The 1,153,433-nt window shown below is 48.9% G+C and overlaps 3 protein-coding genes, 3 long non-coding RNA genes and 1 other non-coding gene across 14 annotated transcripts; 2 read left to right on the top strand and 5 right to left on the bottom strand.

Annotated features, from left to right (window-relative positions):
* Positions 1-177,537: 177,537 nt before the first annotated feature.
* trnas-gcu (transfer RNA serine (anticodon GCU)) lies at positions 177,538-177,619 on the top strand. Its single transcript has one exon. It is a non-coding gene; the product is annotated as a tRNA-Ser (tRNA).
* Positions 177,620-191,402: 13,783 nt separating this feature from the next.
* On the bottom strand, positions 191,403-225,687 carry LOC140411748 (uncharacterized). Its single transcript, XR_011940991.1, has 3 exons — positions 225,344-225,687; positions 217,038-217,226; positions 191,403-191,755 (listed from the first exon to the last, which is right to left on the bottom strand). It is a non-coding gene; the product is annotated as an uncharacterized lncRNA (long non-coding RNA).
* Positions 225,688-258,151: 32,464 nt separating this feature from the next.
* LOC140411747 (uncharacterized) lies at positions 258,152-266,219 on the bottom strand. Its single transcript, XR_011940990.1, has 3 exons — positions 266,117-266,219; positions 265,515-265,943; positions 258,152-259,855 (listed from the first exon to the last, which is right to left on the bottom strand). It is a non-coding gene; the product is annotated as an uncharacterized lncRNA (long non-coding RNA).
* Positions 266,220-588,591: 322,372 nt separating this feature from the next.
* qrsl1 (glutaminyl-tRNA amidotransferase subunit QRSL1) lies at positions 588,592-675,059 on the bottom strand. 3 transcript variants are annotated; one of them, XM_072499920.1, is made up of 12 exons: positions 674,887-675,059; positions 653,388-653,499; positions 646,313-646,472; positions 644,242-644,340; positions 638,604-638,700; positions 627,898-628,068; positions 619,500-619,675; positions 614,873-614,985; positions 610,016-610,208; positions 599,022-599,139; positions 597,867-598,072; positions 588,592-589,826 (listed from the first exon to the last, which is right to left on the bottom strand). In XM_072499920.1, the coding sequence occupies exons 2-12, from the start codon at positions 653,466-653,468 to the stop codon at positions 589,603-589,605; spliced, it is 1,638 nt and encodes a 545-aa protein (XP_072356021.1). In that variant the 5' UTR covers positions 653,469-653,499; positions 674,887-675,059; the 3' UTR covers positions 588,592-589,602. The 3 variants fall into 3 exon arrangements, with proteins under 3 accessions (XP_072356021.1, XP_072356022.1, XP_072356023.1); XM_072499921.1 differs by lacking the exon at positions 653,388-653,499 and having other exon boundaries at positions 674,887-675,050; XM_072499922.1 differs by lacking the exons at positions 653,388-653,499; positions 674,887-675,059 and adding an exon at positions 646,003-646,046 and having other exon boundaries at positions 646,313-646,447.
* Positions 675,060-675,098: 39 nt separating this feature from the next.
* Positions 675,099-773,338, top strand: rtn4ip1 (reticulon 4 interacting protein 1). Of its 3 annotated transcripts, none has more exons than XM_072499925.1 (9): positions 675,099-675,304; positions 680,644-680,795; positions 694,852-694,920; positions 700,189-700,313; positions 714,343-714,391; positions 718,136-718,272; positions 721,860-722,043; positions 723,080-723,172; positions 773,118-773,338. In XM_072499925.1, exons 1-9 carry the CDS (start codon positions 675,175-675,177, stop codon positions 773,229-773,231), a joined length of 1,053 nt encoding a protein of 350 aa, XP_072356026.1. In that variant the 5' UTR covers positions 675,099-675,174; the 3' UTR covers positions 773,232-773,338. The 3 variants fall into 3 exon arrangements, with proteins under 3 accessions (XP_072356026.1, XP_072356024.1, XP_072356025.1); XM_072499923.1 differs by having other exon boundaries at positions 675,146-675,643; XM_072499924.1 differs by having other exon boundaries at positions 675,146-675,643; positions 723,080-723,198.
* Positions 737,398-739,760, bottom strand: LOC140411000 (uncharacterized). 2 transcript variants are annotated; one of them, XR_011940783.1, is made up of 2 exons: positions 738,116-739,760; positions 737,398-737,930 (listed from the first exon to the last, which is right to left on the bottom strand). It is a non-coding gene; the product is annotated as an uncharacterized lncRNA (long non-coding RNA). The 2 variants fall into 2 exon arrangements; XR_011940782.1 differs by having other exon boundaries at positions 739,395-739,760.
* Positions 773,339-1,131,268, bottom strand: LOC140410996 (uncharacterized). 3 transcript variants are annotated; one of them, XM_072499917.1, is made up of 22 exons: positions 1,130,780-1,131,268; positions 1,020,899-1,021,046; positions 906,964-909,176; positions 884,289-887,703; positions 879,532-879,576; positions 879,329-879,447; positions 869,603-869,774; positions 864,655-864,794; positions 852,213-852,339; positions 848,098-848,133; positions 845,512-845,660; positions 839,652-839,778; positions 831,376-831,521; positions 820,973-821,099; positions 806,732-806,764; positions 802,935-803,047; positions 796,257-796,386; positions 794,380-794,519; positions 790,458-790,581; positions 786,520-786,678; positions 779,947-780,109; positions 773,339-775,046 (listed from the first exon to the last, which is right to left on the bottom strand). In XM_072499917.1, exons 1-22 carry the CDS (start codon positions 1,131,034-1,131,036, stop codon positions 774,958-774,960), a joined length of 8,172 nt encoding a protein of 2,723 aa, XP_072356018.1. In that variant the 5' UTR covers positions 1,131,037-1,131,268; the 3' UTR covers positions 773,339-774,957. The 3 variants fall into 3 exon arrangements, with proteins under 3 accessions (XP_072356018.1, XP_072356019.1, XP_072356020.1); XM_072499918.1 differs by lacking the exon at positions 1,130,780-1,131,268 and adding an exon at positions 1,128,789-1,128,817; XM_072499919.1 differs by lacking the exons at positions 1,020,899-1,021,046; positions 1,130,780-1,131,268 and adding an exon at positions 941,386-941,524.
* Between the last annotated feature and the right edge of the window lie 22,165 nt (positions 1,131,269-1,153,433).

Below are 1,153,433 nucleotides of genomic sequence, written 5' to 3'. Positions count from 1 at the left end.
GGAGATTTTAAAAGCGCGGGAGGAGAGAGCTGGGACAGCGAAAACAGCGCCGGAGGAGAGAGCCGGGAGATTTAAAAAGAGCCGGGACAGCGAAAACAGCGCGGGAGCAGAAAAAGCTGGGACAGCGAAAACAGCGCCGGAGGAGAGAGCCGGGAGATTTAAAAAGAGCGGGATGAGAGAGCCGGGACAGCGAAAACAGCGCCGGAGGAGAGAGCTGGGAGATTTAAAAAGCGTGGGAGGAGAGAGCCGGGACAGCGAAAACAGCGCGGGAGCACAGAGAGCCGGGACAGGGAAAAGAGCGCTGGAGGAGAGAGCCGGGAGATTTAAAAAGCGCGGGAGGAGAGAGCCGGGACAGCGAAAACAGCGCCGGAGGAGAGAGCTGGGACAGCGAAAACAGCGCCGGAGAGAGAGCCGGGAGATTTAAAAAGCGCGGGAGAGGAGAGCCGGGACAGCGAAAACAGCGCCGGAGGAGAGAGAGCCGGGACAGCGAAAACAGCGCGGGAGCAGAGAGAGCCGGAACAGCAAAAACAGCGCCGGAGGAGAGAGCCGGGAGATTTAAAAAGCGCGGGAGGAGAGATCTGGGACAGCGAAAACAGCGCAGGAGGAGAGAGTCGGGACAGTGAAAACAACGGCGGAGAAGAGAGCCGGGAGATTTAAAAACCGCGGGAGGAGAGAGCTGGGACAGCGAAAACAGCGCCGGAGCAGAGAGAGCCGGGACAGCGAAAACAGCGCCGGAGGAGAGAGTCGGGACAGCGAAAACAGCGTCGGAGGAGGGAGCCGGGAGATTTTAAAAAGCGCGGGAGGAGAGAGCCGGGATAGCGAAAACAGCGCCGGAGGAGAGAGCCGGGAGATTTAAAAAGCGCGGGAGGAGAGCGACGGGACAGCGAAAACAGCGCCGGAGCAGAGAGAGCCGGGACAGCGAAAACAGCGCCGGAGGAGAGAGCCGGGAGATTTAAAAAGCGCGTGAGGAGAGAGCCGGGACAGCGAAAACAGCGCCAGAGGAGAGAGCCAGGAGATTTAAAAAGCGCAGGAGGAGAGAGCCAGGACAGCGAAAACAGCGCGGGAGCAGAGAGAGCCGGGACAGCGAAAACAGCGCCGGAGGAGAGAGCCGGGACAGCGAAAACAGGGCCGGAGGAGAGAGAGCCGGGACAGCGAAAACAGCGCCGGAGGAGAGAGCCGGGAGATTTTAAAAGCGCGGGAGGAGAGAGCTGGGACAGCGAAAACAGTGCCGGAGGAGAGAGCCGGGACAGCGAAAACAGCGCCAGAGGAGAGAGCCGGGAGATTTAAAAAGCGCAGGAGGAGAGAGCCAGGACAGCGAAAACAGCGCGGGAGCAGAGAGAGCCGGGACAGCGAAAACAGCGCCGGAGGAGAGAGCCGGGACAGCGAAAACAGCGCCGGAGGAGAGAGAGCCGGGAGATTTTAAAAGCGCGGGAGGAGAGAGCTGGGACAGCGAAAACAGCGCCGGAGGAGAGAGTCGGGACAGCGAAAACAGCGCCGGAGGAGAGAGCCGGGAGATTTTAAAAAGCGCGGGAGGAGAGAGCTGGGACAGCGAAAACAGCGCCGGAGGAGAGAGCCGGGAGATTTAAAAAGAGCCGGGACAGCGAAAACAGCGCGGGAGCAGAAAAAGCTGGGACAGCGAAAACAGCGCCGGAGGAGAGAGCCGGGAGATTTAAAAAGAGCGGGATGAGAGAGCCGGGACAGCGAAAACAGCGCCGGAGGAGAGAGCTGGGAGATTTAAAAAGCGTGGGAGGAGAGAGCCGGGACAGCGAAAACAGCGCGGGAGCACAGAGAGCCGGGACAGGGAAAAGAGCGCTGGAGGAGAGAGCCGGGAGATTTAAAAAGCGCGGGAGGAGAGAGCCGGGACAGCGAAAACAGCGCCGGAGGAGAGAGCTGGGACAGCGAAAACAGCGCCGGAGAGAGAGCCGGGAGATTTAAAAAGCGCGGGAGAGGAGAGCCGGGACAGCGAAAACAGCGCCGGAGGAGAGAGAGCCGGGACAGCGAAAACAGCGCGGGAGCAGAGAGAGCCGGAACAGCAAAAACAGCGCCGGAGGAGAGAGCCGGGAGATTTAAAAAGCGCGGGAGGAGAGATCTGGGACAGCGAAAACAGCGCAGGAGGAGAGAGTCGGGACAGTGAAAACAACGGCGGAGAAGAGAGCCGGGAGATTTAAAAACCGCGGGAGGAGAGAGCTGGGACAGCGAAAACAGCGCCGGAGCAGAGAGAGCCGGGACAGCGAAAACAGCGCCGGAGGAGAGAGTCGGGACAGCGAAAACAGCGTCGGAGGAGGGAGCCGGGAGATTTTAAAAAGCGCGGGAGGAGAGAGCCGGGATAGCGAAAACAGCGCCGGAGGAGAGAGCCGGGAGATTTAAAAAGCGCGGGAGGAGAGCGACGGGACAGCGAAAACAGCGCCGGAGCAGAGAGAGCCGGGACAGCGAAAACAGCGCCGGAGGAGAGAGCCGGGAGATTTAAAAAGCGCGTGAGGAGAGAGCCGGGACAGCGAAAACAGCGCCAGAGGAGAGAGCCAGGAGATTTAAAAAGCGCAGGAGGAGAGAGCCAGGACAGCGAAAACAGCGCGGGAGCAGAGAGAGCCGGGACAGCGAAAACAGCGCCGGAGGAGAGAGCCGGGACAGCGAAAACAGGGCCGGAGGAGAGAGAGCCGGGACAGCGAAAACAGCGCCGGAGGAGAGAGCCGGGAGATTTTAAAAGCGCGGGAGGAGAGAGCTGGGACAGCGAAAACAGTGCCGGAGGAGAGAGCCGGGACAGCGAAAACAGCGCCAGAGGAGAGAGCCGGGAGATTTAAAAAGCGCAGGAGGAGAGAGCCAGGACAGCGAAAACAGCGCGGGAGCAGAGAGAGCCGGGACAGCGAAAACAGCGCCGGAGGAGAGAGCCGGGACAGCGAAAACAGCGCCGGAGGAGAGAGAGCCGGGAGATTTTAAAAGCGCGGGAGGAGAGAGCTGGGACAGCGAAAACAGCGCCGGAGGAGAGAGTCGGGACAGCGAAAACAGCGTCGGAGGAGAGAGCCGGGAGATTTTAAAAAGCGCGGGAGGAGACAGCCGGAACAGCGAAAACAGCGCCGGAGGAGAGAGCCGGGAGATTTTAAAAGCGCGGGAGGAGAGTTCCGGGACAGCGAAAACAGCGCCGGAGCAGAGAGAGCCAGGACAGCGAAAACAGCGCCGGTAAAGAGAGCCGGGAGATTTAAAAAGCGCGGAAGGAGAGAGCCGGGACAGCGAAAACAGCGCCGGAGTAGAGAGCCGGGAGATTTAAAAAGCGCAGGAGGAGAGAGCCGGGACAGCGAAAACAGCACGGGAGCAGAGAGAGCTGGGACAGCGAAAACAGCGCCGGAGGAGAGAGCCGGGAGATTTTAAAAAGCGCGGGAGGAGAGAGCCGGGACAGCGAAAACAGCGCCGGAGGAGAGAGCCGGGAGATTTAAAAAGAGCAGGAGGAGAGAGCCGGGACAGTGAAAACAGCGCCGGAGGAGAGAGACGGGAGATTTAAAAAGCACGGGAGGAGAGAGCCGGGACACCGAAAACAGCGCGGGAGCAGAGAAAGCTGGGACAGCGAAAACAGCGCAGGAGGAGAGAGCCGGGAGATTTAAAAAGATCGGGATGAGAGAGCCGGGACAGCAAAAACAGCGTCGGAGGAGAGAGCCGGGAGATTTTAAAAGCACGGGAGTAGAGAGCCGGGACAGCGAAAACTGCGCTGGAGGAGAGAGAGGCGGGACAGCGAAAACAGCGCGGGAGCAGAGAGAGCCGGGACAGCGAAAACAGCGCCGGAGGAGAGAGCCGGGAGATTTAAAAAGTGTGGGAGGAGAGAGCCGGGATAGCGAAAACAGCGCCGGAGGAGAGAGCCGGGAGATTTTAAAAGCACGGGAGGAGCGAGCCGGGACAGCGAAAACAGCGCCGGAGGAGAGAGCCGGGAGATTTAAAAAGCGCGGGAGGAGAGAGCCGGGACAGCGAAAACAGCGCCGGAGGAGAGAGCCGGGACAGCGAAAACAGCGCCGGAGGAGAGAGCCGGGAGATTTAAAAAGCGCGGGAGAAGAGAGCCGGGACAGCGAAAACAGCGCTGGAGGAGAGAGAGCCGGGACAGCGAAAACAGCGTGGGAGCAGAGAGAGCCGGGACAGCGAAAACAGCGCCGGAGGAGAGAGTCGGGACAGCGAAAACACGTCGGAGGAGAGAGCCGGGAGATTTTAAAAAGCGCGGGAGGAGAGAGCCGGGACAGCGAAAACAGCGCCGGAGGAGAGAGTCGGGAGATTTAAAAAGCGCGGGAGGAGAGAGCCGGGACAGCGAAAACAGCGCCGGAGCAGAGAGAGCCGGGACAGCGAAAACAGCGCCGGAGGAGAGAGCCGGGAGATTTAAAAAGAGCGGGAGGAGAGAGCCGGGACAGTGAAAACAGCGCCGGAGGAGAGAGCCGGGAGATTTAAAAAGCGCCGGAGGAGAGAGCCGGGACAGCGAATACAGCGTGGGAGCAGAGAAAGCTGGGACAGCGAAAACAGCGCCGGAGGAGAGAGCCGGGAGATTTAAAAAGAGCGGGATGAGAGAGCCGGGACAGCGAAAACAGCGCCGGAGGAGAGACCTGGGAGATTTAAAAAGCACGGGAGCAGAGAGAGCCGGGACAGCGAAAACAGCGCCGGAGGAGAGAGTCGGGACAGCGAAAACACGTCGGAGGAGAGAGCCGGGAGATTTTAAAAAGCGCGGGAGGAGAGAGCCGGGACAGCGAAAACAGCGCCGGAGGAGAGAGTCGGGAGATTTAAAAAGCGCGGGAGGAGAGAGCCGGGACAGCGAAAACAGCGCCGGAGCAGAGTGAGCCGGGACAGCGAAAACAGCGCCGGAGGAGAGAGCCGGGAGATTTAAAAAGAGCGGGAGGAGAGAGCCGGGACAGTGAAAACAGCGCCGGAGGAGAGAGCCGGGAGATTTAAAAAGCGCCGGAGGAGAGAGCCGGGACAGCGAAAACAGCGCGGGAGCAGAGAAAGCTGGGACAGCGAAAACAGCGCCGGAGGAGAGAGCCGGGAGATTTAAAAAGAGCGGGATGAGAGAGCCGGGACAGCGAAAACAGCGCCGGAGGAGAGAGCTGGGAGATTTAAAAAGCGCGGGAGGAGAGAGCCGGGACAGCGAAAACAGCGCGGGAGCAGAGAGAGACGGGACAGCGAAAACAGCGCCGGAGGAGAGAGCCGGGAGATTTTAAAAGCGCGGGAGGAGAGAGCCGGGACAGCGAAAACAGCGCCGGAGGAGAGAGCCGGGAGATCTAAAAAGCACGGGAGGAGAGAGCCGGGACAGCGAAAACAGTGCCGGAGGAGAGAGCCGGGAGATTTAAAAAGCACGGGAGGAGAGAGCCGGGACAGCAAAAACAGCGCCGGAGGAGAGAGCCAGGAGATTTAAAAAGCGCGGGAGGAGAGAGCCGGGAGATCGAAAAAGCACGGGAGGAGAGAGCCGGGACAGCGAAAACAGCGCCGGAGGAGAGAGAGCCCGGACAGCGAAAACAGCGCCGGAGGAGAGAGCCGGGAGATTTAAAAAGCACGGGAGGAGAGAGCCGGGATAGCGAAAACAGCGCCGGAGGAGAGAGCCGGGAGATTTTAAAAGCGTGGGAGGAGAGAGCCGGGACAGCGAAAACAGCGCCGGAGGAGAGAGCCGGGAGATTTAAAAAGCGCGGGAGGAGAGAGCCGGGACAGCGAAAACAGCGCCGGAGGAGAGAGCCGGGACAGCGAAAACAGCGCCGGAGGAGAGAGCCGGGAGATTTAAAAAGCGCGGGAGAAGAGAGCCGGGACAGCGAAAACAGCGCTGGAGGAGAGAGAGCCGGGACAGCGAAAACAGCGCGGGAGCAGAGAGAGCCGGGACAGCGAAAACAGCGCCGGAGGAGAGAGCCGGGAGATTTTAAAAGCGTGGGAGGAGAGAGCCGGGACAGCGAAAACAGCGCCGGAGGAGAGAGCCGGGAGATTTAAAAAGTGTGGGAGGAGAGAGCCGGGATAGCGAAAACAGCGCCGGAGGAGAGAGCCGGGAGATTTTAAAAGCACGGGAGGAGCGAGCCGGGACAGCGAAAACAGCGCCGGAGGAGAGAGCCGGGAGATTTAAAAAGCGCGGGAGGAGAGAGCCGGGACAGCGAAAACAGCGCCGGAGGAGAGAGCCGGGACAGCGAAAACAGCGCCGGAGGAGAGAGCCGGGAGATTTAAAAAGCGCGGGAGAAGAGAGCCGGGACAGCGAAAACAGCGCTGGAGGAGAGAGAGCCGGGACAGCGAAAACAGCGCGGGAGCAGAGAGAGCCGCGACAGCGAAAACAGCGCCGGAGGAGAGAGTCGGGACAGCGAAAACACGTCGGAGGAGAGAGCCGGGAGATTTTAAAAAGCGCGGGAGGAGAGAGCCGGGACAGCGAAAACAGCGCCGGAGGAGAGAGTCGGGAGATTTAAAAAGCGCGGGAGGAGAGAGCCGGGACAGCGAAAACAGCGCCGGAGCAGAGAGAGCCGGGACAGCGAAAACTGCGCCGGAGGAGAGAGCCGGGAGATTTAAAAAGCGCGGGAGGAGAGAGCCGGGACAGCGAAAACAGCGCCGGAGGAGAGATCCGGGAGATTTAAAAAGAGCGGGAGGAGAGAGCCGGGACAGTGAAAACAGCGCCGGAGGAGAGAGCCGGGAGATTTAAAAAGCGCCGGAGGAGAGAGCCGGGACAGCGAAAACAGCGCGGGAGCAGAGAAAGCTGGGACAGCGAAAACAGCGCCGGAGGAGAGAGCCGGGAGATTTAAAAAGAGCGGGATGAGAGAGCCGGGACAGCGAAAACAGCGCCGGAGGAGAGAGCTGGGAGATTTAAAAAGCGCGGGAGGAGAGAGCCGGGACAGCGAAAACAGCGCGGGAGCAGAGAGAGACGGGACAGCGAAAACAGCGCCGGAGGAGAGAGCCGGGACAGCGAAAACAGCGCCGGAGGAGAGAGCTGGGACAGCGAAAACAGCGCCGGAGAGAGAGCCGGGAGATTTAAAAAGCGCGGGAGAGGAGAGCCGGGACAGCAAAAACAGCGCCGGAGGAGAGAGAGCCGTGACAGCGAAAACAGCGCGGGAGCAGAGAGAGCCGGAACAGCGAAAACAGCGCCGGAGGAGAGAGTCGGGACAGCGAAAACAGCACCGGAGGAGAGATCCGGGAGATTTAAAAAGAGCGGGAGGCGAGAGCCGGGACAGTGAAACGGCGCCGGAGGAGAGAGCCGGGAGATTTAAAAAGAGCCGGGACAGCGAAAACAGCGCGGGAGCAGAGAAAGCTGGGACAGCGAAAACAGCGCGGGAGGAGAGAGTCGGGACAGCGAAATCAGCGCCGGAGGAGAGAGTCGGGACAGCAAAAACAGCGGCGGAGAAGAGAGCCGGGAGATTTAAAAACCGCGGGAGGAGAGAGCTGGGACAGCGAAAACAGCGCCGGAGGAGAGAGAGCCGGGACAGCGAAAACAGCGCCGGAGGAGAGAGCCGGGAGATTTAAAAAGCGCGGGAGGAGAGAGCCGGGACAGCGAAAACAGCGCCGGAGGAGAGAGAGCCGGGACAGCGAAAACAGCGCGGGAGCAGAGAGAGCCGGAACAGCAAAAACAGCGCCGGAGGAGAGAGCCGGGAGATTTAAAAAGCGCGGGAGGAGAGAGCTGGGACAGCGAAAACAGCGCAGGAGGAGAGAGTCGGGACAGCGAAAACAGCGGCGGAGGAGAGATCCGGGAGATTTAAAAAGAGCGGGAGGCGAGAGCCGGGACAGTGAAACAGCGCCGGAGGAGAGAGCCGGGAGATTTAAAAAGAGCCGGGACAGCGAAAACAGCGCGGGAGCAGAGAAAGCTGGGACAGCGAAAACAGCGCCGGAGGAGAGAGCCGGGAGATTTAAAAAGAGCGGGATGAGAGAGCCGGGACAGCGAAAACAGCGCCGGAGGAGAGAGCTGGGAGATTTAAAAAGCGCGGGAGGAGAGCCGGGACAGCGAAAACAGCGCGGGAGCACAGAGAGCCGGGACAGCGAAAACAGCGCTGGAGGAGAGAGCCGGGAGATTTAAAAAGCGCGGGAGGAGAGAGCCGGCACAACGAAAACAGCGCCGGAGGAGAGAGCTGGGACAGCGAAAACAGCGCCGGAGAGAGAGCCGGGAGATTTAAAAAGCGCGGGAGAGGAGAGCCGGGACAGCGAAAACAGCGCCGGAGGAGAGAGAGCCGGGACAGCGAAAACAGCGCGGGAGCAGAGAGAGCCGGAACAGCAAAAACAGCGCCGGAGGAGAGAGCCGGGAGATTTAAAAAGCGCGGGAGGAGAGAGCTGGGACAGCGAAAACAGCGCAGGAGGAGAGAGTCGGGACAGCGAAAACAGCGGCGGAGAAGAGAGCCGGGAGATTTAAAAACCGCGGGAGGAGAGAGCTGGGACAGCGAAAACAGCGCCGGAGCAGAGAGAGCCGGGACAGCGAAAACAGCGCCGGAGGAGAGAGTCGGGACAGCGAAAACAGCGTCGGAGGAGGGAGCCGGGAGATTTTAAAAAGCGCGGGAGGAGAGAGCCGGGATAGCGAAAACAGCGCCGGAGGAGAGAGCCGGGAGATTTAAAAAGCGCGGGAGGAGAGCGACGGGACAGCGAAAACAGCGCCGGAGCAGAGAGAGCCGGGACAGCGAAAACAGCGCCGGAGGAGAGAGCCGAGAGATTTTAAAAGCGCGTGAGGAGAGAGCCGGGACAGCGAAAACAGCGCCAGAGGAGAGAGCAGGGAGATTTAAAAAGCGCAGGAGGAGAGAGCCAGGACAGCGAAAACAGCGCGGGAGCAGAGAGAGCCGGGACAGCAAAAACAGCGCCGGAGGTGAGAGCCGGGACAGCGAAAACAGCGCCGGAGGAGAGAGAGCCGGGACAGCGAAAACAGCGCCGGAGGAGAGAGCCGGGAGATTTTAAAAGCGCGGGAGGAGAGAGCTGGGACAGCGAAAACAGCGCCGGAGGAGAGAGCCGGGACAGCGAAAACAGCGCCAGAGGAGAGAGCCGGGAGATTTAAAAAGCGCAGGAGGAGAGAGCCAGGACAGCGAAAACAGCGCGGGAGCAGAGAGAGCCGGGACAGCGAAAACAGCGCCGGAGGAGAGAGCCGGGACAGCGAAAACAGCGCCGGAGGAGAGAGAGCCGGGACAGCGAAAACAGCGCCGGAGGAGAGAGCCGGGAGATTTTAAAAGCGCGGGAGGAGAGAGCTGGGACAGCGAAAACAGCGCCGGAGGAGAGAGTCGGGACAGCGAAAACAGCGTCGGAGGAGAGAGCCGGGAGATTTTAAAAAGCGCGGGAGGAGACAGCCGGAACAGCGAAAACAGCGCCGGAGGAGAGAGCCGGGAGATTTTAAAAGCGCGGGAGGAGAGATCCGGGACAGCGAAAACAGCGCCGGAGCAGAGAGAGCCAGGACAGCGAAAACAGCGCCGGGAAAGAGAGCCGGGAGATTTAAAAAGCGCGGAAGGAGAGAGCCGGGACAGCGAAAACAGCGCCGGAGGAGAGAGCCGGGAGATTTAAAAAGCGCAGGAGGAGAGAGCCGGGACAGCGAAAACAGCACGGGAGCAGAGAGAGCTGGGACAGCGAAAACAGCGCCAGAGGAGAGAGCCGGGAGATTTTAAAAAGCGCGGGAGGAGAGAGCCGGGACAGCGAAAACAGCGCCGGAGGAGTGAGCCGGGAGATTTAAAAAGAGCGGGAGGAGAGAGTCGGGACAGTGAAAACAGCGCCGGAGGAGAGAGACGGGAGATTTAAAAAGCACGGGAGGAGAGAGCCGGGACAGCGAAAACAGCGCGGGAGCAGAGAAAGCTGGGACAGCGAAAACAGCGCAGGAGGAGAGAGCCGGGAGATTTAAAAAGATCGGGATGAGAGAGCCGGGACAGCAAAAACAGCGTCGGAGGAGAGAGCCGGGAGATTTTAAAAGCGCGGGAGGAGAGAGCCGGGACAGCGAAAACAGCGCGGGAGCAGAGAGAGCCGGGACAGCGAAAACAGCGCCGGAGGAGAGAGCCGGGAGATTTAAAAAGCGCGGGAGGAGAGAGCCGGGACAGCGAAAACAGCGCCGGAGGAGAGAGCCGGGACAGCGAAAACAGCGCCGGAGGAGAGAGCCGGGAGATTTCAAAAGCGCGGGAGAGGAGAGCCGGGACAGCGAAAACAGCGCCGGAGGAGAGAGAGCCGGGACAGCGAAAACAGCGCCGGAGGAGAGAGCCGGGAGATTTAAAAAGCGCGGGAGGAGAGATTTGGGACAGCGAAAACAGCGCCGGAGGAGAGAGTCGGGACAGCAAAAACAGAGCCGGAGGCGAGAGCCGGGAGATTTAAAAACCGCGGGAGGAGAGAGCTGGGACAACGAAAACAGCGCCGGAGGAGAGAGTCGGGACAGCGAAAACAACGTTGGAGGGGGGAGCCGGGAGATTTTAAAAAGCGCGGGTGGAGAGAGCCGGGATAGCGAAAACAGCGCCGGAGGAGAGAGCCGGGAGATTTAAAAAGCGCGGGAGAAGAGCGCCGGGACAGCGAAAACAGCGCCGGAACAGAGAGAACCGGGACAGTGAAAACAGCGCCGGAGGAGAGAGCCGGGAGATTTAAAAAGCGCCGGAGTAGAGAGCCGGGACAGCGAAAACAGCGCGAGAGCAGAGAGATCCGGGACAGCGAAAACAGCGCCGGAGCAGAGAAAGCTGGGACAGCGAAAACAGCGCCGGAGGAGAGAGCCGGGAGATTTAAAAAGCGCGGGAGGAGAGAGTCGGGACAGCGAAAACAGCGCCGGAGGAGAGAGCCGGGAGATTTTAAATGCGCGGGAGGAGAGAGCCGGGACAGCGAAAACAGCGTCGGAGGAGAGAGCTGGGAGATTTAAAAAGCGCGGGAGGAGAGAGGCGGGACAGCGAAAACAGCGCGGGATCAGAGAGAGCCCGGAGATTTTAAAAAGCGCGGGAGGAGAGAGCCGGGACAGCGAAAACAGCGCCGGAGGAGAGAGCCGGGAGATTTAAAAAGAGCGGGAGGAGAGAGCCGGGACAGTGAAAACAGCGCCGGAGGAGAGAGACGGGAGATTTAAAAAGCACGGGAGGAGAGAGCCGGGACAGCGAAAACAGCGCGGGAGCAGAGAAAGCTGGGACAGCGAAAACAGCGCAGGAGGAGAGAGCCGGGAGATTTTAAAAGCGCGGGAGGAGAGATTTGGGACAGCGAAAACAGCGCCGGAGGAGAGAGTCGGGACAGCAAAAACAGAGCCGGAGGCGAGAGCCGGGAGATTTAAAAACCACGGGAGGAGAGAGCTGGGACAACGAAAACAGCGCCGGAGGAGAGAGTCGGGACAACGAAAACAGCGCCGGAGGAGAGAGCTGGGAGATTTAAAAAGCGCGGGAGGAGAGAGCCGGGACAGCGAAAACAGCGCGGGAGCAGAGAGAGACGGGACAGCGAAAACAGCGCCGGAGGAGAGAGCCGGGAGATTTAAAAAGCGCGGGAGGAGAGAGCCGGGACAGCGAAAACAGCGCCGGAGGAGAGAGCTGGGACAGCGAAAACAGCGCCGGAGAGAGAGCCGGGAGATTTAAAAAGCGCGGGAGAGGAGAGCCGGGACAGCAAAAGCAGCGCCGGAGGAGAGAGAGCCGGGACAGCGAAAACAGCGCGGGAGCAGAGAGAGCCGGAACAGCGAAAACAGCGCCGGAGGAGAGAGCCGGGAGATTTAAAAAGCGCGGGAGGAGAGAGCTGGGACAGCGAAAACAGCGCCGGAGGAGAGAGTCGGGACAGCGAAAACAGCACCGGAGGAGAGATCCGGGAGATTTAAAAAGAGCGGGAGGCGAGAGCCGGGCCAGTGAAACGGCGCCGGAGGAGAGAGCCGGGAGATTTAAAAAGAGCCGGGACAGCGAAAACAGCGCGGGAGCAGAGAAAGCTGGGACAGCTAAAACAGCGCGGGAGGAGAGAGTCGGGACAGCAAAATCAGCGCCGGAGGAGAGAGTCGGGACAGCGAAAACAGCGGCGGAGAAGAGAGCCGGGAGATTTAAAAACCGCTGGAGGAGAGAGCTGGGACAGCGAAAACAGCGCCGGAGGAGAGAGAGCCGGGACAGCGAAAACAGCGCCGGAGGAGAGAGCCGGGATATTTAAAAAGCGCGGGAGGAGAGAGCTGGGACAGCGAAAACAGCGCCGGAGGAGAGAGTCGGGACAGCGAAAACAGCACCGGAGGAGAGATCCGGGAGATTTAAAAAGAGCGGGAGGCGAGAGCCGGGACAGTGAAACGGCGCCGGAGGAGAGAGCCGGGAGATTTAAAAAGAGCCGGGACAGCGAAAACAGCGCGGGGGCAGAGAAAGCTGGGACAGCGAAAACAGCGCCGGAGGAGAGAGCCGGGAGATTTAAAAAGAGCGGGATGAGAGAGCCGGGACAGCGAAAACAGCGCCGGAGGAGAGAGCTGGGAGATTTAAAAAGCGCGGGAGGAGAGAGCCGGGACAGCGAAAACAGCGCGGGAGCACAGAGAGCCGGGACAGCGAAAACAGCGCTGGAGGAGAGAGCCGGGAGATTTAAAAAGCGCGGGAGGAGAGAGCCGGGACAGCGAAAACAGCGCCGGAGGAGAGAGCTGGGACAGCGAAAACAGCGCCGGAGAGAGAGCCGGGAGATTTAAAAAGCGCGGGAGAGGAGAGCCGGGACAGCGAAAACAGCGCCGGAGGAGAGAGAGCCGGGACAGCGAAAACAGCGCGGGAGCAGAGAGAGCCGGAACAGCAAAAACAGCGCCGGAGGAGAGAGCCGGGAGATTTAAAAATCGCGGGAGGAGAGAGCTGGGACAGCGAAAACAGCGCAGGAGGAGAGAGTCGGGACAGCGAAAAAAGCGGCGGAGAAGAGAGCCGGGAGATTTAAAAACCGCGGGAGGAGAGAGCTGGGACAGCGAAAACAGCGCCGGAGCAGAGAGAGTCGGGACAGCGAAAACAGCGTCGGAGGAGGGAGCCGGGAGATTTTAAAAAGCGCGGGAGGAGAGAGCCGGGATAGCGAAAACAGCGCCGGAGGAGAGAGCCGGGAGATTTAAAAAGCGCGGGAGGAGAGCGACGGGACAGCAAAAACAGCGCCGGAGCAGAGAGAGCCGGGACAGCGAAAACAGGGCCGGAGGAGAGAGCCGGGAGATTTAAAAAGCGCGTGAGGAGAGAGCCGGGACAGCGAAAACAGCGCCAGAGGAGAGAGCCAGGAGATTTAAAAAGCGCAGGAGGAGAGAGCCAGGACAGCGAAAACAGCGCGGGAGCAGAGAGAGCCGGGACAGCGAAAACAGCGCCGGAGGAGAGAGCTGGGACAGCGAAAACAGCGCCGGAGGAGAGAGCCGGGACAGCGAAAACAGCGCCAGAGGAGAGAGCCGGGAGATTTAAAAAGCGCAGGAGGAGAGAGCCAGGACAGCGAAAACAGCGCGGGAGCAGAGAGAGCCGGGACAGCGAAAACAGCGCCGGAGGAGAGAGCCGGGACAGCGAAAACAGCGCCGGAGGAGAGAGAGCCGGGACAGCAAAAACAGCGCCGGAGGAGAGAGCCGGGAGATTTTAAAAGCGCGGGAGGAGAGAGCTGGGACAGCGAAAACAGCGCCGGAGGAGAGAGTCGGGACAGCGAAAACAGCGTCGGAGGAGAGAGCCGGGAAATTTTAAAAAGCGCGGGAGGAGACAGCCGGAACAGCGAAAACAGCGCCGGAGGAGAGAGCCGGGAGATTTTAAAAGCGCGGGAGGAGAGATCCGGGACAGCGAAAACAGCGCCGGAGCAGAGAGAGCCAGGACAGCGAAAACAGCGCCGGTAAAGAGAGCCGGGAGATTTAAAAAGCGCGGAAGGAGAGAGCCGGGACAGCGAAAACAGAGCCGGAGGAGAGAGCCGGGAGATTTAAAAAGCGCAGGAGGAGAGAGCCGGGACAGCGAAAACAGCACGGGAGCAGAGAGAGCTGGGACAGCGAAAACAGCGCCGGAGGAGAGAGCCGGGAGATTTTACAAAGCGCGGGAGGAGAGAGCCGGGACAGCAAAAACAGCGCTGGAGGAGATAGCCGGGAGATTTAAAAAGAGCGGGAGGAGAGAGCCGGGACAGTGAAAACAGCGCCGGAGGAGAGAGACGGGAGATTTAAAAAGCACGGGAGGAGAGAGCCGGGACAGCGAAAACAGCGCGGGAGCAGAGAAAGCTGGGACAGCGAAAACAGCGCAGGAGGAGAGAGCCGGGAGATTTAAAAAGATCGGGATGAGAGAGCCGGGACAGCAAAAACAGCGTGGGAGGAGAGAGCCGGGACAGCGAAAACAGCGCCGGAGGAGAGAGCCGGGAGATTTAAAAAGCGCGGGAGGAGAGAGCCGGGACAGCGAAAACAGCGCCGGAGGAGAGAGCCGGGACAGCGAAAACAGCGCCGGAGGAGAGAGCCCGGAGATTTAAAAAGCGCGGGAGAAGAGAGCCGGGACAGCGAAAACAGCGCTGGAGGAGAGAGAGCCGGGACAGCGAAAACAGCGCGGGAGCAGAGAGAGCCGGGACAGCGAAAACAGCGCCGGAGGAGAGAGTCGGGACAGCGAAAACGCGTCGGAGGAGAGAGCCGGGAGATTTTAAAAAGCGCGGGAGGAGAGAGCCGGGACAGCGAAAACAGCGCCGGAGGAGAGAGTCGGGAGATTTAAAAAGCGCGGGAGGAGAGAGCCGGGACAGCGAAAACAGCGCCGGAGCAGAGAGAGCCGGGACAGCGAAAACAGCGCCGGAGGAGAGAGCCGGGAGATTTTAAAAGCGCGGGAGGAGAGAGCCGGGACAGCGAAAACAGCGCCGGAGGAGAGATCCGGGAGATTTAAAAAGAGCGGGAGGAGAGAGCCGGGACAGTGAAAACAGCGCCGGAGGAGAGAGCCGGGAGATTTAAAAAGCGCCGGAGGAGAGAGCCGGGACAGCGAAAACAGCGCGGGAGCAGAGAAAGCTGGGACAGCAAAAACAGCGCCGGAGGAGAGAGCCGGGAGATTTAAAAAGAGCGGGATGAGAGAGCCGGGACAGCGAAAACAGCGCCGGAGGAGAGAGCTGGGAGATTTAAAAAGCGCGGGAGGAGAGAGCCGGGACAGCGAAAACAGCGCGGGAGCAGAGAGAGACGGGACAGCGAAAACAGCGCCGGAGGAGAGAGCCGGGAGATTTAAAAAGCGCGGGAGGAGAGAGAAGGGACAGCGAAAACAGCGCCGGAGGAGAGAGCTGGGACAGCGAAAACAGCGCCGGAGAGAGAGCCGGGAGATTTAAAAAGCGCGGGAGAGGAGAGCCGGGACAGCAAAAACAGCGCCGGAGGAGAGAGAGCCGTGACAGCGAAAACAGCGCGGGAGCAGAGAGAGCCGGAACAGCGAAAACAGCGCCGGAGGAGAGAGCCTGGAGATTTAAAAAGCGCGGGAGGAGAGAGCTGGGACAGCGAAAACAGCGCCGGAGGAGAGAGTCGGGACAGCGAAAACAGCACCGGAGGAGAGATCCGGGAGATTTAAAAAGAGCGGGAGGCGAGAGCCGGGACAGTGAAACGGCGCCGGAGGAGAGAGCCGGGAGATTTAAAAAGAGCCGGGACAGCGAAAACAGCGCGGGAGCAGAGAAAGCTGGGACAGCGAAAACAGCGCGGGAGGAGAGAGTCGGGACAGCGAAATCAGCGCCGGAGGAGAGAGTCGGGACAGCAAAAACAGCGGCGGAGAAGAGAGCCGGGAGATTTAAAAACCGCGGGAGGAGAGAGCTGGGACAGCGAAAACAGCGCCGGAGGAGAGAGAGCCGGGACAGCGAAAACAGCGCCGGAGGAGAGAGCCGGGAGATTTAAAAAGCGCGGGAGGAGAGAGCTGGGACAGCGAAAACAGCGCCGGAGGAGAGAGCTGGGACAGCGAAAACAGCGCCGGAGGAGAGAGTCGGGACAGCGAAAACAGCACCGGAGGAGTGATCCGGGAGATTTAAAAAGAGCGGGAGGCGAGAGCCGGGACAGTGAAACGGCGCCGGAGGAGAGAGCCGGGAGATTTAAAAAGAGCCGGGACAGCGAAAACGGCGCGGGAGCAGAGAAAGCTGGGACAGCTAAAACAGCGCCGGAGGAGAGAGCCGGGAGATTTAAAAAGAGCGGGATGAGAGAGCCGGGACAGCGAAAACAGCGCCGGAGGAGAGAGCTGGGAGATTTAAAAAGCGCGGGAGGAGAGAGCCGGGACAGCGAAAACAGCGCGGGAGCACAGAGAGCCGGGACAGCGAAAACAGCGCTGGAGGAGAGAGCCGGGAGATTTAAAAAGCGCGGGAGGAGAGAGCCGGGACAGCGAAAACAGTGCCGGAGGAGAGAGCTGGGACAGCGAAAACAGCGCCGGAGAGAGAGCCGGGAGATTTAAAAAGCGCGGGAGAGGAGAGCCGGGACAGCGAAAACAGCGCCGGAGGAGAGAGAGCCGGGACAGCGAGAACAGCGCGGGAGCAGAGAGAGCCGGAACAGCAAAAACAGCGCCGGAGGAGAGAGCCGGGAGATTTAAAAAGCGCGGGAGGAGAGAGCTGGGACAGCGAAAACAGCGCAGGAGGAGAGAGTCGGGACAGCGAAAACAGCGGCGGAGAAGAGAGCCGGGAGATTTAAAAACCGCGGGAGGAGAGAGCTGGGACAGCGAAAACAGCGCCGGAGCAGAGAGAGCCGGGACAGCGAAAACAGCGCCGGAGGAGAGAGTCGGGACAGCGAAGACAGCGTCGGAGGAGGGAGCCGGGAGATTTTAAAAAGCGCGGGAGGAGAGAGCCGGGATAGCGAAAACAGCGCCGGAGGAGAGAGCCGGGAGATTTAAAAAGCGCGGGAGGAGAGCGACGGGACAGCGAAAACAGCGCCGGAGCAGAGAGAGCCGGGACAGCGAAAACAGCGCCGGAGGAGAGAGCCGGGAGATTTAAAAAGCGCGTGAGGAGAGAGCCGGGACAGCGAAAACAGCGCCAGAGGAGAGAGCAGGGAGATTTAAAAAGCGCAGGAGGAGAGAGCCAGGACAGCGAAAACAGCGCGGGAGCAGAGAGAGCCGGGACAGCGAAAACAGCGCCGGAGGAGAGAGCCGGGACAGCGAAAACAGCGCCGGAGGAGAGAGAGCCGGGACAGCGAAAACAGCGCCGGAGGAGAGAGCCGGGAGATTTTAAAAGCGCGGGAGGAGAGAGCTGGGACAGCGAAAACAGCGCCGGAGGAGAGAGCCGGGACAGCGAAAACAGCGCCAGAGGAGAGAGCCGGGAGATTTAAAAAGCGCAGGAGGAGAGAGCCAGGACAGCGAAAACAGCGCGGGAGCAGAGAGAGCCGGGACAGCGAAAACAGCGCCGGAGGAGAGAGCCGGGACAGCGAAAACAGCGCCGGAGGAGAGAAAGCCGGGACAGCGAAAACAGCGCCGGAGGAGGGAGCCGGGAGATTTTAAAAGCGCGGGAGGAGAGAGCTGGGACAGCGAAAACAGCGCCGGAGGAGAGAGTCGGGACAGCGAAAACAGCGTCGGAGGAGAGAGCCGGGAGATTTTAAAAAGCGCGGGAGGAGACAGCCGGAACAGCGAAAACAGCGCCGGAGGAGAGAGCCGGGAGATTTTAAAAGCGCGGGAGGAGAGATCCGGGACAGCGAAAACAGCGCCGGAGGAGAGAGCCAGGACAGCGAAAACAGCGTCGGGAAAGAGAGCCGGGAGATTTAAAAAGCGCAGGAGGAGAGAGCCGGGACAGCGAAAACAGCACGGGAGCAGAGAGAGCTGGGACAGCGAAAACAGCGCCGGAGGAGAGAGCCGGGAGATTTTAAAAAGCGCGGGAGGAGAGAGCCGGGACAGCGAAAACAGCGCCGGAGGAGAGAGCCGGGAGATTTAAAAAGTTCGGGATGAGAGAGCCGGGACAGCAAAAACAGCGTCGGAGGAGAGAGACGGGAGATTTAAAAAGCACGGGAGGAGAGAGCCGGGACAGCGAAAACAGCGCGGGAGCAGAGAGAGCCGGGACAGCGAAAACAGCGCCGGAGGAGAGAGCCGGGAGATTTAAAAAGCGCGGGAGGAGAGAGCCGGGACAGCGAAAACAGCGCCGGAGGAGAGAGCCGGGACAGCGAAAACAGCGCTGGAGGAGAGAGCCGGGAGATTTCAAAAGCGCGGGAGAGGAGAGCCGGGACAGCGAAAACAGCGCCGGAGGAGAGAGAGCCGGGACAGCGAAAACAGCGCCGGAGGAGAGAGCCGGGAGATTTAAAAAGCGCGGGAGGAGAGATTTGGGACAGCGAAAACAGCGCCGGAGGAGAGAGTCGGGACAGCAAAAACAGAGCCGGAGGCGAGAGCCGGGAGATTTAAAAACCGCGGGAGGAGAGAGCTGGGACAACGAAAACAGCGCCGGAGGAGAGAGTCGGGACAGCGAAAACAACGTTGGAGGGGGGAGCCGGGAGATTTTAAAAAGCGCGGGTGGAGAGAGCCGGGATAGCGAAAACAGCGCCGGAGGAGAGAGCCGGGAGATTTAAAAAGCGCGGGAGAAGAGCGCCGGGACAGCGAAAACAGCGCCGGAGCAGAGAGAGCCGGGACAGTGAAAACAGCGCCGGAGGAGAGAGCCGGGAGATTTAAAAAGCGCCGGAGTAGAGAGCCGGGACAGCGAAAACAGCGCGAGAGCAGAGAGAGCCGGGACAGCGAAAACAGCGCCGGAGCAGAGAAAGCTGGGACAGCGAAAACAGCGCCGGAGGAGAGAGCCGGGAGATTTAAAAAGCGCGGGAGGAGAGAGCCGGGACAGCGAAAACAGCGCCGGAGGAGAGAGCCGGGAGATTTTAAATGCGCGGGAGGAGAGAGCCGGGACAGCGAAAACAGCGTCGGAGGAGAGAGCTGGGAGATTTAAAAAGCGCGGGAGGAGAGAGCCGGGACAGCGAAAACAGCGCGGGAGCAGAGAGAGCCGGGTGATTTAAAAAGCGCGGGAGGAGAGAGCCGGCACAGTGCTGGGAGAGGTGAGTGCACAAAAGGTGTGGCAGGAGTGCCTTTAGACACGGAGTGCTGATTGGAACAGAATGCGTCTGAGTTTAGGCGAGTGACTGAGTTCGGGTGAGTGGCGAGAGAGGGCTATGTTTTAGTTGGTGTTCGGATTTATCCTTGAGGTTCTATAAAGAAATGTTTTTAAAAATATTTAAATTAATTAACTAGTTGAATATGGCTGGACAGGTGATGTGCTGTTGCTGTATGATGATGGAACTGGTGGATCCCATTGAGACCGTCAGTGACCACATCTGCAGCAAGTGTTGGCTGCTCGAGGAATTTCGGCTCAGAATTGATGAGCTGGAGACCGAGCTGCACACACTGCGGCACATCAGGGAGGGGGAACATTACCTGGACGCTTTGTTTCAGGAGGCAGTCACACCCGGTAGAATAAGTTCTGTTAATTCGGACAGTGGTCAGGGACAGAGTGGTGTGACTGCAAGGGAGGCAGGTAGGGGGATCCTGAGTTTATGAGTTGAGGAGCCTCAGCCCTTGACCTTGTCCAACAGGTATGAGGTACTTGCTCCCTGTGTGGATGAGGAAGAGGGCTGTCGGGAGGATGCGTTGACTGACCACTGCACCGTGGTACAGGAAGTCATTCAAGAGGGGGGAGCAAAAAGACAAGTGGTAGTTGTAGGGGATTCTATAATTAGGGGGATTGATGGCATCCTTTGTAAGCCAGATCGAGAGTCCCGCATGGTATGTCGCCTGCCTGGTGCCAGGGTGAGGGACATCTCTGATTGGCTTGAAAGGATTTTGGAGAGGGAGGGGGAGAATCCAGTTGTTGTGGTCCACGTTGGGACTAACAACATAGGTAAGACTAGGAAAGAGGACCTGTTTGGGGATTATCAAACACTAGGGACTAAATTAAAGAGCAGGTCCTCCAGGGTTATAATCTCTGGATTACTACCCGAGCCACGTGCCAATTGGCATAGGGTTGAGAAAATTAGAGAAGTTAACACGTGGCTAAAGGAGTGGTGCGGGAAAGAGGGATTCCATTTCATGGGGCATTGGCATCAGTGCTGGGGCAGGAGGGACCTGTACCGTTGGGACGGTCTTCACCTGAACCATTCTGGGACCAGTGTTCTAGCGAATAGGATAAATAGGTTGGTCACAAGGACTTTAAACTAGCAAGTTGGGGGGAAGGGAAGTGTAAAGTTATGGACAGTATAATGGTTAATGGAGATCAAGGCAGCAGGTTACGTGACAGGTTATTATGTAGAGATATGGGTTCAAAGACAAGGAAAATTAGGAGAAAGGGTACGAGGAAAAATAAATTGCGAAAAGTTACTGATCAAGGTGTTAGGATTCATAACAAAGACATAAAAAAACAGCAGAAGTGTACTTTACCTGAATGCTCGTAGTATACGAAATAAGGTAAATGAGTTGATGGCGCAAATCATCGTGAATGACTATAATTTAGTGGCCATTACTGAAACATGGTTAAAAGATGGTCATGACTGGGAGTTAAATATCCAAGGGTATCAGACAATATGAAAGGATAGAATGGACAGTAAGGGCGGTGGTGTAGCTTTGTTGTTTAAGGATGGCATCCGGGCAATAGTAAGGGATGATATTGGTGCTATGGAGGACAAGGTTGAATCAATTTGGGTGGAAATCAGGAATAGTAAGGTGAAAAGGTCACTGATAGGAGTAGCCTATAGGCCACCAAATAGTAACAGGATGGTAGGGCAGGCAATAAGCAAAGAAATAACGGATGCATGGAGAAATGGTACAGCGGTTATCATGGGAGATTTTAATCTGCATATCGATTGGTTTAACCAGGTTGGTAAAGGCAGCCTTGAGGAGGAGTTTATAGAATGTGCCCGGGATAATTTCCTGGAACAGTATGTAATGGAACCGACAAGGGAACAAGCGGTCCTAGATCTGGTCCTGTGTAATGTGGTGTGTAATGAGGCAGGATTGATTAATGATCTCATAGTTCGGGATCCTCTTGGAAGGAGCGACCACAATATGGTGGAATTTAAAATACAGTTGGAGGATGACAAGGTAAAATCAAACACTCGTGTTTTGTGCTTAAACAAAGGCGATTACAATGGGATGCGAGAAGAACTAGCTAAGGTAGACTGGCAGCAAAGACTTCATGGTGAAGCAGTTGAGGAACAGTGGAGAACCTTCCGAGCGATCTTTCACAGTGTTCAGAAAAGGTTCATACCGACAAAAAAGAAAGACGGTAGAAAGGGGAAAAATCGACCCTGGATATCTAAGGAGGTGAGGGAGAGTATCAAATTGAAGGAAAAAACATACAAAGTGGCAAAAATTAGTGGGAGACTAGAGGACTGGGAAGTCTTTAGGGGACAACAGAAAGCTACTAAAAAAGCCATAAAGAGTAAGGTAGACTATGAAAGTAAACTTGCTCAGAACATAAAAGCAGATAGTAAAAGCTTCTACAAATATAAAAGACAAAAAAGAGTGGCTAAGGTAAATATTGGTCCTTTGGAAGATGAGAAGGGAGATTTAATAATAGGAGATGGGGAAATGGCTGAGGAGCTGAACAGGTTTTTTGGGTCAGTCTTCACAGTGGAGGACACAAATAACATGCCAGTGACTGATCGAAATAAGGATATGATAGGTGAGGACCTTGAGATGATTGTAATTACTAAGGAGGCAGTATTGGGCAAGCTAATGGGGCTAAAGGTAGACAAGTCTCCTGGCCCTGATGGGATTCATCCCAGAGTGTTAAAAGAGATGGCTAGGGAAATTGTAAACGCACTAGAGATAATTTATCAAAATTCACTAGACTCTGGGGTGATCCCAGAGGATTGGAAAGTAGCAAACGTGACACCACTGTTTAAAAAAGGAGGTCGGCAGAAAGCGGGTAATTATAGGCCGGTAAGCTTAACTTCGGTTGTAGGGAAAATGCTGGAATCTATCATTAAGGAGGAAATAGCGGGGCACCTGGAGGGAAATTGTCCCATTGGGCAGACGCAGCATGGGTTCACAAAGGGTAGGTCGAGTCTGACTAATCTGGTAGAATTTTTTGAGGACGTTACCAGTGCAGGAGATAACGGGGAGCCAATGGATGTGGTATATCTGGATTTCCAGAAAGCTTTTGACAAGGTGCCACACAAAAGGTTGCTGCATAAACTAAAGATGCATGGCATTGAGGGTAAAGTGGTGGCATGGGAAGAGGATTGGTTAACTTACAGAAAGCAGAGAGTGGGGATAAATGGGTGTTTCTCTGGTTGGCAACCTGTAACTAGTGGGGTCCCTCAAGGTCAGTGTTGGGCCCGCAGTTGTTCACAATTTACATAGACGATTTGGAGTTGGGGACCAAGTGTAATGTGTCAAAGTTTGCAGACGACACTAAGATGAGTGGTAAAGCAAAAAGGGCAGAGGATACCGCAGGTCTGCAGAAGGATTTGGATAGGTTAGGTGAATGGGCTAGGGTCTGGCAGATGGAATTCAATGTTGCCAAGTGTGAGGCTATCCATTTTGGGAGGAATAACAGCAGAATGGATTATTATTTAAACGGTAAGATGTTAAAACATGCTGCTGTGCAGAGGGACCTGGGTGTGCTGGTGCACAAGTCGCAAAAAGTTGGTGTGCAGGTGCAACAGGTGATTAAGAAGGCTAATCGGGATTAGTCTTTCATTGCTAGAGGGATGGAGTTCAAGACTAGTGAGGTTATGCTGCAATTGTATAGGGTGTTGGTGAGGCCGCATCTGGAGTATTGTGTTCAGTTTTGGTCTCCTTACCTGAGAAAGGACATATTGGCACTGGAGGGAGTGCAGAGGAGATTCACTAGGTTGATCCCAGAGTTGAGGGGATTAGATTATGACGAGAGGTTGAGTAGACTGGGACTGTATTCATTGGAGTTTAGAAGGATGCGGGGGGATCTTATTGAGACATATAAAATTATGAAAGGAATAGATAGGATAGATGCGGGCAGGTTGTTTCCACTGGTCGGGGAAAGCAGAACTAGGGGGCATAGCCTCAAAATAAGGGGAGGTAGATTTAGGACGGAGTGTAGGAGGAACTTCTTCACCCAAAGGGTTGTGAATCTCTGGAATTCCTTGCCCAGTGAAGCAGTTGAGGTTCCTTCTTTAAACGTTTTTAAGAAAAAGATAGATGCCTTTCTAAAGAATAAAGGGATTCGGGGATATGTACGGGCCGGAGAGTGGAGCTGAGTCCACAAAGATCAGCCATGATCTCATTAAATGGCGAGCAGGCTCGAGGGGCCAGATGGCCTACTCCTGTTCCTAGTTCTTATGATTCTTATAAGTCTTCAGCACTATAGCTGGCATGTTGTCAGGCCACAAAGCATTTTTGCGTACCATTTTCTTCAGCCTTTTCTTGATATGATGTGAAATGAATCAAATTGGCTGAAATTTAAACTCCGTGATGCTGGGAACCTCAAAGACCCGATGAATCATCCACTTGTCACTTTTGGTTGAAGACGATTGTAAAATCAGCCTTGTCTTTTGCACTGAATTTCTGGGCTCTCCCATCTTTGAGATTTGGAGTACTTGTGGAGACTCCTTCTCCTCCAGTGAGTTGTTTATCTACCGCCATTCATGTTAAAATGTGGCACGTTTGCAGAGTTTTGATCTGATTGATCTATTGGTTGTGGGATCGCTTAGCTCTGTCGATCACAACATGCTTTGATGTTTAGCAAGCATAAAGCCTTGTGTTGTAGCTTCACCAGGTTGATATCTTATCTTTAGATATGCCTGGTGTTGCTCCAGGGATGCCCTCCTGTACTCTACATGGAACCAGGCTTGATGCTAATATTAGACTGGGTATTGCCGGGTTCCACAAGGTCACAGATTGTGGTTGAGTGCAATTCTGCTGCTGCTGATTACCTACAGTGCTTCATGGATATCCAGGATTTAGCTGCTGAATCAGCTGTGAGTCTGTCTCATGTAGAATCCACAGCGGAAGTGCCATACAGCACTGTGGAGGGCATTCTGGTTTATGGGGCTGGTTTAGCACAGGGCTAAATCGCTGGCTTTGAAAGAAGACCAACGCAGGCCAGCAGCACGGTTCAATTCCTGTAACAGCCTCCCCGAACAGGTGCCGGAATGTGACGACTAGGGGTTTTCACAGTAACTTCATTTGAAGCCTACTTGTGACAATAAGTGATTTTCATTTCATTCATTTTTTTTCATTCTCACAGTGAAAACAGTATTTTTTTTCCACAAGAACTGTGCGATGGTCACTTGACCAATATTGTCATGGACAGATGCATCTGCAAATGGGTAGGTTGGTGTAGATGAGCTGATGTAGGCTTTTTTGCTCTTGTCGGTTCTCTCAGCAGTTGCTGCAGGGTCAGTCAGGCAAATACATCCTTGAGGACTCAGCCAACTCGGTCAGTCATGGTGCTATCAAGTTTCACAAAGCCCTTTACAGAGAAACATAGAAAATAGGAGCAGAAGGAGACCATTCGGCCCTTCGAGCCTGCTCCGCCATCATAATGATCATGGCTGATCATCCAACTCAGTAACTTGCTCCCAATTTCCTCCCTATCCTTCGATCCCTTTACCTCCTATGTTTTGGCTTCAACTGCTTTCTGTGGTGGCAAACTCCACAGACTCACCACTCTCTGGGTGAAGAGATTTCTCCTCATCTCAACCTAAATGGTTTACCCCTTGTCCTCAAACGGTGACCTGTGGTTCTGGACTCCCCCACCATCGGGAACATCCTTCCTGCATCCACTCTGTCTAGTCCTGTTAGAATTTTATAGGTTTCTATAAGACCAAGCCCACATCCACTGGCTCCCCTTCATCAACTGTACTAGTTACAGCCTCGAAGAATTCCAGTAGGTTTGTCAGGCATGATTTCCCTTCATAAATTCATGCTGACTCCAATCAATCCTGCCGTCGTTTTCGTAAAGAGCTCTGCTATGAAATCTTTTGTAATGTACTCCAGCATTTTCCCCACACCGACATCAGGCTGACTGGTCTATAATTCCCTTTTGTCTCTCTACCTCCCTTTTTAAACAGTGGGATTACATTAGCTACCCTCCAATCTCCATACTCTCTGTTTCTGCTTCGTGTAGGGCTCCTTCCAAGTGGTGTTCAACATAATGGCGCCCTGACTCATCAGCTGAGGGAGGGCGGGAGTTGCCAATCAGCAAGATTTATTTGCAAATGTTTGAGAGCTCATGTGAAGCAGAGTTGATGTTGAGAACTTCCAGACCACTGCCTGCTGATGACACTGTGGTATACCCTCCTGTCATCTGTGGTGGGTCTGTGCTAGTGGGGCCTGCCTCAGGATAATTAAATCAAATCCAGCAGATTTGAATTCTCCAAGCCGCCATGATGGGATTTGAATTCATGCCTTCACAGCATTAGTCCAGGTTTCTGGATTACTCATACAGTTACCACAATGTTATAATTCTCTGGAATTCCTTCTGAAAGCTCAGGATAATACAGATGTGTTAATATAGCCGCTATTCCCAATACTTTGAAGCAAAGTGAGGTGGAAGAGGCTTATACATGTCTCAAGCCTCGTACAAATCAAAACATAAGGCAGCACGGTGGCACAGTGGTCAGCACTGCTGCTTCACAGCGCGTGGGACCTGGGTTCCCGACCTTTGGTGACGGCGTGGAGTTTGCACTTTCTCCCCGTGTCTGCATGGGTTTCCTCTGGATACACCGGTTTGCTCCCACAATCCAAAAATGCGTGGGTTAGGTGGACTGGCCATGCCGAAATTGCCCCTTAGTGTCCAAAGGTTAGGTGGGGTTAATGGGGTGTGGAGGCGTGGGCCTGGATAGGGTGCTCTATCAGAAGGTCGGTGCAGACTCCATGGGCTGAATGGCCTCCTTCTGAACTTTAGGGATTCTATGATATGTCCAATTGTTTGGAAGCAACCCATCCTGATTTCAACAACCACACCAGTACCTTCCTTGAATATATTTCCACAGGCAGCTGTGCGCTGGAAAGGTCGGGTTGTTATCTCTGTACCTTTGTGCATTGTGCAGAAATATTATCAAAGTAGATATTCAAAACTGTTTCAGGGCTGTTTAGCACAGGGCTAAATCGCTGGCTTTGAAAGCAGACCAAGGCAGGCCAGCAGCACGGTTCGATTCCCGTACCAGCCTCCCAGAACAGGCGACTAGGGGCTTTTCACAGTAACTTCATTGAAGCCTATTGTGACAATAAGCGACTTTCATTTCAAAACCAAATCTGAATGTGTCCTGCCCCACACAAAGAGCGTACATTGTGGTTTCATTTGCATATTTCTCGATGCTTGACTTTACATGAGAGGGTGTTGCGTTTCAAGCTGGGACGGGTGGCTTTGGTATTAGGGTTCGATGGAGCTGCATCATGGGTGATAAATAGGAGCAATGCATCTGGCGTCCCATCCTGCAGAGCTTCAAACCATAATAGCCACTTGCACTGACATTTCCAACAGAAACTGTGAAGCTCAGACCCTAGCTGAAACAGAAATGGTGATTACCGGGGAGAGTAGATAGCTAACTAAGTAAGATTAATGACTCAACAAATAAACATCAAAATCACATTTACCTAGAGAGTGAGAGCAGACCATTGTGTCTAAACTGGTCCCGATAGGAGAACCTGATAAAGGGGTTGCGGGGGGAGGGGGTGTTGGGAAGATGATTAATCTTGACGAAGAAAAGATTAAATATAAATTACTCTCCTTCCCGTAATGGATCAAGAGCCAGTTTTGCAATGGAGACTGGGAATGGTGCTCTTTTCATCAATTTTCTATTAGTGTGGCATACAATACCACCTAGGGACTCAGATCAAAGCACTGTAGGCAGCTCAGTGAGAGCATGGCCTCATTTCAGTGCTGCCTGATGACTGCTCTTTACTGATGCTGTCGCATGGGAATGAAGCAAAGACTGTAGAGCTTACTAGCACATCAGGACTTAACAGACAGTCTTCCTCATTGCCAGGTATCAGCAGTTACATTTCAAAGTTATTAGTTAATCACATGCATGTATGCATTCATTTGGCCCAATCCTTTAGGGACACAGCTTTACTGAATTATTCTGAAAAACAAAATGTTCAAATAATGACAGATCATTTATGACAGTCAAGTAACTGTCTACGTGACTTCAAAGCGACAGTTGGAACTCCATAAATATGTTTATCCTTCAGAAAATACACTTTGCTTCCGACTCAGTTTCTCAAATCACAGCGAAAGAATACACTGCCTTAAGCACTAATTAATACGTATGTTAATAATTAACTTTAGATCTTTTTGAACGCAAAGAAAGAGCCGAAGTGTTTTCTTTCTGTGCAGTTTGATCGATACAGAAGAAAGCCAATTATCTGGACTGTTTGATCACTTGCTCTGCCTAGTCTGATTTTTCTTCTTCATTAAGTCTTGAAAGGGATTACGTGTTACCGATATATAAACAAAACATATTGCTCAGTCAAAGGGCAAGTCCAGTGCATGTGCCTCCTTCATTGACTGATGATTTGAACTCTCTTGACCTCTATTTGACGACATTACTGATGCGCTGCTGAACCATATTGTGTGCCATTTGGAGTCTCCCTTACAGAGAATATCACAGGGACAATTCCCCAGTCCTGGGAGAGTGGGTGTGCAACTGGCTCAGAGGGAACCTTGAACTGACAGGTCAGGCTCAACGCTTTGTTTGTTCTTTCTTTGCGATTCATCAGTTTCATTTTTACATGACGTGAGGTGCTCGGCATATATTTCCCTCAGGAGCCTCGCCACAGCCGGAGATTTTAACGGCAAAGTACAGAAATAAAAACAGCATAATTCAGCTTCATTTGCACCTGTTTTTTTTCTCTGTTTCTCAAGAGGAGCAAGGGATGATCCATGGGGACAGGCATTTGTTATTAATTGGAGGCAGAGTTTTCACATTGCTTACTATTCCTTTATAATGCAATGTTAATTTTTGCCCGACATCTTTCTGAAACATTTATTAACATATTCATATTTTTGGAAAAATGATCAACAACCTTTTTTTTTAAAGCTCCTGAAGGAAACGTTGCTCTTACAGCAGCTAAAATGAGAGTATGTAATTTGCTGGGGAGATCAGCAGCAGCCCCCAGACCTCTGCAAAACTACCTGTGAATGACCTTGGTTAACCACCTCAGTTGTAACATGGTCAATGGGACAGAACTTTGCCATCGACAGAAAGCAGATACATGCAGTAACCGTGCAAAGAAGTGATGGTTGGCACGTACACGGCTGACTGGATAGTATTGTAATATCACACCAGATAGCAAGAAGGGGAGGAGGTCTTGGGAGAGAGGGGAATTGGGGTTAGGAGGCAAAATCAAAGCTGGTCACTTGTAAAAAAAATATTAATTGTAACCGATGCGTATAGTCTCCGTGTATGATCACTTTCATCTTTGTTTTGGGGAGGCGGTGGCGTAGTGTTATTGTCACTGGACTAGTAACCCAGAGACCCAGAAACCCAGAGGAATGCTCTGGGGTCCCAGTTTCAAATCCCACCACCGCAGATGGTGAAATTTTAATTCAATAAAAATCTGGGGCGAAATTCTCCGCAATCGGCGCGATGTCCGCCGACCGGCGCCAAAAACGGCGCGAATCAGTCCGGCATCGCGCCGCCCCAAAGGTGCGGAATCCTCCGCATCTTGAGGGGCCGAGCCCTAACCTTGAGGGGCTAGGCCCGCGCCGGACTGATTTCCGCCCCACCAGCTGGCGGGAAAGGCCTTTGGTGCCCCGCCAGCTGGCGCGGAAATGACATCTCCGGGCGGCGCATGCGCGGGAGCGTCAGCGGCCACTCACGGCATCCCCGCGCATGCGCAGTAGAGGGGGTCTCTTCCGCCTCCGCCATAGTGGAGACCATGGCGAAGGCGGAAGGAAAAGAGTGCCCCCACGGCACAGGCCCGCCCGCGGATTGGTGGGCCCCGATCGCGGGCCAGGGCACCGTGGGGGCACCCCCCAGGGCCAGATCGCCCCGCGCCCCCCCAGGACCCCGGAGCCCGCCCGCGCCGCCTTGTCCCGCCAGTAAGAGAGGTGGTTAAATCCATGCCGACGGGACAGGCATTCCAGCAGCGGGACTTCGGCCCATCCGGGCCAGAGAATCGCCGGGGGGGGGGGAGGGGGGGGGGGGCGCCAGCCGGCGCGGCGCGATTCCCGCCCTCGCCGAATATCCGGTGCCGGAGAATTCGGCAACCGACGGGGGCGGGATTCATGCCAGCCCCCGGCGATTCTCTGACCCAGCGGGGGGGTCGGAGAATCCCGCCTCTGGAATTAAAAGTCCAATGATCACCATGAAACCTTTGTCGATTGTCATAAAAGAAAAACCATGTTGGTCACTAATGTCCTTTAGGGAAGGAAATCTGCCGTCCTTACGTCGTTTGGCCTACCTGTGACTCCAGACCCACAGCAATGTGGTTGACTCTTAGCTGTCCCCTCAAGGGCAATTAGGGATGGGCAATAAATGCTGGCCCAGCCTGCGACGCCACATCCCATGAACGAGTTAAAAAAATAAAAACCTGAATAAAAGCATTTTTTTTAAAATGCACTGTAATATCAGATAGTGGATGGATCATAAAAGGTGACCGATGCATTGGTAAGTATGGTCAGTGCGCCAAATATGACTGCGATGGTATACTTGGCAAAATCCAGTTGATGGTTGGGGATGAGGTGGTGATGATGCTGGGAGTCACTGATATCTATTAAGTATCCAATCTGAGTTATCGGGTCAGTAAGCCGAAATTTCAGGAGTGAAAATCAACTCCTCCCCCTCTTCCCAGTGATGCTGGAAAACTGTTGCTCACTACAGCACTTAAAGGTGTGTGAGAGAGCTAGCTGCACTTCTGATTATAGGTGTTCCCAAGAGGTCAGTATTGGAACCCTTTCTTTTCCTGTGATCTAGATCATAGAATCATAGAATCCCTACAGTGCTGAAGGAGGCCATTCGGCCCATCGAGTCTGCACCGACCATTTGAAAGAGCCCCCTACACAGACCCAATCCCTGCCCTATCCCTGTAACCCCAACTAACCTAAGGGGCAATTTTGCATGGTCAATCCGCCTAACCTGCACACCTTTGGACTTGGTGTGCATCTTGGGGTTCAGGGGACAATTACGAATTTGTGGATGGCATAAAACCTGGAAGCATTGTAAACTGTGAGGAGGGCAATGTAGAACTTCAAAAGGACATAGACAAGTTGTGGAGTGGAGAGGTGGGTGGCAGATGGAGTTCAATGCAGAGAAGTGTGAGGTGATGCATTTTGGTAGGAAGAACATGGAGAGACAATATAAAATAAGGGATAAAGTTCTAAAAAGGGTGCAGGGGAAGAGGGACCTAGGTGTATGTGTGCATAGATCACTGAAGGTGGCAGGACAGGTGGAGAGAGCAGTTAATAAAGTAGATAATATTCTGGGCTTTATTAATAGTGGCAGAGAGTATAAGAGCAGGGAGGTTATGCTGAATTTATACAAGATATTAGTTATACCTCAGCTGAATATTGTGTACAGTTCTGAACGCAACACTAAAGGATATGAACGCATTGGAGAGAGTGCAGGAGAGGTTTACAAGAATGGTTGCAGGGATGATAGACTTCAGTTATGAAGATAGATTAGAGAGGTTGGGACTGTCTCCTTGGAAGGGAAGACGGTTAAGAGGAGATTTAATAGAGATGTTCAAAACCATGAGGGAGCTGGACAGAATAGACAGGGAGAACCTATTCCCCCTTTTAAAAGGATCAAAAACGAGAGGGCACAGATTTAAAGTAATTTGCAAAAGAAGAAAATGTGATGTGGGGAAAAAACCTATTCACAGAGCAAGTGTTTTGGGTCTGGAGAGCACTCTGTGTAGGTGTGGTGGAGGCAGGTTCAATCGAGACATTCAAGAAGACATAAGATGATTACTTGAATAGAAACAATATAAGGGGTATAGGGAAAAGGCTGGGGAATGGCACTAAGTCATGATGCCCGTTTGGGGAGACGATGCAGACATGATGGGCCAAAAGGCCTCCTTCTGCGGAGTAACAATTCTGTCATATGCTGCTTCAGTCTATTCCAACAGTCTATCAGCTTATCAGCACAGTGTTACATTAAAGTGACATTGCTGCTCAGGTTGCAGGTTGTTTACTTCACTGTTCGTTGATAGTTGAGCTGTTTTAAACTTCAGCTGAATCGCGCAGCTCTTTTGGACATCATGGGTGTCATGATATACAGACATGCAGATAATGATATACAGACAGGCACAGACAGGCAGCCAATGAACACAGAGAACAGGACATGACCAATGAGCAGGCAGGACACCCAGGGGTGGTATCTCACTATAAAAGGCACGAGGCACTCACACTCCGTCTCTTTCCACTGATGAACATCTACAGAGTGAGGCAGGGTGTATGTACAGTATCACACCTCCAGCACGTGGCTAAGAGCTAGTCTGGTTCAGTCAGGCAGAGTAACCACACTTAGGTCAGCAGAGAGTCGAACTCATAGAGAACTGTGCTAACTGTGCTACTGGTTCAATAAATCAGATTGAACTAACATCAAGGTCTGGAGTATCTTTTGGTGAAAGCTGCATCCAGTTGCAGCCTGTGTTATCCCAGAGTACATAACACATCAATGGGTATTGGATACAGTGCTTTGTTAGCTCTGCAATTAGTAGACGGGACACAGTGAAAGACCTGCTCACAATGCCAAGTGGCATAAAAGCTTACCATCTGGTCCAAGCAGTGTCAAGCACCACTGCACCAGGCAGACCTGTTTGAACATATATGCTTTGGGGCATTCAGGCTGAGCAGGGAGGCTGTTACATTGCTGATGCTGTCTCCTTCAGAATGATCTGCCGGTCCAATCCGCCGGTGGTTGTCAGAATCAGTGTGAACTACAGATTTTGTGTCTGGCTTCTTTCAGCTTGGTAATGGGAACATCTGCAGATCTGCCAAGTTGCTGTCAACCGAGGTGCCAAGGGGGTCATGGCCTTTTTCAGCACAGCCAGCAACTTCCGCGACTGACCAAGAATAGCAACGCGGTAGATCAACACCATTCTTAAGCATTGGCTCTCTCAGACTGCATGGGGTCATCAGTTTCATTCATGTTACCGGCCGCAGCACTGCGTGCAATATGGAAAGACACAATTCGGCCCCTCTGGTTTACAAACTTTGTACTTGGGAAATGTTGTGACCTCTTATGTGCTAAAAGGATTTCTTATGCTCTCAGGATTCAGCTGTTGTGTGCCCGCCAACACAAAACCAGGTGGGCGAATGGCTCTATCTCTAGGAGCTACCATTTTGCCATCACTTTAAGACACCCATCTGTACCAAACTTACCTAAAAGAGGAGGAATAGTGAAAGAATGGCTCCTGGGAGGTCAAAGCTACGCTCTGCAGACATAGTTTATGCCAGGCCATTGGTCAGTCTAGGAGCAGAATGAGTATCAAGCATTTCAGTGAGATCTTAAATCAGCTCTTCAAATTTCTCAAATGTTCAAGGAGCGCCATAAAAGACAACATCTACCCCCCGCACCCCCCCCCCCCCCCCCCCCACACACACACACCCACCCTCTCCCACTGTCTGCTGCAAAGAGACACTGTCATTCATAACAAGGAATGGCACAGTGAGAGAATTCATGTGGTCAGGACTCCATTGCCAAAGTAGCGCAGTAAAGTATGCAGTTGCATCAAGGGGGTAGATTTTGATCTGATGAGAAAGTAAACCGGTGAGAGTGAGTCCGCAGCTGATTATAGATCTCTCCTGACTTTACTTCCATTTGGGTGAAAGAGGTTCATGTAACACGGAGTGCAATTCTGAAAATGAAATTAGTCAGTATAATTCCGTCACTACACTCATTTCGAGACATGTTTGCTTAAATCGGTATTGTTACACAAGCGACAAGGGGCATCAGCAACTCCCTCAACAAGGAGCACCACTTCACCACCAACCTTAAGCGCCCAGGCCTCAGCTCAGTACTTTCCCTAAGTGTCTGACCTTTACACACCATCCGCCTGTCCATTCAATATTTCAGGCAATACTCACCCTTCGGATCACATATTCTCGCACATGTCTCCACATCTGTATACTGGGGCCCTTTAAGTGTGTAGTACACAGGCACTGTGTCCTTGAGCCATTCTCTATCAATATTGCTTGCTCTTTTTTGTTAAATGCAGTTGAATGAGGAGTTCCAGACAGAGTAAAAGGTTCCTTTACTTGAAAGGTGCTTTAAATTTTTTTTACAGGGTGTGGGTGTCACTGGCTAGGCCAGCATTTATTTCCCATCACTAATTTCTCTTGAGAAGGTGGTGGTGAGCTGCCTGCTTGAATTGCTGCAGTTTCCTAAGGTTTAGGTACACCCACAATGTTTTTAGGGAGGGAGATCCAGGATTGTGACCCAGTGACACTGAAGGTACAGAGATATATTTTCAAGTCAGGATGGTGAGTGACTTGGAGGGGAATTTCCAAATGGTGGTTGCCAGTTATTTGAGGCACTTGTCCTTCCAGATGGTAATGGTCGTTGTAATGATATGTATATAGTCAGGTTAGTGAAGGGTTAATAATTACGTCTCTGTATAAATCAAACACTAGAGGGCGCCACCTCTTCTCTGTATTTAAGTCGGACCCTGAGGGAATTCTGGGAGTACCATAAGGAGAAGATTAGAGTAGATTGAGTTGGATTGGATTTGTTTATTGTCACATGTACAGAGGTACAGTGAAAAGTATTTTTCTGCAAGCAGTTCAACAGATCAATATGTACATGAAAAGAAAAGGAAATAAATACATAATAGGGCAACATAAGGTAAGCAATGTAACTACATAAGCACCGGCTTATGTAGTTATGAAGCATACAGGAATGTAGTGTTAATGATGTCATTAACATGAAGTTAGATCATAGTGTATTTAGTGACTATTTAGATTATTGAGCACTGTAAGACAGATTCAATATTAATTTATTATTTACTATAGCTCAGTAGAGTGTGCAAACTTCATTCAATTAATAATGTTATAACAAATCAGTTTTGTTTCAATCTTTTGATTGGTGAATTCTTTGTCAACAACACATCGGATCATTCTGGAAGAAAGGACAAAGAATATAACATATTACCACGAATGGTAATATAACAGTCGTGGGTTTGGAAGATGCTACACAAGGAACCTTGGTGAGTTCCTGCCATGCATCTTATAGGTCGTATACACTGCTGGTACTTTGTGTCAGTGGGTGAAGGAGAGAATGTTTGTGGAAGGGGTGCCAATTAAACGGCTACTTTGTCCTGGATGGTGTCAAGCTTCTTGAGTGTGTTGGAGCTGCACTCATTCAGGCAAGTGGGGAATATTCCATTATACTCCTGCCTCATGCCTTGTGGGAAGTCTTTGGGGAGTCAGGAGGTGAGTTACTCACCACAGGATTCCTAGCCTCTGAACTGCTGTTGTAGCCACAGTATTAATATGCTAGTTCAGTACAGTTTCTGGTCAAAGGTAACCAACGATAGTAGGGCACTCAGTGATGGTAATGTCACTGAATTTCAAGTAACGAGTGTTAGATTCGCTCTTGCTGGAGATGGTCATTGCCTGGCATCTTATCAGCCTCAGCTTGGATATTGTCCCGGTCTTGCTGCATTTGGGGATGGACTGCTTCATTATCTGAGGAGCTGCAAATGGTGCTGAACATCCCCATTTCTGACCTTATGATGGAAGGAAGGTCATTGATGAAGCAGCTGAAGATGGTTGGGCCCAGGACACAACCCTCAGGAACTCCTGCAGTGATGTCCTGGAGCTGAGATGATTGACCTCCAACCACCACAACCACCTTCCTTTGTGCCAGGTATGGCTCCAACCAGCGGAGAGTTTCCCCCCTGATTCCCATTGACTCCAGTTTAGCCAGGGCTCCTTGATGCCAAACCTGGTCAAATGCTGCCTTGATGTCAAGAGCAGTCACTCTTATTCTTTGTACGTGTTTCATGACTAACTGCTATTTCATCTTTATTCATGGAATTAATTAATTCTAATTAATGAGAGAAAGCAGGGAATTATAGACCAGTCACCCTGACGTCGGCAGTGGGGAAAATGCTGGAGTCCATTATAAAAGATTTAGGGTAAGATTCTTTGGCCTCCCAAGGTGGGTTCCTCAGCAGCAGGAGGTGGCCTGCTGTTGGCCGGTGGTGGGATGATCTGGTCTTGCCGCTCTGAATACGATTTCCCATTGAACCAACCCCCTACCGCCGGGCAACACACAGCGGGAATGGAACATCGGTGAGATCCAGCCAACATGAGCAGCCGGAAAATCTCACATTAACAGCAAAGCACTTGGAAAGCAGTGGCAGGATTGAACAGAGTCGGTATGGGTTTACGAAAGGGGAATCATGCTTGGCAAGTCTAGTGGAATTCTTCAAGATTGTAACTGTACAGTTGATGAGGGGAGCCAGTGGATGTGGCTTATTTGGGCTTTCAGACAAAGTTCCACATAAGAGATTACCGTGTGACATTAAAGCGGGTGGGATTAGGGGTGGTGTATTGAGATGGATAGAAAACTGGTTGGCAACCATGAAACAAAGATGGAATAAACGCGTCTTTTTCCAATGGCAGGCAGTGACCGGTGGGATACCACAGGGATCAGTGCTGGGACCCCAGCTATTCAAAATATATATTAATGATTCAGGTGAAAGAACTCAATATAATGGGTGGGATTTTCCAACCCCCGCCGGGTCGGAGAATCCCCGGGTGGCAGCTCGAATCCCGCCCCACCACCCCGAAGGCGGTTCCGCGCATGCGCGAGATCACGACGGCCATTCCGCGCATGCGCGAACTCGCGCCGTCCCTTCGCCGCCAGCTGGAGCAGCGCCAAACCCTCCGGCGTCCATCTAGCCCCCAAGACAGGTGAGAATTCCTCACCTTGGGGGCCTGTTGACGCTGGAGTCATTGTCGCCGGTTTTCCCGCCGGTGTGGGGACTTAGTCCCCGAAGGGAGAATCCCGGCCAATATCTCTAAATTTGCAGATGACACACAGCTGGGTCGGAGAATGAGCTGTGAGGAGGATGCAGATTCAGTGTGGTTTGGACAAGTTGAGTGAGTGGGGAAATGCATGGCAGACGCAGAATAATGTGTCTAAATGTGAGGTTATCCATTTTGGCAGCAAAAAACGGGAAGGCAGAATATTATCTGAATGGGCATTAATTAGGAGGCGAATGTGCAACGAGACTTAGGTGTCCTTCTACATCAGTTGTTGAATGTAAGCATGCAGGTGCAGCAGGCAGTGAAGAAGGCAAATGTTGGCTTTGATAGAGGGAGGATTCGGTATAAGAGCATGGATGCCTTGCTGCAATTATACAGGGCCTTGGTGAGGCCACACCTGGAATATTGCGTGCAATTTTGGTCTCCTTATCTGAGGCAGAATTTTCTGGCAATAGACGGGGGGGGGGGGGGGGGGGGGGGGGGGGGAGAGGGGGGCAGAAGAGATTTGCTGGGCTAGCGGAACTGACGTATGAAGAGACATTGAGTCAGTTAGAATTATATTCGCTGGAGTTTAGAAGAATGAAGGGGGAGATTTCATCGAAACCTGTGAAATTGTAACAGGACTAGACAGGGTAGATGCAGGAAGGATGTTTCCAATGGTGGAGGAATCCAGAACTTCCCCACCTAAGGATATGGGATAATCCATTTAGGACTGAGATGAGGAGAAATCTCTTCAATCAGAGAGTGGTGAATCTGTGGAATTTGCTAGCACAGAAAGCAGTTGAGACCAAAACAGTATGTTTTTAAGCAGCAGTTCAATAAAGCACTTGAGAGGGTGGCACTGTGGCGCAGTGGTTAGCACTGCTGCCTCACGGTGCCAAGGACCCGGGGTCGATCCCGGCCCCAGGTCACTGTCCATGTAGAGTTTGCACATTCTCCCCGTGTCTGCGTGGGCCTCACCCTCACAACCCAAAGATGTGCAGGGTAGGTGGATTGGCCACGCTAAATTGCCCCTTAATTGGAAAAAAGAATTGGGTACTCTAAATTTATTTTTAAAAAGATGTAGCACTTGAGACTAAAGGGATTAAAGGATATGGGGTGAAAGCGGGAACAGGTCTCTTGAGTAGGATGATCAGTCGTGATTATAATGATTGGCGGAGCAGACTCAAAGGGGCAAATGGCCTCCTCCTGCTCCTGGTTCCTATGTTTGTACGCATAATTTATAAAACATTCACCCTAGGTTTGAATTAGTAGTTTGTGTCAGCACGAATAATCATTGCAATTTTCAGAAGAGGAATTTTAGAGCTTAGGTGAACTGAAGTAATTTGCACAGGTTTAGCATTTTGAATTTAAATCCAAGATAACATGCAAATGTTTCACGGTCACATTACTCCATATAATACATCATAGTATCTCTCTTATGGCATTGTTTACGGTGAGACAGAGGGTATGCTGTTTTAGAGAAATAAAGAAGTTATCAACAATGGAAAACACCAATAGAAATTTTGATCACGCACACACACGTTCCTAAATATCAAAGGCATGACATTTCCTTCACTCTCCTCACAGGGATCTGGCGGAACACACTGGAGGGAGGAACCAGTTTTTCTCCATCCGCACGACTTTTATGTTCTAAATCGATGAATTCTTCTTTTGTTCCACTGTGTTATCTGAAACACACTTTACAAAATATAATTTGCAAGCTAATTTGGTTATGTGCACAAAATCAAGCAATCACATGATTGCAATGGATTCAAGTAGGAGACCATTGGAATGACTGAAACCACAGCTTGAGGAATTCAGGCTAAAACCAAATTACTGCAGATGCTGGAATCTGAAACCCAAAGAGCAAATACTGGAAAATCTCAGCAGGTCTGGCAGCATCTGTAAGGAGAGAAAAGAGCTAACATTTCGAGTCCAGATGATCCTTTGTCAAAGCTAAAAGGCATAGAAAGTGGGTGATATTTATACTGTAGGGTGAGGAATGAAAGATGCGTCGTAGCCACCGAAACCAAGGGAAAAGACTACTAACGCAGTGCCCAGTGAGAATAAAAGGTGTGAAAAGCCAAATAGCAGAGAAACTAAAATCAGAGGGTAAACTGTGACGGATGTAGATGTGGGGGAAGGGGGGACATGGGTGGGAGAGAGGTAAATAAGAAAAAGGGAGGGGGAAGCAAAGGGGCGAAAAGGTAAGGAAAGGGGGGGTAAGATAGGGGGGGGAACCCACAGAGGTAACCCACGCTGACACGGGGAGAACGTGCAGACTCCGCACAGACAATGACCCAAGCTGGGAATCGAACTCTGGTCCCTGGTGCTGTGAAGCAACAGTGCTAACCACTGTGCTACAGTGCCGCATTCTTCCAAAATGTTGGTTCAGTAACTCTGCCATCTCTGTGTTCCCCTCTCATTCTTCTAAACTCCAGCGAATATGAGCCCAAACTTTCCAAACTGCACTTAGAGCCTGCGCGGACCAGCTGGCAGATGTGTTCGTGGACATCCTTAACCTGTCCCTACTCCGCTCCGAGTGACTTGTTCCCGTTTTCACCCCATATCCTTTAATCCCTTTAGTCTCAAGTATAAATCATTTTTTATAAATTTAGAGTACCCAATTCATTTTCAAATTAAGGGGCAATTTAGCGTGGCCAATCCACCTACCCTGCACATCTTTGGGTTGTGAGGGTGAGACCCACGCAGACACGGGGAGAATGTGGAAACTCTACATGGAGAGTGACCCGGTGCCGGGATCGAACCCGGGCCCTCGGCGCCATGAGGCAGCAGTGCTAACCACAGTGCCACTGTGCCACCCTCTCAAGTGCTTTATTTAACTGCTTCTTCAAAACATACTGGGGGCAATTCTCCGAGCCCCGCGCCGGGCTGGAGAATCGCCGCAACCACGCCACGATGCCCCGACGCCGGCGCGCGATAATCCGAGGTGTGGGGAATCGGAGCCATTTGCGCCGACGTGTTTGGCGCGGCGCCGGCCATGGGCCGCTGGAATCAGCGGGGCTGCCAATTCTCCGGCCCGCATGGGCCGAGCGGCCGCGCCAATACAACAGAGTTCTGCCAGCGGCATTCACCCCTGTTCGCTGCCGGCGGGAACTCTGCGGGAACGGTCGGGGGTGCGGCCTGTAGGGGGAGGAGGGGGGCTCCTTCACCGGGGGGGGGGCCCTCCGAAGGGGTCTGGCCCGCGATCGGGGCCCACCGATTGGCGGGCCGGCCTCTTCCCCCCTGGGCCTACTTTCTGGCGCGGCTGGCCCCTGAACACCGACCCCATGTTGGGTCGGGGCCGGCACGCGTAAGAAGTCCCCCACGCATGTGGGAACCGCTCCAGCGCCGTGCTGGCCCCCTGAGGGGGCCAGAATCCATCGTACCCGGGCCCGGTTCGCGGCGTCATGAAACGCGACGGCGCGAACACTTGGGCTCAATATTGGAGAATCGCCCCCTCTGTTTTGGTCTCAAATTTTTCTGTGCTAGCAAATTCCACAGATTCACCACTCTCTGATTGAAGAGATTTCACCTCATCTCAGTCCTAAATGGATTATCCCATATAATTAGGTGGGGAAGTTCTGGAATCCCCCACCATCGGAAACATCCTTCCTGAATCTACCCTGGCTAGCCCTTGTGGTGATGTGCATCAATGCAAATACATGTAGGCTAGCTAGACACTAGAGGGAGCACAAGAAACATCACACACACACTCAACCAATAGATCAGATAGATAGGACACATGTACGATACACAAGGGGTGACACGACCACAGGGGGGCATTGCATTAACCCATATATAAAGGACACCACACACATGATCTGCCTCTTTCCAGTGGAGACAGTCAGTGAATACAGACATAGGGTTGATTCAGTATTGCACCCACCACGTGGATTGCAGCAACTGGTTAGTGGTAGCTATAGTAGGATTAGCAGTAGTGTCGAACCCGAGTAAAAGAAGTGTAAATAGTTTAATAAACGTGTTGAAGTTATCTCCACATCTGAACCTTCCTTTGTCAAGTGCACCACAAGGAAGTGTTGGCAATTCTGGACAGGCTGAAAATAGATAAGTCCCCGGGGCCTGATGGGATTTATCCTAGGATTCTCTGGGAAGCCAGGGAAGAGATTGCTGGGCCTTTGACTTTGATTTTTATGTCATCATTGGCTACAGGAATAGTGCCAGAGGACTGGAGGATAGCAAATGCGGTCCCTTTGTTCAAGAAGGGGAGTAGAGACAACCCCGGCAACTATAGACCGGTGAGCCTCACGTCTGTTGTGGGTAAAGTCTTGGAGGGGATTATAAGAGACAAGATTTATAATCATCTAGATAGGAATAATATGATCAGGGATAGTCAGCATGGCTTTGTGAAGGGTAGGTCATGCCTCACAAACCTTATCGAGTTCTTTGAGAAGGTGACTGAACAGGTAGACGAGGGTAGAGCAGTTGATGTGGTGTATATGGATTTCAGCAAAGCGTTTGATAAGGTTCCCCACGGTAGGCTATTGCCGAAAATACGGAGGCTGGGGATTGAGGGTGATTTAGAGATGTGGATCAGAAATTGGCTAGCTGAAAGAATTTGTGGCTGAAAGAATTCATCCCCACCTAAGGATATGGGATAATCCATTTAGGACTGAGATGAGGTGAAATCTCTGAGGGTGGTGGTTGATGGGAAATGTTCAGAATGGAGTTCAGTTACAAGTGGCGTACCACAAGGACTGTTCTGGGGCCGTTGCTGTTTGTCATTTTTATCAATGACCTAGAGGAGGGCGCAGAAGGGTGGGTGAGTAAATTTGCAGACAACACTAAAGTCGGTGGTGTTGTCGACAGTGCGGAAGGATGTAGCAGGTTACAGAGGGACATAGATAAGCTGCAGAGCTGGGCTGAGAGGTGGCAAATGGAGTTTAATGTAGAGAAGTGTGAGGTGATTCACTTTGGAAGGAATAACAGGAATGCGGAATATTTGGCTAATGGTAAAGTTCTTCGAAGTGTGGATGAGCAGAGGGATCTAGGTGTCCATGTGCATAGATCCCTGAAAGTTGCCATCCAGGTTGATAGGATTGTGAAGAAGGCCTATGGAGTGTTGGCCTTTATTGGTAGAGGGATTGAGTTCCGGAGTCATGAGGTCATGTTGCAGCTGTACAAAACTCTGGTACGGCCGCATTTGGTGTATTGCGTACAGTTCTGGTCACCGCATTATAGGAAGCACGTGGAAGCTTTGGAGCGGATGCAGAGGATATTTACCAGGATGTTGCCGGTATGGAGGGAAAATCTTATGAGGAAAGGCTGATGGACTTGAGGTTGTTTTCGTTAGAGAGAAGAAGGTTAAGAGGAGACTTAATAGAGGCATACAAAATGATCAGGGGGTTGGATAGGGTGGACAGTGAGAGCCTTCTCCCGCAGATGGAAATGGCTGGCACGAGGGGACATAGCTTTAAACTGAGGGTTAATAGATATAGGACAGAGGTCAGAGGTAGGTTCTTTACGCAAAGAGTGGTGAGGCCGTGGAATGCCCTACCTGCTACAGTAGTGAACTCGCCAACATTGAGGGCATTTAAAAGTTTATTGGATAAACATATGGATGATAATGGTATAGTGTAGGTTAGATGGCTTTTGTTTCGGTGCAACATCGTGGGCCGAAGGGCCTGTACTGCGCTGTATCGTTCTATGTTCTATGTTACACCTACAACATAACAAATCAGTCCTGTTAGAATTTCATAGTTTTCTATGAAAACCATCCCCCTCATTCTTCTAAACTCCAACGAATATAATTCTAACTGACTCAATCTCTCTCCATACGTCAGTCCCGCTGCTTCAAGAAGACCGCCATCATACCGGTGCCAAAGAGGAACCAGGCAACGTGCCTTAATGACTACCGTCCGGTGGCCCTGACTTCAGTCGTAATGAAGTACTTCGAGAGGTTGGTCATGAAGCGCTTCACCTCTATACTCCCAGAATGCCTTGCTCCACTGCAATTCGCAACCGGTTCACAGCAGAGGCCATCTCCCTGGCTCCACACTCATCCCTCGAGCATCTCGACAACAAGAACTCCGACATCAGACTCCTATTTATTGACTACAGCTCCGCCTTTAACACCATAATCCCAGCCAAGCTCATATCAAAGCTCCAAAACCTAGGAGCCCCTCACTCTGCAACTGGATCCTCGAATATGTAACCCACGACCACAATCAGTAAGAATAAACAACACCTCCTCCACAATAGTCCTCATTACCGGGCCCCGCAAGGCTGCGTACTTAGCCCCCTACTATACTCCCTGTACACACACGACTGCGTGCCAAAATCTGGTTCCAATTCCATCTACAGGTTTGCTGACAATACGACCATAGTGGGCCGGATCTCGAATAACGATGAGTCCAAATACAGGAGGGAGATAGAGAACCTAGTGGAGTGGTGTAGCGACAACAATCTCTCCCTCAATGCCAGCAAAACTAAAGAGCTGGTCATTGACTTCAGAAAGCAAAGTACTATACACACCCCTGTCAGCATCAAGGGGGCCGAGGTGGAGATGGTTAGCAGTTTCAAATTCCTAGGGGTGCACATCTCCAAAAATCTGTCCTGGTCCACCCACGCGACGCTACCACAAAGAAAGCACAACAGCGCCTGTACTTCCTCAGGAAACTAAGGAAATTCGGCATGTCCACATTGACTCTTACCAACTTTTACAGATGCACCATAGAAAACATCCTATCGGGCTGCATCACAGCCTGGTATGGCAACTGCTCGGCCCAAGACCGCAAGAAATACCGCCTAGTCCATCACACGAACCTGCCTCCCATCCATTGACTCCATCTACACCTCCCGCTGCCTGGGGAAAGCGGGCAGCATAATCAAAGCTCCCTCCCACCCGGCTTACTCACTCTTCCAACTTCTTCCATCGGGCAGGAGATACAGAAGTCTGAGAACACGCACGAACGACTCAAAAACAGCTTCTTCCCCACTGTAACCAGACTCCTAAACGATCCTCTTATGGACTGACCTGATTAACACTACACCCTGTATGCTTCATCCGGTGCCGGTGTTATGTATTTACATTGTGTACCTTGTGTTGCCCTATTATGTATTTTCTTTTATCTCCTTTTCTTCTCATGTACTTAATGATTTGTTGAGCTGCTCGCAGAAAAATACTTTTCACTGTACCTCGGTACACGTGACAATAAACAAAAAATCTAAAATCCAATCTCTCCTCATACATCAACCCCTTCATCGCCGGAATCAATCTGGTGAACCTCCTCTGAACTGCCTCCAATACAATCACATCCTTCCTCAAATAACTGTACTGTAGTTAGGTGACCTCTACTGTACTCTCTATACACACACGACTGTGTGGCAAGATTTAAATCCAACTCAATCTATACGTTTGCGGATGATACGACTGTGTTGAGCCGTATCTCAAAGAACAATGAATCAGATTACAGGAGGGAGATAAATTACTTGGTTGCATGGTGTAGTGAAAACAACCTCTCTCTAAATCTCTGAAAGACCAAGAAACTGATCATCGACTTCAGGAAGCGTAGCACGACACACACTCCTGCTGTATCAATGGTCCAGAAGTGGAGATGGTCGATAGCTTTAAGTTTCTGGGGGGTCACCATCACCAACAATCTGTCCTGGTCCACTCACGTTGATGCAACAGTCAAGAAAGCCCAATGACTTCCTATGGAAGCTAAAGAAATTTGGCATGTCTGCATCGACTCTCACAAACTTCTACAGATGTGTGATAGAGAGCATCCTATCCAGCTGCATCACAGCTTGGTATGGCAACTGCTCAGTCCAAGACCGCAAGAAACTGCAGAGTGTGGTGAACTCAGCCCAATGCATCACACAAGCTTGCCACCCTCCCATTGATTCTGTCTACACCTCCCGCTGCCTCAGGAAAGCAGACAGCATTATCAGAGATCCCTCCCACCCAGGCATTGCCTTCTTCCAGACCCTTCCATCAAGCAGAAGATACAGAAGTCTGAAGATCCGCACATCCAGACATAGGAACAGCTTCTTCCCCACAGCTACTAGACTTTTCAACGACTCCCCCTCTGACTGATCTGTTCCCTGTAAGAACACTATTCACGATGCCCTATGCTGCTCTTGCTCATGTATTTGCTTTGTTTGCCCCCTTGTTCCACACTGTAACCAATCACTGTTTGTCGATGTACCATTTGTCAATGTTTTCTGTTGATTATTCTCTTTGTCTACTATGTATGTACTGTGTACGTTCCCTCGGCCGCAGAAAAATACTTTTCACTGTACTTCGGTAACATGTGACAATAAATCAAATCAATAAATCAATCAATAAGGAGACTAAAACTGGACACAGTACTTCAGATGTGGTCCCACCAACACCCTGTACAATTGCAACAACACTTCTCTACTTTTATACTCCATTCCTTTTCCAATAAATACTAAATTTCCATTTGCCTTTTTAATTACATGCTGAACCTGCGAGACCCCCGCAGACAGAGAGAATGTGCAAATTCACATGGACAGTGACCTGGGGTCGGGGCTGGGAGTAGAGTACTTGTTGAATTGGGGATTGGCTGACTGAGAGAAAGCAGAGGGTCAGGATACATTGGTCTTTCTCTGGCTGGCGAGCTGTAGCTGGCGGGGTGCCGCAGGGGCCAGTTCTCGGACCTCATCTTCTCGATCAGTCTTTCATGCGGCACCTTTCCAAATGCCTTCTGGAAGTCGAGATGTACCACATCCGCAGGTTCCCATTATCCACATTGCTGGTTATATCCTCAAAGAACTTATGCTGACAATGGTGGATTGAGCTTTGTCTTTCCAAATGTTCAGTTATGTTCTCTTTAATGATTGATTCCAGCAACTTCCCCACCACAGAGGTCAAGCTAACCAGTCTATAGTTTCCTACTTTCTGCCTCTCTCCCTTTTTGAATAGGGAAATTACATAAGCGTGTTTCCAATCCATCGGGAGATTTCCAGAACCCAGGGAATTTTGAAATATCATAACCAACACATCCACGATCTCTGCTGTCACCCTAGGGTACAGGCCATCTGGTCCCGGAGACCTATCTGCCCTTAATCCCACCAGTTTACTCAATACCATCTCCCTCGTGATGGTTACTGCACCAAGTTCCTCTGCAGTAACTCCAGTTTTTGAAAGCAATTACCCTCTACAGTGAATTCAGAGGCAAAATGTTGGCTCAGTGACTCTGCCATCTCTGTGTTCCCCATTATTACCTCACCAGTATCGTCCTCTAAAGGGCCAACATTTACTTTAGCTATTTTCTTCCTCTTTATTTATTTCTCGAGGCTTTTGGTGTCAGTATTTATGTTTTCTGCTAGTTTTGTTTCGTAGTTTATCATAGCTCTTTTGATATTATTTTTAGGAGCCTTTTGCTGAACTTTAAAGTTCTCCCAATCCTCCAGCTTACCACTAGCTTTTGCAGTATGGTATGCCCTAGTTTTTGCTTTTGTCTTCCCTGACTTCCTATTTAGCCATGGAACATTTTCTCCCTTTTACAATTCATCTCCCTCTCAGGAATATACTTTCATCGAGAAGTATTTAATATCTCCCTGGACATCCGCCATGGTTCCTCAACTCTCATAGAACCATAGAATTTACAGTGCAGAAGGAGGCCATTCAGCCCATCGAGTCTGAACCGGCCTTTGGAAAGAGCACCCTGCATAAGCCCATGCCTCCACCCTATCCCCATAACCCAGTAACCCCACCTAATCTTTTTTATTGGACACTAAGGGCAATTTACCATGGCCAATCCACCTAACCTGCACATCTTTGGACTGTGGGAGGAAACCAGAGCACTCAGAGGAAACCTATGCACACACGGGAAGAACGTGCAGATTCCGCATAGACAGTGGCCCAAGCCAGGAATCGAACCTGGGACCCTGGAGCTGCGAAGCAACTGTGCTAACCACTGTGCTGCCCTACCCTGAATTATTTGTGCCCAAACTACTTGGGCCAACTCGGCCCTCTGTCTCCTCTCGCTCAATCTGAATTTGAAATTCTAGCATGCTGTGATCACTCCTTCCAAGATGATCCTTAATGACAAGACTATTCATCAACCCTTCTTCATTACATAATACTAAATCTAAAATAGCCTGCTCCCTGGTTGTCTCCATAACATATTGCTCTAAGAAACAATCCCTCATACACTCTATGAAATATCCCTCAAGGCTACCCTTGCCAATTTGATTGATTCAAAAGTTTGCACTTTCCTGGTTAGAAGCTTGACTTTCACTGTAGGTCTCTGAGAGCTGTGGGGTGTACCTGCTTCTAGATGAGCACAAGTGTTTTCCAATGTTACATTGTTGGCCACCATTCTTGGTAAAAAAAAAGTTTTAAAAGAAATTGGATTGTCCCCTTTGACAAGAGATTTCAGGATTATATAATAATAATAATAATTGCTTATTGTCACAAGTAGGCTTCAATGAAGTTACTGTGAAAAGCCCCTAATTGCCACATTCTGGTGCCTGTTCGGAGAGGCTGGTATGGGAATTGAACCCGCGCTGCTGGCATTGTTCTGCATTACAAGTCAGCTGTTTAGCCCACTGTGCTAATGGTGGGGGCCTGAGGGGTTTCCCTCCCTCCAGTAGAGGGAAGGTATCAACTGTTTGGACTGTGTGGTCAGGCACGTGTAAGTCACTGTCTGCAGTGGAATGGGTGACCACTGACTCCATGTAACTTGCTGACCCAGCGGCCTATTTCACTATGTGGTCAATGTTGGAGAGTATCGGTTCATAGAACCATAGAATTTACAGTGCCGAAGGAGGCCATTCAGCCCATCACGTTTGCACCGGCCCTTCGAAATAGCACCCCACTTAAGCCCAGACCCGTAACCCAATAACCCCACCTATCCTTTTTGGACACTAAGGGCAATTTAGCATGGCCAATCCACCTAACCTGCACATCTTTGGACTGTGGGAGGAAACCGGAGCACCCGGAGGAAATCCACGCAGACATGGGGAGCACGGTAGCATTGTGGATAGCACAATTGCTTCACAGCTCCAGGGTCTCAGGTTCGATTACGGCTTGGGTCACTGTCTGTGTGGAGTCTGCACATCCTCCCCGTGTCTGTGTGGGTTTCCTCCGGGTGCTCCGGTTTCCTCCCACAGTCCAAAGATGTGCAGGTTAGGTGGATTGGCCATGCTAAATTGCCCTTAGTGTCCAAAATTGCCCTTAGTGTTGGGTGGGGTGCTGGGTTATGGGGGTGGGGTGCAGGTGTTGACCTTGGGTAAGGTGCTCTTTCCAAGAGCCGGTGCAGACTCGATGGGCCGAATGGTCTCCTTCTGCACTGTAAATTCTATGATAATCTATGAAACGTGCAGACTCTGCACAGAGAGTGATCCAAGCCGGGAATCTAACCTGGGATCCTGGAGCTGTGAAGCAACTGTGCTAACCACTGTGCTACTGTGCTGCCCCGGATGTGCGGGTCTTCAGACTTCTGTGCCTTCTGCCTGATGGAAGGGTCTGGTGAAACTTCCTCATAGTCGCCAGGATTGGGCCTGTGGATTTTAACAGCCAGGGAGGTTGAAATAGTGGATGAAAAGGCAGTGAAAAGAGTGGGGCAGATCTGAAAGTTTCTGTGAAGTGTTGCCATTACCACGAGAACTTTGGCAAAAAGGCTTTGAATCTCCAACTGTTGCTCAAATATTTATGCAGCTGTCAGTTGTCCACAAGTATCGTATACTTAGGAGGGCACAGTGGCACAGTTCTAACACATCAACATATTAAAAATATATTAGTTGTCTTCCTCAACTTATGGGAAGGTTGGTTAAAATTGATTATAATTTTAAATTAAGTTCTCAATGGAATACACTGTGCTCTTATTTTACATCAAAGCACATTTGCATTGCTGATTATGACGCTCTTTACTTTTCACTATAAAGTTAAAATCTAATTAGGGAAGTGTTGCAATGTTCTATTTAGCTGAGGCTGCTGAAGGCAAATAAAATGCAAAATTAGAAGAGGGCAGAGTGTTCAACAAAAACAACTAATACATGGATCAAAACGCAGAGATGTTGGGCTGAATTTCACCAGCCTTCTAGAGATGTGCTAGGAGGTGCGAAGCCATGTTAAATAGTGGTGGCGTGCTTCAGGGAAGGAGCCTGAGATCCTCCTGCTGCCATCAGCAATGGCGGGAATGGTTGTGGTACACAGCAGCAGGAGGTGGGAGGTAGATTAATACATTTAATTCGCCGATTGCCAGCCACTTACCGCCCACTGGCGTTTTAATAGTGTTATGACAGGCTCCCATCATGTGGCGAGACTGCCAGGTCCATCAAAATAGACTCCCATTCCTTAATGGCTAATCCTTGGCCCAGAGAGGGGCCACCTGGCAGCAATGGGTGCCCTCGCAGCTCTGATGCCACCACTGAAGTGCTGGCCTCTCCAATGGCCTCGACAGAGTAACAACAAACTTTACCTGATGTTTGAAGGTACTTCAACATGGTGAGGGGTGGGGGGCTCTCTTTTTCCCTGTAGCTTCAGCAGTGGCCAAATCCTTCAGTGGCACTGCTGAGCGGCTGGCTCTCTGACTGGACCGGCACCTCTGAGTGGTGAGCCGCTGTCCTTAATGAGATGGCCGTGCCAGTAGCAGCATCTTAAGTGGCCACTGTTGATAATATACCGTCCAGGGTCCCACTGTCCATTCTCACAGGCTTTGGACACACATTTGGTCCGGCTGGAGGGACTACCGGGCTTTTGAGGAAGTCCAGCCTATGAAGCCAAATGAAAAGAAATGCTGAGACATTTCTGATAAAGCAATGTGTAACCATAAAGCAATGTATGGCCATCACATAATTACAGAGCAGTCCATTCAGCCCATCCAATTCATGCTCCACTGGAGAATCCAATTATTTCTTAATTTTCTTTGTAGTCATTCATTAATGAGGTGTCGGCATCACTCTCAAGAGGAGCATTTATTGTCCGTCCCTAGACAACTGACTGGCTGACTGTGCCGCTTCAGAGGGCAACTGAGATCCAACCATATTGCTACAGTCACATAGAGGTCAGGCTGCAGATTTACTTCCTGTAAAGGGCAGCAGTGTTACAGATGAAATTTTCATGACATTCTGATAGTTTCACAGCCATCATTACTGATTCAAGCAGTGTGATGAACGGTTACTGTAACACTGTACCCTTGTCATCATGTAAGGTGTTGTCCCCTTTAAGACCGGGCTTGGAACCCTGGGGGACTCCGCCTCCGGCTCCACCCATCTGGGAGCCGTATATAAGGGGCCGCCTTGTGGGCGGCACCCCAGTTAGAACACATCTTGGCACCAGGCTAGTTCTTAGCTTATTAAAGCCTTCTTTATCGTTTACACTCTAAGCGTCGCTATTGAGGGTACCACAAGCAGCTTTTTAAAGCTCCATTTAACTTAATTTAAATTTCCCACCTGCCGATTCAGGATTTAAACTCCCTGCTTTCGATATTATTAGCTCAGGACACTGGATTACTGGTCTGGCACCATAGCCATTACACCAACACACTCACCAATCCCAGCATGTTCCCTTTCATTACTTTTTCCGGAAATTGAACTCATTCACTGATTCCTGGTGTCAGCGTTAATATTATATATTTTTCTTTTACTAGTTTTAACCTTGTCCTCCCTCTACTCAGCTTTCTTAATTTAAAATAATTATTCTTAGAATCGCAGAATGGTTACAGCATAAAAGGAGGCCATTCAGCCTGTCAGGTCGGTGCTGGCTCCCTGAAGGGTCAATTTAACAACAGCCACTCCCCCAGCACCCCCCCATCCCCCCCTCACCACCTCCCCCCACCTCCCCCCATGGCCCTGCATATTCTTCCTTAGCATACAATAACCTAACTCCCTCTTGAATGCCTCAATTGCACACTCAGGCAGTGCATTCCAGAACCCAGCCCCTCACTGTAAAAAAGCTTTTCCTCGTGGATCCCATATAGGGTTACGTTTTTCCCATTTGCTTAGCAACCTTGGAGAGCTCCATAAAATTACCTCTTCGACACTTTTCAGGCTGGCAAGTCTAATTTCTCCAGTTTTTGCTCAGAAATCAGGGGCGAAATTCTCCGACCCCCGCCGGGTTGGAGAATCGCCGGGGGCTGGCGTGAATCCCGCCCCCACCGGTTGCCGAAGTCTCCGGCACCGGATATTCGGCGGGGGCGGGAATCGCCCCGCGCCGGTTGGCGGGCCCCCCCGCTCGATTCTCCAGCCCGAATGGGCCGAAGACCCGCCGCTAAAATGCCTGTCCCGCCGGCGTAAATTAAACCACCTACCTTACCGGCGGGACAAGGTGGCGTGGGCGGGCTCCGGGGTCCTGGGGGGGGTGCGGGGCGATCTGGCCCCGGGGGGTGCCCCCACGGTGGCCTGGCCCGCGATCGGGGCCCACCGATCCGCGGGCGGGCATGTGCCGTGGGGGCACTCTTTCCTTTCCGCCTCCGCCACGGTCTCCACCATGGCGGAGGCGGAAGAGACTCCCTCCATTGCGCATGCGCGGGAATGCTGTCAGCGGCCGCTGATGCTCCCGCGCATGCGCCGCCTGGAGATGTCATTTCCGCGCCAGCTGGCGGGGCACCAAAGGCCTTTTCCGCCAGCTGGCGGGGCGGAAATTTGTCCGGCGCCGGCCTAGCCCCTCAATGTTGGGGCTCGGCCCCCAAAGATGCGGAGCATTCTGCACCTTTGGGGTGGCGCGATGCCCGTCTGATTTGCGCCGTTTTGGGCGCCAGTCGGCGGACATCGTGCCGTTTCCGGAGAATTTCGCCCCAGATTGCTAATACTATAGGGGCCGGATTTTCAATGTGGGAAAACGGGCAACTGACGCCTGGATGAATCCCAGGCCCCCACATAATTCCTGAGCTGCATCGCTCTTACAATGCAATTTTTAATCTAGACCTCCTAAGTGACCGGGAGGCAAGCTTGGCATCCAAGCTTGTGCTTCCAGGAGTTGGGAGCTGCCTGCCTGTTGGCAACAACAAAGGCAGGTGTAGCCATGTTAGAGCCAGCTGCTACTTTGCTGATTTGAGCAGGCAGCTCCTTGGGAAGGACGTGGATTTGAGGCAGGCAGCAGCTTTTCCTGACAGGGTAAGCACCAGTGCACCTGCCAGCGTGGATTGACTTTACCAATGTGCCTGAAAAACAACAGCAAAAAAATTTATCTGGGCCCTGTGGCAACCCTGACAGCTGTGCACTGACGTACAGAAGACTGTTCAGGCTCACGGGAACAAAAATTGCATTCAGGAAGAGCCAGGCCACCTTAACAAGCTTAAGGAGCCGTTAATTGGTAGCATACACGGTCCCTGCTCCCTACAACCCCCCCCCCCCCCCCCCAATCTTTTGACAATTTGAATGCCAGAGGCATTGAGATCCTGAAATGATCCTGGGACCAAATTTTAGAAGTCCTCTTTCACCAGTCCGAACCACACACTGATCCCGACCCCATGACCCTTTGAAAACCCAGCCACAGAATCAGCCTTGTGGCTCTTCCTTGCCTTGCCCTGGCACTTGTATGTCTCTCTTGTTACTTGGTCACTTGACAGTATTCAGGTGCTGTTGAACAGGTGCTATTGAACAAACAGACTTGATCTCTGACGTATCCTCCTCTGACGTACTCTGCTGTTTTATTGGTGCAGTTCATTATCTTATCAGCTTTGGTAATTCCTGCCCTGGACATATTTCATGTTTACTATTTAATATTGGGTACTTGGGTCTCTTTCAGTTTCACCCTTAACCAATGACATTTGTGATGTTTATTTTTCCCCCAATGTGTATTTAATATAATTTGCCTATCATTCTGTCCACTTGCATCTTTTCTCCAACTGATTCAGTAGTTACTGGGAACTCCATTTTGCTTCTAAGTTTGTAACCAAATGCAAATGCCAAAGTATTGTATTGGATTTCGGAATCCAGGTGATTTATGTTAAATAATAACCGCTAAGGCTCGAAAGGTGAACTGCAGATGATATGCAAAAGTGGATAAAAAAGTGTTCGGGATTGCAAGCTTTATAAGTTGAGGCTTAAGGCGGAATGTAATGGCCCTGCTGAGGCGGGAGGGTGCGGGGGGTGGGGGGGGGGGGGGGGGGGAATGGTGCTGGAAAATGTGGCGAGCCATTCAAAGTTTGGAAGATCCCGCCCATGGGAGGAGCTTTAAAACTGCGCCCATCGAGTATAAAAATAAAATTCTGGTGAATAAAACACTGGTTGGGCCACAGCTGGAGTACTGTGTCCAATTCTAGGCAGTGCACTCCAGGAAGGATGTGAATGCTTTCGAGAAGGTGCAGAAAAGATATACTGGAATTGTTCCAGGGATGAGACACTTAAGTTATGTCGATGGATTAAAGAAGCTATTACACAAATTTTCTTCAGGTTAACTTCTGATAATCCATTCCTTTATTTTGCTTACAATGGATGCCAATAGATCTGTAGTTGCCCATGTCTATTTTGTCATACTTTTGAATAAGGGCACCTCGGTAACCAATTTCCAATCTATTGGTGTTCCCCTCCGTCCCCGTGGTGTCAACTGACTCACTCATTTTTTAAAAGTAAATTTAGAATACCCAATTCTTTTTTTTCCAATTAAGGGGCAATTTAGCGTGGCCGATCCACCTAACCTGCACATCTTTGGGTTGTGGGGGTGAGACCCACGCAAACAGGGGGAGAATGTGTAAACTCCACACAGGCAGTGACCCAGGGCCGGAATCAAACCCGGGTCCTCAGCATCGTGGGGCAGTAGTGCTAACCACTGCGCCGCCCTAAAACTGACTCACTCATAATGATTGTTGATGCCTCCTAAAAGCTCTTCTCTAGTCTCTCAGCACCCGGCGATAACTCCTTTCCCTCCCTAAGGCTTTTAGAATAAAAAAATTCAAGCCTATTTATCCCATTACATTTATGGCTACAGGGTTGATTACATTTTAAATGTTACTGTTTATCGAGGGTATGGTAGTCCGGCCCCTTTAAGGGGCAATGCTTCATGGGTCAGGTGATGGGCCCTGACCCTATGGGGTCAGCGCTGCCCCTTCATGGTGATGGCCCTGACCCTACAGGGACAGAGCATGAGAACATTAGCTATCAGGAGCGAAATTCTCCGTTATCGGCGGAAAGTCCGCCGATCGGCGCAAAAAACGGCGCAAATCCCACTTGCATCACGTCATAAAAATGGGCCGATAGTCTCCGGCCCGAAATGGGCTAGCAGCGACGTGACGGGATCCGCGCTTGCGCAATGGTTCACGCCGTGCAGCGTCATACGCGCTGCACGGCGTGACGGCTCATAAGGCCGCGCAGCTCCCCCCCACCCGACCGGAACACCCGACCGCAACACCCGACTGGATGGCTAGCCGTCGCTCAGCCCCGAGGTTCGAGTCACGCGATGTGGAGGCGATCCTGGACGCGGTGGAGCAGAGGAGGGACGCCCTGTATCCCGGGCACGGCCGCAGAGTTGCCCCACGCCACAGCCGGCGTCTGTGGAGGGAAGTCGCAGAGGCCGTCACCGCTGTGGCCCTAACACCACGGACAGGCACCCAGTGCCACAAGAAGGTGAACGACCTCGTCAGAGCAGGCAGGGTGAGCCTCCCCATATCCCCCCCTCCCCATATCCCCCCTCCCCCCATATCCCCCATATCCCCCCCTCCCCCATATCCCCCATATCCCCCCTCCCCCATAACCCCCTCCCCCATATCCCCCATATCCCCCTCCCCCATATCCCCCCTCCCCCATATCCCCCATATCCCCCCTCCCCCATATCCCCCCCTCCCCCATATCCCCCATATCCCCCCTCCCCCATATCCCCCCTCCCCATATCCCCCATATCCCCCCCTCCCCCATATCCCCCATATCCCCCCTCCCCCATATCCCCCCTCCCCCATATCCCCCATATCCCCCTCCCCCATATCCCCCCTCCCCCATATCCCCCATATCCCCCATATCCCCCCTCCCCATATCCCCCTCCCCCATATCCCCCATATCCCCCCTCCCCATATCCCCATATCCCCCCTCCCCATATCCCCCCTCCCCCATATCCCCCCTCCCCATATCCCCCCTCCCCCATATCCCCCATATCCCCCCTCCCCCATATCCCCCCTCCCCCATATCCCCCATATCCCCCCTCCCCCATATCCCCCCTCCCCCATATCCCTCATATCCCCCCTCCCCCATATCCCTCATATCCCCCCTCCCCCATATCCCCCCTCCCCCATATCCCCCTTATCCCCCCTCCCCATATCCCCCATATCCCCCCTCCCCCATATCCCCCCTCCCCCATATCCCCCTCTCCCCCATATCCCCCCTCCCCCATATCCCCCATATCCCCCCTCCCCCATATCCCCCCTCCCCCATATCCCCATATCCCCCCCTCCCCCATATCCCCCATATCCCCAAGTGAATCCAGCCCTAACCTTAACCTCTGCAATGCACGCGCAACCGATGGCGTGCATTCATATACCTGCCTAACACTGTTGCCTTTTACCCCTGCCACCACCCCCCCCCCACAGGAGAAGCGCGCACACAACAATAGGGAGCATGTGAGGACTGGAGGAGGGCCCGCTGATGAGAGGCCACTGACCGTACACGAGGAAAGGGCCCTGGAACTGGCTGGCGGACCTGAGGACCGGGAGGTTGCTGATGCAGAGGTCGGGGCCCCACGAGCAAGTGAGCCACCAACAGCCCGTTCCCATATCCCCCCTCCCCTATATCCCCCTCCCCGTATCACCTGATCACTGCCTGATGTCTAACCATGCATGCTTCATTGTGTATCGCAGGACCAAACGTCCAGGCACCCATCCCCGCAGATGCACACCGCCCGCAGGATGCCCCTCGGAGACCACAGGAGACGGAGAGACCCGCACCCTCCAGCATGCGACGCCCGCAGGATGCCCCTCGGAGACCACAGGAGACGGAGAGACCCGCACCCTCCAGCATGCGACGCCCGCAGGATGCCCCTCGGGCACCACGGGAGACGGAGAGACCCGCACCCTCCAGCATGCGACGCCCGCAGGATGCCCCTCGGAGACCACAGGAGACGGAGAGACCCGCACCCTCCAGCATGCGACGCCCGCAGGATGCCCCTCGGACACCACGGGCGACGGAGAGACCCGGACCCTCCAGCATGCGACGCCCGCAGGATGCCCCTCGGAGACCACGGGAGACGGAGAGACCCGGACCCTCCAGCATGCGACGCCCGCAGGATGCCCCTCGCACACCACGGGAGACGGAGAGACCTGGAGCAACAGGGAGACGACACCCCCGTCACGTGCGGGAGCGACCACCCAGCGATGAGGGGGGCAGCCACAGGCCCCCGTCACATCCGAGCCAGGACACCACTACCCAGGACACCACTATCCAGGACACCCCTACCCGGGACACCACTACCCAGGACACCCCTACCCGGGACACCACTACCCAGGACACCCCTACCCGGGACAGCACTACCCGGGACAGCACTACCCGGGACAGCACTACCCGGGACAGCACTACCCGGGACAGCACTACCCAGGACACCCCTACCCGGGAAGACGAAATACCGGACAGTGACTCAGAGTGGATGGGTGGAGACGAACCCCCACCCCAAAGTGCCATGGACTCAGAGTGGGACGAAGAGCACGACACAACGCCACTGCTGTCACCAACACCCTCCACCATCGCAGAAACACTCACCACGGTTGGGCACTTTAGTGATGAGGCGTCTGGTACACTCACTGGTGCGCACAACACAGCCGTCCCGGTACAGCAGGTGGAGGTAGGAGCAGCAGAGGGACCGGGCGGTCGGAGGGCAGCCCAGGCCAAGCGAACATCTGCCGCCCAGATGGATCCCGGGTTCCTGCAGTTACCACACCCACACGTAGATCCGATGCAACCACCGACACGGAGACGAGCGAATAGGGTGACGGGTGGCTTGCGGCGGCTGCGGTCGCAGGTGGAGGAGTCCACCCGCGTCCAGGAGCTGGGAGTGGTCCCGGTCATGCGTGCCACCCAGGCTGACACCGCACGGGTGGCGTCCGCGGTGGAGGCAATGGGTGCGACGGTGTCAGACATGGGGAACGGTTTGCGAGGCCTGGGGCCTTCCGTGCAGGCGGCGTCTGTGGCCCAGGAAATGGCTGCCCTCTCACAGGAGGCCATGAGCCAGTGCCAGCGCCAGATGGCAGAGGCGCTCAACGCCATAGCCCAGTCTCAGCAGGCCATGGCCCAGTCTCAGCAGGCCATAGCCCAGTCTCTGCAGGCCATGGCCCAGTCTCAGCAGGCCATCGCTGAGGGCATCGGCGCCAGTGGCCATGTGCGAGCCGGCGTCGCACTGTCACAGACAGGGTTCGACAACCCCCTGGGCTCCATGGCTGCAAACCTGCAGACCCCTGTCGATACCAGCACGGGCCTCCAGGACTGGCAGCGCCAGATGTCGGGGGCGCGTCGGATGGCCAGTCCGTTCGCATCCCCCACCCATGTAGAGGCCTGGGGGCCATCGGGCACCCCGAGGGAGGAGGAGGTGGTGTGGTCCGTCCCGGCTCCCTCTGTAGGGGAGGTCCCGGTACACCGCGACACCTCGGACTCCCCCCCTTCCGTCCCAGGTGCATCGGGTGGGCAACGGGCAGGACAGGCTGGCAGCTCGCCATCCCAGTCGCCCGGGCCGCAGCCTGGCCCATCTAGGCCAGGATGCCCCAGGAAACGGCCGCCAAAGGGATCCAGTGTCAGAGGGCAGGAATCACAGGAGTCCACCTCCAGTTCTGCTGTACCGTCTGGGGAACCACGTAGACGTAGTCAAAGGGCCCGTAAGGCCAAACAATTAGACACTGAGTAAGTTGGCACGGGTGCAGGGCACAGATGAGTTTTAGGGGCTAGGGCACGTGCATGAACTCCTTTGGTTATTAAAGTCAATGTTACACCTACCGAAGCTGCCTTTGTGCTCTGTCCAAAGTGTGCGGGCGTGTCATGTACGTTGAGCGCAAGTGTGTGTGTGACGGGTGGTCTTACCTCAGCCCCAGGTGAGTCTGCCCCCTTCCCCCTGGGCCGCCATCAACATCCCCCAGGCAGAGGACGGGACCGTGCGCTGCAGTGTCACAGCCGCATGCAGGGATGGTCCGGGTGGATGGTGGTACTGTGGCCATGGGTCAGACATAGTCCAACGATGTAGAGCCAGGAGCTCATCGGAGGCGGGTTGTCATCATCCTCCATGGCCTGCGATAGACACGCGTCCACCCGCAACTGGGTGAGCCCGGCCCGTTGTGCCGCCGGTGGATCGGCAATTGGGGGGGGGTGGTGTGCATGCGGGTGGGGTGTGTGGGGTTGGGGAGGGGGGTCAGGGTGCTGGGTGGGTGGATGGGTGGGGGGTGTGGGTGGTCGGCTGTTGTCATGGTGTGCGGTCTGTGGCCATACTACCCGATTCCCACGCCCATCTAGTCAGTGAAGCGGGCGTCTATCAGTCTGTCCCGTGCCCGCTGGGCCAGCCGGTAATGGTGGACAGCCACCCGCCTGTGTCTACCCCGTCTGCCCTGACCATTGCCCCCATCCCCCTCATCTGGGGAGGACTGGGCCTCATCCTGCTGCTCCTCCACTCCGCCCTCCTCTGCCTGCGGCACATCGCCCCTCTGCTGGGCTATGTTGTGCAGGACGCAGCACACCACAATGATGCGGCCGACCCTATCTGACCGATACTGGAGGGCGCCCCCAGAGAGGTCCAGGCACCTGAAACGCATCTTCAGCACGCCAAAGCACCTCTCGATCACTCCCCTTGTCGCTACATGGGCATCATTGTAGCGGTTCTCCGCCTCATTGCGTGGCCTCCGTATAGGCGTCATCAGCCACGATCGCAATGGGTAGCCCCTGTCGCCCAGCAACCAGCCCCTCAGCCGGGGATGGCGTCCCTCGTACATGCCGGGGATGGATGACCGCGACAACACGAATGAGTCGTGTACACTGCCTGGGTGACGGGCGCAGACGTGCAGGATCATCATGCGGTGGTCGCAGACCACCTGTACGTTCATTGAATAGGTCCCCTTCCTATTAGTGAACACGGCCCTGTTCTCTGCAGGTGGCCGCACGGCGACGTGCATCCCATCGATCGCGCCCTGGACCATGGGGAACCCGGCAACGGCAGAGAAGCCCACGGCCCGGGCATCTTGGCTGGCCCGGTCCATGGGGAAGCGGATGTAGCGGTGCGCCATGGCATAAAGGGCATCTGTCACTGCCCGGATGCACCGATGCACCGATGTCTGCGATATGCCGGACAGGTCCCCACTCGGTGCCTGGAATGACCCCGTTGCATAAAAGTTCAGGGCCACCGTAACCTTGACTGACACGGGGAGAGGGTGTCCCCCGCCAGTGCCACGCGGTGACAGGTGTGCCAGCAGGTGGCAGATGTGTGCCACGGTTTCCCGGCTCATCCGGAGTCTCCACCTGCATTCCCGGTCCGTGAGGTCCTGGTATGACTGCCGGGGCCGGTACACACGGGGTGCCCTCGGGTGCCTCCGTTGCCGTGGGGCCGCGACATCCTCCTCCCGCTCCTCGTCCTGTCGGTCAGGTGTCCCTCCAGCCTGGGCGGCTGCCGCCTGCCCCTTTGCGGCAGCCTGCGCCGCCTCTCTGGCACGCTCCTCCTCCTCCTCCTCCTCCTCATCCAGGGCAACATAGACATGAGCGGCTGCCACCACGGCGGCCAACATCGCTGGATGGTCTGAAAACATGACGACCTGGTGGGGGGGAGGGGAACGACGACATGTCATCATTGCCCATATCCCCTCCTCCCCCCAGCCAGGTGGCATGGACCGCATGGGTCCAACTGTTGGAGGCTGGCACCTGGCCAGGTGGACCAACTCATTTGCCCTCCCATCACCCACCCCGGCACGGACCCCCTCCCCAACCCCCAACCTCCACCCCAGCACGGACCCCCCCCCAACCTCCACCCTGGCACGGACCCCACCCCAACCCCCAACCTCCACCCCAGCACGGAACCCCCCCCAACCTCCACCCCGGCACGGACCCCCTCCCCAACCTCCACCCCAGCACGGACCCCCCCCCAACCTCCACCCCGGCACGGACCCCCCCCCAACCTCCACCCCGGCACGGACCCCCTCCCCAACCTCAACCCCAGCACGGACCCCCCCCAACCCCCACCCCGGCACGGACCCCCTACCCAACCTCCACCCCGGCACGGACACCCTCCCCAACCTCCACCCCAGCACGGACCCCCCCCAACCCCCAACCTCCACCCCAGCACGGACCCCCCCCCCAACCTCCACCCCAGCATGGGCCCCCCCCCAACCTCCACCCCGACACGGACCCCCTCCCCAACCTCCACCACGGCACGGACCCCCCCCAACCCCCAACCTCCACCCCAGCACGGACCCCCTCCCCAACCCCCAACTTCCACCCCAGCACGGACCCCCCCCCCCCAACCTCCACCCCAGCACGGACCCCCCCCCAACCCCCAACCTCCACCCCAGCACGGACCCCCCCCCAACCTCCACCCCGGCACGGACCCCCTCCCCAACCTCCACCCCAGCACGGACCCCCCCAACCCCCAACCTCCACCCCAGCACGGACCCCCCCCCAACCTCCACCCCGGCACGGACCCCCTCCCCAACCTCCACCCCAGCACGGACCCCCCCCAACCCCCAACCTCCACCCCAGCACGGACCCCCCCCCCAACCTCCACCCCAGCACGGACCCCCCCCCAACCTCCACCCTGGCACGGACCCCCCCCCAACCCCCAACCTCCACCCCAGCACGGACCCCCCCCCCAACCTCCACCCCGGCACGGACCCCCTCCCCAACCTCCACCCTGGCATGGACCCCCCCCCCAACCCCGAACCTCCACCCCAGCACGGACCCCCCCCAACCTCCACCCCGGCACGGACCCCCTCCCCAACCTCCACCCCAGCACGGACCTCCCCCAACCCCCAACCTCCACCCCAGAACGGACCCCCCCCCCAACCTCCATCCCAGCACGGACCCCCCCCCAACCTCCACCCTGGCACGGACCCCCCCCAACCGCCAACCTCCACCCCAGCACGGACCCCCCCCCCAACCTCCACCCCGGCACGGACCCCCTCCCCAACCTCCACCCCAGCACGGACCCCCCCCCCCCAACCTCCACCCCGGCACGGACCCCCTCCCCAACCTCCACCCCAGCACGGACCCCCCCCAACCCCCAACCTCCACCCCAGCACGGACCCCCCCCCAACCTCCACCCCGGCACGGACCCCCTCCCCAACCTCCACCCCAGCACGGACCCCCCCCAACCCCCAACCTCCACCCCAGCACGGACCTTCCCCCCCAACCTCCACCCCAGCACGGACCCCCCCTCCCAACCTCCACCCCGGCACGGACCCCCCCCCAACCTCCACCCCGGCACGGACCCCCCCCAACCCCCAACCTCCACCCCGGCACGGACCCCCTCCCGGCACTCCCCCGGAGCCCAGCCTACTCAAACCCCCCCCCCCCCCCCCGCCGCACACACACACAAGCCGAGACACACCTCTCCTCACGCAATCAGTCTGCGGCCACGCCATTTCCTGCCCAGAGCCAACCCCCCAGGCCGTCACTCACCTCCTCGCTGGTCGGCGTGAGCCTGGAGCACCGGGTCACGCCGATGAAAAGGAGGTTTGATTCACATCGACGTGAACGGTCATCATGTCGACGGGACTTTGGCCCATCCGGAAGGGAGAATATCGGCAGGCCGAAAATCGGCTGCCTTGCGCAGACCCGTGACATTCTCCGCGGCGCCTTTAACGCCCCGCCGACTTTTCTCCCTTCGGAGACTTCGGCGGGGGCGGGGGCGGGATTCACGGCGGCCAACGGCCATTCTCCGACCCGGCGGGGGGTCGGAGAATGACGCCCCAGGTGTTTCATCGCAGATTTAGCTGTTGAGGCTTGGTCAGAATTAGCCTGGGAATCGTGGGAACAAGGCCTGCGTAGTAGTTGTGTTGTTCTGTATATATTGTTTTCTTTAGTTCAATAAACCTCTGCTGTATTTTAGCAACGCCTCGTCAATCGCCTCGCAATATAACAAAGGGTATGATGCTGGTGTTCATGTCCTCCCTGGTGAATATGTGGAGTGTGGTAAACCACTGTTGCACCTATATTAGGTGATGTATGGTAGGACCTGTACTACAGGTACGAAGGTAGTCCCTGCCTGCTGGCTCCGCCCAGTAGGCGGAGTATAAATATGTGTGTCCTCCGTGCGGCAGCCATTTCGCCAGCTGCTGTGTGAGGCCATACATCTTAGAGCAATAAAGCCTCAGTTGTATTCAACTCTCGTCTTTGTGCAATTGATCATGCCTCATTGAGTAAGTAGTCATTCATAATATTACAACTTTGTGTTTATCCTGCATTTCGAGTTCATTTGCAGGGATAGGAAGAAGAATCTGCTTCCCTCAGATGACAGGCAAGTGTCACGTGAAGTTAAATGAAAATCTGGAACTAAAAGGGGCAGCACGGTAGCGCAGTGGTTAGCACTGCTTGCCCCACGGTGCCGAGGACCTGGGTGCGATCCCGGCCCAGGGTCACTGTCCATGTTGTGTTTGCACGTTCTCCCCCTGTCTGCGTGGGTCTCACCCCCAACAACCCAAAAAGATGTGCAGGGTAGGTGGATTGGCCACGCTAAATTGGCCCTTAATTGGAAAGAAAAGAATTGCGTCCTCTAAATTTATTTTCAAAAAATCAGGAATTAAAAGTCGAACGATGGTGACAAAACCATTGTCAATTGTCATAAAAACCCACCTAGTTCACTAATGTCCTTTAGGAAGGCAAATATCGAAAGAGGTGGCTATGTTTTTACATACTTGCGAGACCGTTCCCAGGACCTTACTGCTGTGCTGGAAAAAATCTTTCATACTTTGAATATTCAGAAGTGGCCACTCACCAAGCCACGCAACTAAGTGTGCAGGGCATCTATCACTCCTGATCCAATAGCAGAGACTCGGCCACGTTAGAAAGAAGGGATTACTCAAGGCTTCTTCTGAGTCTGTTACTGAGATTAGCTTTTAATTCCAGATTTATTAATTGAATTTAACTTCCACCAACTGCCGTGGTGGGATTTGAACCCACGGGCCCCTGGATTGTTAGTCCAGTGACATTACCACTATACCACTGTCTCCCTTCAATGTGTAGGTGGCGGGCGGTGAGGGGTGGGGGTGCACCATTCCCAACTCCCGGTTGGGGTGGGTCTGATACATGTTCCCAGGGGGAGGGAGGGCTTGTCCAATCCCTGATCACAGCTGTCCAATGGCAGGGTGGGGGTTTGAGATGGGTGGGGCCCATTGACAGTGCAGTGGGTAAGCTTGGTGGGCTGGGAGGAAACACTCAAATTCTCTGCGCTTACAGGCATTCCTGTCAGGGCCCTCACTTTTCCCCGAAAGTTGTCTTTGTCTTCCTTGAGCTGCTCGGTGTTGCGAGGTCCTGGGTCAAGGTTTTATGGCCCCGTCACAGCGAGGCTGCAGCGGGTAATTTAAATTTAAATTGCCGTTTACTTTGGCAGGACCTTAAAATCCTGGCCACGGATGGCCAGTGTTAAACCTGTAAGATGAGTTTAGTGTCAGACTTCATGTCTCATTAGAATACCGGGCCTATGGGGTGGGAATGATTACCTTTATGGATTATCGTTGCGGAGTACAAGTTCCCCCACTAGGGACGGGAGATTCCTATTGACCTGTGTATAAAAGGTCGGCCAGTATACCGACCAGTGAGGAACCTGATAGGGATCTACCGGACTGTGTATATATTGTGTTATAAATAAAACTTTGTTTCTTTATTTACTTGGTGTGGACTCCCACTGCCCTTATTAAAAATACTTTATCTGTCAACTTGCCTCATGAGAGCAGGTTAACTGCCTGACTCTCCTGCCACCATGAAACACAGAAGGGCACAGTGGTTAGCATTGCTGCCTCACAGCGCCAGGGGCCTGGGTTCAATTCCAGCCGTGGCTCTCTATCTACGCGGAGTCTGCATGTTCTCCCGTGTCTGCGTGGGTTTCCTCCGGATGCTCTGGAGTTTCCTCCTACAGTCCTAATATGTGCAGGTTAGGTGGATGGGCCATGATAAATTGCACCCCAGTGTCAAGGGATGTGTAGGTTAGGTTAAGGGGTTATTGGGATAGGGTGGGTAGTGGCCTTGGGTGGAGTGCCCTTTCAGAGGGTCGGTGTAGACTCGATGGGCCAAATGGCCTCCTTCTGCACTGTAGTGATTCTATGACTCTATGAAGTGGACCAGGTTGAGGATAGGTGTTTGATTGTTTTAAAAATGTATATCTCACTGGACCCCATTGTCATAATATACACTCTATACAGTATATTACCTTATACAGTATATATACAGTATATTATGGTGCAGACACACACACACACACACTGATGGACATGCAGCCTGTCAGCGGTTCCAGCCGGCGCAACCACGTGAGACCCTACAGCCCCATGAGTTGGTCACGTCCCCTTGGTCTAAGGTAGGCGTTGACCTGTTCCATGTGCTCGGCAGGGACTATGTTCTGATTGTAGACTATTTTTCGAACTACCCGGACGTCATACGCCTGCACGACATCACATCATCGCCGGTCATCCGTGCCTGCAAGGAGACCTTTGCTCGTCACGACAGCCCACTCACTGTGATGTCAGACAATGACCCCTGCTTCGCGAGCCAGGAATAGTCCAACTTTGCCAGCAGGTACAACTTTGTGAATGTGACATCCAGTCCCCTGCATCCCCAATCCAATGGCAAAGCGGAAAAGGGCGTCCACATCGTCAAACGGCTCCTCTGCAAGGCTGACGATGCAGGATCCGACTTCTACCTCGCCTTGCTGACCTATCGTTTGGCCCACTCTCCACGGGCCTGTCGCCAGCCCAGCTGCTCATGGGTCGCACCCTCAGGACCACGGTGCTGTCCATTCACGTCACAGACCTCGACCACGTTCCGGTCCTTCAGCAGATGCAACAGTCTCGTGCACAACACAAGGCGGCGCATGACGCTCGGGCGACTGATCTCCCTGCTCTGGCGCCGGATGACAACGTCCGCATCCATCTTCCGGAGGGTGGCTGGTCTGCAACTGCTGTGGTTCTTTGTCAGGTGTCTCCCCGCTCGTTCCTGGTTCATCTGCCAGATGGTTCAATTCGCCGCCGCAATCGGCGTGCCCTTCGTCTCGTTTCACGCTCGCTACGTGATCCTCCACCGGTGCCACGCCCTCCTGTTGTCCCCAACCTGGACTATGTGGAGATTCCGAATACTCTGGATCCTCCTCACTCTGCCGTGGCCCAGCCGTTCCTCAGCCGGTGGCTCCTGACCCACCCTTGAGGCGGTCAACCAGAATTCGTCGCCCACCTCAAAGACTTGACTTATGAGTTTTACAATGTTGGATTCTTTGATCTGTTCTGTTATCCTGTTTCATCGTTCCAGTAGTTTGTATAAAATGTTCATTTCGTTGTTGGTGTGACACCCTATTTCTCTGCACCAGGCACCTTCCCGTGTAAATAGATTAGCCTCATGTACATAGTCATGTAAATAACACGCACACATATAGTCAGGTACATTCACAACACAATATTTATTGTCACGCAGGCACATGTTCTTTATATAAAAGAGGGATGTCATAATATGCACCAGTATATCATGGTGCAGACACACACACACGCACTGATGGACATGCAGTGGGACCAATCAGCATACACAACACCGCAGCCAATCACCAGTGAGAGCACACGCACTATAAAGACAGGGGACAGGAGAGTTCCCGCTCATTCTAGTAGCAGCCAGCTCGGAGCTCAGAGCTCACAGCCTGCAACACAGACATTCACCATGTGCTGAGTGCATCACCTGGTTAGGACTAGGCAAGGGTCAACAGTTAAAGCTGGCATTGCATTTACCCACAGTTCAAGTATGTCAATATAGTTAACCTTATAATAAAATAGAGTTGCACCACTTCAAGTGTTGGTGACCAGTTTGTGATCCAGAACACCCAACACATAGAACAAAGAACAAAGAACAAAGAAATGTACAGCACAGGAACAGGCCCTTCGGCCCTCCAAGCCTGTGCCGACCATACTGCCCGACTAAACTACAATCTTCTACACTTCCTGGGTCCGTATCCTTCTATTCCCATCCTATTCATATATTTGTCAAGATGCCCCTTAAATGTCCCTATCGTCCCTGCCTCCACTACCTCCTCCGGTAGTGAGTTCCAGGCACCCACTACCCTCTGCGTAAAAAACTTGCCTCGTACATCTACTCTAAACTTTGCCCCTCTCACCTTAAACCTATGCCCCCTAGTAATTGACCCCTCTACCCTGGGGAAAAGCCTCTGACTATCCACTCTGTCTATGCCCCTCATAATTTTGTATACCTCTATCAGGTCGCCCCTCAACCTCCTTCGTTCCAGTGAGAACAAACCGAGTTTATTCAATCGCTCCTCATAGCTTATGCCCTCCATACCAGGCAACATTCTGGTAAATCTCTTCTGCACCCTCTCTAAAGCCTCCACATCCTTCTGGTAGTGTGGCGACCAGAATTGAACACTATACTCCAAGTGTGGCCTAACTAAGGTTCTATACAGCTGCAACATGACTTGCCAATTCTTATACTCAATGCCCCGGCCAATGAAGGCAAGCATGCCGTATGCCTTCTTGACTACCTTCTCCACCTGTGTAGCCCCTTTCAGTGATCTGTGGACCTGTACTCCTAGATCTCTTTGACTTTCAATACTCTTGAGGGTTCTACCATTCACTGTATATTCCCTACCTGCATTAGCCCTTCCAAAATGCATTACCTCACATTTGTCCAGGTTAAACTCCATCTGCCATCTCTCCGCCCAAGTCTCCAGACAATCTAAATCCTGCTGTATCCTCAGACAGTCCTCATCGCTATCCGCAATTCCACCAACCTTTGTGTCGTCTGCAAACTTACTAATCAGACCAGTTACATTTTCCTCCAAATCATTTATATATACTACAAAGAGCAAAGGTCCCAGCACTGATCCCTGTGGAACACCACTGGTCACAGCCCTCCAATTAGAAAAGCATCCCTCCATTGCTACCCTCTGCCTTCTATGGCCTAGCCAGTTCTGTATCCACCTTGCCAGTTCACCCCTGATCCCGTGTGACTTCACCTTTTGTACCAGTCTACCATGAGGGACCTTGTCAAAGGCCTTACTGAAGTCCATATAGACAACATCTACTGCCCTACCTGCATCAATCATCTTAGTGACCTCCTCGAAAAACTCTATCAAGTTAGTGAGACACGACCTCCCCTTCACAAAACCGTGCTGCCTCTCACTAATACGTCCATTTGCTTCCAAATGGGAGTAGATCCTGTCTCGAAGAATTCTCTCCAGTAATTTCCCTACCACTGAAGTAAGGCTCACCGGCCTGTAGTTCCCGGGATTATCCCTGCCACCCTTCTTAAACAGAGGAACAACATTGGCTATTCTCCAGTCCTCCGGGACATCCCCTGAAGACAGCGAGGATCCAAAGATTTCTGTCAAGGCCTCAGCAATTTCCTCTCCAGCCTCCTTCAGTATTCTGGGGTAGATCCCATCCGGCCCTGGGGACTTATCTACCTTAATATTTTTTAAGACACCCAACACCTCGTCTTTTTGGATCACAATGTGACCCAGGCTATCTACACCCCCTTCTCCAGACTCAACATCTACCAATTCCTTCTCTTTGGTGAATACTGATGCAAAGTATTCATTTAGTACCTCGCCCATTTCCTCTGGCTCCACACATAGATTCCCTTGCCTATCCTTCAGTGGGCCAACCCTTTCCCTGGCTACCCTCTTACTTTTTATGTAAGTGTAAAAAGCCTTGGGATTTTCCTTAACCCTATTTGCCAATGCCTTTTCATGACCCCTTCTAGCCCTCCTGACTCCTTGCTTAAGTTCCTTCCTACTTTCCTTATATGCCACACAGGCTTCGTCTGTTCCCAGCCTTTTAGCCCTGACAAATGCCTCCTTTTTCTTTTTGACGAGGCCTACAATATCACTCGTCATCCAAGGTTCCCGAAAATTGCCGTATTTATCTTTCTTCCTCACAGGAACATGCCTGTCCTGTATTCCTTTCAACTGACACTTGAAAGCCTCCCACATGTCAGATGTTGATTTGCCCTCAAACATCCGCCCCCAATCTATGTTCTTCAGTTCCCGCCTAATATTGTTATAATTAGCCTTACCCCAATTTAGCACATTCATCCTCGGACCACTCTTATCCTTGTCCACCAGTACTTTAAAACTTACTGAATTGTGGTCACTGTTACCGAAATGCTCCCCTACTGAAACATCTACCACCTGGCCGGGCTCATTCCCCAATACCAGGTCCAGTACCGCCCCTTCCCTAGTTGGACTGTTTACATATTGTTTTAAGAAGCCCTCCTGGATGCTCCTTACAAACTCTGCCCCGTCTAAGCCCCTGGCACTAAGTGAGTCCCAGTCAATATTGGGGAAGTTGAAGTCTCCCATCACCACAACCCTGTTGTTTTTACTCTTTTCCAAAATCTGTCTACCTATCTGCTCCTCTATCTCCCGCTGGCTGTTGGGAGGCCTGTAGTATACCCCCAACATTGTGACTGCACCCTTCTTATTCCTGATCTCTACCCATATAGCCTCACTGCCCTCTGAGGTGTCCTCTCGCTGTATAGCTGTGATACTCTCCTGAACAAGTAGCGCAACTCCGCCTCCCCTTTTACATCCCCCTCTATCCCGCCTGAAACATCTAAATCCTGGAACGTTTAGCTGCCAATCCTGCCCTTCCCTCAACCAGGTCTCTGTAATGGCAACAACATCATAGTTCCAAGTAGTAATCCAAGCTCTAAGTTCATCTGCCTTACCCGTAATGCTCCTTGCATTAGCCCTTCCAAACTGATTTTGGGGTTAAATGCATCCTCTTGATCACTTATCCAATCTGCTTCCTCATTTCACTGTCCATTATTGTCTGATTGTGGTCCTGAAAATTCCTTGTTACATTTTGCTATGTTAAAGACACTATTAAATGCAAGCTATTGGCGGTTTAACTCTATGTAAAAATTGCCTTCAGCATATGTCAGTTAAGCATGCTCTTGGGAAAAAGAGTCAAGAGAGATTTTACTATTGTCTCCCATGGATATCTGTAAGGCTATGCCACCAAACCTATAGATGCTTTTGAAAGGATGTCTGAGTTTACAGGCTGTGTTTGGGGTCTGATGGCCCAGGGTGACGGATTCCCATTTAAATTTTCCTGACAGATTGGAGAGCACTGTCACCACTGATACACGCACCTTGTCAAACACAAGTTCAAGAGTTGACAGGTAAATCAATAACACTTCCAAACAGTAAACTGATATATTCAGTCAGTGAATCTCCTGGATGTGAGTTCCTTCTACAGACAAATAGCAATCATGGCTATTTTGGAGATAATATATACATTCCATTATTTAGTACTTAACAGTATAACAGTACATGACAGTGAATAAAACTCAGACACTTTCAGCTCAGATCTATAACCCTATTTTCACCAAGTTAACTTTGAAAATACATTTTCACTGGGCAGGGTTAAAAGAGAAATAGCCCATGAAGTAGACATATTGTAATCTTTCCAGTAGACTGTATAGTTTATCTGATGAGGTGATCATGAGTAGTTGATAGCTCAGGTAACACAAGATGCGATTATGATAGGGATGCCACTAGTAACAAAATGAAAAGACACTAGAGGGGTCAACAAGGCAACATCAAGGGGCTTGCCTCTTTCAAGTCCTAATTTAGGCCCAATCCAAGCTATTTATTCATTTTTCCCAAACACGTTTGTGTAAGCTTGCTGTTCTTGATCACACATTGAAGAGAGGTGGTACCTACAGGAGAAATACTCTTCTGAATGGGAAGGAGGAATAAATTGAAACCACTAATTCCCTTCCAGTACAGTCCACAATCCAATTTTGGAAAGATAAATACGCGTGTTTCTAAGCCCCTTTCAGCAAGTGGTCAATGTTTCAATTATGACACTCCAAGCCTTGACCAGAGCAGTGCGGGTGCATAGGGAGGGGCACTATCCAAGGGACAGCTCCAGGAAGCACAGCATCCTCACCTCTCAGGCCTGGAAGGCCATTGCCAAGGAGGCCAGCACAGCTGCCAACCACATCTGGAATGAGATCCGGTGCAGGAAGAGGATGAATGATCTCACCCACTCTGCCAGCTGAGATCGCTGGGGAAGACAAGGATCGCTCCTGTGGGGAAATGGAAATTTGATTATCCCAACAACCTACGGATCGTACTTCCTGACAATCACAGTGAATGACATGCAGTCATATATTCTTCATGCTCCATTCTCTGTCTTATAGGTACCAGCAGATCGAGGCCCACAAGGGAGACAACCCGAAATCCTAGTCCCTAAATCATGCCCAAGGAGGAAGATGATGCAGAACCGTCACAGCACTCACTCGCACCCTCCACCAGCACAAAGACACACAGCTCAGTGGAGCACAGCTCTAGATTTTACTCGGGGTCAGTTTCTGGAGAACACCTCACTGACACATCCCGCAGCAGCTGGAGGTAAGGGCAGCCCAGGTTTCTGGCACTCGGAGGGCTGCTGGAGACCAGGCATCCCCTCAATCCCAGTCAGGTGATGAGCCTCTGGAAGGAACTGCTGGAGATGCAAGGACAGGTGACAGGACATCAGGCAGAGATTCGACAATCAATTAGCAGACTAGAGTGAATGAGGGAGAAGTCCATCCACACTCTATCTGATGCTCTGCCTCCGACATGCCCACAGATGTCAGGGCTGCACCCAGGGTCAAGAAAGTTTAGAAATTTTGTTGTCATTCTTTAGGTTATGGGTGTGCTACCACTGAAAAGAAAATGCCCTTTTATAAATACATTTGATGCAAATGTCTGTCAACTGAGGGCGTTGCGACTTCGTACATTGGGCATTCTGTGACATCAGGGTTCAGCCACCCACACACCCAGTGATAGTGCCTCACTGTGAGATTAATATTCCTGTGACATCGGGAGTCCAGGGGGTGAGAGAGGCTGACGTCTTGGCCTTTGCCTCCTTGGTAACCCGGAGACGGATATTGTTAGCGTGGAGGGACTCGAAGCCCCCGAATTCAGAGATCTGGCTTAGTGACATGGCTGGGTTTCTCAGGCTTGAGAAAATAAAGTTCGCTCTAAGAAGGTCAATGCAAGGGTTCGTCCGGAGGTGGCAGCCGTTTGCCAACTTCTTTGGAGGAACTAACTGTCAGCAGAGGTTGGTGGTGGGCAGATGGTGGGGGGGGGGGTGGGGGGGGGGGAGAAGAGGGGTTGGCGGTGAGGGTGGGGGAGGGAGTTAGGTTATTGTTTAAAGGAGGTGGGACATTTGAGGGAGGGAGGCGGCCTTTGCACTATGTTTATATTTCTATTTGTATTGTTTACTATTATTATTATAAAATTATAAATGCCTTAATAAAATGCTTTTCAAAAAAATATTCCTGTGATGTCAACCTCACTTAAACTCATCTCCGCACCCTTGTGTGATGTCAGAGATATGTGTTTAAATCTTTATTTGAAGTGTGTGATTTAAGCGTTTCTAACCCTTCCTCCTCAAAGAACACCATTCAGTGAGGGCAGCTCATCAGCACTGATACACAACAGCATTTGTGTGAGTGGTTGGACCTCACCTGAGATGAAAGGCATTGAGGGCTGGGGCAGATATGGCCAGATGCCCTCGCTTAAATCCAATCCTCCTGTCAGCAATTAAAGTGTCACAGACACGTCTCTCGCATCTTGCTTCCTGCATGGCGTTGTCAAATTCAAGCTGACCCTCATCATCCTCTTGAGGTTCCTGCCCCTCCGGAACTTTATCCTCTGTGAGGTCTCGTTCTCCTCCCTTTATCCTCAGGCTAGGAATTACCTATTTGCATTGGCACATTGTGAAGGACGCGGCACACTGCAATGATGTGGGAAATCCGATTGGGAGTGTATTGTAGTGACCCACCTGAACAGCTCAAGCATCCAAAGTGCATCTTCAGAATCCCAGGCGGCAGGGTGGTAGAGTGGTTAGCACTGCTGCCTCACAACACCAGGGACAAGTGTTCGATTCCAGCCTTAGGTGACTCTCTGGGTGACTGTCTGCGTGGAGTTTGCATGTACTCCCCATGTCTGCGTGGGTTTCCTCCGGGGGCTCTTGTTTTCTCTCATAGTCCATAGATGTGCAGGTTAGGTAGATTGGCCATAATCAATTGCCCCTTGTGTTAAAAGATATACAGGTTAAGTGGGGTTGCAAGGATAGAGCAGGGGAGTGGGCCCAGGTAGTGTGCTTTTTCAGAGGATCAGTGCAGTCTCGATGGGCCGAAGGGCCTCCTTCTGCACTGTAGGGATTCTATATTCTATAGGGGAGATGTGGAGCTGTGAGCAGCATTTTATCTCTCTTCAGAATGAGTCTGAAAGTAACGCATCTGTGTCCACAATACCATAAGGAACAGGAAGAGGAGTAGGCCATTCTGCTCCTCGAGCCCGCTCCGACATTCCTCATGTCCACATTCCTGCCCTTTCCCCTTTCAGCCAGCATTTCTGCATTTTCTGTCACCCCAGCAGCCATATCTGCAGATGTACAGGCCTCTCGAAAATCTCAGCCCCCCTGGGAGTGACTCAGGCAATCCCTAGGGGATCTGGGCCGGTGCAGTCTGTGCTTCCGATCATCATACACCAGCTGTATGATGGAATGGTTGTCCTTATGGTTTATAAACACTGTGGGCTGCTGCCATGGAGCCCGGTTAGCCACATGGGTGCAGTTGATGTGCTCGGTGCTCTTGGGAAGCCTGAGATTATGGCGAATCCAGTGAATCTCGGAGTCTGACTATCTTCATCCAGAGCAAACCTCACATACTGATGAGCCTTGCTGTAATGGGCACCTGTGACCCCCTTTATGCATCTTTGTGTTGCGGACTACATGATGCCACAGAGGCTCCCTGTCAATCCGTGGAAAGACTCAGAGGCAAAGAAATTGAGCGCTTCAAAGCCACTGACAGGGGATATCCCCCAATCCCATGTAAGAACTTGGCAGATGTGATGTGATGTACCAGAGTTCAGAGCAAGCACAGATGTGTCCTGCATTGTCTCTCACTCATTTGTAAATAAGAGGCTCTTCTACAGTATACCCTAGGTCTGGCAATTTACCTCCATTGTCTAGGTCTCACCTCTGGACCCTCCTGCTAATGCTTGGCTCCCCTTGGCCATGTCCCTCAGGTAGGGCCTCCTGATGGAGCTGCGCTCAGTGTCGCCTCCCCCTCCTTCACCTCTTCCATTGCGTTTAGACCCTGACAAAGGCAGCATTGAGCCCCGGATCCATTTACCCTCTATCTGAAATGAAACTTTGAAGACATTAATGATTAAAGGGTCAAGAAAGTGTAGCTCAGATCATGATAATAATAATCACAAGTAGGCTTACATTAACACTGCAATGAAGTTACTGTGAAAAGCCCTGAGTCAACACACTCCAGTGCTTGAGACACTGAGGGCGAATTCAGAATGTCCAATTCACCTAACAGCACGTCTTTCGGGACTTGTAGGAGGAAACCGGAGCACCCGGAGGAAACCCGCACAGACACTGAGAGAACGTGCAGACTCCGCACTGATAGTGACCCAAGCCGGGAATCGACCCCCGGATCCCTGGTGCTGTGAAGCAACAGTGCTAACCGCTGTGCTACCCTCCCACCCAGATGAAACATAAGGGACGGGATGGCCCGACGCCGGCGCCAAAAACGGCACGAACCACTCCGGCGTTGGGCCAACCTGAAGTTGCGGAATCCTCCGCACTTCCGGGGGCTAGGCCAGCACCGGAGGGGTTGGCGCCGCGCCAACTGGCGCCGAAGGGCCGGCGCGAGTTCCGCGCATGCGCAGACCGGCCGGCATGTTCCTGCGCATGCTCAGGGGGGTTCTTCTCCACGCCGGCCATGGCGGAGCCCGACAGAGGCCGGCGCGGAAGGAAGGAATGCCCCCACGGCACAGGCCCGCCCGCAGATCGGTGGGCCCCAATCGTGGGCCAGGCTACCGTGCCCCCCCCCCACCCCCCGGGGCCGGATCCCCACGCGCTCCCCCCGAGGACTCCACTAGACGGCATGCCAGCCAGATCTCTCCGTGTGGGACCATGTCCATTTCATCCCGGCGGGACTGGCCACGAACTGATGGCTCCTCAGCCCATTGGGGCCTGGAGAATTGCGGGGGGGGGGGGGGGGGGGGGGGGGGGGTCGGAGTCCTTGGGGGGAGCGCGGGGGGATCCGGCCCGGGGGGGGGGCCCCATGGTAGCCTGGCCCACGATCGGGGCCCACCGATCTGCGGGCGGGCCTGTGCCGTGGGGGCACTCCTTCCTTCCGCGCCGGCCTCTGTCGGGCTCCGCCATGGCCGGCGTGGAGAAGAATCCCCCTGCGCATGCTGCAAATCCTAGCACACACATCAACGTGACCAAGGTGGCATCCCAGATATGTAACATCTGGAGCAAAGCATGGATAATAACGTGTAGATCGAATGAATGACCTACGTCCAATCTCTGGTGTGGCTATCTGTTGCTCACAGGCAGTGAATGGGTGCCCTTTGGCCTGTTATAAATGTCAATTCTGGTGAGCCTGTGACTGGCCTTTATTAATGGGTTGCTGTACATGATACAACTGTGCCTCCTTCATATTGTCTGCATTCCCAAATTCTACATTCCTCTGTGTTACCCTTCAGGTGCAGTGACTGCGATGTGAAGCAACTGAGTTCTGAGTATCCCTTTAAAGTGCTGATGAAGGCATTGGCTTTTCAGAGAATTTCTTCCCAAGGAGGTCTTCCTCCTTCTCATTAAACAGACACCTGTTCACTCTTGTGGCACCAACAAGTTTGAGGGCGCCCAGAAAGGCCCCCTTAGCCCAGCAGTGCACCCCTCCTACACTGCCTTAGACCCTCCCATCAGACCCACTGGTACTTTCGATTTGGGACAGCACCATTACTGCGACATAGCAAGATGGTGGTCCTTCATGGTTATTTTGAAATGTATTTCAAAGCTCCCCCCTCACTGTCCGTATGCCAGATATATACCTGGAGCCCCACAATGTGAAGGTAGTGCTCCCTCCTGTTATTCTCCAGCCTCTTCCAAAATTCTGGACACCATAGTTGCTGTGGTGGGTATTTCTATTCTCACTCCTGAGCCTATCACTTGTGATGTGCCCATGCTACCCACCCCTTTTAGAGTCTGTGTGTGAACCCCCTACCACCCAAGTGGAGCTAACACACACCACCTCCCCTTTTATTATGTGTTTCCAATCTACAGGCTGCAGATGCTTCCAGTTACCATTACCGTTCCATCTGCAGCACTGTCGAGGGAGGGCTAAGCCCAGGGGAAGTGACTGTGAGACAGGCCTGCACACCAAGCTTTGCTGTTTCCTCTGGAGCACAGATCTCTTGTCCCTCCGCGCTAACATACACCATGCTCGACTTCCGGGTTGCGGGGATGTGGAGCTACGCCGCGCGATTCGGCAGCTCCCGCGAAGACGGACTTTTGGGCCCGCTAACAGAGCCCCAACGGCACTTTTTTTAAAAAACAACCCGTGGGGAAGGAAGGAGAAAGGTCCCCTACTAACCTGCATGGATCGGACCCGCAGCGAAACGGCGGAAAAAGCGGCCCTGGAGCAGCGGGAGAAGAAAGAAAAAAAAAGCAAAATGGCGGCGCTCACGGACAAAGAGGAGATGCAAGAGTTCATCAAGTGCTGCTTCGAGGAGCTGTGCAAGGAGATGGTGGCGCCTATACTGGCAGTGATTGAAAGACTTGGAGCAACCCAGAAAGCCCAAGAGGTGAAGATCCAGGAGATCAGGACAAAGTGAGTGAGAACGACGACGAGCTCGTGAGCCTGGCGGAGAGAGTGGAGCGGCACGAGGCGCTGCACAAGACGTGGGCGGGAAGACTCGAAGACCTGGAGAACAGGTCAAGGAGAAACAATTTGAGGATCCTGGGTCTCCCAGAAGGAGTGGAGGGGGCCGATGCCGCGGCATATACGGGCACAATGATCGGGACGCTGATGGGCGCGGAGGCCCCCCCGGGATTGCTGGAGCTGGAAGGGGCGCACCGAGTGCTAGCGAGGAAGCCCAAGGCAAATGAGCCGCCAAGGGCGATGGTGGTGAGATTTCACCGGTTTACGGACAGGGAGAGGGTCCTGAAATGGGCCAAGAAGGAATGGAGCAGCAAGTGGGACAATGCGGACATCAGAATATACCCGGACTGGAGCGCGGAGGTCGCTAAGCGGAGAGCGGGTTTCGACCGGGCCAAAGCGGTGCTGCATCGGAAAGGAGTGAAATTTGGAATGTTGCAGCCAGCGCGACTGTGGGTTACACATAATGGCCAACACCACTACTTTGAAACGCCCGAAGAGGCGTGGACCTTTATACTAGCTGAAAAATTGGACTCTAATTGAGGGTTTGTGTGGGAGGGGGGTGTTTGAGGGTTGAAGTATGATGGTTGTTGTACATAGGGGGTCAACCATGCGCAGGAAATGCTATATGGGCTGGGGGAGAGGGACAAGGCCGCGACAGGAGCTGCGCCATGGGGGGCGGGGCAGGCTTTGGAAAGTGCGGGGTTTTCTTTCCCCGTGCGCGGCAAGAAAGACGGGAAGGGGAATGAAGGAATGTACATTGATTGGGAGATTCCCACACGGGGAGGTCAAAGGGATGGCGGGGAAGCCGGGGGTCAGCAGATGTCAGCTGACTTACGGGAGGGGTATGGGGGAGCAAAAAAGCTAGACGGGGGATCTAGGGGGGGGGGGGGGAGGAGGAGGGAGGGGGGGAAGGGGGGGAGGGGGAAAGGGTTGCTGCTGCCCTGGCCGAAAGAGAACGGGACACAGAAGAGGTGGCTGGGACGGGGGTTCCCCGGCTGGGAAACTGGAGAGTGAGGGAGATGCGGACAAGGGACTGGCCCAGAAAAGGAGATGGCTAGTCGGCTGGGGTGGGGGGGGGGCGGTGAGAGTCCCTCCGATCCGGCTGATAACGTGGAACGTGAGGGGCCTGAATGGGCCGGTGAAGAGGGCTCGAGTGTTCGCGCACTTGAAGGGACTGAAGGTAGACGTGGCTATGCTCCAAGAGACACACCTGAAGGTGGTGGACCAGGTTAGGTTAAGAAAGGGATGGGTAGGACAGGTATTCCATTCGGGGCTGGACGCGAAGAATAGAGGGTGGCAATTCTGGTGGGAAAGCACGTGTCATTTGAGGCCAAGACTATCGTAGCGGATAATGGAGGGAGATATGTGATGGTGAGTGGTAGGTTGCAAGGGACGTGGTGGTGTTGGTAAATGTATACGCCCCGAACTGGGATGATGCTGGCTTTATGAAGCGCATGTTGGGGCACATCCGGACCTGGAGGTAGGAGGACTGATAATGGGAGGGGACTTCAATACGGTGCTGGACCCAGCACTGGCCCGCTCCAGATCAAGGACGGGAAGGATGCCAGCGGCGGCCAAGGTGCTCAGGGGGTTTATGGATCAGATGGGGGGAGTGGACCCATGGAGGTTTGCAAGACTGCAGGCCAGGGAATTTTCTTTTTTCTCCCAAGTACATAAGGCCTACTCTCGGATAGATTTCTTTGTTCTGGGCAGGGAGCACATCCCGAGGGTGGAGGGGACGGAGTATTCAGCCATAGCCGTTTCGGACCCATGCCCCGCACTGGGTGGAAATGGGGCTGGGAGAGGAGAGGGGCCAACGCCTGATGTGGCGGCTGATGTGGGACTGCTGGCTGATGAGGTGGTGTGTGGGAAGGTGAGGGGGTGTATTGAAAGGTACTTGGAGGCCAACGACAACGGGGAGGTGCGAGTGGGGGTGGTATGGGAGGCGTTGAAGGCGGTGATCAGGGGAGAGCTGATCTCCATCAGGGCTCATAGGGAGAAGACAGAGGGAATGGAAAGGGAGAGGTTAGTGGGGAGATCTTGCGAGTGGACAGGAGATACGCAGAGGCCCTGGAGGAAAGATTACTTGGGGAAAGGCGACGGCTCCAGATGGAGTTTGACCTGCTGACCATGGGCAAGGCGGAGGCACAGTGGAGGAAGGTGCAGGGGGCGACCTACGAGTACGGGGAAAAGGCTAGTCGGATGCTGGCGCACCAGCTCCGTAAGAGGGCGGCAGCGAGGGAAATAGGGGGAATCAAAGATGGAAGGGGAGCCACGGTTCGAAGTGCAACAAAAATAAATAAGGTATTCAAGGCCTTCTATGAAGAGCTGTACAGATCCCAGCCCCCAGGGAGAAAGGGGGGATGAGGCGATTCCTGGACCAGCTGGGGTTCCCGAGGGTTGAGGAGCAGGAGGCGGTTGGTTTGGGGGCACCAATTGGGTTGGAGGAGTTGAGTAAGGGTTTGGGGAGCATGCAGGCGGGGAAGGCCCCGGGGCCGGACGGGTTCCCGGTGGAGTTCTATAGAAAATATGTGGACCTGCTGGCCCCACTACTAGTGAGGACCTTTAACGAGGCAAGAGAGGAGGGAACCCTGCCCCAGACAATGTCGGAGGCGACAATCTCCTTGATTCTAAAGCGAGACAAGAATCCACTGCAATGTGGATCATACAGGCCGATTTCGCTCCTCAATGTGGATGCTAAGCTATTGGCGAAAGTACTGGCCACTAGGATTGAGGACTGTGTCCCGGGTGTGATTCACGAGTACCAAACGGGATTCGTAAAGGGCAGGCAGTTAAATGCCAATGTGCGGCGGCTCTTAAACGTGATAATGATGACATCGGAGGAGGGAGAGGCGGAGATAGTGGCAGCTATGGACGCGGAAAAAGCCTTTGACCGAGTAGAGTGGGAGTACCTGTGGGAGGTATTGCGCAGGTTTGGGTTCGGGGGAGGGTTTATTGAATGGGTTAAGCTCCTTTACAGCGCCTCGGTGGCGAGTGTAGTGACGAACCGGCGGAGGTCGGAGTACTTTCGGCTGTACCGAGGGACGAGGTAGGGGTGCCCCCTGTCCCCCCTGTTGTTTGCATTGGCGATCGAACCCTTGGCCATATCACTTAGGGAGTCTAAGAAATGGAGGGGGATAGGAGCATCGGGTATCGCTATATGCGGATGACCTGCTGCTATACGTGGCGGACCCAATGGAGGGGATGGTGGAGGTCATGCAGACTCTGAAGGAGTTTGGAGAGTTCTCGGGCTACAAGCTTAATGTAGGGAAGAGTGAGCTTTTTGTATTACAGGCAGGGGACCAAGAAAGAGGGATAGGGGACCTACCACTGAAGAGGGCGGAGAGGAGTGTTCGGTATCTGGGGATCCAGATAGCCAGAAGTTGGGGGGCCCTACATAAACTGAATTTGACGAGGGTGGTGGAGCAAATGGAGGAGGATTTTAAAAGATGGGACATGCTCCCGCTCTCGCTGGCAGGTAGGGTGCAGTCGGTCAAAATGGTGGTCCTTCCGAGGTTTTTGTTTGTGTTTCAGTGCCTCCCCATCGTGATCACCAAGGGCTTTTTCAAGAGAGTAGGTAGGAGTATTATGGGGTATGTGTGGGCGAATAAGACCCCGAGGGTTAGGAGAGGGTTCTTGGAACGCAATAGGGACCGAGGAGGGAAACCTAGGGAGTTACTACTGGGCAGCAAACATGGCGATGATCCGCAAGTGGGTCATGGAGGGAGAGGGGGCGGCATGGAAGAGGATGGAGATGGCGTCCTGTAAAGGAACGAGCCTGGGGGCGTTGGTAACGGCACCGCTGCCGCTCTCGCCGACAAAATACACCACAAGCCCGGTGGTGGCGGCAACACTAAGGATCTGGGGCCAGTGGAGAAGGCACAGGGGTGCAATGGGAGCATCGGTGTGGTCCCCGATCAGGGGTAACCACCGGTTTGTCCCGGGGAAGATGGACGGGGGGTTCCAAGGCTGGCATCGGGTGGGGATAAGAAGAATGGGGGATCTGTTCATTGACGGGACATTTGCGAGCCTAGGGGCACTGGAGGAGAAATTTGAGTTACCCCGAGGAAATGCATTTAGATATATGCAGGTGAGGGCTTTTGTGAGGCGACAGGTGAGGGAATTTCCGTTGCTCCCGGCACAAGAAGTTCAAGATAGGGTGATCTCAGGGGTATGGGTCGGGGAGGGCAAGGTGTCGGAAATATACCAAGAGATGAAAGAAGAGGGGGAAGCGCTAGTAGAAGAATTGAAAGGTAAATGGGAGGAGGAGCTGGGGGAGGAGATTGAGGAAGGGCTATGGGCTGATGCCCTGGGTAGGGTTAATACCTCCTCCTCGTGTGCCAGGCTCAGTCTGATACAATTTAAGGTGGTTCACAGAGCACATTTGACGAGGGCGAGGCTGAGTAGGTTCTTTGGGGTAGAGGATAGATGTGAAATATGTTCAGGGAGCCCGGCGAACCATGTCCATATGTTTTGGTCATGCCCGGCATTGGAGGGGTTCTGGAGAGGTGTGGCGGGAGTAATATCCCAGGTGGTGAAAGTCCGGGTCAAGCCAAGCTGGGGACTAGCAATATTTGGAGTAGTGGATGAGCCGGGAGTGCAGGAGGCGAAAGAGGCCGGAATTCTGGCCTTTGCGTCCCTAGTAGCCCGGCGAAGGGTCTTGCTATTGTGGAAGGAGGCAAAGCCCCCTAGCCTGGAGGCCTGGATTAACGACATGGCGGAGTTCATAAAATTGGAGAGAATTAAGTTTGCTTTGAGAGGGTCTGCACAGGGGTTTTACAGGCGGTGGCAACCGTTCCTAGAATATCTCGCGGAGCGTTAGAAGAAGGTCGGGCAGCAGCAACCCTGAGAGGGGGGGGGGGGGGGGGGGTGGGGAGACGAGAGATTGTTTGAGGGGATGGACGAGCGGGAGATGGCATGGAGGGTGGGGAGAAACGGTACATGCGGCCAAAAGCCAGTGTATAAAGCTATGTAAATATACCATCTTGCCATGTATATATCTTGCTCAGGGAGATTTTGCGTTATTTTGTTATGGGGGGGGGGGGGGGTTATTGTTTGTAAAGGGAAAAAATTGTGTTGTTAAAAAACCTGAATAAAAAAATATTTTTTTTAAAAACATACACCATGCTCCCAATGATTCCTCCTGCTACATGCCCCCTGCACCCCTGGACTGTCTCCAGCCTCTGCCATCTGACTGTGAGGTTCACATAGCCCCTGGTCTGCCTGTAATCTGTGACTCCATGTCACATCACTGCAGGAGTGTCTGAGCTCTGTGGGGTCTGACTGCAAACCCCAGACCAACGGCTTGAACATTCACAGAGTTCCACATTGCCCTGATGACTGAGGACTACAATGTTCCCTCCCAAACCACATCCCGACCTTCTGAGTCTCCATGTGACCTATCCCTCCTGTGCTGCACAAACAAACACCCTCTTCCCATTTCAGAATGTGTGTGCATTCCCTTTGAGTCAAATATCTATTATCCCTTTGACCCCCTTAGTTGTCAACATTTCATGCAGCCTGGTAGAGTTGCAGCTTCCCAACCCTCGGTCTACCCTTTGCTCAGCACAGTCGTGTCCTTCTGGACAAGGTAGGCAAAGAGCAGGATGGGACCGACCCTACAGCCCCAGGAGTGTAGCATTAGAACCATAGTATCCCTACAGTGTAGAAAGAGGCCTTTCGGCCCATAGAGTCTGCGCTGACCCCCTGAAAGAGCACTCTACCTAGGCCCACTCCTGGCCCTATCCCCATAACCCCACCTAACCTGCACATCCTAAGACTGTGGGAAGTAGCCGGGTCACCCGGAGGAAATCCACGCAGACACTGGGAGAACGTGAAAACTCCACACAGTCACCCAAGGCCAGAATGGTTCATCGCAACAAGACCGGCGCAGCTTTATGTCAGGTAATCTACGTATGTTGCATTCACTTTGTTTCAAAGTCACAAGCGAACTGATGTCCGAAGTGTGCCTGGTCCTTGAGCTGGATTATCCGAACCCCAACGCCAACATCGCGTCTGGCACCGTGGCGGAGAATCCAGTTCCACGCATGGAATTGGGATCGGTGCCGGTTCCTCGATTCTCCGGCCACCTTGGGGAGTACGCCGCACCGTGTATACCCTACCTGTGACCATTGCCAGAGGCCTGCCCCGCTATGCGCCGCCCCCGACTGGCCGAAGTCCTGATGGAATGGACCACTCATTGTCCTGCCAGTCCGGATACTCGCGTGGCGGCTGAGGACTGAGTCCGCGGTCGGCATGGTCGGGGGCACGGCCGTTGGAGGCCGCCGCCCTGCGCATGCTTGGCCTCTGACCTGGCAGTGCGGGGGGGGGGGGGGCGGTATCGGCAACTGGAGCTGCGAGCCTCACGACGGCTCACTGTAGCCCCCTGCAGGGCTGTGAATATGTGGCCTTTTATCACCAGTTTTTCTGGTGCAAAAGGCCACAGTTTTCACAACAGCTTTGGGACATAGTCCCTTAAACGGAGAATCCAGCCCCTTATTTTCGAACGGATTCGAGGCCGATTCAATTTCCTGATCGCGTGATGCAAGATTGGAAGGTGCCACGCGATTCCGACGAGCAGCTGTAAGATTATTCGTGAGATGTTAATGATTCCTATGGCATTTACTCCATTAGTCAGCGGAATAACCCACCCATCATTCATCCGCCATCGGGGGAATTGCAAACTGTTTTTACGCTGGCGGGTTTCCGACTTTTTCCTTGACGCTTTTTGCCTCGCACTCGAAGGTTCTTCGATCTTACCTACCCTGAAACCTGCCACGGGCGGGATCAGAGAATTCCATCTAAAGATTATGCATTCATACATTCACTCCGAGTTTGAACGCTACATCATTCACTGGGCACTTGCGCACACACACACACACAGTCATGAAAAACAATAAACAGAACAGAGCACGTTACAGGTTGTAAACAAAAGAGTAGTTCATAGTTAACGTGTCGAGCTCACTGAAGGAAAACAGTCTTTGTGGGTCCAATGAAGAAGGCAGTATTTTCCACTCTTTAATTGTAGTATCAATGGATTCAGATAGCTGTAGTCAGGGTTAGTATATGATTCCCTCAAAGAGGCTATCATGCTCAGCAGATTTGATCAAGGTTTGATCAGGAATAGTCAGCATGACTTTATCAGAAGGAAGTCATGCCGAACAAATTAGATTGCGTTTTTTGAGCACGCGACCATATGTGTAGGAGGGTAGTGTAGTTGATGTCGTTTACATGGATTTCAACAAAGCATTTGACAAGGTCCCACATGGCAGACTTATAAAGGAGACAAATGCACATGGGATACATGGTGATGCACGATCAATTGTACAAAGACTTGAGTTGGATACAACTGAGGCTTTATTGCTCTAAGATGTGTGACCTCGCACAGCAGCTGGTGAAATGGCTGCAGCATGGAGGACACACACATTTAAACTCCACCTACTGGGTGAAGCCAGCAGGCAGGGACTACCAATGTACCTGTAGTACAGGTCCTACCGTACATCACCTAATAGAGGTGCAACAGTGGTTTACCACACACGGGAACTTGATAAGGTGGATTCAAAGCTGGCTGAGCTGTAGGAGTCAGGGGGTAACGACAGACGGCTACTTTAGTGACTGGACGCCAGTGTCCAGTGGCGTACCACAGGGAACTGTGCTGGGTCCCCCATTATTCATCATTTATATAAATGACTTAGATGACTATGTGGGAGGTAGGATCAGCAGGTTTGCGGATGACACAAAGGTTGGCTGGGTGGTTAACATTGAGACTGACAATCTGGGGTTACAGGAAGATATAGACGGGATGGCGAAATGGGCAGAAAAATGGCAGACGGAATTTAATCCAGAAAAGTGTGAGATGTTACACTTTGGAAGGAGCAATTTGTCAAGGAAATATTCAATGAAGGCACCACACTCGGAAGTCCTGAGGAACAAAGAGACCTTGGCATGTTTGTAAATAGATCTCTGAAGGCAGAAGGACAGGTTAATAGGGTGGTCAAAAAGGCTTATGGTGCACTTGCCTTTACCATTCGTGGCACAGGTTACAAAAACAAGGAAGTCATGTAATAATAATAATCTTTATTGTCACAAGTAGGGTCACATTAACACTGCAATGAAGTTACTGTGAAAAGCCCCTAGTTGCCACATTCCGGCGCCTGTTCGGGTACACTGAGGGAGAATTCAGAATGTCCAATTTACCTAACAAGCACGTCTTTCGGGACTTGTGGGAGGAAACCCACGCAGACACGGGGAGAATGTGCAGACTTCGCACAGACAGTGACCCAAGCCGGGAATCGAACCTGGGACCCCGGGGCTGTGAAACAACAGTGCTAACCACTATGCTACTGTGCCGCCCCGTGTTGGATTGGAGTTATATAGAACATTGGTGAAGCCACAGCTGGAGTACAGTGTGCAGACTCGATGGGTCGAATGACCTCCTTCTGCACTGTAAATTCTATGATTCGATGAGATCATGATGTTAGACATTTGCCATTTGAAGCTTTGACAAAGAGTCATCCAGACTCAAAACGTTAGCTCCCTTCTCTCTCCACAGATGCTGTCAGACCTGCTGAGTTTGTCCAGTGCTTTCTGTTTTTATTTGCCATTTGAAGGACTTCTTCCCATCCCACTGTGATCACCTGACTGGTTACATTCAGCCCCTGCTGATTTCTACCAGTTTCCTGTGGTTAACAGTTGTACTCAATTCAAATTGATCTATTCAATTCAGCAGTACCACTACAATTAACAAGCATCAACATGGTTAGCAGGTATTGCACCTATGAGGTTTCCACATAACAAACACTGCTCTGAATTTGTAGCCAGCTTGTTAAACCTTTCCTTTTGGCAGCAGGGTAGCACAGTGGTTAGCGCAGTTGCTTCACAGCTCCAGGGTCCCAGGTTTGATTCAGGGCTCGGGTCACTGTCTGTGCGGAATCTGCACGTTCTCCCCGTGCCTGCGTGGGTTTCCTCCGGGTGCCCTGGTTTCCTCCCACAGTCCAAAGATGTGCAGGTTAGGTGGATTGGTCATGACCAGTTGCCCTTAGTGTCCAAAAAAGGTTAGGTGGGGTTACTGGGTCATCGGGATAAGGTGGAGGTGTGGTCTTGGGTAGAGTGCTCTTTCCAAGTGCCAGTGCAGACTCGATGGGCTGAATGGCCTCCTTCTGCACTATAAATTCTATCTATGATTCCTTTCATAATGGGCAAACATTCATTGACCACTTTTATCTGTGGTATATCGGGCGAGATTCTCCGGTCTATCAACCATGTGTTCCTCGGTTGCGTGCCCTCACCGACAGCGAGATTCTCCATTCCCACCACCTGCCAATTTCCCATTGTGGCCACTCCACACCGCCGGGAAACTTGCGTGAATCTCAAGTTTCGGTGCAGCGGAGAATCCCTACTTATACAGAATAATTCAAATGCTGATGCAGTTTAAAAAACATTCTTGGATAATGCACTGTCTCATATATATTCATAGGTTTATTTTTGTATCTACGTTAATCTTTTATTACATTAAAAAAAACACATCTGATGAAGAAAGCTTTATCAACACGTCTAAGGCACGAGTCAAATAATATCGAATTTATACATGAAATTGATGTAGGAATGCGGTTTCGGGCACCTCATTAGGGGAAGATGACAAAAGTCAAGGAAAGACTGGCTACCAGCCATTGTTTTAACGGAGAAAGGCTCAAAACTGTTGAGTTTGCTTCTGAACAGAAAAAAAAGTGATAGAGCTTTGCAAAATCACAGAAACCTTTCAATTGGAAGGTGGAAGATTGGTTGCACTGAGATGCAGATCCATATCAAGGGGGCAGACCTGGAGGATTATCATTACAAAGTACAGGAGAATTGTTTCCTCACCGAGGATTAACCACCGAGGAATGGTTTTCGACAAGTAGTTAGAAAACCAATTTAAATCCAATTTGAAAAGTACCTTGAGAGGGACTAGAAGAGGAGAGGGAAGTGGGATAGAATGGAAAACATCAGCAGAAGAATTAACATGAGCACAGGATCAGGTGCTGACCTTGAGGAAAAGCCTTTTTTTTCTAAAACCTCCTAAAAGCACAGCAAGCCATTCAATACAATTTTCATTAGTTTAAGAAGTTTACAACAAAAGCTTTATCACGTTTTGCATGTCAAATACAATGTTGCGGTATACCAGCCGCGATGCGCCCAAATGGAAAATGCCGGAAGAGGCCTCCCGCGGGCTTCCCGACAGACAGCATGCCTCACCGGATCTAACGGGCCACAGTGCATCGCACACTTAGGTAGGTTTAAAACCCGCTTGGGCGGCTGACCCTGGATCTATCGGACTCCCAGCATCTGCCAGACTCCCCAGGGAGTCCCCAGCCGACGCCATTCAGTACTATCCTACACAAATGTGGATCATGTAGAATGGGACCTGGGGGGGGGGTCTTCCAGGCCACACCTACACCCTATGCTTAGTAAACCCACCTAACCTTTTGGACACCAAGGGCAATTTAGCGTGACCAATCCACCTAACCTGCACATCTTTGGACTGTAGGAGGAAACCGGAACACCCGGAAGAAGCCCATGCAGACACGGGGAAAACATGCAGACTCCGCACAGACAGTGACCCAAGCCGGGAATCGAACCTGGGACGCCGCACAAGTCCCTGCTCAAGCCCTGGAATGGTCCTGAGGCATAGAAGCTCTAGGCTGTGGTAACGTTGACTGCCACCGGGAGGGAGTATCCGCTTCCTCCATGTGATGCCAAGTCCACGAGGACATGGCACAGGTGCCGTACCGTCTTCTTGTTGAGGCAGAGCCTCCTGCGGCAAAAGTCTGTTCAGAAGACCAGTGATGCCGGTACAGCTTAGGCCATCACTGACCTCTGCCTCTGGGTCCCTCCCTAGCCTGATGGGCGGCCGGGTTCTCAGGGTATGGGGTGGGGCTCTGCACATGGGCCTCTGCCGACACTGCTTCTGTCGCCTCCTCTGGCGTCTGGCCACTTGGCCTGTTAGCACCACGAGGGCAGCTTCCAAAGGTCCAATATATCATCTGTTCCATGTAATATCTGGAAGGAATTGGAGCTGAGTATGAGACTGACAACCAGCGGTGTCTTCCACCCCAGGATCCTCCATTCCCCCAGAGGCCTCCATTGTCAGTGTGGGTTATGGGTGGTCTGTGGGTCAGATAGGCAGGAGCTGCCCCGGAACGGGAACACACAATCCAGGTGACGGCATGACGGACCTGGGGGCGATGAGACACCCATCTTTCCCCCCCCCCAGGCCATATGCGGGGACCCCCTCCCAGGCTCCGCACATCCCCCCCCCCACTGATGGCGGTGCACCCAGACCAAAACCGGCCCTGGAGGCTCCCCCCCCCCCCCCCCCCCCCCTTGCCATACACATCCAAAATGGGACTCTGAACCAATCTTCTAATCAGGCCAAAATAATTCCCTCAATTTTCCCTTAAGTTTCAACTTTAACAAAGAGCATGGACTTTATGGAATGCCTTCCCAAAGTCAATTTAAACAGCAGCCATAGACATTTCACCTGCCCACTTTGTTATCTCTTTAAAACAGTCAATCATGTTGGGTTGGCATGACCTACACTTTACAAATTGCTGCTGGCTTTCTCTGAACATTTTCAAGGTGTTCAGGCATTCTTTCTAAAATTCATGTTTCACTTCTTCATCTATTCCCATTGTAAATTTTTACCTGGAACAGTCGCAAGTCTGTTGCCAGAGGCTTATAGCTTGAGGTGTGCTACTCTACATGGTGTCTCTCCCATTCTTCCCATCTGCCATGTCAGAAGGATTTCATATTATGGATGCATGTTTCTTAGCCATGGTCGCTGAGTTGATGTATGCCTCGGAGCAAGCTAGCCAGTAATTAAAGTCCTGGCGTGGGACTCGATCCCAGAGCTTCTGGCTCAGAGGCAGGTGTTCGATGCAAACTTCCTGAAGGAGGTTGGTCTGACATTGCTCATGTCATTAGGCAATTTTCTCCAAGATCTTATCTGATTAGGATTTCAGATGGCAACATCTATAGAACAAATCGTCATGATCTACTTCAAGTCAGAGGTCAAACACAGATTTCCCTCATCTTGACTTACATCACACAGTTTCAACACAAGTTCAAAGTCAGCTAAATTCCAACCTGAAAAGCAACAAGAACATTAAAACTTCTTCATCACCTGTGAAGTTAAGAAGATCAACAAGGACAAGAGGAAACCCAAATCGATTGAATTTGTGAACCTTTACATAATTCTAGTAATTGCTGTACTATGTAACCACTGCATTTCACATGTAAAATTTTCTTTTAATATTTGCAAGAAAATGTTTTTAAAAAAGGGGGGGATGTAGTGATCTCTGTATATCAATATACATGATCACTAGATGTAATGCTAGTACAGGCAATTGAACACTAGAGGTCTCACTATCAGAACCTATATTAATGGTTTTCCCGCTCTTTCTGATGACAGTGTGTATCAGGAGTGCAGAGAGAACAGTCATCGTAAAGCTAGAGGGAGAAGTTATTTGTTATCAAAACATTGTATTGTTTAAATTAATTAGTTATCTCTTTATTGTTTCTTTATTTACTCGTTGAGTATTAAGAACTCACAATATTTATTTATATTACTCAATAAATTAGTTTATATTTAAAAGAAGACTATTACTCATTTCAACAACTCGGCTGGTTCAAGAGAGTAATATATTTGGGGCAGCACGGTAGTGTGGTAAGCCTCAGTTGTATCTAACTCTAGTCTTTGTTCAATTGATCTGAGGCAAACAGAGTGTATCTAAGTTTGGGTAAGGCTGAGTTCGGGTAAGAGGTGAGTGAGGGCTGTGTTTGTTTTTTGGAGTTTGGTGTTTGGGGTTGAGTTTCCCCCCCCCCCCAAAAAAAAAAAATCCAATTAATTAAGTAAATTAATTAACTAGTTAAGGGAATTTGGTGCTCATCGTAAGGAGGTGCAGAGAAGCAGACCTGTGAGGGAGCCTCGGGAGCAATTACATCACAGCCAGCAGGTGAGTGATTGGCTTGTAACAGGTAAGTGATTTCTCTCTCTTTGACTTTCTCTTAGCTGTGTAGTGTAGTTCAAATTTAACTTCAGGTTTAAGTCATGGCAGGAGAGCTCAGACCCGTGTCATGCTCCTCTTGTGAGATGTGGCAAGTCAGGGACCCTTCTGGTGTCCCTGACTCCTTCATCTGCAAGAAGTGTGTCCAACTGCAGCTCCTGTTAGACCACTTGACGGCTCTGGAGCTGCGGATGGACTCACTTTCGAGCATCCGCGATGCTGAGGAAGTTGTGGATAGCACATTCAGTGAGTTGGTCACACCGCAGATTAAAATTACTGAGGCAGATAGGGAATGGGTGACCAACAGACAGAGGAAGAGTAGGAAGGCAGTGCAGGGATCCCCTGCAGTCATCTCCCTCCAAAACAGATTTACCGTTTTGGAAACTGTTGGGGGAGATGGCTCACCAGGGGAAGGTGGCAGCAGCCAGGTTCATGGCACCGTGGCTGGCTCTGCTGCACAGAAGGGCGGGAAAAAGAGTGGCAGAGCTATAGTGATAGGGGATTCAATTGTAAGGGGAATAGACAGGCGTTTCTGTGGACGCAAACGAGAATCCAGGTTGGTATGTTGCCTCCCTGGTGCAAGGGTCAAGGATGTCTCGGAGCGGCTGCAGGGCATTCTGGAGGGGGAGGGTGAACAGCCAGCTGTCGTGGTGCATATAGGCACCAACGAGATAGGTAAAAAATGGGATGAGGTCCTACAAGCTGAATTTAGGGAGTTAGGAGTTAAACTAAAAAGTAGGACCTCAAAGGTAGTAATCTCAGGATTGCTACCAGTGCCACGTGATAGTCAGAGTAGGAATGACAGGATAGCTAGGATGAATACGTGACTTGAGAGATGGTGCAAGAGGGAGGGTTTCAAATTCCTGGGACATTGGGACTGGTTCTGGGGGAGGTGGGACCTGTACAAATCGGACGGTCTGCATCTGGGTGGGACCGGAACCAATGTTCTCGGGGGTGTGTTTGCTAGTGCAGTTGGGGAGGGTTTAAACTAATGTGGCAGGGGGATGGGAACCGATGTAGGAAGTCAGTGGGGACAGAAACAAAAGGCAGGAAGGGAGAGTGTGTAAAGCATGACCTGAGAAAGCAGGGCAGAGAGCAAGGAAGGTCTACATTAAACTGCATTTATTTCAATGCAAGGGGCCTGACGGGCAAAGTGGATGAACTCAGGGCATGGACGGGCACATGGGACTGGGATATTATAGCTATGACTGAAACATGGCTAAGGGAGGGGCAGGACTGGCAGCTCAATGTTCCGGGGTACAGATGCTATAGAAAGGATAGAACAGGAGGTAAGAGAGGAGGGGGAGTGGCGTTTTTGATTAGGGAGAACATCACGGCAGTACTTAGAGGGGATATATCCGAGGGTTCGCCCACTGAGTCTATATGGGTGGAACTGAAAAATAAGAAGGGAGAGATCCCCTTAGTAGGACTGTACTACAGGCCCCCAAATAGTCAGCGGGAAATTGAGGAGCAAATATGTAAGGAGATTACAGATAGCTGCAAGAATAATAGGGTGGTAGTAGTAGGGGACTTTAACTTTCCCAACATTGACTGGGACAGCCAGAGCATTAGGGGCTTGGATGGAGGGAAATTTGTTGAGTGTATTCAGGAGGAATTTCTCATTCAGTATGTGGATGGACCGACTAGAGAGGGGGCAAAACTTGACCTCGTCTTGGGAAATAAGGAAGGGCAAGTGACAGAAGTGCTAGTGAGAGATCACTTTGGGACAAGTGACCATAACTCCATTAGTTTTAAGATAGCTATGGAGAATGATAGGTCTGGCCCAAGAGTTAAAATTCTTAATTGGGGCAAGGCCAATTTTGATGGTATCAGACAGGAACTTGCAGAGGTAGATTGGGGGAGACTGTTGGCAGGCAAAGGGACGGCTGGTAAATGGGAGGCTTTTAAAAATGTGTTAACCAGGGTGCAGGGTAAGCACATTCCCTTTAGAGTGAAGGGCAAGGCTGGTAGAAGTAGGGAACCCTGGATGACTCGAGATATTGAGACTCTGGTAAAAAAGAAGAAGGAGGCATATGACGTACATAAGCAACTGGGATCAAGTGGATCCCTTGAAGAGTATAGAGATTGTCGAAATAGAGTTAAGAGGGAAATCAGGAGGGCAAAAAGGGGACATGAAATTGCTTTGGCAAATAATGCAAGGGAGAATCCAAAGAGATTCTACAAATACATAAAGGGGAAAAGAGTAACTAGGGACAGAGTAGGGCCTCTTAAGGATCAACAAGGGCATCTATGTGCAGAGCCACAAGAGTTGGGTGAGATCCTGAATGAATATTTCTCATCGGTATTCACGGTGGAGAAAGGCATGGATGTTAGGAAACTAAGGGAAATAAATAGTGATGTCTTGAGAAGTGTGCATATTACAGAGGAGGAGGTGCTGGAAGTCTTAAAGCGCATCAAGGTAGATAAATCCCCGGGACCTGATGAAATGTATCCCAGGGTGTTGTGGGAGGCTAGGGAGGAAATTGCGGGTCCCCTAACAGAGATATTTGAATCATCGGCAGCCACAGGTGAGGTGCCTGAAGATTGGAGAGTGGCGAATGTTGTGCCCTTGTTTAAGAAGGGCAGCAGGGAAAAGCCTGGGAACTACAGACCGGTGAGCCTAACGTCTGTAGTAGGTAAGTTGCTAGAAGGTATTCTGAGAGACAGGATCTACAAGCACTTAGAGAGGCAAGGACTGATTCGGGGCAGTCAGCATGGCTTTGTGCGTGGAAAATCATGTCTCACAAATTTGATTGAGTTTTTTGAGGGGGTGACCAAGAAGGTAGATGAGGGCAGTGCAGTAGACATTGTCTACATGGACTTTAGCAAAGCCTTTGACAAGGTACCGCATGGTAGGTTGTTGCAGAAGGTTAAAGCTCACGGGATCCAGGGTGGGGTTGCCAATTGGATTCAAAATTGGTTGGACAACAGAAGGCAGAGGGTGGTTGTAGAGGGTTATTTTTCAGACTGGAGGCCTGTGACCAGTGGAGTGCCTCAGGGATCGGTGCTGGGTCCACTGTTATTTGTGATTTATATTAATGATTTGGATGAGAATTTAGGAGGCATGGTTAGTAAGTTTGCAGATGACACCAAGATTGGTGGAACAGTGGATAGTGAAGAAGGTTATCTAGGATTGCAACGGGATCTTGATCAATTAGGACAGTGGGCCGACGAATGGCAGATGGAGTTTAATTTAGATAAATGTGAGGTGATGCATTTTGGCAGATCGAATCAGGCCAGGACCTACTCAGTTAACGGTATGGCGTTGGGGAGAGTTATAGAACAAAGAGATCTAGGAGTACAGGTTCATAGCTCCTTGAAGGTGGAGTCGCAGGTGGACAGGGTGGTGAAGAAGGCATTCGGCATGCTTGGTTTCATTGGTCAGAACATTGAATACAGGAGTTGGGACGTGTTGTTGAAGTTGTACAAGACATTGGTACGGCCACACTTGGAATACTGTGTGCAGTTCTGGTCACCCTATTATAGGAAGGATATTATTAAACTGGAAAGAGAGCAGAAAAGATTTACTAGGATGTTGCCGGGACTTGATGGTTTGAGTTATAAGGAGAGGCTGGATAGACTGGGACTTTTTTCCTTGGAGCGTAGGAGGCTTAGTGGTGATCTTATAGAGGTCTATAAAATAATGAGGGGCATAGATAAGGTAGATAGTCAACATCTTTTCCCAAAGGTAGGGGAGTCTAAAACTAGAGGGCATAGGTTTAAGGTGAGAGGGGAGAGATTCAGAAGGGCCAGAGGGGCAATTTCTTCACTCAGAGGGTAGTGAGTGTCTGGAATGGGCTGCCAGAGGTAGTAGTAGAGGCGGGTACAATTGTGTCTTTTAAAAAACATTTAGATAGTTACATGGGTAAGATGGGTATAGAGGGTTATGGGCCAAGTGCGGGCAACTGGGACTAGCTTAATGGTAAAAACTGGGCGGCATGGACTGGTTGTGCCGAAGGGCCTGTTTCCATGCTGTAAACTTCTATGATTCTATGATCGTGCCTCAATTTATTGCTCTAAGGTTTTCTAAAAGATGGACCTCCGAATCAAACCAGATCGCCTGCAGCTGGATCCGCAATCAAGCAATGCCAGAAAGGACTTTAAACACTGGCGAGCCTGCTTCGAGGCATACATCAACTCAGCGACTACCCCTCTGACGGAGGCTCAGAAGATACAGATCCTGTATTCAAGGTTGAGCTCCAACATGTTTCCGCTAATCCAGGACGCCCCGAACTACGCTGCTGCCATGGCGCTTCTCAAAGAAAACTACGCACAGAAAACGAACACGCTCTTCGCCAGGCACATACTCGCCACTCGCTCTCAACTTCCTGGTGAGTCCATAGAAGACTTCTGGCGGGCGCTAATCCCACTCGTCCGGGACTGTGACTGTCAGGCCACTGAAAATATCAACCTTCTTATGTGGGACGCGTTCGTAACGGGGATTGGGTCGGACCTCATACGCCAAAGACTGTTAGAAGGGACCAAGCTCGACCTAGCTGAAACAAAGAAGCTAGCATTCTCCATGACTGTTGCCACACGTAACATTCAGCTGTCAGCTGCGCAGCCCACCCCTCCTACCCCTCGTGGACCCCACAGATGGCTGCCCCAGCGGGGGCCTTACCCAGCCAGTACGCCTGTGCCACACGCCAGACGGTGCACCCCGCGGGTCCCCGATGTTACTTCTGGGGCCAGCAGAAGCAACCTCGCCAACGCTGCCCGGCCCGCGCTGCTCTTTGCAAGGCTTGCGGCAAAAAGGGGCACTTCACCGTGGTGTGCCAGGCTTACGTAGTCGCTGCTATCGCCCCACCCCCCTAGCGGACACACAATGGGCGCCGCCATCTTCTCCCCCTCAGTCCACGTGCGGCCCATGGGCGCCGCCATCTTGTCCAACCCCCGCAATTTGCGGCCCATGGGTGCCGCCATTTTGTCCCCCGCAGGATCTTCAGGCGCCGCCATCTAGTCTTCCCCACAGGACATGGACACCAACAGCATTCAAGTACCTGGGACACCAGGCTCCCCATCATCCGACGTCAGCGACGACTGACCACGGCTCGCCTCAGTGACGATCAACCAGACTCGCCTGCAAAACCTGGCCATCGCATCGACCAGTGTGATAATCAACGGCCACGTGACCTCTTGCCTGCTGGACTCCGGGAGCACCGAAAGCTTCATACACCCGGATATGGTAAAGCGCTGCTCCCTCGTGGTACACCCCGCCAACCAAAGAATTTCCCTGGCCTCCGGATCCCATTCCGTCACGATCCAGGGGTTCTGCACGGTCACACTCACGGTCCAGGACGTAGAATTCAGCGGCTTCCGCCTCTACGTCCTCCCTAACTTCTGCGCTGCCCTACTACTCGGCCTGGACTTCCAGTGCAACCTCCAGAGCCTAACCCTGAAATTCGGCGGGCCCCTACCACCCCTCACTGTTTGCGGCCTCGCAACCCTAAAGGTCGATCCGCCTTCCCTCTTCACCAATCTAACCCCGGATTGCAAACCCGTCGCCTTCAGGAGCAGACGGTACAGCACCCAGGACAGGACCTTCATCAGGTTCGAGGTCCAGCGGCTGCTTCGGGAAGGCATCATCGAGGCCAGCAACAGCCCCGGGAGAGCCCAAGTGGTAGTCGTTAAAACTGGGGAGAAACACCGAATGGTCATAGACAACAGCCAGACCACCAATCGGTACACGCAGCTCGACATGTACCCCCTCCCACGCATATCTGATATGCTCAATCAGATTGCGCAGTACCGGGTCTTCTCAACGGTAGACCTCAAATCCGCCTACCACCAGCTCCCCATTCGTAAATCAGACCGTCCATACACCGTTTTCGAGGCAGATGGTTGTCTCTATCACTTCCTCAGGGTTCCCTTCGGCGTCACTAACGGGGTCTCGGTCTTCCAAAGGGAGATGGACCGAATGGTCGACCGGTGCGGTTTGCGGGCCACCTTCCCGAACCTAGACAACGTCATCATCTGCGGCCATGATCAGCAGGACTACGATGCCAGCCTTGCCAAATTTCTCCACACCGCCACTCTCCTTAACCTCACCTACAACAAGGAGAAGTGCGTGTTTAGCACGACCCGCTAAGCCATACTAAGCTATGTGGTCCAGAACGGAGTTCTGGGGCCCGATCCCGACTGCATGCGTCCCCTCATGGAGCTTCCCCTCCCCCACTGCCCCAAGGCCCTCAAACGCTGCCTGGGGTTCTTCTCGTACAAACTATGTGGACAAGGCCCGCCCACTCATTCAGTCCACCCATTTTCCCCTGACGGCCGAGGCACAGCAGGCCTTCGTCCGTATCAGAGCCGATATCGCTATGGCTGAGATGCACGCAGTAGACGAGACACTGCCCTTTCAAGTAGAGAGCGACGCATCGGAAGTCGCCCTAGCCGCCACCCTCAATCAGACAGGCAGACCTGTGGCATTCATTTCCCGCACCCTTCATGCCTCAGAAATTCGGCACTCATCCGTCGAAAAAGAGGCCCAAGCTATCGTCGAAGCTGTGCGGCATTGGAGGCATTACCTGGCTGGCAGGAGATTCACTCTCCTCACTGACCCGCGGTCGGTAGCCTTCATGTTCAATAACACACAGCGGGGCAAGATCAAAAATGATAAAATCTTGCGGTGGAGAATCAAGCTCTCCACCTATAATTACGAGATTTTGTATCGCCCCGGCAAACCCAACGAGCCCCCAGACGCCCTATCCCGAGGTACATGTAGCAGCGCACAGGTAGACCGACTCCGAACCCTGCACGACGGCCTTTGTCACCTGGGAGTCACTCGGTTGTACCATTTCATAAAGGCCCGCAACCTACCCTACTCCGTCGAGGAAATACGGACAATCACCAGGACTGCCAGGTCTGTGCAGAGTGCAAGCCGCACTTCTATCAGCCGGACCGTGCGTGCCTGGTGAAGGCCTCCCGCCCCTTTGAATGCCTCAGCGTGGATTTCAAAGGGCCCCTCCCCTCCACCGACTGAAACACGTATATTCTCAGTGTGGCCGATGAGTAGTCCAGATCCCCCTTCGCCATCCCATGCCCCGACATGACGTCTGCCAACGTCATCAAAGCCCTACACACTATCTTTGCTCTGTTCGGTTTCCCTGCCTATATCCACAGTGACAGGGGATCCTCATTCATGAGCGATGAGCTGCTTCAGTTCCTGCTCAGCAGGGGTATCGCCTCCAGCAGGATGACCAGCTATAATCCCCAGGGAAACGGACAGGTAGAGAGGGAGAATGGGATTGTATGGAGGGCCGTCCAACTGGCCCTACGGTCCAGGAACCTCCCAGCCTCTCGCTGGCAGGAGGTCCTCCCTGATGCACCCAACCCATTCGGTCACTGCTGTGCACCGCTAGTAACAACACACCCCATGAACGTCTTTTTGCCTTCCCCAGGAAGTCCACATCCGGGGTGTCGCTCCCGACTTGGCTCGCAGCTCCAGGACCCGTCCTGCTCCATAGGCACGTCCGACTCCACAAGGCAGACCCATTGGTGGGAAGGGTGCAATTGCTCCATGCCAACCCCCAGTATGCCTATGTGGCGTACCCCGATGGCTGCCAAGATACTGTCTCCCTGAGGGACCTGGCACCAGCAGGTTCCACACACACACCTCTCCGGCCCAGCGCCACCCTCCCCTCCCCCGGCGCTCCCAGCATTAACCCCACCAGGACCATCCGTCCTTCCCCTGCCCACGCCCGAGGATGAAGAGGATTTCGGCACGCTCCCGGAGTCACCGAACATCGGGGCAGCATCGACATCGCCGCCACCGCTACGTCGCTCCCAGCGGAACATCAAGGCACCAGACCGGTTAAACCTCTAACTGGCACCGGACTTCAAAATACATTTTTTTCTGAATATAAATTCATTGCTGTATATAGTTCTCCACCACCCCCGCTGGACTCAATTTTAACAGAGGGTGAATGTGGTAAGCCTCAGTTGTATCCAACTCTATTCTTTGTTCAATTGATCGTGCCTCAGGTAGCACAAGTGGTTAGCACTGTGGCTTCACAGCGCCAGGGTCCCAGGTTCGATTCCCTGCTCAGTTCCTGTCTGCACGGAGTCTGCACGTTCTCCCCGTGTCTGCGTTGGTTTCCTCCGGGTGCTCTGGTTTCCCCCCACATTCCAAAGACGTGCAGGTTAGGTGGATTGGCCATGATAAATTGCCCTTAGTGACCAAAAAAGGTTAGGAGGGGTTATTGGGTTATGGGATAGGGTGGAAGTGAGGGCTTAAGTGGGTCGATGCAGGCTCGATGGGCTGAATGGCCTCCTCCTGCACTGTATGTTCTATGTTCTAGATATTACGTAAGGTAATATAACAGCAGGGATGCTTCCAGACCTCCTCATCCTAAATTCTGGACACTGGTAATTTCTCAAGAACAGATGCCAATAGTTTCTTCATTATTCTAAATTGGTTTAATTAAGACCTCATCCTTGATTCAATATTAGTTTATTGGTATTGGTTCTCATCTGTGGCCAACTACTTTCTCCTTAGTTCAGGTCTATTGCCAGTCAGACTTCCTTCATTTTCTCTGGTATCAGCTGGTAAAACTGTTGGAAGAACTTTGAATGAGACTGACACTGATCCCGAGGAACATTCTCATGTTATTTTCTATTCCTGTGATTACGACTCTATTCAAGAAAGGGGATGAGTATGATTTTGATAACTTCAGATGAGTCTCCCTGCTGTCTATCACAAGTAAGACCATTGCAAGGATTCTCCTCAATCGCCTCTCCCCAGTGGCTGAAGTATCTTTCCTAGGTCGCAGTGCCATTTACACCCATCGAGAGGCACCAAAGACATGGGAGGGGAATTTTCTGGATGTTCTCGCCTGATCTTCCTGTTCTGCCGACGTCGGACACCCGCAGTGGGTTTCCCAGCGGCAGAGGGCAGACTCAATGGGAAATCTCCATATGGCCAACGGCAAGTCGGCTTCCATGTCCCAGAAACACTCTGCATGGGGTGAGGAAAATCCGCTCCATGCTCTTCACTAAATCCAATAAAAATGCAAGGAACAACACCGTCTGCCTTACGTGACCCTTTTTTGCCCTCATGAAAAACTTCACTCTGCCAACTGTGAAAGCTTATGAATTGTCCTCCTCAAATTTGGCTGTCCTCAGAAATTTGTCACAATCCTCCACCTACTCCAGAATGACATGCAATGGAACAACTACATTCGTTATCTCAGAGAGGAATGGTCAAACATGGCTGTGTCATACATTCTCCATTTTCTTCACTGCACTACTGCACCTCACCTCCAGTAAGCTACCCAAAGGCATGGAAAGAATAAAAAAACAAACGGGAAACTGTTCAAACAACTCCGCCATCAATCAAAACTAAAAATCACTTTAGACGACAACATTTTCCAGCTCAGCCTGGAAAAGAATACTTGAGGACAAGAATCTCAAACCTGAGACGTTAAGGTCATGGTTTACTGGACAGCACTGATCCCTGTGTTTCTATATTCTTCAGAGACTGTTAGCTCAAAGCCCTGGAGAAATACCATCAGCAGTGCTTTTGTGAGATCCTCCAAATCTGGTGGAAAGAAAGGTGTTCTCTCCCAAGTTAACATGCCCAGCATTGAGGTGCGAATAACTCAAAAGCAACTCTGCTATGCAGGACATGTTGTTTGCATGCTTGACACCAGACTCCAGAAATAACTGTTGAACTCCAAACTCGATCACTGCAGAAGACTCCCAGGGCAACAGCAGGAAACATTTTTGGGACATACTCAAAGTATCGCCGAAGTTGTCAGACATTCCCGCTGATTCATGGGAGTCCCGAACCTGTGACTGACCAAAATGGACAAGGTTCATTTGGCAAAGTGTCAAATACATTGAGAGCCCTTTGCTAGGAACATGCAGAGGCTACGTTGAGGTGTCAGAGAGAGCTCACAAACTGCCAAACAACTCACCTTCCTGAGCATTGAAGCGCCACCTTCCCGGCATGAGACAGAATTTGCAGATCATCCATTGGACTAATCAGTCATCTCAGAATCCATTGAACTGGAACTGAAGCAAGTCATCGTCAATCCCGAGGGACTGCCTAAGAATAATTCCTCCTCACGGGAAAGATCTGGCTTTTCTTCAAAGTAAATGGTTTGTAAATCAAAGAATAACTTTTCTTCTTTGAATTTTCCTTGCTAAAACTACAATTCCTCGTTGTAGTCCAGCGAGTTCTGCCTGCATCACATCCTTTCATTTTTAGAAGGGAAAATGCTGGAACATTGGCTAGACTGATAAGCTAACAAGTGTTGTGGCAAATTTGTTGTAACTTTTATTCTGACTGCAAAATTCACTAAAATCCCTGAAATTTACCGACAGCAAACATTAAGGCAGCATGGTAGCACAGTGGCTAGCACTGTGGCTTCACAGCGCCAGGGTCCCAGGTTCGATTCCCCGCTGGGTCACTGTCTGTGCCCAGGTTCCATTTCCCGCTGGGTCACTGTCTGTGCCCAGGTTCCATTTCCCGCTGGGTCACTGTCTGTGCCCAGGTTCCATTTCCCGCTGGGTCACTGTCTGTGCGGAGTCTGCACGTTCTCCCCTTGACTGCATGGGTTTCCTCCGGGTGCTCCGGTTTCCTCCCACAGTCCAAAAACGTGCAGGTTAGGTGGATTGGCCATGATAAATTGCCCTTTGTGTCCAAAAAGGGCAGGAGAGGTTATTGGGTTACATGGATAGGGTGGAAGTGAGGGCTTAATTGGGTCGGTGCAGACCCGATGGGCCGAATGGCCTCCTTCTGCACTGCATGTTCTATGATTGCACTGTTGGCCCATGGCACGGTGGGGTTTGCTTTGGAATTTACGAGTAGAGGTGACAGAAATTTTTTTAAGAGCCAGTCATGTTATAGCATATAAAGTAGAAGCTGATGACAGCTTAATTATTAATTGAAGTGACGAATAATGCATTGTTTCCTACTTTAATCAAAGTTACTTGTGTTTAGGGGCCTGCGCAGCACAAGTGAAATTAATGCAATAAGGATAAAGGAAGTATCCACACTACCTCTTCTTAATGGTTTGTTTATTTGACTAACAGTATTTCTCACAAACATAAATGGCCTCAACAGAGTCGATCTGCTTCGCACTCTCTTGCTAATTGTGTTGGGCAGTTGGGTGTAACACATGAAGAATTGCGGAGTGTCAAAAACAGCCTTGTGTGGTGAACTATGCTCTGGGAGGTGAGATTGTGCAGCGCCTCACACATGTTTCAATGACCAACTGGAAAGAGACAGCACTCTCTGGTTGATGTTGACCAAAAGGGTGTGTGGGCAGAAGGCTGCCAACAGAGACAGTCCAGGAAAGCCACCTACAGTTTTGAACAGACGCGAGGCTGCTGAAGGAAGCCGCAGACAATTAAATAAGAGCCCTTCCTAACAAGAGACCAATTCTGGATCTGCAGGCCCTTGAGCATCTTGGGGTTCCTGTGCCCAAGCTATTCGAGAGCCTGCAGATCCAGAATTGGTCTCTTCTGTCACCAAAGATCACGCCAACTAGCACAGGGGACAAGCCTTCCTGTGATTAGCGCCCGAAAGGAACCTGTCAGCTTTATTTATTGCAGTTCCAGAGCTGCTCTCAAGAGGATTTGTCTCTTCGATATCACTCCCCATACATCATAGTCAGGTTTGAATTTTCTTAGTTAAATCTGTTATCGGTGTGCTGTGTGGATGCAATGGTGTTCCTACTTTCTAAACAATACAACAGTCACGATAATTCAGAAGTATTTCATTGGCTCTAAGTCCATCTTCTGAAGCCATGAAAAGCACCATACGAATGCAAATTCTTCCTTTCATTTCATTTGCTTTTAAAATAAATTGTGAATGTAAATATCATAGTCATAGGTTTACAACACATAATAGGCCCTTTGGCCTATTGCGTCTCCACCGGTCAAAAACAACCACCAAAGTATTCTAATCTCATTTTCCAGCACTTGGCCCATGGCTTTACATAGAAACATAAATAGAAAATAGAAGCAGGAGGAGGCCATTCGGCCCTTCGAACCTGCTCCCTCATTCATTATGATCATTGCTAATCATCAAGTTCAATACCCTGATCCTGCCTTCCCCCCAATATTCCTTGATCCCTTTAGCACCAAGAGCTATATCTAATTCCTTCCTGAAATTACACAATGTTTTGGCCTCAACTACTCTCTGTGGTAGGGAATTCCACAGATTCACCACTCTCTGGGTGAAGAAATTTCTCCTCACCTCAGTCCTAAAAGGTTTACCCCTTGTCCTCAAACTATGACGCCTAGTTATGGACACCCCATCAAGAATATTATAAAACTGGCTGTGCTCGATAACCCATCACAAAGATTTGCATGAGCAGCATCACAATTTTGTATTCTTAGAGTCACCCAAAGTTGGAACTTTCAGCACATGTTCCTCCATCTTTAATTTTTTTAATGTTTCACCTGTAGAATATCCTCAACCTGCTGATGCTGCATTACAGCGCCCAGCTCTAAGACCTGAAAACTTTTGTCTGGCCTTTTGGCCAGTATTAGCAAGAGGCAGCACGGTTTTGTGAAGGGGAGGTCGTGTCTCACTAACTTGAAAGAGTTTTTCGAGGAGGTCACAAAGATGATTGATGCAGGTAAGGCAGTGGATGTTGCCTATATGGACTTCAGTAAGGCCTTTGACAAGGTCCCTCATGGTAGACTAGTACAAAAGGTGAAGTCACACGGGATCAGAGGTAAGCTGGCAAGATGGATACATAACTGGCTAGGTCATAGAAGGCAGAGAGTAGCAATGGAAGGGTGCTTTTCTGATTGGAGGACTGTGACTAGTGGTGTTCCGCAGGGTTCAGTGCCTTTGCTGTTCATTATTTATTATATATAAATGATTTGGGGGAAAATGTAACTGGTCTGATTAGTAAGTTTGCAGATGACACAAAGGTTGGTGGAATTGCGGATAGTGATGAGGACTGTCAGAGGATATAGCAGGATTTAGATCAGTTGGAGACTTGGGCGGAGAGATGGCAGATGGAGTTTAATGCGGACAAATGTAAGGTAATGCATTTTGGAAGGTCTAACACAGGTAGAGAATATACAGTGAATGGTAGAACCTTCAAGGGTATTGACAGCCAGAGAAATCTAGGTGCACAGGTCCACAGGTCCCTGAAAGGGGCAACACAAGTGGAGAAGGTAGTCAAGAAGGCCTACAGCATGCTTGCCTTCATTGGCAGGGGCATTGAGTATAAAAATTGGCAAGTCATGTTGCAGCTGTATAGAACCTTAGTTAGGCCACACTTGGAGTATAGTGTTCAATTCTGGTCGCCACACTACCAGAAGGATGTGGAGGCTTTAGAGAGGGTGCAGAAGAGATTTACCAAGGTGTTGCCTGGTATGGAGGGCATTAGCTATGAGGAGAGGTTGAATAAACTTGGTTTGTTCTCACTGGAACGACGGAGGTTGAGGGGCAACCTGATAGAGGTCTACAAAATTATGAGGGGCATAGACAGAGTGGATATTCAGATACTTTTTCCCAGGGTAGAGGGGTCAATTACTAGGGGGCATAGGTTTAAGGTGAGAGTGGCAAGGTTTTGAAAGAGATGTACGAGGTAAGTTTTTTACACAGGGGGTAGTGGGTGCCTGGAACTCGCTGCCGGAGGAGGTGGTGGAAGCAGGGACGATAGTGACGCTTAAAGGGCATCTTGAATAGGATAGGAATAGAGTGATACGGACCCCGGAAGTGTAGACGGTTTTAGTTTAGACGGGCAACATGGTCGGCACAGGCTTGGAGGGCCGAAGGGCCTGTTCCCGTGCTGTACTTTTCTTTGTTCTTTGTTCTTGTCGGTGTGCCCAGCCTATACAATTCTCCAGTTAGACTTCGCAGCCGCTCCATCTCAGCTTTGAAAGCATCTACATCTTCTTGGGGGACCTGGCACCATTGACTATGAGAGGGTTAACACTTTCTAAGTAAGGTTGCTGATGTAAAGTAACATTTTCATCTTCCAAACACCGCTTCGGACCTTAGGATGGAAGGAAAGTCATCGATGTAGCAGCTGAAGATGATTGGGCCTAGGACACCCCCCTGAGGAACTCCTGCAGGCGTGCATAATTAACAGTACGAACTGAGGCACAGTTGACTCCTGAACCCAACTCACCTCATTCCTTTATATCCTTACTCCTTGTCCTAAACATTCTTAATTTACACACTGATACGGAGATCTTCTCATGCATTGGGTGGTGCCTCTGCCTCTGAGCCAGAAGCCCTGCGTTTCAATCCTACCCTAGGGTTCGATAGCCATAGAAGCTCAACTTTCAAATCCTTCCAGCACACCAGTGGCAAGTGATAAGCGTGGGAGAGTTTCCTGGTCAGCCAATGTGTTGGAGCCTCGACTTTCACTATTCATGGCTCCAGACTACAACACGTATGTAAAAGTGCATGTTACTTTAATGTACTTTGATTGGGCTGATGTTGAATATTGATATTGTAGTGTGAACAAAGAACATTAGACTTTGTTTTCTAAACAAAGTTATTTATTACTAACACTACACTAATGAATGTCTAAGATTAATACAATTGGAAATAATGTCTAACACTAACTTACACTAAGATACCACAGAGCTACTGGAATATGTGACTGCTACAAAGTCCTTACCAACACCTTCTCCTGGAACACATGGGGTGGGATTCTCTGATCCAGCGGCAAGTGTTGACGCTGTCGCAAAACCCGGAGACTTTTACGACGGCGTGAACAGGCCACTGTCAGTAGCGATTCTTGCCCGCAAAAGGGGCTAGGACGGGCGGCGCGAGAAGCGGGGTGGGAGCAGCCCCAGACCGGCGTTGGATAAGTGCGACGCGTCCATGACGCTGGACCGCTTAGCTAAAGATGCGCGAGTGGTGCTCAGTCCCGAGACCCGGAGGATGGCCGCCACCCGCCGTGCCGCCCCGAGGTTCAGGGACCACGACCTGGACACACTGCTGGACGCGGTGGAGGAGAGGAGGGCGGCCCTGTGCCCCAGACGTGGACACCACCACCCGCGCAGCACCGTCCTGCGTTTGTGGACGGAGGTGGGCAATGCCGTCAGTGCCGTGGGACATACCCCTCGTACCGGCGAACAGTGCCACAAGAAGATGCACGACCTTACAAGGGCAGGCAGGGTGAATACACAGTGGCGTGCCCCTGGCACCACCCCCGCATACCACCCACACATTTGAAAGGCGGCCCCCCCCACCCCCCAGGGGGATGGCACAGCCCCCTACCTGACGCACATGGGCTGCACCCACCCATGCCAGGTACTTTGGCCAGGTGCCCCATGCTGCCATGCCATCATTTACCCAACATCTGCGCTGCCTGCGTCAGACCGCCTCACACCCCCCCAGGAGAAGACTGCACACAACCAAAGGGAGCGGGAGAGAACCGGAGGGGGTCCAGCCGTACTGCACCCGCTCACCATCCATGAGCAGAGGGCACTGGACCTCGTAGGCGGAGCCAAGGACCGGGATGTTTCCGGCTATCAGGTCGGAGGCGACCTGCGACAGCAGGGACACATCCATAGTTTTAGTCGATCTACCGCACACAGCAGAACACATTCTGGGAATCGATTTTATGAATTCCCACAACCTATCCTTTGATCCAGTCAACCAGTGTGTCTGGAAAATTGCAAAATCCGCAAGAGCCCCCGCAACGCTCACAATAGGTGAATACGCCAACAAAATTAGCGCAGTAGGCGAATTTTGGTTTAACCCGACTACAATTAGCACGGACAAGCAGGTTAGGGCAGTGTTACAAAAGAACAGGACAGCATTCGCGACCCACAAACACGACTGTGGCCGGATCACTGGTTCAGTACAAATCACAGGACCTGACCCTAGACCCCAAAAGCAATATGGATTTCCCCAAGAGGCAGAAGGAGAAATCGCAAAAGTAATCGACAGCTTATTGGAGCAGGGCGTACTTCGATCAGTAGCCTCCACTAATAATGCCCCGATTTGGCCAGTGAGAAAGCCCGATGGATCATGGCGGCTGACCATCGATTACCGGGAACTCAACAAAATCACCCCCACAGTAGCCACAAGTCCCGAGACCATGCTCAAGCAGGGACTCAATTCCCGATACTTTACGGTTTTGGATGTCAGTAATGGATTCTGGTCCATTCCATTGGCAAAGGCGTGCCAGTACAAATTTGCCTTCACCTTTAAAAACCACGTGGACATGCCTGCCACAAGGATTCCACAACTCCCCCTCCATTTTCCACCGACAGCTGGCAAATGGTTTGTCAAAATTTTCTCGCCCCGAATGTCTGGTCCAGTACGTAGACGACCTACTACTGCAGACACACACCAAGGAAGAGCACATCGAGCTTCTGTCCGAACTCCTGGAACTCCTACAAACAATTGGATGTAAATTTAACCCCAAAAGGGCCCAGGTTTTGGAACACGAAGTGATATATTTAGGTACAATTATCACGCACAGTAAACGCGAGATCGAGCATAAAAGGATTGACTCGATTGCCAAATTGCCCCTTCCCCAGAACGTTTCAGCCCTCCGGTCATTTTTAGGACTGGTTGGCTACTGCCGAAACCACATTGACGGTTTCGCCAGCAAGGCAGCACCCCTCTCAGACCTCCTAAAGAAAGGAGCTCCCTGGGAATGGCTTCCGCAGCATACGGATGCTGTGGACTCTTTGAAAAGAGCACTCATAGCAGCCCCCGCACTATAAATTCCAGACTCGCTTTCCCCTTACACTATAGAGGTAGCAAGCACAGACCGCACCCTTTCGGCGGTGCTCCTTCAGGAACGGCACGAACAGTTAAGGCCCGTGGCTTACACCTCCAGAGTTTTAGATGCTGCGGAGCAGGGATTTTCAGCCTGTGAAAGGCACCTGCTCACAGTTTTTTGGGCAGTACTGTATTTTTCTTACAGAACCAGACTGAACCCCATCACAATCCTCACAGGACACACCCCAACCCAACTTTTACTGGACGGACGACTCAAGGACGGTACAGTTAGTCAGATAAGAGCAGCCAGATGGACCCTTCTTTTGCAGGGACCGGACATCACTGTTAAAAGGACAAAGACCCACACTTTTTTAGCCGATAACCTACAGTACCCCGGAACCCCCATGAATGTGACATTATATCACCGCACCACAACACAGGCTAAAACACCCCCCAGAAAGATTATTGCTAAAACACCCCCCAGAAAGATAGGTAGTTCAACTCAGAGCCCCAAGCACACAGACACATGCAAACCCATTAGGATATATGTGGATGGTTCTTCCACAGTATTAGAAGGGAAGCGCATAATAGGATGCGGCATTTACGTTGAGGATGCGCAGGGACGCGCCCGAGAAGAAATAGCAATAAAACTTCCAGGACACTTAGCGCGCAGGCGGCAGAACTTGCGGCCATCGCATACATAGTGGAACACCCAGATTCCTTCCCCAGCCCAGCAGACATATACTCGGTTAGCCTCTATGTCTTCAACAGCCTTACGGAATTCCTGCCCCTGTGGAAAGCAAGAGGATTTGTTTCCGCAGAGCGAGCACAGAACAGGACCTTTGGAATAGTTAAAGTTCGAAGTCACCATCGTTCCTCCCCCCCTGGAAATGTAAAGGCCGACGCACTGGCTAAGGCATGTTCCAGGCATGGATATTTTTGGACTCTCCCCGAAAGCGCACCAGTGATTGCAGTTCAGGTCTCGCAGACTAATGTCGAGGATTTAGTGCAGGCCCAGAAGCAGGACAGCAATCTCAGGGAGATTTTAAAAGGAAACTATCCAGCATCCTATGATAGGTTTAAAAATGCTCTGACCACACATGACGGTGTGGTGTTAAAAGACACCCTTTATATGGTTCCTGAACAGGACAGGAATCAGTTCATTGGTTTGTTCCATGACGGTCATGGACATCAGGGAATTGATCCCACTACAGCCCACCTCAGGCAGCTCTGTTGGTGGCCGAGTTTAAAAGACGATGTAACTCACTACATTGAGAATTGCCTTATCTGTGCCCAGAACAACCCGGACAGATATGCCAAGAAGGCTCAACTCAGTCACACCCGACCCGTTAATGGCTCCTGGACTAACCTCCAGATTGATGAAATTGGACCATTGCCCCCTTGCAGAAATGGTTATAAATATGTACTTGTGGTGATAGACACGTTTACAAAATGGGTGGAAGCATTCCCATCCAGAACGAACACGGCAAAGACCACAGCCAAGATTTTAACCCACCACATCTTTACGAGATGGGGACTCCCCCGTAGCATTGAATCCGACCAAGGTTCCCAGTTTACGGGACGTGTCATGAAGAACGTCCTCACGATATTTGGCATTACCCAAAAATTCCACATCGCATACCCACCCCCAGTCAAGTGGTATCGTGGAGCGCATGAACCGGACCCTAAAATCCACCCTCAGAAAAATGGTCCAGCAAAACACCACTTGGGATTCAGTCCTCCCTTTTGCTCTGATGTTTCTGCGAAATACGGTTTCCACATCCACAGGTTAAACCCCACACACTCTCATGACCGGACACCCTATGAAACTCACAGAATTTGTATTAGGATTAGATTTGACCAGCCCCGAAGTGACGGCCCTCACACACGAGAAAGCAGTAGAACAATTAGTGGAAAACGTAAAAACGGCTCAGCTAGCAGCCGCAGTGAAATTGGGCACAAGAAAGAAACAGAGCAAGGCCTGTTTCGACAAGACAGTGCATGCGACTGAGTTTAGTGTAGGACAGCAAGTCATGCTCTCCGTATACAACCCCAGCACATTCCTGTCTCAAAGTATTCGGGTCCGTACTCTATTGCGGACAAAGTAAGCCCTTCCGTCTACAAAATAAAGTACCCCAATGGAAAGACTGCGTGGTTCCATATCAACCAGCTGAAGGCTTATGGAACACAGTCATGCTCGACGCAGCAGACCATGCCCCGCCCATAGCCAACGTAACCCTGCCCTCCCCCTCCAGCCCAGCCACGGACTCAACCCCGACTCCACCCCTGAACTATAGACTCCGCCCTGGAACGCCCACAGACTGCAGCAGCAGCGACAGCGACTGTGACTCAGACAATAGCCACAGCACGCCTCCCTACTATCCCCATGCAACAGGACCCACACCCAGCGAATCTGACCACGATTCGAGTGATCCCTTCATGATCACTTTCCTAAACAAACCCCACCACCGACCACCGACCTACAATGATGACGCTGATTCCGTCCCCACAGAACTAGACACCACCTTTTGGCACCGAGATAATTCATACAGTCTCGTCTGGAATGACGAGAGCGATCCCAAATCACACCATGCAGCCCTACCAGCCCTGATACACTCGAGAGTTTGGCATCCGGGAGAAGATGATGACTTTGAGTCTGACTCCCAAAACAAGAACCCCTTTGCGACCCTGTTCGCAACCGATAACTGAGGTGTCCAGATGATGTTTTAAAAGGAACCGCTTGGGAGAAACGGTGTCCTTTCTGATGGAACCTGCAGCATGTTTGATGTTGTTTGTTCTTGTTCTGTTAAATGTTGTATGTTAAACCGGAATTTATTTTCCACGCCACCACCCTTCTGACACCCACTGGCAGTCAGAGAAACTAATTTGGCCAGACGCTAGTTCAGAGGAACTAGTTTGTCCGCAGAGACTTGTTAAGGTCCCAGACGCCAGTTCAGAGGAACTCTTCTGTCGTCAGAAACACAGACCCCCGTTCATAACTGCCCTTCTGGTTCGAAGGAAGAACCAATACGGCAACCCCCCACAATGACTACACTTCTTGCCCGTTCTTGTCGGTTGCTCAGGCAGTGGAGAAACGGCATTGGGACCCGCCCTGCCTGGGAACCCCCCTCTGGTCAGCTACGCTCGGGTAGGGCACACACGGCATTGGTCGCCGTCCTACCCGGGGACTCCATCCAAATCTTACCCGTCGCAGCCCATACGCACCTCATTTCGGCAAGTTTTGTTCAAAAAGTTTTGTTTTGTTTTCAGGTAACCCTTAGGTTGCCAACCCTCTGCTATTTACATCCTGAAACATTTGGATGGTAAACCGCACAGTCTGCGAGACGGCTCGCACTGGTTCAGTATTTGTAAGTGTGTCTTGTCCTGAAATTCGGTTTTTGAAAAAAAAATGAGGGAGTCACACATCGTGACCAATTATAAAGGGAGTAATTGGCACTAAAGGACAGACAGGCTATCATACGAGATATTAAACCAAGATAGTAACAGACACTATGCTTGATCACACAGAACTCCAGAAGCTCCAGGACCAGAGAAGAGAAGAGAAGAGAAAGAAGAAGAACCATGAGGACATCCTCCACGTGGCTCATCACCCGAATGGACATTTGGTTGCACGCGAACGCGAACCCCCTGACCCCAACCCCCCCCAGCCGTTAATGATTCACTTCCCCACAGTACCCAGAGCCCAGTCACAAGCGACACCACACCATCTTGGTGTGACAGGTTTATAACCTGGTACTCCCTGTCCTACGTGATAGAATCCCTATTGGTATTGGCGATACTCTGCTGCATCGTGCAGACTATTCGTCTGAGAAAATGGAGAAGGAGAGCCTACCGTGCTCGCACCCCGAATTATAGGGTAAGATCCCCTATTTTCGGATATGACCAGACCCCAGACCCCCGCGATCTATAATAAAGAACATTCATTTGTGTTTTTTGTTGTGAATAAAGAAATGTTTCATGAGTGATTGTACAACCCTGAGCTTGACTGCCAAGCCAGAAAATGTGTATAAAACTGCTATGATTTTGTTTGTATGGTTTAGGAAGTTAGTATGATTGAATGGTTGAGTGAGTGTAGTTTATTAAGGATAGTTAGAGGTACCGATATTCTTATTTTGTAATGTATGTCCCTGTTTGACATAGTGCCCCTCAGAATTGTCAGTTAAAAATTTCTTTGCATAGTTATGGTCAGTGTAGAGGCCACAGAAGAGTGCTCGCCGGGTCAGGGAATGAAAAACAACGCAGTTATGTGATCCTTCACGCTTCGCTTTAGGATCACAAAGAGGGAATGTAGCCACCTGGGTTGGCCAACTCCTGACGTAAAATGGAGAACAGCAAAGGCTGCAGGGAAATTCAGCCAACACAGACAGAAACTAGCAGGTGCAAGTTACTGTGTATTAAATTCTGCAAAAGCCCAGACAGCATCGATACAAGCAGCCATCTGCATAATGATGTAGCAGCCATCTACATACTAATGAGCGATCCCCGGGAACAATCGAAACATTTGGGATAAACAAGGCCAAGCCAGACTCCTCGGCGCCAGCAGGAGCCAACACAAAAGAGGTTAACGGACACCTCAAGACCACCCATCGATCAGGGAACCGCTCCAGTATTGGAGAAATCGAACCAAGCGATTGGAACGAAGTCCAATCACTTGAAACCAGGTACAGGGTCCGCCCCAAAAGGCGGGAAGTCCCTGTGGACTATAAAGTTAAGCCCCCAAGTTCAAATCATCCTTCTTGACAGGGTCACTCAGCAACGCGAACCAACCCTTGACCGTGACCTGTTCAGCTGCTGCCAAAAGACCATAAGTCTTAAGTCACACTTGCTACGAGATAGGCGCTCCTAGCTACCAGTCCATACCAGCTTTTGAATCCCGCAGACTCAGAACCCGAACGAAAGGCCATTTGTTCCCCTGACCTGGTGGGCCAGTCCGAAGCTAAGTATAGGCCTGTTAGTTGTAGAAGTAGCTTAGAAGAAGAATTTATGCATGGGTAGCGATTTACTGTGTATAATAAATGTGCTTTGATTTGAATCTTACTAATTGGTGTATTGAGTTATTGATCATTACTTGAACTTGAACCTTGTGGCGGTATCATAAAGATACCTGGCGACTCGAGAGCAAAGGTTATAAAACAGAGCCAATTGAACCAACCAAAAGTTAGCAACACCCAGGACCCCGAAAGCCAGAACACGAACCCCTAGGACCCTGATGCACACAACACCGAGGACACTGACACACAGAGGACTGAAACCCAGGAAAAGGACACACAGAGGACTGACACACAGAGGATGGCAATCCAGAGGACCGACACATAGAGGACGGAATCCCAGAGGACTGACACACAGAGCACGCCAACCCAGAGGACCGACACACAGAGCACGGCAACCCAGAGGACCGACACACAGAGCACGCCAACTCAGAGGACCGACACACAGAGCACGGCAACCCAGAGGACTGACACACAGAGCACGCCAACCCAGAGGACCGACACACAGAGCACGGCAACCCAGAGGACCGACACACAGAGCACGCCAACTCAGAGGACTGACACACAGAGGACGGCAACGCAGAGGACCGACACACAGAGGACGGCAACGCAGAGGACCGACACACAGAGGACGGCAACGCAGAGGACCGACACACAGAGCACGCCAACCCAGAGGACCGACACACAGAGGACGGCAACGCAGAATGCAGGATACCCTGGACTTTGGCTCGGACGATGACCTTGACTTCTCGGCACTGCTGTCACCCACACCCTCCACCATCGCAGAGACTATCACCTCGGTTGGGCACTTTAGTGATGAGGCTTCTGGGACACTGACTGGTGCGCACAACACAGCCGTACTGGTACAGCAGGTGGAGGTAGGAGCAGCCGAGGGGCCGGTCGGTCGGAGGGCAGCCCAGCCCCAGCTGCCACCCAGACGGTTCCCGGGTTCCTGGACTTACCAGACCCACACACAGATCCGATGCAAGTGGACACCCAGAGACTAGACACCCAGAGACTAGACAACGGGATGACGGCCGGCTTCCAACAGCTGCAGACGGAGGTGGAGGAGTCTATCCGTGTCCAGGAGCAGGGAGTGGTGCCAGTCATGGCTGCCACCCAGGTCGACACCACACGGGTGGCGTCCACGGTGTCGGCCATGGGTCAGGTTATGCAAGGCGTGGGGCTTCATGTGCACGCATCATCCGTGGCCCAGGACAGGGCTGCCCTCTCACAGGCAGCCATGTGCCAGAGCCAGCTGGCCATCTCAGCCGCCCTACACAGTCTGTCCGAGTCTCCGCAGACCATCGCTGAGAGCATTGGCAGCATAGCCCAGATGCTGGGTGGCATCGCACAAGCCCAGAGGGATGTGGCGCAGTCCCAGACAGGGATGGCCCACTCCCTGAGCTCTATCGCTGCTGACATTCGGACCCTGTTCAATGCCACAGCGGTCCTCCAGGACTGGCAGCGGCAGGTGTTGGTGGTGTCTCGGGGCTTGTCTCCGCTCGCACCCCCGTCCTATAGAGAGGCCCGGTGGCCACCGGGCACCCCGAGGGAGGAGGGGCTTGGGCCTGTGCTGGTGACTCCTGCAGGGGAGGTGTCGGAACACCACAGCACCTCGGACTCCCCCCGTTCCATCCCTGGTGCAATCTGGTGGGCAGCTGGCAGTGGGCAGAACAGGGTGGCACCATGCCATCCAGGACGCCCGAGGAGCAGCCTGGCCCATCCAAGCTGGGCCGCCCCACGAAACAAGCGCCGATGGGGAGCCAAGTCGCAGGGCAGGAGTCTCAGCAGTCCACCTCCACTCCTGCTGTACCGTCTGGGGAAGCACAGACTCGTAGTGGTAGGGCCCGTAAGGTCAGGAAGTTAGACACCTAGTAAGTTGGCACGGGTGCAAGGCACAGTTTAGTTATAGGGGCTAGGGCACGTGTATATAACCTTCCTAATTAAACTCACTGTTACACCAATGCAAGCTGCCTCTGTGCTGTGTCCGATGCCTGCGGGGTGGGGTAGGGGACTGAGTGCCACTGTTGTCGAGGGGTGAACGAACATTGAGCCCCGGTTGGTGTAATGTGTGCCCCCCTCCCCGGATGTTCACGTCACCCCGCCCCCAGCAATTCGACAGGGCCATGCGATGGAGTGTCCAGCACGCAGACAGAGACCACCCAGGTGGAGGGCGTAAATATGGCCTTGAGTCAGACATTGTCTAACAATGTGGACCTCAGAACTCATCGCAGAGCGGGTTGTCATCATCCTCCATGGCATGGACCACAAGCAACCGTGTGAGCCCAGTCCGTTGTGCCGCAGGTGGATGTGTAATTGAGGGGAGATGTGCATCAGGTCGTGTGGGAACTAAGGGTGGTGGGTGGTGTGGGTGGTGTGGGTGGTGCTGTACAGTGGGGTCAGTGCCCGTGCTCAGCGAGCCCCTACCACCTAGTTGGTGAAACGTGTGGCGATCAACGCCTCCCGTGCTCGCTGGCCAAGCCGGTGGCTTCGTGCCGCCTCCCGTCCATATCCAGCCCCCATGTCCCGTCGATTCTCCCCCCCTCCCCATCCTCCTCATCTGGAGAGCCGTACCCATCCCCGGGCTCCACCTCTGCCCCCTCCTCCTCCTCCTCCAGCACATCGCCCTTCTGCTGGGCTATATTGTGCAGGACGCAGCAGACCACAACGATGCGGCCGACCCTCCCCGACAGGTACTGGAGGGCCCCTCCAGAGTGGTCCAGGCACCTGAAGCGCATCTTCAGCAGCCCAAAGCATCTCTCGACCACATCCCTGGTTGCTGCATGGGCATCGTTGTAGCGGTTCTCTGCGTCAGTCTGTGGCCTCTGTATAGGCGTCATCAGCCATGACCATAACGGGTAACCCTTGTTGCCCAGCAACCAGCCCCTCAGCCAGGGAGGGGTGTCCCTCGAACATGGCGGGGATGAACGATTGTGCCAGGATAAATGCATCATGTACACTGCCCGGGTACCGGTTGCAGACGGGCAGGATCTTCATCTGGTGGTCGCTGACCACCTGAATGTTCATGGAGTAGGTCCCTTCCTGTTCATGAGCACGTCCCTGTTTTCCGCTGGTGGCCGCATGGCGACGTGCGCTCCATCGATCGCCCCCTGGACCATGGGTATCCTGGCCACGGCAGTGAATCCCGCTGCCCGGGCATCCTGGTGGGCCGGGTCCACAGGAACTGGATGTAACAGTCCGCGATGTCGTACAGGGCGTCAGTCACTGCACGGATGCACCTGTGTACTGATACCTGGGAGATGCCGGACAGGTCCCCACCTGGGAAGACCCCGTGGCATAGAAGTTCAGGGCCACTGTAACCTTGATGGCCACCGGAATAGCATGTCCTGCCCCTGTTCGACGCGGTTCCAGGTGTGCCATCAGGTGGCGGATATGGGCGATGGTCTCCTGGCTCATCCGAAGTCTCCTCCTGCTCCCTGTGCGGCAGGTCATCAAAAGACATGCGGCGCTGGTAGACACGAGGGCTCATTGGGGGCCACCGGCTCCGTGGCACCTCCTCCTCCTCCACCCCCCATCCAGTTCGGTATCCTCACCCTGCGTCTCGCCCCCGCCGTTTTCCTTCTCCTCCTGCGCCTGTTGGGCGGGCGGCCCTGCAGCCTGAGCAGGTGCCAGCTGGCCCTCTGCAGCCCGTCCCTCTGCTGCAGCCGCCGCTGCCGCCGCCTCTCTGAGCCTCCTGCGCCGACGCTGCCACAGGGCTGCATGCAGGGCAGCGGCCCCCGCCTCGGTGACCACCGTCGCTGGCTGGTGCCCAAACATTATGATCTGCAGAGGGTGGGGGGGGGGGGGGGTAGACAACAGGTTAACCATGGCGCATGGCCCCCTCCACAACCATATGCCATGAGGTCCATGGCCGCCCTGGTTGGCCGGTTGCGTCATGCATCAGTGCACAGGTGCATCCGTGCAGTGACTGACGCCCTGTACGACATCGTGGAGCGCTACATCCAGTTCCCTGTGGACCGGGCCCACCAGAAAGACCACCCACCCCTGGCCGCCACCCACCCCTCTGTGCCCCGATTCCTGTTGCCCGTCCCTCATGATGGCGCCACTGATGGATGGCAGTGCCCTCACTGGGGGCTGCCATGAGTGCGGCCCTGCACCTACCAACCGCTGGGTGCCACCGGCTGTGAGGAACAGCCCCTGGGGGTTCTGGAATCCATCCACACGGCCGGGAGGCTTGCGCTCAGCCAGCACCCGGGGTCGGTGCCCATTAGCCTGGCCACCGTAATGGTGGCCGTGGCTGAGGCATCGCCCTGCCATGGCGGGCCGTTCTCGCTCGGCGGGTTGTCCTTACCAGGCCCCCCCCCGAAACTGGAGGTCCCCCCCCCCATCACCCCCTCGCCCCCAAGCCACGACCGTGCCCGTCCAGCCACCCAGAGGTCCCCCCACGCCGACCCCATCACCTCCTACCTCCGGATTGTGAGCCAGCACGACTGGCTCACGATTTTTAAAAGCAGGTTAGAACGGTGCCGGAATGACCTGGGGTCATGCGGTCAGGACTTCAGCCCATTCAGGCCGCAGAATCGTCGCGGCCCCGGAGAATCGCTAAACGGACCCCCTTCTGCGATTCTCCTAGCCGCGTGACGCCGATCACGACCGCGACGTTTTGGCTTGTTGGGAGAATCGCAAAATGCCGTTGGACTGGCGTCACACAAAAAACCTGCGGGAACGGGGATTCTCCCAACCGGCACGGGCTGAGAGAATCCCGCCCATGGTGTGTCCGGGTCATGAGTCTGCATACTCACACCACTTGGTGGTTGGATGCAGGAACTATAACAGTTATGCACATATTATTTACAAAGTTCATAGAATTTACAGAGCAGAAGGAGGCCATTCGGCCCATCGAGTCTGCACCGGCTCTTGGAAAGAGCATCCTACCCAAGGTCCACACCTCCACCTTATCCCCATAACCCAGTAACCCCACCCAACTCTAAGGGCAATTTTGGACACTAAGGGCAATTTATCATGGCCAATCCACCTAACCTGCACATCTTTGGACTGTGGGAGGAAACCGGAGCACCCGGAGGAAACCCACGCACACACGGGGAGGATGTGCAGACTCCGCACAGACAGTGACCCAAGCCGGAATCGAACCTGGGACCCTGGAGCTGTGAAGCAATTGTGCTATCCACAATGCTACCGCGCTGCCATTATTTACAGACAGATGATAATACAGACGACAATCTACTTATCATCATAGTTACCACAGCAACTTGGACTCCCTGAGTAAACAGTAATACACCACCACCATACACAGACTCCTTATTTAATTAAGCTGATCAAGGGGTTTGATAGAGCAGGTGTGGTGAAACTGGTTGAATCCTGAACAAGAAGAAATAGATATGAGATAGTGACTGAACAATCAAATAAAAAAAATGAGGAGAAATTTCTGCTCTGTGTGATCGCTAAAAACATGGGACTTATTGCCACATGGAATAGTTCAAGCAGAAACCCTGGTGTATTTTTTTTTGAAACAATTTTAATGATGTAATTTTGGCATTACAAACAGCAACAGTATAAAAAACAATGTACAAAGAATAATAAACATAGTGCAATCACCGACTCCCAATCCCCCAAGACCTGCTGAATTAAGCCCCTATTCTACGCTATCCCAACCCCCCCCCCCCTCCCACCACCGCCACCCCCTGCTGAAAATTAATTCTCCACGAAGAAGTCGACGAACGGTTGCCACCCTCCAGGCAAACCCTAGCAGTGACCCTCTTAAGGCCAACTTAATCCTCTCTAGTCCGAGAAAGCTCGCCATGTCAGATAGCCAGGTCTCCAACTTCGGGGGCTTTGAGTCCCTCCAAGCTAGCAGTATCCATCTCCGGGCTACCAGGGCAGCAAAGGCCAGAACATCTGCCTCTTTCTCCTCCTGGATTCCCAGGTCTTCCAACTCCCCGAAAATCGCCACCTCTGGACTCATTGCCATCCTTGTTTTTAACACCATGGACATGACATCCGCAAACCCCTGCCAAAATTCCCTAAGTTTTGGACACGCCCAGAACATGTGGACATGGTTCTCTGGTCCTCCCGCACATTTTACACAGGCGAGGGGGGTGTTTTATGAGCATGGGGAAGGACAGCAGAATGCTGGCACAGCTGCTTAGGAAGAGGGAGGTGGCCAGGTAGCCCGGAGATGGATACTGCTAGCTTGGAGGGACTCAAAGCCCCCGAAGTCGGAGACTTGGCTAACTGACATGGCGAGCTTTCTCGGACTAGAGAAGATTAAGTTCGCCTTAAGAGAGGGTGGTTGATGGGGGGGGTCTTGGTAGGGGAGCCGGCAGGGCTAAACAGGGCGTTCAGGGACTTTTACAGTAGGCTCTACTGCTCGGAACCTCCCCATGGGGCCAGAGAGGATGAGATGCTTTTTGGATGGACTGACTTTCTGCTCCACTGCCTTACCTGTGGACAACACCCCGAACTCAGCCTGCAGCTTTCGACGCTCCCTTAAGAGCTCCACCCCCGGGATCACCGCATACCTCCTGTCTATCTGTAAGATGTCCTTAACCAGTCGGTCCGTTTCTGCCCTATCCATCCTGTCCCTATGAGCCCGGATCGAAATCAGCTCCCCTCTCAACACTGCCTTCAGCGCTTCTGAGACCACCGCTGCTGAGATTTCCCCCGTGACATTAACCTGCAGGTAGTTCTGCATGCACTTCCTCAGCCTCTCGCACACCGCCTTGTCCGTCGACAACCCCACATCCAACCTCCATTGCGGGCGCTGGAAGCTCTCCTCACTAACCTGCAGTTCCACCCAGTGTGGGGCATGATCCAAAATAGTGATGGCCGAGTACCCCGAGTCCACCACCCCGCCAGCAAATCCCTGCTCAAAATGAAAAACTCTATCTGGGAATAAACCTTATCAACATGCGAATAGAAAGAAAACTCCTTCCCCGTCGGCTGCCTAAACCTCCATGGATCGACTCCCCCCATCTGCTCCATGAACCCAATCAGTTCCTTTGCCATCCCTGGCGCCCTCTCCATTTTCGTACACGACCGGTCCAGGCCGGGGTCGATGACTGTATTAAAATCCCCTCCCATAACCAGCTTGTGGGAGTCCAGGTCAGCCTCTTTATACGTTCCACATCGTCCCAATTTGGCGCATACACATTAACCAAGACCACCTTCCCCCCCTCCAGCTTACCGCTAACCATGACATAACAGCACCCCCGTCCGAGACTATACTACCCGCCTGAAATTGCACCCGCTTGTTGATCAAAATCGCCACCCCTCTAGTCTTGGTGGCCAGCCCCGAATGAAAGACCTGACTGACCCAACCCTTCCTTAACCTGACTTGATCCACCACTTTCAGGTGTGTCTCCTGCAACATCACCACATCCGCCTTCAGAGCCATCAAGTGCGCGAATACACGTGCCCTCTTGACCGGCCCATTCAACCCCCTAACATTCCAGGTGATCAGCCTAGTTGGGGGGCACCGTGCGCCGCCCCCTCCGCCGATCAGCCATCCCCTTTCCTGTGCCCGCTGCCGGCCCATGCCTCCATCGGCCCGTCTCCTGGCAGCCCCCACCACCGACCTCCTCTCTGTCCCAAAATCTAAGTCCCTCCCGCGTCAGCAGAGTAACTCCCCCCTCCCCCCCAGCAACAACACTTTGAAACCTAACCCCTGCCTTAGATTAATCATATGCACACCCCCCACTTTGCTTCCGTGGACTAGCTCACCCAGCTAGCCTGGTGACCCTCACCTCTGGCGCCAAGAGGTCTCCCACCGATTGTTCCCTCACTCCCCTCCCACCCACCCATCAAAACCACCTCCCTCATCAAATTGGCCCCAGACAATCGCCCAATTAACATAAGAGACAACTCAAAATGTAAAACACACAGAAAACCTCCCAATAATGTAAATCAAAGTATTACAAAATATAAAGCCCCACCAGCCACCCCCACCAAAACACCTGGGGCGGAATTCTCCCCCCCCCCAAGCCGGGTGGGAGAATCGCTGGGGCACCGCGCGTGACCCGCCACGCCGCCCTGGCGCCCACACGCGATTCTCCCACCCCCCCCAAACCGGCGCGGCGCGAATCACGGCTGGCCGCCGGGAGAATCACCGCTTGCCCGTTGCAATGGGCAACGGATGGGCCGAGCGGCCTTCCCAATACGACGGGTTCTCGCCGGCGTCATCCACACCTGGTTGCTGCTGGCGGGAACAGCGCGGGAACGCTGGGGGGGGGGATGCGGCCTGTGGAGGGGGGGGGAGGGGGGTTCCTGCATGTGGGGGGGCCTCAAATGGGGTCTCAGAAGGAGGACCTCCTTTCCTCCGCCGCCCCGCAAGATCCATCCAACAGCTTCTTGCGGGGCGGCCTCGGGGTGGACGGCAACCACGCATGCTCAGGTGACATCATTTATGCGGCGCCACTTTTACGCGGCGCCAAGGCCCGGCGTGCGTAAATGATGCAACGCCGCTCCTAGCCCCCCGGGGGCAGGAGAATAGGGGGCTGGGAGCGGGCTCCGACGCCGGAGTGAAACACTCCGGGTTTCACTCCGCCGTCAGCACTTAGGGAGAATTGCGCTCCTAAAACCCACAGAAACCGAATAACTTTTAATTCCCCCTTCCTCAACCAAACTCAAATACAGAAGAAAAACGACAATAAGAACATATACACATCACTCAAAAAATTGCAACTTAAAACAAAATGTTCTTAGTTCAGCACCAGCCCTTTCCTTTCAGCAAAGTCCATCGCGCCTTCGGCGACTCAAAATAATGGTGCTGGTCCTCGAGGGTAACCCAAAGACGCTCCGGGTATAACATTCCAAATTTCACCCGCTTCTTGAACAGGATCGCCTTAACCTGGTTAAAGCCTGCCCTCCTTCTGGCCACCTCCACACTCAGATCCTGGTAGACAGACTAAATACTGTTCTCCCATTTGTAGCTCCGCGTACTCTTGGCCCACTGGAGAACACACTCCATGTCCAAAAACCTGTGGAAATGGACCACCATCGCCCTTGGGGGGTCCCCCAGCCGTGGCTTCCTCGCCAGCGCTCTGTATGCACTGTCCACCTCCAATAGTCGGGAGAAAGCCCCCTCCCCCAGAAGCTCCTGAAACATACTCGCCACAAACGCGCCAGCATCCGACCCCTCAACCCCCTCCGGGAGAGTGACAATTCTTAAGTTCTGCCGGCGAGCTCTATTCTCCAGGTCTTCTACCTTTTCCAGGTGCCTCTTTTGCTGATCATTCAGCATCCCAACCTCCAGCTCGACAACGTTTGGTGCTCCTCCTGGTCCGCCAGCGCTTTCTCCAGCTTCTGGATCGTCCGATCCTGGGCATCCAGCCTGCTCTTCAGCAGATCGATCGATTCCTTTATCGGATCAAGACAGTCCGGTTTCTGCCTAGCGAAGCCCTCTTGAATGACCGGCATCAACTCCTCCATTGATGATTGGGCCGCCACAGCCAGGGTCCGAACATCAGCCATATTGCCTTCCGCCAAAGCCTCCACCCAGCCCTTGCTTGTCTTATTTCTCCCTTTTCGATCCCTTGGCGTTCTTCGTTCCATACACTAATGTGAGGAACCAGTGCCAAATTGACTTCGCCTTCAAATCCAGCGCTCAAAAATGCAGAAAAGTTGGGGGGGAAAGGTCCAAAAGTCCGGCCAGAGCGGGAGCCACCAAATACACGACCTACTCCCTCATAGTCGCCACCGGAAGTCCTATCCTGGTGTATTTAAGGGAAAGCTTGATGCTTACATGGTGGGGGGGGGGGGGGGGGGGGGGGGCAGAGATAATTAAAATAGGAGGATTTATTGAAATGTAGATCAGTTGGGGTGGACGACTTGGGGTTGTTTTTGAGTTGACAGTCCATCTGGGACTTTGTCAGCTTTTTCTGAGGCTGTAGCCTAATTTGGTGCTGTAGATTCTATATAATTCTGTGGATGGAATGATTTTTTTTCATTGCCCACGCAGCCATCATTATGGGTTGTCTGTGTGAGTTCGACAATCAGTTTTGAGTTGCAGGGCTATGATCACCTGGAGGTGCTTTGATACTGCTCAAAGTCATTTCATTGAAACATAGCAATTACAACACACTCAGCCTCTTGTGCCTCTATGATCACTCGCTCTTCAATTGTCCTATTTCTACTCCAATTGCCTGCACTTTACATATCCTCCGTAGTCTTCATGTAGAAATACTTTATTTCCTTGTAAATTGTCTTGAACTTGCAAGAGTGCATAAGTCTGGAACTGCTGAAGGAATAAAAGTGCAGAAATTGACAGGGCATCGAGAATACGGCTCCATCCCATCACCAAACGTCGCCAGGGCTACGTGTGCACAACCGCCTCGGGGAAAGCAGCTTGACAATTTCAATATGTAAATTAGGGTTCAATTAGAGCGATTTGGGAATTTCATCATGGGGCCACCAGTTTTCCTGGCTTCCTGGAGCCAGCCAGTGGAAGCGCCCTGAGAACACAGCGGCAATAGAGGGGGCAATAGACATGACAGGGAGATATGCCAATAAGTGTTCAACACAAGTCGTGCATAGTCGTTCTCTTGCCTGATTGTGTGAAAGGCTTCATTCACACCGGTTGTGCTGAGAAGAGGTTTTCATAATTTTAGGCATCAAAATGTCAGGGGCAGGAATCTCCCTCCAGATGGCAGAGTGTTGACGCCGTCATAAAAACTGGAGAGTTTAACGACGGCATCATCGAACCTCTAAGTGTAGCGATCCACTGCCCTACAGGAGGCTAGCACGGTACTGGAGTGACCGACGAACCCTCCAGCTGTAGATGCCCATTTAGGCGTCGAGGATCTGCACATGCGCGCTGCATGGTGGAGGCCCCCCCCCGGGGTCGGACCCCTCCCTCAACCCACACCAGGCCGCCCACGACAGGATGGACGGCGAGGTCCCGCCAGGTAAAACCAGATGTGAACGGCGCTGGCGGATCTCAAGCTTTTTTGGCAGCCACTGGGCCTATCCTGGGTGGAGAATTGCCGGGGGGGGGCGCGTAGAAGGGCCCCCGACCGGCGGCGTGCCGACCGCGCCCACGCCAATGGCGCCGATTCTCCGGTGACCGGAGGATCGGTAGACCGGCGTCGGGGTGGCAGCGCGCGAATCGCGCCCGGCCTGGCGATTCTCCAAACCGGCGTGGGCTGAGAGAGCCCGCCCCAGATGTCCACTGTGGTCTATTGGATGAGCATGGGAACCCGTCACCACCTGCCATTATTATATAGGATTTTTTGCAGGCCAAGTGTAGGGTTTCATGAATCCTATTTCACATAGAGTGCAGGTGATTGGTGAATGCCTGCAGGAACTCGTTTGACTTCAGTGTTTGATGCTCCATTCAGATGGCCATTCTTTCCATGGATGGAGATATCATCACAAAGGTCGACGACAGCTTAGGACAGATTTCTCCAATCTCTCTGCAAGGTTGCACTGAATGGAAGAAAGGCCTGAGAGCATATCCCGCCTTGTATACTGCTGCTTCATAAGTATCCTGATTATTGCTAATCTCTGACCTCCTGCATCCGTGACCTTTGACATGGACTCCCCACTGCTCTCCTGGTCTTCGCCGTGTGTCCTTATTCACTTACGGTGTGTGAGTTAACAGGTAGCACCAATCTGCCTTACCGATCTCAAAGTGTGGGCATCTAAGCTGGTGCATGATCCGCACGAGTCCCAGAATGGTTCATTCCCAGGATGATTGCCTTCCTCTGAGGAATTATCAGTGTTCTGGACCAACTCCCGTGGGATGCTTGCCGGACATGTGGGAGATTAAAGAGATCAATCAAAATTGTGAAGATGGGGGGGGGGGGTTGAGTTATATTTGCGTAAATTATCACTTCTCATTGCCTGCTGCCATCAGGTTGCCATGAGTTACTGTTGGAAACCAAGGGGGAGGTGGCGCTGTCGTGATATTGCCACTGGTCTAGTAATCCAGGGGCCCAATGTAGTGCTGTGGAAACCCGGTTTCAAATCCCACCAAGGCAGATGGTGAAATTTGAATTCTATGTAAATCTGGAAAAATTCAAATGAAGGCCATGAAACCATTGTTGATTGTTGTAAAAACCCATCTTGTTCACTCACATCCTTTAGGGTAGGAAACCTGCTGTCCTTACTTAGTGACTGCAGACCCACAGCAATGTGGTTGACATTGAATGCCTTCTGAAATGGCCTAACAAGGGCAATCAGGGATGGGTAACAAATGCCAGCCCAGTCAGTGATGCCCACATCCAATGAAGTTTTAAAAAGTGTATGTATGACATTTAATTCTATCGCCAGGCAGATCTCCATCTCGATGCTGAGACCTGGCTACCCTACAGAACCAGCTCCAGTTCTCTGCCTCTTAGTGATTTTCTGTGCTCTCTTCTCTTGCAAGGATGCAAGGAAAGGGAGACAAAACCTAGACAAACATTGAAAATAGGAGCAGGAGGAGGCCATTCAGCCCTTCGAGCCTACTCCACCATTCATGGCTGATCATCCAACTCAGTGACCTGTTCCCGCTTTCCTCCCATATCCTTTGATCCCTTTAGCCCCCAAGAACTATATCTAACTCCTTCTTGAAAACATACTAGGTTTTGGCATCAACTTTTTCCTGTGGTAGCGAATTCCACAGGCTCACCACTCCTCACTTCAGTCCTAAATAACATTTATGGAGGCCCACTTTGTGGCCATTTTAGGACTTGGATGAGAAATGTCTTCGTGCAAAGGAGTTTGATTCTTAGGCATTCCCTATAAAGAGAGCTGCGGTTGAGCATATTCAAAAGATCGATTGGCTTTTGAGTACGAAGCGAATTGAGGGATATGGGGACAGTGTGGGAGGTGGAGTTGAGACAGACGATCAACTGTGCTATTATTGAATGGTGGAGCTGATTATAAGGACCAAATGGTCTATAAATTCATTGTTGTTATCTCATGCGATGTCTGGAGGAACCTCGAGATGGGTGCACTTGCACATTGTGCTGACATCGCTGTGACATGCAGAAAAAAGACATGGGAAGGCATCATGAGGGGGTTCACACTTGAATGTGCCCCCACACTTGCTTTTTCTGCCCTGTTCAGGCTATTGATTCTCTAGCGGCGCTGTATCTCGGAGTGAGACACCACACTCCTGCTGCTGGCCTCAACAGTGGGCAGCACGGTAGCACAGTGGTTAGCACAATTGCTTCACAGCTCCAGGGTCCCAGGTTCCATTCCGGCTTGGGTCACTGTCTGTGCGGAGTCTGCACATCCTCCCTGTGTGTGCGTGGGTTTCCTCCGGGTGCTCCGGTTTCCTCCCACAGTCCAAAGATGTGCAGGTTAGGTGGATTGGCCATGATAAATTGCCCTTAGTGTCCAAAATTGCCCTTAGTGTTGGGTGGGGTTACTGGGTTATGGGGATAGGGTGGAGGTGTTGACCTTGGGTAGGGTGCTCTTTCCAAGAGCTGGTGCAGACTCGATGGGCCGAATGGCCTCCTTCTGCACTGTAAATTCTATGAAATCTTCACTGCCATGTCCAGCCTTCTTCCTCCAGTCTGCAGGGAGAACCACTCCGTGGACCATCGGAGCTCACTGCACCTTTCCAGTGAAGCAGGGCACTGCCTGAACATGGTGAGCCTTAATGACCGTGGCCTCAGGCTCTACCCAGAGACATCCATCATCTTTTATATCCGATCCTCACAGGGGTTCTATAAATAGTGTAGCTCAGACAGGTGCAGGTCGTCATCACTCCTCCTTGCTCTAATCGGTTGAGAAACCTGGAAGTCAGACACAGCGGCTGAATTAAAACACTGACAAACAGACGGTTGAAACTTTAGGTTCCCTATACGCTGTCAGGCCTCCTCCGCAGCGAGCAGCTCTGAAAGTTGAATTCTAATTCAATTTATTCATACAGTGACTGGTTTAAAACGTCACTGACAGAGATGCTGCACTTACTTCTGGGTTAGCCGTGCGATACACTTCCCCGACCACTCCTCGTGAGTCAACAACTTAAAATGCAGCCCCTAATTTCTGTCTGAATAGCCTCGCAGTCAAATATTTCATACTGTCATAATTCTCCCTGCAGAAAGAAATACCTTCCAAACCCCATCTTTATTCTTATGATGATTATCATTCCATTTGGGATTCTTACAGCTGACGCAGTGGAGTCCATCACCAGCCCATCAAACCAAGGTTCCAGGACCCAGAACTGGAAGAATTAAAATAAACTGCACTTTTACTTTGCAATGTCAGGCAGGCAAACCAAGACAGCTAGCAATTGTTAACAGCAGCGTCTAAAAAGCTGACACTGTTTTGAATGGACTGTCAACTCCAGAACAATCCGCACAGGCTTAAAGCAAACAATGAGCAGGAACCTGATTTTAACCCATTCAAAGCCCAACCACTTTTGCAAGAGGTAGAATCAGGCCGAAGGAGTTAGTGTGAATGTGCAGATGAAGAGAAGCCATTACTTAAGCTGTAGGTGAGTGCAGGAGGAAATTGCAATTTGCTGCAATGGTGGAGTAAGATACGACTGAAAGGGCTGTTCATTTTGAAGGAAAAAGAACAAGATTTATTTTCTACAACAGTCAAATCATCCGCTTCCCATGGCACCTACCGCTGCAGTCACAGAAGGTGCAACATCTGCCCCTTTACTTCCTCCCTGCTCATTGTCCAAGGCCCCAAACACTCCTTTCGGGTGAAGCAGCATTTCACTTGCAGCCCCTTCAATCTGATCGGCTGAATCCGCTGCTCCCAATGCCGTCTCCTCTACACAGGGGAAACTAAACGCAGACTGGGTGACTGCTTTGCGGAACACCTTTACTCAGCCCACAAGCATGACCCCAACCTTCCTGTTGCATGTCATTTTTGTGGTGTTGGGTGTTCTGACACACAGAAGAGCCAACACAGTTGCATATGGTACAACGCTTCTTTATTTAAACTCACTATTTACAACTTGGTCTTTGCACTCTGCACGTGGGGGGCTCCCTGCTTGTGGTGTTTCAACAGCTCTTTCTTGTTTCCTTCTCCCCAGACCTACTGACCTCCAGGTGTCGTGCTCGTGCTTTTTATGTGGTTGGTGTTCTTGTCTGTGATTGGTTGTGGTGTTGTGTACTCTGATTTGCCTGTTAGTGTGTCCATCATGATGTGTGTGTTTGAATATCATGACATCCCCCCTTTTTACAAAGATATGTGCCTACGTGGTAATAAATATGATCGTGACGTGAGTGCATCTAAGAGTGTGTGTGTGTCGTGTGCAGCATGTGTCTATGACGGAACTATGTACATGGGGCGATGTCGAGTGCGTCACATGAATCCAGTTGTACCATAACATAACAGAAATGCGAACGAGAGAAGAAGAAAAAAAATTTGAACAGTTGTCCAGTCAGACGACATCTGGAACGATAAACAACAACAGGTTATCATGTAAAATTGTCCAACTTATTAAACATATGAACTGTATTATAAGTCCATTCTAATGGGTTTGCGACGAATTCGGGTTGACCGCCTTAAGGGTGGATCAAGAACCACCGGCTGCTGTGCAGGCATGGCCATGGGTGGCGATGGAAAGGGCGTGATGTGCGGCAGCTCCACAAAGTCATCCTCGGAAGCCTGTTGAGGATCTGGCGTGTTGTGTGGCTGTGAGCGTGGAAGTCGGCGAAGGGCGCGCCGATTGCGGCGACGCACGGAACCATCCGGCATGCGAACCAGGAACGAGCGGGGAGCCACTTGTCGGAGGACTTCGGCCGGTGCTGACCAGCCACCATACGGTTGATGGACGCGTACTTTGTCTCCGGAGGACAGGGGGGGCAGGTCCGTCGCTCGTGTGTCGTACCGACCTTTCTGGCGATCACGCTGCAGTTGCATGTTCCGAAGAACCGCCTCATGGTCTGTTATCGGTGCCAGGACGGAAGGTACCGTCGTCCTGAGGGAGCGACCCATTAGTAGCTGCGCTGGCGAGAGGCCCGTGGATAACGGGGCCGATCGATAGGCCAGCAAGGCAAGGTTAAAGTCCGATCCGGCATCAGCCGCCTTGCACAGGAGCCGCTTTGCGATGTGGACACCCTTTTCAGCCTTCCCGTTCGATTGTGGATGCAGAGGGCTGGATGTCACATGAGTGAAACCATATGCTGCGGCAAAGGACGACCATTCACGGCTGGCAAAACAAGGTCCATTGTCTGACATGACAGTCCTTGGAATGCCATGGCGAGCAAACGTTTCCTTGCAGGCCCCAATGACTGCGGACGACGTCAGATCATGGAGGGGCATGACTTCCGGGTAGTTTGAGAAGTAGTCTATAATAACAATGTAATCTCTGCCGAGCGCGTGAAATAGGTCAACACCCACCTTCGCCCAGGGGGACGTCACCATCTCGTGTGGTAGAAGTGTTTCCGGAGGTTGCGCTGGCTGAAACCTCTGACAGGTTGTGCAGTTGAGCACCATGTTGGCTATGTCTTCATTAATACCCGGCCAATATACCGCCTCCCGGGCCCTTCGTCTGCATTTTTCGACGCCCAAGTGGCCTTCGTGTAGTTGACGAAGAATCATCTGGCGCACACTGTGTGGAATGACGATCCTATGCGATTTCATAAGGACCCCGTCTATATTGGTGAGATCATCTCGCACATTATAAAACTGGGGGCACTGCCCTTTTAGCCACCCTTCCGTCATGTGGCGCATCACTCGCTGCAGCAGAGGGTCAGTCGCCGTCTCTGCGCGTATGTGGGCCAGACAAGGATCATCAGCTGGCATATTTGCTGCTGTCAGAGTCACGTGTGCCTCAATTTGACGCACGAACCCCTCCGCATCTGGTGGTGTGCTCACTGCTCGGGAAAGAGTGTCCGCCACTATGAGTTCCTTCCCCGGAGTGTAGATCAGTTCAAAATCGTACCTCCTGAGTTTAAGTAAGATGCGCTGGAGGCGAGGAGTCATGTCGTTCAGGTCTTTGTTAATGATGTTGACCAGGGGGCGGTGGTCAGTTTCGACCGTGAATCATGGCAGGCCATACACATAGTCGTGGAACTTGTCCAGTCCAGTTAACAAGCCCAGGCATTCTTTTTCGATTTGCGCGTAGCGCTGTTCGGTAGGGGTCATGGCTCGTGAGGCATACGCAACCGGGGCCCATGATGACGTGCTGTCTTTTTGCAGGAGTACTGCTCCAATACCAGATTGGCTGGCGTCTGTTGAGATCTTTGTAGGGCGAGTCGTGTCAAAGAAGGCCAGCACTGGTGCCGTGACCAGTTTGTGCTTGAGCTCCTCCCATTCCCGCTGATGCGACTGGTGCCAGTTGAATTCCGTCGATTTTTTTACGAGATGGCGCATGTTTGTTGTATGAGAAGCCAGGTTGGGAATGAACTTCCCAAGGAAGTTGACCATGCCCAGGAATCTTAAGACAGCCTTCTTGTCAGCCGGTCGTGGCATGGCTGTGATGGCGCTAACCTTGTCTGCATCGGGACGGACCCCGGACCTTGAGATGTGGTCCCCGAGGAATTTCAGCTCCGTCTGGCCGAAAGCACACTTCGCACGGTTGAGACGCAGGCCATTTTGCCGTATGCGGGTGAAGACACGTCGAAGACGATGCATGTGTTCCTGCGGAGTGGTGGACCAAATGATGATATCGTCCACATATACACGTACCCCTTCGATGCCTTCCATCATCTGCTCCATAATGCGGTGGAATACTTCAGATGCCGAAATGATGCCGAATGGCATCCGGTTGTAGCAGAATCTGCCAAAAGGGGTGTTGAATGTGCATAGTCTTCGGCTGGCCGGGTCCAGTTTGATCTGCCAGAATCCTTTGGACGCATCCAATTTAGTGAATATGTTGGCTCGCGCCATCTCGCTGGTGAGGTCTTCTCGTTTCGGGATGGGATAGTGTTCCCGCATGATGTTGTTGTTCAGATCTTTTGGATCTATACATATACGGAGCTCGCCAGAGGGCTTCTTTACACAGACCATGGAGCTGACCCATGGCGTGGGCTCCGTGACCTTGGATAGGACCCCTTGGTCCTGAAGAATCTGCAGTTGTGCCTTGAGGCGGTCTTTGAGAGGCGCAGGAACCCTGCGAGGTGCGTGAACGACAGGGATGGCGTCCGGTCTGAGTCGAATCTTGTACGTGTGTGGCAATGTCCCCATGCCTTCAAAAACCTCCTGGTTGTGAGCGAGGAGGGAATGGAGATTCGCGTGGAACTCAGCATCCGGGAAGTCGGATATCTCATCTGGAGAGAGAGACATGATGCGCTGTACCAGGTGAAGGACCTTACACGCTTGTGCGCCCAGTAACGAGTCCTTTGATGAGCCCACAACTTCGAAGGGGAGTGTGGCCGTGTACCTCTTGTGAGTCACCTGTAGCTGGCAAGATCCTACGGACGGGATAACGTTCCCGTTATAGTCAACCATCTTAAGCCGGGATGGTGTGATGGGTGGTTTGACCTTCATGGCCTGGACTGCAGAGTAAGCAATCAGGTTGGCGGATGCGCCGGTGTCCAGACGGAAGGCGACGCGCGATCGGTTGACCGTCAGGGTGGCACACCACTCATCGTCTGGATTGATGGCATTGACCTTGTTGACATCAATGACGGCAACTCGGAAGTCATCCTGGTCATCTGCATCACTTAACTGGAAGTCTTGATGCGTGGGCTGGACGGTCCTGACTCGTGTGCGAGGTTGTCGAGGATGCGCCGGATCCATGGGTTGAGCCGCACGACAGCGGGCTGCGTAGTGGCCTATCATGGCACATCTGTTGCACTGTCGGTATTTTGCAGGACATTGCCCTTTTAAGTGTAGACCTCCACAATTGCTGCACGTCATGACGTCACGACGTTCGTTGCGCCACTGCGCATGCGCAGTGCGATCTTGCGGTGGGCGCGCCTGCGCAGTGCGTCCCTCGTTGTGGCCGTTATTTTTGGCGCGCACCTGCGCGGGAGACCGCGAAAAGCGCGGGAAGCGGCCGCTGTCGTCCGGGCCGTGGGGCGGGAAGAAATCGACGGCCTGGATGCGTTCAACGTCGTGGGCGGCCAGGCTTGCCGATTCGACGGCTGGGGACCCCCTCCGTGCCAACTCGGACGCCTGAAATCGGGCAAAACGGCAGGTAGCATTTTCATGGAGGACACAGGCTTCCACAGCAGACGCTAAGGTGAGGCTCTTTATTTTAAGAAGCTGCTGGCGTAGGCCACTAGAGGCAACGCCAAAAACAATCTGGTCCCTGATCATGGACTCTGTAGTGGTGCCGTAACCGCAGGACTGCGCCAGAATCCGGAGGTGCGTCAAAAAGGGTTGAAAAAGCTCCTCCTTACCTTGCAGGCGTTGCTGAAAGATGTATCTTTCGAAAGTTTCGTTTACTTCAGTTTGAAAGTGCTGGTCCAGTTTGAGGATGACCGTGTCATATTTGGCCTGGTTTTCGCCTTCCTCGAACACCAGTGAATTAAAGACATCGTTTGGGTGGGGGCCTGCGTAGAAGAGGAGCATTGCAATCTTCGAATCATCCGAGACATTCTGTTTTTCGGTGGCACGGATGTACAGGTCAAATCGCTGCCTGTAGAGCTTCCAGTTGGTGCCTAGGTTCCCCGTGACTTGCATCGGCTGCGGTTTGCCGGTGTGGTCCATGTCCAGAATGGCAGGTTGGTAGGCAGGTATCGATCCACTCCTGTACCATGTGGTGTTGGGTGTTCTGACACACAGAAGAGCCAACACAGTTGCATATGGTACAACGCTTCTTTATTTAAACTCACTATTTACAACTTGGTCTTTGCACTCTGCACGTGGGGGGCTCCCTGCTTGTGGTGTTTCAACAGCTCTTTCTTGTTTCCTTCTCCCCAGACCTACTGACCTCCAGGTGTCGTGCTCGTGCTTTTTATGTGGTTGGTGTTCTTGTCTGTGATTGGTTGTGGTGTTGTGTACTCTGATTTGCCTGTTAGTGTGTCCATCATGATGTGTGTGTTTGAATATCATGACAATTTTAAGTCAGCGCCTTGCTCACATGGCCATGTGTCTGTCCTTGATCTGCTGCAATGCTCCAGTGAAGCCCGGCGTTAGCTGGAGGATCAGAATCTCAACCGTTTGGGCCCTCGGACTCAACGTCAAGTTCGGCAACTTTAGATTTTGACTGCTCCCCTCCATCTTAAACCCCACTTTTCAATTTATAAAAATTCCATACATGTATTGCCTCAATGCAAACAGCCCCCTTTCCCTCTCACATCTGTCTTTTGTTCTTTAAGTTGCTACTTTTTGTTGCAGCTTCTTTTGATCTCATACATTTTCTCTCCTTTCAGTTATGATGAAGAGTCGATAACTCAAATAGTTAACTCTGTTTCTCTCCTGTTAGATGCTGCCAGACCTGCTGAGTTTTTCCACTGTCCTCTGTTGTTGCAGATTCCAGCATCCACAGTATTTTGCTTATTTTAAAGGTCTCTCTGACACTGTATTTGGCCCATTGTAGTCACCTTGTCCTTGGGGCTTACTGTCATTCTGTATTTCATCCAGTTTCGCACTAGTTTCACACATTAATTGCTCTATTTGTTTCTGATAAACTCATTTTCATGCTCACCTCCAATATCAAGAGGAAGAATTAGATGAATTCTTTAAAAGGTTGCGAACATTTGAGCGCTGTCACAGCTTCCTCCTCTCATTCACCTACTGCTGATTTCTTCTCAACCTCACTAATGCCACTCTGCAGCTTTTCTCCCACCCTCGCTCTGACTTCTCCCAAAACTGATCACCTGGCCCTTTGGCCCTGGCTCACTCAACTTTTCCTTTTTCCAATGCTCACTAGCTGTTGCTGTTGACGCTACCCATTCCCTGGTTAACTGACTGAATCAGAATTCATGCAACCTTAACATTTAAGATGACCCAAAGCTAATCTTCCAGCCTAACATCCCACTCACTTCCACAAGTGTCCGCCTCTACCCAACATCATTGCCTTCCTCTACTCCGAGCTCTTTCCCTGCTGTCATCGGTTTCTGTCTTTGTGAGCACATCTTCCAACATCTTCCTTGCTGGCCCCTCAACATCCGCTGTCCAGAAACATTGCAACATCCTCCAAACCTCTGCTGCCCCTCATCTTCCCCTCTAACCTCACAGACAGATCGTGGCTCCCTGTTGGATTGAAGTCCACATGCCCCACCTTACCACTGCATCATTCTTCAACCTGACATTGCTTCCCCGATCATCTAGTCCTCATGTGCATTGGCCTTCTCATTGCCTCCCCACTATTCTTCAGAATTTCTTCCCCCAACTCCTTTCCTTCTCCACCTCACTCCTACCTTTATAATGCCTTCTCATCTGAGTTTTCAGTCACCTCTTCCAACTCTCCCGCAAAGATTTGGCACGTGCTGTTTTATCGTCAATCTACATTGAAGGTACAGTACAAAAGGTAGCAGGGTGACAAATATTTAAAATATCCGAATCAAAATAGTCGTTAGCTCTTCAACACGGGCGGCATGGTGGCACAGTGGTTAGCACCCCCACAACCCAAAGATGTGTAGTGTAGGTGGATTGGCCGCGCTAAATTGACCCTTAATTGGAAAAAAAAAGAATTGGGTACTTTTAATTTATTTGGAAAAAGGACATGAAGACAACTTTACAGGTTGAACTTCTTTTCATGGGAGCTGAATGGTAGAAAGATTGTGCTAATTTGTGAAATTAACCCTGAAGAGCTACCTACTATAATCCCAGCTGTGGAGCTTTATTTATTCAAAGGAGGAACTGTTTCACTATCGCATCTGTTCAACTCTTGCATTACATGAAAGCCCAGAGGCAGGTGGTAAATTAATTTGATTCTGCCTGTGCTGATTTATCTATTTTGAATAAACTAGGGATGCAAATCTGTGTCTCTTTCTGGCATGAGCCCATTGGAAGCACTGGATAGCTGGTTTCGCAGTGGCATTTCTACAGGGCCTGCTGAAGGGGCTGAGCCAAGAAAGTCAGAAACAGGGCCAGCAGCACCGACTCCGAATTCCCAATTCCTCAACCTCCACATTAGCTGACTGCATCAGAGGCAGTTGTTCTCAGCTTAATGATGGTTTTTGTACTTATGCTGCAATATAATAACCCCAGGTGAGTGAATGGACTGAAGAACTGCTCCTATGTCTCTGCTCGTGCTACTTTCTGACCAGCGCCGAGAAAGATGCTGGAATATTGATGATGGAGAATATTGACCTCACCCCTAAGGGGAGCTTCTGGTTTCTGTTTGACTCACACTGTGATGGCTGAGGTGAGGAAATTACCTTGTAGGTCATCACATCCTCTGCAGATTTGACTTAAAACTCCTCTCATAAGCAGGGGTCACCATGCAAACTGGTTGGCTAGCTACCAGGAGTGAAGTACGGGGTCGACAGGTGGAGGGAGCAGGGGAGGGTAGATGGGTTGGTGTTCTGGTTGGTTATGGGGGGAAAGGGAGGGGTGGGGAGGATGCTGACGTGGGAACTGCTGGTGCTGTGCAGTTGCAAATGTCCATGGTGGTGGACATTTTGGGAAGGGCCCAGAGGAGTGTGGGGCATGGACTGGAGGGAGCTGGGTAAAGAAGGGATATGGCTGACCAGCAAGGAAGTGGGGAGGGGGGGGGGGGGGTGGGGGAGGTGCAGGGTGCCCCTCTCCCTTGTTGATTACCTGGAATGTGCGGGGGCTGAACGGGCCTGTTAAGCGGCCAAGTGTTTTCGCACCTTTAAAAAAAAATTAGACTACCCAATTTTTTTCCAATTAAGGGGCAATTTAGCACGGCCATTCCACCTAACCGGCATGTCTTTGGGTTGTGGGGGTGAGAACCCGCGTAGACACGGGGAGAATGTGCAAACTCCACTTAGACAGTGACCTGGGACCAGGATCGAACCCGGGTCCTCTGCGCCGTGAGGCAGCAGTGCTAACCACGCCCCTTGTTTTCGCACACTTAAAGAGTTTGAAGGTGGACATTGTGTTTCTTCAGGAGACACACCTGAAGCTGGGATACCAGGCGAACCTGATGAAGGGGTGGGTGAGGCAGGTGTTCCACATGGGGTTGGATATGAAGGCGAGGCGGGTGGCGATGCTGGTCAGCAAGGGGGTGTCCTTTTAGGTTGGCAGTATCGTAGCCAACCCTGGGGTCAGGTAGATGATGGTTAGCAGGCGGTTGGTGGGGACGCCTTTGGTGCCAGTGAATGTTTATGCCTCAAACTGGGATGACGTGGAATTTTTTGATGCGGGTTTTAGGAAAGATTCCGGACCTGGACACATATTGTCTGATTCTGGGGGGAGATTTCAATATGTTTCTGGATCCTAGGTTAGATTGTTCGTGCCTGAGGTCCCTGAAGGTTTCGGCTATGGACCTATGGAACATATGGGAGGGGCGGACCTGTGGCGGTTTGGGAGGCTGAAGGCAAAGGAGTTTTCGTACATTTCACACATGCACCGGGAGTACTCCCGAATAGATTTCTTTGTGTTGGATAAGGCGCTGTTGGCTGGGGTGGTTGGTTTGGAGTATTCGGCAATTTCTGACCACGAGCCGCACTGGGTGGATTTGGGGATGGTGCAGGGAGAGGCTCAGCGGCCGCAGTGGAGGCTGGATGTGGGGTTGCTAGCGGACAAAGGGGGTCTGTGAAAAGGTAAAGGAGGCCATTCAAAATTATGTGGAGCTGAATAATACAGGGGAAGTCACATCCTCCACATTGTGGGAGTGATGCACGATCAATGACTACTAAAGCGAGGTTGTAGTCCAACTGAAGGCTTTAATAAGCTAGATGTTTCCCCCAGCAGCTCAGGTGCAGAATGAAGGCTGCTGGGGCGGCACGGGCTCTTATACCCCGCCTAGCAGGGTGGATCTACCATACAGCTTGACCAATAGGAAACATACAATATCTACCAATGATGTTCCAGCATTACCAGGTACCGTAATACCATCCGGGAGGACTTCCTGCCAGCGGGAGACTGGGAGATTCCTGGACCTTAGGGCCAGTAGTTCTCCCTCTCTACCTGTCCGTTACCCCGGGGGTTGCAACTGGCCGTCCTGCTCAAGGCGATGTCCTTGCTGAGCAGGAATTGACGCAGTTCGTCGCTCATAAAGGACTATGTATGTAAGCGGGTTCCCCGAACAGTGCAAAGATGCTATGGAGGGCTTTGTTGATGGTGGTTGCGGTCATGTTGAGGCAGGGGATGCCGAATGGGAACCGGGAATACCTGTCAATCACGTTCAGGAAGTACGTGTTGCGGTCGGTGGAGGGGAGGGGGTCTTTGAAGTCCATGCTGAGGCGTTCAAAGGGACGGGAAGTCTTTATCAGGTGCGCTTTCTCTGGCCGGTAGAAGTGCGGTTTGCAATCCGCGCATATTTGGCAGTCCCTGGTGGCTGTCCTGACCTCCTCGATGGAGTAGGGCAGGTTGCGGGACTTGATAAAGTGGAAAAAGCAGTGACCCCCGGGTGGCAGAGGTCCTCGTGGAGGGCTCGGAGGCGGTCCACTTGTGCATTGACACATGTGCCCACGGGACAGGGCATCAGGAGGCTCGGTTAGCTTCCCGGGACAATACAAGATCTCGTAGTTGTAGGTGGAGAGTTCTATCCTCCACCGCAAGATCTTGTCGTTCTTTATCTTGCCCCGCTGTGCATTATCGAACATGAAAGCAACCGACCGTTGGTCAGTGAGGAGAGTGAATCTCCTGCCGGCCAGGTAATGCCTCCAATGTCGCTCAGCTTCTACTATGGCCTGGGCCTCCTTTTCGACTGAGGAGTGGCGGATTTCGGAAGCATGGAGGGTACTTGAGAAGAAGGCCATGGGTCTGCCCGCTTGGTTGAGGGTGGCCGCCAGAGCTACGTCAGACGCATCGCTCTCGACCTGGAAGGGGAGGGACCCGTCGATGGCGTGCATCGTGGCCTTTGCAATGTCTGCTTTGATGCGGCTGAAGGCCTGGCAGGCCTCTATCGACAGGGGAAAAGCTGTGGATTGGATCAGGGGTCGGGCCTTGTCCGCATAGTTGGGGGCCCACTGGGCATAGTAAGAGGGAAATCCTAGGCAGCGCTTCAGGGCCTTGGAGCAGTGAGGGAGGGGGAACTCCATAAGGGGGCGCATGCGTTCAAGGTCGGGATCTATAACTCCATTTCGCACTACGTAGCCTAGAATGGCTAGGCGATCGGTGCTAAACACACATTTATCCTTGTTATATGTTAAGGATCTTTGCGGTCTGGAGGAATTTTCGGAGGTTGGTGTCATGGTCCTGCTGGCCGTGGCTGCAGATGGTGACATTATCGAGATATGGGAATGTTGCCCGTAAACCGTACCGGTCAACCATTCAGTCCATCTCGCGCTGGAAGACTGAGACCCCGTTAGTGACACCGAAGGGAACCCTTAAGAAGTGATAGAGCCGCCCATCTGCCTCAAAGGCACTGTATTTGCGGTCACTAGTGTGGATGGGGAGCTGGTGGTAGGCGGACTTAAGATCCACCGTGGAGAAAACCTTGTAATGCGCGATCCTGTTTACCAGGTCGGATATGCGGGGAGAGGGTACGCGTCCAGCTGCGTAAACCTGTTGATGGTCTGACTGTAGTCGATGACCATCCTATGCTTCTCCCCGATCTTTACCACCACTACTTGAGCTCTCCAGGGACTGTTGCTAGCTTCAATGACTCCTTCCCTCAGTAGCCTTTGGACCTCTGACCTAATAACGATCCGATCCTGGACACTGTACCGTCTGCTCCTGGTAGTGACGGGTTTGCAATCCGGGGTGAGGTTCGCAAACAGGGAAAGCGGGTCGACCTTGAGGGTCGCGAGGCCGCAGACAGTGAGGGGGGTATAGGGCCGCCGAATTTGAAAGTTAGACTTTGGAGATTACACTGGAAATCTAAACCTCGGAGTGTGGCCGCGCAGAGGTGGGGAAGGACGTAGAGCCGGTAATTTTTAAACTCCCTTCCCTGGACTGTGAGGTTTGCTACACAAAACCCCTTTATCTCTACTGAGTGGGAACTGGAGGCCAGGGAGATTTTTTTGATTAACGGGGGTGGGCGAGGAGAGAACAGTGCCTTACCGTGTCGGGGTGTATAAAGCTCTCCGTGCTCCCAGAGTCGATTAGGCAGGACGTCTCGTGCCCGTTGATTAGTACTGTTGTTGTAACAGTTGAGAGTGTTCAAGGCCGGGACTGATCCAGGGTCACTGAGGCCAATCTCAGCAGTTGAGTGTTCTCTTCAGGCGGTGTGCGGTCAGCTCCCATTGGTCGCACATTGTTGGGGGTGCACAAAATGGTGGCGCCCATCCATCGAACGTGGTTTCCGCGGGACAAGATGGGGGCGCCCGCTGGTCGCACTAGGACCATGGAGAGGTTTGTGGTGGCGGTCTGCATTCACCGCCGGAGACCGCGGCGACCGCACGGGCCTGGCATACCACCATGAAGTGGCCTTTTTTACCGCATCCCTTGCAGGTGGATGCGCAGGCCGGGCAGCGCTGGGGGGGTGCTTGGCCTGCCCGCAAAAGTAGCAGCGGGGTCCCCCGGGGTTGCCAGGCTGCCTTGCAGCGCAGGCCTGTGGGGGGATGGGGGATGTCTTGGGGTCGGGTGCGGAGGGGTTCCATGCTGCCCAGGGGGCTGCCGCGCGGTCGGGAACGTAAGCACGCACGTTTCTGGAGGCCACATCCAGGGAGCCTGCAAGGTCCCGTGCCTCCTTGAGGCCTAGGGTGTCTTTTACCAGCAATCATTGGCGGATTTGGGAGGACAGCATACCTGCCACGAAAGCGTCCCGGATCAAGAGTTGTGTGTGGTCGCTCGCCAAAACTTGCGGGCAGCTGCAGTTTCTCCCAACACCAGGAGTGCATGGTAGAATTCTTCCAGCGATTCCCCAGGGATTTTCCGCCTCGTTGCTAGCAGATGTTGGGCGTAGAGCTGGTTTACCGGGCAAATATAATGTCCTTTTAGCAGCTCTATTGCTGCATCGAAGTCTTCCGCTTCCTCGATGAGGGTGTAAATTTCCGGGCTCACCCTCGAGTGCAGGACTTGCATCTTCTGTTCTCCCGTGGGTGTGTTTTCGGCCGTCCCGAGATATCCTTTAAAACACGCCAGCCAGTGCTTGAAGATTGCCGCTGAGTTCGCCGCGTGGGGGCTGAGTTGCAGACACTCCGGCTTGATTCGGAGCTCCATCCTTTTAAATCTAGCTTATTAAATTGATGCACAATCAATGACCACTAAAGCGAGGTTGTAGTCCAACTGAAGGCTTTAATAAGCTAGATGTTTCCCCCAGCAGCTCAGGTACAGAATGAAGGCTGCTGGGGCGGCACGGGCTCTTATACCCCGCCTTGCAGGGCGGAGCTACCATACAGCTGGACCAATAGGAAACATACAATATCTACCAATGGTGTTCCAGCATTACCAGGTCCCGTAATACCTCTACACAGACTACCACAGGGAGGCATTGAAGATTGTAGTAAGGGGGGAATTTATTTCAATTTGGGTACATAGGGAGAGAGTGGAATGGGAGGAGAGGCTGAGGTTAGTTGAGGACATCCTGAGGGTGGACTGGAGGTATTCGATGGCGCCGGAGGTTGTGTTGCTGAAGGAGAGACAGATGCTCCTGATGGAGTTTGGTCTGGTGTCCACGGGAAAGGCGGTAAGGCAGCTGCAGAGGGCCAGAGAGGCGATTAATGAGTCCGGGGAAAAAGCGAGCAGGATGTTGCCGCATCAGTTGAGGAAGCAGGCGGTGGTGAGAGAGATTGGGTGAGGGACGAGAGAGGCAAGATGGTGTCAGAGCCAAAGAGGGTGAATGGGGTCTTTGAGGCCTTCTATCGAAGGCTGTATGAATCGGAGCCTCCGACCGCAGTGAAGGAATGAGGGGGTTTCTTCGATGTGCTTGAGGTCCCAAGAGTGGAGGATGGGAAGCTGCAAGGATTGGGGACCACGATTGGGCTGAGGGAGGTGATGGACTGTGGGTTCGATGCAGGCGGGGAAGGCACCAGGGTCTGATGGGTTCCCAGCTGAGCTTTATAAGAAGTTTGGGTCGGAGCTGGGGCCTCTGCTTGTTGGGATGTATAATGAGTCTATAGTAAGGAGAAACCCTCCCCCACATTGTCGCAGGCGTCCATATCGCTGATTGTAAAAAAGGACAATGACCTGGAGCAGTATGGGTCATACCATCTGATTTCACTGTTCAAAGTGGGTGCACAGTTGTTGGCAAAGGTGTTGGTATCGCGAATAGAGGGTTGTGTGCCGGGTGAATTGGAAAGGTCCAAACGGGGTTCGTAAAAGGCGACAGCTGTCAGCGAATATACTCAGGCTGCCCATTGTTATTATGGTGCCCTCGGAGGGACGAGAAGTGGAAGTGGTGGTGGCAATGGACATAGAGAAGGAACTTGACCAGGTTGAGTGGGCATATTGGTTGGAGGTGTTGGGTCAGTTTGGGTTCAGGCAGGGGTTTGTGGATGGCTATTGTATAAAACGCCAAAGGCTAGTGTCTGGACGGATAGGATTAGTTTGGAATACTTTGGGCTTCACCGGGGCACGAGGCAGGGATGCCCACGCTCACCGCTGCTTTTTGCTCTAGTGATAGAGCCACTGGCAATGGCACTTAGGGCATCAAGGGGGTGGAGGGGGATTGAGAGGGGAGGGGTCGAACGCAGGGTCTCTTTGAATGCAGATGACTTCCTGTTGTACATCACTGACCCAGTGGGGCGATTGCATAGGATCATGAGGATCCTGGGGGAGTTTGGCCATTTCTCAGGATATAAATTGAATATGGGGGAAAGCAAGGTGTTCCCGATAAAAACCAGGGGGCAGGAGAGGAGGCTGGGGGTGGTGCCATTCCCAGTGGTAGGGGTGAGTTTCCACTATCTTGGGATACAGGGGGCACAGAGTTGGACCCAGCTGCATAAGTTGAACTTGCCGCGATTGGTGGAGGGTATGAAGGCGGGCCTCAGGAGGTGAGATAGGATGTGTTGCCCTTGTGTTTGGCAGATGGTGAAAATTACGGTGCTGCCCAGGTTTCTGTTCGTATTTCAGAACCTCCCCATCTTTGTTCCGAAGTCCTTTTTTAGAAAGGTGAATGGGATGAGTTTGAGGTTCGCGTGGGTGGGGAAGGCCCGGCCGGTGAGGAGGGTGTTTTTGGAAAGCGGGGGCTGGCTTTGCCAAGCCTGCTGAATTACCACTGGGCAGCAAACATCGCAATGGTTAGGAAATGGGCAGTGGAGGAGGGGTCATCATAGAATTTACAGTGCAGAAGGAGGCCATTCGGCCCATTGAGTCTGCACCGGCTCTTGGAAAGAGCACCCTACCCAAGGTCAACACCTCCACCCTATCCCCATAACCCAGTAACCCCACCCAACACTATGGGCAATTTTGGACACTAAGGGCAATTTAGCATGGCCAATCCACCTAACCTGCACATCTTTGGACTGTGGGAGGAAACCAGAGCACCCGGAGGAAACCCACGCACACACGGGGAGGATGTGCAGACTCCGCACAGACAGTGACCCAAGCCGGAATCGAACCTGGGACCCTGGAGCGGTGAAGCAATTTTGCTATCCACAATGCTACCGTTCTGCCCTGGGTCGGTCTGGAGACGGGTGGAGGCAGTGTTGTGTAAGGGACCAGTTTGAGGGCATTGTTGTTGGTGCACATGCCATTCTCACCGGTCCGGTACTCTATGAGTACTCTATGTTCGATGTATGCATACTGGGGGTTGGAGTGTAGGAGCTGGCCCTATCTACCAGGGGGTCGGACTTATGGCTCCTGACGTGTTTTCTGAGTAGGACTGGCCCCGGTGTCTTCAGCCAGGACGGAAGCGAGGCCCCTGAGGTGGATCTCCTGGGGAAAACAAATAGGAGGTCATGAGGGGTCTCTTTTGTGGCCATGCAAAGTAGGGACCTAATAGAGTGGAGCGCATCGGGGAGGACCTCCTGCCAGTGGGAAACTAGGAGATTCCTAGTCATAGGGTCAGTAGGACAGTCTTCCAGACCGTCGCATTCTCCCTCTCCACCTGCCCGTTTCCCCTCGGGTTATAACTGGTAGTCCTGCTCCAGGCGATGCTCTTGCTGAGCAGGTACTGACGCAGTTTGTCGCTCATGAACGACGAGCCCCGGTCACTGTGGACATAATTGGGGAAACCAAACAGGGTGAAGACACTATGTAGGGCTTTAATGACGGTGGCCGTGGTCATGTCGGGGCAAGGGATCGCAAGGGGGAAGCAGGAGAACTCATCGATAATGTTGAGGAAATATGTATTGTGGTTCTTGGAGGGGAGGGGCCCTTTGAAATCGATACTGAGGCGCTCAAAGGGCCGGGATGCCTTCACCAGGTGGGCCTTATCTGGTCGCTAGAAGTGAGGCTTACACTCCGCACAGATTTGGTAGTCTCTGACCATGGCTCTGACTTCCTCAGTGGAGTAGGGCAGGTTGCGGGCCTTGATGTAGTGGATAAGCCGGGTGACTCCTGGGTGGCAGAGGTCAGCGTGGATAGCATGTAGTCGGTCATCTTGGGCACTGGCGCATGTGCCGTGGGACAGGGCATCTGGGGGGGTCATTGAGCTTCCCAGGACGATATACTATATATCGTAATTTAGGTGGGGAGTTCGATCCTCCACCTCAAGATCTTTGTTCTTGATTTTGCCCTGCTGCGTATTATCAAACATGAAGGCTACCGATCATTGGTCGGTGACGAGGGTAAACCTCCTACCAGCGAGGTAGTGCCTCCAGTGCCGTGCGGCTTCCACGATGGCTTGGGCTTCTTTTTCGACCGAGGTGTGTCGGATTTCGGAGGTGGTGAGGGTGCGCGAAAAAAACGCTACCGGTCTGCCTGCTTGATTGAGGGTAGTGGCGAGAGCGACCTCCGATGCGACGCTCTCCACCTGGAAGGGGACGGACTCGTCCACCGCGCGCACACGGCTTTGGCGATGTCTGCCTTGATGCAGCTGAAGGCCTGGCGGGCCTCGGCCACCAGTGGGAAGATGGTGGCCTTGATTAGTGGGCGGGCCTTGTCCGCATAGTTGGGGACCCACTGGGCATAATATTGAAAGAACCCAAGGCACCTCTTCAGGGCCTTGGGGCATTGGGGGAGGGGGAGTTGCAGGAGGGGGCGCATACGATCGGGGTCAGGTCCTAGAACCCTGTTATCCATGACGTAGCTGAGGATGGCTAGTCTGGTTGTGCGGAAAACGTATTTCTCCTTGTTGTAAGTGAGGTTAAAGGTTTGGGCGGTTTGGAGAAATCTGTGGAGGTTGGCATTGTGGTCCTGCTGATCATTGCCGCAGATGGTGACATTGTCCAAGTACGGAAATGTGGCCCGCAGGCCGTACTGGTCCACCATTCAGTCCATTGTTCTTTGGCACACCGAGACCCCGTTCGTGACGCCAAAGGTAACCCGGAGCAAGTGGAAAAGGCGGCCGTCTGCCTCAAAAGCCATGTAGTGGCGGTCCTCCGGGCAGATTGAGAGCTGGTGGTACGCAGACTTCAGATCCACCGTGGAGAACACCCGGTAGTGCGCAATCTGGTTAACCATGTCTGCGATCCGGGGAAGGGGGTACGCCTCGAGGTGCGTGTACCGGTTTATGGTTTGGCTGTAATCTACAACCATCCGGTTCTTTTCCCCGGTCCTGACGACCACCACCTGAGCTCTCCAGGGGCTATTGCTGCCTCGATGATTCCCTCCCACAAGAGTCGCTGGCCCTCGGACCTGATAAAAGTCCTGTCCTGTATGCTATACCGCCTGCTTCTGGTGGCGACTGGTTTGCAATCGGCGGTGAGGTTTGCGAAGAGTGGGGGAGGGTCGACCTTTAGGGTTGCGAGGCTACATACGGTGAGTGGGGGTAGGGGCCCCCGAATTTCAGGGTTAGGCTCCTGAGGTTGCATTGGAAATCTAGTCCCATTAGGAGAGAAGCGCAGAGGTCTGGGAGTACGTATAATTGAAAATTGGCGTACTTATCGCCCTGTATTGTTAGAGTTGCAGTGGTGCACCCTCGGATTTGCACCGAGTGCCACCCAGAGGCGAGGGTGATGGTTTGGTGTGCCGGAAAAATTGGGAGCGAGCAGCGTCTTACCATATCCGGATGAATGAAGCTCTCTGTGCTCCCGGAGTCGAAGAGGCAAGGCATTTTGTGCTCGTTTACCCGGACGGTCGTCATGGAACTCCGGAGGTGTTTGGGTCGCGATTGGTCCAGAGTGACCGCGCTGAGTTGCGGGTAGCAGGCGTGGTCGGAGGCGCTGGGGCGGTTCCACGAGGCTGCCCTTGTTAGTTGCACGTGTCAAGCAGCGTAGCAGATGGTGGTCAAGATGGCGGCCCCCGTTGGTAAGCGTGTTGGGCGGTGAGGAAGATGGCGTCCATGATGGCGGTCCCATGGATCACACGTGGCCGGACGAGTGGGGGGGGGATGGCCAAGATGGCGGCCCTCTTGAGTCGCTCGTGCTGTGTGGGCTGGAAGATGGCTGCCCCCATGGATAGCACGAGGTTGTTGACGAGCCTACAGGGGCGGAGTCGGCAGACACGCTGCCACACTGCGGGGTCTGCGGGCCTGTGAGTCTGAGGGTCGGGCCTGCGATTTAGAGTTCTTGGACCTGGCCAGGCAAACTTTGGCGAAATGTCCATTTCTCCCGCAGCTGCTGCAGTTCGCGTTACAGGCCGGGCAGTGCTGCCAGGGGTGTTGGGACTGGCCGCAGGAATAGCAGGATAGCCCCCCATGGTGGGCGGGCAGCCGCGTGGCACAGGCCTGGGGTAGTCTTTGGTCGGGGGTCCACGAGGGGGTCACGTAGTCAGACGGGAATGCGTTAAGGCTTTGGAACGCTACTGCCAGAGAGGAGGCTAATTTTACCATCGGATCCAGGTCTAGGGCCCCTTTTAAGAGTAGGCGCTGTCTCACGTAGTTGGACCGGACTCCCGCCAGGTAGACGTCTCGGACGGCGAGGTCCATATGTTGAGTGGCCGTAACGGCCTGGTAGTTGTGACAATATTGAATTATTTACCCGTCAGTCTGGCCTCAATAAAACTCGAGATGGATTTGTAGATATAGTATTATTTATTTTAACCAACTTGCAAGGCTGACTCGCTTCACAGAGATTCAGAACACAGAAGCTGTCTCCTGGACCCCTCGAACCGAGTGAGGTCGGAGACAAAGAGATTCTCTGCAAATACATTCAAATGGCATCAAGTTTCACATACAAGATTCCCATAGGTCATCCTATACACCTCCAGACCTGGCCATACATCCTGATTGGCTCACTACGCATTCCTTAACCCTGGGCCTCTTGTTACCCAGCATCCTTTTCCCCATCCTTGCCATGCTTTCTTAATTCCTTTGTCCTTTGTGAACTCACTACTATCTACATTACTGTAACTAATATTTGAACTAACTATTTTATATCACATTTGTTTGTTAATTCCTCATTCCCTCCTTTTATCATTTCATGATAACCTATCGGTCCAACCCGTAGCTACGGCCCCTCATCTAAGAAGATTTGTCGCTGCATTTCCAATTCCTGTTGCAGCCCCCATCATCCGCTGCTCCCTTGTGGATCCTAACAGCCAAGATTCTAGGGGCGTCTATCTGTTCGAGTGCACCCTGCATTTTACCCAGGTTTCCCTCAGTCATAAAGGAATTAAGTATATCTCCTGATAACTTACGCTCTAGTTGTACTCCCCTTCTCACACGCTCCGTCCTCTCTCTAGTCCCCCTCTCTCTCTCACAACCTCTTCCTACCCTCTCCGCACGGTCTGACTTTACCTTTATGGCACCAATCTTAACACATCCAAAATCAAATTTACAGGTACTCCAAAAACAAGGCAATGTCCAGGCAATGTTCCCTTCCCATCGCCGGGACCGGTGCAATTGCTTCATGAGTCCTGCATTGTCTGTTAATCTGATGACTTTCCATGAGTCGTTACCATGTCCTCATACATGGGGACGTCACCTCTGCATAAGTGAAATGTCCTTGTAGTTTGGTTGGGGTTACAGATGTAGATGATATTTCCCTTTTCCATTTCCGTCGCTGATGTCACTCCAAGCGAGGCGAGGCCGAAGATTACACAGGCGGTGCGTAGCCACCCGATCATGCTCCACACCTGTAAAACAGTGCTGGGGAAGGGAGGCAGGTTAGTGACCGACCTTTTTACAGTGGTGGAGGTGGACCCAAGCACTCCGCCCCTCCACTTTAACTGCAGTGGGGGTGGTAAGGAGAACTTGGAAGGGCCCCTCCCATCGCGGCTCCGACCCTTTCCGAGTCCAATTTTTGACCATGACATAACTACCGGGCTGCACTGAAAGCGAGCTAGGTAATGGGGACGGTGACGGGTGAGCTGCGCGGACCTGGCCATGGAGCTCCTTGAGGACCTTAGTGAGGGCTAGAACATAGGTAGTCATTTCTTCAGTCATGTGGTGAAACTGAACCAGTCTGACAACATGCAGGCTCCAGGGAGTTCTAAGGGGCCTGCCATAAAGGATCTCAGCAGCAGAGAGACGGGCCGGTCCCGCAGGTGTAACCCGCAGCTGGAAGAGGGCAACGGGGAGCAACTTAAGCCATGTCAGTCCCGTGTCTGCTCTTAATTTAGCCAATATAGTTTTGAGGGTCTGATTGTGTCTCTCAATCAACCCGGCCGCCTGCGGTCTGTATGCACAGTGTAACTGCTGGCGTATACCCAACTGGGAGCAGAACACTTTGTTAATCTGTCCAATAAAATGAGACCCGTTATCAGAACTTAACTGAGCTGGTATGCCGTACCGGGGAATGATTTCCCGCATCAGAACTTTAACCACAGTAGCAGCTTTATTATCGGTAGTACTCGACAGCTTTATTATCGGATACGCCTCGACCCATCTGCTGAACACATCCACAATGACCAAAACATATTTACAACATTGACACCTTTTCAACTCAATGTAATCCATTTGGAGTGTCTCAAAGGGACCACTGGGCAACGGGGTTTGTCCCATACCACAAGGGATACCTTTGCCGGTGTTATATTGCTGACAAATCAAACATCGATTACTGATACTCTGGGCCAGCCCCTGCATTTTAGGGTGCCACCAAGTGTCCAGCAACAAATCACTAGTCCCTCGAGCCCCACAATGAGTTGCAAAGTGTACACAGTCGATGACCCATAAAGCCAGTACCTCAGACACACAAGTCTGATGTGCTGGCGTGGTCCATAAAGAGGAAACAGAATCGTATGTACAACCTAACCGTTTCCACATTTGTTTATCACTCTCAGGAGCGTCCTCCTGTGACCTTATGACGTCTTGGATGGTTGGCATTGGCTTGTCAGAGGCAGACCTATTTATTGCAGAACGTTGAGCCTGACTTAACATTTGAGGCACCATCACTTGCTGAATTTGCGCGGCTGTCCGCGCTGCACAATCTGCTTGTTCATTACAAACGTCAACTGGGATCTTACCATTTATATGGGCAGCGCATTTAATGATTGAAATCTGCGCGGGCATAAGGTGGGCCTGCAGTAGGTCATTAACTAAACCCCAGTGGGATATTTCCGTGCCGGCCGAGGTAACGAATCCCTTATTCTTCCAGAGCTGTGGGTTGATATATCCCAAAACGTCACGTCCCAGGTGATGCTGAAGTCTAGTGTTAATTGTTTCAGGGACCTCAAAATATTTTATGGAAGTGCCGTCTGGCATGACTTGAAGTGCGTACTCCGTTGGGTCTGAATAATCCACTGCCCTCCTTACCATAGGATCCAGATCCTTGGCATGATACTGGTCGTGGACCTGACGTGTAATATGAGGGCCTACAGAAGCTGACTGTGGCCATAAATGTGGTGGTATTGTAACAAAATCAGCTGGATCTTCTTTTCCCGTGACTGTGGCTGTAATCTTGACTGGCCATTCGGTCCCAATTAACGGCCGGTATTTGTCCTCCAACTCCCTGTTTTGTCCGGTTCTGTCATAGGCCAGGGTAACGTGGTGCAGTGAATGTTCAATGTCTAACGTCCACCACTGTGGTGTGATACCTTTGCCGGTGCTATATTGCTGACAATAGGTATTGCTGACATAGGTATCCCACTGTGTTGTCTCATCCTCCATGATTGAACCGTTACCCCTTCGTCTCCGCACTCCAGCTGTAGCTGGAAGATACCCAGTAAATTTCGGGCCAACAAGTTACAGTCCAATCCAGTAGTCACCACAAACTGATGATCTGTAGACTTATTCTCATAAGTGACTGTCACAGGTTCAGAAATAGGATACTCACACACCTGTTCTTGGAACCCTGACAAATGCTGGGTGTGGTCGGATAGTGGTAGTCGAAGTTCTGATTGCACCGAAGACATGGGTGCTCCAGTGTCGATTATAAATGGGTAATGTTGATCTCCTGTCTGCAGAGAGATAATAGGTTCCCTGTCCGATTGGAGAGTCCTTATGACTAAATTAGCTAGTCAATCTTGTGTTGGGAAAGGGTTTGCCTGGGAGAAGTCGGTGTACCTCGTCTGTCCTCCCCTTGGTGGGTACCCCCTCCTTTGGGTCGGGTAGTCTCCTTCCCGTCTTTTAAAGGGGCATTCCTGGTGCCAGTAATCTGTACGGCCACAATTAAAACATGCATTGTTCCCTCTATATCTGCCCCGTCCTCTTTTCCCAGAAGACCAATGGCCCCTCAGAGGGGGCGGCAGTTGTAAAGCTGTTGGTGCATACGGTGGGCCATAAAGAGGGGCTGAAGGTCCATTTGGGTGGGTTTGATATCCTCCCCCGTGTTGATCCACCCACCCAAGGTCACAATATTGGGATTCCAGCTGGTAAGCCACTGTATCTGCCGCTGGTTGGGGTCTCAGATCATCGTTTTTCATTACATACTCAGTCTTAATCTTTGTAACTGAGCCTCCTTCCTGGCCTACACCCTCCTTCCAATAAAATCTGACTGCCCGGGCCACCTGGGAAGGGTCGTTCTCTGTCCAATTCATGTTATTACATTTCACGGCAGTAGCCACGGAAGGTGGTAGGCAATACATTAACATAGCACAATATTGAGGGGAATTCTGACCATTTTGGTACAGCAAGTCACCTGACACTCCACGGTAGATTTCATTAAAACGTTCCAGAAATTCCTCTGCCTCCTCAGTCTTTTTAGGTTCGAGGTCTAAGATAGCAGAGATGTTTATGGGCTTTTGAAATGTGGCATTCAACGCATTATGGATTTGTGCCCATCTATTATCGTCCAAGGCATGGGCTTGGTGACGTGTGGCGTGGCTAGCATAATTCAAGTGGTTGAGGTGACTGCGGTACTCTGCTGGGGTTAAAACCTGCTGGACTAGGGCCCAGCGGTCCCTAGAATCAGCTTGATAAACTGAGATGGTAGTTCTCAGATAGTCCACGAAAAGAGATTTCTTCCTGTCTGGGATTGCAGCCAGAATAGCCTTCATCTCACTGGGTCTCCATGGGAAATAAACGTCTATCGTGGGCTGGGCTGCTGCTGTTGCAGCATCAGGGTTGGGTATTTTCCTAATCGGCAACTGTCTCAGAGTCTCACTAGGGGGCGCTTTAGTGGATTCCCTTCCGATTGGGGGAGCTCCGGCTCCTCAGAACCATTCCTGTCCTCTTCCTTTATTCTCATACTTTTCTGTCCTACCATATCGGTCTTAAGGGATCTAGGTGGTATGCGTAATTGTTTCTGGATAGGATCAGGCCCCTCTCTCATTGTCCGAGATCTGGTCCTAGAGCTAACTGGGCTTGTGGAACAGAGCTCCCCTTCTCTAACAGAGGGTGAAGGTGCAGAAATAGGACTCAAACTATCAACCGAAGGGACTGGAGAGGCTGGCATGATTTGAATCTGGGGAGCAGTGACTGGATATAAATTATGTACCCTGGTGGTTCTGGAATTAGTGCAGACAATGCTACTGGTGCAGTCGGGACTCTACCCGACATGCTCCAATTCTCTGTGTCATCATCTGCCTCTGTCAATGCAAGGCCAGCCATTGAACTACGTAGCCCTTTTTTAAAAACTCGAGTCCACCCTCTCTTTCCTTGCGCGTTTTTTTGAATGCACACTCCTTTTTCAAGATCTCCAGAGTTTTCTGGTTCCCCCCTTCACTCTTTGGAATCCCCATTTTAAGGGCATTTTCTTGCCAACTTGAGAACATGATCTTATCCCTCTCCTCTTGACAATATTGTCTCCATAATCCAATTCATTGTTTTGCATTCATACTTTGGCTTTTTGCAGATTTCACCCTGAATTTTCTTGATGATGTCCATATCTTTAGCGTCCCCTAGTGGCCATTCGTCACCCAATTTCCTCCTTAAATTTGCTGACACTTTTCTAAAATCCCTCGCTTTATCTGGATAAATATCACATAATATTTGCAATGAACTGTTCGGATCACTCGTGTTATCCAAGCAATTCCCCATAATCTCGAACTAGTCCTCAAGACTGCGTTTTTCACCACTACAGTCCAAGGATACAATTTTAGCTTAATCAACTATAGTTTCCAAAACATTCACACGTGGAATTAAACCGTCTTTCCGACATCCCATCAATTCCAAAACACACAGACACGTGGAATTAAACCATCCTTTCGATGTCCCATCAATTCCAAAACACACACACGTGGAATTAAACCATCAAAGATGATTGATGCAGGTAGGGCTGTGGATGTTGTCTATATGGACTTCAGTAAGGCCTTTGACAAGGTCCCTCATGGTAGACTAGTACAAAAGGTGAAGTCACACGGGATCAGGGGTGAGCTGGCAAGGTGGATACAGAACTGGCTAGGTCATAGAAGGCAGAGAGTAGCAATGGAAGGATGCTTTTCTAATTGGAGGGCTGTGACTACTGGTGTTCTGCAGGGATCAGTGCTGGGACCTTTGCTGTTTGTAGTATATATAAATGATTTGGAGGAAAATGTAACTGAAATGAAAAGAAATGAAAATCGCTTATTGTCACAAGTAGGCTTCAAATGAAGTTACTGTGAAAAGCCCCTAGTCGCCACATTCCGGCGCCTGTTCGGGGAGGCTGTTACGGGAATTGAACCATGCTGCTGGCCTGCCTTGGTCTGTTTCAAAGCCAGTGATTTATCCCTGTGCTAAACAGCCCCTGCTGTTTGCCCCTAACTGGTCTGATTAGTAAGTTTGCAGACGACACAAAGGTTGGTGGAATTGCGGATAGCGATGAGTACTGTCAGAGGATACAGCAGGATTTAGATCGTTTGGAGACTTGGGTGGAGAGATGGCAGATGGAGTTTAATCCGGACAAATGTGAGGTAATGCATTTTGGAAGGTCTAATGCAGGTAGGGAATATACAGTGAATGGTAGAACCCTCAAGAGTATTGAAAGTCAGAGAGATCTAGGTGTATAGGTCCACAGGTCACTGAAAGGGGCAACACAGGTGGAGAAGGTAGTCAAGAAGGCATATGGCATGCTTGCCTTCATTGGCCGGGGCATTGAGTATAAGAATTGGCAAGTCATGTTGCAGCTGTTTAGAACCTTAGTTAGGCCACACTTGGAGTATAGTGTTCAATTCTGGTCGCCACACTACCAGAAGGATGTGGAGGCTTTAGAGAGGGTGCAGAAGAGATTTACCAGAATGTTGCCTGGTATGGAGGGCATTGTCTATGAGGAGCGGTTAAATAAACTTGGTTTGTTCTCACTGGAACGACGGAGGTTGAGGGGCGACCTGATAGAGGTCTACAAAATTATGAGGGGCATAGACAGAGTGGATAGTCAGAGGCTTTTCCCCAGGGTAGAGGGGTCAATTACTAGGGGGCATAGGTTTAAGGTGCGAGGGGCAAGGTTTAGAGTAGATGTAGGAGGCTAGTTTTTTACACAGAGGGTAGTGGGTACCTGGAACTCGCTGCCGGAGGAGGTGGTGGAAGCAGGGACGATAGTGACATTTAAGGGGCATCTTGACAAATACATGAATAGGATGGGAATAGAGGGATACAGACCCAGGAAGTGTAGAAGATTGTCGTTTAGTCAGGCAGCATGGTCGGCACAGGCTTGGAGGGCCGAAGGGCCTGTTCCTGTGCTGTACTTTTCTTTGTTCTTTGTTCTTTATTCTTTGGATGTCCCATCAATTCCAAAATACACACATGGAATTACCATCCTTTCGATGTCCCATCAATTCCAAAACACACACACGTGGAATTAAACTATCCTTTCGATGTCCCATCAATTCCAAAACACACACATGTGGAATTAAACCATCCTTTCGATGTCCCTTCAATTCCAAAACACACACACACACGTGGAATTAAACCATCCTTTTGATGTCCCATTAATTCCACAATTAACCCAAAACTGAACTATCAATATTATGATATCCCATCATGTTAATTTTCTAATCCCCAGACTGACCTTTGATTTTGTCGAGATGATCTTTCTGTACCAACCGCGAGTGACCAGACCAATCAGACCATGAGAAGAGGGGAAAATCAATGTGGTCATTTTCCAGCTACACACATTGTGGGCCCATTTCCATTTTCCTTGTCCAACATCAGTCTAATTCTGATTTCGCAGCTGGCCGGTGACCGTCTGGAGAAATCCCGGATTTTCGGCACCAAATGACAATATTGAATTCTTTACCCGTCAGTCTGGCCTCAATAAAACTCGAGATGGATTTGTAGATATAGTCTTATTTATTTTAACCAACTTGCAAGGCTGACTCGCTTCACAGAGATTCAGAACACAGAAGCTGTCTCCTGGACCCCTCGAACCGAGTGAGGTCGGAGACAAAGAGATTCTCTGCAAATACATTCAAATGGCATCAAGTTTCACATACAAGATTCCCATAGGTCATCCTATACCCACCCTGACCTGGCCATACATCCTGATTGGCTCACTTTGCATTCCTTAACCCTGGTCCTCTTGTTACCCAGCATCCTTTTCCCCATCCTTGCCATGCTTTCTGAATTCCTTTGTCCTTTGTGAACTCACTACTATTAGACTGGCCCACATCTACATTACTGTAACCAATATTTGAACTAACTATTTTATATCACATTGTTTGTTCAATTCCTCAGTTGCAGCTGCGTGCGAGGACTTTGAGGTTGTGTAGGTAGTCTTCATAGAATTTATATCATAGAATTTACAGTGCAGAAGGAGGCCATTCGGCCCATTGAGTCTGCACCGGCTCTTGGAAAGAGCACCCTACCCAAGGTCAACACCTCCACCCTATCCCCATAACCCAGTAACCCCACCCAACACTAAGGGCAATTTTGGACACTAAGGGCAATTTATCATGACCAATCCACCTAACTTGCACATCTTTGGACTGTGGGAGGAAACCGGAGCACCTGGAGGAAACCCACGCACACACGGGGAGGATGTGCAGACTCCGCACAGACAGTGACCCAAGCCGGAATCGAACCTGGGACCCTGGAGCTGTGAAGCAATTGTGCTATCCACAATGCTACCGTGCTGCCCTCGTGATTCTCGCGATTCCCCGGGATGCTGGCGGTGAGTGGTGAGGATGTGTCGCGCGTATACCTCGTTCACGGGCCTTACATAGAGGCGTTCGAGCTTCGCGAGGGCGTCTGCATAGGAGGAGGCCTCCTCGAGTTGATCAGAGATTCGATGGCTCACCTGTGCGTGGAGGAGGCTCAGCTTCTGTTTGTCAGTGATGGAAGGCATGGAGGAGGCGGCGAGATAGGCATTGAAACAACGGAGAAAGTGCAAAAAAAATTATTTCGCTTCCGTGGCCTGCGGATCGAGTTCCAGTCGGTCAGGTTTGAGGGCCGATTCCATAGTTGCATTGTAGTTGATTAAATTGATGCGACCATCAATTCACTCGAGACAAGAGTAGAAATAAACTGTGGCTTTAATCAACAAGAGCAGTGCCTGCCTGCGACTGATCTAACACTGAGAGCCGCCTACAAACCGACTGCGCTGTATACCTGCCTTCAAGGGGAGGAGCCATGGGCGGAGCCCATACAGACCCCAACATGTTACCTTATGGATAATGCCATACAATGGCCCATAGGTGGAGCCCACAAGGGCAATAGCATAGCATAGATACAAATGGTGGATTATTAATTTAATACATTCACCACAGTGTTATGGGTGTTTTGTTTTGTTTGGAGGGTATGAGAGGAAAGGAAAAAAGAAGGAAGCAGGCTTGAGATGACAGGGGGGTGGAACCCGAATTGTAGCTCCAGTATACAGGAGGTTGAGAGTAGTGAGGTCATGAGTAAGGTTTTAAAGTTGCAGGAGTGTGCCGGCAGGCAGGAAGATGGTTTAAAGTGTATCTTCTTCAATGCCAGGAACATCCAGAATAAGGTGGGTGAACTTGCGGCATGGGTTGGTAGCTGGGACTTCGATGTTGTGGCCATTTCGGAGACATGGATAGAGCAGGGACAGGAATGGTTGTTGCAGGTGCCGGGGTTTAGATATTTCAGTAAGCTCAGGGAAGGTGGTAAAAGAGGGGGAGGGGCGGCATTGTTAGTCAAGGACAGTATTACGGTGGCAGAAAGGACGTTTGATGAGGACTCGTCGATTGAGGTAGTATGGGCTGAGGTTAGAAACAGGAAAGGAGAGGTCACCCTGTTAGAGGTTTTCTATAGGCCTCTGAAAAGTTCCAGAGATGTAGAGGAAAGGATTGCAAAGATGATTCTGGATAGGAGCGAAAGCAACAGGGTAGTTGTTATGGGGGACTTTAACATTCCAAATATTGACTGAAAACGCTGCAGTTCAAGTACTTTAGATGGGTCCGTTTTTGTCCAATGTGTGCAGGAGGGTTTCCTGACACAGTATGTAGATAGGCCAACGAGAGGCGAGGCCGTATTGGATTTGGTACTGGGTAATGAACCAGGACAGGTGTTAGATTTGGAGGTAGGTGAGCATTTTGGTGATAGTGACCACAATTCGATTACGTTTACTTTAGTGATGGAAAGGGATAGGCATATACCGCAGGGCAAGAGTTATATCTGGGGGAAAGGCAATTATGATGCGATGAGGCAAGACTTAGGATGCATCAGATGGAGAGGAAAACTGCAGGGGATGGGCACAATGGAAATGTGGAGCTTGTTCAAGGAACAGCTACTGCTTGTCCTTGATAAGTATGTACCTGCCAGGCAGGGAGGAAGTGGTTGAGCAAGGGAACCGTGGTTTACCAAGGCAGTCGAAACACTTGTCAAGAGGAAGAAGGAGGCTTATGTAAAGATGAGACATGAAGGTTCAGTAAGGGCGCACAAGAATTACAAGTTAGCTAGGAAGGACCGAAAGAGAGAGCTAAGAAGAGCCAGGAGGGGACACGAGAAGTCTTTTGCAGGTAGGATCAAGGATAACCCTAAAGCTTTCTATAGATATGTCAGGAATAAACGAATGACTAGGGTAAGCGTAGGGCCAGTCAAGGACAGTAGTGGGAAGTTGTGCTTGGAGTCCGAGGAGATAGGAGAGGTGCTAAATGAATATTTTTCGTCAGTATTCACACAGGAAAAAGACAATGTTGTCGAGGAGAATACTGAGATTCAGGCTACTAGACTAGAAGGGCTTGAGGTTCATAAGGAGGAGGTGTTAACAATTCTGGAAAGGGTGAAAATAGATAAGTCCCCTGGGCCGGATGGGATTTATCCTAAGATTCTCTGGGAAGCTAGGGAGGAGATAGCTGAGCCTTTGGCTTTGATCTTTAAGTCATCTTTGTCAACAGGAATAGTACGAAGTCTTACAACACCAGGTTAAAGTCCAACAGGTCTTTATGTCACATACCTCTTTATTCACCTGAGGAAGGAGCAGCGCTCCGAAAGCTAGTGACATCGAAACAAACCTGTTGGACTTTAACCTGGTGTTGTAAGACTTCGTACTGTGCTCACCCCAGTCCAACGCCGGCATCTCCACATCATGGCTGCCATTAACAGGAATAGTGCCAGAAGACTGGAGGATAGCAAATGTTGTCCCCTTGTTCAAGAAGGGGAGTAGAGACAACCCCGGTAACTATAGACCAGTGAGCCTTACTTCTGTTGTGGGCAAAATCTTGGAAAGGTTTATGAGAGATAGCGTGTATAATCACCTGGAAAGGAATAATTTGATTAGACATAGTCAACACGGTTTTGTGAAGAGTAGGTCGTGCCTCACAAACCTCATTGAGTTCTTTGAGAAGGTGACCAAACAGATGGATGAGGGTAAAACAGTTGATGTGGTGTACATGGATTTCAGTAAAGCATTTGATAAGGTTCCCCATGGTAGGCTACTGCAGAAAATATGGAAGCATGGGATTCAGGGAGATTTAGCAGTTTGGATCAGAAATTGGCTAGCTGGAAGAAGACAAAGGGCGGTGGTTGATGGGAAGTGTTCAGACTGGAGTCCAGTTACTAGTGGTGTACCAAAAGGATCTGTTTTGGGACCACTGCAGTTTGTCATTTTTATAAATGACCTGGAGGAAGGCGTAGAAGGATGGGTGAGTAAATTTGCAGGTGACACTAAAGTCGGTGGAGTTGTGGACAGTGCGGAAGGATGTTACAAGTTACAGAGGGACATAGATAAGCTGCAGCACTGGGCTGAGAGGTGGCAAATGGAGTTTTATGCAGAAAAGTGTGAGGTCTTTCATTGCTAGAGGGATGGAGTTCAAGACTAGGGAGGTTATGCTGCAATTGTATAAGGTGTTGGTGAGGCCACATCTGGAGTATTGTGTTCAGTTTTGGTCTCCTTACCTGAGAAAGGACAGATTGGCACTGGAGGGAGTGCAGAGGAGATTCACTAGGTTGATCCCAGAGTTGAGGGGATTAGATTATGACGAGAGGTTGAGTAGACTGGGACTGTACTCATTGGAGTTTAGAAGGATGTGGGGGGGATCTTATTGAAACATATAAAATTCTGAAGGGAATAGATAGGATAGATGCGGGCAGGTTGTTTCCACTGGTCGGGGAAAGCAGAACTAGGGGGCATAGCCTCAAAATAAGGGGAAGTAGATTTAGGACCGAGTTTAGGAGGAACTTCTTCACCCAAAGGGTTGTGAATCTCTGGAATTCCTTGCCCAGTGAAGCAGTTGAGGTTCCTTCTTTAAATGTTTTTAAGAAAAACCTTTCTAAAGAATAAACGGATTCGGGGATATGGTGTATGGGCCGGAGAGTGGAGCTGAGTCCACAAAGATCAGCCATGATCTCATTGAATAGCGGAACAGGCTCGAGGGGCCAGATGGCCTACTCCTGTTCCTAGTTCTTATGTTCTTATGTTCTATGCCATTCATTATGACCATGGCTGATTGTCCAACTCAATATCCTAATCCCACTCTCTCCCCACCCCCCCATTTCCCTTGGTTCCCTTCGCCCTAAGTGCTATATCTAACTGCTTCTTGAAACCACGCTATGTTTTGGCCTTAACTATTTCCTGTGGTACAAAATTCCACAGGCCGACCACTCTCTAAGTGAAAAAATTTCTCCTCATCTCAGTCCTAAATGATTTATCCCGTATCCTCAGATTGTGACCCCTGGTTCTGGAGACACCCACCATCGGGAACATCCTGTTGCAGTGGGGTGGGATGCTGGAACTACGCGGATAACCCAGAAGAATGGGTTTGCGGAATGTCCTGCAGTTTGTAACTTCATGGCTCCTTTACATCTCCCTTTTGTTATAGGCCACGGCTTAGAAACTCCAAAATGTGTTATGAAGCTCACCTGACTTATAACTTTTATGTTGAATTTGGCTAGGATGAGCACAAGAGCCTTCACTTCAGGTGTGATTCATCAGACTTCCTACGCGCTTTTATCAAAATAAAGCTTATTATAAGAATGTAGTTTACGTACAGAGGAGATTTACCAGGATGCTGCCTGGAATGGAGGGCATGTCTTTTGAAGAAAGATTGAGGGAGCTAGGGCTTTTCCCACTGGAGCAGAGAAGGAAGAGAGGTGACTTGATAGGGGTGTACAAGGTGATGAGAGGCATGGGTAGAGTGGATAACCAGAGACTTTTCCCCAGGGCGGAAATGGCTGTCACGAGGGGACATAGTTTGAAGGTGATTGGAGGAAGGTACAGTGGAGATGTCAGAGGTTGGTTCTTTACACAGAGAATGGTGGGTGTGTGGAATGCACTGCCAGCAGAGGTGGTGGAGTCAGAGTCATTCGGGACATTTAAGCGACTCTTGGACAGGCACATGGACGGCAGTAAATTGAAAGGGTGTAAGTTAGGTTGACCTGAGATTAGGATAAATGGTCAGCACAACATCGTGGGCCGAAGGGCCTGTACTGTGCTGTACTGTTCTATGTTCTATATAAAACACAACAAGAATTTGTTATCAATTACAAACATAAAGAAAACACAACAGCTACAGTAATCTATATATATAACTCTGAATGAATCCCACTTGGTAGCTGTTCCAATTCAATACAAAATCCAATGAACCAAAACCCCTTTCAAGGGCGTGGCCCAGCACACTGTAATCTCACTTGATTGGGTCTGGTCCTTTCCCTGAGATTCAGCCTCCAACCAGCAGATTCAAAACTCCTTCCGGAAGGCAACTCTATCTTTAACGTTACCAAGGCAGTTTGCCACACCCAATGTACTTTCAGTTCTCTGGGACAGCTTTCAAAATAAAAACAGAGAAACACTGCAGCTCCACCCACAAATGACATCACTGAAGCCTTGCTACAAGTCATGTGATAAGACCAAACCTTTCTTAAAGGGACACTCACATGACACTTTCTGTCAATTTCCTGATTGACAAGCCTCCAGCTTGTCAAGTGAAGGAAAGTGCAGATCAAGGATGTCATGATATTCAAACATACATCATAACACATACATCACGATAGACAGACCAACGAACCAATTAGCACACATAACACGACAGCCAATCACAGACAAGAGCAGACACAGTATAAAACAAGAAACACGACACTTCCTGGGCAGTCCACCTGGAGACGGCACAGGGCCAGGACCTCATAGCAAGACACTCACACAGTCACAACGTGCTGAGTACCAAGTCTGATGTATAAATAGTTTAATGGAATAAAACTGCATTGTACCAATCGCAACCGTGTTGGTTCGTCTGTACCTCAGAGCACCCAACACTTCATGATACCAGGAGTGAATCGATACCTACCGGCAAATCTGCCATCCTGAGCCATGGACACCCACAACAAACCGCAGCCGTTGCAAGTCACTGGGTACCTGGGCACAAATTGGAAGCTCGTCAAGCAGCGCTTCGAACTCTTCACGCAAGCCAATGAAAAACAGGGCGCCTCGGACGAAACAAAGATTGCCATGCTCCTCACTACCGCAGGTCAGCACGCCATCCATGTATACAACTCCTTGGTGTTCGCGGAAGGCGAGAACAAAGCTAAGTATGACACGGTCCTCCTCAAGCTCGACCAGCACTTCAACGTTGAGGTCAACGAAAGCTTTGAGAGCTATATCTTTTAGCAGCGCCTGCAAGGTAAGGATGAGCTCTTTCAGTCCTTCCTGACGCACCTCCGCATACTCGCGCAGTCCTGCGGTTACGACACCACCTCAGAATCCATGATCCGGGACCAGATCGTTTTTGGTGTTGCCTCCAGTGGCCTACGCCAGCAGCTTCTAAAAATTAAAGGCCTGACCTTAGCATCTGCAGTTGAAGCCTGTGTCCTGCATGAGAATGCGACTAGCCGCGATGCCCAATTTCAGGCGACCGAATCGGCACGGAGGGCGTCCCTAGCGATCGAATCGGCAAGCCAGGCCGCCCATGAGGCCGAACGCGTCCAGGCAATCGAGTTTCTCCCGGCCCGCAGCCCGGACGAGGGCGGCCGTTTCGCGTGCTTTTTAAGGCCTCCCACGTTTGTGCGCGCCAAAACCTACGGCAACACTGAGGGACGTGCTGCGCAGGCGCGCCCGACGCAAGACCGAACTGCGCATGCGCAGTGGCGTAACGAATGCCATGACGTCATGACGTGCGGCAACTGTGGAGCTGCACATTTAAAAGGGCAATGTCCTGCAAAAGCCCGACAATGCCTACGCTGTGGCAAGATGGGCCACTACGCTGCCTACTGTCGAGCGGCTCAACCTGTTGATCTTTCACATCTCCGACAACCTCGCAGGAACGTGCGGACCATTCAGCCTCCACATCACGACATCCAAACCGACGACACAGATGACCAAGACGCCTTCCGGGTTGCGGTCATTGATGGGAACCGGGTCAACACCATCAATCCGGGTGATGAATGGAGTGCCACCCTAACGGTCAACCGATCGCCGATCACTTTCCGCCTGGACACTGGCGCCTCCGCCAACCTCATAGCATGGTCAGCCTTCTATGCCATGAAGGTCAGACCACCAATCCGGCCATCCCGGTGCAAGATGGTCGACTACAACGAGAACATTATCCCGGGCATGGGATCCTGCCAGCTCCAGGTGACACACAACACACACACGGCCACACCCTCATTCGAGATAGTCGGCTCATCGAAGGACTCCATGCTGGGCGCACAGGCACGCAAGGCTCTCCACCTTGTGCAACGAATCCTCTCTCTCTCTCCAGACGGCACGTCTGACTTCCCGGATGCAGAGTTCAACGCACAGCTCCAATCGCTCCTCGCCCACAACCAGGAGGCATTCGAAGGCATGGGAACACTGCCATACACCTACCTGCGCCACTTAAAGACCGCCTCAAGCAGCAGCTGCAGGATCTCTTGGACCAAGGTGTCCTATCCAGAGTCACGGAGCCCACGCCATGGGTCAGCTCCATGGTGTGTGTCAAGAAGCCCTCTGGCGAGCTCCGCATCTGTATTGACCCCAAAGACCTTAATAATAATATTATTAGGGAACATTATCCCATACCCAAATGGGAGGAGATCACCAGTGAAATGGCCCAGGCGAAGATATTCACGAAACTGGATGCTTCTAAAGGATTTTGGCAAATCCAACTGGACCCGTCCAGCCGAAAGCTATGTACCTTCCACACCCCTTTCGGCAGGTTCTGCTACAACCGGATGTCATTTGGCATCATCTCGGCATCCGAGGTCTTCCATAGAATCATGGAGCAGATGATGGAAGGCATCGAAGGGGTGCGCGTATATGTGGACGATGTCATCATCTGGTCCACCACACCGCAGGAGCACCTCCAACGCGTTTTTGCCCGCATACGGGAAAACGGCCTGTGCCTCAACCGAGCCAAGTGCTCCTTTGGCCAGACTGAGTTGAAGTTCCTGGGGGACCATATCTCCTGGTCAGGGGTCCATCTGGATGAAGACAAGGTGAGCGCCAACACAGCTATGCCGCAGCCGGCCGACAAGAAAGCTGTCGTACGCTTCCTTGGCATGGTCAACTTCCTGGGGAAGTTCATTCCCAACCTTGCCTCCCACACAAAGGCTCTGCGCCACCTCGTCAAAAAGTCCACAGAGTTCTAGTGGCAACACACACACCAGCTGGAATGGGAGGAGCTCAAACGCGAACTCATTACGGCACCAGTGTTGGCGTTTTTTGACACGTCTCGTGCCACCAAAATCTCAACTGATGCCAGCCAATCCGGCATTGGAGCAGTACTCCTGCAGAGGGATGACACGTCATCATGGGCCCCAGTGGCCCACAGAGCAGCGCTACGCGCAAATCGAAAAAGAATGCCTGGGCTTGCGAACCGGTTTAGACAAGTTCCACGATTACGTATATGGTCTTCCACGGTTCACGGTCGAAACTGACCACCGCCCCCTGGTCAGCATAATAAACAAGGACCTGAGCGAGTTGACCCCTCGCCTCCAGCACATCCTACTTAAACTCAGGAGGTACGACTTCCAACTGGTCTACACTCCAGGGAAGGACCTCATTGTGGCGGATGCCCTATCCAGAGCAGTGAGCACGCCGCCAGATGCAGAGGGGTTCGTATGTCAGGTCGAGGCACAGGTGGCTTTCACAGCGGCAAATCTGCCGGCTGACGACTCCAGTCTGGCTCGTATCCGCCGAGAGACTGCGGCCGACCCCCTTCTGCAGCGAGTGATGCGCCACATGACGGGAGGATGGCTCAAAGGGCCGTGCCCACAGTTCTACAATGTACGAGACGACCTAGCCATCATTGATGGTGTCCTTCTGAAGCTGGACCGGATTGTGATTCCGCACAGCATGCGCCAGCTGATTCTCGACCAACTACACGAAGGCCACTTGGGGGTCGAGAAGTGCAGACAGAGGGCCCAAGGGGCGGTATACTGGCCGGGCATCAGTGACGATATTGCCAACATGGTGCTCAACTGTACAACCTGCCAAAGGTTTCAGCCGGCGCAACCTCCTGAGACGCTTCTGCCCCATGAGCTGGTGACGTCCCCCTCGGCGAAGGTGTGTGTCGACCTATTTCACGTGCTCGGCATGGACTATGTCATCATAGTTGACTACTTCTCAAATTACCCTGAAGTCATACGCCTGCACGATTTGACATCGTCTGCTGTCATCAGGGCCTGCAAAGACAGCTTTGCTCGCCACGGCATTCCGATGACTGTCATGTCGGACAATGGGCCCTGTTTTGCCAGCCAGGAATGGTCGTCCTTTGCTGCTTCATATGGCTTCACACACGTGACTTCCAGCCCTCTGCATCCCCAGTCCAATGGAAAGGTGGAGAAGGGCGTTCACATTGCCAAGCGGCTCCTCTGCAAGGCTGCTGCTGCCGTGTTGGACTTCTGCCTCGCCCTGCTGGCCTATCGCTCGGCCCCACTAGCCACGGGTCTCTCGCCAGCACAGCTGCTGATGGGTCGCGCCCTCAGAACCACTGTGCCTTCCATCCTGGCACCAACAATAGACCATGCTCCGGTACTGCATAGGATGCAACTGCAGCGCGGTCGCCAGAAGAGATCGTATGACACACGGGCAACTGATCTTCCCTCCCTGGCCCCTGGAGACAACGTCCGCATCCACCTACCAGATGGTGGCTGGTCAGCACCTGCCGAAGTTCTCCGACACGTGGCTCCCCGCTCATTCCTGGTACGCATGCCGGATGGATCCGTGCGTAGGCGCAATCGCCGAGCCCTTCGCTTACTTCCACGCTCGCAACGGGACCCTACACAGACGCCGTGTCCTCCACTGGTTCCTGATAGCGATTTTGTGGAGCTGCCATATACCATGCCCCTTCTGTCGCCGCCCGTGGCCAGGCTCGCACCTCAGCCGGTGGTTCTCGACCCACCCTTGAGGTGGTCAACCCGAATTCGTCGCCCACCTACTAGACTGGACTTATGAGACTGTTCACACGTCAAACTTTTGCAACCACTGTTTTATAACATGTCACTGTTTTATCGTTACAGGCTTCGTTTGATCGTTCCAAATTTCCACGTTGTTCTTCTTTTGTTATGGTACAACCTCGTTAGCATGTCACACCTGACATCGCCCCTTGTATATAGTTAAGCCCCATGTACATGATGTAAATATTACGCACACACACACACACCTTTAGCTGCACTCAGGACACATTTATATTTATAACCACGTAGACACATAATTTTGTAAAAAAGGAGGGATGTCATGATATTCAAACATACATCATAACACATACATAATGATAGACAGACCAACGGACCAATTAGCACACATAACACGACAGTCACTCACAGACAAGAGCAGACACAGTATAAAACAAGAAACACGACACTTCCTGGGCAGTCCATCTGGAGACGGCACAGGGCCAGGACCTCATAGCAAGACACTCACACAGTCACAACGTGCTGAGTACCAAGTCTGATGTATAAATAGTTCAATGGAATAAAACTGCGTTGTACCAATCACAACCGTGTTGGTTTGTCTGTACCTCAGAGCACCCAACACTTCAAAGGATACAATTGAGGTGAGCAAGTAGACCTTGTGATGGAAGGGTGAGTTCCGATTATGGAAGAGTCCTGATTTCAAAGTGGTGGGGATGCGGAGGGTATCAGATGGTGATTTGAGGCTTCAGGGGCGAAATTCTCCCCAAACGGCGCGATGTCCGCCGACTGGCGCCCAAAACGGCGCCAATCAGATGGGCATCGCGCATCCATGCGAATGCTCCGCACCTTTGGGGGCCGAGCCCCAACATTGAGGGGCTAGGCCGGCGCCGGAGGATTTCCGCCCCGCCAGCTGGCGGAAACGGCCTTTGTTGCCCCGCCAGCTGGCGCGGAAATGACATGTCGGGGCGGCGCATGTGCGGGAGCATCAGTGGCCGCTGACAGTTTCCCGCGCATGCGCAGTGGGGAGAGTCTCTTCCGCCTCCGCCATGGTGGAGACCGTTGCGGAGGCGGAAGGGAAAGAGTGCCCCCACGGCACAGGCCCGCCCGTGGATCGGTGGGCCCCGATCGCGGGCCAGGCCACCGTGGGGGCACCCCCCGGGGCCAGATCGCCCCGCGCCTCCCCCAGGACCCCGGAGCCCGCCCATGCCGCCTTGTCCCGCCGGTAAATAGGTACTCTAATTTACGCCGGCGGGACAGGCAATTTATCGGCGGGACTTCAGCCCATCCGGGGGGGGCCCGCCAACCGGCGCGGCCCGATTCCCGCCCCCGCCGAATATCCGGTACCGGAGACTTCGGCAACCCGTGGGGGCGGGATTCACAGCGGCCAACGATCATTCTCCGACCCGCTGGGGGGTCGGAGAATGATGCCCCAGATGTTGGTCAGGCGGTGTGATGTCTGATGGGTGGGGCATGCTGACTGGCCGCAGGGCTGAGGAGGTTGTTGGGGTCGAATGGGAGTGGATGGGTGGCTTGACTCAATATTATGTTGTGCCTCAAGGAAACATTCCTGCTCCGCCTGGCCATAAGCAGTGTGTAGGATCATAATTCCTCCCCAACTGGACTTTTACTATAAATAAAACGGCAATAGCTTCATGCTCATAAATGTACAAACAAACAGGTCAAACCTCAATACAGAGAGGCAGGCTGTACTGTCAGACATTAATCTTCAAAGGATGTCAATACTGGGACCAAGTCAAAACTTTGTAAAGACACTGGGCTGAATTCTCCGATTTAGGGGCAATGCCCCCCACGCCAGCGTGGGCACGGTGGCGGTTTTACACCAGATAAACTGCCGCAAAACAGCCACTGATTCCCCGTTTTGCTGGGGGCTAGCAGGGCGGCAGCATAGGGCACCAGGGTCTAGCTGCCGATACGCCCCAGAGAATTGCCGGTCTGTGGCCGCACGTGGGATGGCGCTGCCGCTCGCGAATCCGGCCTGCAAAATAGCCCCTTCTTTCGGCCGGCTCGCGCACCCCGGACCATTCCCCCATGGTGCCCCCAACCCCGAATAATGTCCCGCCCTGCCCGCGGATCGGCCCTCTCCCGACTGTGGCGGCGCTGGACTTATTCCGCAGCCGCCATGCCGAGTTCCCGACAGGTGAGACCATGAGCGACCCACGCCGTCGGGAACTCGGCCAGTTGGGGGGGGCGGAGCATCGGGGGGCGGGCCTCAGGCAACATCCTGAGGCGGTTGATACGTGGCGTGGCGTACTCCTAGAGTACGCCGCTTTGGAGGGGGTGGATGCCGCCCCCGATTTAGTCGGAACATTGGATTCTCCGGCCAGTCGGCGAACGCGATCTCGGGATCAGCAACCGGAGAATCCAGCCACTGTGTTAGGGTTAGGGTTACCATCTCAAAGATCCAAATCAGTTGTCATCAGACAATCCAATTAAAGAAACGAGGAGACTATTGTGTTGTCCCAGGCAACAGCCATCGTACAAACAACATCAACAACAGCTAATAAAAAATGGACTTCATTACATGCATAATCAGCCTGAGAGCCAGTGACATCACATCTGAATGTGGTCCATTGTTTTGGTCATGGAAACAACATCATGATTAATTGGTTTGTCTGGCCGAAGGCAGGTGCCAGGTTAAAGATGGTTAAATGTTAAATGTGCTTTGATATTTTCAATGAAGTTTTGTAATTAAAAAGATCAAGACCATTGGGCCTGGCTCTGCAGTCGGAAGGAGGGTCAGAGCTGGTCACCTTGACTTGGGCTTACATTCATCACCGGACAAGACCAACCATGTTGGGGATGGGAAGTCTTTTCAGTCACGTCGTGGTGATATTCGCCTGGGGGTGTGGGACTGCAGTCAGTTAAGAGGGTCAGGAACAATCAACCTGATTGGTGGACCTGCTATTCTCACCAGGAACGACCAACTGAGCGGGGAGTTGTAAATATCAGCCAGACTCGAGAAATGTGGGGGCTGAGGTTTAAGGATGATTTAAGGGTAACAACTAAATCCTGAGGGGATTTGAGTTGAATTTTGGGCGGAAACATGAGGTTTTGCCTGTAGCTTTTCAGTTGAGGCTTTTACTAATAATTCATGGTTTATATTTTGTCAGAATCCAAGGTAACTCGAGCTAACCAGTGCGGCATCATTGTACTCATTTAGTGCTCTTGTATTAGGGTATTGGGAGGGTTTCTTTTGTAAATAAACACGTTTGTGAACAAGCTTAAACACTGTGCCCATGTAATTTAGCCTTTTACAAAATTCTAATGTCAAGAACGAACAGTAAGGGTAAATGGGAGTTTGCACCTCTCACAAGTGCTGTAAAGGCACTTGCCTCATGGATTCAGCACTCCTCGTCTCCTTTCACCTCTCAGGTCTCCCGAGGCCAGGAAAACCCAGCAACTTGAGTTGAAAATAAAATGCCTGTTAAGCCGAAAGCCGGCAGCTTCACTATAATATTCAACCAACCCTCCCTTGAGCAGATCGGTTGCCCATTCCTGATCCCATCTCCATTAAAACTTCAATTCTGGCCTTGGGTCACTGTCTGTGTGGAGTTTACATGTCCTCCCGTGGGTTTCCTCCAGGTGTTCCAGTTTCCTCCCATGGCCCAAAGATGTACAGGTTAGGTCGGGTTACGGGGTTACAGAGTTAGGGCAGGGGGAGTAGGCCTAGGTAAGGTGCATTTGCGGAGGGTCAGTGTAGATTCGATGGGCCGAATGGCCTCCTTTTGCACTGTAGGGATTCTATGGTTCTAAAGCTGGAGAAGGGTGCGCTCAGAGTAGTTTGGGAACATTTCTCTTATTAACTTGTGCATATTAACTTTTGACCTGACCTCATTTGCAATAACTTGTTGTGTACAAAGCTTTTTAAGATTAAAGAAATGCATGAAGGCACATATAAAAGCAAGTGCTCTGACTGTTGTTATGTTCCAGAATTGTACCATATTGTCGGTTCTGGTAAGAAGACCGGGAGGAATCATGCCGGCGCCGACAGTGGGAAAACTCACCGTATATTCAGCCTCTTCAACAATTCTTTTTTCACCAAGTGAATCAGGCCAGGTATGTAGCGGCTTCTGTCTGAAACGCCCGCCCCATAATCAGTGGGACGGTCCTTTTAAACTCCTCCCCAGCACTTGTTCCAAGTCCAATCGGGGGGTGGCTGCCAGAAATACTACACCACGTTTTACAGAGGGAGCCTCAGCAAACTTCCCAACGGGTCGAGCAGGGGTGGGAAACCGTCTACCCACGGTCGGGCAGACATCCAACCATAAAATGACAAACGCCACTGGGAGGCTGTGGCCGCGATTGTCAACACCGGCCCACTCCAAAAGAGGATAGGGCTGCAGTGTCGTAAGATTAATGATCTTCTTCATGCATCCAGGGTAAGTCTGCCTCCTCATGTCTCACTCAGCATCCCTTCACGCAGCCCTCACGTCTCCATGGTGATCTCACTTCCACCCATCTCGCGAGGTCACAGAAGTTGTCATGCATTGCCCCCCCCCCCCCCCCCCCCTCGACCCACCGCCTCAGTAGTTCGCACACACTCACCTCCCATGGATGCCAATCTTCATCCCCATCTGACAAGTCACAACTCCCGCCAACACTCTTCCTGTCTGTCTCATTGCAGGACAAACTCGAGCACAGCGGGCACGAGCAAACACAGCCAGCCGGAGTGATGCCGGAACAAGCCTTGAGCCTGCCGATGAGGAGCAGGACCGCACCTGTGTAGAGGACGAGGTTGGCGCCAAAAACACAAGTGAGAGCCCTCAACACATCCAGCCCTGGCGCACGCCTCATGTGAGTGACATTTCTCCTATCAGTGTTCCCCTGTCCCACAATAATGCCATCTCCCTTCCATTGCAGGTCAGTCAGCAGACCAGCCCAGACTATCCTCACGGCCCCTGGACAGCACGGACCCGAGCAACTTCGAGGCAGACATCTCGGAGATCAGTATTGAAGAAGTGTCACACTTGTCACCCGCACCCTCCACCTGCGCAGATACTCACACCTGGGGTGGGGTTAACCAATAGACAGGTTTCTTGATCAGTCAGTAGTGAGCACCTCACACCTGATGATCCACAGCAGGCAGAGGCAGGGCTGTGACACTCAGAAGGATGCCAGAACCCAATACTCTGTTGAGCTCCAGGCTGATGATGTTCCCATGGATACGGACATCCCAGAGCTGCTGGAGCTGCAAAGGCACAGTCACAAGCATCATGGAGGGATAACAGCATTCTTCCTCGGACTTCAAGGCTGACTGGAGGAGTCGCACCACCTTCTGTCCAAGGAGATGGTGCCGGCAGTCGAACACAACGAGGCAAACACTGCGAGGGTAGCAACCGCAGTGGAGCCCTTGGTTCAGGACTTGCACGCCATGGCGTGGATGTCCACTCCCTCAGCTCAGCTCATTACCTCCATGGCTAAGGCGCAAGAGCTATGGTGCAGTGCGTCAACTGCGTGGTGCAGGCACTAGTGGAAATTCACAAGTGTCAACGACAGAGGCTCACGGGGTTTCTGGAACTCACTCCAGCTGCTCCTGTATCCTGCAGAGGAGCCCAGGAGTCCCCAGGCATCCAAAGGGAAGAGAATTGGCGGGACTGCAACCTGGGTCCTTCCACCCGGAAGACCCTGCATGTGTCCAGCCCACCTGACACACCCCACCCTGTGAGTGAAACACCTCCAGCCCCGCACACCGGGAAGGGCAGCACCGCATCACTCGTGCAGCCCAAAAGCAGGCTGGGACCCTCAAGGTCCCGGCCCTCCAGAGGATGCCCGCCAAGGCCATCTCAGGCAACAGGGCGTGAAGTCAGCAGGGCGCCTCAACCTCAGCTGTGGATCTTGGGGATACAGCTCGACATAGCGGGAAGGTGAGGAAGATGAAGAAACACCAGGTATCCAGAGGGCACCGGCGAAGCTGGGCACTGTTGGAGAAGCGACACCATTGTAATAACGAGCCAGCATTAAAAATCACTTTGATCACCCAGAAAGAGCTTCACGCTGCCATGTCATAGCGGCATGTTTCGCAAACCCTCAGGCGAACTTGCCTCTTCCTCCCTGTGTAGTGTGAGAATGACAGCGCAATGTCAGCACCCACCTCCCACACTGACAACGCAGTAAAGCCACGTCACTCCTGGCGCAGGCCCCCCCCCCCCCCAGCTCCACCCGCCGCCCCACCCCCCATCAATGAAAGATTACCCGGCCCACACCAACACCCAGGCTTCTCATGTGAGCAGCATTCTTTAGTTATGAGGAGGTCATCGGCTGATACGGGTGAGAGTCTGCCTACCTCATCAAGAGGTGGCGAAACCCCTTGGGACCCCTAACCTCAGAAGAGGCAGTGACAGCTGAGATGTGTTATTCTGCCTCTGTGGGCCCCGATTAATGGCAGGTGGTGTTTAGCTCTCTGTCACTCAGGAGTCAGACATTTCGCGATGAGCATCGCCCCGCCCTCGCTGCAAGTCATCATCATTCTCCAGTAACACCCTGCCCATGAATGGACCATGTTGATGACCTACTCCAGGCACCACATGAGAGGATGTTACCCCATGTTGTGAGAGGTCTTCACACCCTGGTCCTGTTGTCACTAAACCAAGAATCAATGAGGGCATCCCTAGCCCTGCGCTCCATGTGGGCCTTGGCCATCACCCGAGTCCTTCCTCCTCCTCCGCAGTTTGCAGGTGTCCCCCCTCCTCAACCTTCTCCTTATCCGAGGTGATGTGGTGCTCCTCTATCTCCTCCTGGTCCAGCTGCTTGCTCCACTGCTGTGTCAGGTTATGCAGAGTGCAGCAGAACACTGATGCAGGACAGCCTCTGATGGAGGGGTTCTCCATGCAACGGAATTGGATCTTGAGCAGTCCAATCACCTGTTTGACCAATGCACATGTTGATGCATGAGCCTCTTTGTAACAGATCTCAGCTGATGTTTGCGCCTCTGCACTGGTGTCATCAGCCACCTCCTGAGTAGGTACACTCTGTCCCCAAGGAGTCATTCCTCCAGCCACTGTTCTTGCACAAAAATGTCTGGGAGCTGTGAGCGCCCCAAGATGTACCTATCATGGAAGCTCCCCAGGAAACTGTCACACACCTGCATGATGTGCATTGTGTGGTCTCACACGACATGGACATTGAGGGAGTGGTATGCCTTCCAGTTTAAAATTTGCGCCCCATGCTGCCATGGGGAACACATAGGCATGAGGGTGCAGTCAATGACACCCTGCACCTGGAGCATACCTGCTATGCAGGTGTAGCCCAAGTCCCTGGCATCCTGGCTCCAAGTTGATGTACATGTGGGCCCACGCAACTAGCGCATCTATCACCTTCCTTATACATTTGTGCGCTGCTGACTGGGATATGCCACGTAAGAACATAAGAACTAGGAGCAGGAGTAGGCCATCTGGCCCCTCAAGCCCGCTCAGTCATTCAATAAGGTCACGGCCGATCTTTTGATGGACTCCACTTACCCACCTGCTCACCATAACTTTTAATTCCTTTACTGTTTCAAAAATTATCGATCTTTGCCTTCAAAACATTCAACGAGGTAGCCTCAACAGCTTCACTGGGCAGGGAATTCCACAGATTCATAGCCCTTTGGGTGAAGAAGTTCCTCCTCAACTCAGGTCCTAAATCTACTTCCCCTTATTTTGAGGCGATGCCCCCTAGTTCTAGTTTCACCCACCCGTGGAAACAACCTCCCTGCTTCTATCTTAACTTTTCCCTTCAAATTTTATATGTTTGTATAAGATCCCCCCTCATTCTACTAAATTCCATTGAATATAGTCCCAGTCCACTAAGTCTCTCCTCATAAACTAAACCTCTCAACTCCGGAATCAACTTAGTGAATCTCCTCTGCACCCCTCCAGTTCCAGTACACCCTTTCTCAAGTAAGGAGACCAAAACTGTGCACAGTATTGATAGAGTGCCCTCACCAGCACCCTATACAGCTGCAACATAACCTCCCTGTTTTTTAAACTCCACCCCTCTAGCAATGAAGGACAAAATTACATTCGCCTTCTTAATTATCTGCTGCACCTGCAAACCAACCTTTTGCAATTCATTCACAAGGACACCCAGGTCCCTCTGCACAGCAGCATACTGCAATTGTTTTACCATTTAAATAATAGTCCATTTTGCTGTTATGCCTACCAAAATGAATAACCTCACATTTACCAACATTGTACTCCATCTGCCAGACCCTTGCCCAGTCACTTAAACTATCTATATTCCTCTGCACACTTTCAGTGACCTCTGCACACTTTACTCTACCACTCATCTTAATGTCATCTGTGAACTTTGGCACATTACAATTGGTCCCCAACTCCAAATCATCTATGTAAATTGTAAACAATTGCGGTCCCAACACTGATCCCTGAGGGACACCACTAACCACTCTTCACCAACCAGAACAACATCCATTTATTCCCACTCTTTGTTTTCTCTTAGTTAACCAAACCTCTATCCATGCCAATACCCATAATGCCATGCACCTTTATCTTATGCAGCAGCCTTTTGAGCAGCACCTTGTCCAATGCCTTCTGGAAATCAGATACACCACATCCCATAATGTCCTCATAATGTCCTCAAAGAATTGCAGTAAATTAGTTCAAACATGACCTGCCTTCCATGAACACGTCACCCGTGCAGCCCTGAAACTAGCCGCTAGCGTGGAGGTTCAGAGCGGCAGTAACTTTCAGGACCACAGACAATGGATAACCTCCCAATCCCAGCGGTGCCAACTCTTGCATCACCTGCACAGGAGGTCCACCATCCTCTGGGATAGGCACAGTCATCTCCGGTATTGGACCTCTGTGACTGGTAGTGTCTCCGCCGAGGTCAGGTCAGCCATTTTGGAAGTTTCAGTTTGGAAAAGCAGCTTGTGTGTGTCTGCTCCCAGGAGATCAAGGAGCCCTGCCTCCACCTCCTCTGCAGGAAGCTGGTAACAAGGTCGCAAAGTCACAGGTTAAGACAAGAGGAGAAATCAAAGAGTGAAGATGAAGTTGAAGTGCAATTATCAGAAACGATTTTTGATCAGATGGTTGAAAAAGAACAAGAACAGGTGGAGGATGAGGCAAATCTTTTTAGTTCATGAAAATTGGTGGAGTTACAACAGAAAGATGCAGAAATAAAACGGATATATCAGAAAGCATATACGGAAGAGAAATCTGAGAGTATACCAGAGTGTTATTACTGTAAAAATGATGTCTTGATGAGAAAATGGAGACCTTTACATATGCAGGTGGATGGAAAGTGGGCAGAAGTTCATCAAGTAGTATTGCCGGTAGGGTATAGAAAGGAGGTGTTGCGAGTTGCACATGAGGTACCAGTGAGAGGCCATTTGGGAATAAGGAAAACTCAAGCTAAAATCCAGAAACATTTTTATTGGCCTGGACTACATAAAGATGTAGTTAAATTTTGTCAATCATGTCACACATGTCAAGTGATAGAGAAACCTCAAGCAGTGATAAAACCAGCGCCCTTAATACCCATTCCAGCATTTGAGGAACCTTTTACAAGTGTCCTAATAGATTGTTTAGGATCGCTTCCTAAAACAAAAAGTGGGAATCAATACCTTTTGACTGTATTGGATGTGTCTACTAGGTTTCCAGAGGCCATTCCAGTACGTAATATTACAGCTAAAAGGATTGTGAAGGAGTTACTTAAATTCTTTACGAGATATGGACTACCCACAGAAATTCAATCGGATCAAGGAACGAATTTTACTTCAAAGTTATTCAAAGAAGTTATGGATAGCTTAGGAATAAAACAATTTAAATCAACTGCGTACCATCCAGAATCGCAGTGAGCATTACAAAGGTGGCATAAGACATTAAAGACAATGTTGAGGGAGTATTGTCAAGATTATCTAGAGGATTGGGATAAAGGAATCCCATTCGTATTGTTTGAAATTAGGGATGCACCTAATGAGTCTGCCAAATTTAGTCCTTTTGAACTAATTTTTGGTCATGAGGTAAGAGGACCACTTAAATTGATTGAGGAAAAATTGGTGGATGAGAAATCGGAAATTACACTATTGGATTACGTGTCATATTTTAGTGAACGATTAAATGGAGCAGGTGAATTGACTGGACAACATTTGAAAGTTGCACAAAATGTGATGAAACGGGTAGCGAACAAGAAATCCAAAGTTCGTAGATTTGCCAGTGGGGATAAAGTTTTAGTGTTGTTACCAGTGGTAGGGGAGCCTTTAAAAGCTAGGTTTTGTGGACCGTATCAGATTGAAAGGAAATTAAGTGAGGTGAATTATGTGGTAAAATCACCAGATAGAAGGAAGACTCACCGAGTGTATCATGTGAATATGCTTAAAAGGTACTTTGAAAGGAAGGAGAGAAAAAGAAGGTTTTAATGATTCTAACTCAAAGTGACGAACCAAATCCAGATGACTCTGAATTTGACATACCTGAAATTAAATTGGAAAATGAGGATTTCTTAAAAATTGGGATGAATTGTTAAGTTACCTTCCAGAGGAAAAACAAACTGACCTGAAAGAGTTATTGATATCACATGGGCAAGTTTGTAGAGATAAATTGGGAAGTACTAAAATGGCTATACATGGTGTAGATGTGGGAAATGCTGTTCCAATCAAACAACATCCATATCGACTTAATCCTTTAAAATTGGATCAGGTTAACAGAGAGATTGAGAGTATGCTGAAGAATGGCATAAATAAAGTGGGTTGCAGCCAATGGAGCTCACCCATAGTGATGGTACCTAAACCAGACGGTACCCAACGGTTGTGTGTGGTCTATAGAAAGGTGAAGTTACAAGAACGGACTCTTGTCCAAATCACTTTCCTTGCGGAGTTTCCGATACCCTCAAGACGAAGGGAAATAGTGCGATCTCCTAGCATGAATGAATTTGATCGAACAGTTGTGCAAAAATGTTGTGGCGTGATTACTCAACTGATGGAATTGCTGAAGAAACGTAAAAAATGTAAATGGACAGCGGACTTTCAACAGGCATTTGACTGCCCGAAAGCTGTGATCACCAATGTTCCTGTATTGGAGCATTGCAAGGGTCTCTCTGGTCAGATTGAACTAGAGTATCTGATTCTGAAGAGAATTGCCGAGGAGTGGAGGAATGGATGGATCGTGCAGAGACTTTGTTCAAAGAGACTGTCAATCGAGAAGGACTTTGGTTGGAGGAGGAAGAGCAAAGAAAAATGGACTATATTATTATGCCTGTTTGCGTGTGGTTTTTTTTTGTGAAACGTAAACGTATTTTTACTGTGTGCATTTCTTAGTGGATGGTGCAAAAGTGAAAAATGAAACCATCTTGAAGTTGATGGTTTATTTATTTTTCTTGGGGGGCGGTGTCATGTGAGAATACCTTTAAGACATGGATATTTAAGCAATGTACCTTTAAGAAAACAGTGATGTCAGAGAGTGGGTGGGGCTGAGCTCAGGTCAGCCATTTTGGAAGTTTCAGTTTGGAAAAGCAGCTTTTGTGTGTCTGTGTGTTTCCAGAGAGCTGCAGTTTTGCAGTTTGAAAAGAGTTTGGGAGTGTCTGTGTTTGCAGTGAGCTGGATCTCTGCCATGAAAGACTATCTCTGGATCATTAGGGTGATTTAAACTCATAATAGTAAAGCCTTTAACACCTAGGGAACAAGCCGTGTGCTAGGAAAAGCAACATATACATTAAAGGGAGAGGTTGGTTGAACTCCATGATACATTTTGGAGTTCTGAAAACACCTCGCCCATAACACATGACTTCCAACTATTTTGATAAACACAAGTAACCAGAATCACAGAATAATGCAGCTCAGAAGAGGTCTGTGGGTGGAGCCAGAGGTCATTGGTGAGATGTTGAACGAATACTTTACATATGTCTGCACCCAAGAGGATGAGGATGGAGATATGGAACTCAGGGAGAGAGACTGTGAGGTTCTTGAGAAAATTGTCATAGGGAGGGACACATTATTTGAAGTGTTGGCAGGCTCAACCTCACTGTTAACCACCCGGCCAATCTTTGTGTCATCCACAAACCTACTGCTTCTACCCCCCACATAGTTATCTATGTCATTTATATAAATGACAAACAATAGTGGAAGCAGCACAGATCCCTGTGGTACGCCACTGGACACTGGCTTCCAGTCACTAGAGCTGCCACCTGTCTTTGCCCTCTGACTCCTACAACTAAGCCAATTTTGGATCCACCTTATCAAGTTATCCTGTATCCCATGTGCATTTGCCTTCTTTATAAGTCTCCCAAGTGGAACCTTGTCAAAAGCTTTGCTGAAATGGATGTAAACCACATCAACTGCATGACCCTCATTTACACACCTGGTCACAAGCTCAACAAATTCAATCAAATCTTTTAGGCATGACCTCCCTCTGACAAAGCCATGCTGACTCTTCTTGACCAAACCTTGCCTCTCCAAGTGGAGATAGATTCTCTCCTTCAGAACGTTTTCCAATAGTTTCCCTACCACTGACGTGAGACTCGCTGGGCTGTAGTTCCCTGGCTTATCTCTACAACCTTTCTTCAATAGTGGGACCACACTAGCTATTCTCCAGTCCTCTGACACCTTCCCTGAGGCCAGAGAGAGGAATTAAACATTTGGGTCAGAGTCCCTGCAATCTCCTCCCTCATTTCCCACAGCATCCTGGAACACAATTCATCCGAGCCTGGAGATTTGTCCACTTTTAAGCCTGCCAACACCTCCAATACTTTGTCCCTCCCTATGACAACTTGTTCAAGAACTCACAGTCTCTTTCCCTAAGTTCTATATCTACTCTTTCTCTTGGATACTTCAGCCGTGTCGTCCTTATCACTCTGAAATTCTCTTCCTCAAGCTCCCCACCCTGCCTCACTGCAATGTTCGTCACCATCAACAAACTTTTCAAAATCAAATCTACTCAACAGAATCTTTGGTTGCCTTTCTTAACTGCTTTCCCAAACCCTATTGAATTTTTGATTCATCTTAAGAAGAGCCTCGAGAATATTTAATTACATTAAAGTTAACATATAAAGCAATGTGACACTGTTGATGCTATCATATCAGTCAAACTCTGAGATTGATGCTCAGAGAGCAGTGTCTAATGAGGGAAAAGTACTATGTGAATTCAGTATTATAAGTCCCAAATATTTCTCCACTGGCTCCACTGGCTATTCGGTAATTTGGACATTTTGAATTCTCCCTCAGTGTACCCGAACAGGCGCCGGAATGTGGCGACGAGGGGCGTTTCACAGTAACTTCATTGCAGTGTTAATGTAAGCCTACTTGTGACAATAAACTTGATTATTATTATTATTCAAAATCCTTATCCTCCTTAATAAATTTCAGTGCAGCCATCTACACTTTTTATCTTTAAAACCTTTTCCAGTTTTAACCTTCTGGCCTTTTAACTCTGGTTTAGTAAGTAACTCCCCACCCCCTGCTTCTCTCCCCGCCATTGCCTTCCATCGCGAGATTACTGGTTGAACATTCAGCCTCCATGCCTTGCGTTTTGGAATTTCTTCCAAAACCAAAAGCCCTTCTCAGCCTTGACACATTATCAAGAGTCCACTCTAACCCATACCATTCAGCTCCACAACCTTCACCACTAATTCATAATCTGAAACAAATCCTCCAACCAAAGCTCTCCTAATCTCTGGCTTCTGCTTCAGAATTCCTGTGCGGGTCCAGGTACTGGAAACGTACGTAGAAAATAGAAGCAGGAGGAGGCCATTTGGCCCTTCGAGCCTGCTCCACCATTCATTATGATCATGGCTGATCATCAAGTTCAATAACCTGATCCCACCTTCCCCCATGTTCCTTGATCCAATTAGCCCCAAGAGCTATATCTAACTCTTCCTTGAAATTACACAACATTTTGGCCTCAACTACTTTCTGTGGTAGAGATGTCCACAGATTCACAACTCTCTGGGTGAAGAAATTTCTCCTCACCTCAATCCTAAAAGGTTAACCCCTTAGCCTCAAACTATGATTGGAGTGCAAGTTATTGGAAGTCAGTAATTTGTTTGAAAACTTTCTCCCCTCCTCTCTTTTCTCTCATGCTCCTTCTCCTTTTCTTCTCCAGTCCATCCTTTCCACTCCTTGTCCGATAATTAGTCTTCCCCTCCATCTTCCTTTTATGACTGCCATCCTATGCCCCTTTTTAAAACATGTATTCTTTCACTGAATTGTTGTCATTGCTATAAACAACAGTGAAACAGAATACCTGGAGGCCTTGTACATAGCGGCCGGGAACTTCAACCAGGCCAGCCTCAAGAGTGTACTTCCGAAATTCCACCAACACATCTCCCACCAGTGGCCCCAACATCCTTGACTACTGCCACACAAACAGAAAAGGCGCCTGCCGACCCATTCCCTCACCGCATTTCGGAAAATCAGACCATAAGATTGGTGCTCCTTCTCCCGGCATATAAGCAGAAACTTAAGCGAGAGAATCCGGTCCAGAAGGTTGTGCAATGCTGGTCCGAGGAAACAGAAGAGCTCCTATGTGACTGCTTGGAGTCAGTGGACTGGTCTATATTCAAAAACTCAGTGGCCAACCTAAAGGGATAGACTTCAGTGTGTCGAAGATTGGATGCCAAAGAAGGTAGTACGTGCGTTCCCCAACCGGAAATCATGGTTTAACCTGGAGATCCACTGCCTACTGAAGTCCAGGTCAGAGGCGGTCAAGACAGGTGGCCCTGACCTATATAAGAAATCTAGGTATGACCTCCACAAAGCCATCAGGGATGCCAAGAGACAATACCAGACTAAGCTGGAGTCACAGACTAATAAGACGGACTCCCGTCGGTTATGGCAAGGCTTAAACAATATACCGGCTGCAAAGCAAAGCCGAGTGGAATCTCTGGCAACATCGCATCCCTCCACGATGAACTCAATGCATTCTGAGCTTGTTTCTAGCAGGGAGCCAACAAACTGTTGTCAACTGCCCCAACAGCCTCAGACACATTCAATACCTGCCGTCACAGCCTCAGAAGTCAGATCACCCTTCTTGGTCTACCGACTGAGCAATCCATGATCTGAGATCACCCTTCTTGAAAACGAACCCACAGAAAGCAATGGGTTCTGACAGAGACCCTGGGCTTGCACTCAGATTCTGGGTGGACCAACTGGCGGGTGTGTTTGTGGACATCTTCAATCTTTCCCTATTCCGTTATGAGGTTACCTCCTGCTTCAAGAAGACCACCATCATACCAGTGCCAAAGAAGAACCAGGCAACATGCCACAACGACTACTGCCTGCTGGCCCTTATATCTATCATTATGCTTCGAGAGGTTGGTCATCAGACACATCAACTCTATACTCCCAGGATGCCTTGATCCACTGTGTGGTGAATGTATTACTGCTACCATTCATCATTATATTGCATTACATTGTATTGTATTATGTTGAGGCCCTTGTGGGCTCCGCCTATGGCTCCGCCTCCTCGGGGGAGGTATATAGATCTGCAGCCTGTAGGCGGCACTCAGTACGGAGCAGTCGCAGGCAGGCACAGATCTAGCTGATTAAAACCACTGTTCACTTCAACTCTTCGTCTCATGTGAATTGATGGTCGCATCACACTGCAATTTGCATACCGTTACAACTGGTCCACAGCAGTCACCATCTCCCTGGCCCTACACTCATCCCTGGAGCATCTCGACAACAAGGACTCCTACATCAAATTCCTATTTATTGACTGCAGCTCCGCCTTCAACACCATAATCCCAGCCAAGCTCATAGCAAAGCTTCAAAACCTGGGGCTTAACTCCTCCCTCTGCAACTGGATACTCAACTTCATGACCCACAGGCCACAATCAGTAAGGATAAACAATGAAACCAACTCCACATAGTCCTCAATACCAGGTCACGCAAGGCAGCGTACTTAGCCCCCTACTAAGGGGCTGGTTTAGCACAGGGCTTAAGAGCTGGCTTTTAAAGCAGACCAAGGCAGGCCAGCAGCACGGTTCAATTCCCGTACCAGGCGCTGGAATGTGGCGACTCGGGACTTTTCACAGTAACTTCATTTGAAGCCTACTTGTGACAATAAGCGATTTTCATTTCATTTCACTATAATCCCTGTGCACACAAGACTGTGTGGCAATATATGGCTCCAACTCCATCTATAAGTTTTCTGATGACACGATCGTAGTGGGTCGGATTTCAAACAACAATGAGTCAGAATACAGAAGGGAGATAAAGAACCTAGTGGTGTGGTGTAACAACAACAATCTCTTCCTCAATGTCAGCAAAACTAAGGAGCTGGTCATTGTCTTCAGGAAGCGAAGTGTCGTACACACCCGTGTCTGCATAACATCACCAACAATCTGTTCTGGTCCACCCACTTCGACATTATGATCAAGAAAGCACAACAATGCCTATACTTCCTCAGGAAACAGGTCCACATTGACTCTTAACAAATTTTACAGATGTACTATAGAGAGCATCCTATTTGGCTGCATCATAGCCTGGTATGGCAACTGCTCGGCCCAAGACCATACAAAACTACAGAGAGTCGTGAACACAGCCCTGCCCATCACGCAAACCCGCCTCCTGTCCATTCACACTGTCTACACCTCCCAAACCTTGGAAAAGCAGGCAGCATGATCAAAGATCTCCACCCCCGCCCACCCACCCGGGTTAATCTCTCTTCCAACCTCTTCTATTGGGCAGACGATACAAAAGTCTGAGAACACGTACTAACAGATTCAAAACAACAGTTTTTTCTCCGCAGTTACCAGACTCCTGAATTGCCCCCTTATGGACTGAACTGATCTCTCTCCGCATCTTCTCTATTGAGTAACACTACACTCCGTATGCTTCACCCGATGTTTATGCCTATATATTTACATTTTGTATTTATTGTATGTCCTATGTTTTTCTATATGGAATGATCTCCCTGGACTGTGCGTAAAACAATACTTTTCGCTTTACCTCGGTACACGTGACAATAAATCCAAATCTATAAGAAGAGATGATTAATTATGCAGTCCCAAAGTTCCCACACTTCGAGTGCAGGGGTACAGTGTCCTTGTTGAAGGAGGAAGGTTCCGTTTCCATGGGGAAGGAGGGGGAATTCGATGGTGGGGACTTATTCCATGGTGAGGAAGTTACCCTTTTGCTATATTTATCTTTTATGCATCGGGACACCCTTTAAAAGCGGTGCCCCGATCTTTCAAGAGCTGTCATGGAAACCCTCCCTCACCTTTTTTCAGTGTCTAAAAACAAGGCGGGAAAAGCCAGCAGAGCAGCTGGCGAGCTGCACATCGCTTTACCCACCCGAGCTGCTGGTCTGAAAATCAATTGTAAAATTCCAGCCTTTCTGTCTGGCCTGGCTTCATATATTCCCTTGAGCAAATAAATAAACACTGTAGTAAATTTCTTCAGCCGTCGCTCCCTAAATACAGGAAAATGTTTTCAGCTGTTGATGGATCTAGACACGTTTTTTTAGTTTGACCAGGGGTCAGAGAACCCTCTTCATGGAGGCCATCTTAGTTCTTGTTTTTATCATGTGCCCTCATCAGATTCTCTTTGCAAATAACACACCATTGTTACAGATGACTTCAGTGTTCAAGATGCAATAGCTATATTTAACAGTAGTACTCTTATAACATCATTTACAATGGTTATGAAGCTCCTCGGGAGACAAGGTGGCCGAGTGGTTATGGCGATGGACTGCTAATCCATTGTGCTCTGCACGCGTGGGTTAGAATCCCATCCTTGTCGATCTTTCATGAAGCTTCTCGAATGGTTGAAAATAATAGATAGTTCACGGTTGCTACACTGAACTCGAGAGGGGATTTTAATTTTTTGACCCACCTTCGATGGGGGTGGGTGGGCAAGGAAAACCGGGTTGTCTGAGATTCCCACTGTGCTGAGGAATCTTATCCTGTTGCTGACAGGCCCCCACCTGCAAGTCAGTCCGATTGATGGGCTTAGCTTTCAGTCAGGAGCGGAAAGTCAGAGAAGGAGCCCTAGGTGGGGATGCGGGAAATTGGAGGCCTTGGGGTGAGGGGCTGCTGTCTGATGGTAGATGCACGGTGAGGCAGGCATGTTAGATTCAGCAAACGGAAATCCACTTAAGCTCCTGGATCCAATTGTCCTCACCACCCCGAAGCTGCTGAGGCTCAAGTCACCAGATCATTCAGAGTTAAAATTCAAAATGGTGCAGGAAAATGAGGCACACGGCCTCGTTATAATATTTAAATTACCAACCTCTCTCTCGGGAGCTGACTATCTAGTCTATCTCTCTAGTAAAGCTTCAGACAGACTCACTAATTTCATAAATTTCTTTTCCAAAAATGACTGGCACCAAAGCGGATTCAAGCTTGTTTGTTAAATGCAGAAAAAGTGATCAATCAAATATACAATTGGCCAAATTCCTCAGAGTATTGGTATTCGAGTTAGATGGTTTAGCGGCCTCAGAAAAATCTACTAATTCAAAAATAGTTTAGCACAGGCTAAATCGCTGGCTTTGAAAGCAGACCAAGGCAGGCCAGCAGCACGGTTCAATTCCCGTACCAGCCTCCCTGAACAGGTGCTGGAATGTGGCGACTAGGTGCTTTTCACAGTAACTTCATTTGAAGCCTACTTGTGACAAAAAGCGATTTTCATTTCATTTCATATTAGGACGGGATCTGGCTTCTTTGATTGAAGTTATTTTTAACCCCTTAAGTTAACTTAAGTTAAGTTGATTGAAGTTATTTTTACCCGCCAGTGGAAACAACCTGCCCGCATCTATCCTACCTATTCCCTTCATAATCTTATATGTTTCTATAAGATCCCCCCCTCATCCTTCTAAATTCAAATGAGTACAGTCCCAGTCTACTCAACCTCTCCTCGTAATCCAACCCCTTCAGCTCTGGGATTAACCTAGTGAACCTCCTCTGCACACCCTCCGGTGCCAGTACGTCCTTTCTCAGGTAAGGAGACCAAAACTGAACACAATACTCCAGGTGTGGCCTCACTAACACTTTATACAATAGCAGCACTTGCCCTTAAGCTCCTCCACCGGATTTTCCTCTGATTCCAAAAGTTCCTGGTAGATATCTGATACCTTCCCCTCTCCCACACATGTACTGGAGACCACTCTGTCCTGTATCCCCCATGGTGGCAGCAGCGGGAAGGCCAGAACCTGCGTTCTCAAGAAGTTTCGTACCTGCAGATACCTAAACCCATTCCCTGCTGGCAATTCAAATTTATCCTCCAAGGCTTTCAAGCTGGGGAAGCTACCGTCTATAACTAGATCCCCAATTACTGCCTTTGCCATCTCCGGAATCCAGCCTACCCGGTACAAACCGATGGTTATTATAAATCGGGGTCTAAACCAATGCCTCCTCTACTCTCTCATATCTCCTCCACTGCCCCCAGACTCTCAGAGAAGCCACCACAACCAGACTTGTGGAGTATCGGGCCGGCGAGAATGGAAGAGGCGCTGTTATCAGTGCTCCCCAACTTGTGTCTTTTACATGATGCCACCTCCATCTGCTCCCACACCGACCCCTCCCCCACTACCCACTTCCTAATCATGGCTATATTAGCCGCCCAGTAGTAATTGCAAAAGTTTAATATAGCCATGATTAGGAAGTGGGTACTGGGGGAGCGGCTAGAGGCGTCCTCATGCAAAGGCGCCAGCTTAGGGGCACTTGTAATGACACCTCTGCCGTTCTCGCCGGCACGCTACTCCTCAAGTCCGGTGGTGGCGGCAGTGTAGCCATGTAAAATGGCTGCGTTCCGATTAATCTGGCCAAAACCGAGTTTAAAACGGCTAACCCGAAAGACTGCTGGGAAAAGCAGCCAAGAAGACACAAGCAGGCAGCTGCAGACAGGTTTGCATATTCAGCTCTGGGAAGGTAGCCCAGATCGATACTCAGGGCTATCAACAGCCCATCAACCCAGGTATCCGCAGTTGCGTTCAGGACTGTTTACACCTAATCTACTCAGACATCCAGTTAAATCGGCTATCCCCGGGAACAATTGCAACATATTAGCAATTGAATACCGGGCCAGACCTGTCGGCGCCTGCAGTGGCCGAAACAAAGACAGGTGAGCGACCACCCCCCGATCGAGGAATCGCCTCACCATTGGACACATCGACCCCAGAGACTGGGGACAGAATCCAATCACTTGGGACTCAGGGTCAAGGGCCGCCCCGGGAGGCGGGAAGCCCCTGGGCCCTATAAGAGTGAAGGTCCAAGTTCAGATCTCGCTCTCTCTCATCTTCGCCTGCTCGAGACCTTAGCAAGACCAGCCACCGGCAAGTGTAAGTTTGAATCCAACGATCGCTATCCGGTAGAAACACCTAGCCACCGACCCGTAGCAGCCTTTTGAATCCCGCGGGCCAGATTTGATTGGACAAGCCATTCATTTCCCTAACCTGGTGGGCTCTTCCTAAGTTAAGTATTGGCCAGTAGTGATAGGTTTATTGTATAGAAAGTAGTATTAGGGTATTAATATTGCTTGTTGTATATAATAAATGACCGTTGTTTTAATCCTTACTAAGCGGTGTGCTGTGTTATTAATCATAACCTGAACTTGAACCACATGGCGATATCATAAAGATACCTGGCGACTCATGAGCAAAGGGGACCTAAACAGAGCAAAAAGACTAAGGTTAAAAAGAGCAACAGCAGCATTAAGGATCTGGAGTCAGTGGAGAAGACACAGGGGGGTGGAGGGAGCCTCAGTTTGGACCCCGATACGCAACAATCACAGATTTGTCCCAGGCAAAATAGACAGAGGGTTTCAAGGCTGGCACAGGACAGGTATTTAAAGGATGGGGGACCTGTTCATAGACGGGACTTTTCCCAGCTTGAAAGCGCTGGAGGAGAAATTTAATTTGCCCCCTGGAAATGCCTTCAGATACCTTCAGGTACGCGCCTTTCTTAAAAAACAGGTGGTGACATTTCCGTTGCTATCCCCACGCAGAATACAAGATAGGGTGGCCTCCAGCACCTGGGTAGGGGAGGGAAAGGTGTTGGACATTTACCAGGAACTTCAGGAGGCGGAGGAAGCCCCAGTGGGGGAACTTAAGGGCAATTGGGAGGAGGAGCTAGGCAGGGAGCTGGATGCGGGCCTATGGACGGATGCCCTGAACATTGTTATTCCTCATCATCGTGTGCCAGGCTTAGCTTAATCCAGTTTAAGGTGGTCCACCGGGCACACATGACAGCAACCAGAATGAGCAAGTTCTTTGGGGTTGAGGATAGATGTGCGAGGTATGCGGCAAGCCCAGTAGACCATGTCCATATGTTCTGGGCATGCCTGGCTCTTAATGGATTCTGGCAGGGATTTGCTGAGGCAATGTCCAAGATCTTAGACACGCGGGTGGTGCCGAGTCCAGAGATAGCGATCTTTGGTGTGTCAGACGATCCGGAAGTTCAGGAAGCGAAAGAGGCCGATGTATTGGCCTTTGCCTCCCTGGTAGCCCGGAGACGGATCCTTTTAATGTGGAGGGACTCGAAGCCCCCGAGTGTGGAGACCTGATTGGTGACATGGTTGGGTTTCTCAGTCTTGAGAAAATAAAGTTTGCCTTGGGCGGGTCCATGGCGGGGTTCTCTCGGAGGTGGCGGCCGTTCCTCGACTTTCTAGGAGAGCACTAAATGTCAGCAGCAGCAGCATCCCGGGGTGGGGGGGGGAATGTTACATATTCTTGTTCTTTTTTCTGTATATAATGTTAATGTTTACCTTGTTGTATTAAATGTTGTTAATGGTTATGCAAAAATTATATTTTGATAAAAATCTGAATAAAAATAATTTTAAAAAAAAAGTAATTACAAAGGTTTGGCAGCGCCAACCCTTCCTCCCCCGACTGCGCTCCAGCAACACTTTCTTCACTTGCGGGGTTTTACCCGCCCACACAAAGCCCAAATAACCTCATTTGCCCGTTTAAAAAAGGCCCTTGAGATGAAGATGGGGAGGCCCTGAAAGACAAACAGAAATCTGGGGAGAACCGTCATTTTCACCGTCTGTACCCTCCCCACCAGTGATGGCAGGAGCATGCCCCATCTCTTAAACCCCCCTTCCATTTGTTCTACGAGCCGGGATAGGTTTAACTTGTACAGTGCCTCCCATTCCCGAGCCACCTGGATTCCCAGATATCGAAAGCTCCTTCTTACTATTCTAAGCGGCAGCTCTCCCAGTCTCTTCTCCTGTCCTCTTGCCTGTATAGCAAACATCTCACTTTTCCCCATGTTCAATTTATACCCCGAAAAATTACCAAATTCCCCTAGGATCCGCATAACTTCCCCCATCCCCTCCAACAGGTCTGAAATATACAAGAGCAGGTCATCTGCGTAAAGCGAGACCCGGTGCTCCACCCCGCTCCCCCCAACCCCCCGAACCAGCCCTTTCCAGTTCCTAGAGGCTCTTAACGCCTTGGCCAGAGCAAACAGTAGCAGGGAGAGGGAACGCCCTTGTCTCGTCCCTCGGTGTAGTTTAAAATACCCCTATCTCAATCGGTTCGTACACACACTTGCTACTGGTGCCTGATAGAGCAACTGCACCCAGTCAATGAGGCCCTCACCAAACCCAAACCTTCCCAGCACCTCCCACAGGTAATCCCACTCCACCCGATCAAAAGCCTTCTCCGCATCCATCGCGACCAACACCTCCATCTCCCCTCCTTCTGAGGGCATCATAATAAAATTTAAAAGCCTTTGAACATTGGCCGTGAGTTGCCTGCCCTTTACAAATTCCGTCAGGTCTTCCCCTATCACCCCCGGGACACAATCCTCTATCCTTGTGGCCAGTATCTTAGCCATCAGTTTGGCGTCCACATTCAGTTGAGAAATTGGCTTGTATGACCCGCATTGCTCCGGATTCTTCTCCCGTTTCAGGCTCAATGAAATCAAGGCCTGCGACATTGTTGGGGGGAGGACTCCCTTCTCTCTTGCTTCATTAAATGTCCTCACCAGCAGTGGGCTCAATATCTTCTATAAGAAAACTTCTTATAGAATTCCACCGGGTAGCCTTCCGACCCCGGGGCCAACTGCATGCCTCTCCAGCCCCTCCATTATTTCCTCAATTTCAGTTGGGGCTCCCAGCCCTTCTACCAGATCCTCATCCACCCTTGGGAACCTCAACTGACCCAAAAACTGCCTCATCCCTCCACCCCAGCTGGGGGTTCCGACTCATATAATTTGCTGTAAAAGTCCTTAAACACCTCATTCACCCCCACTGGGTTCAGGACCGTGATCCCCACCTCTACCCTTTACTCTCCCTATCTCCCTGGCCGCCTCCCTTTTTCTGCTTGCCTTTTCCCCATACTCATAAATCGCCCCCCTTGCATTCCTCAACTGTTCCACTGCCTTCTCGGTAGTCAACAGCCCAAACTCCACCTGTAACCTCCGCCGCTCCTTCAGTAGCCCCGCGTCCGGGGCCTCCAAGTATCTCCCGTCCACCTGGAGTATCTCCTCAACTAACCTATCCCTCTCAGCCCGTTCCACCTTTTCTCTATGGGCCCATATCAAGATTAATTCCCCTCTGACCACTGCCTTCAAAGCTTCCCAGACCGTTGCTGCAGAGGCAACCTCCCTTTGGAGTGACCTGATGCACCCTGTGTCAGCCATTGCTCCACTTTTCTGTCTTCTTATAAGAAATCCAAACGGATGGGGGTGGGGAGGGGAAGAGGGAGTGGTGGGTGTTGGGTGATAGGGTGGTGGCTCCTAATGGGAAACACTTTGTTCTAATGTCATGCATATACCAAACCACAGCCAGCTGTACACGGAATGGTTCGAATGCATTCTGACTGAAATGGAAACAGTGAAGGAACAAAGAATAACGCGGAAGAAGGTACTGAAGTAGCCTTGAAATGTTAGCTTCATATCTCACTCCAGTCTCTTTCGATGGACTTCCATAAACAGTTTACTCTGCAACCTGGATCCCTGCTTTATGTGGGTGGACAGATGACTGCATATCATACAGATATAAACGCCTGCAAATTGTATGATTACTATGTTGACCTAATTGGGATGGCTTTAAATAAAGCTAACTACAAACTGGTGGGAGTGCCTGAAACCAATATTAAATCACAGTTTACAGCTACCTTATTACTAATGTCCCAGTAAAATTTGGCACTGTTATTCTATTCAGGCTGTGATTCCCACAAAAAGCCATTCTGCTCTCCACTGTCTGCCATCAAATACCTGGCATAATTAGAGGAAAGAAGTGCAACGTTAGAAATATGGAGCTCTGGTTGGCTTGTGATCACAAAGTGTAGAGGGCCAGTTTCCAAATGCATCAGCATTTATGTTACACTCTCAATCAAGAACAAGCTACTTTGCTTTGGCAACTGCAGGATGGCCAAGAAATACACCAAGGATACGCTGGCACCTAACCCCAACCCCAACTTTGCAGCGCTTCATTCTTGATGGGCAGTGACAGCGACCGTGTCAGCAAAAAGCAAGGACAGCCTATACAATTACAGCGGAGGAAGAAAGCTGACGAGTGCACGGAAATGATTCCCAGAATCCCAAAGGTGGTGCTGATGCGACAGATAACATACCACAAATGTATGATTGAGAACTTCTTCTACCGTCATGGAGACTTCCCCAAGCGTCTGAACTAATATTGAGTAGCCAGCCAACACTGCTGACACAGAATCAATTCTCAATGCTTAACAATCGCTTGAGGGATAAAAGATGTTGCGAACATTATACAGTTGATGATTCAGAGAGTTCTTAAGGATGAACCTGATTGCTTTGAAGCAAATTAAAAAAAAAACAGTTTATGAAGTTTTAATAAAGGCGAAAGGAGTCAGATGAGTAACAATAAGAAGGCATTTATTTACAATATGTACTGTGGACAAAAGGGTCTGGTCAGACTTCACTGGGTCCTCTCTCTCTATCGGTCGGCTTCTATCTGGCCGACCTTATATACATATGGTAATTGCCCCATTAGCGAAGGAGCTCATACTCTTCGAGCCACACGTGGAAACTAATCAAGTCAGCACCGTGTGCTCCATGCAGGTTATTACACCCCTCTCCCCACCAAAGCCCGAAGATCCCCAAAAGGAATGATAAGGACAATGAAGACGAGGTGTGGACGAAGAAGAAGAAGTTAAAGACGATGAGGAGCCCCGCTGGGCGGTGGGTGACGCAGGTGCTTTGGTCTTGGTACTTTGTTGGCTGGCAGTGGGACCAGATCAGTCGGAGTATAAGGAGCTGCAGAATGAAGGGCCTGCAGCTGGGGCTGTGTCTACCTTGTCCTGAGCAGTCATGGTGCTGCCCCTCACACTGTTGGGGGCTTCGGCGACTCTCACACCCACGCTTCACACAGGGGGTTGAGTCGGCCCCTCCCGAACCTGGCATGCACCGTGGCCTCGGGCATCGAGACTTCAGACCTGCTGCATTGCAATGATCCGGTCTAGCCATAGAAAGGCGGCAAGGGGAGCATCGTCGAACGAAATTAAACTCCATACCTGAGAGCTCCTGTACGACCCGAGCGGCACTCTCTTGTGAAAGGGAAATCTGCAAACCCTGCTGGAACGTTAGGGAACCTTCTCCTCAAAGTCTTTTTTGTATGTCTAGATTGTTAATACCACAAACCAAACAGTCACAAAACATATCAGCCAATGCAGCCCCATTTTCACAATACTCTGTGATTTTCCGTCACCGGGAAACATACCTACTCCCCTTCCAACCTTTCTGCCATATTAAATCTGCACCATTGCACAATGATGGATGGTGTCAGGTTGAAATGATTCCCCACCAGCATGATGAGCTTGTCAAATGCTCCCCATAACCAGTATTGCTGGAAACGTAAGGCCCCTAATTATGCCGAATGTGTGAGCACCACAGGCTGTTAACAATATCACAGTCTGGCGCTCATTTTTAGTTAAGTAGTTATAGAGTAATGGAGGTTTGCAGCATGGAAACAGGCCCTTCAGCCAAGCTTGTCCATGCCACCCAGTTTCTATCACCAAGCTAGTCCCACTTGCTCGCATTTGGCCCATATCCCTCTATGCCCAACCTGCCCAAGTAATTGTCTGTTTTTTAAAGGAAAGAATTATACCCACCTCTACCATTGCGTCTGGGAGCCCATTCCAGATGCTCACCACCCTCTGTGTGAAACAATTTCCCCTCTGGTCTCTTTTGTATCTCTCCCCTCTCATCTTTAAACCAATGCCCTCTAGTTCTAGACTCCTCTACCTTTGGCAACGATGTTGACTATCTACCTTATCAATGCTCCTCATTATTTTATAGACATGGAAAGGTTTTGCAAACGTTCTGCATACTGATTCCAAGATTCAACCGTAGGGTCAAAAGCATCCAAACAAAGGCAGAGTGAACATTCAACAGTGTACCTTAGTCCCGGCCGCTGCAAAGTCACAAAGAGATGGTGGAGGTGGCAGAGTAGCATGTTGACAATTCCCACATTCATTTATAATACGGTATATACATAGGGGCCCGGTTAGATTTCACCGGGTCCTCTCTCTCTCTGTCGGTCGGTTCCTATCTGGCCGCTGATATACACATGGTAACAGCCCTGTAGTTAGCAGGGGAGCTCATACTCCTCGAGCCACGCGGGGATACCAATCAAGCCAGCCCTGTGTGTTCCGTGCAGGTTATTACAGAAGTTGTTGCTTATTTATAAATTGTTTCAATGTTTCTATGATTGCTTTCATTTGATTCTTGTTATTCACAAAATATAGTGCAATATTTTTATTGAAAAACCCATCTGGCTATGAGGGAATTAATGAGCAGAGTTTAAAAAAGATCTCTTCAGATTTCCTTATCAGCTCCCATTATTCTGCCAACACATTTCATGTTTTCAGACCACTGTCCTTTTTGAGATAATCCAAAATAATCCTGGCAAAGGGTCCAGGGATTGCATTATCCTCCAGGAAAGAGTATATTGTAAAGTGTAAATTGATTTAGCATTGTATCGTGCAAAGATGAACTGAAGTGAAAAAGGAACGGCCGCATATATTCGGCACCAAAACGTTCCACCTCCCACTCTCAGCACCGGGTCACTAAAATATGAGGTAAAGTGAGGACTTATCACTGAATCTTTTCCTCCCAGCCTGTCGGAACAGCTGTTTTGACCATAATATTGTGGAGAAGGAACAAACAACTCTGTGTAAAGTGGGAGGTGTGTGTTTTGATTGCTGCATTCTTTTTTTTTGTAATTTAGAGCACCCAATTATTTTTTTTCCAATTGAGGGGCAATTTAGCGTGGCTAATCCAACTGACCTGCACATCTTTGGGTTGTGGGGGTGAAACCCACGCAGACTTGGGGAGAATGTGTAAACTCCTTACGGACAGTGACCCGGGGCCGAGATCGAACCTGGGTCCTCAGGGCCGTAGGCAGCAGTGCTGACCACTGCTCTGCCGTGCCACCCTTGATTGCTGCATTCCTAATAACGTCAGAGCACAGCAGAGACTGTCAGCATGTCTAAAGTTCACCAAATGCCACAAGCAGATACTCGGAGATCAATGCTTTTCACTTATGACCCCATACATACGCATGCACACATACACAGGGTGGAATCTTGTGCCCTCACTGTGGCGAGGATGGTGGCGGGGCGGAATTTAATTGGGTGGGGGAAGGTGACCGGTGAGGACCCTGCCTCCTCACCCTGCACCTGAGTGAGGAAGGCAATGGCGTACCAACCCCAACACAAAACAAACACCAAGGGAAATTGCTCAGAATGAACCATCAGCAGACAAAGCAAGGACCTTTGTGCAGAGTACACATGAATGGATAAAAATTATCATTAAAAAGTGAAGAATGATTGGCACATTTTAATAGCTGGTTTGCTGTCCCTGAGAATTGTTCAATGTGATTGGCACTCACCCTGATCGATGACATCACTGCTGCTGGGCGCCTGGAGATCTTCTTGATTTGGTATCAAATGTCAGGAAAGAGGAAACCGAGCATTACGTCATTATCCCAATCTGCTAGTTGCAGCTCCAATGTAAGAAATGGCCAATGAAGGGCTAATTCAGGCTTAAGCCTGATGTTATCTTTGGCTCTGGTGCTAGTTAGTCTCTGGAGACAGATGACTTCATGATGCATCTTGATGAGGGATATCAGTTGTCAACAAGGAACAAAAAAGCACAGGTGAAATGGAGTGAGGGAGTCAGAGAGAAAACAAGTCACCTTTGATGTTTTGCAAACTGGAGCTTATCCAAATGATGGAACATTAATTAAGGAAGAGAGAGGCATACTTTATGCAGAAGTCTAACTTGGGATGAAATGTGTGGATTGGAAACACCGGTTGTAAACAATTTTAGATGGAGCTGTGATCAAACACGATAAAAACATAATTTCAAGATCTCCAAAACAATACCATGGTTAGTGAGTTACTCTTTCAGTCTCGTTCGGCTTGCCTTGTCATATTTTTATTAATTAAGCTTGGCATTTTGGTTATCCCAGCATCAAAGCTTAACTTTGATGTCACCCTTTGTTAAAAGAAAAGACAGCTGCAGATGAAATAACACCTCACTCTGACGGACAAACCAACATCTTTGAAAGCTGATGCTTCACGTCTTCTCAGATTATGGATCTTCACCGTGAGGCAAGGCTGATCTCGAGAAGTCATAGCTGCTCTTTTTTATATTCTCGGTGACACTTCTACAATTGTATTTCATCCAAGGCTCAAAGTCACGATAGATTGCACTGTATTTTATTTGTGTCAGCCTTCTGCTCAGAATCACTTGTACAATGAGATCCAAGTCATATTATTAATAATGCAGCAGGCCCCCAGTGCTGTAACTAAAGATATTTTTAGCTCTCTTTAGTAACATTCGGGCTGTTGCCTAGGTAACCTGATAGAGTTCTTGACCAGCCGCAGTTTCAGAAATCAAAGTCAGCGGGTGGGGGTGGGGGGGGGGGGGGGGGGGGGGTGGGGGGGATCAGTATCGGATTGATCTCATTTTTATACCAAAGAACAGAAAGAGAGAATGTATGATGTAAGAGTTCATTTCCTTTGTTCCTATTTCTTTTATGTTATTTTATTATGTTGGTCTGTGGGCCCATAATCGGAATGTTCCTTTCAGCAGCAGACTGAAGGTTGAAGCAACCTGCTTGTCAGGACGCTATGTTTCCAGGTTTTGTGTTGGAGAGGAGGAGCCAGGCTCCTGGGCACCGAGCGGATGGTAGGAGCCAGTTCTAGAGGGAGTCAGATCTATTAGTTAGTTGGCGGCTGGTAGGTTGGCCTGGGATGGTGTTCTGCCTGACAGTGGTCAGTGATTGATTCCTGCATGATGAGTTCTGAGAGAATGGGACAGAAGCGTTGAGACCTTGGAAGTTAAAGGAACGCTCTCTCTCTCCCGCTTGCTGAAGTGAAAGAACTACTTTATTGTTCTGAAAGCAGTGAGGGGCTGGCACATCCTTTGTTGTAAACCTAAAATGATGCAGAGTCTGCAGAGAAGGTAGACAACCTTGCCAGAGAAAACTATCTCAAGCTGAGAAGGAAAAAAGTATCAAAACAAAAACTGAACTTCAGAAAGACACTAACCGGAAATCTTCCCAGTGCATTAAAGATCTTTGTCCTTTTATTTTTATTGATATCTTCTTTCCCTTTCCACCCCCCCTTTCCCATCTGTGTTGTTTGTCTGTGTGTGTGTGTGTGTGTGTGTATGTGTATCTAGAGAGTCGGGGTAGCGAGGAAGCGGGGGTTGGGAAATTGGTATTAGATAGTTACATCTGCTGTCTGTTTAATTATAATACTGTACCCAATAAAAAGTTATTTGTGTTAAAGTTACAAACCTGATGACTGCAGTTTTTGGGATCAACCGAGGATTTTGGTGTTTTAAATATATCTATTTTTACCTGTGTTGACACCCCAGGTCGAGTGGAGCTGGAATTGAGCCAGGGTGTTGCAACATCGTTTGGTGGCCAAAGCGGCAGGACCAGTGCCTCGACTTATTAATTCACTTGCTAATTCATGTAACTTTTCTTTAGGAAGCCCTCGTAAATGAACCAAAGGCAAGTCCTCCTCCACCCGAAGAAAAGCCTCAGCAGCTTCCAGAGCTGTGCTATTACACCAGGAACATGGCATCATCAGTCCCATCCCACACTGTCTGAATCAAACTTAACCCCCAAATGATTTGAACATTACGTTTTATGTTTGTTTTCACCTCCCGCAGCACTGGAATGAAGTAAACGAGCTATTACCTCAGCTCGAAATAAGAAAGCCCCATTTACATTTGTTCTTTTTATCAAACATAGCTGATAATTAACTAAACCTGAGGTGACTAACAGCATTACCTCAAAATATTGCAAAGTGTTCTTCGCGAATTACGCAATCAATACTCTTAACAGGATGCAGCCTTATGTAATTGGTGTGCTTTGGTTACTCGTTTATCAATTCAGTCTTTTCCCTCTAATTTTGTCCAAACAATTCTTCCGAGATTCGGCACTTTTGTTCAACTTGTAACAGTCAGCTTGGTGCAGTCATCTTACACTTATTTACTGTGTTTCTCTTAATAGTCAGATGCCAAGGCTGCAGGCACATTATTCAACAGCCAATCAGATATCCCATTTACGACTAAATGAGTTATGCTTTAACTTCTTTGCGATTAGATCTTTATTACTTTTCAACAAAGCACAAAGACTGTAAATAGGAGCAACAATCAAATGCGGTAGCAGTTTATCAGCATATGATATGCTTGGATTCTGCTCAGCAATTCTCTAAAAGGTCAACATTTTGTGTGGGAAGGGGCTGGGAGGGCAGAAATTAGCATTTTTCATGTGGTTAAGGTGGTTTTGCACAACTTACGGAAAACAAAAAACACCAAAATAAACTAGGGTAAACTAGCGAGGAATATAAAAACTGAGAATAAGATCTTTTTTAAATAAATAAAGAGGAAGAGAGAGGTCAAAGTGCACATAGACCCCTTAGAAAATGAATTTGGGGAGATAGTAATGGGGAACAAGGAAATGGCAGAGGAGTTAAACTGATATTTAGCATCAGTTTTTACGGTGGAAGGTACTTCGAAAATAGCAAGGAATACGGGGGGAGGGGGGAGGAAATAAATACCATCACCACCAAGAGAGTAGTAATATGAGACAAACAAATGGGGCTAAAGGCAGATAGGTCCTCTAGGCAGATGTTGCCTATGGTTTGCTGTGATGACATTTGGAGGTTTTCCAATGTTGCCTCCTCCATGGCCATGGGTTAGTGAGGGGCTGGCTCTCCATCTCCTGTCTATATCATCTTCTTGCTATTGTTCATGCACTTCCCCTGCAGTACCAGGGTGTTGTGTTTGGTCTTTTATATCTTACGAAGGAATCCACCAAAAATCTCATCTTGTCCAAACCAGAATCTTTTATTGAGTCTTGTGTGGTAAGATAGCACTCTGTTACAGAGCACGTTATCATGGAGTCTGCTAATTACTCCTCTGGAATGTTGCTGATTTTCTCCTTGGTTCAATTGCTCTGTTTTATTACCGTTACTCTCGAGTCGCCAGGTATCTTTATGATACCGCCACGAGGTTCAAGTCCGAGTAATGATCAATAACTCAATACACCGATTAGTAAGATTTAAATCAAAGCACATTTATTGTACACAGTAATCGCTACTCATGCACAAATTCTACGTCTAAACTACTTCTATAACTAACAGGCCTATACTTAACTTAGGACTGGCCCACCAGGTCAGGGAAACAAATGGCCTTTCGTTCGGGTTCTGAGTCTGCGGGATTCGAAGTTGCTACGGATTGGTAGCTAGGAGCGCCTATCTCGTAGCGAGCATTGAATTAAGACTTACGATTTCGATGATCACTGGAGTCACTGCACCGGTCACGGTCAATGTTGGTTCCTTTTGCTGGGTGACCCGGGCAGGAAGAAGAGAGCGGTGAAGAGAGAGCGATTTGAACTTGGGGCTCAACTCTTATAGTCCCGTTTCTCCACAGCCTGAGCAACCAACAAGAATGGGCAAGAAATGTAGTCATCGTGGTGGGGCTGCCGTAGTGGTTCTTTCCTTCGAACCAGAAGAGCAGTTACGAACGGGTGTCTGGTACATTAACAAGTCTCTGCAGACAAGCTAGTTCCGCTGAACTAGTGTCTGGCAATAGTGAGTCTCTGTGGGCAAGTCCTCAGAGGTTTCGGCCGAAAGGGCGTGGGGCTGTGAATATTCTTTTTTTCCTGTCTGACATACAGCATTTAACAAAACACTACAAACAACATAAAACATTCTGCAGGTTCCATCAGAAAGGACATCGCAAATCACATTTGGGCTGGGGTGTAACTAGCATATGGAGGGAGTGCAGCGTGACCGAAGAAGAGAGGAAGGAGGAGCGAAACAAAAATGAAGTGGCCTTGCTGAGGTAACGCTGCCATGAGAAGTGGTGGGTAAGTGCTCACAGTTTGCATGGGGCAGCTGGGACCTTGTAGCTACTGTGGGTGGTGTTCTCTTTCATATCTGGGGGCTAGTCTAGCTGGTGGGGATCTCCTGCAATCTCGGGCGAAGTGTCCTGACTGCCCACAGTTGTAACATGACCCCTGGGGCACATAAGGTGGAGCAGGCTCTCTGGTGCATTGTTCCCTTGGGTATGGTTCCCTGGGTGGGGGGTTGGGGCTGTTTTTTGTCTTGTTGGCTGACTTTCCCATCAGCCTTTGCCGTTCACCATTTTAAATCGGGAGTTGGCCACTTTAGGTGGCTACAGGAAACTGCACCTAGCACTGACCATTCACTTGTATGTCTTATTACCCTCTCAATCTTCTTCTGAAGATGGCCGGATGTGTCTTCCCTTAAATGTGAGTCATTGGTCACATGATGTTGGTCTAGAGACCGCATGGTGTGTCTGCACCGCCACCTGCTGATTGGAGGTCGCACACTATTCATCTATGATATAGTCCATAGGCATCTCACCACAGAGGGAAGAATGATGCATTCTCCCTTCAACTCTCATGGAATGGCATTGACATGAGCTGTTATGTTCCTTCTCCTTTCACCCCAATGAGAGAGAAACCGGCATGTGAGCAATGTGACTGGGCATTTGCTCTGACAATGTACAATGTTAAGCGAGGAGTATCTGTTGAGCTCCTGCACATGCTGCTGGAGGCTTCTCACCCACCTTGATATTATGAGGCCATTGAAGCTCTTGTGGCACTGGACCCAGGTCCCCCTGGTGAAACCACATCTGTGCACCTCTTCTGTCACCTTCAGCCATGTCACTTTGGTCTCCTGCTGGGGATTTCGACAGCCAGGTGCCGGGGAAAAAAATACCCTGCCTCCCGGCCAGAGACTCAGTGTGAATCCCCAGCGATGCATCAACATAGTCCATGTTGGTTTGCCTCTGGAAGTTCTGGTTGGATGTTGTCCTTCTCCCTGGGCCGCAGTGAGTGGCAGGCACAATCATGGCTGCTGCTCGGCCTTTCAAAGGTCTCCCGGTGACTGCGCCCTGCCTCCATTTCTGGTGCTGCTGATTGGGCACCGAACCCAGTCCCGGGCCAAGCAGGCCGCATCCATTTGAAACTTCCACTGATTCACTGCGGATGAACTGAACTGGTGGCCAGATTCGTGGCCCAAAGTTGAAAATTTTGCACCGTATGTTCGACCATTTTCCATATCTGTTCTTTTGAATCTTAGGAATTTAACTCGTACATAAAACGGAGTTACATGCAAATGATTGGCTGGTCATGTTCTTAAATTTAACCGACAGATTTCAGTGAGGATTCACCTGCTGGATAGTGGCAGCACCCCTGGAACAATGGCACAAATGATCAAACACACCAATTTTCCAAAGTCTATTGATTGGCTTCCAAAGTTACAAGAGGAGATTGACAGAATTCTGCCTCAGTGTCTTTGATTGCTTGCGTGCCCAAGAGCCTTCTATATGTCTGACTTCTCTCTCTCTCTTTCTCTCTCTCTCCTCCAGTGTTAGAAACACAGTAATTTATAACTTTGCTGTGCAAAGTTGGGGGTGGGCGTTTAGCTCAGTTGGCTATGTAGCTAGTATGTAGTCCTTGTGGTGAACGTATTGCTACTGCAATTCACCACTGTATTGTACTGTACTATGTTGATGCCCCTGTGGGCTCCACCTGTGGCTCCGCCCCCTCGGGGGTGGTACATAAACCTGCAGCCTGTAGGTGGTACTCAGTACAGAGCAGTCGCAGGCAGGCACAGATCTAGTTGATTGAAACCACTGTCCACTTCTACTAATCGTCTCGTGTGAATTGATGGTCGCATCAGTCCTCAATAACAGCACGGTTTCAATTTCTGTTCTGACTGAGGGAGACTTAGAAGCTGCCACTTCATGCTGCCCCTGGTGGTGGAGGACACCAGCAAACTACCACAACCAAAAACAGCCAAGGACGAACCACCAACAAACAATGAACCAAGGAACTACTCTGGGCAGAACACCCATAGCTCTTTAAAAGCCATTTCAGTCTGAGTGAAATTTCCTCATTTGATGGCGCCATAGCAAACAGGGCTGGAATTATCCACCTGGGAGACCAACTGCGGGATTAGAACATAGAACAAGGAACATACGGTGCAGAAAGAGGCCATTCGGCCCATCGAGTCTGCACCGACCCACTTAAGCCCTCACTTCCACCCTATCCCCGTAACCCAATAACCCCATCTAACCTTTTTTGGACACTAAGGGCAATTTATCATGGCCAAGCCACCTAACCTGCACGTCTTTGGACTGTGGGAGGAAACCGGAGCACCCGGAGGAAACCCACGCAGTCACAGGGAGAACATGCAGACTTCGCACAGACAGTGTCCCAGCGGGGAATCGAGCTTGGGACTCTGGTGCTGTGAAGCCACTTGTGCTACCGTGCTCCCCACAAATGCCCACGATTCTCCATTGTCAGGTTCCTCCACCCCACCGGCAGCGCACCCAGGCCTGGGATGGGCCACAATGGGAAACCCCATTGACCGGCTGCGGGAACGGAGAATCCCGCTGTTAGCGGGGGCATTCCGTGCTGGAAAACGTAGCTGGCGGGGCAGAGAATCCCGCTGCTGGCGTGGACGCGCAGTGCTTGAAAACGGGGCTTGTGGGACGGAGAATCCCGCTTCTGCTGGGTGTGGTAGGCTTTATTAGGGGTATCGCGGTACCTAGGTGGGATGTACCTTATACTGTAGTATGAGTGGTAGAACCTGCCTGCTGGTTCCACCCAGCAGGCGGAGCATAAGAGTCTGTGTTTCACCCACAGCAGTCATTCTGTACCGGAGCCGCTGGGGTAACTACTTGTTCCTTAAAGCCTTCAATTGGACTGCAATCTCGCTTCAGTAGTGATTGATCGTGCATCAATTTAATGAACAAAATTGAAGAATGGCTGCTCTCCGCATCAAGCCAGAGTGTCTACAAATCAACCCCCACGCGGCAAATGCAGCAGCAACTTTTAAACATTGGCTGGCATGTTTCAACTGGTACATCAGGACAGCCCTGACGACCCCCACGGAGGAACAGAAAATGCAAGTCCTTCACTCAAGGGTGAGCCCAGAAATCTACACGCTTATCGAAGACGCAGACGGTTTCGAGGACGCAATGACTTTGTTAAAAGAGCACTACGTCCGCACTGTGAATCAGGTATACGCTCGGCATCTTTTAGCTACCAGACGGCAGATCCCAGGGGAATCACTGGACGATTTTTACCGCGCATTGTTAGTGTTAGGTAGAAATTGTAACTGTCCACAAGTCTCAGCCAATGACCACACTGAATTCTTTATACGGGATGCTTTTGTTGCGGGCATGCTGTCCTCTAAAATCCACCAGCAACTGCTGGAAAACGACACACTACGGCTTAAAGAGGCACGGAAACTTGCACACTCCCTAGATGTAGCCTCCTGCAACGCCCAGGCCTACTTTCCCGACCGTGCGGTATCCGCATGGACAGGGTGGACACCACCCGTGGCCAATTCCAAAGCACCTGTAAATTCCCCACAAGATTGTGCAGTGCGGCAGCCGGGAAACCCCCAGGCTGGGGTGGGGGTGGGGGGGGGGGAATGCTATTTTTGCGGGCAAAACAAACACCCCCGGCAACGCTGCCCGGCCTGATCCGCAATCTGCAAGGGCTGCGGGAAGAAGGGGCACCTCGCGGCAGTGTGCCAGGCCCGGTTGGCTGCCGCTGTCTCCACAGGCGAACTGGGCCCGCTGCCATTCCTCTCCTCACGGGCCATGTGCGATTCATGCGGGCAGCCATCTTGGATGACATCTCAGGACCCCGACTCGGTTGGCCATGTATCGCCTGATGAGATCTCCCAACCGGCCATGTGCGATTCATGGGGGCAGCCATCTTGGATGACGTCTCAGGACCCCGACTCGGGTGGCCGTGTGTCGCCTGACGAGATCTCTCAGCTTCTGCCACAACTTGCCTCAGTGACACTGGACCAGTCTCAGCCCCGAACGCTTTCAACCGCTACGACGCCGGTACTCATCAACGGGCACAAGACATCCTGCTTGATCGACTCTGGGAGCACGGAGAGGTTTATCCATCCCAATACGGTAAGGCACTGCTCCCTCGCTGTACACCCGATTAAACAAAAGACCTCCCTGGCCTCTGGGACCCACTCTGTGGAGATCCGGGGATACTGCATAGCCAACCTCACGGTTCAGGGCGTGGAGTTCAATAACTTCTGACTCTACGCCCTCCCCCATCTCTGCGTTGCCACACTCCTGGGACTGGACCTCCAGTGTAACCTGCAAAGTTTAAGGTTCAAATTCGGCGACCCCATACCCCCCCTCACTGTCTGCGGCCTCGCGACCCTCAAGGTCGACCCGCCTTCCCTGTTTGCAAACCTTACCCCCGATTGCAAACCCGTCGCCACCAGGAGCAGACGGTACAGTGCCCAGGACCGGAAGTCATTAGGTCGGAAGTCCAACGGTTACTAAAGGAAGGCATTATCGAGGCCAGCAACAGCCTCTGGTGAGCTCAAGTGATGGTTGTAAAGACCGGGGCGAAACATAGGATGGTCATAGACTACAGTCAGACTATCAACAGGTCGACGCAGCTCGACGCGTACCCTCTTTCCCGCATATCTGAAATGGTCAACCAGATAGCGCAATACGAGGTTTTCTCCACAGTAGACCTCAAATCAGCCTACCACCAGCTCCCCATTCGCCTGAACGACCGCATGTACACTGCATTTGAAGCAGATGGGCGGCTTTGCCACTTTCTTAGGGTTCCCTTTGGTGTCACAAATGGGGTCTTGGTCTTCCAATGGGAGATGGACCGAATGGTTGACCGGTACGGTCTGCGGGCCACGTTCCCGTACCTCGACAATGTCACCATCTGCGGCCACGACCAGCAGGACCACGACACCAACCTCCGCAAATTCCTTCATAACCGCAAAAATCCTTAACTTCACCTGTAACAAGGACAAATGCGTGTTCAGCACCGACCGTCTCGCCATCCTCGGCTACGTAGGATGATGGAGTCATAGGCCCAGATCCCGAACGCATGCGCCCCCTCATGGAGTTTCCCCTCCCCCACTTCCCAAGGCCCTGAAACGTTGCCTGGGCTTCTTTTCTTATTGCGCCCAGTGGGTCCCCAATTATGCGGACAAGGCCCGCCCACTAATCCAGTCCATGGTTTTTCCCCTATCGGCAGAAGCCCGCCAGGCTTTCAGTCGCATCAAAGCAGACATCGCCAGGGCGACGATGCACGCAATCGATGAGTCCCTCCCCTTCCAGGTGTAGAGCGACGCATCAGACGTAGCTCTGGCTGCCACCCTCAATCAGGCGGGCAGACCCGTGGCCTTCTTTTCACGCACCCTCCACGCCTCAGAAATCCGCCATTCCTCCGTCGAGAATGAGGCCCAAGTCATCGTCGAAGTTGTGCGGCATTGGAGGCATTATCTGGCCGACAGGAGATTCACTCTCCTCACTGACCAACGGTCGGTAGCCTTCATGTTTGACATTGCACAGCGGGGCAAAGTTAAGAATGATAAGATCTTACGGTGGAGGATGGAGCTCTTCACCTATAATTACGAGATCTTGTATCGTCCCGGGAAGCTCAACGAGCCTCCTAATGCCCTGTCCCGTGGCACTTGTGCCAGTGTACATGTAGACCGACTCCGAACCCTCCACGACAACCTCTGCCACCCGGGGGTCACCCGGTTCTTCCACTTTGTTAAAACCCACAATCTGCCCTACTCCATCGAGGAGGTCAGGGCCATAACCAGAAACTGCCAAATCTGTGCGGAGTGCAAGCCGCACTTCTACAGGCCAGAGAAAGTGCACCTGGTGAAGGCTTCCCACCCCTTTGAACGCCTCAGCGTGGATTTCAAAGGGCCCCTTCCCTCCACCGACCGCAACACGTATTTCTTAAACGTGATTGATGAGTACTCCCGGTTCCCTTTCGCCGTCCCCTATCCCGACATGATGGCTGCCACCGTCATTAAAGCCCTCCACAGCATCTTTAACCTGTTCAGTTTCCCCGTCTATATCCATCGCGATAGGGGGTCCTCCTTCATGAGTGACGAGCTGTGTCAATTCCTGCTCAGCAAGGGCATTGCCTCCAGCAGGACGACCAGTTACAACCCCCGGGGAAACGGGCAGGTAGAGAGGGAGAACGGGACGGTCTGGAAAGCTGTCCTACTGGCCCTACGGTCCAAGAATCTCCCAGTGTCCTGATGGCAGGAGGTCCTCCCCGATGCACTTCACTCCATCCGATCACTACTGTGCACTACTACCAACGAAACACCTCATGAACGTCTCCTTGCCTTTCCTAGGAAGTCATCCTCGGGGACCTCGCTCCCAACGTGGCTGGCAGTCCCCGGACCCGTCCTACTCCGCAAACACGTATGGGCCCACAAGTCAGACCCACTGGTCGAGAGGGTACATCTCCTCCATGCTAACTCCAGTACGCCTATGTGGCGACGGCCGACAAGGCACGGTCTCCCTCTGGGATCTGGCCCCCGCTGGATCCCCGCCCTCACCCCCCCCCCCACCAACCCCAACCATTTTTTCACAGGCGCACACCACCGCAGTCCCCTTCCCAGGAGGATCCGTCCTCCCACTGGCCACATCCGGATGCGAGGAAGCTGAAGACGACACACTCCCAGAGCCATAGATGCCCAAGGCGACGCCAGCATCACTGCCGGGACTGCGACGATCGCAGAGGACGACCGGGGCCCCCGACCGGCTGATATTTTCATTGTAAAATGAACTTGTAAATAATTGTCTGCAAATATGTGTATTGCATGTAAAGGCACCGAAGGGTACCGCTATAACCTCTACCACTGTAAAAGCAAGGCCACCACCCCCACCGGACTCTTTTTTAAACAGGGGGTGAATGTGGTAGGCTATATTAGGGGTATCGCGGTACCTAGGTGGGATGTACCTTATACTGTAGTATGAGTGGTAGAACCTGCCTGCTGGTTCCACCCAGCAGACGGAGCATAAGAGTCTGTGTTTCACCCACAGCAGTCATTCTGTACCGGAGCAGCTGGGGTAACTACTTGTTCCTTAAAGCCTTCAATTGGACTACAATCTCGCTTCAGTAGTGATTGATCATGCCGGAAAACGGGGCTGGCGGGACGGAGAATCCCGCCCTTGCTGTTGGGACTGAATAGCGCGCGATTCACATTCCCGTTGGGACGCTATTCAGTAAGTGAGTCAGGACATGCAAATGAGCCAGCACAGTGCCCACGCATCTGATTCGCTGGGGCCAGAAGTAGCGGAGAGCCTGACAAGCTGGAGCTGTTTGTAAACACTCCACTCCTCACCCACTCTCATTCCAGCCAAGAAGGTGGCTTCACGGACAACTGCATCACACCTCCCAGAGAGTGAGCTGGACAGAATGCTAGATGCAGTGGACGAGAGGAGGGACACCCACTTCCCCTAGGTGGGGTGGAGACTACAGCTGGCTGGTGTCAGCAGCGACTGGGAGGAGGTGGCAGAGGCTGTCAGTGCTGGCAGCCTCACCAGGAGGACTGGCACCCAGTGCTGAAAAAGATGACTGACCTCCTCAGGGCAGCTCGGGTGAGTCACCACCTCTGTTCCCTGGTATCACTCCCGTCTCTCACTCCTCACAACACTCCCCTATTCTCTAAAGGCCAACCAAAGGCCACCTTCCTGCATTTCCCTTACAACCCACCCTCCACACATGTATTGTCCTCTTTAGCCAGGTGCCTCGCACACACATTCCACCAGCTATAGACCCCCCATGGAACTCGCCTCCATGCATCTCACCATGTCCGTTCTGTGTCCCCTAGGCCAAGACGACCCATTACAGGCAAGAGCACCAGAAGACGGGAGCCTCCTTGACTGGTGCGTGCAGTCCCCTGTGGGGCAGAGGGCAATGGAGCTACTGGGAAGTGCCAAGGGAAGGCAGTGGCTCAAACGGAGGTCGGCCTACGGCAACTAAGTGAGTGTTCAATGCAAAGCAGCGTCCCTATAGCAAGGGGTGTAGGGGTCAGTCCCCTCCTCCCCAGACCACTCCTTCCCAAGATTTCACCATGTTTTTTTCTTGCAGGATTACCATCCGGGGTCACTGTATGAGAAGCCGAGGAGCTTCACTCTGGAGTTTAAGTTTGAGCCTAATGAGTACTTTGCAAATGAGGTGACTACGAAAGTATACAGTTGGAATCACGGCCTGATAAACTTGAATATTCATTCCTTGATGAGCTAGAAATAATCGGGTGCACTGGCTAGAAGAAAGGCAAAAATGTCACCTTGAAAACAATTAAAACTAAGTCGATGCATAAAGGTCGAAGCATTCGCAGAACAGTCACGAAAACTGTACCAAATGAATTGTTCTTTAATTTCTTCAGTCCTCCTGAAGTTCTACAGTGTGGAATGTTAAATAAGAGCATGGCAGCGAAACTCGAGGCTGACTTAGAAATTGGCTGCCTCCTGCGTGAACACGTAATTCCATGTGCAATGTTGTATTTTACAGGAGAAATCATTGCAGACAATGCTGAATCTGATGATGACTACTACGAATATATGAATGCTGACCTCGAAGATGAAGCGGAAAGTGAAGGCATCAACCGTGAGCCAGATGAAAACTTCTGTGAAATACTGGTAAACCTGTTTCGAGGGACCAAGGGTGGGCTAAATGAAGAAGCCCTAGCAGCGTTGAGCTGGTAGCGGGAATTACGAGGTGGTCACAAGGGACGCCCAGACCGCGCAGGACACTGAGAAGGACGGGAGCTCCGAGGTGGCGCACTCCAAAATAAACACTGAGATCACAGTGGCTGATACCTCAGAGGACCAGCTACTGAACAAGCTAGTAACAGACAACATCATACCAGTCTTAGAAACACTTGCTCCAGAGGCATTTGGTGAATCATCTCAGGCCTCTGAAACAGTTCCGGTAGTCAACTCCCTGCTGCTCGATGTCACTCCATCGGAAGGTGAGTGGGAAGAGATTGATGATGAACACGATGAGACCAGCTCTGGTGATGTTGAAAATGATGACTCTGAGTGTGAGTCAGTGGAGGAACTGAAGACTACCTCGCTGTGCAGCTCGATGGATCACACACACATATCCAAGCAAGACCAGGATGACCCAACACCTGGATCGTCACGACCAGAGAGTGCCTTCATCATTATTTCCAGTGATGAGGAGCCATTGAGCGTTGCTCCAGCGAGCCAAGAAGGGGCAGGACTGTTGTCGTAGATCTAACTTCCACCCAGGCATCAGAAAGCGAGACGCTGCAACATCCAGTTGAGGGTGCAGAATTGGGCGCCGTCATGCAATCCTGGGATGACGCGTTGGCACCTCATGTTCCACCTGAGCAGCCACGTACGTCCATGCATAGGGTGCAGATCTGCACCAAACCAGGTGTTGCCAAGCCCAAACATAAAAAGAAAAGAATTTGCAAACTAATTGTTAAAACAAGAAGGAGGAAGAGGAGAAGAATGGGAGAGCTAGCTCATCCCACTGGCAAAAACAAAAGAGAAGAAAGCAACATGATGACCAACAAGCCGGAGACAGAAAAGACAAAAAATACACAACGAAGCAATAAATACCATCGTTGGAAGATACGAACAAAGACGAAACTGATGATGCACATGTGGCAATCTCAGATACACGCCTTTTGAAGACACAGTGTAAAGAGGATACGAAGCAAGAGGCCGGCAAGTGAAGAGGTGAAAAGGCTGGCAACAGCTCCAGTGATCATAGGGGCGATCACGTGAGGGGCGCACAATCAGCTGTTTGAAAGGGACAGACACTGATCAGGCATATCATGTCTATGGGCACCCTAGTTAAATCTGTTCACATTGTTATGCATATCACAAATGTATAATGTAAAGATATCAATCATGCTTTTACGTAAACATTTATATTTCCTGAGGAAGTGGAATGCCTGTAAACAATATTGTATATAGTTGCTGGTGCAACCTCCAACCAGCAGGTGGCAGTACAGATCCCCCATGCAGTCTTGAGACAGTGGTCATGGGACAAGGCGCTCAGATAGAAGTCTGGGCAGATCCGGTGATCCCCAGAAGGTTGTAAGTCATACATGAGGACAGTCGTGCATAGGGGTAGTTTCAGAGGGGTCGATAGAAACTCCATGATAACTTGCTCTGTATCTGATTGTTACCTTACCAGGTGTGCTTTAATAAAGATCCAGGTTTGGACAAGTCACCAGCAGTTCTGTGGATTCCTTGCGAGACAACGAACACCGAACACAACACCTGTTGAGCCTGTTATCTTGGCAAAGCAAATCAACCTAGAAAAGCTTCAATGTACCTAAATCTGATCACTCTGGAGATCCACCCGGGAGTTATCAAAGTTCCTTGGTGCTCATTATGCCATACTGGAATGCTATGTATCTCATGTGTGTCAGCAAAAATTTGACAGAATTGTTGTACCGATCACACCCACTTTTAGGACACGTCTGAGAATTTTCACCACAATCCTGAAGTGTGAGGGTGGGGGGGGGGGGCCCTCACCATGAATAGGAACGGGAGGAGAACAGTAATGCGAGAGGGGTATAGAAAAATTAGGATAAATAATGCACTGTCCACAGAGAATATTGTCTGTGGCTTTAATTAGGTTAGGGGGGGAGGCAGAAACCCAGATGGAAGCATTCAAATAGAGAGGTGATAATTGTGGATTTGAAAGTGGGAACCATCTGGAGGGCAAGGAAGAGTGGGAAGAATTTGGACAAATATAGCATTTAAGGGGAAGCCAACAGCTTAATGGCAATGGGTCAAGGGAGCAGGAGTTGGGGATCCCTGGATGAGTTGAGCTTGAAAAGAGTATGGGGCAGGAGGAAGTGGAAGAGAGAGCTGAATGTTTTGGGTAAAGAATGAAGTGTTTCGCTGGACCTGGTGACTCAGTTATGAGTCAGATACCCGTAGTTTGAGTTGAGAGAATAATGATGGGAGCTGGAACAGTGGGGGGTTTACAAGGGAGATGGTGAATGTTTTAATCTGTGCCAGGGTGCCAAGCTGGCAGAGTCAAGGCACCCAGGTGCCAGCTGGAGTGCCAGGGTACCACCCTGCCCAGAGCCCGACCACCCTCAAATGGCCTGGAGATGCCCCCAAGTGCCGTTATGCCCAGTCCATGTTGGTGCGGATCAGCGCTAACCAGAGCCATGGCAAGATCTCCCAGGTGCATGTGCTCATTCCCGGACCTCGGGAGAACCTGCCTAATGGCCCACTTAAATATGTTAATCTGGATCTGGCCCAGCGAGGCCAAGATCCAGATTGCGACATGTCACAAGATGTTGTCAAATCTCCACAGGCATTCTGAGCAACGCAAATCTCATTAGAGGCCTCTCACAGAATTTAACGACCGCATTGCGTGACCGAGGTGGGTGCAATGAGGCCATTATGTTTAGCCTTAGTAAGATAGTCATAACCCAGGTAGTAGAATAGAGATGAGGTAGTTAATAGGAGGAACCAGGTGCTGAAGCAGGCAGGTGTTGAGCTTCAGTTTAGATCTTGCTGTGAACAGAACAGGAGTTTTTTGCTAAATGCTGGGAAGTTAAACAGCAGTTTTACATAGGCAAGAATCCACAGACTATTTCCTGAAGGATCTCTTTCTCAGAGCAGTTTCTCCAAGACATCTATTTCCAACAAGAATTCCTGAGTTTGCTAACTGTATTTAAAAGTGGATTTTGACTTGAGATAGGTTTTGCTTTATAGGAGATAAAAAGATAACAATTAGATGTTAAAGTGTTACATTTTATTGTTAAGCATTGCTTAACGGGTAATTGTAAGCTACTTATTGTAAGATGTAAAAATTAGTTTAATACTGTGATAATAATAAAGCTTGGTTTAATACACCATATCCCTTTTGTGTGTGGAGTCACTCCTGGAGTGAAGTATCCTTTCCTTACAGTCTTACAAATTAAATAAAATATGGGGGTTTCTGCCTGGCGTCCGAGCATATGTTGGGATCTGGTCCAGGATCATAACACTCTACAGATATTATTTGTACTGCATTATTAGTATAATGGGGTGCATGTTGGAGACAATCGCAAATGTTACTGAATCAGCTGTAAACAAGTTGAATACAATGTTGACAAATGTGAGGTTATCCATTTTGGTAGGAATAACAGCAAAAGGGCTTATTATTTAAATGATAAAATATTAAAACATGCTGCTGTGCAGAGAGACCTGGGTGTGCTAGTGCATGAGTCGCAGAAAGTTGGTTTTCAGGTGCAACAGGTGATTAAGAAGGCAAATGGAATTTTGCCCTTCATTGCTAGAGGGATGGAGTTTAAGACTAGGGAGGTTATGCTGCAATTGTATAAGGTGTTAGTGAGGCCACACCTGGAGTATTGTGTTCAGTTTTGGTCTCCTTACTTGAGAAAGGACGTACTGGCACTGGAGGGTGTGCAGAGGACATTCACTAGGTTAATCCCAGAGCTGAAGGGGTTGGATTACGAGGAGAGGTTGAGTAGACTGCAACTGTACTCGTTGGAATTTAGAAGGATGAGGGGGGATCTTATAGAAACATATAAGATTATGAAGGGAATAGATAGGATAGATGCGGGCAGGTTGTTTCCACTGGCGGGTGAAAGCAGAACGAGGGGGCATAGCCTCAAAATAAGGGGAAGTAGATTTAGGACTGAGTTTAGGAGGAACTTCTTCACCCAAAGGGTTGTGAATCTATGGAATTCCTTGCCCAGTGAAGCAGTAGAGGCTCCTTCATTAAATGTTTTTAAGATAAAGATAGATAGTTTTTTGAAGAATAAAGGGATTAAGGGTTATGGTGTTCAGGCCGGAAAGTGGAGCTGAGTCCACAAAAGATCAGCCATGATCTCATTGAATGGTGGAGCAGGCTCGAGGGGCCAGATGGCCTACTCCTGCTCCTAGTTCTTATGTTCTTATGAATAAGTAACAGTTGGTGAGAAAAACAGCTATAAATACAGCAAACATAAATTTAGAACTGTGCATTTGTGCTCTTTCCTTTTCTGAACTTTATCCATCAAAATATCTCACATTCCAATCTCTTGTACCTATGAACACACTGCGATATGGGCCTTGCTATTACCGGGCAGCATACCTTTGTCAATAGAATCCATTCAGGGCTGCACGTAGTGGCACCATAAGTCTCGGCCAGAATGGAGGTGATTGGGTCAATCATGCCTACACATAATTGGTATTATGCAACCAACCCCTGTCCACTGCATTTTTCTGCATAATTCTGCTTCTATTGTGTCGCGTTGCTGTAGTTTTGGTGATGAGTTCTGTTTGCTGTTGTGTGCAGAGTCTCTGCTTAGACTCTGTTTGCTACTTGCTGGGTCAATAGACTCCAGTTGCTGTCTGCTTGCTCGTAAATTGATATGCTGTTTGTCGTGCTATAAGTTTCTCCCACCTCCTACTTCTTGACTAACATCGTAGTGCTGACATTCACCATGTCCATTCAGTGCACCTCACAGACAGGGGACCCTCTACCCATTGAGGAGGCCACTGTGGACATTGTAAGACGAGAACCTATTCACGACCTGGGGAATTTGTTGATGATTGCAGGCACAACAATAACCACTTTTGGTAGGTTTCTCATTAATTTGTTTCATGGGTCTTCGGTTGTGCTATGGGATAAGGGAAACTGATTTAATAAAGTAAATGGCTCTCAGATGCTGTTTCTGCAGAATCTGAACTAAAACAGTGCCAGCATAAAAGGGGCTACGGCTACAGGGTTACAAAATGATGGCTGGGGCTCTCTGCTCAGCTCAAATCTTCCTACCAATTAAACGTCATTAGTGAGGGACAGAGGTAATTGTAGTCTTCACAACATGTCAGTACCAATCCCTCGCTATGCATCAGCAGACACTACAGCCACAATCCTATCGTGGATCCATCTTAATGCTTGTCTAAACGTTACATTTTGACACCTGTGGGAAATGTTAGTGATTAACATTAGGGAGGGATTTAGAGGCTGTGTAGAATTTTTTAAAATGCTTTCATAGGATGTGGGTGTCGCTGGCTAGGCCGGAATTTATTGCTTCCCTCTAATTGCCCGCGGGAAGATAGTGGCGAGCCACCTTCTTGAACTGCTGCAGTCCATGTTGGTAGACATGGGGCGCGATTCACCCAAATGGGAACAAAGTCCCATAGCGAGCGTGTTTCCCGGTGACCCGTGTTGTATAAGGAGGCTCAATGGGGAACACGCGGTTGAGGCCGCACATAGCCCCGTTTTGTACACTGGGGAACTCTGTTCGCCAGAACACGCCAGTGTAGCGAGAGTTCGTGACGTCATTTAAAAAATATATAAATTTAGGGTACCCAAATCTTTGTTTTTTCAAGCAAGGGGCAATTTAGCGTGGCCAATCCACCTAACTTGCACATCTTTTGTCGTGGATGGGACACCTGGGCAGACACGGGGAGACTGTGCAAACTTCAGACGGACAGTGACCTGGGCCGGGATCGAGCCCGGGTCCACAGTGCCAAGAGGCAGCAGTGCTAACCACTGCGCCACCGTGCTGCCCCGGGATGCCATTTTTTAAAAACGTCCCAATCTCCGAGGCCCCCACAGTGATCCCCGACCTCCCCTCCAGCCCAAACACACTATGGGAGGGTCCCCGGACCTCCTCCCCCAGCACCCATGCAGGACACCCCCGGCCCAATCACACACGCACAAAAGATTCCACATGGCACCCTGTCATTGCCCATGCCAGCTGGCAATGCCACCTGTGAACCTTGGCAGTGCCAGGCTGACATCCAGGTGGCAGCAGCAATTCCAGGGCACCACCCTGCCCAAAGAGCTTGCAGCTAGGGGCCTCCGATTCCCTGGGAGACCCCTACACGTGCCGGTCCGTCTGGTTCCTATTTGTGGAGACTGTGCTGAAAAGCACTCGCCCAAGGTCTTTCAGACAAAGGGGATGAATCACAAAGCCTCAGGTACCTCAGGAATCTATACATTAGAGCCAGGCTAGCTGTCCACTCTAATATGCAGAATTACCAAAAAGTGAGCAATCGCAACGTCTCGCGTGTTCGCGTTGGATCTCGCGAGGTGTTGCAAGTCGGGTAGACGCCGAGAGCGGGGTCTCCCAGCTATTATCAGCCACGCTGCGCCACGGCAAGCTGCTTTTTTGGCACAGCATGGCCGTTGGATCATGCCCGTGAAATTAACTGTCATTTCAGTGACCTCTAGCGAAGCTGGGCCCAGTTAGATGCACAGGAGAAGGTGAGTCGGTTCTCAAGTCTCTGTCACTTCCTCGGCTCCACCAGCTACTATGTTCCAGGAGCACTGCTAAATGTGCAGATCTACACAAATGGTCTCATCTCATGGCAAAGGTTCGGATGTGTTACGAGTAAAGGTAAGCAGACATTATAATGCAAAAACAGGTCAACAGGAACCTTTGATGAAGGCTGGTTTCTCCCTGTTTCAAGATAGTACAAAAAGAACTAGAGTAGAGTGGTACACCCACATGACACACAATAAATACGGGGTGGGATTCTCCATCGGCTGACGCTGGAATTGGGAAACACGATTGGGCGTAGAATCGGTTTTGACGCCAAAATCGTGGCGGGTGCCGGTTTCACGCAAAATCGCAATTCTCCAGTGCCTCGGCATGGCGTCAATGTGTTCCACTCCGTTTGCACATCATTAGCGGGCCTGACCTGGTATTCGCCGGGGCCTCCGCGATTCTCCGCCTCCACCGGGTCGAATTCCCGATGGCGTGGTTCACTTGTGCTTTTAAAAATCGGGGAACGGGCGCTGTGACTGATGAGGGAGAGAGAGGAGGTAGGACACGGAGAAGCGGGACAATGGGCTGCCTGTCCTGAGACTGGCTGGGCTGGCGGATGGGGGGTGGAGGGGGGGATGATGGGTGGAAGGGCCGTAGGGGCCAGGGTGACCCCCCCCCTCCACAGGACTGGGGCAGTGCCCGGGTATGGACCACGATCACCGTAACTTACAAGACAGCTATCTTGCTGCACCCCACTGACCACCCACCTTGACCCCTGGTGCTGTAGACTGCCACCTCCGCATCCATCCCCCACTCTCCCACCCCACCATCTCCCCGCACCCCACCCTCTGCCATGCCCCCCCCCCCCAAACGGCGGGGCATCACACACCCAAGGGCAACAATCGCAATAGCTAATTACAGGGGGCGCTGGACGGGGATGTGTGGAGCATACCATTGGCATGTGCAGTGTCTGCTGATGGTACCCCTGGGAACAGGGACGGGCGCCTGGGCCAGAGGCCCCATGGTTCCAGGCACCAATGGGGCCAGCGGTGCGGCGATGAGGGAGAGGGGGGCGGAATGTGGGGACAGGCTCCGCATTGTCAACCAGGGGCACCATGTAGCCTGTTGGACCTGGTTGGGCAGCGGGTACGCACTATGCTAACATGTCAGCCTTTCACTCCCTGCAGTCAATGGATATTGGAATACAACCATCAATGGTGGCCTTCTAGTTGCCGCAGCCCTGGGGGTGCACTGTGGCTGTCTCAGCTGGAGTTCCTCCTTGGGGGAGGAAGCTGCAGCAGTGGTGCGTGCTGCAGCGAGACAGGAGGCAGCCACTGAGGATGGAGAGCAGGCCATCCAACATGCTGAGGAGGAGGAGGAGACGCAAAGGAGGCGCCGAATGAGGCCTCGTGTGTACCGGCAGTGCCTGTCATTCGAGGACCTGCCGGACCAGGCATGCCGTCAAAGACTCCGGCTGAGCAGGGAGAGAGTGCAACATACCTGCCAGGTGAAGGCGCACCTGCCACCGCAGAGTATGGGGCAGGAAGCCTGCTTCCGGTGGCTGTCAAGGTGAAGATCGCCACGAATGTCTACGACACGGGCTCCTTCCAGATGCCGAGTGGCGACCTGTCAGGGATCTCAGAGTTCGGTGCACAGGTATATCCATGCCGTCACGGAGGCCCTATATGCCCAGTCGGCACAATACATCCATTTCAATGTGGACTGAGCCCACCAGGAAGCCCGGCCTGATGTGTAGGGTGTTCTGGATCACATGCAGGTCACCAACACTTGAAGTAGTGCAACACTATTTTATGAAAAGGTTAACTATTTAAACATACTTGAACTGTGGGTAAATACGATACCAGCTTTAACTAAAGACATTTGCCTTTGTCCTAACCAGTTGATGCACTCAGCACATGGTGAATGTCTGTGTTGCAGGCTGTGAGCTCTGTGCTCCGAGCTGGCTGCTACTAGAATGAGCGGGAACTCTCCTGTCCCCTGTCTTTATAGTGCGTGTGCTCTCACTGGTGATTGGCTGCAATGTATGTTGTGTATGTTGATTGGTCCCACTGTGTGTCCATCAGTGTGTGTCTGCACCATGATATACTGGCGTATATTATGACACGGCCAGTGGGGTTCGCTGCTACTGCCAAGATGCCGTGGGTCCAGGGGATGATTGCCAGGATGCATGTCACCCGACAAGCGCCTACAGGTGACAGGCCGTTCTACACAAACTGAATGGGGTTCCACTCAAGCAGCTGGTATGTGACCATCAGATGTGCATCATGCATGTCAGCGCCTGATATCCGGGCGGTTTTCAGACGCCTTCATCCTCGCTCACTCGCCAGTTCCCAGCCTCTTCGAGGCGTACCCCCTGTACGACAGGGGTTATCCACTGCGCTCTTGGCTGATGTTGCCGACCCGTAGGCTACAGACCGACATGGAGACCCACTACAACGACGCCCATGCCGCGACCAGAAGCGTGATCAAGCGGTGCTTTGGCATCCTGAAGATGTGGTTCAGGTGCCTGGACCGTTCTGGAGGGGGCCCTATAGCTTGGCGCTGGGAGGGTCACCCGCATTGTGGCGGCCTGCTGTGTCCACCACAAAATCGCGCAGCAGAAGGGTGACATGTTGGAGGAGGTGGGTGAACTCCAGGCCTTGTCCGACGAGGAGGAAGTGAGAGAGGACGAGGATGGGCAGGACAAGGGGCCCGGGCAGGCACGGGAGGCCGCACAACCTGTGCGCCAGGGCCAATGCATAGGGGACGCTCTGATCGCCTCCAGGTTCACCAACTAGGGGGGTACTGGCCAGGGACACCGCATCCCACCCCCACATCCCCCCGGCAACCTCCTCCATGATAAATAACTGCCGCACTGTGGAGTTGTGGGCTTGTAGAAACAGTGGGTCTGGTCCATGGCAACCTGCTCCACATCGTTTGACAGCGTCTGACTCCTGCCCACAGTAGCACCTTCCACTGTCCACCTGGGTGATCCCTGCGTGCGAGCTGGCCATTCTATCACAGCTGCTTTGTCATCCTCCTCATAATGCTGTCGGGCCCTTAGTTCGTGCAATTCAAAATTGCCAAGCAACAAAATTCCTCGTTCTATGATGACATATGCAGCCCCTCAGTCTGATTCAGGGAAGATACTGGAAACATACCTGAAATTGGCAAAGCAGTTCTGCTAACCAAATACACCCTTTTGTAAGTTTGGGATATTTGGGTTTTACTCAGGTTTTATTGGCAATATCAGGAGTGCATGACCAATGTCTCTCTTGAGGCAATGCTTTCAAGTCTGTTCCTCCTCCCAAAGCAATAATGGGATGTTGAAAAGCATGAAGGAACGTACTGCTTCCCAGCAAACCAGCAATCACCTGCAGTGTTTACTGGCAGAGGTCATGCACTTTCTGCACATTTATGCATGCCTTTCTATTAATAAATAGCTTCCTATTGCCCACAGGTATATGAATATTGATGTGTATGCTTGCAGTCAATGGCAACTCGCATTTCAGGAATGCTGTACACCTCCACAAATTGAGTTTGGCTCTCCACGTAAGTAAGCATGCTTTCATGTCAGTATTCATCCATATGCATACCGTCTGACTTCAGTGACTTCAGTCCTGACAGCATAAAGGAAAACCCAATCTGGTGCAATCCTGATTGAAATCCTGGACTGAATAGCTGATGGCAGGAGCTGCAGAAATTCACTTTGTGGGAAGTTACGCTTGCCTGATACCTGTGGGTTAGATTTGTAATGTATGTGCAGCACTCTGACTGGACTGGATAGAAGCAAATGAGGATAGTTCATAGTTCTCTTGAATTTCACAGCCACCCTTTCCTGCTTCTTATTCTTCTGCTTCAATATGCCCGGCAGACACGTGCAATTCCTAACATATGTCCCAGACGATCACATATGCAGGTCCTGAACATGGATCACTATTTGAGAAAATGGCCGATGGCACTGCTATTCTCGATACCCTTCAAACCTTTTTGGAGCGCCTATGCTAGTTTGCAACATGGGAAATTCGCTTTCACTGTGCACATGAGGTTGGACAATAGCCAAGTGCTGGAACCCCCTTCCTAACTGCACTGTGCCTGTCTCTATATCACATGGACTGCAGGGGTTCAAGAAAGTGGCACACCACTGTAGTAGTCACCACTGTTATATTGTATATACTGCATATGAGGGTATTATGGTAAGGCCCCTGTACTACAGGTACGGGAGTAGATCCCTGCCTACTGGCTCCGCCCAGTAGGCGGAGTATAAATGTGTGGGCTCTCCGAGCTCCAGCCATTTCAGCAGCAGCTGTGGGAGGCTCCACATCTCTGCGTAATAAAGCCTCAATTACTCTCTACTCTCGTCTCGTCGTAATTGATAGTGCATCAACCACCTACTCATCATTGGTGGTTATTAAGCACTAGAAACTGCCATGAATGCAGAGACCGCATGTTAAGATGGAGGTGGTGACATGGCGGTATTGTCATTGGACTAGTACTCCAGGGACCCAGGATAATGCTCTGGGGACCCGAGTTCAAATCCCACCACAGCAGATGGTGAAATTTAATTTCAATAAAAATCTGGAATTAAAAGTGAAATGAAGACCATGAAACAATTGTCGAGTTTTGTAAAAAAAAATATCTCATTCACTAATGTGCCATCCCAACCTGGTCTGGTCTACATGTGACTCCATGCCCACAGCAATGTGGTTGACTCAGGCGGCACGTTGGCACAGTGGTTCGCACTGCTGCCTCACAGCGACAGGGACACAGGTTCAATTCCGGCCTTGGGTGACTGTCTGTATGGAGCTTGCACGTTCTCTCCATGTCTGCATGGGTTTCCTCCGGGTGCTCCAGTTTCTTCCCACAGTCCAAAGATGAACAGGTTAGGCGGATTAGCCAGGCTAAATTGTCCCTTAGTTTCCAAAGTTGTGTAGGTTAGGTGGGGTTGCAGGAATAGGGCGGGAAGTGATCCTAGGTGGGTCAGTGCAGACTTAATGGGCCTAATGGCCTCCTTCTGCACTGTAGGAATTCAATGTCGATATATATTATTCAACACATTCATGTGACTCTTAAATCTACCCTGGAGTTGATTGGCAATAAATGCCCACATCCCATGAAAGAATTTTAAACAATGTTTGGCTTATTCCCAGCATGCTCCCCACTGCTTCGGCCTTCTCCTGAGGTACAAGCATCGTTGCCTCTTCAGCCAATTTCAACCCATGTGATATCAGAAAAAGTTGAAGGTGCTGGATATTGCATGATGGGCCCTGACGATATTCCGGCAATAGGACTGATATGTGCTCCAAAACTTGCTGGGCCATTGACCAAGCTGGAACAGTAGAGCCGCAAGGCTGGCATCTACATGTCATCTGTAGACAATTGCCCAGATTGTAAATTGTCCACAAACAGTAGCACAAATCGAACCTGGCCAATTGGCACCATCAGTCTACTCTTGATCCAAAGTGATGGAAGGCGGTATCGACAGTGCTTTTAAGTGGCACTCAGCAATAGTCTGCTCACTGGAGCTCAGTTTGGGTTCCACCAGGGTCACTCAACTCCTGGCCTCGTTGCAGCCTTGGTCCAAACATGACAAATCAAGGGGAAAACTTTCCAATGGTTGGAGTCATGCCTAGCACAAGGGCAGATGGTTGAGTTTGCTGGAGGTCAGTCATCCAGTCCCAGGACATTACTGCAGGAGTATCTCAGGGATGTTCAAGGCCAACAGTCTGCAACTGCTTCATTCCACCATAAGTTTAGAAGTGGAGGGCGGGATTCTCTCAGCCCGGGGCCGGGCCGGAGAATCCCCGCCACAGGGCCACGCTGCCCCGACGGCAGCACGCGATTCTCCGCAGAGCCAATTGGCGCGGCGCCGGTCATGATCCGCTCTACGCGGCCGGTCCGCCGATTCTCGGCCCGGGATAGGCCGAGCGGCCACAGTTAAAACGCTGAGTCCCGCTGGCACCAGCCACAGCTGCTCGCAGCCGCCGGGAACTCTGGGTCGGGTGGCGGCCTGTGGGGGAGGAGGGGGGCTCCAACCCCGGCGGGGGGCCTCCGATGCGGCCTGGCCCGTGATCTGGGCCCACCGATTGGCGGGCCGGCCTCTCTGTCCCCCGGCCTCTTTTCCTGAACTCCTGCGCCATGTTGCGTTGAAGGAGGCCACCGCGCCTGCGCGGATCCCGCGGCGCACAGTTGGCGCCGGGAGCTGGAGCGGCGCGAACTGCTCCAGCGCCGTGCTGGGCCCCTGTAGGGGCCAGAATTACTCCTGGCAGCGGCCCGGTCACGCCGTCATAAAACGCAACGGCGTTTACGATGCCGTGGACACTCTGCCGCGGGATGGGAGAATCCCACCCGGGATGTTTGCGGATGATTGCACAATGTTCAGCTCACGATTGTTCAGATACTGAACAGTCTGTGTCCTTTTACAGCAAGAGCTGGACAACATTCAAGCTTGGGCTGATAAGTGGAAAATAACATCCATGCCACACAAGTGCCAGCAAGTCACCATCACCCCTTGATGTTCAATGTCATTACCATCGCTGAATCCCTCACTATCGACATCCTGGGGGTTATCATTGACCAAATGATGAACTGGACTAGCCTGATAAATACTGCGGCTACCAGAGCAGGTCAGAGGCTGGGAATTTTGTGACGAGGAACTCAGCTCCTGTCTCTCCGAAACCTGTCCACCACCTACAAGATGCAAGTCAGGAGTCTGATGGAATACTCTACACTTGCCTGGAAGAGGGTGGATCCAACAACACTGAAAAGGTTTGGTGCCATGCAGGATAAAGCTGCCTGCTTGATTGGCACCCCCACCGCCACCTTAAACACTCACTTCCACTGCCACAGACACAGACTGGCAGCAGTGTGTCGCATCTCCAAGATGCACAACAGGAACTCACCAAGGCTCATTCAACAGCACCTTCCAAACCTGCGGCCGCTACCATCTGGAAGGACAAGAGCAGCAGATGCCTGGGATCACTGCCACCTACAGGTTCCCCTCAAAGACACTCACATAAGAACATAAGAACATAAGAACTAGGAGCAGGAGTAGGCCATCTGGCCCCTCGAGCCTGCTCCGCCATTCAATGAGATCATGGCTGATCTTTTGTGGACTCGGCTCCCCTTTCCGGCCTGAACACCACAACCCTTAATCCCTTTATTCTTCAAAAAACAATCTATTTTTATCTTAAAAACATTTAATGAAGGAGCCTCAACTGCTTCACTGGGCAAGGAATTCCATAGATTCACAACCCTTTGGGTGAAGAAGTTCCTCCTAAACTCAGTCCTAAATGTACTTCCCTTTATTTCGAGGCTATGCCCCCTAGTTCTGCTTTCACCCGCCAGTGGAAACAACCTGCCCGCATCTATCCTATCTATTCCCTTCATAATTTTATATGTTTCTATACGATCCCCCCTCATCCTTCTAAATTCCAACAAGTACAGTCGCAGTCTACTCAACCTCTCCTCGTAATCCAACCCCTTCAGCTCTGGGATTAACCTAGTGAATCTCCTCTGCACAACCTCCAGCGCCAGTACGTCCTTTCTCAGGTAAGGAGACCAGAACTGAACACAATACTCCAGGTGTGGCCTCACTAACACCTTATACAATTGCAGCATAACCTCCCTAGTCCCTCTAGCAATGAAGGACAAAATTCCATTTGCCTTCTTAATCACCTGTTACACCTGTCCGCAGGGCAGCATGGTAGCATGGTGGTTAGCACAATTGCTTCACAGCTCCAGGGTCCCAGGTTCGATTCCCGGCTTGGTTCACTGTCTGTGCGGAGTCTGCACGTTCTCCCCGTGTGCGCGTGGGTTTCCTCCGGGTGCTCCGGTTTCCTCCCACAGTCCAAAGATGTGCAAGTTAGGTGGATTGGCCATGATAAATTGCCCTTAGTGTTGGGTAGGGTTACTGGGTTATGGCGATAGAGTGGAGATGTGGGCTTGGGTAGGGTGCTCTTTCAAAGATCCGGTGCCGAATGGCCTCCTTCTGCACTGTAAATTCTATGATTCAAAGTAAAGGCCTCAATATCAACGATTTGCGACTCATGCACTCGCACACCCAGGTCTCTCTGCACAGCAGCATGTTTTAATATTTTATCATTTAAATAATAATCCCTTTTGCTGTTATTCCTATCAAAATGGATAACCTCATATTTGTCAACATTGTATTCCATCTGCCAGACCCTAGCCCATTCACTTAACCTATCCAAATCCCTCTGCAGACTTCCGGTATCCTCTGCACTTTTTGCTTTACCACTCATCTTAGTGTTGCCTGCAAACTTGGACACATTGCCCTTGGTCCCCACCTCCAAATCACCACCCTGACTTGGAAATACATCACCGTTCCTTCATTGTCACTCGGTCAAATTCCTCGAATTCCCTCGCTAACAGCACGGAGGGGGTACATAGAACATACAGTGCAGCAGGAGGCCATTCGGCCCAGCGAGTCTGCACCAACCCACTTAAACCCTCACTTCCACTCTGTCCCCGTAATCCAATAATCCCTCCTAACCTTTTTTGGTCACTAAGGGCAATTTATCATGGCCAATTTACCTAAACTGCACGTCGTTCGACTGTGGGAGGAAACCGGAGCACCCGGAGGAAACCCACGGACACACGGGGAGAACTTGCAGACTCCGCACAGACAGTGCCCCAGCAGGGAATCGAACCTGGGACCCTGGAGCTGTGAAGCCACAGTGCTATCCACTTGTGCTACCATGCTGCACGTGCTACACCACATGGACTGCAGCAGTTCAAGAAGGCAGCTCATCGAGGGCTGGACATTGGAGAAGCCAGGTGGTCGCCGATGGTGATAATCTGCTGGCTTTTTTAAAAAAGTCCAACTGAAAGCCGGTTGGGAACCACAAAGCTGCTCAAGGTTGGCAGCAGCCGTTCCCGTTCTGGCAGTTCCTGACGGACAGAGCTAAAGGCCACTTTTCAGACTAACCCCATTCATAAAAATATTTTAGGTGTTTGAATGGAGGTCCGTGCCTGCAGCCCATGCAATGGAAACACAGGTCAGTAAACTTTAATATGCCTTCTGAAAAAAATCATGTCCAATATCTTAAAACAAAGGATCAATCTCTCATCGTTCTCGATTCCTTGTTTCAGCAGATATCTTCAATCAGCTCAGCTCCGGGGCATTGTAACTGCGGGATATCCCAAAGGTGCACGATGAAAATCCCCCTCCCACCCGCAGCTGGATGTCCCCAGGGAAGGAATTCCTGCTATTGCCTGGGAAGTTCAAACTTCCCCTGGGCAATTGCCCTGCAATGGAAACTACCCCAAAATACCATACAAATTGCAAGTGCCGATGATTCTGACTGTCTCACTGCAAAAGTTATCCAGAAAAAACTGGAAGAATTAAAGCCATTTCTAACTTCTGGGTAACTATAGTCTGAGCTCTCTACGACCCTCCATGGGAGAAACCAACACCCCTGAGCCCCACCGCACCACCCCCCCCCCCCCCCGCCAATGGGATACCCCCAATTACTTCCCTGACCTCGCATGGGACACCCCCCACATATCCCCGACCCCCTTAGACCACCATTCCCACTGACCCCTGACAACCTGACCCCTGTCTAGAAACTAGAGAGCATTCCAGGCAGGGGAAGTGAAAAAGACTAGAGGTGTAACACTTACCTGGAAGCTCCACATGTCAATTCCTGGAAGCAGAACAGCTGAGACCAGTGTTTAAATCCCTCAGATCCATTAGCTGGAAGCCATTCATTCATTTTTAGTCGTGGGATGTGATTGACAGCTTCCACAAAACAGCAGCAGCCTTGATTTAATCATCTCCCTTCATGGATGAGTGACCCAACATGCTGAAACCTCAATGTTTACAAACATCAACCACATCAAAGAGTGGTAAGTGCATTCCAATTACTTAAGTGTATTCCAATCATTCAAGGTAGAGGAGGGGTAGCCACTCTCACCCACACACACATTCAGCCACTTGCTCACCCCCTCATACACTCAGCCACTCGATCATCCGCCCTCACACACTCAGCCACTCACTCACCCCCCTCACACACTCAGCCACTCACCTACCCCCCTCACGCACTCGGCCACTCACCCACTCCCTCAATCGCTCCCTATACACACACTAAGCCACTTGCTTACCCCTCAAACACACATGCACCCACTCGCTCACCCCCAACCACTTTCAGCCACTCGCTCTCCCCCACACACACACTCAGCCATTCACTTACACCCACACACAATACTCACTCACTCCCACCGACACATCCCCATACATACTCTCACCTTCACTCACTTCCACACGCTCATTCACACCCTGCCGCACACGAACGCACTCTCACCCAACACACCCACACTCACTCACACCCTGCCACACAGACACACACTCCCATCCCACACTCACTCGTGCACACCCGCACACACACTCACACTGACTCAGTCCCAAGAATGTACTCAATAGGAGTGTACAACAAACTAATTAATCTTTAAATTTTATCAAATAAAAATATTTTTTTCCCAGAAATTAGAATTGCAAAATTATTGAATTTTTCAGGAGTCCGATCTAAGCTTTTAGACTAATATGTCACTGCTCGAATCTGCCAAGGGTACAGAATGTGTTTGTCACCTACAAATGGTGGGTATGAGATTTGTAACTACACCAGCTTATCTTTTAATTCATTCACCCTCAGGCAAGCGTGTCATTGTTTAACACAAGACAATGAAATACTTGTGAACAGAAAACACCTATGATTATAGCTGTTTCCAGCAAATCAGTTAATTTTAATTCTAGGAAACAGGGTGTTCGATTCAAGGACACAAAGACTGTGCTACTTAAAATTCATGAAGTGAAACACCGGCCGATCTGACTGCAATGATTCTTCCTCCTGGTATATTTACGGTGAAAGGGACAGTTTGGAGTTGCCGCAAATGGCACTTCGACCAAAGCTGCACATGTACACTGCAAGCATGAGCTTTGTTTTATCTTTGCACATTTCCCTTTGTATTAAAGACACTGGCTTACACTCTCTTAATCTGATAGAACACACGCGATTGAGAAATTTGGTTCAATCTAGTGGACCTCCTGATTAATTATACCCTGGTCAAAATACACCCACACACCAGCTCTAATTTAATGAACAACTGCTCAGTGACAATTCTTTCCTCCTCCCGTTTTACGTGGCAATCCTCTTTTTAATTCTCTGCCCCTCTAATGTCATTAAAGTATTGATGTGTATCCTGCCACTGGTTCATAGTGTCAATATAGGCCGACATCATCCTCTTTCTTTCAAGTTTGAGAACTTTTTTATTGCAAGTTTGATATTTCCTCATGTTACCCGGTTTATCAATCTGCTATTGCTAATTAAAGTGGTCATGGTAATCAATGTTCGCTTTTAAGAATCTTTCTCTGACTGTTAAGATTGGTAAACGCTTTGTTATGTTTTCACTTGAGTTTCTCCTATTCCATTTCCATTGCAAATGTAGCAGATTCAATTCCTGTCCATTCACCTGCCATGCCATTTGGAAGGGCAAGCACTCCTTCCTGGTTAAAAATATATATTCCTCATGTCCGCTCTAATCTTTCTACCAATCACCTTAAATCTATGCCTCCTGATAATTTACCGCTAAGCTAGGGGAAATGGATCTTTCCTGTTTACACTATCTTGACCTCTTATTATTTTGTAAACCTTGATTAGGTCACCCCTCAGCCTCTTCTGTTCTGGGGAAAACAGACCTAACCTATCAAATTTCTTTACATATCTTACATTTTCTAGCCCTGGCAACATTCTTGTAAATCTTGTCCGCACTCTCTTCAGAGCCCCTCCTGTAATGTGATGACCAGAACTGTACTCAAAACCCCAGCTGTGGCCTATACAGTTCCATCATTACATCCCTACTTTTGTATTAATATCTCACCCATTAAAGGAAAGCATTCCATATACTTCTTTACCACCTGTCCTGTCACCTTCAAAGACCTGTGGACATGCACTTCAAGCTCTCTCACTTCCTCAACCCCTCTCTTCCTGTAATAACCCTCACGGGGCCCGCAGGGATGACTCAATTGATCTCCCCGCGGGACTCATTGAATATGAGCTCCCCCTACTGAGAGGTGGAGGTCTAGCAGCTGGGGCTCGTGAAACCAATGCTTCAAAGCCGTCCCGGATTGGGACCAGCATATTCAGTAGTCACGATTGGGACTTTGTGCTATATGCCGCATTATGGACTTTACTTTTGCTTTACAAATAGACCTTCATTGAAATCACTTTCTTGGGATTCCTGAAGATTTTATACTTTCCAAAATCTTTATGTTTATTGAATATTCCCTTGCTTTGCTTGTTGCTCCCAAATTATTCCCTAATGCATTTTGGGACAAACAGAATTACCTAATAGACTGTGTTCACTGTTCCTGTTCTCTGCTCTACATCGGGAAAGCTAAACACAGGTCAGGTTGACCACTTAGCTGACTATTTTTATGAGCTCTGTGCCTCTGACTTTCCTTATAGTTTCAAACCAGCTCACCTCAGGTTTTAGAGCAGTGCCTCACCTGAATATTGATATTAGTAACTTCAGATTTTATTTATATTCTCCATTTTCTTTGGGCATGGGTGTTGTATGGTCATCTTTACGTGCCTAGGGAAGGGGAGGAGAGTTCACATTTTGGGTGTTAATCTTTGACAGAATACAACACAATGTTTGCATCCTGGGTATTGATCTGTGCATTGTTCTTTTTTTATTTCCATTTTAACTTCACAGCTCCATCTTTTCAGGTTTCTTTATCTTTCTTACATTTCTCCCTTTCCCTGTGGGCCTTTCTTGCTGGAATCTTCTATGATAGCGGTAGTCCTGCATGCATCTGATTAAATGTTCAGGAGCATCGCTCCTCGGCCTTTGGCTAAGGTGAGCGTGAGGGTCAGGTGTAATGCCTGGCTCTGGTATGTCTCTCTTGTGGGGACCATGAATTGGATTCAATTTGAATTGTTTTTTGGAGCAGCCAAGGAGCTGGATTAAGGGTTTGCCCCTGTCCACACTCTGAGCTCTGGCTTTGTAACTCTGTTAAAGTAATTTTAAAAAAAGTTCAGGAGCAATCCCAAGAGTTGTTGGCCTATTAGATGACTGGCCACTCTCCAGTGCCAGTAGCGCCACTGGGAGTGGAGGCCCTATCCGGTACTGCAGTCAGTTCTCTATTTGATTGAAATAAAGAATTTACATAGCTTCTTTTGTATGATATCTCAAAGTGTTTCCCAACCAATTAAATACTTTTGAAATGCAATCATGGTTTTAATGTAAGGAAACATTATAATCAATTTGTGCACAGCAAGATCCCACAAACAGCAATGAATTAAATCGGTGTTTTTCAAACTTCTTTTCCCGGGACCCATTTTTACCAACCAGCCAACCTTCAGGACCCAACCCGGCCTACTTTCGTGACCCACGCCGTCCGACCTTCACGACCCATGCCGGCCGACCTTCGCGACCCACGCCGGCCAATCTCTACGGTCCACGCCGGCCGGCCTGCGCGACCCACCATTTTCTCTTACCTTGTTTGTTGCTGACAAGAATGGAGGAAATGGTTTTGGGTCCCTCTGGCCCCTATGGTCCCTTTGTCCTATTGGTCCTTTTGGCCCCCCGAACTTGAAAAAAAGTCTGCAACCATATAAAACAAATGCGTGCCCGATGATCGGTGCGCATGCACAGTGCAGCCGCATTTTAAAAATCTGTTCCTAGCCATTTTGAAGGCCGTTCGTAGCCGGCATTATTAAAAGCCGTCTGCTGCGGCTGTTGCGTGCAGATTTGCGCGATCAGGAGCGCCGCGACGGACGGCTCCGTGACCTCCTGACACCTGCCCGCGACCCACCCCTGAGTTTGACAATGCCTGAATTAAATGACCAATTAATCTGTTTTAGTGCTGTTGGTTAAGGGATAAATATTGATCATGGCAACGTCCTGCTTTTCTTGGTAACACGATGAAAGCTTTCACACCTACTTGAAAGGAAAGATGGGGCTTCAGTTTAACATCTGATTTGATCCAACCTTTTAGAACATTTTTAGAACGTTACAGTGCAGTACAGGCCCTTCGGCCCTCGATGTTGCGCCGACCTGTGAAACCACTCTAAAGCCCATCTACACTATTCCCTTATCGTCCATATGTCTATCCAATGACCATTTGAATGCCCTTAGTGTTGGCGAGTCCACTACTGTTGCAGGCAGGGCATTCCACGCCCTTACTACTCTCTGAGTGAAGAACCTACCTCTGACATCTGTCCTATATCTATCTCCCCTCAATTTAAAGCTGTTTAGCAGAGGGCTAAATCGCTGGCTTTGAAAGCAGACCAAGGCAGGCCAGCAGCACGGTTCAATTCCCGTAACAGCCTCCCCGAACAGGCGCCGGAATGTGGCGACTCGGGGCTTTTCACAGTAACTTCATTGAAGCCTACTTGTGGCAATAAGCGATTTTCATTTCATTTTCATGTCCCCTCGTGCTAGACATCACCATCCGAGGAACAAGGCTCTCACTGTCCACCCTATCCAATCCTCTGATCATCTTGTATGCCTCAATTAAGTCACCACTTAACCTTCTTCTCTCTAACGAAAACAGCCTCAAGTCCCTCAGCCTTTCCTCATAAGATCTTCCCTCCATACCAGGCAACATTCTGGTAAATCTCCTCTGCACCCTTTCCAATGCTTCCACATCCTTCCTATAATGCAGCGACCAGAATTGCACGCAATACTCCAAATGCGGCCACACCAGAGTTTTGTACAGCTGCAACATGACCTCATGGCTCCGAAACTCAATCCCTCTACCAATAAAAGCTAGCCCACCGGACGCCTTCATAACAACCCTCTCATCCTGAGTGGCAACTTTCAGGGATCTATGTACATGGACACCGAGATCTCTCTGCTCATCCACACTGCCAAGAATCTTACCATTAGCCCAGTAATCTGTCTTCTTGTTATTCCTTCCAAAATTAATCACCTCACACTTTTCTGCATGAAACTCCATTTGCCACATCTCAGCCCAGCGCTGCAGCTTATCTATGTCCCTCTGTAACTTGTAACATCCTTCCGCATTGTCCACAACTCCACCGACTTTAGTGTCATCTGCAAATTTACTCACCCATCCTTCTAAGCCCTCCTCCAGGTCATTTATAAAAATGACAAACAGCAGTGGCCCCAAAACAGATCCTTATGGTACACCACTAGTAACTGGACTCCAGTCTGAACATTTCCCATCAACCACCACGCTTTGTCTTCTTCCAGCTAGCCAATTTCTGATCCAAACTGCTAAATCACCCTGAATCCCATGCCTCCATATTTTCTGTAGTAACCTACAGTGGGGAACCTTATCAAACGCTTTACTGAAATCCATGTACACCACATCAACAGCTTTACCCTCATCCACCTGTTTGGTCACCTTCTCAAAGAACTCAATAAGGTTTGTGAGGCACGACCTACCCTTCACAAAACCGTGTTGACTATCTCTAATCAAATTATTCCTTTCCAGATGATTATACATCCTATCTCCCTCCCCCTCCCAGGTGCCAGGGTGCGTGATGTCTCGGATCGTGTTTTCGGGATCCTTAAGGGGGAGGGGGAGCTGCCCCAAGCCGTGGTCCACATAGGTACCAACGACATAGGTAGAAAAAGGGATAGGGATGTAAGGCAGTAATTCAGGGAGCTAGGGTGGAAACTTAGATCTAGGACAAACAGAGTTATTATCTCTGGGATGTTACCCGTGCCACGTGATAGCGAGGCGAGGAATAGGGAGAGAGAGGAGTTGAACACGTGGCTACAGGGATGGTGCAGGAGTGAGAGTTTCAGATTTCTGGATAATTGGGGCTCATTCTGGGGTCGGTGGGACCTCTACAAACGGGATGGTCTGCACCTGGACCAGAGGGGTACCAATATTCTGGGGGGGAAATTTGCTCATGCTCTTCGGGAGGGTTTAAACTAGTTCAGCAGGGGCTTGGGAACCTGAATTGTAGCTCCAGTATACAGAAGATTGAGAGTAGTGAGGTCATGAGTAAGGTTTCAAAGTTGCAGGAGTGTACCGGCAGGCAGGAAGGTGGTTTAAAGTGTGTCTTCAATGCCAGGTGCATCCATAAGGTGGGTGAACCTGCGGCATGGGTTGGTACCTGGGACTTCGATGTTGTGGTCATTTCGGAGACATGGATAGAGCAGGGACCTTATCAAACGCTGTACTGAAATCCATATACACCACATCAACTGCTTTACCCTCCTCCTCCCAATACCTCCTCCTTTTCGATGTTAACATGACCCAGACTGTCCACATACCCTACCCAAGAATCATCTTCCACAAAGTCCTTTTCTTTGGTGAACACTGATGCAAAGTACTCATTTAGTACCTCACCCATTCCCTCTGGCTCAGCACATAGATTCCCCCCACTGTCCTTAAGTGGTCCAATCCTTTCCCTGGCCTTCCACCTCCTTTTTACATATGAATAAAATGCTTTGGGATTCACCTTAATTCGACTTGCCAAGGACTTTTCATGACCCCTCCCAGCCCTTCTAATTTCCCACTTAAGTACCTTCCTACTTTCTTTATGCTCATCAAGGATTTTGACTGTCCCCACCCTTCTCGACCATACGAAAGTCTCCTTTTTCTTTTTGGCAAGGTTCACAATATTCCTCGTTATCCAAGGCTCCCTAAATTTCCCGTACGTATCCTTTGTTCTCTCAGGAATGTGACTTTCCTGAATCCTAATCAACTGTCACTTGAAAGACTCCCACATGTCCGATGTTGATTTACCATCCATCAGCCGCACCCGATCCAAATTCTTCAATTCCTGTCTAATGTTATCATAATTTGCCTTTCCCCAGTTTAGCACCTTAACTCAAGGGTTACCCTCATCCATATCCAAAAGTATCCTAAAACTTACGGAATTGTGGTCACTACTCCCAAACTGTTCCCTTACTGAAATCTTAACCACCTGTACAGGCTCATTCCCCAATACCAGGTCCAGTACTGCCCCTTCCCTAGTTGGACTTTATACATATTGCATCAAGAAGCCTTCCTAGGTGCTCCTTACAAACTCTGCCCCGTCCAAGCCCCTAGAGCTAAATGAGTCCCAGTCAATATAGGGGGAATTAAAATCCCCTACCACAACAACCCAGTTACTTTTGCACCTATCCAAAATCTCTCCACCTATCTGTTCCTCTATCGCTGGAAGTTGGGGGGCTGTAATAAACGCCCAACATTGTGATTGCCGCCTTCCTGTTCCTGAGCTCTACCCAGATTGCCTCATTATATGAGTCCTCTGATGTGTCCTCCCACAGTATGGCTATAATATTCTCCTTAACCAGTAATACTACTCCCCCACCCCTTTTACAACCCTCTCTATCTCTCCTGAAGCATCCTTTTCCTCCAACATTCAGCTGCCAATCCTGCCCTTCCTTTGATCATGTATCTGTGATAGCAACATCATAGTTGCAAGTATTAATAAGTGCTCTAAGTTCATCTGCCTTACCTGCTATACTTCTGTCACTGAAAAAAAATACACTTCAAACCACTGTGTTTGAGCAGACACAGTGATGTTGTTATCTTATTTTTGTTCTCTATTTCCCCTTCGGTTATTACTCCTTCTAAGCTAAAGCTCTGGTTCCTACCCCACTGCTATACTAGTTTAAATCCTCCTGAGTGACTCTAGCAAACTTCCCAGCCAGGATATCGGAGCCCCTCCAGTTTAGATGCAACCCGTCCTTCTTGTACAGGTCACACCTGAACCAGAAGAGATCCCAGTGGTCCAGAAATCTGAAACCCTCCCTCCTGCACCACCAGTTTAGCTACGTATTTAGCTGCACTATCCTCCTATTTCTAGCCTCACTGGCACGAGCCACAGGGAGTAACCCTGAGATTACAACAATGAGGCTGTTAATTCCATTAAAAGGGCACTTTGCTACATAAAGAGAGTTTGAAGTCACAGAAAGTGGAATAAAGATTTTTTTTTTACCTTTGGTTTGGCATGAGGATGTTAATTCCATTAAATGAACTATAATGGATAGAATGGGGTGATCACAAGCGAACGAGTATGATTGTCCATCTAAGATACTCCGTGATACTGGTCACAGGTTCTGTGGGTCCTTGCATGGCTAATGAGCCCGATCCTAGAGTCGAATCTCCAATCACTCACTTGGCAGGAGTTTCTAAAAGGTGGGATCGGTCCTTGAACTCTAGGTTGCGGGTATTCCTTTCTTAGCCTCCTTTTCCGGGCCTCCTCATGTCGTCGGGTGTTTTGTGACCCTTCAATCAGGAAGATCCTCAAGTGGTCTCTTCTGAGCAAAGATCTCCCAGGCATTGACGTCTATGTTCCATTTCTTGAGATAAGCCTTCAAGGTGTCTTTGAAGATCTTCCTTTGTTCTCCTCTTGTTCAGAATCCTTCCTTGAGCTGGGTGAAGATTTGCTTTGGCAGTCAGCATTCTGACACCCTCAGCATATGGGTGGCCCAATGGAGTTGGTTTTGGATTATCATGCCCTTGATACTGGTACTATTGACTCCTTCAAGCACACTAATGTTCGCATGCCTGTCCTCCCAGCTGATTCAGAGCTGACGTACATTTGGATTTTGCAATGCATTTTAAGCAGCGTTGTTTAAGAGTCTCCCTTATGTAATGTTCATCCTCACAAGTCTCAGTGATGACTTCAAATGCTTTAACAAAGTTTAATGCCTTAGTTAACGTGTGTAAACCTCCTGTAAGCCAATGTGACTATGTCTCTGACAGGTATTGCAGAATCCAGTGCAGATTCAAAATCTGTAGTTAGGCTACATCTCCGCCTGGCGAGGAAGCAAATCAATTACCCACCCCATGTGTTCCAGGATACTGCCCTGCAGCAACTGCTGCTTTCGGACTTTGAGCTTGTAAGATTGACAATTGATATGTCAACACCCTCCCCTTCCTCACTCCCCTCCCCTTCTTCCCTCCACGTCCTCCATCCTCCCTCCCTCCCACCCCTTCCCCTCTTCCCTCCTTCCCCCCTCTCCCCTCCTCCCCTCCCTCCTCTTTACAGATAGACAGAACTGTTGTGTTTGAGTGAATAAATATATTTTATTGCAAGAAATTTGTAAAAGGTGAGGTAGTTTTATGTCATTGTTTAGCTGCTAAAGCTAAACATTACGTTAAATGTTAACTGGTTTCAAAGTTTTGTATCTATAAAATTATTTTTGTTAATAAATGTTTTACATTAATCTTTGCAAGCTTTTACAAATATCGTACTGAAACATCAAACACAACATTTAATTATGAGATAATTATAAATGAATAATATAATTGAAGTAAACAGGGCAGAAACATGTTTAACATGGGTAACAAGGTGGCACGCTAATTAGCGCTGCTGCAACCAGGGACCCATGTTCAATTCGGACCATGGTTGACTTTGTGGTGCTTGTACACCCTCCCCATGTCTGCATGGGTTTTGTAAAACCATGGAATAGAACTGTAGACTTCCTACATTGCAGAAGGAGGCCATTTGGCCCATCAGGTCTGCACCAACCCTCTGAAAGAGTACCCTAACTAGGTCCACTCCTCTGCCTTATTCCTGGGACATAATCTATACATCCCTGGACATTAAGGGGAAGTTTAGCATGGCCAATCCACCTAACCTGCACATCTTTGGGTTGTGGGAGGAAACCAGAGCACCCAGAGGAGATCCACACAGACATGGGGAGAACGTGCAAAGTCCACACAGACAGTCACCCCAAGGCTGCATCCCAGGGTACTGAAGGAGATGGCTCTAGAAATAGTGGATGCATTGGTGGTCACCTTCCAGGATTATATAGACTGCTGAATCGTTCCTGCAGATTGGAGGTTGGCTAATGTAACTCCACTATTTAAAAAGCAGAGAATTATAGACTAGTATGTCTGACGTCAGTAGTGGGGAAAATTCTTGAATCCATTATCAAAGATTTTATAGCAGAGCACTTAGAAAACAGTGGCAGGATCGGACAGATTCAGCGGGGATTTATGAAGCGGAAATCATGCTCGACAAATCTACTGGAATTCTTTGAGTATGTAACTAGTAGAATTGATGAAGGGGAGCCAGTGGATTTGATGTATTTGGACTTTCAGAAGGCTTTTGACAAATTCCCGCATAAAAGATTAGCGTGTAAAATTAAAGCGCAGGGGAGTTGGGGTAGTGCATTGAGATGGATAGAAAACTGGTTGGCAGACAGGAAACAAAGAATCGGAATTAACAGGTCTTTTTCAAATTAGCAGGTAAGAATCGGTGCTATGACCCCAGCCATTCACAATATATATTAATGATTTAGTAAGGGATCAAAATGTCATCTCCAAAGTTAGGTGGGAGGGTGACTGTGAGGAGGATTCAGAGATCCTTCAGTGTGAATTGGACTAGTTGAGTGAGTGGGAAAATGAATGGCAGATGCAGTATAATTTGGATAAATGCGACGTCATCCACTTTGGTAGCAAAAACAAGAAGGCAGACTATTATCTGAATGGCCATAAATTGGGAGAGGGGAATGTGCAACGAGATCTGGGTATCATCGTAACCAGTGACTGAAGGTAAGCATGCAGGTGTAGCAGACGATAAAGAAGGCAAATGGTATGCTGGCCTTCATTATGAGAGGGTTCAAGTGCAGGAGCAGGGATGTCTTGCTGCAATTATACAGGGCCTTGGTGAGGCCACATTTGGAGTATTGTGTGCAGTTTTGGTTTCCTTATCTGAGGAAGGATGTTCTAGCTGTAGAGGGAATGCAGCAAAGGTTAACCAGACTGATTCCTGGGATGGCAGAGGAGAGATTGAATCAGTTAGGATTGCATTCGCTGGAGTTCAGAAGAATGAGGGTGGATCTCATAGAAACCTATAAAATTCCAACAGGACTGGACAGGGTTGATGCAGGAAAGATGTTCCCGAAGGTGGGGGTGTCCAGAACCAGGGGGCACAGCCTGAAGATACGGGGTAGACCAAATAGGACAGAGAAGGGGAGCAATTTCTTCACCCAGAGAGTGGGGAGCCTGTGGAATTTGTTACCACAGGAAGTAGTTGAGTGCAAAACATTGTATAGTTTCAAGAAGCAGTTAGATATAGCGAAGGGAATCAAAGGATATGGGGGAAAGCGGGAATAGACTATTGAGTTGGATGATCAGCCATGTTCATAATGAATGGCAGAGCAGGCTTGAAGGGCTGAATGGCCTCCTCCTGTTCTTTTTTTTTCTATGTTTCTATGTTTTCACGGCTTGGAATTTTCGCTTTCTGTAACTGGAGGTACAACAAGAAGTCCTGTTTCACGCACAAAATATGTATACGGGCTGGATCTACCCAACGGTGGCAGTGTTGGGGTGACCGCCGCTGACTGCAAAAATAATTGCGGCCCTGTTCTTTCCCAACCTTGCAGCTGGTCTTCACTCGGCGCAGTCATCCACCGAGAGCAATGGCAAAGAAGAGCATGGAGAGGCCACGCCCACTTTTACCACACCTGTCGCCGCGCTTAGTACGTTTTTAGAAGTGTTAAGGGTTTTACTGGTTTTGTGGGATTGGAAGGTGAGGAGTGGGGGCGTGAATGGAGATTTGGGAAATCGGGTCTGGGTAGTTGGGTCAGGCAAGGGGCACGTGGGTATTTACTGGGGGGTTGTTGGAGTATTTGGGAGGGTATGGTGAGGTGGGCGCTGCTCTTAATTCCTGACCTATTACAGAAATACCGGAGTCAGGTAATATAACAGCTCAGAACGCCGGTTAGCTCAGTCAGTTGAATGGCTAGAGTCCAGTGCAGAAAGATGGCAACGGTGTGAGTTCGATCCCTGTGCCAACTATGCACAACATCTTGATGACGGCATGGTAGCACAGTGGTTAGCACTGTTGCTTCATAGCTTCAGGGTCCCACATTCAACTCCCAGCTTGGGTCACTGTCTGTGCGGAGTCTGCATGCTCTCCCCATGTCTGCGTGGGTTTCCTCCGGGTGCTCAGCCATCGCAATCCTTAATGTTTACAGCACTAGGTCCTTTCACTTTGCTATCGTGAGAATCAGCTGCACGGTAGCACAATGGTTACCACCGTGGCTTCACAGCGCCAGGGACCCGGGTTCGATTCCCGGCTTGGGTCCCTGTCTATGCGGAGTCTGCATGTTCTCCCCGTGTCTGCGTGGGTTTCCTCCGGGTGCTCCGGTATCTTCCCACAGTCCAAAGATGTGCAGGTTAGGTAGATTGGGCATGCTAAATTGCCCCTTAGCATCCAAAAAGGTTGGGTGCGGTTCCTGGGTTATGGGGATAGGGTGGAGGTGTGGGCTTGGGTAGGGTATTCTTTTCAAGGGCTGGTGCAGACTCGATGGACCGAATGGCCTCCTACCGCACTGTAAATTCTATGATTCTATGACCTGCCTCCTTGCTTTGCACCATGCTTGATGTCGGGTGCTGCCTGTCATAACCTACCGCATAGGACTTACGGGGTGGGAATGATTGTCTTCCCTGTGTCCCTTGCGGAGTTCGAGCTTCCTCGTTAAGGGGGCAAGGGAAGCTCAATCTATATTGTATATAAGGTCGGCCAGTGCAGCTCCAACTGTTAAGTCCCGGTTGGGAACTACCGTAAGCTGTGTATTACAGCTTTGTAAATAAGCCCACGTTTCTTTGATACAACTCAGTGTGGACACCCCCTGTCTTCACAAAAGTGCCTTTCAGGATATATAACCACTTGTCTCTCTCTAACCGAGGAAAATGCCTGTGGTCCCTTGTGGACTATGGCTAATTACCTACCATCAACTCATTCTCAATAAAATGATGAAGAGTGGTATTAAAATCAGGTTACGAGCCTATCTGCCGTGCTGTCAATTGGACTCAGTTGGTAGATTTCTTATTTGGGATTATCCAACGTATTGTCACAAAAATATTATCACAACATCGCTGTGAATGACATCGCTGTTTAAATAAAGAGGAATGATTGCTTGCCTCAATTCTCACAGTGAAGAGTGTGCTCTTTAAAGCCCAGTGGAGCGGAGAATCAGCAAGCACAATTATTCTCACGATCTCTCGACATTTTAAATCAGGTTTTTCTACATAAAAACCATTGGGGCAGTTAATGATGAGGTCGCTGGGTTAAAACTGCTGTCCACTAGCTCAAAACCGTTATCAGAGTCAACAGGCTGTAATGTTAGGTACGTTATTATTAACTTTTGTACTTCCCTTAGTTGTAAAGGATAAGTATAAAACTCATGACGGACACGATCTGGTAGAATGCTGCCATAGGCCTCATTTTGATATAAAAAAAACCTCCAGCTAATGGGACAGGGTGGATTTGAGATGATGGGCTGGAACATGGGATTAAGATGCAGTTGGGATTGAGGGGAGGATGGGATTGAAAAGTGGATGGCGTTGAGGGGAGGATGGGATTGAAAGGTGGATGGGATTGAGGGGTGAATGGGATTGAGGGGTGGTTGGGATTGAGGGGAGGATGGGATTGAGTGGTGGATAGGATTGAGGGGAGGATGGGACTGGGGGTGGATGGGATTCAGGGTGGATGGGATCGAGGGGTGGATGGGATTGAGGGGTGAATGGGATTGAGGGAAGGATGGGATTGAGGGTGGATGGGATTGAGGGGTGGATGGGGTTGAGGGGAGGATGGGATTGAGGGGTTGATGGGATTGAGGGGTGGATGGGATTGACGTGGATGGGATTGAGGGGTGGATGGGATTGAGGGTGAATGGGTTTGAAGGGTGGAAGGGATTGAGGGTGGATGGGATTGAACGGTGGGTGGGATTGAGGGGAGGATGGGATAGAGGGGAGGATGGGATTGAGGGGTGAATAGGATTGAGGGGTGGATGGGATTGAGGTGGATGTGATTGAGGGGTTTATGGGATTGAGGGAAGGGTGGGATTGAGGGGTGGATGGGATTGAGGGTGGATGGGATTGAGGGGTGGATGGGATTGAGGGCTGGATGTAATTGAGGGGTGGATGGGATTGAGGTGGATGGGATTGAGGTGTGGATGGGATTGAGGGGTGGATGGGATTGACGGATTGATGGGGTGGAGGGGAGGATGGGATTGAGGGGAGGATGGGATTGACGTGGATGGGATTGAGGGTTGGATGGCATTGAGGGGTGGATGGCAGTTAGGGGTTGATGGGATTGAGGAGTGGATGGGATTGAGGTGGATGGCATTGATGGGTGGATGGGATTGAGGGGTGGATGGGATTGAGGAGTGGATGGGATTGAGGGGTGGATGGCAGTTAGGGGTTGATGGGATTGAGGAGTGGATGGGATTGAGGTGGATGGGATTGAAGGGTGGATGGGATTGAGGAGTGGATGGGATTGAGGGGTGGATGGCAGTTAGGGGTCGATGGGATTGAGGAGTGGATGGGATTGAGGTGGATGGGATTGATGGGTGGATGGGATTGAGGGGTGGATGGGATTGGGGGGTGGATGGCAGTTAGGGGTGGATGGGATTAAGGGGTGGATGGGATTGAGGAGTCGATGGGATTGAGAGGTGGATGGGATTGAGAGGTGGATGACATTGAGGGGTGAATGGGATTGAGGGGCGGATGGGATTAAGAGGTGAATGGGATTGAGGGGCGGATGGTAGTTAGGGGTTGATGGGATTGAGGGGTGGATGGGATTGAGGAGTGGATGGGATTGAGAGGTGGATGGGATTGAGAGGTGGATGGGATTGAGGGGTGAATGGGATTGAGGGGCGGATGGGATTGAGAGGTGAATGGGATTGAGGGGTGGATGGGATGGAGGAGTGGATGGGATTGAGGAGTGGATGGGATTGAGGAGTGGATGGGATTGAGGGGTGGATGGGATTGAGGGTTGGATGGCAGTTAGGGGTTGATGGGATTGAGGAGTGGATGGGATTGAGGTGGATGGGATTGATGGGTGGATGGGATTGAGGAGTGGATGGGATTGAGGGGTGGATGGCAGTTAGGGGTGGATGGGATTGAGGAGTGGATGGCAGTTAGGGGTTGATGGGATTGAGGAGTGGATGGGATTGAGGTGGATGGGATTGATGGGTGAATGGGATTGAGAAGTGGATGGGATTGAGGGGTGGATGGCAGTTAGGGGTTGATGGGATTGAGGAGTGGATGGGATTGAGGGGTGGATGGCAGATAGGGGTGGATGGGATTGAGGAGTGGATGGGATTGAGGTGGATGGGATTGAGAGGTGAATGGGATTGAGGGGTGGATGAGATTGAGGGGTGAATGGGATTGAGAGGTGAATGGGATTGAGAGGTGAATGGGATTTAGGGGCGGATGGGATTGAGGGGTGAATGGGATTGAGGAGTGGATGGGATTGAGGAGTGGATGGGATTGAGAGGTGGATGGGATTGAGGGGTGGATGGGATTGAGAGGCGGATGGGATTGAGAGGTGGATGGGATTGAGGGGTGAATGGGATTGAGGGGCGGATGGCAGTTAGGGGTTGATGGGGTTGAGAGGTGGATGGCAGTTAGGGGTTGATGGGGTTGAGGGGTGGATGGGATTGAGAGGTGGATGGGATTGAGGGGGGAATGGGATTGAAAAGTGGATGGCGTTGAGGGGAGGATGGGATTGAAAGGTGGATGGGATTGAGGGGTGAATGGGATTGAGGGGTGGTTGGGATTGAGGGGAGGATGGGATTGCGTGGTGGATAGGATTGAGGGGAGGATGGGACTGGGGGTGGATGGTATCAGGGTGGATGGGATCGAGGGGTGGATGGGATTGAGGGGTGAATGGGATTGAGGGAAGGATGGGATTGAGGGTGGATGGGATTGAGGGGTGGATGGGGTTGAGGGGAGGATGGGATTGAGGGGTTGATGGGATTGAGGGGTGGATGGGATTGACGTGGATGGGATTGAGGGGTGGATGGGATTGAGGGTGAATGGGTTTGAAGGGTGGAAGGGATTGAGGGTGGATGGGATTGAACGGTGGGTGGGATTGAGGGGAGGATGGGATAGAGGGGAGGATGGGATTGAGGGGTGAATAGGATTGAGGGGTGGATGGGATTGAGGTGGATGTGATTGAGGGGTTTATGGGATTGAGGGAAGGGTGGGATTGAGGGGTGGATGGGATTGAGGGTGGATGGGATTGAGGGGTGGATGGGATTGAGGGCTGGATGTAATTGAGGGGTGGATGGGATTGAGGTGGATGGGATTGAGGTGTGGATGGGATTGAGGGGTGGATGGGATTGACGGATTGATGGGGTGGAGGGGAGGATGGGATTGAGGGGAGGATGGGATTGACGTGGATGGGATTGAGGGTTGGATGGCATTGAGGGGTGGATGGCAGTTAGGGGTTGATGGGATTGAGGAGTGGATGGGATTGAGGTGGATGGCATTGATGGGTGGATGGGATTGAGGGGTGGATGGGATTGAGGAGTGGATGGGATTGAGGGGTGGATGGCAGTTAGGGGTTGATGGGATTGAGGAGTGGATAGGATTGAGGTGGATGGGATTGAAGGGTGGATGGGATTGAGGAGTGGATGGGATTGAGGGGTGGATGGCAGTTAGGGGTCGATGGGATTGAGGAGTGGATGGGATTGAGGTGGATGGGATTGATGGGTGGATGGGATTGAGGGGTGGATGGGATTGGGGGGTGGATGGCAGTTAGGGGTGGATGGGATTGAGGGGTGGATGGGATTGAGGAGTCGATGGGATTGAGAGGTGGATGGGATTGAGAGGTGGATGACATTGAGGGGTGAATGGGATTGAGGGGCGGATGGGATTAAGAGGTGAATGGGATTGAGGGGCGGATGGTAGTTAGGGGTTGATAGGATTGAGGGGTGGATGGGATTGAGGAGTGGATGGGATTGAGAGGTGGATGGGATTGAGAGGTGGATGGGATTGAGGGGTGAATGGGATTGAGGGGCGGATGGGATTGAGAGGTGAATGGGATTGAGGGGTGGATGGGATTGAGGAGTGGATGGGATTGAGGAGTGGATGGGATTGAGGAGTGGATGGGATTGAGGGGTGGATGGGATTGAGGGTTGGATGGCAGTTAGGGGTTGATGGGATTGAGGAGTGGATGGGATTGAGGTGGATGGGATTGATGGGTGGATGGGATTGAGGAGTGGATGGGATTGAGGGGTGGATGGCAGTTAGGGGTGGATGGGATTGAGGAGTGGATGGCAGTTAGGGGTTGATGGGATTGAGGAGTGGATGGGATTGAGGTGGATGGGATTGATGGGTGAATGGGATTGAGAAGTGGATGGGATTGAGGGGTGGATGGCAGTTAGGGGTTGATGGGATTGAGGAGTGGATGGGATTGAGGGGTGGATGGCAGATAGGGGTGGATGGGATTGAGGAGTGGATGGGATTGAGGTGGATGGGATTGAGAGGTGAATGGGATTGAGGGGTGGATGAGATTGAGGGGTGAATGGGATTGAGAGGTGAATGGGATTGAGAGGTGAATGGGATTTAGGGGCGGATGGGATTGAGGGGTGAATGGGATTGAGGAGTGGATGGGATTGAGGAGTGGATGGGATTGAGAGGTGGATGGGATTGAGGGGTGGATGGGATTGAGAGGCGGATGGGATTGAGAGGTGGATGGGATTGAGGGGTGAATGGGATTGAGGGGCGGATGGCAGTTAGGGGTTGATGGGGTTGAGAGGTGGATGGCAGTTAGGGGTTGATGGGGTTGAGGGGTGGATGGGATTGAGAGGTGGATGGGATTGAGGGGGGAATGGGATTGAGGGGTGAATGGGGTTGAGGGGTGGATGGGATTGAGAGGTGAATGGGATTGAGGGGCGGTTGGGATTGAGAGGGGAATGGGATTGAGGGGTGGATGGGATTGAGAGGTGAATGGGATTGAGGGGTGAATGGTATTGAGGAGTGGATGGGATTGAGAGGTGGATGGTATTGAGGAGTGGATGGGATTGAGAGGTGGATGGGTTTGAGGTGGATGGCATTGAGGTGGTTAGGATTGAGGGTTGGATGGGATTGAGGGGTGGATGGGATCGAGAGGTGAATGGGATTGAGGGGTGAATGGGATTGAGGGGTGAATGGGATTGAGGGGTGGATGGGATTCAGGGGTGAATGGGATTGAGGGGCGGATGGGATTGAGGGGTGAATGGGATTGAGGGGTGGATGGGATTTTGGGGTGAATGGGATTGAGGGGTGAATGGGATTGAGGGGTGGATGGGATTGAGGGGTGAATGGGATTGAGGGGTGAATGGGATTGAGGGGTGGATGGGATTGAGGGGTGAATGGGATTGAGGGGCGGATGGGATTGAGGGGTGAATGGGATTGAGGGGTGGATGGGATTGAGGGGTGAATGGGATTGAGGGGCGGATGGGATTGAGGGGTGGATGGGATTGAGGGGTGGATGGGATTGAGGGGTGAATGGGATTGAGGGGTGGATGGGATTGAGAGGTGGATGGGATTGAGAGGTGGATGGGATTGAGGGGTGGATGGGATTGAGGGGTGGATGGGATTGAGGGGTGAATGGCATTGAATGGTGGATGGGATAGAGAGGTGAATGTGATTGATGGGTGAATGGGATTGAGGGGTGGATGAGATTGAGGGGTGGATGGTATTGAGGAGTGGATGGGATTGAGAGGTGGATGGGATTGAGAGGTGGATGGGATTGAGGGGTGAATGGGATTGAGGGGTGGATGGGATTGAGAGGTGGATGGGATTGAGGGGTGAATGGGATTGAAGGTTGGATGGGATTGTGGGGTGGATGGGATTGAGAGGTGGATGGGATTGAGGGGTGAATGGGATTGAAGGTTGGATGGGATTGTGGGGTGAATGGGATTGGATGGTGAATGGGATTGTGGGGTGGATGGGATAGAGAGGTGAATGTGATTGAGGGGTGAATGGGATTGAGCTGTGGATTGGTTTGAGGTGGATGGCATTGAGGTGGTTCGGATTGAGGCTTGGATGGGATTGAGGGGTGGATGGGATTGAGGAGTGGATGGGATTGAGGGTGGATGGGATTGAGGGGCGGATGGCAGTTAGGGGTTGATGGGATTGATGGGCGGATGGGATTGAGGGGTGGATGGGATTGAGAGGTGGATGGGAATGAGCGGTGGATTGGTTTGAGGTGGATGGCATTGAGGTGGTTCGGATTGAGGGTTGGATGGGATTGAGGGGTGGATGGGATTGAGGAGTGGATGGGATTGAGGGAGGATGGGATTGAGGGGCGGATGGGATTTAGGGGTTGACGTGATTGAGGGGTAGATGGGATTGAGGTAGATGGGATTGAGGGGTAGATGGGATTGAGGGGTGGTTGGGACTGAGGGGTGGATGGGATTGATGGATTGATGGGATGAATGGGAGGATGGGATTGAGGGATTGATGGGGTGGAGGGGAGGATGGGATTGAGAGGTGAATGGGATTGAAGGGTGGATGAGATAGAGAGGTGAATGTGATTGAGGGGTGAATGGGATTGATGGGTGGATGGGATTGAGGGGTGGATGGGATTGAGGGGTGAATGGGATTGAAGAGTGGATGGGATTGTGGGGTGGATGGGATTGAGGGGTGGATGGGATTGAGGAGTGGATGGGATTGAGGGGTGGATGGCAGTCAGGGGTGGATGGGATTGAGGAGTGGATGGGAATGAAGTGGATGGGATTGATGGGTGGATGGGATTGACGGGTGGATGGCAGTTCGGGGTTGATGGGATTGAGCAGTGGATGGGATTGAGAGGTGGATGGGTTTGAGGTGGATGGCATTGAGGCGGTTCGGATTGAGGGTTGGATGGGATTGATGGGTGGATGGGATTGAGGGGTGGATGGGATTGAGGAGTGGATGGGATTGAGAGGTGGATGGGATTGAGAGGTGGATGGCATTGTGGGGTGGATGGAATTGAGGAGTGGATGGGATTGAGGGGTGAATGGGATTGAAGGGTGGATGGGATTGAGGGGTGAATGAGATTGGATGGTGAATGGGATTGAAGGGTGGATGGGATAGAGAGGTGAATGTGATTGAGGGGTGAATGGGATTGAGGGGTTGATGGGATTGTGGGGTGGATGGAATTGAGGGGCGGATGGCAGTGAGGGGTTGATGGGATTGATGGGTGGATGGGATTGAGGGGTGGATGGGATTGAGGAGTGGATGGGATTGAGAGGTGGATGGGATTGAGAGGTGGATGGGTTTGAGGTGGATGGCATTGAGGTGGTTCGGATTGAGGGTTGGATGGGATTGAGGGGTGGATGGGATCGAGAGGTGAATGGGATTGAGGGGTGAATGGGATTGAGGGGCGGATGGGATTGAGAGGTGAATGGGATTGAGGGGTGAATGGGTTTGAGGGGCGGATGGGATTGAGGGGTGGATGGGATTGAAGGGTGGATAGGATTGAGAGGTGGGTGGGATTGAGAGGTGAATGGGATTGAGGGGTGGATGGGATTGAGGGGTGGATGGGATAGAGGGGTGGATGGGATTGATGGGTGGATGGGATTGAAGGGTGGATAGGATTGAGGGGTGGATGGGATTGATGGTGGATGGGACTGAGGGTGGATGGGATTGAGGGTGGATGGGATTGAGTGTGGATGGAATTCAGGGGTGGATGGGATTGAGGGGAGGATGGGATTGAGTGTGGATGGGATTGAGGCGTGGATGGGATAAAGGGGTGCATGGGATGCGGAGTGGATGGGATTGAGGGGTGGATGGGATTGAGGGTGGATGGGGTTGAGGGGTAGATGGGACTGACAGGTAAATGGGATTGAGGTGGATGGGAGTGGGAGGTGGATGGGATTTAGGGGTGGATGGGATATAGGGGTTTACGTGATTGAGGGGTGGATGGGATTGAGGTGGATGGGATTGAACGGTAGATGGGATTGAGGGGTGGTTGGGACTGAGGGGTGGATGGGATTGATGGATTGATGGGATGAAGAGGAGGATGGGATTGAGGGATTGATGGGATGGAGGGGAGGATGGGATTGAGAGGTGAATGGGATTGAAGGGTGGATGGGATTGAGAGGTGAATGGGATTGAGGGGTGAATGGTATTGAGGAGTGGATGGGATTGAGAGGTGGATGGGATCGAGAGGTGAATGGGATTGAGGGGTGAATGGGATTGAGAGGTGGGTGGGATTGAGGAGTGGATGGGATTGAGGTGTGGATGGGATTGAGGGATAACACACCAAATCTTGAGGCCCTGATCTCATTAATTATACACTGGGTGTTCTAAGCCATATTTAGTGACGGGGCAGACCTGGATGGTGCATCGTCCGCCTGTGTGTCCGGGTGACATATTTAAAAGGTGCACAACATCACTGATGCACCATTGAAGAATGAAGACAGTCCTGCTGAGAAGGAAGGTCAGGCTGCTGGCCCCCTTTAGGACACCTAATTGGGAAGGTCCACCTGCAGATGTACCCCCACCTCCCACCCACTGCTGTGGTGGTCCAGGGTGGAGGGTCACGAGAAGGCTTACACCCTGAACTCTGGAAGCAGCCCCCGACATCCAGTGAGTCCCGGGATCGGCATGCTGGCTTGTCCGTACGTGTTTTCCTGCCAGCATCGGGAAGAATCTGGCGTAGGGTGTCAGACATTGATCTGCATCCCGTTAACAGGATGCAAATGAGGTTGCGCTGGCCACTGGCCGGCTTTCCGCCCTGCCAAGGCGGGCACCTACAGAAGTTGCCGTTATAAATTCATGCCGCTATGAAACCGATTTCTACACATTCCACCATATCCTTCCCCAAGCTCGCCATCAAACCATTAGTGTGGGTTTTGGAGAATTCCGCTCACCATCTTTCCTGTTTATTAATATATATATTATTATACAAGTATCTTTACTGTTGGAATAAAAATCCATTTTGTTTCCAATTTAGGCACATCGAAGCTGCTGAGATGTACAAAGGGCCCAATTCTAATTCTATTTGTATGGGTTTGAATGAGTTAAAATCTTGGCTGGAAAATAAAAAGGTAAAATGAAAGGTGCAACATAAAATCAGCGCATATGATATAATTAATAGTTTTGCCATGCTGTGCAAGATAACATTATTAACAAAGCACAGCTGACAAAGGAACTGGCAGTGTGGATTTTTGAGCGTGGGTCTTATCTGCCAGCAATGCATATTGGAAATTGAAGGAAGGCAGCTCCATCGCAAGATAGGAGCAAACCATCCTCTATTTTCCTCAGGAGTTTCTTTCTCGTGTAATAATAACAGACCAATGTAATTAAATCTCATATTAGATCAGCACTTTAAGTTCCCCTGCCCTCCCCACACACTGTATGTTGTCTCTGACCTGTCTCACTCACTCACCCCCTCTCTGTAGTCAATGACACATATCTTTGTCTTATAACAACATCATTAGCTTGTCCCGGCTCCGAAACCCTTTAATGGCCTCTTAAGAGAAACATTTTTTGCGTTTGAGAATTAAAAAGTAAAACATGCTTGAATTTCTCTTCACAACTGAAGCTTTAGGAACAACGGGCGGAATTTTGTCAGTGGCGTGTCATTCCCGAAGGCAGAACTGGAAGTGTGTGCCACGTCTTAAAAACAAATTTCCCATGGGATTACAATAAATATTGGAAGTGCCAACAACTTGCAAGGGAGACCCATATGATTCCAGCGCGGGGATGCTTTGGTGAAACCTGCTGCAGCTCTGGACGAGTTATAAAAGAGGCTCCTGATCAAACAGGGAGGCTCTGCATCGTAAGACCATAAGACATAGGAGCAGAATTAGGCCACTCGGCCCATCAAGTCTCCTCCGCCATTCAATCATGGCTGATATTTTTCTCATCCCCATTCTCCTGCCTTCTACCCATAACCACTGATCTCCTTCTTGATCATGAACCTATCTATCTCTGTCTTAAAGACACTCAGTGATTTGGGCTCCACAGCCTTCTATGTCAGAGTTCCACAGATTCACCACCCTCTGGCTGAAGAAAGGATCATCCCTTTCGTCTGAGATTGTGTCCTCTGCTTCTGCTTCTAGTTTTTCCTATAAGTGGAAACATCCTCTCCGAGTCCACTCTATCCGGGCCACGCAGTATCCTGTAAGTTTCAATAAGATCCCCCCTCATCCTTCTAAACTCCAACGAGTACAGACCCAGAGTCCTCAACCGTTCCTCATACGACAAGTTCGTCATTCCAGGGATCATTCTTGTGAACCTCCTCTGGACCCTTTCCAAGGCCAGCACATCCTTCCTTAGATCCGGGGCCCAAAAATGCTCACAATATTCCAAATGGGGTCTAACCAGAGCGTTATATCAGATGTACATCCCTGGCCTTGTATTCTAGCCCTCTCGACATGAATGCTAACATTGCATTTGCCTTCCTAACTGCAGACTGAACCTGCACATTAACCAAAAGAGAATCATGAACAAGGACTCCCAAGTCCCTTTGTGCTTCTGATTTCCTAAGCATCTTCCCATTTAGAAAATAGTCTATGCCTCCATTTCTCCTTCCAAGTGCATAGCCTCACACTTTTCCATATTGTATTCCATCTGCCACTTCATTGCCCACTCTCCTAGCATGTCCAAGGCCTTCTGCAACCCGCCTGCTTCCTCAATACAACTTATCCCTCTACAGATCTTTGTATCATCTGCAAACGTAACAACAGTGCCTTCAGTTCCTTCCTCCAGATCATTAACGTATATTGTGAAATGTTGTGGTCCCAGCACCGACCCCTGAGGTACACCAGCTGCCATCCTAAAAAAGACCCTTCATCCCCACTCTCTGCCTTCTGCCAGTCAGCCAATCCTCTATCCATGCCAGGATCTTACCCGCAACACCATGGGCTCTTAACTTATTTAACAGTCTCCTACGTGCAACCTTGTCAAAGGCCTTCTGGAAATTAAATAAATCACGTCCACTGGTTCTCCTTTGTCTAACTTCCTTGTTGCTTCCTCAAAGAACTCTAACAGATTTGTCAGACATGACCTCCCCTTGATGAAGCCGTGCTGATTCAGTCCTATTTTACCATGCACTTCCAAGTACTCCGCAATCTCATCTTTAATAATGGACTCTAAAATCTTACCGATGACACGTCTTTCAGGACTTGTGGGAGGAAACCGGAGGAAACCCACGGAGACACGGGGAGAACGTGCAGACTCCGCACAGACAGTGACCCAAGCCGGGAATCGAACCCGGGACCCTGTGGCTGTGAAGCAACAGTGCCAGCCACTGCGCTACCGTGTCAAGGGAGCCATATAAATGCAGGTTGTTTTTGTAATAGTTTTCTTTGCAAAATAACGCACACCTTTCTTAACTCTTGTATCACCTTTTTATTTGCTCCAGCATGAAAGATTTCTCATGTGTACAGATGTTCGCTGGTGCTTTATGTGCTCGTATAACTGGACTGTTTCTGTCCAGTCCCAGTGATTGCAGGGCTCAGAGGGAGCACATGACACAAAGTCTTTGCCAGTGGAGCGGGGTGCTGCTGACCAAAGGGGAGGGTTCTGTCCTTCAGTTATGGAGGCGGATATTTCTGTTTTATGCAGTTCATGTGGATAAGACACCTGAGTGCCATGTTTCACAGAGCCGTTTGAGAATACAACGCAAACCCTCCAACATCTGGCAGTGGCGGCATCTGCCGAGTGGTGCAAACACACTTCACAGATCTGAGGTCAAATAAGGAGTATGTGACAAATATTGTCAAGTCATCTTCAAGAGTACAAGCTGTACAGTTGGAGAATCTCAAGCACAGCATCAAAGCTGAGGCAGTCAGCTCAGGCTGACACAGCACGGCACCAGCTCTCAGGTAGAGGCCTTCCTTTCTGGAAATAAACACATGGAAACATAGAACATTCATGGCACAGGGGAGGTAATTCAGCCCATCGTGTTTGTGTTGGCAGAAAACTAGTTGTTCCCCGTCCATATCCCAGTTGGTTATAGCATTTCAAGCGCTTGAAACCTAATAGCTAAAAAAGTTCTCCTGAATTCATTTTAAATATTCTGCACCCTCTATACCATTTGCAGTAATTCTATGGTTTCACCAATTCTATCGAGGGCAGCACGGTAGCACAGTGGTTAGTACTGTTGCTTAGAGCGTTAGGAGGTCCCAGTTTCGATTCCCGGCTTGGGTCACTATCTGTGTGGAGTCTGCACGTTCTCCCCGTGTCTGTGTGGGGTTTATCCGGGTGCTCCGGTCTCCTCCCACAAGTCCCGAAAGATGTGCTGTTAGGTGAATTGGACATTCTGAATTCTCCCTCTGTGTACCCGAACAGGCGCCGGAATGTGGTGACGAGCGGCTTTTCACAGTAACTTCATTGCGGTGTTGATGTAAGCCTACTTGTGATAATAAAGGTTATTATTATCCCAGTTAATATTACACTACTATTCCCATTCTTTCTGCATTTACAATCATTCTGACATGAATTAGGAGGAGAAGTAGGGCATTCGGCCCTCAACCCTGCCCTGCCATTCAATAATATCACTGCTGATCTGACTGTTGTCTCAATGCCACATTCCCACCTCCCCCACCTGTCCCATAACTCTTGACTTCCTTGTCAAGAATCTATTTACCTCAGTCTTAAAAATCTTCACAGACTCTGCCTCCACCACTCTCTGGGAAAAAGACAATTCCAAAGGTTCATGACCCTCTGAGAGATCAAAATTCTCGGGCGTCATTCTCCGACCCCCCGCCGGGTCGGAGAATGGCCGTTGCCCGCCGTGAATCCCGCCCCCGCCCCCGCCGAAGTCTCCGAAGGGAGAAAAGTCGGCGGGGCGTTAAAGGCGCCGCTGCCGCGGAGAATGTCACGGGTCTGCGCAAGGCAGCCGATTTTCGGCCTGCCGATATTCTCCCTTCCGGATGGGCCGAAGTCCCGTCGACGTGATGACCGTTCACGTCGACGTCAATCAAACCTCCTTTTCATCGGCGTGACCCGGTGCTCCAGGCTCACGCCGACCAGCGAGGAGGTGAGTGACGGCCTGGGGGGTTGGCTCTGGGCAGGAAATGGCGTGGCCGCAGGCTGATTCGTGAGGAGAGGTGTGTCTCGGCTTGTGTGTGTGTGCGGCGGGGGGGGGGGGGGGGTGGTTAGAGTAGGCTGGGCTCCGGGGGAGTGCCGGGAGGGGGTCCGTGCCGGGGTGGAGGTTGGGGGTTGGGGGGGGTCCGTGCTGGGGTGGAGGTTGGGGAGGGGGTCCGTGCCGGGGTGGAGGTTGGGGGGGGGTCCGTGCTGGGGTGGAGGTTGGGGGGGGGTCCATGCTGGGGTGGAGGTTGGGAGGGGGGGTCCGTGCTGGGGTGGAGGTTGGGGGTTGGGGGGGTCCGTGCTGGGGTGGAGGTTGGGGGGGGGGGGGTCCGTGCCGGGGTGGAGGTTGGGGGGGGGTCTGTGCTGGGGTGGAGGTTGGGGGGGGTCCGTCCTGGGGTGGAGGTTGGGGGTTGGGGGGGGTCCGTGCTGGGGTGGAGGTTGGGGGGGGTCCGTGCCGGGGTGGAGTTTGGGGGGGGGGTCCGTGCTGGGGTGGTTGGGGGGGGTCCATGCTGGGGTGGAGGTTGGGAGGGGGGGTCCGTGCTGGGGTGGAGGTTGGGGGGGGGGTCCGTGCTGGGGTGGAGGTTGGGAGGGGGGGTCCGTGTTGGGGTGGAGGTTGGGGGTTGGGGGGGGTCCGTGCTGGGGTGGAGGTTGGGGAGGGGGTCCGTGCCGGGGTGGAGTTTGGGGGGGGGGTCCGTGCTGGGGTGGAGGTTGGGGGGGGGTCCGTGCCGGGGTGGAGGTTGGGGGGGGGTCCGTGCTGGGATGGAGGTTGGGGGGGGGGTCCATGCTGGGGTGGAGGTTGGGGAGGGGGTCCGTGCTGGGGTGGAGGTTGGGGGGGGGTCCGTGCCGGGGTGGAGGTTGGGGGGGGGGGGTCCGTGCTGGGGTGGAGGTTGGGGGGGAGTCCGTGCTGGGGTGGAGGTTGGGGAGGGGGTCCATGCCGGGGTGGAGGTTGGGGGAGGGGTCCGTGCTGGGGTGGAGGTTGGGGGTTGGGGGGGGTCCGTGCTGGGGTGGAGGTTGGGGAGGGGGCCCGTGCCGGGGTGGAGGTTGGTGGGGGGTCCGTGCTGGGGTGGAGGTTGGGGGGGGGGGGGTCCGTACTGGGGTGGAGGTTGGGGGTTTGGGAGGGGGTCCGTGCTGGGGTGGGTGATGGGAGGGCAAATGAGTTGGTCCACCTGGCCAGGTGCCAGCCTCCAACAGTTGGACCCATGCGGTCCATGCCACCTGGCTGGGGGGAGGAGGGGATATGGGCAATGATGACATGTCGTCGTTCCCCTCCCCCCACCAGGCCGTCATGTTTTCAGACCATCCAGCGATGTTGGCCGCCGTGGTGGCAGCCGCTCATGTCTATGTTGCCCTGGATGAGGAGGAGGAGCGTGCCAGAGAGGCGGCGCAGGCTGCCGCAGAGGGGCAGGCGGCAGCCGCCCAGGCTGGAGGGACACCTGACCGACAGGACGAGGAGGGGGAGGAGGACGTCGCGGCCCCACGGCAACGGAGGCACCTGAGGGCGCCCCGTGTGTACCGGCCCCGGCAGTCATACCAGGACCTCACGGACCGGGAATGCAGGAGGAGACTCCGGATGAGCCGGGAAACCGTGGCACACATCTGCCACCTGCTGGCACACCTGTCACCGCGTGGCACTGGCGGGGGACACCCTCTCCCCGTGTCCGTCAAGGTTACGGTGGCCCTGAACTTTTATGCAACGGGGTCATTCCAGGCACCGAGTGGGGACCTGTCCGGCATATCGCAGACATCGGTGCATCGGTGCATCCGGGCAGTGACAGATGCCCTTTATGCCATGGCGCACCGCTACATCCGCTTCCCCGTGGACCGGGCCAGCCAAGATGCCCGGGCCGTGGGCTTCTCTGCCGTTGCCGGGTTCCCCATGGTCCAGGGCGCGATCGATGGGATGCACGTCGCCGTGCGGCCACCTGCAGATAACAGGGCCGTGTTCACCAATAGGAAGGGGACCTATTCAATGAACGTACAGGTGGTCTGCGACCACCGCATGATGATCCTGCACGTCTGCGCCCGTCACCCAGGCAGTGTACACGACTCATTCGTGTTGTCGCGGTCATCCATCCCCGGCATGTACGAGGGACGCCATCCCCGGCTGAGGGGCTGGTTGCTGGGCGACAGGGGCTACCCATTGGGATCGTGGCTGATGACGCCTATACGGAGGCCACGCAATGAGACGGAGAACCGCTACAATGATGCCCATGTAGCGACAAGGGGAGTGATCGAGAGGTGCTTTGGTGTGCTGAAGATGCGTTTCAGGTGCCTGGACCTCTCTGGGGGCGCCCTCCAGTATCGGTCAGATAGGGTCGGCCGCATCATTGTGGTGTGCTGCGTCCTGCACAACATAGCCCAGCAGAGGGGCGATGTGCCGCAGGCAGAGGAGGGCGGAGTGTAGGAGCAGCAGGAAGAGGCCCAGTCCTCCCCAGATGAGGGGGATGGGGGCAATGGTCAGGGCAGACGGGGTAGACACAGGCGGGTGGCTGTCCACCGTTACCGGCTGGCCCAGCGGGCACGGGACAGACTGATAGACGCCCGCTTCACTGACTAGATGGGCGTGGGAATCGGGTAGTATGGCCACAGACCGCACACCATGACAACAGCCGACCACCCACACCCCCCACTCATCCACCCACCCAGCACCCTCACCCCCCTCCCCAACCCCACACATCCCACCCGCATGCACACCACCACCCCCTCAATTGCCGATCCACCGGCGGCACAACGGGCCGGGCTCACCCAGTTGCGGGTGGACGCGTGTCTATCGCAGGCCATGGAGGATGATGACAACCCACCTCCGATGAGCTCCTGGCTCTACATCGTTGGACTATGTCTGACCCATGGCCACAGTACCACCATCCACCCGGACCATCCCTGCATGCGGCTGTGACACTGCAGCGCACGGTCCCGTCCTCTGCCCGGGGGATGTTGATGGCGGCCCAGGGGGAAGGGGGCAGACTCACCTGGGGCTGAGGTAAGACCACCCGTCACACACACACTTGCGCTCAACGTACATGACACGCCCGCACACTTTGGACAGAGCACAAAGGCAGCTTCGGTAGGTGTAACATTAACTTTAATAACCAAAGGAGTTCATGCACGTGCCCTAGCCCCTAAAACTCATCTGTGCCCTGCACCCGTGCCAACTTACTCAGTGTCTAATTGTTTGGCCTTACGGGCCCTTTGACTACGTCTACGTGGTTCCCCAGACGGTACAGCAGAACTGGAGGTGGACTCCTGTGATTCCTGCCCTCTGACACTGGATCCCTTTGGCGGCCGTTTCCTGGGGCGTCCTGGCCTAGATGGGCCAGGCTGCGGCCCGGGCGACTGGGATGGCGAGCTGCCAGCCTGTCCTGCCCATTGCCCACCCGATGCACCTGGGACGGAAGGGGGGGAGTCCGAGGTGTCGCGGTGTACCGGGACCTCCCCTACAGAGGGAGCCGGGATGGACCACACCACCTCCTCCTCCCTCGGGGTGCCCGATGGCCCCCAGGCCTCTACATGGGTGGGGGATGCGAACGGACTGGCCATCCGACGCGCCCCTGACATCTGGCGCTGCCAGTCCTGGAGGCCCGTGCTGGTATCGACAGGGGTCTGCAGGTTTGCAGCCATGGAGCCCAGGGAGTTGTTGAACCCTGTCTGTGACAGTGCGACGCCGGCTTGCACATGGCCACTGGCGCCGATGCCCTCAGCGATGGCCTGCTGAGACTGGGCCATGGCCTGCAGAGACTGGGCCATGGCCTGCAGAGACTGGGCTATGGCGTTGAGCGCCTCTGCCATCTGGCGCTGGCACTGGCTCATGGCCTCCTGTGAGAGGGCAGCCATTTCCTGGGCCGCAGACGCCACCTGCACGGAAGGCCCCAGGCCTCGCAAACCATTCCCCATGTCTGACACCGTCGCACCCATTGCCTCCACCGCGGACGCCACCCGTGCGGTGTCAGCCTGGGTGGCACGCATGACCGGGACCACTCCCAGCTCCTGGACGCGGGTGGACTCCTCCACCTGCGACCGCAGCCGCCGCAAGCCACCCGTCACCCTATTCGCTCGTCTCCGTGTCGGTGGTTGCATCGGATCTATGTGTGGGTGTGGTAACTGCAGGAACCCGGGATCCATCTGGGCGGCAGATGTTCGCTTGGCCTGGGCTGCCCTCCGACCGCCCGGTCCCTCTGCTGCTCCTACCTCCACCTGCTGTACCGGGACGGCTGTGTTGTGCGCACCAGTGAGTGTACCAGACGCCTCATCACTAAAGTGCCCAACCGTGGTGAGTGTTTCTGCGATGGTGGAGGGTGTTGGTGACAGCAGTGGCGTTGTGTCGTGCTCTTCGCCCCACTCTGAGTCCATGGCACTTTGGGGTGGGGGTTCGTCTCCACCCATCCACTCTGAGTCACTGTCCGGTATTTCGTCATCCCGGGTAGGGGTGTCCTGGGTAGTGCTGTCCCGGGTAGTGCTGTCCCGGGTAGTGCTGTCCCGGGTAGTGCTGTCCCGGGTAGGGGTGTCCTGGGTAGTGGTGTCCCGGGTAGGGGTGTCCTGGGTAGTGGTGTCCTGGGTAGTGGTGTCCTGGCTCGGATGTGACGGGGGCCTGTGGCTGCCCCCCTCATCGCTGGGTGGTCGCTACCGCACGTGACGGGGGTGTCGTCTCCCTGTTGCTCCAGGTCTCTCCGTCTCCCGTGGTGTGCGAGGGGCATCCTGCGGGCGTCGCATGCTGGAGGGTCCGGGTCTCTCCGCCTCCCGTGGTCTCCGAGGGGCATCCTGCGGGCGTCGCATGCTGGAGGGTCCGGGTCTCTCCGTCTCCCGTGGTCTCCGAGGGGCATCCTGCGGGCGTCGCATGCTGGAGGGTCCGGGTCTCTCCGTCTCCCGTGGTGTGCGAGGGGCATCCTGCGGGCGTCGCATGCTGGAGGGTGCGGGTCTCTCCGTCTCCCGTGGTGTGCGAGGGGCATCCTGCGGGCGGTGTGCATCTGCGGGGATGGGTGCCTGGACGTTTGGTCCTGCGATACACAATGAAGCATGCATGGTTAGACATCAGGCAGTGATCAGGTGATACGGGGGAGGGGGATATAGGGGAGGGGGGATATGGGGACGGGCTGTTGGTGGCTCACTTGCTCGTGGGGCCCCGACCTCTGCATCAGCAACCTCCCGGTCCTCAGGTCCGCCAGCCAGTTCCAGGGCCCTTTCCTCATGTACGGTCAGTGGCCTCTCATCAGCGGGCCCTCCTCCAGTCCTCACATGCTCCCTATTGTTGTGTGCGCGCTTCTCCTGTGGGGGGGGGGGGTGGTGGCAGGGGTAAAAGGCAACAGTGTTAGGCAGGTATATGAATGCACGCCATCGGTTGCGCGTGCATTGCAGAGGTTAAGGTTAGGGCTGGATTCACTTGGGGATATGGGGGATATGGGGGAGGGGGGATATGGGGGAGGGGGGATATGGGGGATATGGGGGAGGGGGGATATGGGGGAGGGGGGATATGGGGGAGGGGGGGATATGGGGGAGGGGGGATATGGGGGATATGGGGGAGGGGGGATATGGGGAGGGGGGATATGGGGGAGGGGGGATATGGGGGAGGGGGGATATGGGGGAGGGGGGATATGGGGAATATGGGGGAGGGGGGGTATGGGGGAGGGGGGATATGGGGGATATGGGGGAGGGGGGTATGGGGGAGGGGGGATATGGGGGAGGGGGGATATGGGGGAGGGGGGTATATGGGGGAGGGGGGGATATGGGGGAGGGGGTATGGGGGAGGGGGGATATGGGGGAGGGGGATATGGGGAGGGGGATATGGGGGAGGGGGGATATGGGGGAGGGGGGATATGGGGGAGGGGGGTATGGGGGAGGGGGATATGGGGGAGGGGGGATATGGGGGATATGGGGGAGGGGGGATATGGGGGAGGGGGGGATATGGGGAGGCTCACCCTGCCTGCTCTGATGCGGTCGTTCACCTTCTTGTGGCACTGGGTGCCTGTCCGTGGTGTTAGGGCCACAGCGGTGATGGCCTCTGCCACTTCCCTCCAGAGACGCCGGCTGTGGCGTGGGGCAACTCTGCGGCCAAGCCCGGGATACAGGGCGTCCCTCCTCTGCTCCACCGCGTCCAGGAGCGCCTCCACATCGCGTGACTCGAACCTCGGGGCTGAGCGACGGCTAGCCACCCAGTCGGGTGTTGCGGTCGGGTGTTCCGGTCGGGTGGGGGGGAGCTGCGCGGCCTTATGAGCCGTCACGCCGTGCAGCGCGTATGACGCTGCACGGCGTGAACCATTGCGCAAGCGCGGATCCCGTCACGTCGCTGCTAGCCCATTTCGGGCCGCAGACTATCGGCCCATTTTTATGACGTGACGCAAGTGGGATTTCCGCCGATAACGGAGAATTTCGCCCCTCATCTCCATCTTAAATAGGAGACCACTATTTAAACTGTGTCCCCGAGTTCTATTCTCTCCCACAAGGGGAAACATATTTTCAGTATCCACCTTGTCAAGTTCCCTCAGGATCTTATATGTTTCAATAAGATCACCTTTCAATCTTCTAAACTTCAGTGGACACAGGCCCAGCCTGTCCGACCTTTCCTCATAAGATAACCCCCACCCGCCTCAGGTATCAGTCAAGTGAACCTTCTCTAAACTATTTTGAATGCATTTCTATCACTCCTTAAATAAGGAGACCAAAACTGTTCACTGTACTCCAGATGTTGGGCGGGATTCTCCGACCCAGTGCGGGGCCGGAGAATCGGCAGGGGGCGGCGTGAATCCCGCCCCGCCACCCCGACGCTGGCTGCCAGATTCTCCGGCGCCAGTTTTTCAGCGGGGGCGGGAATTGCGTTGCGCCAGTCGGGGGCCGGCCCTCCCGGCGATTCTCTGCTCCGCGATGGGCCGAGTGGCCGCCCGTTTTCGGCCGGTCCCGCCGGCGTAAATCAAACAAAGTCCTTACCGGCGGGACTTGGCTCTGCGGGCGGCCTGCGGAGTCCTCGGGGGGTGGCGGTGGGGGGGGGGGGGGTGCGTGGGGGAATCTGGCCCGGGGGGGGCCCCCACGGTGGCCTGGCCTGCAATCGGGGCCCACCGATCTGCGGGCGGGCCTGTGCCGTAGGGACACTCTTTCCCTCCGCGCCGGCCTCTGTAATGGTCCGCCATGGCCGGCGGGGAGAAGAACCCCCCTGCGCATGCACTGGGATCACGCCAGAACACGCTGGCTCTCCCGCGCATGCGCCAACTCGAGCCGGCTGGTGGAGGCCATTCAGCGTCTGCTGGCGCGGCGCCAACCCCGCTGGTGCCAGCCTAGCCCCTGAAGTTGCGGAGGATTCCGCACCTTCCGGGCGGCTCGACGCCAGAGTGGTTCACATCACTCTTTTGCGCGGATACGGCCCGCCAGCCGGATTCCGGAGAATCCCGCCCGTGGAGTGGGATTTTTTGGGGCACTTCCCGCTGGCAGGATTTTCCAATCCTCGCAGAGGTGACACTCCTGCGACGGATTCCATAGCGGCAGGGCGAGCAATCCATACAAAACGGCATAGACTTCAGCGAAGCTGGAAGAACCCTTCAACAGCAATGGCAAGCCAGAAAACATGCTGTGGTGGGGCAGGAACATCCTGGCCATGGTTTCACCGTGGACCAAAACATCCCTACTTTTATATTCCATTCCCCTTGCAATAAACAGTATAATTTCATTTACCTCCCTAATCACTTGCTGTAGCTGCGTGATAACTTTTTCTGATTCATGTACCAGGACACCCAGATTCCTCTGTACCAAACAATTCTGCAACCTCCCTCTATTTGAATAATAAATTGCTTTTCTATTCTTTCTATCAAAGTGGACAAGTTCCCATTTCTGACATTATGCTCCATCTGCCAAATCTTTGCCTACTCACTTAACCTATCCATATCCCTTTGCAGACGTATGTCCCCCTCACAGATTATACTCCTCCCTATCTTTGTGCCATCAGCAAATTTAGCAACCATATATTTGGTTCCTTCATCCAAGATATAAATTGTAAATAATTATGGCCCCATCACTGATCCCTGTGGCACTCACTCTAACCTTGCCAACCCCAAAAACAAAAATAAAATGACCCCTATGCTGTTTCCTGTTAGCTAACCGGTCCTCTATCTATGCTAACATGTTATCTCCTAAACCATGAGCTATTATTTTGATGTGGCACCTTGTCGAATGCCTTCTGAAAATCTAAGTACAGCACATCCACAGATTCCCCTTAATCCATGTTGCTTGTTACTTCCTCAAAGAAATCCAATAAGTTAAGTCTAGCAAGATTTCCCTTTCACAAATCCATGTTGATTGTGCTCGACTGCATTCAGATTTTCGAAGTGTCCTGTCATTACCTCCTGAATGATAAATTCCAGAAATGTCCCTATGACAGATGTTAAGCTAACTGGCCTGTAGTTTGCTTCTGTGTGTCCCTCTCATTCCTTGAAGAAAGAGTAGAAAATTGCTATTTTCCAATCGGATGTAACTTTTCCAGAATCTAGGTTTTTGGGAAAATTAAAAACATTGCACCTACTATCTCAACAGCCACTTCTTTTATGACCTTAGAATGAAGTCCATCAGGACCTGGGTGTCATGATATTCAAACACACACATCATGATAGACACACCAACAGACAAATCAGAACACACAACACCACAACCAATGACAGAAAGATATAAAAGCACAGACACGACCCCCGGTGGTCAGTATTAGCTGCAGAGGAGGACCAGGACACATCTGCCACCAAACACACTCAGGGAGACAGCACGCGTGCAGAGTATCCAGAACGAACTGTATTATAAGAGTTAAAATAAAATAGAGTTGTACCACATACAACTGTGTTGGCTCATCTGTGCACCAGAGCACCCAACACCACATGGTACAGGAGTGGATCGATACCTGCCGGCATACCTCAGTGTACACAGACAACCAGCAGTGCCCAGGCAAAATGATAGAGCTCCCGGTTCCGCAGCCGCTCCAGTGCCACGGCGACCTCCGCGAAAACTGGCGGCGATTCCGGCAATGGTTCGAATTGTTCCTGGTGGCAGCTGAACTCCAAGACCTGGATGATAGCGAAAAAATTGAATTTCTCCTCACCATCGCCGGTGCAAGGGCAAGAGAAATATTCACAAGGTTCAGGTTCTTCAGGAGGCAGCAAAGGTATGATTACCAGGCAGTCCTGGACAAATTCTCCAAGTACTGTGAAGAAAACGCAATCCAATCGGCAAATAAAGGTAAGAAAAGCTGCAGTACTCACCTCGTGGCTGGGATCCCGGAGCCCGAATTCCCAGAGGCCGAAATCCCGGGCCTGAGAGAGGGCTGGGTCGAGGTCGGCGGCCATCTTGCTAAAGGTATCACGCTAGCACAGTTGCGCGAGCAGTGCGCAGAACCGGAAGTTTCGTTTGTGCATGCGCGAGATGCTGCGCATGCGCAGTCAAGAAAACGGCCATCGGTAAAGGAACAGCGATCTGAGCATGCGCAGTCGCTTCCTACGTGCTACATACCGAGCGTCAGGATGTCAGAGGCCCCAGACTGCACCAATTTAAAGGGGAAACGTCCCAAATCCAATTTAAAAGGGAAACGTCCCAAATCAAAAAAACAAAATTCTGTTAAAGCTGTAAAACAACCTTCCCTCACCTGGAATGACAGCACAGTGCCGCAAATTGACCCAGGAGATGAATTTGACCTCCGAAGAACCCTCCGACAAGCAGTTACCTACGCACAAGCCGATGATTCCGACCTCGAATACTTCGATGACGATCTTTACAGTGTTTCCGGACCTCGCGAGCCCAATGATAGCTCCGTGGTCCTATACGACTATGACTCGGACGAACCTTTCGTGTTGCACATTGGCGGCCCCCACATTGAATCCGACGCAGATGCGGATTCATTTTTCGGATTTGAGGATCTTCAATCCAGCAGATATGACGTTCCAACTTATCAGTACCGGATGATGCTGCAGCCTGACATTAACAGACAGGGAGCGGTGCAAGCACACGGAGATTGCCCTGCTGCCACACAGAGCGTGGTCCACGTCCCGCTCAACGTTCCCGACTCTATAAAAGAAGACATGCAAGACTCCAGAGAGCAGTCCTCGCATGAACCAGAAGTGACTCCAGTGTCACAAGCCTCCACAGCAAGCTCGTGGACAGACTCCACAATTGCAGAAATGCAAGACTCCAGAGCGCAGTCCTTGCACGGACAAGAAGTGACTCCAGTGTCACAAGCCTCCACAGAGAGCTCGTGGACAGCCTCCACGATAGAAGCAACGCAAGACTCCAGAGCGCAGTCCTTGCACGAACAAGAAGTGACTCCAGTGTCACAAGCCTCCACAGAGAGCTCGTGGACAGCCTCCACGATAGAAGCAACGCAAGACTCCAGAGCGCAGTCCTTGCACGAACAAGAAGTGACTCCAGTGTCACAAGCCTCCACAGAGAGCTCGTGGACAGCCTCCACGATAGAAGCAACGCAAGACTCCAATGTGCAGTCCTTGCAGGAACAAGACCATGAGGGTCTAGCAACCTCTCCTGACCAACCAGCGGTAGATGATGCAAGTCTGCCATGCTCACGTGAACAGCAAGAAGGCTATAACAGCCTACCATGCTCCACTACACAGCAGCATGACCATGAAGGTCTCTCATGCTACAATGAAGGGCACAGCGCTGATGACTGTTCAAGCCCAACTGAAGACAAGCCAAAGGAATCGCCTCGTCCAAGCCCGAAGAAAAAAGGTTTATGCGCTGACCTTCAGGATCATTATAGCCGAACAGAGATTAATAATGCTGCACGGCCACAGAAGGATGCTGAGGATTTGCTAAAGAAATTTATTGAATGTTTAACTTGCAAGGAGCAGACTGAGAATTGCCAGTGTTTTAGTACGGATCGAAAAAATGGACAAGACATTGATCCTCAGGTAATGGAAATAACACAACCTGAATCATATCTACAGCAGGGACAAATGTCTCCCTTCAACACAACGCCGCAAAATCCCAACTTCGGAGACCAGCAGTTAGTCAGTAATGACTCTTCAAACCTTGAGGGGAACATTAATTGCATTGAACCTATACACACTCCACTGATAAATGAGCAGAACATTGGAGCAAGAATCCTGAGGACACCGACATCGAGTAGCCAGATAACGAATTTAAAACCCACAGCAGTTTCAAGTGAACCAAGTGTGCTTTCCACTAATGGTGAAGATGCAGATAAGGTCGACCCGATTATCCATTGTACCACACTAACCCCAGTGATTAAGCAGTTATGTATGGGGAGTATAACGTGGGCAATTGAGAACAGTAAAAGAGAGACTGTGACCATGCCAGTCCCAGCAAAATCAGACCCAGAGACCATGAAGGCATGTACATTAGACAAAGATACATATGAGGTACCTGAGAAGAAAAGTGAAACGGAATGTTCTTTGGAAAATAGTACAATGTCGATAGAAACATTGGATCCTATATTCGACACCATACATATGGGAGAATTTGGGGGTAATAAACAAGGTTCTGCAATGTCTGGGGGAAGATTTAAAATTCCAAAGAAGAAAAGCCCAAATGAAGGACAACGGCAAGACAATGACAGTCCACCGACATGGTGTGCACCACCAGATGAAAACTCTGACAATTTATCCAACCCTAGTGAACAGCAAGCTGCTAATGAGGATCTATCCACGGGATGTGAGACGAGTGACGACAGTATCCCACTTCCCATGCAAAAGGTGCAAGGTGACAGACCTCGCCTAGTGCGTACCGAGGCACTCGACGATCACGGTGGGACCACTGACGACTGCGGTGGCGGCGCATCGCTTCCACCCTCGATGGCTCGAGCCTCTCCACTGGTTGGTGCATTCCTGCATGTTCCGACTCCAGAAGTGCAGCTTCAGGGAATCTCGGGTGCCTCCAGTGAACCTGTTGGGACCCGGACGGGGGGCATCGACGGAAGGCAGACCGGACTCCAGATGGGGAGCAGCCAAGCGCCGACTCTGATTTGCGCACGCCAGACCTTGCTCCGGACGGGCGGTGTCGCGGCCTCGGTGATGGCATGCTCAGGGTGACGGCGGATGCCACGGCGACAGGGAATGGATCGCGTGGCAGTCCCACTGGGTCGGCAGTGGCAACCAGCACCGGCGGTCCAAGATGGACACACCAATTCGCGGCATCGCCAGACGTTGATGCGAGCAACAATTCTCTCTCCAAGGCGACATGCTTCGACGTTTCTCTGCGGAGTCGCCCTTCCGGCACAGCAGGTGGCCGGAACCAGCGTGCACGGTCTCGGCCAACTTCCACATCTGGCACAGTCATCGCCTTGCATGATATTAGCGATGGTGCTACTTCGATGGCAACGACCCATCGGCTACAAGATGCCGTCCACCACAAACATAAAAAGAAAAAAGACTCCACCTTGTTCCTGGCATGCAGGGCGGATGGATTGGTGCGTAGGCGCAATCAGCGAGCTTTGCGCCGCCTTCCACGCTCGCAACTGAACCGTACGCACATGCCGGATCCTCCACTGGTTCCCAAGGATGACTTCGTGGAGATGCCACGGATCATGCCCCTTCCATCGCCACCAGAACCAAACCACAGCCAAGGCACCACTAACAAAGATGTTGAATGTTATATTTGCACGAATGAAAAAACCAAGCACTGCACGAAGTACAACAAATGGTAAAGTAGAGACTTCGGCAACAGCATCACCTCCAACAGTCCAAGGTGAACCAGTGTGACCCCAAATCTCCACAGCTGAACCGGCTTGAGGACCAGCCCATTCTTGAGGCGGTCACCCATTAGACTGGACTTATAACGCTGTTCATACGTTCAAAAAGTCAAACACTTCTGTATTATAACCTGTTGTTGTTTATTGTTCCAGATATCGTCTGACCAGACCAATGTTCAAGTTTTTTTTTTTCTCTCGTATCCAAGTTTTGTTATGGTACAACCTTGTTAGTGTGACGCACCCGACATCGCCCCATGTAAATAGTTACGTCATATACACACGCTGTACACAACACACACACACACTCTTAGATGCACTCACGACACAATTATATTTATAACCACGTAGGCACATATCTTTGTAAAAAGGGGGGATGTCATGATATTCAAACACACACATCATGATAGACACACCAACAGACAAATCAGAACACACAACACCACAACCAATGACAGAAAGATATAAAAGCACAGACACGACCCCCGGTGGTCAGTATTAGCTGCAGAGGAGGACCAGGACACATCTGCCACCAAACACACTCAGGGAGACAGCACGTGCAGAGTATCCAGAACGAACTGTATTATAAGAGTTAAAATAAAATAGAGTTGTACCACATACAACTGTGTTGGCTCATCTGTGCACCAGAGCACCCAACACCACACTGGGGACTTGTCAACTTTTAGTTCTAATAGTTTTCTCAGGACCCTTTCCCTGGTGATTGCAATTGTTTTAAGCTCTTCCCTCCCTTTCACCTCCTGATTCACAATTATATCTGGGATGTTATTTGTATCCTCTACAGCAAAGACAGATGCAAAATATCGATTCATTTCATCCGCCATTTCCTTATTTTCCATTAATAATTCCCCATTCTCACTCCCTAGAGAGCCAGCACTCAATTTACTTTCCTTTTTCCTTTTACAATTATTATGATCCGAGACCAGACCCCAGAAATGGCTGGACGGAACCAATTCCATCCAGGAGTGATTGCAGGAAGGAATAAGACTTTGGTATTTTTAAAACAAAACTTTATAATGGATAAATATGAAAAGTTTCAACTTCACACCCAAAAAGAACATCTCTTAAACACTACTATTCAATTTCCCATTAAACAACAAGAAAAGAAATATACAGCTCTCAATCTATCTTACTGTGGGAGAATTGTGGATTCAGCATCGGGCAGATCAGAATTCAACTCCTCTCTCCAAACTTTCTCAACAAAACCTTCCTCTCTAAAGCTTTTCGAAATGTCTCTCTAAAGCTTTTCAAAATGTCTGTCCGCATTCCTTGGCTCCACCCAGCAATTATGTCATCTCCCCAAGCTGAAAAACAAATTATCTCTACAGGCTGCAAAGTGCATTAACTCCCCAGGGATTTTCTCAGTCAAACTTCAGACCATTAGGCCAGAATGAAAAGTGCATTCCTTCGTCAATTTCACCTTCTGGTTGCTAAAAGTATCCAGGCCCTGCAAAATAGAAATCTTTTAAAAATATGATCACTGCAGTCAAACACAGTCTAACCCCAGGCTTTTAAACCTTAAATTGCCCAATACTTAGAATCCAATATTCCTAAAGTCTTCCAGTCATCACAAAATACCTGCAGAAATTTTTACTGCTATTATATTCCTAGCTAGCTTTCCCTCATACTCTAAATTCTCCTTGCTTATTAATTAATTAGTCACTCTTTGATGTTCTTCATATTCTATCCAATCTTCAGACATGCCACCCACAATTAGAACATAGAACATACATTTCTTGTGACATGCCACCCACAATTAGAACATTGAATACCAGTTTTAACTTTGTTCGTTAGCCAACGTTGGTGTGTCCTTCCCTCATACTTTTTCTTTTTCACTGTAATGTATGCTTTTGCATCCCTGCCAACTATTCCTTAACCTAATTCCCCAGTTCACTTCAGCTAGCACCGCCTTCATTGTTGCTCTTAGTTAAGTGTAAAACACTCATCTCAGATCCACTCCCCTTTCCCCCAAATTAAATCATATTATGATCACTACTACTTTAGGAGGCCTTCACTATGTGGTCATTAATTAATCACGTCTCATTGCATGTTACCAGATCTAGTATAGCCTGCTCTCTGGGTGGTGTTAAAACTTGTACATTAAGATAACACTCTAGGAACTCATCATCCAGGCTGCCTTTGCCTGTCTGATTTGCCCAATCTATATTGAGATTAAAATCAAGAATGATTATTGTTGTACCTTTCTCACAAGCCTCCATTATTTCTTCCTGTGTAACCCGCCCTACAGTGATTACTGTTAGGGGGCCAATAAACCACTCCCACAAGTGACTTCTTACCTTTATTATTTCTGATCTCCACCAAAACTTATTCTACATCTTGATCTCCTATACATGATTGTATCAATGTCATCACAATGTTACCACAAGAAGTAGTTGAGGCCAAAACATTGCAGGCGGCATTCTCTGTCATTGGGATCCTCCGTTTCAATCCTCCGATTACCGTGCAGCACGGTAGCATTGTGGATAGCACAATTGCTTCACAGCTCCAAGGTCCCAGGTTCGATTCCGGCTTGGGTCACTGTCTGTGCGGAGTCTGCACATCCTCCCCGTGTGTGCGTGGGTTTCCTCCGGGTGCTCCGGTTTCCTCCCACAGTCCAAAGATGTGCAGGTTAGGTGGATTGGCCATGCTAAATTGCCCTTCGTGTCCAAAATTGCCCTTGGTGTTGGGTGGGGTTACTGGGTTATGGGGATAGGGTGGAGATGTTGACCTTGGGTGGGGTGCTCGTTCCAAGAGCCGGTACAGACTCGATGGGCCGAATGGCCTCCTTCTGCACTGTAAATTCTATGATCTATGATCTATAAGAGTCAAGCAGGGTAAACTGCTCACTGAAGCGGAGGGTATGGCAATGGTACTGAATGAATACTTTGCTTCTGTCCTTACTAAATTCGAGGATGGTGACAATGGCCCAGTTGAAAATCTCGGTGAGCAGTATAGTGATAGATAAAGAAAAGGTGCTAAAAAGGCTGGCAGCACTCCAGGTAGAGAAGTCGCCAGGCCTGGATGGGATGTATCCTCGTTTGCTGAGAGAGGTAAGCGAGTATATTGTGGAGCCATTGACATAAATTTTCCAGGCCTCTCTCAACAAAGGATTAGTCCCAGGGAGCTGGAGGATTGCAAATGTGTCACCGTTGTTTCAGAAAGGAGCAAAGGATAATCAAGGAAACTACAGACCTGTCAGCTTGACATGAAAATGAATGAAAATCGTTTATTGGCACAAGTAGGCTTCAAATGAAGTTACTGTGAAAAGCCCCTAGTCGCCACATTCCGGCGCCTGTTCGGGGAGGCTGTTATGGGAATTGAACCGTGCTGCTGGCCTGCCTTGGTCTGCTTTCAACGCCAGCGATTTAGCCCTGTGCTGAAGGTGGATAAATCACCTGGACCGCATCAATAGTGGGTAAACTGATGGAGGCCATAATATGGGTTAAGATAAATATACAGTTGGAGAAAAATAATTTAATACTGGACAGTCAACATGGCTTTGTCAAAGGCAGGTCATGCCTGACAAATTTAATTGAGCACTTTGATGAACTGACACAGACAGTGGGTGAAGGTACTGCCGTGGTGTTGTATATTTGGACCTTCAGAAAACATTTGATACGGTGCCACATGGCAGGTTGGTTAGGAAATTAAAACTTTGGGTTTGATGGGTCCTTGGCAGCATGGGTTAGAAGTTGGCTAAGAGATAGGAAACAGAGGGTAGGTATAGGTGGACATTTCTCAGACTGGAGATGAGTTGAATGTGGTGTTCCCGGGGCTCTTGGGGATGAGCTTGACAAAGAGTTTTAGCGAGAAGCTACCTTTGGTGATCAGGGTTAGAAAAGGGCATGGAAGACACAACGGAATGCAATCATGGGAATGGCCAGCTAGAGTGTGGCTTATATATTCCTCGAGGAAATTGTGTCCGATAACGGACTTCAATTTTTTTCAGAAGAGATTTCAAATTCCATGAGAATGAACGAGGTAATCCACCATATCAGCCTGTTTGAAATGGAACAGCAGAGTGCACAGTACAAATTGTTAATCATGTTCATGTTAAGGAAATGTTAAATACAAATTGGAAGAGAAAGATGTTATTGAATCACAAACTGGCAACTTGTTTGTTTATTTACTGTAACACACCTCACACAACTACTGGCAAAGTGAGAGTGAGTTGCTTCTTAGAAGATAGCCTAGAATGAAATTTTCATTGCTGAAGCATGTTTAGCAGAGTCAGTAAAAGAACAACAATCCAGGCAGAAAGACAGTCATGATGGGGCAGAATGAGGGAACAAAGTCTGAAGTTGAACCAAAAAGTCAAGGTGAAAGATTAACAGGTGGTTCAGGAAGTGTTGTAAAATATTTGGTCCTCTCACCTAATTGATCAAGATGTTTGATAGTCACAAAATTACAGGGATGTACGTATACATGATATTTTATCTTCGGAGGTTCACAAAGAAGAAGGGAGTTGGAAAGAATCAAATTAGTCTGATGAATTGGGTAGTTGGGATATGAGTAGAGTACCAATAGTTACCCCAACACAAGTTGTGCCCCAAAACTAGTTCAGATCTGAGTCAGAGTCAGATAGACATGTCTGGCAAAAGTGGAAAGTTCATTTGCATCCTAAGGTCAGAATCATCCCTCCTCAAGCAACTTGTGACAAAAGCACATATATAGGGCCAGGCATCAGATTTCATTGAATAGCAGAACAGGCTGAAGGGGCTAAATTACCCATTCCTTATCCTATATTCTGATGTTGCTAGCTTTCTGAAAGTTGAGTGACCCACCCAATGCATTTCAATTGACAGTTGGGTAAGGTTAAATGACCATCCAAAATTTGGTCAGTTTAGGTTCTGGACAAACTTATTGGCTGCAGGAAATAGAATGCCAAAAAAACTAATGGCAAACAATCAACTGAAACCTATTGAAAAGTGTACTGCAAAACTGTACACCAAAGGGTGCTAAAGCTTCCCTTAGTTCCCTGCCAGATTGGTCGAATGAGCATTCTGCTCAATCCTCCTCCAAGCAGATAGCAAATTGTGTTCGGCACTATTTCAATGCCTAAAAATACGGCAAATCAGTAATGACAGGTTGCTGGAAAATCCCTGCTGGAAAATACTTGGCACAAAAGTCTCAGACACACTAGGAACAGCTGTAAGGAGTGGAAAATCCACTCTCGTATCGTTATAATTTTAACTGCACCTGCTTCATTCTTTATTTGACAGGACAAACCTACTTGTTGCTACGGAAGCCACTGTATACTGAGGAGGTCATAACTTGCCCATAGGGGTGCACCAGCCTTGATTTATTGTGGGATATTGGTCCTTTGATCCTATTTGATCTCATTGTGAGCATTGTATTTTTCGTTGAGTACTGCAAGTTCTCTGGATTTTAGACAATGTCCTGGATTTAGCATAAGGGTATCTGGCATAGCAAGGGTTAATGTGAGATTGGGAAACAGTACCACCCCCAGTGTGATGTAAAGAGACACATGACCTGAGACAAGGGTCAGTTGTAGACTGGATAGAGACCTGGGTAGAAGCAAGCATGGAGTTAGCTCATAGTTTGGGCTATACCCTGTTTATGTGTTATCAAAGAAAAGGACATTGTGGAAGATGATTCTTGGGTAGGGTGTGTGGACAGTCTGTGTCATGTTGACATCAAAAAGGAGGAGGCTTTGGGTGTTTTGAAAAATATTAAGATAGATAAGTCTCCTGGGCTAGATGGGATTTACCCCGGAATACTGAGGGAAGCAAGGGAGGAAATTGCTGGGGCCTTGACTGACACCGTTGAATCCTTATTGGCTACAAGTGAGATCTCAGAGGAATGAGAATAACTCATATGGCACCGCTGTTTAAGAAAAGTAGCAGGAATGATCCAGGAAACTATAGGCCGGCGAGCCTCATGTCGGTAATAGGTAAATTATTGGAGAGAATTCTCAGGAATATGATTCATGCCCATTCGGAATCAAATTGACTCATTAGTGATAGACAGCATGATTTTGTGAAGGAGAGCCTCACTAACTTCATTGAGTTTTCTGAGGAGGTGTCAAAGATGATTGATAAGGGGAGGGCGGTGAATGTTGTTTACATGGACTTCAGTAAAGCGTTTGACAAGGTGCCTCATGGCAGACTGGTACAAAAGGTGAAGCCACATGGAATCAGAGGTGAGTTGACAAGATGGATACAGAACTGGCTCGGTCATTGAAGACAAAGGGTAGCAGTAGAAGGGTGATTTTCTGAATAGAAGGTTGTGACTAGTGGTGTTCCACAGGGATCTGTGCTTGGGCCTCTGTTGTTTGTAGTATACATAAACGATTTGGAGGAATATGTAGCTGGTCTGACAAGTAAGTTTGCGTATGACACCAAGGTTGGTGGAGTGGCAGATAATGATGAGGATTGTCAGAGGATACAGCAGAACATAGATAGGTTGGAGACTTGGGCAGAGAAATGGTAAATGGGATTTAATCCAGACAAATGTGAGATAATGCATTTTGGTAGGTCTAACATAGAGGGGAAATATACAGTAAATGGTAAAACTGTTAAGAATATAGAAAGTCAGAGAGATCTGGGCGTGCAGGTCCACAGATCTTTGAAAGTAGCAACACAAGTGGACAAGGTAGTCAAGAAAGCATACGGAATGCTTGCCTTCATTGGACAGGGCATCGAGTATAAAAACTGGCAAGTCATGCTCCAGTTATATAGAATCTTTGTAAGGCCTCACTTGGAATTTTGCGCACAATTCTGGTTGTCACACTACTAGAAGGATGTGGAGGCTTTGGAGAGGGTGCAAAACAAGTTTAACAGGATGTTGGCTGGTCTGGAGGGTGTTAGTTATGTGGAGAGGTTGAATAGACTCGGACTGTTTTCATTAGAAAGACGGAGGTTGAGGGGTGACCTGATAGAGGTCAAGATTATGAGGGGCATGGATAGAGTGGAAGGAAAGGCACTCTTTGCCAGGGTGGAGGGGTCAGTCACCAGGGGGCATAGGTTTAAGTTCCGTGGGGCAAAGTTTAGAGGAGATGTGCGAGGCAGGTTTTTTGCACAGAGGGTGGTAAGTTCCTGGAATGCGTTGACAGGGGATGTTGTGGAAGCAGATACATTATCGGCATTCAAAAGGCATCCTGACAAATATATGGATAGGATGTGTATAGAGGAATATGGTACGAGGAAAAGCTAATGGTTTTGGCCAAGGGTAGTATCATGACCAGTGCAGGCTGGGAGGGCCGAAGGGCCTGTTCCTGTGCTGTACTGATCTTTGTTCTTTGTTCAACCATATAAGACTCATCCTCTTTGTGAGACCTACTGAACATACAACATGCAATACTGGAGGTCTGGTTAATCGATTTATGATTTTCAAAAAGAAGTGTAGTTACTCACTTCCTCACAGTTCTTTGCTTCTTTTGGAATGTGCCTGCTTCCAGAGGTTTCCTCATGGGATATGACAGATGCATGAGAGACTCAATTTTGACTCACGCACAAATGCTGTTAGAATGGGGCAGTTTCAGAGAGGCCCAGGTCAGGTACACATAGTCCCACTTTACCTGCTGCTGAAGTATTACTGATAAAATGATATGGAAAATATTCGCAGGAAGTGTAAGAATTGATGTAATGCACATTATCAACAATTAAGCAGGCTTCTCGTTAAATCTACCTAATGTCATAATATTGAGCAGGTACATGGGAATCAAAGGATGGCAGGATGGATATTTTTAAGTGGAACCAGCCACGGACTGTACCAAGTGGAAGCTGGGAGGGTCATGTCTGAGTTAATTGGGCAGTTGAACTGAGGTAGGAGAAGGAGGTAATAACAAAATTGCTTCCTTCAGAGTAGGCGATGATCAGACTACAATGCAAGAGACAAGAAGGCACTTTTATTGTGTTGTTTGACAGTAGAATGTGACAAGAATGAAGATTCAGCCCAGAAAGAAAGAAAATATTGGAAAGCAGCGATGAAGGGACCAATTTTCCAAGTATTGGCGGCCACATATTATTGGGAAATTGCATGCACATTGCACATGATCTATTGAAAGCCGAGTGATAGAAATCGATGGGCACATTGGGCGGCATGGTAGCATAGTGGTTAGCACTGTTGCTTCACAGCGCCAGGATTGCAAGTTCGATTCCCGGCTTGGGTCACTGTCTTGTGTGGAGTCTGCACATTCTCCCCATGTCTGCGTGGATTTGCTCCTCCGTGTGCTCCGGTTTCCTCCCACAGGTCCCGAAAGACGTGCTTGTCAGGCAAATTGGACATTCTGAATTCTCCCTCAATGTACCCGAACAGACACTGGAATGTGGCGACTGGGGGATTTTCACAGTAACTTAATTGCAGTATTAATATAAGCCTACTTGTGACAATTATGAAGATTATTAAAAAGAGATTTGTGCATAATTGTGTCCGTGGCCAAAGGGAAAAGGGCATCTACATTCTTGGACATATTGACTCGTAGAAAAATTGTGAAGTCTGCAAATCTACATTAAGCAGAACAGAAGAGAATCTACTGTAGGGGAGGGCACACACAGGTCTTTCCTCTCCCAGACACACTGACAGGTCCATTGTGTTCCTCCAGCATTTTCTATCTTTATTTTAATACTGAAACATGAGATTCTCTGGGCTGCCAACTCATCATGTGCCAGATTGTGGGAGGTTTAAATATTGAAAGTTACATCTGAGACATGGAATAAGATTCTTTCATTGATGTTGACCCCGTGACTTGTGTTACATTTTAACTAGGATATGTGAATTTTATGATATTTAAATTAGGGGAATGTACAATCATGAGCTGGTTTCTTATTAATTTTACAACCCATTTGAGTAGCTCAGACCTGATAGCTGCTTCACCTGGGTAGCACTGTCACAAATATCTTATTCTTAAATTGTCAGTTGTGAAATTGAATGCTTCATTTGGTCAGTGAGGTAGAAGGCCAGTTTAAAGACCACTTTGATGAGGTTTCTTAGTGTTTGTTCACTGTTAAGATGAAGGTGAATTATGGCAATGCTAGAGAATTTAATGTAGTGTATTTAACCAGGTCTGTTTCGGACCTGCAATGCCATCGGCTGTGCCAGGCTCTGGGTGAAACAGGCCAAATACAATGCAGAGTCCTCATTCTGATTGTATAACCTAAGTCTTAACTCAAATGTGTTATGTAAATGCTCAAATTCTAGGGCTTCAGGTTGTGAAAACACGGAGGACTGCATATAATTTGTGTATCTGAACATTTGCTGTATTTATTTCAAAAATTAGGCTGTAGAAAAATAGTGCCAATGGCCATTTTTAAATATTGTGTGGCTTATTACATGGAACGTAAGGGTTGTTCTCGACACTTGGGTCGATGTGATTTCCTAGATTGTTTCGATCATTGGAGAGGGCGGGAGCAATTTCTCAGAGAACCCAAAAGATCACGGGCGGTCGTCTCTGTCCCGCCAGCCCCGTTTTCCGGCACGCCCCCACCGGCAGCGGGATTCTCCGTTCCCACAGCCGGCCAAAGGGGTTTCCCTTTGTGGGCCACCCCACGCCGTCGGGAAACGCGTGGGCGTGCTGCCGGCGGGGCAGAGAATCCAGCCGACGGTGAATAATCCCGCAGCACATTTCTCTTTATTGGGAAACCGGGGGTTTTTTTTGCTTCACCCGGGAGAATACATGGCAATGAGGGCCACTTACTTTTGTGGAGGAAGTGCCTCAGGCTGAGGAGATGAAAGAGATGCAGGCAGCCTCCAATACCAGCTGCACTCATGCCTTTTGATGGAAAATTAAATAATCTTCTCGTGACCAAAGTTTTATGAAGTCAGAAGATTCCTCCCCACGGGCTGGGAGATATACGCTACTGTTTGAATAAATAATGTCAGTCTTCAACCAGAGCTCTGCAAATCTGTGATAATGAGCTGTTTTGTGGTGTTTGTCCGCTGTTCTTGCAGCATTCAGGGAAAGCTTCTTTAATTGGCTCCATTCCTTTAACTTCCACTCGTGTGCAGTTTTCCATTCTCACTGCCAGTGCGCTCCCCTGACCCTCGCAGGCTGCACCTGTTGCCGTCCTTCATTATACAAATGAACCCACTCTGGGGGTTGGAGCATGAGTTGCTCGTTTCCATTCTGAAGCCAAAACGACAAAGGATAGACTTGAATCAATTCCCGCAAACTGCGTTTATTTCCTCTACTGGCAATCACAAATAATCAATGCCATGATGAAAAATTCAGAGTTTGTTCTATCACTCTGTTTCAATCTACTCTTCAAAGATTTTTTGTTACCATGGTGACTCACATACCTGCTTGTTCCGCATTGGCTTTCCATTTTCTCATGTGTTTATTCCTTTTTCAGCATTTTATGCTGCACGGTGTTTAATAAGAATCTTATTACCTCTGTGGCGAGACTTCTTTCAATGTTCCCTTTCCTACCACACGTGAAGGCTGAGGTTGTTTGCCTCACTTTCCCAGAGTGTGAGTAGAGGTAGAACTGCTAAGGTTGCAGGGGAGGACATGCTAGCCCTTTGCTGGGTTAATCTAAAACTCCACCCACTCTCCCACTTTCTGGCCAAAGCCTTCTGTCTTCCTCGGCTTTAAAACTATTTTTCTCTTAAATATTTAAACGGTCTCTGCTTCAACCATTTGAAGCATATCAATCTTCAACAGCTTTCTCCGTGAAGAAACAAATATCCAAACACTTGAAATGAAATGAAAATCGCTTATTGTCACAAGTAGGCTTCAATGAAGTTACTGTGAAAAGCCCCTAGTCGCCACATTCCGGCGCCTGTTTGGGGATGCTGGTACGGGAATTGAACCGTGCTGCTGGCCTGCCTTGGTCTGCTTTAAAAGCCAGCGATTTAGCCCAGTGTGCTAAACCAGCCCCTCCAAAACCTAGGGCAGACTGAAATGCCCTCTCCTGAGGTACATTTTTTGGCGGTGGTGGGGGAGGGGGCATTTAATTGTGTGGGGATCTCGCTGACACATTGGGCGGGATTCTTCAATAATGGGGCTATGTCCCCACACCGGCGTGAAAAGAGGTGCCAACGACTCCGGCATCAACGGTCCCCGATAATGGGGAATGCTCTCCTTACTGGGGGCTAGGTCGGTGCGGGAGTGGTCCCTGCAGCTCCAGCCGCCGCGGAACGGCCGATGGGAGTTCGCGCTTGTGCAGAATGGCCGGCGTATTTCCGTGCATGCGCGGAACGGCCGGCATGATTCCTCGCAAGCGTGAGGATTCCCTTCTCCACGCCAGCCCCCGGGCAATATGGTGAAGCCCTACAGGGGCCCGGAGCAGAGGAACATAGGCCCCCATGGAACCAGCCCACCCGTCGATCGGTAGGCCCTGATCGTGGGCCAGGCCACCATGGGAGCCTCCCCCGGGGTCAGATTCCCCCTGTCCCCCCTCCAGGACAGCCCCCGCAGACTCATCTTCCAGGACCCGCTGTGTGGGACCTGAGTAACCCACGCCGGCGGGACTCGGTCAAACTTGTCGGCCACTCGGCCCATTGGGGCCCGGAGAATTGCTGGGGGTGCCGCTTTCAACGGCCCCCAACCAGCGCGGCGGGAATCCCGCAGGCACCTGAGAATCGGCGGGTGAGAATCAGGAAGCCGGCGGCGGGGCACGATTCTCGCGTCCCCCCGGGGATTCTCTGACCCGGCCCGGGGTCGGAGAATCCCGGCCATTGTCTCTACCTCAATTAAGCAAGGACAAGGGCAAAATTCTCTGTAATCGGCACGATGTCCGCCGACCGGCGCCAAAAACGGCGCAAATCAGTCCGGCATCGCGCCGCCCCAAAGGTGCGGAATCCTCCGCATCTTGAGTGGCCGATCCCTCACCTTGAGGGGCTAGGCCCACGCCGGACTGATTTCCGTCCCGCCAGCTGGCGGGAAAGGCCTTTGGTGCCCCGCCAGCTGGCGCGGAAATGACATTGCCGGGCGGCGCATGCGCGGGAGCGTCAGCTCACGGCATCCCCGTGCATGCGCAGTGGAGGGGGTCTCTTCTGCCTTCGCCACAGTCTCCACCATGGCGGAGGCGGAAGGAAAAGAGTGCCCCCACGGCACAGGCCCGCCCGCGGATTGGTGGGCCCCGATTGCGGGCCAGGCCACTGTGGGGGCACCCCCCGGGGCCAGATCGCCCCGCGCCCCCCCCCAGGACCCCGGAGCCCGCCTGTGCCACCTTGTCCCGGCGGTAAGGTAGGTGCTTTAATCCACGCCGGCGGGACAGGCATTTTAGCAGCGTGACTTCGGCCCATTCGGGCCGGATAATCGCCGGGGGAGGGCCAACCGGCACGGCACGATTCCCGCCCCCGCCGAATCTCCGGTGCCAGAGAATTCGGCAACAGGCGGGGGCGGGATTCACCCCAGCCCCCGGCGATTCTCCGACCCGGCGGGGGGTCGGAGAATCTCGCCCAAGAAGTCTCATGGATGCTGCCAACTTGAAAATTTACCCACCTCTTGTTGGGGGATTTGCCATGTGGGAAGCCTGAAGAGCAAATCTTGTTAGGATTGCTTGCGGGCTTCCCAGGTGATGGTCCCTCACTGTCACACACACAGTTTCTGATAGGGGGACCCGGAGTGGGAAGAGTGCCCTGGGCACACTGAAAAGCAATCCCTTGCTGGCAACTCCTGCACCCCCCTTCCCCCATCTCCTGCAACCCCCACTCTGGCCATCACTCACTTTTAATGTTGCCTAGTTTTCTTGGCAATCCTAGATCTCCAGTAGGTGCATCGATGGCAGCAACCGTCACCTTCCTGATGACGCTCTCTGCAATGACAGCTGTCTGCCCCTGATTGATTGACAACTCCGGGGGGTGAGTGGGCAGGATTTCCACATCCAGGGTCCTTGATCTGGGTAAGGCCCGCTGCTGTCCAGATAAGTGCCTGATTGGCACTGAATATAGCGGACCTCCCCAAAAGGAGATGATGCTGGCTTTCCAGCTGCTGGGCAAGACCCTGTCAGCCCTTAGTCACAATTTAACGACTACTAACTCCTATCCAAAGGAAACTGTTTACCCAATCACTCTCACAAGACATTATACCATTTTTATAAACCCCTCTTAGCTTTCTAATCTAGTGGAAAAGGTGACAATTTGTTAAGATTCTCCTGAAAGCTGCAGTTGTACATTTGCTAGCATTGCAATAAACTTATTCTGTAAGTAGGGTTTAATCTCCTTTATAATGGGTCTCCAAAATTGCACTGTGGTCAAATCAATATTTTATATAACTTTGGGATTACTTCTTTGCTCTTTTAATCTCTATTTGTAATAAAACAGATATTGTTGTTATTTTCTATGGTTTTATCTACCTGGAACTTGTATTCTATTCCAGAACTCCAGACAATGCAGGATAGAACGAGAACGATTTTTCTTTCAAGGGTGTGAGCGTCTCTGGCAAGACCAACATTTACTGCCAATCCCTAATTGCCCTTGAAAAGATGTGGTTCTAATGCAGCTGAAGTCCATCTGATGTAAGTACACCCCACCTAGGGCTGGGGCTGTTTAGCACAGGGCTACATCGCTGGCTTTGAAAGCAGACCAAGGCAGGCCAGCAGCATGGTTCAATTCCTGTAACAGCCTCCCCGAACAGGCGCCGGAATGTGGTGACTAGGGGCTTTTCACAGTAACTTCATTTGAAGCCTACTTGTGACAATAAGCCATTTTCATTTTCATTTCATTTCACCCACAGAGCTGCGAGGGAGGAAATTCCAGGATTTTGACCCAGTGAAGGATTGGTGATAGATTTCCAAGTCAGGATGGTACGTGGCTTGGAAGGCAACTTGCAGCCGATGGTATTCCCATGTATCTGATGCCCTTTCCCATTGAGGTGGTAGAAATTATGTGTTTGGAAGGTGCTGCTGAGGGAACCTTGGTGAATTGCTGCAGTGAATCATAGATGGTTCACACCGCTGCTACTGTGCGCCAGTGTGGGATGGAGCGGCTGTTGAAGGTGATAGTGTCAATCAAGTGGGTTGCTTTCTCCTGGATGGTGTCACATTTCTTGAGTGTTGTTCGAGCCGCACTAATCCAGGAAAATTGAGCGTATTTAATCACACTCCTGATATGTGCCTTGTAGGGCAGGCTTTGGGAAGGTGAGGGGCGAAATTCTCCGGAAACGGCGCGATGTCCGCCGACTGGCGCCCAAAATGGCGCAAATCAGACGGGCATCGCGCCGCCCCAAAGGTGCGGAATGCTCCGCATCTTTGGGGGCCGAGCCCCAACATTGAGGGGCTAGGTCGGTGCCGGACGGATTTCCGCCCCGCCAGCTGGCGGAAAAGGCCTTTGGTGCCCCGCCAGCTGGCGCGGAAATGACATCTCTGGGCGGCGCATGCGCGGGGGCATCAGCGGCCGCTGACAGCTTCCCACGCATGCGCAGTGGAGGGAGTCTCTTCTGCCTCCGCCATGGTGGAGACCGTGGCGGTGGCGGAAGGGAAAGAGTGCCCCCACGGCACAGGCCCGCCCGCGGATCGGTGGGCCCCGATCGCGGGCCAGGCCACCGTGGGGGCACCCCCCGGGGCCAGATCACCCCCCCCCCGACCCCGGAGCCCGCCCGCGCCGCCTTGTCCCGCCGGTAAGGTAGGTGGTTTAATTTACGCCGCCGGGACAGGCATTTTAGCGGCGGGACTTCGGCCCATCCGGGCCGGAGGATCGAGCGGGGGGGGGGGCCCGCCAACCGGCGCAGCGCGATTCCCGCCCCTGCCGAATATCTGGTGCCTGAGACTTCGGCAACCGGCGGGGGCGGGATTCACGCCAACCCCCGGCGATTCTCCAACCCGGCGGGGGGTCGGAGAATTTCGCCCCTGATACTTGCTACAGAATTCCAATCCTCTGACCTGCTCTTTAAATGAAATGAAATGAAAATCACTTATTGTCACAAGTAGGTTTCAAATGAAGTTACTGTGAAAAGCCCCTAGTTGCCTCATTCCGGCGTCTGTTCGGGGAGGCTGTTACGGGAATTGAACCGTGCTGCTGGCCTGCCTTGGTTTTCTTTAAAAGCCAGCTATTTAGCCCAGAGTGCTAAACCAGCCCCTCTTGTAGCCATAGCTAATGCAGTTCACTTTCTGGTCAATGGTAAACCCAAGATGTTTAGGGACTGAATTCCCTCTCATTGGAAATGGTCATTGCCTGGTACTAGTGTGGTGCGAATGTTACTTGCCCCTTATCATACCAAGCCTGAATGTTATCTAGATCGTGTTGCATATGGACACGGATTGCTTCAGTATCTGAGGAATTGCGAACGGTGCTGAACATTGTGCAATCATCAATGAATATCTCCACTTCCGAACTTATGTTGGAACAAAGTTCATTGATGAAGTGGCTGAAGACGGTTCGGCCTAGGACTCTATCCAGGAACTCCTGCAGTGATGTATTCTGACTCATTTGACTGACCTCCAACAACCACACCCAACTTCCTTTGTGTCAGGTATGACTCCTGTCATAATATCCACTCATGTATATGATGAGATGCAGACAGGCCGTGATTGACACACAGGATGACCAGTAAGCACACAGTGCAGCCAATCACCAGACAGGACACCACCACTATAAAGCCAGAGGGCACGAGGTTCCCGCTCTCTCGGGACCCAGCCACTGAGACAGTCAGAGTCCACGAGCTAGCAAGTGCAAACACCATGCGGTAGCTAGTAAGTCGGGTCAGGCTACTACAAGGCCTCCAGTCAGTTCAGTATAGTGTCGACCCACAGCTGAATATGTATATCAGTTCTATCATTGAATAAAACAGTGTTGGAACTTCTGTGTCTGTTGCTAGTTTCCCTGCATCGAGTGCAGTCCACATAGAACCTACCTGCCTAACACATCATGGTACCAGAGTGATACTGATTTTGACGGATCTACCTCGAGTGAATCAGCATTGACCAGCAAGCAGCCATCCGGTGAAATGGAAAACATCCAGCCTCCTCCGCAGCTCCACATCTCCGGCAACCTCGGCACCAATTGGAAAATATTCAAGCAAAAGTTCCTCTTATACATCGAGGCCTCCGACCTCGAAGCAACATCGGATGCCAGGAAGATCACACTATTTCTCTCCATCGCGGGGGACCACGCCATCCACATCTACAACTCCCTTGCGTTCGCTGACGGCGAAGACAAAACGAAATTCAAAACAGTCCTGCTGAAGTTTGACAGCCACTGCGACATTGAGGTGAATGAGAGCTTTGAACGGTACGTTTTCCAGCAGAGGCTCCAGGGTAGGGATGAACCTTTTCAGTCCTTTGTCACCCATCTCCGCATCCCAGCGCAGTCATGTAACTATGACTCGACGGCTGATTCCATGATCCGGGATCAGATCGTTTTCAGGGTCCACTCCGACTCCCTTCGACAGCAGCTCCTGAAAATCAAACAGTTGACCCTCTCTGTCGCTATCGAGACGTGCGTTGTCCATGAGCATGCTAAGAATCGTTACTCCCACATCAGGGCGGCAAAAGCTGCAAAGCTGGTCTCCCACGAGGCGGAACGGGTGCAGGTCATTGCACAAATGCAGGGCCTGAGCATCGAGGAGAGTGGCCGTTTCGCGCGCTTTTCCCAGGTCCCTGCGCATGCGCGCCACAGCCGAGTGGACGACAAGTCGACTGCGCAGGTGCGTACTTCAACCGGCCGCACTGCGCATGCGCGATGGCGCACGGAACGCGCTGATGTCGGAGTCATGACGTGTCCGATTGTGGCTCCGCCCACTTATAGCGGCAATGTCCGGCAAAAGGACGCCGGTGTCTACAGTGTGGCAAGCTTGGCCACTACGCAGCACTTTGCAGATCTGTTCCACCGCTCAGCAGCCAGCGATCCCAGCTGTGGCGCAGTAGTGTCCGCTCAATACAACAAGGCATCCCAGATTACGATCCCGACAGCCCAACAGACCCTGATGCTGAGTGCTTCAAGTCCATACCGGGTAGGCATCATAACTACACATGCGCTGCCTTCCACCACAACGGCGAAACGCCTCTCGATCCTCAGTGTGGATCCAGACGACGAGTGGTGTGCTGTCCTCACAGTTAACAAGGCTCGCATCCGATTTAAACTTGACACCGGCGCATCAACGGACCTCATCTCAAAACCCGTCCTCGACACCATCCACGCCAGACCAAGCATTCTTCCACCGGCCTGCCAGCTCCTTGACTACAATGGCAATGCCATAGCTGCCAGTGGCTCCTGTTAACTAGGGGTATCCAACAAGGCGATCAAGGCAACACTGCGGTTTGAAATCGTCGGGCCTGACAGAGAGTCCCTGCTCGATGCTCGAGTCTGCAAGCTCCTGAACCTGGTTCAGCAAGTCCACACCATGTCATCTATGTCGGCTTGCAAGTTTCCATCAGGCGAGGCCGTCGCCGGTGATGGAATGGGCACGCTCCCACACCGATATAAAATCCTGCTCAAGCCGAACGCCACCCCTGTAATTCATGAGCCACGCCAGGTGCCGGCACCCCTCAAGGATACTCTGAAGAAGCAATTACAGGAACTCCAAGACCAGGACATCATATCGAAGGTCACAGAGCCAACAGACTGGGTCAGCTCCATGGTCTGCGTAAAGAAGCCGTCAGGGGAGCTTCGCATTTGCATTGACCCTAAGGATCTAAACCGCAACATCATGCGGGAGCATTACCCGATACCAAAACGAGAAGAGTTGACCAGTGAGGTGGCTCATGCCAAATTCTTTACGAAGCTGGGCGCGTCCAGTCGCAAGCTGTGCACGTTCAACACCCCGTTCGGTCGCTACTGCTATAACCGGATGCCTATTGGGATCATATCTGCCTCGAAGTATTTCACCGCATCATGGAGCAGATGATAGAGGGCATCGAGGGGGTGCGAGTACACGTTGACAACGTAATTATCTGGTCCACAATGCCCCAGGAACACATCGCTCGCCTCAAGAAGGTATTCCAGAGAATTCATGAACATGGTCTCCAGTTCAACAGGGCCAAGTGCTCATTTGGTCAATCGGATATTAAGTTCCTGGGTGACCACATCTCGCAGCAGGGTGTGCGGCCAGATGCCAACAAGGTCTTGGCGATCAATGCCATGAAGACCCCGGAGGACAAGAAGGCGGTCCTCCGCTTCCTCGGGATGGTCAACTTCCTCGGGAAATTCATTCCCAATATGGCATCCCACATCACGGCCCTCCGCCATCTCGTCAAGAAGTCAACGGAATTCCAGTGGCTGCCCACGCATGAAGAGGAATGGCGTGAGCTGAAGGCAAAGCTCACCACAGCCCCAGTTCTAGCGTTCTTCGACCCAACCAAGGAAACCAAAATATCAACTGATGCAAGCCAGGACGGCATTGGGGCGGTGCTCCTTCAACGAGATGACTCCTCGTCTTGGGCTCCAGTGGCATACGCCTCCAGGGCCATGACGCCCACTGAGCAATGGTACGCTCAGATTCAGAAGGAGTCTATGGGCCTCCTGACAGGGTTAGTCAAGTTTCATGACTACGTTTATGGCCTGCCAAAATTCACGGTAGTATCGGACCACAGGCCTCTAGTCCATATAATCCAGAAGGATTTAAATGACATGACACCTCGGTTACAGCGAATTCTTCTTAAGCTACGCCGCTACGACTTCGAACTTGTCTACACGCCAGGCAAAGAGCTGATCGTTGCAGATGCCCTATCCAGGTCCATTACCACACCGTGTGACAAAGTGACTTCATCTGCCACATAGAAGCGCAAGTGCAGTTGTGTGCTACCAACCTTCTGGCCTTTGACGAACGGGTGGTCCAAATTTGTGAGGAGACGGCCAAGGATCCTTTACTGCAGCGTGTGATGCAGCACCTTACCAATGGCTGGCAGAAGGGACAATGTCCCCAATTCCATATTGTAAAAGACGACCTGACGGTGGTGGAGGGAATCCTTCTGAAACTTGACAGGATTGTAATTCCTCACAGCATGCGGGCTATGGTGCTGGGCCAACTCCATGAGGGTCACCTCGGGGTCGAGAAATGCTGACGCAGAGCTTGGGAGGCGGTCTATTGGCCGGGCATCAGCCGACACAGTCCTCAACTGCCCCACCTGTCAGAAGTTTCAACCAGCTCAACCCAAGGAAAAGCTGCAACAGCACGAGATTGTGATCTCTCCGTGGCCCAAAGTAGGTGTAGATCTTTTCCACGCCAAGGGGCGTGACTACGTACTCCTGGTCGACTACTTCTCCAGTTACCCAGAAGTGGTGAAACTGTCCGACCTCACTCGAAGGCGGTAATCAAAGCCTGCAAAGAAACGTTCGCCAGGCATGGGATTCCGCTCACCGTAATGAGCGACAACGGTCCTTGATTTTACAGCCAGGAATGGTCTGATTTTGCACAGTCCTACAACTTCCGTCACGTAACATCCAGTCCCCACTACCCGCAGTCAAACGGGAAGGCCGAGAAAGGGGTCCAAATTGTAAAGCGGTTGCTGTGCAAAGCTGCAGACTCAGGCTCCGACTTCAACCTGGCGTTGCTGGCATACAGGGCAACCCCACTGTCCACTGGGTTGTCTTCAGCGCAGATGCTCATGAATCGCACTCTGAGGACCACAGTTCCAGACATCCATGTTCCAGACCATGACCACCTGACGGTCTTACAGAAAATGCAACAGTCACGGGCCCAACAGAAGGCCACATATGATACTCATGCCACGGATCTACCCGAGCTGGCCCCAACTGATCCTGTTCATGTCCAGTTGCCTGAGGGCGGCTGGTCAGCCTCAGCTGTTGTGATCAAACAAGTGGCCCAAAGATCGCTCCTTGTCCGCATGGCTGATGGCTCCCTGCTACAGCGCAACAGACGGGCACTGCGAAGAGTTCCACACCCGCTACCTGACCGAAGTGCCCCGCCGCCTACGATGCCTCCTCCGGACGTACCCTGCCACGAGGCCACCAATCTACCAGCAATCCTGCCGGACCATGCGACCACCGTGATGGCAGCGATCCCGCCTATCCACATGCAGGCGGCTCCTGATCCACCTCTGCGGTGATTGACAAGAATTCGTCGCCTACCACAAAGACCGAATCTGTAGACTGAACTTTTGTACATTTTGTGACTTCATCGATTTAACCTCTGTAAATATTGTTTTGTTTGCCATGTATCTGCACTATCGACACCTTCCTATGTGTATACGTTCATTTAGACACCTTTTGTATATAGTCAGGCATATATATATATATATATATACACACGCACACCTTAGTATTTATTTATCTAGAAAAAAAGGGGGGGAGATATCATAATATCCACTCATGTATATGATGAGATGCAGACAGGCAGTGATTGACACACAGGATGACCAGTAAGCACACAGCACAGTGCAGCCAATCACCAGACAGGACACGACCACTATAAAGCCAGAGGGCACTAGGTTTCCCGCTCTCTCGGGACCCAGCCACTGAGACAGTCAGAGTCCACGAGCTAGCACAGTGCAAACACCATGCGATAGCTAGTGAGTCTGGTCAGGCTACTACAAGGTCTCCAGTCAGTTCAGTATAGTGTCGGCCCACAGCTGAATATGTATATCAGTTCTATCGTTGAATAAAACAGTGTTGGATCTTCTCCAGTGTTAGACGTCTGTTTCTAGCTTCCCTGCATCGAGTGCAGTCCACATCGAACCTACCTGCCTAACACATCAACTCCAACCAGTGGAGAGTTTCCTCCCGTGATTTCCATTGACTCCAGTTTAGCTAGGGCTCCTTCATGCCATACTCAATCAAATGCTACCTTGATATCAAGGGCAGTCTCTCTGACTTCACCTCTGGCATTCAGCTCTTTTGTCCATGTTTGAACCAAGGCTGTAATGAGGTCAGGAGCTGACTGACCCTGGCAGAACCCAAACTGAGCATCCATGAGCAGGTTATTGCTGAATAAGTGCCGCTTGATAGCGCTGTTGAGGACCCTTTCCATCACTTTTGCTGATGATCGAGGGTACACTGTGTAAGGATCCTTCCTGTTTATCCTCTTATTTCTCCTTTCTGTTATTTTGCATTAATCATTTTTGATCCATTAATGGATATGTATCTTTAAGTCAAGCGGCAGAGAGAATAAGGAAGTCAGTAGTTACAGGAGAGAACACACTGCTAATCTCTGCTAGTTTGAACAGGAGCTTCAGACATTTTGGCACCGGAGAGGGAGATGGGCTGGAACTTATTTTGATTGATTGGCTGGGGGCCAATAACTTGGCCCAAAAGGCGATACTCTGCCCAGTAGCAGATGGTGATTGGACCGTGTCCCAGTGGAATGATTTTTAGAGTCCCAGGGAGTTTGCATTGACTCCTGTACGCACAGGAACAAGAATTCTCTCTCTCTCCTCACTGTTTTCTCCAGAATGGCTGTGAATACTGTAATCCTGCAACTGCAGAGAACCTGCATGAATGAATCTACAGAAAAACCATTTAGGCTGCAAACAAAGACCAGGAGCAGGATTCTCCCTTCTGGGGACTAAGTCCCCACACCGGCGGGAAAACGGGCGGCAACCACTCTGGGTTCAACAGCCCCTGAAAGTAAGGAATTCTCCAAGGTTTCGGGAGCTAGGTTGACGGCGGATGGGTTGGTGATGCTCCTGCCGGCGGCGAAGGGCTGGTGTGAGTTTGCGCATGCATGGAACGGCCGGCGTGATATCGCGCATGTGCGGACCGGCAGGTGTGTTTCCACGCATGCATGGAACGGCCGGCGTGATATCGCGCATGTGCGGACCGGCAGGTGTGTTTCCACGCATACGTGGGGGTTCTTTTCTCTGCGCTGGCCCCCGGGCAATATGGCAGAGCCCTACAGGGGTCCGATGTGGAGGAAAGAAGGCCCCCATGGAAACAGCCCACTCGCAGGATTGGTAGGCCCCGATCGCGGGCCAGGCCACCGTGAGGGCCCCCCGGGGTCGGATCCCCCCGGGCCCCCACCCCCCCGAGGACCGCCCCCGCACACTTAACTTCCAGGTCCCGCCGTGCGTGAGGTGAGTAATTCACGCCGGCGGGACTGGCCAAATCTGGACAGTCGCTTGGCCTATCGGGGCCCGGAGAATCGCCGGAGGGGGGCCACTGTCAATGGCCCCCGACCGGCATGGCGGGAATCCCGCTGGCCCCTGAAAAATGGTGCCGGAGAATAGGGCAGCTGGCGTCGGGAAGGCGTGGTAGGATTCGCTTCTCCCCACGGAGATTCAATGACCCGGCCCGGGAGGGGTGGGCAGGGGGGGGGCGGGGGGAGAGACGGAGAATCCCGGCCTAGAATTCTCTCTCTCCAGAAAGGCTGTAGGTGCTATATTTCTGAAACTACCAAGACCTGAATGAGTCTACAGTAGAAGCCTCAAATTGAAAGAAAAGTATGAGAAGGGGTAAGGTGCTGAGAACACCAACTGAAATGAAGGCTTTTTTCCTTTTTCTTACGTTTTATTTTTACCCCTTTCTGTGTTTGTCTGTCTTGTGTGTGTGTCTGTAGAGGTTGTGGGGGGGGGGGAGTTAAGTTGAGGAATTAGGAATTAGATAATAGTTAACTAGTTGTATTTGTTGCATATTTCTTATAGTTCTTAGTATAAATAAAACAGTAATTGTGTTTAAACTTACAAACCTGGTGACTGTAATTATTGGGCAGCCATGGGTCTTTTTCTAAGAATGATTGGTTACTTCATTTGTATTGTGTCTCCAGGTCAAGTAGGGCAGGAATTGACCATGCACTCGTCCAGGGTGTCGGAACAATTGGTATTAAAAATGAAAATGCTGGAAATACTCAGCCGGTCTGGCAACATCTGTGGAGCGAGAAATTGAGTTACGATTTGAGTCCCTATGACTCTTCTTTGGACTGATGGGGTGATAATTGGCCATGTTGGATGTATCCTGTGTTTTGTGAACAGGACACAGCTGGATAATTTTGCATAGTGCCAGGTATATGCCAATGTTGTAGCTGTACTGGACAGCTCAGCTAAGAGTGCAGCTAGTTCTCGAGCACATGTCATCAGTACTATTACCAGAATGCTGTCAGGTTCAATCACCTTTGCTGTATCCAGTGCCTTCAGCCGTTTATTGATATCACATGGGGTGAATCAAATTGACTGAAGCCTTGCATCAGTGATTCTGGGGACCTGAGGAGGAGGCAGAGATGGATTATGCACTCGGCACTTCTGACTGAAGCTTGTTCCAAATGCTTGCATTGTCTTTTGCACTGGTGTGCTGGGCTCCTCCATCATTAAGAATGGGGATATCTGTGGAACCGCTTCCTCCAATAAGTTGTTTAATTTGTCCACTACCATTTATGACAGGACAACGGAACGTGGATCTGATCAGTTGATTGTAGCTTCATTTCGCTCTGTCTATCACTTACTATTATTGCTGTTTGGCACGCAAACATGCCTGTGTTGTAACTTCACCAGGATGGCAACTCATGTTTAAGTATGCCTGATGTTGGTCCTGGCATACCCTCCTGCACTCTTCATTGAACCAGGGTTGATCTCCTGGCTTTATTCTAATGGTAGAATGGAGAATATGCCAGGCCATGAAGTTTCAGATTTTGGTTCCGCTGCTGCTGATGGCCCAGAGTGTTTCATGGATTCCCAGCTCTGCATTGCAAGACCTGTTTCTTTCTATCCTATTTAGCACAGTGGCTTCCACACTTCACGATGGACGGCATCCTCAATGTGAAGATGGGAGTTTGCCTTCACAAGGACTGTGCAGTGGTCTCCTACCAAAATTGTCATGGACAGATACATCTGAAGCAGGCAGGTTGGTAACAATTAATTCAAGTATGTTTTTCCCTCTTGTTGGTTCCCTCACCACCTGCCCTGGACCTGGGGGTGTGGGGGGAGGGGTGTGTGTATGTGTGGTGGTAGGTGGTAATCAGCAGGAAGCTTCCTTGTCCATGTTTGACCTGCTTTCATGGGTCCTGAGTTGTTGTTTAGATCTGCCAGGCAAACTTACATCCACCATGCCACCACCCCTGATGGGTTTGTCCTGTTGGTGGGACAGGATATAACCAGGGATGGTGATGGTGGTGTCTGGGACATAGTCATGCACATGGAACCATACTGAAGGAGTCAAAAGAAATTTGACAAGCAGGACAGAGAAGTGGGCAGGATTAACCATAGGTAGTCACGTGCTGTAATGTATAGTGATTGGACAATGTAGGATTGGCAGTGATTTGATAACATAACCAAATGTACTCATTTGGAATTTAATGAAGTAATCTAGTCATATAGATATAATTGGGCTGTGATAACGGAGTACCACTGTGTAACTTGGTAATTGATGAAAATTAAAAACATCAATATCTGTGTATCAGTGCAAAACGGTGGTTTTGTAGTTTTTGAGGAGACCCATGCTCCATCTTGGATGGGTATGAGTTCCCTAGCATATTCCACTCCAAATAAAGGCTTAAACAAAGGAACTCTTGTTTGGTCCTTGCAGAATCGGAGTGGATCTTTATCTCCCTATCACATACCTTACAAACAATGTCAGATTGTTGCTCAACAAATCTGTGTGAGAGGATTCTCAAATTTGCTACCTCCCCCCTCCTCCTCTGCAGGTGTTAGCGAGGAGGGTTTTGCAGGACCAACAGGGATGGATTTGCCATTGTCGTTTCCCGGGTCCGGGTTGATGCCAGGTGATTGATCTGGTTTCATTCTTTCTTGCAGACTTTGTAGAGGTTTGAAACAACCTTTGCACTGTAAATTCTATGATTTTATGAAATGAGTGGTTTCGTAAGTCATTCCAGAGGGAATTTAATAGTCAAATACATTGCTGTGGGTCTGGAGTGATGTGAAGGCCAGACCAGGTAAGAACGGCATATTTTCTTACTGAAAGGATATTTACTGAACCAAATGGGTATTTCCAACAATCAACAATGGTTTAATGGTCATCATTACCAAGGTTAGCTTTTTTAAATTCCAGATTTATTATTAGAATTTAAATTTCATCAGCCATTAGCCTGGCTCTCCGATTTACTAATCCAGTGACATTACCACTGCATCACCACCCCCCCCCAAGTCTTCATAACTTTTCATTAAACAAATGCGTGGTCCATAGATTCCACAAGGCTGCAAAAGTTGCAGGTGTCTAGGGAGTCTGCAGACCACCTCATCCTACAGTTGTATGGGACTGCTGCATGCAGCATCCTCCACCATAGGTCTCTGGTGGAAAGGGGTACGACTCCCACATAGAGAGCCCTCCACCGAGAACTTCTGCAATCAGTAAAAAGATGCACCAATGGGGGTCTGGACCCAGGCTTTTAGGTTCCCCAATCACTCGGTGGTGGAATTTGAACCAAGGACCCCAGATCATTAACCTGGGTCTCTGAATTACCACTACACCACGCATTCCCCGCACTTTCATACATTTTTGGAAGCCTTTATTTGCAGAAATACATATTAGAAACAAAACCTCCTAATCCAAAAGCCTTCATTTCCATCTAATAATAATAATAATCTTTATTGTTATCTGTTTCTATTTAGATTCTTTTGATTGAACAAATAACAATGAACACAGATTAAAGTGAAATAATTTGGGAACATAGGAGCAGGAGTAGGCCATTCAGCCCCTCGAGCCTGCTTTGCCATTCAATGAGATCATGGCTGATCTGTGGCCTAACACCATATTCCTGCCATTGGCTCATATTTCTTATTGCGGTTAGTTTCACAGCAGGCTACTTGAAATCCACTCAAGCATGAAGGGAAACGAGATTAACCAATCCAGACAGCTGGCTGTGTGCATAAACTCTGAATGAAAGACTTGCAGATCAAAGAACTGAGGGGGTTTAAACACATCTAATGTAGCTATTCCTTTCTCGGAATTTACAGGTGCTGCTTCCTGTGCCTGAGCCAGAAGGTGTATTGGACAGGTGAGTTTTAAACCAGTGATTCTCTTCATTGTCCCTGTCTGGACTGCTCTCTAGCTTCCAGGAAGGGTTTTCTGTAATGGGATCTTCCAAGCAGGGGCCTCTGTGATGTGGAGGGGGGGGGCACTTCAAGGCATGAGTCTGTCTTATGGGGGAGGGGCTCTGGTGGGGGTTTCTCTTATGAGGGGGTTTCTAATGGGGGTGGTGGAGGGGTCTGGTGGGGGTGGGGTGGGCAGGATTCGAATTGTGGGGGGGGGGTGGGCATCCTCCAATGGACTATGGGGGCAATTCTTTAAAGAGTTACCCGCTTGGCCCACCGCGATGTCCATCACGTCTGGAAATACCTGCATCAATTCTACGCAATGTGAATCCCAGCCCAGAAGACCGGAGATTCACGCAGGCGTAGATAATCAGTGCCCAGCCCGTTAATCGGATGCAAATGGGTCGATTTGCCACCTTTGCATCCTCCTGCTGGTGTGGAGTGTGAACCTCAATGCCGCCACTAGCTGGGGACCCAGAGTACTTATTTTGGCCAACACTGGATTCTCTGCCACATCGGAAACTCCGCTGCCGGCGGCGAGTAGCAGGGAATCCAGCCCAATGAATGTACAGGGATTCAGGGATTTACACAGCCATTTTCTGATTTGCAGATGCAAAGGATCTAAAGCCTGCTTCAGTCTTAGGTTTATCCTTAACCAAAGGGCAGGCAACACACCTCCAGCTGGAGGTGTGCACTTGAATCCTGCCCATCATAATCAAACTTTGTCAAAGAGCAGTGCCCAATAACGGGCTCTACACAGAGCAATTTACTGACCCCAGCTCCTAAAGTATAAAACTACAGCAAGCAAATTCGACTGAGAGAAGCACAAAAGCAAGCTTAAAGAAGTTAATATCTTTGGAAAGCTGAAATCAAAAATTGAGTTGGGGCAACAGGGAATGTTCAATGTCAAGCATTTCTATTAATATATTTTCCCCCAATCTGCTATAAAAAGGAAGTGCTATCGAATGGTCCCAAATGATTGTGATCAAGTTACCAAGGCAACGTAAAAGTATAGTGTTCACCCCTCTTCCCTTGGTTCAAGGGGAAAATAATGGGCAGTTTCGGGAATTATAAAGGATGAACCAAAGGAAATAGAAATATCAATTCACAGATAGAGTAAGACACAACACCAGGCCTGGATGGATTTTGTTTAAGAATACTTGAAGAAACAGTCAGGGGAATCATCATGCCCTTTTAATTGGCCGAAATTCTCCAGCCGTTGGGAATCTCTGCTCCCGCCGGCAATGCACCCCCGCCTGGGGTTTTCCCGATGGTGTGGGGTAGCTTCAATGGTTTTGTGAGGGCCACGAAGAATCCAGCACGAGTTTTAAGGATACAAAGAAATAACACTTATTTACAATAACATATATATATATATATAACAGCAGCAGCAACTTCCCTTTTGCACACTGCTTCCTGCTGGTTCCCAACTGGCCAGCTTTATTTATACTTGGAGTTTACTAATGGTTTCTCCGCCCTCCTCATTGGGGAAGCTCATACTCCCACAGGGTTGTGGGATTGTCATTAGTCCCCAGCCAATGGTAAGCAGGCAGGTTATAACATCCCTCCACCCCAAAGTCCAAGGAATCCACCGAAGACCCTGGTGAAGGAGGGCGTCGGACTCGTTTTGCCGCAGGCCGGACATCATTTGCACGCGGCGCTGGATCAGGCGGTGTGTAACGAGACGGAGACCGGCGCTTCCATGATGAACGGCATAACGGTTGTACATCCACGGCCCGTGGACCCGAGGATTCCCCCTCTGATGCGTCCTGTGTCTCCATCTCAGAGTCAGAGTCTGCTGCCTCCATCATGTCAGTGTCTCTAACTCCATCCGGTCCCGTAACGACCTGCGCAGGCTTTGAGTGAGGCACCAGTGGAAGATTGTGAGGACTACCTTCCCTTGTCTCTGGTCTCTGCGGCTGTATAAATGAGCTCCGGGGGTGGGGTATCTTTGGAGGGGATAGTCTTCTGGACCGAACGTGGTCTACATGTTTGCGCTGGAGACGACCCTGGGCTTGCACCTGGTAAGATATAGGGCCCATTTGGCGAAAGATTACGCCAGGAACCCATTGGGTACCACCAGCAAAATTCCGAATGAACACTGGGTCACCGGGCGCAAACTGCCGAATCGGCCGATGCCGAGAATATCCCTGTCCCTGCCGTTCTTGTGTGCGGCGTACTTTTGCGCCAATGTCCGGGAAAACCATACGAAGGCGGGTGCGAAGTCTCCGGCCCATTAGGAGTTCTGCGGGAGCTACCCGAGTCACTGCATTGGGGGTGGTCCTGTACGTAAACAAAAAGTGAGCCAGTCTCGTGTCCATTGATCCGGAAGACTGCTTCTTTAGGCCTCTTTTGAATGTCTGCACTGTGCGCTCTGCCAACCCATTTGAAGCCGGGTGGTAAGGGGCAGTGCGGATATGGCGTATGCCATTCATCTTCATGAACCTCGCAAACTCCTCACTCGTGAATGGAGTGCCGTTATCCGTGACCAGCACCTCGGGGAGGCCATGCGTACTAAAAAACAAACGCATCTTTTCAATTGTTGCGCAGGACGTTGTCCCCTGCATCTTATGCACCTCTAGCCATTTAGACTGGGCGTTGATTAATACAAGGAACATGGATCCTTGAAAAGGGCCTGCGAAATCTGCATGCATGCGTGCCCAAGGCCGCCCTGGCCATTCCCGGGCCGGCGGAAGCTTCTGATGCTCCTGGCAAATGGAGCAGTTTTGGGCCACCTTCTCAATGTCGGTGTCGAGGCCTGGCCACCAGACATAACTCCGGGCCAACATTTTCATTTTGGTCACACCTGGATGCCCATTGTGCAAGTCTCTTAGTATCAGCTCCTGGCCTTTTTCCGGGACAATCACACGCGACCCCCACAAGAGGATGCCGTCTTCCACGCTGAATTCTGACAGCTTGTAGGAAAATGCCCTCAACTCGCCTGGGAGCTGTCTATGCTGCCCACCATACAGGACTATGTGCCGAACCTTTGACAGGACTGGCTCCGTCTGGGTCCACTCACGGATCTGTGATGCCGTGACAGGCAAGGTGTCCATAAAATTTAGGGTTGCAACCACCTCACCGGTCGTGGGGGTCGACATGGGGCCAGTCGATAAAGGCAATCGGCTCAGTGCGTCGGCATTTGCTATCTGCGTTCCTGGTTTGTGCTCCAGAGAATACTCGTATGCAGCAAGCAACAAAGCCCAGCGCTGGATCCGTGTGGAAGCAAGTACCGGATATTGTATTGGCTTATCCTCTCTGAAAAGTCCCAGCAGAGGCTTATGATCAGTCATGATAGTGAAATGGTGGCCATACACGTACTGGTGGAAGCGTTTCACCGCAAAAACCACTGCCAGGCCCTCCTTCTCGATCTGCGCGTACTTTTTCTCCGCTGCAGTCAATGTGCGGGAGGCGAAAGCTATTGGTCGCTCGGCCCCGTTCTCCATCTTGTGGGACAGGACGGCCCCAATACCATACGGGGATGCATCACATGTGACGAGCAAAGGCTTTCCAGGATCATAGTGGGTTAGTAACTCAGACGACGACAATTGTTGCTTTACCCGCCGGAAAACGGTTTCTTGCGGCTGACCCCAAACCCAGGTGTGATTTTTCTTTAGCAGAAGGTGCAACGGGGCCAGCGTAGTTGCCAGATTGGGGAGGAACTTCCAGTAATAGTTTACGAGACCGAGAAAAGAACGAAGATGCGAAGTGTCAGTCGAGGCGGGGGTCTGTTGAATCGCATGCACCTTCTCTGCGACGGGGTGCAAACCTTCGCGGTCCACCCGATAACCTAGGTAGACTACTTCCTTAGCCTGAAATATGCAAACGGACTCCAGCCTCCGAAAAGCATCTAAGGACAGTCTCCAGATTTTCCAAATGTTCCTGCTCCGACGTCCCTGTCATCCAAACGTCATCTAAGTAGACAGCAACACGTGGTAAACCTCTCAGAATGCCCTCCATAACACGTTGAAAAATAGCGCAGGCAGAGCATACTCCAAAGGGCAACCATGTATATTCATACAGGCCCCGGTGTGTATTAATCGTTACATATGGTCGGGAGGCAGGGTCCAGCTTCAACTGCAGGTAGGCATGACTCATATCTAATTTTGTGAACGAGAGTCCACCTGCAAGCTTCGCGTAGAGATCCTCTATGAAAGACATTGGATATCGGTCGAGTCGGGAAGCCGTATTCACTGTAAGTTTATAGTCGCCACACAAGCGAACTGTGGCATCTGGCTTCATTACAGGTACAATTGGTGCTGCCCAGTCAGCAAAACGGACGGGTCTGATAATACCCAAACTCTCCAAACGAGTGAGCTCCCCTTCTACCTTCTCGAGCAAGGCGTAAGGCACCGGGCGCGCCCGGAAATAGCGCGGCGTGGCTCCTGGTTCGACTTGGATACTTTCCCCAAACCAGGCTGGAATACATCTGGGTATCGTCCTAGCACCTCAGTCAACCCTTCAGAAATTGTTTGGAGGATGTGCTGCTATTGCAACCGCAAATGGCGCAACCAGTCCCGACCCAACAGGCCCATGGCCACGCACTACGATAAGTGGGAAATGTCCCTCCTGACGTCCATAAACAACAGGGGTCATTGTAGTTCCTTCACTGTCCAGTGGTTCCCCCGTGTAGGTGGCCAACCTGGCCTGTGAGTCGGTTAATGTAAGGGTCTGTATACCCTGCTTGATGCGGTCGAATGTCCTCTGGGCGATCACGGAGACCGCTGCGCCAGTGTCCAACTCCATCTCAAGCGGGTGACCATTGACCCGTACTGTCACCTTAATGGGGGCCACACGGGGAGCTGCCACACAATGCAGCTGCAGGCAGTCGTCTACCATCTCCACGTCCTCAGGCGTAGTTGCTGCAGGTTCATCCACATGGAAGGTACGGCCCCTGGGCTGGCCCCAGTTTCGGTCATAACGAAGGCGCCTCTGGCGCCCCCAGGACCGGCGTCCGCGACGGGGTCGGCGCCTACAAGTCTGACACGGACATGGCTCCTCATCCATTGGCTCTGGAGAAGGCTCCCTTCGGGGAGGAACGTCCGACGGCCACTGGCGTCGGTCCGGACGTCGCCTCGCCCAAGGTACCACAGGAGTGCGGGGGTGACATTTTCGGACGGAAGGAGTTGCGCCCCAAGGCATGCACTTACATTCCCTGTAGCTCCTCATTCTGCGCTCTCTCGGGACAATACTATTTGAATGGCCTGTTGAAAAGTCAATGTTGGCTCAGCTAACAACTTTCTCTGGGTGGTCGCATTGTCAATACCGCAAACCAAACGGTCGCGTAACATTTCTGACAAGGTCTCACCATAGTCACAGTACTCCGCACCGGGTAGGACCATACGCAAACGACACCAGTGAGACTTGGTGGAACTTGGTGGATCCTCGGCCCGTCGAGCGCGGAGAATCGCCGGAGGGGGGGACCGTTTTCAACGGCCCCCAACCGGCACCGCAGCGACCGTGCCGGCGCGATTGCAGCCGATTCTCCAGTCGCCAGAGAATCGGCAGTCCGGCGTCGGAGCGGCGTGGCGGGATTCGCGCGCGCCCCCCCCGGCAATTCTCCAACCTAGCACAGGATCGGAGAATCCCGGCCGTGGTCTGTCAAGAGGAAATTCTGGAAGGGAGGTCCTGCCTGACAAATTTACTTCTGGCGAAATGACAACCCTTAATGTGCATGGATGGGATACATTTATATTTCAACATGATTTTTGTTCTCTTGCAACACAAATGGTTAATTCAGAGAGGGCAATGGCTTGGAATGAGACAGATGTTTCTCAGGTGAATTGAAAATTAATTGAGAATTAAATCACAGATATAGAAGTCAGCTGCACATCTCAGTGTAAACAACACGACTTGCAGGAAATGAAGGCTGTGCAATTCCACAGAGTTTCCAGACTGACCTCCAATCAGCTAACTCTTGGCATAAGAGCTGTCCTCCTCGATAATCATTTTAATAATAATAATTGCTTATTCTCACAAGTAGGCTTCAATTAAGTTACTGTGAAAAGCCCCTAATCGCCACATTCCGGCGCCTGTTCGGGGAGGCTGGTACGGGAGTTGAACCCGTGCTGCTGACATTGTTTTGCATTGCAAGCCAGCTATTTAGCCCACTGTGCTAAACCAGCCCCTTGGGCAGCAGATCTCAGGTCTACAGTGAAGACAGTATTCAGTGGAAAAAGATCATTCCACAAAGTACTTTGATAGTTCAATGCAGCATATAGTTACAATGAAACTATGTTAAGACAATAATAGGCAGGGTGAAAACCATATTTTGGAAGAGTGATGGTGCATGTGTATACTTTTAGAATGGTATGAGTTTATACAAAACTTAAAACAAGTTTCTGCTGTGCTTATTCACCTGTGGGGTTTTCCGTAGAATCTGCGCTGTAAGGATGCTATGGAAAACCTCACTAGTGAATATGCACAGTGGAGCCTTGTTTTTTTAATGACAATTATCAGAGACATTCCCATTTTGAAGGCCAGGTTTTACCATGACTCAGATCCGGCCAGTCATTCACAGTGTCCTGGGTTTCTCAGATTGACAGAGCCTTTATTCCACACAATCACTAAGTTCTGAAACCAGTTTCAGCATTGACCAGTATAAGCAGCTATGTGATGGTGTGGCATAAGTCGACAAGCTGATAGTTTGCTCTGGTGTAGGAGCTCTCCATTATACCCAATGGGCAGCAACAGGGGCTGTTTAGCACTGGGCTAAATAGCTGGCTTTGAAAGCAGACCAAGGCAGGCCAGCAGCACGGTTCAATTCCCGTAACAGCCTCCCCGAACAGTTGTCCCCATGGGTCTTGTGAGGGTTATAACATCGCTACCCCCAGTCTGCACGTCCTAGGGAGTGGAGGAGGCCGCCTCCTCCGCTTTGCCTGTGGCTGCGCAGTTGGGGGGGCGTGTCGTAGGACGTCGTCGTCGTGCCGATTCTCTGGGTGGCACCGTTGGTGACCAATCCCTCGTGAGACTGCCATCCGAAATGCCTGAGTCTTCATGTCGGATCCTGAATCCTCCTCCTCCCGCATCTCAGTGTCAGGGTCCCTAGCGGGGTGGTATCCCCAGGCCCCCTGGTGCCAGGCAGGAGGGATTGGAAAACAGTTCCTTCGGAGGGGTTGGTCAGGACACTGGCTCCCTGCTCCAGAGGAGGTCCAGCTGCTTCCACAGCATTCATTCCCATGTTTTTAACCATGTAAGATGACAGTCCAGTCTGTTTCACCACAGTCCCTGCTATCCGACAGGAACCGTTGCCAACGTTTCGGTTGTATACTGCGGCCCCAGTCGCAAACTTCTGTCCTGCATCTGTCTGTTTCCGTACTGCTTGTGAAGATCTTGGGTGGATTTAACAGAAATTGAATAAAGTCTTGTGTCAGGAACTCTTAACGGGGTGTTTCCCAGCGCTTGCAACACCGGGAATGACCTCGCTATTAAATAGGACTCTGCTTCATTCCTGGGCCTCGGCGGGGAACGCCCCGCTGAGGCCGCACTTAGACCCATTTCCTGCACCAATGATCGATGCTTGCTAGTGCAGGGCGCCATTTTAAACTCTCTGGTCCTCCCACCGCAGCCTCCGGACCCCACCCCCCAATGCCCCTCCTAAGGGCACCCCTGAGTCTGATCACCGGCACCTGGGCATCTTGGCACTGCCAGTCTGGCACCCAGGGAATGCCCCTTCCAGCCTGGCAGTGCCATGGTGCCCAGAGATCAACCACCCAGGGGGCCCTGAGCGCCTGGGATCCCACCAGATGGTGGTATATGGTACGGTAGCTGAATAAAGAACGCACCAGCCTCGTCTCCACGGATCCTACGGCCTGTTTCCTCATGCCCTTCTTGAAGGTCTGCACTGCTCGTTCAGCAAGACCGTTTGAGGAAGAGTGGTATGGGGCTCTCCAGATGTGCTTCATCCCGTTTGTCTTCATGAAGGGTGGAAACTCCTCACTAGTGAACAGGGTACCATTATCCATGATTAATACCTCTGCGATGCCATGGGTACTGAATGAAAGGCGTCGCTGCTCGATGGTGGCCTTTGAAGTGTTGGATGGTATTTGATGGACGTCTAACCATTTAGAATGGGCATCCACTATCAGCAAGAACATTGAGCCTTGAAAAGACCCGGCAAAACCTGCATGCAGTCGCACCCAAGCCCGGCCATTCCCAGGGGTGGAGAGGTGTGACTGGTGGGAGCTTCTGATGTTCCTGGCATGTGGTGCATTGCTGGGCCAGTCGCTCAATGACGCTGTCCAGGCCTGACCACCATAAGTAGGTCCTGGCTAGCATTTTCATCTTTGATACCTCCGGGAGTCCATTGTGTAAGTCTTAAAGTATGGCCTGTCTGCCCTGACTTGGAATCAGAATGCAAGCTCTCCACAGGAGGATGCCGTCCTCCACACAGAGCTCTTGCTGTTTGGTCTCAAACCCCCCAGCTCCTCAGGCAGTTCCCCTTGCTGACCCACAGGTAAGACCATGTGGCGTAATTGCGCCAAGACTGGATTCTTCCGTGTCCAGTCGTGAACTTGTGGGACAGTGACTGGCAATGTATCCATAAAACGTAAAGTCAATACGACCTCGTCAGCCCTTGGTGGAGATGGGGGGGGAGCGTGTCAACAACGTGAGTCAGCGCGTACCTTCTGTATTTGCGATCTGCGTGCCCGGGCAATACTGAAACATATAGGGCCCAATGCTGTATACAAGCAAATGCTATTGGCGGAATTGCCTTGTCTTCTTGAAACAATCCGAGCAGTCTTCCGTTATAATGGTGAAATGACGACCATACACGTCCTAGTGGAATTTCTTCACCGCAGAAATGACGGCCATCCCTTCTTTCTTAAGTTGAACATAGTTGCGCTCCGCTGTGGCCAATGTCCATGACGTGTCGGCTATCGGTCTCACCATTCTGTTGTCCATGCGGTGGGATAGGACAGCCCCGATTCTGTATGGGGAGGCATCACAAGTGACCAAAAGAGGTTTGGAGGGGTTGTAGTGGGGCAACAAACCCGATGACGACGGTTGCTGCTTCACCCCGGTGAACGCCTCTTCTTGTGACGTTCTCCACGCCCAATCCTGGTGTTTTTTCAGAAGTGCATGCAGTGGTGCGAGTATGGTCACCACGTTCGGGACAAATTACCCAGAATAATTCACGAGTCCTAAGAACGACTGCAATTCGGTTGCGTTCTCAGCTGTGGGGACCTGTTTGATTGCTCGCGCCTTCTCCTCTACTGGCTGCAAGCTGTCTAGGTCGACACAGTACTTCTGTTTTAGAACATCTCAGTCTGTCTCTTGGCTTCGCACAGTCTGCCCCCTAAAAACATTGGTGTACTCAGAAAGCACCCCACTGCTGGCTAAGCCCTGTTGTTTCTGTCCTTTGTTGCCCCTCTGGGCAAATCAGTGCCCAATATTGTTGTATATTCTAGTGTTTGACAAGTTTTGTATAGCTGTTTGGTTTAAGATGATCAATCTGCTTTCAATAGCAGCCACCCTTGTCAATGATTTATTAAAGCCAGAGGCGGACTTACACTTTTGGGGGCCCCGCAATGACATCGAGCCCCGCCCCAATCAGAGAGATAAATGACTGACACCAAAATAGGCAGTAAATTCAACATGCGAAAAGAACAAGAAGAGTGGTACTCTCACTCCCATTCCTGCCGGGATGACCTCTGGCTCTGGTCTCCCCGCTGGCTGCTGCCCCCTGATTCCCTGAGACAAGTGCCGGTACTTGCTTGGCTTCTTCCCACCTCCCACCGCTGCATTGCTTACCTCTCGGCTCTAGCTAGGATGGTTGGGCCTTGAGCCTCAGCTCTCGAGGATCACGTGTGCTCCTGGCTGGCTGCCTGGCTGCTGCTTGCTTCCTGGCTTGGTGGCCTATCTTCGTTTTGGTTGTTTTGGTTGCTTGCCTACTGGCCTCCTCCTCCTCAGCCTGGAGATCAAGAGTTTCTCCCCTCGACAGCGGTTGGCCAACACCTCCTCCTCGCCTCGCTGAAGGCTTTGCAGACTCGCACCATGATGTTAGGTTGGGTACCTACTTTTGCTTCAAGCTGCCCGCCAGACCGAATGCCAAAAGCCTGGCTGCTGCTTTGCACTTTTACTCAATGAAGGTTCAGAAACCCCACAGCAATTCAGGAAATCCATGTCTGAACCGCTCTAAGTCTCCACCATCGCTTAATGTCTGGCAAACCTCCCGCTCTAAAGGGTTGTCTACCAATCAGAGCCCGATGTTGTTCTGTATTGCCTGATGATAGGCTAATGTTTGAGCCTATCACCAAATTTAGAGCTACCAAGACTCTAATTGGTGTTCCCATGGTGTTCCCAACACAACAGTCAACTTTCCGTATGGCTGCACCCCCGCCCCTCCCCCGTGTGTTTTATTGAAAGTCCGCCTCTGATCAAAGTGTAATGTTATGTATATAGTCAGGTTAGTGAAGGGTTAGTAATTACACCTCTGTGTAAATCAAACACTAGAGGGCGCCACCACTTCCCTGTATTTAAGTCAGACTCTGAGAGAATTCTGGGTGTAGCACAAGGAGAAAGCATAGTGAATGCATTAGAAGAAGATTAGAGTAGACAAAGTTAACACAAGGTTAGATCATCGTGTAGTTAGTGGCTATATAGATTATTGAGCACTGCTAGACAGATTCGATATTACTTAATTATTATCTGTAGCTCAGTAGAGTGTGCGAAATTTATTTAATTAATAGTGTTATACTAAATTGGTTTTGTTTCAATCTTTTGATTGGTGTATTCTTTGTCAACACCACATTGGACTATGCTGGAAGAAGGGACAGAGAATACAACAAATTACCAAGCATGGTAATATAATACAAAGCACACTGAGAATTGTGTGAGGGACATTTATGCTATTTAATACCTAAATGGAAAAGCTGACATTTTGTAGATTGTGTATTCCCAGTAGGGATATTGGAATTCTCCCTTGGTGGAATCAATTGCACAGATGGAAATTTTCCATTTTGATTCATCTCAAGATGAATGCTGGAGTTTTCCAACAAAAATAATGAAAGTCCACTCAAGTATTCCTACCTCATGTCAGCTGGAAATGTCTCCATCAGTTTTAATTAAGTTCTGATAACACGGGGCTAAATGTTCATGAGAAGCAAAATGGTTGGGATTGTTGATTGATTGATTTGATTTATTGTTACATGTACTGAAGTACAGTGAAAAGTATTTTTCTGCGGCCAAGGGAACATACACAGAACGTACATAGTAGACAAAAAAAGAATAATCGACAGAGTACATTGACAAATGGTACATCGACAAATAGTGATTAGTTACAGAGTGGAACAAGGGGCCAAATAAAGTAAATACATGAGCAAGAGCAGCATAGGGCACCGTCAATAGTGTTCTAACAGGGAACAGATCAGTCCAAGGGAGAGTCATTGAGGAGTCTAGTAGTTGTGGGGAAGAAGCTGTTCCTATGTCTGGATGTGCGAGTCTTCAGACTTCTGTATCTTCTGCCTGATGGAAGGGTCTGGAAGAGGACAAAGCCTGGGTGGGAGGGGTCTCTGATAATGCTGTCTGCCTTCCTGAGGCAGCGGGAGGTGCAGACAGAATCAATGTGGGTGTGGCAAGCTTGTGTAATGCATTGGGTTGCATTCATCACACTCTTCAGTTTCTTGCGATCTTGGGCCAAGCAGTTGCCATACCAACCTGTGATGCAGCTGGATAGATGTTCTCTCTGGCACACCTGTAGAGGTTTGTGAGAGTCGATGTAGACATGCCGAATTTCTTTAACTTCCATAGGAAGTAGAGACGTTGTTGGGGTTTCTTGACTGTTGCATCAATGTGAGTGGACCAGGACAGACTGTTGGTGATGGTGACCCCCCAGGAACTTAAAGCTATCGACCATCTCCACTTCGGAGCCATTGATGTAGATGGGGTTGGCGGGGGGTTGGCGGGGGGGGGGGGGGGGGGGGTGGGGGGGCGGTACCATGCTATGCTTCCTGAAGTCGATGGTCAGTTCCTTGGTTTTGCAAACATTTAGAGAGAGTTTGTTTTCGGTACGCCATGCAACCAAGTGATCTATCGTCCTTCTGTTGTCTGATTCATCGTTGTTTAAGATATGACCCACCACAGTCGTATCATCCACAAACTTGTAGATTGAGTTGGAGTTAAATCTTGCCACACAGTTGTGTGTGTATGGGGAGTACAGTAGAGGACTGAGTACACATCTAGAACACATTTTATTTGAGATTGCAATTATTTTTTTCTTTGCTCCCGGGGGCAGTTTGGTTTAGCACAGGGCTAAATCGCTGGCTTTGAAAGCAGACCAAGGCAGGCCAGCAGCACGGTTCAATTCCCGTACCAGTCTCCCCAAACAGACACCGGAATGTGGTGACTAGGGGCTTTTCACAGTAACTTCATTTGAAGCCTACTTGTGACAATATGCGATTTTCATTCATTTTTTCATTTTCAGTTGGGTTCGGAGCGGGTAGAACCCTGCTTTTGAATTCCACTTCAGTAAGAAGAATGATTGTTAACAACTGGAAAATAACGATGGTGAACGGGATTCTCCAGTGCCTCAGCTATGTGTTTCTTGGCGGTACACCATTCACTGGAAGCGGGATTCTCTACTCGCGCAGCTTGTCAATGAGATTCCATATTGAAGCCCCATGCCGGCTGGAAACACATGGTCAGGGGTGCGCCTCCGGCGATAACAGAGAATCCAAATGGCCGGAGAATTCCGGCCTGTGTCTTTACTTGCATAAGCAGACTGGTTATTTTGCTGTAGCATCGCCAGCCTATTTCCTGAATGAGGAACTGTCCCCATTCTGTTCCTCGTTGCTTGGTCATGGGACAGAGAGCAAGAAGAGCCACAAGTTATTTTTGTCAGAAAGTTGGCACGTGCAAGTGAATGAATTTTGATGCGATGGCTTGTCCTGCCGTTTAATTTTTGAAGAGAGTGCCCCTTTGAGCATGAATGTGTGAGAGAGTCACCTTCATTACTTGAGGAAGTGAGTCGCACACATCACACTGTCCCGAGACTGCTGGGTGAGTGATGACATCAGCCTCATAATCCTCAGCCAATGAATGATAACCTGCCCAATGCCAACCCATCCGCCCCCCCCCCACCACCCTAGGTTAGTCAGAGAGCTGAGTATCTCAATCTTAAAAAAACAAGAACTGCTATATCGGTGCGCTGTCAGCATCTGGAACATGGGCTGCACCTGATAAAGTGCCAATTGAGACATACTTGCTCCTGCAATCATCAACGTTGCTCCGTGGCATTTGATGAAACTGTGTCATTACTTTCCCCCTGCCTGCTAATAATAATCTGGGCCACTTGCAGACAGTATGTGAAAAAGGCTTTTCTTCTTGTAGTTCAGTGTACATTCCCCTTTGTGATCGCAACAATGCACAGCGGATGTGTGCTCTGACAGACACAAGTGCAGGTTGTTGATTCCCCAAATCACTTCTGCCTCTAGGGAGACTCATGCTAGCAATTGAGTCTCACAGGAGAAACCTAAGGCTTCTTTGATCTGTCCAAAAGTAGCACACTTGGGAATACACCATGGCTATGCTAATTGTTCAGACACGGGGCTGGATTCTCCGGTTCTCAGAGTAAGAGTTGACGCCAATGCAGAATTTGTGGACTTTCATGACAGCAAGACTGGCATCGCACCTGGTCCGATTCCATTACTGTGAAGGGGCTCGCACCGGCACCGCGTGGAATACAATCGATTCCAATGAAAAATGGTGCGGATTTGCCAGGCCCGTGATTGACACTCGGAAGGCTGACAAGCTGCAGCCGCACATACACATTATACTCCCCACGCACACTCATCCCAGCCAACAAGGTGGCACTGGTTGTGCTGGAGTGCGCCCATGCAGCTGATGGGTAGGCGAGGACCAGAGGGCACCCGGGGGTGGCCTGGGGGGACACCTATATGACCCGTGGCACTAAGTTCACAGAGGGCAGTTAGCAGCATGTGCAGCTGCATGGTTGCCTTGCCGGTTGCGACAATGGTGTCTGTACACCCCAACCCCACAGCCCACCTCCAGGCCACCCCCGCTACTCCCCCCGGCCTTGGCAGAAGCCCCCTGTAGTGATCTCTGTATATGTTAATATATGTTCAGTGAATGTAAAGTAAGTGCAGACAGATGATCACTAGATGGCAACACTAACAGGAGCTATAAAAGGAGATTCCCGCTCTTTTTTTAGTTAGTGTGTGGAGAACAGCTAGAGTGAAGACGTGATCAGATCAGAGTGTAGTGTATTATTATAATTGTTAGTTTAATCTCAACTTACTTACTTGTTTCACTAGTTTAGTATTGAAGTGAAAGAACTCACTAGTTTATTATATATTACTCGAAACATTTTGTCATCATCTGGAAGACTTTGACTATTTCTCATCAGAATTCAATACAACTCGGCAAGACAAAAAGAGTAATATTTATATTACAATTTGGTAATATAACACCCCCGGCGAGCGGCACAACTGTCAGCAAACTCTGGCAATGTTGGACATTTTCCGTACCCCCACTCCTTCCCTCAGCATCCACCCCGGCGCTTTCACAATTTTTAAAAGCACACATGAACCGCACCGTTGGGAATTTGGCCTATCAGTGGAGGAGAATCGCGGAGACCCCGGTGAATACTGGTTCTGGCCCGCTAATGATATGCAAACGGTGCCCACTGTACGTGCGTTCCGGAACGCATTGGCGCCGCTGTCGAGGTGACTCAGAATCGCGATTTGGTGTCAAATCAGCGCCTGCCGCGATTTCAACGTCGGTCCTGATTCTCCGCCCAATCGCGTTTTGCGATTTCGGCGTCGGCCAACGGAGAAGCCCACCCATGAACTTTAGGGATCAATTTTATTCGGGTCCGTGTGGAGGTTGTGAGCTTCAATCTTAGGACTTCGTTCTAGTCTTTCCTTGATGTCAAGTATATTTTCTGTGCTGTCTGATGTAGTATAAAATGCCAAAATTGCACTCTCTGCCATAGAACACCAACTCTAATCAAGTGTGATGTTTACTGAACACCGTGGGATCCTGCATGAAATGGTGAACCTTGAGGTAAAGTCATGAATATCTACTGGCCAAATTCCCAAGCTTTATCTTCTGTAAGTGTGACTATGAATGTCTCTGCATCATTTGATGCTGCTGACACTGCCATAATCCAGCCTAGCCTCAATTCTTATCTATCAGCACTTATCCAACGCATCTCTTGCCTTCCTTTCAGTATTATCTCTGATCGATCCTCAATTTCTTCCTTTTCTGATTGAGCCACTGCGACACAATTCAGCAGCATGGGGCCTGCTTTCACATGTAAACTGTGACACTCAGTTCTATATCGCAACCAATTCTCTTGATTTCTGTGCATCCAACACTAAGTTGTTTTTCAGCTCAATGTCATGAAGACTGAAATCATTGCCTTTGGTCCCCTAAGCAAACTCTGCTCCCTAGCGAGTAACTCCATTCTCCACCTTGGCCATTATTTCAAGCTGATCAATTTGGCAACTTAGGTGACATCTCATCCATTACCAAGTGGACCTAAATGTGATATCCTTTATCTTACCAAGAGCATCTATACTACCCGCGATTAATTGACTGCCTTCACCCCAACTTTGGCCCTTCTGCCATTGGACACCTCAGACATGCGGCCTGGATGATTCCGAACACTTTCTTGCTGACCACTATCTTTCACACTCCACAAACTCCAACATGGTCAATAGTCTGCTCTACATACCCTGTCCCACATTAAAGTCAGGACCTCACATTCCCGCCGTCATTTGCTGCTGTTGGGAAAACTACATTTCTTTATCCTGGCATATTCTCCACCCCTGCCCACCATGAATCCCGCTGCGGGCAGGAGGGAAAAATTCCAGCCTAAGTCCCATATGCTCATCACCTTATCCATGCTGATTTACAATTGCGCTTGTTAGGAAATAGATATAATTTTAAATAATTTATATTTGCTTTGTGTGTGTTAGGAATAAGGTATAGCTTCCTCGTGGCACTGAGGGCCCGGGTTCAATCCCAGGCCTGGGTCAGCTCGGTGGTTAGCACAGTTGCTTCACAGCTCCAGAGTCCTCGGTTCGATTCCCAGCTGGGTCACTGTCTGTGGCGAGTCTGCACGTTCTCCCCATGTCTGCGTGGGTTTCCTCCGGGTGCTCTGGTTCCTCCCATAGTCCAAAGATGTGCGGGTTAGGTGGATTGACCATGCTAAATTGCCCTTAGTGTCCAAAAAATATTAAGTTGGGGTAACCGGGTTACGGGCCTAGGGTAGATACGTGGGCTTCAGTAAGGTGCTCTTTGTAAGGGCCGGTGCAGACTCGATGGGCCGACTGGCCTCCTTCAGGACTGTAAATTCTATGATTCTATGATCCCCGTGTCTGCATGGGTCCCACCCCCACAACCCAAAAGAATGTGCAGAGTAGGTGGTCACACTAAATTGCCCCTTAATTGGAAAAAAAGGTGTTCTGTTGGCACAGCTGGGCATCAGACAGAATGTGTGGAAAGGAAGCTTGAATGCACATGACGATCCAGGGTAGATGAATACCGGAAGGAGAGTTTGAAACCCTGGAAGTGGATCCTTGGTGAAGGCATCCAAGAGACAGCACCATTTAAGAGAAGATTTCAAGGCATGTTTTTTGAGAGCACAGATTGCAAACCCTGATGTGAAATATAGAGTTCCAGTGAGATCAGTTGGCTCACAAAGTTGCAAGCGTCTGGGAAGTTGAGAAATCCATGGAAGTTATTTAGGGTGGCATCAGCCACTGGATTTCAGAGTGTGGGCAATCTGACCACAATTTGCCTTTGGGTTGACTATACACTAACTGTGAACATTAGAGTATAATAAGATGGATTTTGTAATTTGTGTTATCCTTACAAATCTATATATATCTCAGAAGGTGTAATTGGGTGTGAAGGCGTAGTACATGATAGTTCATCTTTTCTTTTTTAATAATTGTTTATTATTTTGCGAAAGGTTTATGAGCTGACTCCTGTGATTCTGTTCAGTAGCTGCCTCATATGAATCTAAATAAAAAATATAAGTTAGGCCCTATCAGGCTGGGTACCACCCTGGGACCTGACTGGGTGCCACCCTGAGAATTAGAGGATAAGGCCAGTGAGACTAGGCAGAAGAGCAGGCAGGGAGAAGTTGCTGAACACAGTGGGACTGGTGGTCTGAAGTGCATTTGTTTCAATGCGAGAAATGTAACAGGTAAGGCAGATGAACTTAGAGCTTGGATTAGTACTTGGAACTATGATGTTGTTTCTATTGCAGAGACTTGGTTGAGGGAGGGATAGGATTGGCAGCTAAACGTTCCACATTTAGAGACTTCAGGCGGGATAGAGGAGGATGTAAAAGGGATGGAGGGTTGCAAAGGGGTGGAGGGTTGCATTATTGGTTAAGGAGAATATCACAGTTATACTGAGGGAGGACGCCTCGGAGGGCTCATGCACAACGAAATATGGGCGCAATCACAATATTGGGGGTTTATTACAAGCCTCCCAATAGCCAGCAGGAGATAGAGGAGCAGATATATAGACAGATTCTGGAAAGATGTAAAAGTAACAGGGTTGTTGTGATGGGTGGTTTTAACTTCCCCTATAATGACTGTGACTCATTTAGAGCTAGAAGCTTGGATGAGGCATAATTTGTAAGGAGCATCCAGGAGGGTTTCTTGAAACAATATGTAAATAGTCCAACTAGGGAAGGTCTGCACTGAGCCCGGCCAAGTGGTCGAAGTTTCAGTGGGGGAGTATTCCGGGAACAGTGTCCATCATTCCATAAGTTTTACGGTACTCATGGACAAGAATAGGAGTAGTTCCCAGGTGAAGCCGTTAAATCGGGGCTGGTTCAGCACAGTGGGCTAAACAGCTGGCTTGTGATGCAGAACAATGCTGGCAGCAAGGGTTCAATTCCCGTACCGCCCTTCCCGAACAGGCACCGGAATGTGGCAACTAGGGGCTTTTTACAGTAACTTCATTGAAACCTACTTGTGACAATAAGCGATTATTACTATTATTAATATTATTATTATTAAATTCGGGAAAGGCTAATTACAATAATATTAGGCAGGAACTTCAGAAATTAGATTGGGGGTGGCTGTTTGAGGGTAAATCAACATCTGACATTTGGGAGTCTTTCAAAGGTCAGTTGATTAGAATTCAAGACCGGCATGTTCCTGTGGGAATGAAGGGCGGCACAGTGGCACAGTGGCTAGCACTGCTGGCTCACAAGCACCAGGTGCCCGGGTTCAATTCCGGCCTTGGGTGACTGTCTGTGTGGAGTTTGCACATTCTCTCTATGTCTGCGTGGGTTATCTTCTGATGCTCCGGTTTCCTCTCACAGCCCAAAGATGTGCAGGTTAGGTGGATTGGCCATGCTAAGATTGCCTCTTATTGTCCAGGGCAGTATAGGTTAAGTTAAGGGGTTATTGGAATAGGGCGGGGAAGTGGTCTTAGGTAGAGTGCTCTTTCAGAAAGTCGGTGCATACACGATGAGCTGAATAGCCTCCTTCTGCACTGTAGGGATTCAATGATTCCATGATAAGTATGGCAAGTTTCAGGAACCTTGGATAATGAGGGATATTGTGAACCTCATCTGAAAGAAAAAAGAAGCATTCATTAGGTCTAGGAGATAAAACCCTTGAAGAATATAAAGAACGTAGAAGGAAATTTAAGCAAGGAATCAGGAGGGCTAAAAGGGGTCTTGAAATGTCCTTGGCAACCAGGATTAAGGAGAATCTCAAGACATTTTATACCTATATAAAGAGCAATAGGGTAGCCAGGGAAAGGGTTGGCCCACTCGAGGACAGAGGAGGGAATTTATGCGTGGAGTCAGAGGAAATGGGTGAGGTATTAAATGAGTACTCTGCGTCAGTGTTCACCAATGAGAAAGACTTGATGGATGATGAGTCTGGGGAAGGGTGTGTAGATAGTCTGGGGCATGTCAATTTCAAAAAGGAGGAGGTTATGAGCCTCTTAAAAAGAATTAAGGTGGATAAGTCCCAAGGGCCTGAAGGGATCTGCCCCAGAATACTAAAGGAGGCAAGGGAGAAAATTGCTGTGGCCTTGACAGAAATCTTTGTATCCTCATTGGCTACAGGTGAGGTCCCAGAGGACTGGAGAATAGCCAATGTTGTTCCTTTGTTCAAGAAGGGTAGCAGGGATAATTCAAGAAATTATAGGCCGGCGAGCCTTACGTCAGTAGTAGGGAAATTATTGGCGAAGGTTCTTAGGGACAGGATTTGCTCGCATTTGGAAACAGATAGACTTATTATCGGTAGGCAACATGGTTTTGTGAAGGGGAGGTCATGTCTCACCAAACTTATCGAGTTTTTTGAGGAAGTGACGGAGATGATTAATGAAGGAGCAGCAGTTGATGTTTACATGGACTTCAGTAAAGCCTTTGACAAGGTCCCTCATGGCAGACTGGTTCAGAAGGTGAAGTCACACGGGATCAGAGATGACCTAGCAAGATGGATATAGAACTGGCTCGGTCATAGAAGTAGAAGTGTGATTTCTGAATGGAGGGCTGTGACTAGTGGTGTTCCGCAGGGATCAGTGTTGGGACCTTTGTTGTTCATAGTATACATAAATGATTTGGAGGAAAATGTAACTGGTCTGATTAGTAAGTTTGCGGACGACGCAAAGATTGGTGGAGTTGAGGATAGTGAAGAGGATTGTCAGAGGATACAGCAGGATATAAAACGGTTGGAGAATTGGGTGGAGAAATGACAGATAGAGTTTAATCCAGACAAATGTGAGATAATGCAATTTGGAAGGTCTAACACAGGTGGGAAATATACAGTAAATGGCAGAATCCTTAAGAGTATTGACAAACAGAGAGATCTGGGTGTACTGGTCCACAGATCACTGAAAGTGGCAACGCAGATGGATAAGGTAGTCAAGCTGCAACTGGAGCTGAGTCTACAAAGATCAGCCATGATCTCATTAAATGGCAGAGCAGGCTCGAGGGGCCAGATGGCCTACTCCTGTTCCTAGTTCTTATGTTCTTATGTTCTAACTGTACAGAACCTTAGTTAGGTCACATTTGGAATATTGAGTACAATTCTGGTCGCCAGACTACCAGAAGGATATGGATGCTTTGGAGAGGGTACAGAAAAGGTTTGCCAGGGTGTTGCCTGGTCTGGAGGGTATACGTATTGAGGGCAACATAGCGGCACAGTGGTTAACATTGCTGCCTCACAGCTGCAGGGATCAAGGTTCGATTCATACGTCGAGTGACTGTGTTCAGTTTGCACATTCTCCCCCTGTCTGCGTGGGTTTCCCACTGAGTGCTCCGGTTTCCTCCCAGTCCAAAGATGTGCAGATTAGGTGGATTGGCCATGCTAAATTGCCCCTAAGTGTGGGGTTGCAGTAATAGTATGGAGGATTGGTCCTAGGTAGGGTGGTCTTTCAAAGAGCTGGTGCAGACTCGATGGGCTGAATGGCCTCCTTCTGCAGTGTAGGGATTCTATGATTCTAGATTCTATGCTGAGAGGATAGATAAACTCAGATTTTTTTTCACTCGAACGACAGAGGTTGAGGGGTGGCCTGATGGAGGTTTACCAAACTATGAGTGGCATGGACAGAGTAGATAGACACTTTTTCTCAGGGTGGAAAAGTCAATTACTGGGGGACATAGGTTTAAGGTGCAAGTGGGAAAGTTTAGAGGACATGTGCGAGGCAGGTTTTTCACAAAGAGGGTGGTGAGTGCCTGGAACGTGCTGTCTGGGTGAGGTGTTGGAAGCAGGTACGATAGCGACATTTAAGCGGCATCTTGATGAATACATGAATAGGATGGGAATAGAGGGATACGGACCCCGGAAGTGCAGAAGGTTTTGGTTTCGACAGGCATCATGATTGGCACAGGCTTGGAGGGCCGAAGGGCCTGTTCCTGTGCTGTACTGTTCTTTGTTCTTTGTTCTCCAACAGTAACATCAGCTGGGATGGTAACATGCACTATCCCCCAAAACATTAGAAATTTGATTAACCTATCTTGTCTTCGAACCACTCTGTAACTTTGGCCCATCCTCAATCTCATCTATCTTTAATGTTGCATTCCACTGACTCTGTGAATCTTTCCCCTCTTCACCCGAACATTCGTACAGATCCTTTAGTTGTCTTGATCCTACTGTATAGAACTTCCTTCATACATTCCTCGGCTTCTCCTTAAATCTCACCTCTTTGATCGAAGTTTCAGTCACCCTGGCTAACTTAGTCCACCTTGTCTGAGCGTGTGCCTCCTTGAGGCTGCTTGTCAGTCACCTGGGAATCATTCCTCATCTTAAAGATACTCTATAAATGCAAGTTGTTATTATTGATTGGATAATAATTAGGCATGCGTAAACACCTTGCACCCCTAAGGAATTCTGTCTGCAGAGAGCTGCCCATGCAAGAAATTAAGCTGCTTCAAATCTGCTCCCTCCCAGGCAAAACAGATTAGGATTACCATCCCAGGCTCCCCATCTGCCCCTCCACCCACCCTATCATGACACCACTAACATTTCCATACAGTGGATGGCAAGGAGTGAGTAATTGTGATCCCTGCTGAGGCAAGGGAAAGGAAGGTGGCTACATCCCAAGAGTTCCAATGTCCCTTGCTAAGATTCTAACTGATGGGATCAGAGTGAAGATGCTTACCCCTTTACAAACCCAGATAAGATGTTCTATGGATAGCAACAGGGAGACCGGGCACCCCTGCCTCACCCGTGGGCAGCACGGAAGCACAGTGGTTAGCGCAGTTGCTTCACAGCTCCAGGGTCCCAGCTTCGATTCCCAGCTTGGGTCACCGTCTGTGTGGAGTCTGTACGTTCTCCCCGTGTGTGCGTGGGTTTCCTCCGGGTGCTCCGGTTTCCTCCCACAGTCCAAAGATGTGCAGGTTAGGTGGATTGGCCATGATAAATTGCCCCTTAGTGTCCAAAATTGCCCTTAGTGTTGGGTGGGGTTACTGGGTTATGGGATTAGGGTGGAGGTGTGGGCTTGGGTAGGGTGCTCTTTCCAAGAGCTGGTGCAGGCTCGATGGGTCGAATGGCCTCCTTCTGCACTGTAAATTCAATGATGATTCTATGAATGCGGGGCTTCACGTACGATCCAAAACTTTCCTCAGAAACTCATGTGGATACACTTTCCACCAAAGGGCACTGGGTTTGGTCATGACGGTGGGGGATATCCCCGATTTATTTCTTTGTCTCCTTGTAAGGCCAGGGCCCATGTAATATTGCATTACTGCCCACTGGTAACTGAGGACAGACAGTTAACGAAAATGCAGGAGCCATTTGTTATTAATAGAACCCTTCTATTTGTCACGGCATGGAATGAGCTCATAGTAACAGGTTTGCAGTACATGTGAGATGGATATAAGGAATGTGGCAGATCTGCTGTGCTGCACCCTGCTTGGCGGACACCAGACCCTGCACATCTGTGGGCTCCGTCAGCAAATGCCGAGCACTCCACAGTGAGCCTCTCTTTTCTAAGAGCTCACTGAGCTGCACTGAAAGCTAACAGACCTCAGGAAGTCAAAACAAATGACGCACCACGGAGCTTTTACAAGGGGTTGCATCAGGGAGATGATTACTGTTGATTCATAGCTGCAATCTTTCTCTCCATTCCCAACAATAGCACAGGGAAAATCAGGAACTGAGTACTGAGACGTTCAAAGAATCTAGGGAGTTCACACATCCCCATTTTAACTGGGTAAATTTTGTTTCAGCTGGAGGTAAGTGTGGGTGGGGGGGGGGGGGGGAATTAATTGGGAGTTGAGGGGTTGGCAATTTGAAGCAATAAAAACCATACAGTCAATCCATTTTTAATCCTCCTGACCAGATGGGTATGAATGCTGTGGACAGGAGGATTAAGACGGGGGAATGGCGATTGAGAAGATAGTTAGACAGTCAGATAGGTAGAATCCCAAAGTCTAATGCTGACTATTAAACCATTGTCGTTTGTTGTAAAAACCCATCTGGTTCACTCATACCGTTATGGAAGGAAAGCTGCCATCCTTACCTGGTCTGGCCTACATGTGACTCCAGACCTACAGCAATGTGGTTGACTCTTAAATGCCCTCAGGGAAGGAAAATAAATACTGGCCCACCAGTGACGCCCATGAACGAATAAGAAAAAACAGATACATAGATATATGGATAGACAGACTGACAGATGTGTAGATAGATAGAGAGACATACAGATGGGCATGTGAAGCACGGCCTCAATGCATTCTCATCATTCCACCATCCTACCTTACCTCAGGCAATGGAAGGACCACTTGCTTAGGTTAGGCGGGGGCCTCCTTGACATGGAAAAAACATGGCTCAATTAAGTAATTAGATTCAAGTCTCCAATTTAACATGAAATTATGGGAAGTGACTAACCTGCCAATGGAACAATGTAGAAGGTGCAGTAAGTGGGGATCTCTTGTATGCTGTGAGTAGCAGAAGTTACTCTGCTGGACCCACTATGAAATCTTTGTGCCTCCCCGACCTGCCATTTCACTTCCCACTATTAGCATCTGTTTTAAAACCTTACCTCCCAGCATTAGTCCGATACCGGTCACCATGCTCTCCAGTCTCTGGAGCTGACTCAGTTCCACTCCACTCTGTAGACATCCTCACCAGGTTTGGGCAGGGGACAGTGTGCAGAATTATAATCAAAGCCTGGAGGGAAAATGATCCAGGCCTCATGTTGAGGATTCTGTATATGTTTCCTTCCCCAAGCAGAAGGAAAGAAACAGACCAATCGGACGGGCAAAACAGTTGCTAACCACCTTTCAGGGCCAGTTGAAAGCGGTTGATCCCGGTTGCCAGGCTGTTTGCCAACCCCTCTAACCAGCTCCCTCAGTCCACTCCGAATTGACTGCCATTGATTGCTGACCGATTGGCCAATTTTGGGTGGAAGCAACCACCACCGGTTGGCCCCTTTGATTGAGCACAACCTATGGCAGATAATTTTCAATCCACCCCTAAAGGCCTTGCACATCAGCATGATTGGTCCTTCTGCTTGGGGAAGGAACCATATACAGAATCCTCAACATGAGGCCTGGATCATTTTCCCTCCAGGCTTTGATTATAATTCTGCACACTGTCTCCTTCCCAAATCTGGTGAGAATGTCTACAGTGGAACTGAGTAAGCGGTTAGCATTGCTGTGCCAGGGACCCAGGTTCGATTCTGACCTTGGGCGACTGCCTGTGCGGAGTTTGCACATTCTTTCCGTGTCTGCGTGGGTTTCTTCCGGGTGCTCTGAATTCCTCCCACAGCCCAAAGATGTGCAAGTTAGGTTGATTGGATATGCGAAATTGTCCCTGGAGTTACAGGGAAAAGGGTGGGGGATTGGGCCTGGGTAAGGTGCTCCTTCAGATGGTCGCTTCAATGGGCTGAATAGCCACTTTCTGCACTGTAGGGATTCGATGATTCAATAATTCTGAAAAATTGTTCAAAAAGCTAAAAGACGTGGACTGTAGCTGTAAGTTTCAAACTTTTACTGGTTTAACAGAATAAAAACTAAACATTTCATAAATCATATAAACAAGCACTTTCTAAAATTTACATACAACTAATTAATCTCCAGGAAACCTTGGTCAGGAATCTGCAGCTCCACCAGGTTGCAACAAACCTCTTAAGAATTTGATGGCCTAATCGCTCCTGAATTGGTGTCGGGTCTGGCGAGATTTGTGGCGATCGAAATGCCTCGCCGGATTTAATGGAGTCTCGCGAGACGTTGCGATCTGGATCTCACTCTCACTGGGTGTTATCAAGATCAGCATTTTTAAGGAGCCATTGGGCTCATTTAAATATGTGTTCGCCAGATTCTCCCAGCAGCCAGGAGCTAAGGGCCAAGTCTGGGAGGCCTCCACAAACATGGACCAGTCATAATGGCACTCGGGAGTCTCCCACGCCCCATGCCATTAGAGACCCCGGGTGGTCATGAACTGGGCAGGGTGGCACCCTGGCAGTCCCTCTGGCACCTGGGCACCTTGGCAGGGTGCCCAGATAGCAGTGCCAGGCTGACAGACATACTGCCAGGGATCGGGCCCGGCGGGGGTTTGGGGATTCAACACCCAGAAGGAAGGGGTGTTGAGGGAATGTTCCCGGGGCCTCCGCAAGTTTGTAAGAGTGAGGTGGTCGAAAACGGGGGTGGGGGGGGCGGGGCAGCAAGGCAAAATGCCTCACCGATCCGAGAGGAGCCTTTCCTGCTGGCGAGCTGACTCTAAGTGCGGCCTCGATGTAGAGAAACTCCGCGAGGCCAAAGAAGGTGGCAACGTGCCGTTAAATAGTGAGGCGTTTCTCAGTACGGCAGTTGTGGAGGAACACCCCGCTAAATGCCCCCAAATCAGACATGGATTTTTTTTCCAGTCTTGTATTTTTTCGGAGATGTGCATCCGCTTATCCTCCTTTGTTTTGTTGGTGTGGAAGTGGTGAGTGAAGCATTTTGGTGGGTAAAGAGAGGGAAAAGATGAAGCAGTGATTGAATTAAACCTTTAGTCACAGGACAAAATGGCCATCTAATGGGAGGCAAATGAGTGATATGAAGAAGTAGATCAAAGATCTGGAACAAAGGAGGTGACAACGGCTGACAGCGTTCAGCTCTAACTTCGCAGCGCCCCCATTGTTCACAAACGGCTGGCATGCTCTGTCACAGGCTGACCTCTGCCAGAGGGTCTGGTAATCCCGGATGCCAACAGCCAAGCACTGTTGCTCTTATTAGCCTTAGTTTTATTAGCTCTGATTATGTCACCTTTGCTCACGAGTTGCCAGGTATCTTTCTGATACCGCCACGTGGTTCAAGCTCGAGTTATGATTAATAAGTCAGCACACCACTTAGTAAGATTGAAATCAACAGTCATTTATTATGTACAGCAATAGATACTTACACAATAATCCTACTATCTATATCAAAACCTACCACTACTGGCCAATACTTAACTTTTGGGGATGGCCCACCAGGTCAGGGAAACAAATGGTTTATCGAATTGGATCTGGCCTGCGGGATTCAAAGGCTGATACGGGTCGATGGCTAGGAGTCTCTATCGGGTAGCGATCGCTGGAGTCAAACTTACAGTTTCTGGTCGATGTTCTTGCGACGGTCTCGAGCAGGAGAAGAAGGGAGAGAGAGAGCGATCTGAACTTGGCCCCTCAATTTATAGGGCCCAGGGGCTTCCCGCCTCTCGGGGCAGCCCTTGACCCTGAGTCCCAAGTGATTGGACTTGTTCCCAATCACTGGGTTCGATATGCTCCAATAATGGGGCGTTTCCTCGATCGGGGGGTGGTCGTTCACCTGTCTTTGTTTCGGCCACTGCAGGCGCCGAGAGGTCTGGCCCGGCATTCAATTGCTAATATGTTGCAATTGTTCCCGGGGATAGCCGATTAAACTGCAGATGTCTGGGTTGATGTGCTGTTAATAGTCATAGGTATCGATCTGGGCTGACTTCCCCAGAGCCGAATATGCTATTCTGTCTGCACTGTCCGTTTGTGCCCTGTTGGCTGCTTTTCCCATCAGCCTTTTCGGTTAGCCATTTTATATCGGGTTTTGGCCAAATTAATAGGGAATCAGCCATTTTAGGTGGCTACAGCACTTACAAGAGTTCACCCTTTGACCAGGGACAGAATTCAAGAGATGCCCCGGAATCATGTTCTCACCCAACAATTGCAACTGTCAGTAAAATCAGGGACAGATCAGTGTCCCATATCTAAAAAGAGAAAATATCACATCCGTCGTGGATCAGTTGTTAAGTTTCAGGTACCAGTGAATTGGCACCAGTCCAGTTTAACACTGCAGTCACTGCCATGTTGATCGACCTCTACTAGCGCCTGTAGCCACAGTTCAGCTGATGCTCTGAAAATCATTTATGATGAATTACTTTGGCATTAATTGAAGTGTACAGGTCGCTGGCTTGGAAGTGTTTGGGAGTGATTCTGCTTCGCTCTTGTTCAGTTGCCATCTGTTGCTGCCGCTGACACTCTTGCTGCAATGATGAAAAATTCATTCTGGGAGGTCATTGGGTCAATGCAAATTTATGCATCGCTTTTCCATTCAATGCTGTTTTAGCGGCAGAAGGAGATCCAAGTAATAGACAAATAAATAAGTTGCCTGATTCTGAGAGCGTCACATTTCATTTTGCTGCTTCACAATCTGAGCCTCCAGCAGCTCTGCTCTCTGTCAACTTTCTGTCATGGAAATGCCCTCCCTTCTCTTAGCCACCTGATCTTTCTACCCCTTGTGGTGATTGTCCCTTTAAGGGCAACACAGTAGAGTAAGGGTCACCTGGCCTGTGTGACCAATCGGGAGTGTGACCCCTGTCATGATATTCATATAAACATATCATGGTGCAATCACACACACACACTGATGGACAGATCAACGGACCAATCAACACACACGCAACATCACAGCCAATCATCAGTGAGAGCACACACACTATAAAACAGGGAACACCACAGTTCCCGCTCATTCCAGCAGGAGATAGCTCAGAGCACAGAGCTCACAGCGCGCCACTCAGACATATACCATGTGCAAGTGCCTCTCTAAGATAGTGTTAGGATTGGGACCACAGGTTAACGGGTAAAGTACAAACCACAGCCATGAGTTAACAGATGTTGTTATCAAGAGTAATAAAACAGAGTTGTACCATCTTCAACCGTGTTGGTTCGTTTGTATAGCGGAACACTCAACACGACATAGTGCCAGGATTGGAACCCAGCATCTGTGAGACCTACCTGCACATCTTCAGAGATCTGCCATCCTGCGCCATGGACACCATCAGCCCGCTGCAGCCGCTCCAAATCGCTGGAAACCTCGGCGTCAACTGGAAGCTGTTTAAACAGCGCTTCCAGCTCTTCCTAGAAGCCACAGACAGGGAGAATGCATCGCCCTCCTCCTCTCCACTGCAGGGCAACACGCAATCCACATCTACAACTCCCTGGTATTCGCGGAAGGCGAGGACAAGACGGTCCTTCTAAAACTTGAGCAACACTTCAGCGTCGAGGTGAATGAGAGCTTGAGAGGTACCTCTTCCAACAGCGCCTGCAGGGTAAGGATGAGTATTTTCAATCTTTTCTGACACACCTCCGTATCCTCGCGCAGTCCTGCGGCTATGAGGCCACCTCCGATTCCATGATTCGGGACCAGATAGTTTTTGGGGTCACTTCGGCCACCCTACGCCAGCAGCTCCTCAAAATCAAGAGCCTCACCCTAGCCACCGCCATCGAAACCTGCGTCCTCCACGAAAACGCGACCAGCCGGTACTCCCAATTCCAGCCGGACGAATCGGCACGGCAGGGGTCCTACGAGGCCGAGCAGGTCCAGTCGATCGAGTTCCTCCCGGCCCGCGGCCCAGACGAGGGCGGCCATTTTGCGCGCTTGCCGCGGCCTCCCGTGCTTGTACGCGCCAAAAGAGATGTCAACGCAGAGGGACGTGACGCGCAGGCACGCTATACACAGGACCGAACTGCGCATGCGCGGTGGCGCAACGAACGCCATGACGTCACGACGTGCGGCAACTGTGGTTCCGCACATTTAAAACAGCAATGTCCAGCGGTTCGTTTGTATAGCGGAACATCCAACACGACAACCCCATGATGAGAGAAGCACTGAGGCAGAGCCATTTTAAGGCTCCTGCAGAATTCTTAATAACAAATACTTTTTGTGTTTGCTAATGAAATATGTGAAAGTCCTACTGTCCATCTGGTGATGAGGATAAATTATCATGACACTGCCTCTGGCCAGACACCTGTGAGTATCCTATTTTAATTGAAGTCTGGAAAAAGAAATATTCACCAGAATGCCTCCCTTTGGGTCAATCAGCCCATTTGACTTTGCGATTCCTCAACCCTACCCATACAGATTCAAAGCCTTCTGATCCTATATCAGTCCTTGCTATCGATCTAACTTCATTCCTTACTAACAAAGCAGCCCCGCCCTCTTTTCCCATCTGCCGTCCTTTCGATAGGACACATATCCTTGTATATTTAGATCCCAGCCCTGATCCCCTTGCAACCATGTCACCTTGATGCCCACAACATCGTACTGACCAATTTCAATGTGTGTAACAAGCTCAGTTACCTTGTTCCGTGTGCTGTGTGCATTTAGGTACAACACCCTCAATCCTGCATTGACCATCTCCCTTTTCACACTTGTCATCTTTTTTGCTCTGTCTGAGGGTGATGTTGTTCTTTTATTTTGGTTCTCTATTTCCCCTTCAGTCATTACACCTTCTAAGCTAACACTCTGCTGGTCCCCACCCCCCTGCCATACAAGTCTAAATCCATCGAGTGACTCTAGCAAACCTCCTAGCCAGGATATTGGTGCCCCTCATGTTTAGATGCAACCTGTCCTTCTTGTACAGGTCCCACCTGCTTCTGGAAGAGATCCCAATGGTCCAACAGTCTGAAACCCTCGCTCCTACATCACCAATTTAGCCACCTATTTAGCTGCACTGTCCTATTTCTAGCCTCACTGGCACGTGGCCTGAGATTACAACCCTAGAGGTCCTGCTTTTTAGCTTACTGCCTAACTCTCTGAACTCCTTCTGCAGGACATCATCACTCTTCCTCCCTATGTCGTTAGTACCTATGTGTACTACGACCTTTGGCTGTTCACCCTCCCCCTTCAGGATGTCCTGTATTAGTTCACAGATATCCTTTACCCTGGCATCAGTGAGGCAACATACCACCCTGGAGTCTCTTTCCCGTCCACATAAGCGTCTATCTGTGCCCCTTACTGTGGAGTCCCCTATAACTATCGCTCTCCTGCACTTTGCCCTCCCCCGCTGAGCAACAGAGCCAGTTGTGGTGCCACTGTTATGGCTGCTGTTGTTTTCCCCTGATAGGCTATCCCCTCCAACAGTATCCAAAACGGTATACCTGTTAGAGAGGGGGACAGCAACAGAGGATTCCTGCACTGACTACCTTTCTCGCGGTCACCCATCTGTCTTCCTGCATCTTGGGTGTGACCATGTCTCTATAACTCCTATCTATGATGCTTTCCGCCACCTGCATGCTCCTAAGTGCATCCAACTGCTGCTCCAACCGAACCACATGGTATGCGGGGAACTGCCATTGGTTATACTTTCTGCAGATGTAGTTGAGCATTACACTGGAAGCGTCACGGATCTCCCCCATCTCACAGTTAGAGCACTGCACCCCACTGAGTGACATTTATGCACTAGTTAATTAATTCAAAATAAATACTTAAATTGTTATTCGATCAAGTTACAATTAACTATATGGTCCTGGCATTAGATTTTTACTGTAAAATTAAACGCTAAATACTAATCTCTGCCCTCCGGTTTAGTTACCCCTCTATCTAGTTAATTAATTAGTTTTAATTTGTTTTTCAATGTGAATTTTCTCCCCAAATTTGACAGATTCCCTACCAGCCAATCAGGTCCCAGCTTTACTGTGATGTCACTTCAGTCCCCCCCGTCCCCCCCACACAATTTGAAAAGGTATTTGTATCACATACCTTCCCAGGATGCTCTCTGGATCTCTCCCTGCAGATTAACAGTTACAAAACTGTCAGAAAGAAAACAAAACAAAATGGAAGATGCACCTCCTCCAACTCTGCACCGAATTATCACACTGCTCCAAATTATCAAGTTTCAATCCTCACCCGGGCTCCCTCACTCAGGCTGTCCCTAACGTCACATGCGCAAAGCTTCTTATGCTGTGACCAGTGGTTGTCCCCAACACCGGGAGCATTCTTCTAGCCTGTCCATTCCCATCAGGATATTATATGTTTGTATGAGATTCCCTCTCATTCTTCTAAACTCCAGTGAGTACAAGCCCAGCTGATCCAGTCTTTCTTCATATGTCAGTCCTGCCATCCCGGGAATTAGTCTGGTGAACCTTCACTGGGCACCCTCAATAGCAATAATATCCTTCCTCAAACTAGGAGACCAAAACTGCACACAGTACTCAAGGGATGGCCTCATCAAGGACTGCATAACTGCAGCAAGACATCCCGACTCCTATACTCAAATCCTCGCGCTATGAAGGCCAGCATGCCATTAGCTTTCCTCACCACCTGCGGTACCTGCATGCCAACCTTCAGCATCTGTTCCACCACGACACCCAGGTCTCATTGCACTTCCGTTTTTCCTAAACTACCACCATTCAGATAATGATCTGCCTTCCTGTTTTTGCCACCAAAGTTGATACCCTCACATTTACCCACATGATATCGTATTTGCCAAGTGTTTGCATATTCAGCCAGCCTGTCCAAGTCACCCTGCAGACTCTATACATTCTCCTCACAGCACACTCTGCCACCCACTTACTGTTGTCTGCACGTTTGGAGATATTGCATGCAATTTCTTTGTCCAAATCATTAATGCATATTTTGAACAGCTGGGGTCCCAGCACTGAACCCTGCGGTACCCCACTAGTCACTGCCTGCCATTCTGGAAAGGACCCTTTTATTCCCGCTGTCTGCTTCCTGTCTGCCAACCAGTTCTCTATCCACGTCAATACATTACCCCCAATACCATGAGCTTTAATTTTTCTCACTGATCTCTTGTGTGGAACCTTGTCTAATGCCTTTTAAAGTCCAGATATACAACATCCACTGGTTCACCCTTGTCCACTTTACTGGTCACACCCTCAAAAAAGTCCAGAAGATTTGTCAAGCAAGATTTCCCTTTAGTGAATCCATGCTGACTTAATAAGAACTAGGAGCAGGAGTAGGCCATCTGGCCCCTCGAGCCTGCTCCGCCATTCAATGAGATCATGACTGATCTTTTGTGGACTCAGCTCCACTTTCCCTTCCGAACACCATAACCCTGAATCCCTTTATTCTTCAAAAAACTATCTATCTTTATCTTGAAAACATTTAGTGAAGGAGACTCAACTATTTCACTGGGCATGGAATTCCATAGATTCACAACCCTTTGGGTGAAGAGGTTCCTCCTAAGCTCAGTCCTAAATCTACTTCCCCTTATTTTGAGGCCATGCCCCCTAGTTCTGCTTTCACCCGCCAGTGGAAACAACCTCCCCGCATCTATCCTATCTATTCCCTTCATAATTTTATATGTTTCTATAAGATACCACCGCATCCTTCTAAATTCCAACGAGCACAGTCCGAGTCGACTCAACCTCTCCTCGTAATCCAACCCCCTCAACTCTGGGATTAACCTAGTGAATCTCCTCTGCACACTCTCCAGCGCTAGTATGTCCTTTCTCAGGTAAGGCGACCAAAACTGAACACAATACTCCAGGTGTGGCCTCACTAATATCTTATACAGTTGCAGCATAACCTCCCTAGTCTTAAACTCCATCCCTCTAGCAATGAAGGACACAACTCCCTTCGCGTTCTTAATCACCTGTTGCACCTGTAAATCAACGTTTTGAAACTCATGTACTCGGACACCAGATCCCTCTGCAGCATGTTTTAATATTTTATCATTTAAATAATAATCCCTTTTGCTGTTATTCCTACCAAAATGGATAACCTAACATTTGTCAACATTGTATTCCATCTGCCAGACCCTAGCCCATTCACTTAGCCTATCCAAATTCTTCTGCAGGCTTCTAGTATCCTCTGCACGTTTTGCTTTACCACTCATCCTAGTGTCGTCTGCAAACATGAACACATTGCACTTGGTCCCAAACTCCAAATCATCAATGTAAATTGTGGGCCCAACACTGATCCCTGAGGGACACCACTAGCTACTGATTGCCAACCAGAGAAATACCCATTAATCCCCACTCTTTGCTTTCTATTAATTAACCAATCCTCTGTACATGCTACTACTTTACCCTTAACGCCATGCATCATTAACTTATGCAGCAACCTTTTGTGTGGCACCTTGTCAAAGGCTTTCTGGAAATCCAGATATACCACATCCATTGGCTCCCCGTTGTCTCCCGCACTGGTAATGTCCTCAAAAATTCCACTAAATTAGTTAGGCACGACCTGCCCTTTATGAACCCATGCTGCATCTGTCCAATGGGACAATTTCCATCCAGATGCCTCGCTATTTCTTCCTTGATGATAGATTTCAGCATATTCCCTACTACCGAAGATAACCTCACTAGCCTATAAAATACCTGCTTTCTGCCTACCTCCTTTTTTAAACAGTGGTGTCACGTTTGCTAATTTCCAATCAGCTGGGACCACCCCGGATTCTAGTGAAATTTTGTAAATTATCACGAGTGCATTTGCAATTTTCCTAGCCATCTCTTTTAGTATCCTGGGATGCATTCCATCAGAGCCAGGAGACGTGTCTACCTTTAGCCCCATTAGCTTGCCCATCACTACCTCCTTGGTGATAACAATCCTCTCAAGGTCCTCACCTTTCATAGCCTCATTTCCATCAGTCACTGGCATGTTATTTGTGTCTTCCACTGTGAAGACTGACCCAAAAAACCTGTTCAGTTCCTCAGCCATTTCCTCATCTCCCATTATTAAATCTCCCTTCTCATCCTCTACAGGACCAATATTTACCTTAGCCACTCTTTTTTGTTTTATATATTTGTAGAAACCTTTACTATTTGTTTTTATATTCTGAGAAAGTTTACTCTCATAATCTATCTGACTATTCTTTATAGCTTTCTGTTGCCTCCTAAAGATTTCCCAATCCTCTAGCCTCCCACTAATCTTTGCCACTTTGTAATCTTTTTCCTTCAATTTGATACTCTCCTTATTTCCTTAGATATCCAAGGTTGATTTTCCCTCTTTCTACCATCCTTCCTTTTTGTTGGCATAAACTTTTGCTGAGCACTGTGAAAGATCGCTTGGAAGGTTCTCCACTGTTCCTCAACCGTTTCACCATAATATCTTTGCTCCCAGTCTACCTCAGCAACTCTTCTCTCATCCCATTATTATCTCCTTTGTTTAAGCACAAAACACTCGTGTTTGATTTTACCTTCCACCCTCCATCTGTATTTTAAATTCCACCATGTTGTGATCACTCCTTCCGAGTGGATCCCTAATTATGAGATCAGTAATCAATCTTGTCTTATTACACAGGACCAGATCTAGGACCGCTTGTTTCCTTGTAGGTTCCATTACATACTGTTCTAAGGAAACTATCGCGGATACATTCTATAAACTCCTCCTCAAGGCTGCCTTGACCCACCTGGTTAAACCAATCGACATATAGATTAAAATCCCCAATGATCTTAATGTTATAACCTGCTGCTTCGCTTTCCATTCATGTTTTTACTTCCCGTTTTATTCTTTTTAGTATTACTGGGCCTATTCACTGAGCTCTCCTCAGTCACTGTACCCTGTACTGTGGCCCTTTTCGATTTTTGACTATGTCTTCTCTGCCTTACACTTTCCCCCTTACTGCCTTTTGTTTCTGTACCCGTGTTATTTCCCTCCGACTTCCTGCATCGGTTCCCATCCCCTTGCCACATTAGTTTAAACCTCCCTAAACAGCACTAGCAAACACCCCCCCCCCCTCGGACATTGGTTCCAGTCCTGCCCAGATGCAGACTGTCCGGTTTGTACTGGTTCCACCTCCCCCAGAACCGGTTCCAATGCCCCATGGATTTGAATCCTTCCCTCTTGCACCATCTCTCGAGCCATGCATTCATCCTATCTATTCTGACATTCCTACTCGGACTAGCTCATGGCACTAGTAGTAATCCTCGGATTACTACCTTTGAGGTCCTACTTTTTAGTTTAACTCCTAACTCCCTGAATTCAGCTTGTAGGACCTCGTCCCATTTTTTTACCTATATCGTTGGTGCCTATGTGCACCACGACAGCTGGCTGTTAACCCTCCCCTCCCCAGAATGTCCTGCAGCCGCTCCGAGATATCCTTGACCCTTGCAAGAGGGAGGCAACATACCATCCTGAAGTCTCGATTGCGTCCGCAGAATCACCTGTCTATTCCCCTTACGATTGAGTCCCCTATCACTATAGCCCTGCCATTTTTCTTCCTGCCCTCTCCGCAGCAGAGCCAGCCACGGTGCCAAGAACCTGGCTGCTGCTGCCTTCCTCAACAGTATCCAAAATGACATATCTGTTTTGCAGGGAGTTTACCACAGGGGATATCTGCACTGCCTTTCTACTCTTGCTCTGTCTTTTGGTCACACACTTTCTATCTCCCTCAGTAACTTTCACCTGCGGTGTGACCAACTCGCTAAACGTGCTATCCACGACGTCCTCAGCATCGCGGATGCTCCAAAGTGAGTCCACCTGCAGCTCCAGAGCCGTCAAGTGGTCTAACACGAGCTGCAGCTGGACACACTTCCTGCACATGAAGGAGCCAGGGACACCGGAACTCCCACATCGCACAGGTGGAACCTGGCATGGGTCTCAGTTCTCCTGACATGTCTTAACCCTTAAATTAACTTATATATTATTGTTATTATTTTTTCAAACTTATTTTTATATCTCTCCATATTATACCGATCCTGTCCCCACTTGCCAAATGCTCATCCTTAATAATTGACTCCAGCATTTTCCCCACCACCGATGTCAATAATTCCCCATTTTCTCTCTCCCTCCTTCCTTAAAAAGTGGGGTTACATTAGCTACCCTCCAATCCATTGACACTCTTCCAGAGTCTATAGAATGCTGGAAAAGGATCACCAATGTGTCCAATATTTCCAGGCCCACTTCCTTAAATGCTCTGGGATACAGAGCATCAGACCCTGGGGACTTGTAGGGTTTTAATCCCACCAATTTCCTCAATACAATGAGGAATTGTAATGACTAATGACTAATAAGGATTTCCTTCAGTTCCTCCTTCATGCTAGACCCTCTGTCTTATAACTGGAATGACAGAGGCTGCAAAAGCCTATTCACAAATCCAGAGGAAGTACTATTAACTGTCTTTGGTGACAAGAAATTCCACAAGTGTTCACATGGTGAACACTTTACCATCATTTGTGACCGCAAACTCCTCTCGGGTCTCTTCAAAGAGGACAAGTCTATCCCGCCGATTGCCTCTGTGCCTATTAATATACTTTCAAGCACAAATCTGGTCACACTTAACGAATGCCAATGCTCTTAGCCGTCTAGCCTTGCAAGAAAGCATCACATGTAATCCTGTACCACAGAAATCATAGAATCACTACAGTGTCTACGGCCCATCAAGTCTGCACCGTCCCTCTGGAAGAGCACCCTACCTAGGCCCACACCCCCACTATCTCCCCATAACTCAGAAGCCCCACCTAACATTTTGAAAACTAAGAGGCAATTTAACATGACCAATCAGCCTAACCTGTTAATCTTTGGACTGCGGGAGGAAACCAGAGCACCCAAAGGAAACCCACACAGACACAGGGAGAACATGCAAACTCCACTCAGACAGTCACCCAAGGTCGGAATGAAACCCGGGTCCCTGGCGCTGTGAGGCAGCAGTGCTAACCACTGTGCCACCGCGCCGCCCATTATAGCATTGAACCTTTGAGGCATGATCAATTGGACAAAGGCGATAGTTGAATCCAACTGAGGCTTTATTGCTATCAGATGTGTGGCTTCCCACAGCAGCTGGCAAAATGGCTGCTGGCTGGAGGACATGCAAATTTATACAGGCAGGGACTACCGGTGAACCTGTAGTACAGGTCCTACCGTACATCACCTAATACAGGTGCAACAGTGGTTTACCACATTCACTCCCTGTTAAAGATTGGGTCCGATGGGGGTGGTGGATAACTATATACAACAAGGAGTTAATATTTACAAGATTTGAGCAAACAAATGTCCTTTGATGTCCGGTGGACCGGTCAGAGGTTTAACCGGTCCGGGGCCTTGATGGTCCTCTGGGAGCGACGCAGTGGTGTCGGCAATGCTGGTGCTGATCTGGTCGATGGTGACTCTGGGAGCATGCCAAAATCCTCTTCAGCGTTGGGCGTGGGCAGGGGGGGGGAGCGGATGGTCCTGAGGGAGGGGAGGTGCTGTTGGGAGCGACGGGAGAGGGGAGGGTGGCGCCGGGGATGGAGGGGGTGTGGGGGTGGAACCTGCTGGTGTCAGGTCCCTGGGGGAGACAGTATCCTGGCAGCCATCGGGGAACGCCATGTAGGCATACTGTGGGCTTGCGTGGAGCAAGTGCACCCTCTCCATCAACGGGCCCGCCTTGTGGAGTCAGACGTGCTTACGGAGCAGCACGGTTCCCGGAGCTGCGAGCCAAGTCGGGAGCGACACCCCGGATGTGGACTTCCTGGGGAAGGCAAAGACGTTCATGGGGTGAATTGTTCATGGCAGTGCACAGTAATGAGCGAATGGAGTGGAGTGCATCAGGGAGGAACTCCTGCCAGCAGGAGGCCAGGTGTTTTCTGGACCGTAGGGCCAGCTGGACGGCCCTCCATACCGTCCCATTCTCCCTTTCTGCCTGTCCGTTTCCCCGGGGGTTATAGCTTGTCGTTCTGCTGGAGGCGACACTCCTGCTGAGCAGGAACTGACTCAGCTGATCACTCATGAAGGAGGATCCCCGTCACTGTGGATGTCGGCGGGGAAACCGAACAGAGCGAAGATTGTATTGAGGTCTTTGCTGACGGTGGCAGACGTCATGTCGGGCATGGGATGGCAAAGGGGAATCTGGAGTGTTCGTCGATCACACTGAGAAAATATGTGTGACAGTCAGTGGAGGGGAGGGGGCCTTTGAAATCCACGCTGAGGCGATCAAAGGGGCAGGAGGCCTTCACCAGGCGCGCGGGGTCCGGCCGGTAGAAGTGCGGCTTGCACTCCTCACAGACATGGCAGTCCTTGGTAATTGTCCTTACTTCCTCGATGGAGTAGGACAGATTTTGTGCCTTCATGAAGTGGTACAACCGTGTGACTCCCAGGTGACAAAGGCTGTCGTGCAGGGTCTGGAGTCGGCCTACCTGTGCGTTGGCACATGTACCACGTGATAGGGCGTCTGGAGGTTCGTTGAGTTTGCCGGGGCGATACATAATCTCGTAATTATAGGTGTAGAGCTCAATTCTACACCGCAAGATTTTATCATTTTTGATCTTGCCCCGCTGTGTGTTGTTGAACATGAAGGCTACCGACCGTTGGTCAGTGAGGAGAGTGAATCTCCTGCCGGCCAGGTAATGCCTCCAATGCCGCACAGCTTCAACGATAGCTTGGGCCTCCTTTTCGACGGACGAGTGCCGAATTTCTGAGGCATGAAGGGTGCGGGAAAAGAATGCCACGGGCCTGCCTGCCTGATTGAGGGTGGCAGCAAGGGTGATGTCTGATGCGTCGCTTTCTACTTGGAAGGGCAGTGTCTCGTCTACAGCGTGCATTGTGGCCTTGGTAATATCAGTTCTGATCTCGGCGAAGGCCTGTTGGGCCTCGGCCGTCAGAGGAAACTGGGTGGACTATGAGTGGGCGGGCCTTGTCTGCATAGTTTGGAACCCACTGAGCGTAGTACGAAAAGAACCCCAGGCAGTGATTGAGGGCCTTGGGGCAGTGGGGGAGGGGGAGCTCCATGAGGTGGTGCATGTGGTCGGGATCGGGCACCAGACCTCCGTTCTGGACCACATGGCCGAGGATGGCTAAGCGGTTCGTGCTGAAAATGCACTTCTCCTTGTTGTAGGTGAGGTTTAGGAGAGTAGCGGTGTGGAGAAATTTAGCACGGTTGGCCTCGTGGTCCTGCTGATCATGGCCGCAGATGGTGACATTGTCTAGGTACGGAAAGGTGGCCCGCAAATCGTACCGGTCGACCATTCGGTCCATCTCCCTTTGGAAGACCGAGACCCCATTTGTGACGCCGAAGGGGACCTTAAGGAAGTGGTATAGGCGGCCGTCTGCCTTGAAGGCGGTGTATGGACGGTCTGATTTACGGATGGGGAGCTGGTAGTAGGCGGATTTCAGGTCTACCGTTGAGAAGACCCAGTACTGCGCAATCTGATTGACCATGTCAGATATGCATAGGAGGGGGGACGCGTCGAGCTGCATGTACCTGTTGATGGTCTGGCTGTAGTCCACGACCATTATGTGTTTCTCTCTAGTTTTAACTACTATCACTTGAGCTCTCCAGGGGCTGTTGCTGACCTCGATGATGCCTTCCCGAAGCAGCCGCTGGACTTCGGACCTGATGAAGGTCTTGTCCTGGGTGCTGTACCGTCTGCTCCTGGTGGCGACGGGTTTGCAATCTGGAGTTAGATTGGCAAAGAGGGAAGGTTGGTCGACCTTTAGGGTCGCAGGGCCGCACATAGTAAGGGATGGTAAGGGCCCGCTGAATTTCAGAGTTAGGATCTGGAGGTTGCACAGGTGTATTGAGTGGGCAGCACCCCCACTGGGGCGGCTGTCTGTGGGGTCCACGAAGCATAGGAAGGCTGGGCCGCGCCGCTAGGGGTGTAGGACTGGACGTTGTGCAGGGCGACCGTCATGGATAGCGCTAGCGTTTTAGTCCCTGCGAGGTCGCTCGTGGCCCCTTCTAGGAGTCGCTGGCATATGAGATTTGACCCAATTCCAGTCACAAAAACGTCCTGCATAAGGAGGTCTGAGTGTTCCGTGGCCATAACGACCTGACAGTCACAGTCCTGGACGAGTGGGATTAGGGCCCGCCAGAAGTCTTCTATGGACTCACCAGGGAGTTGAGAGCGAGTGGCGAGTGCGTGCCTGGCGAAGAGCGTGTTCGTTTTCTTTGCGTAGTTGTCATTGAGTAGAGTCATGGCTTCGGCGTAGTTCGGCATGTCCTGCATTAACGGAAAGACTTTGGAGCTCAACCTGGAATATAAAATCTGAATCTTCTGAGCCTCCGGAATAGGGGTTGGTGCAGCGTTGATATACACTTCGAAGCAAGCTAGCCAGTGCTGGAAGTCCTTTCTGGCATTGCTTGAGTGCGGATCCAGCTGCAGGCGATCCGGTTTGATACGGAAGTCCATCCTTAGAAACTGATAGCAATAAATAGAGGCACGATCAATTGGACAAAGACGAAAGTTGAATCCAACTGAGGCTTTATTGCTATCAGATGTGTGGCCTCCCACAGCAGCTGGCGAAATGGCTGCTGGCTGGAGGACACGCATATTTATATAGGCAGGGGCTACCGGCGAACCTGTAGTACAGGTCCTACCGTACATCACCTAATACAGGTGCAACAGTGGTTTACCACAACCTTTTAGGCACATTGACAGTCTCGGCGAAGCAGATCGGGAATTGGACCAATCGCGATCCACTTGCCCAAAGTGAGAGTCAAAATATTGATAGGATGGGTAAATGAGTTTCCAAGGAAATGAAACCATTCTTTACCCACAATAATGAATTGAGATGTCAGGATGGCATCATACTCTGGGGACCAAGAGTAGTCATTCCTGTACCAGGCAGAGAGCTGCTCCTCACTGAACTACACAGCGCTCATCCTGACATCTCTAAGATGGAGATGCTTATCAGGAGTTACATGTGGTGGCTTGGTATTGATGCTGATATTGAGATGCTACTGTCAATGGTGCCAATTGCAACAAAGGTTGCCTGCTATAGTCCCACTGCACCCTTGGGATTAGCCTGGCCAGCCATGGGTATATATCCCTATCAATTATGTTGGTCCATTCCTGGGCACAATGTCTTTGCTCCTGATTGATGCACACTCCAAATGGATGAACATTTTTGAGGTGAAGTCACCTACATTGCATGCTACTGTTGAAAGATTCCACCAATGCTTTTCAACTCACGGATTACCTGAAGTCATGGTATCAGACAATGGGACCGTATTCACAAATTTAGAGTTTCAAAACTTCACCGCACTCAATGGTATTAACCACATTAGAACTGCGCCATATCACCCAGCATCAAATGGACTAGCTGTGAGGGCCATCCAAACTTCCAAGTCTGCCCGAAAGAAAATGTCAGGAGGAACCTTGGAGACCAAAATTTCACAATTCCTCCTTAGCTATCGTGCCACTCCACATGCAACAATGGGAGATTCACCAGCAGAAATGCTAATGAGACTGAAACTTGTGTTTCCAAATTTGCCAGGGAGAGTAGAAGCCAGCCAAAGTAATAGGAAGCAATAATACAGCACAATCATCTATATTAAATGACACCATATATGTGAGAAATGTCAATAGTGGATCAAGTTGGATCCCTGGAATTATTGTCTTTAAGATCAGATCCCTTTCATACCAAGTGAATGTGGAGGGATAGATCATTCGTAAACACATGTGTCATAATATACACCAGTATATCATGGTGCAGACACACACTGATGGACACACAGTGGGACCAATCAACACACACTACACCGCAGCCAATCACCAGTTAGAGCACACGCACTATAAAGACAGGGGGCATCAGAGTTCCCGCTCATTCGAGCTGTAGCTAGCTAGGAGGTCAGAGCTCACAGCCTGCAGCACAGACATTTACCATGTGCTGAGTGCATCGACTGGTTAGGACAAGGCAAAGGTCTTTAGTTAAAGCTAGTATCGTGTTAACCCACAGTCAGAGTATGTTAAACTGTTAATGACGCAATAAAATAGTGTTGCACTATTTCAAGTGTTGGTGACCTGTATGTGTTCCACGGATCCAGAGCACACAACACAACATGATACCAGGAGTTGAGGGATATTAGCATTTCTTAGACCTATCTGCAAGTGATCTGCCTTCCGCCAGCATTCCGTCATCCTGCAACATGGACAACATCTGCCCGCCGCCGCCGCTCTGCATCGCCGGCAACCTCGGGGCCAACTGGAAGATATTCAAACAGCGCTTCCAGCTCTTCCTTGAGGCCACAGACAGGGAGGACGCCTCGGATAACAGTAATATTGCTCTCCTCTTCTCCACAGCCGGAGACCATGCCATCCACATTTTCAATTCTCCCACCTTTGCGGATGATGAAGATAAAACAAAGTTCAAGACGGTCCTCCTCAAGTTTGACACTCACTGCAGCGTAGAGGTGAATGAAAGTTTTGAGCGCTACATGTTCCAACAGCGTTTGCAGGGTAAGGATGAACCTTTCCAATCCTTTCTCACGCACCTCCGCATCTTTGCGCAGTCTTGCAGCTACGGGCCCACCTCCGATTCCATGATACGTGACCTGATTGTTTTTGGTGTTCAGTCGGACCCCCTACGACAGCAGCTCCTCAAAGTAGAGCAGCTCACCCTCGCGTCCGCCATTGAAACCTGTGACTTATACGAAAATGCCACGAGTCGGTATTCTCACATCCAAGCGGCTGAAACGGCGCGGCAAGGTCCCCATGAGGTGGAACGGGTCCAAGCAATTGAGCAACTCCAGGGCCTCAGCCTGGATGAGGGCGGCCATTTCGCACACTTTTCGCGGACTCCCACGCTTGTGCGCACCAAACGAGGGGATGGTGACGTCGAAGAACGTAATGCGCAGGCGTGCACCATGCACGACCGCACCGTGCATGCGTGAACGTGCTGATGCTATGACATGCAGCAACTGTGGCTCCACCCATTTAAAACGGCAATGCCCTGCCAAATCTCGACAATGGTTAAGATGTGGCAGACTTGGCCACTATGCTACCTTCTGCCGAGCAGCTCAGCCTGCCCATTCATATCGCTTCAGCCAGCCTCGCAGGAATGTTCGGGCAATTCAACCCACGGTCACCGAGTCCGATGCGGACCTCCCACACCGCAGTGACACCGAGGACCCGAAGGCGCCTTTTCGAGTCGGTGTCTTGACAAAAAACTGGCTGTCCCCGAAGCAAAGACACCAGCCGCTGTCGGTATACAGCATCGATCCAGGCGATGAGTGGTGTGCCACCCTGACGGTCAACCAGTCCCAAATATGATTCCGCCTGGACACTGGTGCCTCCGTCAATCTCATTGCACGGTCTGACTTCCAAAGCCTTCGTGTCAAACCAGCCATCCTTCCATCAGCCTGCCAGCTATTGGATTACAATGGCAATGTCATTGCTGCTAGCGGCTCGTGCCAACTTGAAGTGACCCACAGGTCACGCAAAGCCATCCTTCCTTTTGAAATCGTGGGCTCCTCGAAAGCCTCCCTGCTTGGCACACAGGCATGCAAGCTGTTGAACCTAGTTGAGAGAGTTCACGCTCTCTCTCCTGATGACACGTCTGCCTTTCAGGACATTGACTGCAGGGCGCAACTCAACACCATCATCAACCAGCACCACAAAGTCTTTGAAGGCATGGGCACGCTCCCATATACCTACAAGATCTTATTGAAACAGAATGCCACGCCTGTGGTGCAGGGTCCCAGCCTGTGTGCCTCGCAGGGTCCCAGCACCCCTCAAGGACCGCCTCAAGCAGCAGCTGCAGGACCTCCAGGACCAAGGAGTGATCTCCAGAGTCACGGAACCAACCGACTGGGTCAGTTCCATGGTATGTATAAAAAAGCCTTCCGGCGAATTGAGAATTTGCATTGATCCCAAGGAGCTAAATCGCAATATCATGAGGGAGCATTATCCAATTCCCAAGCGTGAAGAGATCACATACGAGATGGCTCGCGCCAAGCTCTTCAACAAACTCGACGCCTCAAAAGGATTCTGGCAAATCCAGCTCGCCAAATCCAGCAGCAAACTGTGCACATTTAATACCCCCTTTGGCAGATATTGTTACAACAGGATGTGGGATCATATCTGCTTCAGAAGTGTTCCATGGGATCATGCAACAAATGATGGAAGGCATTGAAGGTGTTCGCGTCTATGTCGACGACATAATCATTTGGTCCACCACCCCGCAGGAGCATGTCAGTCGCCTCCAGCGCGTATTCAAACGCATACGGGAGCAGGGCCTACGCCTCAACAGGGCCAAATGCTCTTTTGGTCAGACGGAACTCATGTTCCTCGGGGACCACATCTCCCAGTTGGGTGTGCGGCCAGGTGCGGACAAGGTGGCTGCTATCACAGCCATGAAAACACCAGAGGACAAGAAGGCGGTCCTCCGATTTCTGGGCATGGTCAACTTTTTAGGGAAGTTCATCCCTAACCTCGCGTCTCATACCACGGCTCTCAGGAAGCTGGTCAGGAAGACGACAGACTTCCAATGGCTCCCTGCCCACGAGCGTGAATGGAGAGAACTCAAAACCAAACTCACCACGGCCCCGGTCTTAGCTTTCTTTGATCCAGCAAAAGAGACCAAAATTTCGACCGATGCCAGCCAATCCGGCATTGGGGCAGTGCTCCTGCAACGCGATGAGACCTCATCATGGGTCCCCGTTGCATATGCGTCACGCGCCATGACCCCCACGGAACAGCGCTACGCGCAGATAGAAAAGGAGTGCCTGGGCCTTCTGACAGGTGTGGTTAAGTTTCATGATTATGTGTACGGACTTCCTCAATTCACCATTGCGACCAACCATCGCCCGCTGGTCAATATAATACAGAAAGACTTGAACGACATGACGCCTCGCCTCCAGCATATTCTTCTCAAGCTCCGGTGATACGACTTCCAGCTGGTATACACCCCAGGCAAAGACCTCATCATTGCTGACGCTCTCTCCAGGGCAGTCTACACTCCATGTGACCCAGTGGGATTCGTCTGCCAGGTTGACGCCCATGTGGCCTTCGTGGCCTCCAATCTACCTGCCACGGATGAACGCCTCGTCCAAATTCGCCGCGAGACCTAACAGAGGGTGGCTCAAGGGCCAATGTCCTCAGTTCTATAATGTCAAAGATGATCTGGTGGTAGTAGATGGGGTTCTTCTGAAACTGGACCTCATTGTCATCCCACATAGCATGCGCCAGCTCATCCTGGAAGAGCTACACGAGGGCCATCTTGGCGACGGGCCTGAGAGACAGTGTACTGGCCTAGCATTAATGACGACATAGCCAACACAGTGCTCAACTGCACCACTTGACAGTGCTTCCAACCGTAGAGACTATGTCCTGATCGTGGACTACTTCTCAAATTACACAGAGGTGATACGGTTGCATGATATCACATCGTCTGCAGTCATCCGTGCCTGTGAGGGCACCTTTGCTCGACACGGCATCCCACTCACGGTTATGTCAGACAATGGCCCCTGCTTCGCAAGCTAGGAATGGTCCAACTTTGTCAGGCGGTACAAGTTTGCACATGTGACATCCAGTCCCCTGCACCCCCAATCCAACGGCAAAGCGGAGAAGGGAGTCCACATAGTCAAACGGCTCCTCTGCAAAACTGCCGATGCTGAGTCCGATTTCAACTTCGCCTTGCTGGCCTATCGCTCTGCCCCACTGTCCACTGGCCTGTCGCCAGCCCAGTTGCTCATGGGTCGCACCCTGAGGACGACGGTGCCGTCCATTCATGTCCCGGACCTCGGCCATGTTCCGGTCCTTCGACGGATGCAGCTGTCTTGTGCACAGCACAAGGTGGCTCAGGACTCCCGTGCAGCTGATCTCCCTGTTCTGGCTCCAGTGACAACGTCCACATCCATCTTCCGGATGGTGGCTGGTCTGCAACCGCTGAGGTCCTTCAGCAGGTGGCCGCCCGCTCGTTTCTGGTTCGTCTACCGGATGGCTCCATTCTACGCCACAAACGACGTGCCCTTCGTCTCGTTCCACGCCAGCTACGTTATCCTCCACTGTCGCCTGCTGACCCTGCCATGGACTATGCAGAGATCCCGGTAACTCTGCATCCTCCTCACTCTGACGCAGTCCAGCTCGCTCCTCAGCCGGCGGCTCCCGACCCACCCTTGAGGCGGTCAACCAGAATTCGTCGCCCACCTCAGAGACTTAATTTGTGAACTTTGTGGACTTATGGACTTTCTGATTGTTCTGTTCTTCCGTTTGATCGTTTACAGGGTTTGTATCTCGTGTTCATCTCGTTATTCTTGTGACATGCTGTTTTTCTGCACCAGGCACCTTCCCATGTAAATAGCTTAGTTCTCATGTACATAGTCCTGTAAATATTTTGCACACACGTAGTTAGGGACATTCTCACCATACACTATTTATTGCCACACATGTACATTCTTTTATAAAAGGGGGGAATGTCATAATATACACCAGTATATCATGGTGCACTGATGGACACACAGTGGGACCTGTGATATGGTACGAATTAAGTAATGGCATGATGGGAAAACGGGTCAATGGGAAGACTGGTCAAAATGTTTGATACAATGTAAGAAAGGCTGAAACTACTCATTCCAGCTCACCAGGCCCATGTAAAGAATGCTCACAGTTCACCAGACCCCTGTAAGAAATGCTGCCCTAACCATTTCAGACTGTAAGACTGATAAGGCCAACTCTGCATAACTTGAAGTCTGAAAAGATCAGCGAAGGTCGAGCCATTCCAAAATACCAGACCTCGGCAACTCCTGATAAAACTAACTCGTCATAACCCAGGGCCGTAGGAATTAAACAAGATAAGTTAAAGCCTCCAAGGACAAGATAATGGTATGAGTGATGTGACCAAAGATGGTCTGTTCTATGCTTCCTTTAGTATTTCTGATCAAATTCCTGACTATACTGTTGTCACACAATCTTCAAAATGATAATGTATAAATATTGAGCTAATTCTCTGCGAAAGCGCGGAACTTGCGAATGACGCAGGAGTTTTGTTGACTGCTCTCTGACTTCAAGTTTCAGCCACTACTGCATGCAATCTGTTTGAAAATAAAGCTTTGTAATTCTGTCTTAACGAGTGTGGTGAATCTTTCTACTACAGAAGTGGGAAAATATTGACTTTAGCAGACCAATCAACACACACAACACTGCAGCCAATCACCAGTTAGAGCACACGCACTATAAAGACAGGGGGCATCAGAGTTCCCGCTCATTCGAGCTGCAGCTAACTAGGAGGACAGAGCTCACAGCCTGCAGCACAGACATTCACCATGTGCTGAGTGCATCGACTGGTTAGGACAAGGCAAAGGTCTTTAGTTAAAGCTAGTATCGTGTTAACCCACAGTCAGAGTATGTTAAACAGTTAATGATTCAATAAAATAGTGTTGCACTGTTTCAAGTGCTGGTGACCTGTATGTGTTCCACGGATCCAGAGCACCCAAGACAACAACATGGATCACTTCAGACGTAGAGAGACACTCCAGCAGTCGATTTTGCCATCAAGAAGTGTTTTCGAAACCGTAAGCACCAAAGTACCTGATCGACCTGTTACAAACCTAACTGATGTCTCCATGGAAGAGAATAGTGATGAATCACCTGTGCCAGAAGAGGTACCTTTATTGCAATTCCTGTTAACATCAATCTTGTGGAAGCATCTCAGTCAACAGAATTACTCTGCTCTACAAGAAACAGAACACCCCTCAAAGACTCCTTGAAGACTCATAATGTTGAGTTTGTATTTAGGATGGAGTGAATTAGCACTGAATATTGTTTAAAGGAGTTACAGGGGGGGCAATGAGGTGATTGTCACTTTAAGGGCAACACAGCAGAGTAAGAGTCACCTGGCCTGGGTGACGAACTGCGACTCAAAGTTTTGAATCACCCCATGATGAGAGAGGCTCCTAGGCAGAGACATGTTGGGAGTTGGCTACAGCCATGTGGCTGCTGTACAATTCTTATTCATAAATATTTTTGTGTCGCGAATTATTTTTTTGAAAGTGCATCTTTACACCCCTCTTTCAAAACTGTAAGAATCTTACAACACCAGGTTAAAGTCCAACAGGTTTGTTTGGAATCACTAGCTTTCAGAGCACAGTTCCTTCCTCAGTGACAATAAGCGATTTTCATTTCATTTCAGGTGAAGAAAGGAGCTGCGCTCCGAAAGCTAGTGATTCAAAACAAGCCTGTTGGACTTTAACCTGGTGTTGTAAGACTTCTCACTGTGCCCACCCCAGTCGAACGGCCGCATCTCCACTTCATTTCAAAACTGTGTTTGGGTGGGGGTTTGCGGGGGGGGGGGGGGGGGGAGAGAGGTGCTCTCTCGGGCATCCCCTGCGACGTGGAGGGACTTGCCACTTCATCCACCTGTTCCTGGGGCTGGGAAACAGACATCGATGTCGGAGTCACATGAACCTGTTATCTTACAACGATCCACTTGCCCGTGATGGTGGTGAACCTCCTGCAGTCAAGCAGACATTTCACAGAGGATCGAGAAGAGTAGGTTTTCATTTTAGCTTTCGAAGGCAATTCGCAAAATGGGAATCAGGGTATCTGGACAACATTTACCCTTTGCGAACCTCAGTGCCTTCTTTATTCTCGAGTATGTACGGGGAACATCACCACTGCTGCAGTCTGTCTCAACAGCTCTGTCGATAGCTCTCGGCACCTTTGTCTCTCACGAGGCTAAATGACTTGATCGGTTGCCGGGTCCCTGTGGCAAAGTATGAGAGCAGAACAAGGGAAATTGAATTCAATTCAGTTTCACAGAATGCATTTTAGATTCGTTCATCGAGTCGCCCTGGGCATCACAATCCCAGGCAAATACAGCAACCTTTCAACATAAAAACAAGTACTGAGATTTTTTTTAAAAAAACTACCTGGCTGTCTCAGGGAAGAAGCTGTGCTCTCATCTTTGAAATTTACCAGCGATCATGGGAATCTGAACTTTGTAATTCTCGTTGCTCTTCAATCTGCAGTTCTGCCTCCCTGAGGAGAGTCAATTGATTCACTCGTCAGGATCCATTGCAACATGTGCACCTCACTATCCTCATGCACTGAGGGATCAAAGTTCTTGATGTCCCCCTTGATGCCAACAATTCAGCAGAACTTGAGGCAAGCTTTTGTAGCCATGATATAAAATATTGATATAAATGTTAGACACATTGTAAAAGCAAAGAAAAATATGGACAAAAATGAATTTACACAGCAAAAAAGATGTTCTGATCTCATGGCATCACAGAATTTACAGTGCAGAAGGAGGCCATTCAGCCCATCGGGTCTTCACCAGCCCTTGGAAAGAACACCCAACTTAAGCCCACACATCCACCCTACCTCCATAACCCAGTAACCCAACCTGACCTTTTTGGACACTAAGAGCAATTTAGTATGGCCAATCTACCTAACCTGCGCATCTTTGGACTGTGGGAGGAAACCGGAGTAGCCGGAGGAAACCCACGCACACACGGGGAGAATGTGCAAACTCCATGCAGGCAATCACCCGAGGCCGGAATTGAGCCCAGATCCCTGGAGCTGTGAGGCAGCAGTGCTAACCACTGTGCCCCCATGCCGCCCAAAAGTAAATTTTGAGTACTTAATTTTTTTCCCATTAAAGGGCAATTTAGCGTGGCCAATTCCTACACACCTACTCTGCACATCGTTTTTTTTGAGTTGTGGGAGTGAGCCCGACATAAAGTAGTTGCTCTCAATAACCCCTACATGCGCTGCCCTCCAGATTTGACCCTGTCCCATATTCGCCCCGCAGCTTAAAAATTCAATTCCAACTCCAGTACGTACAGTATGGTTGAGCATCTGCAAAAATCAAACCAGTTTAGAAGTGGGGACCCGGCAGCAAGAGGGAAGTGGTTGCTGTGCAGGCACAGAACTGCCATTGATTGAAGGTTGATGAACTTCTTTAGAGATTCTTCCCGATCACCCGCCTTAACTTAGGCAGAAGAACCTATAACTCTTCTGCCAGGATAGTAGGAGAACAGCACCCCAAGCAACTATCCCGGTACCGTGGGCATAAATTCATCTCGTAGCCTTTTGATAGCAGGCCCTCTGGTCAGAACAGGTACACAGGCCAACAATGAAAATTGTTGAGCTCTGTGGGGCAGCTGGCAGCAAGAGCTAGCTTTTCCTCGCCCGACATAAATGGGATTGGTGGAGTCAGTTGGTAAAGTAAGGAAGGAGTGCGTTGTGAAGGCTCATCATCACATTCCCGTCCTGTGGTCCTTCCTAGTGGCAGATTGGGAACTGTGACAGATGCCATCTCCATGGTGGTGAATAGGCATTTAGTGCAATTAAAGCTTCACTTTAGGGGTTTTTTGAACTGGTGCTGGTATGTCACTGACATCGAGTAGCATTTTGCTGTGTGTGGAGGTCACCAGTCAATCAGGGTAGCTTCCTGGGAACATGCCAGAGGGCCATTGGAAGCTCCCTATCCTCAGTGACAGAATTGCCAGGATGAAATATACAGTTAAAACCTGGCAACTGTGGCTACATGTAGTTATGCTGATTTTTGAAGTCCTCAGCGGACACCTCCATCTTGAGACCCTATCACGTACTCCCACATACAGCAGTGCCCAGCACTGCCAGCTGCCCATAATCTTGGGCATTCCTATTAGCCCTTCTGTCCGTGCAGCCCGCCCGCTATCCTTAAATGGGCAGGATTCCTGGCAGTGTCCTGTCAATTGGTCATCTTTGGAAAGATCGCACAGAAGGGCCAGAAATCATTGGGGTCAGGACTTGGAAATGGTCCTGCGATTAAAAATTGAGGTAGAAATCTGCCCAACATCTACTCTCAGTGCGACATATATTTGAAAACTGAAACCCAGTGATCTCACATCTGGGGTGGACATTGGGTGAATTTACAGCCCCCAGCATATTTTCAGGCAGGGGGACACGTAAAATAGAACTGGTGGCAAGTCCACGGCCTTCCTTCCCACATCTGAGGTGCCTCTCATAATACAGTAAGTAGGTGGGTAAGGCATCAGCCAGCCCACATGCCCTAAGGCCTCTTGAAATTTTGAACTGGCCAATTAATATCCAGTTATGCCTGTTTCCGCCTCTGTCACAATAATATGTGTGACTGGGGAAGGCAGAACAAAGGAGGTCAAACCGCTCATTCACAACCTTGTGTTAAAAGGTGAGGCGGAAGAGAGGGTACTTCCTATTGGGGAACCCTTTGCCCATCAGGGCACACCCCAAAGATGGTACAACCCCATTGCGCCTACCACCTGGCTTCATGAACCCGACAATTCTCATTACCTTGCATTCCCTAGATCCCTGATCCATCACTGACCCAAGACCCTGAATCAATCTTAAGTCCTGCATCCATGTATATTTTCCTTATGATTGCTTGTCATGCTAACCACAGCCACCACTGCGATCTGGCACTGCTGCACAATCTACCAATAGCTTGGTCGTTTGCTCTCGAGGGTGGGATCTTCTTTCCCTGAAAGACGGAAATCCCACTCTCAGCTTGTTGAGGTTGTTATGGGCCAGGGTTTAGAGAACCCCAAAGTGTATCATGGAGTTCACCTGACCCACAACTTTTAATAGCTTGTGGTATGGGGAACACACAGCCCACTCTACAGGTGTGGTACAGCAGATATGGAAAAGTATTTTTAAAAGCAAAACAAAGTTTATTCTATGAACTCAAGTTAACCTTTTTAAAACAAACAGTGAACATCTCTGCAACCATTAACTCAAAACCCCCAAAGAATACAACACTAAGTAATCCATAAACTGTCCTTTTAACATCCTGAAGACTTTAAAAAAGACCTTTAAACAGAAGCACATCAGGTTAAAGTCACTACTGCGAGCAGTTATTAGTTTTAAATCACCAAAGGATCGATTTGCAGTCTTTAGATTACAGAGAGAGATTCTAATACACCCTCTGGCTGTGACTGCAGCTAACCAGCTCTGAAAACGAAACTAAAACACACCCTGCAGCAAACAGCCTAAAACGAAAGTAAAAAGCTGACAGACAGCCCAGCTCCACCCACTCTCTGACATCACTGCAGTAATAAACACCCATTTCTTAAAGTACTCTCACTACAGATACACACCCATTTATAATCACCCATTTCTTAAAGGTACTCTCACAGGACAAGGTCGACCCCACCATTTTAAATTCACGCATAAGAAGAATTAGTTGCAGTGAGAGTGCAGAGGGAAAGAGAGGATGAGGGAGATCAGGAGAGATCTTGGGCGCGATTTAGTGACCTCATCTCGCCCGACTTCGCGATGCGACGAGGCAGTTAAATCTCGCAACATTCACAGCTCTCAAAACTCCTCACGAGATTTAACAAAATCTCGCAAGACATCACGTTTGGGATCTCACCCTCATTGGGCAAGATCCAGGTTCACATATTTAAATGGACCATCAGGCTCATTTAAATATGTCTGTGTCATATTCTCCCGGGGTCTGGAAACTAATGGCCTCATCTGGGAGACCTCGTCATGGTGCCATTTAGCACTGGTTCCCACAAATGTGAAGCAGGCATAATAGCACCTGGGGGAGGCTCTCCCAGTCCATTAAAGACCCCGTGGAGGTCAGGCTCTGGGCAGCGTGTTACCCTTGCACTCCTGCTGACACCCGGGCACCTTGGTGCTGCCCACCTGGCACCTTGCCACTGCCACCAGGGTACCCAGATGGCACTGCCATGATGGCAGGCGCAGTGCAATGGTACCAGGATGGCAGTGCGAACGTGCCCATGTGCCAGGTTGCCCATGTCACGGGTGGGCTGGTGCCTTGTCCTTAAGAGGTGGGGTGGGCTCGTGGATACCCATGAGAGGTGCATTGGGTTCAGTGGGAGGTGTCCTCCGAAGGCCCCAGTGGGGTGGCTGTGTGGGAGAGGTCAAAAGATCGGGGCAGCATTTTTAAAATGGGGCCCCGATCCATGAATACTCTTCCTGCACTGGCGAGCTGAGCTGAACTCAGCGACAACAAATCCATGATGACTAGGAACTCAAATCAACTAGAATTCACAGAAGGGGCTTTACGCTTCACTGATGCGTGCTGGCACAACAACACTGTGGCAGAATATAAAAGCAAATTACTGCGGATGCTGGAATCTGAAACGAAAGAGAAAATGCTGGAAAATCTCAGCAGGTCTGGCAGCATCTGTAGGGAGAGAAAAGAGCTAACGTTTCGAGTCCAATGACTCTTTGTCAAAGCTAACAATCAGAGAATGTGGGGAATATTTATACTGTGGAGTGAGAATGAAAGATCAGTCATAGCCACAGAAACCCAGGGAAACGGGGTGCTAATGGCCACAGAAACCAAGGGGAAAGAGTGCTAATGGCAGTCTCCAGAGACAACAAAAGATGTGCAGCAGGAAGGCCCGGGGGGTGGCGCGAAACCCGCCCCGACGCCGGCTGTCGTATTCTCCGGCGTCGCTTTTCGGGTGGGGGCGGGGTTCATGCCATGCGGGTCGGGGGCCGTTGGTAGCGGCCCCCCCCCAGCAATTCTCCGTGCCCCAATGGGCCGAGCGGCCGTCCGTTTACGGCCAGTCCCACCGGCGTGGGTTAGGCATGGTCCCACACGGCGGGATCTGGCAGGTAAGCCGGTGGGGGCGGTCCTCGGGGGGGGGGGGGGTGCGGGGGGGACCCCCCCCTCCCCCAACTCATCCAACAAAACAAAAATAAACCCCATATTGACCAGGGAGGCTAGCAAAGGGGGTGGGCGACGGGAGACGGGGCGGGGTTAGGGAAAGGGGGTACAAGGGGGTGGGCGGACACGACGAACTAGACGGCAGCAATCTGTAAATAAAGTAAAGTAAGATAGAAGCCATTTTGCCTACAATATATAAACACGAACGTCAATGTACATAATGTTGAAAATGCCAATAAAAAGATTTTTAAAAAAGAATAATAATTTAGCAGCTAACTTTTGTGAGATTAAAATAAAGAAGGTCATTTATTCTCTCATGCTTATCCCGAATTAATGCAATGTCACACACTGAGGGTGGAACCTTACCAGAGAATGGCAAGGTGTCAGTCCCGGTGAGAAAAGCAGAGTGAATCCCACAAACAGTCATCCCAGAGCTAATGGAACTGCAAAGGCTGAGTCATGAGCATCAGGATGGGATGACAGCATCCATCCTGGGAATGCAAGACAGACTGGAGAAGTCCCATCGCTTTCTGACTGAAGAGATGGTGCCATCTATGCAACGCAACAAGGCCAACGCTGTGAGGGTGGCATCCACAGTGGAGACCTTGGTAAGGGACATGCACTCCATGGTGGGGGATGTCCACTCTATGGTGCAGCTCAGGACCTCCATGGCTGAGGGTATGAGCTCCATGGTGCAGGACTTCAACTTCATTGTACACCCCCTTGCCAGAGGACTGCCTACAGGGCTTCTGGATCTCACTATAGCTGCCCCTCAATCCCATGGGGGAGCACAGGGGCCCCTGGATACCCGAAGGGAAGAGGATCGGCAGGAGCGCAGCCCAGACCCCTCCACCCAGGGGACCCCCGGGGCAGTCCAGCCAATCCGACACTCCCTTCCCTGTGAGCGACGCAGCTCCAGCCCCGAACATGGAGGAGGGTAGCACTGCAACACCCATGCTGCCCGAAATTACGCCCAGACCCTCCATACCCAAGCCCTCCAGGGGACTTCCGCCAAAATCATCACGAGGAACAGGTGATAGACCGCGTCAACCTCAGCTGCGGATCCTGGGGAAACACCGAGACATGGTGTGAGGTTTATGAAGTGTAAGAAACTGCACCAAATGGACACAGGTGAGCAAAACACTAATTAAGATATTTCACCACTGTAATATAGCACATGTAAATAAACATCACTTTGTTCACCAGCAGATCCTCCTGCCTGTCATTTCATGGCACTTGCTCTGCAAATCCCGACTCACATTCGGCACTTCATCCCTGTGCAGTGTGAGAGTGTCAGCGCCACATCTCTGCTACCTTCTACACTGATGACTCAGTGATGACACGGTGCTGCAGTCATAGAATCATAGAATTTACAGTACAGAAGGAGGCCATTCGGCCCATTGAGTCTGCGCCAGCCCTTGGAAAGGGCACCCTACCTAAGCCCACACCTCCACCTTATCCCTGTAACCCAGTAACCCCATCTAACCTTTTTTTGGGACACTAAGGGCAATTGATCATGGCCAATCCACCTAACCTGCACATCTTTGGACTGTGGGAGGAAACCGGAGCAGCCGGAGGAAAACCCACGCACACACAGGGGAAACGTGCATGTTATATTAATTTGTGTAATATAGTATATTACTCTTTTGGACCAGCCGAGTTGATGAAATGAGCAGTAGTCTTCTTGTAAAGTTAAACTAATTTATTGAGTAATATAAATTATATTTGAGAGTTCCTTTTACTTAATACTCAACTATCAAAAAAATAAAACATAGTAAAGATAACTAACTAACTATACAATATAATAATGAAATAACTTATAACTTCTCTCTCTCTCGCTATTCTATGTCTTGTCTGTTCACTCTCCTGATGCACACTCTCGTAGAAAGAGCGGGAAAATCCTTTCTATATCACCTGATAGTGAGACATCGAGACAGGGGTACCCTGTTATCCGGCGGGCCGAGCCGTGCCGGCGCTGAGAAGTAGCATGAACCACTCCGGTGTCAGGCCGCCCGGAAGGTGCGGAATCCGGCGGCCGGCGCGCATTGGCGCATGCGCGGGAGAGCCAGCGTGTTCTGGCGTGATCCCAGCGCATGCGCAGGGGGGTTCTTTTCCGTATCGGCCATGGCGGACCGTTACAGCGGCCGGCGCAGAGAGAAAGAGTGTCCCCACGGCACAGGCCTGCTCGCAGATCGGTGGGCCCCGATGGAGGCACCCCCACAGGGCCTGATCCCCCCACGCCCCCCCGAGGACACTGCAGGCCGCCTGCAGAGCCAGGTCACACCGGTAAGGACCTTGTTTGATTTACACCAGCGGGACTGGCTGAAAACGGGCATCATTCGGCCCATCGCGGAGCGGAGAATCGCCGGGGGGGGCCACCTGCAACGGCCCCCGACCGCGCGACCCGATTCCCATCCCTGTCGGAAAACTGGCGCCGGAGAATCCAGCAGCCAGCGTCGGGGCGGGATTCACGCCGCCCGCCCCCCAGCGATTCTCCGGCCCTGCGGGGGGTCGGAGAACCCCGCCACTAGTGTTGAATTGACTGGACTAGTTTTACATACACTGATCATATATATTATTGCACAGAGATCACTACAGTGCAGACTCCACACAGACAGTGACCCAAGCCGGGAATCGAACCTGGGACCCTAGAGCTGTGAAGCAACTGTGCTAACCATTGTGCTGCCATTCCCCCCAGTCAACTCCCCATTCTGTCCAGCTCCCAGTATCAACACTTTAAAAAAATTAATTTGCAAAATGTGGGTGTCGCTGGTCAGGCCAGCATTTATTGCCCATCCCTAGTTGCCCGTCAGAAGGTGGTGGTAAATTGCGACTCTGATTTATGATTTCACGTCTCCCATGGAGAAGGCATGTAGTTTTTTGAATTGATTTGATGATTTAAAGTTGAAGGAAGGGTCATGAAAAGGGAAGGGTTCACAGCAGGTTGTGAAGTTTCTTTTAGTTGGAAATAGGGGTTTGGTTCTCAGATGAACTTCGAACCTGAAACAAGCTAAGCACTTCGGCTGACTGATGACTAGTTTCAGAGTCTGGTTCTCAGTCTGACTGACAACTGATGATTGTGATGAATCTGCTGGGTCCTGGGTTAATAAGAGTGCAGACCTTAAAAACAGCTTTGCTCACATGACCGCTGTGTTAATACTGCTGAGGCACACCCAGTCTAATTTGAATGGGGGAGGCCATTGTGATCCAAGGGGAAGTTGGTAGTGGGCATTGAGTTTCAATCTTCCCTTTTGTCAAGTTTGCAACATGGAGACAGAGGGCTGGATTCTCCATTTCAGGGACTATGTCCCAACACCGTCGTAAAAATTGTGGCCTTTCACGCCCTGCAGGGGGCTGGCAGGGACCCGTGGTGAAGCTCGCAGCCTTAGCTGCAGTTACGGGCCCCCGCACTTCCGGGTCAGAGGCCGCGCATGCGCATGGCGGCAGCCTCTAGCGGCTGCACTTTGGCGGACTCAAACTACGGAGCTGGTCCTCCTAAATAGTGCCCCCGATCGGTCGCACGCCCGTCCCAGATCACCCTCCCAAAAATAGCCCAGTCCCGTTTGAGGCCCCCCCTGCCCTCCGGTCGGCCCGCCCCGGACCATGGCGGCCGCGGACTGAGCCTGCAGCCGCCACGTGAATATCCCAAACGGCAGGACCATGCTAGATCCACACCGTCAAGACTTCGGCCTGACGGGGACGGAGAATAGCGGGGCGGGACTCTGGAAATGGCCGCAGGTTGGGGAGATGTGGCATGGCGTGCTCTCTGAGTACGCTGCTTCTCGGGGGCCGGAGAATCAAGGAAACGCCGCCAGTCCTGATTCCATGCGCGGAAATCAATTCCCCCCCCCCCCCCCCCCGCGCCAAATGTGATTTCGGAATTCGGAGAATCCAGTCCAGGTAGCCTTGTAAATCAATCGTGTTCGGGTTTTGGTCCACCTTTAAACAATGAGATGTGTAAATTACACAAGTGCCGGTGAAGTCCCTTCATCTATTTCCAGATTTAATTCGGTATTTGTCCGTAACTTAATAATGCCTTTATGTGCAAATGCCAAAAGTCACATGATTTGCAGCAGCCATCTTAATAGCTTGTTTCTATATCCAATTTCTACAAGTACTGACTGAATGTCCATAATGTGACATGCCTTCACTGAGCATAACATACTCAATGATTTTATGTTTAAATGAAGAAGGAAAGAAAGAAGGAAAGAAAGAAAGAAAGATTTACTGCTTCAACTCAGTCAAGAAATACAATAGTTTACCATTGTAATTGCCGCTTCGTTATCTTACTCAGTGTGAATGCTCTGGGTCCTTATTAAAAATACAATATGATATTTTAAGAAAGCCTGATTTGAATATGTGATAGAGGCATAATATATACCATTGATCCTGGTATTGGTAACGATCAGACCTCTGTCACGAACCTGCGACCTGTTGATCCCAAGTAAATTATATAATAACAAGTCAATGTTGGTGGATTATTTGCATAGGTTTCCAGGTTGCTACCATTCTATTGAACATTTGTCATGTTATTTTCACTTCAAATATAATACAAAAAAATCTACTGCCTCAGTGTAACAGGCAGTGAATGCTAAGTCTGCATGTACCCTTTATAGTTGACTCCCAGTCTATTGTAGTGTAAGATTCAGCTCCATCAGAAATGGAACTCTTTGGACTTATATTTCTTTGCCGACAGCACTGGGACTGCTGCCTATCCAGGTATGGTGCACAAAACAGTCTACGTGCTGCCAGGAAAGGGTAAAGTTGAACGCAGTGGGAACCAGACTGTTCCAGTCACTAACTTTGAGTAATAGTCAGTACAAACAGTCATGTATTCAGACACCTTACTGCCGGATATCTGAATCCGTACTGGCAGAACTTTCAGTTTATCACCTGCAGGTATATGTTTTATGACAGTTTGAATATGCCCTTGAAATAAATTAGAAGAAAGTACATCAAATAGCTTCAAAGCATTTCGGAAAAAAAAGACAAACATGCATTTTATGAAGCAGTTCTCTTTTCACCCTCGGAGAATGATTTTTTTTTTAATGTATATTTTTTATTTCATTGCACTTTATTCTCGGTGCACCAAACCTGTTTCAAGGCTTTGGGTGAGAAAGCATCCAGCGAGCCAACTTACCAAGAAACATAGGAACACAGGCCCCAAGCCTATTCTGCTGTTTTGTTGGGTCATTACTGACCTGTCCTATATCTCAACTCCACTTCGCTCCATATTCCTCAAGACCCTTACCTAACCAAACTCTATGGAACTCAGCCTAGAAAGTTCCCACAGTCATTTGTGGCAGATGATTCCAGATGAGTACTCCACTCTGTTCATAGATCATAGATTTTACAGTGCTGAAGGTGGCCATTCAGCCCATCGAGTCTGCACCGGCTCTTTGAAAGAGCACCCTACCCAAGCCTCCACCTTACTCCCATAACCCAGTAACCCCACCCAACACTAAGGGCAATTTTGGAAACTAAGGACAATTTAGCATGGCCAATCCACCTAACCTGCACATCTTTGGACTGTGGGAGGAAACTGGAGCACCCGGAGGAAACCCACGCACACACGGGGAGAACATGCAGACTCCGCACAGTCAGTGACCCAAGCCGGGAATCGAACCTGGGACCCTGGAGCTGTGAAGCAATTGTGCTAACCACCATGTTACCGTGCTGGTATAAAAGGGGTAAATCTCACTTTGAGAATCGTATTCTGTCCAGCAGGTTAACATAGAATCAATGGTCTTAAGAGCAGGAGTGGGCCATTCTGTCCATCGAACCTACTCCATGGCAGATCTGATTGTGGCCTGAAGTGTACTTTCCTTTAAGCCCCTCTAAACCCTTGACTCCTCTGGGTGGGATTTGCCACCCTCCCCACCCCCTCACCTTGCAGCGTGTTTTGCGGCGGTAGAGGCAGCCCGCCATTGGACCCGCTGCTGTCATCACGGAGGCATCGCAACTCTCCCCCCACTGGCAAACCTCCCCGGCAAACACCGCCAACCCCCTCAACTCAACATTCATCACAGGCATTCCCCACACCCCTCACCCATGAAAATCCTCGATGGCATTGCATTAATAACACGGGAGTATAGCTGGTACTCCCCACCCCCCACCCCTCAGTGTCCACCCGCTCCCCCCCCCCCCACCACACATCAACACTTCCCCCACCATGCTTCGGCAAGGTATGAATATTTAGAGAGGGGGGAATCATTTGGTAAGGGGGCCACTAATAGCATTTAAATGCACGAATATTTATCAATATGAGGCTCACTCCCTTTGTGGGTGTGAATCTAAAGACATCGCCAGCAAGTAGTGGGGAAAATCAAGAAATATGATTTCTGACGGGAATTGTGGGAATTCTATCGCCAATCCCATGGATGGCGAGTGCTGGCTCTAGATTGTGCCCTGTGTCTTTCAATTTGCTACTATCCTTCACTTCCTGGTTTAGTCTCTACTGATGCATCCTTTTCAAAGTGTCTTTCATTGTCACTGGGATAAATATAGAATATATAGAATATAGAACAATACAGCGCAGTACAGGCCCTTCGGCCCACGATGTTGCGCCGAAACAAAAGCCATCTAACCTACACTATGCCATTATCATCCATATGTTTATCCAATAAACTTTTAAATGCCCTCAATGTTGGCGAGTTCACTACTGTAGCAGGTAGGGCATTCCACGGCCTCACTACTCTTTGCGTAAAGAACCTACCTCTGACCTCTGTCCTATATCTATTACCCCTCAGTTTAAAGCTATGTCCCCTCGTGCCAGCCATTTCCATCCGCGGGAGAAGGCTCTCACTGTCCACCCTATCCAACCCCCTGATCATTTTGTATGCCTCTATTAAGTCTCCTCTTAACCTTCTTCTCTCCAACGAAAACAACCTCGTCCATCAGCCTTTCCTCATAAGATTTTCCCTCCATACCAGGCAACATCCTGGTAAATCTCCTCTGCACCCGCTCCAAAGCCTCCACATCCTTCCTATAATGCGGTGACCAGAACTGTACGCAATACTCCAAATGCGACCGTACCAGAGTTCTGTACAGCTTGCCGAGAGTTGTTAAATACTTCCTTAATAGTCTGCCACTGCAACTCGACTGTCTCACCATTCAACCTGCTTTCTCAGTTTCCTTTCGTCAACTTTGCCTTCATACATTTATAATTATCTTTGCTAGGCTTAAAACACGATTCTTAGATCCATAATTCTCACCTTCAAACTGAACATGAAATTCTTTCATGTTATGATTGCTGTCACCTAGAGACTCCTTTACTGTGAGGTTATAATCATTGCGCATTGCGCATTACCTTGTCTATAATAGTATGCTCTCTGATTGGGTCCGGAATAGAGTATTCCAAGCAATTGTCCTGAATACACCCAATGAACTCATCTTCCAGACTGCCTTTACCAATCTGATCCGTTCCATCTGCATATCGATTAAAATCATCCAAGATGCCTTTCTTAAACGGCTCATTTATTTTTACCTGTATACTCTGTTCTACAATTTAACTGCTCTCATGGGGCTTATAAAATATTCCCACTAGTGACCTCTTTTACCTTTTCTATTTCCTATCTCAACCCAAACTGATTCTAGGGGTGGGATTTTCCATGCTCTCCTATGGCATGTTTTGCAGTGGCAAATATGGCCGGCCACTGGCTGGTGGTGGGATCTCTCAGTCCCCCCGCTGTCAATGGGGTTTCCCGTTGTTTGTACCCTCTTCCATTGGGTAATTCCCAGTGGGGGATTGCCATCAGTGGGACCAGACGATCCCACCAGTGGGAACAGCTGGAAAATCCCACCCCATATCTTGCTCCTTCAAGCTAAGACAATCCCTCGCTACTGTACTAATTATATCTTTAATTAACAGAGCTACCCCACCACCTTTACCTAGTTCTGCAGAAGAATCATACAGACTCAAAATGTTAAGTCTGTCTCTCTCTCTCTCTTCCCCAAATGTTGCCAGTCCTGCTGAGATTTGCAGCATATTCTGTTTCTAATTCAAATTCCCAGCATCTGCATTACTGTACTTTTACCTTTGTCTACGGTTAGGAATTTGGGGAATTAACGTGGTTAACAGTGGTCTTGAGATGAAAACAAAGTAACAGATAGGTAAGACGTCTAGCAGGCATCTAGAAGAATAATGAGATGCGATTTGCCCAGTAACAAGATTAGCAGGAGCCTAGAGACATTGAGTTGTGAATGGTCATAACAGAAAAATTGTTTATCAGAGATCAGTGGATCTAGATCATACGACCATAAGATATAGGAGCCGAAGTAGGCCATTCGACCCATTGAGTCTGCTCTGCCATTCAATTATGACTGGTATATTTCTCATCCGCATTCTCCTGTCTTCTCCCCATCGCTCTGATCCCCTTATTAATCAAGAACGTATCTCTGTCTTAAAAACAATCAGTCACATGGTCTCCACAGCCTTCTGCGGCAATGTGTTCTACAGATTCACCACCCTCTGGCTGAAGAAATTGCTCCTAGTCTCTGTTTTAAACAATCGTCCCATCAGTCTGAGGTTGTGCCCTTGAGTTGTAGTTTTTCCTACCATTGGAAACATGCTCTCCACGTCCACTCTATCTAGGGCTCCCAGTATTCTGTAAGTTTCAATTAAATCCCCCCTCATCCTTCTAAACACCAGCACGGTAGCACAGTGGTTAGCACAGTTGCTTCACAGCTCCAGGGTCCCAGGTTTGACTGTCACTGTCTGTGTGGAGTCTGCACGTCTCCCCGTGTGTGCGTGGGTTTCCTCCGGGTACTTCGGTTTCCTCCCACAGTCGAAAGACGTGCAGGTTAGGTGGATTGGCCATGATAAATTGTCCTTAGTGTCCAAAAGGGTTAGGTGGGGTTACTGGGTTATGGGGATAGGATGGAGAAGTGGGCTTAAGTGGGGTGCTCTTTCCAAGGTCCGGTACAGACTCGATGGGCCGAATGGCCTCCTTCTGCGCTGTAAATTCTATAATTCCATCGAGTACACACAAAGAGCCCTCCACAGCTCCTCATATGACAAGTCCTTCATTCTGGGGATGAACGCCAATTTCGGAACGTAAGGAATTTGAGAGATGTATACAGACAATGCACAGGGTGGATATCAAAGAGACTGAACAGTATAACTGGCAGGACCCTCATTGTCGAAGCAGGCTAAACCTGCATCCAACAGTCAGACAGGCCATTCTATCTATGATTCGAGCCATGGAAGCCTGTTCCATCTAACATTTAGAGCAATGGCAGATATTCTCCTCTAAAACATGTAGTTTTGTGCATTCTTTGAACAAGAAAGATACATTTCCCAGACTTGGTCAGCTAAGCAGTATTGTGTGGTAACTATTATCTGGATTTGACCTGTAGAGTTACTAAAATTGGGAAAAGGGTGTCTCAGTGAATTCAGAGGACATGGGCATATTTTTTGTAACAAGAGATAACTACAGATAAAACAGTGTGCTGAGTTATTAATATATTTCATAGAATTTGCAGTGCAGAAGGAGGCCATTCGGCACATCGAGTCTGCAGCAGATCTTGGAAAGAGCACCCACTTAAGCCCACACATCTACCTCATCACCGTAACCCAGTAACCCTACCTAACCTAAGGTCAATTTAGCATGGCCAATCCACCTAACCTGCACACATTTAAGTGTCATAGTGCAGATTAGTCTTTTGTTGTGTGCTTTTTTGTCTTTACTTTACTTTAATAAATATTCCAAATTAATTGTTTACACAATGGCTGGACTGCTTGCTCACTGAGTTGTACGTTATCTCTCAAATTATTCCAGACAAACATACACCACTAGGAACCAGTGATTCAAATGATCTTTTGGGGTCTTGAGACACTCTCGCAGGTAACATCAGCAGGGTTCTTAACACTAGCTTCCCATCTTTTTATCCTACCCTATCCCATAAGATTATGGTACCACAGCAATATATCTGATTGTTACAAGCCACTTGTTATAAATGCACAGCACAATCTCATAACATTTTCTGATGGACATAATGATGTGGTTTCTAAGGATATGACCTTCAGAAAGGAATTTGTGATGCTAAACAACGGTATTAAAATCAATGCAGTAGATGAGCTGTAAATACCTTATTGCAAAACAAAGACAGTTAACACAAGAGTCACCAAATAAAATCCAGCAATACAATGTGTGATATGGCAGCTTAGATTAAATCAGAGATTGTAGCATTGGGAGCTTTAGTACAAGAAATAAAGCAGAGGTTTCTAGAATATGACCTTGGAGTCCTAGCTCCCCAACACCTACAATCTTCAGACAGCTGCTTTGGAAACCTTCAGAATTTAAGAATGCTGTGGAGCCACAATATTAGGGGTTGGTTTGGAAAGGTGCGGTCTCAGTGGTGGTGGTCAGCAGTGGAAAAGACAGATGGAAGGAAATGACAATTTAAAAAAAATTTTTTTTGTAGTTTGTGACTGGTAAATGTGCCACAGATGGGGGCGACATGTGGCACAGTGGATAGCACTGGGACTGCGGCGCTGAGGACCCGAATCCCGGCCCTGGGTCACTGTCCGTGTAGAGTTTGCACATTCTCCCCATGTCTGCGTGTGTTTCACCCCCACAACCCAAAGATGTTTGGGCAGCACGGTAGCATTGTGGATAGCACAATTGCTTCACAGCTCCAGGGTCCCAGGTTCGATTCCGGCTTGGGTCACTGTCTGTGCGGAGTCTGCACATCCTCCCCGTGTCTGCGTGGGTTTCCTTCGGGTGCTCCGGTTTCCTCCCACAGTCCAATGATGTGCAGTTTAGGTGGATTGGCCATGCTAAACTGCCCATAGTGTCCAAAATTGCCCTTAGTGTTGGGTGGGGTTACTGGGTTATGGGGATAGGGTGGAGGTGTTGACATACAGTAGGGTGCTCTTTCCAAGAGCCGGTGCAGACTCGATGGGCCGAATGGCCTCCTTCGGCATTGTAAATTCTATGAAATGTATGTGCAGGTAAGGTGGATTGGTCACACTAAATTGCACCTTAATTGGAAAAAAAATAATAATTGGGTACTCTAAATTTATATATTTTTTAAATGAGCCACAATGAATGAGTTCTCCCGACATAGAGAGAAATCTGAAATTAATTGCAATCACACTGAGGTGCCAAAACACACAGCAGTGAGTGGGCTAAAGCATTCCAAATCTGAAACACACTTCAAAATCAAAGACTGAGGAGTTATAATCCCACTTGAAATCAGTGTCGAACTACAGTCATCTCAGAAACTGAGAAATTGTCTTGAAATAACTTCCTGGCCTCCATAGTTCTTTGGCTAAGTTAGATCTCTATTAATTGTTAGAATATATAAGAAATCATTGATGAGAAAAGGCTATTTGGCTCATTAACTCCCTGTTTATTTCCTTATTTCCCATTTAATATTTTTTTGCCATAACATTTTCAATCCATGGATGATGGATGATTGATGATTGATGGACATCTCACTTCAGTGAGCCAGAGAAGATACAGCCAGAGTGAGACAGAACCAAGAGTGAGTTTGGGAATTTGAATCTCGGTGGGAATTGAATCAAATCAGTAAGGCAGCTCCTTTTAAATTTCAGGAGTTTAAATTAATTTAAATTAAGCTAGAATTGTGCCGTGGAGGTTAACAAGGGCTGCCCCACCCACTCACATAACTGGTTGGCAGTTAAGTGTCAGTCACTTAAATCTATCTTGATCTAAAAGCAGGTGGGGGAGGGGAGTCAATTCAGGACAATTTAAAAAGAGCAACTTGTAAACTCACTCCCAGTGAGTTCTCCCAGTGAGCCAGAGAAAACACAGACAGAACAAAGAGTGAGTTCGGGAATTTGAATCTAGGTGGGAATTGAATCAAATCAGTAAGGCAGCTCCTTTTAAATTTCAGGAGTTTAAATTAATTTAAATTAAGCTAGAATTGTGCAGTGTAGGCTAACAAGGGCTTCCCCACCCACTCACATAACTGGTTGGCAGCTAAGTGTCAGTCACTTAAATCTACCTTGATCTAAAAGCAGGTGGGGGAGGGGAGTCAATTCAGGACAATTTAAAAAGAGCAACTTGTAAACTCACTCCCAATGATTTCTCCCAGTGAGCCAGAGAAGACACAGCCAGAGTGAGACAGAACCAAGAGTGAGTTTGGGAATTTGAATCTAGGTGGGAATTCGAAGCTGGGTGGGGAGGAAGTGCTTTTTATCCCTGGTAAGTGGCTGGTAAGCAGTGTTTCTGTTTTCTTTTTCTTTTCATTGGTATATATATATATATATTTCTTTATTTATTTGTTTATTTGGGAAATTGTAATTGTTGAAGTTAACCAAAGGTTTAAGACATGGCAGGAGATCTCAGACCTGTGGCATGCTCCTCGTATGCGATGTGGGAGCTCAGGGATATGTCCACTGTCCCTAGCTCCTTCACTAGGTTAATCCCAGAGCTGAAGGGGTTGGATTACGAGGAGAGGTTGAGTAGACTGGGACTGTACTCATTGGAATTTAGAACGATGAGGGGGGATCTTATAGAAACATATAAAATTATGAAGCGAATAGATAGGATAGATGCGGGCAGGTTGTTTCCACTGGCGGGTGAAAGCAGAACTAGGGGGCATAGCCTCAAAATAAGGGGAAGTAGATTTAGGACTGAGTTTAGGAGGAACGTCTTCACCCAAAGGGTTGTGAATCTATGGAATTCCTTGCCCAGTGAAGCAGTAGCGGCTCCTTCAGTAAATGTTTTTAAGATAAAGATAGATAGTTTTTTGAAGAATAAAGGGATTAAGGGTTATGGTGTTCGGGCCGGAAAGTGGAGCTGAGTCCACAAACGATCAGCCATGATCTCATTGAATGGTGTTCTTATGTTCTTATGTTCAAAGCAAGAAGCCTGTTTTTTAAATTCAAGCTGGGAGAATCCAGAAGGTAGAAGCTGGAGGCTGGCTGGCACCAGTGACTGAGAGATGGGTTGGGACTCAGTTTGATTAATTGGCCGGTGGCCGTTGGATTGGCTCAAAAGGCTATGCTCTGCACAGTAACAAGTGGTCTTTGGATCCTATTCCACAGGGTTGCTTTTCAGGTTTGAGTTTGGTTTCAGTTTTGGTTCTGGCAGCACAGTAAAGGGACCCAGCTAACTCTCTCCGGAAAAGTCCAATTAACTCTCTCCAGAAAGCCGCTGTGAAGGCTGACCCTCTCTCCAGACAGCTTCTGGGTGCTGTGCTGCTGGAACTACAAAGGCCTGAAGACAAACCATGAACTGAAAGCACAGTTTGATGAGAAATAAGGTGCCTCTCCAGAAAAAGCTATGCGAATGCATTTCTGAACTACGGAGCACCTGAATAAATGAATCTACAAAGAAGTTCATTGCAGACTGAAAATCAAAGACTTCAATCTGCCAGCTTGCTGTGAGGAACAGTGTGCTCAAGACCATCATCTGAAACAAAGATTCTTTTTCCTTCCACTTCCCCTTTCCACCCCTCTGTGTTTGTTTGTCTGTGTGTCGAGGGTGGGGGCAAGTTAAAGTGGTTATTAGGTGTTAGCTTATCGTTAACCAGTTGAATTTACCGCTGGTTACATTATAGTTCTTGTTATAAATAAACAGTAATTGTGTTTGCATTAACAAACCTGGTGACTAGGATTATTGGGCAGCCAAGGGCCAAAGACTTCAGGAATTGTCCTAAGAATTATTGGTTAATTCACTTGTGTTGTGACTCCGGGTCACATGGGTCTGGAATTGGCCATGCCCTAACCCAGGGTGTCGAAACATTACTTCTTGTATAGTTCACTTGCAAATACCTTTCCCATGAACCCTACCTCACCCTTTTAATGTCCTGAAGAAAAGATTTGCAAAGTCTTCAATCCCCAAAGGTTATGGCATAGTGGAATGATAGAACAATATAGCAATGAAGGAGGCCATTTGGCCCATTGAATCTGCACCAGCTCTTTCGAAGTGCAATCTGTTAATCCCACTCCCCCACTCTTTCCCAATATCCCTGCAAATATTTAGTCTTTCAAGTATTTTTCCAATTCCCTTTGAAGGCTACCACTGAATTTGCATCCACCACACTATTAGACAATTCATTCCAAAGTCGAACTGCTCAATGCATAAAAAAGGTTTTTCCCATGTTGCTTCTTGTACTAACTTGCAATTTCTGGTTATTGATCCTTCAAACATTGGAAACAACAGTTTCTTGTTTTTTATATTATATTTAATATTATGTTTTATAAACCCATCATTATTTTAAAACATTTCAAACCTCTCAAGCTTCTCTGCTCCAAGGGGAACAATATTAGTTTCTTCAATTAAAACTCAAGAATTAATCTGCTGTCACGTGATCATTGCTCAACCCCAGCCGGCCGGTTGTCCTCCACAAATAATATTATTCCCTCCCACCTCTGTATGGGCAACACAGGGGCATTGTGCCATGGTATATTTGATGGTTAGAGCATACATTGGTTTTCATGGTTTGAAGTTTGCTTCCAAATCTCACAAGGTCCTTGCTTATAATCATCTTCCACCCTGTGAGAGAAATGCTTAAGAATAGTCTTAAACATTTCATCAAAATATAGTCAGAGTGAAAGGAGAGGATGATTAGCAATGAAAGCATGAAAGATTACACAAAAAAAGCCTTCATTTCAAGTCCTATAACACAAGTTATCAAGACTAGAGGCCCAGAGATATCTCTTTAAAGGGAATCATAAAGATGTCTTGCTTTAACTGGGTGGTATGGAGCCCCTTTGTTAGTAAAGATCTGAAAAGTTAAAGAGTAGGTGAGTTCTCTGTCTAGTTATGGTGCTTCATTGTTTTGCAGATGATCAAGGGTATACATTGGTACATTGTTGTGTAAGGTGATTGACAGCAGAAAGACACAACTCTTCGAATGCACTTTGTCACTCAGATTGATCAATCGAATGGAGGAGGTTTATTTGGAAATGCAGGATATATGAGATAGTGGGGCGTGATTGCACTATGATTGTGCTCGGTTTACAGGTGTGAAAAATTCAGCAGGACAAAGGCAACAGGGCCACTGCAGGATTGGTCAGGGTGTTTTTTTAGCTGGTCCTATTGGCTGCCTGAAATGAGCACAGACCTCATTTTAATTTTGAAATGAGTCTCCTGCGTCTATTTCCCACCCAGGTTCCTAAATTTGTTTAAAGTCTACTATGTAGGCTCCGACTAGCATTACGAACCCACAGTAGCGGAATCAGCAGGTGGCTTAGTTGGTAGCACCTTTACCTCTATTCCAGAAGGTTGTGGGTTAAAGCCCCACTAAGGACTTGAGCACAGAAATCTACCCAAACACATAAGTGCAGTACAGTGCTGTCAGAGGTGTCAGCTTTCAAACGAGACGATAAAGGAAGGCTCCATCTGCTCTCGTCGGAGAATATAAATGATTCCATGGCACTATTTTGAGGAAGAGCAGGAAAGGTATCCTTTTTTTAATTTTAAAAATTTAGTGTACCCAATGTCATGATAGTCAGGTAAACATCATGGTGCAAACATATATACATACTGATGGACAGATCAACGGACCAATCAATACACACACAACACCACAGCCAATCACAGGCAAGAACATACACACTATAAAACGGGGAACACGACACTTCCGGCTCATTCCAGCAGGAGGCAGCTCAGGGCACAGAGCTCACAGCAAGCCACTCAGACATCCACCATGTGCTGAGTGCCACTCCAAGATAGTGTTAGGAATAGGTCCACAGATTCAAGGGTTATGATTGAACCTCAGTAACCAGTTTACCACTGTAAATATATATTAGTAATAAAACTGAGTTGTACCATCCGCAACCGTGTTGGTTCCTCTGTGTAGCAGAGCACCCAACATGACATAGTACCAGGATTGGAACCCGGTAACTGTGAGACCTACCTACGAATCCTCCGGAATCTGCCATCCTGCGCCATGGATACCGTCAGCACACCGCAGCCGCTACAAATCGCTGGAAACCTCGGCGTCAATTGGAAGCTGTTCAAACAGCGCTTCCAGCTCTTCCTGGAAGCCAATGAAAAGGAGAGCGCTTCAGGCACCAAGAGAATCGCCCTCCTCCTCTCCATGGCAGGGCAACACGCCATCCATGTCTACAACTCCCAGGTGTTCGCAGAAGGTGAGGACAAGACCAAGTACAAGACGGTCCTTCTCAAACTCGACCAACACTTCAGCGTCAAGGTAAACAAGAGTTTTGAGAGGTATCTCTTCCAGCAGCGCCTGCAGGGTAAGGATGAACCCTTTCAATCTTGCCTTACACACCTCCATATCCTCGCGCAGTCCTGCGGTTACGACACCACCTCCGATTCAATGATTCGGGACCAGATAGTTTTTGGGGTCACCTCGGGCACCGACGCCAGCAGCTCCTCAAATTTAAAGGCCTCACCCTAGCCTCCACAATCGAAGCCTGTGTCCTTCATGAAAACGCGACCAGCCGCTACTCCCAATTTCAAGCGGCCGAATCGGCGCTGCAGAGTTCCTACGCGGCCGGATCGGCGAGGCAGGCGTCCTACGAGGCCGAACGGGTCCAGGCGATCGGGTTCCTCCCGGCCCGCGGCCCGGACGAGGGCGACCATTTCGCGCGCTTTCCGCGGCCTCCCGCATTTGTGCGCGCAAAAAAAGACGTTGACACAGAGGGACGTGATGCGCAGGCGCGCTTGATGCAAGAACGAACTGCGCATGCGTGGTGGCGCAACGAACGCCATGACGTCACGACGTGCGGCAACTGCAGAGCCGCACATTTAAAGCGGCAATGTCCGGCAAAAAAACGACAATGCCTCCGCTGTGGCAAGATGGGCCACTACGCTGCCTGCTGTCGAGCAGCTCAACCTGCCAATGCTCCCCAATTCCGAAAACCTCGCAGGGACGTACGGACCATTCAGCCTCCTTACTACGAGTCGTGCCCAGACGATATCCAGACCAGTGACACAGCCGACCGGGACGCCTTCCATGTTGCGGTCATTGATAGGAACCGGATGTCTCCAGGCAGGACCCACCAGCCGTTGCAAGTGCACAGAGTCAATCCGGTGATGAATGGTGTGCCACCCTAGCGGTCAACCCAAATTTGTCGTCCACCTATTAGACTGGACTTAGGAGCCTGTTTGAACATTGAACTCATAATACTACTGTGTTAATATGTTTCTATTTTTCCTCGTCGTTACAGGAGTTCGTTTTGACGTTCAACATCTCCCCGTCTTTTGTTTATGGTACAACCTCGTTGCTATGTCGCAGCTGACATCGCCCCTTGTATATAGTTTAGCCCCATGTACATGCTGTAGATATTGCACACACACATTCAGCTGCACTCAGTACACATCTCTATTTATAACCACATAGGCACATGTTCTTGTAAAAAAGGTGGGGATGTCATGATATTCAGGTAAACATCATGGTGCAAACATACATACATACTGATGGACAGATCAACGGACCAATCAATACACACACAACACCACAGCCAATCACAGGCAAGAGCATACACACTATAAAACGGCGAACATGACACTTCCGGCTCATTCCAGCAGGACACAGCTCAGGGCACAGAGCTCACAGCAAGCCACTCAGACATCCACCATGTGCTGAGTGCCACTCCAAGGTGACCAAACAGGTGGATGAGGGTAAAGCAGTTGATGTGGTGTATATGGATTTCAGTAATGCATTTGATAAGGTTCCCCACGGTAGGCTACTGCAGAAAATATGGAAGCATGGGATTCAGGGAGATTTAGCAGTTTGGATCAGAAATTGGCTAGCTGGAAGAAGACAAAGGGTGGTGGTTGATGGGAAGTGTTCATACTGGAGTCCAGTTACTAGTGGTGTACCACAAGGATCTGTTTTAGGGCCACTGCTGTTTGTCATTTTTATAAGTGACCTGGAGGAGAGCGTAGAAGGATGGGTGAGTAAATTTGCAGATGACACTAAAGTCGGTGGAGTTTTGGACAGTGCGGAAGGATGTTACAAGTTACACATGGACATAGATAAGCAGCAACGCTGGGCTGAGTGGTGGCAAATGGAGTTTAATGCAGAAAAGTGTGAGGTGATTCATTTTGGAAGGAATAACAGGAAGACAGAGTACTGGGCTAATGGTAAGATTCTTGGCAGTGTGGATGAGCAGAGAGATCTCGGTGTCCATGTACATAGATCTCTGAAAGTTGCCACTCAGGTTGAGAGGGTTGTTAAGAAGGCGTACGGTGTGTTAGCTTTTATTGGTAGAGGGATTGGGTTTCGGAGCCATGAGGTCATGTTGCAGCTGTACAAAACTCTGGTGCGGCGGCATTTGGAGTATTGCGTGCCATTCTGGTCGCCGTATTATAGGAAGGATGTGGAAGCATTGGAAAGGGTGCAGAGGAGATTTACCAGAATGTTGCCTGGTATGGAGGGAAGATCTTATGAGGAAAGGCTGAGGGACTTGAGGCTGTTTTCGTTAGAGAGAAGAAGGTTAAGAGGTGACGTAATTGAGGCATACAAGATGATCAGAGTATTGGATAGGGTGGACAGTGAGAGCCTTTTTCCTCGGATAGTGATGTCTAGCACGAGGGGAGATAGATATAAGACAGATGTCAGAGGTAGATTCTTTACTCAGAGAGTAGTAAGGGCATGGAATGCCCCTCCTGCAACAGTAGTGGACTCGCCAACACTAAGGGCATTCAAATGGTCATTGGATAGACACATGGACGATAAGGGAATAGTGTAGATGGGCTTTAGAGTGGTTTCACAGGTCGGCGCAACATCGAGGGCAGAAGGGCCTGTACTGCGCTGTAATGTTCTATGTTCTATAGTGTTAGGAATAGGTCCACAGATTCAAGGGTTATGATCGAACCACAGTAACCAGTTTACCACTGTAAATACATGTTAGTAATAAAACTAAGTTGTACCGTCCGCAACCGTGTTGGTTCGTCTGTGTAGCAGAGCACCCAACACATCACCCAATTCATTTTTTCCAAAAAAGGGACAATTTAACATGACCAATCCACCTACCCTGCATATCTTTGGGTTTGTGGGAGCGAAACCCGCGGAGAATGTGCAAACGCCACACGGACAGTGACCCAGGGCCGGGATCGAACCTGGGACCTTGGCGCTGTGAGGCAGCAGTGCTATTCACTGCACCACCGTGCTGCCCAGGACAGTTCTCCTTAATGTTCTGACTGCTGTTTATCCCTCAGTCAACATCACAAAATCAGATTATCTGATCACTGCCAAATTGCTGTTGGTGGCAACTTGCAGTGCAAAAATTGCCTGACATCTTTCCTAATACTTCAATGGGATATACTGAGGTCCTGAAAGGTACTATATAAGAGCAAATATTTATTTTTCTAAAGTGGCCACTGGAGGTAGTGCAACAACAACTTTCAAAATTTGACCTTTTTTGTGAAAGCAGAAGACAGGGGTGCTCACCCTGGCTCACACATACAACTCTTTCTAATCAGCCTTCTGACGTTCCTTTGACTCACGACATGGGACAAAATTCTTTGGGGATTTCAATATGCAGGTGGACTTGGGAAACCTGGTTGATAGCGGATCCTAACAAAGGTGTCATGTGAGAGTACCTTTAAGAAATGGGTGTTTATAAATGGGTGTGTATATAAGTATCTGTAGTGAGAGTACCTTTAAGAAATGGGTGTTTATTACTGCAGTGATGTCAGAGAGTGGGTGGGAGCTGGGCTGTCTGGGCTGTCTGTCAGCTTTTTACTTTTGTTTTAGGCTGTTTGCTGCAGGGTGTGTTTTAGTTTCATTTTCAGAGCTGGATAGCTGCAGTCACAGCCAGAAGGTGTATTAGAGTCTCTGTAATCCAAAGAATGTAAATCAATCCTTTGGTGATTTAAAACTAATAACTGCTCTTAGTAGTGACTTTAACCTGATGTGCTTCTGCTGAAAGGTTTTTTAAAAAGTCTTCTGGATGTTAAAAGGACAGCTTAAGAATTACGTAGTGTTGTATTCTTTGGGGGTTGTATTTGAATTAATGGTTGCTAAGATGTTCACTGTATGTTTTAAAAAGGTTAACTTGAGTTCATAGAATAAACATTGTTTTGCTTTAAAAAATACTTTTCCATTTCTGCTGTACCACACCTGTAGACTGGGCCAGTGCTCCCCTACCACAATTTAGTAAAGGTTGTGGGTCAGGTGGACTCCATGATACACTTTGGGGTTCTCTAAACCCTGGCCCATAACAAAGGGAATTTGTGGAATGTCTACTTTTTTGGAGCAGCTTGTAGTAGAGACCACTCGGGAACATGCAATTCTGGATTTGGCAATGTGTAATGAGGCAGACCTGATTAGGGAACTTAAGGTGAAGGAACCCTTGGGGACAGTGATCATAATATGATAGAATTTACCCTGCAGTTTGAGAGGGAGGAGCTGGAATCAGATGTAATGGTATTACAATTCAATAAAGGCAACTACAAAGACATGAGGGAGGAGCTGGCCAGAGTCGATTGGAAGGGGAGCCTAGCAGGGAAGACAGTGGAACAACAATGGCAGGAGTTTTGGGGAGTTATTTGGGAGGCGCAACAGAAATTAATCCCAAGGAGGAGGAAGCATGCTAAGGGGAGGACAAGGCATCCATGGCTGATGAGGGAAGTCAAGGACAGCATAAAAGCAAAAGAAAAAACATACAAGATGGTGAGAATTAGTGGGAAGCCAGAGGATTGGGAAGCCTTAAAAGCGAACAGAGGACAACTAAAATGGCAATAAGGTGGGAGAAGATGAAATATGAGTGATAGGTAGCTAGTGATATAAAAGAAAATAGGGAGAGTTTTTTTCAATATATAAAAGGTAAGAGAGAGGCAAAAATAGACATTGGACCACTGGAAAATGAGGCTGGAGAAGTAATAATAGGAAACAAAGAAATGACAGAGGAACTGAATAGTTACTTTGCATCAGTCTTCAAGCTGGAAGATACCAGTGGAAGACCAGAACTTCAGGAGAATCAAGGGGCAGAGATGAGTGTCGTGGCCATCACTAAGGAGTAGGTTCTGGGGAAACTGAAAGGTATGAAGGTGGATAAATCAACTGGACCGGATGAAATACACCCCAGGTTTCGAGATGGCTGAGGAGATTGTGGAGGCATTGGTGTTGATCTTTCAAGAATCGCTGGAGGCAGGGAGGGTCCCAGAGGACTGGGAAATGGATAATGTAACATCCCTGTTTAAGAAAGGAGGGCGGCAGAAAATGGGAAATTATAGGCCGGTTAACCTGACTTTGGTCATTGGTAAGATTTTAGAGTCCATTATTAAATATGAAACTGCAGAATACTTGGAAAGTGCATGATAAAATAGGACTGAGTCAGCACGACTTTGTCAAAGGGGGTTCATATCTGACAAATCTGTTAAACTTGTTTGAGGAGCTAACAAGGAAGTTAGACAAAGGAGAACCAGTGGGCATGATTTATTTAGATTTCCAGAAGGCCTTTGACAAGGTGCCGCATAGGAGACTGTTAAATATGTTAAGAGCCCGTGGTGTTCAGGGTAAGATCCTGGCATGGATAGAGGATTGGCTGACTGGCAGAAAGCAAAGGGTGGGGATAAAGGGGTCTTTTTCAGGATGGCAGTCGGTGACTAGTGATGTCCTTCAGGGGTCGGTGTTGTAACTACAACTTTTCACAATATATATTAATGACCTGGAAGAAGGAACTGAAGACACTGTTGCTAAGTTTGCAGATGATACAAAGATATGCAGAGGAACAGGTAGTATTGAGGAAGCAAGGGGGCTGAAAAAGGACTTGGACAGGTTAGGAGAGTGGGCAAAGAAATGGCAGATCATAGAATCATAAAATCATAGAATTCACAGGGCAGAAGGAGGCCATTCGGCCCATCAAGTCTGCACCGGCCCTTGGAAAGATCACATAACCTAAGCCCCCCCTCCCCCACCCTATCCCCATAACCCAGCAACCCCCCCAACCTTTTTTTGGACACTTAGGGTAATTTAGCATTGGTAATCCACCTGACCTGCACTTCTTTGGACTGTGGGAGGAAACTGGAGCACCCGGAGGAAACCCACGCAGACACGGAGAGAACGTGCAGACTCCACACAGACAGTGACCCAAGCCGGGAATCGAACCTGGGATCCTGGAGCTGTGAAGCAACTGTGCTAACCACTGTGCTACCGTGCCCCCCTCCTCTGCTACCGTACAATGTGGCAACGTTTGAGGTTATGTACTTCGGGAGGAAGAATGGAGGCATAGACCATTTTCGAAATGGGAAAAGGCTAAGGAAATCAGAAGCACAAAGGGACTTAGGAGTGCCATTTCAAGAGTCGCTTCAGGTTAATGTGCAGGTTCAGTCTGCGGTTGGGAAGGCAAATGCAGTGTTAGCATTTATGTCGAGTGTGCTGGAATGCATGAGCATGGGTATACTTCTGAGGCTGAATAAGGTTCTGATCGCCATTTGGAGTGCTGTGAGATGTTTTGGGCCCCTTATCTAAGGAACGATGTGCTGGCCTTGGAAAGGGTCCAGAGGAGGTTCATAAGAATGATCCCTGGAATGAAAAGCTTGTCATATGAGGAGTGGCTGAGGACTCTGGATCGGTGCTCATTGGAGTTTAGAAGGATGAGGGGGGATATTATTGAAACTTACAAGATACTGCGAGGCCTGGATAAAGTGGACACGGAGAGGATGTTTCCACTGGTAGGAAAAATGAGAACCCAAGGGCACAGCCTCAGACTGAAGGGACCATCCTTTAAAACTGAAACAAAGAGGAATTTCTTCAGTCAGAGGATGATAACACTGTGGAACTCTTTGCCACAGAAGGCTGTGGAGGCCAAATCACTGAGTGTCTAGAAGACGGAGGGAGATAGTTTCTTGATTAATAAGGGGATCCGGTGTTATCATAGAATCATAGAATTTACAGCGCAGAAGGCGGCCATTCGGCCCATCAATTCTGCACCGACCATTGGAAAGAGCACTCTACTGAAGCCCACATCCCCACCCCATCCCCGTAAACCCACCTGACCTTTTTGGACACTAAGGGCAACTTAACATGGCCGATCCACCTAACCTGCACATCTTTGGACTGTGGAAGGAAACCGGAGCACCCGCAGGAAACCCACGCAGACCACAGGGGGAACATGCAGACTTCACACAGACAGTGACCCAAGCAGGGAATCGAACCTGGGAACCTGGAGCTGTGAAGCGACAATGCTAACCAATGTGCTACCGTGCCGTGTTTTTTTTTCTGTGAAGCAGAATGAGATGTGGCGAAGGCAGAAGAATGGGCATGAGAAACATATCAGGCATGATTGAATGACGGGGCAGATTTTATGGGCCGAATGGCCTAATTCAGTCCCTATGTCTTATGGTCTTATGGACTTCCAGGATCGAACCGACACAGAACCCAGTGCTTGCAGGGATAAACCGCCACCATAGTCCCTGATGGGTTATCCGGGTCACATGACCCTCTCGGCAAATCGCCAAGTAAAAGGGACAAACACTACATCCCACGATCTCTAAATGCTTTTATACATCGACAATAATTATGTTACTTAGTCCCCAGTAATTGGAACATTAAACACATGCAATCAGTCCATTGTAAATTGAGTCTTTCAGGTGGTTTCCGATTTCTAGCAGGCGACTATGTGCATCCACATTTATGGTATGGTGTTCCAGGCCACTGTTCGAATGTATATTCATAGGCCGACAGAATTCACACCCAATGCTGAATTCTTGCCGATGTGATTGTTGGAATACCCTTATATTCTTTAAAAGACCCTAGAGTGTTTTTTGGTCTGTGACAATGGTAAAGTGCCTCCCTTGTAAACACTGGTGAAACTGCCTTACCCCATATACTATTGACAAGCCTTCTTTTTCAGTCTGAGAGTACCCTTTTCGGCCTCTGACAGGGTCCTCGAGAAATACCCTAGAGGTCTTTCAGATCTGTCATCCATCTTATGGGGCAATACTGCTCCAATGCCATATGCAGAAAGGTCACAGGTTAACACAAACTCCATAGAGACCAATAAACTCGATGAATGTAACAATTGCTTTACTTTGTTAAAAACTTCTCTCTGGGGCATCTTCGAAACCCAACGTTGATGCCTCTTTAGTAGCATATGCAAAGGAGCCAATAATATCGACAGATTTGGTAGGAAACGCCCATAGTAATTCACCGTTCCTAAAAATGGCTTGAGCTCAGATGAGTTTCTGGGAGCTGATGCCTCCTTTATTGCTCTGTTCTTGCCACCCAAAGGATATAATCTTTGTGCATTTACGCGATACTCCAGATTGGTGGCCTCAGTGGCTTTAAAAGTACATTTTTCCTTCTTGAGGTATACTCTTCATTGAATACTTATCTACCTTGGCAGCCTGATTAACGGTTAATTTGTAGTCTCCACAGATGTGATCGGTCTTGTCAGAATTTATCACAGGGACTATGGTTGCAGCCCACTCCGTGAATTGAACTGGTTGGATAATACGCAGTTCTAGACTGCAGTGAATAGACCATGGGGGTGCAGGGCCTTGCCAGCGAAGCGGGAATGCCCAAGCCAACCCCAGAGCAACAGGTACCCGCCCGTCCCCACCAGAAGGTGAACCCAACTTCACCGCCCCACGAGACCAGACCGGCGCACGCACACTGCTCTAACCTAACCTAACACCCTCCAGTGACCCTGACACCGCCACCATCATCCACAACCCCTCCGAACGCAATCACCTACGTCACGCAAAGCCCTGCCAGCCGAGAGCAGCCGTCGAGCCAGGAAGAGGGGAAAACGCGCTGGCCTGAAGGTGAAACTTAAATTACGCGACTTCAAGACTCCTCTCCCCAGCGTACTCCTGGCGAACGTCCAAGCGATTGCGAACAAGCTGGATGACCTCAACGCCAGACTCGCCTCCCAGAGTGAAGTGAGAAACTGCTGTGTGCTCTGCTTCACCGAGACATGGCTTACTCCGGACACACCAGACTGTGATGTAGGAGGGCAGGTTGCGGGTCTTGATAAAATGAAAAAAACGAGTGACCCCCGGGTGGCAGAGGTCCTCGTGGAGGGATCGGAGGCGGTCCACTTGTGCGGTGGCACAAGTGCCGCGGGACAGGGCATCAGGAGGCTCGTTCAGCTTCCCCGGACGGTACAAGATCTCGTAATTGTAGGTGGAGAGTTCTATTCTCCACCGCAAGATATTGGCGTTCTTAATCTTGCCCCGCTGATCATTATCGAACATGAAGGCAACCGACTGTTGGTCCACGAGGAGAGTGGTAGGTAATGCTCCACCAGAGGTAATGCCTCTGTAATGTCTTCCAACGTTTCCTCGGGGCTTTGCTTCCTAGTCGCCAGCAGGTGACGAGCGTAGACCTGGTTCACAGGGCGGATATAATGTCCTTCTAGCAGCTCGATCGCGGCAGCATAATTCTCCGCCTCCTCGATAAGAGGGTAGATCCCAGGGCTGACCTGTGAGCGTAGGAGATGCATCTTTTGTCCTTCCGTGGGAGTGTCGGCGGCCGTGTCGAGGTAGCCCTTAAAGCACGCCAGCCAATGTTTGAAAATAGCAGCAGAATTGTTCGCGTGGGGGCCGAGCTGAAGGCACTCCGGTTTGATACGGAGATCCATCCTTTCAATTGAAGTTGTAGCAGATTAAATTGATGCGCAATCAATTACTCTCGAGACAAGGTGAGTCATAACTGAAGGCTTTAATCTGCTAGAACTGTTCCCCAGCAGCTTCGATACAGAAAGTGAAGGCTGCTGGGATGGCACCGGTTCTTATACTCCGCCTCAAAGGGCGGAGCTATGTACATCAGCCAATGGTAGACTCCTGGGTCTAACCAATGGTCGTACACCTCTCAGGTACCGCAATACCTGGTACTACCACAACCGCATCAAACTAGAGTCCTAGGCCAACGACACTAACCCACGATGACTATGGCAGGGCCTACACAAGATCACAGGCTATAAAGCAAGGCCAGGCGGAATATCTGGGGCTGGAGCATCCCTACCCAATGATCAGAACAAGTTCTATGCCCGCTTTGAGCAGTCAACCAATGTATCAGTGCCACCTGCCCCAACAGCCCTGGACACACCCATACCCATTATTACAGCGTCAGAGGTAAGAGCTGCGTTCTTGAAATTGAATCCGCGGAAAGCAACAGGCCCTGACTGAGTCCCTGGGCGAGCACTCAGAGCCTGCGCAGACTAGCTGGTGAGTGTATTCGCAGATATCTTCACCACCTCACTCCTCCGCTCTGAGGTCCCCACCTCCTTCAAGAAGACCACCATAATACCAGTACCAAAGAAGAACAAGGTAGCCTGCCTCAACGACGACCGACCGGTGGCCCTAACGTCTGTTATCATGAAATGCTTTGAGCGGATAGTCATGAGACGGATCACTGCCAGCCTCCCAGACAATCTCGATCCACTGCAGTTTGCCTATCACCGCAACCGGTCCACAGCAGATGTTATCTCACTGGCTCTACAATCAACACTCGAACACCTCGACAACAAGGACACCTATGTAAGACTGCTGTTCATAGACTACAGCTCCGCCTTCAACACCATTATCCCAACAAGACTAATAACCAAACTCCGCAATCGTCGACTTGACCCCTCCCTGTGCAGCTGGATCCTTGACTTCCTCACCAACAGACTGCAATCTGTCAGGATAGGAAACAGCACCTCCTCCACAATAGTTCTCAACACCGGAGCCCCGCAGGGATGTGTGCTCAGTCCTCTACTGTACTCCCTATACACACATGACTGTGCGGCAAGGTTTAACCCCAACTCAATCTATAAATTTGCGGATGATATGACTGTGGTGGGCCGCATCTCAAACAATGATGAATCAGACTACAGGAGGGAGGTAAATCACTTATTTGCATGGTGTACCGAAAACAACCTCTCACTAAATGTTGGAAAGACCAAGGAACTGATCATCGACTTCAGGAAGCGCGGCACGACACACACTCCCATCTGCATCAATGGCTCCAAAGTAGAGATGGTCGATAGCTTTAAGTTCCTGGGGGTCACCATCACCAACAGTCTGTCCTGGTCCACTCACATTGATGCAACAGTCAAGAAAGCCCAACAACGTCTCTCTACTTCCTATGGAAGCTAAAGAAATTTGGCATGTCTGCATCGACTCTCATGAACTTCTACAGATGTGCGATAGAGAGCATCCTATCCAGCTGCATCACAGCTTGGTAAGGCAACTGCTTGGTCCAAGATCGCAAGAAACTGCAGAGTGTGGTGAACTCAGCCCAACGCAACACAAAATTGCCACCCCCAAATTGATTCTGTATACATTTCTCGCTGCCTCAGGAAGGCAGACAGCCTTATCAGAGACCCCTCCTACCCAGGCATTGCCTTCTTCCAGACTCTTCCATCAGGCAGAAGGTACAGAAGTCTGAAGACTCGCACTTCCAGACATAGGAACTGCTTCTTCCTCCACAGCTACAAGACTTCTCAACGACTCCCCTCAGACTGATCTGTTCCATGCAAGAACACTATTCACGACGCCCTATGCTGCTCTTACTCATGTATTTGCTTTGTTTGGCCGCTTGTTCCGCACTGTAGCCAATCACTGTTTTGTCGATGGACCATTTGTCAATGTTCCCTGTTGATTATTCTTGTGTCTACTATGTACGTACTGTGTACCATCCTTGGCCGCAGAAAATTACTTTTCACTGTACTTCGGTACATGTGACAATAAATCAAATCAAAAAAATCTTCCAATCTCTTCAATTCCGTGTCCAACCTTTCTCACAAGGTGTATAGTGCCGAGGATTGATCTCGCTCTTAAAGAAATGAGGGGCTGCCTCTGGATTCATAGAATTTACAGTGCAGAAGGAGGCCATTCGGCCCATCGAGTCTGCACCGGCTCTTGGAACGAGCACCCTACCCAAGGTCAACACCTCCATCCGATCCCCATAACCCAGTAACCCCACCCAACACTAAGGGCAATTTTGGACACTAAGGGCAATTTATCATGGCCAATCCACCTAACCTGCACATCTTTGGACTGTGGGAGGAAACCGGAGCACCCGGAGGAAACCCATGCACACACTGGGAGGATGTGCAGACTCCGCACAGACAGTGACCCAAGCCGGAATCGAACCTGGGACCCTGGAGCTGTGAAGCAATTGTGCTATCCACAATGCTACCGTGCTCCCCATGTCTGTGTGATTTCCTCCGGGTGCTCCGGTTTCTTCCCACAGTGCAAAGATGTGCAGGTTAGCTGGATTGGCCATGATAAATTGCCCTTAGTGTCCAAAAAGGATAGGTGGGGTTATTGGGTTACGGGTCTGGGCTTAAGTGGGGTGCTATTTCCAAGGGCCGGTGCAAACTCGATGGGCCGAATGGCCTCCTTCTGCACTGTAAATTCTATGGTTCTATGAACCGATGCTCTCCAACATTGACCACATAGTGAAATAGGCCACTGGGTCAGCAAGTTACATGGAGTCAGTGGTCACCCATTCCACTGCAGATAGTGACTTACATAAATCTTCATCTGGAGGACTTTTATTTTACCTAACTCATTGCAAAAACATTCTCATACTTCATTAATTCAGGCAATTCCTGTTTCCTTATTTGAAAGATCTCCATCCAGTTTACAAAGAACAAAACAGCACAGGAACAGGCCCTTCAGCCCTCTGAAGACTGAGGTTGATTAACTGCAGCCAATCACAGCCCAAAAGACCTGACCCTTGACCTCACTATTATTATTGGGAGGTGAGCAGACAGCTGCTGATAGCTTACAGGTACTGTGGTAGTACCTATAATCTTGATGGCTTTGTCTGTGTAAGTTGTTAGTTTTGCTGCTCAAACTCAATGGCTGTACTCCTTGGAAATATCAAAATTTGTGTTCTCCTATCACCATAGCAGAGGCTCCCGTGTCAACTTCCATCTTTAATGGCCAACCATTTATCAAAACCATCACAGTGATGGGGGCTACTTTGCCCGCTTTCATGTTGAACAATGATTGAACATTTAAATCCGTAGTACTCGACTCTTCCATATTATGGACTTGTGAAATGTTATCAACTCTGTTACTGGGCAGACTTGACTTACTTTTAGATCGATGTCTTAAGTGATCTTTCCTATGGCAGAACAAACATTCAGCTTTTTTATACCTGCAGGCTTCAGGGGAATGATTACTCCTGCACCGGTGATACTCTACTTCAATCCTAGGCAACTGATTGGCTCTTTTAAATCTTCTCAATTTGTTTGTGGCTGCATTTGCTTCACATTTTAATCTTCATTTTTGGCGACGCTGCTGACTGCAGCTTCCTGTCCTAACTGGTGGACTGCACATTTTGTGCGCTCTGAAGCTCCTGTGTGCCAACACTATCTCCAGCGCCATGTTAAAATTTATATCTGCTCCGCTAATAGCTTCCTTTGGAAGGGCTCATTGTTTACCCCGCAGACTAAATTGTCCCGCAGCATATCGTTGAGAGTGGCTCCGAAGTTACAGTGCTCTGTGATCTCTCTTAACTTGGTAATGCAAGTTGCAATAGATTCCCCAGGGGCTCTCCCAGTTGAGTTAAACTTAGATCATTGCAATATTACCAATGGCTTCGTGGGTGGTAGTGTGTTTTCACCAATTCAACTATCCCAGTGCAGGACTTGGAGTTGGGTGCACTTGCGGGTGTGAGGCTGCATATTCAATTGTAGGTTTGGATCTCACAGGCTCAAAGAAGGATTGTCTTTCTCTTCTTCTCATCCTCTATTTTGTTGGCCTAAAAAAAGTAACCCAAACATTCAATGTATTGTGTCCAATCCATCACAGAGACATCAAAAGGATCTATCTGTCTGAATAAGGGCATATCTGCAAACACTCTTCTGTTTCTCAACTCGAGCTGAATTCAATGTGCCTTAATATTCCCGATCTTCATTCTCATCGCCAATGTAGTATTAAGGCATATTGAAGTTCACCAGTTAGGTAAATAATAACTGTGATGTTTATTTACATATAACTACAATGCAAAGGCTTGAAGCCTCGTGGCTGAAAGTCAGTTTCCAGGATTGAACTGATACAGAAACCCACTCTTGTTCGGGTGATTCCTTACCCTGGTCCTTGTTTGGTTATCTGGGCCACGTGATCCTCGCGGCAGATTGCCCCTTAAAGGGGACAGACGCCACAACTTAATCATTCAAAATGGCCACAACTTATCCATCAAGCTGTATCACACTTTGTGTCCAAACGCCTTAATGATGAGGCAGAGTGGTGGCAGAGAAGGAAAGAAAAAGAAGCAAAATCTGCACTTTGGATCCCATTCCCTTGTTTGCCATCCTGCCCCAAGTGCCCAAAGATCTGTGAGTCATGATTTGGCCTGCTCATGAATATCAGTGGCAGAGTAGACCCGGAGTAGGCATTATCCTCAAGTCGAAGGAGACCATACAGCCCATCATGCCTGTGTGAGATATTTTGTCGAGCTACTCAACTGATTCTACTCCCCAGAGCTGTGAAAAGTTTCCCTTTGAGTATTTATTCAATTCTCGCTTGAATGTTACTGTTGAATCAGCTTCCACCACCCGTTAAAGCAGCGCATTCCAGATCACAACAACTCACTCTGTGAAGAAATGTTTCCTCGTGTTGCCTCTTAGTTTTTAATTGTCTTAAATTCACTTCCTTTGATTGCCAATCCTTCTGCCGCTGGAAATGGTATCTCCTTGTTTACTCCTATCAAAACCATTCATGATTTTAAAGACCTTTATCAAATCTCCACTTAATTTTCTGTTTGAAGGAAAACAATCAGTCCCAGTATTCTTCTAATCCTCACACTCTGTACCTTAACTTGGTGTTCCATTTCTCTGTAAAGAACCTTGTTAAATTTTGTACATTACAGGTGCTACCTAAATGCCAATAGTTAATGAATGACAGAGAAAACCCCTTCATATGTGACTGTTGTTCATAAATTCTTCATTAAATACTTCCGTTTCATAGACCAATTTTCAGCTAATCTCAGTACCATAATACAGTTTCTGTGAAGAAGAGTTCACAGGACAGCAGACTCTGGATTTAGAGACAGCGTTGATCCTCCATAAAATAAAACCATAGTTGGGAGAGAAATGATCCTGCCAGCAAGACACATGGACAAAGTTTGACCCAATTTCTTCCGACTTAAATAAAGGGATTTAAGCCAGCGGCTTTCTACCGGTTCCTCTGCCCCAATTCTGTGATACGACCCAAGACAGGCAATAGTTGGTGAACAGGCAGGAATCAGTACCAGCTGACTTTGCGGGTCCTTGCAATCTTGGCATCACGGAAAGTCAAGTCGGCATTGGAAGCTGATGTGCCAAGTGTCAACCTCTTCTTGGGACAAGGTAGATACTACCTGGCGAGTTGAAGTCCTGGAAGTCCTGAAAATACTTTTGACTGTAACTCGGTACAAGTGACAATAAATCTAAATCTGAATTCCTGATTATCTGAATGACAATGGGGATCCTAGGCGAGGAACATAAGAACATAAGAACTAGGGGCAGGAGTAGGCCACCTGGCCCCTCGAGCCTGCTCCGCCATTCAATGAGATCATGGCTGATCTTTTGTGGACTCAGCTCCACTTTCCAGCCCGAACACCATAACCCTTAATCCCTTTATTCTTCAAAAAACTATCTACCTTTATCTTAAAAACATTTAATGAAGGAGCCTCTACTGCTTCACTGGGCAAGGAATTTCCATAGATTCACAACTGTTTGGGTGAAGAAGTTCCTCCTAAACTCAGTCCTAAATCTGCTTCCCCTTATTTTGAGGTTATGCCCCCTAGTTCTGCTTTCACCCGCCAGTGGAAACAAACTGCCCGCATTATCCTATCTGTTCTCTTCATAATCTTATATGTTTCTATAAGATCCCCCCTCATCCTTCTAAATTCCAACGAGTACAGTCCCAGTCTACTCAACCTCTCCTCGTAATCCAACCCCTTCAGCTCTGGGATTAACCTTGTGAATCTCCTCTGCACACCCTCCAGAGCCAATACGTCCTTTCTCAAGTAAGGAGACCAAAACTGAACACAATACTCCAGGTGTGGCCTCATTAACACCTTATACAATTGCAGCATAACCGCCCTAGTCTTAAACTCCATCCCTCTAGCAATGAAGGACAAAATTCCATTTGCCTTCTTAATCACCTGTTGCACCTGTAAACCAACATTTTGCAACTCATGCACTAGCACACCCAGGTCTCTCTGCACAGCAGCATGTTTTAATATTTTATCATTTAAATAATAATCCCTTTTGCTGTTATTCCTACCAAAATGGATAACCTCACATTTGTCAACATTGTATTCCATCTGCCAGACCCTAGCCCATTCACTTAGCCTATCCAAATCCCTCTGCAGACTTCCAGTATCCTCTGCACTTTTTGCTTCACCACTCATCTTAGTGTCATCTGCAATCTTGGACACATTGCCCTTGGTCCCCAATTCCAAATCATCTATGTAAATTGTGAACAATTGTGGGCCCAACACTGATCCCTGAGGGACACCACTAGCTACTGATTGCCAACCAGAGAAACACCCATTAATCCCCACTCTTTGCTTTCTATTAATTAACCAATCCTCTATCCATGCTATTACTTTCCCCTTAATGCCATGCATCTTTATCTTATGCAGCAACCTTTTGTGTGGCACCTTGTCAAAGGCTTTCTGGAAATCCAGATATACCACATCCATTGGCTCCCCGTTATCTACCGCATTGGTAATGTCCTCAAAAAATTCCACTAAATTAGTTAGGCACGACCTTCCCTTTATGAACCCATGCTGCATCTATCCAATGGGACAATTTCCATCCAGATGCCTCGCTATTTCTTCCTTGATGATAGATTCCAGCATCTTCCCTACTACTGAAGTTAAGCTCGCTGGCCTATAATTACCCGCTTTGTGCCTACCTCCTTTTTTAAACAGTGGTGTCATGTTTGCTCATTTCCAATCCGCCGGGACCACCCCAGAGTCTAGTGAATTTTGGTAAATTATCACTAGTGCATTTGCAATTTCCCCAGCCATATCTTTTAGCATGCTGGGATGCATTCCATGAGGGCCAGGAGTCTTGTCTACCTTTAGCCCCATTAGCTTGCCCATCACTACCTCCTTAGTGATAACAATCGTCTCAAGGTCCTCACCTGTCATAGCCTCATTTCCATCAGTCACTGGCATGTTATTTGTAACTTCCACTGTGAAGACCAACCCAAAAAACCTGTTCAGTTCCTCAGCCATTTCCTCATCTCCCATTATTAAATTTCCCTTCTCATCCTCTAAAGGACCAATACCTTAGTCACTCTTATTTGTTTTATATATTTGTAGAAACCTTTACTGTCTGTTTTTATATTCTGAGCAAGTTTACTCTCGTAATCTATCTTACTCTTCTTTATAGCTTTTTTAGTAGCTTTCTGTTGCCCCCTAAAGATTTCCCAGTCCTCTAGTCGCCCACTAATCTTTGCTACTTTGTATGCTTTTTCCTTCAATTTGATACTCTCCCTTATTTCCTTAGATATCCACGGTCGATTTTCCCTCTTTTTACCGTCCTTCCTTTTTGTTGGTATAAACCTTTGCTGGGCACTGTGAAAAATCACTTGGAAGGTTCTCCACTGTTCCTCAACTGTTTCACCATAAAGTCTTTGCTCCCAGTCTACCTTAGCTAGTTCTTCTCTGATCCCATTGTAATCTCCTTTGTTTAAGCATAAAACACTAGTGTTTGATTTTACCTTCTCACCCTCCTCTGTATTTTAAATTCCACCATATTGTGATCGCTCCTTCCGAGAGGATCCCTAACTATGAGATCCTGAATCAATCCTGCCTCATTACACAGGACCAGATCAAGGTCCGCTTGTTCCCTCGTAGGTTCCATTACATACTGTTCTAGGAAACTATCGCGGATACATTCTATAAACTCCTCCTCAAGGCTGCCTTGACCGATCTGGTTAAACCAATCAACATGTAGATTAAAATCCCCCATGATAACTGCTGTACCATTTCTACATGCATCAGTTATTTCTTTGTTTATTGCCTGCCCCACCATAATGTTACTATTTGGTGGCCTATAGACTACTCCTATCAGTGACTTTTTCACCTTACTATTCCTGATTTCCACCCAAACGGATTCAACCTTGTCCTCCATAGCACCGATGTCATCCCTTACTATTGCCCGGATGTCATCCTTAAATAACAGAGCTACACCACCTCCCTTATCATTCACTCTGTCCTTCCGAATAGTTTGATACCGTCGGATACTTAACTCCCAGTCGTGACCATCCTTTAACCATGTTTCAGTAATGGCCACTAAATCATAGTCAGTCATGATGATTTGCGCCATCAACTCATATACCTTATTCCGAATACTAAAAGCATTCAGGTAAAGTACACTTATTTTGGCTTTTTTACCTCTGTTCTGAATCTTAACACCTCGATCAGTAACCTCTCCTCCTAAGTTATATTTCCTCTTAACTTTTCTCCTAATTTTCCTTGTCGTTGAACCCATATCTTCATGTAACAACCTGCCGCGCCGCTTACCATTAATGTTTTTACTTCCCGTTTTATTCCTTTTAGTATTCCTGGTCCTATTCACTGAGTTCCCCTCAGTCACTGTACCTTGTACTGTCGCCCTTTTTGATTTTTGACTATGGCTTCTCTGCTTTACACTTTCCCCCTTACTGCCTTTCTGTCCCTGTTTTACTACCTTCCAACTTCCTGCATCGGTTCCCATCCTCCTGCCACATTAGTTTAAACTCTCCCCAACAGCTCGACAAACCGTCCGGTTTGTACTGGTCCCACCTCCCCCAGAACTGGTTCCAATGCCCCAGGAATTTTAATCCCTCCTTCTTGCACCATCTCTCGAGCCACACATTCATCCTATCTATCCTGACATTCCTACTCTGACTAGCTCGTGGCACTGGTTGCAATCCTGAGATTACTACCTTTTGAGGTCCTACTCTTTAGTTTAACTCCTAACTCCCTGAATTCAGCTTGTCGGACCTCGTCCCGTTTTTTACCTATATCGTTGGTGCCTATGTGCACCACGACAGCTGGCTGTTCACCCTCCCCCCCAGAATGTCCTGCAGCCGCTCCGAGACATCCTTGATCCTTGCACCAGGGAGGCAACATACCATCCTGGAGTCTCGATTGCGTCAGCAGAACCGCCTGTCTATTCCCCTTACGATTGAGTCCCCATCACTATAGCCCTGCCATTCTTCTTCCTGCCCAGCTCCACAGCAGAGCCAGCCACAGGCCATGAACCTGGCTGCTGCTGCCTTCCCCTGGTGAGCCATCTCCCTCAACAGTATCCAAAGTGGTATATCTGTTTTGCAGGGAGATGTCCACAGAGGACACCTGCACTGCCTTCCTACACTTGCTCTGATTTTGGTCACCTATTTTCTATCTCCCTCAGTACCTTTCACCTGCAGTGTGACCAACTCGCTAAACGTGCTATCCATGACGTCCTCAGCATCACGGACGCTCCAAAGTGAGTCCATCCGCAGCTCCAGAGCCGTCAAGCGGTCTAACAGGAGCTGCAACTGGACACACTTCTTGCACGTGAAGGAGCCAGGGACAGTGGACGTGTCCCTGAGCTCCCACATCGCACAAGAGGAGCATGACACGGGTCTGAGATCACCTGCCATGTCTTCAACCTTCGGTTAACTTCAACAACTACAATTTCCCAAAAAATAAATAAACAACGAAGGAAAAATAAATAAATATACCAATGAAAAGAAAAAGAAAACAGAAAAACTACTTATCAGTCACTTACCAGGGATAAAAAGCACTTCCTCCCCACCCAGCTTCGAATTCCCACCTAGATTCAAATTCCCAAACTCACTCTTTGCTGTCTCACTCTGGCTCACTGGGAGAACTCACAGGGAGTGAGTTTACAAGTTGCTCTTTTTAAATTTGCCTCCCCCACCTGCTTTTAGATCAAGGTAGATTTAAAATGACTGACACTTAACTGCCAACTAGTTATGTGAGTGGGTGGGGCAGCCCTTGGTAACCTACACTGCACAATACTAGCTTAATTTAAATTAATTTAAACTCCTGAAATTTAAAAGGAGCTGCCTTACTGATTTGATTTGATTCAATTCCCACCTAGATTCAAATTCCCAAACTCACTCTTTGCTGTCTCACTCTGGCTGTGTCTTCTCTGGCTCACTGGGAGAAGTGAAATATTTCAGTGGGAGAGCCCCAGTAACCTGTCCCTGGGCAGTAAGGATATTCTTTGGTGCACCATGAGGCTAGGAGGCTAGGGGCGAGAGGGATGTCATAACCCGCACAAGACATATGAGGTTGGAGGAATCAGTCTCCCCGTGAGTCTCGCTGAATACGAACTCCCCTGCTAAGGGGGCGGGGAGCCCTCGATCATTCATGGTTAAGAGCTGCATGAAGTCGGCCAGGTGTGGAACCGACAGAGCAGGCCCGGATGGGATCTGATGTATATTGTAAATATAATTGCTTTGCAATAAACCAAGTTTTCTTTTTACTAACTCTGTTTGGACTCATTTGTGGTCTACAAAACCTCCCATATCAGAACAGTGCATGGACCTACACAACATGGACTGCAACGGTTCAAGATGGCAGCTCACCACCACCTGCTCAAGGGCAATTAGGGATGGACAATAAATGCTGGCTTAGCTAGCAATGCTCATATCCCTTAAATGAATAAAATAAAGGGCAAGTGCAAAGGATCTACAAATACCAAAATATCTCCCACTTTGCCCAGATTAAAGAGCATTGGGCAGGATTCTCCGCCCGGTGCGACGCGCCCCCAGGATTCTCCATCTTGCCAGCCGGCCAGTGGCACTTCCCATTGTGGGCAGCCCCAGGCCGTCGGGAAATCCCCGGGCTGCAGGCACAACGGAGAATCCCGGCAGCGGAGAATCCAGCTCTATTTTATAATCTGTGGACCTTTCCCCTGGAAGTGCCTACAAAATTAGTTGGACTTTTCAATCCTATAATTGTGTATTTTTATGGAAGTTATTGGTTTGTGAGATTGCAATCGGCCTCGAGAAAGCTCCTGGAAGCAATTCTTCCGCTTTGCAGAGCTTTACATGTAATCGAGCATATTTTTGTAACTCAGTTATCCCCATTGCATTCTGACCTTATGACACTGACTGTTTCTGCCTGGTCAGTTTGTAAAACATGAGGTGTTGGAGTGCATTAATTTTGCCAGAAATTGATTTGTGCGGCATTTCAGAACGTCATCGCTTGTGAATCAGGCTCTCCCCTTCGCTGACTGTAGTTTTTAGTCTTATTTATCACCAGCCCTTTCTCAATGCTCCCATTGATTGCAATGCTGAACTCATTTATAAAAGTCAAGAGGCTCCTTTCTAAGCACAAAACTCATTTCAACACACACGTAATAGAGCATTAATATTTACTACTCACAAATTTACTCCGCAGTATTGGTTGGGAAAGTCTGAACATTGGTTTAGTAATCCTATGTAACGTGTGTAGCCAGCTTTTTGAAGCAGGGGTCTGGGTCCACGCACCACCACTAACAGAGTGGCATGGCCCACCCCGAGAATTGAGAACCCGCAGGTAAATCACAGTTGCTAAAATGCCAACACCAAAAAGAAACTCCAAAGATTTTCTCCTCATTACTGAGGCCTAACCTCAGGAACGCCCGACCCGACCACCAATGCTGGAACCGACTACGTGACCCGGTCCAACCTGATCCAGGAAGACCCTGCCAGTAACCCACACCCAGCCTAAACACCCCCAACATAGCCAAGACCGCACACGAGGACCTGGACACGCCGAAGGACAGACCGGTCCTCGCCGAACCCCAGGGCCTGACTGGATCGTGAACATGTCACCCCGGTAACCCCGAATCCGCAACCAGAGCCCAGGACCCCTCCAGATGCAATCATTTACCTTCCGCAGACTTCTCCCATTGGATCCTGGGACTATCCGCCGACCTAGAAAATGAGGGAAACGCAGCGGTCTGCTGGTGAGATTGAAGCAACGGGGCATCAAGTCTCCTCTCCCCAGCATACTCCTGGCAAACGTCCAAGTGATCGTAAACAAGCTGGACGAGCTTAACGCTAGACTTACCTCTCAGAGGGAAATGAGAGACTGCTGTGTGCTCACAGAGACATGGCTCACTCCTGCCTCACTGGACTGTGCCATGCAACCTGAGGGCTTTTCAATTCCCCAGATTGACCGCACGGCACCCTCGGGCAAGGTGAAGAGTGGAGGGGTTTGCCTCCTCATCAACTCCTTCTCAGCTCAGATGTGGAGGCCCTGGCGAACTACTGCTCCCCAGACCTGGAATACCTGACTGTGAAGTGCCACTCATACTACCTTCCACAGGAGTTCACTTCTGCCATCAGCACAGCGGTCTACATCCCACCCCAGGCAGAAGTGCAGAAGGTACTAGATGAATTGTAAACCACTATAAACAACAGTGAAACAGAATACCTGAAGGCCTTGTTCATCGTGGCCGGGGGACTTCAACCAGGCCAACCTCAAGAGTGTGTTGCCAAAATTCCACCAACACATCTTCGGTCCCACCAGGGGTCCTAACATCCTTGACCACTGCTACACAAACATCAAAGGCACCTATGGATCCATCCCCCGACCGCACTTCGGAAAATCTGACCACAAGATGGTGCTCCTTCTCCCGGCATATAAGCAGAAACTTAAGCGGGAGAATCCAGTGAAGAAGGCCATGTAATGATGGTCCGAGGCAACGGAAGAGCTCCTACGCGCCTGCTTCGAGTCACTGGACTGGTCCATATTCAAGAACTTAATGGCCAAGCTAGACAAGTATGTCACCACCGTCATGGACTTCACCAGTAAATGTGTAGAAGATTGCATGCCAAAGAAGGTAGTACGTGCATTCCCCAACCGGAAACCATGGTTTAACTGGGAGATCCGCTCCCTACTAAAGTCCAAGTCTGAGGCTTTCAAGATAGGTGACCCTGATCTGTACAAGAAATCCAGGTATGACCTCCGCAAAGCCATCAGAGTCACGAAGAGACAATATCAGACTAAACTAGAGTTACAGACTAACGGCATTGACTCTCATCAGTTGTGGCAAGGCTTAAACAATATAACGGGCTCCAAAACAAAGCACCTCTCCCCAAGGAACTCAATAAATTATATGCTCGGTTCAAGCAGGAAACCATCAAACCATTGTCAAAAGCTCCTGCAGCCTCAGACACACCTATACCCACCGTCACAACCTCCAAAGTCAGATTGGCCCTTTTGATAGTGAACCAAAGAAAGCAACGGGTCCTGACAGAGTCCCTGGTCGTGCACACAGATCCTGCGTGGACCAACTGGCGGATGTGTTCGCAGACATCTTCAACCTCTCCCGACTCGTTCCAAGGTTCCCACCTGCTTCAAGAAGACCACTATCATACTGGTGCCAAAGAAGAACCAGGCGACATGCCTCAATGAATACCATCCAATAGCCACGCCAGCTATCATTATGATGTGCTTCGAGAGGTTAGTCATAAGTCACATCAACTCCATATTTCCAGACTGCCTTGATCCACTGCAATTTGCATACCGCCACAACCAGTCCACAGCAGTCTCCATCTCCCTGGCCCTACACTCATCCCAGGAGCATCTCAACAACAAGGACTCCTATGTCAGACTCCTATCTATTGACTACAGCTCCTCCTTCAACACCATAATCCCAGCCAAGCTCACATCCAAACTCCAGGATTTAGTTCCTCCCTCTGCAACTGGATCCTCAACTTTCTGACCCACAGACCACAATCAGTAAGGATAAACAACAACACCTCCTCCACAATAGTCCTCAATACCGAGGCCTGTAAGGCTGGGTACTTATCCCTCTATTATACTCCCTATACACACACACGACTGTGTGTCAAAAGCAGGCAGCATAATCTAAGTCCCCTTCCACCCCGGTTATTCTCTCTTCCAACTTCTTCCATTGGGCAGAAGATACAAAAGTCTGAGAAGACGCACTAACAGATTTAAAAGCAGCTTCTTCCCCACTGTTACCAGACTCCTGAATGGCCCCCTTATTGATTTCTCTATGCATCTTCTCTACTGTAGCACTACACTCCGTATGCTTCACCCAATGTCTATGTATTTACATTGTGTATTTATCGTATGTCCTATGTTTTTCATGTATGGAACGATCTGCCTGGACTGTACACAGAACAATACTTTTCACTGTAACTCGGTACATGAGACAATAAATCTGAATCTTTGTCAAATTCCCTCAGAATATTCTTTTGTTCTTCTTTCTTCCACCTCACATTTTTCTAAACTCCAATGAGTATAGGCGCAACCTGAATCATAGAATCATATAATCCTTACAGTGCAGAAGGAGGCCATTTAGCCCATCAATTCTGCACCAACACTCTGAAAGAGTACCCTATTGAGGCCCAATCCCCCACCCTAACCCCATAATCCAACCTAGGGTCAATTTAGCACTGCCAATGCACCTAACCTGCACATCTTTGGACTGTGGGTGGAACTGAAACACCCAGAGGAAACCCATGCAGACACGGGGAGAACGTGAAAACTCCACACAGGCAATCACCCGAGGTCGGAATCGAACCCGGGTCTCTGGTGCTGTAAGGCAGCAGTGCTAACCACTGTGCCACCATGCCGCCCCCAAACCTTCTGAAACCTTTCCCCATAAATTAACCCATTCATCCCAGGAATCAACCTAGTGAATCTTCTCTGAACTGTCTCTGAAGCAAGTGTATCCCTCCTAAAGTAAGGACATGAAAACTGTACACTGTACTCCAGATGTCGTCTCACCAATGCCCTATACAGCTAAAACAAGACATCCTTACTTTTACTCCAACCCCACTTGCAATAATGACGAACATTCCATTTGCCTTCTGAATTACTTACTGTATAAGTATTCTCTTGTAGCCACAGTATTTATATGGCTACTCCAGTTCAGTTTCTGCTCAATGGGAGATAGTTAGATCCGCTCTTGATGGAGATGGGTATAGCTGGCACTTGTGTGTCACAAATATTACTTATCACTTGTCAGGCCAAGCCTCTGTCCAGGTCCTGATGGATACGAACTCCTTCAGTAACTGAGGAGCCACAAATGGTGCTGAACATTGTGCAGTCATCCGCAAACATCCCCACCTCTGACCTTATGATGGAAGGAAGGTCATTGATGAAGCAGCTGAAGATGGTAGGGCCTAGGACACTACCCTGAGGAACTCCTGCAGTGCACTTTGTAGATGGTAAACGCTACTGCTACTGTGCGTCAGTGGTGGAGGGAGTGAATGTTTGTGGAAGGGGTACTAATCAATTGGGTTGCTTTGTCCTGGATGATGTTGAGCTTCTTAAGTGTTGTTGAAGCTTCACTCATCCAGACAAGTGCAGAGCATTCCACTGCACACCTGAGTTTTGCCGTGTAGATGGTGAAAAGGCTTTGCAGAGAATCCAACAATTAAACTTTACTTGTTTCAGATATGAGAATTCTCAGAGTAATTAAGTAAGGATATCCATCAAATATTAAGGTGATGTTATCTTAATCCCTGAGTGAGATTTGGTAGGTTCAGAACAGGTCTGAATCAATTTAACGGGCCTCCCTAACGAGTGTGAAGATTCAAGTTTGGATTCAGATATTTAAAATGAATTTTGGGCCTGTATAATTAATAGTTACGTGGAAGGTGTTCTTTGATCAATACCAGGCCCGTCCTCATTGGTATCCTGTTTTTGGTGAAAGGATCACCTATTTCTTGGAAGCAGTATTTTGAATTTATTCTTGAAACCGGATTTTACATTAGCCATATTGGCTGATGATGCTTGGTCAAGATAATGCATCCAGTAACATAATAAAAGTTTTAGCCTAATGTTTCGTTTATCAGTTTTGTAATTTTACATATTCGAGCTAGTATTGTAGTTTTCATATTAGTGTCATAGCAAGAACCGTAGAACAGCATTTTTTAGGTTTGTGTATTTCTTATCAGTAACTTCACATCACTAGGTTTTTATCTCCCTCCTGTACTCTGAGAGTGCCAGTATCCACCAACTGATGCTTCAAGAGCATAGAGACAATTTGAATATTATAAGATTTACAAACGTCTAAGCATTCACTGCAGCAATCCTGCATCAAATCACCCATTCAGACCTTAGTGCCATTACAACGTGCACAAATATCTAGGCAGTGATGAAGTCGGGTGAATTACATAAAGTTGAGCGCTTCAGATGAACGAGAAGTCGGAGTGTCTGAAACCCCCCAGCTGGCTGAAGGTGAGCCTTATCCTTGACAGCGAGGTGAGGTGGAGGATACGGCTGGAATGGGATGATAAAAGATGATCTATGACTGCTGGGGTGCAGGCGAACAGCATGTTGAGTCAATGGCGTGATTGGACACCATTCGAAAAAAACACTTGGGAAAGAAGTTACAACTTGAAAACAAAATGAGGATCACCAGCTCAATTGCAAGGAGCACTGGAACGAAATAAGAAATGGTACCAAAGATGCTTCCAAACATCCTTGAGATAGTATTGGTGTTCCAATTGGTAGCTGATTAAGTGACAGAAGCTAACCCTGGCATTGTCTCTATGACAGGTTGACCAAGAGCCTGAAGCTGATATGGAGTTTGCTAAATGTTAGACAAGTCAACTTGTGACAGCAAGTGTTGTGCTCCTTGAGCTGTTTCTTCCACCGAGTAATTGGTAACGGTTATGATTGGCTCTATAGCCTGTAGCTGCCTAAGAACTGTACTCAGTTTGCTTAGTTGAATGGCCGTGTACACAATATTAGGTGTGAAGGGACAGACCGATCTAGAGAATGTAACATATTGCAGAGCCTGTGGTGTTGGGTGCTCTGGTGCACAGATGAGCCAACACAGTTGTATGTGGTACAACTCTATTTTATTATAACTCTTATAATACAGTTCGTTCTGGATACTCTGCACGTGCTGTCTCCCTGAGTGTCTTTGGCAATAGCTGTGTCCTGGTTCTCCTCTGCAGCTCTTACTGACCACCAGGGGTCGTGTCTGTGCTTTTATATCTTTCTGTCATTGGTTGTGGTGTTGTGTGTTCTGATTTGTCTGTTGGTGTGTCTATCCTGATGTGTGTGTTTGAATATCATGACATCCCCCCTTTTTACAAAGACAAGTGCCTACGTGGTTATAAATATAATTGTGTCGTGAGTGCATCTAAGAGTGTGCGTTTGTGTTGTGTACAGCGTGTGTTTATGACGTAACTATTTACATGGGGCGATGTCGGGTGCGTCACACTAACAAGGTTGTACCATAACAAAACTTGGATGCGAGAGAAAAAAAAAACTTGAACATTGGTCCGGTCAGACGATATCTGAAACAATAAACAACAACAGGTTATAATACAGAAGTGTTTGACTTTTTGAACGTATTAACAGCGTTATAAGTCCAGTCTAATGGGTGACCGCCTCAAGAATGGGCTGGTCCTCAAGCCGGTTCAGCTGTGGAGATTTGGGGTCACACTGGTTCACCTTGGACTGTTGGAGGTGATGCTGTTGCCGAAGTCTCTACTTTACCATTTGTTGTACTTCATGCAGTGCTTGGTTTTTTTCATTCTTGCAAATATAACATTCAACATCTTTGTTAGTGGTGCCCTGGCTGTGGTTTGGTTCTGGTGGCGATGGAAGGGGCATGATCCGTGGCATCTCCACGAAGTCATCCTTGGGAACCAGTGGAGGATCCGGCGTGTGCGTACGGTGCAGTTGCGAGCGTGGAAGGCGGCACAAAGCCCGCTGATTGCGCCTACGCACCAATCCATCCGCCCTGCATGCCAGGAACAAGGTGGAGTCTGTTTTCTTTTTATGTTTGTGGTGGACGGCATCTTGTAGCCGATGGGTCGTTGCCATCGAAGTAGCACCATCACTAATATCATGCAAGGCGATGACTGTGCCAGATGTGGAAGTTGGCCAAGACCGTGTACGCTGGTTCCGGCCACCTGCTGTGCCGGAAGGGCGACTCCGCAGAGAAACGTCGAAGCATGTCGCCTTGGAGAGAGAATTGTTGCTCGCATCAACGTCTGGCGATGGCGCGAGTTGGTGTGTCCATCTTTGACCGCCGGTGCTGGTTGCCACTGCCAACCCAGTGGGACTGCCACGCGATCCATTCCCTGTCGCCGTGGCATCTGCCGTCACCCTGAGCGTGCCATCACCGAGGCCGCGACACCGCCCGTCCGGAGCAAGGTCTAGCGTGCGCAGATCAGAGTCGGCGCTTGGCTGCTCCCCATCTGGAGTCCGGTCTGCCTTCCGTCGATGCCCCCCGTCCGGAGTCCCAACAGGTTCACTGGAGGCAGCCGAGATTCCCTGAAGCTGCACTTCTGGAGTCGGAACATGCAGGAATGCACCAACCAGTGGAGAGGCTCGAGCCATCGAGGGTGGAAGCGGTGCGCCGCCACCGCAGTCGTCAGTGGTCCCACCGTGATCGTTGAGTGCCTCGGTACGCACTAGGCGAGGTCTGTCACCTTGCACCTTTTGCATGGGAAGTGGGATGCTGTCGTCACTCGTCTCACATCCCGTGGATAGATCGTCATTAGCAGCTTGCTGTTCACTAGGGTTGGGTAAATTGTCAGAGTTTTCATCTGGTGGTGCACACCATGTCGGTGGACTGTCATTGTCTTGCCATTGTCCTTCATTTGGGCTTTTCTTCTTTGGAACTTTAAATCTTCCCCCAGACATTGCAGAACCTTGTTTATTACCACCAAATTCTCCCATATGTATGGTCTCGAATATAGGATCCACTGTTTCTATCAACATTGTACCATTTTCCAAAGAACATTCCGTTTCACGTTTCTTCTCAGGTACCTCATATGTAACTTTGTTTAATGTACATGCCTTCATGGTCTCTGGGTCTGATTTTGCTGGGACTGGCATGGTCACAGTCTCTCTTTTACTGTTCTCAATTGCCCACATTATACTCCCCATACATAACTGCTTAATCACTGGGGTTAGTGTGGTACAATGGATAATCGGGTCGACCTTATCTGCATCTTCACCATTAGTGGAAAGCACACTTGGTTCACTTGAAACTGCTGTGGGTTTTAAATTCGTTATCTGGCTACTCGATGTCGGTGTCCTCAGGATTCTTGCTCCAATGTTCTGCTCAATAATCAGTGGAGTGTGTATAGGTTCAATGCAATTAATGTTCCCCTCCAGGTTTGAAGAGTCATTACTGACGAACTGCTGGTCTCCGAAGTTGAGATTTTGCGGCATTGTGTTGAAGGGAGACATTTGTCCCTGCTGTAGATATGATTCAGGTTGTGTTATTTCCATTACCTGAGGATCAATGTCTTGTCCATTTTTTCGATCCGTACTAAAACACTGGCAATTCTCAGTCTGCTCCTTGCAAGTTAAACATTCAATTAATTTCGTTAGCAAATCCTCAGCATCCTTCTGTGGCCGTGCTGCATTATTAATCTCTGTTCGGCTACAATGATCCTGAAGGTCAGCGCATAAACCTTTTTTCTTCGGGCTTGGACGAGGCGATTCCTTTGGCTTGTCTTCAGTTGGGCTTGAACAGTCTTCAGCGCTGTGCCCTTTATTGTAGCATGAGAGACCGTCATGGTCATGCTGCTGTGTAGTGGAGCATGGTAGGCTGTTATAGCCTTCTTGCTGTTCACGGGAGCATGGCAGACTTGCATCGTCTGCCGCTGGTTGGTCAGGAGAGGTTGCTAGACCCTCATGGTCTTGTTCCTGCAAGGACTGCGCTCTGGAGTCTTGCGTTCCTTCCATCGTGGAGTCCGTCCACGAGCTCTCTGTGGAGGCTTGTGACACTGGAGTCACTTCTTGTTCGTGCAAGGACTGCGCTCTGGAGTCTTGCGTTGCTTCTATCGTGGAGGCTGTCCACGAGCTCTCTGTGGAGACTTGTGACACTGGAGTCACTTCTTGTTCGTGCAAGGACTGCGCTCTGGAGTCTTGCGTTGCTTCTATCGTGGAGGCTGTCCACGAGCTTGCTGTGGAAGCTTGTGACACTGGAGTCACTTCTGGTTCATGCGAGGACTGCACTCTGGAGTCTTGCATGTCGTCTTTCATAGAGTCGGGAACGTTGAGCGGGACGTGGACCACGCTCTGTGTGGCAGCAGGGCACTCTCCGTGTGCTTGCACCGCTCCCTGTCTGTTAATGTCAGGCTGCAGCATCATCCGGTACTGATAAGTTGGAACGTCATATCTGCTGGGTTGAAGATCCTCAAATCCGAAAAATGAATCCGCATCTGCGTCGGATTCAATGTGGGGGCCGCCAATGTGCAACACGAAAGGTTCGTCCGAGTCATAGTCATATAGGACCACGGAGCTATCATTGGGCTCGCGAGGTCCGGAAACACTGTAAAAATCGTCATCGAAGTATTCAAGGTCGGAATCATCGGCTTGTGCGTAGGTAACTGCTTGTCGGAGGGTTCTTCGGAGGTAAAATTCCTCTCCTGGGTCAATTTGCGGCACTGTGCTGTCATTCCAGGTGAAGGAAGGTTGTTTTACAGCTTTAACAGATTTTTGTTTTTTTGATTTGGGACGTTTCCCTTTTAAATTGGATTTGGGACATTTCCTTTTTAAATTGATCCAGTCTTGGGCCTCTGACATCCTGACGCTCGGTATGTCGCACGTAGGAAGCGACTGCGCATGCTCAGATCGCTGTTCCTTTACCGATGGCCGTTTTCTTGACTGCGCATGCGCAAACGAAACTTCCGGTTCTGCGCACTTGTCGCGCAACTGTGCTAGCGTTATACCTTTAGCAAGATGGCCGCCGACCTCGACCCAGCCTTTTCTCAGGCCCGGGATTTCGGGCTCCGGGATCCCAGCCACGAGGTGAGTACTGCAGCTTTTCTTACCTTTAAGTCCCCATTGGATTGTGTATTCTTCACAGTACTTGGCGAATTTGCCCATGACTGCCTGGTAATCGTGCCTTTGCTGCCTCCTGAAGAACCTGAACCTTCTGAACATTGCTCTTGCCCTTGCACCGGCGACGACGAGGAGAAATTCAATTTTTTCCTTATCATCCAGGTCCTTGAGTTCAGCTGCCGCCAGGAACAACTCGAACATTTGCCGGAATCGCCGCCAGTTTTCGTGGAGGTCGCCGTCGCACTGGAGCGCCTGCGGAACCGGGAGCTCGTACATCATGCCTGGGCACTGCTGGTTGTCTGTGTACACTGAGGTATGCCGGCAGGTATCGATCCACTCCTGTACCATGTGGTGTTGGGTGCTCTGGTGCACAGATGAGCCAACACAGTTGTATGTGGTACAACTCTATTTTATTATAACTCTTATAATACAGTTCGTTCTGGATACTCTGCACGTGCTGTCTCCCTGAGTGTCTTTGGCAATAGCTGTATCCTGGTTCTCCTCTGCAGCTCTTACTGACCACCAGGGGTCGTGTCTGTGCTTTTATATCTTTCTGTCATTGGTTGTGGTGTTGTGTGTTCTGATTTGTCTGTTGGTGTGTCTATCATGATGTGTGTGTTTGAATATCATGACAGAGCCCACAACAGGTGACATTTTCAAAGAATGTTACCATCCAGGCACCGATTTCCAGGCCACAATTGGAACATCCAGAGGCTGTAACAACTGCATGGGATCCATTTTCCAAAGAAAAGATTGGCCGTAACCTGGTCTGACTAGTGTAGAGGCGACAGGACAGTATCTGAACCTGTGCCATTAAAGGTAGGGCAGGGCCCAACTCCTTCCAGTCGCCACAAAGAAGTGAGGATTCAGACATTCTAAACTGGCTCTATCAAGCAGAAACACTGACCAACAATTCTCAGAGCGTTGTGTAAACTATATAAACCAAGAAAAGACAAAAAGGAAATGTGCACAAGGATGAAAAGACAGATTAAAAGATGAGCAGAGTCAGAGCTCACAAAAACACAACCATAGAGGTACCAAAACTCTGTAAGCATCAGATTGATATATCAGGAGAGACATACTGTCAAATCTTTCAATATATGTTGATGAGTAATTACAACGGTATATTGTTTAAATTTTCACCATGTATGACACATAAGAAATAACTGATCAGGACAGTGTTCAGTGAGAAGGTAATCATATAGCATGGAGCAAGAGGTAAAAGTGGAATTAAGCTCTAAACGTGGATGAGCCATCTGATCAGAAGGATGTTTAAGCGTTATGAGGGCCCCAAAAAGACCCTGAGGTCCTAATTAGGCCGAGGTTAAGAATTCTCCATTGTCTCGGGTAGATTTCTGTTTGATGTAATAATGGGACTGGATGCATGATATCCAGTCTCCATTTTATAAATTTGGCCACGCAAACAGTATTCCCACATATGGTTCCATTGGAAGGTGAGTAATTTTGTGAAGCATGGCATGAGACGCAAGTTTAGAGAACGATTTCTCCCTTATGGTAGTAAGCCCGAGGTCACCAAGAAAAGAGTCTCCACACCACAACATGATCAGGCTGGATTTTTTAAAAGAACATGTGAATAGCTGTCATAAGGTTATTGATTCTAATGCCTTCCTCTCTGGAGAGGAGTTCTTGGTGGGTAGATCGTAGACCAGTGGCGAGAAGGTTATTTTGTAGTTTAATGAAATCTCCAATTTTCTTGAGGCTGGGGTCCTGTTCCCTATTTCATAGATCTAAAGTAAGGACAGTCTGCTAACTGTGGAAGGCCACTGGAGCAAGCATCTATTCGTTAAGGTAGATCATTTGTTGTGATGTTTGTAAGGTTTACCAAATCCAATAAAATGTGCAAAGGACTGACATAGAGGTACCAAAGCTCTGTAAGCATCAGATTGATATATCAGGAGAGACATACTGTCAAATCTTTCAATATATGTTGATGAGTAATTACAAAGGTATATCTGGGAAATGGTTGTGTTTTTGTGAGCTCTGACTCTGCTCATCTTTTAATCTGTCTTTTCATCCTTGTGCACATTTCCTTTTTGTCTTTTCTTGGTTTATATAGTTTACACAATGCTCTGAGAATTGTTGGTCGGTGTTTCTGCTTGATAGAGCCAGTTTAGAATGTCTGAATCCTCACTTCTTTGTGGCGACTGGAAGGAGTTGGGCCCTGCCCTACCGTTAATGGCACAGTTGCTTTTGAGCGGGTTCCCACCCTGAACCTGATGGATTATGGCTGCCTACGATGATGCTGTTCTGGCTGGAAATCTTGTCTCTGGGACACAGGTTGTCAAGCCCCAATTCCAAGAGTTGTAGGGTATTTGTTTGGGAGGTAATGGAGACACATGAGGAAGTTCTTGGAATAGAAGGAGTATTGTCCCTGTCTCCAGACGGTTGGGTTCCTGCTACATGGCCTGTCCTCCAGCCTGAAGGAGTCGGGAGACAAAGGGAGAGAATAGAAGAGGAGAGCTGTTGAGCCTAGTCCCCAAGGTGAGGCAGTGAAGAATTTTCCAGCTGGGTTCAAGAATTGGGTGATATGTTTCAGGAATCTAGATCTGGAGTCTGGGTAAGTTAAATTTGACGAAGCACATCTAATCCTGGCGGGGTTGGCATGGCCTTTCAATCACTGGTCCTGTGTTGTCCTGTTGTGGATGTCGATCGTGAAGGTTGGTTTGATTCTTCCCCCCTGGATGGAGCCTAGGATGTTGACTGCCTGGGTTCTGGAGCGACAGCTTGGTGGAAGTAATGGTGTTTCGTGCTTCAATTGTTGGAATCCTTGAGAGTGCTCAACAATCCAGATCCTGCCCCATCCTTCTTTTTTGGCTTTCCTCATGCACCAGTGAAAAAGTATTTTTCCTGAGGACTGCCTTGCATTTCTGCATCCCAGTTATTATCCTGGACTTTGCTCCCTGTTGTTCATGTTGTCTGCTTGATGTTATCATTTTTATTCCGTTTACAGGGAAGTGAATAATGTGGGTGCGATGGCCTGTACCGTTGATTATCCTGATTTAACAAATTCATATAATGTGAAGCCGAACGTTGAATATGGGATTTGTAACAGTTTTTACACAGAAATTGTAGAAGGAGGAGGCCATTCGGCCCTTTGAGCCTGCTCTGCCATTCATTATGATCATGACTGATCATCAAGTTCAATACCCTGATCCTGCCTTCCCCTCATATCCCTTGATCCCTCTAGACCCAAGAGCTATATCTAACTCCTTCTTCAAATTACACCTTTTGGCCTCAACTACTTTTTGTGGTCGTGAATTCCACAGGTTCACTACTCTCTGGGTGAAGGAAGTTCTCTTCACCTCAGTCCTAAAATGTTTACCTATATGCTCAAACTATGGTCTCTAGTTCTGGACTCCCCCACCATCGGGAACATTCTTTCTGAATCTACCCTGTCTAATCATGTTAGAAGTGTCTATGAGATCCCCTCTGACTCTTCTAAATTCCAAGGAATATAATCCTAACCAACTTAGTCTCTCCTCATATGACAGTCCTACCATTTCAGGAATCAGCCTGGTAAACCTTCGCTGCACTCTCTCCATAGCAAGAACATCCTTCCTCAGATAAGGACACCAAAACTGCACACAATACTCCAGGTGTGGCCGCAGCAATGCCCTATACAATTTCAGTAAAATATCCCTATTCCTATACGCAATTACTGTACCACTGCTTTCCAAAGCTGTGCTATGAAATTATTGATAATGGACTTCTCTACTACCAACGTTAGACTCACTGGTCTATGGTTCCCTGTTTTCTCTCTACCTCCCTTTGTGAATAGAGGGTTATATTAATTACCCTCCAATCTGTAGGAACCATTCCCGAGTCCAGAGTCCAAAGAATTTTGGAAAATGACCACCAATGGATCTACTATTTCTAGGGCCACTTCTTTAAGTACTCTGGGATGAAGATTATCAGGCCCTGGAAATTTATCCGCCTTCAATACCATCCATTTCCCCAAAAACATTTCTCTACTAATACTAATTTCCTTCAGCTCCTCACTAGACACTGTGTTTCTCAGAACTTCCAGTACCATATTCATGTTTTCCTTTGTGATCACAGAGGCAAAGTACGAATTTAGTTCCTCAGTGTCAGGTGGATGTACCTTTAAGAAATGGATGTGTATCAAATAGCTGCAGTGATGTCAGTGTGTGGGTGGAGCTGGGCTCTGTTCTGCTTTTTACTTTTGTTTTGTGCTGAAAGCTGGTTTTGGCCCTGTGTTTAGTTTCGCTTTCAGTTGGAGAGCTGCATGTGAACCGAGCAGATGTGTGCATTTATCTTTCTCACTACCAGCTAAATAATGTTTTCAGCTCACTGATGATTTCAAAGTAACACCTGTTTCTGCAGAGAATTTAAATCTGCCGTCTTTGTCAAAAAGTGTTTTGGGCTTCTGGATGTTGTTAGGAAAGTTACTAAGGGTAACCTGTAGAATATTGTATTGGGAATTATCAGCATTTGTAGTTGATAAGATGTTTACTGTGTGTTTATAAAGTATTAACTGAATTCATAGAATAAACATTGTTTTGTTTTAAAAATACTTTAGCTCTCTGTTGCATCACACCTGTAAAGTGGGCCCTTGTGCTCCCCATAACAAAAATCTATTAAATGTTGTGGGTCAGGTGAATGCCATGATATACTTTGGTGTTCTCTAAACCCTGGCCCATAACACTCAGTCATTTCTTTGTTCCCTGTCATGAATACCCCCGTTTCTGACTGTAAGGGGCCTACATTAGTTTTTATCAATCTTTTTCTCTTTACATACCTATAGAAACTTTTACTGTCAGTTTATATGTTCTCCACTCGTTTACTTTCATGTTGTATTTCCCCTTCTTAATCAATCCCTTGGTCTGCCTTTACGGAACTTTAAACTGTTCCCAATCCTCAGGAGTATTGCTTTTTCTTGCTAATTTGTATGCCTCGTCTTTGAATTTAATACTATACATAATTCCCTTTGTAAGTCGCAGTTGGCCACAGTTCCCCTTCTACTCTTGCGCCAAATAGGAATAAACAACTTTTGGAGTTCACCTATTCAGTCCCTGAATGCCTGTCCACTGTCCTTCCTTTCAGTAATATTTCCCAGTCCATCATAGCCAACTCATGTCTAATACCATCATAGTTACCTTCATTATTTTTAAAATAATCTTTAATGTCACAAGTAGGCTTACATTACAATGAAGTTACTGTGAAAAGCCCCTAGTCGCCACATTCAGGCGCCTGTTCAGGTACACAGAGGAAGAATTCAGAATGTCCAATTCACCTGACAGTATGTCTTTCGGGACTAATGAGAGGAAACCGGAGCACCCGGAGGAAACCCACACAGACACGGGGAGAACGTGCAGACTCTGCACAGACAGTGACCCAGCTGGTAATCGAACCTGAGACCCTGGCGCAGTGAAGCCATAGTGCTAACCACTGTGCTACCGTGCTACCCTGAATTGAGGTTCAGGACTCTAGTCTCAGGGTCACTATTCACTCTGATGAATACTTCTATCATATAATGGTTACTGGGCTGGTTTAGCACACTGGGCTAAATCGCTGGCTTTTAAAGCAGACCAAAGCAGGCCAGCGAGCACGGTTCAATTCCCGTACCAGCCTCCCTGAACAGGCGCCGGAATGTGGCGACAAGGGGCTTTTCACAGTAACTTCATTGAAGCCTACTCTTGACAATAAGTGATTTTCATTTCATTTCATTTCTTCCCCAAGAGTTCTCTCACAACTAGATTGCCAACCAATCCTTTTTCATTGTACAATATCCAGTGAGGAGGTGGTGGCGTAGTGGTATTGTCACTGGACTAGTAATCCAAACACCCAAAATATGCAGGGGTCCCAGGTTCAAATTCCGCTACTGCAGATGGTGAAATTGGAACCCAATAAAAGTCTGGAAGTAAAAGTCTAATGAGGACCATGAAACCATTGTCGATTGTTGTAAAAACCCATCTGGTTCACTGATGTCCTTTAGGGAAAGAAATCTGCCATCCTCACCTGGTTTGGGCTATATGTGACTCCAGACACACAGCAATGTGGTTGACTCTTAACTACCTCTCAAGGCCAATTAGGGATGGTCAATAAATGCTGGCACAGCCTGCAATGCCCATGAACGAATAAAAAAAAAAGATGGCCTGTTCCCTTGTTGGTTCCTTAACATATTGGCCTAGAAAACCATCCTGTATACACTCCAGAACTTCCTCCTCTATTGTACTGTGACTAATTTAACTCACTCAATCTATATGCAGATTTACGTCACCCATAATCACAGATGTTCCTTTATCACATGCATCTCTGATTTCCTGTCTAATGCTATTCCCAACATTACCACTGCAGTTTGGTGGTCAGTATACAGCACGGTAGGATTGTGGATAGCACAATTGCTTCACAGCTCCAGGGTCCCAGGTTCGAATGCTGGCTTGGGTCACTGTCTGTGCGGAGTCTGCATATCCTCCCCGTGTGTGCGTGTGTTTCCTCCGGGTGCTCCGGTTTCCTCCCAAAGCCCAAAGATGTGCGGGTTAGGTGGATTGGCCATGCTAAACTGCCCATAGTGTCCAAAATTGCCCTTAGTGTTGGGTGGGGTTACTGGGTTATGGGGATGGGGTGGAGGTGTGGACCTTGGGTAGGGTGCTCTTTCCAAGAGCCGGTGCAGACTCGATGGGCCGCATGGCCTCCTTCTGCATTGTAGATTCTCTGATCTATGATCTATGATCTATACCACCCCTATGAATGTTTTTTGCCCCTTGGTGTTTCTTATCTGGACCCATCCAGATTCCATGGGCGGGATTCTTCATAGCCCAACGCCAAAATCGGGAATGGCGATTGGGCAGAGAATGGTTTCCGATGCCGGAATTGGGGCAGGCGCCGGATTGACGACGGTTTGGGATGCTCCACCCCCTAAAATTGGCGTCATCAGGACGCGCGGCGCGGGAAGCCACAACGCCAAATTTGTGTCATCAGCCGGCCCACCCGCAATGCTCCGCCTCCAATGGGCCATGCTACTGACGGCGGGGGCCATGTGTGGCCCCAGTGGTCATGAGCCTGGCGTGCTGGCGGACAGTGTCACCTCTTGCCTCCTGATCAGACTTCAGGAGATTGACAGATAACTACCACTCAGCTATCTGGGTGGGGCAGCTCCTTATTAACTGGATTACTAAACTTATAAAAAACGGAGAGAGGGAAAGAGTTATCAATTCAATTCCCACTCTGTTCCAAATTCCCAAGTTTCAAACTCACTATGGCTGTGTCTCACTCCAGATGTGGTGTCTCCCACTGCTCATGCGCAAAGCTAACACCTAAAAGAGAGATAAATAAGATAGAGAAAGGACGATAGACACCATCTTTCCTCATTCTATTTTGTCTTTTTAACTGAAGTTGAATTTTGAATACAGAATACCTGTATTTCAGCCAGATAGGATGGAAAGGAATATAGGAGGAAGCAAGCTGAGGGTGAGAGGCCTCTAGCCTTTCCCAATCCACGCTTTGGGAAAGTGGATTAAAATGGTAAATGGATGAAGTACAATTGGTGAAGTGAATGACACAAGAGTAAGGGGAAAGGACAACAGTTGTTGAATGGGCAGTTCAAAGGGGCAAGAGGAATAGATTATAGGGAATTGGAAGGGTGGAGGATCTGATAGGGATAGGGGCTGGAAGAGACTGAGAGAGAACGGAAAGAGAGCCGGCAGAAGGTCACATTTCCTCCACAATTCCCATTCCATATGTGGCCGATGGCCGTCAGTGGCTCCTTTCCTCACAACACCACAGCAAGTCATATTATATAACACCTCGCACCCCAAAAAAGCAAGAACAGTTCAGGGTGAGAGGGAAGCAAAACAGAAGTTAGGAAAAGAGAAGCATAAAAGAGTGAGAGAGGCAAAAGTCAAACCGACCAGATAGAGAGAAACAGCAAAAGAAATGCAAGAGATAAACAAGATAATATTCTCTGACACGTGCAACATCAAGGGAGGCTTCCTAGTAATATTAATAGTTAGGAGTTCCAATGCCGATATAAATGCAAATCAAATGAATTAATACACTTTTACACCAACTCCTTGATTCACACATTTATATTTTGTACATTACAACAGTAACTATACAGCACCTCTGAAGTACTTTGTTGGTTGTAAAATGCTTCAGAACATCAAGGACTGGTGAAAAGTGTCATATAAAGCAAAGAATTCAGACTAATTTCTGATTCGATCAATTGAAAATGAAACATGAAAATCGCTTATTGTCACAAGTGGGCTTCAAATGAAGTTACTGTGAAAAGCCCCAAGTCGCCACATTTCGGCACCTTTTCGGGGAGGCCTACTGCTGGCCTGCTTTTAAAGCCAGCTATTTAGCCCTGTGCTAAACCAGCCCCTTAGTATGAAACATTTGGTAATTATTTGGAAATAGATCTAAATTGCCATTCTTTTGATAGTCTCCCCTTAATTTCTGAAACATGAATTACTCTTTCTAAACTACGGAGCGTATAAAACTTGCTGAGCAACTCGCTTTAGATTCCCAACATCAACTTAGAGATGCACCGATTATAAATATGATAATCTATCTGAAGCGCAAACAAATTAGTTATTCCCTTTAAGTTATCTTACTTGCGCAAGAGGGATGATTTGGCTCTCAGTTAAGGAGAGTGAGTGTGTTCCGAACTTGGCCCTGTGATTGTAGGTCATAGTTTGGAGTCAGGAGGGAGGTCACTCACTGCCTGCTCTCTGTGCGGCACTGTTAACGATGAGGGTAAAAAGGCAGGAGAGTTTCTTTTCCACTCGGACGGTGGTGAGAATCTGGAATGCACTGCCTGGGAAGGTGGTGGAGGCTGGAAACCTCACAACCTTTAAAAAGCACTTGGATGAGCACTTGAAACACCATCACATTCAAGGATATGAGACAAGAGCTGGTAAATGGGATTAGGGATAGTTATTGTCGGTGGAGACTTTGTGGGCCGAAGGCTTTTTCCACGCTGTATAACTCAATGACTCAAATCAAGAACGACCAGAAAGTGGCAAAATACCAACAATAAACCGGAATCTCGGAAACAAGAACCTAAAGCAATTCCAAGGATAAGAGTACAAAGCGCAGCACCAAGTCAAGCTACTTGTTCTGACGATGTGTGGCTGCTCCCTCTCTCGGGATGGCTATCGCCTGTTGGCACCAGTCTGAACTACAGATGCAGATTATTATTACGATCAGGACTTTTAAACTGCAATTATTTTACTGCCGACTGCACCAACCATTTGCTTTATTTTTAAGATTTCAGCTAACACATCATAAAGTTGAAACTATCTAAGATTACAATTGAGAAGCACGGAGGCCTAGCCATTAAAGCCTTTAAATAGGTTGTGCTGGAGTGATGCTCTGGTGCGCTCGAGCAGCACTACATCCCTGAAGGGCTCACAAATTGCTACATAATGTTTACGGACTTGAAGCATGTCTGTCCACCTATACAGAGAAGCCAATTTACAGAATGTAGTCCTGGCACCACAGTGTGCTTGTCCAACAACCCTGTGTGCTTCTTTTACAAGTTGTTCTTGTTTGTGACTCGGGAGTACTGTTCGGTTTCCCTTGACAACCAACACAATGTCCATGGAGGTCTTTGAGCATGAGTATTTTGATGGTTAACAACAGAATCGGTTCCTCATTCTGATCAGTAGCCCTCCTTGCTAAACTTCACAGACCCCTCTTGAGGGAGTGACATGCAAATTTCCTCTGTTCGTCCAAAGACTGTTGCCCTTTCAGTGAACTGTCCCAGTGGTATGTATGCCTGTTCACAGGAATACTTGACAATTTTGTTTTTGTGTCCTCAAACTGAGAATTGTTTCCCGAATGATTTATGTTCAATGGGTTAGCCCTTATGATTTGTAAACACCTTTTGTTCCCTGGATACCAGCTCTTGGTTATATGCTCTTTCACGATAGTTGTTATCAGTACAAATTAATGTGGATTTAATATGATCTTTTTGCTCTAAAGCATATTTATTTGCTGCTTCAGCAAATTGTGCTGTCTGTTGGCTGAAGGGTAAGGAGAGGGGTTCTTCTGGAAAAACAGGATAGGAATCCCGAAAAGTTCTTATTACTACCACCATCTTAACTGACGTTTGCTGAGGTGCCCCATGTTAAATTGCCATTGAAGACCCATCGCAGTAAATAACCTGATAGTATTATGCATTTACTTAATTCCTTTTTGTGTGTCGTGGTTTTCCAAAACAGGAAAATAAATCCACATCTGCAGATAAGAATTCAAAAATTCGGAGAGGGCCATTCAAAAGTGGTGCCCATTTATCATGTTGAATCTGTGTGGCTTTCTTTTTGTCGGCAGCCATCTTGGGGACTGATCGTAAGTCAAGGATTTCAGTATAGATTGTAATAGGGTGAGTCCCTTGAAGAGTTCTTGCTTTAATAAGGCACTGAACTATCTTAGTTATAACTCTCCCTTTCTTTGAAAATCACCTTTCAACATTACTAAAACTGTAAGAGTGAAATTGGATTAGGTAATTGTAGAATACAGGAACAGCTACATTCGGTGAAGTTCTAATGTGAATGTTGAGGGGTATTGCTAAGTCCCCTTGTTCAAGGAAAATTGTTTATTATGCCCCCCCCTGAACAATCTCGGTAGTGTGACATAGTCATCTGCAGAAAAGATAAATGGTGACACGGAGAATTCAACGGACAAGCAAAAGGCCCATTGTCTTTGAGCGGGAATCCCCAATCCTGGGCAGGCGGGACTAGAAAATCCCACACGTCGTGGATACACTATCCAGGATTAACTGGCCAAGTGGTACAGACTAGCCATGCAGAGGGTGCCATCTCCAGCTCTTGCATAACAGCGCATAAGCACAGACTCACACTCGGCATAATGGATGCTAAGCTGTCCAAACTCCTCAACAAGATTGAGTTGTTCTATCGCTGTGGCAGCTTGCTATCTTCACTGTAAATGATAACCCCCTGGAGCAGATGTCACTGAGGGTCCTCCTATTTGATTATTTAAGCCACCACCTTGACGAGCGCCATTTATTAAATCCCCCAATTATACAGGCATGCATTCTATAATCAAGATGTCGCTGGATCTGGAATTTCTGTGTCCTTATCCCACTCTATGGCCGGGATATTCTTCCCTCTCCACCCACCTACATATTTCATAACCAGAGGTTTTAAAAGAACAAAGAACAAAGAAATGTACAGCACAGGAACAGGCCCTTCGGCCCTCCAAGCCCGTGCCGACCATGAAGCCCGACTAAACTACAATCTTCTACACTTCCTGGATCCGAATCCCTCTATTCCCATCCTATTCATGTATTTGTCAAGATGCCCCTTAAATGTCACTATCATCCCTGCTTCCATCACCTCCTCTGGCAACGAGTTCCAGGCACCCACTTCCTCTGTGTAATAAACTTGCCTCGTACATCTCCTCTAAACCTTGGCCCTCTCACCTTAAACCTATGCCCCCGAGTAATTGACCCCTCTACCCTGGGGAAAAGCCTCTGACTATCCACTCTGTATATTTTGTAGACCTCATAATTTTGTAGACCTCTATCAGGTCGCCCCTCACGCTCTGTCGTTCCAGTGAGAACAAACCGAGTTTATTCAACCGCTCCTCATAGCTAATGCCCTCCATACCAGGCAACATCCTGGTAAATCTCTTCTGCACCCTCTCTAAAGCCTCCACATCCTTCTGGTAGTGTGGCGACCAGAATTGAACACTATACTCCCAAGTGTGGCCTAACTAAGGTTCTATACAGCTGCAACATGACTTGCCAATTCTTATACTCAATGCCCCGGCCAATGAAGGCAAGCATGCCGTATGCCTTCTTGACTACCTTCTCCACCTGTGTTGCCCCTTTCAGTGTCCTGTGGACCTGTGCACCTAGATCTCTCTAACTTTCAATACTCTTGAGGGTTCTACCATTCACTCTATAGTCCCTACCCGTATTACACCTTCCAAAATGCGTTACCTCACATTTGTTTTCAGTTATTTCTCCCCTCCCCCACCCCTCCTCAAAGGTAGTTAGTTTGGAGTTAGTTCCAATTTCCCAATTGTGTGGCCGACTGGGCACTTACTAAAACTGATTAATTTGCTGAATCCAGGACATTCTGGGCACATTTGGAATCTGCACAAATGAGAGGAGATGGAAAATCTGACACTTCATTGTTTGGCAAGGCTTCCAAGCGATTTGAACCCAGAATCAATCATCAGTTAGTGCACTTGGAATGGACTCCAGCAAGCACAGGGCAATAATAAATAAACCAAGAAGGTTTCCCCTTTGTTAAGGTGAGTAGCTACCATTTGTGGCCAGAGTGGTGTCTGACTTGTGGTGTAGAATGAATTATTGCCAGAGAGACAAATATATATATAGGCTGTTCCTGGTTAAAGCTGATTTTGCATATATTGCAATGTCTTAACAATAAGCAGGAACTGAGAGCAGAGATCAAGCCATTTGTTTTCAATAAATGGATCACCACATTTACCTCCTGTCTTGGATCAATATGCAAAGAGGGATCCTGCCCAAGGGGTTGACATTTGCTCTGTTTGATAGGTCCAAGGTTTCCAGGTCTTATTTGAAAACGATTTACAGGTATTTATTTTCCTGCTGTACTGTATGCAGTAAATCTCTCAGGCAATATTCGGTGGAAGTAATTAGTTGCGGATTGAGATCGGTGATGCTCAGTGTGGAGTTCTGTCACCAAGACCGCCATCTCACCATGGCAACAATCAGCATGCCTAAGACCACCAGTCAATGCATTGCGTCAAAGACATTTATCCGATTACAGAAGACGTTTATAACTGAGGTTGTACTTTATTTTTGGATTTGTGAAGATTTTGGCAGCACACCAGGTGAGTTCTAACCAATGCAAAACATCTACACTCACTTTGAATATCATTTAAAGCCCTGCAAAAACTGCTGACTGTTACAGAGTGTTATTATTATGCATCTTCTTATTTATACCTATTGCTGATGTCATCAGATACTGCTGTGACAGAAATAGATGTTGTTGTTGTTACCTGTGTATATTTATATTTAACCGTTGTTAGTTCTAATTCTTTTCCGTTACTCTTACCTCAATGTTTAGCTGCCTGCTCCTGTTTCTGAGTCCGTACTGTATTGTAAACTTTGTTATTATTATATATAAAAAACAAGATTCATTTTCACAACGCGTTTTGACTCCTCTTTTGTGATCAAGTTACCATTTGGGAGACTGTGGGCTGGATTCTCTGATTCTGCGGCTATGTCTACACGATCCGTCTGGTCTTCCAACCAGAAAGGCAGCGCCGCCCCCCACACCAATCCTACGCCCGGTTGGGGGCTGGCAGCCATGCTATCAAGCTGCCATTTTGAGTGGGCCGCCCTTCTCCTCCGCATTGCAACTCAGTTCCCCCCATGGCACGATGTAGCCCGCCATTCCCTGATTTTCTGGATCCCCCTTCCGCACAGTATAGGGGTAGGCTGACCCGTCCCCCCTATGGAGATTGCCTAAATAAAGAAACCCCCCAGCAGCCCCCTAAATTAGGAAACCCCCTAGCAGACGAACCCTAATAAAGAGGCTCCCACAGAGACACCCCCGCCAGAGACCCCCTAGAAAAGTGGCCACCCTCACAGAGACCCTCTAAATAAAGAAACTCCTCCAGAGACCCCAAAATAAAAAGACCCCCACAGAGGCCCCTAAAATAAGGAGACCCCCAGAAACCCCAAAATATAGAGACCCCCATTACAGTGTCCCCCAGAAAAGATCCCTATCAGGAAGCATCCCCCCCCCCTCCCACTGCCAGAAGAGAGACCCATGTCAGGAGGCCCCCAGAATAGAAATCCCTGTATGGAAGCTAGAGAGAGATCCAGGCAGAGGCAGTGATAAATTACTGTTTTAAGACTCACCTGGGCAAAACAATTGCTGCCACAGGCAGAGGAAGACCCAGGTTCGATCCCGGCCCCAGGTCACTGTCCGTGTGGAGTTTGCACCTTCTCCCCATGTCTGTGTGGGTGTCACCCCCACAACCCAAAATGTGCAGTGCAGGTGAATTGACCGCACTAAATTGCCCCTTAATTGGGAAAAAAATTGGGTGCTGTAAGTTTATTTTATAAAAGCATTCGTCCATTCATCTTCCTTCATGGTTGAGTAGCTCTGAATCTAACCGTCATGTTTATAAACATGGTGCTTAGCACTGCTAAGGTAATTCCGGTATTGGGTCACTGTCTGTGTGGAATTTTCCCTTCTCCCTGTGTCTGCGTGGGTTTCCTCTGGGTGCTCCGGTTTCCTCCCACAGCTCAAATATGTGTAGATTAGCTGGATTGGCCGTTCTAAATTGCCCCTTAGCATCCAGGGATGTATGGGTTACAATATAGGGATAGAGTGGGGGAGTGGGCCTAGGTGCTCTTTCAGAGTGTCAGTGCAGACCAGATGGCCCAAATGGCCCCCTTCAGCACTGTAAGCATTCTATGATTTTGATGATGAAGCTTTGATTGACAGCTCCTGGGCCACTTCAAGCAGAGTTAAGTGCTGTCAGTCTCTTGCTTAACTTTGAAGAGCTGTGATTGGAAAACACTTAATTCTCTTTGAAGTGTCCCAGGAGCTGTCAATCAAAGCTCCAGAGTTAAGTGTTGTCAGTTTCTAGCTCAACCTTGAAGAGCTATGATTGGAAAGCACTTAATTCTGTTTAAAGTGGCCCAGGAGCTGTCAATCAAAGCTCAATGTTTGTAAACATTGTAGTTGGACCACTTCAAAGTTACTCAACTGTGAAGGAAGATGAATGGAACAATGTTGACAGCTGTGTGTGTGGAAGCTGTCAATTACAATCTTGTAAAATCAATATCAAAGAGAAATGAATGAATGGGTTGCAGATCAAATTATCTGAGGGGGTTTAAACCCAGGTGACTGGTTCTCTTTCCAGGAATTGACAGGTGCTGCTTCCTGTGTCTGAGTCAAAAAATGTATTGTCCAGGTGAGTGTTAAAGCAGTGATTTTTTTTCACTGCCTCTGCCTGGACTGCTCTCTAGATTTCAGTCTTTCTTCTGTGGGGCTTCCTGATAGCAGTCTCTCTCCTGGGTAGCTGCCTGACAGAGGTCTCTCTCCTGGGGGCTTCCTGAGGGTTGTCCCATTTCTGGAGGGGGGGCTTCCTGACAAGGGAGTCTTTTCTGGAGGGTCTGTGAGGCAGGGGGGGGGGGGGGGAGGGGGTCTCCTTGTTTTGGGGGCTCTAAGCAGGATCTCTTTATTTAGAAGGTCGCTGGTGGGTGGTCTCTTTAATTAGAAACTCTCTGGGGGGCTCTTTACTTAGTGGGTCTCTTTATTTAGAGGGTCCCTGGTGGGGTGGTCTCTTTAATTAGAGACTCTCTGGGGGGCACTTTATTTAGCTGGTTTCTGGGGGTCTTTTTATTTAAGGGTCTCTAGTGGGGGAGTGGGGGAGCTCTGTGGGGGTGGGGTGGGCAGGTCTAGCATTGTGGCGGGAGGGTGACCCTCGGATTGACTTTGGAGGCAACTCCCTTAAAGAGTTACCCCCGTGGCCCACCACAATGTCCACTGATCAGGACCCCGTTTGTCAGCACCAGTAGTGATTCTCATCCATGTGATTCCCAGCCCAGAGGCAGGAGAATCAGATGAGACTGGAGAGCATGATGATCAGATCGTTATGTCTTAATGACCCATTTTCAACCTCCCACTGGCGGGGGGGGGGGGGCACGAACCCGAAACCTGCAGGGAGCCGGAGCATCGGAAACGGACTGGGCGCCGATCCCATGTTCGTTATGATGCTGGATTCTCCACGTCACTGGGAACTGCGCTACCAGCGGAGCGAGGCGGAGAATTCAACCCCACATCTTTTTGCCAAAGAGAATAAAAAATTGTTTCGTTTCAACGCATTAAAAAATAAAGTTTGCTCAGTTTTGCCTACGGAAGGCAATTGAGCAGCACCTTGGCTATGTTTGTGCCTCTCAGTGAGTTTGTGGAAAAGAACGAGAACTGGACTGAATATGTGGAAAGTTTGGAGCACTTTTTCTTGGCGAATGGGACCATAGACAAGACTAGAAAGTGCTCAATTCTCTTGAATGTGCGTGAGGCAATGACTTAGAAGTTCATGAGAAATTTAGCTACACCACGGAAACCTGGGGTCATTTCATTTGCAGATTTATTTACACTGGTTCAGAATCGCCACAAGCATAATCCCTTAGGAGTTGTGCGTCATTTCAAATTCCATAATCATTTCCAGAAGACGGGATCATCTGTAGCTAGTTGTTGCTGAATTGCGGCAGCTCTCCAATCTTTGCATGTTTGGGGCAGTTTTGGAAAACATTGCGTATATCAGTCAAGAAACAAGAGCATGGTTCCAGGTGATAAAAGTGCATGGGCCTAGGCTACTAGGGCTTGACTGGCTCAGGAAAATTCAGTTGAATTGGGGTGAGATAAAGCACACAAAACATTCAGAAGCATCCTGAGATTTTTAATGATGAACTGGGTACATTGCAGGGAACTACAATTATGTTGTTCGTAGATTCCCAGGCTACTCCTCGCTTTTTCAAACTGAGGACCGTGCCCTACACCATCAAAGTCAAAGTGGAAGAGGCGTTGGAGCGGCTACAAAGGTTAGGAATCATTGAGCCCACTCAGTTTATACATTGAGCTCCAATTGTTCCTGTTCTTAAAAGTGATGGTATTGTGTGCATGTGTGGGGATTATAAACTTACCATGAATAAGGTTTCCAAGGTGAACTCTTACCTACTGTCGAGGGCAGAAGATCTATTTTCAACCCTTGTAGGAGGCAAGATGCTTTCAAAACTGGACCAGAGGCGCATCAACAACTCTTGCTGGAGGAAGATTCGAAGCAGTGCATGACCATCAACATACATTAAGGGTTGTTCAAGTAAAATCATTTGGTTTTGGCATATCCTGCAGTCCAGTTATCTTCCAAAGGACGATGGAAAATCTGTTACATTGCATTCCTCATGTTACAGTCTATTTAGATGTTATTTTAATTTTGGGTAAGACTGAGGAGGAGCACCTCAGCAACCTGGATCGAGATTTTTAAAAGTTTTCAGAGGCGGGATTAGATCTGAAGCGGAGCACATGCATTTTTCAGGCACCGAACGTGGAGTATGTAGGCCACAGAATGACTGCACAAGGCTTATCTCCTGTCGAAGGTAAAGTACAAGCAATTAAGGAAGCTCCGGAACCCTGGAATGTGGCCAAGGTCGGGCCATTTGTTTGATGTACTATTCTGCAAAGTTTTTGCCAGACCTGTCTGTAGTGTTGCCTCCATTGTACCTACTTCTGCACAAAGAAGCCAAATGAAAGCGGGAGTCTGTACAGAAGGCAGCTTTCAAAAATGTGAAAGTGCTGCTGCAATTGGCAAATCTGCAAGTCCATTTTGATCTAGGCAGGGAACGCATTCTGTTGTGCAATTCTTGTCCCACAGAGTGGGGATGGTATTTTCTCATGTGATGGAGGATGTGTCCAAAAAATGAATTGGTTTATCTGGAACACATGACAAAGATGCAAGGTGGTATTCACAATTGGACAATAAAGATCTAGCTATTGTTTTTGCATTAAAATGATTCCATCAGTACCTCTTGTAATGATATGTATAGTACAAGTGTAGTAAAGGGTCAACAACAGAAACTATGTGTAACTCAGTAAGAAGGTGAATGGAAGGAGCAGTGCTCCGAAAGCTAGTGATTCGAAACAAGCCTGTTGGACTTTAACCTGATGTTGTAAGAGTTTTTACTGTTCTCACCCCAGTCCAATACCGGCATCTTTACATTATGTGTAACTCAACACTAGATGGCGGTACTAAGTTATTGTATATAAGGCAGCATCTCTAGGAATTCTGGGAGAAGATGATGAGAAGCTGATGAGAAAGCAGAGAATTCATTGTAGAAACATAGCACGAGGTTGAGTTATAGTGTAGTTCAATAATTAGAGAGAATATTGGTTACTGTACTACAGATTCAGTATTATTAATTTATTAACTGTTACTTAGTAAACAGTGCGAACTTAATCAAGTTTAGTAGGTAAAATAAATTTGTTTTGATTTAAACTTCTTATTTTTATATTCTTTGTCAACACTAAATATCTGGCTGTCTTGGAAAACAAGGCAAGGAACATAACAACTCTGTGGTCGTTTGCTCACCATATGTACCAACCACAAGCCGCTGATGAGGCTTTTCAGCGAGTCAAAATATATTCATTCCTCCCATGGCTTGAGCAAGAGTACAGGGTTGGGCGCTTACATGACAATGGCGATTGGCCATGCTAAATTGCCCTTAGTGTTCAAAAAGCTTAGGTAGGGTTACTGGGTTGCGGGATAGGGTGGAGGTGTGGGCTTAGGTAGGGTGCTCCTTCCAAGGGTCGGTGCAGACTCAATGGACCGAATGGCCTCCTTCTGTACTGTAAATTATATGATTGTCAGCGTATCAGTACAGCATCGTGTACAGGGCAGGGAAGGACAATTTTTTTTTAATAACACTTTAGAGTACCCAATTCATTTTTTCTAATTAAGAGGCAATTTAGCGTGACCAATCCACCTACCCTGCACATCTTTGGGTTGTGGGGTTGAAACCCACACAAACACACGGGCAGCACAGTAGCACAGCATTGTGGCGTCACAGCGCCAGGGTCCCAGGTTCGCTTGCCCGCTGAGTCACTGTCTGTGCGGAGTCTGCACGTTCTCCCCGTGTCTGCGTTGGTTTCCTCCGGGTGCTCCGGTTTCCTCCCACAGTCCAAAGACGTGCGGGTTAGGCAGTTTGGCCATCCTAAATTGCCCTTAATGTCCAATAAGGGTTAGGAGGGGTTATTGGGTATGGGGATAGGGTGGAAGTGAGGGCTTAAGTGGGTCGGTACAGTCTCGATGGGCTGAAATGCCTCCTTCTACACTGTATGTTCTATGTTCTAACACGGGGAGAATGTGCAAACTCCACACAGACAGTGACCCAGAGCCGGGATAGAACCTGGAACCTCGGCGCTGTGAGGCAGCAGTGCAAACCAATGTGCCACCGTGCTGCCCTCGGAAAGGACGATTCTAACGGGGAATCATTTAGTCGTCTGCCTTTACCAGATTTGCCAACCAAGGCAGTATGTTCTCCAAAGATGATTTCCTTACTAGAGAGACTTGCTAATCTCCAGTGAGTGGTAAAAAAATTAAGCAGTGGATGGACAGAGATCCTAATCTGTCACAAGTTAAAAGATTTCTGGGGGCAGCACGGTGGCACAGTGAGTTAGCACTGCGGCCTCACAGCGCCGAGGTCCCAGGTTCGATCCCGGCTCTGGGTCACTGTCCGTGTGGAGTTTGCACATTCTCCCCGTGTTTGCGTGGGTTTCGCCCCCACAACCCAAAAGATGTACAAGCTATGTGGATTGGCCAAGCTAAATTGCCCCTTAATTGGAAATAATGAATTGGGTATTCTAAATTTATAGAAAAAAAAAGAAAAGATTTCTTATGCAAGGATGGTAATCTGTCATGGAAGATGGGTGGGTTGGAGTCTCATGTGAGGTGCAAAGACGAGTAAGTGAGCAGGATGATTGCATGCTATGGGGGTCGAGAGTGGTCGTTCCATCCCATGGTCATTCACAAGCAATGGATGAAATTCAAGAGGCTCATCCAGGTGCCTCTTGAGTGAAAAGTCTAGTCAGGTCGTATGTTTGGTGGCCCAATGTGGACCAGGATTTGGAGAACAAAGTGAAATCCTGTTCTGCATGTTAATCGAACACAATGATGGTGCCACTAGCACTATTACATCATTGGCAATGACCTGATCGTCCTTGGTCAAGACTTCATGTGGATTTTGTAGGTCCTTTCCTGGGTCACATGTTTTCAGTCATCTTGGATACACATTCTAAGTGGCTAGAAGTATACATCATGAGCAACATTACAGCTCCCAGTACCATAGAGAAGATACGGCATGCCATTGCCACTCATGGGTTACCGGATTCTCTTATTTTTGATAACAGTACAACATTGACAAGCGAGTTGTTCCAAGGGTTTATGCAAAGGAATGGAATGCGCCATGTGCATAAAACAACTTTTCATCCAACTTCAAATGGTTTCGCACAGCGAGCAATTCAGATATTGAAGGAAGGATTGAAGAGGATGGCAGGTAATACTTTAGGGACCAAGCTCTTGAGGTTCTTATTTCAATATCGTATCACACCACAAACACCTACGGACTCACACCAGCTGAATTATTGATGGAGAGGAGAGGGACATTCATGCACAAATACTCAACATTCACTGCGCTCACAAGTTCAGCTGAACTAAGTCAATCATCACCAGAGTTGAAGGTGTCACCAGTGGTGTTGAGAAGAATACAGTTTCATTTCAAAGCCCCTTAACTGGCTTATAATTAAGGTATTAGTTTCATTGTATTTCTGTCTTTAAAGGGGAATAGTGTTATGAAGTGTTATTATTATGCATCTTCTTATTTAGATCCATTGCCGATGTCATCATTAAGGGCTGTGACATCATTAGTTGTTGACATTGTTATCTGTGTATATTCGTATTTAACTGTCCTTAGTTCTGATTCTATTCTGCTGCTGTTATTTTGATGTTTAGCTCACTGCTCCTATTTTTGAGTCCATACAGTATTATGAATTTTGTTATTTTTATATATTAAAGAAGATCAACTTTTACAGCGCTTTTCACCTGCCTTTTTGTGGTCAAGTTACCACAGTGACTTTTCCTGTTCATTGAACTTTTATTGTCTGAAATCTGAATATTTTCTGAATATATCACATTTGGGAATTTTCATGCTTGACTTATTTCTCACAGTAACATGAAATGAAATGAAATGAAAATCGCTTATTGTCACAAGTAGGCTTCAATGATGTTACTGTGAAAAGCCCCTAGTCGCCACATTCCGACGCCTGTTCGGGGAGGCTGGCACGGGAATTGAACCGTGCTGCTGGCCTGCCTTGGTCTGCATTAAAAGCCAGCGATTTAACCCAGTGTGCTAAACCAGCCCTGCAACATCCTTGATGACACACCTTTACAATGAGTGACAATGGGCCCAACAGGCTTAAAAAACTTTGATAGACCATAAGACTATAAGATGTAGGAGCAGAGGTTGACCATTCCGATATTCAAGTCTGCACCACCATTCAATGAGATCATAGTTGATCTGATATGATAATCCTCAACTCCACTTTCCTGCCTTGTCCCCCTAGCCCTTGATTCCCTTACTGATTAAAAACCTGTCCATCTCAGCCTCGAGCATACCTAATGACCCAGCCTCTACAGCTCTCTGCGGTAAAGAATTCCACATATTCACTGCCCTTTGAGGGAAGAGATTCCTGCTCAACTCTGTCTTAAATGGGCGACCTCTTATTCTGAGATTATGCCCTCTGTTCCTGGGCTCACCCGCAAGGAGATACAACTTTCCAGCATAAGTTGGTGATGCACCACTAGGTAGGGCGGCACAGTAGGACAGTGGTTAGCACTATTGCTTCACAGCTCCAGGGACCTGTGTTCGATTCCCAACTTGTTTCACTGTCTGTGCGGAGTCTGCACGTTTTCCTCGTGTCTGCGTGGGTTTCCTCCCGGTGCTCCGGTTTCCTCCCACAGTCCAAAGACATGCAGGTTAGGTGGATTGGCCATGCTAAATTGCCCTCACTGCCCAAAGGGGTGGGGTGGGGTTGCTGGGTTACAGGTATGGGGCGGAGGTGTGGACTTAAGTGGGGTGCGCTTTCCAAGAGCGAGTGCAGGCTCAATGGGCCGACTAAATTCTATGTCTATGTCTAAACGTAGAGTGACTCCTCTCAATGTCTACTTTGCCAGAACTTCCATGGAGTAGTAATTACAACCAATTACCACTCCTCTTCTCTTTACGTCCCTTCATCTGGATCTGCACACTTCTGACCTTCCGATGCAGGGCTGCTGAGAAATGTGCAATGCAGTAGTACTGGGCTCCTTTCTGTGGAGGGCAGCAGTGTCAGGGGAAGTGATGACAACCTCCAACCCCCTCCCTCCTCCCTCCCCCCCATACGCCACCCTGCGTGGTATTCGGTGGGTGGCAGTCGGGGGTTGGAAGTACAGTAAGGAGATGGGGATCATAATGGGAAGGCCAGTGGGGGTATTGGTACTCAGGAGGTGGGATGCTAGTCAGGGAATGGGGGGGGCTACTTGGGGTATGAGGGTGTAGTTGGGTGGGAGGGGAGGGTGGTCAGGGAGTGGAGGGGGGGAGGGGGTTGGTCGGGAGAATAGTTGAGATGTCCAGTGGAGGGCATCAGTAGTATAGTTGCCCAAGGGTTAGAAGTGGCTTTAATCCTTCCAGCTCTTCCTGGGTAGTTATTCTGTCAAGAGAGTTCGAACCATCCAAACTATCCAATTTAAATCAGAGTTTTGGATGGTTCTCAGTTCAAGTTGCGTGGGAACCATGGTAGGGGGAGAAGGGGGGGGAGGACGTATCTTCTGGGATATTCCTGGATATGGCCCCCAGAGGCTGGAGATCCAGACCAACATCACACCATTGACCATATTAAAAGTCTTGGAAGGCTATCATAGAAGGGTTCACAGATATGGACCAATGATTTTTTTCATCATGCAAGTCCTTTCTGGACAAAGATTATTCACCATTATCATGGCTAGTGACAGGAAATCCTTAGAGCAACGAGTAAAGATTTGGGTTGTGAGGTCCACAGCCATATTCTCATTTTAACTCTCCCCATGCTGTCCTGGATGGCTATCAATTGCTCCCTTTCCAGTTATCATATAAATGATGCCAGGGAGGTAGACCACAGACAGCTTTTCAAATTCCCTTCTTGCAGTCACTGCCATCTGGAGCAGCATTTCTGTATAGTGCCTGAGATAGTGGACACGTGCCCTCCTTCACTGGTTGGAAGGAGAGAAGCCAATATTGTCCTTTAATAGCCCAAATCATTCACTTGTTAAAGACATTGGTTCAGTTAGTGTCCTTCTGTGCAGAATAAGGCTTAATTTGTTTTTTGAAAAAATATTTTTATTCAACATTTTCAACATTTTTACACCAACAGTACCCGATGCCCTGCCCCTTCCCCCTCCTGATTCCCCCTATCCTTCAGCAGCATCCAGATTACACAAAATGTAAAATGAACAACCCCCATCTCTGGTGGAACCTTCATCCGCCCCTTTCAAGGCAAATTCACCTTTTCCCAGGACAGAAACTCTAACAGGTCTCCCAGCCACGCCGAGGCGCTGGGGGGGAGAAGCTGATCCCCACACCAACAAGACTGACAAGCAATCAACTTAGCAAAAGCTAAAATGTCTGCCCCTGCTCCCGTCTGCAAGTCCGCAGGTCCGACACCTCGAATGCAGCTTCCCGGGGACCCGGCTCCAGTTCCATCTGCAGAACCTCGGGCTTGGTGCTGAAAAGCAACCCCCAATATCTCTCTAACTTTGGGCAGGACCGCAACATATGGACATGCTTGGCTGGGCCACCACCGACACCACTCGCAACTATCCTCCACCCCCTCAAACAGCCTACTCATTCTTGCCTTCGCTGAGTGCGCCCGACACACCACTTTTAGTTGAGTCAACCCCAGCCTCGCGCACGAGGTCGAGGCATTGACCCTTCGCAGCACTTCGCACCATAACCATTCTTCCAGCCCCATCCCAGCTCCTCTTCCCACTTGGCTTTGATCCCTTCCATAGACTCCATGTCATCCTCCTAGATCGCTGAAACAACCCCACTCCCCAAACCCTACCGCCCCCCCCCCCCCCACCCACCCACCACCGACAGCACCTCCAGAGTGAGGTTTACTCTTTTTGTCTCTTTTTAACTTTGATTCCCATCATTTCTAGATCCAACTATGGTATCACCATGGCTTCCTCAGGAACGACAGGCAAAGACCCTGCATGAACCCATACACCGAGGCACGCTGGTGTTAGAGGAAGGGTAAATGTATCTTTTTTAAAAATATTATTTCACAGGATGTGGGTTTTCACTGATTAGGGCAGCATTTTTTGCCCATCCCTAATCATCTTTGAGAAGGTGATGATGAGCCGCTTCCTTGAACTGCTGCAGTCCACGTGTTGTAGGCACACCCACAGTGCTGTTAGGAATATTGTATTTAAGCTGCTCTTGCATACAATAAACTCTTCAAATGAATGCTGGTTGCAATGTTGGATGTCTCAGATTCATTAAGCATGCAATCATTAATCATAAACTCAACAACAATGTGAACAACCCTCCCTCCATAAGCTGGAGAATTCAAACACAATACAGCCCTGAGCTTGGTATATAGGTCAATCAGAGTCGAACCAAATCCTAAATGGTCCTGATGAGGGATTATCATCAACCTCCAGCATCACCGGTGCTGTCAGTACTTTCAGCATTTTCTGTTTTTATATCAAATTGTAATTGTCTGTTCCAGCAGTCACTTTTTTCAATCACTTCCTCATCCTCTGCTACATGACAATATATATGCTTCATGTTATATATTATGTTATATATTAAAATCTGTAAACATTACTCATTTCCTTCAATCCCACTCTTTGGGTGGGATTCTCCGAAATGGAGGCAGAGTGTTCGCGCCGTCGTGAACGCCGTCGCGTTTCACGACGGCGCGAATTGGGCACGGGCACTACCGATTCCGCCCCCCACAGGGGGCCAGCATGGCGCTGGAGCAGTCCACGCCCCTCCAGCCTCCCTTCCCAGTGCCAACTGGGCACCGCGCCAACCCGCGGATGCGGGGGGACTTCCTCAACACGTCGGCCCCGACAAAACATGGCGTGGGGGTTCAGGGGCCGGCCGCGTAATAGAATAGGGCCTGGGTCTATTTCCCCCCCCCCCCCTCCCCCCCGGTGAAGGAGCCCCCCCACAGGTCGCCCCCGACCCTATGCGCAGAGTTCCCGCCGGCTGTGAGCAGGTGTGGACGGCTCCAGCGGGACTCTGCCCGCTCGGCCCATCAAGGCCGGAGAATCGGCGGCCTGGCCGGCGCCGCGCCAAACGCGCCTGCGCAAATGGCGGTGATTCTTTGCTCCTCGGAGAATCGCGTGCCAGCGTCGGACCGGCGCCGCGGGAAAAAGTGGCGCGAACGGCGATTCTCCCATACGGCGCGGCATGGGAGGATCCCACCCATTAGCTTTCTCTCTCAGACAGTTCCCCTCTTTCTCTCTTCAAGACCCGCTCTCCTAGAATCATAGAATTTGCTGTGCAGATGGAGGCCATTTGGCCCATCAGGTTTGCACCCTACTTAAGCCCATGCCTCCACCCTATCCCCATAACCCCACCTACCCTTTGGACAAAGGGGCAATTTATCATTGGCCAATCCACCTAACCTGCACGTCTTTGGACTGTGGGAAGAAACCGGAGCACCCGGAGGAAACCCACGCAGACACGGGGAGGATGTGCCAATTCCAACAGTTGCCCGAGGCCGGAATTGATCTGGGTCCCTGGAGCTGTGAGACAGAAGTGCTAACCACTGTGCCGCTGTGTCGCTCAGGGATGGACAAAGGAATCAGGTCTGTAGAGGGATCATATGGACTCGAAACATTAATCCTGTTTCTCTTGCCACAGCTGCTGCCAGACCTGCTGAGTTTTTCCAGCATTTTCCAGCATCCACAGATCTCTGCTATTATTTAAGGAAACTTCTTGTTTATATTTAGATGCCCCCACCATCTGCAGAATGTTTTATCAATTAATTATCGCTCTCTGCAGTGTATATACTGGAATGTCATTCGGTTACATCTGTGTCCAAATTATTACTTTAAGGTCAGTCTTAATTCAACAATTCAGCAGTCACCGATTTCATATTCTGTCCTCATCAGGCAAAAAGCAGAAGTTGCTGTACTACAGTATAAAGAGAGGTCAGCATTGAAGTGTTGGGTACTCAGCTACACAGACGAACCAACACGGTTGCGAATGGTACAACTCAGTTTTATTGCTAACATTTATTTACAGTGGTAAACTGGTTACTGAGGTTCGATCATAACCCTAGAATCTGTGGACCTATTCCTAATACTATCTTGTAGTGGCACTCAGCACATGGTGGATGTCTGAGTGGCTTGCTGTGAGCCCTGTGTCCTGAGCTGTCTCCTGCTGGAATGCCCAGGAAGTGTCGTGTTCCCTGTATGTGCTATGATGTTTATCTGAATATCATGACAAACATCAATGCAACAATAGCAGTCTACAATGGGAAGAAACTGGGGGTCAAGGTGGCAGTGCAGCAGCAAACAAAAATCCTGCTCTGAAATTTCGGCCGGAACATTAGGAAAATCCAACTCTAAATATTCAACACAACGTTGCACAAAGACCAGAATCCTCCATGTTCCCCCGTCCTGCTGGATGGTGGGACGGTGGAACATGCACGATCTTTCGCTGTTCTGCTCATTAATTATTCATCCACAAGGATCTCAGTGAATCTCATGATGGGACAGGAAGGAGGTTGTCTGCCCCATTGTGACCTGATGGGATCGAAGGTCCTGGTGCCATGTTTACATGGCAACCAGTCAGTCATTCACTCATTGCAGGCCAGGACCTCTGCATTACTCCTCCAGATTTCTTTTTGCCGCAGCCCTTAATGGAGAAGATGTAGATGTGAACAACCACATCCCAGGACATACTGCCATTGCCTTTCAATCATTACTACCGCCAGTGATACACCAATAGTTGGGTCAATGTTGACTGAAGCTGTGGACCCTGTTCACCAGCACCTTGACCTTATAGAATCCCTGCTGATATTTGCTGCTCAAGCCATTCCTACTCCTGGTCCTGTGACAACCTTCGTTCATCTCTCCTTCTCCTCATCTGGATGGGAGCCATTACCAAGGCAGGCACATCCAGCCTGCGCCACCTCCCGCTCAGAGGATCTGTTGTAAGGGTACTTACTGTTTATTCCCTGTTTATTTCCTTATTTCCCCATTCTTTTATTTCTGCTGTTCCATTTTGATCCATGGATGATTAATGTACATGTCACTTGAAGGCAAGCAGCCTGTATCTTTAATTCAAGCTGGATAATCCAGAAGGCTGTGTGGTTTACACTGGAGTTGCAGAGTGGTTGGCACCAGTGAGATAGATGGGTTGGGGCTCGGTTTGATTGAGTTGGCTGGTGGCCAATGAATTGGCCCAAAAGGCTGTGCTCTGCCTGGTAACAGGTGGTGATTGGATCCTATCCCACTGGGATGCTTTACAGAGTTTCAAAGGTTTCAGTTTGACTCCTGGCACCAGACAAGAATCTCTCCATTATTCTCCGGAAAAGCTGAGTTTCTGATCTGGCAGGGAGCCTGGATGAATCTATTTACAGGCGAACCATTACAGGTCATGCAAGCCGGCTGTGAGTGCTAACTCTCTCTATCCAGGAGGCCTGTGAGTGCTGTATTCCTGAAACCATAGAAGCCTGAATGTAAACCACAAACTGAAAGCAACGTTTGAACAGAAGTAAAGTGCCTCTCCAGAAAGGGCAAGAGTACTGTATTTTCTAAACTGCAGAAAACCTGAATGAATCAATTAATCTACAGACTTTAATCTGCAAGCTTGCTGTGAAGAATAATGTGCTAAAAATAAACATCATCTGAAACAAAGACTCTTTCTTCCTTTCACTTATGATTTTATCCCTTTCCACCCCTCTGTGTTTGTCTGTCATATGTGTGTGTGTAGAAGGTGGGGGGCAGGTTAAAGTGGGGATTAGGAATTAGATAATAGTTAACCAGTTGTATTTGCTCCATATTTCATTATAGTCTTTGTTACAAATATACTGTAGTTGTGTTTACATTTACAAACTATGATTATTGGCAGCCAAACGTCAAAGACTTTGGTTATTTTTATAAGAATTATTGGTTCATTCACTTATGCAGTGACTCTGGAGCATGTGGGGCTGGAATTGACCGTGCACTAGCCCAGGTTGTCGTAACACTATGAAAGAATTAAAATGGTAAATGTAGCGATTATGTCCTTTACATGGTTTCCTACATCTCAAAGCAGACAAATCAGGTTTAAGCCATCTGCTTGGCCTTCGTTTACACATGCTATCCACCCTACCCCTTCCAGGTAATAGACAAAATTGTGGACCAGAGATGGGTGTTGTTCCCGTTCTTACATGACTGCGCATGCACGGTGATGAGAGCAAGTGCAAGAAGCCTCATTATGGCACTATTCCGCTTACCAGCACCACCCTCGAAACTTGATAGAGAGACCATTGCCTTGGCAACAGAAAGATTAATCACATGAGCCCTTGACAGCCATGAATATTCACACAGGAGGATGGAGCTTTGGGGTTGGGAGTTTGCTGCCGTTCACCAGCATCCATCTCCCTACCTCCTTCCCTCCATCACTTCATCCCTACCTCTGAGTGCGACAGATGAACAATGGTGCAGAATGAATGGCAGCTCCGCACGTTGCTGGGATCTTGATGTCACTGACAAGTGAGGAACCTGCTGCTGTGTCCTCACCACAGAGAGGAAAACACAACTGAATATGGTTGACATCCAATTGCCTCTTAATTATTAGTGTGCACGTTTAGTCGGCCACTTGTGCTGGCCTTGAACTCCCACCATCCAACACGAGTCTCCTCCCAATTTGAGGGATCTCACTGACTGACTAACTGTCCTTGTCAGCTTCCAGACTCACTCCACCACCTTCCAACCTTCTTCCCCTGCCAACCACCAACATCCCCCATCCCCCTTGACCCACCCATTATCACCATTCCTCTCTTCTCTGTCACCCTTGAAGCTCCCCCCCATTACCCTATTATGATCCACGTCCACAGGCATTCACATTCCTCAGAGTCCACACCCATTACTGATCCCCTTGTCTACCATGACCCGGCCTTGCTCCTGTTATCTGAGCCAGCTGTCTAGTCCTCCACCGTGATCCCCTTCCCCCATGAGACTTGTACTTTACCAAGGACCTTCTAGCCTACCACATCCTGCTCCCCACTGAGTATGACTGTTCCCTCTTATTATCAATACCCTGAGTTCGCACTCCAGAACCTCACAGCCCCATCGTCAACACCTCAGACACCGCCTGTAAGATGCCCTCTTCTGTTTCCCCAGACACTCTTGGTTTCCCTGTGACCTAATTCCCTTGCACGACTTTAACAGCCTCCTGTGTCATAAATTTGCTATAATTTCAACCTGCTCTTGCCTCACCTGGAACCTATAGCATTCTCCACTGGCCGGCCTACTACTGCTCACGTCCTGAGCCTCCATTCTCTGTGGGTCTTGGGGTCTGCTCACTGCTGCCTTCCACACTGTTATGGGTGGGGCATTTTCAGAACCCCAAAATGTATCATGGAGTTCAACCAACCGCTCCCTTTAATGGATTTGTTGCTTTTCCGAACACGCGGCTTTTTCCCTAGGTGTGGGATTACAATTATGGACACGTGGGTTTTTAAACACAAAACTCTGCTTATTCCATGAACTCAACTTAACATCTTAAATAAACATTGGATCTCTTAACACCCCTTACTTCAAAGATAACTCAGAAAATATTGCAACAGTAAATATTTCCTCAAAATGTTTCTTCAAACTTCCAAGAGACTTAACACCTTTAAACAAAATCACATCAGGTTAAAGGCTTCACGATTATAAGTTTAAATCACCGCAAATGATCCAGAGATAGTTTTTCATGGCAGAGATCCAGCTCACTGCAAAACACAGACACAAACAAGCTGATTTCAAAACTGAAACTAAAAACCTGCAAAATGGCTGACCTAAAGCCCAGCTCCACCCACTCTCTGACATCATTGTTTTCTTCAAGGTACATTGCTTAAACATCCATGTCTTAACGGTATTCTCACATGACACCTCCCCCCAAGAATAAAAAAGACTCATCAACTTCAAGATGGTTTCATTTTTCACTTTTGCACCATCCACTAAGAAATGTACACAGTAAATATATATTTTCATTTTTAAAAAAAAACAACACATGCAAACAGGTATAATAATATAGTCCATTTTTCTTTGTTCTTCTTCCTCCAACCGAAATCCTTCTCGATTCACAGTCTCTTTGAACAATCCATTCCTCTACTCCTCGGCGTTTCTCTTTAGAATGAGATAATTTAGTTCAATCTGACCAGAGTCCCTTGCAATTCTCCAATACAGGAACATTGGTTACCACAGGTTTCAGGCAGTCAAATGCCTGTTGAAAGTCCGCTGTCCATTGAAATTTTTTATGTTTCTTCAGCAATTCCATCAGTGGAGAAATCACGCCACAAAACTTTTGCACAGCTATTCGATCAAATCCACTCATGCTAAGAAATCGCATTATTTCCCTTTGTCTTTGTCCCACTTTCTCCATGCAATCCTTCAATGGTGGGACAGGATAAGAGTCCGTTCTTGTAACTGCATTCACCTTTCTATAGTCCACACACAACTGTTGGGTACTGTCTGGTTTAGGTACCATCACTATGGGTGAGCTCCATTGGCTGCAACCCACTTCAATTATGCCATTCTTCAGCATACTCTCAATCTCTCTGTTAACCTGTGCCAATTTTAAAGGATTAAGTCTATATGGATGTTGTTTGATAGGAACAGCATTTCCTACATCTACATCATGTATAGCCATTTTAGTACTTCCCAATTTATCTTTACAAACTTGCCCATGTGATATCAATAACTCTTTCAGGTCAGTTTGTTTTTCCGCTGGAAGATAACTTAACAATTCATCCCCATTTTTAAGAACATCCTCATTTTCCAATTTAATTTGAGGGATGTCAAATTCATAGTCATCTGAATTTGGTTTGTCACTTTGAGTTAGGATCATTAAAACCTCCTTTTTCTCTCCTTCCCTTTCAAAGTACCTTGTAAGCAGATTCACATGACACACTCAGTGAGTCTTCCTTCTATCTGGTGTTTTTACCACATAATTCACCTCACTTAATTTCCTTTCAATCTGTTACGGTCCACAAAACCTAGCTTTTAAAGACTCCCCTACCACTGGTAACAACACTAAAACTTTATCCCCACTGGCAAAACTACGACCTTTGGATTTCTTGTCCGCTACCCGTTTCATCAAATTTTGTGCAACTTTCAAATGTTGTCTAGCCAATTCACCTGCTCTATTTAATCGTTCCCTAAAATTTGACATGTAATCCAATAGTGTAATTTCCGATTTCTCAAATTGAGTTTGTGCAGGGCCCCCCAACTCCCAGGCACCTGGATCCCTAAGTACCGAAAGCTCCTTTCCACCCTCTTCAACGGCAGGTCGTCTATCATCCTTTCCTGGTCCCCTGGATGCACCACAAAGAGCTCACTTTTCCCTACATTAAGCTTATACCCCGAGAAGTCCCCAAACTCCCTTAAGATCCGCATGACCTTCGCCATCCCCTCCACTGGAACTGCCACATACAGCAACAGGTCGTCCGCATACAGCGACACCCGGTGTTCCTCTCCCCCTCGGACCAGTCCCCTCCATTTCCTGGACTCCCTTAGTGCCATGGCCAGAGGCTCAATTGCCAATGCAAACAACAAGGGGGACAGGGGCACCCCTGCCTCATCCCTCGGTACAGCCGAAAGTACTCCAGCCTCCGCCGATTCATAGCCACACTCGCCACCGGGGCTCTATATAGCAATCTGACCCAGCTGATGAACCCCTCCCTGAACCCAAACCTCCGCAGCACTTCCCAAAGATACTCCCACTCCACCCAGTCGAAGGCCTTCTCCGCGTCCATAGCTGCCATTACCTCCGCTTCTCCCTCCACCGAGGGCATCACAATCACATTGAGGAGCCTCCGCACATTAGTGTTTAGCTGCCTGCCCTTTACAAATCCCGTCTGGTCCTCATGAATCACCCCCGGGACACAGTCCTCAATTCTCGTGGCCAGTACTTTTGCCAGCAACTTAGCATCCACATTGAGGAGCGAGATCGGTCTATACGACCCACATTGCAGTGAGTCCTTGTCCCGCTTCAGGATCAGAGAGATCAGTGCCCCGGACATTGTCGGGGGCAAGGTCCCCCCCCTCCCTTGCCTTATTGAAAGTCCTCACTAGCAACGGGCCTAGCAGGTCCACGTATTTCCTGTGAAACTTGACCGGGAACCCATCTGGCCCCGGGGTATTCCCCGCCTGCATGCTCCCCAATCCTTTAACCAGCTCCTCCAGCCCAATTGGCACCCCTAAACTAGCCACCTCCTGCTCCTCCACTCTTGGGAACCTCAGCTGATCCAAAAATTGTTGCATCCCCTCTTCCCCCGCTGGGGGCTCAGATCTGTTAGGTCCCCATAGAAGTCCCTAAATACCTTGTTTATTCTCACCGCACTCCGCACCGTATTCCCCCCGCTATCCTGAACTCCACCTATCTCCCTCGCTGCCTCCCCCTTACGAAGCTGGTGTGCCAGCATCCGACTCGCCTTCTCCCCATACTCATACGTCGCCCCCTGCGCTTTCCTCCACTGTGCCTCTGCTTTCCCTGTGGTCAACAGGTCGAACTCCATCTGGAGGTTCTGCCGCTTCATAAGTAGTCCCTCCTCGGGGGCCTCTGCATATCTCCGTCCACCCTTAAGATCTCCCCCACCAGCCTCTCCCTCTCCCTGCTCTCTCTCTTCTGTGGGCCCTGATGGAGATTAACTCTCCCCTGACCACCGCCTTCAGCGCCTCCCAGACTACCCCCACCTGCACCTCCCCGTTGGCATTGGCCTCCAAATATCTTCCAATGCACCCCCGCACCTGCCCACACACCTCCTCATCCACCAATAATCCCACGTCTAGACGCCACACTGGGCACTCTCCTCTCCTAACTCCAGCTCCACCCAGTGCAGGGCATGGTCTCAGACGGCTATGGCCGAATACTCCGTTCCCTCCACTTTCGGGATTAGCGCCCTACTCAAAATAAAAAAATCTATCCGGGAGTAGGCTTTATGGACGTGGGAAAAGAATGAAAATTTCCTGGCCTGGGGCCTGACAAACCTCCATGGATCCACTTCCCCCCATCTGGTCCATAAACCCCCTAAGCACCTTGGCCACAGCCGGCCTCTTACCCGTCCTGGACCTAGAGCGATTCAGTGCTGGGACCAGCACCGTGTTGAAATCCCCCCCCCCATTATCAAGCTTCCTATCTCCAGATCTGGAATCCGACCCAGCATGCGTTTCATAAATCCAGCATCATCCCAGTTCGGGGCATATACGTTAACCAGTACCACCCGCACCCCCTGCAACCTACCGCTCACCATCACATATCGACCTCCATTATCAACTATAGTATTCATTGCCTCAAACGACACCCACTTCCCCACCAGTATTGCAACCCCTCTGTTCTTCGCATCCAGCCCTGAGTGGAATACCTGTCCTACCCATCCCTTTCTCACCTAACCTGATCTGCCACCATCAAATGTGTCCCCTGGAGCATAACCACGCCCGCCTTCAGTCCCTTTAAGTGCGCGAACACCCGGGCCCTCTTGACAGGCCCGTTCAGGCCCCTCACATTCCAAGTTATCAGCCGGATTGGGGGGCTGCTCACCCCCCCCCGCGCCTCCCGCACCCGCCAGTCCCCCAGACGGCGGACCCCCGCCCCGACCACCTCTCCTACTTCCAGCTCCCCTTTGGCCAATGCAGCAGCAACCCTATACCCCCCCTCTCCCCCCACCTCCCCCCGCTAGATCCACATCGAGCCCTTTTGCTCCCCTCATAACACTCCCGTAAGTCAGCTGACTCCTGCTGACCCCGGCCTCTCCCGCCATTCCATCAACCCCCTCCAGTGTGAGAATCCCCCCTCCCCCTCCCTGGCAGTCAGTGTGCGCTCCTCTCCAGCACCACCCATCACCCACCGGCCCCCGGCCCCATCCTTCCCCAGCGCGGGAAAAAGCCCACGCTTTCCTGAGCCGGCCCCGCCCCCTCTGGCACAGCTCCTTTTGCGGCCTTACCCCAATTCCCCATCCCCGGGCCTCCACTCCCCCTCTTCCTTCGTGGGGGTCTGCCCCTCCAACGCCGATGCCCACACTCTCCCACACTCTCCCCAACAAATCCCTTCACCCATCCCCATTCCAGCGCCCAAACCAGAGGAACATTCCCTAAACTTAATAATCACCATATACACATCCCCCCACAACAGACCCTCAGTTTGAGTCCAACTTTTCAGTTTGTATAAAGCTCCATGCCTCATCAGGCGTTTTGAAATAGTGGTGCCGATCCTGGAACGTGAACCACAATCGCGCTGGCTGCAGCATACCGAACTTCACCCCCTTTCGATGGAGCACCGCCTTAGCTCGATTAAAGCCAGCTCTCTTCTTAGCCACCTCTGCACTCCAGTCCTGGTAGATTCGGATCTCCGTGTTCTCCCACCTGCTGCTCCGCTCTTTCTTGGCCCATCTCAGGACACACTCTGTCCATAAAGCGGTGAAACCTCACCACTACCGCCCTTGGCGGCTCGTTGGCCTTGGGTCTCCTTGCTAGGACCCGGTGAGCCCCATCCAGCTCCAGAGGCCTCGGGAAGATTCCCGCGCCCATCAGCGAATTGAGCATCGTGCTCACATATGCCCCAGCATCGGGCCCCTCCACTCCTTCGGGGAGACCCAGAATCCGAAGATTCTTCCTCCTCGACCTATTCTCCAGGTCCTCAAATCTTTCCACCCACCTCTTGTGCAGCGCCTCGTGCGCCTCCACCTCCACCGCCAGGCCCAAGATCTCGTCCTCATTCTCCGAGGCTTTTTGCCGCATTCCCGGATCGCCGCCCCTTGGGCCTTCTGGGTCTCCACTAGCTTTTCAATCGCCTCCTTCACTTGCGCCAGCATTTCGGTTTTCAGCTCCTCAAAGCAGCATCTAAGAAACCCCTGCTGCTCCTGCGACCACTGCGCCCATGCTGCTTGGTCTCCACCCGCCGCCATCTTGTTTTTTCTCCCTCTCACTTTTCGCTGCTCCAAGATCACTTTTTCTACCGCTCCATCCTGGTCCAATCCATACAATGTCGGGGGGACCTTGCTGTCACCTTCCCACACTGGAAGCCGTCGAACAATTGCTGTTGGGGCCCCTCTAGAGAGCCCAAAAGTCCAGTCCCGGCAGGAGCTGCCGAACGTGCGACCTACGTAGGCATAGTCACAACCGGAAGTCCAATTTCCGATTTCTCACCCATCAGTTTTTCCTTAATCAATTTAAGTGGTCCTCTTACCTCATGACCAAAAATTAGTTCAAAAGGACTAAATTTGGTAGACTCATTAGGTGCATCCCTAATTGCAAACAATACGAATGGGATTCCTTTATCCCAATCCTCTGGATAATCTTGACAATACTCCCTCAACACTGTCTTTAATGTCTGATGCCACCTTTCTAACGCTCCCTGCAATTCTGGATGGTACGCAGTTGATTTAAATTGTTTTATTCCTAAGCTATCCATAACTTCTTTGAATAACTTTGAAGTAAAATTTGTTCCTTGATCCGATTGTATTTCTGTGGGTAGTCCATATCTAGTAAAGAATTTAAGTAACTCCTCCACAATCCTTTTGCTGGAATATTACGTACTGGAATGGCCTCTGGAAACCTAGTAGACACATCCAATACAGTCAAAAGATATTGATTCCCACTTTTTGTTTTAGGAAGCGGTCCTAAACAATCGATTCGGACCCTTGTAAAAGGTTCCTCAAATGCTGGAATGGGTATTAAATGCTCTGGTTTTATCACTGCTTGAGGTTTCCCTATCACTTGACATGTGTGACATGATTGACAAAATTTAACTACATCTTTATGTAGTCCAGTCCAATTAAAATGTTTCTGGATTTTAGCTTGAGCAGCACGGTAGCCTTGTGGATAGCACAATTGCTTCACAGCTCCAGGGTCCCAGGTTCGATTCTGGCTTGGGTCACTGTCTGTGCGGAGTCTGCACATCCTCCCCGTGTGTGCGTGGGTTTCCTCTGGGTGCTCCGGCTTCCTCCCACAGTCCAAAGATGTGCGGGTTAGGTGGATTGGCCATGATAAATTGCCCTTAGTGTCCAAAATTGCCCTTAGTGTTGGGTGGGGTTACTGGGTTATGGGGATAGGGTGGCGGTGTTGACCTTGGGTAGGGTGCTCTTTCCAAGAGCTGGTGCAGACTCGATGGGCCGAATGGCCTCCTTCTGCACTGTAAATTCTATTCTATTCTATTCCTTATTCCCAAATGGTATCTCACTGGTACCTCATGTGCAACTCGCAACACCTCCTCTCTATACCCTACCGGCAATACTACTTGATGAACTTCTGCCCACTTTTCATCTGCCTGCATATGTACAGGTCTCCATTTTCTCATCAAGACATCATTTTTACAGTAATAACACTCTGGTATACTCTCAGATTTCTCTTCCGTATATGCTTTCTGATATATCCGTTTTATTTCTCCATCTTTCTCTTTAAACTCCGCCAATTTTCCTGAACTAAAAAGATCCGCCTCATCCTCCACCTGTTCTTGTTCTTTTTCAACCATCTGATCAAAAATCGTTTCTGATAATTGCACTTCAACTTCATCTTCATTCTTTGATTTCTCCTCTTGTCTTAACCTGTGACTTTGTGACCTTGTTACTACACAATCTGGAAAAATCCCAGGATATTCGTCCTTCAACACTTCAGTTGACTGATTTTCCACTGGCTTATCAACCACAGTAGGCATCACTCCCACCTGCGATCCAGCTATATCATTGCCCAAGATAAACTGTATTCCTGGACAAGATAGTTTATCTATTACTCCTACTACCACTTCACCACTCTTCACTGGACTTTCCAATCTTACCTTATGTAATGGAATGCTACTCCTCTCACCCTGAATTCCACATATCACAACCTTTTCTGGCAACATTCTTCCCAAACTACATGATTCCTCATCTCTTACCATTAAAGATTGACTATCCCCTGTATCTCTTAAAATTGTGACTTCTTTACCTGCTCCTCCTGATACACATGAGTAAACGTTACCCACACAAGTAAATTTTTTAAAGACATCTGGCACCTTCTTAACAATTACTTCTTGATCAGGCTGTACAATCGTTTGCACCTCCTTCGCTTCCCTTGGGCTTTCCTTTTCCACTTTAACAAACCCCACTGTCTTATCCTGCTTTACCACATCAGCCTTCCCAGTGCTTTTCTTCAACAACCAATACCGTGACATCACATGGCCTAGTTTATTACAGTGAAAACATTTGAAACTTTTCTTTTCTTTTCCACCCTCCTGTATTTCTTTTTTAATCTGAGGTACACTCTCCTTATTATCTCCCACCAGATCACCTTTACCTTTACCACTTGACTATTTCTCATGTCCCCAGTTTCTATCCCTCACCGGCTGAAACTGATGTCGGAAACCAATCTTTGATTTATGAACTAATTCATAATCATCTGCCATTTCCGCTGCTAATCTCGCAGTTTTAACCCTCTGTTCTTCCACATGAGTTCTCACTACATCAGGAATTGAATTTTTAAACTCCTCCAAAAGTATAATTTCTCTGAGAGCTTCATACGTTTGGTCTATTTTCAAAGCCCTTATCCACTTATCAAAATTACTCTGAGCCTTTCAAACTCCATGTATATTTGACCAAATTCTTTCCTTCAATTTCTAAACCTTTGTCTGTAAGCTTCAGGCACTAGCTCATATGCACTTAAGATGGATCTCTTCGCCTCCTCATACGTTCCAGATACCTCCTCCGTTAGTGATGCAAATACTTCACTAGCTCTACCTACCAGCTTTGTTTGAATCAGTAACACCCACATGTCCTGTGGCCATTTCATTTGTTTAGGTACCTTCTCAAATGAAATGAAAAAGGCTTCCACTTCCATCTCGTCAAACCTTGGCAATGCTTGGGCATTTTTAAATAGATCCTCACCACGTCTTCGACTATGATGCTCTGTCTCATTATCCTCATCCATCGCCTCCAACTGTACGTGTCCCTTTACGTCTGCCAATTTTAACTGATTGTCATGTTTCATGGACATTTTCTGAAGTTCAAACTCTCTCTCTTAATCTTTTTCCCTGATCTGTATCTCCCTTTCTTCTTCTTTTTATTCTGCTAGGGCTATTGTTTCTTTTCTCCTTTCTTCTCTCTCCTTTTCTTTTTCCTCTCTATCTCTTTCTCTTTCTTTTTCCTCTCTCTCTCTTTCTCTTTCTTTTTCCTCTCTCTCTCTTTCTCTTTCATTTCCCTCTCTCTCACTCTCGTATTCCAGCCGCTTTAATTCTTTCTCATGTTCCATTTGTTTAATTTGCAACTGAATTTTTGCCATTTCCAATGAGTCAAACTCATTCTCAGGCAATTTTAAATGCTTAACCACTGCCATAATTACCTCATTTTTTCGCATTTTGTCAGGTAATGTTAACTGCAATGTTCTTGCCAAATCTAACAGTCTGCTTTTCGTTTCTGTCCGTAAGGTACTACGTGTAACATTCTCCACCCCAAAAAACTTCTGAGCCTCTGAAAGAGCCATTGTTCACAACACTCTCCCCACTTAAACTAAAATACCACACCGGAAAAGCAACAATCCTTCACTGTCTTTAAGTTCAATAGATAGACTTTTATCCCCCTCGAGCCCCCAATTGTTATGGGCGAGGTTGAACCCCAAAATGTATCACGGAGTTCAACCAACCTCTCCCTTTAATGGATTTGTTGCTTTTCCTAGCACGCGGCTTTTTCCCTAGATGTGGAATTACAATTATGGACACGTGGGTTTTTAAACACAAAACACTCTATATTCCATGAACTCAACTTAACATCTTCAATAAACATTGGATCTCTTAACACCCCTTACTTCAAAGATAACTCAGAAAATATTGCAACAGTAAATAATTCCTTAAACTGTTTCTTCAAACTTCCAAGCGACTTAACACCTTTAAACAAAATCACATCAGGTTAAAGGCTTCACTATTATAAGTTTAAATCACCCAAATGATCCAGAGATAGTCTTTCATGGCAGAGATCCAGCTCACTGCAAACACAGACACACACACAAGCTGTTTTCAAAACTGAAACTAAAAACCTGCAAAATGGCTGACCTAAAGCCCAGCTCCACTCACTCTCTGACATCATTGTTTTCTTAAAGGTACATTGCTTAAACATCCATGTCTTAAAGGTATTCTCACATGACAACACAATCCCAAATTACCCCAGAAATTACCCCAGCATTATTATCTATGTGTCATTGCTACTTTAAGAAACCATTGATCACAGTAGGGGTAATCATTAATAGCCTTTTGTCCAGATTAAATCACTGACTGGGGTAATTATAAAGAAACCTTGGTCTGCTTTCTGACTTTTTTTGAACTCTGTCTTTCAAGTGAGCAGTGAAGGGATTGATGTTAAGACATGTGCATTCAATCCCCCAGGAAGTCCCTTTGTTGGATAACTTTGGTGGGCTACCAGATTTGATCTATGTCTGTTTTTTGCGTCATGCCCTTGTCCCCTCCTGAACTTTCTTCAAACAGGTGTAGGTCTGTATAGTGAATGGGGACACATTTTTGTCCTCTGCTGCCTGTTTATACTCACATTCTAGCCATGTTGGTTTTACTGGTGCTTTTTCAGGCTTGGCAGGGTGAGATTATTCCTCTCACACGCTCGAGCAATCAAGTACAAATGGTTTTCCTGTCTTTTTGCAAAGGAATATCCCCCATCACCCCCCAGTCTAAATTAAATCCCTCCCAGTAATTTTCGCCACACTGAAATTATAAACTATGCTGCTTCGATTCTTCCACCATTGCTGGTGATCCAAGGCATTCATGGTAGCTACTTTATTAAGTCAACAGTGTTCCGTTTCTCGACTTTTAAGTTATTCTCACACTCCCTTCAGGTTTCCCCAAATCATTCACCCTTCTTGTATACGGGGGGGGGGGGGGGGGGGGGGGGGGGGGTAATCCTCCATTGAGCCCTGAAAAGCTCAGCCCTCTTTCTGATGCTATTCATTAATCAATAGATTGTCCTGTTTTTGTTTTGTTGGGCATTTTGTTAAAGGTCCTTCCTTAAATCTCAATAGGGTTGATCAGTGAGTTTGCAGATGATCCGAAAATTGGTGGGGTGGTAAATATTGAGGACGATAGTCTCAGATTACAGGAGGATATAGATGGGCTGGTCAGATGGGCTGATCAGTGGCACATGGAATTCAATCCAGTTAGGTGTGAGGTGATGCACTTGGGCAGGGCAAACAAGGCAAGGAATAGCACTGGAAAGGGCAGCATGGTGGCACAGTTGTTAACACTGCTGCCTCACAGCTTCAGGTTTCCAGGTTCAATTCCGGCCTCGGATGACTGTCTGTGTGGAGTTTGCACTTTCTCCCTGTGTCTGTGTGGGTTTCCTCCGGGTGCTCAGGTTTCCTCCCACAGTCCAAAGATGTGCAAGTTAGGTGGATTGGCCATGCTAAATTGCCCCTTAGTGTCCAAAAGATTAGGTGGAGTTACTGGGTTACGGGGATCGGGTGGAGGTGTGGTCTTAAGTAGGGTGCTCTTTCAAAGGGCTGGTGCAGACTTGATGGGCCGAATGACCTCCTTCTGCACTGTAAATTCTATGATTCAATGATTCTATGAATACATGATAAACGGCAGGACCCTAGGAAGCACCGAGTATCAGAGGGACCTTGGTGTGCATGTACACCGGTCCCTTAAGGTAGAAGAGCAGGTGGATACATTGGTTAAGAAGGCATAGAAATTAGACCATTGCCAGAGTGTTGTGTGCAGTTCTGGAATTCACATTATGGGAGGGATGTGATAACACTGGAAAGGATGCAGAGGAGATTTACCAGGGCGTAGCCTGGGCTGGAGAGTTTTAGCTATGAAGAGAGATTGGATAGACTGGGGTTGTCTTCCTTGGAGCAGAGGAGTCTGAGGGGTAACATGACTGAAATGTATAAATGTGGTAAATGTGTATTGTATTGGGTTGTATTGTACTGTTGTATTGTTACATGCCTGGGCTTGTCCCTGCTGGCTCTGCCTGTGGCTCCTCCCTCGGGCTCATGTATAAAGGTGGCCAACCTCCAACCCTGCCCTCATTCTGGGACCGGCTGCCACCAGGTATCTTTAAGCTGATTAAAGCCACAGTTTCTCTCCCGACACCTCGTCTGTCGTCAATTGATGGTACCTCAATAAAATTATGAGGGGCAGAGATAGAGTCGACATGAAGAAACATTTCCCCTTGGAGGAGGGAGAGCAGGATAAATCCCAGCAAAGTAGGGACACAAAGCTCCTGCTGAACTTAATGCCAGGTCTTGATGATAATTCACATCCGTTTCTTGCCCAGCCGCTGGTGATATGAATCATAACTGTCTGGCTGTCCAGCAGGAAAGCCATTGACAGGATGTCACGGTTGGAACCTCATAGTAGCACATGTTGGACACACATTCCCGTGAAACCTTGTGATTTCTACCTCACTCGGATCTCTGCAACTTCCTCCAGACCTACACCTGCCTCTCCTTGAATTCCCTGTTCCTCTGACTCTGATCTTGTGCAATTCCCCTTTGGTCCACCTTGAAACACCCAGGGTCCAACGCTCTGCAATGTCCCACTAAACACTACCCTTTCTCTTCTACGACCCTCCTTACGTCCATTTTATTGTTAAGTTGCTGTGAAGCACCTTGGGGCATTTTTTTCTACATCAAAGGCACGATATAACTGAAACAAACCAGAAAATTATGGACAATCTCAGCAGGTTTGACAACGTGTGGAGAGAGAACAGAGCAAACGTTTCGAACCTGGATGCCACTTTGTCAATCCAGACTCTTTGTCAATCAGCCTCGAAACATTGGCTCCCGTCTCTCTCCCCAAAGATGCTGACAGACCTGCTGAGATTGTCTAGCATTTTCTGTTTTTGTTACAGACTACAGCATCCGGAGTAATTTGTTTTTAACTGTTTAAACAAAGGTTGTTGTGTTGTGATTGTTGTTATTCCTTTTTGTAGTATTGTGTTGTGTATTGTTGTCCAATTTGGGTAACATGGCCATCTCTCACAGCTATTTACTTTCCTTTGTGCAGTGCGTTTTGAAAGCCCTGCATTATTAATAATATAATAATAATCGCTTATTGCCACAAGTAGGCTTCAACGAAGTTACTGTGAAAAGCCCCTAGTCACCACATTCCGGCGCCTGTTCGGGGAGGCCGGTACGGGAATTGAACACCCGCTGCTGGTCTTGCTCTGCATTACAAGCCAGCTGTTTAGCCCACTGTGCTAAACCAGCCATTCCAGCCATCTTCTACGTTTATAACCCAGACGTAACATTCCTTCAATCAGCTACCCAATGGGAGGCTCCAGAAAACTCAGTGGATTCATGAGTACCAGCTAGTGTGAGTAGGTTGAAGATGAGGCGAAGTAATTTTGGGGGATGATGCATCCTGCACTGAGGATTGAGTATTGCCATGGCTGAATTGTACAGGGCCAGGAAGTCCATTAATGTTCCACCTGACCCACAGCTCCCCACCCCCAGAAAAATCAGTTTTAAACCTTAAATTCAGCCTATTCTGAGTGGCCTGGAGTGGTCAATTTAAAATGCACTGGTTAGGCACTCAGTATCAAATATTGTTGGGCTGGGTGCATATTCAACCCATTGGTACACATGCAAACTGCATTCAAATTTTATTCACTCCCAATTGCCATGCATTCGTGGCATATATACCTGACTGTTTTCGGCCAGCACTTTGTCGGCCCATTTTAGGGACCATAGCGAAATGGTGACAGCCCTCGTAAGCTAGTGGGAAGAGAGGTGGGAAATGCAGCGTACCATTCCCATTCCACAAGGGAGGCGAGAGTAAAATGGCTTCTTTATCCCCTGATTTGTTTTGTGACATTTTCTAGTTGAGTTAATATTCCCTTGCTGCTTTGTTGCTTGGGTTGGGCAAGTGGCCTCACTTGGCATTTGTTTGATTTCATTTACAAGTTAGTGCCATCAGGAAGCATGATTTGTATGCGATGATAATGTTGGCGCTGAATGTCGCAACTATGTGAAATGTCGTACGGCAAGGTGGTGAGATTCTCATTTCTGAAGAGATTCTTTAGCTGGACTGCCGGCAGTCGGATGACGTTTGAATGAAGCGACCTGTGATCTGGGATCTGTGGAGTGAATCAGACGCTGAGATCCACTGTCTCTTTCTGCATCACAAAGTGCAGTTATAGAACATAGAACATAGAACAATACAGCGCAGTACAGGCCCTTCAGCCCACGATGTTGCACCGAAAAAAAAGCCATCTAACCTACACTATGCCATTATCATCCATATGTTTATCCAATAAACTTTTTAATGCCCTCAATGTTGGCGAGTTCACTACTGTAGCAGGTAGGGCATTCCACGGCCTCACTACTCTTTGCGTAAAGAACCTACCTCTGACCTCTGTCCTATATCTATTACCCCTCAGTTTAAAGTTATGTCCCCTCGTGCCAGCCATTTCCATCCGCGGGAGAAGGCTCTCACTGTCCACCCTATCCAACCCCCTGATCATTTTGTATGCCTCTATTAAGTCTCCTCTTAACCTTCTTCTCTCCAACGAAAACAACCTCAAGTCCATCAGCCTTTCCTCATAAGATTTTCCCTCCATACCAGGCAACATCCTGGTAAATCTCCTCTGCACCCGCTCCAAAGCCTCCACGTCCTTCCTATAATGCGGTGACCAGAACTGTTCGCAATACTCCAAATGCGGCCGTACCAGAGTTCTGTACAGCTGCAACATGACCTCCCGACTCCGGAACTCAATCCCTCTACCAATAAAGGCCAACACTCCATAGGCCTTCTTCACAACCCTATCAACCTGGGTGGCAACTTTCAGGGATCTATGTACATGGACACCTAGTCCCTCTGCTCATCCACACTTTCAAGAACTTTACCATTAGCCAAATATTCCGCATTTCTGTTATTCCTTCCAAAGTGAATCACCTCACACTTCTCTACATTAAACTCCATTTGCCACCACTCAGCCCAGCTCTGCAGCTTATCTATATCCCTCTGTAACCTGCTACATCCTTCCACACTATCGACAACACCACCAACTTTAGTATCGTCTGCAAATTTACTCACCCACCCTTCTGCGCCTTCCTCTAGGTCATTGATAAAAATGACAAACAGCAACGGCCCCAGAACAGATCCTTGTGGTACTCCACTTGTGACTGTACTCCATTCTGAACATTTCCCATCAACCACCAGCCTCTGTCTTCTTTCAGCTAGCCAATTACTGATCCACATCTCTAAATCACCCTCAATCCCCAGCCTCCGTATTTTCTGCAATAGCCTACCGTGGGGAACCTTATCAAACGCTTTGCTGAAATCCATATACACCACATCAACTGCTCTACCCTCATCTACCTGTTCAGTCACCTTCTCAAAGAACTCAATAAGGTTCGTGAGGCATGACCTACCCTTCACAAAGCCATGCTGACTATCCCTGATCATATTATTCCTATCTAGATGATTATAAATCTTGTCTCTTATAATCCCCTCCAAGACTTTACCCACTACAGACGTGAGGCTCACAGGTCTATAGTTGCCGGGGATGTCTCTGCTCCCCTTTTTGAACAAAGGGACCACATTTGCTGTCCTCCAGTCCTCTGGCACTATTCCTGTAGCCAATGATGACAGAAAAATCAAAGCCAAAGGTCCAGCAATCTCTTCCCTGGCCTTCCAGAGAATCCTAGGATAAATCCCATCAGGTCCCGGGGACTTATCTATTTTCAACCTGTCCAGAATTGCCAACACCTCTTCCCTACGTACCTCAATGCCATCTATTCTATTAGCCTGGGGCTCAGCATTCTCCTCCACAACATTATCTTTTTCCTGAGTGAATACTGACGAAAAATATTCATTTAGTATCTCGCCTATCTCTTCAGACTCCACACACAATTTCCCATCCCTGTCCTTGACTGGTCCTACTCTTTCCCTAGTCATTCGCTTATTCCTCACATACCTATAGAAAGCTTTTGGGTTTTCCTTGATCCTTCCTGCCAAATACTTCTCATGTCCCCTCCTTGCTCGTCTTAGCTCTCTCTTTAGATCCTTCCTCGCTACCTTGTAACTATCCATCGCCCCAACTGAAACTTCACACCTCATCTTCACATGGGCCTCCTTCTTCCTCTTAACAAGAGATTCCACTTCCTTGGTAAACCACAGTTCCCTCGCTCGATGCCTTCCTCCCTGCCTGACCGGTATATACTTATCAAGAACACGCAGTAGCTGATCCTTGAACAAGCCCCACTTATCCAGTGTGCCCAACACTTGCAGCCTACTTCTCCACCTTATCCCCCCCAAGTCACGTCTAATGGCATCATAATTGCCCTTCCCCCAGTTATAACTCTTGCCCTGCGGTGTATACTTATCCCTTTCCATCATTAACGTAAACGTCACCGAATTGTGGTCACTGTCCCCAAAGTGCTCTCCTACCTCCAAATCCAACACCTGGCCTGGTTCATTACCCAAAACCAAATCCAACGTGGCCTCGCCTCTTGTTGGCCTGTCAACATATTGTTTCAGGAAACCCTCCTGCACACACTGTACAAAAAACGACCCATCTATTGTACTCGAACTATATCTTTTCCAGTCAATATTTGGAAAGTTAAAGTCTCCCATAATAACTACCCTGTTACTTTCGCTCTTATCCAGAATCATCTTCGCCATCCTTTCCTCTACATCCCTAGAACTATTAGGAGGCCTATAAAAAACTCCCAACAGGGTGACCTCTCCTTTCCTGTTTCTAACTTCAGCCCATACTACCTCGGAAGAAGAGTCCCCATCTAGCATACTCTCCGCCACCGTAATACTGCTCTTGACTAGCAGCGCCACACCTCCCCCTCTTTTGCCTCCTTCTCTGAGCTTACTAAAACACCTAAACCCCGGAACCTGCAACATCCATTCCTGTCCCTGCTCTATCCATGTCTCCGAAATGGCCACAACATCGAAGTTCCAGCTACCAACCCATGCTGCCAGTTCCCCTACCTTGTTTCGTATACTCCTGGCATTGAGGTAGACACACTTCAAACCACCTACCTGAACACTGGCCCCCTCCTGCGATGTCAAATCTGTGCTCCTGACCTCTATACTCTCATTCTCCCTTACCCTAAAACTACAATCCAGGTTCCCATGCCCCTGCTGCATTAGTTTAAACCCCCCCAAAGAGCACTAACAAATCTCCCCCCCAGGATATTTGTGCCCCTCAGGTTCAGATGTAGACCATCCTGTCTGTAGAGGTCCCACCTTCCCCAGAAAGAGCCCCAGTTATCCAGAAATCTGAATCCCTCCCGCCTGCACCATCCCTGTAGCCACGTGTTTAAATGCTCTCTCTCCCTATTCTTCATCTCACTATCACGTGGCACGGGCAACAACCCAGAGATAACAACTCTGTTTGTTCTAGTTCTGAGCTTCCATCCTAGCTCCCTGAAAGCCTGCCTGACATCCTTGTCCCCTTTCCTACCTATGTCGTTAGTGCCAATGTGGACCACGACTTGGGGCTGCTCCCCCTCCCCACTAAGGACCCGGAAAACACGATCCGAGACATCACGTACCCTTGCACCTGGGAGGCAACATACCAAACGTGAGTCTCTCACGCTCCCACAAAATCTCCTAACTGTGCCCCTGACTATCGAGTCCCCAATTACTAATGCTCTTTAAAGGTCTTTCACTTGTGAGGACATAAATTATTCATTGCACAAAAGCTGAAAGAGAAAATTGAATGACATACGTGTCAATAAGGTTCTTCCAATGTGATAGCAGATAGTGGAGAGATTAATTAGTTTCAGTAGTTAGTACAGTAAGAGGTCTTACAACACCAGGTTAAAGTCCAACAGGTTTGTTTCAACCTGTTGGACTTTAACCTGGTGTTGTAAGACTTCTTACTGTGCTCACCCCAGTCCAACGCCGGCATCTCCACATCAGTAGTTAGTGTTAGGAAGCAAATCTGATTGTGAGTAAATAATAAATGTGCTTTATCTCTCTTTTGAAACAGGTTCCTAATATATGTCTAATTAACGTCAACCTCTGCCAAAGCTAGCTATATTCATTTACCGCCCCCGCCCCCCCCCCACCTCCCATCGCTTGCTTTAAGGCACATCGGCAAACATGAATTCAATATAAAAACCCGTTATGTTCTTGTGCTTAGATACAATGGTTTTCCTCCCAGCTTAATGATGTACAGATCTGCCACCATGTAAAAAATACTGACACTACGCATCATTTATAGCTCTGTCTCTTTAATCTTTTCACTTTGACCCTGGGACTAATAATAAGTAGAATTTAATCAGACGACAGCCTCTGAAGGCAAACCAGGACATATATTCTCTTTCTGACATCTAATTTAAAGATTTTTGAGGGGAAAACATATTCTCAGATGACACTGCGCAAATGTTTTCAAGGCGCAGATTGCGCGGAGCACATTTGAAGCTGAATTCTATCATATTTTAAGAAAGTTGCCTGCTTCAAAAACACTTGCAAGCACAAGCCCTCTTGAATATCTGATGACGTGCCCTATGAATTCAGTGTAAAGCACTCGGATCGCTGCCTGGCATTACCCTCACCCTTGCACAATGCTATTTTGAGGAGGCTCACAGCACGTTATTGACATTAAAAAGAAAATGCTGGAAAATCTCAGCAGGTTTGGCAGCATCTGTAGGGAGAGAAAAGAATTAACGTTTCGAGTTCAGGTGACCCTTTGCCAAAACTCTATTGACATTGTTGCATTCTGGCCCCGCTATTATATTTTCTGGAGAAGATAAGAGGAATATTTTCACTTTGGGTGTTTTTATTCAATCTCTGTTAAATATTTTCCCTATTTGCTGCACCATTAGGGTGGAGAGCTGGGGTCCCTGCTAATCTAAGCAGGGTGTAAGGTTCCTGCTGGTTCTAGCGTGCGGCAGAGGGAGGTATATGCAGGATTTCAAAACAGAAGAAGCTGCCCCTTTCGTCAAGGGTTGAACTTGAAGCATTTTCCATTTCTGCTGATGATCGGGGCCATGATTATAGAGTGGATGTCTGTGTGGAGTTTGTACGTTCTCCCCGTGTCTGTGTGAGTTTCCTTCGGTTGCTCTGGTTTCCTCACACAGTCCAAAGATGTGTAGGTTAGGTGGATTGGCCATGATCGATGTGCAGGGCTACGGGGATAGAGCTGGAGAGTGGGTCTAGACAGGATGCTCTTTCAGAGGGTCGGTGCTGGCTCGATGAATAGCCTCCTTCTGCACTGTAGGGATTTTATGGAGCAGCCCACTTTAGCTGGCTCATATGCCTCTCTCTTCGGACATCCCACTGTGCTTGAAGTGTAGTGACCCACTGAGGTCCCAAGAGGCAGAACCTCCTAAACGGAATTTCCCCCTTCTTGCCTTGACGGCCTTGATTGGAATGGGTAGAGCCCTCAATAGGCCCTCAATAGGCCTTCCAGAGAATTCCCAGATAAGTCCTGCTGAACAAGAAACCATCACCTAATTTTCAGTCCCTCTGGTAAATACGGTGATGAATCATGTTAATATATCTGAGGTAATGTTTATTTCTGGGAAGACTGGTGTTGTGAAGGGTAAGCTAACTAAATAGTTGGGCTTTAGACATTACCAAAACATCTAGAAATGGCAATTCAGAGGGTTACCCCTCTTTAATTAATAGTCAGATTAGGAAAGAGGGAACCATAATCCAGTAGGTGGTTTTACTTAGCTGGAGCGCTGGAGACGGGATTCTACACTGCTCGCAAGGAAGTGCATTCCAGAGAGATGTTTTGTTTTGGAAATTAGAGTGGAATTCATTTAAAAGCACTCAATGAACTGAGAAAGATTATATTCCCTTGGAGATTGGTGGAGCTTAAGATGGTTCTCTGGTATCAATTTATCCTTGTGTTTGCTGGAAGCGTAAGTGTTCTGGAGCCAGGGAATAGGCTCCATACTGAAGAGATGTTGCTGTTAGATCCCAGGCAGCTAGAGCACAGGGGTACTACTGGTCAGAACAGATAGACCATAGAAAAGCTATGGCAAAGAAGACCTGGGAGCTATTTCTAGATGGTGTAGCCATGATAAGCTGTGGGGCAATGGCAGCTTAATGAAACTGGCAGTCTGCAAAAGATTTGGAAGTGCGTCGATAATTAGAGGTCCAAGTGTAGCTTTGTGAATTGCGTGGAGCACAGTCTCAGGGGAAGAAATTGAACCATCGGGGGGTGAGCAGTGGTTTAGGCAGTCTGAGCCAGAGCAGCAAATTCACAGGCTACATATCTTCAAACGTGAGAAGTTGAAATACCTTGGAGGGAGACAGAATTTAATGAAATAAAAACAGAAATTGTTGTAAAAAGCTCAAAAGCAGCAACGGTGGAGAGGAAAACAGAATTAATGTTCCAAGTCCAAATGACTTGCAAGTTCATTCTGAATGTTAGATACAAGATAGGTATTGTAGATTGTTTGTACTTTTCTGACTTTGTATAGTAAAGGTAATTTGTTTGTTTAAACCGATGGAATTTGGTGGCTTTATGCTCAAAGTGGGTAACAGAAGTTCAAAACTTTATCTACTTTAAACAAAAAGATACTGGTCACAAACTGGATTGTAACAATTCCTCCAGAGTTACAGTGGGAGTATGCTGGAATTCTTATTTAATTAAACCAGCTTATTGTATGTTGCCCGATTGACATCAGATGTAAAGAAAATCAAAGGAATAAATGGGCAGTTGCAACAATGTTGCCTATTTTACACCATCAGCCAAAGTCAAAGCGACCCTTGCTCAGTCAGGAAAAAAAAGGCTCTTTGGAATGTATATTGTTTCACGCAGCTAGCTGACATTATCACATCAAAGCATTAACTTGTGCTACAGACCTGAGATGTGAGAGGAATTTGAGATTATTTCTGAATAATTTGGAGTATGCATTAAATTTAATGTCGGGCTATGAGTGACAGGAAGCCAGAGGCAAGGAGAGGAGGTGAACAGCACGGATACATCTCTGCATATTCACAGGAGAAATGTATTTTAACAGGATGTTGTTGTTTTTTTTGCCTCCAACCCATATCTGATAAAAGTTAATTTTGTAGGATTGCATATCAGTAAGATTGGCACATGAGCAAGTGGGAGAGAGCACATCCAGAGTGAGACATCGCTGGGCTGAGTGTGTGTTTGGGAATTTGGAGCATTGTGGGAATTCGATGCACAGGGGTAAGAGGTGCTTTTTTGCTTTTTTTGTTTTCTAACTTCTTAATCTTCCGAGGCGGTCTTGCCCTGCTGCAAAGGAAAGGTGAGAGTTCGAGCTTTTTAAAAAAAATAACTTAAATAATTTTCTAATTGGCATGAATTTAAGATGAGTCATTAACAAAAGATATGGCTGGGGAGCTCAGTCCCTTGTTTGCATGGCCTGCAGTATGTGGGAACTCCTAGACCCTCCGTGTAGCCTGGATGACCACACTTGCGGGAAGTGCCACCGGTTCGACCAGCTCGAGAACCGGGTTTTGGAGCATGAGCGTCAGCTGGAGGCTCAGCGATGCATCCGCGAGGCTGAGAGGTTCATGGATATCACGTTTTTAAATGTGGAAGGAGCTTGAGGACGTGCAGTCAGAGAGGGAATGGGTGACTGCCAGTCAGAAGAACGTGGGAAGGTAGGTAGTCAGGAACACCCCAGAGTGCATCACACTCAAGAACCGTTTTTGCGTGTTGGAAAACGGTGAGAGTGACAGTTCCTTTGGGAGTGCAGCCGGAGCCAAATTCACGGCACTGTGGGAGGCTCAGCTGCACAAGGGGGGGAGGGGTAAGAGTGGAAGAGTAGTAGTGGTAGGAGACGCAATGGTGAGGGGTGTAGACAGACGTTCCTGTGGCTGCAGATGTGAGTCCAGGATGGTGTGTTGACTCCCTGGTGCCAGGGTCAAGATGTCATTGAACAGTGGCAGGGCATTCTGAAGGCGGAGGGTGAATAGTCAGGGGTCACGATTCGCATTGGTACCAACAAGATAGGTAGAAAGAGGGATGAGGTCCTGCAGAAAGAATTTAGGGAGCTAAGCAGCAGATTGAAAAGCAGGACCTCAAAGGTTGTCATCTCTGGATTACTCCCAGTGCCACGTGCCAGTGAGAATAGGAATAGGAGGATGGAGCAGATGAATGCGTGTCTGAAACAATGGTGCAGGAGGAAGGGCTTTAGTTTCCTGGATCACTGGACCCATTTCTGAGGAAGGTGGGACCTGAACAAGTCGGATAGGTTGCACCTGAACCAGAATGGGACCTTACGGGAGGTTTGCTAATGCAGTTGGCGTGGGGGGTTAAAGGAATTTGGCAGCGGGCTGGGTCACACTGTGGCGGTACAGTGGGGAGTGATGCACAGTCAAATCTAGAAGAAAAACTAAGTCAGCCTGGAAGGCAGAGCAGGATAGACATGTTAAGGCATAAAGGAACCTGGCAAGGCTGGATGACAACTATTTGAATGCAAGGAGTCTTACTGATAAGGCTGAAGAACTGAGGGCGTGGATTAACATATGGGAGTATGATATTATTGCTATCACAGAGATATGCTTGAGGGAGGGGCAAGAGCACTCAATATTCTGGGGCGAGGGGTGTAAAAGAAGAGATGGTGTTGCAATATTTTTCAAGAAGACAATTTCTGCAGTGAGGTGGGATGATTTCTGTTCAGGTTCCTCAACTGAGAACATATGGGTGGAACTTAAAAAAGGGGCAATCAATGGCGGGTACTATAGCCCCCCTAACAGTCAGGCAGAGATAGAAGAGCAGGTATGTAGACAAATCTCAGGGACGTGTAAAAGTAGTGGGATAGTAATAGTTGGGGATTTCAACTTATAGTATAATAATAATAATCTTCATTGTCACAAGTCGGCTTACATTAACACTGCAAGGAAGTTACTGTGAAAAGCCCGTAGTCGCCACATTCCGGTGCCTGTTCAGGTACAGAGAGAGAGAATTCAGAATATCCAATTCACCTAACAGCATGTCTTTCGGGACTTGTGGGAGGAAACCGGATCACCCAGAGGAAACCCACACAGACACGGGGAGAACGTGCAGACTCTGCACAGACAATGACTCAAGCCGGGAATTGAACCCGGGTCCCTGGTGCTGTGAAGCTGCAGTGCTAACCACTGTGCTACTGTGGTGCCCCACTGTTACTTGGGATGAGAAAAAGGTGTAAGGTTTAGAGGGGCTGGGGTTCTTAAGTGCATCCAGGAGAGCTCTTTGAGCCAGCACGTAGAAGGTCCTACAAGAAAGGGGACAATACTTGATTTAATTTTAAGGAATGAAGCCAGGGAGGTGGTAGGGGTGTCAGTGGGGGAGCATTTTGGTGATAGTGACCATAACCCGGTATGATTTAAGGTAGTTATGGAAAAGGACAAAAATGACCGGAAATAAGGGGCGGGATTCTCCATCCAGTGATGCCGGAATCGGGAAGCGCGATTGGGCAGAGAATCGCACGTGCTGCAAAAATCGAGGCTGGTGCCAGACGCCCGACAGAATGACATGCTCGACAGCAACGTCAATGCATTCTACAAGTACAGTAAACACAACTGGCACATCATTACCGGGCCTGACCCGGTATTCTCCGGGACTCTCACAATGCTCCGCCAGGAGGAATTACCGATGGTGAGTTTCACTTGTGGTTTAAAAATTGGGGAACAGGCTGTTGAGGGAGAGAGAGGAGGTAGGATATGTTCCCTGAGGTGCGACTGTGGGCTGCCGGACCTGCCACTGGCATGGCTGGCTCAGGGGAGGGGGTTGTGTGAGCATCTGCCAGGACTGGGGGGAGTAGTGGAAAGTGACGGGGAGTGACCAGGGGATGGGCCATGGGGTCGGGGTGACTCCCCCCAGGACCAGGGTGTCCAGGCACGGACCGTCATTGTCGACGCCTGCAAGGCAGCCATCTTGCTGCGCATGCCCATGGCCTGTGTTTGCACAGAGTGACACCGGCCATATGGGTGCCACCATGAGGCCTCGTGTGCACTGGCAGTGACTGTCATTCGAGGACCTGCCGGATTGGGCATGCCATCGAAGAGTTCGGCCGAGCTGGTGCCGGTTCATGGCGCACCTGGAACCGTGGGGGTATGGGGGAGGACACCCTTTCCCAGTGGCCGTCAAGGTGATGGTCGCCCTGAACCTTTACGCCACAGGGTCCTTCCAGGTTCTTGGGACCTGTCTGAGATCCCGGAGACCTCGGTGCACAGGTGCATCCATGCCGTCCCGGAGACCCTGGGCTGGATTCTCTGCCATTGGGATGGTCCATTTTGCCGGCAGCCTGGGGGTTTCTCGAACGGCGTGCGGCTGCCCCACAATGGGAAACCCCATTGACCAGCCGGCGTAACGGAGCACTCCGCCGGCAGGGTGAAACAGGGATGTGGCGCGGCGGGGCAGAGAATCCAGCCGCCAAAATGCCCGCTCGGCACAATATATCAACATCAATGTGGACTGAACAAACCAGGATGCCCTGGCAGCGGAGTTCACTGCCATCGCCAATATGCCCCAGGTACAGAGAGTGATCGACGGGATGCATGTTGCTCTTCGAGCACCATAAAGGGTTCCACTCGATGAACATGCAGCTGATGTGTAATCATGAGCTGCACATCATGCACGTGTGCATCCAATACACTAGGCAGTGTGCACAACGCCTTCATCCTGGCACACATGATAGTTCCTGACACCTTCAAGGTGCACCCCCAGCTAAGTGATTGGCTCTTAGGCAACAGGGCTTATCCGCTGCGCTGCTGATGCCTATCCAGAGGCCACAGACTGAAGCAGCGATCTGCCACAACGACACCTGTGCAGAGACCGGGGACATGATCGAGTGATGCTTCGGCATTCTGAAGATGCGGTTCAGATGCCTGGATCACTCTGGAGGGGCCCTTGAGTATAGTGCTATGAGTATCTCCCACATCATGGTGGTCTGTTGCATCCTGCACACCGTCGCGCAGCAGAGGGGCAACGTGCTGGAGGAGGAGGATGAACACCAGGATGGGCAGGGCCTCAAAACGTGTGCGCCAGAGCCACCACACATGAGATGCTCTAATTGCCTCCAGGTTCACCTCCATCTGGGACTGTGCCAATCACTCAGTTACTGTGCCTGGCTCAGGTCAGCCAGTGCCCGGGCAATGCCAAGGACACCCCCACCCATAACCCGCTGTCGCTGGGCCAAACTCTGGAGCGCCCCAGCAATGTTCCAATGGCCCTGGTACATAGCTGCCTGTGACAGGGCAGCCCTGCCCTGTGCCTCGGCCACCGCCCACATAGAGTGCCCCAGGCCTTGGACATCCAGAAGATCCAGGGCCGATACCTTCACCCCCAAGGCCTCCACTCCGAACTCCACCCGTTTGGTGTTGGCCTGGGTGGCACACATTGACGGTACCGTCTCCTGCCCCTGCAAGTGGTTGGACTCCTCCATTTGCACCTGCTAGCGCTGGATGGTTTCTGACAGCCCCTCATATAGGCCCGGGGTCTGCATCTCCATTATCGATGGCACTGCTCTTTCCAGAGGCCAATCCAACTGTCCGGCCCCTCGGGGTTTCCTACTCCACCTGCTGAACTGCAACATGCGTATGGTGCGCACCATATAGTGCCCCAGGATCCTCGTCACTAAAGTGCCCAACCAAGGTGAATGTCTCTGGAATTGTGGATGGTGGTGGGGGTGGTGGTTTCAGGTATTTGGGGGTTGGTGCCAGGGGCACAGTGCTGCCTCTATTTTTTTTTAATTTAGGGTACCCAATTCATTTTTCTCCAATTAAGGGGCAATTTAGCGTGGCCAATCCACCCTCCCTGCACATCTTTGGGTTGTGGGGGCGAAACCCACACAAACACGGGGAGAATGTGCAAACTCCACACGGCCAGTGCCCCAGAGCCGGGATCGAACCTGGGACCTCGGCGCCGTGAGGCAGCAGGGCTGACCCACTGCGCCACCGTGCTGCCCTCAGTGCTGCCTCTATTAACCTTGGCCGACCTAAGGAAGTCGTGCAGCTTTTTCCGGCACTGCTGTCTGGTCCTTACGGTGAGGCCCATGGCACTCACGGCCTCTGCCACCTGCACCCAGGCCCGGTGCACAGTGGTGGGTGGCAGCCTCCTTCCCAACCTGGGGGACAGGATGGCTCTCCTCTCCTCCACGGCATCCAGCAGGGTCTGCAGCTCGGCGTCTGCAAACCGGGGTGCCACTCTCCATGCTGCCGTGTTTTTGGCAGGGATGAGTGTGTGTGTGGGGGGAGTCAAGTGCTAATGTGCGGCTACAGGTATGTCAGCCTCTCAAGTGGCAATCCTGACCCCGGCGAATCGGATACCGTTTTTCACTGGAATCCATCGTGTTTCACATGGCGTCAGTGCTAGTCCATTAATGGATCCAGGACCAGCACCAATTTAGTTGTCATAGATGTCCACCGAATCAGTCCCAGCGTCAACACTTTATTTATGAAAGGGAGAATCTGAAATAAGAGAAGGCCAATTTTAATAGGATAAGACAGGATCTGGCCAAAGTGGATTGGGAGCAGCTATTTATGGTAAGACCCATATCACAGAATTTACAGTGCAGAAGGAGGCCATTCGGCCCATGGAGTCTGCACCGGCCCTTGGAAAGAACACCCCACCTAAGCCCCCGACCTAAGCCCACACCTCCACCCTATCCCCGAAACCCAGTAACCCCACCTAACCTTTTTGGATACTAAGGACAATTTATCATGGCCAACCCACTTAACTGCACATTGTGGGAGGAAACCGGAGCACCCGGAGGAAACTCATACAGACACAGGGAGAACGTGCAAATTCCTATATCAGAGCAGTGGGTGTCATTCAAAAAGTAAATAGAGGGAGTACAATGCCAACATGCTCCCCTAAAGGTAAAGAGAGGGACCAACAAGTCCCGAGAACCCTGGATGTCAAGGCATATATAGCACTGGATAAGGAAAAATTGTCAGATTAGGAGCTCAAAACAATGGATGCCCTCAGAGTATAGAAAGTACTGAGGGTTACTGAAATAAGAGATTAGCAGAGCGAAGAGGGGGCCTGAAAAAACACTGGCAGGAAAAATAAATGAAAATCCCAAGGTGTTTTATAAGTATTTTTATAGGCAGCACGGTAGTACAAGTGATTCGCACTGTGGCTTCACAGCGCCAGGGTTCCAGGTTCGATTCCCTGCTGGGTTATTTTGCATCTGTATTCACTATGGAGAAGGACAATGTAGGTAAAGAAAGCAGAGAGGAGGACTGTGATATAATTGAAAAGATTGGCATTGAGAGGGAACAAGTGTTAGCAGTTTTAACGGGCTTAAAAGTGGATAAATCCCCAGACCCAGATGAGGGCCTCTTGGCCCAGTGATCCCGTGGCTCACAGGGGGCCAGCACAGCACCAGAGTGCTCCGCGCTGCTCCAGCCGTCGATACACGGCCCTGCACTGCTGGTTGCGGGTCCGCGCATGCACGCGGAGCCACACAGCGGGCCGGCGCCGAAGAAGGTAGGCGCCCCCCCCCAGATCGGGCGCGCCTGCTAATTGGCGGCCCCCACTCTTGTCATCTTTGACAAAGGGTCACCTGGACTCGAAATGTTAGCTCTTTTCTCTCCTTACAGATGCTGCCAGACGTGCTGAGATTTTCCAGTATTTTCTCTTTGGTTTCAGATTCCAGCATCCGCAGTAATTTGCTTTTACACTGATCAAGAAGGTATGGAGTCCATGGGATCCTGGACAATTGGGCAAATTGGATCCAAAATTGGCAGAGGGTAATGGTCGAAGGTTGTTTTTGTGACTGGAAGCCTGTGTCCTGTTCTGTAGGGATCGGTGCTGGGTCCCTTGCTGTTTGTAGTGTACATTAATGATGTAGAAGTGAATGTGAGGGATTTGATCAGTTAGTTCGCAGATGATAGAAAAATTAGTGGAGTGGTAAATAATGGGGAGGAAAGCCTGAGATTACAGGATGATATAGACAGGACGGTCAGATGGGCAGAACAGTGACAAATGGAACTTAACCCTGAAAAGTGTGAGGTGATGTATTTTTGGAGAACTAAAAAGGCAGGGGAATACACAATGAACAGTAGGACATTAGGAAGTAAGAGGACCAGGGTGACCTTGGGGTGCATGTCCAAAATCCCCTGAAGACAGCAGATCAGGTCAATAAGGTGGTACACCTTATCAACCTGTCCTGCTGTCTTCAGGGGCCTAAAAAGGCAGACGGAATACTTGCCTTTATTAGCCGAGGCTTAGACTATAAGAGCAGGGAGGTTATGATGAAGCTGTATAAAACGCGGTTAGGCCACAGCTGGAGTACTGTCTGCAGTTCTGGCCACCACACAAGAGGAAGCATTAAGTAATTAATAATAATAATAATCTTTATTATTGTCACAAGTAGGCTTACACTGCAATGAAGTTACTGTGTGATGCACGATCAATAACCTCAGAAACGAGATTGGAGACAATTGAAGGGTTTAATAAGCTAGATGTTTCCCCCAGCAGCCCAGGTATAGAAGAACGCTGCTGGGGCGGCACGGGCTCTTATACCCCGCCTTGCAGGGCGGAGCTAACATGCAAGCTTATCCAATGAGAACAAGTACATTCTCCACCAATGGTATTCCGGCATTACTAGGTACCGTAATCCTCCTCACACAGACTACCACATTCACCCCCTGTTAAAAAAGAGTCCGGCGGGTATGGTGGCTTCATATTACAACGTGGTAAAAGTGGTAGAAGTTATAGTTATGAAGGTACCGTAATACCTCCGTACAGCGTTTTGCCTAATTACAACTTTTAACTATTTACAACAGTAATGTACATTTCAAAAGGAAGCAATTAGTCGATCGGGGGCCCTGGTCGTCCTCTGCGATCGTCGTAGCTTTGGTGGTGATGTCGGTGGAGGTTCGGGCATCTGTGACTCCGGGAGGGTGAATTCGACTTCTGTGGCAGCTTCATCACCCCTAGTTGTGGCTGGTGGAAGGGCTGACTGACCTGGGAAGGGGGTGGCTGTGGGGTGCGCCGGTGGGCAGGGCCCAGACTGGGCCGGTGGAAGAACCGATCCACCTGGGAAGGGGGCGGCTGTGGGGTGCGCTGGTGGGATGGAGGGTGGGCCTGGTGGCGGGGGGGGGGGGGGGTGTTGGGATCCAGCGGGTGCCAGTTCCCGTAGGGAGACCATATCCTGTCGGCCGTCGGGGTACGCCACGTAGGCGTACTGATGGTTAGCGTGGAGGAGATGGACCCTCTCGACCAATGGGTCTGATTTGTGCGCCCGCACGTGTTTTCAGAGCAGGACGGGTCCGGGAGCTGCCAGCCAGGTCGGGAGCGAGGTCCCAGAGGAGGACTTCTTGGGGAAGACAAGGAGACGTTCGTAAGGTGTTTGGTTGGTCGTCGCACACAGCAGTGACCGGATGGCGTGGAGGACATCCGGGAGGACTTCCTGCCAGCGGGAGACTGGGAGATTCCTGGACCGCAGGGCCTGTAAGACGGTCTTCCAGACCGTTCCGTTCTCCCACTCTACCTGTCCGTTACCCCGGGGGTTGTAACTGGTCGTCCTGCTCAAGGCGATGCCCTTGCTGAGCAGGAATTGACGCAGTTCGTGGCTCATAAAGGAGGACCCCCTATCACTATGTATGTAGGCGGGGAAACAGAACAGCGTAAAGATACTGTGGCGGGTGGCTGCGGTCATGTCGGGGCAGGGAATGGCGAATGGGAACCAGGAGTACTCGTCAATCACGTTCAGTAAGTACGTGTTGCGGTCGGTGGAGAGGGCCTTTGAAGTCCATGCTGAGGCACTCAAAGGGACGGGAAGCCTTTATCAGGTGCGCTTTCTCTGGCCTGTAGAAGTGCGGTTTGCACTCCGCGCAGATTTGGCAGTCCCTGGTAGCTCTCCTGACCTCCTCGATGGAGTAGGGCAGGTTGCGGGTCTTGATGAAGTGGAAAAATCAAGTGACCCCCGGGTGGCAGAGGTCCTTGTGGAAGGCTCGGAGGCGGTCCACTTGTGCAGTGGCACATGTGCCGCAGGACAGGGCATCAGGAGGCTAGTGGAGCTTCCCGGGATGATACAAGATCTCGTAGTTGTAGGTGGAGAGTTCGATCCTCCACCATAAGATCTTGTCGTTTTTTTATCTTGCCCCGCTGTGCATTATCAAACATGAAAGCAACCGACCGTTGGTCAGTGAGGAGAGTGAATCTCCTGCCGGCCAGGTAATGCCTCCAATGTCGCACAGTTTCTACTATGGCCTCCTTTTCGACTGAGGAATGGCGGATTTCGGAGGCGTGGAGGGTGCGTGAGAAGAAAGCCACGGGCCTGCCCGCTTGGTTAAGGGTGGCCGCCAGGTCTACGTCGGACGCGTCGCTCTCGACCTGGAAGGGGAGGGACTCGTCAATGGCGCGCATCGTGGCTTTTGCAATGTCTGTTTGATGCGGCTGAAGGCCTGGCGGGCCTCTATCGACAGGGGAAAAACTGTGGATTGGATTAGTGGACGGGCCTTGTCAGCATTGTTAGGAACCCACTGGGCATAGTAAGAAAAAAAACCTAGGCAGCGCTTCAGGGCCTTGGAGCAGTGCGGGAGGGGGAACTCCATAAGGGGGCACATGCGTTCAGGGTCGGGGCTTATCACTCCATTACGCACTACGTAGCCGAGAATGGCTAGGCAGTCGGTGCTGAATACGCATTTATCCATGTTATACGTTAGGTTAAGGATTTTAGCGGTTTGGAGGAATTTTCGGAGGTTGGTGCCATGGTCCTGCTGGTCGTGGCCGCAGATGGTGACATTATCGAGGTACGGGAATGTTGCCCGTAAACCGTACCGGTCAACAATTCGGTCCATCTCTCGTTGGACGACCGAGACCCCGTTAGTGACACCGGAGGGAACCCTTAAGAAGTGGTAGAGCCGCCCATCTGCTTCGAAGGCAGTGTATTTGCGGTCACTAGTGCGGATGGGGAGCTGGTGGTAGGCGGACTTAAGATCCACCGTGGAGAAGACCTTGTAATGCGCGATCCTGTTGACCAGGTCGGATATGCGGGGGAGAGGGTACACGTCCAGCTGCGTAAACCTGTTGATGGTCTGACTGTAGTCGATGACCATCCTATGCTTCTCCCCGGTCTTTACCACCACTACTTGAGCTCTCCAGGGGCTGTTACGAGCCTCAATGACTCCTTCCTTCAGTAACCGTTGGACCTCTGACCTAATAAAGATCTGGTCCTGGGCACTGTACCGTCTGCTCCTGGTGGCGACGGGTTTGCAACCCGGGGTGAGGTTCGTAAACAGGGAAGGCGGATCGACCTTGAGGGTCGCGAGGCTGCAGACAATGAGGGGGGGCTATCGGACCGCCGAATTTGTAAGTTAGACTTTAGAGGTTGCACTGAAAATCCAACCCTGGAGTGTGGCCACGCAGAGGTGGGGAAGGACGTAGAGTCGGTAGTTTTTGAACTCCCTTCCTTGGACTGTGAGGTTAGCTACAGAAAACCCCTTGATCTCTACTGAGCGAGATCCGGAGGCCAGGGAGATTTTTTGATCAATGGGGTGGACGGGGAGAGAACAGCGTCTTACCGTGTCGGGGTGTATGAAGCTCTCCGTGCTCCCAGAGTCGATTAGGCAGGACATTTCAAGCCCATTGATAAGCACCGTCGTCGTAGCAGTCGATAGTGTTTGGGGCCGAAACTGGTCCAGGGTCACCGAGGCTACTCATGGCAGAAGTTGAATGTTTTCTTCGGGCGGTGTGTGGTCAGCTAAGCTGGGGTCCTGGGAGTCCATCCAAGATGGCGGCGCCCATTGGTCGCACATGGCTGGGGGTGCACAAAATGGCGGTGTCCATCCATCGGCGGCACCCGCTGGCCGCACGGGGACCGTGGAGCGGATTGTGGTGGCGGTCCGCATTCGCCACTGGAGACCGCAGTGACTGCTCGGGCCTGGCATACCGTCACAAAGTGGCCCTTTTTACCGCATCCCTTGCAGGTGGATGCACGGGTTGGACAGCACTGTCGGGGGTGCTTGGCTTGTCCGCAAAAATAGCAGCGGGGCCCCCCGGGATTGCCAGGCCATCTTGCAGCACACCGTGGAGGGATGGGAGATGCCTCGGGGTCGGCCGCGGGGGGGGTTTCACATTGCCCAGGGGGCTGCCGCGTGGTCGGGGACGTAAGCGCGGGCGTTTTGGGCGGCCACATCCAGGGAGCCGGCAAGGGCCCGTGCCTCCTTGAGGCCTAGTGTGTCTTTTTCCGGCAATCGCTGGCGGATTTGGGAGGGCAGCATACCTGCAACAAAAGCATCCCGGATCAAAAGTTCTGTGTGTTCGCTCGCCGAAACATGCGGGCAGCTGCAGGTTCTCCCCAACACCAGAAGCGCACGGTAGAATTCTTCCAGCGATTCCCCAGGGATTTGACGCCTCGTTGCCAGCAGATGTCGGGCGTAGACCTGGTTTACAGGGCGAATATAATGGTTTCAGCAGCTCCATTGCTGCATTGAAATTGTCCGCGTCCTCGATGAGGGTGTAAATTTCTGGGCTCACACTCGAGTGCAGGACTTGCAGTTTCTGTTCTCCCATGGGTGTGTTTTCGGCCGTTCTGAGCTATCCGTTGAAACACGCCAGCCAGTGCTTGAAGGTTGCCGCTGAGTTTGCCACGTGGGGGCTGAGTTGCAGACACTCCGGCTTGATTCGGAGCTCCATTCTTTTAAATCTAGCGTATTAAATTGATGCACGATCAATAACCTCAGAAACGAGATTGGAGACAATTGAAGGGTTTAATAAGCTAGATGTTTCCCCCAGCAGCGCAGGTACAGAAGAAAGCTGCTGGGGCGGCACGGGCTCTTATACCCAGCCTTGCAGGGCGGAGCTAACATGCAAGCTTATCCAATGAGAACAAGTACATTCTCCACCAATGGTATTCCGGCATTACTAGGTACCGTAATCCTCCTAACACAGACTACCACACTGTGAAAATCCCCTATTCGCCACATTCCGGCGCCTGTTTGGGTACACAGAGGGAGAATTCAGAATGTCCAAACTACCTAACAGCATGTCGTTCTGGACTTGTGGGAGGAAACAGGAGCGCCCGGAGGAAACCCACGCCGACACGGTGAGAATGTGCAGACTCCACGCAGACAGTGACCCAAGCCGGGAATCGAACCGGGGACCCTCTCGCTGTGATACCATAGTGTTAATCATTGTGCACTAGACGGTGCAGAGGGGATTCACCAGGATGTTGCCTTGGCTGGAGCGTTTCAGCTAGGAAGAGAGGCTCGATAGGCTGGGGTTGTTCTCCTCAGACCAGCGAAGGGCATGAACCTGATTACTTTGTCGGTGGGGCGGGAATCTCATTCCGAGATCTCCCTGTTTCAACTCCCAATATGGCTCTCGCAAGAGTTTCTGTCCATAATGGGCTTTATACCGGGCTGCAACAGTAATTCCTCACCTATGGAAAATTGGCCCTGTGACTCCGAGGCTCTGCTGTTTCAACTGTGGTTCAGCATTTACAGCTTTTTCTCTCGGAGAATAAGTTCCAATATCATTCTCTCTGTGAAAGAATCTGAACATGGCCAGCAGTGGCTTGTATTTAAGAAGTTGTACCAAAGGATGCTTTACTTACAAACATATGAATTAGAAGTGGAACTAGGCCATTCGGCCCCTTGAGCCTGCTCTGACGGTCAATAGGATCATGGCAGATCTGATTGTGGCCTCAACTCCACATTCTGCCTCCCCCCCGCCCCCCCGCCCCCCGATCCGGATAACCTTTGATACTCTTTATAGTCAGTCTAACCTCCAACTATTGAGAGCAGCATGGTAGCACAGTTCCAGGGGCCCGGGTTCAACTCCCACATTGGGTCACTGTCTGTGCGGAGTCTGCATGTTCTCCCCGAGTCTGCGTGGGTTTCCTCCGTGTGCTCCAGTTTTCTCCCACAGTCCAAAGATGTGTAGGTTAGGTGGACTGGCCATGCTAAATTGCCCTTGTGTCCAAAACATTTGGGTGGGGTTACTGGGATAGGTTGGAAGTGTGGTCTTAAGTGGGCTGCTCTTTCCAAGGGATGGTTGTAGCACAATCAATCACTCACGAAACGAGATGAGATGGAGTCAATCGATGGCTTTATTACGCAGACTTGTTCCCCAGCAGCACAGTTACAGAATGCGGCTGCTGGGAGAACCCAGGCTCTTATACTCCGCCTTACTGGGTGGAGCCAGTAGGTGGCTGATCCAATCGGGACCCGGCGTCCATCCACCAATAACCTCTCGGCATCACAGGGTACCGTAATACCCCTAATGCATACCACCACATTCACCACTTGTTATAAAAGAACCCGGCGGGGGTAGTGGGCCGTATGGTGGTAGGGGTTTACAGAGACGGTACCTGGGATGCTACTAACACAGCGGCTATGCTCCAATATCAAACTACCAGTACTACTTATAATGCCCCTTTTACTGGGCAACTGAATTATTTAGATTGGCATTTCTTGCTTTGTTATAAAGATTTGATGAGTCGAATGGGTGCCCTGGTCGTCCTCGCCGATCGTCTCAGCCCCGGTGGTGATGCAGGCGCTGGCTCGGGCACCGTCGTCCCTGGGAGCGTAGCGATGTCTCTTCCTGCTTCACTACCCCTAGGCGGGACCGGGGGTAGGACCGATCCACCCGGGAAGGGGGCAGCTGTGGGGTGCGCCGGTGGGAGGGAGGGGGTGATTGGTGTTGGGGGGGGGGGTGGAGCTCCGGCGGGCGCCAGGTCCCGCAGCGAGACCGTGTCCTGTCGGCCGACGGGGTACGCCAAGTAGGCGTATTGAGGGTTCGCGTGGAGGAGATGAACCCTCTCGACCAACGTGTCCGATTTGTGCGCCCGCACATGTTTTCAGAGCAGGATGGGTCCCAGGGCTGCCAGCCAAGTCGGGAGTGACGTTCCGGAGGAGGACTTCCTAGGGAAGACAAGGAGGCGTTCGTGAGGTGTTTGATTTGTCGTGGTACAAAGTAGCGACCGGATGGAGTGGAGGACGTCCGGGAGGACTTCCTGCCAGCCGGAAACTGGGAGACTTCTGGACTGTAGGGCCAGCAGGACGGTCTTCCAGACCATTCCGTTCTCCCTCTCTACCTGACCGTTCCCCCGGGGGTTGTAACTGGTCGTCCTGCTCGAGGTGATGCCCTTGCTGGGCAGGAATTGACACAGTTCGTCGCTCATGAAGGAGGACCCCCTGTCGCTATGTATGTATGCGGGGAAACCGAACAGTGTAAAGATGGTGCAGAGGGCTTTAATAACCGTGGCCGCGGTCATGTCGGGGCAGGGGATGGCGAATGGGAACCGGGAGTACTCGTCAACCACGTTCAGGAAGTATGCGTTGCGGTCGGTGGAGGGGAGGGGGCCTTTGAAGTCCAGACTGAGGCGCTCAAAGGGATGGGACGCCTTTATCAGGTGCGCTTTATCTGGCCTGTAGAAGTGCGGTTTGCACTCTGCGCAGATTTGGCAGTTCCTGGTGGCTGTTCTGACCTTCTCGGTGGAGTAGGGCAGGTTGCGGGTCTTCATGAAGTGATAGAACCGAGTGACCCCCGGGTGGCAGAGGTCCTCGTGGAGGGTTCGGAGACGGTCCACTTGTGCATTGGCACATGTGCCGCGGGATAGGGCATCGGAAGGCTCGTTCAGCTTTCCGGGACGATACAAGATCTCATAGTTAAAGGTGGAGAGTTTGATCCTCCACCGCAAATCTTGTCGTTCTTGATCTTGCCCCGCTGTGCATTATCGAACATGAAGGCAACCGACCATTGGTCAGTGAGGAGAGTGAATCACCTGCCAGCCAGGTAATGCCTCCAATGTCGCACAGCTTCCAATATGGCCTGGGCCTCCTTTTCCACTGAGCAGTGGCGGATTTCTGTAGCGTGGAGGGTGCATGAGAAAAAGGCCACGGGTCTGCCCGCTTGGGTGAGGGTGGCCGCCAGAGCTACGTCGGACACGCCGCTCTCGACTTAGAAGGGGTGGGATTCGTCGATCGCGGGCATCGTGGCCTTTGCGATATCCGCTTTGATGCGGCTGAAGGCCTGGCGGGCCTCTGTCGACAGGGGAAAGACAGTGGACTGAATTAGCGGACGGGGCTTGTCCGCGTAGTGGGGGACCCACTGGGCGTAATAAGAGAAAAAGCCCAGGCAGCGTTTCAGGGCCTTGGAACAGTGAGGGAGGGGGAACTCCATGAGGGGGCGCATGCGTTCAGGGTCGGGACCTATAACTCAATTTCGCACTACGTAGCGGAGGATGGCTAGGCGGCCAGTTCTAAACACGCATTTTTCCCTGTTGTATGTGAGATTCAGGGCGTTTGCGGTCTGGAGGAATTTGCGGAGGTTGGCGTCGTGGTCCTGCTGGTCGTGGCCACAGATGGTGACGTTATTGAGGTACGGAAACGTGGCCCGCAAACCGTACCGGTCAACCATTCGGTCCATCTCCCGTTGGAAGACCGAGACTCCATTATTGACGCCGAATGGAACCCTTAAGAAGTGATAGAGCAGCCCATCTTCTTCAAAAGCAGTGTATTTGCAGTCGCTCTGGCGGATGGGGAGCTGGTGATAGGTGGACTTAAGGTCCACCATGGAAAAGACCTTGTACTGTGCAATCCGATTGACCATGTCGGATATGCGGGGGAGAAGGTACGCATCCAGCTGCGTGTACCTATTGATGGTTTGATATAGTCTGTGACCATCCTCTGCTTCTCCCCAGTCTTTACAACTACCACCTGAGCTCTCCAGGGACTATTGCTGGCCTGGATTGTGCCGTCCCTCAGCAGCCGCTGGACTTCTGACCGGATAAAGGTTCGGTCCTGGGCGCTGTACCGCCTGCTCCTAGTGGTGACGGGTTTGCAATCCGGGTTGAGGTTCGCAAACGGGGAAGGCGGGTCGACTTTGAGGGTCGTGAGGCCGCAGTTAGTGAGTGGGGGTATAGGGCCGCCGAATTGAAACGTTAAACTCTGGAGGTTGCACTGAAAATCTAACACCAGGAGTGTGGCAGCGCAGAGGTGGGGGAGGACGTAAAATCGGTAGTTCTTCAACTCCCTCCCCTGCACCATGAAGTTCGCGATGCAGAACCCTTTGATCTCCATGGAATGGGATCCTGCTGCCAGGAAAATCTTTTGATTACTCGGGTGGATCGAAAGAGAACAGCGTCTTACCCTATCGGGGTGTATAAAACTCTCCGTGCTCCCAGAGTCGATCAGGCAGGGCATCCCGTACCCGTTTATGAATACCGTTGTTGTTGCCGTTTAGAGCGTTCGGGGCCGCGACTGGTCCACGGTCACCGAAGCCAGTCACTGTTGCTGCATCGGGGCGTTTTCCTCACGCCACGTGGAGCCGTCCATTCCGGGATCCTTAGCCGTCAGCCAAGATGGCGGCATCCACGTGTCACACACGGTCGGGGGTGGACAAGATGGCGCCGCCCATTGATCGCACGTGGCCGGAGGAGCACAAAATGGCAGCACCCATCCCTCCCGCATGGAGTCCGGGACCCAAAATGGCGGCGCCCATTGACCGCACATGCATCGTTGGGCGGGTTGAGTTTGGGGTCCTGGTTCTCCCCCGGAGATTGCGGCGACCCCCCAGGCCTGGCACACCGCTGCAAAGTGCCCCTTTTTGCCGCACCCTTTGCAGAGGGCTGAGCGGGCCGGGCAGCGCAGCTGGGGGTGTTTCGTTTGCCCGCAAAAGTAGCAGCGGGGCCCCCCGGGTGGTGTGGTGCTCTGGCGGCACAGGCCTGCGGGGGGGTGGGTGGTGCCGGGGGTTCGGCCGCGGTGGGGGTCCACGGTGCCCAAGGGGCTGCCGCGCGGTTGGGGGCGTAGGCACGGGCGTTCTGTGATGCCACATCGAGCGAGGCAGCGAGGACCCTTGCCTCCTTGAGGCTTAGTGAGTCTCTATCCAGCAATCGCTGGCGAATTTGGGACGAGAGCATACCTGCCACGAAAGCATCCCGAATTAGTAGCTCCGTATGTTCATTAGCCGAAACCGGTGGGCAGTTGCAGTTTCTCCCCAGTATTAACAGCGCACTGTAGAATTCGTCCAGCGATTCCCCGGAGATTTGCCATCTCGTCGCGAGCTGGTGGCGTGCGTAGACCTGGTTGACGGGCCGAACGTAGATTCTTCTCAGCATGGGCGAGTGCCGCCTGGAAATCGTCCGCGTCCTCTATGCGTGTAGATTTCCGGGCTCACCCTGGTATGCAGGACCTGCATTTTCCGGTCTAATGTAGGTACGCAGGTGGCCATTCGGAGGTATCCTTCAAAACACGGTAACCAGTATTTAAAAGTGGCCGCTGAGTTTGCCGCGTGGGGGCTGATTCGCAGACACTCCGGAGTGATTCGGAGCTCCATATCCTTTAAAGTTTACGTAATAAATTGTAGCACAATCAATCACTCATGAGATGAGACGAGAAGGAGTCGAACGATGGCTTTATTACGCAGACTTGTTCCCCCGCAGCACAGTTACAGAATGCGGCTGCTGGGAGAACCCGGGCTCTTATACTCCGCCTTACTGGGTGGAGACAGTAGGCGGCTGATCCAATTGGGATCCGGCGTCTATCCACCAATAGCCTCTCGGCATCACGGGGTACCGTAATACCCCTAATGCATATCACCACAATGGTGCAGACTCGATGGGCCGAAAGGCCTCCTTCTGCACTGTAAATTCTATGATTCTATGAGAACAAATCAAGCACTTACTCAAAATGTGTTCTTATCCAGAGCTTCATCCACTCTAGTTTTTAAAACAATTGTCTCTTTAAAACAGAGCACAGTTTCCCTTTTATCTAACAAACAGCAATGACAATTGGATTAATGCCCGTGCTGTGGAGTACACAAGAAAAAAAGTAGAGTCGTATTCGCAATGGGTGATAAAGAGGATGATATGCAAGGCAACACAGGCTGGCCTCAGTCCACTTGTAATTCATATTGATCCAACAATTGAACACAATCTAGCCCATGTAGCTGAGATGTTGCAGCCGTGATCGTTCTCAATTAGAGGGACAATGGCAGGCAATTTGGCACGCTGACAGGAGCATTGTACTGGAGAACACCTCCAGCTCTTGCTGATCAATATGTTCACACTGGGAGGGAAAACATTGAAAGTCATCACCATTGTTTTATGACCGTTCAGTTATGGACCGATCCACAACTTAAAGATTTGATTGGCTGATTGATTGATTTATTGTCACATGCACCGAAGTACAGTGAAAATTATTTTTCTGTGGCCAAGGGAACTTACACAGTACGTACATAGTCGACAAAAAGAATAATCAACAGAGTACATCGATGATTAGAGTAGAGTAGGAGTGATAAATAGGCAGGTAGTGTATATGGGAGAGGAGCGGGTATGTGCATTATGGTTTGATTGAAGTGTTGGTTTTACGTCCATGTTTGCACATTTCTGTAATCTGTAACTGTTTACAATGCCAAAAAATACCTCAATAAAATAGTTTGTTAAAAAAAAACAGAGTACATCGACAAATGGTATATCGACAAATAGTGATTGGTTACAGTGCAAAACAAGGGGCCAAACAAAGCAAATACATGAGCAAGAGCAGCATAGGGCATTGTGAATAGTGTTCTTACAGGGAACAGATCAGTGCGAGGGGGAGTCGTTGAGGAGTCTGGTAGCTGTGGGCAAGAAGCTGTTCCTATGTCTGGATGTCCGGGTGTTCAGACTTCTGTATCTTCTGCCTGATGGAAGGGTCTGGAAGAGGACAAAGCCTGGGTGGGAGGGGTCTCTGATAATGCTGTCTGCCTTCCTGAGGCAGTTTGAGGTATAGACAGAATCAATGTGGGGGTGGCAAGCTTGTGTGATGCGCTGGGCTGAGTTCACCACACTCTGCAACTTCTTGCGATCTTGGGCCGAGCAGTTGCCATACCAAGCTGTGATGCAGCCGGATAGGAGGCTCTCTATCACACACCTGTAGAAGTTTGTGAGAGTCGATGCAGACATGCCGAATTCCTTTAGCTTCCGTAGGAATTAGAGACATCACTGTGAATTTCCATTGAAAAGGTCAGAATGTCAGCTCCATTGACAGCCCCCCTCGCTGCAGCCCCCCAATTTCCTGCAGTAACGAGCACAGCTCGCCACCCACTCCCAGGAGAGTGTTAGGGTGGAATCAGATCTGTTCATGGGAACTCCCCCAACTGCTATTTAAAACCAGGCCCATTTTGATTTACGCCTTTGGTGACATAGCAGCCAAGTTAAGTTTATAAAACTGCAAATCCATCCAATGTGATGTTCCTATGGTGTTTATTTTTCTTAATTCATTCATGGGATGTGGACATCACTGGGTAGGTCCATCCCTAATTGCCCTTGAACAGAGGGGCTTGCTGGACTATTTTAGAGGGCAGCTAAGGGTCACCACACATTGGAGTCACATATCGAGCGTCATTTCATGGAAATGAAACAGAGTCCCGTGTTGGGCTCATTTAGCTGCGTGTGGCGCAGCGCTGGCAGCGCCAAGAATGGCCCCGCTGTTAAACGGGACTGCTTCATTTCTGGGCTTTGGCGAGGAGCGCCCTGCTGTAGGCCAATTTCCTGCAGTCACGAGCACAGCTCGCCAGTGCAGGAAGAGATTGGGCTCCCATTTTTAAATGGCGTCCCAACCTCTGGACCTCTGGGACCCTCCAACGACCAACTCACCAATTATGGGGTGATCAAGCCCCTGCACTTTATAAGGGCAGTGCATCCCTGCACCCAATCCTCGGCATAGGCATGATGTCACCTGGGCACCTTGACATGGCTACCCTGGCACCATGGTAGTGCCCCTGCTAGCCTGGCAGATCCATTTGCCAGGATGCCCAGGTAGCATTGCCAGCCTGACACCCTGGCAATGTCATGGTGGCATCAGGGGTGCCAGGGAGCCAGAACCCAAACACCCAGGGGCCTCCGATTGCCTGGGAGACCCCACCGAATTTCCGGTACTCCTGAGCATGTTTGTGGAAACCAGTGCTAAATGGCACCCGCCCGGGGTCTCTGAGCCGCTCGGGGGCTCCGAGGCGAGGCTGTCCAATCCCGGGCGCTGCGTAGATCCAGATTAACTACTCACTTGAATGTGCAAATATAGATCCCGAACTCAATGGGCGGGATCAATATCATGATGCCTCGCGAGATCTCGTTAGATCTCGCAAGGTGTGACGAGGCTAGTAAATCTCACGAGAGACCTCTTCTGAGATCTATCAGACATGTCATGTCCCGACTTGGGACTCAGCAAGGCAAATAGATCACACCCTTGTTTTCCAGAGAAAGATTCTCTAAAGGACATGAGTGAACGAGTTGGGTTTTTCAACAATTGACCATGGTTTCATGGTCGTCATTAGACTTTTAATTCCAGATTTTTACTGTATTCAATTAACACCATCACCAGATTTTCACCTGGGTTCCTAGGGCATTAGCCAAGGTCTGTGGATTAGTAAAGCGAAGGTCAGGTAGAGTCGCAATACTCCCAGATAATCATAGACTACTTTCTCCTCTGACAGGGAGAGTTGACTGGTGGGGAATTAACCTGAGGGTCACCACACCTCAGGAGAGGGGCAAGGTTGAGAGGGCGGAGCCATTATCAATAACCTCAGATGGTACAGGCATTGAACCCGCACTGCTGGCTTCACTCTGCACCACAAACCTGCTGCTGAGCAAACAGAGCAATACTGTACCCCGGGCTCTGGATTAGTATTCCAATGACAATACCACGACGCCACTACCTCCTTCAGCAGTGCAATGGAAAAATCCCTCTGATCGCTATCCTGGCTAATAGAGCAGTCATACCAGCCCTGCACTTTATCCCATGCCTCTGCTGCAGCGCTTGTCTGCAAGTCTGCAGCACTGCTCCATATGTGCCTCTACTATACTCTAAAGCACTGCTCTCTCTCTGCATCCCAATTAAAGTCTTCAGCGCTGTGTGTCCCAATTATACACTAAAGCACTGCTCCCTCTGTGTGTCCCAATTATGCTCTACAGCACTGCTCCCTCTCTGTGTCCCAATTACACTCTACAGCACTGCTCCCTCTCTGTGTCCCAAGTATACTCTACAGCACTGCTCCCAGTGTGTGTCCCAATTATACTCTACAGCACTGCTCCCAGTGTGTGTCCCAATTATACTCTACAGCCCTGCTCCCTCTCTGTGTCCCAATTATACTCTACAGCACTGCTCCCAGTGTGTGTCCCAATTATACTCTAAAGCACTGCTCCCTCTGTGTCCCAATTATACTCTACAGCACTGCTCCCTCTGTGTCCCAATTATACTCTACAGCACTGCTCCCAGTGTGTGTCCCAATTATACTCTAAAGCACTGCTCCCTCTCTGTGTCCCAATTATACTCTACAGCACTGCTCCCAGTGTGTGTCCCAATTATACTCTAAAGCACTGCTCCCCCTCTGTGTCCCAATTATACTCTACAGCACTGCTCCCCCTCTGTGTCCCAATTATACTCTACAGCACTGCTCCCTCTGTGTGTCCCAATTATACTCTACAGCACTGCTCCCTCTCTGTGTCCCAATTACACTCTACAGCACTGCTCCCTCTCTGTGTCCCAAGTATACTCTACAGCACTGCTCCCAATTATACTCTACAGCACTGCTCCCAGTGTGTGTCCCAATTATACTCTACAGCCCTGCTCCCTCTCTGTGTCCCAATTATACTCTACAGCACTGCTCCCAGTGTGTGTCCCAATTATACTCTAAAGCACTGCTCCCTCTGTGTCCCAATTATACTCTACAGCACTTCTCCCTCTGTGTCCCAATTATACTCTACAGCACTGCTCCCAGTGTGTGTCCCAATTATACTATAAAGCACTGCTCCCTCTCTGTGTCCCAATTATACTATAAAGCACTGCTCCCCCTCTGTGTCCCAATTATACTCTACAGCACTTCTCCCAGAGTGTGCCCAATTATACTCTACAGCAATGCTCCCTCTCTGTGTCCCAATTATACTCTACAGCACTGCTCCCTCTGTGTCCCAATTATACTCTGCAGCACTGCTCCCTCTCTGTGTCCCAATTATACTCTAAAGCACTGCTCCCTCTGTGTCCCAATTATACTCTACAGCCCTGCTCCCTCTCTGTGTCCCAATTATACTCTACAGCACTGCTCCCTCTCTGTGTCCCAATTATACTCTAAAGCACTGCTCCCTCTGTGTCCCAATTATACTCTACAGCACTGCTCCCTCTGTGTGTCCCAATTATACTCTACAGCACTGCTCCCTCTGTGTCCCAATTATACTCTACAGCACTGCTCCCTCTCTGTGTTCCAATTATACTCTACAGCACTGCTCCCAGTGTGTGTCCCAATTAAAGTCTAGAGCGCTGCTCCCAGTGTGTGTCCCAATTATACTCTAAAGCACTGTTCCCTCTGTGTGTCCCAATTATACTCTACAACACTGCTCCCTCTCTGTGTCCCAATTATACTCTACAGCACTGCTCCCTCTCTGTGTTCCAATTATACTCTGGAGCACTGCTCCCTCTCTGTGTCCCAATTATACTCTACAGCACTGCTCCCTCTCTGTGTCCCAATTATACCCTACAGCACTGCTCCCTCTCTGTGTCCCAATTATACTCTACAGCACTGCTCCCTCTCTGTGTCCCAATTATACTCTACAGCACTGCTCCCTCTCTGTGTCCCAATTATACTCTACAGCACTGCTCCCCCTCTGTGTCCCAATAATACTCTACAGCACTGCTCCCTCTGTGTCCCAATTATACTCTACAACACTGCTCCCAGTGTGTGTCCCTATTATACTCTACAGCACTGCTCCCTCTCTGTGTCCCAATTATACTCTACAGTACTGCTCCCTCTGTGTCCCAATTATACTCTAAAGCACTGCCCCCTCTCTGTGTCCCAATTATACTCAACAGCACTGCTCCCTCTCTGTGTCCCAATTATACTCTACAGCACTGCTCCCTCTCTGTGTCCTAATTATACTCTACAGCACTGCTCCCAGTGTGTGTCCCAATTAAAGTCTAGAGCACTGCTCCCAGTGTGTGTCCCAATTATACTCTAAAGCACTGTTCCCTCTGTGTGTCCCAATTATACTCTACAGCACTGCTCCCTCTCTGTGTCCCAATTAAAATCTACAGCACTGCTCCCTCTCTGTGTCCCAATTATACTCTACAGCACTGCTCCCTCTCGGTGTCCCAATTATACTCCACAACCCTGCTCCCTCTCTGTGTCCCAATTATACTCTACAGCACTGCTCCCTCTGTGTCCCAATTATACTCTTCAGCCCTGCTCCCTCTGTGTCCCAATTATAATCTACAGCACTGCTCCCTCTGAGTCCCGTCTATACTCTACAGCACTGCTCCCTCTGTGTCCCAATTATACTCTACAGCACTGATCCCAGTGTGTGTCCCAATTATACTCTACAGCACTGCTCCCAGTGTGTGTCCCAATTATACTCTACAGCACTGCTCCCTCTCTGTGTCCCAATTATACTCTATAGTACTGCTCCCTCTGTGTCCCAATTATACTCTACAGCACTGCTCCCAGTGTGTGTCCCAATTATACTCCACAGCACTGCTCCCACTCGGTGTCCCAATTATACTCTACAGCACTGCTCCCTCACTGTGTCCCAATTATACTCTATAGCACTGCTCCCTCTCTGTGTCCCAATTATACTCTACAGCACTGCTCCCTCTCTGTGTCCCAATTATACTCTACAGCACTGCTCCCTCTGTGTCCCAATTATACTCTACAGCACTGCTCCTTTTCTGTGTCCCAACTATAGGGTAATAAGATGTACATGTAACAGGTCAGCTGACGGTGTAAGTTCCAGAGGAGCAGCAAGGCTCCATCATAACGTGCCCTGTATCAGATTGTCATCCTACCGCACGACAAACAATAAAAGGATCTTGGTTTGGACAGATCAACGTGTTTGTTGAGAACATTATAAAGTACAAAGGACCAGACACAACAGATTGGACATCAATGGGTTTGTTCCGACTCTGACCTGTCCATTCACCCTTGACTTCCCGGCTGAACACGTAACCTGCTGCATCATATAAAATGCCAGTCAGCCAGCCTGCAGGTGAGGGTTTTGACTTTCAATGTTTGCATGAGTACCGTGTAGTGTATTTGATGGTGCTTTGGCGAGGTGCTAGATTTAGCCGGGGTTGCTACTGCACGCCACAGGTCCATTTTCTGACCTATCAACACAGGGGGCTATAGTGGCAGTGCCTCTTGCTTTCCAACTCAACGGACAGATGGGGCACAGTCTGCAGAGAGAGGACATTATATCCACATGGAGAAGCAGGAAGGTTTTTCACAGAAGGCCAGTAGTAAGAATCTTCAGGGAGCATTTCTTCTATCGCCACCTGAACCAAGGACAATACCGGAGATTCTTCAAGGGGGTGGTTATTGAGCTGTCGTATAGTCACAGAGGTCGACAGCACAGATGAGGCCCTTCAGCCTATCGTGTCTGTGCTCGTCAAAAGCAATCACCTACCTATTCTAATCCCATTTTCCAGCACTTTGTACATAGCCTTGTATGCCTTGGCATCGATGGCAAGTGCACATCTAAATATTTCTTGAACGTTATGAAGGTATCTGCTTCCTCCACCCTTTCAGGCAGTGAGTTCCAAACACCCACTACCCTCTCGGTGAAAAGGTTTTTCCTCACATCCCTGCGCCTTAACTTAAATCTATGCCCCCTGTCATTGATCCCTCCACCAAATGTTTCTTCCTGTCCAGTCTCTCTGTGCTCCTCATAATTTTATACATCTCAATCATGTCCCCTCTCAGACTCCTCTGTTGAAGTGAAGACAATCCCAGTCTATCCAATCTCTCTTTCCAGCCTGGGCTACATCCTGGTAAATCTCCTCTGCATCCTTTCCAGTGCTACCACATCCCTCCTGTAATGTAGATTCCAGAACTGCACACAATACTCTCGCTGTGGCCTAACCAATTTTAAAGAGTTCCAATATAACTCGCCTGCTCTTAAACTCTATGCCTTGTCTAATAAAGGCAATGATATGCAAACATGCAACCAATGAACACTCAGAATAGGACACAACCAATGGGCTGTCAGGACACTCAGAGGTGGCATCACCACAAGGGGGCATGACATAAACACTATAAAAGGGATGAGGCACTCACATCCTGCCTCTTTCCACAGACAGACATCTAGAGAGTTAGACAGGGTTGATCAGCAGCATCACACCCCAGCACATGGCTTAGAGCAAGCTGGTACAGTTAGACTGAGTTACTACAGTTAGATTAGCAAAGACTCATTTCAGAATCTGGAGCATCCTTTAGTTAAGACTGCATCAAGTAGCAGCCTGTGTTATCCGAAGCAGCATAACACAACATATGCCATCTTAAAAACTGTATCCACCAGCTCTGCCAACTTAAGGGACCGGTGTACATGCACACCAAGGTCCCTCTCATCCTTGGTGCTTCCCAGAGTCCTGTCATTCAAGATGTATTCCCTCGGTTGTTTCTCCTGCCCAAGTGCATCACCTCACACTTATCCAGATTGAATTCCATTTGCCACTGATCAGCCTATCTGACCAGCTCGTCTATATCCTCCTGTAATCGAAGGCTATCCTCTCGCTATTTACCACCCCACCAATTTTCATATCTTCTGCAAACTTCCTGATCACCCCTCCAATATTCATGTCTATATCGTTTTCTCAAACCACAAACAGCAAGTGGTTAGCACTGCTGCCTCACGGCAACGAGGTCCCAGTTTCGATCCCGGCTCTGGGTCACTGTCCGTGTGGAGTTTGAATATTCTTCCCGTGGTTGCGTGGGTTTCGCCCCTACAACCCAAAGATGTGCAGGCTAGGTGAATTGACCATGCTAAATTGACCCTTAATTGGAAATAATTAATTGGGTACTCTAAACTTAAAAGAAAAAAAAAGAATTCAACTCCTCTCTCCAAAATTATTTTCCAAAAACTGCCTCTCTAAAGTTTTTTAAAATGTCTCTCTGCCTTCCTTGGCTTCACCCAGCAATGACCTCATCTCCCAAAGCTGAAAAAGAAATGGGTCTGGATTCTCCGCAACCCGCGCCGAAATCACGTTTGGCACGGGGATGGAGAATCCCACTTCATGCCGAAACCGAGCCTGGTGCCGGTCCGGCGATTCTCCGTGACCCGAGTATCGGCGTGTTCGCGGAATACTCTGCGCGGCTGGGGGGCCATCCTCCGCTCCCGACCGATCGAGTTCCCGACAGCGTGGTTCTAACCGCCTATCGCCATTCGGGAGGCTCGTGTGGCGGCTGCGGACTCAGTCCGCGGCCGCCTTGATTGGGGGGGGGGAATCGTACACCGCAGGGGGGCCTTATGGCCAGCCGGGGGTCAGGTCAGGGCGGTCGGATCTTTGGGAGCGCGGCCGATCAGGGGGGGGCCTAAATTTTTCAGCTGCCTCTGGAGGCTGCCACCGTGCACATGTGCGGACTGAAAATCAGAAGTGAGGGGGCCCGTATCCGCAGCTTTAGCTGTGTGAATCACTGTGGGTCTCGCTTGCCTCCTGACGGTGAGTGAATTGGCTGATCTTTTTTAAAAGAAACTCCAGAGTGAAACGCGAGAGTTTTTACGCCGGCGTGGGGACATGGGCTGGATTGCAGCCCATGACTCTGCAGACTGCAAACCACAGACCATTAGCCCAGACTGAAAAACACATTCCTTTGTCAATTTCACCTTCTGGTTGCTGAAAGCACACAGGCCCTGCAAAAGAGAATTCTTAAAAAAATACGTGACAATTGCAATCAAACACTCTAACCCCAGGTTTCTAACCCTTAAATTGCCCAATACCTAGAATCCAATATTTCTAAAGTCTTCCAGTCGCCACACAGGCAGCAGGATTCTCTGATCCTGAGGCTAAGTGTTGACGCCGTCGTAAATCCCATCGCATTTCACGACGGTTTCAACATGGCCTCAGGAGCAGCAATTCTGATCCCTACAGTGCGCGAGCACGGCACTGAAGTGACCCACGATGCTCCAGCTGCCAATCCCTGGCGTCAGATGGGCGCCGCGGGTCTGCGCAGGTGCAGTGGAGCCGGCACCAATGCGCGCAGTGGCTCCCTTCTCTGCGCCGGCCCAACGCAACATGGCGTAGGGCTACAAAAGAGGCCCCCAGTCCGAGAGGCCGGCCCGCCCATCGGTAGGCCCCGATCGCAGACCAGGCCACAGTGGAGACCCACCTGGGGTCGGACCCCCATCCCCCTCCACCAGGCCACCCCCAGGTGCATCCACGCCGAGGTGCCGCCGGGTAAGAGCAAGTGTCGACGGCGCCAGTGGGACCTGGGCCGAGAATCGCTGGGGGGGGTGGGGGGGGGGCCGCAGAGCAGCCCCCGACCGGCGCCACGCCGACCACACCGGCGCCAATTCTCCATTCTCCGGAGAATCGGCGGATCGGCGTCGGGGCGGCTTGGCGCGACTTGCGCCGATCCCGGCGATTCTCCGGCCTGGCATGAGAGAATCCCGCCCACGGAGACATCAATGACATGCACATGGCTCTGCGGCCTCACATGCAAAAAGGGCAAAAAGTACAACAAATAGAAATGCCCCACTCCATGAACATGCAGCTGGTATGTGCCCATTCCCAACCACTGTCAGTTATACTCACTATGCTGGCAGCAGCTTCAATCTCAGACAGTCTGAAACCCCCACTGCATTCAGGCCACTACAACAAACCAGAGACTGCCTGCTTGGAGACGAGGGACAGTCCATGAACACATGTTTCATGACCCTCCTCCACCACCCAATTATGTGAGGGCCATGATGAGGGAAATGCCACCACAAAAAACATCCTGGCGCAAACCGTCAACATTCTTAGCAATGATTCCATTGTTCAGATAACTCACAGGGAAGTCCGCCAATATTTGCTACACATGCGGAATTCGCTGCCACAGAGAGGCCAAAACATTGTGTAATTTCAGGAAGGAATTAGATATAGCGCTTGGGGCTAAAGGCATCAAGAGATATGGGGGAAGGCAGGATCAGGGTATTGAACTTGATAATCAGCCATGATCACAATGAATGATGGAGCAGCCCGAAGGGCCGAATGTCCTCTTCCTGCTTCTATTTTCTATGTTTCTGTCTCCAGGTTCATGGTGGCCCATTGCCTCTTCCATAACCTGGCTATTACAAGGGTACCATCACCCGGCGGCCAGTTCGGGAGGAGACGGAGGAGGAGAAGGAGGTAAGGAGGTAGGGAGGAGGCATATGAACATACATACGCAATACGAATTAGGAGCAGGAGAAGGCCACTCAGCCCCTTGAGCCTGCTCCACCATTCAATAAGATCATGGCTGATCTGATTTGAATGACAAGTTCATATTCCTGCCTGTCCCTGATAAGCTCCCCCCGCCCCACGTATCAAGAATCCATCTACTTCTGCCTTAAAGATATTCAAAGACTCCGCCTCAACTACCTTTTGAGGAAGAGAGTTCCAAAGACTCACAACCCTCTGAGAGAAAACATATTTCCTCATCTCCGTTTTAAAGAGGGGATTCCTTATTCTTAAACAGCGACCCCTAGTTCTAGATTCTCCCACAAGAGGAAACACCCTTTCCACAGCCACCTTGTCAAGTCCCCTCAGGATCTTATATGCTTCTATGAAGTCGCCTCTTCTAAACTCCAGCGGATACAAACCGGCCGGGATTCTCCAAGTCTCCACGCCGAAATGGCGCTCGGCGCAGGCGTGGAAAATGGGGCCTCAAACCCGCGATCGGGTCCGACGCCAGGACGCCGGAGAATCGGCGCCAGTCGCACACGCGTGGTCGACGCAGCGGCGGTCGGGAGCCACTGAAAGAGGCCCCCGCGGCAATTCTCCGCGGTCAACCGGCCAAGTTCCCGCCGGCGTGGTTCACGTATGGTTCCACCCGGCGGGAGCTCGGCATCGTGGCTGCTGTGGCCGTCCTGGTTGGGGGGGGGGGTGGGATCAGTCTCCGGGGGGGGGCCTCCACGACAGCCAGGCCCACGATCGGGGGCCACCGATCGGCGGGCGCACGCGATCTGGGGGGGGGGGCCTACCTTCTTCCGTGCCGGCCGGCTGTGTGGCTCCGCCATGTTGCGCGGCGCAGAAGCGGACTCCAGGCTGGCAGTGTGGAGCACTCCGGCACCGTGCTGGCCCCCTATGGGCCATGGAATTGCTGGGCCAAGAGGCCCGCTGACGCCGGTGTGAAACACTCCGGTGTTTATGCCGGCGTCAACACTTAGCCGCATTTTTGGAGAATCCAGGCCACCATGTCCAACCTTTCCTCAGAAAGACAACCTGCACCCAGCCAGGTATTAATCTTTCTCTGAATTGCTTCCAATGCATTTACACCTTTCCTTAAATAAGGAGACCAATACTGTATACAATATTCAAGATGTGGTCTCATCAATGCCCAGTTTCACTGAAGCATAAACTCCCTAACTCTTTGGGAGAAAGTGGTGTAGTGGTATTGTCACTGGACTAGTAAACCTGAGACCCAGGGTAAATCTCTGGGGACCCAGGTTCAAATCCCGCCCCTGCAGATGTTGAGATTTGAATTCAACAAAAATCTAAGGATAACCATGAAACCATTGTCATAAAAATCCATCTGGTTCACTAATGTCCTTTCGGGAAGGAAATCTGCCATCCTTACCTGGTCTGGTCTACATGTGACTTCAAACCCACAGCAATGTGGTTGACTCTTAAATGCCTCTTTAAGGGAAATTAGGGATGGGCAATAAATGCTTGCACAGCCTGCGACGCCCATGTCCCGTGAACAAATAAAAAAATACTGTGGATCCTGGAAATCTGAAGTATAAACAGAAAATGCTGGACCAGCTCAACAGGTCTGGCAGCACCTGTGGCGAGAGAAACAGAGTGACAATTTTGAAGCGGTGTGACTTCGTCTTCAGAGTTAAAGAGAGGGAGAAATGTAATGGATCGTATTTTTTTTTAATTCATTCATGGGATTATGAGCGTCACTAGCTGGGCCAACATTTACTGCTCATCCCTAATTATCTTTAAACTGATTAGCGTGCCAGGGCTTTTCAGTGGGCATTTAATAGCCCGCCACAATAGTCAACCACAATAGTCAACCATACAAGGTAAGGATGGCAGATTTCCTTTGGGGGAAATTCCCTTAAAGAGTTACCCCTTGGCCCACTGCGAGGTCCACCACATCAGAGCCACGTTTGTCAGCACCAGTCATAATTCTCACCCACATGATTCCCAGGCCAGAGGACCATGCAGACCCGGAGAATAGGGTGCCCGGCCTGCAAAAGTATCCGCCTCATTTGGTAACCCCGCTAGCAGCAGCGCAAGGTGGAGAATTTCGCCCTAGAATCCCGATGGTGCAGAAGAAGGCCATTCAGCCCATTGAGTCTACACTGACCCTCCAAAAGAGCACCCTAGTCTACTTCCCTGTCCACCTCACCCTTTCTCCATAACCGAACCTGCACATCCCTGGACACTAAGGGGCAATTTAGCATTGCCAATCCATATAACCTGCATATATTTGGACTGCGGGAGGAAACCGGAGCACCCAGAGGAAACCCACGTGGTCATGGGGAGAACGTGAAAACTCCACAGCAACAGTCACCCAAGGCCGGAATCGACCCCTGGTCCCTGGCGCATGAGGCAGCAGTGCTAACCACTGTGTCACCATGCCATCATTGCTGTATGTCAGACCTTGTGTGCAATCTGACTGCAAGGACTTCCTACAAAACAACAATGACGATGCAGAAGCAATCCATCTCCCGTGAGGTACTTTGTTTTTAAATATTTTTATTCAAAGCTTTTTACATATATACACACAAAATATCAAAAGATCAAAACATCAACCGGAACAAATGACCACAAGCCCGTGAAGTGCTTTGAAGCATCCTGAGCATGTGAAAGGAGTTACTTGAGCAGATACTTTGATTGCTGTTATAGTGCGGAGAGCAGTGGTTGCTGAGTGAGCGCTTGCTTACTGTTGGGGGTTTCCTGCTGAATCTGGTCGGAGTGAGGACAGAGTGACTGCTGGGTAAGTAGTAAAGATTTAAATTGTCTGCACGGGGTCCATAACAGCTGATTGCTTTTATAGTGCGGAGCGCAGTGGTTGCTGGTTAAGTATTTTATTTTTACCTGTATTTAAGTTGGGCGGGTCTTAAACCCAAGACACTACACTTGTAGTGTCCCCCACCCTTTCACCTAAGGGGCTGAGTGAATATCAGGTAAGCTCTTTCTTTCTTTTTCTTGTTTTTATCCGCAAGTTATCTAGGGGGGATGGCAGGGAAGGCAGTGCAATGTTCCTCCTGCAGAATGTTTGAGGTGAGGGAAGCTGTCAGTGTCCCTGCTAATTTCACCTGTGGGAAGTGCACCCATCTACAGCTCCTCAGAAACTGCGTTAAGGAACTGGAGCTGGAGCTGGATGAACTTCGGATCATTCGGGAGGCAGAGGTGGTCATAGATAGTAGCTTCAGGGATGTAGTTACTCCGAAGAATCAAGATAGATGGGTGACGGTGAGAGGGGCTGGGAGGAATCAGTCAGTGCAGGGATCCTCTGTGGTTGTTCCCTTCAGTAACAAGTATACCCCTTTGGATACTGTTGAGGGGGACGGCCTACCAGTGGTAAGCCACGATGAGCGGATCTCCAGCACTGAGTCCGTCCCTGTGGCTCAGAATGGAAGGAGGGAGAGCAAGAGAGCAATAGTTATTGGGGACTCGATAGTTAGCGCGACAGAAAGACGGTTCTGTGGCAGCAAAAGAGACTCACGGATGGTATGTTGCCTCCCGGGTGCCAGGGTCCGTGATGTCTCTGACCATGTTTTCAGAATCCTTAAGGGGGAGGGGGAACAGTCACAGGTCGTGGTACACATCGGTACCAACGACATAGGTAAGAGAAGGTACGGGGATTTAAAACATGAATTTAGGGAGCTAGGGTGGAAGCTGAGAGCCAGGGCAAACCATGTTGTCATCTCTGGTTTGTTGCCGGTACCACGTGCTAGTGAGTTGAGGAACAGGGAGAGAGTGCAGATAAACACATGGCTGCAGGGATGGTGTAGGAGGGAGGGTTTCAGTTACGTGGATAATTGGAGCACATTCTGGGGAAGGTGGGACCTGTATAGACAGGACGGTTTGCACCTGAACCAGAGGGGCACCAATATCCTGGGAGGGAAATTTGCTACAGCACTTCGGGGGGGTTTAAACTAATTTGTTAGGGGGTTGGGAAAACGAGCTGTAGTCCAGAAGCCAGTGTTGAGAGTAGTGAGGTACTGAGGAGGGTATCAAGGTCGCAGGAGTGTACCGGCAGACAGGAAGGTGGGTTGAAGAGTGTCTACTTCAATGCAAGGAGCATCCGGAATAAGATAGGTGAACTTGGAGCGTGGATTGGTACCTGGGACTACGATGTTGTGGGCATTACGGAGACATGGTTAGAATAGGGAGAGGAATGGTTGTTGGAAGTTCCGGGGTATATATGTTTCAGTAAGAGTAGGGAAGGTGGTAAAAGAGGTGGAGGAGTAGCATTGTTAATCAAGGATAGTTTAACGGCTGCAGATAGGCAGTTCAAGGGGGATCTGCCTACTGAGGTAATATGGGCTGAAATTAGAAATAGGAAAGGAGCAGTCACGTTGTTAGGAGTTTTCTATAGGCCCCCAAATAGTAATAGAGAAGTGGAGGAAGAAATTGCAAAACAGATTATGGATAGGTGTGGAGAACATAGAACATTACAGCGCAGTACAGGCCCTTCAGCCCTCGATGTTGCACCGACCTGTGAAACCACTCTAAAGCCCATTTACACTATTCCCTTATCGTCCATATGTCTATCCAATGACCATTTGATTACCCTTAGTGTTGGCGAGTCCACTACTGTCGCAGGCAGGGCATTCCACACCCTTACTACTCTCTGAATAAAGAACCTACCCCTGACGTCTGTCTTATATCTATCTCCCCTCAATTTAAAGCTATGTCCCCTCGTGCTAGACATCTCAGGGGTCTCAGGGGAGCTGTCATGGGTGACTTTAACTTTCCGAATATTGATTGGAACCTCTATAGGTTAAACAGTTCGGATGGGGCAGTTTTTGTACAATGTGTGCAGGAGGGTTTTCTGACACAATATGTGGATCGGCCGACAAGAGGTGGAGCCACATTGGATTTGGTACTGGGTAATGAACCGGGCCAAGTGTTAGATTTGTTTGTGGGAGAGCACTTTGGAGATAGTGACCACAATTCAGTGTCTTTCACTATCGCAATGGAGAGGGATAGGGCCATACGGCAGGGCAAGGCTTCTAATTGGGGGAGGGGTAATTATGATGTGAATAGGCATGAATTAGGGAGTATAAGATGGGAACAGAAACTGTAAGGGAAAGGCACAAATGAAAAGTGGAGCTTGTTCAAGGAACAAATACTGCGTGTCCTTGATAGGCATGTCCCTGTCAGGCAGGGAGGAAATGGCCGTGTGAGGGAACCATGGTTCACAAAAGAGGTTGAATGTCTTGTCGAGAGGAAAAAGGAAGCGTATGTAAGGATGAGAAAACAAGGTTCCATTGGGTCGCTTGAGGGTTACAAGGTAGCAAAGAATGAGCTGGGAGGGGGCATGAGAAGTCCTTGGCGGGTCGGATCAAGGAAAACCCCAAGGCTTTTTACTCTTATGTGAGAAATAAAAGAATGACCAGGGTGAGGTTAGGGCCGGTCAAGGACAGTAGTGGGAACTTGTGCATGGAGTCAGAAGAGATAGGAGAGGCGTTGAATGAATATTTTTCTTCAATGTTTACCAAGGAGAGGGCCATGTTTTTGAGGATGAGAGTGTGATACAGGCGGGTAGGCTGGAGGAGGTAGATGTTCTGAGGAAGGATGTATTAGCAATTTTGAAAAACCTTAGGGTCGACAAGAGTCCTGGGCCAGATGGGATATATCCTAGGATTCTTTGGGAGGCAAGGGATGAGATTGCAGAGCCTTTGGCTTTGTTCTTTGGGTCCTCACTGTTCACTGGGATAGTGCCAGAGGACTGGAGAGTGGCGAATGTTGTTCCTCTGTTCAAGAAAGGGAATAGGAATGACCCTGGTAATTATAGGCCGGTTAGTCTTACTTCGGTGGTCGGTAAGTTAATGGAAAAGGTCCTGAAGGATAGGATTTATGATCATTTGGAAAGATGCAGCTAGTCAACACGGATTCGTGAAGGGTAAGTTTTGCCTCACAAATTTGATTGAATTCTTTGAGGAGGTAACTAAGTGTGTAGATGAAGGTAGAGCAGTTAATGTCGTATACATGGATTTTAGCAAGGCGTTTGATAAGGTTCCCCATGGTCGGCTCATGAAGAAAGTAAGGAGGTGTGGGATAGAAGGAAATGTGGCCAATTGGATAAGTAACTGGCTATCACATAGAAGACAGAGAGTGGTGGTGGATGGAAAATTTTCAGACTGGAGACCAGTTACCAGCGGTGTACCACAGGGATCAGTGCTGGGTCCTCTGCTATTTGTGATTTTTATCAATGACTTGGAGGAGGGGGCAGAAGTGGGGGTCAGTAAATTTGCTGATGACACCAAGATTGATGGAGTAGTGGATGAGGTGGAGGGCTGTTGTAGGCTGCAAAGAGATATTGATAGGATGCAGAGCTGGGCCAAGAAATGGATGGATTTTAACCATGATAAGTGCGAGGTGATTCATTTAGGTAGGAAAAATTTGATGCGGATTACAGGGTCAATGGCAGGGTTCTGAGGAATGTGGAGGAACAGAGAGATCTTGGGGTTCCTGTCCACAGATCTCTGAAGGTTGCCATTCAAGTGGATAGAGCTGTGAAGAAGGCCTATAGTGTGTTAGCGTTTATTAACAGGGGGCTTGAGTTTAAGAGCCGCGGGGTTATGCTGCAACTGTACATGACCCTGGTGAGACCACATTTGGAGTATTGTGTGCAGTTCTGGTCACCTCACTATAGGAAGGATGTGGAAGCATTGGAAAGGGTGCAAAGGAGATTTACCAGGATGCTGCCTGGTTTGCAGGATAGGTCTTATGAGGAAAGGTTGAGGGACGTTTCTCTTTGGAGCGGAGGAGGATGAGAGGCGACTTAATAGAGGTTTATAAGATGATGAGGGGGATAGATAGAGTGGACATTCAGAGACTATTTCCTCGGGTGGATGTAACTGTTACAAGGGGACATAACTATAAGATTCAGGGTGGGAGATATAGGAGGGATGTCCGAGGTAGGTTCTTTACGCAGAGATTGGTTAGGGTATGGAATGGACTGCCTGCTGTGATAGTGGAGTCGGACACTTTAGGAACTTTCAAGTGGTTATTGGATAGGCACATGGAGCACACCATAGAACATAGAACATAGAACGATACAGCGCAGTACAGGCCCTTCCGCCCACGATGTTGCACCGAAACAAAAACCATCTAACCTACACTATGCCCTTATCATCCATATGCTTATCCAATAAACTTTTAAATGCCCTCAATGTTGGCGAGTTCACTACTGTTGCAGGTAGGGCATTCCACAGCCTCACCACTCTTTGTGTAAAGAACCTACCTCTGACCTCTGTCCTATATCTATTACCCCTCAGTTTAAAGCTATGTCCCCTCGTGCCAGCCATTTCCATCCGCGGGAGAAGGCTCTCACTGTCCACCCTATCTAACCCCCTGATCATTTTGTATGCCTCTATTAAGTCTCCTCTTAACCTTCTTCTCTCCAACGAAAACAACCTCAAGTCCATCAGCCTTTCCTCATAAGATTTTCCCTCCATACCAGGCAACATCCTGGTAAATCTCCTCTGCACCCGCTCCAAAGCCTCCACGTCCTTCCTATAATGCGGTGACCAGAACTGTGCGCAATACTCCAAATGCGGCCGTACCAGAGTTTTGTACAGCTGCAACATGACCTCCTGACTCCGGAACTCAATCCCTCTACCAATAAAGGCCAACACTCCATAGGCCTTCTTCACAACCCTATCAACCTGGCTGGCAACTTTCAGGGATCTATGTACATGGACACCTAGATCCCTCTGCTCATCCACACTTCCAAGAACTTTGCCATTAGCCAAATATTCCGCATTCCTGTTATTCCTTCCAAAGTGAATCACCTCACACTTTTCTACATTAAACTCCATTTGCCACCTCTCAGCCCAGCTCTGCAGCTTATCTATGTCCCTCTGCAACCTGCTACATCCTTCCACACTGTCGACAACACCACCGACTTTAGTGTCGTCTGCAAATTTACTCACCCACCCTTCTGCGCCTTCCTCTAGGTCATTGATAAAAATGGACTACTCTCCAAAATCAGTTGCATTCTTGGACACACTCGTCTCCATCAAGGACGGTCACCTCAGCACTTCGCTTTATCGCAAACCCACGGATAACCTCATGATGCTCCACTTCTCCAGCTTCCACCCTAAACACATTAAAGAAGCCATCCCCTATGGACAAGCGCTCCGTTATCACAGGATCTGCTCAGACGAGGAGGAGCGTAACAGACATCTACAGACGTTGAAAGATGCCCTCGTACGAACGGGATATGGCACTCGACTCATCGATCAACAGTTCCAACGCGCCACAGCGAAAAACCGGACCGACCTCCTCAGAAGACAAACATGGGACACAACCGACAGAATACCCTTCGTCGTCCAGTACTTCCCCGGAGCGGAGAAACTACGTCATCTTCTTCACAGCCTTCAACACGTCATTGATGACGATGAACATCTTGCCAAGGTCATCACCACACCCCCACTACTTGCCTTCAAACAACCGCGCAACCTCAAACGAACCATTGTTTGCAGCAAACTACCCAGCCTTCAGAACAGTGACCATGACACCACACAACCATGTCATGGCAATCTCTGCAAGACGTGCCAGATCATCGACATGGATACCACTATTACACATGAGAACACCACCCACCAGGTACGCGGTACATACTCGTGCGACTCGGCCAACGTTGTCTACCTCATACGCTGCAGGAAAGGATGTCCCGAAGCGTGGTACATTGGCGAGACCTTGCAGACGTTGCGACAACGAATGAACGGACATCGCGCAACAATCACCAGGCAGGAATGTTCCCTTCCAGTCGGGGAACACTTCAGCAGTCAAGGGCATTCAGCCTCTGATCTCCGGGTAAGCGTTCTCCAAGGCGGCCTTCAGGACCTGCGACAACGCAGAATCGCCGAGCAGAAACTTATAGCCAAGTTCCGCACACATGAGTGCGGCCACAACCGGGACCTGGGATTCATGTCACATTACATTCATCCCCCACCATCTGGCCTGCGAAATCCTACCAACTGTCCTGGCTTGATACAATTCACACCTCTTTAACCTGGGGTTACCCCATCTCTGGATCTGTAAAGATTTAATCACCTGCTAATGCTCACATTCCTAGCATTGTTTGGCATCTTTGAATTTGTCTATATATGTGTTTCTGGAACAGACCTCTTCATTCACCTGAGGAAGGAGCAGCGCTCCGAAAGCTAGTGACATCGAAACAAACCTGTTGGACTTTAACCTGGTGTTGTAAGACTTCGTACTGTGCTCACCCCAGTCCAACGCCGGCATCTCCACATCATTGATAAAAATGACAAACAGCAACGGCCCCAGAACAGATCCTTGTGGTACACCACTTGTAACTGAACTCCATTCTGAACATTTCCCATCAACCACCACCCTCTGTCTTCTTTCAGCTAGCCAATTTCTGATCCACATCTCTAAATCTCCCTCAATCCCCAGCCTCCGTATTTTCTGCAATAGCCTACCGTGGGGAACCTTATCAAACGCTTTACTGACATCCATATACACCACATCAACTACTCTACCCTCGTCTACCTGTTCAGTCACCTTCTCAAAGAACTCGATAAGGTTTGTGAGGCATGACCTACCGTTCACAAAGCCATGCTGACTATCCCTGATCATATTATTCCTATCTAGATGATTATAAATCTCGTCTCTGAAATCCCCTCCAAGACTTTACCCACTACAGACGTGAGGCTCACAGGTCTATAGTTGCCGGGGTTGTCTCTGCTCCCCTTTTTGAACAAAGGGACCACATTTGCTATCCTCCAGTCCTCTGGCACTATTCCTGTAGCCAATGATGACATAAAAATCAAAGCCAAAGGTCCAGCAATCTCTTCCCTGGCCTCCCAGAGAATCCTAGGATAAATCCCATCAGGCCCCGGGGAATTATCTATTTTCAGCCCGTCCAGAATTGCAAACACCTCTTCCCTACGTACCTCAATGCCATCTATTCTAATAGCCTGGGTCTCAGCATTCTACTCCACAACATTATCTTTTTCCTGAGTGAATACTGACGAAAAATATTCATTTAGTATCTCGCCTATCTCTTCAGACTCCACACACAACTTCCCATCCCTGTCCTTGACTGGTCCTACTCTTAGCCTAGTCATTCGCTTATTCCTGACATACCTATAGAAAGCTTTTGGGTTTTCCTTGATCCTACCTGCCAAATACTTCTCATGTCCCCTCCTTGCTCATCTTAGCTCTCTCTTTAGATCCTTCCTTGCTACCTTGTAACTATCCATCGCCCCAACTGAAACTTCACACCTCATCTTCACATAGGCCTCCTTCTTCCTCTTAACAAGAGATTCCACTTCTTTGGTAAACCACGGTTCCCTCGCTCTAAGCCTTCCTCCCTGCCTGACCGGTACATACTTATCAAGAATACGCAGTAGCTGATCCTTGAACAAGCTCCACTTATCCAGTGTGCCCAACACTTGCAGCCTACTTCTCCAACCTTATCCCCCCCAAGTCACGTCTAATGGCATCATAATTGCCCTTTCCCCAGCTTTAACTCTTGAACTGCGGTGTATACTTATCCCTTTCCATCATTAACGTAAACGTCACCGAATTGTGGTCACTGTCCCCAAAGTGCTCTCCTACCTCCAAATCCAACACCTGGCCTGGTTCATTACCCAAAACCAAATCCAACGTGGCCTCGCCTCTTGTTGGCCTGTCAACATATTGTTTCAGGAAACCCTCCTGCACACACTGTACAAAAAAACGACCCATCTAATGTACTCGAACTATATCTTTTCCAGTCAATATTTGGAAAGTTAAAGTCTCCCATAATAACTACCCTGTTACTTTCGCTCTTATCCAGGATCATCCTCGCCATCCTTTCCTCTACATCCCTAGAACTATTTGGAGGCCTATAGAAAACTCCCAACAGGGGGACCTCTCCTTTCCTGTTTCTAACCTCAGCCCATACTACCTCGGAAGATGAGTCCCCATCTAGCATCCTCTCCGCCACCGTAATACTGCTCTTGACTAGCAGCGCCACACCTCCCCCTCTTTTGCCTCCTTCTCTGAGCTTACTAAAACACCTAAACCCCGGAACCTGCAACATCCATTCCTGTCCCTGCTCTATCCATGTCTCCGAAATGGCCACAACATCGAAGTCCCAGGTACCAACCCATGCTGCCAGTTCCCCTACCTTATTTCGTATACTCCTGGCATTGAAGTAGACACACTTCAAACCACCTACCTGAACACTGGCCCCCTCCTGCGACGTCAAATCTGTGCTCCTGACCTCTATACTCTCATTCTCCCGTACCCTAAAACTACAATCCAGGTTCCCATGCCCCTGCTGCATTAGTTTAAATGAGAATGACAGGGAGTGGGATAGCTTGATCTTGGTTTCGGACAAGGCTCGGCACAACATCGAAGGCTGAAGGCCTGTTCTGTGCTGTACTGTTCTATGTTCTATAAAAAACATCGTATCTGGCTCTCGAGACCATTTAACTCATGCTGTAGGGTGGAGGGCAGCCTGAAATTTGAAAGTTTAAATTGGCACAATCCTTTTAAAGAAAATCCAGAATTCCTTGCTATTTTCAGAAGACCTGTATTTTCTGATGTTCTCAGCAGTGTACAAGCCTCGTCCACAGTGACAGGAGATACATAAGTACGCCCTTCCAAAGTTGCTGCTGAATCACTAGGAAGACATTGGTCACTGTCATAAGGAAACTCCAGCAAGGAATCCAATAATTCTACGGGTTCTGCTTCCCTTCAGACACACACTCACCTGAATCCTCTGCTTACTCTTAATCCTTGGTGCCTTCCTCAGCCCTTCTGTATTATGCAGAGAATGCAATGATAAACCGTGACTCAGACCCTCTAATTAACATAAATGGCAGGAATGAGGCAAAGCAACAAACAGACCATCCTTCAGGACATTAATAATTTGATGAAGAAGCAAACTCAGCGAAGAAACAATCAAAACTGTCCCATTGGTGTAATGTTGAAAAATGGATAAATCTCAGGCAAAATTAATTTTCCTTTCTGCTGCTGAGGCAGGTCACAGAACCCCAGCTCACGAACGTTAATCACATTTGCCATTCCAATTGATCCAAGTGAAATCTCCCTTTCCGCCTGTGGTAGTCACCACTAACTGTATATTAGGTGTACTACGGTAAGGCTCCTGTACTAGAGGTACAGGGGTAAATCCCCGCCTGCTGGCTCCGCCCAGTAGGCGGCGTATAAATGTGTGTGCTCATCCCATTCTGGTAGCAGCTACAGGAGGCCACACATCTTTGCTCAATAAAGCCTTGATTATTCACTACTCTCGTCTTTGTAGTAATTGATAGTGCATCAATTTATTGAGCAAAGATTTTTAAACGATGGAACTTCGCATCAAGCCTGATCGCCTACAGCTGCACCCTCAAGTAGCCAACGCCACGTTTACCTTTGACCACTGGCTAGCCTGCTTCGAAAGCTACCTCCGAACATCGGCTGAACAACCCTTAGGTGCACAGAAGCTTCAGGTCCTTTATTCACGGGTGAGCCCTGACATTTTTCCTCTCATCCGGGATGCGCCCACTTACTCTGAAGCAATGGAGCTACTGAAAGGACATTACATTCGGCTGGTTACAAACTCTACGCCAGGCACCTCCTGTCCACGAGGCAGCAACTCCCCGGTGAGTCCCGAGACGATTTCTGGCTTGCCCTGCACATCCTGGCGAGGAACTGTGACTGCCAGGCAGTTTCGGCATTCGAGCACACATAACTTTTAATCAGAGAAGCTTTTGTTACGGGCATGGGGTCGGCATATATCCGCCAGAGTGGCCAACAGTGGCCTCCTGTAACATCCAGTCATACGCCCCCGACCGCACGGCACCCTCGTGGACATCATGGGCCCCACCAGCTACCGGCCCCAGCCCACCGCAAGCCTGCGCCGCGCGGCAGCCAGCCAACCAGGGGGCCCAAATGCTACTTCTGCGGGCAGACCAAACACCCCCGGCAGCGCTGCCCGGCGAGGAGGGCAACCTGCAAGGGCTGCGGAAAGAAGGGACATTTTGCTGCTGTGTGTCAGGCCCGGTCGATCGCCGCTGTTTCTAGACCCAGCGTTCCTACAGCCCCCATGTGCGACCTGTGGGCGCGCCATCTTCGTCCCCGCAGACCACGTGCGGCCCGTGGGCGCCACCATCTTCTTCTCTGCAGACTACGTGCGGCCCGTGGGTGCCGCCATCTTTAATGCCGCCCGCCATGTGCGCCCCATGGGCGTCACCATCTTCGGCGCCATTTTGGACGGCGCCTCAGGACCCCCGCTCGTCGGGAAGCTCGCCTGGCCGCTCATCACCTGCCACCACCGGCGACCAGCCCGGGGCCTACCAGCATCAGCCGCAGCTCGCCTCGATCACCCTCGACCAGTCCTGGCCTCACAACCTCGCAACCACAATGACAACGGTGAAAATCGATGGGCACAAGACTTCCTGCCTTTTTGACTCCGGGAGCACGGAAAGCTTCATCCACCACACTACGGTAAGGCGCTGCTCCATCCCGGTACACCCTGTTACCCAGAGAATCTCCCTGGCCTCCGGATCCCATTCCGTGGAAATGCGGGGGTACTGCATCGCAACCCTCACCGTCCAGGGCGTAGAGTTTATCAACTTTCGGCTCTACGTCCTCCCCAACCTCTGCGCTGCCCTGTTACTCGGTCTGGACTTCCAATGCAACCTCCAAAGCTTAACTTTAAAATTCGGCGGACCCCTACCCCCCTCACCGTATGCGGCCTCGCAACCCTTAAGGTCGATACACCTTCCTTGTTTGCAAACCTCACCCCGGATTGCAAACCCGTCGCCACCAGGAGCAGACGATACAGGTCGGAGGTCCAGCGGCTTCTGCGGGACGGCATCATCGAGGCCAGCAACAGCCCCTGGAGAGCCCACGTGGTAGTAGTAAAGACTGGGGAGAAACACAGGATGGTCATTGATTACAATCAGACCATCAATCGGTACACGCGGCTCGATGCGTACCCCCTCCCACGCATATCTGATGTAGTCAATCAGATTGCACAGTACCGGGTCTTTTCCACAGTGGACCTGAAATCTGCCTACCACCAGCTCCCCATCCGTAAGGCGGACCGCCCATACACTGCGTTCGAAGCAGATGGCCGCCTCTATCACTTCCTTAGGGTTCCCTTCAGCGGCACTAACGGGGTCTCGGTCTTCCAACGTGCGATGGACCGAATGGTTGACCGGTACGGGCTGCGGGCCATCTTCCCGTACCTCGATAACGTCACCATCTGCGACAACGACCAGCAGGACCACAACGCTAACCTTCACAAATTTCTCCACACCGCCAAAAACCTTAATCTCACGTACAATAAGGAGAAGTGCGTGTTCCGCACCAACCGCTTTGCCATCCTTGGCGATGTTGCGGAAAATGGAGTTCTAGGGCCCAACCCTGATCGCATGCGCCCCCTCATGGAACTCCCCCTCCCCCACTGCCCCAAGGCCCTGAAACGATGCCTGGGGTTTTTCTCCTATTATGCCCAGTGGGTCCCTAACTATGCGGACAAGGCCCGCCCACTCATTCACTCCACAGTTTTTCCCCTGACGGCTGAGGCCCGCCAGGCCTATAACCACATCAAGGCAGACATCGCCAAGGCCACGATGCATGCGGTCGACGAATCCCTCCCTTTTCAGGTCGAGAGTGATGCATCGGACGTGGCTCTGGCCGCCACCCTGAACCAGGCAGGCAGGCCCGTGGCATTCTTTTCCCGCACCGTCCATGCCTCCGAAATTCAGCACTCCTCTGTCGAAAAGGGGGCCCAAGCCATTGTGGAAGCTGTGCGGCATTGGAGGCATTACCTGGCCGACAGGAGATTCACTCTCCTCACTGACCAACGGTCGGTTGCCTTCATGTTCAATAATACACAGCGGGGCAAGATCAAAAACGATAAGATCTTGAGATGGAGGATTGAGCTCTCCACCTAGAATTACGAGATTTTGTATCGCCCCGGGAAGCTCAACAAGCCTGAGGTATATGTGCCAGCGCACAAGTGGACCGACTCCGGGCCCTACACGATGGTCTCTGTCACCTGGGGGGTCACCTGGTTCTTCCACTTCATAAAGGCCCGCAACCTGCCCTACCCCATTGCGGAGGTCAGGCCTGTCACCAGAGACTGCCAGGTCTGCGCCGAGTGCAAACCACACTTCTACCGGCCAGATCGCACGCACCTGGTGAAGGTCTCCCGCCTCTCTGAGCGCCTCAGTATGGACTTCAAAGGGCTCCTCCCCTCCACCGACCGAAACACGTACTTCCTGAACGTGGTTGATGAGTACTCCCGATTTCCCTTCGCCATTCCATGCCCCAATATGACTTCTGCCATGGCCATTAAAGCACTCAACAGCATCTTCGCCCTGTTTGGTTTCCCCGCTTACGTCCACAGCGACGGGGGTCCTTCTTTATGAGCGATGAGCTGCGTCAGCAAGGGCATTGCCTCAAGCAGGACCCCCCGGGGAAACTGGCAGGTGGAGAGGGAGAATGGGATGGTCTGGAGAGCCGTCCAGCTGGCCCTACGGTCTAAATATCTCCCGGTTTCCCGCTGGCAGGATGTCCTCCCCGATGCGCTCCACTCCATCCGATCACTCCTCTGCACTGCAACTAACAAAACTCCCCATGAACGTCTCCTTGCTTTCCCCAGGAAGTCCACCTCCGGGGTTTCGCTCCCAACATGGCTGGCAGCTCCTGGACCCGTTCTCCTTCGCAAACACGTGCGGACCCATAAGGCGGACCCGTTAGTCGAAAGAATACAACTACTACATGCGAACACACAGTACGCCTACGTGGCATACCCCGACGGGCGCCAGGACACAGTCCCCCTCCGGGACCTGGCACCCGCTGGATCCCCACCTACGTCCGACCACCCAACACCCCCCCCCTCCGGTCGCCCCGGCGCTACTCACCCTCCCCCCAGCGCACCTCACCACAGCCCCAGCCCCAGGAGGATCCGTCCTCCCACTGGTTCCACTCGGGGGCGATGAAGACGAGGACAACGCGCTCCTGGAGTCACAGGTGACCAAGTCGGCGCCCGCATCACCACTGGGACCGAGGCGATCACAGCGGAGGATCAAGGCACCCGACGAACTGAACTTGTAAATTTTGCCTGAACTTGTAAATTTTTCACCACCCCCACCGGACTCTTTTTTAACAGGGGGTGAATGTGGTAGTCACCACTAACTGTATATTAGGTGTAGTACGGTAAGGCTCCTGTCCTCGAGGTACATGGGTAAACCCCTGCCTGCTGGCTCCGCCCAGTAGGCGGCGTATAAATGTGTGTGCTCATCGGATCTGCTCCCATTCTGGTAGCAGCTGCAGGAGGCCACACATCCTTGGTCAATAAAGCCTCGATTATTCACTACTCTCGTCTTTGTAGTAATTGATAGTGCATTACCACCGTGGTCCCTTTCTGTAAACAAAACATGTACTCAGGATCCTCTTACTGTTATCATAGCAAACACAGCTTTTTAAGCACTCGCTTTCTGCTAGAAGACAGCAACCCTACAGCCTCCATGTGTAAACAGCTGCAAACCACCGCAGGGATGAACGCATTACAAGGCAGAACAAGGCGGATCACATTATATGAAGGCGCTGAATTGTTCACGTCATGAACTGAAAATGTATTTTACCCTTTGTACACCACAAACTCATGAAACAGGTGGTAAAATATACACAGTGAACCTCATTTGTTTCTGGTGGAGTTGCAAAGAGTGACAAAGCCCAACATTAATTAGACTAAAGGAAATCTAAGAGTTCCGTCCCCTCCAACAACTATTGTTATATCAGTTTGGTTTTTATTATTTGGGCCAAAGTGACAGTCAATCGATATTTCTAAATCATTGTAATTTCTCAAATCCTGAAGCTTTTCCATTTGGGAAAAGGGGGTTAAGTTTCCCTGTAATTCTGTTGGAAAAGTTTGCAGAATTTCTGAATAGTGACAGTATAAATACAGATGGAGCCATTTTCCCTGCATTTCCACAACACTCCAATGAAGTTGCAAGGGGATTGAGTACACGAGTAAAGGATTGTATGGAGCCTTGGTGAGACTGCACCTACAGTAGTCTGTACAGTATTGGTCTCTTTATCTAAGGGAGGTTGTATTTGCCATAGAGGAATTGTAAAGGGTCACCAGATGGATTCCTAGGATGGTAGCGCTGTCCTTTTGTTGCTCTATTTATTTATCTTGGTGAACCACAAGTCTTTCCCTTATATCGATCAAATGACCACACAACCAGTTAGTTAGTTCAAAAGATGGTTTATTTACATACACAAGAGTTATCTCAACATGCAAACACAATATCTACTATGAGTTAAACTACACCTATCAGCTACAATAACCTGTACTTAACTTCAGGGCGACCGGCACTGTGCAAATGGACAAGGCCTTTATCTGGATTTCACGTGGCTGGTTCGAAAGTGGCTCTGTCTCTGCTGGCTCATCCGTCAGGTAGCGATCGTTGGTCTTGAACTCAGCTGGCTGTTCCTGTCGGATAGGCACAGGCCAGGTCCAAGAGAGACAGAACACATGGCTGCCCTCTCTTTTCTCCCCCTTTCACGCTCTTTGGGGCGGTCCTTAACCTTGGACCCAATAGTTCAACAGGGCTCTGATCACTCTCTTCGATTTCAGCCAATAAAGGGGTGGGTACCTTGGCAGCTGAGCGGGTTCTTAGCGGTCATTGACCATGGCAGTTGTGCTTTCTGAGCAAGGGAGTGGCGCCGATCAGTCTGTGGCTGTACCGGTTGCTTGATTGGAGTTCTATTGTCCTGGGAAAATGGGCCATTAAAATGTAAACGAGTGGAGGTTTCGGTCATGTCTGGTTACCTGTGTTTCAGATACACATAGGCTGTGTATCTGTCTGAGTCCTGGTTTGGCCATAATTCCCATGGTCCTTTGCAGGTGGCCATTTTAGATGGCTACACCTTGAGGACAAATTGAGGATACTCGACCTATATTCTCTACAGTTTAGAAAGAGAAGGCGATCTCATTGAAGCCTACAAAATTCTTACAGATCTCAACAACGTGGATGCAGGAAGGATTGGTTGGGGAGGTGTGTAGAATCAGGGGGCTCAGAATAAGACACAGGCAATTTAGGATTTTGATTTGATTTATTATTGTCACATGTATTAGTATACAGTGAAAAGTATTGTTTCTTGCATGCTGTACAAACAATCCATACCGTACATAAGGAAGGATGGTGAGACTGCAGAATATAATGTTACAGTTACAGCAAGGTGTAGAGAAAGGATCAACTTAATACGAGGTAGGTCCATTCAAAAGTCTGATGGCAGTAGGGAAGAAGCTGTTCTTGAGTCGGTTGGTACGTGACCTCAAACTTTGGTATCTTTTTCCTGATGGAAGGAGGTGGAAGAGAGTATGTCCGGAGTGCGTGGGGTCCTTAATTATGCTGGCTGCCTTTCTGGGGCAGGGGAAATTATAGATAGAGTCAATGGATGGGAGGCTGGTTTGCGTGATGGACTGGGCTACATTCACAACCTTTTGTAGTTTCCTGCAGTCTTGGGCAGAGCAGGCTCCATACCAAGCTGTGATACAACCAGAAAGAATGCTTTCTATGGTGCATCTGTAGATATTGGTGAGGGTCGTAGGTGACATGCCAAATTTCCTCAGTCTTCTGAGAAAGTAAAGTCGTTGGTGGGCTTTTTTAACTATAGTGTCAGCATGGGCGGGGGGGGAGGATACCAGGACAGGTTGTTGGTGATCTGTACACCTAAAAACTTTAAGCCCTTCCTACTTCGTTACCATTGATGTAGACAAGGGCATGTTCTCCACTACGCTTCCTACAGTCAATGATAATCTCCTTCGTTTTGTTGACATTGAGGGAGAGATTATTGTCATCGCACCAGTTCACCAGATTCTCTATCTCATTCCTATACTCTGTCTCGTCATTGTGCAAAATCCGACCCACTGGTGTCATCAGCAAATTTGAAGATCGAGTTGGAGGAGAATTTGGCCACACAGTCATAGGTGTATAAGGAATATAGTAGGGGACTGAGGACACAGCCTTGTGGGGCACCGGTGTTGAGGATGATCGTGGAGAAGGTGTTGTTGCCTATCTTTACTGATTGTGGTCTGTGGGTTAGAAAGTTCAGAATCCAGTCACAGAGGGAGGAGCCAAGGCCAAGGCCATGGAGTTTGGAGATGAGTTTCATAGGAATGATGGTGTTGAAGTCTGAGATGTGGTCGATAAATAGGATTCTGACATAGGTGTCTTTGTTATCTAGGTGTTCCAGGGTAGAGTGCAGGGCCATGGAGATGGCGTCTGCTGTGGACCTGTTGCAGCGCTAGGCGAACTGTAGTGGATCAAGGTAATCCGGGAGGCTGGAGTTGATTTGTGCCATGACTAACCTTTCAAAGCACTTCATGATGATGGATGTCAGAGCCACTGGACGATAGTCATTAAGGCACGCTGCTTGACATTTTCTTTGGTACATGGATGATGGTCATCTTCTTGAAGCAGATAGGGACCTCAGATTGTTGTAGAGAGAGGTTGAAGATGTCTGCAAATACCCCCGCCAGCTGATCCGCTGAGATGATGAGGAATTCCCTATCTCAGTAGGTAGTGAATGTTTGGAATTCTCTATCCCAGAGTGTTGTGTAGGCTCAGTCACGGAATATGTTCAAGACAGAGACTGATAGAATTCTAGATAGTAAAGACATCAAGGGAAATGGGGACAGTGCGGCAAAGTGGCTTTGAGGTAGATCAACCATGGTCTGATTGAATGGTGGAGCAAGCGGGAGGGACCAAATGGCCTACTCCTATTTCTTAAATCCCTAAATTGTGCAGGAACATGGAATGTGCAATCTGCCCTTGCCGATTGTGCGACAACAGGTTCTTTGGGCAGGGTTTAGCAGGCCCATTACCAAATCCGGTCATAGCCGCAAAATAGCCACTGTCTGTGCAGAGTCTGCACGTTCTCCCTGTGTCAGGGTGGGTTTCCTCCGGGTGCTCCGGTTCCTCCCACAGTCCAAAGACGTGCAGGTTAGGTGGATTGGCCATTCTGAATTCTCCCTCAGTGTACCCGAACAGGCGCCGTAGTGTGGCGACTCGGGGCTTTTCACAGTAACTTCATTGCAGTGATAATGTAAGCCTACTTGTGATAATAATAAAGATTACTATTAAAATATCGCTAGAGGCCAAAAACGGGATTTGTGCCGGCGAGATTTCTGATTGTGATGTTTCCAGGTCATCCCCAATATGACGTGGAGCAGGTTCACACCCAAGAAGAGCACAAAACTGATTTGCATCTTTTAAATGTACTATATAGGGTGAAGAGTTCATTGATTAATACCCCAGTCTTTTCAGGATTATTTTATTTTCACTTTGAGTGGGCTTAACCGATGGCTGACTTTGAAGGCCTGTGAAAAGACCAGTGTTGAGAAGGGGTGAAGCTCTAACCCACTGGGAGAAGGGTTAATGACAGTGAGACCTTAAGGTTCTGAAGACAAGAGATTTTAATATAGTGAAATGTGTATATGTGACATTTGATAAAGACCCCCGATTATCTGTTCATACCTTCACCCATGCCCACTCTGTGCCCCTACAATTCCTCAGCCTTGCAAAACCATCCCACTAGGTCTAGGTATGGTCCCAAAATACACATCTGGGGCGTCATTCTCCGACCCCCCGCCGGGTTGGAGAATCGCCGGGGGCTGCCGTGAATCCCGCCCCCGCGGGTTGCCGAAGTCTCCGGTACCGGATATTCGGCGGGGGCGGGAATCGGGCCGCGCCGGTTGGCGGGCCTCCCCGCTGGATTCTCTGGCCTGAGAGGGCCGAAGTCCCGCCGATAAATTGCCTGTCCCGCCGGCGTGGATTAAACCACCTTTTGAACGGCGGGACAAGGCGGGCTCCGGGGTCCTGGGGGGGGCGCGGGCCGATCTGGCCCCGGGGGGTGCCCCCACGGTGGCCTGGCCCGCGATCGGGGCCCACCGATCCGCGGGCGGGCCTGTGCCGTGGGGGCACTCTTTCCCTTCCACCTCCGCCACGGTCTCCACCATAGCGGAGATGGAAGAGACTCCCTCCACTGCGCATGCACGGTAAATGTCAGCGGCCGCTGACGCTCCCGTGCATGCGCCGCCCCGATATGTCTTTTCCGCGCCAGCTGGCGGGGCGACAAAGGCCGTTTCCGCCAGCTGGCGGGTCTGCAATCCCTCTGGCGTCGGCCTAGGCCCTCAATGTTGGGGCTCGGCCCCCAAAGATGCGGAGCATTCCGCACCTTTGGGGCGGCGCGATGCCCGTCTGATTGGCGCCGTTTTGGACGCCAGTCGGCGGACATCGCGCCGTTTGGGGAGAATTTCGCCCCAGATGTGGAGGCAGCTGGGACTTCCGGTGATGGCGGACGGGAGACAGCCGCACGTTGAAGGGCTCCCACTCAGTAATAGAATTTCTGGGGTTTTAATGCCCGGACCCAGGGGCAACGGTTGCTGAAAAAGTTGTAGGAGGACACAGTGAGGAGAAATGTCCAAGTTTTCAAAAAAAAAAAGGCCGTGAAAAAGGGGGCTAAAGAAAGTCCGCAGGCGAGTGGAAAGGTTGGCGCGGGAACTGTAAGGAAAGCGGAGGCTGGGGCGCCGGGGTAGGCCGCATTGCTCACGGCAGAAGGAATAACCAAGGAGACGGCCGTGGAACTTGAAAAACAGTGTTCAAAGCACATGGTAGCGATGGGGAAGGAGATGGGGCTGTATTGAAAGTGTTGATGGAGGAGGCGATTGCCCCGGTGAGGGCGGCAGGATCGAGCGCAGTGGCGGAGGTGCGGGAGCAAGGTGAGGCGCTGAAGGAAGTGGAAGAGGAAAGGAGATGCGGAAGGTGATAAAGACCAACAAGGGTCTGCGAGTCAAAATGGAAGACCTGGAAAACAGATCCAGGTGGCAGAATCGGAGCATTGTGGGTCTGCCCGAAGGCCTGGAAGGCCCAAGGCCGACGGAGTATTTTGCCACGATGTTGGTAGAGCTATTGTACCGAGGTAGCCTCATGTAACTATTTTTTCACTGCGTGTTGGTGTATGTACTAAATGAGTCGACACTGTATTTGGACAAGGGAAGAGTTGGGACTTTCATTTGCAATGATGGGCCTTTGGGTGTGTATGCGGGGGTTGTGTGTTGAAGGGGAGTTCTTAGTTTCCCTGGGACCGGGCGGGGGGGGAAGGAGACCCGGGCGGGGGCCTCCACACTGGCCGGTTTAAGCCGGCCAGTGAACGGGAGTGAGGTGGGGGGAGGGGCTGCAGCCATCGGAGCCTGGTAGAACAGGTTGCAATGAGTCTAGCCGGGGTGAAAAGTTGGGAGGAGGAACCGATGCTGGGGGGAGGAGTTTACAAGAGGAAGTGGAGGGGAGGAATCTGTGTGTGTGGCGGGGGTGGGGGGGGGGGTGCAATTCATGGTTGTCATTCACAGTACACTTTCGGGGATTGGATGGCTTTGAATATTGGGTGGGGGGGGAGCGTTGGGGGAGGGGGGTGGACTACATATGTTAATGGTGACCATGGGCGATTCCTGATTCCTTTTTTTCTTGGGAGGTTTCTTTTTATTTGATGCTTATATTGTCATGTGGGATGTTGTTTGGGGGTTGGTGGGAGGATGGGATTGTTTTTGTGTGGAGGGGATTGACATTGTATTCGTTACTGTTATGGGCGAAGCGTTTTCAGAACCCCAAAATGTATCATGGAGTTCAACTAACCTCTCCCTTTAATGGATTTGTTGCTTTTCCAAGCACATGGCTTTTTCCCTAGGTGTGGGATTACAATTATGGACACGTGGGTTTTTAAACTCAAAACACTGTTTATTCCATGAACTCAACTTAACATCTTAAATAAACATTGGATCTCTTAACACCCCTTACTTCAAAGATAACTCAAAAAATATTGCAACAGTAAATAATTCCTTAAAATGTTCCTTCAAACTTCCAAGAGACTTAACACCTTTAAACAAAATCACATCAGGTTAAAGGCTTTACTTTAAATCGCCCAAATGATCCAGAGATAGTCTTTCATGGCAGAAATCCAGCTCACTGCAAAACACAGACACACACCAGCTCTTTTTCAAAACTGAAACTTCAAAATGGCTGAACTGAGCTGAGCTCCATCCACTCTCTGACATCAACACATCCATTTCTTAAAGGCACTCTTGCATGACACCTCCCCCCAATAAAAAAAATAAACCATCAACCAAGATGGTTTCATTTTTCACTTTTGCACTATCCACTAACAAATGTACACAGTAAATATAGCTTTTCGTTTTTTTTTAAAAAAAACACAAGCAAACAGGTATAATAATATAGTCCATTTTTCTTTGTTCTTCTTCCTCCAACCGAAATCCTTCTCGATTGACAGTCTCTTTGAACAAAGTCTCTGCACGATCCATACATTCTTCTATTCCTCGGCAATTCTCTTTAGAATCAGATAATTTAGTTCAATCTGACCACTGAGCCCCTTGCAATACTCCAATACAGGAGTATTGGTGATCACAGCTTTCAGGCTCTCAAATGCCTGTTGAAAGACCGCTGTCCATTGAAATTTTTGACGTTTCTTCAGCAAGTCCATCAGTGGAGTATTCAGCTTCGCTGGAACCCCTGGCGAAGCTCAAAACATTTGCACAAAGGTTCGATCAAATCCACTCATGCTAAGAAATCACATTATTTCCCTTCGTCTTGAGGATAACGGAAACTCCGCAAGGAAAGTGATTCAGGTTTCCCCAAATTCACTTTCGGCTATGTTCATCACCAAACCCGCCACCTGAAGTCGATCGAACAACCCAATACGATGTTTTAAATTTTCTTTCCATGTCTGGAAGTTGGAAATAAAAGCAGATTGTCCCACTTTCTCAATGCAATCCTTCAAACGTGGGATAGGATAAGAGTCCGTTCTTGTAACTGCATTCACCTTTCTATAGTCCACACACAACCTTTGGGTACCGTCTGGTTTAGGTACCATCACTATGGGTGAGCTCCATTGGCTGCAACCCACTTCAATTATGCCATTCTTCAGCATACTCTCAATCTCTATTAACCTGTGCCAATTTTAAAGAATTAAGTCTATAGGGATGTTGCTTGATAGGAACAGCATTTCCCACATCTACATCATGTATAGCCATTTTAGTACTTCCCAATTTATCTATACAAACTTGCCCATGTGATATCAATAACTCTTTCAGGTCAGTTCATTTTTCCTCTGGAACGTAACTTAACAATTCATCCCAATTTTTAAGAACATCCTCATTTTCGTCTCGCTCCGTAAGGTATCACATGTCATCATGTCCACCCCCAAAAACTTCTGAGCCTCTGAAAGAGCCATTGTTCACAACACTCTCCCCACTTAAACTAAAATACCACACCGGAAAAGCAACAATCCTGCACTGTCTTTAAGTTCACAAAAGCCAATCCAATAGATAGACTTTTATCCCCTTCAAGCCCCCAATTGTTATGGGCGCGGTTGAACCCCAAAATGTATCATGGAGTTCAACCAACCTCTCCCTTTAATGGATTTGTTGCTTTTCCGAGCGCACGGCTTTTTCCTTAGGTGTGGGATTACAATTATGGACATGTGGGTTTTTAAGCACAAAACACTGTTTATTCCATGAACTCAACTTAACATCTTAAATAAACATTGGATCTCATAACACCCCTTACTTCAAAGATAACTCCGAAAATATTGCAACAGTAAATAATTCCTTAAAATTTTCCTTCAAACTTCCAAGAGACTTAACACTGTGGTAGTAGTCTGTGTAGAGGTAGTACGGTACCTGGTAATGCTGGAACACCATTGGTAGATATTGTATGTTTCCTATTGGTCAAGCTGTATGGTAGCTCCGCCCTGCAAGGCGGGGTATAAGAGCCCGTGCCGCCCCAGCAGCCTTCTTTCTGTACCTGAGCTGCTGGGGGAAACATCTAGCTTATTAAAGCCTTCAGTTGGACTACAACCTCGCTTTAGTGGTCATTGATCGTGCATCAAATACCTTGAAACAAAATCACATCAGGTTAAAGGCTTTACTTTAAATCACCCAAATGATCGAGAGATAGTCTTTCATGGCAGAAATCCAGCTCACTGCAAAACACAGACACACACCAGCTCTTTTCAAAACTGAAACTTCAAAATGGCTGAACTGAGCTCCACCCACTCTGAAATCACTGTTTACAGGTACATTGCTTACACATCCATTACTCTTGCATGACATTACCGTTTACTGTTTGTTGGTGGGGTGTAAAATTTGAAGAAAATGTGAAAAAGGAGAATAAAAATACATTTTTTAAAAGAAGTGGAGGCAGCCTGCTGCCTTCCCCACCCTGTTGCCTAAAATGCCCTTAGTGGGTTGCATGTGGAGGGCCGGGACCTGGAGGGCTCCGACCTACTCGCGGGTGTTGGTGTTCCCACATTACCCTGTTCAACCCACTCACCTAGAGTTGCACCGGTATCATGAAGGGGGGGGGGGGTAGAATCAGAGGGCTGGTAACTCCCAGGTTCTCCTGGATGTGCTCCAGCGGTTCCTCCTCCCTCCAGGTGCCCATAGACCCCTGGGCTACTCCAGGGGACAGAGGGGCTGCTGAGTGAGCTCAGAAGTCTCAGCATGTTCTGACACTGCCAGTCCTGGAGACCCACCATTGTCTGGACCATGGTGTTGAACCCCTCAGCCATTGTCCTCAGGGGCTGATCTATGCCTCAGAGTTCATCCGTCATGGATCTGACATAATGCATCAGGTTTTCTACTATCTTGCAGTGTTGGCCTGGTGCTATGCATCGCCGGCAATATCTCCTGTACAGGAGGCTTGGGACTCCTCCATTCGGCCTTGCAGTCGCAGGAATGTCGTTGACAACTCCTACTGGTATTCCTGGCTCTGCCTTTGCATTTCAAGCAGTGAGGTACAAACATATCCAGCAGCATGGCACCTGGCTGGGGCACAGCTATGTCCTGGGATGCATCAGTCCTCCAACTGTCCGATCCCTGGGATGTTCTTGTCTCCACCTTATGTTCATCAGAAGCAGTGTGGTGCTCACCAGAAAGTGGCCCAGAAGCCTGCCTGCTAAGGTCACCCACCGAGGTGTACGTCTATGTGATGGCGGATGATGTGGCTGATAGCTTCATCCGTGTCCTCCTCCGAGGTGTTGTTGAAGGTGGGCAGGGGACACACTGCTGTTTGGCAAGGAACATGGTTTCAGCACATGGCCTGGTCAAGGGTTTGGACGACAAAGCACTCACTTGAGACTGCTCATCTGGTTGAAGGTGCAGCGGCTCCTCACTTTTCTCCCACAGGCCAACCTCGCTCTTTGTGCAGGCCTGCTCCCCTGCGAGCTCCATGGTCCTCTCCTTGAATGGAGTCAGGATGCTCAGTTTGGGCATCCCACTGCCAGTTTCCTCTCTCTCGTGGTGGTTCTGGATGATCTTCTCCTGCAGAAACACAAAATGAAATAATGTGAGCTGGATGCCGGCGTGTCAGACAGAGGTCGATGACAAGTGGCACCACGTCTAAGGAGGAAGGGGTACTGATGAGGAGTGCCAGGGGATTTGAGGATTATGTTGAGAGATTGCAAGCTGGGAACCTGCAAGGTGGTGACTTATGGGCTCCAGGTGACATTGCAGGGGGTAATGGAAAGTAAGTGGAGACCAGGAGCACTTACCCTTGCTGATCATAGTAGGTCATTCATCTTTTCCCTATATTGCACACCAATCCTCTTGGTCAGGCTGTTTGCACTGACCAGTCCTGCCACCGTCTCCCAGGATTTTTGAAGTGCCTAAAGATTGCGATCTGGATCATACCACCAGGGCCAACGGGAATCACACCGGGGGCGAAATTCTCCCCCAACGCTGCGATGTCCGCCGACTGGCGCCAAAGACGGCGCCAATCAGACGGACATCGCGCCGGCCCAAAGGTGCGGAATGCTCCGCATCTTTGGCGGCCTAGCCCCAACATTGAGGGGCTAGGCCGACGCCGGAGGGATTTCCGCCCCGCCAGCTGGCGGAAATGGCGTTTGTTGCCCTGCCAGCTGGCGCGGAAATGCGGCGCATGCGCGGGAGCGTCAGCGGCCGCTGACAGTTTCCCGGCATGCACAGTGGGGAGAGTCTCTTCCGCCTCCGCCATGGTGGAGGCCGTGGCGGAGTCGGAAGGAAAAGAGTGCCCTCACGGCACAGGCCCGCCCGCGGATCAGTGGGCCCCGATCGCGGGCCAGGCCACCGTGGGGTCAGATCGCCCCGCGCCCCCCCCCCAGGACCCCGGAGCCCGCCCACGCCGCCTGGTCCCGCCGGTAAATACCAGGTTTGATTTACGCCGGCGGGACAGGCAATTTCTGGGCGGGACTTCGGCCCATCCGGGCCAGAGAATTGAGCGGGGGGTCCCGCCAACTGGCGCGGCCCGATTCCCGCCCCCGCCCAATCTCCGGTACCGGAGACTTCGGCGGGGGCGGGGGCGGGATTCATGGCGGGGGGTCGGAGAATGACGCCCCGGGTTTCTCACCTGAAATGAGACTGATGAATTTTGGGAAAATTCCGCCCTCTATTTTTAATTCTCTGTGTATTACCCTAACTTGAGAATCGTACAATGATCACAGAGTCATAATCTTACAGCAGAGATGGACAATCAGCCCATCGTGCCTTCCTTGCTTTCTTCCCAAAGCACTGTAAATTTATGCGTTTCAAGTATAGAATCCCAATTCTCCTTTGAAAGTTATTATTGAATCAGCTTCTACCACCCTTTCAAGGCAATGCATTTATAACAATGTGCTGGGTAAACAAAATTTCTCATCACCTCCCTGTGGATCTTCGCTGCTCTCTTTGAATGTAGTGAAATATTGAATTTAAACCAGATTTTGAGACCAAAATAAACCATTAGATTTATGTACAATTAAATTAGAGACTGAAGCAGCGGAATAATTGGCAAATACCAACTCATGTAAAATAATCAAACACGGGTGTAGTGATTAATGACCCACAGGAATTAGTTCATTTGCTTTCTCAGTGATTTCTGATTTACTGAGTGAGTTTTGTTTTGTAAATGGAGCAGTCGTGCAATGGGTACCTTCACGTAAGCCTCTCATTCCCTTTGCAAATTTGGAATTGAATGGAACTTGAGTTATGTCAGGTTTCACAGAATTAAGCCATCTCTGAACAATGTTAGAATTTGGAACAAACCACAAACCCCTGTCTCTTTTCAATGTCAGTTTCAAACAGCGGCAATCCTTTTGATGAGATCAAAAGATACAGATGCCGAGTGACAATGCATTCAAATTAGAAATCTAGTCGCATACATTTATTCAAATCTGTGTCTCTGTAGAAAACGCACATCTAACAACATAACACGAGTCTGGGGTTGCTGTTTCCAAGTAATGCCCCACTTTTCCAAGCAAATATGTTTGAATACTTATGTGCCAGTCTAACACTGTGCAGTAATAATGTTCAGCTTAACCACATCACCATCGGTGTTGACCCTTCTGCTGCCTTTGATCTATCATGCCACTTATCCGACATTAAGACATTGGTCCTGGATTAGCAGCAATTTCCTTCAACTAATCCGGAAGACTAATGATCTTGGACATGGTCCCCGCCAAAGATTCCATTCCCCACCTATCGACTCTATCCCTCTCCCTCGTCCCTGTCTGAGGCGCAACCTTGGCATCCAATCTGGCACCGACATAAGCATCCGGTCATGTCCCCACTCCATTCGTAACACCTCTGCAACATCACCCAATCCCACCTCAATTCACCTGCTGCGGAGACCCCCAACCATGTGTTTTGCTTTCCTCCAGATCATTTCAATACTCTCATGGAGAGTGTCCCACCATGCACCCTCCATAAACCTGAACCAATCCAACATTCTGCTATTCAAATCCCATTCACCTATTTCTCCTGTGCTCACTGACTTACATCAGCTCCCGGTCAGAGAATACCTCAATTTTAAACTCTGATCTTTTGGCTTGAACATTTGCTCCCAAATCAGGTGCATGGAGCTGTGAAATTCTCTGATTCCGCAAACCCGACTCAGGAGGAACATTCCTGAGCGGCCAAAGTTTTGTTCTGGGAGAGGTGGGTGTCAGCTGGGGTCAGGACTTCCAACCCTGGAAACAGTGTTGAGGCAGTTACAGGGGCTGCCAAACATCAAGGCAGGCTAGTTATAAAAGGCCCACCTCAGTGCTCTGGGACATTGTGCCAGTTAGAATAGAAACAGGGCCCTATAGCCCCCACCACTCACAACCTCTCACCTCCCACACACTCCCCATGTATTCCATCACAGTCCTAACTGTGCCTTGTAAATGGTGGACAGACATTCATCAGCAGATTTTTTCTTTCCAAAATTTAAAGATTAGGGGATTTAAATGACTTGACAGCTCTACAGACTTGTTCACAAAGAACAAAGAAGAACAAAGAAAAGTATAGTACAAGAATAGGCCCTTCGGCCCTCCAAGCCTCTGCTGATCATTATTCCCTAACTAAAATAAAAACCTTCTGCTCTTACTTGGTCCATATTCCTTTATTTCTTCCCTGTTCATGTACCCATCCAGATGCCTCTTAAATGTTGCTAATGTGTCTGCTTCCACTGCATCCTCTGGCAGTGCATTCCATTCTCTGGGTGAAAAACTTACCTTGCAAATCTCCCTTAAACTTTCCCCCTCTCACCTTGAACCCGTAAGAAGTCTTACAACACCTGATTAAAGTCCAACAGGTTTGTTTCAAACACCTCTTCAAAAATCAAGATGGTGAGACATGGCCTTCCCCATACACAAAACCATGTTGCCCATCACTAACTGGTCCATTTTTCTCCAAATGTGCATATACCCAGTCCCTCAGTCGCTTTTCCAAAAGCTTCCCACCACTGATGTCAGATTCACCGACCTGCAATTTGCTGGATTATCTCTGCTTCCTTTCTTAAACAAGTGAACAACATTGGCTATTCTCCAGTCCTCTGGAACCTTGTCTGTGGTCAAAGAGGATGTGAAGATGTTTGTTAAGGCCCCAGCTATTTCTCCCCTTGCCTCCCGCAGTAACCTGGGATAGATCAATCCAGCCCTGGGGACTTGTCAACCTTAATACAATTTAGGATACTTAACACTTCCTCTTTTGATATATTGACGTTCTCAAGATTGTTCACACACCTATTACTGAACTCAACATTTGTCATGCCCTTCTCCCTGGTGAATACCGATACAAAGTAGACATTAAGGATTTCACCCACTTCCTGTGGTTCCATGCATAACCTCCCTCCATTGTCCTTGAGTGGGCTTACTCTTTCTCTTACTACCCTCTTGTATCAAATATATGCATAAAAAGTGTTTTATACACACTCTTAACAATCTCAAAGGGGTACCCGACCTCTCCAAAGAGCTCGAGTAGATCTTTTCCTCACATTCATAAATCCCATGAATTTTGTTTCAGAAACTTCAGTGCCAGAAATTGCTTCTGAATGAAGGCATCTGCACTTTTAAATATGCCACTGCCTCTGAACTGCGAATGTGTGAACTATGTCCCACCCCTGTACACCCTCCAATCCCGAGGAAAAATGATGGTTACTGACTTCAGGAACGCCACCTTAGCTAAGGGAGGAAGGCCTTCAGTGTCTGAAAACTCAGGGCCATCGCTTCAGTCGAGTCCTTGGCCCCTTCCCTCCCAATCTCTATAATCTCCTCCAACGTCACAAATCTCTGTCCTCCTCCAATCCTGGACTCTTGCACATCTCTGATTTTGACTCTTCCCACCATTCGTGGCCACACGCAAGGTTCTGGCATTCCCTCCCTACCTCTCTCTCTCATCCTTTAAGATACACCTTAAGCCCTATCTCTTTGACCAAGCTTTCGTCAGCTCTCCTAATATCTCCTTATTTGGCATGGCATCAAATATTGATGTGATTATGCTCTGGCTAACAAACTTGGGACATTTAGCGATGTTAAAGTTGCTGCATAGATGCAAATTGTTGTTGTTGTAGGAAACTAGCAAAAGCTGAACAGCTAAAAAAAGTTGTCAAAGCTTCAGCAATATAACCGTGAACATATTCCTACTGTATTTAGTTACACTGAGAGTCCATTGGGATATATCTCAAGCTGCAATATAACCACAGTTCCAACATTTGCATTTGTACAAGATTGTGGCACATATGCTGCATTTTATAGCTAGAGACAGTTCAGCATCCATCATTTGCCAAGATTCTGTCTCCTATGGGCTACATGTGTATACTGATTGTATCACAGAATTTACAGTGCAGAAGGAGGCCATTCGGCCCATCGAGTCTGCACCGGCTCTTGGAAAGAGCACCCTACCCAAGGTCAACACCTCCACCCTATCCCCATAACCCAGTAACCCCACCCAACACTAAGGGCAATTTTGGACACTAAGGGCAATTGAGCATGGCCAATCCACCTAACCTGCACATCTTTGGACTGTGAGAGGAAACCGGAGCACCCGGAGGAAATCCCTGCACACACGGGGAGGATGTGCAGACTCCGCACAGAGTGACCCAAGCCGGAATCGAACCTGGGACCCTGGAGCTGTGAAGCAATTGTGCTATCCACAATGCTACCGTGCTGTCCTTTCCATTGTAGCTAAATATATTTTCCCCATGACTCCTGCTGTGCATAAATACACAGTTCTTTTGTTTGCATTAACAAATAGTTGAAATATATTTGGAAAATTGATCAGCTGCACTTGAACCATATGCGGCTGGTGACCCAGAGGTTTACAGATAAGCCTATGTACTATTTATATCAAGTGAGAAAACAGGTGGTACTTTATTCCCCCACTTTTCTAGCTCTCCCTTTCTTTAATGGTTCTAATTATGGCTCAAATCTTCTGTTCAGAGTCAGAACCCATAGTTTCAACTCCGATCAGATAAAATAAATACACACTTTCTCCAATTTTTTAGTGCAATCTTCCGATGGAGGATACGGCCTAACTCCACCTGTGCAGGAAATCTTGGAGGGACAGGTAATTCAGAGGTAATAGATAGGATGGAACTTTCAGAACAATCAGCATCAATAGGGAAACAGTACTCAACTATTGGGATTGAAGGCAGACATGTCCCCAGGGCATGATGGCCTACATCCTAGGGTGTTCAAGGAGGGGGCAGTTGATCCATTAGTTGTAATATTCCAAAATTCCTGGACAGGGGGATGGTTCCAGTGGTTTGGAGAAATCTAATTTAACACCCTTATTCAAAAAGGGAGGGAGGCAGAATGTAGATCAGTTAGTTTAACATCTGGTTGGGAAATTCAGAATCTATTATGAAGGAAGTAATATCAGGACATTTGGAAAGTCAAAACGAAATCTATCAGAGTCAGCATGGATTTGTGAAGGGCAAATCACGTTTGACTAAGATGTAATAAGCCAGATAGATAATGGGGATCCTGTAGATGTAGTATATCTGGACTTCCGGAAGGCGTTTGACAAGGTGCCGCACAGAAGGTTAATTCACAAGGTTAGATCACACAGGGTTATGGGTAATTCATTTGCTTGGATAGAAGATTGGCTAACGGACAGGAGACAGAGAGTAGCGATAAATGGGTATTTTTCTGGATGACAAGATGTAACTAGTGTGGTGCCACAGTTCGGTCCTTGGTCCCCAAATATTTACAATCTATATTAACGACTTGGATACAGGGATAGAAGGTGCTATAGCCAAATTTTCAGAAGACATTAAAATAGGTTGAACAGTGATTGTAATGAGGAAACAAAACATTTACAAAGGGATATAGATAGGCTAGGGCCAAAAGTGGCAGATGGAGTTTAACATGGATAAGTGTGAGGTCATCCATTTTGGTCGGAACAATGGAAAGGTAACTTATTATCTAAATGAGGAGAGACTTTGAGGTGCTCTGATGCAAAGGGATCTGGGTGTCCTTGTGCATGAACTCGTGCAGGTACAGCAGGTAATGAAGAAAGTGAATGGAATGTTGGCATTTATAGCTAAAAGAATAGAATATAAAGCTGGGGAAGTGTTGCAACTGTACAAGGCATTGATAAGACCACCCCTGGAGTATTGTGCACAGTTTTGGTCCCCTTATTTGAGGAAAGATGTAGTGGCATTGGAGGCAGTTCAGAGGAGGTTCATTAGATTGATTCCAGAGGTGAGGAATTTGTAGTACAAAGGGAGATTGAGCGGTTAAGGTCTATATTCTCTAGAGTTTCGAAGAATTAGGGAAGATCAAATTGAGCTATATAAGATGATGAAAAGTATGGATAAAGTAGACGTGGAGCGGATGCTTCCTCTTGGAGGGCATTCTAAAATGAGAGGTCATAGTCTCAGGATACAAGGTGGCAGATTTAAAATAGAGATGAGGAGAAATTACTTCTCCCAAAGGGTCGTGAATCGGTAGAATTCGCTACCCCAGAGTGCGGTGGATGCTGGGACAGTGAGTAAATTTGAGGCGTTGGACAGATTTTTAAATTAGTAATGGGTTGAAGGATTGTGGAGAATGGGCAGGGCAGTGGAGTTCGGGACATGTATCTTTAAGTCAAGCAGCAGAGAAAAGGAGGAATCTAAGAAGTTGCAACGTAGAGTATGGTGCTGCTAGCTTTGGACAGCAAGACCCAGGCTTTTCGACACCCGAGAGATGGGATGGAAATCGGTTCGATTGATTGGCCAGTGGCCAATGAATTGACCAAAAGGTCGTTATTCTGCCCGGTAACAGGTGTGATTGGGTCCTACGTGAGTGGAATGAATTTCAGAGACCCAAGGAGCTCAGTTTGAATCCTGAACACTCAGGGGAAAGACCTGCTCTTCTTGTTCTCTCTCTCCCTCTCCAGAAAGGCTGTGAGTTTCTGTATTTGTGACCTGAATGAATCTACAGTGAAAACCATTACAGCCTGCAAACAGAGACCTGGATCCCATTGTCCTCAACTGATGTAGCCAAGCCCATATCTATCTTAAGGGGCATAGGTGCTACTCAAACTCTGTTACTGGAGAAGGATTTGGTTTTCCCTCCATAGAGCTCAATGAACGCCAAGGTATTAGTGAAGGGGATAAGTGCCGATTATATCCTGGTTCTATTATATAAAGTACCATTAGAGTGTGATTTAGTGTCAGGTCCAGTAGTTGTCAGAATGGTCAAGGAGTTACCAGTGGATGGAGTAGACTTACTTTTGGGGAATGATTTGGCAGGTGTGAAGGCCATAGCTTCACCCATGATGGCAAAGATTCCAAAGGAAGTATTGGCAGATAGCCCATGAGATACCAATGGCAGGTTTGGTAGAAATTAGAAAACTAATTGGGCATTAAATGACTCAAAGAGAAAGAAATGTTGAAAGGCATTTATCACACATCAAATGACAATGGTAGTGAATCTGATTCTGCTGATAATGATGAAATTATCTCTACGGGATAAACTGCATAAGCAGAATGCAACAACTGTAGAAAATTAGGAAATTTCAATGCTGTTTGTCATTCGAAAACACTGCCAACCTGTAAAAGGAGGGAGAACATTTTAAAACAGAGCCACATACAAAAAGTTAAAGGATCCACAAACAAAAGAATAACCTTCCTGGTGGAGGTAAGTATTACTGAGAACAAGAATTGGAGTACTCTGCTTGAAGTGGATAGACACCCACAGAGTTTAAAATTCGATACAGGAGCAGGGGTTTCTGTTTTATCAGATGAAATCATAGAATCATGCAATCCCTATGGTGCAGAAAGTGGCCATTTGGCCCATCGAGTCTGCCCTGACCCTTTGAATGACCACACTATATAGGCCTAATCACCCGCCCTATTCCTGAAACCCACCCCAAGGGGCTTGGCCAATCCACCTAACCTGCACATTTTTGGGCAGTGGGAGGAAACGAGAACCCTTGGGAAACCCACGCAGACACGGGGAGAATGTACCAACTCCACACAGACAATCACTCTCGGTCAGAATTGTCGTGTTGGGTGCTCCGCTATACAAACAAACCAACACGGTTGTAGTTGGTACAACTCTGTTTTATTATTCTTGATAACATCTACTGTATACTTCTGGCTGTGGTTCGTACTTTACCAGTTAACCTGTGGACCCAGCCCTTGCACTATCTTAGAGAGGCACTAGCACATGGTATATGTCTGAGTGGCGCGCTGTGAGCTCTGTGCTCTGAGCTATCTCCTGCTGGAATGAGCGGGAACTGTGGTGTTCCCTGTTTTATAGTGAGTGTGCTCTCACTGGTGATTGGCTGTGATGTTGCGTGTGTGTTTGGTCCGTTGATCTGTCCATCAGTGTGTGTGTGTGTTTGCACCATGATATGTTTACATGAATATCATGACAAGAATCACACCCGAGTCCCTGGCGCTGTGAGGCAACAGTTCTAACCACTGTGCCACCATGCTGCAAGTGTCAAATGGCTCAAATAGATTTTCATTACAACCCTCATCTATTAAATAACAAGTTCCTGCACAAGCTACCTTAAAAGTGAAAGGCCAACTCCTGGCAAGGCTGAAATATAAAGATCAAGAAACCCCCTGACCGCTCTACGTCATTCAAAATAAAAAGAGTGCTCTTTACTAAGTGGAAAGATGTGCCCCAAACTGAAATGAACTTATAAAAAGTGGACAAAAAAGTTGCAGAGGAAAACTGTAGATGTACAATTCAAAATTAATTTCCAAAATTAACGGTCAAAGACTGAGTACCATATTACCTACGAGCTGATGTTAAAATAATTTGCTTTTTTTACACCAACGAAAGTCCCTCACATATTCTAGGATAAAGTCAAGGTCAAAATTTAAAAGTTGTGGCAGCAAGGGGTTACCTCACCATGCCAACAAAATGGTGTTCAGGAATGGTTGTCGGCCTAAACCTAAACGGCTCGATAAGAATCTGCAAGGATTTAACTCAACTAAACAAATTAATGGAATGTGAAATCCATCTGATGGACTCAGAGGAGAGTCTTGCCAATCCAGCCAGGGGCACTTTATTTACTAAACTGGAAGTGAACAGTGGATTTTAGCAGATGCCGCTGGACAAAAATCCAGATTGCTGACTACATTTATAGTCATTCACTTTATTGTTTCAAAAGGTTGCCCTTCGGAATCAGGTCATCTCAAAAGATTTTCCAGAGAACAATGTCTCACACTATGGAAGTATTAATATGTCATATGGACAATATGCTCATTTATAGATCCATGAGGGAGAAGCATGATTGCAGAGTCAGAGCAGTTCGGAGAGCCTTACAGGATGGAGCCTAACATTGAATGAAAACTGTGAGTTCACCAAAGCTACGATCAAGTTCTGGGTCACAATATACAAGCCACTGGAATCACAGTTGATCCACAATACTTCCCCTGAGCACATGGCTGAGAATCTGGTTTGGGTCACCGTCTGTGTGGAGTCTGCACGTTCTCCCAGTGTCTGCTTGGGTTCCTCCGGATGCTCTGGTTTCCTCCCAAATCCTGAAAGAAGTGCTGCTAGGAAATTTGGACATTCTGAATTTGCGCTATGTGTACCCGAACAGGCGCCAGAGTGTGGCGACTAGGGGCTTTTCACAGTAACTTCATTGCAATGTTAATGTAGGCCTACTTGTAATAAAGATTTTTTTTTTTTCAAAAATCAAATGGAGTCAGAGGGTTTTCACAACCCAGGAACATACCTGATCGTCAGAGATTCCTTGGACTGGTCAACAGTGGTGCTGGAATGTGAACCGCAACTTTAATGTCTTGTGAAATCTTAGCACCTTGAGACCCAAAATTACTGACAACGGTAGCAGCAGATACATTGTCTACAGATCTGGGGGTAGTTTAATTTCAAATACAGAGAGACTGCAAATGCCTCCAAGTCACTGACAGAAACAGAACAAAACAACACAATATAAAAAGTAGTATTGGTAGCAACGTGGACGTTTGAAACATTTTCAGACTATGTTATGAGATTGAGTTTCAAAATTGAAACCGATCAGAAGCCATTAATCACCCTTCTGCACATAAAAGTCACAAAGATGCAACCCAGATTAAGAGTGCCCAGATTAAGATTGATGAGGTATGATTCCATCACAGAGTACGTGGAAGGGAAATATCGAATAATGACAGATACACAGATACCATCAGAAGGAACCAAACTAGAGGATTTACATCTGATTGAGGAGGTTGAAGCATTTACATCCTAAATCACTCCGTCACTGCAAAAAAGTTGCAGGAATTAAAACAAGTCCTCCACTTCCCTTTAGAACCATAGAACCACTACAGTGCAAAAGGAGGCCATTTGGCCCATCGAGTTTGAACCAACCTTCTGAAAGAGCACCCTATGTAAGCCCACTCCACCGCCCTATCCCCATAACCCCACCTAACCTACACATCTTTGGATACAAGGGGCAATTTAGCATGGCCAATCAACCAATACTGCACTTCTCTGGCCTGTGGGAGGAAGCCCACGCAGACACGGGGAGAAATGCAAACTCACCATGGCCACCCAAGGCCGGAATTGAACCTGGATCTCTGGCGATGTGAGACATTAGTGCTAACCATCGTGCCATCCTTTCTACTGTGCCTTTTTAAGTGTTATACATCTGCAATATCTTCTAATTCAGATAACCCATTGAGCATCTCCAATATTCCCTATTTTCGTTCCAGGTGCAAGGCAGCTAGATTTGCAGCAACACTTCCCTTAATATGCCCCATTCACAGAATAGTGTCATTAAGACACAATCCACAGTTTACCACTGCCTGAACTAGCCGTACGAGAATTCCATTTTGTCATTTGGACCCAAATCCATTAAGAATGGAGTTAAAAGTTTGCAAACATATTTCACGTGAAGATCCTTACAACCAGTAGGCGATTTCCAATAAACCATCTAACAAAGGTACCAGGAAAATAGCACACAGTATGATCCAGTCCATGTTTTTTGCGGCCATGTCCTTGTGCGTGCACATTCACCACAGGTCTGAAAGTCAAGGGTAGATTGTTCGAATGGGCAAATCTCTGCAGAGGTCACAAGTCTACCTGGAAAATGGGAAGACAAATCCTTTGGACTTAGAAATCGTCCCTTGTATTGAATTATAAACATTTTAAATTCTAACCCTTTAGACCTGAAAACTGCTTCAGAATTATGTAGTTTGCCACCAGAGTTGCTTAATGGTAATTTCAGGCGATCAGAAAAGAAATATTAGCAGAATATTAATCATCTTGGGACCAAACAGATTAAGAGACAGACACAAAATACACGTTTACTCCCAGTAATTTAGAATCCACTCTAGTGAATCAGTAAGGTTGCTACGGTAACAAAACGTACGCTGGTAAACCTTTATTGGACAGTCTGAATAATTAGTACATAGTTTGGGATGTCGTTAAGCAGCCAATTCAGCCCATGCATCATCAACATGAGTTTCATTATTAAAAACAAAATAGTTTTTAGAGAACACAGTGTCACCAATAATTCCCTGAATACAGAATGCAGCAGTGAGGCAGAACACTTTATTATGACAATGGAATGGTTACATTACTGACCAAGTAAGAGATGTGCCTAGAATAATAATACAGTTCAGTAATAATTTGAGTTATAATCTCACCATTACATTCGTAGAATCAGAGGGTTTAATGTAATGGCTGTGGGCCCATCCACCAGCCAGAAAGCCTGGGTAATCCTGCTGCGGCCACTTTCAAAAGCCCCCAAATGATTGATGATCATCAGGCAGTTAAACGCCTTGTGTCAGAGCACCAGAAATTTTAAGGGTAGAGGTCCTGCCTCCAAAATCAATCATCACAGCTCGAGGACATCACTGCAGGAGTTCCTCAGGGTAATGTCCTAGGCCCAATCACCTTCAGCTGCTTCATCAATGACCTTTCTGTCATCATATGGTCAAAAGTGGGGACGTTCACAATGTTCAGCACCATTCGCGACTCCTGAGATACTGAAACAGTTCATGTCCAAATGAAGCAAGACCTGGACAATATCCAGGCTTGGGCTGACAAGTAGCAAGTAACATTCGCACTACAGTGTCAGGCAATGGCCATCTCCAACAAGAGAGTCTTGCCGTCGTCCCTTGATATTCAATGGCATTACCATTACTGAATCCCCCGTGATCAACATCGGGGTTACAATTGATCAGAAACTAAACTGGATTAGCCTTACAAAAATGTGCCTACAAAAGCAGATCAGAGGCTAGGAATCCGGACTTCTCCAAAGCCTGTCCACCATCTACAAGGCAAAAGTCAGGTGTGTGATGGAATACTCTCCACTTGCCTGGATGAGTGCAGCTCCAGCAACACTGAAGAAGCTCGACACCACCCAGGGCAAAGCAGCCCGCTTGATTGGTACCCCTCCCACAAGCATTCACTCCCTCCACCACTGACAAACAGTGAGAGCAGAGTTTACCATCTACAAGGTGCAGTGAGGAACTCACCAATGCTCTTCAGGTAGCACCTTCCAAACCCATGACCGTTACCATCTAGATTCCAGAATGACACGGGTAGCAGATGTAGCCATCTAAGATGGCAACCTGCAAAGGACCATGGGAATTATGGTCAACCTAGGACTCAGACAGATACACAGCCTATGTGTATCTGGAACACAGGTAACCAGACCTGATCGAAACCCCCGCTCATTTGCATTTCAATGGCTCATTTTCCCAGGACAATAGAACTCCAATCAAGCAACCGGTACAGCCACCGACTGATCGGTGCCACTCCCCTTACTCAGAAAGCACAACTGCCAAGGTCAATGACCGCTAAGGACCCGCCCAGCCACCAAAGTACCCGCCCCTTTATTGGCCGAAATCGAAGACAGTGATCAGAGCCCTGCCGAACTATTGGGTCCAAGGATAAAGACCGCCCCAAAGAGCGCAAAATCTCAGGGGGATAAAAGAGGACACAGCCATGTGTTCTGTCTCTTTTGGATCCGGCCTGTGCAGCCTAATTGCAGCAGGAACAGCCAGCTCAGTTCAAGACCAACGATGGCTACCTGACGGATGAGCTCAGCAGAGACAGAGACACTTTCGAACCAGCCTAGTGAAATCCAGATAAAGGCCTTATCCATTTGCACAGTGCCGGTCAGCCTGAAGTTAAGTAAAGGTTATTGTAGCTGATAGGTGTAGTTTAACTCTTAGTAGATATTGTGTTTGCATGTTGAGATAACTCTTGTGTTTGTAAATAAACCACCTTTTCAACTAACTAACTGGTTGTGTGATCATTTGATTGACATAAGGGAAGAGTTGTGGTTCACTAAGATAAGTAGAAATACCCACAGTATTGGCGACGTGTTGGGGCCGAAACAGAGCAACACAGATACCTGGGAACACCACCAGCTGGAAATCCCCCCCCCCCCGAGTCATTACCAATTCTAACTTGACAACATATCGTGTTCCTGCAGTGTCGCTGGGTCAAAATCCTGGAACTCCCTCCCTAACAGCACTGTGGGTGTACCTGCAGCGGTTCAGAAGGCAGCTCACCACCACCTTTGAAAGGGCAACTAGGGATGGGCAACAAATGCTGGCCTTGCCAGCGACACCCAAATCCCATGAATTAATTTTTTTAATGAGCTGCCAACTATTCGGAGCACTGACAGATCTTCAATCCCAGCAGCGCCACCAGGGGTGTTGGTCACTGCTGGGACTGCAGACAATCACAACCAGCAAAGAGGGATGAAGGTAAGTTTGTGGGGTGCACCAGTCAGACATCTACCAGCCTGGAGTTGATGTGGTGGTTTTGGGAGTTGGGTGGCAGGGGTTATAATTCAGTGGGGGCAACCCTTGTTGCTGTGGGGGGCTGTCTTTGAGCCACAGAATGCTCAGTCAGGAGCAAAGAGGTCACCTACTTACCTGGCATATGTGCCTAGAATACCAAAGGCAATGGGATGCGGCCCTTCATTGGCAGCATAAGGGACTCAATCGACCAATGAGCGGGAAGGTTGGTCTCAATATTCCCTGTCCTTGACCTAATTGGTGCAAACTGGGAAGATGTCGGACACGCCAACCCCAGATGGAGGCCTTTTGGCCCATCACATCCATATTAGCTCTCGGAAAGAGTAACTCGCCCAGTGCTATTGATCAGCCTGGTCCCTCCAGGACTCAGATTGTTTTTCTTCAGGTAGTTAACCATTTCTCTTTTGAAAGCCACAATTGAATCTGCCTCCACCACACTCAGACAGTGCATTCCCGACCCTAACCACTCACTGCGGAAACAAAGTTTTTCCTCGTGTCACTGTTGCTTCTTTTGAAAATCACCTTCAATGGGTGTTCTCAGGTTCTTGATCCTTCCATCACTGGAAACAACCTCTCCCGCTTTACCCTGTCCAAATTGCTCATGGTTTTGAACACCACTATCAAATCTCCTCTCAGTCTTCTCTTCTCTAAGGATACCGGCCCCAGCTTCTTCGACCATTCCATGTAACTAAAGTTCTTCATCCCTGGAATCATTATTATCAATCTTTTCTGCACCCTCCATTACTTTCACGTCCTTGCTAAAGTGTAGCACCCAACCAGTGCTTTAGGAAGGTTCCTTGCATTTGAACTCCATGCCCTATTTACAAAGCCCAAGATCCCTGATATTTTTAACCGCTCCCTCAATCTGCCCCCTCACCTGCAATAATTTGTGCACATGTACCCCAGCACTCTTTGCAGTCCATTTAAAATGGTAACCTTTATTTAAATTGTCTTTCCTCATTATTCCCCCTTGTGGTAGTCACCACTGTTGTATTATATTGTACATATGGGTATTACGGTAAGGCCCCTGTACTACAGGTATGGGGGTAGATCCCTGCCTGCTGGCTCCGCCCAGGAGGCGGGAGTATAAATGTGTGTGCTCTCCGAACAGCAGCCATTTCGTAAGCTGCTGTAGGAGGCCACACATCTCTGTGTAATAAAACCTCAATTACATTCAACTCTCGTCTCGTCGTAATTGATAGTGCATCACCCCTAAAATGCAACACTTCACAGCATTAAATTGTACCTGCCATGCACCCGCCCTTCCACAGTGCTGTTCAGCAGGGAGTTTCAGGATGTTGACTCAGGGATAGTGAACGAACGGCGATATAGCTCCAAGTCAGGATGCTGTGGAGCTAGAGGGAAACTTTCAGATGATGGTGTTCCTATGCTGCCCTCACCCTTCTAGATTTCAAGCATTTGGCAGGTGTAGTTGGAGGAACCTTGGCTAGTTTCCATCCAAAACCTTGTTCCTCCCACATCCTCCCAACCCTGGCTTTGAAATCCTGGCCCGTTGGCATTGGTGCCCTCGTCAACATTTCAACACACTCCACCGCAACCAGGGTAACTGGTCATTTATCTCATTGCTGTTTGTGGGATTTTTTGCAAGTGAAAATTGGCAGCCATATCTGGTCCACCTACTTGAAAAATAATCTGCGAGCAATCAGACTGTGCAATTCCACATTTTTCCCTCTTGCTTCAGGCCCGGAATTCTCTTTTCCCACCGGCAACGCACCCCCGCTTGCAGGTTTCCTGTCGGTCCGGGATGGCTTCAATGGCTCAATGGGAAATCCTATTGACAAACGACGGTAAGAGAGAATGTCACCGCTAGCGAACGGCACGAGCTGAGGGAGCGGAGAATCCAGGACCAGACCTTCAGCAAGCGTCGTTGTTTTGATATGTTTGCTCCGGGCTTAAATACATTCTTACTGTCCTCATTGTATTGTAAATATATTAAAACATCAAACCAACAGAATGCTGAAATGTCTTTACCTCCTTGCTCATTATGGGCAGAATTTCTCATTTATCACTGTCATCCCTTGAAACCAGGGAGAAAATAACACCTTCCAAGATAATAAATAAAATATTTTAAATCTGCCTGTTCAGTAGCTATTACTGTGGAAGAACGGTAACAGTATTCTTGCCAGCTGGTTCCTATCACCTTGTGCTATTTTGACAGTTAATCAGATATGTGAAGGTGTTTTACGCACGACTTTCTGATTCATTTACTTCATCCCTTGACAGTCTTCTGCAGTTCCTCTGTCTCTAATGAGGACAGGTGTCTGCTGCTCCTCTTCAGTGTGTGTGACCTGAATTTCAGAGTTATCCAGACAATAGCATGACTCTAGTCTGGATATCTTGTACAGTGCTGGTGAATAATGGGATCAGTAAGCATGTCATCAGATATAAAGGATAAATCTTAGGACTACTTACTCACTTGCATCAAAAAGGACAATAAGCAGCTACCTTATTGACCGGACAACATGAACAGCAGTCTAAGCGTCAAGTGGGCTGTATTTTGGGCAAATCATTGACTCCAGCATACATGCAGTCTTGTATTTTGCTGACATCAATGTGAGTTTTGTGACTGTCAAAAAGCCCGCAAACGGCCTTCTTCAATAACGTGGAGGGACTAAAGAAGAAGGGATTGCTCTTGGGAGTAGAGAAGGCTAAGGTTACGAGGTGTACAAAATCATGAAGGGTTTGATACAGAATATAAGTGTCTCCACAAGCTGGAAGTAGGGCGAGTCATCAGACAACACAGATTGAAGGTAGTTGACAAAAGGACCAGGGAGAAAGATAGGGCGCATTATTTTAAAATGCAGCCAGTTTTTAATGATCCGGTGTTCCATTGTCTGAAAGGGTGCTGGACGCTGATCCAGTAATATCTTTAGAAATGAACTTGGCAAAAAAAGTAACATTTGCAGGATTCTGAGGAAAGAAGAGGGGTGTGGGATTAATTGGAGCTATTTTCGAAAGCTATCCCAGATACAATGGGCCAAATAGCTGCTATTTTGTGGTGTACTGTGGGGTGCTCTTGTATTTTCGGGTGTCTGTCTTTTGTGGAAAGTTTAACTTTGTGGCTTCGTTATTAAATATTTGTTTAGCCCTGTATTCCATTTAATGGCTGCTATTTATCTTGATGCAATCTAATGAAAATGAAAATCTCTTATTGTCACAAGTAGGCTTCAAATGAAGTTACTGTGAAAGGCCCCTAGTCGCCACATTCCGGCGCCTGTTCGGGGAGGCTGGTACGGGAATTGAACCGTGCTGCTGGCCTGCCTTGGTCTGCTTTCAAAGCCAGCGATTTAGCCCTGTGCTAAACAGCCCCTAATCTAATGCCACAATCTAATGTGGCGAGGCTCTTCAAAGGAGGTTTTTTAAGTAAAACTACTACTGAACCACATAAAGAGATACTCGGGCAGGTGGCCAAATGCCTGCAGGTAGGTATCAAGACGTTTCTTCAAGGTGGAAAGAAAGATGGAGAGGTTTAGGTGGGGGATTTCCAGAGTTTAAGGTCCAGGCAGCTGAAGGCACGGACACCAATGTTGGAGCATCGGGGACACTCAAGAGGCTTCATCGGAGGAGTACGGGGGCGCGATTCTCCGCTCCCGCGCTGGTTGGGAGAATCGCCTGGGTCGCCAAATTTACCCGCGACGCCGGTCCGACGCCCTCCAGCGATTCTCCCAAGCGGTGAGAACGGCCCCCTCGAGTTCCGCGCGGCGCAGGCCGGAGAATCGCCCGAGACACCCAAAATGGCGATTCTCCGGCACCCCTGCTATTCTCAGGCCCGGATGGGCCGAGCGGCCAGCCCAAAACGGCGGGTTCCCCCCGGCGCCGTCCACACCTGGTCGCTGCCGGGGGGAACAGAGCGGGAACGCTGGGGGGGCAGGAGGGGGGATCCTGCACTGGGAGGGGCCTCAAATGGGGTGTCGCCCGCAATCGGTGCCCATCGATCGTCGGGCCGTCCTCTCTGAAGGAGGACCTCCTTTCTTCCGCAGCCCCGCAAGATCCGTCTGCCATCTTCTTGCGTGGGTGACGCCAGTCATGCGGCGCCGGCCGCGTCATGTATGCGGCGCCGCCTTTACGTGGCGACAAGGCCTAGCGTGTGTAAATGATGCGGCCCTGCTCCTAGCCCATTATCGGGCCCTGAATCAGTCGGGATAGGGGCCGTTTCACGCCGTCGTGAACCTCGACAGCGTTCACGACGGCGTGGGCACTTCGGCGCGGGAGCGGAGAATCCCACCCCAGGTGTCTCAAAGGATTGTGATGCTGATGCACTATCAATTACCACAAATATGAGAATAGTGGAACAATCGAGGCTTTATTGAGCAAGATGTTGTGCCTCCTGTCGCTGGAACCAGAATGGCTGCAGCACAGGAGAGCACACACATTTATACGCCGCCTACTGGGCGGAGCCAGCAGGCAGGGATTTACCCTTGTACCTCTAATATACGGACAGTGCATAATACATGTAATATACTACTAGTGGTGACTACAAATGCCGCAGGAGATTCCAGGGATAGGGTTCGAGGAGGCTGTGGATGGATTTGAAAAAACAACGGTGAGCGTTTTAAATCCAAGATTGCTTAACTGGAAGCCACTGTAGGTCAGGTAGCACAGGGAGTGAGGGGGCAGATAGATGAATGGGACTTGGTGTGAGTTACAACGCAGACAGCAGCTCTTTGAATGGCCGGGTTTATGGAGAATAGAATATGTGGGAGACAATTGTGACTGTGTCGGAGTTGGCAAGTCTAGAGGTAACGAAGATATGGAATGTGTGTAGCTGATGAGCTGAGGCAGGGAGGGAGTCGGGTAATGTTACAAAGGTGGAAATAGGCAGTCTTAGTGATGTTGGGTATATGTGGTCACAAGTTCATCTTGGGGTCAAATGTGACAACAAGGTTGTGAACAATCCGGTTCAGCCTCTGTAAGTTGCCAGGGAGAAAAGTCAATTGTGGCAAGGGAGTGGAATTTGATGCGGGCAGAATAACTTCATTCTCATCTTTAATAGGGGGACATTTCTGCTCATCAAGTACTGTGTGTCAGATCATTAGTTTTGTAGGCCTGAGACCTGCAGGCAGGGTCTTTTGGCAATTTTGTATTTTTGCAGTTTATTTCTGCTTTGATCTTGATTTTAAGAGAACTTGTATTAAGCCTGTATTGAGTATTGAAAAGGTATCTGTAGACCTTGATTTAAAAGCGCACAAGATCCAGGATAACTTGGCAAATTGGATCCAAAACTAGCTTAATGATAGGAGACGGAGGGTGGTAGAAAGCTGCTTGGGTGCCTGGAGGCCATGTCCAGTGGGGTACCACAGGGATTAACATTGGATCCCTTATGGTTTGTGATATATACAAGCAATATAGAAGACAATGTGGAGGGGATAGAGTGGTGGGGGGGGTGCGGTGGAGATGATAAGTAAGTTTTGCAGATGACGCGAAGATTGCCCGGATGATTTATGACAGTGAAGGAAGTCTTGGATTACAGGAGGATATAGACGGATAGGTCAGAACAATTGCAGATGGAATTTTACCCTGATGTACTTGGGAATGAGTAACACAACAAGGGTGGACTCAATGAATGGCCAGACAGTAGGAAGCTCAGAGGAACAGCGTGATCCTGGGATGCTTGTCCACAGAATCCCTGCAGTGCAGAAGGGGGGCATTCAACCCATCGCGTCTGCACCAACTCTCTGAAAGAGGACCCTACCTAGGCCCACTCCCACAAGCCCGTAACCCCACCTAACCTTTGGACACAAAGGGGAAATTTTGCATGACCAATCCACCTAACCTGCACGTCTTTGGACTGTGGGAGGAAACCGGAGCACCCGGAGCAAACCCACGCAGACATGGGGAGATTGGGTACCTGTGCGGTGTTTGCACAATGGGTCACTGGCGCTATGAGGCAGCAATGTTTTTTTTAAATATTTTCATTCGCCTTTTTCACATTTTCAGCAAATAAACACCCACCTACAAACAATCAACAATATAAAATACAATGGCAATCCCTTGACATCACCCTCAAGTGAGTCTCCTACAGCATCGCAACATCAGCCTTCAAACTCTTCAGGTGCGCAAGTACCCTCGTCTCGTCACTGGGCCTCACAACCACCTCACGTTCCACGTAACTAACCTAACAGGTGGTCTCTCTCCCCTCCTTCCTATCCACCATCATCATAACTCTGGATCCTGCTCACTGGTCTGACGGCCCTACCCAACTAAACATCGAACCCCCCCACCAGAATCTCCACTTCCTCTCGAACAAAACCACACCCAGTATCGATCCCCCCCTTTTCACACTTCCTCGGCCCATCAAAACCTGCTCACCAGGCTTCAATGTCCGCAGCCCCTCCCCCACCACACCTCCGTTCACTAGCCAACTAAAGTTTGCTAGTGCGGGGGCCCCTGCCCTATGTTATGGGCCAGGGTGTAGAAAACTCCAAAGTATATCATGGTGCCAAGCCGTCTGCCTTCACAAACGCCTCCGACACCTCCACGGTCTCAAAATAGAAGTCTCTGGAATTGTGGGTTACCCGGAGCTTCGCTGGATACACCATGCCAAACCGCACCCCATTGTTATACAATGCCGTCTTCGGCCGAAAGCTGCTCGCCTCCTTGCCAGTTCCACCATCAAGTCTGGTAAATGTGAACACCAACACCAGCCCACTGCACCTCCCATTTCTGTTTCGCCCAGTACAAGACCTTCTCTTCGTGTGGTACCTGTCAAAATAAATGATCACTGCCCTTGGCGGCTCATTCAACTTCGGTTTAGGCCTCAACGACTGATGAGCCCCATCCAGTTCATACCAAGAGGATTCCTCTCCCTCCCCCATTAATTCCACCAATGTCTTGTCAAAGTATTCTGTCAGCCTTGAGCCCTCCACTTGGACAGGCCTACAATCTTCAAATTTTGCCGCCTCGAACGGTTTTTCAGGTCCTCCAACTTTGCTCGCAGCCCCTTGTTGGCCTCGACCACCTTCTGCAGCTTCTCCCCCATAGAGGTGAGCTGATCGCTGTGCTACGACATGGCCCCCTCCACCCTTCATCTTCTCGACCTGCCCCCTCACTTCGCCCGACGTCTTCGCCACAGCCACCTTCACCTGGGCGATTGCCTCTTCCACCAACGTCTTCAAAGCCACTGCCATTTCCTTCCTCACACCTCCATGTGCTTCGCAAACTGCAACTCCAAGGACACCACCTCAGTCATCCTCTCTGCTGTGAACAGTGCGGCCCCAGCCGGCAGCCCAGCCTCCGCCATCTTGCCAGCTCCCAGGCTGGCCCTTTCACTCGACGGTGAACACTCAGTCCTCCTCTTCTTCACGGCCATTTTCCTCTGACTCTTCGACATTCTCTGCCTTCTTTATGCCTTCCCACACTCAACCATTCACAAATTGCCCCTGAGACTGGGCATTAAAACAAGCCTTGAGCAGGAGCCACCCAACGTGTGACTTCCCCTCAACATGCCGCCACCGGAATCCGAGGCAGCAGTGTTAACCACTGTGCCACCATGCCGCCCCAAAAATGTAAAACACAAAGGCATTAATTTTCCAACAGTTCTCCTTCCAGAATCTTCCGGTCCCGCTGATGGTGCCCGGCCCGCGTCGCAGGTTTCCCGGCCGGAGGTGGGGATTGCATAAAACAGGAACACCACCGGTGAATGGAGGGCCGCCTTTCTCCGCCGCCAAACAGGTGCCTAATAAAAGCATTTGTTTTCAAACATTGCTTGGTATTGAGTTACTCATTACGTTCATCCAGAGTATGGCTCCGAAGCTAAGTGAGACTCCACAAGGGCTCTCACGCCCCTACAGCTTGATCATTTAGACAGTGGAGTGGGTGAAGGCAATCAGTGGGTGAGGTACAGCCAGATGTTGTCAGCATACAAGTGAAAACTGGCGTTGGATTTTCAGTTGATGTCACTGAGGGGCAGCACTTAGATGAGAAGCAGGATGGGGTCAATAGCTGTTCACTTTTACGAACATTTTAGTCAGACTTTCATCACTGTATAATAATCACAGAACCAACTGTGAAAAATAATGCTGAGCTCCCCTTGTCTTCTTGTTGCTGTTTTGTCTTAAATTCCGAGGAGGTTTTATGACAGTAATGGCACAAATTAGCATTTAGATGCCAAACACTAGGCTGCCTTAATGGTAAATGACTTAGCTGGGATCACCGAAAATTGCCGCCAGACTTATGATGAAGTATCACAATGGAGCATTTATTCCAATCATACTGATTAGATATTAATGGCTATAATTAAACTTGGCAAAGATTGGCTGAGAAACTTGGGTTGAAATTGATGTGTCTTAATGCAAAATAAAATGATTGTTTGAGGGAGCGAGATGAAGGAACAAGATTTCAAACAGTGAATTGAATATTTATAGGTCAGCTTGTTATGGCGATGCTATTACTCTTTAGGATGTGATAGAATTTGATGTTTAACCAGCTCCAACACTACGCTTGTTTCTGGCCCATTTGAGCAACATTTTGGCCAGAATTTTTAACTAAAATTTGTTCCCAAATTCTTAGTTTTCATTGTGTGAAATGGGGGGCAGCTCAATAAAATCAAAGTGAACTTCGATAAAGCAGCAAGAAAATCAAGCTAGCCATTCTATTGTTTGTAAAAACATCCAAGGGGTTAAAATTGGTCTTGGGCAGAAGTGCACAATGGGAAAAAAAAGTTAAGTCTGGTGCTACACAGACTGCCCATTCCACAGAGGCAGACAGCAGTGCCAGCTGCTACCTACTTGGCACGCATGAGTTCATAGAATCTACAGTACAGAAGGAAGCCATTCGACCCATCGAGTCTGCACCGACCTTCTGAAAGAGCACCCTACCTTGGCCCCTGCCCCCACCCTATCCCCGTAACCCCACCTAACCTTTTGGGCACAAAGGGGCAATTTACATTGGCCAATCCACCTAACCTGCACATCTTTGGACTGTGGGAGGAAACCGGAACACCCGGAGGAAACCCACGCACACACGGGGAGAACATTTGATGCATCACCTCACATTTATCTAAATTAAACTCCATGTGCCATTCATCGGTCCACTGCCCAATTGATCAAGATCCTGTTGCAATCCTAGATAACCTTCTTAACTGTCCACTATGCCACCAATCTTGGTGTCATTTGCAAACTTACTAACCATGCCTCCTAAATTCTCATCCAAATCATTAATATAAATAACAAATAACTGTGGACCCAGCACTGATCCCTGAGATACACTGCTGGTCACAGGCCTCCAGTTTGAAAAACAACCCTCTACAACCATCCTTTGTCTTCTGTCATCGAGGCAATTTTGTATCCAATTGGCTACTTCACCCTGGAATCCCTGAGATTTAACCTTATGCAACAACCTACCTTGCGGTACCTTGTCATAGGCCTTGCTAAAGTCCATGTAGACAACGTCGACTGCACTGCCCTCATCTATCTTTTTGGTCACCCCTTCAAAAAACTCAATCAAATTTGTGAGACATGGTTTTCCACTCACAAAGCCATGCTGACTGTCCTAATCAGTCCTTGCCTCTCTAAATGCCTGTAGATCCGGTCTCTCAGAATACCTTCCAACAACTTACCCACCACAGATATTAGGCTCACCGGTCTGTAGCTCTCAGGTTTTTCCCTGCAGGCCTTCTTAAACAAAGGCACAACATTTGCTACCCTCCAATCTTTGGGCACCTCACCTGTGGCTGTCAAATATATCTGCAAGTTCCTCTCTCCCGAACAAATGCCAGAGTGTGGCACCTAGGGGATTTTCACAGTAACTGCATTGCAGTGTTAATGTAAGCCTACTTGTGACACTAATAAAGATTATTATTACTATACTCTTCCAGGGATCCACTTGATCCCAGCTGCCGATGCATGTCAAATGCCTCCTTCTTCTTTTTGACCAGGGCATCATTATCCCAAGTCATGCCGCGTTCTCTATTTCTACCAGCCTTGCCCTTCACTCTAAAAGGAATGTGCTTACCCTGAACCCAGGTTAACTCACTTTTGAAAGCCTCCCACTTACCAGCTATCCCTTTGCCTGCCAACAAACTCCCCCAATCAACTTTTCAAAGTTCCTGTCTAATACCATCAAAATTGGCCTTGCCCCAATTTAGAATTTTAAAGTCTCCAACTATTACCACCCTATTTTCTTGCAGCTATCTGTAATCTCCTTACATATTTGCCCCTCAATTTCCCACTGACTATTTGGTGGCCTGTAGTACAATCCTGTCAAAGTGATCTCTCCCTTCTTATTTTTCATTTCTACCCATATAGACTCAGTGGGTGAATCCTCAGATATGTCCTCTCTCAGTACTGACATGATACTGTCCCTGTCTCTGTACTGTGGCCCTTTTTGATTTTTGACTTTAGTTTCTCTGCCTTTCACTTTTCCCCTTACTGCCTTTTGTTTCTGTCCCCACTTTACTTCCCTCCGACTTCCTGCATCGGTTGCCATCCCCCTGCCATATTAGTTTACACCCTCACCAACAGCACTAGCAAACACTTTCTCTAGGTCATTGGTTCCAGTTCTGCCCAGGTGCAGACCTTCCTTGTACTGGTCCCACCTCCCCCAGAACCGGTTCCAATGTCCCAGGAATTTGAATCCCTCCCTCTTGCACCATCGTTCAAGCAACATATTCATCTTATCTACCCTGACAATCCTACTGGCACTGGTAGCAATCCTGAGATTACCACCTTTGAGGTCCTACTTTTTAGTTTAATTCCAAACTCCCTAAATTCAGCTTGTAGGACCTCATCATGCTTTATACCTACATTGTTGGTGCCTATATGCACCACGGCAGCTGGCTGTTCACCCTTCCCCTACAGGACATCCATGACCCTTGCACCAGGGAGGCAACACATCATCCTGGAGTCTAACTTGTGTCTGCAGAAACATGCATCTATTCCCATTACCATTGAGTCCCCTATCACTATAGCTCTGCCACTCTTTTTCCTGCCCTGCAGTGCAGCAGAGCCAGGCATGGTGCCAAGAACCTGGCTGCTGCCACCTTCCCCTGATGAGCCATCTCCCCCAACAGTATCCAAAATGGTACATATGTTTTGGAGGGAGATGACCACAGGGAACCCCTTCCCTGCCTTCCTACTCAGCTCCAAACTGAATCCATCCGCAGCTCTAGAGCCATCAAGCAGTCTAACAGGAGCTGACGTTTGACACACTAGAACATAAGAACATAAGAACTAGGAACAGGAGTAGGCCATCTGGCCCCTCGAGCCTGCTCTGCCATTTAATGAGATCATGGCTGATCTTTGTGGACTCAGCTCCACTCTCCGGTCCGTACACCATACCCCCGAATCCCTTTATTCTTTAGAAAGGTATCTATCTTTTTCTTAAAAACGTTTAAAGAAGGAGCCTCAAATGTTTCACTGGGCAAGGAATTCCAGAGATTCACAACCCTTTGGGTGAAGACGTTCCTCCTAAACTTGGTCCTAAATCTACTTCCCCTTATGTTGAGGCTATGCCCCCTAGTTCTGCTTTCCCCGACCAGTGGAAACAACCTGCCCACATCTAACCTATCTATTCCCTTCATAATTTTATATATTTCAATAAGATCCCCCCGCATCCTTCTAAACTCCAATGAGTACAGTCCCAGTCTACTCAACCTCTCGTCATAATCTAATCCCCTCAACTCTGGGATCAACCTAGTGAATCTCCTCTGCACTCCCTCCAGTGCCAATATGTCCTTTCTCAGGTAAGGAGACCAAAACTGAACACAATACTCCAGATGTGGCCTCACCAACACCTTATACAATTGCAGCATAACCTCCCTAGTCTTGAACTCCATCCCTCTAGCAATGAAAGACAAAACTCGATTAGCCTTCTTAATCACCTGTTGCACCTGCACACCAACTTTTTGCGACTCGTGCACCAGCACACCCAGGTCCCTCTGCACAGCAGCATGTTTTAACATCTTACCGTTTAAATAATAATCCATTCTGCTGTTATTCCTCCCAAAATGGATAGCTTCACACTTGGCAACATTGAATTCCATCTGCCAGACCCTAGCGCTTTCACCTAACCTATCCAAATCCTTCTGCAGACTTCCGGTATCCTCTGCACTTTTTGCTTTACCACTCATCTTAGTGTCGTCTGCAAACTTTGACACATTGCACTTGGTCCCCAACTCCAAATCGTCTATGTAAATTGTGAACAACTGCGGGCCCAACACTGATCCTTGAGGGACCCCACTAGTTACAGGTTGCCAACCAGAGAAACACCCATTTAGCCCCTCTCTCTGATTTCTGTGAGTTAACCAATCCTCTTCCCATGCTACCACTTTACCCTCAATGCCATGCATCTTTAGTTTATGCAGCAACCTTTGTGTGGCACCTTGTCAAAAGCTTTCTGGAAATCCAGATATACCACATCCATTGGCTCCCCGTTATCTACTGCACTGGTAACATTCTCAAAAAATTCTACCAAATTAGTCAGACACGACCCACCCTTTATGAACCCATGCTGCGTCTGCCCAATGGGACAATTTCCCTCCAGGTGCCCCGCTATTTCCTCCTTAATGATAGATTCCAGCATTTTCCCTACAACCGAAGTTACGCTTACCGGCCTATAATTACCCGCTTTCTGCCGACCTCCTTTTTTAAACAGTGGTGTCACGTTTGCTACTTTCCAATCCTCTGGGACCACCCCAGAGTCTAGCGAATTTTGATAAATTATCACTAGTGTGTTTACAATTTCCCTAGCCATCTCTTTTAACACTCTGGGATGCATCCCATCAGGGCCAGGAGACTTGTCTACCTTTAGCCCCATTAGCTTGCCCAATACTGCCTCCTTAGTGATTACAATCATCTCAAGGTCCTCACCTATCATATCTTTATTTCCCATCAGTCACTGGCATGTTATTTGTCTCTTCCACTGTGAAGACTGACCCAAAAAACCTGTTCAGCTCCTCAGCCATTTATCATAGAATTTACAGTGCAGAAGGAGGCCATTCGGCCCATCGAGTCTGCGCCGGCTCTTGGAAAGACCACCCTACCCAAGGTCAACACCTCCACCCTATCCCCATAACCCAGTAACCCCACCCAACACTAATTTCCCCGTCTCCTATTATTAAATCTCCCTTCTCATATTCCAAAGGACCAATATTTACCTTAGCCACTCTTTTTTGTCTTATATATTTGTGGAAGCTTTTACTATCTGCTTTTATGTTCTGAGCCAGTTTACTTTCATACTCTACCTTACTCTTCTTTATAGCTTTTTTAGTAGTTCCCTGGGGCGTCATTCTCCGACCCCCCGCCGGGTCAGAGAATGGCCGTTGGCCGCCGTGAATCCCGCCCCCGCCGAAGTCTCCGGTACCGGAGATTGGGCGGGGGTGGGAATCGGGCCGCGCCGGTTGGCGGGACCCCCCGCTCAATTCTCCGGCCCGGATGGGCCGAAGTCCCGCCCAGAAATTGCCTGTCCCGCCGGCGTAAATTAAACCTGGTATTTACCGGCGGGACCAGGCAGCGTGGGTGGGCTCCGGGGTCCTGGGGGGGCGGGGGGCGATCTGACCCCTGGGGATGCCCCCACGGTGGCCTGGCCCGCGATCGGGGCCCACCGATCCGCGGGCGGGCCTGTGCCGTGGGGGCACTCTTTCCCTTCCGCCTCCGCCACGGCCTCCACCATGGCGGAGGCGGAAGTGACTCTCCCTACTGCGCATGCGCGGGAAACTGTCAGCGGCCGCTGACGCTCCCGCACATGCGCCGCATTTCCACGCCAGCTGGCGGGGCAACAAACGCCATTTCCGCCAGCTGGCGGGGCGGAAATCCCTCCGGCGTCGGCCTAGCCCCTCAATGTTGGGGCTCGGCCCCCAAAGATGTGGAGCATTCCGCACCTTTGGGGCGGCGCGATGCCCGTCTGATTGGCGCCGATTTGGGCGCCAGTCGGCGGACATCGCGCAGTTGGGGGAGAATTTTGCCCCTGTTGTCCCTAAAAGACTTCCCAGTCCTCTAGTCTCCCATTAATTTGACACTTTGTATGTTTTTTCCTTCAATTTGATACTCTCCCTCACCTCCTTAGATATCCACGGTCGATTTTTCCCCTTTCTACCGTCTTTCGTTTTTGTCGGTATGAACCTTTCCTGAACACTATGAAAGATCGCTCGGAAGGTTCTCCACTGTTCCTCAACTGCTTCACCATGAAGTCTTTGCTCCCAGTCTACCTTAGCTAGTTCTTCTCTCATCCCATTGTAATCGCCTTTGTTTAAGCACAAAATCCTAGTGTTTGATTTTACCTTGTCATCCTCCAACTGTATTTTAAATTCCACCATATTGTGGTCGCTACTTGCATACGAAGGAGCTCAGGGCACCGGAACGGTCCCTGAATTCCCACATCGCACAAGAGGAGCATGACACGGGTCTGGGATCTCTGCCATGACTTAACCCTTAAGTTAACTTACAACAACGACAATGCCAAGAGAAAAAAGGAAAAAAAAACTATTTACCAGTCACCAGCCTATCACTTACCTGCTGGCTGTGGCATCACGGTTTGATTTCTTTCTACCTCTCACTTGTCCTCGTGTCTCCCTCGTAAGCCCACCTCTCTATTCCTCCTGATGATGGGCACCTCTTTCCTCTCAGCACCAAATTCCCACTCAGCTACAAATTCTCAATACCCTCACTCCGTCTGACTGGTCTTGCACAAGTTCTCTGGTTGTGCACTTACTTAACCTACTGCCTTATATACAGCTGAGCTGAGCTGGGATGACTCACACACCAGTCTAAAATTCCTAAGTAATCACCCCTATTGAGGCCCTAATCAGGCTTCAATTGATTGACAGATAACTGCCTCTTATCTATCTGGGTCAGTTACTTATTGCCCTTTAAGCCAGACTACAAAATTTTTAACGATAAACACTTACCAACACTTACCAATAGTTCCCCACTCAGCTCCAAATTCTCAATACCCTCACTCTGGCTGAAATTTCACTCCGGCTGGCTGGTCGTGCACAAGCTCTCTGGCACCACTGTAGTTCAGCAAGTCCAGTAACACAGTGGTTGGCACTGTTGCTTCACAGAGGCCCGCGTTCGATTACCTGTGTGAGTCACTGTCTGTGTGGAGTCTGCATGGGTTTCCTCCGGACGCTCCAGTTTCCTCCCACAAGTCCTTAAAGACATGTTGGAAGTCCAAAGGTGAATTGGACATTCTGAATTCTCTCCCTCAGTGTACCCGATCAGGTGCCGGAATGTGGTGACTAGGGGATTTTCACAGTAACTTCTTGCAATGTTAATGTAAGCCTACTTGTGAGACTAATAAAGATTATTATTATTATTAGTTCTTTTTTAAAATAAATTTAGAGTATCCAATTCATTTTTTACAATTAAGTGGCAATTTAGCCTGGCCAATCCACCTAGCCTGCACATCTTTGGGTTGTGGGGGCGAAACCCACGCAAACACGGGGAGAATGTGCAAACTCCACGCAGACAGTGACCCAGAGCCGGGATCGAACCTGGGACCTCAGGGCCATGAGGCAGCAGGGCTAACCCTCTGCGCAACCGTGCTGCCCTGTATTATTAGTTCTGATGTCCGCCTGAAGCAAAATCTGCAGGTAGCATCCAAGAAGAGTCTTGTGTGTAAGCGACTAGGAGCTTTTGGCAACATGGTGCAATGGTGTGCCACAGAAAGCTAGAACAACTGTCCAATCTTGTCAAGCTAACCTGTCTGTAAAGTTCCATTTTAAATATGCCAGCTTTTCCGACTGTTTAGTGGACTCTGCTTTATAACTGCATTTCTTTATCTGGTGACTTTGTTTTTGAGCACTGGACAGAGCACCGAGGGTTGACAGCAGATAAGGCGTTTCAGGACGTCATACTGCAGGGATTTCTCTTTAACAAGAAAAAGGAGAGAGCTCATGGTTTTTTTTGGAATCCGATGTACACTCACTTACTGTGGAACTGAGGAGCTCTGCTTTTGGAACAGGGGACACTAAATAGGGGCTCAAACAATGAGAGGGGAATTAACTGGCATGGGGATGGTACGCCTAATCCATGACAAAGATTGGGGGGAATGATTGGACTGGAAAGAGGGAAAAGGCGGCAGGGAGGGGATGGAATGAGAGGGGAAAGAAAGGTGAAAGGGGAAAGGTGAAATGGATGACAATGAAAAGAAGATTAAGAGATGGCAATAGAAGGCATGGGGGTCAAGTGAATCGCAATGAAGGGCAGAAGGAAAGTGGTAGAAGTTGCAAGCAGTGCTGTTAGGGAATTAGGGCTGTTCTGATCATTTGAAAGAGCTACACAATTAATTCCACACTTCTGCTCGTACCATAGCATTCCCGTATTTCCTTTCAACGATCTCTCCAATCCCTTCGTATCCGTTAGCATTGAACCTGCTTCCACCACACTTTCTGACAGTGCCTTCCAGATCATAGCAACTTGCCTCCCATTTTGCTCTTCAAAGGAAGCTAAGTGGCTGGGGTAATTTCTTGAACATTATGTTTTACGTCCGAAATATCAAGCAGTTATAAATTGGAAAGCTAAATGTCATGCTTGATTCAAAAATTCTTATCTCTTGCATTCACCAAAGGCCTGATAACAAGAATGAAAAGTCAGACATAGTGCATTCAGATAGATGGCAGCAACCACCAAGATTTGCTCAGGATTAATCGAGAGACTGCCAGAATTTTCGACATGAGATGAAAGAATCTCATTTTTATTGAGGTAATCTTGTGCGTGTCCTGGTGTTACAGGTGGTACTTTTTGCTCTTCTGTAAAACTTCCTGCAGAAATATGGGGTTGAACCTTCCAGTCCTTTGGAGGTGGGAGGGTTAGAAATAATACAGTGGGGTAAGATGTTGGGAAGGGAGACGAATGGTTTCCCGTGGCCATTGTATATATCCCCACAGGGTGTCCAATTGAGCCACTTATGCACCCAATTAATGTACGCCTCGCATTCCAGCCAGTATTTTCCTGGTGTTGGAAGGAGCCGCCACCATGTGGGATGTTGCCAGGTAAGCCCTGGCTGCCTCCAACAGGCTGCGAGGGGAAAGAGGACCCTATTCTGGAAGGGTGCTCCCAAGATCATCTTGGAGCTACAACATACCTCTTGAAGGTCCACATTTGTTTTCCCACCTGAGCGTTGGGGCCTGCATGCCTTACCCCAGCTCTTTAAAATTAACTTAGGCCTGAATTTTCATAAAGGCAGAGAGCGGATCCTCGTTTAGCCAAAATGGAACCGGAGACTCCAATTTTCAGGCTATGTCTTGAGCGTAAATTCGGCGCAAAACGGCCACCGATCCTCCGTTTGTTGGGGGGCTAGTAGGAAGGCAGCTTAGAGCGCCCGGCTCTTGCTGCCGATACGACCCGGAGAATCTCCGGTTCCGTGGCCGCACAGGCGCACGGCGGCCTACAGCAGCCGCGCCGTACAATATGGTGCCGGCCGCGTGCGGACCTGGCCTGCAAAGTATTGCCCCGCCTTTGGAGGCTCGCAAGCCCTGGACCACCCCCCAACAGTGCCCCTAGACCCTGCCAAAGTCCCCCCTGCCCGTGGATCGGCCCTCCCCGGACTGTGGTGGTGCTGCACTGAGTTTGCAGCCGCCACACTGAGTTCCCGACAAATGATAGCAAACACAACCGATGCCATCAGGCACTCGGCCAGTTGGTGGCAGGGCCTCAGGCAACGTCCTGAGGTTGTCAATATGGCGAGCGGCATGAACCTAGAGTACGCTGCTTTGGAGGGAGTACCGCCAAACGGCGCCGGCCCCGATTTTGTCGGAAACAATGATTCTCCGGCCAATCGCCGAACGCGATTTTGCCGTCGGCGACCGCAGAATCCCGCCCATCATTTTAGAAGTCCTGTCCCCGGACCCTGTCTCCATAGTTTTCACATGGAGTGGGTTGTAGTTTGCACATTTGTGGCTCATGGGGGAAGCTGCACAAAATGATTTTGGGGAATTAGAACTTTCAGCACATGATCTAAATCTGCTGCAGTTATTTTGAGAGGTAAGGTACTCTTTCGGATAGGTCCAGAGCCACCTTTGAGGGAGGGCATGTACTGTTTGGGATTATTAAATTTGGACAGGAATGTATGTAAAAAGTTATAAACACTTAGAACTGACAAGCTGATTGGAACGATCAAGCCATCAAAGAAATTGTCAAGCTGTTGAGGTATTTTGGTCTTCTGACCTTTCATTTTTTTTTAAATGCTTCAGTTTAAAAAGCAATGCTTGTTAGTCCACTAAGTCTGCGGGGGTAGGGTGGGGGGGGGAGGTTTGCGGGGTTGTTAGTGACAGGTATCATTGTAGAATTTGTGCTGCATGACTTCACAACCTATCATTATCACAGTAACGTGCCTGTTACTTCACAGTTTGACTGACAGATCCAAGTGTTAATCAAGTCTTTGACCTGGGACATTGAATACAAACGATTGTTTTATAAAGGATTAAGCACTTTAATAAATGTTTGATTTTATCAGGGATTATACAGTTGAAGGAATGTAAATGCTGCAAATAGTTTCTTATGAATGAACGCTTATGTGAAGTCCCAGTTCACTGAGATGGGCCTCTCACACTGTGCACCTCCTCACTTAATAACAATAGCAATCTTTATTACTGTCACAAGTAGGTGAAGGTATTGTGACAATCCCTGAGTCGCCACACTCCGGCGCCAGTTCGGGTACACTGTGGGAGAATTCAGAATGTCCAATTCACCTATCAAACACGTCTTTTGGGACTTGTAGGAGGAAACTGGAGCGCCCGGAGGAAACCTACGCAGACACGGGGAGAATGTGCAGACTCTGCACAGACAGTGACCCAAGCTGGGAATCGAACCTGGGACCCTCGAGCTGTGCTAACTACCTGGCAGCCTCTGTGATTGTCTCAGATCAGTTACTGCAGATAGCGGGCCAGACTCTTGTTAATACACACCCGCCTGGAATGAAAATCAGGGGCGAGATTCTCCGACTCCCCGCCGGGTCGGAGAATTGCCGGGGGCTGGCGTGAATCCCGCCCCCGCCGGTTGCCGAAGTCTCCAGCACCGGATATTCGGCGGGGGCGGGAATCGCGCCGCGCCGGTTGGCGGGCCCCCCCGCTTGATTCTCCGGCCCAGATGGGCCGAAGTCCCGCCGCTAAAATGCCTGTCCCGCCGGCGTAAATTAAACCACATACCTTACCGGCGGGACAAGGCGGAGATTGGAGAATGTTCTCCGACTTATTTATGTTTTTGTACTTTGGAATATTTTTGGAATAAAACACGTTAAAAAAAACTGCACCTGGAGGGTCAATGGTGATGGGAAGAGTGGTGCTTTTTAATTTGTTCATGGGACGTGGGCTGTGCCAGCATTTATTGTCCATCCCTAATTACCCTTGAAGGGGCAGTTAAGAGTCAACCCATTGCTGTGGGTCTGGAGTCACATGTAGGCCAGACCAGGTAAGGACGGCAGATTTCCTCCCCTAAAGCATATTAGTGAACCAGATGGGTTTTTACGACAGTCTACAATGGTTTCACGTTCATCATTAGACTTTTAATTCCAGATTCTTTTTCTGGAATTCAAATTTACCATCTGCAGTGGCGGTATTTGACCCTGGGGCCCAAAATCATTATTCTGGGTCTCTGGATTACTAGTCCGGTGACAAACACCACTCTGCCGCCACCTCCCCATGAGTGGGTGACAGGGGAGGGGTTACGGTATTGGATTCAACTTCGAATGTTACTCGTTACTATGCAGTGCATCATGCTGGAGACTTCTGACGTTGCATAGGAGGTGGGTCATCTGGGGTGGGCAGAGATTCAGGTCATTGCAACTGGACTGGTGAAGGGGATCCCCAGCATGTCATACTAATAATTCTTGGGCACTGGGACAGATGAAGGTGTGAAGGGCAAAGGCTCAGTGTGTGCAGGAGACTTCTTGCATGTGGCTCACAAGGGCCGTGATAAATACCCTTGCCTCCCTGCAGATGCATGATTCCAGGAGTCATTGACCCAGGCTGGAGTGCCGCTCGAGAAATGCTGGGAGGGGGTGTGGGGGGCCCAGACAGGCTTAATCACTACATATCAAATAAACCACATCAGACCTCATTAAAGTACAACTGTACTCTATTTACAAAATTATCAGATTAACAATCATAGTGCACCTGTTCAACGCATGTGAAACCAAAATTTCTTAATTTTGCCTTCCACACCACTTCTAGGTGTTCCCCCAACATCCGCTGCAGGGGTGTAGGCAGCCTGCTGGGCACTTTGCCCTGTTGTCTTTGGTGACCTGGGCGGCCGTCTTCTCGACACCCGGGATCTTGAGGGCCCTGGCTTACTTTGGCTGCTCTGCTGTGGACCAGTTGCTCCCTCTGAGGTCAGAGGTTGAAGCTGCAGAGTGTCTTGATATGCAGACATGCAGATAATGATATACAGACAGGCACAGACAGGCAACTAATGAAAACAGAGAACAGGACATGACCAATGAGCAGGCAGGACACTCAGGAGTGGTATCTCACTATAAAAGTTCACGAGGCGCTCACACTCCGCCTCTTTCCACTGATGAACATTTACAGAGGGAGTCAGGGTGTATTTACAGTATCACACCTCCAGCACGTGGCTAAGAGCTAGTCTGGTTCAGTCAGACAGAGTAACCACACTTAGGTTAGCAGAGAGTTGAACTCATAGAGAACTGTGCTAACTGTGCCACTGGGTCAATAAATCAGATTGAACTAACTTCAAGGTCTGGGGTATATTTTGGTTAAAGCTGCATCCAGTTGCAGCCTGTGTTATCCCAGAGTACATAACACATCACAGAGGTCACAGGGAAAGGGGATCGGAAGAGCCGGACACCCTCAGAGAGTCCTGAATGGAGGCTCCAACAGTCCTTCCTTTGGGTGTACAAAGCCTCACTCCTTGAGGGAAAGAGACACTTGGAGGGAGGTTGCAGCGCCATGGAGTCCCTCTCTCACTGTGAAAGATCTCCCATGGCTATAGCGATGGAGTGCAGATCTGTGCACACCTCCGGCAGAATGTGTTGGACCGAGTTCTCCATGGTTTTTGCCATTCCCCCCATGAAGAACTCCAAGTGTGCGGTGGTCAGCACAGCTTCATCAACCAGCAAGCGAATGGACTCCTCCACCTCGTGCCACACTGTTGAGGGCCTCTGCCACACCTGCTCGATATTCCCTCACTTCTTGCTGTCTCTCCAGAATCTCGTCGAAGGACGATTCCAGAGGGTCACCATTGGATCGAACCTTGCAGATGCCTCCTCCCCAGCAGGCATCCCAATGCTGGTGAGCTTGGCTGACCCTGTCCCCTCCTCCTGCGGATATGTGTCCGTGCAGTGACCACCTGAATGTGAGTCCCTGTCTGAACTACACCTAGTACCCACCAAGATACATGTTTCTATGCTGGAGGAGGATTCAAATGACAGCTATGGCATCTCTACAGGTGCACTTTCTTCCTCTTCCCCAATGTCCTGCGTCCTCTGTGAGCTGCAGAGACTGCTGGAGAGTGCTGTGTCCTCTTTTTGTGCCCTCTTCCTGCTGACACCTGTAAGCATGAGATGGCTGCGGATGACTCTATGAGCTGCCTCTAACATGAAGGAACATGTGACCCTTAGGTTTCAACGACATGCATGGGTCTGTACTGCATGAAGTTTACTCCTGTGCTAGCTGAGCCGCCCACTACTCAAATGCATCAGGCTCTTGATGACAATCAACACCCCCCCCCCCCCCACCCCCTACTCCCCCACCCCGCCAGTCTTCACTCACTCTCTCTCTCCTGTTGTGCCTGAGCTCTTCCTGTGGAAAGAGAGGCAATTGGGCAATTGGGTTGACAGCAGTTGGATTTCATGTATCTTTCTCATGCTTCCAGTCTTACAATTAATCAGCTAGACTGCGTGCCATTTGATTGATGCACTGTAGGTTGTCCACAAGGGTTCTGGGCAGTTCCCTCCAGAGTAGTGAGCCTATGCATATAGAAGATTAAGGCTCACAGAAGCATATCATTAGCGCTATATACTGGTTCCCTCAATGCCTAACCCCCTTCATCACGGAACTCCACTCCACCCCTTGTCCAGCAAACAGCATGTGAACTCTCTGTGTGGAATGACCAACAACCCACCTCTCCACCTGCAGATGGCAGTGGGCCCTTGAGCCGTCACCCCGTCCTTTTCTGCAGGGAACTGACACTTACTAAAAAGCTTCAATTCCTTCGCAGGCGAGGGTGGTCACCCTTGAATATTCAGTTCCCAGTCTGTGCCACCCTGCCATGTCTCTTAATGACAATTAGATTCCACCTGTTTACTACAACTTGCACCATCAGTTCACCTGCCTTGCTGTGAGTGCTGTGTGCATTCAGATAGCATACCTTTCGTTTTATCTTTTGATCAGTTTTGCAACCTCTAGCCTTATTTTATAGCATATTCTTAAGTTTGTAAGCTCTGTCCCTTCCTGCCACACTCTGATTATCATTCCCCTTATTGCTATCTTGCTCTCTTGCCTTGTCCTCTGTCTTTAATTTATCAGACCTTTCCTCATCTGATTCCTTGCTCCCGCTATTTAATTTAAAGTCCACTCAACTGCCTTAACCATACGACTCACCAGAACACTCATCCCAGCCCGATTCCGGTGAAGACTGACCCAGCGGTACAGCTCCCATCCTCTGATGCCAATGTTCCACGCATTGATGCCAATGTTCCACGCATTGAAACCCTTCCCACCCACACCACATTTTGAGCCATGTATTTAACTCTCTCATCTTACTTACCTTATTTGAATTTGCTTGTTGCTCAGGTACTAATCCCCAGATTTGAGGTTTGGCTTTTAAATGTAGCCCTTCGATCAGACCCATTGGAGTTGCAAGGCCATAAGACCATAAGACATAGGAGCAGAATTAGGCCACTCGGCCCATCAAATCTGCTCCGCCATTCAATCATAGCTGATACTTTCTCATCCCCATTCTCCTGCCCTCTCCCCATAACCCCTGATCTCCTTGTTAATCAAGAACCTACCTTTCTCTGTCTTAAAGACACTCAGTGATTGGGCTTCCCTGCAGCCATGTCTTTGAATGACAAGAGTTGAAGCTTCTCCAACATTCTACATTCTCGATCCCTAAACCTGCCTCACTCACAGCCACACACTCCTGTCCCTGACCAAGGACCAAATCAGAAGACCCTATCCTCAGGTACCTGTAAGTGTGACCGTCTCCTGAACAGTGTGTTCTGGTAATGTCCCCCAATGTGTTGCAATGTCGCAGCTCCACCTCCACTTACAATGAATCTGATGTGCAGTCCCTACAGCTACGTACACTTACAGGAGATGTGTTTGCCTTGGATCACACGTCAATGAGCTGTTCCATTCTGCATCTGCGACACATCACCTGCCCTGCCACCATCATAAGACCATAAGACATAGAAGCAGAATTAGGCCACTCGGCCCATCGAGTCTGCACCGCCATTCAATCATGGCTTGTTTGATTAATTATTTTACTGAGTAAATTTTAATTAATGTCGCTATTCCTGTGTGTCTGTATATTATTATTTTAATAGATGTTTTACTGACCCTGATTGAAGTTCATAGTGAAGATAATCGAATGAGCTTTACTATTACCAAACTTTACTACCATTAATAAAACCTTAGTATTCCTAAATTGCCTGGCTTTTGAAAGGTAAATGAGAAAAGAACTCACCAACCTGTTTTGCTGAAATGTCACAATTCGATTTTTCTCGGAACACAGTTGGTCCACTCTGAATCCATGGAAGGGATGGTTCTTTAATGTACTGTTGTCTGTCTCTGGGACCTCCCTTCTCAAATCTGTCCCGATGATGCCACTTTCCAAAACGGTGTTCATGACATGTCTTCAATCTTCCTTAATCATGGCCCCCCACCCATTGTGTTCGACAGAGCTCTCAACTGTGTCTGACCCATCTCCCTCACCTCTGCTCTCACCCCTTCCCCTCCCTCCCAGAACCAGGATTGGGTACCCCTTGTCCTCACCTTTCACCCCACAAGCCTCCACATTCAGTGAATCATTCTCCGCCTGTTCCGCCAACTCCAGCATGATGCCCACCAAACGCATCTTCCCCTCACTGCCCGTCAGCATTTCGCAGGGACCATACCCTCCGGGATACCCTGGTCCACTCCTCCATCACCCCCAACACCTCACCCTCTTCCCCGCGGCACCTGCCCATGCAACTGCAGGGGAGGTAAAGGGGCACACCTGTCCCTTTACCTCCTTCCTGCTCACTATCCCAGGCCCTAAACACTCTTTTCAAATGAGGCAGCGCTTCATGTGCACCTCCTTCAATCTGATCTATTACATTTGCTGCTCCCAAAGCGGTCTACTCTACATTGGAGAGACTAAATGCAGACTGGGTGACTGTATTGCCTTCGATCCATCCACATTCAGGGCTCAGACCTTCCTGTCACTTGTCATTTTAACTCACCGTCTGCTCTCACATCCACATGTCCGTCCTTGGCCTGCTGTAATGTTCCAGTGAAGCCCAGCACAAACTGGAGGAACAGCACCTCATCTTCCGATTAGACACGTTACAGCCTTCCGGACTTAACATTGAGTTCAACAACTTCTGATTGTGAACTCTCTCCTCCACCTTCACCCCATTTTTATTTCTATCAATTCATTTTCATTTCTTCCATTGATTTGATTTTCCTTCGCCATTGTTCCCCCTCCCCCCACTCCACTTGATCCGTCTGTTCCCTGTTCCTAGTTGCCCTTTGATACACTGCTCTCCTTTGTTCGGCCATTAGGACATTCTACTCTCTTTATGTGTCACTACCTGCACCCTTCTTAGCCTTAATCACCCCCATTTACATTCTTTTTGCCTTTTCGTCCATGACATCTTTGTCAATCTCCACCTATCGCTAGCCCTCTATCCAGCCCCCCCTGCCACAACACTATAAATCTGATCCTATTTCCAGTTCTCTCCAGCTTTGACAAAGAGTCTGCTGCAACTGTCCCGTATTTTTTTTGTTTCGGATTCCACCATCTGCAGTAATTTGCTTTTCCCTCCTTTCTCCAACTCTTTTTGAGCGCAATTGCAATTTTGGCATTACTTTCCCTCATATCCAACACATTTCATTCAGAAATTAGAGGCTTGCTCTGTGAACTGACTTCCAAATTATTATTCTGAAGAGGAGTTCTGAAGAAAGTTCCTTGACATGAAACGTTAACACTGATTCTGCCAGACCTGCTGAGTATTTGGAGCCTTTTCTATTTTTATTCCAAATGATTATTTGTTGAAAGGCTGATTTTTAATCAGTTCTTTGCTGGGAAGCACAATGGAAAGCTTTGCAGTCATCAACTAGCTGTCATTCAAGGTGGTAATAAATCTGCTTCAAGGCTTCAGCATCAGGAAATGTGTATAAAAACACATTTGACAAATGAAAGCTTGTGAGATACTTGGAGCTTATAATGCATTTTATTCAGCCGAAAGTAACAAATAACATTTACCTTCATCCATTGTGTATTCTGTTTGTGGACCAAGTGAATACTAATTACTGCTGACAGGTGGAATATGAATCTTGTTTGTAAAACTGGGACTGCGTTAGGTAAAGTCTTTGTGAAAAATGGGTCATCTAAAGTCAATGTTGGCTCTGTTCTCAGTAGTGTGGCCTTTATCTGGATGAAACTTCGCTTTGCATTGATCTCAACATTTCACTGTTCGTGTTAAAGCACAAGAGCGTGTTTTAAAAATCTGTTTATTTACCCTGAGGAGAGTGAATGCGTCGTTGTCGTGTGCTAGGCTTAGCCGTATCCAATTTAAGGTGGTACACAGGGCACATATCACTGTGGCCAGGATGAGCAGGTTTTTTGAAGAGGTGGAGGATAGGTGTGGGCGGTGTGGGGGTGGGCCCGCGAATCATGTGCACATGAAGCTCGGGAGATTCTGGCAGGGGTTTGCCGACGTTATTTCAGAGGTCCTGAAGGTGAGGTGGTCCAGAGGTGCCGATCTTTGGAGTATCAGAAGGCCCGTGAGTCCAGGGGGCGGGGAAGGCTGATCTTGGCCTTTGCCTCCCTGGTAGCCAGGAGAGGGAGATTGTTGGAATGGAGGGACTCGGGGCCCTCGAAACCGGGGTGCGGGTGAGAGGGGGGGGGATTGGTGGGATATTTTGTTGAGTTGGTTATTTACAGTCCCGTTGGCTTGATTTGATTTTTGATTATGTTAATATAAAAATGCCTCAATAAAATATTTTTCAAAAAAAAAAATAACATCTGTTTTATTTTTTAAAAATGTCATAATGGTCAGTACCAACCAGAACAAAAAGAGAAAAATGTAAAACATCACAATCAAATATAAAAGTAAAAGAAAAACACATAACATCTAATAAACATTAGATACTAAACCTAACCTAAATCCCATAATAAGGGACAGTGACTAACTCTTTAAAAAAGAAAATAAATGGTTGCCATCTTAGACAGCATCTCTCCACCGACCTCGTGATGGTGAATGTTATAATCCTCAAGGAAGTCACGGTATCAGGACAATTACATTCCAGGTGATATCCTCTGAATCTGAGCTCCTCTGGCAATGAGCGGGCAGGGTATCCCCTTAACTGGGAGATCAGACCTCGAGTTAAAAAAACCCCGACCTGGGAGCAGGTCGGGGAGGGAGATCCTTCAGGGAGGGGAGCGTGTAATACCGTAAATAAATATAATCTTTGTTTTTTACCCGTCTGGTCTATGCATGTTGCTTCAACGGATTCTGCAGTGAACTTGACTTTCTCCGCATGCAAGAATGTCATTAATCATCCAACCAAGCAGAGGCACTGGGTGGAGTGGGAGACTCCAAACCAGCAATATTCACCTCCGGGCTGTCGACAAGGTAAAGGTAATAACGTCCGCCTCTACCCCAGATTAAATCACCGTAAAACGCAACACCACAAATATTACCACCAGCGGACATCACTCTAACTCCATGTGGCGTATCTCCAACATGGTATTCAAGAATGAAGCCCAGAGGTTTAGAAGTTTGGGGCAGGACCAGAACATGTGTGTGTGGTTAGCCAGCCCAAGAGAACAGTGATCACAACTATCCTCAATTTTTGTGAAGAACCCACTTACCCTCGGCCTAGTCAGGTGCGTCCGATGTAATACTGTAAACTGAATTAGGCTCAGCCGAGCAGTTTACCCTATGAAGTGCCTCGCTTCAAACCTCACCAGCAAGAATGGGGCCCAGGTCACTTTCTCATTTCGCCCTCACATCGCTCAATGGAGCAGAATCCGATGAAAGTATATGACCATATACATCCGAAATAGACCCCACGACAGACTGAGCCAAGACTGGGTTCAATTGTAGCCTTGGGTGACTGTCGGTGTGGAGTTTGAAAATTTTCCCCGTGTCTGCGTGTGTTTCCTCAGTGCTCCGGTTTCCTCCCACAGTCCAAAGGTGTGCAGGTTAGGTGGATTGGCCATGCTAAATTGTCCTTTAGTGTCCAAAAAGTTAAGTGGGGTTACTGGGTTATGCGGATAGGGTGGGGGCGTGGGCCTAGATAGGGTGCTCTTTCAGAGGGTCAGTGAAGACTCGATGAGCTGAATGGCCACCTTCTGCACTGTAGTGAGCCAGGGACAGAACCTTCTTCATCAGGGAAGAAGGTGATGCCAAAGGAAAGGAAGGAAAAGCTTTATGCGAAAAACCACGAACTTGAAAATACCACAAAAGACTGAAGTTTGGCAACTGAAATTTATCAGCTAGCTCCTTGAAACTGGCAAACCTCCCCCCCCCCCCCCACACACACACACACCTATGAACAAATCCCCAAATCACTCCAGACTCTTCACTTAACAAATTTTAAATGTTGGGACCATACCGAAAAGTAGGAATAGGTGATTATTGCAAATAGTAACCAGTGAAGATAGGGAAAGGAGCTTCCATTTCTCCACATATAGAATCAGGGTCACTGATCCACAACAGTATGTTTTGAATATCGGCTGCCCAGTAATAAAGCTAAATTGGGGAGGGCCAAGCCTCTCGACTTTCTGTCCCTTTGAAGCAGAACACCAGGATTCGAAGATTCTTACCTACCCAAATAAAAGAGGATATCAGTTTGTTCACCTGAATAAAAAAGGATTTGGGGAGCAAAATGGGAAGACGCTGAAAGAGAAATAAAAACCTCGGGAGTACGTTCATTTTAATAATTTGAACCCTGCCTGCCAAGGATCGAGGGAGGCCGTTCCACCTCTGAAACCTACATTTAAAAAAATAAATTTTGAGTAGCCAATTATTTTTTTCCCAATTAAGGGGCAATTTAGCATGGCCAATCCACCTAACCAGCACATCTTTGGGTTGTGGGGGTGAATGTGCAAACTACACACGGACAGTGACCCAGGGCCGGGATTCGAACCCGGGTCCTCAGCGCTAACCACTGTGCCATATGCCACCCGCTCTGCAATCTGCATTGACACTATTAACCAAACTGGTGTAATTTAATTTATTAAGTGAGGCCTAGTCGTGTGCCACCTGGACCCCCAATAATGGAAGCTTGTCTTAGCAAAACAAAAAGGTAACGTCCCCAATTGGGCTCACTCCCAGGGGGGCTGACCGGGAAACATTCACTCTTGCCTAAGTTCAGCTTGTACCCAGAGAAGGAGCTGAAGGTGCTAAAGCAACTTCATTATGTCTTATTTGGAGGGGGCTGGATGTGTAGTATACAGTTGGTCATCTATCTAAAAAAATCAATACGTGAATATGCCTGGTGGGCATGTGAAAACAACTAAATACATCTCGATCGTTGGGTGCAAAAAGTGCCAAGGATCCATCTTCCCCCGCCCCAATGTGAGTCATGAAAGACGACAAAACCCCAGCCATCCATGAGGGAACAAGAGATTTAGACTTGGAACGATCCAATCAAGGGTCCAAAGCACAATTCACGTCCCCACCTATAATAAGCTGATGTGAGTCTAGGTTGGGTAGGAAGGACAGCAGGGAGTTATTAACATTTGTGTCATCCCAGATGGAGCGGTGGGGGGGGTTAATGTTTCAATGTTGACCATGAAACTGGGGTGTTCACCAGTGAGCCACAGACAATAACATATCGACCATTGGGGTTAGCTATAATCTCAGAGGAGGATAAACTGAACTCGTCTGTTAATTAGAATTGCCAAAACCATGGCCCTGCCATCAAAATCAGAATGAATAATCTGCCCCACCCATTCCCAGCGCAACCTAGTCTGATCCCTGTGGTAAACCACTGTTGCACCTATATTAGGTGATGTATGGTAGGACCTGTACTACAGGTACGACGGTGGTCCCTGCCTGCTGGCTCCGCCCAGTAGGCGGAGTATAAATATGTGTGTCCTCCATGCAGCAGCCATTTCGCCAGCTGCTGTGGGAGGCCACACATCTTAGAGCAATAAAGCCTCAGTTGTATTCAACTCTCGTCTTTGTGCAATTGATCGTGCATCAATTTATTGCTCTAAGATTTTCAGAAGATGGACCTCCGTATCAAACCAGATTGCCTGCAGCTGGATCCGCAATCAAGCGATGCCAAAAAGGACTTTGAGCACTGGCTAGCTTGTTTTGAGGTGTACATTAACTCAGCGACCACCCCTGCTCCGGAGGCTCAGAAAATACAGATACTGTACTCGAGGTTGTGCCCCAACGTCTTTCCGCTGATCCAGGACGCGCCAAACTATGCCGAAGCCATGACGCTACTCAAAGAAAATTACGCTCAGAAGACAAACACGCTCTTCGCCAGGCACGTACTCGCCACTCGCTCTCAATTCCCTGGTGAGTCCATAGAAGACGTCTGGTGGGCCCTAATCCCACTAGTCCGGGACTGTGACTGTCAGGCCGTTACAGCCACGGAACATTCAAACGTCCTTATGAGGGACGCTTTTGTTATGGGGATTGGGTCGGACCTCACACACCAGCGACTGTTAGAAGGGGCCACGCTCGATCTCACAGAGACAAAGAAGCTAGCGCTCTCTATGACGGTCGCCTCGCGCAATATCCAGACCTACACCCTCAGTCGCGCGGCCCACCCCTTGTACGCATCGTGGACCTCACAGACGGCTGCCCCAGCGGGGGCCTTACCCAGCCAATACGCCTGCGCCACGCTCCAGCCAGCGAATCCCTGGGGTCCCCGATGTTACTTTTGCGGCCAGCAGAAACACCCCTGCCAATGCTGCCTGGCCCGCGCTGCCCTTTGCAAGGCTTGCGGTAAGAAGGCGCACTTCGCCGCGGTGTGCCAGGCCAGCGCAGTTGCCGCTATCGCCCCCAAACCCCTCGTTTACGGACAGTGGGTGCCGCCATCTTCTCCCCTCAGACCACACGTGGCCAATGAGCGCCGCTATCTTCTCCCCCTCAGACCAAGCGCGACCAGTGGGCGCCGCCATCTTCTCCTCCGTGCAACGCGTGCGGCCCATGGGCGCCGCCATCTTTTTCAACCCCCGCCACATGCAGCCCATGGGCGCCGCCATTTTGGCCTCCCCAAGATCTTCAGGCGCCGCCATCTTGTCTCCCCCACAGCACATGGGCACCACCAGCATTCCAGGACCCGTGCGCCCCCGGCACCCATCATCCGACACCAGCGACGACCAACAACGACTCGCTTCAGTGGCCATCGACCAGTCTCGTCCACACAACCTGGCGACCACATCGACCAGCGTTAAAATCGATGGACATGTGACCTCTTACCTGCTGGACTCCGGGAGCACCGAAAGCTTCATCCACCCGGATACGGTAAGGCGCTGCTCCCTCGCGGTACACCCCGCCAATCAAAGAATCTCCCTGGCCTCCGGATCCCATTCCATGGCGATCGGGGGTACTGTACGGTCACACTCACGGTCCAGGGCGTAGAATTCAGCGGCTTCCGTCTCTATGTCCTCCCTAATCTCTGCGCTGCCCTACTACTCGGCCTGGACTTCCAGTGTAACCTCCAGAGCCTAACCCTTAAATTCGGCGGGCCCCTACCACCCCTTACTGTGTGCATCCTCGCGACCCTAAAGGTCGATCCACCTTCCCTCTTCGCAAATCTAACCCCGGATTGCAAACCCGTCGCCAGCAGGAGCAGACGGTACAGCACCCAGGACAGAACCTTCATCAGGTCCGAGGTCCAGCGGTTGCTTCGGGAAGGCATCATTGAGGCCAGCTTCAGCCCCTGGAGAGCCCAAGTGGTTGAAGTTAAAACTGGGGAGAAACACAGAATGATCGTGGACTACAGCCAGACCATCAATCGGGACACGCAGCTCGACGCGTACCCCTCCCACGCATATCTGATATGGTCAATCAGATTGCACAGTACCGGGTCTTCTCAATGGTAGACCTCAAATCCGCCTACCACCAGCTCCCCATCTGTAAAGCGGACCGTCCATACACTGCCTTCGAGGCAGACGGTCGCCTCTACCACTTCCTCAGGGTTCCCTTCGGCGTCACCAACGGGGTCTCGGTCTTCCAAAGGGAGTTGGACCGAATGGTCGACCGGTACGGGTTGCGGGCCACCTTTCCGTACCTAGACAACGTCCCCATCTGCGGCCATGATCAGCAGGACCATGATGCCAACCTTGCCAAATTTCTCCACACCGCCACTCTCCGAGACCTCATCTGCAACAAGGAGAAGTGCGTGTTCAGCACGAACCGCTTAGCCATCCTCAGCTATATGGTCCAGAACGGAGTTCTGGGGCCCGATCCCGACCACATGCACCCCCTCATGGAGCTCCCCCTCCCCCAATGCCCTCAAACGCTGCCTGGGGTTCTTTTCGTACTACGCTCAGTGGGTCCCAAACTATGCGGACAAGGCCCGCCCACTCATACAGTCCACCCATTTTCCCCTGACGGCCGAGGCTCAACAGGCCATCGCCCGTATCAGAGCCGATATCGCCAAGGCCGCGATGCACGCAGTAGATGAGACACTGCCCTTCCAAGTGGAGAGCGACGCATCAGACGTCGCCCTAGCCGCCACCCTCAATCAGGCAGGCAGACCCGTGGCATTATTTTCCCGCACCCTTCATGCCTCAGAAATTCGGCACTCATCCATCGAAAAGGAGGCCCAAGCTATCGTTGAAGCTGTGCGGCATTGGAGGCATTACCTGGCCGGCAGGAGATTCACTCTCCTCACTGACCAACGGTCGGTAGCCTTCATGTTTAACAACACACAGCGGGGCAAGATCAAGAATGATAAGATCTTGAGGTGGAGGATTGAGCTTTCCACCTACAAGTACGAGTTTTTGTATCACCCTGGCAAGCTCAACGAGCACCCAGACGCCCTATCCCAAGGTACATGTGCCAGCGCACAATTAGACCGACTCCGGGGCCTACATGACAGCCTTTCTCACCCGGGAGTCACACGGTTGTACCATTTTATAAGGCCCGCAATCTGCCCTACTTCGTCGAGGAAGTAAGGACAGTCACCAGGGACTGCCAGGTCTGTGCGGAGTGCAAGCCACACTTCTACCGGCCGGACCGTGGGAGCCTGGTGAAGGACTCCCGCCCCTTTGAGCGCCTCAGCGTGGATTTCAAAGGGCCCCTCCCCTCCTCCGACCGACACACGTCTTTTCTCAGTGTGGTCGATGAGTACTCCAAATTCCCATTCGCCATCCCATGCCCCGACATGACGTCTGCCACCGTCATCAAAGCCCTCAACACAATCTTCGCTCTGTTCGGTTTCCCTGCCTACATCCACAGTGACAGGGGATCCTCCTTCATGAGTGATGAGCTGCGTCAGTTCCTGCTCAGCAGGGGTATCGCCTCCAGCAGGACGACCAGCTATAACCCCCGGGGAAATGGTCAGGTAGAGAGGGGGAACGGGATGGTATGGAGGACCATCCAACTGGCCTCCCGGCCTCTCGCTGGCAGGAGGTCCTCCCTGATGCACTACACTCCATTCGGTCACTACTGCGCACCGCCACTAACAACACACCCCATGAACGTCTCTTTACCTTCCCCAAGAAGTCCACATCCGGGGTGTCGCTCCCGACTTGGCTCGCAGCTCCAGGACCCGTCCTTCTCCGTAGGCACGTCCAAATCCACAAGGCGGACCCGTTGGTGGAGAGGGTGCAGTTGCTCCATGCGAACCCCCAGTGTGCCTACGTGGCGTACCCCGATGGCCGCCAGGATACTGTCTCCCTCAGGGACCTGGCACTAGCAGGTTCCCCACACACACACCCCTCCTGCCTGGCGCCACCCTCCCCTCCCCCGGCGCTCCCAGCAGCAACCCCCCCAGGACCATCCGTCCTCCCCCTGCCCACGCTCGAGGATGAAGAGGATTTTGGCACGCTCCCGGAGTCACCGAAGACCAGACCAGCATCGGCATCGTCGCCACCGCTGCGTCGCTCCCAGCGGCACATCAAGGCCCCGGATGGGTTGAATCTCTAACTGGTCCACTGGACTCAAAAGACATTTTTTTCTCACAAAAATTGTACATGTAAAATTCAGTTGTTGTATATAATCCTCCACCACCCCCGCCGGACTCAATTTTAACAGGGGGTGAATGTGGTAAACCACTGTTGCACTTATATTAGGTGATGTATGGTAGGACCTGTACTACAGGTACGACAGTAGTCCCTGCCTGCTGACTCCGCCCAGTAGGCAGAGTATAAATATGTGTCCTCCGTGCAGCAGCCATTTTGCCAGCTGCTGTGGGAGGCCACACATCTTAGAGCAATAAAGCCTCTAACCCCCTGATCATTTTGTATGCCTCTATTAAGTCTCCTCTTAACCTTCTTCTCTCCAACGAAAACAACCTCAAGTCCATCAGCCTTTCCTCATAAGATTTTCCCTCCATACCAGGCAACATCCTGGTAAATCTCCTCTGCACCCGCTCCAAAGCCTCCACGTCCTTCCTATAATGCGGTGACCAGAACTGTACGCAATACTCCAAATGCAGCGTACCAGAGTTCTGTACAGCTGCAACATGACCTCCTGACTCCGGAACTCAATCCCTCTACCAATAAAGGCCAACACTCCATCGGCCTTCTTCACAACCCTATCAACCTGGGTGGCAACTTTCAGGGATCTATATACATGGACACCTAGATCCCTCTGCTCATCCACACTTCCAAGAACTTTACCATTAGCCAAATATTCCGCATTCCTGTTATTCCTTCCAACGTGAATCACCTCACACTTCTCTACATTAAACTCCATTTGCCACCTCTCAGCCCAGCTCTGCAGCTTATCTATATCCCTCTGTAACCTGCTACATCCTTCCACACTATCGATAACACCACCGACTTTAGTATCGTCTGCAAATTTACTCACCCACCCTTCTGCGCCTTCCTCTCGGTCAAGGTGGGCCGGATCTCGAATAACGACGAGTCAGAATACAGGAGGAAGATTGAGAACCTAGTTGAGTGGTGCAGCGCCAACAATCTCTCCCTCAATGCCAGCAAAACGAACGAGCTGGCAAAACGAAAGAGCTGGTAATTGACTTCAGGAAGCAAAGTACTGTACACACCCCTGTCAGCATCAACGGGGCCGAGGTGGAGATGGTTAGCAGTTTCAAATTCCTAGGGGTGCACATCTCCAATAGTCTGTCCTGGTCCACCCACAGCGACGCTACCACCAAGAAAACACAACAGCGCCTATACTTCCTCAGGAAACTAAGGAAATTCGGCATGTCCACATTAACCCTTACCAACTTTTACAGATGCACCATCGAAAGCATCCTATCTGGCTGCATCACAGCCTGGTATGGCAACTGCTCGGCCCAAGACCGCAAAAAACTTCAGAGAGTCATGAACACCGCCCAGTCCATCACACGAACCTGCCTCCCATCCATTGACTCCATCTACACCTCCCGCGACCTGAGGAAAGCGGGCAGCATAATCAAAGACTCCTCCCAACCGGCTTACTCACTCTTCCAACTTCTTCCATCGGGCAGGAGATACAGAAGTCTGAGAGCAGCCATTTTGCCAGCTGCTGTGGGAGGCCACACATCTTAGAGCAATAAAGCCTCAGTTGTATTCAACTCTCGTCTTTGTGCAATTGATCGTGCCTCAATCCCTGAAACGTAAGTGGGTCTCCTGCAAAAAAATTATATCGGAGTTTAAACTCTTGAGGTGAGCAAATGCCCTCCACATCTTCATTGGTCCATTCAAACCTCTAATGTTCCGGGTGAGCAAACAGAGTGGAGGTCTCCCAGCCCCCTCAATCCGGAGTCAGCTAGTTCCGCCAAGAGAGATTAGCCAAGGGATACTGAAAGGGTAAAGCAAAGCGATCCAACCAAGATGGCCACCAAGCCAAGTCAAAAGACTGGACAGAGGAAAAACAACAAACACCGTCAGCAACCCCCCTCCCACCCACCCACCCACCCCCCTCCCAGCAACATCCCTATTCTCTATTGAATGTGACCACGCCCAAATGTAAATAAGAGCGAGGCAAAAGACTTACCTGAATACTAAAATTTATGTTTAAGAAAACAAAAGCTCTAAGTCGACTATCTAGAAAGTGCGGTACCAGAGGGATGTGTGCTCGGACCCCCACTGTTCACATTATATATTAATGCTTTGGACGCGGGAACTAAATGCAATATTTCCAAATTTGCAGATGATACCAAGTTGGGTGGGAGGGTGAACTGTGAGGCGGATGCAGAGATTCTTCAGCGGGATTTGGACAGGCTGAGTGAGTGGGTAAATGCATGGCAGATGCTGTAGACTGGATAAACGTGAGGTAATCTGCTTCGGTAGCAAAAATAGGAAGACAGATTATTATTTGAATGAGTGTAAACTGAGATAGGTGGATACTCAGCGAGGCCTTCGTGTGGATGTGCATCAATCGCTGAACGTAAGCACGCAGGTACAACAGGCAGTAAAGAAAGCAAATGGTATGTTGGCCTTCATAGCCATATTTGAGGATTTGAGTATAGGAATAGGGATGTTTTACTACAATTGTATAGGGCCATTGGTGAGGCCACACCTGGAATATTGTGTACACTTTTGGTGTCCTTATCTGAGGAAGGATGTCCTTGCTATAGAGAGAGTACAGCGAAGATTTATCAGGCTGATTCCTGGGGTGGCGGGACTGTCATATGAGGAGAGAGTAAATCGGTTAGGATTATATTCATTGGAGTTTAGAAGAGTGAGAGTGAGAGGAGAGCTCATAGAACTTACAAAATTCTAACAGGATTAGACAAGGTAGATTCAGGAAGAATGTTCTCGATGGTGGGAGAGTCCAGAACAAGGGGTCATGGTTTGCGGGTAAAGCTTTTCGGACTGAGGTGAGGAGAAATTTCTTCACCTAGAGATCTGTGGAATTCACTACCACAGAAAGTAGTTCAGGCCAAAATGTTGAGTAATTTCAAGAAATAATTAGATATAGCTCTTGGGGCTGAAAAGATCAAAGGATATGGGGGTAAGGCAGGATCAGGAATATGAACGTGATGATCAGCCATGATCATAATGAATGGCGGAGCAGGCTCGAAGGGCCGAATGGCCTCCTCCTGCTTCTATTTTCTATGTACAACCACTATAATGAGCTGCAGTGGACTCTACAAAGCTGCTCTCATTAACTAAATTCCTACTTAGCTGGGAGACTCCCAACTGGAGAAAGGGAACAATAGATAAAAATAACAAAATGCCAAAACCCCATTTTATTTGTGTGCCCCACCAGCAACAAAGTGTCGCACTGAACAACAACGTTGGAAAATGGAAGTCATATATTCATAAAAGAAAAAAAATCCCACCTAGTATAGAATCCCAATTCCAATCAAAGACCATAAGAACTCAACCCCAACAAGAATAAGAAAAAACATGAAATACAAACAATACAACATGCACGTCGACAGAGCCAAAAAACAAAATACAGCATGCCCGACTTGTGCTATTTAACAAAAGAGTCTGTATCCCCAAGCATGTCGAAAAAACAGTTTTTTTCCCTCAAACGTTACTCTGGGACGAGCCGGATAGACTATCCCTCCTGGTGCTTGGATGTGGCGATCCTGGCGACCTACTGCTCACCAGGACTGGAATACCTGACCGTGAAGTGCCGCCCATATTATCTTCCACTTGAGTTCACTTCAGCCATTATGACAGCGGTCTACATCCCACCCCAGGCAGAAGTGAGGAAGGTGCTGGACGAATTGTACACAGTTATAAACAACTACGAAACAGAACACCCAGAGGCCTTGTTCATCGTGGCCGGAGACTTCAACAAGGCCAATCTCAAGAGTGTACTGCCAAAATTCCACCAGCACATCTCCTGTCCCACCAGGGGCGACAACACTCTTGACCACTGCTGCTCAAAAATCAAGGGCGCCTACCGTTCCATCCCCCCGACCGGACTTTGGGAAATCAGACCATAAGACGGTGCTCCTTCTCCCGGCATACAAGCAGAAACTCAAGCGGGAGAATCCAGCTAAGAAGGTCGTGCAGTGCTGGTCCGAGGAAACAGAAGAGCTCTTACGTGACTGCTCAGAGACAGTGGACTGGTCCATATTTAAGAATTCAGCGACCAACTTAAATGAGTATGCCACCACCGTCACAGACTTCATCAGCAAATGTGTGGACGACTGCGTGCCAAAGAAAGCAGTACGTACGTTCCCCAACCGGAAACCATGGCTCAATCGCGAAATTGACTCCCTACTGAAGGACAGATCTGAGGCGTTCAAGTCAGACGACCCTGACCTATACAAGAAATCCAGGTACGACCTCCACAAAGCCATCCGAGATGCCAAGAGAGAATATCAAACCAAGCTAGAGTCACAGACAGACTCTCGGCGATTGTGGCAAGGACTAAACAACATAACGGGCTACAAAGCGAAGCCGAACAGTATCTCTGGCAGCAGCGCACCACTCCCCGATGAACTCAATGCATTCTATGCTCGGTTCGAGCAGGTAACCAACAATCCGCTGGCGAGTGCCCCAGCAGCCCATAACTCACCATACCCACCGTCACAGCTTCCGAAGTCAGATCGACCTTCCTGAAAGTGAACCCTCGGAAGGCGACGGGCCCGGACGGGATCCCTGGTTGTGCACTCATAGCCTGAGCGGACCAGCTGGCAGAGGTGTTTGCAGACATCTTTAACCTGTCCCTACTCCACTCCGAGGTCCCCACCTGATTCAAGAAGACCACCATCATACCGGTGCCAAAGAAGAACCAGGCAACGTGCCTCAATGACTACCGTCCGGTGGCCCTGACTTCAGTCGTAATGAAGTGCTTCGAGAGGTTGATCATGAAGCGCATCACCTCCATACTCCCAGAATGCCTTGATCCACTGCAATTCGCATACCACTGCAACCGGTCCACATCAGACACCATTTTCCTGGCCCTACACTCATCCCTAGAGCATCTCGAAAACAAGGACTCCTACATTAGACTCCTATTTATTGACTACAACTCCGCCTTGAACACCATAATCCCAGCCAAGCTCAAATCAAAGCTCCAAAACCTAGGAATTGGCTCCCCACTCTGCAACGGATCCTCGATTTTCTGACCAACAGACCACAATCAGTAAGAATGAACAACAACACCTCCTCCACAATAGTCCTCAATACCGGGGCTCCGCAAGGCTGCGTACATAGCCCCCTACTCTACTCCCGGTAGTGGCAAAATTTGGTTCCAACTCCATCTACAAGTTTGCTGACGATACGACCATAGCACATAGAACATAGAACATAGAATGATACAGCGCAGTACAGGCCCTTCGGCCCACGATGTTGCACCGAAACAAAAGCCATCTAACCTACACTATGCCATTATCATCCATATGTTTATACAATAAACTTTTAAATGCCCTCAATGTTGGCGAGTTTACTACTGTAGCAGGTAGGGCATTCCACGGCCTCACTACTCTTTGCGTAAAGAACCTACCTCTGACCTCTGTCCTATATCTATTACCCCTCAGTTTAAAGCTATGTCCCCTCGTGCCAGCCATTTCCATCCGCGGGAGAAGGCTCTCACTGTCCACCCTATCTAACCCCCTGATCATTTTGTATGCCTCTATTAAGTCTCCTCTTAACCTTCTTCTCTCCAACGAAAACAACCTCAAGTCCATCAGCCTTTCCTCATAAGATTTTCCCTCCATACCAGGCAACATCCTGGTAAATCTCCTCTGCACCCGCTCCAAAGCCTCCACGTCCTTCCTATAATGCGGTGACCAGAACTGTACGCAATACTCCAAATGCAGCGTACCAGAGTTCTGTACAGCTGCAACATGACCTCCTGACTCCGGAACTCAATCCCTCTACCAATAAAGGCCAACACTCCATCGGCCTTCTTCACAACCCTATCAACCTGGGTGGCAACTTTCAGGGATCTATATACATGGACACCTAGATCCCTCTGCTCATCCACACTTCCAAGAACTTTACCATTAGCCAAATATTCCGCATTCCTGTTATTCCTTCCAACGTGAATCACCTCACATTTCTCTACATTAAACTCCATTTGCCACCTCTCAGCCCAGCTCTGCAGCTTATCTATATCCCTCTGTAACCTGCTACATCCTTCCACACTATCGATAACACCACCGACTTTAGTATCGTCTGCAAATTTACTCACCCACCCTTCTGCGCCTTCCTCTCGGTCAAGGTGGGCCGGATCTCGAATAACGACGAGTCAGAATACAGGAGGAAGATTGAGAACCTAGTTGAGTGGTGCAGCGCCAACAATCTCTCCCTCAATGCCAGCAAAACGAACGAGCTGGCAAAACGAAAGAGCTGGTAATTGACTTCAGGAAGCAAAGTACTGTACACACCCCTGTCAGCATCAACGGGGCCGAGGTGGAGATGGTTAGCAGTTTCAAATTCCTAGGGGTGCACATCTCCAATAGTCTGTCCTGGTCCACCCACAGCGACGCTACCACCAAGAAAACACAACAGCGCCTATACTTCCTCAGGAAACTAAGGAAATTCGGCATGTCCACATTAACCCTTACCAACTTTTACAGATGCACCATCGAAAGCATCCTATCTGGCTGCATCACAGCCTGGTATGGCAACTGCTCGGCCCAAGACCGCAAAAAACTTCAGAGAGTCATGAACACCGCCCAGTCCATCACACGAACCTGCCTCCCATCCATTGACTCCATCTACACCTCCCGCGACCTGAGGAAAGCGGGCAGCATAATCAAAGACTCCTCCCAACCGGCTTACTCACTCTTCCAACTTCTTCCATCGGGCAGGAGATACAGAAGTCTGAGAACACGCACAAACAGATGCAAAAACAGCTTCTTCCCCGCTGTTACCAGACTCCTAAATGACCCTCTTAAGGACTGACCTCATTAACACTACATCGCTTCATCTGATGCCGGTGTTACATTGTATACCTTGTGTTGCCCTATTATGTATTTTCTTTTATTCCCTTTTCTTCCCATGTACTTAATGTTCTGTTGAGCTGCTCGCAGAAAAATACTTTTCACTGTTCCTCGGTACACGTGGCAATAAACAAATCCAATCCCGAGTTGAACTCCACTCTTGTACAGGGCGGCCTTGACTGCATTGAATGCAGTCTTTTTGCTCACTTCACGTAAATGTCCTGATACAACCTAATGGAGTGGTCTTCCCATTTAAACTCGTGGTGTTCCCTTGCCCATCGCATAACCCTCTCCTTTCCCTTAAAGCTGTGGAATTTCACAACCACCGCACAGAGTGGGTCTTCAGGATGAGTCTTCTAACGAAGTGTGGGATGAGCCCGGTTCAATTCTGGCGGAAATGCGAATCCACCCTCACCCGCCATTTTGAGGCACATGGCGGGGATGGAAATCCACCCTCATCGGCTGTAGTGATCTCTGTATGTAGTAATACACGATCAAGTGATGTTAAGCAAGTACAGGCAAATGATCACGAGATGGCCACACTACCAAGACCTATAAAAAGGTTTTCCCACTCTCATCTTGGAGAGTGTGTTAGGAGTGTGGGGAGCACAGAAGGGAAACAGCTAGAAAGAAGAAGTTAACAGATATTAGTATATAGCATTATCTTATTTAATAGTTTAACCTATAGTTATGTGTTTGTTTACTAGTTCAGTATTGAAGTAAAAAGAAGTCACTAGTTTATTGCATATTACTCATTAACTTATTTTGTTATCACCTGGAAGACTACATCTATATTTCAACAACAGGTGTTTGCTAGTGCTGTTGGGGAGGGTTTAAACTAATGTGGCAGGGGGATGGGAACCAATGCAGGAAGTCGGAGGGAAGTAAAACGGGGCCAGAAAAAAGCAGTAAGGGGGAAAGTGTAAGGCAGAGAAGCCATAGTCAAAAATCAAAAAGGGCGACAGTACAAGGTACAGTGACTGAGGAGAGCTCAGTGAATAGGCCCAGTAATACTAAAAGGAACAAAACGGGAAGTAAAAACATAAATGGAAAGCGAGGCAGCAGGTTATTACATGAAAATATGGGTTCAACGATAAGGAAAATTAGAAGAAAAGTTAAAAGGAAAAACAACTTAGGAGAGGTTACTGATAGAGGTGCTAAGATTCAAAACGGAGGTGTAAAAGCCAACATAAGGGTACTTTACCTTAATGGTCGTAGTATTCAGAATAAGGCAAATGAGTTGATGGCACAAATCATCGTGAATGACTATGATTTAGTGGCCATTACTAAACATGTTTAAAGGATGGTCACGGCTGGGAGTTAAATATCTGAGGGTATCAAACTATTCGGAAGGACAGAGTGGATGGTAAGGGAGGTGGTGTAGCTCTGTTATTTAAGGATGACATCCAGACAATAGTGAGGGGTGACATCGTTGCTGTGGAGGATAAGGTTGAATCCATTTGGAAGGAAATCAGGAATAGTAAGGCAAAAAAGTCACTGCTTGGAGTAGTCTATAGGCCACCAAATAGTAACATTACAGTGGGATGGGCAATAAACAAAGAAATAACCGATGCATGTAGAAATGGTATAGCAGTTGTCATGGGGGATTTTAATCTACATAAAGGAACAAAAAACAAAGAACAAAGAAAAGTACAGCACAGGAACAGGCCCTTCGGCCCTCCAAGCCTGCGCCGACCATGCTGCCGGTCTAAACTAAAATCTTCTGCACTTCCAGGATCCGTTTACGTCTATTCCCATCCTATTCATGTATTTGTCAAGATGCCCCTTAAACGTCTCCATCGTCCCTGCTTCCACCACCTCCTCCAGCAGCGAGTTCCAGGCACCCACTACCCTCTGTGTAAAAAACTTGTTCGTACCTCTCCTCTAAACCTTGCCCCTCACACCTTAAACCTATGTCCCCTAGTAATTGACCCCTCTACCCTGGGAAAAAGTCTCTGACTATCCACTCTGTCTATGCCCCTCATAATTTTGTAGACCCCTATCAGGTCACTGCTCAACCTCCTTCGTTCCAGTGAGAACAAACCGAGTTTATTTAACCTCTCCTCATAGCTAATGCCCTCCATACCAGGCAACATCCTGGTAAATCTCTTCTGCACCCTCTCTAAAGTCTCCACATCCTTCTGGTAGTGTGGCTACCAGAATTGAAGACTATACTCCAAGTGTGGCCTAACTAAGGTTCTATACAGCTTCAACATGACCTGCCAATTTTTATACATGTCGATTGGTTTAAGCAGGTCGGTCAATGCAGCCTTGAGGAGGAGTTTCTAGAATGTATCCGCGATAGTTTCCTAGAAGAGTATGCAATGGAACCTACAAGGGAACAAGCGATCCTAGATCTGCTTCTGTGTAATGAGACAGGATTGATTAATGATTTCATAGTTAGGGATCCTCTCGGAAGGAGCAATCACAATATGGTGGAGTTTAAAATACAGATGGAGGGTGAGAAGGTAAAATCAAACACTAGTGTTTTGCACTTAAACAAAGGAGATTACAATGGGATGAGAGAAGAGCTAGCTAAGGTAGACTGGGAGCAAAGACTTTATGGTGAAATAGTTGAGGAACAGTGGAGAACCTTCCAATTGATTTTTCACAGTGCCCAGCAAAAGGTTATACCAACAAAAAGGACTGTAGAAAGAGGGAAAACCAACTGTGGATATCTAAGGAAATAAGGGAGATTATAAAATTGAAGGAAAAAGCATACAAAGTGGCAAAGATCAGTGGGAGATTGGAGGATTAGGAAATCTTTAGTGGGCAACAGAAAGCTATTCAAAAAGCTGGAAAGAAGAGTAAGATAGATTATGAGAGTAAACTAGCTCAGAATATAAAAACAGATAGTAAACATTTTTACAAATATATAAAACTAAAAACAGTGGCTCAGGTAAATATTGGTCCATTAGAGGATGAGAAGGGAGATTTAATAATGGGAGATGAGAAGGGAGATTTAATAATGGGAGATGAGGAAATGGCTGAGGAACTGGACAGGTTTTTTGGGTCAGTCTTCACAGTGGAAGACACAAATAACATGCCAGTGACTGATGGAAATGAGGCTATGACATGTGAGGACCTTGAAATGATTGTTATCACTAAGGAGGTAGTGATGGGCAAGCTAATGGGGCAAAAGGTAGACAAGTCTCCTGGCCCTGATGGAATGCATCCCAGGGTACTAAAAGAAATGGCTAGGGAAATTGCAAATGCACTCGTGATAATTTACCAAAATTCATAAGACTCTGGCGTGGGCCCGGCGGATTGGAAAATAGCAAACATGACACCACTGTTCGAAAAAGGAGGTAGGCTGAAAGCGGGTTATTCTCAGCCAGTTAGCTTAACTTCGGTAGTAGGGAAGATGCTGAAATCTATCATCAAGGAAGAAATAGCGAGGCATCTGGATGGAAATTGTCCCATTGGACAGATGCAGCATGGGTTCATAAAGGGCGGGTCATGCCTAACTAATTTAGTGGAATTTTTTGAGGACATTACCAGTGCTGTAGATAATGGGGAGCCAATGGATGTGGTATATCTGGATTTCCAGAAAGGTTTTGACAAGGTCCCACTCATGAGTTTCCTGCATAAGATAACGCTAAAGTCCTTGCATCGATAGCGGATTGGTTAATTAATAGAAACCAAAGATTGGGGATTCATGGGTGTTTCTCTAGTTGGCAATCAGTAGCTAGTGGTGTCCCTCAGGAAATAGTGTTGGGCCCACAATTATAGATGATTTGGAGTTGGGGACCAAGGGCAATGTGTCCAAGTTTGCAGACGACACGAAGATGAGTGGTAAAGCAAAAGGTGCAGAGGATACCGGAAGTCTGCAGAGGGATTTGGATAGGTTAAGTGAATGGGCTAGGGTCTGGCAGATGGAATACAATGTTGACAAATGTGAGGTTATCCATTTTGGTAGAATTAACAACAAAAAGGATTATTATATAAATGAGTCACAAAATGTTGGTTTACAGGTGCAACCGGTGGTTAAGAAGGCGAATGGAGTTTTGTCCTTCATAGCTAGAGGGATGGAGTTTAAGACTAGTGAGGTTATGCTGCAATTGTATAAGGTGTTAGTGAGGCCACACCTGGAGTATTGTGTTCAGTTCTGGTCTCCTTACCTGAGAAAGGACGTACTGGCGCTGGAGGTTGTGCAGAGGAGATTCACTAGGTTAATCCCAGAGCTGAAGGGGTTGGATTACGAGGAGAGGTTGGGTAGAGGGACTGTACTCGTTGGAATTTAGAAGGATGAAGGGGGATCTTATAGAAACGTATAAAATTAATTTTTTTGTTTTTTAGAAAATATTTAATTGAAGCATTTGTAATTTTCACAGTTTAACATGTTGACATTTCTAAAACAACCGCACGGATCGACGCACAAAATACCCCCTAAAAGAACAGCAAACAATCAACCACGTTCACCCACTTCTCCTGCCCTGTGCCCAATTACCCGTATACTAAGTCCCCTGTCTTTATTTAACATCGCCATGCCTCCTGTTTTCTTCCTCCCCCCCCCTCTTTTCCCTTTCCCCCCTTACTGCTGACGTTCAATTTTAGTTGAAGAATTCGATGAACGGCTGCCAACTGCGGACGAATCCCTGAATTGATCCTCTCAGAGCGAACTTGATTTTCCCAGACTGAGAAACCCTACCATTTCGCTGACCCACACTCCTGACTTCGGGGGCTCCGAGTCCCTCCATCTCAACAAGATCCATCTCCGGGCCACCAGGGAGGAGAAGGCCAGGATATTGGCCTCCCTCCCCCCTTTGCCCCCGGATCCTCCGACGCCCCAAATATTGCCAATTCTGGACTCGGAGTTACCCTACCTTCCAGGACTTCTGACATAACATCCGCAAATCCCTGCCAGAATTCCCACAGTTTCGGCACGCCCAAAAAGTATGAACATGGTTGCCTGGGTTACTCCCACACCATCCACATCTGTCCTCCACCTCCTCGAAGAACCTACTCATTCGGGCTACCGTTATGTGGGCCCAGTGGACTACCTTGAACTGAATCAAGCTAAGTCTAGCACAAGACGAGGATGCATTTAACCTTTTCAAGGCTTTTTCCCACAGTTCAGCTTCCAGCTCCCCTCCCAACTCCTCTTCCCACTTCCTCTTCACCTCTCTGATAGGGGCCCCTTCCCACTCTAAGAATTCCCTGTATATCTCCGAAACTTTCCCACCTCCAACCCCTGTTTTTGACAGCACTTTTTCCTGTAGTCCCCTCAGGGGGAGGCGAGAAATGCTTGGAACCTGCCTCCGTACAACGTCCCGCACTTGAAGGTACCGAAACCCATTCCCACCCAGCAAATCAAACTCCTCCTCTAATGTCTCCAAGGTCGGAAAGCCCTCCTGGATGAATAGATCCCCAAACCTCTCAATCCCTGCCCGCCGCCATACCTTAAAGCCCCCATCCAGCCCCTCTGGGTCAAACTGGTGATTGTCACAGATCGGTGACCACACTGACGCCCATTCAAGTCTCATATGCTGCCTCCATTGCCCCCACGCCCTGAGGACTGCCACCACCACAGGACATGTAGAGTACCGAGCCGACGAGAACGGCAGGGGTGCTGTCAGTAAAGCCTCCAAACCCGGACCTTTGCAGGATGCTGCCTCCATCCGCTCCCAGACCGACGTCTCCCCCACTACCCACTTCCTGACTATTGATATGTTGGCAGCCCAGAAATAGTTAATAAAACTCGGCAGAGCAAAGCCCCCTTATCTGCGGGTCCATTCCAGGAGTGCCCTCCTTACTCTCAGGGTTTTACCCGCCCATATAAACCTCGATATCGCCGCATTCATACTTCTGAAAAAAGTCTTTGGGACAAAAATTGGGAGATACTGAAAAAAAAAAAGCAGTCTCGGAAGGACCGTCATCTTCACCATCTGAACCCTCCCCACCAGCGTCAGTGGGAGCATGTCCCATCTACAGAAATCCCTTCTCATTTGATCCACTGCTTTGCCCAAATTTAATTTGTGAACCTGTCCCCAATCCTTGGCCACTTGAATCCCCAGATACCTAAAACTCCTCCCAACCACTTTAAAAGGTAGCTCCTTCAGTCTCCTTTCCTGCCCCCTTGCCTGGATCACGAACATCTCGCTCTTTCCCATATTTAACTTATGGCCTGATAATTGCCCAAGTTCTCCGAAAAGCTCCATGATTCCGGTCATCCCCCCCACCGGGTCTGTGCCATAAAGCAGCAAATTGTGCGCATAGAGAGAGACCCTGTGTGTGCCCCGCCTCCCATCCCCCTCACGATACCCAGCCAGGAATTCGCTGCTCTCAGGGCCATTGCTAAGGGTTCTATGGCCAGGGCAAACAATAATGGGGAGAGCGGGCATTCCTGCCTTGTCCCCCGATATAGACTAAAGTATTCCGACCAAACTCGGTTAGTTCTTAGTTTGCCATCGGGGCCCGGTACAATAACCGGACCCACTCCACAAATCCCTGCCCAAACCCAAACCTGCCTAAAATATCCCATAGATACTTCCACTCCACCCGGTCGCAAGCCTTCTCCGCGTCCATGCAACTACCACCTCGCGCCCCTCCACTGGCATCATAATTACATTAAGAAGCCATCTAATGTTGGTGCCTGCCCTTTACAAATCATGTCTGATTCTCCCCAATTATCTCCGGGACACAATCTTCCATTCGAGTGGCCAGGATCTTTCCCAATAATTTGGCATCTCCATTCAAGAGGGAAATTGGCCTGTACGATCCACAGCTCTCCGGATCCGTGTCTCGCTTCAGCATGAGAGAAATTGATGCCTGTGATAACGTGGGAAGGTGTACTCCCAGGTCCTTGGACTCGTTAAAAGCCTTAACCAGGAGCGGCCCCAGTGATGCACGATCAATGACCACTAAAGTGAGGTTGAGTCCAACTGAATGCTTTAATAAGCTAGATGTTTCCCCCAGCAGCTCAGGTACAGAATGAAGGCTGCTGGGGCAGCACGGGCTCTTATACCCCGCCTAGCAGGGCTGAGCTACCATACAGCTTGACCAATAGGAAGCATACAATATCTACCAATGGTGTTCCAGCATTACCAGGTACCGTAATACCTCTACACAGACTACCACATTCACCTCCTGTTAAAAAAAGAGTCCGGCGGGGGTGGTTGCCTGATACTACAAAGATGGCAACGTGGTAGAATTAGTTATGGAGGTACCGTAATACCACCGTACAGCGTTTTGTAACTATTTAAAATTCTATTAACTATTTACAATTTATGATTTAAATTTACAATTTAAAATGAAGCAATCAGTCGATCGGGGGCCCTGGTCGTCCTTTGTGATCGTCAAAGCTTCGGTGGTGACTCCGGTGGAGGCTCTGGCATCTGTGACTCCGGGAGCGTGGCCTCAGTCTCTGTGGCAGCTTCGACACCCCTAGACGGCGCTGGTGGGGAAAACGGTTGACCTGGGAAGGGAGCGCCTGCGGGGTGCGTTGGTGGGTGGGGGGGCCTAGACGGGGCTGGCAGAAGGACCGATCCTCCTGTAAGGTGCCCTGGTGGGAGGGTGGACTGGTGGCTGGGGTGTGCGTGGGGCTCCGGCGGGCGCCAGGTCTCGTAGGGAGACCATATCTTGTCAGCCGTCGGGGTACGCCACGTAGGTGTACTGGGGGTTAGCGTGGAGAAGATGGACCCTCTCGACCAACAGGTCCGACTTGTGCGCCCGCACATGTTTTCGGAGCAGTATGGGTCCGGGAGCTGCCAGCCAGGACGGGAGCGAGGACTTCCTAGGGAAGACAAGGAGACGTTCATGAGGTGTCTGGTTGGTTGTGGTACAAAGCAGTGACCGGATGGAGTGGAGGGCATCCGGGAGGACTTCCTGCCAGCAGGAGACTGGGAGATTCCTGGACTGTAGGGCCAGTAGGACGGTCTTCCAGACGGTTCCGTTCTCCCTCTCTACCTGTCCGTTACCCCAGGGGATGTAACTGGTCGCCCTGCTCGAGGCGATGCCCTTGTTGAGCAGGAATTGACGCAGTTCGTCGCTCATAAAGGAGGACCTCCTATCACTAGGTATGTAGGCGGGAACCCGAACAGTGCAAAGATGCTATGGAGGGCCTTGATGACGGTGGTTGTGGTCATGTCTGGGCAGAGGATGGCGAATGGGAACCGGGAGTACTCATCAATCATGTTCAGGAAGTACGTGTTGCGGTTGGTGGAGGGGAGGGGCCGTTTGAAGTCCATGCTGAGGCGTTCAAAGGGACGGGAAGCCTTTATCAGGTGCGCTTTCTCTGGCCGGTAGAAGTGCGGTTTGCACTCCGTGCAGATTTGGCAGTCCCTGGTGGCTGGCCTGACCTCCTCGATGGAGTAGGGCAGGTTGCGGGTCTTGATAAAGTGGAAAAAGCGAGTGACCCCCGGGTGGCAGAGGTCCTCGTGGAGGGCTCGTAGGCGGTCCACTTGTGCGTTGGCACATGTGCCGCGGGTCAGGGCATCAGGAGGCTCGTTTAGCTTCCCAGGACGATACAAGATCTCGTAGTTGTAGGTGGAGAGATCGATCCTCCACCACATGATCTTATCGTTTTTTATCTTGCCCCGCTGTGCATTTTCGAACATGAAAGCAACCGACCGTTGGTCAGGGAGGAGAGTGAATCTCCTGCCGGCCAGCTAATGCCTCCAGTGTCGCACAGCTTCTACTATGGCCTAGGCTTCCTTTTCAACTGAGGAGTGGCGGATTTCGGAGGCATGGAGGGTACATGAGAAGAAGGCCACGGGCCTGCCCACTTGGTTGAGGGTGGCCGCCAGAGCTACGTCAGACGCGTTGCTCTTGACCTGGAGGGGGGGGGGGGGGGGGGGGGGACTCATCGATGGCGTGCATCGTGGCCTTTGTAATGTCCGTTTTGATGCGGCTGAAGGCCTGGCGGGCCTCTATCGACAGGGGAAAAGCTGTGGATTGGATCAGGAGACGGGCCTTGTCCGCATAGTTGGGGACCCACTGGGCGTAGTAACTGAAAAACCCTAGGCATAGCTTCAGGACCTTGGAGCAGTGAGGGAGGGGGAACTCCATAAGGGGGCGCATGCGTTCAGGGTCGGGGCCCATAACTCCATTTCGCACTACGTAGCCGAGGATGGCTAGGCGGTCGGTGCTAAACACGCATTTATCCTTGATGTGTGTAAGGTTAAGGATCTTTGCGGTCTGGAGGAATTTTCGGAGGTTGGTGTCGTGGTCTGCTGGTCGTGGCCGCAGATGGTGACATTATCGAGATACGGGAATGTTGCCCCTGAACCGTACCGGTCAACCGTTCAGTCCATCTTGCGCTGGAAGACCGAGACCGAAGGGAACCCTTAAGAAGTGATAGAGCCGCCCATCTGCCTCAAAAGCAGTGTATTTGCGGTCACTAGTGCTGATGGGGAGCTGGTGGTAGGCGGACTTAAGATCCACCGTGGAGAAGACCTTGTAATGCGCAATCCTGTTTACCAGGTCGGATATGGGGGGGAGAGGGTACGCATCCAGCTGCGTAAACCTGTTGATGGTCTGACTGTAGTCAAAGACCATCCTGTGCTTCTCCCCGGTCTTTACCATCACTACTTGAGCTCTCCAGGGACTGTTGCTAGCTTCAATGATTCCTTCCCTCAGGAGCCTTTGGACCTCTGACCTAATAAAGATTCGATCCTGGGCACTGTACCGTCTGCTCCTGGTGGCGATGGGTTTGCAATCCGGGGTGAGGTTCGCAAACAGGGAAGGCGGATCGACCTTGAGGGTCGCGAGGCCACAGACAGTGAGGGGGGGTATAGGGCTGACGAATTTGAAAGTTTGACTTTGGAGATTACACTGGATGTCTAAACCTAGGAGTGTGGCCGTGCAGAGGTGGGGAAGGACGTAGAGCCGGTAATTTTTAAACTCCCTTCCCTGGACTGTGAGGTTTGCTACACAAAACCCCTTTATCTCTACTGAGTGGGAACCGGAGGGCAGGGAGATTTTTGATTAACGGGGTGGACGAGGAGAGAACAGCGCCTTACCGTGTCGGGGTGTATGAAGCTCTCCGTGCTCCCAGAGTTGATTAGGCAGGACGTCTCGTGCCCGTTGGTAAATACAGTCTTTGTAACAGTTGAGAGTGTTCGAGGCCGGGACTGATCCAGAGTCACCAAGGCTAATCGCAGCAGTTCAGTGTTCTCTTCGGGCAGTGTGTGGTCAGCCGAGCTGGGGTCCTGGGGGTCCATCCAAGATGGCAGCTCCCATTGGTCGCACATGGCTGGGGGTGCACAAAATGGTGGCGCCCATCCATCTAACGTGGCGTCTGCGGGACAAGATGGCGGTGCCCAGGGTCCGCACGTGGCCCTGGAGCAGGAAGATGGCGGTGCCTGCTGGCCGCACAGGGACCGTGGAGAGGTTTGTTGTGGCAGTCCGCATTCGCCGCTGGAGATTGCGGCAACCGCACGGGCCTGGCATACCACTACGAAATGGCCCTTTTTACCGCATTCCTTGCAGGTGGATGCGCGGACTGGACAGCGCTGGCGGGGGTGCTTGGCCTACCCGCATAAGTAGCAGCGGGGCCCCCCGGGGTTGCCAGGCCGCCTTGCAGCACAAGCTTGTGGGGGGATGGGGGATGTCTCGGGGTCAGCTGCGGAGGGGTTCCGCGCTGTCCAGGGGGCTGCCGCGCGGTCGGGAACATAAGCATGGGCGTTTCTGGAGGCCACATCCAGGGAGCCTGCAAGGGCCCGTGCCTCCTTGAGAACTAGAGTGTCTTTTTCCAATAATCGCTGGCGGATTTGGGAGGACAGCATACCTGCCCGAAAGCGACCCGGACCAGGAGTTCTGTGTGTTCGCTCGCCGAAACTTGCGGGCAGCTGCAGTTTCTCCCCAACACCAGGAGTGCACGGTAGAATTTTTCCAGCGATTCCCCAGGGATTTGTCGCCTTGTTGCTAGCAGATGTCGGGGGTAGACCTGGTTTACCGGGCGAATATAATGTCCTTTTAGCAGCTCTATTGCTGCATCGAAGTCTTCCGCTTCCTCGATGAGGGTGTAAATCTCCGGGCTCACCCTCGAGTGCAGGACTTGCATTTTCTGTTCTCCCATGGGTGTGTTTTCGGCCGTCCCGAGATATCCTTTAAAACACGCCAGCCAGTGCTTGAAGATTGCTGCTGAGTTTGCCGCGTGGTGGCTGAGTTGCAGACACTCCGGCTTGATTCGGAGCTCCATCCTTTTAAATCTAGCTTATTAAATTGATGCACGATCAATGACCACTAAAGCGAGGTTGTAGTCCAACTGAAGGCTTTAATAAGCTAGCTGTTTCCTCCAGCAGTTCAGGTACAGAAGGAAGGCTGCGGGGGCGGCACGGGCTCTTATACCCCGCCTAGCAGGGCGGAGCTACAATACAGCTTGACCAATAGGAAGCATACAATATCTACCAATGGTGTTCCAGCATTACCAGGTACCGTAATACCTCTACACAGACCACTACACTCAGTAACCCAGAGAACATCTTATAAAATTCCACTGAGAATCCATCAGGTCCCGGGGCTTTACGCAATTGCATCGCCCCGTAGTCCATCTATCACCTCCCCAAGCTCAATCGGGCCCCCCAGGGCCTCCACTAGCTCCTCATCTACCTTTGGGAACTCTAGTCTCCCCAGGAATTGATTCATGTCTTCCTCCCCAACCGAGGGTTCCAACTCGTATAGCCGGCTATAAAATTCCCGGAACACTTCATTCACCGCCCCCGGGTCCGTCACCATCTTCCCCCTCATTTCCTTTATTTTCCCTATTTCTCACGCCGCCTCCTGTTCCCTCAGCTGATGTGCCAGCATCCTGCTAGCTTTCCCCCCATGCTCATATATTGCACCATTTATCCTCCACAGCTGCCCCTCCGCCTTAACTGTGGAAAGGAGCCCAAACTCCATTTGAAGTCTCTGACGCTCCTTCAGGAGCTCCTCATTTGGAGACTCCGAATATCTCCTGTCCACCTGTAAGATTTCTCCTACCAACTTGTCCATCTCCAACGGCTCAGTTTTATCCCTGTGGGCTCTAATTAAAATACATTCCCCTTTAATAACAGCTTTCAGTGCCTCCCAAACCACCCCAGCTGCAATCGCTCCCATGTCATTGATCTTTATATACCCCCGAATGGTCTCTCTCACAGATCTCCTCATCTGCTAACAGCCCTGTATCTAATCTCCACTGTGGGTGCTGGGACATTCCCGTACCTGCCTGTAGGTCTATCCAATGTGGTGTCTGATCTTAAACCACAATTGCTGAGTACTCAGTGTCCTCAATCCCTGCTAACAGTGTTTTATCTAGTACGAAGAAATCTATCCTGGAGTAGGCCTTATGTACATGGGAGTAGAATGAATATTCCCAGCTCCTTGGTCTCTCAAATCTCCACGGATCCACCCCTCCCATGCGCTCCATGAACCCCCGCAGTTCCTTCACCATTGCTGACAGTTTCCCTGACCTAGCACTCGACCGGTACAATCTCGGGTCCAGGACCGTATTAACATCACCCCCCCCAATAACCAGCCGGTGGGAGTCAAGGTCTGGGATCCTTCCCAGCACCTTCCTGACAAATGCAACATCATCCCAGTTTGGGGCATATATATTCACGAGCACCACTACCATTCCCTCCAGCTTCCCGCTAACCATAACAAATCTGCCTCCCGAGCCTGCCTCTATCCTCCCCACCTCGAATGTCACCCTTTTGTTAATCAGGATAGCCACCCCCTTGTTTTAAAGTCCAGTCCTGAATGAAACACTTGCCCAAACCATACCTTCTTTAATCTAATTTGGTCTCCCAACTACAGGTGTGTCTCCTGTAACATGGCCACATACGCTTTTAACTGTCTCAGATGTGCGAACACATGGGCTCTCTTGACCGGCCTGTTCAGTCCACGAACATTCCACGTAACCAGTCTGGTCGGGGGGGGCTCTTGCCCCCTTCCCCTGCCGATGAGCCATGGCCTTTCCTAGGCCAGCCCCTAGCCCCTGTTCCGCACCTCATTTAGTCCGCCCCTTGGCGGCGACCGCCATCTGATCGCCATCTGAGCTCCATCTCCAGTCTCCTAGCTGTGGGAAACATATCAAATTATGAAGGGAATAGATAGGATAGATGCGGGCAGGTTGTTTCCACTGGCGGGTGAAAGCAGAACTAGGGGGCATAGCCTCAAAATAAGGGGAAGTAGATTTAGGACTGAGCTCAGGCAGAACTTCTTCACCCAAAGGGTTGTGAATCTATGGAATTCCTTGCCCAGTGAAGCAGTAGAGGCTCATTCATTGAATGTTTTCAAGATAAAGATAGATAGTTTTTTGAAGAATAAAGGAATAAAGGGTTATGGTGTTCATTGAATGCCGGCGCAGGCTCGGAGGGTCAGATGGCCTACTCCTAGTTCTTATGTAACTCGGCTAGACAAAAAGAGTAATATATATATATATATATTACAAAATCATATATTATTACCAGGTCAGAATAAGCTTTAAGAAAGCCTTAAAGAAGATAAAGTTTGGATATCGACTATTCAACTGGTGAAGTCATCGCAGCAGACAAATCCTCGACAACAAATCGATTTTGATGGACCAAGTGCAGGCTCCCAGACATCTGAAGACAACCGGTAACCTTAATCTTAATTAGAGACTGTTTAAGCACAATTCCAGCTTTATCTGGAAGCTAACGATTTAAATACTGCTCCAGAAGCTAAACGAATCACTTTGCTTCTGTCCCTAGCAAGTCAGCAAGCTATTGAAATCTACAACTCATTTACTTTGCTGCAGGCGAAGATAAAACTAAATTTGAACTGATAATCGCTAAATTCGGTGATCACTGCAGAATGCAGAGAAACAAAGTATTGGAGCGATTTAGATTTCATAAGCGAGTGCAAAAGTTTAGAGAATCTGTTAATAACTTCATAACTGATCTAAAACTCCTAGCTCAGACCTGTAATTATGCTGATCTGCATGACTCTCAAATGAGAGATCAATTCGTCTGTGGTATAACAGATGAATCTTTAAGAGAAGCCTTATTACGCCAAAATGATCTTACGTTAAAAATAGCTATTTAAAAATGCATCTCCAGCGAACAAAGTAAAAGTCAATACTTACAATTTGATCCGAAAGAAAAAGGTGCAAAAGTCCACCATGAGACTGAGAAAATTAAAATGGTTTCACAGGCAGCGAAGAAACACCTTTGGGACGGCAGCTATTTTGCACACGCATTTTCCAACTCGGGACATGCGACTTCGCACAAAAATGCGAGACTCTGCAAAAGAGGTCTGTGCATGCGCGAACGTCACTGATGAGTCAGAGAGACATCATGACGTGGTACAGATGTGGTAACACCCACTTAAAGGGGAACTGTCCAGCTTTTGGAAAACGCTGTTTGAGATGTTCAAAAATGAATCATTATGCTTCTCAGTGCCAGTCTTCAGCAAATTATCTCCCAACTACACACAAAAAGAATTATAACGTAAAAGCAATAGAGAAAGATGAAAAAGTCAATTCACCGCAAGATTTTTCCCAAGATGATGGAATCTTCCCCTTGGAAAATACATTCTTTGTCGGAGTGATTAAAGCATCAACGAAGACAGATCTTCAAGCAACTAAGAAAGCTCTTCAAGCAACAAAGAATCAGCAAGTCAACATCGTTAATAATGAATGGATGACAACAGTACCTATCAACAATAGCCCAATAATATTTAAGCTAGATACAGGTGCTTCAGCAAATGTACTCAACTCTAAGGACTTGTCGACTATCACAGGTGACTATGACATAGTAACTGCGGAATGTTCACTGAAAGATTACAATGGAAATCAAATCATTTTGCATGGTTTGTGTTATCTAACTGCTGGCAACAGGGACATTCAAAGAAAACTAAGATTTAAAATACTGGATGATCACCAATCTTCACTATTGGGTGCTCAGGCATGTTAAGAATAACAATTGATTCAGAGAATCTTCCTGAACACTTCTGAGACATCTACAATAGAAGATGACATCCAACAATCATTGAAAGAATACCTTGATGTTTTTCATGGCATAGGCACATTGCCATATCAATATAAAATTCTTCTTAAAAAAGATGCCAAACCAGTTATCCATCCACCAAGACGAGTTCCAGCACCTCTGAGAGAGAGATTGAAAGCTGAACTCATGAGGCTACAGTCTCAAGGGATAATTTCTAAAGTTACACAACCAACAGATTGGGCGAGCTCCCTAGTTTGTGTAAAGAAACCGTCTGGTGACATAAGGATATGCATGGATCCTAAAGACCTCAACAGAAATATTCATCGAGAGCATTACCCGATACCTAAGAGAAAGGAAATCACCTCAGAAATGGCCAATGCAAAAATATTCACAAAATTAGATACCTCACTAAGATTTTGGCAGATGCAGCTTGATGACTCCAGCAAGCTCCTCTGCACATTCTTTTGGGAGGTATTGTTTCAATAGGATGCCCTTCGGGATCATTTCTGCATCAGAAATATTTCATCGCATAATGGAGCAGATGATAGAGAACATTGAAGGTGTTCGTGTTTACGTCGACGACATTAGCTGGCATCAAGAAGTACAAATGAAGAACGAGGCAAGTGTATACTGGCCGGGTATTAACCAAGATATCACAGACATGATAATGTCATGTTCTACTTGCCAAAAACACCAAATTCAGCAGTGTAAAGAGAAATTGCAGCAGCATGACATTATCATGCCACTGTGTGTGAAAGTAGATATCGACCTTTTTCATTCGTATGACAAAGATTACATTTTATCATTGACTATTATTCGAACTTTTCAGAAGTCATGAAACTGACTGATCTCACGTCCACAGCTGTCATTAAAGCATGCAAAGACATCTTTGTGAGACATGGAATACCGCAAAGCATAATGTCTGATAATGGTCCGTGCTTTACCAGCTGGGAGTGGATGGAATTCGCAGCGACATACAATTTCTGCCATATCAGCTCAAGCCCTCATTTCCCGCAGTCTAATGGAAAGGTTGAAAAATGTGCTCATATTATCAAACAATTATTAAGTAAGGCTTGAGACTCAAAATCTGACTTCTACTTAGCTTTGTTATCTTACCGATCATCACCATTCACCTCAGGATTATCACTGGAACAACTAAATGTTGTTTAATAGAAACATTAGGACAACATTATCTCAAGTGCATATTACTGATCCAGATCGCCATGATGTTGTGCAAAAACATCATCTCCAACGTCAAAAACAGTAAGAGTACTATGATCAACATGCCAAGAATCTGAAACCTCTTGAAGCAAATGATGCTGTTCGCTTCAGACTTCCTGAAGGAGGTTGGTCAGACACTGCTTCAGGTCTCAGACAAGTATTACCTAGATCATATCTGATAAAAACATCAGATGATGTACTCATCAGAAGAAATCGTTGTGACTTCTACAAGTTAAGGTTCACGCACCAGTTTTTCCTGATCTTAATTTACATCAATCCGTATCAAGGCATGTTCAACAACAATATTCTATTCTACCAGAGAATAGAAGGCATGTTTATACTTTCCAGTGGCCTTCCCTGCTCTACTAATAACAGTTGCATCCTTCCATTGACTAGACCCTTCAGGCAAGTATGTCACTTTTGTACCAACTTTTGGCAGTTGTCCTTTCAGAAAAATTACCTGTTCTAATTCATCAGAAGTGTTGTGTTCCTCTACAGAAACCCTGTCTATATCAGTTAACTGGTCCTCATAGTTCTGTAACACGTGTGTACCAGATGATCCTGGTTCCTCGTCATGTCTGTCTGCTCTGTCTAAATTTGAACATTTGTAAATCTGTACCCATTATCCTTGATGAATGTACCCTAACAGTTTGATTGCCATGATGCAAAATAATTGTTTTGCCATCTATGCCTATGATCTTCTCTGGGACTTTCTATTCATTAAAATTGTCTCTCTTACAGTATACTATGTCACCTTGCTGAAAAACGGTAATTGAATGCCGTACATTATGCCTTAAAGCTCTGCGAATTGTTTCAGAGACGTCTGCTTCCAAAAAAGCTTTTATACTGCTATGTAATGCATTTAAATGCTCAGCAAAGGCAGAGCTAATCGTAGTCCCTTCCCAAGCTGGAGGCTGGTCATTCAAAATGGACGGAATTTTAGGATTGCTACCAAACATTAATTGATAGGGACTATAGCCCCAACCATCTGCAATTAATTATTTGCATGTACCGCCCATGCTGAATTTAGCTTGCAGTTTGGTCTATCTGCCAAAATTTTCCGGAGCATGTCATCTATTACCGCATGGTTTCTTTCACACACATCATTACTAAATGGGCTTTCTGCAGCCGTATTCATAACTGTGATATTCACGTTTTCACACATATCCCTAAACTCATCATTAGCAAATTCTCCCTCATTGTCCGTAAGGAATTTTGCCGGTGGGCCCATTCCTGTCCCTATCCATTTTCCACGATTTGATCCAGAATTACTCTCTTTTCTTTACTTCGTACAATCGTTGATTGACTAAATCTGGTTGCTAAATCTACAAAATGCAAAATAAATATATTGTTGGCTTTATCCCAGATCTTAAAGTCCATGGCCACAATGTTGTTAAAATTCCTGGCCAAAGGTAGGGTTACTATCAGTCGTGCTGGTGTCCTTCTGTACTTCCTACAAACTTCACAGCGATCACTAACCTGTTCTATCAGCTTAGTATAGTCTTCATCCCTTACCCCTGCATCCTTTAATAAATGTTTCAACCTCCGAGGAGACGGATACGCAAATTGCCTATGCAGTTTTAATACAACAAGCTTTTTGGTATTGAGAGTTACATCGAAAACATCGATTTTTCATACCCCGTGCAGTTCTGGGGTTCATCTTCCTATTGTAGGTTCTAACTGGGTTTCTGTCTTCATAATTTCCAGGTCCCGATCTCCTTCTATAGTCTTGGAACCTGTTTGTAGCCGTATGATTTTGCCATCCTGTTAGTAGTGTTTCTTCCATATTCTGCTTTATAGCAGACTGACATATTTGGGTCATCAGAGCCATCGGAATTGATTGTCTCCCCAGAAACCTTTTTTAAAGCTTCTGTCATCAGATCGAATACGGTATCCTTATCCGCAAACTGAACTCCTGTCAAAACCAGGAGTCTATCCATGTTGCTCACTCTAGCGCTGTCAAGTAATTTAAAGGCCAACATGGACTGTGGAAATTCCAGGTTGTGTTTCTGCAGCCTTTTATATAGTCTGAAATGGAGAAATCCTCTATATCGGAACTTATCAAAATCCGACCATGCTTCATACGCACTTAACAAGTCATCCTTTTCAGAAATCTTATCCATATAATGTAATAGAGTCTCCAGACCTTCTTCTGAGTCTAACTCTTCCAATTCCAGTTCAGAAAACACTTTGCTTCGGATTTTACTGTCATAAGGTAGATAAATAGACAATAAGAAGACAACATACCTTGTCTTCTCTTTCCCAAGGCAGTTATCTTAGTCCGCAAAACTACTGTACGATCCCTTTTCAGAAAATAAGGGGGGATAGTCATATCCAGCCATCTTTATCCTAGGTTCAGCCATATAGCTTTTTCTTTCTTCTCACTCACTCCCCTATCGATGACCTTTCCTAGGCCAGCCCTTATCCCATGTCCCGCACTTCCCCTGGCCCGCACCTCAGCAGCCACTGCCATCTGGTCTCCATCTCCAACCACCTAAAGGTCCCCTAGTCATCAGCAGTCCCTTTAAGGGCAATACAGCAATATACGGGACACCCAGCTTGGGGGACCAATTGGGAATGAGGGTGGGTAATCACCCAGCGGTGGAATCCTCTCTGAGTGGATGACATGTAGTGGACTAAGGCAACCATGTGGTTGCTGTACAGATGTACACTTTTTCTTATTAATAAATACCATTTATGTTTCTAATTAAGTCTTGTGATGAATGTAGGAATTTCAGATTTATGGTATTTTAGGTATTTGGTGCAGTAAGGGTTAAAAGCCTGAGTTAGTTTGTGTGTTATTGTTGCAATGAAGTGTTAAAAGAAATTCTAGTTTGAAAGGAAAGTATATTTGGGAGCGAGGCGTACAATTAAACCATCGTAAAAGGCTTGGGCTAATACAATTTTGTTTGGATTAAGGGGATTCCCTGTGTACTTAATTAGATTTCAGCTTGGTAAGATGTTATTGTTACTGGGTGGAGCCAAGGCATCAGGCATTTTGCAGAAACAGTTCAGTTGTGAGCTGAATGAAGCTGTGACCAGAAGTCGAGCAGTGTGTTCTCACTGCAGTTCAGTTAAGAGAGATTAATAGTCTTTAAAGCTGTGCAGACTTGTCTGAGAACAAGGGAGAGCTAAAACCAGCTGAAACGTCTTCTGAAGACATACAGCCAGAGTTTCTGCATGGTTCTGACAAGAATCAGATCTTGTCTTTAAAGCACTGTCAAAAGATCTTTCTTTCTCAAAGAACATCTTGGTAAAGCAAGTATTCCTGAGTGCCAATGGTTTAACATGGATTGAGAGTGAGATTGATTCTTTTCTTGTTGTTTAAGCGGGAATAAAGATAGTGGTTAAGGGTATTATAATCACTGTATTTAGTAATAATGTTTCAGGGACAAATGCAAGTTATTTTCTGGTGTGATGTTAAAGATATTCAAATACTGTGTTAGTAATAATGTTTATTTTAATATACCATATCCCTATTTCTTCCTGCAATCACTCCTGGAACGCTCATCTCAGAAATCAATCTAGTAAACCTTCCCTGAACTATATCCTGTGCATGTATATCCCTCCTTAAATAAAGTGATCAAAACTGTGCACAGCACTGTAGATGCAGTCTCAGCAATATCCTGAAGGGTTTTAGCAATACTTCCCTACTTTTATACTCCATTCCCGTTGCAATAAAGACCAACATTTCATTTGCGTTGCTAATTACTTTTTTTTAAAGAAATATTTTAATTCAAATTATTACATATTTTCAACAACCCCCCCCTTACAGAAAAAAGAAAAACAAAGAACACATAAATAAACATCTTACAACTACATCACAAATTCCCCCAATATACAACCCCCCCCATTAGGCAATAATAAACATTAGAAAACACAAAGTACACCCCCCCCCTCCTCTCCCCCCCCCCCCCCCCCCCTCCTCTCCCCCCCCCCCCCTCTGGGTTACTGCTGCTGCTGACCACCTCCTAACGCCCCGCTGGAAAGTCTAGGAACGGTTGCCACCGCCTGAAGAACCCTTGTACCGACCCTCTCAAGGCAAATTCTACCCTCTCCAATTTAATGAACCCTGCCATGTCGCTGATCCAGGCTTCCACGCTCGGGGGCCTCGCATCCTTCCACTGGGGCAGAATCCTCCGCCGGGCTACCAGGGACGCAACGGCCAGAATACCGGCCTCTTTCGCCTCCTGCACTCCTGGCTCGTCCGATACCCCAAATAGTGCTAACCCCCAGCTTGGCTTGACCCGGGTGTTCACCACCTTAGACACCGTCCTCGCAATACCCCTCCAGAACCCATCCAGCGCCGGGCACGCCCAGATCATATGGGTATGATTTGCTGGGCTCCCCGAGCACCTCCCACACCTGTCTTCCACCCCAAAGAACCTACTCAGCCTCGCCCCTGTCATATGCGCTCTGTGAAGAACCTTAAATTGTATCAGGCTAAGCCTGGCGCAAGAGGAGGAAGAATTAACCCTACCCAGGGCATCCGCCCACGTACCCTCGTCTATCCCCTCCCCAAGCTCCTCCTCCCATTTACCCTTTAGCTCCTCCACCGAGGCCTCCTCCTCCTCCTGCATTTCATGGTAAATCGCCGAGACCCTGCCCTCTCCAACCCACATGCCCGAGAGCACCTTATCCTGGATTCTGAGTGCTGGAAGCAGCGGGAACTCCCTCACCTGCCATCTTACAAACGCCCTTACCTGCATGTACCTGAAGGCATTTCCAGGGGGGAGCCCGAATTTTTCCTCCAGCGCCCCAAGGCTCGCAAACGTCCCATCTAAAAACAGGTCCCCCATCCTTCTAATTCCTGCCCTGTGCCAACACAGGAACCCTCCATCCATTCTCCCCAGGACAAACTGATGGTTCTCCCGGATCGGGGACCATACCGAAGCTTCTACCTCACCCCTGTGGAGCCTCCACTGCCCCCAAATTTTCAAAGTCGCCGCCGCCACCGGACTCATGGTGTACCTAGTCGGCGGGAGCAGCAGCGGTGCTGTCACCAGCGCTCCCAGACTCGTGCCCACCCAGGACGCCATCTCCAGCCTCTTCCACGCCGCCCCCTTCCCCTCCATTACCCACTTGCGTATCATCGCCACATTGGTAGCCCAGTAATACCCACACAGATTAGGTAACGCTAACCCTCCTCTGTCCCTACTCCGCTCCAGAAACACCCTTCTCACCCTCGGGGTCTTTTTCGCCCACACGAATCCCATGATGCTCCTACTGACTCGCTTAAAAAAGGCCTTAGGGATCAGGATGGGGAGGCGCTGGAATATAAAAAAGGAACCTCGGGAGCACCGTCATCTTCACCAACTGTACCCTACTCGCCAAGGAGAGTGGCAGCATATCCCACCTTTTAAACTCCTCCTCCATCTGCTCCACCAGCCTCGTAAAGTTGAGCTTGTGCAGGGCCCCCCAGCTCCTGGCCACTTGGATACCCAGGTACCGAAAACTCCTTTCCGCCCTCTTCAGTGGAAGCTCGTCTATCCCCCTTCCCTGGTCCCCTGGGTGTACCACGAAGAGCTCACTCTTCCCCACGTTGAGTTTATACCCGGAAAGTCTCCAAACTCCCTGAGGATCCGCATCACCTCCGGCATCCCCCCCACCGGGTCTGCCACATACAGTAACAGATCGACGATACCCGGTGTTCCTCCCCCCCCCCCCCCCCCCCCCCCCACCCCCCACCCCCCACCCCGGACCAGCCCCCTCCAGTTGCTGGACTCCCTTAGAGCCATAGCCAAAGGCTCAATTGCCAATGCAAATATCAAGGGGGATAGGGGGCACCCCTGCCTCGTCCCCTGGTACAGTCGAAAGTATTCCGATCTCCTCCGGTTCGTGGCCACCTCGCCACTGGGGCTTCGTAAAGTAGCCTAACTCAACTAATGAAGCCCTCCCCGAACCCAAACCTCCTCAACACTTCCCAGAGGTACACCCACTCCACCCTATCGAAGGCTGTCTCCGCGTCCATTGCCACCACTATCTCCGCCTCCCCCTCCACTGTAGGCATCATGATTACGTTAAGGAGCCTCCGCACATTGGTATTCAGCTGCCTTCCCTTAACAAAACCCGTCTGGTCCTCGTGAATCACCCCCGGGACACAGTCCTCAATTCTGGTAGCCAACACCTTCGCTAACAGCTTTGCGTCCACGTTGAGGAGAGAGATTGGCCTATACGACCCACACTGTAATGGGTCCTTGTCCCGCTTCAAGATCAGCGAGATCAGCGCCCTGGACATCGTCGGGGGTAGGGCCCCCCTCTCCCTCGCCTCATTGAAAGTCCTCACTAATAGAGGGCCCAGCAGGTCCATGTACTTCCGTTAAAATTCCACCGGGAACCCATCTGGCCCCGGTGCCTTCCCCGCCTGCATACTCCCCAGCCCCTTAGTCAGCTCCTCCAACCCTACCGGTGCCCCAAGCCCAGCCACCTGCTCCTCCTCCACCCTCGGGAACCTCAGCCGATCCAAAAATCGACGCATCCCCCCCTCCTCCGTCGGGGGCTCAGACCTATACAGCGCCTCATAAAAGTCTCTAAATATCCCATTTATTCCCACCGCACTCCGCACCGTGTTCCCCCCTTTATCCCTAACTCCCCCAATCTTGCTCACTGCCACCCGCTTCCGAAGCTGGTGTGCCAACATCCGGCTAGCCTTCGCCCCGTACTCCTACACCGCCCCTTCGCTTTCCTCCACTGCACCTCTGCCTTCTTGGTGATCAACAGGTCGAACTCGGCCTGGAGGCTTCGTCGCTCCTTGAGTAGTCCCTCCTCAGGGACCTCTGCATACCTCCTATCCACCTTTAAAATCTCCCCCACCAACCTCTCCCTCTCTCTCCTCTCCTTCTCCTTGTGGGCCCTAGTGGAGATTAGCTCTCCCCTAATCACCGCCTTCAGCACCTCCCAGACCACCCCCACCTGCACCTCCCCATTATCGTTAGCCTCTAGATAGCTTTCAATGCACACCCGGATCCGCACGCTCACCTCCTCATCCGCCAGCAAGCCCACATCCAGGCACCACAGCGGGCGCTGGTCCCTCTCCTCCCCTAGCTCCAGCTCCACCCAATACGGGGCATGGTCTCAGATGGCTATGGCCGAATACTCCGTGCCCTCCACCCTCGGAATTAGTGCCCTGCTCATAACGAAGAAGTCTATCCGGGAGTAGGCTTTATGGACGTGGGAAAAAAAAGAAAATTCCCTGGCCCTGGCCTGACAAACCTCCAGGGGTCCACTCCTCCCATCTGGTCCATAAACTTTGGCCGCCGCCGGCCTCTTACCCGTCCTGGACCTGGAGCGGTCCAATGCTGGATCCAGTACCCTCCCATTATCAAGCTCCCTGCCTCCTGGTCCGGAATCCGGCCCAACATGCGCCGCATAAATCCGGCATCGTCCCAATTCGGGTCATATACATTCACTAATACCACCCGCACCCCCTGCAGCTTACCACTCACCATCACATACCTACCCCCATTGTCTGCCACGATGTTCAGCGCCTCAAACGACACCCGCTTCCCCACCAAAATCGCTACCCCTCGATTCTTTGCGTCCAACCCCGAGTGGAAACCTGCCCTACCCACCCCTGTCTCAGCCTAACCTGGTCTGCCACCCTCAAATGCGTCTCCTGGAGCATGACCACGTCTGCCTTCAGTCCCTTCAGGTGCGCGAACACACGGGCCCTCTTGACCGGCCCATTCAGGCCTCTCACATTCCAAGTTATCAGCCGGATCAGGGAGCTACCCCCCCACCCCACCGCCGATTAGCCATCCTCTTTTCTCGGCCAGCCATGTGCCCGCGCCTCCCGCACTCTCCATTCCCCCCAGCGGCAGACCCCCGCCCCGACTCTCTCTCCGAGCTCCAGCTTTGGCCAATGCAGCAGCAACCCAAATCCCCCCCCTCCAGCTAGGTACCCCCCTAGCTCCGTTGCTCCCCCACCCCCCCATAGCACTCCCGTAAGTCAGCTGACTCCTGCTGACCCCAGCCACTCCATCGGCCCCCCAGTGTGGTAGTCTCCCCCCCCCCCTCCCTCCTGTCCATCAGCAGGCGCTCCTCTCCAGCACCGCCCTTCTCCACTGGCCCTGCCCTCTTCCCTGGCGTGGGAAAAAGCCCGCGCTTTCCATCAGACCGGCCCCGCCCTCTCTGGCGCAGCTCCTTTTGCGGCCTAATCATAGCTCCCCCACCTCGGGCCTCCCATCTTCCCTCCCCCCACCGAGGCCCCGTCCTTCCAACCACCGAGGCCCACACTCTCACAAAACCCCCACTTCGAACCATTTCACCCTACCCCACCCAGCACCCAAGGAAACAATACAGAACAGAACATCCCCCAAAGCACAGTAACCACAGTTACTACCCTCAATCCATGTCCAACTTTTCGGCCTGAATAAAGGTCCATGCCTCCTCCGGCATCTCAAAGTAATGGTGCCGGTCCTTAAACGTGACCCACAGTCGCGCCGGCTGCAGCATCCCGAATTTCACCCCCTTCTGATGCAGAACCGCCTTAGCCCGATTGTACCCGGCTCTCTTCTTGGCCACCTCTGCGCTCCAGTCCTGGTATATACGGACCTCTGCATTCTCCCACCTGCTGCTCCACTCCTTTTTTGCCCATCTTAGGACACACTCCCTGTCCACCAAGCCCGCGGCGGCTCGTTAGATTTGGGGCCTCCTCGCCAGGACTCGATGGGCCCCATCCAGCTCCAGGGGCCTCGGGAAGGCACCCGCACCCATCAACGTGTTCAGCATCGTGACCACATGTGCTCCAGCATCCGACCCCTCCACTCCCTCCGGGAGACCCAGAATCCGCAGATTCTTCCTCCTCGACCGATTCTCCATGTCCTCGAACTTCTCCTGCCATTTCTTATGCAGCGCCTCGTGCGCCTCCACCTTCACTGCCAGGCCCAATATCTCGTCCTCATTCTCCGAGGCCTTCTGCTGCACCTCCCGGATCTCGGCCCTTGGGCCTTCTGGGTCTCGACCAGCTTGTCGATCGAAGCCTTCATCAGCTCCAGCAGCTCTGCTTTCAATTACGTGAAGCAGCGCTTGAGAAACTCCTGCTGCTCTTGCGACCACTGCCCCCACGCTGCTTGGTCGCCACCCGTCGCCATCTTAGCTTTCCTCCCTCGCACTTTTCGCTGCACCAGAATTACTTTTTTCACCGCTCCACTCCTGGTCCAATCCATACAGTGCCGGGGAAATCGTACTGTCACCTTCCCACATTGGGAACCGTCAAACAAATGCCGCTGGGGGCCCCTCAAAAGAGCGCAAAAGTCTGTTTCTGGCGGGACCTGCCGAACGTGCGACTTAGCTCAGCATAGCCGCAACCGGAAGTCTTGCGTTGCTAATTAAATGCAGTAGCTGTGATTATGTATGAGGGCATTCAGATCCCTCTGTACCACAACATTATGTAGTCTTTCTCCATTGAAATAATATGCTGCTTTTCTATTCTTATTAAAGTGGGGTCAGGAGATATTGGAGGTTATAATGTAAACATGAAATTTGACATGAATAGACTTCCGGGTGCGGCGATGACCAGCTGAGTCGCACGTTTCGGCAGCTCCCTGTGAAACGGACTTTTGGGCTCTTGATAGGAGCCCCAACGGCAATTTTGACGGCTAAAAACACTGTGCGGTAAACCAGAAGGGAATCCCCCCTGGATACGGATGGAAAAAGGAGGAGAGAGTGGCCAGATTGCAGTGGATCCTTTAGAACAGCGGCAAGGAAGGCAAGCAAAAACCAAGATGGCGTCGGAAGGTGGCAGTTTAACATGGGGCCCTGAACAACAAGAGTTCTTGAAATGCTGTGTGGAAGAGATCAAAAAGGAAATGAAGAAAGAGCTGTTGGCCCCGATACTACAGGCGATCGAAGGGCTAAAGGAGGAACAAAAGACCCAGGAGCGGGAGCTTCGGGTCGTGAAGGCAAAGGCAGCCGAGAATGAGGACGATATACAGGGCCTGGTGGTGAAGACGGAGACGCAGGAGGCACGTCAGAAACGATGTGTGGAAAGGTTGGAGGCACTGGAAAACAACGCAAGGAGGAACAACCTGAGGATTCTTGGTCTTCCTGAAGGTGTGGAGGGAGCGGACGTCGGGGCATATGTGAGCACGATGCTGCACTCGTTAATGGGAGCGGAGGCCCCGGCGGGTCCGTTGGAGGTGGAGGGAGCATACCGAGTGATGGCGCGAGGACCGAGAGCAGGAGAAATTCCCAGAGCCATAGTGGTGAGATTCCTCCGTTTTAAGGATAGAGAAATGGTCCTTAGATGGGCGAAGAAAACTCGGAGCAGTAAACGGGAGAACGCGGTGATCCGCGTTTATCAAGTCTGGAGTGCGGAGGTGGCGAGAAGGAGGGCGAGCTTTAATCGGGCCAAGGCGGTGCTTCATAAAAAGAAGATAAAATTTGGAATGCTGCAACCGGCAAGACTGTGGGTCACATATCGAGGGAGGCACCACTACTTTGAGACGGCGGATGAAGCGTGGACTTTTATTGTGGAAGAAAAACTGGAATGAGCGGGTTATTAAAAAGAACGTTCGAACAAAGTGGTGGGGCGAATGTGGGGGGCAAAGAGGGGTTTTATGTACTAATCCTGCGATGTGGTAACTTTTCTCTCTCCCACAGGTGGTGATGGGGGGAGGAGGGGAGGTGGAGGAGATGGGGCGTTGGCCATTGGGGGCGGGGCCAAGGGACAAGCGCGGGCTTGGTTCCCGCGCTATGATAATCATGGCGGGAATAGAGAAGCAGGAAGGAGGGGGCGTCGCACGGTGCGAGCCGAGGTCACGGGGGGAAGCCGAGGTCAGCCAGAGTTTGCTGACTTCTGGGAGCAACATGGGGGGAGTAATTACGCTAGCGGGGGATCTAGCGGGGGGGGTGGGAGGGGGGAATTACTGGGTTGCTGCTGCTGGGGAGAGGGGGGAGCTGGTATGGGAGGGGATGGGCGGGGGGGCACCGCCTGGGGGAGATACAGCTGCGTGGGAACCGGGTGAGGAGCTGGAAAAAGGGGATGGCTAATCGACAAGGGGGGGGGGGTAGGAAGCCCCCCAACTCGGCTGATCACGTGGAACGTGAGAGGGCTGAACGGGCCGATAAAGAGGGCACGGGTACTCGCACACCTTAAGAAACTTAAGGCAGATGTGGTTATGTTACAGGAAACGCACCTGAAACTGATAGACCAGGTTAGGCTACGCAAAGGATGGGTGGGGCAGGTGTTCCATTCGGGGCTAGATGCGAAAAACAGGGGGGTGGCTATATTAGTGGGGAAGCGGGTAATGTTCGAGGCAAAGACTATAGTGGCGGATAACGGGGGCAGATACGTGATGGTGAGTGGCAAACTACAGGGGGAGACGGTGGTTTTGGTAAACGTATATGCCCCGAACTGGGATGATGCCAATTTTATGAGGCGGATGCTAGGACGCATTCCGGACCTAGAGATGGGAAAGCTGATAATGGGGGGAGATTTTAATACGGTGTTGGAACCAGGGCTGGATAGGTCGAAGTCCAGGACTGGAAGGAGGCCGGCAGCAGCCAAGGTACTTAAAGATTTTATGGAGCAGATGGGAGGTGTAGACCCGTGGAGATTTAGCAGACCTAGGAGTAAGGAGTTCTCGTTTTTCTCCTATGTCCATAAAGTCTACTCGCGAATAGACTTTTTTGTGCTGGGTAGGGCATTGATCCCGAAGGTGAGGGGAACGGAGTATACGGCTATAGCCATTTCGGATCACGCTCCACACTGGGTGGACTTGGAGATAGGGGAGGAAACAGGAGGGCGCCCACCCTGGAGAATGGACATGGGACTAATGGCAGATGAGGGGGTGTGTCTAAGGGTGAGGGGGTGCATTGAAAAGTACTTGGAACTCAATGATAATGGGGAGGTCCAGGTGGGAGTGGTCTGGGAGGCATTGAAGGCGGTGGTTAGAGGGGAGCTGATATCAATAAGGGCACATAAAGGGAAGCAGGAGAGTAAGGAACGGGAGCGGTTGCTGCAAGAACTTTTGAGGGTGGACAGACAATATGCGGAAGCACCGGAGGAGGGACTGTACAGGGAAAGGCAAAGGCTACATGTAGAATTTGACTTGCTGACTACAGGCACTGCAGAGGCACAATGGAGGAAGGCACAGGGTGTACAGTACGAATATGGGGAGAAGGCGAGCAGGTTGCTGGCACACCAATTGAGGAAAAGGGGAGCAGCGAGGGAAATAGGGGGAGTGAGGGATGAGGAAGGAGAGATGGAGCGGGGAGCGGAGAGAGTGAATGGAGTGTTCAAGACATTTTATAAAAAATTATATGAAGCTCAACCCCCGGATGGGAGGGAGAGAATGATGGGCTTCTTGGATCGGCTGGAATTTCCCAAGGTGGAAGAGCAGGAAAGGGTGGGACTGGGAGCACAGATCGAGGTAGAAGAAGTGGTGAAAGGAATTAGGAGCATGCAGGCGGGAAAGGCCCCGGGACCGGATGGATTCCCAGTCGAATTCTATAGAAAATATGTCGACTTGCTCACCCCGGTACTGACGAGGACCGTTAATGAGGCAAAGGAAAGGGGACAACTGCCCCCGACTATGTCTGAAGCAACGATATCGCTTCTCTTAAAGAAGGAAAAGGACCCGCTACAATGCGGGTCCTATAGACCTATTTCCCTCCTAAATGTAGTTGCCAAGGTCCTGGCCAAGGTAATGGCAATGAGAATAGAGGAATGTGTCCCGGGGGTGGTCCACGAGGACCAAACTGGGTTTGTGAAGGGGAGACAGCTGAACACGAATATACGGAGGTTGTTAGGGGTAATGATGATGGCCCCACCAGAGGGAGAAACGGAGATAGTAGTGGCGATGGATGCCGAGAAAGCATGTGATAGAGTGGAGTGGGATTATTTGTGGGAGGTGTTGAGGAGATTTGGTTTTGGAGAGGGGTATGTTAGATGGGTGCAGCTGTTGTATAGGGCCCCAGTGGCGAGCGTGGTCACGAATGGACGGGGATCTGCAGATTTTCGGCTCCATAGAGGGACAAGGCAGGGATGCCCTCTGTCCCCATTATTGTTTGCACTGGCGATTGAGCCCCTGGCGATAGCGTTGAGGGGTTCCAAGAAGTAGAGGGGAGTACTTAGGGGAGGAGAAGAGCACCGGGTATCTTTGTATGCAGACGATTTGCTACTATACGTGGCGGACCCGGCGGAGGGGATGTCAGAAATAATGCGGATACTTGGGGAGTTTGGGGATTTTTCAGGGTGTAAATTGAACATGGGGAAAAGTGAGTTGTTTGTGGTGCATCCAGGGGAGCAGAGTAGAGAAATAGAGGACCTACCGTTGAGGAAGGTAACAAGGGACTTTCGTTACCTGGGGATCCAGATAGCTAAGAATTGGGGCACATTGCATAGGTTAAATTTAACGCGGTTGGTGGAACAGATGGAGGAGGATTTCAAGAGATGGGATATGGTATCCCTGTCAATGGCAGGGAGGGTGCAGGCGGTTAAGATGGTGGTCCTCCCGAGATTCCTCTTTGTGTTTCAGTGCCTCCCGGTGGTGATCACGAAGGCTTTTTTTAAAAGGATTGAAAAGAGCATCATGGGTTTTGTGTGGGCCGGGAAGACCCCGAGAGTGAGGAAGGGATTCTTACAGCGTAGCAGGGATAGGGGGGGGCTGGCACTACCGAGCCTAAGTGAGTATTATTGGGCCGCTAATATTTCAATGGTGAGTAAGTGGATGGGAGAGGAGGAGGGAGCGGCGTGGAAGAGATTAGAGAGGGCGTCCTGTAGGGGGACTAGCCTACAGGCTATGGTGACAGCCCCATTGCCGTTCTCACCGAGGAACTACACCACAAGCCCGGTGGTGGTGGCTACACTGAAGATTTGGGGACAGTGGAGACGGCATAGGGGAAAGACTGGAGCCTTGGGGGGGTCCCCGATAAGAAACAACCATAGGTTTGCCCCGGGGGGAATGGATGGGGGATATGGAATGTGGCAAAGAGCAGGAATAACGCAACTGAAAGATCTGTTTGTGGATGGGAAGTTCGCGAGTCTGGGAGCGCTGACCGAGAAATATGGGTTGCCCCAAGGGAATGCATTCAGGTATATGCAACTGAGGGCTTTTGCGAGGCAACAGGTGAGGGAATTCCCGCAGCTCCCGACACAAGAGGTGCAGGACAGAGTGATCTCAAAGACATTGGTGGGGGATGGTAAGGTGTCAGATATATAAAGGGAAATGAGTGACGAAGGGGAGACTATGGTAGATGAACTAAAAGGGAAATGGGAAGAAGAGCTGGGGGAGGAGATCGAGGAGGGGCTGTGGGCAGATGCCCTAAGCAGGGTAAACTCGTCGTCCTCGTGTGCCAGGCTAAGCCTGATTCAGTTTAAGGTATTACACAGGGCACATATGACTGGAGCATGGCTCAGTAAATTTTTTGGGGTGGAGGATAGGTGTGCGAGGTGCTCGAGAAGCCCAGCGAATCATACCCATATGTTTTGGTCATGCCCGGCACTACAGGGGTTTTGGATGGGGGTGACAAAGGTGCTTTCAAAAGTAGTAGGAGTCCGGGTCGAACCAAGCTGGGGGTTGGCTATATTTGGGGTTGCACAAGAGCCGGGAGAGCAGGAGGCGAGAGAGGCCGATGTTTTGGCCTTTGCGTCCCTAGTAGCCCGGCGCAGGATATTGCTAATGTGGAAAGAAGCCAAGCCCCCGGGGGTGGAGACCTGGATAAATGACATGGCGGGGTTTATAAAGCTAGAGCGGATTAAGTTCGTCCTAAGGGGGTCGGCTCAAGGGTTCACCAGGCGGTGGCAACCGTTCGTCGAATACCTCGCAGAAAGATAGACGGAATGGGAAAAAGAAGGCAGCAGCAGCAGCCCAGGATCGGGGGGGGGGGGGTGGGGGGTGGGTGGGGGGGCGGGGAGGGGGGGGGGGAGGGAGGAGGAACCAGAAGGACTCTCAGGGTTGTTAATATATACTGTATAGTATGTATAGGTCGTTGCTACAGATAATTATATATTGGACTGTTAAATTATATTTTTGGAGAGTGTTACTTGTGACAAGGCAGTTGCCAATTAGGGCTAGTTTTCATTTTTGTTATTTATTATTTATTCATTTTTTGTTTATAAAATAGGTCATTGTTATTTGTGTTGTTATAATATTGTGTAAAGGATGCACAATGTACTGTGTTGGTTGACCAAAAATTTTCAATAAAATATTTAATTAAAAAAAAAAAAAAAAAAAAAAAAAGAAGTTTGACATGAATAAAATCTGATTAATTACATATCTAAGTGCCCATTATGCACAGGGAGATGTTGAGGAGCTCTGTGCAGAGCAGAGAAAACAAAGCTAGTTAACTGGAAGTGAGTTACCAGAACGTGTGCGCAATGTCAGGGCTGAGAATGCATTGTGAATGACGAGGTGAACAACATGCACATCCCCTCATTTCAATAAGGACAAAATCTTCCAAATTCATTTTTAAAACAGCTAAATAACTTGCTGTCTAATATGTACTTACGATATATAAGGAGTTGTATTCTGACCCTGGATTACACTACACTCCGTGCCATAGGTCTTAAATAAATAGGAGGTAAAGTCGCATAATCCCAGATGTCCATTGGCTGCTTTACCCTTTGAGGGGGAAGAGCTGACTGGTGGTGATTTAACGTGAGGATCACCACACCTCAGACGAGGGGGTAAGGTTGAGAAGGTGGGGCCTTCATGAATAACCTCAGCCGTTACGGGGATTGAATCCATGCTACTGGCCTTGCTCCGCATGACAAACCAGCTGTCTAGCCCAATGAGGTAAACCGGCCCCCAGGTCTAATACAACAGTGTAAATAACATACTTGGCTTAGGTATAAAAATAATAGCCTCAGGATGAATGTACTAAATTTGATAAGTGGTTGTGGTTCCTAACCTGGGTGGGACAACTGTCATGGCTGTATTTTATGAGGAGCGTATTCTATAAATGGCTTACCTACTTAAATCACCTTGAGCAGTCATTGCCCCCCCCCTTAAATGTGAAGCTCCAGAGGCTTCCTGCCACCTGCAAGAACCATACTGCTGTGCTGCCTGAAGACAAGATGGATCTCACAAGTATAGGATCTTGCTGTAAAAGTGTACTTTATCCCAAGCCAAAGCAAAATCTTTTTTTTATTAATCAAAACATATGGTTTAATAACATTTATTGGTGATTTTAATGACTTGAGTTTTTTTTTAATTTAGAGTACGCAATTACTTTTTTTCCAATTAAAGGACACTTTAGTGTGGCCAGTGCACCTAACCTGCACATCTTTGGGTTGTGGGGGTGAGACCCACGCAGACACGGGGGAGAATGTGCAAACTCCACACGGTCAGTGACCCAGGGTTGGGATCATACTCAGGTCCTCAGTGTCGTAGACAGCAGTGCTAACCACTGTGCCACCTTGCCGCCTTTTAATGACTTGAGTTAATCCTGTTACAAATAAAAGACAATGCAGATTTGACCCAAGCTGATTCACAATTTCATTTTTACCTTAAAAGTTTGGCAATTACAACATAAAAGAGCTTCAGTTTTAGACTCTGTGATGCAATTTTTTTTCCTTTGCGACTTCAGTCAATTGCTAGCTTGCTGATAACAGTGGCTTGTTTGACGTCCCACTATAAGTCAAGAACCCCTTTTGGTAATATCGATACAACTGATGTTGGCAGCTTGTCTGATTACCACAAGTCAGTGTGCCACAAAACTATCTGAGGCAATGCACTACACCACTGTGATTAGCACAGGGACCACTGTAATTAGCGCAGGGTAACTTGGATTGCAAGATACTGCAAATCAGCTTTTCCTGCGTGCTTGCCGAAAACTAGGTGTAATGCTGTAAAGTTGCTGTAAAGCCTTACATTAATATTTTTTAAAAAATAATTTTTATTAAAGGTTTTCATAAAATATCAATAACAAAATGAGAAAGAAAAAAGAACCCAACAGAGTTAAGTACAAAACACAATCTAAAAAAGCAACCCCCCAAACCCCGCCCCCCCTGTACCTAAATAATAAATTAACATTAACACCCCGACTTAACACAGCAGGTGTATACACCCCCTCAGACCCTTCCAGTGTAAAAACATAAACAAAAATAAAGTAAACCCCCCCCCGCCCGAGCTGCTGCTGCCATTGACCAATGTCTATCGTTCTGCCAGAAAGTCTAAGAACGGTTGCCACCGCCTAAAGAACCCTTGTACCGACCATCTCAAGCCGAATTTCACCCTCTCCAATTTAATGAACTCTGCCATATCGCTGATCCAGGATTCCACGCTTGGGGGCCTCATATCTTTCCACTGAAGGAGAATCCTTCGCCGGGCTACCAGGGACGCAAAGGCCAGAATTCCGGTCTCTTTCGCCTCCTGCACTCCCGGCTCCTCTGCCACCCCAAATATTGCGAGCCCCCAGCCCGGTTTGACCCTGGATCCTACCACCCTTGACACCGTCGTCGCTACGCCCTTCCAAAATTCCTCCAGCGCTGGGCATGCCCAGAACATATGGGTGTGATTTGCTGGGCTCCCTGAGCACCTAAAACACCTGTCCTCACCCCCAAAGAACCTGCTCATCCTTGTCCCGGTCATGTGTGTCCTGTGCAGCACCTTAAACTGTGTCCCACCTCTTGAACTCCTCCTCCATTTGCTCCACCAGCCTTGTAAAGTTAAGCCTATGCAGGGCCCCCCAGCTCTTGACCACCTGGACCCCCAAATATCTGAAACTCCTCTCCGCCATTTTTAGTGGGAGCTCGCCAATCCCCCTCTCCTGGTCCCCTAGCTGAACTACGAACAGCTCGCTCTTCCCCATATTGAGCTTGTACCCCGAAAAGTCCCCGAATTCCCTAAGCATCCTCATTACCTCTGGCATTCCTCCCACCGGGTCCGCCACATACAGCAGCAGGTCGTCCGTATAAAGCGACACCCTATGCTCCTCCCCACCCCGCACCAACCCCCTCCAGTTCCTCGACTCTCTCAGTGCCATAACCAGGGGTTGAATCGCCAGTGCGAAGAGCAGGGGGGACAGGGGACACCCGTCTCTTCCCTCGGTGCAACCAAAAGTACTCAGACAGCCTAACCCACCTGACAAATCCCTCCCCAAACCCGAACCTCTTCAGCACCTCCCACAGGTACCCCCACTCTACCCTATCGAAGGCTTTCTCAACGTCCATCGCCACCACTATCTCCGCCTCCCGCTCCCTCGCCGGCATCATGATAACGTTCAAAAGCCTCCGCACATTCGCGTTCAACTGTCTCCCCTTCACAAACCCCGTCTGGTCTTCATGGATGATCTGACGCACACAATCCTCAATCCTCGTGGCTAAGACCTTCGCCAGCACCTTGGCATCTACATTTAGCAAGGAAATCGGTCTGTAAGACCCACATTGCAGGGGATCCTTTTCCCGCTTCAGGATCAAGGAGATCAGTGCCCGGGACATCGTCGGGGGTAAAGCCCCCCCCACTCCCTTGCCTCATTGAAGGTCCTAACTAACAGCGGGCCCAACAGGTCCATATATTTTTTATAGAACTCGACCGGGAAACCGTCCGGCCCCGGTGCCTTCCCCGACTGCATGCGTCCTATCCCTTTGATCAGCTCCTCCAGCCCAATCGGGGCCCCCAGTCCCTCTTCCACCTTTGGAAACCTCAATTGGTCCAGGAAACGGCCCATCCCTCCCTCCTCCCGTGGGGGCTCGGATCGGTACAATTCCTCGTAGAAGTCTCTGAAGACCACATTGATGCCAACCCCACTCCGCACCACGCTCCCTCCACTGTCCTTAACTCCCCCAATTTCCCTAACTGCGTCCCGCTTCCGAAGCTGAATCGCCAGCATCCGGCTTGCCTTTTCCCCATACTCGTAGACCGCCCCCTGGGCCTTCCTCCACTGCACCTCCGCCTTCCTGGTGGTCACCAGGTCGAATTCGGCCTGGAGGCTGTGCCTCTTCCTCAACAATCCTTCCTCAGGTTCTTCCGCATACCTCCTGTCTACCCTCACCATCTCTCCCACCAGCCTCTCCCTCTCCCCACTCTCCTTCTGGGCCCTGGAGATCAACTCTCCCCTCACCACCGCCTTCAGTGCCTCCCATACCATCCCCACTCGGACCTCCCCGTTGTCGTTGGTCTCCAAGTACCTCTCTATACTTCCTCGGACCCGCTCGCTCACCTCCTCGTCCGCCAACAGCCCCACCTCCAAGCGCCACAGCGGGCGCTGGTCCCTCTCCTCCCCATCTCCAAGTCCACCCAATGCGGGGCGTGGTCCGAAATGTCTATTGCCGAATACTCGGTATCCTCTACGCTCTCTATCAGCGCCCTACTCAAAATGAAAAAGTCGATTCGAGAATAAGCCTTATGGACATGTGAGAAGAATGAAAATTCCCGAGCCCCCAGCCTTGCAAATCTCCAAGGGTCCACCCCTTCCATTTGGTCCATAAATCCCCTCAACACTCTAGCCGCTGCCGGCTTCCTACCCGTCCTAGACCTGGAGCGATCCAGTGCCGGGTCCAGCACCGTGTTAAAGTCTCCCCCCATTATCAGGCCCCCCACTTCCAAGTCTGGGATCCGACCCAACATACGCCGCATAAAACCCGCATCATCCCAGTTCGGAGAATACACATTGACCAGTACCACCCTCTCTCCCTGCAACTTACCACTTACCATTATGTACCTACCGCCATTATCTGCCACAATGCTCGACGCCTCGAATAACACCTTCTTTCCCACCAAGATCGCCACCCCTCTATTTTTGGCATCTAGCCCTGAGTGAAACACCTGACCTACCCACCCTTTCCTCAGTCTTACCTGGTCTGCCACCTTCAGGTGTGTCTCCTGGAGCATAACCACATCCGCCTTGAGCCCCTTCAGGTGCGGGAACACACGGGCCCGCTTAACCGGCCCATTCAGTCCCCTCACATTCCAGGTTATCAGCCGGATCAGGGGGCTACCCGCCCCCTCCCCTGCCGACTAGCCATAACCCCTCCTCGGCCAGCCACGCGCCCGCACCCCACACCCGGCCCGTTCCCCACAGCGGCATACCCCCGTCTCGACCCACCCCACTCACTTGATCTTAGCAGCAGCAACTCGATTTCCCCCCCGCCCATCGGCTAGGACCCATCCTAGCTGGTTTACTCCCCCCATTGCACTTCCGCAAGTCAGCTGACTCCTGCTGACCCCGGCCACTCCCGCCTCCCCTTCGACTCCTACCATTGTGTGGCACACCCTCCTCTCCCGCTCCCCATTCACAGGCTCTCCCCCTCCGTTCTAAGCGCGGGAAAAAATCCTCGCTTCCCCGCCCCGGTCCCGCCCCCCCCCCCCCCCCCCCCCCCCCCCCCAGTCTTCGGCGCGGGATACCTAACTACGAGGTCATGAATCAATCCTGTCTCATTACACAGGATCAGATCTAGGACCGCTTGTTCCCTCGTTGGTTCCATTACATACTGTTCTTGGAAACTATCGCGGATACATTCTATAAACTCCTCCTCAAGGCTGCCTTGACCGACCTGGTTAAACCAATCAACATGTAGATTAAAATCCTCCATGATTAAGTTCGTCCAAAGGGGGTCGGCTCAAGGGTTCACCAGGCGGTGGCAACCGTTCGTCGAATATCTTGCGGAAAGATAGATGGGGGAAAAAAGAAGGCAGCAGTAGCAGCCCAGGACTTGGGGGGGGGGGGGGAGGGGGGATGGGTGGCCTGAGACAAGGCAGTTGCCAATTAGGGCTAGTTTTTATTTTTGTTATTTAATATTTATTTATTTGTGTTTTTTTTTTGTTGTTGTTGTTTAAATAAAAAAGGTCATTATTATCTGTATTGTTATAATGTTGTGTAAAGGATGCACAATGTACTGTGTTGGTTGACCAAAAATTTTCAATAAAATATTTATTAAAAAAAAAAAAATCCTCCATGATAACTGCTGTACTATTTCTATATGCATCTGTTATTTCTTTATTTATTGCCTGCCCCACCGTAATGTTACTATTTGGTGGCCTATAGACTACTATTTGGTGGCCTATAGACTACTCCTATCAGTGACTTTTTCGCCTTACTATTCCTGATTTCCACCCAAATGGATTCAACCTTTTCCTCCATAGCACCGATGTCACTCCTCACTATTGCCCGGATGTCATCCTTAAATAACAGAGCTACACCACCTCCCTTACCATCCACTCTGTCCTTCCGAATAGTTTGATATCCTTGGATATTTAACTCCCAGTCGTGACCATCCTTTAACCATGTTTCAGTAATGGCCACTAAATCATAGTCATTCACGATGATTTGCTCCATCAACTCATTGACCTTATTCCGAATACTACGAGCATTAAGGTAAAGTACACTTATGTTGGCTTTTTTTACCTGTTTTGAATCTTCACACCTCGATCAGTAACCTCTCCTAAGTTATATTTCCTCTTAACTTTTCTCCTAATTTTCCATGTCGTTGAACCCATATCTTCATGTAACAACCTGCTGCGTCGCTTAGCATTAATGTTTTTACTTCCCGTTTTATTCCTTTCAGTATTACTGGGCCTATTCACTGAGCTCCTCTCAGTTACTGTACCTTGTACTGTCGCCCTTTTTGATTTTTGACTATGGCTTCTCTGCCTTACACTTTCCCCCTTACTGCCTTTTGTTTGTGTCCCTGTTCTACTACCTTCCATCTTCCTGCATCGGTTCCCATCCCCCTGCCACATTAGTTTAAACCCTCCTCAACAGCTCTAGCAAACACCTCCCCCCTAGAATATCGGTTCCAGTTCTGCCCAGGTGCAGACCGTCCGGTTTGTACTGGTCCCACCTCCCCCAGAACCGGTTCCAATCTACCAGGAATTTGAATCCCTCCCTCTTGCACCATCTCTCGAGCCACTGATTCATGTTATCTTTCCTGACATTCCTACTCTGTCTAGCTCGTGGCACTGGTAGCAACCCTGAGATTACTACCTTTGAGGTCCTACTTTTTAGTTTAACTCCTAACTCCCTGAATTCATCTTGTAGGACCTCGTCCCGTTTTTTTACCTATATCGTTGGTGCCTATGTGCAGCACGACAGCTGGCTGTTCACCCCCCCCCCCCCCAGAATGTCCTGCAGCCGCTCCGAGATATCCTTGACCCTTGCACCACGGAGGCAACATACCATCCTGGAGTCTCGATTGTGTCCACAGAACCGCCTGTCTATTCCCCTTATGATTGAGTCCCCTATCGCTATAGCCCTGCCATTCTTCTTCCTGCCGAGCTGTGCAGCAGAGCCAGCCACGGTGCCATGAAACTGGCTGCCGTTTCCTTCCCCTGGTGAGCCATCTCCCTCAACAGTATCCAAAGCGGTATATCGGTTTTGCAGGGAGCTGACCGCAGAGGACACCTGCACTGCCTGCTCTTGCTCTGTCTTTTGGTCACCCATTTTCTATCTCCCTCAGTAGCTTTCACCTGTGGTGTGACCAACACGCTAAACGTGCTATCCACGACGTCCTCAGCATCGCGGATGCTCCAAAGTGAGTCCATCCGCAGCTCCAGAGCCATCAAGCAGTCTAACAGGAGCTGCAACTGGACTCACTTCTTGCACGTGAAGGAGCCAGGGACAGTGGACGTGTCCCTGAGCTCCCACATTGCACATGAGGAGCATGACACGGGTCTGGGATCTCCTGCCATGTCTTGAACCTTAGGTAAACTTATACAACTAAAATTCCAAAAAACGAAAGAAAAAATAAATAAATTAGGCAATGAAAAGAAAAACTACTTACCTGTCACTTACCAGGGATAAAAAGCACCTCCTCCCCCCACCCCCCCCCACCAAGCTTCGAATTCCCACCTAGATTCAAATTCCCAAACTCACTCTTGGTTGTGTCTCACTCTGGCTGTGTCTTCTCTGGCTCACTGCCAATTGGGACAATGAATAGCAGATGGAGTTTAATTTGGATAAATGTGAGGTGATGCATTTTGGTAGATCAAATCAGGGCCGGACCTACTCAGTTAATGGTAGGGAGTTGGGGAGAGTTACAGAACAAAGAGATCTAGGGTTCATAGTTCCTTGAAGGTGGAGTTGCAGGTGGACAGGGTTATGAAGACGGCATTCAGTATGCTAGGTTTTATTGGTCAGAATACTGAATTTCGGAGTTGGGACGTCTTGTTGCAGTTGTACAATACAATAGTAAGACCACACATGGAATACTGTGTCCAGTTCTGGTCACCCTATTATAGGAAGGATATTGTTAACCTGGAAAGAGTGCAGAAGAGATTTACGAGGATGCTCCCAGGACTTAATGGTCTGAGTTATAAGGAGAGGCTGGATACGCTGGGACTTTTTTCCCTGGAGCGTAGGAAGCTTAGGGATGATCTTATAGAGGCTTATAAAATAATGAGGGGCATAGATAGGTTGATAGTCAACATCTTTTCCCAAAGGTAGAGGAGTCTCGAACTAGAGGCCATAGGTTTAAGGTGAGAGATACAAAAGAGGCCAGAGGGGAGATTTCTTCACACAGAGGGTGGTGAGCATCTGGAATGAGCTGCCAGAGGCAGTGGTAGAGGTGGGTACAATTTTTTCCTTTAAAAAACAGTTAGACAGTTACATGGGCAGGGTGGGTACAGAGGGATATGGGCCAAATGCGGGCAAGTGGGACTAGCTTAGAGATAGAAACTGGGCGGCATGGACAAGCTGGGCCAAAGGGCCTGTTTCCATGCTGTAAACATCTATGACTCTATGACTGTCTAAATTGCCACCTCCCCACCCCACCCAAACTCGCTACAGGGTGAGCAATACTGTCCTATATTATTGGCTCATCTGTTTAAAACCTTTTGTAAACAAAAGAGATACTAACTATTGTTCAACCAGTGCCTGAAGAATAGTGAAAGAACTATAATTTCCAAACAGGAAAGCAAGGAAACACTTTATTTGTTGACTGAACATAAATAAGGGGCGCGATTCTCCGCTCCCGCGCCGGTTTGGAGAATCGCCTGGCGCGCCATTTTCCCCCGCGACGCCGGTCCGACGCCCTCCCGCGATGCACCCAATCGGCGGGAACGGCCCCGTCGGGTTCTGTGCGGCGCAGGCCGGAGAATCGCCCGGGACACCCAAAATGGCGATTCTCCGCTACACCCGCTATTCTCCTGCGTGGATGGGCCGAGCGGCCTGCCCAAAAAGACGGCTTCCCGCCGGCGTCATCCACACCTGGTCGCTGTCGGCGGGAACAGTGCGGGAACGCTGTAGTGGGGCGACCTGTGGGGGGGCAAGGGAGGTTCTTTCACCAGGGTTGCACTCAAAAGGGGTCTGGCCCGCAATCGGTGCCCACCGATCAGCGGGCCGGCCTCTCTGAAGGAGGACCTCCTTTCCTCCGCGCCCCGCAAGATCCATCCGACATCTTCTTGCGGGGCGGCCTCGGGGAGGACGGCAACCACGCAGCGACCCCCCCCAGTAAGCGGTGCAATTTTAATCATTTTTTTCTAATTTTGCTTATCTTCTCTCTCCCCCTCAGCAGCCATGGCACCCAGAGCCCATTTGTAAATACATGTTGTAAACCGCGCCTGCGTAGCTTCCGCCTGAGAGGGACGGAACATTGCGGATACCCAGAGCACAGTGGGTCAAATGTGCAAATCACATTTAAATGCATGCAAATGCTGTTTTTGCTTGCTCCTGCCAGTGCGGGGTTTAAACCTCATTATTGCCACCAGTGGGGGACTGGAGTATGCCGCTCAAATTGGTGCTGGTCCACAGACTTCGATTTTGGCCGGAGCCCCGATTCTCCGCCCGAATGCAGTTTGCGTTTGTGGCTTTGCGAGGCCGAGAATTTCGCCCATTGACTTTAATTTGCAGATTGTACTTCGAGCTGGAATAGTGATTGGGAGCTTCCAAAAAGTTTGCTGGTTTCGTCAGTGCAACTCACTCAAAATGGCGCAAAAGAATTTTAAGTGCAAATTACTTTCAGTGTTAACCAGATTTTTAAAATCTCCTATGCTAGTATAAAAGAAAGTGGCAGAAAGCAGTCCCACCCTTAAAACTGGTCACACCCCCAGATTGAATTAACCACTATGGATAGTTTCTTCTAATTGCATTCGTTTGTGGACCTCAAGGAAGCGCTTGAAAATAAGCTTTTATTTAGGCGCAGGGAACTAATAGGCATGTTTCAAAGCTTTTATTTTTCTTCAGTTAACGAAGAATCTGACTACAGCACACCAATATATCTATAAATGGTTCCGCATGGTTTGTAAAATCAATGAGAAAACATTTTTCACAGTGCAGAAGGAGGCCATTCAGCCCATCGAGTCTGCACTGACCCTCCGAAAGAACACTCTATCGAGGCCCATCCCTCGCCCTATCCCCATAACCCCATCTAACCTACACATCCTTGGACACTAAGGGGCAATTTTTTAGCATGGCCAAACCATCTAACCTGCACATCTTTGGGCTGTGGTAAGAAACCAGAGCACCCGAAGGAAACCCACACAGTTACGGGGGGAAAGGGCCAAATCCACAGAGAGTCACTCAAGGCCAGAATTGAACCCAGGTCCGACGCTGGGTCTGAAAGGTACTGCCTGGAATTGTGGTGGAGGCGGATAAATCAAGGCATTCGAGGTTACTTGACTGGAAACAATGTGCAGGGCTATGGGGAAAAGGCAGGAGAATGGCACTAAGTATTGATGCTCGCTTGAAAAGCCGGTGCAGACATGATGGGCCGAATGGCCTCTTACTGCACTGTAACAATTCTGTGATCTAATGAATGTCAGTTATTTAAAATCAGGTTCCTCTCAGACCAGGCACTGATTTAAATGCTGTGTTTTTGTGATAAAACTATTTGCAGGTTCCCACCCTGAAATACATTAAGGTACCTTTTAATGCAAACTTTCTTTTGAAATTACAACAGCTAGTTCTTGGAAGACTTTATATTCAACAATATTGTAATGAGTTTCAGTCGACACTGGAGGAAAAAAATATTTAGCAAAACAAATGCATTTTTGAGTGTAACATGTGCCCTGATCACCGATTTGTTTCCAAAGTGGAAACACCTGACTCGCATCTCATCCATTGAAGAATAGAGAAACCCGCTTTCAACCATCTACAGGGAGCAGCAGGTTTAAAATCCATTGGCTATTCTAGCATAAATAACTTTATTAAGTATGATGGCTGATATTTTAATGGGTCAGAATTAGCGAGGCAATCTGTCACTAATCTCCATATCTTTTTTTTTTAATAAACATTTTAGTTAACTAATGCCACATTAGTTTAAAACTAATGTGGCAGGGGGATGGGAACCAGATTAGGAAGTTAGAGGTCAGTAAAGAGGCAGCAACTAAAGCCAGTAAGGTACTAGATAATAAACTCAATGTGAAATGAAATGAAAAATGAAAATCGCTTATTGTCACAAGTAGGCTTCAAATGAAGTTAATGTGAAAAGCCCCTAGTCGCCACATTTCGGCGCCTGTTCGGGGAGGCTGTTACGGGAACTAAGGGGAAGTCACTTACTGTGACTGTGTACTGTGTACGGGAACTAAGGGGAAGTCGCTTACTAGTCACTTACTGTGACTAAGGGGAAGAGTAGACAGGGAAGAGATGATGAACGCAAAGGGACAGGTGGTCTGAGGTGCATTTGTTTCAATGCGAGAAGTGTAGCAGGTAAGGCAGATGAATTTAGGGCTTGGATTAATACCTGGGAATATGATGTTATTAGTATTACTGAGACTTGGTTGAGGGAAGGGCAAGACTGACAACTAAATATCCCAGGGTATAGATGCTTCAGGAGGGATAGAGAGGGAGGTAAAAGGGGTGGAGGAGTTGGCTTACTGGTCAGAGATGATATCACAGCTGTGATTAAGGAGGGCACGATGGAGGATTCGAGCACTGAGGCAATATGGGTAGAGCTAAGAAATAGGAAGGGTGCAGTAACATTGTTGGGACTTTGCTACAGGCCTCCCAAAAGCGAGTGTGAAGTAGAGGTACAAATATGTAGACAGATTATAGAAAAATGTAGGAGCAATAGGGCGGTCGTGATGGGAGATTTTAAATTCCCCAACATTGAATAGGACTCATGTAGTGTTGGAGGCGTAGATGGAGCAGAATTTATAAGGAGCATCCAGGAGAGTTTTTTAGTGCAGTATGTAAATAGTCCAACTCGGGAAGGGGCCATACTGGACCTGATATTGGGGAATGATACCGGCCAGGTGGTTGAAGTTTCAGTCGGTGATTGCTTTGGGAATAGTGATCACAATTCCGTAAGTTTTAGAATACTCATGGACAAAGACGAGAGTGGTCCTAAAGGAAGAGTGCTAAATTGGGGAAAGGCCAAGTATAACAAAATTCGGCAGGAGCTAGGGAATGTGGATTGGGAGCAGCTGTTTAAGGGTAAATCCACATTTGAAATGTGGGAGTCTTTTAAGGAAAGGTTGATTAGAGTGCAGGACAGACATGTCCCTGTGAAAATAAGGGATAGAAATGGCAGAATTAGGGAACCATGGTTGGAATTGTGAGACTTGCTAAGATGAAAAAGGAAGCACTCAAAAGATCTAGGTGACTTAAAACTGATTAAACTTTGGAGGAATATCGGGAAAGTAGGATAAATCTCAAACGCGCAATAAAGAGGGTAAAAGGGGTCATGAAATATCTTTGGCTAACAGGGTTAAGGAAAATCCCAAAGTCTTTTATTCGTATATAAGGAGCAAGAGGGTAACTAGAGAAAGGATTGGCCCACTCAAAGACAAAAGAGGGAATTTATGCGTGGAGTCAGAGGAAATGGGTGAGATTCTTAATGAGTACTTTGCATCGGTATTCACCAAGGAGAAGGACATGACTGATGTTGAGGCTAGGGATGGATGTTTAAATACTCTAGGTCAAGTCGGCATAAGGAAGGGGGAAGTTTTGGGTATTCTAAAAGGCATTAAGGTGGACAGGTCCCCAGGTCTGGATGAGATCTATCCCTGGTTACTGAGGGAAGCGAGGGACCAAATAGCTGGGGCCTTAACAGATATCTTTGCAGCATCCTTGAGCACGGGTGAGGTCCCGGCAGACTGGAGAATTGCTAATGTTGTCCCTTTGTTTAAGAAGGGTACCAGGGATAATCCAGGGAATTATAGACCTGTGAGCTTGACGTCAGTGGTAGGCAAACTGTTGGAGAAGATACTGGGGGATAGGATCTATTCACATTTGGAAGAAAATAGACTTATCAGTGATAGGCAGCATGGTTTTGTGCAGGGAAGGTCATGTCTTAAAACCTAATAGAATTCTTTGAGGAAGTGACAAAGTTAATTGATGAGGGAAGGGCTGTAGATGTCACATACATGGACTTCAGTAAGGCGTTTGATAAAGTTTCCCATGGCAGGTTGATGAAAAAAGTGAAGTCGTATGGGGTTCAGGGTGTACTAGCTGGATGGTTAAAGAACTGGCTGGGCAACAGGAGACAGAGAGTAGTGATGGAAGGGAGTGTCTCAAAATGGAGAAAGGTGACTAGTGGTGTTCCAGGGGGATCAGTGCTCGGACCACTGTTGTTTGTGATATACATAAATGATCTGGACGAAGGTATAGATGGTCTGATTAGCAAGTTTGCAGATGATACTAAGATTGGTGGAGTTGCAGATAGCGAGGAGGACTGTCAGAGAATACAGCTAAATATAGATAGATTGGAGAGTTGGGCAGAGAAATGGCAGATGGAGTTCAATCCAGGCAAATGCGAGGTGATGCATTTTGGAGATCTAATTCAAGAGCGGACTATACGGTCAATGGAAGAGTCCTGGGGAAAATTGATGTACAGAGAGATCTGGGAGTTCAGGTCCATTGTATTCTGAAGGTGGCAACGCAGGTCGATAGAGTGGTCAAGAAGGCATACAGCATGCTTGCCTTCATCGGATGGGGTATTGAGTACAAGAGTCGGCAGGTCATGTTACAGTTGTATGGAACTTTGGTTAGGCCACATTTGGAATACTGGGTGCAGTTCTGGTCGCCACATTACCAGAAGGATGTGGGTGGTTTAGAGACGGTGCAGAGGAGGTTCACCAGGATGTTGCCTGGTATGTAGGGTGCTGGCTATGAAGAAAGGTTGAGTAGATTAGGATTGTTTTCGTTGGAAAGACTGAGGTTGAGGGGGGACCTGATTGAGGTCTCCAAAATTATGAGAGGTATGGACAGGGTGGATAGCAACAAGCTTTTTCCAAGAGTGGGGGTGTCAATTACAAGGGGTCACGATTTCAAGGTGTGAGGGGGAAAGTTTAAGGGGGATGCGCATGGAAAGTTTTTACGCAGAGGGTGGTGGGTGCCTGGAACGCTTTGCCAGCGGAGGTGGTAGAGGCGGGCACGATAGCATCATTTAAGATGCATCTAGACAGATATATGAACGGGCAGGGAACAGAGGGAAGTAGATCCTTGGAAAATAGAAGACAGGTTTAGATAAAGGATCTGGATCGGTGCAGGCTGAGAGGGCCGAAGGGCCTGTTCCTGTGCTGTAAGTTTCTTTGTTCTATTAAGGTATTTCTTTGGCATATTAAAAGCAACAGAATCAACAATATAAACAAGAGAAATATATACATAGTGCAAATTTCACCACCCTCTCCCACAGGTCTTGCCATTGCTTACCCCCGTAACCTTTGCTAGCCCAACCACCCTCCCCCTTTCTGCTGACGATTAGTTCTCTACGAGGAAGTCGACGAATGCTTGCCACCTCCGGGCGAACCCCAGCTGAGACCCTCTCATGGCGAACTTAATTTTCTCCAGGCAGAGGAAGCCTGCTATGTCTGAAAGCCAGGTCTCCGTTTTCGGGGGCTTCGAGTCCCTCCATGTCAGCAATATACACCTCCGGGCTACCAGGGAAGCAAAGGCCAGAACGTCTGCCTCTCTCTCCTCCTGGATTCCCAGGTCCTGTGATACCCCAAAAATCGCCTCCGGACTCATTACCACCCTTATATTCAATACGTGGACATGGTGTCGGCAAACCCCTGCCAGAATCCCCTCAGTTTTGGACATGCCCAGAACATGTGGACATGGTTTGCTGCCCCCCCGCCCCCGCCACCCCCCCCCCCCCCCCCCCCGCACACCCATCCTCCACCCCAAAGAACCTGCTCATTCGGGCCACTGTCATGTGAGCCCGGTGAACAACCTTAAATTGGATCAGGCTGAGCCTGGCACATGTTGCGGTAGCATTGACCCTTCCTAACGCGTCTGCCCAAAGGCCCTCCTCTATCTCCCCCCCCATCCCCCCCGCTCCTCCTCCCACTTAAGCTTCTACTCCTCGGTCTGCGTCTCCTCCGAACCCACAAGCTCTCTATATATGTCCGAGATGCTCCCCTCCCCTATCCATCCTCTAGAAACCACCCTATCCTGAATCCCCCTTAGCGGCAGGAGTGGGAAGGTTGGTACCTGCTTCCGCAGAAAGTCCCGTACCTGTAAATATTGGAATTAATTTCCCTCCGCCAATGCAAACTTCTCCTCCAGCGCCCTCATACTCGGGAAGCTTCCTTCCAAGAACAAGTCCCCCATCCTCTCAATCCCCGCTCTCCGCCCAATTCGGAACCCCCCGTCCATTCTCCCCGGGGCAAACCGATGGTTATCGCAGATTGGGGACCACAGTGATGCCCCCTCTGCTCCCACATGTCTCCTCCACTGCCCCCAGACTCTCAGGGCTGCCACCACCACTGGACTGGTGGAGTACCGCGCCGGCGGGAAAGGCAGGGGCGCCGTCACCAGTGCCCCTAAACTTGCACCCTTACACGAAGCCACCTCCATGCGCACCCACACCAGCTCCCCCCCCCCCCCCCCCCCCCCCCACCAGCCACCTCCTCACCATGGCTATGTTAGCTGCCCAGTAGTAATTACTGAAATTCGGCAGCGCCAGTCCACCATCTCCCCGATTCCACTCGAGCATTGTGTGGGGGGCTTGCCCCCCCCCCCCCCTCCCACACACACACAAAGCCCACAATAATCTTATTGATCCGCTTTAAAAAAGGACCACAGGATGAAGATGGGGAGGCACTGGCAAATGAAAGGGAACCTCAGAAGGACCGTCATTTTTACCGACTGCATCCTACCCGCCAGAGACAACGGGAACGAATCCCATCTCCGGAGATCCTCCTTCATCTGGTCTACCAACCGGGCCAGGTTCAATTTATGTAGCCTGTACCAATCCCTCGCCATCTGAATACCCAAGTACCTAAAACTGTCCCCTACCATTCTTAGCGGCAGTTCCCCATGTCGCCTCTCCTGACCTCTCGCCTGAACCACAAACAACTCGCTCTTCCCCATATTAAGCTTGTACCCAGAAAACCGGCCGAATTCCCCTGGTATTCCCATAATATCCCCCATCCCCTCCATTGGGTCGGAGACATACAGCAGCAAGTCATCCACATACAGCGAGACTGTGGTCCCCCCCCCAAGACCAGCCCCTTGAGGCTCTCAGAGCAATTGCCAGCGGCTCTATTGCCAGCGCAAACAGCAGTGGGGAGAGGGGATATCCCTGTCTCGCCCCCGGTGTAGTCTGAAATATTCCAAAGTCGTCCTAATTGTCCATACACTAGCGACTGGAGCCTGGTACAGCAACCTAACCCAGTCAACAAAGCCCCTCCCAAACCTGAACCGCTCCAGCATCTCCCATAAGTAATCCCCCTCGACCCGGTCGAAGGCTTTTTCCACGTCCATCGCAACCACCACTTCAGCTTCCCTACCTTCCGAGGGCATCATAATCACATTGAGCAACCTTCTTACATTGGCCACCAGCTGCCTACCTTTAACAAACCCTGTCTGGTCCTCCCCTATAATGTCCGGTACACAGTCCTCAATCCTAAAGGCCAGAATCTTGGCATCCACGTTCAACAAGGATATCGGCTGATAAGAACCGCACAGCTCCGGGTCCTTGTCCCTTTTCAAAATGAGCGAGATCATGGCCTGTGACATCGTCTGGGGTAAAACTCCTCTTTCCTTGGCCTCGTTAAAACCTTCAACAGCACCGGCCCCAATATTCCAGAGAACTTTTTATAGAACTCGACTGGGTACCCGTCCGGCCCCGGGGGCTTCCCCGACTGCATGGCCTTCAAGCCCTCCACTATCTCCTCCAGCCCGACCAGGGCCCCCAGCTCTTCTACCAGCTCCCCGTCCACCTTCGGGAAAGTCAGCCCATCCAAGAAGTGCCTCATTCCTTCCGGTCCCCCGGGGGGCTCCGATCTGTACAACCGACTATAAAATTCCCGAAAGGTACTAATCTCCATGTCATCTCCATATCATCACCCCTTTGAATCTGACCACAACTTCAGGATTTAGTGCAACCAACCTTTAAATCATTCACTGCTTTGCCACAAGCAATGCTTGTGGATAACATTGAGACGTGGACTGAGGGAGGATTGAAGAAAGCCAGAGAAGAAGCAGGATGATGCCGAAGGGCCCCACTAAGGCTCTGGTGCCAACAAACAAATGGATGATCAGTTGAAGTAAAGATTTTATTCAGAAAGGTCTGGACCCTTTTCTGCCCAGTAGAAAAAAGGAGAGGAATGCGAGTGCAGGATAAATTTGGGCCAGAACAGCAGCTTGTCGGTCGCCACCCCAATACAACAGGGGAAGAGTACGAGCATGAAGCCGTTGCCAGTGGAAACTTTCCACTGGCAAGACAGTGGATACCAGAGGACACAGAAATAAAGTAACTGACAAAGTACAAAGGATAAATGAGGAGATTTCTTTAAACAACAAATGATGATAATCTGGTAGAAATAGATTCAAGTCACTGACTCAAGGGGTTTGGATAAATATTTGAAAGCAGAAAATTTAGAGCTATTGGGAAAGAGGGGATGGGACAATTCTTCCACTGAGCTGGCACAGACATGATGGACTGAATGGTCTCCTGTGCTGTATGATTCTATGAAATACATCATCTTCCCTCCATAGAATATCAGCCAAACTTAGTCTCTAAGCATTTGAGAGAATGTGAGCAGCATATATGCAACTAAATGAACAGGTTTCACCAAATATAAATATTTATTTAATTGTTTTTTTTAAAAAAACAACTCAGAAACAAAAACTGAGATGCACTGTAACCTGATGAAGAACTGGGAGCTACGCTGTGTGGCATGATTTCCTACATTGTACAACAGATGGGCAGACACATATCAGCAGAAGGATAAAGCAGTCAGGCAGACAATTGCTTCCTTTTCCAATAAGTATTGAGTTAGCTCCATGTAAAGTAGGCACAACATAATAATGTACCACTGGCTATTAGCGGTGTGCTTTCGCTATGACGTGTCAATTACCTTCGGGTTCGCAACACTACTGTTGACTGGCTAGACATGTCAGTTGGACAGGTTGAAACGCGAGATTTCTTTTCCCCAAAGGGAAGCTTCTTTCACGGGTTTCGGATGACCATCAGGGTGTGAAGATTCATGTCAAATCAAACCTCAGGAGTTCTGACAGAATAGACGGGGGAGGGGGGGAAGAGAAATACCTCCCGTTCAGATCAGTCATGATCTCTTTGAATAGCGGTGCAGACACGATGGGCTGAATGGCCTACTTCTTCTGGTAACTCTCTACAGAATTGCGTTTCCATGAAAGATCTTGGATCATCTGAGCTGGCTGCTCAACATAATTCAGTGGGGTGTTCTTGTCCAAGATGTTATCTGGAACTTTGGGGACTGGAGCAGCTGCTCTTGCATCTTCCTGAATAGATTGGATTCCATACCGGTGTCCCAATATAGCTGCTAACCCACATAACCTCATGGGGCTCACAAACACAGTGTTAATGATCTACCATAGCAACCGGCGTCCATTTGACTTTCCTGGCAGTTGACTACAAAAAGCTGATTAAAGATATTTTTCCAACTCTGGTTCCCACAGGCAGAAAAAGAGAAACACAAATTTAAAAAAAATTACTTACAAGCTTCCCATTCCACCTTGCAATATTAAAACATACACAGTGTTTGTAACATCCAAGCTTCAATTTTTAAAAGAAACAGTCATTTCAAACATTTATGCTTTTAAACAGTCGGAGCCATCACAATTTTGGAGATATCAGGTTTGTGAAGCTCATCACAATTATTTAACAGTCCCTGGAGGTTAATGCATTGAAAATTTATTTGTTGCTCAAACCATTTGGCAACTGTCAGGAGTTGCTTATCACGAAAGGCTTGTCCAATAAACTGAATGCCGAGTGGCAGTCCTCTTCTTGATAGAACAGTAGGGACTGTTACAGCTGGCAGACCTGAAAGGCAAGATGAAAATAAAATCTGTTTTGACCTCATAATACTGTTACTTTATTTCCTTTTCTTTCAGTTGCTTCATTTTGTGGTATTCCCTGACTGAAATGGACAGTGAAAAAAATCTGGAACATACAAAATCATCGAATAACTACAACACAGAACGAGGCCATTTAGCCCATTGTGTCCATGCTGGCCTTCTGTCACAGAAGAAAAGATGACATTTGGTCCATCAGGTCCTTACTGATCCTGAACCACACTGACCATACACAATCTGTTCTACTTTTGATCCAGTTAAAACTGAAAACAGGTTATGTAAAATTGATCAAGTGAAGCGGAGGAATATCAATCTAAATCACTACGTTATTCATCTTTAACAAGGTGTTTACTTGGGCTGACATCTGCCCATGTTCTAAGCAATCGTGATTATCCATAAGCCATCATTGTTAACAAGGGGCTGGTTTAGCACACTGGGCTAAATAGCTGGCTTTTAAAGCAGACCAAGGCAGGCCAGCAGCACGGTTCAATTCCCGTACCAGCCTCCCCGAACAGGCGCCGGAATGCAGCGACTAGGGGCTTTTCACAGTAACTTCATTGAAGCTTACTTGTGACAATAAGCGATTTTCATCTGGGCAATAGTAAGGGATGACATCGGTGCAATGGAGGATAAGGTTGAATCCATTTGGGTGGAAATCAGGAATAGTAAGGCGAAAAAGTAATTGATAGGAATAGTCTATAGACCAGCAAATAGTAACATTATGGTGGGGCAGGCAATAAACAAAGAAATAACTGACTCATGTAGAAACGGTACAGCAGTTATCTTGGGGGATTTTAATCTACATGTCGATTGGTTTAACCAGGTCGGTCAAGGCAGCCTTGAGGAGGGGTTTATAGAATGTATCCGCGATAGTTTCCTAGAACAGTATGTAATGGAACCTACGAGGGAAAAAGTGGTCCTAGATCTGGTCCTGTGTAATGAGACAGGATTGATTAATGATCTCATAGTTAGGGATCCTCTCGGAAGGAGCCATCATAATATGGTGGAATTTAAAATACAGATGGAGGATGAGCAGGTAAAATCAAACACTAGTGTTTTGCACTTAAACAAAGGAGATTACAATGGGATGAGAGACGAGCTAGCTAAGGTAGATTGGGAGCAAAGACTTTATGGTGAAACAGTTGAGGAACAATGGAGAACCTTCCAAGCGATTTTTCACAGTGCTCAGCAAAGGTTTATACCAACAAAAAGGAAGGACGGTAGAAAGAGGGTAAATCGACCGTGGATATCTAAGGAAATAAGTGAGAGTATCAAATTGAAGGAAAAAGCATACAAAGTGGCAATGATTAGTGGGAAGCTAGAGGACTGGGAAATCTTTAGGGGGCAACAGAAAGCGACTAAAAAAGCTATAAAGAAGAGTAAGATAGATTATGAGAGTAAACTTGCTCCGAATATAAATACATACAGTAAACGTTTCTACAAATATATAAAACAAAAAAAGAGTGGCTAAGGTAAATATTGGTCCTTTAGAGGATGAGAAGGGAGATTTAATAATGGGAGATGAGGAAATGGCTGAGGAACTGCACAGATTTTTTGGGTTGGTCTTCACAGTGGAAGACACAAATAACATGCCAGTGACTGATGGAAATTAGGCTATGACAGCTGAGGACCTTGAGATGATTGTTATCACTAACGATGTAGTGATGGGCAAGCTAATGGGGCTAAAGGTAGACAAGTCTCCTGGCCCTGATGGAATGCATCCCAGAGTGCTAAAAGAGATGGCTAGGGAAATTGCAAATGCACTAGTGATAATTTACCAAAATTCACTAGTCTCTGGGGTGGTCCCGGCGGATTGGAAATTAGCAAACGTGACACCACTGTTTAAAAAAGGAGGTAGCAGAAAGCAGGTAATTATAGGCCAGTTAGCTTAACTTCGGTAGTAGGGAAGATGCTGGAATCTATCATCAAGGAAGAAATAGCGAGGCCTCTAGATGGAAATTGTCCCATTGGGCAGACGCAGCATGGGTTCATAAAGGGCAGGTCGTGCCTAACTAATTTAGTGGAATTTTTTGAGGGCATTACCAGTGCGGTAGATAACGGGGAGCCAATGGATGTGGTATATCTGGATTTCCAGAAAGCTTCTGACAAGGTGCCACACAAAAGATTGTTGCATAAGATAACGATGCATGGCATTAAGGGTAAAGTAGTAGCATGGACAGAGGATTGGTTAATTAATAGAAAGCAAATAGTGGGGATTAATGGATGTTTCTCTGGTTGGCAATCAGTAGCTGGTGGTGTCCCTCAAGGTTCAGTGTTGGGCCCACAATTGTTCACAATTTACACAGATGATTTAGAGTTGGGGACCAAGGGCAATGTGTCCAAGTTTGCAGACGACACTAAGATGAGTGATAAAGCAAAAAGTGCAGAGGATACCGGAAGTCTGCAGAGGGATTTGGAGGTTAAGTGAAAGGGCTAGGGTCTGGCAGATGGAATACAATGTTGACAAATGTGAGGTTATCCATTTTGGTAGGAATAATAGCAAAAGAGATGATTATTTAAATGCTAAAATATTAAAACATGCTGCTATGCAGAGAGACCTGGGTGTGCTGATGCATGGGTCGCAAAAAGTTGGTTTACAGGTGCAACAGGTGTTTAAGTAGGCAAATGGAATATTGTCCTTCATTGCTAGAGGGATGGAGTTTAAGACTAGGGCGGTTATGCTGCAATTGTATAAGGTGTTAGTGAGGCCACACCTGGAGTGTTAAGTTCAGTATTGGTTTCCTTATCTGAGAAAGGATGTACTGGCACTGCAGAGGAGATTCACTAGGTTAATCCCAGAGCGGAAGGGGTTGGGTAACGAGGAGAGGTTGAGTAGACTGGGATTGTACTCGTTGGAATTTAGAAGGATGTGGGTGGATCTTATAGAAACGTATAAAATTATGAAGGGAATAGATAGGATAGATGCGGGCACGTTATTTCCACTGGCGGGTGAAAGCAGAACTAGGGGGCATAGCCTCAAAATAACAAAGTAGATTTAGGACTGAGCTCAGGTGGAACTTCTTCACCCAAAGAGTTGTGAATCTATGGAATTCCCTGCCCAGTGAAGCAGTTGAGGCTCCTTCATTAAATGTTTTTAAGATAGAGATAGTTTTTTGAAGAATAAACGATTAAGGGTTATGGTGTTCGGGCCGGAAAGTGGAGCTGAGTCCAAAAAGATCAGCCATGATCTCATTGAATGGTGGAGCAGGCTCGAGGGGCCAGATGGCCTACTCCTGCTCCTAGTTCTTATGTTCATTTTCATTTCATTTCAAGGAGGATGCGGAGATGGCAGAAATTGCTGAGGTCCTAAACTGAATGGAGAGCTGGGGAATTGGGAGGCTGTGTACAGAGGCTGGGGTTCAGTGATGGGAGGTGAGGGGTGGGGGGTGGGTGGTTAAAGGTGGGCGATTGGGAAGGCTAGGCTGTGAGGTATTATCATCAAGGACAGTGTTTCTATCAATGCAGCTATTAATCTCATTACTCGGTTCTTTCAAAAGATATAGAACATAGAACATAGAACAATACAGCGCAGTACAGGCCCTTCGGCCCACGATGTTGCACCGAAACAAAAGCCATCTAACCTACACTATGCCATTATCATCCATATGTTTATCTAATAAACTTTTAAATGCCCTCAATGTTGGCGAGTTCACTACTGTAGCAGGTAGGGCATTCCACGGCCTCACTACTCTTTGCGTAAAGAACCTACCTCTGACCTATATCTATTACCCCTCAGTTTAAGGCTATGTCCCCTCGTGCCAGCCATATCCATCCGCGGGAGAAGGCTCTCACTGTCCACCCTATCCAACCCCCTGATCATTTTGTATGCCTCTATTAAGTCTCCTCTTAACCTTCTTCTCTCCAACGAAAACAACCTCAAGTCCATCAGCCTTTCCTCATAAGATTTTCCCTCCATACCAGGCAACATCCTGGTAAATCTCCTCTGCACCCGCTCCAAAGCCTCCACGTCCTTCCTATAATGCGGTGACCAGAACTGTACGCAATACTCCAAATGCGGCCGTACCAGAGTTCTGTACAGCTGCAACATGACCTCCCGACTCCGGAACTCAATCCCTCTACCAATAAAGGCCAACACTCCATAGGCCTTCTTCACAACCCTATCAACCTGGGTGGCAACTTTCAGGGATCTATGTACATGGACACCTAGATCCCTCTGCTCATCCACACTTTCAAGAACTTTACCATTAGCCAAATATTCCGCATTCCTGTTATTCCTTCCAAAGTGAATCACCTCACACTTCTCTACATTAAACTCCATTTGCCACCTCTCAACCCAGCTCTGCAGCTTATCTATATCCCTCTGTAACCTGCTACATCCTTCCACACTATCGACAACACCACCGACTTTAGTATCGTCTGCAAATTTACTCACCCACCCTTCTGCGCCTTCCTCTAGGTCATTGATAAAAATGACAAACAGCAACGGCCCCAGAACAGATCCTTGTGGTACTCCACTTGTGACTGTACTCCATTCTGAACATTTCCCATCAACCACCACCCTCTGTCTTCTTTCAGCTAGCCAATTTCTGATCCACATCTCTAAATCGCCCTCAATCCCCAGCCTCCGTATTTTTTGCAATAGCCTACCGTGGGGAACCTTATCAAATGCTTTGCTGAAATCCATATACACCACATCAACTGCTCTACCCTCGTCTACCTGTTCAGTCACCTTCTCAAAGAACTCAATAAGGTTTGTGAGGCATGACCTACCCTTCACAAAGCCATGCTGACTATCCCTGATCATATTATTCCTATCTAGATGATTATAAATCTTGTCTCTTATAATCCCCTCCAAGACTTTACCCACTACAGACGTGAGGCTCACCGGTCTATAGTTGCCGGGGTTGTCTCTGCTCCCCTTTTTGAACAAAGGGACCACATTTGCTGTCCTCCAGTCCTCTGGCACTATTCCTGTAGCCAATGATGACATAAAAATCAAAGCCAAAGGTCCAGCAATCTCTTCCCTGGCCTCCCAGAGAATCCTAGGATAAATCCCATCAGGTCCCGGGGACTTATCTATTTTCAGCCTGTCCAGAATTGCCAACACCTCTTCCCTACGTACCTCAATGCCATCTATTCTATTAGCCTGAGGCTCAGCATTCTCCTCCACAACATTATCTTTTTCCTGAGTGAATACTGACGAAAAATATTCATTTAGTATCTCGCCTATCTCTTCAGACTCCACACACAATTTCCCATCCCTGTCCTTGACTGGTCCTACTCTTTCCCTAGTCATTCGCTTATTCCTGACATACCTATAGAAAGCTTTTGGGTTTTCCTTGATCCTTCCTGCCAAATACTTCTCATGTCCCCTCCTTGCTCGTCTTAGCTCTCTCTTTAGATCCTTCCTTGCTACCTTGTAACTATCCATCGCCCCAACCGAAACTTCACACTTCATCTTCACATAGGCCTCCTTCTTCCTCTTAACAAGAGATTCCACTTCCTTGGTAAACCACGGTTCCCTCGCTCGACGCCTTCCTCCCTGTCTGACCGGTACATACCTATCAAGAACACGCAGTAGCTGATCCTTGAACAAGCCCCACTTATCCAGTGTGCCCAACACTTGCAGCCTACTTCTATGTTTACTGGACAGACGCATCTCTCACTGGAAGCAGATTTCAAATATTTAGTGGAAACATTGTCCTTTTAGTTATAAATCTGATTAATTTTAAAGTGCCCATTATATGAGAACACAAATGGATTTCTCATTGCCTGCTGTAGTTAATAAACAAGATCTGCCAATTTCTCTTGTTCCAAATTCAGCAGGGACCAGCTCTTAGAAGCTGCTATTGGGTTTGCTGTCCTGACTCGGAATTATATCGCCGTTCCTGCACAGTCACTGGGACAAAATCCTAGAACTGCCTCCCTAACAGCACTGTGGGTAACCTATACCACATGGACTACAGAAATTCAAGAAGGCACCATCTTCTTAAGGGCATTTAGGAATGGGCACAAATGCTGGCCTAGCCAGTGACATGCATATTTTTAGAACAAATAAAAAGAAAATTTGGTCGCTGACCTTAAAATGAATCACCTTGGGTGCAAAGCTACTTTTCTAGTGCAGTGTTGATGTCTGGAGAATAAGGCTATACAGGATTATATGGCTGGTCCAGTTCAATTTCTTGTCAATGGTAACACTCAGAATTAACTAACTCATTGTAGATAAAATGATCTAGTTCTATCAGCGTTTTACAAGTTGCACACTTAAAAATTCCGACCATTTTACTTTCAGTATTTTTATAATGAAATTTTTTTAAAAATCCCTGGCAGGTAGAAGCACCCATTTTAGGATTGACCTCGAGGACACTCATGAACACATCAACTCCCTTTTGAAGACAGGTTCTCAACACTCTGAATACTACTTCAAATGTCCTCACCAATTATGCATAGGAAAATGCAGTAAGAATACTCCCCTTCCCCAAAACACTGTCAGACTCCAGTCCTCCAACATTGCCCCATATTGGCTTTTGCCTCTCCTTCTGTACCCCACTCCCACTCAGTTCCCCTTTACCCTATACCATCCTCACCCACCCAATACAAGCATAACCTTCATGTTGTTCTCAGACATTGCTCTGTATATCGCTAAATTCCTCCCAGTACTCCCATACCACAGGACGTCATGGAATTCTTGCATTGTTTCCGCTCCCTTGCACATGTTTCAGTTTGATGCCCCCCAATTCCTGGCCTCGCCAATCATTCTTGCAGATCTTGAAATAACTGCGGGTAACGGTTTTCATTGGATCAGCATCACGGCTGGCCTGGAGGTGTGCTGAAAGCTTCAGGGATAACTGCAGTCACTACAAAGCACTGGGCTGGCACAACCAGTCAACATTAGCAATCCCTCGGAGGCTTGACACTTAATACCACCTCCTTACAGCCATGCTGAAATAATTACCTATGGGGATAGAGCTGTGGAGCATCAACGGCAAATGTCATGCTCCTACACTTATTGCAGCATCACCTGCGAGGTGAATTGAGGACAATACTGCGCAGTATCTACCTGGGGACCTTTGGACACAATGGCTTAATTTTGTTGTTCATTAATTCGCTCTCCTGGGTCACCTGCGTCTTCAGTCTACTAATGGATTCAAATTTCCTTTTAGGTTTTTTTATAAAAAAGGCTTTTAGAATTTTAGCCCCCAATCCAGACACACCTTCTAAATTGTGCATGTCCTTTTGAATTTAATAGATGTGTAATCTTGTGCTCCTACCACCATGTACTCCCTACACCTGTTCAACTCTATACCCTAATTATGCCAATATATTGACCATGGAAAATTAGATACAAAAAGCATATTAGTTGTATTAGTTACAGATCCCACCGATAGTCATTCCCACCCAAATTACACCAACAATGGAATCTCTAGGCTGTAGCGATGTAAGCAGTTTTCCTTTGATGGCAGAGTATTTTCGTTAATGGAGAGCAAACAAAATTAAATATGCTAGAACTCCCACAGAGCAGAAGGAGGCCATTCGGCCTATTGAGTCTTCACTGATCCTCTGAAAGAGCACCCTACCTATGCCCACTCCCCCATCCCATCCTCGTAACCCCACCTAACCTGCACATCTTTGGACAGTGGGAGGAAACAGGAACACCCGGAGGAAACCCACGCAGACACGGGGAAATGTGCAAACACCACACAGTCACCCAAGGTCGGAATCGAATCTGGGTCCCTGGCGCTGTGAGGCAGCAGTGCTAACCACTGCACCACCATGTCGTCCCAATTGTCAATGGGAAGTAATGCATGGAAAGTACTGTGAAATATATTTTTAAAATTACATCTCCAAATAACAAGCTTCAGAGCCTGAGTGACACTTTGTCAAAGCTCAGCTCGAAACGTTAGCTCACTTCTCTCTCCACAGACGCTGTCAGACCTGCTGCGATTGTCCAGCGTTTTCTGTTTTTGTTTCAGATTCCAGAAACCACAATAATTTGCTTTTAAAATTAAAAATCTTCTGAGTCTGGTATGTAAAGTGACGTGCACACCTGCTAGGTTTACAGATTGTGTGAAAATATCCTCTTGGACACTCCTTGTCCTGTTATCTTCTTTGATAAACTCAAGATAAGTGGCAGCATCGCTGAGAGTTGTGGGTGTAAGAAGGACATCAACACCGGATCCAAATACCTTCAGAAAATCATTGGCAATGAGGCGTCTCACTCTCTGGGCTTTTATAAAATAGTGATCATAATTCCTGAGAGAATTCAACAAGGAAATAAAAGAATATTTATATCATAAAGAAATGACAACAAACTTTTAGACAAAGCGCAATGTTCCAACATGAAGATGACAATATTTAAAACAGACAGTAGCCTATGTGATTCCTCTCTCCAGCCCTAATGAATAACCGGATAGCTGAATTGTGTGCAGAAACTGAACAAATTAATATTTTTTATTTTAAAATCTAAGAGTGAATTCTCTGATCTTTATAGCACCTCACCATGCCTCTCTAAGTGTCGCAGATTATTTTTGAAAATAAATTTAGAGACCCCAATTATTTTTTTCCAATTAAGGGCAATTTAGCATGGCCAATCCACCTAACCTGCACATCTTTGGGTTGTGGGGATGAAACCCAAGCAGACACAGGGAGAATGTGCAAACTCCACACAGACAGTTATCCGGGGCTGGGATTGTACCGGGATCCTCAGCGCCATAGGCAGCAGTGCTAACCACTGCACCACCGTGCCACCCGAAGTGTCTCAGACTGTTTCATGTATGAAATACAGATGAATAATCTGTTTTCTGCGGTTTCTGTTGAGGGAATTTTTTAAAATCAGGACACCATGAAAATCCTTATTAAACAATTCCTTGGGACTTTACCGTGATCCCATAACAACCAGACAGCTTATCTCAAGAACAGCACCTCCAGCAATGAGCTACTTCCTCAGTACTGCATTGTGGTGTTAGTCTAAATTATATGCTCACTACCTTCTGATCAGACGCCAGAGTTCTTTCAACTGAGACCAACTAACATGCAAATTAGAAGTGCAGATTTAATTAATACCGTTATTGAATTAAAATTGCAGAAATTTTAATTTTGTCTACATGTTAAAGATTATCCGGTGTCATGTACTTGACCCACATGATAAGAGATAAACCACATTAAAACCAACAGCATCAAAGCTGGGAAGAAGCTGCCTCACTGTTTTAAAAGGAAGTAATTTCCTGCCAGGATTCTTCCTCGGACAGCGTCATTGAATCCTTCATGTCTCGTTGCTGCATACAAGGCTTCTGTGGAAGTTTCAACTTCACTGCGGTGCCCTTGAAACAAAACGATGAAATCAAGAACAGGGCAGAATGGTGGAGTTTACCATCACACATAGAACATAACAGTGCAGTACAGGCCCTTCGGCCTTCGATGTTGCGCCGACCTGTGAAACCACTCGAATGCCCATCTACACTATTCCCTTATCGTCCATATGTCTATCCAATGACCATTTGAATGCCCTTAGTGTTTGCGAGTCCACTACTGTTGCAGGCAGGGCATTCCACGCCCTCACTACTCTCTGAGTAAAGAACCTACCTCTGACATCTGTCCTATATCTATCTCCTCTCAATTTAAAGCTATGCCCCCTCGTGCTAGACATCACCATCCGAGGAAAAAGTCTCTCACTGTCCATCCTATCTAATCCTCTGATCATCTTGTATGCCTCAATTAAGTCACCTCTTAACCTTCTTCTCTCTACAAAAACAGCCTCAAGTCCCTCAGCCTTCCCTCATAAGATCTTCTCTCCATACCAGGCAACATGCTGGTAAATCTCCTCTGCACCCTTTCCAATGCTTCCACATCCTTCCTATAAATGTGGCTGCACCAGAGTTTTGTACAGCTGCAACATGACCTCATGGCTCCGAAACTCAATCCCTCTACCAATAAAAGCTAACACACCATACGCCTTCTCAACAACCCTCTCAACCTGGGTGGCAACTTTCAGGGATCTATGTACATGGACACCGAGATCTCTCTGCTCATCCACACTACCAAAAATCTTATCATGAGCCCAGTACTCAGTCTTCCTGTTATTCCTTCCAAAATGAATCACCTCACACTTTTCTGCATTAAACTCCATTTGCCACCTCTCAGCCCAGCGCTGCAGCTTATCTATGTCCCTCTGTAACTTGTAATATCCTTCCGCACTGTCCACAACTCCACCGACTGGGGCAGCACGGTAGCATTAGTACATAGAACGATACAGCGCAGTACAGGCCCTTCGGCCCACAATGTTGCACCGACATGGGAAGTCAAAAAACAAAAGCCATCTAACCTACACTATGCCATTATCATCCATATGCTTATCCAATAAACTTATAAATGCCCTCAATGTTGGAGAGTTCACTACTGTTGCAGGTAGGGCATTCCACGGCCTCACCACTCTTTGCGAAAAGAACCTACCTCTGACCTCTGTCCTATATCTATTACCCCTCAGTTTAAGGCTATGTCCCCTCGTGCTAGCCATTTCCATTCGCGGGAGAAGGCTCTCACTGCCCACCCTATCTAACCCTCTGATCATTTTGTATGCCTCTATTAAGTCTCCACTTAACCTTCTTCCCTCTAACGAAAACAACCTCAAGTCCATCAGCCTTTCCTCATAAGATTTTCCCTCCATACCAGGCAACATCCTGGTAAATCTCCTCTGCACCCGTTCCAAAGCTTCCACGTCCTTCCTATAATGAGGTGACCAGAATTGTACGTAATACTCCAAATGCGGCCGTACCAGAGTTTTGTACAGCTGCAACATGATCTCATGACTCCGGAACTCAATCCCTCTACCAATAAAGGCCAACACACCATAGGCCTTGTGGGTAGCACAATTGCTTCACAGCTCCAGGGTCCCAGGTTCGATTCCGGCTTGGGTCACTGTCTGTGTGGAGTCTGCACACCCTCCCCGTGTCTGCGTGGGTTTCCTCCGGGTGCTCCAGTTTCCCCCCACAGTCCAAAGATGTGTTTAGGTGGATTGGCCATGATAAATTGCCCTTAGTGTCCAAAATTGCCCTTAGTGTTGGGTGGAGGTGTTGACTATGGGTAGGGTGCTCTTTCCAAGAGCCGGTGCAGACTCAATGGGCCGAATGGCCTCCTTCTGCACTTTAAATTCTATGATACTCTATGACTTTAGTGTCATCTGCAAATTTACTCACCCATCCTTCTACGCCCTCCTCCAGGTCATTTATAAAAATTACAAACAGCAGTGGTCCCAAAACAGATCCTTGTGGTACACCACTAGTAACTGGACTCTAGTCTGAACATTGCCCATCAACCACCACCCTTTGTCTTCTTCCAGCCAGCTAATTTCTGATCCAAACTGCTAAATCACCCTGAATCCCATGCCTCCGTATTTTCTGTAGTAGCCTACCGTGGGGAACCTTATCAAATGCTTTACTGAAATCCATATACACCACATCAACTGCTTTACCCTCATCCACCTGTTTGGTCACCTTCTCAAAGAACTCAATAAGGTTTGTGAGGCACGACCTACCCTTCACAAAACCGTGTTGACTATCTCTAATCAAATTATTCCTTTCCAGATGATTATACATCCTATCTCTTATAAACCTTTCCAAGACTTTGCCCACAACAGAAGTAAGGCTCACTGGTCTATAGTTACCGGGGTTGTCGCTACTCCACTTCTTGAACAAGGGGACAACATTTGCTATCCTCCAGTCTTCTGGCACTATTCCTGTAGACAAAGATGGCTTAAAGATCAAAGCCAAAGGCTCAGCAATCTCCTCCCTAGCTGCCCAGAGAATCCTAAGATAAATCCCATCCGGCCCAGGGGACTTATCTATTTTCACACTTTCCAGAATTGCTAACACCCCCTCCTTATGAACCTCAAGCCCTTCTCGTCTAGTAGCCTGAATCTCAGTATTCTCCTTGACAACACTGTCTTTTCCCTGTGTGAATACTGATGAAAAATATTCATTTAGCACCTCTCCTATCTCCTCGGACTCCACGCACAACTTCCCACTACTGTCCTTGACTGGCCCTATTCTTACCCTAGTCATTCTTTTATTCCTGACATATTTATAGAAAGCTTTAGGGTTATCCTTGATCCTACCTGCCAAAGACGTCTCATGTCCCCTCCTGGCTCTTCTTGCTCTCTCTTTAGGTCCTTCGTAGCTAACTTGTAACTCTCGAGCGCCCTAACTGAACCTTCATGTCTCATCTTTACATAAGCCTCCTTCTTCCTCTTGACAAGTGTTTTGACTGCTTTAGTAAACCACAGTTCCCTCGCTCGACCACTTCCTCCCTGCCTGACAGGTACATACTTTTCAAGGACACGCAGTAGCTGTTCCTTGAACAAGCTCCATATTTCCATTGTGCCCATCCCCTGCAGTTTTCCTCTCCATCTGATGCATCCTAAGTCTTGCCTCATCGCATCATAATTGCCTTTCCCCCAGATATAACTCTTGTCCTGCGGTATATACCTATCCCTTTCAATCACTAAAATAAACGTAATCGAATTGTGGTCACTATCACCAAAGTGCTCACTTACCTCCAAATCTACCACCGGTCATGGTTCATTACCAAGCACCAAATCCAATATGGCCTTGCCTCTCGTTGGCCTATCTACATACTGTGTCAGGAAACCCTCCTGCACACATTGGACAAAAACGGACCCATCTAAAGTACTTGAACTATAGCGTTTCCAGTCAATATTTGGAAAGTTGAAGTCCCCCATAACAACTACCCTGTTGCTTTCGTTCCTATCCAGAATCATCTTTGCAATCCTTTCCTCTATATCTCTGGAACTTTTTGGAGGCCTATAGAAAACCCCTAACTGGGTGACCTATCCTTTCCTGTTTCTAATCTCAGCCCATACTACCTCAGAAGACGAGTCCTCATCAAACGTCCTTTCTGCCACCATAATACTGTCCTCGACTAACAATGCCACCCCTCCCCCTCTTTTACCACCTTCCCTGAGCTTACTGAAATATCTAAACCCCGGCACCTGCAACAACCATTTCTGTCCCTGCTCTATCCATGTCTCCGAAATGGCCACAACATCGAAGTCCCAGGTACCAACCCATGCCGCAAGTTCACCCACCTTATTCCGGATGCTCCTGGCATTGAAGAAGACACACTTTAAACCACCTTCCTGCCTGCCGGTATACTCCTGCAACTTTGAAACCTTACTCATGACCTCACTACTCTCAACCTCCTGTATACTGTATACATTGCGGATATTTAACATACCTCCAGTAGTTTGGAAGCATGCATTGTTTCTGTTAAAACAGGAAAATGAGCTATGGCAACAGCGCAAATGTCACGTATCATTGACAAGGGATACTTTTCCATCACACATGCAAGTGACAAATATTTAAAAACTGGCAATTGAGTGTTTCACCCGACCATTATGTGCTTTCTATGTCCGAAGCTCTGGAATTCTCTCCTCAAATCTCTGTCTCTCCTGGAAATACCCAGCAGGTCTGGCAGTAGCTTTGGAGAGAAAAGCAGTTAACGTTTCCGAACCTGGTACCGATGAAAAGTCACGACCTGAAACTTCAATTTTTTTTCTCTCACTACAGATGTTACCAAACCTGTTGCATATTTTCAGCATCTTCTGTTATTTCAGATATCCGGCATCCACAGTATTTCAATTATGTGTGAAGGATCAATCTGACTCCTTGGCATTTATTTGCCAGGATATGGAAACCCCAACTTCTTACAGTTTCACCGGCTTATTCTGAGCTAACTGGACACCTTCGAATGTCAAAATGTGGAAAATTACAAGATGTTCTGCAAAATTATTTAGTAAAGATCTTGCATTTATATAGTGCCTGTCACATCCTCAGAATGTTTGAAGGAGCTTATAGCCAATTAATTACAGTGGTCTGTATTCATTAAGGGAAATGTGAGGCAGAATTGGTCGTTACCAGCTCACATAATACATTACCTTCGAACTTCATTAAATTTCATTGATTCATTGTTGCCTGGAATGGAGAGTAGGTCTTATGAGGAAAGGTTGAGGGTGCTCTACCTTTTCTCATTAGAACGGAGAAGGATGAGGGGAGACTTGATAGAGGTTTATAAGATGATCAGGGGGATAGAGCAGACAGTCAGAGACTTTTTCCCCGGGTAGAACAAACCATTACAAGGGGACATGAATTTAAGGTGAATGGTGGAAGATATAGGGGGATGTCAGAGGTAGGTTCTTTATCCAGAGAGTAGAGGGGGCATGGAATGCACTGCCTGTGGAAATAGTTGAGTCGGAAACATTAGGGACCTTCAAGCGGCTATTGGATGGATTACAGTAGAATGATGGGATGTAGATTGGTTTGTTCTTAATCTAGGACAAAAGTTCGGCACAACATCGTGGGCCGAAGGGCCTGTTCTGCTGTATTTTCTATGTTCTGTGTTGAAAGAACAAGATCAGACTGCAGTATTTGCTGATACTGTTCGAACACTCTCTCCAATTGGAGGTGGAACCAACATTTAATGAGATTGGCTGAGTGCAAGATGTAACCAGAAGGATGACGACCATTCAGTCACACATTCTTTGGTGGTTTGTGATTCTCACCATGTACTTGTGGGCAGCCCCTGGTGTCTGCATTTGCCTGGGTGAAGGTTTTAAAAGGGGGGTCTGCTTGCAGTTGAATTAGCACAAGGGTGATATAGTTGGCAAGGGGAGGTTGAAATTGAAATGAGCGAGGCACATCCAAACAGTAATGATGAGTGATTTTTTAAAATATTAAATTTACAGGATGTGGGCATTACTGCTTAGGCCAGCATTTATTGCCCATCCCTAGATGCCCTTCAGAAGGTGGTGGTGAGTTGCCTTCTTGAACCGCTGCAGTCCTTGAGGTGTAGGTACATCCTACAGTAGGTACAGTGCTGTTAGGGAGGTCCAGGATGTTGCCCCAGCGACAGTGAAGGAACAGCGATATATTTCCAAGTGAGTGACTTGGAGGGGAAACTCAAGGTGGTGGTGTTCCCAGCTATCTGCTGCTCTTGTCCTTCTAGATGGTAGTGGTCATGGGTTTAGAAGGTGCTGTCTAAGGAACTTTGGTGAGTTACTACAATGCATCTTGTAGATGACGAATCAGACTACAGGAGGGAGATAAATTGCTTGGTGCATGGTGTACCGCAAACAACCTCTCTAAATGTTGGAAAGTCCAAGGAACTGATCATCGACTTCAGGAAGCGTAGCACGACACACACTCCCGTCTGTATCAATGGCTCCGAAGTAGAGATGGTCGATAGCTTTAAGTTCCTGGGGGTCACCATCACCAACAGTCTGTCCTGGTCCACTCATGTTGATGCAACAGTCAAGAAAGCCCAACAATGTCTCTACGTCCTATGAAGCTAAAGAAATTTGGTATGTCTGCATCGACTCTCACAAACGTTTACAGATGTGCCATAGAAAGCATCCTATCCGGCTGCATCACAGCTTGGTATGGCAATTGCTCGGTCCAAAATCTCAAGAAACTGCAGAGTGTGGTGAATGCAACCCAACATATCACACAAGCTTGCCACCCTCCCATTGATTCTGTATACACCTCTCACTGCCTCAGGAAGGCAGACAGCATTATCAGAGACCCCTCCCACCCAGGCATTGCCTTCTTCCAGACCCTTCCATCAGGCAGAAGATACAGAAGTTTGAAGACTCGCACATCCAGACATAGGAACAGCTTCTTCCCCACAGCTACCAGACTCCTCAACAACTCTCCCTTGGATTGATCTGTTCCCTGTAAGAACACTATTCACGACGCCCTATGCGGCTCTTGCTCATGTATTTGCTTTGTTTGCCCCCTTGTTCCACACTGTAACTAATCACTGTTTTTCAATGTACCATTTGTCATGTTCTCTGTTAATTATTCTTTTTTTGTCTACTATGTACGTACAGTGTACGTTCCCTCGGCCGCAGAAAAATACTTTTCACTGTACTTCAGTACATGTGACAATAAATCAAATCAATCAATCGAAGATGGTACACACGGCTGCCACTGTTTGTCGGTGGTGGAGGGTTTAAATGTTTGTGGGAGGAGGAGTAATCAAGTGGGCTGCTTTGCTGCATTGTCCCGGATGGTGTTGAGCTTCTTGAGTGTTGTTGGAGCTGCACTCATCCAGGCAAGTGGAGAGTATTCCATTACACTTCTGACTTGTGCCTTGTAGATGGTGGACACGCTTTGGGGAGGGGGGGGGTGAGTTACTCACCATCGGGTTCCTAGCCTTTGACCTGCCCAGGTAGTCACAGTATTAATATGGCTAGTCCAGTTCAGTTTCTGATCAATAGTTATCCTCAGGATGTGGGGAATTCAGCGATGGTAATGCCATTGAATGTCAAGATTAGATCCTCTCTTGTGGGAGATGGTCATTGCCTGGCACTTGTATAGTGTGAATGTAACATTCGCCACTTGTCAGCCCATGCCTGGATATTATCCAGATCTTGTTGCCTTTGGACATGGACTGCTTCATTATCTGAGGAGTCGTGGAATGGGTCTGAACATTGTGTAGTCATCTGCAAACATCCCCACTTCTGACCTTATGGTGGAAGGGGAATCAATGATGAAGCAGCTGAAGATGGTTGGGCCTAGGACACTATCCTGAGGAACTCCTGCAGTGATGTCCTAGAGATGAGATGATTGACCTCCAACCCCACAACCATCTTCCTTTATCCAACCAGTGTAGTGTTTTCCCCCTGATTCCCATCGACTCCAGTTTAGCTAGGCTCCTTGATGCCATACTTGGTCAAATGCTGCCTTGATGTCCATATCTGAACCAAGGTTGTAATGAGGTCGTGAGCTGAGTGACCCTAGCGGAATCGAAACTGAGCGTCCGTGAGCAGGTTATTACTGAGCAAGTGCTGCTTGATAGTATTGCTGATGACTCCTTCCATCATTTTGCTGATGATGGAGAGTAGACTGATCGGGTGGTAATTGGCTGGGTTGGATTTGTCCTGTTTCTTGTGTACAGGACACTCCTGGGCAATTTGCCACATTGCCAGGTAGGTGCCGGTGTTGTAATTGTACTGGAACAGCTTGGCTAGAGGTGCGGCAAGTTCTGGAGCACAACTTTTCATTACTATTGCCGGGATACTTTCAGGGCCCACAGCCTTTGCTGTATTCAGTGCCTTCAGCCGTTTCTTGATAGCACGTGGAGTGAATCGTATTGGCTGAAGACTGATATCTGTGATGCTGGGGACCACCGGAGGAGACCGAGATGGATCATCCACTCGGCACTTCTGGCTGAAGATTATTGCAAATGCCTCAGCCTCGTCTTTTGCACACATGTCCTGGGCTCCTCCATCATTGAGGATGGGGATATTTGTGGAGCCTCCTCCTCCAGTGAGTTGTTCAAGAGTTGGAGGAGCATTGATATTCATACTCAGCTTCCTCTGCCTCAGGTTTACTGCTCATAAACATCAAGCAGGACTTTATATGACTAAATCGGGGTGGGATATGTGGGGGGGGGGCACGTTTGGGAACTCCATTTAGATCCTTCATGGTCCGCATCCCACCCGTGGCGATCTTGCAGCGGGCAGGCGTGGAATACTCCGGCCCCTAGTTTATACTCCGTTTTGTCAGTGTATTTTTGTCATTCCATCATGACATAAAAAACTGCTTTTAACTTCTTATTTTTCAGCATTTTGCTAACAACATTTTAAATATGAGTTGCTCTTGTTTGTTTGATTGGGCTCAGGTTGAAACAATGATGATGCTCCCCTGGTTGTTCAGTGAGTTTTATCAGTCAGTAGGTGAACCATGCAAACCAGGAAGACTTCAGGTTGGATGTTCAGTCAGATTTAGATGGTCTCTCTAAGGTTGGAGGTAGGGCAACACAATTGGTTTCATCACATGTGGCTTGGAAGGGAAAAATTGTTAACGTTTTCTGCTCCTTATTGAACTCAGCAACTTCACAACATCGTGGGCCAAAGGGCCTGTTCTGTGCTGTATTTTCTATGTTCTATGTTCTGCCGAAAATAGTCCTTTGTAGACAACGAACAAAGAACAAATAGGGTTTTTTGATCGGATGGCCCACATAATTTGCATTAGTTATCAGGGTTGAAATAAGGCAGTGTTATATAAAGGCACAGAGTCTTATCACAGAATGCCGGGTGTCACTGTCTGGATCAGCATTTTTATTGCCCATTGCCCTTGAGAAGATGATGGTGAGCCACCTTCTTGAACTGCTGCAGTCATGGGATAAATACTGAGCGGAAAAATACTTTATAACAACAAAATTGGAAATGTTTAGGGATGGTGCCAAGGCGTGGGGGGCAGTTTTGATGGTCCTGCTGGTCTTTCCCTGTCTATCTTTTTGATATTATTGTAGAACTGAATACTGAAATCACCCCCATCTAGATTCACAAAACTGGCAGAAATACAATTGGGTTCTCCCCATGGGCTGGGTAAATTTGGTAGGCATAAAGATAAATCACTGTATCTTAAATTTCCATGGCGCCAGACTTCCTAACTGGACTCAATTTAGTCCATGCCATGATTTCACCAGCTGTTTAACCTGCTTACACTGAATGGATATCTCAATTTCCGATCCCGTTGTGCTGGGAAAATAGTGGGAAAGACCAAAAACGAGATTTGCACCGAGCATAAACCATTTTGCAATTCACCCGCCCCGGTCACGATGGCAAGATCCAGATCTTTCTCAAAAATGACGAGAAGCTCATTAAGCCTAATTTGCATTCATTTCAATCTCATCAGTTAGAGTGAAGTCCTAGGAGTCACCGGACTCCCCAGCGAGAGGCCACGCGGGCGTCGTTCAGTGTTCCGCTACAAAAATCGGAAGCTGGAGCAATGGCTACCGAGGGCAAGTGAGGAGGGGATTAGGCGTTTTCTTGACCAGCATCTGCTCAAGGACACCGTAGCATCTGGCCCTGTGCTCTGGTGGAGTGGGGGGGGGGGGTGTCTTCAGGGGGTCTGGGGTTTTCGGGGTGCTGGAGGGGGCCAGGTCAGGGGTTGCTCCTCGGCTGGGGTGAGGGGGCTTTAGGGGGGTTGGCATTGTTCGGGGCTGGAGGGGGCCAGGTCGGGGCTCGCCCCTAGGCCGGGGGTGCTTGTGTCTGTGAGCCCTTCAGGGCATCTGTTGTTAAATAAATTTAGAGTACCCATTATTTTTTTTTCCAATCAAGGGGCAATTTAGCATGGCCATCCATCTTTGGGTTGTGGGGGCGAAACCCATGCAAACACGGGGAGAATGTGTAAACTCCACACGGACAGTGACCCAGAGCCGGGATCGAACCCGGGTCCTCAAGAGCCGTAGGCAGCAGTGCTGACCACTGTGCCGTCCAGGCCATCTTTAAATATTGTGACTCTCATGACAGCCTGTCTGTCCTACCAAGCTCTCACAGGACAGAGCCCTGCTGCACCTTCTCTCATGAATGTCAATTTCACCCCTTTGACTGTCAGCTGTCCCTTGCTTCACAGCTGAAGGCTATCGCAAAGGTGGGATTAGCCTTGTTAGTTGTGAGAGCTGTTCATGCTCCCTGAACTCTCAAGCGCCTCCTCGATGGAACAAGTGCCATGTCTGAGAGGATGGTTAGTCGACTGCGTGTCCAGCAATCTTTGATGCCTGAACAGTGTGCCTGAACTCTAGGAGCGTCGGCACCATAGAGGCAGCATTCAACAATTAAAATACTGGAGAGCAGGGCTTCACCAATGAGGATTCTCTCATGGCCAAAAGGCAAGTGTCAGGATGAGCAGAGGACAGCTGAGCCATGACCTCCCCAATATTGCTGGGAGAGATCTGGGTCTAGGGCTCCTGATATGGCCGGTAGTGAGTGTGCAGAGCGAAGTTTACCAGCACAACTGGCTCACTGGATGGCACTCAAGAGAAGACGGGACAGTCATGGTAAGGGGGAGGGAGGTTTGGGGGATTTGAAGTCCCAGGTTGGAAGAGCTAACTTGGTTGGTCTCCCTCCTCCTCCAGTTCCTTCCAGATACAAAAATGATTGCTGGTGTCGATCCCGGTGAGGCTGTCCTTGTTGTGCTTGTCACAGCCGAGGCGGACAGACGTCAAAGGACACTTTCCCGAACAATTTTTCACTCATTTTAAATAGGTTTTAACATCATTGTCAAGCTATGATACATTTACTCATTAGATAGCAATTCTTAATTCTGCACATGCATCGCAATTATTGGCTGACTGAGGTTGCGTGAACTTGTCTTTATCCATACCATCGTTCCATACCATATTCTAGTCCATCGAAACGTGCCATGTTTGACGCTACTTCTGCTGTGCAGAGGACGTGATAGCACACAATTGAATACGGAGTATGAGGTAGGGAGACTTCAACAACCCTGGCACCTGCATTTTCAAATAGGTCAGCAGCTTTTGTCCAGCTTTTCAGTCCTTCAGTGGACAACCCAGGGGCATGATACTCCTTTCAAAACAAGTAAGGATGTTGATTAATTGCAGGAAAAATTAAATACAAGATCCCTCATTTTGTGACAAATTCATATCTAACATTTCATTAAGAATAACCAATTGGGGAAATTTGCTTTTACGTTTTTATCAATAGGTCCCAGATGGATGCACGAGAGAGGATTTGAAGGACCTCAGAATGATACGCAACCCCATCTTTCAATTGAAAACTGTTTTAAAAGAATTTATTTTGGGTGGGGAGTTAGTCTCGCTTCTGATGTGAAAACACCTCCTGGTGTCTGCTCTTCCGATTTATTCTCTAATTTAAGAGGGACGATATCACTATAATAATCTTTATTTCAGTCATAAGTAGGCTTACATTAACACTGCAATGAAGTTGCTGTGAAAATACCCTAGTCACCATACTCCGGCGGCTGTTCAGGTACACTCCCTATACTCCGCATACACAGACGACTGTGTGGCAAGATTTAACTCCCAATTCAATCTATAAGTTTGCAGATGATACGACTGTGGTGGGTCGTATCTCAAACAACGACGAATCAGACTACAGAAGGGCGATAGATCACTTGATTGCATGGTATACCGAAAACAAACTCTCACTAAACGTTGGCAAGACCAAGGATCTGATCATCGACTTCAGAAGTGTAGCACAACACATGCCCCGTCTACATCAATGGCTCCGAAGTGGAGATGGTCGATAGCTTTAAGTTCCTGGGGGTCACCATCACCAACAGTCTGTCCTGGCCCATTCGCGTTGATGCAACAGTCAAGAAAGCCCAACAACATCGCTACTTCCTACGGAAACTAAAGAAATTCAGCATGTCTGCATCGACTCTCACAAACTTATACAGGTGTGTCATAGAGAGCATCCTATCCGGCTGCATCATAACTTGGTTTGGCAACTTTCGACCCCAGATCGCAAGAAAATGCAAAGTGTGGTGAACTCAGCCCATGCATCACACAAGCTTGCCACCCTCCCATTGATTTTGCCTACACCTCCCGCTGCCTCAGGAAGGCAGACAGCATTGTCAGATCCCCTCATCTCCAGGCCCTTCCATCAGGCAGAAGATACAGAAGTCTGAAGACCCGCACATCCAGGCATAGGAACAGCTTCTTCCCCACAGCTAGTACTAGACTCCTCAGCAACTCTCCTTTGGACTGATCTGTTCCCTGTAAGCACACTATTCACGACGCCCTATCTTGCTTGGCCTTGTTCCACACTGTAACCAATCACTATTTATTGATGCACCACTGTCAATTATTCTTTTGTCTACTATGTACGTACTGTGTACGTTCCTTTGGCCACAGAAAAATACTTTTCACTGTACTTCGGTACATGTGACAATAAATATTAATCAATCAATGAACCTTCACCAACAACTTGATCCCTAATTTCAGTAACGATATCAGCCAGTACGACCCACACTTCTCTGGATCCTTGCCCTTTTTCAACATCAGGGAGATGGAAGCCTGTGATAGTGCAGGGGGGAGATCCCCCCTCTCCCTAGCCTCGGCGTGTGCCCTCACCAGCAGTGGCCCCAGGTCTCCTCCAAACCCTTTATAGAACACCACCAAACCCATCTGGATCTAGGGCCTTCCCTGCCTGCATTGCCCCCATACTCTCCATCAACTCCATCAGCCCGATTGGGGCCCCCAATCCCTGCACCAACTCCTCCTCCCTGGGAAACTCCAGCCCATCCAGGAACTGCCGCAAACCCTCCCTCTGGCCGGGGGCTCCGACTCGTATAATCTCCTATAATACGCCTCAAACACGCCGTTCACCCCCTCCAGGTCCAACACCACCCTATCCATCTCGTCCTTTACTCTGCCAATCTCCCTCAACGCCTCTTGCTTCCCCAACTTGTGGGGCAGCATCCTACTTGCCTTCTCACCGTATTCATATACTGCCCCTCTGGCCCCCTGTAGCTGCCCCACTGCCTTCCCTGTGGACACTAATCAGAGCTCCATCTTGAGCCACTGCCTCTCCTTCAACAGCCCTGCCTCCTGGATGTCCAAATGCCTTCTATCCATCCTCAGGATCTCATCCAGCAGCTTTGCCAGTTCCGCCCGTTCTGCTTTTTCCCTATGCGCCTAAATTGAGATAAACATCACCTAACCACCGCCTTGAGTGCCTCCCACAGTGTAGCGGCCATGACCTCCCCCGTATCATTTAGCTCCACATACTCCCTGATGGCGGCCCTTAGCCGCTCGCACACCTCCTCATCCGGCAACAACCCCACATCCAACCTCCACTACAGGTGCTGCCCCCACCCCCACCACTCACAAATCCACCCAATGCGGTGCATGGTCCGCGATCACGATCGCCGAATACTCAGAGTCCACTACCCCCGCTAGCAACGCCTTATCTACCACAAAAACGTCAATCCGGCCATACACCTGGTGCACTTGGGAAAAGTATGAAAATTCCGTTGTCCTCGGCCTCCCAAACCTCCTTGGGTCCAGCCCCCCCTCCCCCCCTCACGTGCTCTATAAACCCATTCAGCTCCTTCGTCACTGCCGGCATCTTCACCGACCTCGGGGTCGACTGGCCCAAACTCGGCTCAATAACAGTTTTAAAATCCCACCCCATGATCAACCGGTGCGAGTCCAGGTCAAGGATCTTCCCCAGCACCCACCTCATGAAATTTACATCATCCCAATTTAGGGCATAAACATTTACCAAAACCACTGGCATCTCTTCCAGCTTGATGTTCCCCCATGAAAGGCCAGCCCTCCAGAAACCCCACCATCAAAACAAAAGAAACACTTTAAAAGGAAATGGTTTTCAGAAAACAAACAGAGAAGCACTCACACAAACTCCTTCAAAGTTCAATCTCCCCACTCTCCTCCTCGTCCATTGTCCCTCAAACTCCATCGCCTCCTCTGGCATGCCAAAATAATACTTGCGCTTCTGGAGAGTCATCCAGAGGCAGCCCAGGTACTGCACTCCGATCTTCACCCCCTTCTGAAAGCGGGCAGGCCTTTCCCCACCGAAGAATCTTCTCCTTATCCAGAAAGTGATGCAACCACTCCACCATCGCCCTTAGTGGCTCGCCCACTTGCAGCCTCCTCACCAGCGTCCTTTGTGCTCACTCGACCTCCAGCGGCCGGGCACAGGCCCCCTACTCCATCAACTGCTCCAATATTTTGGCCTCATTTTGTGCCGGCCTGTGCATCTTCGATGCCTTTGGGCATCCCCACGATTCGCAAATTTTGTCTTCTGGAGTGATTCTCCACCTCCTCCACCTTTTCCATCAACCTCTGCTTGATCTCCCCTATCACAAGGCCAACTGCTCCTAATGTTCCCCCACTGCCTCCTCCACTTTCTGGATCGGCCCGCCCCAGGACTCCAGCCTCTGCTCTACTCTCTCGATCCGTGCTTAGATCGGTTCCAACACTTTGGTCAGGTCCTCCAGGATCTTCTTCCTCTGCAGGCTGAACTTTGCATGCAAAAACTCCACTAGCTGTTCCGTTGATCACTGGACCGGCAGAACAGCCCCTTGCCCTCCACCAGTTTATCCACAAAGACTCTCCTGTTCCAGCAGCTCTTTTCTCCTCACCCCACACCTGGTTCGTGGATCCATCCGCCAGCCACACCAGAGGAGTAACACCTTCTTCACGCACTCCTGCACCTATTGCCATCAAAAACTTCGCCTTTTGGGCAGGGAAGAGACCATAAAATACCGCCTTGAGTGGGAGCCACCAAATGTGCGGCCGCTCATTCCATGACCGTCACTGGAAGTCACGAGGGCCTGCAAAGCTGCAGCTCCTAGACGGAGGACGGTACTGATACGTGGAACAAGTGACACACTGATGGACAGATCATTTCTACAACAAAGTTCTGGACATGATAACACATTCTCAAGCTTATCCTCAGTTTCTGTTGAGAAACTTGCGAGGGATGATGCCGTGTGTTTGTTTATTTTTGTGAAAATGAGCTGATATAGCTTTGTATTGGTACCAATATGGAATGGTGACGTTTCCTTGTTGTTTAATGGTTAGTGTGATGTGTGCTTGCTTTACTGTCTGCTGTACCTGCGTGCTTAATTTCAGCAACTGATGCACGAGGACACCAAGGCCTCGCTGAGTAGCCACTTCTCTCAATGACAGCCGAAGGTGGGTTTTGGCAAAGTGTAATTGCCAGGATCTTCCCCAATCAGAAATACTGCTCCCCTTGCTTAAAATAACTGGCAAGAATGCTTTCAATTTCTTTAACTTAAGACCTAAAGAGACGGTTGGATAGAGACTGTACCCTGTTGGGATTGAGAGTTAGACACTGGTCTTTTATTTCTGAGGCCAAAGTTCAGATCCAGCCCATGCTTATGGGATGAAAGTTTCTTTTGTCTACTGGCTGGAAAGAGTTTGGTTAGGATCGACCCAACACACATTGCTTTATTTGACACAAGTTGACAGCCTTGCTCAGACAGAGATAAGAGGGAACTTGATGTCGTGCTTGACAGTGACAGTGAGCTGGTTCCATTTCCCAACACAAACATCCCGCAATTTAATGAGCGTTTTAAGAAGTACTGCAATGTCGTCCTTTGATCTGAAGAACTTACACGAGCAGAAAATATGTTGTGAAAGTAGTTTCCTGCTTTTCAGTTTGTTTTTACAAGTGACCTTGCAACGGGATCACCAAGTCGAAATAGCTATGGGCCTTACCTTTGGAATCCCCACACACAGATTTCTGACATCTATCTCATCAGGTAATTCAAAAGGTTCAAATGGGTCCTGTGTGGTGGTGGAGTCTTTGGGATCATGTCCAGCAAGTACACCTAATGCAGAATCACAGCAAAGTTACTAAAGGCATAGTCCAAACCTAGCAATCACTCAGCACACAGAACAACACAATGAATAGCCCAGCTGGCAATGTACGGACGGACAAGTGGCAAATGAGTAACAACGGTCAGATTTGAAAGCAACTCTTTTTTTATTTGTCTTGGATATCTATATTTTTATATATACGGGTTGCCTTGTCCTGGGTGGTGTTGAGCTTCTTCTGTCTGTCTGTGTGGAGCTGCACTCATCCAGGCAACTGGGGAGTATTCCAGTACACTGCTAATGTGTGCCTTGTAAGTAATGGACAGGCTTTGGGGAGTCAGGAGGTGAGTTACTCGCCACAGGATTTATGTGGCTACTCTAGTTCAGTTTCTGGTCAATGGTAACCCCCAGGATGTTGATAGTGGGAGATTCAGTGATGGTAATGCCAATGAATGTCATGGGGTGATGGTTTGGTTCTCTTCCCGTACCAGCCTCCCCGAACAGGCGCCGGAATGTGGCGACTAGGGGCTTTTCACAGTAACCTCATTTGAAGCCTACTTGTGACAATAAGCGATTTTCATTTTTCATTTAGTGGAGATGGTCACTTCCTGGCACTTGTGTGGCGCAAATGTTACTTTCCACTAGTCAACCTGAGGATTGCTCCTACTCCATCACAACACCACTCTGAAACTATCTCCTAGAAGAGCTGAGAAACCGGCTTCCCTTTTCTATTGATCTGTAGGGAGGTTGATGGTGCTTTTGGAAGAAGGGCGCAGTTGGTTCCTATCGTGGGAATATGATTGCCTTATACGTTGTGCCCTCATGGGTATGAAACTGGAATTATTAAGAACTTCAACTATAGAGGACACACGCAGGCTGATGAGATGGATGGACACACAACAGTTGAAATTCAACAAGGAGAAATGTGAGGTGATGGGTTTTGACAAAAAGACTGGGGATTTCCAATAGAAACTAAGTGCTACAATTTCAAAAGAGGACTTGAGGTTGTACCTTTACAGATCTTTGAAGATGGTGGAACAGGCTATCAAAGAGTTTAATAATTCATAGGGGCACCTAGGCATTGAAAATAAAGGCACAGATTACAAAAGCCAGCACCAGCAATTATACTCATACTACATGAAACATTAGGTCTCGATTGGAGTACTGTGTCCAATTCTGGCCAGCAGTTTTAGGAAGGACATGAAAGTTTTGGAGATGGTAGATATTTCAATAACAAAAAGAGTTTACAAAGTAAGCATTGGTCCTATAAAGAGTGGAACTGATAATGTAGTGAGATACGGATGAATTGAACAGGTATTTTACATCAGTTTTCACAAGTAGAAGTAACATCCCAGAAATAGCTGTAAATCTGGAAGTGGAAGGGATGGAGTAACCCACAAGAATTATCACAGGCAAGTGGTATTGAGCAAATTGCTGGGGCTGTGGGCTGACAAATCTCCAGGTCCAGATGGACTTCTCAGGGCTTTGAAAAAAGCGGCTGCTAGATGACACATTGGTTTTAATTTTCCAAAAGTCCCTAGATTGGGGGGAAGGTTCCATTCGATTGACTAAAGGACTTATATTTCTTTTTTCCCAAAAGGAGAGGGAGATAGAAAGCAGAAAACTACAGGTAAGTTAGCCTGACATCTGTCATAGGGAAAATGATAGAAGCTGTAATATTAAAGATGTTATAGCAGGGTACTTAGACAAGACAATCAGGCAAAGCAAACATGGTTCAGTGAAAGGGAAATCATATTTAACCAACAGATGGAGTTTTTTTGAGTCACATGTAGATAAAGATGAACTGGTGGGTGTACAGCACTTAGATTTCTAGCAGGCATTTGGTAAGGTGCCATATCAAAGGTTATCATGAAAAATAAAAGGTCATCGGGTAGTGGGCAATATATCAGCATCTTAGAATCATAGAATTTATAGTGCGGTAGGAGGCCATTCGGTCCATCGAGTCTGCACCGGCCCATGGAAAGGGCACCCTACCTAAGCCCACTCCTCCACCCTATCCCCATAACCCAGTAACCCCATCTAACCTTTTTGGACACCTTTGGTGGACGGGGCTTCTGCCCCCAGGATCCTTGATTGCTGGCTTGCCAAGTGCCTTTGTGGAAGAAGGTACAGCATACCTTCCCAAAAGAGGCAGCCGAGACCACCATCATTTTTACAGTGTTCCAAATATCAATCCCATCATCTAAATACCTGATGGTTGCAGTGCAGAAGGAGGCTATTCGGCTTATCAAGTCTGCACCGGCCCTTGGAAAGAGGACCCTAATTAAGCCCACACCTCCACCCTATCACCACAATCCAGTAACCCCACCTAATCTTTTTGAATACTATGGCCAATTTAGCATGGCCAATCCACCTAACCTACACATCTTTGGAATGTGGGAGGAAACCGGAGCACCCGGAGGAAACCCACGCAGACACGGGGAGAACGTGCAGACTCTGCACAGACAGTAACCCAAGCCGGGAATCAAACCTGGGACCCTGGAGCTGTGAAGCAATTGTGCCAATCACTATGCTACCGTGCCGCCCTGTAGAAGGTTGTAGAATATTGACTAAATAACAGGAAAGAGAGTTGCAGCAAATGTTTTTTTTTCTTGTTAGCAGGATGTAACAAGTGGTGCGTCACAAAGGTCAGTGTTGGGACCTCTTACAATGTATATAAATGATGTGGAAAAAGGGACCAAAGTATGGCTGCAAAATCTGCTGATGACACAATGATAAGTAGGAAAGTAACTTGTGAAGAAGACATAAAGAAGCTACAAGGGGACAGAGATAGGTTAAGTGAGTAGGCAAAGTCTGGCAAATGGAGTATAATGTGGGAAAAATGTGAAATGGGCCATTTTGGCAGGAAGAATAAAGAAGAAACATTATCTAAATGGTGACAGGTTGCAGACTTTGAGATTGAGAGATCTGGGTGTTCTCGTGCAGGAATCACAGAAGGCTAGTATGCAAGTAATCAGGAAAGCTAATAGAATGTTATCATTAGAGAGTTAGAGATGATAAAAGTAGGGAGATTATGCTTAGTTGTACTTGTGAGACCACATCAGGAGAACTGCGCACAATATTTGTTGCCTTATTTAAGGAAAATACATCAGTAGCCATTCAGATAAGGTTTACTAGGCGAATATCTGGAATGGATGGGTTAATATAGAAACACAGAAAATAGAAGCAGGTGGAGGCCATTCGGTCCTTCGAGCCTGCTTCCCCATTCGTTATAATCATGGCTGATCATCAAGTTCAAAACCCTGATCCCACCTTCCCCCATATACCTTGATCCCTTTACCTCCAAGAGCTATATCTAACTCTTTCTTGAAATTACACAACGTTTTGGCCTCAACTACTTTCTATGGTAGTGAATTCCACAGATTCACCACTCTCTGGGTGAAGACATTTCTTCTCACCTCAGTCCTAAAAGGTTTACCCCCTATCTTCAAACTATGCCCCTAGTTCTGGACTCCCCACCATCGGGATCATTCTTTCTGAATCTACCCTGTCTAATCCTGTTAGAATTTTGTACGTTTCTATGAGATCCCCTCTCACTCTGCTAGTCCCACTTGCCATCCATTCCCCATGGCCCAATAACTTTTCTCTCTTCAGGTAATTATTTAATCAACTTCTAAAAGCCACCATGAATCTTCTCCTACCACACTCTCGCGCTGCATTCAAGATCCTAGTCACTCGCCAAGTAAAAAAGACTTTCCTCATGTCGCCCTTGGTTCTTTTGTCTTTCACCTTGTATTGGTGACATCTGGTTCTCCAGCCTTCTGTCACTTGGAACAGTTTCTCTCCATTTACTCCGTCTGGTCCACTCTTGATTTTGAACACCCCATCAAATCTCCTCACAACCTCCTCTTCTCAGAGAAGAATTAGCCCTGCTTCTCCAATCTATGTAGCTGAAGTCTCTCATCCATGGAACCTTTCTAGTAAATCTTTTCTGCGTCCTCTGTAGTCCGGCGAAGGTCCACTAGATTGGTTGCTGAAATTAGAGGGGTGCCTTTTGATGATAGGCTGTGTAAATTAGACCTGCACGCTCTGGAGTTTGGAAGACTAAGTGGTCTCAAGAAAAATACAAGGTTCTGAAGGGGCTTGACCGGATGGAGAGAAAAATTGTTTCCCCTTGCTGAGGAATCTGGAACAGCCTCTGGGTCGGGGGTTGATTATTTCGGATTGTGATGGAGAAGATTTCTTCACTCAGAGGGTTGTGAATTTTTGGAGAGTATTTTGGATGCTCCACTTTTGAACATATTCAAGATTTTGATCTCTCAGAGAATTAGTGGCTGAGAAAATGGAGCTGAAGCGGAAGATCGGCTATGATATTATTGAATGGCGGAGCTGGATCGAGAGGCTCTACAATCTACTCCTGCTCCTAGTTACGTTCTCATAAATGACCAGAAGTGAACTAAGGCACACCATTGCGAGCTCCTGGCCCCCTCACACTTGGTGTCAAAGTTACTGTGAAATAAGCACAAATATAAATAGAGGCTTTTTTCAATATTAAAATGTAACCTACCTAGTACTATGCTTACATCATCTACACATCTGGTCATAATACCAGGAACATCCATAGAGTTGACCAATGGTATGAGACCATGACGAGAAAGCAAACCATAGGAGCTCTTGAAGCCTACAATACCACAGAGGGCTGCAGGATTGCGTGTGGAACCACCTGTATCTGAGCCTAAAGAGCTGGGAGAAATATTGTATGATTAGTGCTTCATGTGACACATGCTCCCCTTCAACTGCATCAAAATTAAAAAAAAAAATTAATTACCCAATTCATTTTGTTTTTCTAATTAAGCAGTAATTTAGGGTGCCCAATCCACCTACCTTGCACATCTTTGGATTATGGGGGTGAGACCCATGCAAACACGGGGAGAATGTGCAAACTTCACACGGACCAACTATGTCAACATTGACCCCCACCTATAAAAAGACTCTGGGCGGGATTCTCCCCCACTTGGCACGATGGCCCGACGCCGGCTCCAAGAGGGGTGCGAACCACTCCGGCTTCGGGCCACCCGGAAGTTGCGGAATCCTCCACAGGGGAATCCTCCTCCGGAGGGCTTGGCGCCGTGCCAACCGGCACCAAAGGGCCGCCGTGAGTTGGCGCATGCGCAGAACCACCGACATGTTTCCTGCGCATGGGACTTCCGGGTGCGGCAATGACCAGCTGAGTCGCACGTTTCGGCATCTCCCGTTGGAACGGACTTTTGGGCTCTTAATAGGAGCCCCAACGGCAATTTAAACGGCCAAAAACACTGTGCGGTAAACCAGAAGGGAATCCCCCCCGGACACGCATGGAAAAGGGAGAGGATAGCGGCCGGATTACGGAGGATCCTCTGGAGCAGCGGCAAGGAAGGGAAGCTCAAAGCAAGATGGCGTCGGAAGGTGGCCGTTTGTTATGGGGCCCGGAGCAACAAGAGTTCCTGCGGCGCTGTGTGGAAGAGCTGAAGAAGGAGCTGAAGAAAGAAGTGTTGGCCCCGATATTACAGGCGATTGAAGGGCTAAAGGAGGAGCAGAGGACCCAAGAGCTGGAGTTTCGGGTCGTGAAAGCAAAGACTGCTGAAAACGAGGATGAAATACAGGGCCTGATGGTGAAGGCAGAAATGCACGAGGCGCAGCACAAAAGGTGTGTGGAGAGGTTGGAAGCATTGGAGAATAACTCGAGGAGGAAGAATTTAAGAATCCTGGATCTTCCCGAAGGCGCAGAAGGGGCGGACGTCGGGACATATGTGAGCACGATGCTTCACTCGCTAATGGGATCGGAGGCCCCGACGGGCCCTTTGGAGGTGGAGGGAGCCTATCGAGTTCTGGCGCGAAGACCAAAGGCTGGAGAAATACCTCGAGCTATAGTGGTGAGGTTTCTCCGCTACAATGACAGAGAGACGGTCCTCAGATGGGCGAAGAAAACTCGGATCTGTAGGTGGGAGAACGCGGTGATCCGCGTATACCAGGATTGGAGTGCGGAGGTGGCGAGAAGGAGGGCAAGTTTCAATCGGGCTAAGGCGGTGCTTCACAAAAAGAAGGTTCAATTTGGAATGTTGCAACCGGCGAGACTGTGGGTCACACACCAAGGGAAGCACCACTACTTTGAGACGGCAGAAGAGGCGTGGACATTCATTGTGGACGAGAAGCTGGAATAGTCTGGCGAGAGAAAGAGCTTCTGGGACAAAGTGGCGGGGTGATTATGTGGGGCGAGGAAGGGGAAGGGGGGGGGGGGATGATTTTTCAAATGTTAATTCTGTGATCCTGTAGCTTTCTCTCTTCCTCATGTTTGGGGGGGGGGGGGGGGGGGGGGGGGGGGGGAAAGAGAGTATGAGGAACTGTGGGCGCTGGTGGGACGGAAAGGGGAAGGAGGAGAGAAATGTGCCATTAGGGGCGGGGCCGAGTGGGAAACGCGGGCTTTGTACCCGCGCTATGGTAATTGTGGCGGGAACGGGGACGCAGGAAGGAGGGGGCCTCGCACAGTGGGGGCCGAGGACAAGGGGGGAAGCCGAGGTCAGCCAGAGTTCGCTGACTTCTGGGAGCAACATGGGGGGTGCAATTACGCTAGAGGGGGATCTAGCGGAGAGGGGGGGGTGGGGGGGGGGAGTTAACTGGGTTGCTGCTGCTAAGGAGAAGGGGGAGCTGTTATGGGATGGCGTGGTCGAGGCGGGAGGGCACAGTCGGTGGGATATACGGGTACGTGGGAACCGGGTGAGGAGCTGGGTTAAAAAAGGGGATGGCTAGTCGACAAGGGGGGGGGGGCAAATCACGTGGAACGTGAGAGGGCTGAACGGGCCGATTAAAAGGGCACGGGTACTCGTGAGGGGGTGTATCGAAAGGTACTTGGAGCTTAATGACAACGGCGAGGTTCAGGTGGGAGTGGTCTGGGAGGCGTTGAAGGCGGTGGTCAGAGGGGAACTGATATCCAGAAGGGCACATAATGGGAAGCAAGAGGGTAAAGAAAGGGAGCGATTGTTGAAAGAACTTCTGAGGGTGGACAGGCAATATGCAGAGGCACCGGAGGAGGGACTGTACAGGGAAAGACAAAGGTTACATGTGGAATTTGACCTGCTGACCACGGGTAAGGCAGAGGCACAGTGGAGGAGGGCACAGGGTGTACAGTATGAGTATGGAGAGAAGGCGAGTCAGCTACTGGCCCACCAATTGAGGAAGAGGGGAGCAGCGAGGGAGATAGGTGGGGTGAGAGATGAGGAGGGAGAGATGGAACGGGGAGCGGAGAGAGTGAACGGGATGTTCAAGGCATTCTATGAGAGGTTATATAAGGCTCAGCCCTCGGAAGGGAAGGAGGGAATGATGTGTTTCCTGGGTCAGCTGGAATTCCCGAAGGTGGAGGAGCAGGAGAGAGCGGGACTGGGAGCACAGATTGAGATGGAGGAGGTGGTAAAGGGGATTGGGAACATGCAGGCGGGGAAGGCCCCGGGACCGGACGGATTCCCGGTGGAATTTTATAGGAAATATATGGACCTACTGGCCCCGCTTTTGACGAGAACCTTCAATGAGGCCAGGGAAAGGGGGAAGTTGCCCCCGACTATGTCGGAGGCGACGATATCGCTCCTTTTGAAGAAGGAAAAAGACCCGCTGCAGTGTGGGTCCTATAGGCCCATTTCCCTTTTAAACGTAGACGCTAAGCTCCTGGCCAAGGTGATGGCGACGAGGATAGAGGACTGTGTCCCGGGTGGGGGGGGGGTCCACGAGGATCAAACTGGGTTCGTTAAGGGGAGACAGCTGAACACGAACATACGGAGGCTGCTAGGGGTGATGATGATGCCCCCACCAGAGGGGGAGGCGGAGATAGTGGTGGCGATGGACGCCGAGAAAGCATTCGACAGAGTGGAGTGGGACTACCTATGGGAAGTGTTGAAGAGATTTGGTTTTGGAGAGGGGTTTATTGGATGGGTACAGCTGCTTTATAGGGCCCCGGTGGCAAGTGTGGTCACGAACAGGCAGAGGTCTGACTACTTCCGTCTTTGTAGAGGGACGAGGCAGGGGTGTCCCCTGTCTCCGTTACTGTTTGCATTGGCGATTGAGCCCCTGGCCATAGCACTGAGGGGCTCCAGGAAGTGGAGGGGAGTACTCAAGGGAGGAGAAGAACACCGGGTATCATTGTATGCAGATGATTTATTGCTGTATGTTGCGGACCCAGTAGAGGGGATGCCTGAGATAATGCAGACACTCAGGGAGTTTGGGGAATTTTTGGGGTACAAATTGAATATGGGGAAGAGTGAGTTGTTTGTGGTGCATCCGGGGGAGCAGAGCAGGGGAATAGATGATTTACCGCTGAGGAAGGTAACAAGAGATTTCCGGTACTTAGGGATTCAGATAGCCAGGAGTTGGGGAACCTTACATAGGCTTAATTTAACACGATTGGTGGAACAGATGGAGGAGGATTTTAAGAGATGGGACATGGGGCCCCTGTCACTGGCAGGTAGGGTGCAGGCGGTCAAAATGGTAGTCCTCCCGAGATTCCTTTTTGCGTTTCAGTGCCTCCCGGTGATGGTCACGAAGGCTTTTTTCAAGAAAATCGAGAAAAGTGTCATGAGTTTTGTGTGGGCTTGGAAGACCCCGAGAGTGAGGAAGGGGTTCTTGCAGCACAGCAGGGATAGGGGGGCCTGGCACTACCGAGCCTAAGTGAATACTACTGGGCCGCCAATATCTCAATGGTGTGTAAGTGGATGGGAGAAGGGGAGGGAGCGGCGTGGAAGAGATTGGAGATGGCGGCCTGTAAAGGAACCGGCCTACAAGCACTGGCGACGGCGCCGTTGCCGTTCTCCCCGAAGAAATACACCACAGGTCCAGTGGTGGTGGCAACACTGAAAATTTGGGGGCAGTGGAGACGGCATAGGGGAAGGACGGGAGCCTTGGTGCGGTCCCCGATAAGAAATAATCATAGGTTTGTCCCGGGGAGAATAGATGGGGGATTTGGAGCATGGCAGAGAGCTGGGATTGTGCAACTGAGAGATCTGTTCGTAGACGGGACGTTTGCGAGTCTGGGAGCGCTGACGGAAAAATATGGGTTGCCCCAAGGGAATGCATTTCGGTACATGCAACTGAGGGCTTTTGCGAGGCAACAGGTGAGGGAATTCCCGCAGCTCCCGACGCAGGAGATTCAAGATAGAGTGATCTCAGGGACATGGGTGGGGATGGTAGGGTGTCAGATATATACAAGGAAATGAGAGATAAGCGGGAGAACATGGTGGATGAGCTGAAGGGAAAATGGGAAGAAGAGCTGGGGGAAGAAATTGAGGAGGGGCTGTGGGCTGATGCCCTACTTGGGTAAACTCGTCGTCCTCGTGCGCCAGGCTAAGCCTGATACAATTCAAGGTCTTGCACAGGGCGCATATGACCGGAGCAAGGCTTAGTAAATTTTTCGGGGTAGTGGATAGGCGTGGGAGATGTTCGAGAAGCCCAGCAAACCACACCCACAAGTTTTGGTCATGCCCGGCACTGCAGGGGTTCTGGGTGGGGGTGGCAAAGGTGCTTTCGAAGGTGGTGGGGGTCCGGGTCGAGCCAGGCTGGGGGTTGGCTATATTTGGGTTTGCAGAAGAGCCGGGAGTGCAGGAGGCGAGAGAGGCTGATGTTTTGGCCTTTGCTTCCCTAGTAGCCCGGCGAAGGATATTGCTTATGTGGAAGGAAGCCAAACCCCCTGGCGTGGAGACCTGGATAAATGACATGGCAGGGTTTATAAAACTAGCCGGATAAAGTTTGCGCTAAGGTTTATAAAACTAGAACGGATAAAGTTTGCGCTAAGGGGTTCGGCTCAAGGATTCACCAGGCGGTGGCAACCGTTCATTGACTACCTCGCAGAACAATAAAGGAAATGGGAAGGTAACAGCAGCAACCCAGGGGGGGGCTCGGGGGGGTCCTCAGGGGTGGTCTTGGTATAGATATCTGTACTTGGTTATGTATATTGGATTGTTTGATTTTATTATCTGGAGAGTTATTATTTTTGTTATGGCAGTTGCCATTTAGTTTAGTTTGTATATTACTTATTTACTTGTTAAAACGGTCACTGTTATTTATATTGTTTTATTGTTGGAAAAAGGGAAAACCTTTGTATTATTTTGTTTGGCCGAAAAATTGAATACAATATATTTATTTTTTTTTTTAAAATGTTTCCTGTGCATGCGCAGGGGGTTTCTTCTCCGTGCCGGCCATGGCAGAGCCTTACAGAGGCCAGCACGGAGGGAAAGAGTGCCCCCACGGCACAGGCCCGCACGCAGATCGGTGGCCCCGATCGCAGGCCAGGCCACCGTGGGCTCCCCCCCAGGGCCAGATCACCCTGCGCCCTCCCGCCCCCCCCTCCGAGGACTCCGCTAGCCGCCCTCCAAGCCACGTCCCGCCGGGATGGACCATGTCTATTTCATGCCGGCGGGACTGGCCGAAAGCGGGCGGCCGCTCGGTCCATCAGGGCCTGGAGAATTGCCGGGGGGACAGCTGCCAACAGCCCCCGACCGGCGCAGTGTGATCCCCGCCCCCGCCCAAAAACCGGCGCCGGAGCATTCGGCAGCCAGCGTCGGAGAGGGATTCACGCTGTCCCCTGGCAATTCTCCGACCCGGCGGGTGGTCAGAGAATTCCGCCCTCTATCTGGACTTTAACATATTCATAATAAAGTAAGGGTATGCAACTAGTAAATTGAGAACAAACAAAAGCTGAAGTACGATAAAGCAGAAGATAACTTCTGGAAAATTAATAATGTGGAAGTGGACAGCAAGATAAAGATAAATCTGAAACAAGATAAAATTTGCACAAATGCCATGGATTTTGAGCTGCAACGCCAATAAAAAGGTTTTATGATGTTTTTAAGGAGTTCTGGAAATTTATGGGCGAAATTCTCCCAAAACGGAGCGATGTCTGCCGACTGGCGCCCAAAACGGCGCCAATCAGACGGACATTGCGCCGCCCCAAAGGTGCGGAATGCTCCGCATCTTTGGGGGCCGAGCCCCAACACTAAGGGGCTAGGCCGACGCCGGAGGAATTTCCGCCCCGCCAGCTGGCGGAAACGGCCTTTATTGCCCTGCCAGCTGGCGCGGAAATGACATCCCCGGGCGGCGCATGCGCGGGAGCGTCAGCGGCCTCTGACAGTTTCCCACGCATGCGCAGTGGAGGGATGATCTTCCGCCTCCGCCATGGTGGAGGCCGTGGCGGAGGCGGAAGGGAAAGAGTGCCCCCACGGCACAGGCCCACCCGCGGATCGGTGTGCCCTGATCGTGGGCCAGGTGCCCCCCCGGGGTCAGATCGGCCCGCGCCCCCCCCAGGACCCCGGCCCGCCCACGCCGCCTTGTCCCGCCGTTCAAACGGTGGTTTAATCCACGCCGGCGGGACAGGCAATTTATCGGCGGGACTTCGGCCCATCTGGGCCGGAGAATCCAGCGGGGGGGGGGCCCGCCAACCGGCGCGGCGCGATTCCCGCCCCCGCCGAATATCCGGTGCCGGAGACTTCGGCAACCGGCGGGGGCGGGATTCACGGCAGCCCCCGGCGATTCTCCGACCTGGCGGGGGGTCGGAGAATGACGCCCTATGTCTCAGAATGATGTGGAATAATGGCTGCTAATTTTCATAGGTATGGTGATCAGATTGTTCAGTCAGCATATCTGCTTAATCAACCGTACACAACAAAAGAGCATGATATAAACATTATTATATAATATTGGAAATATTAATCAAATGATATACCACTGGGTGGCACGGTAGCACAGTGGTTAGCACCATTGCTTCACAGCGCCAGGGACCCGGGTTCGATTCCCGGCTTGGGTCACTGTCGGTGTGGAGTCTGCAAGTTCTGTGGCTGCATGCGTTTCCTCCGGGTGCTCCAGTTTCCTCCCAAAAGTCCCAAAAAGAAGTGTTAGGTCAATTGGACATTCTGAATGCTCCCTCAGTGTACAATTGATCTGAATCTCAAAAGGACAAGCCACCAAGAGCTGGCCAAAGGCTGTGGGAAGTGGTTCACCTCCTAAATCCGCAAAGCGTTCTTGAGTACCTGGAGGCACAACTCAGATGTACGATGGAATCCCCTCCACCATCCTGGATGGGCACAGCTTCAATAACAATGAAGGAATCCAGGACCCATCCAGGGCAAAGCAGTCTGCTTAACTGGCATCCCAACCACTGGCTGAAACATCCACCTTCCTACCATACCATCAGCAGACTGCGGTTACACATATATAGGAGATAGAAGATGCACTGTGGCAACTCATAGAGGCTTCTGCGACATCACTGTCTAAACCTGCCGCATTGGAAGATAAATGTAGCAGGTGCATGAAAACCTCCAGGTTCCCATGAAGTTATTCACACCTTGAATTGGACATATATATACCCCTCCACGTTACACACACCATCCTGACTTGGAAATATACCACCATTCCTTCAGTGTCGCCTGGCACTCCAAGTGTACCTACACCTCAGGGATGGCAACGATTCAAGAAGGCAGCTCACCACCATCTTCTCAAGGGCAAATATAGATGAGAGACAAGTGCTGGCCTAGCAAGTGAAACCCATGAACGAATAAATGAAAAACAAAATTCTTTCATTTATATTATGTCAAAATCCTGGAACTTGCTACATAACAGCATATTGAGAGAACTGCAGCCTGAAGAAAAGGACCAACTCCTTAGTGTAACGCGGGATAAATACTGATCTTGCTGCCAAACTTCACAAATTAATTTACTTTGAAATTCTAGTGATAACACTACAGCAGAGCATTTAAGCAAAGTTCCAGCATACCAAAGCAAATGACAACATAGCAGTTCAGCTTTTAGAAGTTTGACTCTAGTCTTGCTATATTTGCCCGACGATATTTTGAAACCCAAGTTTCTAATTAATGATTAAGCTGCATTTAAAAATACATATCTGGAAATTCGGGAAAAGCAACTGCAAAGAAAAGAAAAAATATTGGAATACTCACGCAAAACATGTCAGCGAAGCAACTGCTACCGCACTACCTCCAGAACTGCCACCTGCTATCACCCAATCCGAATCTTCCCTTTTGTGGTCCTGTCCAAGTCGCTCTCTGTACTGTTCGGAATATCCCCAAGGATTTTTCACTGGTCCAAAGATGCCATCAATACTTCCACTCCTAGGAAATTGAAATGTGTGACATTGGGGGCAGTGATTTATTAGTTTCTCAGCTTTGGACTAAAGGTTGGCACCACTGAGGCCTTATTATTGCCTGGAATCTGTCATTTTAAACTGTGGCTGGGAAACTCCCGGGTCGACAGGAAGATAACATGTGGTTACAATAATTGCATTGTTTTTAGTATAGATCATCTCCTTCGAATCATCAAACTACATCATATCAGTCACAACAGTTAACAGAAATGAGGTAAGTATTTGAAGAAGAAAAACAGTAAAGATTATGTGGAAATAAGAGCAAAGTAAGATGATATTAAATGAATCAGTAGTGGAGCTAGCACAGGTATAAATGTTCCTAGAAGGGCAGCACGGTGGCGCAGTGGTTAGCATTGCTGCCTCACGGCGCCGAGGTCCCAGGTTTGATCCCGGCTCTGGGTCACTGTCCGTGTGGAGTTTGCACCTTCTCCCAGTGTTTGCGTGGGTTTCATCCCCACAACCCAAAGATGTGCAGGGTAGGTGGATTGGCATTGTTAAATTGCCCCTCATTTGGAAAAAATGAATTGGGTATTCTGAATTTTAAAAAAAATGTTCCTAGAATTCAGGATGCATTTCATTGCCTGAGTTTGATTTCTCTCTGCTGCCACATAGTGATTATTTAAAGTTAACGGGTCCCTGATGCTGCCTCTTCACATTGGGAGAGGAGTGCGTCAGGGCTACACTACGTCTGGCCAACTGTATTCTATTTGTATTGTTACGACACCCTGGGCTAGCGAGCGGTGAATTCCAGCTCCATTTGACCCAGAGTCGCAACATAATTGAAATTAACAAAGAAGTCTTAGAAAGGACCCAAAGTCTCTGACTGCCCAATCATTACAATAACCAGGTTTGTAACAAAACTATAATTAAATATGCAGCAAATACATTGGTTAACTATAATCTAGTAACAGGATAAGAGTCTTTGTTTCAGATGGACATTCTCCAGTGCACCTTTCTCCAATCTAGGCCTTCAGTTGGAGGTTTTTATTATTTGCGGAACGAAAGAGAGTGAGAGCGGGAGGAGAGGGAGCAGAGAGAAGAGAAGAGAGAGATTAATTGGCCACCAGAAACACAATCTACTGCCATCCCTCAGCGTAGGTCCCTGATGGTGGCTCTCTATGAGGGTGTCCTCCCTCTTACCATCGGTGACCTGTGGTGGAGGGTGCTGCATGCGGCAGTCTAATATACCGCACAATGTGCTGGTTCATGGACTCCCAAGATACCGGCTTGTTTTGCAGCCTTTGGGAGTTTGTTACAGGCTTCACCTTTTTTTTATAAAAGTTTCCTGAAAATCATTTACTTAAATTTTGGTTGCACTTCAGTCCCACGCTCCTCAGATGTGGCCACCCCATGCAGAGAGACAGGAGAGTTTGTCAGAAACCAGCTGATTGCTGCCATGCTGTGGTACTGGCTGGTCACTTAAATCCCTTCGCCGGACACAGAAGACACTCAACGACGTCTGCTCGGAGAAAAGGATGCACTGGATTGCAGTTGAGATTTTGTATCCGCTTTGTGGAAGGTGGTCAGTCACTGGTGTGTATTCGCACTCAGGTGGCGACTTTCTCTCTCCAGACCCTGCAGCGTTACTTTACCTTGAGACCCCTCCCTGATGGTGAGCCTTGGCAACGTATTTCTTCGGCCAGATACACAGCCTCGACTATGGCAGCACTGATTATGGGCCTGGGACGTCTCGGTGCCGCCTTGCAAGAGTTGGCTGTCTTCCACAGAGAACTGATTCAGGTTTGGAACATGGCCTCATGCAGGAGTTCTCTCTTGTCAGGAGTCGAGAGCTGCCGCTCAGGAATACGCATCTCCATCAATACGGTTTCAGATATTTGGCAGAAGAGAGGGCTTGGGCTGTTAGGAAACCAAAGTCGGGGACTTGCTGGATGGTGGAGGAGCTGGACGCGCATCAGTTAATGTTCAGCCAGCGGACAATGCTGTCCACTGCCGGAGAATGGTGGCTCTTGGTCGCAATGGTACTCTTGGCGTCGAGGCAACTCAAGCATGGGGTGGAATCCCACACAACATATGAAATAGGAACAAAAGTAGGCCGTGCGGTCGCTCAAAGCTCTGCCAATTAATAGGATCAGGGCTGATCCGGGTTCCTCACATCAACTTTCCTGCCTTTCTATGTCTGGGGGGGGGAAACTACTATTTCTGGTAGGTAAAAGGATCATTAATTAGCCATTTTATTATAAATATCAAAAGCCCAGTTTAAAAATCATTTTAAAATGGATTCCTTTATGTCACTGTAAAACTGTACAATCAGTTTTCAAAGCACATAGCTTGCAAAAATAAGGCACAACATTAGCAACAATTTCATAGATTATCATAGAATTTACAGTGCAGAAGGAGGCTATTCGGCCCATCGAGTCTGCACCGGCTCTTGGAAAGAGCACCTTACCCAAGGTCCACACCTCCACCCTATCCCCATAACCCAGTAACCCCACCCTACACTAAGGGCAATTTTGGACACTATGGGCAATTTAGCATGGCCAATCCACCTAACCCGCACATCTTTGGACTGTGGGAGGAAACCGGAGCACCCGGAGGAAACCCACGCACACACGGGGAGGATGTGCAGACTCCGCACAGACAGTGACCCAAGCCGGAATCGAACCTGGGACCCTGGAGCTGTGAAGCATTTGTGCTATCCACAATGCTACCGTGCAGGGCTAAAAGCTTAATGCAACATTCCTACTGGAGGTCAGATTGACATTTTAGTTCATATGAGTTCTCCATTGTTCCAAAGAACAAAGAAAAATTACAGCACAGGAACACGCCCTTCGGCCCTCCAAGCCTGCGCCGATCCAGATCCTCTATTTAAAACTGTCGCCTATTTTCTAATGATCTGTATCGCTCTGCTCCCTGCCCATTCATGTATCTGTCTAGATTCATCTTAAATGACGCTATCGTGCCCGCCTCTACCACCTCCGCCGGCAATGCGTCCCAGGCACCCACCACCCTCTGCGTAAAGAACTTTCCTCGCATATCTCCCTTGAACTTTTCCCCTCTCACCTTGAACTCGTGACCCCTAGTAATTGAGTACCCCACTCTGGGAAAAAGCTTCTTGCTATCCACCCTGTCTATACCTCTCATGATTTTGTAGATCTCAATGAGGTCCCCCCTCAACCTCGGGTTTTCTAATGAAAATAATCCTAACCTACTCAACCTCTCTTCATAGCTAGCGCCCTCCATACCAGGCAACATCCTGGTGAACCTCCTCTGCACCTTCTCAAAAGCATCCACATCCTTTTGGTAATGTGGCGACCAAAACTGTACGCAGTATTCCAAATATGGCCCAACCAAAATCTTATACAACTGCAACATGACCTGCCGACTCTTGTACTCAATACCCCTTCCGATGAAGGAAAGCATGCCGTATGCCTTCTTGACTACTCTATCGAACTGCGCAGCCACCTTTAGGGTACAATGGACCTGAAAACCCAGATCTCTCTGTACATCAATTTTCCCCAGGGCTTTTTCATTTACTGTATAGTTCGCTCTTGAATTGGATCTTCCAAAATGCATCACCTCGCATTTGCCCGGATTGAACTCCATCTGCCATTTCTCCGCCCAACTCTCCAATCTATCTATATTCTGCTGTATTCTCTGACAGTCCCCTTCACTCTCTGCTACTTCACCAATCTTAGTGTCATCTGCAAACTTGCTAATCAGACCACCTATCCCTTCCTCCAGATCATTTATGTATATCACAAACAACAGTGGTCCCAGCACGGATCCCTGTGGAACACCACTGGTCACAGTTCTCCATTTTGAGAAACTCCCTTTCACTACTACTCTCTGTCTCCTGTTGCCCAGCCAGTTCTTTATCCATCTACCTAGTATACCCTGGATCCCATGAGACTTCACTTTCTCCATCTGCCTACCATGGGGAACCTTATCAAATGCCTTACTGAAGTCCATGTATATGACATCTACAGCCCTTCCCTCATCAATCAACTTTGTCACTTCCTCAAAGAATTCTATTAAGTTGGTAAGACATGACCTTCCCTGCACAAAACCATGTTGCCTATCACGGATAAGCCCATTTTCTTCCAAATGGGAATAGATCCTATCCCTCAGTATCTTCTCCAGCAGCTTCCCTACCACTGATGTCAGGCTCACTGGTCTATAATTACCTGGATTATCCCTGCTACCCTTCTTAAACAAGGGGACAACATTAGCAATTCTCCAGTTCTCCGGTACCTCACCCGTATTCAAGGATGCTGCAAAGATATCTGTTAAGACCCCAGCTATTTCCTCTCTCACTTCCCTCAGTAACCTGGGATAGATCCATCCAGACCTGGGGACTTATCCACCTTAATGCCTTTTAGAATACCCAACCCATCTTCCCTCCTTATGCCGACGTGACCTAGAGTAATCAAACTTCTACTCCTAACCTCAACATCTGTCATGTCCCTATCCTTGGTGATTACCGATGCAAAGTACTCGTTAAGAATCACACCCATTTTTTCTGACTCCACACATAACTTTCCTCCTTTGTCCCTGAGTGGGCCAACCCTTTCTCTAGTTACCCTCTTGCTCTTTATATATGAATAAAAGGCTTTGGGATTTTCCTTAATCCTGTTTGCTAAAGATATTTCATGACCCCTTTTGGCCCTCTTGATTCCTCGTTTCAGATTGGTCCTACATTCCCAATATTCTTCCAAAGCTTCGTCTGTCTTCAGTCGCCTAGACCTTATATATGCTTCCTTTTTCCTCTTAGCTAGTCCCACAATTTCACCTGTCATCCATGGTTCCCTAATCTTGCCATTTCTATCCCTCATTTTCACAGGGACATGTCTGTCCTGCACTCTAATCAAACCCTCTTGAAAAGCCTCCCACATATCAACTGTGGATTTACCTTCAAACAGCTGCTCCCAATCCACATTCCCCGAATTTAGGTATAGTTGGCCGTCCCCCAATTTAGCACTCTTCCTTTAGGACCACTCTCGTCTTTGTCCATGAGCATTCTAAAACTTACGGAATTGTGATCACTATTCCCAAAGTATTCCCCGACTGAAACTTCAACCAACTGGCCGGGCTTATTCCCCAACACCAGGTCCAGTATGGCCCCTTCCCGAGTTAGACAATTTACATACTGCTCTAGAAAACCCTCCTGCTCCATCTAGATCTCTGACACTAAGTGTATCCCAGTCAATGTTGGGAAAATTAAATTCTCTGATCACCACCACCCTGTTGCTCCTACATATTTCCATAATCTGTTTACATATTTGTACCTCTATCTCACGCTCGCTGTTGGGAGGTCTGTAGTACAGCCCCAAATTGTTACCGCACCCTTCCTATTTCTGAGCTCTGCCCGTATCGCCTCACTGCTCTCGTCCTCCATAGTGCCCTCCTTCAGCACAGCTGTGATATCCTCTCTGACCAGTAATGCAACTCCTCCACCCCTTTTACCTCCCTCTCTATCCCACCTGAAGCATCGATATCCTGGGATATTTAGTTGCCAATCATGCCCCTCCCTCAACCAAGTCTCAGTAATAGCAACATCATACTCTCAGGTACTAATCCAAGCCCTAAGTTCATCTGCCTTACCTACTACACTTCTTGCATTAAAACAAATGTAGCTCAGACCACCAGTCCCTTTGCGTTCATCATCTGCTCCCTGCCTACTCTTCCCCTTAGTCACGCTGACTTCATGATCTAGTTCCTTACAGGCTTTAGTTACTACCTCCTTACTGTCCACTAACCTCCTCATTTGGTTCCCATCCCCCTGCCACATTAGTTTAAACCCTCCCCAACAGAGTTAGCAAAAGCACCCCCAAGGACATTGGTTCCAGTCCGGCCCAGGTGTAAACCGTCCAATTTGTAGTAGTCCCACCTCCCCCAGAACCGGTCCCAATGTCCCAAAAATCTGAACCCCTCCCTCCTGCACCATCTCTCAAGCCACGCAATCATCCTGCCTATTCTTTCATTTCTACTCTGACTACCACGTGGCACTGGTAGCAATCATGAGATTACTACCTCTGAGGTCCGACTTTTTAAACTTGGCTAACTCCCTAAATTCTGCTTGTCGGACCTGCACCACGACAACTGGCTGTTCACCCTCTCCCTTCAGAATGTTCTGCAGCCGATCTGAGACATCCCTGACCCGTGCACCTGGGAGGCAGCATACAAAGAACAAAGAACAAAGAAATGTACAGCACAGGAACAGGCCCTTCGGCCCTCCAAGCCCGCGCCGACCATACTGCCCGACTAAACTACAATCTTCTACACTTCCTGGGTCCGTATCCTTCTATTCCCATCCTATTCATATATTTGTCAAGACTCATTCGGGAGTCTCGTTTTCGACCACAGAACCGCCTATCTACTCCCCTTACAACTGAAGGAATTGCAGGTTTCAGCACATACCAGTCCAATGGTAAGACATTCCAACACACATTTAAGAATTTCAGATGCAACATTCATATTAACTTTAAAGTTCAACGAGATAATGTTGCACAGTGAAGACTGACAACCCAATCATCGAATCAAATGTATTAAAAACTCACCCAAACCAATCAGCATGTTACAGGGGTAGGAATAGTTTGACTTAGGCTGATAACAAATTCCTTAAAGATAGTAGTTCAGGCGACCATTTTCCATTCTAGAATCATCCTATGCTATTTGTCTAGCTACCTTCTATCTTCATTTCAGATTTCCAGTTTCAACTTCTAATCTGCGCAGCTCTTTGCTCAGAGCAAAGAAACCATTACTGCTGTTATATTGTGAATTCAAGTCGTTTTGTAAGTTACTAAAAATAATCATCTCAAGGAAGGCCTTCTGCAGGCAGGGGCTTGTATTGAGAACATTTGATTTTGCATCACAAGAAACTTTACCCTTTTTATAATCAATAGATACCAAATACAATTTCATTTCGCACCAGAGAAGTGTAGCGCAAATTTCTGCCTAGTTAAGTGTATAGGAGAATACATTAACACAAGGGCAGTCTTCACCATCCTCCCTGGTGGCCCGGAGACGGGTTTTGCTGGGATGGAGGGACTTGGAGAACCCGAAGTCAGGAGTGTGTGTCAGCAACATGGCAGGGTTTCTCAGTCTGGGAAAAAAAAATCAAGTTCGCCTTGAGAGGATCAATTCAGGGGTTCGCCCGGAGATGGCAACCGTTCATCGATTTCATCAAGGAAAATAGAACGACAGCAGTAAAAGGGGGGGGGGGGGGGAAACAGGAGGCATTGCAATGTTAGATAAGGACAGGGAACTTCGTTTACGAGTAATATGGGGATAGGGCGGGGCGGGGGGCAATAGGGGACGTTGTTTCCTGTTTTTTTGGTATTTTGCATGTGTCGACTCACGTGGTTGTTTAATAAATGGTAATGTGTTAAACTGTGAAAATTACAAATGCTTCAATAAAAAAATTTCTAAAAAAAAAAACTTTCCTGCCTTTCCCCGTAACCTCCTTACTGATTAAGAATCTATCTGCCTCAGCCTCAAACGTACACAAGGACTCTGCCCCCACAGCTCTCAGAGAAGAAATTCCTCCTCATCTCAGTCTTAAATGGGCACCCTACCATTCTGAGACTATGCCCTCTGGTCCTAGACTCTCCCATGAGAATAAACATCCTCTCAGCATTTGCCCTGCCAATCCCCTTAAGAATTCTATATGTTTCAATGAGATCACCTCTCATCATACTAAATTCCAATGAGTAGAGTCTCAATGTGTTTAACCTTTTCTCATAAGACAATCCTTCCATATTGGGGATCATCCTAGTGAACTTTCTCTGAACTGCCTCCAATGAAATATCTTTCTTTAAATAAGGGGTCTAAAGCTGCTCACTGTACTCCAGATGTGATCTCACCAGTACCGTGTGCAGTTGCAGCAAGACTTCCCTGCTCTTATAATCCAAACCCCTTGAAATAATGACCAACATTTCATTAGCCTTCCTGATTACCTGCTGCACCTGTGCGCTAATTAAAAGAGTATAAAAGTTTCTGTCGACATTTCTGAGATTCTAAACTTTACTGAACAAGTCTGAATAAGACATAATGGCCAAGAACTTCCATGGAGCAGCAATCTGTCTGGTTTAGCTCACTGGGCTAAATCGCTGGCTTTTAAAGCAGACCAAGGTAGGCCAGCAGCACGGTTCAATTCCCGTACCAGCCTCCCCGAGCAGGCGCCGGAATGTGGTGACTAGGGGCTTTTCACAGTAACTTCATTGAAGCCTACTCGTGACAATAAGCGATTTTCATTTCATCATCGAATTGCCACTCTACCCCATTATACTTACCAAAGTCTCAAACTGCACATTTATCATCTGGACTTCAAACCTGAACTAGGGGTGAAATGTGCAGTGTCTCAGCTCCATGAGACCTTCAGTGCAGTTTAAGATCATCAGGGAATGTGATGGAGGGGTGTGGCAGGGGTCAGAAGTATAGTTATCCAGTAGCCACAAGTGGCTTTAATTGCCCATTGGTAATTTATGGGTAATGTCCATGCTGTTCTTGTGTGGGGACGTGTGCGTCGCTGGCTGGCCAGCATTTATTGCCCATCCCTAATTGCCCTTGAGGGAGCAGTTAAGATTCAACCACACTGCTGTTGATAAAAAGCAAATTGTTGCGGATGCTGGAATCTGAAACGAAAGATAAAATGCTGGAAAATCTCAGCAAGTCTGGCAGCATCTGTAGGGAGAGAAAAGAGCTAACGTTTTGAGCCCGATGACTCTTTGTCAAAGTCCACATTGCTGTGGATTTGGCCAGACCAGGCAAGGATGGCAGATTTCCTTCTCTAAAAGGACATTAGTGAACCAGATGGGTTTTTACGACAATCAGCAATGGTTTCATGGTCATCATAAGATTTTTAATTCCAGATTTTTATTGAATTCAAATTTCACCATCTGCAGTGGTGGGATTTGAACCCGGGTCCCCAGAGCATTACCCTGGATTTCTGGTTCACTAGTCCAGTGGCAATACCACTACACCACCACCTCCCCAGAATGAATGATGTGCGCTAATATTCCAAATAAGAAAAAAAGGTAATATTCCAAAAAAAGGTCAATTCAAATTAACGTATCGTCTGTCAGTAAGGCATATTAACAACATAAGAAAAAGGAGGAGTAGATGGGTGCTCGAGCCTACTTTGCCATTCAACGAACAAAGAACAATAGAACATAGAACATAATAGCGCAGTACAGGCCCTTCGGCCCTCGATGTTGCGCCGACCTGTGAAACCACTCTAAAGCCCATCTACACTATTCCCTTATCGTCCATATGTCTATCCAATGACCATTTGAATGCCCTTAGTGTTGGTGAGTCCACTACTGTTGCAGGCAGGCCATTCCACACCCTTACTACTCTCTGAGTAAAGAACCTACCTCTGACATCTGTCTTATATCTATCTCCCCTCAATTTAAAGCTATGTCCCTTCGTGCTAGACATCACCAGCACAGGGACAGGCCCTACGGCCCTCCAAACCTGTGCCGATCATGCTGCCCGTCTAAACTAAAATCTTCTACACTTCCGGGGTCCATATCACTCTATTCATGTACTTGTCAAGTTCCCCTTAAACGTCACTATCGTCCCTGCTTCCACCACCTCCTCCGGCAGCGAGTTCCAGGCACCCACTACCTTCTGTATAAAAAAAAAACTTGCCTCGTACATCGCCTCTAAACCTTGCCCCTCGCACCTTAAACCTATGCTCCCTAGTAATTGACCCCTCTACCCTGGGAAAAAGCCTCTGACTATCCACTCTGTCTATGCCCCTCATAATTTTGTAGACCTCCATCAGGTCACCCCTCAACCTCTGTCGTTCCAGTGAGAACAAGCCAAGTTTATTCAAACTCTCCTCATAGCTAATGCCTTCCATACCAGGCAACATCCTGGTAAATCTCTTCTGCACCCTCTCTAAAGCCTCCACATCCTTCTGGGAGTGTGGCGGCCAGAATTGAACACTATGGATTTGGCCAGACCAGGCAAGGATGTTTCAGTACTGTTCTTCTGCCTCAACCCCATTCCTCATACAGGGGGAGGAGGCGGTGCAGTGGTATTGTTACTGGGCTAGTAATCCAGTTCTGAAGAAGTTATATTGAACTCGAAATGTTAACTCTGTTTCTCTCTCCAAAGATGCTGCCAGACCTGCTGAGGTTTTCCAGCATTTTCTGTTTTCATTCTGTCTGTATAAGGAACAGATTTGCTCCTGTGTAATGTTGCTCACGGGTAGTTAGGAGTCCTCCGCCTAGTGATGGGCTTTAACTGTGAGCCAGGTCTGCCATTTTTTGGCCACAGTGCAAGTGACTGCTGCTGATTAATCACAGTTCGTGAGACATGTTTATAGACCGATTGTAAATCCTATTTTAAAGTCCTTGCAAATTTCTAACTGCAGGTTAATGTGCAAACTCATCCCTGCCACAAAAATTAACCTGTAGCTGGCTTTCTTCTTGTAAAGTTTTGATAGCGTGATTTGTGCATTTATTGTACTGTATTGTAAACACATCCAGAAGGAAAGAGTAACTTCAGGTAACTTGATGTGTGAAAATTTCTTACCCCATTGCAAATTCATCAAGATTGGTCTTTCCCATAAGTACAGCACCTTGGTCCAGGAACCTTTGGACTACTGTGGCATTAAAAGGAGGAACATAACCTGGAACCAATAAGATAATCTCATTAGATACATCATGGGGCCCCGGCAAGAAACCAGAATCAGACAGTCAAATCATTTGTCACGAGAGAATCTTTTTCAGAATGGCTGCTTTTCCCTCTCACTAATTCACTAGTGTGAACACTGTTCTGTGTGAATCTGGCATTTGACCAGTTCTTCGACGCGTTCTGACATTTACATCCACTGTATTGAAATTTAAAACAATGTTTTAAGTTGTGTGGGAAACAAATATAATGTAGCTCCTTCAATTAATGGAATCATTTCATTGGAGCGACTATAACAGGGGATGGTCCGGTTTACTGGTCTTACGGTGACAAACGTAAAACAAATCGGCAAACACAATGCTGTTAAACAGCTCTATTTGACAGGCAAGCTTTAATAGTTTGTCTTGAGAAATAGCATGGTGTTCAAGTTGAACTTTCATTATATATTAGATTATTTGCAATTTTAAAAATGTATTTATGGGATGTGGGTGTCGCTGGCTGGGTCGGCATTTATTGCCCATCCATGAGGGCATTTAAGAGTTAAATACATTGCTGTGGGTGTGGAGTCACATGTAGGCCAGACCAGGTAAGGACGACAGATTTCCTTCCCTAAAAGGACATTAGTGAACCACATGGGTTTTTATGACAATCGACAATCATCATTTGACTTTTAATTCTAATTGCAGATTTTTTTTTATTGAATTCACATTTCACCATCTGCCATGGCGGGATTCTTACCCGAGTCCCCAGAGAATGACTCTGGATCTCTGGATTACTAGTCCAGCGACAATACCACTACGCTAATGCCTCCCCATGGATAGTGTACTAGTTTATAGAAACTTACTAAATTCTAACAGGATTAGACAGGGTAGATTCAGAAAAAATGTTCCCTGTGGTGGGGGAGTCCAGAACAAGGGGTCATTGTTGGAGGATAAGGGGTAAACCTTTTAGGACTAAGGTGAGGAGACACCCAGTGAGTGGTGAATCTGTGGAAATCGCTATGACAGAAAGTAGTTGAGGCCAAAACGTTGTGTATTTTCAAGAAGGAATTAGATATAGCTCTTGGGCTAAAGGGATCAGGGAATATGGGGGGGGAAGGCGGGATCAGGGTATTGAACTTGATGATCAGCCATGATCACAATGAATGGTGGAGCAGGCTCAAAGGGGTGAATGGCCTCCTCCTGCTTCTAATTTCTATGTATGTTTCTTTGTATCTTTTGCAAGCAATGAGATTTTATGCATTTAAACTTTACATTTTGTAGTATATCATAAGCTCCACCAGGATGACTTACATTCTGGCTTCGTAAATGTTGTGACTATGGCAATGATTGAGGTATGTTATGAACGACGAGATACAGTATAAAAGAGAATGAGTGTGTTACCGGAACTAATGTAAAAGGGAATCCAAAAATCTTCCATAAGCATAAAACTAGTAAAAGGGCAGAAAGATGAGTGGCGCCCATGGGGCATAAAAAACAGATCCACACATGAAGCCAGGGGGCATGACTGAGGTACTATATGAGAACGTTGCATCTGTCTTTACCAATGAATTAGATGCTGCTAAAGTCAGTGAAAGAGGCTCTCCAGAGTGACAGTGAATGACAAAAGAACCAATGGTAAAATAAGGGGAAACTTTGTTATACCGTGAGGGGTTAGAATCTGGAATGCAGTACCTGAGTTTATGATGGGGACAGATCCAATTATGGCTTTCAAAGAAAATTAGATAAGCATCAGCAGGGCAAACATATGTTGGGCAATGGGGAAGAGGGCCTTCAGGGACACAAAGGGCCAACTGGCCTGATGTAATCATTCCAACATTCAGTTATTACAGTACGCTGGACACATTTATTAATACGTCTGAAATTTTCCCAAATTGTTAGCTACCTGCATGTGATAAATAAAAGTGGCAAATTACAGAAAAGGTTAATAGATTCACTGTTTTAAAAAGAACAACTCTTCACTAGTGTTAAAACAGGATAAAAACACAGCTTTTTCCCCAGGGGATAATTGCATCGTGCGGTGAGTCATAATCCATGAAGAGCGTTCAGGTTTGATTGTTAGATCCGCACTGAGTTAGTTGATCACAGCCGGGGTAACGAGGAGGCATTGTAACTGACCTTTGCATCCGAGGCTTAGCAGGTGGAAGTGCATGAAGGGGAGGGATAGCCAGGGTTAGAACAGGGAATCATAATTAAACATGCTGTATGGGTGAGTGTGGGCAGACATGGTCAAGACCAAGTTCAGCTGCAGTGCTTCCCTCTGCCAATTTTTAGCTCATAGTGGAGCAATGTTAGCTTTTTGGACATATCGAAAGGCTGTCTGCAGCTGTATAACTGCACCTTGGCATGTGGGGGTGGTTGGGCAGAGATTTTTCTTTTTGGGCAGGTCGCTGGCGCCCTCTATTTTTCAGCATATTTTCAACTCTCCTTCTCAGGCCTGCGTTGATTGCACATAATTGCCACTGATAATCCAGTGCTTCTGTTGATGTCATTCCATTGGGGCATGTTCAGAAGCAACACTGCTAATAACTCTTCTGCACAAGAGAGGAATCCAGCCTTTGCTCAGTACCACCCATTGACAGACCACAGGGACAGACTCCTGTACTTGAGTCTCATTTAGTGCAGCTCCTAGACGTTGTAGCACTGAAAAGAAATGGACTAAATTAAAAATTACACTTGTGAACAATGCCGTTAAGAGGTAAATGCCAACAGCTGGAAATTTAAAATCAGCTACGACCTCGCAATCTCACAAAACAAAAGGAATAGGCCGCATGGTTTCTACTTGCCCTCAGCAACAAAAATGTAATTTCTATTTGTGAGATGTCTGAATGGAAATAAGTCTCAAACCGTTTAAAAGGATGGTGGGAAACAGTAGAAAAATGCAAAGGAGAAGCAAGTTAGGAGGACATGGCAGAAAAGAAGGATTTTAGGAGGTTACTTAAACAAGGAGAAAGATAGCAGTCGAGGCAGTAGTGGGAGTTCCACAGAGCACGGGCATTGCAGTTAAAAGAGAATCAAGGAGTGTGAGAGTGATGAACAGCTAGAGCAAGCAGTAAGCTGGTTGCAGGAGCCGAGAGCATATACAGGGATGTACAAATAGAAATTGCCGAGAGTCAGGCAAATCACACAGCAATCTGTAGGTCAGGACAATGATCATGAAGTTAATTTGTGGGGTCACAGGGGGCTTGTCAAGGGTGTGAACCATATGCCAGATCTTCTCTTGGGAATAGTGGTCCGAGTGTCTTCTGTTCAGGAGTATGCCCTGTAGCCACCTGAGTGGCCACTTCGCGACTTAAAATGGAGAACCGCAAAGGCTGAAGGGAAATTCAGCCAACACAGGCAAAGACTAGCAAATACAGAAATCATGTATATTGGAACCTGCAAAACAACCAGACAGCACCGAAACCAGCAGCCATCTGCATAGTAATGTAGCAGCCATCTACATAGTAGTGTGCGATTCCCAGGCACAATGGCAACAGTTAAGGTAAACAAAGCCAAGCCAGACCCCTCGGCGCCAGCAGGAGCCAAGACAAAGAAAGGCCAACGGACACTTAGGGACCGCCCAGCGATCAGGGAACCGCTCCAGCATTGGAGAAATCGATCCAAGTGATCGGAAAGTAGTCCAATCACTTGGAACCAGGTACGGGGTCCGCCCCGAAGGGCGGGAAGCCCCTGGGGACTATAAAGTAGAGTCCCCAAGTTCAAATCGTCCTTCTTTGGCAGGGTCACTCAGCAACTTGAACCAACCCTTGACAGTGACCTGTCTTGTTGCTGCCAAGCAAGCAAGTCTCAAGTCAACCCTCGCTACGAGATAGGCGCTCCTAGCTACCAGTCCATACCAGCTTTTGAATCCTGCAGACTCAGGGCCTGAACGAAAGGCCATTTGTTCCCCTGACCTGCTGGGCCAGTCCAAAGCTAAGTATAGGCCTGTTAGTGATAGGAATAGCTTAGAAAGTAGAGTTTATGCATGAGTAGTGATTTACTGTGTATAATAAATGTACTTTGATTTGAATCTTACTAATTGGTGTGTTGAGTTATTGATCATTACTTGAACTTGAACCTCGTGGCGGTATCATAAAGATACCTGGCGACTCTAGAGCAAAGGTTAAACAAACAGAGCAAATTACGATTTAAGAGCCAACCAAAAGTTAGCAACAGCCCATACTGCTCAATATCTAAATTTATGGGAGCTTAACTCTGGGGTATTGACAATAGCACACCTTGTGTTCTGAGCTGGCTATTATATCTTTTTCACACGCAAAAACATGTCCTTTTCCAATCTTTCCAAAAGCAGGTTCAGAAACTCTTGGTAACAAGTTCAAATTGTTATGTTCTTTAATTTAAGAAACAAACAAGCAAATAACAGTCGCTTCTCTCAGTCTCATTTCCCTCCTCACAACAAAATCAGGGAAAAATAATAATATATTCCTTTTCTGAGCTAACATTTTTGCTCTTTGTCGCTCTCGTTCCCACCTCCACCACACTTGTTTAAATCCTCCCGAGTGGCACTGCCAAACCACACAGCAAAGATATTGGTGCCCCTCGAGTTTAGATGCAACCCCTCCTTCTTGTACAGGTCCCACCTGCCCCAGAAGAGATCCCAATGGTCCAGAAATCTGAAACCCTTCCCCTCCTACACCACTGGTTTAGCCACGTGTTTAGCTGCACTATCCTCCTATTTCTAGCCTCACCGGCACATGGCACAGGGAGTAATCCTGAGATTATAACCCTCGAGGTCCTACTTTTTAGCTTACTGCCTAACTCCCTGAACTCCTTCTGCAGGACTTTGTCGCTCTTCCTGCTTATGTCATTCGTACCCATGTGTACTACGACCTCTGGCTGTTCACCCCCCCCCCCCTTTTCAGGATTTCCTGTGTTCGTTCAGAGACATCCTGGACCCTGGTACCAGGGAGGCAAAATACCATCCTGGAGTGTCTTTCATTTCCACAGAAGCGCCAATCTGTGCCCCATACTATAGAGTCCCCTATAACTATCGCTCTCCTGCACTTTGCCCTCCTCTGCTGAGCAACAGAGCCAGTTGTGGTGCCACTGTTCTGGCTGCTGTTGTTTTTCCCTGATAGGCTATCCCCCCCCAACAGTATCCAAAACGGTATATTGTTAGAGAGGGGGAAAGCCATTGGTAGGTTTGGTATGGGTTAAAATCTGGCTCATAAAGCACAACACCGAAACATACCTCATTCCCAAATTCATGGATTGAAAAAAATCCTGAAACCTTGCAGGAAGAGCTGAGGGACTTTGCGTGGGTGGAAATGTTAGGCTAGTGCATTCTGAATGAAATGCAATTTATGGAGACCAGGCGGTTGTCAGAGGAACATTTGACAAATGAAACCACGATGTGATAAGGCATTCAGTAACTCTCAAGACACGAGTCTCGAATAGAACATATTCACTTACACAGAATGTTTAGCAGAGAGAGTACAGCGCAGGAATATTAAAATAGGTGGACTGATGTTATCATTTCCAAAATTCATTTATTTGCTTCAAATTTAAGCTAACTTGTTTCAAAGAAAAACCTTTACCTTTTAACATATGTGATGCACATGTGGTCTCAATACCAGCTGTACTGAAGTTATCCTTAACAGCAACTGGAACCCCATCTAAGGGACCTAGAGATTTTCCTGGATGAATACAAAGGAAAAATTTTAATACAGTGAAACACCTTCATGTCATAACTTGAATTTTAACAAAGAAATTTGCATTTGTCATAATAATTCAAGATAGCTGGGTAGCTGCCATGTACGTCCTTGTGGTTCTATACAGAACACCAGAGGCTGGAAGCACATTACTGTCTTTGTGATTGGCTGCAGAATCATATGTAGGCATTAAAACAAATCTATTTGAATTAATTAATTTTAAATGCTATTTTTTTTCCAGGATGGAAAGGAGGATAGTCTAAAGTACATGCCAGTTTAATCCTATTAACATTCCCAAATCTGATTATCTCAATTTGTCTCAAACAATTTGAATCAAACACAAAAATGCAGATTTAATAAATGAAATGCTAGTTCAATTGATAGTTCTCCTTGCTCTCCACCCAGAATGATGGAGGATTATGGCCTCAATTCCAGGGGTTGACAACAAAAACAGAAAATACTGGACAATCGCAGCAGATCTGACAGCATCTGTGGAGAGAGACGGGATCTAATTACATAGAACATACAGTACAGAAGGAGGCCATTCGGGCCATCGAATCTGCACCGACCCACCTAAGCCCTCATTTCCACCCTATCCCGTAACCCAATAACCCCTCCTAACCTTTTTGGTCACTAAGGGCAATTTATCATGGCCAATCCACCTAACCTGCACGTCTTTGGACTGTGGGAGGAAACCGGAGCACCCAGATGAAACCCACGCAGACACGGGGAGAACGTGCAGACTCCGCACAGACAGTGACCCAGCGGGGAATCGAACCTGGGACCCTGGCGCTGTGAAGCCACAGTGCTATCCACTTGTGCTACCGTGCTGCCCAAATGATCTAATGTTTCAAGTCTGGATGACTCTTTGTCAAAACTGGAAATACGGTCAGATTTATACTGTTGTGGGGGCTGTGGAGCAGTGGACTGGATCGGGGGACAGCGATAGGTGGAGATTGACAAAGATGGAGTGGACAGAAAGACAATAGGGATTTAAATAGGGGTGATTAAGATGTGGAGTTATGGCGTTGGACTGGGGTGAGCACTGGAGTAAGAAGTCTTACAACACCAGGTTAAAGTCCAACCGGTTTGTTTCGAATTACTAGCTTTCGGAGCACAGCTCACCTGAGGAAGGAGCTGCGCTCTGAAAGCTAGTTATTCGAAACAAACCTGTTGGACTTTAACCTGGTGTTGAAAGACTACTTACGGGGGTGATTAAGGTTAAGAAGGGCGCTGACAGTGGCACATAAAGAGATTAGAATGCAGTAATTTGAATTTGCCTTTAACTTCAAGTGCGGTAGTGTAACCTGCAACATCTTTAAAGGTCCGATGTTTCTGATGAGGCATTAAACTAAGGCCCCTTCTGTCCCCTCCTTCCAAAGGACATAACAGATTAATGGTTTCAGTTGAAGAGGGGTTGGGAATGCTTCTGGCTATCCTGGCCAACATTTCTCTCTCACCCAACATCACCAAAATTAGACTGTCTGATCATTTATCCCATTGTTGTTCCAGGGACTTTCCTCCAAAACAATGACTACATTTCAAAAATAATTTATTGGGGTGACCATAAAAGACGTAGAATAAATGAAAGCTAGTTGTTTATAATCAAATCTATGTCTAATCTTTCTGCACTTCATTTGTGTTTACCTTAGGCCTTGGAGGTGACTGAGCGTTACCTCAATGGTTGTTATCTAGTAATTTGAGAGGAAAAAAGGACAGCGAGTTGCTATTTTCAGCAAAACAAACACAAACTTTTCATCCTGTCATCTGCCATTATTTATGGAAGACAAATAGAAAAGTAAGATTACATCAATCCAAAAATGAACAAATAATTTCATAGAATAAATAAGTACATTTAGAAAGGTTAAAATGCTGTGTAGCCCAATTAGAGAAAAAAATCATGTAATCAGGTTACTCAGAAATTTTAGAAATAGACCATGATAAAGTTCAACGTCACCTGTTTGCAACCTTTTCTCTGCTGCTCTAGCCTGTTTCATGGCAAGCTCCTCGGGGACAGTGATATAGGCATTCAAGAATGATGTGTTCCTGATTAGAGAGAGACAGCTTTGGCACAGCTCGGTTGGACTGATTCGACCTTCTCTAAAAGCTTGCGTTACCTATAATTTTAACAAAAGTTTCATGTTTTTTTAAATAAATATTTTATTGAAAATTTTTGGTCAACCAACACAGTACATTGTGCATCCTTTACACAATATTATAACAACACAAATAACAATGACCTATTTTATAAACAAAAAATGAATAAATAATAAATAACAAAAATGAAAACTAACCCGAATTGGCAACTGCCTTATCACAAGTAACACTCTCCAAAAATATAATTTAACAGTCCAATATATAATTATCTGTCGCAACGACCTATACATATTATACAGTATATATTAACAACCCTGAGAGTCCTTCTGGTTCCCCCCTCCCCCCCTCCCCCCCCCCCCTCCCCCCCCCCCCCCCCCCCTCCCCGATCCTGGGCTGCTGCTGCTGCCTTCCCCCCCCCCCCCCCCCCACCCGATCCTGGGCTGCTGCTGCTGCCTTCTTTTTTCCATTCCATCTATCTTTCTGCGAGGTATTCGACGAACGGTTGCCACCGCCTGGTGAACCCTTGAGCCGACCCCCTGAGAACGAACTTAATCCGCTCTAGCTTTATAAACCCTGCCATGTCATTTATCCAGGTCTCCACCCCCGGGGGCTTGGCTTCTTTCCACATTAACAATATCCTGCGCCGGGCTACTAGGGACGCAAAGGCCAAAACATCGGCCTCTCTCGCCTCCTGCACTCCCGGCTCTTGTGCAACCCCAAATATAGCCAACCCCCAGCTTGGTTCGACCCGGACCCCCACTACTTTTGAAAGCACCTTTGTCACCCCCATCCAAAACCCCTGTAGTGCCGGGCATGACCAAAACATATGGGTATGATTCGCTGGGCTTCTCGAGCACCTCGCACACCTATCCTCCACCCCAAAAAATTTACTGAGCCGTGCTCCAGTCATATGCGCCCTATGTAATACCTTAAACTGAATCAGGCTTAGCCTGGCACATGAGGACGACGGGTTTACCCTGCTTAGGGCATCTGCCCACAGCCCCTCCTCGATCTCCTCCCCCAGCTCTTCTTCCCATTTCCCTTTTAGTTTATCTACCATAGTCTCCCCTTCGTCCCTCATTTCCCTATATATATCTGACACCTTACCATCCCCCACCCATGTCTTTGAGATCACTCTGTCCTGCACCTCTTGTGTCGGGAGCTGCGGGAATTCCCTCACCTGTTGCCTCGCAAAAGCCCTCAGTTGCATATACCTGAATGCATTCCCTTGGGGCAACCCATATTTCTCGGTCAGCGCTCCCAGACTCGCGAACTTCCCATCCACAAACAGATCTTTCAGTTGCGTTATTCCTGCTCTTTGCCACATTCCATATCCCCCATCCATTCCCCCTGGGGCAAACCTATGGTTGTTTCTTATCGGGGACCCCCCCCAAGGCTCCAGTCTTTCCCCTATGCCGTCTCCACTGTTCCCAAATCTTCAGTGTAGCCACCACCACCGGGCTAGTGGTGTAGTTCCTCGGTGAGAACGGCAATGGGGCTGTCACCATAGCCTGGAGGCTAGTCCCCCTACAGGACGCCAACTCTAATCTCTTCCACGTCGCTCCCTCCTCCTCTCCCATCCACTTACTCACCATTGAAATATTAGCGGCCCAATAATACTCACTTAGGCTCGGTAGTGCCAGCCCCCCCTATCCCTGCTACGCTGTAAGAATCCCTTCCTCACTCTCGGGGTCTTCCCGGCCCACACAAAACCCATGATGCTCTTTTCAATCCTTTTTAAAAAAGCCTTCGTGATCACCACCGGGAGGCACTGAAACACAAAGAGGAATCTCGGGAGGACCACCATCTTAACCGCCTGCACCCTCCCTGCCAGTGACAGGGGTGCCATATCCCATCTCTTGAAATCCTCCTCCATTTGTTCCACCAACCGCGTTAAATTTAACCTATGCAATGTGCCCCAATTCTTTGCTATCTGGATCCCCAGGTAACGAAAGTCCCTTGTTACCTTCCTCAACGGTAGGTCCTCTATTTCTCTACTCTGCTCCCCTGGATGCACCACAAACAACTCACTTTTCCCCATGTTCAATTTATACCCTGAAAAATCCCCAAACTCCCCAAGTATCCGCATTATTTCTGGCATCCCCTCCGCCGGGTCTGCCACGTATAGTAGCAAATCGTCCGCATACAAAGATACCCGGTGTTCTTCTCCTCCTCTAAGTACTCCCCTCCACTTCTTGGAACCCCTCAACGCTATCGCCAGGGGCTCAATCGCCAGTGCAAACAATAATGGGGACAGAGGGCATCCCTGCCTTGTCCCTCTATGGAGCCGAAAATATGCAGATCCCCGTCCATTCGTGACCACGCTCGCCATCGGGGCCCTATACAACAGCTGCACCCATCTAACATACCCCTCTCCAAAACCAAATCTCCTCAACACCTCCCACAAATAATCCCACTCCACTCTATCAAATGCTTTCTCGGCATCCATCGCCACTACTATCTCCGTTTCCCCCTCTGGTGGGGCCATCATCATTACCCCTAACAGCCTCCGTATATTCATGTTCAGCTGTCTCCCCTTCACAAACCCAGTTTGGTCCTCGTGGACCACCCCCGGGACACATTCCTCTATTCTCATTGCCATTACCTTGGCCAGGATCTTGGCATCTACATTTAGGAGGGAAATAGGTCTATAGGACCCGCATTGTAGCGGGTCCTTTTCCTTCTTTAAGAGAAGCGATATCGTTGCTTCAGACATAGTCGGGGGCAGTTGTCCCCTTTCCTTTGCCTCGTTAAAGGTCCTCGTCAGTACCGGGGCGAGCAAGTCCACATATTTTCTATAGAATTCGACTGGGAATCCATCCGGTCCCGGGGCCTTTCCCGCCTGCATGCTCCTAATTCCTTTCACCACTTCTTCTACCTCGATCTGTGCTCCCAGTCCCACCCTTTCCTGCTCTTCCACCTTGGGAAATTCCAGCCGATCCAAGAAGCCCATCATTCTCTCCCTCCCATCCGGGGGTTGAGCTTCATATAATTTTTTATAAAATGTCTTGAACACTCCATTCACTCTCTCCGCTCCCCCCTCCATCTCTCCTTCCTCATCCCTCACTCCCCCTATTTCCCTCGCTGCTCCCCTTTTCCTCAATTGGTGTGCAAGCAACCTGCTCGCCTTCTCCCCATATTCGTACTGTACACCCTGTCCCTTCCTCCATTGTGCCTCTGCAGTGCCCGTAGTCAGCAAGTCAAATTCTACATGTAGCCTTTGCCTTTCCCTGTACAGTCCCTCCTCCGGTGCTTCCGCATATTGTCTGTCCACCCTCAAAAGTTCTTGCAGCAACCGCTCCCGTTCCTTACTCTCCTGCTTCCCTTTATGTGTCCTTATTGATATCAGCTCCCCTCTAACCACCGCCTTCAGCGCCTCCCAGACCACTCCCACCTGGACCGCCCCATTATCATTGAGTTCCAAGTACTTTTCAATGCACACCCTCACCCTTAGACACACCCCCTCATCTGCCATTAGTCCCATGTCCATTCTCCAGGGTGGGCGCCCTCCTGTTTCCTCCCCTATCTCCAAGTCTACCCAGTGTGGAGCGTGATCCGAAATGGCTATAGCCGTATACTCCGTTCCCCTCACCTTCGGGATCAACGCCCTTCCCAGCACAAAAAAGTCTATTCGCGAGTAGACTTTATGGACATAGGAGAAAAACGAGAACTCCTTACGCCTAGGTCTGCTAAATCTCCACGGGTCTACACCTCCCATCTGCTCCATAAAATCTTTAAGTACCTTGGCTGCTGCCGGCCTCCTTCCAGTCCTGGACTTCGACCTATCCAGCCCTGGTTCCAACACCGTATTAAAATCTCCCCCCATTATCAGCTTTCCCATCTCTAGGTCCTAGCATCCGCCTCATAAAATTGGCATCATCCCAGTTCGGGGCATATACGTTTACCAAAACCACCGTCTCCCCCTGTAGTTTGCCACTCACCATCACGTATCTGCCCCCGTTATCCGCCACTATAGCCTTTGCCTCGAACATTACCCGCTTCCCCACTAATATAGCCACCCCCGTTTTTCGCATCTAGCCCCGAATGGAACACCTGCCCCACCCATCCTTTGCGTAGCCTAACCTGGTCTATCAGTTTCAGGTGCGTTTCCTGTAACATAACCACATCTGCCTTAAGTTTCTTAAGGTGTGCGAGTACCCATGCCCTCTTTATCGGCCCGTTCAGCCCTCTCACGTTCCACGTGATCAGCCGGGTTGGGGGGCTTCCTACCCCCCCCCCCCCTTGTCGATTAGCCATCCCCTTTTTCCAGCTCCTCACCCGGTTCCCACGCAGCTGTATCTCCCCCAGGCGGTGCCCGCCCGCCCATCCCCTCCCATACCAGCTCCCCCCTCTCCCCAGCAGCAGCAACCCAGTAATTCCCCCCTCCCACCCCCCCCCGCTAGGGTAATTACTCCCCCCATGTTGCTCCCAGAAGTCAGCAAGCTCTGGCCGACCTCGGCTTCCCCCCGTGACCTCGGCTCGCACCGTGCGACGCCCCCTCCTTCCTGCTTCTCTATTCCCGCCATGATTATCATAGCGCGGGAATCAAGCCCACGCTTCTCCCTTGGCCCCGCCCCCAATGGCCAACGCCCCATCTCCTCCACCTCCCCTCCTCCCCCCATCACCACCTGTGGAAGAGAGAAAAGTTACCACATCGCAGGATTAGTACATAAAACTCCTCTTTCCCCTCTTTTTAACCCCCCTCTTCGCCCCCCACATTCGCCCCACCACTTTGTTCAAACGTTCTTTTTTATAACCCGCTCATTCCAGTTTTTCTTCCACAATAAAAGTCCACGCTTCATCCGCCGTCTCAAAGTAGTGGTGCCTCCCTCGATATGTGACCCACAGTCTTGCCGGTTGCAGCATTCCAAATTTTATCTTCTTTTTATGAAGCACCGCCTTGGCCCGATTAAAGCTCGCCCTCCTTCTCGCCACCTCCGCACTCCAGTCTTGATAAACGCGGATCACCGCGTTCTCCCATTTACTGCTCAGAGTTTTCTTTGCCCATCTAAGGACCATTTCTCTATCCTTAAAACGGAGGAATCTCACCACTATGGCTCTGGGAATTTCTCCTGCTCTCGGTCCTCGCGCCATCACTCGGTATGCTCCCTCCACCTCCAACGGACCTGCCGGGGCCTCCGCTCCCATTAACGAGTGCAGCATCGTGCTCACATATGCCCCGACGTCCGCTCCCTCCGCACCTTCAGGAAGACCAAGAATCCTCAGGTTGTTCCTCCTTGCGTTGTTCTCCAGTGCCTCCAACCTTTCCACACATCGTTTCTAATGTGCCTCATGCGTCTCCGTCTTCACCACCAGGCCCTGTATGTCGTCCTCATTCTCGGCTGCCTTTGCCTTCACGACCCGAAGCTCCCGCTCCTGGGTCTTTTGCTCATCCTTTAGCCCTTCGATCGCCGTAGTATCGGGGCCAACAGCTCTTTCTTCATTTCCTTTTTGAGCTCTTCCACACAGCATTTCAAGAACTCTTGTTATTCAGGGCCCCATGTTAAACTGCCACCTTCCGACGCCATCTTGGTTTTTGCTTGCCTTCCTTGCCGCTGTTCTAAAGGATCCACTGCAATCCGGCCACTTTCTCCTCCTTTTTTCATCCGTATCCAGGGGGGATTCCCTTCTGGTTTACCGCACAGTGTTTTTAGCCGTCAAAATTGCCGTTGGGGCTCCTATCAAGAGCCCAAAAGTCCGTTTCACCGGGAGCTGCCGAAACGTGCGACTCAGCTGGTCATCGCCGCACCCGGAAGTCCCCAAAAGTTTCATGTTATTAGGCTGCAAAGAATATGGACAACCTCACATGAAAGTATCTGTAGGATAAGAAAAGGCTTTCCATAAGACCATTAGGCATAGGAGCGGAAGTAGAGCCCTCGGCCTATTGAGGAGCCTGCTCCTCCATGCAGCAAGATCATGGCTGATCTGATATAATCCTCAACACTTTGATGCCTTATCCCCACAACCCTTAATTCCATTACTGATTAAAAATGTGTCTATCGCAACCTTCAGCATAATCGCCCACCCAGCTTCCACACCTCTCTGCGGTAAAGAATTCCACAGATGGACTACACTCCAAGAAGAAAATCCTCCTCATCGCTGTCTTGAATGGGCGACCCCCAACTCTGAGATTATGTCCTCTGGTCCAAGACTCTCCCAGGAGAGGAAACATCCTTTTGCATCTACAAAGTGAAACCCCTGAGATACCCATGTCTCAATAAGGTCACCACTATTTCTTGTAAACTCCAATTAGTACAGACCCAATCTACTCAACCTCTCTTCATAAGAAAATAGCTCCATACCTGGGATCAACCCAGTGAACCTTCTCTGGAATGCCTCCATTGACAGTATATATTTCCTTAGATAAGGGGACCAAAACTGTTCACAGTTTGGATTGGATTCGATAGGGTGGACAGTGAGAGCCTTTTTCCTCGGATGGTGATGTCTAGCACGAGGGAACATATCTATCTCCCCTCAATTTAAAGGTATGAGACAGATGTCAGAGGTAGGTTCTTTACTCAGAGAGTAGTAAGGGTGTGGAATGGCCTGCCTGCAACAGTAGTGGACTCGCCAACACTAAGGGCATTCAAATGGTCATTGGATAGACATATGGACGATAAGGGAATAGTGTAGATGGGCTTTAGAGTGGTTTCACAGGTCGGTGCAACATCGAGGGCCGAAGGGCCTGTACTGCGCTGTAATGTTCTATGTTCTATGTTTTCCAGGTCTAATTTGTGCCTTGTATACTTTTAGTAGGACTTCCCTGTTTTTATACTCCATTCCCTTTAAAATAAAGGCCAACATTCTATTTGCCCTCCCAAATTACTTTGCTGAACTTTTGCGCTAACTTTTTGTGATTTGTGCTCAAGGTCCCCCAGATCCCTGTGTGCTGCAGCTTTCTGCAGTCTTTCTCAATTTCTCCAGCACATCAATACCTTTCTAATGAGCCGGTGTTGCAGGCAATTCCCTCTGAGCACTTGTCCAAATCCCCAGCAGTCCGTGTAATTTATCACCATTAAATCCCATACTTGAGATTACTACATCCTTCTGCAAGAAAAAATAGGTCAGCTCCCTTTTTGACTGAATGGAGCTAATCACCAACAGGTTGAAGACCTTACATAAGTAGTCCTTCCACAATGATATTCTTGGTCAGCTGTGTTTTCTGATTTTTGAGCTCATGTTTCTTTGTTGAAAGTGGCTGACTCTGTTCAGTTTATTACATTACAATGAGCAGCAAATTGTAAATGCCAATATACTGTATGTCGATACGATTCCCGTGGGGGAACCAGAAACCAAAATAAGCAAATTTACAGAATGAAGCTCAAATGAAGAAATTCCCATCAATAATTGAGCTTTTGCAACTTTTATTTTAATAATAATCTTTATTATTGTCACAAGCAGGCTTACATTAACACATTCCGGCGCCTGTTCGGGTACACGGAGGGAGAATTCAGAACGTCCAATTCACCGAACAAGCACGTCTTTCGGGACTTGTAGGAGGAAACCGGAGCTCCCAGAGGAAACCCCGCAGACACGGCGAGAACGTGCAGACTCCGCACAGACAGTGACCCAAGCAGGTATCGAACTCGGGACTCTGTTGCTGTGAAGCAACAGTGCTAACCATTGTGCTACCGTGCCCGCCCATACATGAATCAGAACCAATGTAAAGTAAATCTGAATCAATGGCCAAATGATATTTCAGATGAAAAAGGTAAATTTCACTTTAAATAGTCAATGTAACAAAGACAAGTCTTACAAAGCCACGAGCACCCACATCACTATGTACTATGTGTACCTTCAGCATTTCTAACTCAGCCTTTGGATCATAGGGTCTCATAGGGTGTCGCACTTTCCATCAATTGGTTGACCTCTTAAGTCACATTCACTGGCAGCCATACTCTATCCGAGCTGTTGTCACCTGAACGACAAAACTGCAACAGCAGCAGTACACTGGGGGGAATTCTCCCCCCCACCCCCACGCCGGGTGGGAGAATCGCCTGGGCGCCGCGCGAGTCCTGCCATGCCGCCCCGGCACCCGATCCTCTCCCCCCCACCCCCCCCAAAACCGGCGCGGTGAGAATCACGGCTGGCCGCTGGGAGAATCGCCGTTTTGCCGTTTGTAACGAGCGACGATTCTCAGGCCCCGATGGGCCGAGCGGCCTGCCCAACAAGACAGGTTCCCGCCGGCGCCGTCCACACCTGGTCGCTGCCGGCGGGACCAGCGCGGGAACGCTGGGGGGGGGGGGGTGGCTTGTGAGGGGGGGGGGGGGTTCCTGCAACGGGGGGGGGGGGGGGGGGGGGGCCTCTAAAGGGGTCTGGCCCGCGATCAGTGCCCACTGATCGGCGGGCTGGCCTCTCTGAAGGAGGACCTACTTTCCTCTGCTGCCCCGCAAGATCCATCCGACATCTTCTTGCGGGGCCGCCGCGGGGAGGACGGCAACCGCGCATGACGTCATTTACGCGGCACCAGCCGCATCATTTACGCGGCGCCAAGGCCCGGCGCGCGTAAATGTCGCCGTGCCGCTCCTAGCCCCCCGGGGGCGGGAGAATAGGGGGCTGGGAGCGGCCTCCGACGCCGGAGTGAACCACTCCGGTTTTCACTCAGGCGTCGGGACTTAGTCTCCCGATGGGAGAATTGTGCCCACTGTCTAAGTCACAAACCCCAGGATAACCCTATCTTTGGCGTTCTGTCCCATTTACCTGTATTTGATTCTGGCCCACATGTGGCTCCAGGCCCACAGCATTGTGGGTGATGTGGAAAGGATGTTTCCTCTTGTGGGTGAGTCCAGAACTAGGGGGCACCATTTTAAAATTTACAAATGTTTTTAGGACAGCGATGAGGGGAATCGTTTTCTCTCGGTGGGTTGTGTGACTTTGGAACTCTCTGTCTCAGAAGGTGTTGGGGCTGGGGTCATTGAATATTTTTAAGATGGAGCTAGATAGATTCTTGTTCGGCAAGAATGAAAGGTTATCGGGAGAAGATGGGAATGTGGAATTCGAAGGACAAACCATGATTTTGTTTTTGTATAAATTTAGAGTACCCAATTCATTTTTGCCAATTAAGGGGCAATTTAGCATGGCCAATCCACCTACTCTGCACATTTCTGGGTTGTTTGGGCGAAACCCACGCAAACACGGGGAGAATGTGAACTCCACACAGACAGTGACCCAGAGCCAGGATCGAACCTGGGACCTCGGCGCCGTGAGGCCGAAGTGCTAACCCACTGCGCCACCGTGCTACCCTACAAACCATGATCTTATCGAATGGCGGAGCAGGCTCGAGGGGCTGAATGGCCTACTTCGGCTACTATTTTGTATGTTCGGATGACTCTTGAGTTCGGGCTGGAGCTGGTTTAGCACCCTGGGCTAAATAGCTGCCTTTTAAATCAGACCAAGGCAGGCCAGCAGCACGATTCAATTCCTGTACCAGCCTCCCCGAACAGACGCCGGAATGTGGCGACTAGGGGCTTTTCACAGGAACTTCATTTGAAGCCTACTTGTGACAATAAGCGATTTTCATTCTCATTTCATTTCATTTCTTATATGTCCTCTGAAGTGGCCTAGCATGCCATCAGTTTTACCAAACCTCTACAATGACGTTAATCAGGTATGAAACCAGATGGACCAGCCGGCATCGACCAAAACACCAGAAATGACAACAGCAAACTCAGCCGTGTCGGCCCTGCAAAGTCCTCCTTACTTCCATCTGGGGACCTGTGCCAAAATTAGGAGAGCTTTCCCAGACGAGTCAAGAAGCAGCCTGACATAGTCATACTCACAGAATCATACCTTACAGAGAATGTCCCAGACACCACTATCACCATTCCTGGGTAAGTCCCATCTCACTGGCAGGACAGACCCAGCAGAGGTGGCAGCACAGTGGTATATGGGAGGGTGTTGCCTAGGAGTCCTCTATATTGACTCTGGAACTCAGGAACTCCAGGCATCAGGTCAGATAAAGGTAAGGAAATTTCCTGCTGATTACCATATACAGTCCCAACTCAGCTGATGAATCAGTATTCCTCCATGTTGAACATGCCCCAGAGGAAGCACGGAGGGTGAGAAGGTCGCAGAATGTACTCTGGGTAGGAGACTTCAATGCCATCACCAAGAGTGGCTCGGTATCACCAGTGCAGACTGAGCTGACCGAGTCCTAAAGGACATAGCTGCTAGACTGGGTCTGCAGCATGTGGTGAGGCGACCAACTAGAGGGATGAATGGACCACTGCACCGTCCTCGTGGAGATGAAATCCCATCTTCACATTGAGGATACCCTCCATCATGTTGTGTGGCGCTACCACCGTGCTAAATGGGTCAGAAACTTAGCAACTCAAGATTGGGCATCCATGCTCAACCACAATCTGTAAACTCATGGCCCGGCATATCCTCCACGCCACCATTACCACCAAGCCAGGTTCAATGAAGAGTGTCGGAGAACATGCCAGAAGCAGCACCAGGCATTCTGAAAAATAAGGTGTCAACCGGGTGAAAATATAACACAGGACTTCTTGGGCCAAACAGCATAAGCAGCATGTGATGAATAGAATTAAGCAATTGCAGTCAATAGTCCAAGCTTTGTAGTTTTGTCACATCCAGTCATGAATGGTGGGGGACAATTAAAAAACTCAGTGGAGGAGGAGACTCCACAACTACCCCCATCTTCAATAATGGAGGAGCCCAGCGCATCAGAGCAAAAGTTAACACTGAAGCATTCGCAACAATCTTCAGCCAGAAATGCCAAGTGGATGATGCATCTCGGTCTCCAACAGAGGTCCCCAGCATCACAGATGTCAGTCTTCAGCCAATTCAATTCACTCCACGTGATATCAAGAAATGGTTGAAGGCACTGGATATTATTTAGGCCCTGACAACATTCTGACAATAGTACTGAAGACGTGTTCTCCAGAACTAGCTGTGCCCTTCGCCAAGCTGTTCCAGACCAGCTCCAACATTGGCATCTAACCAGCAATGTGGAAAAAGTGCCCAGGTTATGTCCATCCCGGACAATTACCACCCCATCAGTCTACTCTTAATCATCAATAAAGTGACAGAAGGAGTGCTATCAAGCGGCACTTACTCAGCAATAACCTGCTCACGGACACTCTTGTTTGCGTTACACCAGGGTCACTCAGCTCCTGACCTCATTACAGCCTTAGTTCAAAAGAGCTGAATGCTAGAGGTGAGGGGAGAGTTACTTCTCTTGACATCAAGGCAGCATTTTACCAAATGTGGCATCAAGGAGCCCTAGCTAAATTGGAGTTAACTGGAATCGGGGGTAAACTCTCCACTGTTTGCAGTCAGACCTGGCACAAAGGAAGATGGTTGTGGTGGTTGGAGGTCAATCATCTCAGCTCCAGGACATCACTGCAGAAATTCCTCAGGGTAGTCAGGCCCAACTATCTCCAGCTGCTTCATCAATGACCTCCCTTCCATCATAGGCCAGAAATGGGGATGTTTGCAGATGGCAGCACTATGTTTAGCACCATTCACAACTCCTCAGATTCTGAAACAATCCCTGTCCAAATGTAGAAAAATCTGGACAATATCCTGAACTGGGAAGTGGCAAGTAACATTCGAGCCACACACGTACCAGGCAATGGCCATCTCCAACAAGAGAGAATCTAACCATCTCCCCATGACATTCAATGGCATTACCATCACTGATTCCCCCACTACCAACATCCTGGGGTTACCATTGACCAGAAACTGAACTGGACAAGCCATATTAAGACTGCAAAAACAGGTTAGAGACTAGGAATCCAGTGAGTTCTCCCAGTGAGCCAGAGAAGACACAGCCAGAGTGAGACAGCAAAGAGTGAGTTTGGGAATTTGAATCTAGGTGGGAATTGAATCAAATCAAATCAGTAAGGCAGCTCCTTTTAAATTTCAGGAGTTTAAATTAATTTAAATTAATCTAGAATTGTGCAGTGCAAGTTACCAAGGGCTGCCCCACCCACTCACATAACTGGCTGGCAGTTAAGTGTCAGTCATTTTAAATCTACCTTGATCTAAAAGCAGGTGGGGAGGCAAATTTAAAAAGAGCAACTTGTAAACTCACTCCCTGTGAGTTCTCCCAGTGAGCCAGAGTGAGCCAGCAAAGAGTGAGTTTGGGAATTTGAATCTAGGTGGAAATTCTAAGCTGGGTGGGGAGGAAGTGCTTTTTATCCCTGGTAAGTGACTGGTAAGTGGTTTTTCTGTTTTCTTTTTCATTGGTATATTTATTTATTTTTCCTTCGGTTTTTTTGGGGGGGGGGGGGGAAATTGTAGTTGTTGAAGTTAACCAAAGGTTTAAGACATGGCAGGAGATCTCAGACCCGTGTCATGCTCCTCATGTGTGATGTGGGAGTTCAGGGACTCGTCCACTGTCCCTGGCTCCTTCACGTGCAAGAAGTGTGTCCAGTTGCAGCTCCTGTTCGACCGCTTGACGGCTCTGGAGCTGTGGATGGACTCACTTTGGAGCGTCCGTGATGCTGAGGACGTCATGAATAGCACATTTAGCGAGTTGGTCACACCGCAGGTGAAAGGTACTGAGGGAAGATAGAAAATGGGTGACCAAAAGACAGAGCAAGAGTAGGAATTTCGGCGGGAGCGGTGCGCAGGGGCCTTCTGGGAGGTAAGTTTTTGCTTTAAAAACCCTTACCTTTGCAGGAGCAGCCCGTTGAATTTCGGCGGGAGCGGTGCGCAGGGGCCTTCTGGGAGGTAAGTTTTTGCTTTAAAAACACTTACCTGGTTCCGTTTCTGTTCTTCTTTTCTGTTACTTCTCTAGTAAGCTCAGAGAAGGATGCAAAAGAGGGGGAGGTGTGGCGCTGCTAGTCAAGAACAGTATTACGGTGGCGGAAAGGATGCTAGACGGGGACTCTTCTTCCGAGGTAGTATGGGCTGAAGTTAGAAACAGGAAAGGAGAGGTCACCCTGTTGGGAGTTTTCTATAGGCCTCCAAATAGTTCTAGGGATGTAGAGGAAAGGATGGCGAAGATGATTCTGGATCAGAGCGAAAGTAACAGGGTAGTTATTATGGGAGACTTTAACTTTCCAAATATTGACTGGAAAAGATATAGTTCGAGTACATTAGATGGGTCGTTTTTTGTACAGTGTGTGCAGGAGGGTTTCCTGACACAATATGTTGACAGGCCAACAAGAGGCGAGGCCACGTTGGATTTGGTTTTGGGTAATGAACCAGGCCAGGTGTTAGATTTGGAGGTAGGTGAGCACTTTGGGGACAGTGACCACAATTCGGTGACGTTTACGTTAGTGATGGAAAGGGATAAGTATACCCCGCAGGGCAAGAGTTATAGCTGGGGGAAGGGCAATTATGATGCCATTAGACATGACTTGGGGGGGATAGGTTGGAGAAGTAGGCTGCAAGTGTTGGGCACACTGGATATGTGGAGCTTGTTCAAGGAACAGCTACTGCGTGTTCTTGATAAGTACGTACCGGTCAGGCAGGGAGGAAGGCGTAGAGCGAGGGAACCGTGGTTTACCAAAGAAGTGGAATCTCTTGTTAAGAGGAAGAAGGAGGCCTATGTGAAGATGAGGTGTGAAGTTTCAGTTGGGGCGCTTGATAGTTACAAAGTAGCGAGGAAGGATCTAAAGAGAGAGCTAAGATGAGCAAGGAGGGGACATGAGAAGTATTTGGCAGGTAGGATCAAGGAAAGCCCAAAAGCTTTCTATAGGTATGTCAGGAATAAAAGAATGAATAGGGTAAGAGTAGGGCCAGTCAAGGACAGGAATGGGAAGTTGTGTGTGGAGTCGAAAGAGATAGGCGAGTTACTAAATGAATATTGTTCGTCAGTATTCACTCAGGAAAAAGAGAATGTTGTGGAGGAGAATGCTGAGACCCAGGCTATTAGAATAGATGGCACTGAGGTACGTAGGGAAGAGGTGTTGGCAATTCTGGATAGGCTGAAAATAGATAAGTCCCCGGGGCCTGATGGGATTTATCCTAGGATTCTCTGGGAAGCCAGGGAAGAGATTGCTGAGCCTTTGGCTTTGATTTTTATGTCATCATTGGCTACAGGAATAGTGCCAGAGGACTGGAGGATAGCAAATGTGGTCCCTTTGTTCAAAAAGGGGAGTAGAGACAACCCCGGCAACTATAGACCGGTGAGCCTCACGTCTGTAGTGGGTAAAGTCTTGGAGGGGATTATAAGAGACAAGATTTATAATCATCTAGATAGTAATAATATGATTAGGGATAGTCAGCATGGCTTTGTGAAGGGTAGGTCATACCTCACAAACATTATCGAGTTCTTTGAGACGGTGACGGAACAGGTAGACGAGGGTAGAGCAGTTGATGTGGTGTATATGGATTTCAATAAAGCGTTTGATAAGGTTCCCCATGGTAGACTATTGCAGAAAATACGGAGGCTGGGGATTGAGGGTGATTTAGAGATGTGGATCAGAAATTGGCTAGCTGAAAGAAGACAGAGGGGGGGTGGTTGATGGGAAATGTTCAGAATGGAGTTCAGTTACAAGTGGCGTACCACAAGGATCTGTTCTGGGGCCGTTGCTGTTTGTCATTTTTATAAATGACCTACAGGAGGGCGCAGAATGGTGGGTGAGTAAATTTGCAGACGACACTAAAGTCGGTGGTGTTGTCGACAGTGCGGAAGGATGTTGCAGGTTACAGAGGGACATAGATAAGCTGCAGAGCTGGGCTGAGAGGTGGCAAATGTAGTTTAAAGTAGAGAAGTGTGAGGTGATTAACTTTGGAAGGAATAACAGGAATGCGGAATATTTGGCTAATGGTAAAGTTCTTCGAAGTGTGGATGAACAGAGGGATCTAGGTGTCCATGTACATAGATCCCTGAAAGTTGCCACCCAGGTTGATAGGGTTGTGAAGAAGGCCTATGGAGTGTTGGCCTTTATTGGTAGAGGGATTGAGTTCCGGAGTCAGGAGTCATGTTGCAGCTGTACAAAACTCTGTTACAGCCGCATTTGGAGTATTGCGTACAGTTCTGGTCACCTCATTATAGGAAGGACGTGGAAGCTTTGGAGCGGGTGCAGAGGAGATTTACCAGGATGTTGCCTGGTATGGAGGGAAAATCTTATGAGGAAAGGCTGATGGACTTGAGGTTGTTTTCGTTAGAGAGAAGAAGGTTAAGAGGAGACTTAATAGAGGCACACAAAATGATCAGGGGGTTAGATAGGGTGGACAGTGAGAGCCTTCTTCCGCGGATGGAAATGGCTAGCACGAGGGGACATAGCCTTAAACTGAGGGGTAATTGATATAGGACAGAGGTCAGAGGTAGGTTCTTTACGCAAAGAGTGGTGAGGCCGTGGAATGCCCTACCTGCAACAGTAGTGAACTCGCCAACATTGAGGGCATTTAAAAGTTTATTGGATAAGCATATGGATGATAATGGCATAGTGTAGGTTAGATGGCTTTTGTTTTTTGAGTTCCCATGTCGATGCAACATCGTGGGCCGAAGGGCCTGTACTGCGCTGCATCGTTCTATGTTCTATGAAGGCAGTGCAGGTGTCCTCTGCGGCCATCTCCCTGCAAAACAGATATACCACTTTGGATAATGTTGAGGGAGATGGCTCACCAGGGGAAGGCAGCAGCAGCCAGGTTCATGGCACCATGGCTGGCTCTGCTGTGCAGCTGGGCAGGAAGAAGAATGGCAGGGCTATAGTGATAGGGGACTCAATTGTAAGGGGAATAGACAGGCGGTTCTGCGGACGCAATCGAGACTCCAGGATGGTATGTTGCCTCCCTGGTGCAAGGGTCAAGGATGTCTCGGAGCGGTTGCAAGACATTCTGGGGGGGGGGGGGGTGAACAGCCAGCTGTCATGGTGCACATAAGCACCAACGATATAGGTAAAAAATGGGATGAGGTCCTACAAGCTGAATTTAGGGAGTTAGGAGTTAAACTAAAAAGTAGGACCTCAAAGGTAGTAATCTCAGGATTGCTACCAGTGCCACGGGCTAGTCAGAGTAGGAATGTCAGGATAGATAGGATGAATGCGTGGCTCGAGAGATGGTGCAAGAGGGAGGGATTCAAATTCCTGGGACATTGGAACCGATTCTGGGGGAGGTGGGACCAGTACAAACCGGACGGTCTGCACCTGTGCAGGACTGGAACCGATGTTGCTAGAGCTGTTGGGGAGAGTTTAAACTAATGTGGCAGGGGGATGGGAACCGATGCAGGAAGTTGGAAGGTAGTAAAACAGGGACAGAAACAAAAGGCAGTAAGGGGGAAAGTGTAAGGCAGAGAAGCCATAGTCAAAAATCAAAAAGGGGGACAGTACAAGGTACAGTGACTGAGGGGAGCTCAGTGAATAGGACCAGGAATACTAAAAGGAATAAAACGGGAAGTGAAAACATTAATGGTAAGCGACACAGCAGGTTGTTACATGAAGATATGGGTTCAACGACAAGGAAAATTAGGAGAAAGGTTAAGAGGAAATATAACTTAGGAGAGGTTACTGATCGAGGTGTTAAGATTCAGAACAGAGGTAAAAAAGCCAACATAAGTGTGCTTTACCTGAATGCTCGTAGTATTCGGAATAAGGAAAATGAGTTGATGGCGCAAATCATTGTGAATGACTATGATTTAGTGGCCATTACTGAAACATGGTTAAAGGATGGTCACGACTGGGAGTTAAATATCCGAGGGTATCAAACTATTCGGAAGGACAGAGTGGATGGTAAGGGAGGTGGTGTAGCTCTGTTATTTAAGGATGACAGCCGGGCAACAGTAAGGGATGACATCGGTGCTATGGAGAATAAGGTTGAATCCATTTGGGTGGAAATCAGGAATAGTAAGGCGGAAAAGTCACTGATAGGAGTAGTCTTTCGGCCACCAAATAGTAACATTATGGTGGGGCAGGCAATAAACAAAGAAATAACTGATGCATGTAGAAATGGTACAGCAGTTATCATGGGGGATTTTAATCTACATGTCGATTGGTTTAACCAGGTCGGTCAAGGCAGCCTTGAGGAGGAGTTTATAGAATGTATCCACGATAGTTTCCTAGAACAGTATGTCATGGAACCTACGAGGGAACAAGCGGTCCTAGATCTGGTCCTGTGTAATGAGACAGGATTGATTCATGATCTCATAGTTAGGGATCCTCTCGGTAGGAGCGATCACAATATGGTGGAATTTAAAATACAGATGGAGGGTGAGAAGGTAAAATCAAGCACTAGTGTTTTGTGCTTAAACAAAGGAGATTACAATGGGATGAGAGAAGAACTAGCTAAGGTAGACTGGGAGCAAAGACTTCACGGTGAAACAGTTGAGGACCAGTGGAGAACCTTCCAAGTGATTTTTCACAGTGCTCAGCAAATACCAACAAAAAGGAAGGACGGTAAAAAGAGGGAAAATCGACCGTGGATATCTAAGGAAATAAGGGAGAGTATCAAATTGAAGGAAAAAACATACAAAGTAGCAAAGATCAGTGGGAGACTAAAGGACTGGGAAATCTTTTGGTGGCAACAGAAAGCTACTAAAAAAGCTACAAAGAAGAGTAAGATAGATTATGAGAGTAAACCTGCTCAGAATATAAAAACAGATAGTAAAAGTTTCTACAAATATATAAAACGGAAAAGAATGGCTAAGGTAAATATTGGTCCTTTAGAGGATGAGAAGGGAGATTTAATAATGGGAGATGAGGAAATGGCTAAGGAACTGAACAGGTTTTTTGGGTCGGTCTTCACAGTGGAAGACACAAATAACATGCCAGTGACTGATGGAAATTAGGCTATGACAGATGAGGACCTTGAGAGGATTGTTATCACCAAGGAGGTATTGATGGGCAAGCTAATGGGGCTAAAGGTAGACAAGTCTCCTGGACCTGATGGAATGCATCCCAGAGTGCTAAAAGAGATGGCTAGGGAAATTGCAAATGCACTAGCGATAATTTGCCAAAATTCACTAGACTCTGGGGTGGTCCCGGCGGATTGGAAATTAGCAAACATGACACCACTGTTTAAAAAAGGAGGTAGGCAGAAAGCGGGTAATTATAGGCCAGTGAGCTTAACTTCGGTAGTAGGGAAGATGCTGGAATCTATCATCAAGGAAGAAATAGCAAGGCATCTGGATGGAAATTGTCCCATTGAGCAGATGCAGCATGGGTTCATAAAGGGCAGGTCGTGCCTCACTAATTTAGTGGAATTTTTTGAGGACATTAACAGTGCGGTAGATAACGGGGAGCCAATGGATGTGGTATATCTGGATTTCCAGAAAGCCTTTGACAAGGTGCCACACAAAAGGTTACTGCATAAGATAAAGATGCATGGCATTAAGGGGAAAGTAGTAGCATGGATAGAGGATTGATTAATTAATAGAAAGCAAAGAGTGGAGATTAATGGGTGTTTCTCTGGTTGGCAATCAGTAGCTAGTGGTGTCCCTCAGGGATCACTGTTGGGCCCACAACTGTTCACAATTTACATAGATGATTTGGAGTTGGGGACCAAGGGCAATGTGTCCAGTTTTGCAGACGACACTAAGATAAGTGGTAAAGCAAAAAGTGCAGAGGATACTGGAAGTCTGCAGAGGGATTTGGATAGGCTACGTGAATGGGCTAGGGTCTGGCAGATGGAATACAATGTTGACAAATGTGAGATTATCCATTTTAGTAGGAATAACAGCAAAAGGGATTATTATTTAAATGATTAAATATTAAAACATGCTGCTGTGCAGAGAGACCTGGGTGTGCTAGTGCATGAGTCGCAAAAAGTTGGTTTACAGGTACAACAGGTGATTAAGAAGGCAAATGGAATGTTGTCCTTCATTGCTAGAGGGATGGAGTTTAAGACTAGGGAGGTTATGCTGCAATTGTATAAGGTGTTAGTGAGGCCACACCTGGAGTATTGTGTTCAGTTTTGGTCTCCTTACTTGAGAAAGGACGTACTGGCACTGGAGGGTGTGCAGAGGAGATTCACTAGGTTAATCCCAGAGCTGAAGGGGTTGGATTACGAGGAGAGGTTGAGTAGACTGGGACTGTACTCGTTGGAATTTAGAAGGATGAGGGGGGATCTTATAGAAACATATAAAATTATGAAGGGAATAGATAGGATAGATGCGGGCAGGTTGTTTCCACTGGCGGGTAAAAGCAGAACTAGGGGGCATAGCCTCAAAATAAGGGAAAGTAGATTTAGGACTGAGTTTAGGAGGAACTTCTTCACCCAAAAGGTTGTGAATCTATGGAATTCCTTGCCCAGTGAAGCAGTTGAGGCTCCTTCATTAAATGTTTTTAAGATAAAAATTGATCGTTTTTTGAAGAATAAAGGGATTAAGGGTTATGGTGTTAGGGCCGGAAAGTGGAGCTGAGTCCACAAAAGATCAGGCATGATCTTATTGAATGGTGAAGCAGGCTCGAAGGGCCAGATGGCCTACTCCTGCTCCTAGTTCTTATGTTCTTATGAATCCTATGGTGAGTAACTCACGTCCCTGACGCTCCGAAGCCTGTCCACCATCTACAAGGCAAACGTTAGAAGTGTAATGGAATACTCTCCACTTGCCTGAATTAGTGCAGCTCCAACAACAGTCAAGAAGCTCGACATCAGGACAAAGCAGCCCACTAGATTGCAACCCCTTCCACAAAAATTCACCACCGACGAACAGTGATAGCCATGTGCACCAGCTACAAGATGCACTGCAGTAACTGGCCAAGATTCCGGAGGCAGCAACTTCCAAATCCACAACCACTACCATCTAAAAGGACAAAGCAGCAAACACCTGGGAACCCTACCACCTGCAGGTTTCCCTCCAAGTCACTCACCACCCCAACTTGGAGATATATCGCTGTTCCTTCACTGTCGCTGGGGCAACATCCTGGAAATCCCATTTTAACAGCACAGTACCTACACCTCAGGAACTGCAGTGGCTCAAGAAGGCAGCTCACCACCACCTTCTCAATGGCAAGTAGGGATGAGCAATAAATGCTGGCCTAACCAGTGACACCCACATCCCTTAAATGAATTTTTAAAAAAGCTACTTCTAAATGTGCCTTCTCTGGTCTCCCTTTGCTGCAGCTCTCCTTTCTGTCTGGCCACACAGCTTTCATATGTCACCTTTTACCAATTGGTACTTCTTCCAGATCAAGGGTTGTCAGGTCACATGGAACTGTATTTCTTGTTACTCAAGAAAATTTAATTAATCCCTTGACAAACTCTTAAAATTCGTCTCAAAAACAAATTGCAGATTCCACAGACATTTCAGAGAAATTGCACTTTTTTGATAATTGACTGCTTCCATGTCAACGGCCATCACAATGCACTGTAAGGCCTCCTTCTGCACTGTAAATTCTATGATAATCTATGAAATGTACAGAATGTTAACACATCCTCAATTCCCAGGGAGTTAGTTTTGTATTTCTTCAAAAACAATCAGCTAAATTCTATGATAATCTATGAAATGTACAGAATGTTAACACATCCTCAATTCCCAGGGAGTTAGTTTTGTATTTCTTCAAAAACAATCAGCTTAAACAGTTAAGTCCAGCAATACTTCCCAGCCCTTGGATCAGATTCTGAGCTCACACAATCTGTTATACTCATGCTTTACCAGTCCATTTGCCTAAAAAAAGATAGCCCTGGCATTAGAATGCAGCAGAGTTGTCGATTTGTTTCACAAAACTTTTGCCATCACTGAAAAAAACCCTTGGTTATAATTCTGTCCTCTCTCTATTATGTTCTTAGTAAAGTACCAGAACATCTAAAATCAGAAATCTACATGGATCACAAATCTAAAAGCCCAATCATTAGCTCCACTGACATTAATGGTTTTCCAACACCAGGTTAAAGTCCAACAGGTTTATTTGGAATCACTAACTTTCGGAGCGTAGCTCCTTCATTGCTCCGAAAGCTAGTGACTCCAAATAAACCTGTTGGACGTTAACCTGGTGTTGTAAGACTTCTTACTGTGCCCACCCCGGTCCAACGTCGGCATTGCCACATCATTAATCGTTTTAACTCAAAAAGTACTTATGCGCCGATCATCTTGTGTTAGGAATTCTAGTTTTCAGGTAAAACTAAGACGCCCTCATTCCACAATTAACTTTATTCTGAAATTGGAGTTTATTCATTTTATCACAGATATTAAAGATGATCTGAACGAAATGGAATTAGTGGCTGAATTGGATCATTGAATCATAATGATGTGTGAATGGCAGAACAAAGGTGAACAGTGTGTCAAAGAGAAACTAGGTACAGGGAAGAAATGGCTCAGGTGGAGTGGAGGAGGGGGGGGTCAGTGATAAGAGAAAAACATATCACTGGAAGAAATGAAAATAAATTGATATATATAAAAATGGGGTAAAGGTGGAGGAGAGAGTTCACAGTCTGAAGTTGTTGAACTCAATGTTAAGTCCAGTAGGCTGTAACATGCCCAATCGTAAGATGAGGCTCTGTTACACCAGTTTCATAGAAGTTACAGTGCAGAAGGAGGCCATTCGGCCCATTGAGTCTGCTCTTGGAAAGAGCACCCTACCCAAGGTCAACACCTCCATCCTATCCCCACAACCCAGTAACCCCACCCAATACTAAGGGCAATTTTGGACACCAAGGGCAATTTATCATGGCCAATCCACCTAACCTGCACATCTTTTGACCGTGGGAGGAAACCGGAGCACCCGGAGGAAACCCACGCACACACGGGGAGAACGTGCAGGCTCCGCACAGACAGTGACCCAAGCCAGGAATCGAACCTGGGACCCTGGAGCTGTGAAGCAATTGTGCTAACCACTATACTACCGTGCTGCCCTGAGCAACCTGAAACACTGCAGCCGAATCACTGCAAGGGAATCACTATTTGGGGCCCTGGCTGGTGAGAAGGGAGGCAATGAAGGATAGGTGTTACATCTCCTGTGCTTGCATGGAAAGGTAGTGCAGGGAAGGGAGAGGTGTACTGAGGATAGAGCATAGAACAATACAGCACAGTGTAGGCCCTTCGGCCCACGATGTGCCGACCATTTATCCTAATCTAAGATCAACCAAACCTACACCCCTTCAATTTACTGCTGTTCACGTGCCTGCCCAAGAGTCACTTAAATGTTTCTAATGACTCTGATCCACCATCTCCACTGGCAGTGCATTCCATGCACCCACCACTCTTGTGAAAAAAAACCTCTGACATCTCAGCTATACTTTCTTCCAATCACCTTAAGGTTATGTGCGTTTGTGACAGCCATTTCCGCCTTGGGGAAAAATCTCTGGCTATCCACTCTACCCATGCCTCTCATCACCTTGTACATCTCTATAAAGTCACCTCTCTTCCTTCTTCTCTCCAGTGAGAAAATCCCTAGCTCTTTCAACCTTTCTTCATAAGACATGCCCTCCAGTCCAGGGAGCAACCTGGTAAATCTCCTCTGCACCCTCTCCAAAGAATCCATCCTTCTAATGAGGCGACCAGAACTGGACACAATAGTCCAAGTGTGGTCTAACTAGGGTTTTATAAAGCTGCAGTAAAACCTCACGGCTCTTAAACTCTAATACCCTATCAATCTGGGTGGCAACTTTGAGGGATCTATGTACGTGGACCCCAAGATCCCTCTGTTCCTCCACACTTCCAGGAATCCTGCCTTTAACCCTGTATTCAGCATTCAAATTCGACCTTCCAAAATGAATCCCTGCACATTTAACTAGGTTGAACTCCATCTGCCGAGTCTCAGCCCAGCTCTGCATCCTGTCAATACCCTGTTGTAACCTGCAACAATCCTCAACACTATCTACAACTCCACCAACCTTTGTGTCATTGGCAAACTTATTAACCCACCCTTCCACTTCCTCATCCAAGTCATTTATAAAAACCACAAAGAGCAGAGGTCCCAGAACAGATTCCTGCAGGACACCACTGGTCACCGACCTCCAGGCGGAATACTTTCCATCCACTACCACTCACTGTCTTCTTTCAGCCAGCCAATTCTGTATCCAGACAGCCAAATTTCCCTGTATCCCATGCCCCGTGACTTTCTGAATGAGCCTCCATGGGGAACCTCATCAAATGTCTTACTGAAATCCTTATACACCACATCCATTGCCCGACTTTCATCAATGTGTCTCGTCACATCCTCAAAAGAATTCAGTGAGGCTTGTGAGGCTTGACCTGCCCCTCATAAAGCCATGCTGACTTTAATCAAACTATGTTTTTTCAATAAATCATAAATTCTATCTCTCAGGATCCTTTCCAGTATTTTGCTCACCACAGACATAAGACTGACTGCTCTGTAATTCTCAGGGATTTACCGATTCCCTTTCTTGAATAGGGGAACAACATTTGCCTCCCTCCAATCATCCGGTACTACTCCAGTGGAGAGTGAGGACGCAAAGATCATCGCCAATGGCACACCAATCTCCTCCCTTGCTTCCTTGGGTATCCCGTCTGGCCCAGGGCACTTATCTATCCTGATGTTTATCAAAATTTCCAGCACATCCTCCTTCTTAGTATCAACCTGTTCGAGCCTATTAACCTGGTTCACACTGTTCTCAGAAGCAAAAGGGTCCCTCTCTCAAGTGAATACTTAAGTAAAATATTCATTTAGGGCCTCCCTACCTCCTCAGACTCCAGGCACAAGCTCCCTCCACTATCCCTGATCGGCCCTACTCTCACTCTGATCATCCTCTTATTTCTCACATAAGTGTAGAACGCCTTGAAATGAAATGAAAATGAAATGGATGAAATGAAAAATTGCTTGTCACAAATAGGCTTCAAATGAAGTTACTGTGAAAAGCCTCTAGTCGCCACATTCTGGCGCCTGTTCGGGGAGGCTGATATGGGAATTGAACCATGCTGCTGGCCTGCCTTGGTCTGCTTTACAAGTCAGCTATTTAGCCCACTGTGCTAAACCAGCCCCTAGGGGGTTTTCCCTCATCCTTGCCGCCAGGGCCTTTTCATGCCCCCTTCTAGCTCTCCTAAGTCCATTCCTGAGTTCCTTCCAGGCTACCTTGTAACCCTCTGGAGACGAGCCAGATCCTTGCTTCCTCAACCTTCAGTAAACTTCCTTCTTCCTCTTGACTAGAAGTTCCACTTCTCTTGTCATGGAAGGAACAGTCCCTTCGGAATGCTGTCAGGGGAGGGCAGGGGAACATGTGGTTGGTGGTGGCACCGTGCAGGACCTGGTGAAAATAGCAGAAGATGATTTGTTGAATATGGAGGTTGGTGAGGTGGGAGGTGACGGCAAGAGGAGTCCTTTCATGGTTCCTGGAAGGGATCTGAGCAGAAGTGCATGGAGATGGTGGAGGAGCCTGTCAACCAAGCTGGGTGGGAATCCTCGGTTGAAGAAATTGAGTTATTTGAAAGAGTCTGGCCTCTTTTACATCTGCCTCCTTTCACCCCATCATTGACTTGCTCTTCAGCTGCCTGGGCCCTGCTCTCTGGAGTTAGGTTTTAAGGAGTGTCTAAAAGAAAGAAAGGTAGGAGGTGCAAGCCATGGTGGAGTAATTAAAGATAGGGTTGTTGGAAGAGGCCATAATTAGATGAGTGCAGATATACAAAGAACAAAGAGCACAGCACAGAAACCTTCGGCCTTCCAAGCCTGCGCCGATCATGTGTCCTATCTAGACCAACCGCCTGTATCCTTCTATACCTTGATTATTATTATATTATTATTATACCCCATCTGTTCATGTGCTTATCCAGATAAGTACTGAAGGTTGCTAATGTATCTGCCTCAACCACCTCACTTGGCAGTGCATTCCAGGCCACCACCACCCTCTGTAAAAAAACTTACCCCGCACATCTCCACTGAACCTTTCTCCTCTCACCTTGAACTTGTGCCCCCTTGTAATTGTCATTTCCGCCCTGGGAAAAAGCCTCCAACTGTTCACCCTATCTATACCCCTAATAATTTTATAAACATCTATCAGGTCGCCCCTCAGCCCCCGTCTCACTAGAGAGAGCAATCCCAGTTTATTCAATCTCTCCTCATTGCTCATACCCTCCATACCAGGCAACATCCTGGTAAACCCTTTCCATACTCTCTCCAAAGCCTCCACGTCCTTCTGGTAGTGCGGTGACCAGAAATGAACACAGTATTCCAAATATGGCCTAACTAATGTTCTACATAATTGTAACATAATTTTTGAGCTTTTATACTCGATACCCCAGCCTATGAAGGCAAGCACGCCATATGCTATCTTTACCACCATTTCAGCCTGTGCTGCCACTTTTAAGGATCTGTGGACCTGCATGCCCAGATCTCTCTGTGTCTCTAAGCTCCAGATGGTTCTGCCATTTATTTTATAGCTCCCATCTGAATTGAATCTACCAAAATGCATCACCTCACATTTGCCCAGGTTAAATTCCATCTGCCATTTCTCTGTCCAATTTTGCAGCTATATCCTGTTATATTCTCTGACAATCTTCATCACTATCCTCAACTCCTGCAATCTTAGTATCAGCTGCAATTTACTAATCAGACCCGCCATGTTTTTTTCCCCAAGTCATTTATATATATTACAAAGAGCAGAGGTCCCAGAACTGATCCCTGCGGAGCACCACTAGTTACAGACCTCCATTCGGGAAAACACTCTTCCACTGCTACCCTCTGTCTTCTATGGCCAAGCCAGTTCTGGATTCATCCAGCTAGTTCGCCCCTGACTACATATCTAATCTTTTGCACCAGCCTGCCATGAGGGGCCTTAACAAATGCTTTTTAAAGTTCATGTAGACAACATCCACAGCCCTTCCCTCGTCAATCATTTTTGTCACCTCCTCAAAAAGTTCAATCAAATTAGTGAGACATGACCTACCTCGTACAAAACCATGCTGTCTGTCGCTAATAAGACCATTCACTTCCAAATGTGCATAGATCGTATCTCTGAGAATATTTTCCAACAATTTCACTACCACTGACGTCAAACTCACTGGCCTATACTTACCCGGATTATCCTTGCAATCCTTCTTAAATAACGGTACAACATTGGCTATCCTCCAATTCTCTGGGATCTCACCTGTGGCCAATGAGGACACAAAGATTCTGTCAGAGGCCCAGCAATTTCATCTCCTGTCGCCCTCAGTAATCTGGGCTAGATGCCATCTGGTCCTGGGGATTGGTCTACCTTAATGTTTTTTAACACACCTAACACTTCCTCCCTTGTAATAATGACCTGTTCTAAAGTGTTTACACATTCCTCTGGGACACCACCAATCAACGTGTGCCTCTCCTTTGTGAATACCAATGCAAAATACTCATTAAGGACCTCACCAACTTCCTCTGGTTCTACGCATAATTTCCCTCTTTTGACCTTGAGTGGACCAACTCTTTCTTGAGCTACTCTCTTGTTCCTAATATACATATAAAATGCCTTGCGATTCTCCTTAATCCTGTCTGCAAGGCCATTTCATGAACCCTTTTTATATATAGAATTTACAGTGCAGAAGGAGGACATTCGGCCCATCGAGTCTGCACCAGCCCTTACAAAGAGCACCCTACTCAAGAACACGTATCTACCCTATCCCTGTAACCCCCACTTAACTTTTTTGGACACTAATGGCAATTTAGCATGGCCAATCCACCTAACCTCCTAACTCCCTACTTTAGCTTTTTTCTACTTTCCTTGTATTCCTCAAGTGCTTTATCTGTTTTTAGTTGCTTGTACCTCACATATGCATCTTTTTTATTTTTGACAAGATTCTCAATTTCCCTGGTCATCCATCGTTCCCGAATCCTGCCTTTCCTGTCCTTTCTTTTTTTCATCACATGCCTGTCCTGCACTCCCATCAAGTGCTCCTTAAAAGACAACCACATGTGGATGTGGTTTTACACTCAAACAGCCTCTCCCAAACAACAGCATCCAAATCCTGCCTAATCTGGTTGTAGTTTGCCTTCCCCCAATTTAGCACCTTTACCCTAGGACAACACTCGTCCTTTTCCATGAGTACCTGAGCTTATGGAATTGTGGTCAATGTTGGCCACATATTCACCCACTCAAATTTGATGACCTGGCCGGGCTCGTTCCCTAGTACGAGGTCCAATATAACCCCCTCTCTAGTCAAACTATCCACATATTGTTCCAAAAATCCTCTTGGACACACTTCAATTCCTCACTAAATGCTCACCATCCAGACCCTTAGCCCTAAGGAATTTCCAGTCAATATTAGGAAAATATCTCTGAGGGTGCGACGCTGAAGATTCCAGATATAAGGAAGGCCAAAAAGGCTCTGGAGGGATTTGAAAACAGAGATGAGGAATTTAAAATAAGGTACTGCTTTACCAGCAGCCAATGTAAATCAGTGAGAACAGGGGTGATATGCGAGTGAGACTTGACACAAATTAAAACATGGGCAACTGAGGTTTGGATGATCCAAGAGGGTATGATAGAATTTACAGTGCAGAAGGAGGCCATTTGGCCCATCGGGTCTGCACCGGCTCTTGGAAAGAACACTCCACTTAAGCGCTCACCTCCACCCTGTCCCCGTAAACCAGTAACTCCACCTAACCTAAGGGCAATTTAACATGGCCAATCCACCTAATCTGCACATCTTTGAACTGTGGGAGGAAACCGGAGCACCCGGAGGAAACCCACGTAGACTCAGGGAGAACGTGCAGACTCCGCACAGACAGTGACCCAAGCCGGGAACCGGACCTGGGATCCTGGAGCTGTGAAGCAACTGTGCTAACCACTCTGCTACCATGTTGCCCAAATGTAGGGAGCCCAGCCAGAAGTCAACTGGAACAGTTGAATTTAGAGGGGAAGGTAGCACAGTGGGTAGCACTGTTGCTTCACAGCTCCAGGGTCCCAGGTTCGATTCCGGCTTGGGTCACTGTCTGTGCGGAGTCTGCACGTACTCCGTGTCTGCGTGGGTTTCCTCCGGGCGCTCCGGTTTTCTCCCACAAGTCCTGAAAGACATGCTGTTAGGTGGATTGGGCATTCTGAATTCTCCCTCCGCGTACCCGAACAGGCACCGGAATGTGACGCCTCAGGCCTTTTCACAGTAACTTCATTGCAATGTTAATGTAAGCCTACTTGTGACAATAAAGATTATTATTAAAAAAGGTATGGATGAGGATTGCAACAACAGAATAATTGAGACCAGGTTGTCTGGCTGTCGCAGAGAAAGAAAAGGGACTCTCGGGTATGGGTGCCTATTAGAGTGGGTGGGGTGCTATCAACACTACGAGAGGGCAAAAAAAAACCAAGAGATCAGATACTGTGCAGGTACAAGATTTAAGGCCCAAATCACATGAAAAACAGCATCTTAAGATGCAAGAGGCACAGGACAGTTGGTTCAATAACAGGACAATCCTGCAAAATAAGGGGCATTTGGCCACCCTGGTTGAGACAGGGGCAAATTTATGATATTGACCAGGAGATGGAAAGAGGCTGTGCTTACTGACGGTGGGAACATGTGGAGGGGAAACTCATTCCAGGGTCAGATGTGACACCGAGCTTGCGGACAGTCTCGTCTCTGTGGCGCATCGTCCGATTTCCAAACACACAAACGATTCCAAATCCATGACAATCCCGCATCTCGTCCCCAGCCCTTACCTCTCGGAGGGTCCAGCCCCACATTGTTATCTTCCAGCTGTTGCTATTTATAAATATCCGGAAGGCTTGATTCCAGCCGCGGTTTGATCTTCAGCAACCGCCTCCCCTGGGCGCCGCCATGTTGTTGCTCCCCAGCCACCCGGCAACAAGAGGCCCGCTGATTGGTGGCACTCAGCCAGGAAGTCGGTGGTGATTGGAGATTCAGGGGAGGTACCTCAGGTTCTGGAAGGAGAGTGAGGGTTAGGGAGAGAATCTCAGAAAAGCTGCAGCACAATAATATTGAGCTGCATGCAGGCGATTGCATTTAATACACTGCACTTGGAGCTCTTCGGGCTCTGTATTAAATTAAAGAGCTTGATCTTCAGACGTTTGCGAGGGATTGTACAATTCAGGAATAACCTTCTGTTCGACTTTATTGGTATTGATGCAAGTGTTCACTTTTGAATGAGTGCTTTGTAATATCCGCAGTTTCATTATTTAGTCACAAACGCCATGTTGCATCCAGCAGGTAGGAAGATTGGGGGTGGACTTTTAGGTAGAGTCAGAGCAAACTTGTATGAGAAAGTCATTTGTAGCAAGATTAGTACTTCTTCACGTAGACAGACTGTTATGCCAGCCTGGGTGATTGATAGATATGGGAATAATAGTTCGCTGCGTTTTACCAAGGATTCTATGTTTCCAATTATACACTATCCCAATGAAGTTATGATAAAAGTGCATGCTTCCAGCTTAAATCCTATTGACATCTCTATGAGAAGTAAGTATATATTTACTGTAAGGTTGAAAGTTTCTTGCTATTCCTTTAAACAGTATGTGTTGTGTCTTACATACTAGCACATATTGATAAAATTCATGCTGTATGTATCAAGTGTGGAGAGTTATTGAAGTTTTTCTTTGTGGATCTGTCTTTTCTAACTATTTTTAGAAAACTCCATGTCTGCGTAGGTTTCCTCCGGGTGCTCCGGTTTCTTCCCACATGTCCCGAAAGACGTGCTTGTTAGGTAAATTGGGCATTCTGAATTCTCCCTCAGTGTACCCGAACAGGTGCAGGAGTGTGGCCACTAGGGGCTTTTCGCAGTAATTTCATTGCAGTGTTAATATAACAATAATAAATATAATTATTATTGTCTTCATGGAAAGTATTTGGGAATTTTTTTAAGGGCAAGCTTTCCTTCCTTTTGGAACCACTGGAGAGTTATTGAAGTGTTTCTTTGTGGATCTACCTTTTCCAACCATTCTCTTCATGGAAAATGTTTGGGAATTTTTTTAAAGGCCAGGTACATATAGAACCATAAAACCATAGAATTCCTACAGTGCAGAAGGAGGCCATTTGGTCCATCGAATCTGCACCGACTCTCGGAAAGAGCACCCTACCCTAGGCCCAGTCTCTTCCCCCCCCCCCCCCCCCCCCCCCCACCCCATTCCTGTAACCCCACCTAACCTGCACATCTTTGGACACTTAAGGAGCAATTTACCATGGCCAATCCACTGAACCTGCACACCTTTGGACTGGAAAAGGAAACCGGAGCACCTGGAGGAAACCCACGCATACAAGGAGAAAGTACAATCTCCACACAGGCAGTCACCCAAGGCTGGATTTGAACCCGGGTCTGTGGTGTTGTGAGGCAGCAGTGCCAACCACTGTGCCACCCCCAAATATCAGCTTCCTGATATTTCACGTAAAACAAACTGACATATTTGCAATGTGGCTTGATGTCATTCTGATGTGTATTTGTAAATGACCTAAGATATCATTTTTTCATGAAACTAATTCCTCTTCACTTGACGTGGTCTGGCAGCTTCATATCTCTATCCTCCACTCTGCGTTTACAATTCATCTGTTCATAAAGCTGACCATGACAGTATGTTGCTACTTCTCTTTTAATGGAAAGGCATTGCAAATAAATCTTGTCACTACATTGAACCCCCTCCCCCAAAAAAACTGGTCCAGGGTAACTTGTACCTTTTTTACAGACTTCGATTAAAACAGAATACTCCGAGATGTCGCGCCAAAGGTAGTGTCAGGGTAATTTATCCTCATGGTCAGATGTCTCTGCCTTGGAGTCTCTCACCATCGGGTGATTCCATACTGTAATATGAGAGTACCTTTAAGAAATGTGTGGTTAAGAAATGTACCTTTAAGAAATGGTTGTTTATCAGTGATGTCAGAGTGTGGGTGGAGCTGGGATGTCTGTCAGCTTTTTACTTTCATTTTAGGCTGTTTGCTGCAGGGTGTGTTTTAGTTTCGTTTTCAGTGTTGGAGCTGAAGCCAGGCAGAGAAGGTGCACTGTTGATCTCTCTGCCATGAAAAGACTATCTCTTGATCATTTGGTGAATTCAGAATTATAAATGTTTTCAGTAGTGAATGTAAACCTAATGTGCTTCTGTTAAAAGGTGTTTCTTCTGTCTTCTGGATATTGTTTGGGAAGTTATTAAGGATTGCTTAGTGTTGTATTCTTTTGGGGGTTGTATTTGAATTGATGTTGCTAAGATGTTTACTGTCTGTTTCAAAAAGGTTAACTTGAGTTCATAGAATAAACATTGTTTTGCTTTAAAAATTACTTTTCCATTTCTGCTGTACCACACCTGTAGAGTGGGACGTGTGCTCCCCATACCACAATCTATTAAAAGTTGTGGGTCAAGTGAACTCCATGATACACTTTGGGGTTCTCTAAACCCTGGCACTTTTGAGGTTCTCTAAACAATGCTAACACTGGGGCTTTCCTATTCTCTAAGATTCTGTGTTGAATTTGTTGTTGAGGCTTGGGGAAAACTCGTGCTATGTGGAGTAATAGATTGGATAGTGAGAACGATAACTGAAGGATTCAAATAACCAAATAACTACGAGACTGTATCAAAGTCTGTATCTACTGAACAGCTCTTACAACGTTTGGGGACAGTACAAAGTCTTACGACACCTGGTTAAAGTCCAACAGGTTTGTTTTGACAGGTAAAGTAACCTAGTGTTGTAAGACTTCTTACTGTGCTCATAGAATATAGAAAAATACAGCACAGAACAGGCCCTTTGGCCCACGATGTTGTGCCAAACTTTTGTCCTAGATTAAGAACAAATTAATCTACACCCCATCATTCTACCATAATCCATGTACCTATCCAATAGCCGCTTGAAGGTCCCTAATGTTTCCGATTCAACTACTTCCACAGGCAGTGCATTCCATGCCCCCGCTACTCTCTGGGTAAAGAACCTACCTCTGACATCCCCCCCTATATCTTCCACCATTCACCTTAAATTTATGTCCCCTTGTAATGGTTTGTTCCACCCAGGGAAAAAGTCTCTGACTGTCTACTCTAAATATTCCCCTGATCATCTTATAAACCTCTATCAAGTCGCCTCTCATCCTTCTCCGTTCTAATGAGAAAAGGCCGAGCACCCTCGACCTTTCCTCGTAAGGCCGACTCTCTATTCCAGGCAACATCCTGGTAAATTTCCTTTGCACCTTTTCCAAAGCTTCCACATCCTTCCTAAAATGAGGTGACCAGAACTGCACACAGTACTCCAAATGTGGCCATACCAAGGTTTTGTACAGCTGCATCATCACCTCACGGCACTTAAATTAAATCTCTCTGCTCATGAACGCTAGCACACCATCGACCTTCTTCACATCTCTATCCACTTGAGTGGCAACTTTCAAAGATCTATGAACATAGACCCCAAGACCTCTCTGCTCCTCCACATTGCCAAGAACCCTACCGTTAACCCTGTATTCCGCCTTCATATTTGTCCCTCCAAAATGGACAACCTCACACTTTTCAGGGTTAAACTCCATCTGCCACTTCTCTGCCCAGCTCTGCATCCTATCTATGTCTCTTTGCAGCTGACAACAGCCCTCCTTACTATCCACAACTCCACCAATCTTCCTATCGTCTGCAAATTTACTGACCCACCCTTCAACTCTCTCATCCAAGTCATTAATGAAAATCACAAACAGCAGAGGACCCAGACCTGCGGTACACCACTGGTAACTGTGCTCCAGGCTGAATATTTGCCATCCACCACCACGCTCTGACTTCTATCGGTTAGCCAGTTCGTTATCCAACTGGCCAAATTTCCCACTATCCCATGCCTCCTTACTTTCTGCATGAGCCTACCATGGGGAAACCTATCAAATGCCTTACTAAAATCCATGTACACTACATCCACTGCTTTTCCTTCATCCACATGCTTGGTCACCTCCTCAAAGAATTCAATAAGACTTGTGAGGCAAGACCTACCCCTCACAAATCCGTGCTGACTATCCTTAATCAAGCAGTGTCTTTCCAGATGCTCAGAAATCCTATCCCTCAGTACCCTTTCCATTACTTTGCCTACCACCAAAGTAAGACTAACTGGCCTGCAATTCCAAAGGTTATTCCTATCCCCTTTTTTTGAACAGGGGTACGACATTCGCCACGCTCCAAACCCCTGGTACCACCCCTGTTGACAGTGAGGACGAAAATATCATTGCCAACGGCTCTGCAATTCCATCTCTTGCTTCCCATAGAATCCTTAGATATATCCCGTCAGGCCCAGGGGACTTGTCTATTCTCAAATTTTTCAAAATGCCCAACACATCTTCCTTCCTAACAATTATCTCCTCGAGCTTACCCGTCTGTTTCACACTGTCCTTCCCAACAATATGGCCCCTCTCATTCGTAAATACTGAATAAAGTACTTGTTCAAGACCTCTCCTATCTCTTTAGACTCAATGCACAATCTCCTGCTACTGTCCTTGATCGGACCTACCCTCGCTCTAGACATTCTCCTATTTCTCACATATGTGTAAAAGGCCTTGGGGTTTTCCTTTATCCTACCCGCCAAACATTGTTCATGCCCTCTCTTAGCTCTCCTAATCCCTTTCTTCAGTTCCCTCCTGGCTATTTTGTATCCCTCCAACGCCCTGTCTGAACCTTGTTTCCTCAGCCTTACATAAGTCTCCTTTTTCCTCTTAACAAGACATACAACCTCTCTTGTCAACCATGGTTCCCTCACTCGACCATCTCTTCCCTGCCTGACAGGGACATACATATCAAGGACACGTAGTACCTGTTCCTTGAACAAGTTCCACCTTTCAATTGTGTCCTTCCCTGACAGTCGATGTTCCCAATTGCACTCTCTCCCTATTCCTAGCTTCGCTATCATGTGGCACCGGCAACAAACCAGAGATGACAACTCTGTCTGTCCTGGCTTTTAACTTCCAGCCTAACTCCCTAAATTTGTTTATTACCTCCACACCCCTTTTCCTACCTATGTCGTTGGTACCAATGTGCACCACGACGTCTGGCTGCTCCCCCTCCCCCTAAAGGATCCTGAAGACACGATCCAAGACATCCCTGGCCCTGGCACCCGGGAGGCAACATATCTTCTGCTGACACAGTTGAGGCAGCATCACGGAACAAACCTTGAGCCCAATATCCTACATTTTACAATTTGCTGCATAGGAGAGAGTGGTGAGCACTGTTGCCTCACTGCCCCAGGCACCCGGGTTCAATTCTGGCCTCGGGTTACTGTCAGTGTGGAGTTTGCACTTTACTCAACATTAGAAACAAATTATGTCCTGTCACTGCTGTGTGCGGCGAGCTGATGCAAGTGATGTATCACAAGAGACTGGTTGATTATTGTAAGAATTCCATATTTGTTCAGCAATATGTAAATCTCTAACCTGTGTGTGACTTTCCATTGCTGAGGGCCTGGATTTTTGTTGCTGGTACTGTTTGGCTATTACCAATGGTCCGAATGTTTTTTTTAAACTCTTGTAGATGGTTACGGTGCTGCTGCCCTCAGAATGAAACGTGACCCGCTGCATGTAAAAGCTGTTGGGAGTGAATTTCCTCTTATCCTGGGCCGGGATGTCTCCGGTGTCATCATGGAAACTGGATTGGATGTGTCTTGGTTCAAACCTGGAGATGAGGTATTCTGGATTGTGTTGCTGTGTGTGTGTCAGAGAACCTGTCGCCTCTGAACACAATGACTGGTAAATATGCTCTAATGGCTTGGCTCCAACACCCAGAGCTGTTGTCATCCATCAGCATGTGATATGAAAGAAATAACTTGTGTGTACATATTGTGTCATAATCTGGGGGTTAAGCAGGTCATGGGGCACTAATGAAACCTTAAGCAGCTCATGGGACACTTTTATAAGACTGGAGGATTGATATGGGGAATACACACTCTCCCACTCGGGGGGTGGGGAGGGCCATGAACTGTGAGATGGCTCCTACAGTAACTGCTCTGTGCTCTTGTTCTGTTGCATTAAACCTTTTTCCTATGACTCAACCTGTTTGGCTCGGTGTGGACTACTTTCCGGAGTCCACTGGCGACGAGAAGTAAACTCCGGTCTCTGGACAACGCTGCAGCCTTCAGCCTCCGCCGCCTCTGAAGCCGCGAGTTCTGGTTGGGTTCTTGTGCGCCCTGGGATGCCTTTGCCGGTTGGATCCGTTTGATGCGGCTTGAGAGAGTTTGGTCCGATACAGTGATCGCGTACGCTTCATCTTTCGGGCCAAAACCATCACTGAGAATGAGTGGCAAGTGGTGGTGTTCCTCACCGCGGTGGGGGCGGACACTTATGGACTGATCCGAAACTTGGTTTTTCCCGATGCCCCCGACTCCCGCACTTTTGAACAGCTGATCGAGGTCATCAGCGGGCATTTTTGCTGGCTGCCTTTGGTAATGATGCAGCGGTATAAACTTAATAACTCCATCCGCAATTCAGGGAAGATAGGTGGCCGTGTTTGTGGCCCGATTGCTCCGAATGGCTGAATTCTGTTCGTTTGGAGAGTCCTTATTGGAGAGGAGTTGGTCTGGGGAATCAGCGATGGGGAGACGCAGTGGCTTCTGGCGGCACCTTCTCCGACGTTGTCACAGGCCGTCCAACTAGCCCAGGCAAAGTAAGGTGCGGATCGGGGAGTCCAGGAACTAAAAACTATGGAGGTGAATGCCTTGGGTCATGGATAGGGATGTGCGGACCCTTCCTTTCAGTCAGATCAGTGGCAAGTCTTCATCTCCTGGGGGCACTCCCTGCCCTCATCACTAGTATTGGATCTTGGATGCCCTACTTGAGGTTGCTCCTGCCGAGATGCCCGTCGACAAACCGGGTTAATCGGCCCTAACGATCAGGCCTCAGCCAGTGTTCGCCCAGGGCTGGGGTCCAGGCCAACTATTTAGGAGATTCAGAGGAGGAGGGAGAGCTAATTTTACACTGTGTCTCAGTGCCTCGAGTAGCCCCCATCACTGTTCCCATCCGGGTAAATGGCCATCTGTTGCTTGAGACTGTAGTGGCTGTGTTGGGTGTAGGCTTTAAAACCTTTGAAGATATTCGAAGGGGAACTGGGTGCTGGACCTATATAAGAATTTGGTGCATCTCACCACCTATACTGGGGAACAACTACGCATTTCCGGCACGACTAAGGCCCACGTAGTGTACGGTCACCAGGAGGCCCAGTTGCCTTTAATAGTGGTTAATGGAGACAGGCCTAGTTTGTTGGACCGCGATTGACTCCACCATTTCGATTGGAGACTAATTCTGCAGGTCGGGAGGTTTATGTGCTGTTTTGGGGAAGTTCCCCGCAGAATTCCGCCCAGGGCTCTGCATCATCAGAGGGGCGGTAGCAAGGATTCACGTCGACCCTCTGGCCCAGTCTCGATTTTTCCGGGCTCGCCCTGTTCCGTACGCCTTAGTTGACAAAGTTAATTCGGAGTTGGATCATCTGGAAGCATTGGACATAATCTGGCCTGTACGATTGGGCCGCTCCGGTTGTTCCCACACTCAAGCCAGACGGCTCCGTCCGCATTTGTGCGGATTATAATTTAACCGTGAATACCGCTTCCTGGCTGGACAAATATCCGCTTCTGCGAATATAAGACCTTTATGCCAAACTGGCCGGTGGCACTCCATTCATAAAATTAGACATGAGCTACGCATATCTGCAGCTGGCGTTCGATGAGGCCTTGCAGCGTTATGTCACCATCAACACCCAATGAAGCCTATTTGAACTCACTTGTTTGCTCTTTAGGGTGTCTTCTGCATGCGTAATGCTTCAGCGCACCATGGAGAGCGTGCTACGTGGATTGCCGCAAGTGGCCGTTTGTCTGGCGAGGTTTTAGTCACTGGCGTCTCGGTATAGGATCACCTGAAATGTCTGGAGGCAGTGCTCCGCTGGTTCTCTGACTTCACCATTCGACTGCATCAAGAGAAATGCGTTTTTCATGTGCGTGCACGGGACTCCACCCCGTGGCAGACAAGGTGAAGGGGTCCAAATGACTCCGGCTCCCACTGACGCCACGACTCTGAGGTCGTTCTTACGCCTTGTTAATTATTATGGAAGATTCGTTCCACACCTGGCTGTTATTCTGTATGTATTCTTTGAAAAAAAAGAAGGAAAAAAACAGATAGAAGGGGGATGGGGAGGAGTCCCCCCCACCCCCCACCCCACCACCCACCCCCCCCCCCCCCCACCCCCAACCACCCTGTCATGGCCATCGCTGGCTTTGAAAGCTGACCAAGGCAGGTCAGCAGCACGGTTCAATTCCCGTAACAGATGAAGGTGTTACCACAGAGTCTGGTGGCCTGGTATGGATGCAAACATCGAGACGGTGGCCCACCAGTGTGACATCTGTCAGGAACACCAGCGGCTCCCTGCTGCTGCACCCGTGCGAATGGCCTGGCCATCCTTGGACCGCTTCCTTTCTGGGCTCAAATGTTTCCTCAGCTAATCAACGCGCATTCCGAGTGGATCAAGGTCCACAGAATGCCTTCTATCGCCATAGCAATGACGATCGAGAAACTCCACCTCTCCTCCACCCATTGGCTTCCAGAGGTCCACGTGTCCGAAAATGGGCCTTGTTCCTGAGCCAAGAGTTCTCCACCTTCTTGTGCTCCAATGGGGTCCGCCATGTCAGGACGAGATTGAGGTTGCTGTTGCCCGACATACGGGCGGAGTGCAAAAGGCCCAGGATCTTCAGACCAGGTGTCCACTTCGTGTTTTGTCCCAGGGGACAGGATTTATGTTTGTAACTGCATTCTGGGTAACTGCTGCCTTAAGGACACTGTTCTGCGGCGATTGTGCCGACCTCGTATCACCTGTAAGTGGGGCGTCAACAGGTGAAGCACCATGTGTACCACCGTAGAGCCAGTGCCAGGCCTGGGAGTGGCTCCACCGACAGCCCTGCAGACCCTGTGGGACCTCTACAGTGTCTCTGTCCCCGTTGTGCCACATGGCGGCTGCACCATTCTGCCTGATTCCCCGTCAGACTTCTCTGATTCGAAGATAGATGCAACTCCCCCGTACCGCAGCCACTAACGCCACAGATGCCCCCAATTCTCTGCCAGTCTGGGCGGAAGAGGCGCACCCCACTCTGCTACTCATCGCAGAACCCTCCTTCGTCTGTCGCTGTTGAGGGCCAACCGTTACTTAAGAGATGGGGAGCTGGTAGAAGGGCTGGGGGCCCCGATGCGGTACTGTTGAAGGTCTTTAACGAGGCCAAGGATAGAGGGGTTTTACTCCAGACGATGTCACAGGCCATGATCTCGCTCATTCTGAAAAGGGACAAGGACCCGGAGCTGTATGGTTCTTATAGGCCGATATCCTTGCTGAACGTGGATGCCAAACTTCTGGTCAAAATTCTGGCCTCTAGGATTGAGGACTGTGTACCGGACATTATAGGGGAGGACCAGACAGGGTTTGCTAAGGGTAGGCAACTGGGGGCCAATGTGAGAAGGTTGCTAAATGTGATCATGATGCCCCCGGAAGGTAGGGAAGCTGAATCGGCGGTTGCGATCGATGCGGAAAAAGCCTTTGACCGGGTCGAGTGGGATTACTTATGGGAGGTGCTGGAGCGGTTTGGGTTTGGAAGGGGCTTTGTTGACTGGGTTAGGTTGCTGTACCGGGCTCCGGTAGCTAGTGTACGGACAAATAGGTTTGCGCTGGGGATAGAGCCGCTGGCTATTGCTCTGAGGGCTTCAAGGGGCTGGAAGGGGTAGGTCTGTGGGGGGTGGGGGGAGCACAGAGTCTCGCTGTATGCGGATGACTTGCTGCTGTATGTCTCAGACCCAATGGAGAGGATGGGGGAAATTATGGGAATCTTGGGGGAATTCGGCCGGTTTTTGGGGTACAAGCGAATTGTTTGTTGTTCAGGCGAGAGTTCAGGAGAGGAGACTGGGGGAACTGCCGTTTAGAGTGGTAGGGGACAGTTTTAGGTACGTGGGTATTCAGGTGACGAGGGATTGGAATAGGCTACACAAATTGAACCTGGCCCGGTTGAGGATCAGATGAAAGGGAATTTCCGGAGATGGGATGCGTTCCCGTTGTCTCTGGCGGGTAGGGTGCAGTCGGTCAAAATGATGGTCCTCCCGAGGTTCCTTTTCGTTTTCCAGTGCCTCCCCATCTTCATCCCGCGGTCCTTTTTTAAGCGGATCAATAAGATTATCGTGGGCTTTCGTGTGGGAAGCCCCCGCGGGTGAAGAGGGCAATGCTCGAGCGGAATCGGGGAGATAGTGGGCTGGCGAATTTCAGTAATTACTACTGGGCGGCTAACTTAGCCATGGTGAGGAGGTGGCTGGTGGGGGGTGGAGCCGGCGTGGGTGCGCATTGAGGCGACTTCGTGTAAGGGTGCAAGTTTAGGGGCACTGGTGACGGCGCCCCTACTGTTCCCGCAGGCGCAGTACTCCACCAGTCCAGTGGTGGAGAGGTGGCCCTGAGAGTCTGGGGGCAGTGGAGGAGACATGTGGGAGCAGAGGGGGCATCACTGTGGTCCCCAATCTGCAATAACCATTGGTTTGCCCCGGGGAGGATGGACGGGGAGTCCCGAATTTGGCAGAGAGCGGGGATTGAGAGGATGGGGGACTTGTTCTTGGAAGGTAGCTCCCCGAGTATGAGGGCGCTGGAGGAGAAATTTGCATTGGCGGGGGGAAATTAATTCCAATATTTACAGGTACGGGACTTTTTGCGGAAGCAGGTACCAACCTTCCCACTCCTGCCGCTAAGGGGGATTCAGGATAGGGTGGTCTCTAGAGGATGGATAGGAGAGTGGAGCATCTCGGACATATATAGAGAGCTTATGGGTTCGGAGGAGACGCAAACCGAGGAGCTGAAGCAAAAGTGGGAGGAGGAGCGGGGGGGATGGGGGGGAGATAGAGGAGGGCCTTTGGGCCGACGCGTTAGGAAGGGTCAATGCTACCGCAACATGTGCCAGGCTCCGCCTGATCCAATTTAAGGTTGTTCACCGGGCTCACATGACAGTGGCCCGAATGAGCAGGTTCTTTGGAGTGGAGGATAGGTGTGCGATGTGTGCGGGAGGGCCAGCGAACCATGTCCACATGTTCTGGGGGTTTTTGGCAAGGGTTTGCCGACGCCATGTCTACGGTATTAAATATGAGGGTGGCAAAGAGCCCGGAGGTGGCGATTTTTGGGGTTTCGCAGGTCCCGGGAATCCAGGAGGAGAGTGAGGCGGCTGTTCTGCCCTTTGCTTCCCTGGTAGCCCGGAGGTGTATATTGCTGGCATGGAGGGACTCGAAGCCCCCGAAATTGGAGACCTGGTTTTCAGACATGGCAGGTTTCCTCTGCCTGGAGAAAATTAAGTTTGCCATGCGAGTGTCTCTGCTGGGGTTCACCCGGAGGTGGCAACCATTCGTCAACTTCCTCGCAGAGAACTAATCGTCAGCAGAAAGGGGGGGGTGGGGAGGGGATTAGGTTAGCATAGGTTAGGAGGTAAGTAATGGCAAGACCTGCAGGAGAGGGTGGTGGAATTTGCACTGTGTATATATGTTTCTTGTTATGTATATTGTTGATTTTGTTGCTGTTAAAATGCCAAAGAAATACCTCAATACAAAGTTTATTTTTTTTTAAAAGAGATGCCTGCGTCCGCCCTCCCCTCCTGCCTTCCCGTCTCGGCCCGGTCATGTGTGCCACGGCCCCGCCAAGGACATCAGGGGTGAGGAATGTCATAACCTGGAGTTGAGCAGGTCATCAGACACTAATGCGACAGAGGGATTCCTATTTCCAAAGGACTATGGGGAATACCACCCCCCCCCCCCCCACACTGAAGGGTCCCTTCTACATCTTGTTTGAAAGCTGAGGGCCACGAACTGTGAGCTGGCCCCTGTAGTAAAGCAACTGCTCTGTTCTGCACAGCGTCCAACCTCATAATCTCCCAACCCCAGACAGCTCACATCTACCTCCTCCCCGAAATCCACAAACAGGACTTTCCCGGTAGGCCCATGGTGTCAGCTTGTTCCTGCCCCACCAAACTCTTTCTTCCTATCTTAAAGTCCAACAGGTTTATTTGGAATCACTAGCTTTCGGAGCGTAGCTCCTTCATCAAGTATCTTGACTCAATACTCTCTCCTCTTGTCCCGTCCTTTCCCACCTACATTTGGGATTCTTTCGATGCCCTACATCATATCAGCAACTTCCAGTTCCCTGGCCCTAACCGTCTCCCCGTTACCATGGATGTCCAATCCCTCTGTCCCTCCATTCCCCACCAGGATGGTCTGAGGACTCTCGTGTCCTCCTCAAACACAGGCCTGAGCAATCCTCATCCACCGCCACTCTTCCCCCGTCTGGCTGAACTTGTCCTCTCACTCAGCAATTTCTCCTTTAACATGTCTCACTTCCTCCAAACCAAAGGTGTGACTATGGTCCGTGTGGAGTTTGCACATTCTCCCCATGTCTACATGGGTCTCACCCCCACAACTCAAAGATGTGCAAGGTAGGTGGATTGGCCACGTTAAATTATCCCCCATTAAAAAATCATTTTTTTAAGGTGTGGCTGTGGGTACCCGCGTGGGTCCCAGTCTGATTATCTCTTTCTGGGGTATGTGGCACATTCCTTGTTCCAGTCCTTCTCTGGCTCCATCCCACAACTCTTTTATCGGTACATCGATGACTGTTTTGGTGCCACTTCATGTTCCCGACTGGACCTGGATAAATTTATTCATTTCCACCCCTCTTATCACCTTCACATGATCCATCTCCCAACAATTCCTTTCGTTTCCTTGGCTTTTCTATTTCAATTTCTGGGGATAGACTGTCCACTAATATCCATTACAAACCCACTGACTCCCACAGCTACGACTACAGCTCTTCACACCCCACATCCTGTAAGGACTCCATCCCATTCTCCCAGTCCCTTCGCCTCCGTTGTATCTGTTCCAATGATGCTACTTTCCAAAATGGTGCTGCTGACATGTCTTCATTCTTCCTTAATCGTGGTTTCCCATAGACTGTGACCGACCTATCTCCTGCACCTCTGTCCTCACCCCCTCTCCTCCCTCCCAGAACCAGGATAGGGTCCCCCTTGTCCTCATTTTCCATGCTACCAAACGAAGAACAAAGAACAAACAAAGAAATGTACAGCACAGGAACAGGCCCTTCGGCCCTTCAAGCCCGTGCCGACCATGCTGCCCGACTAAACTACAATCTTCTACACTTCCTGGGTCCATATGCCTCTATTCCCATCCTATTCATGTATTTGTCAAGATGCCCCTTAAATGTCACTAACGTCCCTGCTTCCACCACCTCCTCCGGTAGTGAGTTCCAGGCACCCACTACCCTCTGTGTAAAAAAACTTACCTCGTACATCTACTCTAAACCTTGCCCCTCTCACCTTAAACCTATGCCCCCTAGTAATTGACTCCTCTACCCTGGGGAAAAGCCTCTGACTATCCACTCTGTCTATGCCCCTCATAATTTTGTAGACCTCTATCAGGTCGCCCCTCAACCTCTGTCGTTCCAGTGAGAACAAACCGAGTTTATTTAACCTCTCCTCATAGCTAATGCCCTCCATATCAGACAACATTCTGGTAAATCTCTTCTGCACCCTCTCTAAAGCCTCCACATCCTTCTGGTAGTGTGGCGACCAGAATTGAACACTATACTCCAAGTGTGGCCTAACTAAGGTTCTATATAGCTGCAACATGACTTGCCAATTCTTATACTCAATGCCCCGGCCAATGAAGGCAAGCATGCCGTATGCCTTCTTGACTACCTTCTCCACCTGTGTTGCCGCTTTCAGTGACCTGTGGACCTGTACTCCTAGATCTCTTTGACTTTCAATACTCTTGAGGGTTCTACCATTCACTGTATATTCCCTACCTGCATTAGACCTTCCAAAATGCATTACCTCACATTTGTCCGGATTAAACTCCATCTGCCATCTCTCCGCCCAAGTCTCCAAACAATCTAAATCCTGCTGTATCCTCTGACAGTCCTCATCGCTATCCGCAATGCCACCAACCTTTGTGTCGTCTGCAAACTTACTAATCAGACCAGTTACATTTTCCTCCAAATCATTTATATATACCAGTCTCCACATTAAAAGAATCATCCTCCCCCAGTTCTGCCAACTCTAGCACAATGCCACCACCAAACACAACTTCCCCGTCTGCATCCCTGCAGGATACCCTGGTCCACTCCTCCATCATCCCCAGCACCTGACCCTCTCCCCACGGCACCTTCCTCTGCAATCACAGAAGGTATGACACCTAAACCCTTTACTTCCTCCCTGCTGACCATCTCGGGGCCCAACTCTACATTGGAGAGACTAAACGCAGACTGGACGACTGCTTTGCAGAACACCAGACTTTCCTGCTCTCTTGTCCACATGTCTATCCTTGGGCTGCTGCAATGTTCCAGTGAAGCCCAACACAAACTGGAGGAACAGAACTCACCTTCCGATTAGGCACGTCACAGCCTTTCAGAATTAACGTTGAGTTTAACAACTTCAGACTCTGAACTCTCTCCTCCACCTTCAACCCCCTTTTTTTAAATTTCAATTGGGCCATCTGTTCCTAGTTGTCCCTTGCCACACTGTTCACCTTTGTTCTGCCATTCACACATTCTAATCTCGATCAGACTCAAAACATTGGCGCCCTTTTCTCTCCACAGATGCGGTCGGATCTGCTGAGATTGTCCTGTATTTTCTTGTTCTTGTTTCAGATCCCAGCATCCGCAGTAATTTTGCTTTTATATTTATGCTCTACTCTTGTTTTGTTGTCCTTTTCCTTTGACTCAACCCACTTGGCTTGGTGTGGACTCCTTCCTGGATCTTACAATATGTAACACATTTACACTTCATTTACAGCCAATTAAGTACTTTTGAAGATTACTCACTGTTGTAATGTCGGAAATGTGGCAGGCAGCTGGTGCACAGCAAGGTGCTATAAACAGTAACGTGATAATGACCAGATAATCTGTTTTAGTGACGTTGGTTTTAGAATAAATATTGACCAAGACATCAACAGAACCTTCCCAGCTCTTTGAACAGTATCAAGAGATAATGTCTAGCTGCCCGAGACAGGGCCTCCATTTGCATCTCATCCGAAATGCGCTACTGGTTAGGGAGAATATCATAGCTGTACTGCGGGAGGACACCTCAGAGGGCAACGAGGCTATATGGGTAGAGGTCAGGAATAAGAAGGGTGCAGTCACAATGTTGGGGGTTTACTACAGGCCTCCCAACAGCCAGCAGGAGATAGAGGAGCAGATAGGTAGACAGATTTTGGAAAGGAGTAAAAGCAACAGGGTTGTTGTGATGGGGGACTTCAACTTCCCCAATATTGACTGGGACTCACTTAGTGCTAGGGGCTTGGACGGGGCAGAGTTTGTAAGGAGCATCCAGGAGGGCTTCTTAAAACAATATGTAGATAGTCCAACAAGGGAAGGGGCTGTCCTGGATTGCTATTGGGGAATGAGCCTGGCCAGGTGGTAGAAGTTTCAGTAGGGGAGCATTTCGGGAACAGTGACCACAATTCAGTAAGTTTTAAAGTGCTGGTGGACAAGGATAAGAGTGGTCCTAGGGTGAATGTGCTAAATTGGGGGAAGGCTAATTATAACAATATTTGTCGGGAACTGAAGAACCTAGATTGGGGGCGGATGTTTGAGGCTAAATCAACATCTGACATGTAGGAAGCTTTCAAATGTCAGTTGAAAGAAATTCAGGACTGGCATGTTCCTGTGAGGAAGAAGGATAAATATGGCAAATTTTGGGAACCTTAGATATTGAGAGATATTGTCGGCCTCGTCAAAAAAAAAGGAGGCATTTGTCAGGGCTAGAAGGCTGGGAACAGACGAAGCCTGTGTGGAATATAAGGAAAGTAGGAAGGAACTTAAGCAAGGTGTCAGGAGGGCTAAAAGGGATCACAAAAAGTTATTGCAAAATAGGGTTAAGGAAAATCCCAAGGCGTTTTACACGTACACAAAAAGCAAGAGGGTAGCCAGGGAAAGGGTTGGCCACTGAAGGAGAGGGGAGGGAATCTATATGTGGAGCCAGAGGAAATGGGCGAGGTACTAAATGAATACTTCGCATCAGTATTCACCAAAGAGAAGGAATTGGTGATTGTTGAGTCTGGAGAAGGGTGTGTAGATAGCCTGGGTCACATTGAGATCCAAAAGGACGAGGTGTTAGGCGTCTTGAAAAATATCAAGGTGGATAAGTCCCAGGGCCTGATGGGATCTACCCCAGAATACTGAAGGAGGCAAGAGAGGAAATTGATGAGGCCTTGACAGAAATCTTTGGATCCTCACTGTCTTCAGGTGATGTCCTGGACGACTGGAGAATAGCCAATGTTGTTCCTCTTTTTAAGGAGGGTAGCAAGGATAATCCAGGGAACTACAGGCCGGTGAGCTTTACGTCAGTGGTCGGGAAATTACTGGAGAGAATTCTTCGAGACAGGATCTACTCCCATTTGGAAGCAAGTGGACGTATTAGCGAGGCAGCACGGTTTTGTGAAGGGGAGGTCATGTCTCACTAACTTGATATAGAGTTTTTCGAGGAGGTCACAAAGATGATTGATGCAGGTAGGGCAGTGGATGTTGTCTATATGGACTTCAGTAAGGCCTTTGACAAGGTCCCTCATGGCAGACTGGTACAAAAGGTGAAGTCGCGCAAGATCAGAGATGAGCTGGCAAGATGGATACAGAACTGGCTAGGTCATAGAAGGCAGAGAGTAGCAATGGAAGGGTGCTTTTCTGATTAGAGGGCTGTGACTAGTCGTGTTCCGCAGGGTTCAGTGCTGGGATCTTCGCTGTTTGTAGTATATATAAATGATTTGGAGGAAAATGTAACTGGTCTGATTAGTAAGTTTGCGGGCGACACAAAGGTTAGTGGAATTGCGGTTAGCGATGAGGACTGTCCGAGGATACAGCAGGATTTAGATCGTTTGGAGACCTGGTCGGAGAGATGACTGATGGAGTTTAATCTGGACAATGTGAGGTAATGCATTTTGGAAGGTCTAATACAGGTAGGGAATATACAGTGAATGGTAGAATCCTCAAGAGTATTGACAGTCAGAAATCTACAAAATTATGAGGGGCATAGACAGAGTGGATAGTCAGAGACTTTTTCCCAGGGTAGACGGGTCAACTACTAGGGGGCATAGGTTTAAGGTACGAGAGGCAAGGTTTAGAGGAGATGTACGAGGCAAGTCTTTTACATAGAGGGTAGTGGGTGCCTGGAACTCACTACCGGAGGAGGTGATGGAAGTAGGGACGATAGTGACGTTTAAGGGGCATCTTGACAAATACATGAATAGGATGGGAATAGAGGGATACGGACCCAGGAAGTGTAGAAGATTTTACTTTAGCCGTGCAGCATGGTCGGCACGGGCTTGGTGGGCCCAGCTGTGCTGTACTTTTCTTTGTTCTTTGAAATGCGGCGGCTCGGGCAGTGCAGTAGGCCCTTAGTGTTCCACTGAAGTGTTCACCTGGATTAATTATTCACGTCTCTGCGGTGGGACTTGGATTCACATCTTCTGATTCTGAGCCAAGGGCACAAGGAAATCTGCCGTCAGTAAATGATTACAGACCTGACTCTGCACAGTTAAATGGTGGCATGAAGCAAAATAAAAACATAGAACATAGAACATTACAGCGCAGTACAGGCCCTTCGGCCCTCGATGTTGCGCCGACCTGTGAAACCAATCGAAAGCCCATCTACACTATTCTCTTATCGTCCATATGTCTATCCAATGACCATTTGAATGCCCTTAGTGTTGGCGAGTCCACTACTGTTGCAGGCAGGGCATTCCACACCCTTACTACTCTCTGAGTAAAGAACCTACCTCTGACGTCTGTCTTATATCTATCTACCCTCAATTTAAAGCTATGTCCCCTCATGCTAGACATCACCATCTGAGGAAAAAGGCTCTCACTGTCCACCCTATCCAACCCTCTGATCATCATAACACATGAGTTATGAGGCAATATACTAGTATGGATTAAGGATCGACTCCCCGGCAGATAACAGAGAGAAGAACTAAGTGGGGCAGGCTGTGACCACCACAAGGATCAGTACTTTGGCTCCAGTTGTTGAAGGTAGAAGATGACAGGATGGGACCAGACCACAGAAGGAGTTTGAAAACTAAGATGAGAGTTTTGATGTTGATTCACTGGGGCAAACATGTCAGTCGGTAGACTTTGGGGAGAATGGGGAAGGTTGGTGGGTCTTGGTGTGGGTGAGTACAGGGTTAACAGTGTTTTAGATGGCTGAGTGTAATGCAAGATTAATGCACTGAGGCTGCTGAAGAGAGTACTGGAGAACATAAACCTCGAGGTAATGAACCCAGTATAGATTGAAGATAAGGACTGCCTTTCATATTGTGCAATGACCTAATGGGCTGCTTGGAGAGCAGGATCCTTTTTATTAGGCAGTCCGATAGGAGTGGTTTTAAATGAGCAGTCTTTATTGATGGAGGGCGAATCTCGTTCAGAATGTCCACTACACGGAATTGGAATGTGTATGGAACAAGTGAGTCATTTACATTTATTTCTTGAAGCAACTGTCAAATATTTAACAAGTTATCTCTTTAAACAAAATTGCCCTCACCGCCCGATTTTTGTTGAGTCTGACACATGAAGAATGATGGCTTGAGGACAATTATGCAGAATAGCTAGTACCGGTTGAGCACTCTCTCAACACGGAAGGGGAGGAGAAAATAGTTGACGGGGTCGCCATGACATTTTCCAATGGATGTGGGCTGTTTCTGTGGCAGCACACTTGCCTCTGCGCCAGAAGGGTGCAGATTCATGTCTCACTCCAGGGAGTTGGCCACATGATCCAGGCTGACACTCCAGTGCAGAACCGAGGGAGTGCTGTAATAATATAACAATAATCTTAATTATTGTCACAAGTAGGCTTACATTAACACTGCAATGACATTACTGTGAAAAGCCCCTAGTCGCCACATTCCAGCACCTGTTCGCGTACACAGAGGGAGAATTCAGAATGTGTATTGGGTGGCACAGTGGCACACTGTTGCTCCATAGCTCCAGGGTCCCAGGTTCGATTCCCGGCTTGGGTCACTATCTGTGCGGAGTCTGCACGTTCTCCCTGTGTCTGCGTGGGTTTCCTCCGGGTGCTCCGGTTTCCTCCCACAAGCCTCGAAAGATGTGCTGTTAGGTAATTTGGACATTCTGAATTGTCCCTCTGTGTACCTGAACAGGCGCCAGAATGTGGTGACGAGGGGCTTTTCACAGTAACTTCATTGCAGTGTTAATGTAAACCTACTTGTGACAATGAAGATTATTATTATTATATTGTCGGCCGTGTTGCCTTTCAGATGTGTTGTGAGACCGAGGCCCTGTCTGCCCTATGAAAGATCTCATGGCATTATTCGAAGGGGAATAGGGGAGTTGTCCCCATTGTCTTAGCCAATATTTATCCCTCAACCAACATTGCTAAGCAGATTATCTGATCTTTATGTATCCTACACCCATCAGGGGTGCTCAATTGTTGTAAAGTTTTTCAGGTGTCCTAAGTTAATGAAAGGCATGATCTGAACTCCATTTCTTTATTATTATTTCTGAAGTCCAGATATGTCCTCGGTGTCAATTCCTGTCAGATTACCTTCTCTGAAGTGTCTTGGGATGTTTCACTATGTTAAAGGCATCCTATAAATGTAAGTTATTCTATTTTATTGTTCAAAATAGGATGCTTCGCTTGATCTTTTGAACTGTTGGTGTTGTTTTTTGCAGGTCTGGGCAGCGGTGCCACCCTGGAAACAGGGAACGTTGGCAGAATTTGTGGTGGCAAGTGCAAATGAGGTACGATGAGCGAGGGCACGAGAACTTTAGCAGCTAACATACGACCATTTGCCGTCTCGCCCTGGTTTTGTTGTGGAGAATGTGCGTAATGTGGGTTTTTTTTGCCAAACGGCTGTGCAAGTCATGATTTCTCCTCTTGGATGTAATGTAGGACAGACAGAAGATAAAAAGGAGAACTGGCCATAAGTTTTTAAAAGCTGGGAGATTTTGTCCGATACCGATCCTTGCCTATATCTGTGACTTATCATTTTTATTCTGAGTAACGAATGTAATGCCAATCCCCATGCCCCCCCCCCCATGTTCGATGTGATCCAATTCTCGAATGTGCAGAATGAACAATGCCCATGAATTGAAGAACCCCTCCATCCTTCCCCTCAGTTCAAATTTGACCTTTTCAAACATTAAGAATGCCAGCAGATCCTCCCGCCAGGCCAGGGCACAGGGTGGAGAGGTTGATCTCCACCCCAACAGGATCCGCCTTCGGGGGATCAACGAGGCGAAGGCTACAACATCTGCCTCCGCTCCTGTTTCCAACCCCGGCTGGTCCGACACCCCGAATATGGCCTCCCGAGGGCCAGGGTCCAGTTTCACGTGCACCACTTTAGAGATTATCCTAAACACCTCCTTCCAGTAATCCTCCAGCTTTGGACAGGACCAAAACATATGGTCACCCGAGGCCGGAATTGAACCCGTATCCCTGGGGCTGTGAGGCAGCAGTGCTAACCACTGTGCCGCCGTGCCGTCCTTCACGTAATGTCATCTCAGCGTGATGAGTGTGAAGTCATCCACTTTGGACCTAAGAAATATAAGTCAGGATAAATGTCTCAACGCTGAGAAATGAACTACTCTCTGGGAGCGAAGAGATTTGGGAATCCGAGCACACAAACCGTTTAAAGCTAGGCACAAGAAAAAGCAATCAGGGAGACTAATTGAATGCTGGCCTTTATCTCGAGGGGGCTGGGATACAAAGCAAAAGAATTATTGTATTAGTTGTACAGAGCCTCAGTCAGACGTGCTGCAATCAGCGTTGAGCGCCATACTTCCTGGAACTTGTATTGGTCTTGGAAAAAGTGCAGATTAACCAGAATTATAGTTCATAACCCTAAATTAGGATTTAGAGGATTAAATCATGAGGGCACTTTGCAGAAGTGTAGCCTGAATTCCATCAATTGTTGAGGCTGAGAGCTGATCTAATTGAGACGTTGAAATCAGCTTGACAGATACGGAGAGACTATTCCCTCGGGTGGTGGAGGGGGGGAGGGGGCGGGGGGGAGGGGGCGGGGGGGGGGGCGGGGGGGGGGGGAGAATTAAGAACGAGGGGACATAATCCGAAAATGAGAGCTAGGTCATTTAAGGAGGGAAATCAGGGAGCAGTATTACACACATGGACATCTTCAATTCTGACTCCTAAAGGCAATCGATGCTGCGTCAATTAGACTTTTCAGGGCCGAGATTGATAGATTTTTGTTTAGTTTGAATACCGAGGGATATGGAGCAAGGATGGGTTAATGGAGTTGTTTTGCAGACCAGCCTTGATGTAATTGAATGGAGAAGCAGGCTGAAAGGGCTGCGTTGCCCACATCTGTTCCTGAAGCTGATGCCTGTTACTGACCCATGATAATCCTTGCCTGTGTGCAAAATGGAACAAACGTTAATTGTTGTTTTATAGCTTGCACTCTGAACGCTTCCCCTCGACTCCTGAAGGCACTCGCTATTGCTGGGGTATAGTCTGCACTCTGTTCACTTGGGTGGCCTGGGAGGCTGCAATGAATGTTCGCGTTTCTAAAGGTAATTGCAGAAATTAGAGGTGAGGCCCATAAGCAAACACTGAACAGGCTGGGGCTCTTTTCTCCGGAAAAGAGAGAGAAGATTGAGGTAAAACCTGATCGGAGTCCTCCGGATTAGGTGTGGAGTCCTCCGGATTAGGTGCAGGTTATGTAGGGTAGACGTGGGGAGGATGTTTCCGCTAGCGGCGGAGTCCGAGAGCGTGGGCCATAAATAGAAGGTAGTCACTTGTAAATCCAGTAGGAAATTCTGGGGAAACCTCTTCACCCAGAGAGCGATTAGAACATAGAACATTACAGCGCAGTACAGGCCCTTCGGCCCTCGATGCTGTGCCGACCTGTGAAACCACTCTAAAGCCCATCTACACTATAGAACATAAAGGATTGCAGAATTCGCGACCGTGAGGAATAGTTGGGGAAACTGGGCAAATGCCTGAGGGAGAAATGAATAAAAGGTGATGTTGATTGGGTGAGGATGAAGAGGGGGGCTCATGCGGTGCGTTAACACTGACACGGACTAGCCTGTTTCTGTGCTGTATGTTCTACCTGTGCTCTTCAACCTCAGGGAACCAAGCGAGGAGTCACAGCTGAGTCTTCCCTTCCTTTCGCTGTCCGCATGCCTTTGGATCTATTCTAGCAGTCGTCTCCTTAACAATACTGGCAGGTGGCCAGGATCACCAGCCTTCGTCAGAAAACTCGACACCCAGTCTTAGTTTGGGTGTGTGAAACTGGCGAACAGTGCCCTCTAGTGAAATCTTAGTGGGTTATTTCAGACACTTGGAGACGGTCATTTCACACTAGGATTCGGATTAATGTTCTCCAAACTAGAATTGTTATCATTTGAACAACATACCTAGTAAGGTATTATCTATGTGAGTACAATTTTTAATAAGTTTTCATTTTTATAAATGGACCCATCAGACACTGATTAAAAACGGAATTGTCAGTCCACCATCCGGTTAACAAAGCCAGTCTTTCAATCTCCTGTTACGTTATACTAAAGGAGCTGCATTCATCTGTCATCCATAAACATGTTGTTTTTGTCAAAGTAGCATTTTTTTGTGCTGAAATACATTGATGCCATGGCGCAATATAACAAAGTTGGGTTGACAATGGAATCGAATTGATGCCTCGCTTTATACAGTAGCTGACTTACTGGGAAAGGGGAAAGGTTAAGCTGCTTTCTCTCCCTTTTTGTTAGGCTCATTGTCCCGGCTCATTGTGTGTGTCTGCGAGTCCGGGCGGGGTGTGTCTGCGAGTCCGGGCGGGGTGTGTCTGCGAGTCCGGGCGGTGTGTGTCTGCGAGTCCGGGCGGTGTGTGTCTGCGAGTCCGGGCGGTGTGTGTCTGCGAGTCCGGGCGGTGTGTGTCTGCGAGTCCGGGCGGTGTGTGTCTGCGAGTCCGGGCGGGGTGTGTCTGCGAGTCCGGGCGGGGTGTGTCTGCGAGTCCGGGCGGGGTGTGTCTGCGAGTCCGGGCGGTGTGTGTCTGCGAGTCCGGGCGGTGTGTGTCTGCGAGTCCGGGCGGTGTGTGTCTGCGAGTCCGGGCGGTGTGTGTCTGCGAGTCCGGGCGGTGTGTGTCTGCGAGTCCGGGCGGTGTGTGTCTGCGAGTCCGGGCGGGGTGTGTCTGCGAGCCCGGGCGGGGTGTGTCTGCGAGTCCGGGCGGGGTGTGTCTGCGAGTCCGGGCGGGGTGTGTCTGCGAGTCCGGGCGGGGTGTGTCTGCGAGTCCGGGCGGGGTGTGTCTGCGAGTCCGGGCGGGGTGTGTCTGCGAGTCCGGGCGGGGTGTGTCTGCGAGTCCGGGCGGGGTGTGTCTGCGAGTCCGGGCGGGGTGTGTCTGCGAGCCCGGGCGCTGTGTGTCTGCGAGCCCGGGCGCTGTGTGTCTGCGAGTCCGGGCGGTGTGTGTCTGCGAGTCCGGGCGGTGTGTGTCTGCGACTCCGGGCGGGGTGTGTCTGCGAGTCCGGGCGGGGTGTGTCTGCGAGTCCGGGCGGGGTGTGTCTGCGAGTCCGGGCGGGGTGTGTCTGCGAGTCCGGGCGGGGTGTGTCTGCGAGTCCGGGCGGGGTGTGTCTGCGAGTCTGGGCGGGGTGTGTCTGCGAGTCCGGGCGGTGTGTGTCTGCGAGTCCGGGCGGTGTGTGTCTGCGAGTCCGGGCGCTGTGCGTCTGCGAGCCCGGGCGGTGTGCGTCTGCGAGCCCGGGCGGTGTGCGTCTGCGAGCCCGGGCGGTGTGCGTCTGCGAGCCCGGGCGGTGTGCGTCTGCGAGCCCGGGCGGTGTGCGTCTGCGAGCCCGGGCGGTGTGCGTCTGCGAGCCCGGGCGGTGTGCGTCTGCGAGCCCGGGCGCTGTGCGTCTGCGAGCCCGGGCGCTGTGCGTCTGCGAGCCCGGGCGCTGTGCGTCTGCGAGCCCGGGCGCTGTGCGTCTGCGAGCCCGGGCGCTGTGCGTCTGCGAGCCAGGGCGCTGTGCGTCTGCGAGCCCGGGCGCTGTGCGTCTGCGACTCCGGGCGGTGTGCGTCTGCGAGCCCGGGCGGTGTGCGTCTGCGACTCCGGGCGGTGTGCGTCTGCGAGCCCGGGCGGTGTGCGTCTGCGAGCCCGGGCGGTGTGCGTCTGCGACTCCGGGCGGTGTGCGTCTGCGAGCCCGGGCGGTGTGCGTCTGAGAGTGTCTGTGTCTGCGAGCCCAGACGGTGTGTGTGTCTGCGTCTGCGAGCCCAGATGGTGCGTGTGTCTGCGTCTGCGAGCCCAGATGGTGTGTGTGTCTGCGTCTGCGAGCCCAGATGGTGTGTGTGTCTGCGAGCCCAGATGGTGTGTGTCTGCGTCTGCGAGCCCAGATGGTGTGTGTGTGTCTACGTCTGCGAGCCCAGATGGTGTGTGTGTCTGCGTCTGCGAGCCCAGATGGTGTGTGTGTCTGCGTCTGCGAGCCCAGATGGTGTGTGTGTCTGCGAGCCCAGATGGTGTGTGTCTGCGTCTGCGAGCCCAGATGGTGTGTGTGTGTCTACGTCTGCGAGCCCAGATGTTGCGTGTGTGTCTGCCCAGATGTTGCGTGTGTGTCTGCCCAGGTGTTGCGTGTGTCTGTCCAGATGTTGCATGTGTGTCTGTCCAGATGTTGCATGTGTGTCTGTCCAGATGTTGCGTGTGTGTCTGTCCAGATGGTGCGTGTGTGTCTGTGTCTTCTACCATCCCCATACCTACACTTGCCAGGATGAGGTTATCAAATAGTGATTGGGAGCAGTGACCCGAGTTAATTTCCTTTTCTTCTCGATCCACTTTCCATTGACTGCCGCTGTAGGGTAACTGTGAAGCTTTAGTATCCCCACTGCCATCGACAGCTGTTGAAGCATTGAAAATGCACCTGGTGCCATTGTACATTTCCACACTGAACATTCGGTGGGATTTCAGTCCCCAGGTGAAGGGGGCCTTCCTTTCTGTTTAAAGGGGGCAGAAGGAAAAATAAATTGTTGCTTAATTTTAGCCCATTGTACTAAACAATGGTTTTATTTCCTATTAGGTGGCCCACAAACCTAAAGCTCTCAGTCACAGGCACGCTGCAGCTTTACCTTATGTGGCACTGACAACGTGGTCCGCCCTCGTGAATAACGGAGGACTGAAAAAAGACAACTGCAAAGGGAAACGGTAATGGAGCTTCTATTCGCTGAACCTGTCCGATGGCTCGTGTCCGAATACCGTCAGTATCTGTAGCGAAAGGGGAACCACAATTACAGCCAGAAACAAAACTGCTGAATCTCCTATTCCAAATAAGTCTCCTCGCTCCCCTCTCCATTTAATCCCATCAGCATGTCCTTTCTCCCTGATGCACTTCCCTCACTTTCCTCTCAATGCACCGAATTGACTGTAAGCTGTAAGGCAATTCATTTCAGAATTTGGGTCATTTTTGTGTTTTCTCTCCATTTTTGAGTCACAGAGTTTTTCCATCATGGAAAGTCCAATCAGCCCATCGTATATGCACTGGCCATCAAGCACCTGTCTTCTCTAATTCCATTTTCTGGCACTTGGCCTGTTGCCTTGCATGCTGTGGCATTTCAAGTGCTCATCGAAATACTTTTTTATTTGAAAATATTTTATGAAGGCATACATAATTTTAACAATTTTCAGGAGGAAACAAACAACAAAATAAATAACATCCACCCGATCAACAACCTAACCCAGCCAACATGGCTTACACAGTTCCCCAATCTCCCTTTCCCACTAATTATTTCCCACCTCAATCAGCCCCTCATGCCTCCCTCTCCCCCTTCACCCCCCCACCCTCCGTTACATCTGCCCGTTAATTTTTCCCAAAGAAGTCGATAAACAGCTGCCACCTCCGGGCGAACCCCAGCGTCGATCCTCTCAGGGCGAATTTGATCTTCTCAAGCCTGAGAGACGCGGCCATGTCACTGACCCTCTATATCCTCAGTTTCGGGGGTTCCATCTCCGGGCTACCAGGGAGGCAAAGGCCAAAACGTCAGCCTGTCTCGCCCCCTGGACTCCCGGGTCTGCCGACGCACCAGAAATCGCCACCTCTGGACTCAGAACCACCCGTGGCTTCAATACCGTTGACGTGACATCGGCAAATCCTTGTCAAAATCCCCTAAGCTTCGGACATGCCCAAAACATGATTTGCGGACCCTCCTGCACAGTACCCACACCTATCCTCCGCCCCTTCAAAGAACCTGCTCATACAGTCTTATGTGCCCTGTGGACCGCCTTAAATTGTATCAGGCTAAGCCTGGCACAGGCTTGGACGCGTTGACTCTACTCGGGGCATCCTCCCACAACCCTGCCTCTAACTCCTTGCCCAATTCTTCCTCACACTTTAGCCTCACTTCTGCTATTGGATCCCACTCCCAATCCGTGAGCTCTTTATAACTTTCCTAAATCTTCCCCTCCCCCACTTCCATTTTCGACACTACCTGTATCCCTGGGGTGGCAGGTGAGGAAAGGTTGAGACTTGCCTCCGCGCAAAGTCCCTCGCCTGCAGTTATCGGAACCCATTCCCCCCCGGGCAGCTTAAACCCCTCCTCCAAATCCTCCAGGCATGGAAAGCTGCCGTCAATAAACAGGTCCCCAAGCCGCTCGATCCCAGCTCACTGCCACCTCCCGAACCCCCCCATCCATCCCCCCCCTCTACCACTCTTTCAGTCAGTGATTTCCAGATTCCCACCACCCTCTGGGTGAAAAAGCTTTTCCTCACATCAGCTCCAAGCCTCCTGCCTCTTCCATTAAATTTATGCCCCTTGGTTATTGACCCCTCCGCTAAGGGGAAAAGTACCATCCTATCCACCCTATCTGTGCCACCTCAATCAGGTCCGCCCTCCCTCAGCCTTCTCTGCTCCAAGGAAAACAACCCCGGCCTAACCAGTCTCTCTTCACAGCTGAAACGAGCCAGCCAAGGAACCATCATGAAATTGAAGTCGCTTATTGTCACAAGTAAGCTTGTTACTGTGAAAAGCCCCTAGTCGCCACATTCCGGCGCCTGTTCAGGGAGGCTGGTACGGGAATTGAACCGTGCTGCTGGCCTGCCTTGGTCTGCTTTAAAAGCCAGCTATTTAGCCCTGTGCTAAACCAGCCCCAATGATGGTGAATGTCCTCTGCACCCTCTCCAGTGCAATCCCATCCTTCCTATCATGCGGTGACCAGATCTGCACACTGTAATCCAGGTTGGCCTACCCAACGTTTTAAAGAAATAAAATAATCTTTATTGTCACAAGTTGGCTTCCATTAACACTGCAATGACGTTACTGTGAAAAGTCCCTAGTCGCCACATTCCGGCGCCTGTTCAGGTACGCAGGCGGAATTCAGAATGCCCAATTCACCTAACAGCACGTCATTCGGGACATGTGGGAGGAAACCGGAGCACCCGGAGGAAACCCACACAGACACGGGGAGAACGTGCAGACTCCGCACAGACAGTGACCCAAGCCGGGGATCGCTACCATGCCACCCGTTCACCAGCTCCATCATAACCTCCCTCCTCTTGTATTGTATGCCTCGGCTAATAAAGGCAAGAACCTTCCTCTGGCCACTCGAGGGCCAGACTGTGTCCAGGTGACCTGCTTTCAAAGCTCTGCCTCTCATTCAGTTTGGGAAGACTGCAAAGGGAATGCGAGAGGCTGGCAGTCATTCTTGTGTCACTGTCACGTGCCTCAACTCGCATCACAGAATCTTGCAGCATGGAAGTAGGATGACCGTCCATTGTGTCTACACTTTGAAAGAGTTATCCATTAGTTCCACTCACCTATTCTTTGCATGACAGGAGTGAACATAACAAATAGGAACATGACCGCACGGCCCATCGAGCCTGCTTTGCCATTCAGTATGATCATGGTGGGTCTGGGGCTTCAATTCCGTTTTCCTGCCCACTCGGCTAAAATTAAGCGTCTGACCTGTCAGTCTCGTCAGAATTTTGTAAGGTGCAATGCGAGATTCTAAAACTTATCCTACTAATCTAAGCTAAGGAGCTGTTGCCACTCACCCAGAAATGTGAATGTGTCACCATCACATCAGCAGCTTCTCTCAGGAAGCATTTAGTGTCTGCCTAGATTGTCAGAATTCAGATCCATCATTATATAATTATTTCTCTTGTAATTTCGGATGGATGGGGATGGTATTTTGTGGTGCTATGATTCCTCTATAAGAAGAGGTGGTGGCATAGTCGTATTGTTACTGGACTAGTAGTCCAGAGACCCAGGGTAATGCTTTGGGGACTCGGGTTCAAATCCCACCACAGAAGATGGTGAAATCTGAATTCAAAAGTCCTTTAGGGGAGCAAATCTACTTTCATGTGACTCCAGATCCACAGCAATATGGTCGGCACATAAATGCCCGCTAAAAAGCCGAAAAGTCATGTAACCAGACATCGTTTTGGGCACCGGAAACGACAGCCCTGTTGACCTGTGCAAAGTCCTCCTGACTAACATCTGGGACTGTGTGCGCCAAAGTTGGGAGAGCTGTGTAACATGCTAGTCAATCAACAGACTGACATAGTCATACTCTTACAGACAATGTCCCAGATACCACCATCACCATTCCTGCCTGTGGAACAGGACATATCCAGCCGAGGTAGCAACAAGTGTATAGTTGGGCGAGAATTGCCCCGGGAGTCCTCAACATTGACTCCGGACCCCATGCAGTCTCATGGTATGAGGTCCAAAAGCCCTTGTAAAACTGGAGTCAATGGGAATCATGTTGAAAACCCTCTGCTAGTTGGAGTCATACCTGGCACAAAGGAAGATGGATATGGTGGTTGGAGGTCAATCATCTCAGTCCCAGGACATCTCAGGGTCGTGCCGTAGACCCAAGTTGCTTTATCTTTTTTGAAAAATATTTTTAGTCTCCTTTTTCACCCAAATTTACACCCACCAACAATAAACAATAACCAGTAACAAATATGTCAATCCCCATATCAATAACAACGATCCCATCCTCCCACCAAACCCCAAACATTAGCCCGCACGTTCACACAAACAAATGACAAAAAGGAATCGGGAATCACCCATAGTCACCATTAACACACACCATGCCCCCCCCCCCCCCCCCCCCCCAACTAATGTTCGATGTTGTCCAGTTCTTGAAAGTGCATGATGAATAATGCCCATGAATTGTAGAACCCCTCCATCCTTCCCCTCAGTTCAAACTTAACCTTCTCAAGAGTCAAGAATTCCAGCAGGTCCCCGCCACGCCAGGGCACAGGGTGGAGAGGCTGCTCTCCAACCTATCAGGATCCACCTTCGGGCGATCAACGAGGCGAAGGCTACAACATCTGCGTCCGCACCCGTTTCCAACCCCGGCTGGTCCGACACCCCGAATATGGCCACCCAGGGGCCCGGGTCCAGTTTCACGTGCACCACTTTAGAAATTATCCTAAAAACCTCCTTCCAGTTATCCTCGGCAACGATCACACTTCTACTCCTTCAAAGAATCGGCTCATCCTCGCCCTCGTGAGGTGTGCTCTGTGTACCACCTTCAGCTGTATCAGCCCCCAACCTCGTGCACAAGGTGGAGGCATTCACTCTCCGGGGCACCTCACACCAGAACCCCTCCTCCACATCCTCTCCGAACTCTTCCTCCCACTTTGCTTTGATCCCTTCCAGTGGTGCCTTCTCCTCTTAAAAAATAGCTCCGTAAACCGCCGGCACTACCTCCTTCTCCAGTCCCCCTGTCGTCAGCACCTCCTCCAGCAATGTGGAGGCCGGTTATCATAGAATCATAGAAGTTTACAGCATGGAAACAGGCCCTTCGGCCCAACCAGTCCATGCCGCCCAGTTTTTACCATTAAGCTAGTCCCAGTTGCCCGCACTTGGCCCATAACCCTCTATACCCATCTTACCCATGTAACTATCTAAATGCTTTTTAAAAGACACAATTGTACCCGCCTCTACTGCTACCTCTGGCAGCCCATTCCAGACACTCACTACCCTCTGAGTGAAGAAATTACCCCTCTGGGCCCTTTTGAATCTCTCCCCTCCCACCTTAAACCTATGCCCTCTAGTTTTAGACTCCCCTACCTTTGGGAAAAGATGTTGACTATCTACCTTATTTATGCCCCTCATTATTTTATAGACCTCTATAAGATCACCCCTAAGCCTCCTACGCTCCAGGGAAAAAAGTCCCAGTCTATCCAGCCTCTCCTTATAACTCAAACCATCAAGTCCCGGCAACATCCTAGTAAATCTTTTCTGCACTCTTTCTAGTTTAATAATATCGTTTCTATAATAGGGTGACCAGAACTGCACACAGTATTCCAAGTGTGGCCGTACCGATGTCTTGTACAACTTCAACAATACGTCCCAACTCCTGTATTCAATGTTCTGACCAATGAAACCAAGCATGCCGAATGCCTTCTTCACCACCCTGTCCACCTGCGACTCCACCTTCAAGGAGCTATGAACCTGTACTCCTAGATCTCTTTGTTCTATAACTCTCCCCAACGCCATACCATTAACTGAGTAGGTCCTGGCCTGATTCGATCTGCCAAAATGCATCACCTCACATTTATCTAAATTAAACTCCATCTGCCATTCGTCGGCCCACTGGCCTAATTAATCAAGATCCCGTTGCAATCCTAGATAACCTTCTTCACTATCCACTGTGCCACCAATCTTGGTGTCATCTGCAAACTTACTAAGCATGCCTCCTAAATTCTCATCCAAATCATTAATTTAAATCACAAATAACAGTGGACCCAGCACCGATCCCTGAGGCACACTACTGGTCACAGGCCTCCAGTTTGAAAAACAACCCTCTACAACCACCTTCTGTCGTCCAGCCAATTTTGAATCCAATTGGCAACCTCACCCTGGATCCCGTGAGCTTTAACCTTCTGCAACAACCTACCATGCGGTACTTTGTCAAAGGCTTTGCTAAAGTCCATGTAGACAACGTCTACTGCACTGCCCTCATCTACCTTCTTGGTCACCCCCTCAAAAAACTCAATCAAATTTGTGAGACATGATTTTCCACGCACAAAGCCATGCTGACTGCCCCGAATCAGTCCTTGCCTCTCTAAATGCTTGTAGATCCTGTCTCTCAGAATACCTTCTAGCAACTTACCTACTACAGACGTTAGGCTCACCGGTCTGTAGTTCCCAGGCTTTTCCCTGCTGCCCTTCTTAAACAAGGGTGCAACATTCGCCACTCTCCAATCTTCAGGCACCTCACCTGTGGCTGCCGATGATTCAAATATCTCTGTTAGGGGACTCGCAATTTCCTCCCTAGCCTCCCACAACATCCTGGGATACATTTCATCAGGTCCCAGGGATTTATCTACCTTGATGCACTTTAAGACTTCCAGCACCTCCTCCTCTGTAATATGCACACTTCTCAAGACATCACTATTTATTTCTCTTAGTTTCCTAACATCCATGCCTTTCTCCACCGTGAATACCGATGAGAAATATTCATTCAGGATCTCACCCAACTCTTGTGGCTCTGTACATAGATGTCCTTGTTGATCCTTAAGAGGCCCTACTCTGTCCATAGTTACTCTTTTCCCCTTTATGTATCTGTAGAATCTCTTTGGATTCTCCCTTGCATTATTTGCCAAAGCAATTTCATGTCCCCTTTTTGCCCTCCTGATTTCCCTCTTAACTCTACTTCGACAATCTCTATACTCTTCAAGGGATCCACTTGATCCCAGTTGCTTATGTACGTCATATGCCTCCTTCTTGGGTGAACTTAAGGCATGGATCGGTACTTGGGACTACGATGTGGTGGCCATCACGGAAACTTGGATAGAAGAGGGGCAGAAATGGTTGTTGGAGGTCCCTGGTTATAGATGTTTCAATAAGATTAGGGAGGGTGGTAAAAGAGGTGGGGGGATGGCATTATTAATTAGAGATAGTATGACAGCTGCAGAAAGGCAGTTCGAGGAGTATCAGCCTACTGAGTTAGTATGGCTTGAAGTCAGAAATAGGAAAGGAGCAGTCACCTTGTTAGGAGTTTTCTATAGGCCCCCCAATAGTAGCAGAGATGTGGAGGAACAGATTGGGAAACAGATTTTGGAAAGGTGCAGAAGTCATAGGGTAGTAGTCATGGGCGACTTTAACTTCCCAAATATTGAGTGGAAACTCTTTAGATCAAATAGTTTGGATGGGGTGGTGTTTGTGCAGTGTGTCCAGGAAGCTTTTCTAACACAGTATGTAGATTGTCCGACCAGAGGAGGGGCAATATTGGATTTAGTACTGGGTAATGAGCCAGGGCAAGTGATAGATTTGTTAGTGGGGGAGCATTTTGGAGATAGTGACCACAATTCTGTGACTTTCACTTTAGTAATGGAGAGGGATAGGTACGTGCAACAGGGCAAGGTTTACAATTGGGGGAAGGGTAAATACGATGTTGTCAGACAAGAATTGAAGTGCATAAGTTGGGAACATAGGCTGGCAGGGAAGGACACAAGTGAAATGTGGAACTTGTTCAAGGAACAGGTGCTACGTGTCCTTGATATGTATGTCCCTGTCAGGCAGGGAAGAGATGGTCGAGTGAGGGAACCATGGTTGACAAGAGAGGTTGAATGTCTTGTTAAGAGGAAAAAGGTGACTTATGTAAGGCTGAGGAAACAAGGTTCAGACAGGGCATTGGAGGGATACAAGATAGCCAGGAGGGAACTGAAGAAAGGGATTAGGAGAGCTAAGAGAGGGCATGAACAATCTTTGGCGGGAAGGATCAAGGAAAACCCCAAAGCCTTTTACACATATGTGAGAAATATGAGAATGACTAGAGCGAGGGTAGGTCCGATCAAGGACAGTAGCGGGAGATTGTGTATTGAGTCTGAAGAGATAGGAGAGGTCTTGAACGAGTACTTTTCTTCTGTATTTACAAATGAGAGGGGCGATATTGTTGGAGAGGACAGTGTGAAACAGATTGGTAAGCTCGAGGAAATACTTGTTAGGAAGGAAGATGTGTTGGGCATTTTGAAAAACTTGAGGATAGACAAGTCCCCCGGGCCTGACAGGATATATCCAAGGATTCTATGGGAAGCAAGAGATGAAATTGCAGAGCCGTTGGCAATGATCTTTTCGTCCTCACTGTCAACAGGGGTGGTACCAGGGGATTGGAGAGTGGCGAATGTCGTGCCCCTATTCAAAAAAGGGACTAGGGATAACCCTGGGAATTACAGGCCAGTTAGTCTTACTTCGGTGGTAGGCAAAGTAATGGAAAGGGTACTGAAGGATAGGATTTCTGAGCATCTGGAAAGACACTGCTTGATTAGGGATAGTCAGCACGGATTTGTGAGGGGTAGGTCTTGCCTTACAAATCTTATTGAATTCTTTGAGGAGGTGACCAAGCATGTGGATGAAGGTAAAGCAGTGGATGTAGTGTACATGGATTTTAGTAAGGCATTTGATAAAGTTCCCCATGGTAGGCTTATGCAGAAAGTAAGGAGGCATGGGATAGTGGGAAATTTGGCCAGTTGGATAACGAACTGGCTAACCGATAGAAGTCAGAGAGTGGTGGTGGATGGCAAATATTCAGCCTGGATCCCAGTTACCAGTGGCATACCGCAGGGATCAGTTCTGGGTCCTCTGCTGTTTGTGATTTTCATTAATGACTTGGATGAGGGAGCTGAAGGGTGGGTCAGTAAATTTGCAGACGATACGAAGATTGGTGGAGTTGTGGATAGTAAGGAGGGCTGTTGTCGGCTGCAAAGAGACATAGATAGGATGCAGAGCTGGGCTGAGAAGTGGCAGATGGAGTTTAACCCTGAAAAGTGTGAGGTTGTCCATTTTGGAAGGACAAATATGAATGCGGAATACAGGGTTAACGGTAGAGTTCTTGGCAATGTGGAGGAGCAGAGAGATCTTGGGGTCTATGTTCATACATCTTTGAAAGTTGCCACTCAAGTGGATAGAGTTGTGAAGAAGGCCTATGGTGTGCTCGCGTTCATTAACAGAGGGATTGAATTTAAGAGCCGTGAGGTGATGATGCAGCTGTACAAAACTTTGGTAAGGCCACATTTGGAGTACTGTGTACAGTTCTGGTTGCCTCATTTTAGGAAGGATGTGGAAGCTTTGGAAAAGGTGCAAAGAAGATTTACCAGGATGTTGCCTGGAATGGAGAGTAGGTCTTACGAGGAAAGGTTGAGGGTGCTAGGCCTTTTCTCATTAGAACGGAGAAGGATGAGGGGCTACTTGATAGAGGTTTATAAGATGATCAGGGGAATAGATAGAGTAGACAGTCAGAGACTTTTTTCCCCGGGTGGAACAAACCATTACAAGGGGACATAAATTTAAGATGAAAGGTGGAAGATATAGGAGGGATATCAGAGGTAGGTTCTTTACCCAGAGAGTAGTGGGGGCATGGAATGCACTGCCTGTGGAAGTAGTTGAGTCGGAAACATTAGGGACCTTCAAGCAGCTATTGGATAGGTACATGGATTACGGTAAAATGATATAGTGTAGATTTATTTGTTCACAAGGGCAGCACGGTAGCATTGTGGATAGCACAATTGCTTCACAGCTCCAGGGTCCCAGGTTCGATTCCGGCTTGGGTCACTGTCTGTGCGGAGTCTGCACGTCCTCCCCGTGTCTGCGTGGGTTTCCTCCGGGTGCTCCGGTTTCCTCCCACAGTCCATAGATGTGCGGGTTAGGTGAATTGGCCAATGATAAATTGCCCTTAATGTCCAAATTGCCCTTGGTGTTGGGTGGAGGTGTTGAGTTTGGGTAGGGTGCTCTTTCCAAGAGCCGGTGCAGACTCAAAGGGCCGAATGGCCTCCTTCTGCACTGTAAATTCAATGATAATCTATGATTAATCTAGGACAAAGGTTCGGCACAACATCGTGGGCTGAAGGGCCTGTTCTGTGCTGTATTTTCTATTTTCTAATTTCATTTTCTTTCTTCTTTTTGACCAGAGTCTCAATATCTCGATTTATTCAGGGTTCCCGACTTCTACCAGCCTTGCCCTTCACTCTAAAGGGAATGTGCTTACCCTGCACCCTGGTTAACACATTTTTAAAAGCCTCCCATTTACCAGCCGTCCCTTTGCCTGCCAACAGTCTCCCCCAATCTACCTCTGAAAGTTCCTGTCTGATACCATCAAAATTGGCCTTGCCCCAATTAAGAATTTTAACTCTTGGGCCAGACCTATCATTCTCCATGGCTATCTTAAAACTAATGGAGTTATAGTCACTTGTCCCAAAGTGATCCCTCACTAGCACTTCTGTCACTTGCCCTTCCTTATTTCCCAAGACGAGGTCAAGTTTTGCCCCCTCTCTAGTCGGTCCATCCACATACTGAATGAGAAATTCCTCCTGAATACACTCAACAAATTTCCCTCCATCCAAGCCCCTAATGCTCTGGCTGTCCCAGTCAATGTTGGGAAAGTTAAAGTCCCCTACTACTACCACCCTATTATTCTTGCAGCTATCTGTAATCTCCTTACATATTTGCTCCTCAATTTCCCGCTGACTATTTGGGGGCCTGTAGTACAGTCCTACCAAGGTGATCTCTCCCTTCTTATTTTTCAGTTCCACCCATATAGACTCAGTGGGCGAACCCTCGGATATATCCCCTCTAAGTACTGCCGTGATGTTCTCCCTAATCAAAAACGCCACTCCCCCTCCTCTCTTACCTCCTGTTCTATCCTTTCTATAGCATCTGTACCCCGGAACATTGAGCTGCCAGTCCTGCCCCTCCCTTAGCCATGTTTCAGTCATAGCTATAATATCCCAGTCCCATGTGCCCGTCCATGCCCTGAGTTCATCCGCTTTGCCCGTCAGGCCCCTTGCATTGAAATAAATGCAGTTTAATGTAGACTTTCCTTGCTCTCTGCCCTGCTTTCTCTGGTCATGCTTTACACACTCTCCCTTCCTGCCTTTTGTTTCTGTCCCCACTGACTTCCTACATCGGTTCCCATCCCCCTGCCACATTAGTTTAAACCCTACCCAACTGCACTAGCAAACACACCCCCAAGAACATTGGTTCCGGTCCCACCCAGATGCAGACCGTCCGATTTGTACAGGTCCCACCTCCCCTAGAACCGGTCCCAGTGTCCCAGGAATTTGAAACCCTCCCTCTTGCACCATCTCTCAAGCCACGTATTCATCCTAGCTATCCTGTCATTCCTACTCTGACTATCACGTGGCACTGGTAGCAATCCTGAGATTACTACCTTTGAGGTCCTACTTTTTAGTTTAACTCCTAACTCCCTAAATTCAGCTTGTAGGACCTCATCCCGTTTTTTACCTTTATCGTTGGTGCCTATATGCACCACGACAGCTGGCTGTTCACCCTCCCCCTCCAGAATGCCCTGCAGCCGCTCCAAGACATCCTTGACCCTTGCACCAGGGAGGCAACATACCAACCTGGATTCTCGTTTGCGTCCGCAGAAACGCCTGTCTATTCCCCTTACAATTGAATCCCCTATCACTATAGCTCTGCCACTCTTTTTCCCGCCCTTCTGTGCAGCAGAGCCAGCCACGGTGCCATGAACCTGGCTGCTGCCACCTTCCCCTGGTGAGCCATCTCCCCCAACAGTTTCCAAAACGGTAAATCTGTTTTGGAGGGAGATGACCGCAGGGGATCCCTGCACTGCCTTCCTACTCTTCCTCTGTCTGTTGGTCACCCATTCCTTATCTGCCTCAGTAATTTTAATCTGCGGTGTGACCAACTCACTGAATGTGCTATCCACAACTTCCTCAGCATCGCGGATGCTCCAAAGTGAGTCCATCCGCAGCTCCAGAGCCGTCAAGCGGTCTAACAGGAGCTGCAGTTGGACACACTTCTTGCAGATGAAGGAGTCAGGGACACCAGAAGGGTCCCTGACTTGCCACATCTCTCAAGAAGAGCATGACACGGGTCTGAGCTCTCCTGCCATGACTTAAACCTGAAGTTAAATTTGAACTACACTACACAGCTAAGAGAAAGTCAAAGAGAGAGAAATCACTTACCAGTCACAAGCCAATCACTTACCTGCTGGCTGTGATGTAATTGCTCCCGAGACTCCCTCACAGGTCTGCTTCTCTGCACCTCCTTAAGATGAGCACCAAATTCCCTTAAATAGTTAATTAATTTACTTAATTAATTGGATTTTTTTTTTTTTTGGAAACTCAACCCCAAACACCAAACTCCAAAAAAACACAGCCCTCACTCACCTCTTACCCGAACTCCGCCTTACCCAAACTCAGATACACTCTGTTTGCCTCCAGCACTCAGCCTTACCCAAACTCAGATACACTCTGTTTGCCTCCAGCACTCTGTTTCTAAAGGCACTTCAGCCACACCCTTTGTATCCTTCCTGATTTACAGTCAGCCAATAGGCCTGCTCCCAAAACTGATCTTCCGAAACTAACAGCTGACCTGCAAGGTAAGGAAGTGGTTAAGCAGTACTTACCTCACCCACGCCGCGACCTTTTAAACTGTCCCCTCTGCCTCGCAGCTCCCGCACTTTTTCAATCTCCCGCGCTGTTTCCAAAGTCCCGGCTCTCTCTCTCTCCCGAACTAACAGCTGACCTGCAAGGTAAGGAAGTTGTCTGGGAAGCTCTGTATCTCCTTTCTGGCAAAATCTCGAACCTGCATGTATCTAAACACTTCCCCCTGCTCCAGCCCAAACTTCGCTTCCAGCTCCTTCAGCCCTGTAAACCGACCCCTAAGAAACAAATCTTTTAGTGTCTTAATCCCCTTCTCCTCCCATTTCTGAAAATTTCCATCCCACTTCCCTGGCTCAAATCTGTGGTTCCCCCGAATCGGCATTTCCCTTGACCCTGCCCCCAACCCGAAGTGTTGGCGACACTGCCTCCAAATTCTCAATGAAGCTATTATTACCGGACTCCCTAAGTATTTCCCCAGGGCCAACGGGAGCGGCGCTGTTGCTAGTGCTTTCAATCCCGACCCCCTGCACAAACTCTCCTCCATTCTGACCCACTGGGAATCAACCCCCCTGACCCAGCTCCGCACCTTCTCCACATTCTCCGCCCAATAGAAATACATCAGGTTCGGAAGACCCAAACCGCTGCCTGCCTTCCCCTCTGTAGTTTCACCTTTCTAACTCTGGCCACCTTCCCTCCCCATATGAACAAAGTAATCATTCCCTCAATCTCTCTGAAAAAAGCCTTTGGCAGGAAAATCGGCCCACTACTTCAGTTGCTTTATCAATGGCCTTTCCTCCATCACAAGGTTAGAAGTAGGGATGTTTATTGCACAATGTTCAGCACCATTCACGATGACTCAGATAGTGAAGCAGTCCACGTCCAAATGCAGCAATATCCAGGCTTGGGCTAACAAGTGGCATGTTACATTCCTGTGGCTTTAATTTTCACGTGATGACCATCTCTAACAAGAGAGAGCCAAACCATCACCTCTTAACCTTCCCATCAGTGAATCCCTCAATATAAACATCCTGGAGGTTACTATTGATGAGACCTGAACTGGACTAGCCATATAGATACTGTGGCTAAAAGAACAGGTCCAAAACTTCAGAATCCTGTGGTGAGTAACGCACCTCCTGACTTCCCAAAACTGTTCACCATCTGCAAGGCACAAGTCAAGTGTTTAATGGAATATTCTCCACTTGCCTGGATGATTGCAGCTCCAACAACAGTCAAGAAGCTCGACACCATCCAAGACAAAGCAGCCGCTTGATTGGCGGCCCATCCACAAACATTCAAACCCTTCACCACCAGTGAAAAGTGGCAGCCATGCGTACCATCTACAAGATGCCATGCAGGATCTCACCAAGGTTCCTTAGACAGCACCTTCCAACTCATGACCACAACCATCTAGAAGGTCAAGGACAGCAGATATCTGGCAACACAACCACTTGGAATCTTCCCACCAAGCCACTCTCCATCCTGACTTGGAAATATATTGCCGTTCCGTCACTGTCGCTGCGGCAAAATCCTGGAGCTCCCTCCCTAACAGCACAGGGGGTTTACCTACATCTCTGGGACTGCAATGGTTCAAGAAGGCAGTTCAGCACCACCTTCTGAAGGGAAATTAGGGATGGGCAATAAATGCTGACCTAGCCAACGACACCCATATCTCATGAATGAATAAAAAAAGAGCAAGAGCATTCAATAACTGAATGAATCCAACATAACCATTAACATTCCCCTGAACTTGATATTTTTTTTTTTGCTAAGGCCACTAATATCCGGGCATCTAAATTGTTGGAAGTGTAGATTACTGGTTTTCACAATGCTGGATTTTCTTTTGCTTCTTGCTCGTAGGGTTCTGATCCTTGGGGGATCTGGAGGAATTGGTACCTTTGCTATTCAGGTAAAGAGAAGATGTGTTTGTTAATAAATGATATAATGCTCCTCTGAAGTGTCTTGCCATGTTTTAACATAATCAAGTGACTGTGAAAGTTCAAGTTTTCTTTTTGTAAAACAATGAAGATTTTTTTTTTTAATTGTTAAATTACGGACACTGTCTTGTCTGTCAAATCTGATTTGCCTCTGGATCAGATCAGATCTAAAAGTGTCTTCTTTTCCTCCCACTCTTGTCTCACTTCCAATCCAATTCTGCAGAAAGTTAATGGGTCCAAATCCAAATTGGTGCTTGGGAAATTTCCCCGGCCAAACAATTCCTGATCAGGTATAAGCAACCCAAAGAAAAAGCGTTGTGTGTACGTACGTCAGTGTTGCACCAACAAATGATTATTTAATTTGACGAGGGTATTTGCCGATTTTCGATTTTCCCACCAGTTTGTTTTGTTATTTGGCTCCGGTTTCCTCTTCCTCGCTGGTTTTGGCTGGCCTCCCCTCATGCACAAACACTGGTTGACAACTACTTCATTCGGGAGAGCCAGGAAGCATTATTTATTTTTTCCCGACTTAGTAAAACATTATTGCTAATTTAAACTAAAATCTACAAAAAGGAGGGGGAACCATGCAGGCTGACGTCTTTTGACATTTCTTGTGCGTCGCCATCTCTATGAACTTTCCTTTGGTGGCTGTGCATATTCAGCCATTGAGGCCCAAAGGTGTGGAATTCCCTCTCATTTTAAAACCCCTTGAAGATTTTCTATAAATCCCACACCTTGGACCAATCTTTTGGTCCTGCTTTTTAATATCTCCTTTGGCTTGGAATCCACCTTTGTGACTGTAGGCATCCTGGGACACAATTCTCTCTGAGGTTGCAACCCAGCATGACTGTCATCTGCTGACCTTGCAGCACTTTCTGTGAAAGTTACCGTACGGAGCACACGCAAGATCAGCATTTTACCATTTAATTTGTATTTAAATGTGCACATTAAAGCTTTACAAATATGCGACGAAGGAGGAAGGGTAGGCCATTCGGCCCCTCGAGCCTCCCCATTAATCTAATAAGATCATGGCTGACCCGATCTGCATCCTGCTTACCACCGAGTCATTGAATATTACAGCATAGAAAGAGACCATTTAACCCTTCTGACCCGTGCAGGCACTTCCATAGCCCTGTCATTTCTTCCCATTTCTCGTATTTAATTGCTTGATAGAACTTCCGTATTTATGAAAAAAATAACAAGCTGTTGAAACTTTTTTGTCTTGCGCTCATGAGGGCAGGCTCCAGAGTGACAAGTTCCAAAGAGAAAAGCAATTTATAATGCATGACAAACGGGTACTGATTGATTGGCTGGTTGGCAAGTGGAAATATTGGTCAAGGCATCGTCGTCATAGAAAGTACTCCGGACAACAGGTGCCCCCCCCCCCCACCCCCCCGGCCCTGCAAGCTTTTGTTTAATTTCAAAGGAGACAAGTTGCCATAGGGAACTGTTGTTCAACCCCACCCCCCACCCCCATGCTTTTGTTACTTCCACTTGCTGGAAGGTACATATATTAATCTGCAGCATCCTGTCCTCTGCAAACGCTATGCGCGGGATTCTCCGTTGCCCAACGCCGATATCGTAATCGGCGATTGGGAGGAGAATCCCTTATTACGACCGAATCGGGGGCTCGCCTGTTTTTGGATGCTCCTCCCATTCCAAAACTGTGTCATCGGGAAGTACACTGCACATCGTTGGGACGGCCTCGGGACATCACCTGAAGGCCATCCCCAAAGCTCCGCCCCCGAAGGGCCGAGTTCCCGACGGCGCGGTTGACTTGTGCTCTCAGCTTTCGTTAACCTCTCAGTTTTCGTGGGGGACAGCCGTGCTGCTGGGCGGGGGAGTTTCGGCGAGAACTGGGGAGATGGTGGGGGGGGGGGGTTGTCCGGGGGTGGCGAGTGGGGGAGGGGGGGGGGTCCAGGAGGCACTATCTGGCAGGTTGGGTCCGCATGCGGCCGCCGCCATGTTGTACGGCGCGACCGCTGCAAGTCGTCACCGTGCGCAAGCGTGGCCACGGACCTGGCCATTCTCCGGCTGTTTTTGGCACGGGAGCCGAGAGTTTTACCCGGCGCTGCTGCTAGCTCCTCACCGGTCGCGGAATCGGTGAGGGTTTGGCGCCGATTTTTTTGCATCGTAATACGCCACTGTCCCCACGCCAGCGTCGGCACTTAGCCGCAAAATCGGAGAATCCAGCCCCTTCTGTCTCGGCATTGCGGCTGTTCCAATTAGCATAATCTTATTTCTGCTGATTGTGGTTCTTGCAAAAAATTGCATTACACTGAGGGGAGAATTCCTTGATATCGGGGACAATTGAAAAAGGCTCTTTTCTCTAAACCATTTGTGTTTGATAAGTACTCCGTTCTCAGCAATCCCAGCAATTTGCCCACATTGGGTCTGATTAGTAAAAATGTAGAGACTTTCCCCACCTTAATCTCAGTAGTACCAACTTAAATTAAGTTTTCCAAAAACAGTCAGTCAATAGAAAATAGTACGCAAACTTTGCTTTATTCTGTCAACTTCAGGGCCTTGTAACTGGCCCTGACCAATTTAGGTGTGCAGGCGAGCAATTTCCAAATGGCTCAATTGTAATTCAGTTAAATTACTAAACATTCTTGTGTTGCAAACCAACCAACTATTGCTTTCTGCATTAAATTGGATGTTCATCAAGGATGCTTTGTCCCCACAGAAGGCCTCAGTACAATTTCAGAAAATAAATTTGAAGGCTGCTGGATCACTAATGGCTCTCGGTAATGTGGTTGCTGTAGCTAAAGATGAGCACCTCTTTCAGAGACATTCCACTTTCTATCTAATATTGGCCTCGGTTCAGTGTGAACATGAGTCTAAGCTCACACTGAGGGGAAGCTGCATTGCCTGAGTTCTGATTTTTCTTTCACCCCATGCCATGTCAAACTAATTCCGTTTGGACATAATACATCCCGTGGCACTAATCAAAGCAAAGGAGTTTTCCCTCACCCAAAATCTGATTATCTACTTCATTGCTGCATTTGGGATCCTGTTGTGCACAAGCTGGTTGCCATGTGTGTCTATATTTCAACAGTGACTACACATCATAAGTAATTATTTGGCTGTGAAGTGCTTTGGGACATCCAGAGGATGAGAGAGGTGCTATACGAATGAAAGTTCTCCCTGAAGCTGCTCACCTTTGCTTGCACGATCAAACAACGATCAGCCAACCCTTAGCGCCTTGCCCAAGTCACCTTTCCCGGCTCGTGGGCCCAGTGAGTGTGTACAGGAATTCTGACCCAAGGATCCTGCCAACAGAGGCAGATTCAGTGCCCGCCAGCAAGCATCTCCTACAGGACCTCCTGGATTCTCCCATTTTCATAGCCCTTGGGTGCAGATGTGTACCCCAGGCATCAGGTAGCTGATCCGAGAGTGGGGATTGAACATCCCGAGTTGCGTGGCTGTGCTCTTACACCTGATATAACTGAGAAGAGGCTCAGTAGGTTACTTGTCTTTAATTGACCATCGAGGGATGTAATGGCGGTTAACCAATAACAATACACTTACCTTAAATTCCCCCACTTAAGGCCTGTGCCATGTTTAATTCTAATTACTGATTTCACTGGAGCTTAATATGAAATATGTACTGTTAAATCATAATATTAGTTGACTCATCTCTCAATCTGTTTTTGCAACGTTGGTTGTATCGGGTTAAGTATTGTCCACTGAACAGCTGGGTTTTCCACCCTTAGCTTTTGAAAGTCTGGGGAGCCCATGTGACTGCCACCTGCTCCGAGAATGCTTTCTCATTATTAAAAGATTTGGGCGCGGATCTCGTCATCAACTATAAAGCTCAGAGCTTGGAGAAACAGCTTAAGGATTTGGAAATGTAAGTGATTTTTTTTCGCTGTATAAGAGATTGTGGTAAATGTTTGGCAGCAACGAGAGTCTTGCCCGGTGGCAGCGTGAATTGGGTACAAATCCCGATGAATGACGTGTGTGAGTTGGTTCTGCTGACCTCGAAGGCTGATTCTTTAATTCATGATCTCATCAGACACCACCCTGTACCAGGAGCAGAGTCTCCTAAAGCTGATCCTGATGTATTCAAGTCATTAGTTTGTACAGAATGAAGTTGCAGGAAGTGAGTGCACAGATTGGAATGAGTGCATTGGATTAATGTTACTGCATCATTGCCCTCTTTTGAAATACAGTGTTTAGTAATGAATGGGGTATGGCAAAGGACTGAGGGACGTGACATCACCCTCTTCCTATAGTACTCATTGCAAATAATGCTGTGCTATAAGTTTGGTTTTAGATAGTGTTTTGTTTTTTAAGCTTGTTCACCCAATGCAAATTGATTAAAACACAAAGCTACCTTTGAAATGGTGACATAGCTATATCGCATCCTGTCCGAGCCAGCGACAGTCATACTGTCAAAGTCAGGATGGGTTTTGCATTGCAAGACTCATCTGGAACATCTCTGAGGTTGGGCCCATGTACTGCACCCCACCCACTCCCACTGTTTTCCCTGTGAGTGGCCCCAAACTTGTGAAAGAGGCTTCTATTGGAAGCATCTGGTCCTAAGTGAGAAGAGTTCTTCAGCATCTTGCCATCTTTTGATTCCACCTTAGCTAGTTGAGGTTTATTTTTTTATTATCCATTCAGGGGATGTGGGCTTCACTGGCTGGTCCAGCGTTCATTGCCCATCCCTAATTGATTTGAGAAGGTGGGGGTGAGCTGCCTTCTTGAACCGCTGCAGTCCATGTGGTGTATGTGCACCCACAGTGCCGTTAGGGAGAGAATTGCAGGATTTCTACCCAGCGACAGTGAAGGAAGGACAATATGTTTCCAAGACAGGGTGGCAGTGGCTTGTGGGGGGGGAACCTCCAGGTGGTTGAGTTCCCACGTCCCTGCTGCCCTCGTCCTTCTAGATGGGAGTGGCCTTGGGTTTAGAAGGTGCTGACTAAAGAGCTTTTGGGAGTCCCAACAGTACATCTTGGACATGGTACACACTGCTCTGAAGGGTGGGGGCAGAAGGCAATTACTGAAAGTGGATTCACTTACAAGTCATCATATTTGTCCCAGCACAAGAGCGGTCTTGGTGTGCAGTCTGACCCATTCCATTGGGTATTTATTAGCATCCATTAAACAAGCTATCTGACCATTTATATCCTTTTACCACTGAAACAAAAATATGGGTCTCATGCAACTGCCTATACACATCTTGTCTGCACAGCATCTTTGCTGGTGTTAGTGCAGGCTGCAGATTTTGAAGATATATTTTTGCTAGGTGGCAGATAGAATAGTAAATCATAACCGTGCCCTTCACTTTTCATCTCCTCTCTCTTATGTCATGATTAAAATAGCGGCAGAGCAAAATATGCTGCTGTTTCACAAATGTTATCAAAACTATCAGCCAGACTCTATAAAGGGTCTGGCTGATAGAACATTTGTCTAGGATTGCCTAGAATGCTGAAGTACCAAAGGAGAAGGTGTCCGAAATTGCTGTCACATTTATTTGGAGTACATTTTTATTTTTGTTGAGGACAAATTGCTAAAGGCTCAGTGGTAGAATGTAGGCTTAATATTGTTCTGGGCCAGGGTTTAGAAAACACCAACGTATATTATGGAGTTCACCTGACCTCTAACTGTTTACTGAATGTGGCTGAGATGAGCACAGGAGCCTGCCTCGGGTGTTATTCAACAGTGTTCTTAGGCGCTTTTAATCAAAAAACAAGCTTTATTCTACGAATTTAGTTAACATTTGTCCAATCACACACAGTAAGAATTTTTATCAACTCAAACATAAAGACCCCACACAGCTGCAGTAATCTATATATAACCCTTAATGAATTCCCCCCCTTAAATGTTCCAATTTAATAACAAGATCCCACCCCATAATCATTGGGTTTCCTCCTTGAAATAACTCTTTAAAATTGAAAATAGTGAGACAGGCCAAAATACTTCTCTGTCTAAGTCTAAATGTGAAAACGGAAGTAAAATCTCACAGAGACACAAACCAGCTCCAAAAACTCAAAGCGAAAGTAAAAACTCAGAGCCAGCGCCCAGCTCCACCCGCACAATGACATCACTGAAGCCACGTGATAAGACAAAAACATTTCTGAAAGGGACACTCCCATGACAATATAGATGTATGGGGCGCAATTTTCCGAGGCCACGGCGGTTGGGAGAATCGCCGGCCCTGCCATTATATCGCGCGACGCTGTCCCGCCATTCTCCCAACCGGCGAGAACGGCCCCGTCGAGTTATGTGCCGCGCCAGCCGGAGAATCGCCCGAGACACTCACAACGTACCCCCGCTATTCTCCGGCCCGGCTGGGCTGAGCGGCCGCTCCGACACGACAGGTTCCCGCCGGCATGTCCTCACCTGGTCGCTGCCGGCGGGAACTGTGCGGGAACGCTGGGAGGGCGGCCTGTGGGGGGAGGGGGGGTGGAGTTCCTTCACCGGGGGGGGCCCTCCGATGGGGTCTGGCCTGCGATCGGGGCCCATCAATCGACAGGCCGACCTCTCTAAAGGAGGACCTCCTTTCCTCCGCCGCCCCGCAAGATCCATCCGCCATCTTCTTGCGGGCGGCCTCGGGGAGGATGGCAACCGTGCGTGCGCGGGTGACTTCATTTACGCGAAGCTGGCCGCATCATTTACGTGGCGCCAAGGTCCAGCGCGCGTAAAGTACGCGACCCTGCTCCTAGCCCCCTGGGGGCGGGAGAATAGGGGGCTGGCAGCGGGCTCCGACGCCGGAGTGAAACACTCTGGCATCGGGACTTTGTCTCCCTTTGGGAGAATCGCGCCCATGGTTCTTCATACACAGATAGATGGATATCCTGAATGAAGTCTGATAGCAGAGGCACAGACTTGAGGCTTGTTCAAAATGCAGTTGGATGGTGGTCTTGGGGAGGGAGTTAGAAAATGATTATGTAGTGGGGAGTTTACACGTTCTGCCCGTGTCTGCGTGGGTTTCCCTCGGGTGCTCAAGTTTCTTCCCACAGTCCAAAGATGTGCAGGTTGGCTGAATTGGCCATTTTAGAAATTGTCCCTTAGTGTCCAAAGATATGCAGGTTAGGTTACAGGATAGGGCGGGGTGTGGGCTCTTTCAGAGGATGGGTGCAGACTCGATGGACTGAATGGCCTTCTGCACTTTAGGAACACTTTGGGGCAAGTTAGCATGGCCAAGCCACTTAACCTGGACATCTTTAGACTGTGGGAGGAAATTGGAGACCCAGAGGAAACTCACGCAGACATGGGGAGAACGTGCAAGCTCCACACAGTCACCGAAGGCCTGAACTGAACCCGAGTCTCTGGTGCTGTGAGGCAGCAGTGCTAACCACCATGCCGCCCCTATGGTGTGCCTTTAACAAATCTTTTCTCACAAGCCAAGTTTGAAATCTGAGGCAGATCATTGGGAATCTGTAGATGTGCTCCACTATCTATGTAATCTTCATTTATCCTTTTACCCAGGTTTGACTTTATCTTGGACAATGTGGGTGGACAGAGTGAAGGTTGGGCCTTGAACTTGCTGAAACCATGGTCAGGAGCGACATATGTTACGTTAGTGACACCATTCATGATCAATGCTGATAGCCTTGGAGTTGCTGATGGAATAATTAAGTCAGGGATCACGTTGGGCAGCAAAGTCCTAAAGGTAAAATTATTTCAGAAACTTAAAATCTTTCTCTGGAGACTTGATTGACTGTTAAGAATTTTGAGGCACCCTGACAGTGTGAAAGGTGCTATATAAATGCAAGGTCTGTGTGAAAGGTGCTATATAAATGCAAGGTCTGTCGGATTTTTAATCTATCCGAAAATTAAAAAGTTTTGTGGACACCAACTAATCTCTGCAGAGCCATTCTTAAGCAGCGCGGAGACCATTCATTCAGCCATTTCCCACTGGGTTTGATGATTTTGTGATAGTCTGGACTATCTTCAAACAGCAGTCTATCTAACAAACCTTCCACAGCTTCCAGGACATCTGTGACTAATCTCAGGATAAGGTTGTATTGTCCAGCTCCTTCTCAGGTTTGCAGCTGCAAGCCACATATGTTTTGAACCCCAGTAACAAGAGAGAGGCCAGTATACATAATATTTAAATTTGAGAAGCTGAGATATTTGGAGAATAAAAAGCACTGTCTCCGTCGCCCAAACAGATCTTTAAAATTGGAATGTGAAATCGGATGTTTATTTGCTGGCCTTCCAATACTAGGGCGTTACTACCCAACACATATCCTTGCCCTTTCTGGGTGTTCTATAGTTCCAAATGTATCTTAAAAATCTGTGAGCCTGCAGCATAGCAAACTCTTACTTTTGGAAGATTGATTGAAGAACAGTGGCAAATGAATGCCAAGGGACTTTTTACAGTCAGCTGAATGGACAACAGGGTCTTTTAGCAAATTCTTTATAATCTGTTCTTTACTGTAATAACTCACAAGTTATGGGGAGGTATGATGTTAGATCACTGATTAAACTGGAAGTCTGTTCATCTGCTGTTGGTCCTGTTTTCTGTGGAGAACCATTGCATTTTGTTGATTTATTTGAAGGTGATGAGTTGGAGAAACAAATTGTTTTTTTGCGAATATAGCGAGCGACAGATTTCCGATCCTAATTGATTTTGCGATTCTCTTAATCATGAAGTTTTCAGGCTCTTTGTCCTATTGTGACGCTTTCTCTCTTTATCATTGCAGCATCTGAGGCAGGGCGTTCACTATCGCTGGGCCATTTTTACCCCAAGTGGTCCAACTCTGGATGAAGTAACGGAACTTGTGGATGAAGGGAAGGTCAGTCTGACTAATGGGAAAAATAGGTATTTTGCTCAAAACTGTTCTGACAAGGAAAATTTTCAAGATTGGCCTTTGGAACTATCCTTTAATGTTGAATTTTCACAACAGTAACAGGTTATGAGGCCCAACAAGTTTAAGCTCCACACGAGCTTCCTCCCACTCTACTTCGGCCAGCCCTGTCAGTGTATCATCCTTTTCTTCTTCAGGTACTTACCTTGCTTCCCCCAAAATGCATCTATAATTACTGCCTTACCTGCCCCATGTGGCAGCAAGTCCCACATTCTAGCCACTCTTGGGTGGATTTCTTACTGGGCTTATTAGTGACTATCTTATGATTCTGACCTCTACTTTTGCTGTTCTCACAAGTGAAGAAACCTTCTCCACAATAGAGGGCCATAAATTTAAAGAACTCTCTGGTCACCGCTTAGCCCAAGGGCTATGATGAATTCTGGTTTCCTTACTGTAGAATAGTGTAGATTTCACCAGCTAAACATGCATTTCCCACATATTGCAACGTTTATTTTTTAAAAAGAGAGAGAGTAACCAACATCTGTAAAGAAAAAGGCAGCTTGTGATGTTTTAGTCAGTATTGCTCGACTTCTTGTTCATCTGCAATGCTGCAACGATTTCTTTAATTGTCTGCAGCAAGAATTCTGCATTGTTGAAATTGGTTGCCTTGTTGGCTGAGGGGTGAATATTGGTCAGGACACGGAGAAATCTTCTTCGCTCCACCTTCTCTCCCCCTAATTCCCCCCATAGTGGCATGAGGTTTTAAATATCCAACCACAGGCCAACCTGTCTAGATGCCTCAGCCCTGGCACAAACATTACACTGCTGAACCCACAACGCTCCGATGCAGCTCCTCTTTCTGCTCAGTCCCCTTCCATTTTGCTGCAGTCCCATGTTTTGCATCCCTCGTCCTTATTTCTGTTTGAGTGAAAATGGGAAACAATTTGCGGAGAAACGTTTCGTGTGGTGGTACCTTGGAGGGAAATGTGGAGGTAGCAGTGTCCATATGGAGGCGTTGGAGGTTACGGGTTGAAGAAGAAGCCTTGGCGAGATCATCGTGTGGATGGGCCACACAGCTGCCTCTGTGCACCAGTGGTGGAGTGAGCGAATGTTTAAGGTGGTGAATGGGCTGCTGATCCAGCAGACCGGTTTATCCAGGATGGTGTTGAGCTTTTTGAGTGTTGCTGTGCTTGCACCCATAGTTTTCCTACAGGGGCCATCTAGGCAAGTGGTAAATATTCCATCGCACTCCCGACTTGTAGTCTGTGAATGGATAGTATGCTGGGAAATTAGGAGATGAGTCACTCACCACAGAGAACCTAGCCTCTGACCTGCTCTTGTCACCACACTGTTTCCATAGCTGTGCAGCTGAGTCAGTGGTGACCCCACCCAGGATTTTGGCAATGGTAACATCAAGTGGCGATGGTTAGACACTCTCTTGTTGGAGATGGCCATATCCCAAATATCACTTGGGACTTATCGGTCAGTCTTAAGACCGAATTGTCCACAGATTTTATTACATTCAGGCATATATTGTTTCACCATCTGACAAGTTGTGAAGAACTGAACACTTGGGACCTGCAAATGTTACTTAAAACTTATCATCCCAAGTTGATGCTGATACTCGCAAGCTGAATAAACTAGACATTTACAAAAATAATATAATTTTGGGGGCTTCTGTCTAAATTAATGTTCTGATTAATGTCTTTTGATTTTATTTTATTTATTGTCACATGTACCCAAGTGCAGTGAAAAGTATTTTTCTGCGGCCGAGGGTCGTACAGAGTAGACACAAGAATAGTCAACAAGGAACATTGACAAATGGTACATCGACAAAACAGTGATTCGTTACAGTGTGGAACAAGGGGCCAAACAAAGCAAATACATGAGCAAGAGCAGCATAGGGCGTCGTGAACAGTGTTCTTACAGGGAACAGATCAGTCCAAGGGGGAATCGTTGAGGAGTCTTGTAGCTGTGGGGAATAAGCTGTTCCTATGTTCGGATGTGCGAGTCTTAGACTTCTGTACCTTCTGCCTGATGGAAGGGTCTGGAAGAAGGCCGTGCCTGGGTGGGAGGGGTCTCTGATAATGCTGTCTGCCTTCCTGGGGCAGCGAGAGGTGTATACAGAATCCATGTGGGGGTGGCAAGTTTGTGTGATGCGTTGGGCTGAGTTCACCACACCCACTCTTTAATCTTCCTGACTTTTCTGCCCATCTTTCCCTCTCCCCTTCCCATTCCTATGCTCTGCTGCCTCCTCCACACTCTCCCTTTATCTCCCCAGCTCTTGCTTGCACATCTCTCTCTCTCTCTCTAACTCCCTCTTTCTCTCTCTCTCTCTCTAACTCCCTCTCTTTTATTTTAAACTAATTGTGGAAAATGTTTGGTTTGATTGCATTCTCCTAGAACCAGGATTCATACAAAATGGAGACTGTGTATGTTTTTGTGTGTGCGCAGTGAAACAAGCTGGAGGAGATTAATGTATTGACAAACCCATTCAGCGGTTTTTCCAAATCCACTTCGCTGCATAATTGCTTTAAGATCGACCAGTGAGGGGGAAAAAGTGTTGAGCAATTGCATGACTGAAAAGAGCCATTATTTAGTCACATGCTCACTTTTTTTTTAAATTACACAACCATTGGGAATGTAAATGGTCTCCCTTGGATTCGGCTTGTTTATTTAGTTTTGCAAAATTAATGTGGTTAATAATGAAAACTGGCTTCCCAGCCAGGAGGAAATGTGGAAGGCAATGCTGGTTTGTTAATTCAGGTACCCAGTCAATCCGACACAAAATCCCATTTCTGGTATGCAGGATTAGTTTCTTTCTTTTTCCCCTCCCGTTTTCCTCTGTCCTTTTTTTCCTCAATGTATTTGCTGTCTTTCTCCGCTATTGTAGACCATGGGAGGGTCAATAACTGGTCTACACAGGTTTAGGATCATTGGCAAAGGAGCCAGAGGGGAAAAAGGAATTTTTATTTAACACAGCTAGTTATGATTGGTAATGCACTGTCTGAAAGCAGATTCAATAGTAACTTCCATACACGATGGGGCAGCAAGGTGGCGCAGTGGTTAGCACTGTTGCCTCACGGCGCAGAGGACCTGGGTTCGATCCCGGCCCCGGGTCACTGCCCATGTGGAGTTTGCACATTCTCCACATGTCTGTGTGGGTCTCACCCCCAAAACCCAAAAAGATGTGCAGGGTAGGTGGATTGGATATGCTCCTTCTTTGGGAAAAAAGAATTGGGTACTCTAAATTTAAAAAAAAAACTTTCATACAGGAATTGGTTATTCATTTAAAGTGACTGCAGAGTGCTGGGCAGGGAAGTGGAATAAATTGGATTCTTCGGTCACAGAGACAAGAGAACACAGTCACGGTGGGCTGAATGCCCCTCTGCAGTGATGTATGATTCTAAACCAATGTTCCCAGCACTCTGGGCATTGTTTAATTTTAGGTTTGTGGTGGTGTGGACAGTAGTTGTAATCACTGACGTGCTGGGTTTGGGATGAATATGGAAGCATGCTGATGGTATGACATATCTCATCTAGTGAGCAGACGGAATCGCTGTGTGATTGATATGGCCATGATTTACAGCACACACAAACATGCACACATCCTTCAGGGCATCTGAACCAGCTCTTTGCTGCTGCAGCCCACAACTAAACTAGTTTCTCTGCTCACTCTCTCGCTCTCCAGAGCCCTGTGTCTTCCTCTGCTTAAAATGTTTGTCCACTTTTTCCCAAGTAGACACAGTGGTCTCTGCCTCAACCTGCCTTCTCCATTGCAGTGGGGGTGGTCCCAGTAACACTCGGTTCTGTTTAGAACTGCAGGTTCTCAACCCTAATGTCGGCTGGTTGTATTCTTTCTAAAGCTCTAATGTTCGCTCTCAAATCGAACACCCAAAAATAACACACCGTGCTTCAACTGTGGCCTATCCTGCCTTTGAATATATTGTTACTGCTTTACAGCCACTATTTATAAAATCCAAAAAGTCACTGTTTCTTTTCCACTTAGTGCAAGTCTAGGTAGGTAAACCTTTCAGGGAAACAAATGTTTGCACTCTGCAGGTGGAAGGTGGTAGTGGGCGTGGCAGTTGGCAGTCTCTCTTCATCCATACCCTCCATACTTACATTGCTTGATTCTCTCCCTAAAATGTATTATTTCCACTTAAATGGTGTCTGTCACCTTTTTGCCTATTCGGCCAACTTGTTTGTTGCCTGGTAAAGTTCTGATAAGGCTGCAAAGGCAGGGCCTTAACTCTGCTACCTAAGGTGGACAGCAATCCTGTTCCAGGCAGCGGGGCTGTGCCGTGGAGCAGTCTTGATGTGGCTCTCCGCTGATCCCCCACCCCCACCTCTTAGCTTCCAGCCTCACCTCCACGCGGCCAGTAAAACAGAGCCCAACATTTCCAGTCTAGTTCTGGTAAAATGTCATCAACCTGAACCGTTAACTCTGTTTCCCCCCTTCCTCAGATGTTGTCAGACCTGCTGAGTAGTTCCAGCATTTCCTGTTCTTATTTCAGATGAGTTTAGTTCCATGTCGGCACTGAATTTTGGATGTTTGCTGTTGTGAAAATTACTTTCTGATTTTCTGGCAGTGAAATGTTACAGAACTTCGATTGGATCCTATTCCCTTATTTGGTTTAGGAAGATATGAAAGTGTCCTTGAATTATCAGTCTATAAATGGACCTGGGGAGAGACCTGTGCCCCTGATTCCTTCCACATTAGTTTAATAGCTTTTCATATCATCATTAGGTTAAGAAAAGGCAATGGCGTTACATTGCTGATTAAAGAAGAAAGTAATGAAAAAATGAGGCAGGACATTGGCCCAATGATGTGTAATCTGTATGGGTAGAGCTGAGGGGTAGCAAAGATTAGTGGGATTTGTATATAGACCCCAAAACTGTAGTGGCGATGTTGGGAATGGTATTAAACAAGAATTTAGAGATGTGGCAACTAGATCTCTCAGGAGTTGGTGTGACCAGCGGGTTCAGCTCCCCAGTGATGGAAACATTTCTAAATGTGGGCTTGGGGGTTAAGTCCCCAAAAAACAATTAAGTGTGGTTGAATAGAGGTGTGGGTCTCACTCAAAAAGCTGACGAGAAACACCCCGCCAAACTCACCCAAAATGACAACAAAATGTTTTATTCCACCCAGGAATAGATCCAAGGAAGAGGCATACAAATTAGCCAGAAAAAAAAAAACAGACCTGTGAATTGGGAGCAGTTGATAATTCAGCAAAAGAGGACCAAGGGATTGATTAAGAAAGGGAAAATAGAGTACGAGAGTAAGCTTGCAGGGAACATAAAAACTGACTGTAAAAGCTTCTATAGGTACGTGAAGAGAAGAAAATTGGTGAAAATAAATGTAGGTCCCTTCCAGTCAGAAACGGGAATTTATAATGATGGACAAAGAAATGGCTGAGCAACTAACCACATACTTTGGTTCTTCGCAAAGGGGGACACAAATAATGTACCAGATATGTTGGGGTACACCGGGTTTAGTGAAAGAGAGGACTGAAGGAGATCAGTATTAGTTGTGAAATGCTTAAGGAGGTGGCCCTAGAAATAGTAGATCTATAGACTCTGGAACAGTTCCTGTAAATTGGAGGGTAGCTAATGTAACCCCACTATTTTAACAGGGAATTATAGACCAGTAAGTCTGACGTGGTCCATTATAATGTATTTAATGGCAGAGCATTTGGGAAAACAGTGGCATGATCGAACAGAGTCAGCATGGATTTACGAAAGGGAAGCCATGCTTGGCAAATCTACTGGAATTTGTTGATGCTGGGGAGCTAGTGGATGTGGTTTATTTGGATTTTAAGAAGGCTTTTGACAAAGTCACACACGTGATTAGCGTGTAAAATTAAAGTGCGTGGGATTAGGGGTAGTGAATTGATTTGGATAGAAAACTGGTTGGCAGACAGGAAACAAAGAGTAGAAATAAATGGGTGTTTTTCCAAGTGCCAGGTAGTGTCTAGTGGGGTGCCGCAGGGATCCGTCTGGGGCCCCAGCTATTCACAATAAATGCCAATGATTTAGATGAGGGAACTAATTGTAATATCTCCAAATTTGCAGATGACCCAAATTTGGGTGGGGTGGGGGGAAAGTTGTGAAGAGGTTGACGAGATGCTTCAGTGTGATTTGGACAAGTTGAGTGAGTGGGCAAATGCATGGCAGATGCAGTATAATGTGGACGAATGTGAGGTTATCCACTTTGGTAGCAAAAATGGGAAGGCAGATTATCCGAATTGGTATAAATTGAGAAAGGGAAATGTGCAACGAGACCTGGGTGTCCTCGTACACTAATCGCGGAAGGTAAACACGCAGGTGCTGCAGGCGGTGAAGAAGACAAATGTTGTGGATAGATGTGAGGCAGCAAAAACAATAAGGCAGATTATTAATAATCTTTTATTATCTCAATAAGGCTTACATTAACAAAGCAATGACGTTACTGTGAAAGGCACCTGTTCGGGTACACAGAGGGAGAATTCAGAATGTCCAATTCACCTAACAAGCACGTCTTTCGGGACTTGTGGGAGGAAATCGGAGCACCCGGAGGAAACCCACGCAGATACTGGGTGAATGTGCAGATTCCGCACATTAACCCAAGCCTGGAATCTAACTCGTGCCCCTGGCACTGTGAAGCAACAGTGCTAACCACTGTGCTACTGTGCCGCCTATCAAAATGGCTACAGGCTGAGAGAGGGAATGTGCAATGAGACCTGGGTGTACACCTGTCGCTGAAGATAAGCAGGCAGGTGCAGGAGTTGGTAAAGAAGGCAACTGATATGTTGGCCTTCATAGAGAGCAAGAGGATTCGAGTACAGGAGCAGGGATGTCTTGCTGTAGTTATACAGGACCTTGGTGAGACCGCACCCAGAATATTGTGTGCAGGTTTAGTCTCCTTATCTGAGGAAGGATGTCCTTGCTCTCGGGGAAGTGCAGGGAAGATTTACTCTACTGATTCCGGGGATAGTGGCACTGACTTATGAGGAGAGATTGAGTTGGTTAGTTTTATATTCGCTGGCGTTTAGAAGAATGAGAGGGGATATCATAGAAGCATATGAAATTTGAACAGGACTATAGACAGGATAGATGCAGGAAGGATGTTCCTGATGGGGGAGGCCAGAACCAGGGGTCACAGTCTTAAGGAGCCTGGGTAAAACATTTGGTACTGAGATGAGGAGAAATGTCATCATCCAGAGAGTTATATATAGCTCTTGGGAGTTAAAGGGATTAAAGGATATGGGGGGAAAGTGGGATCAGATTACTGATTTGGATGATCAGCCATGATCATAATGAATGGCGGGGCAGGCTCGAAGTACCGAATGGCCTTCCCTTGCTCCTATTTTCTATGTTTCTGTTGGTTTTTACTGTAATCCTGAACTTTGTTCCCTTGTGATGTTACTCCTGATTTAATTTATTATCTTTTATCCTGATGAAGGTGTATGACATATGAGCACAGAGGCATTTGTTGCCTGTTAACCTATTATATTGCAAACGTCGTGCTGAGTTGGCTGTGTAACATGAAGGTTGTACTAACCCTTGCTTTTGCACTGAGGGAGTACACTTTTTAGATACCCTTCACTTTATTTGTGGAAATGTTGAGTAGCACCACATCAGGGTGGCAGGTAGGTGGTTTGTTGTGGAGGAGATTGGTCGGCCTTATATGACTTATTTTGGTGAGGAAAAACCTCATTAGAATAATTGGTGTTTTTCTTTTGTATTTTTTTATTTCGGGATGAAGGAATCCTAGCTTGGCTCCGATGAAAGTAGAGACAGATCATGTTTCCTGGAGAAAATTGGATTTTTTTTCTGTAGTTGGTGCCTCTGGTGTTGTTGGAGTGGGAGGAATATGTACTGTTTAATCCTTGGATACCTAACCCTGCTGTGGGCTGGTGGGTTAATCCTTGGATATCTAACCCTGATGTGGCCAGGTGGGTTAATCCTTGGATATCTAACCCTGCTGTGGCGTGATGGGTTAATCCTTGGATATCTAACCCTGTTGTGGCCTGGTGGGTTAATCCTTGGATATCTAACCCTGATGTGGCCTGGTGGGTTAATCCTGGGATATCTAACCCTGCTGTGGTGTGGTGGGTTAATCCTTGGATATCTAACCCTGCTGTGGCGTGATGGGTTAATCCTTGGATATCTAACCCTGCTGTGGCCTAGTGGGTTATACCTTGGATATCTAACCCTGATGTGGCCTGGTGGGGTAATCCTGGGATATCTAACCCTGCTGTGGTGTGGTGGGTTAATCCTTGGATATCTTACCTCGCTGTGGCCTAGTGGGTTAATCCTTGGATATCTAACCCTGCTGTGGCCTGGTGGGTTAATCCTTGGATATCTAACCCTGTTGTGGCCTGGTGGGTTAATCCTTGGATATCTAACCCTGCTGTTGTGTGGTGGGTTAATCCTTGGATATCTAACCCTGCTGTGGCCTGCTGGGTTAATCCTTGGATATCTAACCCTGCTGTGGCGTGATGGGTTAATCCTTGGATATCTAACCCTGCTGTGGCCTGGTGGGTTAATCCTTGGATATCTAACCCTGCTGTGGCGTGATGGGTTAATCCTTGGATATCTAACCCTGCTGTGGCCTGGTGGGTTAATCCTTTGATATCTAAACCTGCTGTGGCCTAGTGGGCTAATCCTTGGATATCTAACCCTGCTGTGGCCTGGTGGGTTAATCCTTGGATATCTAACCCTGCTGTGGTGTGATGGGTTAATCCTTGGATATCTAACCCTGATGTGGCCTGGTGGGTTAATCCTGGGATATCTAACCCTGCTGTGGTGTGGTGGGTTAATCCTTGGATATCTAACCTCGCTGTGGCCTGGTGGGTTAATCTTTGGATATCTAAACCTGCTGTGGCGTGATGGGTTAATCCTTGGATATCTAACCCTGTTGTGGCCTGGTGGGTTAATCCTTGGATATCTAACCCTGCTGTGGCGTGATGGGTTAATCCTTGGATATCTCACCCTGCTGTGGTCTGGTGGGTTAATCCTTGGATATCTAACCCTGTTGTGGCCTGGTGGGTTAATCCTTGGATATCTAACCCTGCTGTTGTGTGGTGGGTTAATCCTTGGATATCTAACCCTGCTGTGGCCTGGTGGGTTAATCCTTGGATATCTAACCCTGCTGTGGCGTGATGGGTTAATCCTTGGATATCTAACCCTGCTGTGGCCTGGTGGGTTAATCCTTGGATATCTAAACCTGCTGTGGCCTGGTGGGTTAATCCTTGGATATCTAACCCTGCTGTGGCCTGGTGGGTTAATCCTTGGATATCTAACCCTGCTGTGGCGTGATGGGTTAATCCTTGGATATCTAACCCTGTTGTGGCCTGGTGAGTTAATCTTTGGATATCTAACCCTGCCGTGGCCTGGTGGGTTAATCCTTGGATATCTAACCCTGCTGTGGCGTGATGGGTTAATCCTTGGATATCTAACCCTGTTGTGGCCTGGTGAGTTAATCTTTGGATATCTAACCCTGCCGTGGCCTGGTGGGTTAATCCTTGGATATCTAACCCTGTTGTGGCCTGGTGGGTTAATCCTTGGTTATCTAACCCTGCTGTGGCCTGGTGGGTTAATCCTTGGATATCTAACCCTGCTGTGGCCTGGTGGGTTAATCCTTGGTTATCTAACCCTGCTGTTGTGTGATGGGTTAATCCTTGGATATCTAACCCTGCTGTGGCCTGGTGGGTTAATCCTTGGATATCTAACCCTGCTGTGGCCTGGTGGGTTAATCCTTGGATATCTAACCCTGCTGTGGCGTGATGGGTTAATCCTTGGATATCTAACCCTGCTGTGGCCTGGTGGGTTAATCCTTGGATATCTAACCCTGCTGTGGCCTGGTGGGTTAATCCTTGGATATCTAACCTTGCTGTGGCCTGGTGGGTTAATCCTTGGATATCTAACCCTGCTGTGGCTTGGTGGGTTAATCCTTGGATATCTAACCCTGCTGTGGCCTGGTGGGTTAATCCTTGGATATCTAACCCTGCTGTGGCCTGGTGGGTTAATCCTTGGATATCTAACCCTGCTGTTGTGTGGTGGGTTAATCCTTGGATATCTAACCCTGCTGTGGCCTGGTGGGTTAATCCTTGGATATCTAACCCTGCTGTGGCGTGATGGGTTAATCCTTGGATATCTAACCCTGCTGTGGCCTGGTGGGTTAATCCTTGGATATCTAAACCTGCTGTGGCCTGGTGGGTTAATCCTTGGATATCTAACCCTGCTGTGGCCTGGTGGGTTAATCCTTGGATATCTAACCCTGCTGTGGCGTGATGGGTTAATCCTTGGATATCTAACCCTGTTGTGGCCTGGTGAGTTAATCTTTGGATATCTAACCCTGCCGTGGCCTGGTGGGTTAATCCTTGGATATCTAACCCTGCTGTGGCCTGGTGGGTTAATCCTTGGTTATCTAACCCTGCTGTGGCCTGGTGGGTTAATCCTTGGATATCTAACCCTGCTGTGGCCTGGTGGGTTAATCCTTGGATATCTAACCCTGCTGTGGCCTGGTGGGTTAATCCTTGGATATCTAACCCTGCTGTGGCCTGGTGGGTTAATCCTTGGATATCTAACCTTGCTGTGGCCTGGTGGGTTAATCCTTGGATATCTAACCCTGCTGTGGCTTGGTGGGTTAATCCTTGGATATCTAACCCTGCTGTGGCCTGGTGGGTTAATCCTTGGATATCTAACCCTGCTGTGGCGTGATTGGTTCATCCTTGGATATCTAACCCTGCTGTGGCCTGGTGGGTTAATCCTTGGATATCTAACCCTGCTGTGGCCTGATGGGTCAATCCTTGGATATCTAACCCTGCTGTGGCCTGGTGGGTTAATCCTTGGATATCTAACCCTGCTGTGGCCTGGTGGGTTAATCCTTGGATATCTAACCCTGCTGTGGCCTGGTGGGTTAATCCTTGGATATCTAGTCTGTCTTGGGTTGGTCTTCCATATTTACTCGGTTGCAGGGGTAGTCAAAATTGCCTCTTGATTGTGTAGGTTAAGGCAGTAGTATACTACTTCTTATGAGGTTATGTTCTGTTCCTGGATTCTTCTTGCGAAAGTGTACATTTTTAGACTGTCTGACATCTCTTGGCGAATCCTGGTGTTCCTCTCTCTCTCTCTCTCTCTGGGGTTTCCTTTCTTTATCCACATGAGAGGAGCTGATACAGGCTCTAGTTTGTTGTATTTAATTCTGGAGGGTTTCCCTTGTCTGGGAGAGGAGGCTCGTATCTCTTCCCAAGACGCCCCTGCTGATGGGTGTCTTGCTGCTGATTCTGCTTTTTGGTGGGGTTTCCTCAGTGGAGAATGGTTTCAGATTTATGGTGTTGGCAGGGCTTGAATAGTGCCTCTGATTTGGTTGGAAAGGAGTGAAGTCTGTTGCGTAGCGAGAATTGGCATGGTTTACGTTTCCTTGGTTTGCTGGTTCCTGTATCCAAGAGTGTACACGGCCAAGTCGCGTCTCGTACCTACGGCAGCTTCCCCTTGTCCCCATTCTCCTGGAACATCCTTTCATTGCTTGGAGGTCTTAGGAGGCTGAGTTTGGTTTTGCCTTATGGAGGAGGACATGCACCATTGGGCCATATGTTTCTGGCTTTATCCTGGTATTTTGTTATCCTGAGATCCCCTGCGCTTTTTGGTATCCTTTCATCGTCCGTCTGAAAGAAGACATCGACCACAACTATTACTATGTTTAATAATCAACTAATATTCGCTGGCCTTCTGTGTATGTGTGTGCTAATGATCACTCTGTGCTGTGCCAGTGTTCGGAGATGTTTGCGTCCAGAGTTTATATATGACATATATATATGACATATATTGGGCAGCACGGTAGCATTGTGGATAGCACAATTGCTTCATGGCTCCAGGGTCCCTGGTTCGATTCCGGCTTGGGTCACTGTCTGTGCGGAGTCTGCACATCCTCCCTGTGTGTGCGTGGGTTTCCTCCGGGTGCTCCGGTTTCCTCCCACAGTCCAAAGATGTGCAAGTTAGGTGGATTGGCCATGATAAATTGCCCTTAGTGTCCAAAATGACCTTAGTATTGGATGGGGTTACTAGGTTCTGGGGAGAGGTAGGAGGTGTTGACCTTGGGTAGGGTGCTCTTTCCAGGAGCTTGTGCAGACTCGATGGGCCGAACGGCCTCCTTCTGCACTGTAAATTCTAAAATTCTATATCCCCTTTGAACTAATGTCGTTGCGGATGTGTTCTGTACCACATTACAAAGAACAAAGAAATGTACAGCACAGGAACAGGCCCTTCGGCCCTCCAAGCCCGTGCCGACCATGCTGCCCGACTAAACTACAATCTTCTACACTTCCTGGGTCCGTATCCCTCTATTTCCATCCTATTCATGTATTTGTCAAGATGACCCTTAAATGTCACTATCGTCCCTGCTTCCACCATCTCCTCCGGTAGCGAGTTCCAGGCACCCACTACCTTATGTTGGAGTTAAAGAATTGTTAACCGGCTCCTGCAGAGATACAGGCAGGTTTCATACTGAGAAAAAGACGTTCTATTGTGTCATTGGTGCCTCTAATATAATTGGTATTGGGAGGGAGGTATGCATTAGTGCTCCCCTGAATGGGACGCAAAAATCTTTCCTATATTTTCTTTGGTTGTACAGTGTATATCAGTCGCTATGTGTGAAGGTGTACACCGTTTTACCATGGTTTCATAGACTTTATCCTCTGCTCCCCTTTATCACCGTGACAGAACTGGTTTTAATGGCACTGTTTTAAGCTGAAAGTATTTTTCTAATCACTGATTTTAGACTTGGCTTCAGGTATTTGAGGATGGGAGTGACTCCCTTCATTGAAAAGAGAACTTTATCTGGCCACCGTTTGTCCTTGTATAAACGGCAGCACGGTAGCACAAGTGGATAGCACCGTGGCTTCACAGCGCCAGGGTCCCAGGTTCGAATCCCCGCTGGGTCACTGTCTGTGCGGAGTCTGCACGTTCTCCCCGTGTCTGCGTGGGTTTCCTCCGAGTGCTTCGGTTTCCTCCCACAGTCCAAAGATGTGCAGGTTAGGTGGATTGGGCCATGATAAATTGCCCTTAGTGACCAAAAAGGTTAGGAGGGGTTATTGGGTTCCGGGGATAGGGTGGAAGTGAGGGCTTAAGGGGTTGGTGCAGACTCGATGGGCCGAATTGCCTCCTTCTGCACTGTGTGTTCTATGGTAAACAGAGGCACCAAGTTTAATGATTCAGCTGAACCAATTGTGTTCTCCTGTCGTCTTCTATTTTCTGAGGGTTTGTTGGGTTATTTGTAAAAATGGGAAAACTCCAATTAAAAAAACTTAGAAAAGAAAAGGTAGGGTGTGAGGAGGACTGGTTAGGAAAACAAAAGCATGGCCATTGATAGAGATTGGGGATCAGAGTTTTGGGAAGGCAGTAACGAAAGGGAGAGTTTTAGGGATAGAGTTCCAGAATGTGAGGTTCGAACATGGGCTGAAGAACTGCAGTGAAGAGGAGGATGTGCTGCGGGATGGGCGATTGTGAAGGCACTCGAGGGTCAGGGTTGGTCTTTGTGTGGGATGCGAGCAACAGAATTCAAGATAAATTGGTGACTGTGTAAAGTTCTGGTGTAATTTGCTGTTTGTATTTCTGAAATGCTGAGCAATGAGCTGTATCCCAGGTCCTGGTTTGCGCTGTGATGGTAGAGGTGTGATCAAGAGTTAAGGTTGGTCTGCTCAATGGTTGATGTTCACACCTGGATAAAGGCCACCTTATGATTGCAGTTGCCAGGCAATTAAATGAATGATGGGGCAACGAAAGAACTGAGGTGAATGAATGATAAAATGTTCTGTACAAGTGACGGTCGAGAGACCGTCATGTTGATATTTTCTGTTGTGCCCGAAACATTGCCATGGTTGTGTGTTGGCTCCTGTCTTTTCACCGTGACAGAACTGGTTTTAATGGCACTGTTTTAAGCTGAAAGTATTTTTCTAATCACTGATTTTAGACTTGGCTTCAGGTATTCGAGGATGGGAGTGACTCCCTTCATTGCAAAGAGAAATAGGCAAACTTTCTGCAGCTGATTACTAACATATCATACTATGTGAGCCACATCTGGATGATGTCTGTTAGACGTAAGAATGACCTAAAGCTCCCCTATGATCCAAACTGTACGAAATGAGTAAAAATACAGGATCTATTCCTGATTTTGCTTTTCTCCCATATACTTACTCCTCCGCCAAAAAGAAAATCTAGACAATAAGGTCTTTCTGGATGATTTATTGATTCCGGATATTTCCTTGAAATTGCTTGGCAGAATACGTTCTTGAAAGCTGACTATGTCACTCCGGTTTTCACAGCGGGCTCTAAATGGAGCCACAATATCTGGTAACGTCTGTGCAATGTCGGCACCCCATATTAAATACATTTTTCCTGCTTGACTTTATGTAACTCCTTGACGGTTTGAAATGTCTTTAAGAGCTGAATGTCGTGAATTAATTTTGGACGTAGTGATTATTTTAGCATCGACCTGATGACCGGTTAATCCAGTTTTATTTTGCTGTTTATTGTTTGAGAGTGGAATGTCGGCCGGCACAGCGGGGGAATTCGATGCTCTTTGTCAAATGGTGTCAACAGGATGTGTGAGGACAGCGTGAATAGGCAGACAGGTCTTCGGTTAATTGCCTAAAGCTTGGCATTATCTTGGCAAATCCAGGCTCCCTCGGGATTCCAAACAAAAGCAAAACACTGGTTATCTGAAACCAAAACGGGAAATGCTCAGCGGGTCGGGTAGCATCTGTGGAGAGAGAAAAAACAAAGTTTACATTTCAGGTCAATGATCTTGCATCAGAAGCGACTTGGAATGTCGATCATCAATGTGCACTCAAAGCATGCACACGTTCTTTACATGTGGCTGTCGCAGGAAATGTTGTAGAGAATTTGTTTGGGAGCATGCTTGTCTCATTTCCGAGTTTACTGTACCTGATCAGCAGTTTGTTCTTGCACCAGGAGATGGTGCTGTCTTCCTTTGGGTGACTGCGCTGTGAATTACTCCACTGCAGTTATCTGGCACATTGGTGCTGACACACAAGCTGTGGGAACATTTGCACTCCAGGTGTCTTGTGTGTTGACTTTGCCTCTCTCCTTTACTTCTCGATTTTACTCCAGTTTTCACTGATGGTTGTTGTGATAGAAATGCACGGGTGCCAGCAGTTCCCTGGTACTCCATATAAATAACCATTCTCCACATGAGACTCGATGGCCAGGTCTGGCTTTTTGTCTGAATTGGAGCCCACCTCTGGTCATTTTCAGGATAAGAAAGGCTTGTCACAGTTCCTCGGCCCCTCTTGAGCTTTCCCGTCGGAAGTAATAATGGACGTTGATTGCGTGTGTGCAGGTTGTAGTCATTTAAGGGAATAAGTAATTTTTCCCCATCATTAACGCCTTGTTGGGTGATGGAGGGGTATGGATTTACACAAAGCCAAACCCGCTGTGTCAAATTGTATTCGATCACAAAGCTCCTTTATCACGAGGCAATGGGGAGATTGCGACACATTTCTTTTTCAATTTAAACCAGTTTTCTTTGTTTCACCAGCAGTATTGGTTCTCACTTCCCTGCTCAAAATCAGGGCAAATGTTCTCCACCCTGCAGTCCGAATCACCTCACCTACCTGAGGCGAGTGATCAGGGACCCTGGAAATGCCCCCAAGAGACTGTCACCACCACCATCTACATTAGTCTTCCCCTGGAGATCATCTGAGGTAGAATTTGGTGAACGGCAACCTTGTTCCAGTGCACTTCCCCAGTGGGAACACCGCCGAATACGGAAACCTAGACTTGGCTGTTGGTGGGTTATTTGACTGCGGAGGGCTATGTTTAATTCTGCCATCAGCCAATGTCTCAGCTTTCCTCTTGCCGTCATTTGGCAATAAAAAGGAATTGGGATGTTACCTGGTTTTACCTCTCCTTGGCCCAGGGATAATAAGGCCATTGTATCCTTACAATCACCCAGATAAAGGCATGGATCACTCCTGGGGCATTCTTGATCCCGTCACAACCTGGTTGTAACTGAGCGGTCATGTTGTGGGCCCGGTGCATAAACTGTTTCCGATTCATCCCCGTGGATTAAACAATTATAATGCAGTAAAGTGTCCTGGTAACCTTTCTGTTCCATCATTCGAATGTACAGTTCAGCTTCTCGGTCATTATTTCACTGATTCCGCCACATCCTATTGTGTTCAGTCGAGCGCTAAATAGTTACCTGACTCTTGTGCACGTTGTTTCCAGCCAGCGCCAACAGTAGTTCTGTGCATGCATGATGGAGAGAACCCTTTCTCTAAACAGCAATTTGCTCTCCCAAGGGATCAACAGCACATGCATTTGCTCTGCAGTTATTGGAGTGGGTATCCCTAGCTCTGAAGAAGAGTCATATGGACTCAAAACATTAACTCTCTGTTTCTCCCTCCACAGATGTTGCCAGACCTGCTGAGCTTTTCGAGCATTTTCAGTTCGCATATCAGACTTCCAGCATCTGCAGTATTTTGCGTCTATCCCTAGAAATAAATTGGGCAATCGTTAGCTTCTGCCAAATGTTCGTTGGCAGCCATAGACCGTTTGAGCCAGTGCACACACTTTAAGGTGCTTGTTTGCTCTGTTGCTAGGAAGCTTGTTGGATCACAGTGAGGCATGCATTGTTTTCAGACTATGCAATGAGGTCAGTGTTTTATCATTCTCACTGGCCTATAGTTACTGTAATAGGCAATATAAGGTCACCAAGTCATTGAGTGTGAAAAATACCAGTGTCAGGTTCTTAAACAGCGGTGTTTACACCCACGTCGATTTTGCTTCAGTTTTCGTGGAGATTGATTTTGCTGAATAGTGGAATCCTCCTGAAAGGTTGCTCAGACCAGCTGTCATAGCAAAAGCCTAATCCTTCTCCCAGTGATGTGTTAAAGAAATACTCCCAAGATAAGGCCCAACATATGGGCGATTGCTTCAGGTATTAATTCTATTCTTTGATTTCCCCTCCCCTCCCTAATCCTGCTGACCTGATGCAATAACTCTGGCTGCAGCCAGTCTTGTGTGAGCCAACTTGAAAGTCCATGTTCAGCAAACCCCCCCCCCGGCCCCACGTAACTGCAGCAGCGGAGTAATCGAAGGAGAGCCCGGGCCCCTTTTTCTTGGAGCGAATTTATCGAACCAAGGGGTCAAATCCTTTATTTCAAATGGAAGATGCTTTTCAATGGGATTTATGTTTCTTTTACTTGGACATGTTTTGAAACAGATGGCTTTTGGAATCACGAGGGCTCTGTGCAGAGTTTGTTGCTTTGAAAGAGCTCTTGCACCACCCCCACTCATTCTCACCCTCCTGCCCATTCCCTCTGGCGTTGTGACGTACCGTCAATTACCACGAGACGAGAGAGGTGAAACAATCGAGGCTTTATTGCACAAGATGTTGTGCCTCCTGCAGCTGGAACCAGAATGGGAGCAGCGCAGGAGAGCAGACACTTTATTACGCCGCCTGTGGGAGGAGCCAGCAGGCTGGGATTTACTGTTGTACCTGTAATACAGTAGCAGTACCGTAAAACATGCAATGTGTTACCAGTGGTGTTTACCACATTCACCGCCTGTTTAAAAAAAATGTCCAGCGGGGGTGAAGAATACATTACGGATTGAGTCTGTCGGGGGCTCTGACCCTCGACTGCGATCGCCTCAGTCCTGGTGGTGATGTGGGCGCCGACGTGGTCACCTGCGACTCCGGGAGCGTGTTGTCCTCGTCTTCGTCACCCCTGAGTGGATCCAGTGAGGGGACGGATCCTGCTGGGGTGGGGGCTGCGGTGAGGTTCGCTGGTGGGAGGGTGGGTGGCGCAGGGGTGAACGGGGGTGGGGGGGGGGGGGGGGGGGAAGGTAGGTATCAGGTTGTGGGCGGGGACCCAGCGGGTGCCAGGTCCCGGAGGGAGACTGTGTCCTGTCGCCCGTCGGGGTGTGCCACGTAGGCATACTGGGATGGGAGAGACATCTGTCTGCAGTGGAACACTGTGGGTCTGGGATGGGAGAGACATCTGTCTGCAGTGTAACACTGTGGGTCTGGGATGGGAGACACGCCTGTCTGCAGTGTAACACTGTGGGTGTGGGATCAGAGAGACACCAGTCTGCAGTGTGACAATGTGTATCTGGGATGGGAGACACACTGTCTGCAGTGTAACATTGGGTCTGGGCTTGGAGAGACACCTGTCTTCAGTGTAACGCTGTGGGTCTGGGATAGGAAAGACACCTGTCTTCAGTGTAACACTGGGTCTGGGATGGGAGAGACACCTGTCTGCAGTGTAACACTGTGGGTCTGGGATGGGAGAGACACCTGTCTGCACTGTAACACTGTGGGTCTGGGATGGGAGAGACACCTGTCTTCAGTGTAACGCTGTGGGTCTGGGATAGGAGAGACACCTATCTGCAGTGTAACACTGTGGGTCTGGGATGGGAGAGACACCTGTCTGCAGTGTAACACTGGGTCTGGGATGGGAGAGACACCTGTCTGCAGTGTAACACTGTGGGTCTGGGATGGGAGAGACACCTGTCTGCAGTGTAACACTGTGGGTCTGGGATAGGAGAGACACCAGTCTGCAGTGTAACACTGTGGGTCTGGGATGGGAGAGACACCTGTCTGCAGTGTAACACTGTGGGTCTGGGATGGGAGAGACACCTGTCTGCAGTGTAACACAGTGGGCCTGGGATCGGAGAGACACCTGTCTGCACTGTAACACTGTGGGTCTGGGATGGGAGAGACATCTGTCTGCATTGTAACACTGTGGGTCTGGGATGGGAGAGACATCTGTCTGCAGTGTAACGCTGTGGGTCTGGGATCGGAGAGACACCTGTCTGCAGTGTAACACTGTGCGTCTGGGATGGGAGAGACACCTGTCTGCAGTGTAACACTGTGGGTCTGGGATGGGAGAGACACCTGTCTGCAGTGTAACACTGTGGGTCTCAGATCGGAGAGACACCTGTCTGCAGTGTAACACTGTGGGTCTGGGATGGGAGAGACACCTGTCTGCAGTGTAACACTGTGGGTCTGGGATGGGAGAGACACCTGTCTGCAGTGTAACACTTTAGGTCTGGGATAGGAGAGACACCTGTCTGCAGTGTAACACTGGGGCTGGGATCGGAGAGACACCTGTCTGCAGTGTAACACTGTGGGTCTGGGATGGGAGAGACACCTGTCTGCAGTGTAACACTGTGGGTCTGGGATGGGAGAGAAACCTGTCTGCAGTGTAACACTGTGGGTCTCAGATCGGAGAGACACCTGTCTGCAGTGTAACACTGTGGGTCTGGGATCGGAGAGACACCTGTCTGCAGTGGAACACTGTGGGTCTGGGATGGGAGAGACACCTGTCTGCAGTGTAACACTGTGGGTCTGGGATCGGAGAGACACCTGTCTGCAGTGTAACACTGTGGGTCTGGGATCGGAGAGACACCAGTCTGCCGTGTAACACATTGGGTCTGGGATCGGAGAGACACCAGTCTGCAGTGTAACACTGTGGGTCTGGGATCGGAGAGACACCAGTCTGCAGTGTAACACTGTGGGTCTGGGATGGGAGAGACACCTGTCTGCAGTGTAACACTGTGGGTCTGAGATCGGAGAGACACCTGTCTGCAGTGTAACACTGTGGGTCTGGGATAGGAGAGACACCAGTCTGCAGTGTAACACTGTGGGTCTGGGATGGGAGAGACACCTGTCTGCAGTGTAACACTGTGGGTCTGGGATGGGAGAGACACCTGTCTGCAGTGTAACACTGTGGGTCTGAGATCGGAGAGACACCTGTCTGCAGTGTAACACTGTGGGTCTGGGATGGGAGAGACACCTGTCTGCAGTGTAACACTGTGGGTCTGGGATGGGAGAGACACCTGTCTGCAGTGTAACACAGTGGGCCTGGGATCGGAGAGACACCTGTCTGCAGTGTAACACTGTGGGTCTGGGATGGGAGAGACACCTGTCTGCAGTGTAACACTGTGGGTCTGGGATGGGAGAGACACCTGTCTGCAGTGTAACACTATAGGTCTGGGATAGGAGAGACACCTGTCTGCAGTGTAACACTGGGGCTGGGATGGGAGAGACACCTGTCTGCAGTGTAACACTGTGGGTCTGGGATGGGAGAGACACTTGTCTGCAGTGTAACACTGTGGGTCTCAGATCGGAGAGACACCTGTCTGCAGTGTAACACTGTGGGTCTGGGATCGGAGAGACACCTGTCTGCAGTGGAACACTGTGGGTCTGGGATGGGAGAGACACCTGTCTGCAGTGTAACACTGTGGGTCTGGGATCGGAGAGACACCTGTCTGCAGTGTAACACTGTGGGTCTGGGATCGGAGAGACACCTGTCTGCTGTGTAACACTGTGGGTCTGGGATGGGAGAGACATCTGTCTGCAGTGTAACACTGTGGGTCTTGGATGGGAGAGACATCTGTCTCAGTGTAACACTGTGCGTCTGGGATAGGAGAGACACCTGTCTGCAGTGTAACACTGTGGGTCTCAGATCGGAGAGACACCTGTCTTCAGTGGAACACTGTGGGTCTGGGATGGAAGAGACACCTGTCTGCAGTGTAACACTGGGTCTGGGATCAGAGAGACACCTGTCTGCAGTGTAACACTGTGGGTCTCAGATCGGAGAGACACCTATCTGCAGTGTAACACTGTGGGTCTGGGATGGGAGAGACACCTGTCTGCAGTGTAACACTGTGGGTCTGGGATGGGAGAGACACCTGTCTGCAGTGTCGCACTGTGGGTCAGGGATCAGAGAGACACCTGTCTGCAGTGTAACACTGTGGGTCTTGGATGGGAGAGACACCTGTCTGCAGTGTAACACTGTAGGTCTGGGATGGGAGAGACACCTGTCTGCACTGTAACACTGTGGGTCTGGGATGGGAGAGACATCTGTCTGCAGTGTAACACTGTGGGTCTGGGATGGGAGAGACATCTGTCTGCAGTGTAACACTGTGGGTCTGGGATGGGAGAGACACCTGTCTGCAGTGTAACACTGTGGGTCTGGGATGGGAGAGACATCTGTCTGCAGTGTAACACTGTGGGTCTGGGATGGGAGAGACACCTGTCTGCAGTGTCGCACTGTGGGTCAGGGATCAGAGAGACACCTGTCTGCAGTGTAACACTGTGGGTCTGGGATGGGAGAGACACCTGTCTGCAGTGTAACACTGTGGGTCTGGGATGGGAGAGACACCTGTCTGCAGTGTAACACTGTAGGTCTGGGATGGGAGAGACACCTGTCTGCAGTGTAACGCTGTGGGTCTGGGATCGGAGAGACACATGTCTGCAGTGTAACACTGTGGGTCTGGGATGGGAGAGACACCTGTCTGCAGTGGAACACAGTGTATCTGGGATGGGTGAGACGCCTGTCTGCAGTGTAACACTGTGGGTCTGGGATCGGAGAGACACCTGTCTGCAGTGTAACACTTGGCCTGGGATCGGAGAGACACCTGTCTGCAGTGTAACACTGTGGGTCTGGGATCGGAGAGACACCTGTCTGCAGTGTAACACTGTGGGTCTCGGATGGGAGAGACACCTGTCTGCAGTGTAACGCTGTGGGTCTGGGATGGGAGAGACACCTGTCTGCAGTGTAACACTGTGGGTCTAGGATGGGAGAGACACCTGTCTGCAGTGTAACACTGTGGGTCTGGGATGGGAGAGACACCTGTCTGCAGTGTAACACTGTAGGTCTGGGATGGGAGAGACACCTGTCTGCAGTGTAACACTGTGGGTCTGGGATAGGAGAGACACCTGTCTGCAGTGTAACGCTGTGGGTCTGGGATCGGAGAGACACCTGTCTGCAGTGTAACACTGTGGGTCTGGGATGGGAGAGACACCTGTCTGCAGTGGAACACAGTGTATCTGGGATGGGTGAGACGCCTGTCTGCAGTGTAACACTGTGGGTCTGGGATCGGAGAGACACCTGTCTGCAGTGTAACACTTGGCCTGGGATCGGAGAGACACCTGTCTGCAGTGTAACACTGTGGGTCTGGGATCGGAGAGACACCTGTCTGCAGTGTAACACTGTGGGTCTCGGATGGGAGAGACACCTGTCTGCAGTGTAACACTGTGGGTCTGGGATCGGAGAGACACCAGTCTGCCGTGTAACACATTGGGTCTGGGATCGGAGAGACACCAGTCTGCAGTGTAACACTGTGGGTCTGGGATCGGAGAGACACCAGTCTGCAGTGTAACACTGTGGGTCTGGGATGGGAGAGACACCTGTCTGCAGTGTAACACTGTGGGTCTGAGATCGGAGAGACACCTGTCTGCAGTGTAACACTGTGGGTCTGGGATAGGAGAGACACCAGTCTGCAGTGTAACACTGTGGGTCTGGGATGGGAGAGACACCTGTCTGCAGTGTAACACTGTGGGTCTGGGATGGGAGAGACACCTGTCTGCAGTGTAACACTGTGGGTCTGAGATCGGAGAGACACCTGTCTGCAGTGTAACACTGTGGGTCTGGGATGGGAGAGACACCTGTCTGCAGTGTAACACTGTGGGTCTGGGATGGGAGAGACACCTGTCTGCAGTGTAACACAGTGGGCCTGGGATCGGAGAGACACCTGTCTGCAGTGTAACACTGTGGGTCTGGGATGGGAGAGACACCTGTCTGCAGTGTAACACTGTGGGTCTGGGATGGGAGAGACACCTGTCTGCAGTGTAACACTATAGGTCTGGGATAGGAGAGACACCTGTCTGCAGTGTAACACTGGGGCTGGGATGGGAGAGACACCTGTCTGCAGTGTAACACTGTGGGTCTGGGATGGGAGAGACACTTGTCTGCAGTGTAACACTGTGGGTCTCAGATCGGAGAGACACCTGTCTGCAGTGTAACACTGTGGGTCTGGGATCGGAGAGACACCTGTCTGCAGTGGAACACTGTGGGTCTGGGATGGGAGAGACACCTGTCTGCAGTGTAACACTGTGGGTCTGGGATCGGAGAGACACCTGTCTGCAGTGTAACACTGTGGGTCTGGGATCGGAGAGACACCTGTCTGCTGTGTAACACTGTGGGTCTGGGATGGGAGAGACATCTGTCTGCAGTGTAACACTGTGGGTCTTGGATGGGAGAGACATCTGTCTCAGTGTAACACTGTGCGTCTGGGATAGGAGAGACACCTGTCTGCAGTGTAACACTGTGGGTCTCAGATCGGAGAGACACCTGTCTTCAGTGGAACACTGTGGGTCTGGGATGGAAGAGACACCTGTCTGCAGTGTAACACTGGGTCTGGGATCAGAGAGACACCTGTCTGCAGTGTAACACTGTGGGTCTCAGATCGGAGAGACACCTATCTGCAGTGTAACACTGTGGGTCTGGGATCGGAGAGACACCTGTCTGCAGTGTAACACTGTGGGTCTGGGATGGGAGAGACACCTGTCTGCAGTGTAACACTGTGGGTCTGGGATGGGAGAGACACCTGTCTGCAGTGTAACACTGTGGGTCTGGGATGGGAGAGACACCTGTCTGCAGTGTAACACTGTGGGTCTCAGATCGGAGAGACACCTATCTGCAGTGTAACACTGTGGGTCTGGGATGGGAGAGACATCTGTCTGCAGTGGAACACTGTGGGTCTGGGATGGGAGAGACACCTGTCTGCAGTGTAACACTGTGGGTCTGGGATGGGAGAGACATCTGTCTGCAGTGTAACACTGTGGGTCTGGGATGGGAGAGACACCTGTCTGCAGTGTAACACTGTGGGTCTGGGATGGGAGAGACATCTGTCTGCAGTGTAACACTGTGGGTCTGGGATGGGAGAGACACCTGTCTGCAGTGTCGCACTGTGGGTCAGGGATCAGAGAGACACCTGTCTGCAGTGTAACACTGTGGGTCTGGGATGGGAGAGACACCTGTCTGCAGTGTAACACTGTAGGTCTGGGATGGGAGAGACACCTGTCTGCAGTGTAACACTGTGGGTCTGGGATGGGAGAGACATCTGTCTGCAGTGTAACACTGTGGGTCTGGGATAGGAGAGACACCTGTCTGCAGTGTAACGCTGTGGGTCTGGGATCGGAGAGACACATGTCTGCAGTGTAACACTGTGGGTCTGGGATGGGAGAGACACCTATCTGCAGTGGAACACAGTGTATCTGGGATGGGTGAGACGCCTGTCTGCAGTGTAACACTGTGGGTCTGGGATCGGAGAGACACCTGTCTGCAGTGTAACACTTGGCCTGGGATCGGAGAGACACCTGTCTGCAGTGTAACACTGTGGGTCTGGGATCGGAGAGACACCTGTCTGCAGTGTAACACTGTGGGTCTCGGATGGGAGAGACACCTGTCTGCAGTGTAACGCTGTGGGTCTGGGATGGGAGAGACACCTGTCTGCAGTGTAACACTGTGGGTCTAGGATGGGAGAGACACCTGTCTGCAGTGTAACACTGTGGGTCTGGGATGGGAGAGACACCTGTCTGCAGTGTAACACTGTAGGTCTGGGATGGGAGAGACACCTGTCTGCAGTGTAACACTGTGGGTCTGGGATAGGAGAGACACCTGTCTGCAGTGTAACGCTGTGGGTCTGGGATCGGAGAGACACCTGTCTGCAGTGTAACACTGTGGGTCTGGGATGGGAGAGACACCTGTCTGCAGTGGAACACAGTGTATCTGGGATGGGTGAGACGCCTGTCTGCAGTGTAACACTGTGGGTCTGGGATCGGAGAGACACCTGTCTGCAGTGTAACACTTGGCCTGGGATCGGAGAGACACCTGTCTGCAGTGTAACACTGTGGGTCTGGGATCGGAGAGACACCTGTCTGCAGTGTAACACTGTGGGTCTCGGATGGGAGAGACACCTGTCTGCAGTGTAACGCTGTGGGTCTGGGATGGGAGAGACACCTGTCTGCAGTGTAACACTGTGGGTCTAGGATGGGAGAGACACCTGTCTGCAGTGTAACACTGTGGGTCTGGGATCGGGGAGACACCTGTCTGCAGTGTAACACTGTGGGTCTGGGATCGGAGAGACACCTGTCTGCAGTGTAACACTGTGGGTCTGGGATGGGAGAGACACCTGTCTGCAGTGTAACACTGTGGGTCTGGGATAGGAGAGACACCTGTCTGCAGTGTAACACTGTGGGTCTGGGATGGGAGAGACACCTGTCTGCAGTGTAACGCTGTGGGTCTGGGATGGGAGAGACACCTGTCTGCAGTGTAACACTGTGGGTCTGGGATGGGAGAGACACCTGTCTGCAGTGTAACACTGTGGGTCTGGGATGGGAGAGACACCTGTCTGCAGTGGAACACTGTGGGTCTGGGATCGGAGAGACACCTGTCTGCAGTGTAACACTGTGGGCCTGGGATCGGAGAGACACCTGTCTGCAGTGTAACACTGTGAGTCTGGGATGGGAGAGACACCTGTCTGCAGTGTAACACTGTGGGTCTGGGATGGGAGAGACACCTGTCTGCAGTGTAACGCTGTGGGTCTGGGATGGGAGAGACACCTGTCTGCAGTGTAACACTGTGGGTCTGGGATCGGAGAGACATCTGTCTGCAGTGTAACACTGTGGGTCTGGGCTGGGAGAGACACCTGTCTGCAGTGTAACACTGTGGGTCTGGGATGGGAGAGACATCTGTCTGCAGTGTAACACTGTGGGTCTGGGATGGGAGAGACACCTGTCTGCAGTGTAACACTGTGGGTCTGGGATGGGAGAGACACCTGTCTGCACTGTAACACTGTGGGTCTGGGATCGGAGAGACACCTGTCTGCACTGTAACACTTTTGGCCTGGGATCGGAGAGACACCTGTCTGCAGTGTAACACTGTGGGTCTGGGATCGGAGAGACACCTGTCTGCAGTGTAACACTGTGGGTCTGGGATGGGAGAGACACCTGTCTGCAGTGTAACACTGTGGGTCTGGGATAGGAGAGACACCTGTCTGCAGTGTAACACTGTGGGTCTGGGATGGGAGAGACACCTGTCTGCAGTGTAACGCTGTGGGTCTGGGATGGGAGAGACACCTGTCTGCAGTGTAACACTGTGGGTCTGGGATGGGAGAGACACCTGTCTGCAGTGTAACACTGTGGGTCTGGGATGGGAGAGACACCTGTCTGCAGTGGAACACTGTGGGTCTGGGATCGGAGAGACACCTGTCTGCAGTGTAACACTGTGGGCCTGGGATCGGAGAGACACCTGTCTGCAGTGTAACACTGTGAGTCTGGGATGGGAGAGACACCTGTCTGCAGTGTAACACTGTGGGTCTGGGATGGGAGAGACACCTGTCTGCAGTGTAACGCTGTGGGTCTGGGATGGGAGAGACACCTGTCTGCAGTGTAACACTGTGGGTCTGGGATCGGAGAGACATCTGTCTGCAGTGTAACACTGTGGGTCTGGGCTGGGAGAGACACCTGTCTGCAGTGTAACACTGTGGGTCTGGGATGGGAGAGACACCTGTCTGCAGTGTAACACTGTGGGTCTGGGATGGGAGAGACATCTGTCTGCAGTGTAACACTGTGGGTCTGGGATGGGAGAGACACCTGTCTGCAGTGTAACACTGTGGGTCTGGGATGGGAGAGACACCTGTCTGCACTGTAACACTGTGGGTCTGGGATCGGAGAGACACCTGTCTGCACTGTAACACTTTTGGCCTGGGATCGGAGAGACACCTGTCTGCAGTGTAACACTGTGGGTCTGGGATCGGAGAGACACCTGTCTGCAGTGTAACACTGTGGGTCTGGGATGGGAGACACATCTGTCTGCAGTGTAACACTGTGGGTCTGGGATGGGAGAGACACCTGTCTGCAGTGTAACACTGTGGGTCTGGGATAGGAGAGACACCTGTCTGCAGTGTAACGCTGTGGGTCTGGGATGGGAGAGACACCTGTCTGCAGTGTAACACTGTGGGTCTGGAATGGGAGAGACACCTGTCTGCAGTGTAACACTGTGGGTCACGGATCGGAGAGACACCTGTCTGCAGTGGAACACTGTGGGTCTGGGATGGGAGAGACACCTGTCTGCAGTGTAACACTGTGCATCTGGGATCGGAGAGACACCTGTCTGCAGTGTAACGCTTTGGGTCCGGAATGGGAGACACATCTGTCTGCAGTGTAACACTGTGGGTCTGGGATGGGAGAGACACCTGTCTGCAGTGTAACACTGTGGGTCTGGGATGGGAGAGACATCTGTCTGCAGTGTAACACTGTGGGTCTGGGATGGGAGAGACATCTGTCTGCAGTGTAACACTGGGTCTGGGATGGGAGAGACACCTGTCTGCAGTGTAACACTGTGCATCTGGGATCGGATAGACACCTATCTGCAGTGTAACACTGTGGGTCTGGGATGGGAGAGACACCTGTCTGCAGTGTAACACTGGGTCTGGGATCAGAGAGACATCTGTCTGCAGTGTAACACAGTGGGTCTGGGATGGGAGAGACACCTGTCTGCAGTGTCGCACTGTGGGTCCGGAATGGGAGACACATCTGTCTGCAGTGTAACACTGTGGGTCTGGGATGGGAGAGACACCTGTCTGCAGTGTAACACTGTGGTTCTGGGATGGGAGAGACACCTGTCTGCAGTGTAACACTGTGGGTCTAGGATCGGAGAGACACCTGTCTGCAGTGTAACACTGTGGGTCTGGGATCGGAGAGACACCTGTCTGCAGTGTAACACTGTGGGTCTGGGATCGGAGAGACACCTGTCTGCAGTGTAACACTGTGGGTCTGGGATGGGAGAGACAACTGTCTGCAGTGTAACACTGTGGGTCTGGGATGGGAGAGACACCTGTCTGCAGTGGAACGCTGTGGGTCTGGGATCGGAGAGACACCTGTCTGCAGTGTAACACTGTGGGTCTGGGATCGGAGAGACACCTGTCTGCAGTGTAACACTGTGGGTCTGGGATTGGAGAGACACCTGTCTGCAGTGTAACACTGTGGGTCTGGGATGGGAGAGACACCTGTCTGCAGTGTAATACTGTGGGCCTGGGATCGGAGAGACACCTGTCTGCAGTGTAACACTGTGGGCCTGGGATCGGAGAAACACCTGTCTGCACTGTAACACTGTGGGCCTGGGATCGGAGAGACACCTGTCTGCAGTGTAACACTGTGGGTCTGGGATCGGAGAGACACCTGTCTGCAGTGTAACACTGTGGGTCTGGGATTGGAGAGACACCTGTCTGCAGTGTAACACTGTGGGTCTGGGATGGGAGAGACACCTGTCTGCAGTGTAATACTGTGGGCCTGGGATCGGAGAGACACCTGTCTGCAGTGTAACACTGTGGGCCTGGGATCGGAGAAACACCTGTCTGCACTGTAACACTGTGGGCCTGGGATCGGAGATACACCTGTCTGCAGTGTAACACTGTGAGTCTCGGCCAAATGTCTTAATGTCACTCTCAGCTCACCTCTGGCATTCAACTCATTTGTCCATGTTTGAACCCAGGCTGTAATGATGCCACGAGATGAGTGATCCTGGTGGAACCCAAACTGAGCATCCTTGAGCAGGCTACTAATAATCACAAGTCGGCTTACAGTAACACTGTAATGAAGTTACTGTGAAACGCCCGTAGTCACCACACTCCGGCGCCTGTTCGGGTACACAGTGGGAGAGTTCAGAATGTCCACTTCCCCTAATAGTGACTTGTGGGAGGAAACCAGAGCACCCGGAGGAAACCCAAGCAGACATAAGGAGAATGTGTAGACTCCACACAGACAGTGACCCAAGCCAGGAATCGAACTGGGGACCTTGGAGCTGTGAAGCTATTGCTGAGTAAGTGCCGCTTGATCGCACTGTTGATGTCTTTCACTACTTTACTGATGATAGGGAGTGGCCTGATTGGTCGGTAACTGACCGGATTCTACAGTTTTCTTGTGTACAGGACATTACTGGGCATTTTCCACATTGCCAGGTAGATGCCAGTGTTTAGCTGTACTGGATCAGCTTGGCTAGGGGCGTGGCTAGTTCTGGAGTAGTTCCTATGGAGATGGAATGTGACACTAATAAAGATTATTATTATTAATTGGGTACTGGAAAACACTTTTTTTTATAAACATTTTATGAGGGTATTTATTGTTTTTATAATAATAACAATAACAACAACATGAACATAATATACAAGACATTTCCATCCTTGACATGTTCCTCACGCCCCCAACACACAATCGATAGGCTAAACCCCTCCCCACCCCCACCCTAGATTTCTGCCTCTGCTGACATTTCATTTTTCCCGAACAAGTCGACAAACAGCTGCCACCTCCGGACAAACCCTAACATTGACCCTCTTAGGGCGAACTTTATTTTCTCAAGACTGAGAAACCCAGGTCTCTGATTTCGGGGGCTTCGAGTCCCTCCACATTAACAGTACCCGCCTCCGGGCTACCAGGGAGGCAAAGGCCAAAAAGTCAGCCTCACTCGCCCCCTGGACTCCTGGCTCTTCTGACACTCCAAAGATCACCACCTCTGGACTCAACACCACCCTTTTTTTAAGTACTGTGGACATGACATCAGCGAAACCTTGCCAAAATCCTCTATGCTTCGGGCATGTGGACATGATTTGCTGGCCCTCCCGCGCACCTCGCACACCTGTCCTCTATCTCAAAAAACTTGCTCATCCAGGCCACCGTCATGTGTGCCCGGTGGACTACCTTAACTTGTATCAGGCTGAGCCTGATGAGGATGCGTTAACTCTGCCTAAGGCAGATTTCCGGTGGCGGCTATGAAGGTGTAAGTCGCACATTTGGTGGCTCCTGCTCGGGTCAGACTTGGATCTTTTCTCCCGATTTTCTACCGGACTTGAACTGTAAAACTGAAGACCGAGGCAATTGTGTACTGAATTCCCACATCGGTGCATGGAGAGAAGGACTGGAAGTGCTCGTAAAGGCAGAAAGACAGAGAAGGCTTGGGCTGAAGCTGCAGTGGGAGACAGCATGGCGGAAGACCGGACCTCTGGTTTGTCGACCCAGCGGTCAACGCAGCAGCTGCAAGTTATTCAGGAAGGCTTTGCTGAGCAGAAACGGGACTGCTTGGACCCAATAAAAGAGTCGATTGAGCGGCTAGAGCTTAGATTGGACGTCCAAGATCGGGTGATCCAGAAGATGGTGAAGGCGCTGGCTGAGCAGGAGGAACATCAAACTGCAGTGGTGTTGGAGTTGGGGATGTTGAGGGACCAGCAGAAGAAGCTCCTGGAGAAGGTGGAGGACCTAGAGAATAGGTCCCGCCGGCAGAACTTGAGAAACGTTGGGCTCCCAACGAAGGAGCGGACGCTGGGGCATACATCGCAGACATGTTTGAGAAGCTGCTGGGGGATGGGGCATTCTCCCGACCCTTGGAGATGGACAGAGCTCACAGAGCACTCGCGAGGAAGCCGCGAACGGGAGAACCCCCCGAGGGCAATGGTGGTTAGATTCCACAGGTACTTGGATAAGGAGCGCATTCTACAGTGGGCCAAGCAGACATGGAGCTGTAAGTGGGACAGCAGTATCCTGCGGGTTTACCAAGACCTGAGTGTGGAGGTGGCCAGGAGAAGAGCAGGCTTCAACCAGATTAGGTTGTTCCTTTTTCAGAAAAAGGTGAAGTTCGGACTGTTGCATCCGCCCGACTCTGGGTCACGTACGAGGAACAGCACTTTTATTTCGAGTCGCCTGAGGTCGCGCTGGACTTGGTGAAAAGGAAAGGTCTGATGGTGGAATGAGACCTTTTGAACTTTGCTGCAGCGTTCATGTTTTTTTATTTCTTTTTGTTTCTCTGTTCCTTTAAAAAAAAAAGTTTCTCGTTTTTCGTTTTGTGGATGCTGTTTGTAATGCCTTCTGTATTGATTTGGGCCCAGTTGCAGAGCTGAGTGAGTTAAGGTTTTCATTGTACTGTTGGGAGATGGAGGTGTGCTTGTTTAGATTTTGGTGTTTTTCTGTCGGGCAATTGTGTGGGGATTGTTTGATGTTGGAGTATGTTTGTATGAGCGGGGGGAGGAGAGGGAACAATAGGTGGGAGACTGTCCGGCGCCAGGGATGGAGGCCACCAAGCTAGTTGGGCGGGCTAGCTCACGGAAGCGCAGTGGGGTGTGTGCATATGTTTGGTTTATCAAAGGGGTTGGGTTACAGAGTGTTGTTACTGGGGAGGTGGGGGGGGGGGGGGGGAGGAAGGGGAAATGTTCTGCTGACGAAGGAGGGACTTGGGCCAAGGGACAGAGAAGAGGCTGGGCGCGGTGGCTGCCTGGGGGCTGGCCGGTGGAGACACGGAGCAGAGGCTGGCGGCAGGCCGAAAAAAGGGGATGGCTGATCAGCGAAGTGGGGGGCAATGAGCCCCCCAACTAGTTTGATCACCTGGAATGTTCGAGGGTTAAATGGGCCGGTCAAGAGGGCACGTGTGTTCGCGCATCTTAAGGGACTGAAGGCGGACGTGGTAATGTTGCAGGAGACACACCTTAGAGTAACTGACCAGATTAGATTGAGGAAAGACCGGGTCAGTCAGGTCTTTCACTCGGGACTGGAGTCAAAGACTAGAGGGGTCGCGATCCTGAACAATAAGCGGGTGGTGTTTCAGGCGGGTAGAATAGTGTCGGACGTGGGAGGTCGATACATTATGGTCAGTGGGAAACTGGAGGGGGTGCAGGTGGTATTAGTAAATGTGTATGCGCCAAATTGGGACGACATGGAGTTTATAAAGAGGATGTTGGGGAAGATACCTGACCTGGACTCGCACAGGTTGGTCATGGGAGGGGACTTCAACAGTTATTGACACCGGCTTGGACCGGTCAAGCTCAAAAACGGGCAGGGTGCCTGCAATGGCAAAGGAACTAAAAGGATTCATGGAGCTGATGGGGGGTGGGGGAGGTGGATCCATGGAGATTTGGGCAGCCAAGGGTGAAGGAGTTCTCCTTCTACTCACACATGCATAAATTGTACTTTTGGATCGAATTTTTCATTTTGAGCAGGGCCTTACTGGCAGCGGTGGTGGACACGGGGTACTCGGCGATCACAATCTCAGACAATGCCCCGCACTGGGTTGACCTGCAGGTTAGTAAAGACAGTAACCAGCCCCCGCACTGGAGGTTAGATGTGGGACTTTTAGCTGATGAAGGGGTGTGCGAGAGCGGATGAGGAAATGTATTGACCTGCAGGTCAATGACACGATGGTCTGGGAAGCACTGAAGGCGGTGATGAGGTGGGAGCTGATCTCGATACGGGCCCATAGGGAGAAGGTGGACAGGGCAGAGATGGACTGACTGGTGAAGTCGATACTACAGATCGATAGGAGGTATGCGGAGACCCCAGAGGCAGGGCTTTTAAGGGAACGGCAGAGACTGCAGGCAGAGTTCGGCTTGTTAATCACAGGGAGGACGGTGGAGCAGCTGAGAAAGGTGAGGGGGGGTGATTTATGAGTATGGAGATAAGGCCAGCAGAATGCTTGCACAGCAGCTTAGAAAGAGGGAGGCAGCCAGGGAGATAGGTAAAGTAAATGACGGAGATGGGAACCTGGTTGGAGATTCAGCAGGGGCGAATAAGCCGTTTAGGGATTTCTACAGTAGGCTGTATAGGTCGGAACCTCCTACGGGCCGGAGGGGATGAGGCACTTCTTGGAGGGGCAGAATTACCCAAAGGTGGGCGGGGACTTGTAGAAGGACTGGGGGCCCCAATCGGGTTGGAAGAGATTGTGGAGGGTCTGAAGGCCATGCAGGCGGGTAAAGCCCTGGGGCCGGACGGGTAATTCGAAAAATACAGCACAGAACAGGCCCTTTGGCCCACGATGTTGTGTCGAACCTTTGTCCTAGATTAATCATAGATATATCATAGAATTTACAGTGCAGAAGGAGGCCACCCGGCCCATAGAGTCTGCACCAGCCCTTGGAAAGAGCACCCTACCCTAGGTCAACACCTCCACCCTATCCCCACAACCCAGCAACCCCACCCAATACTAAGGGCAATTTTGGATACCAAGGGCAACCTATCACGGCCAATACACCCAACCCGCACATCCCCGGACCGCGGGAGGAAAGCAGAGCACCCGGAGGAAACCCACGCACACGGGGAGAACGTGCAGACTCCGCACAGACAGTGACTCAAGCCGGAATCGAACCTGGGACCCCAGAGCTGCGAAGCAACTGTGCTATCCACAACACTGCTCTTAAAAACAAATTAATCTACACTATATCATTCTACCATAATCCATGTACCTATCCAATAGCTGCTAGAAGGTCCCTAATGTTTCCGACTTAACTACTTCCACAGGCAGTACACTCCATGCCCCCACTACTCTCTGGGTAAAGAACCTACCTCTGACATCCCCCTATATCTTCCAACATTCACCTTAAATTTATGTCCCCTTGTAATGGTTTGTTCCACCCGGGGAAAAAAGTCTCTGACTGTCTACTCTATCTATTCCCCTGATCATCTTATAAACCTCTATCAAGTCACCCCTCATCCTTCTCCGTTCTAATGAGAAAAGGCCTAGCACCCTCAACCTTTCCTTGTAAGACCTACTCTCCATTCCAGGCAACATCCTGGTAAATCTCCTTTGCACCTTTTCCAAAGCTTCCACATCCTTCCTAAAATGAGGCGACCAGAACTGTACACAATACTCCAAATGTGGCCTTACCAAGGTATTGTACAGCTGCATCATCACTTCACAGCTCTTAAATTCAATCCCTCTGCTAATGAACGCTAGCACACCATAGGCCTACTTCACAGCTCTATCCACTTTAGTGGCAACTTTCAAAGATGTCTAAACATAGACCCCAAGATCTCTCTGCTCCTCCACATTGCCAAGAACTCTACCGTTAATCCTGTATTCCGCATTCATATTTGTCCTTCCAAAATGGACAACCTCACACTTTTCAGGGTTAAACTCCATCTGCCACTTCTCAGCCCAGTTCTGCATCCTATCTATGTCTCTTTGCAGCCGACAACAGCCCTCCTCACTATCCACAACTCCACCAATCTTCGTATCGTCTGCAAATTTACTGACCCACCCTTCAACTCTCTCATCCAAGTCATTAATGAAAATCACAAACAGCAGAGGACCCAGAACTGATCCCTGCAGTACGCCACTAGTAACTGGGATCCAGGCTGAATATTTGCCATCCACCACCACTCTGACTTCTATCGGTTAGCCAGTTTGTTATCCAACTGGCCAAATTTACCACTATCCCATGCCTCCTTACTTTCTGCATAAGCCTACCATGGGGAACCTTATCAAATGCCTTACTAAAATCCATGTACACTACATCAACTGCTTTACCTTCATCCACATGCTTGGTCACCTCCTCAAAGAATTCAATAAGACTTGTAAGGCAAGACCTACCCCTCACAAATCCGTGCTGACTATCCCTTATCAAGCAGTGTATTTCCAGATGCTCAGAAATCCTATCCCTCAGTACCCTTTCCATTACTTTGCCTGCCACTGAAGAAAGACTAACTGGCCTGTAATTCCAAAGGTTATCCCTATTCCCTTTTTTTGAACAGGGGTGCGACATTCGCCACTCTCCAATCCCCTGGTACCACCCCTGTTGACAGTGAGGACGAAAATATCATTGCAAACGGCTTTGCAATTTCATCTCTTGCTTCCCATAGAATCCTGAGATATATCCCGTCAGGCCCAGAGGACTTGTCTATCCTCAAATTTTTCAAAACGCCCAACACATCTTCCTTCCTAACAATTATCTCCTCGAGCTTACCAGTCTGTTTCACACTGTCCTTCCCAACAATATGCCCTGTTCCACGCACCTATCCCTCTCCATTACTAAAGTGAAAGTCACAGAATTGTCGTCACTATCTCCAAAATGCTCCCCCACTAACAAATCTATCACTTGCCCTGGTTCATTAACAAGTACCAAATCCAATATGGCCTCCCCTCTGGTCGGACAATCTACATACTGCGTTAGAAAAGCTTCCTGGACACACTGCACAAACACCACCACATCCAAACTATTTGATCTAAAGAGTTTCCACTCAATGTTTGGGAAGTTGAAGTCACCCATGACTACTACCCTGTGACTTCTGCACCTTTCCAAAATCTGTTTCCCAATCTGTTCTTCCACATCTCTGCTACTATTGGGGGGCCTATAGAAAACTCCCAACAAGGTGACTGCTCCTTTCCTATTTCTGACTTCAACCCATACTACCTCAGTAGGTAGATACTCCTTGAACTGCCTTTCTGCAGCTGTTATACTATCTCTAATTAACAATGCCACCCCCCCCCCCCCCCCCTCTTTTACCACCCTCTTCTTGCGTTGAAGTATACACACTTCAACCATCTCCGTGCCTGCAAGTACTCTCCTTTGTCAGTGTTCCCTTCCCCACTGCCTCACTACACGCTTTGGCGTCCTGAATATCGACTACCTTAGTTGCTGATCCGGTTCCCATTCCCCTGCCAAATTAGTTTAAACCCTCCCGAAGAGTACTAGAAAACCTCCTTCCCAGGATATTGGTGCCCCTCTGGTTCAGATGCAACCCGTCCTGTTTGTACAGGTCCCACCTACCCTAGAATGCGCTCCAATTATCCGAGTACCTGAAGCCCTCCCTCCTACACCTTTCCTGCAGCCACGTGTTCAACTACACTCTCTCCCTATTCCTAGCCTCGCTATCACGTGGCACCGGCAACAAACCAGAGATGACAACTCTCTGTCCTGGCTTTTAACTTCCAGTCTAACTCCCTAAACTCGTTTATTACCTCCACACCCCATTTCCTACCTACGTCGTTGGTACCAATGTGCACCACGACTTCTGGCTGCTCACCCTACTCCTTAAGGATCCTGAAGACACGACCCGAGACATCCCTGGCACCCAGGAGGCAACATACCTTCCGGGAGTCTCGTTCGCGACCACAGAATCTCCTATCTTTATCCCCATACCATTGAATCTCCTATTACTATTTCTTTTCTATTCTCAACCCTTCCCTTCTGAGCCCCAGAGCCAGACTCAGTGCCAGAGACCTGGCCTTCCCCCGGTAGGTCATCTTCTCCCCCCCCCCCAACAGCATCCAAAACGGTATACTTGTTTTGAAGGGGAACGGCCACGAGGGATCCCTGCACTGTCTGCCTGTTTGTTTTCTTTCCCCTGACTGTAACCCAGCTACTCTTGTCCTGTACCTTGGGTGTGGTTACCTCCCTGTAACTCTTGTCTATTACCCCCTCTGCCTCCCGGATGATCCGAAGTTCATCCAGTTCCCTAACACGGTCTTTGAGGAGCTGGAGTTGGGTGCACTTCCCGCAGGTATAGTCAGCGGGGACACCGGTGGTATCCCTCACCACCCACATCCTAACGGAGGAGCATGCAACTGGCCTAGCCTCCATCCCCTCTTACCTTACAGAATGTAGCTGCCCTGTGGACCAACTGGACCTCCGCCCTCCGACTCTGCTCCCAGTCAGCTGCACTCTCTGTAAATTCCTGGCTCCCTTCTCGCTCTTTGCGGAAATGTAGGAAACAAAATGAAAGGAGCACCTTAGTCCCTCCTCACCTAACTCCCTCAGTCACCAAACTCCCACTATAGCACTCAAATGCACCAAATTCAGCACTCCCTCAGTCACCAAACTCTCACTATAGCACTCAAAATGCACCAAATTCAGTACTCGGTGCAAACAAAGTCTGCACTGTAGGGGATCACTTTTATACTGTGAATCTAGTCTCTGAAAACTGGCCTAATCCAATTAACTAATTAACAAGCTCCAGCTGCAAGTGCCTACTAGTAGAAGCTGTGTTTAAAGCTGATTGAAAATTTACCTTCTTCTAAACCTTCTTCTAAACCAAACAGCAACTTTTAAGTTAATTAACTAAATAAAAGAAAGACAAGACTTTAGATAAAAATGAACCCTTATACTCCCTCAGTCACCAAACTCTCACTATAGCACTCAAATGCACCAAATTCAGCACTCAGTGCAAACAAAGTCTTATAAAAATGTTTTATAAAAAGTTCTCTGGGATATTGGGGCCGTTGTTGATGAGGATGTTCAATGAGGCAAGGGAAAGAGGAGTGCTGCCCCCTGCCCCCGACGATGTCACAGGCCATGATTTTGCTGATTCTAAAGCGGGACAAGAACCCGGAGCTGTGTGGGTACTACAGGACGATATCCCTGTTGAATGTGGATGCTAAATTGCTGGCCAAAATGTTGTCCTCCAGGGTTGAAGATTGTGTTCTGGACGTTATTGGGGAGGACCAGACGGGGTTTGTTAAGGGTAGGCTGTAGGTAGCCAATGTAAGAAGGCTGTTAAATGTCATCATGATGCCCCGGAAGGTAGGGAGGTGGAGGTATTGATCGCAATGAATGCAGAAAAGGCTTTTGATCGGGTAGAATGGGATTATCTGTGGGAGGTACTGGGACAATTCAGATTTGGGCGGGGCTTTAGTGACTGGGTCAGGTTGCTGTACCAGGCTCCTGTGGCAAGTGTACGGACGAATAGGACAACATTGGACTATTTTAGACAGCACCGTGGGACGAGACAGGGATGCCTCCTCTCCCCACTGTTGTTCGCACTAGCTATAGCAATAGCCATTGGCAATTGCTCTGAGAGCCTCAGGGGGCTGGCCTGGGGTGGCGTGGCGCGGGGGGGGGGGAGGGACGGGGGGGGGGAGGTGGGGTGGGGGGGGTGGGGTGGAGGTGGAGCACAGAGTCTCGCTCTATGCAGACCCCTGCGCCTGTATGTATCGGACCCATTTGAGGGGATGGAAGAAATCATGAGGATTCTAGGGGAATTTGGCCGCTTTTCGGGGTATAAGCTAAATATGGGGGAAAGTGAGATGTTTGCGGTCTAGGCGAGGGGACAGGAGAGGTGATTAGGGGAGCTGCCGTTTAGATTAGTTTGGGGAAGCTTTAGGTACCTAGGCATTCAAGTGGCGTGGGATTGGGACCAGCTGCATAAATTATGGAGATGGTTAGCAGTTTCAAATTCCATGGGGTGCACATCTCCAAAAATCTGTCCTGGTCCACCCACGTCGACGCTACCACCAAGAAAGCACAACAGCACCTATACTTCCTCAGGAAACTAAGGAAATTCGGCATGTCCACATTGACTCTTACCAACTTTTACAGATGCACCATAGAAAGCATCCTATCCGGCTGCATCACAGCCTGGTATGGCAACTGCTCGGCCCAGGCCCGCAAGAAACTTCAGAGAGTCGTGAACACCGCCCAGTCCATCACACAAACCTGCCTCCCATCCATTGACTCCATCTACACCTCCCGCTGCCTGGGGAAAGTGGGCAGTATAATCAAAGATCTCTCCCACCCGGCTTACTCACTCTTCCAACTTCTTCCATCGGGCAGGAGATACAGAAGTCTGAGAACACGCACGAACAGACTCAAAAACAGCTTCTTCCCCACTGTCACCAGACTCCTAAATGACCCTCTTATGGACTGACCTCATTAACACTACACCCTGTATGCTTCATCCGATGTCAGAGCTTATGTAGTTACATTGTATATGTTGTGTTGCCCTATTATGTATTTTCTTTTATTCCCTTTTCTTCTCATGTACTTAATGATCTGTTGAGCTGCTCGCAGAAAAATACTTTTCACTGTACCTCGGTACACATGACAATAAACAAATCCAATCCAATCCAATCCAAATTAAATCTGGCCCGACTAGTAAACCAAATGAAGGACGATTTTCGGAGTGGGACGTGCTCCCGTTGTCACTGGCTGGGAGGGTGCAGACGGTGAAGATGACGGTCCTCCCGAGATTCCTGTTCGTGTTTCAATGTCTCCCCATCTTTATTCCGCGGTCCTTTTTTAAACGGGTCAACTAAGTGATCTCTGGCTTTGTTTGGGCGGGAAGACCCCGCGGGTAAGGAAGGTAATGCTTGAGTGGATTCGGGGGAAGGGCAGGCTGGCGCTGCCAAATTTTAGTAACTATTACTGGGCGGCGAATATAGCCACGATCAGGAAGTGGGTGGTGGGGGAGGAGTCGACAAGGGAACGTATGGAGGCGGCTTCATGCAAGGGCACCAGTTTGGGGGCGTTGGTAACTGCAAATCTGCCGTTCCCGCCGGCACGGTACTCCACCAGCCCTGTGGTGGTGGTGGCTCTGGGAGCAATGGAGGAGACATGTGGGAGCAGAGGGAGCATCGGTCTGGGCCCCAAACTGTAATAATCACCGTTTTTCCCCGGGAAGAATAGATGGGGGCTTCCGGATATGGCGGAGAGCAGGGATTGAGAGGATGGGGGATATGTTTACAGAGGGGAGCTTTCCGAGTATGAGGGTGCTGGAGGAGAAGTTTGGGTTGCCGAGGGGAAACAAATTCAGGTATCTGCAGGTGCGGGACTTCCTACATAAATGGGTATCAACCTTCCCGCTCCTACCGCTAGGGGGGATTCAGGACAGGGTAGTTTCCAGAGGGTGGGTAGGGGAGGGGAGCGTCTCGGACATCTATAAGGAGCTTATGGGTCGGAGAAAACGCAGACCGAGGAGCTGAAGCGCAAGTGGGAGGAGGAGCTGGGAGGAGAGATAGAGGATGGTCTATGGGCAGACGCGTTGAGTAGAGTCAACGCGTCCGCAACATGTGCCAGGCTCAGCCTGATACAATTTAAGTTGTTCACCGGGCTCACATCTGAATGAGCAGATTCTTTGGGGTGGAAGACAGGTGTGCAAAATGTGCGGGAGGACCAGCGAACCATGTCCACATGTTCTGGGCATGTCCGAAGCTTAGGGGATTTTGGCAGGGGTTTCCAGGTGTCATGTCCATGGTGTTAAAAACAAGGGTGGCGCTGAGTCCAGAGGTGGCGATTTTCGGGGTGTCAGAAGACCCGGGAATCCAGGAGGAGAAAGAGGCAGACGTTCTGGCCTTTGCTGCCCTGGTAGCCCGGAGACGGATACTATTAGCTTGGAGCGAGTCAAAGCCCCCGAAGTCGGAGACCTGGCTTTCGGACATGGCTAGCTTTCTCTGTTTGGAGAAAATCAAGTTTGCCTCGAGAGGGTCACTGTTAGGGTTCACCCAGAGGTGGCAACTGTTGGTCGACTTCTTCGCGGAAAATTAATTGTCAGCTGAAGGAGGGGAGAGGGGGGGGGGGGGGGGGGTGTTAGTTTAGCTTAGAGTAGGGGGTTAATAAAGGTGGGACCTGTAAGGGAGGGAGACGCCTTTTGCACCATGTTCATAGTTTCATGTACATTGTTTCTTGTGTTGTTATAATACCAAAAAATACCTCCATAACGTGTTTATTAACAAAAAACTCTGCCTAAGGTATCCGCCCACAGACCCGCCTCTATCTCTCCCCCGAGCTCATCTTCCCACTTGCCCTTTAGCTCCTCTATCTGAGTTTCCTCCGACTCCACAAGCTCTTTGTAGTTATCCGATACCTTCCCCTCTCCCACCCATGTTCTGGAAACTACCCTGTCCTGTATCCCCGGTGGTGGTAGGAGCGGGAAGGACGGAACCTGCCTTCTCAGAAAATCCCATACCTCCAGATACCTAAACCCATTCCCTGCTGGCAGTTCAAATTTCTCCTCCAAATCCTTCAAACAGGGGAAGCTCCCATCTATAAATAAATCTCCCATCCTCTCGATTCCAGCTCTCTGCTATCTCCGATCCCTCCATCCAACCTTCCCGGTACAAACCAATGGTTATTGTAAATCGGGGCCCAGACCGATGCTCCCTCCGCTCTCTCATGCTTCCTCCACTGCCCCCAGACTCTCAGGGCCGCCATCACCACTGGGCTTGTGGACTACCAGGCCAGCGAGAATGGCAGAGGTGCCATTATCAGTGCCCCTAGACTTGTGTCCTTGCATGATGTTGCCTCTACACGCTTCCACGCCAACCCCCCTCCCCCCCACTTCCTAATCATGGCTATATTTGCCACCCAGCAGTAGTTACAAATGTTCGGCAGTGCCAACCCACCCTCTCCCCGGCAACGCTCCAGCAACATTTTCTTCACTCACGGGGTTTTATCCGCCCACACAAAGCCCAAAGTCACCCTATTTACTTGTTTAAAACTGGCTCTCGGGATAAAGATGGGGAGGCACTGAAAAACGAACAGAAATCTGGGGAAGTCTGTCATTTTCACAGTCTGTACCCTCCCCGCCAGTGACAGCGGGAGCATGTCCCATCTCGTAAAGTCCTCCTTCATTTGCTCTACAAGCCGGGATAACATTAACTTGTGTAATGTCTCCCATTCCCAAGCCACCTGGATTCCCAGATAGCGATGGCAGCTCTCCCAGTCTCCTCACCTGCCCCCTCGCCTGGATCACGAACATCTCACTTTTCCCCATTTTCAATTTATACCCCAAAAACCGGCCAAATTCCCCTAAGATCCGCATAATCTCCCTCATCCCCTCTAACGGGTCGGAGATATACAGGAGCAGGTTGTCCGCGTAGAGCGAGATCCGGTGTTCCACCCACCCACCCCGGATCAGCCCGTTCCAGTTCCTAGAAGCTCTTAACACCATAGCCAATGGCTCTATGGCCAGAGCAAACAACAGCGGGGAGAGGGGACACCCTTGTCTTGTCCCTCGGTGCAGCTTAAAATAGCCCGACATCCGCTGATTCGCACGCTTGCCACTGGTGCCTGATACAGCAACCGCACCCAATCAATGAAGCCCTGTCCAAACCCAAACCTTCCTAACACCTCCCACAAATAATTCCACTCCACCCGGTCAAAGACCTTCTCTGCGTTCATCGCAACCACTATCTCCATCTCCTCCCCCTCTGAGGGCATCATGATAACATTTAGGAGCCTTCTAACATTGGCCATAAGTTGCCTGCCCTTCACAAACCCTGTCTGGTCTCCCCCTATCACCTCCAGAACACAGTCCTCTATCCTTGTGGCCAAACCTTTAGCCAGCAGTTTGGCATCCACATTCAATAGGGAGATTGGCCTGTATGACCTGCATAGCTCTGGGTCCTTCTCCCGCTTCAGGATCAGTGAGATCGAGGCCTGTGACATTGTTGGGGGAGGAACACCCCGCTCCTTAGCCTCATTAAATGCCCTCACCAGCACCGGGCCCAGCATCTCCGACAACTCCTTGTAAAATTCCACTGGGTAGCCGTCCGGTCCCGGGGTCTTACTGCATGGCCTCCAGCCCCTCCATTATTTCCTCAATTTCAATTGGGGCCCCCAACCCTTCCACCAGTCCTTCCTCCACCTTCGGGAACTTCAACTGACCCAGGTACTGTCTCATCCCCTCTAACCCAGCCGGGGGCTCCGACTCATATAGCTTGCTATAAAACTCCTTAAACACCCCATTCACCCCTACTGGGTCCAAGACTGCGTTCCCACTTCTGTCCTTTACACTCCCTATCTCCCTGGCCGCCTCCCTTTTCCTCAGCTGATGTGCTAGCATTCTACTGGCCTTCTCCCCGTACTCGTATACCGCCCCTCTTGCCTTCCTCAATTGCTGTACCGCCTTCCCTGTAGATAACAGCCCAAACTCAATCTGTAGCGTCCGCCGCTCCTTCAGTAACCCTGCCTCCGGGGCCTCCGAATATCTCCTATCCACCTGGAGTATCTCCCCAACCAGCCTATCCATCTCTGCATCTTTCCAGCTTTTTCTTTATGGGCTGGTATCGAGATTAACTCCCCCCCCCCCCCCCCCCCCCCCCCCCAACCACTGCCTTCAGAGCTTCCCACACCGTTGCTGCCGAGACTTCCCCCGTGTCATTTATTTCCAAATAGTTCCGGATGGACTTGCTCACCCGCCCTCACACCCCCTCATCTGCTAATAGTCCCACATCCAACCTCCATAGCGGGCGCTGCCCTCTCTCCTTACTCACCCGTAAATCCACCCAATGTGGGACATGGTCCGACACAGCGATCGCCGAATACTCGGTATCAACCACCCCCACCAGTAACGCCTTGCTCAGGATAAAAAAGTCGACCCGAGAATATACTTTGTGCACATGGGAGAAAAAAGAAAACTCCTTCACTCTTGGCCGTCCGAACCTCCATGGGTCTCGGAAAAAACTTTTTTACTTAATTCTTTGCCTCATCCAGTCACATTGAGGCCAGTAGCATCATCAGTATTATTACCTCAACTGAAATCTGTCAAGGGAATGCACTGGGGCTTTCCCAGCACGTCGACTAGTTATTGAAGTCACCAGGTTTCTCTCCATAGCTTTATGTTGAGCACATTCTAACTGGGGATACTTAACCCCGATATCTACCGTTGTGGAATAGGGAGCGGGCGCAGCTTGTTAAGGTCACGCTTTTCATATTTAACTCTCTAACCCTTGCACCCCACCGATCCTTTTCAGGCTGTTGTTAGGGAAATTAATGTTTTGGGGAACGTCGTGAACACAGCCCTGTCCATCACACGTACGCGCCTGCCATCCACTGACTCTGTTCACTCATCCCGCTACCTTGGGAAAGTGGGCAGCATAATCAAAGACACCTCCCACCCGAGTTATTCTCTCTTCCAACTTCTTCCATCGGGCAGGAGATACAAAAGCCTGAGAACAGCACGAACAGACTCAAAAACAGCTTCTTCCTTGCTGTCTGGCTCCTGAATGACCCTCTTATGGACTAATTGATCGCTCCACGCATCTCCTCTACTGAGTAGTACTTCATGCTGCATGCTTCACCTGATGTCTGAGCCCCATGTATTTACATTGTGTATCTATCGTATGGTCAATGTTTTTCATACATGTAACGATCTGTCTGGATTGTACACAGAACAATACTTTTCACTGTTCCTCGGTACACGTGACAATAAACCCAAATCCAAATTAATACAAAGGCCCGTGTTTGAGCTGTTACTCCTCCTGCCCTTGTATTGTTGTAAACACACTAACTGTGCAGTCAATCGTGAGGTGGTTAATGGTTTCACGGTTCTGATTCAGTGCAATTTAAAAACATTCACAGTACCAGCAGCACTATGGGCAGGAAGGCGTGGGGTCATTTACTCACATTTAGGCCTTCATGATAATTGAAGCTGAATGACTTTAGTTGTCATTTTGTATTTGGAAGTATTCATTGCTAATCCTATGATGTGTTTGCCTCTGAAACGGATAACGTTCAAAACAGCAGAATTTTCCAGTTGACCCGGTTTGTAAGTATGGTATAAAGCTCTTGGATTCGCTGTCTGCATTATTAATCAGCAGGGTTTTGTTGTTCCTGTTTCTGCTACGACAGTGAATTTCAAGTTTGCTTTATTCCAAAGCAAGTTTGGAAACGTGGTTTGCTTAAAACATACTGCGGCCAGTTTCCTGTAAGTCCGTGCTTGTGTTTCTTTTGTAGGTGTGGCGTGCAGAGGGACCACCCAAACTGTTTGTTTTTCTTTTTTCTTTTAAAAAAAATAAATTTAGAGTACCCAATTCATTTTTCCAATTAAGGGGCAATTTAGCGTGGCCAATCCACCTAGCCTGCACATCTTTGGGTTGTGGGGGCGAAACCCACGCAAACATGGGGAGATTGGTAGCATTGTGGATAGCACAATTGCTTCATAGCTCCAGGGTCCCAGGTTCGATTCCGGCTTGGGTCACTGTCTGTGCGGAGTCTGCACATCCTCCCTGTGTGTGCGTGGGTTTCCTCCGGGTGCTCCGGTTTCCTCCCACAGTCCAAAGATGTGCAGGTTAGGTGGATTGGCCATGATAAATTGCCCTTAGTGTCCAAAATTGCCCTTAGTGTTGGATGGGGTTACTGGGATAGGGTGGAGGTGTTGACCTTGGGTAGGGTGCTCTTTCCAAGAGCCGGTGCAGACTCGATGGGCCGAATGGCCTCCTTCTGCACTGTAAATTCTATGATAATGTGCAAACTCCACACGGACAGTGACCCAGAGCCGGGATCGAACCTGGGACCTCGGCGCCGTGAGGCAGCAGGGCTAACCCACTGTGCCACCGTGCTGCCCTACCACCCAAACTGTTGGCATCGCTTTACTGCCTCTGTCCCATGACTTGTTGAATCGGAAAAAGTATGTTTGCATTTCTTTTCCCAACAATTTCCTGGCTTGGGCAGGAATAGATTTCTACCAGGGGTGGCAGCTTTCTGATACCTCACGAGAGTGACCATCCTCCACTTGTGACCCTCAAGAGCCCGTACTGGCGTATTTTACAACAAAGGGAATTGCATCTAAGCTCAAATCCATCTCACCTGACATCCTCACTCCGTTGAATGGCAGAGCAGACTCAATGGGCCGAAAGGCCTACTTCTGCTCTGATGTCTTGTGGCCTTTCCGGCAACAGTCGCTCATTAAGACAGGAACCTACATTTATATTGTGCCTTTCAGGATCTCTGGCCATTGTAATGTGCTTCACAGACATTTTGAGTAGTGCTCGCTGTTTTGATGTATAAAATATGGCAGCCAGTTTGTGCACTGGTAAGGCCCAGAAGCAGCAATGAAATTAATTAGAATTTTTTTTTTAAAAAGCGGTATTGGTGGAGGCATAAATGTTGCTTGGGTTACTGAGCGAACTCGATATATCGATCTGAAATTTTGGAGGCAAACATTAGTGGGACCTTGGATGGTGTCAAAATAGCTGAGAATGAAGTTGAAGGTTTTTCATTCTGCCCACCAGTGAGGGGAGCATTAATCTGCAAATAGAAATTTGCACTTTGTTTCTGAATCAGAGGAGGGTAACGAGAATGATCCCTGGAATGAGGAATTGTCATATGAGGAGCGGCTGAGAACTCTGGGTCTGTTCTCGATGGAGTTTAGAAGGATGAGGGGGGATCTCTTTGAAACTTACAGAGCGTTGAGAGGCCTGGTTAGAGTGAATGTGGAGAGGATGTTTCCACTATCAAGAGACTAGAACCCGAGGGCACAGCCTCAGACTGAAGGGACGATCCTTTAAAACTGAGATGCGGAGGAATTTCTTCAGTCAGACGGTGGTGAATCTGTGGAACACTTTTTGCCGCAGAAGGTTGGGGAGGCCAAGTCACTGAGTGTCTTTAAGACAGAGATAGATAGGTTCTTGATCAATAACGGGATCAGGAGAGAAGGGAGGAGAATGGGGATGAGAAAAAGTCGTGATTAAATAATAATGATAATCTTTATTATTGTCACAAGTAGGCTTACATTAACACTGCAATGAAGTTACTGTGAAAAGCCCCTAGTCACCACATTCCAGCACCTGTTCGGGTACACTGAGGGAGAATTCCGAATGCCCAATTCACCTAACAAGCCCGTCTTTCGGGCCAAGTGAGAGGAAACCGAAGCACCCGGAAGAAACCCACATAGACACAGAGAGAATGTGCGAACTCCGCACAGACAGTAAACCAAGTAGGGATTCGAACCTGGGACCCTGGCGTTGTGAAGCAACAGTGCTAACCACTGTGCTATCGTGATTGAATGGTGGAGCAGACTCGATCGGCTGAATAGTCTAATCCTGCTCCTGTGCCTTATGATTCACCACCTTTCCCCTCATGATGCTGGCCTTTTGTATACCTTCCCTACCCATTTCATTATCCCCTTAATTAGTAACAGAGCCTTCAGTTGTTTAGTCCTTTCAAGTTTTGTCCACCTTTTAAAGGTCTGAGACCATGCTTTCAGTCGCTTCTTACTCTGCCACAATGACTGGGTATCTGACTGCAACTCCAAAACACATTGTGGTATGTGGTATCTTCTGTCATATTAAAGCAACATAAGATGTCTTACAACACCAGGTTATAGTCCAACAGGTTTGTTTTGTATCACTAGCTTTCGGAGCACAGCTCCTTCGTCAGGTGAGTTCAAACATGAATACATCATTGTTAAAATTGCAGACTACATGGAAAATGTTTCTGGCTCTTGGTAGCCAAAACTCATGCCTCGAGAAGTGGACCGAGTTATGAGGAAGACTGAATTATGAGGAAAAACCTGAGCTCTCCAAACTTAAAAATGGGTGATTGAGAAGGCACCTGCTACAGATGTATACAAGATGGTAAATTGTTATTGGGAAGGTGAAATCACTTCATATTAAATCTCCATAGTAAGAGAGGGAGCACAGGTTCAAACAGGAGATAGGCTAATTTAGGCTGTGTCAACATTTACAATGGACAAGAGTAAAATACTGTGGGTGCTGGAAATTTGAAATAAAAGCAGAAATATTGGGAAATACTCAGCAGGTCAGGCAGCATCTGTGGAGAGAGATAGAGTTAACGGGTGAGATCTACCGGCCATGTTACGTCCGAAAGGTGGCGCGGTGCAACGTGACCAGTAGATGCCGGGTAACCCCTCCCCCGGGATCTAGCCTGCTCCCCACGTTTCGCAAGATCTAACCCGATCTCGTGAGACGTCGCAATGTGAATCCTGCCAGTTGTAGATGGGATCACTTTTTGGCAAATCTGCGTATTAGAGCAATACAGCTAGTCTCATTCTAATATGCATCCCCATAATCTGCCCAAGGCATGGGATCTAACCCACGGGTAAATGCCATTCAGTGCTGGTCCCCACAAAATAGGGACCAGACGGAATGGCACTCATGGGTGTCTCCCAGGGGATCAGAGATCCCCAGGTACTTGCCCTCTTGGCAGGGTGGCACCCTGGCACTGCTGGCCTGGCACTTCTGGTGCCACCTGGGAACCCTGGCTGTGGCTGTGCCACCTGGGTGCCAGCCTGGGACTGCCAGGGTACCCAGCTGGCAGGACACTGCCAGGTTGACACTGCGAAGGTGCCAGGCTGGCATTTTCCCGTGCTGCAGATCGGGCCCAGGGATGCTCTCTGCGGGGTGCAGGGGACCCCCTTATCGGTGAGTCGGGGCTTGGTGGGGGTACCTGGGTTGCATCAGATGGTCGCGAGATCAGGACGCCATTTTTAAATGGAGCTCCTCAGTGCAGAGAATGGGACTAAGTTCCGCCTTCGCCGCATGTTCCCCGCTGAGGCCCCCGATCTACCTGAATTGTGACTCTCGGTGTTCCGAGTGCCCGGAGGCTCACAGCTAATTTCCCCATGAGGTGCTGTTCCTATTTAGGTAGATCGTACCCAACGTTTCAGGTCGATTACCTTTCATCAGATGGGAACCCAACCCATGGATTTATTTATAGTTGGTGGCATGATGGGTGTAATCTTGGATAGGTGAACTGACTGCCAGGTAATAATTGCAATACACAAGTTACTAACTTTTTGTCTCAAAAATCTATATATGCAATTAAATTTAAGTGCAAGGATGCATAATTTACCCATTCATTAATGAGATTTGTGAATGCTTGGGTCTTTATTAGACTTTTATGTAAGCCACAGTCTATTAAATGGACAAAAGTAAAATACTAGGGGGTGAAATCAGCCATGATCTTATCGAATGGTGGAGCGGGCTCAAGAGGCTGAGCGGCCTACTCCTGTTCCCAATTCTTATGTTAAGTATTCTCTATTTCACTGCTGTGGGATAGAGTTTGATGGTAGCTTTATGTGGTGGTTTTGTGCCATTAGAGTTACCTTGACTTATTTTAGCTAGAAACTAATCGTACAGCAAACATTATTTGAAATCTGGAATTTCCAAGTTAATCTGATATGAAAGAATGGGTGAAGAATGGAATTTGACCAGTGGATTTGCATTCCTAACGTTGGTTACCACACTCTGGGAAGGGCAAGTGGAAGTAAAGCAGCCAACCAAATACCTCCTTCAATTTTATATCAGGGCTTTTATAAAAACTTTTTTCTGCTAGCCATGAGAATTGTTTAGAACGTGGAGGTTGTTCAACAAAGTGTAGGTTAATTTAGTCTTCATCGTTATTGGATGATTGGAATATTTTACTCTACATGAGCTTAAACTATTCAACTGTCTGCAACCTGAATGTCAGTAATATATTATGGTGTTAACTGCAGTCCTGTCATCAACTGCTAGAGGGCTCTGCATGACAGCGTATCGAAGCAAGTCATTAGCACTGTTGATTCTTAAAATAATTTAGTATCTGGATTATCTACAAAAATGTCTAAAGTTGGTTCTGCCAACATTCCAACTGCCCTTCTTGCCAGCCCGATGAAAGCTTAACCCAGAAACACCAGTGTGCCAGTGGTGACAGCAGTGATGTATTAAGAGATCGGTAGAAGTGCAGCTGCTGCTTTTCGGATATTAAAGCTTTCAAAGTGTTAACCTGTACATCACAGTATACCCGTCTGACCCAAACATCTAAATCCGCTTATGCCAAGAGACCTAGCTGGTTCAGAAAAGCATTGCGTGAAGAAATCTTGATAAACCAGCTGAGCATATGTTCAAAGCTAAGTTTATTCATTTTTCTAAAAATTTTAATGTCCCATTGAATTATATTTATGCTTCAACCAATGAATTAATTGTGCGGGGCAGCAGGGTGGTGCAGTGGTTAGCACTGCTTCCTCACGGCACCAAGGTCCCAGGTTTGATCCCAGCTCTGGGTCACTTTCCGTGTGGAGTTTGCACATTCTCCCCGTTATTGTGTGGGTTTCGCCCCCACGACCAAAAGATATGCAGGGTAGGTGGATTGGCCATGCTAAATTGCCTTTTAATAGGAAAAACGGAATTGGGTACTCAATTTTTAAAAAAAAATTAATTGTAAAACTTAATTTTGTATTTTTAAGTGGATACCGTACAGATTATTTAGAAGACTACAGCAGTGTTGCCTTTATCTCAAGGGAGCTGCAAGCAAAGGGATGGAAGTTATGCTGCAGTTTATAAAGTTGCTTTATTCTTTTATGAGATCTGGGTGTCGCTGGCAAGGCCAACATTTTTTGCCCATCCCTAATTGCCCTTGAACTGAGTGGCTAGCTAGACCATTGCAGAAGATATAAGGTTCTTGTCAATCACATTGCTGTGGGCCTGGAGTCATGTATGGGCCAGGCTGGGTAAGCATGACTCATTTCCTTCCCTAAAGGACATTGGTGAACCAGATGGGTTTTTACAACAATCGTTGATGGTTGTCATTGTCACCATTATGATTCTATGAACCAGCATCTGAGAGCAGCTGTATTGAGGTTTGAGATCTAATGCTGAGGAAACTGGACTGGCATGGTACTTCAGGAAGATCCACCACTAACTGCACAGCATGGTGTGCTCAATGACTTATTGCTATACAACCTTTACTTCTATACATCACCCCATTTGCAACCCGAGCCCCCCAAAAAAGCCTGAGAGGGAACTAACTACTGAGACAAGCATGATTGTTGTTTATGCTGTAAGACACTGAAAAGATTTCTTAATCGTTTTTATCTTGTCAGATTCGACCAGTTGTTGAGCAGAGTTTCTCATTCTCGGAAGTTCCCAAGGCTTTCCTGAAAATGGAAGGTGGTCACGCACGAGGGAAGACTGTAATCGACAGGAGTAAGGAGTAAAGACTGTTTATAAGAAGAGTTGAACAACTGTACAGACCAGTTTCTGATAATAGAGCCATTTAATTCTAGTTTGAATAGTTGCAATAAACATTGTCTCTGGCAAATAATTCATAACACTTTATATTTTATTTAAGAAAGTTGTTACAGATATTGTTCAAGATTTTGAATACAGTAGTACAGCTACTTTTGAAGCTAAAATAAAACATTTATCCATGCCCATCATTCAGACGCATGATGGTTAAACGCATGATGGTTAAACAAAAAAACATCCAATGTTGTCAAAAACTAGCGTTAACAATAGTTCGGGGATGAAAGCGTGGAATGAGGATAACATAGGTAAAGTAAGCCAACATACCAACATAAAGCCTGACAGTGTAAAACTATACAACTACATCGGTGCAGTTCTCAAATTATTCCCATTACGCAAACTACCAAAAATGTGTCCATTGGGACATTAGAAGTTGTGTATACTTTTCATGATCAATTAAAAGGTACAAAATTCTCAAGTTACAATCTTTGACACAATTGTCAAACAAAACTGCCATTTATAAACATTCGCTGACTCTAACATAAAAGCAATCCCTGGGCCTGCCAGTAAGATGTCTCAACGAGCCACACAAGCACACGTGATACAACACCACTATATGCCACTATACTGAGTTGCCTTCAGTGGGATTTGTTGTCGGGTAGTTCACTTGTAATTTTCATCTTTTAAAATCTTTTGTGTTATTCAAGGTTGGAACTATGTAGAACATGTCAATGCAAACAACAATCATACTGGCAGTAATTCAAACCTCTGAAAATCAGCACCTCTGTCAGGAAGCAGTTCCTTAAATTGTCTTTGGAACTAAATTTCCACTTAATTTATTTAAAAGTAGAGAACACCATTGTCATCACAGTTTCAGAGTCTCATGCCCACCACCGCTGACAATTAGATGTTCGGCACTTTATTGTTTGGAACAAATTTGGAGACCGTAGTGTAGCAGTTGCTACATAACAAAGTATTTCAGTTTGAGTGGCCAATGATGGCTGGGTTTTATAAGACCTGTTAACCAATAGTTTAACTTAATACTCTCAAAATGAGTAACAAAACATTTAATACTTTGAAATGTCACATGTCATCCTTTATGTTAATGATCTTTAATCTTGTTTGTTCCACTGTCTGGGTAACTTCTTTGAAATGAATGGAAAATTGCTTGAGATGCACAGCAATTATGTCACATACGTGTTTGGTCAGTTTCATTTTTGTGAGGGAAAATACTTCTGCAATCCGAATGCATTGCATGACTTGCAATAGAGGACATTAAACCCAAATACCATACCAGACTTCCAGTGTTCAATAAAACCAGTGAGTGAGCACAGCGTTCGTCAATTATAAATACAACTTTAAAAACAACTTTAAAAAAAGGATTTCAAAGCATTTGCACGAGGCGTGAGATTTCCTCATTGAGACACTGAAGCAGCACTAGCCTGGCTTGCTGCAAATGATAAAAGACATGAGACTCTACTTCAGACTTGATTACATTGCATAGAACGAGCAGCAGTTAATTAGAAATAAACATTTAATTGAGATGATTTTTCCATCACTCTTGCCCTGAATATCGATATGGTATTTCTGGAGTTCACTTAAGAGTGCGATGTTGCACTGCTGACTGTAAAAATGGAAAGATTTACACTATTTTGAAAGTGCCTTGAGTGTTTATTTCCTGTTCCCACCAGTGAAGACTCACAGTATTTCCAGGTCCCATCTTTGTGTTGGCTGAAGCTCGTCGAATATGTTGAGAATGGTTTGACTCTGGTCATATTGCTGACCACCTTGAAAGCAACAAGATTACAACAGTTAGAGACATTGCATTAAAAAGGTCATTTTTAAAAATTCTGACAAACTACCTGACCTGTGGACCACACAAGCGTTGCAACAGTGCGTACAGCCGTTATAATTTGAATAGCTACTTGCTGAGAGAAAAGTTTAAGCTTTTATTTCATTTAAAATCAGCAGTGTCAATCAGAGTGGTGGGCCCTTTTGTTTAGTTTCAGCCCAGACTTATGGATGGAAGTCTCATGTCCCTCTCTTGGCTGCTGGCACCTGAAGTGAAACACATTCGGGCAGTATGAACCCTGTTGCTGATGGATGTTTGCCACCAATATGGCCTTAGATTATTCGATTTAATTTGAATGTTTTAAAGAGCAGTAAGTCCTCTAGAGATTATTTTTAAAGATTTTGTTCTTGGAATATGAGTCGACTGACGAGGCCAACATTTATTGTCCATCCCGAATTGTGCTCTCTATTTCTTTAAGCTGCAAAATGAACTGAATACATTACCTGAACCTAAAAGGGACAGGGCATAAGAAATGTTATTTTACAAATCCCCACGCCATCCACATTAGAGGAGGAGACATAGAATAGATTTAGCCAATCCAGACCACCCCATACTGACCCACAACAGTGTTGAATGAAGTGGCTCAGGTCCAAGGGACCATAAATAAAGAGCAACAAATTCTTACTTTTTGAAAAATAAATGTCTGTGCATGTGTTTCACAGACAAGTGGGCCGGGATTTTCTGACCCTCTCACGGTGGGTTTTCCCATGGTGGATGAGGCACACCAGCGGCCCCCGGGGGGGATCTTCTAGTCCCGCCAAAGTCTGGGGGCTTTTGAATGGATTGCCATCCTGTCTTCGAGGAATCAGCTGTGACGGGTCAATTTTTGCAGGACCAGAAGATTCTGCCCAAGGCAAGAGGGTACCTCATTTGATGAAAAGGCACCACAAATATTTCATCCTGTTCACCTCAGAGGTCAGTGAACTCACCCCCGCCCCTTCCCATCAACCGGCTGGAAATTCAGGATGGCAATTCCACGTTAATTGTGCCCCATCCAGCCCTGTATATTCATCCGAGATCTGACCTGCTTGGAATTGGATTAATGAATGATAATCCATGATTAATTAATTTAGATCAATGAAGTACAACAAGGACCATGCAGCAAAGAAAACCTCTGAATAAAATTAATGACTTAAAAACAAATTGGCTCGTTGGATAGTGTGACTGCCCAGCAGAAAAATGTACTTCACCCTCCCAATGACTGCCTCCCACAAACCTAAAACATGAATCACAAACATTCTTGAGATTACTTGTACCACGAGAATGTAAGACGATACTTGTGTAGACAGATCAAATATTGATTAAAATTTTCAGTCCTGACCATGCCATTTATTCCAGAGAAAATCATTCCTTAATAACCGGTGATTGATCACAACATAGATTGTCATTAGGTAACAGTACCAACGGATCTGGATCAAAAGCAGATAACTTAAGTTGAGGTAGAGAATAATCGGGATCTAATTAAATAAAGGAACAAGCCTGAGGGAACTGTTCTAATTAACAGCTGCCATGCGGTTACAAGTTCAGCAATGCTAGAAATTCAGAATTAATAGATATTGGTAAAGATAAAGGCTTCCAAAGGCAGTAAATAAATTATGATGTAACTGAGTAACCAGTCTGTGTGTTGAAATGGTATAACAAAACTTATTCAAATGTCATTCAATAATTTATAAGCTGGCAGAGAAAGCACATCATGTTATCGAAACCCCAAGTAATCTGCAGGTCTGTCAGTACTGTTATTAAACTAGTTTAGTGGTGGTGGTGGTGGGGGGAGGACACACAGAGTGTCAATGCAATAAGAACACAGCATGTTGAGTTTCAAGGGAGTAAGGAGAGGCTGAATGGCCTTTACTTTAATGCTAGGAGTATCATAGGTAAGACAGATGAGTTATGGAGTTGTAATGTTGTTGCCATCACAGAGACATGGTTGAGGGAGGGACAGGACTGGCAGCTGAACGTTACAGGGAAGAGGATCTTTAGGCAGCACAGGGGAGGGTGTAAAAGAGGAGGTGATGTTGCATTATTAATTAAGGAGTCTGTTACTGCAGGAAGGAGGGACGATGTCTTGGAAGGGTCCTCAAATGAGGCTTTGTGGGTAGAGCTTAGAAATTAAACAGGGGCAGTCACATTGCTGGGAGTGTATTATAGACCACAAAATAGTCAGCGGTCAATAGAGGAGCAGCTATGTAGACAATTCACTAAGGTGTGTAAAGCAATAATTATATTAGAGGATTTCAAATTCCCCAACATTAATTGGGATAGTCACATTGTAAAGGGTTTAGAAGGAGCAGATTCATTGGAATGTATTCAAAAGAGATTTTAAATCAACATGACATAAGTCCAACAAGGAATGGTGCAGTACTGACCTAGTTCTGGGGAGCGAAGCTGGACAGGCGTTAGAAGTAGCAGTGGAGGAACATTTTAGTCATAGCGATTATGGAATTTGCCAAGGAAAAGGAAAAAGATGGTCTGCAAAAAAGGGTTTTGGATTGGGGGAAAAGGCTGATTTTATTAAAATAAGGCAGGATCTGGCCAAAGTTGACAGGGAACAGCTACTTCAGGGTAAGTCTAGCAGGGGGCGACACAGTGGTTAGCACCACTGCCTCAGTGTCAGGGACCCGGCTTGAATTACGGGCTTGGGGGTGACTGTCTATGTGATGTTTGCATGTTCTCTCCGTGTCTTCGTGTATTTCCTCTGGGTGCTCCGGATTCCTTCCACATCCAAAGATGTGCAAGTTAGGTGGATTGCCATATAAATTGCCCCTTAGTGTTGAGGATGTGCAGGTCAGATGAGGTTACAGGATGGAGCCACCCTAGTGGACCTTGGTCGGATGCTCTTTTGGAGGGTCAGTGCAGACTCTAGGTCGATGGCCTCCTTCTGCACTGTAGGGATTCTAGAACGGTGGGGGGGGGGGGGGGGGGGGGGGGGGGGGGAGTGTCAATTGGCAATGCCCCTTTCTCTCTCTCTATAACTTTCTCCAGTCTTACAATCCTCTGAGATGTCTGTGCTCCTGTTCCACATCCACAATTTTCACTGCTTCACCATTCGGGTCATGTGTGCATTGCCTAGGTTATGGGCGGCATGGTAGCACAGTGGGTAGCACTGTGGCTTCACAGCGCCAGGGACCCGGGTTCGATTCCCAGCTTGGGTCACTGTCTGTGCGGAGTCTGCATGTTCTCCCCATTGTCTGCATGGTTTTCCTCCGGGTGCTCCAGTTTCCTCCAACAACCCCCGAAAGACATGCTTGTTAGATGAATTGGATACTCTGAATTCTCCCTCGGTGTACCCGATCAGGCGCCAGAGCGTGGCAACTAGGTGCTTTTCACAGTAACTTCATTGCAGTGTTAATGTAAGCCTACTTGTGACACTAATAAAGATTCAAATTTTCTTCCCTAAACCTCTGTGCCAATATATTTCCCTCCCTAAACCTCTGTCACTGTATCTTACTCCCTAAACCTCTCTGTCACTCTATCGCCATCCCTAGACCTCTCAGTCACTATCATCTTCCTTAACCCTCCTCTGGTTTTGCCTGGTTATGTTCCGGTGAACCGCCTCGGGACATTTTTAAGATGTTAAAATGCTATATGCAATTTCAGATGTCCACTATCTGCAGTATTTTGCTTTTGCTTGATAAGTGCAAGTTGTTGTTTTTGAGACTACATACAAGATGGCTTTTATTGCCATCAAATTTTGTTGTGTTTCGCAAAGTAGGTCTCAGTACACTAACAATTTATGTCGAGAAATGCAACATCTGCCACATCCACACGCCAATCTGAATGCCTTCTACATAATGAGGTGAATTCTCTGCCGGCAGGATTCTTCGTTCCGCCGGCAGCGCACCACAGCAGGTTTCCCGGTGGGGTGGGGTGGCTACATTGGGAAATCCCATTAGCCAGCGGCCAGAATGGAAAATCCCGCTGCCGGCGATGACACGCCACCGAGAAACACGCGGGTGGGAAGGCAGAGAATTCACTCCAATATCTGTAATAGCCACAATGAAGTTTACAAGTGGGTGATCTTTTTAAACTGTTTCTAGTCTGTATCTTCTAGCCTAGTGATAATCACACAGGATCTACAACCCAATATGCTTTGAATAAAATCTTGTAAAATGTTCAAATCCCTCTGTGGGTCAATGGCGAAACTGAGGCCAGAATTCTCTGGAAATCGGGACTATCTGTATCTTTTCCTGCTGGAAGTGCACCCTGACAAGCGACAGGAGTAGAAAATCACGCTGCCAGCAACTGGCATGCCACCGAGAAACACACAGGCTGGGAACCGGAGAATCCTGCCCTGGATTTTTAAATTCAGGAAATGAGCAAGGAAGAGAATAGAGCAATCATATCTCGTCAGCCTCTCCAGATGTGATTAAGCCCAAGCCCTTGTTACATGTTTGAATCTGGCTACTGTTGCCCACGCATAAAAAGAGCAAAAATGGGGTGGAGAGTGAGGGGGAAACTTCCTCATAATAAATCTACTGCCCACCGCCGCCGCCGCCGCCCCCGCCCTTACCATAAATAGGAATCACCTATCAATAGCAAATGCTTCCTTTTGAAACATTATCAATCGACCATTGGTATGGAATCAAAATCAGAATGCTGGAAAATACAGGTCAGGGAACAACTGTGGATTGAGGAAGATAGGGTGAATATTTCATTAGTGTTCTCATGTATTTTACTCACATCAAGGGGCTTTTCACGGTAACTTTATTGCAGTGTTAATGTAAGCCGACTTGTAACAATAAAGATTATTATTATAAGTCAACACAAGTGCTGACTGGGTGAGAAATGCAATGGTCCCATCGACACAGACAAGAATAAAAGACCCAATACCTCACCTTTTATATCAATAACTAGGTCAGTCCTTATCCCATTCAATATGACTCCATCTGAACTGATGTTCCAGGACTGTATGGCTTCACTGTTGTCTACCGAGATTCCTAATCTCGAATTTTGCCCGAAAAAGCTTCCAACTACATCCAAGCAGCAATCTTCTGCCATCTGTGGAGGAGTGAAATAAGAAAATAGGAAAATGGCTTAAATCAATTACGGATGGGAAAACGTTCTTCTATGAGTCAATAACTGCATAGGATTGACAATGATCAAAAATGAAACACATATTAACTATTTGTATAATCAGTTTTCAATTAGCCCATGAGTAGAAATCATGATTGGACTATTCTTGTACACTATAGACATTAGCATGTGGTAATGTTACCAGGCTAGTAATCCAGAGGCCCAGGCTAATGCTCTGGAGACATGAGTTTGAAGCCCATCAACGCAGCCGATGGAATTTAAATTCATTTAATATATCTAGAATTAAAGGCTAGTCTCAATTGTTGATTGCTGTAAAAATCCATCTTGTTCACTAATGCCCTTCAGGGAAGGGAATTTGCCATTCTAGTCTCCATTGTCTCCAGATACACAGCAGTGTGGTTGATTCTTAACTGCCCTCTGAGAAAACCTAGAAAGTCACTTGGTATAGAACAGCTGCAAAGCCGACAAAAAGGCGTCAGAAGCGACAATGGCAAACCCAGTCCCATCGAACTTGCAAAACCCTTCTTACTAACATCTTGGGGATTATGCCAAAATTGGGAGATCTGTCTCTGGCTCATCAAGGGGCCTGAGGTTACAAAGGTTACGAGCATGACTTAGTCATACTCACAGAATCATATCTTAAAGACAATGTCCCAGGCACCATCATCATTATCTATGGGTATATGTTCTGTCCCACAGGCAGGACAGGCCCAGTAGAGGTGAGGACACAGTGGTACAGAGTTGCCCTGGGAGTTCTCAACATCGTCTCTGGAGCCCATGAGGTCTCATGGCATCGGGTCAAACACCGGGTCCACAGATGTACAGGTTAGGTGGGGTTACATGGATAGGGTGGGGGAGTGGGCCTAGGTTGGGTGCTCTTTCGGAGGGTAGGTGCACACTCGATGGGTCGAATGGCCTCCTCCTGCACTGTAGGATTCTATGGAAGCGCAAGGATAAAAAATGTGGCTGACCATCACCTACTCAAGGGCAATCTGGGATGGTCAAAGAAGTGTTGACGCAGCCAGCAATGCCCACGACCTATGAAAGAATAAAAGTCTAACTGATAGTTTCTGCTTTATGATGTTCGTGTTTTGATCCGCTTATTACCTGTTCAGTGTCAATTTTTTTAAAGCATTTAGTCATTGAAATGAGGCACTTTATTAAGAAAGATTATCTGATTTCGCTTCATTTATCACTTTCCTATGCCCTATACAAAGTGTTAAGTGAGCATCCGAAGAAGGCTGATTTTTAAGGGCATCTAGAATCCCACTCACGCCTATCACAAAGAACTGTTTAATACACATTCAGGAATAAGATTAAATGTTCATATTTCAGGTACCTGGTTTCAGCATTGTGATCAAACTCAGCACAGGCAGCAGCAGAGTCGAACGCTCTCAATTTTGGCCCATCTGTCCGAAACTCCAGACTTGCCACAAGTTGATGTATTATTGATTATCCTTCATATAACATGGGCGTGATGCTCCGGAAAAATTTCTCAATTCATTTGTGACGATTTTCAGTGAGTTTCCCACTGGCTCTGCTGGTAAGTTCCCCACCGCTAGTCAATGACACTTGGGGCTGGATTCTTCCGCCCAGCTCGCTGCAATAACGGCACGGGCGAGACGATGACAATGGAAAAACCGTGAGTTTCTCACCGGTTTAGCCCACGGAATGTTTTTTAGCACTGGGGAGCTGAACTCGGAGATCAGGCCAATATTTTGAAAGGGTGCCCCGATCTCTAAGTGAGTTTGTGGGTCCCCCACACCCCCCACTCATGGGCAATGTCACCCCCCACACACATGGACACTACCCCCCCCAAGCGAGGTCACCCTGCTATGGGGTCCCTGCCCCCCCCTCCCCCTCTTCAGGGCCCCCAAGCCCCCTTACAGCACTCCCCATCCTTCCAGGGCCCCCACCCATCACCCTGCCAACCTTCCAGAGGCCCCTACTTACCTGCCCTACACACTCCCACACTTCAATCCTCCCCTCCACCCTCCTTTCATGGACATGGCCCCCACGCCCCCTGATCCGTGGCAGTGCCACCCTGGCACTTGGGCACCCTTTCACTGGCACCCAGGCAATGCTCCTGCAGGCCTGGTAGTGCCACCCAGGCATCTTGGTATTGCCAAGGTGGCAGTGCCAAGTTTCCAGCTGGGCAGTGCCAAGTTTCCCACATTCCAGGGGGAGGGCCAGGAAGCCATCCTGCACTGGCCCTGACCACCCAGGGGTCTCCGATGGCCCAGAAGACTCCCCGGGTACCGTTCCACCCGGTCCACATTTAAAACCGGCTTCGGCACGCGGCGTTTGATCACGCCCCTTGTGAGCGTGTTTAAGATTCGGACGCCTCACGGGACTTGGGTGAACCCCACGAGGTGTAAAAACAGCCAGGAAGTCTGCGAGAGGGCTCTCCCGGCATTCACCAGCCACATCGCGCTCAAGGGAGAGCACAACGCAGCTGGTGGACCGCGCCCCATATTTTTTGTTGCAAATTACAAATTACAATATTTGAGGACCACATCATGTTATGGCCTTGCAATAATAGGCTTTAAGCCTACTGGTGTCAACAGTTTGTGTAAATGGCTCCCAGTAGGGTCAGTGGGCTCCATCATGCCTGCTGTCATCAGTATGCAATACGTCCAGACAGTTAAAAAGCAATTAACTATTGTATACAAAATGCCCATGGAATACAAACAATTTGTTATTTTCTCAAATTCCACATTAGCTTTCCAAAACGAAAGGAAGGACAGTTGAAATGCCAGCTGTTGAGCCATCACCTTCACACAAAGCTTTTAACATCCAAGTATTTCTGTGTTGTTTCAGGAGCAGGTGTAAATGTTCGTGCCTCATACATAGAATAATTTAACTTTCATACCATTCTCGTTGAATGGTATCGAAGCTTTGTTTAAACTCTCCATCAATTTCTCCCTTCCCTCCACTGAATCGTTTGGCTACAAATTCTCTGATACTCAAACACCCCAACCCCAACCAGGGGCTGGTTTAGCACACTGGGCTAAATAGCTGGCTTTTAAAGCAGACCAAGGCAGGCCAGCAGCACGGTTCAATTCCCGTACCAGCCACCCCGAACAGGCGCCGGGATGTGGCGACTAGGGGCTTTTCACAGTAACTTCATTGAAGCCTACTTGTGACAATAAGCGATTTTCATTTCATCTCATTCTTATTTTCAGCTGTAACACTGAATTGTAACAGTTTTGTCAGCAAACCCTCAGCCACAAATGCCACTGTTAGATAATAACATCATAGTTACTGTTCCCCTGCCTAATCTATGGCCAATATAATATCCTTAACATAATATCTTGAGATCAGCCAGTCTTTTTCTTTCTTTATTTTTTATATAGGGGCTGTTTAGCACACTGGGCTAAATCGCTGGCTTTGAAAGCAGACCAAGAAAGGCCAGCAGCACGGTTCAATTCCCGTAACAGCCTCCCCGAACAGGCGCCGGAATGTGGCGACTAGGGGCTTTTCACAGTAACTTCATTGAAGCCTACTTGTGACAATAAGCGATTTTCATTTCATTTCATATGATGTGGGACCATCTGTCACTCACCCCGAATTGGTCTTGAACTGAATGGCTTACGAGACCATTTCAGAGGGCAGTTAAGAGTCAACCACATTGCTATGGATATGGATCCACGCCAGGGAAGGACAGCAGATTTCTTTCCCTTAATGGCATTGGTGAACCAGATGGGGGTTTTCTAACAATCAATAGTTTCATGGTCACCTTACTGAGACTAACTTTCAAATCCAGATTTTATTAACTGAATTTAAAGTCCACCAGCGAGCTCGCATGTGAGATTTGAACCCCTGTCCCCAAAACATTAGCCTGGGCCTCTGGATTACTGTCTATGGAGTTTAATCCGGACAAATGTGAGGTCATGCATTTTGGAAGGTCTAATACAGGTAGGGAATATACAGTGAATGGTAGAACCCTCAAGAGTATTGACAGTCAGAGAGATCTAGGTGTACAGGTCCACAGGTCACTGAAAGGGGCAACACAGGTGGAGAAGGTAGTCAAGAAGGCATACGGCATGCTTGCCTTCATTGGTCTGGGCACTGAGTATACAAATTGGCAAGTCATGTTGCAGCTGTATAGAACCTTAGTTAGGCCACACTTGGAGTATAGTGTTCAATTCTGGTCACCACACTACCAGACTACCACACTATCAGGATGTGGAGGCTTTAGAGAGGGTGCAGAAGTGATTTACCAGGATGTTGCCTGGTATGGAGGGCATAAGCTATGAGGAGATGTTGAATAAACTCGGTTTGTTCTCACTGGAACGACGGGGGCTGAGGGCCGACCTGATAGAGGTCTGCAAAATTATGAGGGGCATAGACAGAGTGGATTGTCAGAGAGTTTTTCGCAGGGTAGAGAGGTCAATTACTAGGGAGCATAGGTTTAAGGTGTGAGGGAAAAGTTTTAGAGGAGATGTACGAGGCAAGTTTTTACACAGAGGTAAGTGGGTGCCTGGAACTCGCTACCAGAGGAGGTGGTGGAAGCAGGGACGATAGTGACGTTTAAGGGGCACCTTGACAAATACATGAATAGGATGGGAATAGAGGGATACAGAACCCGGAAGTGTAGAAGATTTTAGTTTAGACGGGCAGCGTGGTCGGCACTGGCTTGGAGGGCTGAATGGCCTGTTCCTGTGCTTTTCTTTGTTCTTTGTCCTCATTACTAGTCACCATTTCCTCATTCATGGACCAAATCTCAACGTCTGTCATTAAATGACCACTGCATTGTTCGCGTGAGAGAAAGTACTGTCTTCACACAGCGTCTAATGCGCAAATGCCATTGTGCTAAATGGGATAGATTCAGCTGATATAGAACCAAATAATTGTGCATCTATGAAGTGCTGTGTGCCCTCAGCAGCAGCACAATTGTAACCTAATGGCCTGCCATCATCCTACAATTGCCATCAAACCAGGAGACCAAACCTAGTTCAATGAGGAATGTGGAAGAGTTTGTCAGGTGCAGCACCAGGTATACCTTGAAATGCAATGGCAACCTGGTGAAACTACAACACAGGGCTAAATGCCTGCTAAACAACAGAAACACCATGCTACAGATGGAGCAAAGCAAAGTCACAACCAAAGGGTCAAATCAAATCTCTAAACTTCTGTTCCATCCAATCTTGAGTGTTGGTAGACAATTAAATAACCAACCATAGGAGCTTCCATGAACATTCCCATTCTCACTTATAGCACAGCCCAACATATCAAAGCTAACTCATTTCCAACCATCTTCAGCCAGTAGTTCAAAGTGAATGATACATCTCAGGCTCCACTTGAGGTCCTCAGCATCACAGATGCAAATTCTGCTTCACTCCACCTGATTTCAAGAACCAGCTATACATACAACTGGATGCAGCAAAGGTTATGAACCTTGACAGTATCTTTGTTATAGTGCTTAAGGTTTGTGTCCCAGAACTAGCCACATTCCACCACAACTATAACACTAGCATCTACCTGAAAATATGGAAATTGCCCAGCCATGTCCTGTTCGCAAGAAGTAGGACAAATCCAAACCGGCCAATTATTGCATCAACCTAACCTCAATCATCAGCAAAGTGATGGTAGTACCAGCAAGAGGCACTTACTCAGCAATAAACCGCTCACCAATGCTCAGATTGGGTTCTGCCACAGCCACTCAGCCCCATAATGCATTACAGCTTTGGTCTAAACACGGACAAAAAAATTGAATTCTCATGCTCCTTGGAGGACCAGTGGTGTTAAACCAAAGGAAAGTGAGCACACAGCTACAATGAAAGGACTGTGCATATCCCAGCACAAGCTCTCCCGTGTAAAATACATTTTATCCAACGCAGGCAAACTTTCAAGTCTCCTCATTTTTTAACCCGACAGCTGTGCCTGACTGTTCGGATTCCCAACATCCCAATTCACAATTCAGAACCTCTCCATCTCGTTGACAAGCTGCAAACGGAGCTAATTGGGCCATTAATTGGAGGCGTGTGGGTTCCAGCCCCCCCCCCCCCCCGCCCCAAGTGGCATTTTTTAAATTGTAGACTTTCTCGGCAGTATCGATACTCGAGATGACCTCTGGGAGTGTGTTTTAAAATTGTGCCTCCATTGGGTCCCAACTGGACCAGCATTTGAAAATCCCACCCGCGAACTCCCATTTTTAAAAGCTCATTAGTTAAAAGTTGATCACTCAAGGAGATTATACTGGAAAGGCTCAGGCAGCGTTCCCTGATTAGACTCAATATGTTCGGACGGGAAAGTGGAGCTGAGTCCACAAAAGATCATCCATGATCTCACCGAATGGCGGAGCAGGCCCGAAGGGCCAGATGGCGTGCTCCTTCTCCTAGTTCTTATGTTCTTGTTCTTATAATGAGTACCTTGGTTTTGATCAATCCATCCTGGTAAAACCAGATTTGGTCATCCATTCCTGTGCCTTCTACTGCTTGCACTCGTACCATGTTGATTTCATTCAGTTCTCCAACAAAAGTCATGAACGTTCCAGTACCTCTGTTTCGTACCCTGAAATACACTCTGCTCTGTAAACAAGACAAAATGGGAAAATGTCACAGAATTTTCCACTGTTCTTTTAATCTTCTAGCTTATTGGATGTTTAAGCCACGACTTCACATACATGCAGTACTTTACTGCTTGAATAAAGTATAGTGTTCAATTCTGGTCGCCACACTACCAGAAGGATGTGGAGGCTTTAGAGAGGGTGCAGAAGAGATTTACCAGAATGTTGCCTGGTATGGAGGGCATTAGCTATGAGGAGCGGTTGAATAAACTCGGTTTGTTCTCACTGGAACGACGGAGGTTGAGGGGCAACCTGATAGAGGTCTACAAAATTATGAGGGGCATAGACAGAGTGGATAGTCAGAGGCTTTTCCCCAGGGTAGAGGGGTCAATTACTAGTGGGCATAGGTTTAAGGTGCGAGGGACAAGGTTTAGAGAAGATGTACGAGGCAAGTTTTTTTACACAGAGCGTAGTGGGTGCCGGAAACTCGCTGCCGGAGGAGGTGGTGGAAGCAGGGACGATAGTGACATTTAAGGGGCATCTTGACAAATACATGAATAGGATGGGAATAGAGGGATACAGACCCAGGAAGTGTAGAAGATTTTAGTTTAGAAGGGCAGCATGGTCGGCATGGGCTTGGAGGGCCGAAGGGCCTGTTCCTGTGCTGTACTTTTCTTTGTTCTTTGTTCTTTGAATAAGTAGATACATTTGCATTCTTTGTAATGTCACAAATTGCGGCAGAAATAGCTGAAGAGGTAGGGGGAGGAGTGGAGCATTTTCCCAGCATTAAAACTGTGTCATGAAGATATGTTTTATGCCAAAGAATGATTTTCAATCCACCGGCTGAAAACATGAATTAACTTTTAAAAACAGACTTTTTAAAACACAGACTAAACTGACCTGGCTCACAGCCAGGACGGCTACCTAATTTGCATTATTATACATCCTACATTCCAACCCCGTTGCGATGGATATGAAATGTCTGCTAAAATCCATCAAAAAGGAATACGAATACGGCAACGCGGTGGCACAGTGGTTAGCATTGCTGCTTCACGGCGCCAAGGTCCCAGGTTCGATCCCGGCTCTGGATCACTCTCCGTGTGGAATTTGCACATTCTCCCCGTGTTTGCATGGGCTTCGCTCCCACAACCCAAAGATGTTCAGGGTAGGTGGATTGGCCAATCTAAATTGCCCCTTAATTGGAAAAAATGAATTGGCTACTCTAAACTTTTTTTTTTAAAAAGGAATAGGAATGAAAGAAATGCCTTGTTCCATTAACACAATGTTCAAATACTCATGATAAACAAACCATCGAACTTCAACAACAGGACTCTGGCTAAGAGGAAGAATTCCTCGACCTGACCTAATCAAGTTATAATTGGAATAAACGCTCATGTTTGAACTACTGGCAGTGGAGAGGCGATCACATGACAAGCCAACCCTTTGTTTTAAGTACATGTTTTCTAAGCAGTGCTAAAGAGCAGTTAAAAAGCTGAGAGAGCCTTCCCTCTTTCTCTTCCACCCTACTTGCAAACTTCTGAGCCCTGCTTGCTATTGCTTGACTCTTTCTCTATGTGTGGCAGAGTTTTAAGAAAGAACTCAACTTCACAGCTGTGTCGCCAGCTGAAGAGATGCAGCATCCATCAGCAGTTTTAAATTGCTTCGACTTTGAAAGCAGAAGACCACTGAGGGAAAGCGGCAAGATCATCAGATCCAGACGGTGTGCGTGTGTGAAACAGTTAAGCACTCACTGAATTGAAAAGTAAATTCTTCTCAGGCAAAAAAAACCCTGCTGCGGTCAAATGAGGAGAGGGCAAAGAGGAGAACCATTCGACCCAGAGGGGAACTGTTCGATTCCTCCTCACCTGATCGTAACAACTGCTTTTTCACAATTTACCTCAATTTCTTCTTAAGAAAAACAAGCTGAGTCGAACAGTATGATTTACATTTTAAAGCAATATTGAATCGACTCTATCAATTAAAGCACAAACAGTGTTGCATGGTTTGTTTAAGCTCCAGTACTCTGTAACGTGAAGTAATTGTAAAATCCCCTTTTCCTCGTTAAAGAGTTCCTGACTTTTTCTTGCTGCTATTGGAAGATGTTCAGCGAAGTCTAGGCACTTCAACATAAGGGAGGTAGAAAGTAATTGGGAACATTGAGGCCAGACTCACAGCAGCTTGTACCACAGCTGTGCTGATAGAATTCAGATGTAAATGCCATTTGGGAACACAGAAATGGTTGGCAAACATACTGCCAAAGAATATCTTCAAAAGCAACCCAACATGGGGAATCAATAGAAAAACTGCAAGGACAGAAATCTGTATCTAAAACATTAAAAAGAGAAACATATCGCCAGTTCGACAACAACAGAAGAGAAAGGAGAATATCTTGTTGACATCTTTTGAGCACCTTGAGAATAGATCTTGAGAGAATCTCTCATATCTTGGGCAAATTATTTGATTTTGTTTATTGTCACGTGTACGGAGGTATAGTGAAAAGTATTTTTCTGCGAGAAGCTCAACAGATCATTAAGTACATGAGAAGAAAAGAAAATACATAATAGGGCAACACAAGGTACACAATGTAACTACATAAACACCGGCATCGGGTGAAACATACAGGGGTGTACTGTTAATCAGGTCAGTCCATAAGAGGGTCATTTAGGAGTCTGGTAACAGTGGGGAAGAAGCTGTTTTTGAGTCTGTTTGTGCGTGTTCTCAGACTTTTGTATCTCCTACCCAATGGAAGAGGTTGGAAGAGTGCATAAGCCGGGTGGAAGGGGCAGTGCATCAAATATCATGCAAACTAATCTCCTGTAGTCCCACCTTTCCAAAAACATTTACACTTGAGCAAAATGTACTCTGAACGTTGAAGGAAATATGGCATTGCCTCATGTTTAATTTCTACCTCAGAATTACGACTTTTCACAAAATAATCAATCAATTTAGTCTTTCTCCACTACTGGCACATTTGAACAACTTAAAAAAAAATCTCACAGGGCGGAATTTTTAACTTTTATTTGCAGAGTGAGGCAGCAGGCGGGAAAAACACTGTGGAAGCTGCAGGCCCCCATGGCGGCTTCCTCTGCCGTATTGTGAGCAACATTGAAACAAAATACAGGAGGCTGGTCTCACAATGCCACATTGGCATGTAGGTTTCTGATTAAAAGATTGGGGTGTCATTTTTAAAGGGTGCCCCGATGCAAAAATAGAACGACCCCCCCCCCCCTCTCCAAAATACCCTATATGGAACCCCCCCCCCCCCCCCCCCCCCCACAGAACACTGCCCACGCAACTCTCCCCCTCACCCCTCACAACAGAACACTCGCCCATGATACGCACAACACCCTACCCCAGACATACTCCTCTAACCACTGAGCCAAGCACTTATCTCAACACCTCTGGCAGGTTCTGCTCGCCAGCTGCACACCGAGGGAAACCTGTTGTGATTCAGGGCATCCCGACATGAATGGACAATCTAATCAGGTTATCAGGCATACAGGCCTGAGAATTACCTTAAAATGTATTCTAGGATCCTGATGTTCAACGTTAGGATTCCTGTTATGTCATCAGTGAGTAGGAGGGGGGGGGGGGGGGGGCAATCACTATGGGAAATCCCGCGAACATAAATCGCGCTTTGAGGCCTGTGGGATTTCCCACTCCCACTGCCGATTCCACTCCAGCACCCCACCCACCAAAAAAACAGCGGTGGAAAATCCTTCACAGAGTTATTACTAACTGGTTCACACTTCAGATTTTACATATCAAATCTCAAATCTTTATACTCCTACATGTACAGACCTGAATCAAAGGGCGTAGAGAACCAATCCTGTGCCATCCAGTGTGCTGGTGCCAATTGGCTATCTGACAGGGCTGTAGCAAAATCTGGCGCCCTCTGTAGTTACTGCATTCATAAGCAACCCATCTGTTTTGGAAAATAAATCCAAAAATATTTTTCAAATTTAAGCATCAGTCCTCGAGCACAAAATTGTTCTACAACGGTGCAAGCAGAAAATCTTTAAAAGTAACAATAAGCATAATGTGAGCATCATTTGAAGAACCTGGAGGTCATGAGCAATCAATGTTCAGCAAATAAAAACTGAAAATGCTGGTCTATCCATGGAGACAGAATCAGAAGTAATGGGGGCATATCTGCTCCTGCATGCGCCATGCAAAATGATGATGTGGGTGCAAAATGTCACAAGATTTGGAAAACGAGATTCTTGCCAGTGAGGTCTCATTTTTCCAATTTTCCCACCTCTCGCCGGTGACTTAACAATTCCGAAGGGAACCTCATTTAAATAAATTTAAATGTATTTATAGGGTGTCCCTGCCATATGCTCCTCCCAGGTAAGGAAATAATAATAATCTTTATTGTCATAAGTAGGCTTACATTAACACTGCAATGAAGTTACTGTGAAAAGCCCCGAGTTGCCACATTCCGGTGCCTGTTCGGATACACTGAGGGAGAATTCAGAATGTCCAAATTACTGAACAGCACATCTTTCGGGACTTGTGGGAGGAAACCGGAGCCCCCGGAGGAAACCCACGGAGACACAGGGAGGCATCGGTGGCTATTGAAAAATGAGAAGCAGTTGAGGGGAACCTGCCAAGGGCATGAAGGTAACTATAGCTCCTGGAGGGGAAAGGGCATGCCAGGGCAGTGTCAACCTGGCAGAGCCTACCTGGGACTGCCATGGTGGCATGGCCAAGGGTGGGCCCTCTGGGGAGCCCCACTGTGCATCTTTTCCTTATGTATGTGGGCTGGTGTTGACCCTGTGCTTGTGTGTGCTGGATGGGGGTTTGCCCTGGTGCTTGTAAGTGATGGGGGTTGACCCGGTGCATGTGTGAGGGGATGGTGGGACTTGTTGCCCCGCTGTTTGTGGAGGGGGGTGAGGTTTGCTTTAACGCAGATCGGGGTGCCCTTTTAAAACGGCGCCCTCATCTCTGTGGAGCCCACATTACCAGCTCCATCTGGCCCTGCTTGTGTGACGGCAGAAACCACATCCCCAGGTTTTCTGTGCTCAGAGTGCCAGAGAATCTGAAGAGAAAATTCAGCAGCGCAGCCTGAGAGGTACATGCGGTTTCCTCATCCCAGCAAGCGTTCTGCACGCAGAGTGCAAAATTCCACCAGTGTTTCAAGTCCTTGTGACTCAGTAAAACACTAATGTACTGGGGGGTCCGTTAGCTCAGTTGGCTGGACAGCTGTTTCGTGATGTGGAGCAAGGGCCACAGCGCGACCTCAATTCCTATACAGAGGCCTCTCGCGAGATTTACCGGCCTCGAGACCTAAAGATCGCAGCATCCGCCCATTGTATTTAATCTCAGAAATTTGAAAGGGATTGATTAAGAAGGGGAAAATACAATTTGAAAGTAAACTCGCGGGGAACATAAAAACTGACTGCAAAAGTTTCTATAGGTATGTAAAGAGAAAAAGAGTAATAAAAACTAATGTAGGCCACTTACAGTCAGAAACGGGGGAAAATATAACAGGGAACAAAGAAATGGCTGAGGAACTAAATTCATACTTTTCTTCTGGCTTCACAAAGGAAGACATAAATAATGTACCGGAAGCTCTGAGAAGCACAAGTTTTAGTGAGGAGCTGAAGGAAATTAGTATCAGTAAGGAAATGGTTTTGGGGAAAATTAATGGGATTGAAGGCGGACAAATCTCCAGGACCTGATAGTCTTCATCCCAGGAAGTGGCCCTAGAAATAGTAGATCCATTGGGGGTCATTTTCCAAAACTCTTTGGGCTCTGGAATGGTTCCTACAGACTGGAGGATAGTGAATGTAACCCTGCTATTCAAGAAGGGAGGTAGTGAGAAAACAGGGAACCAAAGACCAGTGAGCCTAACGTTAATAGTAGGGAAGTTGCTAGAGTCAAATATCAAGGATTTCATAGCACAGCATTTGGAAAGCAGTGGTGTAATCAGACAAAGTCAGCATGGATTTACAAAAGGAAAATCGTGCTTGACAAATCTACTAGAATTCTCTGAAGATGTAACTAGTAGAGTTGACCAGGGAGAACAGGTGGATGTGGTTTATTTAGGCTTTCAGAAGGCTTTCGACAAGGTCTCACATAGCAGCTTAATATGGAAAATTAAAGCTCATGGGGTTACGGGCAGTGTCTTGAGATAGATAGAAACCTAGTTAGCAGACAGGAAGCAAAAGGTTGGAATAAATGGGTCTTTTTCTTATTGACATCAGTGACTTGTGAGGTACTGAAGGGATCTGTGCTAGGACCCCATCTGTTCACATTATATAGTAATGATTTGGGCGAGAGAACTAAATGAATTATCTCCAAATGTGCAGATGGTACAAAGTTGTGTGGGAGGGTGAGTTGTGAGGAGGATGCAGAGATGCTTCAGCGGGATTTGGGCAAGCTGAGTGAGTGGGCACATGCACGGCAGATGCAGTACAATAAGGATAAATGTGAGGCTATCCGTTTCGGTAGCAAAAATAGAAAGGTAGATAATTATTTCAATGGGTGTAAATTAAGAGAGGTCTCTCAGAGAGACTTTGGTGTCCTCGTGCATCAGTCGCTGAAAGGAAGCGTGCAGGTACAGCAGGCAGTAAAGAAGGCAAATGGTATGTTGGCCTTCACAGCGAGAGGATAGAGATGTTTTACTGCAATTGTATAGGGCATTGCTGAGGCCACATTTGGAGTATTGTGTGCAGTTTTGGTGTCCTTATCTGAGGAAGGATGTTCTTGCTAAGGAGGGTATGCAGCAAAGGTTTACCAGACTGATTCCTGGGATGACGGGTCTGTCATATGAGGAGAGACTAAGTTGGTTCGTCTTTCCACCTTTAGCCGGGGCAGCATGGTAGCACAAGTGGTTAGCACTGTGGCTTCACAGCGCCAGGGTCCCAAGTTCGATTCCCTGCTGGGTCACTGTCTGTGAGGAGTCTGCACGTTCTCCCCGTGTCAGCGTGGATTTCCTACGGGTGCTCTGGTTTTCTCCCACAGTCCAAAGACGTGCAGGTTAAGTGGATTGGCCATGATGAATTGCCCTTCGTAACCAAAAAGGTGAGGAGGGGTTATTGGGTTACGGGGATGGGGTGGAAGTGAGGGCTTAAGTGGGTCGGTTACGGGGATAGGGTGGAAGCGGTGCAGACTTGATGGGCCAAATGGCCTCCTTCTGCACGGTGTGTTCTATGGTTAGGATTATATTCATTGGTGTTTAGAAGAGTGAGAGGGGATCTCATAGAAACGTATAAAATTCTAACAGGATTAGACCGCGTAGATTCAGAAAGAATGTTCCCGATGCTGGGGGAGTCCAGAACCAGGGATTATAGTTTGAGGAAAAGGGGTAAACTTTTAGAACTGAGGTGAGGAGAAATGTCTTTACCCAGAGAGTGGTGTGTATGCTGAATTAACTACCACAGAAAGTAGTTGAGGCCCAAATGTTGTGTAATTTCAAGAAGCAATTAGATATAGGTATTGGGGCTAAAGGGATATGGGGGGGAAGGCGGGATCAGCCATGATCATAATGAATGGTGGGGCAGGCTCAAAGGGTCAAATGATCTCCTCTTGCTTCTACTTTCTATGTTTAATTGTTTCTTCTTTAAAACCACCATTTGTGAGAATCCGGTGTAGAGTTAAATATAATTTGGTAAAAATGAATGTGCAATAGTCATGCGGTAAGTTTTCCAACCCCTTGACAAATCTTATAAAGAGAGTTTCTTGTGATTCAAATGCTGTAGGGCAAGTATGTACTTACATGCCACCAATAACTTGGACAGAAAAAATGTGATTATTGTATCCTTTTAATGCCAGTTTCCGCACTTCCGAAACCAGTTCAATTTTCTTTCCTTCAAATTTCTCCCGTTGAAAGAGAATTATTACTGGAATGGAGAAGTACTGTGAAAACAAAAAATAAGTGTGAATTATTTTCAAAGAATGAAGAAAGGCCATATGAACTAAACGGCTTGGAAGAATAGAATGGGAGAAACGCTGACTCGGTTTCTCTCCCCATAACTGCGGTGGGAACTGTTGAATTTTCTCAGCATTTTCTGGGTTTCTTTCAGATTTCCAGCATCTGCAATATTCGAATTTGATTTATTGTCACGAGGTACAGTGAAAAGTATTGTTCTGCTTACAGTTCAGACAGATTGTTCCATACAAAAATCATAGGACAATGTGATGAATGTTTACTGTACCCCTAACACCATATAGGTGATGCCCCTTTAAGACCGGGTTTGGAACCCTGAGGGTCTCCGCCTCATGCTCTGCCCACCAGGGAGCCGTATATAAGGTGACGCCCTGTAGGTGGTACTCAGTAAGCACACGTCTCGGTCACTGACTAGTTCTCGGCTTATTAAAGCCTTCATTTACCATTCTACACTCTCGTGTTGTTATTGAGGGTACTACAGACATGCATAAATGCACAATGTATTTTGCTTTCATAAACTATACACTACCATTTTGAAAGAGCAAAGAAAGACCCTTGTGTACAAACACAAGTCTTTGAAAGTGGCAGGACAAGCTGAGAAATCTGTCCAAAAAAAAAGGTTCTTTGTCTTTCCCAAGTAGAGACATATAAAGCACAAAAACCTTCCTAAAATACTGGTTAGGCCATAACTGGAGTACTGTGGTCAATTCTGGGCAAAATTAATATAAAGGATATCAGAACCTTTGAGAGGATGCAGAGGAGATTTACTAGAATGGTGCCATTAATACAAGATTGCAGTTACACAGAGAGGCTAGAAAAATTGTACTTTTCTCTGAGATCAGAGAGGTTAAGGGGAGATTTACTATAGATGTTCAAAATAATGAGGGACGTTGATAGAGAAAATGATAAGAAAGCTTTTCAGTGACAGAAAAAAGTCAATAACCAGAGTACGTAGATTTAAGATATTTGACAAATCACCAGAGGCAACATGACGAGAAAAGATTGTTCTGCAGTGAGCTGTTATGATCTGACATGCACTGCCTAAAGGGTGGTAGAATCAGGAATAGCTTTCAAAAAGGAATTTCATAAATACTCGAAGTGTGGGAATTTGCAGGGTAATGGGGAATGAGAGCCTTGCAGTGGGATTTATTGGATTCAAACTTTCAAAGAGCTGGCACAAGCAGGACGAGCCAATGACCTCTTCTTGTACTTTCTCACATCATTAGCATAGCCTTGGGAAATTTAAGAGATACAGTTTGCAAATAGCAGCATTGCGATCTAAAAACAATTTAGCATTAAAATGTTCAACAAAGCACTTCTTATCCACTTCAGTTCAGGATTGGGCCTGGTACACAAGCAATAGACAGGCAAGGATCCCCTACAGAAAATGGAATTCAAGCTGTTCCCAATTCATCCATTCACACTTGTCGAGGTTGCAAGATGTGGAACCCTACAGAGGTGATGTTCAAAAGTACTCAGTTTCACAGCTAACATACATATTTTACAAAAAATGACTTTTGTTTGAAGGCTTGTGTGTCAGTAATATTTAAGTTGAAGCACAAAGAACAACACCAGGATCGGATGCTGTGGCCACATGCCCAATGCAATGAGTCATCTTGCACTAAAGAGAAAATTGATGGCTTTTTTGTTGCAGAACGCATCAGCAACACCAGATATTATTCTAGTAAAAGCTAAAAGATACTTACAAAGCCTACTGTCTTCACGGATTTGATATGGACATCATTTGCACATCCTATCATCATCAAATCAGAATAAGATTCCTCCTCGAGTATATATTGATTGCCAGTGAAGTTCTCTGCATCATAAGCCACCCAACTACAAAGAGACAAATACAACAAATCGATTAGTTTCCGAACACATACATTTCTGTTTTCTTTCTGTTCAAGACAGGTATGATGAAGGGTCTGCTGTGAAGACATTATATGGACTCTAAACGTTAACTTGGTTTCTCTCCCCACAGATGCTGCCAGACTTGCTGAGTCTTTCCAGTATTTTCCATTAGAGCCTGAACTTCCACGGCATTGCAATTATATAGTTGGATTGCCACTCTGCTCCTTGCTCGCCCAAACTTCTGCCTCGTGCTGGGGGAGAACTGTATCGTGCAGCATGCTCCTGAGGCCTTCAGTCGAGTAAAATCAGGCGCAAGGAGGCCATGTTTCCATTTTGTACGGCTCTAGCTGTGGTCAGGGAGAGTTCGGGTGGCTGGTGTGGTGTTGGGGGGTCGTCCATGGCAGGTGCCCCAATTGGGACCCTAAAATGCTACCCAAGGGCATTTCCGTAATCAGCCTCATGTTTTAAGCTGGCAGACACAACCGACATCTCGGGGCAGGGGGGGGCAACCTCCATCAGAAGTCCCATTCTAACTGGAGACACCCTTTCCTTAAGGCTCGGTGACCTGCAGAGGTCCCTCCCGTACAATGGCCTATCACTCAAGACCTCACTTCCCCCATTAGCAATGCGTCAGATCTTCCCCACCCTTCCCGACTGGATCTCTGCGACTTTTTCTCCAGTTCCCTGGACTTAGCATCAGGAAGCTTCTTGCAATGCCTCTTCTGGCCACTGCAGCGCTATTTCTGGAGGGACTGAGGAGCTGCCAGCCACACAGATTGGTTGGCAGCTCTGCAAGGTGGGACTTGCTCCCGAGTGAGGGGCTGCAGTTTGGCCTACAGTTTATCAATGCACGTCAGAATTTAAAGTGGCAGCAGGGCTCTTGGAGGTTGGCGGGGAAATGTTCCTCGTCAACTCTTTGGATGGTCATGTCCCCATCATTCTAAATATTCTGGGCCATTTGTTCTTATATTGTTCTGTTGATTCCATTTGAAGGTATGTGTTTTTTGTTCATTCTCTCCACTGGGGTGATGCAGGGGGTGGAATCAATGCATTGTTAATATTTCTATTATCATACTTCGCAATTGATATTCTCCCCCATTTCAGAAGAGAAACACAATTGCATCAATTTTTATTTCTCAATTTTTAATCCGCACCACACTGCACCCAAGCACCCCCCACCCCCAAACTCAGCAACGTGAGCCAATTTCAGGAAATAATATCCTGCAAGATTGCTAATTTAGTATTAATTACATGGGGCGAGATTCTCCGACCGACCCCCCCCCCCCCCCCGCGATTCTCCAGCCCGGATGGGCCGAATTCCCGCTGCTAGGATGCCTGTCCCATCGGCGTAGATTAAACCACCTACCTTACCGGTGGTACAAGGTGGCGCGGGCGGGCTCCGGGGTTCTGGGGGGGCGTGGGGCGATCTGGCCCCGGGGGGTGCCCCCACGGCGCGATGCCCGACTGATTTGCGCCGTATTTGGCACCGGTCGGCGGACATCGTGCCGATACCGGAGAATTTCACCCAATAGTATTCAGAAACCTTAACTCATTTGAAAAACATAGAATTCCTACAGTGGAGAGGAAGACCATTCAGCCCATCAACCCTCTGAAAGGGCACCCCACCTCGGCCCAATCCCCCACCTTCTCCCCGTAACCCCATCTAGGGACAATTTAGCAAAGCCTAACCTGTACATCTTTAGATTATGGGAGGAGACCGGAGCAGCAGGTGGAAACCCACGCAGACACGGGGAGAATGTGCAAACTCCACACATTCACCTGAGGCCGGAAACAAAACCAGGGGCGAAATTCTCCGGAAACGGCGCGATGTCCGCCGACCGGCGCCAAAAATGGCGCAAATCAGTCCGGTATCGCACCGCCCCAAAGGTGCAGAATTCTCCACATCATGAGGGGCCGAGCCCTTACCTTGAGGGGCTAGGCCCGCGCCGGACTGATTTCCGCCCTGCCAGCTGGTGGGAAAGGCCTTTGGTGCCCCGCCAGCCGGCGCGGAAATGACTTTGCCGGGCAGCGCATGCGCGGGAGCGTCAGCTCACGGCATCCCCGCGCATACGCAGTGGAGGGGGTCTCTTCCACTGCCGCCATAGTGGAGACCATGGCGAAGGCGGAAGGAAAAGAGTGCCCCCACGGCACAGGCCTGCCCACGGATCGGTGGGCCCCGATCGCGGGCCAGGCCACCGTGGGGGCACCCCCACGGGGCCAGATCGCCCCGTGCCCCCCCAGGACCCTGGAGCCCGCCCGCACCGCCCTGTCCCGCCGTCCCAAAGGTGGTTCAATCCACGCCAGCTGGCGTGGGTTGACAGCGGCGGGACCTCAGCCCATCGTGGACCGGAGAATCGCTGGGGGATTCCCGCCGACCGGCGCGGCGCGATTCCCGCCCCGCCGAATCACCAGTGGCAGAGAATTCGCGACACGGTGGGGGCGGGATTCACGCCGGCCCCCGGCGATTCTCCGACCCGGTGGGGGGTCGGAGAACCATGCCCCAGGTCTCTGAGACTATGAGGCAGCAGTGCTGATGAAAATAACCTTATAGTATTAAGAATTTCCACCTGTATTAGGTTTAATCAAACTGATATTGCTAAAATGAAAGTTTAGGCTTACACAGGTAAGATAATATGTAATAGGTCCAATCATGCAGTACTCAATGCCAACTACCGAAGATGTTTTATGAGTAGCCAAAGAGGAAGCAAAACCAAAATAATTTTCGACAAAATGTCTTGCATGCAAAGGGTCTGAGTCATTTTGCTTCGATGGTGGATGTGTTTTGTTTGTAGTGAATGAGGTATTCTCACATACTGCGACAATAGGTGAGATTCTCTGGCCTCCATGCGGTGAGTTTCTTGGCGGCAGGAGGTGGCATGCCGTTGGCTGGCGGCGGGGTCTTCTGGTCCCGCCATTGTCAATGGAATTTCCCATTGAGTCCACCCCATGTCACCGAGAAACCCATGGCAGGGTTGTGCCATCAGCGGGATCAGAATATCCCGCTGGTGTCAACAGCCGAAGATCCCGCCCAATGTGATAAGGACTGTAGTTTGAAACATCACCAAAGGTAATTTTCAATTAAAATTTAAGGCAGTTCATCTGCAGGAATTAGGTTAGGTGGATTGGCCATGCTAAATTACCTGTAGTGTCCATAAGGGTTGGGGGGGGTTATTGGGTTGCGGGGATAAGGTGGAAGTGAGGGATTAATGTGGGTCAGTGCAGACTCGATAGGCCGAATGGCCTCCTTCTGCACTGTATGTTCTATGTAATCTATGTAATGAATTGTTAAATAATCCAGTATTTAGAATGGATTATTCCCCAGAAAGATTAGCAGTTTACTGCGATACATTGTAAATACAATAATACTCCAGGATTACCTGGAAACAAACAATACGGGTGAGGTAGCAGCGGCAACTGTCTGGGAGGCTCTGAAGGCAGTTGTCAGAGGGGAGCTCATCTCAATTCGATCCCATAGGGAAAAGGGAGAAAGGGCAGAGAGGGAGAGACTGGTGGAGGAGATACTCCGAGTGGACTAGAGATACGCGGAGGCCCCCGAGGCTGGGCTACTGAGGGAGCGGCGGAGTCTAAAGGCGGAGTTTGAACTGCTGACCACAGGGAAAGCGGTAGCACAGCTGAGGAAGGCAAGGGGGGGCAGTCAATGAGTACGGGAAGAAAGCGAGTAGAATGATGGCACACCAACTACGAAAGAGGGAGGCGACCAGGGAAATTGGGAGAGTAAAGAATAAGGAGGGTAACATGGTCTTGGATCCAGGGGGGTGAACGGAGTCTTTAAGGAGTTCTATAGTAAACTATACGAGTCGGAGCCCCCGACGGGAGCGGAAGGGATGAGGCAATTTTTGGACCAGTTGAGGTTTCCAAAGGTGGAAGAGGACCTGGTGGAGGGGCTGGGGGCCCCGATTGAATTGGAGGAAATTGTCAAGGGTATAGAGGGCATGCAATCGGGTAAAGCCCTGGGGGCCAGACGGTTACCAGGTAGAATTCGATAAGAAATGTTTGGAAATATTGAGCCCACTCCTGATGAGGACCTTCAATGAGGCTAGAGAGAAAGGAAGCCTCCCCCCAACAATGTCACAGGCCTTGATCTTACTCATTCTTAAACGAGGGAAGGACCCGGAACATTGCGGGTCATACAGGCCGATTTCGCTTTTAAACGTGGATGCCAAATTGCTAGCTAAGATTCTGGCCACAAGAATTGAGGATTACGCCCCAGGGGTGATAGAGGAAGACCAGACTGGGTTTGTTAAAGGCAGACAACTCAATACCAATGTCCGGAGACTTTTGAATATTATTATGATGCTCTCAAGGGGAGGGGAGGCGGAGGTGGTAACAGCGATGGACGCAGAGAAAGCCTTTGACCGGGTGGAGGAGTACCTGTGGGAAGCGCTGGGGAGGTTCGGGTTTGGTGAGGGCTTTATTGGCTGGGTGAAATTGCTGTACCAGGCGCCTGTAGCAAGTGTATGTACAAACTGGGGTACTTCGAGCTTCACCGGGGAACAAGGCAGGGGTGTCCCCTCTCCCCATTACTATTTGCCCTAGCTATAGAACCGCTAGCTATGGCGCTGAGAGCTTCGAGGAACTAGCGGGGACTGGTTCGGGGGGGGGGGGGGGGTGTGGAACATCGGGTCTCGCTATATGCGGATGAATTGCTCCTGTACATTTCGGACCCTTTGGAGGGGATGGGGGAGGTTCTGTGGATCCTGAGGGATTTTGATAGTTTTTCAGGGTACAAACTGAACATGGGAATGAGCGAGTTGTTTGGGATCCAGGCCAAGGGGCAGGAGGAGAGACTGAAAGAGCTGCCGCTCAGGATGGTAGAGAAAAGTTTTCGTTACCTGGGTATATCCAGGAAATGGGATGCCCTGCACAGGCTCAACCTGACCCGGTTGGTGGAGCAAATGGAAGGGGACTTTAAAAGGTGGGACACGCTCCCGCTGTCACTGGCAGGGAGGGTGCAGACCGTGAAAATGACTGTCCTCCCCAGATTTTTGTTTGTCTTTCAGTGCCTCCCCATCTTCATCCCTAAGGCCTTTTTTAAGCGGGTGAGTAGGATGATTAGGAAGTGGGCGATGGGGGCTTGGGAGCAGCTGGAGGCGGCGTCATGTACAGATACTAGTCTGGGAGCTTTGATAACGGCTCCTTTGCCGTTCTCGCCGACCCGTTACTCCACAAGTGGTGGTGGCGACATTGCGGATCTGGGGATAGTGGAGGAGGTACAAGAAGGTGGAGGGAGCATCGGTCTGGACCCCGATATGTAACAACCACAGGTTTGTCCCGGGTAGGATGGATGGTGGGTTCCAGAGCTGGCAGAGGGCAGGCATCAGAAAGATAGGAAATCTGTTCATAGACGGAAGCTTTCCCAGTTTGTACGCGCTGGAGGACAAATTTAATCTGCCGCCAGGAAACGCCTTTAAATATCTGCAAGTACGAGCCTTCCTGAAAAAACAGGTAGTGGCCTTTCCGACGCTGCCGCCACTGAGGATACAGGACAGGGTGGTCTCCGGCACCTGGGTGGGGAGGAGAAGGTGTTGGATATCTACCAGGAACTACAGGAGGCTGAGGAAACCCCGGTGGAGGAGCTACAGGGCAAGTGGGAGGAGGAGCTAGGTGAGAAGTTGGAAGCGGGTCTGTGGGCAGAGTTCCTGGGCAGGCCTAATTCCTCATCATGTGCCAGGCTCAGTCTAATTCAATTTAAGGTGGTCCACCGGGCACACATGACGGCAGCGAGAATGAGCTAGTTTTTTAGGGTAGAAGACAGTTGTATGAGGTGCAAGGGCAGCCCTGCAAACCATGTCCACATGTTTTGGGCATGCCCGGAACTTAGAGAGTTCTGGCAAGGGTTCGCGAGGGCAATGTCCAAGGTGCTTAACACAAGGGTAGTGCCAAGTCCAGAGATAGCGATCTTTGGAGTGCCTGAAGACCGGGAGTTCAGGGGGCGAAAGAGGCCGACGTCTTGGCCTTTGCCTCCCTAGTGGCCCGGAGACGGATTTTATTAATGTGGAGGGACTCAAAGCCCCCTGTGTAGAGACTTGGGTTAACGACATGGCTGGGTTTCTCAGCCTCGAGAAAATAAAGTTTGCCTTAAGAGGGTCTACGCTAGGGTTCTCTCGGAGGTGGCAGCCGTTCGTCGACTTTTTCGGGGAAAATTAAAATGTCGGCAGCAGCAGCAATCTGTAGGGTGGGGGTGGGGGGGGTGAGTACTTCATTGGGATGGCGTGGGAAGACTGAGTCACGTGGGGTAATGTCGATTTAATTGTTATTGTATATTCTCTTTTTGCACTATCTTAATGTTCACTCTGGTTTGTTTTGTTATTATTGTTACTTCTGTTTTATTATGTAAAATTCTGCAAAAGCTTAATAAAAACACTTTTTTTTTAAGAAAGTAAATACAATAATACAAACATATATTATTAAATATCCAATTTCGCTATCTTTTCAGTTGAAATAGTGATAAATGTGTCCAATTTATCAAGAGTTTCTTTAATTTATTCATAATCAAAGCTAATTATGCTCACCTGCCAGATTGAACTTTGCAGGACTTGGGTGAAAAACCAGCTAGAAATTGGGCTGTGTCCGTGTTGAAGACGTTTGCACTTCCTTGAAATTCGGGCTCCGAAAAAAATTGCACCTGTAATTAAGAATTTTATCCATATTAAGACATACAGAATGCTTAGGAACAGAGGGAATAGGAGAAGGCCATTTGGCCCACCATCCAAACAGACCCCGGCTGATCATGTTCCGCTACACCATTTTCCTTACTATCCCATATCCCCTGCTGTCATTCTCCAGAAATGTATCGATGTTTGTCTTGAACATGCTCAATGACTGAACTTCCACAACCCTCAGGGGTAGAGAATTCCAAAGGTTCACCGCTGAAGAAATTCCTCCTCAACTCATTCTTAAGTGGCCTGGCCATTATTACTGGATACATACATAGAAGATAGGAGCAAGAGGAGGCCTTTTGACCTTCAAGCCTGCTCCGCCATTCATCACGATCATGGCTGATCATCCAACTCAATAACCTAATTCTGCTTTCTCCCCATAACCTTTGATCCCATTCTCCCCAAGTGCTATATCCAGCCGCCTCTTGAATATATTCAAATTGTTAGCATCAACTACTTCCTATGGTAATGAATTCCACAAGCTCACCATTCTTTATGTGAAGAAATGTCTCCTTATATCTGTCTGAAATGGTTTACCCTGAATACTCAGACTGTGATTCCTGGTTCTGGACACACCCATCATTGGTAACACCTTCCCTGCATCTACCCTGTCTAGTCCTGTTAGAATTTTATAAGTCTCTATGAGATTCCCCCCTCATTCTTCCGAACTCCAGCGAGAACAATTCTAACCTAGTCAATCTCTCATATGTCAGTCCCGCCATCCCTGGAATCAGTCTGGTAAACCTTCGCTGCATTCCCTCGAGAGCAAGAATATCCTTCCTCAGAGAAGGAGACAAAAACTGCACACAATACTCCAAGTGTGGCCTCACCAAGGCCCTGTATAATTGCAGCAACACATCCCTGCTTCTATACTCGAAGCCTCTCGCAATGAAGGTCAACATACCATGGCCTTCTTTACCGCCTGCTGCACCTGCATGCTTACCTTCAATGACTGGTGCACAAGGACACCCAGGTTCTGCTGCACACTCCCCTCTCCCAATGTATAACCATTTAAGTAGTAATCTGCCTTCCTGTTTTTGCTTCCAAAGTGAATAACCTCACACTTATCCAAATTACTACTGCATCTGTCATTGATTTGCCCACTCGCCCAACCTGTCCAGAAATTCACTGTAGGATCCCCGCATCCTCGTCACAATTCACCCTCCCACCTAACTTGGTATCATCTGCAAACTTTGAGATGTTACATTTTGTTCCCTCACCCAAATCATTAGTATATATTGTGAATAGTTGGGGTCCCAGCACCGATCCCTGTGGTATCCCACTGGTTACTGTCTGCCAATTTGAAAAGGGCCCATTAATCCCTACTCTTTGTTTTCTCTCTGCCAACCAGTTTTCTATCCATCGCAATACATTTCCCCCAATCCAATGCGCTTTAATTTTACCCAACAATCTCTAATGCGGGACTTTGTCAAATGCCTCCTGAAAGTCCAAATATACCATATCGACTGGCTCCCCCTTGTCAACTGTACTGGTTACATCTTCAAAGAATTCCAACAGATTTGTCAAACATGATTTTCCCTTCATAAATCCATGATGGCTCTGACTGATCCTGCCACTGCTTTCTAAATGTCCGCTATAAAGTCCTTGATAATGGATTCAAGCATTTTCCCCACTACCAATGTACGGCTTACTGGTCTATAGTTCCCTGCTTTCTCTCTACTTCCCTTTTTGAATATCGGAGTGACGTGAGCTACCCTCCAATCTTCAGGGACAGTTGCAGAGTCTGTAGAATCCTGGAAGATGACCATCAATGTGTCCACTATTTCCAGAGCCACCTCCTTAAGCAGATTCTTAAACTGTGTCCCCTGATTCCAGACTCACTAACCATAAGACCATAAGACATAGGAGCAGAATTAGGCCACTCGGCCCATTGAGTCTGCTCTGCCATTCAATCATGGTTGATATTTTTATCATCCCCATTCTCCTGCTTTCTCCCCATAACCCCAGATCCCCTTATTGTTCAAGAACCTATCTATCTCTGTCTTAAAGACACTCAGTGATTTGGCCTTCACAGCCTTCTGCGGTACAGAGTTCCACAGATTCACCACCCTCTGGCTGAAGAAATTCCTCCTCGACTCTATTTTAAAGGATCGTCCCCTTAATCTGAGATGGTGTCCTCTGGTTCTAGTTTCTCCTACAAGTGGAAACATCCTCTCCACGTCCACTCTATCCAGGCCTCACAGTATCTTGTAAGTTTCAATATGATCCCCCCCTCATCCTTCTAAACTCCAATGAGTACAGACCCAGAGTCCTCAACCGTTCCTCATACGACAAGCCCTTCATTCCAGAGATCATTCTTGTGAACCTCCTCTGGACCCTTTCCAAGACCAGCACATCCTTCCTTAGATACGGGGCCCAAAACTGCTCACAATACTCCAAATGAGGTCTGACCAGAGCCTGATCTTGTATTCTAGACCTCTCGACATGAATGCTAACACTGCATTTGTCTTCCCAACTGCCAACTGAACCTGCACGTTAACCTTAAGAGAATCGTGAACATGGACTCCCAAGTCCCTTTGTGTTTCTGCTTTCCTAAGCCTCTTCCCGTTTAAAAAATAGTCTATGCCTCCATTTCTCCTTCCAAAGTGCATAACCTCACACTTTTCCACATTGTATTCCATCTGCCACTTCTTTGCCCACTCTCCTAGCCTGTCCAAGCCCTTCTGCAGCCTGCCTGCTTCCTCAATACTACTTACTCCTCTACAAAGGAAACATCCTATCCACATCCACCCTGTCAAGCCCTGTAAGATTTTTGTAAGTTTCAATGAGATCACCTTTAATTCATCAAATCTGTAGCCAATACAGGCCCATTCTCCTCAATTTCCCCTCATAAGGCCTTCCCAGTCCAAATCCCATTGAAACCTCTTTGCATCTTCCTCACATTTTCCATGCCACCTAGCTTTGTGTCATCAACAAATTAGAAAATATTATATTTGGTCCCCACATCCAAATCATTGATGTAGATTGTGAACAGCTAAATCCCAAGCACTGATCCTTGCAGTACCCCACTCGGCACATGGTGCCATCCTGAGAATTAGCAGTTTATTCCTACTCCCTGTTTTCTGTCTGTTAACCAATTCTCAATCTACACCAATATATTTTGCACTCCCCTTCCCCCAATCCCATTTGTTCTAATTGTTTTATCAAGTTCCTGCGTGGGACCTTATGAAAAGCCTTCTGAGAATCCAAATTGAAGACAAAAATCAGTATTTTAGTAAGGGAGGATTTTAGACCATAAAATCAAGATGCAAGAATCAGTTTAGGTGGAGCTAAGAAACAGCATGGGGCAGCAAACATAGGTGGGAGTTGTTTACAGGTCACCAAACGGTAGTGGTAATGTTGGACAGGGTTTAAGTCAGGAAATTAAAGGTAAATGCAACTTGGGTAATACAGTAATGGCAGGTGCCAAAATGGAATTCACATTAGGAATAGTTATGTCACATTGTCACTAAGCACAAAATATGGGCCAATATCTTAACAATTTTAACTGCTTTCAGCCGCAGGTTGTGATAAGTTACTCTAATAACAGTTGGGAAAATCTTCATTCAAAATTTATCTACCCCTAAGGGACAGTCATCAAATATTTTGACAGAACAAAAATAAAAGAATACATGAATGGAATATCATACCTCAAACTTAGATAGTTCACTGTCCATCACATCCTGAAACAAAAAGACAGAGGCTTATTGAGGATTACTGCTATCTATTAACAAATTGTAAAAAAAGGAAAGGAGTCCTCATTACCCTTGGTAACCATAAAGAGTCTCCATCCCCCCTCTTTCTCCCCACTCAACAGGGCTAAATCGCTGGCTTTTAAAGCAGACCAAGGCAGGCCAGCAACACGGTTCAATTCCCGTACCAGCCTCCCCGAACAGGCGCCGGAATGTGGCGACTAGGGGCTTTTCACAGTAACTTCATTTGAAGCCTACTTGTGACAATAAGCGATTTTCATTTTCATTTTTCACTCCTCGAAAATAGCTACTAAGAGCTCATTAATATAGAACATCGAACATACAGTGCAGAAGGAGGCCATTCGGCCCATCGAGTCTGTACCAGCCCACTTAAGCCCTCACTTCCTCCCTATCCCCGTAACCCAATAACCCCTTCTAACCTTTTTTGGTCACTAAGGGCAATTTATCATGGCCAATCCACCTAACCTGCACGTCTTTGGACTGTGGGAGGAAACCGGAGCACCCGGCGGAAACCTACGCAGACACGGGGAGAACGTGCAGACTCCGCACAGACAGTGACCCAGCAGGGAATCGAACCTGGGACCCTGGCGCTGTGAAGCCACAGTGCTAATCACTTGTGCTACCGTGCTGCCCTCATATGAGAAAGTGAATGCAGAGTCATTAATGTCAGGTAATATATTTGGCTTATACACAGTGCCTGATGAGATGATTAACATCATAGCCATTCTCACATGGAGAGAAAGCGGGTAAAGCATATGTCGCAAGATGAATAGAGTGATGAAAGTTCAGCCATCCAAATAGACCATTATCATAAAAAAGGTCTTAAATTAGAATTTATCATAAAAACAGGTCTTAAATTAGAATCTTTAGAATCCCTACATGCAGAAGGAGGCCATTCGGCCCATCAAGTCTGCACTGGCCCTCTGAAAGGGCACCCTACCCACGCCCACTCCCTCACCCTATTCCCGCAACCCCATAACCCCACCTAACATGCACATCCCTGGACACTAAGGAGAAATTTAGAATGGCCAATCCACCTAACCTGCAGTTCTTTGGACAGTGGGAGGAAACTGGAGCACCCAGAGGAAACCCGCACAGCCACGGGGAGAAAGTGCAAACTCCACGTAGACAGACTCCCAAGGCTGGAATTGAACCTGGGACTCTGAGGCAGCAGTGCTAACCACTGTGTCACTGTGCCGCCATATTGTTCAGGGTTTCTGCCTGCACTATCTTACCCTGAGGTCAACACCATTAAGGTTGTTTGGGGACTTCCGGGTGCGGCTATGCAGAGCTAGGTCGCACATTCGGCAGCTCCTGCTTGGAACGGACTTTTGGGCTCTTTTACAGGGCCCCCACGGCATTTGTTTGACATTTCCCGGTGTGGGAAGAAGGCGGCAATATTCCCCCGACAGTGTCCCCCAGGAAGGGTATGTCTCTTGGTTGCCAGACACACGCAGAAACAGTGAAGGATTTGGCTGCAACTACAGGATAAACAGGGCCTCTTCCAGCATGCAGGCGGGGGAAGGGCAAGCTTAAAGCTGCAAGCTGACCTGAGGGCCTGTATCAAAGGTGAATTCTAGCAGCAGAGGGAACAACTGTGAAAAGACCTCATCAAGGCCACTGAAGGGACTTCCGGTTGCGGTGATGCCTAGCTAGCCGCACGCTTCGGCGGCTCCAGCTCCGACGGACCTTCGGGCTCTTTTAAGAGCCCCAACGGGGAATTTTTCGACGACGCAACCCGGTGTGGGGCGTGTGAGAAGGGAGTCCCCCCCAAACGAAGGAGGAAAAAACCGGCGGCGGCGGCTGCAGCGCGAGGAATCGTCGACCAAAGGGTCAGAAAGAGAGAAGTACAAGATGGCGGCGGAGAAAGCGCAGGCGACATGGGGGCCTGAGCATGAAATTGTGAGACGGTGCGTGGAGCTGCTGAAGAGGGAGGTGCTGACCCCGTTGCTACAGGCAATTGAGGGGCTCAAGGAGACATTAAAGACCCAGGAGACAGAGCTCCGTGTGGTGGAGCAGAAGGTGACAGATATTGAGGACGAGATCCTGGGCCTGGCGGTTAAGACACAGACGCACGAGGCACTTCATAAAAAGTGTACTGAAAGGATCGAAGCCCTAGAAAATGGAGCGCGAAGGAAGAACCTTCGGATACTGGGTCTCCCTGAGGGTGTGGAAGGAGTGGACTGTGGAGCGTACGCAAGTACGATGCTGAGCTCACTGATGGGTGCTGAGGCCCCTACGGGCCCCTTGGAGGTGGAGTGGGCAAATCGGATTCCGGCGAGAAGACCAAAAGCGGGGGAACCACCCAGGGCGATAATAGTGCGATTTTACCGCCTTAAGGATAGAGAAGAGGTCCTGAGATGGGCTAAAAAGGTGCGGAGTAGCAGATGGGAGAATGCAGTGGTACGGGTATACCAGGATTGGAGTGCGGAGGTGGCGAGAAGGAGGGCGAGCTTCAACCGAGCCAAAGAGGTGTTGCATAAAAGGAAGGTGAAGTTCGGGATGCTGCAGCCGGCAAGACTATGGGTCACGTATCAGGAGAGACACCATTATTTCGAGACGGCGGAGGAAGCATGGACCTTCATCAAAGAAGAGAAATTGGATCGGAACTGAGGGACTGATGCTGCAGGAAATGTTATTGTTAATGTTACGGTGGAAGTTAATTGAGAAGTAAACAGGGAAGGGGGGAGACATTGGGGAAATGTGGGCGCCGGTGAGGGGGGAAAGACGGGACATAGTTGGAGAATGGGGAAGGGGAGGGGGAGGGGAAAGGGAGCTGCGCCATAAGAGGCGGGTCAGGTAAAGGGATGTTCCCGCACCAGAAAGAATAAGGCGGGAAGACAGGCGCAAGGCGGATGGGAGTTCCCCACATGGGGGGGGTCGAGGAGTGAGCAGGAGTAGCCGGGGTCAGTTGAAGTTAGCTGACTTACGGAAGTAATATGGGGGGAGCAATCAAGCTAGAAAGAGATCTAGCGGGGAGGGGAGGAGGGAGGGAGAAGGGGGGGGGGGGACAACTGGGTTGCTGCTGCGGAAATCCAAAAGGAAATGGCTAAAGAGTGGGTGGGCGGGGATGGTGTGCGACGCTGGGGGAGCGAGCGGGAGCGCGGAGGCGGGATATGGGACTGGCCTAGAGAAGGTAATGGCTAGTCGACACGGGAGGGGGGCAGGTAGCCCCCTAGTGAGGCTGATCACGTGGAACGTGAGAGGCCTGAACGGACCGATAAAAAGGGCCCGAGTGCTCGCGCATTTGAAAGGACTAAGGGCAGACGTGGTTATGCTCCAAGAGACGCACCTAAAGGTGGCGGACCAAGTTAGGCTAAGGAAAGGATGGGTGGGACAGGTGTTCCACTCAGGACTGGACGCAAAGAATAGAGGGGTGGCCATTTTGGTGGGGAAACAGGTCGCATTTGAAGCAAAGAACATCGTAGCAGATAGCGGAGGTAGATATGTAATGGTGAGTGGCAGGCTGGAGGGAATGGAGGTCGTGTTGGTTAACGTGTATGCCCCAAACTGGGACGATGCGGGATTTATGAGACGGATGCTGGGGCGTATACCGGACCTGGAGGTAGGAAACTTGATTTTAGGAGGGGACTTTAATACGGTGCTGGACCCGGGGCTAGATAGATCCAGCTCAAGGACCGGAAGAAGGCCGGCAGCGGCCAAGGTACTTAAGGGGTTTATGGACCAAATGGGGGGAGTGGATCCATGGCGATTTCTTAGACCTAGGGCTAGGGAGTATTCCTTCTTCTCCCATGTCCATAAAGTGTACTCCCGGATAGATTTTTTTGTTTTGGGAAGGTCGTTGATCTCTAGGGTGGAAGAAGCTGAGTACGCAGCCATAGCGGTTTCGGATCATGCCCCACATTGGGTGGACCTGGAATTAGGAGAGGAAAGGGAGCAGAGAACACTCTGGCGATTAGATGTGGGACTGATGGCGGATGAGGGAGTGTGTGCAAGAGTGCGGGGGTGTATTGAGAGATACCTGGAGGTCAATGACGACGGCGAGGTCCCGGTGGGAGTGGTATGGGAAGCACTAAAAGCGGTGGTCAGAGGAGAGCTGATCTCCATTGGGGCCCACAAAAGGAAAACAGAGGCCAAGGAAAGGGAAAGATTACTGGGGGAGATTTTAAGGGTGGATAGGGAATTTGCAGAGACCCCGGAGGAGGAATTGTACAGGGAGAGGAGACGACTCCAGACGGAATTTGACCTTCTGACCACCAGAAAGGCGGAGGTACTGTGGAGGAAGGCACAGGGGAGGAGGTATGAATATGGGGAAAAGGCGAGTCGCCTGTTGGCTCATCAATTGCGAAAGAGGGCAGCAGCGAGGGAAATAGGAGGAATTAGAGACGAAAGGGGAGACACGGTGCGAAGGGCAGGAAAGATAAATGAGGTGTTCAAGACCTTCTATGAGGAACTGTATAGGTCTCAACCCCCAGAGGGGGAGGAGGGGATGCGGCAGTTCCTGGACCAATTGAGGTTCCCGAAAGTGGAGGAGCGGGGGGTGGTAGGCCTGGGGGCACCGATTGGGGTGGACGAGGTTATTAAGGGACTGGGAAGCATGCAAGCAGGGAAGGCCCCAGGACCAGACGGGTTCCCGGTGGAGTATTACAGAAAATATGTGGACTTGTTGGCCCCGTTGATGGTGAGGACGTTCAATGAGGCCAGGAAAGGGGGGACTCTACCCCCGACGATGTCGGAGGCGACGATATCGTTAATTTTGAAGAGGGATAAAGATCCGTTGCAGTGCGGGTCCTATAGACCCATTTCATTGTTGAACGTGGACGCCAAATTGTTGGCAAAGGTACTGGCATCGAGGATAGAGGACTGTGTCCCGGGGGTGGTGCACGAAGACCAGACAGGGTTCGTAAAAGGGAGACAACTGAATGTTAACGTGCGACGACTATTAGGGGTGATAATGATGCCCCCAGTGGAGGGGGAGGCAGAGATAGTGGCGGCAATGGACGCAGAGAAGGCATTTGATAGGGTGGAGTGGGAGTATTTATGGGAAGTGTTAAGGAGGTTTGGGTTTGGGAACGGGTTTATTAGCTGGGTTAGACTTCTTTATGGGGCTCCAACGGCAAGCGTAGTTACAGGTCGACATAGATCGGAGTATTTCCGACTATATAGGGGAACAAGACAGGGATGCCCGCTGTCTCCATTGTTGTTCGCGTTGGCAATTGAACCTCTGGCCATGGCGTTGAGAGACTCCAGGAAATGGAGAGGGGTGATTAGAGGGGGAGAAGAACACCGAGTCTCGTTATATGCGGATGACCTATTGTTATACGTGTCGGACCCAGCGGGGGGAATGATAGAGGTTATGCGAATTTTGAGGGGGTTCGGGGATTTCTCGGGGTATAGGCTAAACATGGGGAAGAGTGAATTATTTGTGATACATCCAGGGGACCAGAGTAGAGAGATAGAAGGCTTGCCTCTAAGGAAAGTGGAAAGAAACTTCCGATACCTGGGGATTCAGATCGCTAGGAGCTGGGGAACCTTGCACAGACTTAATCTGACACGGTTGGTAGAACAAATGGAGGAGGACTTCAAGAGGTGGGACATGCAGCCTCTATCGCTGGCGGGCAGGGTGCAAGCAATTAAGATGATGGTCCTCCCGAGGTTCTTATTTGTATTTCAATGTCTCCCTATCCTAATCACTAAGACCTTTTTTAATAAAATAGACAGGAGCATCACGAGCTTCGTGTGGGCAGGGAAAGTTCCGAGAGTAAGGAGGGGGTTCCTTCAGCGTAGTAGGGACAGAGGAGGATTGGCACTACCGAACTTGGGCGATTACTATTGGGCCGCCAATGTGGCAATGATACGTAAATGGATGATGGAGGGTGAGGGAGCGGCGTGGGAAAGACTGGAGAGAAAGTCCTGTAAAGGGACGAGTTTAGAGGCGCTGGTGACGGCGCCGCTACCGATCTCACCTAAAAAGTTTACCACGAACCCGGTGGTGGCGGCAACATTAAATATCTGGGGACAGTGGAGGCGACAGAGAGGGGTGCGGGGAGCCCTGGTGGGGTCCCCAATCAGGAACAACCATAGGTTCGCCCCAGGAAGAATGGATGGAGGATTTCAGAGCTGGTTCCAGTTGGGAATTAGGAGGGTGGGAGATTTATTTATAGATGGGACTTTTGCGAGCTTGGGAGCATTGGAGGAAAAGTATAAGTTGCCCCGGGGAAATTTCTTGAGATATATGCAGGTGAGGGCATTTACTAGACAACAGGTGAGGGAATTTCCATTGCTCCCGACACAGGGGATACAGGACAGGGTGCTTTCAGGGGTGTGGGTCGGAGAGGGCAAGGTGTCAGAGATTTACCGAGAGATGAGGGAAGAGGGGGAGGAGTCGGTGGGCGAACTAAAAGGAAAGTGGGAAGAAGAACTAGGGGAGGAGATAGAGGAGGGTATGTGGGCTGATGCCCTAAGCAGGGTAAATTCCTCTTCCTCATGCGCCAGGCTTAGCCTGATTCAATTTAAGGTGCTACATAGAGCACACATAACGGGAGCAAGATTGAGCAGGTTCTTTGGAGTGGAGGACAAATGTGGGAGGTGTGGCGGGAGCCCGGCAAACCACGCACATATGTTTTGGGCATGCCCGACACTGGAAGGGTATTGGAAGGGAGTGACGGGAGTGATTTCGCGGGTGGTGAAGGCCCGGGTCAAACCAGGCTGGGGGTTAGCTCTATTTGGAGTTGCGGAAGAGCCGGGAGTGCAGGAGGCGAAAGAGGCCGACGTTGTGGCCTTTGCGTCCCTAGTAGCCCGGCGCAGGATCCTACTCATGTGGAAGGAGGCGAAACCCCCCGGACTGGAGGCCTGGGTAAATGATATGGCGGGGTTCATTAAACTGGAGCAGATAAAGTTTGCCCTGAGAGGATCGGCTCAAGGGTTCACCAGGCGGTGGCAGCCATTTCTCGACTACCTAGGGGAACGTTAGAGGGAAGACAGATGACCAGCAGCAGCAACCCAGGGGGAGGGGGGGGGGGGGGGGGAGGGGGGGTTTAGTTTAGGTCAAAGATAAAGGGGTTTTGTTACTTGTGTATTGTTTAAAATTTCTGTATTGTTATTGTTGCGTTTGCTTTGTAAGAGGGGAAAAATTGTTGTTTGGGGAAAAAAATTTCAATAAAACATTTATAAAAAAAAAAAAAGGTTGTTTGGTATCTCAGGGAGAGGTCTCGAGGCTTGTACAGTTGAATATACACTATTTTTTGGTATACTATATTCAAGGTACAGCCAGGTACTGTCATGCATAGAGCTGTCTCCATTTTGGCGCTTTCCACATTCTACTACTCACAGTCCATTATCATGTTACTCTCTACGTCCAACCGTGGGCAGTACTGTTTGCCAGTCCCACGTGCCTTTGCTCTGCTGAACACTTTTACACTCATGTACTACAGCACCCCTTAAGTTCTTGACCAAATATATTTACAACATAATCTTTACCTGCCTGCATTTCATTTGATCTTGAAAGGCAATCAGCTGTTCTTTCACCTGTTTATTTTCTTGGTGCCCACTTGCCGACTCATTCTGCATTGTTTTGTCACTACTGATTGTTACAATGTAGCTTTTTCTGACGTTATATTCAACATATTTTTAGCTTCTCATGTTTTTCCAGGAATATATATTGATGTTGCAGTTTAGGTAGTGTGTCAGCACTTTCAAAAAGCTCTAGTTTTAAGCCCTTTGACTACTTCTCAGCCTCTTCTTTCTTCTACACTCAACGTCTTGGCTCGTGCACTTCATTGCACTAACATGTTCTGCGACCATCTTGTGGCTTTCTTAGGCATTGTCTCCCTTGCTTTGGGGTCTTCTGGCTCTCTTGCTCAGGGGTCTCCTATCTTTGTCCTGGGGGCTCCATGCCCTTTCAATGCTTTACTGGGGTGTTCTAGTCCTTCTTTTGAGGTCTTCATCCTCCATAACTTGACAGTTTAAAATATTTGTCAAAGACTTTTAATATCTCACCAAATGTGGTTGTGGGTTCAACTATACCTTGTTTTAAGATGACTTCATCCACAACTATCCCAAACAAGTATAAAAACTTGTATTTCTTCTGATTTCTTACCCAATCCTGACATACTTCTTTAATCTAAAAATTTTCCTCAGAAGACTCCCAAGTTTGGGTCTGGTTTGGCCCTTGCCTTAGCCTAAACTGAACTGATGGTTTAAATTTACTATCTAAGGCCAATTTTTGTAACAGCAAGTACCGCTTTAATTCTGTTTCTCTTCAAATGGCCCCGCAGCTGCCTTTTCTTTTTACTGTTTCTTGCTGCACTTTGTCATTTTCACTGGCTGGCCGTTTTTTTTTAACCATTCTCTCTATAGGAAACCAAGAAGTTTGGATCAATCTTGGACATCAACTAGAAGGTAACTTTTCAAAACTCTGTCTCCAGTTTTTTAAAAACCTTTTTGTTTACTTCAGCCCAGATTGGTCACCGTGCATTATGGTGCCAGTTGGGGACCCATTTCCGAATGGCTGCCTCTTTTAAAAGGCAATTTTAACTTTTCTTTAAACTGTATTTGGCTCACCCTTCTTTTGATTTGGCCAGCTCTCTGTGTTTACTCAGGTTTTTCATTTCATTTGCACAGTGGATTCTTCTGCTTTTCAGTCTTTTCCCCTTTTTTGAATTTTGCTCTGTCTCTTTCCTTTACCTAGCTAGGGTCCTTGACTCCACATTCAGTCAGGTCTGGCAATGGACCTCCACATACTTTGGTGGAAACCTTCAGCCTCCACGTAATAATAATCTTTATTAGTGTCACAAGTAGGCTTACATTAACACTGCAATGAAGCTACTGTGAAACCCCTAGTCGCCGCTCTCTGGCGCCTAATCGGGTACACAGAGGGAGAGTTCAGAATGTCCAAATTACCTAATCGCACGTCTTTCGGGACTTGTGGGAGGAAACCAGAGCACCCGGAGGAAACCCACGCAGAGACGGGGAGAACGTGCAGACTCCGCACAGGCAGTGACCCAAGCTGGGAATCGAACCTGGGAGCCTGGCGCTGTGAAGCAACAGTGCTAACCACTGTGCTACCATGCCGCCCAATGGAGCTTTTTTTCTTACGCAATCTCCAGCTGTGTCTCCAATTCTTTTCTGTCAGGTCATTCTTCAATCTTTTAGTTTTTCATGCTCTGAGGATCTGCGTTCCTCACTCAACCTATCATGATTTTGGCGTCCATCCTTCACTGCCACACCGTTGTAAGGCTATTTGGTGTCTCTTGGAGAGGTCTGGAGGCTTATATAGTTGAATATAAACTGTTTATTGGTAATCCAGAACTATATGCATATCCAAGGTGCTGCCATGCATGTGTGCTATCTCCATACTGGCTCTGCCCAGACTCTACTACACAGTCTGCTATCATGTGACTCTCTACATCATATTGTGGGTGATATTGTTCTTCAGTCTCACATTAACTCTTGCTTTGCCGAACATCCTTATACTAAATGTTATGAGTCAGGGTTTAGAGAACCCCAAAGTGTATCATGGAGTTCACCTGACCCACAACTTTTAATAGATTGTGGTATGGGGAGCACACGGCCCACTCTACAGGTGTGGTACGGCAGAAATGGAAAAGTATTTTTTAAAGCAAAACAATGTTTATTCTATGAACTCAAGTTAACCTTTTTAAAACATACAGTGAACATCTTAACAACCATTAATTCAAATACAACCCCCAAAGACTGCAACACTAAGTAATCCTTAATAACTTCCAAAAGAAACACCTTTTAACAGAAGCACATCAGGTTTACATTCACTACTAAAAACATTTATAATTCTGAATTCACCAAATGATCAAGAGATAGTCTTTTCATGGCCGGGAGAACAGCAGTACAGCTGCTTTGTCTGACTTCAGCTCCAACACTGGTAACAAAACTAAAACACACCCTGCAGCAAACAGCCTAAAACAAAATAAAAAGCTGACAGACAGCCCAGCTCCACCCACACTGACATCACTGCAGAGTAAACACCCATTTCCTAAAGGTACTCTCACTACAGATACATATATGCACACCCATTTATAGACACCCATTCCTTAAAGGTACTCTCACATGACAAAACACACACAAGTCTTAATCACAACATGCTGAGAGAAGTCAAAAATGGGCCTTTTCCCAATTTCAATCAAAGTCTCTTTGTTCTACTGACACATTTTAGTTTCAAGTAGATTTAGTTTTCTGTATTATCCAGGGACTCATAAACCTCGATGAGGTGATCTCTCAGGTGTCTTCTGTCAAGGCTAAAAAAGTTAATGTTCCTTAGTCTTCTGTCCAGAAGGAATATGGGGCAGCATGGTAGCGATGGGGAAGCATGGTAGCAGAGTGGTTACCACTGTTGCTTCACAGTGCCAAGACTGATTCCCAGTTTGGGTTACTAACTGTGTGGAGTCTGCACATTCTCCCTGTGTCTGCGTGGGTTTCCTCCGGGTGCTCCGGTTTCCTCCCAGAAGTCCCAAAAGACGTACTGTTAGGTTAGGTAATTTGGACATTCTGAATTCTCGCTCAGTGTACTGGGACAGGTGCCGGAATGTGGCGACTAGGGGCTTTTCACAGTAACTTCATTGCAGTGTTAATGTAAGCCTACTTGTGACAATAAAGATTCTTATTATTATGAATAGTGCTGTGGCTCTTTTCTGCACTGAGCTGGTGCAAGAAGAGATGCAACACTATTCCTTCTAGTGCCTGAATGATTCCTTTGTTACCTAGGGACCTGAATTGGGCACAATAGAAACAAATGAGATCTGACCAAAAGATTGCAAAGTTTAGGCATCACAGTGCTCTGATTAAACTACATTGTGAGTAAAGATTGGTTATGTAGTCTGCAATCTATTTGTATGGTTTGCTGCTGCTCTTCAGTGAGTGGACATGTCGTATGCCAAATATACCAGGATGTCTAATTATTCGGCTTCATCTTAGGCGAATTCAACACAATTTATAAGGCCCTTGTCACCCATTTTTATTCTATATGAAAAATCTTACACTTGTCTGCGTTAAATTTTGTCTGCTATTGTTCTGATTACTTACATATTTTGACCAACTCATGCTGTCTTTCCTGGACTGCCTTCCCAGATTCTACCATCTCCTGTATTTAGCATTCTCTTCAAAGTTAACCAGTTTGTATGGATCATGCTGGATCCACACCATGAACACAAGTGTTGTAATTTTTAAAAGCACACTTGCTCAAGGGCTTATTTGAATAATAATTCATTTGCCTGTTCATAAACTTGCCAATAGCAGTTTTTGAGAACTTTAAACAGACAGTAACAATACGTTGCCCAATACATAGGTGATCTGAAAATTAAAATGGTAAAAATATGCACCAAGATCTTAGCTATGCAGCAAGTTGAAGCCTGTCTTAAAGAAGGCATGCATGTGAAAAATCGCTGCTGTATATCATTTATATTTCAGTTTTCAGTACATTCTTTACATCCTAATGTGTTGAGAAAATAGTGTGAATAAACCACTTTAATGCACTGCAAGTACAAAAATACACCTAATGTGTATTGATTTTGTACTATTACATTAATATATTGTGATGTATTTGACAAAAGGGAAGGGCCATTATGTTATGGTTGTAGCATGAAATAGTTTTTGTGCCATTCCAGAGTATAGACTGTTGTTTTGGCTGCCAAATATGATTTGTAACTAGTATGGAAGGATCATGGGCCTGCTGGGGAGGTTTAGAGGGTTCTCAGGTACAAGCTGAATGTAGGGAAAAGCAAGGTATTCCCGGTGAATGAGCTGGCACAGCGGGCTAATTTAGGGGGGGGGGATGCCACTTGCGGTAGCGAGGGATAGGTTTAGGTATTTGGGGATTCAGGTAGCAAGGGAATGGACGGGGCTCCATAAGTTGAATTTAACAAAGCTGGTGGAGGAGGCTAGGGAGGATCTTCAGAGGTGGGATACACGGCACTTAACATTGGCGGGAGACATTTTAGGGTGGAGGGGATGTCGGTGCTAACGCCGCTGTGCGAGAATCATGGGTTTGAGCCAGGGGAGATGGATAGTGTATACAGGAGGTGGAGGGAAGTGGGGCTGGTCAAGGTGAGGGATCTGTATTTGGAGGAAGGGTTCACCAGTCTGGAGGAGATACGGGAGAGGCTAGAGCTGCTGAGGGGAGTGAGTTCAGGTATCTGCAGGTAGGGGCTTTGCGCAAAAGATCTGGAGAGGGTACCCTAGGTTTCTGGGATACACCCTGCGGAGCGACTGCTGCTTCCGGATGTGGAAGTGGAGGCAAGAATTGGGATATACAAGTGGCTGGAGGAGCAGGGAGGCGAGCGGGTGGTGACGATAAAGGAGAAATGGGAAGCGGAGTTGGGAGTGGAGATCAATTGGGGAGTATGGAGTGAGGCACTGCGTAGAGTAAACAGGCCCTCCTCTTGTGCAAGGATGAGCCTGGTACAATTTAAGGTGGTGCACAGGGTGCATATGACTCGGGCGAGAATGAGTAAGTTCTTTCAGGGGGTAGCAGATGAATCTGGGAGGTGAGGGCGGGGGCCAGCGAATCACGCGCACATGTTTTGTGGTGGCGAAAAATTGGGAAAATTCTGGGCAGGAGTGTTCGCGGTCTTAATCAGGATAGTGGAGGAGGAGGTGGACACGGACCCTTTGGTGGTAATATTTAGGGTTTCAGAGAAGCCGGAGCTCATGGAGAGGAGGAAGGCCGATGTCTTGGCCTTCGCCTCTCTGATTGCGTGGCGGCGAATTTTGCTGGAGTGGCGGTCGGTATCGCCACCGGGGGTAGCGGCTTGGTTGGGTGACCTGTACGACTTCCTGTGATTACAGAAGATAAAGTATGAGTTAAGGGGAGGGGGTGAAAAAGGGGAAAAATCTGTACAGACTGTATAGTTGATTGTTGGGACCTATATTTCTGGGGTATTTATTCGCTGTAACCTGTTTTGATACATGTTTGTAATAAAATGTATTTAAAAACAAAATATATGGTTTGTAGCTATGCAGTCCAAGAACATATATACAGTATGGCCGCATCAGGGTTTATAATCGAAAAGATAAATAATTTTTGTTATAATGTTTGATACTGAAGTTTGAAGAATAAATTGGTTTACACTAATCACACATCTTAACAAATTAACAAATTTTCTAACATTCAGACATATGCAATCTATATGCAGACACACATGCATCGATCTCCCGTGGAATTATAGACACGGACTCAGGAGTAAGTGTATGTAGCTTTCAGTTTAAGGGCATTTAAAAGACAGGAATTGTAATTTTCAACATCAATATTGGATTGTACAATAAATAGCAAAATGTTTCTGTTCAGCACATGTTGAGGAAGGGGAGATGCAAAACTGAGGCGGCTACAGTGTCATCATTGGTACCAAGTATATTTAGACATGTTTACGGATATGTATCTAACAATTTAGAAAGGACAGCCATTTTTTCCTCCAAAAGGAATTGTACACAATTACAACACTTTTAATGATGTGGAGATGCCGGTGTTGGACTGGGGTGAGCACAGTACAAAGTCTTACAACACCAGGTTAAAGTCCAACAGGTTTGTTTCGATGTCACTAGCTTTCGGAGCACTGCTCCTTCCTCAGGTGAATGAAGAGGTATGTTCCAGAAACACATATATAGACAAATTCAAAGATGCCAAACAATGCTTGGAATGCCACCATTAGCAGGTAATTAAATCTTTACAGGTCCCGAGATGGGGTAACCCCAGGTTAAAGAGGTGTGAATAAAGGAGCGACACTTTTAATAATATCATGGACGTTTAAAATACATCACCATATCATTACATTTCCTAATATTGATATGATAAGCAGCCAGGGAGATAAATGGCGCTTCATTCAGAAAGTTAAGCAATGATAGGTGGATCATTTAACTTTCACCTTTTATGCAATTTTTAGCCAGCTTGTGTCAAAGGTAATAGTGAAATTAAACGGGAGCAATGTGGTCTAGAAACCTTTTTGAGAAGGGATGGAGAAGCACCCTATTAGCTTTTTCTCCAGATTTTCCTTCCCTTCTCTTCCAAACAGTTGACCCACAATTTTAAAACCGTAAAATGTCAAGAACAAAAGTAATTTAACATGTTACAAATCTCACTTTTTCTAGTAAATGACACTTTATTACTGGAATATTTTTCTGAGCCAACAACCCAGCCTGCTCAATTCTTGTGACAACTTTAAAAATACAAATGGGGTACATTTAAACACCTACCAACAGAACAGGTTGAATGGAGGATATCTTAGAATTAGTTGCTCCCCAGTCTTCATAACTGGTGTACAGCCCCATCTCCAGAACGTACTGTTCTCCAGTGAAGTCAGTGTTCTCATATGCAACCCACCTACAAATCAAGGTGAAATTTCACTTGTTACACTTGTGAACTATTTACCCAGTATATAGTAGGGCTGTTTAATTTTAGCAGCTCTTGAAATTTAAATATTGGAACAAGCACATCATTGAAAGAAGAGTGGATTTCAATAAGCCTACACTTGTACTTTCTGTCCAGAATAATTTGTTGCGTGGAATGTTCTTCAAAATGGCCATTCAAATTATTAAGTCCCGCCTGATATTTTTCCATGACTCTAAACCCACTTACAGCTTACTCCTAATATCTTTTAAATATTACACCTTTTTTCCCCAATCAACTGTCAAATTCCCTTTTGAAAGAACTTATGTACTTGGTTTCATTGATAATTTTGTGGCAGAGAATTTCACATTACCACCACACTCTGCACAAGGAAAGCTTGGGCGGGATTCTCCGTTCACAGATGCCAAATTCGTAGTCGGCAGTCGGGCGGAGAATCCCATTTGATGCCGAAATCGGGAGCAGGGCCTGTTTGAAGCAGGTTTCATATGCTCCGCCCCCTCTGAAATGGCATCATCTCAGCGCACGACATTGGGACGGCCTCAGCGCGTCATCTGAAGGCCCTCCCCCGATGCTCCGCCCCCAATGGGCCGAGTTCACAACGGCGCGGTTCACTCATGGTCTCAGCCGTGCGGAAACTGGGCGTGACGGCTGCGGACTGCGTCCAACACCGCTACAGTCGGAGCCGTGCTGCTGGCCGGGTTGGGGGGCTTCAGCGAGGGCTGGGGGACTGGTGACGGGTGGTCAGGAGGGCAATATCTGGCAATATCCATGCGTGGCCGGCGCCATGTTTTCTGGTGCAATCGCTGCAGGTCAATGGCGTGCGCATGGGCGGCCACGGACCCGGCCATTCTCCAGCCGTTTATTTTGTGGAGGCCGGGTGTTTTACCTGGCGCAGCTGCTAGCCCCTCACCGGTTGCAGCATTTGTGAGGGGACACCGCCAATTTTTTCAAAGTAAAAAGATAAAAGAACTGGGTTGGGATACCTTGAGCGATCGCTTAATCGCTCCCAGGCTCATCTCGGGGCAGTCTCCTCCATTCTGTACGTAAAGATCCCCCACACTTAGCCTCAGAATCAGAGAATCTGGCCCCTTATCTTTTTTTTTTAAATTAGAGTGCCTAATTATTTTTATTGCCAATTAAGGGGCAATTTAGCGAGGCCAATCCACCCAACCTACACATCTTTGGGTTGTGGGGGTGGAACCCATGCAAACATGGGGAAAATGTGCAAATTCCACACGGACAGTGACCCGGAACCGGGATCGAACCTGGGACCACGACGCCGTGAGGCAGCAGTGAGAAAGCTTGGGCTGGATTCTCCGCAGCCCCGTGCCGGTCGCGATTTCGGCGGAGAATCCACTTTCACGCCGTAATCGGGCCCGGCGCCAGTTCGCCAATTCTCCAGGACCCTAAAATCGGTGTGACCACGGAGTATGCTGTTTGAAGGCATTGGAGGCATTGACAAAAGCCCGCTCAGCAAACCTCCGCTCCTGACCGGCCGAGTTCCTGACGGCATGGAACTAATCACCTATTGCCGGTTGGGATGCTGGTGTGGCGGCTGCAGCCTCAGTCCGCGGACGCCCTGGTCGGGGAGTTCAGACACCGGGAGGGGGGGCTTTTTTGGCGGCCGGGGGTTAGATCCACGCGGTTTGATGCTCGGGTGCGCAGCCGATCGGCAGGGGGCTGTCATTTTTCCGCCTGGCTCCGCAGTCCGAGTCCGCCATGGAGCTCGGCTCAGTGTGGCCGCTGGAGGCCGCTGCCGTGCGCATGCGCGGGCTCCAAACCGGAGGTGCGTTGTCCCGTATCCGCAGCTATAGCTGTGAGATGTACTCCGGGTCCCTGCGAGCCCCCTGCAGGGCATTAAATTAGCTCAACTTGTTTCTGGAATTTCTGGAGTAAACCGCCATTGTTTTTACGCCGGTGTGAGGACATAGCCCCATTTTGGGAGAATCAAGCCCCTTATCTTTAACATCCACATTAAATCTTCAACTATTTAAAATTTTTATATCTGAATATTATCTTCTCTCTGACAATTAGATTGTAGAATCCCCACAGTGCAGAAGGAGGCTATTCAGCCCATTGAGTCTGCACCAACCCTCCGGAAGAGCACCCGACCTAGGGCAATTTAGCATGTTCAATCCACCTAACCTGCACTTCTTTAAACTGTGGGAGGAAACTGGAGGAAATCCACAGAGACACCGAATGTACAAACTCCACCCGGTCAACAGAGGTTGGTCTCGACCAATGGAGTTAATCTCAGTATTTGTCTCATCACATCCCTCCATAATCTTGATCGCTTTCTCGGTTATTACATCTGCTGATTTCTCCAAGTACAACGAACCCCAGATCATAATAGGCTGATAGGAGTTATTGCAAAGGCAAAAACTGAGCAATCTCCTTCACGGAAGGAACCTTGTCATTCTTAACTGATCTAGTTCATATACCACACCAGAGCAACATAAATATGAGTGACTTTTGTCTGCTCCCTAAAGTGGCCTAGCAAGTCACTCAATTCAGCAAGACTCACTACCAACATATTCACAGGGCAACTAGCAATGGGCAATAAATGTCAGCCTTGCCAGCAACATCCATATCCCAAGAATGAATTTTTAAAAATACAAAGTAACAGCCAGCAACAAGAGCCTACTCTCCATTCAAAGAAACCCAATGTGGTGAAGTGGAATGATAGCCTCGTGAGGAATTAGTTAAACGTCCTGCCAAGCTGGAAAGCAATCTTACAGTAATAGTGCTGTTGATGCAGACACCTGGTTTAAAGTCTACAGCACAAACTCTAGGCTCCTTCTTTGCAAGTCACCAGTACGCCTTCACTAAAAGCTAAATTGCAGAGCATGTTTCCCTCCCTTTCAATATTTGGAATTACAGGCTACCTGCCTTAATAATGAGTTAACATGGAGAAAATAAATAAGGCTGCATGCAGACTTGTATTTGAACACCAATCCCAGTAACAGCTTTATCAACTAAAGTTGGGTATGAATTGCTGGCAAGATTGGGATTCATCGCTTAAAGCTGTGAATCCAATTTGTTTTGTTCTGGGTGACACCATTTGCTGCTCATTCCCGATTGCCCTCAGAAGGAGCATTGGCTTATCCATGAGCTGCTGTGGTCTTTGTGATTTTACAATGGCATAAGGTAGGAAAGTCGAAACACTGGCCCTGTGAAAAGGAAAATAATATTTGCCCATTTGGATGATCTTTGAGTGAAGGGGATCAAAGGATATTCGGGGAAGGCGAGATCAGGTTATTGAGTTGGATGATCAGCCAAAGAGTGCAAGAGGTGCCGGGATTCAAAAAGAGAGCACGAAGAGCCGGGAGTTTAAAAAGAGTGCGAGAGGAAGCAGGGATTTAAAAAGAGCGTGAGAGAAAGCGGCACCCTCTCCAGGCTCCCACGAGACCACCTCAGAAGGGAGCTCCGAGGACGCAACCGTTATAGTCGCGGCACAACTGTCATACCCACCCTCCACCAGCGCAGATACATACACAGATACATAGAAGATAGGAGCAGGAGGAGGCCTTTTGGCCTTCGAGCCTGCACCGCCATTCATCACGATCATGGCTGATCATCCAACTCAATAGCCTAATCCCGCTTTCTCCCCATAGCCTTTAATCCCATTCTCCCCAAGTGCGAGATCTAGCCGCTTCTTGAATATATTCAGTTTTAGCATCAACTACTTCCTGTGGTAATGAATTCCAGAGGCTCACCACTCTTTGTGTGAAGAAATATCTCCTTATCTCTGTCTGAAATGGTTTATCCTGAATCCTCAGACTGTGAACCCTGGTCCTAGACACATCCATCATTGGTAAATCTTCCCTGGTGCAGATGTGCACACCTTGGTGGGACATCTTAGTGGACACGCTTCGGGGATACAATCTGGTGAGCATCACACTGCTGCTGATGCACATCAGGTGGAGGCAGGAACGCCCAGACGAGACAGTAGTTGGAGGGCTGCTGGATTCCAGGACCCAGCTGGGTTCCAACCTGATGCTGAGCCTGTGGTACAGAGGACCCAGAGATGATGGAGATGATAGGGAGCAGCCGGGACATTCAGAGGGAGATATCAGCATTGACGCCATTAGTGATAGTGTCCAAGGCGTCGCACAGTCGGTGTCGGCCATGGCTGAGGATCTCGGCAGAATGTCCAATTCGCTGGGGGATGTCACCCAGTACTGCGGACATGTCCCAGTCTCAGATGAGCAAGGCTGAGGCACTGCAGAGCTTGTCCCAGTCACTGAGCATCGGCGAGGGGGTCGACACGATGGTGCAGACCATGGGGAACCGCCAGAGCCAGATGATGCAGGAGCAGTAGGGGCGCGAACCAGCTGCCCCTCCGTCCCTAGATGAACTCCAGGGCCCTATGGGCACTGACCGGGAGGGGACACCAGGTGTGAACTCGGACCCATCTGGCCACAGTGGCCACCAGCACCCTGGGTTCCACCCCGCTGATGAGGGTGCAATTTTAAGTCAGCGCACGGGATTATAATAGTCTTTATTAGTGTCACAAGTAGACTTACATTAACACTGAAATGAAGTTACGTGAAAACCCACTAGTCACCACACTACAGCATCTATATGGGTACAAGGAGGGAGACTTCAGAGGTCCAATTCACCTAACAGGGTGGCACAGCTATGCATGTGCCGTCAACAAGTGCACCGGAGCCCTCAGGCTTCACAGCCCCCAGAAGACACCCGTCAGGGGCATTGAAGGACACGGGACGTGGTAAGCAGCTGGCCTCTTCCACTTCTGATGTGCATCCTGGGAAACACTTGATATAGTGGTAGAGCTAGAAGAGCTCAAGCACATTGAGGAACACTGAGGCATGGGGGAGGCGGGGAGGGCACCATCGGGAGAGTGGGGAATTGTAAAACGTGTTAAATACCCTTGTGCACAACCATTATGACGCCTCTGTCATTTTCATCTGCAATTCGGCTGACCTGTGATCCCTTGGCCCATCTCTCCAGGCAACCCCCTGCCTGTGGCACCCACCCACCCTCTAGCCATGGACATGTCCCTGGAGCTGTGTCCCACCCCCTGGGCGTTCGGATGTTGGCTGCTGCATGTGTGGTGTTGCCTCCTGCAGTGTTCAAGCACAGTGTTGAGGCATCAAGGGGCATTTGGGGTGCTTGGCAATGACTCCCACATGCTACATGGCCTGCCCACCCACGGGAATCCACTTGAGATGTGTGATGTGCTCACTTAACCATGACTGCCAATTCCCAATTAGCAATAGCCTTCAGCAGCACGGCCAGAGGCCTCAGCAGTCGATGGGGGTTATGCGTAGTCATTGGGACAAATGGGCAGGAACATGGGTTGCACCCCAGGGGTTGGCATGGTGGTGCAGTGATTGGTTGCCCCCCCCAGTGCCTCCCCCCACCCTCCCATGGCGGCACATCCCTGGGGAAGGTTCCCCACCCCCCCACCGAGCACTGGAGTGGCAAGTGCAGCACCCCACGGCTCTTTGCCTGTGAGCAAAGTTGGCTATTCACCTCCTCGGATCCCCACGGAAGCCCTTCTGCCGGGTTCACGTTTTTCAAAAGGAGTACTAATCGGCGCCAGCATGACCACTTGCTGGGGAGGCCAATGAATAACAGACGGCCGCAGTATATGGGATGGCTCCCGTTACTTGTATAGAAATAGGGCTTAGGTGATGATAATTGGTTTCTCGCATCTGACAGCGAGATCCTGCTTTCGCCTAAGGGAGCGGCCATATCTTTGCATTGCAGTGTTAATGTAAGCCTACTTGTGACAATAAAGAATATTATTATATGAACTGTTTGCCGCCTAGCGCGATTTTCGTTTTTGTCCTCTCCCGCTATTCACCAGCCTTGTTTCGCTTGAGCGAGAGCGTAACGAGGCCGGAGAATCCCACTCGATATCTTGGAGGGTGCATCAAATGAAGCTTTGTGGATAGAGCTTATGAATAAAAAGGCGACGGCCACATTACTAGGTGTTTAATACAGAGCCCCAGATAGTCAGTGGGAAATTGAGGAGCAAATATGTGTGCGATTCACGGAGCTGTGTAAAAATAATAACAATGGGGTAATTATATTAGGTGATTTCAACTTTCCCAATATGGGATATTCATAGTGTTAAGGGCTGAGATGGAGTGGAGTTCTTAAAATGTATTCTGGAGAATACATGTCAATATATAGAGGCCCAACAAGGGACGACGCACTGCTGGACCTTAATGAAGCCGGACAGGCGGCTGAGGTGTTGGAGCGGAGTTGATATTCCCCAAGTCTAATTCAGAAGACTTTTACAGTGTAGGATTGAAATCCATTCCTAGGAATGAAAGAGCATTGTGCCAATATCCAAAACCCAAAGTGAGCATAATTGCGAGGATCAGTCAGAATAATTAATTCTGTTCTTCAGCCATCAATTCCTAACCAAGGTGATGAATAATGTGGCTGCTTGTTTCTGCCAATCTACTCTGTAAAATCTCAACAGAGAGTACACAGCTGAAGGGAACCAGCTATTTCTGATAGGTAAAAGGGTCATTAATTTAGCCATTTTAATGTAAATACTAAAGCCCTGCTTGAAATCCATTTTAAAATGGATTTCATCATAAAACTTTAAGCATAACTTGGATTACAAAAACACACAGCTTGCAGTAAGAACGCACAGAATTTGAAAGGCTAGCTAGAACTTATGCAACATTTTTACTGAAAGGTTAAATTGATCCATTGTTCTAATGAACAGAATTGCAGATAATATTGCAGTCAGCAGAAAAAACAGTAAAAACTGGAATTGATTTAAAGAATATATCACACTCCAACACAAGACAAGCGTCTAAAAAGCAACAGGTCTTCAGAAATGATGATTGACAACTGACCATCCAACCAAATGCATTTGAGACCCATCCAAGCCAATCAGCACACTGCAGGGGTAGGTACAGATGGAGTCAGACTGATAACATTCTCTTCAAACATAGAGGTCTATACCTTTTACCTAACTATTCTCTATCCTTATTTTGTATTTTCATATTTCCATTCTAACTCTTAAACTCTGCGCAAGCTGTTTTGCTTTGAGGAAAAAGCCATTACTGTATTTTGAAAGTTAAATCTGTTTGTAAGCCATTAAGCCAAATATATCTCTTTAAGTCTACTGCTGGCAGGGCTTATTCATAGAATTTACAGTGCAGAAGGAGGCCATTTGGCCCATCGAGTGTGCACCGGCTCTTGGAAAGAGCACCCTACCCAAGGTCAACACCTCCGCCCTATCCCCATAACCCAGTAACCCCACCCAACACTAAGGGCAATTTTGGACACTAAGAGCAATTTTGGACACGAAGGGCAATTTATCATGGCCAATCCACCTAACCTGCACATTTTTGGACTGTGGGAGGAAACCGGAGCACCCGGAGGAAACCCACGCACACACCGGGAGGATGTGCAGACTCCGCACAGACAGTAACCTAAGCCGGAATCGAACCTGGGACCCTGGAGCTGTGAAGCAATTGGGCTATCCACAATGCTACCGTGCTGCCCGTGCTATTGAGAACATTTGGTTTGTAACCACAAGAAGATTTCAGTCTCTCAATTATAATCAATAGACACAATAAAAGATTTTTATTTTGCATCCGAGAAGTGTAATTAAATTTCAACTGAGTTTTGAAGTGTATACAAGACTACACTTAAACCGCACGGTAGATTCCTACAACAGTTTATCCCAGGCTAACTGGTCTTCTGAATATTCTAGGTTAAACAGCTGCCTTCCACCCGTGATGTCCCAATTGCTTAGAATATGGAGACCGCACAGGCGCAAACCCATTGGCGACATAATGTACTGAAATGGCAAAGTACTATAAGAGTGACCTGGCCAAAACAATTGTTTTCTCAATAGCATAGACTATTTCTTTAAAGTTTTCCCCTGATTCCCAGAGCCTTAGTTTTTCTCGGGCTCATTAACGCCACACTCAAATGCATCCACGCTGTCCAAGGCAGCCACTCTCACCCCTTTTCAGCTCATTTTCCCATGTTTCCCAAGGCTATAATGAGGTCAGGAGCTGAGAAACCTGGCAAACTGAGTGCCAGAGAGCAGGTTATTGCTGTGTACGTGCTAGTTAGCAGTGATTGTCAATCACCTCTTCCATCACTTTGTCGATAATCAAGAATAGACTGATAAGGCAGTTATTGGCCGAGTTGGATTTGTCTTCCTCTTTGTGGACAGGGCATACCTGAATAATTTTCCATTTTGCCGGGTAGATGCCAGTGTTGTAGCTGTACTGGAACAGCTTGTCTCGGAGACTGCAGCTAGTTCTGAAGCACCAGTCTTCAGTGCTATTTCCGGAACGTTCTCATATAGCCTTTGCAGTATCCCGGAGCCATTTTTTAATATCACGTGGAATGAAATGAATTGGCTGAAGATTGACATCCATGATCCTGTGGACCGCAGGAGGAGGCTGAGATGGATTATCCACCTGGCACTTCTGACTGCAGATTCTTGTAAATAACTTGGGCGGGATTCTCCGTCGGCGGGATCCACCGCTTCGCCGGCAGTGCACTCATGCCCGCTGGTTTCCCGACATCGTGGGGGTGGCCACAACGGGAAACCCTATTGGCCGGCTGCCAGGACGGGAGGATCCGCACAAGAAAACGGGTCTGGCGGGATGCAGAATCCCGCCCTGTGTCTTTCGTATTCAAGCGCTGGGTTCCCCATCATTGGGGATGGGCGGTTATTTGTGGAGCCCCTCCTCCTGTTAATTATTTCGTTGTCCACCACCATTCCTGGCTGGAATGCAGTACTTAGATTTGTTACGTTGGTTGTAGCTTAGCTACAACTATCGCTGATTCCATTGTTTGGCAGGCAAGTAGTCCTTTGCTGTTGCTTCCCCAGCTTGACACCTCATTTTTAGATAAGTGTTGCTGTTCCCCGTATGCTCTCCTGTACTCCCCACTGAGCCAAGGTTGACCTCCAGCTTGATGGTAATAGTCACACTGCTGCTGTGGTGGCATTTGAACCCGTGTCCCCAGACTATTAGCCTGGGCCTCGGCACCGTGGGGCAGCAGTGCTAATCACTGCGCCAGCGTGCCTCCCTGACCCCTTGTTTTTAAACAGAGACCCCTAGTTCTCGATTATCCTACAAGAGGGGACATCTTTCCACATTGACTCTGTCAAGAGTCCTCAGGATCCTACATCAAAGCATGTATTTTAACCATTTGTCATAAGTTGCATTGGTAGCGATGGCTCAAGACAAGACAAGAATCTTGCCAGGCTCTTGTGAACTGGAGGATGAATGTCAGAGAGTCACATTGTTCCTGTAAATATGATGAACATCGAAGGGGGAAGCTACATCTGGGAACTGGGAAAGAGAGCATCTTGGTGAAGAGAGAATGGAATCCCTGGAGGGAAATGACTGCTGATGTAGTTTTGGGGGAAATGGTGGCATTTATTGCACCTATAGTTTTGTTTAGATTAAAAATCTATGAATTGCTCTTTTCTTGATATAAAGTCATCACCTAACTTGTGTGCAGGGTGAAACTTCAAAATAGTCAAGTATTGTGAACTGAGGGAAGGATAGTGATAGACACTAAGAGGACTTGCTGTGGAATGAGTTAATGCAGATAAGTAAAAAGTGATACATTTTTGTTGGAAGAATGAGGAAAGACATTGCAAAGTAAAGGGTAGTGCAGGAGCAGAGGGGAAAATATGCACAAATTGCTGAAGGTAGCAGGGCAGGTTTGAGAAAGTGACAGGGTACTGGGATTTCTAAAAATTGGGGCACACCAAACCCTTAAATGGTCATTAATTGGCCCCTTAATGAACTCAATTGGCCTCCAAACAAGAAGGTTGGCCTCAACCTTTCCTGTCCTTTACTAAATCAGCAGGAGTCGGGAAGGCAACAAGAACTTCAACCCACCACCTCGCCATCTTTATTCTAAGACCTCCCCTCCTCCTCAGCCGCTTCCAAAGAGGGAATTAAATTCTGCCAGTGGTTATATCGTTCGATACTGAAGTTTCAATTACTTTATGATTTGATGGTGGACAGAAGAATTATTTCAGTAAAGGAAGAAAAAAGGTAGTCAGAGTCTTTCATGACTTCAGGATGTCCCCCAAGTGCTTCACAACCAATCAAGAGAGAATTATAGACAGGCCAAGAATTCCAACTTCCTAAAAACAGCACTATAGTGAAGTTACTGAACTAAAACGGCAGGGATCTTTAAGCAGCATAATGTCTTTGCAGAAAAACAGATAAACTTTCAACTATTATTTTAAAATAATTTAAATTGGTCTTACGTTCCACTGAGCACGTTTATGGACTCCGTCCTCAACCCATGATCGATATCTTGTAAGTCTGGAACCGGTCCTAGTACTTCAATATTTCCACTTTTCTCAGAAAAGTTTATTTCATTGTACATTATCATGACTGGACTCGACAAGTTCTGTGTATTAAAAAAGTGTATTAATTGTTTAACAAATATATATAGCTCCCCCCTTCAGAAAGAAAAGCATTGCATATTCCAGAAAAAGTACGTCTCAAGTAAGAATCCAAAAAAGAAAAATGACTTAATTTTTCCAAAGCTTGCAAAGAATGCTAAACAACTCAACTACTTTATTTTATTCTTTCATGGGGTGTGGGCGTCGCAGGCAAGGCCAGCATTTGTTGCTCATCCCTAATTACCCTCGAACTGTCAATCACATTGCTGTGGATCTGGAGTCACATGTAGGCCAGGCCAGGTAAGGATGGCAGATTTCCTTCTCTAAAGGGCATTAGTTATTACGACAATGGTTTCATGGTCATCTTTAGACTTTTAATTCCAGATTTATATTGAATTCAAATTTTATCATCTGCCCTGGCGGGGTTTGAACCCAGGCCCCCAGAGGATTGCCCTGGGTGTCTGAATTACTGTCCAGTGAAAATACCACTACACCGCCACACTACTAATACAGATTTTTTTTTAAATGTTACCTAATTATATAATATAAAGGCATAATGTGTGTGTATATGTTGAGCTTCCTTTGGTGGATTTTAAAGTGAAATGATAATCGGTACATTCCAAACCCAAAGTTAATTGACAAATCTGACAGGAATTGATTGCAGCATGGGTCACCCTCTACCAATATCAGATATGCAACTGAGCCATCAGCCTTCCAGCAATTACTTCCGGAGAAATGTCATAGGAGTTGTTGCCACTTAAGCTGGGCCTCTTCAATGTGTAAATGCATTGTGCAGTACAGTGCAGTGACAGGTTAGCTCAGTTTTAGATCTGGGGCGCGATTGGACGGCCTTGTCGTGCCCCACTGGGTGACACGACAAGGCCGGTAAATCTCGCGAGAAGCCTCGAACAAGATCTCCCAAGACGTCGTGATCTGGATCCCGCCCTCAATGTGTGGGATTCAGATTTGCATTTTAAGTGTTCAGTTAAGCACACTTCAGGTGGAGTAGACCGGGGGCCATCGGGCACCCCGAGGGAGGTGGAGGTGATGGGGCCGTGCCGGTGACTACCGCATGGGAGGTACCGGAATGCCGCAGCACCTTGGACCCCCCACCTTCCTGTCAATGCCACATCTGGTGGGACACACCTCCTGGGAACACCGAGCAGCAGCCAGGCCTATCCAGGCTCGTTCGCTCCAGAAGACGCCCGCCAGCAGGGACCAGGTCGCAGGGCGGGAATCACAGCAGGCCGGCTCCACTCCTGTTATACCATCTGGGGATCCACCCAGACTGAGCGTTAGGGCCCGTAAGGCCAGAAAGTTAGACACCAGTTAAGTTTGCACAGGTAGAGGGCACAGTTTAGTTACAGGGGCTAGGGATTGTATCTGTAAATAGCTGTGCACATTAAACACCTGTTAACACTGTTACAACCTGCCTCTTTGCTCTGTCAGATGGGTATGATGGGTGTGCTGTTGGTGGTAAATGGGTGGATGTTGTGGGTGGGTGGACTGTTAAAAAATGCGGAGCACCAGAGCCCATCGCAAAGCGCGTTGTTATCATCCTCCATCCCATGGACCAAACCCGGTGTTAACGCCAACCCATGGCCCGGACTCCGTGGTGCGGCAGGTATGTATCACAGAGGGGGTTGCAGGTTTTTTTTGGGGTGGGGGGAAAGAGAATCGGGATCCGGTGTCCGTGTCCCTGGCTACTTTCCCTCATCCAAGTCAGTGTGCCTGGAGGTGATCAGAGCATCCCGTTCGTTTTGGCCCTGGCGTACATGTCATGCGGCCTCACATGCCTGCCTGCGCCCCATGTTCTGCCCATCTTTGCCCTACCCTGCATCCTTGTCGTCGGACGAGGAGTTGTGTCACCCTTCTCCTCCAGCACATCGCCTCTCAACTGCGCAATGTTGTGGAGGACGCAGCGGGCCGCTATGCTGTGGGCGATCCTCTCATCGCCATACAGGAGGGCCCCTCCAGAGCGGTCCAGGCGCCAGACCCACATCTTCAGGATACCGAAGCACCACTCGATCACACTCCTGTTTGCTGCATGGGCGTCGTTGTAGCGGGTTCCCGTGTCGGTCTGTGGCCTCCGGATAGTCATCATCAGCCACGACTGAGCAGATAGCTCCTGTCCCCCAGGAGCAGGGGTGGGGGGGGTCTCGAACATTCCAGGAATCGTCGAGTGTGCCAGGATAAAGGTGTTGTGCACTCATGCCCGGTTATCGAGCGTAGCTCATGGTCACATATTGGCTGCATGTTTATCAAGTGGAACCCCTTTTGGTTTGTATAGAGCGGCCTGTCATCTGCAGGTTCTCGTAGGGGGAATTGCATCCTGTCGATCACCCCCAGGGCATGTTGGCGATGGCGGCAAACCCCGATGCCCAGGTATCCTGGTGGGCTCAGTCAGTCCACAATGAATTGGATGTATTGTGCCGACTGGGCACATAGGGCCTTGTGATGGTTGGATACACCTATGCACCGAGGTTTGAGAGATACTGGATAGGTCCCCACTCAGCGCCTGGAAAGAGCCCGTGGTGTAAAAGTTCAGGGCAACCGACATCTTGACAGCCACCGGGAGCGGAATCCTTCCCCCATTCCCTCGTGATGCCAGGTGCGCCATGATCTGACAGATATGTCGCACTGTCTCCCTGCTCAGTCATGCCCAGTCCGGCAGGTCCTCGAATGACAGGCTCTGCTGGTATACACGAGGCCATATGCGGTGCCTCCTTTCCTCTCCTCCTCCTCAGCCTATTGGGCAGCTGGCTCTCCATCCTGGGCGGTTGCCTCGTGCTCCTTGGGGCACGCTCTGCTGCTGCAGCTTCCTCGTCCTCGAGCAGCGCCTGCTTGTACAGCCGCAGGGCTGCAGCGACTAGGCGGAAGGCCAACATTGCTGGTTGAATTCTAATATTCATTGTCTTCAGGGGGTGAAAGGCCAAAATGTTAGCATGGTGCATACCGGCCCATGCTCAACCAGGCCCTGGTTGGCACTATGGGCTCTGCCCGGGCATGCCACCCCATCTCCAGACACCTGTCCCTGATGCCAGCGGTACCATCGGCTGGCGCTGTCCTTGAGTGGGCCAAAGTGATGCCCTGCCGGTGGGTGGCAGCCGGTTGGGTGGTGGTGGGTGGGGGAACCCACACACCAGTGTCTGCAGAACCAGGGGCCAAGGTGGCTGGTCAGTGGGGTGCGCAGCATGATGGCTGCTTGCAAGCCGCGGCAAATCGGTCCACGGTTGGGCATCACCCCAGTCCCGTGGGGGTCACCCCGGCCACACGGCACATATCCACCTCAATGCTGCCTCACGACACCAAGGACCCTGGTTCGATCCCGACCCCGGGTCACTGTCCAAGTTTGTACATTCTCCCCTATTCTGCGTGGGTCTCACCCCCACAACCCAAAGATGTGATGGGTAGGTGGACTGGCCACGCTAAATTGCCCCTTAGTTGGACAAAAAAGAATTGGGTACTCTAAAATTTTTTTTAAAGGAGGAACTTGATTGAGGCAGTGATATCAAGGAAGCTCACATGTGTTGGACACATGGGGCGAAAGTCTCCCTCAACGGCGCGATGTCCGCCGACTGGCGCCAAAAGCGGCGCCAATCAGACGGGCATCGCGCCGGCCCAAAGGTGCGGAATGCGCATCTTTGGCGGCCTAGCCCCAACATTGAGGGGCTAGGCCGACAGCGGAGGGATTTCCGCCCCGCCAGCTGGCGGAAATGGCGTTTGTTGCCCCGCCAGCTGGCGCGGAAATGCGGCGCATGCGCGGGAGCGTCAGCTGACAGTTTCCCGGCGAATGCGCGGGAGCGGCCGCTGTTAGTTTCCCGCGCATGCGCAGTGGGGAGAGTCTCTTCCGCCTCCGCCATGGTGGAGGCCGTAGCGGAGGCGGAAGGGAAAGAGTGCCCCCACGGCACAGGCCCGCCCGCGGATCGGTGGGCCCCGATCGCGGGCCAGGCCACCGTGAGGGCACCCCCCGGGGTCAGATCGCCCCGCGCCTCCCCCCCCCCCCCCAAAGGACCCCGGAGCCCGCCCACGCCGCCTGGTCCCGCCGGTAAATACCAGGTTTGATTTACGCCGGCGGGACAGTCAATTTCTGGGCGGGACTTCGGCCCATCCGGGCCGGAGAATTGAACGGGGGGTCCCGCCAACCGGCGCGGCCCAATTCCCGCCCCCGCCCAATCTTCGGTACCGGAGACTTCGGCGGGGGCGGGATTCACGGCGGCCAACAGCCATTCTCCGACCCGGCGGGGGGTCGGAGAATGATGCCCATGATGAGAACTGGAGTGGAAGTTTGGAAGAAGAGGTAATGCAAGACAAAACATCTGGAAAATGTGCTGGAAAACATGGAAGACCCAAGGTGGCATGGATGGATAATATCAGAATGTGGACTGGCCTCACTGTGGGACAGGCAGCGAGGGCAGTGGAAAATAGAAATCAGTGAAGAAATACTGTTCATGGTGCGACCAACACTTGGAACAAAGACAAGACTAGACCAAAATGGCCTTCCTGGTAACAAAAGCAGCCCAGGGCATAAGGAGACCCACCCTGTACTTCACCCTGCTTTGATCACCCCTTTCTTACTCATTGTCCAGGTTCCATTGTCAGGACAAGGGGTTAGACTGTTCAACTCTATTTTTATCTTTGGCAGATGGAATACAGTGTGGGGCAAGTCTGACGGCATAACACTTTGGTTGCAAGAATAGAAAAGCAGAATATTGTTTAAAAGGCCAACAAATGGCAAGTTGGCTTTTATTACAAGGGGATTGGAGTACAACAATAAAGAAGTCTCCTAATAATTGTACAGGGCTTCAGTGAGACCATATCAGGAATACTGTGTGCAATTTTGTTCTCAACATTTAAGGAAGGATTTACTTGTATTGGAGGCAATACAGTTAAGGTTCACTAATTGGTTCCTGGGATAAGAGGTTTTCCAGTGATGAGAGGCCAAGAAAATTGGGTTTATATTCTCTGGTGTTTCGAAGAAACAGTCAAGGTTCTGAAGGGTAGACAATGAAACATTCCTTTTTCTGGATGGGGAACCTGGAACAAGGGGGCATGGTTTCAGGATAAGGGGCTGATCATTAAGGATTGATATGAGGGGTGGGTTTCTCCGGGCCCCGAGCCACGTGTTTCTCGGCAGCGGACCGTTCGCTGGTGGCGTGGTTCTCTACTCCCGCCGCTTGTCAATGGGATTTCCCATTGAAGCCACTCCACGCGGCTGGGAAGCCCATAGGCAGGGGTGCATTGCCTATAGAAAAAGAGAATCCCAACAGACGAAGAATTCCAGCCGAGGAGAAATTTCTTCATTCAAAGGGTTGTGAATCTTTGGAATTCTGTAATCCAGGGGGTTGCAAATGAATCATCATTTGATATACTTATGGGTGAGATGAACAGATTTTTGATTTCTTAGAGATATAGAAAATGGGCGGGAAAGTGGGGTTGAAGAAGGAATTGAAGGGACGGCGCAGTGGCACAGCACCAGGGACTCGGGTTCAATTCCGGCCTTGGGTGACTGTGTCGAGTTTGCACTTTCTCCCCGTGTTTGCGTGGGTTTCCTCCTGGTGCTCCGGTTTCCTCCCAGTCCAAAGATGTGCAAGTTCGGTGAATTGGCCATGCTAAATTGCCCCTTTGTAAGTTGTAGCAAACTCATCAAAGGACCAAAAATGAACTGGACACATTGAAAAAGGACATTCCGTTTTAAAAGGGCAGATTGCTGTACAAACCATAGGTGGTATTCTCCGACACCCCGCCGTGTCGCGGGCCCCCCCCCCCCCCCCCCCGGCGATTCTCCGGCCCGCGATGGGCCGAAGTCCCGCTGCTGTCATGCCAGTCCCGCCAGCATGTATCAAACCACCTACTTTACCGGCGGGACTAGCGGCGCGGGCGGGCTCCGGGGTCCTGGGGGGGGGCGCGGGGCAATCTGGCCCCGGGGGGTGCCCCCACGGTGGCCTGGCCTGCGATCGGGGCCCACCGATCTGCGGGCGGGCCTGTGCCGTGGGGGCACTCTTTTCCTTCCGCCTCGGCCACAGCCTCCGCGATGGCTGATGCGGAAGTGACACCCCCCCTGCGGATGCGCGGGGATGACGCCAGCAGCCGCTGACGCTCCCGCGCATGCGCGGACTTCCGCCGCCCGCGCAGTCACTTCGGCCCCAGCTGGCGTGGCGCCAAAGGCCTTTCCCGCTGGCCGGCGGGGCGGCAACCACTCCGGCGCGGGCCTAACCCCTCAAGGTGAGGGCTTGGCCCCTAAAGGTGCGGAGAAAACCTTTGGGGTGGCCCGACGCCGGAGTGGTTCCCACCACTCCATCCCGCCGGGACCCCCCGCCCCGCCGGGTAGGGGAGAATCCCAGCCCATGTCTGCAAGCAGACAACGGAATATGCATTTTTCAAGACAAGCAGGCCATGTGTCATGAAAATGATGCAGGAAGGAAACGGCCTGATCTCATTCAAAGAGGGGCAGTTGAAATGCAAATCACTTGTTACCCTGGCCAGACGGAACCACAATACTTCAATGGGATAACAATTAAAGTTGTCTCCAGCGACGATGGTCAAGAGACCAGCAGAAACCGGAGACATTACAAGCTTTTGTAAGGACACTGATTAAAATCAAATTACATTATGCCACCTTTTGGTTGGGGAACTTCCATCCTGTCAACATTCAGAAAGGCTTCCTTTGTCCTGGAACTCACCTGTGGGTGGGATCAGTATTTGACCCACTCAGGGTTTTGCCCTTAAAATGACAAGTCTGAGAAACTATTTTTGGACTCTGCTCTACTGCCTGACACGCTTCGACTTGCTGAAAACAGGCCATGAGAACCGGAGGAACAACAAGCCGTCCCCCTGACCAGCCACCTTGGAAGAAGATCCAAAGAAATCTGTGCCAATGTTTTTTTAAACTATCCTGTTCCTGGAGGTGAGTATATTCCTCCAGCTCACAGAAAACTCCAATTAGTATAGATTGTTGAGGTTTGGGGTGGATGAGTGAATATACCTGTGTATCTGTGTTTGCGGGGCTAAAATAAATCTGTGTAAACTGTAAGAATTTTCGACGTGCCGTTTAGTCTCTTGTTTTACACACAGTATTTCATAATCAGTACTTGTGTGTCTGGGTTAATCTGATTTGCAGAAGACATAATTCCTCTTGACTAAATCAATTATTTTTAATCTACCATTGTTGTGGTCTCACCTTCCTTTCACTGTCTTCTCTGGTTAAGTCACAATAATTGCCAGGACATAATCCCTTAGTCGAGGACCAAAAAGGGAATCCGAGGGCTTCGAACAGTCTCAATCAAGAGAGGCTACTGGTTAGGAAAAAACAGTGGTCCCTCTCTCTCTTGAAGAAGTTGCACTAGTGGGGCACTTCCAGATGACATTTCACCATCACAAGAGAGAGACTCACACAGGCATAGGTGGCAGTCAGGCTAACTAGTGTGGCATAAGGACAACTTCGCTGGTTAGGTATAAACAGTGAGACTTGTTCCCTCTCTCTTGCAAAGCTGTCCCAGGGCGACACTTCTGGGTTGTGGTTTCAACACCTGCAGGAGAGACACTCACAGTTATCTGTGACACCCGATACCAGCCTGTTATGGAGTAAAGTAAACCCTTTTTGTTACACCTCAGTGTCCAAGGATGTGTGGGTTAGGTGAGGTTATGGGGTTACGGGGACGGGGCAGGAAAGTGGGCCTGGGTAGGGTGCTCTTCCAGAGGGACAGTGCAAACTCGACGGGTTGAATGGCCTCCTTCTACACTGTAGAAATTCTAATTCTTAGGCCAAGATCAACCATGTTCTTATGGCAGAATGTGCCGTATCTCCTCTTTCTGTTCTTGCTTTTTAATGTTATTATCTTCATTTCAGCTCACTACCTCGGGAGATCGACCAGAAACTGCACCCATGACAATTGGATTGGTCTCAAATCCATTATCCACAAGCAATGAAGTACTCCAGTAGCCCTCACAGCCTGGGCCCACACAAGGAATGAGAGCAGTAACATAATCCTGCTGGTACCCATGGAACCACATGTTTATACAAATCATCGTCTGAAAGTTTTTTTTAGAGGTGGTGGAAAGGGCTGTTAGTAAGAATGAGATCTAAAAATTGTTGAATTGCAAAAATAACTTCCCACTAAGCAAAAGAAACTTACAACTTGAATAAACCGCAAGGATTGAAGATGTTCATCATAGCCTCCCCAGTCATTCCATTCTTGGTACTCTCCTTCTTCCAGTACATACTGATGGCCTTGAAACCCTGGCTTCTCATAGCCGACCCAGCTAGGAAAAATTAAAGACAATTAATGGGCTGAATTGCTATTAATCAACTGTGTTCAGCTAATACAGAAAACTAATTTGCCTCGTTCTTCCAGTCTCAGGACAGTCAGTGACCAGACATTCCCAGAGGATGTGCTGCAGGACTCCCTCGGAGGTCCCAATGCAAGGCAGGTATAAGGAACAATCACAAATAAAAGATCCCCTAGGAAGCAGTGACCATAACATGGTAGAATTTAGCATTCAATTTGAGAGGGGAAAATATGGATCAGAAACAACTGTGCTACACTTAAATAAGGGTAATTATAAAGGAATGAGGGCAGAGTGGTTGTAGTGGACTGGGAAAGGAGTTTAGCAGGAAAGATGGTTGAAACGTTTCTGAAAATTGTCCATGACTCACAACAAAGTTATATCCCTGTGAGGAAGAAGGAGTCTAGGAAGGGGATAAATCAACCATAGGTAACCAAGGAAGTGAAAGATAGTATTAAACTGGAAGAAAAAACATATAATGTGGCAAAGTTTAGTGGTAAGACAGAGGATTGGGAAAGTTTTAAAAACCAACAAAAGAGGACCACAAAATCATAAAGGGGGACAAGATAAACTATGAGGGCAAGCTAGCAAGTAATATGAAAACAGACAGCAAGAGCTTCTTTAAATTTATAAAAATGAAGAGAGAGGCCAAAGTGAACTTAGGCCCTTTAAAGAATGAGACTGGGGAAATAATAATGGGGAAATTTGCAGAGGAGTTAAACAAATACTTTGCATCAGTCTTCATAGTGGAATAATAACATTCCAAAAACATTAAATAATCAAGGAGCAGAAGGGGGAGGAAATAAATACAATAACAATCACCAGTGGAAAAAGTAGTAGTAATGAGGCTAAGGGCCGATAAATCCCCTGAACCTGATGGGTTGCATCACAGGATGAGGCAGCTACAGAAATAGTGGAAGCACTGGTAGTAATCTTTCAAGAATCCCAAAATTCTGGATAAGTCCCACAGGTTTGGAAAACTACCAATGTAACACTTTTATTCAAAAAAGGAGGGACGAAAAACAAGTAACTATAGGCCAGTTAACTTTACTTCTGTCATTGAGAAAATGTTCCAGTCCACTATAAAGGATGTAATAACAGTGCATTTAGAAATGCTTAATAAAATCAAGCAAAATCAACATGGATTCATGAAGGGGAAATCCTGCCTGATAAATTTATTAAAATTCTTTGAGGTTGTAATGAGCAGGAAAGATGAAGGGGAATCAGTGGATGTAATTTACTTGGGATTTCCAAACCGTGTTCGATAAGGTACCATACAAAAAGGCTGCTTGATAAGATAAGTCCCATGATGTTGGGGGTAGTATATTTGCTTGGATAGAGGATTGGTTAACTGATAGAAGACAGAGAGTTGGGATAAGAGGAATATTTTCAGGATGGCAACCTGTAACTGATAGAGTGAAACAAGTATTTGAGAAACAATTATTTACAATATATATTATTGACCTGGACGAGGGAAGTAAATGGAATGTTGCCAAATTTGCGGATGACACAAAAAAAGGTGGGAAGGAAAGTGGTGAGAATGGCACAAAGAGTCTACAGAGGGCTATAGACAGGTTAGGCGAGTGGACAAAAACTTGCCAGATGGAATGGAAAATGTGAAGTTATGTACTCTGTTATGAAGAATAAAGGAGCTGAATATTATGTAAATGGAGAAAGACTGCACAGAGGGATTTGGGGTCCTTGTGCATAAATCATGAAAATATAGCATGCAAGTTCAGCAGGTAATTAGGAAGACAAATGTAATGTTAGCCTTTATTTCAAAGGGAATGGAGTATAAAAACAGGGAAGTCCTGCTAAAACTATACAAGGCACTAGTTAGACCACACCTGGAATAGTGTGAACAGTTTTGGTCCCATAATCTAAGCAAAGATATACTGGCATTGGAAGCAGTCCAGAGAAGATTCACTAGTTTGATTCCGGGTATGGAGGTATTTTTCTATGAGGACAGGTTGAGTAGGTTGTACTCATTGGAGTTTAGAAGAATGAGATGTGGCCTTATTGAGACAAACAGAATTCTCAGGGGGCTTGACAGGGTAGATCTGAGAGGATGTTTCATCTTGTAGGAGAATCTCGGACCAAAGGGCATAACTTCAGAGTACGGGGTCCCCTATTTAAGACAGAGATGAGGAAGAATTTCTTCTTTCAGAGGACAGTAAATCTGCGGAATACTTTACTGCAGAGAGTTGTTGAGGATGAATCATTAAGTATGTTGAAGGCTGAGATAGACAGATTTTTAATCAGTAAGGAAATCAAGGGTTATGGACATAAGGCGGGAGTTGAGGATAATATCAGATCAGCAATGATCTCATTGAATGGCAGAGCAGACTCGATGGGCAGAAGAGCCAACTTCTGCTCCTATGTCTTCTGCTCTTATGGACTGCATGGGAATTTTGAACATCCAAAGGGCAATTTCTCTGCATCCTGGGACCCTTCCAAATAAGTCTTCAAGTCTGAATTAGAGACAGAATCTTTGTGGGATTCTGACTTGCTTAGCTTGATAAGTTGCCCAAGAAAGGTTAGACAGGGAAAAAAACCCAGCCTCAACTTTACAACTGACCCCGGTGGTGCAGTGGTTAGCAGCACTGACCCCACCCCCTTCTTCCCAATTGACCACCCCCACCTGACTATCCCCTTTGATACACCGACTCCAACCCCATCCCCCTGACCATCACCTTGACCTGACCTGACTAGCCCCAACACACAAATCAAATTATGCCAAAGCACCCGGGCTAACCCCTCTGATCTTCTTGGAATTAGCAGCATGGGAACTTTTATGCCGACCTGAGAGAGCAGACAAGACTTCAGTTTGAGATCTGGTCCATAAGATGGTGGACGGGGCTTTCCCGTCCCGCCTGCAGCAGGTTTGGTGTTTGGTGGCGGGCATTGGGAGAATCTAACAGGAGCTGAAAAGTCAGAAACCATCCGATGTGAAATCACTTTGAAATTCTCCCAATGATGGGTTTAATAGAGGGTCTGTCTTCCCGCTGGCTGGTGGCATGAACACCATTTGCATTCATTTGAATCGCATGAATGCTTATTAAAATAACTACCTGTCATGCCTTCCAATCATGCATCACGCCAGCGTGCCATTACATCGGTCTAAAACCTGATTGCTGAAGAGTACGTGCACTAGGCGGTCCTCCGTTCACAAGCAACTTCGGGGTGAGTGCACAAACTTTCTGCCACAGTGCTGCATTGCTCCTGATGCACTCTTCGCCACTCTGTTGGGGTAGACCGTTCCTGCCCCCCCATCTCCATGCTGAGCTGATAGTCACTGTGCTGCTGGACTCATGGACCCTCCTCTGACACCATCTCAGATCAGTACTGCACTTGGGGTTGGGGAGTACAGAGGTCTCCTTCACCCTAGTGCCACACACTAGTGTCTATCCAGACAGGACTGTGTTGCAGCACTCATGCAGCCACCGCAACAAAGTTTGACCAGAGGTGGAATGAGGGGGGGGGGGGGGGGGGGGGGGGGTTGGCCTGATGAAAACGAGGGGGTAATGTGGAAGGAGGGCGGTGCAACAAGAGGTTTGGAGGAAGGGCGGGGACTCACGATGGCAGGCAGAAGGGCAAGGAGGTGGAAGAAGAAGAGAAATGATGGAGGGGGAGCTGGACCCCGACAAGGATGTATGAAAAGTTCACAAACAAGGGGGTCAAAGGGATTTCACATCGTCTACTGGAAGGGGATGCACAAAGATACCAGTTGTGGTGGGTAGGGGGTTCCAGAAAATGGAAGTTCTAACAACTGAACCACAGATGTCACAGAAATCTATGGTCTATAATCTATATTCCTAACGAAAGCAACTCATTAACCTAGAGCCTGATAAATACAGCTAAAAACTGAACGACCATAGTTATGCATGCCTACAATTTTCTGTATTTTCCTATTCAAACAAGCTGGCAGAAAAATGAAGAATGTCAACAAGCACACAACAATTGTAACATATGCAATTTATTCTGCCCATTTTTAGTCTGTGAGAGAAAACTCATATATAAAGGAGTTTTGCATAATTAAAATGTGTGCATTATCTACTCTGAATTTCAGGTTTGCGGGTGCTGCATTAGAACACAATGAATACCTGGAGGCTAAACAAGGCATAATAAAAAGAACCTGACAAAAAAAACATGCCTGCACATGGACACAAAAATTATGGATAAGAAACATCCTTCTGGGCCATTTCAGTTCAATCATCGCGAGAGACTATAACATTCCCACTCCCGTTGTAGCATTGAATACTTTTTTAAATGTCTCCAGAATCTTTCTTCACTACTCTATCCGAATGTTCATTCCACACATAGATCACTTTTTAAACTTGAAGTGTACCCTGAAACCATGCTGGTGACATGACTATGGGATCATCTAGGGGTGTCTCTCAGCAGGGATGAAACTTTTAACTAACTTGAGGGACCCAAGAGCTGCCATGCGCGATATTTAAAGCTCTTTTACCTTCACAGAACCCCGAGACTACAGAAAAGTTTTTTTTTAAATCACAACAGCATCAAATATAAATCATCCAACTTGTAGAATCGCCAACAAATCATCTTGCCAGAAACCTGGTGGGGCGTGAAGTGAGGACATTTTATGGAGGCCAGCGATGGGGATCTCGGCCACCGGCTGGAGACCCAACAAGAGACCCACTTTGTCTGCCAAATTATGAAGCAATCAGGCTATTAGTAGGCCACCGGCAGGACATCCATGGAATCTGGATCCTGGGGGTGGATATCCCGACCACCGAGAGCTGCCTGCCGATCAGAGGACGGCAGCTCTTGTGCTCAGTAACACCACAGGGGAAACAGTGGCTGCTGCAGGAAATAAAGCCACCAGAGGCCCAGAGTTGCTAGCGACCCAGGCCAGAAGCAAGTGATAGCGAGAGTGTCTTTGTGGGATGGAGTTGCTAAGTGGCGGTGTAGGGGGTTTGTCAGCAAGAGCAGATGCAGGCTCTCAGAGGTTTGCTTGTCGTGATCCTCACCCTCCAAGCAGTTAGCTTAACTGCCTGTTTAAAGGCCTCAAGTGATGCCAGGGTGGAAGGGAGAAGCTTGCAGGGTCTCCACAAGTCACTTTCCCTCCCTGTCATAGCCTACTTCCAAATATGCTACTGGAAGGGCATAAAATATCACCAGCATGTATATAATTGTTTCAACACCGTCATTTTCTCTCTACCTGATAAATAATTCCATTAAAAGTTGTGCCAGCATTGGCAATCTCTTGTAATGTCAAAATCACTTTTAACCATTATAGAAATGCTCTCATTTTATTAAGCTGCTTTTTTCTTTTAAATGACATTATCAATGGATGTAAAATAAACCAATGGAACTTCATTTTCTTCTCAACTCCATGATTAGGTATATTACGAACTACAAACCACTTATATAATTAGCTCTAATGCATGTTAAATCCTCTCCTAATTGGCCAATAATTCAATGGTGTTATGAAACAAGGCTAGACAAACAAAGATGAAGCTATTGGGAAATTTATCACTCTTACTTCTATATTCATGAATGAATGATGCACCTGGTACGATGTTTCTACCATATGATAACGAACAGCTGCAACATTTCCATAATTATGATTTAACTAGCTCTACATGATTGAAAGTAAACATACTTGTTCCAAACTGCATCAATCAGCATACCACAACAAACAAATTAAAATTAATATTCTTTCAGTGGGTAAATACAACTTACAATCCTCCAATAACTTTCAATGAGCCAATATTTGCGAATGGATAAGTGTGGCACAAAACTGTTTCTTCATCTCCTCCAACAAAGCTGAATACATCTGTTTTAAGTTCCAGCTGTTTACCTTCAAAGAAAGGCTTTTCATACACAATCACCTGCAATGTAAGTTAACAATAGCGCGGGGTTGAATGGGGATTGAAGAAGAACATTCATCCTTACATCTCAATAAGCATTTCCTGAGCACTGAAGTATAAAATCAGCAGATACCAATTATGGGGGTGATTGCACACCCGTGTTCGCCAACAGCAAGAAAGGCAACGGCGGCACAAGATCTCACTAGGATGGGGCCAGTAAAGCAACCTTAAAATCTTTCTCCAGCCTTAAAAATTATGAAAATAAACAGCCCATCCAATTGTCCTGGACAAATATATATAGATGTACCTACTCATTTCCAATGCTACTGTTATGTATAACTTATTTTGAAAAATGAACCTGTCAATCAAGAATTCTTTAGTTTCTTTATTCATGCTTGGGATGTGGGCTTTGTTGGCTAGGCCAGCATTTTCATTCCCTATTCCTAATTTATCATTCATTTGCAGGACGTGAGCGATGCTAGCTGGGCCATCCTTAAGTGTCCATTTTGAAGGCATTTGAGAGTCAACCACATTGCTGTGAATCTGGAGTCACATGTACAAAGACCAATAAAGCGCAGCAACAAGCCCTTCCGCCCTCCAAGCCTTTACCGATCATGATACCACACGTGGCCCAAACCCTCAGCACTTCCTGGTGCTGTATCTCTCTATACCCATCCTATCCATGTATTTGTCGAGAAGCCTCCTGAACGCCGTTAATGTATCTGCGTCCACACCCTCCCGTGGCAACGCGTTCCAGGCACTCACCACCCTCTGTGTAAAAAACCTGCCTCGCACATCTCCTCTAAACTTTGCCCCATGGACCTTAAACCTAAGTGAGACTAGGTAAGGATGGCAGATTTCCTTCCCTAAAGGACCTCAGTGAACCAATCGACACGGTCATTATTAGACTTTTAATTCCAGATTTTTATTGAATTCAAATTTCTCATCTGCCCTGTGTCTCTGGATTACTAGTCCAGTGACAATACCACTGCGTCACTGCCTTCCCTTGGTGAAGGTGGTAGTGAGCTATCTTGTTGAATCACTAGTGTAGCTACACACACAATGCTTTTTGAGAGGGTGCTCCAGGATTTTGACTCAGTGACAGTGAAGGAACGGCAATATAGGATCACAGAATCATAGAACTTACAGTGCAGAAGGAGGCCATTCGGCCCATCGAGTCTACACTGGCCCCTGAAAGAGCACCCTACCCAAGCCCATCCTATCCCCGTAACCCAGCAACCCCACGTAACTTATGAACACTACTGGGCAATTTGGTGTGATCAATCCACCTAACCTGCACATCTTTGGACTGTGAGAGGAAACCGGAGCACCCCGAGGAAATCCACGCAGACAAGGGGGAACGGGCAGACTCTGCACAGACAGTGACCCAAGCCGGGAATCGAACCCGGGTCCCTGGCGCTGTGAAGCAACAGGGCTAAACACTGTGCTAGCGTGCCGTTGCATGTCCAGATGGTGTGTGACTGACTTGGAAGGGAACTTGCAGGTGGTGCTGTTCCATACATCTGCTGCCCTCGTTGTTCAAGGTGGTACAGGGTGCAGGTTTGGGAGTTGCTATCAAAGGGATCTTGGTGGGTTGCCACAATGCATCTTGTAGATGGTACATGTCATAACTGGGGTTAAGTATGTCATGGGACACTAATGAAACCTTCAACTGGTCATGGGACACTTGTGAGACTGGGGAATTGATATTCCCAAAGCACTCCCCCACTGAAGGCCACCCCCTTCTCCATCATGTATAAAACCAGAGGGCCACGAACTGTGAGTAGCTCCTTCAGTAGAGTAACTGCTCTGTATTCTTGTTCTGTTGCATTATACCGTTTCCCTTTTGATTCAACCTGTTCGGCTCAATGTGGACTCCTTTCTGGTCCTCATAATTGTACACATACTCATTCAGATTAAAATAAAATTAACCAACATTCTTATTTGTCATTGGGTAAATAAGCTTTATATTGCCATGATTAAGGATATAGATCAAGAAAGTTCAAGGTTTGATCCCCACTATGAACTTCACTGGCAGCAATTGTTGCAATGGTTTCAGGTACTTTGACATAAGATGAATAGTATTTCCACCACTGATCAATGTCGGTGGGCCCTGTGCGTTTACATACATGTAAAAACAGGATGAAAATAGAAATGGGCCTGGCTAGGATGCTGCATGTGGTCCAATAGCTTGCCAACTGTCCAGACTCATTATTGGAAAATAATAGCTGAGGATATTCTGGAGGGGCCCTGCTACTTAAGGAACTATACCTAACCTGAATCAATACCGACACTAAATGAAGAAGTAGAAGAGAGAAAATAATCTCACCTAGTTTAAATAATAAAGTATCCACCTAGTCTGTTGCACACAGGCAGGACATAAAGGTAGCATTATTACAGAAGAAATTTTATTTGATTGATCTTATTCACTGAAAGGTAATGCCAGAATAACACTTACTTTGTTGTCTTTAAACGTTTCCACTTTTAATGTACCCTGAAAAAAAGCATTATTTTCTCTTTAATAAAATAATAACAGTATAACCTACTGTACGAAGGCATCTAAATTTGTTATTTTCTTAAATAGTAGACCTATGTGACTGTAAATGATCATCATTCAGATTAACTATAGTTAATCAGTTCTTGGAAAGGAATTGTGACTATTTTCAATGATTAGAGTGACCCAAACGCAGGGTGCTGTCACATCACAGACATCTAGAAAGGGATACTGACCAGATATAAAAGCAAATTACTGCAGATGCCGGAATCTGAAAAGTAAACAGAAAATACTGGACAATCTTAGCAGGTCTGACAGCATCTGTGGAGAGAGAAGAGAGCTAACATTTTGAGTCTGGGTGACTCTTTCTCAATACTAGAGAGAACTACAAATGGGTCAGATTTATACTGTAGTGGTGGTGGTGGTGGGTGTGGGGGGGGGGGGGGGGGGAGAGGGGGGGGGGTCATGGAGTGGTGGGGCTCGATAGGGGGCCAGTAATAGACAAAGATGTCGAGGACAGAAAAGAAAAGAAATGTAAATGGAGCTGATTAAGGCTGACCAGATATCCCCGACTAACTACAACATTTTTGTTTGCAAGGGAAAAGCTGGGAGGAAGGAAAAGAAGTTATAGATACAGCATCTACTCTTTGCATTGTTAAGAATTTTTTTCTGACAGATAGGCTGAGAAAATTACAAAAAAGACAAGGCCCAGAACGAGATATATTTCATACAAGGTTAAAGACAGGATGAACGAGCAAAATCAGTCATGAGAATTAAAAAGTATTTGAAAGAGGGCACAGAGATAGTGCAGAGAACCACAGGGCAGGAATCCTAATATTTACTTTGAGGAAAGTGCAAAAAGAGATCAAAAGATAGACCAATGAGTTACCAGAAAGGTGTGGCATGATAAGAGGGATTAGTGAGGAGAATGGGAGGGAGTGCTTCCCAGAAATATTAACTGAAATTCTTTGAGGATGCAACAGACGGTGTTTATGACAAAAAAGACGTGGATGGAATTGAAACCTAGAAAGTTCTGAAAGGTCTTGATAAGGTTGACACTGAGACAGGCTGGGATTTTGTGCCCACTTTTGCCTCGGGAGCAAATGGCATCAGGGACATAAAATCCCACGAGAGGCCAAAGGGGAGTTTCCCGTCTTGGGATCTCCAGGCCCGTTAATCCCCCACCCTCCACCATTAATGTAACGAGGCTCCTGCCCAGGAAGGTTGGGAACTTCATTCAAATGTCACTAGCAGGCCTCCCCGCTGTGACATTCCCCCACATTGGGATTTCCCTGACGGCAAGGTTCAGAACAGGTCTGGAGCAATGTGAGCCAGGCATAGAGACCACACCAGGAACGCACAGGGAAGCTGGCAAGCTGCATACCACTTTTCTCACGCACTTCGGTAGTGTGCTCTTGCCAAGGACCCGTTCAGATTCAATGGGCCGAACGGCCTCCTTCTACGATTCTATGAAATTACTTCACTCAAAGGGTTGTGAATCTTTGAAATTCTCTACCCCTGAGGGTTGTGGATGCTCCGATATTGAGTAATTAAGGGTGAGATAGACAGATTTTTCTTGTCAGGGAATTAAGGGAAATGGGGAACAGGTGGGAAAGTGGAGTTGTAGCTCCACTTCAGCCATGACTACACTGATTGTTGGAGCAGGTTCGACAAGCCATACAGTCCTATAGGGCCATATGCTCCTATTTCCTGTGTTCTTGTACGTGCTGTATTAACATTTGAAGCAGCTTTTTGTGATTTTTGTCACACAACGTATTGACTCACAAGGCAGAAAAATATGGAACTGGAGGCATATTTGAGGAGAACTGAAAATTAGATAAATTTAAGAATGCAGGAGTGACTTTTAATGGAGCTACTCCATCTTAGCAAGCAATTGCTTGTTTACAAGATATATACTTGGTCTGGTGTGTTGGGCGAGAAACAAAACTAACTAAATTCACAGATAACTCCAAATTGACAGGGAAGTTTATACATTAGGTAGTTGGATGGATTGGCCATGCTAAAATTGACCCTTCATGTCCAAAAGGTCAGATGGGGTTATAGAATTATGGGGTGGGAGCATTAGACTAGGTAGGGTGCTCTTTCAGAGGGTCGGTGCAGACTAGATCGACTGAATGGCCTCCTTCTGCACTATAGGATTCCATGGGTGTGATTTAATGGCCACGCTGCACCTGAAAAGCAGCTTGCCGTGGTGCAGCATGGCCGATAAAAGGCGGGAGACCCGGGTCGTGGGATCTACCTGGCTCGCAACGGCTTGCGAGATCTAACGCAATCTCATGAGACGTTGCGATGTGAAATCCCCCCCCCCCCCCCCCCCCCCCCCCCCCCACATTGTGGGTGGGATCACTTTTTAGCAAATCTCAATCTCCCTCGCCTCGGAGACCTCGGGGACCATAAACGGGGACCAGAGGGAACAGCACTCGTGTGGGTCTCCCGGGTGATTGGAGGCCCCCAGGTGCATGTCCTTTGGGCAGGGTGGTGCCCTGGCACTGCCAGTTACCCAAGGCAGAATTGTGGGGTGCTTGGAAAATCCTGCCCTAGATAACAGGCAAGTGTCGTTTCATGTGGATGAGACAACAAAACATCCACAGGACAGAATGCGGGAGAGAGATCTCAGGTCACTATTAGTGGATAAGTCACTGAAACCAACAGTACAGTATGTGGCAGCAGGTTCCCAAGGAAAGGTAGAGGTTCGAGCATAAAACTCAGGGAGTCAGTTTGAAACTACAACAGGTGAAACAGACAAACATGGAATACTGAGTAGAATTATGGGGTGGGATTTTCCGGCTTCCCAACCGTATGCTTCCCGGTGGCAGGAGGTGGCATGCCATTGGCTGGCGGCGGGATTCTCTGTTTCCGCTGCTGCCATTGGGAATTCCCACTGAAGCCACCCACGCCACCGGGAAGCCCGAAGAATTCCGGCCCTGGTCACCATACTTGAAGAAAAGGTAAACCCAGGGACAGGAGAAAGTAAAGAAAAGGACCAGCAAACTGGCTTCCGAGTCATTTGCAGAAATTAACAAACCTGGGATTGTTTACTCTGCAAAGAAGAAAGTTCAGGAGAGATATGATTAAAGTAATCTGGTTCCTAAAAAGCAGACGGTTAATTGAAGCCTAATAATTCTGAGGTTTCCACACACTCTAAATCCATGGTCTAAAGGGATTTATGTAAAGTTTAGATGTTAAGTACTTTACACAGTGTAGCATGGTGACACAGTGGTTAGCACTGCAGCTTCATAGCGCCAAGGACCCGTGGTCGATTCTGCCTTGGGTAACTGGCTGTATGGAGTTTGCCCATTCTCCTCGTGTTTGCGTGGGTTTCCTCCGGGTGTTCCGGTTTCCTCCCACAGTCCAAAGATGTGCAAGTTAGGTGGATTGGCCATGCTAAATTGTCCCTTAGTGTCCAAAGATGTGCATGTTAGGGGGGATTAAAGGAATAGGGCAGAGGAGCGAGCCTGGATAGGGTGCTCTTTCGGAGGGTCGCTGCACACTCGATGGACTGAATGGCCTCATTTTGCATTTTAAGAATTCTATGGATTCTACAGAAAATGGGGAACTTTTGAAAAATTGTACAAAAGAATGGGATCAATATTTGACATCAGAGATTGGAGTTTGTTTGCCATGTCATTGGACTGTAGACCTCTTTGCTGTACTATCCTTTATGCCTTTTATAAGATGAAAGGTTTACTCTTTTCCAAAGATATAGAAAAGGAATCGCATTAACATTTCACACCTCAAAAATGCAAAGAGCATGTAGGAAGTGGTACAGAGCAAGTGTTAAAATAGCAGGGCAAGGCCGACATTCCATTGACAAACTTATTTTAAGTGACATCAAAAAGCATTCAAGTATTAACATGGTCATTCTTGCAAAAGGCTGTCACAGCTCAGTCTTTGAAACGCTTGTACACTTTTGAATGTAAATATGAAAGAAACAAAATCACCACTCGCACAGACCAAACATGCATCTCGCTATTTTATAAAAGGTCAGTATTGTGCTGAATTTCAATGTCTATAATGACACAATTTTCACATACTAGTCAAAAAAAAAAATTCTTTACCATTTTCAATGGTCTGAGCGAGCCTATGAATGGATCCATTGCACCCCAATGTTCTGGACAAGGATACTGACCAGGTTCCACAAAGTAAGAATTTCCTTGATAGAAAGGCTCTTCAAACAAAAGCCAACTGGGGAAGAAATGTCAACAAGTAAGAGTTATGCTGCAGCTTTCATATAACATAGAGCACACAGCAGATAAACAAACAAATTAAGGGCTTCACGGTAGCACAGTGGTTAGCAGTTGCTTCACAACTCCAGGATCCCAGGTTCGACTCCCGGCTTGGGTCACTGTCTGTGCGGAGTCTGAATGTTCTCCCCGTGTCTGCGTGGGTTTCCTCCCACAGTCCAAAGATGTGCGGGTTAGGTGGATTGGCCATGCTAAATTGCCCTTAGTGTCCAAAAAGGTTAAGTGGGGTTACTGGTTTACAGGAATAGGGTAGAGGCATGGCCTTGAGTAGGCTTCTCTTTCCGAGGGCCGGTGCAGACTCGATGGGCCGAATGGCCTCCTTCAGCACTGTTGATTCTATGAAACGATTCGACCAAATCAGTCTATACCAGTGCTTATTCACCACTCGAGGTCTTCTACCACCTTTCCTCATCCAACTCTATCAGTATAGTCATATAGTTATCTAGTCTCCCATTAAACACATCTAATTATATCAAGCACTCAATGTGGTGAAGTGCCACATCCTCACTACTTTGAGTAAAAATGTATCTTTTGATGCCCTATTAGATTTCTTGGTGACTACCTTCTGTATTGCTGAAAAAGGATATCTTTGTGTCAAAGCTTTTCATCTTACACTCATCAGGACAATTTGCAAGAATACCAAATGTAAAGGGAACAATAATTTATGCCATTTGAAAAGATGGTGCTGACTGGTTGGCAAGTGAACTCTGATCGGAAGAGGTGGTGCCATGGAGATTGCACCAATTGATGGTGACTGACAGATAACTGCCAATAAATTTAAAACAGACTCTGATTGGTCAAGGCATTGTCCTGAGGAATGAACCAGCAAATGGCTATCATTTATTTTGTTAAGCTGAAACAGGCTCAATGCATGTACATGTTCTTTCAGTCTACAAAGAACAGGGCCCTATATATATATACATACATATAGGGCAGGATTTAGAGACCACCTGGCCACGTATTTTTCAGGCGGCCTCACCGACCCCGCCATTGTCAATGGGGTTTCCCAGTGGCAGCACTCCTTGTCTGCGAGAAACCTAAATTTACTGTTGGCGTGAACAGCGGGTAAATCCCGCCCATAGTTTCCAGTGCATGAATCACACTGGCACTGAAATTCAGAATCCACATTACTAACTCGTATGATCAGCAGAAAGTCTTTTTGGTTTGACAGGAGCATCCTGTTAGTGATGAATACCACTCTCGTTGCTACTGCATCGTAGCAGCATGAAACATATACTCAAATATTTGAGATATCTTTCTTCCAGGGTAATCTGAGATAGACTGGGCTCTTTTCAGGGCTAAAGGTGACAGCCTTTGGCCCATTCTTGAGTTTTTGTGATATATAATGCAAAATAATCTGATCGGCGTAGCTATTATCCAATAGGATACTTTTGATGCGCCCTATTTCAGCATCAAGCTTGCTTGGCTGGGTCCTATTTACGAGGTTGCAGATAAATAGAACATAGCACATACAGTGCAGAAGGAGGCCATAATGTCAATCTTATAGCATATGGAACTGCAAGAATCGCAATGCATATATTGACCAGTGAAGGTAGGCTTGCGGTGGACTGTGGCAGAGAACCACCTGACAGATTTCTCAACTAGTACATCAAGGAAAGGGAGTTAATTTAACAGCTCCATTTCAAGGGCAGGATGAGACCATTAAGCCATGTAAGGAAATTATTACGTACAGCTGCAAATTGAAATATAGCAAAGTTATCATCCACAGGTCAGAAATATGCAAGGGGTATGAGGTTAGTTGTCATTCTATCAAAGGCACATTTCCCATGGAAATCAATGGATGTGTGAGAGCTGGGCCTAAAGGGTATTCCATAGCAACATAATCTATTTGAGCATATAAGGTTTTGTCAAAACTGAACTCAACTACGTGAGATGCCAAGTTCATAAATTTGATTAATACTGATTCATGCAACGGTGGTAGGGTCTGAATCACCATAGTAAAAATAAGGGGCGAAATTCTCCCCCAACGGCACGATGTCCGCCGACTGGCGCCCAGAACGGCGCCAATCAGACGGGCATCGCGCCGCCCCAAAGGTGCGGAATGCTCCGCATCTTTGGGGGCCGAGCCCCAACATTGAGGGGCTAGGCCGGCGCCGGAGGGATTTCCGCCCCGCCAGCTGGCAGACACGGCCTTTGTTGCCCCGCCAGCTGGCGCGGAAATGACATCCCAGGGCGGCGCATGCGCGGGAGTGTCAGCGGCCGCTGACAGTTTCCCACGCAGGCGCAGTGGGGAGAGTCTCTTCCGCCTCCGCCATGGTGGAGGCCGTTGCGGAGGCGGAAGGGAAAGAGTGCCCCCACGGCACAGGCCCGCCCGTGGATCGGTGGTCCCCGATCGGGGGCCAGGCCACCGTGGGGGAACCCCCCCCCCGGGGCCAGATCACCCCGCGCCCCCCCCAGGACCCCGGAGCCCGCCCACGCCGCCTTGTCCCGCCGGTAAATACCTACTTTAATTTACGCCGGCGGGACAGGCAATTTCTCGGCGGGACTTCGGCCCATCCGGGCCAGAGAATTGAGCGGGGGGGGGGGGGGCCCCACCAAACGGCGCGGCCCGATTCCCGCCCCCGCCCAATCTCCGGTACCGGAGACTTCGGCAACCGGCGGTGGCGGAATTCACGGCGGCCAACGGCCATTCTCCGACCCGCTGGGGGGTCGGAGAATGACGCCCCAGGTCTCCATAGACCCACATGACCATAGGCTGCTTTCCCCTTTGAGGGAGAGAGCTTACTGGTGGTGATTTAGCCTGAGGATTACCATACTCAGAGGAGGGTCAAGGCTGAGAAGGCGGGGCCTTCATGAATAACCTCAGCCGGTACGGGCATTGAACCCACGCTGTTGACCTCACTCTACACCACAAATCAGCCAACTGAGCTAAACCTTGATATAGAAAACTATAATATAGTGCTGTAGCACAAATATCTATGGCTTCCTTTACCGGGATGTGGAGATGCCAGCGTTGGACTGGGGTGAGCACAGTAAGAAGTCTTGCAACACCAGGTTAAATTCCAACAGGTTTGTTTCAAATAACTAGCTTTCGGAGCGCTGCTCCTTCCTCAGGTGAATGTGGTGTGTTCTGAAGCGGTAGAGGGCAACCTGCCAGTGGCCGGCGGAGGGATCTTTTGGTCTCGCCATTGTCAACAGGGTTTCTGAGAAACCCATGGCGGGGGTGAGCCATCGGTAAGCCAAAAAAATCCTACCTGACATTTGCTCTACATAAACTATCCCTGGACCAATAAAAGCAAACACTCAAATTACCGAACACAAGAAACAAAGAGAAAATATTGGCACTCAACACAAAAATAACTCATTAATTGAATAAGAGCGAGGATAGGCCGGAGGAAAAAATAGGTAACCCAAAGTAAAATATCAGAGTCAAACCACTAACTTCACTAAATTTGAAATAATACTTTTCACATTAGGAAATGAAATGAAGATTAAATATTTCCCAAAAAGACATCATCCCCTGTGACACACTAATGCCAGCTCCCTTCCCTTGCAGATCAATCTCTCTGCACAGCAGCATGTTTTAATATTTTATCAGTTGGCCAGCCTGGCCCATCCTTTTGCCCTCTGGAGACCACAGACCACAGCAGCTCCAAGGGACACATCTCGGACACAAGCATCAAATACTTTTTTCTCCAATTTAAGGGGTAATTTAGCATGGCCAATTTTGGGGCACATTTTTTGGGTTGTGGGGGTGAGACCCACGCAGACACGGGGAGAATGTGCAAACTCCACACGGACAGTGACCCGGGGCTGGCATCGAACCCCGGTCCTCAGTGCCTTGCGGCAGCAGTTTTTTGAGGAGGTCACTAAGATGATTGATGCAGGCAGGGCAGTGGATGTTGTCTATATGGACTTCAGTAAGGCCTTTGACAAGGTCCCTCATGGTAGACTAGTACAAAAGGTGAAGTCACACGGGATCAGGGGTGAGCTGGCAAGGTGGATACAGAACTGGCTAGGTCATAGAAGGCAGAGAGTAGCAATGGAAATATGCTTTTCTCATTGGAGAGCTGTGACCAGTGGTGTTCCACAGGGATCAGTGCTGGGACCTTTGCTCTTTGTAGTATATATAAATGATTTGGAGGAAAATGTAACTGGTCTGATTAGTAAGTTTGCAGACGAAACAAAGGTTGGTGGAATTGCGGATAGCGATGAGGACTGTCGGAGGATACAGCAGGATTTAGATTGTCTGGCGACTTGGGCGGAGAGATGGCAGATGGAGTTTAATCCGGACAAATGTGAGGTAATGCACTTTGGAAGGACGAACGCAGGTAGGGACTATACAGTGAATGGTAGAACCCTCAAGAGTATTGAAAGTCAAAGAGATCTAGGAGTACAGGTCCACAGGTCATTGAAAGGGGCAACACAGGTGGAGAAGGTAGTCAAGAAGGCATACGGCATGCTTGCCTTCATTGGCCGGGGCATTGAGTATAAGAATTGGCAAGTCATGTTGCAGCTATATAGAACCTTAGTTAGGCCACACTTGGAGTATAGTGTTCAATTCTGGTCGCCACACTACCAGAAGGATGTGGAGGCTTTAGAGAGGGTGCAGAAGAGATTTACCAGAATGTTGCCTGGTATGGAGGGCATTAGCTATGAGGAGCGGTTGAATAAACTCGGTTTGTTCTCACTGGAACGAAGGAGGCTGAGGGGAGACCTGATAGGGGTCTACAAAATTATGAGGGGCATAGACAGAGTGGATATTCAGAGGCTTTTCCCCAGGGTAGAGAGGTCAATTACTAGGGGGCATAGGTTTAAGGTGAGAGGGGCAAGGTTTAGAGTAGATGTACGAGGCAAGTTTTTTACGCAGAGGGTAGTGGGTGCCTGGAACTCGCTGCCAGAGGAGGTGGTGGAAGCAGGGACGATAGTGACATTTAAGGGGCATCTTGACAAATACATGAATAGGATGGGAATAGAAGGATACGGACCCAGGAAGTGTAGAAGATTGTAGTTTAGTCGGGCAGCATGGTCGGCGCGGGCTTGGAGGGCCTGTTCCTGTGCAGTACATTTCTTTGTTCTTTGTTCAGTGCTAACCAATGAGCCACCGTGCCGCCCGTTGTGCAGGACGATTGTAGATGATCGTAAAAAAACAACAGGTTCACTAATGTCCTTAGGGAAAGAAATCTGTTGGCCTTACCTGTTCTGGCCTAGATGTGACTTCAGATCCACAGCAATGTGATTGATTCTTAAATGCTCTCAGGGATGTGCAATACATGCTGGCCAAGCCAGCGATGCCCAAGTCCCCAGAATAAATGTTTTAACGGACATGCACTCCGTGGAGGGGGCTGACCGCTCCATGCTTCAGCTCATGACCTGATGGCATGAACCCCAGATGCAGGGCTTCAACTGCATGGTGTAGAAACTAGTAGGAATCCATGACTGTCAGTGTCAGAGAATGGTGGGGTTTCTGCATCTCGCTCCAACTGCCCCACCATCTCCTGGAGGAACTCAGGGGCCCTGGGTAAACCGAAGAGAAGAGAATCGCCAGAAGCACAGCTGGGGCCTGCAACCCAGGGAACCCATCTCACACCCTCCTCCCTGTGGCAACACACCTCCAGCCTGGCACACCAAGGAGGACAGCACTGCAACTCCCACGATGCCCGAAAGTAGGCCTGGGTATCAAAGGTCCAGGTCCCCCAGAGGACGCCCGCCAAGACCGTCTCAGGCAACAGGGGGTGGAAGGCAGCAGGCCTCCTGAACCTTAGCTGTGGATCCTGGAGATATGCCTAGACGTAGCGGAAGGGTGAAGAAGAGTGAGAAACTATAGGCGCCTAGTGGGCATGAATGAGTCTAGGCACCAGTAGAGGTAAGTCACCATTTTAATATCGCACTTGTCTTAATAATCACTTAGTTCAGCATACAGATCCTCCATGCTGCCATGTCATGGTGCTGTTGCTCTGTTTCTCTGGTTATGAATATGGCGGTCAATATGGTCGCCTTCCTTAATCCTAATTATGTTTACTTTAGAGTCGCCAGGTATCTTTCGATACCGCCACAAGGTTTAAACCCGAATATTGGTCAAAGAGCCAATACACCAGTTAGTTAGTTCAAAGTCAATACTATTTATTTACACACACAGTAATATCTACTCATGCACAAAGTACTACAGACTAAACTATCTCTAACGCTAACGCCTATACTTAGCTTCGGGTGCCCACTCAGTCAGAGGAACAATGGCCGTTGTTTGGATCTGAGGTTGTTGGGTCCGAAGTGGTACAGGAGAACAGCTAAGGTCGTCCGTCTGGTAGCGAGCATTGACCTTGGACTTACTTGCTTCTGGTGCAGCTGGTCTCTCCGCTTTGAGAGCCAAATCCAAGAGAGCAAATCTCTCGTGGGGCTTCCTTCTTATACCCAGAGGGGATTCTCGTGCTTTTAGGCGGGCCTTAAACTTGGCCCCAATTAATTGGGCCGTCTCTCGATCACTGGTATTGATCTTGACCAATAAAGGGGTGGGTGCCCTGATGGCTGGGCGTGTCTTTGGTGGCCGTTGGCCTTGCTTTGTTTGTGCTTTCGGTTGGGGAACTGGCGCCGGGATGTCTGGAGCAGTATCGGTTGCTTGAGTGTCTTTCCTTTGTTCCTGGAGATGGGCCATCAATATGCTAATTGACCTATAGTTTCAGCTCCGTCTGGGAGCTGTCTCTCCATTATGCATACAGGCTCTGTGCCTGCTTGTTTTCCTAACATTGTCTACAGTTCCCTACATTCTTTGCGAGCGTCCATTTTGTATTCTAGAAGTGGCCATCCCAGATGGCTACAGTGCCATGCTCGACAGGTCCCGAGCACACACCGAGCTTCATCCCTGTGGAGTGTGTGAATGGTAGCGCTACATCTCTCCCACACTGATGAAGCAGTAAAGACCCGCTGCTGCTGGCACAGGTCCCCAGTCCCACCACCAAACCCTCCATCCATGGAAGGTTCATCACCATCCCCAACGGCAATGCTCAGGCCTCTCATGTCTGACAGTAATCTCTAGTGATGAGGATGCCAAGGAATGAAAACGTGTTGATATCCTGTCCACCTCATGCATAGGAAGAAAGAAACACCAGGACCTTGACTTGTGGAGACAGTAGTAGCTGGGATTTGTCATTCTGCATCTCTGGGTCCCATGATAAGCCTGTATATTGGCAGGTCGAGTTCATCTCTCTGTCAGGCAACAGTCAGACATTTTGCTGAGGATTAGAGGATCTGTCCTCACGCAAGTCATTATCATTCTCCTGCAGCGTCCGGCCAAATGCTTTAACGTCCTGCCCATGAATGTAGCCACCACCACGAAGATCTCCCACAGGCTCCTCAGTAGTGAGTGGATGTTAGACCGAATGGTGGGAGACGTCTTCACAATCAAGCCCTGGACGTCACCCAGAGTCAATGAGTGTGTCCCTAGCCCTGTGCTCCAAATGAGCCGTGGCAAACGCCCAAGTTCCTTCCTCTTCCTCCTCTGTGAGTTGCCTTCACTTCCCTCCTCGACATCCTCCTCATCCTAGTAGAGGTAGCTCTCTTCCATCTCCTTCTGGTCTATCTGCTCTCTCCGGTGCAGTGCAGAGAGCAGCAGAACACTATGATACGGGGCACCTTCTGGGGGCTGTATAGGAGGGGTCCCTCCCCAGCCGGTCCAGGCACCGGAAGCGCATTTGAGCAGTCCAATCACCTGCCCGACCAGTGCATGCATTGAAGCATGAGTCTCATTATAGCGAGTCTCAACAGGTGTTTGCAGCTTCCACACTGGCGCTATCAGCTATCTCCTGACTGGGTACCCTTTGTCCCCAAGGAGCCATCCCTCCAGCCGCTGCTCTCCCTCAAAAATGGTTGGGATTTGCGAACACGGGGGTGGGGGGGGGGTTGGGGGGGGGGGAGTGGGGGGGGGTGTGGGGGGAGTGGGGGGGGCGGGGGGGAGCGGGAGGGGTGGGGTGGGGGGGGTGGCGGGGGGGGGGTGGGGGGGTGGCGGTGAGGGGGGAGCGGGGGGGGAGCGGGGGTGGGGTGGGTGGGGGGGTGGGGGGGGGAGTGGGGGGGGAGCGGGGAGTGGGGGGAGCAGGGAGGGTGGGGGGGGAGGGGGAGGGGAGCTGGGGTAGGGGAGCGGGGGGAGGTGGAGGGGAGCGGGGGAGGGGAGCGAGGGAGGGGAGCGGGGGGTGGGGAGGGGGAGGGCAGCGGGGGGTGGGAGGGGGAGGGGAGCGGGGGGTGGGGAGGGGGAGGGGAGCGGGGGGAGGGGGAGGGGAGCGGGGGGAGAGGGAGGGGAGTGGGTGGGGGGGAGAGGGAGGGGTGTGGGGGGAGAGGGAGGGGTGTGGGGGGAGAGGGAGGGGTGTGGGGGGAGAGGGTGGGGTGTGGGGGGAGAGGGTGGGGAGTGGGTGGGGGAGGGGAGTGGGAGGGAGGGGTGTGGGGGGAGAGGGAGACGAGTGGGTGGTGGGGGAGAGGAGTGGGTGGTGGGGGAGAGGGAGAGGAGTGGGTGGGGGGGGAGAGGGAGGGGAGGGGGGAGAGGTGAGATGGAGGGAGGGGGGAGATGGAGGGAGGGGGAGATGGAGGGAGAGGAGTGGGTGGGAGGGAGGGGAGGGGGGAGGGGAGATGGAGGGAGGGGGGAGGGGAGATGGAGGGAGGGGAGATGGAGGGAGGGGAGCGGAGATGGAGGGAGGGGGAGGGGAGATGGAGGGAGGGGAGATGGAGGGAGGGGAGCGGAGATGGAGGGAGGGGGAGGGGAGCCTTTCAACTTGAACAGCATGTCAATCACAAATGATCTGGAACTTAAATACATCCCTTTTCCTCTGGTTCACAGTGCCAGGCTGTGAGTACTAACCTTTAATAGTATAGTAATCTTTATTTGTGTCACAAGTAGGCTTTCATTAACACTGCAATGAAAGGGTGGCATGTGGCGCAGTAGTTAGCACTGGGTCTGCGGCGCTGAGGACCCGGGTCCGAATCCCGGCCCTGGGTAACTGACCGTGTGGAGTTTGCACGTTCTCCCCATGTCTGCGTGGGTTTCACCCCCACAACCCAAAGATGTGCAGGTTAGGTAAATTGGCCACGCTAAATTGCCCCTTAATTAGCAAAAATATAATTGGGTACTCTTGAATTTATTTTTTAAAACCCTGCAATGAATTTACTGTGAAAATCCCCTATTTCACTCTGGAACCTGTTCAGGTACACTGAGGGAGAATTCAGAATGTCCAATACACCTAACAAACACGTTGTTTGGGACTTGTGGGAGGAAAACCACGGGGAGAGCGTGCGGACTCCGCACAGTGACCCAAGCCGGGAATTGAACCCAGGTCCCTGGTCCTGTGAAGCAACAGTGCTAACCACTGTCCTACAGTGCCCCCGTTCATTCTTACTGTAGTCGTCCTCCCTCCTGTGAGGGCCTTCAGGCCTCATGAGGCTGGAAAACACCAGTTGTCCGAGTTCCCCACTCCGCCCATGCAGCCTGGCGTCTCATGGTACCCCACCCGAGAATCTCAGGGTCGCCCCCAGTGCTGACCCTATGGATTCACCTGCTCCCACCAACTTTTCAGCTGCCACTCTGGAAGGGCAATCCTTCAGCATTGATATTGCCACAAGCCCAGCAAGGAGGATACAGGACCAGCAACCAGACCCCTTCAAACCTAGAGGCTCACACATATGAAAGGCTGCTAAGGCCTGTGAATTGCACACCCGCCCCCCCCCAACTCCAGAGATGCTGAAGTTGAACCCCAGCCCCGAGTTTAACTTATCTGGGTCCCCCAATGTCCTCTCCACTGCCTGGTGTGACTGGCACCCCGGAGGTAATGCGAACCTGAGAGCTCATCTCTGAAATCCCCTTCAGAGGCAAGATAATAATAATAATAATCGCTTACTGTCACAAGTAGGCTTCAATGAAGTTACTGTGAGAAGCCCCTAGTCGCCACATTTCGGCGCCTGTTCGGGGAGGCTGGTACGGGAATTGAACCCGCGTTGCTGTCATTGTTCTGCATTACAAGCCAGCTGTTTAGCCCACTATACTAAACCAGCAGATCACCGGATTCCTGCTTTCATTCAGCTGTTGTAAATTGCGTTGGCGTGTTGTTATGTCAATGATATTGACTGAGGGGTGGGGATGTCCCAGTGGGAGGGATCACTAATGATATTATAATGTAGTAAAATGAGGTTCCGGCCTTCCATGGTGCATTAAGCCACCGGCGAAAATTGGAAAACACTACTGATTTCCGATTTGCGCCGGGTTTTCCACCCACATCGCGTTCTCGCTCACTGCTAATGTGGCTCAAAAATCACCCACTTATTATCATTACCATATTAAAATATTAAGGTCTATCACTGGCACAAAATTACACAACTGACGGGTTAACATTGGAAAAATCTCAATATCCAAAGATATAGCAAAGTTACTGTGTACCAATCAGCAAAAATCTAAGCTGTTTGTCTTGATGAAAGCAAGATCAAAGTCATAGATTCTTTCATCTATCAGTTGAAAAGGAATAAGAGCCAGCTCTGTTGCAATGGACTCTCAGTTTGATCTCATAAAATGAGCAAGAACTAAGAACAAGCAAAATATTCAGCAATGATTATCGGAGATTGTCATTTTTGTAAAGAAGGAAAAGACATTCCAAGGAAACAGATCAAACGCATGAGTTTATTAGACAGATTTTATAAAGACCCCATGATTTTCTGTTCATTGATTTTAATGAAAAGCAAGTTGCTGAACTGTCACCTGCATGCTCGCCTTCAGTGACTACTAGACAATGCCACCCAGGTCCCTTTGTACATCTACACTTTCAAATTTTTTTCCATTTCGGAAATACTCTAATTTCTGTTCCTTCACAGAAATAATTTGTATCAGAAATGAGAAAGCATTGAATTTGGATAAATTAGTGAAGGCTATGAACTCGGGGGTGGGGGGCAGCACAGTAGCATAGTGCTTGGCATGCTGCCTCACAGAGCCAGGGTTCAATTCCGGCCTTGGATGACTGTCTGTGTGGAGATTGCATGTTCATCCTGTGTAAGCGTGGGTTTCCTGTGGGTGCTCCTGTTTCCTCCCACAGTCCAAAGATGTGCAGGTTAAGTGGGGTTACGGGGAAAAGGTGGGTTGGTCAGCCTAGGTAGGGTGCTCGTTCAGAGGATCGATGCAGTCTTGATGGGCTGAATGGCGTTCTTCTGCACTGTAGGGATTCTATGGATGTGATGCAGCTTTCGGGGATAAGAGGGGAAACAAAGCTTTTGCAACACTCAATGAAATCAAGCAGACTTAATCTCTGTAATCACTGGGGCGCTCCTTTTAAATGCCAGGCTTCACCCCCATCTGGCATGGCACGACTCCTGCCTACACTCTTCCCATCTGTCTCATTGCAAGGCACACTCAAGCACAACAGGCATGAGAGGGCACAACCGCTCCAATCTCAGAGGTGTGGGATCTGTCAAGAGCTTTGATCCAGCCCCTGTCAGCTGCAGCATGGATCCCCGCCATGCCATGGAATGGGGCGCTCCTAGCACCAACGGGGATCTGACCTAATTCTCTGCTGGTGGCAACACTTAATAAACTCCAGAATGGAGAATCGCAGCCATGGAGTCTCTTATTAAAGACAAATAGTTCAGAAGAATTTTTTTCCTCAGAGGGTTGTGAATCTTTGGAACACTCTCCACTCAACACCAGTTAAGTCCGGGTCACTGAATATTTTTGAGGCAGAGGTTGATAGATTCTTGCCTAACAAGGAAGTCAAGCGTTATCATAAATAGGTGGAATATGGAGTTGAGGCAACAATCAGATCAGCCATGATCTTGCTGAATAACGGAGCAATCTCAAGGGGCCAAATGCCTATTCCTACACCTGATTTATATGCATGCACTACCACCATAATTATAATAAGCAAATTAGTGTCTGATATGGGGAAAATTTCTCAGATCTGGCAAATTAGTCAATTAAAAAGCGAATTAGATATTTACAGAAATATATATATTTAGTGTACTTACCTTTCCGACTGTATAAATCCCTTCACAAATGTAGCACAGAAAAATCTGATAAAAGCTTTGCTCTGCAATTGTCTAACAGGAACCATCCCACACATCAAGGCAATTGTGACATAAACCTTTTTGGGGGCGATTTTGAGCCTTATTGAGCATTTCAGGCTTTTCCACCAAGCTACAGTCAGCAAAATTACTGTGGGGACAACTTCAGAAGAATAATCTCACCAACTTCTTGTAAAGCAGGCAAAGGCATTCAGATGAAAGTCACTTTCTGTCAGTTCAACAATGGAAATGTTTAGGATCGAAACATTCTACTTACGCGCCCGAATATACGTCAAGGGATAATGTTGGCTCCAGAACCCCAAATGCCTCTATTTCTTCCACATCATCAACATATGCTGTTTTCCTTTTCAAACCATGCAGTCCTGTACATAATTCTATTTCTGGTAAACCCCACGTCTGAAAAAGTAACAAATATGCTCTTCAGGCGATTATTTTCTCTGTAACTATTTTATACTCAACTAGAAAGTTTTAAAATATGAGGGTCTCAAAACATACTGACATTAATCCAGGCATTATTATAATCTGCATCCACAGGATGATGCGCCTACTGTCGAATAAATAAATTATTGCTGGAATTGAGATCATGGTGTTTATATTTTTATGCCACCTTTACTTCATAGATGATCCTTTAGACCTCATGCAGATTTGCGACTATTTCCTCCAGGATTAAATTCTGGAAAACATGGTGCAGTGCAATAGAACAGTGAATGGGCAGCCAGGTGGTGCAGTGGTTAGCACTACTGCCTCACAGCGCCAAGGTCCCAAGTTCGATCCCAGCTCTGGGTCACTGTCCGTGTGGAGTTTGCACATTCTCCCCGTGTTTGCGTGGGTTTCGCCCCCACAATCCAAAGATATGCAGGGTAGGTAGATTGGCCATGCTAAATTGCCCCTTAATTGGAAAAAATTAATTGGGTTAAAAAAAACAATAGAACAGTGTATTTGATTGTTTCTGGATTTATACTTTCTCCATTCATTTCGATTTAAGATATGCAATTTCAGATTTACTTTTGTTTCCTCTTCCCTTCCTCTGTCCTCGTCTCTCACCCACTCCCCCTCCAAAATGGATCAATCAATAAGCTTAGGGTTTGCTTCTGCCAACCAGATTCAGCAACGCCAAACATCGAGAATGGTGTAGTCACTCATTCTCTTTTTAATCTATGTCACATTTTTTGTTTATTTTGTCTTGAAAATCTTGCAATGTCAAGACCAAAAGGACCTGTGTATTTTACACCCATCTTTACACCCTACCAAGGATACCAATTAACATATGCTCCAATATTTCACAAACTTTGTACAGGACAGACATTCTGCTCCTTGCTCAAAGCTACTTGAAATCAGTGAAAACATGACCTGCTGTCTCCCCACAGCAGCCACAAATTCTGGGTTCACTGGCCCAGATCTTCAATGTCCAGATAGGGTGGGTAGGACAAGCCTTTGGCTCCAACTCCATCTACAAATTTGCTGACGACACGACCAAAGTGGGTCGGATCTCGAACAATGACGAGTCAGAATAAAGGAGGGAGGTAGAGAACCTAGTGGAATGGTGTAACAACAACAATCTATCTCTCAATGACAGCAAAACTGAAGAGCTGATCATTGACTTCAGGAAGCAAAGTACTGTACACACCCCTGTCTGTATCAACGGGGCCGAGGTGGAGATGGTTGACAGTTTCAAATTCCTAGGTGTGCACATCACCTAAAATCTGTCCTGGTCCACCCACATCGATGCTACCACCAAGTAAGCACAACAACGCCTTTACTTCCTCAGGAAGCTAAGGAAATTCGGCATGTCCACACTGACTCTTACCAACTTTTACAGATGCACTGTAGAAAGCATCCTATCTGGCTGCGTCACAACCTGGTAAGGCAACTGCTCGGCCCAAGACCGCAAGAAACTTCAGAGAGTCGTGAACACCGCCCAGTCCATCACACAAACCTTCCTCCCATCCATTGACTCTATCTACACCTCCCGCTGCCTTGGGAATGCGGGCAGCATAATCAAAAACCCCTCCTATCTGGCTAACTCACTCTTCCAAATTCTTCCATCTGGCAGGAGATACAAAAGTCTGAGAACACGCACGAACAGACTCAAAAACAGCTTTGTCCCCGCTGTTACCAGACTCCTACAACCCTTATGAACTGATTGTGTACCTTGCGTTGCCCTATTATGTATTTCCTTTTCTTTTCATGTACTTAATGATCTGTTTGAGCTGCTCACAGAAAAATACTTTTCACTGTACCACGGTACACGTGCCAATAAACAAATCCATCCAATAAGACTCTGCTGGTGGGGGTGGTTGACTCGGGGTACTTGGCGATCGTGGTTTCTGACCACAAACCGCATTGAGTGGACTTGCAAGTGGATTGGGAGGTTAGGGTTGTTAGCGGATGAGGAGTTGTATGAGCGGGTGAGGTCTGCCATCCGGGGGTATGTGGAACTAATGATACAGGTGAGGTCTCGGCTGCCATGCTGTGGGACGTGCTCAAGGCAGTGGTTAGGGGGGATTTCATATCAATCCGGGCACATAGGGAGAAGGAGGAGCGAGCAGAGTTGGCAAGGTTTGTGGGCGAGATTCTGCAGGTGGACAGGAGGTATTCTGAAGCCCCAGATGCAGAATTGTTGAAGCAGAGGCAGAGGCTTCAGATGGAGTTCGGGCTGGTGTCCATGGGGCAGGTGCGGAGGGCCAGAGGGGCAGTGTATAAGTACGGGGAGAAGGCGAGTAGGATGCTGGACCACCAACTCAGGAAGCAAGAGGCAGCAAGGGAGATTGGAAGAGTTGAAGGACAGGAGGGGTAAAGTGGTACTGAACCCAGTGTGGATGAACGGGGGATATGAGGAGTTTTACAGGAGACTTTATGAATCAGAGCCCCTGACCCGGTGGTGGGGGGGGGAGATTCCTGGATGGTTTGGATTTCCTCAAGATCGAGGAGGACCTGGTAGAGGGGTTGGGAGCACCCATTGGACTGGTGGAGGTGATGGATGGTATGGGGGCAATGCAGGCAGGGCAAGCTCCGGGCCCAGATGGCTTCCAGGTAGACTTTTATAAAATGCTTTTGGGAGACCTGGGGCCACTGCTGGTAAGGACATTCAATGAGGCGAGGGAGAAGGAGGTGCTCTGCCCCATGTTATCGTAGGCCTCAATATCTTTAATTTTGAAGAAGGATAAGGACCCAGAGCAGCGTGGGTCCTACCTCCCGATATCACTGTTGAATGTAGACGCCAAGTTGTTGGCAAACGTCTTGGCCTTACATTTGAGGACTATGTGCCAGAGGTGATAGGGGAAGACCAGACGGAGTTTGTAAAGGAGAGGCATCTGTCGACTAACGTTAGGCGTCTGTTGAACGTTATAATGATGCCTTCGGAGGAATGGAATGTGGAGGTGGTGGTCGCTATGGATGCAGAGAAGGCCTTTGATTGGGTAGAATGGGAATATTTGTGGGAGATACTGGGGCGGGACGGGTTCAGACAGGGGTTTGTGGCTTGGATAGGGTTGTTGTATCAGGCGGCAGCAGCGAGTGTAAGGACGAACCGGCTAAGTTTGGGGTATTTTAGGCTGCAGGGATGCCCACGCTCCCTGTTGCTCTTTGCCTTGGCGATAGAGCCATTGGCAATGGCGCTTACAGCATCATGGGGTTGGAAAGATATAGTGCGGGAGGGGGTGAAGCACAAGGCGTCGCTATGTTGCTTTACATATCGGACCCATTGGAAAGTATTGGAGGGATCATGGATATTTTGGTGGTATTCGGCCAGTTTTCTGAGCTTAAGTTAAACATGGGAAGAGCGAGGTCTTTCCGATCCAGGCGAGGGGGCAGGAGAGGAGATTGGGCGAGCTGCCATTTAAGGCAGTGGGGGTGAGTTTCAGGTATCTGGGCATCCAGGTGGCGCGTGGATGGAACAGCTCCAAAATTGAATCTGTCACGATTGCTGGAGCAGATAAAGGGGGATTTTAAGAGGTAGGACGTGCTCCCGTTGTCGTTGCCTGGGCGGGTGCAGGCTGGGAAGATGATGGTACTCCCAAGATTTCTATTCATGTTCCAGAACCTTCCAATTTTTATTCCAAAGGTCTTCTTTAGGAAGATTAATGCATTGATCTCGGGGAAAACCCCATGGGTGAAGAAGGTGCTGCTGGAGCGGGGACGTGGAGGGGGACAGGCTGGCCTTGCCAAATTTGCTGAAATACTACTGGGCAGCAAATATAGCCATGGTCAGGAAGTGGGTGAAGGGTTGGTGTGGGAGCGGATGGAGGTGCGAAACTATGTGAGGAAACAACTGCTTTCCCGACCTGCCGCCCTCGGGTTTGCAGGACAAGGTGGTGTCGAAAACATGGTTTACAAAGAATTAATGGACTGGGAGAGCGCCCCGATAGGAGAAGTTAATCGGAAGTGGGAGTAAGAGCTGGGGAGGGTGCTGGAGGCTGGGTTATGGGAGAAGGCTTTGAGAAGGGTGAATGCATCCTCTTTGTGCGCTAGGCTCAGCCTCATCCAATTTAAAGTAGATCACAGGGCGCATATGATGGTGGCCAGAATGAGCAGGTTTTTTGAGGGGGTGGAGAAGAGGTGTGGGCGGTGCGCTGACGTGATGTCTGAGTTGCTGAGGATGAAGGTAGTCCTGAGTCCAGAAGTGGCGATTTTTTGAGTGTCGGAAGACCTGGGAGCCCAATAAGAAGTCTTACAACACCAGGTTAAAGTCCAACAGGTTTGTTTCGATGTCACTAGCGCTGCTCCTTCCTGGGAGCCCAGGGGGCGAGAGAGACTGACGCGTTGGCCTTTGCCACTCTGTTGGCCCGGAGATGGATCCTGTTGGAACGGAGGGAGTCTGAGCTGCCGAAACCAGGCCTGTGGGTTAGCGACCTTGCGAATTCCTTAGGTTGGAAAAAAAATCTTGTTCGCCTCGAGAGGGATTGTGGAGGGGTTTGCCGGGAGATGGAAACTGTTTATCGACTTCTTCAACGATAGTTAAGAAGTCAGCAATGGGGGATGGGATACTTTTAAAAAAGGAGGCAGAATGGGTGGAGGATAATGACAGGGAGGATGGGGTGCAGTGATGTGGGTTATTTATTTGGGTTTTGGTTGTGTCTGATGTGTGTGTGTGTATATATATATGCCTTAATAAAGACATTTTAAAATTAAATAAATAAATCAAATACAACAGATGTATCAATACTGGTATAGTTCTGATTGAAATACTTATAAAGTACACTTACCTTGACTATTCTTCTTAAAGAGCCAATAAGAGATGTTTTCGGGGAAGATATGTGTGCATCATCACAATTGTCCTCAGCCACCTCCTGTCCCCAAATATCTGAAAGTTCCAAGACATCGTCCTCCAATGCAATTTTATCACCTTCAAAGTTAGGCTTTTGATAAATAAGCCAACTGTTGGGAAACGTTTAGAATATTACAATCAATATTGTGAATACCAGTCACACAAGATTTATGGAATTCTGTCTCACACTAACAATTCTACTTAAGTTTTAATGTACAACATTTCCATTTTAGTCTCGTCACCATTTCTAATCCATTCATAATAAACATTCCAAATTAAAGGGACATGAACTGTGTTAAGAGTGCCAGGTTTTAGAAGGTGGTTATAGTTTTGACTGCCTCTTTAAATAAAGGGTAAAGTGATGTAATGAAAAGGGACATGTGACCTCTTGCTGGTTCTGCCCAGCAATAAACTGTTGGGGCTACCATGGGGACCAAGAGCTCAGGTCAGTGCTACTGAAAAGCATATGCAAGATTAAACACCTGAAACACAAAGGGAGAGGCAGGTAATTTTGCACTTGCAGATTTACTGTCTCAAAGACTTTGAGCACAATGAGAAAGAGAAACCCGAGAGAAAGAGTAAACTGAGAGAGAGGAAGAGAGACTGGGTGGGCGATACAGGGAGCAGCTACTGCAGTCAGCAGAGTGCAAAATGCTGTTTTCCTGTTAACTACGAGATAGAATGTGCACACAAAGATGTTCCCCAGTCAAAAAGGTGGAGAATGTCCAATTCACCTAACAGCACGTATTCGGGACTTGTGGGAAACCGAAGCACCTGGAGGAAACCCATGCAGACACGAGGAGAACGTGCACCCCGCACAGACAGTGACCCAAACCGGGAACCGAACCCGGGTCCCTGGCACTGTGAAGCAACAGTGCTAACCACTGGGCTATTTAGCCGCGTGTTTCCAAAGACCACGCTATCTAACGGGTCTTTAGTGCGTCAGTGTGGAACACCCCGCCGAGTCCGCATTTAGTCCCGTTTCCTGCAATGATGGGCTCTGCTCATCAGACCTCCTCAGTGCAGGAGGATGGCGTGCCAATCTCTTGACCCTCCCTGATGCGACGCCCAGACCCCCCAAAGCCCCAACTCACTTTATTTTTAAAACGGATATTACAAACATGTATCAAGGCGGGTTACAGCAAATAAACACCCCGGGAAACATACTCCCAACAATCAACTATACAGTCTGTACAGAATTTTCCCCTTTTTCACCCCCCCCACCCATTACTCCCCACCCCCCTGCAACAAATAGCTCCTCAAACACGGTCACAAACATCCCCCACCTTTTCTCAAACTCCCCTGCTGAGTCCCTTAACTCACACTTTATCTTCTCTAACCACAAGAAGTCGTATAGGTCACCCAACCATGCTGCTACCCCCGGTGGCGATGCCGACCACCGCTCCAGCAAAATTCGCCACTGTGCAATCAGAGAGGCGAAGGACATGACATCGGCCTTGCCCCAACTCACTTTTAAGGGGGTCCTTGGGGCACCCCCCCCTCCCCCCTCCCCCTCCCCCCCTCCCCCCCCCCCTCCCCCCCCCTCCCCCCCCCACCCCCCCCCCACCCCCCCCCCCCCTGACATGGGCAGGGCACCCCACCTGGGCCTGATCTCCAGTGCAGGAAAAATGCCAGCCTAGCAACCTGGCAGTGTCCCTGCCCACACCACCTGGGCACCTTGGCAGTGCCAGGCTGGCAACCACTTGGGGCCCTTCGATCCCCTGGAAGCCTCCCCCAAGAGCTGTTCTGTCTGGTCCAGGTTTGTCAGACACCAGTACTGAACGGCATTCACCTAAAGTCTCCGAGGCAAAGGGGTTAGATTCCAGAGCTATGGTAAATCAGGGAGTGCATATTAGAGTGAGACTAGCTGCCACACTCTAATATGCAGACATGCCAAATACTAATCCGCCCACAATGGACAGGATTCAGAATGTGACATCTCACGCGATCCCGTCAGATCTTGCAAGGTGCAGCGAGCTGGGAAGATCCCAGAAGACAGATCTCTGGGCATCTACTGACCACGCCCATGAATGTTTCAAAGAATAAAAGGAAAGGAAAACCTTGAATTGTGAAGAGAGAGGAAAGCTAAGAAATTTGAGATGGGCAGAGAAACTTTCCTCACAGGAATCATCAATCTCTCCCGCTTCACAGGCATTGGGGTGTCTCCCACCACCACACAAAAGGGGAACCCCCACAGTGGGGCTCCCCAGAGGGCCCACCTCAGGCAGTCAATCTGAAAGTACCATCCTGAAAACCAGCAGTGATTCATGCCAGCGTGATGTCACGCCCGCTGGCTGGGATAATACGTCGAAGGTGGATGTAGCGGTGTTAAGCCCTCTAATGAGATACAATTTTATTATAAAATATGCAAATCAGACTCACACCTTTCCTAGGTGTGAACATCATCGTGTCATTGGAGAAGGGTGGGAAAGATTCAAAACTAAAATATCAACTAGCGCAAATCCCAATTTTGGTCTCATGCGGGATTTAGAGGCCTTACAGGATTTGCGCCCATGGCTCATATTTGGTAGATGGTATAGGGATTATGAAGACTGATCAAGATTTATAAAACCTTAGAGACATAATGCAAATAAAGGATTTAGAAATCAAAAATAAAATGTTGGAAAATCTCAGTAGGTCTGGCAGCATCTGTAGGGAGAGAAAAGTATTTAGAAATAGTGCCCATTGAGGAATAATAATGGCTGATGATGACAAATTGTCTCACAAACATGCGAGTGGCAGAAGACTATTGTATCCAAATCTGCACAGAAATCGGAGTGATATGAGCATAATACTGGTTACGGTGAGGAAAATAGCAGAAATGACAACAGGTAGTAAAAAAAACATTGTGCAGGGTATTTACATTTTAATGGGGCCAACAGGGCTTTTTGTTATAAAAGGGAACATGTCAAAGCAGATTGTTCTAAACTGAAAGGATAAACTGTGGAGTTTGTGTGAATGCCTGTTGTATTTTCAGGGACTACTGTGCTAGTATGGAGAGCTTGTGACAAACTGATGGGTTTGAATGTATTAACTATTGGAGAAGACAAGAGCATAGAGGATTAAAAGAACTTTGTGTTCAAGGGTGAAATCTCCAAACTATTGCCGGTTAAAGAAGGCCAACAAAATAATCCTCTTTAGGATATGGGGTCAGCTTAATTTTTGATGTTAATAGGTGATGGAAAACCCTCTCCAGAAGGTTTGCTATGTAAGAATGTATTGATTCAGGGTATTAATGGAGGTTGTTTAACCATTTCATTGCATTAAGCTAATATAAAATGTGATTTGATTTCTAGTATTGTAATTGTGCAATTGGGTTGAAGTTACCTGTTAATTGGTCTAGATTTTAAAGTGGGAAATAACCTCGATGAAGACAGCTTTTATCATCTCCAGTGGTTCCAGAAAAGCTGGGGATCTTAATTTGTAGTCATCAGCCATTATTGAAAATGTAGATGGAAAATCAAATGATGCACAGAAGCACATGAATATCTGTAATCCGGCTGTGGAAATTACTGTTTCAACTAAGGATGTGTCAAAAACTGAGATTACTGAGGTGAAAGGAACATTAGAACATGAGACTGATAAGAAAGAGTTTAGAGCAGCTGGAGATGAATTGTAGCTGTCTGAATTAAACCTACAGGCAGACCTTAAGCTGGAGCTATGTAAACAGAGTGCAGCAGCACTTAAATGTGGTGATGGATCAAAGGAAAGTAACACTTTAAAACAAAATGACTCAACAACAACTGATGTTGATATCACAGAACTATGAGGAAGAATTTGTGTTCTTGATGTAAACTAAAACTTCAAAAAGATGAAGTGGTCGCCCTTGCTAGAAAATAATCGGGAAAAGCATTTGCTTGGTAGTAAAAAAATTAAAACACAAAAGAATTTTAAAAATAAATTTAAAGTACCCAATTATTTTTTTCCCCAATTAAGTGGCAATTTAGCACGGCCAATCCACCTACACTGGACATCTTTTGGGTTGTGGGGATGAGACCCACCCAGACATGGGAAGAATGTGCAAACTCCACACTGACAGTGACCCGGGTCCTCAGTGCCGTGAGGCAACAGTGCTAACCACTGTGCCACCCAGAATTTACAAGAATTTAAGGGAACTCATGAAGTGACAAAAATAAATTATCAGGATTTTTTATGAAGTTCTTCAAGAAGATTTTACTTGGCAAAAGAATGAATTGTTTGCACAGAAAGAGGCGCTATTAAATCTGTATCTCTTGGAGAAGAACACTGGAAGTATAAATCATGGAAACTGACTTAAATATAAAAACACCTGTGCATTTAATCAGGAGGACTATTCAACTGTATAGTTAGTTGAGGCTTTCTTTACAGGCCTGGATATTAAGACAACATGAAGCCATGAAAGAGAATGGAAATCAGGAGTTACATCTGAACAGGGTGGTTCAGAGACTGTGGAAGTGATCTAGCTAAATGGGGACAGAGTCCGTAGCGCGAGATTAGCTAGGTGTTTCCCAGCACTCGGAGCGCCGAGAAATGAGAAACACCCTGCTATCTAATGCCCATCCGGCTGATTGGGGGCCTCAGCGGGAACTCCCAGATGAGGTCGCACTTGGCCCCATTTTCTGCACTGAGGAGCTCTACTCACCGGAACTCCTCAGTGCAGCGAGAGATCGGGAGGCTATTTAAAAATGTCGTCCTGGGGCAGCACAGTGGCACAGTGGGTTAGCCCTGTTGCCTCACGGCGCCGAGGTCCCAGGTTCGATCCCAGCTCTGGGTCACTGTCCGTGTGGAGCTTGCACATTCTCCCCGTGTTTGCGTGGGTTTCACCCCCACAACCCAAAGATGTGCAGGCTAGGCGGATTGGCCACACTAAATTGCCCATTCCATTAATTGGAAAAAATGAATTGGGTACTCTATATTTATTTTTTCTAAATGTTGTCTCGATCTCTCAAGCTACCAACGCGACCCCCGAAACCTCCCCCCTACCAATCCACAATCACTACAAGGGGTTTCCCCGGGCTAAAACCATAGCACTTACACCTGCACAGGGCACACCCAGGCCCAATCACCGCCGCACAAAAGATGCCAGCTTGGCACTGACAGCCAGGCACCAGGGTGTGCCCTGCATGGGGGATTGGGGGGTGGCCGGGGGGGCCCCTTAAAGCGAGTTGGAGGGGGGGGGGGTCCGGGGGTCGTGTTGGTAGCTCGAGAGATCGGGACGTCAGTTCCAGGCAGCAGAGCCCCTCTGTGCAAAAAACGGGACTAAGTGCAGCCTCATCAGAGAGTTCCATGCTGAGGACCCTAATCTACACAGTTGGGCATCAGATAGCAGGGTGTTTCTTGGTGCTCCAAGCACCAGAGACAGCCAGCTAATCTAGCGCACTACGGGACTCTGTCTCCATTCGGGTAGATCACGTCCTGTGTTAAGAGATCAAAACCCTGATGATAATGTAGCATCTGAGTTTAAAGAAGAACAAAGGGAACTGCTGAATCAAGAGGTTAGGAAGAATTTCTTCTGGGTTTGTGATTCACACCCATCAGTACCAGGAAGCCTGAGGGATAATGAGAAATCAGCAATGTTGTTCTGGACAAATTTAACCAGACTGAATCAAGTACAGATTTTGACACCCAAGACATAGAAACCTACTCAAAATCAGAAAGCAGATTTGCTACTCCAATTGACGATACTCGTAGTAAAATGAATGCACGTATTTGGAAGCTGACAAGGGGCTTTTCACAGTAACATAGAACATAATCTACCTAACCTGCACGTCTTTGGACTGTGGGAGGAAACCGGAGCACCCGGAGGGAACCCACGCAGACACGGGGAGAATGTGCAGACTCCGCACAGACAGTGACCCAGCGGAGAATCGAACCTGGGGCCCTGGCGCTGTGAAGCCACAGTGCTATCCATTTGTGCCACCGTGCTGCCCCAATAAGCGATTATTATTATTATTTAAGAATAGGGGGCTTCCCATTTAAGACAGGGATGAAGAAGAATTTCTTCTCTCAGAGCACCTTTAGTCTTTGGAATTTTCTTCGCCAAAGAGCAGTATTAGCTGGGACATTGAATATATTTGAGGCTGAGTTAGACTGATTTTTGAACAAGAGAGTCAAATGTTATGGGGACAGGCAGGGAAGTGGAGTTTAAGATCCAGGCCAGCTATATTCTTTTTGAATGACAGAACAGCCTTGAGGAGCCTTGTGCCTTATTATTATAAGAAAATTAGAATTCCAAACTGAACTTTAAATCCATGTACATGAGATTAGATATGACAGGTTAAGCCTTATAACGCTATGAACTGCTTCATGGTGAAATGGAACAACAAGGGAGAGAATATTCCTTCTAGTGTATGTAGTAAAGTAGTCGATGAGGTGTTTACAATGTTAAATTTTGATAGTGTTGTAGGAAAATTGCCATGCTAATGATTTTTCATCTTTTAGCGGGGAGGTGTTGATAGTATGAAAGGTTTCAAGAAATAGTTACATTTTGGACTGTCTCTTCAAATTCAAGGTAAAATAACGTAATGAAAAGAGACATGTGAATTCCTGCTTGTTCTGCCCGGCGATAAACTGATGTGACCTGCTTACCATGGGAACTGGGGGGAACCCTAAGTTAGTACTATTGAAGTACATATGTTAGGTTTAACACCGGAACACAAAGGGAGAGGCAGATGTTTTTGCTATTGCAGATTTGAGACTTTGAACAGAGTCTGAGAGAGAGAGAGAGACAGAGAGAGAGAGATAGGGGGAACAGCTGCTGTGGTCAACTAAGTGAAAAGCTGTTTTCACTGTGGGCAAGAGGTGAAATCGTGGAATCTTAGAATCATTACAGTGTAGATGGAGGCCATTCTGTCCATCGGGCCTGCACTAACCCTCTGAAACAGAACCCTACTTAGGCCCATGTTCCCACCCTATCCCCATAACCCAGTAACCTCACCTAACCTTTTGGACAATAAGGGATAATTTAGCATGTCCAATCCACCTAACCTGCACATCTTTGGACTGTGGGAGGAAACCAGCGCACCCGGAGGAAACCCACGCACACACGGGGAGAATGTACAAACTCCACACAGTCACCCAATGTCGGAATGAACCCGGGTCCCTGGCGCTGTGCTAACCACTGTGCCATCGTGCCACCCTTGTGAGTAGGTAGATGTTCGCTGGTCAAACAGATGGAACATGTGGACATTTAAGGTTTTTTCCTAGTGTGGCTGGGGTAAGAATTATTGGAGTGTGTCAGCAGCTGGAGGCTGCTTTGGGAATTCTCAGAGGATTAAGAGAAACGATCTTCGATAGGTCACTGGACATTACGACTCAGTGAAATGGGGAGAAATGAGCCATTGGAATCTGGGGATGATTTTGGACTGTTTCCTATAAAATGTGTGCAATTCTGCGGAGAACGTGCTGCAACGTATATTTGTGGCATGGGTTTATCTGTTGTGTTAAGACACTACTAAGAGTTATCTGTTCTGTAGTTTAGAGCATTAGTTGCCTATTAAGTAATTTTTGGTTGATGTTGATTTTAGTTTGTTTCAGGGAGACAATGGTATAAAAGAAAGAAAACCCAGGAACAGGCCCTTCAGCCCTCCAAGCCTGTGCCAATCATTATGCCCTAACTAAAAAAAAATCTTCTGCCCTTACTCGGTCTGTATCGCTCTGTTTCCGCCCTATTCATGTACCCATCCAGGTGCCTCTTAAATGTTGCTAATGTGCCTGCTTCCACCCATCCCATCCTCTAGCAGCGTGATCCAGTATAGTGGTATGATCACTGGATTGATAATCCAGAAGCTCAGGATAATTAATGCTCCAGGACCTGGGTTTGATCCCACCACAAAAGCTGTTGAAATTTGAGTTCAATAAAAGTCTGGAATTAAAAGTCTAATGATGACCATGAAACCATTATCATTAAAAATGCTTCACTAATGTCCTTTAGGGGAGGAAATCTGCCATCCTTACTTGGTCTGGCATATGTGACTCCAGATCCACAACAATGTGGTTGACTCTTAAATGCCCTCGGAAATGGCCTAGCAAGCCATTCAGTTCAGGGGCAATTAGGGGTGGCCAATCAATGCTGACCCAGCCAGTGACGGCCACAAGCCATGAACAAATTTTTTAAAAGTATAACGACTTGAAATCTTTTGATTCTTTTATGTTGGTCACCGAGAATTCACGGGCGCGATTCTCCACTCCCACGCCGGTTGGGAGAATTGCCTGGGGCGCCGAAATTTCCGGGGACGCCGGTCCGACGCCCTCCCGCGATTCTCCCAAGCGGCGGGAACGGCCCGGTCGAGTTTCGCGGGCCGCAGGCCGGAGAATCGCCAGAGATACCCAAAATGGTGATTCTCCGGCACCCCCGCGATTCTGAGGCCCGGATGGGCCGAGCGGCCAGGCCAAAACGGCGGGTTCCCCCCGGCGCCGACCACACCTGGTCGCTACAGTCGTAGGCGGTGCGTGAACGCTGGGGGGGGGGGGGGGGCAGCATGTGGGGGGGCGAGGGGGGATCCTGCACCGGGGGGTACCTTAAATGTGGGGTGGCCCGCGATCGGTGCCCACCGATCGTCGGGCCGTCCTCTCTGAAGGAGGACCTCCTTCCTTCCGCCGCCCCGCAAGATCCGTCCTCCATCTTCTTGCGGGGCGGATTTGGACAGGACGGCAACCACGCATGCGCGGGTTGGCGCCGGCCAACCCGCGCATGCGTGGATGACGTCCGTTATGCGGCGCCGGCCGCGTCATCTAATCGGCGCCGCTTTTACGCGGGCGACAAGGCCTCGCGCGGGAGGATGACGCGACCCCGATACTGGCCCATTGTCAGGGCCTGAATCGGTCGCGACCGGGGCCGTTCCGCGCCGTCGTGAACCTCGACGGCGTTCACGACGGCGCGGCCACTTCGGCGTGGGGGTGGAGAATCCCGCCCCACATTTTCTTAAAGCTATCAGTCTCTCAAAGAGATTGTAGCAACTGAGATTGTTATACGGTTTAAATTTTGCTACTGAATTAAAAGGTACTACAAGAATTTACATTTGGTTGTGCTTGTGTGAAGCAAAACCATTCTATGCCAACTTTAATGTTGCACAACTACACAATTAGTCATCATAAATCACCTCATACTAAATCAAAGAAAATATTGTACTCTCCAACTGCATTGGACCGATTTACTTTCCTGTCTTGGCAAGCTCAAATTACAGACCCAGCCCCAGTACTGAACTCTCAGCACTTAATAAAGAATCAAATCTAAGTCTCAGAATGCAGGGCATATAAACCATGTCTGTTCGTGTTAGATAATGGGTCTCTGTTTGAAATTTTAATCTGTCCTTTCTCTTTTCAGATACTGACTGACCGAATATGTATTTTTAACTTGTTTGCTCTGACCTCAATTTTCACCTTTAGTTGTTTACTTTATTTTTGTTGAGTCAAAACACAGATCAGCTCAATTTCATGCTTTCAACTTATTTATTTCCCCACAGTATTTAGCATGAACATGTCAATTATTTAGCAATAATTTACACATTCTTCAATAATTGCATTATCACAAGGTCAAAGGGAACGGTACTACAATGGAATTTAATATGATACGAACATGAACATTAGTTTGCGTCTCAGAACAATGGGCATCAACGAAAACTTGTATTACATGATAGCTTTAACATAGTAAAATGCCACAGTGAAAAGCAACTGACTATCTTACCAGCCTCTCACCACCCTGATGGAAATGTCACGGCCCAGCTTCCAAGGTGTAGCATCCTTAACATCATGGAAGACTTCAATAGCTTCTCCACAAAGATTGCACTGATTGTAAATCACAATCTGAAAAATAGACTGTATTTAAAAAAACCCTCCTTTGTATTCATTAACAAATGGCTTCATTGAATATTGGCACATGATCCTTACCTTTCCAGGTCTAGAATTTAATGTTAATTCTCTTGTTCCAGGTACCTATCAATGGAATCATAATCTGGTTAGTTTTTATTCTATACATTCTAACAACCAGTTATCTTCTGCAATGTTTCACCCACATTACCTGGACATGAGAATTATTTCCCCCAAGTCAGTTCCTGAATTTTCCTATTTTAAGTGTACAACTAATGGTAATAAATTGTGAAATCTATGAGCTAGATTTCATAGAATTTACAGTGCAGAAGGAGGCCATTCGGCCCATCGAGTCTGCACCGGCTCTTGGAAAGAGCACCCTACCCAAGCCCACACCACCCTATCCCCATAACCCAGTAACCCCACCCAACACTAAGGGCTATTTTTGGACACTAAGGGCAATTTTGGACACTAAGGGCAATTTAGCATAGCCAATCCACCTAACCCGCACATCTTTGGACTGCGGGAGGAAACCGGAGCACCCGGAGGAAACCCACGCACACACGGGGAGAACGTGCAGACTCCACACAGACAGTGACCCAGCCGGGAATCGAACTTGGGATCCTGGATCTGTGAATCAATTGCGCTAACCACGATGCTACCGTGCTGCCCGAGGCAGATTGTATGCAGTCGATCTTGGCAGGAATCACAGAAGCCAGGCCCACAATTCTCAGAAAGGCACCATGTCAGTCTCTTGGCGGAGGGGATAATTACGATTCCCGGCCACTGGTTGGGGAATGTCAATTAGGCTAATGAATGATCCAACTAACACCTAATATCTATGAGCTCACTGCAATTAGTGGAGACCTAATGGATCTCCCCCGGCCTTCAAACTCTGTTCAGTTTGCCAGTGGCCTCCCAAGAATGTTCCCGCACTATCAGGCACTCTATGCCCAATCAAGCGACTTGGCATGAGGCAAGAGGTGCCACTGAAAGCCACCTTTACTCTTGTCCTCTCCTGTGACCCACATCCTGCCTTCATTCACCTATGGCCTTGGGTCCTTCCTCGGGCTCTTGGTTTTGGGTTGATGCAGAACCGACCAACAACCACCGTTCGCGGTGGCTCTGGTGGCAATGACAAGCTGCCGGCCTCAGTTGTCAGCAGGCAGGCTTCTACTGCTGAGGATCTCAAACAGAGGACAGGCTCAACATCGGTCAATTAAGTGCCTCAAGGCCATTTGATTCCAATAGGACTCCTACAGGTGTGCAAGCACCTTTTTGATCCAACAAAATCCTGGCCATTGTGTGATAATTTACAAATCGGGTACTTAAATAATACCTAAACATTCCAAAATACATCATATATAATGTGTCACTTCAATGTGCAGTCTCTGAGGAAATGTAGGTAGGTATTGTAGCCATTTTTCAAATAATAAGGCTCCTTGTCAGATTTTAAAATGGCTAAGGGTATCCAAATTTGTGATTCACTTCCCAGTTGAAAAAGTCTTTAATCTTCTTAACCCTTCTTAATCTTGTCCAAATAAACGGACATTAAAACCCCATTTCAAAGAAAGATGGCTTATAGACTTGTCAATTCAAACAAAGCTGAAAATCCCTTTCACAGTTGTGTTTTTAAAAATTAATTTATGGGATGTGGGCGTTGCTGGTTAGGCCAATAATTATTACCCATCCTAGTTGCCCGTCAGAAGGTTTTGGTGAGTTGCCTTCTTGAACCGCTCCATTCCTTCAGGTGTAGACACACCCTCAGTGCTGTTAGAATGGGAGTTCCAGAATTTTGAACCAGCGACAGTGAAGGAACGGCGATATATTTCCAAGTCAGGGTGGTGAGTGACTTGGAGGGGAACCTCGAGGTGGTGGGGTTCCCAGGTATCTGGTGTTCTTGTCCTTTCTCGATGGTAGTGATCGTGGGTATGGAAGGCGCTGCCGAAGGAACCTTGGCAAGTTCCTTCAGTGCATCTTGTAGATGATACAAAACAGCTGCCACTGTTCATCAGTGGTTGAGGGATTGAATGTTTGTGGAAGGGGTAGCAATCAAGTGGGCTGCTTTTGAGGAGTTTCAGTTGCCAGGTGGGAATGGGTTCCGGTGTCTACAAGTAAGGGATTGTGTGCGGAGGCAGATTTCGACCTTCCCGCACTTGCCGCACCAGGGTCTACAGGATAAGGTGGTATCGAGAACACGTGTAAGAGAGGGGAAAGTTTCAGAGATCTATGAGGAACTGATGGAATAGGAGGGAGCCCCGATAGGGATGGTGAAGCGAAAATGGGAAGAAGAGCTGGGTGGGGAGTTGGAGGCTGAATTATGGGAGGAGGCCCCGAGGCGAGTCAATGCATCCTCGTTGTGCGCTAGGTTCAGCCTGATACAATTTAAGGTGGTCCACGGGGCACACGTGACTGTGGCCCGGATGAGCAGGTTCTTTGAGAGGGTGGAGGATAGGTGTGGGCGCTGTGCCTGTGAAGCATGTCCATCTGTTTTGGGCATGTCCGAGGTTGAGGGACTTCTGGCAGGGGTTTGCTGATGTCATGTGAAAGGTATTAAAACTGAGGGTGGTGCCGAGTCCAGAGGTGGCGATCTTTGGTGTGTCGGAAGACACGGGAGCCCAGGGGGTGAGAGAGGCCAATGTCCTTGCCTTTGCCTCCCTGGTGGCCCGGAGACGCATCCTAATAGGATGGAGGGACTCGGAGCCCCTGAAGTCGGGGTTTGGTTAGCGACATGGCAGGGTTTCTCAGACTCGAGAAAATTAAATTTGTTTTGAGGGGATTGTTGCAGCGGTTTGCTCGGGGTTGGCAGCCGTTCATCGAATTCTTTGAGAAAAAGTAAGTTGTCAACAGCGGGAGTGGGGGGAAGGGGAGGCACGGGAGGACATGTAAGGGCTGGAGAACCAACGGAAGGGGGGCTGGAGAAGGAGGCGCTGTCTGTGTAATCCATGTTGGCTGGGGTTTGTTACTGGGGGGATTATTGGTTATATTGTTTTGTTCTTGTTGAAATTTGATGTTTAAAATTGTTAAAATTATAAATGCCTCAATAAAATATTTTCTGAAAAAAGTGAGCTGCTTTGTCCTGGATGGTGTTGAGCTTATTAAGTGTTGCTGGAGCTGCACCCATCTAGGTAAGTGGAGAGTATTCCATTATAATCTTGACTTGTTTGTGCCTTGTAGATGATGGACAGGCTTTGGAGGGTCAGGAGGTGAGTAACTCGCTGTACGATTCCTAGCCTTGAATTACTCTTGGAGCTGCAGTATTAATATGGTTAGTCCAGTTCAGTTTATGAGCAATGGTAATCCCCAGGATATTGATTGTGGGGTTCAGTGATGGTAATGCCATTGAATGTGAAGGAGCGATGGTTAGATCCTCTCTTGGAGGAGCTGGTCATTGCCTGGCACTTGTATGGCGCAAAGTAACTTGCCGCTTGTCAGCCCAAGCCTGGATATTGCCCAGGTCTTGCTGCATTTGACATGGATTGCTTCATTATCTGAGGAGTTGTGAATGCTGCTGACCATTTTGCTGTCATCTGCGAACATTCACACTTCTAACCTTATGATGGAAGGCAGGTCATTGATGAAGCAGCTGAAGATGGTTGGACCTAGAACACTACCCTGAGGAACCCCTGCAGTGAGGTCCTAGCGCTGTTAGGCTTGACCTCCAACCACCACAACCATCTTACTTTCTGCCAGGTATGACTCCAACAAGCAGAGAGCTTCCTCCTGGTTCCCATTGACTCCAGTTTGATCATAAACTTTGAAGGAAGCTAGGGTTCCTTGATGCCACACTCGGTCATATGCTGCCTTGATGTCAACAGCCCCATTGGGCAGCACGGTGGCGCAGTGGATACCACTGCTGCCTCATGGCACCGAGGTCCCAGGTTCAATCCCAGCACTGGGTCACGGTCCGTGTGGAGTTTGTACATTCTCCCCGTGTTTGCACGTGTTTCGCCCCCACAACCCAAAGATGTGCAGGATAGGTGGATTGGCCATGTTAAATTGCCCCTTAATTGGAAAAAATGAATTGTGTACTCTAAATTATTATTTTTTTAAAACAGCCCCATTGTGAGCTGAATTCATTAGTGAGTTTGTAGCTCAGCTAAACATTCAAAAAGTAATTCTATTGCACAGCTATGTCAATGGAGGCTTTAAAACTGAGTATATTGAAACGTTTGAAGCAGACTATAGAGATGGGCATTTTAACTGATGTGGTAAATTAATATACAAATCTCAGCACCTAATCTGCCCTTTCCCTTTCTGTTTTACACCGCTGTACAGATACCAGACTCAAATGAATTCTTTGATTGGAGCAAGAATCTTGAAATATTACTTTTGCATCGTTTCCATTCTATTTTGCAATCGTTTATATATTTTGAAAATTACTCTGGCATGGTAGTTGTTGAGGTACTTTATAATTTACACTAAAAGATAAATAATACCATTGACTAGGAAACAAGACAACTATTTGTCAACTAACTTGATTTATTTTTCAAGGATCATAATGCTGAATCTAGAGTCCTCCCAGTGTCTGTGTGGGTTTCTTCCGGCTGCTCCGGTTTCCTCCCACAATCCAAAGATGTGCAGATTAGGTGAAATGGCCTAACCTGCACATGCTAAATTGTTCCTTAGTGCCCAAAACATGCAGGTTAACTGGGATTACGGTGTTATGGGGATAGGGCGGTGGAACGGACCTAAGTAGGGTGTACGTTCGGTGGGTCGGTGCAGACTTGATGGGTCAAATGGCCTCGCTCTACACTGTAGGGATTCTGTAGCACCAAAGTGTTTCATGGTAAATTACTTTAAATTGTAGTCCGAAGTAATAATTAAAATGAACTTACCCCAACTTCTGGTAGATTGGGCAATACGGAATTGGGAGTGAACAAATCAGCATTAAATAAACTTAAGGGATTTTGATTGCCATCTGCAGTGCCTGATCCCAGGAAAGTTGGTATACTGTCAAGTGCACAAGTGTTTGTAATACCCCTAAAATCTGTATTAATTTCCGAGAGATTTGTTTTCAAGTCAGGGATGGTTACTCCATTTTCTGATTGCTTTTCTGAGTTATCAGATTTATCTTCCATCTCAGAGGTATTAACTTCCAAATTATTTTCCATAAATCTTGGCAACTGGGTCTCTGGAAAGGTTAGATTTGACAAATCAAATTTAAATTCTTCAACAACATCATTTCTCAGTAATGATGGTGTGAGATCAGCAGGTTCTATCAGAGGTTCAGTTGATGGTTTGGATGTTTGGGCAAGTGTTTCATCAACCTCCAAACGTGATCTTTTACTATCCGATGCAGAAGCAGGATCGTTTTCTGCATTCTTCTGTTTTGAAACACGCAAACGTGAACTTTTATTTGTCAGAGATTTAAAAAGCAAGCTCTGCTCTGCAGACACACGTTTGACTACTTTAGACTTTGTTTCAGTTTGTTGCATTTTGAGGAGAGATAAAGGTGCTTTGTTTGTATACCGGTTTTTCATTAAACCACATCTGAAAGAACTTGGATCAAATGTTTTCTCCTTTCTTGGTGATGTTCGGTCTTCCTGAATTGGTGGCATGGCAAACGGTGGCACAAAAGGCACTTTGGGAACTCGCTGCTTCTTTTGGGGACGATTAATGGGATTCCCATATTTACGAATTGTTTCTGTGAAGCTTTCCATATCTGAAGAGCTGTCTAAGCTACTTCCTTCGTTGAATGAAACATTCAGTCCATTTGCCTCGGATTTTGAGGCCGTTTGTGGCACAAATGATACAAAGACATTCGTTAGTGAATCCAGGTCTACATTTGGGTCAACAATTGCTTTAGTTGTCCAGGAATCATCAACCACAGAAGCCTCTTTGACTATAGATTCCCTTAGTTGCGATTCTTTTATATTCTGAACTGGCAGAGAAAATTGATTTGTTGCTGCACCCAGTTCTGATTCTTTTGCAGTAGAACCTGCTGTTTGGGAATCTTCTGTTCTGGGAAGATTTCCGGCAGGTGTCTCTACACTTGAGGCTGCTACTGCTCTCTTCAGTTTGGACTCATTGTGCAGCATTTTAGGTGTGCTTGACAATACAGGTTGACCAAAGTTGTTCATTGCATTCTCTGAACCAGCCTTTTGCTCAAAGGCTGCAGTTGTGGAAAAACCTTTGTTTATTTTGGACCCAGTACTCCTAGATGTTTCTAGGCTCTGAGGCAAGGCTGCCTCTATTATTTCGAAGCCTCTATTTTCCAATGTAGATACATTTTGCTCTGCAGGCAGAGCAAGCTCTCCTCTTGCTGCAGTGGAGCCAGTCACTGTGTCACCAGCCCCATTTTCAGTGACACCGTTCCTAATTTTAGACACTGTGATAGATGTCACTGCACAAACTGGTATGTCATTTACGTCGACTTCTCTGTATTGCAAGTTAACCACCTCTTTTTGCATAGGTGGGATGATGTCATCACTGGTTAAAGTATTCAACTCATTAGAACTGTTTGCAGATGTTTTGTTATTCATTTCAGCCCCAAGTAATATTGTTGCTTTTATTTCGGAGTTATTATTTTGTAGCATGGTTGTGTTTAGCTTTAAAGGCAGTGCAAACTCCACTGTTGCTTCATTTGGACGCAACTCGGTGTCACTAACAACATCTGTCGTGGTGTCTGTTTTAATTTCATGCATTGTGATTTTAGAGGCTTTCACAGACAAAGATGGAGTGTTCTGTATTTCTTTTTCCTTACATGCTGAATCTATTGTGCTCTTTTGAAAAGGCAGGACAACATCACTTGTTAATGTATCTGTGCCTGATTTTTCCACATTAGAACAAATTGTAAATGCTTCTTTCTCTGTTACAGACATATCTATACCTTGCGGTGATGTGTCCTTGACCTTAGTTTCTCTTTGTTGTGTCTTTGATGAACTTAATTGTACAGGTAAGGTACCTTCAGCCATTATCACACCCAGGCATTCCTGCTGTTCACTAATAAAGTTTGCATTTGTGTCTTTTTTCATTTCAGACACAGTGCTTTTAAGCGACTGTATGGGCTGAGGAAAAGTACTCTGTGCTTTGGAATCATTAATTTGCAACACTGGTGAACTTTCCTGAGCAAGCTCAGCTTTTCCTGCACCCAAGTCAGGTGGCCTCTTACTATCACTCTTTGCAGGCACTTCTCCCTTAATTTCAGGCATTGTTTCAGACATTTCTGTGCTTTCAGGTGAACCTACATCCTTGATGACTCTAGGTTGCGGTTTTGGTGGACTTTGTTGTGCAATTTTAACTACTGCAGCACTGTGTCTATCTTTTTGGTTACCAGCGTGGTTCACATTTGTGTCTTTAACATCAGACACTTCAGTTTCAGATGCTTGAACTTTCTGAGGTAATGTTGTGTCCTTAATGTCTTGATGTTCCACATTGGGTGTATTTTGCTGAACAAGCTGGGGAATCTCACCTTTTGCATCATCTTGCACAGCTTTTTGCTCATTAACATCCTTGGTGGGGGCACCTTTCTCAATTTCAGATTCTGCAGTTTCAAAAATCAGTACATTTAGAGGTAATGAGGTATTTTCTTTCATTTCTCGATTTTGCAATCCTACTCCAGCCAATGGTACAGGCAGGTCAAGGTCACTGGTGGTTGCAACTATGTCAGCCTTGTACACTTTAACATTCTTTGTGGGGACATCAATTTCAGATGAATTTATTCCAGACACACGCATATTTATAGGAAATGATTGATTTTTTACATCAGCCTTTGTATGTAATACTGAAGAAACAATACCAAGTGAGCTATTTTCTTCTGGTCTACCAGTCTGAGCACCCAAAAATGTTTTTAAAGGTGTATTTTCAACAGGGGCACTTGTGCTGTTCATTTCTTTGTTTTTGTGTTCTTCTGCAGAAATGTGCTTTGTCTCAGCAAAGTCCACACAGATTGCTTTTAAAATTTCACCTGTGTTATGGCTCACATCTTCATTTACACCTCCAGATGCTTTAGCATGCATGGGAGTGCTCGACAGCTCTTGGCCAATTTCAGTTGCAGGAGACTTTGCTTGTTTAGCAGATTTGTTGTGTATTTGAATCTTTAGGCTACCTATGTACATTTTATTCTTGGTCGAGGCTAATGGCAGGTCCTTGGTGGCATAGAAGTCAACTTTGTGGTGACTTGTGGCTTTCTTTTTTCGAGGCAGAGTAATTCTAATGGTCTCTTCCTCCTCAGTTCTAGTATCAGTGCAGATTGCACGTTGATTTGAAGTGATCAAAGCACCAGGTCCATCTTCCTTTCCAGCTGATGGACTGTAAGAATAAACAAAAAACTGAAGTGACACAAGGAAAGGTAAAATAAGTTTGCTCCTCATTCTAGCCATAAACCTGTACAGATACATCATACTCTGAATCTGGCAGTGAGGTATTTCCCTTGTACGTAAAGAGAAAGGAAACCTATGGTGTAGTACTTTTTCTCCTTTTAAAAAGTAAATTAGTCTCATTGTTGTTTGATTTTTTTTGTAAAGTAAGATCTCCCTCATCACGACGCTGTGTTTTATGTCAATAGTGGGAAACATCTTGGAGTGTCACCTTTACCAACAGGAAAGGAATCATCTTATATCTCCCCAAACCCCAGAAGAGGCTGGAAAATATTAAGCGCGCGATTCAGTGACCTCATCACGCCCCCTTGGTGTAGGGACGAGGACAATGAATTTCGCAGGCGGGATTTGCGTCGCTAGAAACGTCTTGTGCAATTCAATGGAATCGCGCGAGACGCCGCGATCTGGATCAGCATATTTAAATGAGCTGTTCAGTCCAGAGCCACACAAATGTGGACCAGGCATAACAGCACCTGGGGGGTCTCAAGGCCATTGGAGACCCCCAGGTGCTCGGGGACAGAAAGAGTGGCACCCTGGCTCACTCTCTAGCACCCGAGCACCTTGAGACTATCGGCCTGACACTCTGGCAGTGCCGCGCTGTCACTGCCAGGCTACCGGGGCACTGCCAGGATGCCAGGCTGCCAGGTCAGCACTGCCAGAGATCGGGCCCCAGGGAGCCTTCCCAGCTAGAGGGACGGTGAGGGTGATTTCCCAGGGGCCTCCCCAAGGTTGAGGGGGTGAGGGGGGATTGAAAACTGAGAGGGGGGGGGGGGGGGGGGAGAAGCCTGAAAGGTCAGGGAGGGGCTGCAGAGATCAGGGCAGCCTTCAAACCACAAAGTGCCATTGAATAGTGAGTTGTTTCTCAGCACTGCAGCTGTCCCTGAAACCGGACATAGACATTTTTCTGGTGAATTGCGGCCAATGTATTTTTTTTAAATTACAGGGAAATTAATTTCCTTCTTGTAAATAAAAGGAGACTTGGACCAAAAAGTCCTCGCTTCACTTAGGCAGTTTCCTTTCCCCTCAACGACCAATAAGAAAACACCTGCTTATTTATTAAACTGCTACATTCAAAAAGCATCTTTCACATCACAAGGTCACATCCAGCAGAGGGCAGTAGAGCGGAGCAGCTGATTGGCTGTTACGGGGAAAGTTTGCATAGGTCCGTGTGCTCACCCTAACTTGAACGTGGTTTGTAGAGGAGCTGTTGTCAAGTGACAGTTAAACCCGAAACACTTCTTCAGTGTTTCCCTCCCTACCCCCTCCTCTAAAAGTGAAGACAAGCATCCAGCAGAGGGCAGTAGAGCGGAGTTGCTGATTGGCTGTTGTGGGGATAATTTGCATACGTCCGTGTGCTCACCCTAACTTGAAGGTGTGCCTGAGCAAGAGACCATGGCTGTTCAAGTGAAGACAAACATCCAGCAGAGCGCAGTAGAGCAGAGCTGCCGATTGTCTGTTGCGGGGGAAATTTGCATACATCCGTGTGCTCACCCTAACTTGAAGGTGGTTTGTGGAGGAGCTGTTGTCAAGTGACAGTTAAACCCAAAACACTTCTTCAGTGTTTCCCTCCCTACCCCATCCTCTAAAAGTGAAGACAAGCATCCAGCAGAAGGCAGTAGAGCGGAGCTGCTGATTGGCTGTTGCGGCAAAAATTTGCATAGATCCGTGTGCTCACCCTAACTTGAAGGTGGTTTGTGGAGGAGCTGTTGTCAAATGACAGTTAAACCTGAAACACTTCTTCAGTGTTTCCCTCCCTACCCCCTCCACTAACCAAAAAAAACCAACCGCTGTAAAGGTCAAGAGGAAGGCTCGAGGGCAGGTAGAAATAGGAAGAAGTAGAACTGTGATGTCACAGCCTGCAGGTAAGGGATTGGCTGGTGACTGGTAAGTAGTTTTTCTTTTCTTTTCCCTCAGGTGTTATCGTGCGGGGCGCAGTGGTTGCTGAGTGATAGCTTGCTGAGAAGGGGAGTGAATAACAGGTAAGCTCTTTCTTTCTTTTTCTTTTTTTATCTAGAGGGGATGGCAGGGAAGGCAGTGCAATGTTCCTCCTGCAGAATGTTTGAGGTGAGGGACGCCGTTAGTGTCCCTGTTGATTTCATCTGTGGGTAGTACACCCATCTCCAGCTCCTCAGAAACCGCGTTAGGGAACTGGAGCTGGATGAACTTCGGATCATCCGGGAGGCAGAGGGGGTAATAGACAAGAGTTATAGGGAGGTAACCACACCCAAGGTACAGGACAAGAGTAGCTGGGTTACAGTCAGGGGAAAGAAAACAAACAGGCAGACAGTGCAGGGATCCCTCGTGGCCGTTCCCCTTCAAAACAAGTATACCGTTTGGGGGGGGGGGGGGGGGGGGGGGGGGGGGAATGACCTACCGGGGGAAGGCCAGGTCTTCAAGAAGCTTCAAGGATGTAGTTACTCCGAAGAATAAAGATAGATGGGTGACGGTGAGAGGGGCTGGGAGGAAGCAGTCAATACAGGGATCCCCTGTGGTCGTTCCCCTTAGTAACATGTATACCGCTTTGGATACTGTTGAGGAGGACGACTTACCAGGGGTAAGCCATGGGGTACAGGTCCGTGGCACAGAGTCGGTCCCTGTTGCTCAGAAGGGAAGGGGGGAGAGGAGTAGAGCATTAGTCATTGGAGACTCCATAGTTAGGGGGATAGATAGGAGATTCTGTGGGAACGAGACAGACTTGCGGTTGGTGTGTTGTCTCCCAGGTGCCAGGGTGCGTGATGTCTCGGATCGTGTTTTCGGGATCCTTAAGGAGGAGGGGGAGAAGCCCCAATCGTGGCCCACATAGGTGCCAACGACATAGGTAGGAAAAGGGATCGGGATGTAAGGCAGGAATTTAGGGAGCTAGGGTGGAAACTTAGATCTAGGACAAACAGAGTTATTAACTCTGGATTGTTACCCGTGCCACGTGATAGCGAGACGAGGAATAGAGAGAGAGAGGAGTTGAACACGTGGCTACAGGGATGGTGCAGGAGGGAGGGTTTCAGATTTCTGGATAATTGGGGCTCATTCTGGGGTTGGTGGGACCTCTACAAACGGGATGGTCTACACCTGGACCAGAGGGGTACCAATATCCTGGGGGGGAAATTTGCTAATGCTCTTCGGGAGGGTTTAAACTAGTTCAGCAGGGGCTTGGGAACCTGAATTGTAGCTCCAGTATACAGGAGGTTGAGAGTAGTGAGGTCATGAGTAAGGTTTCAAAGTTGCAGGAGTGTACCGGCAGGCAGGAAGGTGGTTTAAAGTGTGACTTCTTCAATGCCAGGAGCATCCGGAATAAGGTGGGTGAACCTGCGGCATGCATTGGTACCTGGGACTTTAATGTTGTGGCCATTTCGGAGACATGGATAGAGCAGGGGCAGGAATGGTTGTTGCAGGTGCCGGGGTTAGATATTTCAGTAAGCTCAGGGAAGGTGGTAAAAGAGGGGGAGGGGTGGCATTGTTAGTCAAGGACAGTATTATGGTGGCAGAAAGGACGTTTGATGAGGACTTGTCTACTGAGGTAGTATGGGCTGAGGTTAGAAACAGGAAAGGATAGGTCACCCTGTTAGGGGTTTTCTATTGGCCTCCGAAAAGTTCCAGAGATGTAGAAGAAGGGATTGCGAAGATGATTCTGGATAGGAGCGAAAGCAACAGAGTAGTTGTTATGGGGGGCTTTAACTTTCCAAGTATTGACTGGAAACGCTATAGTTCGAGTACTTTAGATGGGTCCATTTTTGTCCAATGTGTGCATGAGGGTTTCCTGACACAGTATGTAGATAGGCTAACGAGAGGCGAGGCCATATTGGATTTGGTACTGGTTAATGAACCAGGACAGGTGTTAGATTTGGAGGTAGGTGAGCACTTTGGTGATAGTGACCACAATTCGATTACGTTTACTTTAGTGACGGAAAGGGATAGGTATATACCGCAGGGCAAGAGTTATATCTGGGGGAAAGGCAATTATGATGCGATGAGGCATGACTTAGGATACACTGGATGGAGAGGAAAACTGCAGGGGATGGGCACAATGGAAATGTGGAGCTTGTTCAAGGAACAGCTACTGCGTGTTCTTGATAAGTATGTACCTGTCAGGCAGGGAGGAAGTGGTCGAGCAAGGGAACCGTGGTTTACTAAAACAGTCAAAACACTTGTCAAGAGGAAGAAAGAGGCTTATGTAAAGATGTGACATGAAGGTTCAGTTAGGGTGCTCGAGAGTTACAAGTTAGCTAGGATGGACCTAAAGAGAGCTAAGAAGAGCCAGGAGGGGACATGAGAAGTCTTTGGCAGGTAGGATCAAGGATAACCCTAAAGCTTTCTATAGATATGTCAGGAATAAACAAATGACTAGGGTAAGAGTAGGGCCAGTCAAGGACAGTAGTGGGAAGTTGTGCTTGGAGTCCGAGGAGATAGGAGAGGTGCTAAATGAATATTTTTCATCAGTATTCACACAGGAAAAAGACAATGTTGTCGAGGAGAATGAGATTCAGGCTACTAGACTCAAAGGACTTGAGGTTCATAAGGAGGAGGTGTTAGCAATTCTGGAAAGTGTGAAAATAGACAAGTCCCCTGGGCCGGATGGGATTTATCCTAGGATTCTCTGGGAAGCTAGGGAGGAGATTGCTGAGCCTTTGGCTTTGATCTTTAAGTCACCTTTGTCCACAGGAATAGTGCCAGAAGACTGGAGGATAGCAAATGTTGTCCCCTTGTTCAAGAAGGGGAGTAGAGACAACCCCGGTAACTATAGACCAGTGAGCCTTACTTCTCTTGTGGGCAATATCTTGGAAAGGTTTATAAGAGATAGGATGTATAATTATCTGGAAAGGAATAATTTGATTAGAGATAGTCAACACGGTTTTGTGAAGGGTAGGTCGTGCCTTACAAACCTTATTGAGTTCTTTGAGAATGTGACCAAACAGGTGGATGAGGGTAAAGCAGTTGATGTGGTGTGTATGGATTTCAGTAAAGCGTTCGATAAGGTTCCCCATGGTAGGCTACTGCAGAAAATACGGAGGCATGGGATTCAGGGTGATTTAGCAGTTTGGATCAGAAATTGGCTAGCTAGAAGAAGACAAAGGGTGGTGGCTGATTGTAAATGTTCAGACTGGAGTCCAGTTACTAGTGGTGTATCACAAGGATCAGTTTTGGGGCCACTGCTGTTTGTCATTTTTATAAATGACCTGGAGGATGGGTGAGTAAATTTGCAGATGACACTAAAGTCGATGGAGTTGTGGACAGTGCGGAAGGATGTTACAAGTTACAGAGGGACATAGATAAGCTGCAGCGGTGGGCTAGGAGGTGGCAAATGGAGTTTAATGCAGAAAAGTGTGAGGTAATTCATTTTGGAAGGAATAACAGGAAGACAGATTACTGGGCTAATGGTAAGATTCTTGGCAGCGTGGATGAGCAGAGAGAACTCGATGTCCATGTACATAGATCCCTGAAAGTTGCCACCCAGGTTGCGAGGGTTGTTAAGAAGGCGTACGGTGTGTTAGCTTTTATTGGTCGAGGGATTGAGTTTCGGAACCATGAGGTCATGTTGCAGCTGTACAAAACTCTGGTGCGGCCTCATTTGGAGTACTGCGTGCAATTCTGATCGCCGCATTGGGGCAGCACGGTAGCATTGTGGATAGCACAATTGCTTCACAGCTCCAGGGTCCCAGGTTCGATTCCGGCTTGGGTCACTGTCTGTGCGGAGTCTGGACATCCTCCCCGTGTGTGCGTGGGTTTCTTCTGGGTGCTCCGTTTTCCTCCCACAGTCCAAAGATGTGGTTAGGTGGGTTGGCCATGATAAATTGCCCTTAGTGTCCAAAATTGCCCTTAGTGTTGGGTGGGGTTACTGGGTTATGGGGATAGGGTGGAGGGGTTGACCTTGGGTAGGGTGCTCTTTCCAAGAGCCGGTGCAGACTCGATGGGCTGAATGGCCTCCTTCTGCACTGTAAATTCTATGATTATAGGAAGGATGTGGAAGCATTAGAAAGAGTGCAGAGGAGATTTACAAGAATGTTGTCGGGTATGGAGGGAAGATCTTATGAGGAAAGGCTGAGGGACTTGAGGCTCTTTTCGTTAGAGAGAAGAAGGTTAAGAGGTGACTTAATTGAGGCATACAAGATGATCAGAGGATGGGATAGGGTGGACAGTGAGAGCCTTTTTCTCGGATGCTGATGTCCAGCGCGAGGAGACATAGCTTTAAATTGAGGGGAGATAGATATAAGACAGATGTCAGAAGTAGGTTCTTTACTCAGAGAGTAGTACGGGTGTGGAATGCCCAGCCTGCAACAGTAGTGGACTCGCCAACACTATGGACATTCAAATGGTCATTGGATAGACATATGGACGATAAGGGAATAGTGTAGATGGGCTTTAGAGTGGTTTCACAGGTCGGCGCAACATCGAGAGCCGAAGGGCCTGTACTGTGCTATGTTCTATGTTCTAAACTATTTTTAAAGCATTTACATACATTTTAAGTGTTGTCACTATTGTACCCTACCCTAATCCAAATAGCCAACCTCTAAACCTGCTGCTTCATCTTGAGAGATCATCCAAGAGATCAACTAATGTAATTTATTTACCAAAGTGAAAATGAAAGTGAAAAGTGTTTATTGTCACCAGTAGGCTTCAAATGAAGTTACTGTGAAAAGCCCCTAGTCGCCACATTCCGGCACATGTTCGGGGAGGCTGGTACAGAAATTGAACCGTGCTGCTGGCCTGCCTTGGTCTGCTTTCAAAGCCAGCGATTTAGCCCTGTGCTAAACCAGCCCCTACAAATAAGGCCCTGCAAACCAGCCCCGACAAAGTGAAAAATAACCACTGATAAACATTAACTCAGTCAAGACCAAACAGTAAAATGGCTGCCTCCCGGTAAAGTCCCACACTTTCACACATTATTTGTTGGCCTACTAGGCATACATGTGTTGCATTGTATGCAAATATAACTTCACACAAACTGATATCGGAAACATGTGGCTGGGTTTTAAATCCATAAATTGGATGGGCCATCAATCCATGTGAACAGAAAATAGTGTGCAATGACATACCTAAATTAGGGAAGGCAAGCGGGTGCAGAGTTCTGCAACGCACCCGCCATTTTGAAATTACTAATGAACAAGCTATTCGGCTTATTAACAACTCAACTGACCGACAGTTAGGGGCGACACGATGGCATAGTGGTTAGCACTGTTGCCTCACAGCGGCAGGGACCCCGGTTCAATCCTGGCCCCTGTCTGTGAGGAGTTTGCACTTTCTCCCCGTGTCTGCGTGGGTTTCCTCCGGATGCTCCGGTTTCCACCCACAGTCCAAAGATGTGCAGGTCAGGTGGATTGGCTATGCTAAATTGCTCCTTAATGTGCAGGTTCTGGGTTACAGGGATAGGGCAGAGTGGAGTGTAAATTGGTAGAGTGCTCATTCAAAGGGTCGCTGCAGACTTGATGGGCCGAATGGCCTCCTTCTGCACTGTCGGGAGTCTATGATTCTACAATTCTCCCACACTACATTTTTTGTCACCCGCCGCATTTTTCAGGCCTCGACTGTGAAAAGGTTTGGGAGTGTGTTTTACAGCAGCTATGACAAAGTGGCGCAAGGGCAGAAAAACAGGCCCGCCATTGGGACAATGGCTGAATGCAGTAGCAGATTCTGCTGGTGAAGGTGGCAGCGCTGCATTTTTCATTAAAACTTACTTTTGAGATTTTGTGAACCTTCAACAAAAAATAGAGAGACATTTAGAGAGCGAGGGTGGGGGGGGGGGGAGCCTTTACATTTGTAGTCATGACTGACTTCCTGCTTGGGGTATTACCCCTCTGCTGCATGATGTCCTGGCCTACAGCCAGCCCCCTCCTCTTTGCCTCTTAAATTGGTTTCCTTCCTGCAGGACGGCCACTAACTTGATAACTGCCACTTGATTGGACGGGCTGAGATGGCGGGAGCAGAAGCAAGCAGAGCACTCAATTTCTGTTCTATCTGTGCGGCGCGGTGGTGCAGTGGTTAGCACTGCTGCCTCATGGCGTTGAGGACCCGGGTTCGATCCTGGCCCCTGGTCACTGTCTGTGTGGAGTTTGCACATTCTCCCCATGTCTGCATGGGTCTCACCCCCACAATTGTGTATTTTGTACATGTGTATGTATGTATATATATATGTTTTTTCATGTATGAAATGATCTGTCTGCACTGTACACAGAACAATACTTTTCACTGTTCCTTGGTACATGTGACAATAAATCAAATCAAATGAAACGCAAAGATGGGCGGGGTAGGTGGATTGGCCACACTAAATTGCCTCTTAATTGGAAAACATTTTTAAAATCGGTTTTGAAAAATGTAAATCCGGCCTGTAAAATAAATATATACAATGAAATAATGGCAAATGGATATGGAGACATTGGGCATGTGGGACCGCAACTTGCAAATAGCCCCCCTCCACCCCCCACAGGCCGACCCCCAGCGTTCCCGCAGAGTTCCCGCCGGCAGCGACCAGGGGTGGACGGCGCCGGCGGGAATCTTTCGTGTCGTAGCGGCCGCTCGGCCCATCCGGCCAGAGAATCGCTGCTCGCCGGTTCTCCGAGCGGCCCGGTGCGAATCGTGCGCCGCTGGTTTCCGGGGGGGGGTGGGAGAATCGCGTGCGGGGGGGTTGGGGCGGCGTGGCGTGATTCGCGCGACTCCCCGGCGATTCTCCCACCCGGCGCCCAAAATGTGTCGGTGTAAGTTAAAAGGTACCTGGGGACTTCCGGGTGCGGCGATGACCAGCTGAGTCGCACGTTTCGGCAGCTCCCTGTGAAACGGACTTTTGGGCTCTTGATAGGAGCCCCAACGGCAATTTTAACGGCTGAAAACACCGTGCGGTAAACCAGAAGGGTGTTCCCCCTGGACACGGATGGAAAAAGGAGAGGAAAGTGGCCGGATTGCAGCGGATCCTTTGGAACAACGGCAAGGAAGGCAAGCAGAAACCAAGATGGCGTCGGAAGGTGGCAGTTTCATATGGGGCCCTGAACAACAAGAGTTTTTGAAACGCTGCGTGGAGGAGATAAAAAAGGAAATGAAGAAAGAGTTGTTGGCCCCGATATTACAGGCGATTGAAGGGCTGAAAGAGGAACAAAAGACCCAGGAGCAGGAGCTTCGGGTCGTGAAGGCGAAAGCAGCAGAGAATGAAAACGACATACAGGGCCTGGTGGTGAAGTCGGAGATACAGGAGGCACACCAGAAACGATCTGTGGAGAGGTTGGAGGCACTGGAAAATAACGCAAGGAGGAACAACTTGAGGATTCTTGGCCTTCCTGAAGGTGTGGAGGGGGCGGACGTCGGGGCATATGTGAGCACGATGCTGCACTCGTTAATGGGAGTGGAGGCCCCGACGGGTCCGTTGGAGGTGGAGGGAGCATACCGAGTTATGGTGCGAGGACCGAGAGCAGGAGAAGCTCCCAGAGCCATAGTGGTGAGATTTCTCCGTTTTAAGGATAGAGAAATGGTCCTTAGATGGGCGAAGAAAATTCGGTGTAGTAAATGGGAGAACGCGGTGATCCGCGTCTATCAAGATTGGAGTGCGGAGGTGGCGAGAAGGAGGGCGAGCTTTAATCGGGCCAAAGCGGTACTTCACAAAAAAAAGATAAAGTTTGGAATGCTGCAACCGGCAAGACTGTGGGTCACATATCAAGGGAGGCACCACTACTTTGAGACGGCGGATGAAGCGTGGACTTTTATTGTAGAAGAAAAATTGGAATGATTGGACTACGAAAATGAACGTTTGGACAAAGTGGTGGGACGAGTGGGGGGGTGGGGGCGAAGAGGGATTGTATGATTAATCCTGCGGTATGGTAACTTTTCTTTCTCCCACAGGTGGTGATGGGGGGAGGTGGGGAGGGAGAGGAGATGGGGCGTTGGCCATGGGAGGCGGGGCCGAGGGAGAGGCGCGGGCTTGGTTCCCGCGCTATGATAATTATGGCGGGAATAGAGAAGCAGGAAGAAGGGGGCGCCGCACGGGGCGAGCCGTGATCACGGGGGGAAGCCGAGGTCAGCCAGAGTTTGCTGACTTCTGGGAGCAACATGGGGGGAGTAATTACGCTAGCGGGGGGTCTAGCGGGGGGGGGGGGGAGGGGGGAATTACTGGGTTGCTGCTGCTGGGGAAAGGGGGGAGTGGGTGCGGGAAAGGATGGGCGGGGGGGCACCGTCTGGGAGAAATACAGCCGCGTGGGAACTGGGCGAGAAGCTGGAAAAAGATGATGGCTAACCGGCAAGGGGGGGGGGGTGGGAAGCCCCCCAACTCGACTGATCACGTGGAACGTGAGGGGGCTTAACGGGCCGATAAAGAGGGCACGAGTACTCGCACACCTTAAGAAACTTAAAGCAGATGTGGTCATGTTACAGGAAACGCACCTGAAACTGATAGATCAGGTTAGGTTGCGCAAAGGATGGGTAGGGCAGGTGTTCCATTCGGGGCTGGATGCGAAAAACAGGGGGGTGGCTATATTAGTGGGGAAGCGGGTAATGTTCGAGGCAAAGACTATAGTGGCGGATAACGGGGGCAGATACGTGATGGTGAGTGGCAAATTACAGGGAGAGATGGTGGTGTTGGTAAACGTGTATGCCCCGAATTGGGACGATGCCAATTTTATGAGGCGAATGCTAGGACGCATCCCAGACCTAGAGACCGGAAAGCTGATAATGGGGGGAGACTTTAACACGGTGTTGGAACCAAGGCTGGATAGGTCGAAGTCCAGGACTGGTAGGAGGCCGGCAGCAGCCAAGGTGCTTAAGGATTTTATGGAGCAGATGGGAGGGGTGGACCCGTGGAGATTCAGTAGACCTAGGAGTAAGGAGTTCTCGTTTTTCTCCTATGTCCATAAAGTCTATTCACGCATAGACTTTTTTGTGTTGGGTAGGGCATTGATCCCGAGGGTGAGGGGAACGGAATATACGGCTATAGCCATTTCGGATCATGCCCCACACTGGGTAGACTTGGAGATAGGGGAGGAAACAAGAGGGCGTCCACCCTGGAGAATGGACATGGGACTAATGGCGGATGAGGGGGTGTGCTTAAGGGTGAGGGGATGCATTGAAAAGTACTTGGAACTCAATGACAATGGGGAGGTTCAGGTGGGAGTGGTCTGGGAGGCGTTGAAGGCGGTGGTTAGGGGGGAGCTGATATCAATAAGGACACATAAAGGGAAGCAGGAGAGTAAGGAACGGGAGCGGTTGTTGCAAGAACTTTTGAGGGTGGACAGACAGTATGCGGAAGCACCGGAGGAGGGACTGTATAGGGAAAGGCAAAGGCTGCATGTGGAATTTGACTTGCTGACCACAGGCACTGCAGAGGCACGATGGAGGAAGGCGCAGGGTGTACAGTATGAATATGGAGAGAAGGCGAGCAGATTGCTGGCACACCAATTGAGGAAAAGGGGAGCAGCGAGGGAAATAGGGGGGGTGAGAGACGAAGATGGAGAGACGGAGCGGGGAGCGGAGAGAGTGAATGAAGTGTTTAAGACATTTTATAAAAAATTGTATGAAGCTCAACCCCCGGATGGGAGGGAGAGAATGATGGAGTTTTTGGATCGGCTGGAAATTCCCAAGGTGGAAGAGCAGGAAAGGATGGGATTGGGAGCACAGATCACGGTAGAAGAAGTGGTGAAAGGAATTAGGAACATGCAGACGGGAAAGGCCCCGGGACCGGACGGATTCCCAGTTGAATTTTACAGAAAATATTTGGACTTGCTCGCCCCGCTACTGACGAGGACCTTCAACGAGGCAAAGGAAAGGGGACAACTGCCCCCGACTATGTCAGAAGCAACGATATCGCTTCTTTTAGAGAAGGAAAAGGATCCGCTACAATGCGGGTCCTACAGACCAATCTCCCTCCTCAATGTAGATGCCAAGGTCTTGGCCAAGGTAATGGCAATGAGAATAGAGGAATGTGTCCCGGGGGTGGTTCATGAGGACCAAACAAGGTTTGTGAAGGGGAGACAGCTGAACACGAACATACGGAGGTTGTTAGGGGTAATGATGATGGCCCCACCAGAGGGTGAAACGGAGATAGTAGTGGCGATGGATGCCGAGAAAGCATTTGATAGAGTGGAGTGGGATTATCTGTGGGAGGTGTTGAGGAGATTTGGGTTCGGAGAGGGGTATGTTAGATGGGTGCAGCTGTTGTATAGGGCCCCAGTGGCGAGTGTGGTCACGAATGGACGGGGATCGGCATATTTTCGGCTCCATAGAGGGACAAGGCAGGGATGTCCTCTGTCCCCATTACTGTTTGCACTGGCGATTGAGCCCCTGGCGATAGCGCTGAGAGGTTCCAAGGGATGGAGGGGAATACTTAGGGGAGGAGAAGAACACCGGGTATCTTTATATGCGGATGATCTGCTACTATATGTGGCGGATCCAGCGGAGGGGATGCCAGAAATAATGCGGATACTTGGGGAGTTTGGGGATTTTTCAGGGTATAAATTGAACATGGGAAAGAGTGAGCTGTTTGTGGTGCATCCAGGGGAGCAGAGTAGAGAAATAGAAGACCTACCGTTGAGGAAGGTAACAAGAGACTTTCGTTACCTGGGGATCCAGATAGCTAAGAATTGGGGCACATTGCACAGGCTAAATTTGACGCGGTTGGTGTAACAGATGGAGGAAGATTTCAAGAGATGGGACATGGTAGCATTGTCAATGGCAGGGAGGGTGCAGGCAGTTAAGATGGTGGTCCTCCCGAGATTCCTTTTTGTGTTTCAGTGTCTCCCGGTGGTGATCACGAAGGCTTTTTTCAAAAGGATAGAAAAGAGTATTATGGGTTTTGTTTGGGCCGGGAAGACTCCGAGAGTGAGGAAGGGATTCTTACAGCGTAGTAGGGATAGGGGGGGGCTGGCACTACCGAGCCTAAGTGAGTATTATTGGGCCGCTAATATTTCAATGGTGAGTAAGTGGATGGGAGAGGAGGAAGGAGCGGCGTGGAAGAGATTAGAGAGGGCGTCCTGTAGGGGGACCAGCCTGCAGGCTATGGTGACAGCCCCATTGCCGTTCTCACCAAGGAACTATACCACGAGTCCGGTGGTGGTAGCTACACTGAAGATTTGGGGACAGTGGAGACGACATAGGGGAAAGACCGGAGCACTGGGGGGGTCCCCGATAAGAAACAACCATAGGTTTGCCCCGGGGGGAATGGATGGGGGATATGGAATGTGGCAAAGAGCAGGTATAACGCAATTGAAAGATCTATTTGTGGATGGGAAGTTTGCGAGTCTGGGAGCGCTGACCGAGAAATATGGGTTGCCCCAAGGGAATGCATTCAGGTACATGCAATTGAGGGCTTTTGCGAGGCAGCAGGTGAGGGAATTCCCGCAGCTCCCGACACAAGAGGTGCAGGACAGAGTCATCTCAAAGAAATGGGTGGGGGACGGTAAGGTGTCGGATATATATAGGGAAATGAGAGACGAAGGGGAGACCATGATGGACGAACTAAAAGGGAAATGGGAAGAAGAGCTAGGGGAGGAGATTGAGGAGGGGATGTGGGCAGATGCCCTAAACAGGGTAAACTCGTCGTCCTCGTGCGCCAGGCTAAGCCTGATTCAGTTTAAGGTATTACACAGGGCACATATGACTGGAACACGGCTCAGTAAATTTTTTGGGGTGGAGGATAGGTGTGCGAGGTGCTCGAGAAGCCCAGCGAATCATACCCATATGTTTTGGTCATGCCCGGCACTACAGGGGTTTTGGATGGGGGTGACAAAGGTGCTTTCGAAAGTAGTAGGAGTCCGGGTCGAACCAAGCTGGGGGTTGGCTATATTTGGGGTTGCACAAGAGCCGGGAGTGCAGGAGGCGAAAGAGGCCGATGTTTTGGCCTTTGCGTCCCTAGTAGCCCGGCGCAGAATATTGCTAATGTGGAAAGAAGCCAAGCCCCCGGGGGTGGAGACCTGGATAAATGATATGGCGGGGTTCATAAAGTTAGAGCGGATTAAGTTCGTCCTAAGGGGGTCGGCTCAAGGGTTTACTAGGCGGTGGCAACCGTTCGTCGAATATCTTGCGGAAAGATAGATAGGGGAGAACAAAGAAGGCAGCAGCAGCAGCCCAGGACTTGGGGTGTGGGGGGTGGGGGGGGGGGGGGGGGGGGTAGGGTGTGGCCTGAGACAAGGCAGTTGCCAATTAGGGCTAGTTTTTTTTTTTTTGTTATTTAATATTTATTTATTTGTTGTTGTTTTCTTTTGTTCTTGTTTAAATAAAAAAGGTCATTATTATCTGTATTGTTATAATGTTGTGTAAAGGATGCACAATGTACTGTGTTGGTTGACCAAAAATTTTCAATAAAATATTATTTTTAAAAAAAAGGTACCTGGGATTGAAAACAGCTTGATAATGATTATAAGCTGCTCTCTAAAAATTCAAATACAGAGTTAGGAGGCTGCAACAAAAGAAAACAGTGCCTGCTTCGCATTGCCAGGATGACCAAGTCGAAGACTACGCTCAGAATAACAAGTTGTACAAGCCTTTTGAAAATTATGTTTGAAACTTGGGGTGATTTTAAGCCCTCTCTCTTTGTACGTGAGAAATGCGGCACAGGCTCAAAATCCAGAAAGAATCCAAAGACTTGATTCTTTCCAAGTGATTGGGTTTTGAAATTCCATCCCCCCTTCAATGGAGTGGTGAGGATAGAGCCATGGGAGCCCCAGAACCTCATTTCAATACATTAACGCTATCATTAGCGGGCACCCTCTCCCGACTTTCACCCCATCACGGAATCTTGACCCGGCGACGGCGCATAATCATGTCATTTACACCAAGTCTGGCCAGGCGTGAGTCAGTCGAACGGAACCCTCCAGGGGCGCAGAGGTAAGTATGGTTTTGGGAGGTGGAGGGATGCCCTGGCAGTCCTGCCAGTGATGACTGTCGGGAGGGAGATCCCCAAGACCTCCGAGCTGTGGCCTGGGGGTCGTTTGGCTGCAGCGCCGGTCAGAGCATCGGTTTGAAACCGGTTTCCGGCGCTAAAGAGTCTCGGCCTCGCCAAAGTAATGCTGTTAACTACGCCCACACTTTTTTTTCCGAAGCGATTCAAAATTCCATGAGAAATCCTGCTGATATTTTTTTGCCCACTCTGCCATTTTTTGGTAAGATTCTGCCCACAGAGTACAATTTTCATCACTCTCGACCAAACATTGGCCCAAAGTTTCCAATCAGAGTCAGAACCTGTGTCTGACTCTGATCACACACAAAACTACGCACTTCCTGCATACATTGAAACGGCTCTCGATTTCCAATCCACAACGCAGAACTCCCTCAACACAGGAATCCTCGGAGATAGCAGTGAAAAGAATCAGTGCAGAACCACACCCACTTTATACAGCACTAGCTGCCATATTCTCTTAATGCATAGACAGAGTGGATAGTCAGAGGCTTTTCCCCAGGGTTGGTGGTGGAGGGAGTGAATGGTTAAGTTGGTGGATGGGGTGCTAATTAAGTGGGCTGCTTTGTCCTGGACTGTGTCCAGCTTCTTGACTGTCTTTGGAGCAATACTTAACCAGGCAAGTGAAGAATATTAAATCACAGTCCTGACTTGTGCCTTATACGTGGTGGACAGGCTTTGGGGAGGTCAGGGGGAAAGTTATTTGCCTCAGGAGTCCCAGTCTCTGACTTGCTCTTTATGGCCACAGTATTTATATATCTGTCCAATTCAATTTCTGGCCAATGTTAACCCCCAGGGTGTCAAGAGGAGGTGATTCAATTCTCTCTTATTAGAGATGGCCATTGCCTGGCATTTGAGAGGTGCAAATTTTACCTGCCACTCATCAGTTCAAGCCTGAATGTTGCCCAGGTATTGCTGCATATGAGAACAGGCAGTTTTAGTATCTGAGGAGATGCCGAACATTGTTCACTGATGATGCACATCACCACTTCTGCCCTTATTGTGGAAGGAAGGTCATTGATGAAATAGCTGCAGATACTTGGGCCGAGGACACTACCCCGAAGAACTCCTGCAGCAATGTTTCGGGTCTGAGGTGGTTGGTCTCCAACAACCACTATCATCTTCCTTTGTGCCAAGTATGACTCATAACAATGTAAAGCTTTCTTCCTGATTCCCACCGACTTCAATTTTCTCGGGCTCTGTGATGCCACATTCTGCCTTGATATCAAAGACAGTCCCTTTCATCTCTGGCCTACTGAGCTGCTCCGCCATTCAGTAAGATCGCAGCTAGCCTGATTGTGGCCTTAACTCCACTTTCCTGCCTGTCCACCAAAACATCTTTGTAGATCAAAAATCTGTCTAACTCAGCCTTGAATGTATTCAATGACCGAACCTCCACAGCTCTCTGGGTAGAAAATTGCAAAGTTTCATGCCCCTCTGAGAAAATAAATTCCTCCTCATCTCCATCTTAAACGGGAGATTCCGTATTTTTAAATTGTGGCTCCTAGTTCTAAATTGTCCTATGAGGGCAAACATCTCTCAGCATCTACTCTGCCAATCAGAGTTTCTCTCGCTAATCTCTGATGAGTACAGACCCAAGACTGCCAAGTCTTCGTCACTCTCTTCCTCTAGAGCAGTGTTTTTCAAACTTTTTTTCCGGGGACCCATTTTTACCAACCGGTCGACCTTCGGGACCCAACCTGGTCACATTCACGACCCATGCCGGCCGACCTTCGTTGACTCACGCCGGCTGACCTTTGCGGCCCATGCCGGCTGACCTGTGCGACCCACCATTTTCTCTTTCCTCGTTTGTTGGTGGCAAAAATGGAGGAAATGGTTTGGGTCCCTTTGGCCCCAATGGTCCCTTTGATCCCTTCGGCTCCCCGCACTTGAAAAAAATAAGGCTGTGACCAAATAAAAGAAAATGCAGCCGCATGCGCAAGCGTGCCTGATCATCGGCGCGCATGCGCATAGTTTTGCTTATGCGCACTGATGATCGGACACGCATGCGCAGTGCGGGCAAACTTTTTTTTATCTGTTCCTGGCCATTTTGAAGGTCGCTCGCAGCCGGCATTATTAAAAGCGACCCTCCCGACACCCGCCTGCGACCCACCCAGGAGTCGCGCCCCCGAATTTGACAATGCCTGCTCTAGTGCCTTGTCTATCTTACCCCTTAGTCATTCCTTTTAGCCCAGCTATTTTTCCATCCTGTTTTGGACTGTCATTAATGTAATCTTTTTTTAATTTAGAGTAACCAGTAATTTTTTTCCAATTAAGGGACAAATTTAACGTGGCCAATCCACCTAACCTGCACATCTTTGGATTGTGCGGGTGAAACCCACGCAGAGACTGGGAAAATGTGCAAACTCCACACAAACAGTGGCCCGGGACTGGGGTGGAACCCGGGTCCTCAGCGCCGTAGGCAGCAGTGGTAACCATTGCACCACCGTGCCATTAATGTCATCTAATCCTACTTTCCTGGATTTCAGGATTTTTAAAAAACTTAAAGAGCCTTTTATCTATTTAATATTTCATGTCAGCGAGCTTTCCCTTAATCATTTTTTTATAGACTGTAAAACTAAGGTTCTGATTATTTCCTTATCTACTTTAAAGAATTAAAATACTTTTCTCATCCAGCATCGTTCACACCCACAGGATATGACAAGGTGTATCACAATTAATTATTTTTGCAGGTCGAGTCACTTGTTTTATAGGCTATGCGGGACCCAGTCTCAAAAAAGCATATGATATAAAAGGCCTGTTAATCTGGTTTTCTGGTGTTGATTGAACGATAACAGGAAAAGTACTACTATCTTCAACCAGTATTTCTGAATCTTTTACAGCTCCACCCTAAATCTTGAGCCGAGATTATGTGCTCACTTCTCTGCAATGTGCCTTGTCCCAATGATTTACAAACTCAAAGTGTTGCGCATCTAGCCAAAGCTAATATTTATGTATTTACTTTGTGATTGTGAGTTACCAGGTATTTTACCATTTCTGATTATGGATGCCATCCTGATGTATCCCTGGAGCCAATAATCGTTTTGTACCCAATCTATTAATCTGGGGCTGGTTCAGCACAGGGCTAAATAGCTGGCTTTTAAAGCAGACCAAGGCAGGCCAGCAGCGTGGCTTCAATTTGTGGACTTTCATGACAGAAAAACTGATGCTACACTGGACCGATTCTGTTACTATGGCGATATTGGATGCTTTCTCTACGTCCTCTCTGCCTCAGCAGCTGCCACGGCAGTTTCACGATTTTTAACAGCACAAGTGAACCGCGCTGTCGGGAACTCGCCCCATTGGAGGCGGAGAATCGCTAGCCCCTCAATAGTAGCAGAATCGGTCCAGGTGTAGCATCAGTTTTTCTGTCATGAAAGTCCACAAATTCTGCGATGGAATCTCAGAAACGGAGAATCCCGCCCAACACATTTAAATCGATGCAAATTTCTATATGACACCCAACACTAGAAGCAGAAAGTCTGCAGTTTATTAGCTAACCCTCTCAGAGACAAAGCTTGAGTTCCTACCTGAATTTCAAACATCCATTTCAGCAGCATAATACTCCAAACCAAATTTCCAGCATCTGCTGTGCTTTATGTGAGCTGAAAGCAGTATTTTATTTTTCGACGATGCATGAATGCAAGTCATTGTTGCCCTATCTTTTAAAAAAAAGCACATCCCCTGACTTACCATGTATATCACCACAGAGGATTCTCTGGTCTCTTTCTTTTGAGATTTATTATATTTCAAAACATCAAATGTGTATAAAAAGAGCAGTCATTTTATGTTTTAATTAATTAAGGATCAATTAATTTTGGCAATGAAATGTTATTAACTCATCCGGAGTATGGGGTATTTGCAAGCATCTATCAATGTGCAAGCTTCTTGTCAGCCACAGCAATCAGAAATAATTGACCAGAGAATGTTTACGACAAAGATGTATGATGTCCTTAAAGGCATGGTAAATATAAAGACAGCTCAGCAACAGTCCAATTATTGTGCTTACGTCATATAAAGTGAGATGATGGCAGACCAGCTAATAATATATGGAATGAAAGAGAAAATGCTGGAAAATATATGGAAATTAATAACATTTGAAACACTGGGTTGCAAATGAATGTGCAAAACTGTGTGATTATTTGGATATAGCATATTTATTTCTAAAAGTAAGGTTTGAAACTCAGCTCATGGGCAACTACACATCACTGAATTCAGCCCAAGCAAGCAACAGGAAAACAGAGGATGAGATTGGGCCTGGGATGTGGACATTTTGGCAGGCAGATGATTTTGGTATGTTGGCAATAGCAATTAAAGTAAAATGGATGTACTTACAGTCTTATTTTTGTAGTCACCGTAGAACATAGTTGTGAAGTAATTGCATGATGGCTGTTGCTTTCTCCTTCCAAGTTATTACTTTCCAGAGTTTTCAGCATTCCAGGATCAGCACTAGATTCTTGCTCAATCAGATTATATTTAATGGAGCTTCCCGTGTTTTGCTGATTACTTATTTGGCTAACTGAGGCAATAGCACTGCACTCTTCTGCAGACTTCAAAGCAATAGTTTCTTCACTGTGTTCATGAGTATCTGCACTTTGTAAAGAAAGAATGAAATTCTTCTTGCTTGCGGAATCATCAACAGCTCCATTACTTGCAACAAGAAATTTAGTATCAGAGTTTCCTGAAGCAGTATGTTTTTCCACTTTTTGATCAGACTTTTGATCAGTACTGCTGTGTGTCAATGGGCAAGTTTCAGAACCACTGAACTCAGTCTCTGCGCGTGATGCTTTTTCCAAAGAAATTTTTACAGGGGATTCTCTTTTGTTACCTGAAGTCGGACTGCAAGACGCCTGTTGCGCACAATTTTTCCTTGATGTATTTGGCTTGGATGGGTCTTGTACGGACTTTTCCCTGGATGGAAATGATTTTGGCAATGTTTGATGAGGGACCAAAGGAGGAGTGCTTTGCTTTGGTGAGGAGGCAGTTTTAACTGGAACTTCAGGGGACTTCTTATTGGAAGCTATTTCTTTTAATTCCTCTTCATTTGTTTTAGCATCTGCATACTCAGCGTCTCTATCAGACGGCTGGCCAGATTTCAAGGATCGCCTCCTCCTTCCCTTTCTTTTACCACGTTTGGACTCTGTGGGAGATTTCTTATCCATTTCAATAGACTCCAATGTTGCTGAATTCAAATCCGTTTTTAAACCTGAAAATAAATCAACTGACTTTACAGTCGTGTTTTCAGAACTTACTATGTTAATGAGAGAGTTGGTGGCTGTTTTATCTGTATTTGATTCTTGTCCCACTACACCATTCTGAATTTTTCCTGATAGGCTGCCTGTGGTGAACTGTTCACTGTCATGTGAGTTAGCTGCTCCTTCACCAATGTGAGGAACACCTCCTGTCTCTGCAACCTGGCTTTTTTTAGTAACTGGTGTGAATGTGTCCTTTGTGGATGAATCCTGTTGCTTTTCCAAGGTAGATTCACACAATGGTTTTTCAGCAATATTGTAATTTTCAGTTTCCTTTTCAAATCCTTGAACCACAGAATGGTTCAACTGGACAGTGTCATCCAAAACATTCAGTTTTGCACCAATATTGTTAATGGGCAATGAAACAGGTACTTCTGGCAATGCTATATTTGAATTTTCTTTGATTTTAGGAGGATGCACGTCAATTTCAATAACCTCAGCTACTTGTTCAATCCTCACAGTCTCCGAAATTGGTAAAACACATTCCTTTACAGCTGGGATATCTAAACAGTTAGCAATAGTTTCACAATCATATTGACCTTCAGCTAGCCTGTCACTATTTACAAATTCACTACCCTTTGTTCGTATAGTGGCTTGGGATATGTTTTCATTGATACAGCAGGTATCAAGTTCACCAATTTCATATTCCTTAGCACTTCTGTCAGCTGAGGGCAAACTTGCATCTGCACAGGCTGAAGATAATGAAGTATCCTCCTTGTTTATCACCACACTTCCAAATATATTTGACACATTGCCTACAAAGGCAGTTACAAATTCCGTTGCTGGATTAGTATCAGCACTCTTTGAAGCTAGTTGTCCTCCAACGCACTCAAACACAGTTTGGTTTTCAGCTTCCTTGTGGATGCTCTGCAGGTTGACATCGGCCACTATGACATTCTTATTTGCCGACCTGTTTTCTTCAGTTGAACTCACGGCCAGCTGGGCTGGATTACCAACAGCTGGTAACAGGCTTCTTTCCTCTGGGGAGCCCTCCGGTATCTCTGCTAGATGTTGGTCAGCTGCTTTAGTCTGAGTCACTCCTTCCCTCCTACTGTCGTGCGAAAATGAGGATATTACTGAATCAGGAGTTCCCTGCACACTTGCACTCTCCCCTGAAAAACTGAAGTCCTTTGTCACTGGAGGACATTCGTCCACTGAATTGCCGTGGCTTGACGATGGAGATGCATTTTTTGAACCCTTTTTTATAGAACTAAATAAACCTCCCAGGTAATCCAGCACTTGTTTCTTTTTCCCCTCTTCTGCCTTTCCGGAAGCTGGAACACGATTATTTTGAAACTATAAGAAAACAAACAAAGAGTTTGAAAGAAATAAAAAGTAGGTTTTGAGTACAGTATAAAATTTCAAACTATCGTCAAATATAATCTAGGCTAGAACCATGTACTTTCAAAAAAAAGTTTTGATCTACACAATTACTGTAGTCGATGAGTAAGCATAAAATACGTGGTTATTTTATTGTTAATTCATGACAAACGGCAGGTTATTACTTGGACAAGATTTGTTTCTGAATGGACGCCTTCCGAGCGGAAACTCTCTCAATATCTACGTAATGTATCGATGAGACTGAGACACGGTTCAGAAGGATCTCAACTGTTTCCTTTGCAGCCGTGCATCAATGTTTACAGCCCTGCCGACGAATTGGGAAGCATGGCTGAGGTACAAGAGGGGGAGATGAAGTGGGAGTGATGCTGACGCCGCGAGCTCCAGGTGAGCGCTGCTGTCTCCGCGCCGCCAGCTCCAGGTAAGCGCCGCTGACCCTGCGCCGCGAGCTCCAGGTGAGCGCCCGCTGACCCTGCGCCGCGAGCTCCAGGTGAGCGTCCGCTGACCCTGCGCCGCGAGCTCCAGGTGAGCGCCCGCAGACCCTGCGCCGCGAGCTCCAGGTGAGCGCCGCTGACCCTGTGCCGCGAGCTCCAGGTGAGCGCCCGCTGACCCTGCGCCGCGAGCTCCAGGTGAGCGCCGCTGACCCTGTGCCGCGAGCTCCAGGTGAGCGCCCGCTGGCCCTGCGCCGCGAGCTCCAGGTGAGCGCCCGCTGACCCTGCGCCGCGAGCTCCAGGTGAAGGCTGCTGTCCATGCGGCTCAGCAGGAGCCTGGCGGTTGAGGAGTGGTGAGGTGATGTTACGGGCCAAGCCACCCGTGAAACATGATAACCATTGAGCGGGAAACCAAAAGGGTGCCGAGAAATTCTCACAAGAAAGGAAACAATGCAGGACTCTAATTCTGACGGGAGGCCGTGACCAGATAAAAGCAGAAAAAAGGGGCTGGATGTTGGCACAATTCATTAGTAACTCAAGACGACGGATGACTCAGAGACTTAACAGAGCAGGCTACAACCACACCTTCCTCAAAAGTGCTGCAAATAGTCAGGGCAGGCTGCATCTGTGGTGAAACACTTAGGGGACGATTCTCCAAAATGGAGACTTCGGGGGCGATTCTCCCAAATGGAGCCCAAGTGTTCACACCGTCGCATTTCACAATGGCGCGAACCGGACCCGGGTACGACCTATTCTGTCCCCCGCAGGGGTCCAGCACGGCGCTGGAGTGGTGCACGCCGCTCCAGCCTCCCTTCCCGGCGTCAAATGGGTACCACGCCAACCCATGCATGCGCAGTTGGGCCACGCCAACCTGCGCATGGGACTTCTTCAGCGTGCCGGCCCCTACGCAACATGACGTGGCGGTTCAGGGCCGGCCGCGCAACAAAGTAGGCCCGGAGGGGGGGTGGGAAGAGGCTGGCCCGCCGATCAGTGCGCCCCGATCACAGGCCAGACCCCCTCGGAGGCCCCCCCCCCCGGTGAAGGAGCGCTTTCCCCCGCCCCACAGGCCGCCCCCCCAACCCTTCGCGCAGAGTTCCCGCCGGCAGCGACCAGGGGTGAACGGCGCCGGCGGGACTCTGCCGTTTCCGCGCGGCCGCTCAGTCCATCTGGGCCGGAGAATCGGCGGCCCCGCCACGTACAGCGGCCCGCGACCGGCGCCGGGTCAAACGCAACGGCGCAAATGGCGCCGATTCTCCACACCTCGGAGAATCGCGCGCTGGCGTCGGGGCGACGTGGCGCGGTTGCGGCGATTCTCCGGCCCAGCGCGGGGCTCGGAGAATCGCGCCCTTAACATTTCCCTATTTATTGACTACAGCTTTGCCTTCAACACCATAATCCCAGCCAAGCTCATATCAAAGCTCCAAAACCTAGGACTTGGCTCCCCACTCTGCAACTAGAACCCCGATTTTCTGACCAACAGACCACAATCAGCAAGAATGAACAACAACACCTCCTCCACAATAGTCCTCAACACCGGAGCCCCACAAGGCTGCATACTTAGCCCCCCTACTCTACTCCCTGTACACACACGACTGCGTGGCAAAACTTGGTTCCAACTCCATCTACAAGTTTGTTGACGAGACAACCATAGTGGGCCGGATCTCGAATAATGACGAGTCCGAATACAGGTGGGAGATAGAGAACCTAGTGGAGTGGTGTAGGGACAACAATCTCTCCCTCAATGCCAGCAAAATTAAAGAGCTGGTCATTGACTTCAGGAAGCAAAGTACTGTGCACACCCCTGTCAGCATCAAGGGGGCCGAGGTGGAGATGGTTAGCAGTTTCAAATTCCATGGGGTGCACATCTCCAAAAATCTGTCCTGGTCCACCCACGTCGACGCTACCACCAAGAAAGTACAACAGCACCTATACTTCCTCAGGAAACTAAGGAAATTCAGCGTGTCCACATTAATCCTTACCAACTTTTACAGATGCACCACAGAAAGCATCCTATCGGGCTGCATCACAGCCTGGTATGGCAACTGCTCGGCCCAGGACCGCAAGAAATTTCAGAGAGTCGTGAACACCGCCCAGTCCATCACACGAACCTGCCTCCCATCCATTGACTCCATCTACACCTCCCGCTGCCTGGGGAAAGCGGGCAGCATAATCAAAGATCCCTCCCACCCGGCTTACTCACTCTTCCAACTTCTTCCATCAGGCAGGAGATACAGAAGTCTGAGAACACGCACGAACGACTCAAAAACAGCTTCTTCCCCACTGTCACCAGACTCCTAAATGACCCTCTTATGGACTGACCTCATTAACACTACACCCTGTATGCTTCATCCGATGCCAGTGCTTATGTAGTTACATTGTATATGTTGTGTTGCCCTATTATGTATTTTCTTTTCTTCCCTTTTCTTCCCGTGTACTTAATGATCTGTTGAGCTGCTCGCAGAAAAATACTTTTCACTGTACCTCGGTACACGTGACAATAGACAAATCCAATCCAATCCAATCCAATTTCACGTCGATGACCTTTCCTCAGTTTTATCTGAAATTTCTAGACTCTGAGGCTGAACAGAGCAGGCTACAACCACACCTTCCTCCAAAGTGCTGCAAATAGTCAGAGCAGGCTGCATCTGTGGTGAAACATTTGACATTTCATGTCGATGACCTTTCCTCAGTTTTATCTCAAATTTCTAGCATCCTCTGTTTTCACATAAGCTGCAGTTGGATTTTAATATACTTGGTACTTGGGCAGACTGGTGACAGGGGAAAATCATTATAGGGCAATTCCAAGTGTTTCGCATGAAGACAAAACCAGAAATGGACTCTAACAATACAGTGGAAACAATATGATGTGCATGGACGAACAAAGGAGATCTCAGGATCCTGACTGACAACAAACAGGAAGTGGCAGTGATTAAATTAAGTTTTGGATAAAAATTGAGTTGAAATAATGAGGTAATCTTGCGACAGTCTAAAGGGTCTAGATTCTAGATCAGTCTTGTCCCACCTCTGCGGGGAGGTGGGGGGGCACATTTTTTTTCTTACACTCGGCCAATGAGTATATTTCGGAATATGAGGGTTTTGCACAAATTAAACATGAATTTCAAAAAAGTTGAATGAAAAGATTTATTGTGAAAACAAAAATGTCAATAATAAACTAGGCGGCACGATAGCATAATGGTTAGCACTGTTGCTTCACAGCAACAGGGTCCAGGTTCGATTCCCGGCTTGGATCACTGTCTGTGCAGAGTCTGCACGTTCTCCCTGTGTCTGCGCGGGTTTCCTTCAGGTGCTCTGGTTTCCTCCAACAAGTCCCGAAAGACGTGCTGTTAGGTGAATTGGACATTCTGAATTCTCCCTCTGTATTCCCGAAAAGATGCCGGAATGTGGTGACTAGGGGGTTTTCACTGTAACTTCATTGCAGTGTTAATGTACTTGTGACAATAAAGACATTATCATTTAAATAAGTGAAGAATAAATAAAGATGACCATTAGCGTATGAAAGGGTGTGCGTGTTTGTGTCCAGCTCACTCCCAGTCACCAGGTGCTCGCTAACCTCATGAGGCCATTGACCTTTTGCGGTTGTGATCATCCGGCAGGTGGTAAATGCTGTGCCAACCAAATCCCAAAAAGGAAAACTTTTCATGCAGTCACAACTATTTTCTATCTGTATTTTAACATGAGTAAATATGTATATTGAAGTCAGGAACCACATATTCCAGTAACATAAATGCAAAATATTACAGATGCTGGAAATCTGACATAACACTTTCAGATTTTATTTATTTATTTATTTTATAAATTTAAGTACCCAATAATTTTTTTGTCCCAATTAAGGGGCAATTTAGTGTGGCCAATGTACCTAACCTGCACATCTTTGGGTTGTGGGGGTGAAACCCACGCAGACGTGGAGAGAATGTGCAAACTCCACACAGACAATGACCTGGGGCCGGGATTGAACCCAGGTCCTCAGCACCGTAGGCAGCAGTGCTAACCACAGCGCCACCATGCCACCCACACTGAGATTTTAAATATTAAATAAAAGCATTTATTAACAGAAGAAAATAAAAATGAAACACACAAGATTACATTTACAGTCAAAACTAGTCTTACAGAACATTTCCCCCAGAAAATCTTACTTAGTTAGACCCACAAAAAACACCCCTTTAGGCAACAGTCCTTACAGATATTTAATCTCAAAAATTCCAGAAATATTACAACAGCGCAACCCACTAGCTGTTGTAGCCACCTAAATTGGCCAACTCCCGATTTAAAATGGCGAACGGCAAAGGCTGATGGGAAAGTCAGCCAACATAGACAGAAACCAGCAGGTGCAGGTTTGCTGTGTATTTAACTCTGCAAAAGGCCAGACAACATCGATACCAGCGACCATCAGCTTAACAATGTAGCAGCCATCTACATACTGATGAGCAATTCCCGGGAACAATAAGTAACAGTTGGGACACACAAAGCAAAGCCAGACTCCCCGGCGCCAGCAGGAGCCAACACAAAGGAGGTAAACGAACACCTCAAGACCACCCATCCATCAGGGAACCGCTCCAGTATTGGAGAAATCGAACCAAGCGATTGGGACAAAGTCCAATCACTTGGGACCAGGTACAGCGTCCGCCCCGAAAGGCGGGAAGCCCCTGGGGACTATAAGAGTTAAGCCCCAAGTTCAAATCGCTCTCTTCAACTCTCTCTCTTCGTCCTGCCTGGGTCACCCAGCAACACGAACCAACATTGACCATGACCGGTGCAGTGACCACCGACAGAAGTAAGTCTTAATTCAATGCTCGCTACGAGATAGGCGCTCCTAGCTACCAATCCGTACCAACGTCGAATCCCGCAGACTCAGAATCCGAACGAAAGGCCATTTGTTCCCCTGACCTGGTGGGCCAGTCCGAAGTTAAGTATAGGCCTGTTAGTTGTAGAAGTAGCTTAGACGTAGAATTTGTGCATGAGTAGCGATTACTGTGTATAATAAATGTGCTTTCATTTGAATCTTACTAATCGGTGTATTGGGTTATTGATCATTACTCGGACTTGAATCTCGTGGCGGTATCATAATGATACCTGGCGACTCAAGAGCAAAGGTAATAAAACAGGGCAATTGAACCAACGGAATGTTACAACATTATTTGGCGACATCTGACGGGACCAGATCTCGAAGTGGCATACCCACTCCGGCAGAACTCAGAATTTGAATTAGAGATCCAATTGGGAACAGAAAATCACAAGCGTTCAAGCAGTTCTGATCAATACTCATAATGCAGAAGTGTGTGTATGCATGCGAAACTAACAGGGCGATAAGGTAAAACTGATAGATTTTTTGTTGCAACAAAACTATCGGGAGTTTGTATTTCGGAAAGTAGCGAAAGCCATACCCGTATTTACAGCACCGCCTTAATACCCCTGTCCCAAATTTGAAGAGCAGCATTCTGATAGGAAAGGTGGCAATGCAGGCAATGCAATGCCTCATGAACCCAGAGGAATTTGCGGTCGCAGCGGCCAGCAGCAGTAGAGTGGGACAATGTCCCATTTGGGAAGAAGAAATCAAGAAGTACCTCAAAGGGTAAGGATGGCCCCTTTGGAGCAAATTCTGTGACAACGAGGAAACAGGTCCCGGTATAGGACATACTTGGTGGGAGAACCTGAGCGAGATCCACAAAAAGAGCTTAGGGAAAGCTCGCAAGCCAATGGCAATCGTGTCCTGCTTGGCACAGTTGCGAGGCACAGAGGAGGTCATTAGGACGCTCCGGAAAGAAGTAGAAGGCATACATCGAATGAGTAAGGTCGATGTAAGCGAGATAGAAAGAGAGAACTTAGAATTGAGAAGGAAGTTAGTAGCAAAAGACGGAGAGGTGGAGGATGCCAAAAGGGCACACCAGTCTTGTCTGGTGCACTTAAGCAGCTTCCAGTCCCAATATGAAAAGGCCTATCAGGACACTCAACGTGCGGCCCTGGTACGTGAAGAAATAGAGAAGCAGGTAGAAGCTTTGCAGAGACAGTGTGGTGACCTGAAGGCAGCGTTAAGAGCACTCCATGCTGCCACCACGGAGCAAAGACAAAGCTCACTAGACCACGCAAAGTGCCGGAAGCAGATTGCAGAGCTGCAATCTCTGCTTTCAATTCAAAAAGGATTCCAGGAAACCTTTGGAGCAAAGTTAGAAGAGGAAGAAGGCCCTGATTGGGAAGAATTAAACAAGACAGCGCAGAGATATGTTCAGGGAACATGTGCGCAGGGAAAGCCCCAAAAGAGAAAAGCGCCCCAACCCCCCACAGAGCAGATAGTTCAGGCTCCAATGAACCCAGTCACCACCCACCGCACAGCCACATCGGACGATGCGGAATTTCTATACTCCACCCCCTTAACAGTGACCCAATTACGGGACGCGTGCGATAAGATCACACCGTTCCTCCCCACCTCAGACCCCCACCATTTCTTTGCCTGAGTAAAGCAGCAGGCGTCCATTTACGGCCTGGATGAGCGAGAGCATGTAAAGCTCACAGTTTTAAGTTTAGATCCTTCAGTCGCAGCAGCCCTTCCCGACCCACAGAATGTAGGAGGAGGCACCCTTGCAGAAATGCATACCGCGATCCTGGATGCGAGCGGGTGAAACCGGGGTGACCCCGTAGATGGCCTCAACAAATGCAGGCAAAAGAAAGACGAGCAGCCCACAGCGTTTGCTGGACGCCTGTGGATCTACTTTGCAGCAGTCTTTGGAGACGTGGACCGTGCCCATTTGTCCCCAGACAACATGGCCAAATGGACCCGCACCCTTATCTGCCACAGAAACAGGACAGAAAGCGTGCGCCAATTATGATCCCTCAGAGGAGGCTCATAACGAGAAGTGGGTAGTAAAAAGATTGTCCCGCGCCTGGGAGCAATCTGTACAAAGCAAACCCGCAATTAAAAATCCCGAGGAAAAGCAGGCCGCCACAGATATACAAGCGGTTAAAACACACCAGAACCCCGCATGGGTAAATGAGGGAAAGAACAGCCCCCCACAAAAGTCACAGGAGTGTTACAAATGTGGACAGATGGGACATTTTGCAAGAGAGTGCAATGCCCCTAGAAAGCCACAGAGAGCCCAGCAGACGGGCACTCTAAGTGGGAATAAGACAGAGCCCATTCATAGTGTTAGCGTCCGTTCAGATCAGACGGATCTGAACGGAACGGGCTGACGGTGTACAGGCTCCCCCAGTTGCGTCTGCGACACCCTTTGGGATAGGTCCGGATGACCGGTAGTTGCAGCGAAAATTAGGGGACAGCCCATCGAATTTCTATGGGACACAGGAGGGTCCCGCACCACAATAAATTCCTCCACCCCGTTTCAAAAAGACACGTGGCCCACTACAGCCACCATCACCCTCAGCGGCTTTGCAGGCCACTCACAGCAGGGACACATCACAGCCCCTGTACCCATTCAATTCGGCAACATCACCACCAAGCACCCCATGGTTTTAGTCGATCTGCCCCACACAGCAGAACACATTCTGGGAATCGATTTTATGAATTCCCACAACTTATCATTTGATGCAGTCAACCAGTGTGTCTGGAAAATGGCAAAATCCGCAAGAGCCCCCGCAACGCTCAACATAGGGTTGGCCCACTGAAGGATAGGCAAGGGAATCTATGTGTGGAGCCAGAGGAAATGGGCGATGTACTAAATGAAATCTTTGCATCAGTATTCACCAAAGAGAAGGAATTGGTGGATGTTGAGTCTGGAGAAGGGTGTGTAGATAGCCTGGGTCACATTGAGATCCAAAAAGACGAGGTGTTGGGCGTCTTAAAAAATATTAAGGTAGATAAGTCCCCAGGGCCTGATGGGATCTAACCCAGAATACTGAAGGAGGCTGGAGAGGAAATTGCTGAGGCCTTCTCAGAAATCTTTGGATCCTCACTGTCTTCAGGTGATGTCTCGGAGGACTGGAGAATAGCCAATGTTGTTCCTCTGTTTAAGAAGGGTAGCAAGGATAATCCAGGGAACTACAGGCCGGTGAGCCTTACTTCAGTGGTAGGGAAATTACTGGAGAGAATTCTTCGAGACAGGATCTACTCCCATTTGGAAGCAAATGGACGTATTAGTGAGAGGCAGCATGGTTTTGTGAAGGGGAGGTCATGTCTCACTAACTTGATATAGAGTTTTTCGAGGAGGTCACAAAGATGATTGATGCAGGTAGGGCAGTGGATGTTGTCTATATGGACTTCAGTAAGGCCTTTGATAAGGTCCCTCATGGTAGACTCGTACAAAAGGTGAAGTCACACGGGATCAGGTGTGAGCTGGCAAGGTGGATACAGAACTGGCTAGGTCATAGAAGGCAGAGAGTAGCAATGGTAGGATGCTTTTCTAATTGGAGGGCTGTGACCAGTGGTGTTCCGCAGGGATCAGTGCTGGGACCTTTGCTGTTTGTAGTATTATAAATGATTTGGAGGAAAATGTAACTGGTCTGATTAGTAAGATTGCAGACGACACAAAGGTTAGTGGAATTGCGGATAACGATGAGGACTGTCAGAGGATACAGCAGGATTTAGATTGTTTGGAGACTTGGGCGGAGAGATGGCAGATGGATTTTAATCCGGACAAATGTGAGGTAATGCATTTTGGAAGGTCTAATGCAGGTAGGGAATATACAGTGAATGGTAGAACCCTCAAGAGTATTGAAAGTCAAAGAGATCTAGGAGTACAGGTCCACAGGTCATTGAAAGGGGCAACACAGGTGGAGAAGGTAGTCAACAAGGCATACGGCATGCTTGCCTTCATTGGCCGGGGCATTGAGTATAAGAATTGGCAAGTCATGTTGCAGCTGTATAGAACCTTAGTTAGGCCACACTTGGAGTATAGTGTTCAATTCTGGTCGCCACACTGCCAGAAGGATGTGGAGGCTTGAGAGAGGGTGCAGAAGAGATTTACCAGGATGTTGCCTGGTATGGAGGGCATTGCTATGTGGAGCGGTTGAAGAAACTCGGTTTGTTCTCACTGGAACGACGGAGGTTGAGGGGCGACCTGATAGAGGTCTACAAAATTATGAGGGGCATAGACAGAGTGGATAGTCAGAGGCTTTTCCCCATGGTAGAGGGGTCAATTATTAGGGGGCATAGGTTTAAGGTGAGAGGGGCAAGGTTTAGAGTAGATATACGGGGCAAGTTTTTTTAAACAGAGGGTAGTGGGTGCCTGGAACTCGCTACCGGAGGAGGTGATGGAAGCAGGGACGATAGTGACATTTAAGGGGCATCTTGACAAATACATGAATAGGATGGGAATAGAGGGATACGGACCCAGGAAGTGTAGAAGATTGTAGTTTAGTCGGGCAGCATGGTCGGCACGGGCTTGGAGGGCCGAAGGGCCTGTTCCTGTGCTGTACATTTCTTTGTTCTTTGTTCTAATACGCGAACAAAATTAGAGCAGTAGGCGAATTTTGGTTCAACCCGACCACACTTAGCACGGACAAGCAGGTTAGGGCAGTTCTGCAAAAGAACAGGACAGCATTCGCGACCCACAAACACGACCGTGGCCGGATGACTGACTCCGTACAGATCACAGGACCTGACCCTAGACCCCAAAAACAATATGGATTTCCCCAAGAGGCAGAGGGAGAAATCTCAAAGGTAATAGACAGCTTATTAGAGCAGGGCATACTTACATCAGTAGCCTCCACTAATAATGCCCCGATTTGGCCAGTGAGAAAGCCCGGTGGATCATGCGACTGACCATCGATTACCGGGAACTCAACAAAATCACCCCCGCAGCAGCCCCCACAGTAGCAACAAGTCCCGAGACCATGCTCAAGCAGGGACTCAATTCCCGATACTTCACGGTTTTGGATGTCAGGAATGGATTCTGGTCCATTCCATTGGCAAAGGCGTGCCAGTACAAATTTGCCTTCACTTTTAAAAATCAGCAGTACACATGGACATGCCTGCCACAAGGATTCCACAACTCCCCCTCCATTTTCCACCGACAGTTGGCAAATGGTTTAGCCAAATTCTCTCGCCCCGAATGTCTAGTCCAGTACGTAGACGACCTACTACTGCAGACAGACACCAAGGAAGAGCACATTGAGCTTCTGTCCGAACTACTGGAACTCTTACACTCAATTGGTTGTAAAGTTAACACCAAAAAGGCCCAGATTTTGGGAGACAAAGTGAAAAAATTTGGGTACAATTATCACGCACGGTAAATGCGAGATCGAGCATAAAAGGATTGACTCGATTGCTAAATTGCCCCTTCCCCAGAACGTTTCAGCCCTCCGGTCGTTTTTAGGACTGGTTGGCTACTGTCGAAACCACATTGACGGTTTCGGCAGCAAGGCAGCACCCCTCTCAGACCTCCTAAAGAAAGGAGCCCCCTGGGAATGGCTTCCGCAGCATACGGATGCTGTGGACTCTTTGAAACAAGCACTCATAGCAGTCCCCGCACTACAAGTTCCAGACCCGCTTTCCCCTTACGCTATAGAGGTAGCAACCATAGACCGCACCCTTTCGGCCGTGCTCCTCCAGGAACGGCACGAACAGTTAAGGCCCGTAGCTTACGCCTCCAGAATTTTAGATGCTGTGGAGCAGGGATTTTCAGCCTGTGAGAGGCACCTGCTCCCAGTATATTGGGCAGTTCAGTATTTTTCGTACATTACCAGACTGAACCCCATCACCATCCTCACAGAACACACCTCCACCCAACGTTTACTGGACGGACGACTCAAGGACGGTAGTCAGTCAAATAAGAGCAGCCAGATGGACCCTTCTTTTGCAGGGACGGGACATCACTGTGAAACGAACAAAGACCCACACTTTTTTAGCCGACAACCTACAGTACCCCGGAACCCCCCCATGAATGTGAAATTATCTCTCCACACCACAACACAGGCCCCTTTATTGCTAAAACACCCCCCAGAAAGATAGGTAGTTCAACCCAGAGCCCCAAGCACACAGAAACGTGTGAGCCCAGAAGTATATATGTGGATGGACTTCCACAGTATTGGATGGGAAGAGCATAACAGGTTGAGGTATTTATGTCGAGGACGCGCAGGGACGCGCCCTAGAAGAAATAGCAATAAAACTGTCAGGCCACTTAAGCACGTAGGCGGCAGAACTTGCGGCCATCGCATACATAGTGGAACACTCAGATTCCTTCCCCAGCCCAGCAGACATATACTCGGACAGCCTCTATGTCTGTAACAGCCTTACGGAATTCCTGCCCCTGTGGAAAGCAAGAGGATTTGTTTCCGCAGACGGAAAACCTCTCCCCTCAGCCCCATTGCTCCGTCACATTTTAGAGAGAGCACAGAACAGGACTTTTGGGATAGTCAAAGTTCGAAGTCACCATCGTTCCTCCCCCCCCTGGAAATGTGAAAGCCGACGCACTGGCTCAGGCAGGTTCCAGGCATGGATATTTTTGGACACCCCCCGAAAGCGCACCAGTGAATGCAGTTCAGGTCTCACAGACTAAGCTCGAGGATCTAGTGGAGTCCCAGAAGCAGGATAGCAATCTCAGGGAGATTTTAAAAGGAAATTATCCAGCACCCTACGAAAGATTTAAAAATGCTCTGACCACACATGATGGTGTGGTTAAAAGACACCCTTTATGTGGTTCCTGAACAGGACAGGAATCAACTGATTTGTTTGTTCCATGGACATCAGGGAATCGATCCCACTACAGCCCACCTCAAGCAGCTTTGTTGGTGGCCGAATTTTAAGGATGATGAAAATCACTACATCGAGAATTGTCTTATCCGCACCAAGAATAATCCGGATAGATATGCCAAAAAGGCTCAACTCAGTCACACCTGACCCGTTAATGGCCCCTGGACTAACCTCCAGATTGATTTTATAGGACCATTGCCCCATTGTAGGAATGGTTATAAATATGTACTCTTGGTGATAGAAACGTTTACAAAATGGGTGGAAGCATTCCTATCCAGGACAAACACGGCAAAGACCACAGCCAAAATTTTGACCCACCTCATCTTTACAAGATGGGGACTCCCCCGCAGCATTGAATCCGACCAAGGTTCCCATTTTACGGGACGTGTCATGCAGAACGTCCTCACGATATTTGGCATTACCCAAAAATTCCACATTGCATACAACCCACAGTCGAGTGATATCGTGGAGCGCATGAATCGGACCCTAAAATCCACCCTCAGAAAAATGGTCCAGCAAAACAACACCACTTGGGACTCAGTCCTCCCTTTTGTGCTGATGTTTTTGAGTAATACAATTTCAACTTCTACAGGTTACACCCCACACACTCTCATGACCGGACGCCCCATGAAAGGCACAGAATTTTTATTAGGTTTAGACTTGACCAGCTCCGAAGTGACGGTCCTCACACACGAGAAAGCAGTAGAGCAATTAGTGGAAAATGTTAAAATGGCTCAGCTAGCAGCCGCAGTGAAATTGGGCACAAGAAAGAAACAGAGCAAGGCTTCTTTCGACAAGACAGTGCATGCGATTGAGTTCAGTGTAGGACAGCAAGTCATGCTCTCCGTATACAAACCCAGCACATTCCTGTCACCAAAGTACTCTGGTCCGTACTCCATTGCGGACAAAGTAAGCCCTTCCGTCTACAAGATAAAGTACCCCAATGGAAAGACTGCGTGGTTCCATATCAACCAGCTGAAGGCAATATGGAACACAGTCTAACCACGCACACCACGTCATGCTCGACGCAGCAACCCCCCCCCCCCCCCCACAGCCAATGTAACCCTACCAACCCCCAACACGTCCAGCCCAGCCACGGACTCAACCTCGACTCCACCCCCGAAATATACACTCCGCCCCGGAACGCCCACCGACTGCAGCAGCAGAGACAGCGACTGTGACTCAGACAATAGCCACAGCACGCCTCCCTACTATCCCCATGCAACAGGACCCACACCCAGCGAATCTGACCACGATTCGAGTGATCCCTTCATGATCACTTTCCTGAACAAACCCCACCACCAACCACCGCCCTACAATGACGACCCTGATTCCGTCCCCACACAACTAGACACCACCTATTGGCACAGAGACAACTCGTTCAGACTCGTCCGGAATGACGAGAGCAATCCGAAATCATACCAAACAGCCCTTTCAGCCCTGGTACATTCAAGAGTTTGGCATCCGGGAGAAGATGACGACCTTGAGTCTGACTCCCAAAACGAGAACCCCTTTTCAACCCTGTTCGCAACCGATAACCAAGGTATCCAGATGGTGTTTTAAAAGGAACCGCTTGGGAGAAAACGGTGTCCTTTCTGATGGAACCTGCAGCATGTTTTATGTTGTTTGTAGTGTTTTGTTAAATGTTGTATGTTAGACAGGAAAAAAAAATTTCCACGGCCCCACGCCTTTTCGGCCAAAACCTCTGAGGACTTGCCCACACCCTGCAGAATCTTTTAAGGTTCCAGACGCCAGTTCAGCGGAACTTGTCTGTCGACAGATACCAGACACCCGTTCATAACTGCCCTTCTGGTTCGAAGGTAGAACCAATACGGCAACCCCCCACGATGACTACATTTCTTGCCCGTTCTTGTCGGTTGCTCAGGCAGTGGAGAAACGGCCTGGGACCCGTCCTGCCTGGGAACCCCCCCTCTGGTCAGCTACGCTCGGGTAGGGGAAACACGGCATTGGTTGCCGTCCTACCCAGGGACTCCATCCAACTCTTACCCGTCGCGGCCCATACGCACCTCATTTTGGAAAGTTTGAGTTCAAAAAGTTTTGTTTTGTTTCAGGTAACCCTTAGGTTGCCAACCACATGCTATTTACATCCTGAAACATTTGGATGGTAAACCGCACAGTCAGCGAGACAGTTCACATTGGTTCAGTATTTGAAAGTGTGCCTTGTCCTAAAATTCGGTTTTTGAAAAAAAATGAGGGTGTCACACATAGTGACCCAATTATAAAGGGAGTAATTGGCACTAAAGGACAGACAGACTATCGTACAAAATGTTAAACCAAGATAGTTACAGACACTATGCTTGTTTCCACAGAACTCCAGAAGCTCCAGGACCGGAGAAGAGAAGAGAAAAGAGAAGAGAAGTGAAAGAAGAAGAACCATGAGGACATCCTTCGCATGGTTCACCGTTACAATGGACATTTGGTTGCACGCGAACGCGAACCCCATGACCTCAAGCCCCCCAGCCGTTAATGATTCACTTCCCCACAGTACCCAGAGCCCAGTCACCAGCGACACCACACCATCTTGGTGTGCCGGTTTATAACCTGGTATTCCCTGTCCTACGTGATAGAATCCCTATTGGTATTGGCGATACTTTGCTGCATCGTGCAGACTATGCGTCTGAGAAAATGGAGGAGAGCCTACCGCGCTCGCACCCCGGTATATAGGATCAGATCCCCTATTTTCGGATATGACCAAACCCCCGACCACCGCGATCTATAATAAAGAGCATTCGTTTGCGTTTTTGTCGTAAATAAAGAAATGTTCATGGGCAATTGTACGATCCTGACTTGACTGCCAAGCCAGGAAAAATGTGTACAAACTGCTATGATTTTATTTGTATGGTTGAGGAAGTTAAAGTGATGAAATGTTTAAGTGAGTGTGGTGTATTAAGGATAGTTAGAGGTTCCCATTTGCTTGTTTTGTAATGCATGTCCCTGTTTGACATAGCGCCCCTTAGAATTGTCAGTTAAAATTTTTTTGCATAGTTATGGTCAGTGTAGAGGCCATGAAAGAAGTGCTCACCGGGTCAGGGAATGAAAGCAACGTAGTTATGTGATCCTTCATGCTTCGCGTTAGGATCACAAGGAGGGTGTGTAGCCACTTAAATTGGCCAACTCCCGATTTAAAATGACGAACGGCAAAGGCTGATGGGAAAGTCAGCCAACATAGACAGAAACCAGCAGGTGCAGGTTTGCTTTGTATTTACCTCTGCAAAAGGCCAGACAACATCGATACCAGCGACCATCAGCTTAACAATGTAGCAGCCATCTAAATACTGATGAGCAATCCCCGGGAACAATAAGTAACAGTTGGGACACACAAAGCAAAGCCAGACTCCCCGGCGCCAGCAGGAGCCAACACAAAGGAGGTGAACGAACACCTCAAGACCGCCCATCGATCAGTGAACCGCTCCAGTATTGGAGAAATCGAACCAAGCGATTGGGACAAAGTCCAATCACTTGGGACCAGGTACAGGGTCCGCCCCGAAAGGTGGGAAGCCCCTGGGGACTATAAGAGTTAAGCCCCAAGTTCAAATCGCTCTCTTCAACTCTCTCTCTTCGTCCTGCCCGGGTCACCCAGCAACATGAATCAACATTGACCGTGACCGGTGCAGTGACCACCGACAGAAGTAAGTCTTAATTCAATGCTCGCTACGAGATAGGCACTCCTAGCTACCAATCCGTACCAACTTCGAATCCCGCAGACTCAGAATCCGAACGAAAGGCCATTTGTTCCCCTGACCTGATGGGCCAGTCCGAAGTTAAGTATAGGCCTGTTAGTTGTAGAAGTAGCTTAGATGTAGAATTTGTGCATGAGTAGCGATTACTGTGTATAATAAATGTGCTTTCATTTGAATCTTACTAATCGGTATATTGGGTTATTGATCATTACTCGGACTTGAACCTCGTGGCGGTATCATAAAGAAACCTGGCAACTCGAGAGCAAAGGTAATAAAACAGAGCAATTGAACCAACGGAAAGTTAGCAACACTGTGGGGAGGTATTTCACAGGGCTTCTCTCTCTCACACTCGGATGTGGAATTTCAAGACTTTAAAATAAAACCTTGCTTTATGGAACAACCAGACACCCAGGGTCCCTTCCTCACATTTCTGTCCCAGTACAGAGCATTCTCCACAGATCATCTTCAGGGACTGGTTTAGCACAGTGGGCAAAATAGCTGGCAGAACAAGGCCAGCAGCGCGGGTTCAAATCCCGTACCGGCCTCCCCGAACAGACCTCCCCAAAGAGGCGCTGGAACGTGGCGACTAGGGGCTTTTCACAGTAACTTTTTTGAAGCCTACTCGTGACAATAAGCGATTATTATTATTACATGGCCACACCAACACAACTTCCAACCTCTCTTTAAATATGTTTTTTCTCTGTCACCTTTTCACAATTATACTTACCATTCTTTGAAATTTAGTTGTTGCAGAATATAAAAACATTTTTTGTTTTCCTTATCATAGGATTTACAATGCAGAAGGAGGCCATTCCGCACATCGAGTCTGCACCTGCCCTTGGAAAGAGCACCCCTACTGAAGCCCAGCCTCCATCCTATCCCCGTAAATCCAGTAACCCCAGCTAACCTTTTGGACATCAAGGGGCAATTTAGCATGGCCAATCCACCTAACCTGCACACCTTTGGACTGTGGGAGGAAACATGAGCGCCCGGAGGAAACCCTCGCAGACATGGGGAGGAAGTGCAAACTCCACACAGTCAGCTGAGGTCAGAATCAAACCTGGGTCCTACCAATACTGTCATGGACAGATGCATCTACAGTGGGCAGGTTGGTGAGGATGAATGTTTTTCCCTTGTGTTTTTGTTCCCTCACCACCTGCTGCAGGCCCAGTCTGGCAGCTATGTCCTTTAGGACCTGGCCAGCTCAGTCTGTGGTGGTACTACTGATTCACCTTTGTGATGGACATTGGAGTTCATTCTGCACCCTTGCATGTGCTTTCTGCAAGTGATCAGTTGAGAGGGGGCTGTACATGGGAATCAGCAGAAGGATGTTTAACCTGGTGTCATGAAGATGTGCAGGTTAGGTGGGGCTATGGTGTTACTCTTTAAGAGGGCCGGTACAGACCCGATGGGCTGAATGGCTTCCTTCTGCACTGTAGGGACCCTATGGTTCTATAAGACTTCAAAATCGATGTTGAGGACTCCCAGGGCTGTGTATCTGACTAATTTTCAAATCTTCTCTGACCACAGGAGAGGTGAAGGACAATTAATGTAGTGCCATTATTCAAGAAGGGAAGTCGGGGAAAAACAGGTATATAGAGGACAGTGAATCTAACATCAGTGGTGGGAAATTATTGGAAAAAGTTCTGAGGGACAGAATTAATCTCCTCTCGGAGAGGCAAGGATTAATCAAGGATAATCCGCACGGTTTTGTCACGGGAGATCATGCCTAAACAATTTGATAGAATTTTTCGAGATGACTAGGAGGTGTGTAGAAGAGAGCAGTCTACAAGGACTTCAGTAAGGCTTCTGACAAAGTCCTGCATTGGTGACTGACGAAGAAGGTGTGGCCAGGCCACCTAAAATGGCGTCCTGCAAAGGACACTGGGAAAAGTGGCCAAGTTCATGGACAAACAGGCTGCAGCTCCAAATAAACAAAAGGCTGCAGCCCAGACTTGACAAATAACATAGGAAAAAGGCTATCAAGAGGCCTTTAGTGGGCTTAAATACAAATTACCTACAATGTAAGACTCAGTGGCATCTGTTCCCTTATTTGGAAAGGCCTAGTGCCTCGGACACCAATGGACACGGCCGGTAAGGACACGCAGGTCTTGGTGGCATCAAGGTGGCAGGTCTTGATTGGACTTAAGTCAATCAGGGTGATCAAGCCCTGATCTATTGATTGGTAGCTCACCTGGGACTACCCAAAAGGGCGCAAAATCCCCAGGGATAAAAAATGCTGCACAACCCCTCGCTCTCTCAACAGCAACCAACAATGGTGACTCTTCACCGGCCAAAGAGGAAGTTCATCCATGCCACTGATAGAAGGAAGACCAGAGCCAAGGAAGACCAACAAACGACCATTGAGAATCCAAGACTGCGGCTCACAGATAAAGGCCATTCCTGCCCGGTACTTGTCAGTCACTTGAAAGTTAAGGTCTTGGATGTACTAAATCTGTAGATTGACTTATGTGTGTGTGTGTGTGTGTGTATGTGTGTGTGTGTGTGATTGAATAACTTTAACATTGTGTGGAAGTAAATAAATATTGAAGTGTTTCATGAATCAGACTTGTAGTCATTTGTCCACTATATACGGGTTAAGACACCCTGTGATTTACGAGGCACAACAAAGGTAATAGCCCATGGGATCCAAGGAAATTTGGCAAATTTGATCCATAATTGGTGGTCGGAGGTTGTTTTTGTGACTAGAAGCCTGTGTCCAGTGGTGTACCCAGGGTGTTAAAGGAAGTGGCAGCAGAGATAGTGGATCCATTGGTTACATTATTCCAAAGTTCCCTGGACATAGGAAAGGTTCCAGTGGATTGGAAAAATGCTAACGTAACACCCTTATTCAAAAAGGGCGGGAGGCAGAACGTAGGAAATTACAGAACAGTTAGTTTAACATCCTTTTTGGGGAAATGGTCAGAATCCATTATTAAGGAGTTAATATCAGGACATTTGTAAAGTCAAAATGCAATCCATCAGAGTCAGCATGGTTTTATGAAGGGTAAATCATGTTTGACTAATTTTCTAGAGTTCTTTGAAGATGTAACAAGCCAACTGGATAATGGGGATCCACTGATGTAGAATATCTGGACTTCCAGAAGGCATTTGATAAGATGCCATACAGAGTAATACACAAGGTTATAACACATGGGGTTGGGGTAACTGAGCTTGGATAGAAGACAGGTTGATGGACAGAAGACAGAGTCAGGATAAATGAGGCTTTTTCTGGATGGAATGATGCAACGAGTGGGATGCCACAGGGTTCGGTCCTTGGGCCCCAACTATTTACAATTTATAGTGACCGTTTGGATCCAGGAATACAAGGTTCGATAACCAAATTTGCAAATGAACCTAACATTGGTGGGACAGAAAGTTGCAATAAAGATACAAGAACCTTACAAATGGACAGACAGGTTAGGTGAGTCGGCCAAAATGTGGCAAATGGAGTTTAACGTGGATAAGTGTGAGATTATTCATTTTGGTTGGAAAAATGGAAAGGCAACTTATATCTAAACAGGGATCGACTTCAGGGTGCTCCGGTGTAGATGGATCTGGGTGTTCTTGTGTATTGAGTCACAGAAAACTAGAATGCAGGTACAGCAGGTAATGAAGAATGCGAATGGAATGTTGACATTCATAGCTAAAGGAATAGAGTATAAAGATAAGGAAGTGTTGTAACTGAACAAGGCATTTGTGAGACCGCACCTGGAGTATTGTGCACATTTTGGTCCCCTTATTTGAGGAAAGATAGAAATAGAACATTACAGCGCAGTACAGGCCCTTCGGCCCTCGATGTTGTGCCGACCTGTGAAACCATTCTAAAGCCCATCTACACTATTCCCTTATCGTCCATATGTCTACCCAATGACCATTTGAATGCCCTTAGTGTTGGCGAGTCCACTACTGTTGCAGGCAGGGCATTCCACGCCCTCACTACTCTCTGAGTAAAGAACCTACCTCTGACATCTGTCCTATATTTATCTCCCCTCAATTTAAAGCTATGTCCCCTCATGCTAGACATCACCATCCGAGGAAAAAGGCTCTCACTGTCCACCCTATCTAATCCTCTGATCATCTTGTATGCCTCAATTAAGTCACCTCTTAACCTTCTCGCTAACGAAAACAGCCTCAAGTCCCTCAGCCTTCCCTCATAAGATCTTCCCTGCATACCAGGCAACATCCTGGTAAATCTCTTCTGCACCCTTTCTAATGCTACCACATCCTTCCTATAATGCGGCGACCAGAACTGCACGCAATACTCCAAATGCGGCCGCACCAGAGTTTTGTACAGCTGCAACATGACCTCATGGCTCCGAAACTCAATCCCTCTACCAATAAAAGCTAACACACCGTGCGCCTTCTTAACAACCCTCTCAACCTGGGTGGCAACTTTCAGGGATCTATGTACATGGACACCGAGATCTCTCTGCTCATCCACACTGCCAAGAATCTTACCATTAGCCCAGTACTCTGTCTTCCTGTTATTCCTTCCAAAATGAATCACCTCACACTTTTCTGCATTAAACTCCATTTGCCAACTCTCAGCCCAGCGCTGCAGCTTATCTATGTCCCTCTGTAAATTGTAACATCTTTCCGCACTGTCCACAACTACACCAACTTTAGTGTCATCTGCAAATTTACTCACCCATCCTTCTACGCCCTCCTCCAGGTCATTTATAAAAATGACAAACAGCAGTGGCCCCAAAACAGATCCTTGTGGTACACCACTAGTAACTGGACTCCAGTCTAAACATTTCCCATCAACCACCACCCTTTGTCTTCTTCCAGCTAGCCAATCTCTGATCCAAACTGCTAAATCACCCTGAATCCCATGCCTCCATATTTTCTGCAGTAGCCTACTGTGGGGAACCTTATCAAACGCTTTACTGAAATCCATATACACATCAACTGGTTTACCCTCATCCACCTGTTTGGTCACCTTCTCAAAGAACTCAATAAGGTTTGTGAGGCACGACCTACCCTTCACAAAACCGTGTTGACTATCTCTAATCAAATTATTCCTTTCCAGATGATTATACATCCTATCTCTTATAAACCTTTCCAAGACTTTGCCCACAGCAGAAGTAAGGCTCACTGGTCTATAGTTACCGGGGTTGTCTCTACTCCTCTTCTTGAACAAGGGGACAACATTTGCTATCCTCCCGTCTTCTGGCACTATTCCTGTAGACAAAGATTAAAGATCAAAGCCAAAAGGCTCAGCAATCTCCTCCCTAGTGTCCCAGAGAATCCTAGGATAAATGCCATCCGGCCCAGGGGACTTATCTATTTTCACACTTTCCAGAATTGCTAACACCTCCTCCTTATGAACCTCAAGCCCTTCTAGTCTAGTAGCCTGAATATCAGTATTGTCCTCGACAACGTTGTCTTTTTCCTGTGTGAATACTGACGAAAAATATTCATTTAGCACCTCTCCTATCTCCTCGGACTCCACGCACAACTTCCCACTACTGTCCTTGACTGCCCCTACACTTACCCTAGTCATTCTTTTATTCCTGACATATCTATAGAAAGCTTGAGGGTTATCCTTGATCCAACCTGCCAAAGACTTCTCATGTGCCCTCCTGGCTCTTCTTAGCTCTCCCTTTAGGTCCTTCCTAGCTAACTTGTAACTCTCGAGCGCCCTAATTGAACCTTCATGTCTCATCTTTACATAAGTCTCTTCTTCCTCTTGACAATTTTTTCGACTGCTTTAGTAAACCACGGTTCCCTCGCTCGACCACTTCCTCCCTGCCTGACAGGTACATACTTATCAAGGACACGCAGTAGCTGTTCCTTGAACAAGCTCCACATTTCCATTTGCCCATCCCTTGCATTTTTCCTCTCCATCCGATGCTTCCTAAGTCTTGCCTCATCGCATCATAATTGCCTTTCCCTCAGATATAACTCTTGCCCTGCGGTATATACCAATCCCTTTCCATCACTAAAGTAAACGTAATCGAATTGTGGTCACTATCACCAAAGTGCTCACCTACCTCCAAATCCACCACCTGCCCTGGTTCATTACCCAGTACCAAATCCAATATGGTCTTGCCTCTTGTTGGCCTATCTACATACTGTGTCAGGAAACCCTCCTGCACACATTGGACAAAAACGGACCCATCTAAAGTACTCGAACTATAGCGTTTCCAGTCAATATTTGGAAAGTTAAAGTCCCCCATAACAACTACCCTGTTGCTTTCGCTCCTATCCAGAATCATCTTTGCAATCCTTTCCTCTACACTCTGGAACTTTTCGGAGGCATATAGAAAACCCTTACAGGGTGACCTCTCCTTTCCTGTTTCTAACCTCAGCCCATACTACCTCAGTAGACGGGTCCTCATCAAACGTCCTTTCTGCCACCGTAATACTGTCCTTGACTAACAATGCCACCCCTCCCCCTCTTTTACCACCTTCCCTGAACTTACTGAAATATCTAAACCCGGCACCTGCAACAACCATTCCTGTCCCTGCTCTATCCATGTCTCTGAAATGGCCACTACATCGAAGTCCCAGCTACCAACCCATGCCGCAAGTTCACCCACCTTATTCCGGATGCTCCTGGCATTGAAGAAGACACACTTTAAACCACCTTCCTGCCTGCCGGTACACTCCTACAACTTTGAATCCTTACTCATGACCTCACTACTCTCAACCTCCTGTATACTGGAGCTACAATTCAGGTTCCCAATCCTGTGCTGAACTAGTTTAAACCCTCCCGAGAAGCATTAGCAGATTTCCCCCCCAGGATATTGGTACCCCTCTGGTCCAGGTGTAGACCATCCCGTTTGTAGAGGTCCCACCGACCCCAGAATGAGCCCCAATTATCCAGAAATCTGAAATACTCCCTCCTCCACCATCCATGTAGCCACGTGTTCAAATCCTCTCTCTCTCCCTATTCCTCGTCTCGCTAGCACGTGGCACAGGTAACAACCCAGAGATAATAACTTTGTCCTAGATCGAAGTTTCCACCTTAGCTTCCTGAATTCCTGCCTTACATCCCTATCCCTTTTCCTACCTATGTCGTGGCATTGGAGGCAGTTCAGAGGAGGTTCACTAGATTGATTCCAGAGGTGAGGGGTTTGTCATCTGATGAGAGGTGTACAAGATGCTGACAGATATGGATAAAGTAGACGTGGAGCTGATGCTTCCACTTGTGGGGCATTCTAAAACGAGAGGTCACAATCTTCGAATAAGAGGTAGCAAATTTAAAACAGATGAGGAGAAACTACTTTTCCCAAATGAATCTGTGGAGTTCGCGACCCCAGGGTGCGGTGGATGCTGGGACAGTGAGTAAATTTAAGGAGTTATGGGGAAAAGGCAGGAAAATAGGGATGAGAAGCATTTTTTTTTTTTTTTAATTTTTATTAAAGGTGTTCATAAAATATCAATAACAAAATGAGAAAGAAAAAAGAACCCAACAGGGGTAAGTACAAAACACAATCTAAAAAAGCAACCCCCCAAACCCCTCCCCCCGTACCTAAATAATAAATTAACATTAACACCCCGACTTAAGACAGCAGGTGTATACACCCCCTCAGACCCTTCCAGTGTAAATAACATAAGCAAAAATAAAGTAAACCCCCCCCCCCCAAGCTATTGCTGCCATTGACCAGTGTCTAGCATTCTGCCAGAAAGTCTAAGAACGGTTGCCACTGCCTAAAGAACCCTTGTACGACCCTCTCAAGGCGAATTTCACCCTCTCCAATTTAATGAACCCTGCCATATCGCTGATCCAGGATTCCGCACTTGGGGGCCTCGTATCTTTCCACTGAAGGAGAATCCTCCGCCGGGCTACCAGGGACGCAAAGGCCAGAATTCCAGCCTCTTTCGCCTCCTGCACTCCCGACTCCTCTGCCACCCAAAATATTGCGAGCCCCCAGCCCAGTTTGACCCTGGATCCTACCACCCTCGACACCGTCCTCGCTACGCCCTTCCAAAATTCCTCCAGCGCTGGGCATGCCCAGAACATATGGGTGTGATTTGCTGGGCTCCCTGAGCACCTAACACACCTGTCCTCACCCCCAAAGAACCTGCTCATCCTTGTCCCGGTCATGTGTGCCCTGTGCAGCACCTTAAACTGTATGAGGCTGAGCCTCGCGCATGAAGAGGAAGAGTTCACCCTCCCTAGGGCATCTGCCCACGTCCCCTCTTCGATCTCCTCTCCCAACTCCTCCTCCCACTTGCCTTTCAACTCCACCACCGAGGCCTCCTCCTCCTCCTGCATCACCTGGTAAGTTTCCGAGATCTTCCCCAATCCCCCCCCCCCCCCCCCCCCCGAGAGCACCCTGTCCTGTACTGTGTGTGGCAGTAGCCATGGGAATTCCACCTGCCATCTGGCAAACGCCCTTACCTGTACGTACCTGAAGGTGTTCCCCAGGGGGAGCCCGTACGTCTCCTCCAGCTCACCCAAGCTCGCGAACTTCCCGTCCACAAACAGGTCCCCTAACTTTCGTATGTCTGCCCTGTGCCACCCCGAAAACCCTCCACCTGTTCTTCCTGGGGCGAACCGGTGGATCCCCCGTAATTGGGTCCACGCCGAGGCCCTAACTTCCCCCCTGTGCCGCCTCCACTGCCCCCAAATTTTGAGGGCCGCCACCACCACCGGGCTCGTGGTATACCTCCTTGGAGGGAGCGGCAGCGGTGTCGTTGCCAGCGCCCCCAGACTCGTACCCACACAGGACGCCGTCTCCAGCCTCTTCCATGCAGCCCCCTCCCCCTCCATCACCCACTTGCACACCATTGTCGCATTGGCGGCCCAGTAGTACCCACAGAGGTTGGGCAGCGCCAGCCCCCCCCCTATCTCTACTCCGCTCCAGGAACACCCTTCTCACCCTCGGAGTCCCTCGCGCCCACACAAACCCCATTATACTCTTGTTAACCCGCCTGAAAAAAGCCTTCAGAATAAACACGGGGAGGCACTGGAACAGGAACAAAAACCTTGGGAGCACCGTCATTTTGATTGACTGCACCCTACCCGCCAGGGACAGCGGCAACGCTTCCCACCTCTTGAACTCTGCCTCCATTTGCTCCACCAGCCTTGGAAAGTTAAGCCTATGCAGGGCCACCCAACTCCTGGCCACCTGGACCCCCAAATATCTGAAACTCCCCTCCGCCCTTCTTAGTGGGAGCTCGCCAATCCCCCTCTCCTGGTCCCCTAGCTGAACTACGAACAGCTCGCTCTTCCCCATATTGAGCTTGTACCCCGAAAAGTCCCCGAATTCCCTCAGCATCCTCATTACCTCTGGCATTCCTCCCACCGGGTCCACCACATACAGCAGCAGGTCGTCTGCATAAAGCGACACCCTGTGCTCCTCCCCACCCCGCACCAACCCCCTCCAGTTCCTCGACTCTCTCAGTGCCATAGCCAGGGGTTCAATCGCCAGTGCGAAGAGCAGGGGGGACAGGGGACACCCCTGTCTCGTCCCTCGGTGCAACCGAAAGTACTCGGACCTCCTCCTATTTGTGGCCACACTCGCCTTCGGGACCTCGTACAACAGCCTAACCCACCTGACAAACCCCTCCCCAAACACGAACCTGTTCAGCACCTCCCACAGGTACCCCCACTCTACCCTATCAAAGGCTTTCTCAGCGTCCATCGCCACCACTATCTCCGCCTCCCCCTCCCTCGCCGGCATCATGATAACGTTCAGGAGCCTCCGCACATTCGCGTTCAACTGTCTCCCCTTCACAAACCCCGTCTGGTCTTCATGGATGATCTGCGGCACACAATCCTCAATCCTCGTGGCTAAGACCTTCGCCAGCACCTTGGTATCTACATTTAGCAAGGAAATCGGTCTGTAAGACCCACATTGCAGGGGATCCTTGTCCCGCTTCAGGATCAAGGAGATCAGTGCCCGGGACATCGTCGGGGGTAAAGCCCCCCTCCCTTGCCTCATTAAAGGTCCTAACTAACAGCGGGCCCAACAGGTCCATATATTTTTTATAGAACTCGACCGGGAAACCGTCCGGCCCCGGTGCCTTCCCCGCCTGCATGCTTCCTATCCCTTTGATCAGCTCCTCCAGCCCAATCGGGGCCCCCAGTCCCGCCACCAGTCCCTCTTCCACCTTTGGAAACCTCAATTGGTCCAGGAAACGGCCCATCCCTCCCTCCTCCCGTGGGGGCTCGGATCGGTACAATTCCTCATAAAAGTCCCTGAAGACCCCATTGATGCCAACCCCACTCCGCACCACGCTCCCTCCCCTGTCCTTAACTCCCCCGATCTCCCTAGCTGCGTCCCGCTTCCGAAGCTAATGCGCCAGCATCCAGCTTGCCTTTTCCCCATACTCGTAGACCGCCCCCTGGGCCTTCCTCCACTGCACCTCCGCCTTCCTGGTGGTCACCAGGTCGAATTCGGCCTGGAGGCTGCGCCTCTTCCTCAACAATCCTTCCTCAGGTTCTTCCGCATACCTCCTGTCTACCCTCACCATCTCCCCCACCAGCCTCTCCCTCTCCCCCCGCTCCTTGTGGGCCCTGACGGAGATCAGCTCTCCCCTCACCACCGCCTTCAGTGCCTCCCATACCATCCCCACTCGGACCTCCCCGTTGTCGTTGGTCTCCAAGTACCTCTCTATACTTCCTCGGACCCGCTCGCTCACCTCCTCGTCCGCCAACAGCCCCACCTCCAAGCGCCACAGCGGGCGCTGTTCCCTCTCCTCCCCCATCTTCAAGTCCACCCAATGCGGAGCGTGGTCCGAAATGGCTATTGCTGAATACTCGGTATCCTCTACTCTCGCTATCAGCGCCCTACTCAAAATGAAAAAGTCGATTCGAGAATAAGCCTTATGGACATGTGAGAAGAATGAAAATTCCCTAGCCCCCGGCCTTGCAAATCTCCAAGGGTCCACCCCTCCCATTTGGTCCATAAATCCCCTCAGCACTCTAGCCGCCGCCGGCTTCCTACCCGTCCTAGACCTGGAGCGATCCAGTGCAGGATCCAACACCGTGTTAAAGTCTCCCCCCATTATCAGGGCCACCACTTCCAAGTCTTGGATCCGACCCAACATACGCCGCATAAAACTCGCATCGTCCCAGTTCGGAGCATACACATTGACCAGTACCACCCTCTCTCCCTGCAACTCACCACTTACCATTATGTACCTACCGCCATTATCTGCCACAATGCTCGACGCCTCGAATGACACCACCTTTCCCACCAAGGTCGCCACCCCTCGGTTTTTGGCATCTAGCCCCGAGTGAAACACCTGACCTACCCACCCTTTCCTCAGTCTTACCTGGTCTGCCACCTTCAGGTGTATCTCCCGGAGCATAACCACATCCGCCTTGAGCCCCTTCAGGTGCGCGAACACGCGGGCCCGCTTAACCGGCCCATTCAGTCCACTTACATTCCAGGTTATCAGCCGGATTAGGGGGCTACCTGACCCCCTCCCCCGCCGACTAGCCATGACCCCTCCTCGGCCAGCCACGCGCTCGCACCCCACACCCGGCCCGTTCCCCACAGCGGCATACCCCCGTCTTGACCCACCCCACTCGCTCCAGCTCCTCCTTGATCTTAGCAGCAGCAACTCGATTCCCCCCCACCCACCCCCCACCCCCACACCCGGCTAGGACCCATCCTAGCTGGTTTACTCCCCCCATTGCACTTCCGCAAGTCAGCTGACTCCTGCTGACCCGGCCACTCCCGCCTCCCCTTCGACTCCTCCCATTGTGTGGCACACCCTCCTCTCCCGCTCCCCATTCACAGGCTCTCCCCCTCCGTTCTAAGCGCGGGAAACAATCCTTGCCTCCCCACCCCAGTCCCGTCCCCCCCAGTCTCCTCGAACCGCTCCTGCCATTTCTTGTGGAGCGCCTTGTGCGCCTCCACCTTTACCGCCAGGACTAAGATCTTGTCCTCATTGACAGAGATCTTTTGTTGAGCCTCTCGGATCGCCACCCCCTGGGCCATCTGTGTCTCCAGCAGCTTATCAATAGAAGCCTTCTTCGGCTCTAGCAGGTCCTTTTTAATCTCTCTGAGGCAGCGCTGGATACCCTCCTGTTGCTCCTCCGCCCACTGCCTCCACGCTGCCTGGTCTCCGCCCGCCGCCATTTTGTCCTTCTTCCCTCCCTTCTTCTGGTCCACCACCACCTTTTTTGTCACCCCGCTCCTAGTTAAAGCCATATCCTGACGGGGAACTATTATTAACTCCTTCCCACACCGGGAAACGTCGAAAAAGTGCCCTTGGGGGGCCCTGAAAAGAGCCCAAAAGTCTCGAGAGGGAATCCTTTTGGCAGTGTTCGCTTCACCAATCTGCCCCAAAATGTCCGTGGAAACCCCTGAAAAAGGTCTAAGTGTCCGTTCAAGACGGGAGCTGCCGAATGCGTGACCTACTCCACCATGGCCGCCACCGGAAGCCTCGTCCCCGCTTCTTCAGTGGCCCTGGTGAGATCTTTTCACAGTTGTTCCCTCTGCTGTTAGAATTCACTTTTGATTCAGGTCCTCAGGACTGTTTGCAGCTTTAAGCTTGCCCTTCCCCCGCTTGCATGCTGCAAACTGCTGCAAATGCTGTTTATCCTGTTGCAGCCAAATCTTCCACTGCTTCTGCCGGGCCTGGCAGCCAAAAGACACAACACTCCTGGGGGACACCGTCAGGGGAGTGTTGCAGTCCTCTTGCCACACCAGGAAATGTGAAACAAATGCCGTGGGGGCCCTACAAAAGAGCCCAAAAGTCCGTTCCAAGCGGGAGCTACCGAATATGCGACCCAGCTCTGCATAGCCACACCCGGAAGTCCGATGAGAAGCATATTAGCCATGATTGATTGGCAGAGCAGTCCTGATGGGCCACATGGCCTAATTCTGCTCCTACATCTTATGATCTTACGAGCAGTGTGGGACTTCCAACTGGAGGGGGCAGGTGGGGTCTTCGGACCGGAGGGGGCGGGGGGGGGGGGCGGGATTGGGTCAGACAGGAAGGGGGTCTTGTCAGGTCAGACCGGGTGCGGGGCAGAGGTCAGGTTGGTCTGGAGGGGACGGGTCATAATGGAGAGAAGGGGTGGGGGAGTGGGTTTTGGTCGGACTGGAGAGGGTTTTTTTTTTCATCTCCTCCCTATATGTTCTGGATGAAGCACCACATTTTGTCCATGGGCGCCTGGTATGTGCTGGAAACTCTGCGGGGTCGACTCTCACCGATTCTGTGCCTTCACATGTGTTTCCCTGTTCTGAGGCTGAGGTTTTCTGAGGTCATCTCTACTGGTTTTTCGGCTGGGAGACTAATTCTTTCCTATCTTGGTCGGCAGTGCGGTCGATGGGGGTTAGTTTGGGGGGTTTCTGTACTTCTGCTGCCCGTTTGTTTCGGTTAAAGAGCCTCAGTCGAAATTCTTAACCGACAGCCACTTTTCGTGTGACTACTCGGCTCATGGCTGCCACCAAAGTCTTTACCAGATGTGGTTTTAACAACAATCAACAATGCTTTCATGGCCATCATTACTTTTAATTCCAGATGTTTCATTGAATTTACCATCCATCATGGTGGGATTTGAACCTGGGTCTCCACAGCATTACCCTGGGTCTCTCTGGATTACAAGTTCAACGATAATATCACTGCCACCTGCGCCAACAACTGCTTTACTTGTTACAGCTTTGGTTAATCGCATTTGGAATACTAAGCACAGTTCTGGGCACCATATTGCAGAAAGGATATATCGGTGTTGGAGAGGATACTGTGTAAATTTCCAGATTAGGGGGCAGTTAAAGAGTTAAATTATATAGCCAGGCGAGTTGTCAGATTACTTTGTGTGTGGAAGGGTCTGAGGTAGGATCTCATCTAGATGTTTGCAATTTCAAAATAATTAGCTAGGATGGGAAAATAAGAGGTTTCCTCTTCTGGGGGAATCCAGAACAAGGCTGCTTAATCTTAAAAGTTAGTCATGACCACCCACCAGGTACGTGGTACATACTCATGCGACTCGGCCAACGTTGTCTACCTCATGTGCGGCAGGAAAGGATGTCCCGAAGCATGGTACATTGGCGAGACCACGCAGACGCTGCGACAACAGATGAACGGACATCGCGCGACAATTGGCAGGAATGTTCCCTTCCAGTCGGGAACACTTCAGCAGTCATGGGCATTCAGCCTCTGATCTTCAGGTAAGCGTTCTCCAAGGTGGCCTTCAGAACACGTGACAATGCAGAATCGCCGAGCAGAAACTTACAGCCAAGTTCCGTGCACATGAGTACGGCCTCAACAGGGACCTTGGATTCATGTCACATTACACTCACCCCCCCACCATCTGGACTGGGCTTGCGAAATCCTACCAACTGTCCTGGTTTGAGACAATTCACACCTCTTTAACCTAGGATTATCCCTCTCTCCAATTGCTCCATCTGGACCTGTAAAGACTTAAACACTGCAAAGACTCGCATTCAAAGTATCGTCTTGCATCTTTGACTTTGTCTATACATATGCTTCTGGAACCTACCTCTTCATTCACCTGAGGAAGGAGCAGTGCTCTTCATTCACCTGAGGAAGGGGCAGTGCTCTTCAAAGTTAGTGGCAGACCAGACATGTGAAACCAGGGAGCACTCCTCCAAAAAGGGCAAAGGTGAAACTGTCTCAACACGGGGAAAGCTGCCAATTCTTTCAGAATTAAGGCTGATTTTTTTTATTAGACAAAGCTATTAAGGGGTATGGGTTTGAGCCACGGCTCAGCCATGATGGACGAAAGAATGGCCTGAAACTGCCTCAGAATGGCAATCTCCGGTGGATTGCCACTCTCAATGGGCTTATACATGCTGGAATTCCAAAGTCCCTGTCTCACCCTCACTCAGGCTGGGTGAGACAGGAGCAGCGAAGCAGACCCTCGGCAGTAACGTCATGGAGTAACTGGGAGGCAGAAATTAGTCACTCCCCATTTTTACAGTAGTATAATAATAATCTTTATTGTCACACATAGGCTTACATTAACACTGCAATGAAGTTACTGTGAAAAGCCCCTAGCCGCCACATTCTGCCCCCTGTTCGGGTACACAGAGGGAGAATTCAGAATGTCCAATTCACCTAACAGCACGTCTTACGGGACTTGTGGAAGGAAACCCGCGAAGACACGGGGAGAATGTGCAGACACCGCACAGACAGTGACCCAAGCCGTGAATCGAAACTGGGCCCTGGCGCTGTGAAGCAATGGTGCTAACCACTGTGCTCTGCTGCCGCCCATAGTAGTTGCTGTAAAGGGGAACTTTAAAGGAACAATTAAAAGGTGTTTCAGACAATGGCGGCGATGGGAGGTTGCATCAGACTGTAGGTAGTCTGGGACTTCCAACCGGAGGAGGCAGGTGGGGTGTTCGGAGCGGCGGGTCGCGGTTAGGTTGGACAGGAAAGGGGTCGGGTCAAGTCAGACCAGATGCAGTGGGAGGTGTAATGGAGAGACAGGGGGAGGGGGTGGGGTTTGGTCGGACCGGAGAGGGGGGGATTTGAGTTAGGGGGCATTGGGTTGGGAGGGGGTGGTCGGGTCAGGGGTGTTGTGGTGTGTCCCCTGGGGGGGGGGGGGGGGGGGAGGCGCTGTCCTGTGTGAGGCTGAGTCTGGGTGTTTAAATAGTTACTCTGGAATTGGAAGCGATTTTTTTCTTCTTTCTATCAGAGTAAAACTGGTTTAATTATTTTAAGTTAATGATTTAAATCGCGTCCGTCGGTGGTTCCCAACCCAGCGCGATTAATTGTCCAGGGGAAGTCAGCGCTTCTGGGCAATTGGCGGGCAACCCTTCAGGTGAGAACTTCCTAGAGGGATTCCCCAGCGCATCATTGAGATACACTCCAAATGCGACGCTGGGGAATCAGGAAGTTATGGGCCTAAGCGCCAGGAATGAATGTCCTACTCCTGTTCCGAGATTTCTGAGTTCTGCAGGCACCAGGCGTTTCCCCACAACGCTGGTTATTCCTCACATGCAAGCTCTGTCTGCCCTGGCGCATCAGAAGACAATTTGGCCCGAGAAGGCAATTTGACCACAGCGGGCACTCGGTGCGTGCCGATTTTCATTAGCAGTGTGAATCTCTTTTTAAAAATACAGTAGATTAGGAGGCGTCTCTGATATTCCCGCCCAGAACCAGGAGCGCTCGGGAGGGCTATTTGTCCTGCCCAACAACTAGCCCCGCTGAAATCTAACACCCCTACAGACTGGGGGATCAAACCTGAAACTTCACTGGGTAAACTCAGTTCACTATCAGCAGAGCTACTGCCGTCTTTTCGACAGTTAAGTTTTATGGCAGTAAACCAGCTCTCTGGAATCCAGGACTTCCAGTTGAATCTGCCCAGACACAAACCAATCAAGACTTGTGACTGCGCTACACTCGCCGCGCTTCAGGAACCATAATCTAAACAATTTCTGACACCAAATACACTTCAAAAGTTAAACAAAATTTCCTCAATGGCTCTTACTTACCATTTCTTAACAGCTTGCTTGCTTATCCACACTTATCGGTAGATTTGTCGAGAGCCCGTGACTTCTGCCGGAGGAGTTGCACTGCATCCCAACTGCACTTGGCTACATGCATAATTTAGCAACATACACCTTATTACTCATCATTCATACGCCCCACCTCTTCGGCTACAACCCTCTTGCCTCACTTCCCCCAGACATTGTAAACCACCCACTCCTGGTTGTATTCTGCAAAGATTTAACCAAGTTGGGAATAAAGGGCAAATTGTACTTTCTACAATTGTTACGAATGGGAGAAAAAAAGTTGCTTTGGTATTCTTTATGTGTTTGCATTGGATGCATTGCGCCGATAGATATATACATATTTATGCATATATCCATATATGATGGGATTCATCAATCATTGAATGTTAAAACCGCCCCCACCTCCCATCCATGGTGTGTTTGCGGTGGCAGAGGGGGCTCACCATTAGCAGCGGCGGGTCTTCTGGTCCCGCCGCTGTCAACGGGGTTTCCTGTTGTTTGCCCCTCCGCTGCCTGGGAACCCACGGAGATCGCCATCGACAGGATTTTCGGGAATGGCCGGAAGATCCTGTCCCATATTCTGTTTCACTTATTTTCTGGATATTTTATTTATTTATTTATAAATTTAGAGCACCCAATTATTTTTTTCCAATTAAGGGGCAATTTAGCGTGGCCAATCCACCTAACCAGACACGGGGAGAATGTGCAAACTACACACGGCTAGGGCCGGGATGTGAACCCCGGTCCTCAGTGGCGCAGTCCCAGTGCTAACCATTGTGCCACCATGTCGCCCCTATTTTCTCGATATTGGCGATGTAGATTAATCCTACTCTCTTGATTTTCCCCATTAATATTACATTTTTTCAGACAAGTAATTCTCTTAATGTTAGGAGCATCATAGGTAATACAGATGAATTAAGAGCATATATTGACACTTGGGGTTGTGATGTTGCTGCCATCACAGAGATGTGGTTGAGGGAGGAGGCAGGTCTGATAGCTCTACATTCTGGGGGGACTTTTAGACAGGGCAGGGGAGAGTGGGAAAGAGGAAGTGGCATTGCATTATTAATTAAGGAATCTGTTACTGCAGTAGGGAGGGACATGGGTCTGGATTCTCCAATTAACGACTCGAAAATCGCGTTCGGCGATGGGCCGGAGAATCCAAATTCCCGACAGAATCGGGGGGGGGGGGTCGCTTCCGCGATGCTCCGCCCCTTCCAAAGGGGCATACTCTGTGTGTACACTGCGTCACATATCCACGGCCTCAGGCCCGCCCCCGATGCTCCGCCCCCGATCGGCCGAGTTCCCGACGGCGTGGGACACGTGTGGTCTCATCCGTCGGGAACTCAGCGTGGCGGTTGCGGACTCAGTCCAGCACCGCCACAGTCTGGGGAGGGCTGATCCTCAGGCAGGAGTGGACATATTCGGGGCTGGGGGCACTGTGGTGGGGCAGTCCGGGGCACGTGAGCTGGCCGAAGGAGGGGACTATTTTGCGGGCCGGGTCAGCAAACGGCATCCGCCATGAAGCACAGCGCGGCTGCTGCAGGCCGCCGCCGTGCTCATGCGTGGCCACGGACCCAGCAATTGCCCAGGACAGAATCAGTCTCTGAAGGACAGAATCAATCTCCACTTGAAGAGGCAAGGTTTGGTCAGGGACAGTAAGCATGGCTTTGTTAGAGGGAGGTCATGCCTAATAAATTTGATTGATTTTTTTGAGGAGCTGACCAGGTGTGTAGTTGAGAGTAGTGCAGTTGGTATAGCTGATATGGATTTCAGCAAAGCCTATGACAAGGACCCACATGGGAGACTGGTAAAGAAGGTAAACGCACATGGAATCCAAGATAACGTGGCAAGTTAGATCCGAAGTCGGCTCAGTGATAGGAGACAGAGGGTGATGGTAGAAGGCTGTTTGTGTGACTGGAGGCCGGTGTCCAGTGGTGTACCACAGGGATTAGTGCTTGGTCCCTTATTGTTTGTGACATATATAAACGATACAAAAGAAAGTGTAGGGGGAGGGATGATAAGTAAGTTTGCAGATGACATGATGATTGGCCAGGTGGTTCACAGTGAAGGAGGTGTTAGTTTACTGGAGGATATAGACGGATTGGTCAGATGGGAAGATAAGTGGCAGATGGATTTAACCCTGAAAAGTGTGAGGTGATGCACTTTGGAAGGAGTAACATGACAGGCAAGTACTCAATGAATGGCAGGACACTAGGAAGCTCAGAGGAATCTTGAGGTATTTGTCCACACATCCCTGAAGATGGCAGGACAGGTTAACAGGGTAGTTAAGAAGACATTCAGGACACTTGCCTTTATCAGTCATGGCATAGATCACAAGGGGGAGCAGAGGCATAGTGGTCTTGTTGCTGGACAAGTTATCCAGAGATCCAGGGTAATGATCTGAGGACCCGGGTTCGAATCCCATCACTGCAGGTGGTGGAATTTAAATCTCAATAAAATAGATGGAATTAAAAGTTTAATGATGACCGTGAAACCATTGTCAATTGTAAAACCCATCTGGTACATTAATGCCCTTTAGGGAAGGATATCTGCCACCCTTACCTGGTCTGGCTTTCATGTGACACCAGACCCACAGCAATGTGGCTGACTTTTACATGCCCTCCAAAATAGGCTAGCAAGTAAACTGTTACAAAAGCACAAAGGAATGAAACCGGATGGACCACTCGGCATCGAACCAGGCACCGAAAACGACATAGTCATATTCACAGAATCATACCTTACAGTCAATGTCCCAGACACCACTATCACCATTCCTTGGTATGTCCTGTCTCACCAGCAGGACAGACTACTCGGCATTGAACCAGTCACCAGAAACGACAGCGGCAAACCCGGCCCTGCCAACCCTGCAAAGTCCTCCTTACTAACAACTGGGAGCTTGTATCAAAGTTGGGAGCGCTTTCTCACAGACTAGTCAAGCAATAGCCTGACATAGTCAAATTCACAGAATCATGCCTTACAGACAATGTCCCAGACACCACTGTCAGGAGTTGAGGCTCCTTCATTGAATGTTTTCAAGATAAAGATAGATAGTTTTTTGAGGAATAAAGGGTTGTGATGTTCGGGCGGGAAAGTGGAGCTGAGTCCACAAAAGATCAGCCATGATCTCATTGAATGACGGAGCAGGCTCGAAGGGCCAGATGGCCCACTCCTGTTCTTATGTTCTTATGATGCTGCTAAACTGGGGAAAGGTTAATTACAATAATATTAGGCAGGAACTGAAGAATTTAGAATGAGGGCAGTTGCTTGAGGGTAAATCAACATCTTACATGTGGGAGTCTTTCAAACGTCAGTTGATTAGAATTCGGGACCAGTATGTTCCTGTATCGATGAAGGATAAGTATGGCAAGTTTCGGGAATCTTGGATAATGAGGGACATTGTGAGCCTAGTTAAAAAGAAAAATGAAGCATTGGTAAGGTCTAGAAGGCTGAGAACAGATGAAGCCCATGAAGAATATCAAAAAAGGAGGAAGGAACTTAAACAAGGAGTCAGGGGGGCTAAAAGGGGTCATGAAAAGTCCTTGTCAAACAGGATTAAGGAGAATCCCACGGCATTTTATATGTATATAAAGCGCAAGAGGGTAGCCAGGAAAAGAGTTTCCCCTCTCAAGGACAGAGGAGGGAATCTATGCGTGGAGCCAGAGGAAAAGGGTGAGATACTCAATGAGTACTTTGCACCAGTATTCACCAAAGAGAAGGACTTGATGGATGATGAGTCTGGGGAAGGGTGTGTAGATAGTTTGGGGCATGTTGATATCAGAAAGGAACAGGTGTTGAGCGTCTTAAAAAGCATTAAGGTAGATAATTCCCCAAGGCTTGATGAGTACTACCCCAGAACATTGAGGGAGGCAATGGAGGAAATTGCTGGGGCTTTGACAGAAATCTGTGTATCCCCATTGACTACAGGTGAAGTCCCAGAGAACTGGAGAATAGCCAATGTCATTCCTTTCTTTAATAAGCAGCGAAAATCCAGGAAATTAGAGGCCGGTGAGCCTTACATTAGTGGCAGGGAAATTATTGAAGAAGATTCTTGGGGACAGGCTTTACTCACATTTGGAAACAAATGGATTTATTAGCAAAAGCAGCATGGTTTTGTGAAGGGGAGGTCATATCTCACTAACTTGATCAATTTTTTTGAGGAAATAAAGAAGATGATTGATGAAGGAAGGGCAGTGGATGTTGTCTATATGGACTTCAGTAAAGCCTTTGACAGGGTCCCTCATGGCAGACTGGTACAAAAGGTGAAGTCACACGGGATCAGATGTGAGCTGGCAGGATGGATATAGAACTGGCTCGGTCATGGAAGACAGAGGGTAGCAATGGAAGGGTGCTTTTCTGAATGGAAGGATCTGACTAGTGATGTTCCGCAGGGAACACTGCTGGGATCTTTGATTTTCGTAGTAAATATAAATGATTTGGAGGAAAATGTAGCTGGTCTGATTAGTAAGTTTGCAGACAACACAAAGATTGGTGTAGTTATGGATAGTGAAGAGGATTGTCAGAGGATACAGCAGGATATAGATTGATTGGAGACTTAGGCAGGGAAATGGCAGATGGAATTTAATACGGACAAACGTGAGGTAATGCATTTTTGAAGGGCTAATACAGGTGGGAATTATACAGTAAATGGCAGAACCCTTAGGAGTATTGACAGGCAGAGAGATCTGGGCATATAGGTCCGTGATCACTGAAAGTGGCAACACAAGTGGATAAGGTATTCAAAAAGGTATACAGCATGCTTGCCTTCATGGATTGGGGCATTGAGTATAAAAATTGGAAAGTCATGCTGCAGCTGTACAGAACCTTAGTTAGGCCACATTTGGAATATTGCGTACAATTCTGGTTGCCACACTACCAGAAGGATGTGGATGCTTTGGAGAGGGTGGAGAAGATGTTTACCAGAACGTTGCCTGGTCTGGAGGTTATTAGCTATGAGGAGAGATAGGATAAACTCTGATTGTTTTCATTGGAATGACGGAGATTGATGGACGACCTGTTAGAGGTTTACAAAATTATGAGTGGAATGGACAGAATGGATAGTCAGAAGCTTTTTCCCAGGGTGGATGGATAGTCAGACACTTATTCCCAGGGTGGAAAAGTCAATTACTGGGGGACATAGGTTTAAGGTGCGAGGGGGAAAGTCTAGGGGAGATGCACATGGCAAGTTTTTTTTCACAGAGGGTGGCGAGTGCTACCGGGGGAGGTGGTGGAAGCACATACGATAGCAACATTTGAGGCATCTTGACGAATACATGAATAGGATGGGAATATATGGATACAGACCCCGGAGGTGCAGAAAGTTTTAGTTTAGACATGCATCATGGTCGGTGGAGGCTTGGATGTTTGCACATCAGAGGAAGTCTGGGTTCAATGTAGTCTTATATTTATTTACATGTAATTTACATTGCTTCAACACTATTCAGATACAGTCAGCTGTGCACAACAGGTAAACCATTGAGTAAGTTTGAATGTGCTGTTTTTTGGGAGTGAAATGGAAAGAAAGAAGTAGCACATTTGTTTCCCTCTACACTGCGACCCATTTCTTGGTTGCTTTTCAAAATGGGGCATACAAACATTGGTCAGCATATTTGTGTTCAATTCTATGCAGACTTGTACATTTTGCTCAATTGTTTTTTTACTTTTTTTAAAATTTAGAGTACCCAATTATTATTTTTTTTCAATTAAGGGACAATTTAACATGGCCAATCCACCTAACCTGCACACCTTTTGGGTTGTGGGGGTGTAACCCACGCAGACATGAGGAGAATGTGCAAACTTCACACGGAGAATGACCTAGGGCCGGGATTCAAACCCGGGTCCTCAGTGCCGTAGGCAGCAGTGCTAACCATCATGCCACGTACTGCCCTCATTTTGCTCAATTGTGAGCAAGGACGTTTCCCCCTATTTCACCCAGGGCTAACTCAGTGGAGGACATTGAGATCAGCTGTCGAGTGCTCTGGTCAAACAGTTCGGGTCACCAAGAGAAAGGGAGATGTTCAAAGAATGGCAGGAGTACACGGAAGAGTCAGGGTGCTATTCCCAATGCTGACTGACGGTTTAAGTTATGAGGAAGAACTGCAGCCTGGAAAGGAGGCATCTGAGGTGGTCTTATAAAGTTAGATAAAAAAAGTAAATGGTGTTAGAAAGAATATTACTTTAAATTTAACAATTAGAGCAGGAAAAGCAAAGCAGTGGAGGCAAAATTCTTGCAATAATTTAAGAAAAGACAAGATGGAGCAATAGGGTTATTGTAGAGCTGTTTTGGATGACTGAATTAAGGTGGAGCCAGATAGCTTTCTTCCCCCTAAGGTGGTGAGTGATGATAGAGTTTTTGCGTCCTTTTGGGCAGTCCCAGGTGAACTTCCAGTCAATCAATCAGGGCTCGATCACCCTGATCAATTAAGTCCAATTAAGATCTGCCACCTTGATGGCGCATGTCCTTACCTGGCCATGTCCGTTGGTGTCCGAGGCATGTAGGCCTTTCCAAATAAGGAAACAGATGCCACCAAGTTTGCTATACCATATCGATTTACATTTCAAGCTCATTGTCCCGGGATGGCCTCTGAATGGCCTCTTCCAAGTCTGAGCTGCAGCTTTTTGTTTATTTGAGAGCTGCAGCCTGTCTGTCCCTGAACTTGGCCACTTTTTTCAGCGTCGTTTGCCAGATGACATTTTAGCTGGCCACAGGCCTGGCAGATGAATTTCAATGCAGAGGAATGTAAGATAATGCATTTTAGGAGAACAAACATGGTGAGACAATACAGGCTCAATGGAACCCCTTTGGAGGGACCTTGGCATTCAAGTGCATTATTCTCTGAAGGAGACCAGGCAAGTTGAAACAGTTGTTAAGAAGGCTTATAGCATCCTCGGGTTTATAAATAGAGGCCAGGATGCTCCACCTCTACAAATCATTGGTCAGACCACATTGGGAGTATTGTGTTCAGTTCTAGGCATCTTATTTAAGGAAGGATGTTAAAGCCCTAGAGGGAGTGCAGAGGAGAGTTACCAGAATGATACCAGGAATGAGAAATTTCAGATACAAGGGACGGGGATTCTCCATCGGCGGGATCCCCCGTTTTGCCGGCGCCCAGGGGTTTCCCGACTGCGTGGGGCTGCCCCACAATGGGAAACCTAATTGGCCGGCCGGCGTAACAGAGAATCCCACCAGCGGGTCGGGGCAGAAAGGTGGCGCGGCGGAGAATCCAGCCCAAGGAAAGTTAATAGAAATTGGGCTTGTTCTCCTTGGAGCAGAGAAGATTAAAAGGTGACCTTGTTGAGGTGTTCAAAATTATGAACAATTTTGAGAGCCTAAGGAAGGATATTCTGTTTCCACTGTTTGCGAGTCACAATTTGAAGATGGTAAGCAAGAGAGCCAGGAGTGAGAGATGAGGAGAAATGTCTTTACTCAGAGAGTTGTTGGGATTTGTAAGTGCGTTGCCTGGGAAAGTGGTGGAGGCAGATTCCATAGGAGGTACCAAAGCTTCTCGTGACACTAATAAAGATTATTATTATTATTAAAGAGAGCTGGATACATATTTGAAAGTGATGAATTTAGAGGGCTACGGAGATAGGGCAGAGGAATAGGACAAGTTAGGTAGCTCTTTCGGAACACGATGGGCCAAATGGTCTCCTTCTGTGCTATAAAATTCTATGATTCTATTCATGTTGAACTCCCCAGGGACTGCAGCGGTTCAAGAAGGCAGCTCACCACCGCCTTTTCAAGTATAATTAGGGATGGGCAATAATTAGGGATGGTAATAGCCAGTAACACTCACACCCCATAAATGTATTTTAAAAATGTGTGTGCAGGGAATGTGTGGGGATAGAGGGGGTTTGTTTTACCCCAGAAAAGTCACCTGGCATTAAGTAATGGTGATGAGTAACTAATTTGGAGTTCTATTTGTTACATTTGGAAATACTGGGTTATTTACAGAGATCAAAGAACAGTACAGCACAGGAACAGGCCCTTCGGCCCTCCAAGCCTGCGCCGATCATGATGTCTGTCTAAACTAAAACCTCTGACTTCCGGGATCTGTATCTCTTTATTCCCATCCGATTCATGTATTTATCAAGATCATTTCCTCAGAAGATTACACGGATAGATAGGTTAATCTTGTATAAGTCTGTGGAAGGAGGAGGCATGATACGCCCATTAACTTTTTCTCATTCTCTGTCTTCTCTGGTTATTGAGTAGCTTTAACTGGTAAGCTATGTGTAAAGCCAGTACAAATTCAGGCTGTAACTCTCACTATCACTGGAAAACGACATCCTATATTTCTTAGTTTCCCATCAACATTATAACATATGATATTTATGCCACTCGCACCCAGGCTGTTTGTTGTCAACAAATCCAAGAAAAGTGTCAAGAACACCAAGGACTCTTCATTAGATTCACCACTCTGACCAAATAAATTGCGAGGAGGTTCTGTGGATTGTGCTCTAAAGATTTGGATGTCCAAGAAACGTCATCACCATCCTGCAATTGCATCATGATGATCTATCTGACTGCATCGGAGATCTGAAACAGACGCCTTCAAAACCCAGATTGTGGTCAAGCAAGACTGTGTGATGGTTCCCATACTATTTAAACTCAACTTGACATACTATTTAGAATCTACCTACATTCATCTCTTTAAAAGCCATTGGTGTCAATATTAAATACCTCCTGGATGGTTGACTCTTTAACCTTAGTTATCTCCGCATTTAAACTAAACTGACCACCATAGACATACATGATTTACAGTTTGTGGATGACTGTAGCATATTTGCACACTCTGCACCAGGTTTGCAAGCTACGATCGACCTCGTCAATTCTGCACACAAGAAACTCAGCCTTGAATGCTGTCAGAACTCATATATATAGAACATAGAACATAGAACAATACAGCGCAGGACAGGCCCTTCGGCCCACGATGTTGCACCGAAACAAAAGCCATCTAACCTACACTATGCCATTATCATCCATATGTTTATCCAATAAACTTTTAAATGCCCTCAATGTTGGCGAGTTCACTACTGTAGCAGGTAGGGCATTCCACGGCCTCACTACTCTTTGCGTAAAGAACCTACCTCTGACCTCTGTCCTATATCTATTACCCCTCAGTTTAAATTTATGTCCCCTCGTGCCAGCCATTTCCATCCGCGGGAGAAGGCTCTCACTGTCCACCCTATCCAACCCCCTGATCATTTTGTATGCCTCTATTAAGTCTCCTCTCAACCTTCTTCTCTCCAACGAAAACAACCTCAAGTCCATCAGCCTTTCCTCATAAGATTTTCCCTCCATACCAGGCAACATCCTGGTAATTCTCATCTGCACCCGCTCCAAAGCCTCCACGTCCTTCCTATAATGCGGTGACCAGAACTGTACGCAATACTCCAAATGCGGCCGAACCAGAGTTCTATACAGCTGCAACATGACCTCCTGACTCCGGAACTCAATCCCTCTACCAATAAAGGCCAACACTCCATAGGCCTTCTTCACAACCCTATCAACCTGGGTGGCAACTTTCAGGGATCTATGTACATGGACACCTAGATCCCTCTGCTCATCCACACTGTCAAGAACTTTACCATTAGCCAAATATTCCGCATTCCTGTTATTCCTTCCAAAGTGAATCACCTCACACTTCTCTACATTAAACTCCATTTGCCACCTCTCAGCCCAGCTCTGCAGCTTATCTATATCCCTCTGTAACCTGCTACATCCTTCCACACTATCGACAACACCACCGACTTTAGTATCGTCTGCAAATTTACTCACCCACCCTTCTGCGCCTTCCTCTAGGTCATTGATCAGAACAGATCCCTGTGGTACTCCACTTGTGACTGAACTCCATTCTGAACATTTCCCATCAACCACCACCCTCTGTCTTCTTTCAGCTAGCCAATTTCTGATCCACATCTCTAAATCACCCTCAATCCCCAGCCTCCGTATTTTCTGCAATAGCCTACCGTGGGGAACCTTATCAAATGCTTTGCTGAAATCCATATACACCACATCAACTGCTCTACCCTCATCTACCTGTTCAGTCACCTTCTCAAAGAACTCAATAAGGTTTGTGAGGCATGACCTACCCTTCACAAAGCCATGCTGACTATCCCTGATCATATTATTCCTATCTAGATGATTGTAAATCTAGTCTCTTACAATCCCCTCCAAGACTTTACCCACTACAGACGTGAGGCTCACCGGTCTATAGTTGCCGGGGTTGTCTCTGCTCCCCTTTTTGAACAAAGGGACCACATTTGCTATCCTCCAGTCCTCTGGCACTATTCCTGTAGCCAATGATGACATAAAAATCAAAGCCAAAGGTCCAGCAATCTCTTCCCTGGCCTCCCAGAGAATCCTAGGATAAATCCCATCAGGTCCCGGGGACTTATCTATTTTCAGCCTGTCCAGAATTGCCAACACCTCTTCCCTACGTACCTCAATACCATCTATTCTATTAGCCTGGGGCTCAGCATTCTCCTCCACAACATTATCTTTTTCTTGAGTGAATACTGAAGGAAAATATTCATTTAGTATCTCGCCTATCTCTTCAGACTCCACACACAATTTCCCATCCCTGTCCTTGACTGGTCCTATCTTTCCCTAGTCATTCGCTTATTCCTGACATACCTATAGAAAGCTTTTGGGTTTTCCTTGATCCTTCCTGCCAAATACTTCTCATGTCCCCTCCTTGCTCGTCTTAGCTCTCTCTTTAGATCTTTCCTCGCTACCTTGTAACTATCCATCGCCCCAACTGAAACTTCACACTTCATCTTCACGTAGGCCTCCTTCTTCCTCTTAACAAGAGATTCCACTTCCTTGGTAAACCACGGTTCCCTCGCTTGACGCCTTCCTCCCTGCCTGACCGGTACATACTTATCAAGAACACGCAGTAGCTGATCCTTGAACAAGCCCCACTTATCCAGTGTGCCCAACACTTGCAGCCTACTTCTCCACCTTATCCCCCCCAAGTCACGTCGAATGGCATCATAATTGCCCTTCCCCCAGCTATAACTCTTGCCCTGCGGTGTATAATTATCCCTTTCCATCATTAACGTAAACGTCACCGAATTGTGGTCACTGTCCCCAAAGTGCTCTCCTACCTCCAAATCCAACACCTGGCCTGGTTCATTACCCAAAACCAAATCCAACGTGGCCTCGCCTCTTGTTGGCCTATCAACATATTGTTTCAGGAAACCCTCCTGCACACACTGTACAAAAAACGACCCATCTATTGTACTCGAACTATATCTTTTCCAGTCAATATTTGGAAAGTTAAAGTCTCCCATAATAACTACCCTGTTACTTTCGCTCTTATCCAGAATCATCTTCGCCATCCTTTCCTCCACATCCCTAGAACTATTAGGAGGCCTATAAAAAACTCCCAACAGGGTGACCTCTCCTTTCCTGTTTCTAACTTCAGCCCATACTACCTCGGAAGAAGAGTCTCCATCTAGCATCCTCTCCACCACCGTAATACTGCTCTTGACTAGCAGCGCCACACCTCCCCCTCTTTTTCCTCCTTCTCGGAGCTTACTAAAACACCTAAACCCCAGAACCTGCAATATCCATTCCTGTCCCTGCTCTATCCATGTCTCCGAAATGGCCACAACATCGAAGTCCCAGGTACCAACCCATGCTGCCAGTTCCCCTACCTTGTTTCGTATACTCCTGGCATTGAAGTAGACACACTTCAAACCACCTACCTGAACACTGGCCCCCTCCTGCGACGTCAAATCTGTGCTCCTGACCTCTATACTCTCATTCTCCCTTACCCTAAAACTACAATCCAGGTTCAAAGAACAAAGAAATGTACAGCACAGGAACAGGCCCTTCGGCCCTCCAAGCCCGTGCCGACCATACTGCCCGACTAAACTACAATCTTCTACACTTCCTGAGTCCGTATCCTTCTATTCCCATCCTATTCATATATTTGTCAAGATGCCCCTTAAATGTCCCTATCGTCCCTGCTTCCACTACCTCCTCCGGTAGCGAGTTCCTGGCACACACTACCCTCTGCGTAAAAAACTTGCCTCGTACATCTACTCTAAACCTTGCCCCTCTCACCTTAAACCTGTGCCCCCTAGTAATTGACCCCTCTACCCTGGGGAAAAGCCTCTGACTATCCACTCTGTCTATGCCCCTCATAATTTTGTATACCTCTATCGGGTCTCCCCTCAACCTCCTTCGTTCCAGTGAGAACAAACCGAGTTTATTCAACCGCCCCTCATAGCTAATGCCCTCCATACCAGGCAACATTGCCCCTGCTGCATTAGTTTAAACCCCCCCAAAGAGCACTAACAAATCTCCCCCCCAGGATATTTGTGCCCCTCAGGTTCAGATGTAGACCATCCTGTCTGTAGAGGTCCCACCTTCCCCAGAAAGAGCCCCAGTTATCCAGAAATCTGAATACCTCCCGCCTGCACCATCCCTGTAGCCACGTGTTTAAATGCTCTCTCTCCCTATTCCTCATCTCACTATCACGTGGCACGGGCAACAACCCAGAGATAACAACTCTGTTTGTTCTCGTTCTGAGCTTCCATCCTAGCTCCCTGAAAGCCTGCCTGACATCCTTGTCCCCTTTCCTACCTATGTCGTTAGTGCCAATGTGGACCACGACTTGGGGCTGCTCCCCCTCCCCCTAAGGACCCGGAAAACACGATCCGAGACATCACGTACCCTTGCACCTGGGAGGCAACATACCAAACGTGAGTCTCTCACGCTCCCACAAAATCTCCTATCTGTGCCCCTGACTATAGAGTCCCCAATTACTAATGCTCTGCTCCTCTCCCCCCTTCCCTTCTGAGCAACAGGGACAGACTCCGTGCCAGAGGCCCGTACCCCATGGCTTACCCCTGGTAAGTCCCCCCCCCACAAGTATCCAAAGCGGTATACTTGTTTCTCAGGGGAACGACCACAGGGGATCCCTGCACTGACTGCTTTTTCCCAGTCCCTCTTACAGTTACCCACCTATCTCCAATCTTTGGTGTAACTAATTCCCTGAAGCTGCTATCTATGACCCCCTCTGCCTCCCCAATGATCCGAAGTTCTTCCAACTCCAGCTCCAGTTCCCTAACTCGGTCTTGGAGGAGCTGGAGATGGCAGCACTTCCTGCAGGTAAAATCAGCAGGGACACTAACTGCATCCCTCACCTCAAACATCCTGCAGGAGGAACATTGCACTCCCTTCCCTGCCATCCCTCTAACTTTCTACCAAGATCTGGCTAACAACTAAATTAATTTTTTTATTAAAAAAAAAATTAATAATAATTAAATATGGTACTTACCTCACACCAAAGGGTTTTATTATTAGGTTAGAGGAGGAGGGCGGGTGGGAGACACTACACGTGTAGTGTCTCGGGTTTCCTCTCCACCGGAATTTATTGGTGAGGGTCTTCCCATAAGTCCGCGGGTCAACTAAAGGACAGACTTACCTCCCAGCAGCCACTTTTGCACTGCTCCCGCTGAAACTGACTCACCAGCTGTTCTCCCGCCGAAATCGACTGGCCTGCCCCTGCAAAGACAAGTGTTTTTAAAGGACAGACGTACCTCCCAGCAGCCACTCCCTCTGAAACTGACTAACCAGCCAGCTCCACTCCTGCCGAAATCAATATGCACCTGGCCAAACAAATATTCCACTTCCAATATATGTTGAAGGAGAGACTCTGGAACATGTCGAGTGCTTCCCATACTTTGGCAGCCATCTCTCTCTCAAAAGGCCACTATTTGCAAGGCGATCCAATGCTAGATCAACTACGCCAGCTCAGTCTTCCACAAACTATGTCAGCGAGTGTTTGACAACAAAGACCTCCACAATTCAACATCCTAGAGTGCTGAGCAGTTATCGTCACTCCACTCCTGTACCTCAATGAGCCCTGTATCAGCGGCACATAAGAATGCCAGAGAAATTCCATCAGCAATGACTTTGCTGCATCCTCATGTTCAATGGGAGGACCATTGAATAAATGTTTCTGCCCTTCTTGAAGCCAGCTCCGGTAAGGATTCAAGCAAATCTCTTTCAAAATCAACTTTGATGGACTGGACACTGTGCCCAAATGGCAGAAAAGAGTCTCTCCTGCCACGTCCTGTTTACTCAACTTTCAAATGGCCAATATTCCAGGGGAAGACAAAGAAAATGCTTCAAAGGCACTTTGAAACTTTTCTTGAAGCACACAGTATTGGAACTAAAGACTGGAAGAATCTTGCCGAGAAGAGAAGACATGCAGAGAAAGGAAGAGAATGAAGCAAATTCTACACTCCGAATCCCACTACCTCGTTGGACATCCTGTTCCATGTGCCCAAAGATCTGTGGGTCAAGAATCAGCCTATTCAACTGCATGAAGACCCATGGCAGAAACTTCCCTGTAGACATTACCCGCAAATCGAGGATCAGCCGAGGATACAGCAGAAACAGACCATTTAGCATAACCAGTCCCTACTGATGTTTATTCCCCACTTAAACCTCCTCTCATCTTTCCTTACCAAATTTACCATCGTAATTCTCAATTCCCTTCTCCCTGATATGGTTGTCTAACTTCCCTTATATAATATGATTTAGCCTGTTGCAATTCCAATGAGTGTTTAGTAAAAGCAGAATGGGATGGATTCACTGGTGGAAATGTTACAAACAAGTGTTGAAGCAGAAAGGTTTATAAATTATGGGACATTTTCCTGATTTTCTAAGCACTCCATGTTTCGATGGAAGAGCTGAGCACAGGGAAATGTGTTTAACAAAAGTGGAGCAATGAAGTGCCTGCCTCAATGGCGAGGACGGGGTGTGGTTTAATGATGGGCTCAGCATATTTCACTGAATGAGATGGGAACGCGAGATTACACTGGAGTTGCATTAACTATTTCAAGCCTGTGACTTTCCACTGCAGTTACTTGAACATTCAATCAATTCAGCACTTGTAAGTCACTGGCAACACCAAACAGATGTATCTAATTTAAATAACTAGTAAACCCACAGGCCACTTTATGAATGCATGATTCACTCAGTGACAGCGCAATGGTAATGTCACTGTCTGCACATTACTGAACATTGGTGTCCATGTAAGTGACAATGGATATTTAACTTCCTTAATAAATTGCAAATATCTATAGAATATGTTGCCTAGAAACATAGAAAAGGAAATTACACAACCATGTGCTGAATCATGGCTGAATCACAGACAACTGAACTTCAGATCTATTCGAACAACAAGAGTGCCATTGACAAGGATATCAGTCTACAAAGAATTACAAATCAAGTACAGCGTCAAAACAGGCCATTTGGCCCAACTGCTCAATGCCAGATTTTAAGTTCCACACAGGCATTCTCCCACTGTAATTGTCCCATCCTGTATCCATACCTCCCTTTGCCTTCTCCCTCATTTACGCAGCAAGCAAGTGGCGGAACGGTGGCGCAGTGGTTAGCGCTGCTGCCTCACGGCACTGAGGACCCGGGTCACTGTCCGTGTGAAGTTTGCACATTCTCCCCGTGTCTGTGTGGGTCTCACCCCCACAACTCAAGTTGTGCAGGGTAGGTGGATTGGCAACACTAAATTGCCCCTTAATTGGGTATTCTAAATTTTAATAAAATGAATGCAGCAAGCCTCCTCTGAACATAAAACCTTTACAAATGTTGTTGGAAAAAGCATTGAACTAATGGACCTATGTCATAGTATCCTAGCCACAATTTTTTAACAAGCTAAAATGTTAATGAAAAGTTTTGATTGCAATATTATTTACTCCCTGGTGGATAATGAGAATCTTCAGATTTGATTTGTACACAAACGATAAATAATTACAAACCCCCACAACGGTCCAAGGTATCTGCGCTCCTCTAATTTTTGTTGGATGTGCATCCCCAAATTTTTTTTTAAATTTAGAGTACCCAATTCATTTTTTCCAATTAAGGGGCAATTTAGCGTAGCCAATCCACCCTCCCTGCACATCTTTGGGTTGTGGGGGCGAAACCCACACAAACACGGGGAGAATGTGCAAACTCCACACGGACAGTGACCCAGAGCCGGAATTGAACCTGGGACCTCGGCGCCGTGAGGCAGCAGGGCTAACCCACTGCGTCACCGTGCTGCCATTGTGCATCCCCAATTTTAATCCTCTACCATTGGTGGTTGTGCCTTCAGTTGCCGAGGCCCAAAACTTTGAAATTCTGTCCCTGCACCCCTGTGCCTCTCTACTTTGCTTTGCTCCTTTAATACACTTCTTAAATCCAATTTCTTTGGCCAAGTTTTTGTCATCTGATCTAATATCGCCTCATGTGATTTGTTGTCACACTTTGTTTTAAATGCTGGTCTAAAGCATTTTGGGATGTTTCTTTATGTTGAAGGTGCTATGTAAATATTAATAGTTGTTTGCATGACTTTTTTGGTTGATTCACATATTTGAAATAAATGGCTTCATGCCTTCCACTGAAATGCAGGGCAAAGTGATATAGAGGAGGTGGTGAGGATATGAAAAGTATGTCAGAGACACCAGCCACATCAATGCAAAGAAGCTTTACACCCTCACGAGGTTCCATCGTATCGCTGGTCTAAAATCGCAATAGATTTATTTGCTATCCTTGGCAACAACTTTCTCTTAGTCACGGACTACTTTTCCAAGTTTCCAATCATCAAGGATACATCAAGTGTGTCCATGGCAGACACAATGAGTTCAATTTTCAATTTGTTTGGTTCTACTGAAGAGATCAAATCAGACAATATGCCACAGTGCACAGGCAGACATTTTAGGAACATGTGTGCTAAATGGGGAGTGGACTTTGTGACAGCCTATCCCAGATCCAACGATTTTGCCAAGCGAATCATTTGCACTGTTACGTTATTAATCCTAAGTGCATGGAAACAAAGAATGGTCTCTGTATCAGCATCTTACATCTAAGAGCAACACCTTTAGACAGGGGCTTATACCATCACCAGCAGAAATCATCTTCGGAAGGCAGGTTCGGACAACCTTGCCAAACCACAACCAGACCCATTTCTCAGAAGAAACACCTTGAAAAACAACGGAGAATGAAGGTGGTGTATGACCGACATGGAGGTGAGGAACAGCCTGTCTGCAAATCGGAAAAAAGGTTTACATCATATATCCTACCAAGAAAACCCTATGAAGTCACAACATAGAAGGAAGCAAGGACCAGAAACCAGCTTAGAGTATAACAAAAAGCAACCCAACCGTTTCTAGAACATGCCCAAAAATGAGAGTGAAATTGTGAAAGTCCACCATGAAAGAATTCAATGCTCTGACAATACACAAAAGCAAACTCTGGTGTATTTGCTTACAGGTTCCTGGAGGGAGGTACCTTGTTGTCAGGCACTTGCTCTTTCACCTGCACCCTTGCCTCTGATCCCTCCCCCACCCTTTCCTGCGACTTCCACCCAGCAAACCATAAGGTGCTGTCATGCACCTTAGCCTGCGGTTCTCACTGACCCTGGGCTTGATTTAGAGAGGAGAAAAGCAGGCGACCTGACAGTGTTAGGCAGTAGAGTACTTAAATTGGAGTTTAGTGACTGAGGGAGTTCGATCAGGATGGAGTGAGGTGCTGTTTTCCTTTTCTAACTTTCCTCAGAAAGTAGGACCTGTAATCTGTGGAGCTGATTAGGTGACTATGGTCGGAAATGTATTCACTACTTTAACGCTAATAGATTTTAAGGTCTTATTTTCAGGCTCATCATTTGTACAGGCTATATTCTGTAACACAGAGGGCCAGGGAAGAAGGACCCTCAGGTTTTTTAAAAATGTTTATATTCTCCATTTTCACATTTTCCTTCCAAATTTACACCCCACCCGCAGACAGTAAAGGGTAACAAATACAAAATCAATCCCCTTAGCAATAACAATGATCCTATCCTCCCACCACCCTAAACAACGACCGACCTGTCAATATATGCATCCAATAAAACAAACCCGCCCACGGTGGAAACAAAAAACAAAGGGGAAAAAGAAAAAGGAGTCCAGGACCGCCCATGGTCACCATTAACCTATAGAGTCCACTCCCACCCACCCCCTACACTCAACGCCACCCAACCTCTGAAAGAGTACCGTACATGATACCCAAGAGTTGTAAACACCGACCCCCTCTCCAACTCCTCCCGTTCACTGCCTCTTGTAAAACTCCTCCCCACAAACTCGGTTCCTTCCCCCCAACTTTCCACCCTGGCTAGACCACTCGGACCCTGTTCTGCCAGGCTCCGATGGCCGCAGCCCCTCTCCCCACCTCACTCCTGTTCACTGGCCGGCTTAAACCGGCCAACGTGGAGGCCCCCCACGGGTCCCTTTCTCCCTTGCCCGGCCCTAGGAAAGCCCAGAAATCCCCTTTTAGCACACAAACCCCGCATATCCCAAAGAGCCCTCATTTCGAGTGAAAGTCCCATCACTTCCCTTGTCCAAATATATACAACATTGGCTCCTTTAGCCCCTACACCCGCACGCAGTGAAACAAAAAAGAAGAAAAAAAGAAGAGGTTACATCGGCACATGGCCATTTCCCAATTTCTCAGTTTTGCCACAGTCCTTCTGCCTTCGCAAACTCCTCCGCTGCTTCCGCCGTTCCAAAAGAAAAGTCCCTGAGCTTGTAAGTCAACCTCAGCTTTGCTGGATATACAATGCCGCACTACATCTTGCTAATGTACAGTGCCCTCTTTACCCGGTTGAAGGCAGCCCCCCTCCTCGCCAGCTCCACCGTAAAGTCCTGGTATACACGTATACCAGCTCCAACCCACTGCACCACCCGCTTCTGCTTGGCCCAGCACAGGACCTTCTCCTTTACACTGTACCTACGGAAGCACAGAATCACTACTCTTGGCGACTCACTCGCCTTTGGTACAGGCCTCCATGACCGATGAGCCCGATCCAGTTCATATCGGGAGGGATCCTCCCCCTCCCCCAATAGTTTCGCCAGCAATGCGGCAAAATACTCAGTCGGCCTCAGTCCTTCAACTCCTTCGGGCAGCCCCACAATCCTCAAATTCTGTCGCCTGGATCTGTTTTCCAGGTCTTCCGTTTTTCCTCTCAGATCCTTGTTAATCTCCATCACCTTCCGCATCTCCTTCCCCATCGAGGTAAGTTGATCACCGTGCTGCAATGATGTCTCCTCCACTTCCTTCTGAGCCTCCCCTTGCTCTCGCACCTCCGCCACTGCGCCGTCGGCACCGGGGAAATCGCCTACTCCACCAGCACACGCAAAACCTCCCTCATATCCTTCCTCATTGTCTCCATGTATTTTGTAAACTGCCTTTCGAACCCGGCAGCCATCACCTTAGTTATTTCTTCAGCCGTAAGCAATGCGGCCTCCCCTGATGCTCCAGCCTCATTTTCCTTGGTGATCCGCGGTGACCTTTCCACTCCCCGACGGACCTTCAGCTGTTTTTCTTACGGCCGTTTCTTTGCTCACCCTCGACATTTTCCTTTACTGTGCCTTCACTGTGCCTCCTCTGTGCCTTCTCCCTGCTTTTGCCGCCTCCGTGGACCCTGGGACCAGGCTTAAAGCCCGGAAAATGCCGTTCCCGAACGGGAGACCTCCACTGTGTGGCTGCTTCCCACCTGCCGTCACCGGAAGTCCCGAAGGAAGGACCCTCAAGTTATTGATTTTATCTGATATTAAGCATCTTCCAAAGCTTTAATGTAAAGCGATAAGTCATGGCATGAGAGCTCCAAGCTGTGGTGTGCTCCTCTTGCTTCATGTGGGAAGACTGGAATATTTCCAGTGCCCGGGACCAGCATATGTGCAAGGAGTGTCTTACACCGCAGGATAAGAGTTTGCAGCGGAATGGGTGACCACCAGACTGAGCAAGAGGATTTGGCAGGCAGTGCAGGAAGAAGATATACTGCTTTGGATACTGTTAGCAGTATCCAGGGAAAGCAGCAACACCAAATGTGTTGTGCCATGGCTCTTCTGCACAGGGGAGAAATAAAAAGTGTGAGATTGCAGTTACAGGATATACAATTGTAAGGGAAATAGATAGGCGTGTCTGAGGCCACAAACAAGACTTCAGGATACTATGTTGCCTCATGGTGCGAGGGTTAGGATGTCTCAGAGCGACTACATGATACTCTGGAGGGGGCAAGTGAACAGCCAATGGCCGTGGTACACATTGGTACAAATGGCGTAAGTAAAAAAAGGGTCAAGGCCCTAAAAGCCTCGTCATATGAAGACAGATTAAGTCGGTTGGGATTATATTCATTGGAGTTTAGAAGAGTGAGAGGGGATCTCATAGAAAATTTTAACAAGATTAGACGGGGCAGATGCAGGAAGGATGTTCCCGATGGTGGGGGAGTCCAGAACCTGGGTTCAACAGTCTGAGGATACTAGGTAGTCCATTTAGGACTGAGATGAGGAGCAATTTCTTCACCCATGGAGTGAACTTGTGGAATTCAGTACTACAGAAAGCAGTTGAGGCCAAAGCATTTTCAAAGGAGTTAGATAGAGCTCATGGGGCTAAAGCATATGGAGGGAAGGCAGGACCAGGCTATTGAGTTGGATGACCAGCCACGATCATAATGAATGGCGAAGCAGCCTCGAAGGGCCGAATGATCTCCTCCTGCTCCTGTTCTTTATGTTTCTGGTGGATGCATTAATGGCAGCTATCATTGCTCCACCAGTAATACTGCCTGCAATAATAATAATAATAATAATAATTGCTTATTGTCACAAGTAGGCTTCAGTGGAGTTACTGTGAAAAGCCCCTAGTCGCCACATTCCGGCGCCTGTTCGGGGTACGGGAATTGAACCTGCGCTGCTGGCCTTGTTCTGCATTACAAGCCAGCTGTTTAGCCCACTGTGCTAAACCAGCCCCATTGAAGAGCTGCCGGCCTCTAATTGGCTGGCAGCTCTCAGGGGGGGGGGGGTGAAAACTCCAGGGAACGCTCACAGCTAGCCACTTAAGTGCTTGGCTTGCACTTAATATGGCCGACCTTCCCCAAATGAGACGACACAAGTTTCTCACTCCCTCTTCAACTGGAGGGCAAGATACCCTCACCTGAATTACATTCCAAATCTTCACAAAAGACATCTGTTGAAAGTGGTAGAAAAAGTTCCTTTCAAGAGCTATTTTTAAAACTTCCCTAATAATAACAATAATCTTTATTGTCACAAGTAGGCTTACATTAACATTGCAATGAAGTTACTGTGAAAATCCCCTTGTCCCACTCTTTGGCGCCTATTCGGGTACACTGAGGGAGAATTCAGAATGTCCAATTCAAAAAACAAAGAACAGAGAAAAGTACAGCACAGGAACAGGCCCTTCGGCCTCCAAGTCTGCGCCGACCATGCTGCCCGTCTAAAGTAAAATCTTCTATACTTCCGAGGTCCGTATCCCTCTATTCCCATCCTATTCATGTATTTGTCAAGGTGCCCCTTAAACATTACTATCGTCCCTGCTTCCACCACCTCCTCCGGCAGCGAGTTCCAGGCACCTACTACCCTCTGTGTAAAAAACTTGCCTCGTACATCTCCTCTAAACATTTCCCATCGCATCTTAAACCTATGCTCCCTAGTAATTGACCCCTCTACTTTGGGAAAAAGTCTCTGACCATCCACTCTGTCTATGCCCCTCATAATTTTGTAGACTTCCATCAGGTCGCCCCTCAACCTCCGCCGTTCCAGTGAGAACAACCCCTGCCTGTCTGAATGACCACAGGGGTGGATGTTGGGTGACTAGAGGGTCAGGTTCAGCTGTGATGATTTTTCTCACTAGTCCCATAATAAAATTACCTGCTGAAACATTGACAAGAGGAATATCCATTTGGATGAAGTACTATAAATCTAATGTTACTGATTGAGCAGGATTGATTATTGACATCAGGAGTTAGACACAGCCATTGGAATATATTACAATCTTAAAACACTGTTATCTTATTCAAGAGCATTAAAACAATGCCCATATTCAATTGGAAGTCTGTACTTATACCTTTCGATCTCTTCCCACTATTTTACTCTTTCTCATCATTTCTGCTAACATATTATAATGGTCCCTTATGCTCGTTTCCAAATTAACTCACAGTTGGCTGCAATTCTACTGTCATTTGGTTAGATGAGGTACTTTCAAAGATAGTGGGCGTCATTCTCCGACCCCCCAGCGGGTCGGAGAATGGCCGTTGGCCGCCATGAATCCCGCCCCCGCCGGTTGCCGAAGTCTCCGGTACCGGATATTCGGCGGGGGCGGGAATCGGGCCGCGCCGGTTGGCGGCCCCCCCCGCTCGATTCTCCGGCCCAGATGGGCCGAAGTCCTGCCGAGAAATTGCCTGTCCCGCCGGCGTAAATTAAAGTAGCTATTTACCGGCGGGACAAGGCGGCGTGGGCGGGCTCGGGGTCCTGGGGGGGGGTGCGGGGCGATCGGACCCCGGGGGGGTGCCCCCACGGTAGCCTGGCCCGCGATCGGGGCCCACCGATCCGCGGGCGGGCCTGTGCCGTGGGGGCACTCTTTCCCTTCCGCCTCCGCCACGGTCTCCACCATGGCGGAGGCGGAAGAGACTCTCCCCACTGCGCATGCGCGGGAAACTGTCAGCGGCCACTGACGCTCCTGCGCATGCGCCGCCCTGACATGTAATTTCCGCGCCAGCTGGCGGGGCAACAAATGCCATTTCCACCAGCTGGCGGGGCGGAAATCCCTCCAGCGTCGGCCTAGCCCCTCAATGTCGGGGCTCGGCCCCCAAAGATGCGGAGCATTCCGCACCTTTGGGGCGGCGCGATGCCCGTCTGATTGGCGCCGTTTTGGGCGCCAGTCGGCGGACATCCCGCCATTGGGGGAGAATTTCACCCCTGAGGTGGAATGTTTCCCATTCATGGAAATGAAGGGAGGAGTAAATTCCAGTCGCAAATTCACTTGATTCTCTCATTCTCTGGCACATTATTTGATTGAATTCCAAAGCAAAACAGAAGGAATTCTGAAATCAGTAATCTTTCACTCTCCTTTTGCTGCAACGCCTTTCCATAAAATAGTCTTGTTGAGTGAGGTAAATTATATGTTTTTACTGATAGCCGAACATGTTGGAAGTCTGCTCATTTCAGCACCATACGAGTACCTGAGCTTGCTGCTGCTCCTGCTGTGCTCAGCTGCCCTGAAGTGCTGCTCCTTCTCTTTCCTGGTTCTGTGGGAACCCTGGCCCATTTCTGTTTCCGATCCCACAACCCAATTTCCACACTATCCCATTCTGCTTATGTTTCAGAGGGCTGATTATGGACTGTCCAATAGCTGGTGGCAATAGACTAAGTATTGGCCGATAGGGCAAGTTTGTTGCTAGTTGTGATCTGATGACTGGCACCAAACTCGATGCCGGTGACGGTCTGTAACCTGGCTGTAACCAGGCTGCTGGTGACTTAGTGCAGCGTGATGCACGATCAATTGCACAAAGACTAAAGTTGGGTACAACTGTGGCTTTATTACAGTCAGATGCGTGGCCTCCTGCTGCAACTGGTGAAATGGCAGGGCACTGGAGGTCATGCATATTTATACTGTTCTCCGTGGGCGGAGCCAGCCAGCAGGAGCTACCCTGTAGTGCAGGTCCTACCTTACATCTCCTATTACTGTGGTTCATCACATGCACCCCCTGTTAAAAATGAGTCCGGCAGGGGTGACGTGAAACTATATACAATGAGTGAATTATGTACAGTGGTAGGGAAAGAAAAGTCCATGTTGACGGTCCGGAGTCCGTCAAAGGTTCAGCCGGTCCGGTGCTTCGTTGGGAGCGGCGTAACGGTGGTGGCAAAGTCGGTGCTGGCGGTGGTGGAGGTGGCACCGATGGCGATGGTGGCGGTGCTGATGCTGGCCAGTCATCAGGGAACTCCAGGAGCGTGCAGAAGTCCTCTTCGTCCTCTTGTGCGGAAAAGGGGAGGGGTGGGGGTAGTCTGGTGGGGTCAATATTGGCGGCGCGGTGGAGGTGGGGGGGCGCATTGGTAAAGGGGGGGGGGGTGTTGAGATGGAACCTGACAGTGCCAGTTCCCTGAGTGAGACAGTATCTTGGCGGCCGTCGGGGAACTCAACGTAGGCATATTGAGGGTTGGCGTGGAGCAGGTGAACCCTGTCCACAAAGGCGTCTGCCTTGTGGTGTTGGACATGCCTACGATGAAGGACCGGTCCTGGAGCAGCGAGCCAAGCTGCGAGTAGCCATCGGATGCTTCAGGTGGCGAGCGTGGGTGGTTCCGATGTTGGGATGTCCGGAGACCCTGTGGGGGACAAGATGGTGGCGCCCATGGTGCACACATTGCGGGGTCGGGACAAGATGGCGGCGCCCATTGGTCGCACATGGACCCGGAAGGAGACGATGGCGGCTCCCATTGTGCATCTGGCGTGGGGGAGGGGGCGATAGCGGGCGCGATCGCAGCGACTGCGCGGGCCTGGCACACCGCCACGAAGTGGCCCTTTTTACTGCAGGCTTTACAAACTGCAGTGCAGGCTGGGCAGTGTTGGCGGGGGTGCTTCTGCTGACCGCAGAAGTAGCAGCGGCGACCCCCGGGGTGCGCGGATCGGCGTGCGGCACAGGCGTATTGGGAAGGCAGGGACCTGGCTGAGGAGGTCGTCGGCGGGGTCCAGGAGGGGTAGAAAGGAGTAGAAGTGTGGGCAGCACGGCAGGAGGGGTACGATTGTACGTTACGGGATGCGACCGTCATGTAGAGCGCCAAGCTTTTCGACTCCGCCAGTTCGAGCGTGGCCCCTTCTAGCAATCGTTCTCGGATGCGGTCCGACGCAATCCCCGTCACGAAGGAGAAGCATGAGGAGATTTGTGTGTTCGGCGGCCGTGGCGGCCTGACAGTCACAGTCCCGGACGAGTGGAATTCGGGCCCGCCAGAAGTCTTCGATGGACTCACCAGGTAGTTGCGAGCGGGTGGCGAGTACATGCCTGGCGAAGAGCATGTTCGCCTTCTGCGCGTAGTGTTCCTTAAGGAGTTCCATTGCTTTTGTGTAATTCGTGGCGTCTTGGATCAACGGGAACACGCTGGAGCTCAGTCTGGAGTACAGGACGTTTATCTTCTGAGCCTCCGTTGGCTCGGGGTCCGCAGCCTTGATGTAGGCCTCAAAACATGCTAGCCAATGAGTAAAGTCTTTTCTGGCGTCGGGCGAGTGCGGATCCAGCTGCAGGCGATCGGGCTTAATTCTGATATCCATTCTGTGGAAAATCTGACTGTAATAAATTGATGCACGAGCAATTGCACAAAGACTAAAGTTGGGTACAACTGTGGCTTTATTACAGTCAGATGCGTGGCCTCCTGCTGCAGCTGGCGAAATGACTGGGCACTGGAGGTCATGCATATTTATACAGTTCTCCGTGGGCGGAGCCAGCCGGCAGGAACTACCGGCGAACCTGTAGTGCAGGTCCTACCTTACATCTCCTATTACAGTGGTTCACCACATTATGTTTCAGAGGGCTGATTATGGACTGTTCGATAGCTGGAGGCAATCGACTAAGTATTGGCCGATAGGGCAAGTTTGTTGCTAGTTGTGAACTGATGACTGGCACCAAACTCGATGCTGGTGACTGTCTGTAACCTGGCTGTAACCAGGCTGCTGGTGACTTAGTGCAGCGATAACAAGTCAATGCAAATCAATGTATCCTGTAGCGACATGCTTCTTTCACAAATAAAACTGAAACAAACATGACCAGGCCCAATTTTTACTCTATGCAAGTAGGTGGGTTTTGTGCGAGTTAAAATCCCATCAATATTCCAAGCTGATCACAACCTAAAATGTTGGGTGGAAACTTGACATATTTTTTCAAAGTGTGAGAATCAGACTGACAGCTGCTCTCCAGTGGTACAGACCCCTTTTCTCTCCAGGTCTTGAGCCTCTTTAAAGAAAATAAATGAGTGGGAGGGGTTTACGCCATCACTATGGCAGGGCGGGGCCTCATAAAGATGGCATCCAGCTCCACAGAGGGCACCCCGATCAGGACTGAGGCTTTACTCTCCATCCTCTGCCTGCTGGGCAATTATCGGGGTTCCACACCACCCACAGGACAATCACGGGGGGCTACCCCACCCCCCCCAAACACCGCTGAAGTATCCCTGGCCTTCCCCCCCACTCCTCCCCTCCCCTGTGCCTGCAAGTTCCCCTCTCACTGTCAACTCTCCCACCGCTCGTGGCACAGGTTGGCGTTACCAAATGGCAAGCTATGGTTACAGTGCCAACCTGTGCCAGGGGCATTATCAGGGGGCGGTGCATGTCCCTCTCCCCACAAGGATTTTGCTTACCTTTGCGCCCCTGGAGGGATACCCTCGTCTGAATCCTGCATTTAAAAACCTCGCCGATGTGACTATTTAGTGAGGGGGGAATTATGTGGCAGGGAGGCCCGTTAATAATATTAAAATTCATTATAATCCATTTAAATGAGGTTCCTGCCCTTTGTGAGTGGGAACCCCATGACATCGCCTGCGAGGGGTGGGAAAATTGGGGAACGTGATTTATCTGGATTTTCTGCTTGCATCACTGTTATCTCTCAAGGCGATCATGGGCTGAATGTAGATCCGTTATCTCTGTTTCGTTCTCCAATGCTCCAATAAGCCAATGCGGGACAAAGTAAGAACCAAGTTAAAAACAACAAAGCTCCTAATCCTGACAGTATCCCTGCAGAAGGAGTAAAACAGAGAGTGACTTGCTGATCTCTCAGGAACGTGCCCTATTCATGAAATTCTGGCAGAACGAAGAAAACCAAAGTGAGCTTCAAAACATTATGATGATCACAGTCTTCAAGAAAGAAGACAAGGACTCCTTTGTGGGTCCCTGGGTTCCGTGGAGGCATTCCCCTCCAAGGTCCATAGAACCATAGAACTATAGAGTTCCTATAGTACAGAAGGAGGCCATTTGGCCCATCAAGTCTGCACTGACACTCTGAAAGAGCACTCTACCAAGGCCCACTTCCTCGCCCTTTCCCCATTACCCCACCTAACCTGCAGATCTTAAGACACTAAGGGCAATTTATCATGGCCAATCCACCTAACCTGCACATCTTTGGACTGTGGGAGGAAACCAGAGCACACGGCAGAAACCAATGCAGACACGGGGAGAAAATGTAAACTGTAAACTCCACACCTGTAAGCTCCACACCTGTGACTGTAGACAGTCACCCAAGGGCGGAATTGAACCTGGGTCCCTGGTGATATGAGGCAGCAATGCTAACCATGTTGCCACCACACCAATCAGCCCCTCCTTTAGTCATTCCCCTTCCTGGCCTCTTGAAGCCACAACCCCCCACCATCTCCAATACTCCCTAAGCCAACCTGGTCCTGGAGATCCTGGAGCACGGCATTATCTGAGCTCCTCAGTGTGGTCAGACTTCGTGTAGTTCCTATTTTTAAAAATGTTTTTTAAAAATTCAATTAAGAGGAAACTTAGCGTGGCCAATCCACCTACCCTGCACATCTTTGGGTTGTGGGGGTGAGACCCACACAGACATGGGGGAAATTTGCAAACTCCACACCATCAGTGACCCGGGACCAGGACTGAACCCGGGTCCTCGGCGTTGTGAGGCAGCAATGCTCACCACTGCGCCACCGTGCCGTACCCCCCACCGACTGCGTATAGTTCCAACAGTGGCCACCACTCCAGGACATTCTGTTGAGAGACGGGTAGAAGCCCCAGCTTCAACCAAATAATGCTACCGCCCGTTATATCCAGCATCATGAGTCAGCTCAAAACATCTGAGTTTGACAACCTTTTACCTAGAGGCACAAACTTAATAGGTCAAAATTACTGTGCATGTTTGGAGGGAACGTAGAAGGGATGTGGGGAATAGTCATATGGACTCGAAAAGCTAACTCTGCTTCTCTCTCTACAAATGCTGCCAGATCTGCTGAGATGTTCCAGCATTTCCGTTTCTATTACGTGAAGTAAAGTCCTCTTGAAATTTAATTATATAGTTTTATAAATAGCTGCCAAATATAATCATGTTGCCTATAATTATTTATGTGGAAGATGTATGTCAGTACATGCTGTTAAATGCAACCAAACCCATCATTGTTCATAAGAATGAGAATAATAAACCACCTTTCTGCAGGTTGACTCAGACCTAATTCACAAGGCATGACAGAATGCATCTGCTGTTGCAAAAAACTTCCACAACACAAGAGGGACTCCAAACTTCAACAATATGTTTACTATAGTAAGATGCCTCAGATATCTGACAACTGGTGAGGAATTTACTACTTCGAACAACATGAGCACATGTAAAATATCTCAATATCTCAGTTATTGTGAGAGCCTCTATCAGTGTCTACTTTCTATTACAGAATCCCTTCAATCAGTGATAGTCCTGTAATAAACTACTCTGGTCTCTGTATATGATGGAATCCTTCAATGAGAAAATCACATTGAGGCAAAAATGGTGGGTGGCTTTGCAAATGGTAACATTTCTATTTGCTTCAGATGTTTTGGGGGGAAGAATGCCTTTTGACGAGGACACTGGTGCCTCCAGAAGCTGCATCGCCATCATATTTGCTTTACAGTGCTGTTAACCAAGTCAGTAATCAGGCAGTCAATAATCCCAAGGAACCAATGGATCTTACCGGCAACCCTGCAGGATCATTGCATCAGGTCTCAAACTACACAAGAATGCAAAGAAAATAATCTTGGTCTAGCAATTTCTCATTTATTGAACTATATAACATAGAACATAGAACAGTACAGGCCCTTCGGCCCACGATTTTGTGCCGACCATTTATCCTAATCTAAGGTCAACCTAACCTACACCCCTTCAATTTACTGCCGTCCATGTGCCTGTCCAAGAGTCGCTTAAATGTCCCTAATGACTCTGACTCCACCACCTCTGCTGGCAGTGCATTCCATGCACCCACCACTCTCTGTGTAAAGAACCTACCTCTGACATCTCCCCTATACCTTCCTCCAATCACCTTAAAATTATGTCCCCTCGTGACAACCATTTCCACCCTGGGGAAAAGTCTGTGTCTAACCACTCTATCCATGCCTCTCATCACCTTGTACACCTCTATCAAGTAACCTCCCTTCCTTCTTTGCTCCAGAGAGAAAAGCCCTAGCTCCCTCAATCTTTCTTCATAAGACATGCCCTCCAGTCCAGGCAGCATCCTGGTAAATCTCTTCTGCAATCCACATCCTTCCTATAATGAGGCGACCAGAACTGGACACAATATTCCAAGTGTGGTCTAACCTGGGTTTTATACAGCTGCAGCAAAACCTCACGGCTCTTAAACTCAATCCTCCTGTTAATGAAAGCCAACACACCATACGCCTTCTTAACAACCCTATCAACCTGGGTGGCAACTTTGAGGGATCTATGTACGTGGACCCCAAAATCCCTCTGTTCCTCCATATTTCCAAGAATCCTGCCTTTAACCCTGTATTCAGCCTTCAAATTCGACCTTCCAAAATCAATCACTTCACATTTATCTAGGTTGAACTCCATCTGCCCCTTCTCAGCCCAGCTTTGCATCCTGTCAATGTCCTGTTGTAATCTGCAACAGTCCTCAAAACTATCTACAACTCCCCCAACCTTCGTGTCATCGGCAAACCTACTAACCCACCCTTCCACTTCTTCATCCAAGTCATTTATAAAAACCACAAAGAGCAGATGTCCCAGAACAGACCCCTGCGGGACACCACTGGTCACCGACCTCCAGGCGGAATACTTTCCATCCACTACCACTCGCTATCTTCTTTTGGCCAGCCAATTCTGTATCCAGACAGCAAAATTTCCCTGTATCCCATGCCTCCTAACTTTCTGAATGAGCCTACCATGGGGAACCTTATCAAATGCCTCACTGAAATTCATATACACCACATCTACTGCCCGACCTTCATCAATGTGTCTCGTCACACCCTCAAATAATTCAATGAGGCTTGTGAGACATGACCTGCCTCTCACAAAGCCATGCTGACTATCTTTAATCAAACTATGTTTTTCTAAATAATCATAAATCCTGGGCGGGATTCTCCGACCCCCCGTCGGGGGCCCCGCCGCTCCGACGCCGGCTGCCGTATCCTCCAGTGCCAGTTTTCAGGCGGGCGGGGATCATGCCGCACCCGTCGGGGGCCATTGGCAATGCCCCCCCCGGAAATTCTCCGCGCCCCGATGGGCCGAGTAGCCGTCGGTTTCTGGCCAGTCCAGCCGGCATGGATTGGACATGGTGCCATTTGATGGGACCTGGCAGGTAAGTTGGCTGGTGCGGTCCTCGGAGGGGTGGGGGGGGGGGATCCGACGGTGGCCTGGCCCAGGATCGGGGCCCACCGATTTGCGGGCGGGCCTGGGCCATGGGGGCACTCCTTCCTTCCGCGCTGGCCCTAGTAGGGCTCCGCCATGGCCGGCGCGGAGAAGAAATCCCCCTGCGAATGCGCTAGTATACGCCGGCTGGTCTGCGTATGCGCTATACCATGCCGGCGATTCTGCGCCTGCGCTAACTCACGCAGTCCCTTCGGCGCCGCCTTGCTTTTTACACCGGCGTCGGGCTATCGCGCGGATTCGAGAGAACCCCGCCCCCTTACTTTCAGAATCCTTTCCAATATTTTGCTCACCACGGACGTGAGACTGATGGGTCTGTAATTCCCAGGGATTTCCCTATTCCCTTTCTTGAACAGGGGAACAACACTCGTCTCCCTCCAATCATCCGGTACTACTCCAGTGGAGAGTGAGGACGCAAAGATCCAAAGACGCCAACGGCTCAGCAATCTCCTCCCTCGCTTCCCGTAGTAACCTTGTGTATATCCTGTCAGGCCCAGGGGACTTATCTATCCTGATGCTTTTCAAAATTTCCAGCACATCCTCCTTCTTAATATCAACCTGTTCGAGTCTATGAACCTGGTTCACACTGTTCTCATGAGCAACAAGGTCCCTCTCTCTAGTGAATACTGAAGCAAAATATTCATTTAGGGCCTTCCCCATCTCCTCAGACTCTAGGCACAAGTTCCGTCCACTATCACTACTCTCACTCTCATCATCCCATGGGGCTGGGTTAGCACACTGGGCTAAATCGCTGGCTTTTAAAGCAGACCAAGGCTGGCCAGCAGCGCAGTTCAATTCCCGTACCAGCCTCCCCGAACAGGCGCCGGAACATGGCAACTAGGGGCTTTTCACAGTAACTTCATTGAAGCCTACTCGTGACAATAAGCGATTTTCATTTCATTTTCATCATCCTCTTATTTCTCACATAAGTGTAGAACGCCTTGGGGATTTCGCTAATCCTTCCCGCCATGGCTTTTTCATGCCCCCTTCTCGCTCTCCTAAGTCCATTTTTGAGTTTCTTCCTGGCTACCTTGTCACCCTCTAGAGCCGTGCCGGATCCTTGCTTAGAGGAACACAGCAGGAAAGCATAGAGAATTCATAGCGTCAATCCTCTCATTATACACTGATGGAAAAATTTAAAGTTAGTTTCCATGGGCTTTTGTATTTTTATAACTCCAGTACTGCAGTGTTTACTTGACACTTGTCTTTGAAACATTGAACGATGAGGTTGGCATTTTGGGCATCAACACTAGACGTGGTAACCTGCAGCTAACTGTACATAATGCAGGACTTCAATTATCTGGACAGTCTAGAGAAAATGGGATTGTTTTCCTTAGATCATAGAAGGTTAAATAGAGACTCAATAAATGTATTCAAAATTGAGCAGTTTTAATAGCGTAATAAAGAGAAACTATTTCCATTGGCAGCAGGATCGGTAATCGGACATAGGTTAAAGACAATTGGCGTAAGGACCATAGAAGAGATGAGGAGAGTTGTTTTTTATGGAGTCATAGAGGTTCACATCATGGGAAAAGGCCCTTCAGCCCAATTTATCCATGCCGCCCACCTTTTACCACTAAGCTAGTCCCAATTGCCCACATTTGGCCCATAACCCGCTATACCCATTTTTCCCATATAACTGTCTGAATGCTTTTTAAAAGACAAAATTGCACCCACCTCTATTACTTCCTCTCTTCCCAGACACTCGCCACCCTCTGTGTGGAAAAAATTGTTATCAAAAAAGTTTGTTATAATTTTGACTATACTTCCTGAAAGAGTGGTGGAACCTGATTCAATTATGGCCAGTGGTATTGGCATCGCATCTCAGCATTCCCCGTCATTTTTTATTCTTTCTCTATAAATTTAGAGCACCCAATTCATTTTTTCCAATTAAGTGGCCAATCCACCTACCCTGCACATCTTTGGGTTGTGGGTAAAAACCCATGCAAACACGGGGAGAATGTGCAAACTCCACACGGACAGTGACCCAGAGCCGGGATCGAGCCCGGGTCCTCGGCGCCGTGAGGCAGCAATGCTAACCACTACGCCACCATGCTGCCTTAGCATTCATCGTCATTACTGCACAGAAACTCACTGCAGCTTCTGGAGTTACAGAATAATGCGGAAATCCAGAAGTTGCTGTCAGTGATTCTATGCTTCTCCAAAGGGTGCAATGTTGAGACCCCCATCAACTACAATAAAAGGAAAATCAATTGAATTGATGCAAACTTACACTTATGCTTTTTCTCATGGACATATTATAGGTACTGAGGGCCGGTTTAGCTCAGTTGGCTAGACAGCTGGTACGTGATGCATAATGAGGCCAGCAGCTCAGGTTCAATTACCATACCGGCTGAGGATATTCATAGAATCCCTACAGTGCAGAATGAGGCCATTCGGCTCATCGAGTCGGCACCAACTCTCAAAAAGCATACACTATATAGGCCCACGGCCCATCCTATCCCCGTAACCCCACCCAACCTTTTTGGACACAAGGGGCAATTTAGCATGGCTAATCCACCTAACTTTGTGGGAGGAAACTGGAGCATCCAGAGGAAACGCACACAAGGAAAAATTGCAAACTCCACAGACAGTCACCCGTGGCTGGAATTGAAATCGGCACTGTGAGGCAGCAATGCTAACTACTGTGCCACTGTGCTACCCTGTCTTCTCAACTTCACTCCTCGCCTGGGGTGTAATGATCCTCAGGTTAAATCACCACAAGTCACCTCTCTCCCTCAAAGGGGAAAGCAGTCATCTGGGACTGCGGCGACTTTACCTTTACATCTGGTAGGTACTGTCTTACCATACCGTTTTTTATGGTAAGAGGTGTGTCTTTTCTTACTCTTGGAGTGTGCATTCCAATTAAACTATTCAGGAGTAAGCTTTAATGAGTTTAAAATAAAGAAAGTTATTTATTCTCACACACTTACCACAAAGTAATGCAGCAATTCTCTCACACGAGCACACAAAAGTCAGATAAAGATCATGCTCTTTTGCAGTGTTACAGAACAGAATGTAACACCATTTTTAAAAAACAATATACTTATTGCTACTTCTTATTTTCTTCAACTGGATTTTTCTGCTGGATGAAGACCATTTGTCTGTGAATCACCAGAACAAAATAATTCACTTCTCAGTTTTAAGTATGTCACACCTCAATTTCGCCGTCGGCGACCGGAGAATCCAGCCGAATAACTTCCCAAATACCAGGGGCTGGATTCTCCGTTTCTGAGATTAAGTGTTGACGCCCAGGGAGAATCCGTAGACTTCTACGACAGAAGAACCGGTGCCGCTACCAGTGATCGGCTAGCACTGGTGCCGTGTGGAACACACTCAATTCCACTGAAAAATGGTGCGGGATACGTTGGGTCCATGATCGACATTCGGGAGGCTGACAAGCTGCAGCCGCACATACACATTACACTCCCTCCACACACTTTCCCAGCCAACAAGATAGCACTAATTGTGCTGGATGGGTCGGCTGGGGCCAGAGGGCACCCAGGGGGGAGCCTTTGGGGTGGGGGGGCCCTTGTGGGGGGGGGGGGGGGGGGACCTATATGCCCGATGGGTTCAAAGTGGGCTGTTAGCAGTATGCACAGCAGCATGGTTCTCCATGTCCATCTACCCTGATCCCACAGCCCACCCCCTGGCCACCCCCCACTATTCCCCGCAGCCTTGGTGGAAGCCCCCCAGCCAGCAGCACAACTGTCAGCATACTATGGACATATTGGGATCTTTCCATATCCCCCTCTCTCCCTCAGCAGCCGCCACGCCGCTTCACGATTTCTAAAAGCAGAAGTGAACCACGCCTTCGGGAACGCGGCCCACCGGAGGCGTAGACTAGCGGAGGCCCTGGAGAATACCGGGTCGGGCCCGCTAATGATATGCAAATAGTGCCTACTGTACGTGCGGAGTGAAACGCATTGATGCCGTTTTCGAGGTAACGGAGAATCGCGATTTGGCGTCAAATCGGCACCTGCCGTGATATTGGCGTTGTAAGCTATTCTCCGCCAATTCGCATTTCCCAATTTCGCCGTCGGATAACAGAGAATCCCGCCACAGACCTTGAACAAATAGCACCTGTGTCAATCCATAATGGCTAAAATGTTATCAGTCCAGGACACAAAGCCAATTTCCATGAACTGGATAGACAACTTTGTGGAGAAATAAGTGCACTAAGACTCTGACTTTCTGAATGGGTTGTTATTACTCAGAATTGCATACCACAGTCTGTTGTTTAACATCCGACAGGCAGCCTACACAGCAGCAAGTTCTGGGCAAGGTGGACAACTGGCCCATCTTACCTGGCTCTGCTGAAAGATTTCATACTGTTGCCTACCTAAATGATTCAATCTTTGCATGCCTACTTCATCTTCTGACATGAACACCACTGGAAATGTGAATCTTATACCACGAGCCTTCAGCCAGCCAAACTCTGCAAAATAATTCCTCATTGGACTTTGAGTCTGGACTCTGGAACACACGTAAATCAATTTTTATTTCCTTGCTCTATCTCTCCCTTTAATGTATGAATACAATGTGGGAAGTTGCGGATGCACATTTTAAAAAAATGTGTGCAATAAACTAACCTTCCAAGTTAATCCTAACTTGAGTTTTCTGTGGGATTATTTGTAGAAATCCAGATCACACAAAGGTCACAGTCTTGGCAATATGCTGCCGCCTATTCAAAAAAAAGCGAAAAACCTGTGTTTGAACTGACCCTCCCCATCCAACTGCAGTACCCCCGACCCCAACCCTCCTGTCCGTAACAACAGGTTACAGGCACTTCCGTTTCTTATTTACAATTTCCGTTCTCCCATAAGGCAAGATTATGGCTTCTTGAATAGATTCAATGATTTGAAGTTGAAGTGAAGGTCTTGTAAAGCAAAGGGTTCTCAGCAGGCTGTGGGGCTTTGTGCAGTTGAACTTCCGGAAAGATGTTTTTCAGGTGAACTTTGCACAAGCACTTTGGCTGCCTGATTACCTGTGGGAAGTTTCACAGCCTAGTTTCATAGAACTCCAACTGTGCAGAAGGAGGCGATTCAGGCCATCGAGTTTGCATTGACCTTCTGAAAGAGCACCAAACCTAGGCCCACTCCTCTGCCTATCCGCATTACACCACCTAAACTTTGGACACCAATTTAGCAAGGCTAATCCATCTTCCCTGCACATCTTTGGACTGTGGGAGGAAGCCGTAGCACCCGGAAGAAACTCATGCAGATATGGGGATGATGTGCAAATTCCACAGTCACCTAAGGCCGGAATTAAATGTGGGTCTCTGGCACTGTGGAACAGCAGTGCTAACCACTGTGCCCAGGTTCTCAGACACCTGATGACTGATGGCTCTGATGAACTGCTGAGTCCTGGGGTAATAATGGTACAGTCTCTTGAAACCAGTTTCCGTCACATGACCACTGTGTTAACACTTCTGAGGCCCACCCAGTCGAGCTTGGCTGGGGAGGCCATTGTGATACAACGGAAAGATGGCAGTGGCCACTGAGTTTTGATTTTCCCTTCTTTCCAGGACGAAACTTGGAGACAGGAAATCTAGAAATGTCATAGTCTTTATGTGCAGACCCAACATTAGGCATGAAATGATTTCACATATGGTAGTGGCATATCCTCACCTATGTCTACATTTAATTAGGTATTCACTGGAAACATGATTGTTCTCCAAATGCCAAAAGTCTCAATACTAGTAGCAGCCATCTTAACAACTTGTTTGTGTCCTATTTTCAAAAATATTGACTGAAAGTGCACAAGATGACATGCATTTGTTGGACATGACATCTTAGTCGCACCGTAAAAGCCCTTCAAAATGTTACACTTTTTGACTGAGTTGTAACTGTGTTTTTAATGGCCCACTAATTTCATAATTACTGGTAAACATCCTCATTGGCATCGAAGAGCTAATTTTGTATATGTGGAATGTCAGATTTTTCCATTCTGATTAAAATTCCACATACTTTTAAATATTTTCAAAAACTTGTTTATCTATATTTTAGCTTCTATTATAATCCAATCATAACTGTACATTTTGCTGTATGAAGATCTAAGTTAACTTCCGGTTGCGGCTATGCGGAGCTAAGTCGCACATTTGGTGGCTCCCGCAAAAACGGACTTTTGGGCTCTTTTCACTTTTTCGACGTTTCCCGGTGTGGGAAGGAGTCTACAACAGCTCCCCATCAGTATATGGCTTCAACTAGGAGCGGAGCGACAAAAAAGGTGGTGGTGGACCCGAAGAAGGTGCGAGGGAAGAAGGACAAAATGGCGGCGGGCAGAGACCAGGCAGTGTGGATGCAGTGGGCGGAAGAGCAGCAGGAGGGTATCCAGCGCTGCTTCAGAGAGATTAAAACGGACCTGCTAGAGCCGATGAAGGCGTCTATTGATAAGCTGCTGGAGACACAGACGGCCCAGGGAGTGGCGATTCGCGAGGCTCAACAAAAGATCTCTGACAATGAGGATGAGATCTTAGGCCTGGCGGTAAAGGTGGAGGTGCACGAGGCGCTCCACAAGAAATGGCAGGAGTGGTTCGAGGAGATGGAGAATCGGTCGAGGCGGAAGAATCTGCGGATTCTGGGCCTCCCGGAGGGGCTGGAGGGGCCGGATGTGGGGGCCTATGTGGTCACCATGTTGAACTCGCTGATGAGAGCGGGGTCCTTCCAGGGGCCCCTGAAGCTGGAAGGGGCCCATATAGTGCTGGCGAGGAGGCCCAAGGCTAACGAGCCTCCGCGGGCGGTGCTGGTGAGGTTCCATCGGTTCGTCGATCGGGAGTGCGTGCTCAGGTGGGCCAAGAAGGAGAGGAGCAGCAGGTGGGAGAATGCGGAGGTTTGGATATATCAGGACTGGAGTGCGGAGGTGGCGAAGAGGAGGGCCGGGTACAATCGAGCGAAGGCGGTGCTGCACAGGAAGGGGGTGAAGTTTGGCATGTTGCAGCCGGCGCGACTGTGGGTTACCGACAACGACCGGCACCATTATTTTGAGTCTCCGGAGGAGGCGCGGGCCTTTGTCCAGGCCGAGAAGATGGACACAGATTGAGGGTCGGGACGGGCGATTGGGGACTGCGGTTGATATGCTATGTTTATATTTGTTTCGAGGTGGGGGCCTTTGTATTGCTCCGGATTTCTTTTTCTTTGTGTTTTTTCTCTTTTGGGTTGGTGAGGGTGGCTGGGGCGGGTTGGGCACTGTTTCGGTTGGGTTGGTCGGGGGGGCTCTTGGAGGTGAGATGGGAGGTACGTTTTTCCTTTAAAAACACTTACCTTCACAGGAGTAGGCCAGTCGATTTCAGCGGGAGCGGTGCGCAAGTGATTTCTGGGAGACCTTCACAGGAGCAGGCTAGTCAATTTCAGCGGGAGCAGTGCGCAAGTGATTTCTGGGAGGTAAGTTTCTCCTTTTTTAAAAAAACACTTATTTTCTGTTTTGTTTTTTTTCCGCGGACTTCTGGGAAGACCCCCCAACCAATAAATTCTGGTGGAGAGGAAACCCGAGACACTACACGTGTAGTGTCTCCCACCCACCCTCCTCCTCTAACCTAATAATAAGACCCATTGGTGTGAGGTAAGTGCCGTATTATATTATTACTATTAGCATTATTATATTATATTATTAGCATTGCACAGGTCAAGGAGACACAGCCGGAGTGAGAGAGATACAGACAGTGAGAATTTGCTAGTTTGGTGCAGTGAGGTAACCAGGAAAGGTAAGTGGTTAATCTAATTGTGCTGTTTTTCAGTTAAAAGTGCAGGGTAGTGTCTGATTGGCTGAAGCTGCCCCCACCATAAACTTAAATTAAACTAATTAATTAATTAGTGATGGCTGGTCAGGTGATGTGCTTGAGCTGCTTGATGTGGGAGCTGGCAGATCCCATTGCAAGCTGCAGCGACCACATCTGCAGTAAGTGTTGGCTGCTCGAAGAGCTCCAGCTCAGAGTTGATGAGCTGGAGTCTGAGCTTCAAACACTGAGGCACATCCGGGAGGGGGAGACTTACCTGGACACTGTGTTTCAGGAGGCAGTCACACCTGTCAGAGTAAGTAGTTTAAATCCTGCTAGTGGCCAGGGACAGCAGGGTGTGACTGCAAGTCAGGCAGGTAAAGGGAACCAGCAGTCAGGAACACAGGAGCCTCAGCCCTCGACTCTGTCCAACAGGTATGAGGCACTTGCTCCCTGTGTGGATGGCGAACAGGGTTGCAGGAAGGATGAGTCAGCTGACCAAGGCACCATGGTTCAGCAGGCCATTCAAGGGGAGGGAGTAAATAGGCAAGTTGTAGGGGATTCTATTATCAGGGGGATAGATAGTATCCTTTGTGAGCAGGATAAAGAGTCCCGCATGGTATGTTGCCTGCCCGGTGCTAGGGTGCGGGACATCTCTGACCGGCTTGAAAGGATACTGGAGAGGGAGAGGGAGGGGGAGGATCCAGTTGTTGTGGTCCATGTTGGTACCAACAACATAGGCAAGTCTAGGAAAGAGGACCTGTTTAGAGATTATAAAGAGCTATGATTCAAATTAAAAAACAGGTCCTCAAGGGTCAGAATCTCCGGATTACTGCCCGAGCCACGTGCAAATTGGCATAGGGAGGCAAGAATAAGGAAAGTTAACACGTGGCTGAAAGAGTGGTGTGGGATGAGGGGTTCATTTTCATGGGACACTGGCATCAGTTTTGGGACAGGGGGGACCTATACCGTTGGGATGGTCTCCACCTGAACCGAGCTGGGACCAGTGTTCTGGCGAAAAGAGTAAATAAGGTGGTCAATAGGACTTTAAACTAAAGATTGGGGGGGAAGGGAAAGTCAGGGAACCAAGAGGTGAAGTAATCAGTGGGAAGCGTAGCTGCTTAGGAATACAAAAAAGCACAAAAAGACAGAACTCAGGAGAGGTTACAATAGTCCCCATCCCACAAAATATGACACAGTGTATGGAAAGGCTCAGTAAACCAAGGTCCACCACACTAAGAAAACAAAAAGGGACGGTCAATAGAGAATTAAAGGTGCTATATTTAAATGCGCGCAGTGTACGGAACAAGGTAGATGAGCTTGTGGCCCAGATTGTGACTGGCAGGTATGATGTGGTAGGCATCACAGAGACATGGTTGCAGGGGGTTCAGGACTGGTATTTAAACATCCAGGGATTCACAACCTATCGAAAAGACAGAGAGGTGGGCAGAGGGGGCGGGGTTGCCTTGTTAATTAGGAATGAAATTAAATCAATAGCACTAAACGACATGGGGTCGGATGATGTGGAGTCTGTGTGGGTAGAGTTGAGGAACCACAAAGGCAAAAAAACCATAATGGGAGTTATGTACAAGCCCCCTAACAGTGGTCAGGACCGGGGGCACAAGATGCACCACGAAATAGAAAGTGCATGTCAGAAAGGCAAGGTCACAGTGATCATGGGGGAGTTTAATATGCAGGTGGACTGGGTAAATAATACTGCCAGTGGACCCAAGGAAAGGGAATTCATTGAATGTTTACAGGAAGGCTTTTTGGAACAGCTTGTGATGGAGCCCACGAGGGAACAGGCCATTCTGGACTTAGTGTTATGTAATGAGCCAGACTTGATTAAAGATCTTAAAGTAAGGGAACACTTAGGAGGCAGTGATCATAATATGGTAGAATTCAATCTCCAATTTGAAAGAAAGAAGGTAGAATCAGATGTAAAGGTGTTACAGTTAAATAAAGGTAACTACAGGGGCATGAGGGAGGAACTGACGAAAATCGACTGGGAGCAGAGCCTAGTGGGAAAGACAGTAGAACAGCAATGGCAGGAGTTTCTGGGAGTAATTGAGGACACAGTACAGAGGTTCATCCCAAAGAAAAGAAAGGTTATCAGAGGGGGGATTAGGCAGCCATGGCTGACAAAGGAAGTTAGGGAATGCATCAAAGCAAAAGAGAAAGCCTTTAATGTGGCAAAGAGTAGTGGGAAGTCAGAAGATTGGGAAGGCTACAAAAACAAACAGAGGATAACAAAGAGAGAGATAAGGAAAGAGAGGATCAAATTTGAAGGTAGGCTAGCCAGTAACATTAGGAATGATAGTAAAAGTTTCTTTAAATACATTAAAAACAAACGGGAGGCAAAAGTTGACATTGGGCCACTCCAAAATGACGCTGGTAATTTTGTGATGGGAGACATGGAAATAGCCGAGGAACTTAATAAGTACTTTGCGTCAGTCTTCACAGTAGAAGACATGAGTAATATCCCAACAATTCCGGAGAGTCAGGGGACAGAGTTGAATATGGTAGCCATCACAAAGGAGAAAGTGCTGGAGAAACTAAGAGGTCTAAAAATTGACAAATCTCCGGGCCCAGATGGGCTACATCCTAGAGTTCTAAAGGAGATAGCTGAAGAAATAGTGGAGGCATTGGTGATGATGTTTCAACAGTCACTGGAGTCAGGGAAAGTACCAGAGGATTGGAAAATCGCTGTTGTAACCCCACTGTTCAAGAAGGGAACAAGGAAAAAGATGGAAAATTATAGGCCAATTAGCCTGACCTCGGTTGTTGGCAAGATTCTAGAATCCATTGTTAAGGATGAGATTTCTAAATTCTTGGAAGTGCAGGGTCGGATTAGGACAAGTCAGCATGGATTTAGTAAGGGGAGGTCGTGCCTGACAAACCTGTTAGAGTTCTTTGAAGAGATAACAAATAGGTTAGACCAAGGAGAGCCAATGGATGTTATCTATCTTGACTTCCAAAAGGCCTTTGATAAGGTGCCTCACGGGAGACTGCTGAGTAAAGTAAGGGCCCATGGTATTCTTGGCAAGGTACTAACATGGATTGACGATTGGCTGTCAGGCAGAAGGCAGAGAGTTGGGATAAAAGGTTCTTTTTCGGAATGGCAACCGGTGACGAGTGGTGTCCCGCAGGGTTCAGTGTTGGGACCACAGCTGTTCTCTTTATATATTAACGATCTAGATAACGGGACTGAGGGCATTCTGGCTAAGTTTGCCGATGATACGAAGATAGGTGGAGGGGCAGGTAGTATGGAGGAGGTGGGGAGGCTGCAGAAAGATTTAGACAGTTTAGGAGAGAGGTCCAAGAAATGGCTGATGAAATTCAACGTGGGCAAGTGCGAGGTCTTGCACTTTGGAAAAAAGAATAGAGGCGTGGACTATTTTCTAAACGGTGACAAAATTCATAATGCTGAAGTGCAAAGGGACTTGGGAGTCCTAGTCCAGGATTCTCTAAAGGTAAACTTGCAGGTTGAGTCTGTAATTAAGAAAGCAAATGCAATGTTGTCATTCATCTCAAGAGGCTTGGAATATAAAAGCAGGGATGTACTTCTGAAGCTTTATAAGGCATTAGTTAGGCCCCATTTAGAATACTGTGAGCAATTTTGGGCCCCACACTTCAGGAAGGACATACTGGCACTGGAGCGGGTCCAGCGGAGATTCACACGGATGATCCCAGGAATGGTAGGCCTAACATACGATGAATGTCTGAGGATCCTGGGATTATATTCATTGGAGTTTAGGAGGTTGAGGGGAGATCTAATAGAAACTTCAAGATAATGAATGGCTTAGATAGGGTGGATGTAGGGAAGTTGTTTCCATTAGCAGGGGAGACTAGGACCCGGGGGCACAGCCTTAGAATAAAAGGGAGTCACTTTAGAACAGAGATGAGGAGAAATTTCTGCCAGAGAGTGGTGGGTATGTGGAATTCATTGCCACAGAGGGCGGTGGAGGCCGGGACGTTGAGTGTCTTTAAGACAGAAGTTGATGAATTCTTGATTTCTCAAGGAATTAAGGGCTATGGAGAGAGCGCGGGTAAATGGAGTTGAAATCAGCCATGATTGAATGGTGGAGTGGACTCGATGGGCCAAATGGCCTTACTTCCACTCCTATGTCTTATGGTCTTATGGTCAGAAAGCTCTTCTTTCAAATCACTGAATCATAGGATCATAGAATTTACAGTGCAGAAGGAGGCCATTCAGCCCATTTAGTCCGCACCAGCCATTGGAACGGGCACCCTACCTAAGCCCACACCTCCACTCTATCCCTATAACCCAGTAACCCTACCCAACCTTTTTTGGACACTAAGGGAAATTTAGCATGGTCAATCCACCTAACCTGCACATCTTTGGAACCGGAGCACCCGGAGGAAACCCACGCAGACACGGGGAGAACATGCAGACTCCGCACAGATAGTGACCCAAACCAGAATCGAACCTGGGACCCTGGCGCTGTGAAGCAACAGTACTAACCACTGTGCTACCGTGCCGCCCTCAAATATGAAGGGGAGTGGAAATCTGTAACTCTCTTCCCTCAAAAAGATGGGGTGACAAGATCAATTTAAAATTCCAAAGCTTAGAACAGTAGTTTTTAGGAGACATGCGTATTATGGGTTACAGAACTAATGGAGGCCGAAGGAGCTAAAATACCAAGATCTAGTTGATTGGCGGAACAGGCTGAAGGTGTTGAATGGTCCCCTCCTGTTCCTATTTTGGCAGATTATGCATATTCTTCCATATTCATGTGAAAACAATCGCAGTATCCTACCCAAACTTCTTACGAACCTCGCTTTACTTGAGTTGGTGGAGAGATGTAGGTGATATGGCAAAACGGGTCATAGTCAGGGATGGCTTTACCTTTCATTGCAACCTTAAAAATTATGAAAACGTATGCAGTGGCGAGGGAAAGAGGGAGGCCACGGATGTGATGGGACAACTGACATTGTGTAAAGTTCAGGAGGTCCATGAGGGTACACGAACAAGCGGAGAGAGAGCAATAGGTATTAACATGGACGTGGAAGTCACCAAAGCCCTTAAATTGAGGAGAAATCTTGTCAAAGAACTCACCAAAGGAATTGGGTGAACAGTAGTTGGCAAGGATGCATGGTTGGAGAGTTGGAAGAATGAGTAAGGTACACAAGGATTTGGTGTGTACCCAGGAAAGGAACTGCCAATGATGCATAACAGCAATTTGATGGAGCACGTTGTGAAACTGCTACCACTGCAAAAAAAAAACATCAAAATCTACGGGTATCATTTCCTTTTGAAGAATATTTTACGAATAGTTCACAAAAACATTTGCTGTCCTAAAGTAAATACCCATCAGGTCTGTACCTTCCCTCCGAAGAGCACCCCACCTAGTGCGGTTTGTAAAATTGTTTTCACGTTTGGTATTGATCAATCTCAATTTATTTAATTCTTAAACCTATTTTGTTTGTAGAAGCAGGTCGTTATCAGGCTACACTTGTGAAGAGTTGTAAAAGAACTTGAGTGACGACAACAGCACATACCAGGCAAATGCTCGGAACATCTGCTGGTAATGGGTTTTAAGATTGATTGATCGAGCCAAATGATGAGAACCACTGTTAGAACTTGCAGTTTTCTGCTATCTCTATTAACCTAAATTTCTACCTTCCTGTGTTGCACGTATGCAAATCAGTGGTTATTTAAATTTTGTATTGTATTAGTGAATCATGGGCGTCATTCTCCGACCCCCCCAGAGGGTCGGAGAATGGCCGTTGGCCGCCGTGAATCCCGCCCCCGCCGGTTGCCGAAGTCTCCGAAGGGAGAAAAGTCGGCGGGGCGTTAATGTCGCCGCTGCCGTCGGAGAATGTCACGGGTCTGCGCAAGGCAGCCGATTTTCGGCCTGCCGATATTCTCCCTTCCGGATGGGCCGAAGTCCCGTCGACGTGATGACCGTTCACGTTGACGTAAATTAAACCTCCTTTTCATCGGCGTGACCCTGTGCTCCAGGTTCACGCCGACCGGCGTGGAGGTGAGTGACGGCCTGGGGGTTGGCTCTGGGCAGGCGATGGCGTGGTCGCAGTCTGAATGCGTGAGGAGAGGTGTGTCTAGGGTTGTGTGTGTGTGTGTGTGCGGCGGGGGGGGGGTGGTTAGAGTAGGCTGGGCTCCGGGGGAGTGCCGGGAGGGGGTCCGTGCCGGGGTGGAGGTTGGGGGGGGGGGTCCCTGCCGGGGAGGGGGATGGGGGGTCCGTGTCGGGGTGGAGGTTGGGGGGGGTCCATGCCGGGGTGGAGATGGGGGGGGGGGGTCCGTGCCGGGGAGGGGGATGGGGGGTCCGTGCCGGGGTGGAGGTTGGGGGGGGGGGGTCCGTGCCGGGGTGGAGGTTGGGGGGGGGTCCGTGCCGGGGAGGGGGATGGGGGGGGTCCGTGCCGGGGAGGGGGATGGGGGGGGGGGTCCGTGCCGGGGAGGGGGATGGGGGGGGGGTCCGTGCCGGGGAGGGGGATGGGGGGGTTCTGTGCCGGGGAGGTGGATGCGAGGGCAAGTGTGGTGGTCCACCTGGCCAGGTGCCAGCCTCCAACAGTTGGACCCATGAGGTCCATGCCACCTGGCTGGGGGGAGGAGGGGATATGGGCAATGATGACATGTCGTCGTTCCCCTCCCCCCCACCAGGCCGTCATGTTTTCCGATCATCCAGCGATGTTGGCCGCCGTGTCGGCAGCCGCTCATGTCTATGTTGCTCTGGATGAGGAGGAGGAGGAGGAGGAGGAGGAGCGTGCCAGAGAGGCGGCGCAGGCTGCCGCAGAGGGACAGGCGGCAGCCGCCCAGGCTGGAGGGACACCTGACAAGCAGGACGAGGAGGGGGAGGAGGACGTCGCAGCCCCACGGCAACGGAGGCACCCGAGGGCGCCCCGTGTGTACCGGCCCCGGCAGTCATACCAGGACCTCACGGACCGGGAATGCAGGAGGAGACTCCGGATGAGGCGGGAAACCGTAGCACACATCTGCCACCTGCTGGCACACATGTCACCGCGTGGCACTGGCGGGGGACACCCTCTCCCCGTGTCCGTCAAGGTTACGGTGGCCCTGAACTTTTATGCAACGGGGTCATTCCAGGCACCGAGTGGGGACCTGTCCGGCATATCGCAGACATCGGTGCATCCGGGCAGTGACAGATGCCCTATATGCCATGGCGCACCGCTACATCCGCTTCCCCGTGGACCGGGCCAGCCGAGATGCCCGGGCCGTGGACTTCTCTGCCGTGGCCGGGTTCCCCATGGTCCAGGGCGCGATCGATGGGATGCACGTCGCCGCGCGGCCACCTGCAGATAACAGGGCCGTGTTCACCAATAGGAAGGGGACCTATTCGATGAACATACAGGTGGTCTGCGACCACCGCATGATGATCCTGCACGTCTGCGACCGTTACCCAGGCAGTGTGCACGACTCATACGTGTTGTCGCGGTCATCCATCCCCGGCATGTACGAGGGACGCCATCCCCGGCTGAGGGGCTGGTTGCTGGGCGACAGGGGCTACCCATTGCGATCGTGGCTGATGACGCCTATACGGAGGCCACGCAATGAGGCGGAGAACCGCTACAATGATGCCCATGTAGCGACAAGGGGAGTGATAGAGAGGTGCTTTGGCGTGCTGAAGATGCGTTTCAGGTGCCTGGACCTCTCTGGGGGCGCCCTCCAGTATCTGTCAGATAGGGTCGGCCGCATCATTGTGGTGTGCTGCGTCCTGCACAACATGGCCCAGCAGAGGGGCGATGTGCCGCAGGCAGAGGAGGGCGGAGTGGAGGAGCAGCAGGAAGAGGTGCAGTCCTCCCCAGATGAGGGGGATGGGGGTAATGGTCAGGGCAGACGGGGAAGACACAGGCGGGTGGCTGTCCACCGTTACCGGCTGGCCCAGCGGGCACGGGACAGACTGATAGCCGCCCGCTTCACTGACTAGATGGGCGTGGGAATCGGGTAGTATGGCCACAGACCGCACACCATGGCAACAGCCGACCACCCACACCCCCCACCCATCCACCCACCCAGCACCCTCACCCCCCCTCCCCAACCCCACCCACCCCACCCGCATGCACGCCACCCCCCCCCCCCCATTGCCGATCCACCTGCGGCACAACGGACCGGGCTCACACAGTTGCGGGTGGACGCGTGTCTATTGCAGGCCATGGAGGATGATGACAACCCGCCCTGCGGTGAGCTCCTGGCTCTACATCGTTGGACTATGTCTGACCCATGGCCACAGTACCACCATCCACCCGGACAATCCCTGCATGCGGCTGTGACACTGCAGCGCACGGTCCCGTCCTCTGCCCGGGGGATGTTGATGGCGGCCCAGGGGGAAGGGGGCAGACTCACCTTGGGCTGAGGTAAGACCACCCCTCACACACACACTTGCGCTCAAAGTACATGACACCCCCGCACGCTTTGGACAGAGCACAAAGGCAGCTTCTGTAGGTGTAACATTGACTTTAATAACCAAACGAGTTCATGCACGTGCCCTAGCCCCTAAAACTCATCTGTGCCCTTCACCCGTGCCAACTTACTCAGTGTCTAATTGTTTGGCCTTACGGGCCCTTTGACTACGTCTACGTGGTTCCCCAGACGGTACAGCAGAACTGGAGGTGGACTCCTGTGATTCCTGCCCTCTGACACTGGATCCCTTTGGCGGCCGTTTCCTGGGGCGTCCTGGCCTAGAAGGGCCAGGCTGCGGCCCGGGCGACTGGGATGGCGAGCTGCCAGACTGTCCTGCCCGTTGCCCACCCGATGCACCTGGGACGGAAGGGGGGGGGGGGGGGGGAGTCCGAGGTGTCGCGGTGTTCCGGGACCTCCCCTACAGGGGGAGCCGGGACGGACCACACCACCTCCTCCTCCCTCGGGGTGCCCGATGGCCCCCAGGCCTCTACATGGGTGGGGGATGCGAACGGACTGGCCATCCGACGCCCCCCCCGACATCTGGCGCTGCCAGTCCTGGAGGCCCGTGCTGGTATCGACAGGGGTCTGCAGGTTTGCAGCCACGGAGCCCAGGGGGTTGGCAAACCCTGTCTGACAGTGCGACGCCGGCTCGCACATGGCCACTGGCGCCGATGCCCTCAGCGATGGCCTGCAGAGACTGGGCCATGGCCTGCTGAGACTGGGCCATGGCCTGCTGAGACTGGGCCATGGCCTGCTGAGACTGGGCCATGGCCTGCAGAGACTGGGCTATGGCGTTGAGCGCCTCTGCCATCTGGCACTGGCACTGGCTCATGGCCTCCTGTGAGAGGGCAGCCATTTCCTGGGCCACAGACGCCGCCTGCACGGAAAGCCCCAGGCCTCGCAAACCGTTCCCCATGTCTGACACCGTCGCACCCATTGCCTCCACCGCGGACGCCACCCGTGCGGTGTCAGCTTGGGTGGCACGCATGACCGGCACCACTCCCAGCTCCTGGACGCGGTGGACTCCTCCACCTGCGACTGCAGCCGCCGCAAGCCGGCCGTCACCCTCTTCGCTCGTCTCCGGGTCGGTGGTTGCATCGGATCTATGTGTGGATGTGGTAACTCCAGGAACCCGGGATCCATCTGGGCGGCAGATGTTCGCTTGGGCTGGGCTGCCCTTCGACCGCCCGGCCCCTCTGCTGCTCCTACCTCCACCTGCTGTACCGGGACGGCTGTGTTGTGCGCACCAGTGAGTGTACCAGACGCCTCATCACTAAAGTGCCCAACCGAGGTGAGTGTTTCTGCGATGGTGGAGGGTGTTGGTGACAGCAGTGGCGTTGTGTCGTGCTCTTCGTCCCACTCTGAGTCCATGGCACTTTGGGGTGGGGGTTCGTCTCCACCCATTCACTCTGAGTCACTGTCCGGTATTTCGTCTTCCTGGGTAGTGGTGTCCCGGGTAGGGGTGTCCTGGGCAGTGCTGTCCCGGGTAGTGGTGTCCCGGGTAGTGGTGTCCCGGGTAGGGGTGTCCCGGGTAGGGGTGTCCTGGACAGTGCTGTCCCGGGTAGTGGTGTCCCGGGTAGTGGTGTCCCGGGTAGTGGTGTCCTGGGTAGTGGTGTCCTGGGTAGTGGTGTCCTGGCTCGGATGTGACGGGGGCCTGTGGCTGCCCCCCTCGTCGCTGGGTGGTCGCTCCCGCACGTGACGGGGGTGTCGTCTCCCTGTTACTCCAGGTCTCTCCGTCTCTCGTGGTGTGCGAGGGGCATCCTGCGGGCGTCGCATGCTGGAGGGTGCGGGTCTCTCCGTCTCCCGTGGTCTCTGAGGGGCATCCTGCGGGCGTCGCATGCTGGAGGGTGCGGGTCTCTCCGTCTCCCGTGGTGTGCGAGGGGCATCCTGCGGGCGGTGTGCATCTGCGGGGATGGGTGCCTGGACGTTTGGTCCTGTGATACACAATGAAGCATGCATGGTTAGACATCAGGCAGTGATCAGGTGATATGGGGGAGGGGGATATAGGGGAGGGGGGATATGGGGACAGGCTGTCGGTGGCTCACTTGCTACTACGCCCCCGACCTCTGCATCAGCAACCTCCCGGTCGTCAGGTTCGCCAGCCAGTTCCAGGGCCCTTTCCTCGTGTTCGGTCAGTGGCCTCTCATCAGCGGGGCCTCCTCCAGTCCTCACATGCTCCCTATTGTTGTGTACGCGTTTATCTTGTGGGGGGTGGGGGGGGGGGTGGCAGGGGTAAAAGGCTGTTAGGCAGGTATATGAATGCACGCCATCGGTTGCGCGTGCATTGCAGAGGTTAAGGTTAGGGCTGGATTCACTTGGGGATATGGGGGAGGGGGGGAAATGGGGGAGGGGGGATACGGGGGTGGGGGATATGGGGGAGGGGGGGATACGGGGAGGGGGGGTATGGGGGATATGGGGGAGGGGGATGGGGGATATGGGGGAGGGGGGATATGGGGAGGGGGGATTATGGGGATATGGGGAAGGGGGGATATGGGGGAGGGGGGATATGTGGAGGGGGGATATAGGGGATGGGGGATATGGGGGAGGTGGGATATGGGGAGGGGGGATATGGGGGAGGGGGATATGGGGAGGGGGGATATGGGGAGGGGGGATATGGGGAGGGGGGATATGGGGAGGTGGGATATGGGGGAAGGGGGATATGGGGGAGGGGGGAATATGGGGGATATGGTGGGAGGGAGGGAAATGGGGATTGGGGGATATGGGGGAGGGGGGGATATGGGGGAGGGGGGATATGGGGAGGGGGGATATGGGGGAGGGGGGATATGGGGGAGGGGGGGATATGGGGGAGGCTCACCCTGCCTGCTCTGACGAGGTCGTTCACCTTCTTGTGGCACTGGGTGCCTGTCCGTGGTGTCAGGGCCGCAGCGGTGACGGCCTCTGCCACTTCCCTCCACAGACGCCGGCTGTGGCGTGGGCCAACTCTGCGGCCGTGCCCGGGATACAGGGCGTCCCTCCTCTGCTCCACCGCGTCCAGGAGCGCCTCCACATCCCGTGACTCGAACCTCGGGGCTGAGTGGCGGCCAGCCATCCAGTCGGGTGTTCCGGTCGGGTGGGGGGGAGCAGCGCGGCCTTATGAGCCGTCACACCGTGCGGCGCGTATGACGCTGCACGGCGTGAACCACTGCGCAAGCGCGGATCCCGTTATGTCGCTGCTAGCCCATTTCGGGCCGGAGACTTGCGACCCATTTTTCCGACGTGACGCAAGTCGGATTTGCGCCGTTTTTTGCGCCGATCGGCGGACTTTCCGCCGATAACGGAGAATTTCGCCCCATATTTCTGATGTCATTCTGTTGAGCACAGGATAATTCATTTTGAGAAGCACACAACAAACGTCTCCGCAATCTTTGCTGTAGATTTTTATCTTATTCATTACCGAACATAACTGCTCACTGGAGTTTCAGTGTGAGTTATAATATTCGAACTGCACCTTAACCAGTGTGATATAGTTAATTGCTGCTTAAATAAGAAATTAGTCCAACATTAGATGGCTAACATGGCACTGTAGCCCTTTGGCACTTTGAATCCAGTTTAGTGATCTGTGTTCCCACTCAGTGAGAATCCATGCCGAGAACGCAGGAAGACTCGGGGTGGAATTCTCCGGCCGCACCCTCTCGGCGACCGCAAATTCCGGCCCGAGGTCAATGGACCTTACATGATCCGCATCCTGCCTGTGCCGATCTTGCAGCGGGCGGGGCGGAAGAATCCAGCCCCCAATTTACCTTGCATACCTCTGGAAATGCATCTCCTTCCGGTGTCATATTCTGCACTTGGAACCTTATTAATTATGCATAGTGGCATTCCCCTCCGAGTCACCTAGCAGGTCAGCAGCTGATCAGTCTGCCTGCTGTTAGCTGGTGGGTTCGAAGGTCCCGACGCCATATTTAAACACCAGTCCAGGACACTCATCATGGTCTCCAGCCCACCCAGCATCATGCAGGATGTCAGGAACACAGAGGAAAAAGGCTAGCAGCCTCAAGAGGAAGTCTGTTCCGAGATTCAACCACCCCTTATCCTGAACCCATCACCTGCGAGGTAGCCATGCCTCACTTGGACCTCTACACATCACATCTGAAGTGCATCCCCTTCCAGTGAACAATGTGTATCCCTTTGACTTACTTGTTTGTGAGCTTTTCATGCAGCCTTGTCATGGTCCAGGTACCCTTCACTCTGTCTTCCCTCCGAATTCCATTATGGCCATCTCCCTCCACCCCCCTCCCCCACCTCCTTACACAACCCACCTTCCACATTGCATCCTCTCGTCTTCATTACTGTGGCACCTCCGTACCTCCAGGCCTTGCCTCACACGCCATCCCCAGTTGAATTTCGGAACATTGTAGCTTGGCTGCACGAGTCCCATAGCACATTCCTGTCCAGATAGACAACAGTGTGTGGAACCAAGGGGAAGGACCCCCTGTGCTCCCCAACCCCAGGCACAGGCTCTGATCCGAGATGGCGACACAGGAGGGTCCATGGGCCCAGCAGCACAGTGCTGTCAATGAAGGCCAGCCCGACATGGAGATGGAGGGCAGGAACCGGTCGGCCCCCGCAGAGTGGTGTACAGTGCATCAGGAGCAGAACAGCACTATGGCAATGCTGCACTCACCCTGAAGTCTCTTGCAAACGGACAACTGCTTTGTGCACACCGCTCATTAGCAATTGGCTTTCAGAATGACATTGAAAGGCCTGATGCGTTCCTGTTGGGCTGTTTTAAAGAACATTCATGAGATGCGAATGAATGCCACCCACCAGCAGGAAGACCAACCCGCCATTAACCCATAGAAGAGAGAATTCTCCGCGATTTTATGGTGGCAGTGCTGCAATGTTCATGCTCCCGCTAGACTCTCCACTCCCATCCACCAAACCTGCTGTGAGCAGGATGGCATAATTTTGCCCCATACTGCACACAACAAGAACATGTTACATCATTTTGTCCGTAATTCCTTGCAGGATTATACAAACACTGGTCCAGGGACCACATACAGCCCTTGATCCTGAAAGTATGGCCCTCAAAGCCCAGGGAGCCTTGTTTTGTTTATTCTCATGTTTCTTGTTCACCTGGTTCATTCAGTTTCAAACCACACAAAGTAGTTAGGATCTGGAATGCACTGCCTGAGTGTGTGCTGGAGGCAGGTTCAATCGAGACATTCAGGATGGAAATGTACTATTATCTGAAAATGGAGAATGTTCAAGGCTATAGGGAGCACTGTTGCTTCACAGCGCCAGGGACCCGGGTTCGATTCCCGGCTTGGGTCACTGCCTGTACATTCTCCCCGTGTTTGCATGTGTTTCCTCCGGGTGCTCCGGTTTCCTCCCACAAGTCCCAAACGACGTGCTGTTAGGTAATTTGGACATTCTGAATTCTCCTTCCATGTACCCGTACAGGCGCCAGAATGTGGCAACTAGGGGCTTTTCACAGTAACTTCATTGCAGTGTTAATGTCAGCCTACTTGTAACAATAAAGATTATAGAAGGCTGGGAGTGTCAGTGAATTTATTCAGAGGGCCAGCACAGGCACAGTGGGACAAATGGCCTCCTTTGGTGCTGTAGGCATTCTACGATTCTTAGATTCTATGAAAGATTTTTACTGAGATTGGTGCACTTTGTCGAAGGATACATCCGATATCAATGATTCCTCTACTGACATAAAGGAGAGCCAACATGGCCAGATAAAAATGACATTTGAATGATGATTTTGCCATGCACGTTCCTTTTTGAAAGTTTGGAAAAGACTGTTACTCGCACTCTTGCTTCATTTGTGGCCAAATGCTAAACAACATCAAGCTCTGTTTGTGCCTGCAACTTAAGATATATGCAAGCAATTGGAAACATGGACTTAAATTTTGCACATGGTCCCAGACGCTCCGAAGTACATATTGTCCACACTCCCCTCAGAGACAAAAGCTCGAGAATTCTCTCTTCCCAGTTATTTTATGTTCAACATGAATTCTGATTCTTATTAAATCTCATGAATCAAAAAGCCAAACTTGATGTTGGGGTTTAAAATGAAGTTTTTATTTCGTCATGGTACTCCACAGACCACTTTGCGAAATTGGTTTAACTGCAGGCATAAAGTTGCCTGGATATGCAGGCCACCTTCGACTGTTCTGTTCTACATGCCATTGTGTTCTTGTATCATTCATATCGCCTTTATTTGCTTTTTTTAAAGTTATTTTCTCTTCTCCCGGTGTTCCTACAGTTAACAATGCCCCAGCAAAAATCCCAGTCTGAGCCTGCCAACTGAGTCATCTGTAAAACAGCTCTTGTAACATTTGCCTCACATTTTAACATTCCTTTCCACCCAAGGTCCGAATGCTTCTACTGTTCACACGGCTAGGCCCTGTTGTGTGGCCTAGAAAGCAGTTCTCAATAAACTAAACAAATTTTGATAGAGGCATTCAATATCCTGAGGAGTCTGGGCAGGGTAGATAGGGAGGAAACTGTCCCTATTAGTGGAAATTTGAGAACAACAGGGCACGGATTTAAGGTACTTGGCAAAAAAAAGCAATGGCAACATGAGGAAAAACATTTACGCGCAGGTGATTAGGATGCGGAATGCACTGCCCGAGAGTGTGTCAGAGGCAGGTTCAATCGAGACATTCAGGAAGGAATTGGATTATAATCTGAAAGGGAAGAATGCGCAGCTGTGTGGGCAGAAGGTGGGGGAGTGGCAGTAGGTAAATTGCTCAGTCAGAGATCCAGCTCGGACACAATGGGACCTCAATGGGCCTCCTTTTGTGCTATCAACATTGTATGATTCTAAGATTCTAAGATTCTATGAAAGATTTTAACTGAGGCTTGATGCACTTTACCATACACGGCACAATTTGGCTGAATACAATCTGTCAGGCCCATTCCCGCAATCATCCTGATTACAGTTGAGAAATCTCTTTCCTGTTTTCCACTCACTTCCCCAATTTGACATTCTCCTGATGCCACCTTGATCTGTCTCCCTTTCCAGATTCCTATCTCCATCAGCGATTGGGACACAATCTCAATCAAACTTGCAAAAACAATTTACATTGCAATGCATGATTATTAAAACTCATCGAACTAACCCAAGTTGCTTTTCGCAAAGTCTCTTGACTTGCGTTTTAGAATTTGCTTCCCTTTATAACTTGATCATTTATATTTTAATCTTGTTCCTTAGTTTACTTAATTTAATAAAAGTGGAAACAAATTCTATTTATAGGCAAATATATTCCATTTGTAGCTATGGATACAGAAAATTGACAGCAAAACAATAACAGTTCATTCATCAATCCTGATACCCATCCTCTTGGCTGGAAGATCCTAACTCACAGAGCTTTCCTCATTCACCCTGACCAATCCCAGCCATGTAACCTCCTTCTGCTGGGGGGAAAAAAAAACTTTAAACAAAATTTTGAGGCTAAGAAATGATCCCCTCTCTGATTCCCTTAGATAATGAAACCCAGTCCAGGAAATCACATGGATCATGTGTTATCTATAAAGACACATGGGGTGGAAATTGTTCTTGGGTAGTGCCAAAATGGACAAAATCAGATCAGTCACCTGTTGTACACAGTGTTCAATATTCAGTCCCATTGCAATCGCTGCAATTAAATGTCCAGGGCTGCAACTAATGGATAGTCAATCCAATATTGCCCGTTTCACATTACTGCCCGTGACAAATTTCTACCCCTTATTTTGTATAAGATGAGGGCCGGAATTCTCTGGCTATAGGGATTCTCTTTTCCTGCTGGCAGTGCACCCCCACCCGCAGGTTTCCTGTTGGCATGGGGTGGCTTCATTGGCAAACCCGTTGATAAACGGCGGGAAGAGAGAATTCTCCCTGCAGCAAACGGCGCACCGAGAAATGCACGTTGTGGGACCGAATACCTGCCCGTGGTCCTTTCCCCAGTCTAGCACCCTCTTGAAGCCATCATTAATTTATCTTAATTAAATACTGTTGCAGTAGGCCACACCTCACTGAGTATAAAACCGGTGAAGTCTTCCAAACCAAACCCCTCAGTAAACTTCTATTTATATCGTCACTGAAACCAATTTCCCCATCATGGAATTTACAGTGCAGAAGGAGGCCATTCAGCCCACCGAGTCTACACCGGCCCTTGGAAGGAGCACCCTACTTAAGCCCACAGCTCCACCCTATCCCCGTAACCCAGAAACCCCTCACCTTTTTGGAAACCGAGGGCAATTTCCCATGGCCAATCCACCTAACCTGCACATCTTTGGACTGTGGGAGGAAACCGGAGCACCCGGAGGAAACCCATGCAAACACGGGGAGAACGTGCAGACTCCGCACAGACAGTCAACCAAGCCGGGAATCGGACCTTGGACCCTGGCGCTGTGAAGTAACAGTGCTACCGACTGTGCTACCATAAGAGAAATAAAATCGGCTTACCACAAAAAAGAGCTGCTATCATTCAGGTTTACAGCCTTCATGGAAACAAATCTGGTCTGCTTCAGCGAGCTAAGATATTATTAGTTGAATTATAACAGCAATGCCGAAAACACATGCTGCCAGTGTGACTCCTTCCTTCACATTCTGGATCATCTTCATTATAACATAATCAAAAATGGTTTAATTCCTACCTGACTGCACAGATTGACATCCGATTGAATAGTACATCAGCAAAGAAATGGCTTGGGCAACAAGTGAACACACACCCAGTGAATGAATCATAAACATAATTAGCTGCTCGGCTTATAGTTAAATCAGGGGCTTGGCTGACACACAACAAACAGGAGCTTTGCTCAACATTACAAATGATTAAACAAGTGGATGAAAGAGCTGAGTATGTTAAGAGGCCAAGAATTAAAATGCCTACTGGACTGGGTAACAGGGTCACAGGTAAATGTCCACTGAAAGACCACTTCACCTTGATCCACAGGTATAGACTTGCCTCCAAATTGCATCCTAATATATATATTTAAATCTACTGGACTAAATCTAATGTGTGTAACGTAAGCTACAGATTTATTATTGCCCATTCTGTGATATCATCCAAGATGAATTTCACCCAATATTTGTTACGCAATCAGAGTGAGAATTTTACATTTCCCCCCTGGTGGGTTTGTAGGTGGGGGTTGGCTGTAGGATTTTTCGGATTGCCTTCCCACCAGACACCCGCCCCCACCGACCTCTCAGCAATTTACCTGGGTCAGCTGAGGCTTATGCTGGCCCGCCTAGCCTCCCCCCAATTGAGGCCCTTATGCCACCAATTATTGACCACTTAAAAACCGTGTCTCATCAAGCCTCAATTTCCTGGCTGGCATGAGGAGTTCAGGGGCATGGAAAGCCGGAACGATAACCGGTTCCTGGATGGGAAAGGAGATGGGGCCACTTCCATCAGCCGCCTCCTTTTAACATCTGGTGCCCCGCGCAATTTCCCCCACCCACCCAATGGTCTGGCCCCTGCGGGTGCTCCTTACTCTCCCTGGCCTCCGCACCAACACCCCAGCTACCTCTACCACCCCCTGAACCACACTTCACTCTTGAGACCCTCACACTTGACTGGTTCTAGACTCCAGGACCAATCGTGGGATGGTGACCTAACTAATTATGCAGTTGGCAGTTGCCCAACATGTTGCATGACAGACTGGGCTGGATGGCCTGTATCCCTCCATCATATCTGGGCGCTATATTTAAGGTGTTCAGGCATCAACTTGCCCACCGTTGAAGAAGTAGATGGCGCACTGATCCTTGTGATGTTCGTCCTCCAGATTCAGTGACACATTCCTGCTGGGAACATTGCTTCCCAATGCAATGGTGACCAGGAGTGGCGACATCTACCCAGAGGATGAAAGGAGGAGACTGAGCATCAGACCAGGGACATCTCCAGGGAGGTCAGTGCCCAGAGTCTCCACTAGAGGATTGCAGTGCAGGAAATGGATGAATCACCTCATCCACGCTGCCAGGAAACGTGAACCCTCAACTGTTCACATGCGCCTCACTGAATGGTACAGAGGACATGGGATTAGTGGCATGGGTCCAATCATGGGCCCTTGCATAAAAAAACTGCTCTACGTGATAAGGTGATGCCTCATGGCCCCACTGCGGTCCACCAAGTCTGCAGGTGGAAAGGTCGCCTTGGGTCCCTGACATTCCACACAAAAATCTCAAATGTTGTCTGTGGTGGGGAGAGAAGATGGTTAGTTGTTAATGGGCACCAGCGAGCAGCTCTAATGACATGCCTCTGTGAGCCTTATCCTTCTATCCTTCAATCTGCATGGGCTCACCTCCCTGGAAACTGCTGCCCCAGAACCTTCCTGGACAACTTGCAATCAAATGGTACACATCCTGTGGGTTATTTGTAAGACTGGAAGCATGATAAAGATACATGAAATCTAATTGTTGTCAATCCCATTTTCTCTCTTCGTGCAGGAAAAGGTGAGGCGTAACAGGAGAGAAAGAGAGGAGAGATGGGAGGAGCCGGCCTGACCTCAAAAACTGCATTGATTTTTAGGAGTGGACAGCCCAGCTGGCAGGAAAGGAACCAGACCGAGCTTGCGGAGATGGAAAGGTCAGTGGATGGCCTCCATCCAGTAAGGATCTATGCATGTCACATGGAAACCTAAGGGTCATGCATTCCTCCATGTTGGAGTTATCCAGGGTCTCCTCCCTCATTTGGACAGCACAGTAGCACAGTGGTTAGCACAGTTACTTCCCAGCTCCAGGGTCCCGGGTTCGATTCCCGGCTTGGGTCACTGTGCGGAGTCTGCACATTCTCCCCGTGTCTGCATGGGGTTCCACCGGGCGCTCCGGTTTCCTCCCACAGTCCAAAGATGTGCAGGTTTGGTGGATTGGCCATGATAAATTACCCTTAGTGTCTAAAAATGTTGGGCGGGGTTACTGGGTTACGGGGATGGGGTGGAGATGTGGGCTTATGTGGGGTGCTCTTTCCAAGGGCCGGTGCAGACTCGATGGGCCAAATGGCCTTGTTCTGCACTGTAAATTCTATGATTCTATAATTCTATGGTTTGCAGGTGGTAGCAGTGGGAAGAAGTGGAAAAGGGAACAAGAAGAAATCCTGACCAGCAGTTCCTCAAGCTCACAGAGAAGCGAGGACACTGGGTAGGAGGAAGAAAGTGCGCCTGTAGGAGCATCAGCAGTGCAAATGCACACACCTCGGTGTGCTCTCACATCCTGTGGGAACCACATTCACATGCAGGAAAAGGAAGGATCAGCCCAGCTCACTGACACTTTGAGGACTGCTGGGGAAGAGGCATCTGCAACGTCCAAGTTGGAGACTCTGGGATGTGCCATCTGCACAATGCTGGGGGAGCTGCAAGATGTGGAGAACATCAGGCAGAGGTCCTCAAAAGAGTGGCATGTGAGGCGGAGGAGTCTGTCGACTTCCTCTCTGATGCAGTGGTGCCAACATATGCATGCATTGAGGTCTCCATGGGGAGTGTGGCATATGTAATGGAAAACCTTGTCCATGTGATGAATGTAAGGAATTGGTATATGTATTGTATTTTATATCTGGTTCAGTAAGGTTTTTTAAAAGCCTGAATTAAAGTATACATTTGTTGCAATGATATTATTAAATAACCTAGGTTAAGGTATCCAGAATCCGTGGCTGCTAAAGCTGCAATTAAGCGCTCATAAAAGGTGAGGTAATTATTAATTATAACCATTTACTTGTTTTCATAGAGACGCCTAATCATAGAATCTATGATGCAGAATCTACTCCATTCGGCCCATTGAGTCTGTACCGGCCCTTAGAAAGAGCACCCTACTTAAGCTCACGCCTCGACACTATCCCCATAAACCAGTAACCCCACTTAACCTTTTGGAAACTAAGGGAAACATTTTTCTATCATGGCCAATCCACCTAACCCGCATATTTTTGGACTGTGGGAGGAAACCCACACAGACGAGGCAGAAAGTTCAAACTCCACACAGTCACCTGAGGCAGGAATTAAACCCAGGCTCCTGGAACTGTGAGGCAGCAGTGCTAACCACTGTGCCACCATGCCAACCAATGGAACATTGTTATGATTGCTGGAGATTCTCTGGAGAGTAGGTAATTTATTTATTTATTTTTATAAATTTAGAGTACCCAATTCATTTTTCCAATTCAGAGGCAATTTAGCATGGTCAGTCCACCTAACCTACATATCTTTGGGTTGTGGGGGTGAAACCCACGCAAACACGGGGAGAATGTGCCAACCCCACACGGACAGTGACTCAGAGCCGGGATCGAACCTGGGACCTGTCATGATATTCAAACACACACATCATGATAGACACACCAACAGACAAATCGGAACACACAACACCACAACCAATGACAGAAAGATATAAAAGCACAGACACGACCCCCGGTGGTCAGTATTAGCTGTAGAGGAAGACCAGGACAGACCTGCCACCAGACACACTCAGGGAGACAGCACGTGCAGAGTATCCAGAACGAACTGTATAATAAGAGTTAAAATAAAATAGAGTTGTACCACATACAACTGTGTTGGCTCATCTGTGCACCAGAGCACCCAACACCACATGGTACAGGAGTGGATCGATACCTGCCGGCATACCTCAGTGTACAGAGACAACCAGCAGTGCCCAGGCAAAATGATAGAGCTCCCGGTTCCGCAGCCGCTCCAGTGCTACGGCGATCTCCGCGAAAACTGGCGGCGATTCCGGCAATTGTTCCTGGTGGCAGCTGAACTCCAAGACCTGGATGATAGCGAAAAAATTGAATTTCTCCTCACCATCGCCGGTGCAAGGGCAAGAGAAATATTCACAAGGTTCAGGTTCTTCAGGAGGCAGCAAAGGTACGATTACCAGGCAGTCCTGGACAAATTCTCCAAGTACTGTGAAGAAAACGCAATCCAATCGGCAAGTAAAGGTAAGAAAAGCTGCAGTACTCACCTCATGGCTGGGATCCCGGAGCCCGAATTCCCAGAGGCCGAAATCCCGGGCCTGAGAGAGGGCTGGGTCGAGATCGGCGGCCATCTTGATAAAGGTATCACGCTAGCACAGTTGCGCGAGCAGTGCGCAGAACCGGAAGTTTCGTTTGCGCATGCGCGAGATGCTGCGCATGCGCAGTCAAGAAAACGGCCATCGGTAAAGGAACAGCGATCTGAGCATGCGCAGTCGCTTCCTACGTGCTACATACCGAGCGTCAGGATGTCAGAGGCTCCAGACTGAACCAATTTAAAGGGGAAACGTCCCAAATCCAATTTAAAAGGGAAACGTCCCAAATCAAAAAAACAAAAATCTGTTAAAGCTGTAAAACAACCTTCCCTCACCTGGAATGACAGCACATTGCCGCAAATTGACCCAGGAGATGAATTTGACCTCCGAAGAACCCTCCGACAAGCAGTTACCTACGCACAAGCCGATGATTCCGACCTCGAATACTTCGATGACGATCTTTACAGTGTTTCCGGACCTCGCGAGCCCAATGATAGCTCCGTGGTCCTATACGACTATGACTCGGACGAACCTTTCGTGTTGCACATTGGCGGCCCCCACATTGAATCCGACGCAGATGCGGATTCATTTTTCGGATTTGAGGATCTTCAATCCAGCAGATATGATGTCCCAACTTATCAGTACCGGATGATGCTGCAGCCTGACATTAACAGACAGGGAGCGCTGCAAGCACACAGAGAGCGCCCTGCTGCCACACAGAGCGTGGTCCACGTCCCGCTCAACGTTCCCGACTCTATGAAAGAAGAAACGCAAGACTCCAGAGCGCAGTCCTTGCATGAACAAGAAGTGACTCCAGAGTCACAAGCCTCCACAGGGAGCTCGTGGACAGCCTCCACGATAGAAGCAACGCAAGACTCCAGAGCGCAGTCCTTGCACGAACAAGAAGTGACTCTAGTGTCACAAGCCTCCACAGAGAGCTCGTGGACAGCCTCCACGATAGAAGCAACGCAAGACTCCAATGTGCAGTCCTTGCAGGAACAAGACCATGAGGGTCTAGCAACCTCTCCTGACCAACCAGCGGCAGACGATGCAAGTCTGCCATGCTCACGTGAACAGCAAGAAGGCTATAACAGCCTACCATGCTCCACTACACAGCAGCATGACCATGACGGTCTCTCATGCTACAATGAAGGGCACAGCGCTGAAGACTGTTCAAGCCCAACTGAAGACAAGCCAAAGGAATCGCCTCGTCCAAGCCCGAAGAAAAAAGGTTTATGCGCTGACCTTCAGGATCATTATAGCCGAACAGAGATTAATAATGCTGCACGGCCACAGAAGGATGCTGAGGATTTGCTAAAGAAATTAATTGAATGTTTAACTTGCAAGGAGCAGACTGAGAATTGCCAGTGTTTTAGTACGGATCAAAAAAATGGACAAGACATTGATCCTCAGGTAATGGAAATAACACAACCTAAATCATATCTACAGCAGGGACAAATGTCTCCCTTCAACACAACGCCGCAAAGTCCCAACTTCGGAGACCAGCAGTTAGTCAGTAATGACTCTTCAAACCTTGAGGGGAACATTAATTGCATTGAACCTATACACACTCCACTGATAAATGAGCAGAACATTGGAGCAAGAATCCTGAGGACACCGACATCGAGTAGCCAGATAACGAATTTAAAACCCACAGCAGTTTCAAGTGAACCAAGTGTGCTTTCCACTAATGGTGCAGATGCAGATAAGGTCGACCCGATTATCCATTGTACCACACTAACCCCAGTGATTAAGCAGTTATGTATGGGGAGTATAATGTGGGCAATTGAGAACAGTAAAAGAGAGACTGTGACCGTGCCAGTCCCAGCAAAATCAGACCCAGAGACCATGAAGGCATGTACATTAGACAAAGATATATATGAGGTACCTGAGAAGAAAAGTGAAACGGAATGTTCTTTGGAAAATAGTACAATGTCGATAGAAACATTGGATCCTATATTCGAGACCATACATATGGGAGAATTTGGGGGTAATAAACAAGGTTCTGCAATGTCTGGGGGAAGATTTAAAATTCCAAAGAAGAAAAGCCCAAATGAAGGACAACGGCAAGACAATGACAGTCCACCGACATGGTGTGCACCACCAGATGAAAACTTTGACAATTTACCCAACCCTAGTGAACAGCAAGCTGCTGATGAGGATCTATCCACGGGATGTGAGACGAGTGACGACAGCATCCCACTTCCCATGCAAAAGGTGCAAGGTGACAGACCTCGCCTAGTGCGTACCGAGGCACTCGACGATCACGGTGGGACCACTGACGACTGCGGTGGCGGCGCACCGCTTCCACCCTGGATGGCTCGAGCCTCTCCACTGGTTGGTGCATTCCTGCATGTTCCGACTCCAGAAGTGCAGCTTCAGGGAATCTCGGCTGCCTCCAGTGAACCTGTTGGGACTCCGGACGGGGGGCATCGACGGAAGGCAGACCGGACTCCAGATGGGGAGCAGCCAAGCGCCGACTCTGATTTGCGCACGCCAGACCTTGCTCCGGACAGGCGGTGTCGCGGCCTCGGTGATGGCACGCTCAGGGTGACGGCGGATGCCACGGCGACAGGGAATGGATCGCGTGGCAGTCCCACTGGGTCAGCAGTGGCAACCAGCACCGGCGGTCCAAGATGGACACACCAATTCGCGCCATCGCCAGACGTTGATGCGAGCAACAATTCTCTCTCCAAGGCGACATGCTTCGACGTTTCTCTGCGGAGTCGCCCTTCCGGCACAGCAGGTGGCCGGAACCAACGTGCACGGTCTCGGCCAACTTCCACATCTGGCACAGTCATCGCCTTGCATGATATTAGTGATGGTGCTACTTCGATGGCAACGACCCATCGGCTACAAGATGCCGTCCACCACAAACATAAAAAGAAAAAAGACTCCACCTTGTTCCTGGCATGCATGGCGGATGGATTGGTGCGTAGGCGCAATCAGCGAGCTTTGCGCCGCCTTCCACGCTCGCAACTAAACCGTACGCACACGCCGGATCCTCCACTGGTTCCCAAGGATGACTTTGTGGAGATGCCACGGATCATGCCCCTTCCATCGCCACCAGAACCAAACCACAGCCAAGGCAACACTAACAAAGATGTTGAATGTCATATTTGCACAAATGAAAAACCAAGCACTGCACGAAGTACAACAAATGGTAAAGTAGAGACTTCGGCAACAGCATCACCTCCAACAGTCCAAGGTGAACCAGTGTGACCCCAAATCTCCACAGCTGAACCGGCTTGAGGACCAGCCCATTCTTGAGGCGGTCACCCATTAGACTGGACTTATAACGCTGTTCATACGTTCAAAAAGTCAAACACTTCTGTGTTATAACCTGTTGTTGTTTATTGTTCCAGATATCGTCTGACCGGACCACTGTTCAAGTTTTTTTTTCTCTCGCATCCATGTTTTGTTATGGTACAACCTTGTTAGTGTGACGCACCCGACATCGCCCCATGTAAATAGTTACGTCATATACACACGCTGTACACAACACACGCACACACTCTTAGATGCACTCACGACACGATTATATTTATAACCACGTAGGCACATATCTTTGTAAAAAGGGGGGATGTCATGATATTCAAACACACACATCATGATAGACACACCAACAGACAAATCAGAACACACAACACCACAACCAATGACAGAAAGATATAAAAGCACAGACACGACCCCCGGTGGTCAGTATTAGCTGTAGAGGAAGACCAGGACAGACCTGCCACCAGACACACTCAGGGAGACAGCACGTGCAGAGTATCCAGAACGAACTGTATAATAAGAGTTAAAATAAAATAGAGTTGTACCACATACAACTGTGTTGGCTCATCTGTGCACCAGAGCACCCAACACCACAGGACCTTGGCGCCATGAGGCAGCAGGGCTAATCCACTGCGCCACCGTGCTGCCCGAGAGTAGATAATTTATGAGGGCTTCTATGTAGTCCTAGCTAAGCAGGTGATGGAACATCATAGTGGGATACAGATGATGTAATTAATGGAAGGAGCCAGGTCTGTCTGTAGTTTGGCAATATGCTCAAAGTTTTTTAATTGAGCAGCAGCTTTGCAAAATACTGTCAGGTTGAGCAGAAGAGTCTGACAAGACAGAAGGATTTTTAGTTGTTCCTGAAAAAGTCTCTCTCTCTCTCTCTAAAGCTCTGCACAAATAAGCAAGTAAACTGTTCCAAGATGGCGCCAGAGCGAGGCGACTCTCTGCGAGCTCTCCCCAACAGATCCAATCCAAACCTGTTCTGTTAACTTTATTTATAAGTGGCATTTGAACTGTATTGTAGTTGCTTAATTAACCTCCTTCTGCACTCTAGTGATTCTATGATTCTTCCCGTAGAGCCCACCCCTGTGACAGTAGATCTGTCCCCCCTCATTCTGCTGATCTCCTGAATCAGCTTCTCTTTTCATATCTCCTCCAACAACCCTCAGCATTCCTCCATTCATCACTGCTGAAACCTCACTCTCCACCCTACCAACTCCCACTGCCCACTTTAACCATTACTATTCCTCTGTATGCCCAGAGGATATATCAGTTGACATCACAGATCCCTCCCTCTGAATCCTTTTTCCCTCTTACATCCCTGCCATGCGTGTTCACATTTGCACAACTCCGCCCCTCCCCCACACTTGATCACACCAGCACAACATCCCTGCCAGACTCACCCCAGCACAGCACTTCTTACCCTTCCTCTCTCTTTGGCCACTATCCTCAATCTCCTCTGCCCCCTCTGGACCTCCACACCCACCCGACCTGCCCCACTTCTTCATTCCTCTCTTCTATTTATTTTGCCAGGCCCCAACAAAGACCATCACTGCCCAGCAGTACTTCATGCTGCTATTCACCTGCTGCTTGAAGATCCACCTTCTGCAGGAATCTGCAGCTTGAAGGTCCAGCTTCTGGATCCACATAGTTGATGTTCCATCCAGTAACTGCTGCACGTGGTATTCCTGAGACCACGATCAGGCCTCCAGCTTCCACTCTCTGCAACCTGCCGCAGGCCCTCCGACATCCCATTAGTGGTGTGGAAAATTGGGCAGGTGGGGACAATTCTAGTCGGGCCTTCATCTGCATCCCGTTGACTGGACAGTGGGGTGGGGGGTGGGGGGGGGGCAGTTTAGCTCAGTTGGCTAGACAGCTAGTTCATGATGCAGAGCAACACCAACAGCTTGGCTTCAATAATGAGGTTATTCATTAAGACCTACCTCCTCAACCTTGCCCCTCGCCCGAGGTGTGGTGATCCTCAGGTTAAATCACCACCAGTCAGCTCTCCCCCTCAAAAGGGAAAATAGCCTATGGTCTTCTGGGACTTTGGTGACTTTACTTACTTTTATTGAGTAAAGAAATGGTTTGCTCTGCCTGATCAATGTCCTGAATACTGTTAAAGAGTAGTTGAGCCTTTGAAATGAATTATTTTCTCACTCTTCAATTAGTGAGTTTCCCATCTGAAGCTTTGCCCATCCCAATGTAAAATTGTGTGGTCGGGGTGGGCAGGAATCCAGAGAGAATCCCATCCCTTCAATTTCATGTTCCCTCTGCCTAAAAACCCACTGGTGGTGAGCGTAAAATTCTGGCCCAAATTTTATCGAACATGGTTAGGCGATTATTTTTCCTTTTTTGCTGTTGTGATTCCCAATTGTTGATCAAGGACGTGATACTGGTGTCTTTCCCATACTGATTTGCGCAGAATCGAGCAGAACATCTTTGGTTTGCTCCAGTCTTATTCATATCTCTCACACAACTTACTTACTCCAATTGGATGAACAAATGTTTGGTAAGTTGTAACTGATATTTTTGTTGCAATACCGAAGATTTCTCCTCAGAAATGCAAAAGACCTGTTTTGGTTTGAATGTTATCTACTGAATACCAAATCCCCAATGCAGGTTGTTTTTATGATGAACCCTTGGGTCTGGTTGTGGATCGACCTGTTGTAAAATTTGATTACAGAACTTAAAACTATCTGTTGGTGCATCCTTTTTATTGATGCTGCACAAAACAGATTTTTTTTGGCATTGAACATATCTCCCACCGGCCCTGACATTATTGCAATTCCAGAAGATCACCTTGTGGTGAATTGGTATGATATCAAGTTTTTTGCTGACACATAAACCATGCTGTGATCTGCAAATAGCCGCACCTTGTTTTTTTAAACTTGTTGGGACGGTCGTTTATGTATGTCGAGCAGATGAAAGGTCTCAACACTGCTTCCTGGGACACTCTAGAGTGAACATATCTAGGCTAGGACGATTCTCTGTCAGACCGCTATATCCAATTCAACAATGTCCCCCTGAATCCATAGTATTGAAGTTTGGACAACAGCTTTTCATGAGGAATTTGTCAATGGCTTTTTAGAAACCCAGTACTGTCATTTGAGTATGTAAATCTCTTTCCAGGCTTGAAACTCGGTCATTGATTACTGGATTTCAAGTCCAATGTCATAACACTATGCTACTGAAGCCACAATTGGATACTAGTCTTCACAGCCCATAATAACATGATACAGATTATAAAATGGAACATGACTTTTGAAACGTGGTTCAAATTTCTACACAAATATGTCAATTGCTTTTGTGATACCATCATGTTAATTGATAACACACAAGGTAGATTATGCCATTACTGAAGGCCTATCAGCACACTACATAAGGTACAACAAATTCTTTTTAAAAATAAATTTAGAGTACCCAATTAATTTTTTCCAATTAAGGGGAAATTTACTGAGACCAATCCACCTACCCCGCACATCTTTGGGTTGTGGGGGCGAAACCCACGCAAACATGGGGAGAATGTGCAAACTCCACACGTACAGTGACCCAGGACCGGGATTCGAACCCGGGACCATGGCGATGTGAGGCAGCCATGCTATCCAATGCCCCACGGTGCTGCCCCAGGTACAACAAGTTCTCACTAACTTTCTGCAATACAATTGAAGCCAGTTTCATACGCCAGTTTAATACACCGCGAGTTCAAACCTGTCTTTGAATATATTACTTTAACATTGATTGCACAAAAAACAAAAGCTAGAGCTCCTCTATCTGCCTGGTTTTGGAAATACATGTTCCATCACAGTTTTGAGATACAGGTTCAGAAGATCTTTCTTCCCCTGTTAACATTCTGCTGTTTCGGTTTTGCTCTCCTAACTCTTTGCTGAACCTCAGTTCCAAAGATACCAGCACTCTCCAGTTCCTCAAATCTATGGCCCTGAGTGCTTTCGGTTTTAACCTAATTTTCTCTACCATCGTTACTGTTTACCCTTTCCCCCTTTGTTATCCTCACATCCCTTCTCAGTTCACCTTCCCACCAATGCATTCTTCTTTTTGTGATATGCTCACTCTTACAATTTACTCCAATTCAACTACCTGTTAAACGTATGTATCCGAAAATCTACTTTGCTCAGTTGTCACTCACCTCAATCGTAACACATCACCATTTGCACCCGGCCCCACTCTCACTCATTCCTCTTCGAGAATAGCCGGCAATAGACAAGTACATCCTCACCTCCAGCCAGTATCTCTCGTCGGACTCTCTGTGCCCATCTGTTTACCTCAAAGAGGGGGAGTTTTCCCAGGCCATTTGAATCAAGCAGGGCTGGGGAAAATAGCTGTTATCCTGATTTTTTTTCCCGCCTCCTAATTGGGCATCTTCTGAAAACTTCAACCAGAAGGCCAGCTTGTCATGTGTTCGGGTTCCCCATTCCCATTTAGGAATCACTTACCATTCCTGCAAAAACTGAGGTGTCAAGATTCTGCCCTTTGACTTTGTTCTCATTCAAAATTCAATCATGTTTTCAAAATAAAATTTGAGTGTGATAAGCAACATCCTTTCTCTGAATTTTTATCTTTCCCTCTGTCTATATCCATCCCTTAGTTATTTGAAATTAAATTGTTATCTCACAGATTTAAGAATGATCATTTCTAATTGTTAACAAAATAGAGGTGAACTTATTAGTTGGCATCAAAAGTTAATGAACAGACTTCCGGGTGCGGCGATGACCAGCTGAGTCGCACGTTTCGGCAGCTCCCTGTGAAACGGACTTTTGGGCTCTTGATAGGAGCCCCAACGGCAATTTTGACGGCTAAAAACACTGTGCGGTAAACCAGAAGGGAATCCCCCCTGGATACAGATGGAAAAAGGAGGAGAGAGTGGCCAGATTGCAGTGGATCCTTTAGAACAGCGGCAAGGAAGGCAAGCAAAAACCAAGATGGCGTCGGAAGGTGGCAGTTTAACATGGGGCCCTGAACAACAAGAGTTCTTAAAATGCTGTGTGGAAGAGATAAAAAAGGAAATGAAGAAAGAGCTGTTGGCCCCGATACTACAGGCGATCGAAGGGCTAAAGGAGGAACAAAAGACCCAGGAGCGGGAGCTTCGGGTCGTGAAGGCAAAGGCAGCCGAGAATGAGGACGATATACAGGGCCTGGTGGTGAAGACGGAGACGCAGGAGGCACATCAGAAACGATGTGTGGAAAGGTTGGAGGCACTGGAAAACAACGCAAGGAGGAACAACCTGAGGATTCTTGGTCTTCCTGAAGGTGTGGAGGGAGCGGACGTCGGGGCATATGTGAGCACGATGCTGCACTCGTTAATGGGAGCGGAGGCCCCGGCGGGTCCGTTGGAGGTGGAGGGAGCATACCGAGTGATGGCGCGAGGACCGAGAGCAGGAGAAATTCCCAGAGCCATAGTGGTGAGATTCCTCCGTTTTAAGGATAGAGAAATGGTCCTCAGATGGGCGAAGAAAACTCGGAGCAGTAAATGGGAGAACGCGGTGATCCGCGTTTATCAGGACTGGAGTGCGGAGGTGGCGAGAAGGAGGGCGAGCTTTAATCGGGCCAAGGCGGTGCTTCATAAAAAGAAGATAAAATTTGGAATGCTGCAACCGGCAAGACTGTGGGTCACATATCGAGGGAGGCACCACTACTTTGAGACGGCGGATGAAGCGTGGACTTTTATTGTGGAAGAAAAACTGGAATGAGCGGGTTATTAAAAAGAACGTTCGAACAAAGTGGTGGGGCGAATGTGGGGGGCAAAGAGGGGTTTTATGTACTAATCCTGCGATGTGGTAACTTTTCTCTCTCCCACAGGTGGTGATGGGGGGAGGAGGGGAGGTGGAGGAGATGGGGCGTTGGCCATTGGGGGCGGGGCCAAGGGAGAAGCGCGGGCTTGGTTCCCGCGCTATGATAATCATGGCGGGAATAGAGAAGCAGGAAGGAGGGGGCGTCGCACGGTGCGAGCCGAGGTCACGGGGGGAAGCCGAGGTCAGCCAGAGTTTGCTGACTTCTGGGAGCAACATGGGGGGAGTAATTACGCTAGCGGGGGATCTAGCGGGGGGGTGGGAGGGGGGAATTACTGGGTTGCTGCTGCTGGGGAGAGGGGGGAGCTGGTATGGGAGAGGATGGGCGGGGGGGCACCGCCTGGGGGAGATACAGCTGCGTGGGAACTGGGTGAGGAGCTGGAAAAAGGTGATGGCTAATCGACAAGGGGGGGGGGGTAGGAAGCCCCCCAACTCGGCTGATCACGTGGAACGTGAGAGGGCTGAACGGGCCGATAAAGAGGGCACGGGTACTCGCACACCTTAAGAAACTTAAGGCAGATGTGGTTATGTTACAGGAAACGCACCTGAAACTGATAGACCAGGTTAGGCTACGCAAAGGATGGGTGGGGCAGGTGTTCCATTCGGGGCTAGATGCGAAAAACAGGGGGGTGGCTATATTAGTGGGGAAGCGGGTAATGTTCGAGGCAAAGACTATAGTGGCGGATAACGGGGGCAGATACGTGATGGTGAGTGGCAAACTACAGGGGGAGACGGTGGTTTTGGTAAACGTATATGCCCCGAACTGGGATGATGCCAATTTTATGAGGCGGATGCTAGGACGCATTCCGGACCTAGAGATGGGAAAGCTGATAATGGGGGGAGATTTTAATACGGTGTTGGAACCAGGGCTGGATAGGTCGAAGTCCAGGACTGGAAGGAGGCCGGCAGCAGCCAAGGTGCTTAAAGATTTTATGGAGCAGATGGGAGGTGTAGACCCGTGGAGATTTAGCAGACCTAGGAGTAAGGAGTTCTCGTTTTTCTCCTATGTCCATAAAGTCTACTCGCGAATAGACTTTTTTGTGCTGGGTAGGGCATCGATCCCGAAGGTGAGGGGAACGGAGTATACGGCTATAGCCATTTCGGATCACGCTCCACACTGGGTGGACTTGGAGATAGGGGAGGAAACAGGAGGGCGCCCACCCTGGAGAATGGACATGGGACTAATGGCAGATGAGGGGGGGTGTCTAAGGGTGAGGGGGTGCATTGAAAAGTACTTGGAACTCAATGATAATGGGGAGGTCCAGGTGGGAGTGGTCTGGGAGGCGTTGAAGGCGGTGGTTAGAGGGGAGCTGATATCAATAAGGGCACATAAAGGGAAGCAGGAGAGTAAGGAACGGGAGCGGTTGCTGCAAGAACTTTTGAGGGTGGACAGACAATATGCGGAAGCACCGGAGGAGGGACTGTACAGGGAAAGGCAAAGGCTACATGTAGAATTTGACTTGCTGACTACAGGCACTGCAGAGGCACAATGGAGGAAGGCACAGGGTGTACAGTACGAATATGGGGAGAAGGCGAGCAGGTTGCTGGCACACCAATTGAGGAAAAGGGGAGCAGCGAGGGAAATAGGGGGAGTGAGGGATGAGGAAGGAGAGATGGAGCGGGGAGCGGAGAGAGTGAATGGAGTGTTCAAGACATTTTATAAAAAATTATATGAAGCTCAACCCCCGGATGGGAGGGAGAGAATGATGGGCTTCTTGGATCGGCTGGAATTTCCCAAGGTGGAAGAGCAGGAAAGGGTGGGACTGGGAGCACAGATCGAGGTAGAAGAAGTGGTGAAAGGAATTAGGAGCATGCAGGCGGGAAAGGCCCCGGGACCGGATGGATTCCCAGTCGAATTCTATAGAAAATATGTGGACTTGCTCGCCCCGGTACTGACGAGGACCTTTAATGAGGCAAAGGAAAGGGGACAACTGCCCCCGACTATGTCTGAAGCAACGATATTGCTTCTCTTAAAGAAGGAAAAGGACCCGCTACAATGCGGGTCCTATAGACCTATTTCCCTCCTAAATGTAGATGCCAAGGTCCTGGTCAAGGTAATGGCAATGAGAATAGAGGAATGTGTCCCGGGGGTGGTCCACGAGGACCAAACTGGGTTTGTGAAGGGGAGACAGCTGAACACGAATATACGGAGGTTGTTAGGGGTAATGATGATGGCCCCACCAGAGGGAGAAACGGAGATAGTAGTGGCGATGGATGCCGAGAAAGCATTTGATAGAGTGGAGTGGGATTATTTGTGGGAGGTGTTGAGGAGATTTGGTTTTGGAGAGGGGTATGTTAGATGGGTGCAGCTGTTGTATAGGGCCCCAGTGGCGAGCGTGGTCACGAATGGACGGGGATCTGCATATTTTCGGCTCCATAGAGGGACAAGGCAGGGATGCCCTCTGTCCCCATTATTGTTTGCACTGGCGATTGAGCCCCTGGCGATAGCGTTGAGGGGTTCCAAGAAGTGGAGGGGAGTACTTAGGGGAGGAGAAGAGCACCGGGTATCTTTGTATGCGGACGATTTGCTACTATACGTGGCGGACCCGGCGGAGGGGATGCCAGAAATAATGCGGATACTTGGGGAGTTTGGGGATTTTTCAGGGTATAAATTGAACATGGGGAAAAGTGAGTTGTTTGTGGTGCATCCAGGGGAGCAGAGTAGAGAAATAGAGGACCTACCGCTGAGGAAGGTAACAAGGGACTTTCGTTACCTGGGGATCCAGATAGCTAAGAATTGGGGCACATTGCATAGGTTAAATTTAACGCGGTTGGTGGAACAGATGGAGGAGGATTTCAAGAGATGGGATATGGTATCCCTGTCAATGGCAGGGAGGGTGCAGGCGGTTAAGATGGTGGTCCTCCCGAGATTCCTCTTTGTGTTTCAGTGCCTCCCGGTGGTGATCACGAAGGCTTTTTTTAAAAGGATTGAAAAGAGCATCATGGGTTTTGTGTGGGCCGGGAAGACCCCGAGAGTGAGGAAGGGATTCTTACAGCGTAGCAGGGATAGGGGGGGGCTGGCACTACCGAGCCTAAGTGAGTATTATTGGGCCGCTAATATTTCAATGGTGAGTAAGTGGATGGGAGAGGAGGAGGGAGCGGCGTGGAAGAGATTAGAGAGGGCGTCCTGTAGGGGGACTAGCCTACAGGCTATGGTGACAGCCCCATTGCCGTTCTCACCGAGGAACTACACCACAAGCCCGGTGGTGGTGGCTACACTGAAGATTTGGGGACAGTGGAGACGGCATAGGGGAAAGACTGGAGCCTTGGGGGGGTCCCCGATAAGAAACAACCATAGGTTTGCCCCGGGGGGAATGGATGGGGGATATGGAATGTGGCAAAGAGCAGGAATAACGCAACTGAAAGATCTGTTTGTGGATGGGAAGTTCGCGAGTCTGGGAGCGCTGACCGAGAAATATGGGTTGCCCCAAGGGAATGCATTCAGGTATATGCAACTGAGGGCTTTTGCGAGGCAACAGGTGAGGGAATTCCCGCAGCTCCCGACACAAGAGGTGCAGGACAGAGTGATCTCAAAGACATGGGTGGGGGATGGTAAGGTGTCAGATATATATAGGGAAATGAGGGACGAAGGGGAGACTATGGTAGATGAACTAAAAGGGAAATGGGAAGAAGAGCTGGGGGAGGAGATCGAGGAGGGGCTGTGGGCAAATGCCCTAAGCAGGGTAAACTCGTCGTCCTCGTGTGCCAGGCTAAGCCTGATTCAGTTTAAGGTATTACACAGGGCACATATGACTGGAGCACGGCTCAGTAAATTTTTTGGGGTGGAGGATAGGTGTGCGAGGTGCTCGAGAAGCCCAGCGAATCATACCCATATGTTTTGGTCATGCCCGGCACTACAGGGGTTTTGGATGGGGGTGACAAAGGTGCTTTCAAAAGTAGTAGGAGTCCGGGTCGAACCAAGCTGGGGGTTGGCTATATTTGGGGTTGCACAAGAGCCGGGAGTGCAGGAGGCGAGAGAGGCCGATGTTTTGGCCTTTGCGTCCCTAGTAGCCCGGCGCAGGATATTGCTAATGTGGAAAGAAGCCAAGCCCCCGGGGGTGGAGACCTAGATAAATGACATGGCGGGGTTTATAAAGCTAGAGCGGATTAAGTTCGTCCTAAGGGGGTCGGCTCAAGGGTTCACCAGGCGGTGGCAACCGTTCGTCGAATACCTCGCAGAAAGATAGACGGAATGGGAAAAAGAAGGCAGCAGCAGCAGCCCAGGATCGGGGGGGGGGGGGGGGGGGGGGGGGGGGGAGGGGGGGGGGAGGAGGAACCAGAAGGACTCTCAGGGTTGTTAATATATACTGTATAGTATGTATAGGTCGTTGCTACAGATAATTATATATTGGACTGTTAAATTATATTTTTGGAGAGTGTTACTTGTGACAAGGCAGTTGCCAATTAGGGCTAGTTTTCATTTTTGTTATTTATTATTTATTCATTTTTTGTTTATAAAATAGGTCATTGTTATTTGTGTTGTTATAATATTGTGTAAAGAATGCACAATGTACTGTGTTGGTTGACCAAAAATTTTCAATAAAATATTTAATTTAAAAAAAATTAATGAACATTGTTTTTGAATTAACATTAGCACAAGGGCACTTTTTCTTTGCCACTCTCGCCCCTACAAGTATAAGCAATAATTAACAATGATCTTTTCTCTCAACAAAACCTTCGAACTTCAACTGTGGTATTTTCTTTCTCAAAATTGAACCATGAGAAGGCAACTTTCTCTCTCTTCTCCTCCACTGCTTATTAGACTTTATTTAGTTTATATGATTATAAGTTTATAAAATGCAAGCAAAAGGAAACGTGAGTAATTAAGGGCCTATCATTCTTTTCTCTTCCCTTCAGACACACAAAGAACCACTTTTAAAAAACACTCGACGTAGCTTTTAGCTCAATAAAGATTTTGAGATTTATGCTCTCACTTTCCAAATTTAATTGAAGAAGAGTTACTGAGTAGAAAGTGCTAGAAACTAAATAAACATATTCTAACAGTGCAGCTGTTGGTACCGATGCACTCACTCGGACTGGTCTACAAGGCTGTCAAGTAAGACATCTGATGAAAGTAATTCTGTGGATAAAAATAAATGTGACCATGTTAATGTGAATTATGTTGCTGTCCTAGATGGTTAAAAAATTGTCATTAGAAATTTTAGTTGCTGAGGATACGAACGGCAATGGAAACATTTCGTAAAGCATTTTGAGTGATTTGGCAAAACCTGTTGAGATGATTGTGCAATCTCAAAATGATAACTTCTCATTATAAAATTGTCGCAACAGTGCGTGACATGTGGCAGAGAAGCGTGAAAGCTTTGAACATTAAATATCCACTAAATTGTCACCCATGAGGGAAGGGGCACGAGAAGTACTTATAAATATTTTTCACTGAAACACATCCACATACTGAAGTTACTATGTAATACAAAGAAAAGATGGTAAAGAACATTTGAGGTCTCAATTATAGAATAACATAAGAAATAGAATGACAAATTAGTGCTCTTTCATGTTGAACACCACTTGGAGGAAGCACTGAGGGTGGCTAAGGCACAGAATGTATTCTGGGTGTGAGACTTCAATGTCTATCACCAAGAAAGGCTTGGTAGCACCACTACTGACTGAGCTGGCCGAATCCTAAAGGACATAGCTGCTAGACTGGGACTGCAACAGGTGGTGAGGTGCCAACAAGAGGGGAAAAAGTACTGGACCTCATCCTCACCAACCTGCCTGCCGAAGATGCATCAGTCCATGACTATATTGATAGCAATGACCACCGCACAGTCCTTGTGGAGACAAAGTCCCATCTTCACATTCAGGATACCCTCCATCATGTTGCGTAGCACTTCCATTGTGCTAAATGGGATAGATTCAGAACAGATCTAGCAACTCAAGATGGGGCAGCCATGAGGCGCTGTGGACCATCAGCAGCAAAGTTGCATTCAATCACAAACTGCATCCTCATGACCCCACGCTACCATTACCACCAAGCCAAGGGATCAACCGTGGTTCAATGAAGAGTGCAGGGGGGCATACCAGGAGCAGCACCAGGCATACCGAAAGATGAGGGGCGGGATCTCAATAGAATGACGAATCAATACTCTTTCATGTTGAACACCACTTATTCTCCATCCCGCCAGCTGGCCAATGGGAATTCCCATTGTGAGGAGCCCCATGTCTCGGGAAACCCCTGGGCGTGGGTGCTCTGCCGGCGTAACGGAGAATGTCGCCAGTGGAGAATCCCGACAGTGGAGAATCCAGCCCGAGGTGTCATCCTGGCGAAGCAACTACACAGGACTACTTGCATATCAAACAACATAAGCAGCAAATGATAGACAGAGATACGTGATCCCACAACCAACGAATCAGATCTAAGCTTTGCAATCCTGCCACATCCTGTGTGAGTGGTGGTGGACAATTAAACAATTCACTGGAAGAGGAGGCTCCACAATTATCCCCATCCTCAATGATGGAAGAGCCCACCACTGCAGTGCAAAAGACAAGGCATTTACAAGGATGAGCTGGTTCTTTGGGGGTGAGGACAGGTGTGTTAGGTGCTCAGGGAGCCCAGCAAATCACACCCATATGTTCTGGGCATGCCCAGCGCTGGAGGAATTTTGGAAGGGCGTGGCGAGGACGGTGTTGAGGGTGGTAGGATCCAGGGCCAGACCGGGCTGGGGGCTCGCAATATTTGGGGTGGCAGAGGAGCCGGGAGTGCAGGAGGCGAAAGAGGCCGGAATTCTGGCCTTTGCGTCCCTGGTAGCCCGGCGAAGGATTCTCCTTCAGTGGAAAGATGCGAGGCCCCCAAGCGTGGAATCCTGGATCAGTGATATGGCGGGGTTCATTAAATTGGAGGGGGTGAAATTCGCCTTGAGAGGGTCGGTACAAGGGTTCTTTAGGCGGTGGCAACCGTTCTTAGACTTTCTGGCAGAACAATAGACATTGGTCAATGGCAGCAGCAGCTCCGGGAGGGGGGTGTTTACTTTATTTTTGTTTATGTTATTTACACTGGAGGGTCTGAGGGGGTGTATATACTTGTTGTGTTAAGTCGGGGTGTTAATGTTAATTTATTATTTATGTACAGGGGGGGAGGGGTTTGGGGGGTTGCTTTTTTAGATTGTGTTTTGTACTTAACCCTGTTGGGTTCTTTTTTCTTTCTCATTTTGTTATTGATATTTTATGAAAACCTTGAATAAAAATTAATTTTTTTAAAAAGACAAGAGGCGCGATTCTCCACTCCCGTGCCGGTTGGCAGAATCACCTGGGCCTCCAAAATTTCCCGGGACGCCAGTCCGACGCCCTCCCACGATTCTCCCAAGCGGCGGGAACGGACCGGTCGAGTTTCACGGGCCACAGGCCGCAGAATCGCCGGAGACACTGAAAATGGCGATTCTCCGGCACACCCGCTATTCTGATGCCCAGATGGGCCGAGCGGCCAGGCCAAAACGGTGGGTTCCCGCCGGCGCCATCCATACCTGGTCGCTGCCGTCGGGAACAGCACGCGAACGCTGGGGGGGGGGCGGGGGTGCGGCCTACGGGGGTGTCAGTCTTCAGCCAATTCACCCCACGCGATTTCAAGAAACGGCTGAAGGTACTGGAGACCCCAAAGGCTATGGGCCCTGACAATATTCTGGTAATAGTACCGAAAGCCTGTGCTCCAGAACTTGCCACACCCCTCGCAAAGCTGTTCCCATCCAGTTACTGGCATCTACCCGGCAATGTGGAAAATTCCCAGATATGTCCTGTACACAAAAAGCAGGATAAATCCAACCAGGCCAGCTACTGCCCCATCAGTCAACTCTCAATCATCAGTAAAGTTATGGAAGGGGTCATCGACAGTGCTATCAAGAAGCACTTACTCAGCAATAACCTGCTCACTGGGTTCCATCAGGGTCCCTCAGTTCCAGGCCTTATTACAGCCTTCGTTCAAACACAGATTAAAGAGCTAAATTCCTGAGGTTAGGTGAGAGTGACTGTCCTTGACATCAAGGCAGCATTTTTTTTTTAAATGTATTTTATTCCAAACATGTATCAAAACAGGTTACACCACATAAACACCCCGGGAGACATACTTCCCAGCAATCAACTATACAATCTGTACAGATTTTTCCCCTTTTTCACCCCTCCCCCACCCCGCGACGAACAGCCCCTCAAACACGGTCACAAACATCCCCCACTTTTTCTCAAACCCCTTTGCAGAGCCCCTTAACTCATATTTTATCTTCTCCAGCCGCAGGAAGTGGTACAGGTCACCCAAGCAAGCCGCTATCCCCGGTGACAATGCCGACCGCCACACCAGTAAAATTCACCGCCATGCAATCAGAGAGGTGAAGGCCACGACATCGGCCTTCCTCCTCTCCATAAGGCCCGGCTTCTCTGAAACCCCAATTATCGCCACCAAAAGGTCACCTCCTCCTCCATTATCCTGGCTAAGACCCTGAACACACCCGCCCAGAATCTTCCCAATTTTTCTCAACCACAAAACCTCTGCGCATGATTCGCTGGCCCCCGCCCACACCTCTCACGCTCATCTGCTACCCCCTGAAAGAACCCACTCATTCTTGCCCGAGTCATATGCACCCTGTGCACCACCTTAAACTGTATCAGGCTCATCTTGCACAGGAGGAGGTCCCGTTTACCCTTCGCTGTGCCTCACTTCATACTCCCCAATTGATCTCTCCTCCCAACTCCGCTTCCCATTTCTCCTTGATCTTCACCACCCGCTCACCTCCCTGCTCACCTCCCTGCCCCCCCCCCCCTCCAGCTACTTGTATATATCCCCAATTCTTCCCTCCCCTTCCACATCCGGAAGCAGCAGTCGCTCCAGCAGAGTGTATCCCGGCAACCTAGGGAACCTCCTCCAGACCTTTCGCGCAAAGTCTATAACCTGCATATACCTGAATTCACTACCCCTCGGCAGCTCTACCCTCTCCCTTAGCTCCTCCAGACTGGCAAGCCCTTCCTCCGTATACAGATACCTCACCTTGGCCAGCCCCACTTACCTCCACCTCCTGTCTACACTATCCATCCCCCAAGGCTCAAACCCATGATTCTTGCACAGCGGCGTTAACACCGACATACCTTTCCCCCGAAAATGCCTCCTCAGCTGATTCCATATCTTCACCGTGGACTGCACCACTGGGCTCCCTCAATACCTACTCGGAGCCATTGGCAATGCTGCCATCACCATAGCCCTCAAACTGGACCCCTTACAAGATTCCTCCTCCATCCTAACCCAGTCTACCCCTTCTCCTTCCCACCACTGCTGCATCTTATCCACATTCGCCGCCCAATAATAATGACGCAGGTTCGGCAATGCCAAACCCCCTGTTGCCTCTGCCTCTACATGTAGCAGAGTCCTTCCGACCCTCGGCACCTTCCCCGCCCATACAAAGTCTGAAATTATTGTGTCCAATTTCCGAAAAAAGACCTTTGTATAAAGATCGGGAGAGCCTGAAAAATAAACAAGAACTTCGGCAGAATATTCATTTTCACCACTTGGACCCTCTCCGCCAAAGTCAACTGCAGTGTATCCCACCTCTTATGATCCTCCCTGGCTTTCTCCACCAGCTTTGATAAGTTCCACTTACGGAGCCCCGTCCATTCCCTCGCTATCTGAATCCCCAAATACCTAAACCTATCCCTCGCTACCGTAAATGGCATCCCCACTAAATTTGCCCGCCGTCCCAGCTCATTTACTGGGAGAACTTTGCTTTTCCCTATATTCACTTTATACCCCGAGAACCCTTCAAACCTCCCCAGCAGGTCCATAATCCTTCCTATACTCTCCAGCGGATCCGAAACATACAGCAACAGGTCATCGGCATAGAGCGACACCTGATGCTCCCTCTATCCCCTCATAATCCCCTGCCACTCTGCCAACTCCCGAGAGCCATTGACAACGGCTCTATGGCCAACGCAAACAGTAACCCATGCCACAAATCTCGGCCCAAACCTTCCCAAAACCTCGAACAAGTACCGGCACTCCATCCGATCAAATGCCTTCTCCGCGTCCATGGACACCACCACCTCCGGTACCAAAGCCTCCGGTGGATTCATCACTACATTCAACAGCCGTCTTATATTACTCGCGAGCTGCCTGCCCTTCACGAAGCCTGTTTGATCTTTTGCAACCACCCCCAGGACACAATCCTCCATCATCCCCACCAACAACTTAGCCAATACTTTCACATCCGTGTTCAATAGTGACATGGGCCTATATGACCCACATTCCACCGGGTCCTTCCCCTTTTTCGGGATCAAGGCAGCATTTGAGCGAGTGTGGCATCAAGGAGCCCTAGCAAAACTGGAGTAAATGGGAATCAGAGAGAAACCTCTCCACTGGTTGGAGTCATACCTGGCACAAAGGAAGATGCTTGTGGTGGTTGGAGGTCAGTCATCTCAGCTCCAGGACATCACTGTAGGAGTTCCTCAGGGTATAGTCCTAAGCCCAACCATCTTCAGCTGTTTCATCAATGACCTTCTTTCCAACATAAGGTTGGAAGTAGGGATGTTCGCTGATGACTGCACAATATTCAGTACCATTCAATACCTCTGAGGTGCCATGAACCACAAATCTTTTAAAAGCTGGTCCGACTCCGTGAAAATTGTGGAGGACTAGGATATGGCCACCCACCCCCAATGGTCAGATTGGGAATGCAGGAAGTGTGCGGGCTTGTGACCTGAACCAGTCCACACCCTAAAAGGGTCTTCCCGGAAATCGGTAACCCCCGGAATGGGATTGACAATTCCAGAACCGGGACCTGCCCGTCATTTTTAAAGGGCACACCAGTCTATCCCAGCCTAATATGACAAATTGCCCCATAAATCTTGTTCAGAGTACATAGAAACGTTTCGGGAAATGGAACAGGACACCAGCAGGGAAGTTACAATCATATGACTCATATAGAATCACATCCTCAGTATCCAATTACTTCATCTTAATTACAGAGCACAAGACCCAGAGGAAATACATGTACTCGTGGCAAAAAGGAGTTAATCTTAAATGCCTTTTTTTGAGCACTTTAGCAGAAGTACCAACGTTGTTTATTTAGATGGCACATCATTATCCACAGAGTAATTTCAATGCCAAAGAATTAAGGAAAAATTAAGAAATATCAAGAGCCTCGGGTTCCAGTGAAAACCTAGAAAAACAGATCCTGTTTTGCTTACCTTTGTAGATTTTCCAGTTGGGCTTTTTGGACTTGTGGGGCTTTGGGGTTCCAGCTTTGTGTTTTGAACAATATCGTCATTGCTGTAGATCACCTCAGAATCCTGCATGAGTGCCTCGACTAGCATCCAATCGCTGGTTCCGATAGATCTGCAGAATTGTAATGGTAGTTACAAACCTATATATTTGAGCTGAACACTATTTAATATTTTGCACCGAAATGTTGCCATGACAATTGAAATGATATACAGCCTGTTGCAGCACCAAGCTTATAAACGCGAAAATCTAAATTTGTTTTATGTAAAGTGAGCGGAGGTGTTTAGATTAGACACAATGAGCGCAATTTTTGGGGCCTGCTCGCCACGGGCGCAAATTTCATTGTGGCCACTAAATCTCGTGAGAGGGCCATAAGGGGATTTGTGTTGGTTAGATCTTGGTTTAAGATCTTCTCTGCATCCCCCCACCCCGCCGATGACATGATCAAGTTCACATCCAGAAAGTGCATGAACCTGATTACACTGCATTTGTGCTGATATTGTTCTCTCGCTGGAGCTTCTGGTTCATACAGGCGCCAGGAGCGGCGCTCAGAAGTGATTCACTCTCCCTTGCCATGCAAATTTATCTATGGTGGGGATCGCAGGGAATTCCGTTGCAAATCCGGCTATTTGGTTGCCATTTTGAGCAGGCGGCCCAATAGCGAGGTTCAGCGACTGGCCCCTCTGCAAAGCCAATCCGCACCCCTACCCGCTGCTGACAAGTGTCATAGAATCATAGAATTTACAGTGCAGAAGGAGGCCATTCGACCTATCGAGTCTGCACCGGCTCTTACGAAGAGCACTCTACTAAAGCCCACGTATCTACCGTAACCCACAACATTTTTGGACATTAAGGGCAATTTAGCATGGCCAATCCACCTAACCCGCACATCTTTGGACTGTAGGGGCATCCTCCCTCCCCCACAGCATGCACATCACTGCCCCCCCGCCCCCATCAGACCCTCCCCAAGAGAACCCCATCAGAGACACCCAACCAGAGACCCGCATATCAGAGACTCCCATATCAGAGACCCCCATATCAGAGGCCCTCTCATAACAGAGAACCCATCCACCTCAGAGAACCCCTTTTCCATTTAAGAACCCCCCCCATATCAGAGTCTCCCCATACTAGAGACCCCCCATAACAGAGAATCCCCATGTCAGCGACTCCCCCCTTATCAGAGACCCCCATTTCAGGGGACCCACCATATAAGAGAACCTCCCCATAACAGAGAACCCCCCCCCCCCCATATCAGGAACTCACCCACCCAGTGGCAATGCCATGGGACACTGAGGTGGGAACACCAGGGGGCAATGCCAGACAAGTAAGCCTTTTCCATTGTAGGAGGAAAGTTTCTCCTCATGTGCGGTGGGGGAGAGAGGTGAGCGGCAGTGAACGCACAGTGAGGCGAGGGGGGAAAGTACCCTCAATACTTCTGTGGTGGGGGGAGGGGAGAGAGAGTTTGTCTTTCTTGCAGATCCGGGTCCTCTCTAACAATCTCTCTCTGTAGCCATGCTTGTATCAGGCCAGGTTGACAGCGCAAACCACGCCCTCAATGTTTTATTTTAGCAGTGTTAGATGGTATGGCTAGAAAATCAGGCTGTGTTTCTGGAAAGAAACACACCGGTTTTCAGTCAGATGCTGACACTTGCCCATTTTACTTGAAAATCCCGCCCTTTATGTAAATTAGCTTTAATTTAATTTTTTCACTTATTTGCTAAAGTTCATATTTTCTTTTAGATTATGGCAGGTGCAGATACAGGTGCTGGAGATCGAAACAACAACAGCTTGGATATTTATGATGTGGAGATGCCGGCGTTGGACTGGGGTGAGCACAGTACGAAGTCTTACAACACCAGGTTAAAGTCCAACAGGTTTGTTTTGATGTCACTAGCTTTCGGAGCGCTGCTCCTTCCTCAGGTGAATGAAGAGGTCTGTTCCAGAAACACATATATAGACAAATTCAAAGATGAATTCAACCGGGACCTGGGATTCATGTCACATTACATTCATCCCCCACCATCTGGCCTGCAAAATCCTACCAACTGTCCTGGCTTTATACAATTCACACCTCTTTAACCTGGGGTTATCCCATCTCTGGATCTGTAAAGATTTAATCACCTGCTAATGGTCGCATTCCAAGCATTGTTTGGCATCTTTGAATTTGTCTATATATGTGTTTCTGGAACAGACCTCTTCATTCACCTGAGGAAGGAGCTGCGCTCCGAAAGCTAGTGACATCGAAACAAACCTGTTGGACTTTAACCTGGTGTTGTAAGACTTCGTACTGTGGATATTTATAGCACTTTAAACATAGTGAAAGGCATCAAGGAGCTTCACAGGAGCATTATCAAAGAAAATCGACACAACCAAAAAAAAATATTAAGATAGTTGGAGATAGCTCTTAAGGAATGTCTTAAAAGAGGAGAGAGAAAAAGGGGAATGCTTAGGGAATTCTAAAGCTTATGATTTAGGGGAGCATGGTGGCACAGTGGTTAGCACTGCTGCCTCACAGCTCCAGGGACCCGGGTTCAATTCCAGCCTTGGGTGACTGTCTGGGTGGAGTTTGTACTTTCTCCCCGTGTCCGAATGGGTTTCCTCCGGGTGCTCCGGTGTCCTCCCATAGTCCAAAGATGTACAGGTTAGGTGCATTGGCCATGGTGAATTGCCCCTTAGTGTCCAAAAAAAAAAGGTTTGGTGGGGTTGCAGGAATAGCAGGGGGAATGGGCCTTTCAGAGGGTTGGAGCAGACTCAATGAAGCCGGCCTGAGTTCCAAATTGGGCTCTGCGCCAGGCCAATAGTGAGTCACATGACTCGCTCCGCCCGAAGTGATCAATGGCTCATTTAAATACCCAGATGCCACTTTCACCCGGAGCCCAGGAGTCAATGCCGTGTAGCACTGCTTTCCACAAACATGGACCAGATGCAATGCCACTTTGGGGGATTTCGTAGGCCATTAGAGAACCCCGGGTGGTCAGGGACAAGGCACTCCCCTGGCACCCGGGACCTTGGCGCGCCAACCAGGCACCCTGACAGTGCCACCCAGTCAGTGCAACCCTGCCACTGCCCCAAGGTGCCAGGGCCACTACCAGGGTGCCATTCTGACAGTTCCAGGGTGCCCAGATGGCATTGCCCCAAGGTAGCAGGGCCACTACCAAGGTGCCAGTCTGGCAGTGCCAGGGTGCCCAGGTGCCAGGTTGGCACTGCCAGGGATCGGGCCTGGGTGGGCTCTTGCCCATTAGAGAGGGGGTGCAGCCGCATATAAACACCCCGCCAAACGCACCCAAAAGTAGACTTTGTTATTGTTTTATGTCCGCTGACTCACACCTAATGGTTTTTGTCTTCCCAGTATTTAATTGGAGTAAATTTCTGCTCATCCAATTTGGATATCGGACAAGGAGTCTGAAATAACATAGGAATTGGCAGACGTGGTGTGAGGAAAAACTGGGTGTCATCAGTATAAATGTGGACTCTGACATTACTTATTCAGGTGATGTTGCCAAGGGGCCGCATGTGGATCAGCAACAATAACAATCTTTTCATTTGTGTCACAAGTAGGCTTACATTAACACGGCAATGAAGTTACTGTGAAAACAGGAAGGGGCCAAGGATTGATCTTTTAGAGGTAACAGTGAGAGGACATGAAGAAAATCATTTGCAGGAATTTTTCTCACCATGGCCAGATCGGGCAGCCCACTGAGCTGACCAATGGAGGAGAGGCATTGGAGGAAGATGATGTGAAATCCATGGGTGCACTTGAACCCATAACATTCTGATTCAGGCGAGTGTGCTTCTTACCCTCTGAGTGAAGTAATTCCTCCTCACCTTCTGTCCCTTATTCTAAGTTCCCCTGGTTTTTGATTGACCAGCCAGGGACAACATCTACCCTGTCACACCCTGTGAGGATTTTGTACGGTTCAGTGAGATCACCTCTCATTCTTCAAAACTCTAGAGAATACAGGCCCAGTTTCCAAATTAAATAGAAAAATTTATGCCTGCGCTCATGAGTGAGTTACCAACAAATCAGGATCCATCACGAGAGGAACAGATAGAAACCAGAGAGAAACCGTCTTCAGGAGTTATCCTTCTAACCGAAAAACCGAAGCCATCCCATGGTTAATGTAGCATTGGAAATGGTGTCCCATTGTGATCTTTAATGTCACTCTCTGCTTGACTTGATTGGTAACTCCATCAGCTCAGTGTCAGAGGGCAATGGGTTTAAACTCCACACCTGGACAGTTGACCTGGTCAGACTCTTCAGTGCAGATCTGAAGAGAGGCTGTACCATCAAAAGTTGTCAGTTTTTGGATGAAACACCTGGCACAAGTGGATGTCAACAATCCCAGGGCCCCAAGGAATTCTCCCGGTGTTCTGGACAACTTTCCTCCCTCAACTACCAGCAAGATTAGACCACCCTGAACTGGTGCTGAACATTCCCCCTCCACTGCCAGCACATATTAGAAAGGTCACAGGCATGTTGGCCACTGCTTTGCATCTATTCATTTCTGTGTCGTAAAAATGAAGCTGAAGCGGTTTTATGTCATCTCACCAAAAGTCAGAGTTTAAATTGCAACTTTTGACTTCCTTCCTGCTCCCCATTGTGATTTGACATACATGGGTTTTTTAATTCTCTTTTGTGGGCTGCTCTCGTGTTGACAGCGTACATTGCAACAGCTGCCGACTGATCATTTATTCAGTTTCACCTGTGTACAGGTGGGAGCTAAAATTTCTGTTTACCGAGAAACAGAATCACCTGGTGATGGCCAGGAAATTCTGGTCAATATTCGGGAACTTGGAGAGAGGGCTACGACAGCAGGAACCTGGTGAAAAGAAGAGAAAGACTGGTGAAAACAAATATAGGGGGAAACAGGGGAATTCATAATGGGGAACAAAGAAATGGCTGACCAACTAAATACGTACTTTGGTTCTGCCTTCACAAAGGAGGACACAAATAGCATACCAGAATTATTGGGGAACGCAGAGTTTAATGAGAGGAAGGAATCGAAGGAAATCAGTATTAGTAGGGAAATGGTGCAGAGGAAATTGATGGGATTGAAGGTTGATAAATTTCCAGGGCATGATAATCTGCATCCCAGAGTGCTTAAGGACATGGCCTAAGAAATAGTGGATGCATTGGTTATCATCTTCCAAGATTCTATAGACTCTGGAACAGTTCCTACAGATTGGAGAGTAGCTAATGTAATTCTACTATTTAAAATGGGAGGTGGAGAGAAAACAGGGAATTATAGACCAGTCAGCCTAAGTAGTGGGCCAAATTCTAGAGTCCATGAGAAAAGATTTAGTAGCAGAGCACTTGGAAAACAGTGGCAGGATCGGACAGATTTGGCATGGATTTATGAAGGGGAAATCATGCTGGAAATCAAATCTACTGGAATTCTTCGAGGATACAACGAGTAGAGTTGATTGTGGTGATATGCCTATGGGTCATAGCATAGTTGGATGATATGAGACCTCCAACCAGCAGGAGGCGGTACAGACTCACCAAGCGGTCTCCAAATCAAGGTCATGTGACCCCAGACCGGGATATAAAGAGCGGCACATCGGGCCATCTCCAGAACGAGATATAGAGGGTAATAAGAGGGTAAATGTAATTGGTCAGCACAAGGTGTAAGTTCCAGAGAAGTAGCAAGACTCCATGATAATGTGCTCTGTATCAGATTGTCATCATACCGTACGAGACACAATAAAGGGGTTTTGGCTTGAGCAGATTGTCATAATATACACCAGTATATCATGATGCAGATACACACACACTGATGGACACACAGCGGGACCAATCAACACACACAACACCGCAGCCAATCACCAGTTAGAGCACACGCACTATTAAGACAGGGGGCATCAGAGTTTCCGCTCATTCGCGATGCAGCCTCCTAGTAGGACAGAGCTCACAGCTTACATCACAGATCTTCACCATGTGCTGAGTGCATAGACTGGTTCGGACAGGCATAAGTCTTTAGTTCAATCTAGTATCGTGTTAACCCACAGTGAAAGTATGTTCAACAGTTTCTAACTTAATAAAATAGTGTTGCACTATTTTAAGTGTTGGTGGCCTGTATGTGTTCCACGGATCCCGAGCACCCAACACATCACAGATCAAAGTGTTTACTGAGTTCATCATAAAGTACATGGAACCAAACACAACATTGATGAAGGGGGCCAATGGATGTGATTTATTTGAACTTTCAGAAGGCCTTCGACAAAGTCCCACATAAGAGATTAGCATGTAAAACTAAAAGCACATGGGATTGGGGGTAGAACATAGAACATAGAACAATACAGCGCAGTACAGGCCCTTCGGCCCACGATGTTGCACCGAAACAAAAGCCATCTAACCTACACTATGCCACTATCATCCATATGTTTATCCAATAAACTTTTAAATGCCCTCAATGTTGGCGTGTTCACTACTGTAGCAGGTAGCGCATTCCACGGCCTCACTACTCTTTGCGTAAAGAACCTACCTCTGACCTCTGTCCTATATCTATTACCCCTCAGTTTAAAGTTATGTCCCCTCGTGCCAACCATTTCCATCCGCGGGAGAAGGCTCTCACTGTCCACCCTATATAACCCCCTGATCATTTTGTATGCCTCTATTAAGTCTCCTCTTAACTTTCTTCTCTCCAACGAAAACAACCTCAAGTCCATCAGCCTTTCCTCATAAGATTTTCCCACCATACCAGGCAACATCCTGGTAAATCTCCTCTGCACCCGCTCCAAAGCCTCCACATCCTTCCTGTAATGCGGTGACCAGAACTGTACGCAATACTCCAAATGCGGCCGGACCAGAGTTCTGTACAGCTGCAACATGACCTCCCGACTCTGGAACTCAATCCCTCTACCAATAAAGGCCAACACTCCATAGGCCTTCTTCACAACCCTATCAACCTGGGTGGCAACTTTCAGGGATCTATGTACATGGACACCTAGATCCCTCTGCTCATCCACACTTTCAAGAACTTTACCATTAGCCAAATATTCCGCATTCCTGTTATTCCTTCCAAAGTGAATCACCTCACACTTCTCTACATTAAACTCCATTTGCCACCTCTCAGCCCAGCTCTGCAGCTTATCTATATCCCTCTGTAACCTGCTACATTCTTCCACACTATCGACAACACCACCGACTTTAGTATCGTCTGCAAATTTACAAACCCACCCTTCTGCGCCTTCCTCTAGATCATTGATAAAAATGACAAACAGCAACGGCCCCAGAACAGATCCTTGTGGTACTCCACTTGTGACTGTACTCCATTCTGAACATTTCCCATCAACCACCACCCTCTGTCTTCTTTCAGCTAGCCAATTTCTGATCCACATCTCTAAATCACCCTCAATCCCCAGCCTCTGTATTTTCTGCAATAGCCTACCGTGGGGAACCTTATCAAACGCTTTGCTGAAATCCATATACACCACATCAACTGCTCTACCCTCATCTACCTGTTCAGTCACCTTCTCAAAGAACTCAATAAGGTTTGTGAGGCATGACCTACCCTTCACAAAGCCATGCTGACTATCCCTGATCATATTATTCCTATCTAGATGATTATAAATCTTGTCTCTTATAATCCCCTCCAAGACTTTACCCACTACAGACGTGAGGCTCACCGGTCTATAGTTGACGGGGTTGTCTCTGCTCCCCTTTTTGAACAAAGGGACCACATTTGCTGTCCTCCAGTCCTCTGGCACTATTCCTGTAGCCAATGATGACATAAAAATCAAAGCCAAAGGTCCAGCAATCTCTTCCCTGGCCTCCCAGAGAATCCTAGGATAAATCCCATCAGGTCCCCGGGACTTATCTATTTTCAGCCTGTCCAGAATTGCCAACAACTCTTCCCTACGTACCTCAATGCCATCTATTCTATTAGCCTGGGGCTCAGCATTCTCCTCCACAACATTATCTTTTTCCTGAGTGAATACTGACGAAAAATATTCATTTAGTATCTCGCCTATCTCTTCAGACTCCAAACACAATTTCCCATCCCTGTCCTTGACTGGTCCTACTCTTTCCCTAGTCATTCGCTTATTCCTGACATACCTATAGAAAGCTTTTGGGTTTTCCTTGATCCTTCCTGCCAAATACTTCTCATGTCCCCTCCTTGCTCGTCTTAGCTCTCTCTTTAGATCCTTCCTCGCTACCTTGTAACTATCCATCGCCCCAACCGAAACTTCACACCTCATCTTCACATAGGCCTCCTTCTTCCTCTTAACAAGAGATTCCACTTCCTTGGTAAACCACGGTTCCCTCGCTCGACGCCTTCCTCCCTGCCTGACCGGTACATACTTATCAAGAACACGCATCCTTGAAAAAGCCCCACTTGTCCAGTGTGCCCAACACTTGCAGCCTAGTTCTCCACCTTATCCCCCCCAAGTCACGTCTAATGGCATCATAATTGCCCTTCCCCCAGCTATAACTCTTGCCCTGCGGTGTATACTTATCCCTTTCCATCATTAACGTAAACATCACCGAATTGTGGTCACTGTCCCCAAAGTGCTCTCCTACCTCCAAATCCAACACCTGGCCTGGTTCATTACCCAAAACCAAATCCAACGTGGCCTCGCCTCTTGTTGGCCTGTTAACATATTGTTTCAGGAAACCCTCCTGCACACACTGTACAAAAAACGACCCATCTATTGTACTCGAACTATATCTTTTCCAGTCAATATTTGGAAAGTTAAAGTCTCCCATAATAACTACCCTGTTACTTTCGCTCTTATCCAGAATCATCTTCGCCATCCTTTCCTCTACATCCCTAGAACTATTAGGAGGCCTATAAAAAACTCCCAACAGGGTGACCTCTCCTTTCCTGTTTCTAACTTCAGCCCATACTACCTCGGAAGAAGAGTCCCCATCTAGCATCCTCTCCGCCACCGTAATACTGCTCTTGACTAGCAGCGCCACACCTCCCCCTCTTTTGCCTCCTTCTCTGAGCTTACTAAAACACCTAAACCCCGGAACCTGCAACATCCATTCCTGTCCCTGCTCTATCCATGTCTCCGAAATGGCCACAACATCGAAGTCCATGGTACCAACCCATGCTGCCAGTTCCCCTACCTTGTTTCGTATACTCCTGGCATTGAAGTAGACACACTTCACACCACCTACCTGAACACTGGCCCCCTCCTGCGACGTCAAATCTGTGCTCCTGACCTCTCTACTCTCATTCTCCCTTACCATAAAACTACAATCCAGGTTCCCATGCCCCTGCTGCATTAGTTTAAACCCCCCCAAAGAGCACTAACAAATCTCCCCCCCAGGATATTTGTGCCCCTCAGGTTCAGATGTAGACCATCCTGTCTGTAGAGGTCCCACCTTCCCCAGAAAGAGCCCCAGTTATCCAGAAATCTGAATCCCTCCCACCTGCACCATCCCTGTAGCCACGTGTTTAAATGCTCTCTCTCCCTATTCCTCATCTCACTATCACGTGGCACGGGCAACAACCCAGAGATAACAACTCTGTTTGTTCTAGTTCTGAGCTTCCATCCTAGCTCCCTGAAAGCCTGCCTGACATCCTTGTCCCCTTTCCTACCTATGTCATTAGTGCCAATGTGGACCACGACTTGGGGCTGCTCCCCCTCCCCCCTAAGGACCCGGAAAACACGATCCGAGACATCACGTACCCTTGCACCTGGGAGGCAACATACCAAACGTGAGTCTCTCACGCTCCCACAAAATATCCTATCTGTGCCCCTGACTATAGAGTCCCCAATTACTAATGCTCTGCTCCTCTCCCCCCTTCCCTTCTGAGCAACAGGGACAGACTCCGTGCCAGAGGCCCGTACCCCATGGCTTACCCCTGGTAAGTCCCCCCCCCACAAGTATCCAAAGCGGTATACTTGTTTCTCAGGGGAACGACCGCAGGGGATCCCTGCACTGACTGCTTTTTCCCAGTCCCTCTTACAGTTACCCACCTATCTCCAATCTTTGGTGTAACTAATTCCCTGAAGCTGCTATCTATGACCCCTTCTGTGTAGTGTGTTGAGATGGATAGAAAATTGTTTGGCAGTCAGGAAACAAAGAGTAGGAATAAACAGGGCAAAGAACAAAGAACAATACAGTACAGGAACAGGCCCTTAGGCCCTCCAAGCCTGCGCCGATCACATGTCCTATCTAGACCATCCACCTGTATCCCTCTATACCCCGTCTGTTCATGTGCCTATCCAGAAAGGTCTTAAAGGTCGCTAACGTATCTTCCTCAACCACCTCACTTGGCAGTACATTCCAGGCCCACCACCACCCTCTGTGTAAAAAAACTTCCCCCGCACATCAACACTGAACCTTTCCCCCCTCACCTTGAACTTGTGCCCCCTTGTAATTATCATTTCCGCCCTGGGAAAAAGCCTCGAACTGTTCATCCTATCTATACCCCTAATAATTTTATAAACTTCTATCAGGTCGCCCCTCAGCCTCTGTCTCTCTAGGGAGGACAATCCCAGTTTATTCAATCTCTCCTCATAGCTCACACCCTCCATACCAGGCAACATCCTGGTAAACCCTTTCCATACTCTCTCCAAAGCCTCCACATCCTTCTGGTAGTTCGGTGACCAGAATTGAACACAGTATTCCAAATGTGGCTGAACCAACATTCTACATAACTGTAACATAATGTTCGAGCTTTTATGCTCGATATCCCGCCCTATGAAGGCAAGCACGCCATATGCTTTCTTTACCACCATTTCCACCTGTGCTGCCACTTTTAAGGATCTGTGGCCCTGCATGCCCAGATCTCTCTGTGTCACTATGCTCCTGATGGTCCAGCCATTTATTTTATAGCTCCCACCTGAATTGGATCGACCAAAATGCAACCCCTTGCATTTGTCCGGGTTAAATTCCATCTGCCATTTTTCTGCCCAACTTTGCAGCCTACCTATATCCTGTTGTATTCTCTGACAATCTTCATCACTATCCGTAACTCCTGCAATCTTTGTATCATCCGCAAACTTACTAATCAGACCCGCCACGTTTTATTCCAAGTCATTTATATATATTACAAAAAGCAGAGGTCCCAGTACTGATCCCTGCGGAACACCACGAGTTACAGACCTCCATTCGGAAAAACACCCTTCCACTGCTGCCCTCTGTCTTCTATGGCCAAGCCAGTTCTGGATCCCTCCAGCTAGTTCACCCCTGACCCCATGTGATTTAATCTTTTGCACTAGCCTCCCATGAGGGACCTTATCAAATGCTTTACAAAGTCCATGTAGACAACATCCACAGCCCTTCCCTCATCAATCATTTTTGTCACTTCCTCAAAAAATTCAATTAAATTAGTGAGACATGACCTCCCTCGTACAAAACCATGCTGTCTGTCGCTAATAAGACCATTAATTTCCAAATGTGCATAGATCCTATCTCTGAGAACCTTTTCCAACAATTTCACTATCACTGACGTCAAGCTCACTGGCCTATAATTATCCAGATTGTCCTTGCAACCCTTCTTAAATAACGGTACAGCATTGGATATCCAATCCTCTGGGATCTCACCTGTGGCCAACGAGGACACAAAGATTTCTGGTTAGAGGCCCAACGATTTCATCTCTTGTCTCCCTCAGTAATCTGGGAGAGATGCCATCTGGCCCTGGGGATTTGTCTACCTTAATGCTTTTTAACACACCTAACACTTCCTCCCTTGTAATAATGACCTGTTCTAAAGTGTTTACACATCCCTCTGAGACACCACCAATCAACATGACCCTCTCCTTTGTGAATACCAATGCAAAATACTCATTAAGGACCTCACCTACTTCCTCTGGTTCAACAGATACTTTGTCCTTTAGTGGACCAACTCTTTCTCGAGCTATCATCTTGTTCCTACTATACATATAAAATGCTTTGGGATTCTCCTTAATGCTCTCTGCCAAGGACATTTTGTGACCCCTTTTTGCCCTCCGAACTCCCTGCTTGAGATTTTTTTCTACTTTCCTTGTATTCCTCTGGTGCTTTATCTGTTTTTAGTTGCCTGTGCCTCACATATGCATCTTTTTTATTTTTGACAAGATTCTCAATTTCCCTGGCCATCCATGGTTCCCGAATCCTGCCTTTCCTGTCCTCCCTTTTTACCGGCACATACCTGTCCTGCAACTCCCAGCAACTGTTCTTTAAAAGACTCCCACATGCCAAATGTGGATTTATCCTCAAACAGCCTCCAAATCCTACCTAATCTGGTTGTAGTTAGCCTTGCCACAATTTAGCACCTTTTCTGAATGGCAGGCAGTCACTAATACCGCGGCGATCCTTGCTGGGACCCCAGCTATTCACAATATATATTAATGATTTAGATGAAGGCACTCAATGCAATATCTCTAAATTTGCAGATGACACAAAGCTGGTTGGGAGCGTGAGCTGTGAGATGTTGCTGAAATGCTTCAGCAGGATTTGGACAGGCTGAATGAGTGTACAAATGCATGGCAGACGCAGTATAATGTGGATAAATGTGAGATTATCCACTCTGGAAGCAAAAACAGGAAGGCAGATTATCTGCCCCCTCCCCTTCTCCCGGGCTTCCATGAGACCCTCCGTACTTACCTGGTTCTGGGACTTAGAATCTGGAAACTGCTTGTAGCCCCACTCCTGGTCACCACTGCTACCAGCGCTGTAGGCACTACAGAGCTGCCAGCCATTCAGATTCACAGTAGTTCTCTTGAGATGGGTGTGAGGGGCATGGCAGTGAGGGGCAGAAGTCCTGTCTACAGCCAATTAATGCTCCTCAAATGTCAAATGGCAGTGGGACTGTGGTCGACGGGAATGTATTCTCATTAACTGTTAGGAGCAGGCAAGGGAACCCCACGATCTGAAAATTCCTGCCGTAGGACTCAAGTTCAAAAATCAAATAAGGCACTCCCGTGCAGTATTGAGGTGTGCTGCAGTGTCACGGGTGCTGTCTTTTAGATCAGATATTAAACTGAAGCCCCATCAGATCTGTGGTGAATGTATTCACCATAATATAAGTTGTCTGTATAGTACTGTGGCCTATGGCCAGGGAATGGTAAAATGATCTCCTTCCATGTATTGTACTGGAACCCTGGTGGGCTCCGCCCCCCCCCCGGAGCGGTATATAGACATAGAACATAGAACATAGAACATAGAACAATACAGCGCAGTACAGGCCCTTCGGCCCACGATGTTGCACCGAAACAAAAGCCATCTAACCTACACTATGCCATTATCATCCATATGTTTATCCAATAAACTTTTAAATGCCCTCAATGTTGGCGAGTTCACTACTGTAGCAGGTAGGGCATTCCACGGCCTCACTACTCTTTGCGTAAAGAACCTACCTCTGACCTCTGTCCTATATCTATTACCCCTCAGTTTAAAGTTATGTCCCCTCGTGCCAGCCATATCCATCCGCGGGAGAAGGCTCTCACTGTCCACCCTATCCAACCCCCTGATCATTTTGTATGCCTCTATTAAGTCTTCTCTTAGCCTTCTTCTCTCCAACGAAAACAACCTCAAGTCCGTCAGCCTTTCCTCATAAGATTTTCCCTCCATACCAGGCAACATCCTGGTAAATCTCCTCTGCACCCGCTCCAAAGCCTCCACGTCCTTCCTATAATGCGGTGACCAGAACTGTACGCAATACTCCAAATGCGGCCGGACCAGAGTTCTGTACAGCTGCAACATGACCTCTCGACTCCGGAACTCAATCCCTCTACCAATAAAGGCCAACACTCCATAGGCCTTCTTCACAACCCTATCAACCTGGGTGGCAACTTTCAGGGATCTATGTACATGGACACCTAGATCCCTCTGCTCAGCCACACTTTCAAGAACTTTACCATTAGCCAAATATTCCGCATTCCTGTTATTCCTTCCAAAGTGAATCACCTCACACTTCTCTACATTAAACTCCATTTGCCACCTCTCAGCCCAGCTCTGCAGCTTATCTATATCCCTCTGTAACCTGCTACATCCTTCCACACTATCGACAACACCACCGACTTTAGTATCATCTGCAAATTTACTCACCCACCCTTCTGTGCCTTCCTCTAGGTCATTGATAAAAATGACAAACAGCAACGGCCCCAGAACAGATCCTTGTGGTACTCCACTTGTGACTGTACTCCATTCTGAACATTTCCCATCAACCACCACCCTCTGTCTTCTTTCAGCTAGCCAATTTCTGATCCACATCTCTAAATCACCCTCAATCCCCAGCCTCCGTATTTTTTGCAATAGCCTACCGTGGGGAACCTTATCAAACGCTTTGCTGAAATCCATATACACCACATCAACTGCTCTACCCTCGTCTACCTGTTCAGTCACCTTCTCAAAGAACTCAATAAGGTTTGTGAGGCATGACCTACCCTTCACAAAGCCATGCTGACTATCCCTGATCATATCATTCCTATCTAGATGATTATAAATCTTGTCCCTTATAATCCCCTCCAAGACTTTACCCACTACAGACGTGAGGCTCACCGGTCTATAGTTGCCGGGGTTGTCTCTGCTCCCCTTTTTGAACAAAGGGACCACATTTGCTGTCCTCCAGTCCTCTGGCACTATTCCTGTAGCCAATGATGACATAAAAATCAAAGCCAAAGGTCCAGCAATCTCTTCCCTGGCCTCCCATAGAATCCTAGGATAAATCCCATCAGGTCCCGGGGACTTATCTATTTTCAGCCTGTCCAGAATTGCCAACACCTCTTCCCTACGTACCTCAATGCCATCTATTCTATTAGCCTGGGACTCAGCATTCTCCTCCACAACATTATCTTTTTCCTGAGTGAATACTGACGAAAAATATTCATTTAGTATCTCGCCTATCTCTTCAGACTCCACACACAATTTCCCATCCCTGTCCTTGACTGGTCCTACTCTTTCCCTAGTCATTCGCTTATTCCTGACATACCTATAGAAAGCTTTTGGGTTTTCCTTGATCCTTCCTGCCAAATACTTCTCATGTCCCCTCCTTGCTCGTCTTAGCTCTCTCTTTAGATCCTTCCTCGCTACCTTGTAACTATCCATCGCCCCAACCGAAACTTCACACTTCATCTTCACATAGGCCTCCTTCTTCCTCTTAACAAGAGATTCCACTTCCCTGGTAAACCACGGTTCCCTCGCTCGACGCCTTCCTCCCTGTCTGACCGGTACATGCTTATCAAGAACACGCAGTAGCTGATCCTTGAACAAGCCCCACTTATCCAGTGTGCCCAACACTTGCAGCCTACTTCTCCACCTTATCCCCCCCAAGTCACGTCTAATGGCATCATAATTGCCCTTCCCCCAGCTATAACTCTTGCCCTGCGGTGTATACTTATCCCTTTCCATCATTAACGTAAACGTCACCGAATTGTGGTCACTGTCCCCAAAGTGCTCTCCTACCTCCAAATCCAACACCTGGCCTGGTTCATTACCCAAAACCAAATCCAACGTGGCCTCGCCTCTTGTTGGCCTGTCAACATATTGTTTCAGGAAACCCTCCTGCACACACTGTACAAAAAACGACCCATCTATTGTACTCGAACTATATCTTTTCCAGTCAATATTTGGAAAGTTAAAGTCTCCCATAATAACTACCCTGTTACTTTCGCTCATATCCAGAATCATCTTCGCCATCCTTTCCTCTACATCCCTAGAACTATTAGGAGGCCTATAAAAAACTCCCAACAGGGTGACCTCTCCTTTCCTGTTTCTAACTTCAGCCAATACTACCTCGGAAGAAGAGTCCCCATCTAGCATCCTCTCCGCCACCGTAATACTGCTCTTGACTAGCAGCGCCACACCTCCCCCTCTTTTGCCTCCTTCTCTGAGCTTACTAAAACACCTAAACCCCGGAACCTGCAACACCCATTCCTGTCCCTGCTCTATCCATGTCTCCGAAATGGCCACAACATCGAAGTCCCAGGTACCAACCCACGCTGCCAGTTCCCCTACCTTGTTTCGTATACTCCTGGCATTGAAGTAGACACACTTCAAACCACCTACCTGAACGCTGGCCCCCTCCTGCGACGTCAAATCTGTGCTCCTGACCTCTATACTCTCATTCTCCCTTACCCTAAAACTACAATCCAGGTTCCCATGCCCCTGCTGCATTAGTTTAAACCCCCCCAAAGAGCACTAACAAATCTCCCCCCCAGGATATTTGTGCCCCTCAGGTTCAGATGTAGACCATCCTGTCTGTAGAGGTCCCACCTTCCCCAGAAAGAGCCCCAGTTATCCAAAAATCTGAAACCCTCCCGCCTGCACCATCCCTGTAGCCACGTGTTTAAATGCTCTCTCTCCCTATTCCTCATCTCACTATCACGTGGCACGGGCAACAACCCAGAGATAACAACTCTGTTTGTTCTAGTTCTGAGCTTCCATCCTAGCTCCCTGAAAGCCTGCCTGACATCCTTGTCCCCTTTCCTACCTATGTCGTTGGTGCCAATGTGGACCACGACTTGGGGCTGCTCCCCCTCCCCCCTAAGGACCCGGAAAACACGATCCGAGACATCACGTACCCTTGCACCTGGGAGGCAACATACCAAACGTGAGTCTCTCACGCTCCCACAAAATCTCCTATCTGTGCCCCTGACTATAGAGTCCCCAATTACTAATGCTCTGCTCCTCTCCCCCCTTCCCTTCTGAGCAACAGGGACAGACTCCGTGCCAGAGGCCCGTACCCCATCCCCCCCACAAGTATCCAAAGCGGTATACTTGTTTCTCAGGGGAACGACCGCAGGGGATCCCTGCACTGACTGTTTTTTCCCAGTCCCTCTTACAGTTACCCACCTATCTCCAATCTTTGGTGTAACTAATTCCCTGAAGCTGCTATCTATGACCCCTTCTGCCTCCCGAATGATCCGAAGTTCTTCCAACTCCAGCTCCAGTTCCCTAACTCGGTCTTGGAGGAGCTGGAGATGGCAGCACTTCCTGCAGGTAAAATCAGCAGGGACACTAACTGCATCCCTCACCTCAAACATCCTGCAGGAGGAACATTGTACTCCCTTCCCTGCCATTCCTCCAACTTTCTACCAAGATCTGGCTAACAACTAAATTAAATTTTTATAAAAAATAATAATAATATAATAAAAATATGGTACTTACCTCAGACCAATGGGTTTTATTATTAGGTTAGAGGAGGAGGGCGGGTGGGAGACACTACACGTGTAGTGTCTCGGGTTTCCTCTCCACCAGAATTTATTGGTGAGGGTCTTCCCAGACGTCCGCGGGTCGACTTCCTGATCCCGCCTAAAAAACTAATTTAAAGAAAAGAGAAAAAGTCTCAGCTCCTGCTGAAACTGACTCACCACTCACCAGCTGCTCTCACGCCGCCGAAATCGACTGGCCTGCCCCTGCAAAGAGAAGTGCTTTTAAAGGTTGACTTACCTCCCAGCACCCTCCTTCCGCAATGCTCCCGCTGAAACTGACTAACCAGCTGCTCTCACGCCACCGAAATCGACTGGCCTGCCCCTGCAAAGAGAAGTGCTTTTAAAGGTTGACTTACCTCCCAGCACCCTCCTTCCGCAATGCTCCCGCTGAAACTGACTAACCAGCTGCTCTCACGCCACCGAAATCGACTGGCCTGCCCCTGCAAAGAGAAGTGCTTTTAAAGGTTGACTTACCTCCCAGCACCCTCCTTCCGCAATGCTCCCGCTGAAACTGACTAACCAGCTGCTCTCAGGCCACCGAAATCGACTGGCCTGCCCCTACAAAGAGAAGTGCTTTTAAAGGTTGACTTACCTCCCAGCACCCTCCTTCCGCAATGCTCCCACTGAAACTGACTAACCAGCTGCTCTCACGCCACCAAAATCGACTGGCCTGCCCCTACAAAGAGAAGTGCTTTTAAAGGTTGACTTACCTCCCAGCACCCTCCTTCCGCAATGCTCCCGCTGAAACTGACTAACCAGCTGCTCTCACGCCACCGAAATCGACTGGCCTGCCCCTGCAAAGAGAAGTGCTTTTAAAGGTTGACTTACCTCCCAGCACCCTCCTTCCGCAATGCTCCCGCTGAAACTGACTAACCAGCTGCTCTCACGCCACCGAAATCGACTGGCCTGCCCCTGCAAAGAGAAGTGCTTTTAAAGGTTGACTTACCTCCCAGCACCCTCCTTCCGCAATGCTCCCGCTGAAACTGACTAACCAGCTGCTCTCACGCCACCGAAATCGACTGGCCTGCCCCTGCAAAGAGAAGTGCTTTTAAAGGTTGACTTACCTCCCAGCACCCTCCTTCCGCAATGCTCCCGCTGAAACTGACTAACCAGCTGCTCTCACGCCGCCGAAATCGACTGGCCTGCCCCTGCAAAGAGAAGTGCTTTTAAAGGTTGACTTACCTCCCAGCACCCTCCTTCCGCAATGCTCCCGCTGAAACTGACTAACCAGCTGCTCTCACGCCGCCGAAATCGACCTGCCGCCTGTGGGCGGCGCTCATTGTTGCAGCAGTCACAGGCAGGCAAGTTCTTGAATAATAAAATCTATGTTCACTCATTCTCATCGTCTTGTAGTGAATTGATGGTATATCAATTTATTATCCAAAAACATCACTATGGAAGCCGCTCTGAAGCCTGATAAACTGGAACTCGACGCACGAGCAGCAGAAGCGAAGGAAATCTTCTCCTACTGGCTCTGCTGTTTTGAGGCCTACCTCAACTCCTCTGAAACGCCTCCCTCTGACACCCTCAAGCTGCGCCTCCTCCACGACCGGGTGAGCCACCGAATCTCGGGTATGATTGAGGGCGCAGTCACGTATGAAGCGGCGGTCGCGATTCGAAAGAGACAGTTCATGAAGCCCGTGAACGAAGTGTTCGCGCGGCACCTCCTCACTACCCGCCGTCAACGCGCCGGGGAATCTCTGGACGAGTATCTAGAGAACCTGACACTACTCGCCCGCAACTGCAACTACAAGGATCTGAAGGTCGCTGAGCACATGAAGCTGATGATCCGGGACACCTAAGTGGCTGGGGTCCGGTCTAACTACGTCCGGCAGCATCTGCTGGAAAACGGGGCCACTGACCTACAGGACACTGTAAAACTAGCCTCCTCGTTAGAGGTGGCCTACCAGAGCCTCAGCGCCTTCCTGGCAGACCCAGCGAACTCCTCGTGAGCACCACAGACGCGGCCTTTACCAGACCCGACTACATCCCAGGCCTGTGCCGCGCAGCTGCCCGTTCAGCCTGGGGGACCGTCTTGCTACTTCTGCGGTCAGAGCCAACACCCCCGGCAGCGTTGCCCAGCCCGCACCACGACATGCATCGACTGCGGCAAAAAGGGACATTTTGCCAGAGTCTGTCTGGCCCAATCCAAAGCCCCGAAGTCAAAAGCTTACCAGGCCCAATCCACGGACTCTCAGGCCCACAGACCCCATAATGTGGCTGCGTGCCTGCTGGTACCGCCCCCTTCAGACACGTCATCTGCCTCGTGCAGCTCGTGGGGCGCGCCATATTTAACTCAGCCCTACACGTGCGACCCATGGGGGTGGCCATATTGGCTGCCATCTTCAACACCAACCGACACATGCGACCGATGGGGGCGGCCATCTTGGTCGCCATATTTAACTCAGCCCGACGGTGTGCGACCCATGGGGGTGGCCATATTGGCCGCCATCTTCAACACCAACCGACACATGTGACTCGTGGGGGCCGCCATCTTGTGACCCCGATACCTCCGACCTCTCAAGACTACCCGCAGCTCGGCGCAGTCACCCTCGACCAGTCGCGGCCAGAACATCTGAAGAATTAGATGATGGCCGTCTGGGTCAATGGGAGCGAGACCCCCTGTCTTTTCGACTCCGGGAGCACAGATAGCTTCGTCCACCCCGACATGGTAAGGCGCTGCTCCCTCCACATCTATCCCGCGTCCCAGACAATCTCCCATGCCTCCGGATCCCATTCGGGATCCGGGGATACTGTGTCGCGAACCTCGCGATACAGGGCGCTAAGTACGCCCATTTTAAACTGTATGTCCTCCCTCACCTCCTTCCATGTATTGCACTGGAACCCTGGTGGGCTCCGCCTCTGGCTCCACGCCCCCGGGGCGGTATATAGACCTGCCGCCTGTGGGCGGCGCTCATTGTTATAGCAGTCACAGGCAGGCAAGGTCTTGGATAATAAAGCCTATGTTCACTCGTTCTCATCGTCTTGTAGTGAATTGATGGTACATCAAGATCCAATAGCACTATTTCAAAGAAGAGCGGATGAGTTGCCCGAACCAACATTTGTCCCTTAATCAGCACCACAAAAACAAATTCTACAGTCACTATCACATTGTTTGTGCGAGTTTGCGGTGCGCAAAGTTGGCTGCTGTGTTTATAAGAGTGACCAAACTTTAGAACAAACTTCATTGGCTGGTCACACTTTGAGTTGTCTGGTGGTTGTGAAAAGCGCTCAATAAATGCAAATATTTCTTTCTTTTAGATATTAATCACCCTTTGTGTGAAGACAAGTTTCCTGGCTGAACTTCCATTTATTAGCTGTTATGGTTCCATGGACAGTTATTCGCACCTTTTGAGATATTTTATTAAATTTAATATGAGTTGGAAAGTTGTTCAGCAATATGCATAGTGGCATACATGGATCTTGTCTCGCAGTAATTGACGAACAGCTTAGGTGGAGTACCAGCCAATAACAGTATCATTCAAGCACTTTGCATTTTTACAATAGAGTTTCATAGCAAACATGAAGCCAGCAGGGGTCAGACAGCAAGGTGGTAATTGTAAACCCCAGGATAGGGGCTGGTGGGGATGGGCAACGGGTAGAAAGTGAGGCCATTAAATCCCCTCTAAGCCCATTCACTTCCTGCTTCCCTGATCTACTCAGAAGTTTGTTTCATTTGTAGGTAGTGAAAATGTTCCAAATCAGGTGCCCAAAGTCTATCCTGCATTTATAACAACAGTCCTACTCCAAAGTGCATGCATGCAGTGGGCTTTCTGTTCACTGAAGAATGCAACTGGTTGAGGTGCCAGATGGTGGCCGTTGCCTGGGGAACTGCACCACACAACCAACCAAAACCTTCAGCGGAATAAACAATTGGCAGATGGGAGATGTTTCCACTCCAATGAATTATGGATGTGTGGTGTTGTACTGGGCCACATAGATCAACAAACCACAAATTAAATAGCTAGCTTTCTCTAATTTGACTGATCTTATGGACCATTAAGGCTTGTGGGGGGGGTACAATATCAAATGTTACCGAGTGATGCGGACAGGATTGAGCTCAGCTGTAATTCTCTTTCTCCCTAACAGGAGTCAATGCTTCAAGAAACAGGAGAAATCTGACGGAGGACGGGGTTGGGGAGAAAGGAGAACAAAATAATTCCATGTACCAATCATGAGAAGAGAGTGAAGAAAGAGGTTGGTTAAAGTGTTTTTGACAGTTCCACAAGCACAGAACGCGCTGCTGCATCGAATGATTGAAGCAGAGACAATTGCATCTGTTCAGGAAAAAGCTGGGGGAGAATTCAGAATGTCCAATTCGCCAAACATGCCCATCGTTCGGGACTGGTGGGAGGAAACCGGAGCACCCGGAGGAAACCCACGCAGCCACGCGGAGAACGTGCAGACTCCACACAGCCAGAGACCCATGCCGGGCATCGAACCCGGGACTGTGAAGCAACAGTGTTAATCACTGTGCTACCGTGTAGGTAGAAGCCCTCCAGCTTCATTTTATTGCAAGGTGATCCTTTGAATCTTTGCATGATCAATTATTTATAAAACGTTGTTTGATGCAGAGCACAGCGCCCTCTGGTGCACACAATAAAACAGAAAATAAAGAATTTTAGTGAAGTGCTTTGAATGGAAACAGAATTCCTGGGCAGGATTCTCTGATCTTGAGGCTAAGTGTTGACCTGCTGATCCCGGCGTCAACTGGGCGCCATGGGTCTGCGCATGCACAGCGGCACCGGCGCCTGCGCAGTGGCTCCCTTCTCCGCACCGGCCCCAACGCAACATGGCGTAGGGCTACAGGGGCCGGTGTGGACGAAAGGAGGCCTCCAGCCCGAGAAGCCGGCACGCCGATCGGTGGGCCCCGATCGCGGGCCAGGCCACAACGGAGGCCCCACCGGGGTCTGACCCCCCCTTCCCCCCACAGGCTGCCCCCGGACCCATCCACGCCAGGGTCCCGCCGGCTAAGAGCAGGTTAGAACGGCGCCGGCGGCACTCAGGTTTTTTGTTACGGCCGCTAGGTCCATCCTGGGCCTTGAATCGCCGGGGGTCCCCGTAGAGCGGCCCCCGGCCGGCGCCGCGCCGACGCCAATGGCGGAGAATCACGTCCCGGCGTCGGGGCGGCGTGACGCGATCCGCAGCGGCCGCTGCGATTCTCCGGCCCTGCGTCGGGCTGAGAGAATCCCGCCCTCTATGTCTGCCACACCCACCCGCGAGCAGGCTGGCAGATTTGTGTGTGGGAGGGTGGCGGGTGTAAAATTGGATGGAATAGTGGAGGTTTCCCTGCCCATTGCCTACCTGCCTCTGCTGGCATTTTACCTGGGGTGGGGGGGGTTGCCAATCGACCCACTGCACTGGGCTAATTGAGATCCTTAAGTGGCCAATTAATTTGTACGTACCAACAGCGCGGATGCCCATCCCCCATGAGGCCCCTAGTGGTTTGATTTCAGGCCAAAAGGGAAACCTCTGTTCGAACATAAGGTCCAGTCATTGTACGGGGTCATTCCTGCCTGACCACCCTACAGCCTCCTGGTTGACATCCATCCCCACATCTCCCAGCTTCCCTGGGGCCTGCCTGAAGGGCAGCAATGCTGCCCATTTAGCTTGAACTGTGGTCTCCAGCCACGTACTTGTACTGGACCAACTACAGTCCTGGGAATGGCCACCCGATGATGCTGCAGAGACTGGGGAGCTGCTGGCCATCTGATTGGCTGACAGCTCTTGGAGACATCCTCCTGGAAGGGGGCAGAAGCCACGGCCTCAGGAAATTAATTGCCTGACGACCATAAAATCTAACCGTTGCTTTCCAGGCTGGCGGAAGCTGGCTTTCCTTCACTTGTTTTTTGGCACCACCTCCGTGTAAAATTCATACCAGTGCTTTACCCTATTCACAGTCAACGGTGAATAAATGCTGCTGCAGTCACTCACTTGGAAGTACGGTTTCTAAATCTTTGATGGAGAAATAACAACAAAGAGTTTCGCAAGGTTATCTCATTGGTAAGTATGAATGACCTTGCCTTGGGTATACAGGAAATTATTTCAAAATGTGCAGATGGTGCAAAACGTGGGAATGTAGCAAACAATAAAGAAGATAGTAACAGACATCAAAAAGATTTAGACAGACTAATGATAGGGAAAGTCAAATGGCACATTGAGAAATGTGAAGTGGTACATTTTGGTACGAAAAATGAGGTGAGGCTGAATGAAACAATGTTAATAGGGTTTTAAAACAACAATTTCTGGCAGGGTGTGTACACAAATCTTTGAAACAAGGAGGGCATAATGAACAAGCTGTTAAAAAAGAATATGGGACTTCCGGTTGCGGCTATGCGGAGCTAAGTCGCACGTTCGCCAGCTCCCGCTAAAAACTGACTTTTGGGCTCTTTTTAGGGCCCGTAACGGCGCATGTTCGACGTTTCCCGGTGTGGGAAGGGGACAACAATATTCCCCCGATAGTGTATGGATTGGACCAGGAGTGGGGCGATTTTAAAAGTGGCATTGAAGCAAAGAAAGGTGCGAGGGAGGAGGACCAAGATGGCGGCGGGCAGAGAACAGGCAGCGTGGGGGCAGTGGGAGCAAGAGCAGCAGGAGCTTCTCCAGCGCTGTTTTAAGGAACTGAAAGCAGAGCTGCTGGAGCCAATGAAGGCTTCAATCGATAAGCTGCTGGAGACCCAGACGGCCAAAGGGGCAGCGATCCAGGAGGTTCGGCAGAAAGTCTCGGAGAACGAGGACGAGATCCTGGGCTTGGCGGTGAAGGTGGAGGCGCACGAGGCGCTCCACAAGAAATGGCAGGCGAGGTTCGAGGAGATGGAGAACCGGTCGAGGCGGAAAAACCTGCGGATCCTGGGTCTCCCGGAGGGGCTGGAGGGATCGGACGTGGGGGCCTACGTGGTCACCATGCTGAACTCGCTGATGGGAACGGGGGCCTTTCAGGGGCCCTTGGAGCTAAAGGGGACCCACCGAGTGCTGGCGAGGAGGCCCAAGACCAGGGAGCCGCCACGGGCGGTGCTGATGCGGTTCCATCGGTTTGCTGATCGAGAGTGTGTGTTAAGGTGGGCCAAGAAGGAGCGGAGCAGCAGGTGGGAAAACGCGGAGGTCCGGATCTACCAGGGTTGGAGTGCGGAGGTGGCGAAGAAGAGGGCCGGTTACAACCGGGCGAAGGCAGTGCTGCACAAGAAGGGGGTGAAGTTCGGTATGCTGCAGCCGGCGCATCTGTGGGTCACCTATAAGGATCAACACCATTATTTCGAGTCCCCGGAGGAGGCGTGGGCCTTTGCTCAGGCCGAAAAACTGGACTCGGATGAAGGGTCGGGGAGGAGAGGTCGCGGTGGAGGGATGGTTGGGTTGTGTTTCGAGGGGGGGTTCTTTGTTTTTTGGGGGTTGATTGGGCATTGTTTTGATTAGGTCCGCCGGGTGGGCTCGTGGGGGGGGCGGGGGGGGGGGGTAGGAAAACTGCTTGGGGGGTTGATGGTCGGTAGGGGAGATGGGGTCCCGCGGGGTGGGAGAGGCCTGAGTTGGGGGTAGTGGGACCGGGCCTGGAAAGGGTGCTGCGCCAGGGGAGGCGGGGACGGGCGAGTGGAAAGCGCGGGCTTTTGCCCGCGTTTATGGTTGAAAGGGCGGGGCCGGAGCTGGGAAGCGCGGGCTTTTTCTCCCGCGCTGGGAGTGGAATGGAGGAGATCCTGCTGGTGGACAAGGGGGGGGAGGGGAAGTTCCACACTGGGGGGGGGGGGGGTCGATGGAGCGGCGGGAGTGGCCAGGGTCAGCAGGAGTCAGCTGACTTACGGGAGTGCAATGGGGGGAGCAATGCAGCTAGGGGGGGACCTAGCTGGAGGGCGGGGGGGGGGGGGGGGGGACCGAGTTGCTGCTGGAATGGCCAAGGGTGAGCTGGAGTTGGTAGAGGAGGTCGGGGCGGGGGCCTGCCGCTGTGGGGAACAGGTCATGCGGGGGGCGCGGGCACGTGGCTGGCCTAGAAAGGGCTATGGCTAGTCGGCAGGGGAGGGGAGTGAGTAGCCCCCTTATCCGGCTGATAACCTGGAATGTAAGGGGACTGAATGGGCCGGTCAAGCGGGCACGGGTGTTCGTGCACCTGAAGGGGCTGAAGGCGGATGTGGCCATGCGGTAAGGTTGAGAAAGGGGTGGGTAGGGTAGGTGTTTCATTCAGGTTTGGATGCAAAAAATCGGGGGGGTGGCGATCTTGGTGGGGAAGAGAGTGTCGTTCGAGGCGTCGAGCATTGTGGCAAATAATGGCGGTAGGTATGTGATGGTAAGTGGCAAGCTGCAGGGGGAGCGGGAGGTGTCGATCAATGTATTTGCCCGAATTGGGACGATGCGGGGTTCATGCGGCGTTTGCTGGGCCGGATTCCGGACCTGGAGACAGGGGGGCCTGATAATGGGGGGGAGATTTCAACACGGTGCTGGACCCGGCATTGGATCGCTCTAGGTCTAGGACGGGCAGGAGGCCGGCGGCGGCCAAGGTGCTGAGGGGGTTCATGAACCAGATGGGAGGGGTGGTTCCATGGAGGTTTGCGAGACCGGGGGCCAGAGAATTTTCATTCTTCTCCCATGTTCACAAGGCCTACTCCCGGATTGACTTTTTTGTCATGAGCAGGGCGCTGATTCCGAGGGTCGAGGATATGGAGTACTCGGCGATAACCATTTCTGATCATGCTCCACACTGGGTGGACCTCGAGTTGGGGGAGGAGGGACCAGCGCCCGCTGTGGCGCCTAGAGGTGGGGTTGCTGGCGGACAAGGAGGTGAGCGGGCGGATCTGGGAGTGGATAGAGAGGTACTTGGAGGCTAATGACAATGGGGAGGTGCAAGTAGGGGTGGTCTGGGAGGCGCTGAAGGCGGTGGTCAGAGGAGAGCTGATCTCCATTAGGGCACACAAGGAGGGTGGGAGAGGAGAGAGAGGGAGAGGTTGGTGGGGGAGATGGTGAGGGTGGATAGGAGGTACGCGGAGGCCACAGAGGAGGGATTGCTTAGGGAGCGGCGCAGCCTCCAGGCTGAGTTCGATTTGTTGACCACCAGGAAGGCGGAGGCGCAGTGGGGGAAGGCGCAGGGGGCGGTATATGAACACGGAGAAAAGGCGAACCGTGTGCTGGCGCACCAGCTTCGTAAGCGAGAGGCAGCTAGGGATATCAGGGGAGTTAGGGGTGGAGGAGGGAACACGGTGCGAAGTGCGGTGGGTATCAATGGGGTCTTCAAGGACTTCTATGAGGAACTGTACCGGTCTGAGCCCCCACTGGAAGAGGGAGGGATGGGTCGCTTCCTGGACCGGCTGAGGTTTCCCAGGCTGGAGGAGGGGCAGGTGGCGGGGTTGGGGACACCGGTTGGGTTGTAGTTGCTCAAAGGGATAGGGAACATGCAGGCGGGGAAGGCACTGGGGCCGGATGGGTTCCCGGTTGAATTTTACAAGAAGTATGCGGACCTGCTGGGCCCGCTGTTGGTAAGGACCTTTAACGAGGCAAGGGAAGGGGGGCTCTACCAGGGTCAAGCCGGGCTGGGGGATCGCAATATTTGGGGTGACAGAGGAGCCGGGAGAGCAGGAGGCGAAAGAGGCCGGTATTCTGGCCTTTGCGTCCCTGGTAGCCCGGCGAAGGATTCTTCTTCAGTGGAGGGATGCGAGGCCCCCAAGTGTGCAATCCTGGATCAGCGATACGGAGGGGCTTATTAAATTGGAGAGGGTGAAATTCGCCTTGTGAGGGTCGGTACAAGGGTTCTCCAGGCGGTGGCAACCGTTCCTAGACTTCCTGGCAGAACGTTAGACAATGGTCAGGTTTTTCTTGAGTGGGTGTGTATATTTGCCTTTGGGTTGATGAAGGCTGTTAATTTATTATTTATGTATATGGGGGAGGTTTGTTCTTTTCTTTCTGCATTTGGTTGTTGATATTTTGTGAAAATTTGAATGAATATGGAATGCTTGACTGTAATAATAAACCTGAAGAAGGAGCAGTGCTCTGAAAGCTAGTGATTCGAAACAACCCGGTTGGACTTTAACCTGGTGTTGTAAGACTTCTTACTGTGCAATAATAGACGGCAAGGGACTAGGACCTCACCCTGTATTTTTTTAATACAAAATATTAAATGGTTAATTAATGGGATGGATGGGGATTGTTGGGTTGTGTTTCGAGGGGGGGTTCTTTGTTTTTTGGGGGTTGATTGGGCATTGTTTTGATTAGGTCCGCCGGGTGGACTCGTGGGGGGGGGGGTAGTTAAACTGCTTGGGGGGTTGATGGTCGGTAGGGGAGATGGGGTCCCGCGGGGTGGGAGAGGCCTGAATTGGGGGTAGTGGGACCGGGCCTGGAAAGGGTGCTGCGCCAGGGGAGGCGGGGACGGGCAGGAGTGGCCAGGGTCAGCAGGAGTCAGCTGACTTACGGGAGTGCAATGCAGCTAGGGGGGGACCTAGCTGGAGGGCGGGGGGGGGGGGGACCGAGTTGCTGCTGGAATGGCCAAGGGTGAGCTGGAGTTGGTAGAGGAGGTCGGGGCGGGGGCCTGCCGCTGTGGGGAACGGGTCATGCGGGGGGCACGGGCACGTGGCTGGCCTAGAAAGGGCTATGGCTAGTCGGCAGGGGAGGGGAGTGAGTAGCCCCCTTATCCGGCTGATAACCTGGAATGTAAGGGGACTGAATGGGCCGGTCAAGCGGGCACGGGTGTTCGTGCACCTGAAGTGGCTGAAGGCGGATGTGGCCATGCGGTAAGGTTGAGAAAGGGGTGGGTAGGGTAGGTGTTTCATTCAGGTTTGGATGCAAAAAATCGGGGGGGTGGCGATCTTGGTGGGGAAGAGAGTGTCGTTCGAGGCGTCGAGCATTGTGGCAAATAATGGCGGTAGGTATGTGATGGTAAGTGGCAAGCTGCAGGGGGAGCGGGAGGTGTCGATCAATGTATATGCCCGAATTGGGACGATGCGGGGTTCATGCGGCGTTTGCTGGGCCGGATTCCGGACCTGGAGACAGGGGGGCCTGATAATGGGGGGGAGATTTCAACACGGTGCTGGACCCGGCATTGGATCGCTCTAGGTCTAGGACGGGCAGGAGGCCGGCGGCGGCCAAGGTGCTGAGGGGGTTCATGGACCAGATGGGAGGGGTGGTTCCATGGAGGTTTGCGAGACCGGGGGCCAGAGAATTTTCATTCTTCTCCCATGTTCACAAGGCCTACTCCCGGATTGACTTTTTTGTCATGAGCAGGGCGCTGATTCCGAGGGTCGAGGATATGGAGTACTCGGCGATAACCATTTCTGATCATGCTCCACACTGGGTGGACCTCGAGTTGGGGGAGGAGAGGGACCAGCGCCCGCTGTGGCGCCTAGAGGTGGGGTTGCTGGCGGACAAGGAGGTGAGCGGGCGGATCTGGAAGTGGATAGAGAGGTACTTGGAGGCTAATGACAATGGGGAGGTGCAAGTAGGGGTGGTCTGGGAGGCGCTGAAGGTGGTGGTCAGAGGAGAGCTGATCTCCATTAGGGCACACAAGGAGGGTGGGAGAGGAGAGAGAGGGAGAGGTTGGTGGGGGAGATGGTGAGGGTGGATAGGAGGTACGCGGAGGCCACAGAGGAGGGATTGCTTAGGGAGCGGCGCAGCCTCCAGGCTGAGTTCGATTTGTTGACCACCAGGAAGGCGGAGGCGCAGTGGAGGAAGGCGCAGGGGGCGGTATATGAATACGGAGAAAAGGCGAACCGTGTGCTGGCGCACCAGCTTCGTAAGCGAGAGGCAGCTAGGGATATCAGGGGAGTTAGTGGTGGAGGAGGGAACACGGTGCGAAATGCGGTGGGTATCAATGGGGTCTTCAAGGACTTCTATGAGGAACTGTACCGGTCTGAGCCCCCACTGGAAGAGGGAGGGATGGGTCGCTTCCTGGACCGGCTGAGGTTTCCCAGGCTGGAGGAGGGGCAGGTGGCGGGGTTGGGGACACCGGTTGGGTTGTAGTTGCTCAAAGGGATAGGGAACATGCAGGCGGGGAAGGCACTGGGGCCGGATGGGTTCCCGGTTGAATTTTACAAGAAGTATGCGGACCTGCTGGGCCCGCTGTTGGTAAGGACCTTTAACGAGGCAAGGGAAGGGGGGCTCTACCAGGGTCAAGCCGGGCTGGGGGATCGCAATATTTGGGGTGACAGAGGAGCCGGGAGAGCAGGAGGCGAAAGAGGCCGGTATTCTGGCCTTTGCGTCCCTGGTAGCCCGGCGAAGGATTCTTCTTCAGTGGAGGGATGCGAGGCCCCCAAGTGTGCAATCCTGGATCAGCGATACGGAGGGGCTTATTAAATTGGAGAGGGTGAAATTCGCCTTGTGAGGGTCGGTACAAGGGTTCTCCAGGCGGTGGCAACCGTTCCTAGACTTCCTGGCAGAACGTTAGACAATGGTCAGGTTTTTCTTGAGTGGGTGTGTATATTTGCCTTTGGGTTGATGAAGGCTGTTAATTTATTATTTATGTATATGGGGGAGGTTTGTTCTTTTCTTTCTGCATTTGGTTGTTGATATTTTGTGAAAATTTGAATAAAAATTATTTTTTAAAACAAGAATATGGAATGCTTGACTGCAATAATAAACCTGAGGAAGGAGCAGTGCTCTGAAAGCTAGTGATTCGAAACAACCCGGTTGGACTTTAACCTGGTGTTGTAAGACTTCTTACTGTGCAATAATAGACGGTAAGGGACTAGGACCTCACTCTGTATTTTTTTAATACAAAATATATATAGATATGCTCATTGATATCTCTAAAAATGTAAAACTGGACACAGACCTAAAATGGCTAAATCTATGTCTGTCAGCGACCCTCGATCAAAAAAACTACCTGGCAGTATCAGGGGTTCTCACGCATTGTTATCTCAGAAGAAACACTAACAACACATTGTGGGCTGCACAGACCCAATTCAAAGAGAGCTATACAAAGGCCACCTGCAATTCATAACCCAGGCTGGCCAACAGGTGTCTGCTTGTCTGCGAAGACAAAGGGCCTCTCTACGTTCCTTTGAATTCTTAATGGTTGAGACACTGAATAATCTCAGGGACCCAAACGAGGCATAAACGTCCTTTGTCAAAGACAGTGCGGAGATGTAGGAGTCATGTGACTTGGACCCCTAGTTTGAGGACCCAGTACTACCACCTTGCTGAACTGCAGAGGCTCAGTCTTCTTTTTTACGATCTGACTTGAAGCCTCGCAGACAAGCAGCTCTGGCCCAGGTTGGCCACTTGGCCCCATCTACCCTGCTTGTACTGGAAATTCTGCACTGTTGCCTCCTAGACTGATTCATCTCTGCATTCCTATCCCACTGTGTGAAATCAACACTGCTGGTAAAGTGAATTAGCCAGCATTGGTTTTCAACTCACAAACCTCCATGAAGTAACACCTCATTGGACTTTTTTCTGGACTCTGGAACTTGCATGAAACAATATTTATTTTCTCTGTGATCCCCACATTGTAAATCTTTCTTTTCCCTACCCCCATTTTACTGTATGAGGGCACAGGAGGCAACGTTGAGACCCTCCTCCTGCATCTTGAGTGTGCACAAATAAACTAACCCTTTGAGTTCATCCAATCTCGAGTTTGCTGTGGGGTTATTAAAAGAAAATAGGATTGGCAGCATGTGGCACAGTGGTTAGCACTGGGACTGCGAAGCTGAGGACCCGGGTTCAAATCCCGGCCCTGGGTCGCTGTCCGTGTGGAGTTTGCACATTCTCCCCATGTTTGCATGGGTTTCACTCCCACAACCCAAAGATGTGCAGGTTAGGTGGATTGGCCAGGCTAAATTGCCCCTTAATTGGGAAAAAAAAATAATTGGGTACTCTAAATTTGGGAGAGTCGCCTGGCGCGTCATTTTTCCCCGCGGCGCCAGTCCGATGCCCTCCCGCGATTCACCCAAGCGGCGAGAACGGCCCCGTCAAGTTCTGTGCGGGGCAGGCCGGAGAATCGCTCGGGACACCCAAAATGGCGATTCTCCGCTACACACGCTGTTCTCCAGCCCGGATGGGCCGAGCGGCCTGCCCAAAACGACGGATTCCCACCGGCGCCATCCACACCTGTTCGCTGCCGGCGGGGGTGGGGGGGGGGGGGGCAGCCTGTGGAGGGGGGGGGAGCGGCCTGTGGGGGGGGGGGGGGCGAGGGGCTTTCTTTCACCGGGGTAGGACTCAAAAGGGGTCTGGCCCGCAATTGGTGCCCACCGATCGGCGGGCCAGCCTCTCTGAAGGAGGACCTCCTTTCCTCCGCGCCCCGCAAGATCCAGCCGACATCTTCTTGTGGGGCGGCCTCGGGGAGGACGGCAACCACGCATGCGTGGGTAGGCGCCGGCTGGCGCAGGCCAACCCGCGCATGCGCGGGTGACGGCAGTTACACGGCGGTTAACGCGGCACCGCTTTTATGCGGCGCCAATGCCCGGCGCGCGCTGACGACGCTGCTTTCGCGACACGCCCCCCGAGTTTCTCGCGGCCCCAATCCTAGCCCATTTTCGGGCCCTGAATCGGGGCCGTTTCGCGGCGTCATGAAGCTCGACGGCATTCACGACGGCGTGGGCACTTAGTCGCGGGAGCGGAGAATCACGCCCAGTGAATTGTTGCAATCTGGAAAGAACTGCCTGAAAGGGAAGAAATTTCAGTGGTAGCATTCAAAACAGAATTGGAAAAATACTTGAAGGAGAAAAATGTGTAGAACAATGAGAAAGAGTGTGGGTGGCAGTGTGCAGTGGTACTGTCGCTTCCTTTACTTTATCAAACCCTTTTAGCATTTTACATACCTCGATCAGATCCCCTCTCATTCTTCTAGACTCCATCCAGTATAAGCACAAACTGTTTAACCTCTCCTTATATGTTAACCCTTTATCCCTGCAATCTATCTGGTGAACCTCCTCTGAACTGCCTCCAGTGCCACCACATCCATCCTCAAATAAGGAGATCAAAATTGGACTCAATTGCAGCACAACGTCTCTATTTTTATACTCCAGTCCTTTTGCAATAAACGTTAACATTTCATTCGCCTTTTTAATTACATGCTGTACCTACATACCGACTTTCTACGATTCATGAACAAAGACACCCAGATCCCTCTGCCCAGATGCATTTTGAATCTGCTTTCCATTAATGGGCAGCACGGTAGCATTGTGGTTAGCACAATTGATTCACAGCTCCGGGGTCCCAGGTTCGATTCCCGGCTGGGTCACTGTCTGTGTAGAGTCTGCACGTTCTCCCCGTGTGTGCGTGGGTTTCCTCCGGGTGCTCCGGTTTCCTCCCACAGTCCAAAGATGTGCAGGTTAGGTGGATTGGCCATGCTAAATTCCCCGTTAGTGTCCAAAATTACCCTTAGTGTTGGGTGGGGTTACTGGGTTATGGGGATAGGGTGGAGGTGTGGGCTTGGGTAGGGTGCTCTTTCAAAGAGTCGGTGTAGACTCGATGGGCCGAATGGCCTCCTTCTGCACTGTAACTTCTACGAAATTTAGATAATAATTTGCCTTTCTATTTTTCAGCCAAAATGGATAACCTCACATTTAGCCACATTCAACACCATCTGCCAAATTCTGGCCCATTCACCTAGTTTACCTATATCCATCTGTAAACTCGTTATCTTCTCTGCACTGCCTGCTTTCCCACCTATTTTTGTATCATTCACAATTCTTGCTAGGTTACACTCTGTCCCTGCTTGCAGATCATTTGTACAGATTATAAACAGTTGAGGTCTGAGAACTGACCCTGCAGCACCCTGCTAGTTGCCATTCGCCAGCTAGAGAAGGACCCATTTATCCTGATCCATTGCTTTCTGTCAGTCAGCCAATCCTCAATCCAATCTAGTACTCTACCCCCAAAACCCTACAGTCTCTCTTTCTGGATCAGTCTTTTATGCGGCACCTTGCCAAATGCCTTCTGGAGGTCTAAATATACCACATCCACAGGTTCCCCAATATCTAGCTTGCTGGTTGCGACCTCAAAGAACTCAAGCAAATTTGTCAAGCTTGACTTACCCTTCATAAAATCATGTTGACAATGGTGGATTGAGCTTTGTCTTTCCAAATGTTCAGCTTGAATCCTACCATGGCAAAATTTGAATCTGGAATTAAAAGTCTAATGACGACCATTGTTTGTCATTGTTTAATGATTGTTGCAAAAACCCATATGGTTCACTAATGCCTGCTGAGGAAGAAAATCTGCCTGCAAGTGACTCCAGGCACGTAACAATAAATGCTGGCCTAGCCTGTGATGCCCACATCCAATTAATTTTTTTAAAATTGAATAGCTCTACCAAAGAGTCAACATCGGTATGATTGGCTGAATGGTCTTCTTTGCCGTATTATTCTATGCGGTGTTGTATTAGATGGAATTGCACATAATAAATACATTGTTAGAAGAAACGCATTAAACTTTCATCTCTTAGTTTTGGAAATCAAACCCAAATGTATATTGAAGCATAAGCAAATTGAACATTATTGCGCAGCAAAGAGAACAGATGAAAGTAAAAGAAAAATACCATTTGAAGAATTCACAGAAAATAAGAGGTCAAATTGGCTGAAATTCCTTGTAGCGTTGGCAGTATAACAACAATCTTTGCTGAGACCCAGATGCCCCGGTTCTGGTCATGGGTCTTATTCGCTGGATGACTTTGTTTTATTTTTAGAAGTTTAGCATATCCAATTCATTCTTTCCAATTAAGGGGCAATTTAGCGTGGCCAATCCACCTATCCTGCACATCTTTAGGTTGTGGGGGCGAAACCCACGCAAATACGGAGATTGTGGAAACTTCACACGGCCAGTGACCCAGAGCCGGGATCGAACCTGGGACCTCGGCGTTGTGAGGCAGCAGTGCTAACTCACTGCACCACCGTGCTGCCCTTCTGGATAACTTTGTTGAGGCAGAGACTCTGACTGCCCCTCAAGGCCATCATTATAAGAGAACGGCAAACTTTCTGCACAGCAGCTTCCAAGGAGAGCAGTAGGAGGTTGGAAGTTAGTGCACCAAGGAAAAAGCAGGCCTCATTGTGGTCCAAGTGAGTGAGACAATCTGGATCCCTAAAATCATGACAATACTTATGTTTTAAACCTTATATAACATGACACCTGCCCCTCCCCCTTTCAAAAGAGGGCACTTAAGAATTATTTCTGTTGTCATGTCATGCCTAGTTCCTATTCAGAACTTCAAACATGGACGGCGTTCCTGTGGAAGCAAAAGCAGTTTGGGCCAGAATTTGTATTTCCCCATTTTACTGGTGTTCCATTTCAAAGTATACAAGACCAATTCAAAGCAGTATTCTTATTTCACCATTTTACTGGTGTTCCATTTTAAAGTATACAAGACCAATTCAAAGCAGTATTCTTATTTCCCCATTTTACTGGTGTTCCATTTCAAAGTATACAAGACCAATTCAAAGCAGTATTCTTATTTCACCATTTTACTGGTGTTCCATTTTAAAGTATACAAGACCAATTCAGAGCAGTATTCTTATTTCACCATTTTACTGCTTTTTTCTCCTGCTAGCTTCTGAAACTTCTTTTATATGTTAAAATGGACAATGGTGTCTAAGATGGCGACCAAGCAGTCAAGTGACTTTTACTTAACCTCCTGGAAGGTTGTGATTGAATCACCTTGGGCAAGGGCCTCTCCACTGGAAAAGACATATCCAGACAGCGCCCCTTTGCGGAATTCACCCCTGCCATTGTATGATGCTTATTCCAAACATTGAATCAATGAAATCCTAGACTTTAGTGCCTGCATTGCCATCTTCAAGACAGGTAGCAGGAGTTGGAAAATTCCCAGATTGGCTCACCCAGCTTGGGAGAAAATGCCCACAAAGGTGAATGCAGGTGTGGGCTGGAGTCAAGCCAACCAGCCCGGAAAAGAGGGCAGAAGCAGCCAATGGGACAGCCGGATGCTGGTCCAGACTGTTTAACAGACCCAAATCGAAATTCACCTCAGTTGAAATCAAAACAGAAATAATCTCCAACTCACACTCCCTCACCATGCCCTATCCATACCATCTCATCCCCTCACGCCATTCACACTCCTAATACTTAGCTCTGCCCCTCCTTTTTTCATTGTACAGTGAATAAACACGGCCAACATTGTACATAACTGTTTATAAATTTTAAAATGCCAATAAAAAGATTTTTTTAAAAAAGCTATGCCCCTCCAGACCCCCATGGCCCCTCGTGCCCCCCATGCCAAGCTAAGCCCCTCCATACAACCCCGACAACAAGAGAAAGCTGACGAGGCCAGTTATCCACAAAGTTAAGAGTGAAAGACCACCATCTTTCTCTTATTGTGTAGTGATGGTTTTGGAATTCCAATCATTCTGGTTGGATGATGCCAGTATTGGTTATGTGACTAAAACCAGCTTGAGGTGATGAATTTTATCTAAAGACGCAAAGAGACCAGAGCAATCTGCAGGAGAACTTGGCGAGCAGTAGCTTTAAAACTTGCATTACCTTTACAATTTAAGAACCAAGAGGCTGTAAAATCTTTTAAAAGCCTCCCAGCCTGATTCTAAAATCCATGTCCATCTGTAAATAAATTTGAACGCTTGGTAAAGAAGCCACAAGTGCATAACTTCATGACATGCTGAGCATTCACTCAACTCCTTGAGTGAATCCTGCAATAATCTGGCTGCTGACTTCAGCAATTTGGACCCAGTGGAACAACATTTCAAGAGCAGTAAAAGACTCCTCTTTACTGTGCCCACACCAGCCGATTCTCCTACAACAAGTCAAACATATGGGGTGGATTCTCCGCCGCCTGCGTTGGAAGCAGGGTTCACGATGCGGCAGAGAATCGAGCACTGGGCACTGATCCCGTTCTGATGTTACACACCCCGTGCCGGTGGGACAATGCAAGTGGGTCATTTGAACCCATTTGCATCCGATTAACTAGCTGGAAACCCAATTGTCCACAACCCCGTGATGCTCCAGCCATCTCAGTTGGGATTCACGCAGGCGTGGATTGGTGCAAGTATTTTCAGGCGTGGCTCCAACACGGTAGATCTCGTGGTAGGCCAAGCAGGTAAATATGTACTATAGGTGCCCCCGAAGTGCATCGCAGGGGCCCCTGCCCCCACCTCCACAATTTAAATCCTGCCCACCCCAGCGCCCAGACCCCCATCAGACCCCCAACAAGTACCCCTATATGATCCCCAAGAGACCCCCAATCAGATCCCCAACAGAGGCCATCTGAAGAGCACCACAAACCCCCCCCCCCCCCCACACCCCCACCACCACCCCCAATCAGACCCCCTGTCACTGGCTGTCTAGAAACTATTACCCTGTCAATTATAGCCTACTAAAAGCTATTTCCCTTTGAAAGTAAATAGAAGCCTTACAGATTAAAGGATCTAAGGGGTTTAATGCCTTGTGATGTGTTTTGGGTTTTATGAAGCCTAGAATACCTGTAACAACTGCTGCTTTCAACACTTCTGTCTGAGGCAGCAGGTGCAAGGGACTGGTAAGTGAAAAAGCAGTGCTTTTTCACTGTTTCTGTCTGGACTGCTCTTTTGCTGGGGGATCTCGGATAGGGAGGAGGGATCTTTTGTCTGGGGGTATCTGATATTGGGGTCTCTGATACGGGGGGGTTGTGTGTCTGATATGTGGTCTCTGTCATGGAGGTCGCTGATGGGAAGACTCTCATATGGGGGTTTCTGATGGGGAGGTCTCTGATTATGGGGTCTATGTTGAGGGTCTGATGGGGGGAGTCTCTGTTGGGGGTCTCTGATAGGGGGCCTAATAGAGATCTCTGGTGGGGTAATCTGATGGAGGGTCGTGGAGAGGGGGTTGGATCACCCTCATGCACATGTGCTGTGGGGAGGTGGTGACCCATAATTCCCATGGTGGTAGGGGGGAGAATGCTCTACATGTCAGTGTGTGTGTGTGTGGGGGGGGGGCAGCATTTGCGTTGTTGGTGAGGGAGGAGGGCCCACCGCTGGATCGGTATCAGGCTGCCCGCTCAAAATGGCGGCCCGATATCGGGATTGCGAGCTCCCTGCCGTGCATAAATTTGCATGGTAAGGGAGAGGGAATTGCTCCTGGCCACTGCTCCTAGCACCAGCGCAGACCAGGAGCAATTCTACTCTGGCGGGAGAAACTTATTCTCCCGAACAGAGAATCCTGCCCCCTGAACGTTTAACTATTCTTTTGGTTCAACACTTTCTGAAGTGCACCATCTTCTTCAATTATATCTCTCTTGGTGTGTGAATGATGTAGCATTTAGACTTTTTTGAGTTGAGTGTGTGAATACACACCCCTGGAATAGGGGCTGGTGTAGCACACTGGGCTAAATAGCTGGCTTTTAAAGCAGACCAAAGCAGGCCAGCAGCACGATTCAATTCCTGTACCAGCCTCCCCAAACAGGCGCCGGAATGTGGCGACTAGGGGCTTTTCACAGTAACTTCATTTGAAGCCTACTTGTGACAATAAGCGATTTTCATTTCATTTCATTCATACATAGGGTGGGATTCTCCGATCCGCCACACTCTTTTCCTGCTGCGGCGCCCCGCCGGCAGCAGCGGGATCCCCTACCCACCAGCCGGCCAATGGGATTTCCGATTGTGGGCACCCACATGCCGTCGGGAAATCCGCGGGCGTGAATGCACTGCTGGTGAAACGGAGGATCCCACCACCGACAGAGAATCCAGCCCAAAATATTGATTTTTAAAAACATGACTGTCTGCTGCACGGAGGGTGGGGGGGGGGGTCGCTTAAAATTGCACATGTCTACGTTTTCAAAAATAACCACACTTACTGTGGACAGTGAGGGAAGTGGATTGGGGGTTTCAGCTTATCTCTCCTTTCCTGTCCGTGGCTGGGATTATCTGGTCCCCCACATTCCTGCCCAAAGTCAAATTTTCTTATCATTTATTTACGGGATGTGGGCATCACTGGTGAGACCAGCATTTATTGCCCATCCCTAGTTGCCCTTCAGAAGGTGGTGGTGAGTTGCCTTCTTGAATGCTGCAGTCCCTGAGGTGTAGGCACACCCAAAGTGCTGTTAGGGAGGGAGTTCCAGGGTTTAGACCCAGTGACAGTGAAGGACCAGAGACATATTTCTAAGTCGGGTGGTGAGTGACTTGGAGGGGATCCTCCAGGTGGTGAGCTTCCCAGGTATCTGCTGCTCTTGTCCTTCTAGATGGTAGTTGTCATGGTTTGGACGGTGCTGCCTAAGAAACCTTGGTGAGTTACTGCAGTGCATCTTGTAGATGGTACACATGGCTGCCACGGTTTATCGGTGGTGGAGGATTTGAATGTTTGCGGAAGGGAGCAATCAAGCGGGCTGCTTTGTCCTGGATGGAGTTAAGCATCTTGAGTGTTGTTGGAGCTGCACTCATCCAGGCAAGTGGGGAGTATTCCATTGCACTCCTGACTTGTGCCTTGTAGATGGTGGGTAGACTTTGCGGGGTCAGGAGGTGAGTTACTCGCCATAGGATTCCTAGCCTTTGACCTGCCCTGGTAGCCACAGTATTAATGTGGGTAGTCCAGTTCAGTTTCTGATCAATGGTAACCCCCAGGAGGTTGATTTCTCTTCCACCCATGATGATTCCAACCACAGGTGGGACTGGAAAATCCCTGCCTATGTTTCCAGGAGAAACTAATTGCCATTCCCCCGGAGGACAGAACTCTGGATTTCCCAGCAGCTTGGAGAAGATAAATCTACAATAGCAAGGACACCTACTCTCATAGAATTTACAGTGCAGAAGGAAGTCATTCGGCCCATCGAGTCTGCACCGGCTCTTGGAAAGAGCACCCTACCCAAGCCCACACCTCCACCCTAACCCCATAACCCAGTAACCCCACACAACACTAAGGGCAATTTTGGACACTAAGGGCAATTTAGCATGGCCAATCCAACTAACCTGCACATCTTTGGACTGTGGGAAGAAACCGGAGCACCCCGAGGAAACCCACGCACACACAGGGAGAACGTGCAGACGCCACACAGACAGTGCCCAAGTCAGGAATTGAACCTGGGACCCTGGAGCTGTGAAGCAATTGTGCTAACCACTATGAACATAGAACATAGAACGATACAGCGCAGTACAGGCCCTTCGGCCCACGATGTTGCACCGAAACAAAAGCCATCTAACCTACACTATGCCATTATCATCCATATGTTTATCCAATAAACCTTTAAATGCCCTCAATGTTGGCGAGTTCACTACTGTTGCAGGTAGGGCATTCCACGGCCTCACTACTCTTTGCGTAAAGAACCTACCTCTGACCTCTGTCCTATATCTATTACCCCTCAGTTTAAAGCTATGTCCCCTAATGCCAGCCATTTCCATCCGCGGGAGAAGGCTCTCACTGTCCACCCTATCTAACCCCCTGATCATTTTGTATGCCTCTATTAAGTCTCCTCTTAACCTTCTTCTCTCCAATGAAAACAACCTCAAGTCCATCAGCCTTTCCTCATAAGATTTTCCCTCCATACCAGGCAACATCCTGGTAAATCTCCTCTGCACCCGCTCCAAAGCCTCCACGTCCTTCCTATAATGCGGTGACCAGAACTGTACGCAATACTCCAAATGCGGCCGTACCAGAGTTCTGTACAGCTGCAACATGACCTCCTGACTCCGGAACTCAATCCCTCTACCAATAAAGGCCAACACTCCATAGGCCTTCTTCACAACCCTATCAACCTGGGTGGCAACTTTCAGGGATCTATGTACATGGACACCTAGATCCCTCTGCTCATCCACACTTCCAAGAACTTTACCATTAGCCAAATATTCCGCATTCCTGTTATTCCTTCCAAAGTGAATCACCTCACACTTCTCTACGTTAAACTCCATTTGCCACCTCTCAGCCCAGCTCTGCAGCTTATCTATATCCCTCTGTAACCTGCAACATCCTTCCGCACTGTCGACAACACCACCGACTTTAGTGTCGTCTGCAAATTTACTCACCCACCCTTCTGCGCCTTCCTCTAGGTCATTGATAAAAATGACAAACAGCAAAGGCCCCAGAACAGATCCTTGTGGTACGCCACTTGTAACTGAACTCCATTCTGAACATTTCCCATCAACCACCACCCTCTGTCTTCTTTCAGCTAGCCAATTTCTGATCCACATCTCTAAATCACCCTCAATCCCCAGCCTCCGTATTTTCTGCAAGAGCCTACCGTGGGGAACCTTATCAAACGCTTTACTGAAATCCATATACACCACATCAACTGCTCTACCCTCGTCTACCTGCTCAGTCACCTTCTCAAAGAACTCGATAAGGTTTGTGAGGCATGACCTACCCTTCACAAAGCCATGCTGACTATCCCTGATCATATTATTCCTATCTAGATGATTATAAATCTTGTCTCTTATAATCCCCTCCAAGACTTTACCCACTACAGACGTGAGGCTCACCGGTCTATAGTTGCCGGGGTTGTCTCTGCTCCCCTTTTTGAACAAAGGGACCACATTTGCTATCCTCCAGTCCTCTGGCACTATTCCTGTAGCCAATGATGACATAAAAATCAAAGCCAAAGGTCCAGCAATCTCTTCCCTGGCCTCCCAGAGAATCCTAGGATAAATCCCATCAGGCCCCGGGGACTTATCTATTTTCAGCCTATCCAGAATTGCCAACACCTCTTCCCTACGTACCTCAATGCCATCTATTCTAATAGCCTGGGTCTCAGCATTCTTCTCCACAACATTATCTTTTTCCTGAGTGAATACTGATGAAAAATATTCATTTAGTATCTCGCCTATCTCTTCAGACTCCACACACAACTTCCCATCCCTGTCCTTGACTGGTCCTACTCTTTCCCTAGTCATTCGCTTATTCCTGACATACCTATAGAAAGCTTTTGGGTTTTCCTTGATCCTACCTACTATGCTACCGTACTAGCCTGATACTGACTGGCTATTTGCTCTCTTCACCCTGCCAGGGTCAGTGATGGAGGGCACTGTTGACTGCGATTCTCATGTAAGTGCTTTTATTGTAGCCTGGGAAAAGTTGCCCATTGCATATTTATTTTAAAATTAGATAAAATGGTACACTGCAGAAAAATAAACAATTTTTAAAACGCTAAATGGATTTGGATAGAGAGATGGGGATGTTTTATATTTAATCAGAATCGTTTTTATTTCCTGCCTCACTCCTCCCGACCCAGTCAGTTCCTCACCAGCCCAATCTCGACTATCTTCCCTTCCACAAGTAACATTAACCATCTTCGAGTTTGGCTTGCAGCCTTCTTAAGAAGATCTGCAACCTTCCCAGGGTACCTATGTAAAATAAACGTTCGATTTCCAACATCACTCACAGCCTAGGAACAAATATAAAAGCAATTTATTATAATTCCGAAACAACGTCAAACTCATTTTACTCATGGTTCTCATCTTGCCCTCTTTTTCAGCCTTGCGTTACAGCGGAGTTCAAAATCAAGCAGCCATGGAAATGGATGTAAAATATGGGACCTATCGGCTGGGTGCTTACTGAAACGATTGCCTCGCTTGAGAATCTCCTGTGCAATAGCACAGTTAAACTGAATTTTCACTGTCAATTCAATCTCGCAACAAGTCCAAAGCAGTTGTACCCGTGGGAAGAAACCAACAAAAAATGAGACTGGTTTAGTGCAGCACTGGATTTTGTTTCCTGTAAATTTTAAAAGCGATAAAATGGTAACATGTATAGTCTTGATTTCAAGTTATCACATCATTATCTTTGTACATTATTGCAGTTGAGAGGAACACTTTGACCCATCAAAGTCTCACAGATCAACTTTCAACTTCCATCCTTCACCCTTAGAATATTAATGAACACGAAGGTATTACCTTAACACAGTTTTTTTATTTAAAAAAATAAATTCAGAGTACCCAATTCTTTTTTTTTTCCCAATTAAGGGGCAATTTAGCGTGGCCAATTCATCTACCCTACATATCTTTCTGGGCTGTGGGGGGGGGGGGGGGGGGGGTACTCACGCAAACATGGGGAGAATGTACAAACTCAACACAGACAGTGACCTCGGGCCAGGATCGAACCTGGGTCCTCAGAGCTGTGCGGCAACAGTGCTAACCACTGCACCACCATGCCGCCGCCCCTTACCTCACACAGTTGATAGCACATTTACCTCTAAGGTAAATATTGGCTTGACACCCATACCAAGACTTGAACATTCTGAACTGACACTTCGGTGCAACATTTTGAGAGTGCTGAATTGTCAGAGGTGCTTTCTTTTGGATGAATGTCCATGTGAATACAATGACTTCCATGGCACTAGAACCATATAGGAGGTGACCATTCAACCTATTACTCTTTAAAAGGGTTGTCAAATTTGAGCCCACACCGAGCACTTTCCCCATAACCCTCTTAAGTACACTTCCAATTCAATATTTGGAAAATTACTATGGACTGATACCACCATTCTTTCAGGTAATGCATTCAGAACTCAGAACACACTGTGCTAAGGAATTTCTCCTAATTTTTACTCTTAGATTTTTTTAGAACTATTTTAAAAGTATGACCCATAATCACTAAACCATTTTCATTAACTTTGGGGGCAGCACGGTGACATAGTGGTTAGCCCCACTGCCTCACAGCACCAGGGACCTGGGTTCAATGCCCACATTAGGCGACTATCTGTGTGGAGTTTGTACTTTCTCCCCGTGTCTGTATGGGTTTCCTCCGGGTGCTCCGGTTTCCTCCCATATCCAAAGATGTGCATGTTAGGTGGATTGGCAACTCTAAATTGCCCCTTAGTGTCCAAAAAGGTTAGGTGGGGTTACTGGGTTACGGAGGAATAGGTATGGTGTTCTTTCAGAGGGTTGGTGTAGACTTGATGGGCTGAATGGCCTCCTTCGGCACTGCAGTGATTCTATGATGCAAATACCCACTGCAAATGATGAAAATTAATTCCATAAAAATCTGGAATAATTGTCCAATGATGACTACGAAACCATTGCTGTAAAAACCCACCTGGTTCCCTATTGCCTTTCAGGAAAAAAAAAATCTGCCACCCTCGCCTGGCCTAGCCTACATGTGACTCCAGATCTACAGCAATGTGGTCGACTCTTAAATGCCCTCTGAAATGGCCACTCAGTTGGGTGAAATTAGGAATGGACAATACATGCTGGCCCAGCCTGTGACATCACACAAAGCCAATTATTGCTACACTTTCGTAACCACCTATCAATTTGCTGAGACACCTTCAGAAACCTGTAAAATATACCCCTAGGTCCCTCTGTTTTTACAGCGCACTCAAAACAGCATGACTACTATACCACCACTATATTATGGTAGCACAGTGGTTAGCGCTGTTGCTTCACAGATCCAGGGACCTGAGTTTGATTCCCAGATTGCATCACTGACTGTGCAGAGTCTGTATGTGTTTCCTCCGTGTGCTCCAGTTTCCTCCCACAAGTCCCGAAAGACGTGCTTGTTAGGTAAACTGGACATTCTGAATTCTCCCTCTGTGTACCCTAACAGGCGTCTTAGTGTGGCGACGAGGGGATTTTCACAGTAACTTCATTGCAGTGTTAATGTAAGCCTACTTGTGACATTATTAAGGATTATTATTATTAATACGATATTATTCCTCCCAATCACTTCACACTTACCGACAACAGCAACTTATAATTATAAATTGTCTTTAATGTAGTAAAATGTTCCAAGACGCTTCACAGGAATATCTGGAGAGGTGGAGGCGCAGTGGTATTGTCACTGGTCTAGTAACCCAGGGTAATGCTCTGAGGGCCCGGGTTCAAATCCCGCCATGGCAGATGATGAAATTTGAATTCAATAAAAATCTAGAATTAAAAGTATAACGATGACCATGAAACCATTGTTGATTGTTGTAAAAGCCCATCTGGTTCACTAATGTTCTTTAGGAAAGGAAATCTGCCTTCCTTACCCATTCTGGCCTACATGTGACTCCAGACCCACAGCAATGTGGTTTGTGGTGATATGCATCACTGTATATACACAAGGGGTTAATGTAAATACACTACAACTAAGTAACCACTAGAGGGAGCACCAGAGATGTCATGACATGACATACAGCCAATGGGTCATTACAACAGGACACAACCAATGGGAAATCAGGACACCCAGAGGTGGCATTACCACAAGGGGGCACTTCATAACCCATATAAAAGGACAGGGCACACATGCTCTGCCTCTTTCCACAGATAGACATCTAGAGAGTACATCAGGGTTGATCAACAGCATCACACCCAGCACGTGGCTTAGAGCAGGTTGGTAAAGATAGACTGAGTGACTACAGCGAGATTAGCAGAGAGTCGAACTCATTTAAGAACTGTGTTAATAGTTCAATGAACAAGTTGAACTCATTTCATAGTCTGGAGCTTCCTTTGTCAAAGCATACATCAAGGAAGCAGCTTATGCTACACGAAGCAGCATAACACAACATGGTTGACTCTTAAATGCCCCCTGAAACAGCCGAACAAGCCACTCAGTTCAAGGGCAATTAGGGATGGGCAATAAATACTGTCCACATCCACATGGATGAATTATTCAAAAATTATTGTTAAACAAAACAATTACACTGAGCCGCATAAGATCAAATGTCCAAAGGGTTGGTCAAAGAGGTAAATTTTAATGAGTGCCTTAAAGGAGGAAGATTATGAATACATGCAGAGAGATACAAGGAGAGCCTTCCAGAGCTCGGGTACTAGGCAACTGATGGCACAGTCACCACTGATGGGGCAATTAAAATTGGGGATGCTCAAGTGTCCAGAGTTAGAGGAGCACAGAATTCTCAGAGGGTCACGGGGCTGGAGGAGATTACAGATTTAGGAAGGGCAAGGCCATGGAGGGATTTGAAAACAAGGAAAAAAAATTTAAAATCACGATACTACTTCACCAGAAGGCAATGTCTATTGGTGAGCACAGGGGCTATAAACAAGACTTGTTACAAGTTAAGACATGGGCAGCAGAGTTTTGGATGGTTGCAGTTCTTTGGCGGGGTGCGTGGGGTGGGTAGAATGATGGGAAACCAGTCAGGAATGTGTTGGAATAGTCAGATCTAGAGGTAATGAACACAGATGAGCTGCGACAGGGTCGAAATCAGGATATGTTCCCATTTGCTTTTAACTTAAGAGTGCCCAATTCATTTTTTCCAATTAAGCGGCAATTTAGCGTGGGGGTGAAACCCACGCAAACATGGGGAGAATGTGCAAATTCCACACGGACAGTGACCCAGAGCCGGGATCGAACCGGGGACCTCGGCTCTGAGGCAGCAGTGCTAACCACTGAGCCACTGTGCTGCCTGGTTATCTTCCTACTTGTTTATGTCCTCTTGAGATCTGCTGCTATCCTACTCACTATTTACCATATTGCTACGATTTGTATCATCTTCAAATTTCAAAAATGCACAGCTTATACCCATATCATTTATATATCACAGGAAAAGCAATAATCTTAAGTGAGGGACCCTACTGCAAACTTCACTCCATTAAGAAATACATCCATTCACCCCTACTCTCAGCCTATTGTCCAAGTAAATTAGGTACCCAAGTTATTACCATCCCTTTAATATTGCAGAGCTCCTCAGTGCAAAATAATGGGCCTATGTGCGGTCTCAGCCCACTTGGGCCCCTCTGTATCGCGGATGGTGTTTTCTCGCCAAGTGTATCGCGGCACTGCGAAAGGCGGGAAACACGCGGCTAAATGCACTCGCTGTCGGACTTTGTTCCCTTTGAATCGCGCCCAGAGAATCAGCCATGATCATGTTGAATGGCAGAGTGGGCTCAAAGGGCTGAACGGCCTACATTTCCTATGTTTCTTGAAGCTTGCCAGGAAACAGACAGCATCAGAACAACTGAAAAATGATGTTTCTCATGTTAGCACCACCTGTCCAGCCTGAAGCAGCAAAACCTGATGGTCCAGTTGCAAAATTAAATCAACAAACTACAAAAGATCACAAGATATGCCTGGTATTCCTTTGGACCTGTTGCGTTTCCGTGTTCCCGTACGCTTTTGGATTTGACTAATGCTTAATTTTGAATTTTAAAAATAATCCCATAGAAGATACCCCCTTCGGCATATATGCCGGAGAGAGCGCTCATTGGTGTTCCTATCAAGGTCCAGTCATGTATTAGGCCTGGGGTAATGAACTGACAACGATATTCTGATGATTTTAAGCAACGGGTCCATTTTCCAGTAATTGAGCAAGAAGCAACAGAATCACAACATACATACTGACGGTACAGTAATTGATAAACTTCATGAGTTCTTCCTGAACCATGCTCAAATGGAAGATAAACAGAGTGCTTGGGGCAAGCCTCTTGTACAGTTGAAATTAATATAAATTTGCAAATCAAGTTGGTGAAACAGTATTGATAGTTACAATTTTTCAATATTTTTCTCAATACTGAACTCACTGAATGTGAAAACTGTCTTGTTTATCTTATCTTCAGAAGTTTCAGTCATTTGATGCTTCTTTTAAGACGCCAAATCAAACTCAAGTGATCTGTCGGGCGGCACAGTGGCGCAGTGGTTAGCACTGTTGCCTACGGCGCTGAGGACCCAGGTTCAATCCCAGCCCTGGGTCACTGTCTGTGTGGAGTTTGCACATTCTTTCCGTGTCTGTGTGGGTTTCACCCCCACAACCCAAAGATGTGCAGGTTAGGTGGAGTGGCCATTCTAAATTGCCCCTTAATTGGAAAAATATAAATGGGTACTCTAAAAAAAATTTTTTAAACTCAAGTGATCTGTAAATGACATACTGCTAAATCCCTCTGTGACCAGAACTGCATGAATTTAAATAGCTGCTCTTATTTCAGGAACATCTGAATGAATCGTTCAAATCATTTGTTTGTAAATTAAGTTTAGTTGCTTGGATCCACCCTGAGCAAACAGCTCAAAGTTCAGCTGAATAATTATCACTGCAATGTGTCGATCGAAGGTGGGCTATTTCTGTTAGTGATGCTGCTTCTCCCTCCTGAGGTGACTCGATAATAAAACGAGGCCAACATCAAGTTAAATATTAAGCAAAAACAATTCATTTTAGTTGCAGGCCCATTTGATCCTACCTCTCTTGAGTCTAAAATCTTAACATTGCCATCTTCCTGACTCATTGTCCCGGCACTCTGCTTCAGGTATTGTGTAAAGAAATATTTCCAGCTGTTTGTTTCAAATTTGCTGTTGGAAAACTCTGAAACTGTGCATTCTCGTGTCACTGTTTCTGTGTTTCAGACTACTATTTTCAGTTTACACCATCCTTTTACATAGCTTATGAAGTTCACCAGAGCTCTCTCTCTCTCTCTCGAGCCGATTGTTTTTGAGGTCGAAGAGCCCTATCTTATCGAGTCCTTCCTCATCGCTTGTCCTCTTAACACGCGATCAAACTCATTTCTCTCTTTCCATATCCCAGTCAGGTCCTGGATGACCCCTTTTGTTGCAACTACTAAAAGTCAAGCAACAAACAAAAATATCTAATTACCTAATTCTATCCAGAACATGGGGCGTGATTCTCCGACCCCGCCGTGTCCTGAAGTCTCCGCCACCAGAGATTCGGCGGTTGCGGGAATCGCGCCGCACCGGTCGGCGGGAGCGGGAATCGCACCGCGCCGGTCGGCGGGCCCACCCCCGCCGATTCTCCGGCCCGCGATGGGCCGAAGTCCCGCTGCTGGAATGCCTGTCCCGCCAGCGTGGATTAAACCACCTTTTGAACGGCGGGACAAGGCGACGCGGGCAGGCTCCGGGGTCCTGGGGTGCGGGGCGATCTGGCCCCAGGGGGTGCCCTCACGGTGGCCTGACCCGCGATCGGGGCCCACCGATCCGCGGGCGGGCCTGTGCCGTGGGGGCACTCTTTTTCTTCTGCCTTCGCCATGGTCTTCACTATGGCAGAGGCGGAAGATACCCCCTCCCCTGCGCATGCGCAGGGATGACGGCAGCAGCCGCTGACGCTCCCGCGCATGCGCCGACCCACGTCGCCCAGCGAAGACTTTTTGGCCCCGGCTGGCGTGGCGCCAAAGGCCTTTCCCGCCAGCCAGTGGAGCAGAAACCGCTCCGGCGCGGGCCTAGCCCGTCAAGGTGAGCATCAACCTGCGAGACGCAACCTCACCAGAGGGCTGGAACATGGGGAATCTGCTGGGCATCGTCGGCACTCCATGGGACAGGTCCAGCTTGGCACCCAGTGCTCCCTCTTCCCGCTCGGTGCCCATAGGGCCCTGGGGTTCACCTCGGAATGGAGGGGCAGCTGGTTAGAGCCCAGACTGAACCAGCATCACCCAGCTCTGCCAGCCCTGTCGGTTCCCTGATATCTGCACCATCAGGTCGACGCCCTCGGCGATTCACCTCAAGTGATTGGGCAGTGCCTCGGCAATGCGCACCTGCGAGTGAGACAATCTCCACAGCACCTCAGCCTATCTGAGAGCGGGACATGTCCCGGAGAACCTCATCGAGGTCAGCCTGGTACTGGATGACATCCCCAGTGTGGTGGACATTCTGCCGAGACCCTCGGCTGATGACATCACCGACTGGACACCTTCACTAATGGTGTCGACGACTTGCACCAGACTCTGCACTGTGGCCGTCACCCTTGCAATGTTGGCCTCGGTGCCACACATGGCCGGCGACATCTCCTGCACCCGTAGCCTCGGGAACTCCTCCAAGTGGCTATGGAGCTGCTGGAGTGTGTCATCTCCCTCTGAATGCCCCAGCCACTCCCTAACTTCTTCATCAGCTCTGGGAAAACTTCTTCCATAGGCTCAGCATCAGGCTGGGATCCAGCTGGGTCCTGGAATCCAGTAGACTTTCCTCTGCTGTCTCACCTTATAGAATCATAGAATTGTAGAATTTACAGTGCAGAAGGAGGCCATTTGGCCCATCGAGCCTGCACCTGCCCTTGGAAAGGGAACCCTACCTAATCCCAAACCTCCACCTAATCCCCGTAACCCAGTAACCCACCCAACCTTTTTGCATACGAAGGGCCAATCCACCTAACATGCACATCTTTGGAACCTTGGGGTTCCTGCATCCACCTGATGTACAGCAGCAGCTGTGTGGTACTCACCAAATTGCGCCCCAGAAGCCTGACCACTAACATTTCCCACCGAGGTGCGTGTATCTGCACTGGTGGAGGGTGGGGATGACAGCTGTGACGCTTCGATCGTGTCTTCCTCGGAGCTCTCCTCTGAGGTGTTCCCCAGGGAGGCTGGAGAGGGAGCCACCCAGGGCCGGCGCCGTCAGCTGGAGGACCTGCGGGAGAATGGACATGTGGTCCATTCTCCCACAAGTCCTCGAGGGCAATTAGGCATGGCCAATAAATGCAGGCACAGCCTGCAATGCCCACGTCCAATGAACGAATATTAAAAAAAGTTACCGTTCGCTACAACACTTAGAAATCTTTCCGGAGAAACGCGCCCCAGATAACTTCTATCTCTTTACTAATGTATCACAGAATCTTGAGAGTGTTCCAAGTTATTTCATAATTTCTATAATAAATTACAATGTCCATACTCCAGTAAACATCAAGTATGAACATGTCATGAAGCAATTACACCCTCCCACCTATTAGCGGCACTGCAAATGACAGATTTTCAGTTTTAATGTGTCATAGTAGTTAGGTGGAAAAGTAGCAGTTTAGTACAGTATTGCTCAGCAAAGGTTTATATCAACAAAAAGGAAGGACGGTAAAAAGAGGGAAAATCGACTGTGGGTATCTAAGGAAATAAGGGGGAGTATCAAATTGAAGGAAAAAACAAACAAAGTAGCAAAGATCAGTGGGAGACTAGAGGACTGGGAAATCTTTAGGGGGCAACAGAAAGCTACTAAAAAAGCTATAAAGAAGAGTAAGATAGATTATGAGAGTAAACTTGCTCAGAATATAAAAATAGATAGTAAAAGTTTCTACAAATATATAAAACAAAAAAGAATGGCTAAGGTAAATATTGGTTCTTTAGAGGATGAGAAGGGAGATTTAATAATGGGAGATGAGGAAATGGCTGAGGAACTGAACAGGTTTTTTGGGTCAGTCTTCACAGTGGAAGACACAAATAACATGCCAGTGACTGATGGAAATGAGGCTATGACAGGTGAGGACCTTGAGAGGATTGTTATCACCAAGGAGGTAGTGATGGGCAAGCTAATGGGGCTAAAGGTAGACAAGTCTCCTGGACCTGATGGAATGCATCCAAGAGTGCTAAAAGCGATGGCTAGGGAAATTGCAAATGCACTAGTGATAATTTACCAAAATTCACTAGACTCTGGGGTGGTCCCGGCGGATTGGAAATTAGCAAACGTGACACCACTGTTTAAAAAAGGAGGTAGGCAGAAAGCGGGTAATTATAGGCCAGTGAGCTTAACTTCGGTAGTAGGGAAGATGCTGGAATCTATCATCAAGGAAGAAATAGCGAGGCATCTGGATGGTAATTGTCCCATTGGGCAGGCGCAGCATGGGTTCATAAAGGGCAGATCGTGCCTAACTAATTTAGTGGAATTTTTTGAGGACATTAACAGTGCGGTAGATAACGGGGAGCCAATGGATGTGGTATATCTGGATTTCCAGAAAGCCTTTGACAAGGTGCCACACAAAAGGTTACTGCATAAGATAAAGATGCATGGCATTAAGGGGAATGTAGTAGCATGGATAGAGGATTGGTTAATTAATAGAAAGCAAAGAGTGGGGATTAATGGGTGTTTCTCTGGTTGGCAATCAGTAGCTAGTGGTGTCCCTCAGGGATCAGTGTTGGGCCCACAACTGTTCACAATTTACATAGATGATTTGGAGTTGGGGACCAAGGGCAATGTGTCCAAGTTTGCAGACGACACTAAGATAAGTGGTAAAGCAAAAAGTGCAGAGGATACTGGAAGTCTTACAGAGGGATTTGGATAGGCTAAGTGAATGGGCTAGGGTCTGGCAGATGGAATACAATGTTGACAAATGTGAGGTTATCCATTTTGGTAGGAATAACAGCAAAAGGGATTATTATTTAAATGATAAAATATTAAAACATGCTGCTTTGCAGAGAGACCTGGGTGTGCTAGTGCATGAATCGCAAAAAGTTCATTTACAGGTGCAACAGGTGATTAAGGCGGCAAATGGAATTTTGTCCTTCATTGCTAGAGGGATGGAGTTTAAGACTAGGGAGGTTCTGCTGCAATTGTATAAGGTGTTAGTGAGGCCACACCTGGAGTATTGTGTTCAGTTTTGGTCTCCTTACTTGAGAAAGGACGTACTGGCACTGGAGGGTGTGCAGAGGAGATTCACTAGGTTAATCCCAGAGCTGAAGGGGTTGGATTACGAGGAGAGGCTGAGTAGACTGGGACTGTACTCGTTGGAATTTAGAAGGATGAGGGGGGGATCTTATAGAAACATTTAATATTATGAAGGGAATAGATAGGATAGATGCGGGCAGGTTGTTTCCACTGGCGGGTGAAAGCAGAACTAGGGGGCATAGCCTCAAAATAAGGGGAAGTAGATTTAGGACTGAGTTTAGGAGGAACTTTTTCACCCAAAGGGTTGTGAATCTATGGAATTCCTTGCCCAGTGAAGCAGTAGAGGCTCTTTCATTAAATGTTTTTAAAAATAAAGATAGATAGTTTTTTGAAGAATAAAGGGATTAAGGGTTATGGTGTTCGGGCCGGAAAGTGGAGCTGAGTCCACAAAAGATCAGCCATGATCTCATTGAATGGTGGAGCAGGCTCGAGGAGCCAGATGGCCTACTCCTGCTCCTAGTTCTTATGTTCTTTACGACACCTCCTGAACTTTAATTCATTGGCCAGCAGGTGCCTCTGCAAAAAATTGTCACATTGAGTGACTTATGTCTGCCTGCTGGAGGACATGTTTAACTTGAATAACCAAGGCTCCAAACAAGGAAAGAAAAGGAGAGCAGTCATTGTTGTGAAGTTAAAATTAAGGCATGCCTCCCCACTTTCCTCTGCAGGTTCTCAATCACAACATGAATTTGGCCTTAAATAAAAACAGAAAGTGTTGGAAAAACTCAGCAGGTCTGGCAGCATCTGTGAAGAGAGTTAACATTTCAAGTCCAATGGGATTCTTCTTCAGAACTACACTATTATTAATTTGTCCTTCCCAAAATGTGTAGTCCTGAGCAAAACATGCATTAACCACTTGGTAAATTTGCCCATTTTCGGTTTCCCACCCCTAGTTACCGACATTCAAAAAAGAACATCAATTGTACACTGCCTATGCCAATGTGGCTGACTTAGTGTAATTAGCAAGAAATAGACTCAGTCTCTGATTCTGTTCACTAGATTCACTGCAAATCAACTTCTCACAGCTCACTGAATCGTGTCCCTGAGATAACTTATTTATTCCCAATTCTCCATTCAGAAGAATTCTGGAAGGGAAGCAGAAGAGGTGTGGACAAGATAAAACTCTGGAGGAGATTGTAGTGTGCTTCTCCCACAGCCACACCAAGAATGATCATGTGCCGTAGAGAAGAGTAAATGTAGGTCGCCTCAATCCTTTCCCTAAAACGATGGTTTTTGATCCTGGTGGGGCAGAAGGAAATCTCTGACTCACAAACCCTCCCTCCCATTGGTAATGTTTGGGGCCTGTCGAAGCTGTTGGCCATCATATACTTCACCCTTTCCAACCAAGATATATTTCAGCTCGAGGCTAATTGTTTTAAAATTCATGTATGGGATGTGAACATCACTGGTTTGGCAAGCATTTATGGCCTATCCCCAGTTGCCCTTGAGAAGGTGGTGGTGAGCTGCCTTCTTGAACTGCTGCAGTCGCTGAGGTGTAGGTACACCCGCAGTGCTGTTAGGGAGGGAGTTCCAGGATTTTGAACCAGTGACAGGGAAGGAAGACGATATATTTCTAAGTCAGGATGATGAGTGGCTTGGAGGGGAACTTCCAAGTGGTGGTGTTCCCAGCTATCTGCTGCCCTTGTCCTTCTAGGTGTTTGGAAGGAGCTGCCGAATGAACCTTGGTGAGTTCCTGTATCTTGTAGGTGGTACACATGGCTCCCACTGTTTGTCAGCGGCGGAGAGTTTGAATGTTTCTGGAAAGAGTAGCAATCAAGCGACAAGTCAACCTTCACCCACTTAGAAGAACTTCTAGCTTGCTGTGATATTTTACCTCGAGTAACATAAGCTGCTACTTGATGTAGGCTCTGCTGAAAGATGGAGATAGGTTTAACGTATTTATTGAACGATTAACAATGCTCTTAAATGAGTTCGACATTCTACTAATCTGCCTCAAGTAACTCAGTCTACTCTGCTAACTATACAAGCTTGCTCTCGACCATGTGCTGGGGTGTGATGTTGCTGATAATCAACCCTGTCCTGCTCTATTGGTTTCTGCCGGTGGAAGAGGCAGAGCCTGTGTGCCTTGTCCTTTTTATAGTGGTCGTGTAGTGCCCCCTTGTGGTAATGCCACCTCTGGGTGTCCTGATTACCCATTGGTTGTGTCCTGTTCTGATGATCCATTGGTTGCGTGTCTGCATATCATGACATTGCTCTGTGCCCGAACCCAACTTTTCCTAAGGACTATACATGGCCTTGGTTCCTTGCAAATGACATGTTAAAATCTATTTCCTGTGTGTCTACCTCCATCAGGATATTCATCCTCCCCACTGTTCCAGACGTTCTCTTTTTAACCTTAGCATCGCGCTTTGGCTCCTATTGTGTGACTTATAGTTTACCCATTAATCCTGAGTGTGGAACCTGGCCAAAGGCTTTCAAAACAGCCCAAGTGTTACGATATCAGCTGTATTTCAGTCAAAGACTCGAATTACAAAATTCAGCCTATTATTAGAAAACTTCAGTTTTCCCCAAGTCAATTATGGGAAACTTTATTAAATATCAGTATTGAATTCTTTCAAATCTGCTTTACAAATAATGATTGAAAACTTGTTTGAAGCAGTTTAGAATACTGCAGACGAGCTAAGAGTAATGAAATGTTGAGCCGGATTTATTTGCTTGCCCTGTTTGAACAGTGTTAACATTTGCAGTTTGCTCTGGAGCACTCAAAACTATCTTTCAATGCCACATATTGAATAATCAATTGAGTAAACAATGGGCATGGAAATTAGTATGCGATAACATTTACTCAGCTATTTTAAGTGAGTGCCTAAGTTGATTAAAGATTTATTTCTGGTCATTTATACCCAGGAATCGGAGCTCCAGTTGCCAACCTGATCTGAACATGAACTGAATTACTGAGTGGCATTTGGGCTTCTAAAAACTCCTCACTAACCTGAGAAGGTTCTGGTTGTACTTACAGCAAAACTGTTTCACAAACAAAAATTAGGAATTAGGGTTTAATGCAGGGTTCTTCAAACTGGGGGTCGCAACCCATGGGTGCACCATCGGCAGGTGTCGGAGCGTTTGGTCGAGCCATTCCTGTTCGTGGGAGAAGCCCCCAATGGCCGCTCCTGGCTTTTAAGAATGCCGGCCGCAACCGGCTATAAGGTTGGGAACGCTGGCCACGAGCGGCCTTTAAATGCGAACGCTAGAGACTTCCCATCAGAAGTGGCGACAGAGAGCGGGTCACGCACCCGGCATGTACACTGACATCATGCACCCAGTTCGTCCGTGCTTTGGGCCTGAAATCACGGAGAAGAGATTAGTCCATTTTGCAGCTGCCAGCAAGCAGCATCCAGACTGTGAAGAGCTGAAGATGGGTAATTTTGTAATAAGGAAGAGAGGGCCAGAGACAAAAACAGGCCAGGATCTCTCAACTGAATCTGCTAGAGAAAGCTTCTCAGGAGGGTCCACATCAAGACAAAGCATGCTGGTGTGAGCTGTATACAGAACTCCAGGGCCTCTAGTGAACTTGCATTAACAACAAGAACAAAGAAATGTACAGCACAGGAACAGGCCCTTCGGCCCTCCAAGCCCGTGCCGACCATGCTGCCCGACTAAACTACAATTTTCTACACTTCCTGGGTCCGTATCCCTCTATTCCCATCCTATTCATGTATTTGTCAAGATGCCCCTTAAATGTCACTATCGTCCCTGCTTCCACCACCTCCTCCGGTAGCGAGTTCCAGGCACCCACTACCCTCGGTGTAAAAAATTGCCTCGTACATCTACTCTAAACCTTGCCCCTCTCACCTTAAACCTATGCCCCCTAGTAATTGACCCCTCTACCCTGGGGAAAAGCCTCTGACTATCCATTCTGTCTATGCCCCTCATAATTTTGTAGACCTCTATCAGGTCGCCCCTCAACCTCCTTCGTTCCAGTGAGAACAAACCGAGTTTATTCAACCGCTCCTCATAGCTAATGCCCTCCATACCAGGCAACATTCTGGTAAATCTCTTCTGCACCCTCTCTAAAGCCTCCACATCCTTCTGGTAGTGTGGCGACCAGAATTGAACACTATACTCCAAGTGTGGCCTAACTAAGGTTCTATACAGCTGCAACATGACTTGCCAATTCTTATACTCAATGCCCCGGCCAATGAAGGCAAGTATGCCGTATGCCTTCTTGACTATCTTCTCCACCTGTGTTGCCCCTTTCAATGACCTGTGGACCTGTACTCCTAGATCTCTTTGACTTTCAATACTCTTGAGGGTTCTACCATTCACTGTATATTCCCTACCTGCATTAGACCTTCCAAAATGCATTAAGTAGAAACTGAAATCTGGAACAAAGCAGTATAAAGATGGTTTCTTGAGGTATGGCTTTGTTAATTGTGCAAATGCAAATGATGATGCAATGCCCATGAGTTTTATATGCAGGAGAGTACTGGCAAATGAGTTGAATGCTAACTATATCTTACCTTGCAGTCGTCATTTCAATTCTAAACAAACTGAATCTCAAATTGCAAGGAAGGATGATGAATACTTTCGGCATTGTAAAGAAATAGATGCTTTCCAAAAGTCATTGAAACTATGGCAATTCCGAGTACAAAGCCAAAACTACTACATGTTCCCCACACTGATAAGACACATCGAAGAAAACAATGTCAGTAAAGGAACTGTCAATAGACTGGCAAGCCTTATTCAGTCGCATCTGGCTGCGCTGATCAACAGTTTATGTCGCTACTTTCCAGAAAAGTTTCAGGTTTTGAAAAAGAGGTGGGTGAAAAATCCTTTTGGGTTTGAGACCCCAAAGTCAATTATTAACTTACAGCTGATTCCAAATAAAGAGACTGAACTTCTGTGCCTCACCTGCGACAGCACATTTAAAACATGCCACAAGTCCACGAGGCTGTCAGCATTCTGGAGTAGCGTTCCGAGGAGTATCCAGTGCTGAGTAAAACAAGCACTTTGTTGATATTGCCCTTCACAATGACCTACATGTGCGAGGTTGGAATTTCCATCTTCACAAAGATGAAGACAGCACTAAGCAACCGGCTGAACTCTGCACCTGATATGCGCATTGCCCTCTCCTCCTGTGAACCTGATTGGAGTGAGATCGTGAGGCGGCTCACCTGTCGCATTAAAGGTAAGCAAAAATGGTATTGCGAAGGTCGGCCAGTGTGGGTGGAAACAGTCGGCCAGCATGGGTCCTGAAGGTCGGCCAGTTGTTAAAAGTGAGTCCCGGAAAAATAAATTGGAAAAACATTGGTTTAATGGAAAGAGTGCCATGTAATACCTTACTCCTCCCTATCTCTGTAATATCAGGGCTCACAACCTATTGAGGTAACTTGGCTCCTTTAATTCTGGACTCTTGAGCAGCCCAATTTCAGTTTGCATGGTGCCAAATTCTGGAATCCCTCCCCATTTCCCCACCTTACTTTCCTCCTTGAAAACACATCTTAAAATCTTCCGGTTTAACCAAATTTTGGCCAACTGACCTATTATTACTTATGTGGTTTGGTTTGTTCTGCATCTCTGATGCATCTTGGGAAATGTCATGACTTTAAAGGCACTATATAAATATAAGTTGTTGTTGTTAGATAAACCTACTGAACCACAGAGGGAACAAGTCAACATTCAGGGCAATTTAACATTTTGCCTTTTATACAACAAGAATAAATACTTGCTCTCATTTAAGAATATGCATTGCTACTCTGCAAGGGCTCTTGGTGTTGAGGCAGCCATTTTACTCTGGCCGCAGGTGTGCTGAGCTGTCAACCCAAGTATACAAGCCAGCCATGTTGGTCTGGCTGGACTTTCCCATCAATACCAGGACAGCTCCATGGCCGGGATTGTAAATTTACTAACTCAACTTTACAGCGACTGCACGCAAGCCAAAAGCTGCAGAGCAGTAGTCATTCTGGTGTGACCACATTCTCTAAATCTACCCAGGTAAATCTACCCAGGTCAAAGGTTGCCAGAATTTCAAGTACCTCAACATGGGGCTCTATATTAGAGCTACCTCCACCAAATAAAAATAAAATTATATCAGGAGCAATAGTCTGAATGCAGCCAAGATAAAAAGATTTTAAAAAAATACTCTCGCTGTTGGTGGTTATGGGCAGAAATTTGCGCCCCATCCGCCACAAACGCAAACGGTGAGGTGGGATTAAAAAAAAACAGATTCTCGTGGCAAGGTCATGTTTTCCGATGTTCCTGCCCCTCACTGGTGACGTAACGAGGTTCCCGTCCAGAAAGATCAGGAATTTCATTTCAATAAATTACAATATAATTAAAGGGCTTCTTGGATGTATGTTCCCCCCAGAATAGAAATACCCCCCCGTCGGTGAGGTTTACAACTGCTTTTGAAAAACATGAACCAGGCAGAGGGAACACACCGGGAGCGTACAGGTAAGTATAGCCCCCAGGGGAAGAGGGACAGCCCTGAGCTGTGCCCTGGCACTGCCTTAGATACAAGTCACCATTGCTGGCAAACAAAGTCAGATACATAGTGAACTATGTTCACTCAATCCGTTCCACAGACAAGGCTCAACGCTACTAATCTATTTAACTTCCAATGCCTATACTTATCCTAGCAACCTTTAATCATCTTCTGAATAATACAATATATAGTTTCTAATCAGGGGCGAAATTCTCCGACCCCCCGCTGGGTCGGAGAATCGCCGGGGGCTGGCGTGAATCCCACCCCCGCCGGTTGCCGAAGTGTCCGGCACCGGAGATTTGACGGGGGCGGGAATCGCGCCGCGCCGGTTGGCGGCCCCCCCCCGCTCGATTCTCTGGCCCGGATGGGCCGAAGTCCCGTCGCTAAAATGCCTGTCCCGCCGCATAAATTAAATCACCTACCTTACCGGCGGGACAAGGCGGCGCGGGCGGGCTCCGGGGTCCTGGGGGGGGCGCGGGGCGATCTGGCCCCGGGAGGTGCCCCCACGGTGGCCTGGCCCGCGATCGGGGTCCACCGATCCGCGGGCGGGCCTGTGCCGTGGGGGCACTCTTTCCCTTCCGCCTTCGCCACAGTCTCCACCATGGCGGAGGCGGAAGAGACTCCCTCCACTGCGCATGCGCGGGAATGCTGTCAGCGTCGCTGACGCTCCCGCGCATGCGCCGCCCGGAGATGTCATTTCCGCGCCAGCTGGCGGGGCACCAAAGGCCTTTTCCACCAGCTGGCGGGACGGAAATTCGTCCGGCGCCAGCCTAGCCCCTCAATGTTGGGGCTCGGCCCCCAAAGATGCAGAGCATTCCGCAGCTTTGGGGCGGCGCGATGCCCGTCTGATTTGTGCCATTTTGGGCGCCAGTCGGCGGACATCGCGCCGATTCCGGAGAATTTAGCCCCAGATCTTTATCCACTTCCTTTTAAAAGTGGTTGATTGGAATAGTACAAACATATTTTATTCACTGTTATTTCTACATCTACTACCCAATGAAGGGAGTGTTGATTTTTTCAAATCTCCCTGCCTCATTGGAGCACTTAATTACTTTCCTGTCGTTCTGCAATCATAGAATCATAGCATCCCTGCAGTGCAAAAAGAGGCCATTTGGCCCATTGAGTCTCCACCGACCCTCTGAAAGAGCACTCCACCTAGCCCCACGCTGCCCCCGACACACTCACACACCCAACTCCGCCTCCCCCCCCTCCCCATCCTCGTAACCCAATAACACCACCTAACCTTTTTGGGTACAAAGGGCAATTTATCACAGCCGATCCACCTAACCTGCACGTCATTGGACTGAAATGAAATGAAATGAAATGAAAATCTCTTATTGTCACAAGTAGGCTTCAAATGAAGTTACTGTGAAAAGCCCCTAGTCGCCACATTCCGGCGCCTGTTCGGGGAGGCTGGTACAGAAATTGAACCTGCGCTGCTGGCCTGCCTCAGTCTGCTTTAAAAGCCAGCTATTTAGCCCTGTGCTAAACCAGCCCCTTGTGGGAGAAGGTACGGGGAGAACGTGCAAACTCCACACAATGAACCAAGGCCATGTGACCTGCTCTCTGCCGCCACTTTTAACATTAATATACTCTTAACATTAGTGGGCCTGCTTGTGTGTGTCATCTATGCCTCTCATACTTAAGAGCTTGTATGCCATCCGCTCTTCATCTGTTCCCCAACAATGAAGTGCAGATTAGAAATTTCATTAAGAGAAACCACAGCCTTGTTTAGTATGGGAAGTGGAAAAAACTCACTCTGACTCAACTGATGGTTGAGAATGTGAGAATGGGGCAGCATGGTAGCGCAGTGGTTAGCACCGCTGTCTCACGGCACCGAGGTCCCAGGTTCGATCCCGGCTCTGGGTCACTGTCCGTGTGGAGTTTGCACATTCTCCCCATGTTTGCGTGGGTTTCGCCCCCACAACCCAAAAGATGTGGAAGCTAGGTGGATTGGCCACGCTAAATTATCCCTTAATTGCAAAAAATTAATTGGGTATTCCAAATTTATGAAAATAAAAGAGAATGTGAGAATGCACCAGATCCTCCATTCTCCAAATGGTCAGACCCTGGAGGTACCCTGGAAGGTGCTGGGGAAAGATTGATCTATCCCAATGCAAAGACTCCATGGGAATTGCCTCGGAAGCTTCAACGTCTGATGGATAATTCCCCTGCATCCATAATCCTCCGAAAAAGTCTCCAACTCTGACTTAGAGTCCAAGGAGTCAAATTCACTTACCTGGATAGATACCCAAGAAATGTTAGACAGAAAAAAAATCCATATCTAACTCCTGGGTAACTATGCAATTGACCACCACCCCAACTGCACAATGATCACCCCTCTCCTCCAAACCCCCTCCCCAACTCCCCAAACCTTGACCATCCAACACCCTGACATACCAACACTCGAACCCTCCAACCCACTCCACCCTTCAACTCCACCGACCTCCAACACTCCCTTGACTCTTCAATGCTGTCCCCCTGCCTTCGAGCCACCTGATCCTCCTGTGTCCCCAACCCTCCAACAGCCCCGGCTTTCTGACATCCCCCAACCCTCTGACTCTTCCCCCATGCGCCCGACCTTCCATCTCCCCCAACCCCTGACTGCCACTGACCACCAACTCTCCCCTGACCTTCCAGCCCCAGACTCGCCGACTTCCACTTGACTCTCCGAGCCCCCAATCCTCCAACTCCCCCCAACTCAAACTGACATGACCTTACCACTACTTACCACGTCACCCTATCAAGCTGGCCTCATCACCCTACCTGCTCTTCCACCTACCAACCTGCCATTCCATGCAGCCTGCCACCTACCATACTGTCACCCTACTCACCCAATCACCTAACCACACTGGCATTCTCCCACCCTACCATTCTACTCATAATAATAATAAGAATAATGTTTATTATTGTCACAATTAGGCTTACATTAACACTGCAATGAAGTTACAGTGAAATCCCCTAGTCGCCACACTCCGGCCAGTTCGGGTACACTGAGGGAAAATTCAGAATGTCCAATTTACCTAACAACACATCTTTCGGGACTTGTGGTAGGAAACCAGAGGACTCGGAGGAGCCCCACGCCGACACGGGGAGAACGTGCAGACTCCGCACAGACAGTGACCCAAGCCGGGAATTGAACCTGGGACCCTGGCGCTGTGAAGCATTAGTGCTAACCACTGTGCTACCGTGCCGCCGACTCATGCTCCCCTCATCATGTTCATGCTCATTCACTAATACAGCCAAAAAAAATGTCCAAAACATTTCACTGCTTTAGTGAATGATGACTTAACAAAATTCGGCAGCAAGTGCCATAAGAAAGTGGGCATATTTGGACTTCAACAATGAAGGACTCCAGAACACATAAGCTGCACATTCCTGAAGAGACCCAGTTCAGAAGTCCTGGCCAAAAATACAGAGCTCCAGCACCATGTAGAATAAAATAGGACTGGAGTGGCAATCTGACAGTGATTGCTAATCCTCAGAGGATTCAGCACTATGTATTGGAAGGCTGAGCAAGAATACTTTAAGACTCAAAGACACATCTGGATCTACAGTGCTCAAATCAATGCATGAAATAAATTAGTTGTCAATTGTGGAACTAAAATTATTATTCTTCACGTGCAGAAAAATTAATCTGAATATTATCTTTAAAAAATATTTTATGACTTCCGGGTGCGGCGATGACCAGCTAAGTCGCACGTTTCGGCAGCTCCCGATGGAAAGGACTTTTGGGCTCTTAATAGGAGCCCCAACGGCAATTTTAACGGCTAAAAACACTGTGCGGTAAACCAGAAGGGAATCCCCCCTGGACACGGATGGAAAAAGGAGAGGAAAGTGGCCGGATTGCGGTGGATCCTCTAGAGCAGCGGCCAGGAAGGCAAGCACAAAGCAAGATGGCGTCGGAAGGAGGCAGTTTAATATGGGGCCCTGACCAACAAGAGTTCCTGCGGCGTTGCGTGGAAGAACTTAAAAAAGAGATGAAGAAGGAGCTGTTGGCCCCGATATTACAGGCGATTGAAGGGCTAAAGGAGGAGCAAAAGACCCAGGAGCAGGAGCTTCAGGTCGTGAAGGCAAAGGCTGCTGAGAATGAGGACGACATACAGGGCCTGGTGGTGAAGACAGAGATGCACGAGGCACAACACAAAAGGTGTGTGGAAAGGCTGGAGGTGCTGGTGAATAATGCGAGGAGGAAGAATTTAAGGATTCTTGGTCTTCCCGAAGGTGCAGAAGGGGCGGACGTCGGGGCATATGTGAGCACGATGCTGCACTCGTTAATGGGATCGGAGGCCCCAACGGGCCCGTTGGAGGTGGAGGGAGCCTATCGAGTTATGGCGCGAAGACCGAGGGCTGGAGAAATTCCTCGAGCCATAGTGGTGAGATTTCTCCGATATAAGGACAGAGAGATGGTCCTCAGATGGGCAAAGAAAACTCGGAGCAGTAGGTGGGAGAACGCGGTGATCCGCGTATATCAAGATTGGAGTGCGGAGGTGGCGAGAAGGAGGGCAAGCTTTAATCGGGCCAAGGCGGTGCTGCACAAAAGGAAGGTTAAATTTGGAATGCTGCAGCCGGCAAGACTGTGGGTCACACATCAAGGGAAACACCACTACTTTGAAACGGCAGAAGAGGCGTGGACATTTATTGTCGAGGAGAAGCTGGAATAAGCGGGCTAGAAAAAGAACGTTTGGGATAAAGTGGTGGGGCGAATATGTGGGGTGAAGAGGGGGAAAAGGGGGAAGAGATGATTTCCCAAGTTGTTAATCCTGCGACCCTGTAACTTTTCTCTCTTCCCCATGTCGTGGGGGAGGGGGGGAGGGAGGATGAGGAGCTGGGGGCGTCGGCCATTGGGGGCGGGGCCAAATGGGAAGCGCGGGCTTTGTTCCCGCGCTATGGTAATCATGGCGGGAACAGGGAAGCAGGAAGGAGGGGGCCTCGCACAGTGGGAGCCGAGGTCACGGGGGGAAGCCGAGGTCGGCCAGAGTTTGCTGACTTCTGGGAGCAACATGGGGGGTGCAATTACGCTAGTGAGGGATCTAGCGGGGAGGGGGGTTAACTGGGTTGCTGCTGCTGGGGAGAAGGGGGAGCTGGTATGGGGTGGGGTGGTCGGGGCGGGAGGGCGCCGTTGGGGGGAGATACGGCTACGTGGGAACCGGGTGAGGAGCTGGATTGAAAAAGGAGATGGCTAGTCGACAAGTGGGGGGGGGTAAAGAGCCCCCCAACCCGGCTGATCATGTGGAATGTGAGAGGGCTGAACGGGCCGATAAAGAGGGCACGGGTACTCGCACACCTAAAGAAACGGATTCCCAGTTGAATTCTATAGGAAATATATGGACTTGCTGGCCCCGCTACTGAGGAGAACCTTTAATGAGGCGAGGGAAAGGGGGCAGCTGCCCCCGACTATGTCAGAGGCAACGATATCGCTCCTCCTAAAGAAGGAAAAAGACCCGCTGCAATGCGGGTCCTATAGGCCTATTTCCCTCCTGAATGTGGACGCTAAGATTCTGGCCAAGGTAATGGCAACGAGGATAGAGGATTGTGTCCCGGGGGTGGTTCATGAGGACCAAACTGGGTTTGTGAAGGGGAGACAGCTGAATACAAATATACGGAGGCTGCTAGGGGTAATGATGATGCCCCCACCAGAGGGGGAAGCGGAGATAGTGGTGGCAATGGATGCCGAGAAAGCATTTGATAGAGTGGAGTGGGATTATTTGTGGGAGGTGCTGAGGAGATTTGGCTTTGGAGATGGGTATATCAGATGGGTACAGTTGCTGTATAGGGCCCCGATGGCGAGTGTGGTCACGAATGGACGGGGGTCTGATTATCTTCGGCTCCATAGAGGGACGAGGCAGGGATGTCCTCTGTCCCCGTTATTGTTTGCACTGGCGATTGAGCCCCTGGCCATAGCATTGAGGGGTTCCAGGAAGTGGAGGGGAGTACTCAGGGGAGGAGAAGAACACCGGGTATCTCTGTATGCGGATGATTTGTTGCTATATGTGGCGGACCCGGCGGAGGGGATGCCAGAGATAATGCGGATACTTGGGGAGTTTGGGGATTTTTCAGGGTATAAATTGAACATGGGGAAAAGTGAGTTGTTTGTGGTGCATCCAGGGGAGCAGAGCAGAGAAATAGAGGATTTACCGTTGAGGAAGGTAACAAGGGACTTTCGGTACTTGGGGATCCAGATAGCCAAGAATTGGGGTGCATTACATAGGCTTAATTTAACACGGTTGGTGGAACAGATGGAGGAGGACTTTAAGAGATGGGACATGGTGTCCCTGTCACTGGCAGGTAGGATGCAGGCAGTTAAAATGGTGGTCCTCCCGAGATTCCTTTTTGTGTTTCAGTGCCTCCCGGTGGTGGTCACGAAGGGTTTTTTCAAAAGAATCGAGAAGAGTATTATGAGTTTATGTGTGGGCCGGGAAGACCCCGAGAGTGAGGAGGGGATTTTTGCAGCGTAGTAGGGACGGGGGGGGCTGGCACTACCGAGCCTAAGTGAGTACTACTGGGACGCCAATATTTCAATGGTGCATAAGTGGATGGGAGAAGAGGAGGGAGCGGCGTGGAAGAGATTGGAGAGGGCGTCCTGCAGGGGGACTAGCCTACAAGCTATGGTGACGGCACCGTTACCGCTCTCACCGAAGAAATACACCACAAGCCCGGTGGTGGTGGCTACATTGAAAATTTGGGGGCAGTGGAGACGGCATAGGGGAAAGACGGGAGCCTCGGTGCGGTCCCCGATAAGAAATAACCATAGGTTTGTTCCGGGGAGAATGGATGGGGGATTTGGAGCATGGCAAAGAGCAGGGGTAGCACAATTGAGAGATCTGTTCGTAGATGGGACGTTTCCGAGTCTGGGAGCGCTGACGGAAAAATATGGGTTGCCCCAAGGGAATGCATTTCGGTATATGCAACTGAGGGCTTTTGCAAGGCAACAGGTGAGGGAATTCCCGCAGCTCCCGACGCAGGAGATGCAGGATAGAGTGATCTCAGAGACGTGGATGGGGGATGGTAAGGTGTCGGACATATATAGGGAAATGAGGGACGAGGGGGAGATCATGGTAGATGAGCTGAAAGGGAAATGGGAAGAAGAGCTGGGGGAGGAGATTGAGGAGGGGCTGTGGGCTGATGCCCTACGTAGGGTAAACTCATCGTCCTCGTGTGCCAGGCTAAGCCTGATACAATTTAAGGTGTTACACAGGGCGCATATGACTGGAGCACGGCTCAGTAAATTTTTTGGGGTAGAGGATAGGTGTGCGAGATGCTCGAGAAGCCCAGCGAATCACACCCACATGTTCTGGTCATGCCCGGCACTACAGGGGTTTTGGGTGGGGGTGGCAAAGGTGCTTTCAAAGGTGGTGGGGGTCCAGGTCGAACCAAGCTGGGGGTTGGCTATATTTGGGGTTGCAGAAGAGCCGGGAGTGCAGGAGGCAAGAGAGGCTGACGTGTTGGCCTTTGCGTCCCTAGTAGCCTGGCGCAGGATATTGTTAATGTGGAAGGAAGCCAAACCCCCGGGGGTGGAGACCTGGATAAACGACATGGCAGGGTTTGTAAAGTTAGAACGGATTAAGTTCGTACTAAGGGGTTCGGCTCAGGGGTTCACCAGGCGGTGGCAACCGTTCGTCGAATACCTCACAGAAAGATAGAGGGAATGGAAAAGAGGAAGACAACAGCAGCAACCCAGGGGGGAGGAGGGGGGGGGGAGGAATCGGACGGACTCTTAGGGATGTCATTGTATATGTATAGGCACTTGTTAGAGGTAATGTATATTGGACTGTTGGATTGTATCTTTGGAGAGTATTTATTTTTGACAAGGCAGTTGCCATTTAGTTTGGTTTTTGTTTCTGTTCATATATTATTTATTTATTTGTTTAAAACTGGCCATTGTTATTTATATTGTTTTATTGTTGTTAAAAAGAAACACTACGTACTGTTATGTTTGGCCAAAAAATGTTGAATAAAATATATATTTTTTTAAAAATAAAAATAAAATATTTTATACTGCTTTTATAAAAATGATCTGTTTCTTTACAGACCTGACAGTATTCTTTTATGTCCATCCATGAACCCAAGCCACAGGTTCCACATTTCACACCATACACATTTATTGCAATCCTTTCCTTAGTTAATGAGGAAATCAAGATGATAGAAGATAAATAACCTGGAAAATGGAAAGCGGATCAAACCCACATCATTCCTGAATGAGGTCATCTCCAGTTAACATCTTCACTTGGGGCGCGATTCTCTGGAAAGATTTCCAAGTGTGGTAGCGAGCGGCCGCGAGATTCCCAGCGCTCGGCCCTGCAAGACCAGCAACGCTATTCAACATTAATTGGTCACATAATCAAGCCCCACGGGCTTCTCGCTGCAAATAAAGGTTTGACAGCAGTTTGGCCAACACCGTGCTCGCCAGCTCCCAGCTAACAAGGTCGAGCAGCACTTACTCAGCCATCTTGCAATAATAGCACCAAGGAGACCAGCCTCAAGATTCGGGGACGCTGCCCTGGGGAGGCTGCTAGACGCTGTGGAGGCCAGGAGGGATGTCCTGTTCCCCTGAGGGTCCATGAGGGTCAGCCACAGGCAGCACTGTGGCAGCGGATGTGATCACGGGGACCAGGAGTGACAAAACGTCAATGACCTACACCGGGCAGCATGAGTGAGTAGACACCAATGCCCATCACCAGCGCCCCTCCCTCCACCACCCCCCAGACCTATCCGCCTCCAGGGGAGCATCCACCATCCAACTCTCCACGCGACTCCAAACCCTCCCTCCACCCCCTCACCCTTCAACCTCGTCAACCCTTCCTCCACTCCCCCCCCCCCGCCAAACCCTCCAGTCACAGCCCCCCCCTTCCAATCACTGAACCACCCGTGTTCAGGAAAAGCTCTCCCACAATCGCCGGGAAAGGGCTCAGACTGGCGGAGGTGTGCTAGACACCAGAATCCTCACCACCTTCGAGAAGCGTGCCATGGAGATGACCGGTGTGGCCATGGACAGGGTGGTCACCAACTCGGAGGCCGGTGGATGCTGTCGTGGTGAGGAACCACCAGACTCCACCCAGACGACCTGTCAAACAGGAGTTGTTATTGTCTTACTGACTGACCCATCCCTCCCACTTACCACATGTCCATTCTCCCGCAGGTCCTCCAGCCGACTGCGCCGGCCCATCCCGGGTGGCACCCTCTCCAGTCTCCCATGATACTACCTCAGAGGTGAGCTTCGAGGATGCCACCATAATAGTCGCGTCACAGCTGTCATCCTCACACTCAACCAGCGCAGATACACACACCTCAGTGGGTCAGGCTTCCGGGGCACAATCTGGTGAGCACCACACTGCTGCTGATATACATCAGGCGGAGGCAGGAACGGCCATGCGGGACAGCAGTCGGAGGTCAGCTGGATCCCAGGATCCAGATGGATCCCAGCCTGATGCTGAGCCTGTGGAATAAGTTTTCCCGGAGATGATGGAGACGTTAGGGAGCAGCCGGGACATTCAGAAGGAGATGTCAGCGAAACTCCAGCTGATCCACAGCTGGCTGGAGGAGTCTCAGAGGCTATGGGCACAGGAGATGTCATCAGCAATGCATGGCACCGAAGCTAGTGCGGCGACCGCAATGGAGAACCTGGTGCACGACATCGGCACCATGAGTGAAGGTGTCCAAGGCACCGTGCAGTCAGTGATGACCATTGCTGAGCGTCTCGACAGAATGTCCGCCTCGCTGGGGGATATCACCCAGTACCAGGCCGACCTTGATGAGGTTGTGCGGGACAGATGGGCATGGCCGAGGCCCTGCAGAACTTGTCCCAGTCGCAGGTGGGCATTGCCGAGACGCTGCAGAGCATGGCCCAGTCACTGAGGCGCATCGCTGAGGGCGTCGACACAACGGTGCAGACCATGGAGAACCGCCAGGGCTGGCAGAGCCAGATGATGCAAGGGCAGCCAGGGCTCGAACCAGCTGTCCCTCCATCCCAAGATGAACGCCAGGGCCTTATGGGTGTGTTATTATGTTACTTTGAGTAACATAAGCCGCTACTTGGTGTAGGCGTTGCTGAAGGGTACTCCAGACCTTGAGGTAAGTTGAACATATTTATGGCGCGTTTAACAAAGCTCCTAAATGAGTTCTATACTCTACTAATCTGACTCTAGTAACACACTATGCTCTACTAACTATATGAGCTTGCTCTAGACCACGTGCTATGGTGTGACGGTGCTGTTAACCACACAAGTCATGCTCTCTAGGTTTCTGCCAGTGGAAGAGGCAGGGCCTGTGTGCCTTGTCCTTTTTATAGTGGTCGTGTGGTGCCCTCTTGTGGTGATGCCACCTCTGGGTGTCCTGATTATCCATTGCTTGTGTCCTGTTCTGAAGACCCATTGGTTACGTGCCTGCATATCATTACATCTCCCCCCCCCCTTTTTTTTATATATGCCTGTCTAATGTGGTAATGGTAGCTATGGTTGAAAGTATTAAAGAAAACAACCTGATATGCATGACTTGTATATACAATGGACATAAGAAGGCAAATGTTCATTAGTCCAGTCTCTGGGGTCTCCGTCTTATCCTTGATTACCTCCGGAGAGGTGGCGGAGGGGCTGCTGGTGTCTTGATAGGTGCTTCAACAGACGGAAGTGGAGGGGGAATTGGTTGTGGGCGTATGATTTTCCGAAGTGCCCTTTGATTTCGTTGAATGATGGTGCCATCAGCCGTTTTTAATCACATAGGATCTGGGTGTGGCCTGCCGAAAGATGACAGCTGGGGCAGAGCACCCACCATCAGGGTGTTTTGATCCTGACAGTGTCTGCTGGGGATAGCGCATCCAGATCGCTGGCATGTAAGTCATAGTTCTGTTTCTGACTGTCACGAAGCTGTTGCATCTTTTGTAGTACCGGTATGTGATCAGGGTTGGGCAGGGGTAGAGCTGGAAGTGTTGTCCTCAGGTCCCTGTTCATCAGCAGTTGAGCTGGTGACATGCCAGTCGATAAGGGAGTCGCCCGGTATGCTAGTAGTGCAACGTGTATGTCGGAGGCGGAGTCCGAGGCTTTGTGAATCAGTTGCTTGACGATATGCACCCACTTTTCGACTTTGACGTTGGACTGCGGGTAGTGCGGACTGGAGGTGACGTGTCTGAAGTTGTAGTTTTTAGCAAACGTGGTCCATTCTCGACTGTGGAAACACGGGCCGTTGTCGCTCATGACAGTATTTGCGATGCCATGCCGCGAGAATGTCTCTTTGCACGCTTTGATGACGGTCTTTGAGGTGTGGTCAGACAGCTTCAACACCTCAGGATAGTTTGAGAAGTAATCAATGAGTATGATGTAGTCACGACCCTTCGCATGGAATAGGTCAATGCCGACCTTTGACCATGGAGAGGTTTCCAGGTCGTGTTGTTGGAGCGTCTCCTTGCCCTGTGCTGGTTGGAACTTCTGACAGGTCTCGCAGTCCAGAACCATGACCGTGATGTTCTGGTTGATGCCGGGCCAGTAGACGGCTTGTCGGGCCCTGCGTCTGAATTTTTCTATGCCCAGGTGTCCTTCGTGAATCTGCCACAGTACCATGCGCTGGAAACGCAGTGGGATCACTATTCTGTCCATCTTCAGGAGGATTCCGTTGATCAGCTGTAGGTCGTCTTTGATGTTGTAGAATTGAGGGCATTGCCCTTTTGGCCAGCCATTGTTGAGGTTGTAGATGACTCGCTGCAACAGGGGGTCTTTGGCCGTCCCTTCTCTGATACGAACGAGTTTTCCGTCTGTTGCAGGGAGGTTGCTTGCGCACATTTGTCCCTGCGATTCAATGTGCTGGATGATCTCCAGTGGCTCACTTCGTGAGGTGACGGAGCGGGACAATGCATCAGCAATGATGAGCTCTTTGCCAGGCGTGTACATCAGATTGAAATCGTACCTCCGGAGTTTGAGCAGAATTCTCTGCAATCGGGGCATCATGTCGTTCAGGTTCTTTTGGATGATGTGGACCAGAGGTCTGTGATCTGTTTCAACGGTAAATGTTGGCAGGCCATAGACGTAGTCATGGAATTTGAGGATGCCGGTGAGAAGACCTCAACACTCCTTTTCAACCTGCGCGTACCTGGTCTCTGTCGATGTCATTGCCCGTGACGCGTATGCGCTGGGACCCATGATGATGTGCCATTTTTCTGCAGCAGTACCGCTCCAATACCATCCCGACTCGCATAGGTCGAGATCTTAGTTTCTCGATCTGGGTCAAAGAATGCGAGGATGGGTGCAGTAGTGAGTTTGGCCTTCAGCTCCAACCACTCTGTCTGGTGTTCCGTGTTCCCCTCGAAGGCGGTAGATTTCTTGATCAGTTTTCTTAGGGATGTTGTGTTTGTGGCCAAACTCGGGATGAATTTGCCTAGGAAGGTTACCACTCCAAGGAAGCGCAGCACTGCTTTCTTGTCCTCGGGGACTTTCATTGCTTCAATGGCTTTTATTTTGTCCGTGTCCGGGCATACACCGTGTTTCGATATCTGATCACCCAGGAACACCAGCTTGGACGCCCCAAAGCAGCAGTTGGATTTGTTTAGCTTGAGGCCATGCTCATGTATGCGTCAGAATACTCTCTTTAGTCACGACACATGTTCCTCCAGAGTTGAAGACCAGATTATGACATCGTCAACGTAGACACGAACCCAGTCTATTCCTTCCATTATCTGTTCCATGATGCGGTGCAATATTTCTGATGCCGAGATGATGCCAATTGGCATTCGGTTGTAGCAGAATCTGCCAAAAGGCATTTTAAAGGTGCAGAGTTTTCTGTTGGATTCTTCGAGTTGAATTTGCTAGAATCCTTGGGATGCGTCCAGTTTTGAGAAGAAGCGCGCAGGTGCCATTTCGCTCGTGATTTCTTCCCTTTTTGGGATTGAGTAATGTTCCCTCATTGTGGGGGCGATTCTCCGATATGGAGGCCAAGTGTTCGCGCCATCGTGAACGCCGTCACGTTTCACGAAGGCGCGAGCAGGGCACGGGCACGACCTATTCTGGCCCCCACAGGGGGCCAACATGGCGCTGGATCAGTTCACGCCGCTCCAGTGTCCTTACGCGGTGCCAAATGGGCGCCGTGCCAACCCGCGCATGCACAGTTGGGGCAGCCCAATCCTGCAAATGCGCAGTTGGGCCGCGCCATCCTGCGCATGCGCGGGGAACATCTTACACACGCCGGCCCCTCACCAACATGGGGTCGGTGTTTTGGAGCCGCGCACGGAAGGAGGCCGGCCCGCCGATCGGTGGGCCCCGATCGCGGGCCATACCCCATCGGAGGCTACCCCGGTGAAGGAGCCCCGCTCCCTCCCCCACAGGCCGCGCCCCAGCGTTCCCGCAGAGTTCCCGCCGGCAGCGACCAGGGGTGGACGGCACCGGCGGGAACCTGTCGTATCGTAGTGGCCGCTCGGCCCATCCGGCCGGAGAATCGCCGCTCGCCAGTTCTCTGAGCGGCCCGGTGCGAATAGCTCGCCACTGGTTTCCGGGGGGGGTGGGAGAATCGCGTGCGGGGTCGGGGCGGCGTGGCGCGATTCGCGCGGTGCCCCGGCGATTCTCCCACCCGGCGCCCAATGTTTTTGTTTACATCCTTGGGGTCGATGCAGATTTGTAGGTCCCCCGAAGGCTTCTTGACGCAGACCATCGAGCTGACCCAGTCAGTTGGTTCAGTGACCTTAGAGATGATGCCATTGGTTACGTGTCTGCATATCATTACAATGGGCACCGACCTGGAGAAGGGGGCGCCAACCCGGACCCGTACCATGGAGTAGCCATCAGCTCCCCCGAGTTCCACCCCTCTGATGTCAATGATGATGTAGTTCTCCGCCCGGGCAAACAGGGCATCCGTTACCTGTCGGATGTACCTGTGGGCTGTGGCGTACGAGATACCACATAAGTCCTGTTCGAGCCCTGGAATGATCCCGAGGCATTAAAGTTCAGAGCTGCGGTGACCTGGATGGCCACCATGCTCCTCCTCCAGGTGGTGCCAAGTCCCCGAGGATTCGGCACAGATGCCGCATCGTCTCCTTGTTGAGGCGGAGTCTCCTGCAGCACATGCTGTCCGTCACCTGTTCAAACGACCAGCGACACCTGCACACCCTGGGCCATCGCGGGACTCCCCCTCTGGGTCCCCTCCTGGCCTGATGGGCGATTGGGTCCTCAGGTGTGGGGTCGGGTCCAGCACACGGGCTGCCCCCTCGAGCATCTGCAGCCACTGCTGCCGCTGCCATCTCCGGCACCTGGCGTCTGGATTACCAGCAGCACCACTAAGGCAACTTCTACATCCAATATCCATGCAATAGCATTCAATATCTGGAAGGAGTCGGGAGATAGCATTAGACTGACAAACAGTGATGGCTCCCACCATGGGACCCTCCATTCCCCCATTGATACCCGCCTCCCCGGACCCCTGGGGGTTTTGGATGGTCGGTGGGCCAGACGGACAAGGATTGCCCCTGGACCGGGTAAACACTATCCTGAGGTTGGCATCATGGTGCAGCGAGCGGTTGCCCCCCCAGTTCCCCCCCCATGGCGTATCACCCCAGACAGGGCTGTCTCCCCACCCCCCCAGTCAAGGGTCCACCACCCCCTGCCGAGCACTGGGGTGGCAATCCCAGCACCACCGGTTTCTTTGCCTGTGAACAAAGATGGCTACTCACCTCCTTGGCTCCCCACAGAAGCTCTTCCGCCAGTTTCACGTTTTTCAAAATGAGTACTAATTGACGCCAGGGTGACCACTTGCTGGAGAGGCCGCTGAATGACAGGAGGCCGTTGGATATGGGGTGGCTCTCGTCAACTGAATGGAAATAGGCCTTAAGTGGTGATAATTGGTTTGTCGCCACGCTATGACAAGATCCCGAATTCGCCTACTGGAGCGGGCCAGTTGCATCGCCAACTATTTGGCGCCTGGCGTGCTTCTCGTTTTCAACCTCTCCCGCTATTCCCCGGCCTCCTTTCGCTTGAGCGAGAGCGTAACGAGGGTGGAGAATCGGCCCTTAATGTCACTGTCCTTTCTCAGCAAGCACTGGCAAGCTAATCTCTGCTTTCTTAGATGTAGACAGATGAGAAGCAACTGCAATATCACTCTCATCTCGATTTCTCCCTCCTAGCACACACGCAGGTATCTTCAGAATAGAAAGAACCACAAGTATCTTTATGCCCATTTAATGATTACATTTTAAATGGATTACATTAACGCCTGAATGCATGAGCTGAATAAACCAAATTTATTTCTAATGACTGGATTCTGACCCAATGTAATCAACTTTTAAAACATCGCAATGACCAGAGTGGCTGATGATATGACGCAGCAACTAACGAGCCTATCTAGGAGTATAAACAATGCTGGTGTTTGACACTGAAATGTTGTCATGTGCTATTACTTTCCATTCCTTGGTGGAGATTTCCTTGGGGAACAGGTAGTTTCTAATAATCATTTTAAAGGGGAAGAAATAGGGAGATTTTGGAAGAGAATTCCTGAGCTTCGGATCAAGCAATCCGAAGGCAAAATGGTGGAGAGATGAGAATCAGGGATACACAAGAGGCCAAACTTGGGAGTGCAGCGATCTCAAACCGTTGCAGATGTTGCAACGTTCAGTGTTTGATGTTTCAATGTTCAGTGTTTGATTATATGTGTCTCTGACTGCGATGTTCTATGAGTCAAACCTGTGGGTGTGGTTACAGAGAAAGAGATACTGAAATTAATCCTGCTGCTGCAGAAATTGGGGCGATTCTCCGAGTCGCTTGCGCAGGCGTCAATTACATTATGGCCGGAGACTCTCATGAGAGAGTCGTAAGATTTTCAGATTTTATTCCCCCCCCCCCCCCCCCGCGAGCACACAATGGAATCGCGCTCACACCCAGCGAGAGCGTGAATCCGGAATCCGATGAGCATATTTAAACCTTCATTTGAATATGCAGGATCTGTTTTAAGCCAGATTCACCCGGTTCCTGGAATTCACCCAGCTGGAATTCAAATTTCGGCATCTGTTAATTCTCCCCCCAACCGAAATCCCGATAGGATTCAAAGCCTCCCCCGGGTACAGAGCATTACCCTGGGTCTCTGGATTGCTAGTCTAGTGATAATGCCACAATGCCACCACCTTCCTCAGACTCCTTATGAACTCTTCACAACTTAACTTTTTTACCTCTCTTTGTATCTTCAGCAAATTTAGCAACACTGCATTCAGTCCCTTCATCAAAGCCATTGATATAAATTGTAAATAGTTGAGGCCCCAGCACTGCTCCTTGTGGCATCCCACTCTTTACATTTTGATAACCCAAAAATAACCTATTCATGTCGACTCTCTGTTTCCTCTTAGCTCACCAATCTTCAGTCCATACAAATATGTTACCCCCTAAATCATGAACTCTAATCTTGCAAAATAATCTTTGATGTGCTAACTTATGTGCCTTCTGGAAATCTAAAAACAATACAGCACATTTACAGGTTTCCAATTTATCCATGATGCTTGTCAAAGAACCCCAATAAATTAGTCAAACATGGTTTCCCTTTCACAAAATAACTCCTGTTTGATTTTATTGAGGCTTCCTAAGTGCCCTGTTATAACATCAATAATGATAGCTTCTAATGATTGATTTCCCAATTATTCTCCTGCCACTGCCTACCCCCCCCCCGCCAACTGTGTAGCTGGATTAGCCATGGTGCCATGGACTAGGCTCCGGCTGCACAGTAAAAGCACCATGACGTTCAAAGAACAAAGAACAAAGAAATGTCCAGCACAGGAACAGGCCCTTCGGCCCTCCAAGCCCATGCCGACCATGCTGCCCGACGAAACTACAATCTTCTACATTTCCTGGGTCCGTATCCCTCTATTCCCATCCTATTCATGTATTTGTCAAGATGCCCCTTAAATGTTACTATCGTCCCTGCTTCCACCACCTCCTCCGGCAGCGAGTTCCAGGCACCCACTACCCTCTGTGTAAAAAACTTGCCTCGTACATCTACTATAAACCTTGCCCCTCTCACCTTAAACCTATGCCCCCTAATAATTGACCCCTCTACCCTGGGGAAAAGCCTCTGACTATCCACTCTGTCTATGCCCCTCATAATTTTGTAGACCTCTATCAGGTCACCCCTCAACCTCTGTCGTTGCAGTGAGAACAAACAGGGTTTATTCAACCGCTCCTCATAGCTAATGCCCTCCATACCAGGCAACATTCTGGTAAATCTCTTCTGCACCCTCTCTAAAGCCTCTACATCCTTCTGGTAGTGTGGCGACCAGAATTGAACATGATACTCCAAGTGTGGCCTAACTAAGGTTCTATACAGCTGCAACATGACTTGCCAATTCTTATACTCAATGTCCCGGCCAATGAAGGCAAGCTTGCCGTATGCCTTCTTGACTACCTTCTCCACCTGTGTTGCCCCTTTCAGTGACCTGTGGACCTGTACACCTAGTTCTCTCTGACTTTCAATACTCTTGAGGGTTCTACCATTCACTGTATATTCCCTACCTGCATTAGACCTTCCAAAATGCATTACCTCACATTTGTCCGGATTAAACTCCATCTGCCATCTCTCCGTCCAAGTCTCCAAACAATCTAAATCCTGCTGTATCCTCTGACAGTCCTCATCGCTATCTGCAATTCCACTAACCTTTGTGTCATCTGCAAACTTACTAATCAGACCAGTTACATTTTCCTCCAAATCATTTATATATACTACAAACAGCAAAGGTCCCAGCACTGATCCCTGCGGAACACCACTGGTCACAGCCCTCCAATTAGAAAAGCATCCTTCCATTGCTACTCTCTGCCTTCTATGACCTAGCCAGTTCTGGATCCACCTTGCCAGCTCACCCCTAATCCCGTGTGACTTCACCTTTTGTACTAGTCTACCATGAGGGACCTTGTCAAAGGCCTTACTGAAGTCCCTATAGACACCATCCACTGCCCTACCTGCATCAATCATCTTTGTGACCTCCTCGAAAAATTCTATCAAGTTAGTGAGACACGACCTCCCCTTCACAAAACCGTGCTGCCTCTCACTAATACGTCCATTTGCTTCCAAGTGGGAGTAGATCCTATCTCGAAGAATTCTCTCCACTAAAAGGGGAAAAAGTAAAACACTACAGGATTTATTAAATTTATTCAGAATCCTCAAAATGGAGGAAAGTTACTTAAAATGGAAGATCGGTAACCTGGACATTTTTAGTATTCGTTCTGTTGATGAAATGTAAACTGACCCCTGCTAGGGATCATGGGAGCCCTGTTGTGCATGGTACGGATGTGTTTGGCCGAGCAGCCAGTTTGAGTAAAGCAACTCGAATAAAGGACAAGTGACCTGGATACCAACCATGCAGGGAGGCAGCTGTAATCACACTTGTCAGTGATTTCTTTACGTAAATGTGTGTAACAGAATGCCATATAAAACACCCTGTGGTGAATTCTCCTCCTCCCCAGCCGCGTGTTTCTCGGCGGCACGCTGTTGTTCGCAGCGGGATTCCCCATTCCTACTGCTGGCCAATGGGATTTCCCATTGTAGCCACCGGGGGTGGGCTGCACCAGGCAGGGGTGCGCTGCCGGTGTAACAGAGAATCCCGCCGGCGGTGAATTCATCCCTGTGTGTGTGATTGATCTGGGAGTCTCACTGAGGTGCAGCCTCCCTTGCATACGCCTGAATAAACAGCTCAAAGAGAAGTTGAGTCTGGTCTGGTCCGTGGGGAATTGGAGAAGGATTGGGCTCCAAATCTACCATTTCAAATAGCGTAGTTGGCAGGATTTGCTTTTGAAGGCAGAACAATGGTCTGGTGAGTATTGTTCTACTTAAAAATACTCTACTCTAGTTTTGATCTTGGTGTTTTTCGGTTGGGTAATTGTGTGGGGATTGTTTGATGTTGGAGTTTGTTTGCATGAGCGGGGGGGAGGGAACAATAGGTGGGAGACTATCTGGCACCAGGGAGGGGGGGCCTCCAAGCTACCTGGGTGAGCTAGCTCTCGGAAGCGCAGTGGGGGGGGGGGGGGGGGGGGTTGCATATGTTTGTTTTAGGAAAGGGATTAGGTTACAGGGTGTCGTTGCTAGGGGGGAAGAGGGGGGGTAGATGTTCTGCTGGCAAGGGAGGGACTTGGGCTGAGGGACAGAGAGGAGGTCGGGGGCTGCCTGGGGAAGGACTGGTGGAGGCACGGATCATCGGCTGGTGGCAGGCCTAAAAAAGGGGATGACTGATCAGCGGAGGGGGGGGGGGGGGCAATGAGCCCCCCCCAGCTAGGCTGATCACCTGGAATGTTCAAGGGTTAAATGGGCCGGTCAAAAGGGCACGTGTGTTTGTGCATCTTACGGGATTGGAGGCGGACGTGGTGATGTTGCAGAAGACGCACCTTAAGTTAACAGACCAGGTTAGACTGAGGAAAGGCTGGGTCAGGCAGGTGTTTCATTCAGGACTGGATTCAAAGGCTAGAGGGGTCGCGATCCTGATCAATAAGCGGCTGGTGTTTGAGGCGGGTAGAATAGTCTCAGATGTGGGAGGTCGGTACATTATGGCCAGTGGGAAACTGGAGAGGGTGCAGGTGGTATTAGTAAATGTGTATTCGCCAAATTGGGATGATGTGGAGTTTATAAAGAGGATGCTGGGGAAGATACCTGACCTGGACTCGCACAGGTTGGTCATGGGAGGGGACTTCAACACAGTTATGGACCCTGGCTTAGACCGGTCAAGCTCGAAAACAGGCAGGGTGCCAGCAATGGCAAAGGAACTAAGAGGGTTCATGGAGCAGATGGGGGTGGGGGTGTGGGGGGGGGGTTTGGATCCATGGAGATTTGGGCAGCTGAGGGCGAAGGATTCTCCTTCTACTCACACTTGCATAAAGTGTACACCCGGATTGATTTCTTTATTTTGAACATGGTCTTTCTGACTGGGGTGGTGGACACGGGGTACTCGGCGACCACAATCTCAGACCATGCCCCGCACTGGGTTGACCTGCAGGTTAGTAAAGACAGTAACCAGCACCTGCAATGGAGGTTAGATGTGGGACTTTTGGCGGATGAAGGGGTGTGCAAGTGGCTGAGGAAATGCATTCAGAGCTACCTGCAGGTCAATGACATGGGGGAATCATCGGCAGCGGTGATTTGGTAAGCACTGAAGGCAGTGGTAAGGGGGGAGATGATCTCGATCCGGACACATAGGGAGAAGGTTGACAGGGCAGAGTCGGACAGACTGGTAAAGGAAATATTACTGATCGATAGGAGGTATGCGGAGACCCAGAGGCAGGGCTCCTGAGGTAACGGCGGAGTTTGCAGGCAGAGTTTAGCTTGCTGACCACAGGGAGGGCGGTGGAGCAGCTGAGAAAGGCGAGGTGGGCGAATTATGAACATGGGGAGAAGGCCAGCAGAATGCTTGCACAGCAGCTTAGGAAGAGGGATGCAGCTATGGAGATAGGGAAAGTAAAGGACGGTGAGGGGAACCTGGCTGGTGATTCGGTAGGGGTGAATAAGGCGTTTAGAGATTTCTACAGCAGGCTGTACAGGTCGGAATCCTCTACGGGACCGGAGGGGATGAGGCGCTTCTTGGAGGGGCTGAATTTCCCAACAGTGGACAGAGAGCGGGTAGGAGGGCTGGGGGCTCCAATTGGGCTGGAAGAGACAGTGGAGGGCTTGAAGGCCATGCAGGCGGGTAAGGTCCCGGGTCCGGGCGGGTACCCAGTGGAGTTTTATAAAAGGTTCTCGGGGATACTGGGGCCGTTGTTGTTGAGGATGTTCAATGAGGCAAGGGAAAGAGGGGCGCTGCCCCCGACGATGTCACAGGCAATGATTTCACTGATTCTTAAGCGGGACAAGAATCCGGAGCTGTGTGGGTCCTACAGGCCGATTTCCCTGTTGAATGTGGATGCCAAGTTGCTGGCCAAAATCTTGTCCTCCAGGATTGAGGATTGTGTTCCGGACGTTACTGGGGAGGACCAGACGGGGTTTGTTAAGGGTAGGCAGTTGGTGGCCAATGTAAGAAGGCTGTTAAATGTGATCATGATGCCCCCGGAAGGTGGGGAGGTGGAGGTAGTGATCGCAATGGATGCAGAAAAGGCTTTTGAATGGGACTACCTGTGGGAGGTACTGGGACGGTTCGGATTTGGGCAGGGCTTTATTGACTGGGTCAGGTTGCTGTATCAGGCTCGTGTGGCAAGTGTGCGGATGAACAGGACTACTTCTGACTATTTTAGACTGCACCGAGGGACGAGACAGGGGTGCCCCCTCTCCACACTGTTGTTTGCACTGGCTTAGAGTCGTTGGCAGTCGCCCTGAGAGCTTCAAGGAGCTGGAGGGGACTGGGCCGGCGGGGGGGCTGGAGCACAGGGTTTTTCTCTATGCGGATGATCTGCTTCTGTACGTTTCGGACCCAGTAGAGGGGATGGAGGAAATTATGAAGATTTTAGGGGAATTCGGCCGGTTTTCGGGGTATAAGCTAAACATGGATAAAGCGAGATGTTTGTGGTCCAGGCGAGGGGACAGGAGGGGCGACTGGGGGAGCTGCCGTTCAGGTCAGTAGGGGGTAGTTTTAGGTACCTGGGCATCCAAGTGGCGCGGGAATGGGACCGGCTGCATAAATTGAATCTGGCCCGGCTTGTGGACCAAATGAAGGACGATTTTCGGAGATGGGACGCGCTTCCGTTGTCTCTGGCTGGGAGGGTGCAAACGGTGAAACTGACTTTGAAGCGGGAGAAGGATCCATTGCAATGTGGGTCGTATAGACCGATCTCGCTCTTCAATGTTGACGCTAAGTTGCTGGCGAAGGTACTGGCTACGAGAATCGAGGACTGTGTCCCGGGGATGATTCATGAGGACCAGGCGGGATTTGTGAAGGGTAGGCAGCTGAATACTGATGTGCGGAGGCTCCTCAATGTGATTCTGATGCCCTTGGTGGAGGGAGAAGCGGAGGTAGTGGCAGTTATGGACGAGGAGAAGGCCTTTGCTCGGGTGGAGTGGGAGTATCTTTGGGAAGTGTTGCGGAGGTTTGGGTTCGGGGAGGGGTTCATCAGTTGGGTCAGACTGCTATATAGGGCCCCGGTGGCGAGTGTGGCTACGAACCGGCGGAGGTCGGAGTACTTTTGGCTGTACCGGGGGACGAGGCAGGGGTGTCCTTTATCCCCCTTGTTGTTTGCACTGGCAATTGAGCCACTGGCCATGGCACTGAGGAAGCCCAGGAAATGGAGGGGATTGGTTCGGGGGGGGAGAGGAACACCGGGTGTCATTGTATGCCGATGACCTGTTGTTGTATGTGGCGGATCCAGTGGAGGGGATGGTGGAGGTCATGCGGATCCTTAGGGAGTTTGGGGACTTTTCGGGTTAGAAACTCAACGTAGGGAAGAGCGAGCTCTTTGTGGTGCATTCAGGGGACCAGGGAAGGGGGATAGACGAGCTACCGCTGAAGAGGGCGGAAAGGAGCTTTCGGTACCTGGGGATCCAGGTAGCTGGGAGTTGGGGGGCCCTGCACAAGCTCAATTTGACGTGGTTGGTGGAGCAGATGGAGGAGGATTTTAAAAGATGGGATATGCTGCCACTCTCACTAGCAGGCAGGGTGCAGTCGATCAAAATGACGGTCCTCCCGAGGTTTCTCTTTGTGTTCCAGTGCCTTCCCATTTTGATCCCCAAGGCCTTTTTCAAACGGGTAAGCAGGAGCATCATGGGATTTGTGTGGGCGAATAAGACTCCGAGGGTGAAGAGGGTGTTTCTGGAGCGTAGCAGGGACAGGGGAGGGGCTGCCGCTGCCAAATTTGTGTGGCTATTATTGGGCAGCCAATGTGGCGATGATCTGTAAGTGGGTAATGGAGGGATATGGGGTGGCGTGGAAGAGGCTGGAGATGGCATCCTATGTGGGCACGAGCCTGATGGCGCTGGTGACGGCACCGCTACCGCTCTCGCCGACAAGGTATACCACGAGTCCGATGGTGGTGGCGACGCTGAAGATCTGGGGGCAGTGGAGGCGACACAGGGGCGAGGTGGGAGCCTCAGTTTGGCCCCCAATTCGGGAGAATCATCGGTTCGTCCCGGGAAGGATGGATGGAGGGTTTTGGAGCTGGCATCGGGCAGGGATCAGAAGAATGGGGGACCTGTTCATCGATGGGACGTTTGGGAGCCTAGGGGCGCTGGAGGAGAAGTTTGGCCTAGCCCCGGGAAACGCATGCAAGTGAGGGCGTTTGCGAGGTGGCAGGTGAGGGAATTCCCGTTGCTTCCGGCACGTGGGATTCAGGACAGGGTGCTTTTGGGTGGATGGGTTGGAGAAGGCAAGGTTTTGTCGATTTACCAGGAGCTGCAAGAAGAGGAGGAGGCCTCGGTGGAGGAGTTAAAGGGTAAGTGGGAGGAGGAGCTTGGGGAGGAGATAGATGAGGGTCTGTGGGCTGATGCCCTGAGTAGGGTTAATTCTTCCTCCTCTTGCGCCAGGCTCAGCGTAATACAGTTCAAGGTTACTCACAGAGCGCATATGATAGGGGCGAGGCTGAGTAGGTTCTTTGGGGTGGAGGACAGATGTGGGAGGTGCTCGGGGAGCACAGCACATCACGTCCATATGTTCTGGTCGTGCCTGGCGCTGGATGGGTTTTGGAGGGGTTTTGCGAGGACTATGTCCAAGGTGGTGAAAGCCCGGGTCAAGCCGAGCTGGGGGTTGGCATTATTTGGGGTATCGGACGAGCCGGGAGTGCAGGAGGCGAAAGAGGCCGGTATTCTGGCCTTTGCGTTCCTGGTAGCCCGGTGGAGGATTTTGCTACTCTGGAAAGATGCGAAGCCCCCTCCTGTGGAAGCTTGGATCAATGACATGGCAGGGTTCATCAAGCTGGAGAGGATAAAGTTTGCCTTGCGAGGGTCTGTGCAAGGGTTTTTCAGGCTGTGGCAACCGTTCCTAGACTACCTCGCGGAGCGTTAGGAGGAGGTCAGCAGCAGCAGCAACCCAGGGGCGGGGGGGGGGGTTCTTTTGGGGTGGCGTTTGGGTTAAGGTGGGGGGTTTCCCTATTTGTGTTTTCCACTGTTATATTTGGGGGGTTATTGTATTTGGGGGAAATCCAATGTATAATTTCTGCTTGTTGTGTTTTTGTTTCTTTTTCTTGTTGGGGGGGGGGGGGTTTTGTTGAAAATTTGTTGAAAAATTTGAATAAATATATATTTTTTAAACAAAACAGGGTGATCACGGGCTTCATCTGGGCGGGCAAGACCCCACGGGTAAGGAAGGTAATGCTCGATCGGAGCGGGGGAGAGGGCGGGCTGGCGCTGCCAAATTTTAGCAATTATTACTGGGCGGCGAATATAGCCATGATCAGGAAGTGGTGTGGGGGGGGGGGCGGCATGGGAACGTATGGAGGCGGGGCGTTGGTAACTGCGCCTCTGCCGCTCCCGCCGGTGCGGTATTCCACCAGCCCCATGGTGGTGGCGGCCCTGAGAGTTTGGGATCAGTGGAAGCGGCATGTGGGAGCAGTGGGAGCATCGGTTTGGGCCCCAATTTGTGATAACCGCCGGTTTGCCCCGGGGAGTATGGAGGGGGGGGTTCCGGTTATGGCGGAGAGCGGGGATTGAGAGGATGGGGGATGTGTTCATAGAGGGGAGCTTTCCGAGTATGAGGGTGCTGGAGGAAAAGTTTGGGCTGGCGAGGGGAAACAAATTCAGATACTTGTGGGTGCGGGACTTCCTTCGTAAACAGGTTGCAACCTTCCCACTCCTACCACTGGGGGGGATTCAGGACAGGGTAATTTCCAGAGGGTGGGTAGGGAAGGGGAACGTCTCGGACATATATAAGGAGCTTATGGGGTCGGAGGAGACTCAGACCAAGGAGCTGAAGCGTAAGCAGGAGGAGGAGCTGGGAGGTGAGATAGAGGATGGTTTACGGGCAGACGCGTTGAGTAGAGCCAACGCGTCCGCAACATGTGCCAGGCTCAGCCTGATACAATTCAAGGTTGTGCACTGGGCTCACACAACAGTGGCCCAGGTGAGCAGATTCTTTGGGGTGGAGGACAGGTGCACAAAATGCGCGGGAGGACCAGCGAACCATGTCCACATGTTCTGGACATGTCCAAAGCTTCGGGGATTTTGGCAGGGGTTTGCGGATGTCATGTCCACGGTGTTAAAAACAAGGGTGGCGCTGGGTCCAGAGGTGACGATTTTTGGGGTGTCGGAAGATCCGGGGATCCAGGAGGAGAAAGAGGCAGATGTTCTGCCGTTTGCTTCCCTGGTAGCCCGGAGACGGATACTATTGGCATGGAGGGACCCAAAGCCCCGAAGTTGGAGACCTGGCTATCGGACATGGCTAGCTTTCTCTGCGTGGAGAAAATTAAGTTCGCCATGAGAGGGTCACTGTTCGGGTTCACCCGGAGGTGGCAACCGTTCGTCGATTTCCTTGCGGAAAATTAATCGTCAGCAGACTGGGGTGGGGGGGTGGGGGGATAATTTAGGTTCGAGTAGGGAGGTAATAAGGGTGGGACCTGTACAAAAGGTAAACGGTTTTTGCACTATGTTTATGGTTTCATTTATCTTATCTATTTTGTTGTTGTTTCTATACCAAAAATACCTCAATAAAATGTTTATTAAAAAAAAAAAATACTCTACTGAATTGTTCTTCTCAGACATAATCGGACTATTTGGAGCAAATTCGGACCAGGAAAAAGGCAGATAAAGACTCAGAGTCAGGGAGGAAAACGTGACACCCAAATTCACAATTATCGATAGCACATAATATGGCCTTGGTGGAAAAAGCAGAACTGAAGTTCGCAGGAGAATGGGGAGGACAAGGGACCATGTCACTTCACCTCGTCCGTAACCATAAAAAACATTAAATAAAAAAAAGAGTGGCATCCAAGTGACCTACCTCAGCTCTCTAAAGTGTGATTGGAAACTCAGACCCAGAACCTTGGACAAAACATCCGAGAATCCCTGCCAGAACCCCCTCAGTCTTGGACTTGGACATATCAAAAATATGTGGATCTGATTCATGGGCTCCCCCGCGCACTGCCCACACCTTTCTTCCAACCCTGCAGAGAACCTGCTCATCCTTACCACTGTCATGTGAGCCCTATGTACCACTTTGAACTGGATGAGGCTTAATCTCGCACATGATGAGGACGCATTCACCCTCTGCAAGGCGTCCGCCCTCGTCCTGGGCCGCACCTCCCCTCCCAACTCCTCCTCCCACTTGCACTTGATCTCCTCCCCTCTCCATCAGTTCCTTATATATATCCGACACCCTCCACTAATTTGTCCTCAGACAACTGATTATCCTGCAGCCCCGGGAAGGATGGTACCTTTCTCCTCACAACATCCCTCACCTGCAGGTATCGAAAGCCATTCCCTTTGGGCACCTCATACAGTTCCTCCAACCCTGCTAATTTGCCCCCTATAAACAAGTCCCTAAAATACTCCATCCCCTCCTGCCGCCACCCCCGAAACCTCGCATCCAGCCCCGCTGGCACAAACCTTTGGTTGTCGCATATCGGCGCCCACAACAACATGCCCACCCGCCCAAAATGCTGCGTGCACTACCCCCACACCCTTAACGCCAACACCACACTGGGCTCACTGAGTAACTGGCCAGCGAGAATGGAAGAGGCACCAAAATCAGAGCCCTCAAACACGTTCCTCTACACAATGCCACCCCATCCGCCTCCAGACTGACCTCTCAGCAGAGAGGCACACTTGACAAAAATTCATACCTCATCACTCTTGCCTGGAAAGAAGAGAGCATGCCGGGTGATCTCAGAGACACCTTAATTGTGACCATCTTCAAGAAAGGAGACAGGTCCAACTGCGGAAATTACAGAGGGCTTTCCCAGTTCTCCGCCATGGGAAAGGTCATCACAAGAATCCTCCTCAACCACCTCCTTCCAGTGGACGAAGAGCTCCTCCCTGAGTCACAGTGTGGCTTCTGCCCATCAAGAGGCTCAATGGACATGATCTTCAGCGCGCAACAAATCCAGGAAAACTGCGAGGAGGAGCAACAATCTCTGTACATGGCCTTCTTCGATCTCACAAAGGACTTCGACTCTGTCAACCGTGAGGGATGGTGGAACACCCTCCTCAAATTCCGCTGCCCGCAAAAGTTTGTCACCGTTCTCCGTCTGCTCTCCGATGACATGCAAGCCGTGATCCTCACCAACGGAACCACCACAGACCCAAACATGTGCAAACTGGGGTCAAACAGGGCTGAGTCATCGCATAAAAGCCCTTCTCCATCGTTATTGCAGTAACATTCCACTCCATCATCCTGACGCTCCCTGCTGGAGTAGAGCTAACCTATCTGACAAGCGGGAAACGAACTGTTCAACCTCTAACGCCTCAAGGCCAGAACAAGGACCGCCCCAACTTCTGTCATCAAGCTGCAGTACGCAGACAAAGCCTATGTGTCTGCGCACTCAGAGGCTGAGCTACAAACCACCTTTGACGCATTCACTTGAGGTACATGAGCGAATGCCACACAAAACTGCCACCGACCATCAAGATCCACGGTGAGCCCCTGCACAATGTGGATCAGTGCCCTTAAGCTGCATTACAGAAAATGGGGTTCCCTGCTCAAAACCGAGCACAGAATGCATCGAGTTGATCGGGAAGGGGTGCGCTGCTGCTGGGAATTGTACTTGGCTTCGCTTTGTCTCCTGTAATGTTGTTTAAGCCTCGTCATAACCGATGAGAGTCTGTGACATGACTCTGTGACTCTAGCTTAGTCTTTTTTTTTAAATAAATTTAGAGTACCCAATTCATTTTTCCAATTAAGGGGAAATTTAGCATGGCCAATCCACCTACCCTGCACATCTTTTGGGTTTGTGGGGGGGTGAAACCCACGCAAACACGGGGAGGACGTGCAAACTCCACACGGACAGTGACCTGGAGCCGGGGTCGAACCTGGGACCTCTGCGCCGTGAGGCTGCAGTGCTACCCACTGCTCCACTGTGCTGCACCACTCTAGCTTAGTCTGATATTGTCTCTTGGCATTGGTGATGACTTTGCGGAGGTCGTAACTGGATTTTTTGTATAGGTCAAGGTCGCCTGTGTTGAATGCCTCAGATCTGGCCTTCAGTAGGGAGTCAATCTCCCGGTTACACCATGGTTTCCTAGAATCTTCGAACTGTCTTTCACAGTGACCTGTTCCACGCCACCTGTTCCCTTTCACGTCACCTTTCACGTCACCTGTTCCACCAGAGGCCCAAATACCCTGGACCACTGCGACACAAATGTCAAACATGCCTACCGCTCTATCGCCCGCCCACACTTTGGCAAATCTGACCACAAGGCTGTGCTCCTGCTCCCGGCTTATAAGCAAAAACTGAAGCGGGAGAATCCGTCAAAGAAAGTTGTGCGTTGTTGGTCTGAGGAATCGGATGATCTCCTATGGGACTGCTTAGAGTCAGTGGACTGGTCAGTATTTAAAAACTCTGCGACCAGCCTGAACGAGTACGCCACTACTGTAACTGACTTCATTAGTAAGTGTGTAGAAGACTGTCAAAGAAACAAATCCGCGTGTTTCCCAACCAGAAACGCTGGATGAACAGGGATATCCACTGCTTGCTGAAGTGTAGGTCTGAGGCGTTCAAGTCAGGCGACCCTGACCTCTACAAGAAAGCCAGATATGATCTAAAGAAATCCATCAAAGATGCCAAAAGAGAGGACCGGACCAAGCTCGAGTCCCAGGCTAGCCACACAGACCCCCGCCGTCTATGGCAAGGTCTACAAGACATAACAGGCTACAAGATGAAGGCATGTAAAATCGTCGGCTCCAACGCACCCCGTCCTGATGAGCTCAACGCATTCTATGCATGCTTTGAACAAGAGGTCAGCGAGATTTAGCCCTCCACCCCAGAAGCCGCGGATGAACTTGTATCTGAGATCACCACTGCAGACGTCAGAGCAGTCTTCCCGGAGGTCAACCCACGGAAAGCCACTGGCCCGGATGGGGTACCCGGACGGGCACTCAGGTCTTGTGTGGATCAGCTGGCGGGGGTATTCGTAGACATCTTCAACCTCTCTCTACAACAATCCGAGGTCCCTATCTGTTTCAAGAAGACGACCATCATCCCTGTACCAAAAAAAAGCCAAGCAGCGTGCCTTAATGACTATCGTCCAGTGGCTCTGACATCCATCATCATGAAGTGCTTCGAAAGGTTAATCATGGCACGAATCAACTCCAGCGTCCGGATTGCCTTGATCCACAGCAGTTCGCCTAGCGCTGCAACAGGTCCACAGCAGACGCCATCTCCATGGCCCTGCACACTACCCTGGAACATCTAGATAACAAAGACACCTATGTCAGAATCCTATTTATCGACCACAGCTCAGCCTTCAACACCATCATTCCTACAAAACTCATCTCTAAACTCCGTGGCCTTGGCCTCGGCTCCTCCCTCTGTGACTGGATCCTGAATTTTCTAACCCACAGACCACAATCAGTAAAGATAGGCAACAACACCTCCTCCACGATTATCCTCAACACCGGTGCGCCACAAGGCTGTGTCCTCAGTCCCCTACTATACTCCTTATACACCTATGACTGTGTGGCCAAATTCCCCTCCAACTCGATCTTCAAATTTGCTGATGACACCACCGTAGTGGGTCGGATTTCAAACAATGACGAGACAGAGTATAGGAATGAGACAGAGAATCTAGTGAACTGGTGCGACGACAATGATCTCTCCCTCAATGTCAACAAAACGAAGGAAGTCATCGACTTCAGGAAGCGTAGTGGAGAACATGCCCCTGTCTACATCAATGGGAATGAAGTAGAAAGGGTCAAGAGCTTCAAGTTTTTAGGTGTACAGATCACCAACAGCCTGTCCTGGTCCCCCCATGCCGACACGATAGTTAAGAAAGCCCACCAACGACTCTACTTTCTCAGAAGATTGAGGAAATTTGGCATGTCAGCTACGACCCTCACCAACCTCTACAGATGCACCACAGAAAGCATTCTTTCTGGTTGTATCACAGCTTGGTATGGAGCCTGCTCTACCCAAGACCGCAGGAAACTACAAAAGGTTGTGAATGTAGCCCAGTCCATCACGCAAACCAGCCTCCCATCCATTGACTCTATCTATAATTCCCGCTGCCTCAGAAAGGCAGCCAGCATAATTAAACTCACACCGGACATACTCTCTTCCACCTCCTTCCGTCAGGAAAAAGATACCAAAGTTTGAGATCACGTACCAACCGACTCAAGAACAGCTTCTTCCCTACTGCCATCAGACTTCTGAATGGACCTACCTCGTATTAAGTTGATCCTTTCTCTACACCTTGCTACAACTGTAACATTATATTCTGCAGTCTCTCCTTCCTTCCCCATGTACGGTATGCATTGTCTGTACAGCATGCAAGAAACAATACTTTTCACTGTATACTATTACATGTGACAATAATAAATCAAATCAAATCAAAATAGATTGTCTTTTGCTGGAAACTCTCTCTCCAGCCCAAACTCAATGACTCTTCCTACCTCATTTTAACTCTCGATAAATTTGGTCTTTTCAATCTGAGCACAAACTTCCACCTATATTCCTGCACAGTGAACCACAGAGAATTTTAATGGCCTCGAGTTGCTCCCCCTCTCCTAGATCCAGGCAGACTCAACACAGTCCTTCCCCATGACAATACGAAGTACATGGGCTTCGGACATTGGTAGAAATGCTATTTAGATATCGTTGAGAGCCCAACTCTCTTTTGCCTGGAATAAATAGACAGTTTAAAACACAACTGTTTACAACCCAATATTCTGAACAACAATTTCCCGAGACTCTGGAGTCTCCACGATTAACGCATAGGCTGCTGCCCTTGTCTCCAAGCATAAAGAACTTACACCTTCTGCCCGGTAAAACAGTCTGTGCCTTGTTTTGATCTCGACAATCAAACTACCCAGGCGTCATATCAGGCAGACTTCAGCTCAGGTCACATGATCCCCTTCATTTTATCTTAAATTGAAAGACATAGGCCGGAATCCTCCATCCATTCAGGCCAGCAGGATACTCCAATTCAGTTGCAGTGAACGGAGTTTTGGCTTGGCGCCAAATTCTCCATTCTCACCAGTACCAGTAAGGGACAAACTAGGATGCAAGAATCCCAGCCATATTCCCAAAACATTAGAATCATAGGCACGTTATCATGTAACAGGTAAACAGAGGTAAGTTTCGAATGGTTTAGCACAGGGCTAAATAGCTGGCTTTTAAAGCAGACCGAGGCAGGCCAGAAGCGCGGATTCAATTCCCGTACCAGCCTCCCCGAACAAGCGCTGGAATGTGGCGACTAGGGGCTTTTCATAGTAACTTCATTTTTTTGAAGCCTACTTGTGACAATAAGCGATTTATTTCATGAGCCATGATCCAATTGATTGGCTGGACATGATTGAAGGGCTAAATGATCAATCCTGTTTCTATGTTCCTATGTGGAGACAGTAAAACACTGGTTTGACATTGCATGGATCCTGTAAGAGTTTCACAGATGCTGAACCATTGGGAAATGCTCTTTCAAGAATGGCCCGAGGCTCCCTTCATTTGTCGGTGCATGTGGTGGTAAGGAGTGCTGTAGTTGAGGGTTATATCTAATCATGGTGCAATACTTTCTCTGATTGCCAAATGTCCCAGCTAGCTCTGGGGGTCTTAGGTTAACACAATGACTGGGTTGGGGGGGGGGGGGGGGGGGGATGCAACTTCCTCCATTCCAATTGCATTTTAGTGCACGTCTATGAACAACATGGATTTCTTGTCCCGATAAGAGAACTTTTAGGGCATAGTTCAACAGAATTTGTTTGCAGTGAGCCACTCGTCCTTATTGGGCTGTACTAGATAGCAACAGGTATTGAAGTCTGCTCTCTGCATGCCACCTCCTATAACATGAAATTTCATAAGACTGTACATGTTAAATTAAGATCCACCATGTCAGGTAGCAACACTTTGCCACTTGAAAAGCTAATTAAGGGCTTAATTTTTCATGGCACCAACTCATTCTTGAGAATCATTGCAGGAAACTTGCCAGCTTTTGGATTGGAAGCAGTTATGCCAAGTTGAGTGTGCTTGAAAAAATCATTTTCCTGTTTATCATACATTCACTTTGAAATTACCAGATACGTTAAATTTCTACAACACATCTGGTCCATTGTGAAATAATAAAAATCTTTAATGCCACATTTCTAGTACAAAAATCCCGAATATGCAGCACCCAGTTCCAGAATAGCGACAACACTGACACTATCCAACAATGTGAGAGTGACTGCCCTTGACACCAAGGCGGCATTTGACTGTGTGGCAGCAAGGAGTGTTTGCAAAATTGTAGCCAATGGAAGTATGGGGAAAAACTCTCCGCTAAGTGTAGACACACTTAGAAGAAAGGAGGAGGATTGTGGATGTTGGAGACCAAACATCTCAGCTCTAGGACATCACTGCAGGTGTTTCTTCATGGTCCAATAATGTTCAGTTGCTTCATCAATTACTTATCCTCTATTGCCCACCTTCTCAGCCTTGCCCCTTGCCTGAGATGTGGTAATCCTCAGGTTAAATCACCACCAGTCAGCTCTCCCCCACATGGGGTGAAGCAGCGTCTGGTCATCTGGGACTATGACAACTTTACCTTTACCTTATTAGAAGGTCAGGAGTGGGAATTGTGATGGTATGCATAGGCAATCATGTAAATACTAGTAGATACAACCTCCATCCAGCAGGTAGCAGTAGAGAACAACCACGTGGCACTGTTACCTCTGGGAATCTGGAGATAGTTGTCCTAGTGGATAGTCACATTTGTAGTAGCTCTTAGATAATTTATACTTAGTAGATTTTGATAGTTTCCTTACTGTTAGCTGACCCACGTTATTGTTTAACAATAAACATTCAACTAATCATGAACTTGACGTTCTCTAGTGCACTAATTCTGTCTGGCCAAGCACCAGAACCAGAAGAGGAATACTCACAGCTGATTGTGCAGTGTTCAGTCACATGCATAACACCTCAGACAAAGAAACAGTCTGTACGGCAAAACACCTGCACGGCATTTAAATGAAAACAAAATATTGAGGTTGCGTGAAAAATAAAATAAAACCTGAAGATACTGGAAAAATCCAGCATCTCTGGAGAGAGAAAAACAGAGTTAATGTTTCAAGTTTGTATGACTTCTTCACAGCTTCTTCAGAGTTTGGACAACATCCAGGCTTGGGCTCTTGAATGGCAAGTAACATGCATGCCACATAAGTGCCAGGCAATGACCATCTTCAACAACAGAGCATCTAGCCACCTCTCCTTGACATTCAATGGCACTGCTGTTGCTGGATCCCCCATCATCAACTTGTGGGTGTGCCTACACCAAAATGACAGCAGCAGTTCAAGAAGGCAGCACACAATCACCTTCTCTTTTTTTTTTTTTAAATAATTTTTATTGAAGTTTTCACAAAATATCAACAACAAAATGAAAAAGGAACCCAATAGAACTAAATACAAACAAAATAAAACAACCCCCGTGCCCCTCTCCCCCCTATACATAAATAATAAATTAACACCCCAAATTAACACATAGCAAACATATACACCCCCTCAGATCCCCCAGTGTAAACAAACAAAAATAAAATAGAACCCGCCCCCCCTCGGTTGATGCTGCTGCTGACCATTGTCTACCGTTCTGCCAGGAAGTCCAAGGACGGCTGCCACCACCTGAAGAACCCTTGTACCGGTCCCCTCAAGGCAAATTTCACCGTCTCCAATTTAATAAACCCCACCATGTCGTTGATCCAGGATTCCACGCTTGGGGGCCTCGCATCCTTCCACTGAAGGAGAATCCTTCGCCGGGCTGCCAGGGATGCAAAGGCCAGAATTCCGGCCTCTTTCACCTCCTGCACTCCCGGCTCCCCTGCAACCCCAAATATTGCGAGCCCCCAGCCCGGTTTCACCCTGGATCCTACCACCCTCGCCACCGTCCTTGCTACTCCCTTCCAAAATTCCTCCAGCGCTGGGCACACCCAGAACGTATGGGTGTGATTTGCTGGGCTCCTTGAGCACCTAACACACCTGTCCTCACCCCCAAAAAAACGGCTCATCCTTGTTCCGGTCATGTGTGCCCTGAGCAGCACCTTAAACTGTATGAGGCTGAGCCTCGCGCACGAAGAGGAAGAGTTCACCCTCCATAGGGCATCTGCCCACGTCCCATCCTCGGTCTCCTCCCCAACTCCTCCTCCCACTTCCCTTTTAACTCCACCACCGAGGCCTCCTCCTCCTCCTGCATCACCTGGTAAGTTGCCGAGACCTTCCCCTCTACAACCCCCTCACCGAGAGCACCCTGTCCTGTACCGTGCGTGGCAGCAGCAGCGGGAATTCCACCATTTGCCGGCTGGCAAATGTCCTTACCTGTAGATACGTAAAGGAGTTCTCCGGGGGCAGCCCATACTTCTCCTCCAGCTCACCCAGGCTCGCGAACTTCCCGTCCACAAACAGGTCCCCAACCTTCTGATCCCTGCTCTGTGCCACCCCGAAAACCCTCCATCGATTCTCCCTGGGACAAACCGGTGGTTCCCCCGTATTGGGGTCCACACCGAGGCCCCCACTTCCCCCCTGTGCCGCCTCCACTGCCCCCAGATTTTGAGGGTAGCCGCCACCACCGGGCTCGTGGTATACCTCATTGGAGGGAGCGACAGCGGCGCCGTTGCCAGCGCCTCCAGACGCGTACCCTCACAAGACGCCGTCTCCAGCCTCTTCCATGCAGCCTCCTCCCCCTCCATCACCCACTTGCGCACCATTGCCACATTGGCGGCCCAGTAGTACCCACAGAGGTTGGGCAGTGCCAGCCCGCCCCCCCCCCCCCCCCCCCCCATCCCTACTCCGCTCCAGGAACACCCTTCTCACCCTCGGAGTCCCTCGCGCCCACACAAACCCCATTATGCTCCTGTTGACCCACCTAAAGAAGGCCTTCGGGATAAACATGGGGAGGCACTGGAACAGGAGCAAAAACCTTGGGAGCACCATCATCTTAACTGACTGCACCCTACCCGCCAGGGACAGTGGCAACACGTCCCATCTCTTAAACTCCTCCTCCATTTGCTCCACTAGCCTCGTGAAATTAAGTCTATGCAGGGCCCCCAGCTCCAGGCCACCTGGACCCCCAAAAACCTGAAGCTACTCTCCTCCCTTTTTAGTGGGAGCTCGCCAATCCCCCTCTCCTGGTCCCCTGAGTGAACCACGAACAACTCGCTCTTCCCCATGTTGAGCTTGTACCCTGAGAAATCCCCGAACTCCCTGAGGATCCTCATTACCTCCAGCATTCCCCCCCACCACGTCCGCCACATATAGCAGCAAGTCGTCCGCATAGAGCGACACCCTTTGCTACTCCCCACCCAACACCAACCCCCTCCAGTTCCTCAACTCCCTCAGTGCCATAGCCAGGGGTTCAATCGCCAGTGGGAAGAGCAGGGGGGACAGGGGGGACCCCTGCCTCATCCCTCGATGCAACTGAAAGTACTCAGACCTCCTCTTGTTCGTAGCCACACTCGCCATCGGGACCTCGTACAACAGCGTAACCCACCTGCCGAACCCCTCCCCAAACACGAACCTCTTCAGCACCTCCCACAAGTACCCCCACTCTACCCTATCAAAGGCTTTCTCAGCGTCCATCGCCACCACTATCTCTGCCTCCCCTCCCTCGCCGGCATCATAACAACGTTCAGGAGCCTCCGCACATTCGCGTTCAACTGCCTCCCCTTCACGAACCCCATCTGGTCTTCGTGGATCACCTGCGGCACACAATCCTCAATTCTCGTGGCTAAGACCTTCGCTAGCACCTTAGCATCTACGTTTAACAACAAAATCGGCCTGTGAGACCAACACTGCAGGGGATCCTTGTCCCGCTTCAGGATCAAGGAGATCAGTGCCCGGGACATCGTCGGGGGCAAAGCCCCCCCCTCCCTTGCCTCATTGAAGGTCCTAACCAGCAACGGGCCCAACTGGTCCACATATTTTTTGTAGAAATTCGACCGGGAAACTGTCCGGCCCCGGGGCCTTCCCCGCCTGCATGCTCCCTATCCCTTTGGCCAGCTCCTCCAGCCCAATCGGGGCCCCTAATCCCACCACCAGTCCCTCCTCCACCTTCGGGAACCTCAATTGGTCCAGAAAGCGGCCCATCCCTCCTCCTCCAGTGGGGGCTCGGACCGATACAGTTCCTCATAAAATTCCCTGAAGACCCCATTGATGCCAACCCCACTCCACACCACACTCCCTCCCCTATCCGTAACTCCCCCGATCTCCCTAGCTGCGTCCTGCTTCCGAAGCTGATGGGCCAGCATCCGACTTGCCTTTTCCCCATATTCATAAATCGATCCCTGGGCCTTCCTCCACTGCGCCTCCGCCATCCTGGTGGTCAACAGATCGAATTCGGCCTGCAGGCTACGCCTCTCCCTCAACAGTCCCTCCTCAGGCACCTCCACATACCTCCTGTCTATCCTCACCATCTCTCCCACCAGCCTCTCCCTCTCCCTCTGCTCTCTCCTCTCCTTGTGGGCCCTAATGGAGATCAGCTCTCCCCTAACCACCGCCTTCAGCGCCTCCCAGACCATCCCCACTCGGACCTCCCCGTTATCGTTGGCCTCCAGGTATCTCTTTATGCTTCCTCGGACCTACTCACTCACCTCCTCGTCCACCAACAGCCCCACCTCCAAGCGCCACAATGGGCGCTGGTCCCTCTCCTCCCCCAGCTCTAGATCTACCCAATGCGTGATCCGAAATGGCTATCGCCGAGTACTCGGTATCCTCTACTCTCGCTATCAGCGCCCTGCTCATAATAAAAAAGTCGATCCGGGAATAGGCCTTATGAACATGCGAGAAGAATGAAAATTCCCCAGCCCCCGGCCTTGCAAATCTCCAAGGGTCCACCCCTCCCATCTGGCCCATAAACCCCCTCAGTACTTTAGCCGCCGCCGGCTTCCTACCCGTCCTAGACCTGGAGCGATCCAGTGCCAGATACAACACCATGTTAAAGTCCCTCCCCATTATCAGGCCCCCCAATTCCAAGTCCGGGATCCGACCCAACATGCGTCTCATAAAACCGGCATTGTCCCAGTTCGGGGCATACACGTTGACCAGCACCACCCTCTCCCCTTGCAGCTTACCACTTACCATTACATACCTGCCACCATTATCTGTCACAATTCTCGACGCCTCGAACAACACCCTCTTTCCCACCAAGATCGCCACCCCCCGATTTTTGGCATCCAGCCCCGAATGAAACACCTGACCTACCCACCCCTTCCTCAATCTTGCCTGGTCTGCCACCTTCAGGTGTGTCTCCTGGAGCATGACCACATCCGCCTTGAGCCCCTTCAGGTGCGCGAACACCCGGGCCCACTTGACCAGGAAGTGTAGAATATTGTAGTTTAGTCGGGCAGCATGGTCGGCACGGGCTTGGAGGGCCGAAGGGCCTGTTCCTGTGCTGTACATTTCTTTGTTCTTTGTTCTTTGTCCCGTTCAGTCCCCCTTACGTGCCAGGTTATCACCCGGATCAGGGTGCTACCCACCCCCCTCCCCCACCGACTAGCCATAACCCCTCCTCAGCCAGCCACGCGCCCGCACCCCATGCCCGGCCCGTTCCCCACAGCGGCAGACACCCGTCCCAGCCCACTCTACTCGCTCCAGCTCCCCCTTGACCATACTAGCACCAACCCGGTTCCCACCCCCGCCTCCTCACAGCTAGGACCCCTCCTAGCTGCTTTGCTCCCCCCATTGCACTCCCGCAAGTCAGCTGACTCCTGCTGACCCCGGCCTCTCCTTCGACTCCTCCCGTTGTGGGACATCCCCTCCTCCTCCATTACCCACCAGCAGGCTCCCCACCTCCCCCTCCCATCCCAAGCACGGGAAACACCCCTCGCTTTCCACCTGCCCGGCCCCGAAACCTCTGACGCAGCTCTTTTACAGGCCCAGTCCCCTCACCCCCGACTCGGGCATCACCCTCCCCCGTGGGGCCCCATCCCCCCTGCTGGCCATCCACCCCTACTCCATTTACTTGCCCCGCTCCAAGAGCCCACCCAACAGACCCAACCAAAACAGTGCCCAACCCACCCTAACCACCCACACCGAATCAAAAAGAAACAAGAGCAAAAACCCCCCCTCAAAATGTAACACAACAGCAATCCCCGACCATCCCCATGCCCGACCCCCCCATCCCAACCCTCAGTTTGTGTCCAGCTTCTCGACCTGAACAAAGGCCCACGCCTCCTCCGGGGACTCAAAATAATGGTGCCGGTCCTTGTAGGTGACTCACAGTCACGCCGGCTGCAGCATGCCAAACTTCACCCCATTCCTGTGCAGCACCGCCTTTGCCCGGCTGTACCCGGCCCTCTTCTTCGCCACCTCCGCGCTCCAGTCCTGATATATTCGAACCTCCGCATTCTCCCACCTGCTGCTCCTCTCTTTCTTGGCCCATCTGAGCACACACTCCCGATCAGCGAACCAATGAAACCGCACCAGCACCGCCCACGGCGGCTCGTTAGCCTTGGGCCTCCTCGCCAGCACTCTATGGGCCCCTTCCAGCTCCAGGGGCCCCTGGAAGGACCCCGCTCCCATCAGCGAGTTCAACAGGGTGACCACATAGGCCCCCACGTCTGACCCCTGCAGCCCCTCTGGGAGGCCTAAGATCCGCAGACTCTTCCGCCTCGACCGATTCTCCATCTCCTCAAACCGTTCCTGCCATTTCTTGTGGAGCCCCTCGTGCGCCTCCAACTTTACGGCTAGGCCCAAGATCTCGTCCTCACTGTCAGAGATCGTTTGTCGGACCTCGCGGATCGCCACCCCCTGGGCCATCTGGGTCTCCAGCAGCTTATCAATAGAAGCCTTCATCGGCTCCAGCAGGTCCGCTTTGATCTCCCTGAAGCAGCGCTGGATAACCTCCTGCTGCTCCGGCGCCCACTGCATCCACGCTGCCTGGTCCCTGCCCGCCGCCATCTTGCTCTTCTTCCCTCGCACTTTCTTTGGGTTCACCACCACCTTTTTAGTCGCCCCGCTCCTGGTCCAAACCATACACTGTCGGGGAATGTTACAGTCTTCTTCCCACACCGGGAAATGTCGAGAAAATGACTTAGCTCTGCACAGCCGCAACCGGAAGTCCGCCATCACATTCCCAAGAGCAATTTGACATGGGCAATAAATACTGACCTTGACAGTGGTGTCCACATTCTCTGAACAAATGAAAAGTATGCTCTATGCTGCAATATGAATGGATATGGGGCCAAGGTGAGAAACTGTGGTACAGATCAACTGAATGGAGGAGCATGCCTGAAGGGTTGAATTACCTCATCCCATTCTGAATGTTCCTTTATTCCTCCTGAACATTAAACTTTTCTGGGAATGAAGCATGGACAATCTTTTTTGTCAAAGCTTATAACTGTTTTGTTCAGATGCTGATACCCAAAAACAATGGGGAGAAAGGATTATCCTCTGGGTTAAGAAAGCCAGAAACAGAAAAGCAGATTTTCTGAGATGATGCCGTCCCATTGCAGAGAATGAGAAAAAAGGCAGATCTTTTAGGGACAAGTGCAGTTGTACAAACGTGGTGGGCTCCAATGGTATTTACATCTTTAGCGGGTTATCCGCATCAGATTGGGGTTAGGTTGCTGACCCTCCTGTGTTGTCGGAGAGTATTCTGGGGTGGAGGATTAATTTTCTGGGTGGCCGACAAGCCTAGAAGAAAAGGGGAATTTCGCACCTTGGATTTGTCCTGTGAGAGTACCTTTAAGAAATGGATGTTTATAAATGGGTGTGTATATAAATGTCTGTAGTGAGAGGACCTTGAAGAAATGGGTATTTACGATTGCAGTGATGTCAGAGAGTGGGTGGAGCTGGGCTGTCTGTCAGCTTTTTACTTTTGATTTTGAGCAGGCTGCAGGGTGTGTTTTAGTTTCGTTTTCAGTGTTGGAGCTGAAGCCAGACAGAGCAGGTGTACTGTTGATCTTTCTGCCATGAAAACACTGTCTCTTGATCATTTGGTGAATTCAGAATTATAAATGTTCTGAGTAGTGACTTTAACATAACGTGCTTCTGTTAAAGGTTATGTTTTTTGTAAGTCTTCTGGATGTTAAAAGGACAGCTTACGGATTACTTAGTGTTGTATTCTTTGGGGGTTTATATGAATTAATGGTTCCTAAGATGTTCACTGTATGTTTTAAAAAGGTTAACTTGAGTTCATAGAATAAACATTGTTTTGCTTTAAAAAATACTTTTCAATTTCTGCTGTACCACACCTGTAGAGTGGGCCGTGTGCTCCCCATACCACAATCTATTAAAAGCTGTGGGTACACTTTGGGGTTCTCTAAACCCTGGCCCATAACAAATTGGGGGCTCGAGGGGGATAAAAGTCTATATATTGGATTGGCTTCGTGAACTTATAGACATTGAGAGGTGAGCATATTGCGGTTGCTTTTCACGTGTGGTATTTTAGTTTAAGTAGGGAGTATGTTGCAAACAATGGCTCTTTCAGAGGATCTGAAGTTTTTGGGGGTGGAGACGGTCACACACAGTACCTAACGGACAGAGACTAAAAGCACACTGTTAGATTTGGCAAAAACATGGCAGTTAACATTATCTGACAAAATCCGAAAAGGTGAGGTAATTATGGCGGTGGCTAAGCATTTAAAGTTGCCTGAGATACAGTTTGAATCATTAGAAACGGCAAAACTTCAGTTACAAATTAAACAAATGGAACATGAGAAAGCATTAAAGCAGCTTGAATACGAAAGCGAGAGAGAGGAAAAAGAACGAGAAAGAGAGAGAGAGGAAATAGAGAGAGAAGAAAGGAAAACAGAAAGAATAGTCCGAGCAGCACAAAAACAAAGAGAAAGGGAGATACAGATCAGGGAAAAAGATAAAGAGAGAGAGCTTGAACTTCAGAAAATGGCCATGAAACATGACAGTCAGTTAAAATTGGCAGGTGTAAAGGGAACCGTACAGTTGGATGATAGTGAGAAAGAGCGTCAAATTCAAAGGAATGGTGGGAATCTGTCTAAATATGCCCAAGCATTGCCAAGGTTTGACGGGAAGGAGGTGGAAGCCTTTTTCATTTCATTTGAGAAGGTGGCTAAACAAATGAAATGGCCACAGGACATGTGGGTATTACTGATTCATACAAAGCTGGTAGGTAGGGCTAGTGAAGTGTTTGCATCACTACCGGAGGAGGTATCTGAGACACATGAGGAGGTGAAAAAAATCCATCTTAGATGCATATGAGCTAGTGACTGAAGGTTCCAGACAAAGGTTTAGAAATTTAAAGAAATAATTTGGTCAAACATACATGGAGTTTGAAAAGCTCAAACAGAGTAATTTTGATAGGTGGATAAGGGCTTTGAAAATAGAGCAAACGTGTGAAGCTCTCAGAGAAATTATACTTTTGGAGGAGTTTAAAAATTCAATTCCTGATGTAGCGAGAATTCATGTGGAAGAACAGAGGGTTAAAACTGCGAGGTTAGCAACAGAAATGGCAGATGATTATGAATTAGTTCATAAATCAAAGCTTGGTTTCCGACATCAGTTTCAGCCTGTGAAGGATAGAAACTGGGGACATGAGAAATACTCAAGTGGTAAAGGCAAAGGTGATCTGATGGGAGGTAATAAGAAGAGTGTACCTCAGATTAAAAATGAAATCCAGGAGGGTGGAAGAGAAATGAAAAGTTTCAAATGTTTTCACAGTAATAAATTAGGCCATGTAAAATCACAGTGTTGGTGTTTGAAGAAAAGCACTGGGAAGGCTGATGTGATAAAACAGGATAAGGCTGTGGGGTTTGTAAAGTGGTAAAGGAAAGCCCAAGTGAAGCGAAGGAGGTGCAAAAGATTGTACAGACTGATCAAGAGGTGATTGATAAACTGGTGCCAGATCACTTTAAATAATTTATTTGTGTGGGTAAAGTTTACTCATGTGTATCAGGAGGAGCAGGTAAAGAAGTCACAATTTTAAGAGATACGAGAGCTAGTCAATCTTTAATGGTAAGAGATGAGGAGTTATATAGTTTGGGAAGAATGTTACCAGAAAAGGTGGTAATATGTGGAATTCAGGGTGAGAGGAGTAGTGTTCCATTATATTAGGTAAGGTTGGAAAGTCCAGTGAAGAGTGGTGAAGTGGTAGTAGGAATAATAGAGAAACTTTCTTGTCCAGGAATACAGTTTATCTTGGGGAATGATATAGCTGGATCACAGGTGTGAGTGATGCCTACTGTGGTTGATAAGCCAGTGGAAAATCAGACAACTGAAGTGTTGAAGGACGAATATCCTGGGATTTTTCCGGATTGTGTAGTAACAAGGTCGCAAAGTCACAGGTTAAGACAAGAGGAGAAATCAAAGAGTGAAGCTGAAGTGCAATTATCAGAAACGATTTTTGATCAGATAGTTGAAAAAGAACAAGAACAGGTGGAGGATGAGGCGGATATTTTTAGTTCAGGAAAATTGGCGGAGTTACAACAGAAAGATGTAGAAATAAAACGGATGTATCAGAAAGCATATACGGAAGAGGAATCTGAGTGTATACCAGAGTGTTATTACCGTAAAAGTAATGTCTTGATGAGAAAATGGAGACCTGTACATATGCAGACGGATGTAAAGTGGGCAGACGTTCATCAAGTAGTATTGCCCGCAGGGTATAGAAAGGAGGTGTTGCGAGTTGCACATGAGGTACCAGTGGGAGGTAATTTGGGAATAAGGAAAACTCAAGCTAAAATCCAGAAACATTTTTATTGGCCTGGACTACATAAAGATATAGTTAAATTTTGTCAATCATATCACACATGTCAAGTGATAGGGAAACCTCAAGCAGTGATAAAACCAGTGCCCTTAATACCCATTCCAGCATTTGAGGAACCTTTTACAAGGGTCCTAATTGATTGCATAGGACCGCTTCCTAAAACAAAAAGTGGGAATCAATATCTTTTGACGATAATGGATGTGTCTACTAGGTTTCCAGAGGCCATTCCAGTACGTAATATTACAGTTAAAAAGATTGTGAAGGAGTTACTTAAATTCTTTACTATATATGGACTACCCACAGAAATACAATCGGATCAAAGATCGAATTTTACCTCAAGGTTATAAAGAAGTTATGGATAGCTTCGGAATAAAACAATTTAAATCAACTGCGTACCATCCAGAATCGCAGGGAGCGTTAGAAAGGTGGCATCAGACATTAAAGATAATGTTGAGGGCTTATTGTCAAGATTATCCAGAGGATTGGGATAAAGGAATTCCATTCGTACTGTTTGCAATTAGGGATGCACCTAATGAGCCAACCAAATTTAATCCTTTTGTACTACTTTTTGGTCATGAGGTAAGAGGACCACTTAAATTGATTTCAGGAAAAATTGGTGAGTGAGAAATCAGAACTTACATTATTGTATTACATGCCAAATTTTAGGGAACGATTAACTAGAGCAGGTGAATGGGCTAGACAACATTTAAAAGTTGCATAAAATGTGATGAAACGGCTAGCGGACAAGAAATCTAAAGTTTGTAGTTTTGCCTTTGGAGATAAAGTTTTAGTGTTGTTACCAGTGGTAGGTGAGCCTTTAAATGCTAGGTTTTGTGGACCTTATCAGGTTGAAAGGAAATTAAGTGAGGTGAATTATGTGGCAAAAACACCAGTTAGAAGGAAGACTCCCCGAGTGTGTCATGTGAATATGCTTAAAAGGTACTTTGAAAGGGAAGGAGAGAAAAAGGAGGTATTAATGAATCTAACTCAAAAGTGACGAACCAAATCCAGATGACTGTGAATTTGACATACCTCAAATTAAATTGGAAAATGATGATGCTCTTAAAAATTGGGATAAAGTGTTGAGTTATCTTCCAGAGGAAAAACGAACTGACCTGAAAGAGTTATTGATATCACATGGGCAAGTTTGTAGAGATAAATTGGGAAGTAGTAAAATGGCTATACATGATATAGATGTGAGAAATGCTGTTCCAATCAATCAACATCCAGATAGACTTAACCCTTTAAAATTGGCACAGGTTAACAAAGAGATTGAGAGTATGCTTAAAAGTGGCATAATTGAAGTGGCTTTCAGCCAATGGAGCTCACCTATAGTGATGGTACCTAAACCAGACTGTACCCAACGGTTGTGTGTGAACTATAGAAAGGTTAATACAGTTACAAGAATGGACTCTTATCTATCCCACGTTTGGAGGATTGCATTGAGAAAGTGGGACAATCAGCTTTTATTTCCAAACTGGATTTACTTAAAGGTTACTGGCAGGTACCTTTATCTGAAAGGGCGAAGGAGATTTCAGCTTTTGTGACTCCAGATGGTATATACCAATTCAAAGTTATACCATTTGGCATGAAAAACACCCCAGCCACATTTCAACGGTTAACTAAAGTCCTTTCAGGATTATCCAATTGTGCAGTATACATCGACGATCTGGTAATTTTCAGCCAGACATGGAAAGAACATTTAAAACATCTGATGGAGTTATTCGATCGACTTCAGGAGGGGGGTTTGGTGATAAACCTAGCCAAAAGTGAATTTGGAACAGCCCAAGTCACTTTCCTTGGCCATACAATCGGACAGGGTCGAATGGTCACACGGGATGTGAAACGAACAGTTATTGAGGAGTTTCTGATTCCCTCAAGCCGAAGAGAAATGATGCGATTTCTTGGCATGAGTGGATCTGATCAAACATTTGTCCAAAAGTTTTGTCGCGTGATTGCTCCACTGATGGAATTGCTGAAGAAACATAAAAAATTTCAATGGACGGCAGAGTTTTAACAGGCATTTGACGGCCTGAAAGCTGTGATAACCAATGCTCCTGTGTTGGAGAATTACAAGGGACTCTGCGATCAGATTGAACTAAAGTATCTGACTTTAAAGAGAAATGCCGAGGTGTAGAGGAATGGACGGATCGTGCAGAGACCTTTTTTTTCAAAGAGACTGTCAATCGAGAAGGATTTCAGTTGGAGGAAGAAGAAAAAAAATGGACTCTATTATTATACCTGTTTGCGTGTGTTGTTTTTTGAAACGAAAAAGTATATTTACTGTGTGCATTTCTTAAAGGACAGTGAAAAGGTGAAAAATGAAACCATCTTGAAGTTGATGGTTTATTTTTTTTCTTGGGGGGAGGTGTCATGTGAGAGTACCTTTAAGAAATGGGTGTTTACTACTGCAGTTATGTCAGAGAGTGGGTGGAGCTGGGCTGTCCGTCAGCTTTTTACTTTCGTTTTTGAGCAGGCTGCAGGGTGTGTTTTAGTTTCATTTTCAGTGTTGGAGCTGAAGCCAGACAGAGCAAGTGTACTGTTGATCTCTCTGCCATGAAAAGACTGTCTCTTGATCATTTGTTGCATTCAGAATTATAAATATTCTGAGTAGCTTCTGTTAAAGGTTATGTTTTTTTAAAGTCTTCTGGATATTAAAAGGACAACTTACGGATTACTTAGTGTTGTATTCTTTGAGGGTTGTATTTAAATTAATGGTTGCTAAGATGTTCACTGATTGTTTTAAAAAGGTTAACTTGAATTCATAGACTAACGTTGTTTTGCTTTAAAAAATACTTTTCCATTTCTGCTGTACCACCCCTGTAGAGTGGGCCGTATGCTCCCCATAACACAATCTATTAAAAGTTCTGGGTCAGGTGAACTCCATGATACACTTTGGGGTTCTCTAAACCCTGGCCCATAACAGACTGGAGAGGAGAGACATACCAAGAAACCTCACCACGAAGACAGTAAAATTCAGCAACAGACTTGAAAAAAATGATAGTTAAATATTTCTCCAATGCCCAGCACAATGAATCAACCAATCACTGGATATATATTGGCACTCCTGACACACAGCATCATTAAGGCATAAGCCAGGAAGACACATTAAGATGTAATTTTCTCCACTAACATCTAACTTGAATAAAGTCACCAATTTGGTGCAAACATAGTCAAGTATCTGCTGTATTTCCAATGGGAAGACTCATGAAATAAAAGTTGCATTTTTGTCGCTCCTTCCATGACCTCAGACCTCTCAAAAGAGTTCACAGCCAATTAAGTTAATTTGAAATCACTGTTTTAAAATAGGAAATAAGGCAGCAATCTGCATACAGCAAGGTCACACAAACAATAATGAAAGAAATGGCTGGATCATCTGTTTTAAACTTGGTTGAGGTATTAATACTGGCAAAGTCTCTGGGGCTGTATACAAGTCTCCCCCACCAGTGGGTTTGAAAGCGGGGGCACATTAAATCCAGTGAGCATTGTGCCCACTTCCCACTCGCCAGCCCTTGTTGTAATTTTACCAGTGATTGTGGGGCGGGCTGCCCACCGATCAGTCATTTGGGCAGTTGACATCGACTTAATATCCTCATCCCACTGCCACCAGGATTTAACAGTGGGGGGGATGGTTCAGGCCAAGCTACGTGGGCTGGCAGCAGGCAGGAAGTAGTCCTTCCTAATGGACCCCCTGTGTCATTGAGGTATCCCCAAAGGTGTAACCCCACCCCACCCCACTCCCAGGTTCCCCTCCCACACGCCTTAGCGAAGCCCCAGCGAGATGCCAGACTCAGCTGCAGGCCAGAATCCAGCACCACACACCACCTCTCAACATCACTGCAAAAGCTGCAGTGGCCACCACTGCAGGCGGCATTGCCAGGACTGAGCAGCTGCCAGCCTCTGATTGACCAGCAGGTGAAGCTCTTTCAGACAGGGCTTCCTGATTCTGAGGTCCTGCTTCAATTCAGTTAATAGTCAACTGGTCATTAACTGACTGCAGGACAGCCAGCTGGTGGGGGATGTGTGTGTGTGTGTGTGTGTGTGTGTGGGGGGGGGGGGGGGGGGGGGGGGGGGGGGTTGTGAGCTCCCTCCCACCCTTTTAACTGGTGGTGGGGAGCATGAACTACAGTGCCCTGTTAAATCCAGCCCTGAGAAAACTCTTCCACCGCCCCCAGCGTTTTTTCAAATAGTGCTATAATTAGATCGAAACATAGAAAATAGGTGCAGGAGTAGGCCATTCGGCCCTTCGAGCTTGCACCACCATTCAATATGATCATGGCTGACCATGCAAATGCAGTTTCCAATTCCCGCTTTCTCTCCAAACCCCTTGATCTCTTTAGCCGCTACGTCCAGCTCCCTCTGGAATATATCCAACAAACTGGCCCCAACAACTTTCTGTGGTAGAGAATTCCACAAGGTTACAACTCTCTGAGAGAAGAAGTTCTTCCTCATCTCAGTCCTGAATGGCTTACCCCTTATCCTCAGGCTGTGACCCCTAGTTCTGGACGTTCCAACATTGGGAACATTCTTCCCGCACTAGCCTGCCCAGTTCCAACAGGATTTTATGTTTGTATGAGATTCCCTCTCATTCTTCGAAACTCCAGTGAGGACAAGCCCAGTCGATCCAGTCTTTCTTCATTTGTCAGTCCTGCCATCCATGGATTAGTCTGGTGAATCTTCAATTGGACTTCTTCAATTGCAAGACTGCACACAATACTCAAGCTGTAGCCTCGCCAAGGTACTACATAACTGCAGAAAGACATCCCTATTCCTATACTTAAATCCTCTCGCTATGAAGGCCAGCTTGCCACTAGCTTTCCTCACTGCCTGCTGTATCTGCATGCCAACCTTCAGCTCAGCGACTGCTCCACCATGACATCCAAGTCTTGTTGCACTTCCCCTTCTCCTAAGCCACCACCATTCAGATAATAATCTACCTTACTGTTTTTGACACCAAAGTGGATAACCTCACAATTACCCACATTATATTGAATTTGCCAAGTATTTACCCATTCAACCAGCCTGTCCAAGTCACCCTACAGTCTACACATCCTCCACACAGCACACACTGCCACCCAGCTTAGTGTCGTCTGCAAAAGTGGAGAAATTGCCTGCAATTCCTTTGTCCAAATCATTAACATATATTGTGAACAGCTGGGGTCCCAGCACTGAACCCTGCGGTACCTCACTGCTTGCCACTCTGAAAAGGACCCGTTTATTCCCACTCACGGCTTCCTGTCTGCCAACCAGTTCTCTATCCACGTCAATACATTACCCCCAATACCATGAGCTTTAATTTTGCTCAGTGATCTCTTGTGTGGGACCTTGTCAAAAGCCGTTTAAAAGTCCAGATACACAACATCCACTGGTTCACACATATCCACTCTCCTGGTCACATCGTCAAAAAATTCAAGAAGATTTGTCAAGCAAGATTTCCCTTTAGTGAATCCATGCTGATTTGGATCGATCCTGTTCCTGCTTTCCAAATGCTCAGTTATTTCATTCTTAATAATTGACTCCGGCTTTTGCAGTCAGTTTTTATGTTTTCTGCAAGCTTACTCTCGTATTCTATTTTCCACTTCCTAATTAAACCCTTTGTCCTCCTCTGCTGAATTTTAAATTGTCCTCCTCTGCTTTTTCTGACCAATTTGGGGCAGCACGGTAGCATTGTGGATAGCACAATTGCTTCACAGCTCCAGGGTCCCAGGTTCGATTCCGGCTTGGGTCACTGTCTGTGCGGAGTCTGCACATCCTCCCCGCGTGCGGGTGGGCTTCCTCCGGGTGCTCCGGTTTCCTCCCACAGTCCAAAGATGTGCAGGTTAGGTGGATTGGCGATGATAAATTGCCCTTAGTGTCCAAAATTGCCCTTAGTGTTGTTTGGGGTTACTGGGTTACTGGATTATGGGGATAGGGTGGAGGTGTTGACCTTGGGTGAGGTGCTCTTTCCAAGAGCCGATGCAGATCGATGGGCCGAATGGCCTCCTTCTGCACTGTAAATTCCATGATTCTATGATATGCCTCCTCTTTGGCTTTGACACTATCCCTGATTTCCCTTGTTAGCCATGGTTGAGCCACCTTCCCAATCTTACTCTTGCGCCAGATAATGATATACAATTGTTGAAGTTCATCCATGTGTCCTTTAAATGTCTGCCATTGCCTATCCACCATCAACCCCTTAATTATCCTTTGTCAGCTTATCCAAGCCGATGCACTTCTCATACTATCAAAATTAGTTTTCTTTAAATTCAGGACCCTAGTCGCAGACTTAACTGTGTCACTCTCCATCTTAATAAAGAATTCTACCATATTATGGTCACTCTTCCCAAAAGGATCTTGCACCACAACGTTGCTAATTAATCTCTCTCATTGCACAATACCCAGTCAAGGATAGACTGCTCGCTAGTTGGTTCCTCAACACATTGGTCGAGAAAACCATACATTCCAGGAAATCTTCCTCCATCACATTGCTGCCAGTTTGCTTAGCCCAAACAATATGCAGATTGAAGTCACCCATAATAACTGCTGTACCCTTACTGCACGCATCTCTAATTTCCTGTTTGATGCCATCCCCAAGCTCACAACAATTGTTTGGTGGTCTGTACACAACTCCCACTAATGTTCTTTGTCCTTTGGTGTTCCGCAGTTCCACCCATACAAATTACACGTCGTCCAGGACACTTCCTTCCTATTGCATTAATCTCCTCATCAATCAGCAACACTACCCCACCTCCCTTTCCTTTCCTTATATCTTTCCTGAATATTGAATGCCACTAGGTGCTACATTCCCATCCTTGGTCGCCCTGGAGTCAGGTCTCCGTGATCCCAATTACATCATATCCATTAATGATTGTCAGCAGTTAATTCATCAACCTTATTACAAATGCTCCTCGCGTTCAGACACAGAGCCTTCAGGCTTGTTTTTTTGACATTTATTGCCCTTTTAGAATTATGATGCAATGTGACCCTTTTCAATTTTTGTCTTTGATTCTCTGCCTTCCACTTTTCCCTTTACTGCCTTTATTTTTGTCGCCACCTTACTCCCTCCGACTTCCTGCATCGGTTCCCATCCCCCGTCGTATTAATTTAAACCCTCCCCAACAGCACTAGCAAACACTCCCCCTGGGACATTGGTTCTGGTCCAGCCCAGGTGCAGTCCATCCAGTTTGTACTGGTCCCACCTCCCCTAGAACTGGTTCCAGTGTCCCAAGAATTTGAATCCCTCTCTCTTGCGCCATCCCTCAAGCCACGTATTCATCTTAGCTATCCTGCCATTCTTACTCTGACTAGCAAACAGGACCTTGGTTTCACATCTGAACTGAAAGACAGGATAAGCCTCATTCAAGACTGAATTGCCAATATAGATTATGTGCTCCAGTCATTGGAGTAGTCTTTGAATCCATAATGCCCTGACTCAGTGGTAGCAGTACTACCCGAGCCCTTGCTGACACAATTACATTTTTTTTCCTTATTTTTGTTTCTAAAGGTTTTGCTGCCAGTCAAACATTACCACACAAATATGACTCAACTCTTCCACACTGCCTTAAACACAAATTTGTACGTACAACCTGCATCCCATCTGTTGACTGCCGCCAGTTAAGTTTCCACAACCTTCCACGGTCAAGTACACGGTTGGACTATTTTTTCCATGTTTCAACACTAGGTGATTTGCATACGCAGCAGCTCTACATGCAAATCAGCTGTAGTCTAGCAATCTGAAGAAATTAAACAAATTTACTAATCAGATGTTTAACTGTCACGATTTCAAGATTAAATTAATCATATTTTGGCACGGTGGGAAGGGTCTGGAGATTGTTGTTGTAGCTCAAGACAACGGCTTCAGTCTTCTCAATATTTAAGTGCAGGAAATTGGGGCACATCCAAAACTGGATGTTGGATAAGTAGGCTGATAACAGAGGCAATGGAAGAGCCAGGGGAGGGGATTGTGTGGTAGAGCTGGCTGCCACCCACGTACATTTAGAAACTGACAATATATATATCTTTAAAGTCAGTGAGGTGTTGCATCTAGATGATAAATAAAAGGCAATCTGGAGGTAAGGCGCAGGGGCAGGAAGGGAAACAAATGCAAGAGATTCTCTACCACTGAACAGATGTGAGTGGAACCTGATGAAAACAGTCCCCCTCAGACCAGATATCCGAAGAGAGGTGTTGGAGAAAGATGGCATGGCAAACCTTGGTAAAGGCTACTGCGAACTCAAGAAGGATGAGGAGGCATAGAGTATTATAGTGAAGTGATTTTGATTTGGGCTATTTCAGTGATGTAGTTGGAGCTGAATAGAGACCCCAACATAGAGCAGCAGGAATCTGGCCACAGATTTGGAACTTTCAAGGAGATATAGTTAGTTTACAAGGAGAGAGGGGGAAATTTGTTTTTCAGGCAGTAGAGGGGTTGATAAATGCACATTTGAACAGGAGTATAGTGCCTGAGGATAGGGAACCTTTTGCACTGCCAGCATAGGAGCCAAGACAGACATTGGGTGGTCAGCAGTTTAGTGAACACGAGGTGGGTTCCAAGAACAAGCTGAGTTTGGAAATGGCATGTGGGGAGATCGGAGAGGAAGCAAATTGTGGTAAACCACTGTGTTCTGATATTAGAGGTTGTATGGTAGAACCTGCACTACAGGTTCACCTGTGGCCCCGGCATGCTATCTCCACCCAGGAGGCAGGTTATAAATATGCGTGGCCCCCAGCTCACAGCCATTTCGCCAGCTGCTGGGGGGGGGGGGGGGGGCACACATCTGATACTAATAAAGCCTCAGTTTGGATTCAGTCAAATTGATCGTGCCTCACAGATGAAGTTGGATACTGAGAGCTGGAGGGGAGAGCCCATGTGTGCAGAGAAGGGAAAGAGAGGAATTCGGCCAGCAGAGGTAGCTGATTAGATGGTCTCAGTGACAGTGACACTTTTTCTTGAGTTTATGGAGCTCATTGATTCTATCATGAAAACATAACGCATCTGTACAACAGCATATACTGCGTCCCCCTCCCCCTCAGCCAAACCTCCCCCCAAATATCTTTGACTGCGCCCATTCTAGACTGTCCCATCACCTCCTCCTCGTTGGCCTAGCTGAAGCGTTTAACACAGTTTAGCACATGGTCCCCTCTACTGTCCGGCATGATGTGATGTTGAGGTGCGTCGGACTGCAACAAGAGTGCCCTCTCCAAAATAACAGAGCTGGAGTTAGTATACAAACACTGTGAGTCAGCTCATTGATGCAAATAAATACAAATGTGGTTTTATACTCTTGGACATTTATCTTAGCTTGCCATTGACAACTCTATTTCCATTGCTACACCGGGGACATGTTACAAACACATGACACTGCCCTGTCCGCATTCTCACCTCAGTGGGAGGACAGTTTAATGATCAGAGAGCCGGTTATTCCAGGTCACCCTCCCCAACCACAATGAAGCCGCTGGACTCCCCGGTCTGCTGCGAGCCTCAACTTACCCGGAAAGGGCTGCGGTAAATGACAATAAACCGAATGTGCCCCAGCAGATAAATAAAAGAATTCAGGAGAGAAGAGGTTTTTACATGTTGTCTTTCGGCGGGGTCAGTGGCGGTGTCAACGGCACCGACGGCTCGCTGGGCTTTTTTTTCTGTCGCCAGCTCCCCCAACTTTTCCTCCTGGTGCGGGCGCCCTGGGGGGCCGGGGGGCTGCCCGGGGGGGCCGCCTCCTCCTGGTCGCCGCTCGACTTGCTGCGGTGGAAGACGCGGCGGATTTTCTTGCCGATCCCTTTCTGCTGCTGCTGCTGTCTGTCTGGCGGCGCCCTGCCCGCTGAGCTCTCCATCCCGCCAGCCAGCCCGCGAGGGAAGGGGGACCGAGCAGTCAGTCACTGAGGGACAACGCACACTACTTCAGCTGGACTGCACGAACTTACGCCAGTGCATCTGGACCTCCCGCTGCTTCTACCTGGGCAAAAAAAAAACCCAGAGAGAGAGGGGGAAATAAACAGCTCACTTCATTCCCTCTTCATGATTCGACTGCCAAACCAAACAACTGACTGCTGTTCAAACAGGCATTGCGACATGTGGAGAGCGAGAGAGAGAAAAAAAATACATCAGCTTTCCAATTTCCCGGGAACTGCTCTCTTCCCCAAACTTGGCTCACGGCCTCCTTTTCTGTTTACTTATGGGAAGCACCGCCACCAATTGTCCAAACAGTACAACAACCAAGATCATTCCCTCCTCACTCCTGCCCCCCCCCCCCCCCCCCCCAAGTGGATAGCAAAAGTTTATTCCACTTTCGAATAATCCGGGGAAGTGACAGTGGAAAATTCCCAAAGAGCATGAATGAACAATAGATATTAGTGACCAATGCTGAACAGCGGGCGGGGGGAGAAGAGGTCATGATCCAGCTCTGCTCTGGTCAGACTGCACCTCTGATCCAGTCCTGGTCACCAAGAATCCAGGGAGACATTCAAGGGTTGGGCTCATTGCAGAGAAAATCTCTTAAGACTGGTGGTTTCCTGGCAGCAGAGGTCTGAGTTATGGGCAACACTCAAAGAGACTTGAGGGTTTTCAGCCTGAAGTAGAAGCACCTAAGACATATTGTATAATTGGTTAAGACTTTCTGAATGAGTTACTCTGTAAGAAAGATTTAAATTAAACGGCGAGGATAGAATTCAGTGGCATGTGAGCCTACTCCGCCATTCATTATGATCATGGCTGACCATCAAGTTCAATACCCTGATCCCGCCTTCCCCTATATCCCTTGATCCCTCAGTACAGTGCTAGTAGTAAAAGATACAATATTGTTACAGGCTATACTCTTCCATTCTATGCTTGTGTCCTACAAACTTGCACGAAAGGCTAGAAATCTAAACAAAGAAGTTTGATGACATTAAATGTCTACTGGGTTGATTACAGCGCTTACTTGATTAGCTCTTCTTCAAACAGCATAGCACAGCGATTAGCACTGCTGCCTCAGAGTGCTAGGGACCCGGGTTTGATTCCTGCCTTGGGTGACTGTGTGGAATTTGTACGTTCTCCGCATGTTTGCATGGGTTTCCTTCCGGTGCTCTGGTTTCCACACACTGTCCAAAAATATGCAGGTCAGATGGATTGGCCATGATCAATGGGGTTACAAGGATAAGGAGGGGGAATGGGCCCAGATAGGGAGTTCTTAAAGGGTCAGTGCAGAGTCGGTGGGCTGAATGGCCTCCTTTTGCACTGAAGAGATTCAATGAAAACAATCATCCAGAAGAAATTGCTGTCCAGAGAGCTCCTCATGACACAGTTTTGACAACATTTGTATATGCTGAATATAATCTAATCTTTATTGCCACAAGTAGGCTTACATTAACACTGCAATTAAGTTACTGTGAAAAGCCCCAAGTCGCCATATTCTGGCACCTGTTCGGGTACACAGAGGGAGAATTCAGAATGTTCAAATTACCTAATAGCATGTCTTTCATGACATGTAGGAGGAAACTGGAGCATCCAGAGGAAACACATGCAGATACAGGGGGAATATGCATACTCGGCAGAGGCAGTGACCCAAGCCAGGAATCGAACCCGGGACTCTGGCACTGTAAAGCAACAGTGCTAACCGCAGTGCTATTGTCCGCCCAGTTCAATAATAATGTTCAATATTGCATTGCATGTTAAAGAAATAAATAACTTTCATTTCCTTAATACCTTTTCACAGCCTCAGTACATCCTGAAGTGCTTTGTAGCCAATGAAGTACATTTCAAGGATAGTCATTGTTTTTAGCTTTAAATAGCTATTAAATATCAATTGTGATAGTTAGGCCTGTAAATTAACCTGCTGTCTCCAGCAACATTACTGTGCTTGCAATGTAATTTCTTAAGATGGGATTCAGCTCCATGATCCCTAGCAATTGAGGGTGGCACAGTGGTTCGCACTGCTGTCTCACAGCGCCAGGGTCCCAGATTCACTTCCAGCCTTGGGTCACTGTCTGTGTGGAGTTTGCATTTTGTCCCTCCGGGTGCACTGGTTCCTCCCTCCATCCAAAGATGTGCAGGTCAGGTGAATTGGCCACGCTAAATTGCCCCTCGGTGTCCAAAAAAAGATATGTAGATTAGGTCCAGGGGTTACTGGGAAAGGGTGTGTGGGGGGGGGGGGGGGGGGGGGGTAAGCTTGGGTGGAGTTCTCTTTCAGAGAGCCGGTGCACTTGATGGGCTGAATGGTCTCCTGCACTGAGGGATCAAGGGAGAGAGGGGAAGGTGGGATCAGGGTATTGAACTTGATGATCAGCCATGATCGTAATGAATGGCGGAGTAGGCTCACATGCTACTGAATTCTATCCTCACCGTTTAATTTAAATGGGTCTTACGGAGAAACTAATATTCTAATTTAGCAAAGAGGCCATTATCCAAGTATGAGTCCAAACCGTGAACATTGATGGGCTGTTGAGTGAGAATGGGACAATCTGACCCAGGCTACAATGCTTTGCACATGGAACCCACTTTGGCCTTCAAAACTTTGGTTCAAATATTTGCTATTCCCACCAAGGTCTGCGCCTGATGGACCTCTTCCCAGGCCAACTCCCTGGGCTTCGATGCTCACCACAGAAGTCCTCGTATCACTGGGGTGGCATGGTAGCACAGTGGTTAGCACTGTTGCTTCACAGCAACAGGGTCCCAGGTTCGATTCCCAGTGTCGGTCACTGTCTGTGCGTAGTCTGCACGTTATCCCCACGTCCGCGTGGGTTTCCTCCGGGTGCTCAGGTTTCCTCCCACAATTCCCAAAAGGCGTGCTTGTTAGGTGAATTGGACATTCTGAATTCTCCCTCAGTGTCCCCGAAAAGGCGCCAGAGTGTGGCGTCTAGGGGTTTTTCACAGTAACTTTATTGCAGTGTTAATGTAAGCCTACTTGTGACAATAAACATTATTATTATACATTGTAGAGAAGCTGAAATACTAGTCACAACAAATGTTCACTGACAGGACTCACCACCAAGTATTATTCAGGAGTAGATACCCTGACTAATTTTCCTTCCCAAACCCAGTGCAATGAAAACAATTATGCACCTACCATCCATCCATATTTCTAACTCCTTTATTATGGCAGTTTTGGAATGGTGGAACTAAGGAAGTCAGCAAAGGGAGCATTAGCACAGGCCAGGGGATTGAACCTGGGATCGTCTGTATTTTGCCTTCTTAAGTAGCCATATTTGACCAAACAGCTTTGCTTAACCCTGAACATTTAGTTGAAATTCACAGTAGATTTGAGGCACATTGAAGACATGCAAAGCAGGCATATGAAAATCCATAAATAGTTTAAGAAAATATTCGCCAAGGTGTAGCTTAATCATGGCTTAGGGCCATGATTACTGAAATAAGATGTTCATCTGGTTTCAACAATAGTTTACATTTTCATAGTGTTTTTACACATTCAAATATCCCAAAGTATTTCAGCGGTGATAAATAGACACCATGCTTTGATGAGCGAAAACTTCGGAGAAGTGAGCCAAGAAATGGTCCAAAAAGTAGAATTCAAGGAGATTATTCGATGCACGAAGAGAGTTAACAAAGTGGAATGGTTAGGGAGAACACATAAAACCTATGTCACTGAAGGTGGAGTAGAGGAAGACAGGGATGCAAAGTAAGTGAGACACAAGAACAGGGAACAGGATAGAAATATATGGCTGGATTTAATTAAACCTTTAGGGATGGGCAGAGAGGTGGAAAGGCTGGAAAAATAGCACAGGGACGTGGCGAATGGTGTGCCTGTCTCTGGCGACATTTTACCAGAATCTGGGGGCTGTGTGTCATGTGGTAAGATGGGCACGAAAATTCTAGACAGTCTCCGCTGGACTCCAGGGCAGCCCCTCCATTTTGGGTACTCTTTGACCCATTGAGGACTCTCCATGGTGGACAATGGCATCCCATGGGCCAATGGCACCACATTGCCCAGGGACCCCCCCCCCCCCCAACCCCTGGACCCCACCACCCCTCAGCCCAGCCACCTCCCTGCTTGCAGCCCTCATGGTTGGATCTCTGCTGCCAGAACTAAACCCAGCCAATAGAAGGGTGAAAGCATGAAAAGCTTGCAAATAATCATTTTTAATAAGATATGTTGTTATTTGGGGAGCCAATTGAAAGTGAAATTAATGCGAACCAGGTGTCAAGGAAGGGTGTCATGGTTTACGGTGCAGATAGATGATCTCCACTGTTTGAAGGCACAACTAGGGAATCCAGAAAATGAAGGTTTAGAGTAAATGGACTGGGAAGTAAGTCCATCTTCAGTAAGGATGGTGTGAGACATGCAATGTTGTAGACATGGAAGTAGGTGATCTTTGTGGTTGTTGTGGGGCCCTACAATTCAGCTCCCAGCTGGGCACCCTGGCATTGTCAGGTGGCACTGCCAGAGTGGCATCTGGGTGGCACTGCCAGGGTGCCAAGCTGATTGCCATGGTGACAAGTGGCATCATGGGGACCACCCTGCCCAGAGCCCAACCACTCAGGAGACTCCCCGAAGTGCCAGTAAGCCTGGTCCATGTTTGTGGAAACCAATGCTAAATGAAGCCCACTCGGGGTCTCCACGGTGAGGCTGTTAGATCCGTGCCTTGGGTAACTCCGGTGCAGACATATTCAAGTGAGACTAACTACTTACTTGAATATGCAGGATGGGATCCAGATCACGATGCCTCGCGAGAGCTTGTTAGATCTCGCGAGGCATAACAAGTGCCGCAAATCACATGTGAGGCTTCTTGCAAGATTTACTGGCCTCCTCACGTCCCTTCCTGCCAAATTGGGCAATTTCACGTTTTCCTATAATATATTCATTTGCCAGATCTGTGCCCGAGCACTTAACCTATCTATTTTTTTTGTAGTTTCCTTATGTCCTCGTCACAACTTACTTTCCTACCTATCTTTGTGCCATCAGCAAATTAGGTGAGAATCTCTTCAATCCCTTCATCCATGTCATTTATATAAATTGTAAACAATTGAGGTCCCAGCACTAATCCCTCTGGCACACCACTTATTACACCTTGCCAGCCTGAAAAAGACCACTTTATGTAAACTTTCTGATGCCTGTTAGCCAATCAATCTTCTATCCATGCCAATATGTTACCCCCTATTAAATGGCCTTTTATTTTCCGCAATAACCTTTGATGTGAGACTTTAGTATGCCTCCTGGAAATCTAAGTACCGTATATCCATGGTTCCCCTTTATCGCCAGCACACATTAATTCCTCAAAGAACTCCAATAAGTTGGTTAAACCATGTTGACTCTGCCTAATTACCTTGAGCTTAACCAAGTACCCCACCATAACTTCTTTAATAAAGCTTGTAACATTTTCCCTATGGAGGTGTTCAGCTAACTGGCCTGTACTTTCTGCTTTCTGTTCCCCCCCCACCCCCACCTTTTTGAATAATTGAGTTACATTTCCATCTTCCGATCTAAGGAATCTTCCCCTGCGCTCCAAAAGTTAGTGATTCCAAACAAACCTGTTGGACTTTAACCTGGTGTTGTAAGACTTCATACTGTGCCCACCCCAGTCCACCGCTGGCATCTCCGCATCATAGGAAATTAAAAACAGTGCATCAAGTATCTCACCAGGTACTTCTTTTAAGACCCTAGATTGAAGTCCATCAGGTCCTGGGTGCCTGTCAGCCCTGTTACAAACCATGCTGATGTTAAATGCAAGGGTATCCCAAAACCCAGAAGGGTAACTTGGAACACCAGTTTATAGTGGTGTATGTGTTTTCTTTTGGTGTAATGTGAGGAATGGTGTACAACCCAGTGAGGAACAGTCCAGTTATTAACAAAAAAAGAACAAACAAATGTACAGCACAGGACCAGGCCCTCCAAGCCCGTGCCGTCCATGCTGCCCGACTAATCTACAATCTTCTACACTTCCTGGATCCGTATCCCTCTATTCACATCCTATTCATATATTTGTCAAGATGCCCCTGAAATGTCACTATCGTCCCTGCTTCTACCACCTCCTCCGGTAGCGAGTTGCTACCCTCTGTGTAAAAAACTTGCCTCGTACATCTACTCTAAACCTTGCCCCTCTCACCTTAAACCTATGCCCCCTAGTAATTGACCCCTCCTCTATCAGGTCGCCCCTCAACCTCCGTCGTTCCAGTGAGAACAAACCGAGTTTATTCAACCGCTCCTCACAGCTAATGCCCTCCATACCAGGCAACATTCTGGTAAATCTCTTCTGCACCCTCTCTAAACCTCCACATCCTTCTGGTAGTGTGGCGACCAAAATTGAACACTATACTCCAAGTGTGGCCTAACTAAGGTTCTATACAGCTGCAACATGACTTGCCAATTCTTATACTCAATGCCCCGGCCAATGAAGGCAAGCATGCCGTATGCCTTCTTGACTACCTTCTCCACCTGTGTTGCCCCTTTCAGTGACCTGTGGACCTGTACACCTAGATCTCTCTGACTTTCAATACTCTTGACGGTTCTACCATTCACTGTATATTCCCTACCTGCATTAGACCTTCCAAAATGCATTACCTCACACTTGCCCGGATTAAACTCCATCTGCCATCTCTCCGCCCAAGTCTCCAAACAATCTAAATCCTACTGTGTTCTCTGACAGTCCTCATCGTTATCCGCAATTCTACTAACCTTTGTGTCGTCTGAAAACTTACTAATCAGACCAGTTCAATTTTTCTCCAAATCATTTATATATACTACAAACTGCAAAGGTCCCAGCACTGATCCCTGTGGAACACCACTGGTCACAGCCCTCCAATTAGAAAAGCATCCTTCCATTGCTACTCTCTGCCTTCTATGACCTAGCCAGTTCTGTATCCACCTTGCCAGCTCACCCCTGATCCCGTGTGACTTCACCTTTTGTACTAATCTACCATGAGGGACCTTGTCAAAGGCCTTACTGAAGTCCATTTGGACAACATCCACTTCCCTACCTGCATCAATCATCTTTGTGACCTCCTAGAAAAACTCTATCAAATTAGTGAGACACGACCTCCCCTTCACAAAACCATGCTGCCTCTCACTAATACGTCCATTTGCTTCCAAATGGGAGTAGATCCTGTCTCGAAGAATTCTCTCCAGTAATTTCCCTACCACTGAAGTTAGGCTCACCGGCCTGTAGTTCCCTGGATTATCCTTGCTACCCTTCTTAAACAGAGGAACAACATTGGCTACTCTCCAGTCCTCCGGGACATCACCTGAAGACAGTGAGGATCCAAAGATTTCTGTCAAGGCCTCAGCAATTTTCTCTCCAGCCTCCTTCCGTATTCTGGGGTAGATCCCATCAGGCCCTGGGGACTTATCTACCTTAATATTTTTTAAGACGCCCAACACCTCGTCTTTTTGGATCTCAATGTGACCCAGGCTATCTATACACCCTTCTCCAGACTCAACATCTACCAATTCCTTCTCTTTGGTGAATACTGATGCAGAGTATTCATTTAGTACCTCGCCCATTTCCTCTGGCTCCACACATAGATTCCCTTGCCTATCCTTCAGTGGGCCAACCTTTTCCCTGGCTACCCTCTTGCTTTTTATGTACGTGTAATAAGCCTTGGGACTTTCCTTAACCCTATTTGCCAATGACTTTTCGTGACCCCTTCTAGCCCTCCTGACTCCTTGCTTAAGTTCCTTCCTACTTTCCTTATATTCCACACAGGCTTCGTCTGTTCCCAGCCTTTTAGCCCTGACAAATGCCTCCTTTTTCTTTTTGACGAGGCCTACAATATCTCTCGTTGTCCAAGGTTCCCGAAAATTGCAGTATTTATCCTCCTTCCTCACAGAAATATGCCGGTCCTGAATTCCTTTCAACTGACACTTGAAAGCCACCCACATGTCAGATGTTGATTTGCCCTCAAACATCCGCCCCCAATCTAGGTTCTTCAGTTCCCGCCTAATATTGATATAATTAGCCTTCCCCCAATTTAGCACATTTACCCTAGGACCACTCTTATCCTTGTCCACCAGCACTTTAAAACTTACTGAATTGTGGTCACTGTTCCCAAAATGCTTCCCTACTGAAACTTCTACCACCTGGCCGGGCTCGTTCCCCAATACCAGGTCCAGTACCGCCCCTTCCCTAGTTGGACTGTCTACATATTGTTTTAAGAAGCCCTCCTGGATGCTCCTTACAAACTCTGCCCCGTCTAAGCCCCTGGCACTAAGTGAGTCCCACCAATATTGGGGAAGTTGAAGTCCACCATCACTACAACCCTGTTGTTTTTACTCTTTTCCAAAATCTGTCTACCTATCTGCTCCTCTATCTCCCGCTGGCTGTTGGGAGGCCTGTAGTAAACCCCCAACATTGTGACTGCACCCTTCTTATTTCTGATCTCTACCCATATAGCCTCACTGCCCTCTGAGGTGTCCTCCCGTAGTACAGCTGTGATATCCTCCCTAACCAGTAGTGCAACTCCGCCACCCCTTTTACATCCCCCTCTATCCCGCCTGAAACATCTAAATCCTGGAACGTTTAGCTGCCAATCCTGCCCTTCCCTCAACCAGGTCTCTGTAATGGCAACAACATCATAGTTCCAAGTACTAATCCAAGCTCTAAGTTCATCTGCCTTACCCGTAATACTTCTTGCATTAAAACATATGCACTTCAGGCCACCAGACCCGCTGTGTTCAGCAACTTCTCCCTGTCTGCTCTGCCTCAGAGCCACACTGTCCCTATTCCCTAGTTCTCCCTCAATACTCTCACCTTCTGACCTATTGCTCCCGTACCCACCCCCCTGCCATACTAGTTTAAACCCTCCCGTTTGACACTAGCAAACCTCGCAGCCAGGATATTTATGCATCTCCAGTTTAGATGCAACCCGTCCATCTTATACAGGTCACACCTGCCCCGGAAGAGCTCCCAGTGGTCCAGATAACGGAAACCCTCCCTCCTACACCAGCTGTTTAGCCACGTGTTTAGCTGCTCTATCTTCCTATTTCTAGCCTCACTGGCATGTGGCACAGGGAGTAATCCCGAGATTACAACCCTAGAGGTCCTGTCTTTTAACTTTCTGCCTAGCTGCCTGAACTCCTGCTGCAGGACCTCATGCCCCTTCCTGCCTATGTCGTTAGTACCAATATGTACAACGACCTCTGCCTGTTTGCCCTCCCCCTTCAGGATGCCCTCTACCCGTTCGGAGACATCCTGGACCCTGGCACCAGGGAGGCAACATACCATCCTGGAGTCTCTTTCACGTCCACAGAAGTACCTATCTGTACCCCTGACTATAGAGTCCCCTATTACTATTGCTCTTCTGCACTTTGACCCTCCCTTCTGAACACCAGAGCCAGCCGTGGTGCCACTGCTCTGGCTGCTGCTGTTTTCCCCTGATAGGCTATCCCCCCCGACAGTATTGTAGCCACCTAAAATGGCTGATTCCCTATTAATTTGGCCAAAACCCGATTTAAAATGGCTAACCGAAAAGGCTGATGGGAAAAGCAGCCAACAGGACACAAACGGACAGCTGCAGACAGATTAGCGTATTTGGCTCTGGGGAAGTCGGCCCAGATCGATACTCAAGACTATTAGCAGCACATCAACCCAGACATCTGCAGTTTAATCGGCTATCCCCGGGAACAATTGCAACATATTAGCAATTGAATGCCGGGCCAGACCTGTCGGCGCCTGCAGTGGCCGAAACAAAGACAGGTGAACGACCACCCCCCGATCGAGGAATCGCCCCGTTATTGGACGTATCGAACCCAGTGATTGGGAACAAGTCCAATCACTTGGGACTCAGGGTCAAGGGCCGCCCCGAGAGGCGGGAAGCCCCTGGGCCCTATAAAGTGAGGGGCCAAGTTCAGATCTCTCTCTCTCTCCCTTCTTCACCTGCTCGCAGCCTTCGCAAGAACCTTCAGCAAAGAACCGTAAGTTTGACTCCAGCGATCGCTACCCAATAGAGATTCCTAGCCATCGACCTGTATCAGCCTTTTGAATCCCGCAGGCCAGATCGAATTCGATAAGCCATTCGTTTCCCTGACCTGGTGGGCCCTTCCTAAAGTTAAGTATTGGCCAGTAGTGGTAGGTTTCGATATAGATAGTAGGATTATTGTGTAAGCATTAATTGTTGTATATAATAAATGACCGTTGATTTCAATCTTACTAAGCGGTGTGCTGACTTATTAATCATAACTTGAGCTTGAACCATGTGGCGGTATCAGAAAGATACCTGCCGACTCGTGAGCAAAGGTGACAGTCAGAGCTAATAAACTAAGGCTAAAAAGAGCAATAGTATCCAAAGGGGTATACCTGTTCGAGAGGGGGACAACCACAGGGGATTCCTGCACTGACTGCCTGCCCTTTCTGGTGGTCACCCATTTCTCTGCCTGCACCTTGGGTGTGACCACATTTATATAACTGCTATCTATGACTCTTTCCACCACCTGCATGCTCCTAAGTGCATCCAATTGCTGCTCCAACCGAACCATGCGGTCTGTGAGGAGCTCCAGTTGGGTGCACTTTCCGCAGATCCGAGTCGCTGGAAGCCTCCCGCACCTGCCACATCTCACAGTCAGAGCACTGCACCCCTCTAACTGACATTGCGTGAATTAATTAGTAAATTAAAGTTAAAAGTTTTTAAAAAATTTAAGTTACTGTTAACTATCTGACTCCTAGCACTAGATTTCTACAATAAATGTGAAAGCTAAATATAGTACTCTCCGATCTCTGGCTTAGATACCCCTCTAAATTATAATTAAGTAATTATGTTTAATTAGTTACCAATGCTTAATTTTTTTAATTTAGTGTAGATTCCCAACCAGCCACTCAGGTCACAGCTTTTCTGTGATGTCACTTCAGTTTCCCCACCCCACACACACACAATTTGAAAAGGTAAAAATGAGTAAAAATCACTTACTTACCTTCTGAGGGTCTCAGATGTTCTCAGGTTCTCTCCCTGCTGATTAAAAGTTACAGGCCAGAAGAAAGAGAGAGAACAAAACAGTAGGGGAAAAGCACCTTCTCCCACTCTTCACCAAATTACCTCACTGCACCAAATTACCAAGTTTCAAATTCTCACTCTGTCTGTGTCTCACTCACTCAGGCTGTGTCTCTTTGCCCTGTGCAACACTTACTAAGTGCGCTTTCTGTCTGTCTTTTATACAGACTTTAGGATGACTCACACTACTTAAACTTCAAAGAGAAGAATACAATGTGTACCTTTGTGCCCCTAAATAGGCCTCAGGTGACTGCCAGATAACTGCCTCTCAGCAATTAGGGTGGGGCAGCTTCAGCCAATCAGACACTAATCTACACTGCACTTTTAACTGAAAAACAACAGAATTAAATTTATCACTTACCTTTCCTGCTTACCTCACTGCACCAAATTACCAAGTTTCAAATTCTCACTCTGTCTGTGTCTCACTCACACAGGCTGTATCTCCTTGACCTGTGTGAACAATTAATAAAGAATATTAATTAACTTAAAGACAGACAAAACACACACAACAAGGACTATAATACACTATGACACCAAGTATACTGATAACTATACACACAAAACCTCACATGAAACTATTTCTTGGTCCCCACCTATCTACGTTTACCTGAACTCTGAGACATCGTGGGCTGGAACCTCCATTTAAAAAAAATTTTTTTTTTAAATTACAGTTTTGCAAAGTTTTTCACAATAAATAGTAATAATCCTAACACAGCAAAATAGAGTGAACATTAACATAGTGCAAAACGAGAATATACAATAGCAATTGACTAGACGTAACCCCACGAGCCTCAGTCTTCCCACACCCTCCCAACGGAGCACTCACCCCCACTCCCCTATGGGTCGCTGCTGCTGACGTTTTAATTTTCCCTGAGAAGCCATCGGACGGTATTATGCCCCCGCTCAACAGCAGCAGCTCTGTACACTTGGCAAAATTATTTACACAGATAATTAGGCATCTGTTCGTGGTGTTGTCGTCCCTTGTTTCTCCCAGACGGAGTTCGCTGCCATTATCGTCTCGTTCTGCTTCTGCGCACTTCCGCTTCTGCCCCGTTTTCTCTGTTCCTGTGGACGTTAAGTTTGTTAAAGTTTCCCTGCCTCCCCCCTCCCCCTCCCGGGCTCTCCTCTATTGTTCCGTCTCTTCCCTCTACCCCCCTCTCCCCGCTCTTGTCTCCCCCCCCCCCCTCTCTCCCGGTCTATCTCTCCCTTTCATGCTTTGGCTACTTTCCCCTGATTCTTGGCTACCTGGCTATACTTCTGCTTGTTCATTGGCCTCAAACAGGTCCCGGAACAATTGGGTGAATGGCTCCCACGTTCTGTGGAAGCCGTCGTCTGACCCTCGGATGGCGAATTTGATTTTTTCCATTTGGAGAGATTCCGAGAGGTCGGACAGCCAGTCTGCAGCGAACCTCCATTTATGAGACGAAGGGCGGGATTCACCGGCCGCGCCCGCCCGGCGACCGGAGAATCCTGCCCGAGGTCAATGGACTTTTCCATTTACCGCATCTCGCCCGTGGCGATCGTGCAGCGGGCAGGGCGGAAGAATCCAACCCTGGGCGCAGGTGACAGAGGCAGTCAACACGTCCCACACACCCAGTAACCGATCCTCCCCAACCCGGAGGGTGGCAGAACCCCCACCCTGCAGGACATGCCGACAACCATACCGCCCGCCATGGCCTGGTACTGAGGTCACCAGCTACCCACCCCCTGGGCTGCATGTGTCGGACTGTACAACACTGTCATTTTCTGTTTGCCCACCCTGCCACCCCAGGTGAAGGACGCCCATAGCCACCGAGAGCGGAGAAAACTGGAGGGGGCCCACCAGACCTGGGGCCCCTGAACGTCATTGAGCAGAGGGCCATGGATGTGGTCGGTAGCCCGGAGGAAAGGGAGGTCACCGGGTTGGAGTTCGGCCACGTGCGAGAAAGTGAGACTCCACTATGTTGTGGTTCCCCGTGACACATGTGACAACCTCCCCATCACCAAACTCACACCACCCTCACCCCTACCCCACTCTCACCATCACCCCACCCTCACCACGCCCTCACACCCACCCTCATCCCCACCCTCACCAACCCCACACCACCCTCACCCTCAGGTGATGGCGCGGCAATGCGTGGCACCGAGGCCAAAACTGCTAGGGTGGCGACCGCAGAGGAGAACCTGGTGCCCGACATCAGCACCATTACTGAAGGCGTCCAAGGCGTCATGCAGTCAGTGACGGCCATGGCTGAGGGTCTCGGTAGACTGTCTGACTCACTGAGGGATGTGACCCCGTATCAGGCCAACCTTGGTGAGGTGGAAATGGCCCAGGCGCTGTAGAACTTGGCCCAGTTGCAAGTAGGCATTGCCGAGGTACTGCAGAGCATGTCCCAGTCACTGAGGAGCATCGTTGAGGGCGTTGACATGATGGTGCAGACATCGTGGAGCAGCCAGGGCTGGCAGAGCCAGAGGATGCAGGGGCAGCCGATGCTAGAAACTGCTACCCCTGCTTCCCAATGTCAACCCCAGGGCCTTTTGGGCACCGACCGAGAGGAAGGGGCGTTGGATACCAACCCGGACCCGTCGCATGGAGTGGCGATGGTGGCCACCAGCTCCCCCGAGTTCCACCCCTGTGATGAGGCTGTGTCTTGCAGTCAGCACATGGGACCGGGCGGCATAACTATGCATGTGCCGCCGACAAGTGCACAGGGAACCTCCGGCCTCAGAGTCTCCAGCGGAAGCCCACCGTGGCATTGAAGGCCAGGGGATGAGTTAAACAGCTGGCTGCCTCTACTTCAGATGTGCATCCTGGGGAAACATCAAGATATAGTGGTAAAGCTAGGAGGGCAGAGCACGTTGAGGATAGCTGAGGGCACTGGGGGAGGGGGGTGTCGTGTTGGGTGTTCCGATGCACAAATGATCCAACGCGGCTGTAGATGATGCAACTCTGTTTTATTGTCTTAACAACGACAACCACTAACTGCTGGCTGAGGTTCTTGCTTCACCAGCTAACCTGTGGACCCAGCCCATCACTATCTTAGTGAGGCACTCAGCACATGGTATATGTCTGAGTGGCGCGCTGTGAGCTCTGTGCTCTGAGCTATCTCCTGGTAGAATGAGCGGGAACTGTGGTGTTCCCTGTTTTATAGTGCGTGTGCTCTCACTGGTGATTGGCTGCGATGTTATGTGTGTGTTGCCTGTCCATCAGTGTGTGTGTGATTGCACCATGATATGCTGATCTGGATATCATGACAGGGTGGGTAGGGGGGTGGTCGTTGGGAGGGGTGGGGGGACAGCACCATCGGGATAATGGGGGATTGTGAAACACATTAAACACCTTTTTGCACAACCAGTATGATGCCTCTGTCACTTTCTTCCGCAATGCGGGCTTACCTCCAAACTCTTTGCCCATCTCTGCAGGCACGCCCCCCCCCCCCCCACCCCTCCCTGTGACACCCACTCACCCTCCGGTCATGGACATGTTCCCGGAGCTGTGTCCCTTCCTCTGGGTGTTCGGATGTTGGTTGTTGCCTCTGTGGTGTTGCCTCCCGCAGTGTTCAGGCAAAGTAGCCAGGCATCAAGGTGTGATTGAGATGCTAGGCAATGGCTCCCACCTGCTTCATGGTCTGCCTACCCATGGTATTCCACTTGGGATGTGAGCAGTGCTCACTTAACCACAATTGCCAATTCACGATCGGCAGTAGCCTTCAGGGCACGGCTAGAGGCCTCGGCAGTCATTGGGGGTTATGTTTGATCATTGGGGCAGACGGGCAGGGACAAGTATTGCCCCCGGAATGGGTACTCAAGATCCAGAGGTTGGCATGGTGGTGCTGTGAGCGGTTGCCCCCTGGGTTCAGCCAGAGGGTGGTGAATCAGTGGAACTCTTTGCCGCAGAAGACTGTGGAGGCTAAATCACGGAGTGTCTTTAAGACAGAGATGGATAGATTCTTGATTAATAAGGGGATCAGGGGATATGGGGAGAAGGCAGGAGAATGGGGATGAGAAACATATCAGCCATGATTGAATGGCGGAGCAGACGCGAAGAGCCGAGTGGCCTCATTCTGCTCCTATGTCTTATGGTTGCCCCCTCAAGCCTCCCCCACCCTCCTATGATGGCCCACCCCAGCTGAGGGGCCCGCACCAACAGCCGAGGGACCCCCGCCCCCCATTGAGCACTGCGATAGCAATCCCAGCACGCCTGGGCTCTTTGCCTGGAAGCAAAGATGGCTTCACACCACTCAGCTCCCCACAGAAGCCTTTCCACCAGGTTCACATTTTTCAAAAGGGATACTAATCAGCGGCAACGTGAGCACTTGCTGGGGAGGTCGCTGAATGACAGGAGGCCATTGGAAAGGGGGTGGCTCCCGTTAATTATATCGAAATAGGCTTAAGTGGTTGTAATTGGTATCTCACCTCGCTACTGGAATGGGGAGGGTTGTATCGCAAACTGTTTGGCACCTGATGCGGTTCACGTTTTTGGATTCTCCCGCTATTCACCGACCTCGTTTCACGTGAACAAGAGAGTAACGAGGCCGGAGAATCACGCCCAGATGTTCAGGCAAATTACTCAGGTACGTGAGCTTTATTATTTAGACTTAAATTTGGTTCCTCTCGTGCCAAGCAAGACAATGATCAGCGCGACTCCGCCACCAGCCCAGGTGGTCATATTCTTGATAGTTCTCCCTAAAAGATCTTTGCCAGGTCTTCATTGGCCAGTCCAATCTTCTTTTTCCATCTGGCAGCACATCTGGGAGGTGAAATACTGCCAGTCTCCGTTTTCTCGCTGTCGTGATATCCACAGAGACTTCAGACCAGTAGCACTTCTTCATTGATGATGCTCTGTCTCCATGTGATCCCCGGGATCTTATGTAAGCAGTGCAGAAGGGAAACATTCAACTTATACTGTTCTCTTCCCTGTTTTGCTGGCATAGATTTCAGTGGTTACTAGTTTGGAGATGTACCAGCTTCATGGCCATGTTGATGGTGTTGGCTGCCCAGACCATGTGGGGCCGCTGGAAGACCAATGTTGCCTTGCCATTTTTTGTGTGGGCGTCGATCTCTACATCACCCTCGTGGAGATGCTGCTACCTAGGTAATGGAAGTGGCCGACATCTTCAATGTTCAGTTGCCTGATGCGAAGGCCTTGTTGCCATTCAGTTGTCATTGTCTCCTCACAGCTGATGCGTGGACCAACCTTGGTGCAGTAACTCTCAAAACTGATGGTCATGTCTTAGAAAGTACGTGATTCTGGGCTGGTTTAGCACATTGGGCTAAACAGCTGGCTTGTAATGCAGAATAATGCCGGCAGCGCGGGTTCAATTACCGTACCGGCCTCCCCGAACAGGTGCTGGAATGTGGCGATGAGGGGCTTTCACAGTAACTTCATTGAAGTCTACTTGTGACAATAAGCGATTATTATTATTCTTTCGCCAACAAGGCAATGTCATCCGTGAAATCCAGGTTCATTAACCAGTGTTGTTGCCATAGGACACCAAAGTCTTCCCCCACCACTGTCCTCCTCATGATGAAATTAATAACCAAGAGGAATGGGGGGAGTATGCAACCTTGCTATAATCCTGTGCTGATGTTGAAGGCCCATCGAGTCTGCACCGGCTCTTGGAAAGAGCACCCCACTTAAGCCCATGCCTCCACCCATGCTGCCCATGCTTGCCTTGACACAGCAGCTGGAGTCCCGGAAGAAGACTTTGACGGGGTTAACATACCACTCCAGGATGCAACGGACACGTTCGAAAGCTTTCTTGAATCCAATGGAGTTGATAATAATTGCTTGAGATACCCTTAACTCTGATTCCATAAATGAGAAAAATACATAGTGCAAACATAAATACACAATGTAAATACATAGACACAGGCATCGGGTGAAGCACACAGGAGCGTAGTACTACTCAGTAGAGAAGATCTGTGAGGAGATCAGTTCAAGATGGTCATTAGGGCAGCAGATAGCACAGTGGTTAGCACCGTTGCTTCACAGCTCCAGGGTCCCAGGTTCGATTCCAGCTTGCGTCACTGTCTGTGCGGAGTCTGCACATCCTCCCCGTGTCTGCGTAGGTTTCCTCCGGATGCTCCGGTTTCCTCCCACATTCCAAAGATGTGCAGGTTAGGTGGATTGGCCATGATAAATTACCCTTAGTGTCCAAAAAAAGGTTAGGTGGGGTTACAAGGTTAAGGCGATAGGGTGGAGGCGTGGGCTTAAGTGGGGTGCTCTTTCCAAGAGCCGGTGCTGACTCGATGGGCCGAATAGCCTCCTTCTGCATTGTATGTTCTCTGTTCTATTAAGGAGTCTGGTGACAGTGGGGAAGAAGCTGTTTTAGAATCTGTTAGTGTGTGTTCTCAGACTTTTGTATCTCCTGCCCAATGGAAGAAGTTGGAAGAGTGAATAACCCAGGTGGGTGGGGTATTTGATTATACTGCCCACTTTCCCCAGGCAGCGGGAGGTGTAGACAGAGACAACGGATGGGAGGCAGGTTTGTGTGATGGACTGGGCTGTGTTCAAAACTCTCTGAAGTTTCTTACTGTCTTGGGCCAAGCAGTTGCCGGTGATGCAGCCCCATAGGATGCTTTCTATGGTGCATCTGTAAAAGTTGGGAAGAGTCAATGTGGACATGCCGAATTTCCTTAGTTTCCTGAGGAAGGATAGGTGCTGTTGTGCTTGGTTGGTGGTAGCGTCGACGTGGGTGGACCAGGACAGATTGTTTGTGATGTGCAGTTCTCGGAATTTGAAGCAGTCAATCATCTCCACCTCGGTCACGTTGATGCAGAAAGGGGTGTGTATGATACTTTGTTTCCTGAAGTCAATGTTTTGCTGACTTTGAGGGAGAGACTATTGTCGTTACACCACTCCACTAGGTTCTCTGTATTCCGATTCATCATTGTTCGAGATCCAAACCACTACAGCCGTGTCATCAGAGAACTTGAAGATGGAGTTGGAGCCAAATTTTGCCAACAGTCATATGCGTAAAGGGAGCATAGTAGGGGTCTAAATGCGCAGCCTCGTGGGGCCCCAGTATTGAGGACTATCGTGGAGGTGCTGTTGTTGTTTACCCTTATTGATTGTGGTCTATGGGTGAGGAAGTCGAGGATCCAGTTGCAGAGGGAGAGGCCAAGTCCTAAGCTTTGGAACTTTGATATGATCTTGGCTGGGATTATGGTGTTTCAGGTGGAGTTGTAGTCAATGAATAGGAGTCTGACATAGGAGTCTTTGTTGTCGAGGTGCTGCATGGATAAGTGTAGGGCTAGGGAGGTGGCCTCTGCTGTGGAGCGGCTGCGGCAGTATGCGAATTGCAGTGGATCTAGGCATTCTGGGAGTATGAAGTTGATGTGCCTCATGACCAACCTCTCGAAGCACTTTGTTACGATCGATGCCAAGGCCACCGGCCGATAATCATTTTGGCACGTTGCCTGGTTTTTCTTTGGCACCGGTATGATGGTGGTCTTCTTGAAACAGGTGGGGACCTCGGAATGAAGTAGGAAGAGGTTGAAGATGTCCGCGAACACATCTGCCAGCTGATCCACGCAGAATCTGAGTGCAAGACCAGGACCCATTGCTTTCCGAGGGTTCACTTTCAAGAAGGCCGATTTGACTTCTGACCTGTAACGGTAGGTAAAGGTGTGTCCGAGGCTGCTGGGGCAGTTGACAACGGTTTGATGGTTTCCTGCTCGAACCGAGCATAGAATGCATTGAGTTTATCGGGGAGGGGTGCATTGCTGCCGGAGATTCTATTCAGCTTTGCTTTGTAGCCCATTATGTTGTTTAAACTTGCCACAACTGACGAAAGTCCGTGACGTAAGTCTGTGACCTCTAGCATGAGCTGATATTGCCTCTTGGCATCCCTGATGACTTTGCGGAGGTCGTACCTGGATTTCTTGTTTCGGTCAGGGTCGCCTGACTTGAACGTCTCAGAGCTGGCCTTCAGCAGGGAGTCAATCTCCTGATTAAGCCATGGTTCCGGTTGGGAAATCTACATACTCTTTGGCACGGAGTCTTCTACACACTGGAAGTCTGTGACGGTGGTGGCATACTCGTTTAGGTTGGTATGCTGAGTTCTTAAATATGGACCAGTCCACTGACTCCAAACACGTAAGGGCTCTTCTGTTGCATCGGAGCAGCACTGCATGACCTTCTTAACAGGATTCTCCCGTTTAAGTTTCTGCTTGTCTGCTGGGAGAAGGAGCACCATCTTATCGTCCGACTTTCCGAACTGCGGTCAAAAGATGGATCGGAGGCGCCCTTGATTTTTGAGTAGCAGTGGTCAAGAGTGTTGACGCCCCTGGTGGGACAGGAGATGTGCTGGTGGAATTTTGGCAGTACACTCTTGAGGTTGGCCTTGTTGAAGTCTCAGGCCACAATGAACAAGGCATCCGGGTATTCTGTTTCACTGTTATTTATAGCTGTGTACAACTCATTCAGCACTTTCTTCACTTCTGCCTGGGGTGGGTTGTAGACCGCTGTGATAACGGCTGAAGTGAATTCTCGTGGAAGGTAGTACGGGCGGCACTTCACGGTCAGGTATTCCAGGTCCGGGGAGCAGTAGGTTGCCAGGGTCGCCACATTCAAGCACCAGGGGGAGTTGATGAGGAGGCAAACCCCTCAACCCTTTGCTTTACTCGATGACGCTGTGTAGTGCATCCAGTGTATTGAGAAGCCGTCAGGTTGTATGGCATAGTCCGGAGAGGCAGGTGTGAACCATGTCTCAGTGGAACAGAGCACACAGCAGTTCCTGAGAATAAAGATCTGCTTGCTGTATGATCTGCTGTAGGCCTGAAGTCTGAAATCACTAATTCTTGCAGGACCTTTGCTGTCCCTCTTCCCAGTAGTTTTTTCCTCCTCCACCAGTGGTTCCTTCTGTTGGTCTCCTCCCAGCGGCTCTTTCTCCAGTGGTCTCTCTACCTGGGACCAGATGCTCACCTGCAACGTCCCAGATTGTGAGCCTGTTTAATAAAAACAAAAAACAAACTTAGAATGGAGTATGCATGGCCTGTCACCCTGTTGTGCTCCGTGCATGCCCAGAAGTCTTGGGCCTCCTGGGAATGGGAGTCTTCAGCGTGGAACCAGGGAAGTTCCAATTTTTTGATACTATTGTGGCTTCATAGTTATTGCCTTCTTCAGTTTCAGGTGGACCTTGCCTAAAACAAATGGTGTTCTGATCCTACATTGGCACCTTAACATGTCTGTGCAACTTATAGGGATGCCCTTTATCTGCTGCCCATGTGTATATAGTTAATCTCATTCAAGGTTGTTACAACCAGTCCACAGGCGAGCTTGATGCACCGTCAATTACCACAAAGACAAGATTAGTGGAACAATCGAGGCTTTATTGAGCAAGATGATGGCTGCAACATCGGAGAGCACACACTTTTATACGCCGCCTGCTGGGCAGAGCCAGCAGGCAGGGATTTACCCTTGTCCCCTTAATATACTGGCAGTGCTGTAATACATATAATATGCCACTAGTGCTGACTACCACATTCACCCCCTGTTAAAAAAGAGTCCGGCGAGGGTGGTGGAAAACATTACAAGTTAAGTCTGTCGGGGGCCTTGACCCTCCTCTGCGATCGCCTCAGTCCTGGTGGTGATGTGGGCGCCGACTTGGTCACCTGCGACTCCGGGAGCGTGTTGTCCTCGTCTTCGTCACCCCTGAGTGGAACTAGTGGGAGGGCGGATCCTGCTGGGGTGGGGGCTGCGGTGAGGTTCGCTGGAGGGAGGGTGAGTGGTGCAGGGGTGAATGAGGCAACCGGGAAAGGGGGGGGGGCGGTGTCAGGTTGTGGGTCGTGGGTAGGGATCCCGCAGGTCCCGGAGGGAGACTGTGTCCTGGCGCCCGTCGGGGTGTGCCACGTAGACGTACTGCGAGTTTGCATGTAAGAGGTGGACTTTTTCAACCAAGGGGTCCGACTTATTGGTCCGCACATGCTTCCGGAGGAGGACGGATCCAGGAACTGTCAGCCATGTTGGGAGCAAGACCCCGGAGGTGGACCTCCTGGGGAAGGCAAACACACGTTCGTGAGGGGTCTCGTTAGTCGCGGTGCAGAGGAGCGATCGGATGGAGTGGAGTGCGTCGGGGAAGACCTCCTGCCAGCGGGGGGCCGGGAGATTTTTAGACCGCAGGGCCAGCAGGACAGCCTTCCAGACCGTCCCGTTCTCCCTCTCCACCTGCCCGTTTCCCCGGGGGTTGTAGCTGGTCGTCCTGCTCGAGGCGATGCCCTTGCTGAGCAGGAACTGACGCAGCTCATTGCTCATGAAGGCGGATCCCCGATCGCTGTGGATGTAGGTGGGGAAACCGAACAGAGTGAAGATGCAGTGCAAGGCTTTAATGACCGTGGCAGAAGTCATGTCGGGACATGGGATGGTGAAGGGAAACCGGGAGGACTCATCAATCACGTTCAGAAAGTACTTGCTGCGGCCAGTGGAGGGGAGGCGCCCTTTGAAGTCCATGCTGAGGCGCTCAAAGGGGCGGGAGGCCTTCACCGGGTGCGCTCTATCTGGCCAGTAGAAGAGCGGCTTGCACTGTGCGCAGACTTGGCAGTCTCTGGTGACGGTCCTGACCTCCTCAATGGAGTAGGCAAGGTTGCGGGTCTTGATAAAATGGAAGAACCGGGTGACCCCCGTGTGGCAGAGGTCATAGTGGAGAGCCCGGAGTCGGTCCACTTGTGCGCTGGCACATGTACCTCGGGATAGGACATCCAGGGGCTCGTTGAGCTTCCCCGGGCGATACAAGATCTCATAATTATAGGTGGAGAGCTCGATCCTCCACCTCAAGATCTTGTCATTTTTGATCTTGCCCCGCTGTGTGTTATTAAACATGAAGGCAACCGACCGTTGGTCAGTGAGGAGAGTGAATCTCCTGCCGGCCAGGTAATGCCTCCAATGTCGCACAGCTTCCAGAATGGCTTGGGCCTCCTTTTCGACAGAGGAGTGCCGAATTTCGGAGGCATGGAGGGTGCGGGAAAAGAAGGCCACGGGCCTGCCCGCCTGGTTGAGGGTGGCGGCCAGAGCTACGTCTGATGCATCGCTCTCCACCTGAAAGGGAAGGGACTCGTCGACCGCTTGCATCGTGGCCTTGGCGATGTCTGCCTTGATGCGGTTGAAGGCCTGGCGGGCCTCAGCCACCAGGGGGAAAACTGTGGTCTGAATGAGTGGGCGGGCCTTGTCCGCATAATTAGGGACCCACTGGGCGTAATGGGAGAAAAACCCCAGGCATCGTTTCAGGGCCTTGGGCAGTGGGGGAGGGAGTTCCAGGAGGGGGCGCATGCGGTCGGGGTCGGGCCCTCGGACTCCATTTTCTACGACATAGCCAAGGATGGCTAAGCGGTTGGTGCGGAA

This window comes from Scyliorhinus torazame, chromosome 4, assembly GCF_047496885.1.
Source record: "Scyliorhinus torazame isolate Kashiwa2021f chromosome 4, sScyTor2.1, whole genome shotgun sequence".
In the NCBI taxonomy this organism is placed as follows: domain Eukaryota; kingdom Metazoa; phylum Chordata; class Chondrichthyes; order Carcharhiniformes; family Scyliorhinidae; genus Scyliorhinus; species Scyliorhinus torazame.
Note: the sequence above shows the minus strand (reverse complement) of the source record. Positions and strands in the feature narration are given on the sequence as shown.

What these genes read in the sequence shown, in the direction of transcription:
- qrsl1 (XM_072499920.1), bottom strand. Translation starts at nt 653,468, where the DNA reads ATGGTGATAAATTACACGGACTGCTGGGGATTTGGACAAGTGCTCAGA. An exon ending in AGAGAAAAGGTTGCAAACAG is followed by an intron (nt 644,341 to 646,312) that starts GTGACGTTGAAC and finishes GTATTCATCCAG; the next exon opens with GAAAATCTCTAGGTCCCTTA. An exon ending in GCTTCGCTGACATGTTTTGC is followed by an intron (nt 619,676 to 627,897) that starts GTGAGTATTCCA and finishes TATTTCTCCCAG; the next exon opens with CTCTTTAGGCTCAGATACAG.
- rtn4ip1 (XM_072499923.1), top strand. Translation starts at nt 675,379, where the DNA reads ATGTTGCATCCAGCAGGTAGGAAGATTGGGGGTGGACTTTTAGGTAGA. An exon ending in GGTTCAAACCTGGAGATGAG is followed by an intron (nt 680,796 to 694,851) that starts GTATTCTGGATT and finishes TGTTTTTTGCAG; the next exon opens with GTCTGGGCAGCGGTGCCACC. An exon ending in TTGGTACCTTTGCTATTCAG is followed by an intron (nt 714,392 to 718,135) that starts GTAAAGAGAAGA and finishes TTCCACCCTTAG; the next exon opens with CTTTTGAAAGTCTGGGGAGC.
- LOC140410996 (XM_072499917.1), bottom strand. Translation starts at nt 1,131,036, where the DNA reads ATGGAGAGCTCAGCGGGCAGGGCGCCGCCAGACAGACAGCAGCAGCAG. An exon ending in CGCTCAGACCATTGAAAATG is followed by an intron (nt 848,134 to 852,212) that starts GTAAAGAATTTT and finishes GCTTTTTTTCAG; the next exon opens with GGTACATTAAAAGTGGAAAC. An exon ending in CCTAGTTATTGATATAAAAG is followed by an intron (nt 775,047 to 779,946) that starts GTGAGGTATTGG and finishes GTTGCTTTCAAG; the next exon opens with GTGGTCAGCAATATGACCAG.